The sequence below is a fragment of the Talpa occidentalis genome, unplaced genomic scaffold, assembly GCF_014898055.3.
Source record: "Talpa occidentalis isolate TD23 unplaced genomic scaffold, MPIMG_talOcc4v2.1 talOcc4.9, whole genome shotgun sequence".
Lineage (NCBI taxonomy): Eukaryota > Metazoa > Chordata > Mammalia > Eulipotyphla > Talpidae > Talpa > Talpa occidentalis.
In genome coordinates this window covers 2,607,424-3,619,921 of record NW_023605305.1, presented here as the reverse complement: position 1 = coordinate 3,619,921, position 1,012,498 = coordinate 2,607,424, and the positions used below count along the sequence as shown (strand labels likewise).

At 55.3% G+C, this 1,012,498-nt stretch overlaps 8 protein-coding genes, 2 long non-coding RNA genes and 1 pseudogene across 20 annotated transcripts; 5 read left to right on the top strand and 6 right to left on the bottom strand.

Annotated features, from left to right (window-relative positions):
* Positions 1–164,113: 164,113 nt before the first annotated feature.
* Positions 164,114–176,255, top strand: ERRFI1 (ERBB receptor feedback inhibitor 1). Its single transcript, XM_037499613.2, is given in 8 exon segments — positions 164,114–164,132; positions 172,823–173,015; positions 173,121–173,197; positions 173,557–173,644; positions 173,646–173,938; positions 173,941–174,089; positions 174,091–174,151; positions 174,154–176,255. Coding segments are annotated over 7 exon segments (1,386 nt in total). The 5' UTR covers positions 164,114–164,132; positions 172,823–172,893; the 3' UTR covers positions 174,750–176,255.
* Positions 176,256–194,394: 18,139 nt separating this feature from the next.
* PARK7 (Parkinsonism associated deglycase) lies at positions 194,395–248,994 on the bottom strand. 3 transcript variants are annotated; one of them, XM_054690808.1, is made up of 7 exons: positions 248,837–248,994; positions 207,119–207,228; positions 205,191–205,292; positions 204,549–204,608; positions 203,001–203,070; positions 199,277–199,363; positions 194,395–194,951 (listed from the first exon to the last, which is right to left on the bottom strand). In XM_054690808.1, the coding sequence occupies exons 2-7, from the start codon at positions 207,206–207,208 to the stop codon at positions 194,791–194,793; spliced, it is 570 nt and encodes a 189-aa protein (XP_054546783.1). In that variant the 5' UTR covers positions 207,209–207,228; positions 248,837–248,994; the 3' UTR covers positions 194,395–194,790. The 3 variants fall into 3 exon arrangements, with proteins under 3 accessions (XP_054546783.1, XP_037355213.1, XP_037355214.1); XM_037499316.2 differs by lacking the exon at positions 248,837–248,994 and adding an exon at positions 207,996–208,023; XM_037499317.2 differs by lacking the exon at positions 248,837–248,994 and adding an exon at positions 207,574–207,745.
* TNFRSF9 (TNF receptor superfamily member 9) lies at positions 221,425–235,266 on the top strand. Its single transcript, XM_037498796.2, has 8 exons — positions 221,425–221,490; positions 222,497–222,674; positions 223,379–223,483; positions 223,878–224,015; positions 225,205–225,301; positions 226,781–226,869; positions 227,344–227,478; positions 233,756–235,266. Exons 2-8 carry the CDS (start codon positions 222,560–222,562, stop codon positions 233,836–233,838), a joined length of 762 nt encoding a protein of 253 aa, XP_037354693.1. The 5' UTR covers positions 221,425–221,490; positions 222,497–222,559; the 3' UTR covers positions 233,839–235,266.
* A 5,558-nt stretch (positions 248,995–254,552) lies between the features above and the next one.
* Positions 254,553–264,194, bottom strand: VAMP3 (vesicle associated membrane protein 3). Its single transcript, XM_037499851.2, has 5 exons — positions 264,124–264,194; positions 261,465–261,546; positions 257,636–257,794; positions 257,086–257,137; positions 254,553–256,293 (listed from the first exon to the last, which is right to left on the bottom strand). Coding segments are annotated over exons 1-5 (315 nt in total). The 5' UTR covers positions 264,126–264,194; the 3' UTR covers positions 254,553–256,273.
* A 1,445-nt stretch (positions 264,195–265,639) lies between these two features.
* Positions 265,640–903,314, bottom strand: CAMTA1 (calmodulin binding transcription activator 1). 9 transcript variants are annotated; one of them, XM_054691786.1, is made up of 22 exons: positions 903,070–903,314; positions 878,462–878,531; positions 873,600–873,718; positions 688,719–688,786; positions 584,389–584,524; positions 449,127–449,198; positions 360,101–360,254; positions 344,320–344,460; positions 341,232–343,078; positions 335,943–336,069; positions 330,221–330,355; positions 294,325–294,476; positions 292,099–292,295; positions 291,660–291,738; positions 291,161–291,476; positions 290,229–290,752; positions 285,738–285,925; positions 285,026–285,272; positions 284,142–284,213; positions 281,301–281,494; positions 280,119–280,193; positions 265,640–268,883 (listed from the first exon to the last, which is right to left on the bottom strand). In XM_054691786.1, exons 1-22 carry the CDS (start codon positions 903,112–903,114, stop codon positions 268,820–268,822), a joined length of 5,022 nt encoding a protein of 1,673 aa, XP_054547761.1. In that variant the 5' UTR covers positions 903,115–903,314; the 3' UTR covers positions 265,640–268,819. The 9 variants fall into 9 exon arrangements, with proteins under 9 accessions (XP_054547761.1, XP_054547764.1, XP_054547765.1 ...); XM_054691789.1 differs by having other exon boundaries at positions 290,229–290,413; positions 903,070–903,193; XM_054691790.1 differs by lacking the exon at positions 449,127–449,198 and having other exon boundaries at positions 290,229–290,413; positions 903,070–903,193.
* On the top strand, positions 836,441–837,870 carry LOC129145211 (uncharacterized). The gene is made up of 3 exons (XR_008550430.1): positions 836,441–836,499; positions 836,616–836,838; positions 837,773–837,870. It is a non-coding gene; the product is annotated as an uncharacterized LOC129145211 (long non-coding RNA).
* A 24,203-nt stretch (positions 903,315–927,517) lies between the features above and the next one.
* LOC129145187 (uncharacterized) lies at positions 927,518–944,186 on the bottom strand. The gene is made up of 4 exons (XR_008550379.1): positions 943,950–944,186; positions 943,728–943,828; positions 939,253–939,529; positions 927,518–927,870 (listed from the first exon to the last, which is right to left on the bottom strand). It is a non-coding gene; the product is annotated as an uncharacterized LOC129145187 (long non-coding RNA).
* On the top strand, positions 940,856–941,441 carry LOC119235709 (male-enhanced antigen 1-like; annotated as a pseudogene).
* A 13,091-nt stretch (positions 944,187–957,277) lies between the features above and the next one.
* On the top strand, positions 957,278–997,218 carry DNAJC11 (DnaJ heat shock protein family (Hsp40) member C11). Its single transcript, XM_037501134.2, has 16 exons — positions 957,278–957,396; positions 972,486–972,615; positions 975,028–975,101; positions 980,369–980,470; positions 986,244–986,372; positions 987,105–987,227; positions 988,073–988,146; positions 990,431–990,620; positions 991,037–991,122; positions 991,329–991,445; positions 993,942–994,097; positions 995,222–995,291; positions 995,740–995,797; positions 995,918–996,060; positions 996,974–997,103; positions 997,168–997,218. Exons 1-16 carry the CDS (start codon positions 957,325–957,327, stop codon positions 997,191–997,193), a joined length of 1,680 nt encoding a protein of 559 aa, XP_037357031.1. The 5' UTR covers positions 957,278–957,324; the 3' UTR covers positions 997,194–997,218.
* A 3-nt stretch (positions 997,219–997,221) lies between these two features.
* On the bottom strand, positions 997,222–1,004,919 carry THAP3 (THAP domain containing 3). The gene is made up of 5 exons (XM_037501135.2): positions 1,004,808–1,004,919; positions 1,001,786–1,001,978; positions 1,000,445–1,000,507; positions 1,000,040–1,000,144; positions 997,222–999,745 (listed from the first exon to the last, which is right to left on the bottom strand). The coding sequence occupies exons 1-5, from the start codon at positions 1,004,879–1,004,881 to the stop codon at positions 999,461–999,463; spliced, it is 720 nt and encodes a 239-aa protein (XP_037357032.1). The 5' UTR covers positions 1,004,882–1,004,919; the 3' UTR covers positions 997,222–999,460.
* A 359-nt stretch (positions 1,004,920–1,005,278) lies between these two features.
* On the bottom strand, positions 1,005,279–1,011,704 carry PHF13 (PHD finger protein 13). The gene is made up of 4 exons (XM_037500214.2): positions 1,011,633–1,011,704; positions 1,010,038–1,010,139; positions 1,008,639–1,009,164; positions 1,005,279–1,008,296 (listed from the first exon to the last, which is right to left on the bottom strand). Exons 1-4 carry the CDS (start codon positions 1,011,669–1,011,671, stop codon positions 1,008,070–1,008,072), a joined length of 894 nt encoding a protein of 297 aa, XP_037356111.1. The 5' UTR covers positions 1,011,672–1,011,704; the 3' UTR covers positions 1,005,279–1,008,069.
* Between the last annotated feature and the right edge of the window lie 794 nt (positions 1,011,705–1,012,498).

Sequence of the window (1,012,498 nt, the reverse complement as noted above, 5' to 3'; positions counted from 1 at the left end):
CGGGAGTCTCTATGTTTGGTGGAGTGAATTCTCCAGCTGTGTGCATCTTTAAAATTTTTCTGACTGTGCTTGGCCTTTGTCAGTGTTTTAATATTTGTGATGCACATTTAAAAAATTTGAGATTTTAGGGCCTCCCCTGATGGCGCAGCGGTTGAGCACAGTGTTGCGAGGCTGCCCGCAGCCTCTGCAGCGCCGGTTCGATCCCCGGCTTCTGGCGAGGGTCCCACACACACACACACACAAAAATAATAATAATAAAAATAAAAATAAAAAATTGAGGTTTAAAAACAATAGATTGATCTGGGGAGAATTGAAACGTTTGAAATGTTCTTACTCTATGAACTCTATATACATTCATTGATTTAGGTATATACTCTATATATATTCATTGATTTAGGTTTTTAAAAATTTCTCTCAGGAATGTTTTATGGCTTATAGGACTTACATATGTTTTATCTATTCTTGGGTAATTGATTTTTTTACGCTATTGTAAGTGGTATCATTTTCAAAATATAAACTAAAACTAAGATTTTAGTTTGTTAATGGTATCTAGAAATGAAAGTTTTGTGTTTTTATCTTATATCTAGTAATCTTAATAAACTCACTTACTGGGGCCTCCCTGGTGGCACAAGGGGTTAAGTCACAGCTCTGTAAAGCTATCTGCAGCCACTGCAGCACAAGTTCAATCCCCGACCAGGGAGCTACCCACATGACGCGGCAGCCCTCTCCTGCTTCATCCACTGCTCCCCTCAGCAGTGGATTTCAGTGGATCCGCCTGTTCTGCTCCCCGCTCTGTCTCTGGTGAATCCTTTCACCCCTCACCCCCACACCTCTGGCCTGTACCCCAGCTTTTTATGCATCAATAAATAAATCTTAAAAAAATAAACTCACTTATTAATTTTAAGAATTTCTTTAGATCCTTTTTGCTTTTCTCTTTACTAGACATGTTGCCTGTAAATAATGACAAACCCTCCCTTTTCCATTTTTATGTTTTCTTTCTTTTTCTTGTCACGTTGCACAGATCTCCAAAACAGTGTTGAAAGGAGGTGGAGTTAGCAGACACCCTTCATCGTTCCTCATCTTACATGACATTTCATCTTAAACATGATGGATGCTATAGGTCTTTGGTAGACATTCTTATAAGATTAAGGAAGTACTTTTCTATTGCTGGATGTTAATAATTTTCTCATGAATATTGAATTTAATCAAGGCTTTAAAAAGTGTTGCTATGCTTGTGATTTTTTTGTGTGTGTTAGCATAATAAATTGCCTTGACTGATTTTCAAATGCAAATCAACATTGCTTTATAGGGAAAACAGGATTTAATAGTCATTTATTATTCTATTTATGTGTTGATTGACTTGCCTTGCTGTGTTTTGCTCAAGAGAGATTAGCCTCTAAGCTTTCCTTTTAAAAATATCCTGTCAGATTTTGGTTTCAAGATCACGCTAGCCACAAATAAATTACAGAATGTGCCTCACCCCCCCCCCCCTTTTTCCAGGAAGAAGCTGGGTAAGATTGACACTATATTTTTGTTAGATGTTTAAAAGAATTCACCAGTGAGTCAGCTGGGCCTAGACCTTTCTCTGTGGGAAAGTTTAACACTGTGAATTAAATTTCCACATGTTATTTAGATTTTCTTTTTTTATGATGATTTGGTTACATGTGTTTTTCAAAAAAATTGCATCATCTTAATTTTAAAATTCTTTTTGGCACCAGTTTGTCTATGGTGCCCTCTCACTATCTTCTGGTGGCCACAAGCTCTATCACGAGTTCCATCGTGGGCTGAGTCGTGTCTGCCTCTGACTCCAGATCCACATGTTGAAGGCCCCATCCCAGGACCTCAGACCGTTTGGAGACAGGGTCTCTGAAGAGGTAATTAATGTATCATGAGGTCATCAGGGCGGGGCTAATCTGACTAGTGTCCTTCAAAGAAAGATTAGGGCACAGACACCCACAGAGCGCCAAGCAAACCCCGTGGAGGGCCCCGGGACAGATCCTCCCTCACACCCATTGGCGGGAGCCAGCCCTACCCACACCTCGATCTTGAACTTCTGGCCTCCGTGTCTGTGAGGAAGGAAGGTTCTGTTGCGTGAGCAATCTAGTCTGTGGACTTTGTTACTCAGCCCTAGCAAACCAATATACCCCACGCTCCATTCCTGTTAATTGGTTATTTAGTCTTAAAAAAACTATTTAGTCTTAAAAAATTATCAGCCTTTTCAATGCTTACTTTCTGTTTCACTAATTTCTGCCTTTATCTTTTTTTTTTTTTTAAAGATTTATTTATGCATACAAGAGGGGGGTGAAGGCCAGAGGTGTGGGGGGTGAGAGGACTCACCAGAGACAGAGTGGGGAGCAGAACAGGCAGATTGACCGAAGTACACTGCTGAGGGGAGCAGCGGGTGAGACAGGAGAGGTCTGCTGCGCCATGTGGGTTGCTCCCTGGCCGGCCGGGGATCGAACTCGGTGCTGCAGAGGCTGGTGCTAACTTGATAGCACTGAGACTTTAACCCCTGAGCCACCAGGGAGGCCCAGTTTCATGTTTTATAGCTGGATGCCCAAGGGTGAGATTGGCTCCCACGGAGCTGACCCTCCTGTGGGGCCAGCCATGTGGTGTTAATTAACCGGCTTTGTTCTCTCCTGCCGGGAATCGGGAATTGCTCTTGAGGGCATTCGATCTCCGCCTCGCTTGGGCCCAGTATTTCAGTTGCCAGCAGACAGACACCTCATTCTTTACCAGACTTGAACTAGGACCATCTTTCTGTTTCTTGGTTGTATGGTATTTCCATTTTCATTTTTTTAAAGTAAACCTAATTACCTTCCGTACAGCAGGCGCTACTTCTGTGACAACAGTAAGGTAAAGAGTGAAAAACACCAGCATCTTATTTTCAAAGAAAATAGTCAACACAAGTACTGTGTCGAGTAATAAAAACTGTCAAGTTGGGTCAAATTCTTGCTCGTGGGTCACGACGGCCTTCTTGAGCTCCTGGGAAGCTTTAAAATACAGGGTCCGGCTTTAGGGCCGGCCCGAGTCTTCTCCTGACGGAGGGAGGACCTCCTCCGCTGGGTAGGAGTCTAGTAAATAAGTCTTGCCCAGGAAGGGGCTCCTCGGTAATTTATAGGGCGGAGGAATTGCGAGTTTTCTGGGTGGTTCTGGCTCCTCTATTTTTTGCACGATTTAAAGCCTTGTCTCCTGACTTCTGATTTTCGTTCCCAAAGTCAGGGAGGTGCTTTCTGGACCTGAATGGGCTCGGCTCTGCGTCCCTGGCTGCGCCCCCACCCTCGGGGTCTTTGTCTTTGTTTAAACTTGACCTGGGAGGGCACGGGCCCTCCCACCTCCGCAGAGCTCCACGCTGCCCTCCCACCGAGCTGACCCTCCTGTGGGGCCAGCCATGTGGTGTTAATTAACCGGCTTTGTTCTCTCCTGCCGCGAATGGCTCTTGAGGGCATTCATCTCCGCCTCGCTTGGGCCCGGTATTTCAGTTGCCAGCAGACAGACACCTCATTCTTTACCAGACTTGAACTAGGACCATTTTCCTGTTTCTTGGAAACCTCCCTCAAGAGCTCCATAATCCTTTCTCTGATGAAAACAGTTGCTCCTGCTGAGAGAAATCCCGCCTATGGGCCCAACACAGCCCACGTTGTTCTCCTTCCTCAAGAGATTTTTTTTTACTCCATTTAACTTGTTTTTCAGCTAAGCTCAATGGATCTGACTTAGCCATTCCGGAGGCACCTGGTCCACAGCCGTTGTCTCTTTCAAATAAAATTAGATTCTTCACTCGAGGGCCTACATTTTGGAAGCGGCCAACTCAAGAACCTTGAGGCCGACCTTGGCCAGAGGTGGGTAGACCCTGGGGGTCTGTCAGGTGGGCCCCTCCCCTCCGTGTTGGGTGCTCACAGTCCCCCGCCCCCAGAGATGAGGGCCCCGCTGAGCGTCCTGCTCCTGCACCCACGGGCCCTCCACCTTGACCTGTGGGGGCATCGAAAGGTCCCCCAGAAATGCCGGTGCTGTTCTCCTGGGCGAATACCGCAGTGCTCTGAGCTCCTGCTGGGTAGATTTGGCCTCGCACAGGCTCTGACACAGGTGAAAAGACCGTTCATGAGGATAGTTCCAGGAGCGCTTGAAGCCTCGGCTGGGGACACACGTCCTCTCCACGTCGCGCCCTGATTGTGTCCGGCCACTTTTTCGGCTCAGCCGTCACCGTGCGAGCTTGAATGACCAGAGGCGCCAGCGGGCGGGAGAAGAGGCTCCATGTTGGAATAACCACCCCTCCCCACGGTCACATTCCTGGGGTGTCTCTGGGGTACAAAGATTAAATTCCCTTGCGTGCTAAAGGCCAAAGGAGCCAGACGATTGGAAAACGAAGTTCGTGCCCTGGTGAGTTGGCAGCAGGAAGCCTGACCACGCGGGGCCCTGACCTCCACCCCCGCCCAGGAGGGGCCGTCACGGGCAGTCCCGCTGCTCTGTGAAGTGCAGACATTTGTCGTGGTAAAACCACAATATGGGGTCCGAGCCCCCACTCCCCCAAGCTAACGCGCCCGGACACCTCCGCTGCAGGTGCCTCCTCTCCAGCCCAGTCCAGGATCAGCTCAGCCCCCGCTTGAGCTGCCTGGACCCTGCCCCGCTGGGCCCCTCAGCCCTGCAACCACCCCCCTTCCCCGTGCCTGCAGGCCCAGAGCTCCTTGAACTCCAGACGCAGGTCGCAGGTCGCAGGCCTCTCCTTGGCCCGGGGCCCCGGAATGGCCCTTGACACTAGTGAGCCACGGGCTGAGTCTGCGCCCTCCCTGCTGTGGCCTGGATGTCCTTGCTCCGGGAAACTAATTCTAAGTCAGGAGAAGCTTTTCCCTCCATCCTTGCTGGACCACTGTTGTGACAGGAACTTCGTGGCCATTTTCCAGCAGAACCGACGAGGGACACGGCAGTTATGGAGCAGGTTGGCAAGGCCAGACGCTGCTTCTTGAGCAGAAGTTCTTACGCCATCGACTGAAAGCTCACGGGCTAGTAAAGCCGATCATGCGGCAGTGGTATGAGGAGTAAAGTCTGGAGTGTGGACAGGAATAGGGGACGGCATGTTACGAGGGACAGGGTAGGGGACAGCATGACCCTGTGTCAGGAGCCATTTGTGTCAGCAAAGTATTTGATGCTGTCACAGGCGGAGTTATCCTGAGACCACCGTGGAGACGTGACGTTATCAGGCGCCCCGGGCCTGCCTGCTCCACGGGCTCCGCTCCGCGGGTGGTCAGGGAATGCTCTGCTGGGATGTGTAGATAGCAGGTAGGTCACAGTTGCCGTGAGTGGCAGCCAGTAGCCAGCTCATGGGAACCCACAGACCACCGCCACCCTCTCTCCCGCCTCGCTGTTTTGTGACCTGGATGGTCAAATCCATCCTACCTACTCAGGCAGCTCTCGCTCTGCTCCTTATGAGCACTGAGACGGTCTCACCCCAGGTCTTTCTGCAAAGGAACAATGTGGGGACATTGGCCGTGGAGGTAACGTGTTCGGAGGAAGGCAAAGTACCAGATCACGATAGGATTGAAGTCCCCTCTCTCTCCTGGAATGCGGACTTTTCTCACTGAACTTCAGCCCTTCCCCTCGCGCCCGGGCGTGTGGAGATGGTGGTCGAATCCCAGTGCCGGGCCCTGGGATCTCAGCCCTGCTGGGTCATTCTTCTTGCGCACAGACTCACCAGCATCCCTCATCCTCAGCAGGGTCATGCTGCCAGCCTGGCACAGTCTTTCTGACTCACTTCTAAGCCACATGCTGCCAACTTTCCAGTTTCAAGAGGGAAACTTCATAAAAGACTTCCTTTCCACCCGACCTGTGGAGGAGGCTGGAAATGTGGTGAGTCGGAAGCTATGAACAAAACAAGTCTGTACAAATTCCGATAAGCAGCACCTCAGATGAAATTAGGCAGACTCAACCTGGCGACGACACGGGCCTGTGTGGGCTGGCATGACAGAGTCACACAGGGGGAGCTCGGCCGGAGCAGGAGGCCCCCGGACACGCGGGCACTGGGAGAGGGCAGCTCTCAGCAGCACAAAACACCCCCTCCTGGTGATTGGTTATATAAAATAAATGGTGGCAAGTTATTGGGGTTAAAATATATAAAAATATCTGCAGAGTTAAAACACGTGGCCACAGTGGCACAAAAGATAGACAAGGGTAAATACAGTGACGGTGTGGAGAGGCTCCTGTATTATCTGAGAAGCAGGAAAGACACAAGTCACATTAGACCAGTCAAGGGATGCTGCAGGAAGGAATCTCTAGGACAACCAACAAGAGAATGTAAAACTAACAAGTGAATGGGCGGGGGTGGGGGGTATGAAAAAAATAGCTAATCCAACAGAGGAAAAATGAAAGAAAACAAATAAATATAAAATGGTAGATTTGAGTCTGACTATATTAGTAATCCTATCATATGGAAGAACACTAAATATACTGTTGAAAGACTAAAATTAATGAAAAGGGTGTCAAACTGGGTAAAAGCTCTATGCTACTAATAAGAGACACACCTTAAATATCAATTTAGAAAAGTTGATGGAGAAAGGTAAAGCATGCAAAAACTAAAGAAAGCAGATATTGCTATTATAATACTAGGCAGGGTAGACTTTATGACAAAAAAACCATTACAGATACAGAGGACTATTTCATAATGGATTTTATTTTATTTTTTACTTTTTTTAAGAATTTTTTTTCAAAGATTATTTATGCATGAAAGAATTGGGGTACAGGCCAGAGGTGGGGGCGGTGAGAAGATTCACCAGAGACAGAGTGGGGAGCAGAACAGGCAGACTGACTGAAATCCACTGCTGAGGGGAGCAGCGGGCAAGACAGGAGAGGTCTGCTGCGCCCTGTGGGTAGCTCCCTGGCCAGGGATCGAATGCTTGCTGCAGTGGCTGCAGATAGCTTCATGGGTTGTGTCTTAACCCCTTGCGCCACCAGGGAGGCCCTATTTTATTATTTAAATTTTTTTTTTTATGCATACAAGAACTGGGGTACAGGTCAGAGTTGTGGAGGATGAGAAGATTCACCAGAGACAGAGTGGGGAACAGAACAGGTAGATCGACAGAGATACACTGCCGAGGGGAGCAGTGGGCGAGTCAGGAGAGGTCTGCTGGGCCATGTGGGTCAGCTCCTTGGCAGGGGATCAAACTTGTGCTGCAGAGGCTGTGGATAGCTTCATAGGTTGCGTCTCAACCCCATGTGCCACCGGAGAGGCCCTCATAATGGATTTTAAAAGGGTCATTCTATCAGAAAGATAAAAGAATGCAAAATTTCAATGTACTTAATATAACACTCTTATATTGGGCAAAAATTATAAGTAAATTATAAGAAGTAAACCCATATTTATAGTGGCAGATTTTAATCACTCTCAATAACTAGAAGAACAAGGGGTAAAACAATATTAAGGATAGAAATTTTGTAGCGTAATTAACAAATTTGGTTAATTGCTAGTTACAGAGCTGTCTCTAACTGCAGAATATATCTTTTTTTTTTTTCCAAGATTTTATTTTATTTTTATTTATATAAGCACTGGGTACAGTCAGAAGCGCGGGAGGGTGAGAGGATTCACCAGAGCCAGAGGGGAGAGCAGAGCAGGCAGACTGACGAAATACACTGCTGAGGGGAGCAGCGGGAGGCAGGAGGTCTGCGCACCATGTGGGACCCTCGCCCGGCAGCCGGGGATCGAACCGGTGCTGCAGAGGCTGCGGGCAGCTTCGCAACCCAGCGCTCAACCGCTGCGCCACCAGGGAGGCCCTGCAGAATATATCTTAAGCGCACATGGAATGTTGAGAAAAATTGACCAAGTCCTGTAAGTTTTAACAGATTCAAAGGATCCAATTATGCAGAGAATGTTCTCTAAAAAAATAGTGGGAACAAGCTAGAAAATGATAGCAAGACATAAATCGAAATCCCACCCCCCAAATTTGGAAACTAAATAAGATGTTTCTAAAAAACTTGAGTCAAAGAAGAAAATGTGTTAGAAACAAATTAGAAAACATTTGGAACTGAAAGAAAATGAACAAACCACATATTAAAATGTATGGGAGGCAGTTCCATGTTATGTAGTTACTGGCTACAAGGCAAGATTCTTATCTTTCAGTGCACATGTAGCCTAAAGAAGAAAGGCAGAAAAGTCAGTGATCTAAATATTCAACTTCAAAAGTTACAAAAAGAACAGAAAATTATGGGCCTTCCTGGTGGCAGAGAACTTAAGTCTCAGCGCTATCAAGCCATTGCCAGCCACTGCAGCACGAGTTTGATTCCCCACCAGGGAGCTACCCACAGGGCGCAGCAGACCTGTCTACCCGCTGCTCTGCTCAGCAGTGTATTACAGTCAGTCTGCTTGTTCTGTTCCCCACTCTGTCTCTGGTGAGTCCTCTTAGCAGCCACACCTCTGGTCTGTACCCCAGTTCTTGTATGCATAGATAAATAAAATTAATCTTTAAAAAAATAGAAGATGAAACTCAAAGAAAACAAAAGGACAATGTTAAAAAAAAAAAAAGGTGGACATTAAAAGTGAAAAAGAAAAACAACAAAGTTCAAGGTAATTCTTAGAAGATTAATCTAGGAAGAATTATCAAGCAAAAAGAGAGACTGCCCAGCTAACCAACACCAGGGAGGAAACAGATTTTTCAAAATTAAGATAAGAATTCCTAGAAAAATCTACCAAAAACATGGGCACTGTTATGGCTATTAAAGAAGTTGAATCCATAATTTAAAATCTTCCCACAAGAAACTCCAGACCGAGGGAAAGTCAACAACAAACTCTTTAGAACTTTTAGGGGAAGGTAAAACGCCAATAGAACAAGAAAGAACTTTCTCAACTCACTTAGTGAGGTCAACATCAGCTCAGGGCCAAAACCTGACAAGGAAGTTAAGAGAAAGAAAACGCTCTCATGTGATTTTTATTTATAAAATCTTGAACAATCCTAAACTAAATCCAGTTTCAGTGGGTATACATAAAGGCTATTATACCGTGACCCAACTGGACTTATTTCAGAAAGGCAGGGTTAGTATCAGGAAAAAAAAATTTGATAAAATTTAAAAACAATTCTTTTTTAAAATTTTTTTTATTTATACACACAAGAGCCGGGGTGCAGGCCAGAGATGTGGGGCAGTGGGGTGAGGGTGAGAGGATTCCCCAGAGACAGAGTGGGGAGCAGAACAGGCAGACTGACTGAAACACACTGCTGAGGGGAGCAGAGGGAGACAGGAGAGGTCTGCTGCACCATGTGGGTTATTCCCTGGCCGGGGATCGAACTCGTGCTGCAGAGGCTGTGGACAGCTTCATAGGTTGCATCTTAACCCCTTGCGCCACCAGGGAGGCCCTTAAAAACCATTCTTGATGAACATTTTCAGCAAATTAAAAATAAAACAAGTTTCTTAATGTTATAAAGATTATATACAAAAGTCCTATAACATATATTGTAGGTCCCAGCCAGTTCCCCAGATTGAAAAATAAAAAAGATACAAAGATTCAAAAGCAGGAAACTGGTCTGTCATTATCACAGACCTTATGATGGGTTGAACAGACAAAAAATTATTTATTTATTTTTAAAGATTTATTTATTTATTTATCCAAGAACTGGGGTACAGGCCAGATGCGTGGGAGGGTGAGAGGATTCACCAGAGACAGAGCAGGGAGCTGAACAGGCAGACTGACAAAATACACTGCTGAGGGGAGCAGTGGGCGAGGCAGGAGAGGTCTGCCGCGCGCCGTGTGGGAACCTCGCCAGCCGGCCGGGATCGAAGCAGCACTGCAGAGGCTGTACGGCGCTCAACTGCCTGCGCCACCAGGGGAGGCCCAGAAAAAAAATTTTAAAGATAATCATAAGCGATTAGAATTAGACCACTGAAAACAAGGTTGATGTAAGACATCATACTTTTATATTCTAGCAACAATTAGGAAATAAAGTTTTAAAATGGATACCATTAATAATAGTTTCAAAAGGCTATCATTAACAGGATAAATCTAACAAAAGTTGTCCAAGATATCTTAAAAAAGGTTAAAAAACCTGCAAAATATTGTTGAGATTAATTCATGTAGATCTCAATAAACATTAGTGGATTAAAATGCTTAATTCTGTAAAGATGTCAGTTTTGTCCAATTTGATCCACAGATGCGGTGTAGGACTTCTTCGTAGGACTCTGTGTATGGAAACCGAAAAGCAGATTAAAAGTGGATACAGAAGGGCTTCCCTGGTGGCGCAGGTGGTTGAGCGCCGTGCTGTGAAGCCTTCCACAGCCTCTGCAGGGCCGGTTCGATCCCGGCCGACTGGAGAGGGTCCCACATGGCACGCAGACCTCTCCTGCCTCACCCGCTGCTCCCCTCAGCAGTGTACTTCGTCAGTCTGCCTGTTCTGTTCCCTGCTCTGTGTCTGGTGAATCCTCTCACCCTCCGGCGCATCTGGCTTGTACCCTGGTTCTTGTATAAATACATAAATCTTAAAAAAAAAAAAAAAGTGGATACAGGAATGCAAAGCTCCAAGAATATTGAAGATATGCCTAGAAAAGAAAGTTGGAGGACATCCTGTACGTGGTGGTTTCTACCTTGTGTAATTGCATGTAGTTCTACACTAAAATCGCCTCTGTGTTTAGGTTTGGAGCATTTTTAAGACTTAAATTTGGGATCTGTTTTTATGCATGTCCTTGAACATTCAGCCATTTGTATTTTTATTTAGTAAATTCTGTGTTCACATTTCTAGTCCATTCTTCTTTGGCAATATTGCCTTTTTATTTTCATAAGTTTCTTACATATTAGGTATTAAGATGAACCATATGAAATTGCTATTTTGTTAAGTCAAAAATGCTGGTCAAATGCTAGCAATTTCAGATGACTTACCCTAATATAGTAAACCAGTAAAAACTTCCCCAGTTTGCTGTCTTTTTATTTAGCTTATGGTGCTTTTGGCCATGCAAATTTTATATCTTTATGGAAACGCGTTAATCCATTCTTTTCCTTATTGCTTCGGGATTTGAGCCATAGTTGGGAAATCTTCACTCATAGATAGCAAATCTTCATTTGCTATCTAAATTTGTGATTCACTGGGAATTATTCTGGTGTATGGTAAAAGTATCTCAATACTGAGTAAAATTTCCCCACCGATTCAAGATGTCACCTTCATCTCTATGAAATGTCTATACTCTGTAGGATCTCTTTGATTTACCTGCTTCTATGAGCACATAGGACCGCACACAGTTTTGGTGCTTTGAAAAGGGATTCAATATCCGGGTAGACAAGTCACCCCCGCCCCACCCCGCCATTCTTATTTCAGCGGTGGTTTCCTGGATATGCTTTGCTTGTTTATTCTTCCAAAGGACCTTCATAATCAGTGTGCCAGTTCCAGAAGAAATCATGTTGATATGGGAGTTTGGGTTTTCTATTTCTTCCCTAGTCAGTTTTCACAAGTTATATTTTTTTTTTCTAGGAAATTGTGCATTAAATCTAGGTTTTCATCTTGGCATGAAAAACTTTTTATAACCTGTCTTCCTATTTTTTACTTTTTTGGGTAGTTCTGTCCTTTTTTTAACCTAAGTATTAATTTTTTCCTTCTCTTTCTTCCGCAGTGTTTCTAGAGGATGTTGATTTTGCTTGAATTTTCAAAAGATAAACTTCTGTCCTCTCATTTACCTCCCTTTTCTATTGTGGATCTAATTCATCTGTGCTCACCTTTGCCTGCTTCCCAATCTAGGTGCTAAATGTTACAATTTTCCTTAGAGTTTCAGCTCTAGCACTGACATTTTAACTGATATGCTTACATCACTGTTCTTTTCAAGACATTCTGCAGTTTCATTTTATGTTTCTTCAGTGGGTTATTAGAAGTTTTAAAACTTCCAGGTGAAAAGTCTTTTTTAAAAAATTGCCATTAATTTCTAGTTGTGTTGGGGTCAATTCAGTCATGAGGCTGAGACCGAGGTTCAGGGAGGTAAGTGACTGGCCCAGGGTCACACACGTGGGACTGGACAGGAAACTCAAAGTCCACTTCCCTTCCACTGCCCTCTCCTGCCCTCATAGCTCATAGGTATTTACAGCCCAGTAGATACTTAATCAGCAGCAGCACAAGCCCCTCAGGTGTCAGTATGAGAGAGCAAAGCTTCCTTGACAAAACTGAAATGGAATATTAACATTTAATTTCTGTGGCTAAGAAATTAAAATGTTGTTAGAAGTAATAATTACATGGGGATTTTTTTTTAAAGATTTATTTAGGCATACAAGAGCTGGGGTGTAGGCCAGAGGTGTGGAGGGTGAAAGGATTCACCAGATCCAGAGCAGGGAACAGAACAGGCAGACTGACTGAAATCCACTGCTGAGGGAAGCAGCGGGGAGAAAGGAGAGGTCTGCCGTGCCATGTGGGTAGCTCCCTGGCCAGGGATCCAACTTGTGCCGCAGTGGCTAATGATAGCTTCACAGTGCTGAGACTTAACCCCTGTGCCACCAGGGAGGCCCCTACATGTGGATTTTTTTGAAATGAAGTCACTCTCAATCTAGGTTCCCTTGAAAACAGACCCCAGAAAGGTGTGTGTGTGGAGGCAGCTTACCTGGGGAAAATCCAGGAGAAGTGTGGATGGGGGAGGGGGCATGCAAGGTTTTCTGATGACCCAGCAGACCGGGTAAAGGAGGAGTCCTGGAACCCTCAGTGGCTTTTGCAGGTTTTCTATTTAGATTTACCAGGCACACGGCAGGCAGGGGTGCGGGGTGGCCGGGAGGCTGGCAGGCCGCCCAGCCCCCAGCAATCCTCACTCTATCTGGGCTCTCCGGCCTTCTCTCTGCTTCTCTTCTTCTTCTCCCTGCTTCCATTCGTTCTTGGCTTCTGCTGGTGTCCCCGTGACGCCGCCCTTATAAACTCAGTCTCTCAGCCCAGGTGTACGCACTCCAGGTGCCGCCATCGGGCATGCATTCAGGACCACAGGCTTCCCTCATCTATCCTGATGGCGGGAGGGCAGAAAGCCTGATACCTTTCACCTTACCCTACAGGACGCCTCCTTGACTTGGCCAGGTGGTTCCACTGGGGGGGCCTGTCTGTGGAGCCGTAGGAAACCCCTCCCAGATCTGGGCTCCTGGGGGAGATGAGGGAGGAATGGTGGACAGTGGCTCCTGCCCAGCACTGGCCAAGCACAGGACGGGCGCCAGCTCCCCCCAGAACGAACAGGAGTGAGAGAGGAGCTGGAGAGGGGGCCCGAGTCTCCAAGAAGATACTTCAAACAGCATTTTGATGCTCACTTCCAACTTGTGGATCTGCTAGGAAGTGTGGATTCTTATTTTTTAAATGACTCACCTATTATCATAATGAAAACCGGCGCTTGGGATGTCATTATGACCAGGGCCTGGTCCTCTGTAAGTGCTTTGTTCTCCTAGACACTCGCTTCCCCGGGGTGAGGAGTTCAGGCCACCCGCAAGGCTAGGATTATAAGGGAGGGAAGAGTAAAACAAAAGGATTGAAATCTGTCTTGACAGTGACCTTGAAACTAATGCGTGCCGTTATCACCGTTGCTCTGCACGCCTGATCTTCGGAAGGAGGCTCCCCTCCAACAGAGCTCCAGACGGGGCCACGCGTGACATTTACATACATTTAAAATGGAATCGCTGCTTCTCTAAGTGTATCCTAAGTCGATGACTATTCCAACTTCTAAATTCTAGGTTAATGTTAAAAAACGACACGTTCTCTGTGTGATGGGCAAGACTCATTTGTGCCCCGCAAGTAGCTTCATCCACCCTCTGCTGACACATATTTTCCATTCTCTGCTCAGAGACTTGATGCAATTTGCCTAATCCTCCCCAGGAAATAAACTCCTGGGAGTCACTTCATCTGTAATAAAATGGCAAACGTAATTTTCCCCTCACGATGTCTCCTAGGGCACCACGGCCGGTGCTGAAATACCAGAGGAATTCGAGGTGACAGTCTCAGCAAAACCGAGAAAGGACAGAAGCAGAGCAGGCACCGACTGGGCCAGCCTCGAGGGGTCCCCCGGTGTCAGCCTTCCCGAGGACACAGAGACTCCCCCGATGCAGCTTAAAGCCCAGAGATTCCTGTTAAGCTCTTTCCAAAGGTCACATTTGTTACCACTTTGTGTGGTTCATGATAAGAATCTCACGTGCTGCTGAGGGTGGGCTTGAATCCCCGAACCTGTTAAAATTGCGGAATGTGTTGAAAAGCAGGAGAAAGTCTTTTTCTCCCTTCCTGGCCTCCCTGTGGAAAATTTCAGAAGACCTAACTGGGCCATCACTTTGAGGGAAGATGTTGCTGTGCTACTCTTATCGTCATCCTCTCTTCAAGAACATGGTTTCTCTTGGCAACCGAACCGGTACCCGAGATGCAGCAGGGGAGATGAAGGTCCGTCGGCCATACCGGACATTCAGGTGGTCCGTGTGGCGGGAGGACAGCCTTTGGGGGACCCCTGCCCTGCCCCCTCCTACTGCCAGCCAGCTTCCTCCCTGCACGGTCAAAACAGCACAAACAGCCGCAGACACCCCTGGAGGCGACAGTGCCCGCGCTGACAGCGTCTGGGTGTAGGGGGCCGGACTGGGCACAGTGCAGGTTCTCTGATCCCATGCAGACCGGGTAAAGGAGGAGTCAGAGTCCTCAGTAGTTTTTTGCAGGTTTTTTATTTGGGGTTCACCAGGCATATGGCAGGCAGGGGTGCTGGCTGGGGGGCTGGGAGGTTGGCAGGCCTCCCAGCCCCCAGCAAGTCTTCACTCTATCTGGGCTCTCTGGTGTTTGTTCTGCTGCTTCTCGGCTTCTGCTTTGGCTTCTACTGCTGCTACTGCGGCTGCTGCTACTGGTGCTGCTGGCGTCCCCCCTTAAAAAGCACAGTCTTAGCTCAGCTGAATCCCATCTACCTATGCCCACACCCTATTCCAGGTGCCCACCATCAGGCATGCATTCAGGACAAGGATCCATCATCTATCCTGATGGCGGAAGGGCAGAAAAGCCTGACATTTTCTTTACCCTACACTGGGCAACACTGACTCACCGGGCCTCGGTGTCAGAGTTCGCGTGAATAAGACTTTCCTGCATTAACTCATGGAGCCAAATGGCCTGGCGCGGAGAAGCAGTTCTCACTTACAGAAAACTATCACGGGCCATAAACTCGGCCCCGGTGACGCGGGCCAATTACTGGTGACCCGGGCCGGCGGGTGCCCCTTTCCAGGGCGGCCCCATGCGCAGGCCACGGCCTGTCCCTCTCAGCCCCAGGGACGGGCCAGGAGGTCTTGTCACTGCTCCTCGGGGACCGTCTCCTCGTCACGCGTCGCCCGGTGGGCCTTGTTGGGCCTTGAAGCCGGGGAGGGCCGGTTTTCTCCGCACAGTGATGGCCACAGGGGCCTTCTCTGTGCTGTGTTCTAGGGACATGCGGGAGGGACTTGGACGGAGAAACCCAGCTGCTGTCCCTGCCGCCCGTGGCGGGCTGAGCCTGAGGAATCATCTGGGCGGGTCCCACGCGTGGAGGCCGCGGGAGGGCCTGCTGGGAGGGCCTGCTGGCACGCGTCTGTCCCTGGCCCAGGAGACACTGGGGCCTCTTTCTTGACCCCAAGCCGGAGGCCTTTGTGCCCTCAGCTGAGACCTCCTGGCCTCCACATCAAGGTCACGCTCGCCAGCGTCACCCTCCGTCCTGCCGAGCCCTCGGCCAGGCCGCTGACGGCTCTTCCCACACAGCCGCTTGCGCTGACGCACTGCCCTCCCCGCTGACCGGAGCAGGAGACCCCCTCGCTGTTCTATACAGAACGGCAGCCAGCAGACGCCATCACTGCCGGCCCCTGCGCCCGCAGAGCCCTGAGGTGCTCCCCCGCCCCTCCTGTCCTTGGTCCCGTCCAAGGCTGGTTCTCTACCCGCCCTGACGTGCAAGCAGTGGCCTCCTTGTTAGCATCTCGTTAGCATGTCTTCAGGGGCCTTCCCTCAGCTCAGCTGCTGGCCCCGGTGTCCGAGGCACAGACTGCTCACGCGTGGCTCTCCATAGTCCCCCTCTGTCCGTGTGCAGACTTGCCCGTCTGGGCTCGGCTGGCTGTGGTCACTGGGGGTGCAGCAGCCGCCCTCCCCAGCAGTGTGCCCAGGCCCCTGAGTTCTGGCCTGTGGGCAGTGTGGGCAGCTCCAGACCTGCCGTCCAGGGAGCCGCTCACCCTGGCTTCCCTGGCCTCCTTCCCGAGGACAGAGGGGTGTGGGCGGCAGCCCGGGGGTGGGGAGAGTTGTGGAGGAGCAGGTGGCCCCGACACCTAGCACAGGCCCTCACCTGCATGTGCAGGGCCCATGGGAAGGAGAGGACTCCCGCCCCACCTGGGCTGCTGTCACTTCAGCAGCCAGCCTGCATCTTCCTAAGAAATGTGGGTGCCCACCCCCCTCACCTCTGCTTCCCACCATTGGGCAGAACAGGGTCTCACCAGGCCCACAGGAAGGGCCATCAGATGCTTCATATTTCCTTAAACAGGGAACAATGACTTCAGCATAGATTTGCTATCAAAATGCCTTTTTTTTTAAAAGATTTATTTATTTATGCATACAAGAGCTGGGGTGCAGGCCAGAGACGCGGGAGGTGAGAAGATTCACCAGAGACAGATTGGGGACCAGAACAGGCAGACGAACCAAAGACACTGCTGAGGGGAGCAGCGGGAGAGTCAGGAGAGGTCTGCTGCGCCTGGCCGGCCTGGGATCGAACTCGTGCTGCAGAGGCTGCGGGTTGCTTCATAGTGTGGTGCTTAACCCCTTGCACCACCAGGGAGGCTCGCCTTTTTTTATTTTTAAACTTAAAAGGTTGGAAGCAACATCCAAATGTTTAATAACATGTTTTCAAGTTAAAAAAACAAAAGAAGGTAAATGTGGTCACTATCAACTACCAGCAGCAGTGAAGTCAAACAGGACGGGGGGTGGGGTGTATCTGACTTAGGAGCAGGTGCGCGCACACCTTCGGGTCCTGCCCTCCGCCCCCCTTCCTGGTCGAGGGGCTGCAGGCCTCCATCCAGGGAGCTCTGACCCTGAATCACGGTCCTACCAGTAGGTGATGGTCGAAGCCAGTTCACTCACCAGGCCCTCCAGGCGCCTCGAGGCTTTTTAGACATAACTGAGATTTGAAAGAACATTCCCTGTAAGAAGAGCGAGAAGACTGAAAGCCGATGTTAATGCAGCATCAGCAAACCCGAGAAGCTTCAGAAATGTAGCAGCAAGAGCGTGCCATGGGGGTGAGTGGTGTTGGCAGCCGTGGGGCAGGCTGTGCAGGCTGCGGGGTCCCCCTGAGCTCTGCCTCCCGCAGCCAGTGTGGGGGGAGCCTCAGGTTCCAGACTCAGGACCTCGGAACCCCCAGGAAGCATGACCTTCCTCAGCAGGCTCTATCATTTCCGCCAACCCTATAAATCCCTCCCTCCGCTGGGGGTGGGGAGAACCTTTAATCCGAAGTTAGAGCCGGCCTGGGGAAGTCTGGGATAAAACCATTAGTGTGTCCTCTAGGACGAAAACCCTTAAACTAGCAGAGTTCACAGGAGGGGCGCAGGAAGAGGAAGTTTTGAAAGAGAGAGATTGGGTGACATCACAAGAGGCAACACGTCTACTCCCAGGTCCCAGGTGTACATATTTTCGTTGTAGGGAGAAGAGCACCACCCAGCCCTGTGGGGGAGCTTGGACTTCTACCTCCTGCAGGAGGACCCCACCTTCGCGGGCCCCTGACTCCCAGCCGACGCAGTCACCGAGCTTCCAGAAGCCGCTCGGCATCGGCGGCACCCCCCAGAGCAGCCAGAGAACGCGTGTGAGCAGGAAGCTGAGTTCTAAGGTTCTGGCTCCCCCAGGGCTGGTGGCGTGAGTTCTGGTCTGTAGCTCGCAGGCGGCAGACCCAGAAGAGCCGCTGTCTCAGTTTGAGTCCAAATGCAGAAAAAGGGCCCACGTCCCAGATCGAGGAGGTCGGGCAGGAGACGCTCCTCCTTCCTAAAAGGAGGGTCAGACTTTTTGTTCTCCAGGGGACTTCGCCGAGTTGGGTGAGGCTTCCCTCGCCCACTGACTCCAATGCTCGCCTCATCCAGAACCCCCCACAGACACCCCCAGAATTCAACACCAGCCATCCAGCCTCCTATCCAGGGGCCTGTGGGCTCGCCAGGGCCAGTCACTCCCGATGGGATGAAGCTGAGCCACAGCCACTGGGGGTCACAGCCACCACTGTCCCCTGGCCCGGCGGAAGTGCCTTCTCTCACTCTTTGGTCCTCTCCAAATTGGTGGCTTTTGGGTCACCCAGGAAATTGGCAAGAACAGGATATCCAAAGGAGCCAATGAGGACTCCCAAGCCCAGGGTCTTCCAAACAGGAAACTCTTTTTTTTAATTTTTATTTATTTTGGCATACAGGAGCTGGGGTGCAGGCCAGAGGTGTGGGAGGGTGAGAGGATTCCCCAGAGACAGAGTGGGGAGCACAACAGGAGGATCCACTGAAATCCACTGCTGAGGGGAGCAGCGGAGACAGGAGGGGTCTGCTGCAGCATGTGGGTAGCTCCCTGGCCGGGACTGAACTCAGGCCGCAGCTGTGATAGTGCTGAGACTGAACCCCTAGGCCACCAGGGAGACCCCAGGTGTGCCTCTTTCTTACCTGACGGCAGGCAACCCTAAGAGCAGCAGCGTCCCCCATCTTGCAGGGGAGTCCTGGTGTCCGCCAGCCCACCAGATGCCCAGGAAGGTCACAGAGGTGGAGCCCCTGCACCTTCCCAGGACTTAATCAGACACCCACACTTCTCCCCAGGGGACCTGTGACAGCTGCTTCCTCCAGAGTCACTGTCCAAACTTGGGGGGGTGCTATGATAGTGCCTCCTCCTCCACCCCCAAGCTGCCCACGGTCCAGACAAGCCCGGCTGGCAGCACCCCCACGGAGGCACGCCCGACGGCCCAGGTGCAGGTGAGGGGAGACCGGCCAGGTGAGGGCGATGCAACGACAGGATCTCCGGGCGATGCACCCCATCGCCCCCCATGCACAACTACATCACGAGCCTCAGGGATAGAAGAGGAAAACTGGAAGAGCTTTGTGAGCGGGAGAAAAGTCAGCTTCACAGTTTACAGCCGCAGGTTTAACAGCCTCGGGGTCCGGAGGTTTGGAGAAGCCCTTTGTCTGGCGGCTCTGGCTGGAGCTAACGGGGCCAGTGAGCTGGACGCTGGAAAGAGTCGCTGTCGGCAGCTCTCGGAGGTTCCCGACGGTCCTTTTCAGGGCTGTTTCCTGCTGGCAGTAACATTTGTTCACCTTGAAAATGCGAGAAGACACTTTTATGGCAGGTCGTCTCCATGGAGCCCGGAGCCTCGCCTGGGGCGCTCCGCACCCCCCACCCCGCCAGGGCCCGGCGCAGACTCCAGCAGAAGCCATATTCCCGTCGGGGGAAGGGAAGGCCGCAGATTTATGTCCGTCCCTTGTCCCACAGAACACTTGGACCATCAGGAACAGAAGAGTAATAGCCCAGGAGGAAGCGTTTCCACGGCCTTGGAGGTTTGTCCCGGGCTTTGAGGTTAGGCGCCCGGGAACACTAGCTCCTGCTCTGCCCCTCTGGCAGCGGAAACACCTGCCATCGGTCCATTTCTAATATTTGATCTATGAATCGATGGACATTTCCCCCTTCTGAGAGAACGCGGGCTTTTATAAATGAGCCTACGTTCGACATTTTTTCGCTCTCCACAATGAAGCCATTCACGTCCTGCAAAACAAACAAACAAATGTTCTCAAGGGACAACTGGGCACAGAAGTCTGAATACAGGCTGGAGGGGAGGCCTTGGCACGAATCCCACCGGCCGTGCCCCCGGCCCCGAGGCACCAAGGTCCCGAGCCGCAGCCTGCACGCCAGACAGGTGTGGGGGTTTGACGAAAGCTGCCTTGGGAGGAGATTTCAGACGCTGCTTTGCGCCATGACTGTCTTTAGAGATTGCAGTGACCACCAGCACCATCTGTTAAGTTTTCTGCCTCCACCTTTCTCCAGGAAGGCTGCAGCTCCTGGACCTGGGGTTTCTGAAGGGGGTGATGTTGCAGACAACGGCTCACAGGTCCAAAGGAACCGGGGGCTGCCCGGCGAGGCAGCCCCTCGCGCCGTGTCCTGTGTGTTGGGAGAGAGCCTCGTTGCCACTCTCTGAAGGATGAAGTGGAAAATCCCTCTTTTCTGATGAGAAAAACTGGCACGCCGGCCCCCTCCATTTCGCAGTGCTCTGCTATAATTCTTCTCATTTCTGGCGTCTTTCTCCTGTTGGAAAAAGAGTTAAGGAAGGTCGGCAAGGAGAGAAAGGAATGCGCTGTCTTTTCTCTGACTAGCTGGGGGCGATGTGAGAAGAATAGTCTCACTAAGGAAGAAAAGTTACTGGCAGACGAAGGAGGCGGCCTGGAAAGGCTGCGCGGAGCAACCGAATCCCCAAAACCTCCCCAGAGAGAGGTCACTGGCCAGAAAGTCTCTGACGAAGACTCCGGGTGAGGAAAACGGCCAAAAATTGAGGGTGAACGTGGGGAAACCACATGACGCATTGGCTTTAAAATCCTTCGAGATCGTTAAACATTTTCATGATGAAAGATTTCAAAGACATGTGAGAATGAGAAAAGAGGGTCACACCCCGCGGGGATGATGCAGCAACACCCCCAGCCCCCACCACAATGGCGCAGCAACCCCCAGCTATGATTCCCCCAGCCCCTTTTCCAGGAGGCGCCTGCAAAACATGAAGCTGCTTAAAAGGTAACGGCATCATCCTGCTAAAAAAAAAGCAGGCCCGTATTCTGTCAGCGCGCACGTCCACGTTGGTCTGTCTGAAGCAGGAGTTTCAAATCTGACCCCTACCCTGGGTCTCCAAAGCGAGCAGGTTTGGGGAGCGGGAGGGGCTGCTGGCTAACGCCTGCTGGCCCTTGGATTCTGGGGTGAGCGGATCCCGCTTGGGGGCCCAAGCGGCGACCCCGCACAGGCTCGGCGCTGGGTCTCTCCCGGCCAAAGCCATCGATGGGGGAGCTGGCACCACTTCTTGGACAGCAGCAAAGGCCAGGCCCGTCCTTGCAGGGACAGGGCTCAGCCACACCAGCAGGACCTGGTGCCCTGCGCCCGGGCGGTGGGGAACTGCCTGGGACCATGGCACCAGGCCTGGCAGGGCTCGTTCCAGCGAGCTCTGCACCCTGCATCATGGTGGCCTCGCCCCCAAGACCCCAAGTGCCCTCCCCTGTGGCACCCGCCACCCGGCTGCTTCCCAGGCTCCGTGCTCGGGGCCGTGCGTGCGCGATGGCCCCAGAACGCCGGGGCCGCCGGCTCGCGAGTGGGCAGGAGAGGCCGTGCCGGGCCCAGCGACCGGCCTGCTGACTTGGCTCCGCGCCCGCCGCCCCGGGCCTGCTCCTGCTCAGCCCGGGCCTCTTCTACTCGGGATTTTTTGGGAACAGAATCTGAACAGGCTTCAGAGTTCTGTCCAGTTAGGATTTGGACTCGGAGTTCCCGGTGCCTGCTGTGGCGCACGCTGGCGGACCCGAGCCCCGGGCCGGACAACACGGCGGACCCGAGCCCCGGCCCGGAGGAGCCGCTCGGGCCGCGCAGCCCCGGGCCGGCGCGGGGCCTGGGCGCGCGGCTGGACCCGGCGCTGGACGCTGCGGCCCCTCAGGGGTCACCTGCAGAGCCAGGTAAGACAGGGCAGGGCCGGCGCCTCCCCGGGCCTGGAGGGCCTCCCCTTCCTGTCCCGCACACCCCCAGTTCTGACCCCCGCGCCCCGCGTCTCCCTCCCCGGGCGCGCCTCCTGCAGCACCGCCCGTCGTCCTGCGTCATCGAGGCTGTCGCTCCATCTGCAAAGGTCTTGCTCTTGCTCTTTTGTCTTCTGTGCGTGACCGCTGTGTGCGCAAGCGCCCCCCCCCCGCGGGCCTGGGGCTGGGGGGGCGGGGGATCGGGGGCCCGGGGGGCCGGGCTGGCCCCCCGCAGCGCCCGGCCTGGACGGTCCAGCGCGCTCAGCGGCTCAGCGGCGCGAGGATGGAAGCGGCCGGAGCCAGGGCCCGCACCGGTGGCGGGGCTCTGGGGGGCAGGCCCGAGCCCTGCATTTCTGCGCGTCCTGGGACCCCAGATTCTCTCCTCAAGGGGTCGCGCGTCCCCGGCCCGGGAGGAGGGAGACCCGCCCCAGCGAGGCGGGCCCGCGGGTGCCCGACCGCGCCCCGCCGACCCCGGCCCTGCCCGGGCGCCCCTGGACGCGCCCCTGGACGCGCGGGCCGCAGGGGTGGCCGCCGAGAGTAAGGGGGGGCCGCCGAGAGTAAGGGGGGGCGCCTCGCGCCTCCCGCGGCTCCGCGTGACCTGGGGGGACAACCTCGGGCCCTCCCCGCCGGCCGGGCGCGGGGTCCGTCCAGCCATTCCCGGGTACAGATGTGACCCCCATAGCCGCGGGGAGTGGCCCGCGAGGACCCCCGTCTCCGCCGCGTGTGCTTCGCTGCGAACAGGAACGAGCTGCTGCCCCCGCAGTGCGGCGGCCGGTCCGCCAGGCTCAGCGTCGGGGCGCAGGACAGAGGCCGCGGGGGCTGGAGAGTCAGGCGGGAGGGGCCCCGGGACAGCTGAGATGGGGGCAGCTTTCCAGGTGGTGGTGTTAAGATTTATTTATTATGCACACAGGAGCTGGGGTGCAGGCCAGAGGTGCGGGGGTGAGAGGACTCCCCAGAGACAGCGTGGGGAGCAGAACAGGCGGCCCCACTGAAACCACTGCTGAGGGGAGCAGCGGGAGACAGGAGAGGGCTGCCGCGCCGTGTGGGTAGCCCCCGGCCGGGGATCGAACTTGCACTGCAGTGGCTGCGGACAGCTTGAGAGCCCAGACACTTTAACCCTTGCGCCCCCAGGGAGGCCCAACAGACTCTGATGAATAGGCTGTGGAGCTGAGGAGGGAAAGAGCAGGGATAAGACCTGGACTTTGGCCGGGAGCTCCTCGGACATGGAGCAAACCCTGATCAGCCTGACCCTGGGGCTTGTGGTTGCAGACTGCAAACTATGCATTAAATACCCCAGAACTACAAATGAGCGCCTGATTTCAGCAGGAGCCCCTCAAGTGGGGGATCCCATATTCTTCTGATGAGTTTCATGGGCATTTATCTGCACAGTATCTCATGCTCAAATATTCAAAATATAGTAATAAATATGTACTCATAATAGTTACATATTTTATCAATCGGCAGATAAGTCTTATATTATGACGTATACTTCTTCAAATACCAAATATTTGCTGTCATAATACTAGAAATATGAGACTTGTACTATAGACATTTTATAAAGTATGTAAAATATTTTAATTTTAAAATATTGGATACATTTTAGTCAAAATAATTTAAATGTAAGATATTTTTAAATATTTTTATTTATAGAACACAAAAATTTAAGATAAGTGTTTTCATTCTTTCAATACGTGAAATCACTTTTTTTAGATATTTGTTTACACATACAAGAAGTGGGGTGCAGGCCAGAGGTGCAGGGGATGGTGAGAGGATTCACCAGAGAGAGTGGGAAGCAGAACAGGCAGATCCACTGAAATACCCTGCTGAGGGGAGCAGCGGGGAGACAGGCGAGGTCTGCTGTGCCCTGTGGGTCAGCTCCCTGGCCTGGGAGCGAACTCTGGCCGCAGAGTCTGGCGACAGGTTTATAACGCTGAGACTTTAATCCCTGGGCCACTAGGGAGGCCCGGAATCACATATTTTTATAAAATTGGTTGCAAAGCGATAAGTCAGACCATAAACCATTCCTTAATCTGGTCTAGTAAGGTCTAAATAACTTGATCTTGGGCCTCCCAGGTGGCGCAGCGGTTGAGCGCTGGGTTGCGAAGCTGCCCATGGCCTCTGCGGCGCCAGTTCAATCCCCGGCTGCTCCCCGGCCACCAGAGGAGGGTCCCACATGGCGCGCAGACCTCTCCTGCCGCCCGCTGCTCCCCTCAGCAGTGTCCTTCGGTCCTTCTGCCTGCTCTGCTCCCCGCTCTGGCTCTGGTGAATTCTCTCGCCCTCCCGCGCTTCTGACTGTACCCAGTGCTTGTATAAACAAACAAACAAATAAATAAATAAAAACATGCCTCTATTAAAAAAAAATCTTTTTTAAAAAAATAAATAACTTGATCTTCAGAAATTACGGGTACAATTTTAGCTGACTTTTTGGGGCGTGGCCATCCGGAGCTGTGACGCCACCCGCTGCTCAGGGCTGAGACTGGACAGAGGGAATGACATTGTCCAGAAAAGATGAGAAACTGGACAAAGAGAAGGGGCTCCCACTCAGGCTGCTGGCGCCTTTGCTCTGCAGGCTGGGGAGACTGACAGTCTGTAGGGTGAGGTAAAAGGTATGAGGCTTTTCTGCCCTCCCGCCATCAGGATGGATGATGGATCCTCGCGGTCCCAAACGCACGCCTGATGGCGGCACCTGGAGCGGGGCGTGGGCCTAGGTAGATGGGATTCACCTGGGCTGAGACTGAGATGGGGCTTTTAAGGGCGGCGTCACCGGGACGTCAGCAGAAGCCAAGAGAGAAGCTGAGAAAGAAGCAGCAGAAGCCGAGAGAAGGCCGGAGAGCCCAGAGTGAAGACCTGGTGGGGGCTGGGAGGCCTGCCAGCTTCCCGGACCCCAGCACCCCTGCCTGCTGTGTACCTGGTAACCCCGATAAAAGACCTGCAAAAGCCACTGAGGACTCAGACTCCTCCTTTACCCGGTCTGCTGGATCAGAAAACCTGCTCCGTGGCCATTCCTGTCCCTTACACAGTCCAAGAGATCATTGTCCATAGAAATGCCAAGGACCATTGTCCAGTGTAAGGGCAGGAAGGGGCACGGAGCAGGTTCCCTATGACCCGAGCAGACGGGGTGAAGGAGGAGTCCGGAGCCCTCAGTGGCTTTTGCAGTCTTTATTAGCATTTACCAGGCACACAGCAGGCAGGGGGCCGGGAGGCTGCCAGCAAGTCTTCACTCTGCCTGGGCTCTCGGCCTTCTCGCGTGGCTGTTTCTTTGCCCCTTTCGCTCTTTCGTTCTCTTCTGCTCTCTGCTCTCCTGTTCGTTCATTCTCTTGGCTTCTGCTGGCGTCCCCGTGACGCCGCCCTTACAAGCCCACTCTCTCAGCCCAGGTGAATCCCATCTACCTAGGCCCACACCCCTCTCCAGGTGCCGACATCAGGCATGCATTCGGGACCACAGATCTATCATCAACCCTAATGGCGGGAGGGCAGAAAAGCCTGACATCATTTCCTTCCCTACATCCGCGTGTCCACAGGAGCCCCGGGGGACACTGACCTGCTTTGCATCAATTTGCACATTGGTTTACTTCAGCATTCCCGAGTCCCTGCACGCGTGTGTCTCCTCCTTGGAGCTGACTGGATCATTTTCCTGCCCCCTTGATGATGAACAAGTTAAATAAAATCTTTAACATGTTCATCTAATATTTGTATAAGATGATTCTACCAATAAAAATTTTTTTGAGGGTCTCCCCGGTGGTGCAGCAGTTGAGCGCTGGGTTGTGAGGCTGCCTGCGGCCTCGGCAGCGCCGGTTCGATCCCTCATGGAGGGTCCCGCATGGCGCGCAGACCTCTCCTGCCGCCCGCCGCTCCCCTCAGCAGTGGACTTCGGTCCTTCTGCCTGCTCTGCTCCCCGCTCTGGCTCTGGTGAATTCTCTCACCCTCCCGCGCTTCTGACTGTACCCAGTGCATGTATAAACAAACAAACAAATAAAAAATCTTTAAAAAAAAAATTTTTTTTTTTGACATGCAACTCTTCCAAGGACCGCTCCAGTGAGTGGGCCGTGACTGCGTTACCTGTAGTCTCTAAATAGAGCTGTTCTTTTAGCTTCGATGATCTATCAAGCTGTTGGATCCTTTCTCAGCTTCTACTGAACCAATAGCAATTGCATTAAAAGTTTCATGTATGTATTTAGAATTCATATATATTTACAAATAAAATGCTTGAGATTCAAAAAAATCCAACATCTTTATTACCAAGTACATCACACGGATTGTTTGTCAAAATTCCCATTTTATTGACCGGCTTAGCTTATTCGTTTTTTTCTTTAATCTTCAATATACAAACCCTGCAAAGCTCACCTGGCCAGGTCTCAGGTTTCAGTTATTTGGAAAAACTTGAAAGTTTAAGTTTGTTCATGTTTTGCCCTCAAGTAACACATACATTTCCACAGTGTCTTAAACAGCCTGTTATTTCTAATCTTCAGTTGCTGAACATCTTTCAAATTGAGCCATAGCATTTTCTTGATGCTAGGGTATTTTTTTTTACATGTTTGTGTTAGTTCTCTAAATTCAAGCACTGTATCCATCACTGCCTTAATGTTGGCTTTAAAAGCTGAAGTCTTTCCTCCTCATAAAGCTAAAAAAGGAAAGATTGAGGTCTTTTTAGGATATCACATATTTTATTTGTTATTTTTGAGCTGCGCCCTCGCTCCTGGCCCTGATATCACTTATTAATAAGCCCCTAAATGACATTTCACTTTCCAGATTGTTTTACTTTCCATGTCTCATTTCCTTCAGGTTAACTTTCAAGCCTTGCTACAATTCCCAAACTACGCTTGCAGATCGAGCAGATGCACATATTTTTCCAGTTTTCATTATTTCTATTCCTACCTTTTCAGATGTACCATTTCATTCTCTTCCGTAGTCACTCCACCTACTTAACGCGATGCACTTGGCGTGGCTAATTGTCAGGGCATCTTTAAAAAGATGAGAAGCTAAGTTCCCTCTCCCCACCCAGCAGGCAAGTTTGGGAGGCTTGAATAGATAAGGGAAGTGATAAGGTTGCCATGGAATTGGCCCCCCCACCCAGTCCAGCTCCCCCCTGCAGAAGCAAGGTCAGGACACATTCTGTGTCAAAGGTCAAATATCCGCTGCTCCAGGTGGGGCATCTGTAGGGTAAGGAAAAATGTCAGGCTTTTCTGCCCTCCCACCATCCGGATAGATGACGGATCCTTGCGGTCCTGAATGCATGCCTGATGGCGGCACCTGGAGCAGGGTGTGGGCACAGGTAGATGGGATTCACCTGGGCTAAGACTGGGCTTTTAAGGGCGGCGTCATGGGGACGCCAGAAGAAGCCAAGAAGCAGCAGAACGAACGGAAGAGCAGAGAAGCAGAGGGAATGCCAGAGAGCCCAGATAGAGTGAGGATTTGCTGGGGGCTGGGAGGCCTGCCAGCCTCCCGGCCCCCCAGCACCCCTGCCTGCCATGTGCCTGGTGAACCCCAATAAAAACCTGAAAACCCGCCGAGGTCTCCAGGACTCTCTCCTCCTTTACCCCGTCTGCATGGGATCACAGAAAACCTGCTCAGTGTCCAGTCCTGCCTTTACAGCATCCCAGCAAGTAACTGGTGCAAAATGGCAGCCCAGTAAGAACGCTGGGAACACAGTATAACAGCCTCAAGTCGTCTTCCCTGAGGACATGTATTTCCCCTCTTGCTCCCTTGCTCCTGGGCAGGGAATTTCAGTAAATCCACCTTTTCTGTTCTCCACCCTGTCTCTTGTGGGTTCTTTCGCCCGGTGCCTCTGGCCTCACCCCGATATATACAGCCACATTTGTCATTGTATTGACCAAAATAATCAAAAAAGTCTGTTTAAAAGAGCATCTTCATATTTAAAACAGCACATGGTCAAGACTGTCAGGTGGATCCTTCTAGAGCCCCCGATCTTGTTGGGAGGGTGATCTCAGAGGCGTTTCTGTGTGTGGTCTTGTCACCCCAAGAAACGACCTCTTCCGCTTCTTATACTCAAGATGAGATATTGTGTCAGGTGAAAAATGTGTGAGGGAAACAGTGTTTGACACAGTCCCACAGAGGGGATCCCGGTGAATTCCAGGGAGCTGAGGCTGCAGCCGCCAGGTAAGCATCGTTTATAATCCAGCTTTGCACCTGCTGCCAGGCCGTGGTGTCCCTCTCCGGTTACCCTGAGCCGTGCTGGGCCCACATCCATGTGTCCACAGCTGGAGATCGGGTGTCTATCCAGCCCACGGAACGGGGATTTTGGGTGACACCCCCACCACCGAGTCTCTGTGCTCCCCATTCTCTTTGATGCTCGTCCCTCCCTGTAAAGGCTGGACTGGACACAGTGCAGGTTCTCTGATCCCATGCAGACCGGGTAAAGGAGGAGTCAGAGCCCTCAGTGGCTTTTTGCAGGTCTTTTATTGGGGTTCACCAGGCATATGGCAGGCAGGGGTGCTGGGGGGCCAGGAGGCTGGCAGGCCTCCCGGCCCCCAGCAAATCCTCACTCTATCTGGCTCTCTGGTGATCTCGGCTTCTCTTCGGCTTCTGCTACTGCTTTCTCGGCTTCTGGCGTCCCCGTGACGCCGCCCTTAAAAGCCCAGTCTTAGCGCAGGTGCGCCCACTCCAGGTGCCGCCATCAGGCATGCATTCAGGACCACAGGGTTCCCTCATCTATCCTGATGGCAGGAGGGCAGAAAAGCCTGATACCTTTTACCTTAGCCTACACTCCCTCTCTCAATTTTTGCACACCCGGGAGTATGGGCTGGAATTTCACGCTGATGACCAGGCGCTGCATGGATGAGGGGACATCAGTGTGGCCGCCGCAGCTGAGCTGGGTGTAGGATAAGGTAAAAATGTCAGGCTTTTCTGCCCTCCCGCCATCAGGATAGATGACAGATCCCTGCGGTCCTGAATGCATGCCTGATGGCGGCACCTGGAGTAGGGTGTGGGCCTAGGTAGATGGGATTCACCTGGGCTCATTCTAGGCTTATAAGGGCGGTGTCACGGGGACGCCAGCAGAACAGAACTGCCAGAGAGCAGAACCACGAGAGCAGCAGAGAACAAGGCAACCAGAGAGTGCCAGAGAGCCCAGGAAGAGTGAAGACTTGCTGCGGGGAGGCCTGCCAGCCCCCTGGCCCCCTATCTGCCGTGTACCCAGTAAATCCCAACAGAAGCCTGCAAAAGCCACTGAGGGCTCCAGAACTCGCTCCTCCTTCACCCCGTCTGCTGGATCATAGAAAACCTGCCCTGTGTCCTTCCTGCCTCTGCAAGTGCTGAGCTAGGGAAAGGGGCGCCCCTTTGGAGTAACACCCAGGGAGCTCCCAGCAGCTTCTCCCTCTGAGGACCAGTCGGGAGGGCGGGAATCTGCGCTCTGGAGAGAGGAACGGGCTGCAGGTGGCCATGGGTGGCAGGACTGGGGAGCCAGGAGCCCCACGGCTCCGGTATGATGCAGGTGAGCGTGAGGCGTGCACTTGTGAGAATTTGGGCCCGATGGTGGCCCTGGGCCTGCTCTGCTGGGGAGGCAGAGCCCTTCACACCCTGGAGAAACTCAGGAAGAGTTGGGGTGGGGGGCGGCTGCGCTGTTGGAGACTGTCACCCAGGAGCCTCTGGCAGCAGAGACGCTGCAGGGTTGGGGGTTCACCGTCTCTGTGGATACTCAGCCAGGCCCTGGGAGCAGGGACACCCTCGGGGAGAACGAGATGAGGAAGGACTGAGGACAGACCTGAGTGTTGAGGTGGTTTAAACTCTCGCAAACTTGTGTTTGAACCGGCTGCCTCTGTCTCGTTAAGGCCTTTCCAAACACTTCATTTACAGGCACCCTCAGCCGCGCGCCCTGCACAGCAGGAGGCCTGGTCTGTTATTGCCAACATCACCCAGTCCCAGAAAACCTGAGTCCCAGGCTGCTGGGTGCTGCACACCACCCCCCCTCCCCCCCCCCCCACCCCGCGCGTTTCCGGCTCCACGTGGTTCAATCGGAGCTTAGCTTACAAAGCCCCCAGCTCGGTGGGGCTGAGAAGGTGTGTTTGTTACGTATTTATAAGCAAACAGGCTTTGATAATGAGGTGCCGGTGACAGGCACTGACATGATCCTTTCAGATCTGGGCGCTCGCTGGGGAGGCCATAAAGGGGTGGGATTGACTCTTCACAAACACCAGAACTTACCTATTTAAAGGAGGGTTTTCCTCTTCAAAGCAGGATGATGAGTCATGCCCTTTGAAAGGACATGATCGAAACTCCTTTTGGGGGCGAGACGCTTTCCTGGATCCGCCGCCGGGACTCACGTGTCTCCTTGGAGGAGGAGGTGGTGGAGGAGGGGGCTTGGATTTTGGAATTTTGGATTCAGCCAAGGCGCTTGGAGCCAAGTTTGATGAATCAGAGGAAAGACTGAGCTGAGTGATATCAAATCAGCACGCGTGGGGTGTCCCCACCCCACTGAACCCGCTTCTCTTCTACCTCTCCCGCGAGCCGCCAAGGCCCAGCCTGAAAATGTGCTTCCTGCGGCTCACTTATAACGAAGCAGATTTGTGTTTCCTCTCCCTCCTGCACGCCCACACCGGCTACTCCCAAATGCGGTCAGTTCTTTCTCTAGCATATATTCCAGAACCTTCCATCACCTCCTCCTCACGGCACTGCCCCAGCACCGGGCCAGCACCTCCCTGTACCCCTCCATGCGCTGGAGCGGAGCTGCTTCTTACCCGGCCGGCCCTGCCCTCTCCAGCTCAGCACCCCACCAGCTCCTGTCGCCATTATAGCACCCCAGCAGTTTCCCCTGGGGCTGGATGGTGCCTGGACTATCCCCAGACTGCTGCGGGCTCTGCTCCAAGGCCTGGTCCATCGCCCTTCCAGTGCCCAATTCTGCACACTGAGGTCCTTCTCCGCAGCTGCTGCAAAGCTGGGCAAGCAAAAACCAGGTGGCTGACCACAGGACGAGGGCTCACAGATCTGAAGGCCGGGAAGCCCCAAGATGGAGGTGTTGGTGGGGCCGTGCTCCTCTGGGGAGGGGAGGCCCCCTGCTTCTCCCAGCTGCTGGCGGTGCTGCACTCCATGCTGTTCACAGGCTCAGGGGCGCCTCACTCCCGCCTCTACCTCTGCGTCCCCTGGTATGTCCCTTTCTGCACATCTCTCTTCTTCTAAGGACACCAGTCACCTTGGATGGAAGACCCCACCCCAGCAGGACCCCCCTTCTAATTATTTCCACATGAATTCACACCCACTGGGGAGTTAGGAATTGGACAGACCTTTCAGGAAGACTCAACCCGGACAGCAGATGCTGAGGCTAAATGACCATCTTTTGGGGTGACCAAGGTGTCCGGGAGCCTGGTTACCCCCTCAGCCTTCAGTGGCCTCTGTGTGGTGCTTTGCTCATTTGTCAAACCTGCATTCAATTGACCTGCCTTTTCTCTGTCTCTCCCCAGTGCTGCATCCAGAGCCTGGCAAGGCCTGGGGCAGAGTTGATAGTCCAGAAAATTGTATTCAAGGAACTTCAAAATGAGTGGCAAGCGGGAGGAGGTGGCGGAGAGGAACAGGACCCTCGCCATTTCATCTAGTGCTGCTTTCAAAGTCCTACTTCGTGCAACGCACACAACAGCCAGCAAAGCCGGCGGGGCCAGCCTGAATGCCCCCATTGACAGAAAAGAGCACGAAACTCCTCACAGAGGGTGGCGCGGTCCCAGCGGGGGCCAGCAGGCCCCGGTCCTTGGCCTGGAAGGGACCTCTGAGGGCGATGGTCTCATCTGACAAGTGAAACAGGCGGGGAAGGGAAACGATAGCTCGTCTTAATTGCTTACAAGTAAGCAGATTCCAAGTCTTCCATTTGTCATAAAATCCAAGAGGGTAATGCAAACCGGCTGGGCCTGGCAGGACAGCCGCAGCCAAACTGGACCCTCCCAGAGCGGTGACATGGTAAGCAACACCACTGGGGCTCTGTGGCCCCAGATTTTGGGGAACCCTGACGCCACACCCTCCGGGCTGGGAAACTTCAGGGCCCTCACAGATGGTGTCACACGAGGGATCTGTGATTAATGTGATTTTGAGCTCAGCTGACCCCACTTTTTTTTTAAAAGATTGATTTATTTATACAAGAACTGGGGTACAGGCCAGAGGTGTGGGGGGTGGGGGTGAGAGGATTCACAAGAGACAGAGTGGGGAACAGAACAGGCAGACTGATGAAGTACACTGCTGAGGGGAGCAGCGGGCGAGACAGGAGAGGTCTGCGCGCCCTGTGGGACCCTCGCCGGCCAGCCGAGATCGAACCGGCGCTGCAGAGGCTGCGGGCAGCTTCACAGAGCGATGTTCAACCGCCTGCGCCACTAGGGGAGGCTCGAGACCCCACTTTTTAAAAGAGAAGGCCTGGCAAGTGTGCATCCCGGGCACGAGTCCCATGGCCAGCGCTCACCTAATGCCTGAGTATTAGGTCACGGAGTCAGCACTTGATGCAGCGGCCGAGAAAGCGAGCGAGGGGAACTCAGATACCCTGGCATGGAGTGTGGGGGTGGCAGGGAGCAGGAGGGACTCTCCCTGATCCCTCAGTTCATCCTACTACAGACTGGAAGCATCACCTGTTCCCCGGTGTGCTGGGCGTGGGTAGTCCTGAAAACACCTTTCGGGGTGGACAAGTACAAGCTAATGAAGTAGGGAAACTTGGCATTGTAATGTGAATTATAATTATAGGATAATAAGTTCCATTATATCAGTTTTCAAGGAGTTGGAGTTGGTCATTCCAATGGAGACACTGGGTCATAGATTGTTATTGCCAAAAGCCCATAAAATACAAGGAGGATTTTGGCATCAAAGCTGAAAATAGGGCCCCACTTTTGTATGCGACCTAGGAGGCCTTGTGTACTTTTAATTGTTACACATCAGAGAAATATCTTGGCAGGCAGCCCTAAGTCTCCTTCAATGGATAAATGTGTCAAAAAGACGTGGCATAGATGCATCATGGAATATTACGCAGCCACAACGAAGGAGGAAATGCAGCCATTTTCAACAAAATGGAGGGAACTGAAAAGAATCATGTGCAGCAAAGCCAGTCAGAATGATACCCATGCTGGATGTTCATTTAATAGACAGTTTGATAACATGAAACACTTTCAAAAAGTAGTGGACATCAACAAACATCAGTGGTCCTGAGGTTACAAGGGAGGGGGAAGGAAAGGGTCAAACAGGCCAAAAGGTGAGTGGCAGGTGTGTGTGGGGAATAAATAAATAAAAGGTCACTACCAAAGCATTACTTTATTTTTTTAGAAAGTACCTTTTTTTTTTTTTAAAGATTTATTCATTTATTTATACAAGCACTGGGTACAGTCAGAAGTGCGGGAGGGTGAGAGAATTCAGCAGAGCCAGAGCGGGGAGCAGAACAGGCAGAATAACGAAATACGCTGCTGAGGGGAGCAGCGGGCGTGGCAGGAGAGGTCTGTGCGCCATGTGGGACCCTTGCCGGCGGCAGGGGATCAAACCGGTGCTGCAGAGGCTGCGGACAGCTTCGCAGCCCAGCGCTCAACCGCTGCGCCACCGGGGAGGCTCAACCAAAGCATTGCTTTAAAAAAAAAAAAAGGAACTATCTCGGAGAAGAGCCACTAAAATAATCACAAGAGAAACTGATATTGGAGTTACAGTAACAAGGTTTTATATTTTTTTAACTTAGAAAAACTATGGCACAGGGCCTCCCTGTTGGTGCAAGGGGTTAAAGTCTCAGTGCTATCAAGCTATATCACCAGCAACTGCGGCCCAAGTTCGATCCCTGGCCAGGAGGGAGCTACCCACATGGCGCAGCAGACTCTCGTGTCTTACCTGCTGCTCCCCTCAGCTGTGGATTTCAGTAGATCTGCCTGTTCTGCTCCCCACTCTGTCTCTGATGAATCCTCTCACCCCCCCTGCCACCTCTGGCCTACACCCCAGCTCTTAGCTCTTGTATGCATAAATAAGCAAAAATAAATCTTTCTTTAAAAAAAAAAAGAAAGAGTGTGGCACAAAGAAAAAAAATCAGAATAATTCCTGCCTGGATTTTGTGTTCAAAATCCAGGTGTTCAAAAGCAGGTGCCCACTGAGTCCAGCACAGCTTGGGGCTGGCCCCCAACGGTGCACGAGACCTCAGCCCAGCTCCGCCCTCGACAGCCACCGCCACCACCCGCCCCCCCCCCACCGCCCCCGCCTCGGCTGCTGAATTCCCACATGAGTTTATTTAACAAATTTGGAACGTTACTTGGCAGGATTATCTTGTGCAGCTGGGAAGGGGGACATTCAGCACAGAGAGCGGTGTCGTGGAGGGACTGCAGCTGCCCAGGAGCCAGCGATTTCCTAGAAGGTGACAGGCAGGTGGCTGTTCTGAATGTCCTTTCTAGAGGTGACAGTGAAACAGGAAAAGGCAGGAGGCGATTCAGAAGGGAGAGACACACACGGAAATCTATGCAAAATTCAATGTAAATGAAAACAAGGCAGGCATGCTAGTGACGTGTGCGCCGGTGTCTCCACCGGCAGAGGGGCCAAGATTCAAAATAGAATCAGATAAATCCTCACCGGCTATGTATTCACTTATCAGGGAGGCCCAGGGTCGAGGCGATGGGTAGACCAGCGCTAGGAAAACAGTTTCTTGTCACAGATTCCATGCAAGTCAGCTCGTTTAGTCTAACCCGGGATTTCTGTTCCAAAGGCTCACAGATCCATCCTCGGGCCAACCGGGAGGAGGCAGAAAAACGCTGAGTTGAATTTCTGGTGCACAGCCCAGCTGGGCTTTCTTATGTAACAATCGCCTGAGCTAGGGAGCACGAGAGCTTGCAAAATCATAGCTGAGAGTGGCCAAAACAAACATGTGGCCAGATGGAAGCCAATTTGGCCAAGGTTTCTCTAACATTCGCGTCTCATAAACACAGAAAATACAAGGCCGTGTTTTTGCCCAAGTCATGTTTGCAATGGTGCTTTGCCGGTATCTCTGTTACATCATCTTCACTATCAGAACACGGAATATTCCGGAAAGTCCATCGGGGGAGCATTCACCGCCCTAACCAAAACCAGCAGAAACAGAGGTGGGGAAGATCTCAGCGTTGCTGGCCCCACAGGTGCAGTGGCAGGTTCCCTACCCAGATGGGTGCTGGACCTTTCTAGCAAACAAACACCTAGCACCCTCCCCTCGCTGGAAATCAGGTTTTCGTGGCGCGGGCAATGTGTTTACTTAGCATCCTGTGCGCCTTTATTCCCAGAAGCACGGGAGCAGGACAGAACAGTCTGTCAAATAAACAATCACCCAAGGTCTTGGGCAGAGAAACTGGGACAGGAAGCAGACAGTGGACTTCTTGCCCCAGGCGACTACCTGGTAAGGTAAACAAGCCATGTACAATGCGTTCCTGTCCTCCTGTGATAAATATTTATACGCGGAGCCTGCGTTTGAAAGCACAGAGCCATGCCTCCGTCTGAACATGACCTTTGGATGCAAAACACTGGGCTAATTTGCAGGTGATGTAATTAATTTTTGTGGCTCAACGCTGTGCTGGGAACAAGAGAAACTGTTGTTTTTGTGATTACTTAGAAAGCGATTCAACAGGTGTGCTTGGCTTACAGGTAACCGTTTCCACTGGCATCCTGGGGTGTCGCTCATCTCCCTGGGGACGCAGCGCCGGCAGGGCAGCGGTGTGGAGCAGACTCGGGTTCTGCGGTTGGAGTGATGTTCTCCACGCGGGGTTCCTAAGGTACTCAGAGGCCCCCAAGGACATCATTTTAGGATATTGGTTTAACGTGGCCCAAGTTTTCTGTGCCCGGGGTGTGTTTCACTTCAGTATTAACAAGGTGTGCCAGCAAGTTGTTCTCTTAGGGCGAGCAAAATTACCCCGCCCCACACAAAAATAAAAGAAAAATGGCAAATGCTAGCACCATCTTTGCAGGTGGTAAGAGTCGCGGAGCTTGGTCCCCCGGCCCTCCTCCCTCCCTCCTCTCAGCCCGCGTCTCACATACATGAAGACCTGTCGGCCTCACTGCTGAAACAGCACAGGTCCCCCCACTGTCCCGTCGCCTGCGCCAACTCCCACCTTTCCCCAGCTTGCTCTTTGCAAGGGACCTCGCAGGGTGTGCTTCTTATGGGTGGCGCCATCTCTGCCAGGACCTGGGACGCCATCCTGGGCTCCAGCTTCTTCCCTCTCCCCAGGCGCATCTTCACCACATCTTCTGGAAGCTTCTCTCCGAACACCCCGGAGCCATCCATCTGCATCTCCTGTGTTCACCATCTCCATTTTGGTTAGAGACTCTCAGCTCCCACCGGGACCACTAAAATGGCCTCCCATGGGAGAAGTAAGGGTGAAAGAATGAAATTAGGCTCTTGCTTCACACCATATTCGAAAATCAACTCAAAATGGAATGAAGACTTCGGCCTGATTGAAAAATGGGGAAAGAACTTCAATGGACGTTTCTCCAAAGAATGAAACTATGCCTAACATTACCAAGCACCAGGGAAATGTGAATCAAGGGCCGCCCACTGGGATTTGTAGCTACAGGTCTATGAACACACAGCCGTGCCTTGCACTACCTCCAGCAGACTCAAGTAGTTGCCACAGAGAACACATCGTTGGCAGAATCTAAAATATTTGCCCCCCACTCAGGATGGCTCCCCAGTTTGCAGGGCTCAACGCAACAGAAAGATAAAGTACCTGTTTGCAAAGTGGTCGGGATTTCCAAGCAAGGGCCGCAGAGCATTAGACGCTCATGGTCCCTGTGTGAAGCTGGCCCTGATCATCCCCACACATGTCAGCTTCGGGGTATCTGTGTTCAGCTGGGATTGTGGAGCCTGGCCTGGGCCTGGCACGTAGTAGGTGCTCAATGAATACTTTGGGATGGAGGAGGGAGATGCTGGGAGGAGCTAACTCTGAGACACATGACAAAGCCACCAGTCCGTCCTGTGCTGACCGTCCCGGGGCTGACCGTACCAGGGTTGACTGCGCATGGGCCACGGCCGACTCTGAGCTTTGTTTCATCTTCCATGAGCTAGAAGGCCGAACTAGAGGGCTCAGATCGACGAAACACCACCACTTTCTATTTTTACTTTGTTCACTTCCCATCGGGAAGCAATAAAATAAGATAGATTGATAGTGTGTAGAGCCAGTCAGGAAAATTGATCTTACAAAGAGAAAACGGTATTTTCTCCCTTCACAGTATTCTGCCTCTGGCCGCTGCGTTCTAATCCCACCGCCTTTCCACGCTCGGGGACGTCATGCAGGCCAGGACCCTTCCTGAGAGCCTGACAGAGCTCGCCCCAGCAGGGCTGTCTGGATGACACAGGAAGACAGTCACCAGCGACCTGAGGCTGGTGGTGAATGAGTCTTGAATCCTGCTGGCTGGACTGCTGGAGGGTGAAGGCACAAGGATTCCGTTCAGTGCTTCCAGTCTAGACTCTGGAAATGTCTGACAGCAGCGAATAATCATTAACTTTTATTATGAGGTATCAGGCTCGACCGTAGCAGCGATGAATTATTTGCTCGCTCTTGGCCGGCTCCCGCTCCGGAGGGTGGACAGCGAGCGCTCGCAGGTTTCAGACAGAGATTTTCCGCGGGCCCTTCCCGTTATTACACTCAGGAAAGGTCATAAAGTTGATATCCGGCGCCAGATCACTTTTACAGTTGGAGAGGGACGCGCTTGCTCTGCAACATGCAGAGCTACTGGGTTCCTGGGAAGCCCGACGGGTAGCTTGCCGCGCTGCTGGCTTTCTCTCTGTTCTCCCGGGGGCCGTGACAGTCCCTCTGGTTGTGGGGGGCAACTCGGACAACTGGGGGCGCTTCACTGGGGGACCCCAGCCGCTCGCTCCCTGGGCCGGGAACCCCTCCTCCCCCATCCAAATCTGTGACCACAAAAGGTGGTCTTGGGTGCAGCCGAGGGCCAAGCCCGGCGCCCAGTTTTTCTCGCTTTTCCCAGACGCCAGGTGCGTCGGGGTCACAGGAACACACGTCTCTGCTGACGCTGGGGGCGCCTGGTCATCGCCTGGGGGTGCCTGGGGAGCCTGGGGGTGCCTGGGGGTACACCGTCACCTAGTCTATGTTCCCTCTTGCGGTTTAGCTGGAGTAGTTTTCTTTTTGGTGAATGGAGACTCGGGAGAGCTGCCATTTTAAAAATTTCCCTCCAATTTTATTGATTTGCCAATTGCTTACACAACTGAATAATTCTGAGATTACAGCTTCACACCTTCACACATGCACATGCTTCGCTCACCACATAAATATTTCCAGCTTACTGGAAAGGAATACTGGACTAGAAGAAAAAGATAGAAAAAATATATGATGTGCCGCATGTACCCACCTGCAGCCTAGAAGGTCTCTGTGCGTCATGTCACTGAAAAGATGAAATATTACAGATGCCGACTCCGCAGGGCCTGCCTCCGCCTGCTCCCTGCCCCTCTGTCCCGCAAGGACTGTACAGAAACTGGTGTTTCCACACACCTGCCAGTTCTATATCTGCAAACACCCCTATCCATAAACACGCATAATATTTTGCACATGAATGAAACTTTACATAAAAAGCATATGCCTGCAGGTGTCATTTGTAACTTGGTTTTCACAATGTGATATTTCGAGAGAGTCAGCCGTTGGCGCGTGGGCCTGAGGTCCAGTCTTCTGTCTGCAGCAGCTCTGTTAAAAGCACACCAGCTTCTACGAACGTATAACCTTCCACGGGATTTAGGTCACTGGTCAGCAAACTTTTTCTGTCCAGAGTCAAATTATAAATATTTTTGGCTTCATGGACCAAACATTCCCTGCTGCGACTTCTCAGATGGGGTGGCGTCGCCGGAAAGCAGCCTTGGACGATGTGAATCAACGGGCCTGGCCGTGTTCCAACGAAACGTTATTTATAAAAACAGGTGGTGGCCAGCCTGGGCCCCGGTCTGGTTTTCTGATCCCGGATGTAGGTTACTGTCAAGTGTGCGGTGTCTGTCTCCCACCAGCGCGAGAGACTCGCGCTGTTACAGGAAGTCTGTCACTTGACTGTGTTAGAGGTTGTGCAGGGACCTCACACTCACGAGGTCTGGGCTGGTGATGACCTCACAGCCCTGCCACTGCCAGGCCTTTTCACTTTCTCCCACCTGGTGGTGTAGAATGAAATAGAAAGACTTGAAAAGTAGAAATGTCCCCGCTCAGGCCGAGGCTTCCTCTTAGGACAAAACTATCAACATTCTGGCTTCTCCCCCACCGCCCCTGCCCCTGACATTCTTGATGCACACGCAGCACGTAGGTTCACACCTGTTTTCCCACAGTGAATGGATCACACTGTAAATGCGCTTCCAGAATTCGCTTTTTTCAAATGAAGCAGCTTGGATATCAGTGCTCAGGGCTGCCACGCTCAGTCCCACACGGGCCCGGATTTGTTCCCTAGTCACGCACACCTGCGTTGTGTCCGCATCTGTCTGTTGGGTTCTGCTTATAACGCCTCAGTGGTCAGCCCTGGACACGCTCTCCGTGCACTGGTGCAAGTGTCTTTGCAGGACAAATGAGAACAGTTCCTACTTATGACCACTGCTGTCTAACCCCAAGCCCCCGAATCATCTGGGAGACCCAGGAAGACTGTATTTGCTTCTGCCAAGACCCCCCAGCACACATGGGTCTTCCCTCCCTGGTGGGAAGACAAGGCAAGGGGCACTGAGAGCAGACAGCCCGCCTTCTGGCACTTTCCCTGCAGCCCCAGCGGCTCCTCTTGACCTGTCTTACCCTCTGCAGACTTTGGACTTAATCATTCACCCAGACGCACCGTCTCTCCTGTCCTGTCTCCCCCGTGGCTGCCTGCTGGGTGCCTGGTACCTGCTGGCCCCACGTGCAGGAGCCCCGCCTCGTGGACTTGGCTCGGCGCCACCTGCCGGCCTGCCCTCCCCGGGACCCTCGGACTCCGCTCTGCATCTCTGGAGTCTGTCTTCCCTTCCTGTGACCTCCCGACCCCTCGGCCCCCCCCCCCCGCCCCCCCCCCTCCCCCCCCCCCCCCCCCCCCCCCGCACTGCCCTGGTCCGCGCCTTTCAAGGGGATCAGAATCCGCCTCCCTGCGCTCGATTATTTGAGACTGAGGACGCCCGAGAGAAAGCGGACACAGCAGCAGCTCCTCACTCTCTTCCCCAGAGCAGGACGGAACCCCCGGGAAGGTGCCCGCCCTCCTCCTCGGCCTGGGGGGACAGCAGTCCTGCCACCAGGGGAGTCTGCAGAAACGGGCCCCAGTCAAGAGCCCTTTCCACCTCTAGTCCCCCACTACACTTTCCTACCCCCCAGGCCCCGCCCGAGAACCCCCTTCCTCGGTCTTGGCACTTCCCACGCTACGTGGCCCTTTGGGAAAGGGGATGTAGGCCCCGAGGCAGACTGCTGCTGTGGGTCTCCCCTCTCGTGTGTAAAGACACCGTGTGTGTAAAACCAAAACGAAAAGCCGAAGGCCTCTTGTCCTGCCTGTTGTCAGTTTAACCTGCACACACCAGCGACAGGGCTGAGAGGGGAGGGAAGTCCCCCGCCATCGCCGGCCAGCCGCCCCCAGCACGAGCCGGTGCCCAGTGCCGGGGTCCCGAGCCCCTTAGGTGCGTCTGGGGGACCCTCGACCCCCGCCGTCAGGCCCGTCTTTTCCTTTTTTTTTTTTAATTTTTATTTATTTATTTATTTATTTAAAGATTTATTTATTTATTTATACATACAAGCACGGGGTACAGTCAGAAGCGCGGGAGGGTGAGAGAATTCACCAGAGCCAGAGCGGGGAGCAGAGCAGGCAGACTGACGAAAACACTGCTGAGGGGAGCAGCGGGCGGCAGGAGAGGTCTGCGCGCCATGTGGGACCCTCCTCCGGTGGCCGGGGAGCAGCCGGGGATCGAACCGGCGCTGCGGAGGCCGCTGGCAGCTTCGCAACCAGGCCCGTCTTTTCAAGGGAGAATTTGATCTTGTCACTTTCTTTTGAACGATCCTTCGATGAAATCCCAGCACCCCCGGGCAGTGCCCGCCTCGCTCTGCTCCCCAGCCCTCTCCAGCCTCCCGCCTTCACGCTGTCCATCTGTGACTCCGGAAGCGCCGCTCTGGAAGTCCCCGGCCCGGGCTGGACGTGGCCTCCCTCTCCTCCAGCAAGGCTCAGCCTCATCCCCCACCCTGGCCCCTCTGTACCCCAGCACCTGCTTCACGTGCCCCCTCCAGACTTTTCTGTGGACAGATTACCTGCCCCAGAACATGCCGCCCACCTTCCCAGCAGGTGTGGCAAATGCCTGCCCATTTGCCACACCTGCCCATTTTCCAAACAGGCCTGGAATTTGACCCTTGACCCTGGTGGCATTAGCATTTACAACAACAACAAAACAGTTGGGCACATTTAGTTCAAAGGTGGCTGCCCTGATGAGAAGGCCCTTTCGCTGCTGCTGCTGCTGCTTTGTGACCATCCGCCTTGCCCACGCCCCCATCCCCCTGCTTCCCCACCTTCCCTGTCCCTCCCGCAGACTCACTCTCTCTTCCGTTTAGCGGGATTCCCTCCTCTGAGCACTGAGGGAGCCCCCCTGCTTCTCCAATGCCCCCCACCCCCAGCCCTCCCTTCTGCCCCACCCCGCTCCCCAGGTGTCCTCTCCATATCTGATGGCCAGCCTGGGGACCCCTCCGAAGGGGGCAAAGGCACACGGGTCCAAGGGAAGGGGCCAGGCGTCTGGCGAACGGCACCGCTGCTTGGTGACCTCTGGGATCTGCTTCAGCTGCTTCCCTTGGCGAGACTCGCGGCCTGGCCGGCGTGTGGGAGGGACGGACGGCACAGCTGTGGCGCAAATTCCCAGCACGCCGCCCCGTCCAGCCACCTCCACGCTGTGTCTGTGGCGAACACAGAAATGCCTTGTCTTCTTCAAGAAAGGGGGCGGGTTCCTTGGCGGGGGAGTGCGCCCGTTATGCCTTTACTCAGCTTTCTAATAACTTTCCCAAGGCGGGAGACTGTGATGTGTTGTGAGGCTGATTCACTCCTCTTTCCAAAGGAGTCTCACGATGCCCCAGGACCAGCAGCAAAAGGCAGACGCGGTCCTGAGTTGCACTGGGAAGCCGAAGGCGCCGTCCCTGAGCTGCAGGGTGGACAGCCCGCGGCCATGTGCATGTACCCCAGTGCCCGCTGGTGGATCTTGGTGAATATGCAGGGAATGCTTGGACGGAGGTACTTCAAAGGGCGACCTTCAAATAAAGCGTGGCCATCTTGGGAAGTGACCTGAACGCACCACAACAAACTAAAAGAGAGCAGGACCCGAGGGCAGCCAGCTGAGGCCATGGAACCACCGGCTTAAAAACTGACACCCTACAGAACGTCCATTGCGGCTCTACTGACAATACTTAGGGCCTGGAGACAACCTCAGTGTCCACTGCTAGGGGGTTGGACCGAGAAGACGTGGCTGCCGCAGCATGCGAGGCTGTTCAGCCACGCGGGAGGCTGAGATGTCACTGCAGTCCAGGAAGCCAGGGTGACAGGCACAAGTACTGGACGTTTGTGTAGATCTAAGCGAGACAGGGAAGCATAGCAGATGAATGATAAACTAGTGGACACTGAGGATCAAAGGGAGCTTTCTGAGGTTCAGGGAGACTAGAGGGTCAGAGGGGTGTCAGGGACGGCGCCCCTGGCCTCCCCGGGGTGTGACAAAGGGACGCCGGGGCGTTTCAGCAGCGGGCGGGGCGACAGGCAGGCACTCTAGGCTTGGAAACCCAGCGAGGCCCGGCTGTGGCCTACGATGCCCTGTTCGTTTGGTGATAAAAATGCCACCTCAGTCTCCATCTGCCCGACTCCTCCACTTCCCTCTCAGCCACACTGTGGAGGGGACCGGCCTTCCTGAACCCCTGGGACAGTGGCCTTCAAGTCCATTTAAAAATCCTGGTGAGGCGCCCGCGTTCACCAGGCATTTCAGAAAGGGGAGACTGTGGGTGAACGGGGAGCAGCACGCGGGAGACCAGCGCCGGTCCTGGTAAGTCTCAGCCCGGGGCCAGCACAGAAGCTGCGAGGACCGTCCAGGGGGGACTGTCCTTGCCGGGAGGGGCCTGGAAGGGAGGGAGAGAACCACCTTTCCTCACCCGCCCTGAAGCTGCCATGTCTGGCCACCAACTGGCCCCTGACCCCTCAAACCAGAATGTGAAGCTGAGGAAACCCGAGCCCACAGTCTTGGGGGGCGGGGGGCTGTCCTTCCCTTGAAGATGTGCAATCCTGGCGATCTGCAGAGAAGGCAGAAGCTGCGGCGTGACTCAAAGCCCTGTCATCTTCCTCCAAATAGCCCTCCCTCCTCCCCACCTGCCCTCCACCCTCCTCCTTCCGCCTCCTCACCCTGCACCCCTCCCTCTCCCCCCCACTGCCTCCCCCCTCCTCCCCCCTCCTCTGCCCAAGCCCCAGACCTGCCAGGTCTCTCTCTGAATGGCTCCTACCGCCTCCTCCCCCCACTGCCTCTGCCTTGTTTACCTCTCAGGAAGATTTATCACCCCTTCCCAGCTCGGGCCTCCACCCCTTGCCTCCCTGGTTCTGCAGCCAAAGGCCCCTGTGACCCGGTGAGCCCCATCTGGGGAACCACCACTCACGGCCGGCGTCCAGAGTGGCTCTGCCTAGCGCTGGTCTCGGGCCCCCCCCACTCACCCCCACCCCCCAGAAGCCTCCGGGCCCGGACACCCTTTCCAGCCTTCAACAGTGAGCGCTCCGGACGCCTGCTGTCGAGTTCGCCTTGGAAGGGAGGGTCCGGTCAGGGCTCTCAGTTCAAACGGCAAAACTGACCCTGGTAGCTGCAGCCAGAAAGACGATTTATTGGAAGGGTTGGACGACGCAGCGGCCAGCGGGAGGGCTCGGAGCAAGGCCTGGAAGCCGCCAGCAGCCCTCCCCACTGTCTGCCCACCTCAGGAGGGCCATCGGCTGGGGGCTAGCGCAGGGGTCCGCCCCGGGAGCGCTGGGACCGTGAGACAGCCGTGGACACCAGCTGTCTCCACATGAGTTTGAAGAAAGACGAACAACCCAGGCAGGGACGGGCAGGGGCGCTGGCTGCAGGGAGCCAGCGGGGGCTACCTCGCTCGTAGAGAGTGTGGTGAGATGCCGCTGCCTGTACCACCTCTGCTGACGCGATTCTGCACAGTCCTGCTTCCAACGTGCAGGTGAGCACATCCCATCTGGCCAGCTCAGGTGTCGGCCAGTCCTGCCACCTGGAGGAGCTGACCCCTCCCCCACGTCTGTGCCTGCAGATGCCCCCATCAAGGCGCCGCACTGGGCAGATGTTGGGAAGTCTGAGAAAGGCTGGTGCGGTGTGTGTGGGGGGGGGTCTGTCTGCAACAGGGAGGCTCGAGCCCCAGGGCCAGGGGTTGCGGGTGCTATGCCCGCAGCTGACTTCTGTCTTTTAATGGTCCCCACGAGTCCCTCCTCACCCCCAGCCCTGGGACTCAGGGCCAGGCCTCTGCTCTTTGGAGGGCCCCTCGTGCCTGCTCTTCGCTGGCATCCTACTTCAGCGTCACGCATCCCAACCATTCCCTGGGGGATCCAGGGCCTCCAGATCTTTCTACAAGACACCACCGCCCCCTCAGCAGCACCCACTGCTTCCTGGGGGTCTCCCTCCCTCTTTGCATGAGTCAGCGCAAAGCTGGCTGGGTAAGCAGCTGGTCTTTGAGGGCCTTCCTCAGGCCTCCTGCGGGCGGAGAGACTCTATCTCCGGCATCTCATGTGTCCAAGATCCGAGAAATCACATCCCATGCCCATGTGCATCGTCACCTCATTCCTGTCCAAGTGCTCCGGGGTCAGTAGGAAGAACTGGGGGTCCCCACATTCAGTGTCGGCTGGGACTGCCCCGTCTCCTGATGGTGCTCCAGCCCGAGACCGCTGGCCAGTGTCCAGGTAGCGCTCCGTGCAGCCAGCGCAGCTCTGGGCCCATGCTGGGCCTAGTGGGCCAGCCGCGCCCCTGGGCTGGGAGCACCCCACCCTGTGACTCACCCCCTCCCGATGAGCCTCCCCGCCCTGCTCCCTGGAGGACACGGTTTCTCCCTGGGCCTCCGTGTCTCCTCCTCCCCTGCTCTGCGGGACCTTCCTGCCCAGGCGCAGGTTTGGACTCCGTGTTCCATGATCATGAGGCCGGGCCCAGCTTCACCCCTGGACTGTCAGCCCACCCCTCGCTGAGTTCCGGGGGCTGCTCGTTCTTTCTTCCATCCCTGTCCTGGTCCGCAGCTTGCTGGCACCTCGCCCCGGGTTTGGAGGGACCCGAGTCTTTGAACGCTGACTCTCTCCGTCCTCAGTGGGCCGTAGGGCTGGTTCCACTGAGAAATGAAATCAGGGGTCAGGCCCGTCTCTGCCTTGTTCACCCCGTGGCCCCAGCACCCAGCAGGTTCCTGACCCTGACAGGTGCTCCGGACCCCGGTTGAATGGATGGGCACATGCCCCCAGGAACTCTGCCTCCCCTCGGAGGCACCAGAACTGCCTCGGCGCTGGCTGGGCCTCCCCCGGACCAGTGACCAGCGCGTATCCACTGCGCATCGGGCAGGCCCCTGCACGGGACCCATCCTTGCCGGTGTCCACATGGGAATGGACTCCCCAGAGGGAGCTGATCCCCTGTGCCTGCTTTGGTGCACAGGCGGAGGGCACCGGGACCGGAGGAGGGAGAGGATGGCATGATGGGGGGCGGGGGTGATGAAGGTGATGATGGGCTGAGCTGCGTGCATTTCCCAGCTCTGCTTTGGCTCACCCGGTCCCGAGCGAGGTCAAGCCACACCCTCACACACTTTCACATCTTCTCCCACCCGGATGGGAAGCAAAGGCCTGGCTGCTCTCAGCCAAGGATGACCAGCCAGGCGGTCAGCGCGGCCAGGCGTTGAGTCACCTGCCAGTCGGGTAGGAGATACATTTACTGAGTTTTAAACTTGGACTTCTCCAGTCAGGGTCTCTTATCTGTTAGTCTTCAGGCACAGGAAATGGACACTCTTGGGGGTGCTGGGGAGGATACTAATAGGTCCAGAAAGAATGTTTCAAATGGGTCCACCCTGTGGTGATTCATCGGATGTTGCTGCGTGCAACATACAAAAAAATCTTTTAGACCAGATTAAGTTGCAGAACCACCCTGGTTAACGGTCTAGTCACGTCTTAATGGTCTAATCAGCAAATACTGTAGGGAAGGAAAAACTTTTCCCTCTGAGGTTCTGCAGCAAATTAGACTGACAATTGTCAGATTAGCAGCAGAAGAGACAGACACATCTGATGCTAATATTTTCATTTTTACGGCATGGAGGACTTCACACAAAAAATGAAGATGCAAAGGATCAGTGAAACTCTGCACTGTTTTAACAAATGGATTAAAGTGTTTGATGCATTTTGAAGACATGACAAGACAACAGAAAATGGGCTTGAGTTTCCAGAGGGGATGACCAGCGGGGGAGGCAAATGTATTGGAGAAACTAAGGGAGCAAAAGGGTCCCTCGGAAAGGTTTCCTGTATGCACATTAGCTCCACTCCGGGGGTCGAGCTGTCGTCTGTGTCTTGGAGGTGGGGTGTCCTCACCAGGGAAATTTGTACCCCGCTTCCAGGCGGGGCTCTTCCTGGGGCTGCCTCTTTTCAGTTGCCTTTGGTTTAAAACAGCCCTTACGGCCAAGTGACGTGTTTGGGGATGGCCTGTTCTGAGTCCCTCCACAGTTCCAAAGACATGTAGTTCTACTACCCTTAAAACGACAGAAACCCAAAGTGGAGGAAAATTAAATGTGAGTGTTCTCCCCCGCAGTCTGTGAAGTTCCGGGGCGGTGGGCGGCGCTCAGGGGCTGGGCCAGGTAGAAGTCTCCCCCCAGCACCTTCCTCCCCACCTCTCCGGCTCTTTGGAAGCCCATGCAGGCTCGTTGCAAACACACACACACACACACACACCCTGGGACTGCTCCTCCAGGAGATGGAGGGACACCTGCCACCCGGTCACCAGAAGCTGCAGAATCTCCACTGTCCCTCCTCTGCCACCACAGACCCACTTTCTGCAATGAATAAAAGCAAAATGGAGACAGAAGAGCGCTGTCCTCTGACCCTTTTTTTTAAACTCAACTTTTATACGGGGCAAATGTGGCCTTACTGTCTAACCCTGAATGAGGAATGGCTGTCAGCCAAATCTGGGCTGTTTCAGAAAAATGTAGAATAGATGGAAAAGGCCCTACTCAATGAAAGACGCGGGGCTGTCAGCTGCTCCAGGCAAATGCAAAAGAACCCAGATGGGTTGATCCCCGGTGAGTTCTTCCTCAAAGCCAGCAGCCCCAGAGATCACCCGAAGGCTCCCCCAGGCCCGAGTCAGTGGCAGCGCGAAGCCACCCCAACATTCAAGTCCAAACCCAGAGCTCTTGTCAGAATTCTCTTCCCGGCCTGCAAGTCTGCACCCTTTCTGGGCAAGCCCTGGAAATTTCTGTAAGTCCCTGTGATTGACACACGGGAGGGGGCGTCATGGGGTCTGGAGTCTTTCCTCAGTGTCACACCTGGTCTGTTTCACCTTCCTAAGTGGTTCCTTCCTGTGGAGAGCACCCCCCATCCACGTCAGGGTGGAAGGAAGGGAGCAGCCCCTCCCGGGCCCCCACCCACTGCCTGCCCGGAAAGTCGCTTTCCTGGGAAGAGGGACTTCCTGTCACCCTATTGAGCCCCAAAGAGACCCGATGAAGAGGATGTGCGTGTCTGAGCTCAGGGGTGAATCAAAAGCCAGAAACCATCTTCCTCAAAAGTCTGCTGTTACTGCTGTGACCTCAGAGGGGAACACGCCCTGAGGGCAGATGAGGGTGCTCTGAGAGCAGGACCCCAAAGTCCCATTTTCATGCATCCAAGTGTCTTCCTTGAAAGTGGTTGTCGGGGAACAGGCGCCGCAGGGGCCTCCAGGGGAGGGGGCAGCGCAGGGGAGAGGGACCAGCACCCTGAGCTGGATGTGCCTGTGTGTGCAGATTCCCGTGGGCTGGCTTCCCTTTGCATCTCCAGGCCCTGTACCCCCAAGTCCTCCTCCCCAAAGACCAGGACTGCGGGTGCACCGCTAGCCACTGCCCCAGGGGCCTCCCGATCAGGCAGAGATGCGAGTCACCCCCTAGTCATTTTGTGGAGCAAAGTCACGGGAGGTGGAAAGTCACACACAGCCTTGGCCTGCGCCCAGGGATTGGGGACATTTGGTATTTTGTTCACTACATATTTGCATTAATATTTATTTTTTTAAACATTGCCGCTACATTGCTGAGTTTTTTGGTGGCCCTCCCTGAGTGCTTGCCGCCCCGGCCCCCAACCCCGGCCCCCAGGCCGAGGCCTCTGCATTTTGCACCTGCAGTGGAAGCCAAGGCGTGGGTAGCCGTGCGGCCACAAGGGCGCATGTGCCCGCCGAGGAGGGGGCTCCCCAGCACCCCGCACCGCAGCGGCCCCCGAAGCCCCCGAAACCCCGCCACGCAACGAGGGGTGGGAGGCGGGCCGCGCCCCAGAAGCGCTTCCAGAGGCCGGAGCCGGGCGCATGGCGCGAGGGTCGGAGCCCCCCAGGGAACCCCGCAGGCCCCGCGCCCCCGGGAAGTGCCGCCCGCAGGCGCCCGCGGAAAATGCTGGACGGTCCGAGCAACGGAGGCTGCCGCAGCCCCATTGGGGGAAAGACTGGGCGCACCCCCCTGGGCGCCCCCCCCCCCCGTGCCCGCTGCCCCGTGGGGGGCCCCTTCTGCGCGCCTGAGGCAGGGGCGGGGCGCCCTGACTCAGCGCCCGCCCGTGCCCTAAAAGGGCAAATGCTTCGGGGGGCCCCGGCCCTCGCTGGGGGGGCAGGTGACCCCAATCGCCGCCTCCTTTGCCTTCACTGGGGAGCGGGCCCGTTCCGCCCCGAGACCGCGCCTATGGGGTCTCCTGCGGGCCCCCCACCCTTGTCCACTCGCCCCTTCTCGCCCCCCACTTGCCTGTCCTCTTGGGGCGGGCCGGGTTCAACCCCTAAAATAAACGCAACCACCCCTCCCCCTCCCCAACCCTCAACTAGTGGAAAAACCCCACCCCCAGATGAACACACTGGACGCCCTCAAACTTCTGCAGAGTGTGATTTATGCGGGTCCCCCGCCCCGGCACCCCGCCCCTGGCACCCCGCCCTCTCAGGGGAGTCTTGGAAATGGGGGGGGCTGGGTGTGTTTAGGCAGTTCCCACTTAAAGAAACGGAAAGATTACTGCAAAGAACTGCACCCCCCCTAAGTTCTGGACACTCCACCCCCTTTGGGCTTCCTCTGCCTGTGCCCTGCTGTGCCCTGCTGTGCCCTGCTGTGCCCTGGCTGAGCCCTGGCTGAGCCCCTCCCTCTGCTCCTGCAGCTCACGCTCTCTCCATGCATGTGGGATGCATTTTTCCTGACCCATTTGCAAGCAAACTGCGACGTCCTGGCTTTTATGGCTAAATATCGGTGGTGCTTTTACTCAGGACATTCAGGGCGGCCGGGGAGAGAGAAAGATACTTTTAAGGATCCCCAGTGACCCCCGAACTTTCCAGTCCAGTGGCCTCGCTGGCCTCATTAGACCCAACCTTTCTGCCCCTCGGTCTCTGTGTCTGTCTGTCTCTGTCTCCTCTGATTCTCCCCTTTGGGGGTCTCCTTTCCTGCCTCCCGGGGTGGGTTCGCCAGGGTGGTGCTTTCTGTGTCCTTTGAGGGCGTCTGTCCCGGAGGAGACCCTGCGCCCGCTTGCTCATGCTCAAGGAGCGCGGCCTCTCAGCACGACTCCTTCCAGCTTCTGTGCGAACGTCCACAGCTTCCAGGGGCCACGGCCTGAGTCCTTCCCCCCACTGCAAACGTGCAGGACCCCTGCCCTCACGCCTCTCCCCATAGGGCTCCCCGAAAGAAAATCTTCACCTTTCAATTCTACCCCCTCCCCGTCCCCTCGCTATGGCGGTGAGGCACAGGGCAGGTTCTCTGTGACCGAGCGCCTGGGTAACGGAGGACAGTCCTGCAACCCTCGGCGCTTTTATACCCTTGTATTGGGGTTCACCAGGTACACAGCAGGCAGGGGGTGGGGCGGGGGGCGGGGGGCTGGCAGGCCTCCTAGCGCCAGTGAATCTTCACTCTTTTTCTGGGCTCTCCGGCCTTCTCTTGTGCCTTTACTTCTCTGCTCCTCTCACTCTCTCCCATCCTCTGGTCTGGTCTTTCGCTCTGCTGGCGTCCCCGTGACGCCGCCCTTATAAGCCCAGTCTCAGCCCAGGTGCACCCACCTACACCTGCCCACACCCCGCTCCAGGTGCCGCCATCAGGCATGCAGGACGGCAGGGATCCGTCATCCATCCTAATGGGGAGGGCGGAAAAGCCTGATGCTTTGCTTACCCTACACCTACACCCTCCCTGACTCTCTTGTCTGCCTCCTCCAGCCCTGTGAAGTTGCAGGGCGCAGACCTCTATCCTCACTGCCCCTCGTCCTTGCAGCCGCGCCCCCCCCACCTCCCCAGCCCTGGCCACCCCTATGCACTGCGGCGAGAGCACTGATGTGCTTGGCCCCTCTCTTGACTGAAATCTCCGCCCCCGGCTTCCTCCTCCGGGTACCACAGAGTGCATGCTTGGGTCCCTGAAAGGGAACTCAAATGTTGGGGTAAGGCTTATACCGTCAATCAATTTTTTAAAAGAATTATGTCCTCTCCTCCAAAAGAAAAGCAGCCTGAGTGTGCAGGTTCAAACCCCCGAGGAGCCGGGCCCGTTGCTTCCCGCTCCCTCCAGCCTCGACGGCAGCCCAGTGCTTCCCCAGCAACTGCTCCAAGAATGGCCTGAGGCCTGGCTGAGAATCCAGGGTCCTGGTCCCCTCCCCTGTGCGTCCTGCTTCAGGAAGTTGGGGTGGTGGTGTTGGGGTGGGGTACAGGGAGCCCCAGGAATCTGTGTGTTTAACAAGCGGGTGATCGAACCAGGAGGCCCCTTGGGGTAGAACCGGCCAAGGGCATTGTCTGCGGGGTTTCATACAACTTGGCTCCCTCTTTCTGGAATTTGCGCCTGCTGCACCCCACATCTGGAAGCTCCCATTTATCCTTCTACGACCAGTTACACACTGGTGAGGTCCTCCCTGACGGACCTTGTGTGCTCTTGCCTTCCCGAGGTCAAGGCCAAGCTGCTGCAGCAAAGAGGCCCCAGATGCAGGTACTTAGCTGAGAGGTGCCTGCCGTTCCTCCTGGCAGCGCAGGTGGGTGGGCCGGTGAGGCGGCTCACCAGGTCACCAGGCTGGCCTCCCTCCTCCTCAGGCTTTCCGTCAAGCTGGGCTCCCACAAGCCGAGAGCCGGGGCCAGGGAGGGAGAGTGAGGGCTCCTCTTGAAGGCGCCACGGGGAAGCTGCTGCCTGGCTGGCTGGAGCTGGGGGGGGGGGGGCAGAACTTGGTGAAGGAGCCCCACTGACTGCCCGGGGTGTGGCTGCCAGCGGGGTGGCCCTGCGCCCACCCCTAGATCCTCCAGCCTGTGCCAGAAAACTGAGCAGCCTTTCTGGGGACTTGCTAGGGGCCAGGCATCATCACGGCCACCTTCCTCTGCCGTTCATTCTTCACCCCGCGTCCCCCACGCTGAGAGGCTGGGGAAGGCCCGGGCCTCTCGTGCTGAGGTCCTCTCTGGGCACTGATTTAGGTTTTCTTTTTTCTTTTTTGCCCGCCTGCCTCCCGCGTGGAGTTTGTGCTTGGTCAGTGTTGAGCTGTGGGGTGAGTCAGAGCAGGTGATCACTCAGCTCATGCAGATGGCGTCCTGTGTTCCTCCTGGCCACGCGGGGCTGTTCTGTTCGTCCCCACGCTCTCGCCATTGGGGAGGGACAGGCGGCGTCCGCACACCTGCTCTGGGATGCTCTGTCTCTGAGGGATCTAGCGCCCCACCACCTGACACGCCATATTCTCCACCCAGCCACAGCTGTCCCCCAGGGATGCGTTGACCCCAGGCCCAAAGGGATCAATTATTTTGCCAATGAAATGTGTTGATTTGGGGGCCTCCCCTAGTGGCGCGGGCGGTTGAGTGCCGCGCAGTGAAGCTGTCTGCAGCCTCTGCAGCGCCAGTTCGATCCTGGCCGGCCGGCGAGGGTCCCACATGGCGCAGCAGACCTCTCCTGTCTCGCCCGCTGCTCCCCTCAGCAGTGGATTTCAGTCAGTCTGCCTGTTCTGTTCCCTGCTCTCAGGACCTTTCAGGGGGCGGTGGGGGGGGGGCGGAGACCAGCAGTAAACCCAGCAAGGAGAAACGGAGCATGGACTCAGGAGAGTGAGGCAGAGATAAAACAGGCTGAGCTGAGAGCACCACGGAGGGCCGGGAGGCCCGGGTAGGGTGGAGGAGGGGGGTGCAGCGTGGACGCTCTCCGGGAGACACACCCAGCTCTGAGCTTCCCCGAGCGGCCAGGGGAGGGGCAGAGCAGCCGGGCCAGGTCAGGGCCTGTGGCCCGGGCTGCAGAGACCAGGGGACAGCGACGGTGCCCCGCTGCGCCGGGGCTATATTCAGGCGTCAGGCGGTGATGCTGGCTGCTGCGGAGAAGGGGCATTTGTGGAGGTGGGCGGGAAGCAGGGCTGGGGTAGGGGGAGATTGTTCACGGTCCCCAGGAGGCCTGGTGGAGGCTCGGACGAGGGTGATGGCGCAGTGGGAAGAGCTGACCAGTGTATGCTGGTGCCCCGCGGGACTTGGTGCAGACACTTCTCTCCAGAGAGCTCCCGTCTCTCATCTGCTGTGGTGCTCACTCCCTGTCATCACCCCCAGTGGCTCGGAAGCTTTGGTGGGCGGCATGGCCTTCCAGCCCCCAGGTGCTCTGAGGCTGCCACTCGTGACTTCCGGTGGGTCATCAGGTGACCTTAATCACGGCTTGGGGAGGAATCGCCGGAGGGGATCAGGACGCTAGCCCAGTCTCCACCAAGCTCAGTCCCACCACAGAGTCAATGAACAGACAACCGAACCTACAAAGACACCTGTGAGGAAAGACACCAAGGCCAGGAGGACAGCTGGAGGGGCTTCCGCCCACTGGCAGCAGCCAAGGAAGACTTCGAGGACTCCCTGCAGGAGCGGACACCTGGAGGAGGGGGTGGGGCAGGGCGGGGTCAGGGTGGGGGGCAACAAGCATGGGGGCAAAGTCAACCTGTGCAAAGGCCCTGGGGCAGGAGGGGCAAAGTTCCTTCCAGGAATGTTTACTGAGCAGATACCAAGGAAGGAAGGATGAGACCAGTGTGGGAGTTTGTTTGTTTGCAGCGGAAGCTGGAAGCATTCCTTTGTAATCTCCCAGTCATCTGTGAGGATGAGAAAGCAGGTCAAAGGCTTGAAGAGCAGAGGGTTTGATAAAGACATTTTCAAACAGTATTTCTTAGGTGGTTCCTGGTTTGGTGGAAAGCTGTGTCGCTGAGGATGTGTCTTTGCCCCAGGGGGCTCAAGTTTACTCGAAGCCGCTGGCTTATGCTGATGACCCAGTTCTGAAACCTCTCCACTTTCCAGAAGAGATTCCATAAAATCAGACTAGCATTTATAGGCACCCCTAGAGCTGGCATTCTAGGGTAGGACCCCTGGTTAATCCCACAGAGGTGGAGGAAGGATATCCCAACCACTTGCTTGGTTGTCATTTTATCCTGGGGGAAATTCCAGCGCAGTCCCAAATTTGCCAGAAACTACTGAAAGTCAGTTCAAAGGCTAGCTTCCATTTCTCCTGCTCCAGGGACCTCCCTGACTAAATGCTTCTTTATTAAAAAGAGAAAATGGCTCAGTAGGCTAAAGAGGATGAATCACCTGTTGGGGGTACAGGGTACAGATGGCACCCCCTAATTTTTACTCTTTGCTATTAACATGGAATACTTCGGAGAAAGTAAGTCCTTCCTCCCACCTGCCCTCGCCCTGCTTCTTTAAAGAGTTCACAGGGGAGAAATTGCCACATTGCAAGACTTGCGAAAAGCCCCACCCGTTAGGAAAAAAGTGTCTGTAACCTGGAGCAGTCAGTGTGTAAAAGCAAAATCAAACAACAGACCAGAAACTGGAGGGAGGCGCTTAAACATTTAGCGTTTTAAAATTAATTCTTCTTGATAAAAACATAATTTGGACCTGATTTAAAAGAGGGAAAAATAGAAGCAGAGGAAAAGTCTAAAAATTCCGATGTCTTTTTTATACATACCCTAAAAGCATATAGGTCGGGGAAGAGACCTGGGGGCAGTGGGTCCACAGGGTCATATCCCACACCCTCAGCCCTGGGAATTTACCCCAAGGCAATGATTTGAATACAACACACACACCAGCTGTATTCACGCAGATGCTTATTGCGTTGTTATTTGCAAGATTTGAAAGAAGTTAGACCTTAGTGTGGCTATGATGGGTGTCCTGTGTGAGTGCAGCCACCCTTGGCATTGAGGTGGGTGAAGGTGTGGAGGTAGGTTAAGGAGGGGCGCACTGGGGTGGGGGGCTGGCAGTGAGCTGGTCGAGATAAGACGGTCTGACTATGGTCAGCGAGGGGGGCTGGCTGCCAGGGTTCAAAGCCTCGTTAAATGTGTGTCAGGAGAAGGAGAATGAGAACGACCCTGAGTTTGGGCAGCTGTGACGCAACTGTAGAGGGCGGGAGTCAGGTGAAGGGCATCTGATCCTCCGGGGTCTGGAGGGAAGGGGTGAGGGTCGTGGGGGTTGTGGGATGTTCCCGTCAGGGTGTGCTAATGTGCTAAGTTTGAACCACCCATTGGCGACGCGTCAGGGCCCCCAGGAGGAGGGCCTGGGAAACGTGGTCTGAGCTGGGAGGGGGAGACGCCTGGAGAGAAACAGCAACATGCACGTTTCCACCAGAGGCATGAGGCCGCCCCTGGCTCCATCCTTCCCCCGGCTCAGTCTTCATCCTGCTGGGGCCTGCAGAGTGAACTAATCCTGCCGACTCCCTTCTGGAACGTTTCTCCTCCACCAGCCCTTGAACTCACCCGTCCATCCCTTTTCTTCCCCATTTGTTTCATGCCATTAAAACATCATTTTAAGGTTAATATTCCCATATCCACCCCCCCCCAAATCTGTTTTCACAGTAGAAATAAAAACAGAAACTACAGATAATTAAGAAGAATTAAAGTCATAAAGCATTTCGGTGTCTGTTCTTCCAACTCCCACCCTTCAATGAATGGCACCTGCTAACCTCGCCCCGACACCCCACCCCCTCCACACACTGAGCACAGCTACCGTGGAAATTGAACAATTTATTTGCATGGTTATTTCTAAAAAGCTGAATAGTTGCATGAAAGCCTCCATAGAAAGCCTTCCCCCCCCGCCCCCAAATGAGACCAGCTGGTGGACTATGATTTAGAGTGTGTTTTCCGCCGGTATTGAAGCACGTGGAACCGTATTTCTGGACCCAGGTTGATTGATCTGTCCAGTCCGTTTTGATGCCACCTCGTGTTGGACTCATCTCTAAGGCTGCGATGAGGTTCCCTTAATCTGTCACTATTGGACATTTAAGATTTTTCCGAGTTTTCTCTAACCCACTGCTTTCCACGTCATCACGCAGGACTCTGCCGGCTTTGGGTGGTTTTGATAATTGGAATCATTGGGCCAAAGAATGTGACGCATTTTCAGCTTTTGACGGAGGTCAGCAAATTGTCTTCTAAAAAGCCAGTTAATTGACACTTTGATTGTATTGTTTTAGTAAAAGTGTTTTTCCCAGTACAAAATCAGTGCGTATTAACCTGGCAGAATACGGACCAGCAAGCGGGGGAGGCAGGAAGCCTTCAGCCCCAGTGTGCAGCTTCGGAACGCCTGCAAGGTGCCTTCTTCCCACCTTTGCCTCAGGCTTGCCTCCCAGGGGTGCCCTTACTAGCTGGAGGGCCTGGGCAAGCTCGCATGCCCACACTCCTGTTTTCTCACCTGCAGACTGAAGATGGCAAGAGCAGCGTGCCACATGTGGCCATGGGGACGCCCGGCCCTCCTAGCCCAGCGCCAGCACGTTACAGACTCTCGGGCCAGGCTCCAGGAGATTATCTGCACCTGGTGTCTTCCCCCACAGATAGGACAACCTTCTTCTCTTTAACCAGGTGACACTTCCCTCCCCGTGTTTACATGCCACCGACTGTGAATTCCACTAGGTTTCGCTGGCGTCAACCTTTCATTTGTCCCAGGCAACCTGGCGACAAGCTCCTCCCCACCTGCCTGCCCTGTGTGGTCACTCTGCTCTGTCCCCACAAGGCCCCGCTTCTGCAGTCACGGGATCACTGCGGTTCTGTTATTTCTCTCTTAGGGCGCGTCTGCAGCCAGACAGAGGTCAGCTGAAAGGCTGGCCCTGCCGCACACACCCTGTGTGATCACAGCGGTTTCCTCCCTCCTCAGAGCCTCAGTGTCTCCCTCCCAGAGATGGGGCGATAGCAGAGTGCCACTTAGGGCCCAGTGCTGACGGGCAAGGAGATAGCCACGCCAGGGCCCAGCCGGGGTCACAGGGCAGCTCTGGGAAGAGGAGGGTGACGGCGTGGCATGATTACGGCCATCCCGCGCACTTTGACCTCCGCCCCGGTCAGCTGCCCTCCCAGACCGCTCATGTCATTGACGCTGCCTCCTAACCAGCCCCCGCCTTCAGCCTTTCTCAGCGGTGGCGAGTTTGGGGTGTCCCAGGACAACCTTAGGACGGTTTGCCTCCTCGCTGGCTCCCAACTACACATCACCACCGACTGGCCAAAGCCCTGTGGTCCTGCCGGCTTCCCGCCTGGTGACTCCAGCCCCTTCCATCTGCCTGTCCCCTCCGCTCTTCCCCGCCTCTCCCTGCATTGTCCCACCACCAGCCGGACCCCGGGCCCTGAACCCGGTGCCCAGCAGCCTCCCAGCCAGAGGGAGCTGCTCTCCCCTCTTCCTCCCCGGGGCGTGTTCAACGGCCCCTCCCCAGGGGCCTCGATTGTCCCCCGACCTTGGGTCTTTCTGGACAGCAGACACTCACTGGCTCCCCTCTGCGTCGCCCCACCCCGTCAGCCCGCAGTGTTGGTTAACTGCGCTGTTAATAAAGGACGCGTGGGCCCACGGACCCAAGGTTTCACCCAGACCCTCGCCCTCTCCCTGCGCTTATTCTGCGACGACAGCATAAGAAGGTCAAGAATACGCCGTGCCTGGCGGGCCTGTGCCCGCTGATGCTGTGACACCCGTCGTGTCTTCTCGCTGTCCCCCGCAGCAGCGACGTGAGCACACCCCGCGCGTGTCCTCCCCGTCAGCAGAGGCGCTGCCCCCGGCCGCCAGCCCCAGGCAGGGTGATCTTGGCCAGCAGGGCGAGGTGGGGCCACGCGTCCTCACTTTCCCCGCTGCAGGCATGTAAGTTTCGGGTCAATCTGTTTGGTCCTGTTGGGGGATGACGCAAGGTGATGCAGAGGAAGTGGCGCTGCCTCACACGGCCAGGCCGTCACGTCGCTCGCCGCGTCGGTGCCTTCCCAGAAATGTGTCCTGGCTGAAAAGGAGGCGATGACTCAGCGCTCCTGGCGCTTGGGAGATGGGCTCCGAGCCGGGCCTGCTAGCCAGGACAAGCCGGGGACGGCCAGCGAGCGCGCGGCCGCGGTGGGGGCTGCCTGCGGACAGACAGGAGCGCACAGCTCAGTCCTCCCGGAGCTGGAAGAAGGGCCGGGGGCGCTTCGCTGCCACGTGCCAGACCCAGCTCCGAGAAGCCCGCTGTGTTGCTGCCATCCAGCTCTGCAGAGGCGGGCAGGGCGCTGCCCAGGACCAGGAGGCTGCGTGTGGCCCCCCGCCCCATCGGACGCCGTGCGGCTGCGCTCTGGCCTGACTCTTCCGGCTGCACGTTTCCTCCTCTAATACAAAGACGTGGACAATTATTTCAAGGGCAAGAATTTGGCAACTTTTGCTAAAAAGGAAGCCCGCGCGTTGCAGGGATTTTAGGATGTTTCTGAGGGCGGCACCTGTTGCTTCCCGCCCACCTCTGGCCGCTGCCGCAGGGCTGACCAGCGGGAGACAGGGCCTGTCACCTGCCTGCCCTGCAGAGGGCAGGCTTCTCAGGGCCCCCTGGAGCCCACTACCCCATCCCCTCCTCCAGCAGAGGACCCCCCCAGCCAGCCACTCCAGCCACGTCTGAGACCAATGACCCAAAGCCACACTGAGCTGGGGACCTCCTCATCCCCACCTCCAGCTCTATTTCCCAACTTCTCCAGCCTCACCTGCAGGAGGTAAAAGTCAGATTTGCCCAGGTTGCTAGAAGAACCTCGTACCCACCATGGGCAAGGCAGTGAGCTGCGGCTCTAAGGACTCCCTGAAGGGGGGCCTCCCTGGTGGTGCAAGGTGTTAAGTCTCAGCACTGTGACGCTATCCACAGCCACTGCAGCACGAGTTCGATCCCTGGCCAGCCAGGGAGCTACCCACATGGCGCAGCAGACCTCTCCTGTCTCCCCGCTGCTCCCCTCAGAGGTGGATTTCAGTGGATCCACGTGTTCTGCTCCCCACTCTGTCTCTGGTGAATCCTCTCCCTCCCCGGCACCTCTGGCCTGCACCCCAGCTCTTGTGTGCGTAAATAAATAAATCTTAAAAAAAAAAAAAATAGAATCCCTGAGGTTGTCAGCCAACAAAAACTAGTTTGTGATGACGAACCGGGAAGGAAGCAGCCTCCACTGCAGCCAGTGCGGCTCCTGTGTCCTGAACTCGCTGCCACTGCTGCCGCCCAGCGGCTCTGCTCTCTGTCCAGGCCGCAGCTGGACTGGCTGAGGGAGCATCCACCCTTTAACCTCCTGGGCTTCTCGCTTCGCATCTGAAGCGCGAGTCCCACCAGCGCCGTGTGGGGTTGCAACCAAAACAAAACCCTGCCCCGCGTGGCCGGTGCTGGATGTGTGAGGAGCGGCAGGAGCTAGTTGTGGTGTGTGGGCCCAGGCACCACCCGCAACACCACTGCGTGTCCTGTGGGCCCACCTGTTGGGCCCCACCGTGTATGAGGTCGGTCGCCAACCGAAGTGTGGCTCGGGAAGGTGTGGCTGCAAACCCCTCTCCATAAAGAGCCGGCCACCTCGATGCCTGTAAGTGAATGATGGTCAAGCCCCCGCCCAACCCTGGTGCCGAGAGGCGCCAGGGCCCCTCCCTGTTCACTTTAGGTGACCGTATATTGGAGCACACCGAAGGCACCAGGCTCCGGTAGTCATCAGAGCCCAGGAGAGACGGGGTCGGACGCCCCAGCACCCAGCACTGACCCTGGCCCTGCCGGAGAGAACTGGGGCCGGTGGGCACTGGGTCTCCTCGCGTTATTTGCCAGGAGATCACAACAGTAGGTTGAGAAAGGGACGAGAAAGCACCCTCCGGGGGCTGTCACTCGCCTTCCAGCGCATCGCCTGAGATCAAAGTCGGAAGAGGGGTACCCGCCGCCCTGTCCTGGAAGGGGGCAACCCCCAGAGGGACGCGCCCAGCACCCCATCCTGCTGCGTCCAGGGCCTCCTTCCTGGGCTGGAAGTGAGCGCTGGGGTGGGGGCCCTACTCAGCCACATGGGGGGCGTGGCCCACACCCAGCACCCCAGGACTGTTTTCTCTCCCTGAATCTCTGGCTGCCTATTTTCTGCCCATCAGAGGGAGACTCATATTCAAAATTCCCTAAAATTACCTTTACGAGCCCCCAAAGCAGGACGTGGCTTCCCAGAAACAGTCGTAGCACCTTCCAGTGCGTCGAGGTGTTTTAAAATCTGGGACGGAAACTTAGTAGCCGCCTGGGGCCTGGGGTGCCTGCTCGTGACATTTCCACTCAGGACAGAGATGGCCTCTGCTCATGGCTGTTTTCGTTGGCATCATTGGAAGGGGGTTTTCATGAAACTGGGGCCGGTCCTACCCGGTGCTGTTCTCCCCGCCTGGAGACGGCCCTTTGGTGTGAGTGCCCGCGCCTGGCACCTGCCTGGAGGCAGCTCAAGGGCCCCCAGGAGCAAGACTGTCCTGCGGGAGAGAGCGTAGGAGCGCTCTAGAAACCCCGCTACTTCTGAGGGCCAGGCTGGCCCAGGGAAGGGGCCAGACAGCGGCGGGGAGAGGAAGGAAGGCGAAGTCACCAGGACAGCGTTCAAGGTTGCGTCCTACAGACGCGGCGAGTCGTTAAAAACACACGGCGTCCCTCTGGCCCAGACTAGATCCTGCGTCGCTGGGAGTAGCATGGACGATCTCCTCCTTAACGCTGACAAAGGTGCGGCGCAGGTCCACGCTGCCTGAAGGAAGAGGCCGCAGCGCTGTCCCTTCCAGCCCTGGGAACTTGCTCTGACCTCACGGCAGGTGCCGCTGTGGGGGCGGGGCGTGGGCGAGCAGGACGCCAGTCTCTTTGCTGCAGAGCGCGGCTGTGGGAGGCCCGGGGCTCACTGGGCTGGAAAGGTGCTAGGCCCTCCTGGACGGAGGCTTCTGGGTCACATCGTGAGGGAGCCATGAAGCCTTCCCAGGCTTCATTTCCCCAAGTGCAAAATCAGGAAAGTGATTCCAACCGACGTCTTAGGACTAGTTGGAGGTACACACAGCCAGGGCGATGCTGGGGACCTTGCTGGCGGTTGATGGCTGGACATTCCCCTGGTGCCAGGCCGCGGGGCTGGCGCGGTCAGGGTGTGATGTCACAGCCTGAAGCCCCCTGGATCGATGAAACTATGGGGCTCTGGGAGCCACGTGTGGGCCTCTGGGACAAAAGCACGAGAATCTAGAACGTGCCTTATGCCGGGGCCTCAACTTTCCAACACGCGGGGCTGAATGGGGAGGCTGAGTGTTCCTCTGTCCTCTTCCTGAACCCACTCCAGAAAGGATTTTTATTTTATTGCAACCACATTTTCTTTTCCCCTTTGGTTGTGAATCAGAGCATTTTACAGCTAGAAGGAGTTTTCGGGATATTCTAGTGGTTTCTCATTTTACAAACAGCAGGCCCTGTAGCCAAGTGGCAACGAGTTTTCTGACTCAGGATGTCGTGCAAAGGAATCCCGAGCTCAACCCACCACAGGAGGTCACATCCTGGCCACAGCCGAAACTGTCCTCTTCCAGAAGGCACCCCTGGGGCCAGCCCAGCTGTGGGGCCGAGGGGCTGAGCTCAGGAGGGGATGCTGGGTGATGAGGGAGAGGGTGGACCAGTGATTGGTCCCAGCGCCCTGCCTGGGCTTGCCATTTTCCTGAGTCAGCACCCCGCAAGCTGCCCGCTCTCTGTGAACCAGGCATGTTGTCCCCACTCGTGGCCTGGAAAATGTGGGTTCCAAGTGTAAGCAACTTCTTCCAGGTCCAGATTCCACCGGGCTGGACAGATGGGCTCCTTGCCACCACCCCCATCCCAAGGCCTTATCAGAGAAACTGGTCCAGGGCTGGCAACAAGGACTCAGCCTCAGTAGACAGCCAGGTGGGCTCCTGACACTGGAGGGTGAGCTGAAGGTACAGGCCAGGGGCACAGGGCAGAGCTGCCAGCTGGCAGGCCAGGAACTGGGGGCCCTGGCACCCACCTTTTGCATGTCCCCCGTCCTGATTTTAGGATGCAAGCCTGCCCGTCGCCCTGGGGCTGCCTTTTCAGGAGCACAAACCCGACTCCTTTTACCTGTGACTGGTGTGCCTTGACTCAGGGATCTACCAGCCTTCCTGACGTCCGCGCCAACACCGTGGGCTGAGTCAGCTGCCTTTTAAGTGCCTTTTAGTACTTGCCAGGCGGTCACCGAGCCGGGCAGGTAGCCCTAGACACCTGTGCTTGCAGGTCAGTGCACAGCCAGTGTGCGCAGGTTACAGCAGAAACTGGCTTCAGCTCTGCCTTCCTCCTTACAGCCCAGTCAGCCTGGGCAGCTTGCTGAGCCTCTGGGTGCCTCCGTTTCCCCATCTGCAAACTGGAGGACCTGATCGGTGATCACAGTGTCTGTCTCATAGGGCTGTTGGAACATTAGATGAATGAATCCACCTGCGGGCGTTTAGGACATTATCCAGCACTTAGTAGGAGCTTAGGACAACATCCAGCACTTAGTAGGTGCTCAGATGGGTGCTTTTCAGGGTGTCTGCAGGTATCTGCCATAGCATGCCCCGAAAGGGACCTCACGAGGACCCTCTGGACTGGGGACACGCTGTCTTCTGAGTCAAGCCCTTCCATTCTGGGATGCTCTGACTCAGAATTTGTCCTTGTGCTCAGCCAAATCCACCTCCCCACAACTCCCACTCATCGGTCCCAGCTCTGCCAGGAGGCAAATGTCAAAAAAATATTCTTGAAAGAGAAGACTTAGAATGTAAATAATAATGTTGGGATTGGGGCGAGGAATCACAGCTATTCCCACAGCTTTCCGCCAGCAGTTGGGGGTGTCAGACCATCTGCTTCAGCTGGAGAGCCAGCAGAAGTTCTCGGCTCTTCTCTGCTCCCTTTAGAAAGCCACAAACCAGCTTCCTTCTCCATTCTCAGGCCATGTGTGCCGCCTGGCTGCCCGTGACCCGGCGAGGTCACTCCACCGTGTGTGAAGGTGCTGGTCACAGGCGGCAGAGCCATGACCTCAGCTCCCTTAATACGTGCCTTCCACCCCGTAATCACCCGCAGCGGGAGAGGCAGAGGCGCTCGGCGGATCTCCTGTTGACAGAGCCTCCCTGGCGTCAGCGGTGCAATCACCACCCGCATGTCCCTTCCCTGCCCTCCTGCCAAGTGCTATGACATCAGGTGAACGCGCACACCTTTTTACAGGTAGATTTGATCTTTGCTCTCCAGCAAGCCTTGTGCAAAGCAATTTGAAACAGGAGTTCAGTGGTGCAAGAGGCAGACGCTCTGGAGGTGTCACACGCCCATGTGGATCTACTCATCGGGGACAACTCGGCGCTGGGAGCAGGCAGGCTGGCAAAAAAGTGGGGGCGCAGCAAAAGCCACGCACAGCAGGTGGGTGTGCTGGTGGAGTGAGAGGCCGAGAAGCTGCAGAAGCATCTGCACCCCATCTTGTGTTGGAATAAGCGAGGCTTTTGTTTGGGGTCAGCACAACCAAGGTGTCTCAGACCCCCTTTCGGCCCCCAAAGCCCTCTCTTTAAAGGGGCGCACAGCTCCATTAGACTTCATTAAAAAGTAACAAACACTAACGGAAGGAGGAAGTCCCTGACCCGCTGAAACAAGATCACACACGTGCTGAGAACCACAGAAATCGCCCCCGTCTGTTCTTGTGTTTGCAAATTGTCATAGTGAAAAATGGAAATGAGCTTTCTAACATTTCCAAAGTTAGAAAAGACAACTGGAGGGGCCTTGCTGGTGGCACAGGGGTTAAGCCTCAGCACCATGAAGCTATCGGCAGCATGAGTTCGATACCCGGTCAGGGAGATACCCACATGGCGAGCAGACCTCTCCTGTCTTCCCACTGCTCCCCTCAGCAGTGTATTTCAGTGGATCTGCCTGCTCTGCTCCCCACTCTGTCTCTGGGGAGTCCTCTCACCCGCCACTGACTTACACCCCAGCTCTTGTATGCATAAATAAATTAAAAAAATTTAAAAAAAAAGGTGATTGGAGCGTTTCAAGTGTAAACCAGGTCAGTGCCAAGACCACGGAGGTCCCTCTCCAGGGGCCCAGTGACCATCACAGCTGAGCCCCGGAGGCAGCTTTCCCAGGCCCAGTGTCCAGTGACATCTCATGAGGTCAGGCCCAGGAGGCCCCCCCCCCCACCATGCCCCTTAATCAGCTAGAGGTGAAGGTTGCCCCCTGGGTTCTGAAGACTCAGAAAGGAAAATGTGTTCAATCCAGACAGTTTACACCCCTGCCTTGTCACCTTAACAAGTGCCAACACCATCTCCTCACCGGGCCAGCCCAGCATGTTTGAAATTTCATCATGAAACACTTGGAGAACCCAGAGGCCTCCTGATGGGCCACTGTGGCCTTGGTTCCGGGCCCTTGACGCTAACACTGCCTGACGCTAACACTGCCACCTCGAACTGACCTCCCTGGGCACAGTGGCCTCAGGTCAACCGCCTGCTTCTCTGGCTACTTCTTTCCTGTGCTGGCGTGGCTTCCCCCACCACCCCCCCGCCCTCCGCTGCTTCCCTGCATGTGGACATGGCTAAAGGTTCTGGCCTGGGCTGCCCTCCTCCCTCCCTTCCTAGGTCATCCCTGCCTCCTGTTTACCCAAGGCTTGAACTCCCTCCTGAGTCAACAAGGGGCTCTGACTTAGGTGTGGGGCTGCCCTGGGCACCTGGACCCTCTCTCTACCACCTCACTGCCAGTCCAGCACTGGGACCCTTCTGGGCTTCCCCCCTAGGTCCCTGCCCCCAGGCCCAAGCCCCAGCTCCAGTGCTCCATCCCAGTCACAGTGAGGGACATAGTGGGGGACACACCCCACTCACATACTGGGACTACACTTTTACTCATAAACTGGGACACTCCCTATTTTCCCAAGGGTTGCCTGTAACACTTTGATGGAAAAATCTAATATGGATTGTGGATTGAGCAACTGCTTTCTGTTGATGTTAAATTGCCTGATTTTTATTATAGTGTTCTGTTGTGTTGGCAAATGTCTTAGTTGTTAGGAAGTGTACGCTGAAGTACATAAGGGCACTAAGTCTCCTACTTACTCTCAAATGGTTCAGGAAAAATATGCAGCAAAATGTACAGTTGTGTGTAAGAGAGAGAACTAGAAAGAGAGTGAGAGTGATCCAGCAACTGGGGCAAAATGTGAATGAATGAGTCTGAGAAAGGGCCATATGGGAACTCCTAAACTATTCTTATGAATTTTTAGTTGCAATTATTTAAATTAGTTGAAATTAGTCCAGAATTAAAAGTTACCAAAATTGGAAGTGCTAAAATAATCTTGAGAAAAATGGTAGAATCATGTTACCTGATTTCAAAATATATTACAAAGCAGCAGTAATTAAAACAGCATGGTATTGGCATAAAAATAGACATATGACTCAATAGAATAGAATCAATAGCCCAGAAATAAACCCAGACATATATAAACACAATCAATGACTAAGGAGTCTTGACCATATAAGGAAGAAAGGAAATCTCTTCAACAAGTGGTGTTGCAAATTATTCACATGCAAATTACTCATATGCAAAAGCATGAAACTGGATCTCTCTAACTCCATACATAAAAATAAATTCAAAATGGATTAAAGACCTGAATGTAAGGCACCAAACCATAAAATGCATAGAAGAAAGCATCAGAGATACATACCATGATATTAGCATTACTGACGTCTTTGGGAATCAATCCCAATGGCAAGGGAGATGAAAGCAAAATAAACAAGTAGAGAGATATCATATTTCCAGCAGGCTGGGGGCAAAAAAGTCAGCAGAAAAAATAGAGAGCCCACTGGATGGGTAAAGATATTTACACAATATGCACCTGATAAGGGGTTTATGTCCAAGGTATATAAAGAACTTGTGTAACTCAATCACAAAACCCCCTAAAACCCAAATTTAAAATTGGCAGAAGATCTGAATAGACATGTTTTCAATGCCAAGGGGCACATGAAAAAGTGTTCAGCATCATTTCTTATTAGGGAAATGCACATCAAAACCACAGCAGGCTATCACTTCACACCTGTGGGCATGAATTTCATCAAAAAGGTTGGTAACAAGTGTTGGTGAGGGCGTGGAGGAAAAGGACCCCTCATACACTGCTTTTAGGGAATGTGAATTGGTGCAGCCATTTTGAAAGACAGGATAGAGGCTTCTCAAAACCCTAAAAATAGAACAACCATATGATCCTGCAATCCCACTTCCGGGTGGAAGTATATAAAATCATCGTTTTGAGCCATCACAGTGTTCATTTGAACATTATTTACTACAGTGGAGACATGGACACAACATAAGTGCCCACCAATTAGGGATTTCATCAAAGAGATGTGGTCTCTCCACCCCTTGCTTGATGATTCAGCAATAAGGAAAGATGCGATTTTGTCATTTGCAGCGAAACAGAAGGACTTGGGGGATTATGCAAGGCACAATTGGAAAGATAAAGACAAATAGTGGATGAACAGGCAAAACAAAACAAACATAAATGAATGCCCATCAACAACAGGAGGAGGAGAAGGAGGGAGCAAGGGTTGTGGGTGGTTAAAAATAAAGATGCCAAAAAAAAGTTACCGAAATAGGTTCACTTAAAAGGCAGTTCACAAATAACAAGATCTTACAAAAACGAGACCATACCCATCAAACCCATGAGAGTGACTGAGCATGAGGGAGTGTCACAGGGCCCCTGGACCCAATTCCAGTGAGTGTGGGGGGGTCACCCCACACCGAGCCAGCCTCTGGCACCAGCTGGGCATTCAAGCACTTAACCCAACCCAGCTCACTTCTGACACCACCGGCCCTTGATGACTTTGGATTCCGTGGGGAGGGCCTCAGCCTCCCAATACAGTCCTCCACGCAGTGCCTGCTGCCCGCCCAGGTCACTGCCTGTGCTTCTGACCATCGGCGGTAACTCAAATGTTCCCAGGACCCGTCCTCCTGTTCCACTGACCAGCTAGGCTGACTCCCAGAACTCACCAGATGACCTTTTCTTGTAGAGTCCATAAAATGGCTTTCTAGCAGTTGAGCTTGGCTAACCAGACGTGGTCCTGAATCTCCCTGTTCTGACATAACAGTGGTGTTGACAGCTGTCACTCTTGCTGCCCTGGCTGTAGTTCACTCACTTATCACAAAGGGTACTCAGTGACACCATGTGAGGAGACACAGGGCAGGTACCCAACAAAGGAGCTTCTGCCCTTGTGGAACTCGGGGAAAGGTGAGGTGGCTCGTGTAGTGTACTGGCTCCCCATCCCAGAAGATCTCCGGAGCTCCTCCTTTTGGACTTCTATGGAGGCTTCGCTACAGCGGCATGGATGCTTTCTATTTCTCTATTATTGTGGTATCATTGGTTTATAACACGGTACATGATTTAGGGGAACAGGGCCACAGCTCCTCAGATGTATGTCCCCACACCACACCCACCACCAAGGCACGCACATCCTTTGCCCTAGACCATTGGTCCCCGCCCCACCTTGTTCTGCCCACTTCCCGCCAGTAGCCACGGAGGAGTGATTGATAAGCTTATTGGTCACTGGTGATTGACTCACCCTCCCCTCTCCTGCTCTCCCTGGAGTTCTAGGCTATCCGGAAGTTCCACCACCCTAATCATTTGGTTGGTTCTCCTGGCCCACAAGTTCCCTCCTTAGGCCTGCCCAAAAAGTCACCTCATTAACATAATAAAGGACCCCTTTATCACGCGCAGCTCTGAGGAAATTCCAAGACTTGGGAGCAGTGAGTCAGAGCTGCGGAGGAAGACTAAATATTTACGACAAACATGCCTGGGTCATCTGAGTGACTAAATATATATGTATTTCTTATAAGTCACACATCACAGAGGGGAGTGAAGTGCAAGTGGAGGGGGTAAGAATAAAAACATATATTGCAGGACAAAAGAGAGGAAGGGAGGAGGAGGTGGAGGGAGCAGCCAGCCTGGGTGGTTCAAGCACACACTCGCTCCCAGATCCTCACCTGCAGCCGGGTCACGCTCTCCATCCTGTACTTACAACTGCTTGGAACCGGCGCAGGACGCCTCCCTGGTGCCCCACCATTAACGCTGATCCATGACTCAAATTTACCTTCCTCTTCCTTCCCTGCCAAGCCCATTCTGCCCCGGGCCATCACCTCCAGGGCCCAGGGCTTCCCTCTCCCTCCTTCCTCCCTCTTACTCTTTGTCCTTTGACTGTTCCTCTTCTTCTCTGCTCTGGGCTGCCCTCCCAGCCCTGCCCTGGGGTAACAGCCACAGCCTCCTCCTGCCCGGGCTCATTTCCCTGCTTTGCTTGCGTGCCTTCACTTCAACCACAATTGCGGTCAGTCCTATTTTCCTGCCATTCTCCTGTGACTCAAGAATATCCCCCAAGCGTATTTTATCCACTGCTCTCTTGCCTCTGATTTCTTTCGGCCGCAGCCTTATCTCCACTCCCTGGAAGCAGCGCTAATCCTATCTCTACCGCGCAGGTGACTGGCTACCCAGCGGCGGGAGTATTAGCAGTTAGCTAACCCATCAGATGGTTTTTCCTTATTTCTGAGTAATTCAATGATATAAAAATAAATGAGCTTGCTCACCTTCCATATTCAGAGCATTTGTGCAAATAAAAAGGAGGAGAGTCAGGACCCTAAGTCTGCCGAGGGTCCCGCCTTCGGGTGCCCCAAGGTCAGACGCTCTCAAGGTCAAGCTCTGCCAAGACCTCCACTGCAGGATAAGAAGGCCCATCCCGGGCAACTCTATTTTTCGTGTTGCCCAGAGAAAGGATTTTAAAAAGTAAGGCGTGGCTTTTAGAATAGGTGTTTATTTCTGCAAGTGTTCCAAAGCTTAACCTGATTTGAAACATGCGCCCTCATTATCCGCTGCCTTGGTTTCCTCTCTCCTCAGTCTATGTTTTTGACATCACAGCAAACAGCCACGGATTCTATTTCGAGTGGCTTCAAAAACAGCGTGAAAGGCCCAGTCACTGCCCAAACAAGGCCACGGCGGTGAATAAGCCCCTATGTCACCGCCGTGAGTGAGGCCACTGTCGCCACCCCAGCCCCCGCCCCGTCCTGTATATTTAATTCCTTCTCTGGATATTTCATAATTTCAGCTCATAAAAGAGAGAATGATGTAATGCCTAATAAATGCCAAAGGAGCCTTTTCGAGAAGCGACAGCAAACTTGGGCAGGCTGCCTAAGCCAAGTTTGCTCAGGCAAATATTCAGATGTTTGTCGTGTCCAAGTTTTCCTCCCGGAGCCGGTGCGTAAACAGGTTTCATAGAGGTTCAGCTCGGCCTGCACTTCAAAGCACTGGACGCCCCCAGGCACGTCTCTAGGTGGTCGGGGTGACACGTGTCCCTCCTGGTCCCCCCAAACGTTATCAAGGACCACCTACACCGTGTGGGGTTGTTTGCTTTGCTTGTTCTTGCTGTAATGTAAAGTTCTTGCTGCACCTTTAACCCGCTTCCTCTAGTCGTTCTCTCATTTTCATTGTCTGGGCCGCGCTTCAGCCAAACACGCGGCCCACAGGCTGACCCTCGGCCGAGGCCATCTGCGTGGAGTTGTTTGTCCAGGTGACGGCGCTTTTCTGCTTAATTCCCAAGGGCATCTCTGCTCCCACGGGACACATCCGGGCTGTGCTGGACCCAGGGAGAGGAGCATGGTCCCAACCGTGACGTGCGCTGCAAGAAGGGCACCTGCCCCAGTGGGCCTCCAGCTGTCTCCTCACAGGCCCGGCAGTCAGGAGGAGAAATCTCAGGAATTCTCTGGTCTGGCCTTGTCCCCTGTGGATTCCATGGAAGCCAAATCATCCACACTCCCGGTCCTCAAGGACACGGGCAGGAGAGGCAGACAGAGTTAGCCACACAGATGTAACTGGGGCAATTCCAGGCAGTTCTAACCCCCCGCCAGTCAGGACAGCCCCAGGGACAGGCCGTGCAGGGGGCAGCAGGGGGCTTCCACCATGACTGCAAAGCATGTGAGGTCTGAGGGGCCTCCTGCAGGGATGGCCGTGGTCCTCACACCCCCTCCCTCTCCATGGTCTCCCTGGACCACCAGAGGAAAATGCAATGGGACGTGACATGAGCTGCAGGGACCCCTCCTCCAGATCTGAGCACGTGAGCAGGCCCCCACAGACCGGCTTTGAAAGTGCTGTCTGTTCTAGGGGGAGGGGCGCAGTGCCTGCTGGGGGAGCCCCCAGGAGGGTCAGGGCTGCCGGATAAAATACTGCCAGGGCCTCCCACTGCAAAACTACGCATAGCTCATCTAAGGCTTGCGTGGAACCAGGTGTCCAGTACTTTGCTTTGCTAAATCTGGCGGCTGTCAGTAGGGAAGACAGACACTGATGGGGAGAAGGGCACTCACGGCCCACAGGAGGGGTGCCCCGTCCAAAGCTAGAGGGGATTTAATAAAACGTGGGCAGGGCAAATGGCCTGTGGTTGGTTCTCTTGCTCACTTTCCATCCTTCCCGTCCTGCCCCGGAGCTGTCACCATCTGCTGTCAGTAGGGTTTGGCCAGAGGGCCAAAGAGGGGTGCCAGCAGGAGACAAAGGTCAGAAGAATGTTCACCTTGGCTAGGTGGGCTTCCCTAGACCCTTAGAGCGCCTGCCAACCCCTCCTCACCAGCCTCTCCCCCCTCAACCCCTTCCGCTCCTCCCTTGCCACCCCATCCCCTCTCCCCGCCATGCCCGGTGCCTGGCCCAGAAATGCCCCACAGCCCTCATCTGCTGAAATGACCCTGTTGGACCCAGCCACTGATTTCCTGAGAGAACTGGACTGCTACAGTGACCAGTCCTTCCCCAGGGTATCCAATAAAAGCAGCGAAGTCAACTCAAATCCCACTAGGATCCTTTGTCTTATTTTGAAAACTGACTTAGAGGCTATAAATTTGTTTGGGACAAATGTATGATAAGCGAAATGTATGATAAGTGAAAGAAGTGAAATATGAAAGACCACACCTTGTCAAATTGGGTTTCTTTTCTTTTTCTGATGGGCATCAAATTAATTTTTAAAAATTGCATCCATTTTTAGGGTGGTCCACTGGTTCACTGCACATGATTTGGGGGGGACTTAGGGGCTAAGTCTCAGTGATATCACCACTGCAACCTGAGGGCCTGAGTTCAATCCCCAGCCAGGGAGCTGACCCATGCGTGGCGCAGCAGACCTCTCCTGTCTTGCCCGCTGCTCCCCTCTGACCACCCCCAGCTCCTCTAGCCTACACCCCAATTCTTCGACGCAAAAAAAAAAAAAAAAAAATGCTATACACTTGAATTATCTTACATTTCCATGCGTGTGCCTTCTCGCCCGGTTTGAGGTATGCAAAGATTGTGCATTTATACAATTAGGAAAATAAACAAATCTCTTATCTGTTTCAGGACTGCTTTGAAAACCTTGCAGGTGAGGGCCCTACCCCCCATCATCACATGAAAATGTACCTGATCCCTGAGTTAACTGCACTTCCCGCCCACGAAATCTTCAAAACACCTTTCATAATTTTGCCCTTGAAATTATTAGGCTGCAAATAGCTGATCTGTGATTGGCCCTGACTTTCTCAGGAATCACGCCAGCTTGGGAATCTTACAAGAGGAGCTTTTCCCAAACCACTCATAACCTAAATGGATCTAATTAGAAATTAAATATAGCCTTTAAAGACTTGGCCTGGTGTTTGAAATTCAAGTCACCAGGGAATTGGACAATTAGAATGATGATCTAATCTAATCTCTCTTATTTTACCTTATAAAATTATTGACGTTCTTATAAGTCTTTATTTGCAAAATGTCCTGAAAGTTATCTAACACACTCTTACTATTCATATCATGTCTATGTATTTCCCTATTGCTTGACCTCTTGAACGTTCTTTTTCTTTTAAAATTTATTTATTTATGTGTACAAGAGCTGGGGTGTAGGCCAGAGGTGTGGGGGGCGAGAGGATTCACCAGAGACAGGGTGGGGAGAAGAGCTGGCAGATTGACTGAAATATACTGCTGAGGAGAGCAGCGGGCGAGATAGGAGAAATCTGCTGCGCCATGTGGGTCAGCTCCCTGGCCAGGGCTCGAACTCATGCTGTGGTGGCTGCGGATTGCTTCATGGTGCTGAGACTTAACCCCTTGTGCCACCAGGAAGGCCCATCTTGAATGTTCTTAATAGTTGTTTTTGTGCATAAAATTGACATCTTTCACAAATACTGCCACCTTTTTCTCCAGCAATAAAAATTACACATCTCTTCTTCAGCTGACTGGCAGTGTTTTATGATAAAGAGCTCACAGGAGATATTTTCACCAAAGAGTATTTAAAATTCTTATATTTTGAAAGGGAATGTGTGCCAATAGTAGCACAATACCCTGGCTCCATCCTTATTTATAATCCTGATGTTAAGTGGATGAGTTGTAATTATAGACTTTGAAATCACACGCCATCTATGGTCAAAAGTGCCATAGATGGAGTTGAAGTGGATTTTGGGCTCCAAACCCAAAGTCAAAAAGCAGACTCTGGCCAAGTAACAGGAAAAGTCACTTTTGGGAGCAACATTTAAGCCGATAAACACAGACTACGGGGGCAGAGAACCTGAGTTCAAATCCTGATTTTGCCACTTGCTGAATGACCTCAGACACAAAGGGATGGGTGATTTGGGGTGTTCTGTTGGGAAACTATTATTAGTGAAAGTCTCCTGTCTCCTCTCTCTTTATGCACACTAATTCTATGAAAGTTCTTTCATGCTAAGAGCTTGCTTTGCCTTTGTGCGCACAGGCGGCCAGACCCCTTTAGGACATGCAAGTTGGAAGGTCCAGGGGCTCACATGCTGACACAGACAACCCAGAAGGGAGGATACTTCTCAGTTCCTACTCTGTTCAGGGTGCAGCCTGTGGCATTTCTGCTCTCTCACACATAGGGAACTTCTCATTCTTTCTGGTACCATTTCAGATCTTGTTTTGATCTTTGCAAATTCCGGACAATGCAATCATGTTACCCAGTCACACTCTAACTTCCCTAAGACAAATAAGCAAACATAAAGTTTCAGAAAGTTTGGTAATTACCTGAAATTGATGCCAGTGTAGACTGACATCATGACCCACAGGGAAACGGGCTGCTGAGATGAAGCAGTCATTGTTTAGCGAAGTTTTTCTCAGCCAGAGCCACACAAATCTTTCTTTTCATTGAGCTGAATCACCCCAGTCGGGAAACAAAGCGATTTTAATAAGTAATCATCACAATGACATAGCACATTGGTTGTATTTACTAAGTGCTCTTGACATCACCGAGAGCCTGGAAAGGGGATGGAGGGAGAGAAAAGACATGGAGGCCCACGGGCACCTGCTACAGGCCAGGTAATGCCACTCACACAGCAAAAATCCCAGGGAGGCAGGTGTGATTATCCTTTTTTTTTTTTTAAAATAAACTTTTCCCATTTTTTAAAAAGATGTGTTTATTTATACAAGAACTGGGGTACAGGCCAGATGCACAGGAGGGTGAGAAGATTCACCAGAGACAGAGCGGGGAACAGAACAGGCAGACTGACAAAATACACTGCTGAGGGGAGCAGCAGGCGGCAGGAGAGGTCTGTGCTCCATGTGGGACCGTCGCTGGTGGCAGGGGATGGAACCAGCGCTGCAGAGGCTGCGGGCAGCTTTGTAGCCCAGCGCTCAACCGCTGCACCACGGGGGGAGGCCCGAGAAAAGTTTTGAGAAATCATGTGGATTCATCAATATCTCAAAGCTTTGGCTTCATCCCTAAACATAATCAGAAAAATAACATTTTCTCAAGATGTAAAACTTAGTAGAAGCAAGGTGAATCCACCTGCCTGCATTGTCAGCCCACTTACTTTGATTACAAGTAAGACATATGACCTTGGGATTCCTATTCTCCAAGGCTTCCTCCTAAAGATGATGGCAACGTATGAGTCACAATATCCATAATCCTCCCAAACATGAATGGACTAACCATGAGTTAGGAGGCTGACAGTATCAGTCTGACAAGATCCTCTTTGGGATTAAATTTTGGTGTGTCCTATAAAGCAAAGAGACTTGGGCAGGTTGAGAGCAAAAGAATGGAAAAAGATATATCAGGAAAATAGTATCCAAAGGAAAATTGGCTTAACTACATCAATCTCACAAAATCAAATAGACAGATAAGGTCACTATATAATAATAAAATTTTCGATTTATCAGCAAGACTTAAGAATTCTAAATGCATATGTACCTAAGAAAACCATCTCACACCATAGAAATTGATAGATATCCAGGGAGACACTGAAAATGCACAGTCATTTCTCTTTCAATCATTGGTAAATCTAGCAAAGCCACGAGAAACACAAAATTCAAGCTCACAGTTACTTTGGAGGGCTGAGAAGAGGGAAGGATGACATGGGTGGACACAAGTGATTGGTGATCAAGTTCTTGGGGCTAAGTCCAAGGATTCACTACACTAGATTCATTATATTATTACACTTTATTTAACATGTTACATTCAAAATTGTGTAAATATCAGCCACTACAGTTGTTGCAAGGATGCTGAAAGCAAAAGATCACGTTGGGATGGGAAAATTTAAAGATGATTTATGGAAGAATCATTTGAAGGAGAGAGAGTTTTTATAGACAAAGTGGGTTGGCAATAGAGATTCTGGATAGAGTGCTAATTTGGGCATTGACAAACTCACAGAGGGTGAGCGGACAAGGCCGTTTTGACCAAAGAAGCATTTGTAATAGCCTCTCTTACTCCGTTAGGGTTTATAGTGTGAGGATCTTATAGCACCAACAAGATTTGTTGGACCTCATGCTGGAGCCTGTTTCCTACCCTGCCCTTTCCGGCCAAGAATCTCTTCAGTGCATGGGGGAAAGGAACCAAACTCTCACTGAGGGACCTGCCCGCCCCTCCAGCCTCCCTCTCAGCATCTGGACTTGTCCTGGCAAAACACTGCTTTTTAGTATTTCTCGAAGAGCCAAACATTTATACAGTAGTTGGTTAATGTGTATTGTATCCAACCTGAGTCTACCATTGATTAAACGGAACAATAAAAGTTGGTGCATTTTCTTACTCAGGTTATTACTGAATTATGTGTACATGCCAAGTTGATGAGAAAAAATTGGCAGTTATGTTCGTGTATGTGTGCGTGCATGCACGTATGTATATTTACATAGTACCGGCACTAAAAATACTGCCAATTATGATGAGCAGGTGGAATTATTGAATGTTACTGTGTTTTGCAACAAAACATTTCAGAACAGTAGAAATCCGCAAGCCTGGTGCGATTAGGACTTGAAGTTGATCGAAGGATTGAGAATTTGGGTTAAAGCAAGCTGTCATGAAAACTGAAATTTGCACCCCCCTAAACATTCTACTCTAACTTAAAATGTGAGCAAACAAAGCTTCCTCCTTGCAGTCAGTCTGGTCTAGTGACAGTCACCAAGTTACAAGCCCAACAGGACAGCCTTGGGGAAACAACAGACTCCAGGAGCAGGGGTGGGGGGGGGGACAGCACACCTGCGGGGCGCCTGCCCTGGAGCCTGGCCGGGGGCTGCTTTATATAGGGAGAGGGGGCGGGGCTAGGCCAGCTTTATGCAAATGAAATATTCAGTCAGTGCAGCTGTGATTGGTGGAAAGTTTGCCAAGCGGTGATTGGCTGATTTCCGTCCCAGGTGTGGTTGCCAGGTGGTTTCATTTTCTTTCCCCCCGTGGTTGAGGCCGTGCATGCCCAGACACGGATGCCCGGTGCCGGGGAGGCCGGGGCCTGCGTCAGGGTCCAGCTCTGGCCGGACCGGACCAGCCTGGGCGTGCTCCAAGCTCACTTTCCTCTTGTCTGTCTGTCTGCGGCCCGAGTTCAAGCCCCGGTCTCGGCGCCCACCCCCAGCCGCCCGCGGACTCGCCGCCCCTCCTGCGCCCGGGCGGTCCCTGGACACGCGCGGCCGCGCCCCGCCCCGCCCCGTGACTCAGGACTCGGGGGTGGGGCTCCTCGGGGCGTCTGAGCTCGCTCTCCCCGGTTCTGACGCGCGCTGGGGCCTCCGTTCCCGACCCCGCCCTTCCCAGCCAAGAATGTCTTCAGTGCGTGGGGAAAGGGACCGAACCCTTGCGCAGGGCCCCGGCTGCCCCTCCAGCCGCCCTCTCGGCGAGGGGCCCAGGCCCGGCCGGCTTCGTCCTTCGTTCCCATTTTGGGCCCGGTCGGCCCAGAGCCCGTCCCGCGCCACTGCTCCTGCCCATCTGGCTCGCTACTGCCCGGTGTGACCACGGTCCTGTCATGCCCGGATCCCGCAGTGACCCCTCCCTGGCCGTCACCGACACCCAGAGGGCTTTCCTCGCAAGCACTCAGGCTGCTCTCACAGCGTGGGCCGCTTCCATGACGCCCCTGCTCAGACCCCCTTACGATGGCTGTTCCGTGCACCTTACCCCAATAAACGCCAGTCCTTTTAACTGCCCGGTGTGACCTGGCCCTGCCAGCCTCTCCACACTCCTTCTACTGTTCCACTCCTCTTATGCTGTTCCAGTCCTACTCTCGCTCCACCCGCCCCAGCTCCATTGACCTTGTTTCCTGAAACATACCAGCCTCTCTCCAGCTCAAAGCTCTCTCCAGCTTTGCACCAGCTGTTCCCTCTGCTTAGAGGATCTTCTTTGACTGTGTGACCGGGTTCTTCTTGTCATTCAGAACACAGACAACACAGGAAAGTTCCTGTCTGCGCAAAAATGACTGAGCTTTTGTTGCTCTGTCTGCCTTCCCCCACTAGAACCTCAGGGTCCTGTTCCCCACCCCAGTCTCGAGAGCAGACTTTTGCTGGGTGCACAGTGTCAGGAAATGCCGAGCGGGTGGTGAGTGCAGAGATGGGAAAGCAGTTTGAGATGGGCCCTTGTGTGTGCTGCCCTGTGCGATCCCCTGTTGGCCAGCTGCTCAAAACAAAACAAAATAAAATAAAAAACAGGGGCCTTCAGATGCAACACGTGCACATTCTCCTGAAAGTCTTTGAAGTGAGATTTGTGCCTTGTTGAGATATCGCACTGCGCCCAAATGAAGTTTTAGGCATTTCTGTAAAGCTACTGTTCTCCACCGATGCTGAAGTATAAGCGAGTCCTCCACATTCTCAGGATCTGCATTCACATCCTCAGAAGCCCCTGATGATCTATATTTCTAAAAACCCCTTGATTCTGCAAACCTGTATACGCCTGCACACCCAGACTCCTGCCATCTTGCCAACTCCCTCTGGCGTTTCCAGTCTCTCCCGGGGTTTTCTCGCCTTGGTGTAAATTCTCAGCCCTCTTCACCTGCAAAGCTGCTGGCCCCAGGTCTGCCCAAGGAGTGCGGGACATGCAGAGCTCATCAAACCAGCTCCCTGCCGAAGAGCTCCTGCAGCTCCTCTTTGCAGGGGAAGTCCCCCAGCGTCCCACTGTTCTTTGCAGGCTGGGCCGTGGCAAGCTGGCTCTCCTCCCGCCAAGTGCTCTCAACTCCTGGCACTTCTCACAGCTCCCAGCTCACCCTAGGGACCCACTGAGCCTTTCTCCCTTCCTGCCCCTGCCTGTCCCTCTCATTTCCTCCCTGCTGCAACCTGCCGCTCACCAGGCCCTCCCTGGGACCCTGCGAGTTGGGGCTCCGCAGCAGCCCCCCAGGCGCCCCGCAGCAGCCCCCCAGGCGCCAGCTCACGACAGCCTCCGGACACCCATCACAGCTTGTCCATGCTGGCCCAGGCCCTGACCTCGCCGCGTAGCCCCTGCTTCTCAGAACCGGTGTGACCTCGGCACCTGCTCGTGCCTGCTCGGGAGCATCTGCGGGCATGACTGGGGGCAGGACGGGAGGGTGCCCCTGCAGCCCAGGGTGGTGCTACCCCAGGGCAGTCATGTGGGCGATGGCTGCAGGATAGTCCTTCCCCAGGGGGGAGGGAGGGGGCAGACGTTGGACCCTGGTTTCAGGGCAGCCCCTCCACATTGTGGGTGAGGGTGACTGCACAGGATGAAACTTTGGCCTTTGTCACATTTTATTTTTTTATGTTTTTAATTAAATTGCCTGGGTCACTGACACCCTGCAGAGACGGTGAAACGCAGCCTTGCATTTTGTTAATGATACACCATCTGTTTGTTCACGCTGCGCGATCACATGATCTTTGCTCTGCGGAACATCCTGTCTCACTGGCCTCAACCAGTTTGTGAGTAAAATGCTTGGGACCAGTGCCAGAGAACCTTCTATCTCCTTGCTTCCCTCCCTCCCTCCTCCTTTCCCCCCCGCCTCCTTTCCCCCTGAGCCCCCTACCCACTTAAAGGTTGGCTGTTGACCCCAAACTTGTTGGCAGCATGTGTGGCACCCATCACCCCATTTCCACTGCTGCATTTAGTCTGACTTCTGGTAGGAGCTGCAGAGACCACGGAGGTGGACCAGCTCAGGGAGGGGGAGAGCCACAGGGGTCCTGCAAGGCAGCAGCCCCCACCGCCAGGCTCAGAGGCTGCAGAGAAATCCCCCCAGACCCCCCAAGTAGCAGCTGCTGAAGCCAAGAGCCCCTCCGGGCCACCACTGAGTGTTGCTGCCTCGCATGAAAATCATAATGGATTCGTCTCTCCGGATTATGAAAGGAGCTCTCCGAGGAGAGCTGCAGCTTGGGTATTTTGGGTATTTTTGAAGAGCTTTAGTTTAATTCATTACAACGAAGAGTGGGCCCGGAAAAGGGAAGGTGGCCGAGGCACAGATTCTGACCTCATGGAAAATTCCCTCACTGGTGGGGGTGAGGGGGAGCCCTCCCTGCCTGTCTCACCCGCTGGCAGGTGCGCTGGGGAAGGCGGGAGAGTGAGGCTGGCGGGCCCGGCGTTCGCTCCAGGACGGGGCTGTGAGGCTGTGAAACGTCCCTCAGAGAGCTCGCGGCTGCCTCCAGGGCTCGGTCGCTGTGACACCGAGTGGCCGAGTGGCCGTGACAAGCCACCTCCCCAAGGAAGCTGGCCCGGGAGACCCTTCTGAGGGGCCCATGGTGGGAGCGCCGGGGAGCTATGGGAGGACCCCAGGAGGGCCCAGTCCCGCCTCCCCTCCGGCTGCCTTTTCCACCTGACCCCACGTCCCGCTGTAACCAGGCGGGGGTGTCCCCACACTGTGTCCTTTGGGGGCCCCGGTGCAGGTCTCAGGAGTGCGCGTGTTTACACCGACAGACTCCTCCGTGAGATCACGGCCGTGGCGATGAGTCATCCTGAGGTGTTTCACACTCCGGGCTCCTGAAACGCCTCCGGTCCGCAGGGAACGGGCGCCCAGAACCTCTTATCGCCTCCTGATAGGCTGCGCCCATAAAGCCCGGCTCCCTGCGAGAAACACCTGCACCTGGGCTTCTTGGCCGGGGATTGTGATTTAGTCACTTGGTGAATAAAATGACGGCATTGTTCCCGTTCCTGCGCCCTCGGCCTCTGGGGAAGGGCTCCCCTGACTGGAGGGGCTTCGGGACACCCTGGCAGGGCTCCCTGAAAGTCACACAGCCGGTGTCCTCCGGGTGGGCGGGGATGGAGCTCATCGTGGTTTTCTGAATTCCAGGCTGCACCTCGGAGCTGGCGGGTCTCGCTGCAAGCACTCATGCTGCTTCTAGAATAACTCGTGTCATTATTTCTAAGCGAGGCTCATGGAAGTCATGGGAGAAAGGGACATGTGACCTGTGGCAAGACGGTCCCAGGGTGCGCTTTGCAGCCCCTGGCCCTGGGCCGGGCTCTGCCCCTCCCACCTCGGGTGGCTCCTGCACGTGGCTCCCGCTAGTGGCCTTGGCCACTGTCACCCCAGAGCTGGGCTGGAAACACCTCGGCTTTGCATGCTAGAAACAGATCCGTTTGCGATTCTGCTGCATTGGCTGCCAGGTAACACGGGACAGGTAACACCTGAGCGCCAGGCCCAGGTGAAAATGCTCCAGGGTAGCCTCTTCCCTGGAAAGTGAGCCGTCACCCTCAATGCGCTATACCCCAGGAAGAAAAATAGACGGGATGTGGCGCTGCCCCCGGACATTCCCTGGGCTTCCCCACCCTGGCCCCACCCGCCCTCCAGGACCTGGTCCACCCTGCCACCTACGGCTGCTGCTCAGGGCCCTCCCTTGGGTGCCCCCCAGGGGTATGGGCTCATCAGTTAGCATTGGCTGGGTCAGGCCATCTTCCGACCTCCATAGGGGTCTGGAAGCTTCTGATGAGAGGGTTGCCCCAACAGGGAGGCTTCATCGGTCACATAATCCCGTGGTCCCTGCAGCAACAGGAAGAAGGAAACAAAACCCACGGGGGCCTGGGAGACTCCCTGCGACACATGTCCCCACTGAACAGCCACCCCAGTGCTAAGGGGGTGGGAGGGGCCATTCTACAAGAGCCAGAACAAGGGGGAGGGGGCCACAGAGACCTGCTGAGGGATTCTAGTGACTTCCACCGGCCACAGCATCACATGCTGACTTCCTAAAGGGGACCCAGCCTGGAGGCCCCAGGCAGAGGGAGAGGAGGCCCTGGGTTGCGGCTGAGACGGTAACTTCTAGCAGGAAGGAGTCTCTCTGGTCTGTGTGGCTGCGCCTGCTGGGACCAGCCCCCCCTCACCCCCCCTCCCCCACCCCCAGGAAGGAGCCTGCCTGGTGACGCTCTGCAGGCTGTGAGTCACATGGTCCTGGCTGCATTTCCAGAGAACACCCTTATTCACCCCTGTGCGGGCCCCTCTGTGCCCCATGAGCTCAGTAAGCTTGTGTGGGGCTCAACGGGAGACCAGGAAGATGCCACAAACCCCAACTTCTGTCCTCCAGGGTCACAGACAGACTAGGGGTAAAACCGTGAACACGTGTCCAGAGCCACATCCTGGGTGCAGGAGTCGTGACAAGACCTGGAAATGCACACAGAGGTTTCCTCCAGGCCTTAGGAGTTGCAAAGAGGCAGAGCAGAGAAAGCCCAGTGCTCACAGCCGGGAGCCCCGCAGACGCTGGCAGGTAGGTCAATGATTAAAGGTGCAGGGGTGGAGGCCATGCCTGAAGGCCAGTAGTGCTGGCCTTGGCCCTGGGAACCTGTTATAGGACAGGGAGAGGGGTAGCCCAAGCCCCGCAAACCTGCCTATTTTAAATGGGTTCTGCCATCTGCCGCATCAACACAAAACATAGGAGACTTTAATGGGAAGGAACTTTAATAAAACTAGGAAACAATACAGGTAAGGCAAAGAGTCTAGTTTCTAAATGAAGCACCCAAAGTTACCCGTCCCCTCGTGGGTAAAACTCCATCCATATGGGATTGGCCCAGAACAAGGCCCCAAAGCCTGCCACAAGTCTAAAGCATCTTCCAGTGGGGACCCACAGCAAAGGGTCAGAAACAACCAGACAAGCCCGGAAGCAAAAGAGCAAAATCAACATCAAGATAAAAGCTGCCATGGTCACCTCCCCACGGGTCTCACCCACATCTGTGTCACCCAGTCCACAACCCAAAGACAAGCGCAGTTTCTTCACGTGTCTCTAGGCTCCTCCTCTAGGGCTCCTGGCTCCATCCTGCTTCCTTCCTTCCTCAGTCTCTTCTGCAGCTTCTCCTCTTCCTGCTCAGCTCCACCCTTCCTTGGGTGGGGCAGGGAACCTCCCCCTTTCCTGGGGACCACCCTGTTACAAACCCAACCCCCTCTGTCACCTTGTCTTCTCATGTGTGTGTTTTATAAGCCTTTAAAAGTATAAAACTCTTCTTAGTTCTCAGGCTATACAAAAACGACAACAGGCTGAGGCATACCCCTCGGCTGCCGGGACCGGAAGATGGACAGTGACAAGTGGTGGTGAGGTCCAGGAAGATGAGGTGGGTGTGATGGTGCAGTTGCTGTGGCCAAGTCTGGGGGGGACCTCAAAGGCCAAGTCTGGGGGGCCTCAAAGCCTCACCATGCAGCTCCTACATGACCCAGCAATTCCGCTCCTAGGGACACACCTAAGAGGATGGATGCTGTGTCCACACAAATGATGGGATCTTAGAGTAGAAAAGTTTAGGGCAGAAGGTCTCATGAGGAGAGACACCAGGGGTGGAGATGAGCAATGAATCTTTGACTAAACCTGGCTCTGGAAGTTTCCAGGAATCTAAGGTGTGGTCAGAAAAGATTATCAGCCAGAGGTGGGTGCAGAGAGGATTAGCAATCTTAGAAGACCAACCCAATCTGACCCCAAAGGGACAATTTCCACAAGAATTCCATCAAAGAACAGTATAAAAGAACTCCCCTTACCCCGGCAAAACATAGCTCTTGCCTGTAAGACTGTCCGCTATGTCTGTGCAGACACCTCCTTCCTTGCTCTTTCCTCAAGAAACTTGCCGTGTGCTGATGAATGGGAACCTCTGCTGAATGCTTTCTCGGGGGACCCAAGAACCCCACGCACCAAACCCCATCATCTGCCCTCCATCTCGGGACTCAGCAGCACTATTCACGAGAGCCAAGAAGGGAGAGCAACTCAAATGTGCAGCAACTGCTGGACGAAGTAAAATGTGACGCATCCGTGCAGTGGAGAATTGCTTGGAAAGGAAATAGATATTGATAAGGGCTGCAGTGTGGGTCGACTCGGAAACTCCCACGGGCGAGAGAAGGCAGGCCGGAAACCACGTGTTCCCTGACTCCGTTTCAGGGAGCTGCCCAGAGCAGGCGCATCCACACGGGTAGGGGAGGGCCCTGGCCACCTGGGCCGAGGGGTTGGGGGGAAGTAGGGAGCGATGGCAGATGGGTACAGGGCTGCTTTGGGGGGCTGATAAAGTTGTTCTCAAAGTAGATCATGATGTTGGTTGCTAAACCCCTGAATACACACAACCTCCCCCCACCCCAGAATCACATACTTTTAAAGTGTGAATTCTATCTCAGTATTTTAAAAACTGCTTTCCCCCCTTTTGCTGAGGAGGCCAAGGGCTGTCCTTTGCATGCCTCGGGTCCATGGTGGGAGGCAGCAGCAGGAGCAGTGCTGGTGGAGGTTTCTAGTCTTGGAGGCTGTGCGGGGAGACTCCCACTCAGTCCCCAGGCCGTGGGGAGGCGCCCTCCGAGACCGAAGCCAGAGAAACCACCCGAGCTGCTTCCAAGAAAGGCTGGAGGCAGGACAACCCCGGAAGGGGGCTAAGCACCAAAGGGGGTTGGTGGGGGGGCAGGGAAGGTCCGGAAGCCCTTTCCTGGAAGAGTCGGTGGGACAAATGGATTAGTCCGTGGGTGCACGGGAATGAGGAGGAGGAGACAGGGGCTGCCGAGTGCAAGCTAAGGTCGGGGTGGTGGGCACCGTGCGTCCACTACCACCTCCCGCCTGGCCGCGTGGGCATTTCCCAGTGGGAGGGGACGAGGCAGCCGCAGGCTGAGAGGATGCCAGGGGGCAGCAGAGCCAGCTGCTTGCAGAGGCCGAGCAGTGGAGGAGGAGAAGGCAGGATGGGGAGGGATGGAGAGGTGGGTGGCAACAAGAAATTGCGACTCTGCCTAAGAGCCCAGACCTCCCAGACGTCCTGCCTTCTGCCAGGAAGCCATCCTGCCACGGGGCAGAGAACCAGCCACGGGGCAGAGAACCGGCCACCAGGGACTTGGTGTTCCTCTTGGCTCTGGTCTCCCTGCAGCTTCAAGGCGCCTTCCTTGATTGTTCTGTGTCTTGTCTCCAAACCAAAGAGATGAAACCAGGTGGCTGGTGGGTGCCTGGGGGTGGGGGGTCTTGTCTGGAGTCTCCCAGTGAGAACGCGGAGCTGAGGTCCAGCTCGGTATGTTCCCAAACGTCTCCCAGGTTGATTCATATCAATGCAGCTCACAGAAAACAAATGACAAACTGATAAGCCAGAAGAAATCAACCAGAGCAATTGCCCGATGCCCTGTTTTCACAGCAACCGCCCTGCACAGCCCACGTGCCAGCAAGTGGATGTCCAAGAATTGAATCCCATTCTGACTCCACCAGCATTATTGTCAAGTCTCACAGGCCTGGCCCCAGGGGACACGTTGGTCGCCAATCACAAGTCCCTGGGGCCTCTGTTCTTCTGACTGACTGGCTATCAATCAGGGGTTCCCAGGAACTCCCTCCTCGGGTGCGCTAATTTGTTGGAAAAGTTTCTAGAATGTTGGAAAGAATTTTACTTGTCACTGATGATATAAAGGATGCAACCAGGACAGCCACGTGGAAGAGATGCCCAGGACAAGCTTGGGGCGTGTCCATGGCTTCCCAGGGGCTCCACTCTCCAGCACCTCCAGGTGCTCCCCAAGCCAGCCACCCTTCCCCCCCCATTGTTTAGGGGGGTCTCATTGTACAGGCATGACTGGTTAGGCCTTGGCCTTTGGTGATAAGCTGTGTCTGGACCCTCTTCCTTCCGTGGAGGGCAGGGGCAGGGCTCAGAGCCCAGCCCTCCCCTTACACTTTGGTCTCTCTGGAGACACCTGCGCTCCTGCAGTTGGCTAGGGGCCCCCAGCCAGCAGCACCTCATTAGCATACAAAAGACGCTCTGTCGCTCCAGAAACTCTTTCAGGGACTACTTGCCAGGAACCACAAAGACCGGCTGTCTGTAGCTCTTTGTGCATCGCAAGGTTTGCCCATATCAGTACATCTGTTCCAGGGCAGGGAGAGGGGCAGCCCAGACCCTGCAAACCTGCCTGTTCTAAATAGGTTCTGCCACCCGCTGCATCAACACAAAACATATGACACTTTGAGACTTTAATGGGAAGGAACTTTAGTACAATCAGGAAACAATACAGGAAAGGACAGGAATATAGTTTCTAACCTGTCCCCCCGTGGGTAAAAGTCCACCCAAGTGGGATCGGCTCAGAGCAAGGCCCCAAAGCCTGCCACAGTCCAAAGCCCCTTCCAGTGGGGACCCACAGAAAAGGGTCAGAAACAACCAGACAAGTCTGGAAGGAAAAGAGCAAAATCAAAATCAAGACAAAAACTGTAATTGTCACCTCCCCACGGGTCTCACCCACATCTGTGTCACCCCGTCCACGACCGAAAGGCAAACAGTTTCTTCACGTGTCCCTGCTCCACGTGCCTCTTCCAGGGCTCCTTCTGGCTCCATCCTGCTCCTTCCTTCCTCAGTCTCCTCTGCAGCTTCTCTCCCTGCCCAGCTCCACCCTCCCTTGGGTAGGGCAGGAAACCTGGAAACTCCCCTTTCCTGGGGACCCCCCTGTTACACCTTCTTGCCAACCCAGCCCATCCAGCCGGACGGTCACCCACCAGCTAGGCCGTCCCACCAGGCCAGGCTTGGCTGATAGAGGATTGCGAAGAGCTCATGGGATCACATCACGAGGCTAGAGCAGTAGGGGGCCCCTTGGGGGTCTCCAGATATGCCTCAGGACTCCTTGGCTCGTAGACCCCCGAGCTCTCAACGACACAATCTATTGTGTTTAACACAAAATAAACCTACCGCCACTGGCTGGGGGAAGACGAGGGCACGAACATTAGTGGCCGGGAAGCCAAGGCAGCCCGGTGGCTGTCAGGCCAGTGGCCAGGAAGGCCAGGGAGGGGACTCCGGGAGGTCCTGGGGCGGGGGTAGAGTGACCAGAACAAGAGTGAGCTGCGGCTCTCTGGCCCTTCAGAAGCAGGATTGCAAAGCTGTGCTGAGCTCCAGGGGCCTCCTGGCCCTCCTCCCCCTCCTCTCCACCACATTCCCAGGGAGGTGGAGACCGAAACCGATTGTTCCTCTGGGACTGGACCTATGTGGGCTTTTGCCTTCAGCCTCCGGTCCTTCAAGGACTTCCAGGGCCCACAAAGGCCTGGCTGGGCTGGCGGAGCAGATGCAGGGGTAGAACACAAGGAAGCGACTCACGGCTGAGTTATCTAAGTCTCGTTACAAAACCCGCATCGCCTTAAGTTGTAAAAGCACCTGAACATAGGAAATCCCACCGGGAAACGCTGAGTGGGACGAGGCCATTGGTCCTCAGCGGAGCCTGGGACACGCCTCCTCCACCCCCTGTCCTCAGGCCAAGTCTGGGCCCAGAGGCGGCTCCCACCTTTCTAACAGTCAAGGTTTCTGCCTCTTTATCGCTGGTCCCCTTTTCTCTCTGTTTTCCTTTTTTTTTTTTTTTTTTTGCATATTATTATTTCAAAAATATTTCTATTTTTCAATGTATCTGTAATTTAAAAAAATATGTGACCATGGGGCCTCCCCTGGTGGCGCAGCGGTTGAGCGCTGGGCTGCGAAGCTGCCGCAGCCTCTGCAGCGCCAGTTCGATCCCCGGCTGCTCCCCGGCCCCCGGAGGAGGGTCCCACATGGCGCGCAGACCCCTCCAGCCGCCCGCTGCCCCCTCAGCAGTGTACTTCGGTCCTTCTGCCTGCTCTGCTCCCCGCTCTGGCTCTGGTGAATTCTCTCGCCCTCCTGTGCTTCTGACTGTACCCAGTGCTTGTATAAATAAATCTAAAAAAAAAAAAAAAAAATACGTGACCATGCACACAGCCTCTCTCTTTCCTTTTAAGGAAACATCTTTTCCTAAGGTGTAGCGCCAAGAACCGTCTCCCTTCCTCACTGAAAGAGAAGAGCTCACAGACCGAACGTATAATCACATCCATCTCCATTTTAGCTAAAGATGCAATTCATAGTCCTCACTCCTGACAACAGAACTACTGAATGTGGTTTTCACAAGACGCCATTTTGTGACTGTGCATCCTAAGACACAGCAAGCGGCTCCAGCAACAATTCCCGGGATGAAAAGTCGAGTGCTATGTTGGCTGCAGGAGCGGCCCCCCCTCGGCCATCCCTGGCAGCCCAGAGCACCAGGAGCTGCTGCTGCGAACAAGTTCTTTGTCCTGGAGAGCTGAGAAAATGCAGGCATTTGTTGACTCGGTGGGGTACCCCTGGAAAGAGGTTTCACCCTCAGAGTCTGCAGTCTTCGTGTAAACTAATAGAAAAGTCATCGACAGAGAACTAACACTTTCTGAGGCTGGATTCATAAGCCTTGAGATTCTCTTAAATAACTCCACTGTTCCTCTGTAAGTTACCAAAAACAAAACAAAACAAAACAAAACAAAACAAACAAACCCCAGATGTGCTCCCCATGGGGTTCCCCTGCACCAGGCAAAGCAACACACCCACCAGAAATACTAGCACAGCCCAGGAGAGCGAAGACACAGGGCCAGCAGCTGGACGCTGCTGACAGGGGTGGCTGGGCCCCGAAACACACAGGCCTCTTAGCAGTTAGTCTGGCAAGACTCCAAGACACTCCTTTGGAGTAAATGAGAGGAAGTTGTGGCTGTTTTGGGGCACGGAGGGTGTTGAGAAGATCTGGGGTCCAAACGTTCTCGTCCTGTTAACTCCAGATCTGCAACCCTGCAGGCACCCCCACACCCCAAGGTCAGCTGGCGCTAGAGAGATGGGAGTCCTCTGCAGCTGGCCCTGAGGCACCCCGGGCAGGTGGGTGAGCAGCAGGTGTGGATGGGTCGCCCTTTGGTAGCCTGCAGGAAAGCCACGTGGTGTCTCCTCCTGGGTCCGGGCAGTGTCCCCGCCCAACATGCTCATGGGTGCCCTAGAATTTGGCCTGACCCAGAGGAGCAGATCTCCGTGAGATCTGCTATCACATCCTATCACATAACTGATGTCAACCTGTGCCCTGGCACGCGGGCTGGGGCTCCCTGCTGTGCGCCGTGAGCAAGACATTGCCTTTGTCTGGGTCCCGTCGCGTGTTAAGGACGGGGACCCCCTGATCATCACAGTCATTCCCACGGTAACCTCCACGGAGGGGCTGGAGGCTTCCTTGGCGCCTGGCCAGGACAGGAAGCCGAGGACACGTCCTGAGATCCTACGCGGGTCCTAATAAGATCACCACATGTGCGCTGATGTTTAAAGCAGCCCTTTGAAAAAAAAATGGAGCAGATAAGGAAAAGCGGAAGCCTCCACACACATCTGGCACAGCCTGGATTCCACCCGGACGCCCAGGGGCAGATCTGTGCTCACAGATGGTGGTGAGACCGCGTCTCCATCCCCCACGCCATGGGCTCACTCTCTGCTCCCTACACCCTCCACCAGGCCCGCCGCGTTGTTTAAATCAGGGGGTTCATAGGCACAGCTTTGGTGCGAGACCAGCCAAGGTCATGACCCCGATCTGCCACTGACCCCTTAGGGACAAAAACTGTGGGACAAATTCATCTGCCACTTGGCCCGTCTCTCCCGACAACCGATCCATCTCCTTTCCGTGGGGAACGCGCTCTGAGCGCCCAGCCTTCCTGGGAGTCCAGAACAAAGGTCTGTGTTGAGGCGCATATTCGGCTTACCCTGAGTTCCGTGGTGTGATTGTGCCTGACGCTCTCATCTTAGTGGTTTTTGGTTTTACTGAGACACCGATTGTTTTCATTCATTCATTCGTTCATTCTTTGGTTCATTCATTCAAGCAGTTTTAGGTTTACAGAGGAATTAGAGAGAAAGTGGAGTCCCCACGCCCCCGTCCTGCCCGTGGACAATCCGCCCCCCTCCCGGCCACCATTAGCGTCTGGCATCAGTGCGGTGCCCTCGTCACAGAAAGCCCGTGGCTGGCATGCATCCTACCTCTGTGTTCTCAGGGCTTTGACAAAGCATAACCTCATGTGTCTGCCACGGCAGTATCAGGGCAGTTTCCCAGCCCTAGAAATCCCCTGGCCCCACCTCGCCACCTTCCTCCCCCACCATGACTGGCACGCCTGGTGTTCCAGCTGTGCCCGAGCCCTTCCCAGACGGGCAGCTGCAGTCATCCGGTAAGTGTGGCCCTTTCCAACCGGCTTCTTCCCTTGGCAGCCGTGGCTGAGGTTCCTGGAGCCTTCCTGTACTTAGGAGCTCCCTTCTGGTGGGTGAACGCTCTTCCATCATGCGGGCGAGCCAGCAGCTTGCCTGCCCCTCGCCTGCCAGGGCACAGAGCGCCAGGATCACTTCTCAGTGTTGGCGATTATGAACCAAGCCACGATCTCCACTGACTTCTCTACAGCAAGCTCAAAACCCTTCTGGAAGTAGGTGGGCGTGTAAATAAATACGCCTGGAAGAGTTCATGGTAGAGATCACGCCGTTCAAACCCGTCCCTTAGAATCAAGTTCATGATGGATCAAAGAGAACGAAATGTGCACAATGTTGCCGCAGTTCTGGGGATCCCGGGAACCCCACCTTCTTTCTAGTCTGCTGTGGACAGGCTTGCTGTGTCAGGGGAAGAACGGAGGGGTTCCCCTCGAGTGTATGAAAATCGCAGATGCTGACACTCGCCTGCTTCCCAGCTGGACGCCGACGCAAACCGCTTCCAAATTCAAGTTGTACTTTCGGGTGCTCAGGACATGTGGGGGTGTCAGTGCACGCCCCTGGCCTTGGCGCTAACGCCCCCCACCCCAGCCTTGCACCGTGAACCCGTGCGGGGGTGGCAGCCCCAGGGAGAGGCCCGGCTCCACGGCCATGTGCTGGGTCGAGCCCGGCTTCCGAGCGACCTGGGTGGGAGTCGGGAACGGAATACAGCCCAAGGGGTGGCTGCGTTTTCATTTTTATCCAGGAGGGCCTGGTTCTTGGGGTGGGGGGTGTTCGCTTGATTTGTCAAGTAGTTTAAGGGGCTGGCGGCAGAGCCCGAACAAGAGGGCCAACTCTCGCCAGCTCAATCTCGGGGAGGCTTTCAGCTCCGTGGAGTCTCCCTCGCCCGTCGTGAGCACCCCGCGCGCCTGCTCCCCACCCGCCCCGGGCCCCCCCGCCGGCCTCCTCTGGTGGGAGCTGGGGCTCCTGCTCCCGCATCCTGATTGAGTGGGATTGCTTTCAGGGAGGTCCGGATCCGATATGTATTCTATTGGCCCCGTGCATAATCAACACTGTCTGCTGCTGAGGCAAGTGGCAATGACGCAGAGCTCCCTCTCTCTCCCGCAGCGCTGCCTTTGTTCCAGCCTGAGCAGTTGCCTTATGGTGGATGGCCTTAGTTATTTTTTTTTTAAGATTTATTTATTTATGCATACAAGAGCTGGGGTACAGGCCAGAGGGGTGGGAGGTGAGAGGATCACCAGAGACAGAGTGGGGAGCAGAACAAGCAGATCTCCTGAAACCCACTGCTGAGGGGAGCAGCGGGGAGACAGGAGAGGTCTGCTGCGCCCTGTGGGGAGCTCCCTGGCCGGGGATCAAACTCTGCTGCAATGGCTGTGGATTACTCCATAGGTTGCATCTTAACCCCTGCACCACCAGGGAGGCCCAGATTTCCTTAGTTTTAATTCGACGTGTGCCAAGTCTGCCCACGCCCCTTGACAGCCTCTCACCTCACGTGGCTAAATCCATCTGATAGTCAGTCCTTGGTTCCACTTTTGCTTCCAGGGCCTCCTCCGGGCCGGGCCGGGCTCCCTCAGCCCAGCTGAACTCTGTGCCTGTGCGGAATGTGTCCTTGAACTTCCCGTCACCGTCACCCTGGAAATTCCCCATGGCCCTTGAAGCCCTCCTTCCTGGGATTTCCTGTCTCCTGTCCTTGGAAAGGAAAGTATTCTTTGTTCCTCCTTGACCCCGATGAACCCCGTCTCCCTGCAGCGTCCTGAGAAAGCCAGCCGAAGCGAGCGAAGCGGGTGCTGGTGTCAGAGCCGCGGGTCCGGCTTTCTCACCGCGGAGGCTGCCAGGAGGAGGCAGTTTCTCATCTGCTGGCCAAGGAGCATCCTCCCACGGCACCCTAGAATTAAGTGCACCCACTCAGCTGTCCCGGAACGTGGCAGCCTCCCCAGATGGGCGAGAGCTGGCAGGACACCGGCACTCCCCAAGCCGAGGGGCCCAGAGCAGGGAGGACGGAGCTGGCGGGTGGGGCCTCCACCTCCTCCTCAGGTCCCTTATCACATGAGTCACCCGAAGAGACCCGCGTGGAGGGGGTGGGCAGCAGCACTTTCGAAGCTCCTTGGGTGAGTCAGGAGCAGACACCTGCTCCAGCCTCGCCTAAGCAGGACGGGGCACGGCCGGTAGCCCCCACTGTCTTCAGCACCCCCTCCTCCCAGCGCCCTGCATCTGCTCCTCTCCACCTTGACCCCGGTGCATGACTCTCCCCTAGTTTCTTCTAGGACTGAGTTTGTGTCTCACATTGTTGTTTCTGGTTTTTTTTTTTTTTTTTTTTTTTTTTTTAAGGATTTACTTATTTATACATACAAGAACTGGGGTGTAGGCCAGAGATGTGGGAGGCGGGGCTGAGAGGATTCCCCAGAGACAGGGCGGGGAGCAGAACAGGCAGACTGACTGAAATCCACTGCTGAGGGGAGCAGTGGGGAGACAGGAGAGGTCTGCTGCGCCATGTGGGTAGCTCCCTGGCCGGGGATCGAACTCGCACTGCAGTGGCTGCGGACAGCTTGATAGCGCTGTCTTTAACCCCTGCGCCCCCAGGGAGGCCCTTGTTCCTGTTTGGAGAGGGATTTCCAGAAGTTGTTGGGAAGCGAAATGGAAGGTCTCTCCTGGCTCCAAACCAGCGACAGCAAAGCTGCGGCCCGGCCTCCCTCGCCACGGGCTTTCCTTTCAGAGATGAGCTGGGAGATAACAAATGGGCCGATTCCTGTGCAAATAGTTATTGTTTTGAGAAGGGATTTCAGATAAAGTGTCGTGAGAGTCCCGAGCCGGAGTCGGTGGCCTCTGGCTCCCAGACAAGCGGGACTGGGGCGTGCACGTTGGCGAGGGAGGGGGAGTACCCACAGGGGCCGCCTCCTCCTCTATAAATTATAGGATGGGATTCAGTTCATTATAGCAATTTCCCAAAACACCCCTTTGCACAGCGTCGCCGTCCTGGTCTCTCGGGCCAGCAGGGAGTCCCGGGGCTGCAGTACAAACAGCCACGCGGCCCGGGCCGAGGCAGTCAACGTCCCCGGGCCTCCGTCTCACCGTCTCTAAAGCAGACACACTATTATGGGCGCTGCACACCCCAGAGAGTTCAGAGGAGGCGCCAACGTGACCGCGTCGGGGTGGGTGTTCGTGAGCGGGAAGGTGTGACCACTGTCTCTCCAGCCTCCCTTCTTCCTTCAAGTCACATAGGCCAGTTCGCCAGTTTCCCCCGAGCATGTCCTCCTGAGCCCCCAGACAGAGCTGCACGGTGGGTGGGCGGGCGGGCGGACGGATGGATGGGTGAATGGGTGGGCAGGCAGATGGACAGACGGACAGTCGGATGGACAGACGGATGGATGGATGAGGGGGCAGGCAGGTGGGCAAGCAAATAGATCAGTTTATTCTGCGCTTATGTTCAAATACAAATATCAGGGGAGGGAAGAAACAAGCCTAAGGCCAAACACAAAATACTCTACATTTCCTAACCAGTGGCACAGTTGAAATAAATTCTTAGAACGTCCAGGGGAAGGGCCTTGAGGGACACACACGGTAGGTTTAAATGAGCAGTGGCCGGGGGTCACCCCCCTGGGAGCAGCCTGCTCTGGTTACTGTGGCAAAATACCACCACCACCACCAGAGACTGATCTTCTCAAAATTCTGGAACCTGCTGGGGTCCGGGGAGGCTCGTCCTGGCTGATGGAGAAGCAGCTTCTGCTGGGCGCCCACCCGAGGGAGCGTGCTCCGGTGTCTTCCTCTCAGGACACCCGTCTCTCTGGATCGGAACCCCACTATTAGGACCTCATTTAACCTTAACCACCCCCTTAAGGGCCCCATCTCCAAACACAGTAACATCAGGGGCTGGGGCTTCCCCATCTGAATCGGGGGAGGGGCAGCCTCTGTCCATAGCACCCTCCTATCCCACGGGGGCTCTGTCTCCCTGAACAGGTGGAGGTGGAAGAGGCGAATGTTCTTGGGGCTCTTAGCAAGAGTCCAGTCTAGACCAGATGTAGAAATAAACTGGAATTCACAGAATTGAGGCTCTGGGCCGATGCCAGTCTGGTCTCGAAGGTTCAGCGGAGCTTCCCAGTCTCCCCCGGTCTCGCCGGAGCCCCGGCCCCTGCCCCTGCTCGTGAGCCCCTTGGCGGTCGAGGGAGCCCTTGTCCGCCTTTGACCACTACTGCGAAGCACAGTCGCCCTCGCGCCGATGGATCTGGAAGATTTTCCTCTGACGCTCACGGGACGAGGGCTACGGGAAGACACATTTCTGGATGTGAAACCACAAGAGGATTTAAGTCTCCGTGTGTTGGCGGTGAGGTCAGAGGAGCAGCCGCCACGGAATTCAGGGTTCTTTGTGGTTTGACATAATAGCTGCCTATTAAGTTTGCCTCCTGCGTGACCCACACAGCTGCCATTTCGAAAAGGGAAAGCTGCCGTCCATCGTGTCTTTATAAAGGCCTTCTTTAAACTTTATCTTACGAAGCTGTTTTCGTAATCACTGAGCTTAGCTGGGTTCCAGCCCTGCACAGATGCACAAACAGTGAAATCACCTAGGATCAGGCCAGCCGACCCCTCCAACCAACAAGCCTAAAAGGAGTTTGCTGTTTCTTCCTTGAAAAGGTCATAAATCATCATGAAATAAGCCTGAATTCAAGATTTGCTTTTTTTTTTTAATTGAAAAAAATAAAAAAGAAGAAAACTCCAGCTTCTAGATCATGGCCTGGTGTTCGCCGGCCATTCATTCAGCAGCCCTCACCCACATCCTTCCCTAGCACCCCTCCCTCTGCGGGATCACTCCCACTCAAAATCTCAGGCACTGTAAAATCCCGACTGCGAGCTCCCCACCGAGCGGCCGGGGCGGAGCAGTTGTGTGCCGTGTTTGCCAGGCTTCGCTGTCGTGCAGCCTCCAGCCACCAGCGCTCTGAGCACGCTTTCAAGTCTTGGACTTGTCAAGTATGTTGTCAAGGCGGCGGGTCGTGGGAAGATACTTGTTTGTTACTTGACTGATGAGTGTTCGCACTGGTGTGACCGTCAGCCCAGGCCCCGTGGGGTGAGGCAGGCGTCCTGCCGCCATGCGCCGTCCTGGGCCTTGTCTGCCAGCCCTGCCACCCTGAGCATGCCACTTCTGGTTTCTTGTTTTTTTAACCTCATGGTCCCCACGTAGCTGTTCCAGTTCCAGCCTCAAGTCCCTATTCCAAGCAGAAAGATGCAGACGAGGAGGAGGAGAAGGTGGTGTGTGCGCAAAAGTCCCTGGCAGATTTCCCACGTCACTCAGAGCCAGGTCACATGGCCACCCAGCCGCAGGGGCCACAGAAGAGGTGGGTATTTTGGCAGGTGTATTTGGTATTTTGGACAGAATGGGCTTCTGAGAGTCGGGGCAAAAGGGAGCATAGTTATCAAGGAGGCAAGAGGCAGCGCCTGCCACGCACAAGGGTCCACAGCAGTGACTCCCAGGACACCCAGTCTCAGGACTAACAGGTCACAAAACAGACAGCGGTGAAGGCCACTGGACAGCCTGATGTCCACGTGGACAACTGTTAAATGTTGAGGTTCTGACCTACCTGTGTATGGACTCGAGGGCAGGGTCGAGCCCACGGAGCAGGGAGCCCCACTTGGAGGAGCTATAGGAGGCAGAGGCACAAGCCTTTCAAGATTGTTCTAGAAGGCAATGTGGCACCTCATATCAAAAATGCTGAGACAATGGGAATGTGGGCTTCTGAAGAGGCTCCCTCTGTGCCAAGCTGCTCTGAGGCCTGGTGACAGCTTGGCTGGGCCAGCGTCACCTCAGCAGCCACGGTCGGTCTTATTAGCCCCAGATGCCCAGTGCATGGGGCTGGAGGGCAGCATTCTGGCAGAGGGGGAGGCAGGGACAAAGTGGGTGGTGTGTGCAGGAATCGCAGAGCGAGATGCTGGTGTTTCCAGAAGGCAGGATATCTGGGTTGTTGGCAGTGGGTGGGGTGGGGGCGGGGGCAGGACTGATGGCAATTCCAGGGGTGGGGCGAGCCCGTCAGGGACTAAATCCCTGCCCCACACAGCCCTTATTGCTGCACTTGGTGGATTTCCACTGCAATCCCAAAACCCACAAACCCAACTTACATAAAAAACCCTTATTTCAACTTCATCACATTTAAGGAGACACATAAATAGTCTTTAGTCTACAGATAGTCCCTGATTTACAGTGATTCGATTGATGATTTTTTCGACCTTATAGCAGTGTAGAAGCCAAACTTTGAGTTTTGATTTCTCCCGGGCCACCCCTGCTCTCCCTGGATGCTGGGTGGTGGCAGCAACCTGAGCTCACTCTGGGGGGACAGCCAGGATTCTACCCGCATGATGTTGCCAGTCTCTTTTTTACATATATTAAATTCATTTTCGGCTCAGGACACTTTCAGTTTATAATGAGGTTTATTGGGCCCTAACTTCATCCTAAGTCCAAGAAGACCTTTGCTTTTCATTAATCCCATTAAGAAAAGTGTGCTTTATCAACAAACATTTAATGATACTTCTTGTGACAAATGCAGATGCAAAGTTAAAGATGCCTTTTGGCATCCAAAAAAGACAAAGCGTGAACTGTTTGGAAATTTTGCATGTTGTTTTTTTCCCAACTGTTTCAGCAGCTGAGGTTTTGATGTGGAAAATCACAATTTTGCAGAGAAAAGGCTCGAGGGGGCAGCTGAAGGAGCAGGGCCACGAAGGGCGTGGGGGTGACCTGACAGATGACAAAGCTGGACATCACTGCTCTGTTTTTTGCTTTTAATATTGAACAAATTTAATTTTGGGCCCTCGAGAGTGACTAAGAGATCTGGGGAAACTCGCATTACAGCCAGTTGGCTGCATGTGATCATTCTGTTCTCCTCCCTGCTTTTTCACTCATCATGTGCTCCCCGAATGCCTTTCACCTGCTCGCGCTGTGAGCCTGCCTCTTAAATGGAAAGGCTTTCACAGCCGATGCGAGCCAACCACGCAGCCAGCTGACATCCAGACGGGACTTGGGGTCCAGCACCCCAATCCCTCAGAGGTAATCACCCGTCTACCTCAGAGGTAAAAAACAGTTTTATTTTTGGAAAGCAGAAATGGAGACCGCCGTTCCTGCCTGTGCTCCAAGGCCCTTTTCCTGCAACACATTTGGTCTCCTCACAAACGGCTCTCCCCCGCCGCTCCCCCAGACCTCAGGTCCTCACGCCTGCGGCGGCCCCTCCCTGCTCTGGCTCTGGTCAGTGTCCCGAGAAGGGAGATGCCACGACCAGAGACATGGAGGCCAGGCTAGGAGGAGCTCAGCCTGCCGTCCGCAGAGAGCTGATGCACCCGGAGCAGCCTCCAGCCTGGCGTCTCAGAGCAGAGGACCACACTTGCCTGACCCGGGCGTCTTTTGAGATAGCCCTGCTGTAGGGTAAAGAGAATGTCAGGCTTTTCTGCCCTTCCGCCATCGGGATAGATGATGGATCCTTGCCCTGAGTGCATGCCTGATGGCGGGCACCTGGAGTGGGGTGTGGGCATAGGTAAATAGCATTCAGCTGAGCTAAGACTGTGCTTTTAAGGGCGGCATCACGGGGACGCCAGAGGCAGCAGCCGAAGCCAAAGCAGAAGCCGAAAGAGAAGCCGAGAAAGCAGCAGCAGAGGCCGAAGAGAAGCCGAGATCGCCAGAGAGCCCAGATAGAGTGAAGATTTGCTGGGGGCTGGGAGGCCTGCCGGCCTCCCGGCCCCCCAGTACCCCTGCCTGCCATATGCCTGGTGAACCCCAATAAAAGACCTGCAAAAACAATTGAGGACTCTGACTCCTCCTTTACCCGGTTTGCATGGGATCAGAGAACCTGCACTGTATCCTGTCCTGCCCTTACACCTGTGTAATGGCAGGAATGGGCACAGGGCAGGTTCTCTATGACCCGAGCAGACGGGGTGAAGGAGGAGAGAGTCCTGGAGCCCTCGGTGGCTTTTCAGGCGGCTTTTATTGGGATTTACCAGGTACACGGTAGGCAGGGGTGCTGGGGGGCCAGGAGGCTGGCAGACCTCCCAGCCCCCAGCAAGTCTTCACTCTTTTTTTTTTTTTTCCTTTTCTTTGTGGGACCCTCGCTGGCAGCCAGGGATTGAACCGGCGCTGCAGAGGCTGCGGGCAGCCTCGCAGCCCAGCTCTTAACCGCTACGCCACCACGGGAGGCCCAGCAAGTCTTCATTCTTTCTAGGCTTTCCGGCCTTCTCTGGTGGCCTTGTTCTCTGCTGCTCTCGTGGTTCTTCTCGTGGTTCTTCTGTGGTTCTTCTCGTGGTTCTCTTCTGGCATCCCCATGATGCCGCCTTTTTAAGCCCCGTCTCTCAGCCCACGTGAATCCCATCTACGTATGCCCAGGTGCCCGCCATCAGGCATGCATTCAGGACCACAAGGATCCATCATCAATTCTAACGGCAGGAGGGCAGAAAAGCCTGATGTTTTCTCAATTACCCTACACCCTGCCTGAGACTATAGGTCTTGGAATGTGGTAAGTTGAGAAATGAAACCCCAACGGCCCGGCTGATAACCTTTCCCTGCCCAGGCCTGGGATTGTTTTGGAGCTGGATTTTTAGAAAACGAATCCCCCGACGTTCGAGGTTTTAGACCTATTTGTTTAAGCCCAGAAACTGTATATTTTATCCCAATAAGAGGAAGCTGGTTGGGTCTCCTTGCTTTACATAAAGGGAACAGGATGGGGTCAGGTTTCACCTGCCCGGCAGCTAGTCTCCCATCTCCATGCACCTGAATTTCCTTTTATGGAATTGCTTTTCCTCTCTGGACAAGCCGAGGGAACTGAAACCCAGGCACACCTGGAGAGAACAGGGCATCCAGGGGGCGCAGGCAGCTTCCTGGACCCAGTGTCCACTTCAGGGCTGCCCTGTGAGAGCCCCAGTCTCTTCTGTACCTGTGGTGAGACTCTGGCTGACCATGGTGGAGAGCACCATGGGAGTGCTCCCCCTATGGTGGCCCGGGTGCCTGGAAGAACCTCTCCTGAGCCCTGCTGCAGAGGCTTCTGTCAAAACGCACGTGGGTCTGCTGGATATGGGCGGGAGCGTCTCCCAAGTCATGGAAATCTGCCCCATGCACACATTCCCACAAATCCACACTTCTCTGCAAAAATATTTGTTTTCTTTTCAATGAAAAATTTCAAAGGATGAATCCAGTCACCTTATGTGGGACTGTGGTCCTCACAGCAAACTCTGTATGGAGCCTTCCTGTGAGAGTGTTAATGCGGAGTTGGAGGGCTAATGCCCAGGGAGCTGGGCTCCCAGGACGGCAGGATCAGGAGGCAGAGGTGGCGTTCAGGGAATCCGGCACCAAGTCTGATGTCTCGTTCCCAGCTGGGTGTGTCCTTGCTAATGTTGAGTTTGACTCAAGAAAGGAGCTCAAAGTTGGAAACTAGCCTCTGGAACAGGTGCCTTGGGTGGCGAGAGGAAGGGCTTGGCTTGTGATAATCAGTCCCAGGGCACAGTGGGTGAAAAATCACCCACAGGGTTGACTGGCTCCATTAGAGAATCCCTGGGGAAAGCCAGCACTGGCCCCAGGGGAGTCCTGCGTCACCCTGCTTCCTGTGAACTGGTAGCCTTGATTCGGTAGCTCAGGAACTTAATCTAATCTCACAGCGAAGGGAGTGCGTGGCCCCTTCCCACAGACACAACCCCACAGATACACCATGGCTGGTGTCACAGAGGATGTTGGCACCACCGGGCTTAAAAAATTCGGCCAGCCGAGAGAAGAAACAGTGACCCGAGACGGAGACTGCCCCAAGATGGAGACACACTAGTCCACGCGGTTGCAGGACCTCAGCGGGGTACCCATCTGCTGTGTCCCTGGGTGCGGGCAGCGCGGCCGGCTTCCTGGCTCCTCCTGGACACTTCAGCTTGAGATGCAGGGACAGTCCAGGGGCCCAGAGGACTTAAAAAAGCCAAGGAGCCACAGCCATTCCAGACAACATGACAAAAGCCTGAATCTTTGCAAGCTTCTAGAACTCACTACCTTGGTCCAGGAGGATAGAACCGGTCAGATTCAGAATGGGGGTGGGGGTGGGGTCTGCAGGAATAATCACCCAGGTTCTTCGGGGTCGAGGAGAGTTTAAAAGGAAGTAATAAACACCACGTGTGGAACTTTGCTTGGACCCCAATTTGAAACACCCAGCTGTAAACCCACATTGGCTGCCCCCCGGGGCGTGAACATGGACAGGGCCTCTGAGTGTGGGTCTCCCCGTGTATTGTCTCCTAAATCAGAGGGCGAGTCCCTAGGACTCTTTCCCAGAATGGTTCTGACTTAGAAGTGACCGAAGAGGAATCCTCAAATGTAGCCTGTGAAGCCACCCTCACCCTCCAAGGCCGTGAAGGCAGACACAGAGAGGTGGTGCCTCCCAGCTCGTCAGCCCCCCGCCCTCCACCCAGGCCCCCAACCCTGCTGACCATCAGCAGCCAGAAGCCAAAGCTCAGATGCCAAGCGGTGGCCACCCCGACCCAAGCAGCAGCCATGAAAGGACTTTTATAAATTGTGCCAGTTGATAATGGGGTTAACCTTGAGTTAGAAAAAAGACAAAGCCTTCCTTTGCGACTGGAACACGCTGAAGTGTTTATGGGTAAAATTATGTCCTGTCTGGTTTTGCTTTAAAATAATTCTGAAAAAAAAAAAAAAAATTGGGTGTGGGAATGAATAAGACAACAGTGGAGCCTGGTGATGACTGTTAGAACCGGCTGGTGGGCACGCAGAGGCCGCGGAAACCCAAGAAGGCAGGAGGCCGGTGAGCACACTCACACCCCAGAAGGAGAAAGAAAACCAATTAAGTTTTACTCTTGCTTTTACCTGTGAGTAATGCCGTTTGACATGTGCGAGCCGGTCTTGTTATTCTTACCAACATGGCTGAAAAACAATCTGTGACCTTGGCATTTGGAGCGTGCGAGCTCCTGAACACTTGATGGTTGGGGGACGGGGCTTCAGACGTTGCCTAAAAAGGGCACCTTTGAAACTGGAACTGAACAGATTGGATTGAGACCGAGAACTTTTTTAGAGAAAAGTAAAAACCATCATGATCCCTGGCATGTTTGGGTCAAGACAGAGGATGACAGGCAGGACAGCGGGCACAGGGGACTGTAGTTCTGTTCAGGAACGTTCTTTAGGGCTAAGCTTCTTAGAAAAAGGTTTATTTTATTTCCTCCTCCTGCGGCTCCACTTTTGAGTCATTTGAGGATGTCAGTGGGTGGGTGTCTACAGCTTTTGAGTCTTAAGTCAAACCTCTTAAAAAATATATATGGACTATTTTTCAAGTTTTTTTTTTTTTTTTTTAAGTGGAGATGGTTATGTGGATAACAGTCAACAGGAGAAAATATTTTGTATTGGAAAAATAAATGATTGGTGTTTGTAAAATGTGTCAGGTCCATAAATTCAGACAAAATGGGAACTGGTAAAAAGAAAAGTCAAGAGGAAAAAGACTGCAAGATGTTTTAAAAGAGATGAAAGCTCTGCCTTGTGCCCTACTGGGGGACGGCGGGTAAGGAAGGAGCACAGAAGGTCAACTCACAAGAGGGGTGCCAGGCTGGGGAAGGAGGGGGTCACAGAGCCACTGACACACAGGAGACCTTCGGCATAAAGATGCCTGCCCAGAGGAGACTGCAGCTCGGTCCCAGCGTGGACTGGGGTGAGGTCCCTGCACTTCCTTGTCCCACAGTAAGTGAGCGTGAAATGCTGGGGCGTCCTGTGGGGCGTGGAGGCACAGAGTCTTCGAAAACATTCAGTTGCTGGTGGTTTTTCCCTCGTAAGGGGATCAGGAAACGTCACCCCCACATGTGCTTCTTTTGCATAAAGATTTTTTTAAGTTGAAAGTAATTGAAGGGATCATGCTCAGCGAAAAAAGCCAGAAAGAAAAAGAAAAATACCGGATGGTCTCACTCATAGCAGGAATCTAGAAAACTTAAATAAGGGACCAGGAAAAAGAATAACTATAAGAAAGAAAATATCAAAATCAACAAACAACTATGAACAACTATGGGGGTTGGGGAAGGGAGGAATTGGAGTCAAAATAAGGGGGTTGCAATTGTATGGGGAATATAAAAATAAAATTTATTTAAAAAAAAAAGAAAGTAATTGAGAATCAACAAATGCGGAAAGGGTTCTCTGCCTTCCCCTTGACCGCCTGAGAGCAGCATCAATCTCGCTTTGTGGAGGCGGCTCTGTCGGCGGCTCCGGCTGGGTCCCTGGGCCCCTCCATCTCCACACCGGGAGACGGAGCCCAACACCGAAACAGGCCTGCACAAACAGCACTGACTGAGGGGACCCTTCTCTTTCTTCAGTTCCTCCACACGCTTCCTAGTTATTTCCCCACCACTGAGAGTCTCTTAAAGTCCCCACCCTCTTTCCTTTGTGAAAACGGCATCTAAACCCCCAAGTCACCTGCCTTTTGAGCACCCACGTCGGTAAATGTGAATAAAAAGTCTGTGCCTTTTCTCCTGTGAACTTGCCCTTCTCAGTTTAATTCACAGACCCTCGGGGACAGGACCTAAGAGGCAGAAGGAAAGTCTCTCCTCCCAGACACCCAGTGAAACACCCAGAATGGAGGCCACTCCAGGTATCACTTCACAAGAGGCAGTGAGGACCCCGAGGCCGCCGGTGGCCCCCGCGGGCAGGCAGGAATAAACCACAGGCCCCGGCCCTTGCAAAGCTGATACCAGGAGGATCTGTTTGGATTTTCACGCAGCGAGCTAGGACCACCTTTAGCGTACTTGTACACCCTATTATTTAAAATAAAAACCACAGCTTTACTGAGGCATAAAACAAAGCAGACATAAACCATGGCGCGCGTCCAGAAGCCGGCGAGCAGATACCCCCCGACAGCACAGCGCTGTGAAGCTGCCTTCCAGGGGAGACATCACCCCCACCAGCCTGAGTCTCCTCGGGCCCTTCTGATTTCGTAGTGTTTTTTAGCATCAAAATAGGAGTCTGCGTGGGCAGATTGTTTTAGACATTCGTGGGCAGTTGACATTCATGGCTCTCCTGGGCCTCCCCACCCCCACCCACCCAACACCCTCACCCAAGCCCCCTCAGCCCTGTGTCCCCTTATCTCCTGCAACTCCCCCCAAATGCTCTTGCTCCAGCCCAAAACAAAACCCCCTCCCTGGGTGCAGGTATCCTGTGCACTCAACGGGTGGCTCCACCCAGCAGGCCCTGGAGGCACCCTAGGGTGAAGGGAGCTCTGTTTACGGGGTCTGGCTTGCCCTTCAAATTTGATGAATTTGAAAAGTTTTAGGCAAAACACCACAGGTAGGGTGGGACACCTGTCGGGACAGGGACACCAACACCAGCACTGCCTTCCTGCCAGGAGCGGCCGCAGGTTACCCTAAAGATGGCAGCTTCTATCTCTGAGGTATTTGATCTCTGAGGTTGCCCAGGAACATAAAACTAGGGGTGGAGGCCTTTTAACCCACACAGGTGTGGGGATGCTGCCTGCAGAACCTGCTGTGGCTACCCAGGCCTTGGTCCTAGTTTCAAAAGCTCTGAAATGTACCACCTTGCAAATCCCAAATTTGGGAAGTAGACTAAGAAAAGGTTAAAATTCTAGCCCCGATTATTCTGGGGGTTTTTGGTTTTGTTTGAGGGTTATTGATTCGTTCTAATGCAACCAGATCACAGTGGCTCAGGTTTCCTTTTGAATTGTTAGACAAATTTAGGGAGAACTTACATTTTTAAACACTAATAATTTTTAGTGGGTCGGAAGCTGCGTATTTCTGAGATTCTGAATTAGCCTTAATAATGTTGAGTTTTTTTCTATGGGGACTACACCTCGGGGGGTGGGGGGTACGGGGGTGGGAAGCAAACTGTTTAAAAATGAACAATGATGTAAAACATATATATAAAAATAAACTAAAGTTGAGTTTTATACTGAATGAATGAACACCTGTATTTATTGGAATGACAAAACAATCGGAATAAAAGATTAAATAATGGTGCCAATTCTCATTTTTTAAAAAATGGGCCGAACCTTAAAAGGACTTATTTATCTGCATTTTCCCTTTCAGAGATAGGATCTCATAATTGCCTGGAATTGCACCTGACTTATCAGATGCCCTGTGCCTGCCTTCTGCGGCTGCTCGGGAGAGAAGGAGGATTCTGCGCTCTTCAGACAACCGGTTCTGGACAAACTGGATGGTCCGGAAATGCGTGCTCCGAGTCCACTCCTGGATGGCTGAGACCTGGTCGGACGATTGTCGGGCGCAGGGCGGGAGGTGGAGAGGCGCGGACAGGTGCACAAAGGAGAGGGCTGGGGGGGCGGGGTGAGGGGCTAAATCGGGGCACCTGAGCGAAAGAGATGTAAGTTCTGACACGAGGCTACAACACAGTGTTTCAGAGGGGAAGATGGGAAAACCAGAGCTGGACCGTGTCCCCCCCCCCCAGCCTCTGCACCCGCCTCTGCTCCTTCCTTTCCTCCTTACCTCTCTCAGCCCTTCCCTTCCCGTCCCTTCCTCGCCCATCAGTCCCAGTCAGGAGGAGGGTAGAGCCAGGTAGCAGGTGGACAGACTGTGGAGAGGCTGCCGGCCTGGGGAGTCAGAACCCAGGTGGGCCTCGGGGCCCCAGGGGACCTGGGCAGGGCTGGAGGGAGCCCCTGGGAGCGCCCTGGCAGAGGCGGATTCTGTCCAGGGCCTTGACCATAGGTAAGTGTCCTTAGAGAAATGGTGGTCGGGCGCCTCACCATCGGAGGAAGGGGTTACTGACATGGACAGGGGGAAAATGCAGAGGAACGAGCCTTGCGGTGTTGGATTAAGAAATGAAGGCATGGACGTGAACGTGAGGATTTCCATAAAATAGTTGTGGGAATAAGCAGTGTGTATCTGCAGCTCTGCCTACCTGGAGGCCCATGGGGTGGCCCCAGAGCCCCACGGGCCACCCTGACTTCCTAATCCTGTTCTCCACTACCAGGGCTGGCTCCAGGGCGAGGAGGAACAAGGACGTGCAAGCTGAGCCTAGAACTCTGGTCTAGGTCAGGGGAAAAGAAAGGAGATGTTCAAAGGATGATGTGTCAAAGGATGTAGAAGTCAGCTTGAAGGGGCTGCCATAGCCGGAGCATAAAATAGTACCTCTGGGGGGCCTCCCTGGTGGCGCAAGGGGTTAAGACACAACCTATGAAGCAATCCGCAGCCACTGCAGCATGAGTTGGATCCCTGGCCAGGGAGCTGCCACATGGCACAGCAGACCTCTCCTGTCTCCCCGCTGCTCCCCTCAGCAGTGTACTTCGGTCAATCTGCCTGTTCTGTTCCCAGCTCTGTCTCTGGGGAAATCATCTCACTCCCCACACCTCTGACCTGTACCCCAGTTCTTGTATGCATAAATAAATAAATCTTAAGAAAAAAACCACCAACAACAGGCCAGCCGGGACCCCGGACGCAGACATGCCGGTTCCAGCCCACTGAGTAAGAAAGGAAGTCACGAATCCGTCTAAATTGAGACTTTGAGGAGGAATGAGCTGTTTCTCGGAGCCTCCTTCAAAATACATCATAATTACAGAGGGGGAGAGAGTGACTTCAGAGTGCGGAAGCCACGTTGTCAGATGACCACAGGAGGCCGAGCAGGCCCCGGCCCTGCGTGTCATGACACATGAGGACGTGGCGCTCTCTGAGTTACTCCTCACATGAGGCACGGCGGAAGCCAGTCGCCGGGAAACAGGCAAATAAAAGTGAGGGCCCCTCCACACAGCTGCCCGTGCAGCCTCTCCAAAAGTGGCGAGGCCGTGCAGGTCGGGGGGCTCTGGGATAAAACAGCCTCATCAGGGCGTCCATGGACCGGGTCCTTCCCCCATCAGGGTCATTTCTGGGGCAACGCGCGGCACCTGAGTGGGTGCGAGGGCTGGGCTGTCCGCAGGGCACTGCTCGTCCCCCGGCGCAGGAGCGAGGCGCTCAGGGAGGCCCAGGGCAGGGCCTCACGGCCTGGGACTGGCATGTAGGTTTAAACAGGCTCAGGGGAAAACGGTCTCTGAGCATTTTCTGGGCTTATCAGTAAAAACATAATCGGAAATTAAAGACATCAGACCTCAACCCCCCAGAGTATTTTCTTTGAAATGTACGTTTTTAAAGGGGTTTATTCACCACCTCCAAGCAGTCAGTGCATAGGAGACAGACAAGGGGGAGACGCCCTGGGGCTGGATGGGTCCCTCCCTCCCTGCCCCTTGCTTTGCCCGGCACAGCGCTCAACATCCACGGTGCCCTCTGAGATGAGGGGTGCAGTCCACGGCGAGGGGCTCGCCCCCAGGAAGCAGGAAACCACACAGTCCCCCTCTCTCAGCACTTGGCTCCTGACCCACACCGGCCCTGCTCTCCAGCAAACCCCGCTCGGTGCCCCCAGGTGCCCCCAGAGATGTCCTTGGAGGCCACATGAAGGGCTCAGGGCCTTGAGGCTGCCTGTGCTTCCAACCAACTGGCATGAATCAAGGTCCCCCCACCCCCTCGTGGGGTTCTGACAACCGAGTTCCAAGGTGGCTCGCACAGCTGAGGAAACATCTGCTTGTGCTGTGGGTTTACCATACAGCGAAGAGTGCGGAAGACCCCTGGGGTGAAGAGGCACGGGGAGCCCCCAAGGGTCCCGAGCCCGGGGGCCTCTGTGTCCAGAACGAAGGCACAATGACCAACCCAGAAGCTTTCTGAACCCTGTACATGAGGCACTTTGTGGCGCGAGTGATTGTGGACTCCCTCGACAGCCCCCTCCTCTCCCTGGGGAACGGGAGCACCTCTGGGCCTTCCGAGGGTCTCATCACCACTTGGTCTTCCTGAGGACCAGGCCCACCGGGACCCACCCAGGGCCGCCTGCTTAGATTGGAGGATGTCCCCATGGCCCAGGTAATGCCCAGGGCTTTGGGGGCCCCGTGGCAGGTGCCAAGGTAAAGACTCAAATATTGGAACTGGAGTCAAGGTCGTTCTCTCATGCGGGAACGGGGTCATTCTTGAACAGACTTTCTCCAAAGTTGTGGGTGCTTTTAGACCAACTTGTTGGAAAATCAATCTGAGTGGTTGCAAATTCCGTGACTCTGGTGGTGCCCGGTTCCTTCTTCACGGAACCATCTTGAGGTTCTGTGGCTGATCCCACAGAGGGGTGGAAAGGCCAGATTCAGTCCCTGCCCCTTCAACACGACCTCGTGCCCAGGAGCCCGCTGTGGGGAAACCCAAGAAGGAAGAAACTCCAGGGCTGGCGAGGCCTCTGGGAAAGGATCTGGGACACCAAGTTCAGACTGAATACAGTTATCAAGTGATGTCATTCCTCTCGCTCTCCTCTCGCTGTGGGATGATCCGGGTCTTTCCCAGCCTTTCGGAATGATTTCCTCTCAAGACGACTGTTCCGAGCAGCCCCAGGACATGCCGGCCTTGGCCTCAGGAATGCCCACGGGGCGCCCGGGCCTTCCCGGCAGCCCCCACGACCCCCCACGCCACTGCCTTCTTCTGTTTGGTTTCTCCACTGGAAAGACTGTGTGAAAAGGAACAGAAACCAGCTTTTGCTCCACAATAGGACCATTGTTCTGGGTGCTCTTAAATGTTTACCTTTTCGTTTCACAATCTCCCAGGAAATGAAGGGTCAAGGATTTTTGATTTGGTCAAGACTCAAGGAGGCCGGTTGTTTTTCCAGTTGCTCAAAAAGGAAGTGGCAATGTGTAGGAAATTAGCCAAAGGTTCCAAATCACAACTTTGGGCTTCCATCAAATTCTCCAGTCATCCCAGGAATGCTTCAAGGGACAAGTTCTGGTCAACCTTCTGCTTTCCAGATGCCCCGGGGAAGGTTAGCAAGCGGCGCTAAGAATTTTAACCATCTTTCTACTTGCTCTCTTGAAGGATGACCCAGATAAAAGCTGAACAGGAAGATTTGGTTCCTTGCTAGCCAAAGGCAGGTGTGTGTGTATGTGGGGGGTTATACTAAGTGCAAGGCCATGAAGAGCTTCACAAAGCTGTCTTCTCCCATTTCACTCTTGTTCTTCACGACCAGACTGCTCAGCTGTGCTTCTAGAAGCACTTGCTGGAAGACCCAAGCATAAGGCGTTCCGACTGGGACGGACCACGCCTGGGAACACTAACTTAGCACTGGCTCTTGCACTGAATAACAGAGCGAAATCTCCTCGGGCTAAAGTCCCCCGATAGTAAGTCCAGCTCACAGGGAAGACTGTGTTTTAGGACTTTTAAACATTTTCAGTTGCCTTGGAAAGCAGCAAAACTTATTTCAAAAAACAAGGTGGGGAAAAAAAACAAACAAAAAAACAAGGTGGTTTTAATTAAAATCAGTGGTTTTCAATACTTAACCGCTGTCTCTGTAGCAAACACCCGGTCCCTGACCCTGGAACGCGTGAGTTCAGACCCCCTCTCTGCCCTCACTAGCTGTGTGTGTGTGGAGGGGGTGGCTCAGCCTTTCTGGGGCTCCTTTTCCTCCCAACGAAAGGCGTGGGGGGGGAGGGGAGAGGGTGTGTGTGATGATCTACGTTTCATAGGTTCTTGGGAGGATGCAAAGCGCTAATAATCTAGCAGCTGTACCCAGCAGGCCTCACCGAGTGAGCTGCCACCACATTCTCCCCCTTAAGAAAGACTTTTGCATTTGGTTAAGAAGACACGCGTGACTTTTAAAAATGAAAATGGACAAATCTGCACACAGACCAAAGATGTGCACGTTCAAAGAATTTCTTGCGAACCTCAAGATCGACCTGCACTTTGGGATCACAGGGAGTTTAGCACAGACCCAGAAGGGCTCTGTCTGGCTTTGACCAGTGGGTCCCCCACAAATTTTGAAAATGCCAATGGGCTTCAAGTGAAGAATGTTTATTGTGGGTCACAGCCGCAGGGGCGGCGGGTGCCCTGAGCCACGCTCTTCATGGGCTCGGTGGCAGGGTCTCGTGTTCTGGGCGGGGACACCCTGGGCGGGCACCGAGGACTGCGTGCTCCCTGGGACATGGCCCAGCTCCGGGCCTCTCAAGTCACCACCCAGGGGTGTGCCTTCAGCACGCTGAGGAGACCTAGCCTTCCGCCCTCTGCAACTGCTCGTCCACCAGCTTCTCGCTGGCTCTGGCGCCGGCTGAGGTCAGGAGCCTGTCTCCCATGGAGACAGGCCAGATCCCCCTGAGCTGGGCTCACCAGCTGGACGGTCTAGGCAAGCAAGGGGTCCACGGGGGTCCCCTAACAAGTCGGCTGTTGCTTCCCCAGAGCCGTGTGTATTGCACTTTTAAGACCCTAAGTTGCACCTGACACTGATGGAATCATCCGGGTCTAGGCAGAGCAATGCGGGGCCAGGGAAACCAAACCAGGAAAGCAGGGACGGCTCGCGGCAGGGTGCAGATGGCCACAGCTCGGGTCTCTGTGGAGACAGAGATCTGGGTCAGACCAGCTGGGCCTCCAGCGCCCCCACTGCTGCACGCTTCCTCCTCCAAGGGCGAGACGGAGAGAGACGTGCCCGCTGGGTGAAGTCACGAGGAAGGACTATGACTGTGGGCTTGGGGTCAAGTGGACCTGGGGAGAGGAGGGGGCAGAGGAGATCCTGGGGGGGACAGCAAATGAGCACAACAGATGTGGCTGTCCCCCGCGGCACCCACGACTCCCCCTCGGTACCCACGATTCCCGAGGAAACCAGGGCCCTTCTGGAGAGCCCTGTGCATCAGAGAGCCTGAGGATGAAAGGACTTCACAGCAGAAACCAAGGTCACGGTCCATAACTATTAGAAAGTTTAGGGCAGGGAGGGCAGGGCCTAAAGAAAAATTAACAGGGCCCTAGGATACACTCGCCAGGGCTGATGAAGCCCCAGGAGGCAACAAATGCCTGGGGGAGACAGCAGCCCCCCAGCCCAGTGTGTCACGCCCCCCGGGAGTGAGTTTCAAGAGACAGGGACAGCCCAGAAAGGGGGCATCTAGCCCAGCCCTCAGGGGCGACTTCACGACTGGCCTGGGAGTGGATGATAAAAACAAGTGTTTCCAGGGCCTCCCTGGTGGCCTAGGGGTGACTCTCAAGCTATCACCGTCAGGGCCTGAGTTCGGTCCCCGGCCAGGTCGCTACCCACATGGCGCAGCAGACCTCTCCTGCCTCCCCGCTGCTCCCCTCAGCAGTGTATTTCAGTAGATCTGCCTGTTCTGCTCCCCACTCTGTCTCTGGGGAAGCCCCTCACCCCCCCACTTCTGGCCTACACCCCCGTTCTTCTACAAAATAAATAAATATTAAAAAACAAACAAACCACAAGTGTTTCCGATCCAGCGTGGACCCCAGGATCTCAGCAGACTTTACAAGATCAGCTATAAAGTTGGGTACCATTTTTTTTTTTCTTGGCCCAGCTCCATACTTTGACTTCTAGCCCCTCGGGACTGTCTGGAAGTTCTAAGAAAGGCCTATTTTATAAATTTTGTTCCATGTTGCAAAGAAACAGTTCACTTGCATCCGTCATGCGCTGACACCGGCCCACCTCCAGCCTCTGGGGAACCATCTGTGGCATTTTCCAGAGCTATTTCCAGAATAAACAAGGCTTGAAAGGCCAGCCTCGGCCTCCTTAGCCGCTGCCCACAGCTTCACTCCTCTGGGCAGGAGGAGAAAAACTCCTTGACTTTCTGTAAACATTTCAACACAAGCAATTCTCTAAGGAATTAGAATCCGCGTTTTCAGTCCACTCTGAATCACCCCCAGAAAATGGCCACACGATTCACGGACACGTAAAGTTTTCGATGCTCTCTTTCCACGGCTAGTAACACGGACTCTCACATTCCAACACTCTTGGGTAACCGAGGCCCCCAAGAAGATACGGAAGAGTTAGACTGTGGGTCAGGGGGCTGTCACCTGGACACAGGCAGGAGAAGAGCCAGCGTGCTCTACGAGCTTGGGAAACGTTTCTGGCCACTAGAAGGACCCGCGAAATTGGAAACACCCAATGCCTGAAAATAGAACCTTTGAGCGCGCAGGGATGGTGTGAGGCGAGGACATCACAATGAAAAGTATTCAAACTACCCAGTTTGTCACTGGCGGGTGTACCTGGGGAGAGGCCGTGGCTTGTGCCCAAAAAGAGATCCCTGGGTCTTCCGCGGGTCCCCTCTCTAGCCACAAGCTTGGAGGAGGACTCCTTCCGTTGTCTACTGGGGGTGTGGGAAGCAAAGGGAAGCACCCCTCACCCTCTGAGCTCTTCTCGGCTGATAGACAGGCAAACGTCAGACAGACTGACGAGAGAAGGCCTTGGAGAAGCCTTACAATGACGAGCGCCTCCTGTGCAGAGACCGGCAGGGCCAGGTGCCCACACTGGTGTGCCTGGGCGCCATCTTAAATAGCTTGGCTGAGACAGGGAACAGGTTGGGGAAAGACAGGGCAAGGCCAGTTAGGGAATCAATCAGGAGACTTAAAGTAGAAAAGAGGGGCCTCCCTGGTGGCGCAAGGGGTTGAGACGCAACCTATGAAGCTGTCCGCAGCCTCTGCAGCATGAGTTCAATCCCCCGGCCAGCCAGAGAGCAACCCACATGGCGCAGCAGACCTCTCCTGCCTCGCCCGCTGCTCCCCTCATCAGTGTGTTTCAGTCAATCTACCTGTTCTGTTCCCTGCTCTGTCCTGGTGAATCCTCTCACCCCCCGCACCTCTGATCTGTACCCCAGCTTTTGTGTGCATAAATAAATCTTTAAAAATAAAATAGAAAAGGGGATCAGGTCCTCCTGCAAGGACCCCTCACAGAGAGACTCTCACAAACAAATGTCAGAAACAACTTCTCCCCAGCCTTCAGAGGCCCCGCCAGGAAACAAACCTCTTGCCAAAAAGATTTATTTTGCAGCGGCGAAATTTTGCTCCCATGTACAAGAAAGGGAAGCCCAAGTTACTTCGAGACTAGCAGTTCATCTCTGTGCTACACGAGGTGGAGCTAGCAGCCACCTTGCTTACGACACGCCTCAGTTTGGGGAACACTCGATGATGCTTGAGTTGCGCAAATAGACTCTCTGGTGGGGGCATAGTGTCCTGGTGTCAGGGGCATGGAGGGGACTGTGGTGAGCTGGAGAGGTCACAGCTGTCCCCACGGGCAGCCCTGCTCACCTAGACACCTTGTGCTCATGCACCACAATTGCACTCCCTTCTCATTTTCAAAAGGAAAACCAGAAATAATGTTGATCCATGAACAAGGGGCCCCCAGGGACCCCAAACCGTTAAGGAGTGTGTGCTCTAAGAGACCTGGCCATGTGTGCACACAGGTAAAGGTAGCAAACCCTTAGTGTGATAAAGTTTTAATAGAATAAGTGTGTGTGGAGGGGGGGCCGGGGGGAGGGAGAGAGAGAGGAGAAAGGATTTCAAATAATAGGTTCCAAATAAAACACCAAATACTACCCAACCCCTGGTGGGCAAATGCTCAGCCAAACAGACTTGAGCCCAAAGCAGAGACACTGAGCCCCAAAAATTTGCACAAGTCTATGGTACCTTCTGTCAGAGAGGTTAGGCAGGTCCCAGGAACAAAAAGAAAGACATAAAATCCAAAATCTACCCCATAATCCAAGACAATGTCTTGTATCATCAAGATAACGGCTGTTACTATCTCTGCCGAGCGCCAGGAGTAGCCTCCCCATGTGTCTGTCCTCCAAGTGTCTCTCTACATGTCTCTCCTCCAAGTGTCTCCTATATGTGTCTCCTTCTAACAGCACCACGGTGCAAGTCCGAGCTGAAAAAAGTGAGAGTCAGTATGCAAGTGTTCAGGTGCCAGGCATAGCTGCAAATGCCACCCCTAGTTCACAGCAGCCTCCTGCTGAGGAAGCCAGATTCATGGCCTGCTGGGATTTGTGGTCCACTCCCGAGAGCTCGCTGGCATGGAGACGGGGGCCACACACACACAAGACGGTGTCCATGAAGACATCAGGGGATGGAGTCCACTCGGCATGTCAGTCATGATCTCAGAGTCTGCTCCTCATTTTTCCCTAACAATAGCCACGTTTTTGAATATTGAAAATTTAAAAGGCTTTGTGCCCACCCTAAAAGGGAAGAGAGATAACCAGCAAAACAATGATCTTCCCAAAACTTGTAAATGACTTTTCTGAAATCTAGATACACAGTTTCTTCGAGGAGGGCCTGGGTGTCTCATGCACATCATCTGCATCATCCCACAAGGGGCTGGCCATGGGGCACATAGGGGCACCAGGAGGGCACCTGAGGTATAATGTGCAATTTACTTGGCTTCAGCACTTTGGAGACACTCTGACATGACGAGTCTCTCCTGCGAGAACATGGCGGCTGCCATCTTGACCTCCTGGTGGCCTCAGCTTGGATGGCACATTTTGAACTCCAGTTCTCTCTTTCCCAGTCCTTTGGCCCCCGCACAACCTCTTGCTTGTGTTTCCTGTTGGAAGTTGCCTTGGGTTGGTTCTCCTAACAGTCTGCTGTTGGGCCTGGGCCACTTTGCTTTGGGCACTGCCTATTTGGCTAAACATTTACCCAACTGGCAATGGTTGATTTTGGAATTCCTTGGGAGTCCATATTTTTAAATCCTTCTCTTCCCTACTCCTCTTGTCCCTCCCTCTATTCCTTAGGAACCTCTCAGCAATTAAAATCTCTGGGTACACAAAAGTTTGACTCCTTTGCTTTTGTCCACATTGGTGGGCTGAACCCTCAGAATGAGCAACACGGTCAGGAATCTTTCTTTCTTGTAACATTCTTCTCTGTTTTGGGTATCACATCACACGTTAATTTGAATTTCAATAAATAAGTGAAGGTGTGATCCCTTCACCTGTCTTACTTGGGAGAGTTGGTGCAACGGTGGAATTTCTCACTTGAATGTTTGGTAAAACTTACCTGTCATCTAGGCTTGAATTTCCCTGAAGGGAGATTTTAACTTGTTTCCATTACTTTAATGGATTTAGAACCAGGCAGGTTTTCTAGTTCTTTCTGAGTCACTGTTTGTAAATTATGTTTTTTTCTAGGATTCTGTCAACAGATAGTACTAAAGATGTTTATAAAATCCCTAATCGTTTTAAGCTCTGCCACGTCTGTGTCGATGTGCTCCAGTTCAGCCTCAGAACCACGCATTATCCCCTCTCTCTTCTCGCCTCGGTCAGTTTTATGGGGTGTGTGCTTTTTGTTCAATGGTTATTTCAAAGAACCAATCTTTGCCTTTATTAATCCCTGCTATTACAGCATCACTTTCTATTTCATCCATCCATTATTTTTTTTTAAGATTTATTTATTTACACAAGAACTGGAGTACAGGCCAGATGTGTGGGAGGGTGAGAGGATTCATGAGAGACAGAGTGGGGAGCAGAACAGGCAGACTGATGAAATACACTGCTGAGTGGAGCAGCGGGTGAGACAGGAGAGGTCTGCCGTGCCACGTGGGACCCTCGCCAGTTGGCCAGGATCGAACCCGTACTGCAGAGGCTGCAGACAGCTTCACAGTGGGGCACTCAACTGCCTGCGCCACCAGGGAGGCCCATCCATCCATTACTTTTTAAAGCATTTCCCTCCTTTCTACTTTGTTTGTGTTTACCTTCAGTCCTTCATTTAATTTCCTGCACTGAATACTTGGTTCACAATGAACAGCTCAGGACCAACATTTTCACTCTAATCATCACTCTAGCAACATTCCTCAGTTCTATTATCAATATTTCTATTAGCATTTGCTCTTGAGTACCCTCTAATTCTCATTATATTAATTTACATCTACTTGTATAAAAGTTTTTTCTGGAAGTATGGGGGATTTTAGACATAATTTTATTATTGATCCATAATTTAATACAGAAGCGCATCATACAGAAAAGTGGACTGCATGATACTACTTCTTTGAGATTTGCTGAGATCCACTACGTGGGTCATTACCTTTATTTTGTGCTCATTCTTGAAGGACAGTTCACTAGAGATGCAATTCTACATGGAAAGTTAGTCTATCTCAGCAAACCAAAGCCGTGATTTCATACCCGCTAGCTTTATTGTTACAAGTCCCAACTAGCTCCAACAGGGCAAGGATCTTGGCAGTTTTAATGTACTCCCTTTAAAAAAAAATAACAGCTTTATTAATATATAATTCACATACCAAATAATTCCCTTATGTAAAGTGTGCAGTTCAATAGCTTTCAGTTAATTCAGAGCCATGTGCCTCTCCTCGCCATCCATTTCAGACCATTTTATGGTCTTAACAAGAAACCCACGGCCATACACAGTGACTCCCTGCTTCCCCCACCCTCCCCACTCTGAGGACCCACAAGTCCCCGACCACGCTACAGAGCTGCTGGTCCAGGCATTTGTCGTGGACGGACTAGCAGCAGGTGGTCCCCTACTGATTCCTTCCGCTCGGCACCTTTTCAAGGCTCCCCGTGCTGCCGTGTCAGGACTCTGTCCCCTTCTCTTGCCAGGTAACCTCCACCCCATGGACAGATCACACTTGAGCCATCCTCAGCTGCCGGACCATGCGGGCCAGTGCCACGCATGTGGGGGTGTTCTGAAAAACACTGCCATGAAGCGGTGTCCTTGGGTTCATGTGGACATGGGCTTCCCTTCCTCTGGTTAGATCCCTGCCTGTGGGGCGCCGGGTCGCCTGGCAACTTCATGGTTGCCTCTGCAGGAACGGCCAGACTGCTTTTGCAAAGCGGCTGCAGTGTTTCACGTTCCCACCAGCAGCGAGTGGGGCCTCCACTTCCTCCCGGGCCTCGGTGGTCACCTGCCTGGTCATCTGTCTTTTTAATTTTGCTGCTGCTGTTTGTTCACATCTGCCTGGCACTTGGCCTGCTCTCGGACACCTATCGGACAGACAAGTGACCCTCCCCTGCAGTGCTTGTGGTTCTCGAGCGTCTGCTACGGTTATCTCACTACAGACAGCTACGGTCACCCCCTGTGGCTGAGGGTGATTATAGCTCGTCCCAGTCATTCAATGACTTGTTTTAAGCCATGCTGCGGCTGGGCAGCAGGTGTGGGCACAGGACTGGCACCTCACTGGGGATGGCCGGGGCCGACATTCAGAGTCCCAAGGGACCTATCGCTGATGTGGAGCCAGCAGATCAATTGTTGTCACCTCCCAGGCCAAGAACTAATTCCTGGGTAAAAGATTAGAAAAATTTTGCATTTTCTACCTGCCAAACTTGCCCAGATCTTCACAAGTTTCATTTTTCTCAACGACGTGTATTACCGAGGCAAGATGACAGTCCATGCATCTCAAAGATATTTTTATTTTAAACAGAAAAAAAAATGGCCCCACTTTCCTTTTTCTGACTTGACCTCATGCGAACTTGGTCATCACCCCTGGACTAGAGAACTCATCACTCGTCATGATAGCCTTCCAATCCAGGGGTGTCACACTGTACCCTAAGATCAAGAAACAGACTTGAGAGTCTTGGTCCAGGAGAACAATATAAGGCTCACCTTATAAATGGAAAGGCCCTTATTGTCTTGGCCTGGGCTACTTTGTTCACGTGCTCCTCCACCACGTCAGTTTACACAAGGGCAGGATGATATAATTTGCTCGTCTGCGCCATCCCTCCAGGTGACCCCCAGCACGCAATTAGACGTGGCAACTACGATTTATAGATCTCCTTCCCGAGGTGCAACCAACATTTTAGACTGCATCTTCCTCCTAAATGTAGTTTAGATTGTATTTTCTTAAATATCTGCAGCATATACTTAGCCCCACGATGCTCATCCGTGGTGCGTCCAATCACTGATGCCGCCTCTGCTGCTGGTCCTCCTCACGCTGAGGTCCCAAGCAGCCGTGTGCCCCATTACTGGTCCACGCCGTGCTTTTATTTGGCAATCATAATAAGGGCTTGGCACACGAGGGTCCGCCATAAACACCGAAATAATAGCAGATTCCGTCCTTGATAACCACTGACTTCAAAACGCTAATGAAGGAATTGCCTTCGTGCCTCAATACGGCCAATATAGACTATAATTACTTGCCGCCATGAAATCCCCGTGCCAATGACAATATGGAGCTGGGTAATTTGGAACACGTGTCTCTGCTGCCTGTCCAGCCACGTCTGGAAAGGTAGATCAGCTGGACACAGGAAGCAGGGCCCGCGCGTCCCTGGGCACCTGGGCCAGCGTCCCAGCCCCTGCCTCGTTCCTTTTGATTTTCTCCCTGGTCCGAGTGGCAGGACTTCTGCTTCCTGTCTGTGTTGTCAGAATTCTCCTAACGTGCCCTTTCTTCCCAGCCTGTGCTTGTCATTTTTCTGCGGCCAGTTTTTCAGACTGGGTGGGGTGGGGGTGGCGGGAGGCAGAGAGAAAGCACCCCCGATGCAGACAGCAATGGTGAGCATGGTCAAGCTGTGAGGGTTCTAGAAGACACGTCAGGAGTGACAGCAGGTGCCAGGAGGACCAGGGTCGAGCGGGAGCTGGGAAGGGTGCCCAGGAGACAGGGCAGTGCTGCACGAGCGGCTCTTGTGCTCTCTGGCACGTCGCTACAATGGTCCCTTAAAATTTTTCTTTGAATGGGCGAAGTCCGAGGCTGTTGTGCCAAGTGAAATAAGCCAGTCACAAAAAGACAAATACTGTATGAGTGCCCTCGGCTGAGGTCCCTGGGTTAGTCAAACTCAGAGACAGAACAGCGTTGCTGGGAGCTGTGGGAAGGGGAGAATGGACGATGCTTGGTGGGTACAGAGTGTCCGTTTTGCAAGACGAAAGGGTTGGGGAGATTTAAACTGCTACGGTAACTCCTCTTGGTATCTGGTTACCTTCATGCCGCTCGTTTTTAAACCTTCATTTGTTCGTTTACGTTGTCAAAGAATATTTCGTTGCATAAACACATCATCATCCATTTATCCATCCCCAGTGGATGGATGTGTTGGCTTTTTCTGGTTCTTCGGCAATAATCATGAAAATGAAGTTGCTGTGAACATTCGTGAACTAGTCTTTACGAAGATCTATGTCACCATTTACCTTGGATGAATACACAGGAGTGGAGTGAATCCCTGTACAAGAAACTGCCAGGTCGCCCCAAGTTACATGGCCACCAGCCACGTGTGAGCGTTCCACATTCTCACCAGCACTTGGTGTTACCATGGTCTTAACTTTCACTCACTCTAGTGGATTTGCTGGGGTTTTGTTGGTGTTTTCCTGATACCTAATGATGTTGAGCATCGTTTTATGTGCTTACATCGTTTTATGTGCTTACATTGTTTTATGTGTATTTTATTGCAAATACCATCTTTAAGTCTGCCACTTGCCTTTAAAAACTGTGTTGTCAAGAGTAAGGTCCATTGATGAAGCCCATTTTTCAGTTGTGTTTTTGTTCATAATTTTTGTGTCTTAAAGATTAAGAAATCTTTGCTCATGCCAAGGTTTTAAAGATCTTTCTCCTATATATTCATCTACAGTTTTGTGTGAAGGGAGATGTTCCAGTTCAAGTTAATTTCGTGTAGGATGTAATGTAAATATCAAAGTTCCCATATTCTAAGTGGATACAGTTTTTCCTGAACAATTGGCTGAAAAAACTCTTTTCCCCTATCTGATTTATCCTGACCACTCTGTCAAAGATCGGTGGGCTAGCTATAAAGTGGCTCTCTTTCCAGTACTATCTACACTCCTCCACTGACCTATGTCCACCTTTATACCAACCCCACCCTGTCTTGGCGACTGCAGCTGAATAGTCAATTCTGAAATTGGATGATTTCAATTTTGTTCTTCTAACTTTGTTCTTCATTTTCAAAATCATTTTGACTTTTGGAGGGATTTTGCATTTCCATATATATTTCAGGGTCATTTGTCAATTTCTACAAAACCCTGAGAGGAATTTAATTGGGATCACATTGAATCTACAAACCAATTTGGAAATAATTGACATTTCCAAAAATTGAACCTTTGCTTCCATGAACATGGTCTGTCTACCTATCTAGTTATATCATTTGAAATGTCTCTCTGGAATGGTTTGACATGTTCTATGTACAGATTTTATACATATTTTGTTAAAATTATCCTTGACTCTTCATGATTATGCAGCTAAATGGTATTTTTATTCCACTTTTCAATTGTTCATTGCTTGTATGTAGAAATCTAATTGATTTCTAGATACTGTATCTTGACCTTGTATTCTGTAACCTTACTAAAATCAATTATATCTAATACCAATTTTTGTCGATTCCTTAGAATTTTCTATGTACAAAATTATATTGTCTATGACTAAAAATAGTTTTACTTCTTTCCAGTATGGATACCTTTTATTTCTTTCTCTTGTTTTATTGCACAGACTAGGTCCTCCTGCAGAATAATGAACAGGAAAATTGAAACAGCACGTCCTCATCTCTCCCAATCTCAGGGGAAAACTTCGGGTATTTCTCCATCAGGATACTGTTAGCTCTAGATTTTTTGAGATATCCTTCATTAGGTTGAGACAGTTCCTTTCTGTTTGCCTATAGTTTACAAATAGGCATTAAGTTTGTCCAATTTTTTTTTTCTGCCGGGCTGGTGGGGGGCGGAGTAGAATGCATCTGTGGAACTATTGTGAAGAAGAGTTAACACATCAGGTCTGAGACTGCAATCCTTTGAAAGGCCTTGTTTGCAAGGTTGGCTTTTGGCGGCCATGTCTAAATAAAGATTTCGGGAGGGTTCCCACCATCTCTAGAGCTGAAGAGTGGCTCATTGTGCCCAACTGTTTGTACAGTGTGGTTCATGCTGAACACCTGTTTTCTTTTGGGGAGTCTGGAGTTTCGGTATGTGCCAAGCAGAGGTTACCTATGTGACCGGTCCCAATAAAAACCCTGGGCACTGTATCTCCAATGAACTTCTCTCCGATACACAGCATTTTACAGAGGTTGCCACAAAGTACTGCTGGGGGAACTGAGCACTGGGAGAACACTCCAGAGTTCAAGTCTGGGCTGAATCTTGTGAGTTCTGGAGAATCATCGAATATGGAGGTGGCGTGGGGATTGCCAACACAGATATCAAATAACTTTTCTCCTCTATTGGGTAAGTTTTATTGATTTTGAAAATTACACCATTTCTTGGAATTAACCCCACTTTGTATATATCCTCTGTGTACATTATTCATTATATACATACAGATGGATTTGATTTTCTAACATGTTGTGAAGAATCTTCTTTGTTAATAAGGAGTATTGGTCTATAGTTTTTTTTATAATAATTTTCTCCAATTTGGATATCAAATTAATACTGAAATTCAAAAAATGAGTTGGAAATTATAACCTCTCCCACTTTTCTGAAAGTTGTGTCGGGTTTCTTAAATGCTTGATTGAGTCATCCAATGAAGTCATTGGACCTCTTGTCTTCTTTTCAGAAGTTTTAAGGTTATAAATTTATCTATTAAATAGATACAAAGCTATTGAGATTTGCTAATTTCTTCTTATGTCAGGCTCTGTAATTCACATCTCTCAAAGAATTTGTCCCTTTAAGTTGTTCAATTTATTGGCATCAACCATTCAAAAGATTCCCTGGGAGTCTGTTCAATATCTGCAATGACTATGGTAATGTGCTTTGTTTTTGGATATTGGTAATTTGTGTTTTCCCATGATCATTCTGGTTAGATGTTTATCCATTTGATTAATCTTTTCAAAGCATCAGCTATTGGATCCATTGCTTTTTCTCAATTACTTTACCCTTCTCTAATTCCTAGTTTTCTTTCTTTATGTACACTTTTGTTTAGCTTCATTTGCTCATTTTTTTCTAGTCTCTTGAGAGGTATGTTTAGTTTACTCATTTTAGACACATCTATTTTTCCTAATATATATATATCTAATGTTATCAACTTCCTCCTAAGCACTGCTTTAGCTGCATATCACACACTTTTATATACTGTGTTTCCATTTTCAGTAAATTAAAATATTATCTAATTTTCACTGTGATTTCTTCTTTGACTCATTGATTATCTAGAAATGTGTTTTTTATTTTCTTAATATTCAGAGATTTTTTTGTAGAGTTCTTTGCTGGTGTCATTTATTTGCTTAATTTTAACTAAGTTTCAAGTGGCGGGGTGCTGGTAATAACTGGTGCTACCCCTCAGCTGAAAGCTTCTTAGATGCTTAAACTGTTTAATTTACTTAGCCAACAATTTGTTTTTCATGGCCATACCAAAGGAAAATTCCAGGTACATGTTCTAAATTAATGAAATCTTGCTATTAATGTTGACATTTAATAGTTAATATTTTATACTTTTACAATGATTTTAACAACTATTATTTTAAGATGAACACTTGGGTTCTCATGCTTTTTTGAACTTTTGGATTGTAACTTATATTTAGATCATTAAGTTTGAAACTGAAAAGTTGAGATCCCTGAGTAAACAGAGCACAGAGGTTTTTGGGTCCGTGAAGCCAGCCTGTGTGCTCCTGCAATAGTGGACATGTGTCTTTGTACACAGAATGTACAATGCCAAGAGTGAACCCTAATGTCAGCCATGGACTGGGGGATAATCATGTGTCCAGTTAGATTCACCGATTGTCACAAAGGCACCAACCACTCCGTGGGGATGTCGATGGTGGGGGACTGTGGGGGCAAGTGGTCAATGGGCCCTCTGTCCTTTCTGCTTAATTTTGCTATGTCCCTAAAACTGCTCTACAAAAGTCAATTTCTAAAAAGTCCTAAGAAGCTCTCATAACATTGCAAATGCTAGACTGATGTTAACTGCTATTTCCACATTTGTTGCTGCTACTAAATTACTGCAGCTTCTCTAATTCCATATGGTTTCAAGTGTGACTTTCTCAAATCCGCCTTAAACTTTAATAAGCTTTACCAGATGACAGTAAAATTACTTAGATTAAGCCTACGTTATTTTAGAAATGAAGCTCTTGGAAGACTCAATCACGTCCCTGGGATGTGAGTCAGCTATTAGGTTAATATGATCTTAGGGAAAAGTACCCCTTTCCGACTCACTCCCGGCCTGCCCTGCTGAGAGCCAGCCCTGCTGAGAGGGATTGAGATTAGTCTTACGTGTGTCCCGCGGCTGCCTCTCCTAGGCGTTCGACAGAGCCTGGTAAATAATATCAGAACTGAGTCATTTATGGTTGAATGACACAGAATGAAAAATAAATGCCTTTCAGGTAGTTCCTGTTGCCTAATATGGACTAAGAAGCAGCCACTCTAAGTGAAGGGCCCCACTTGTGACCCCAGGGAACCTTCCCTATGAGACTGTTGATCTGATTTCCTGACCCAAAGGGGAATCCAAAAGCGCTGTGAGTGATCTGTCTGGGTCTGAACACTTGTCAACACGACTCTGCTCAGCGTGTTCCTGGACCCGCTTGGGCTGTTTTGTTTTGTTTTGAGGAATTCCAGTTCAAGTTGCTCCTCCATGCTAGAGAAAAGCCCTGAGGCCTGGCAGTCTGGCTCCTGGCAACGGCTGATTGTTGGGGGAGGAAAGAAGATAAGTGAAAACAGAAATCCTATTAAGAACCTTGGAAAACTGGTATTTGTATGGGGTTTTTCAAAGCAATTTTGCCTTTCCCTGGAATTATCAGCCGCTGGCTCCTGCAGGTTTCATCACCAGCCCCCAGGCCCTCTCACCTGAGGATAAACGTGACTCTGGTGTGTCATCTCTTTGTCAAGAGTAGGAAATATGAGGCGAAAATGGCAAATTTCAGATAACTGAATTAGACTTTAAAAAGCCATAAGGAAGGGAGCCCTTTTCTAAGGAAGTGACAACAGGTTCCATAAACTGAGTGACTCATACGCTGCCTTCCAATTGCAAAGCTCATTATGAATCACTGAAGCAAAACTTAAAACCTCACAAAATCAGTTCCCTTTCAGGAATCAACAAATGTAGCCTCCGCTGGATGAATATATTCTTATTCACTGACCTGAAATAACCTCTTGCTGATACTAAATTAGGTCAACTTGTACAAAACACTACTCAGAAATATTTGTGTAAAAACCTGATTTGGCTCTAGATTTCTTTTCAATGAGTCATGACAGTCTGGATGATAGAAAGAAATGTGTTTTAAAAGGTGTGTCAGAAACAGACATTGGGAAAAAGTAGAAGCATTTCTTCTCGTGGACGTCTGTGTATTTCTGGATCCTTCTTCAGAAGGTCGTTCCCTTGAAAGAAGACCCCGGCTGAAAAGAAGGTAGTGGCTTTGACCGTCATGACCGATTGAGAGAGGGAATGTTTCTGTGGAGACACCTGCAAGGTGGCTCCTGGTATGAAAACCATTAGTAAGAGGTGGAATTCTCAAAAGGTCAGAATCTTTATTATCTGTTGAAGGATCTGTCCTGTGCTTCTTCAGAACTGGAAACTAATGGATGACCCAAAAATGCTCTCAAGAAATGATGGATCACATCCACTCAGAGCCGTTTTTAATCATTAACTTCTGAGCAACCTTAGATTTAGGCCCAGTTTCAGGAGAAGTGAAAAAGGACAGTAGCAGCAACGATGACATATTTTCTTAAGTCACTAGAAAACCTGGAGATAGTGAAGGTAAATAAAAATAATATTTGAGGGTTGGGAATTTTTTTCATGTTTATATAAGGACAGCTTTGCTATCAGTACTTGGGAAATTGAAATATAAATAAACAATAAAAATTTATCTAGACCATGTAAACTTTATGGGTGTACAATTTGGCCTGAAAATCTCCCACGATTTGCTTGCCGGGTTTCTAGTTGACAGCCTCGTTGAACATTAAACCTCCAATGGAACGGCAGATGGGGAGGAATTTGGAAACCAAACGGCCCTTGGTTCTGAGTTTAACAGTCAAGAAGACTTTCAATTCCTTAGACTTTAGCGGAGGGGTGAGCTTTTCCCCACAGACCTAGAGGTGAGTCTGTCCTCGGGGTTCACCTTCTAGGGTAACTTGGGTAGGGTCAAAGAGCAGAGCATTCAGACCACTATTTTGCCACTTACCAGCATGAGGTTGGGCAACTTACTCAACCTCTCTGAACCTCAGTTTCCTCTTCTGTAAAATGGGGTGATGGAACTACCTCCCAAAGTTGTGGTCACAACGAGGTCAAATAGGTGAGAAAGCATGATGTGAGCACCCCTCGAAGCCCAGCCAATCGTGAGCCTTAAAGCTAGTGGGTGTATAGTTATCTTGGGTGTGTATTATTTCTCAGTTAAACATATTTTAAAAAAACCACGATTATTCAGAGAATAAATAGCTTCAGAGTCATCACAAGGATCTGGTCGTGTTTGTGAAGGCTGCATCACACACCATTAACTCTACAGACTGGCCTGGAAAATCCTTCCAATTGCCTTGGAAGCTGCTACACGCAAATCCACAAATTTGATCTGTGTAGAGTGCAGCAACCGCGTCTGCTTTGTGCTGAGAGCAATCTTCTAAGCGCAGTAAATACTCCACAAATACTCGTTGAGATGAACATTTACGAGAAGGGATTTTAAGGGAGTCCAGTGTTTTCCTGCCTTCTTCGCTTGAACACATTCCCCTGTGGAAAACATCATTAGCCCCCGCCACCGGATGAGACTTCAGTCTCTCATGATTTATAGCCTTTTCCTGTGACTGGTTCTCAGAGCTAAAAGCAGGATGTTATGGTCATATTTGTTTTACTTCTCCCCCCTCGCCTGGCATTTAACTCAACTTAGGTTAGGAAGCCAAAATCTCCACTAGGCTTTTTTGATCTCCGGTTGAAGTTTGAGGTGTCAAGGAGCTCTCTGCCCGCGGCCTTTGCCTTTCACACTTCCAGTGATGATGTGGAGACAGGCCCGTCTGAGGGGGCCACAGCTGACGCCGGGGCCCGGCGGTCCCTTGTGAGTTTATGGCGGCTCTCAGCAGAGGCTGGTATTCAGACTTTTGGATTGCTTTCCAGAAAAAAGTCATGGTGAAGTCTCTGCCAAGACTTCAAATGTGAAGTGGATGGAGTGACTTCATATTTGAATGAAAGAGGCAGTTGATTGGGTGGAGTTAATGAGGGCAGAGGTGAGTCATGGAGTCCTGAGTTGTGAATATAATTACAGCTCATTTAGAAATAAGCACGTATGTACATGACCTTTATTCTTCCCTAAAGCTGCACAAACGCTCACTTCCAACCGGTGGAAGTAAATCCAAACAGCAGGAGGCAGACATCTGGTCACGTTTATGGAGATTAGGCGGCGCTATGCCGTCGGGGTGTTGAGAAACACTCGGCTTACGTGAGCCGTGGCCTGCAGGGTCGAGGCCCAGGGCAGCAGACGGGCCGCCACGTCCCCGGAGGCGCTCCATATGGCGCTGGCCTTCCTCAGTTGTGTCACCGTTTCCAGCCTCATGCCCCACCCGGATGTCTTCCCTCCAGTGACATTTGGAGTGCCATCCACGCGCACTCACGGCCTCCAAGCCAGTTTTCTCTCTTGAAAAAACTCATCTTACTCCCCTATAATGCACCCCTCGGGTTTCAGGCCTGGCTCTTGGCCCCTCAAGCCATCCTCCTGTCTTCTCTGTGCCAAACCAGGCCCTCATGGCCTGCGCTGCCCAGGGTGTGCTGCTCTGAGAAGCCACCATCACCTGGTTTTTGAATTCCCTCTGCCCCATGCACTGTTGACCCCACTCAGGCATCAGAGCCTCCATAAAAGCCGCCCTGGTCCTGTGACCCCAGGACTGTCCCCAACGCCAACCTCCAAGGCACCATCATTCCTACTCACGACACATGTCACACACTGCCTGGCTTTATAGTTAGATTATAAACTCATTGGTGGTAGGAACTGCTCTTACTCATCTTTTATACCCTGTAGCGCCCGACAAGGTATATCATCAAAAAAAAAAAAAAAAATCTACCGAGTGAATAAACAAAGCTGCCCAGGGGCCCCATCGGAGCAATAGACACCTTCACCCCTTAGTCAACCTCGTGCCAGTCATCCTGTGTCTTTAAGAAAGAGCCACATGGTTCACTTCGTTATCATCCAAAGTGGCACCCAATTAGATGAGGTTCCCTGGTTTTGTTTGGTAAATTACTATGTAAGAAGTTAAATCGTATCACACATTTCAATACCTCTATGGTTAGCTATGACGTGTGTGCTAGAGGTCAACCTGGAAAGCCTTTTGAACCTGCTGTTCCAAAAATACGAGGTGTTCAAGTGTGATGTAACCCCTGAGTGTCCGTGAGGCAGACAGACGCCGCGGGGACCCAGCGGGTCCTGGGGGTGACTCAGGCACACGCGCGTGCTTTTTCCATGGCCCGGCTGAAGTGTCCGTCCCTTTACGAGCAGGATTACAAAGTCCCTCTTCACACACATCAAAATGTCCTGAAATTAAGCGTCATCCTCCTGACCACTCATCTCTTTCCAACTTCACACCAGCTTCCTCCCACGCCATCACCCACGGGTTTTCCTGTCCGTGAGCCTCTTTGGGGCTCGCCTGCCCTGCGTTGCTTATAATTGGTCCCCTCGACAGCTCCATGTCATGCCCAGTTCAAAGACATCCAGATTTACTTTATGACCATCAGATTATTAACATGTTATTAATTGACATAATAATTCCATAAAGTAATTAACAATTATGCTCTCCACGGAGGGAAAGAAAGCTCAGAGATTCAGTCACCAGCCTCAGGATATGACAAGGTCAAAGCCAGGCCCCATACTGGAAACATGGACTAATTCAGGCTCTGCTTGGAAGCCTTATCTTTCCTTCTGGTGTGTTCTAAAAGATAGGAGAAACCAGTAACCAGGCATTGGGGGGAAAAAAAAAAGCTGTCTTCTAAAAATAACATCTCACATTTAATCCCCAACTGCTCAGCTATCTGAAAAGTGACCGTGCCTCCTCGTTCCCCTTGTCTGGGAGAGCTGGCCTGTCTCTGGACACCTGGAAGGGGCTTTCCCGCCTCCGGAGCATCGGAGCTGAGTCTCGGGTGGATGGAGCCTGTCAGCAACTCTCTCCGCGAGGACAGGCTACAGACCATGTCACTTTTCAGCTCAAAGTCCCCGACGGCATGCCTCTACATTCAGAGTGAACACCAAAGCCCCAGTCTTCATGGACATTCCTGATGAGCCGACACCCCAACTCTAGTCCCCCCAACTCTAGTCCCCAACTCAACCCCCCAACTCTAGTCCCCCCCACACACATTCCAGCCCTGCTCTGCTCACCTGGGGCAATCTTGCCTCAGGGCCTTTACACATGACCTCCCCATCGCGTGGAATATTCTTTCCCAGATATATCCATGTGACTCATCCAACTGCTGTCTAGTATCCTGCCCTCCCACTGTGACATCGTCCAGCCCATTTTATCTCTCTTCTCTGTTGTCACTCCCCAGTACAACAGCGCCAGGAACACAGGGGGAGAGAAACACATTTGTTTGGGGGTGGGGAGGCGGAGGAGGGGTTCCGCTGTGCAGCGGTGATGAAGGCTATAAACCGTGCTTCCTCGCTTTGGACGCTACTGCTAAGCACTCTTACAAAGTCACTTGTGGTTTGAATTACTTTCCAACTTGGAATACTATTAATTTCCGGTGAATAATTCCAAGAAACATGGTACTTGGGGAAGAATTAAGATGTTTTCAGAACAGCACAAAAAGCTGTCTGCTGTGGGTCTCCAGCCCAGGCCGTCCTGCTGAAGTCATTTTCCTGTGGAGGAAACCACAGCGGGCAGCTCAATGGGTATTTTGAGATTTACTGTATCCTGATTCATTCAAGATGAGATTCCATGTGATACTATGTTTCTTTAAAGTGTTTTAGAAGAAAGGCATTTCCATTGCAGGTCGTGTTTTTTATTTAAAAGAAAAAAGCATTGCTCTTTTCCAGGCTTAGAAGTGACTGCGTTATGCCAAAAAGTTCTTTACGGGCGCTGCAACAAGATGATAAAAAGAGCAAGCGGGAGACTTGAAATGGGCGCCTCCATTCAACTAAATCAAGCATTCGAGTCCCTTCCATGGTGCGTCCCTGGAAGGGACAAATTATCCAGCTACTCTTGTGTTGTGTGTTCGGAAGAGGTGGAGGGGCCTGTTGCTTTGTACACAGGGTGTGTGTGGCCCCACTTGCCCCCATGAAGTTGAGGGGTGTGGGGCTCACTGCAAGATCAGTACCCACCCTGCTCCCCAGCATCTCAGCAGCTGCCTGCAGAGGAGAGAGCCCGCCCCCATGCTCCTGACCTCCCTGGACAGTCTGCATGGGGTGCTCTGGGCCCTGCCAGCTCCACTTTGTCCCCTCACTTCCTCTCTGTTTCTGCTGGCCCCTTCCCACCACCCTGAGCCCACAGGGCAGCTGCCAGGGCACAGTTTTACCATTAGAACCACTGGAGCTCACTGCATTTCTACAGGATTTCAAGTAAATGAACGAAACAGCGAGTGAGAAAATGCCCTCTCTGATGGCGCCCAAGTGTCATGAACGCCTAAGACACCCACCAGAAGGAGCTTCTTCCTGCTCCTTCCCAAGGAACTTGCATACAGTAAATGCTCGAGAAACAGTTACGGATTATGCTTTGGTTGCACGGATTTTTCAACAGGAAATATCTTAAAGGACCTTTATCTGTTTATACAGAAAGAGCCTGATGTGTGTTACCGGTTGCTTTTTGAAAGACACGCACCATGCAGATTCGTGAAAGGCCACATGCAGGAAGGTGACTGCCCCAACGCACCCAAGTACACCTAGCAAGGAGCATCAGGTAAAAAAGACTGCTTGGAAGCGGAAAGGCTCTGCCTCTCCTCGCTGCGTTTCAACAATGGGGGCTGCAAGCTCTGGCGAGCAGCCAGATGGACACCGCCCGGCAGTGATGCCACCCAGCAGTGCCAGGGACGGGCCGGGGAGCTGAGCCACATGGGGTATTTCAAAACCACTAAGCTGGGGAAAGAGGCTTTGCACAGAGGAGCACCGCTGTGGGACCCTGTGCACAGGGAGGTCTGCAGCAGGCCAAGCCAGTCGACTGCAGGAAACAGCGAGACGGTGGCTCTAGGAGGGGCTGGAGCTGAAGCCCCAGGGTGTGTGGGCGCCAGGAGGGTGTGCCCCACGGCAGGGCCTTGCTTGGCAGAGGCACCCATCAGTCCAAATGTATCCGATGGTGCCTTTGAGATGCATGCATCTCACAACGCATGAATCTTACCTTAAATTAAGAAAAAAAAGTAAACAAAAAAATAACCATATGAGAAAGTGAAACTCTAGTTGTCGACCCGCACGTTCATGTATTTAGGAGGAAAGCAACTGTTAGCTGCGACTTACTGCCAAATGCTCCCACAACAAGACGTGGTTTCCAAGCACGATTTTCCAATAGCAGCCAGGGATCCTTGGGAAGACACAAAATGAGCCCAGGACATCAGACACAATACGAGCCCAGGACATCGGAAGCCCGGTGCCAGAAAGGAAGAACGTGACCCAAAATGATTGAGCACAGCAAAGGGCCCAGGAGCTCCCGACGGCCGAGCCAGACAAAGACTAATACCAGATAATGCGAAGGATGAAATACATACCCTGGCCCATCCAGACTGACTGGATGGATGGATGGATGGATGGATGGGGAGAAGGGGCACCTCTTACTTCCAGGAGGATCCCAGATCACACATGCAGAAAGAGTGGGAGCAGTAGGGAGGTGCTTCTGAGACCCTCATGGCGCCGGAAAACCCTCCGATACGAGCAGATGTGAGTAGGTGAAAGTTTAAGGAGAGGCCGCGTGTTTGCAGAGCCTCAAAATTATCTCCTCCAAAACACTTGTTATTTACCGAGTGAAAAACAGTGAGTTTGCAGGGCCTCCCCGGTGCCGCAGCGGGTTGAGGTGCTGCGCTCTGAAGCTGTCCACGGCCTCTGCAGCGCGGGTTCGATTCCCGGCTGGCCAGGGAGAAACCCACATGGCGCGGCAGACCTCTCCTGCCTTGCCCACTGCTCCCCTCAGCAGTGTCCTCTGTCCATCTGCCTGTTCTTCCCACTCTCTCTGGTGAATTCTCTCACCCTCCCATGCCTCTGACCTGTACCCCAGTTCTTGTATAAATAAATAAATCTTTAAAAAACAAAAAAAACAGTGAGTTTGCGGCGGAGAAAGCTGGCCGAGCAGCCCTCAGCCGAGTGATAACAGCGAGCGTCCAAAGCAATCACGCGCTGTGTTGTGTAGCAACGCAGCTCAATAAAAAATAAGACGAGTGTTAAAAAGGTTATTTTACAGGGTACATGAAGCTCCATCCGCTGGACTGAGAAGGACAGAACCTCACTTTTGTGCTATTGTAAAAAAAAAAAAAGGCATAATCTCAATCTAATCTTGAGAAAACTTCAGACAAGCCTAAATCAAGGGACATTTAACAAAATAACTGGTCCATATATATCAAGAGGATCAAGGTCACAAGGTCAAAGACTGAGCAAGCACCATAGGGTGGAGAGACAGAGGAGCCACCCCCCCACCAACAGCATGAGGTTCCGACCCGGCCCTACGCCCCAGAAAGGACATTTGCAGGCAATTCCACTGAGTCTGTAGACTCACGAGGACGGTCCTGTACATGTCACGTATCTGGTTTTGACTCTTGCGTCATGGTCTGTGAGCTGCTGGCGTCAGGGCAGGCAGGGGAAGCATATCTGGAATCTCTGCATAATGTTGTGACTTTCCTGGAAGCCCACAGCTTTATCAAAACAAAAAGTCAAAAGAACAGGTTGGGCAGATGGATGCCGGGAAAGGTTCTGTGACAAATGCTCTGAAACGCTGATGGCAGACTCCAGGGGACGGTGTGGGCTGTTCACTCCACAGAACTTTCAACTTCTCTGGGTATTTGAAACTTTCAAAAAAAAAAATGCTAGGAGGAGCCAATGAATTGACTAAGTTTAACTTTGAGGCTGGTGGAGCTTACTTCTCCCTCGTGAGCCATAAAGACCTGTTGTCATCCGTCATTGGAGACAAGCACGGTGACATAAAGTGACCTTTGTGGAACACGGTGACACGGGGCGGGAGAGCTAGGGCAGGGGTTAGGACCGAGGACAATCAGACCCACGTGACAAAGGATCATGTGAACAACAGCCAGAGAAGAGCACCTAAAACCTTAAAAGTAAAAGTGGATTAATGAACAGGAGGGGCAGCTCTGCCTGTAGGCCGGAGAAGGCCCTTGCTCCCCGGAGCCCACTGTGGGGAGAGGAAGCCCCGCAGCAGCCCCTGCCCGATTGCCAGGGCCGGCTCTGTCCTCGTGAGTGACGACCAACCTCTTGGAGCTGCTGATAAGAAGCGGAAAAGCCGTGCAGGCAGGAGGCCGCTGTAAGTTGGTGCAGTTGCCTCACTTAATATTCTTTAATTGCTAAATAAACTGATGGAGTGAATCAGCCCCACAGTAAAATGATGTCATGAGCAATAAACCCCAGCAGTAACCTTTGCCGTCCTGAACGAATGTGTTCTCTCACCCACTTATTTATCAGCGACCTCGGGAAACGCCGGGGCTGTAATGAAATACACACGTGGCCCCGGGAGCCTCGCCTCGCCTCGCGCACGGTACGGGACAAACACGATCTCACGCTCTGGAGGCGCCCAGGCCAGGCAGCTCCTGTGGGAGCACCCGGAGAACCCCGGTTCCCAGCAGGGCCGGAAACGCGAGGGCCGGCGCAGCCAGGAGGATATACATTTGGGGGAAATTCCAAAACCCAGTCCTCTGGGGAGCTCAGCAGAGACCAGACCCAGAAGGTGGACACCTCGTCGGCTGCTAAACGCATCCGCTTCCCTGAGTGAGATCTGAGTGTGCCTGAAAACTCGGTACAGCAGGAGCGGCTCCAAGCCAGAGCAGGACGGAGCACCCCCCAGGGAGGACGGTCTTGTTTTGAAGACACGCAGGACAAAGCCTGGAGAGCTCCGTCTAGAACCGAGGGTCCTTACGTCTGGGGAAGGAACCCAGGTCCATGATAACAGCCCTTTGGGTGGCAGATGCTAGGAAGCTCGTCATTTTACTTAATAGCTTTTAAAAGCAGTAAAAGCTACTCCTTAAACACGATGTGTCAGGCCCCTGCGGAGTAACGGGAGGCATCAGCTATACATGGAGGACCAGCGAAGTGGACACGATGCCTGGACGTGTGTCCGTCGTCAGACACACTGACCGGCTCCAGAGTCTCTCCCCGGCTGGCTGAGCCTCCACCCTGCACGGGTTGCCCTGTTTGTTGATGGACAACTTTTTTTTTAGATTTATTTTTATTTATTTATGCATTCAAGAGCTGGGGTATAGGCCAGAGGCACGGGAGGATGAGGGGATTCACCAGACAGAGCTGGGAGCAGAACAGGCAGACGACTGAAATCCACTGCTGAGGGGAGCAGCAGGCTAGACAGGAGAGGTCTGCTGCGCCATGTGGGAATCTCCCTGGCCGGTCTGGAATCAAACCGGAGCTGCAGAGGCTGCAGACAGCTTCACAGCACTGCATTCAACCCGCAGTGCCACCGGAGAGGCCCTGATGGACAATTTTCAGTGATAACTGCTGACAGAGCGTGTGCCTCCTCTGCGGCTTCTTTGTTTTGCTTTGGTTTTTAGTTTTGCTTTGTGTGTACACACTGGGGATCTGGTAAGGATTCCAGCTGTGTCTCTCCCCAAGTTGCCAATCACAGCCCTTCATCATGGCACCTGCTCCATGGGTTCCTTGGCCCCCCGAGAATGACCATCTTGAAAGCCTTGTGACAAAGCTGTCCTCGTGCCTGGAAAGGCACAGGATGTCACAGCGTTGCAAAGCCTTCAGGGATCCTCAGAGAGAATCCAGCGTGTCAAAAACAGTCTGAGTTCCAGAGCAGACTTGGCTCTAACAGAATGTCTAGAACTTGGAAAAACTGCTTAAAGGCCCATGAACTCTGCTTCTTTTTCTGAATTAGGACATTAAATAAGCACATTTGGTTTGACAGATTCTACACAATTTCTCAATCTTTCTTATTGAACATTTTATCATGTGTCTCTCTGTAAAGGGTGAGGGGTGTCCGTGATAGTCCCGCCACTGGACAAGTTGTTAGGGCGAGATGCAAATTAACTTGCAATGCACATATGAAATCTAGCTGTGTCTGCAAGAAAATGACTCAGCAAGAAAATGATCCAATTCTCCTAAACACCAAAACATCTCTGAACAAGTATCTTCACTTTCCCTCTCATCCCAACCAACCCTGACCCCAGATCAGGGAGTAGACCCTTCATGAATTCTGAAAAAAGAAGAGATTTCTTCATCTGGTTCAAGATGTCTGCTCTGGCCTGGGGACATGAACTGACCCTGGTTCTAATTAAAAACTGGAATACGGACTTTGCAGGCACTGGAGGATCAAGTGCTTGTGCCTGCCCTCAAACGCCAACCTGTTCCTTCTCTATCACCAAGCTTCCTGCTGCTCTTCCTCCAGAGCCGAATGCACCCCTGTTAATTTGGAGGCCGCAGATTCAACCCCAACCACATCCAAGCCCCTCTTTGTGGATCAACTTGTCTCCTTTCTCTCTGGAGGCCAGTGTACTTGTGCATGAGGCCTTCCTCCTCATCCAAAGTGACCAGTATTTCGATGCTAGTGCCCTTGGGTTTCCCATGTATCTTACTTCTTCAAGGTCTCTCTCCCCTGCACTTGCCCTTGGTCCACAGATAAGCTTGAGGATTCAACACCCGAAGAAAAAACACCAGGTCTGCCTGGAGAACCCCCCTAAACTGCTGTGCTCACACCTCTGTCTTCCCAGGCTAATTTCAGCTCCTACCTTGCTCTCGACTCTTCACCATCTCACCCAGGATGCTGGGCCCAGTGATCACCATTTCTCACTTTCTACTTTATTTCAAAATGCAAAAGCAATGGTGGCATACCATCCACACGCTGGCAGTTGCCTGAATGTCCTTAGACTCACTTCAAAGGACAAAGCCTTGTCATCACTTCAGAGACCCAGCTCAGCTTTGTTGCTGTCCCCTCGCTCTCCCGACCTCCAACGAGGCCCTGTGCCTGCCTTCCTCATCACCTGGGCTATTCTGCTCTTGGCCTCACCCCCAAACACTCCACTCCTCTTCATCCTCCAGGTCTGAGTTCAAATTTTACGTCCTTAGGGGGCCTTCTCTGATCCCCAGGGGAGTCAAGTGCCAGTGCTGGGTACCTCGTTCTTCCTATGGGAGCCCTTGCCTTGTACGATGGGATCCCACAAGGTCCTAAGGTCCCAGCAACAAAACTCGTGTCATGCCACCCAGGCTGACATCTACAACGAGGCACAAGTTGTGGCCCTCCCTAAGCACGCAGTAAACACTCACTTGTGCCAGATGCTAACCTTCTAGAAAGAGGAGGCTGGACCACTGCCCCTGCCTCCCGACCCCCACTGGCTACTTATCCCAGTGTGCCTTCTGCACACACTGCTCTCGCGAGAGTCGCCTGCCCCTTCCCGAGGGTCATTCCAATGTGTCCGTCCATCCTTCCTGACTTCAAGACACCACACACCACCTGGCTGTCCTCCCCACACAGTCCCATGCTCCTGACATCCGGGTCAGATTCCTGCCCTCCTTATCTTTTGGCTGCTTTCCAATGCTCTCTCTGCTAACTCCTGAAATGCTGATTTCTTGCATAGTTCTGACCTTTTGCTCTTATCTTCCCATTCTGCATCACTGATTTCTTAACCTTTGGATACCTCTAGGAATCTTACCAAAGCCTGGACACATTCCATGAGACAAGGCCAGATGGAAACTCACAGAACACATGGCCTAGGGTTTCTGGGGGTGACAGGGCCCCGACTGTCCATCACCCCAGCCCTTGTGCAGCCGAGGACCCCACGCACTGTCTCTGGGCACCGTCCCTCACTCCCACCATTGTCTGCTAAATCTCTTTCCTGTTCTGCCTTTTCTTGAGCTCAAGGCCCGGTTTGAAGAGAGGTCTGTCTCTTCCCGGATGTCCTGCAGCTCTCTCAGCAAGGGAACATTTCTTTCTCCAGACCTGTTATTTTCCTGTTCTCCCTAGCTCAGGCAGACGCCCCCAGCTACATTATCCTTCTGACTTTAAAGAATTCCTGTTACTCATCGGTGGCATCTCTGTAAAGTCATCCAGAATCCTTCCAGCAAAACAAACAAAGAAGAGCAAATGAAACTAATTTTCTCAATCCAATTTTCAGAGTTTTTTTAAAAAGCACCCAACGACTTTCCTGAAAACAAACCAACGGCAGAACAAACTCACAAATAAATACAAAAGACTTACATTCAAAGACAGGAACTATGAGCTCACGACAACAGACCGCACCCGGCTCTCAAGAACACCCGGCCCTCAGCCACCGAGGACACCATACGGGGACCAAGAGACAAATCAAGAGGACGGGCCGTCCACGTGAAATGGGGAGGAGAGCCTGGCTCTCGCGGGGTGCGGCCCAGCAGCTGCCCTGTCGCCTTCCCGCAGGAGCCGGCCGCCCGCACCCGCCCCCCTCCCCGGCCGTGTCCTCGCTGGCCGTCGGCCTGGCCGGTGTGCGGTCAGACTCGCGCTCCGTGCTGCCCTGGCAGCCGACCCCACTGTTTTGACTTTGCACATTTTTCCTCAAGGCCCAGAACACATGAGTCATCTGCGGGCACAGGGTCACCGTCCCGCCGCCCCCTCCTAAAAGCAGGCCCCAGTCGCACCTTTTAGACACGGCCTCCCCCGGGTTGCGCTGCCAGACGCTCGCCAGCACGCATGGTGCGTAAGGAGCCTGTCCCCGGGGCCCGAATGTCCCAGAACAGGGAGGAGGCCAGAGAGGAGGCTCGCCCTGACTCACTGTGGGTATGTCCCGCAGAACAATCTTTTAAAACAACAATCCTAAAACCAAATAAAGAGCCAGGCTGAGAGATACAGGCACTGAGGCAAAAAATGAGCAAAACGTCATTTCCACTTCCCTGCAGCCGCACCTCGTGTGTCGTCCTCGGCCGGGCTCCCGCGTGCTCGCCCACACCCGCGGCTGGAGGGAAGCCTCCTGAGGGCAGAGCCGCACCTGTCGCCAGGAAGCCACGGCCCTGGTCTGGAGCCATCCCGAGGGGAGGAGGAAACAGGCGACAGGGCGCCCCGTTCACTGAGCAGGTTCCCATGAAGACTCACCACTTCTTATCACCCAACAACAGCAAGTTATCAGCAAGCCTCCTGCTCGCGCGACCTTTGCCCTCTGAGGCCCTGATCGCTTTGGCCCAGGCCCATGCAGCCGGATTTGAACCGATGACACTGTCCGCCGGGGGGCCTCCAGAACCCCACATTTGAGGCCACAATTAAACGAGTCTTCTGTGACCTTTTAGTAGCAGTTGAGCAATTCGGGGTGGGGGAGGGACCGAGGCTCCTGCTGACGGCCTGGGCTGTCTCGGGCAGGCGGGGGGAGGGAGCCGGCTGCACGGCGGGGCACGTGGCCTGCGGTCAGCTGTTACAGTAAGGGCTGTGCTGTCGCCATGAGTCACGCGGGGAGGGGGGCACGGCTGCTCCTGACCCCCACCGCAGGCGCCGAGATCCGGTGTCTGCTCGGAGACCGTGGGAGCGAAGACTAATAAGGAAAAGACACAAGAACAGCTGGGAAACAAACTCCCTCTGGCCCCACCAGCTCGGCTCCTGCCAAGCCATCTTCTGCACTGGGACGGGGGTGGGTGGGGTCGGTGTGTGTGTGGGGAGGGGGGCCTGCGAGCACCCCAGCTTCTCTGGCCTTGAGGCCCAGGCCTCTTCCTTCCCCTAACCTCACCCACCACCCGGCACGACCGATGCCAGGACGCGGCCTCTGTTCTGCTCTGTAAGACGAAGACAGCAGAAATGGATCGTAGGGAGAGCAACTAGGAAAAAATCGCGTCAAAATGGTTTTCTCTTTGGGTCCTCCCTGGCCAGCCGTTTTGAGAGGCTGGATGATGGCAGGTGCGCGAGTGCGGCCGCAGCGGCCCTTTCCCTGGGCCCCAGGACCCGCTCCTACCTTCACCCCGCTTCGCCCACAGGCTGAGATGGTGCCTGGGCCTCGAGGGCGCGCACCCCGGCTCCCCCTCCATTTCCAGAGAACGTGAACAGCTCTTGGGTTCCAGAAGAATCCTTGGCGGAGCAGCAAATGCGGCTGTGGAAGGGGGTGGGAGGGCAGGCTGCAAGCTCTGGCTTAGGGCTCTGGAGTTTGGGAACACTGAGGGGTGGGGGGCTGCTCAGGCCAAGCCCAGGGCCAGGAGCTACCCCAAGGGAACAGGGCTTTCTCTCTTTGCAGCTCAACAGAACCGCCTTCGGTGCTGCGCCAAACTCAAGATGTACCTCCCCAGCCAGAACCCTGGGAGCCTTCTGGACTCCCTGCCCCTCTGTGCCGCGGCCAGTTTATCAGCAAGTCCAGTTTATCAGCAAGTCTGTTGGCCCTTCCCTCAAAATAACCCTGGCATCCAACCGCGCCTCAGCGCCCCCAGCCCTAAGGCTGGGCCAGGCCACAGCCATCGACCCCCGCAGAGCTGCTGACCCAGATGCCTGCTCCCCGTCCCTCCCGGAGCCAGTGCCCCACACCTAGGTCAGAGGGATGCTTTCAAGGCGTCACTGAAATTTCCAGGCCCCTCTGCTCAGACCCCCTCTCGACACAAGGTGATTCCAAGTCCTCCCTGCACCCTTCTCTCTGCAGCTCGCCCCACTGCAGCCTGCCCGCAGACCCTCCTGCTCCTGCTCCTTGTGCGTGTGCTCGGCACTGCAGCTCCTGGGCCTGGAATATTCTCCCCCGAAGACCCCTCTAGCTCGCTCCCTCACCTCCTGCGAGGTTTGGCTCAAATGCCGGCTCTGAGAAGTCTTTCCTTCGAGCCTATTGGAAAAGGAAACCTACAATTCACCGGCCTTCCCACCTCCCCTATGCTCCGTACGCCCCAGGCCAGCCATCACCTAACACATCACACAGCCTCACGGATGTGCACAGTGTGAGCACATGAGGGCGAGGCCCTGGCTGAGCTGTTCACACTGTCTCCAGGCCCCAGCCTCGCAGCCCCCAGCGCGGCTCGGAGCCGGGCCACAGGGCTGAGTGCGGTGCCACAGGCAAGGCTGTGTCTTAGGCTCAATGACAACGTCACTTCTGTCCCTCCTGGACTTGGCGCGCTGCGCTAGGCCCCGCAGCCGCTGGGGTGCTGAGGTGAACGGAATGGGGTGTGGCTGCCAGTTTGAGCCACAGAAGGGACTGGGATACTGCATCAGGAGCAGTCAGGGGCATGTCACAAGGACACTTAGTGTAGTCCAGGGGCCAGGCAAGGCCCACCATGAGGAGGTGATAATCACTCTGAGGCCCAAGTGACGGTGTGGGTGGTCAGGGACAGAGAAACGAGAATATTCCAGAAAGAAGACAGAGCCGGACAAGGTCTGGGCTTGAGAGAACGGAATCCAGCTCACGGGAGGACTGAAAAGGGACTGCGGCAGACAGACGACTGGAGGCAGGGGCGTGAGGGAGGAGGCCGGTGCGGGGAGCGGCCTGCAGGGGCCGGTGGTCGGAGGAGGGGGTCCTAGCAGTGTGTCTGTGGGATTGTGACAAATCACTCCCTCGCTCACGTACTCTCCCCTCCTCAAGCCTTTGTGCTCAAATCATCCTGCAGCCAGGGCAGAGCGGCCGATGAGCGAAGATAAAAACAATCTTACTGGAATCTTGTGAACTGTATCTTATAAATCTATCACCTATTATGTTAACATTATTTATTTTACAGGAGTATTCCAAAAAGACACGTTAGAGCATTTGTTAAAGGAAATGTGCCATCAGCAAATAACAAAATTGGCTTCTGAATGTTGCCAAAGGTAAAACCCAGGAGGGTGATTGAGGAAATCGAAGCTCAAAGAGGTCAAGTCACTTCCCCACAACAGCACAGCTCAGAAGTGACTAAACCCTGGTCTTCGGACTTCAGCCTGGCTCCAGAGGGACCGTCCTGGGGCCCTGGGGGGGGGGGGCAGCCCTTCCACCGGGGCCTTGTCTGATTCCAGGCCTCCTTCAGGATGTAACCACTGGAAAGTGCTTCTACCTGCCCATAAGAGCCGCTGCGCACAGCGCAGGCTCCGTGGACTGACCGTCCGTGAGGCCGTGACCGCAAGGGGCCTACAGTCTTGGAAACAGAGGGCAACGGGGCGGGAACCGCGAAGGGACAAAGCAGACGGCGGGTCAGGCCCTGTGTGAAGGGGGGGCCTGGACTTGGGGGCGGGGGCAGAGGGGAAGCTAAACAACCCCAAGAGACCCAGTGGCCCCTGGAACCTGCTCCTAGTGACTCCCCAGTGTAGCCACCTTTTTCCACCTGCCTGTCATTTCCTTCCACAAACCCTCACTCCACAGCACAGCCACAGAACTTGAGAGTCAACAAAGGGGCTTTGCATGAAGTATCTCCTTGGATTCTCACAGCAGCCCTTGGGAAAGGGGCTGCCCGGGAGCACAAGACCCATTTCTACCCAAGAAGGGAAACCAGGGAAGCTGGGCCTGAGCTTGGGGGGGAGGGAGGACCCCATCACAGGCTCTCCTTCCTCCGCGGGGTGCTCTCTCCCCTGTCTCACTCCCTTTCCACACTGTACACTGTACAGACCCGAGCCGGCTGGGGAGGACGCATCCAGATGTGGAATTTGGGCACAATCACAGAGCAACAGCCACAGATGCGCAAGAGCTGAGCGAGTGCTTCACAGGCAAATTCCGAAGGAACCAGCCATTTAATTCAAAATAAAGCTCGCGGGGCTCACTGTAGACTCATTAGGAATGTTCCAACATGACTTGGAGTGATAATTTTGAAGGGAAGGGAAAAATGATGACAGGAATGACCAGTGCAATTACTCCTTTTATCTGACCTGGAACAAAATGTACTCCCCAATTCTGGGAGGACATGTTGTTTTTATTTAACCAATTAGTCACAGGTTAAGTGAAGCAACTAAAAAAAAAAAAAGTGGGGAATGAGAATCTACACGGAGATGCTGGTCGGTCGGGAGAGAAATATAAATAGAGGAATCCCAGTTATGAAAAGAAGGCAAATAAAATCATGTGAAAGTAAAACCTGCCACTTCACTTTTCCTTAAAAGCTCATCTCACCATAGATATGAAAGGAATCCCAGCCTCTGTGTCAAGAAAGTGCCAGAAAGATGTGGATGGTGTCACCACCTGGGGCCGGAGCTGGGGGGCAGGGCCGGGCTACCAGTTTGGACTGGGGGTGGGTGTGGGGGGTGGGCTACCACACTTTACGGTGCTGGAAAGGTCTAGAATTCATTTTCTCCAAGTCATACTGGAGAATGAGCGCTAAAGCACGTTTTCTCTTGAACAAAGGAGAAGCCATTCCCCAAATCCAGTCAAACCTGAAATTCCAGGTTTCCTAAGGAGAAGTCAGCCCAGAGGCCGGGCCAGCTCCCAGGAGGTTAACCCCTTCCCTGCCACCGGCCTCGGAACTCTACCTTCAAATACCTCAAATGTTACTGGAATTAAAAGATACATGTTTGTCTGTGTGTGTTTGTGTGTATGTGTGTGTGTGTGTGTGTGTATATATATATATATATATAAATGCAATAACCATTATGGCTCTTTGAATTAATTTATGTATGTAATTTCCACTCTATAAAATTTTCACATCTAGCTACTTTTTAGATATTGTTGTACATCACATTTCTTTATAGATACATACTCATTCCAAAGAGTAACTAACAAGAAAGCTGGACAGGTTAATAAATCACAACACTGGTCACTACAAAGTTAGGGATCCATCTTTCTAATTCATATATCTTTAGCAAGGAAATTGCCTTTTCCAGAGCTCTGCCCTCCACAGTGACAAACCTCATGCAGAGTAAAGATGTACACAGATGTGTTTTTGTTCCAATTTTTTTCTATTTCCCCACCCCCCATTCTAATTTATAATCCATTTTTTCTTTCTCATTTTTTCTGGTGTTGGAATCTCGCTTAGGAAGTAGGATAAGTGATAAACTTATTAGATAGGAAGAGTTGGCGGTGTTGACATCCTATCATCAGAAAAATAGCGGAATCTGAAGCATCAATCTTTTATTAAACACTAATAAACAACAGCATGGAAACATAGGTTTCCTCTCCTGCAAAAGCAAAATTTACCCTAAACTTCTCCATTTCTGCTTTTCTCTCTCCTCCTCCTTCTCTCTCTCTCTCTGTGCCTATGAAGTCAGGAAAGACACACAAGACACGGAGAGCAAAGAGATGAACACAGTGGGTGAGTACAAAGGAGCACAGCCCTCTGGAAGGTAAGCTGGCAATTAGTATCCAGAGACTTACTCATTTCCTTTCATCTGATAATTCTGCTTTGATCAGTTTATTCTGAGGAAATAATTACAGACGCACCAACGTTTTGGGGAAAGGATGTTCATTTCAGCATCATTTGTAATGGCAAAAAATTAGACTCATTCATGGGAAAACCAAGAAACGAAACCACAACCCTGATCACGAGCACCAGAAGCCAGGCCCGGAGCCGTCATTTCTCACTTCCGGTTCTGCTGTGCACATCAGCACAACTTCGCAAGAGGCACTCACTTGGTCTGTGCTGGATTCTCCAGGAGCCGAGCAAATGAGTTTCATGCATTCTAGACCATCGACCAGTCCACCAAGGCTCAGGCTACAATTACTGAAATTCAAGAGCTTCATTCAACTTCTCTGCGCAGGAAAATAAAATTACTTTATTTAAAAGTTTGCCATTTTCCTAAGAACTCTGCCAGCAAATAGCAATCAGTGGCAACCAAATATCTTGCAAATGAGTTCAGCGCTAATGAAAATAAAGTATTCTTGAAGCATTTTCTCTAATGAGATCAATGTCATTCAAACAGTGGCTTCTTCAGGGAGGGCATGAAGTGCTCAGGATCAGTCTGAGAGAGGACACACACTTGCTCACGATCACCGCTGCCTGATGAGTGACCTGCATATGAAGAACTTAAGGAACTCGCCCACCTAGCCCAGGAGGAAAAGGCCGAGTGGGGGCTGGGATCAGGCGTGAGCAAGCAGGGCCCCGCACCAAGCCACGCTGCCAGAACATGCAGCCTTTAGCCACAAGCCCAAGAATAACTTATGTAACCCGGGTCAGCGAGGAAACTGCATCGGAATGTCAGTTCAACAGAAGCAGGAGCAGAAGGAGATTTTCAAGAAAGGGTTATCAAGGAGGTGAGGAGGCCAGAACTTTCATGGCGCCTCCGGGAGGGGAGGCAGGCTGGGCAGCAACATCCTAGGCCAAGAGCACAGCTTGATGACTAGGACAGAACCCGGAGCCACCGGCTTGTCCCTGAGGCTAGAAAACAGGGAGGAAGGTGAAGAAGGGAGGTTCAGCCAGGAGGAGAAGGCAAGGAAGCTCTGCTTTTTATCTTGTCTCTATCTGTATTCTACGTCTGTGTTCCAACTTGTCTTTTCCTGTGAGAGATGAAAACGGAAAGATTTTAAGGGCCAGAGGAGCGTGGTGAGCTGTGGTTTCCCCGGAGCCACCGCTGCTTGGGAAAGGTGGCTTGGAGGCCAGGGAGGAAGTCCCAGGTCAGGAGGCCAGAGGACGGAGGCTGCGGGCAGCGGGCGGCCACGGGCGGCCAGAGGAAGAGCTTCATGCAGCACAGAGGGGTCCAGGCTCTGATCCCCGATTAAACGGGAGGAAGTAGACATCGTTAACTGATGACAGAACTACCCAAATACACACACACATATCTGAAGGGTTCCAGGCTAAGTAAAGTACTTGTCAGCTGAGCACTGAGTTCCCCAAGCGGGGGACTTCCATATTTCCTTCCCCCTTATTTCTCTTTCTTCTGTTTTCCTTTTAATTATGAGATCACCTCAAAGTAAACCAAATAGGAAAGGCAGAATCAGTTTCTCAACCCCCTTCCCATAATCAAGCTTCCTTTGAATTTGGTAAGGATCTAAAGCTCACATTGAATACAGATAATTCTTAGTAATCTTGTTTTTTAAAACAGAAAAGCTTTTTTTGAAGGACAGACCTAATTCTGATTTAGAAATTCAAATACCACACACATCAACATGCTACCTCTCTCATACTTTACCCTAAGGCAGTCGGTTCAGTTCTCTAGAACATACCTAAGGGCAGACGGGGATTATAAATTCATGTTCTGGGAGTTGATTAAATGACCAGAGCGAGTATTTCATCGATAGGAAATATGCCTTTGTCTTATCTAAACTGCCATTTTACTCTAACTCAGGAGAGCAAGCTGTTGAAATAATTTTCAAAGACTGATGAAATTTGGACTAATAATTATGTGTTTAAATAACAAAAGCCTTTGGAAACTACTAAAACAATTTTTTAATGATCCCCTTCAAACCAGACCGTGGCGTCTGAAAACCGCATACTAGAAACAGCAATGACCCGCTGGAGAGGCCTGTAGCAAATCTACTTTCTCCGACACCCGTCACAGACCCCGGCTAAAGCTGCCCGTCCCGCCTCCGTGGCTCGGGGGCTGAATTACAGTCCACTTAGACCCAGAGAAGGGGGCTTTTGTCTCTCGCTTCTCCCAAGAGGCGAAAAAGGTAAAGCTGGAATTGCAATTTGTGGCTGACCTAGACTGAGCATAGCTCTTACACCACTCTCTGAAATACAAGCTAAGTCCATCAAGGAAAAGCTCTCATGGAAATGTCAGACAGCAGCACAGTGACCAAGAAAAGTCATTTTAGGAAAAAATGACAGAGAATATTTAAAGTGTTTTCTAAATCTAGTAACATTCCCTTTTATCAATCAACCATTCCTCTGTAGTTAGGGGAAGGAGAAACACTGAGGCATTGCAGACGGACCACCGCTGCTCAGAAGCTGTGTGACCCCATGCAAGTTTCTCAAACTCTGTGATACCTCATTTTCTTCATCGGTGAACTGTAACGATACAGACTATTTAAAAGGTGGTATGAAGTATAAGGGAAATAATGTGAAATAAATACAGCCCCTGGCACCATGCCTGGCTCCCACAAATGGTGATTACAACAGTGCAATATCCTGAAAATTCAACCCTGACTCTGTTTCCAAAGAGAAGTTATCAAGAGTTTTTCTCTTTTGGCACCCAGGGAGGCGAAGCTCGCTCTTGTCCTCCTGCCTGGCCAAGCCTCCCTCATCTCCGGATTTGAACCATGGCAAAACCAAAACAGAATGAAGCTTGTGCGCCTGCTGTCTGCACCACAGCCATGTTCTGTGCTGTGCAGGCATGAGAGAAGTGGAGGCTCCGTCCAGGCTCCCACACAAGGGAGGAAGAGAGACCTGCAGAGAGGAAATGGCTACAAGAAAGATAAAAATATGGACAGCCCAGAACTAGAGGACATGACACAGGCTGAATTGCCACAGTGAGTCACAGTGGGAAATTATGAGCACAGCTTCTGAAATGCCCCCTGGTGAAAGACCCCTTGAGCTCTGTTTTCATTGTCAGTCCCTCGGGAATCGACAAGGGATCCCATGGCCCATGACTGCAGCACAGTCACATCCTACTACATCGGACTCATCTGAGCATTGCACAGCTCGTAGGGGACGCCCTGCCCTGTCGCCAGGAGCGACGCCATCACACATGTGGATCTTGGGGAAATGCTAAATTGCCGAAAAGTCTCCAAACCCTCACTCTCAGTTTCTCTACTCGCCATAGACCAGTAGCCAACCGTGACTGAAGTGCAGTCTGCAGACTGTCTGAAATGTCTTTTTTAAAAAAGATTTATTCATTTATGCATACAAGAACTGGGGTACAGGCCAGAGCTGTGGGGGGTGAGAGGATCCACCAGAGACAGAGTGGGGAACAGAACAGGCGGATTAACTGAAATCCACTGCTGAGGGGAGCAGCGGGGAGACAGGAGAGGTCTGCTGCTCCGTGTGGGTCAGCTCCCTGGCAGGGCATCAAACTTGTGCTGCAATGGCTGCCAATAGCTTTGCAGTACTGAGACTTAACCCCTTTGCGAAACCAGGGAGGCCTCGCTGTCCAGATTGTCCTGAGCTGGACTTAAAGGGGCAGGGTCTCCGTTGTGGAGGGGTGTGCCTGCAGAGCAGCAGCAGAGAGACCAAACAAGCGTGTGAAGGCGGAGTGAGCCCAGCGTGTGCTTGGGATCATTATTTTTGTCTCCACTTGGAACAAAGCAGTAGTATCTGGGGCAGAGGATCAGAAGGTACGGCCAGAATCTCTATTTTGTAATGCGAGGGAGTCAATCACTCAGGAGGGTGCCCAAAACTAATAAAAAGGAGAGGAAAGACATGGAGGCGTTCCAAAAGCCACCGCCTGATTGGCTTATCAGCTATTGAGGAGTCAAATCCACAAGTACACTTCTCAGTAAGAACAGTCAACATTTCATGTTTGTGCACACATCTCAGGCATCCTCTTAGTCGTCAAGGGAAGGAGACAGGACTGAGTTCAAGGTTGGGGTCAAGCCCGGCCTGTGAGGAACTAGTGGGTTCAGGCTTTCAAGCCAGGTTGTCTGGATTCAAATCCTGCCCCCTGTACTTACTGGTGACGCAAACTTGCAGGTGGCTTGATCTTTCTTTGATTCGGTTTCTTCAGCATGAAGAGGGCACAGTCACAGCACCAGCCTCAGAGGGTCCTCGTGAGGATGGATAAGGTGACACACACACGAATCCCTGCGAGCAGGGCCTGGCACACGGCAAGTGTCAGCCATCATGCTCCCTACCATCACATCGTCACGCTACTCTTAGCACTAGACTCTTCTCCTCCCACAGGCCCACCTCCCCAGCCATTTCTAGTGGTATTTAAGAAGTCAGTCCGCAGAGCCAAACCAGAAGAAACCCTTAGGATGTGACTGCAGAACTGAGATGACTGGGGACGGGCAGGTGGACGCAGAGCGGGGAGAAGGCCCAGTGGACTGTGGTGCTGAGGTATTGGTCTTTGGTGGTGGGCCTGGTGTGGTAGCATACATTTGGGGAGATCTGAACCTACACCTCTAAAGCATAGAGTGCTGTAAACCGATGTTTCCTCAACAAATAAGTAGATAAATAAACAACATCTCAGTCCAATATGCCTGAACTCAGAATGAAGGCCCGATCATCAAAAGCCCTGGGTCTGAACTGCTACTGATGTGACCCTTCCCCCCAGCTAGTCGCTGTGAACATCCTTCAAAGCCCAGTTCAAAGGTCACAACCTCAAGCAGGCTGCCATCGTGAAGAATGGCATCCAGCTGCGGGTGCGGCCACCCCTCTCCTGTGGCCTCACAGGCGCTCAAGGCCAGCACCTGGACAGACACCAGGGGACAAAGAGCCTGGGTGGGACTGCAGGCGCAAGGAGGCCCCCCGGGCTCTTCCTGTCTTTGGCCTGAGACTTCCACTTCTGGGTCACTCCATGGACACCCCTGGCTGGAGGTGGAGGGAGAGAGAGGATGAAGGCAGGGCTGGCCGGTGCCACACAGGCTGTGTTCACAGCTCGCGCCAGCAGCCAAGGCCATGATGGGCAGATACTCCCAGCTGCAAGGGAGGGACAAATATGGAGATTTTAAGGCTGGGTACTCTGCTCATCCAAACAAAATTGGGATTCTGCACATACCCCAAAAGGGACAATTATGTTGGGGGCAGGCAACCAGCAGAGAGGCGCCCTGTGGAGCCTAAGCTGCTCAGGCCCTGGGCCGGACACTTCCCTAGCGTTCTCGAGGACTCCCTGTGTGTCACGTACATGTCAACTGTAACTCAGTAGTTTCTTAGGTAAATAACACTTATCTGTCTTACGACGGAACATAAGCTTTGGGAAGGCGGGAACAGTGTCTCTCTGGCGCAGCAAGCCCCAGGACCCCCCACACCAGATAAATATATGAGGACTTGGTAAACAAACAACTTAATCAACGCTTACTCATGGATTTATCAACCGTAGACTATTCGCTTCATTTGTTGCCTACTTAAACTCAGACTAGAAATATTTATTTGCCTTATAAGGTTCACGCTATGAAGAATATGCAAAAAGAACATCAAGAAACACTGGGAAAATATGTTGGGTAAAGACTGACGCTGCAGTAGGAGGAAAAACAGAGCCTTGGAATTCATAAGGGATATGCTTCAAGGTCCTGGGAATAGGGGGATGTCACAAAGGGGAATGCCAGGAATATAACCACATTATCTGCTAATAAACATGGGAGGAAGACGCACATTTAGATTGTGCCTTCGGCCTTTCTTCTCCTCCCAGTAAAAGAAAGATGTGTTTTTATAAACTGATCTAAGCGACTCGGGGCCTCATGAACCAGTGGAAGATTCTTTCACTCACCTAAGCAACACTCACCCGCAGGAGGGGAGCAACAGTTTGGGCACACTTGGTGTTGACCCACGCAGCACACAGGTGCCCGCCCAGGTAGGAGGGCAGGGCAGTAAAGACTAAGCACATTCACTACTGGCGATCGGCTTGGCGAGGTGCTGGGACACAGAACGGCAAGAAGGAGGGGCCGCTTAAACCACCCCTTGGCACTCAGAGGGCAACTGTTACATGCGTCAGGGAGAGAACGCCAGGTGGCCAGAACGCCGCGAGCCGGGGACTGTGCCTCAGGGGTGCGTTTGGTGTGTTTCTCTGATGGCACCTCCTGCTACCGTCGTGCACGCGTGCTGGACAACGATTCAGCCGGTCACGGACCGCATCCGCGTGGGCTCTGCCAAGTGGCGCTGGGTGATTGAGCTCTAGGACGTTCACACAACGACAAAATCACCCGATGATGCATTTCCCAGAAGGCGTGAGGGGACACAGGACTGGCCTCGCCCAACCCCAAACGTGCCGAGCTTGCTCTTGCCTCAGGCCCTTTGCACATGCTGTCCTCCCACACCCTCCTCAGCCTCCTCTCCATCCATCCTCTCATTGTCCCTTCTGGTTCAGGTGTCTGCTCCACAGAGCGGCAGAGAAGCGGCTGTTACCACACTTGCACTCATCTCGTGTTTGTTCAGCACGTCTTGATGGAGTGTCTGCCGGGAGCCAGCACCCGCCCCCCGCCCAGGTTCTGGGGAGTGACTGGTCACATGCAAGAGGGATTTCCTGCTCTTGTGGGACTTACATTCTAGCTGGAGATATGGGCAGTAAAGAGACAAACATAAAATGTCAGACAGTGAGTCGTGTAAGTGGATGAGAGCATTCTAGGCAGGGTGGTCAGAGCGGAGAGCTGAGAGCTGAGTGGAGAGCTGAGTGATGGGAGCAAGTCATGAGAAGACTGGGAAGGAAAATGATGGAGGCAGCGCACGTGTAAAGGGCCCAAGGCAGAAACCATCTTCAAAAAAATCACACGCTCTCCCGACAAAGCTGTGAACACGCTCTACATACATATGCAATATTTCTGCGTTGTATTAAAAGAAATCAAAGGCATTGACCAGCATTAAATGATAGGGAGAGGATTCTTGATGAATTTAATTCACATTTATTGGGTGCCAATAAATCAATATTATGTGGACACATATCTATTTGTGGGAGTGAGGGATCTTTTGGGGTGAGGGGCATGTTCTACAAAAGGGTCGAGGCGATTGTGTGCACTGCAAATTTACTAAAAAGCACTGAATTGTGCATTGAAAACTGGTGGATTTTATGGTATCTAAATGAAACCTCCACTGAGCTGTTTAAAACAACTTGAAGCATGCGTGTGCGCGCGTGCACGCGCACACACACACACACACACACACACACACACACACTCTCACATTCAGAGTCGGGGCAGCTGTGCACAGTGAAGAGCGCAGCGGGTGAGGGCTGAGGCCAGTCAATGGCTGAGGCCATGTGAGCAGTTTGGGCTGAGTTCACGCTGCTGGTGCTCCGGGAGGGCTCTACGGGGGTGACATGGCACCCAAGGGTCTCTCAGACAGCCATGGCCAATGGTAAGAAATTCCCAGCAGGGTAGAAGGCGGAGACCATGGGGGGGGGGGTTACTCAGCATTTCTAGGATGAGACGTGGCTTGAAAGAGGGTCAGAGCCACGGGGGTGGTGAGAGCGCCGGGAGAGCGCCAGGCAGGGAGGACGGCAGGCAGGGAGGACGTGTTAAAGCTGGGCCCGCGCTTCTAGCTGATGGCCGACTGTGGGGTGTGAGCGAGGAGGGAAGTCAAAGTTGACTCCTCGGTGGGGTGCGAACGGTGTCGCTGTTCACTGACGTGGGAGCACAGGAAGGGGGAAGTTGACAGAGCAGCAAGTGAAAGGTAAGTGTGAGATTCTGTTAGGCATTGAATTGCGCCCCTGCAGGGTAAGTGAAAATTATCAGGATTTTCTGCCCTCCCGCCATTAGGATTGATGATGGATCCCTGTGGCCGGTCCTGCACGCATGCCTGATGGCGGCACCTGGAGTAGGGTGTGGGCCTGTGTAAGTGGGTACACCTGGGCTGAGACTAGGCTTCTAAGGGTGGTGTCACGGGGACGCCACCAGAAGAGCAGCAGAACGGAACAACAGAACGAGAGCAGCACCAGCTCAGAAGCAGAGACCAAGAGAGAACGCCAGAGAGCCCAGGAAGAGTGAAATTTGCCGGGGGCTGGATGGCCTGCCAGCCTCCCAGCCCCCCTGAGGCCTCCTAGCCCCCCTGCCTTGCAAAAAGCTCAATAAAAGCCTGGAAAAGCCACTGAGGGCTCCAGGGCTCTCCTTTACCCATCTGCCCAGATCATAGAGAACATGCTCTGTCTTCCTGCCACTACAGCCACCCAAAGATAGTCCTATGCCCTCAACCCCACTTCCTTAGAATGTGATGTTTTTTGGAAAAAGGGTCTTTCTGCGGTAGTTAAGATGAGGTCACCCCGAAGCAGGGTGGGCCCTTCATCTGCCATGAAGGTGTCCTCACAAGGTCAGAAGAGAGAGGAGCCCCATGCAGCTACAGGCCAAGGCTGATGGCCACCAATCACCGGAAGCTGGAAGGAGTGACCTGGAGTCTCAGAGGGCCATAGCCCAGCCAACAGCTTGATGTTGGGCTTCTGGTCTCAAAACGTCGAGACAAAACGTGGAGACAATAATCATCGTTTAAGCCCCCAGCTTGTGGTACATTGTTATAGCATCTGAGAAAGCCCATCCAGATGCCTAGTACACATGCAAGGTCTGGGGCTGTGGGGGAGTTAGGGGCTGGACTTGTAAACTTGGAGGAGGAATCGTCACACTGTGAGCAAACAGACTAGACTTCACCTTATGCTAAGTTTAGCCATCTGCTCTCCCCGGGAGTTCTGTAAATGCGAACAGATGCCGGCCTTTGAATTGCAAGGTGGTCTGCATCCTAAAACAGCTCCTCAAGTTTAAAAAGAGCAGAACTGATGGCCACAGTATGCCTTAGATTGATACAGCTGCAAGAAGCAACAGTAGATAAAATCGCCACACGAAAACAAGCACGCGATTCGTGATCCAAGTCATCAAATAAAAGTGTCTTCATGTTGGAGATGCAGCAAATGGACACAGATAATGGTAACCCTTGCGATACTGACCAGTGACAGAATTATATGTCAAAGACTTAAACGAAGAAAGCAGGTGAGGGTAAACGGAGAAAAGAGAAGAGTTGAACAAGAAACGTCTTCCTTGAGTACACAGGTCTCACTAACCAAGAGTTATCAAGTTCTAGAAAAGAATTTGGTCTTGTTTTTACCTCAAAGCCACGGTAAAAACAAATCATAAAAAGGAACAAAGGAAATACCTTGAAGTCATCAAAACTTAGCAATGTTTAAACGCTGAGGACAGGGTGACATTCAGACCTCACTAGATCATGTTTACAGTGAGAGGAGACTGTAGCGCCACGATGAACAAACACTGTCTCAAACTGAAAACCACATGCACTGGGTCCTCAAGGATGGTCAAAGCTCCACCAGGAACTTGTCATTCCTCTGATGGCCGAGGTTGCTCAGGCTGAGGTCGTCCCTTCCAGAGCTCAGGCCCACCCAAGGGAGCAGGATCAGCCTTTCCTGGAGTTGCTCCCCTTTTGAATTGGTTGCTCCCCACTCAGAAACTTCACTATGTTTTCTCTTAACCTTCTAAAACGTTCCTTGAGCTACCCATTTTTAAGGAAATCTCACGGCATCTGAATTCCAGATCCACCTTTTTATTTCAATAGCCTGATAATCAAATGAAAAACTGTGCAGAATCCATTTTTAACAAACGATGTTTGTTAAAGCATCAGGCTCCAGTGGATTTCAGTGGGTGTCTGGCAGTGGCAGGGATTTCCTGCCTCCTCTGTTTGATGAAATCTCTTGCAATGACACTGTTGTGTCACCCAGACACATAGCCTGCCAGACCTCGTCTTAGACATTTATGTGGGTTTTCCTGAATTCCCTTCAGCAACTTAAATCCTAGATGTTATTGCCAGCTACTAGGGAAATTAATTAGGGAATGTTCAGGAACCATAAAGTGACTAAGTGAGCAGTTGCACAACTCCTCATAGGCATTTTCCCTGGTTGGGAAACAAACTTAAGGGTACAGTAGAACACAGTAAAACGTTCACACACATCCTGAGGGTCAGAGTCTCCAGAAGCATACGGAGACACTTCTGATCTTGTTCCTGGAAGGACTGAATGGGTTCGTCATAAATTTCTCCACCTGGAGCTCATTCAATTCTATCTTAGCAGTGTTAACTCAATCGGCCTGGCATGTTTGCAAAGATCAACATTTAAAAGTTTTCTGGATATACCGTCACAAAGCTTCCCCTCTGAAAAATAAATGGAGTCATAATTATCTGAAATCCAGAACTGTCAAACAGAAATCCACTTAGACCTTCCTCTTGGAACAACATTGTCCTGGTGGCCAGCAGAGCCGCCGTCCAGACTCAACATCATCAGGCCCGCACGCAAAACAGAAAAGCTAGGCAACACGTGCAAATCTGTAGTCTAAATATGACCGAGGAGAAAGTGAAGAGATAATCAAGTCTGAACATTACTCAACAGCGTGACAAAAGCGAGAGAAGAGAGTGCAGGGAAGGGAGTCATGTTGGGGAAGAGAACAAGAACCATACTGGTGGGCCTCCCTGGTAGCGCAGGCAGTTCAGCGCAGTGCTGTGAAGCTGTCCACGGCCTCTGCAGCGCCGGTTCAATCCCCGCCAGCCTCAGAGCAATGCACATGGCACAGCAGACCTCTCCTGTCTCGCCCGCTGCTCCCCTCAGCAGTGGATTTCAGTCAGTCTGTCTGTTCTGTTCCCCACTCTGTCTCTGGTGAGTCCTCTCACCCTCCTGTGCATCTGGCCTGTAGCCCAGTTCTTGTATAAATAAAATAAATCTTTAAAAAAAAAGAAAGTATTGGTAAGATCGTGGTCAAGTACATGAGAACAGAACAGCGGAGCCGGAAAACACAACAAGCACCCACTAAGATGCAACAAACGGAAAACAGGAATTTTCTGGCCAGGATCTCTTCCTCAGATTCCCCTCTAAGTTTAACTACAACAGGAATCCAAACCTCCAGTAAAAACTTCACTTTTCTAACAGGCTTGTTTTCCCTTAGACTTTTCAGTAGTGGTTGAGCTTAGTTGCTAATTTCAATATTAGTGTGTGAATGCACCCAACCTAGGGGAGTTTCAAAAGTTGAGTAAGTTCTGTGTGTGGGTGTACACGCACGTGTGTGCACACATGCAAAATGCATGCATATATAAGCAAAATAAAACTTTTTAAAGCAGACCTGTTATTGATGTAAAATGCACTGATCTAATGTTCTGTGCCTTATAGGCTAGAACAAGGAAACGTTTACTTATCTGCACGATATCTATGTGACTGTACATTTCCAATTTCTCCGGAAATTAAGTCATCTATCTACCATCTATTCTTGTGAAAACCTTTCAAGTTTTAAACTATATTAAATGTTTACTTGCAAAGTAAGTTGCATGGTCTGTCCTCATTCACCCTGAAACTAACCCAAAAAGAAGAGGAGAACCCAGGATCCATCAAATTCCACTTGTGTAAAATATTCTTTGCACGTATTCTGAGCCCATCTCACCAACTAATAAACTGTTTTAACTTCGTTCTAGCCTCCAACATACATGTTAAAGCCAGGTGGAAATTCCACTGACTAAATTAAAACACACTAATTGGGCATCAAATTTCCCCTGAAAATGTTTCTTCCCAGCATCACAGATGAGGTATCGTGTGGGTGTCGGATGTACGACTAAGAGGAAATTCATTCTTTCTGTACAAATAAATCATTTGGATTCTCTTTGCTGAACTTTCTTATTGGCTCCTGGAAATGATCAAATGTAGGATGTGGGAAACTGAACGGCTCAAACATTTGAGAGGTTTATTCATTGACTGGCAACAAGATTAATGAAAACAAAACAGCTAAATCATGTCTAGATAAGAGGAGTTCCTTTGCAAAACAATTTTAGAAAAATCAAAGGCTACATCTGGAATACAGACAGAACAGATGTTCTTACCTCCAGATGGATGCAGGCAAAAATGTCTGCTGTTCAAATAATATGCTAAATGTTTTAACGAACAGATCTTAAAATTTTCTGTTCTAACATTAACGCCCAGCTCACAGCATCACCAAACACGCACTGTGTGAAATTAACCTTCAGTTGGGGGATTCCCAACAACATATTCATCATCTATGAGTTACACTGACTGCAACAGTTTTCTGGCCGTTGTACAGTTTTCGTGATGATACAAAGATGACATGAAACCCACACTTTGTTCAGAATAGTTGACCTGACTGAGTGCCACTGATTTTGTTTATTGAATCCTTGAAAGCTTTTGTTTTGTCAACATCCAGAGTGACAAAACATGCTATTAGCATATGCCTTAATATGATGTGATGAAAACAGCATGTCACCTCTATGATCTTCCTCCCCCAAACAGGAACATCTTGAGGAAAAAACAAGAGCTAAATTCCAACAGGGGTGCCTTCAACAAAATCCCTGACCAGCTCTCCCCAAAGCCATCAAGGTCCTCACAAGCAAATTGCAGAGGACCTAGGGATACATGAAGATTAAATAGCACTGGTGTCCCGGATGGCGGCCCAGGACAGACAAGGATGAGAGGGAAAAAAACTAAAGAAATCCAAATAAACCACCCACACTAGCTGATGACGATGGATCAGTATTGCAAATGTAGCACACTGAAGCACTATGCTTGTCACAAGGGAAACTGGGTGTGGGGCGTAGGGGAATTCTGTACTATCACACACACACACACAAACTATAACTACATAAACTATAGTTTATACATAAACTATATATAAAAAACACAAAAAACAAGTTATATGTGTGTATATGTATATATATATATATCGCTGTTCTAGAAATAGTCTTTTAAAAAATCTTTACAGCTTAATTTTAAGACTGCTATACCATCATGTTCACATCGTATTCATAAATGGCTTAAGTAAAAATTACATAGATAAAAACAGGGAAGGAAAAAAATGACAAATGGAATAAAATGTCGACATTGGAGGACACACAAATGAAAGGATTTAAGAATTCTTTGTATTCATCTCGTACCTTTTCTGTAATTCTGAAATGACAATAAAACAAAAAAATTAAGTTACAAAACTGCCACAAACCAAAAGAAGAGGCATGTACAAAAGGAGGAAAACATTTGTAACATATGTGATAGACACTGAATTTGTTCCTTAACAGACAATCCTAGGAAAGAGACGAGGCCATACAGAAAAGACAAACGAACAAGTAAGTCACCAAAGAAGTATAAGGGCCAACCAGCGTGTGTGTGTGTGCACCTGCACACATCTGTACACATCTGTACAATCTATGTCCAGCCTCAGCAACAATAAGAGAAATAGACATTTTCTGAACACTGTGATAAAATGTTGCTCGGTAAATTGACTCTCAAACACAAATAAGCTGAGAAAACAAGTCTGTGGCAAACCCCAACACCCAAGCAGGGAGAATGCCACTGAACGGGGCCTGCACTGGGGGGTGAGAGTGTGTCCCTGCTGGGCCAATAATCTGGTTGCAAACTGGTGATAGGAAACGCTTTTAAAGCTGTTCCAACCCTTTGACTCAGCATTTCCTTTACTTAGAATGTTTATGAGGAAATTAGCAGAGAAGTGGAAAATGGTGTAAATGCAGTTCGTTCTAACATCATTTCTACGATGATTACATTAAAAGTCTAATGAGTGGGCCTGGTCAGGCATGAATCACACCACATCCGTATGGTGGATGACTGAGTGGCTCTGAGAAAAGCCGTCATGGATGGCTAGTTGTTGACTGAGGGGAATATTAACCATATGTACACGCTAACAGGAGTTATCTTTGGGTGGTGTCATTATTATTTTTTTTTTTTGGCGATAATCTTCAGACACCATGAAAAGAGCCCACATGGCTGTGGGACAGAAGTGCAGTTCTGGGTCTATTTGAAACTCTGCAGTGGCTGGAAGGAGCTGTCGACACACCAAAGGGAAAGCTGAAAATCCACCTTTGAAAAATGACATCAGCTTTATAATAAGGCACTGATTTTTCCAACTTAAAAAAAAAGCCACCTCTTCATTCATTTTGCAAATATTTAAGTACCAGCTGTATTCAAAATGTTACACGGGTGCTCTGCGAGGGAAGGAGAGGCGTCTCAAGTTGGGCGAGGGAGGTTCTCTGTGCTTGGTGAGCGTATAATTTAGTAGGGGTGACCGGAACAGTTTTACAAGTAAATTTACTGTAAGGCAGAACAGTGGGGCCACATCCAGCTGAGATGAAAATGAGGATGTGATGGTATCTGAGATGAGACCTTCAGAGTCATCTCTTCAGTGGCGGCTGTTGCCATGGAAAGGGCAGGAATGACCTATGTAGGGACAGTGCAGGGACCCACATGCGTGTGGGAGGGAGCTGCAAAACAGAAGGCTTATTCAGGAAAGTGTGGGATTCTAATTTGACTGAAAACATGGTAATTTTAAGGGAGTAGGGGAGCTAAGAATTGGAAACAGACTAAAGGCAGAGAATAAAAGGCTTTCTATACCTATCGAAGAAGTTTGGACTTAAAGTATTGGACAAGTGTGCTTACTCAAGGCCTCTGGGCAGTTTTAAAAGGCTGAGAAACTCTGTGTTGATAAGATGGATGTGACTCCCACTGTTGGCTATGAGGTGAACTAGATACCTAGAACCCTTCTGGTATGAAACAGCCCATCTGCAAACAAAACATTTTAAATCGTCTTTACAAATGCATGGCTGGACTGACAAAATAGTAAGTAAAATCCTCAGTCCTGACATAGAGAGAAAGCATGACTCTGAATAGGTAAGAAAATGATGACGTTGGCATCTGTTCCGAGGCATCTGACAATTCCTGATGGCCCAGAGTGGGGGTTGGCAAACTATGTCCCATGGGCCATATCTAGCAAGCTACGTGCTGTTATGAATAAAGTTTTATTGAAACACAGTGACACCCTTTCAGTTATGTCATGCCTGTGACTATTTTCATGACTGTTTTCCATCTTATCAACATAGTTTCTCAGACTTTCAAACTGCCCAGAAGCATTGAATAACCATACTTGTCTAATACTTTTAAGTACAAACTTCTCAAATGGGCATAGAAAACCTTTTATTCTCTGCCTGTAGTCTTGTGTTTCCAATTCTTAGCTCCTCTCCTCCCTTATGGGCAGAGATGAGTAGTTGCAACAGAGACTACAGGCTTGCAAAGCCTAAAATGTTTACTACCTGGCCCTTCACAGAAAAAAAAAAAATTGCAGACACCTAGCCTGGAGTTTCAATGGTTTGAGTGTGTGGGATCTGGGACACAAAATCATGTACTAATATAGAATAGGGTGCCATAGAATGCATAACATTGGGACCCTAAAATGTAACATGTCCAGTACATGAATTAGGAAGATATCCTGAAGAGGAAGTTGGAAGGGGTATTTTTTGTTCATAGGTTGGTTATGGTAGAAAGAAAAAAAGGTTCCCCTAAGAATTCCTTACTATAAGCCCCATTCTCACTTTATCTGTGTGATAGCAAAAATAACTTTTTAGCCAAAAATTCAGCTTTTTCAAGTGATTATCACTCATAAATGCCTATTGCATAAATAACTATCCTTGACAATCCACAGGTAAAGTCCCAAAGAGTAACCCTTAAAATCAAAAAGCACATAATCATGAGAAAACAAGTTACTAAAAGGAAAACTAAGCAGAAAAAAAATAGAAATATACCCAGAAATATTACAGATAATGGAATCATTAGCTATCAAATATAAAAATATTGTTTATTTTCATTAAAGAAGTAAAAGAAAACATCAAAGGAGGGAAATTATATTATCAAAAATGACCAACCACATTTTAAATAGAACTAAATACAGCCTTTAAAATGACAAATATAATAAATGATATAAAATCAATTAATGTTAAGCACCAGATACAGTTAAAGAGATTAATAACAAATTGGAAGATGGAGTTAAAGAAATTACATCAAATCCAATAGGGAGGACAGAAACAGAAAATACAAGAGTTAAGAGACTCAAAGAACAGACTAAGAAGGTCTATTACTCATCTTGTCAAAGTCATAAAATGAGAGAAAATAATGGGGAAGAGGCAACACATATAATATCTAACAATTTCCCAGAACTGATGAAATACAACATTCCTCAGATATAAAAAAGAAATTCCATAGACCAATTGTAAATAAACTACTAAGAGAAAGGCTTTGAAAACAGAGAAAAAAGATAATGCCTACAAGAAAGACTAACATGAATTTTCATCAATAATCATCAAATTAAAGGATAATAGAATAATGCTTTTGAAGTTGGGGGAAGGAGCGTCAATTTAGAGTTGTATATAAATGAACTTATCTTTTGAGAATGAGGGTGAAAAGACACATTTTCAAGCAAACAAAAGCTGATAGAATGTTCAACAACGTATCATCACATCCCTAAAGGAATTTTTAAAGCAAACATTTTGTAAGAAGCTAGAAAACTAATCCTGAAATACCTGAGTGGTAAGAAGGAATCAAGATACATAGTGTAGAATAAAAATGAATTCCAGTTATCACTAAATAGACCAGTAATTACAGTAATTATAAGTGAACCAACCAATCTCTCAAGTTAGAACACAGACTTTTTTAAAACCTAGCTCTTGTGCTTTTAATAAGATACGACTAAAAGTTGAGAAAACTCAAAGATTAAAAAGAAAATCTTAGAGAAAGATTCACCAAAGAACTAACTGAAAGAAAGCAAGTGTCACTGCAGTAATATCAAGCAAAACAAACTTTAAAGCAAAAGTTATTACTAGAGGTAGAGGCTCATTATATATTAAAATGTTCAATTTACCAAACAGGTTTAACAATTATAAACTTGTATGCACCTAACAACAGAGCCTCAAAATATCTAAGTAAAAATATCAAGATAATTACCAAAGAGTGGCGTAAGGGAGGAGAAGCTAACAGCAGGGAGAAAGGAAGTATTATAATGAGCTCTCCAGTCCCCCTTCAGGACTAAGAGCCTTTTCCCTCATACTTCTAGGAATGCTGCCAGAAATTTGCCTTTAGCTGTTCATTCTCTTTGGTGATTACCTCAGCTGAAGAAAAGGAGCTTGTCCAAGGTTACACCTCCTTCCAAGAGCAAACTGCATCCAATGGAGGAGGAAGGAAAAAAAGTCCCATTCCCTTGCCACATCAGAAGGACTCTGAATAACCTGTTTGTTTTCAGAGCTTTCCATAGGGTCAGCTGAGGCCTGTATTGGACTTGTATCACAGCTCAACTTCTTTTTCCCAAATCTGCTGTCTCCTCTTCTCTTCAACAGATCTCCAGAGCACAGTCTAATAAACATCCTCCATCTCAAAGCTTCCCAAGGAAGCCAATCTGCAGCAAATATCCAAGGGAAAATCGCTGGGGGAAAAAAATTGAAAACATAAAATTTAAGGTCAGGAACGAAGATGGAGCTATAATTAGATTTTGGTGCATCTCATATAAAGATGATAAGAAACGTTCAAGAATTGATTGAGGTGGTTAACTTAGGAGGATGGCTTCAGAGGATGCTTCCAGCTAAGCATCCATGGAAGAGAAGAAAGGAAGGCTGAGGAAGATTAGGGACAGGCATCAGAAAGCTAGGACAGTGTCATGGGGCAGGGCAAAGAACAGAAAATTTCAAGAAATGTGTAAGTTAACAGGGTTAAATGTATAGATAAGAAAAGTGTTGCTGTTGCTACTTAACATATACTAAAAACATCCACTTCCCTTTTCTCTTAGTCCAGTCTCCAATTTTACTCTAGGAAACTACCAATTTCTCTATTTTTGGTTGATGACCTTCAGATGGAACTGAATATTCCACAGGTGGGCTCGTATTCAGGCTTGGCCAATGACAGCATTGCATTCCCAGGCTTTCAGTGTGGACTAGTGAGAATCAGACCCAGGGTTTTAACCAACCATAAAATAAGCTCTGTTTTGTTTTGTTTTGTTTTTTGATTGGATGACCCTAGGATTTGCTGGCAGCCATCTTGCCTCTTAGAACAGGTGGCAGCCATCTTGCCTTTCAGAGCTCCTGACAGCCATCACACCACTAAGGAACCCCCAAAATGAAGACGTCAATACAAGAAGGCAAAGAACCAGTTAGAGAAAGTCCTGACTTGAGTGATATTATTTGAGCACCTAAACAAAGCACATGCAGTAATACATTCTTAGACTTTTCTATAATTGAATCATTGAATTTCTTTTTTTTCTGTATCTATTTGAGTTGGGTTGTCACTAGCAAATAACAAGTCTAACTGATAACATGAGGATAGATATTACATATTCAACTTTATATTCTACTTTTTTTCACTAAGCATGATAATGGAAGAATTTGTTGAATTTGTCGTGGTTAAAAGTGAATTAACTGCCTAGGTTTGGACCCACCATTACTTTGTAACTTTGTGCCTATTATTGAAGTTCAGTCATAAAATGGGCAATCAAGTAATTGCGACTTTCTCATAGGATTGTTGTGAAAGCTAAATTAATATAAAGTCCTGTTGGAGGGAGAGGATGTCCTGAACAAACTCCACAAATAGGCTTTACGGATCCCACCTCCACCCCAGACCAAAGAGAGCCAAAAAGCCAAGGACTACAAATCCCATAATGTCATCACCACCGAAGGGAGGCCTGCTGGCAACTGAGGGTGGAGTTAAGCAGCCAGGTTTGATGTAGAACCAGACACGTGCACCTTGGGGGTTCTTGGTTTATCGTGACTTTCAGCTGGCTATTGGGGTTCCTGCTCAGCGGAACCCTGCTCAGCTCTCTCTCTTTCTCCCTGAGTTATTCATTTCTTCATTTACCCTTTTTTGTAACTACACCCTTACCCTTTATTACCCTTTTTTTGTGTACCTGCTGTTGAGTCTCATTTTATAAGTTCCCTTTAAGCACACGGATGAGGACCCACAGTCAAGCAACCCATTTCACATTGGGGTTGCCCTGTAACAGTCCTAGAACAGTGCTTAGTTCTTAGTGTTATGAAAGTACTAGCTAGCATTATTATTATGCCCAATTACACAATCTTCAGAAGTATCATTTTACTAGTTGAATAGGTGGTCCACATTTGGGTGGGCCAGCTGTCCTACTAACAATTTTTTTCATTTTGAATAATACTGTATTGAACATCTTTGAACAAAAACATCTTTCTCTATGATTATTTCCTTAGAGTGCTTGTGAAAAATATTTGTTCAATGAGTCTATTTGATATTCAAAGTTTCTGAAGGAGATAGAATCTACAGACTTGCTTTGAAGACTACTCTTTTGCATTTGTATAGCAATTAAATTGTCTGCACTCACACAAATCTTCCTTCTTACGACTGAAGCTTAAATCTATGACTAAGGAAGTCAACAACGGTGCTATGTACTAAGACAATATAAAATAAGTGAGCTTTTACTAGGATCATATACTCTGAGACAGAGCAAATGCTGATAACATAGCTACGCAAATTTTAAGCAGAAGTACCCAGAAAGCTCAAATAAGCAGAAATCTTTCTGATTTTTGCTTTGAAAAAGTAGAAACCATCAGAAGCATATACATAGATACAAATATAAAAAGAGGGGAAAAGCTTATAAAATACTCAGTAAATATTTGTTGAGTGAATGTAACGATTATCCTAGATATCCTCAAGAGCCTTCTGACACATCATGATAGTAAGAGCATTAATAGGTGTGTAAATTATATTTCAAAATCAGTCAAAACTACATTTTTGTCACATTTCCCCCCAAACAACTCCCATTAATCACAATACTCAAGGTTAGCTGCTTGTCTTAATCACACAAATACAACTCTTCTTAGGAAGAAAGTTACCATCTTCAAAATATCAGTTATTCAGTCATTCTTTTAGGAAAAATGTAATTTGGAACTTTAATGGCACAGTCTTAGAATGACTAAGGAAGAGATCAGAAACAACTCAAAACAAATTATGATGACAAATGTTTTGGCAAATTTAACTAAAATGTCAACCAACATTCATCTAACCTTTGTAATAGATTTGCAGTTCACATCCTCTCCTATAAAAGGAGTGTTAAGCCTAAAGCCCTGAGTCTAGGGCTGTTTCTGTTAGACAGTTGTAATTTTCACATTGTTGGAGACCCCAGGGGATTTATTATGGAAGACCAAGAACATCAACTTGTATTTTCCCAAATGAGCCACAGTCACCATTCCCATTACCCTAAGTGGGTAAAGACCAAAGAACTGACCAAAAACCTCTGTGCCTCCCGGCCACCTCCCTTGTTTTCTGTTTGTTTCATAATCACTGCTGAGGATTGGTGTATGTCTCTGTGTCCTGAGTTAGAAGAACCAATGCCCCAGCCAACAGAGATCACTCAGAACTCAGACAATAACTTCTTACCCCCAGGCCCAAATACAACTCTTTTAGCCAGACAATGCCTTGGGCAATAAGGGTGACCCCTCTAATGTGCACATTTTTGATAGGTCCCCTACTCTCAGCACAGTCTGAATTTCTTAGCAGAGCTAAGGCATTCAAGTAAACTCTGGTCTCTACTCCATGTTTCCAATCTCATCTCTTACCTTCTTGTCTTTGATAGTAAACTTGACCTTCACAGTCATCATATTCTGAACATCTCCTGTTTGCCCTGCCAAGAGCATCTTTTCCCTTTCATCTTCCCATCGCTAAAGCATCCTTCAGTTCTCAGCATGGCCCTCCCTTGGGCTGGGAAGGCTCTCCCGCCTCACTCAGGTCTGGGCTGGTGCCTCTCCTTTGTATTCCCACAGCATCCTCCTGGCCGCTATGGCTGCATTACAACTTCCTGTGCACTTGTCCGTTACGGCATCTCCTATGCTTGCTTGTAACCCCACAACAGAAAGTTCTCTGAGGAGTGATTGTGTCTGTCTTGCTCACTGCTGGGCGCCTAGCATGGACTGCCACATAGGCGTTCAATAAATATTCATTGATAGATGAATGAATAAACAAGCCAGAAATCCCAGGAAGTGGCGTCATTCATTCAGTCCTTACAACGCTACTGTCTACACACTGGGCAGATTCCGCTGTCCTAGAGAAGATGGGAAAGCTGTTCCTATTAAAAAGTTCTGTAGGAGACATTTTTTAAAGTACAAACTAAATGTATTTTTTAGAAGGAAACATGTCAGTGGGCGTTTATAAGTATGGGCCTGCCAAGTAAATGCACACCAACTTATGGCCACTGTTAGCTTCCCTTCAGAATCTCTAAGAAAATTCTCCCGTTCCTAGCATATCTCTCCACATGTTACCGGTGCCTGAAATTTCACTACGAAGGACAGAACCCTCTCTTTGGCTGAAAGTTGTTGAGCCTGCTAAGTGGAAAAACTGCAAAGAAAAGCAAGACCTTTCACTTGGTCAATCATTTATGCTCCTGGCATTTAAGGAAACGGCTTGCTGGACAAATAACGTTTTATATACTAATAAACAACAGGGAATCGTAGGGTCTTGCAATGAGAAGTGTTCAAAAATCTCTCAAAGAAGATATCACAATAACACTGAGAATGACAACCACGATTTGAAAAACCAGCAGACTGGCTGAGCCCTGACCCGGGCCGGGCTGTGTTGACACTTTCACAAGAATGATCTCATCCATCCGCGCGATACCCCTAGGGAGCAGGGGCCACTGCTGCCCCCTCTCACAAGGCACAGAGAGGCTTAGGCCACCTGCTTGAGTCACACTACTGAGTGTGAGTTGGGATGAGAACCTGGACTCCAAGTTCAGGCCCTAAGCTCGTCATCTCCAAGCCTCCTTTCTTGTTCGATTATTCGGCATAAAAGAGAATATCCATTACCAACATATGAAGTTGGTAAGATAATACAAAATTATTTTAGCCCTAAACCCACAGAAGTCATCATCTTCAAAGTTTTCGTGCTTTCATAGAACCATTGTGCTTTCAGTGCACACGTGTGCGAACTAGTTGCTTTTGTGTTTGGAAACACAGCTCATCTATGTTGGGGGCAATGAAGGAGTGAACCACATTTTGGGGATCTCTTAATGAAGAGTTTACATTAATATTTTTAATTAATTTATTTATTTGGGAAGGGATTACAGCACACCCTACTGGCCAGCCAATTGGAAATACAGTATTTACTAGGGAGAAAATGTAAAACTCAGAAGATAAAATCGGATTAATATTTAAAAGAAATCGGGGAGGTGGGGCGTCTTGTGAAACTTCTACAAATTAATATATTGATAGGACAAAAATTTCTCTAAACTGATTATACATGCTAGAAATGGGATAAAACTAGAAAAACAATAGCCACTGGTAGCATCACGTGTTTTAGAGAGCACTAGGTAGACAAAAAGTGGTTCAACAAAAAATAAACAACTATATCAATAGTCTCTCTAAAATTTATATTAAGCCAAAGGTCATTAAACCCTTAGAGCAATAGAAGGAGCCATTGAAACCAGCCGGGGAATACAGTGTTTATTTATTTATGCTGCATTTATGTACGTTTATAGATGGAAGCTACAACGACTTAAAGATGGATGCTACATCTTTCCCTGTGCTACTTTTCAGGTGAAAAGTTGAAAACTCAGTGCAGACTTCTGCTGTGACCTGACACTCCACATGGAAACATCTCTGCTCTTATCAGCCCATGTGTCTTAGGGTAATTCACACGGTTTATTGGATATATAAAGATATATATCTGTGCCCGGATGTTTCCAAACACAAAGTGTTACTCTAAACCAATGGTCTGCAAGAAATGCAGTTCTTCCCATCATGTATTTTTTATTGCACACACTTATATACATTAGTAAAAATAGTAATAGGTGCATTGTTATTAACAGCGTGGCTAGACATAAAGAAAGGCTCTGGGGCTTGAGGGGGATACAGAAAGTGTCTCCCTTGAAAATATGTCTTTATAACACAATGGAAATACAAAAAAAATTATAAGCCCGAGCAATAAACATAAAAGTGGGTCTAGTCTCCTACAGGCTTCAAATAAGATCTACTTTAAAGTGAGCAAGGGTTTAAGGGGTCAGGTTACTGGGGGAGAAGGAGGGAGCAAGTCCTTTGGAAAGCAATGCTGGGTTCTAAGGGTTCAGCGCCAGAATCTCCCCTGTTCTCACTCCAAGGACAGCTTCTTCCTACACTGAAAGAAGCGTAGTAAAGGCACTATTTGGGTCAATGAGGTGGAAGTATACTGTTTCCCATGTTTTTTAATATTAAAAAACAATCAGCTAATATAAAAGCTGTGGGAAGTGACCTCAACATTAAATGGACTATAAAAAGATGGGTGTTTTTTTTTTTAAAAAGTCTGACTGTAAACTTCTTTTTTACTGCAGTCCACTGAAAACAAGTTAGGTTTAGTCTAAAGAGAATATTTTCTCCCTAAGCCACTAAACTCATGTTCCGATCTGTTAAGTCAAGGAATGATCCCTTGATAAACACAAGATGCTAATATTATTTCAAGTTGCTTAGCATTTTTCTTTTATACTCTTCCCAAACACCCTACAATATTGTTGACATATCAATGTCTTTACAAAGCACCATTAATAACCATTAGCTGAAAGATTTGTGGGTATGTCTTCTCCTGTAATCCAACCACAACTGAGAATGCCATAGTGTATGTCTATGGCTGGAAGCATATTTCAGTAAGCTACCAGTTATAATTGGGATTTCAAAAAAAAAAAAATAAAAAGAATAAATTGAGATGTCTATCTTGCAAGTTTAAAATAGACTGGAAGAAAAAAAAATCAAATTAATCACATATTACTCATGTGATTTTACGATTTTTTGATAATTTACCAAAACAGCTCACCACCATATAGTGAGTATCCTGTTGATCTTCTTTCTCTAAAGAAGGGGTGTGTTTGATGGTTGCTCTGGTGATTATCACTGTTTAATGAATAGGGGAATGTAAAAGCATGCCAATCAGGCCAAAGCACAAATTACAGCTGCATTGTAGTGCCTTGAACGAATGCTACCAGGCTTCCTTTTGGATGGAACCTGAGCTGTCCAGGTCCCCATTCAGCAACCGCTCCCCAGTGAGTCTGACCAGCTGCTCTCCAGCAAGCTCACCTGCTGATCCTTTTTAACGCCCAAAACACAAACCAAACCAAAACGAGGGGGGCGTCTCGATACCCGTTTTGTGACCACAAAACCTATTTGGGTAAGAAAACCAGTACTCCGTTGTGATGAATTTCCATCACCCTTAAACAATTCTAAGTGACCGGCAGGAAGCAGCGATGGCAACAGGAAGGTGGAAGACCTGGACTGCTGTGAAGTTGCCCAGGTAGGAAATGGCCCCAGGGGCCCTGAGGGGCAGGAGGAGCCCAGCGAAGGGCAGATGAGGCGCCTCAAACGCTTGTTTATCTCGCCTCTGAGAGGGGACAAAGGGAGACATCAGGTTTCTTTCTTCTTTTTTTCCTTTTTGCACGTGAGGCCATGAATTCAAAATTAGGCCTTTGAATTAAATGTAAAAGAATGTAAGCAAATAATAGGGAAGAAAAAGTAAATCATTTCATGGAGAGCAGAGTTAATAGTTAACCTGATAATGAGGTCAGAATCTCATTCCATATGTTAAACTACCCCAATTAGGTGGTGCTAAATGTCCAACTACCAGGCATTATTGCTGAGAAGCAAGAAGGGGCTCTGGGAGCCCCAGGAGGTCAGCAGGAGGGCTCTGGCCTCACCTCAATTCAGGGCACCGTTTGGGAGATTTGTTCTAGTTAAGGCTGGAGGGTTTCTGCCTGTTTGCTTTTTTTCTTACTTTAGTTACTCTTGGTTTGTTATCATTTGTATTATTTATTTTACGGTTAAACTATAAGCCTAAGTTGCATCACCCAGTGGCCCGAGAACCTCCTCCTGCAGGCTGGCTGGTGTTCTGGGCATCAGCGCTGCCCCGAGGCCCAGAGGCGCAGAGGTGGGCATGGACTGAAGAGTAAACACGAGACTGTGAGCTCAAGGGGGGGCCCGCGTGGGGGCGGCAGCCCTTCGGGTCAGCTGCCACCAGGGCCTGGCCTTGATTTCCTAACAAGCTGTCAGAGTGGAGGTGGCCAGGCCGCGGCGCTCAGCTCCCCGGGGAAAGGCCCTCCCCAGTGGGGTCTCACCCGCACACAGGTGTCCCCACGCCCGGACTGTCCCCCACTGCTCACCGCCCCACTTCGCCCGCTGTCCTACCTGCCCCTTGAGAGCCCACGCGAGCCTCACCCTGAGGAACTGACCCCGCTGTCCCTCCCGGCCTCGCGCTGGCCCCCCCTTCCCACGCTGCCCCCCACGGCCACACTGCCCGTCACTGCCCCCCACTGTCCCCCACCGCCCCCACGACCCTTCACTGCCCCCCATCTCCCCGACCGCCCCTCGCCCTGGCCGCTCGCTGACCCCTGCGCCCCCCACCACAGCCCGTGGCCCTCGTGAGCGCGGGTGCGGGGCCCCGCGGGCCCGGGGCTCCGGCGCAGAGGGTCGCCCTCGCGGGGTCCCCGCGCCCACGGCCGCCGCCCGGCCGGGCCGCGGCCCCCACCCCCAAGGGTGGGAACAAAGGGGCGCTCCGCGTGGCGCGGGGCTTGGGGGTCCCGGGGCTCCGCGGCCGCCGCGCGACCTGCCCGGCGGGAGGCCCGGCCGCCGCGGAGGCGGGAGCCCCGGAGGCCCGGCCCGCGGCCCGCGACGCCGCGCCGGCCCCACGCGCCGCCCCCGCCGCGCATCGCCCCTTTAAGCGCCCCCGGCGCGGATTGGCCGCGCGGCGGGGGGCGGGGCCGTGACGCGCGGCCCCGCCCCCCGCGCTATAAAGCCGGGCGCCGGCGGCCGCGACGACGGCGGCCGAGGCGAGCGGGAGCGGCGGGCGGCGGCGGCGGCAGCGGCGAGGCGCCTGCGCGACGCCGGGGCCCTGAGCCCGCGGCGCGGAGCCAGCCGGGACGGGCATGCGCGGGAGGGCGGCGGGGCACGGCCGCGGCCCGGCGGGGTAAGGGCGCGGGGCGCGGGGCGCGGGCGGCCGGGGGCTCGGGGGCGCGGGGCCGGGCGCGCGGGGGGCGCGGGGGGCGCGCGGGGCGGGCGCGCGGGGGGCGGGCGGGACCCGCGCCGGACGCGGCTCCACCCCCGGCGGCTGCGCGCGGACGGGGCGGCCGGGGCCGGGGTCCCGCGCTCGCGGCGGGGGCGGCCGGGCGCGCCTCCGCCCTGGGCCCCTCCGGGCGGCGGGGCTGCGTCGCGGGGTGCCGCCCCGGCGCCCCCAGATGCGCCCCGAAAGCCGCGGGGGAGGCGCCGGCCGCGTCGGGGCCGGTCCTGACGGCGCGACCTGCTCGGCCGTGCTGAGCGCACCCGAGGGCGCCCCTCCTCGCGGGCCCCCCTTCCCCGGGCCCCGGGCCCCCGCGCGCCCTGCCCGCCGGGCCGGCCCTGCACGCTCCCGGCCCGTCCCCCGCGGCCTCCAGTCCGGGCAGAGCCGATGCTCCCGCGGCCGGCCGGCTGCTTCGGGGCCGCCGAGTCTTTGCGAGGATTTCGTCACCGCGAGGAAACCGGCCTCCTGCCCGATAAAATATATGAATCGCTCGTTAGTCATGAATCTAAGTGCGGCCAGAAGAGAGACTGTGGCTTTAAAAGAGATGTGTCGGTGACTTCAGGTGCACCTGCAACACAGGTAGGGCAGGACTGGTTTCCAGGCAACTGTCAGGGGTGAAGAAAGGTGAGGTGGAAATGCTTTTTCTCTCTCCCTCCTGGAGAGCAAGTGTCCTGCGGTCTCGGGCTTCTGTAAGTCGGTGCGTGCCGCGGCTGTCTGTCTGTCTGTCTGTCTGGAAAAGGCTGAGACATTCGGGTTCGCCAGGCCCAGTCTCGGTGTTTTGAACTGTATTTGTTTTTTGCTTGTTTCTTTACGTTTCTGGGATTACAGTTTTAAAGTGAAGTTTTGCTTCAGCAAACCAGAGAGATGAGGTCCCCATTTCAGGAAATGACCAAATTTTGCTAAGACCAAAATAAAAGAGGTTGGTTTCTGGTTAACATGCTGCCAGACCGTGACTGGTGAGCAGTATGTTAATCACCCTGGCTCGCTGACAGATGTTAGCAACTTTGAAGAGAAATACCTGTGGGTTTTAGCAAGGACTTCAGACCCAATTTGTGGCCCCGGCCCCCTCCTCAGACCGTTTGTCAGTTGTAGGTGCCGGTGGACTGACTGGGCTGATGGACGGTGGAGATCTTGGCTGAACAGCTTAGGACCGGACAGGGATGTTAGATTGTCAACTCCTTAAGGGCAGGAACTCTGCCTCCTGCAGCTTCTGTCTTCAGCAGCCCAGCACATTGTTGATGGTTGATAAATAATTGCAAGAAAGCATATTTTGCATTTAAAGCTCAGCAGACTCAGACCAGTCACTGATAAGGGTCAGAAAGCAAATCTGGCTTTAGATGGCTGTTATGAAATGTCTGGATTTCATATTTTTTTGACAGATCAGATTGAAAAAATGGCTTTTCGGTCTGAATTGTTTTGCCAACCTTCAGTTCAGGGCAGACACTGGTCACTCTTTCTGCACAGTATAATTACACTGTAGATTTGCATTTTTGTGTGAAAATAACTCTCAGCTGTAGCTTCTCAGAAGTTGAACCAGATAATACTCCCTTTCTGCTAATACTAATGGTAGCTTTGCAAAGCAAATTGCCGAAATTACAGGTACACTCTGACATGCTTGAAACTGACCTGAAAGTCTACATACCATCAGGTTGCCTTAGAAAGGTGAGCAGAGGAGAAGGTGGTGCCAAGGGTAATTCCAGGAATTTGAATGTCAGAGGCTCCCTCAACCAGAGAAACAACTCTGCTCTTAATCTAAATATGTTTCAGTGGTACCTCTTGGGCAGGATTCCCCTAGCATCCTCGGGCCTTGCTTTGTGAAAGCTAATGGGTAACTCACTAGATGAACCAAATCCAGCTGTGGCATTCTGGCATTGTTCACAAGAAACACCTGCTTTGTAAAGGCAGCTAAGACAGGGGAGTTGCAGTAAGTCGCTGGCCCAGTAGATAGATTACTTTTAAGGTTGGAAAGGGGCCTGGGATTCAGATTCAGAAGGGGAAAATGATTCTTCCATTGGGAGTCATTCTTGCTACGTCAGTCCAACTCCTTTTACCATGAACTTGGTCAGTATCACTGAAAGACCAGTCTGTGGATCTTGGTGAGTTTATCCTTCAGGCGCAGGCTCTGGCTGGCTCTGTGTCTTTCCGTTGCAGAGCGCCATGATTCAGCAAGATGCTGCAGGTTCACCAAGGAAGAAGTGGGAAGGGAAGGGTTAAAATACATTGTTCAGAAGCTCTCTGTCAAGACCCGTGTGTGAAACTCACCTAGTGACAGGCGGTTTTAAGAACATGCCATTCCCTGTGCTTGAATTGCTGCTCTCCATACTCCTGGCTCCCACCTCCTCATCCCTTAGACTCCATTGTAGAAAGTCACCTGCCAGAGGCCTTCCCTGCCCACCTGTGTATGCATGTCCTCCTGCCTCCTCATCCTGTTCCCCAACCCGGCTCGTTTCCTTGGAAGTCACCACAGTCGGCCTTGCTGGTGAGGCTCCCTCCACAGACTGAGGCTCGGCGGCGGCTGCCATGGCTCTTTTCCTCTGGCGTGGGGTCCAGTCCCCGGCAAATAAGCGTGTGGTCACCATTTCTGGAACTAACGAGCCCTGGTCTCGAAGCTGAACAGGAGTTGAGTGCCTGTTTGTTCTCTCTGCAGTTGACTAGGTCAACTGAGCACCCCACGCGTCCCTCCCTGGCCCTGTCTCCCCGTTGTCCATGAGAAAGCCAGGGAGAATGCCTGCAATGAAGAAGCACCAGACCGAGAGGCGGGGGGCGATGTGTCCTGGGGAGGTGCTGGGTTCGGAGGGGAAGCACTGGAGTGTCCTACCCTGGGGGCTGTCCGGCCTCTCTTCATTTCCTCACCTGCAAAATGGGGGTCACAGTCCTGCCTGTCCTTACAGGGGTGGCGTGGGGATCGAGTGAGATGGCGCGTTAGGAGGTGCTTTGTGGTTTGTTGAGCACTTTACGGATGGAAGCTGAAATTCCATCTGAATTCCAGTTAGGAAGCCCTCGCGGGCACCGGGGCCAAGAGCTGGGTGCTGTTGTATTCACAGGGGGCCGTCAGGTGGGTGTATGTAGCGACACTTTTGATGGGAGACCTGCTGTGACCAAGGGCCATGTTGAAATGGGTCGACGTGGTGGCGGATCATTCAGGAGCGACGCCCTCCGAGGGAGGCCCGTAGAATGTAAAATTGATGCCCTAGCCTGCTCTTAGGGACCCGCGGGCCGAATTTGCATCTAATAACTTAGAGAATTGAGGGAGTTGAAGTGGACAGGCACTCTCAGGGGTGTTAAGGTTTTCCAAGAAAAGCTATTAAGCAAGCAGTCAGTCTCCAGAAAAGTCTGTCTGAGCCACCCTTAAGAGTGGAGCATCTGCTGGGCCTCGGGCAGAGCCTGAGGGGTGCAGAGGGCAGTGTGAGGGGTGAGAGAGCCTGGGCTTCATCCTGGGCGCCCTGGTTGGACTCTGGGCCCCTCCCCACCCCTCACAACCGAGTTACTGACCCTCAGGCTCCCGGCCCTCCTTGGGGGTGTTTATGTTATTGTACCCACCCCGCCGGCTGCCCCAACAGTCCGGTGAATGTGCAGCTTTAAAGACCCCTCGCCTTCACAGGCCCTGCGCGCGGCGGCATCCGGCGCGCCTGTCTGAAGCGAGAGGGCGGGCCCGTCCTCACGGCCTGTCCTGCGGTGCGGAGAGTGCCCGCGGAGGGACAGCAGGACAGAAGGCTCGTTCCTGCCCTTGCCCCACAGCTGGGTAGGAAACTGAGTGGGCCAGAGGCCTTCGGCGACGATTATGGTGGTCGGTGGAATGGGGTTTCTTGACAGACCGGCCATTCTTAAAACATTCAGCCGGACGGCATTCCCAGGGCGGCCGATGACGTCTCGTGACTTGGGTTTTGACACTCCCTGTCGCGAGGAGCGAGCGGCGGGAGACAGAGGGGCCGTCTCCACCACGCTGAGCTGCGTTTTCATCTTTATTGAAGCCGCCCGGCGTGCTCTGAGTCCACGTAGGAGTATTTTAATTACATTTTCAAACTCGGGGTTGAAAGAACGTCAGTCATCTTTTCCGAAGGCCCTCGCCCGCCTCCGTGGCGGGGCGCGCTGCGGGGACTTTGCTCACTTGTTCCTCCTGCCTTCCTCTCCCCCGGCCTGGAGACTGAAGGGAAATGTCAGGAAAACCCTGAATTTTAGGGGCTTTGATTTTGTAGAATCTTCTGCTTTCATTAGATAGACTCGGGTCCCGCAACACTGTGCCGTAGACACTGAGGGTGTGTGATGAGTAGCAAACCAGTAAGTTTCCTCCCAGTGAAAACAGCGAAGACGGTGACACGGCTGACGCGCCGTCCCGTGTGGCCAGGAGCTGGCCCCTGGGCTCGCACGCGAGTCGCGGGGGGCGTTACTGTGTTTTCATGTCCCCAAAGGTGATTATTTTAGACATTTTCAAAGTGAAGTTACACATGCAGTTGCATTTGGGGGCGGATCTAATGTCACGGGGCTGGTCGTGGCCCCAGACCAGCCACTCTCCACACATTCTGACCCACAGATCCGGTTACCTGCTGTGTCTCAGCCTGGAAGTGGTTCTGTAGGTAATTGTTAAATGCAGCTGAAAAGACCATTTATCACTCTGAATAAACAGAAATCAGGTTCTAAAAACCAGATTGAAAGGAGGAAATTACATCACACTTTTAAATCAGGAAGCGCTGGGCAGGACCGCGTGAGCTGTGTGACAAAAATGTGCCCCTCCTGCTGGGGCTGGTCTGGGCTTCATTAATGAGATCTGGTGGCAAGGTGAGCCTATCTGGGTTACTGTCTGAAGGTAGCCTGGCTTTGGATTAAACGTGCGTGCACACGCGCGCACACACACGCACACACACATGGAGAACAGGGTGGGAGAAGCCGGCCTCAAGCTGAAAGCCTGCAGCAGCTCCACCTGGAGCAGGAGAGCGCCATGTGCTGTGGCGCGGCCCTCTCTTTCTTTCCAAGGAGAGTGATCTTGAAGGTAGCAGCAGAAACCCCCGAGGCGCTGGAATCCAGAAGGAATAGTGTGAAGTTGGTTGTTGGCAGAAAGCAGCCCCCTTACTTGCTTGGAGTAACAGTAACAAACCCACCTAGAAAGTTACTTTGTTAACCACTGAAGTTCATCATTTTCAGCCCAGCCTGACTGTTCCTTTCAGATTTTGGAAATGAACTTAGTGAGCTCCCTGACCTGCCCCGCGCGGGCTCAGGACAGGGGCGGTCCGAGCACAGTAGGTCCCCCGCTTCCCCACGAGCCTCTCTGTGGCTTTCTGTAACGAGCTGGGTGTCTTCTCAGTATGCATTTAACCAGCACCGAGGAGCCATGAGTGACCCCAGGATCTGCAGGGCAAAATGGAGCCCTGGCCTAGAAGTCTGGGGTAGGGGATCTGTAAGAACAACCCCGGACCCCAGGGGCTGCACCGGCTCCTGGGAGAGGAGAGTGGGAGGCGGCCTGCGGGCCAGGTGGGTCCTGGCTGGGACTGGGGAGAGAGGAAGAAGAAGAAGCTAGAGCCTGAAGGAGGCTGAGGAGGGCCTTTCGGGGCAGGCCTGAGGCGCTTCCGTCAGAAGAGTGACCTGTTCCCCTCAGAAGGAAGGCGGGAATCTCGGGGCCGGTGTGTGGGCAGTGGCTGTGGGGCCTGGCCATTGTGTGTGGAGGGAGGCGGCCGGGACAGACCCGGCCCCCTGGGAGACAGGATGCGCTCACAGCCGGAACGGGCTTGGGAGGGGGGCTGGGTGAGCGAGGGGGAGGGGTCGGTTTGTAAAGTCCACATGCCAGGGGACCGTCCAGGTGGAAAGATAATCGCCAGACAACAGGGGCCAGAGCGGAAGCCCGCCTGGCGTCTGCACCAGGGCCGTCTGCGGGGCCGGGGGCAGGATCAGGACTCTGGGGTGGACATAAAAGGAGCACCTCAAGAGACACAGCTCTTCAGAATGGCTTTATTGTTCCTGGGTTAAAAAAAAACAAGTCATGTCAGCAGGAGAATGTGGCTGCGCCTGGGGTGGGCACCAGCTGCGTGCTGGACACACCGGAGGGCTCGCGACGAGGTGGGACTTCTAGGCTAAGAGCTGCGTGCCCGAGGCCTGGCGATCCCCGACGGGCCTCCCCTCCACCACTGTGCGCCTGACAGGACCCCTCGCGTGCGCACGCCCGTGCCCCTCGCTGTCCACAGTGCGTGGGGAGCTGGCTGGCATCGGAGGGCCCCCACAGGGCAGCACTTCCTCCAGGCGCGAGGCCGGGTCGGGGTGTGAGCAGCAGCACATGGGGCTTTCTGGGCAGCCGAGCACGAAGGCTGGGTGCTGCCCTGGGGACGCTGCCTTCCTGGCCTGCCGGGACCCTGGTTTGAAGTTCCTTTGCACGGGGAGCGCGGGCGATGCCCGTCTCCCTCCCGGCCGCGGGTCCCGAGGTTTCATAACCGGCCACTCACAGCGCCGCGCTGGAACCGAGGCCGGTCACCTCCCGTGGGCACACAAAGGCCTCATTGTGGCCGCGGCCGCCCGCTCCCCGGCACCATTCTTTCTATGCTAAAAAAATTTTTTTCTTAAGAAAGCTAACAAGTAGGTGATGGAAACAATGCATAAAAAAATAACTTTTTCTAGAACATGTAAATAATTTTAAGGGACCATTGAAACGTTCAGAGGCAGCGTCGGGCTGGCCACACAATCCCTCTGCTGAAAGCGCAGATGCAGCCGGCAGAGGAGGCCGAGGAGGCCGACACACGGGAGGCAGGCGGGGGCTGGGCCGAGGCCCGCAGCGCGGCCGTGACCTGGACAGCGTCTGCAGGCGTGTGCTCAGGCTGCCGACACCGCGCGCCTCGTCCTCTCTGGCCCCACAGACAACCCCGTCTTGCCGCTGCCTGCAGACAGCACCAGACCCCGCTCGGGTCCTGGGGAGGGCCTAGCAGCTTCTTTAAAAGTCAGGGTTTTGCAGTTCTGGAATAGTCTTACTTGATTTGGGTAAAGTCAAGACACATTTGCTTCCTTTCAATAATCTCAAGAGCAACCCTCCAAAATAAAGACCTCCCAGGGACCTCAAGTCCTAAATGGCGGTTTTTTCTCTTCGTCACATCTCTGAGACCGGATGAGGAAAAGTAAATGACGCTCGACTATTTGGGGTCCTATTTGAAGCCCATTTAAGTCTCTGACTAGGTTAAGACAAATGCCTTTAGGAAGCTAAAAGGCCGAGAACCAGCCTTCGGCACTGTCTTCCTGCTGTCGCTGAGACCGAAGAGGCCACCAGCTCTGTGTTCCTTTGATGTGGGGGAAAAAAAAAATACTCCTTGCGGAGTGTTTTTTCAGCTCTTTGAAGACACCGCCCGCATATAGCAGCCATCAGTGGGTATTGCTGCTGATGAGGACCAGACGCTCTGGGCAGCCGTTGGATCCTCGTGCGGAGTACCCACTGCCGGGGGTCGCTGGTTGGGGCAGAGCCGCTCTCCTGGGCTCACGGTGTGATGGGGGTAGCAGGTTCGTACCTCCAACAAGGAGAACACGGGTGCCCCCCAGCACCCAGCTTCCTCATCTCGGTGTCGTCCTCAGTCCCTAGCTCTGGGCAGATGTGCAGATGCTTAGTAAGAGGCCAAGAGCACCTCCGGGGTGGGCGACACCCCGGAGGGGCCAGTGTCACACAGCGCTCGCTGGCAGGTGTGACCTGGTGGCTGAAAGGAAGAAAGTCCTGGACTTGCTCTAAGCAAACCTGAATGTATGCGGAGGAGAGAGTGGAGGGGGCGCGAGCTGACCAACACGCTGACCTTGGGTCCGTGCTGTGACGTATAGGAAAAGGACAATTTAAAAGAGGCTGGGGGGTTCGGGGGCTACAGACTGACATCTGACCGGGGAGAGGGGCTCCAAAAGTTGAAGAACAACTGGTGGAAAAAATGGACTCCCTCGGCCTTTGTAACCTGTGCCTCGCAGCTAGGCAAGGCCTGAATTACCAGACGCTTGGAGAGGAGAATGTGAAGAATGTACCTTTGAGTTTGTCTTTAAAGGGAGGGGAAGCTGGCCTCGGTCTTAGGCTGAAGCCGGCGATCTTGCAGAACTTGATTTTTACAGGGTAATGCAATTAGTATCTTCATATGTAAATATTTCTTTATTCTTGATCAAGTAATAACTGCAGCTGTGTCTTCCTGTGGCCGGGCCAGAGAGGGGCCAGGCGCATGCCTGGCTGTGGGCTGAGCGGCTCTGGAACGTCACGTCTAACAAAAGCTTTGAGCTTGGGGAAAGTTAGCTTCATGCCTAGCGCAACCTCAATGGGAGGCCTGTGCAACCTCACGTGAGGGCCAGTTCTGTAGACGGTGAGGGACATGTCGGTGTGTCTTGGCGAGTGAGTGATTTGTTGCGCAGTCAGGCTGTGCAGGCAGGAGGCCTCCCGCTGGACATGGGCTAATCCTCATGTTGCTGAAGCATCTCAGCTCTTGGGATTTGTACTTACCAAGGCGGCGTGTGTGGCGCCTGCCCGTGACAACCTTCAGGAGGAGCAGGAACATGTGACGCCATCTGCTCTTCCGCATCCTGCCACATCCTCTGCCACCAGCTGCCGGGGTCACCTGCTTGTCCCAAGGGTCCCGCTCACCCTTCCTTTTCTCCCGCTTCCCCTCCAGGGCATGAAAGCCACAGGTTGAGCGCCTGTTCCCCGGCTTGGAGACGCCAGGCGTGGCTGCTCAGGAGCACGATGTCAACGGCAGGCGTGGCCGCTCAGGAGCTGCGCACCCCGCTGAAGACGGGGTTTCTCCCCGACAGCCAGGCCCTGGGGGGCATGAAGGCCTGCTGGGGCGGGCGCAGTGGGTTTGAAAAGTAAGGACGGGCGGGGGGCCGGGGGGCTGCCGGCTCGGGCTGTCGCAGCGCGGCGGGAGGGGCCTGCTGGCCTGGCGTGACCACTGTGCCCTTCCCTCCTCGCAGACACTTTCTGAACATGGACCCCATCGCCATGGCCTACAGTCTGAACCCCGCGGCGCAGGAGCGCCTGGCAGCTCTCGGTGCGTGTCCTGCGGGTGGCGGAGGGGCTGCCCCGGGCGGGAGGGTCTGGTCGGGTTCGCCGGTCTCTGGCCCCGGGCGGGAGCCGTTGCCGGCCGCAGCCTGACCCCTGGTGGCGGCCGACGACCCGTTCCCCGCCGGGCCGGGGCTCGAGTCCTGGGGGGCCGAGCCCTCCCCCCCCCCCGGCAGGAATCTCCAGCCCGCAGGGTCCCGCCTCCCCGGGCCCGACCTGGTGGGGCCGCCGCTCGCCGAGGCTGGAGCCGGGGTGTCCCCGTGAACTGCCGGCCGTGGTGGGGTCCGCCTCCCGCGGGGCGGGGGCCGGCTGCTCTCGGGGGGCCGGCTGACCTCTCTCTCCCTGCAGGGGACGCCCCCAGGCCCGCGCGGACGAGTGGCCGCCGCTTGGCCGAAAGCGGCGCCCCGCAGCAGCCCAGCTCGCCCGCCCTGACCCTCGCCCGGGCGAAGACCGGGCCAGCGCGACGAGGACCCGCTGGCCGGCGGCTTCCGGCGGCTCGCGGTGGCCGCGGCCCGCGCGCCCTCGCCCCCGCCCGCGCCCGGCAAGAGCCCGCTGGGCCCGGGGCCCGGCCTGGGCGCGCCCGCGAGCGAGCGGCGCGCGCGGCCGCTGCCGCCCCTGCCCGGCGCCGAGGCCGCGGGCCTGGACGCGGCGGACGGCGCGGCGGACAGCGAGGCGGACAGCGAGGTCGAGTTCCTCACCGGCGCGGACACGGCGCTGCTGCTCGCGGCCGCGGGCTCAGGGCGGACGGCCCGGGCCGGCGCAGCTTCCGCGGCTGCGGCCAGGTCAACTACGCCTACTTCGACACGCCCGCGGCCTCCGAGGCCGACCTCAGCCGCGAGCCCGCCCCGGCCCCGGCCCCGGCCCCGGCCCCGCCGCGCAGGCCATCGCCGGCTGCGGCGCTCGCACTCGGGGCCCGCCGGCTCCTTCAGCAAGCCGGCCGCCCGCGGGCCAGCGGCGCGCCGCGCGCCTCCCCCCACTCGGACGAGGACAAGCCGGAGGTGCCCCCCCGGGTCCCCATCCCCCCGCGGCCGGTGAAGCCCGACTACCGCAGGTGGTCGGCAGAAGTCGCCTCCAGCACCTACAGCGACGAGGACCGGCCCCCCAAGGTGCCCCCGAGAGAACCCCTGTCTCGGGGCAGCTCCCGCACCCCGAGTCCCAAAAGCCTTCCGTCTTACCTCAACGGGGTCATGCCCCCGACGCAGAGCTTCGCGCCGGACCCCAAGTACGTGAGCAGCAAAGCCCTGCAGAGACAGAACAGCGAGGGCGCGGCCGGCAGGGCCCCCTGCATCCTGCCCATCATCGAGGACGGGAGGAAGGCCAGCTCCACGCACTACTACCTGCTGCCCGAGCGGCCGGCCTACCTGGACAAATTCGAGCAGTTTTTCCAGAAGGTAGAAGCAGCCCACGCCAGCGCCCCGGTCCCGCCGTTACCCGCTGTCTGCGGCGTCCTCTCGGCCACCGAGAAGCTGGACTTGAAGCCGCGGGCGGACCCCGGCGGCCACGCCAAGCGCAAGCACCTGTCCTATGTGGTCTCACCGTAGACCCAGGTCGGGTCGGCCGCGGGCACGGGGGCACGGGCGGTTCTCGGGCAGCGTCCCAGCCTGGCGAGGCTCGCAGAGCGTGTGGGGTGGCAGGAGCAGGAAGCCGAACTCTGTGTAGAGAGAGGGGTGGGCGCGGGGTCCCGAGGCTGGCGGCGCTGGCGGGGGCTGTGCTGGCGCGAGGACGGGGCTCCTCAGCGGGCGTGGGGGCCCGGGTGTGCAGGTGGCTCACGCAGACAGAGCTGCAGGTCAGCCCGCAGCCGCTCTCAGAGAACATCTGCTCCGGGTTCTAGAAACTCCAGCTGGAGATGACTCCCGAGAGACTGGACATGGAGCAAGTGGAAGCGAAAAGTAGCGTTGAGATCCGAATCCCCAAAAGAAATTATTTGTGCTTAGCGAGTTGGGAGATGTCTGGCTCCGAGGCCCGTCCCGTTCCTCGCGTTAGTGCAGCCGTCTCCCTCCAAGGGCGGGGGTGCCCCCCGCAAGACCCAGACCTGCCCAGGGACGGCGCCCCGGCTCAGGCGTCTGTGGCGTGGAGGGGGGCGCCGTCGATGTGGCATCCAGAGTTCCGCCTGGACGTCCCTCCGCAGAGCTGCAAAGATAGAATCAGTGAAGAACTTGGCCTTGCAACCCCGGCTCCGGCCCCCTGCGAGGGGCCGTCGCCGCCAGCCCCGCCGGGAGCAGCCCGCGATGGCGCGTGGCCGCGGGGGGCGCGTGTTACGTTGTGTGTGTGTGTTTCTTGGACCGTTGATAAGCAGGTACGACACAAGCCGGCCTTGTGTTGCTGGTTCCTGTTCAGTATTTCCTGGGATTGTTTGCTTTTCCAGTAAAACACTTCTGACCAAGAGCGCAGTATGTCTTAATGCCAGAGGTCACGGCGGCGCCTTTCGCCTGTGAAGCTCTCAGCCGGCCGCGGGTCGGGCGCAGCGAGGCCCAGGCGCCCGTCCTCGGGGGGCAGGGGGTGCCTCGCGCCTCGCCCTCCGCGGTGGGACGCGCCGTTTACAGTTTCAACTGCTGAATGATCTTGTTCGAGCTATTTAAAGCTTGTATTTTAGTCTGAACTAAATGAAGGTTAAAACACGCTTTAGAACCATGCACTGATTCTGCGTCGTGTGTACGTCGTCGGACAAAGGGTTTTGTTCATTTTTGTCGCATTATTTTGAATATTGTCTTTTCATTTTAATAAAGTTACAGTACTTATTTATGACACCGTTAACATCGTGTCTTGCCTCGACTCTTCTGAAAGGGCCCGTCTCGCGTCGCGGCCAGCGCCACCACTCTAAGGTGAAGGGGAGACTTCCTCACAGTCAAGCTGTGCCTGACATCCGGGTGGTTCCCTCGGGCGACAAATGCCGTGAGCCTCCACCTTGAGCAATTAGGAAAGTGAGCGTGAATGTGTGTTACCATGGAAACGCGTCTCTGCCCTTCCCCACCCCCCCAGGAAGCCAGCTCTGGGTGCAGGGGTGGCTCCTCCAGGCTCTGGGACAGGCCCGGGGTGGGTGCAGGAGTGCCGTGTGGGGGTGATCATCAGGACAGGGTGTCCTCCACTCCCCCGTTCCCCCCCACCCCCCCCGCCCAGCGAAAGTCACTGCACTCTTGGCACCCCCCAGGTTCCCCAGGGCAGGACCTCCCAGACCTTCGGTATCAGCAACCAGCCCGAAGTCCAGCTCCACCCTGCCCCGTTGCGTGCTGGGCGGTCTGGAGAATTGGTCCTTCAGTTTTCTCACTGTAAGATGGGGGGTCTGGGGGAGCTTACCACAGGGTACGTGGGTGTCTGATCTGTTACCCCAGTCATCCGAAAGTTGGGTGTCACTTCGGGCATGCTACAACAAAGAGCCTGTTCCCGACGCCAGTTGCGGCCCAACCGTGTGGTAAAAGGCCGGCTTTTTACCGGGAACACAGACCCACCCGGCCCTGAAGGGCGACCGCGGGCTCGGCTATAGCTGATAAGCGCTGGGAGGTGATGAGCGGTGGGTGACAGAAGGACAGGCCATTCCGCAAGAGTTGGGGTGAATCAGGTGTGACCCCAAGGCAGGGAAGGAAAAACGGGGCGCTGCACAGAAGCCCACAGTTACTAGGGCAGAAGGGGTGACAGATGGGGGGGGTGCCCCTGAGGTGTGAGCAAGGGCCGTTGGAAAGGCCGTCAGCGCCGAGCGGGAGGACAGGTCGACGAGAAGCCAGAGGAGGCGCTGAGGACGGACGGACGCACACGTCAGGCCCTGGAGAGAGAACAGCTGTGAAAGGCGCCGAGGAGGTAGCAAGAGCAGGCTGGAGAGCCCGGGGGCCGGGGGGGCTCGCTCTCTGCACCTCAGTTGTTGCCTTTGCCTCCACTGCCTTGTCTTTGTGTTGTGGTCAAGCCCGTTCTTCACTAGTTCCCTATTCGCTTCCTTCCAACCCTCCTGTTTCTCCCTGACATTTCCAGAATGGTATTTTTCCCCCCAGCCAAGCCAATGTGCCCTGCTGCTGTGCGAACGCCACCAGCGAGAACTCCGGCCTCGAGCGCCGCTGCCAGCTCATGGCTCACACATGAAGCAAAGTGAAGCCCAGCGTGCCCGTGGCCGGGTCAGGCCCAGGCCCAGGCCTCTGGCTGCTGCCGAGACCAGTGCGGGTGGGGAATCAGCAGCCTCTTCGGGCCTTGTCAAGTTCTCGTAAAGAGGGGCCAGCCGTCCGGCCACAGCGGCCCAGCCTCACCTCCCATGTGCTACGTGAGAAGCCCCTGAGCTTCCCTGGCGTTCCCGCCCACAGAGACCAGCTCCCGCTGAAGAGTTTCCGAGGGACCACTTCAGGGAGAAAGCAGAAGCCAAGGTCAAAGGGCTCGTGGGTAACTCAACTCAAAATGTGGATCATGTTAAATATTAAGTCTCCCTAGAAGCACATCTTGCGTGTCTTTGGTAAACTCCACACACTACGGAAAATTTAACCTTGTCCATAGGTTGCTACTTGTCTCTAGGGCTCAAGGCTGCCTTCACCACCTGCAAGAGACGTCTCTTCACTGCCAAAGGCCCCGTTCCTTAAAAAAGAGGCTGGCAGACGCTTCTAAGCAATCACAGCCGACTGAAGACGAGGGAACCCCATCAGTAGGTCAAAAACCAAGTTACAGGTTTCCCCTGCTGTCCGAAAGGACCGTTTCTTTAACACCTTTCTGTGGACACTGTGGACAGTGAGGAAACAATTACCATTCATTTATACTGAGCTGTTTTAAGCATTGCCAGACCCGAGAACCAACCTATTACGCCGCATAAAATAGCCCATCACCTAAAATAACACGCGCGGTCACCGCAAGAAGCACGTGATAACTACACAGCCTCAGCAGGTGCTTGCCTGGGCAGGCGGCTGTGGGGCCGGGCTTGCTGCTCGGGGTGGCCCCTGCCTCTGTGAGGCCCACTGCAAAACAAGGTTTGAATATCATTCCCGTGTTTCACCTCTTGTAAAAGCGAAAATCCTCTCTGGATTTCTTTTAGCAGAAACAGGTACGCATGTCGGCCTTTCCTAAAAGCAAAGTGGTGAAAAATGAACTTTCAAAGATGGAGGGTATCGGCACATAGTAAGCGACGGTCTATTTTTGTTCCCCGTCTCGGCACCTATAGTTTCAGGGAGCTTTTTCCTTGAGCTCCCTGCATTATTTCATACGTCATTTTTTTTTCCCACTTTTTATAAATTTGAAATAATTATAGACTCCCAAGAAGTTTCAGAAATAGTACAGAGCAGTTCCTGCATCCATTACCCAGATTCCACCCATGATAACATCTTAGGTAATTACAGTCTATTATCAAGACCAGGAAATTGACATCACAGCCCTCAGAGAGTCTTTTAGAAATAGTTTCTATCAAAGTGGACCCAGGCAGGTCCTCTTAAAACTTCCTTTCGAAATTCACGTCACCTTTCTGCTAAGCGTCTTGTGGAAAGCTAGTCAAGTTTTTAAAATCTGTTGCCATGTAAACGTGGAGACATTCTGGAAAGGGCAGTCGGAGATGAAACAGACGCCTGTGCACTTGGCTCTGCCGAGGCGTCCTGCAAGGTGAAGCTGCACCGGCTGCAGCAGAGGGGACCGCAAACCCTGCGCCGGGTGGCGGCCAGGGGCTCCCCGGCTGCTCCAGACGGACACGCCCTGGGGGGTCCTCAGCTCCCATCTGAGACGTGCAACTAACCAGAGAGGCTGACGCTCAGCCAGGACCTCTTGAATAGCCCTTAAGAGAGTCAGTTTGGTTCAGAGGAAAATGCACTGGGAGGTGTGTTTCCGTCTCAGACCTTCCAGCACACGCCCGGGCCTTCTGCCCGCGTGCAAAGCACACAGATTTTAAGTGAAGCTTTGGGGCTTTATTTGGGGAAAGTGGAAAGGACAGAATAGGGAGGAAAATTCGAGTGTGTCTGGACTTGGCTTGCCTCGTCTTGAGTCCCTGCAACTAGGGGAAATAATGTGATTCGGGCAGATCTAATGCTACTTGATGGTGTGTGGGTGTGAATTTTCATGCTTTCTTTTCACTTGAATGTATTGAACTTCCAGATCCTTCTGCCTAAGCCGCTGAGGCTGTTTCCAGAGCGTGTTTAAACAAGCTCTCCCCGCTTTCATGTTCTCTGCCCAGAATTCAGGGCGGCAGACACACTGGGCGCTGCTGTCTCTGCACCTGGAACCTCCTCCTCCCGGCAGGTCCGGCGGCCATTCGTCCCTCAGAGTCCCCCACCCCTGGGCAGTCAGGGGTTTGAGGAGGGAGCGGCTTGGTGGGGAGGGGGGGCTGGTTTTCATCTGTGGGGCTGGAACTGCTCTCAGGCCTAGGCTTGGCGCCTCTCCCCTGCCCTCACCCTGGGGTTCCAGAAACGCCTGGACACCCAAGCCGGGAGCCACCCACCAAAGCAGCATGGGTGACCCCACATACACCTGCCCCTGAGTCTCCCACTACTGAAAAGGCGGAGGAGAGGAGCAAACGGGGTGTGGCCGAAGCAGGCCTGGGAAGTGGACCGTCTCGGCCAACCTGACTGCACCCCGATGCAGAAGGGGGGCTCCTGGACAATAAACGTCTCTCGATGCCCCTCAAAGTCGCATCTTCACCGCACGCCTCCCGCCGGCGTCTGCGCTCACAGCACGAGGGCCGGGCCGCGCCTCCCGCCACGCACCCTCCGTGGAAACCCGCGAGTCTCCCGCCGGGCCGGGCGCAGCCCGCGGGAGGGAAGCTGCCCCGGCGGTGCGGGTCCCGCAGGCCGGGAGCCCCGGCCTGAGCCCCGTCCCCGGACACAGGCCGCTGTGGTCACGGGTGGCGGCTCCGGGCGGCGGGGACCCGGGGCTCACCAGCCGGGGAGGCCGAGCGCGCGCCCACGGCCCCGACGCGTGCCGGGACCTGCCCGCCCGCGCATCGCCGGCCGGGAGCCTCTAATTACACGTCTGGGGCTGCAGGCGCCCAGGTGGCCCCGCTCACGTGACCCGCGGGCCGGCCCGGTTCTCCTGCGCCGGGTGGGGAGGCGGCAGGAGGCCGGCGCGTCACGTCCCTGCAGATTGTAGCAGCCGCGCTCCAAAGACAACACGAGTCCGGGAGCCAGGCGGGTCTTCTTCGCAAAGCTCTGCCACAATTTATCTTCCCATCAACGTTCCAAGCCCTACCTTTTGGCTTTGACATCAGCTCTCACCTGCCCCTCTACCTCGGCGCCCCAGGACGCGGCTCGGGCAGCTGGGGTGCAAAATAAACACCCGAGGAGGCGCCTGCTGTGCTCTCCCTGGGAGGCCGCGCTGGCCTGCCACACGCCTGGCTGATGAGCTCGAGCGCACTGGCCCTGCCTGCAGAAGCCACGGGCAGTCCCCAGTTATCAGACATTGCCATTTGCCAGGCGCTCGCTGGGCTCCCTGAACCCCGCGCACAGCTGCGCGCCCTTGGGTCCTGGACACCCACCCGCGGTGGCGCAGTGAGAGCTGCTGTGCGGGGGAATGTGGCTCCCAGTGGCTGATCCTGTCGGTAATCAGCTGTGTAGGAGGATTTTGAGGACAGCGGCCAGAAATCTGTTTTTGTTTTTGTTTTTGCAGCTTTTTTTTTTCCATCCAAGCTGAGTGGACACTGAATCGATTCAATTGTTCTTTTTGCCAGAATTCATAAACCTTAACCATAGAAAATACGTGGCCACTTGGCATCGGGTCAGGGACTAGGATGTCATAAGGAAATTCCTTTGCTGAGCTGAAATGTTCATTTAAAATATTCTCCTCTAAAACCTGGAGTGTCAGTCTGTCAACAACTTTTACTTCCATAACTTTTTCTTAAACCAGATTAAGGATTCACCATACTCAGTAATCACAGAGTTTTCTCTGAACAGCCTTGATATAGGCAAAAGGAGGTGTTGCCATCCACCCAGCACGCATTATAATTTTGCCCTTGCTTAATCCCCACCCAAATGCCCATTTCCATCTATACAAACTCATATTATTCTTTCTGAATCATACATAAACGCCACACCCTGAGTTGCACATAAAACTTCGCTGTGTTATTTATACATCAGTGTGTACCGAAACGACTTGTGGTTGACTTAGAAGAAATCCATTTCCATTTTCCTGGAATTGTTTCTCACCTCCTGCATCCCGGGGCTAGGTGGGAGTTCCACCAAAAGGTTTCTTCTAACGTGTGATAACTTAATTTTCAGGATACAGTTCCATGCCCTGTTCTGTTTGTACATTCTCAACCAAGTTTCAGCCTCACACAAGACAAGGACTGATATCCATGTTATTCCACACAGCAAGTCTCCCATTTTATGGTTCATCACCAGGCGCATCCTGCCATTGAGTCAGGGAGAGCCCGTCGGCAGCCCGGGCGTGTGGGCCTCCTGCTCCCTGCTAAGCCCTCCTGAAATCCCCTGCTAATAAGAACAAATCAATATGAGAAAAACAAATATTTCTATGGGTATGCCAGTCTGTGCCAGGAATTCATGGTAGCTGGAGGGTAAGCGTGGTTTGATGGAGAAATAACACCAGAAGAAAAGAAAGGCTAAACTCTTTTACAGGACGTGACTTCTGAGAAAGCAGCTGCAAGAGTTCCGAGAAAGCTCTGCATTTATGGAGACAGCTAGGAGCCCCAGGGCAGGAGTCAGCGTGATTATCTGGGAACCTCTCACAGAGTTTCAGCCAGCCCACTACCCCACCAGCAGCTTGTGCTTCCCCTGTCCATGCCACGGGCCAGGCATTGCTGCCAGAGACTCAGCAAGACCCCAGGGAGCAAGAAATGTCCGGGTGGGGTGGAAACCCCTGCTGGTGGAGAGCTCCCGGGGTGACCGCACACTTTGTCCAGTGCGGCTCTTCCTCTTCCAAACCCACCTGGGCAGAACCTGGATCCACACATATGAGAATAAAATAAAACTCACCAAATACTTGAGGGAAATTTATATCAAGAAAAGCATGAAACTCAACACACACAGAGACAGGCACCCTGCAAATATTTCACAAAGCAAACCAATATTAAAATAATTACCAGAGATTAGGCTATAAATTCCATGAAACAAGAACAGGCTATTGAAAAAGGGGGAAGGATTAGAAAATACGAAGATAAGGGGCATTTAGAATCTGGTGAGAAAGGACGAGAGGGTGCCATAGAAGAAATAATTAAAAATACAAGAAAATCTCCCAGATCTGGAGATGCAGATCTCCACTGAAAAGCACCTTTGATACCAAATGATTTACTTGAAAGTGAGGCCAGACCCAGACCCAGACGCACTTCCCAAAGCCACAGATAAAGACCATCTTCCAAAAGCAAAAACAAGTAAAAAGTTACCTACAAAGTGGTTAAGAATTATAAGAGCCCCAGCAACACAGGCTGCTAGAAGTGGAGCGGGATACCAAGGTTCTGAGAAAAAATTGCTTTGGACTCAGAGTCCAGTCCTCAGCCACTTAGCATCGAAGTGAAAGGTCCAAATAAGCCGTTCTGGGCACAAAGACCCACCAGGCCATTCTGGGGCGGGGAGGGGAGGCGCAGGAGGGGGAGGGAGCCAAAGAGCAGTGGCCAGCTGAGCAGCCATTGCACTGAGAATCAAGTTTAAATAACTTTTATGCATAACCTACAAAATTAGTAACAGGAGAGACCTCAGATCCGACATGAATTCAAGGAGGAGGAGACTGAGGACGGACGTGAAAACAGACTAAGGTTTTTGTCTCTGGGCACGTGAGGACAGAATGGATGGATTCAGCGTATTATGGACACTAGTAAGTGTAGGCTCGAAATTTCGAAGCTGAGTTACCCTTCAGCTACAGCAGAGAAACTCGCACCCGGCTAGCCACCCTGTCTGAAGGCGGATAGGGAGATACGAGTGGCCTGGAGAGGAGAAACACAAACAAGGGGAGACCCAGGTGTACCCAGAGACCATCCTGCATTCTCCCCACTCACAAGAGATCGGGCGCAAACAGACAGTGGCAGTCTGACTGGATGGAAAAGACAAACTGGATTTCAAGGCTGCCAAAGTAGCTGGGAGCTGAGGGCGAGCGTGTTTTAGAAAGGAGGAAGCCCCGAAATCCAGATGCAAACAGACACCCCTTCATCGCCGGCTGGACCCAAACTGGGCACGCGCAGGCCACGTCTCCGAGGGGCCTGGCAGGAAGCGGCAACTGGAGACCAAAGAACTGGGCAGAGATTTCAGTAGCTGCCCAGCTAGGGACACATTTTGGAATTCAAGTCCGGCCAAGCTTGAGGTGGTTGGTAAACGCCCTGGGCTTTCCGCCAAACACCAAAGGACCCTGTTTAGAAGGGAGGGTCACAGCCCCGAGGGAGAGCAAACGGAAATAAACCAGCCTAGGGAAGGCTAGAATCAAGCTACCACAGGATCAGGGTCATCTGCCAGCAAGTTCACTGCCTTCCAGAACAAAATTCACCAATTTCCAGAGGAAAATGACAGAAACCACCGACGTTGGCCCATGATGTCCAGCATAAGGTCTTCTCCTGCAAAGACACAGGAAACTATATCTCATGATCAGGAGGAACAGGTAGGCAACAGAAGCAGATATATTTACTAATATGGTCAAGATTTTATAGGACAACAAGTATAACGGATGGAGGCTAGGGACATTTTCAGGAGTGGTATTGAAACTCTAAAAAAAGAAACAAATGAAGGGCCTCCCTGGTGGCGCAGGGGTTAAAGACAGCGCTATCAAGCTCTCGGCAGCCACTGCAGCCCAAGTTCCTGGCTGGCCAGGGAGCTACCCACAGGGCACAGCTGACCTCTCCTGACTCGCCCGCTGCTCCCCTCAGCAGTGGATTTCAGTAGATCCACCTGTTCTGCTCCCCACTCTCTCTGGTGAATCCTCTTATCCCCCCAACTCTTGTCTACACCCTAGTTCTTGTATGCATAAATAACTCTTTAAAAAAAAAGAAAATCTTAGACCTGAAAAGTGCTATATCTGAACAAATTTTTGTTTTAGGGTTGGGCAGCTGATTGGACACTGCAAAGAAGGAATCACAGTCAGAAACCAAGAATCAGATGACTAATTCCTCAACTGCCACGAGAAGAGTTGGAAGAAAATAGCCGGGTAAAAGAGAACATTAGTGGGACGGATTTCAAAATTACCTACTACATGCTGTTCACAAGAGGTGCTTCTGAAACAAAGACACTTAAAAAAGTAGTAGCCAAAATAGCAGACAAAATAGATATTAAAGCAAAAACAATCCTAAGAGATAGAGAGGTTGACACAACAATTAGAAAATTCCAACTTACCAGGAAGGGACAAGCCTAAATGTACATGCATCGAATATATCAAGCAGAGATTTACAGATCTAAGAGGAGAAACTGACACATCCAGCGACAATGGGAAAGTTCAGCACATTTCTTAGTAATTGACAGGTAAAGGGTATAAGCATATAAGAATAGAGAAGATTCGACCAGAGCAATTAACAAATTTGATCAAACGAATATATAAACGCTACACCCAGCAATTAAAGAATACTACACATTCTTTTTTAAACAAAACGACTTATTAAACCATAACATACACAGAAAGAGTGCACAAGGCAAAAATGTAGGACTCACTGAATTCTCCCAGGGTGAACACTTGGATTGGATCAGGACGCGAAACCTCAGTGCACCCCAAAACCCCCTTTCTTTCTGCCCTTTCCTGCAGTCACAACCCCCAACCAGATTCCCGCTGCAGATTCATTTTGCCTGGTTTTACTTTACACGAGTGAAATCACACTGTTTTGTGTCTGGTTTCTCTTACGTTTGTGAGATCCATGCATGTAGAACTTTCTTTTCCCATCTCATTCCATTCTATGAATAAACCGTGTTTCCGCTGGATATGTTTAGCTGATGCTTCATTTTTTTTAGGTGTTGCTGAAAAGCTTTTGGAAATGGTCACAACAGCCTGGGTCAACCAGCAGCACAGATGTATGCCAGTACCTACTGCCCTCACGCTTGGTGTTACCCCTGCTTCTTCATCTTAGCTGTTCCAATGGCTGAACCAACTCTTTTCAAATGTGCATGAAATATTTCCAAGAATTGACCTACTGCTAAGTGTGGACACACTTCACAGGATTAGTACCCGATGCACCACACTGCAATTAAGTCAGAAATGTAAGGTTACAGGGAGACAAATGGAAATAAAAAATGTATACACTTAGAAATAGTCAAACAGGAACATTCCCACAAACTGACACCAGTACAGAGGAAAGACTATGTAGGCCTGAATGTTTACATGAGAAAAGAAGAAAATCTCAAAATGAATGAGCCAAGCATTGAAGGCCCAGAAGGAAAGAATAAGAGAAAAAAGATCTGAAAAGTAGGGGAAACCTAAAATAGAAGGTGTTATCAAAGTTGGTTCTTTGAAAAGACTAACAAAAGAAAAATAAGAGGAGAAAGCACAAGGAAAGAATAACAAGAATCAAAATGGGCACGAAATTCAGATGTTGTCGAGACCAAAACATCCTGTGAGATTACACGCAAGATGTGCCAGTAGAGGAAAATCTAGATATTCAATAGATAAATTCCTAGGGAAAAAATACGAAACCCAAACCATCTCAGGAGAAAATAAAGAGCCTTTTTTAATGATAAAACATGTGCACGGGTGATTTCTTAAAGGATAAACAGACTCACCCTATGACCGGGCAATCCCATCCCAAGCCTGCTCACCTGAGAGCGCCATGCAGGTGCTCGAACTCAGGAAACGGAAATGTGCCCTGAAGGGCCACAGCAGCTCCACCAGGGGGCGCGCGATGACCCACCTGTCCTTTATAGTTCAAGGGGATGGACACTAATAACCATTCAATGGAATATGCATTTAAAGGGGTGGCATGGCGACACACACACCTAGAAAGAAGCCATGACTATTTATATAAAATATCCAGAATAGATAAATACAGAGACACAGAATGTGGAATAGAAGCTACCAGGACTTGGGGAGGGGAGCATGGCAATCGGCTGTTAATGGGTCTCCTTTGGAGGTTATGAAATGTTTTGAAATCAGATAGAAGCGACAGTGACACTAAATGTACTAAATGCCACCGAACTGATTAATTTTATGTTATATGAATTTCATCTTAATTAAAATAAAAACCTCACCGCTGAGCAGACCCAGGTGAATTGAGAGGTAAATTGCATCAAATATTCCAAGAGTAGATCATTTTACCCCTTCACAAATGTTTCTACAGAAAAAAAGAATTTTTTTAGCATAAATGAATTTTCTTTAGCATAACCTCGATGCCAAAATTGTACAAGAAAGGAAAATTCCAGTTCAACCCTGCACATGACATGCAAAATTCCAAAGTTAAATACTTACTAAACAGAACCCAGTTGTGTATAAAAAGAGATAAAACCATAATGACCGAGTTGGGGTTACTCAGGCATGCAAGAGCTGTTTGTCTGAAAATCTACTAGTATAATTCACCTCATTAACAGATTAAAGGAGAAAAACCATAGGCTCGGAGCCGGAGCCGGAGCTGATGTGGGTAACACACTCAAGAAATCTCAACACCCACTCAAACTCAGCAAACAAAGCAGGGAAGGATGGGTCTTTAACCTGATAACACAGCAGGCAGGATAATGACCCAGAATGAGGACTGTGTTCTAACACCCAGAATTTGGATGTTGCTGTTCATGGCAAAAGGGATTCTGAAGATGTGGATAAGGTTCAGAAAGAACCCTGACACGAGAGGCCAGTTTGGGCTATGCAGGTGACCTTACTCTAATTATGTGGCTCCTTTAAAGGGGAAGATTTTGGGCCTCCCTTGTGGCACAAGGGGTTAAATGTTAGCATTGTGAAGCTATTAGCAGCCACTGCAGCACGAGTTCGATCCCTGGCCAAGGAGCTGACCCACAGGGCGCAGGAGACCTCTCCGCTGCTCCCCTCAGTAGTGTATTTCAGTAGATCTGCCTGTTCTGCTCCCCACTCTGTCTCTGGTGAGTCCTCACCTCCCCACACCTCTGGCCTGTACCCCAGCTCTTGTATGCATAAATAAATAAACCTTTAAAAAGGGGGGGGGGTTTCTGGCTGCCATCAATCAGAGGTAACCAGAATCGCCAGCTTGGAGGAGGGGGAGGTGGTCATAGCTCTGGCTGTGCAGAGTGGCATCCCTGCCCACACCCCAATTTGCTAGTGGGATGGGTCAGGTGTCTGACCTCCAGAATGGTGAGATAATATATTTGTGTTGTGAAGCCAATAAAATTGTGTTAATTTGTTACAATTACAAATTGCAATCAATACAAATAAGAGAACTGAACCAAAAAAATGTATTAAAACTCTACAGCAAAGGGCCTCCCTGGTGGCGCAGCTGTTGAGCGGTGGGCTGCGAGGCTGCCTGCAGCCTCTGCAGTGCCGGTTTGATCCCCAGCCGCCGGCGAGGGTCCCACATGGCACGACAGACCTCTCCTGCCATGCCCACTGCTCCCCTCAGCAGTGTATTTCGTCAGTCTGCCTGCTCTGCTCCCCGCTCTGGCTCTGGTGAATCCTCTCACCTTCCCACGCTTCTGACTGTACCCAGTGCTTGTATAAATAAATAAATAAATCTTTAAAAAAAAAAAAAACTCTACAGCAAATATTTCATGTCCTTTAAAGTCCAACATTCAATAGATACTCTCTATGCTCACTTGAAGTTAGCACTTACTGGAGGTCAGACTCAGGATGAAATGAGAAGAAATTAAACAATCATTGTAAAGAGAGAAATAAATTTTCATTCTTTGCTCATGAGTATGTCAACATAAAAAATAAATTCACAGCTATATAATATTAGAATCAGTTTTAAAAGACTGGAAATATGATCACTAGATATAAATATCTGCATTTTTATATACCTGAACAGAAGACAAATTTAAAAAGGTATGTGCAATATCAGGAGGGAGAGAGAGAGAGAGAGAGAGAGAAAGGAGGAGGATGAAGATAAGACAGGGAGGGAGAAATCACAAAACTTCATGAAAGACAGTAGATATTAAAGAAAACCTACCTGGATGGAAAGAAGACGATGTTCTAGAACACTCACTATGAGAAAGACGTCAATTTTCCGCAACTTGCTCTGGACTTACAAGGCAACACCAATAAAAACAGAGCCCAGCAGCAAAGAGAAGCATTTGTGGAAATTTGATTCAGGACAGAACGAGACCTGCAGATGACCCAGGTAGCGCTGGCACCACAAACTAGCCACACGGGGAGACGGAACTCACACCCCGACCTCACACACACACGGAATTAACTCCAGACAGGAGAAAGACGGGCCGAGGACAGCAGAGACGTGACGAAGTCAGCGAACAATCTCGTGGGCATCGTGTCACCTCTCGCCAGCGCAGAACTGACCCCAGACCAAAGACAAAGCCCGGCCCTGCTCTAGCAGGATGAAGACTCTGTCCATTGCGGACACCATAAAGAGAGAGGGCAGGCCACAGGCCGGAAGACCCCGCCTTGCATGTCAACGGTGGAGGTCCACACGCAGACGGCGGGACTTTGCCCGCAAATCAAAACAGAACAAAACAAAACAAAAACAACAACAGGAAAATGAGCAACATCTCGCCAGCGCTGGAAGGGACCTCATGCTGAGATGCTTCAGGAGAGATGAGGAAATGTGAACACAGGATTATCCTTCCCAGCGTGGGGTTCTTAACCTGGGGTACACAGACAGAAGTCAGGGTCTGTGTGCACAAAAGTGGGGGAAAAAAATCTCCATTTCACTTCTCTCTCCCTGAACCTCAGTCTTTCCTTCTGGGAGGCTCCAAAGCAATGCTCGCCCACCAGCGCCCTCCCAGCAGCCCACAGGCGCCTGCGGGTCAGCACCCCATGTGCAGGCACGGGACCGCCCCACTGACCGCGAACGGGGGTTGGGGTGTTCTGAGAACTGGTCACGCAGCACAGGAGCGGCCAGATAGCAAGAACTCGCGCTGGGCATCCGGAGCCACCCAGAAACACCCAGCACCACTGGGAGCACAGTTGTGGGGTCACAAGGGTACGAGCTCGGGAGAGCACTTACCTCTGAGTCTCTGCAGCTGGCAACTAGGGGGACATCCAGTGGGGCTGGGTGGGGCTCCTCTTCTTTCACCTGCAGGGAACAGCCAGCAGTCACTGACCACCGTCCATCTGCATGTCCTGCCACCTTTATGTGTAAGCTGCCTCACAATATCAATTTTTAAATAAAAAGATGGATGGGGCCTCCCCTGGTGGTACAGCGGTTGAGCGCTGGGCTGCAAAGCTGCCTGCAGCCTCTGCAGTGCCGGTTCAATCCCCGGCTGCTCCCCGGCCACGAGGGTCCCCATGGCGCGCAGACCTCTCCTGCCGCCCGCTGCTCCCCTCAGCAGTGGACTTCGGTCCTTCTGCCTGCTCTGCTCCCCGCTCTGGCTCTGGTGAATTCTCTCACCCTCCCGCACTTCTGACTGTACCCAGTGCTTGTATAAATTAATTTAAAAAAAAAGATGGATAATGATCAATATTGATACGCAAGGAGGGGGTTGGAGAGTGGACAGGCCAGTGGGAGAGCAACTGGCCATGGCCATCAAAACTGGAGTGTGAGCTTTGATTCAAGAAGTTCTCTCAAAATATCCACACTTGCACAAAGAGGTGCACGGGTGCAACCTGTCCCCTAAAACATTTTTTAAAATATTGAGTAACTAGTGGCCTCTCTGATGGCCTAGGAGTTGAGTCTCAGCGCTGTCACCACTGTGGCCTCAGTTTGATCCCCGGCCAGGGAGCTACTTACACGGCCCAGCAGACCTCTCGTGTCTCACCCACTGCTCCCCTCAGCAGTGTATTTCAGTCAGTCTGCCTGTTCTGCTCCCCACTCTGTCTCTGGTGAATCCTCTCACCCCTGCATCTCTGGCCTGTGCCTGTTCTTGTATGCATAGATAAAATCTTTAAAACAATAAATACAGAATGTACCCACGTGTGTATGCACCGCACAATGTAGCATGTGCGCATGTGGGTGACTGTATGCTCCCAGGAGACAGCTGGCCAAGGGACCCCAACATGGGGCTTTGGGGGACAGCAGGGAGGGCATGGGAGAGGGAGGCAAGAATGAGAAGCTTCTAGTCTTGCCCATGTCCTCGTGTATTACTGGGTCTTCTCCAACAAGCAGGCACCAGCACAGTCTTTGCGAATTAAATTTTTTAAAAAGATTTATTTATATATTTATTTGTGCATACAAGAGCTGGGGTACAAGCCAGAGGTGTGTGGGGGGGGGTGAGAGGATTCACCAGAGACAGAGTGGGGAATAAAACAGGCAGATTGAACTAAGTACACTGCTGAGGGGAGCAGCGGGCGAGTCAGGAGAGGTCTGCTGCACCATGTGGGTTGCTCCCTGGCTGGCCAGGAATCGAACTCGTGCTGCAGAGGCTGCGGATTGCTACATAGGTTGCGTTTTAACCCTTCGCCACCAGAGAGGCCTGAATTAAGTTTTTTAAAAAAGTGCTAAGGAGGTAACGCGCGCCGTGCCAGGTATGGACGGCAGCGGAAGCGGAATTAATCACGCTTGCTGAGGGGCTCTTGCTCTTGCACCAACTGGCTGTTTTAGGCTGAATCTGAGGGGATGATCCCAGGCGCAAGGGGGTGACTGTTGGCTTAGGGGTCACCATCTTTTACCTGCTTCTCACCTGGCAAGTCACCTGGACTAGGGCTGCCCTGTCCCAGGGCAGGTCACTCAGCAACATGAAGGGAATTTGGCTTTTCGTGGAACAAACCACGCTCCCCGGCCCCTGGGGCTCAAAACCACGCTCCCCGGCCCCTGGGGCTCAAGGTGCAGGGCCCAGCCGCCACCCTGATTTGGTTGGGCCCAGCAGAGCGGACAAACCCCGGGACCCACACCAGCCGCATTCCATTTGGGTTTAAAAACAAAGCCCCGACTTTCTTGCACCCTCTGAAATATTACTCCCCCTCTGAAAGCAGAAACCCGACCCAGCACACCTCCAGGGCGTTCTTACCGTGGCCTGGCTTTGAAAAACCCCTCAGGCGGAGGTGGACCCCAGGAGGCCGCTGTCCGGGGTATCTCCTCTTGCAGGCGGCGCCGCCAGCTCCTCTCCCTGCCGTGGCGCCTCCATCAGCCTCGAGTTCTCTCTTTTCTGCTGCTTTTTAAGGCCGCGAACTTTCCATTTGAACGTGATTCTGAAACCAAGTAAAAATCTCCAAAAGTAGGTTGACTTCTAACAAGAAAATACAGTGTGTAGCGGCAGGAATGACCCCGGGCAGGTTTCTCGGTGACCTGAGCAGGCGGGTGAAGGAGGAGCGAGTCCTGGCGCCCTCCAGGCTTCTCAGGCTTTTATTGGGGTTGACCAGGCAAGCGGCAGGCAGGGGTGCAGCAGGCTGGGAGGCTGGCAGGCCCCCCAGCCCCCAGCAAGGCTTCACTCTGGGCTCTCCGGCCTTCTCTCGCGTTCTCTCGCGTTCTCGGCTTCTTCTGGGGCCCCGTGACGCCGCCTTACAGGCCCCGTCTCAGCCCAGGTGAATCCCATCCACCTAGGCCCACGCCCCGCTCCAGGTGCCGCCCTCAGGCGGGCGTTCGGGACGGCAGGATCCGTCATCCATCCTGATGGCGGGAGGGCAGAGAAGCCTGACATTTTGTCACTTGCCCCATGCTGTGTTTAAGAGGAAGCGAGAACGATCAGGGCCGGGAAGGCCAAAGAGGCCGCCGACTCGAGTGGCTGGGCCGCGGGGAGTTGCTCGTCTCTCTGATCTGACAACGGGCAGCAGCGGGGCCAGGCTTGGCGGGCAACCTCGGGCGGCCCCCGCGGGCTGCACACGTGCAGTGATGGCGGCGATGCAGGTGGAGCTGCTGCCGATGGCAACGAGGGTGACGGTGGTGAGGTGGTGACGGCGATGCTGACCGTGATGATGGTGACTCTTTCCTCAGCGCTTCCTCTCACAGGAGCCCTGGTCACGGAGCCTCCAGGCAGGAGCTGGGGCCTGGGGCAAAGGGCAGCTCCAGGAGACACCCGGGCCGGGAGCGAGCAGGGTGTTTGCGGCCCGATGCAAACAAGACTTCCCGGGGCCCTCGCTGGACCCCTCCTGACGGAGGCCACGCGTGGGAGCAGACGCTGCAGCTGAGACCAGGCAGGTGTGGGAGCCGTCCTGCCCCCACCCCATGCGGGCTGCCCATGTCCCCTCACTAAGGGCAAAGGTCAAAACAACCAGAAGATTCTGCAGGAAAACGTAATGTCCTCCTCATTCCTTAGCGGACAGTCGCCCTGGAAAATTCCGAAAACAGCCAGCGTCTGCGAGGGCACGGCTGGCTACTCTGCAACCGTACCTGGTGTTCCGAGCGGCGGTGCAAGGGTGCCCTCCCCTCCACTGCAGCCTGACCCTTCCGGACCGCTAAAGCGACCAGTTTCAGGCTTCCAGACGTCACCGGCCACGTCGGAGGGTGGTCGGGGTGTTGAGTGACGCCGGAAATCCCCAGGTGCCGGTGGGGGAACAGCTCCCAGAGGGACGCGGGACAAGGGGCCGGTGAGGGACACAGCAACCCCCAGGTGGAGTGTGAAGGCCCTTACCCCTCAGTGCCGGGCCCCCGCGGGCGCCCCCGGGCCCAGCCCCTTCCTGCGGCAGGAACCCGCACCCGAAGCAACTGCTGGCGGCCTTTGCCTTCGGCTTTCACGACAGCATCCCAGCCAGCTGCGGAGCCTCCCCTCGGGTTACTGAACGTCCGCCCCCCCCCGCCCCCCCCCCCCCCGCTCGGACCAGGTGTCCCCAGGAAGGGCAGCCGGGCCACCTCCCGTCCGGGGGAGGGCCAAGGGCCGCCGAGCCTCTGCAGGCTGAGGAGAGCTCCGCTTCTGGCTCAGGGGGCTGAGCTCGGCAGGAGACTCAATTCCAGACCCCACTTCCCCCAGACCCCACTTCCCCCAGCTCCCTGCGCGGCCCTGGGCGAAGCCAGCCGCTGGGAGGAGAGAGGGAGGGGTTTGCAGGAGTCCCTGCGACTGACTCCCGAGGATGCGAGGCTTGGGGGGACCCAGCCAAGCTGGGTGGGCGTGCACTGGATCCCCCACTCCAGGTCTCGCCACACAGAGACGCCCCTTCCAGCTCCCAGGCCCTGCTCGCCCCCCTTCCAGCCCCAAAGAAAGGTTTGCTGAGCTTAGAAAGGCGCGGGGAGTGGGGGGGGCAGCTGCTCAATGTGATGGGCACGTCTCCAGCCAGAAAAGACTCGCTTTACATGAAGTGGGTGCTCCAGCCCCCACCTCCTGGCCAGCACCCCGGGGCTCTCGTCAACACCTCAGAAAAGCTTTCATTTTGTTGAATCACTTTTGGACATCCCGAGGGCACAAAGCAGAGCCCGTCTCCTTCAGGAGCGCCCTCCTGCCGCAACCCCGCAGCCTCGGGGAGCTTATTGACAAGTGCAGGCTGCGGCTAACATGGCCCCCCAAATCGGGATTTCCCTGAGCTCCCTTTTCAGACTTTAACCCCCTAGCCGCCCGTCCCCCACGCGGCCTCACCACATGTCCTTCGGAGAACACAGCCGGTGCAGTTCCCGTGTCCTCGGGGCGCAGCCCGGCACCCCGCAGGGAGACAGCGGACCCAAACCCCGCCCCTACGCAAAGCCCCCTGGTCTTACCTCAGGACTCAGCCTCACTGTCGCGTCCAGAGCAGCCTCCAGCTCCCCCGCCCCGCCATGCCCCACGCCCCCGGCCGGTCTCTCAGCACTCCGTGCCCGCCAGGGCCGCAACGTGCTGCAACGTGCGACTTGTTTCCACGTTTTGAATTAGCTTCCGCCTTCCTTAGCGACCAGGGGCGGCCTGTGGCCACGGGAGGGCAGCCCAGAAGTGGCTGCCGCACCCAGACACCACGTCACCCCCCCCACTGTCCAGGGGTCCGCCAACTGCAGCCCCAGGTGAGCGCCCCACTCTGCCCGGTTCCCTACGGTGGCTTCGTGAGCCCACAGCCGAGGGCAGCCGCTGGCCACGAACAAGCCAGAGGCGCTCAGGTGCGGCGGGTTACGGTCAGGTACGTTCTCAGCGACCTCTGTGTGGGCGCCTCTCTTGGTGCCGACGTGGCTGCCGGCAGCGCCAGGTCTCCCCCTCAACTCCCGGGTGCCCAGCACAGGACAGCAGGAGGCGTGACGGGGCCCAGAGTGAGTCTCACTGGCCGAGGGTCCCCCCTGGGTCCCACGGTCACAGGTATGAGGCCAATGGCTACCCCCACCACACACCCCCAACCCCCCACAGCAGTGGGGGGACAGCTGGCTGGTCGCCTGGGGGGAGCAGAGGCTTCGCCAGCCTTGGAAAGTTTGATTCCCTGAGCCCTGTGTGCAGCGAGGAGCTGGTTGACAGAATTCACCACGGCAGCCGCTTCACTAGTGTTTAATAGCACGTGAAAGACACAGGTAACGCGCGCCGAGCAACCACAGCCCCCGCCTCGGCTCCTGATCTCGCCCTTGCGCGTAGGACGCGTCCGCTGCGCTGGGCTTCGGCAACTACTTCGGCCGCTCAGGCGCCAGGGAAGCTGACGAGGGACCTGCTTTCACGCAAGAACGGGCGGCAGTTTGCTAAGTGGCCTGTTTATTCTGCAGTCAGGCTCAGAAATGTGGGGACACGCGTGTGGGAGGATGCGGCGTGGCTGGGCAGACACCTCCCCGAGGCACACCCTCCGCCACGCCGGGGGCACGGCCACGCGAGGGCCTGGCAGCCTCTCCTGACAGGACCATCGGCGCTAATCCCTCAGGACAAGCGGCGCCTTGACCTGCGCGGCCACCTCCTTGCCGCTCAGCGCCTCGACGATGGCCAGCGCGAACTCGAAGCTGGTCCCGGGCCCACGGCTGGTGAGGATCAGGCCGTCCTTCTCCACGCGATTCTCCGAGTAGCTGTAATGACCTTCAAAGAAAAATACAAAGGGTGACACCCTGCTGGGCCACGCCAGGCGGCTGCACAGTGGCTCCACAGCTGTCGCCGCGTCACCGCACAACACCGCAGCCAGCGCTTCGCAACCACGCACCAGGCCAAGCTCCTCGGGGACAGCTCGGAAGCGACAATACTAGACGCTGCTGGGCGCAGGAGGAAGAAACGGTTGCTATGGAAGAAACTACCTGAGTGTCGGGTGATGGCCGCTGGCGTTTCCACGACAGCAGGTTCCTGCTCCAGTGTCAGAACAGGCACCCCAGACACACATGACTGAGCTCGGGTGGGAGAAGCGGCCAGCACACGGGGGTCCTCCTGGACTCCCCTGACCTGCCCGGGGACGGGTCTTCGACAGGGACTCGCTTCGCCAACCGAGGGCGGCCTGGGGTCACGGGAGGGCAGCCCAGAAGCGGCCGCCGCACCCAGACACCGCGTCACCCCCCATCGCTCCTCCCGTCCTTCCCGAGGACATCCCTCTCCCCCGAGTCTTCACCCCTGGCCGGGTTAAATGGGGCTCAGAGCCTGCGCCTCGACACTCGCTGACCCTGGGGCTCTCCGTGTGTACGTGACGTGGACACGTTAATAAACTTCTTTTGCTTTCTCTCTCATTCTGTCAAAATGATGCCGCAGGGACCTCAGCCAGGAACTCAGAAGGGTGCGGGAACTTCTCTTCCCTGTGCTCCCAGCGCAGGGGGAAGGGCGGGGCGTGAAGGGCACTGAAGGAGAGCCCACCCACTGTGGCAGAGTGGGGCCACTAAGCGCCCCAGGCCAGGCAGCACAGCCCGAGGGGAGGAGGCAGAGGCCTCCGGGCAGGAAGGAGTCACTTTCCTGTCAGGGACAGCTCCACCCAGCGAGGCTTTTGCAAATGTAAGCAGCAGCGTCTTCCCTCTATTCGCCTTCAGAGAAGCACCCCCCCACCCAACAGACCTCCCTGTTCTCTGCTCCCGGAGCCTGGGGAAACGGCTGCTCGGGACAGAACAGAAGCCCCTCCACGACCACCGCCGCGCGGACCAGCGGCACAGGCCCCTCGCGTGCTCCCAACGCGACTCATGACAGCGGTGACTCGGGTCTCCGTCTCCAGCAGAGCTCAGGTCCCCGGCGGGGTGACTGAATGAAGCACCGAGCACTTCCAAGCGGCACTGCTGTCCAGGGGCAGGGGGTGTCTGGGCCGTGGGGGAGGCCTGCACAGCCAAGGTCATGTTCCTGCTCAGCGAGAGACCCGGCTGGCTGGCCGCGAGCAGCAGCTGCCGGCGCGGAGGCGGTGCCAAGCGGCCCACTTCGCCATCTTTGTGGGTAAAATACCGCAAACAGCTGAAACAGGTTAGGGATGTTTCCAGGTTCCCTGGTTCTTTCCCCTGCCAAGGCCAAGAGCAGAGGCGCTGCGCGATGGGCCACCGCCGCCTGGTGGCACCGGCGAGCAGACACAAGCCGGCCTGGGGGGCACGCAGGCTCCCCCTGCTGACGCACGGGACCAGGGCCGCGCGGGCGGGAGGGCTTTTTAACTTGAAGCAAAATCCTGGAAGCCGGGAAGGAAAAGCAAGGGGGGAGATGTGCCCAAGGGGCCAGCACCCTGAGGCCGTTTTCCTGGCAGAGAGCCCACTGCTCAAGTTCGAACCCCAGGTCTGCTACTCAGCAGCCTCTCAATCTGAGCCTCACTTTCATGCAGAGAGGGGCGGCACCCACCCGCCAGCCCACTGGAGAGATCCAACTAGACCAAGGCACCGCCTCACGGCTGTGGTTAGGGCAGCCTGGGCCTGGCTGGCCCCCGCGAGTGCGGGACGCTCAGCAGCTCACCTTCCTCCGGCCTGGGCTCGGGGCCAGGCTGCATTCATGGTGTGGGACGTGGACGAACTCACCGAGCCTGTCCACCAGCCTGCCAGGGGTGCTACTGAGATCCTTGGGGGACAGGGGAGGGAACTGAGCTGTGGGGAACCTGGCTAGCAGCAGTGAGTGGGGGTGCCTGAGGACAGCCGCACCACGCAGTCCACTCCCCTACGGCTCACCTGTGTGACCTGCAGGCATTCCAGGGTCACGGAAGCAACCCGCAAATGAGCACTGAGAAAAAAAACCCTGAGAAATGAAAACCTGCACCCCAGACTGCACCCCCTGAGTAACCCTCATGCTATCTCTGGTACACACGCAGGAGCGCCTGGGCGGGGAGACCCCAGGAAGCCATCACGGCCCCTTCTCAGGATCCTGGTGGAACAGAACTTTCAAACTTGTTTTCTTCTAGATAGGACTGGCTGGCGACGCATGACACCTAGTGACAAACACGTGCGCGAGCCTGGCCGAGCCCCGCAGGCAGAGGACCCGGCTGCCTGGGCCTAGCAATGGCCTGGCCTCCTGAGCCTGTCTCGGCCCTACGAGGCTTGTGAACACACTGTGAGCTGGTTCCTGAGGGCATCTGCTCTTTCACGTTTCCTGAGCAACCTCAACCTGGCCGAGGCATTGCAAGAAGACAGCAACGACACAGGCACTTCAGACGCTGAAGGATCTCGAGCAGAACTGCGCCAGGTAGCTGCAGAGGGGAAAGCCGATTCTGTTCTTTCCAGTTCCTTCAAAACCTCTAAAATCTCACCATGTGCTCAAAGTAAATTAAGTTCCCTGCCTTTCAACGTGCCCGGGAGCAAGCTGGACTCCGCTCAAAGGAAAAAAAAAACATTTCCACCCAGACAGTTTTGTTGACAACTTCGTATCTTCCAGTGACTAATTTAGTTGTAAACTGAAACTGCTCTAAGAATTAAGTCTGTTGATTTTTTAAAATACAATGTCATGAAAAATTGTATTTATTTTAAAAAATACTAAAAAAGGAATCCAGATATGCGCGCGTGCAACGGTTTGTAAGAGGAAAACACCATTTTAACAAGGAAAGCCACCTGCACACCCCGCCCGGCGCCCTCCCCGGGCCGCCCCAGGCTGGCTGGGCAGCGCTGCACAGAGGGGCAGACCCAAGGGCAGAAAGGACACAGTGGACACTTGCTGCCCTGCTTGGTGTTCAGGTTCAGAATGAGCCAGAGCAGGACAAAGATGAGAGAAAACACCAAGTGTCTGTCAATCGCTTTTGGATCTCTTGTTTTCTGGTTTTGTCTATTTACCGGTACCCGGGGGGTTGAGGGTTTACACTGAGATGGCTGCTGCTTCCTCACCGACTGAGCACCGGCTGCAACTCCTCTCTGGCCTCTAACTGGCAATTCCTAGTTCTCTTCAGTGACCTGATGTGATTTTCCCTGATAGGATATGAGTGAGTTTTCCTCCTGGAAAGTCCCGGGTCTCTCCCTGCTGCACGTGCTCAGGGGGAGAGGTGGGGTCCTCCCGCACCCTCCCTCAGCTGACAAACGCGCCCCCTCACCAGGGCTCTCACCACCAGGCCGAGAAGCAGTAGCTGCTGCTGAAGAGCACAGAGCATTACGTGGCAGTGCAGGCAGGCTCTTGGCCATATTGCTTTGCTGCTGATTAGACAGCCTCGTATCTCTACATCTGATGTCTGTGTGTCTGCAGGCCACTAACTCCTGAAGGACAGAGGCAAGGTCACGCTGCCTTTATCGCCTCCAAACAACAAACAATAGAATAAAGAAGTATTTGCTAAATCACAAAATATATATATATATATATACACACACATACAATGTTCGATTTTAAAAAAGGCGCAGAACAATGTATTTAGTAGCTCTCACCTGAATAAAAATATTAAACTACAAAGGATAATGAGCACGTGCAGAGAAAATTCTAGAGATAACTTTAACAGAAGTTACCTCTGAAAACAGAAAAGGGATGGGAGAGATAAAAAGAAGAGAAACATTTATTTTTTTACTTCACTCCCTCGGAACAGAAATATAAACAAGAATTAAATGTCGAGCTGACATATACAAAAGCAACGTGTCACCAGCGCAGACAGGGCTGCCACTCAGCCGCTCCCTGGACAAGAGCTGCGCCCATTTTACACTGGACTGTGGGCAAAGGGCACTTTCTGAAACTGCTGTCAAGGTTTAAAATTTACCCTTGAAAAGGTTTAAAAGATACCCTGCCCCAGGCTGCTGGCCGAGTATTTACTAGAAATACTATAGAGTTAAACCACATTTTGTAACCACTTTGGATCTGTGACAGCCGGTGGCCTTGGCCGGGCCATGCACTCAGACACCGGCCGTCCCACGCTCAGCTCCATCGCCCCCGAAAGCGCCTGCACAGCCAGCAGGGCCCGCCACAGGCAACCTCTGCGCCGGATCGCGCCGGCGGCCAACGCTGAGAAGGCACAGCCTGGGGACAAGGTCTGCCTGCACACTGAGACCCGAGCCGAGACTTACTTCCATTCAGCATTCTGTCCTTAGCAAGGGGGTGTGTTGTCACTTTGCTTCCAAAACCTATTTCATGAGCCAACAGGGCCGTAGGACCTGAAAAGCAAGATTAAAAAATTAGAGTAGACAGAAAAGCCCATTTTAAAAACTGCAACGGCAGAGGGATTCTTCAAAAGCACAAGGCCGTCTCTAAAATGCACTGAGGATTCTGAAACGAAGCACTTCCTAGTGCAAGAGGTAAAGTGTGTCCATAACAGCCCCTCTGCTGAGCACACCTGGCAAAGGTGCCCAAGCTTGCTGCTTCGCAACCACAGAGATCTACCTGACGCCCGACGAGCACCAACCTCGGCCTTTGCAACACAGGCAGCAGGTGCCGGGGGCCCAAGGACGGCACCACAGGGCATGCTCCTCATCTCACTCTGGCACCCTCCAGATGTCTGGACTTGTTACTTCAAGACCTAAATTTCTCTCATTGCAAAGGAAAAATGAGCACAGGCCACCCCACTGTCCATGTAGACACGCCAGGGTGGGACTGTCAAATGAAGAGGACCCCACCCCGCCCTGAGGGCGCCCAGGGCGTCTGCACAAGGGAGACAGCACCCCAGTCCACTACAGACATTTAAGGATCACGACTGTTTATCCGCAAGGGTCTTGAAGGGTTAAAACCGAGCCAGTTCTATACCTTTGTTACCTTGTTATCTTAAAACACTTCTTAGGGCCTCCCTGGTGGCCTAGGGGTTAAGTCTTATTAGCACTATCACTGCTGCAGCCTGGTTTCGATGTCCGGCCAGGGAGCTACCCACAGGGCGCAGCAGAGTCTCCTGTCTCCCCGCTGCTCCCCTCAGCAGTGGATCTCAATGGAGCTGCCTGTTCTTCTCTCCACTGTTTCTGGTGAATCCTCTCACCCCCATACCTCTGGCTTACACCCCAGTTCTTCTACACAAAAACAAGTCTTTAAAACACTTCTTAAAGCAGCTATTCTACCTTTTCTCCATAAGCCCCAGAAAAACACGAAGGCCTCCTGTCACACCCAGAGAGACGAGCATCGCAACACTACCTTGCCCTAGATTTTAAGGGACGTGGCCCAACACCCCACAGCAGGCCTGCTCTCTCGCGCTTCAGTCCGAGCACTTCTCTCCCTGAGCTTTCACTGATCAACATAAGCCCAAAGAGAAAGCAGCTTTATAAAACCTCAGCAGGTTTCTCAGCTACGACCATCTGGAAGGTCAAACAGTAATACACAAGGACAGCAGCTCCCACCTCTGCCAGGGTCAGCTTCACACCAGGCCCTCAATGATCTCCTGAAATCAAAAGTCTCGAGCACACTTACTGTCTCTCTCCACCTTATGTTTTACATCTCTAAAACTGAACAGCTATCATTTAAGTTTTATTTGAAGAGATTAATAATTTTTATTTATTTATTTATGCATACAAGAACTGGAGTACTAGGTCAGAGGTGTGGGATGTGAGAGGATTCACCAGAGACAGAGTGGGGGCAGAACAGGCGGATCTACTGAAATCCACGGCTGAGGGGAGCAGTGGGGAGACAGGAGAGGTCTGCTGCGCCATGTGGGCTGCTCCCTGGCCGGGGATGGAACTCGTGCTGCAGTGGCTGCGGACAGCTTCACAGGTTGTGTCTTAACCCCCTGCCTCACCAGGGAGGCCCTGATCAATTATCTTTAATCCTCATTTTGTAAAACTGTAAAAAGTAAGAAGTAACAATCTCCGTTGCATTTGAAAGCAAACCTTAAGAGACGATCATGCAGTGAATGACGACACAGGAATTCTTAGCCTGTGCCCTTCAGCGATGAAACTGCTGCCTACGGCGGCCTTGATAAGCCGAAGAGACAGTGGGCAGCAGGAATTCACCGGCATCTGACTTAGCATGGGAAACTCATAAATGCTCTCGGCGGCTTCGGGATCCTATCTGGAAAATTAGAGGCGCTATGGAACGACCCCTATTACTTGAAATCCTGATGGAGGAAATGCTGCTGAGTCGGCAGCAGGGAGCAGAGGGCGCCATGGGCAGGCTCCCGGGCAGCCTAAGGACAGAGTCAACAGTGCCACCGTGTGGCCACTTACAGAGAGCACAGCAGGCCAGCCCCCACCTCCAGGGCCCGGGCTACTTCATCCCTAGGCCAGAGCACCCCACCATTCAGCCTCCGGGCTCCCCCACCATCGAAGTGAATCTCATTTCATTTTCTTCTCAAGGGGGTTTCCCTTCAGCTTCTGTCTCTCATCTCCGTCACCCCACACGGGAGCCAGACAACGTTCTCTCAGGACAGCAGACAGCTCCCAGCTCCTAACTGCAGCAGTCAGGGATCATCCGTGTTCCATCTGATCTGGAACACCGGGCCTCTCAGGCCTCTGCCCGTTCTGTTGCCGTGACTCTCATCTCACATCCGTTACAAGCCACGTCGGTCAGGCCATGCTGCTCCTGCAGAGCCCCGATCGGGGCAGGACCCTTGGCAGCGTGCTCGGCCTACGCTGCCTGGATGAGAAGGCTGAAGCCCTCGACAAGTGGCCCGAGCACAGAACAGAAGAGGCCAGCAACACACAACCTCAGAGACACAGGGTGACAACAGGGTGTTGCTTTCAGCACCAGAAGGGAACGCAGCCCACATCCTTAAGACACCCCAACAGGTCCCAGGGCTTCCCCACAGGGCTGTTGCTCAGGCCACAATGCCCCAGGCAGGGACAGGCCCCTGCCTAGGGCAGGTTGAGGGGCCGGTGCTAACTGCCACCCAAGGTCGGGCCTGCCCCTGTGGTGGCCTCTGCGTCCTCCCCCATCCGCAGGCCCCCTTCAGTTTTTATGTGGGTCACACGGGTTATGTGGTTCAAACTGGGAAACACGCAGAGCATGAGACTATAGGAGCATGCCAGGCTCAGGCGACCGCCTCACCACCGAGGCTGCTCCTGTAAGGACGAGAATGAAAAAGGCAAACACAGTCTGACCCAGCGACCCCTCCAGAGAGCCCTGATAAGCACTGTCCTAAGCAGGGTCCCCAGGGCTCCAGCTGCTGCTCCTTAAAAAGCCTACTGTCCCGAACAAAACAGCAACGTGGCATCTCACCAAGCCCTCCATCCACCCGTCACTCTGTCGACATTCACTAAAGACTACAGCAAGGCCCACGCTGGCCCACGTCAAACTGGAAAAAACGCAAGCGGGCAGAGCAGCACCTGCCAGCAGAGCAGGAACGGCTTAAAAATGGTATCAGGAGCGACACCCTCTAGGCTTCAAAGACACAGGGCCTCAGGAGAGCGCCCTGTTCTGAATTCCGCAGAGGAGCCACAGTCCCCACGACCGAGTGCCCCCCGCCAGGCTCAGTGGGCTCCCTGGGCCTCGCAGCTGCAGGCGGTCACTGGCGAGAGCATCACGTCCATCTGCTGAGGCCTGCGGGTGGCGCGCAGGCAGGAGCACTTTCCGGCACCAAGACCCACTGTAACGCGCTGTGTGCTGACTCCCAGAGGGCCCTGTTCCCTCCGAGGCCAACCACACGTGGGACACACGCTGTCCGCAGAACGCAAAGGCAGAGAGGGCGGGAAACAGCACCATGTCCTCTTTTCTGAAATGACGCCAACTTCATGCCACGCAACTAAATACGCGACACAGACGCCCTCCACACCGTAAGCAGGGAAGTGTCTCTGGAAGAAAACGTGGAAGCCAGAGAGCCTCCATCACAAGCCTTCTGAAGAAAACCCCAGCGCACGCTGGACACGGTGAGGGAGTTACCTGCGCAGATGGCAGCGATGAGGCCCTTCCTGCTCTCCTGCTCCTTCAGGATCTCCTTCACCACGGCCGACTAGCGAGGAAAACAACACATGTCAAGCTCTCGCCAAGCCGCAGGCCAGCCTCAGGCAAGGAACCTGGGCAGGATGTGATTTTCACTGCACCCAGGCTCCCACCCCACCTTTCAACAGGACTTATACATTATCAGTATGAAGACCGGGGAATTCAGAATGATTCGACGTCCTTAAACCCAGGCAAGGCTTCTGTTCTAAGGCAAAGGCCTCCTTTCCCTAGGGCGGGTGAAAGATGAGGCGAGAGACGCCGTCTCCCTTGGGGGCACCGACCCTTGCCACCTGAACCCCAGGGAGAAACAGAGGGGCACGGACTGTGGTGTTTGCACCCGGCAGCTGGGGAACAGAGTCCAGAGGGAAACTGTCCAAAATCTGATTCGACCGGCTGTCCAGCTTCTGTTTGCCCGCCCTCTCCTGCCTCCCTCCTCCTGCACTGGCTCCTCACCTAACACTTCCAATGAAAAGCAGTGGTTGCTTCTGGAGCCATTTTCCATTCGAGGTGGCAGCCCAAGTTGCCTGCAACCCACCCTGACTGTTGAAGAGACAATCTCTTATTTTCCTACATTAACACTTCACAAAACAAAATTAGATTATACTGTTGCTGCCAAGAGGGAATATAACTCATCTTACATTCAGACTAGATTCACCCAATCTGTTCATTAGTAATTGTCTCACCAACTCAGCTTACACCCATAGTTAAAAGGTTTTTTTTAATGAGAAAAGCAAGAGGTCCTTGCTTAAAATATACTTATGATTCTGGAATTACTTTCTAGGGCCTCCCTGGTGGCCTAGGGTTTCAAGTCTCAGTGCTATCACGGCTGCGGCCTGCATTCGATCCCCAGCCAGGGAGCTGATCCAAAGGGCACAGCAGACCTCTCTTGTCTCGCTGCTGCTCCCCTCAGCGGTGTATTTTAGTGAATCCACCTGTTCTGCTCCCCACTGTCTCTGGGGAATCCTCTCACCCCCCTGCACCTCTGGCCTGCACCCCAGTTCTTCTATGTTAAAAAAAGCCCCCACAAACAATAAACACTTTCTAGCACGAGATGTAAACTACGTTTATAAACCACATGCTGAGCACCTCATTAACTTCACCTGCTCTTTTTTTATTTAAAAATTTATTTTATTTATACAAGAGCCGGGGTACAGGCCAGATGCATGGGAGGGTAAGAGGATTCACCAGAGACAGAGCGGGGAACAGAACAGGCAGACTGACGAAATACACTGCTGAGGGGAGCAGCAGGCGAGACAGGAGAGGTCTGCTTGCCATGTGGGTTGCTCCAAGGCCGGCAGGGATCGAACTGGCACTGCAGAGGCTGCGGACAGCTTCACAGCGCTGTGCTCAACTGCCTGAGCCACCAGGGAGGCCCAACTTCACCTGCTCTTATTTCTTGTTCTTATTTCATTCACAGCCTCCTCCCTGAAGTATATGAGTAACAAAATAAAACACAAAGGTGAAATCCCTTCTCTGTGGAGTCTTTACCTCACATAAATTCTGTGCGCCCAAGTTACCTCCAGGCAGAACCACCACATCATAAGGTCCCTGTAACAGTTAAAAAAATATAACAGTAAAGTGAAAACATTTCATCCGAAATGTGCTTTGCAGTGACAGCCCAGTACTGGATGTACACAAGCAACTCCACAAGAAACTATTCGTGAGGAGTCAGTAACTGTTCGTAAAGAGTCACTAACAATGAGGGTGTATCTTGTCCTAAGTAGCAAAAAGTGCGGGAAATGCACCTGTGGTGACATGAACTGCAGGCTCAGCCGAGCTCACCCTTATAAAAAGAACACGCGTGTCTAAGTGTGCAGGTGCAGGTGCATACATACCGCCCATACGTGGTGGGAGACCAGGCTGCCTGGGCAGGCCCGAAGGCCAGTGCCCCCTCCAGGCAGCCACTTACTGAGCACACATGGTATCAGCCGCCAAGCTCCACGTCACACAGGGTGGAGCGGCAAAGCCTCTGCTTCCCTGGGGCTACTTCAGTGGGAAGAGATCCTAACAAAGGCACTTTCTTAAAGTCAGTCAGTCTGTGCTGACACAGCTTAGATGCAGCCGGAAGATGTGTGGAGAAACTGATACAGAAACCATGGGCAGGAACAACTCCAAGCATGGACAACGAACCTGTTTTCTGGCATCTTCCAGGCTGGCATCAGGACAAATGACCACATCGCGGCTACACTGCACCGGGTCCTTTCCAGACAGTCCCGCAACGGTAACCTTAATCTAAGAGGAGAAGGCCATCACGGTATTTAAGAACACCGAAACATAAATTTAGAGAAACATTTTCACAGCTGCCCTGTGTTTTGAAATAACTTGACAGGAAACACTGCAAAACCATACTGACTTGAGAACCTGGCTAAATATATCTAACAACTAGGTCTGTCCTGGTTTGTCCGGGGCAGACGCTGTCCTGGCACTCTTATCTGGCTGGTGTCCTTTTCCCAAGTGTTGAGGTTTGGGTGGTAAATTATATGATCATCCTATTAATAAACCATCTCGCAAAGTTCCTATTGACATTTAAACTCATGGTGTTTTCTTAAGTTAAAGCAGCGAAATACTACTTTACCTTGCAAAAATTTACAAAGTGAACAATATCAACAGTTAGTACAGGAAATAATGTTCCTTTCCTACCCCACTGGCGGGAAACCCACTGGAACTCTGGAGAGCTGTTTGATGACGCCTGGTAGCACCAACTACCAGGTCTGTACTTTGGCCGAACAAGTCCACTTTTAGGTAGAGATCCTGGAAAAACTCCCCCATATTGGCACAAGGCAACTGGCACGATACTGCAGGTCACGCACCACAAGAGGGAGTGGTGGTATATTTGCACAGTGTGATACCAGGTGGCAATTTTAAGCACACAACACGTGTGCAGAGGACCAGAGAAGTGCAGGGTTAACAGATGAGAGCCAGACGCGCAGGTCTGAGTGCCCTGCCACTCACTAACTCTACAGGGTGGGCACATTATTTGGTGTCTGTACAAAATGAGGGTGCCAGTGGCTAACTCATAGGGTTGTTGTAAGTTTTTTGTTTAAAGATTCATTTATTCATGCATACAAGAACTGGGGTACAGGCCAGAGGTGTGGGAGGGGTGAGAGGATTCACCAGAGACAGATTGGGGAACAGAACAGACTGACTGCTGAAACACATTGCTGAGGGGAGCAGCAGGCAAGACAGGAGAGGTCTGCCGTGCCATGTGGGCTGCTCCCTGGCTGGCCGGGGATTGAACTCGTGCTGCAGAAGCTGCAGACAGCTTCATAGGTTGTGTCTTAACCAGGGAGGCCCAGGGTAGTTTTAAGTTTTAAACAAGTTTGTATCAGTAATTGAACTATCACCTTTAAACAGCTCCCAGTAAGTGCTATTCAGTGTTCAATATATTACACGTGCTGCAGGCCAACTTGTAAAAAGCTGTACCAGGGCCTTCCTGGTGGCCTACGGGTTGAGTCTCAGTGCTATCACTACTATGGCCTGAGTTCGATCCCCGGCCAGGGAGCTGACCCACAGGGCACAGCAGACCTCTCCTGTCTCACCTGCTGCTCCCCTCAGCAGGGTATTTCAGTAGATCCGCCTGTTCTTTTCCCCACTGTGTCTCTGGGGACTCCTCACTCCCACACCTCTGGCCGACACCCAATTCTTCTATGCAAAAATTAATGGAAAAAATGAAGATCTGTAACACATATAAGCAAAACGAGTTGTAGCCTGACGCTGCCTACAAGAACCCCTGGGATCACAGATACACACCGGCGTGAGGAGAGCCCTTATCGCTGAGCAGGCAGCACCGGGAACAGTGTGGGGGAGACCTACAAAGGGGGCTTGATAATGCTTTGCTGCATTACTTCTTAAAAGCATCTGTTCAAGAAACGGGTCTCTAAGAAATACGGCAAAATAGTAACGAAGATTAAATATGGGCGGGAAACGGCTGACTGGCGTTTCAGAGTCTCTTAGGGAGTATTCTGTGCACAAAGTACGCTGAACATTATGCAAAATGGCTTTCAAAGCGCCAAGAAAACGTTTCACGGGGGTCGGGCTGGAAAGCGGCGGGGACTTACTCCAGCCCTTCTCATGACATCCACCGGGATGACCGTCTCCATCTCCTCCGCGCCTTTCGCCAGGATAACCAGCGCTCTTTTGGAAGCCATTATGTCGTCTTTTTTAAAGACTTAAAAAAGGAAAGAAAAAAAAATGACATTCAAAAGACTTTCACTGCCCTCGAGGAATAGTCCATTTTTAGAAACATTTTCAAGCTGAGCAACTAAGGGTGTCCGCGGACGCGCTGCCAACACGCCCGACGGGAAAGCAGCCTCTCAACTCTGGTTTTACGGAGAATTTCACGGCTGCAGCTGAGCGGAAAGCACCCGAAGTTGCTAACCAGTGTGGGTCTGAAAAGCCCTTTCCCGTAACAGGGGAAAACGGCGTCTGATGACTGAGACGCCAGCCCCGGGCCGCGCCCGCCGCACCCCGGGCTAGAGAAAGAAAAACCCTCTTCTGAAGAGGAATGACTGACCTTTACGGACTAAACATGAAATCCACACTCTCCAGCTATGAGCCCGTGAGAGTTTTAGTGGGGATTTTTTTCAAGTTCCAATAACTGCGCTAAAAACCCGGGGGTCACCGGTGTTAAACGCTGGAGTGACGGGTGCCGACGGGCGGGAATCCCCGCCGAGGCCACCGCGCCCCGCGGGCACCGGGCCCTCGCCGGCGGCTGGAGGCGGGGCCGGCCGGGCCTGCTCTCGGGCCGGCGCTCGCGCCGCGCGGCGGGGTTACCGAACGCCGCCGCCGAGCGCGGGCCCCGACCCCCCAGAGGGAGGGCGCCCGCTCGCGACTCCGCGGCCGCACACGCGCGCCCCCCACGCGGCGGGGGCGGGGCCAGCCCGCGCCCCTCTCCCAGCCCCGCTCGCGCAGGCGCCGTGCTCCCCCGAGCCCGACCTGAGCCTCTCGTCCCCGGACGCGGCGCGCGGCCGAGCGCGCGCGGCTCAGCAGCAGTCGCGCGGTACGACTAACGGGGACGCTCCCGAGCACGCACGCGCACTGCCGGCCGGTCCCTGCGGCCCGCACTGCGCAGACGCGGCCGCCTAAGCGCGTCCTCAGTCTCGCTCTGCGCACATGCGCGCCGTCTTGCCCGGCTCTTCAATCTCGTACTGCGCAGACGCGCGCCGCCGGTTTCTCGTCTCCTGTACGGCGCAGACGCACAATGCTTGCGTCATCTCTTTGCGTCACTTCCGGCTGAGCTCACGTCAGACAAGCGGCGCAGGACGGCCCGTGTTTCCGTGTCGACGGTGTGCGGGCTGGGACGCCCGGCTCCGCGAGAATCCGGTGACCACGCATTATTCTTGCGAGGCTTCCCGCCCCAGTGCACGGCCCATGGGCGCGCTGCGTGTGATGCACGCGTGACCGCGAACTCGAGTCCTTCACACCCGCGCTGTCTGCGGGGTTCTCTTTCCTGGGGCGCCTTCCCGCGCCCCCGTCGGTTTGCTAGGAGCACCTCGAGGTCTTCCCGGCCTCTCCTCCCCACGCTCGGCCACCCGACCCTGTGCGAAGTAGTTTCTCTAAAGATCCCAACGTCGCTGCTGCACGCACAAGATTAGAGCGGTGCAGAGCACCCAGATGTAAGAACTAATTCTTGACATATAATCTCAAGTTTGATTTTGTAAAGTTTTTAAATGCCACTATTTCTACCAGCTTCAAAAACGAAGACGGCAAGGGTTGCATTGAACAGGGGGCGCCCATCCTGTCCCGTCCATTGCCGTCCCCACTCCCTCCAGGTGGCAAGGATCTGAGTTTCTTGGGTCTCCTCCCTGCACTTATGCAAGAACAAGCAAACACAAGGGTGTATTATTTTCTTTCTCATGAAAGAAAGCTGCTCTACACATCGCCTTCTGCTGCCACCACCTACGGGAATATTTTGAAGTTCTTCCCTATTAGGAAGAACTTCCTCCTTTTTCCCCAGATAGTATACTTTTGTGGGTGTTTCGTCGTTTCTTTGGTTTCCTTACTGGTGTCCTACTGATAACACTTAGGTTCTTTCCAATCCTGTTTTGTATGAATAGCACTGCGCTGAATAACTTACCTTGCCAGACCTCAATTCCCAGAAGTGAGAAATAGAGCAACTCCGTACAAGTTGGATCACTTAACAGACTCACAAGTAATACATAAGATCAGACAGTATTTTTTTTTTAAGATTTATTTATTTATGCATACAAGAGCTGGGGTACAGGCCAGAGAAGCGGGGTGGGGGGGGGGAGGGCGTGGTGAGAGGATTCACCAGAGACAGAGTGGGGAACAGAACAGGCAGACTGATTGAAATATACTGCTGAGGGGAGCAGTGTGTGAAACAGGAGAGGTCTGCTTCGCAATGTGGGTTTCTCTCTGGCTGGCTGAGAATTGAACTCATGCTGCAGAGGCTGCGTTTTTGCTTCATAGTACGGTGCTTAACCCCTTGTGCCACCAGGGAGGCCCCAGACAGTATTTAAATACATCAGTGTTTTATTAAAGTTTCCATTTAAATACTGAAAACGTGTTTATTTTCCAGAAATACCATGTTACTTTGTGGGTTTACAGATGCTTCCATCTATCTCAGGTGATTCTTATGGTGGTGATAGTGGTCTTTATTTAATTCTTTATATTATAACTAAATTCATTTGTGCAGCACCCCAAAAGCAAGCGTTTTAAGTCTTTTAATCATTTTGCATTTTAAGAAAAAAGCATTTGGGCCTCTCCAGTGGCGCAGCGGTTGAGCGCTAGGTTGCGAAGCTGCCCGCAGCCTCCGTAGCGCCGGTTCGATCCCTGGCTGCTCCCCAGCCACCGGAGGAGGGTCCCACATGGCGCCCACTGCTCCCCTCAGCAGTGTACTTCGGTCCTTCTGCCTGCTCTGCTCCCCGCTCTGGCTCTGGTGAATTCTCTCACCCTCCCGTGCTTCTGGCTGTACCCAATGCTTGTATAAATAAATAAATCTTAAAAAAAAAAAAAAAGAAAAAAGCATTTGGGAGTTCTGGAACGACTTCAACTTTGGCTATTTGTGAAGGAAGCAGGCAAAAGCCACCTCTTTTCAGCTTTAAAGGAGAATGGGAAATAGGAGATAAAGGCAGGGTGAGGAGGCAAGTGGGCAGACCTGTGCTTCAAGAACCAAGGAAGTGTAACAGGGTGGTCCCAGGAAAGGGGGAGGTTCCCTGCCCCACCCAAGGGAGGGTGGAGCTGAGCAGGAAGAGGAGAAGCTGCAGAAGAGACTGAGGAAGGAAGGAAGCAGGATGGAGCCAGGAGACCTGGAGGAGGCGCGTGGAGCCTAGAGACACGTGAAGAAACTGTGCTTGTCTTTTGGTCGTGGACGGGGTGACACAGATGTGGGTGAGACCCGTGGGGAGGTGACCATGGCAGCTTTTATCTTGATGTTGATTTTGCTCTTTTCCTTCCGGGCTTGTCTGGTTGTTCCTGACCCTTTTCTGTGGGTCCCCACTGGAAGATGCTTTAGACTTGTAGCAGGCCTTGGGGCCTTGTTCTGGGCCGATCCCATATGGATGGACTTTTACCCCCGAGGGGACGGGTAACTCTGGATGCTTCATTTAGAAACTAGACTCTTTGCCTTACCTATATTGTTTCTTAGTTTAATTAAAGTTCCTTCCCATTAAAGTCTCCTATGTTTTGTGTTGATGCGGCGGATGGCAGAACCCATGTAGAATAGGCAGGTTTGCGGGGTTTGGGCTGACCCTCTCCCTGTCCTATAACAGAAGGACTTAGGAAGATGGAAGGAAAACCACAAGGAGACAGGCTGTTTTGTGCCTGTCCCCACAGTAAACTTGTGAGGAGATAGCCATGCTGGACAGACTAAAAATGCCAAGTCATATGGTTCAGCTGTGTGAGTGTGTGGGTGGGTGTGTGAGAGAAAGAGAGGAAGAGAAAGAGAGAGAGAGGTGGGGGGGGAGAGGGGGGAGAGAGAACCTGAATTGACATACCCGAGACATCTGTATCACCATAGCCATCTGAAATGGATCTGGGTCAGCATTAGGTTTTTTTTGTTTGTTTGTTTTGTTTTTTTAAAGACTAGCAGGATTGGCAGATTTTATTTATTTATTTATTTGCTTGTTTATTTATTTTTTTTTTGTGGGACCCTGGCCAGCAGCCGGGGAACGAACCGCTGCTGCAGAGGCTGCGGGCAGCCTCGCAGCCCAGCGCTCAACCGCTGTGCCACCAGGGGAGGCCCGGGTCAGCATTAGTTTTATCAAAGGAGTACATTGCATGCAGTTTTAAAAACTCAATTATTATGGTAGATTAGATTGTTTTTCAGAATGACTCTTTCCCCATCCTCCAGCAGGAGTGGAGGGCACTCCCAGCCCTGACTTGGGTTTTGTCAGGGCTTGGGCTAGTGGGATATTAAAGACAAGATCTTGAACCAATCAAAGCCTTGAAAAGCACTGACCTGAGGATTGCACTTGCCCTCTGGTGCTTTTGCAATCCCAGGGAAGAGCTTTCCCCCAGGGGAGTTGCTGCTACCCACCCCCCACAACCTGAATTTCAGAAGGGACAAATTCGGAATAAGCTGCCCCAGCCAACTTGTGCCTGAAACTGAAGCAGGTCACTGTAGTTTCCTCACCTGGCAATAGCTCAGCAATACATCATTATAAGACTCATGAAAACAGAACTGACTCAGTCCTTCCTACCCCTCAGCCCTACTCTCCATGAGCAACTATTTTCAATTCTTTAAATAATTTCTTCTGGTAATTATTGCAGTCATTTAAAACACTACACTAGTACTATTATTCCTCATTTACTGGTTTTTGATCTTATATATTGCTTCCCTGGCAGATACTAATCCAATTTTCATTTCACAGATGCAGGGGTTGAGATCCAGAAGGGTAAAATGACTATAAGGCCCTAAGGGTCTTGGTCACGTTCAGATATTCTGGTGCCAAATCTCATACTCTACCCTGCAAAGACTCCACCACCAGTGTTACTTAATAAGTCACCAATACGAATTACACTCCTTTACTTTAAAGCTCAGACTGTTAGGGGGAAAGGATGTCCCGAGCTAATTCCATGCAGGCTTTGTGGACTCCACCCCCACCCCAGACCAAAGCCATCAGGACACTGGGAAAGACAAATCCCATCATCACCAAAGGGAAGGTTGCTGGGACCCGAGGGTGGAGTTAAGCAGCCAGGGTTGGTATAAAAACCAGACGCGTGGGCCTTGGGATGCTCTCTTGGCTTCAGGGCTCTTGGCTCCGGGCCAACTCTCAGCGTGCCATTGGGTTTCCATTGGGTTTCCAGGTCTGCGGATCAGGTAGGACGCATTAAGACTTTATCTCCCTCTTTTCATCCTGAGTTCTACATTTCCTTATTTCCCCTTCCGTTGTAAATAAACCTTTTATTAACCTTTTGTGTGTGCCTGTAGTGGAGTATTACTAAGTTCCTTTGAAGCGCACAGGTGAGGACCCACAGTCAGGCAACCCGTTTTATATTGGGTTGCCCTGTAACAAGACCTGTATCTCATCAGGTAACCATTTCCCCCCCCAAAAAAAACATCGCTCTGTGGGCAGTGCGGACACCTAGGAGCAAGACCATCCACCACTACATTTTAAATCAACATCTGACAAGTCTTAATGCACTGTGGGAAGTACAAACTGAGAGACTCTCCCTGTCTCCCTGTTTTTAGGAAGCTTAAACTTGTCAGCTTCTTGCAGCATTCGCAACATTTAGTGAGAAGCTGCCCCCACTCAGGCTCACATCCCCACAGTGGAGGTGTTGATAATGTCAGTGAAGGGGTTCAGGACATATCACCTCCAAATATGCATTTCAGCACATTGATTATTTTGATTTAAAAGCATTTGGAAAGCGGGCCTCGCCTGGTGGCGCAGAGGTTGAGCGCTGGGTTGTGAGGCTGCCCGCATCCTCTGCAGCGCCAGCTCGATCCCCAGCCACCAGCGAGGGTCCCACCAAAAAAAAAAAAAAAAAGCATTTGGAAGGCACTCTCCCAATTTTTTCTTCCTGGAAGCAGAAAGTGAAACTATCATGTAGAAAATGTTCTTTTTATGCCAGGAGGAAAGAATATTCTTATCGCCAGAGAGGTAGTTGAGGCTGAAAGAATTTGTACAAAGAGAACGTGTCTTCCTTCAGTCTGTCCCATTTTATTGTACACACCATTACACGATTGCCTCTCTCTGTCCAACCCAGTACATAAATGTTTAGGTTCTGCTACTTCTCTGGGTCATTTCCTTATGAAGGCTTCCAATTCAAGTAAAACTTATTTACATTCAACAAATGTGTAAGTTTTCCTCCCGTTAATCTTTTTATGTCAAATTAATTATCACTTCAGAGACCTAAGAAGGGAGAGGTGAATTTTCTGACTCCCCTTCATTAACAACAGCCACTGATGGAGGATCTGATTCTGGTTCCAAAAGCTCAACTCTCCCGCCTCCCTGGTGGGGCAGCGGGTTGAGCGCAGTGCTGTGAAGCTGTCCGCAGCCTCTGCAGCGCGCGTTTGATCCCCGGCCAGCCAGGGAGATACCCACATGGCACTGCAGACCTCTCCTGTCTCACCTGCTGCTCCCCTCAGCAGTGTTTTCGGTCCTTCTGCCTGTTCTGCTCCCTGCTCTGTCTCTGATGAATTCTCTCAGTCTCCCATGCCTCTGGCCCGTACCCCAATGCTTGTATAAATAAACAAATCTTAAAAACAAAAACAAAAAAAACTCTCACTAGAATTAGGCTCCTCAAATATATAGCAAAGAAACTGCTGCCAGGTGATATATATTTATTTTTTTCCCCACGCACATCTTGCTTCTATCTCACTAAACTAATTTTCTGTGACTGTACCCTTTTATTTCATTGATAACACTACCCTTCTAGCACTTTGTCTTTTGTTTACTTATTTACCGTAAGGCTCCCCCTGATTCTGTAATTTCCACAGAGGCTTCCTGTACTGGCCACTGGCTGCTGAACCCCCAGCATCTCTGACAGTCCCTGGCATATAGCAGGTGCTCAATAAATGCTAAGTATATCCTATTTCATCCCATAACATGTTCCTTTCCTGACAACCACTACAGATTGGCACTTTTCACTTCTCAACACTACAACTTACAATGCGATTATCAACCAATCTTTTATCCCTATTTTAATCTTATTATAACTGATCTCATCAGACGTTGAATGGCAAATTGTATGTGTATTATTTTCACCTGTTTCCTACTCACTTGGCGGGGGCGGGGGGAGGGTTATGTTGCAGTTACTGCGCACACGGAGCCTGGGCGGGGTGGGGGCATGAAATACCTGCGCTTCGGCAGCCACCAGCGGCCGGGGTGGGCCGCGTAAAGGTCCGGCAGAAATGGCGAATTTCCCCTCCGGTGCCCCCAAAAGGTTAGGCCGGCGACTCGGGAGAAGAGTGGGCGAGCCCTGACATTTGTGGCAGCGCCGGGGGGAAATTCTGACACCCAGGTCTGCGAAAGGCCACGGGCGGATTTGCCCCAGCGCCCCCCGGTGTGAAAAGCCCCCCGGGCGGGGGCCAGCAGGCCCCACTCCTACGGCCGGGGGCGCCGGAAATGGGCGGGCGAAGCCGCAGTGACGTCAGGCTCGCTTCCGCCGGCTGGGGCGCGCGGCCGGCAGCGGCGCCGGGATTGCCGAGGCGGCCCGCAGTGGGCGGGGCGGCGCGAGGGGGCGGGGCGCGGGGCGCGTGCGAGGGGGCGGCGCGTAGCCCGTGACCCTGCGGCGGCAGCGCCCCCGAGTCGCCCCGCTCGGCTCCCGGCGCGAGGTCCCCCGCGTGGCCGCTGCCTGGTGGGCGGCGTGGGTGTGCGAACGACCTGACCGGGCGCCGGGCCGCCGCCCCCCAGCCACCCCGCGGCCGAGACGCCCCGGCGGCCTGGGCGCGGCGCCCTGCGGGTTGTGGGGGCCCGGCGGGCCCTGCCGCGTCGGGGCGTCGGTCTCCATGGATGCCCCTCGGGGAGCCCCGAGGCTCCGTCCCGGGCACCGTCGTGGGCTTCTCGTTTCTCTGGAAGCGCTGCGGTCCCGCGCGGCTCCCGGCACCTTGTGTCTCGGGCGAGAGCGGGATCTGAGCCCCCTGCCAGTGACGGGTCCCCGGAGCCCTAAAAGGACTTGATTTGTGGGTTGAGACTAGTAATGCCCTCCCGGGGTTCGAGGGCCTGAGATCGTGCTTGAAGCACCAGGCTCCGAGGAACGGAGACGCCGCGTCCCTTCTCCCTTCCCCTTTACTTTTATTTATTTTTAATAACGTGGTTTAAAGATTTTATTTATGCATACAAGAGCTGGGGTACAGGCCAGAGGTGGGGGGTGTTTGAGGGGACTCACCAGAGACAGAGTGGAGAGCAGAACAGGCGGATCCACTGAAATCCACTGCTGAGGGGAGCCGCGGGGAGACTGGAGAGGTCTACTGTGCCGCGTGGGTAGCTCCCTGGCCCTGGCAGGGATCGAACTCATGGACTGCGGAGAGCTTCGCAGTGCTGTTCCTAACCCTCAGTCCACCAGGGAGGCCCCCCTCTTAGCCAAATGTTAGGGTAGCTTTGGGATGAGAAGACTTGGGTTCCCCCCCCCCCCCCCCCCCCCTCCTCCATGCCCTAAGCCTGGCAGGATGGCGTGGAGGGAAGGGGGGCGTGTTCTGATTTCAGTCTAGGTTTTAAGCCAGCTCTGCCCTGCCAGGTAAGTCATCCAGAAGAAAGGACTTAACCTGTCACACCTCAGGGCCCCCATCTCTACAGCAGGGAGAGCTGTAAAGGGTGAGGGTTAAAGCTGTTACTAGAGATCAGACTAGCACGTTGGCCTGTACATAGTGAACACTCAGCTGCTGCCATGAGTACCTGCTTCTGGTACTTGAACTCCTGAACTTCTGCTTCTTAAAGGTTAGAAGAGAAACAATAATTCTTATCTCGAAGCATTGATAAGAGGGTAAGTGAAATAAAGTGCTGAGCGTAGGATCTGCAACACAAGTAGTCTGTTAGTATTAGTTGTGATTGTGTATAAGAAAATATTTATTTCTCAAATGTTACCACCTGTTGAAGTTGAGGGAAATGGGCGGACTATAGACACCATCTTGGTGAAGACGAAGTGGAATAGAGATAATATACATATTTTGCCTTAAAATACAGCAAAAGGCTCTAATGTAAACATTGAACAGAAGAAATAAAGTGAAAAATACTCCTGGAGTAAGAGCAAATTCCCAGAGCTACAATGAGTTAAGTATGGAGTCTCTCTTGCAAAACAAGACAAAAGGCAGCAGAGGCTTGGCCTGGGGCTGCGATCCTGGCTCACAGATGCCCAAGGACACGTAAAATTCAGGGGTCTGTGAACTGGAGTGAGGAACATTTCATCTCTTATTTTCACTAATCTCTAATGGATGCGAACTTTTCCTTCCATTTTGAATTTTAAAATCCCCAGAGCATTGTTGCAGGAACGGTCACTCAGGTTGTACCAGGAGAAATCAGCTATTTCCCATCATGCTGCAGTTCTTGCAGATAGCCCTAAAAACCATTTACTCTCATAATTAATTTGAAATTATGATAGCTAGAGATGACTACATTGTAATTTGTATTTTAATAAATTTGTATTGATTTACTTAATAGTTAAGTGCATTTCAATACCATTGGTTTCCTTTGTAATCCTTTATACTATATTACAAAGTTAAGATTATTCTGCGGGGGGGGGGGGGGTAGGCGGGGGTTTCCACACAGCAAAAGAGTCCTGGGCCAGACAGCCAAGTCGGGGCCTTTCCCTGCTCTCCCAGCCAGGCAGCCCTCGCAGCCCTCCAACTTCTTATCTGTAAAGTAGGGACAGAGGCAGTTGGACCTCACATGATTGAGGAAACGATATAAACACATAGAACAGTGCCGTGCGCAGAATAAGCCTCAGGAAATGTCAGCTATTAGCCGAAAAGTGTTTCTGTGAGATCCAACAAAGGGTAACTGTACAGTGTTCGGGGGTATACACTCTAGAATGATCTCCCAAGGAAGCTCATGAAGTGGTAGGTGGACTATGAGCCTGGAGTGACGAGTTCATCCATCCACCATCCATCCACCATCCATCCTCCTACCCACCAGCCATCCAGCCATCCATATATCCATCCGCCCAATAAAGTTTTCCTGAATGTCTTCTACACGTGTCTCAGCACTAGTGAGGCCTTGAGCAAGGGTATAAATGGAGGTCATGAACCATATGTCTAAATATTTGAAAGTGGCAAATCAAGCCAGAGAAGTGTTGAGTATGTCCTATTCTACTTCAACAAAGACTATGGGATGCCCTAAAATGAGGCCTGGCACTTCATACTGGCACACCGGGCATTTAACTCTCTAGTAGATTCTTGCATGATCTATTATTTTGCAGGAATTTTTTGGGTAGCATAGTTTCCCAGAAGTCCCAAGTGTCTATTTTCTTGATCCCAATTGCATTCTAATTTAAGGTTCTGGAAGCCCTTATGAATGACCATGGAATTTGGGATAGTTGCTGTAGGGTAAGGAAAAATATTAGGCTTTTCTGCCCTCCCGCCATCAGGATGGATGAGGGAGCCCTGTGGTCCTGAATGCATGCCTGATGGCGGGTGCCTGAGGTGGGTGCCCCTGGGCTGAGAGACTGGACTTTTTGGGGGCGGCGTCATGGGGACGCCAGCAGAAGCCGAGAGAGAAGCAAGAGCAGAGAAGAGAGAGAAGGCCGGAGAGCCCAGAATGAAGACCTGCTGGGGGCTGGGAGGTCTGCTAGCCTCCCGGCACCCCAGCACCCCTGCCTGCTGTGTACTGGGTAAATCCCAATAAAAACCTGCAAAAAACTACTGAGGACTCTGACTCCTCCTTTACCCGGTCTGCATGGGATCAAAGAAAACCTGCACAGTGGCCATTCCTGCTCCCTACAGTTGCACATGAAATCTGAATAACACTGCAATGTTAGGCAATTAAGAGTGTGTGTGTGTATGTGTGTGTGTGTGTGAGAGAAAGAGAGAAAGAGAGAGAGAGAGAGATTAATTTGCGGGGTCCTGCCCCAAATAGAGTGTATTTCACTTAGCAGTATACTTAGCTGTACATTTATTTTTAAAAGATTTTTTTATTTATGCACACAAGAGCTGGGGTGTATGTCAGAGGTGCAGGGGGTGAGAGGACTCACCAGAGTGGGGAGCAGGACAGGCGGACTGACTGAAATACACTGCTGAGGGGAGTAGCGGGGGAGACAGGAGAGGTCAGCTGCACCCTGTGGGTCAGCTCCCTGGCCAGGGCTCAGACTTGTACTGCCGATAGCTTAATAGTTCTGAAACTTACCCCCTGTGCCACCAGGGAGGCCCCCTGTGACACATAGTATGAAGCAAATAAAAGTCATGCTAAGAGTATTAATAGACCTTTGGCTAGCTTAGCTGGTATGTGCATCTGGCTAACAGACTTTTCCTTAGCTTGCTATGATGATTTTATTAAAGATGAATGCAGTATCACGAACCATTGAAAAACCCTTTAAATACTGAATAAACCTGTGCTTGGCCTTCAGGAGAATAATTCTGCAGTGATTGTTTCCCCCCACCCCCCCAACTGTAGGCTGTTAAGACTAATCTTGAGATCATCTTGCACCTCAGCGAGGGCCGTGTAGCTGGCCCGTCTTGAACAAGAAAGCTAATCACGATGCTGGGAAACAACCTATTTCACGTTGGGGAGGCAGCGGCTCTGCCCACAGACTATTCACAATGTACATTTGTGAGTAGCACTTAGCTCATTGATCACACAAACCAGTTAAATGTCGTGTGCACAGAGCACTCCATGCAAGTGAGGGGGCGGGGCCTTGACCTGAGGGTGACTTTGAGAATGTCGCGGAGGGGGGGGCTCAGAATGTAATTTTTATGCTCTGAAATTCCTACATGGGGCAGCTCTGCCGAACACGGTGAGGGGATCCCACACCCCCCTCATCACAGATAGAATGACTCTCAGATAAATTCTGTAGACAACCCTGAGTTTCTTTCCTTCTCTGTTCTTGGTGATGGTGATCAGGGTGGGCGGCGAAGGAAGGAAACTGAAAACACTAAGGCTCGTGGTATCGGCTATTTCTTGAGAGCTGTGTGCCAGGCACTTAGTGCAAGTCATATTTCATTGAATCCTCGTTAAGTGAGGGAGACGAGCAGGGTGACTGCGTCTGCAGGGCATGGGTGGGAAATCTGAGACCCAGGGAGATTAAATTTGACCAAGGTCACCTGACCACCAGCAGCAGAGCCACATTCCACCTGGCACCAAAGCCTGGGGTCTTGGCCATGGTCTACATGCCACTTAGCCATGGTCTACATGCCCAGGCCAGAGGTGCAGGGGTGAGAGGATTCCCCAGAGACAGAGAGGGGAGCAGAACAGGTGGAGCTACTGAAATACACTGTTGAGGGGAGCAGCGGGCGAGCCAGGAGAGGTCTGCTGTGCCATGAGGGTCAACTCCCTGGCCAGGGATCAAACTCAGGCCACAGCAGTGATAGCCTGAGACTCAACCCCTGGGCCACCAGGGAGACACCTGGGACCCTTATACACAGCCCATGGGAATGTAAATTGGTGCAGCAGCTGTGGAATAGAATGGCCACATGATGCAAACATTTCTCCTGAGGTGTGTACCCCTGGGAGCTGAAAACATAGCCATACGCACACTTGTACACGGGTGTTCATAGCAAACTGTTGGTGATTGTCCAAAGGTGGCAAACTACTCAAGTATCTATCGACTTGAGAACAGATAAACAAAATGTGGTAGCAACAGGCGATGGAATATTATTCAGCTATAAAAAAGAAAAAAGGACTGACATCACACCATGGATGAACCTGCACATGTGGGAGGGAGAGAACCCCAGAGAGAAGCGCCAGGCAGTGTGCGATCCAGGTATCTGAAACATCCAGAAGGGGCAGATTCACAGACAAAAGTAGGTTAGTGGTTACAGGGCTGGGAGCAGGGCTGGCAAGTGACTGTTAAGGGTCTGCGGTTTCTGCGCGGTCTAATCTCCGCGGTCTAGCACAAGGAGCAACGGTTGCACAACATAGTGAATTACTAAATCCACTGAAATACACCCTTTAAATCAATGAAAAGTGATGTGAACCATGACTTCATTTTTTTAAAAAAGGCAACTTCAGGGGTCTCCCTGGTGGTGCAAGGGGTTAAAATGCAGCACTCTGAAGCTACCTGCAGCTACTGCAGCACGAGTTCAATCCCCCACCAAGGAGCTGACCCACAGGGTGCAGCAGACCTCTCCTGCCTCCCCGCTGCTCCCCTCAGCAGTGTATCTCAGTCGATCTGCCTGTTCTGCTCCCCACTCTGTCGCTGGGGAATCCTCTCACCCCCCGCGTCTCTGGCCTGTACCCCAGCTCTTGTATGAATAAATAAAGAAATCTTAAAAAAAAAAAAAAGGCAACTTTTGGTCAGATCGAGGAGGACCTTAATACTGAACTCAAGGGTCTGGGTTCTCTTCGCGGACAAGCACTGAATGTTTCCAAGGAGGAATGTGCCTTGTTAGGAGCCACAGAATCTTGCCCAGTGCGCGGGACATATCCATGAGCTCCCCTCTCCTCTCCCTTCAGCCCCCCAATGCGAGACCAGATCTCATGTCTCCCGTGGGGAAAAATAACTCTTTTCTGCTCGGCTCCTAATGGAAAACCCACCTGCTTCCAGAACTCCCCTTGCGAGGCGCTCAGTGCTGGCAGCTGCTCCTCAGCACCTCCAGAGCATCTTTCTCCCCCTCCCTGCTCCTCCCTCCTCTGCACCCGCCCTCTCCCTCCTCTTCTCCCTTCTTTATTTTCTCCTTTTCTTTTCTTTTTTTTTTAAAATAATGATTTTCTAAAAAGCCCTCAGAGCCCTCAACCGTATCCAAGGGTACCCCACCTTAGAAATCTGACGCTGGCCTGCCCTGTCTCCCTCCGTTTCGCCTTCCTTCTTCTGGATCTCACCACACACCCAGCAGGGGTTGAACCAGACCTCCCGGTGCGGATTATCTGGGAGACCCACGGCCTCTGTCCTCACTGGCATAATGTTCCAGCACCAGCGGGAACAGCGGCGTCGACTCCCGGGGTCTCCAGAGGGAAGTGTCCACCCAGCATATCCGATGTCTGGTGCTGGAAGTTACAGCTACTGCATCATCGATATTAGGGAGCGAGGGGGCCAGCGTATGGCAAAGTGTCATTTCTAATCACTAGTGGGATTCATCCTTCACGCTCAAATAATTTAAGGACATGTTAGAAGTGTTGACATGGAGAACTGCTTGAAGGGACACAATCCTCTTCCCAAAGGCATCTGGGAAGCTTCCAAGAAATGAAGAGGGGACATAGGGCTCTAGGGGAATTTGGGGCCAGAAGGTGTGGGGATTTCCCCAAGGCCCGCCCCCAAAGCCCGCCTCCAAGCCCCGTAAGTCACACCCCCTCTTTGACTGTGGTCTCTCTCTCACTCTCTGCTGCAGAAGTTCGCAGCTTAAACCAAGGAGTGGAAAGTTCTGCAGTGAGTGCTCAAGGTTAGTTCGCATGGGGCGGGCGGGGGACTACGCTGGGGTGAGGATAGAGTTCTGTTGCCTTTGCACATTTCGGGGCTTTTTCTCTTTCTGATTTCTAGTAACTTCTGTTGGCAGCCCATTTTATAAAGATCCAGAACCTGGCCTGAAGAGTTGCTTTTACTCTTTAGTTTTATTATGGTGTGAGCCATAAATCTCAAACCAGGCTGGTAGCTGTCTAGCAAGAAGATGTGCTAATAAATTGAGCAGGAGCATGCTTCAGCTTGCTAGCAGCTGTGTGCTGCAATGCCTGCGTGCTGTTCGGAGCAAGGGGGAGAGTCCTAGTCTTCCCACCCAGCTCAACAGTTAGATGCCCTGGGCAGATTCTTTAAAGACTGTTTCCAGGCCAGAAAGCAGTGGGCTCTGCTGAAACTTCGATGCCAAAGCCAAGTATCCATGAAAGTCCCCCAAATTGTTGCTCTTTCTGCTTTTTGGTACAAAGCTGGAGAGGACACTCAGGTTTTGGCAAACCTGCACAAGGCTATGCATTTAGTTAGACTTGTCTTATCATAGAAGTTTCTATGAATTTGCTACCTGGAACATACAATTCTCTTATTCTTTTTTTTTTTTTTAAAGATTTATTGTATTTATTTATTTATACAAGCACTGGGTACAGTCAGAACCGCGGGAGGGTGAGAGAATTCACCAGAGCCAGAGCGGGGAGCAGAGCAGGCAGAAGGACTGAAGTACACTGCTGAGGGGAGCAGCGGGTGGCAGGAGAGGTCTGCGCGCCATGTGGGACCCTCCTCCGGTGGCCGGGGAGCAGCCGGGGATCGAACCGGCGCCACAGAGGCCGTGGGCAGCTTCGCAACCCAGCGCTCAACCGCTGCACCACCGGGGAGGCCCTCTTATTGATTCTTCCTGAAAAACCTTGCGTTAAGGTCTTGTGGAATTGCGTAGATAATGGTTGAAATGCAGTAATTCTGAGAGGAGAAAACACCTCATTCTGGGAAATGTTTGCCTTCCGCAGAGTACTTGTGAAGCCAGCTCATTTAATTAAAATTCTTCTGGACTCTGCCTTGGTATCATTTCTATGCAAGACTTCGCCATGGGGAATGGCTGTTATAACATGATGGCTGCTGTGCTGTTGCTGATGAATTTCGAGAAGACAAGGGCAGTGCTGGACTACTGCAGCAAATGTAAACCTGGTAAGACCCCAATTCACGTGTGTGTTGGACACATGGCCCAACTAGTCTACGGTCAGGGCTCATGAGTCCATGTTATTTTTCATTCACACATTTACAAGTATTTCTTGGGTGCTTCCTCCCAGCTGTGTGAACGTCACCATGCCACGTCATACCTCACTGTCCTCGTCTCAGGATAAGAAGATGATCCTTCTCAGGGGGTTGCCTGATGGGCTTAGAACAGAGTGTGGCCTGCCAGGAGTCTTCAGGGGTAGCTCTGTGTAAGCACTGTGCTTAGACTTGGCATGACAGCAAGAGGCAGGTGGCGGGAGGCAGAGGGGATGGGAGGCAGCTACATGTCACCTTTGGTCCATCTGGGAAAGACGGTCACCGGCCCCCGGCACTAGTGTTGTCATCCCCGGGGTCCATCAGAAATCCTTTCTGCTTTATTCGATATGTAAGGGACACTCTTTTCTTTCTGTTGAGGTATTGTTGCGATATCTGTGCTGTGTTGTTTCTGATTCTGCAGTTATGCTAAGGATAATCCTGGAAGTGCATCATTTAAAAAAGTCAACAAACAAAATAAAGTCTATCACTGTGGCATCTAGAAAAGGAGCCATCATTTCACAGTCCAGTTTGGTCAGGGACATCAGTTTGGCCGGGGACATCATGCTGCTCTGGGTGGTCATGTCCACTGTCAAGCCTGCAGCCACTGTCTACCCTTTTAGGTACTTTCTGTATGGAAACCAACCAGACTTGCGGGTACTGTCCTGAAGATAGTTTCTCCAGCACCGCGGGACAGAGGTCCTGTAAACCATGCAGGTCGTGTGTAGGTATGTTTTAAAAGATGTATTTTTCGTGATTTGAAAGATGTATTTTGGATCCAAATACATGCTGGGCGACCAGCTCTTGTTCCCTGGTTTCCTGATTGCTAGTGAACCCCGAAGGCTCATGGGCGCCACTTCCCCTGCCAATGGCAGATCCAGTAAAACGATGTTCTGGAATGGCCACCATATGTGGCTGGAGCTTTCCAAATGCCAGGAGACGCTATCATCTGACCAGAGAGATGTTTAACTGGGCGAATGGGAAAGTCTCCTCCATGGACAGGGACTTTTCCTCATGGCCACGGGGCCGCTGTGAGTGGGCGGAGCGGGGTTTTCATTGCAGGGCAGAGGTTGGCACTTTGGATCCGGAGAGCAAGGGCCGTCTAACGCAAGGGCTTTGCAGGGGTTTTCAAGGTCAAGAAGGCTTGCTCTGCAACCAGCGACACAGAGTGCGAGTGCACCGAGGGGTACCGCTGCCTGGGGGCTGAGTGCAACATGTGTGCGCCCAGCTGCCAGCCAGGTGGAGGAGCAGCCGGAGCTGGTGAGTCCGCGGGTCCGCAGCCTGGGGTGTCCTTCGCGTCGGCCTTGGGCTTTCCATAATAAAGTAAAAGTAGACTTGAGAGACTTAATTAACAGCTCAGGAGCCCCTGAATCAAGTCGATGGTTATTTCCACAATTATTTTCCAACTGATGGAAATAATAATTATTTTCCAACTGATGTTTTCATGACCAGAAAGTTATGAAATGATGACGCTTCCTTCTAAATCAAGGCTTTATTTTTTATGCCAGATTGTAAAGATGGTGGCGTGGCTTTTTGGCTTTGCTTTCAGACTAGTGTTTCAGAAGAATTTACTCAAATCCTCACAGGCTTCCTTTCCTTTTTACCTGACAGTCGGGGGAAGTGGGGGGCTTAAAAGTTCCACAGAGAGTAACAGATGCCTTTCCAATAATAAAATCTGGTTTTGGGTTTCGTTAAAAATTGGGTAGGAAATGGCAGGTAGATTCCACTACATCTCAGTAAGTTTCCTCACCTGTCCTAGATTATGTGAACATTGTGCTATTTTATTGTGCTAAAATAGATACAACACACAATCTGCCATTGTAACCATGTAGGCGACAGCTCAGCGGCCTCCAGCACAGGGACACGGTTGTGCCGCCACCTGCCACCGCCTCCCCCCACATCCAGACTAAAGACAAAGAGAGTCTTTATCTTCTCACCTGATGCTCTATAACCACCCCTTCCCCCACCCTGTCCTCGACAGCCTCCATCTACTCCTAGATAGCTTTCTGGTTGAGTTTCTCTTCACTTCCCAAAGGGAGAGCTCACTGCTGACTAGGAATTGCTTCTCCCTGTGCAAACCCTCCTGCATAAACGTGACCAAGTTTCTTGCAAGTGAGCTAAGAGAAAGTGGAGTTGGATAAGGTCAAGAGGCAGAGGCACTGGAAGGGTTTCCCTACAGGGCCTCCATCCGCCTGCCTCAGCAGTCCTGCCAGGGGTCTGCCCGATTCTCTCACATCTAGATGGTGACCTAGCGAACCATTTCCACCTGGTAGATGCCACCTGTCACAGGTACCGCTGGCACTCAATGCCCTCAATGAGCCTTATCCCTGGTGAGGATTCTGCTTAGGGTCCTGTGTGCACCATCCACGTTCCCTTCCTGTGCCTCACAGCCCTGCCATGAACTCCAGATGTCTTGCCATGATCTGAGCTTTAAGTCTTCACCCTGCAGGAGCCTGTGCCCAGGGCACCCAGCTGAAGCCCAGCCAAGACTGCGGTTTCGGGACATTCAGGGATTCGAGACATGGCACCTGCAGGCCCTGGACAGAGTATGTATCATTTCCTTCTGCTGAATACAATTAAGATTCTGGGTTGAACTTTTTTAAAGACAAGGAGCGTGATCATGGATGCTTTTCACCACCTCTCAGTGTAGACGAGGATGACATGCTGTAGGGAGAGTGGGGACATACGAGGCGCCGGGGCCTAGTCTGCAAAGTCGTATTCTCACCAGAGTGTCCAGGTCGGGCCTGCCAGTGGAATTTTTCTACCACCTGCTCCCCTCGGGTTCTTTTTCTTCCAATCCCCGCAGCTTTCACTTCCCTCCTTGATCAGCCCATCTTCAAGTGTTCCATGTCAATGCTAAGAGTTATATAGAAGAAGAGTAAAGTATGTTTCCTAATTTCAAAAACATAACTTGTGCTCAGACAAACGAGACCATCGCAAGTAAGGCACCAGCTACACAGGGACATTCCTGTTGACACGTGTGACCTGGACAGGTCACCCACAGCCCCTGTGTGGTGTCCTTGCTGTTCATGGTGAGGGTCCTGCAGGCCTGAGAGTGTTCAGCAAGTTTTAAGGCAAGTTGGCAAAGTCATGTGTGTCCACCAGCTCTAATAATAACATTGAGGTCTTGTATTCTGTCCATCTTTGTGCTTTCTCATTTGGTTTTACCAGAAAATAACTTTTATTGTTATTTTTCCATTTGCTTTTTTATTGTTTTATGAACATATTGGTTTGTAGAAAATTGGAAAGTTTTTTAAAAAAGGATTTTTAGCACAAATAGTTGTGAGCAGTCAAGTGAGGCTTCATGGAAAGTGGAATTGAACCAGGTTTTGGAGAATAGAAGGAAAAGACATGAGGATAAAGGTGATGAAGACAACATGAGGATGATGGTGGGGGTGGGGTGGGGGGTGATGCTGATGATGGCCACCATTTACTGGGAGTGAGTCAGGCATGTGACAGTGTGGCACTGGGTTGTTGTTTGGTCTTTGAAACGGTCCTGGGGCATGAATAGTTCATTTTCCAGATGAGAAAACTAAGACTTAGAGAGATTTCCTAAGTTGTCCTCGGTCACTCTGCAAAGAAACACTCTGCTCAAGCCCAGGTCTGCCTGATGCCAGCACATCACAGGGCTGGAGTCCTAACCTTCTACCAACTTCTCTGCCCTCCACATGTGCTGGAGATGCTCAGATATGAGAGACTAACCAGGCAAAGCAGCCTGGACTGAGCTGGGGTAGGGTCAGGCTCCCATGCTGGGAAGACAGAGGAATGTGGCTAGGTGGGCAGTGCAGTTAGGAAAAGCTGGAGGAAGCCAGGTGGTCAGTGCAAAATTTTCAGAGTACCTTGGCATTGCCTGTGAAGCGAGACCCACACGTCTTTGTCACCAGGGTGTGTTACTGAGCGGAAAATGTTAATGTTTTTAATCTGAATGATCTGTACCCAAATTAATGTCTTTAATCAGAATGATCTGTACCAAAATTAATCATCTGAACTATTTTTTTTTTTTTTTTTTTGGTGGCTGTCTTAAGCTGTTCTTTGGCTGGAAAGTCTGTGCTCGTGAACGGGACCAAGGACAGGGATGTGATATGTGGCCCACCCTTGGCCGGCCTCTCTCCAGGTACACACACCTTCCTTGTCGTGCCTGCCTGGGGGACAAGCCAGGTGGCTGGTTCATTGCTCTTCAGGCAAAGTGAATACACCACGGCTCCTCCTGGTGGTCTCCGATTCAGCCCAATGGCACCTCTGCTTGCAGCAGGCACCCCCGGCGTGCTCTGGCCGTATCCTGACTTCAAGGGACCCATCAGTTTTTCTCAGGCACTTGCCACTGATAAGCGGAGCAATGTGAGACTTAACCCAAACATATACTACAAAGGGGAGTCAAGAGCCCTTATTTCCTATTGGTAGAAAGCCAAACGTCTTATGGGCCTCTAGGAATAGTACTATGTTTCCTTGACCTACAGGCTAATTTACGAAGCCAGCTGGCTGGCGAGGCCCAAGGACCTGCTTCTCCTCGGGCTTGGGGTGACAGGTGACATATAAATGCAGCTGCAAAGTGCTGTTTCTGCATTTCTTCTTTTGCTTTTCTTCAAAGGTCACATCCCCCGGATCGTGATCGTCTTTCTTGCACTGACGTCAACCATGGTGCTGGTCCTGCTGGTCCTCTTTGCACTCCGCTTCTCTGCTGTTAAGCACAGCAGAAAGAAAATCCTGAATATGGTCAAGCAACGTAAGATTAATATAAGCGCTTTGGAGGTGAACTCTTTGGGGGCCAGGCTTTCACAGAGCAAAAGAAAGGATGGTTTTTCTTTAAGTCAGAGAAATTAGGGTAGACTAGCACAGTGGTTATCAAGCAGGGGCAGTGTTGCCCCCAAGGGGACACTCTACTCATGGGGGAGGTCAGAGACGCAGCTAAACATCCCATAATGCACAGTAAAACCCCCCAACAGCCATCCAGCCCCAAGTAGCAATAGTGCCGAGATAAAGTATGGGATCCAGAACTTGGTCCAATGTTTCTATAAAGAGGACAGTGTAAGTCCTGGACAGCTGTGTGTGTCCACTCAGTTGTGCACAAAGGACGTTCGCAATACGGAACCAGAAAATGACATTTGTTCCATCTAGTGCCGCTCCCCCAGCTGACAAAGAAATAGCCTTAGCCTGGGGTAGCCCCACAGCTTGAGAAGGCATCATGAATCAAAAAGGAGTTTCAAGCGGGTTAAATAAAATGGATCATTATAACACGAATCTGGATGAAAAGGAGACTGCAGGAATGGATTCAGTCATTAAACAAGACACTATTTCTATAAGGAATTCAGCGAGTGTCTGGCACTCACTGAATGGAAGCTGTTACCAGTTATTCCGAAAGTTTGTCGATAGAGCCGTCGAAAACCAGGGGGCCCTGCTAAGGGGGGCTGTGCTTGGAGGGATGCTCCGAGCCCTGGGAGGGGACCTGGAAACGCTAAGACTGCAGGGTCCACTAGGAGGTTGTTGAAAAACTTATGAAGGAAAGTGTCGGTAAAGTCCCGCCCTTGGAGGCACCATGCTGATTTGCATAAGGTTCTTTTGAAAACAATATAAAACCTGCATGTGCCCCAGGGCTGGGGAGATCGGGCACCTTTTCTCATTACCTTGACCACTTGGATTTCTTTCCTCTTTTGCTAAATGCCTGATTTTTTGAGACCTTTCCCCGGGGCTGTCTGTCTTTTTTCTTTTTATTATTACAAGCCGACAGGAGAGCTTTAGTCTGCCATTCATATTCATGCAAATCTTCTCCCACTCTGTGGGTTTCTTTTTGATTCTCTTTTGCGATCTGAACCTCTGGTTTAAACCTCTACGCTTGAACCTACATCTCTGATTTAAAGAACTATCCCTCCTCATCTTCACCCCAGCTGTATTAGTATAGGTTTTATCAAACGCTTTTCAAAAGTATTTATGAGTAATTAGTGTCTGGCAATGGAACTATAATCCACTAAAAGAATTTAAATTAAAGATTTATTTTATTTATTTATGCATACAAGAACTGGGGTGTAGGCAGAAGTGCAGGGAGTAAGAGGATTCACCAGAGACAGAGTAGGGAGCAGAACAGGTGGATCTACTGAAATACACTGCTGAGGGGAGCAGTGGGGAGACAGGAGAGGTCTGCTGCGCCATGTGAGTAGTTCCCTGGCTGGGGATCAAACTCAGGCTGCAGTGGCTGCTGATAGCTTCACAGTGCTGAGACTTTAATCCCTGCACCACCAGGGAGGCCCCTATTTTTTTTAATATAGTTTTTTTTTAAGATTTTATTTATTGATTTATACAAGCACTGGGTACAGTCAGAAGCGCGGGAGGGTGAGAGAATTCACCAGAGCCAGAGCGGGGAGCAGAGCAGGCAGAAGGACCGAAGGACACTGCTGAGGGGAGCAGCGGGTGCGGCAGTAGGGGTCTGCGCGCCATGTGGGACCCTCGCCGGTGGCCGGGGATCGAACCGGTGCTGCAGAGGCTGGGGGAAGCTTTGCAGCCCAGCACTCAACCACTGTGCCACCAGGGGAGGCCCCTATTTTAAGACTTTTTGGAACTAGACTCTTGAGGCATTAAAAATACATTTTTTAAAGCAGTTTTGGTTTGGTTTTGATATCAGTGATGCTGATTACTAACATACATTGGGGGATGTCCCTTCTTCTATTTTCTGGGAAAGAATTAATTCTTCTTATTTTGGTTGGTAGAATTCTCTTATGAAACTACCTGGACCATTGATTTTTTTTTTTTTTAAGATTTATTTGTTTATACATACAAGAACTGGGGTACAGGCCAGAGACAGAGCGGGGAGCAGAACAGGCAAAATGGAGAGAAATACACTGCTGAGGGGAGCAGAGGGGAGACAGAAGAGGTCTGCTGCACCATGTGGGTAGCTCCCTGGCTGGGAATTGAACCCACAGCTTCAGTGGCCGGGGACAGCTTTGTAGGTTGCATCTTAACACTTTGTGCCACCAGGGAGGCCCTGGACCAGAGATGTTCTTTTTGGAGCTTTACATTTACAAATTCAATTTCCTTAATAATCGCAGGACTTTTCAAGTTATTTAATTAATGTTGAGTGATTTGGGGTAATTTGTGTTTTTGGCTGAACGTGTCCACTTCATCTAAGTTGTCAAATTTAAGTATTTTAGTTCTTCATCGTATTTCCTTATTACTTTGGTCTGTGGGGTCTGCAGTCATAATGTCACAGGCAGGGGAGGGGGCCTGGGGCCCCTCAGCCTGATCTCAGCCTCCCCCACAAACAGGCAGATAAACTAGCAGCACCCCAGCTGCCAGGAGTCAGAGGGAGGGACTAGGGGTCCCGCCCCCAACAGGCAAGGGCTCTTGAGACCCTCTGGTCGGGATTGAAAAGGGGCCCCCACAGACACCTGTGAGGGCAGGCAGGGAGTCGGGCTTTGTTGATTAGCAACAGGCCACAGAGAGAGCACCCAGGGGACACCTCCCTGGGCATGAGAGCGAGACTCCTGGAGGAGCCGGGGCTCAGGGTCAGTGTTAGTTTTAGGATTGCTGATTGTGACACCAACAGCTGCAGCTTTGGGGGAGGCAGCGTTCATGTTCATCCTTGAGGTGACCGTCTCGGGAGGCTGTGTGTCTACACTCCGCACCGAGCCAGGCTGGGCTTGAGGTCTGTGGTCTTCTGGTCTGTCACTCCCTTCCCCCATAGTAGCCTACATGGTGAGTTGTACAAAGACAGCTCAGAAACAGTAAAACAACAGCAACCAGCGAAGGAAATGTAGGGCAACAGATGCCTGGGCCTGGGGTCATCAGGTTTTTAACCCCTTGTTTGCCAGCCCATGGGGACAGCAGATTTTTTGACCTTGGTTCCTGTCCTGTCCCATTTCCTATCCTGGGGCTCTTCCTGTCTCAGTGTCACCTACTGATACTGGTCACGTGTGCATTCACTCTTTTTTATTGTCTTGGAATTGGTATGACTCTGCCAATTTTATTGATCTCTTCAAAGACCCAGCTCTTTGTTTCATTGATCTTCTCTACCGGTTTTCTGTTTTTAGTTTAAAGACTTGCTGCTTTTACCTAAAATTTCCTTCCTTCTGCTTTTTCTGGATTTATTTTGTTCTCCTTTTTCAGAATATTATTGCATATATATGTTACATACTGATATCCTATATTATACTATTATATCAGCTTATATTATTGGTTTGAGACTTATTATCTTTTTAGTGTAAGCATTTTACATTATAAATTTACTTCTCAGGACTGAATTAGGTGGATCCTACAAATTTTGATATGTTGCTGTTCTTTCATTTTTCATTCAGTTCAATGCATTTTTGTTTTTCCTTGAAGATTTCCTCTTGAACCCACTGATGATTTAAAAAGATGCTTTTTTAGTTTCCAAGTATTTGGTGATGTTCCTGTTTTCTTTCTCCTACTGACATCGAGTTCAATTATACGCTGTATGATTTCAGTTCTTGTAAATTTGTCAAAATTTGTTCTGTGGTCCAGAATATGTTCTATGGACACCTGAAAATAAAAGTGCCTCTTCTGTTGGGTGAAGTGTTTCTATAAATATTGATTAGAGCCTCTTGATGGATGAGGTTGTTGAATTCTTCTATGTATTTGCTAATTTCCTGTCTAGTTTTTTTCTACCAACTGTGGGAGAAGGTCATTTAACTCCAAATATGGTTGTTTCTCTTCTCAGTTTTATCAAGTTTTGCTTCACCTGGTCTTCAGTTCTGTTGTCTGGAACATACGCACTTAGAATTGTTAAGTCTTCTTGGTAAACTGACTCTTTTATAATTATCCAATATCCCTCCCTGTGTCTGGTAATTTCCTTCATGCTGAAGTTGACTCTAGCTGATGTTAATGGAGTCACTCCTGCTATTTAAAAAATATGAACATATTCATGGTAGATCTTTTTGCATCATTTCACTTTCAAGCTCCCTACATTTATATTTGAAGTGAATTTTTTGGAGACAACATATAGGGGTCACTCTGCTAATCTCTGTCCTTTAATTGGTATATCTAATCTGCGTATATTTAATATAAACCTTTTATATGTTAGAGCTTAAGAAACCATTTTAGTTTTTGCTTCCTGTTCTGTTGCTCTCTCTTGCTTCCATTTCTTTGTTTCTCTTTGACGACATTCTTAGAATAACAAGTGACTTTTGATTGAAACCTAGACATGTGGGGTATGATGTTATGACTCTGGATCTAACTGAAAGCTGTTATTTCCTCAAGTTTTCCCTGATGGGGCTCCATGGCGGGGGTGGGAGTTGGGGGGTGGGTACTGCCTTGTTACTGCCAGGCAGGGGTGGAAGTCCAGGTTGATAGCTGACCCTGGGGCTGAGGGGCTCCCTGCTATTGCTAGACATGTGTGGGGGGTTCAGGCTCCCCACTGAGCTTCTGCTGACACTACCTTGAGATGAGGAAAGGCACTGTATTACTCTTTCCCATGATCCTCACTGACATTGAAGGGGTGGGGATGGGGGGTGGCCTCATGACTGCTGGGCAGTGATGAAGTCCTGGCTCCCCACTAGTCCTCCTTGACACCGGCCCCCCTGGGGACAGGGAGACGAGCCTTGATGCGGTTTGGCAAGAAGGGAAGCCCAGGCTCTCTGCCTGGCCTTGGCTGGTGGGCTTGGGTGTGGAATCACAGTTTTTTTTTTTTTTTTTTTCTGTTTTCTGCTAGGGTAGAGTGATTCTTATCTAAAAGTTTCAGCTTTCTCTGTACCTCCTTTCCTGATTATGCAGCAAGAGAGAGCAGCCTTTTTCTGGGGCTTTTTTTTTTTTTTTTTTTTTTTAGTTCACACCCACTGGCATTTCTAGGCTGTTGACTTCTCCAGTTCCCAGCCTGGGCATATGAGGCAGAAAGAAAACTCAGGGAACTTGTGGCCATGTTGTCCCCTTGGGCCCCAAGATCCCACCTTCTGTTCACCTTTCAGGTGTTTCTGTTGATTGTTACATGTACAATGTCCATAGTTTTTGGTAGCAATTAACAAAAAGGCGAATGTATGACTACTTCACCTTCCCTGAAGCATATTCTCTCCTAAAAACTAATCTCTGATGCTATTTCAAATGAAAGATTTCCCATCGGTAGTTCTGAATATGTTTCCAGCTTCTCATATGTTTTTGGAGATAGCACAGTAGTTGGGTTTTGGCTATTTCTTATACTAATAAGCACAAAAAATGGCTTTATCTGAATCGGAAATATCTGCTAGGGGGCCTCCCTGGTGACACAACGGGTTAAGTCTCAGCACTATGAAGCTATCAGCAGCCACTGCAGCATGAGTTCGAGCCCCGCCAGGGAGCTACCCACATGGCACAGCAGACCTTTCCTGTCTCACCCGCTGCTCCCCTCAGCAGTGTATTTCAGTTGATCCGCCTGTTCTGCTCCCCACTCTGTCTCTGGTGAATCCTCTAACCCCCCACATCTCTGGCTTACACCCCAGTTCTTGTATGTATAAATAAAAAAATCTTCTTTTTTAAAGAAAAATATTAGCTTAGGATTGAAATTTTCTCAGCAGTAACACAAATACTTTACACCAAATGCAAAAAATAAACAAACAACAAAAAAAAAAAAAAAACACCCCAAACTGGAAGTTAATGCATAAATCAGTCCTTAATAAGAGGTGGAAATAGTGGGAGTATCTTTAAAGTTGTGATGTTATAGCTTTTCATTCAAAAGAAACTGTCTAGTGTGTAATCCAAGTAATCTTCCAGGCCAAAGTATGTGCTGCATTGAGACTACAGTCATATTTGGGAGATAATTAATATTAAGGTAGAATGATTTGCACTCAAGACTGTTTTAACCATTGGAGAAAATAGTTTTTCAGGACCAACAAAATATTTGGCAAAAGGAAAAAGAAATCTTAAATAGTCCCAAGAAAAAGTTCATAGTTGCCTTTAGGTCTTTTTGATGAGTTAAGATAAAAATCTTTGCTAGTAAGCGATGTTCTAGGGTTGTGATTTATGGACAGTGAGTGTGAAATACTCAAAACAGACAAAAGATAAATGCCTTTTAAATTACTTTTTAGCATTTATGAAACCAGTACAAGTTGCCCAAGAGGAAGATGGCTGCAGTTGCCGATGTCCCGAGGAAGAAGAATATGAAATATGAAGTGGAAATCCCAAGATCTACTGGGACTGCCTCCAGGAAGAATTAACAGAGAAATCCAAGTGACTCCACTTTCATCCTTCTAAACTGAAAACGCCAGCCTGGATAAGACCCAGTATCATCCTGAAAAGATTTGCTTTCTAAATGCTATCGAATTGGCTTTGAAAAATGCACCACTTTGAACAGAACGGGGACAAAGCTGATGGTCAGGGGGCATTTTCTAGATATGATTGAACAGGTTTGGGTTATTTATATTAATTTTTTGAAATCCAAAGAGAATTATATTTTAAATTTAACCACATAGGCCAATGGTGCAGCTAAAATGGTAGTCAAAATCAGTCCCCCTTTTTTGGTGCTAACATGACAAGCTGTAAAAGGCAAGGTACATCCCCCCCCCCCACCAAATCCCCACTGATTCAGTCACTCGGCTCCACTGGCAGTGGAAGATGATGGTGCCTGAGGTCAGGGACAAGGGCAAGAAACGGCAGGCCTTGAGGAAGCATTGTGGAGAGAGGTCAGATGTCTTTGCTGTCCTGTGGTCCGCCCCATCCTCATGTCTTCTGCTTCTGCCTTGCTCTCTCTGAGCCAGAGCTTACTTTTTAAAAAAACTCTTAAAAACATAAAAAAAAAAAAAAAAAGTTTGCTACACACCAATGCATGAATGAAATGTACATGTAAAGTATAAAACACAGTCAGAGGATGGCCACCTGGGTCGCAGCCCAACCGGAGCACTCAAGCGTTCCCAGACACCCCAGGCCCCCTGCAAAGCTGCAGACGCTGAGCGCCTCCATCTAGCTTCTGAGCTAAGAAGGGCGTGTATGTGTTTAAACTGCTGAAATTGAGTCAAAATTAAGAATACTATCTCATGACATGCAAAAGCACTTGAAAATCAAGGTTCTGAGCGGAGTCCACTAACTAAGTTCTGTTGGGCCACACAGCCCGCATAGGCGGCCTTCGCCGCTGAGCTGCGTAGATGTGACAGAGACTGGGTCGGAGAAGCAGAAATCAATTACTACTCCACCCTTTAGAGGGCCAAAGTGAAGGCCGGCGCGTCCATCTGCGGGCCCCTTCCCTGCCTTGTCTTCTGCTTTCCTCCCCACCCAACCCAGGCTACCCCACTTGGGAATAGTGAATTTGTCCTTCATTGCTTGGGAAGAAAAAACATTTAACTACTGATTATATAACCTAAGACTGTGTTTAGTTTAGTTTGTTTTCCAGATTTATAAAAATGGTGTCGTACTATGGGAGGACGCCTGTGACTCGCTTTCACCACTAAAATTATATTTATGAGACTTACTTTTATCCCTGTATGTAGCTGGAATGCATTCATGGGAACACTGTCGAATTTTGTAGCTGTAGCATAATTTATCCATTTTGTATCAAAGGAGATTTGGGTTGTTTCCAGGTTTTTTTTTTTTTTTTTTTTTTAATAGAGGCATGTTTTTATTTATTTGTTTGTTTGTTTTGTTTATACAAGCACTGGGTACAGTCAGAAGCACGGGAGGGTGAGAGAATTCACCAGAGCCAGAGCGGGGAGCAGAGCAGGCAGAGGGACCGAGGTACACTGCTGAGGGGAGCAGCGGGCGGCAGGAGAGGTCTGCGCACCATGTGGGACCCTCCTCAGGTGGCCGGGGAGCAGCTGGGGATCGAACCGGCGCCGCAGAGGTCGCCGGCAGCTTCGCAACCCAGCGCTCAACCACTGCGCCACCGGGGAGGCCCCTGTTTCCAGGTTTTTTGCATTATGAATAATGTTGCCAGGAATGTGCTTTTATGTCTCCCAAGAGAGGCCATCACTAGGGAAACTGCAGAGTGGGACTTCTGGGTCTTGGGGCACAACAAAGCTCACCTGTGCGAGCTGGAAGCTGTAGCAGTAAGGATATGCGAAGTTGGGCAGGTATAACTAGTGACCCCCCCATCTGAGTGGGTTACAATGAAACAGGAGAGGTGCACTACTCACTGTTGCAAGCTGACCCCCTGTTGCCCTGTGTTATTTCCCCCTGGGACTTAGGCGGCAGGAGCAGTAACTGCTTCTTGGAGAACTGCTGTCTCCTTAAAGGGCTGCACATCACTTCGCTCATATTTAGCTGATGGCAAGCTGCGCAGCCAAGCTGGGCATCCTTTAGGCAGAAAGTGTAGTTTCTGCCCAGAGGGGGGCAGGAAATATTTCTGACAATAAAGGTCTATTGTGAAGCCCAAGTGCTTTCCAGTTGGTTGTCCTAATGTGCTCCGGGCAGCATGTGTGAGTCCCACGGGCCCCTGCCCTTGTGTTCCTGCCACGATCAGACTCTCAGTCTCACCAGGCTATGGGTTAATGTGGCCTCTCACGGTCGTCTTATTTTGCACTTGCTCAGTTACCCTGAGCATCTTGTCACATTTTTATACCGTGTGTGCTTCTTTTTCATGAAATATTTGCTGTTTTAAACTACAAACTAATTGATATAGGTTTAAACTATAAACTATTGATAAACTATTGATAACTATTTAAACTATAAAACTATTGATATAGTTTTAAACTATAAACTAATTGTCTAATTGATTCACAGAACTTCTTTATATATTCTAGGTACTGAGCTCTGGTCACTGACATGTGTTATAAATATCTGCTTTGCTTGTCATTTGTTCTCTTTTTTGTTTGACTTTCTAGTAATAATCAAGAAATTTATTAATTTAATTTGATTAAGTTTATAACCCTTTTCATCTATGGCTAATGTTTGTTGTTGCTGTTCCCAAGTTAAGTAAGTCCTTCCCTACTCCAGTACCATAAAGATCTTTCTTCACATTTTATTCTCAAAGTTTTAAGTTTGGTCTTTCGTATTAATCTATTGGGTGTGACTTTGTTTATATAGAGATCCAAATTTGAGTTTTGTACCTGGATAATCACGAGTGTCATTTTTCAATGGCCCGTTCTTGCCCCAAAGATCTCATCATTCATCACCTCAGTATATTCCCTGGTCTGTTTCTGGGCTACCTAGTCTGTGGTCAATTTGTCCTTGTGCCAGTGGCATGCTGTTTTTGTTACTATAGCTTTAGAATAGAATAGTCTTTGATACCTGGTAGGGTAAGATTTTAATGTCCTTCAATAGGGTTTTTTAAAAGTTCTCCAGAAATTGTGTATCTTTTGAGATTTGTTTCAAGGCACTTTGCTTTATTTTTGCTTTTTAAATGGTTGTGTTTGCTGTTGGAGTCTACATGTGTAGCTGATTGACCTATATTAGTTTATAGCCAGCTTCTTTGCTCACCTTTCCTATTACTTCTAATAATATGTATGCTGATTCTCTGGGATTTTCTATATGGCCAGTCATGTTCTTTTCTTTTTTTTTTTTTTTTTAAAGATTTATTTATTTATTTATACAAGCACGGGGTACAGTCAGAAGCGCAGGAGGGTGAGAGAATTCACCAGAGCCAGAGCAGAGAGAACAGGCAGAGTGACGAAGTACACTGCTGAGGGGAGCAGCGGGTGGCAGAAGAGGTCTGCGCGCCATGTGGGACCCTCGCCCCGCGGCCGGGGATCGAACCAGCGCTGCAGAGGCTGCGGGCAGCTTCGCAACCCAGCGCTCAACCACTGCGCCACCAGGGAGGCCCCAGTCATGTTATTTTCAACAACAATAATTTATTCCTTTTCTGGTTCTTTGTCTTTTATTTCTTGATATACTTCTTGACTTGTTAGGACCTCAGATACAATATAACAGTCAATGCAACAGTGTCATACCTTATGGAATAAATTTTTTATCTTATTTAAGGTGGATACCTTCCATTTTTTGGTAAATAGACTTGATCAGGTTAAAGAAGTTCCACTCATTTCTGGTTTGTGTAGTTTTTATTTGAAAATCATGTGTGTTGCATTTTTGTCAAATGATTTTTTTCTGAAAAACAAAAATACTTGACAGCAGATGACTGAGCCTGCGGTTCTGTCATCTTTGATTTAATCTAAAGTTCAACAGTGTTCCAAGAAAATTACTGCCCGCAAGAAACTTCTTGGAATAGTAGATATTCTCCCCCTCCTCTTTAAAGCATTTTCTTATGCATTGGGATCTGATGCAATTACATGGGTTCAGAAGGCCTTATCGTTTTAATTTAAATAAATGCAGTGACTTCATTTGATCTTTTTTCTTTACTATTTTATTGTGGTTTTGATATTATAGTAAAAGATGAAGCTAACGTTTACGGAGGGTTTTTTTTTAACTTTGTAAGAAATCTTGCCTGGCCTGTAAATTCTCCTCTTGGCATAAGACTGGCCCAGAGACACATAGAAAAGAAGAACCATCGAGACTAAACTTAGGCACATGGCCTGCCTTCAGTGGCTACCACGGTGCTCCCAAAGTTTTGGGGAGTCTGAGCAGGAAGCTTCCCACAAACATCTGCAGACTAGAATCCACGAGGACAAAAGAACGGCCATTTGTGGTGTGGTCTTTTTAAGTAGGAGGCAAAACAACATTTTGGGGTGTGCCGTTTGGAAACAGGGCCAGGAGGAGCCTCTCTTTTGCCTTTGAAGCCACAGCATTGTTAAATTCTCACAGCATCCTGGCACATCATCTGTTGTCCATCCACATACAGAAAAGGGCTGGTCACCTTTCACAGGCTTGGCCTCTCAACTGGATTCTCATTTGTCCCAGATTATAAACACAGGAAGTCCACCATTTATTCTGTTTATCTGACAGAAGCCGGGTCTGTTACCCTCTACAGCACTTTTATTATCATAACAGTCACTGATAAGAAACACCGGAACTTGGAATCTGAACAATCACGTTTCCTCTATGTGATGGTTAACAGAGAAAGGAAATTAAAACAGAAAAAAAGGATCCCCCTTAGGGGTTAATTTAGGAAACCTAATAATTAAGTTTTTTAAAGAGTTATTTATTTGTACAAGAACTGGGGTACAGCCAGAGGCGCAGGAGGGTGAGAGGACTCACCAGAGACAGAGCAGGCAGCAGAACAGGCAGACTGACCAAAAGCACTGCTGAGGGGAGCAGCGGGGCGACAGGAGAGGTCTGCTGCGCCATGTGGGTAGCTCCCAGGCCGGCTGAGAATCGAATCCACACTGCAGAGGCTGCGGACAGCCTCACAGTACTGCGTTCAACCCGCTGCGCCACCGGGGAGGCCCCAATAATTAAGTTTAATAAAAATTAATGCCAATTTCTATGGTCAAAATAAATGAGTATGTTTTGGGGATGTGCAAGTTGGAAACAGTTTTCTAGATGCTTAAAAACAGGCTTAGGTTACTTCTGAATCAAATTTTGATTTTCTTCTCTAGTGGAAGATACCACTCTGATGGAAACTTCTGATATGAGGGGCATGTGGCCCCTCAAGGCGTCTCCTCCTCTGCAGAGCAGTCTTTCCATTTGTGGGTGCATGGAGGCCACAGCCCAAGTGAGTGATGTGTGGTCTGTGTGGTGGGGTCAGAGAGTGATCTTGGCCATGTTTTTACAAAAGGACTTGATAATCTTCACAGGAAAAAAGGAATCACTAACAGCTGTTTTTTTTGAACCTCACATTACCAGTGCCACACCGAGCCATCAAGGCTAACGACAAAGTAACGTGCCCTCTGTGGTGAGCTAGACAGTTGAACTTCGGCGCCAAGGAGAGTGAAGTAGTTAGAGTTTGGGGTTCTTGTAAGTCACCTAAAAATGAATGCTGCTTTTATTTCAAGATTGATTTGGAGAGCTGCAATTTACACTAAATCAGTGAGGTTGTCCAAACATGTTTACAATTTGAAGAGGCTGATTCTGACAACCCACAGTGAATGAGCTCTTTCCAGGGGTCCTGCCCACCAGGACCCAAAGATGAAGGAGGCCCCTCCACCTGTGACTTTGAGTCAAGGGACTGACAGGTACTACGTGGTAAGAGACATGCTGTTACTGAGGACCTACTGTGTGCCAGGAATAGATCTTAAAGTAGTCCGGTGAGCCCTGCCCTCCTGCAGCTCCTGGGCCGGTGGGGGCATTCGGGAGCCCAGAGCCTGGGGGCAGGCTCATGCTGGAAGGGGTGGAAAAGGCTTCCGGGGATGATGAGGACAAAAGGGCTGAGTAAAAAATACTTAGTCAGGTTGTGTCTGTTCCAGAAGGAGCAAAGGCCCCAGGCAAGTGGGAAGGAGGGTGGGGGCTGGCTATGGAAAGGGAATGATGGAAGCAGGGAAACTGGAGTCAGAGCATTGTTAGTAAAAGGGCGTCCCAAATACTGCCCCGGGCATGTCTATACCGGGGAATAGTCATTGTTCACCTGAAATTCTGATTTGACCATGGGCATGCCGAGATTTTATTGGCTAGATCTGGCAAGCCTAGTTCACAGGGCAGAGAGATTTAGGCTCTCATGTAACTGGGGAGATCTGAGCCAGGTGGGGTGCTGGACGGGGATGGGGGGGTCTAGAGCGCAGGGCAGGAGGAGGGAGGCTCTCATTTTACCAGGAGGACGGGCCGGATGATGCAGATGTTGGTAGGACCGTGGCCTCAGAGGGGCGGTGGAAGAAAAGATGGAGGCTGGAGGGGAAGGACGGGCTTTATTGGAGAGCGGGCGCAACTGCAAGTTTGCTCACTCCAGACAAGCCCCACGCCTCGCAGGCGCCTGTGTCCTCACTCAGGATGGGCTGGGGTTCCTGCCAGGGCCAAGAGGCCAGAGAGCTGACCCCCGGAGTTGGGGTTTTCCAGGAGGGAGTGACAGAAGGTCAGGGGACAAGGAAGTAGGAGACAGTGACAAGTGAGTAATCAAAGGAGCCCAAGTTCAGAGTTTACACAGGAACTACACACACACTCGAGAGCTGCTTTCACTCTCTGCAGACAGGCTTAGAGGACACTCAACAGACACAGCAATGTCGGGCACCACAAAACAGCCTCTCAGTAGACAGGAATTTCAAGGAGGAAACAGATATTTCCCAGGGAAGACATCAGCTGAAATGTGCCCCCCACATCCCTCCCTGCCCCAGCACTACGGGACGGGAAGACGAGGGAGTCTGTTACAGAAAATGGCCTTGCCGGTGCCAAAGAAGGGGCAAGCCAGGCTGCTGCGTGCTCTGCGCCTGGGAGAGTTCCTCTAGCCAGATGCCCTCATCTCCACTTGACCTGACATGTGTCATGATTATCCCTTCTCTGCTGTCTGCCCACACACTCTGCTCTAACCCCTGGAACGAATGAATTCAAGAAGGCCCACGGGCCTCCCTGGCGGCGCAAGGGGTTAAGCACCGCACTATGAAGCAATTCGCGGCCTCTGCAGCACGAGTTCCATCCCAGGCCGGCCAGGGAGCAACCCACATGGCGCAGCAGACCTCTCCTGTCTCACCCGCTGCTCCCCTCAGCAGTGTACTTCAGTCCGTCTGCCTGTTCTGCTCCCCACTTGTGAATCCTCTCACCACCCTGCATCTCTGGCCTGTACCCCGGTTCTTGTATGCATACATAAATAAATCTTAAAAAAAAGAAGGCCCACAGGCGGCCATCCACTAAAGGCCTATGGAGCAAAAAAAAAAAACCATTCCCCAACACGGCTCTTCTCTTATGCTAAGATTCCAACGAAGTTCTCTTGTGCCAGCTGCCTGGGGAAGACAGGCAGGGTGCGCTGGTTACCCCGTTCCTTGAAGCCTTGACACTGACAGCAGTTCTTTCTCTGATCAAGGTCACTGATCAAGGTCAGCCAGGGCGAGGGACTCTGAAGCACCCCGTGTAAGCATCCTTTCCCACTCTGGGGCAACTGGGGGCAGAGTTAAGATGTTTTCTTCCATTTGGGAAATGAACTGTTACCTTCTCATTTCTCCTGGAGTCCGTTCACAGGACCCAGTCCCGGCTGGGGTTTCAGTTGTTGTTCTCGGTGTTATTTTAAAAAGGCCTTTAAAAAGCCATTAAGGGTACACAACATGACCTGATACACGTCAATCAGACAGTTTAAGGCCATGCAGTGTTTGGGTTAAGTTCAAGGGCACTGGGGCTCCTCTGAGGTTTGATTCCTGCCCCCACCTCTTTGTGGCCAAGTTCACGTAAACTTCAAAGCCTGGGTTTCCTCTCCTGTAAGATGGCACAGAGCTGTTGGGAAGATGATAGAAACACGGCATCTGGCCTGGTGCCCCCCACACACCAAGTGCCCCAGAAGTGACAGAATCTTATAACAATCTGACCAAACTAGCAGAATAACACGCTTAGCCATGCCCAGGGCACCAGCACTCACTTCTCTTACGTGATTCAACATTTCTGATGATGCAAATGCTTGTAATTCAGTGTAAACACAAGCACCCCTCCCACATTGAGGCGTTCCCAAAAATTGATGTTGGCTGATCCTGTCCCAAGGGGCCCCAAGAAATCAGTTCCAGCCCAGCTGCCCCCCTGGGGGTGCTGGCTCCCCCCACCCCCGCATCCCAGCCCCTAGCGCCTCGGCCCTCTGACAGCCGTAGGTGTGTTCCGATTCCTCCTCGCTCCTGCAAAAGCAGCCAAGCTGAAATCAGCACGGGCGTCCCTCTCACGTCAGACAGTAAACTTTACAAATGATTTCTGTGCGTGCGGTGGACAGTGGGACTTTGTCCCCTTGATTTAAAAGACACATTCCTGCAAGTCTCATGTCATGTTAGCAAAGACGTCCTTCCCCTGAAGTCAACTTGCACCGTGTGAGGACACTGGGCTGGTTCTTTTTAAATCAAATGCATGACTGACCATTGAATGGCAACACTGCATTGGTTTCTGGAGCTCAGCCTCCCACCTCAATATGGACGTGCACCCCATGCACCCAAAGTTCCAGGGGCTTCCCTGGAACACACCTTTCTACCCTGCTCCCAGGCCCGCACCCCCTTGGTAACCACTGCTCTGCAGAGTCGAAGAATTATTTGTTGTTGTGTCAGTTCGTTTGCTTTGATTATACTCGACAGAGTGAAATCCTCCATCCTGCAGCTCACTCTTGCACTCACTTCCCTCCGCACGGTCACCCCAGGTTTCATCCATGAGGTCCCCAAAGACAAGTCATCTTCTGTAGCAGCTGAGTCGTATTCCCGCCAGCGGAGGGGCCTCCTTCTTCATCCGGCGTCTGTCCACGGCCCTTCAGGTCGCTGCCCGCCTTGGCAGCTGTGACCACCGCAGCCCTGGACTCGGGGCGCCGGCATCTTTCCAATGAGCATTTTCACATCCTTCGGGTAAATGTCTGGGAAAGGAACGGCGCCCGCGCCTCCCCCAGGGCTCATCAGCGGCTCCACCCAAGGTAAGGGGATCAGAAGTGTTTTGAAAATTCGCCCTGGACCTTCCACCTGCTGCCGCGTTCACTGGGTTGGTGCTGGGGTCACGCTGGGTGAGCAGCTCAGGGAGACCATGTGCCCAAGCTCGTCTGACCTGGTCTGGCCTCCAGGGCTGCAGCTGCTTCCCGCACAGTAGCCGCTGTGATGAGCTGCAGCCGGCGCAGGGGCACAGGCCAGGGCTCAGCGGCATCTGGGCGGCTGCCAGGAACCTCTTGCTCACTAGCCCAATAAAAACGGTGGGAAATGCAAGGTCCTGTCCTTCGGTCTGTCCCCTGCTCTGACCTGGGAACCCTGCCTGTTTCAACTACACCCCCAACATTTAGGCTGGAAGCATTCTGCCCCTAGCGACCCCTCCCTCCCTTTCTCTCGCCCTCCTTCCTTCCCTTTCCTCCCCTTCTCCCTCTCTTCCCGCTCCCGCGTCACGAAGCATGAGACTTGAACGTGCACAGCACCCCCCACGCGGCACAGGGACTCACTCCTACAACACTTGGGGCCTTTTAGATCAAAGCGGAAATCACAGAAAATCTCTACCATGAGAGGGCGCGAGGTACCAGTGTGCACAGGCCCCGGCTTGGGGTCAGGGGAGAGAGCTGGAGGCCCGGAAAGGGACCTGCCCTCACGGACAGGAAACGGATGACAGAGGTTGGGGGACTTCTCCAAGGTCATGGAGTCAGCGGTCAGTCTGCTCTCCCCAAAGGTCAACATACCCCCAAATTGAAGACAATGAAATAGGAGGGAGGGACATCCCTTCCCCAGCCACTAGCAGCCTGAGGATTACATCTCCCGCTCACAGAAGACAGAGAACATGCCTGTGGACAGGGCAGGAGGTTAGTACCGGAAGCAGCAACGCTGACCACCAGGCCTTCTGTATGATGTGGCATTAATGGAAAGTATTTTCAGGGTCTATAACCAAAATGGTGAAGTCATCAGCCTCCCATAGAGCCCCCTCACATACCCCGAGCCCCAAAGAATGACCCCCTCCCTAGAGACCCAGCTAGCGGAACCCCTCACCGTGGCTCTCCAGGGTGTATGAGAACCAAGGAGGGGGTGTATCTTCAGAGGTGGGAGATATGTCCAGGGGGTGTTTGAGACGGGGGTGTATGTAGCAGGGGCGATCTGTCAGGGGCATCTGAGGGGGGGGCGTCTAGCAGGGGGCTTAGTCTGGGAGGTGTGTATAGCAGGAGTGTTGTTGGCTGATGGCTTGTGGGTGCCTCCCAGGAAGTCTCCCCTCAGACAGATTTCTTGTGGCCATTTGCTCCTGGTCACCTTGGTCTTCTCATTTTCTTAACACTATCTTTCTTTGGCCAGGTAGACTTGATTCATTTGATTCATGTTTTTTTTTTTTTTTTTTTTAAATATATGGTTGGTGTCCTAAGAAATATTCGCACACTCTATGGTGAAGGAGTTTGTTTTGTTTTCTTCTAGAAATTCTGTAGCTTTGATTTTTCTGTTCAGGTCAATGTGGGGTTTTGAGAAAAGAACTGCCAGGATCCGCTGTGTTAAAAGCGTGGCTCTACCTTGTTGAGATGAGACAGGGGTCACAGCGGACTTGAGGACACGTGCAAGGAGGCCACTGGGCCAGGGGGGAAGCCGGAGGGCAGTGAGATTCTGGAAATCTTTATAGGCGAGGTTTTCAGGCTGGTGCTGCTCCCCACCTTGATAAACAATATCCAACTTTAAGGCATGGTCTTTCCCTGAAGCCTTGTTTACACGAGGCCACATGAACGCTCAGCCTGAGTGCTGCATCCCCCGCAGTAGCCAATGTGACGAGCTTAGGAATGTACAGGCTGGGGGGAAATTAGTAAAAATCCACTATGGGCCAAAGAAACTTTTGGCAGCAGAGTCACCAGATCTGATTAACCTCTTATTTACCAGCTCAATAAAACAATGGGAACAGCCACATGCTGTCCTTGACTCTGTTCCATCTCCCGCCTGAGCCCTTCCTGCGTCAGCACTTTTAGACATCTTTTTAGATAATGAAGAAAAACCCCTTTCAGGCATTGGTTTTATAATTTCCAGTGTCTAGAGTTTCTGCTGCGCAGCGTTCTGCTAACTGTCAAGGCTGCCATCTGCGTAATCAACGGCCTTCTGGAATCACGGAACTGGTGTCCTCTTAACAGTCAAAACCAGGCATTGTTGTGATTGAATTTGTGCTATTTAACAAGGAATATCGAAAAGCACAAGAAGAAATCACAAAAAGCACTCAGACATGACTGTCATCTTCAACATTTACACATCACTGCGATTTTTAAAGCTTAGATGAGACGAGGGTAGCATCACTCTCCAATTCTAGTCAGGCAGGGCCTCGGGGTTTTTGCCTGAACTTTCCCCTCATATTTGTTTATCTGTAAATGATCCCGCATGACAGAAACACACGTGGCCACATTTTATCAATTTTCATTAATTATACTTCTGGAAAGCTGTGAATGGGGTCAGCTGACTTGACCATGGCTTGATCATTGTCTTCATATCAAGGTCGTAGTCAAGTATTTGTGTCCCCCCGGCCGGAGAGTATTGTAGGACACCCCACCCCACCCCAGCCTTCAACCTCAACAAGGCAGCACTGAGAGCAGCCCTGCAAGTCCAGTCACACACACCTCTCTACACACCTCACACACAAACCCCCCACATGTCATACCCTCTCCACATACCTCACACACACACTCCACATGCCTCATATCTTCTCCACACGCCTCACACGGGCTGCATACACCTCACACACCCTCTCCTCATACCTCACACACACACCCACACACGTCAAACCCTCTTCACACACCTCACATGGGCTGCATACACCTCACACACCCTCTCCTCATACCTCACATACACCCCCACACACGTCAAACCCTCTTCACACACCTCACACTCCCACACACACATTTTCCATACACTGTCCACACACCTCACACTCCCACACACACACTTTCCACACACTGTCCACACACCTCACACATTCCCCACACACCTCCATGTACTTTCCATATACCTGGACTGGTCAGAAACCCACCCCTTAATTTTCCTCTCACCCTACTTTTGCCACCCAAATATCTAAAAGCAAAAGGCCAGAGGCAGCAGGGAATGCAGAGATGAGGAAGAATCAGACTTTTTGGAGCAAAACAAAAACCAGTTTCTAATGGATGCTGTGGCTCAGCACCCCCCCCCCACCCCCCCGGGCCCCATCCATTGCAGGCTGTTGGCGCCTGGCAAGACCCTGCGGGCAGCCACACCCAGTGCTCGCTCCAGCCATGGTGTCCCATGCTGCCTGCTTGCAAGTGGGGACACAGCAATGCTGCTAAAATATCCCTAGTGAAAAACCACAGTCCTGGCCCCACATGGTGCTTGTGTTATAGGTTGTCTGATGCCAAAGCTCCCAGATTCACTCTCCATGTGCTCGCTGAGGTAAACTCGGCTGTGGAATATACAGGGGTGCCATCTAAAATAAACAAATGGGGCCTCTCTGGTGGCCTGGGGGTGAAGTCTCAGCGCTGTCACTGCTATAGCCTGAGTTCGATCCCTGGCCAGGGAGCTGACCCACAGGGCGAAGCAGACCTCTCCTGTCTCCCCGCTGCTCCCCTCAGCAGTGTATTTCAGTGGATCTGCCAGTTCTGCTCCCCACTCTGTCTCTTGTGAGTCCTCTCACCCCCCGCATCTCTGGCCTGTACCCCAGCTCTTGTATGAATAAATAAATAAATCTTTAGAAATAATATAAAAAATATATAAATATAATAGATAATTCCTGCTCCACGAGAGAGGTATACCTAACTAGATTATAAACTCTTCCCTCTCATAATCCTGGAATTAAAAAGAATTCTTCCAAAAACACCATGTTTTGAACCAGTGTCACCTCGATTAAAACAATTCTGAAAACACTGCAAGGACTGACACGCCAGGTAATGTCCCCCCAGCTGACCCCAGAGCAACTCAGGCTGAACCAGAGAACCTCAGGCGGCACAAGGGCCCTGCTCTCATGGGTCCTGCCTCCTCAAGTGCTGGTTCAGCCTGAGGGAGCAGAACCCAGACATGATGGGGGCCTCCACAGGCGCCCTGGGCATTGTGCATTCAGGGGTCAGCACTGCTAACCCTGATTGTCCAACTGTTTATTTAATCAAAGAACTGCAAGAAAAACTTGGGGCCCCAGGACATGTGTCTGGCACAACAGGGAGGGCACCCCCTGCACAGGCACCCCATGGTGTCTCAAGAGAGGAGTCACACATGCTCTAGGATTCCCGGGTTCACACTAAACAACCGCCCACATGGGTGTTCCTTTTCCAGGCAGGTCCCCGTGAGCACAGACAGAGTCCTCTCCAGCCAGCGTGAGCAGCGTTGTCGTGCGTCGTCTTAGTTATGAGATTGGTTTTCTCACACAATTAGCCCCATGAGTGAGGCGGCAAGGAGCCCATTTCTTCTAGGAGGCCCAGGACCAGCTCTGCTGAGAGGCCAAGGCCTGAGCATGGAGGTGAGGGCGACCCGGGACCCACCCTCCGCCCAGCGGGGCACCCACCGCTACACATAAGCACATGATAAAACAACGTCCCTTGATGACAACATCTGACCTGGGGAGTCTATCCAGCACAGCTGCTCCTCCCTGTCTCACCTGGACAGAGCTTGGATGACAAAGGAACAAAGACAATCTCTCCTTTTCAGCACACAGAAGCAGAGGGGTGATGTATAAGAAGGTATCAAAAGAGAGCCTCCCTGGAGTCTCAGCGCTATCAAACTAGAGCCACCCACTGTGGCCTGAGTTCGATCCCCAGCCAGGGAGCTGCCCACATGGCACAGCAGACCTCTCCTGTCTCCCTGCTGCTCCCCTCAACAGTGTACTTCAGTAGATCTGCCTGTTCTGCTCCCTAATGTGTCACTGGTGAGTCCTCTCACCCCCTCACCTCTGGCCTGTACCCCAGTTCATATATGTTTAAATTAAAAAAAAAAAAGGTATCAAGGAGAAACTCCAGCCTAGCTTTTCAGAAATCTACGAGTCAACCTTACATGGCTAAGAAGCCCAGGGGTTGGGGGCTTGGGCTCTGCGGGAGAAGGGGGCAGGCTGTTCTGGGTCCACTTCACCAGATTCTGCTACAAGGTTGGAGGAAATCACACGTGTGAGGAGGCACGCCGCAGCCTAGGCACATCAAAGGCAATATTGCCAAAACTAAGATTTAACAAAATAGACCCCGATACGTGGTATTTGATGGCACAAGAATCATTTAAAAACTTTTACATTCTACTTAAAGGGAACTTTAAAATTCAGAAAAGATAAAAAGAAATAAAAATGAAAATACCTGACCTTGTCCATAATCCCAAATATAACCAAAATTTATATTTTATCTCTTACTCTTCCAATTTCATAGTGTTTTGTTTGATATGTATTTTACAACACAATTATAATCATATGGAATAAATCTGGAGGCTGCTTTTCACAACGGACAGATCAATTTCCCATGATAAGGCATTTTTACTGAACAATGTAATATGTCAAACCAATATTTCAGTTATTTAATGATGGACATTGAAGCTACTCAAAGACTGCAATTACGATTAAATAATATTGTAAATATGGCTTTTCTTGAAAAATCTTTTTTAAAAAATCTATCTAGGCTTTTTTTTTAGGATATCCTCACATTAAGTCAAAGAGGCAGAAATCTTTTAAGGTTCTCGACGCATAGCCCCAACTGTTTTCCAAAAGCACTGCAAAAAAAAGAGCTTTCTCAAAGCTGGTCTCATCTGACTGGGGGGGAGGGGAGTTCACCAGACAAAGGAATGTCATTTGGTAAAAACAATATTTCCTAGAAAACATGAAAAATGACTTACGTTTGCGCTTTATGATGACGGAAGAAGCCTTCTGGCCCCAGGGTTTGCAGAGCTGGGGGTCACAGAGCTGGGGTTTGCAGAGTGGCCAGCCAACCTGGGGGACCTCGGCTGAGAGCCGTACTGCCTGGCTTGTCAAGGGAGGGCAGCCATGAGCTTCAAGACACAGAGACAGGACGGCACTCGTTAAACAGATACGGCTATAAATGTCTTTGAACAAATGTCTGAACAGACGTTTATCTGTAAATGTTTTTGAACTTCAAAATAGGAACAGGCTTTTTAGCAGTTACAGTACAGCTCGCCCAGATAGTCCAATGAGCAGGGCTTATGAGAAACGCCAATAAGAGTGGAGATTATTTATATTTATATATATATATATATCACACCATTGTCCACTTTTTAAAAAGATTCCATTTATTTATGCATACAAGAGCAGGGGTGTAGGCCAGAGGTGGGGGGAGGGGCCGAGGTGAGGGGATTCCCCAGAGACCGTGTGGGTAGCTCCCTGGCCCGGGATCGAACCTGTGCTAAAGTGGCTGCCAACAGCCTCACAGTGCTGAGACCCAATACCCTGAGCCACCAGGGAGGCCCCATTGTTCACTTTTGTACGGTATTTACTTGAGTGCTTTCTCCTCTCAGGTGTGTTCCCCGAGAAACTGCCAGCACCATCCACCCCTGCACCATCGCTCTAGTCCCCTGCGCTCTTCTCCCCCCTTTTGAGTCCTCTCCCCTCCTTGCAGAACGTCTCTGACTTATAGCTGCCTGCTAATTTATTTATTATTGTTGTTATTTCCCCCGATCCCTTACTTGGTTCCCCTATATTCCTCCTCTAAGTGAAACTATCCGGTATTTCTCTTTTTCCTTTTGGCTTATTTCCCCGGCACAGGCCCGTCGGCTCCGGCCTGCTGCGGGGCGGCCAGCAGAGGGCGCCCCGAGCCGCCGCAGACGCCGGGGCCGGCACCGCCGGGGTCAGGGCCTGAACCACCCGCCCCTCAGGGCCTCTGGGGCAGACGACTCTGTAACGGGTCCCAGGGATTCTGAGGATGCAGGCGGAGAGCGCAAAGCTCAGGGCCAGGCGTCGGAAGGCCGGGAGCTGGAGGCGGGCTGGGAGAGGCGGACACCGCCCTGCGTCCTGGTGAACGGGTCACGCGTCACAGCCGTTCCGCGGCCGCCTGTGGTGAACGGCCCGGCCGAGGCCGCCGGGTTTCACGGCTGCATTTCCCCCCAATTTCCAGAGAAAGCCACACACTTTTAAGAAGTGAGTCTTGAGGGCCTCCCCGGCGGCGCAGGGGTTAACGACAGCGCTGTCAGGCTACGGCCAGGGAGCTACCCACACGGCGCGGCAGGCCTCGCCTGGCTCCCGCTGCTCCCTCAGCAGTGTGTTCCGTGGATCCGCCCGTTCCGCCCCCCACTCTCTCTGGGGAGTCCTCACCCCCGCACCTCCGGCCTGCACCCCAGCTCTCGTGTGCCTAGATCAATAGATGCCTTTTTGTAAAAGGTGAGTCTTTAGAACGCGCTTATCGTGAACTCTCCTCTCCTGCAACAACCCGGCAAACTCTCCTCCCGACACCGGCCCGGGCCGCGAGGCCGCCGCGGGGGCGCAGACCCGCCCGTCAGGCGCGGCCCCGGCTGGGCCGTGGCCGCGGGGCCTGCTCTGCCCGGGCTCCTGAGGGGAGCGCGCGTCGCCACTGCTCGGGCGACCGCGGCGGCTCTTCGGGGGCCGCAGGGCGCTCGCGGGCTGCGGGGCGTCCGGGCCGGGCTCGGCGTCTCTGTCTTTCTGTCAGCAAGGGCTCGGCGAGGCCGGCGCAGGCCGCACTTCCTCGCGGCCCCGCCAGCCCCCACGTCCCTCGGAACCCCGAGCCCCGACACGCCCCGAGCTCGCGAACGAGCCACCGAACCGGACCCTCCGGGCCGGCCCGGACGCGGGGGGGGGCCCCGGCTGCCGCAGGCGCGCGCCCGGCCCCTGGGCCTGCCGGGAGGGCGGGTCCCGCCGCGCCCCGCGCCCGCCCTGCGCTCGGCTGCCCCGGTTTTGGGGGCGCTCCCCGCGAGCGGCCGCGGGATGCCTTCCTCTGGGGCAGCCGCGCCCCGGCCCCGCCCCGGCCCGGCGCGTCCCCCGGGGCGGCCGGGCGGGACGAAGGTGACCCGCGCCGAGCTGGATAGCCCGACGCCGCCAGGGGGAGGCCCCGGCCCGTCGGGGTTCACCGACGCCCAGCGCCGCTCTCCGAGGTCGGCGCGCGCCCCCGAAGCGCGCCCCGGGCCAGGGGCGACCCGAGCACCACGCTCCGGGGTCTGGCTGCGGGCGCGAGGGGAGAACGGCGAGGGGGGGCGGGCTCCGCGGCCTTCCAGCCCCGCCGAGCCCTCACCGCGGCCCGGCGCGCGACGACCCTCCGGGTGAGGCGGCCCCGCCCCGCGCGGTGAGGCCCCGCCCCCGGCCCGCGGCCCTTGGGGGATCCGGCTCCGCCCCGGCGTCAAGACCCACCCCCGCGCGGTCGCCCCGCCTCGGTGTTTGCGGGCGCCCCTGGCCCGGGGCGGGGCCCGACCGCGGTTGCCCGGCTTACTTCACGGGGCCGAGGGTGGGGGCGCTGAGGCCCCCAGAGCACCTAGGTAACCCCGGGTTCGGGCGAAGAACGGGCTTGGCCCTCCGGGCGGCTGGCACGGGGGTGGGGTGCCCGGACCCCCGGAGCCCGCGGGACAGAGATAGGGCGTCGGGACTGCCCGTCGCGAGGGCGCGGGCCGACAGGCTGACCCGGGAGGCCCGTGAGGAGGGCGAGGGGCGCAGGCCTGGCGGGGGGGGGGGGGTGGGGGTGGGGTGTGGGGTGGCGAGCGGGGGCCTCAGCTACCGGTGCCTGAGTTGGGGAGCCTTGGGGAGCGGCTGCTACCGGATCAGGACCCCCAGTGCAGCCGGAAGAGGAGGGTCCATTGTTTCCATGTTCTTACCCTTGTTCACCCCCTACCCACACCCCCCATTCTAGGTGAGGGGCGGCATAACAGCCCTGGAAAAATAATTTTTAGAAACAATTTTGACCGTGAAATTAAACATTTTCCTGGTCTCCCTGAAGTTATGATCCCTTTGGCAGCTGGAGGGAGGCAAGTTTATGTAAAAGACCGTTTCAGAGAAGGAAGGCGCAGGAGCCCTTCTAAATGCCTGTCGGAGGAGTTTAGAGTGTGGCCACACCCATCCAGCAATGACAAGGCTCCATCTCTTGGGCGTTCCAGTGCCTGGTACCTCAGAAATCGCCAATATTTGCTGAATGAATGAAAGGAATTGTACATAAAGGGGGGTGAAGCGTGGCCATTGTTCAAGTGTGTGGTGGATAAACCAGCTGTTTCTCCAAGGGATACTCTAGGTTGAACCCCAGGCTCCCCGAAGCTGCTCTGCCCTGTCCTTCATGCCACGGATCTCTACCAGGTGCACGCCTAAGCGGGGACCATGGGGTCTCGGGGCTAGAACACTGGCTAAAAGTCCCCGCTTCTCAGGGTGTCTGTTCTTTACTAAAACACACATGAAGAGCTCCATAAAGTACAGCATGCAGATGTGCTGTGAGGAAATCAAGCTCCTGGGAAACGGGACAACAGGGGTGGAGGCTGACATTCGGGAGTCAGAGTCAGGTGGGGCTGACAGGCGGGTGAAATGCTGCCACTGAGCGCTGTGAACAGTCTGGGGGCCCCCTCTGTGGCCAGCGGGCAGGACAGCAAAGCCAGCTGCCGGGACGCAGTCTGAACAGGCTCTGTCCATGCAGGAGGCTGGCTCGTGTGGGGAAGCCAGCCCCGCAGCCTCCACTGATGACCAGGAGCAGATAACATGGTGTGAACAGAGGGCCTGGGCTTTGCACTCTTTAAAGTCCAGAAAATGATTAAACGCCAGCCTTACAGCTTTGATGTCAACTACTTGCTCTGTGCTTCTTGGTAGCAAGGTCTGTGAGCTGCATCGAAACTTGATTGTGGGTGCGGTTCTCAGAGTAAAATCTGCCCGACTTCCCAGGACTGAATCCTCACTTTGATTATCTAATAAACTGTCTGTTGTTGAGACTTTCAGTCAACAGGGCAAATAGAAAAGTATCAAAGGCCAAAATCTGGGGCACGCAGAGACTCAAGAGGTCAAGCAGAGAGCCAAGCAAAGAATAAAGAGAAGGCGGGCTAAGGGGGAATGGAAGGGGGTGCGTCCCAGAAGCCCGGAGGATCCCGTCTTAGGAGGAGGGAGCTAGTTGGCACCTGCATCAAATGCTGGCGAGCCTAGTGAGGGCAGAGAACTTTCTACTGGGCTTCACCAAGATGGTATCTGGGCGGTATGGACGAGAGGAAGTGCAAGGCGAGGCGGTGACTAGAGGAAGCTGGAGGAATTTTGCTGTGAAGGGAGATAAGGATTTGTTTGCTGAAGGAGGAGCAAGGGGTCACTGTGAAGGCTTGATGGGCCAATCCACTGAGACATGAATGAGGCAGGAGGGGGAGTTGCTTTTCGAACTGGCTGAAAAGCCGCCCAGTTGTAAGGATGCTCACTCTGATGCACGGAGCAACCTCGTCAATTTTAAAGCAAAGACTCCCCACTCAAAACCACTGACAGTGATCACGCTTTGGAAACATTTCCTTAGCGACGCACATGTAGAGTTCTCATGCAGCAGTCACAGCTCCCTGGAAAATACCATGAGAAGGGGGGTTGCTCCATCCTGTGACTGAAATTGCAGGCAGGAAGGCAAGTGATGGCAAACCCTCCATTTCTCCTTCAGGTGATAGGTGGGGTGTTCCCCACCCGAGGCTAGACGGGGTCATGTGACTTGCTTTGGGCAGTGACATGTGGGCACAGCCGCAGCTCTGCCTCCGGGTGGAAGCTGTAAAAGCAGGGCCGTGAGACCCGCAAGCGCAGTGGCCCGAGTGGACAGGGTGGATGACGGTGCCGTTGTCTGGGCAGACGTGAGGGACATGAGGCAAGGGACTGCTTTTTCTGTTTGGTGCATGTTGAGTTTGAGAGGCCTCAGTCCAGCAGGCCAGGAATCCTGCATAGACGAACGAATGGCATTATGGGAACGAATATAATTGCCCAGGGAGAGCATGGAGAGGATGGCGCAGGACACAGCCCGGAGTCCTGACAGTGAAGGGAGGGGCAGGGAATACACCATTAAAAGCTTGATCGTGGCCCCAAAGTCCACAGATCGCACTCCGCAGAGGCCTGGCCCCTGAGCACAGACAGGCACAGCGCTCCGGCTTTCCCGGGACAGTATCCCGCAGACAAGGTGCGCCACCTCCTCGCCCCCAGCAGGGCTTTATAGGAAACGGGCATTTCATGGCAAACTAAGTCCACTCCTTCCAGAACGGTGTCACACTGCAGATGTAGGGTGAGGGTGGCGTCTATCTAGGGGAAGATGCAGGATCAGAACAAGCGCCGTGTGTGCACAGGCGCCCCTCCCCCAGGAAACCACCCTCCCCAGCCCTGCAGGCAGCGCTCCAAGCCAAGGACAGGCAGCTCCGCACCACTCTGCAGGCCGCACAGCCCAGACACACTAAAGCCAAATCCTGGACGTCCTGACCATTGACAGAAAGCCAGTTCCCCACTCACATCCTACACTGGAAAGCACTTTTCCCGGGGGGTGGGGCATGGGGCAACTGGAGACTAGGGGAGCAGAGCACTTGGGACGCTGAGAAGGGAAATGAGAAAGTGGTGTCTGGGGCTTACACGGGGCAGCAGGGAACGCCATCTTTAGGCTCGGCCCGCACGGCTAACCCTCCACAAGCCACACAGGGACAAGAATTGTTTCTCAACACTTTATTCAGTTCATTGCAGCGGGCAAGTTCCCAGCTAAACGCACAGACACAAGCGAGGTACTCCTGGGTTAATGCAGGAGCTGGCGGGGACGTGGCACTGAGCACGAGGTGAGGCGAGCCCGGAGGCGAGCCCCGATGAAGACCCAGCCGAGGGGTACGCCGCCCACAGCTACCTTCTACTCCCACACACAGCAGAGGGGCCAGCTACACCGCTCAGGGATGTTGGGGAACGGAGTAAAGAACTGGAGTCTGTCCTGGTGCACCTCATCTGTTGCTGCCTGTGAGTCGCAGGCCAGCGTGAGAACAAGTTAGGATAGCCCAGTGACAGCGGGCCAGACTAGTAAAACCTGTCATTGCCTCAGTGCCTCTTTGCCTGTTTTCATTCCCTCCTGAATTTCCATCTTCAGGCTACACACACTGGTGCTGGGAGCCTCAGGCGCCCAAGACGAGTCTTGGGGGGGGGGGGCAGCATTTCTCCCCACTGCAGTGTCCTGTGCAGCAGCTGACACTGTAGAACACGCCTCTACGGCTGACCTGATGTCGTCCCGCCCGGGCCAACGCCTAACCGCAAGCATAATTTTGAAGACAGGTTTAGAAAGTGGAATATGGATGAGAATAGGAAATAAACTCCAAAAAGTTGTAGTCTCTGAGGACTGGGCCAGACGCAGGCCAGTTCACAGACAGTCTCCCTAGAAGGTACAAAACTGTTGCTCAGTTACTAGGAACACACCGGCATCCAGAGCTGAGGCGCTGAGAACTGCTGGGTAAACACTGTGCTTAGGTGTGGGACTGTCAAGAGTCCAGTGGAACCTTCTCTCACTCCCGGGAGAGAGGCTGCGTCGGGACAGCCCTGCACCACCCCAGCATGTCAGAGCCATGGCAGCCTATTGGCACGTACAAGGCTCACACACAATGCCACAATTTTAATTCCAAAGGGCACCTTGAGTGGCATCTGTCACTTTTCTGAATTTATCTGTGAGGAACATACTTTGGGGCATTTTAATGGCATTTAAGTTTTTGGCAAAAGAGTAACTTTGGTCATAGCCACAGATTTATAAAAATGTTTTAAAGGGATTATTATTTCTGATTCAAATAATATTTTTAGCAACATGTAGTGATACACAACAAGAAAGTAAACATTTCATATCTAACGTCAGAGCAAAACCTCTTGACCAGCATCTTCTAAACTCAGAGGAGTCAGTAGTGCTTATTACAACAGCAGGCGGTTCTCGCACACAGGATCAGAAAAATACCAAAGAAGGCACAGCCTGTTATTGTCAGAGGTTTGTGTTGGCAGTAGTGTTCTTTCTGGAAGGCACAAGTTGGAAATCTGATTACCCCAAGGTTTAAAATGCAGTTCTGAAGGTAACATCCTCGGATGAGAATAACTAACTTGGAACCAATCCCCTTAACTGGAATCAATGGCAATGAACCAGACAACATCCCTTCTAGATCACAGTGCACTGGAACAGAGGCGCCCCCACACGTGGGCTGGCTGACCACACTGGTTTGGAGTGCATAGTAAGAACAAAGGCACATTTCCTAGAAATCAAATTTTACATTAACTAACAGAAAAGAATTGTTTGAGATATAACAGTAGGTGAGCTGGATAACAGAGCAGGTTCTGAGTCCGAAGTCTTGAAGAGGGTTCTTGAAACAGCAGGCTGGAGTTTCACTGGTTCTTCATGAAGAAACACTCCACACTAACAAGCAGGGGAGAGGCAAAAATAAAAAAGAAAAGGCAGGGAAAATAGCAGTTTAGTCTCTCAGTGCAAATCCGGAATGGGCATCAAATGCTGCAGTCTAACTGTGAACAGAAGTTCCACTTGGCTGGCTCCTAACTAGAGGCTTTCTCCCTGCATTTCGTGGGGGGCTGGGGGACACTTTCGAAAGAAACGATTCAACAGGACCCCGCTGTTACAAGGCATGTCCCTGTCAAGGAGCTCTCAGAAAGGAAGACGTGATTCCTTGGAGGGTCTCATATGCTGGGAACATGGCAGCGGTCGCTCCAATGAGATGCGTAGAACAGCAGGAGCTGGATGTGCACACGCGTCCACGCGCACGTGTACACTGGTACTAGTACACACCACCCACCATGGGGCGCTTTCTACATAGTATCCAGCTTTGCCTTCGTAAAAGGTAGGTGCTGTGATTACCCCCATTTCACAACTGAGGAAAGTGCGTGTCAGAGAGGTTAACACCGCTGGAGGGTGGGCTGCAGATCACAGAGTCCGGCTTTCAGTCATCAGACTAGACTGTTTCCCATAAAAGTAAACATCTGATGAAAATACAGCCAGAGAGAACACTGAGCGCTCAGTGTAAGTGAATCGTTTTCTCTGACAGCAAAGGCTCCTGTCTATGTAAGAACATCGCATTTACTGAATGCTCCAAGCCACGCCTTGGAGCCAGCCCCCATCTCAGAAGGGCTTTCCTCCTGGCCCTCAGGTGCGCGCCCGCGGACACACGGGGAACTGCCCGCTGGGCCTGGGACTCACCGACGATGATGATGATGATGATGACGATCACGGCGATCCCGATGGCCCACATCTGCAACGATACGCACCGGCAGTCACGCCTCAGACCAGAGTAACGGGTTCAGCAAGAGCCCCGTCTCATCTGACTAGTCACCAAGGAGACCTGGAGGTCCGACCCGCGATGCTGCCCGACCCTTCAGACTAGAAACTGAATGTCTGCAGGTGGGGGCTGAAGCTTCCCGGTCTGTTCCCATGAGAGGGTCCCTTGAGAGGCCTGTCGCATGGACACATCTTCCATGCGGGACGGGGTGGGGTGCTGCACCTGTCCCGCTGCCCCTTCAACGCCAGGAGTGTTTGGGCTGGGGCTGCAGCACACCTATTTGGAAGCCACAAGAGACATCTGCGGGCCACACCCCACTCTCCCGTGGAGCCTGCTGTGACCTCTGAGCTTTTCCCTCCAAATCCAGCTTCCCTGCCAGTGTGTGTTCAGGGCTCTGGGTATTGGTAGCCTCTGTCGGTTCTCTGAGAACACACAGGGCGACTTATGTGAGGACAGTTAGAAGAGAATCACCTTGCAGTTCTTCCACCAATATTTTCTCTTCAACTTGGCCGCACTTGTTTCAAACTGGGATGCCCCCGCCTGCAGCGCGTCTGCACGGTCATCCAGCTCGGAGAGCTTCTGGTCCCTCTCCAGCACCTTGTCCACGTTGACTCTCATGATGTCCACCACCTGGACAGAGGCCACCATGCACGCCACGCACACAGGAATGGAAGACAAAAGTCCTCAACAGAATTCACAGCATGCTCCCTGCGCCCCCCTTCATTGCTTTATTACTTTGAGCCAGACTATCATTAAGAAAGGGGGGTGGGCAGGAGGGGCTCACTCTTTCATGATAAAACACTCAGCAAATGAAAAATAAAAGGAAACTTCTCTAATATTATAAGAGAGCATTTATTAAAAAACCCCACAACTAAAATCCATCCTAAGATCATTTCGTACTATCAGGAATGCGATGGGCACGCCCACTTTCACTGCTGTCACTCAGCACTGTACTGGCCATTCGTTCTGGCCAGCGCAACAAGGCAAGAAAAAGAAATAAAAGGAATCCAAATAGGAAGAGAAGTAAAATTCTCTCTCTTTGCAGGTGATTCCATATATGGAAAATCCTGGGCGGCATGCATACGTGCACAAAGACACACACACCACTTTACCAGAGTCAAAAAATTCAGTATAAGTTTCAGGATATAAGATCAACCCCATAAATCAGTGTGTCTATAAACTAGTAACAAGGAAGAAGTTAAGAAACAAATCCAGATGTAACAGCATCCAAAGGGACAAACACAAGCAGGGACGCGAGAGACGTGCAGGCTGACAGCGGCAGAGCATCGCTGGAGGACATCGCCGCCGTGATCACAGACTAGACTCAGTGTTGTGGTAACGGCATGTTCCCCAGTGATGGAAAGACGTAAGGCCTCAATATACTCTCTACAGAAATTCTGACAATCTTTTCTGTTGTCCTCAAGTTCACATGGGACTGCCAGGGGTCTCAAACAGTCAAAACAACACTGAAAAAGATGCAGAACACACACTCTCCAATTTCAAAAAATGTTACTATTTACCAAAATGTGTGATTTTGGCATCATATAGACAAAGATACCAATGGAGTAGAACCAGGAGTCCAGAAATCAACTTAAACGTCTACAGCAGGAGATGCTGGAACTGGATAGGCACATGCAAAAGAATGAAGACGGACCCCTCTGTTACCCCATCTACTAATATTAACTGAAAACAGATCATGGCCCAAGTATAAGAGCTAAAACTATAAAACTCTTAGAAGAAAACGTACATTTTAGCAACTTTGGAGTTGGTCATGGATTTGATACTATAGCCGGGAAAAATGACAGAGATAAATTGAACTTAAAAAATTAAAATCTTTGGTGCATCGAAAGATATTATCAAGGATATGAAAAAATAATCCAGAGCATGGAAGAAAATATTTCCAAATCACATCTGAAAGGGGCTTCATGTTTAGACCATACAAAGGACTCTTGCCACACAACACTGAAAAGAGAAATTACCCAATTAAAAACGGGGAAATGGACCTGCAGACCCATTTCTACAAAAACATACACAAATGGCCAACAGGCACATGAAAAAGATACTCCACATCACTAGGATGACTACATGCAAAAAAGAAAAAAGAGAGGGCCTCCCCGGTGGTGCAGCGGTTGAGCGCTGGGTTACGAAGCTGCCCGCGTCCTCTGCGGCGCCGGTTCGATCCCCGGCTGCTCCCCGGCCACCGGAGGAGGGTCCCACATGGCGCGCAGACCTCTCCTGCCGCCCACTGCTCCCCTCAGCAGTGTACTTCGGTCCTTCTGCCTGCTCTGCTCCCCGCTCTGGCTCTGGTGAACTCTCTCACTCACCCTCCCGCGCTTCTGACTGTACCCAGTGCATGTGTAAACAGAACAAACAAACAAATAAATAAAGAAATAAACATGCCTCTAAAAAAAAAAAAAAAAAAAAGAAAAAAGAGAAAGAAGAGGCAGAGTAAGGAGGAGTGGAGAAACAGGAACTCCTGGACACTGATGGTGGTGACGTGAAATGATAGTACCACTGTGGAAATCTAGCTGTTCCTCAAAAAGTTAAGCATACAATTACGATGTGACCCAGCGATTCTACTCCTAGTAAGCTACCTAAGAGAATGAAAACATATATCCACACAGAAACTTTAATGCAAATGTTTACAGCAGCATTATCCAAACCCGTCAAGAAGAGGAAACATCTCAAAAATCCTTCAGTAGATGAAAGGGTGAACACATGACGATGTGCACATTCAAGGGAATATTACTCAGCCGTACAAAGGAACAAAGTTCTGACAGACGCTACAACTGGATGAACATGGAAAACATTACGCTAAGAGAAAGCAGCCAGACACAAAAGGCCACATATTATAATGACCCCTTTTATATGATACACCCAGAACAGGAAAGTGCTGAACAGTTACCAGGGAATGGGAGAAAAGGGGGCATGGGGAGTGATTACTAAAAGTGTATATAGGATATTTCTCTGGCATGGTGAAAAACTGGCAAAACTACATGGCAGTAGCACTTCAAATACAGCAAGGACCAATGAACTGTACCCTTTAAAATGGCTCATCAGGTGTCATTTCACCTCAATTTAAAAAAAAAAAAAAGCTCTCCTTAAAATTCTTTTTGTTAAGAATTTGGTTTTGTTACTAAGTTTCATGCAGAATGGAATTAGAGTTAAGTTTTCTTAGCAGGAAAATATAAGTGTTTCAGAATTAAGTTCACAAACCAAATGATCAGATCAAAATATTACATATGATTTAACAGTAGAACCTAACATCAGTTTAACTCTGCATTTTAAGGCAGTTAAAGGCAGAAAGACCAAGGCATCTCTGTTGGACAGAGACGGCTTTTAGGAGAAAGGAAATACCAGTCTCAATTTCTCAAACAATCTTCAGTTGTAGTTCTGAACAGACAGGGCAGAACGAAAGATGCCATGAAAGTACCTTAACTCAAGAATCCCACAAATACACATCTGCTGGGCAAGAGCAGCTTGCCAGCGTCTGCCTCTGGATGTCAGTGGGTAACAATCAGGTAAAGGTCTGCAGGGGCTTGCTCAGGTGGGGTAACCAGTAAGTCGGGCTGCCGGCGAAAGCATTTTAATGGAAAAATCTGGCCAGCAGAATTGGTTCTGGCTTGCACAATCTATAGCCCGAACCCTTATTGGTTACCCTATTACTCTATTTTATAAAGTGGATCATTTTCCTTTTCCAATTCTTTTTTATTGGGGCAAAATACACATTATAAAGGGGTTCTTGGAATTTTGGGGAGGGGTGTTTGTCTTTCGGGTATGTAATCCTGTCACAGGAAAGCAAGCACAGAGCTAGGAGACTCACTTCTATTTGCACCAGGGCTTGCAGAATGATAGGGATCAAATTTTTGATACATTTGTGATACAGTCAGAATTTACACTCACACTTCCCTGATACTTTTTTCTAAACAGATCTGCAGAGTATCCATGTTGGTTTAAAATTCATGTTTCTGGGCCTCCCCGGTGGCGGTGGCGCAGCGGTTGAGCGCTGGGTTGTGAAGCTGCCCGCAGCCTCTGCAGTGCCAGTTCAATCCCCGGCTGCTTTCCGGACACCGGAAGGGGGTCCCACATGGCGCGCAGACCCCTCCTGCCGCCCGCTGCTCCCCTCAGCAGTGTACTTCAGTCCTTCTGCCTGCTCTGCTCCCCGCTCTGACTTTGGTGAATTCTCTCACCCTCCCATTCTTCTGACTGTACCCAGTGCTTGTATAAATAAATAAATAAGTAAATAAATCTTTTTAAAAAAATATATAAAATTCATGTTTCTGACATTTAAGAACAATACCTCATCTACTTGATTTTGCGTCTGCTGAAGTCTTCGATTACTGCCTGGGGCAGCGCTTGAACCTCCAGGCCCCGCTGCAGACCTGAAACATGTAAAGGCACATGCTGAGCACATTCTTACTGCAGCCACATCTGTGTAAGCATGAGGATGCCAGGGCCTCCCTGGTGGCGCAAGGGGTTATGTCTCGGTGCTATCAAGTATCACTTGTCACTGCAGCCTGAGTTCCATACCCCGCCAGGGAGCTACCCACATGGCCCAGACCTTCCTGTCTCCCTGCTGCTCCCCTCAGCAGCGAATTTCAGTAGATCTGCCTGTTCTGCTCCCCACTCTGTCTCTGGTGAATCCTCTTACCCTACACCTCTGGCCTACACGTCCCTGCTTTTGTTAAGGGGTTAAGACGCAATGAAGCTGTCCGCAGCCACTTCAGCATGAGTTCGATCCCCAGCTGGCCAGCGAGCTACCCACATGGCATGGCAGACCTCTTCTGTCTCGCCCACTGCTCCCCTCAGCAGTGTGTTTCAATCAATCCGCCTGTTCTGTTCCCCGCCTGTACATGTCTTTGGTGAACTCTCTCACCCTCCCACACCTCTGGCCTGTACCCCGGTTCTTATATGCATGAATAAATAAATCTTTTAAAAATTTACTATTTTTGTATACAAAATGCCATGCCATGTGGGTATCTCAGTGGCCTGCCGGAATCGAACCCGACCGCAGAGGCTGTGGACAGCTTCACAGTGCTGTGCTCAACCGCCCTTGCCACGAGGGAGGTCCCAAAATAAATAAATCTTAAGAAAAAAGAATGAGGGCCTCCCTGGTGGCACAGCGGTTGAGCTCCGCGCTGCGAAGCTGTCCACAGCCTCTGCAGCGCTGGTTTGATTCTCCGCTGGCCAGGAAGAACCCCACATGGCACGGCAGACCTCTCCCGCCTCTTCCACTGCTCCTCTCAGCAGTGTATTTCGTCAGTCTGCCTGTTCTGTTCCCTGCTGTCTCTGGTGAACTCTTTCACCCTCCCATGCTTCTGACCTGTACCCCAGTTCTTGTATAAAATAAATAAATCTTAAAAAAAAATGAAAATAAAATAAGTCTTTACACAAAAAAGTATGAAATTGTTATTCCAGGCATCTCAGTGTTAGGAATCAGAACTACAGCAGGAAAAGAACTCCTTCCTGTGGAACGAACAGAGGTTCTAATGCCATTTCTTCTAATTCCTCTGTAATTTCCAAGACTCATTCACATGTTAAAAGTGATGAGGGTCTAAAGTGAAGATTTTTAATGGGATCTACTTTGCATCACTGAAGTACCTGATCCTAAAGTAGATAAATTGTACTTTCCAACTTTTTATGACTTATTTCAAGGCACACATCTACTTCAACGCACCGTTACTCTGATCTTTCCATTTGTTTTTATAGTCATGAACTATCACAGAATGTATTTTTTTCCAAGAGAAATTGATCATTTACAGAAGAAGGGTCAGGAACACTCTATGCAGAGAGGTGTGTTGAGTGCAAAAGGTGACTTGAAGCAATGCTCCCTCTTGTAACAGGTACTCATCTTTGAAATTCCTCGCCAAACACTTTATTTCTCCCCAGGCAGATCTTTCTTGACCCACTCTAGCATTGATGTCCCTATTGCTTGCATTACTTGGTTGACAATGGTTTGATTTTTCAGATACACACACACACACACACACACACACACACACGAGATGTCTTCCCTTCCCTAATCACAGGCTCCTGTGTCTTAGAATTCTTTTCTGTAGCCAAGCCAACACCTAGCATGGGTCTTGCTACAACAGTCACTGATTTATTGATTCAACGGTTATTTTACATCCACCATGCATCAAAAACCAAGGAAGCAGCAGCTCCCCACCCCTGCCCTCACGGTTCGCTTCTGACAGGTAACAGTAAAGAACCATGTGCTGGTGCATTTTCTCACTTAATCCTCAGAACTCTTTGAAGTGGGTTTACTATGCTTTTAACCCTACTTTAGAGACGGGCAAAGAAAGGTTTAGAAAGTCAACACAGCCGGGTGTCGTAGAGCCCGTGGCCAGACTGGGTCCCGTGTGTTCCACGGATCTGGATCTCAGCCACTGTGACCTGGCACAGCAGCCTCGGCAGGAACACCCCAGGACGGCGTCCTGGCTCCTGGAGGGAACCAGGCGAACACCCATTCCTTTCTCCGCTGCAAGTGAGCAACCAGCAGACTGGAACGGGCACAGACGGCCCTCGCGATGCTTTATAGCATTCTCTGAACGCTGCCCCGGAACCCCCACGTTTTCAGGGGCCACTACAGGGGGACCTCGCTGAGAGGGAGACCCGGGCCCGGCCCCCTCGCCGAGAGCACGCCGACCGCTGGTGCCTCGAGGCAGGGCCGAGGTCCTTTCTCCGCCACTTCCGGAGCCCGCCCAGGGCCCGGCAGCGAGCAGACGGCCCAGGCCGGGCTGTGGGCCCCGCCTCCGGGGACCCTGGGACCGGGGGAGACAGGCGGGAAGGGGCGAGGGCGAGCCGGGGCCGCTCCCGACCTCCGGAAAGCCCCGGCCGCCCCGCCCTCGCCCTTCCGCAGCCACCCGACAGTCGCGGGGCCCCCCGGGGCGGTCGGCGGCGCCGCGGGGCGCCGCCTGGGGAGCCCGAGGCCGCCCGCGTCGCGGGGCGTCACTCACATTTTGGCGGTGGCGGCGGCGGGCGAGGGTCGGCGGAGCGGCGCGGCCGGACCAGAAGCTGAGGAGCTGGGCGGGGCGGCGGCGCGGGGGCATAACGTCACTAGGCGGGGCCGGAGGGGCGGGGCGCGCGGCCAGGGCCGGTGCCAGAGGGACGGGAGGGGAGGGGCGCGTCGTGAGGGGGCGGGGCCTGAGGGTCGACGTAGTGGAGCGCGCCGCGAGGAGTGGTGGGGGAGGACCCGGAGGGGCGGGGCGTGCCTCAAGGGGCGGGGTCTGAACGGCAGGGAGCGTTGCGAGGGGCAGGGCGGGGGGGGTAACACTGGGAGCGCCGCGAGGGGCGGGGCCTGAGGGGTCGGCGAGGCAGGGCGCGGCGCGAGGGTGGTTGCCGGGGGGACCGGAGGGGTGGGGTGCGCCTGGAGGGGCGGGGCCTGAGGGGCCTGGGGGCGGGGCTCGGCGCGGCGCGAGGGGCGGGGTGCCCGGGCGCCGGCGGCGACCAACCTCCGACGGGCGCCCGGCCCGGGAAAGGGCGCGTCACTTGTGTGAGCCCGGCACGTTCCCCGGGCCCGTGGGCCGTTTCTCTGGCCGCGACCGCACCGGAGACGGCCCGTGTGCTTCTGCGTAACTCGGCGCTGTCCCCTGGGTGCGGGACACGCGCCGCCCGCGTCCAGTTAAAATGCGACGGGACGCCCGTCTGGGAGCTGTCGCAGGCATCGCGGGGGGCGCCCTCTCCGTGCGCCCGCGGGTCACGAGGCGTGCGCCGCAGGGGCCACACCAGGCCCACCCGGGGCGCAGAGGCGGGTCGCCTGGGGGCCGAAGAGAAGTGAAAGGGGAAGCGACCTCTTTAACTCTGCAGGGAGCGTTGAAAAGGGGAACGCAGGTGTCTGTCAGAATAAACCTGAGGCCCTGGGGAGGAGGTGGGGGTGTGGGGGAGCAGCTAGGAGAACTTTCCAGGCAGCGGAGGCACAGACGCCTACGAAGAGCAGGTGGACATGATGGGGGCGCACAAGCCGCAGGCAGGTTGGGCCCAGGGGAAGTCGAGACTGGACAGCCAGGGAAGCTAAGCGAGCAAGGGGAAGGCCACTTCGGTGGGGGACCCTGGACCACCCCATGCTTCTCAGGGTTGCAGCCCTGTCAGGCAGTATTTTCCAGCAGGAGGGCAGAGAGTGGGAAGCTTAGGTGACTGGGAATGAAACGGTGATGCCAGACTAGCAGCAGGTCTCAACCAGAAATGCCTTTTTAAAAGCTTCCCAGGATTTAACAGAAAAGGTGAACTTTTTGGTGTCTTTAACTTTCAAATGCCTGCTCTGGTTTACACAAATGACTGATTGGTTGGAGGGAAGAGATCTGAAAAGCAAGTGTTTCTGGAACTGGCTTTATGGAGAAACCGTCCCTTTCATGGACATCTGAAACGGTGCAACGCTCAGTGTCAAACACTATTTAGATAGAAGGATATACCTGAAATGATTTTGTCTGGTTTGAAAGGCATCAGGTGAAGTTGAAGCAAAACACACACATAGTATGGGGAAATTTTCTTCATTTTTAATTTACAGCAGAAAGAATATAAAGCATTCAGAAAACATTTTCCATATTTTAAGGGCAATTCAAAACATTTTGCATGGTTTCCAGCAGCTGAGTTCTTCAACAGATCCATTGATTCAATGATGCTTTACATGCACAATTACAAAAATAAAACTTACAAAAAAGAAGACATCTAGACTAGTTTTACATGCAAGTCTCAGGGACCCCCCATTGGGCGCCACCTACTGTGTGGAACTGCCATAAGCGACCGTGCAGCCAGAGAGGGGTTCAAGTTATTGTCTTTATTTCGTTCACACAGTACAGCTGATTTCAAATGGGTAACAAGAATAGCAATTAAATCTTCAGGAGACAGAATAAGATTAGCTATTAATTTTATAATGAAATCCTACTCCTGGCACTTGGGAATTCAGATTATCCAAGAGAGCTGCGCTTACCTATCGTCTTATATTCAAAATGAAGATTCGCAACCAAGAAAGAGCGTCAGAGATGCTTCGTTCCGGTGGAAGTGCATCTGAACCTCACCTGGGATTCACAGTTGTACTGGTAAGTTACACAGGAAGGTTTGGAACCTACTTCCTATCCCCTCCATAAGAACCCTCCTCATTCTGTGTCAGTCTTTATCTTCCGGAATTTTCTAACTTACTCAGCTAATAATGTAGCATGTGAAACATTTAAAAAAAAAAAATGTGAGGGTTAAAGCAAATCCACTGAGGTCATTACTCTTGTCAAAAGATCGGTTATTTGTACCGTAATCAATGGAATAAACGTCCCTAAATTCGGTGTTCATATAGGATATTCTGAAAGAGCTGGCTTGCACATTCGATTCCCATTTATTGTGTCTGTAAATTACTCAGTGTCCTCCTATACGTCAAATTGTGTAAAATAAGAGGGGCTTGGGGGACTGCAACCGCTGCAACATAACCCACACATTTAAAAACAAAATCGAGTCAGGTCAGTTTACAAATGTACAGGTGGCTCTGGGTGTGGGGCTGCCACTGTTGTCGAAGCTGATCACAAGCAGTAAGACGTATACTGTACAGTAATTCGAGGTTGGCAGTGAAAGGAAGTAATTAAAAAACAAGTACAATTATAGAAAAGGCACCAAGAGCACTGACCCCAGTTTTTACCACAATCGTTTTTGTATCTACTTTCCTTCCAAAGACACCAGTTTAAAAGCTTATTTGTGAGTATTTTCAGGCTTCACAAGAAGTCTTGAGTTTGAAATGACAGTTGGCAGCCAGAACCAAGAAAAACCGGTGATCTCAGCTTCTCACACCAACTGATCCTGAAATGTAACCTGGGAATCTTAAACTGGCATCGGCAAATGCGCACATTATTCTCTCAATTTAGCTTTAATAGTTTAATTTTTAAAAGCATCCGATTTCTTTGGCTCCTCATGATGTGGACACAGTAATAGATCACGACATCCCTACGAGACCAGTTTGCATCTTTTTGATTTTTAGGATCTTTGTGTGCAGTATTTTTTTTTTTTACATTTTCTGATTTCCAACAGGAGATATGAAAACGTGAGACATTTTTCTACTTTTCATACTATTTCTTTTGTCAGGTTTTGATCGTTCTAAGTGTTCTTTGTCGGAGTGAGTGGATGGTGTTAAGCTATATACTGATTCATCTTATGATTATCTGTTTAGCAAAAGTAACTTAATTTTCTTAAGCAATATTAGCATTCACATTACTTGGCACCATTGGCAAAAAAAAATTTTTTTAAATAAAATAAAATAAACTCCTGGTAGCCAAAATTAAATGTAAACATATCCTTTTTTTTAAGTAATGTTACTCTGCCTTTTTTCCTAAGTCTAAATACAGTAGCTCTTTTTTTTTTTTTGCAGTTTAGTCATGCTTTAGCAAAATGTTCTTCTAAAGAACATTTAAAATAAAGTACTCTTATAGTGAAATAAAGTGTTTTTTTTTTTTTGTTTCATTTTACAGACCATAGCCACTAATGCTTTGCTTTTGTTCATTTCTTTTTTCTTGGTTTCATGCACATATCTCTTTAATATATACAATATGTACAAACAATACATCCACATTTTTCTCGCTCATTCAGACAAAACTATACAAATAATTTTATCTTGCCATGTTATTGACCTTTGTGAATAAAATATTTAGCAATTAATATAATCCCTTTCAAATATTTTCTCACTTTCCATTTCTACCTTCTATATATACACAGAAACTGCTCCGTTTGGATGAGATATCGCCAAAAATAATGGGATTTACTGGCCAGAACGCAGCACCACTCTGATCTTTTAGGTGGCAAATGTCCAGGCAAGGTTTATGATTCCTTAGAATGACTACAGTTTCCAAGGTTACTTAAAAAAGCTACATGCTTTACCAATTTCTCTAAGTTAATTCTCATTGCACGTGAAAGTAAGGCAAAGAAATTAAAGTGCCGACCGTGAGAAAGGGGACAAGATGATGACTATCTATACTCGCAGGTTCTTGGGGGGGGGGGGGTTGGGGACCAGAAACTAAATTTAAACTCTGTAAGCTGTTTCCCATGATTCCCCGCGCATTCCCCGTCCACCACACACCCGCCCCTCTGCAAATTCCCACAAGACATTAAAAACCTGCAGATTTCAAAAGTTGCATTAAGTGTGCTGTAGAGATTAAAACAGAAACGAACACACGAACAAAATCAGATCGAAACAGTGAAGGAAATGAGAACACGCGGACCCGGCACAGATTTGTACGCTCCAGGTCCTCCACTGAGAATCAACCCCAAAGATTCAGCTTCTTGGAAATGACTGACAGGTGCAGGAAACAGTCTTCTCCCTTGTCGCTAGTGCATCCCCACCTTTTCTTATCAATATTTTTGGTATAAATATTTGTACAGTTCCACACGATGTTTGAATACAGCCCTATATGAGAAGGAAGCCGGCTCCCTCCTTAGGGAAGGAGGCCTCTTTCAGTTCCTTGTTTGCCCATGATCCAACAGAAGATTGAGTTCCAAGATGTCTTGCTGATCAAATGAAAAGTTGTCCATGAAAGTGCAAATGCAATGACCAAAACATTCCTGTTAAAATCCTGCAGCTGATCGCCCCCAAACTGCAGAGGGAGTGTGTGTGTGTGCGTGTGCGTGCGTGTGTGTTGCGTGTCTCTGCTAAAAACGGAAATGAAAACAGTTTGAAAAGCAATGTCACATTGCTAAGGGATGCTGCTGTGTGTCTTCAAGTCCCTTGGCCTTTTTCAATTCTTTCACTCTGGAAGAGAAACAGAACAAACACCAGGTGATAACTACATAGTGAAACAGCACCAGGGCGCGGAGGGGGCGTCTACCGTTCCCTGAGTGGGAAACCCACCGAGATCATTCTCAGGATTGACGGCCAGAGGAACCTCTACTGAGCTGCTGGGGGACGTTCAGAGCCATGACCCCTCCTAAGATTCTGCGCTACATCAAGCCTCTGATCAGAAAGCACGCTGGCCTGTGGCCTACGCGCCAACTCCAAGGGAAGAGCACGCTCACCTTAGAGAAAGCTAACTTCAAATATCTTCCTTTTTGGCCTGGTGGACCGCCAAGTTCATGCCCTGTAATTCCGTCTGCAGCAAGGAGGGAGGCTCCACGCGCGGTTATTTAGCCCTTGCTATGGGGGAGCTGGGCTGAGGCCTGCCAGGCCGAGCTACTGTGAACCCTGTCTCCCATCCGAGCAACCCTAAAGCCTCACTCACATACTGTGGTGTCTTTCTGATTGTCACAGTGCCTTACTCTCCTCCCACTGCACACTTCAGAGACATCACGCTCGCTCGCTTCCCCGGTGCTCCGAGGTGGGCAGCGGCAGGGCACAGCACGAGATGCTCTGTCCTATAGAGCTGTCAAGGGTCGTCGTCAAATTTAAATAGAATTGTTACAGCATCCTGGGAAGCTCCCAACAGCCGATTATTCGTTAATGATCACCTCCAGTCTCTATTTTTCCACATAAAAATGTGCCTTGGTTTTTTGACCTGGCTGCCAATGGAGATGGGACCCCGGATGAGTGGGTGAACTGCAATAATGTTCATCTTTACTGATGAGTTAAGAGCTGGATGGCAGGAAGATCAGAAGCCAGGGTGACCCCAGGGCCTGCTTTCTGAGGTCGGCCGTGCCGGATAAGCCACACTGAGTTTGTAGCTCTGCGAACCACAGTGACGTTTGTTTCCCAGAAATGGGTGTGAGAGGATGACTTTCACCGGACAGAAGCGGCAGTTTCTCAGACCTCACATGGTGTTTCTCAACAGCTGGTCGTTCTAAACCTCACTCCCCACACGCCCTGAGAGGAAGGGCTCCCTGGTATTTTGAGTTGTACCAATGAACTTAACTTTCATTTTCAAACAAATGCTCGTTTACTTGCTAACTAGATTCTTGGTGACACTTGGGTGGGAAGAAGACATTCTGAGACAGCGTAACGGCTGCCTGCTGCCCTCCACAGGCTGGCCGACTCAACGGAAGGCTTAGCAGCTATAAGAGCAAGTTAAGAAAGTAATTATATTTACCACCTCCGAGCAGATTCGTTTCTGAGTGTACCGCAAAGCTGATACAACCTCTTCAAAGAGAAGGTGCTCTCTTTCAGAAAAAAAGCTTTATCATTTCACCATCATTACTACTAGAAAGAATGATAATGTTGGAAGACCTGTTTGGTTTAGTTACTAAATGCACCCAGCTTGACCAAACAGTACATCTGCAAAACTGGCAAAGCCTCTTTTCTCAACAGCTGTATTCGGCATCTGGGGCCATGTTCATAGCTGGACCCAGGTAGTATTTACTTCTGAATTTTATAAATAAATATGCCACGGATTCTTAAAAATTTCAGGCTAATTTGGATTCCACTACAGTACAGAATTGTGCGTCATTATAGGTCCCTGGTTTTGGACATGCATACTTGATAAATGGCTTTTTAAAAATTGAAACATGCTATCGTCTGTGTTCAATTTTTAAACATGCAATATCTAGACTATCAGCCCTTTTGGCTGGAAAAATGCAAGGCGTGCACTGATGCCAACGTGACTCCTGGGCATGCAACGTCCGCACGTGTACAGACCTCTGTGCTGACTTATGCAAAATGTGCATGCTGCCTGGGGCTGAGTGTGCCCGGTGCGCCGGTACAGAACTCGGCCACAAATATGCAAGTGACTCCATCACTGAAGAGACTTCTAGAATCCGAAGACTCCTGAACTCAGAATCTGGTAGCATACACACAGAGATGTCCATTCACGGCTTCCCTACAGTGAGCAGGGATGCTTCCAGAATATTACATTCACCATCGAGAGGAAATAAAAAGGATTGTCAACTGGAAATGTTTTGCACGTTTCAGACCAAAGAATCTGTAATCAGCTGGTACCAGTGGGTGTGACTTTTCTTCTAGTTAAAATGGTCACATATGTTTTCAGTTTCTTTTGAAACTGATTAAAAAGTCAATCGAGGACTTCATCGTGTTTCGAAGCCCCCGTGAAAATCCCCTGCTGTAAAACCAGTGGCGACCTCATGGGCCACTGAGATAAAGAGACACTCGTCCACTCAGAAGTGACCCCGAGGGGCGCACAGGGAGAATGGGAGCACCCAGCTTTCAGGAATACCTCCCAGTCTGTCCTAACTGAGCTAACGTGGAGATTGCTTCTTCAGTTTCGTGATGAAGCTTCCACAGTATGCAAGCATTGTAAGTGACAGGAAATGACTTAAATGACTTAGCAGGCATAGTTTTTAGTTTTTTAAAGGAGGAATTTTGAAAAGGGAAGAGAATGCTTACGTGCCAACAGCTCCCCAAGTCACATGGCACTTGCCAGCTTATTCAGGCCATTATCTCCAACATGTATGGGCAGAACCTGAGGCCAGGGGAGCCCTGCCCGGGACACCCCAACCTGAAACACAGTGCAGGGGAGCGGGCTGCGAGCCTAACTTCACCCCACTCTGCTGCCTCTAATATCTCAGGATGAAACATTGAAAAAATTCTTTTATTGGTTTTTCAAAAAAACTTCATAGAAAACAGGCTTTTGGAAAATTTCCAAAGCATGAGATGAAGAGGTTCTGATGACGACAATTAAGTTTTCTCAACTCTGGGATGTCATCCTTTACGAGACCTGAGGCTGATTTTATTAACATGTTTCGGAGAAAAAAACAAACCTGCACATAAAATGTACTTACTGCTCTCAGAACTCAGGTCTAGACATGCGACACGTGTGAAAAGACTGAGTCTAAGGACGGAGGCAGCACATGTTTAGCTTCCTTCTCTCATCTGCAGATGTGTCATAGCATCTTGCCTCTGAAAGTTTAGATGGAAGTGACCTGCCCCACTGGTGTCGCAAGTGGAGTTTTATGTTCCTTGAGGGTAGAGTATTAGGATAAGATAGAGGTGCTTTTTTTCTTTTGTTTTGAATCAAATGCCAATTAGACAAGACACTGTCTGAATGTTATATTGCTTCCAAAGAAACAGAAAACAAGTAATTCTATCACAGAAGTGATTTAGAATATCTCACACTAGAATGTTTGTTGACAAGCCAGAAATAGATAATCCACATCAGAGTGTTTGAAGTAATTACAGGAACAGTAGATCAGCAGGGATAGTCACTAAAAAGCACATGTTAACTAAAAATCCCTCTAGCCACACTAACGGCTAACAGTCTTATCTTCGCGTGATTGTTTGCTTATTTGTGTTTCCAGAATGTGCTTCAATGAGTATGAGCTTCTTTTCAAATAATAACTGCCCCTGCTTGTCACCCTCTGGAACAGATACGTTCTTAAGATTTTTCCCAGCCACCGGTTACCTGTACTAACCATCTATGCCCTGACACCTGTCACTATGTCGTGTTCACATGACAGAGGGAACAACTGAAAAAATCAGGGAAGGAAAAAGAGGGAAATTTTATAGACCCAACCCCAAATCATCGGTGGAACTCGTTTCACTGACAGCACATGTGTTCTAAGCAGGCTGTCCAGTAAGCAAACTTGGTGACTACGGACTGAACTTTTGAAATGAAATTATACTTGAAAATCTAGTCGCTGTGGCGCCCCTGCCTATGCCATCAGATACAGGCATTGCCAGCCACACGCTGCCTGTGCTACACAAACCCCAGGGAGTGTCCCTGGGCTTGGTGAGCTTGGGCTTCTCTTAAGGAAGTGGAACTGTCTGTTAGACCTGTCCAGGCCTAAGAAAGAACTGGAACGAAGGTTCTACAAAAACAGACCCCGTCGTGATCTTACTGACTTCTGAACAGCTTTACGCAGAAGACAGGCACAGCAGTGTGGAGGTCATGAAGGCAGTGACTGCAGTAGACACGATGGCCTCCGCAGGCACAGGCGAGGTGGCTGTCGGGAGGCCAAACCCCAGGAAACTGGACCTCGGACCTGTAACCCTGGGCTGGAGCTCAGGCCCCGAGGATAGTGCGATTTGGGCCTGTGACCATTCAACCAGCAAAATGAAACACAATCCCAGGAAGTTCCCAAGCATTCTAGGCTGAAAAGAATCACTACTCTGGGATATTGTTGCAGCCTAAATCCCCCTCCCCCCACCCCCCTCCCCCCACAAAAGTGGCACCGTCATGTACTGAAGTGATGTGGTAAGCAACAGCACGAAAGCCAGCAGCCCACAGGTCCAGTTCCATCGGACGTCCAACGGCCACTATGGGTCCATGAAGGAGGCCTGCTCCAGAAACTTGTGCAAAGAATGGCCCCATGGGTAAAGCACAAGGCAAGCTTGGTAGTGCTCGGCCAGAGGAATGCTTCATGAGTCAGTGATTTCAGCAGGGACGGCCTCGCAATGCTGGACGTCAAGAAGACAAGGGCAGCGGGGGCGGCTTTCTGCTTAGTTACCTGTTGCTCTGAGAGCTGCAATAGCTCGTGGGGAATTTAGGAAAACAGAGATCTTGCCATTTTCCAGAAATCTCATTTGGATTGCAAAACAAAAAAGACAGAGAGGCCTGATAAGAATGGCACAGAGCATGTTGTCTGCCATTTAACACACACCACTGTGTTCCAAAAATATTCATTTCCTAAAAGAGGCAAGTAAGACAAAATTACTTTGGGTACTGAAACTGCATCCACGGTGACACATCCCACGTTCGTTCCTTACTCCTCGCTGAATACAATGGGCCACCTGGCAAATGCGCCTCAGTGTCAGTTTCAACTACGGAAGGGCACCGTGGCAGCCGAACGCTACGGCTCTGTCTCGCTTCTCTCAGTGAACAATCTACACTCAAACGTGGTCAGAGAACTGACCCTGGAGCAAGGTGCCCGCAGCAAAGCAAGGTGCAAGCGTAACCCACCTTGCTACCCACCCACCCCGACTCGGCGCGGGCCGCTGCTTGCTCTCAACCATCTGCACCGGCAGCACCACTTACCAAGGTCACTGGCCACACCTGGCAAGGTTAAGCATCTGGAAATCCTGCGGTCGAGTACAGAGGAAGTCTCTTGCTACATTTTTGTGAACAAAATGTGCTCTCTCTTCTTCCTCCAATCAGGGTTCTTTCACTACAGTAAGATAGTCACTGACTATGAGTGACTAGGCTGGCAATTTACAGGAAATACGTTATTTAAACACCAGAATTCCCTCTGCTTAGCCTGCTGCCTGTAGGGAGTGTCACCCGCCGTGAGGCCTGCCAGGGAGTGACCATCACATTCAGGGAGAGAAGGAATCTGTCTAGGAGTGCTTTTCAGAGAGGGGCCGCGCTGATCTGTAAGCACATTTTCTGTTACCCACAAGCAGGTTTTGTCTTGGAGAAGTGGGAAGCCGCTTTCTAACTAGAGAAAGAGGCATCGTCCCATGGCCTCACTTCTCTGGGGCCGAAGCTGTGGGGTGCCTCAGCTGCTCCCCTGTTTCTTTGCATGAGGTCTCTGCTGCAGAACCAAACAGCGTCTCCTGGGAAGTGGCATTTTCCACACGCTCATTTCACGTTTCCTCAACCTTAAAATCTCTCCCATCACTTGCTCAAAGTTGCGCAACACCTCAATTAGCTGAGAAAAATAATGGAAACTGTCGATTCAACGGCCTGTGTATAACCAGAGTGTAGTCTAAAATAGCTTCAGTGTCCAGGACAAATGGACAAATGTCCCCAGCAGCGTCTGGAACTCCAGAGGGCCACACTATGCACTGAGTGAGTCAGGGACAGTGAGTGACTAGGCATGTCCGCCTGAGGAAGGGCTGCGTCAACCCAAGCTGGGCAGTGCAGAGGAACCTGGTGCTTGTGCTTGGCCTTGCCAAGGGAAAACAAATAATCTGAAGACAGGAATGCCATTTTCTGACTGCTGTGCAGCTGGGATTCACCTCTCGGGCCTGTTTCCATCGCTCTCTGCTTCGTTAACACGGGACTGGGTTCAAAGAGTGTTTTACATAAAATCTAATTCTGTAAGTGTTCGAATATTACCTTTTTTTAAAAAAAAATATTTTATTTATAAATTTAAGCATACAATAGCTGGGGTACAGGCCCGAGGTGAGAGGATTTACCAGAGACAGAGTGGGGAGCAAAACAGGCAGATCTACTGAAATCCACTGCTGAGGGGAGCAGCGGGGAGACAGGAGCGGTCTGCTGCGCCCTGTGGGTCAGCTCCCTGGCCAGGGATCGAACTCGTGCTGCAGTGGCTGCCGATAGCTTCATAGTGCTGAGACTTAACACCTTGCACCACCAGGGAGGACCCTCAAATACTATCTTTTGAGGTTTAATGCTAAAACATCTGAACTGTGGTCTAGTTTCTACATCAGTAAGTAAACTGTCTTCTCTGACAGAAATGCTGCTCTGAGAATGTGCTGTGTCCCGAGAGTTCAGCTTGGAGACCATCAGTCACGCTGAGCTATCTGATGGGAGAAGGCTTGTGGGTGGTTGGACGGAGCCACTCACACGCTACTCCCCTGCGGGCACACAGACATCACCAGGCCAGGAGGAAGCTCAGCCTCTCGGCCCCGAACTATTAAACTCCCCGCAGACTGGCAAGCGCGAGGATGTTGGGAATTTCCACAGGGGCCACAGAAGCTGAGGGCGGAAGGCAGCGGGATCCTGTGAACTTAAGGTCAGGGCTCTGGCTGGACTGAAAAGCACCTTTAGAAAATGCACTTTTAAAAATGATCATCAATGTACCAGAAACTAATTAAGTTCCGCTGCTTAATATTTTAAATAAACCTCCTTTTTAGCTACTATCCATGGTTTTAAATTGGTGAGATGTTAAGTCTCTTATAGCACCAGGTCTCCGGATAAACACACTCCTGTCATCACAAGTGCGTCAGCAACTACTTTTACCAGAACATCGGTCCCTTGCAGCAGACCGACTCTGTTGCACAGAGCACAACGGACATGACAACTTTCAGGGAAAAAAGACTGTCCGGGCCACATCTGTTCTCATGGGGGGGCCTCAAGTGGAAGGAAATACCTTCTGTCTACACGGAGTGAAAGGGACTGGAAGAGAGAAATGGAGACATGTCCTTTCTCCTCTTCCAAATACAGACATCTCTGAGCCAGCTCCACCCCAGGGAACATGAAGTGATTCAACAGTGAACCGTCTAATTCTAAAGAGGAACTAGTTAAATTTACGAATGAGTTCAGCTCCTTAATATTTTAAATAAGCCTCCTTTTTAGCTACTATCCATGGTTTTACAGTGGCGAGATGAAGTCTCTCACAGCAACGGGTCTCCGTACACACACTCACCCTGTCACCTCGGGCTGGCGGGCTCTAGCTGTGGGCCGCGCCTGGCCAGCGCGCATGGGAAGCGGCTCTACCGGCTGCGCCCACTGCTCGTGGCTGTGGGAGAGCCTGGGATACACACGGTCTGGCATTTTAAGACAAAGTTTGTCAACCTTTGACTTTAAAGAGAATGGAGACCTACGAGCACTGGTCTAGTTAGATGGGAGACAGTATCTCCAGCAGCTTCTGAGTTGTGGCCTTTGCTCTGGACGCGGGTGACTGCGGTTGGCGTGGGGTGAAGGAGGCGCTGAGTGGAGCTGAGAGGGGCGCCCCTGTCCTATTTTAGACGCAGCTGCCCTTACGACTACAGGGAAATGCCCTATTGATCCAACTCATCTGATTTTGGTGAATTCCACTCCAGATTTAAAACACCAGCTGCCTGCCCCAGCCCCTGACGTAGGACGCCTCGTGCCCGTGTCCAGAGATCCGCCCCCCGTGGCTCCTCACAAGCCGGCGTCACGTGCTGCCCGCAGCGGGGACACTCGTCCTGGTGTGGACACCCATCTGCTGTCACGTCTTTGAAACACAAACCCCACGGGACATCCCGTCTCCAGCACGGCACAGGACATACACATTTTAGGCCCCTGACATCGCCTTTTCTTTACTTGGGGCCGCCCTGGCCCGCTCTCTCCCCTGTGGAGAATGTTCTGGAGGGTCTGACGGGAACTCTGTGGGCTGACTTACCTCAGAGCACCAGGGGAAGGGAGTGTTAGGAAGGGGAACTACCGTGGGGCTCTTGGGGAAACAGTGATTCTGAACAAGAAACAGATTAGTTTGATAAAGACAAAGCGAGGCCAAAGCGTGTCGGGCCCAGTGCGTCTGCGGGAGGGGCCACGGGAGCCGAGGGCGCTTCAGGTGGCAGGTGATTCACCCCACATAACCGCTCGCGCACCGTTTCCCTGCAGAGCAGCCTTGCTGAGACGTGCCCCACCAGTGTTTTCTGGTAACAGTGAAGGTTTCTCCCCCAAGTTCTGAGCATGCCCTGCGGGGAGAAGGCCCTCCCTCGCGCTCACTCATGCACCGGCACAGCTACGGTTGAGACTGCTGTCCTGCGGGGTGGAGTAGCCGTGTTAGTAGTTAGGGTTAGTTCTTATTTTATCTCATTTCATTCAAAATGGATGTGAAACTTACTGGCATACCTAGGCTGCAGCCCCATGCAAGCAAGCAAAAAGCAAAATATTGAAAATGGAGGAGAAAGAGAAACTGGCTAGCAGGCAGCTAAACTCACCCTTTTGTACAGCCTATGGTCCACCAGGGGGCTTTAGACAGTAAAACAACACCAGAGAGCTATTAGCACGTGAGGGTCACAACAGAGGCTCATAAATAGCTTTATTTCAACAACAACAACAGATTAAAGTGTTCCTTTTTGGGGGGAGAAAGACAAGGAGACTGGCGGTGGGGGGGTTATGTGAAATGAGAAGGAAGAGAGTTCACCGACTTTAGTATGAAAATGTTGGGGTTCTATGACTTAGCAAAACCCTCGAGAAATGGGGCACCGGCTCGATTCCCGAGGCCATGCCCAAGCGCCCTCTGCAGGGGGTCTCGCGTGAGGCTCTCCTCCCTAGATTTTCATGCTTCTCAGGGACAAGGGACTTGACAGTTACCCTTCAAATCCTATTCAATCACCCAGAATGGAAACGGGGTGGCCTACATGCACCCCAGGGGAAACAGGAGTTCAAACCCCCAGGCTGGACTTCAGGGTTTCCTCACTGACAGGACGGAGAGGAGGAGGAAGGGTAGGGTGACCTTGAGCGGCCAGAGGACCAAGGTCACTGAAGTCTGCCTGTGCACCGTGTGGCAAAGGGGTGAGCGACAAAGACGCCAACGGGGCCTGGACTTCATCGCGAACAGCGGAAGGAAGCCCTGACCGAGTCCGCCTGTAACCAGCCTCCTGCTGGGCGTTAGCACGTGCGGCTTGTTAGGATGCGGACCTGGGCAGTCCTCACGCGGTTCTTCACCACCGCTTCACACCAAGAGAACCCTGCAAGCCTGAGGGGGGGGATTCCTTTCTTCAGCAATCTCTCAAGCATTACCTCCGTCTCACCAGCTCGCACCGTCAGCTCGCCAATAGACAGGGCAGGGCGCTGGCCAAAATTAAGGGGGCGAGCGGTAGACTGAGGAAAAGCCGCTCGTAATGACCAAGGCGGCAATACTCTACGTGTGCCCGTAGTTTGAGGAGTGAAATGGAAGAAACCAGGAGTATTTAATTTGTGAAGCTTCTGACTGATTGGAATCGGCCTAGAGGAGAGCAAGGTGAAGGTGCTTTTCCTGAAAACCCACCCTACGGGGGATGCTGCCGGCAGGCTCATCCGTCCTGGAGACGCAGCGCTCACACCTGCAGGCGGGAGGCGGGGGAAGCAGGGGCGGGGAACGCGGGAAGTTATGGAAAGGGGCCTCGGTGGGCCTTCTCCCCAGATAGAGCAAACCAGCTGCTGCATCTGGCTGTAAAAATCCTAACGCTGAGTCAAGGCCGTGGTCGGATAATAGGAGACTGACTTGGGGGTGAGGCTTGAAGCACGGATGTCACTATGTCACTGCCACCCCCCACGGTGTGTCTGTGTCCCTGAGCACTTCCTATTTCGGGTGTTGATGTGTGTCTCACTGGTCAACTGGTGGGGGGCGAGGCGCCCCAGCTTCTCATGGCAGAGCAGACGGGCTTGCTGAGCCAAGGCTGAGTGGACAGTAGCTCCCCTGCAGCCGTTCGGCTGGGGAAACGAAGCGCTGAGGCTGTCCTGTAAGAGCCTTCACGCTGGCCATGAGCGGCACCGTGTGGGTCCTTCCCTCACGTCAGCGAGTGTGTTGGTTAGTTTAAGCAAAAGTACAAGCAGACGGTTAAACCCCTACTTGGGCTCAACATCAAAATACCCTCAAAGCGAGCAGCCAGACGGCTGTAGGAGCAAGAGCTACAGCAAAGTGAAAGCTCGAGGAGTCAACTAGACCCGAACGCCAGGGCCCCGGGTGCAATTAAGGCAGAAGAGGAAACACGACCCTTGAGAGCCGCTCCGTGGCCTGCTTCCACCTGTCCGACAGAGCCTGGCAGAGACCAGACAGCGGCACGGACACCCCGGGCCAGGGAATGCCCCCGAGATGGTGGAAGAGGGAACAGGAACCTGGATTCACAGAGGAAACTTCACCAGCTCCCCAGTATCTCCCTGAAGAACCTAGTCCTCACAAAGCAAGCTCCAGTCTGAGGAGACAATGACACTGTCCGGCTGAGCTGGGAGGAGGCCTGTCTGCAGGAGCACGGGCGGGGCCCCGCAGCTCCGGGGCTGGCTCTCCCGGGTTTCCTTTCCTGCAGCCCCACCAGCCCTGACCACAGCCCGCTGATGCGCGTGTGAGCCAGCACCTCACCAGCAGAGGGCGCCCCGCCCCTGGGATCCGACAGCAGCAAGCTGGCTGGGAGGAGGGTACTTTGTACCCCTCCCGGGCACAACTCTACCTCTGCCCGGACACACGCGGGCAGAGGGGCTCGGAGTGAAGAGTATGGAGCCCCGGGCCCCTCCACACCAGGTCAGAGAGCACCTGGGAATTAAATCCCCATCCGGCTAAGCTGTCCTAACACCCAGAGCCAAGCAGAGCAGCACCGGCTGCCTCCCTGCTGCCCCCGAGGGAGCCCGGTATGGACCTGCCCGAGGGCCTCGCCGCCAGGTCACCGGGCTCAGCTGTCCATCGTGACTGGGCGTGGGTCCTGATGGTTCGCAAGGGGACTCGCTTCCCACGGGAGGTGATGAGGGGTGAGACGACTGGGGCTCTTTGCTCTTTGTGGGTAAAATGGAGAGGTGGATGAGGACCGGCTTACCTGTGGCGGCAACGGCGTAGAAACCTCATTATTTTTCGAGCAGCTTGGTCCTGCTTCTTGGTGAGCAAACTGCTCCTGAAAAATCAGAATTTTGTTGTCACGGGAAGCACACTGTACTACTGAATGTGCAAAAATTAAAACTGGTCAGCAATGAGGGGGTTTTAGTCCATCAGCTCATGCCGCAAACCCGACAGCACAGCAAACTGCTTTTCCTGAGCAGGGCTGGGCGTCAGGGGAGAGACTGTGGCAGGTGAGTCTGTGCACCCGGTGACGGAGCGACACTGAAGGTGGGAAGGGAGATGCTGCTTGGCTGTCCTTGCACGGTGCGCCCCGCTTGTCCAGAGGCTCCTGCCACTAGCCAAGTTCTCTTAGTTTCGAAGCTGATTCCCCTATTCCTCATTCTCTGGGCTATTGTTTTCTAAATTTCTTCCCCAGGGTACCTGGCTGCACCAAGAGTCACCTCCCTCCAGGGTGGAACAGCGTGGCCTGCACTGCCAAGGCCTTACAGGTGCTGATGAGCATCAGCCACCAGGGAAAGAGGTGGCTTTCTGAGGGGAGGGGAGGCCAGGCTGCGTTCTGATGCAGGCGGACGTGTGGCCACCACGTTCAGTGCAGCGTCATTTACAATGGAACCCAAGTGCCCACTGGTGGAGGACTGGGTGGGGTATCCACGCCGTGGAAGGAGGAGGAAATGTTACCATTCACAGCAAAACGGAGGGCGTTCGGGGAACTGTGGGCAGTGAGTGAGTCAGGATGTCAGAGATACACCGTGGACACTTTCACAGATATGAGTAAAGAGTCAACTCGGACAAATTAAAAAGGCAAAATAATTATAAATAGTGGACACGCATAAACGAAGTGAGATGTCTGTGGTTAAGAGACAGGGAAAAAGGCTAAAGGGGTGTGAGCAATGGTGGTGGAAGAAAAAGCTTGCTTGTTATGGGGGAGGGAAGAAATAAAAAACAGCTGGTACAGAAAAAAAACGTTGGTGATGTCCTCCATGAAAATAATTAGGTGTGGAAGGTGGAGAGAGGAGTAAACAGAAGCAGCACAGGGACAGCCGCATGGCCCAAGACGAAGCCTGCAATGGGCCGGCAGGAGCCCAGCCCTGCACAGACCTGGGGGCCGGCCCAGGGTGCGGCCCTCTGGGCCAGAGCTTCCCCTGCACGACTCTCCCCCCACCTGAGTCTCTGCTGGACAATCACAGCTGTGCGGCGAGCCTGCCGTCTTTTGCCGAATCTCTTGTAGCTCCGGTAGTACTTCTGGATCAGCACAGCAGCGCGCCGGCTCTGCTGGAACTTTTTTTGTTCGTAGTAACTTCGGAATTTGCTCTGGATGAGTATAGCAGCCTGTGTCATCTTTTTATAAAGTGCATACTGCAGAGGAGAGAAGAACAGGCACTCCAGTAACAACCGCGCCACTCAGGGGAGCGCTGCCAGCTCGCGGGAGGAGGGCGAGAGATGGCCGCTCCTTCGTGACCAGTCTCCGCTTGGGGTTGAGTCAGTCACCGGAGAGGCCCACAGACACCGGCTCACCTACCTTTCCCAAAATGCAAAGCATTACAGCCAAGGGTCGCTGTGGACAATGCATTGCTTTCAATGTGCTTTTCCCCCAACAGCAAACCCTTGCCCCTCTTGAAAAATGTTAATGGCCGTACATCTAGACATTCGGGAATCTTAAAGACACATTGAGAAAGTGTGACTTTAAATGTGTAAGGCTGATATTCCCTGTCCGAGCCAGGAGCATCTGGACGGGCGCTTCGGGGCCACCCGGCCCCACGCACCCGCGCGCCACGTCCGCGCCCGGAGCCTAGCTATCTCCTGGAGACAAAGTCCTGAGTTACAAGGTCCCAAATACAAGGCTTATCATGAAACGCTGACACCTTTAAGCCATTTAACCTGCAAAAGATGAAGACTCGTAAGACCAACATGGCGGCGGGGGGGCTCCAGGGGACCCAGGAAGCCGTCACAGAACCGGGGTCCCAGGCCCGCCCGTCGGCCTTGTGCGCGCCTGGCCGCGTGCTCATCTTTCCAGCCTGGAGGCGCCAAACTACAGCGCGCTCTGCAGCCGCGTCCAGACGGCCACCGAGCCGGGAGGTCCTCCAGGGACGGGAGGCCACCGTGAAGCCTGGCTGAGAAAAGGCGGATGTCTGCGTGGATGAGGTGGGATGAGGGAAGGAAACGGCCTTCTCGACACAGGGCCCCTGCGGGATCCACCTTGGTCCTATCTGCCCCACAGGACATTTCGTTTGTCCAGCAGTCTTCTAAGACAAGAGCGCTCTGCCCTGCGGGGCCTCCATGGCTCCCGTCACCCAGGCCTGCGTGCAGGGCCTGCTGGGTGCCGGGGAAGGGCCGATCAGCCGAGGGCTCGCGGGCTCGCGGTGACTGGCTGGGGTGGGCGCTCGAGATTGACACTGGCCAAGAAAATGTGGTTGTTACTGCCAAACCCTCTGCAGCTGAAACCACATGGCCCCAGAGGACAGATGTGCGTGCCAGGTGGCCGGGCCGGCTACTGGCCCGCCTGCGGCTGGTGATGGGTGTGGAGTTTGTGATTCTGGTGGAATGGTTTGTGAGCGGGCTTGGGTGGGTCATTACCTTCAAGGCTATCCATGTCAGCTTGGGGGAGAAACAGAAAATACAAGATTAATGTTAGATCGCCGAAGATAATGAACTGAAAACCAGAACCAGTCAAACTCCCAACCAAAAAAAAAAATAGAAAGAACCAGGCAACGCTGGCCACACCGCCATCCTGCGGGAGGGAGGCTCGTCTTGTATTTCACGTCAGCTTTTTGAAACAACGTGCCTTCCGCCTTGCTGGCTGTGGACGACACTCTCTTGGGAGGGGGTTTCTTGGGAAACCAGGCTGGTTTCTGGGATGAGTACCTGTCGCCGCCACAGAGTTGGGACTTTAGCTCTGGGTGCTGCCCGTGCTGGGGAGGCTGGCCCCCCGCAGAGGCGGGTGTTCCTGTGGCAGGGCTACAGGCCCGGTGGTGTCAGCGTTTACACAATAGACCTTCATGTTCTGGGATCATGAACTCCAAGGGCTGGAGACCCCCACTTCCCACTAAGAGGGCTTCATCTTAGAAGAGCCTGGGCAAATGACAACCCCTCCCAGAAGCCCCGGATCTTAACAAAGGCACAGAGCCCTGTGTGACTGTCACACATCTCAGCCTTCGCGAGTCCTCACATGAAAACTAGACGCCTACCCAAGCACAACCGAATCAAAGTTCTGGAACCTGCTGACAGGCCAGACTGTATCACACGAACCAGTCCAGACTCAACTAGGCAGTCTTACTATTTCCTAGTCACCGAGAGAGAAAGGTCTGATGTTAGGATGCCTTTGAGCCTCAGTGCCTTTATCTGCGAAATGGGAATGCCATGGTGTTACATCGTCGTGAGGAGCACATGCGAGGCTGTGCCTGGAGGAGCTAAGCCGGGAGAGGCCTGGACACAGGTCCCTTTGCCCTCAGTGGGGAGAGGTCACCCCGCAGCATTCCACAGGGCAACACCACATTAAGAGCACCCAGACAGGCTTCCTGCCGCGCTTTATGAATGGATTCAAGAGTAGTTTAGGATGTTCCGGGCTTCCAGATATTTCCAAAATTTTTTACAGTTCTCCCTTTTAAAAATGGGTAAGAAGTTACAAAGGAAAAAAGGCTAAGGATTATGTAACATATGTGATTCAAGATCAAAGGGAATGGCCAGCACGTCCCTCCTGTAGTCACAGTCCCAGCCTCCCTGAAGCCAGCCACACGGGTAACCCCCGGCACGGAGTCTCGCTCCACACACAGACTGCTTGGTTTTAGGCCAGTATCTCAGGTAGGCCACAGTGCCAAAAGGCCCAGGGTTTGAACAAAAATGATTTGTGACTTTGGTTGCAGATGGCTTTTTGGTTTTTTTCGTTCTACTCCGGGACATTTCCCCCCCGGGTCTTAATCAGAGCTATTCGAGGGCAGTCTGGGAATCAGGCGCCAGATGTGGTGGGCGAGGCACATTTCCTACTGCGACCCCAACCAGTGTTTACCTGTTTGTATTTTCTGTAACAACGCTGGATGACAGCAGCAGCCACTTCTTGCTGTTCCCGCAAGGGTCGGCCCTGAGGGGTAATGGGAGGGGACAATCAGTAATGATTCTGAGGGCAGTGTCAGCCTTCCTAAGGCTTAGGTAGAATCACCCCACACTTAATTACCTAGCTCGGAATGGAGTCCCCAGGTCTGCCAAAAGACCGCAAAACTCATTTTAAATATAAATTAGGAAATAATAAAATGATCAGACTAAATCTCTAGCTACTTTGCTTCTAAACAGAGGCCTGGTGTCTGGCTAGTGGGAGGTCTAACAATACTCACTTTCAAAGGATGATGAGTTGGATAGGTACTGTCTGCCCCCCTAAATGGCCAGTCCCCCATCATCTTTACTGAGAGAGCCAGGGATCTCTAAGTTTGGACTGGATGATTCCTGGCTTGGGAAGGCCTCTGCGAGCAAAGATGCCTCAGAGAAACCCGAGTGAGACCATTAACCTCGCTCATCACCAATGCACGTGTGGTCGCTTTACCACAACATTTCTGGGGGGCTATGGGCTGCCTAAAGTCAGCCCCTGGGCCTCCAGTTAGAAATCCCAGCTTATGTCACAAACTCCCGTGGGGGGCGTCAACTGTACGCTGAGTAAGCAGCACCCCTCGGTGTTCCCGACCATGGAGGGCGAGCCGGTGATAAGCCCCCGTTGCTGGTCAGTTCTGTTTCCCTAAAGCTTCTGAAAATTCTCCCTCACTTCACGGGACATAATCATTTTCAGTAAAATTTCTATAAACTGAAGGCAAAAATATCCCCAAAAAAACCATGCTTTTGTTTGAACGATTCTGACTTTCCCAATTTGGGGCTCCTTGGGAGGCAGGGCGCGGCCTGTTTCACCTTGTACTTCCGGAACGCTGTCTGGACAAGCCTGGCAGCCTCGTAGAGCTCCCGCTGCTCATGGTCAGACAGGGTCAGCTGCGCAAAGTCATTCTCCACCTTCTCGCTGGTGGACGCGCTCAGGAACTCTGACCAGTCCGCTGCCGAGGGGAGGCTGGGCTTCTCAAAAGCGATTTCACTGACTGGAGAGCCAACGGGGCTCAAGCTGGTGTTGGAAGTCGGGGTGAGAGGCTCGTTATATGCGCTTCTGCAACAAGAGGGGGGCGGAGAGGGGCCGGTGATGGCTGTACCCGACCAACCACACTGAGGGACGGACAGCGGGGGTCTCTGTAGGGGCCGCCGAGGACCGCTGAGGACCTGCCACTTTGGCAGGCAGGCTGCCCTCAGACTTAGGGCTGTGATTACCACCTGGGAGCATGAGATCAGCCCCATGCTGGACACTGGGTCCACCACACCCACCAGCCTGCCCCCGTGCAACTGCCCCTCCTCTTGGGAGAAGGCCTCCCAATCCATGATCTCACAGCCTCTGAAATGGGGAGACGTCCCAGGCTGGGGTAGGAAGAGGGCCTGGAAGTGGAACTGAACTCATCCGAGTGCCGCCTTCCTCCCTCGACAAGGTCTTACATCACACGGCAGTCCTCGTATCCAACCAGCCTCCCAGGCCCCCCGTTGCATCCGGGAAATCAGTGTGGGGGAGGAGACCCAGGCGGACCTGATTTGGGCAGCGCTGGGCAGGTGGTCAACGTCTGCAAGGTAACTGGCCAGCCAGCTCATGGCACTGCTGATGGTGGCGGTGTCCGGTCTCTCCAGTGCCGCAGGCTCCATGGGCACGAAGTTCTCCTGCTTGATCCGGTCGGGCGTGGCTTCGATGATGTGTTCTGCCAGCGTCATCATGTTCACCTGGAGCCCGGGGCGCATGGGACACGCAGGTCAGAAAGTTTCCCCAGGTTTCCCCAACACCCCGTCTGGACAGGCAGGAGCAGAGAAGGTGGGCCCCACCCAGCCCACACAGGCTGAGCCACCGCCAGGGGCACTGAGACTGGATCATCTCTCAATCACAGTCTGGCCACCAGCCTTCTGTCAAGCCCCTGAACATCTAGCCCGTGCCCACTCTCCGGCCCTCAAGGAAGGCCAGAGGAAGAGTGTGATAGGCAGTAATAAAGGAGGCTGCCACGTTAACGTGTTGACATTACTGGTTCCACCCCCATTCTGCCTCCCCAGGAGAACCCCAGTTTTCCAGAGAGCAGCAATGTGCCAACCCCAGTGGACAGCTCAGGTGGACACAGCTGATGATGCTTATTCTCTTGATCACCCAGCCATCTGGGGAGGACTAGGGCGAAGCTTTTGCTTTCCGGATAAGAGGTATTGATGCACGGGGCCCCGGCCCACTCCTTCCCACCCTGACAACAGACAAGCTTGAGCTTGAGCTGTCTGTTACCAGGCAGCAGGCACAGAGGACAGAGAACCCAAGAAGAAGGTGGCTGGGCCCCAAAGGGGTATCACCAGAAACTGAGTTTCTGGGCTTCTGGCCATGTGAAGGTAAAGAATCATTTTTAAATTAAACCACTGCAAGTAGGCTGCTGAGACTTGCACTTGCCCAAAATACAGTCCTAACAGATGCCCTTAGGAATCTACAAAAGTCGTCCAGAACGAGGTATGTTTTATCTGAATCAGCAAAGGGGCCTTGGTTCTAAAAAAATTCCTCTGCGTGTCTTTTGAAAGTGGAAATTGGAGTTTATCAGTTTAAGTTTTATTTTGTTTTGAATTCAGGAAACATGGGTTTATAGTGCTGGGTATGATACAGGGGAACAGGTTCCCACCTGCTCAGCCACACTCACCCACCACCAGGTCCTTCCCCTCAGACCACCTGGGCTGCTTCCTTCTTTGATCCTCTTCCTGCTCCCCCTCTAGCAGCCTCAATTCTGCAGCCAGATTTCTCGGGTCTGCTTTGGTTTAGATACATAACTTCATATACCAGTTACTAAAGGCACCACGCACATTAAGTCTGTGCACTAAGGCTTCTAACTGCAGGGCCTGGTGTTCCCTAGGCTCCTCCTGTCCAGGCAAGCTGGAGGCCCTGAGCCGGCTGGCCTGACACTACGGAGAGGCCGATGGCCCATGCTCCCATGTTCTCTCTAGTCTCTGCTTTAGTATTCAGCAGCCATGTTGTCAGGGACACAGTGGTGACTGTTCTATATTCTTTTTATTTTTTTTTAAGATTTATTTATTTATTTATACAAGCACTGGGTACAGTCAGAAGCGCAGGAGGGTGAGAGGATTCACCAGAGCCAGAGTGGGGAGCAGAACAGGCAGACTGATGATAGACTGCTGAGGGGAGCAGCGGGTGGCAGGAGAGGTCTGCCACACCATGTGGGACCCTCACCCGGTGGCCAGGGATCGAACCAGTGCTGCAGAGGCTGTGGGCAGCTTCGCCACCCAGCACTCAACCGCTGCGCCACCAGGGAGGCCCTGTTCTGTATTCTTGACATAAGAGGCTATAGAATTTCTAACTCACTGAGGGGGAAGAAGAATCAAGGCATGTGTATAGCTCTCTACACACATATGTGCTGAGGCTGTATATACTCTCTCTCTCTCTCTCTGCCTTGCTAGCATATAGACACATAGACTATCTTGCTAGACATATAGACTATCTGTCTTCGTGTCTATATTGGCTATTTGTCTCGCTATTTATAGGTACACTATTGGGCTTGATATATACGTTCTCTCTTTTCTTTCTATATTCTTTTACCCTCTATCGCCACCAACCACTTCACGCTGACGTTTTCTGTATCATTTCACTTCAGCAGTGTCTTTTACAAGCCGCACACAGCATACTTTGCTTTTCTTTTTACTCAGTCTGAGACTCTTTAATAGAATTATCAGTTACCAAAGTGTGAATGAATCACATTTGAAAATATTCCTACAATAGCAGGCCTTCTGTTTATTATTTCTATGGTGGCTTCTTTCTGTTACCATTTCCCAGCTTTTTCCAGAGGAGTTACATTTTCACTGTTCCTCTATCAACAACTTAGACACTCTGGAGGCTGCTTTTACACTCCCTATTAACCCAACATTTCTGATAAGCTTACCTTAGCCTGTATTTGCCTACCAATATCACAAGTGGAACAAAATCTGTGACCTTCCCCAAGTAGGACAGTGACTTTATCACACTTTGATCTTCTTTTACTTATCTCCCTCATTTTTTTTTTTAAAGATTTATTTATTTATACATGCACTGGGCACAGTCAGAAGCGCGGGAGGGTGAGAGAATTCACCAGAGCCAGAGCGGGGAGCAGAGCAGGCAGAAGGACCGAAGTACACTGCTGAGGGGAGCAGCGGGCGGCAGGAGAGGTCCGTGTACCATGTGAGACCCTCCTCCGGTGGCCGGGGATCAAACCGGTGCTGCAGATGCTGTGGACAGCTTCGCAACCCAGCACTCAACTGCTGCGCCACTGGGGAGGCCCTCTTATCTCCCTCATTTGTTAAAATAACTTAAAATCTTAATTCTAGGTGTTTCTAAACATCGCTCCTCTCCTGTTTAAAGAGCCCCAACCCCCACCCCGCCTTCCCCCGCAGCCACACCCTAATAACCACACACGGGCAGCTGTCCTGGCTCTGGCCTTGCTCCTCCACGGGCATGGGCTTGGTGTGTCTAGAATCGCCTCATTATTTTTAATTGTTATTTTTCCATTTGGCTGACACATTTCTTTAGGCTGTTGCTTTTTGCACAGATGTGTACTCTTAATTTGACAAAATAGCATTCTCTCGATGTTCAGCGAAAACAAAAGGAGATTTTTTTATTTTCTCTTGGTCTGTTTCGGGAAAGGCACCCACCATAAAGCTGAGCTAGCCAACAACTACTTAAACCTAAATTAATTCAACTTCAACAAACTCAGGAGATCTAATTCCTGAGTCACACTAGCTACGGTTCAAGGCCCGTGAGGTGTCATCACCATGCTCAGCAGGGTTTCCCCTCTTCCACACTGACAATTTCTGTAGCCTGCCATTTCGTATCAAGTGCTTATATTTATAAATATTGTTCTAGATGGCTTAGTAGAGCTTCCTGGTCTGGATTCCACCAGGAATTGCTCAAACAGGGGCTGCCTGCTGTATCAAGAGCTCTACTGGCACGTGGGCTGCACGGTTGCCGGACAGTGTGAGCTGCGTCTGTGCTGCGAGGACACAGTGGGTAGTCGTGACAAGTCTGCGTGGCCCAGAGCCTGGTCATTATTTGGCCCTTTAGAGAAAAAATGTGCCAACTCCTTGTTTAAAATTTCACTTGATCTCTCTGACGGCTGGCGCTGGTAGATTAGCAGTGGGGCCCCCACGGGCACAACTGGTGGAAAAACGCTGGTACTTTTCACTCTGCACCAAACAGTGGGGGGGCTGGTGGAGGCTCCTGGGGTGCAGAGACAGGCAGCAGGTTGGCAGTTAGAATCCCCCGGGGAACACAAGCCTGCGCCCAAGCCCTCCGAGCCCCGCCCTCCTGCTGCATCACGTCTTCGGAAGCCCAGCTGAGCTTCCTGTGGGAGTGTTCATCCTCTCACATTTGTACTGGGGTCTATTACTGGACACTGGACTCTGCAATGAAAGCAAGTCAAATGCAAGGTCCTAGGTTGCACCTCTGGCCCTGTGTCTTGTAACTTATGGAACTTGCTTGCTCAGTAGCCTAGCCCAAGGTGACCTTGGAATATAGTCTCCTAATCCATAACAAATCCAATGGCTAAAGGGATTCTGGGTTTCCTAGCACTGTCCTTAAGGGCAGTCAGCTTTGAGGTGAGTTCACTGTGACTGCACCATGGTGAGACGATGGCCGAGCTGACCACAGCCACCCATCTCTCCCACGCTGCCCCAAGTCTCCGCTCTCACTGCTCCTGGGCTGTCACCCGGTTATAGCTGGCACTTAGCACAGCGGGATCTGTCCCGCTGGCCGGATCAGCGGGTCACACGAGCCTGCTGAGAGGCAGGGATGCAGCAGGAAGGCTCAGCTGAGAGCCGGTGGTGGGCGGCGGGCCCTCAATTCGCCATGCTGGAGTCACCAAAGGCACATGTGGCCAGGTAGAGACCCTCCCTCGGCCTCACGCGCACGCGCGATGGGCCTGCTAACCCTTCACTGGCGAGACCACGATGCCTTGGGACACTGACCGCAAAGCTCCGGGAGCTCGGGGCAGCAGCCTCGGCGGCTCACCTGCCCGGGCCTTACCTGGATGTCGTCCATGGGCTGCGAGCACTCCTCACTCTCTGCACTGGCCCGGCAGGGCCCCATGTCTGTGTCCACCACCTCTCTGTTAGCCATCATCAGCACACTCATTGGTTCCCGGGGACGCACCTGGGAAGGTGCTGCCTCCTTTCCTACACTGGTCCCCTTCGGATTTCCAGTCACCTGCACTGTAGACACACCAATGTAAAGATCTTTGGAATTCCACTTTACTACAGGCTGAGATCCAGAGGCTTGGAATCCTGCAGGCTCGGGAGAGGGAGGGGAGAGTTCCCGGCTGTAGTCCCTCACTCCTTCACTGGGGCTGATTGTCTCGGGGACACACTGCTTAGAACTAGGGCTCTGCTTCCTGAGATTGGGCTGTTCCAGACTCAGTGCAGTGGACAGCAGCTTCTCCTGCCTTGCCTGGAAGTGCTCAGGGTTCAATTTATGCTTTTTGGGAGCTGGATAATCTTTGTGGCTCTCACTGCTGTAGTAATTAGAGGGTTCAGACCGAGGTCTTCTCAGCTCTGAAAAGTACAGTAGAAAGGACAGTCAGGATAGGTGGCAAAGTCAGGAAACCTAAAGAATTAACACTTTCTCTATGCCTGAGAGACACAAGGGGCAAAGTGGGAACTCGGGGCGCACCCCTCACTTGTCAGTACCCCCAGCAGCAAACACCGCATTCACTTCCTCTTCCTCCTCCAAAATGTGTACCTCTTTCAGGCACGGACATGGTGTTTTTGCTGCGTTATGCAGATGGCAGGGGTGGGGAGGCACTGGGCATCTTATAGCCATAAGGAAAACCAGAAACAGAAAAAACCCAAATAAATAAAGCCCTTAAAAGTGGGTGGCTATGCTACGGCCTCTCCTGGGGGCAGCGGAGGGGAAGTGGCGGACAGGCCGTCGGTCTGAGGGGTGACCATGCGGATGGCTACCTGGATTGGTACTTGCAATGACGGTGACGCCTTTGGGTATCTCCGGGGAGTGGGTGGCTTCACTGTGCCACTGGGTCATCCAGCTGTCTGGGCTGGGATCCTCGCTGGGAGGACAGTGCACACGGGGGGTCTGGCCCAGCTGCACCTGCTCGTCCCTCTGTAGGTGCTCCAGGCACTCCGCTAACTTCACGTGGCCCCGCGACCGGGCGATGCCCAGAGGCAGCCGCCCCAGCGAGTCGGGGATGGAGATGGCCCGGCGGTCCCACTTGTACAGAACGACAGCAGCTTCCAGGTGGCCGAGGGCGCAGGCCCACATCTAAGGCGGGGACAACACCGTGGGGGACAAGCTTTACTTTAACCACCGCCGCCAAGGCGCCCCTCGCTGGCCCTCTCAAGCCACAGTGGCTCTGATCAGGAGCACAGGTGAAGGGCAGGCACAGGGGCAGGGCATCCCCCATGCCAGGCCAGAGAAGCAGTGGGGGGCCGGGGCCGCCCTTACCAGGGGAGTGCAGGAGAAGTGGTCCACGTTCAAGGGGTCGACTTCCAGCTCCAGGTCAATGCTATCTGCGTGCTTTGTGCTGGAAGGACAGAATGACATGGCCACCTGATTAACCCACCTTGAAAGGAAACCTCAGGAGGGAAGGAACCCCACAAAGGTGAAGCCAACCTGGGACCCTAGCATCCCTGACATGAAGAAATAGGGCGCAAGTCCCCAGGGGCACTTTCTGCTAATAGACCAACCAAACCCCAGTGCCCACCAGCATCGTGCTTGGCATCCCTCGGGCACAACTTCCTAAGACCCAGGCCATGGTCCTTAGAGGAAGCCCTGGGCTCATGAGCCGGCGCTCCCGTGGCAGCTTTCCCCCTCGGCCAGAAGCCTCAAGAGGAAGTTGCACACCAGGGCAGGAGGACCACCACGGCCTGCACCCTAGCCTTACCGCCACTTGATGAGGGTCTGGATGAGGGTGGCGTAGCCCTGGGCCGCCGCCAGGTGCAGGAGGGTCATCCCACGGAAGGTCTTGGAGTGGATCAAGTGCTTGGACTTGGCCCAGCAGGCGCGGCTCATCATCTTCTCGCAGACCACCACTACGCGGCTCTCGAAGCAGCCCCCCAGCGTCCCGGGGGCCGAAGCACACTGGGCGGGAGAGCACAGGTCAGGCCCGCCACCCCCGGAGGCCCTCCGCCACGTCAGCGCGTGATGGCGGGAGGCAAAGGCGTCGCGAGGAGCTACGCGAGCCGGGAGACGCAGGGCTGAAGACGACGACACCCAGACAGGGAGTGAGCCCTGGCCAGCCGGCCTGGCAGGGCGCCTGGGCTCTGAGGACAGCAGTGTCCGCCTGTCACAGCTGACCACAAACTTCATGCAGCTCCATCTCGTGAAAATGCTTAAAAATAAAAGGGCCCTGGTCCCCCAGCTGAGGTGAATGTGCAGGTGAAGTGTTGGGAGAGCAGAGCTGGGAGCTGCCCAAGGGCTTCACCGGGGCTCCGGGGCTCCCGTGCTCCTTTGGAAGGAGAGTGAAGTTAATGGGTTTCAACAGGCTCCCTCATAAACAGTAAGAGGTGCCTGGGGGGAGCACTGGAGACTGTGAGATTTACACAATGGTGGTCCCCAGGGAAGAGCGGTCCTCTCGTTTAACCCCTTGGCTCCACCACCTTCAGTCAGTTGTGAAGGAAGAAAAATAAAACCCAAGCCAGTAGCCTCAAAGTGTATTTGAGGCTCTATGACAGCAGTTTTGTGTTTAACACCCTCCCCCAGACACACGGCACTCTCCTCCTCGTCTCTGGCATTATTTAACGTATCTTTTCCAGTAACAAACCCCCTACGAGCCCTACAGAAAAACTGCTGCTCCTCACTATTCTTTATTTTTAAGTCTGGAAAAAAATGCCCGCAAAAATGAAAAGGCAGACGACGGTTAGGACGTCATCCTCACTTGAGCTGTAAACACATCTTACAGGAGAACCGCTGGGTGACCCCAACCTGAGCAGAACGGCCTTGACCCCAGAGGCCTCGGCAGAGCCAGCCTACGCACACCAGGCTGACACACTCATGTGCACGTGGAAACCGCCGGCCAGTGAGCCAGGAGGGGATTTTTCTTGCAATAAACAAACAGCCACGTCTCCACGGCTTAAAGCAGGCACAACCGTTTACCCAAGTCAACTTAGACGGAGCAGAGTCCTCGGGAGCAGTTAAGGTGGGTCAGACGCTCACAGGACAGCTGCTGAGCGGCCGGTCTCTGCAGCACCCGTCTGTCAGGCTCCTCTGTTCTGGCCACGAGACCCTGTCTACAGCGGGGCAGCAATGGGGGGGCAGAAGGCGTCTCAGCCCTCACAGACCCGCCTGTGGGCCACGCCTTTCCTTTCTCATTGATTTCTGACGACAGGTGAGAAATAAGAGGAGCATTTACGAAAAACAGGGCTTAGGTTTTGGGAACGCTAACCTGTGTTCTCACCTGTTATTACTGATGACACTATTAACAGCTGAATACTGTAAAAATCACAAAACGCAAAATGTTTGCTTAAAAAAAGTAATTTTTCAAAAGAAATTATCATTTGTCATGGAGACAAAGAGGGGAACTGCGGTTTGGGGGCAGCGGCTCTATAGTGCGGGTCCTTTACATTTATTCCAGATCCCCTTGAAGAACAGTTCCTGCCGAACTGTAAATCCCCTTACGTGATTTACATGCAAACCCTGGAGACTAAAGGAGCCTGAACCGTATTCGCTCGGTTCCTGGTGCCTGGGCCATAACCCGTTCTTCATGGGATTTACAAAAGGACACACAGGGAAGATGGCAGAACGATAACCGTGGCGACAGGAGTCCTCCCGGAAACAGGTCCTCTGGCCCTCTCCTTACTGATCTTCGCGGCCTTGCACGTGGCTCACGCGTGACTGGGCTTCACGCTTACGTGCCAGAAGCTTACAGGACAGAAGCCAAGACGGGACGGGTTGGCTGGACCCCAGCCCCGCAGCCCCAGGCCACGGCAGGGCCCTCGGACTCCAGCAGCCAACAACTGGGGAGCCCCCCTCCCCAGGCATCTGTCCTCGAGCCCTCTGGACACCGTCCGTGTCCGGGAGCAAAGCCAGCAGCAGGGGAGGGACGGGCGACGGCGCCCGGGCCGGGACACGACGCGGAACGGCAGGGGTGGGGCGTCCGCGCCGACGCTACCTGGGCCTGGCCGCCTCCGTTCCCACTGCCGGTGCCCCCTGCGCTGCTGCCTCCTCCGGCGCCCTGCTTGTGCGGCTGCGACCCCGTCATCTCAGCCATCCTCCTCTCCATCTGCTCCAGGCGCTCCAGGATGGACATCCTGAACTGGTTGTCTAGGCAGACGAAGGAAGAGCAGGTTACGGGGAGCAAGGGGAGCGCCTGCACCCCAAGGGCACTCGTCCCCACTCGGGGTCTGCCCGGACCCTCCACCCCGCACAGGACACGGCCTCCCCAAGAGCCCCGTTCTCTGCTGGGGGAGCGAAACACCCCCTTTTGCCAAAGATCCTGGCTTCAGGCTCCTGACACCCCATCTCTTCGTCAAATCCCCAGAGGGAGCCCATGAGACGGACGACGTAACAAGCCCAGGGGAGACGGCGGCCGAGACGGGGAAGGAGGATTCTCGTCCTGGGGAACAGCAGCGTCTCTGCCACTCACACACTGAGTCTTCACAAAACAAACGAAGAACACTCCTGATTTTATTTGCTAACCTACCTCCAGCTTTTTCTAGACGTGTCCCACTCACTGTCTGGCCCTGTCACGTTGCTTTGAACACAGTCTCTTCAGAGACACACACAACCGGGCTTTGCTCCCGCAGCCCCGACGGCCTGGAGCCCGCCCCAGGGTCAGGACGTGTGCCCACGCGGGAGCACGCCCGCACAGGCTTGCATAAATGAAAACACAGCTACGGCCATCGCTGTAATCGCGAGCTTCTATCGCCAGTCGACAAGTTTAAAACAGAGCTGAAGCCTCCCTGGTGGCGCAAGGGGTTAAGCACCGCACTGTGAAGCAATCCGCAGCCTCTGCAGCACGAGTTCCATCCCGGGCCTGCCAGGGAGCAGCCCACATGATGCAGCAGACCCCTCCTGACTTGCCCGCTGCTCCCCTCAGTGGTGTATCAGGAGATCTGCCTGTTCTGTTCCCCACTCCGTCTCTGGTGGATCCTCTCACCCCCTGCATTTCTGGCCTGTACTCCGGTTCTTGTATGCATAAATAAATAAATCTTTGGGGAAAAAAAAGAGTTGAGCCAGTAATATAGGGACGGGACAGAGTGGCCCTGCTCCAGCGGGTGGCATGGTGAGCCGGGGGTGAAGGGGGGTAGCAGAGACAAGGGAGGTTACACTTGGACCAGGAGGAGGCGAGGGAGCTGGATCTGTCCAGGGCTGGGCAGGGACTGGCAGCTGCAAAGGCCCTGAGGCAGGACGGCGAGATGGACCAGGGGAAGGGAGTGGAGCTGGAGGGCTGGGTGGGGCCCTGGGGGCACACAGCTGGCAAGACCCCTGGCTCTGACCCTGAGCACCACCTTTGGGCACCTCTGTTCCCTCGACTCTTAAATGGGGAGTGTGGCTGCGCTGACCTCACAGGCTGTGAGAATTGAATGAATTAAAAATCTCCATCAGTGCTCCGCGCAGGGAGATGCCGGGCATCACCACCTGCGGACAGAAGAATTAACTGTCTTGAAGCTGATCAGCTGTGACCACACACCTCCCCCTCGAGTTGCGACGGGTGCAACTACTTTCAAAATAGTCACTTGAATCACGAGACAGCGCGGAGAGGTCCTTTCCCAGTCTCCCCGCCGCGCGGGCTGTAAATCCCACACGGAGGGGCCCAGGAGCCGGGCCCCCCCAGGCGAGACAAGTAACAGGCGCTGAGGATGCAGCCCCCACGGGGCGCTGCTCCCATCCCGTCACAGCGGTCACGTGAGGCAGGGCTGGGAGCCCCATTTACAGACAGGAAGCTGAGGCAGGAGAAGGGAACTCATCTCGGGCTCTAGGGCCTGAGCTCAGCAGCACCTTGGCAGCGGGAGGAAGGAAAAGCTGCAGGGGAGAAGACACAGGACCAGGCCACCCCGCAGGGAGAACCCCCTTCTTCTATGGCAAAAAGAGAGCAAATGACCGCTTGGCAGGCAAAGTTCCACTACGGACGAGAGCTGACTTCACGTCACGGAAGCGCAGGGGCAGGAGGAGGGACGCTGCAGGCGAGACTCCCGGGCTCCGGATGAGCAGTTTCCAGGAACAGCACCGGGAGCAGCAACTTTCCTCTTAGAAAGTGAAAGGCACCGCCCCTGCTCCAGTTTCACACCAACGGAAGGTGATGAGCTCGGAGGACTGGCTGCGGGGCACCCCAGCGCAGGGCCGCCACGGCGGGGGGACCCAGCACAGGCAGGCACGTGGGGAACAGCTGCCCACAGCCACTCAGGGAAAACAAACGGCTGCAGAGGGGGCGCTGGTGCCCGCAGCGCCGTGGAGGTGGCGCTGGCACCGCAGCAGACTGCACGCCCCCGCACGAGAAAGTGGAAATTTTGCAGAAGGCACAGAGGTCGTTTCCAAGGGGCAGGGCCGTTGTTCTCTGTCACAGACGCCCTGCTGACTGCGGCCGGCGCTGGCCACGCCGCCACACCGCGAAGCTGCTCCTGGACACTGAGCCCCCCACCGAAAAGTCCGGCTTCATTTCCAGCCTCGACAGCCGTCACTGCTCTCACGTCGGTGGCGGCGTGTGCAGACCCGCGCGTCTCAGAGCTCGGTCTGCACGTGGCTGACCCCTGGGTGGATCCGGGGGCCGAGGAGAGGGCACACCCATCCAGCTGTGTGGCCCCGAGGGGGTGCTGCGGCCGGCCCAGAGGCTCAGCCGAGGTGCAGCCGAGCCCGTCCAGCCCATTGGCTGCCAAGTGTGGCCACTGCAGAGACAGCGCCTCCAGACAGCAGGGCCAGGCTCTGCCCACGGCTCTTCCAGGCCAAGTCACTCCATGTCACCAGGCCTGGAGTCTGCACAGAGGTCACCGGCCTTTGTTCCGGGTGGCACATCCAGCGCCCCTCCCACCCCACCAGTGCTCTGTCCTGCCCTGAGGGGGCTGCTTGGGCTGCACCTGGCACCCTCCCCAGTACCACCTGCCACTCAGCAAGATCTTATCATGCTGGGCAGCATTTCCGAGCCAGTCCACTCCACTCCGAAAGGCCAAGGTAGTGAGAGTTAAGATAAGAAACCACTCAGGGGGCAAGGACTGAGTGGCAAGGGCTGTGCTGGCACCCAAGGGCGCAGCTGCCACTGTGACAAGCAGCAGAGCCTGCGGCCGGGCCCCTCCTTGTGAACAGCGCCCACACCAGAGCCTGTCTGGAGGTTCGCTCGGGGTGGGGCCAGGACAACAGCCTAGCGTCTCCCTCACGGGCCACCCCAAGCCCGCATTAGGCTCTCGCCTCACAGCTTTATGATGATGAGGATGTCACTGTAAGGTTCCTGGCAAATTCAGAGCTGCTGATATTGCTTCATATATTGTGATTATGAGTTACAAGTAAAACAAAGTTATTGTGAAATATGAAAGTATTTTATGGTTAGAGTAAAAAAGTACAGTTTAGGAACCTCCCTGGTGGCTCAGGGGTCAGGCTCGGCGCTATCACCACCACAGCCTGAGTTCGATCCCCAGCCAGGGAGCTACCCACACGGCGCAGCAGACCTCTCCGGTCTCCCCGCTGCTCCCCTCAGCAGGGGATTTCAGTGGATCCACCTGTTCTGTGCCCCACTCTGTCTCTCGGGAATCCTCACCCCCCTCCATACCTCTAATTCTTCTATGCATAAAAAAATAAAAATATTTTTTTTAAAAAAGTACAGTTTAAAGATTCTGCTTATTCACACACAAAAATACTGAGTATCTGCTATGTGCCAGGCATGGGGGGTGCCCCTGGTCATGAGGGAGGGCACCTCTGCCCTCACTGGTTGCCAACAAATCACTCTGCGGCCTGAGAGCACCAGGCACTCTCAGCAGTGTGCAGGTGGGCGCACAGGCACCGCGCTTGGGCCGATGGGCCTGGCTCCGCTTGTCTCCGTGACATTTCACGCAAAGCCGACAGTGGCTTGGCCTTGAGGTTCCGCACCATGACCTCAGAGCCCCAGGGTGGCCAGGGAGCACAGTGAGGACGTCAGTGCGGGCAGCGGCCAGGCACGCACCCCTCCACAGGCCTCAGCCCCGAGTCAGCTGCCCCGTCCAGCTCCCGGTGCTTATCGGGGATGAGGCCACCGTCCACCTACCAAAAGGATAATCCACGCATCCTCACACCTGGACACTCTACTGGCTTCGGCGGGGGGGCTCTGGACAGGGCTCAGGAGAGGAGGTCCAGGAGCCTTTTCTGCGATAGCACGGACAACAGACACACGGCCCGAGAGGACAGAAACACCACGTTCCCTCAGACACATGGGTGACAGGCAGCAGGAGGAGCTGCCTCCAGGCCAGGGCCAGTTCAAACCCTGCGGTGCCGACAGCCGGGCTTCTAGTGGGAAGAACTGTGGTGGCTGCAAGAACCGGCTGGAAATCTATGGACAGTTCACATCCTGGGGAGGCTAGACGTGGGGAGAGCTGGGCCCCACACTCCCGCCCCGCAGGGGGCAGGCTTCCTCCAGGCCGGGACCAGCCAGCGGCACAGGCGAGGTCAAAAGTAAGAGATTTGATTGGTCAGAAAGTACCAGATTCTTGTCTGGGGCCAAGGCCCTCCGATTCTTCCAACCCCCAAGATAGCGAGGCATGACCCCCTCTCCTGAAAGACTGGGTGAGGGGAGGTCTGCATTCCGCCTCCTCTGGGGTTGAACCTCCGGGCATGGGTCCGGAGCCCCTCCTGGGGTGGAGCCCTTCTCTCCAAGGCAGCCTGACAAGCAGGGCTTCTGGGGCAAGGACCCCCAACTGTCACGCAGCCGTCCCTCCTGCCACATCCAAGGCACCCGCACCTGCACCCCAGGCGGGGCCGATTCTGACAACCTACACCCTAACAGACTGGCTCCTGAGCACCCCCGGAGTCTCTACCTGAGCCTGTCCTACAGCCCCCCTTTCAGCAGAGCTGCCATTTCCAGCCTGAGCGGCTGTGATGGGGAGGGCGGGGTGGGACCCACCACGCGCAGTGCTGTCACCCAGTGACCTTGGGAACAGGGCCGCCGCGGTCCTCAGCTCTCCCACCTGGGGCTGCCATGGTCTGTCCCTGTCGTCTGTCGGGGGGGCACAGCTTTTGCAGAGGCAACACCCTCTCACGTGCACCATTAGCCTGCCTGGACCCTTCTACCCAGCCCTGCCACTGGGGACACATATCTTAATTTCAAGTAATTTTAGATTTATGAACGGGTTGCAAAGATAGCAGAGTCGCAGGGTCCCCACGTACCTCGCCCCCAGTGACCCTAACGTTAGCGTCTTACACAGCCACGCGCGTCCGTCCACACTGAGCCGGCGCTGCGTCGTCACCGCTACGACCACGCCGGAGACCTGAGCAGCCGCACTGCTAGAACCCAATTCGGGTTTCCGCGCGTGTTCTGTCCCAGGAGCCGACCGGGACACCGGGCTGCACCAGCCCCGACGGCTTCTCCTGTTCCCTCGCCTTCCCCGACTGCGGCAGCTCCGGGGCGCCTGCTCAGGTGCTGCGTGTCCCTCCGTGTGAGCCGGCCTGGGTTTCCTGCTGGTGGCAGAGTCGTGTGCTGACGGCGGCTTCACAGAAGAGCTTCTGCTGACAACCATCAGCGCCCGCTGTCCCGTCACGCCCAGGACGTGTGGACGCGCGTCACCGTGTCCAGCCCACGCACGGGGGAAGGGGCCTCCTGGGCGGGGCAGGCCTGCGAGGATTACTTGGTGGGCCCGTGGGGAAGCTGTCTCCCTCTGTACCTTTCTGCTCCTTTGCTTACTTCAGCAGGAATTCGGCGGCGCACCCTCACCTGGGCCTCGGTCCAGGTCTGTGCCAAGTGAGGCCAAGGGCCTAGCTCTGCCCTGGGGCTCTTTCAGACACGTGTCCCCTCAGCACCCCCAGACCTTGTCCACAAGCTGTTCCAGGCTCATCTACTGTCCCACGTGTCCCTGGCCTTCAGTCAGCACCCTGAGGAGCCCTGGTCCCTCTTCCTGGAGGGCCGGCTCAGAAGCCAGACCGGTGTGGGGCACTGCTGCGGTGCCGCTGCTCCTGGGCCCCAGGCGGTAGCGCTGGCGGTGAGAGCGGCATCATGGCACGCGGCTATGGCGGTATGCGCGCGACAGCACCCGTGAGCCCCCGGGGCCGTCTCCGACCCCAGCCCAGCCAGCAGGGCGAGCCTGGCCCTGCAGAGAGCATCTCCGGGGCAGGCGGGACATTGGTGAACGTGGCTGTGTGCTACCTGGCTGTCACAACCTGTACGTCAAGCTCTGGGGAGCTGCCTTCCTGGTGTATTACAGAACAAAAGGGAACTGACGCCCCTAATTTCTGTACCTCTCGGTACAGGAGCGGGTCCTAGCAAGACAGTCTACCCGGCTCCCTTGTATCCCAGCTCTCCGGGGTTCCCCAACAAGAGGAGGAAACAGGAGAACACACACACTCACAACCCAGGACAGCCCTGAGACCCACAAAGATCAAGAGAAGCTGAAAGGACATTCCCAACTCTTCAGTGGCCAGAGCCACGCGTGCCAGCAAGGGGAGCCCCAAGTGTCTGAGGCAGGAGCTGGGTCTCGGCTGCCCCCGCTGCCCGCTCGGGGTCGTGTTCGACCTCGGGGTTGGACCTGGAAACTACAGTCTTTCCCGTGGCCACTCGAGCAGCACAGCATGAGGCAGCACAGGATCTTGTATTAGAAAAACCCTAGCTCCCTCCCCTTTTTTATTTTGGCCTACAAAATAAAATTTTTTTAAGATTTATTTATTTATTTATACAAGCACTGGGTACAGTCAGAAGCGTGGGAGGGTGAGAGAATTCATCAGAGCCAGAGTGGGGAGTAGAACAGGCAGACTGACGGAATACACTGCTGAGGGGAGCAGCGGGAAGCAGGAAAGGTGTCGCTCCATGTGGGACTCTCGCCAGCCGGCCGGGGATCGAACCAGCGCTGCAGAGGCTGTGGGCAGCTTCACAACCCAGCGCTCAACTGCTGCGCCACCAGGGGAAGCCCCAAAATAAAATTTAAACTCTTCAGTGAGGTGGCAGACCAGCTGCCAGATGCGTTACCAGCTGCCTCAAGCAGCCAGTCAGAGGTCTTCTCCTCGGCCTGCTCTTGGAACCCGGAATCTGCAGGCCTGTGGCCTCAGGCAATGCCAGCCTGTCCATAGCTGCTCCCAGTGGGTTCTTGTTCTCCAGGCTGAGGCCTAAGCATCACCTCAGTGTCACTAACAGTGGCTGCTGTGCTGCTATCATCGATGTCTTGCATGCGCTGTTTAAGTCTAAGAGATTTTCCTCTTCATTTCTCAGACGAGGGAGCAGAGGCTCAGAGCCCCAGGCCAGGCCGCTGACCGCATCGGGCATGGGCAGACACCGGCCAGTTCCCATGGGCTCCGTGCAGCCAGGAGGCCTCATGCCTGGCCCGTGTCCTGAGTGTGCATCACAAGCGAACGCGGGCTTCCTTCCTCTGTGTCACCCCGCCGGAGCGAGCGTTTGGAGGCAGGGGCTCAGACCCGGGTCGGGTACTCGGGCAATGGCCATTTTCTAATCTAAGCCTCTCTTGGAGGTCAGTGTGCTGATGAGGCCATCCGGGCTGTGGGGTCAGGCCCGAGCAAGCCACACCCTTCACAGCGGACGCCGGTGGCCACGCACCAGCCAGCAGTTGCATCACTTCTCCTGGTGGAGACAGTGGTCCAGACGATCAGAACCCAACAGAGCTGACTTGAGAGGAAGCGGGGAAGTGCCAGGCCACTGGGCTGGCTGCCCGGGGCTCAGAGGAGGACACTGGGTAACTGCCAGGGGTCGCAGGCTGTCTGACTTCTTCACAGCCACGCTGCTCTTCTTTAACCACTGAATTTCCCATTAAAAATTTGGACCCCTTGCCTTTAGATCTTCTGGCCTCTCCTTGGTGACAGGGGGTCTGTGGGGCACAGGTGGCTGGCAGGCCCCTCACCAAAGGCCCATCCTTACACAAACCGCTGGATGAGCCAGTCAGGCTGTCGTGTAAACGAGACGCTTTCATAGTGTCAACATACAAAAGCAGCAGGTTTTCACAGCAGCTCCAGAAAGTGTGTCCGGACACGCCTGCCCGGAGTGGGCGGGGGAAGGCTGACCCCGAGCGCTCGGAGGACAATTGTGTGCCTGTGCCACCTCGGGTCTGTGGCCAGAGTAGAAGGAAAGGCTTTGCCTTGGCAGGTAAATGAATGAAGGAGCGATGGTCAAATACCACCTGCTATTTTAAAACGCGTTATTTGTAGCTCAGGCGCACATGTGCGCGCCTGTTGCTATTTGGATTGGGGACGAGGGGCCATTTCTCATTCCATTTGCGGCTGTGGCAGGAAGGGCTGATGAGGCAAAAGGAGGCATGACTCAAGCTATTTCTGTAGAGAACTGAATCGCTGCTAAGGAAGTCCCTAAATTTTTTAGGAAGCTCAGAAAGGGGGGGAGATGAAGTCACTTAATTCCTTCCCGGAATAAACGGAGCATCTGAGCTGCTGGCCCCGGCAAGCCCCTTAGGCTGTCCCGGTGCAGAGGCAAGGGGCCGGGCCGGGCGCAGATAAGGCACAGGCTGTACGCTCGGATTTTCCAAAGCAATGGCTAAATTTAGCCTTAGAAAAAGGCCGCCATCCTCCACTTTTCAAAAACTCCCCAACTCCCCCACCCAAACACTGGAAGTGGAAACGAGCCTCTTCACGGAACCGCTTCATCCGCAGTGACCTGGGGCTCCTGCTTCTTCTCCAGGCCCTGGCGCCGCACTGTTCGCCACTCAGAGGCTCAGACGCAGCAAGAAACACCCTGAGGAGGCCACACGGCCAGCCCCCAGCAGACAGCCGACCAGACATGTCCCGAGGACACAGCCACCTGCCAACCTGCTGCAACCTCGCCTCCGACACCTCGGCCTGGAGCCCGCGGGCCCTGGGGGCCAAGGAGCCGAGTGTCCTTTCTCCAAGGCTTTAGTGGGACACCCTGGGAGTTCATCACCATGACACAGCACAAAGCGTCTAAAGAGCACCCCAAATTATGCGGGAGCTGACTTCACTGTCAATAAAGCAGCCGCTCCGGGCTGCAGCTGGAAGGCTGAGGGCACAGCTAACTACCAAGGGCACCAGAAAGGGGCTCGGAGCAGATGCCCGACCTGCCTGGTGCGGGGACCACAGGAGCAGCAGCGCATTTCAAGTCTGAAAACTTTTCAGAAAGCAACACACTTGGAGGATGATGCCCGGGCAGTCAGCACCCAGGAGGCCGGTGGAAGCCAAACACAGGCACTGCGGCAGGGAAATGGCCTGGGGAGAGCGGCCTGGAGATAAGCTGGGTGGGGAGGAGGCAGACACGGGACGGGAAGGTGGGTTGGGATCTGAACGGCCTGATGGAGGAAGACAGAGGAGCAGATACGGAGCCCTGGGGATGAGCGAGCGCACAGTGATTTACCCGTGGCAGTCGGCCCTGCGCAGAAGGCCCTGGGGCCCGGGGGCAGAACTATGGAGAATCGGGACGGCACAGACCCACCCTGCAATGAGCACCCGCCAGGTCACAGCTCTGAGCCCTGCTGTGCGTGGCCAAACCCCCCCGCCCCCCATTCCATGGGCGCGAGGGCAGACCGTGGAGGCCGGCGGGGACACAGACCTCAGAGAACCGGGCTGTTACCGCAGCTCCTCGTCTAGCAGAAGCACCGCTCGAGAGACGGCCTGTCAGCCGCGCGGGGAGGAACGGCACCTCCAGGCTCGCAGAAGCCAGCACGCAGTGGGACCTCAGGAAACAACTGTTTACTCAGACTTCCTTAGACAGGTTTGAAACATAAAATGTGAATTTCCATAAAAAACCGAAACATTTGAAGAAACGTGGAGAGGGAGGCAGCATTGCCTTTCAGAGGATGGAACTGAGCAGTTTAACCGAAAACGACGGTCGTGTTCTCGGACAGGGACGGCTCACCGGTGCCCGCACGTAGCCTCCTTTCCCGGGGAGTCTCCTGCGCACACCACGCAGCCAGCCCTACTGTGTAGCTGGCGTCCTCTCCCCAAGCTGCCACTCCCCCACGGCCACAGGCGCCCCCACTGGCCACGTCCCAGGGAGAGGTGGAGGAAACCCACAGCCCCTTAGGACCCCCATGTTGAAAGCAAAGACAAAGCGAATTTCCAGCAGGTGACGGTCAGGACACCCCGCAGAACGGACACCCGACTCCACTCTCACTTCTGACGTGCTCTTCCCAGTCACGACGTTCGAGGCCGGCCCCCTCTTCACACTCTCACTCGAGCCTGGCAAGTGTTTCGGGGTCAAGGACTTTGGGGACAACAGTTTGACACTTGATGGACTTGCCCACAGGGCAAGTCTCTCATCTGGGGGAGTCTGCCTCAGAACCGGGGGTCAAGGTGAGGACAGGGTCAATGCAGGCGTCGAGAACGCCACAAACTCTGCTAGCGAGACCCGTGACAGCTCACATACCTGGAGGAGATGCTGAAAAGCACCCCCGGCTCCCCACGCACACCCCTGACCCTGGCAGGTGTCTCCCGGCGCCCCCGGCTGTTTTCAGAACCCGAATGGAGAGCCAGTTTCCCGCTCACTGTCCACACCCTCAGGGGCAGCTGCCAGCCAGGCCTCTCTCGCAGAGGTCACCCTGGGCTGCCACCTCACAGGAGACCCCGCTGTTTATCAGCTTCTGAGAGAGTTCAAGTCCAGGATGATCTAAAAATATGTATTAAAAAAAAAAAAAAACAAGCCAAACCCCACTAGATTCTACACAGGGAGCTTTCTGTTCCCAGAACTCAAAAGTTCTAACTACAATAACAATTTTTCACGCTTGAAAATTTTGTGAAAAGTGGCAATAAATACGGGGAAGAAGGACTTTCCAATTTCAGACTGAAAGGCACATGTTTAAAAAGGAAATCGCTGTTACTTGAGCACAGATAAAACAGGTTCCAATAGATTGATTTTAAAATACTATTTTAAGCTTCGTCATAGGTGTGACACATAGTGGAATAAACATTTAAAAAATTCAAACTCTACCACTTGAAATGGTTTATACAGAAATAAAACAGTTCTCCAAGGGAACCACCAGCGTTTCAGCAAATGGTTCGCCCTGAGCTCCTTTTCCGTAGCCTCGTGACCCCTGGGGGGCCCGTTTGACTCCGGGCTCCACGTGCCCCGTGACAACCCCCGTGTCTACAAGTACCCCTGGGGACCCTACGGCCGACAAAAGCCACCTTCAAGTTGTGGCAGACCCCAATCAGGGAGGCCTGAATGAACGTCTGACCGAGGCCTGGAAAGGCGAAAAATGTACTGGGGGAGGGGGGCTTTTCACTAGATGTGGCTGTGACCCCCACAGCTGCGGCCCATCCTGTCCGGCTAACCCCACAGATCCCAAAGTGGGCTGCTGTCACGACCCCTCAGGAGGGAGGCCAGGCTGAAGGTTTGGGGAGCAGCTGAACAGAACGGAGGGTTAGGAACCAACTCAAACAGCCACGGCACTGCCCCAGGAGGGCACCCTCCCACCTCGGGGCCCTCCCTTTCCTCTGATCAACTCCCTTTTGCTGCCCTGATCACCCCCAACCCCTTTATTTATCTCCCTGCCCTCACTGGCACCAAAGGCCCTGGATTCCGAGATATCTGAGGTGGCTGATAACGCAGGCATGACCGACAGCAGACAAGGAAGATGGAGATTCGTGAAAAGCACAGCATGGCCCGGGGAAGGCCATTTCTGTCGAAAACACTAGAAATCCTCCCAAATGGCTAAAGATGAGTCCTGAATTCAGCTGAACCAGGCAAACAAAGCAGGACGGGAGGGAATCGGTTTCCAGATGGCCGTTGGTTGCCCCAGACAGCTCGCCCCTTCTGGGTCACTAAGACTGGAGAAGAACTCTTCAGACAATCCTAACAAGAGGCACCCCCGGCGGACACTGGCTCAAAGGGTGGCTCAGCACAACTTAGCACCTGGAACCCCAAGTGCCACCCCTGAACGCGCCCCACAGCGTAGACCCCACAGCCCTCTGACGGTGTGGTTCGAGTCCAGGGGGAGTCAGGCCAGGCGGAGGGGTGCATGTCCGTTACTGCTCGCCCTTTCTGGAGCAGGACTTGGCAAGACCGACCATTTAATCGGGGTGTTGAATGTTTTCAGTTTCTTGAAAGTTTTCTTTCCTTAGTTGATTTTCAGTTGTTATTAGTTTTCAACGAATGTCCTGTCCGCCACCAGCAGCTTTACTGCAACGAGAGCATGCGTCTTCTCTTTGGGAATAAATGTGTGCAGAGTCTAGCAATAAAGCAGGAAAAGAATGGGCCATTCCCTCCAGGATTCTTGATGGACAGAGTGTGGCTATGAGTTTCTAACCCACTTGAAGGTAAACATGCCAATCCAGTGACTGGTGGGCCCCCGCTGACAGCCTTGCAGCCCTGAGCACTCTGAGGGCCCAGGACCCCGAGAAAGGTCTCTGTGCTGGTGTGAAATCCCCAGGTGAGAATTTAACACAATCTAAAGGATCCTGACCTTTGTGGGCAGTGTCAGCATTAAAAACTACAGCCCAGAAGCGCCCCGAGGGCGCTCTGTCCAACTGTGTCCTGTTGTCATGGCCACAGATGTGGCTCAGCAGGTCATGCACCCACCAGGACGCGGTGGAAAGGCCAGGGTGGACACAGCTGAACACATTCACATTTCATTCCTCCGCAGCTTTTCTGAGCCTTCCTGTTTGGATGTGAATGTCCCCGCGAAGCAGCGGATGGAGCCGGCATGTTCCCAGACGTAGCTGCACCTCTGCGTGGGCACATGGGGTGGAAGCGTCTTATAAGCACGTCCCGTAGGTGATGTTCTCACAGAAAAGCCGTCCCAAAGGGCTCTGAGTGCGGAAATTCCTGGCCCTTCTCTTCGTTTTCCTTCTTCACCCGCCAGGGGCCCCGCGAGCACGGAGCGGGTGCAGTCAGGTGATGGAGACTGTCACCAGGGACCCATGTGAAAGGGCCGGGCCTCTTCCTGCCACCCCCTCCCTCCTCTTACTGCCCGAGGGCCAGACAACACTGACCCCCCAGGCGCCTTCCCTCCTCACTGTTCCTCCTCTCCCAGACACACCCGAAGGGCTTCTCTATTTCCTTTGTTCCACTTGAGACTTAACAACAGGATCTTTATTATATGGATAATAACAAGGTTAGGGTTACTTTATCAAGAAACAACTTACTCTGGGTTTATTCTTCTAAAGAGCAAGAGAGCTAAACCTGACAGATGTCGAGAACCACTGTGAGACCTAAGAAGCTTCATCAGAAAGCGTCCACTGACGGGTGTTATGTTACTGCTATTCTAGCGACATCATTTACTATGCAAACATGAAGCTCACTACTTCATTTGCTTTGAAACTATTACATTTATTTTGTAAGTGCAGGTCACGCGTTCAGATGCTACATAGGCTAAGCCGCTCCGTGTTCTACAGTCTCCATGCAGGGACGCTCATTCTTCTCCCGCAAATGCAGAGCATCCATTATGGGTTCAAAAGGTTTTTGTTCGCAGACTAGCCTGGGAACCGAGCTACCGTTTATTGCACCTTTTTTCTGGGAAATCGGCAACTGACACGTAAGTGTTGTAGGCTGGTCACTTCCATTTTCTGTACTAGATAAAACAGCCTTTGCACACATGAAAGAATAATGCCAGGGGGACCGATTCCGGGAAGAGGGGAGAAAATGGTTTCTTTCACCAGAAAAGACACAAAGGACACGTCAATCAAGCCTTGGTGGATTAACCCAAGCCTCGGTGTGTATTATTAAGGAACTGAATTGTACTTTCTGAAAATGGTCCTAGGAATTGTTAGCACCCACTGCTCAAAGGTGATGGGTTCTGCTGTCTCCCTCTCATTTCAAAGGCGACTAGGGTGAAGCCTTCCTTGGCGGTGTCAGTTAAAGTGCTCTTCAGGGAAGCCACCGTCAGGGCGGGGTCAGGAAGAGTGGGTGCCAGCCCCGCACCCTCCTCCCCTCCCTGCCTCAGCACCTTTGTCTCTTTCCGGTGGTTCTCAGTTCCCCGGTGCTGACCCCAACGCTTGCCCCCAGGGTGGCGAGCCAGGGCTGGCCAGGGAGCACACAATTCCCTTATTCACACAATTCCCTTATTCAAGCTGCGGCCGCAGAGTCAAGCATGCGTGTCCTCCCAGAGACACTCAGCAAACCTGCAGTCAGCCCGGAGCCACGGGAGGGCCCTCCTGCCACTGGCTCGGAACCCTGGCCTGAAAGGAAAGCTGACGCTGTGGCGAGGCAAGCCCGACAGGGAGGGTCCTGTGACATTACTTTGGGCCTCAGAACCAGGGGTCCCTGCAGGTACTGCCCAAACTGGACTTCACAAGAGCCAGCTGCTCCCCTTTTCACAGACCCCATCTGAGTTGGTGCTCTGTGGCCCAAGGGGAGTCTCCTTACTGCAAGGTGGATCCTCTCCCCACACAAACCTTGGGGAAGTTCTGCTTCCACTTACACACTCAAAGAAATGATTCTGTATCCCAAGCAACTCAGTGGTAGGATACAAGTGTCACGAGAATCGCCTATGAAACCCGGACAACCTACGGTGGAGTCTCTGGAACCCACCTGAGATTCTCCAGTTCAGCCAAAAGCACCCCCACGCCAATGCTGCCCCCCACACCACTCTGAGCCAGAGAGCTACTGGCTGGTCTTAACTGTGGGCGGGGGACTCGGGCGAGCCCGGATTCCTAGGGCCACTTCAAGACCACTTCAGTGAAAAGCCAGTCACCAGGGACCGTGGCCTGAGCCCGTGACCTGGCCGTGACAGGCCAGCCTGTGGGGTCTGTGGCCACATCGCCACGAGCAGGTGGCACGTGATGCGAGGTGTCGGGGCAGGGTTGCTGCCCAGGTTGCTGCAGGCGGGAAGGACATGTCCTCGCTGCGCTCTTCTCGCTCTGCCCAGGGAGCAGCACCATCTTTCCAGCAACCACAACGGTGTGGATGACACTTCTGTTCCCGGACTCCGGCGCGCTGGGTGTTGGAGGGGAATCGCTGGGTGTTGTAGGGGAATCGGAGCTAAGGTGCCTCCTCGCCCTTAGAGCGGAACTTCTCCTCTGGGCAAGGAGGGAGAAGGCTTCCTTCAGGGAGGCCCAGAAAGCAGGGAGGTGGGAGGAGCACAGAGTGGGGGCCTGAGGGCAACAGAGGATTCCTGCTGAGTAACTGGGGGGAAGAGGAGACTGGCAAAGAGAGAGGATCAGATTGGGTGGGTGGTCAGAGTCAGCCAGGAGGAGGGAGGTGAGAAGCAAATAGAGACCAGCGGGCTGATTCTGGGAGCTGATAAACACTAGCATTTTCAGAGGCTCGGAGGCCATTTGTCACCACCTGCACGTGACCGGGCCAGGACGTAAGCCCGGCATGGGCTGCCTAACGCCTGTAAACATTCACCCTGGTCAAATTCCTGTCCATTTCACCTCCCCCAAATGAATACTTAATTATGAGTTATAATTTGCTTAACAACTGACATCTAGCAGGTGCGTAGATGTGACTGATACGTCATGTGTCTAAATAGAAATGTGACATGTCACGTCTGAAGCTACACTATTTCCAAGGCTTACAAGACAACAGAAAATTAAACTATCGGTGCCAGGACACTATCAAAACTAAACCGCAATTAGCAGATGAAAGAACTTCACTGAAATGAAGCAAGATCACACCGGCACTGTGCCCCCACCCGCCCCCTACAAGGCACCATTTACAAGGAATCACAACACGGTTTTAATGAGCCATAGTGTGGAGAGTAGTGGCTTCCTGGCTGTAAAAGCATCCCCAGGCCTGCCTGCTGTGTTAAGACAGACAACAGCCAAGAAAAGATGGTCCTGGGCTTGGGGACACAGCTCAGGACGGGGCAGGACGGCTGCCCAAGGTCTTCACGCTCATGAGCCCCAATGGCCTCTTCCCATCAGGTGACGGTGACGCCACCAGCACCCAGCTGTGCCACCCAGCAGGCCCCGGAGATGTCCTGAACGATCAGCGTGGACTCATATCAACACGCAGCGTGGGAGTGTTTCCACGCGCCTCCTCTGACTTCTCCCATCACTGCAGAGTTTACTGGGATACCACGAGATCTGGCGGGGGGTCAGCGTGAGGAGACAGCCTGCACCCCGCACTACTCACCCTGCTCCCGCAAGCCTGCGCACAGCTCCTGCTCTTGAAAGTGGGTGAGGTTTTACAGGATGCACCCTGTTTACGTGCGTCATCGGTCCCTTGTTTCACTTTCTTCTTCCCTCGCCTTCCTTTTGCCTAATTCCTCTTTATTTCCTCTATTTTTATCTCGCTTCATTGTGTCCTAAGTATCTGTGAGCCCCTGACGTCACCGTGTTTTGAAAAAGATGAGGAGGACGTGAACAAACAGGGTCACGTGTGGATGCCAAGCGCCTCTTGGCAAAGCGACGCGGGCCTGAGACGGGCGCCTGAGCACTCAGCCGCTGCGCTGTGACAAGCTGATGGTGAACCACCCCGGGCACCCCCAGTCTCCTTCAGAGAAGATCGATGGAGTCTGAACATAAAACCACTTTAAAGTCAGAGAAAGCAGAGCCCCGTGAGCGTGAAAGACAGGGCAGGCACACGGTGAACCGGTGGGGAAGGGCTGGAGAGGGGACCGTGTGAAAAAAAGAAGACTTGCAGAAAAGCCACTGCGCCGGCTAAAGAACAGGTCATGTGGAACACAACGGCCTTTCTCGACCTTCCTGGGTGACCCTTAAAGTTGGATCTCAAATAAATGTTATTAACGACTTTTCCCTGAACTGTAATTAAAAGCACAAGCACAATTCTGCAATCTTAGGCGTGCGCAGTAGCAACAACCAAAACATCAGAGAAATGATGGCGGTTCCCAAGGGAGCTCCAGATCTGCCCCACCCCCCACCCCCTACCAGTGCTGTTTCTAGCCTGGGAAGGCGTCTGGAGCGGGGCTCAGAATCCAAGCATGGGCGCACGCACCCCAATTCCCCCTTGGGAAACTTCCAGTGTCGACTAATCTTTAACTACACTAGTTTCTCACATGCTGGCAAAAACCCTCAGCTCCACCTGTGCACCTGTCATCGTGTGTTCTGGAAGAGCCCAGGAAGGCAGCAGGCACAACGGCAGGAAGGCCCAGCAGTCGGAGCAGGAGGAGGGTGGGACACGGTGATGGTGCCTGTGTGCTGACAAGGACTGATAAAAACCTGCACACAATACAATTTGATGTTCACTACTGTAGTACTTTGTTTCCGCAGAGCGCTGGTCTCTCGAGGAAGATAATGAGGCTAAAGCAGGCCCCGTAGGACTCTGCAGTGGTCCCGTGCCTCTTTTCACTCCTAAATTGACTTAGGAAACACATATCCTGCACGTAATTACTGTTTTCTGGAACATTAAACATTATTACTCCCTAAATCTAACACAAAGAGAAACATCAGCTTCTTTCCGATCATTTAATTCCGGCCCTCAAAAAAATACGGTATTTTTCTATAAACACACACGGAGAACAGTTCTGCTGCTTAATGTCTTTATCAGGTTCCCAGCAATCACTTCTGTAAAGGACACAGCCTCCGTGCGGGAACTCTGCACAGAGAGAAAAGGACTCCTTCTTCCAGAGCCAGACATCGCGCCACAACCGAGACCGGGGGCCCCACCTCAACATGTCAGGCTTGGGGCTCACCGAGAACAGAAACATGACGCACTCGACCAAAACAAGCAGCTACACGGGCACTTCTGCAAGCACGGGCAGCAAGTCCCCCGTTTTGCTAATGTGCTCCGCTCCCACTTCAGCTCTGCCCACAGAAAAACACCCCAAGAAATAACGGACAAAATACAAAAGGGACCTTAACATGACACGCCCTCCCTGATGAGGCAAATGATTAAGACAATTTGCAAGTGAACTGTAATTTCAGAAATGTGCTTTGATGCCGGCTTTGTAGAGAAATTTGTTTTGATGCCTGCAGTCATCTACTCAGACTGAAAAGAACCTCAAACACCTGAAGACCCCAGGCCCCCCCTAACGTGCAGGAACTGAAGTCAGAGGCCATAAAAGCAGGCGAGCCTGGCTGAGCCTCCACGGCAGCCGGCTGGGCTCGGGTGGCAGGTGCGAGTCGGGCGGAGCCAGCCTCTCCAGGTCCCTGGTCTGCAGGTAAGCAGACGCTCAGAAAGTTCTTCCAAGCGTCTGTCCCTGAACCACCACTTGCCCGCGCACAGCGCAAGAACACGATCACGCACCCCACAGGCCGCTGAACACAGCCCCCCGCGCCCGGCAGGGCCCGGCCAGGGCTGTCTTGGACCCTCTTCCCTGCCCCCGCGCAGGGGGCACCTGTCCGGGCCTTCTCCATCCCCGACGGCCAGGGCACCTGTCCCCGCCTTCACCCCCGACGCCCAGGGGCACCTGTCCCCACCCAGGGGGCACCTGTCCCCTCCTCCCACCCCCCACGCCCGGGGGCACCTGTCCCCGCCCAGGGGGCACCTGTCCCCTCCTCCCACCCCCACGCCCGGGGGCACCTGTTCCCGCCCAGGGGGCACCTGTCCCCTTGCCCTCCCCGCCTGGGGAGCACCTGCCCCCTCGCTGCCCGCCCAGCGCGCACCTGTCCCCGCCCGCGCCCCGCAAGCTCGCGCCCACCGCGCGCTCAGACAAAAAGCAGCCGCGGCCGCCCCCGCACGCGCCCGGCGTCCCGCGCCGCACACGCCCCCGCCCGCACACGCGCGCGTGCTCACACCCACGCCCGCCTTCACACCTCGCTCCCGGCGCGCCCCACAGGCCGCGCCCGCGCCCGCTTCCCACGCGCCCGCCCGGACCCTCGCCCGCGCGCCCCCGCCGCCCCCCCGCGCGCGCCCCCGCCTGCCCCCGCCCAGACGCGCGTCCCTCGCGCCCCCGCAGCCCGCCCGTCGCGTAAACACGCGCGCCCCCCGCCGCGAGCACGCGCGCGCCCCACGCCCAGGCCCCGGCGCGCGCCCGGCCGGCCCCGCCCCCGCGCGCCCCCGCCGCCCGCGCGCCCCCGCCGGCCGCCGCCCTCGCCCCGCACGCGCCCCGGCCGCCCCGCGCCTCACGCACTCACTCGGCTCCGCGGGCGAGGCCGCCGCTCCGTCAGCTGGCGCGAGCCGCCCCGGGCTGCCTCCTCCTCCCCGCGCGGCCCCGCCCGGCCCGGCCCGACCCCGACCGGCCCGGCCCCGACCCGCTCAGCTCCACACGCCGCAGCTGGAACGACTCGGCTCCGGGTACCGCTGTCTCCCCGCCACAGCCCGCGAGCGCCGCCCGGGCCAATGGCGGGGCGCGGCGGTGAGCTCACCGCGCCCGGCCCCGCCCCCGGGCCCCGCGGGCCAATCGGGGCGCGCGACGTCACGCGGAGCCGGGCAGAGGCAGGTGTGGGGCGCGGGCCGCTCGCGCCGGGACTGCGCCGGAACTGCGCCCGGGGCGCGCGGCGCCGCGCTGGACGGCGGGCTCGGCCGGGGGCGCGGGCGCGGGCGGCGGCGCGGCCCTGCGGCCCCCCGCCGGCCCCCCCGCCGCTCTCCCGCCCGGGCCGCCGGGGGCGCGCGCGGCCCCTCGAGGGCAGGGCCGGCTCCGAGCCCGACGGCCGCGCCCGCTCCCCGGGGCCCAGGAGCCGCCTCGGGCGCCCGCGCCGCGCGCCCCCGCCGCCCCCGGGCCCGGTGCCGTCGGACTCGGACTCGGCTCCCGGCGCCGTCTCCGCGCCCTGCGGCGGCGGCGTCTGCACTGCAGCCGCGGAGGGGCCGGCGCTGCGCGCGGGGGCGCGGGGACGCCGGGCGCGGGGCCCGGCCCGGGCCGGGGGGCCGGGGCGTGTGGGCGGGGGCGGTGCTGGCGCCCCCCTGGGAGCTCGGGCGCGCCCCGTGGCCCCGTCTCCCCTCAGGGCCCGCCCGCTCGAGCGCCGGGCCCCCGCCCGCTCCGGCCGGCGTGGAGTTCCAAAGTTCGGGATGCGGGTGCGTCACAGCATCCCGCGCCCTCCTGCCCGGACCCAGGCCACACTTCCCGGGCCTCCCCGGGCCTCCCCGGGAGCCGCCTCCGCCTTCCCTTGTAAAGTCTGTCGTCCTGCTGCTGTTCCGCGTCGTCCGGCCCCCCTCCCTCCCGACCCCCGCCCCGGGGCCTTGCGCACAGTGCTCGAGCCAGGTAGACCCGCGATGCGCCCCCCTCTTCCCCTTCACGGTCCGTTATCTCTACAATTGATTATGTCTCTGTTCTGCCATCTGAGTTAAAGAGGCTCAAAAGGGGCGGAGTCTCCTACCCAAACCCGGGAAAACAACCGCAGAACCTGGAAGCTGTAGGACCAAGCACAGGACGGTGGTTAGGGTGGGTCCCTCACTCTCAGCCACACCTCTGAGCCAGGAGCCAGGCAGGTCACTTCTGGGCTGCCCCCCCACACACACACACACACTAAACCTGAGCAGGCCCCCACCTGCTCCAAGCCTGTCCGGATAAAGCTAGAACACGGAACATAATGGCCTCATGAGCCCCGCTCTGCCTCTGCCCCACCCTTACTACACGGGAACCATACTGCCCACATTCTGCTTAAGACCTCCCCTTTCACGTGCAAGGGCCACTCCTTGTTCACTAGGGTGGCTCAGACCTCCTCACCCGCTGTGGCTTTTCCTGACACTCTGAGACGAACGGGCCTGGGAGCACTGCCATGCATTGGTGTGGCAGCACCTGGTGAGCATGCAGAGGGTCTGTGCGCTTCTTGGGGGCCCTGGAAGGGTGGTCACCAGGAAAACTGGAGACCGACCACCCAGGGTCAAAGTCAGAGTCTCCCACCTCCCACCTGTGTGCCCCATTTGCTGTACCTTATCTGTGGGGTGGGAGTTAAATGAGCCCGGAGAGGCACACCAGTGCCTGCACCTCAGGAGCACTTAGTACAAGTTTGCACTTGTCGCTACTAGAAGTCAAGACACTTGGGTCTGCACTGGGGCTGGGAGCATTTCTGGGAGGATGACAAAGCCCAGTTCCTGACCTGGGCACTGGGTTTCGTTTGTGAAAACTCCCTAAGCTGTGTTTTACATGCTTACAATATACACACTTTTCCAGATGTACATGTCCATTCATAAAAAGTGTTTTAAAGTTTAGTTGCTAATAGCCAAGATCCAGACAGCTCTGATCTCCCTGAGAGCAGGCAGGAAGTTGTACGTCTCCTGGCCACTGGCACCGTGCCAAGGAGGCTTTAGGCACCTGGCTAGTAGTTGTTGAAGTGCCTGGAGTGGACTGTAAGCAACAGACACCAACTGGGAGGTGGGGTTGGGAGGCAACACAAGGCACTGCTTCTGTACCCTGCCGAGCCAGGGTGCCCTGGGTGATGAGCCTCCTGACTCAGGCCGCACTTCCAGACTTTGCTGTCTTTTCAGGCAGGTTCTTATCTTTTTGGGGGTTGGATTTTAAAAGGCCAGAGGTTCAGGTGCCTGAGAAGGAGATCGGAGGACCCTGTGACCCTTCACATTCCTGCAGCAGCCCCGTGTCTACCTGGTACATGAGAAAGGCAGGGTCGCAGGTGCCTCAACACATGGGCTGTGTCCTGTTGGGGCCCCAGGCCCCAACTGGAATGACTGTTTCAGGCAGGCTGAGGGGATGATTCTGCAGCAGGAAAGGCCCTTACTGTTCCCCGGCTGGGCTTCATGGAAAAGCTGCCATTCCGCTTCCCCACTGCTTCTCTGTCTTGGGAGGGGTACCCAGGCGTTGGGCCCATGTCCAGATAGCCAGGAGCTGCCGGGCAGGGTGGCAGATGCCCCTGAAGCCAGCCAGGGCCCCTGACATGTTGTGAACCAGGGCCCACGAGATGTCATTCCCCGTCCTTTCTTCCAGGCTAGGGAGCAGCAGGGCAAGCATGTCTATGAGGTAGGCTCTGAGTGTACCTGGGTTGCTCTTCAAAATAGAGAACAAGAAAACTTTACTCAGTGATGAGTCCAGTAGCAGCGCCCAGGCCAAGTGCAGTTTTTCCCCTTCGAAGCAGACACAGTGAGTCCACATCCAGCCCTCGCCTCTGTAACTCAAGGGTGCACCTGGGTGCAGAGGGAAGAGGGACCTAGCATCTGCTGGATGCCCTATGTCAATGTAAATATTCACTCAAGATGGAGCAAGGAGAAAATATTTCAAATCATATATCTGATAAAGGATTTGTATCTAGAATTTTTACAGCTTAAAAAAAAAAAAGACAACTCAGTTTCTAAAAAGTATGCAAAGGCGGTCCTCCTTCCTGGCCTAGGGGTTAAGTCTCAGCGCTGTCACCCCTATGGCCTGAATTCAATCCCCAGCCAGGGAGCTGACCCACATGGCATAGCAGACCTCTCCTGTCTCCCCGCTGCTCCCCTCAGCAGTGTATTTCAGTAGGTCTGCCTGTTCTGCAACCCATTTTTTTCTCTGGTAAGTCCTCTCACCACCACCCCCACCTACACCCCAGTTCTTCTATGCAAAAATAAACAAAAATCTTAAAAAAAAAAAAAAAGTGTGAAAAGGAATAGACATTTCTCTAGGGAAGATACACAGAGAGCCAATAAGCCTTTGAAAAGATGCTTGACATCATTGGTCATTGGGGAAATGAAATCCAAACCACAGTGAGACCACTTCACACCACTAGGAATGCTGGCATAAAATAAAAAAGGACAATAACAAGTGTTGACAAGAATATGGAGAAATGGAAACCCTCATCCCTTGCCGCTGGGGATGTACAATAGTGTAGAAAACAGTCTGGCTAGTCCTCAAAGGCTAATTATAGGTTCCCATAGTACCCAGCAATTCCACTCCTAGCTATACACACCCAAGAGAAATGTAAACATATATAAGAACAATGACACAGCAATAGAAGGAAAGAACTGATACACACAAACTACAACAGGGATGAAGAGCGAAGACGTTATGCTAGTGAAAGAAGTCAGAAGTCAGCCACGAAAGACCACGCGTTATACGATTCCATTCCATGAGGTGTCCAGAGGAGACAGATTCATAGCGATTAAAAGTAGATTAATAGTTGCCTTGGGCTTGGGGCGGGGAGGCCGGGGGCAGGGAAAATGAATGGTAATGGCTCCAGGATTTCTTTGGGGGGAAATGAAAATTTTCAAAAATGAAAGTGTGACGGTGAAGACATAAGCTGCGATCTTAAGTGTCAAAGGGGTGAATCACAGGGTGTGTTAATCACATCTCAAGTGTGGTAGGAAGAGAAAAGGAACGGGATGTAAGAAAGGATCAATGATTAGCTTTGCAAAAGAAGGCACCACCAGGAAGCCCACTGGATGGAGTCAGTCAAGAGATTCTGGGGCAATCATCACCATCATCAGCATCACCACTATCACCATCATCACCACCATCATCAGCACCACCATCAGCACCACCACCATCACTATCATGACCATCACCACCACCATCACCACCAGCAACATCAGTATTCACTGAGAACCCGCTAAGTTCTTTATGCACATTAGCTCCTTCCAGCTTCACACCAAGCCTGTGCAGTTGGGCCATTTTACGGAGGAGGAAACCGCAGCACGGCAGGGGTAAGCAGCTTGCCCGGCTGTGCATGAGTGAGTGGCGACAGCCTCCCCTCCACATTGCGGAGCTGCAGTACCGAGCAGCTTCTCTGTTGGGCCTCGCAGCTACAACCAAGGGGAACCGGAGGCAAGAGTGCCAGGGCCCCTTCTCCACAGACTGGGTCCCAGCACCTTCCCAAGCCTGTCAACTCAGCACCACCTTGGGATCCGGCTCTGGGCGATGCACCTCAAATACACTCAAGAGGCAGGGCCAGGTGTGGGCCCTCTGAGCTGCCCAAGCCAGGCCAGCTGGCGTGTGGGCCGCACCCCCCAAGGCAGGGGAGCCAAGAGGTGAACGCTCTGCTCAGGAGTCAGAGGGCCCGGCACTGCTGTCTCCCACTCTGAGATCGTGGCTCATGGTAAGGTGGGAATGTGACGTCACAGGGTAGCCAGGCAAGGTGACAAGGCCACGCCTTGGCGAGAGTCAGAAAACCCAGTCCCTCGTGGCAAACTCCACCTGAGAGCCTGGCTCTGGGCTTCGGAGTCACAGCCCCACTCCGGGGCTTGCGGACACATCTTGAGGCCCTGTGACAGCGATGAAATCCCTTCATGCAGGACACCCCATTTTTGGAGAATAGCTCAGTTATGAACTGGGTCATTTCCCCCCCAATGCATATGTTGAAGCTGTGATGTCCCCTCAAGCAGAAAGAGACTGTGTTTGGAAAGAACCTTTAAAGGGGTGCTTGAGTTAAACATCCTGTGAGGGTGGGTCCTGGCCAACCGGGCCGGGGCCTTCACCAGAGGAGGCATGGCCTCTCTGGCACACAGAGGAGGCCTGCGAGAGGACAGACTTGGGGAGAGGCCTCAGGAGACAACACCCCCGCAGAACCTGACCTCGGACGTGCAGCCCCGGCACCCTGAGAACCTGTGTCTGTCATTCCAGTGCCCTGTCAGAGCCCCTCTTCTGGGCACAGCTGGCTTGTGCTGTACTGCTCTGGGCCAGCTGTGACCCACCCATGCAGAAGGAGCCTACGGTGGCCTCTTCAAGGCCGCTCAGCCCAGCCAGGGCCCAAGGCCCTCCATCATTCTGGAGAGAAAGCACCATCTTGGGGCCAGAGAACATGCGGGTGCCCAGGTGCTGCTGGCCTCTCCTGGCGGGAAACCCAGGCGGGGCGCGGGGAGGCACCAAACCCATGGAGCCGGGACAAGAGAGAGCCAGTCTGCCCCAGAGGCTGCTCGCAGCCCACTAAGCCCTGTGGGCCTCCTCGCCAAGCAGGCTTGTTCCTTTAAAGGAGGGACTCTGACCGCAGGGAAGCCGGTGTGCTGTGTGGCTCCGGATATTTACCGCAAAACCACTTTGAAATCACCTCCCTGACAGTTGCTGCCGACGGAAATCTGAAGCTCCGTGCCATCGAAAAGAGGCCTGGAAAGTTCCCTAATTTTAGGGAAGCATCTGCTGTTCCCTAAGACTATCGGAACAATAAACCCCGAAGTCAATAAACCCCTGGTTATGCTGCCAGGGCAAATCCGGTTTCCTGTTACCAAGGACAAGAAGCCCGCAGCCAAGACTAGGGAAGCAAGGCAGGCAGTGGGAGGCCACACACACACAGGTCCCCCATCCCTGCTGGTCTGCCTTTGGCACCCTGGGCCCCATTTCTGCTGTGGCCCCTCTCATTGCAGCCGGGTCCCCACAGGAGCTGGGAGCTTGGCTCCTGGGCTGCAGGACCCACAGAGCAGTTGGCACCCTGGGGTGTGGGCGCTGGCAGTGCAGCCCCGCCCACCTTCCCAACTTTAATTCAGCCTCTCACTCAATACAAGAAGAGCCCCCACTCACTCCCTTACTGGGGATCAAATCAGAGCATCCTCAGGGTGGGTGGGGAATGTTGTCCTCGGGTGCAGAATGGGCCGGGAGGTTCAGACTTCCTGCTGCTCGGACGCCCTCTGCTTGGAGCTGGCTTTTTCCTGTTGCTTTTCCGGGGACGGGTGGGCATCACGACAGGTGATAGAGGCACCAGCCAGTTCCAAGCTCCAGCGCACTGGGGGCTCTGGACGCAGCACGCCCAGCCTCGTGGCTGTCTGCAGCCCCTCCAGGCAGGCCAGTGGGGAGCTCCATGCTGGCACTTCCACTGTTCCTGGCGACCAGGCCAGGCCTTTGGATGTTGTCATTAGCATCACTGAGCTATAAAATTAGAGCATTGATGCATTTTTTTGTGCCTTAAGAATCACACTGAATTGTTAACATCTTAGAAGGTGGCTGAAAGTTGCATTTCCGTCTTCCCTTTCTCTTAAAGGAGAATTATTGAACAGGAATGTTTTTCTGCTCAAGCCCCCCACCCTGCCCCGAGGTCCCTGTCTGCCCCCAGCTGGTCACTTACAAGGCCAGATCCTTTCCCATCAGGATTGGGGTGTGCTGTGGTGGAGGCCCATAGGTTCTGGGGTTTTGTTGAGGCTTCCAGCCCCCAGCACTGGAGAGGGACAGGGGGAGGGGGAGAGAGGATGAGAGGGAAGAGGCCCAGCAACTCCAAATGGAGCTACTTATAACCCTGCTGCAGCAAATGGAGCCGTCGGGAGACACTTTACTGAGAAAAGAACATTGCTGGAGCCAGGGGTGCCTTCTGCAGGCCGGAGCGGGATGCAGGTTCGTCTGCAGAACACGGGACCTGGCACAGGTGAGTCATTTAAAGAGGTAATTGAAATACTAAGTTAGGATAATACCCTTAGCTGTCACAGGCGCCTAGGATTTCTCGTTTTAGTTCACATCACTCTGATCTGTAAGCCACTTACTTTTACGTCCCCACACAAATCTTGAGCTTCGCACAGTGTTCTCTGCAGAAGTCGAAGCATTCACCCAGACCATTTTTCATATTAAAATGTGTTCTTTGACCCAAAAGAGTTGCCGAGCGCTGCCCGGGGCCTGCGCAGGGCGGTGCCTTAAACACAACAGCAGCAACACAAAACACACCAGACACTCCACACCATCTGTTTCCTCTCCCCACGAACACGGCAGGAGAAACTGGTCTGCTGGGGTGAGGAGTAGGGGAGGCAGATGAGGGCGAGGAGGGCAGTTCTGTGCAGTAAAGAGTTGAACCTTGTCCAAAGAGGGGTCTGGCCTTTGTTCTCACCTTCTGGGGGGTGATCACTAAGCCCTTGGATCACTAATACCCACATGGTGGAGGTATCTTTGCCCGGGGGCCTGCCATCCATGCAACTGAACAAATAGGATAGTTGTGGGGTGATGGCTGGCCATGTCGGAAAGACCAACAGTGTGATTTGGGGTCGGAGCTTTGCGTCTCGAAGCATCAGCAACTCCAGGAGAATGGAGACGGGGATCTGCGGGGAGGAATCACTCGTGCCCCGATGATGGAGCCACAGTCAAACTCTGGACGCTGAGGCTCGGGCCACCGTTGCTGGGTGTGAGGCTCCGTGAGCACTGTCACATGTGGGTGCTGGAAAAGGGACACTGTGGGGAGACGACCGCTGAAGCTGGGTGTGTGGACATGCAGCCATCCTACTATCCCTCCTCCCATCCATCTTCTCATCCATCCTCCGTCCATCCCTCCTCCCATCCACCATCATCCTCCTTTCACTCCCTTGAAGAAACGTTTACTGAGCACCTTCTGTGTTCCCCGGCTTTGGGGGCAGGATGATGATTTAAGATAACAGTCCTCGGCCTCCGGACTCAGCTATAGTGTCACCTTTGTCAGTTTCATCCGCTCCCTGACCCATTTTATCCAATGCCACCTCCACGCAGACATGCCACGGACTTGGCTCTCCTGCCCACGCTCTTCCTTGCCCTCTAGGAACTATGTCCATTTGCTCTCTATTGTCTTGCAACATGATGTCCCAAAGCCCCTTCACACTCAGCCCAAGCCTGCAGCACGATGACATCGAGCCCCCGCATCTAATTGACACGTCCCTTTGACGTCACCCTCCAGCTGCCTCCTCACTCTGTCCCTTCTCCCAGGCGCTCGGAGCCCCGCACTGGCGCTCAGCTGAAGGGTGGACCGCCCCACCCCACCCGCTGGCCTCCCTCCAGCCGTGCTCCCGCGGAGTGGCCAGAGGGCAGGCCTGCTCAAGTCTCAAGTCTCCACCTCTCCAACCCTCAGCGGCTTCTCTGCGGAGACAGCCACCGCCCCTCGGCCCACCGGGTCTGCCCCGCGCCCAGCCTGGCCTCTACCTCTCCGCCCTCCACATGCCCTTCCCTCCATGCACGGCCTGCACCTGCTGTTTGCTCAGCCTGGGGTAAGCTTGCTCCCCCTTCCTGGAGGGAACTTAGGCACCTGCAGGTCTCAGCTCCAGCGTCATTTCTTCCAGAAATCCCCCCAGGTGCCTCAAGGAGTGGCCCCGTTCCCATCGGAGGGTCAGCCTGGCCCAGGGGGATCCGTCTGATTCCCCTCTAGAGGGTCAGCTGGGTGAGCGCACGGAGCCTATCTGTTTTTGTCCGCTTGTTTTGATTCGAGCCCTTGGCCTAGTGCCCGGCCCTAGCGGGACTCCAGCATCAGACAGTGAATGAATGATCACAAGGCAAGAAGTGCCGAGGAAAGGATTTACAAAGTGAGACGCGGAAGCCAAACGCCAAGGAGGTGTCCCGCGTGCTGGGAGCTGGGAGGCGGCGGAAGCAGCTACAGCAGAGCTAGAGTACACATTTCCAGGAGAGCCACACCCCAAACCCACTGCAGGGGAAAGACCAGCAGGACCAGAGGGGAGGGAGCATTTTAGCAGCGTGTAGGGTGGAACACTTTGCAGGGCGAACCCGGGCGGCTGTGATCTGGAAGGTGGGCTGTGGTCAGCTGCTAAAGGGCCCTGAATCCCATCCTGTGGGGTTCATTATCCGGACCTTCCAGAGGAACAGCTGACCACGCTCCTCTGCGCGGCCTCTGGGGCTGTGGGTCCCCAAGAGCAAACCTCACGCTGCGGGGTTATAATTGGCAATTTCCCTGTCTCTCCCTGTGGACGGCGCCTCCCCCAGTGCCTGGCGTTGTGGGTGCTCTGGTCTTTTCTGAATGCATCACGTCGTGACACAGGGCCAGGCCATGAAGGGAAGCCCAGCAGGAAGGCCCAGGGGAAGCCCAGCCCAGGTGCAAGATGGTACAGGCAGAGTAGGAAAGTGTCAGAGCCACCCAGGAGAAGGCCCATGGGATTTGAAGGTCCTAGTTTACAAACTGTGTGGCGAGGGGCGGGGGTCCGGGAAAGAAGAAGCAGGGGCGAGGGATGCCACAGTGCCAGAGGCCAGGGCAGCAGCGGCCTGACAGTGGCAGGGAGAAGAGGCGCCAGGAAGATGCTCATCAGGTGCGGCCGCGGGGGGATCGCCCTGGATGACTGTCTCTGCATCACCACCCTGCTGTTGTGCCTCAGTGTCCTCATCTGCATCTGTACAACAGGGGACCTCGGTGGCTGTGGGGAAGGTGGAGTGAGTCAAACTCATGTCAAGCCTTCATGGGTGTGGCCTGCTAGGTGGTGGCACTCTGCCGTCAGCTGCTGTTACCACTGGGTGGGCAGCTCGGTGCCGAGAGCAGGAACTGCAGAAAGGAGCAATTACAGGGTTTCGGAGCCAGTGCCCGTATAGACCAGCAGAGCAGTTTGGTGCCACAGGAGAGACACAAGATGTCACCGGCTCCTCTGAATGTGGCTGCCACCCAGTGGGGGAGGGGAGGGGCAGAAGGTCCTGCTCCTACCCAGCACAGCTTGGACTTGCTGGGGGAGGAAGGGCACCGTGGGGGACCCCGCATCTGCAGGCGTCAGTGCCAGCCTCTGCAGGAAGGCACCCGGCGGCCGTCCCTCTCTCTGGTCAATGTGACGCTGGGAAGGAGCGCCAGCTCATTCAGCCCGGACCCAGGAAGAAAAAGTGCAGCCACCACATGGCCCAGGGGCCTGGGAGCTCCTGTCCCCTCCTCGCCCTTGAGGCCTGATGTCCGGAGCCGTGTGGGTCAGGCTGCGGGGGGAGGAGAAGGGAGGCAGGAGGAAGTCTGGAGGTGGCTTCCATCCCCCGTCAGCAGCAGTTCGGGGCAGTCACTGCTTTTCTCGGGGCCCAAGTTCCTTCCAGAAGAGTGACGAGGCGAGTGACTGCTGAGTTTCCTTCAGGTTTTGCCTCTGGAAGTTTCTAAATTTGATTCTGGTGTGTCCACCTGTTCCTCTCTGCCACTTCTTTTGAAAACACGCCTCCCGTTATTCTTAACAAGGCCGGAACAGCTGCCACATACCTGCCTGCCACTTGTCTTCGTCCAAGGCCTGGAGCTCACAGTGGGACACGTTGGCAGGTCGCTGCCGTGGAGAAAGCGGCTCTCCAGCCTCTCAGACTATTTTGAATGTCCTGTTGTCCTCGAGGCGGGGGACAAGGTCGCCTGTCTGCTCCAGGGATCGGAAACCAGTGTATTTTTAGGAGCTTTAAAAAGAAGAGGCCTTGCTCTGGGCCTCAGGCAGAGCATGTTCGGTATTCTCGGTCCCGCGTGGATCTGGACTGGGCCATGGGTGCCGCCTCAGCCTGGCTGGGCACCCCCAGGAAGCTGACCCCTCCTGGGGGCCACCCAGCCCCCTGCCCGGCCTCTTCCTCACTGCTTATGGGTGGAGTCTCCAAGACTAAGCCTCTTCGTCATCACCCCTCCCCCCCAGGTCAGCGCATGGGCCTCTCCATTCTCCACCAGAGAGGTGGGTTGGGGGCAGCATCCTAGCAGAGGCTCAGAAAAACCCTGGCCTGGCCATATCTGCAGACCTTCTGGTCTCTCAGGCCCTCGCTTTGCCAAGAGGCCTTTCTTTAAGGTTATGCTGTGGGGAGCTGAGCTGACCTGGCTCCAAAAGATGTAGGAGTCCCGGACGATTCAGAAGCTAAGACGCAGCAGCCCAGCTGCCTGCCCCACAGCCCCGCCCAAGGGCAGGGTCCCCGCAGCACAGCAACCGCCAGTGGTCAGTGCTCAAGGCCCCTCCGCTCAAGGCCCCGTTGCTGCTCTGGGGCTCACTTGGGCCCTGTCCCCGGGGAGCAATGAGGGGGGATTCTTCCACTATGGCTGGCAGTGTGGGTCAAATGGTGTCCCCGAAATACCCACGTCTACCGGAACCTCAGAACGTGGCCTTCTTTGAAATGATTCATTACAGGCGTCCCTGTGTGCAAACGCGTTCCCACTGGATGGGGCAGGGGAAGCCAACTGAGTGACTGGTGTCCTTGTGAGAAAGTAGAGACAGGCACAGGGGACAGACGTATCACCTGGCGGGGACGCTGGAGTTACGCAGCCACCGGCCAGGAGCACGCGGTCTCCGGCAGCTGGACGAGGTAGGGAGGACCCTCCCTGCAGCCTCTGCGGGAGCATGCCCACCCCACCGGCGCCTTGATGTGACCTTCAGGCCGCGGAACTGCCAGAGAACACGTTTCTGGGTTAAGCCCCCACCTTTGAGGTCATTTGTTCCATGCCCCCAAGAAGCAGACGCAAGTCCAGGGAAAGCCGGCGCTTACCAGCCAACTTCGGATGGATGGTCTGAGCCCCCTTTAGCCTCCAGTGACCCACCTGACCCCCAGGGGGCGGGGATATCCAGCTCGCATGAGCAGCTGGCCCCTGGGGGTGGCTTCCAGCCTGACCATCCAGGAGGGCAGCAGAGGCCATGTCCTCCACCTCCTCCACCTCTACATAGACAGCAGAGCCGCTGGGCTGGCCCCTCACAGCCAGGCCTCTCTCCGCAGGGTGCCCTGGTCGCTTCTGCAAGAAGGTGACTGAGCCCCAGCTCCCAGGGGACTCACTCCCTGCCGCACACCCCCACAAGGAGTGGCTCCAGCTGCAGAGGGCAGAGATCACTGCCCCAGGGAGCAGCTGAGGACCAGGCCCTGGGTCCCCTGGGAAGGAATGCTGAGGACAGACCCCGAGGGGCTGACTGGGAGGACGGGGCTCATGCTCTGGAGCAAAGAGCACCCAGAGCCCACGCCAGGTGAGTGGCAGGGACAGGGAAGACCCCTGTGTCCTGTCTCCCCAACGTTTTCATGCCCACAAACCAGAGCAGGCAGACCCTGGGGCTGTGACTACAGATGTAATTTCCAAGGCAATACTCCAAGTCCAGATGGTTCCCTGACACTGTATTTCTTAATGTAAAAATGCTTCTGAATCTTGTACTCTAGTCCGTAAAACTGTATTTGTTTTAGTAAAACTGACATTTTAAATCATTTACAACTAAAGTCCTGACCCTTTGACACCCGCCCTCCCTCCGCCCTCACTTTCTGATGTGGACAGTTAGGATCATCGCCAAACGGCCTGGGAGGCAGACTGGGAGGCAGGTTGGGAGCTCTGGGGAGCGAGGGGCTGGGCCTGGGGGAGCATGGGGACACTCACCAGAGCCTGGGGTGTCACCAGGAGAGGAAGAGAGCCCAAGGCCTGAGGGCCAGTGCACGCTGGGATGCTCTCCAGCTGCCAACGGGCGTCCCTGGACTCTGGGTGGGCCTGTGGTCTCCCACTCCTCTTGGGTGGAGGCTGCTGCTAGACACAGCCCTGGGGGGGGGGGGGACAGCGCTGGCAGGGCCACAGGACCAGGCAGCTTGGAGGGGGAGGCGCCAAGCTGGGCCACCCCAGCTGCATGGCCTCCAGCGGCTGGTCGGACATGAAGGCCAAATGGGGAGGAAAATCCTCCTGTACTTTCTTACTTCCTTAGACAGGAGCGGGAGCCTCTGTCTGTCCTGACATCAACCCCGGAGCCAGGCTGCTCCTAAGGCCCAGCATCAGCTGAGGTCCTCTGGCCCTGGAGGGGCAGGGAGCTGGAGGGGCCCACCCAATGCCCACCCTGCCCTGAGGCTTATGCAGGAAACAGGCACCTGGAGGTGAGGCCTGAGCTCTGGTCTCTGTGGGCCCCTCTGTCAGAGATGACCAGGCCCCTCCCTGCCCCTGAGGGTCAGCGGGGGAGCTGAGCCCCAGAAAGCTGCCTCCAAGCCTCCCTCCAATCCTCTCATCCAGCAGAAGCCTCGGCTGCCCAGGGAAGCATTTGAAAATAGAGTCTAGTCTTAAGTGGCTTAGCGGGGGTTGCCAGAAGGGGGCCTGAGGGCGATGGCAGGGCAGGGGAGCCCTGGGTCTTCTCATCCTGGTCTTGGGAGAAACCAGATGGCTGCCAAGAGGAAGACCTGGGCGTGCAGAAGCTCCAGCCCCTCTTTCTTCCAGGACCGGAGTCATTTAAAGGTGCCCCGTACCCTTGGCCGGAGGTTGGCCTGGCCCTGGGCCCAGAGACGCAGCCCCGGGGCCTGACTGCAAACCCTGGAGAGGCCTGCAGGACCCACAGCACAACCCTGGGTCAGCACCGGGACCCCCACAGCAAAGTGAATTCCCTTCCCAGCTGCCTCCAGGCTAATTGCTAGAGCTTGATCCCCTTGAGCGGGGAAGAGGTCCTGTGGTGCCCCAAATGCATGACTAGTGGGCCCCAGATCCCAGAAACGTGACCTGGGATCAGGTCTGAGGAAATGTGTTCTAAGTCTGGAACTTTGGGGAAAGAAATGGTGAAAAGGGAGTTCCCGGGGTCCCTGGCCAAAGGCGGCCACTGCTGGGAACACTCCTCCGCATCCCTCTCGTTCTGCCTGATGCCTGCTCGAGCTTGAGGCCCCAGCAGAAGGTCACGTCCTCCGCGAAGCTTCCTGCGCACCTGGCTGCAAGGAAGCGCTTCTGCCGTGTCCGGGGACACCAGTGAACACCCACGCGCGGGGGACACATGTGTCCTGTGGCCCGCACCACGCCGTCTCCGCTCTGGGCATGCTGGGGGCGCAGGGCCCCCCAGAGCTCACAGGAGGGTGTGGGGCAGGGTCTGTGCACGGTGCAGCGGCTCCCGGGACCCGAAGAGCTTCGCTGCTCAGGGCTGGAGAGATGGCGGCGGCTCCTTTTCCTTGCCCAGCCTGTCCCCATCCCCGCGCTCAGCAGAGAATTGGGGGATCTGGTGCCCCGATGCCAGGGCTCCTTCGCGGGGACAATCGCCAGCCCCCCAGATACGGGATCGCCCCCCTCCCTGCGGCTGCTCGGACAAAGGCGACGCGGCCGGAGCCAGAGCCGCGCCCCTGCGCGCCCGCTCGTGCGCCGCGGTCTGGCCGGCGGATCCGTCTCCAAAACCAAACCACGGCAGACATTCTCGCCTCCGAACCCTCCCCCACCCGCTGGGGATCGGGGCGGGGGCGAACAGGACCCCCGAGAGTGCTTGCCGGGCGCCGCACGGAGGGAGACCCGCGCGCACCACCGGGGCCGCCCGCTGGGCCGTGCGCGCCGCGCCCCCCGCGCCCCCGCGCCCCCGCGCCCCCGCGCCCCGCGCCCCCCGCGCGCCCGCGCCCCGCGCCCCCGCGCCGAGCCGAGCCTGCCGCAGTCGGGCGGGGGCGGCAAGCGGCGCAGCGCGGCGGGCGCGGGCGAGAGGCCCCTGCATTGCAGCTGCGCCGAGCCGCGTGCGTGCAAGCGTGTGAGGCTGTGCCCGCCATGCGTGTGTGTGTGTGTGTGTGTGTGTGTGTGTGTGCACGCGCGCCGCCCCAGTGTGCGGGGCTCCGCAGTGCCCCCCCCCGGCCCCCCCCCGCCCCCCAGCCTCGCCGCCGCGCGCGTCTCCACCTCCCTGCGCCGCCCGCCCGGAGGTCGCCGGGTAGCCGCGGGGCGGAAGGCGAGCGGGGCGGCCGCCCAGGCCTTCGCATCATCTTCTCCCGGACTAGAGCTCACTGCCAAGCCGAGGGGTTAGCCCGCTGCAGAGTCCCCACCCCGAAACCCCATCCCCCCACCCCCCTGCTCTGGCGGAAGACACCCCTGCGCTGCCCTTCTGCCCTGCGCCCCTCCCGCTGCGGTTACTGATCTGGGGGTGCAAGGCTGGGAAACGACCCTTTGGTGATCAGCTCGGGATGCCTTTAGGGAAGCATAAGGAGGGAGGGAGCGCAGCCCCTCCTGCCCGGGAAGGGTGAAGGGGGGGCCTCAGCTCCCCTGCCCAGGACGCGTTTCCCTCCCCCTATGTGCAAGGGCAGCTGGCAAAGGCCAGCGGGCAGGGGCGCTGGGTCCTCCAGGGCGCCAGCTGCTCTCTTTGGTGGTGGCCCTGCCGGCTGCCCCCCACTCTCCTGTGTGCGCGCCCCGGGCTGGATGACCCAGGAGGTCGGAGCTCCAGGTTCCCAGGGAGGGGGCTGCTGGCGCGCGGGCCCCATTCCCCAAGGAGTCTGGCCTGGCCGAGATCTGGGGTGTATTTGTCATGAAGCAGTTAAGGGGGCTCCCCCTTCCTGGTCTCCATGGCAGCATCCTGTGCCCACAGCCTCCTGCCGGGTCCTGCTGCTTTCTGAGCTTCTGGGGGGGCTGGGAGGGGGGCTGGCGGATATCTCTGCCCTGAGGCTGCACCTGTCTCCAGCTCCCTGGTTCCAGCACCCCTGCGGGGAAGTGGCTGGCCCCTCAGGGCTCTGCAGATTCCCAGCTCCTTTCCCCACTCGTTCCACAAAACTGAAACCGGATTTCCTGAACTGGAGCCCTGATCACCCTGCCCTTCTCTGTTACATCCTGTGGGTCATCGCCACAGCTCGGCTGGCTCCGACCTTGGGCCGGAGGCTGCAAGGCCAGCCTGGTGTGCCCAGGCAGCCATTGCCAGGGCGCAGGTGCCTGCTGACCCAAAGCCGCCTCTGGGGACAGCTCAGAGGGCTTGGTGGCCCGGCAGCAGCCAGGCACCATGTCCCGCTGGAGCTGGGATGAGGCTGAGGTTTGCACACGGGGTCTCAGGCTCAGCAACCCCCGATCCCGCCAGCAGCCAGCGGCCAGGGTAAGTCTGGGAGGCGAGAAGAGAGAATGGCTCCTGTGGGTGGGGTGGGGTGCGTAGGGAACCAACAGAGCAGCTCATCCAAGACCCCACACCTCAGGTGTCGAGGCTCCAGCCAGGTACCCCAAAGACTGACTGCGGTTGCTGTCCCTCCCACTCTGTTCCTGCTGACTGCAGACTGGCAGCTCAGCCCCCGGCCACCTCGGGCCAACCCTTCCGACCTCAGTGTGCCCAGCCTGTCTTTGGCAGCTTCTCTCTGCAGAGCCTCTGCCACAAAGGCACCCACACCCTGGGCTGGACCCATATTCTGGAAGACTCTGCCCTCTTGGGTACCCCCTTTGGAGCTTAGTGGGGTTCGCCGACCCTCCCTCCAGATGGTGATGCTGGGCTGGTTTCAGATACACCACAAGGCAGAGGCTTAAGTAAAAGCAGCCTAGTGGTGGGGGACGGAGGGGGGCATGACTGCCTTCCCAGGCCTTCAAGAGAACACCTGGATCCTTCTCCCCATGAGGTGGAAGCTGTAATGGGGCTCCCTGTCTGGGCTGTAGGAGCTGAGCAGCGCCCCAGCTTCATGCCTTGCTGTTGTCTCTAAGAGGCTGGGATGTTTGGAGATGATCTCAGGAGCTGCTTCAAGGAAATAGCCTGAGGTGGGGGGCAGAGGCTGCTTGAAGTCAGCTCAGGGCCTATTCGAGAGGGGCCTCAAGTAACTGGGGGGCTGGTCTGGCCCCTCGGATACCCTGGCAGGGGTGACAGGCACAAGTTGACACCCTTCATTCTGTACAAGGGAGAGACACCCTGTCTGACGGTGGAGACCCAGTCCAGCCTGGTGGGGACCTGGGCCCCCATACGTTAGGCCTGAGGTCCCCAAGTGCCTGGCGGGTGACGCGGGTGTCGGTCTTACCGTCCAGTGACAGCCAGTCATGCTGGGAGGAAGGGAGCGTGGGCAGGGCCCGAGCTTTGTACTCAAACACCACCGAGTTGGAGATGATCTGGTTGTTGAAGGCAACTTGTAGGGTCACAAGACCAGTGTCATGGGCTGAAAGCAAAAGGAAGAGAAGTCAGGGCCTGGGAGGGTGCGGGAGGCCTGGTGCACCAGAGGGACCCGGGGAGCCCGGCCCCATGTCCTTCCTGGGGAGCCCACGCCTGCGCCTGCGCCTGCTCACTCCTCCAGGCCTCACGTCTCCTCCAGGAAGCTTCTCTGACCCCAGCCTCAGCCGGTCGTCCTGCCTCCACCCCATGGCCTGTGTAACAATTGCTGGTCTGCCCCTCCTCCCTGGCGGGGGGCTGGGGCCCAGAGCAGATTTGCCGAATGAACCAGGAATGAATGAATGAGCGCAGGAATGACTGGACGGACGCAGGAATGACGGGATGCATGAATGAATGACTAGGTGAGTGGCCCCATCCTGCCCACGGCCGCGCCACCTTTCCCCTTGTCCCTCCATCAGCGCCACCCACGCAGCCTTTGCTCAAACTCCTCTCACCCCTTCCCACAGGCTGTCCTGGCTCCCTGAGGCCTGGGCCGTGTATTTTTAGAAGTCCTCTGGCTCCCGATGGAGCAAGTGCCGGGGTTGCGCCTGGCATGCTGGTCCTGGGGTGCGGAACTGGGGCGCTGGCTGGTGAACTTTGGGCAGAAAGGGCCCTTGTGGGGCTCACTCACTGCTCTGGCCTGCCGCGGGGCCCAGTGAAGACAGCCAGGGGGCAGAAGGAACGGGCTGCTTTCTTGTGGCTAGAGCAGAGCTGCCGGGTGAAGACCTGTTGCGCCCCTGGTGTGAGGGCGCTACTCTGTGGCTCCTGCTGAGATCTCAGGGCATGACCGGGGGTCCAGGGTGCTCTGTCTTGCTGGGCCTTGTCTCCAGGGGTTGTCAGGGTTACCTGCTGCTCTCTGCCTTGCTTTTCTGGAACACCAGACACCAGCGCCTGAGCTGCCCCAGGACGGACTTCCAGGGAGGACACACGCAGGGATCGAGTTACTGTTCGGGCTCTTGGCTCTGGGCACGCACAGATCAGAGGTGTTCCAAGTCCATTGGCCACTCCGGTGCGCAGAGAAGCCCGGCCGCCCTCGCCTCCTGGGGGAACCAGCTCACCCGCCTGCGGCCTCTGTCCACGCCAGGTGCATGATTGTGGCCTCTGTCCGCGCCAGGTGCATGAAGTCCCTGGAGCAGCGTTCAGCAATCAGGTTCAGGGGCCTCCGCGGAGCTCCCCCTGTGCCTTCACCCCGGTGTGACCTAGTCCAGGCCATAAGCTGAACCAATAGGCTCCATGGTGGGTGGGGTCCTGCAGGCCCTCCCTGGGGCTCTTCTGGGCAGGGGCCCCAGCTAAGTGCAGAATCTCCTGGGGCTGTACAGCGTCCCTGGGCAGCCCTCCAAGCTCATGGTCACTTGCTTTCTCTGGAGACTTGCCCCGGAGATTCCTTTACCAGCAGAATGAAGGGCCATCGGCCTCTTGTCACCTGAGCCTGCTTAGCTCGGCTCCCCTCAGCAAGCTTCTGCCCTTCGGCCGGCCCCGGGGAGTGGAGGGTCTTCTGTGGCTCTCCCCACACCACATCCTGGCAGCCATACTATCTAGGAGGCCCCAGAACTGAGGGGCAGAGGCACGCGATCCTTCCCCAGAGAGACAGAGCAGAAAGGACCTCACCCTGATGGCTTCCTGGGTCTCCCCACTCAGCCCATCGGTCAGTCCTGGGTCCACCCACCTCTTTCCATCCCCTCTGCCCCACCCGGTCCAGGCCACGTAGCACTTCCTGTCTATGCTCCTCCTTAGCTTCCTGCTGAGGGCAACCTTGGCACACCCGAGGTGGTGTTGGGGGACCACATTCCAGGGTCCCTGTGTGAAAGCAATGGGTACACTGCCCATGGGAACCTCCTCCCCAAGTCAGGAAAGATGACCCCTGCTGCTTCCAATGACTCCTGCCTCTGTTCTTCCCCCACATACCCAGAAACCTTTTAAAGACAGTTTAACTCAAGTCACTCCCCACTTAAAACTAATGGCTTCTGGGCCTCCCTAGTGGTGCAAGGGGTTAAGTCTAAGCACTATGAAGCTATCACCAGCCACTGCAGCACAAGTTCGATCCCAGGCCAGGGAGGTGATCCACAGGGCGCAGCAGACCTCTCCTATCTCCCCGCTGCTCCCCTCAGCAGGGTATTTCAGTAGATCCACCTGTTCTGCTCCCCACTCTGTCTCTGGGGAATCTTCTCACCCCCCACACCTCTGGTCTACACCCCAGCTCTTGTGTGCTTAAATAAATCTCTTTTTTTTTAAAGATTTATTTTTATACAAGAACTGGGGTATAGGTCAGATGCGCGGGAGGGTGAGAGGATTCACCAGAGACAGAGAGGGGAACAGAACAGGCAGACTCAAGAAATGCACTGCTGAGGGGAGCAGCGGGCGCGACAGGAGAGGTCTGCCTCGCTATGTGGGATTCTTCCCGGCTGGCCGGGATCGAACCTGCACTGCAGAGGCTGCGGACAGCTTCACAATGCGGCGCTCAACTGCCTGTGCCACCAGAGAGGCCCTAAATAAATAAATCTTAAAAGAAAAAAAAAAACCAAACTAATGGCTTCTCATTGCAAGGAAAGCCAAATCAAACTCTTCCCCATGACTTGGGAGGATGGACATGGCTGGCCGCTGTCATCTTCCCCAGCCTTGCCATGTTCAACTCCCTCCAGCTTCATAGTCCTCCAACTTGCTAAGCCGCTTCCTGCCTCAGGGCCTTTGCACTTCCTTTGCCCTCTGCCCAGGTCTTCTCCCCCCACAGCCTCCCATAACTGGCAGGTCCCAGCCTAATGTCCTGGTCTGGAGAAGCCTCCCTCCCCATCCATCCATGGGACCTCCCTCCTCCTGGGTTTCTGTGTCACGTTACCACATTCGAGTGTCCCTGCTACAGTTTTCTCCAGTTATCTTGGTTATTTCTTTGTTTCCTTGTTGCTTCTCTGTCTCCTGCAGCAGGACATAAGCTCTGCTAGAGCTGGGCCAGGTCTGTTCCGACCGCTGCTCACGCCTGGTGCCGAGGCCCTGCCAGCCCGTGACGTCCACTCAGTGGCTGGGTTTTGAATGAATCACTTCACCAGGCTGGGCACTTGCTTGCTTTGGTTTGAATTTCATCTTTTGCCTTTGGGGGCCTTCCCAGGAATCCAGGGTGGGGCTCTCCCCCAGCAAAGTCCTCCGGGTGCTGGCTGGGCGCCTCCATCCTTTGATCCGTGGTGGCCATTCTTTGCCCCGTGTCCTCTATCACCTGGGGCTCAGAGCACAGGCTGGGCACCCCCGCGGGCCCTGGGGCTGAGGGCTCTGCAGCGGCTGCCCAGAGCTGTGCTGTTGCTGGGGTTGACCCCCCTCATGGGTTTGCCAGCAGGTAGGTGGGCCAGGCCAGTGGGCAGCGGCCATTTTGCTTTGCCCCTCCCCCATGTCATGCGCAGCCCCAAAGGTGGCCTCTGAGTCCTTCTTTCCAAAGAGGCTGGGGGTCCCTCCTTCAAGTCCAGCACAAGCGTCCCTGGGCCCTGAGGAGACCCGCGGCCCAGGCCTCCACGCGTTGGCTCCCTGGCCCCAGGTCCAGCAGCGGAGGGCTTGTCCCCTGCTCCACGGCGGCACTTACCAGGCCTCTCAGACTATGTGACGAATGAGCAATGGGTGCCGTGTCAATGTGCGACCCTCCTTGTGGTTAGTTGGAGGACAGAGCGGTTCCAGCAGCGGGTGGGGCTGCCGTTTCTGGTTCCCAGGGCCCAGATGCAGGAGGTTAGAGGAGGCTGCACATGGGGGCTCGGTGTCTGGGCAGGCCTAGGGCCTGGACGCCTGCTGCCCATGCCTCACGCCTCCCACTCCCTAGGGAGGGAAGGGCCAAGGCTGCCCTCACTCAGGGAGCATAGTCTGGCGCTCCCTGACCCTTGCCTTCCTTTCTCTCCCTCGCCCAGCTGCCTGAGGCTCTAGAGGCAGCCAGGGAGGCCCAGGGAGGCTGACGCTAGGGCCCATGTACCGGAGGGCGCCCGCTGCTCTGGGGGCCGCCAGCTCCAGGATTCGCCAGGTCCTGGCAGGGGCATCACCCGAGAGGCACACCAAGGCCAGTCTTTCTGTGTGAGAGGTCAGATAACTCAGGACAGACAGGGTCTGGGTCCCCTGCCAGACAACAACCAGGTACAGGAAGTGGCATCTATTTATAGGCCAGCCAGCCCGCCAGCTGCAGGTGATAAGTGGGCAGTTTAATAACAGGCTGCTCTCTCCCCTCCCCCACCAGGAGCTGCATCAGCGCCCCCCACTGTGACAGGCTGGCCAGCCCTGGCATCTGGATGGCTCTGCCCCAGCCCCCCAGGGCTGAGAGGAGGGGGCGGGGTGGGGGGCATTGGGAGCCTGCCAGGCAGCTGGTGGGGGCAGTGCCAGTGGGGAGGGGACAGAGGAGGCCACCAGGGGCACTAGTCTGGCTCCCTGGGACGTTGGTGGTGAAGGGGGTGCTGGGGGCAAGAAGAGACTGAGAGCTGCGGCCCTGAGGGTGCTCTTGTGGGCCCCAGGGCAGCGGAGAAAGAGAGGGAGGAATGTTTTGTGTGAGCTCGGGAGCAGGGTGCAGGGCAGGCGGACGCTGGGGCAGACCCAGGCTCAGGTGGGACCGTCCCAGGTGGAACCAGGCACCTGGCACCAGTCAGCTCTGCCCTGCCCCGTCTCCGCCCATCCCTAGATCCCCACGGAGCATCCTCTCTCTCCTGTTATAGGTCCCCCAACCTCAGAAAACATGGGGTGGGGTCCCCACTTCACCACCCTGTGGTCCATGGGCCAGGCTAGCCAGGCAGGTGGACGATGGCCACAGGGGTCAGCAAGGGCTCCCCCCAGCAGTCAGGGAGCAGGACACACAAATTCTAGAAAGAGATTCATGCACAAGTCCATCCCTTCTTGTGGCCTGCAGGCTCTCTGCAAGCCCTGGGGGCACGTGGAGACCAAGAAAGTCTCAGACCCTGAGCCTGGTGGGGAGGCAGTGATGGCCCGAGGTCAGGATGGGCTACCTGGACCCAGCTAGGAGACAATGGGCCTTGGGGGGGTGGGGGGGAAGGGCAGAGCCACAAGGGGTGACATGGCGCAGCTCCAGCCTCTGAGGCCAGGAGTGGATTTTGCAGGTGTGCTTTCTTCTGGGCACGGGGCGGGGGGCCTGGCTTCCCCAAATTCTCACAGGCCATTCTTAGTTTGACCCTCGTCCCCACCACCTGGACGCCTGCTCCATCCTGCTCCGGGCCCAGGGCACCGACTGTGGGGCAGCCAGGCCAGATTCTTGCCTTCCAGCCTCTGCTCCACTTGGGTCCTGGTATCAGGGATAGGAGGAGAGGGGTCCGGTCTGCCTTACACCCGGGGTGACCTCTGACCCCAGCTGTCCTTCCTGAGCAGCCCCTGGCCCACCTGGTGCCCCCAGCTCCTGCAGCCCAGTATTCAAGGGCAGTGCCAGGGCCAGCCCTGGGGGCGTCAGCCTGGCTTATTTGTTCTAACTTGTCCTGTTCTCTTGAAAATCCCACCCACGCTTGCCTGGGGTCCCTGCTCGGATGGGGTCACCTGTCAGGACAGGAGACATTGTATTAGCCCACGGGACCTGCCCCGTCTGCTGAAGGGCGCCACAGCCCCCTCCCCCCACCCCAGCTCCGGGCCAAGCCCCTCACCTGGGCAGTAGCAGCGCAGCACCCCGGGCTGAATCAAGGACGCAGGCACTGAGACTTGGTCGAACAGGCAGCTGTAGTTATTGCTGGCTTCTTGCCACGGGCCTGTGATGAGAACCTTCACGCCTCCCTGGAGGAAGAGAGACAAGGACGGGCTTCAGCCCCCGACCCCCCTGAGAGCTGGGCGCAGTCCCGGAGCTGCCCTGCCCAGATGGGGTGCGCACCCCACCCGCCTGCTTGTGCAGTGTGTGTCCTCCAGCTTGGGCGCCAGTAGCCCTGACTTTGAGAACCACCATTTCAGGGTTGCAGCAGGAAGAGGGGGCCCTGCTTCCTGCTCCTGGTCCCCTGGGGCTGCCCGGATGCCCTTCCTGTGGGGCATCCACTGACCCTGACCCGCTCCCAGGTAACTTGCGATTCCGGGCAGAAGGGAGCAGGGTTCTTCAAAGCGCTCCAGGCCGTGGTGTGCCTGGCCATGGGCCGGTGGGACCCCTGGAAGGAAGCGGAGCAGAGGGAGGGGACTTTCTCTGCCCCCTGCCTATGGGCAGAGTGAGATTTTGAAAACAGCACCAAGCCTTCGTGTCACCCCAAGGTCTGGGAGCTCTGGTGGGGAAATGGGGAGAGACCCAGGGTCCCTAGAGCCCTGGGGCTGGGGGAGGGGCTGGGAGGTGGAGGAAGAAGGCATGGGCAGGGCTGTGAAGACAGAATGACAAAAGCGGGCAGGACTGGAGCCGCAGGGGCTCGGAGGGTGCGCTTGCTGCCGGAGGGCCGAGGGCTGGGGTGGGCTGGGGCCGGCCTCCCCACTCCTGCCTGCACCACCCTCCACGCAGCTGGGGGCCCCGCGCGAGTGCACACACACGGCGCAGACACAGGGGCCCTTGCATCCTGGGGGGCTGCAGCTGCACTAGCGGGGCCTGGGTACCGAGGGAGGGGACCACAGGTGAGCTTGCTGAGCTCCAGGAGATAGGGCCCGGCCCCCAAGGACCCCCGAGGCGCCCAGGAGCAGAAGAGCACTTGGGGAGGCTGCCTGCTGGGACCAGCTGGGGAGCACCACAGAGCGAGGAGTCCTCTTGCCCTGGTGGTCCCTGGCTCTCCACCCCAGGCGCCAAGCAGCTTTCCAGCCCTTCCAGGCCTGCGCAGGACGGCGTAGAGCGCGCCACCTAGTGTCCAGGCTGCAGAAGGCAGGCAGGGACGCCTGCTTGAGTGGAGGTGGTGAATGGGGTGGCCTGCGCCCCCCCCCCGCCCCCCGCAGCTCTGCAGCCAGAGGCCGGACCCCGGCGCCCCTTCCTTGGCGGTGTGACTCCCTCTCCTGCTCCATCACTTGCTCTTGGGTGGCCTCGCCTAGGCCCGACCCATCCCTGGCCTGGAGGGACAGCCCCCAGGTGCAACACCGGGCTTCCTCCAGACCCCCCATGTTTTTGAAACCAGGCCTGTCCCTCAGGGCCTTGGGCATCAGCAGCTGGATGGGGTCTTTCCAAGGATGAGGAAGGGTGGCCCCCCCCATAGCCCAGCCTGGACCCCCAGGCTCCCACCTGCGCTCCAGGCTGGGCCTTCTCTGGGCAACCTGGCTTTGGAGTGACTTTGGAGCAGTCACTTCTCCGTTTGGCAGCTAAAGTTTTGGGGGCAGGGGACAGAAGTCAGGACTAGAAGCCAAAAGCCCCTGTCCTCAGGCAAACGGCCCCACCTCTCTGGTGGCATTTGGCCTCCAGGGACCCTCCGGACCTTCACCAGGAGACCTGGAGCTCTGTTGGGATGTGGGGCTGGGGCTGGGACAGGGAGGAGGACACTTTGGGGTGCCTGGGGTACAGGCAGCTCAGGGGCACTCCCCCTGGACCCTGGAGGTACAGGAGCAGGGCTCCAGAAGGCCCCAGATGGTTTCCATGCGAGGAAAAGGGAAAAACAATTACCCGCGCAGCAGCAGCTGGCGGGGCCAGGGCTGCCTGGGAACAAAGGGACACAGAAATTGCCAGAACGCCGGCCCTTCTCCATGGAAACCACCGCAGGCCGGCTCCGCCTCTGTCAGTTCAGGGGGCCGTTCCCATGGCGACGCTGCCAGGCTGTGCTGATGGGCGGTGACGTGGGCACCTGAAGGTTCTAATTGCAGCCTCCTCAGCCTGCTGCCACCGAGTGTCAGCGGCCAGAGGTGACGCAGAAGGGCCGGGGGAGGGGCGGGCCCGCAGGTGCCATCTGAGGTCTCTGTGCCCAGAGTCCTGACAAAGGACCCCGGTTTCTGAGGCACCAAAGGGGGCACCGCCAGTGTGTGCGTATGTGTGTGTGCACGTGCGTGTGTGTGCATGTGCGCGTGTGCTCACACGCGTGTTCGTGTGTCTGTACACATGTGTGTGCATGTGTATTGTGTGTCTATCTGCGTGTGCACGAGCATGTGTGAGTGTGTTGGTGACCAGCTGAAGGAGGAGGCGAGAGGGGAGGGAGGCCCACAAGGGGCGGCAGGAGGCTGTGGCCTTAGCGTTCCTGCTAAGAGGATGCCGGGCCTTTGTCAGCCGGTGCCCAGCCACTGGCTCTTTAGCCGGGCCCTGTGTCCCAGCCTAGGAGGTGGCCCCCGCGGGGCCTGGCTGGAACCGGCAGCTTCTGACGGTCACACAGGCCTCTGGTGGCCAGAGCCGGGGAGAGGGCAGGGGCCTAACGTGCCCACCACGGGGCTGTGCTGGGACTGCAGGGCCAGGAGGGGAGGGGCCGTCTCCTGCAGGACCCCGGGGGTGACCCTAAGGCTTGACCGCAGAGGACAGCAAGGGGGGAGTGGGCGCTGGGGGCTCCTGGGGCCTCTGGGGGGCTCGCTGTGCGGCCCAAGGGCCCAGCCGGGCGGCATCTGTGCATTTTCCAAATCAAATGGAACATGAGCTGCTTTTGTGCCCCGTCACTGGAAGCACCTGGAAGCGCCGAGGGCTTCTGGAAAACCAGGGCTGAAGTCCTCGGGAGGCGGCCAGCCTCGCCCTTTCCTGTGCCCACGGCGCCCTCGCGTGGCCGGACGCGGAACTGGCTCTCGGAGCCGGCGCGAGGGAGCCGAGCCTCGGGTGCAGCGAGGCGGGGCGGCGAGGTTCGGGCCCCCACGGGGAGACGCCCCGCAGACCGGGGTCCTGCGCCGGGCTGGGAAGCTGCAATGTGGGAGAAGGGAGGCTCTGCCCTCCTCGACGTCGCCCCCAGGGCTCAGGGGAGCCTTGGGGACCAAATCTCTGGGGACCAAATCTCCCAAGTCCTAGGACTGGGAGGACCTGTGCACCCCGCCTCCCCCCCCCATTTGAGCTAAGGAAATGGAGGCCCCAGGTGCCGGGGCTCAGCGCTGGCATGGCGTGGCAGTGCTCCCGCCTCCAGCCAAGACCCTCTGTCCACATGTGTCCTGGGCCTCCCTCCTCCCTGAGTGGCTTCTCATGATGGGGGAACCTGCTGGGCTGGGGTGACCTCTCACCCGGGCCTGTGTGGGGGCCCTGAGCTCAGTGTGGCTCATAGGAGCAGGGGCTCCGAGACAGGGTCACGGGGAGCCACACCGGGAGGCGCTGATGGAATCTTGTGGAGAATGTGTGTGTGTGTGGGGGCAGGTGGAGACGGGGTACTGTCTGAGCCCTTTACTCAGCCCTCACAAACACCCCACCCGTCAGCATTCTCATCACCCCGATTTTAGGAACAGGAAAGGTGACCCCTGGGCCAAGGTCACGGCTGGTAAGCGTGGGGCCAGGGCTTGCCTTTGGGCTGCCCACACGCCCTCAGCACGCAGGGCGACGCATCTGGCGTGTGGGGCACAGGCCCGCGGTGGGCACCAGCTGGAGCCGCTGCGTTCACATGTGGCTGGTCCCGGGGTGCTCCCAGCAGGGCTGCCCTGCCCCTGGGCTGCTGGGGCATCTTGGGAGACCTGGGCATCTGCCCACAGGTGTTCTGACCTCGGCTTTGCCAGAAAAGCAAATGCTGCAGGGGCCATGAGCCCACCTATTGGGTGACCTTGCCAAGGTCATTCACAGTCACCAGTGGGCAGAAGGGAGAGGCACCTGTGGCTGGGACCTCTGCCACGAAAAGGACCACGAGCCTTGGCAGCCTCAGAACAGCGGCTGCCGACTCGTTCATCCCCGGACTACCTGCTGTGGGCTCTGCTTGCCCTGTACCTGGCCCTGGACCACCCCTCCCCTTTCACAGGTGAGGAAACTGAGTCACAGAGAAGCGATGTGATGGCAGAGACAGGACCCAAACCTGTGAGTGACCTCTAGACACACCCTCACCACTGGGCCATGCTGTCCCCTCCCCCTGGGCCCAGGAGGCGTTGAGGCCGTCGCCAGCTCCCTTCTCAGAGCACCCTGAGCCCCGTCCAGGGGCACCCGGTCCTGGGCCCGGCCAGCACCTGGGTCTGGAATGGCAGGGGTGTGGGCCAGGGTCTCTGCACTGCCCATAGCTGAGCCCTTCCAGGGGGCCGCATCACCCGAGAGGCCCTGGGAGGCTCAGGGTCTTCTAGGCGTGCTCCCCACCATGGCATCCCTGCAGCAGCTGCCATCCTGGATTCCGGGGAACATGGCAGTGGGGCCTGGGGTCAGGGAGATGGTGCTATTCCTCAACACCCCAGTGGACTGCGGGGGGCCCAGGGGTGTGCGCAGTGCCCGGTGGGCCTCTGCCACGGCACTTCAGAGGTCAAGCTTCCCTCCCTCACACTGGGCAAGATGGGGCTCCCGGGACCCAGACTTGGGGGCCCTGACTCTCCAGGTCGGACTTCAGCCCCAGGACCGAGATAGCCCGGAGGCGTGGGGGCCAGGGAGCCAGCCTGGGCCTTGGAATCCGCCTTTGACTTCGTGGGGGCCTATTTCCTGGAGGAGCCCTCACGGGGTCTGTTCAGAAGCTGTCCCCTCCCTCTCCACGCGGTGGCAATTTACTGGTTTTGTTCAGTGAAGCAAAGCCAGAGCGGGGAAGCGGAAGCTCTGTGGTGGCGAGTTTCGAATGTTTGTTTTTTCTCTTTAATCAGCCCCAGGACCCCTTTGTCCAAACAAATAACAGGCAACAAAAAAGCCACAAAACCACAGCGGAATCTTAACACACAAGCCAGGTGACGGCAGCCTGTTCTGAGAGGGCCCCCTGGCCTCTGCGGACACCCTTGGCCTTAAAGCTCCTTGCGCCCAGGCATCTGCAAAGCAGCGCCTGAGAGAGACGGGGGGGGGAGGGGGGCAGAGGTGGGGGACAGCTTCGTATGGGCCACAGCTTCATGGCAAGGCAAGGGCAGCCACATGCAAAGGAGCTTCCCCGAGGTGCATGCCGGTGCGCAGGTGAGGCAGGTGGGGGCCGTGGCAGGCAGAGGTGGCTTACCTCCGGGTAAGACCACTCGGGGGAGTAGTCGGTCACCATGAACACCCGTCCGCTCTGCTGCAGCATCCCCAGGGTGCCCTGGGCCGAGGCAGCCGACACCACCTCGGCGACGTGCATGTAGGCCATGGTGCCGGCGCCGCCCTCGGCGCTGCTCAGCTGCAGGCTGCCCTGCTGGGGGCTGCAGCAGGGGATGCACATCTCCGCCTGGGTGAAGGAGGTGCGGGCCCCGTCTTCCGACTGTGGGAGTGCAGCGCCATCCCCAGACACCAGCTGGTGGCCGTAGATGGTGCCGCTGCCCCCCTCCACAGAGATGAAGTCGTTGATCAGGTCGGAGAACTGGTTGCTGAAGGAGATATCGAAGTGGTCCAGGCTGAGCTCCATGTTGGAGGCGTTGCCGAGGCCGGGCTGGGCCACTGGGTATAGTCCCTGCACCACGTTGCCGGGCAGGAGGGGGACGCCGCCGGCGCTGCGGATCACCCCGGTGGTCTCGGGCTGCAGGTAGTGCTCGGAGCTGCATGCCTGCAGCTCCCCGGACTTGAGGAGGCCCTCTCCCCCTCCAGCGGCCTGCGAGGTCTCCATGGTCACCTCCCCTTCTGTCGCCATGGCCTGGAAGTTGGCCTGGAACTGCATGAGGTGCAGGGAGGAGGTGGACTCTATCCGTGTCTCCACATGGCCGCTGCAGGAGCTGGTCTGGGACGAAGCCTCCGTCTTCACTGTCGGCATCACAAAGGTGCCCCCCGAGTCACTCAGGCTGCTGTGGGCACTCTGCTCGATGGGGAGGGGCTTGCTGGCGTCCTGCAGGAAGAAGCTGGGGGACGGGGTCTGGTGGACGTGGGGGCTGTGGCCCGCCTGGCTGAAGCTGGACGCGTAGTCTTTGTTGGAGTCTATGGCGCTGAAATCCATCTGCTCCAGGGTGGTGCTGGGGCTCAGGCCACCGCCCGACGGCAGGAGGCTGGAGCCGGCGGTCAGGGTGAGGGAGCTGGAGGCCGCGGCCGCCGCGGAGGAGGAGTAGGCGTCTTTGGCCATCTGCTGCTCGAAGGACGTGTCTTCCGTCTTGATCTCCTTGGTGAGGACGGTGGTGAAGCTGAAGCTCCTCTCCACGGGGGGCGAGTGCCGGACGTTGGCGCTGACCATCTCGGCTTTCAGGCCTCCGCCCCCGTACGTCTGGCCCTGCTTTGGGTTATTGAGGAAACAGTCGGGGTCAAAGTTCATGGTGGTTTCTGGAATCTTCCGGCCACCGTCGAGGGTGGTGGAGAGGACCAGCTCTTCGGACACGTCGGTGGGCAGCATCGACAGGCTCTCCGAGCTGCCCGTGGTGGGGAAGGCGAACTTGTGGCCATCGGAGCTCACGGCCAGGACGAGGCCCTGAGAGGCGTCGGGCGAGAGGAGGTGGCGGTTGGGGCCGGCGCTGGGGGACATGGTGTACACGGCCTCGTTGGTGACCTCAGACATGAACACCGTGGCGCTCTGGGACAGGCTCCCCATCACGGAGGCCACCGCCATGCTGGACACGCCCGTGACCACGGGGCTGTCCACCATGTCGGGGTCGCTGTTGAGCCCGCTGCTGATGGACACGGGGGAGCTCTGGGTGGTGTCGGGGACCTCCACCTGGTTGGTGGAGGAGACCTCGGTGCTGTTCTGGTGCAGCAGCACGGGCTTGGCCACCTTGCCGTTCCTCTTCTCGCGGCCCGAGCCCTTGCTGTGGCTCGGCTCGTGCTTGCCCTCCGACACGTCGTTGTGCTGCACCTCCGAGTAGCCCCCGGAGCCCCCCGCGCGCGGCTCCACCTTCGGCGAGATGACCCGGTGTTTGGCACTGTTGCACTTGTGGTGCACGCTGCTGCCCGCGCCTGCGGAGACCAGAGCACACGCGCACGCAGAGAGGGCGTCAGAGGGCGCCGCTGACCCGGCCCGGGCGCCTGGGTCTCGGCCGCTCACCCCACCCCGGGGGCTTGACCCTGCACGCGCTTTGCAAATAGTAAAAGCGTCTTCCCGTTCACCGGAGTCAGAAAGAAGAAAGTAGACACAGCGTCCTCCCCAGGGCCTCCTGCTCTGTCCTCAGAGATGGCCGCCATTGGCTGAGAAGGCTCTTGCTGGCGGGAGTGGCTCAGCCCAGGAGGGTGACCAGGCCCCTCCCCCTTCCCCACTCTCATGGTTTAGGGAGCCCCACCCTTCCGTGTGAACCAGTAGGGACCCCCCCCCTCACCCCGGGACTGGAAGCCTGAGAGGGTGGAAGCAATCCGGCCCAGAGAAGGTTCTAGACTTGGCTTCCAGAGGCAGAAAGGTATTTGGGGCCACCTTCCACCCTGTTGGTCTGCCTGGGGCCCATCCTCAGCTCTTTGTGGGACAAGATCCTATGGCTTGAGCCAGGACAGAGCCCTGAAGCCCCGGTCTGTGGCAGAGGAGAAGGAAGCAGGGTGGAGGGTCCCTCTCCAATGGCTGGGCCCGGGGCTCCCCCCAGGCAGGGCAGCTGCATGGTCATTACTTCATCCCATCTGACAAAGGTCCCTTCGCTGTTGATGAAAGGGTGAGTTCTCGCCTGCGCTGGCCTCTCCAGGATCCCCAGGCGCATGGAGACGGCACGGAAAAGTGAGGTGACCCTCGAGTGGAAATGCCTAATGGAGGCCGCAGGGGCTGTGCCTGATTTGCATTTCACAGAGCAAACCCCATCCTCAGAAAGACTCACCCCTGAGTGTGGGGGGCTCTGGTGTTCTTGGAGACCGAGGTTAAAGAAAGAGGTTCAGCTGGGCGACCTTCACTCAGGGCTCAGCTCCCCTACAAGCCCCTGTTGGCCTGGTGCCCCAGGACCTGGGCCTCCGGCTGAGGACACCCAAGATGCCGGGGCCGGGAGGGCACTGGCATGGGTGCACAGAGGCCTGGAGCCCCAACCTGTGCACCCCTAACTCTGTTGCCCACCATTCCTACAGGGAGCAGCCTCTCTGGAAAGTTCTCTCTCCTGCCTGCAGTGGGCTGGCCCCACCGGCCTAGCGGGGGCAGGGTGAGCAAGAGTGTCGCCCGGCTCCTGGCTGACCCTGTCCCCTCCCCGGACATCACGGCTGCCCCTGGAGCCCGCTGTCCGGGCCCCGCTCACCCAGGCTGCCAGTGCAGAGGCAGTTGTGGGGCCGTGGCTGCGGCTTGGTCTGGTGGCTGTCGAGGATCTGCTGCACCAGCTGCTCCACTGAGAAGCCCGAGCTGCTGTTCCCGTTGCTGCAGGTCCACTTGATGCCGTGGACTGTGGGGGAGAGGCAGGGTCAGGCCACAGGCCACAGGAGGTCGTCCCAGGAGGGTCCCTGGGCCGTGCAGGAGGCAGCCCCTCTCTGCGGCGAGGCTGGCTCAGGGCAGACTGGTGAGCAGGGGAGCAGGGGAGAGAGAAGGGAGGGCCAGGCGGCCCCTCCAGACCTGCTCTGTCCAGAGCTCCGCGCCCCTCTCCACGGAGCAGCCTGGGGGCTGGACCCATTCGAGGTTCGCTTTCATTCCCCCCAAGTGCAAGTGCACGAGGGTGGGCCTCGGGGGTCCTGGGTGGAGGAGGAAGGGAGCAGGACTGGGAGGAGATGGAAGTCGTGGGTCTGGTTCCCAGCAGTGGCTGCGGGAGGACTCCCCGCCCTGGAGGGGATCACTGCTGCTTCCTGCTCTCAGCCTCCAGGGCTAGTAGGGTGGGGGGAGGGGAGGCCCTGGGCTGGTCCATGGGGCACAGGGCACAGCCCAGCCTTCTCCACGGTGACCGTGCTCCAGGGTGGCCTAGGAGGGGCCCAGGCCCCTGTGGAGGGGTCAGCGGAGCCCGTGGTCTGGGCGAGGAGCAGAGCACAGGCCAGGCCCAGAGATGCCAAGCTTTGCCACGGCAGGAACAATTTCCGTTCCCCACAAAGTTTCTCTCCTGTGGCCTCCGGAGAGGGACCGTCACGGCACCCTGGCCTGGCGAGAGGGTCCAGAGCGCAGACGATCGGGGGACAGTCTACACAGCAGGTGGGAGCTGGGTCAGTTTCAGACCTGGATTGGAAGTCCAGGTTTCGGTCTTTACTTGCTGGATGAATTTGCACCAAACGCTAAACCTCCCTGAGCCTCTGTCCCCTCATCTGTAAAATGGGAATAAAATAGCATCTGCCTCCCGAGGCACGGGGGCGGAGGGGAGACGGTCCACAGGCCCCGCAGAGGAGCCGTTGGCATAACTGCTGGCGAAGGTGCCACGGGGTGCCGGGCCGGCCTCGCCCTGCGGCCTGGCTGGGGAGGGACGCTTCGGCGGGGACAGCCAGAGGCTCAGCGGGGAAGGCGGGGAGCCCCGCAGTGGCCATTCCCTCCCTTAAGCAGAAATTCAGGGGCTTTTCAAGGGGAAGAAAATGCATGTGCAGGGGCTTTCCTGCTGGGCACCTGCCCCGGGTGTGGCTCAGGTCCTCACCCTCGGCTGCCCGCTCCCAGGCTCGCCTGGAGGCCTGCAGGGCCCGGCTCTGCACTTTCACCAGCACTGGGCCCCTGGGCCCTGTTCCCCCAGGTCCCAGATCCTGGCGGGCCATGGAGAGGGCGTGGGGGTGTAGAATGGCCCCATATCCCAGCTGGCTGGCTGGCTGCCTGCGCTGGGCTTTGGGGGTGCCTGCTGGGAGTGCTGCATTTTGGAGGTACTCCAGCAGGCAGGCAGCACCTCCCGCCTGGGGAATTCTCTGGGGGTTGCAGGAGGCCTGTGGTCCCGCTGGCTCAGGCCCGCTTTGCGCCCAGCAGTTGGAGGGGAAGGCCCAGGCCAGGGTCTGCCAACCTCCTCAGAGCCATGGAGTCCTTTTCTGAAATGGTGTCTCCCTGGGCACCCCACAGGGAAAAGAGACCCCAGAGAAGGGCTGTGGCGGGAGCAAGGGGTGGGGTTTCAATGGCCTGCCCCAAGCCCGGGCCCTCCCAGGCTCCTCAGTTTGCAGATGAGGAGGAACCAGGGCAGGAACCAGAGAAGATTGTCCATCTGCCCTGCCCCAGCCTGGGGATGCCGAGGCCGCTGGCGGGGCTGCCCAGGTGGGGGTCACGCAGCTCTGCCTGAAGCCTAAACTGCAGGTGCGCAGGCCAGGAGCACCTTCAGGGCTGATCGCCCGCACGTCTATCTGTGGGGGACGTTGAGTTGGCGTTCACTGCAAAGCCAGATGGGTGTTCTCTGGTGCACCCCCACCTGGGCTGAACTTGGCTCCCTGGAGAGAAGGGTGGTCCTCGGGATAGGGGGGCCCCTCGCCCCGCCCCAGCGCTGGCTACCGGGCCACACACACCTGGGGTTGGGTGGGCCTCACTCACCCTTCCTAGACGGTGGCCTCTGGCCGAGGCTTTCCACTCTGACCACCGCCCCTCTCGGACCAGGCTTCAAGGCCGCGCCCCTCCCCGCTCCCCAGGCCCCATGGGGGTGCAGCGCCTGCATCCTTGCTGCCTCCTTATGTTGTGAAGGTTATAAAATGAAAACCCAGTGAAGGGTGACAGATTGCAAGCAGAGGATTTCTGGATGCTTAATGCAAATTACCTACTGTCTTGGCACATCCAATATGCAGATTGCCTCCCTCCCCCTGGGGGAGAAGCCCCCCCGCCCCCCATCTGAGGTGGTGCGTTGTTAGTACTGAATATCAAATACTATCAAGACGGCTTTTAACATGTCACGCTCCGCTTCCCCACACGTAATGAATCAGCGGGAAGGGAGGTCTCTGCAGGGAGGGAGCGTGGGGGGTGGGGGTTAACAAACACGCCGAGCCCAGCCCTGGCCCTGCGAGCAGCCGGCAAGCTGCCTCACAGCGCAGGTGACAGCGTGAGGGCACTGTGGGACAGGCGCGAGAGACAAGGGAGATCCCCGGAGGATGAGCTCTGGGGGTGCCGGGTCACCTCTGTCCCCTCTATTCGCGGAGTCTTGGTAGAGGACGCGGGCTTCTCATCCCCAGGCGTGGCTGTCCCTGTGCCCCCCAGCTTGCTTCGAATCCCCCACAGGGGGACCCTCTCCACAGCCCTCAGGCCTCGGGCCCTGGCCTGTGTGCCCAGGGAGGCAGCGGCAGGTCCCAGAGGGGGAGAAGAGAGTTGGAGGGGCCGGGACTGCCACCCCAGGCCGCAGACAGCAGGGGTCTGCTGTGGGGGAAGGGGCCCAGGCCTGGCTGGACTCGGGCCTGCAGCCTGCGCGGGGCTGTGTGAGCCCCTGAGGACCAGCCTGCACTTCCGGGGCCCGGGGGGCTGGCCGAGGAGCCAGGCCCCCTGCGGCGCTGATGTGGCCTGGACAGGAGTTCACACTCCTCATCGGCCCCGGCGGGAGCTTCGTGCCCGCTGATAGGAATAATCACAAGGAAATCAGCGGCACCAGGGGGCCGGGCTTGGGAGAGCGTCTTCTGATGGACAATTTACCTGAGAGGCAGCCAACTGCCAGGAAGGGGGTAGCTGAGGTCTGCGGGGGTGGGGGGGGCGCTGGGGATGTGTGGGGAGACCCCCCACGGGCTGCTCCTGGCCAAGGGGGTTCTTGGGGCATGGCTGCTCCAGCCCATGCCCTTGGGGGGGCTGAGCCCAGGCAGAGAGCTCCTGTCACCCCTTTATGAACAGAATTGTGTCCCCCTCAAATCCTTAGGTTGCAGCCCCACCCCCAGTGTGACTGTATTTGGAGACAGGCCGGAAGGAGGTGATCACTGTCCCTGGGCCACTGGATGGGCCCAGACCCCGCAGGACCACGTGCCCTTATAAGAAGGGAAGGGTGTGGGGGTGAGTGTGCAGGATGGGTGAGGACACAAGGAGGTGACTGTTAGCCAGGAAGTGGGGGGGCAGGGGTAGGGGGGGCGGGGGGGGGGCGGTGCTCACCAGAAACCAATCCAGCCTCCAGGGCCCAGAGAAATGTCTGCACTTTAGGCTGCCTGGGTGGGATCCCCTATTACAGCGGCTGCCAGCAGACCAAGAACCACCCCCCCCCACCCGGTCAGCTCAGCCTGCCCTTCCTCAGGCCCCTGGTTGGAGGCCTACACGCCCCCCTGGAGACTCCCCTCCCTCCTCTTGGGGTACATGCGTGTGTACCTTCAAGGGGCCCTGAAATCAGGGACTTTCTCTGGGCCTCTCTCCTCTGTCACTTTAAATCTTACCCTTCTTTCCAGTACAGCCCAGCTCAGGCCGCCTCCCCCTGGGAGCCTTCCTGGCTATGTAGCTGGAAGGCTGGCGTCCCCTGTGTGGGGTTCGCTGCTCTGTAGCCCAAGCTCACTGTGATGCTCAGTGAGGGCTGCCTGGGTGACTTAATGAAGGGACAATTCCTTGGTCAATGACACCTGCTCCGGCATTGCCCTTCTGTTCCAAGGGTCCATTATTTCCTCCCAAGCCTGTAAGTAGAGCTCACACCTTAATAATAGCAACAAACTGCTTGCCAGGCGCTGGGCTAGGGCTTTAAATGTTTCTCTGTTACAAAAAAAAATCCACTACAACATCCCGGCCTGAAGAGCATCTCTGGGGAGAGTGCCCTGGGCCACGGCTCTCGAAGTGTGGCCCCAGCAGGCCCACAGTCGCCTGGGATCCTGTTAGAAATGCCCATTTTCAGGCCCCCAGAAATGCTGAGGCGGGACTCAGATCTGTGTCCAAACGCGCCCTCCAGGAGACTCAGCACCAGCTCACCTCCTGGCACGGAGGTGCCATGCTCAGCCCCACCCAACCTCCCAGGCAGAATTTCTGTCCCATCTGATTAACCTGAGAACAAGAGCAGGAGGGCACACAGCTCGCCCACAGCCACACCACCAGGGCCAGGCTGGGCGCTGCCCCCTGCCCGCTCTGACTGAGGGTGCAGGCACGCCAGGCCCTGACTCCTCCTAGATTTCCTCACAGGGCTGGTGGGCAGCCAGGTCCCAGGGAGCAGCCCTCAGCTGGCCAGGCCCCTGGACCAGGGCAGAGGGGCTCGCCCTTGCCCCCCAGGGCTCTGGGCAGGAGGGAGAGGCAGGAGCCCCCTCCGGAGACCCGCAAGAGAGGGAGGAGGGGGAGGGCAGGTGGGCCTGGAGATGGGGCGCCTCGGCTCTGTGCCCAGGGCTGCCGAGCACCTGGCTCCTTCGGGGTGGCAGGCTTAGAGGTGTGTCCTTAGAGGGCTCCCGTAAACACAAGGGAACCCAAAGAAAGAACCCCCTGAGCCCGTGGGCTTTGTGGAGGCAGCACTTGGCCCTGAAGCAGGGTGCCTCACAGGGATTCTGGCCACGGGGGCGGGGTGGGGTGGGGTGGGGGCCCTGGTTGTCTGTGGACACCCATTGCCGCTGCGGCCCCCCTACCCCCCAGGCAGTGAAGACTTCACTGGGTGGCAGGGGCACTCGACGGTGCCCCGCTGGACGGGAGGGAGGGGCGGGAATCCCGAGACGTGGCCTCGAGCTTGGGTTGCGCTCAGCCTCAGCTTCCTCCCGTGTAAAGCAGCTGCCTCTCCCTTTACCTGAGACGTGTCATATTCCTGGGGGACTCTGAAGACACACCCGGGGCCCTGATCGGTGGTGTCCATGGGAGACGGACAGGCCAGCGTGGAGGGCTCCAGAGAGAAGCCCTTCCTGCTCCCGCGGCCCGCCCAGAACACTGGGGAATGGAACTGGACCAGGTGCCCCCCACCCCGGCCTCAGGCCCAAGGAGCCCATGAGAGCTGGAACCTACACCCCCCCACCCCGCTCTGAGGGGCAGTGACTTCCGGAAGGATGACAGGGCACTTGGCACTGGAGCTTGGGTGCATGTTTGACCTTCCTCGCACGGGGAGAGCTTTCCAGTGCTGAGGCGCAGCCCCTCCCCGGTGGAGGCCCGTGGGGGTCCCTCCTCCCCCATCAGCCTGGCTCACCCTGTTCTCCCATCGGTCCTCAGCGTGCAAGACCAGCCCAGGCCGAGGGAGACCGGCGGCCACGCTGTCTGCACAAGTGCTCCTGGAGACGCCACCGGACCGTGGTCCACGCTGGCCCGTGGTCACCCCGCGGGAGCACGTGACAGGCGGGAGGGAGAGGGGCTGCCACGTGCCTCTCACGCCTGAATGGGCCCCTTTGGAGTCCTCTGAGTTGTTGACACTGGAAGGCTGTCTCCATGGCAACAAGGTCACTGGGAAATGGCAGCCGCCTTGCTGTAATTTTCACTGTGTTCTTGTTGACAGGAACAAAGGCCTGGCTTCTGCTTCCCTGGTTCAACCGGATACAATTTTCATCAGATTTGACTTCTCCTAGCCAGATGCCCACGTCCTAGTCACTCTCCCCAGCGCGCCCTCAGGTCTCCTCCTGTTGGCCTTGACGACATGTCCAGAAATCTTATTTCCAGGGCCTGGGAGACGGGGGTGGGCCGGGCTGGCGGGTGCACCTGGGGAGGGGGTGTCCTCTCACTCCTGCACCTGAATGTTTCCGGCATGGGGCATCAAGGCTCCTCCACTCAGTATTTATGGGGGGCACAGGCCTCAGTCCAGAGGTCACGGGCCCTGACCTGACAACAGCATGGCGCCTTCTCCCAGGTGGGGCTGTGCAGGTGAGGGGGGCAGGTGCCCCCACAGGAAGGGCGCCAGCTTCTGAGTCCTCACAGCTCTGCTCCCCGCCTCTGCACACGGCCTCACGGGCAGTCCCAGGCTGCAGCATACAGAGTGGCTTCGGCTGAGTGTGTCTACGGGGGGCCTGCTCTCTGGGGTCAAGGACGCAGTTTCAGCATCTCCTCTGGATTTGCGAAGTGGCGTTGCTACCCAGGTGGAGTCCGGTCCTTGAAGCTCTGTCTAGCACTGTGAGGGCCCAGTCGGTCTACACTGGGGGGCCGTGTGGGCCTGGCACCCCTCCTCCGCCCATTCTCCCAGGCCCGGCTCAGAGGTGGAGAGGGCAGGAGTGACCACCTGTCTTGGGGTCTGGGGCCGAGGGGATTCCCCAGGTTTGCCAGAATGGTCTGGGGACCCTGGACTCATGTGCTCCTGTTTGCACCCAGGGGTGAGACCGACGGGGAGGCGGGGCCATCAGCAGGGGCAGTTCCCTCTGGTCTCCTGTGTGGCAAGGAACCTTCAATTTTTAAAGAGAAGCTCAAAATCTGGAGATTAAACTGCTGGCAGCACATTCTAAGCCTAACAAATCCCCTCCCCCCCCCCCCCCCCCCCCGAATTGAACCAGGCTCAGGAGTGACCCTGGAGGCTGCTGTATCCAGGCACTCTCTGCCCAAGCTCACGAATCAGGGCTGAGACTGGGGGCCTGGGGGGTGGGGAGGGGCCTGCATGGCACCCAAGCTAGCTGCCTGAGTGGGAGTAGCCAGGGAGGACAGGCAGGCGATCACAAGGAATGTGTCCCTTTTAGTTCTTCTGGAGGGAGGGGGAGAGGCGGGGCCAATCCCCAAAACACAATTTAGCCTCAGGGAGAAGGGCACACTGGGGATACAAGCCTGGATCCTCCCAGCAGAGCAGGGCGGGAGGCAAACCCCAACAGAAATTAGCCTGTGAGGTCCGGGACGGGAGCCGATGCTCAGGGCTCTCCTGGCTGCAGAGGTGCAGGGGAGGTGTCCTGGTGAGCTCAGGGGCTCAAGGGGACCCACCCTGCCTGCTCCCTGTGCCAGCGGTCCCTAGAACTAGCAAAAGAGAGAGAGAGAAATCCTCTCCAGGCCCCTCTGCACTGTCCTCACTGCCCCCATGACTCCATGTCCTGGACGCATTCCTGGACACAGGCCGGGGCAGGGCAGAACCTCCCTGGCCCCTGAGCTGCATCCTGGGTGACCTCTGCACTTGGGGACAGCCGTCCTGGCCCCTGCTGGGCCCCGGGCCCCCACGGAACACAGACGTGCTTCCTTTCTTGGCCCTCCAGGCTGGCTCACGAGGTCGAGGACATGCGTCTGCCAGGACCCGCATGAGGGCATCTATCGCATCTTCACCCAGAGTTTGCAGAAAGCACCAGCGTTACCCACCCAGCTCCAAGCCAGCATGGCCTCCAGTGTCTGCCTCCCTCACACCTGGACCTGAGGGCCAGCTGGCACCCCCGTGAGCCCGCTGCTCCCCAGGCGGCGCCCTGGCTTGTGCGGAGTCTGCTTTAGGCTGGGATCTCTCAAAAAGTAAGTTCTGGGGACCCAGCCCGAGACTCTTGCTTGTAGAAATATTCAGGTTCCCAGACCTGCCCTGGGGAAGGAGCCCCGAGAGGCTCCCCAGGGCCCTGGCCCGTGGGTTAGGAGGTTGGGCAGTGAGTCTCAGCTACCCTGGCTTCCCCGGGCCGGGGGTGGGCCGCCTGGGGTGGCCCAGCTCCCTCCTGACTGGGGACCTGCCCTGTGCTGACGGCCTCACCCCAGCAGGGGCACAGGAAAATGGCTAGAAAGAAACCTCCAGGTCTTTCTAGCCACGCGTCGCTGCCCCCGCCCCCACTTCATCTCCCACCGCTCTGTGCCCCCACCTGCGGCACCTTCGTGGCTTGTTTTGCTAACTGCCCATGCACCTGCCCGGGGCCGTCCACCTGCCCGGGGCCGTCCACCGCCCTCCGCCTCTGGCTGACCCGGGAGCGGCTGCTGGGCTCCTGTCCGGTGGGCAGGGAGGGGGGCGGAGAGGCGGTCCCCGGCTTTCCCCTCTGCCTGCTCCCGCCCGACCGCGCCCCGACGCTCCAGGGTCACCGGCCCACCGCTTCGGGACCCGGGCCTCGGGCGGGGGGACGAGGGCGCTGCCCGCAGGGTCCCGGGGCGCCCGTCCCGGCCGCGCTGCGCCGCCGGCCACCAGGTGGCGCTGGGCGACCGGGAACGGCCGGCGCGGGCTCCAGAGGAAAAGCCTTTGTTGATTTTACTTCTTGATATTCTATAATCACCAGGATCACAATCTAAGCAAAAAAGCAAAACAAATAAACACCAGCCCCTCGTACTCTTTGGTCTTTGTCTGGAAAATTAGGAGAAAACAGCAGACGCGGAGACAACAGCGCCGGAGGCCTGTGCGCGCCCCGGGGGCGCCCGCGGGCGGGGTGGGGCGGGAGCGAGGGCCGTTGGGTGGGCGGGAGGAGCCCTGGAGGAGGCGGCCTCGCGGGGCTGCTGCCTCCCTTCCCTCTCTCTGCCAGTCTTTTCTCAGCAGTGTGGGGTTCCGTAGGCCAGGAACCCCACACGGCCGCCCACGCCACCCCGCGCTTTGCTGGCTCCCCGCGCTGGAGGCTTGGGCCTGCTCTTCCTCAGAGCACGAGGGGGCGGCTGACGCTCTGGTTCCTCAAGGTGCCCACTGGCTGCAGGCGCCCTGGGACCAAAGGTGACCGGGAGTTCCCAGCTCTACCTGGAGTTCCCAGCTCTACCCCACTGTCGACATGGCCTCCACCCCTCACACTCACCGTGGACTCCACCCTCACACTGAGCATGGGTGGCCTGCCCACACAATCAGTATGGCCTCCACACCCGCCACCCCCTCACACTTAACAGGGCCTCCAGCCCTTCTATCAACATGGTCTTTTTTATTTTATCTAAACATAGATTTATCCCTCACACTCAACCCGGCCTCCACCCCCTCACACTCAACATGGTCACCACCCCCTCACACTCAACATGGCCTCCACCCCCTCCCACTCAACATGGCCACCACCCCCTCACACTCAACCCGGCCTCCACCCCCTCACACACAACATGGCCTCCACCCCCTCACACACAACATGGCCTCCATCCCCTCACACTCAACATGGCCTCCACCCCCTCACACTCAACATGGCCACCACCCCCTCACACTCAACCCAGCTTCCACCCCCTCACACACAACCTGGCCTCCACCCCCTCACACTCAACATGGCCTCCACCCCCTCACACTCAACCTGGCTTCCACCCTCTCACACTCAACATGGCCACAACCCCCTCACACTCAACATGGCCTCCACCCCCTCACACTCAACATGGCCACCACCCCCTCACACTCAACCCAGCTTCCACCCCCTCACACACAACCTGGCCTCCACCCCCTCACACTCAACATGGCCTCCACCCCTCACACTCAACCTGGCTTCCACCCTCTCACACTCAACATGGCCACAACCCCCTCACACTCAACATGGCCTCCACCCCCTCACACTCAACCCGGCCTCCACCCCCTCACACTCAACATGGCCTCCATCCCCTCACACTCAATATGGCCTCCACCCCCTCACACTCAACCTGGCCTCCACCCCCTCACACTCAACATGGCCTCCATCCCCTCAAACTCAACCTGGCCTCCACCCCTCACACTCAACATGGCCACCACCCCCTCACACTCAACATGGCCTCCATTCTCTCATTTTCAACATAATGATCCCTCATCATCATCATCATCATCATCATCATCATCATCATGTGCTTCATACCTCATACTCCACATGATGTCCACCTCCACACTGACTATGGATGGCCCGCCCTCACTCTCATCATGGCCTCTACTCCTCTCCTGTCAACATGACCTCCATTTCTACTCTCAACATGGCCTCAGACCCTGCTGTCAACATGGCCTTTTTCACTTCATACTTAACACAGTTTTCTCCCTTACACCCAGCATGGCCTCCAACCCTCATATTCCACTCGGCACTGCCCTCCCACATTCATCCCACCTTCCATTACTTCATACTCAATAGCCCTTTGAAACTCCCAGGTGACATGGCTCTGTCACCTCAGCGCCACACCATGCTTTTCCTCATTCATGTTGCCCCCACACCCGGCCTGGGGGCGTCCCTGCCTCCTGTTTGTCTCCAAGACCCAGGCATCCATCAAGGACAGGGACAAGTCTCCCCCTCAGGAAGTCTCCCGACGGTTCCATTCTTAATGTTCGGAGCTTTAGTACTTGAAGGCAGAACCATCTTTGCCCTCAGTGTGCGCTGGTTTGGACCTATCAGCCTCCGATTTGCCTTCCTGATTTGTCTGGGCTCTCCAGGGTGGGTCCTGGGCCTTCTACCGGGCAGCCTCCCCAGGGCAGCGTGGGGCTGGGCTCGAAGGTGGGGCATCAAAAGCTGTTCCGCCCAGCGTTGCTGGGTGGAGAGACCCAAAGGCCTTTTGTTGCCTGTTCTTGGCACAGAGCTTGGCACAGGTGAATGCCCAGCCTCAAGGAAGAGGACTGGCATTCTGGCTCTGGATGATTTGTTTCCCTATGGCTGCAGCCCCAATACTGATGGACTTTATGTCCACGAAGTCATTCGAAACCCACGGGGCCACCAGCTAGGTCCCTCATCACCCCTCCCCTGCAGTAGGACAGTGAGGCTCCGAGGCCAGGCAACTTGTGCAAGGACCACACTAGGCCAGGCAGAGGCGGCAGGGCCCTCCCCAGGTCTGCACCTCCGCGTTTACATTCCCAGCAACACTGGCCCAGGAACTCCCCTGCCCACGCTGCCGCCAAGCCCAGTTATCTGCTTCCAGGCACGCTCAGGGGTGTGCCTCTGCTGGGGGCGCCAGTCTCCCCTGGATGCCTCTGGTCTTTGTTCCCAGGCTTGGAGACAGCACATCCGGCGGAAACCCAGTGCTCACGTGGGTGGAGGGGCAGCCGCGTGTGCACGTGTGAACCCGTGTGAGCATTCCCGCGCAGACCCGGGGCTCCTCTGCCGGCCTCTGGCTTGGCCTGTTTGGTGCTGCTGAGGGTGTCAGCCCGAAGTCTCCAGGTGCACTGGAGCAGCGACAGCGGGTCTCAGGGGGAGGGATGGGGCTAGAGCACAGCCCAGAGGGGCCAGCAGAGCTGCCCACCATCTCTCAGGGAGGCCTGAGTGCAGGCCCGGCTCAGCCTTGCAGGCCACCTGGCCGCTAGGGGCGCTCCAAGTCCTTGTTGGGGGGGGTCGGTGGGGGAGGGACTTTCCCTCTGGGGGAAGGGCTGTGAACCCAGCTTAGTACTCCTGCCCTTATGGCTCCCTCAGACGGCGCATCCTCACTGACCGCTAGCTGGGGAGTGGCCAAGGCCTGGGGCGGAGCAGGACGCTCCAAGCTGAGAATGGCACCAAGGGAACTGGCTCCACCTGGCACCCTGAGGGCTCCAACAGAACAGAAGGTGGAAGGGCCCCGCCCGGTGGCCAAAGATCACGGAGCACAGCTCCCATCAGGCTGGCAGCTCTGAGGCACAGGCTGTGGCTGGCAGGCCGTTCTGCCCCATCAGGGCTGGCCCGGGAGGAGGAGACTCCACTCCCAGCCCCCTGCTCACACAGTGGTAGTTTTCCGGGCCCAAAGCTGTGCTCTCAGACCAGCTGCACTGGAACAGACTCCAGAATTTCCAGGATGAGACATGCTGTGCTTTAGATCATGTTCACTTGCGGCCCATAAATCCCAACCCCCAGATGGGCCCTGAGACAATCACCTGCAGGCCTTGAGCTGCGTCCCAGTCGGGGTATCCCAGGCTCAGCTCAGCTCCACTCAGCCCTGAATCACTCACATCCAGCCTGTGCATGTAAGTTAGGATGGTAGTGCTCAGGAGAAGACTATTCCTCCCAGAGTCCTTGGCAGTAAGAGCAACCGTGTGACCACTTTTGGCCAATGACACGAGTGGAACTTTTGGGCCCTGACCTGAAAGGGAAGAAGTTGGCCCTCCATTTTCACCTGTCTCCACCCCACTGGTTGGAATGCAGTTGTGATGGCGGGAACTATAGCAGCCATCTTGGACCATGTGAAAGAGGGCAACACCCTAGGAATGGCAGAGCAGCCAACTGGAGGGAGCCTGGGGGGCTGACCCCTGACAGGGAAATAAACTGCGATGGGAAAGGGAAATAAGCCTCTATTTTATTTAAGCCACTATCCTTGTGGTCTTTGTCGGAACACCAGGACACAGGGAATCCCACAGAAGGGACTGCCAAGGGCATCTTTGGAAACACTGGGAATTTCTATCTGGAGTCTGAATTTTCACACTGACCTGGAGGTGGCTGCAGGGTGAAGGAAAGCCTGGGGCGGGGGGCAAAGGGCATAGCTGTGACCCTCAGGGTGGGGTGCCTGGGATCGGCCTGGCTAAGGAGTGGGGATCTGTGAGACTCCCAAGGGCTGAGAACAAGGAGCCCCCCATTTCAACAGGTGAGGCAGAGGCTGCGTCAGAGCCTCCCTCCAGCACCAATAAGCACAACATTGTGATGAAGCCACTGACAACTCCGCTTCAGGGCAGAGGAATTTGGAAACATCAGGAAATCAAACTGTGAAGTCTTTGAAGGAATGTGATTTATGTGAAAATGTGATGAAGCTAATGTGTTTGGCTCCAGAGTTGGGTGGCACGCGTGATTCTGGAACCACATCTGATGTCTTCTTGGCTCCTAGTACACCCCTGCCTCCCCCGAACGCTCTTGGCTGACGCCCTGCGTGTGTTCTGAGCCTCGGTGGCACGGACGGCTCTGTGGGCAGCAGAGTTCCAGAGCTGTGTCTCACACACACACACGTGTACGTATACATGCTCACACATGCATGCACACACAAGGCATGCTCACACACCACACACACCACATGCATGCACTCACACACCTCACACATGCAGGCAAACATATAGGCATGCAACGCACACACCACACACGTCATGCATGCACACACCACACAATACCACACACATGCAAACACATACACACACCTTATAATGCACACACACATGTATGCACACACACCACACAATACTTCATACACACACACCACACATGCATACTCCACACATATTTGCACATGCACACACACTACATGCCAAGTCCCGGGAGCCACGCTGCTCCCGCCGTCAGATGCAAGAGAGCCAAGTGTGACTGGATTGACGGGGAATTGGTTGCAGTTTTACAGCATGTTCTGGCCACACCACAGACTGCCTGGGGCAGTCCCTGTTCTTCCACTGTGCCCCCATCATGCGCCCATCGTGCCCCCAGGTCAGCACGGCGGGGCAAGATACCTCTCGGGAAGGGCTGTGGACACGGCCTACAACTCTCGCCTCGTCCCTCACTCACACCCTTGCTGCCGGCTCAGTGGGGAGTCAGGCAGCAGAGCCCTCTTGGGTCTGGTTCCCACCCTCGGAGTTGGCGGGCTGAACCCCTGCCAGGCGGGAGGCGGCCCTCCTTCTGGGGGGGAGGGAGAGATGTCCAGGACAGCGCCCTTTTGGGGGTCAGGGGTGTGATGGGAGGCAGAGGCATGAGGAGAGAAAAGGGAAGCCAGTCAAACGAAAGAACGGGGGAGCCCCAGGGAGAAGGCAAAGGGCTGTGTGGGGGCGCCAGGGCGGGCCCAGCTGAGGCCCTGGGGCGGCCATCTTGAAAGGCACCTCTTCCCTCAGGAGCTTCTGTTGCCTGATCTCCGGATCCTCCCAGGAAGTGGGACAAAATGGTGGGGCGGCCCTCGGGGAGCAGGTCCCCCGACACCACTGCCCTGCTCCCGGCCCCTGCCTGGCCTCAGAGCGGGGGCCACCAGCAGTCCCGCCCGGATGTCGCGGCTCGGTCACTGCTCAGCCTGTGGGCCGGGGGGGGGGGGGGGGGGAGGGTGAAAAAGCTGGTCCAGATACTTTCCGCTCGGCCATCCTGCAAACACACAGAGGCTGGTGAGCCCCGATGTGCCGAGCCCAGATGGCAGGGGGGGCTGACCCGTGGGGATCAGCTGCAGCCCCTCCCAGTTTCCGGGTACGGCAGGGGTTGAAGAGGCTCTCGTGGCCCCTCGGGTCAAGCAGGGGGCTGACTGTCCCCTGGGGGTGTCTAGGAGGTGGGGTGTTGGGGTGAGAAGCCCTGCTGGGGACCAGTCAGGGCCTTGGAAGAGGTGACTGGGTTGAGAGTGAAGGATGCAGGGGGTGAGCAGAAGAAGAGGGGGAGCAGGCCAGGCAGAGGGAGGGAGACTGCGGAGACACAGTCTAGGAGGGCAGGGGTCAGAGGGCAGAGGCCAAGGGGACGCTCAACAGGCATGCTCAGGAGCTTGTAGTCATTCGGCGGTGCCAGGAGGTCTGGCAAGGGGGAGACTGGTCAGAACTGCAGTTAAGGAGGATCCCACTGGCGCAGGCAGCCTGGGCAGGCTGGGGTGCTGGACAGTTGGGGCTGCTAGAATTGCTTCCATGCAGACCCCTCTCCTTTCTGGGGTGAGGGGAGGAAAATCCCCCAATCTAAACACAGAGGGGGTCTCGGGAGTCGCTGATCACTGCGGGTGCTACCTGGCCTCAGCTTGGACATCTCTGGGACAGGACACTCGCTGCCCACCCTGCCCCCCCAGGAACACCCAGTAGCTTCTTCTCCCCAGTCCAGCTTCCCAGGTGGCACAGGTTCCAAGTGACCGTGACCCACTCTCTGAGGTGCTGTGTGGTGACAGGTCTTTGCTCTGAGCCTCAGAGATGAATGTTCCGGAAACCTGGGCCCTATGTCCAGCACTGGACGGCACCCAGGCTCTCCTCAGGTCTGGTAGACCTGTTCGTGCTTCTGGCCCCCGGCCGTGCAGGCTGCAGTCGAGGACGCCGAGACCCTCCCCCTGCGCCCCCGTGGCTGTGGGGAGCCGAGGCTCATGGAAACGAGGAGCTGGCAGAGCCCGGCTTTCTGGATTCACTGGGTGTTTTGCATCCAGTGATTTGCACCTGACAGATGCTTCAGAAAGCATCACTTTGCCGACAAAATGAAATCCAGCTCAATTACCATCATCCCCGAGCCACCGGCCTGGGAACCGAGCAGCCCCCGCAACCGGGAGCAGGTGGCCCAGGGAGGCAGGCCAGCCCCGCAGCACCCCTCGGGGCCGCCGGCCTCTCTCTGCACCGGCCTCGCTCTCCTGTGGCCACCCACGGGCAGCAGTCCGGGCCCTCTGGCCCCGCGCCTCGATGACATGGCTCTGTGCCTCTGAACCTCATTTTTCCCGTCTGTGATACGAGCATGACGTCGGCACCCTGGCCGCCAGGCAGGGGCATCTGAGGATCAAGTGGAAGTGGAGGTGGGAGTGGCCCTGACAAAAGCTAAGTCCACTGGTCACTGCCTTCCCCGTGGAGAGGGGATCCCACAGCCGGGGCCCTTGGCCATGGGGGACCGTGGAGCCCTGCCAGGCTGATGCTGCCCTGGGCATCCCTGCAGGGCCCAGGCAGGCGCCGGGCTACTCACACATGGGTTTCAGCTGCCCGATGAGCTCCTCTTTCGTCCATTTCGCCCACTCCTTCTTGTCGGTGTTGATGGAGCAGAGGATGGGGCCGCATGGCTTGCCACAGTCCTCGATGGCGGGGACGTTCAGGTAATGCACCAGGACGATGTCGGGGTTCTGGGGGAGAGCACAGAGAGGGCAGCATGAAGGCAGCATGGAGACCAAGGGCAGCAACACCCCACATTTGGCACTACTGACACGGGGCAGTTCTCCATGGTGGGGGGGTCCTGTGCACCATGGGCTGGTTAACAGCTCTGCTGCCTTTGCCCCTGGATGCCACTAACCCCGCCCCTCCCCGAGTTGTGCTAACTAGAAATACCCCCCCACATTGCCAATATCCCCTGGGAGACGACACACCCCGGGCCGAGGACGACGGGTCACACACACAGGCCGAGCTGGCTGCGCATTGACTACCAGCCGCTCACAAGGTCAGACGTGTCTGAGCCACACCCTGGGCCTCGCGCCCACAGCGCCCGGGAACCCCGGCCAGAGCATGTGCTCGTCCAGCACCGTCGCCCCGTCCTCCCGGAGCGTCAGGGCTGCGCACCCCGCCCGCCAGCCCGGCTCCCCGCGGCCAGCAGCGCCTTCCTGCTGCGTGGCGGAGCCGCCTGGCGCAGAACCGCTGGAGCCGCTCCTCGGGAGCCTCGTCGGAGCCCAAGGAGGACGGGGCCTCCCAGCGAAGACCTCGCGGTTTCGCCCCACATGATTTTACTGCCACGGGGCAGCCCTTCCCAGCAGGCACTATTCAAAATGCCCTCTGCCCTTCCCGCCCCCCAAAGTGGGGGCTTTTGTGGGAACAACAGCTTCCCTGTCATGAAGATGTGTCCAGGCTTTCCCTGACCCCCTCTGAAGGCGAGGCTGCTTCTTGGCCGCGTCAGGCCTGCCGGGTCCCTTCAGAGGGGTGCATCAGGAGAGTGCCCCGGCGCCCCGCTTCCCGCTCCACCCCAGGCAGGAGGCAGGCCCAGCCCTGGCCACGCCGGCAAGGTCGGGTGGCGGGCCGTGGGCTCATCCCCAGCCCTCTCCTCGCCTTTCCCGCCCGCCTGACCAGGAGTCCTGGGGAGCAGGGAGGCGGGGCGGGCGCAGGTGGGAGCGTGGCAGGAACAAGCACTGAACCTGCGACGCCATCGACGCCTCCGTCCATCGAGACCCGGACGACGCCCCGGCCAGCGCAAGGAAGGAGGCGGGCAGAATCTTAAAAGATTTTCAATAAGGGCTCAAACAGGGTTTTTTTTGCCAACGCTCAGTTAACCAGGAAATTAAATCAACACGCCCAGGAACCCCCTCGCTAATGGCCGCTTCTCCGGATTGCGGCGATCATGCTCCTTAATAACCACGATAATCCCCGCCATCACTTGGCACTTGATTCTTCTCAAAGCACTTTCTAGCCATTATCTCATCTGGTGCCGAGCCAGCCGGGGAGGCGGGCTGGCCGGGGCAGGGCAGGCACCTCCGTGGGGATCGCCCTCCGCAGGGGGCTGAGCCACTGGAAGCCGTGACTCGCAGGGGTTGGGGGGCTGGGGGCTGTGCGGCTGCAGGTGGGGGACAGCGCTGGGCTGGGAGCCAGGCTTCTGACTCCAGATTCAGGTCCTGCCAAGACACCTGGTGGCCTCTTTTTGTTTGGCTTAAGTGCTGGGCACCCCAGTTTTACTTCTCCCTTGCTGGGTGCCCCGGGGGTGGGTGGTTGGGGAGGTCTTTTCCTGCAGATGGGGCAGCGGGGAGGAGAGACGGTGGGTGGCTGGTACCAAGTCCCAGCCCCATGTTCCTCCTGCATCTGCGCTGCAGGTTCCCGGCAGACTCTGCACCTGGCCAGCGGCAGTGCCAACCACTGAGCAAGATCAAGTAAGGATAAAAGGGTCGCAGGGGCCAGCAGGCCCCCCAGGGGCTTCCTCTGATCCCAGCCCTGGCAGGAGCTGGGCTGGAGGGAGGGAGCTGGATGTCAGCCGCCCGGGAGATGAAAGGAGCAGAGCTTCCTGTCTCAGGGCCCCACAGAGCAAAGCCAGGGCTCCAGGAATAGGAGGTCTGGCAGGGGCTTGGGGAGCACAGGGCTATGTTCAACACACGATAAAATTCCCAAATCTGGAACTTTGGCACTAAACACCCAGAGCTCCTGTTTCAGGAAACTCCTCCCCTTCCTTCGGGATTCAGCCTCCATTTGGGCATAACCATCCTCCACCTGTTTTCTAGGACAGGTGCAGACTCTCTGCCTCCTCCAGGAAGCCTTCCCGGATGCCTCACTCTCTGCACCTCTCACAGCAACGGTTTGTATCCTCTATCTCCTCAACCAGAGAGCCAATGCCCTGGAGAGACCACAGAGTCTGTTAATGCTCATGTCATGTTTGTGGAATTGGATTAGGCTGATTCAGGACCATCCATCCTTACCCTGGCCAGACTCTTGTTCAACTGACACCGGGCTTCAGTTGTCCAAGTAAGAAATTTCTAGGCAGCTGAGAGGCAAGGCTGGTATGTAACGTTTTCTGGTCTGAGAATTTGATGGAGGTTGTAGATCCTCTACTCCCAACCCCTCAAGGGCCCCCAGGCTAGTCAGCACTGCACCTCAGTTCACAGATCTGTGGATGCCACATCTGACTTAGGGATTCTAGAGCCACCGACACCCCTTTCTGATCATCCAAAGGGGGAGCACAAGCAACATGTGGGTGCCCTCCCTGGGAGGTGCTCTGTTCATCTCTGTGCCTGAGAGTGTCCTGATACAATTAGGAGATGGCCCCCCCCAACACCCCGCCCAAGGACACTGGGTTGGGGGTCAGGAATCTCACAAGCAGGCCAGATTCCATCCAGGCCGGAGCTCCCGCAGCCCAAGCTCCCAGGTTGAATTTTAAGTAAGAGCATCCTGGCGTGGGGCTGGTTTGCAGACAGAGTGATGGAGGCATTTTGGGAAATTTGGGGCACATGTTGCTTCTTGGCAACATAGTGACTTTATTCATTAGTTGTACATTTTATTGGGTGTTTCTGGCAGAAAAATTTATTAGCCCTGAAGTCCCAAAGTATCACTTTCACGGGGCTCTCACGACAGTGTCAGATCCTTGTGGAGGGGCTCTGCTGACTGGGAAATGCTTGGGGTCTGCCTGGCTCTGGGGTGCTGGCCTAAGGACACACCCACCAGGCCCCCAGATTCTTGGTTCTGAACGGTGGGGGCCCAGCTGGCCTTGGCCCCTGTTGTGTGGGTGTTTCTCTGGGTTTTCTGTCAGCTCAGGCCTTGCAGGCTGGGCACAGTGGGAGGCCTTGCCCAAGGCCCCCTCAGTGCCATGAAATTTCCACAGGAGTGCAGAGGTGTCTCCCCAGACAGCAGGATCCTTGGAGATGAACCCCAAAATGTCCAGAATGCCCTGGTCTGGTATAAAGGAGGGAGCTGGGTCCATGTGGTCTGTGGCTTTGGTGGACACAACTGAGATTAAGTCTCAGAGAAGTTCTAGAACCTTCTAGAAAGACCCACAGTTCAGGAGACCCCATTCTCTCTGTGGGTACCTCTCACTCCTCCTCTGTGAATGGAAACCATGCTCTCCCTCTTGCCAGCAGGAGGAGGTGCCCTGTCCCCTTGGGGCTCTCCCCATGAAGTCCACACCAAGCAGAGCTCCTGCATTTTCCTGAGAAGGGCTTCCAGCAGCTGTTTCCCCACTGCAAAGGCACCCTTTGTTGGCCAGCAGCCCTGAGGGTGGGGCTCTCCACCCCCCCCCCCCCGCTGCTCAGTTTGCCCACTTTCCTGCCCAGAGGTGTGAGCTTCCAGAGTTGAGTGCAGGGCCGCTGGGGTGGGGGAGACCCCAGGGGCCAGGTGGCTTCCCAGTTCCCTGTGGGGTGGGGGAGGCAGCAGAGAAGAGTAACTGGGATGGTGGGAGGCAGCGGCGGGTGCAGCTCCATTTAATCTTCTTAATAACAGGTTTTTGAGGGAGACGGCTTTGAATAAAAATTATATGGGGGTTCAGTGGCTGGTGGGCAGCAACGGGGCAGCCAAGGGCACCAACCGGGGCAACTGTGTTGGGGATTACTCTGGCTGCTCCTGAGGAAGCGCCAGGGACTTCTAGGACTTTGGGCTGGGCGAGCCTGGGACAGTGCAGTGGGGCTGCAGCCTTTCCTAGCAGAGCCCCCTGCCACCCAGAACAGACTCAGCCCCCAGGGCAATGCGGGGGTGGGGTGGGGTGTGTGGAGCTGAAGGCAGGAGGCAGAGTCGGAGGAATGAGAGAGAAACAGACCTGGAGACACAACAGGGAGAGGTGAGGGCCATACATGTGGCAGCCACAATGGGTGGGGTGGCTCAGAGATGGGAAGGGGGGGTGCCAAGTTTTCCCAGCCCCCAGGAAGCTCTTCTGGCGGGGCCTGCTCTGGCCGAGCCTTAGGGCTGGTCTTTCGGAGAGGGGTTGAGAATGGAGGCCTGACCCTTGTTGGCACGGAGGGTAAGGGGCTCAGGAGGGGCCTGACCCATGGCCCCTGGTGGTCTGCAAGACTCCCAGTGTCACCCAGGTGAATGGCACCCTGTGATCTGCAGCAGTTGGAGATGGAGGAGGAGAGGCCACCAGGTTTGCTCAGGAGCACCCTGAGCCCACCCAGGGTGAGTTACGGGCCCTAAGCCACAGAGGGTGCGGTGGCAAGTGCTTCCCAGGGATCCCTGCAGGGACCACGTGGCCCAGAGCAGCGTCCTGGGGCCTCACATCCTCCTCTTGGAGTGAGGATGCCCGAGGGTGTGTGGGGCCCTGCCGCCCTTGTCCCCAGGTGCACCCCCAGTCCCAGCAGCACCCTTTCTTGTGGAGTAAGCAGGATGGCAGCTAAAGAAGTGGTTAAAAATGCAAAAAGCTGTTGGTTTTGATAAAGAAAAATGCAGCTGCAACATCTGTTTGACTCTTGTTTGCAGCTTCATCAACGCTAAGTGGCCAATAAATCAGAGTGGCGTGGCGCTCCGTTCCTCCCCGGCTCCGTCATCAATCTCGGGCCGGTTCTCATGAAAAATGAAGGAGAGAGGCTGTGTGATCGTGAAAATGTATACATTACCCAGAAAGTCATAATAGCATGTAATAAGTGCCACACACCTCCCCACTTGCTGCGGGGCCGGGAGGGGCGCACTGCGCCGGGGCAGGGAGACACGAGTGGGTCCCGCGAGCCGACGCTCTCTGGGCATTTGCCACATCAGCCCCCTTTATGCAGGTTCTGAAGGGCCTGCTGGTCTAATTCTGGAGCCGCCTCATACCTGGGTGCTTAATCAACAGTGAGGGTGGGAGCATGAGGCCAGAGTGGGGGCTGGCGAAGGAAGGGCAGGGTTTAGGGGATGAGCAAGGGATGACAGCAGCGGCGGGCGCAGGGAAAAGCCTCTTGCTGGGGCTCCAGCTCCCCGCACGCCTGGCACCTCCCCTCTGCACTGGATAAAGGTGGGCAGTGGGGGTGTCCCGTCCGAAGGGGGGCCGGTGGTGGAGCCCGGGCAGAGTCTGCCCCCAAGGAGGGGTGCCGGGCAGCAGGGGCGGGCCCAGCAGAACCCAGCGGGGTGGGCCTGGCTGCTCAGGCCGCCTGGGATCTGCTGCCCCAGACGGTGGCCTCCCTCCCGCTGCTCTGGCCCAGGCCACAGATGGCCGGGGGCCTCGGTGCGCGTGCGCGGAACTGCCGCAATTCCCCGCCGTCACTGGCTGGCGCAGGAGTAAAGGTGCGTCTTTATTTGCAAAGATGGCCTTCTGAGTGTCAGCTGTGCGCCATCCCCCACCCGAACACTCTCGGTTCCACAACAGCCCCGAGGCAGGTGCTGCTGGTGTGGTTTTGGGGCTGGGGTGCAGACGCTAATGGCCATCAGACACACACCTGCTCTCCAGGGGCCCTGCAGCTCACGTGAACTGCGGCTGGTGGACCGAGGGCTGCCCAGTGGCCCTGGGTCACAGGGAGTTGAGGTCCACTTAGCATTTGGCTGGAGCAAAGACAGGTCCAGGCTGGCGGGGTCTTGAGGGGTGTTGCCCTAGTTTGAACAGGGGTGGGGTGGACAAACCCCTCAGGGCAGGACCAGGGTGGCGGATACTCCTATCACCATGTGCAGTGCCCGCTGTGGTGAGGACATTCTCTGTGGTCAGGCAGGGGTTGGGGTGGGGTGGAGGGACTTTTGGGGTGCCTGGCAACTTGGGTACAGGCCCAAGTTATACCCAAGTGGGGGGAGTTAAAGAAGCAAAATGGGGGAGAGTAGGTCAGGAAAGTGGGTCCTGCTGCTAGTGGCACTCGCCCCAGGAGCCTGGCCCAGCACCCCCATTGTGGGGGGGGATAGGGGTGCAGGGGGTGAGACCCAGCAAGGGGCTCAGAGGCCCCATGTGGGCCTCCTTTCCAGCTCCAAGTGGGAGCAGAGGCCGCTGCCCTGGGGCTCCCCTCAGCCCCCATTAAGCCAGCACGCACTAGAGGGAGCCTGGGACCGGCAGCCCTTCCCCTTCCGAGGGAGGCTGGGAGACTTAATTAGTTAATGTGGGTAAAGTGGTCTGGAGATGAAAAACCCTGGGTAATTACTGAGTGCTGCCGCACCGCTGTTGTTATTACACAATTACCAGAATTTTCCAGTCATGGGAATATAGTTAAACAATTTCCACCTGGTGTGGGGTTCTGGGCGCCTCTCGGCTTAGGGGCTGGTCAGCGCAGGCCCCTTTAGCCCACAGGTGACACAGGAGAAACACACTAAGTGCAGGAAACTGGGGCGGGCAGTCGCAGCCACATCCCGGACACCCCAGGGACACGGAAATGAAGGGTAATTTGTGGCTCTCCCCAGCAGACGGGAAGGCGTGTGCTGAAAGAGGAGTCGAGGATGCCATCCGTCCAGGTTTTCTGGAAGTTTCTGAGAAATTCTACCCAGCGGCCCCTGGAAGGTCAGGCCCTCCTGGACGATGTCACCGTGGGGACGCACAGCGAGCCCGGGCTGCCAGCGGCGCGGCGGTGGGTGGCACCTGCATCTGGGCGACGAAGCCACGAGAGTCTCAGCGAGGGGCTGGAGTTGCCATAAATGAGCCGGGGTTGGGGATGCCCAGGGAGACGGCCCGCTGTGCAGGTGACTCAGCTTTTCTGGGCCACAGGTGCTGAGTCATCTGCAGTGGGGCTGGAGGGTCAGGTGGGGTGTGAGAGGGTGACGAGCCACAGGGGCTCCTGGCGGGTGAAGCTCCAGGAATGCGCCTGGGAAGAGTGAAGCAAATTGCCCGGGGAGCTGGCGGGCCTCCGCCTCCCGCCGGAAAACCCAGAAGACCCCGGGGTTCATGGGAGCCACCCAGCGGAGGAGCGAGCGGGGAGAGAGGACGCGCACTGGGCCCCGGCCCATTGGCAGAGGCTTTTCATTTCAAACTTGACCTGGAGGAGCAGACACGGGGCAGGACCGAGGGTGCGGGCGTGCTTCCCGACAGCTAAGATAAGTAAGGATTTTTCTGGAAAAGCCGAGAGGAAAAGTGGTTCCAGTCTTTTAGGCCAGAAAGGGGAGGAGAGGTGAACGCCTGCTTGTCCCTCCAGAGCCCCAAATGCTAAGAATAAGGGTCGCCCCTGGAGCGGAGGGAGGCCATGTAGCAGAAACACACTCAGCACAGGGGGCAGCTAATGCGCGAGACGCGTGACTGAGGGAGACGCGGGCTGAGCAGCGAGCTCGTGCCAATGGGCAGCCCTGGCTCCTGGCGGCTGATCCGTGTGGAGTTAGGGAGGGAGGGCAGGATGGTGGGGGTGTCTCTCCCCGAGACCCAGGTCCAGGAGGCCCTGAGGTGTGAGGGAGCCCCTCGGAATCCGGCTGGGGTACCAGCCTGCCCGTCACTTCCCTCCCGCCAGGCACTGGCTGGGCACACAGCGGCTCGTCCTGCCCTGTGGGAACCTGAGCCGGGGGAGACCTTGGTTTGTCTCCTGTTCTCACCTTGAACTTGATTTATTCTAAGTCACTGCAAAAGCAGCTCCAGCCAGCCTGGGGTAAGACGCCCTGGGCCTCGCCGGACACGGAGCTCCAGGGAAGGGTCCTGCTTGGAGGATGCAGATGCGGATCCTGCAGGGACCACGGGGCAGGCACCAGGGCTGGTGGCCCCATCGGTGATGGGCCTCAGAGAGCTGTGGTCCCCAATCTGCAGCCCCGTCCCTGCCCAGGAGACAGCGCCTCGGCACACATGGCCTCCTTGCGCATTCCGGCCACACGCCCCCTCAGCAGCCTCAGAAGGCCTTGCCTGTGGCTGACACTCAGCCTGTTCCCTGAAGCCTGGATGCCCAGCCCACTGCCCCTCTCTGCCCCTTGCCCAAGGATGCCCCCTCAGCCTCACTCCTGGGATGGGTGTGCTGGCTCAGAACCATGTCCCGTTAGGTGGGAGTCGACCTGTCAGATGACAGAGGCACCCCAGGGTGACGGATGTGCTCTGGAGCCCTTCCTGTGCCCTCTGGTCACATGGTCCCTCCTCCTCCCCCACTCCCAGCCCTGCCTGTAAGGTGCCACGTGACCAGCTCACGGCCACTCGGCCAAAGGGGGGCAGAGCTGGCGAGCACAGCCCTGCACTGGGTGTTCCTGTGGTATGAGTACCCGGATGTTCTTTAGGGAACAGACACCCCCTCCCTGGCCCAGCCCAGGGGTGGAGCATGTGACTTAGGCTGGCCACTGGGGACCCTGCGTTCTCTGGGCTGTGATGCTTGAACAGAGTCCAAACTTCCACCGGCCAGCGTGACCCTGGACTTGGCTGGAGCCCCTGGGGACAGGGGTGCCCCCTCCTGCTGGAGATGGTGGCGCTGCCTCCATGTTTGATCTCCTCAGCTGGACTCGGGTCCAGCCGAGCACAGAGAGGCTGCAGCTTGGGTCCTGTCACCGCTGGACAAGAACAAGGGACAGAGGGAGGACAGAGCTGCCTCGCTCTGCCCCTTCCTGGGCTTCACCCCTTGCTTGGCAGAGGATGTGGGAAGGGGCACCCACTTGGGCACCCACCCTGAGGCTGCCTCGGGCCACCGTCTTGTGCCCCGGACGGGGCCTCGTTCTCTGGGTGGCCCCTTTCTGGCTGCCTGTTGGGGGGCAGGTGCCCTGAGAAGGCAGGTCTGGGAGGCCGGGACCCTGCTCGGGGCGCCCGGGTGGCCACAGAGGTGGAGATGAGCCGCGGTGGCCCAAGCAGCAGCTGCAGGACCTTCTGCTCTGGGGACAGCCCCGGCGAGATTCCAGCAGTAGTTTTAGCGGGACTCGTGAGTCGATGGGGCTGTACGTTTTTTTTTAATGTGCTCCCCAGTTCCCGTGTAATGCCTCGCCAGGACAAGACAGAGTGTAATCACTGAAGTAATTGTGGCACGCAGCAGTTTATGTGGCGACAGAGGGACTGGGGGTTCCCACAGCCACTGCCAGCCGAGGAGGGATTAGAAATTAGTTTTTCTTTTTTTGTTATTTTCTCTTTAAATCCCTCTTTATCTTCCTCCTTTCTCCAGTGGCTCCTGCAGCTTGCCGGAAACTGTGACCGGGACCCGTGGTGCCGACGACAGGGTGCGCCCAGGCCACCTCTGCAGAGCCCTGCCCCGGCCCACCCTGCCCAGCAGTGCCCGTGGCGACCCCCCCGAGGCGTCCCCCACGTCGGCGGGGCTCCCGTCCTGAATCCCGACCCTCATCACTCTGACTGGGGCCTGAAGCCGCTGGCTGGAGCCGAGCAGCTGGAGGGCCCAAGGCCGGCCCTCGAAATGGCAAGGAGGGGAGCTGGTTGACTTGGACCCCTTGAAATGTCCCCTCTCCTGGCAGGTGCCGAGGCACCGGTGGGGCAGGGTCTGTGGCCCAGGGGCACCTGATGCGGCTGCCCCTCTTCCGGTGGGTGGCGGAGACAGACCAGCCTGGCCGCGGGGACGGGGCCTCAGCCACGGGGCTGTGGAGAATAGGGGCACAGTCGGGACTGGTCGCTGGGCAGAACCCCACACGCAGGGCTGGCTGTGTCTTCTGACGGAAGAAATATGCCTGCCAGCTGGAGCTCGCACCCTCACCACCCACCCATCACCCTCGCCCTCCACTCTCCTGCCATCTTGAAGGCAGCGGGGTGAAGCTGCAGGGATTCCTGGGAGTGTCTGCACTGGAGCTGCTTGCTGTCCTCCTGCCCTCCCCTGCCCTCCCTTCCCTCCCCTCCCCTGCCCTGCCCTCGCCAGCAGAGCAGAGCCCACCAGGATGCTCTGTCCCGGCCCCTCTCACACAAAACCCACCCCTGCGTCGGCCGTGGGGATTCGTGCCAAGCCACACCCTTCCCCTCCTAGCTCAAAGGGGTCCCAGAAGCTGAGCGTGAGCTCTGGGTTGCCACAGCTGATTGACTAGATGGGGCCGTCACCCGCGGCGAGGGCAGGCCCTGCTGCCAATGCCCGTGCCAGCCGCACACGTGCCGCGCCTGCCCCGTCGCGAGACCGCAGCTCGCTCCCCCGGTCTGTTTTTAGGCCTCGCCGCCGAGCAGACAGACGCTGGGTCGAGGCCTTGGCACCCGCCCAGCATAACTGGGACGCCCATGTTTGCAAAGAAAGTGCGTGCGAAGTGTGAAGAACCCAGATCGGCGCCGCCCCAAAACTGTTTAAGTCTCGCTCAGAATGTTCTGTTTTGTTTAGGGGACGGCGTCTCTTTAGGAAAACACTTGCTGGCATGTGTGAGCTCTGCTGCGGTGGCGCCGTGAAGTCACTGCCCGGGGGGGCGGTCGGGTCTGGCACTTGCAGGAAAATTGAACCAGCAGCTCCTTTTGGAGAAAGCGGACAGGAAAGGGGGAGCCGAGGGGTGAACGCGCTCCTGAGGGGGCCTTAGACTCGCTGGAGCAAGCGCCGGGCTATTTCTGCTCCCCGAGGATGCAGGACCCAGGGCTTGGGGTGAGTGAAAGGTAAGGCTTTCCTTTCCCTTCTCTTGCGAGAAGGGAGTCCCAGCCCCCGACCCCCACTCAATAGCTGGGAGCTCCTGGGGAGGACCCCAGCCTCTTCGGGTAACAGTTTTCTCTCGACAGCAGGGAAAACCCTCACAGCCTGCAGGTGTTCCTCCTCTCACTCACTGCTCGCTCGCTCTCTATCTGTTCAGAGCACAGGCCTAGGCTTGGGGTTGACGGCAAACCAAAGCAAGTCTCTCTGTCTCCCTCAGAGCATGGAGGAGACACACTCGAAACACCTGATGCAAACAGGAGGCGATTTTAGCCCGTGCCCGACGCCCTGCGCATGGCCCAGGGGATGGGGCGACCGAGGCCGGGGTGGCGCACAGCTCGGCCAGGCTGCTCGGGAAGGTCATGGGAAGACTCCAGCCTCAGGAAGATGTGGGGGGGACAGGCACCCGGCACAGGAGCTGCGAGGAAGGCCTCGGCCTCCGTCCTCGGTGGCCTATCAAGGAAACGGCGCTGGGCAGGAGGCGAGAGCGGGGCGCCGGGGCGGACAGGGGCGCCGTCCAGGCAGTGGCCGGTCAACGCCGGGCTCAGAGCCGGGCTCACGAAGTGTTCGTTGAGCAAACAAAAACCGCCCAGGAACACTTCGATGTCAACACATCTGCACCTTGAACTTGAGATTCAATCTCTCAGCGGGAAGAAAATCCCTCCGTCTCGAGACGGAATCGGCAGGAAAGCCTCAGCCTGGCAGCCGAGATGCAGCACGAGGTAACACACACGATGTCCCCATCGGCGAGAAAGTTACCAAAGTTTCACTTGTTTGAGGCTTGTTCTGAGGAAACAATCTGTTTTTTTGGCTATTTGTTGAGGGAAGGCATGAATGATGGGCTCTAACGAAGTCAGCGTTTCCCGTGGCGGGCGCTCGCTCTGGAATTAGAGCAGGAGAGGAAGAGCGCGCCAGTCTGCTCGCGCGCCTGCAGCCAGATGATGGGCAGAACTTGGACTTGGCATCACACCTTGGCTCCAGCCCCTCCCGGACCACTTCAAACACTGCCTGTGTGACCTCGGGCCGGTCTCAGCCTCTGTCCGCCTCACGCCTCTCTCCTGGAAGCGGGGATCCCTGCCCCGCCTGGCGCGGTCGCTGTGAGGGTCAGGCGAGCAAATAAGGGCCTCCCAACACCATTCCTGGCGGTTCCCCAGTCCCTGGTGGATGAATTTACTAACTGGCCCATCCCCGCGCCATCCCCACACCTCCTGGGTGATGCACCAGCAAGGTCGGTTTCCCTGTGCCTTTGGGGGAAATGACTCCCCATTTGCAGTTGCTTCTGCAAAACCAAAGGTTTGATGGGACCCCAGAGCCACAACAAGGTCACCCAGATGCCGTGCTTTGTCCTGGATGTGCTCTCTGGAGGCCCAGGGGAGCAGGACACCACGGAGCTGAGCTGGTGCCTGGAATTTTGCAGCCATCTATGGCCAAGTGCAAATCAGAGCGACCTCAGGAGCCACAGACCAGGGCCAGGCGTGTCGCTGGACACCCCGCTCTGCCCTGGATCACACAGACGTGTCCAGCCCTCCCCGGTCAACTTCAGGAGGGCCAGCTCAGTGCTGGGCACCCACCCCACTGCCTTTGTTATTTAAAACACTCCTGGTGATGGAGAGTCTTGCTTCACTGCTGGGCGGAGGCACTGACAGGAAATTAATTTCTTAGTTTCTTATTAACTTTGAGGGGAGCAGCTCTGCGGAGCGCCTCGCCAGGACAAGGCTGACCGGGGCTCCGGCAATTTTAATATTGGAGATTGGCACCAAAGCACAATGCACAGCTTTCTGGCCACTTTCTCAGGCTGGCACCTGGCTTAGCAAACGTCTCAGGAGCGAGCGGAAAATTCCTGGCACTTGAGACCACGGCCCTCGGTGAAAATTCTGCTGAGGCCGACAGGTGACAGTGACAAGATATTCCGGCCGTGATCCGCCTCTGCGACAGGCTCCGGGTGCCCGGGGCTCTCTGGGGCCCACCCTGAGGCCCTCCCAGGACCCTGGGCTGCTGGTGGACCAGTCGCCCCTCTCCGTGGGCTCCCCCAGCAGTGGCTCCCCCTCCCTCCGTTCTCCTGCCCCCGCTCCGGGCTCTGTGCCTCTTATGGATTTTTCTCTCTCTCCGCTCCTGGCCCTGCTCTTCCTTCCTTAGACAGGACTGGACCAGGCTCCGTCCTGACTCTGCCGCCCCCACACCAGACCCGCCTTCATCCACCCTCCTGCCAGTCTCCAGCCTCATCCATCTTGCACCTGTCTCAGGGCGGCCTCCTCTGACCCCCCTCCTCCCCGCCCCCTTCCCCTTCTCTTGTCAAGGGGCCCTGTGACTTGGCCTGCACAGGCAGGTTCCGTTTCTTCAGCAAAACCGCCGCCTCTCTGACCCACACTCTCGGATGCTCTTTGTTCCCTCGCGCAGTCAGCTGATGCAGCCCCAGCCAAGGTGTGCCCCGAGACCCTTGGCTCCCGAATCATCCCTCTCCCCTCGCCCCAGGCTCTGCCCTCTACCCTCTCTCCTCCCTCCTCGGTCCCACACAGAGGGGGCAGCTCCTGGGTGAGGGCTGGCGCAGATACAGGGACGGTTAAACGGCCCCCTGCTCTTTAAATGCTCACGATCTCCCAGGAAGAACTCACGTGGGACAAGCTGCCGTGAAAGACATGCCTTTTTTTTTTTTTTTGCCAGTCACAGGAAAGTGCTGAGGGGGGCTGGGAAGGAAGGCGCTGTTCTGGGGCTCCAGTTGCACCTTGTTGGGAGGCCATACTCCTAACCCCCACCCCCCAGCAAGACGAGCATCAAGGGGATATCCTGGATGCAAACTATGCTTCAACAATTTCTCATCCCCACACCTATAAGCATTTGGGGCTGGATAACTGTTTGCTAGGGAGGGCGGGCTGGGCCCTGGAGGATATTTAGGAGCGTCTCTGAGCCCTGAGCTAAACGCATCTCAGACTGGCGGCCGTGTCCCCTGGGGAGCAGACGTGGCCCGGCCAAGCCACTGGGCAGCACACAGCGCAGGTCCCAGAAACCAACTTTCAGGATAGACTCCAACAGGGGTCTGTGAAATGAGGGACTATGCTGGGGGTTCAACTGATTGTTATATTTGGCTTCTTACACATCCACGTTTGATCAGGGCACTGCATGGCTGGTCGGCGGCGCCCACGGTCACAGATGCTGTGTCGGCTGCGTTCATTCCCCACCCAGATCCCTTCCTGCCCCTCGAAGCCACGAGCCTCAGTGAGGGGGCGGGTCAAGTGTCCTCCCGTCCACCTCAAGGGGGACTTCGTGGGAATTCACATGTGAGAAGCGGGAGCACTTCCGGGAGGAGGAGTCCCAGGGGGGTGACGGCCTCGCCCTCCTCATCCACACTCAGCAGCGCGGCTGTGCACAGCACGAACCTCCATCTGCTTGGTCGTCTTGCCCCCAGCGGGCGCCTGAGCTGCCGTTCGAGACGGCTGAGCGGGGATCTGGAAAGAACGGGGCGCCTTGGGGCAGAGCTGAGCCGCCGAACCCCCGCCTCAGCCTGCCTCCCTCGGACGCTCCTGGGGGTCACAGCAGAGACTCTGGTGACCTGAGCCAGCTAGTCCCGGGTGACCCCCTGGGGGGATGACTTGCCTGGCATCTTTCGGGAGAGAAGGTAGAAGAGAAGGCTCTGAGAGGAGAGAAGCTGCACTGTAGCTCCCCCCCTCAGGATGGATCCCATGGCCAGCCGCGTGCGCTCCCTCTTCAGGCTGGGCCAGGTGGGAAGTCTACAGCCTACGTCACCTCGACCACTCCCTGGGCTCCAGTCTCCCCGAAAGCAGCCTCCACTCTCCGCCAGTTTGGTGTGCAAGTTTCCCAACAAAAGTCTCAACCCTCACACCTCTCCCCCACGGCTACACCCCCACGGCTACTCCACATCAGGGGAAGAGGAAACGCAAAACCCTCTGGAAGGCACGCGCGGCTGTGAGCCGAAGTCCCAGGAACAAGAGCGTTCAAACTGGCATTGGGAATGGGCTGAGGGAGCCTCGTCCGGTATCAGAGGAACAGGGAAGTATTTTAATCATCGCGTTCTCATAACGGGAGCAGAGACAGGGCCCGTGGGCGGTCAACACCCAGGCCACACGGTCTCCCTGTAAATTACAAGGCTCCACGTGAGCTGGCAAGGAGAGGGGACGCCCTTCCCGTTTGATGGTGTTCCCTGACGTGTGGCCTTTTACTGTAGTCATGAAAGGCCGTCAATTAGGAAGGCTCTGGAAAATACCATCGGAACCAACTGGGATCAACCACAAGAAGTCGACTTTTTCGTCAAAGCTTTGAAAATGACGGTCACAAGCCTCATAAAGCGGGTTCTGGGGCCTGGGGGCACCACCCCTGAGTGTGCAGACCAGCACACAAAGAAGATGAAAGGGGGCCCCTAGAACTGGAGAGCGCTGCCCCTCCTAGGAGGTACCCCCTCTGGTGGTACCAGTCCTGGGGCAGCCAGCGTGGAGAGCCATTGATCCCCAATCCGCTGGGCCAGCGCTCTCTGGAGTGCTGTGTGCCAGGCCTGGCGCAAGGAGGGGAGGAGTCCTGGCACACAGGCTCCAGGAGAGGGAGACAGATGATGCGCCAGCCCCACGTCTGTGGCCATCGAGGACGAGAAGGGATGGCAATGGAGGAGCCAGCCCTGGTGCCAGGGGCACCAGGCCTTGCAAATGGACTCTGGCATCTGAACATTCAGGATGGGGGAGGAGCTCCAGTTGGCAGTGCCAGTGAGAGCAGAGGTTTATCTGTGCCTGGACCTACAGGCAGAGTGCCTGCTGACCGACTCTTCCCAGGAGTCTTATCACCAGGACAGTGGTCTGTGCCCCCGAGAGCCAAGCAAGTGGGCTCAGAGGAGACAGGGATCCTGCTTCTGTCCCAGCTTCATGTCTGGGGTGGGAGCGCTTGAACCCAGAGCAATCTCGTCCTGCTCCCTCTGGCCTGGAGCCTACACTGGAGCTGCAGACACAAATTCTTCATTCATTGCACTTTTTCACAATGACAAGACTTGAGACGTGAGAGAAAATTTCTCTGAGGAGCAGGAATCCTTGTCCTCTGTAAATAGTGCCTCAGTCTGTAATGTGTGTGTGCGCGTGTGTGTGTGGTGTGGTGTGTGTGTATGTGTGAGTATGTGTGTCCTGATTGATGTCTCCAGGGTGAACCTTACAAAAGGGATATTCACCACTCCTGCCCATGTTCTCACGGGCATCTGAACAATGGCTGGGAGAGCTGCTGCTCCAAGACTGCATGCCCGTCAGCTTGAGGCCTTGGCTGAGACCCCAAGGATGGAGGACTTCGGGCCTCCTGTCCTCCCCCTGGTTCCAGGAAAGATACCTTGAGCCACTTCAGGCAAGAGGGTGTCTACCCTTTCAAAAGTTTGCAAAGAGGAGCTGAGAAGCCCCTGAGGCTTTCCTCCTGTCCCACCAGATTCTTTGCCATTACACTTTTGTCTGCTGTCACCTCCTTCCTCAATGGAGTGGGCCAGGGTCCAGCAGACACACCTCCCATACATGAAGACAGAGCCGGAGACTTCTCAGCCATGGTGGGGCTCCCACTTCCCAGGTTTCTGCCACCTGGATTCCAGGTTGCCTCACAACCCCATAGCGTCTTAGCAGGAGATAAAGGTCAAGGCCACAGCTGAGCCCAGAAGAGGGCAGGCCTCATGCCTGGCTCCTTCTCTTGGTTCCCAGCAGCCACACTTCCTCATGGGAAGGGCGATTTATAAAGCAGAAACAGCAATTGCATCCACACTCTACCCTGAGAGCTCAGCCCTCCATGTCTTGGAGGGGAAACGTCACTGCAGGTGACACCTGTGGGATGGCAAGACTTATTTGGGAGACAGATTTATAATAAACAGACTTATTTTATAGAGTCTCAAATATTTGCACAAAAATGAGCCCTTCATATAACTTGCTCCATTTATCTCCCCGCTGTCACCAGGCACATCTCACTATTTTATTACTTTATTTCCCAGTTCCTCCAGCTCCTGAGCTCACCCTTCTCTTCTCATTTCCACTGCAGGTGTCACTCTGTCAGCCTAGCTCCTCTCTTTCCCACTTCTCCCTCTGCCTGCTAGTTTGCCACCCCTGTTTTCAGAGGGCCATGGCACCCTCAGGACCCCCCTCTCTTCCGCCAGGATTTTAAGGTACAGCAAGAATGTGCCACAGGCCCTCCTCACGGAAACACCCTGCAGGGGAGGGAGTCTGGAGACGTGGCCATCTTTTTTCAGCACCACGGACAGCGCCACCTCCGCCCTACCTTTTCAGCACCCCGGACAGCGCCCCAGGGAGCTGTCACTGACCATTTGGGTGCTGCCTGGGCTGACCCTTCCAGAGCTTCCCTGCCTCCTCTCAGCGTTCCTAACACTACAAAGCAAATCCCCAGGGGTTTCTAACCTTCCACTGTCCCAAGACACAGGCTCAATAACGGCGAGAATTGTAAGAAGAAAGGAGCGATTTTAATTTCAAAGTTCTGCTGACACCCGCGTGCTCTCAAGGTTTATATAAACAGAACGCCCTGCTTGAAACATCACTTTGAATTCCGATTGTGCAGTCGGCCTCCAGTGCGCTGCTGTTTTGGTTTCTTTCAGCAATGGGAGCCTTTGTGCTTAAATATTCACAGGCACAAGGAAGCAGGAAAATTATAGCTGGGGACGCCCGGGCTTGGTTCTTCATCATCCAAGTTAAATTTGGCTAAATGGAGGGAAAACATCCTTTTAAAAGGGTGGTAAATGGGAATAATAATCTCTTACATTTACAAAACATTGGGTATTTTCAAAGCCCTCACATTCATTATCTCATTAGATGTTTGCAGTTACCCTGTTCGGCACATCCCACAAATGGCTATTGTAGGTTTTGGATAGGAGTGGCAAGCTGGAGAAGGCCCAGTTGGCAGATGGAGAAACTGAGGCTGGGGCCGTGGGAGTGGCTGGCTCAAGGTCATTCTGTGGTGGCCAGGCCAGGCGGCAGCATTGCCAGCCACTTGTTTTATAACAGGTTGCCTGCTCCCCTGAAACCTCCCATGCCCCCAAAGTGACCGCTCATCTCTGCTCCCTTCAAACACCATTTCTCTAAACAGAGGAGCCCTGTGAATCCCTCATAGGGGCTTCTGCTTTTTTTTTTTTTTTTTTAGGAGAATTAAACCCCAAAGCAAAAGGAAGAAGCCACAAAAAGGAGCAAGAGCTTCACCTACTGAGCATCGGCTTTGTGCCAGGGACATGCTGTATCCTGATATTCCTCATTCCACCTGACCTTCTTGACAGTTCGGTATGCCCCTAGATCCATTTCACAGCTGAGAAAACCAATGTTCGAAAGATTATAGCTTGTCAGCATCAGGGCCAAATCCAGCCCGGGCAGCCTGCTCCACAGCCTGGCCCCATCACTATGTCATACACTCCTGCTTGTCTTGAGGGCAGTTTTTGGTATGAGCCATGAGGAACACTTGGGGAGGGTGTGAGGCCTGCTCTGTCCTCCCTGTGAGTGACCAGGTCCTCTGCCTCCTCTTCCTGGAGTGGAGACCAGAACATTACAGACTCTGACATCTAGGTTCTGAGACCAGCCCACTGTCTGGTTCTGCTCACACCTCTGGGGTTGGGAAGTCCCTGGACAAGTCTCAGTCACTCAAGCCACATAGTGCTCACTTCAGCAAGCATGCTACTGGATGGATGGATGGATGGATGGATGGATGGATGGATGGATGGATGGACCTATGGATGGATGGATGGAAGAGAGGATGGGCGGCTGGATGAATGGGTAAATGGATGGGTAGGCCAGTAGCTGATGGATGATGGATGGATGAATGAATGAAAGTGTGGATGGGTGTGTGGTGGATGGGCAGGTTGGGAGATGAATAAGTGGAGGAGGGGTGAATGGATGGATGGAGGGGTGGATGGATGAGGACGAGGGTCTCATTCTTTGCAGGGGTGCACAGTGGGGAGCTGCAAAGCACAGAGACAGTAGCAGCAGGAAGTAGCTCAGTAGCCTGATCCTGAAGGAAAATCCCCCTGAAGCATCCCCGCTCCCCCAGCAGTAGCCACAGCTCAGCTCCTGACAGCCAAGGTGAAGCAGGTGCAGATGGGCCCAGGGTTCAAGGTGATGAGGAGGGTGAGTCTTATCAGACAGCCTGAGAGGATGTTCGTGGACTAGCCGGTTCTGGGCATGCTGCCGGGGGATTGCTTGGGCTCTGTCTCTGGGGGAGGTGTCATTTATAGGTTCTTGAAATTTGTTACTGTTGATAACAGTGACGAGCCATAAACATCTCCCAGCCAGGGATGTTAATAACGTGGGAGGCATTTTTTAAGTGGTGGCTATGGGGAGCCTTCAGCGTGGCAGCGCCAATGGGGCGGCTGTTGTCGCTGTCATATATCTGGGAAGTTATTCCGGGAAGGTCGCGCGGTGACTCGATTGTCATTACGAACAAAATATTTCAATTTTCCAGAATAGAGTCGGCCTGGTGTCAATGAATCTTCCTCTTTTTTCCTTTTTATGTCTCCCTGTTTGTCTCTGGTCTGCTTCTGTGTGAGTGGGAGGACATAAACAGGTGGCCCGGGCTGGAATGGGGCTCTCCATGCCAGAGCTGTGAAAGGGGAGGAGGTCAGAGCTCCTGTGGTCTCCTGGGGGCACTTGGGGGAGCAGGTGGGCCAGCTCAGGAGTCCACACCGCCCCCCCACAGCCTTGGCCCAACTCATCTGCTCCAGCCAAAGTGATCCCTGCACGCAGCCTGAACCTTCTGCCCTTGGGTTCTTGCTCACGTGGTCATTTCTCTTGCCGAAGTGCCCTCTTGGTCCAGCCTGCTCCCCCACCCCCCCACACCTATCTGTCGCTCTCCAACAACTGAGACCTGGTGCGGAGGGTGATTCATCTGGCACTTAATCATGTACTTTCCTGTGCCAAGGCTCCATTCCCCGCTTGGCAATGGGGCTTAAATCTTGTAATGTTTAACTTGTCCCCGTTTGTCACCACCCCCCGTGGGCACAGACCATATCATATAGGCTTCTGTGGGCCCCAAGGGCTGACTCCTGCTTCTGCACCTCTGGGGTCCTCTCCCCAGTGACCTGGTAAGCCAGCTGCTGTTCTCCAAACCCCAGCTCTGGATTATCACCTCCAGAGCCCACCTCAGGCTGGATCCGGGCCCCTCCCTGCACCTGGGCTGACCGGCATTCTAGTCTGCACCAGAGCACGCGGCCCTCCTCCTGCCTGTCTGTCCCAGCACAGCGCCAGGTACTCAGTGGGTCTTGAATAAAAGACGAACGGCAGGGCCTCAGCAGTGGATCGGCTGAGACTCTGTGGCTTTGTTCTGCGTTCCAACTGCGTGGTCAGAGTCTCGAGTCCAGCCTGGGATTAGACACCCCAGATGGGACACCCACAACACCCTACTAGTCGGCTCTCTGCTCTCTCATGTCCACACTGGTCACACTCGAGCCCCTAGGCTGGGGGCCTTCTCCTTCCCCTCGAGACTAGGCACCATGTACATCCCCACATCCAGCACCCAGACCATCTGGGGGGGAATGAAAAACCACAGGCTTCCCCAGTTGGGGCTGAATCCGACTTTTGGGGGAGGGCAGAGGCCCAGAGGCTGGTTCTGGATGAGCACCTCTCCTTCTTGGGTCATGCCTGGACCCTTAACCCCTGCAACCACCACCGATGGATCCTCAAGCAGTCACTCCCCATCACTTTGAATGGGAGACACACAATGTTGAGTGTTAGGGTTCACACCCCCTAGTCTATGGCCTTAATTCTTTAGCAGAAACAGGCTGGGGGGAAGGTCATGGCAAGCTGCACCAAACCGGCCTTATTGGGGTGCTGAGCCCAGTCCTCAGGACATACTTGCACACCCCCTTCCTCTGAGCAATATTTACTAAGCACACCCTCGGTGCTTGGCTCTGTGACGCACGCTGGGGGCTGAGTGATCAGGCAGAGCCCACCCCTCCCGCGGCACCCAGATCCCCCCCTCCCGCGGCACCCAGCGGGAAGCAGATGGGACAGGCACAGAGAGCCCAGGGAGCCGCCTCCTGCCTCCGGGCTCCTGACGTCAAGTCCTGTGGGAGCCGCTGCAGCAGCTCGGGGGGCCTGCGAGGCGTCCTCACACTTGTCTGCAGCTGTGTTTTCACAGGCACATGGGTGCTTGTGCACACACGTGTGCTCCTGCACACACGCCTGGCTGCGTGGAATGTGTGTACACTGCACATATGTGTGTGCAGGCACAAACCTTGGCTGTACCGCCCTCCTGTCCTCTGCCATTGTGTCTCTTAAGAAACGTTCCAGGAATCTGCTCCCAGACCCGGGCCCCCTGCTTCTCCTGAAGGCCCCCCACAGTCCCACCAAGCCCGCACACCTGGCAAGAAGGAGGCTTGGGAACCACTTAGCTCGAGCTCTTGCTTCCCAGATGAGCAGAGAGAGGCCGGGCGAGGTGAGTTGGGAGCAGCTCATCGTAATAGCTACTGCGTTTGATTGCTCCCACCTGCCAGGATTGCACCCCAAGGAGCTCGCTCAAGTTCACGGTCACCCTGTGGGAGAGCCTGCCCCACCTGCTTCACAGACATGAAAAGCTGGCTTGGAGAAGCCAGGCGCCCCGCTCAAGGTCACAGCCTGCTGTGGGGGAGACCCCGCTGGGGCTCAGGGCCTGAGCAGTGACACTCAGCAAGGTTCCTGGGCGCCGGTGGCTCTGGGCTGGGCCGGGCTGGCCTGCAGGCCCCGTGCCCCCCCGGGGGGGTGGGTTGAGGTCAGGGCCGGGTGCCCTTCTGCTGCTGCGCGGCCCCGTTCCGAGGGGCTGTGATTTGCTGTTAACACCCAAAGGCGTGCGGAGCCTCATGAATCATGCATGGAGCTGCTCCCCCGAGATCACGATTTTGAGCGTTGAGTGTCAGGAAAACAGTGTCTGACGGGTAAACATGATGTCCGCTGACAGAACAGCGATGGCGCGACCGCCGCCCAGCACCTGCCTCGCTGCTGGGAATTTTTAAACATTTAAAAAAAAAATCCAGCTGGACTCAGGGAGGAGCAGCAGACACCTCACAAAGCCCCTGTTGGGGCCCCGGGGGTGCCGGGCGAGAGGGCAGGGCCTGGGCTGGGGACCCTTCCCCACGTGGCTGGCGCCTCCTCCTTCACCAACACGGAGCTCTCGGCGTCGTAGTCAAACCGCTTGTGTTCTTATTTCCTCTTAGAATTTCCCAAGGGGATGTCCTCTGGCACAGGCCACAGAGGACGCTGCCCCCGCCAGCCCCTCGCCCGGCCAAGGCTCTGGCTCTGCTGAGCCGCCCTCAGGCTTGCCTGTGTCCGCAGGCCCCGGATCCTCCCAGGCATCCGGCCGTGTCGAAGCCACTTGCCAGCAGATGACAGGTTGTCAATAGCCTCACTACCTGCATGATTTAAGCAGAACAAGGTGCACCTCCACGGCGCCCTTGAGTGAAGACCAAATTGATGGCGGCGTGGAGGCTACAAGCAGTTAGATTTTCTAGAGAGAGACACTGAGGAGGCGGACGCAGGTGGCGGGGGGTTCCTGCTGCCGGTGGGACAGGCCCCCTCCAAGAGGGGAGGCCCATGTGTCACCCACTCATGGGCCCTGGCTGTGGTCTCAGGCCTCCTCCTGCCCGGCCCTGGCCCTTGGCGGGTGGGGGTGGGGGATGGTGGCACTACGGTCATGCACCTGACCCAGAAGGGGACCCTGGCATTGAGGATCTCTCTGGGAAACCCCCCTGAGTGAGGTCCAGGGGTCTGCTCTGGCTTTTTCCAGCAGCAACCTCTTGCCCCCCTCCCCCACCTGTCCTCTGCGCAGATCAGCTTTGACAGGCCTGCTGAGGCCGTGTGGGCATGAGGGGGAGGGGAGGGGACAGCACCCCGCCAGGGGCAGCAGCAGCAAGGGCAGAGGACAGGGCTACTGCAGAGGTGCAGGCCTGACCTGGGAGAATTGGATCCTGGACACAGCTGAGGTCATGCGGCTCAGAGCTGGAGGGGCCCCGTGAGGTTGTCCAGCCCCAGCTCCCCACACAAGCGCTGCCCGCTCCGCCCCACAGGTTCCTCTTCTTGGCCACTCCCAAGGACTGGACTTGCTCCCGCTCGCCCCGTCTGTCCTACCGGCTACTACAGAGCTCTTTCTCAACACGGCGCCAGGGCATTCCTTAACCTCGACTGTGTCTTCTGAATCCAGAGACCAGGACTCTGCTCTTCAGAACCGAGTAGTTCTGTAAACAACTATTCCAAGGTTTCTGCACTCAGCCCTCCTGATTCCCTCCCCCAGTCACCCCCCGGACCCCACGTCCCTCCTGACCAGCCCTTCTGGGTGGCTCCCGCTTAGACACCGCCCTCCTCAAGCTCAGTGCCCAGAGCTGCAGCGGGCATTGTTGGGTCTGGACGGGTCATCTCCCTCGGCTGTGGGCAGGAGAGTCTAGGCCGGGGGGGCTACCTCAGCGCCAAGAGTCTGGCAGGGCAGTCCCTTCTGGGGTCTGAGGCTAGGTGTGGGGGGCCTGCCCCCCAAGCTCCAACCCCCCCCCCCAGAGGAGGAAGTGTTCATGCTATTACCACAAAACACACTCTTCCGAGCTGCTTCATACATCATGTCTGGTTGCTTTTCGATGCACCAAAGAACATTTCAAATGAGTCCCTGGCGGGCTCAGTTGGGAAGTTCTTCTGGCCACTTAGAATCTCAGTCTCGGCATGTAAGGCATGCTGGCCACAATTGTTCACGGAAATCAAATGAAAGCAGATATAGCAAGTTTCTGGTTATTTATCAGCCACAGATAGGGGCCACTTTTCATCCTGCTGAGCCTCAAGAACGGATAAAAGCACGAGAATTGATCCGCGTCTCCACTGTGGACGTGTCCTGTGTTGCTGCCTCCAGGTTCCACCTTAAAGGGGCCTTTCCTGTCGCTGGTGGCGGCTCCTGGGCCTGAGGCTCTTCTCCAAACTCCCCCCTGGGAGGCTGTGGTGGCCTTTTGCTACTTCTTTGAGGGCCTCCCCAAGGCACATGGTAGCCTCAGTCTGGCCGGAGCGGGGGGTGTGGGCATGGGTCTCGGACCTGCTCCCCGACGATGCTGGCTCTCTCCCTCCAGAGGGACCAAGATGTCCTTCTGCCCTCTGTCTGGAGGCCTTGCTGAGTCACAGAGGGCACTGGGCTTCAAATGTGCTGCCTGCCCTTTGTGAAGCCCCCCACAAGGTAACCCCAAGGGCAGGAGGTCAGGTGGGAGAGAGCAGAGCAGGCAGGGGCGGGGCACCACACCCAAGACCACGGTGCTGGCAGAGGCTGGCCCAGGGCACGTGGCTGCCCCTCCCTGGGATGGTTAATTTCATGTGTCAACTCAGCCGGGCCTCAGCACCCAGGTCTCTGGCCCGGCACCTACATGCTGCTGGGATGGCGCCTTTTTGCAAGAGCTTTGCAGGGGACATCGGTAAGCAGACCGGACCCTAGATGTGGGTGCCTCACCCCCAGCTGACTGTCTTAAGAGAAAAAGCCTGGGGCTCCCCCAAGGAAGAAGGAGAACTTCTGCCTCTAGAAGGTCTTCAGGCCCAAGACGGCCACACCTACGCCTCCTGGTCCCCAGCCTGCCCCCTTCCCCACGATCACCTGAGTTTATCTTTTTAGATGTGTCTGTCTGTCTGTGTCTATGGGAGCTCAGGCCGGGCTCTCCCTTCCTGGGGAGGTCTTGGGGCCAGAGTTAATAATCAATCAGCCTGTCAATAATCAATTAAAAATCTCGTTAATAACGAGAACATTCCTGCTACGTTTGTGCTGGGCCAGATCCCGAGCTGACCTGCCACGGGTCTCTGTCCTCACCCCGGGATGGGGCCCGCTCCCAGCTGGGAACTGGGGAGGGCAGCTCAGAGCGATCGAGGGCAGCTGGGAGCTGGCGTTGCCGACTCAAGTCTGGTTTGGTCCGAGGCCCTTGCCTGGGGGGGCTGGCGAGCAGGTTGGAGGAGGCGCCAGGAGCAAACAGGCCAGCATTTTGGGGCAACAAAGAGGAAGGAAGGAGGGGGCTGGAGGGAGAGGAAGGGTGGAGGACCGCTCCCCAGGACCACGCCGGGCCTCCATGTCCTCAGGCTCCCGGGGCCGGGGGACACAGCCTGCCCCCAGGGGCATCAGCTCTGCTCAGGCTGGGCGGTACTGGGCTCGGTCACCTTGTCACTCTCTCCCACAGATGAAGTCATGGGCCGGGGTGCATGGGGGGAGATGAAATACGATGTCACCCTGCGTGATTCCCCAGCGCTGGCTGCCCCTCGCTGCTCCAAGAAAGGCAATCAGGCCGGAGACCCCACGGGTGGCGGGGCTTGCTGGGTCTGCCCGCCGCGGCAGGGGGCGGCCGGTTGGACCATGGAGGCAAATGGAAGTCAGAGTCAAGAGGTCCAGGGAGCCGGAGATGCTGGGAAACCCGGCCACAGCCGCCCGGCGGCGCTGAGCTGTCAGAGGACATGGGCCCTGGCGTGGGAGCGGGGTGAGAGCGTGCACATGTGTGGTGTGAACATGGAGGCTCAGGGTTTGGGGAGACGCTGGGTAAATTCTGGGTCCCGGGCCCTAAAAGTCCCGATGAGGCTTGTTCCAAGACAAACTCTGCAGAGAGCAGATGCCTTATTCCCAGGTCCAGCTCAGCGCCTGCGCAGACCACCCCCGCCCCGCCTCCACCGACGCGGGGTCTTGTCACCCGGCTGGGACTCACAGGTGGCCCGGCCAGGCTGGGGGGACAGTGGCACCGGGCTCTGGGTCCTGTCTCGGGTGGAGGTGGGTGGGCAGATGGGCCTTCAGGCTCCCTGTACTCAGTGCCCCTCCCCCACCGCCAACTCGGGGCGCCTAGTACTGTCAGCCCCACCCACTCCGCTCTCAGCTCTGTCCCCCGCGTCCCCATCTGCGGTGGTCACTCACTGCGGGGGCCGCTCATGGACTTCCCAGTCACTCCAAGGACAGAGGGAGGAGAGAGAGGGCTGTGAGGTTGCCCTGGCTGCTTCCCTGCTGCTGGAGGGGGATCCCCAGAAGCTGGGGTGGGCAAAGCCGACACCAGTTTCCCCAGATTCCACCACCCAAGGGCAGCCAGACCTTCAGCCCCGGCTCACCCAGAGCTCCTGTCTTCGTCCCTGAAAACCACCTTGTCTCCCTGGACAGCAGAGGCTGAGACAGGGCTGGGCTCTGTGAGAAGACCCTGCCTCGGAAGTCCGGGGGTCTGGACAGCTGCTTCTGAGCAGGGTCAACCCTTGGGGTCCTCTATTTCCTCAGCTGCTGAGGGGAGCAGTGATCCCCTCAATATCCCCTAGATTCTTTGGATCTGAAAACACAGACCTTGTACATCTTGGCGAGCAGGCGGGCTGGGCGTCCCAAATCTTACTGGGCATCAGAATCACCCTTGGATCACCGCTAAGAATCTGCCTTCCTGAGCCCCAGTGCACTTGGGGAGTCAGCACTGTTATAGGCACCCATAGGTGCTGATTCCAGGAGCCCAAGCCCTCTGAGAATCACAGCGCCGGCCGCCCACACATCAGCTGCTCCAGCCCCAGCCCCGTGACCCAGCCCCGCAATGCCAGGTCCTGGGGATGCCCAGCGGGGAGCAAGGGAAGCTTCAGGGTGCAGCGGAGGACACCCCCACCTGCTCCCGCAGGCAAAGATCAGGCTCCCCCGACTGAGCTCCCCGTGGACCAGACTGGGCCCCCAGTCTCCCCATCTCTAGAGGGGGGAGCTCAGCCCCCTCGTTTCCCTCTTGGGGTGCGGTGCAGGTGAAGTGACGTGATGAGCGCCAGGGGTGGAGCCGTGCCCCTCCCACCCCGCAACCCAGGTGCCAGTGCGCAGGAGGAGCAGCCCCCCCCGCCCCCCGCCCCTGGCAGCGGAGCCAAATTAAGGTGCTCAGTTTACACATTAATTTTGCCACAGACGGGAGCATTGAAATAGCTTCCTAAAAGGTATTTTTAAAAACTGCTTCTCAACGCTCCATTAAAAGTTCCTCTGCCTTGCTTGGCATCGCTGCCGCTGCCAAAAATACTATGAAAATCACTAAAATGCAGTCTCTGTTGACTTCTAAAAGGTTTGCCAACTTGCTTCAAATAATCTTAAAACTGACGGCAAAACCCGGCCTCTGGCGCCCGGCGCGGTGCCGTCCCGGGTTGGAGGGGGCGCAGCCCTTGGCGTGCCCCGCCAGAGCCGCCCAGGATTCAGGGGCCCCCAGGAGGTCTGTCCTCTGCTGCTGCTCCTCTCGTGACCTCTACATTTTGGGGTGTCCCTGAGTTCAGTTTTTTGGCCCCCCTCTTTTGTGCCTGGATGGCCATCCCCAGCCTGACCCTTGACTGATCCTCATTCCGGTCCTGACCGGACCCCACTCCTTGCGGGTTCCCCACCCGTGCACGCAGCCCTGACCCCTGGGATGCGCCGTGGCCTGCGGCCAGGCCGCGCGGGGGCTTCGGCTCTTGCCCGGGGTCGTGCTTTAGTTTTTCCGCGAGGGCAGACACCGCCGAGGCGGTGGGTGACCCGGCCCGGAGCCCGCCTGGGCTCCCCCAACCCCACCCCAACCCCGCCCCAACCCCACCCCATCTGGAGCCCTTCCCTGCCGCTGGATCTGCTTCAACAACAAAGAACTGATTAGAAGTTTTAATTGTTTCTGGAAACTTTGAGGCCTCGGAGCGGTGTGAAAGGCCTACTTTTTAAATGTTTCTCACTAACAGTCTGTTAACAAATTCCAGACTTAATTTATCCAAGAACTTGTTAAAATCCCCTCTGTGCAGCCGCAGAAGGAATGCGCTTTTGAAGTCATTTACTTACCAATAAATTACAATGGTCTGAAATCATTAGCAGCAAAGTAAATTGTTTTAATTGATCTGAACTTCGCTACGACCCAGGGACTCTGTTTCTGTGGAGCTGCGCTTTCCCAAGGTCTAAAACAACAAATGAATCTCTCTTGAGTCCTGTCATCTTCGGAGCCGTCCCTTCTCTAGGAGAGCAGGAGGGAGAACAGGGTTTTGGGGTGGCCCCAGAAATGCACACACATCCTTCAGTTTTGCAGGGGTCCTGCCCCAGCCGGGCCCCAGAAGCCGCCGGCTCTGAGTGCTGCTTCTCGCCCTGGGGTGACCCCGCGAACACCTTATCTGCCCAGCCGCTGCGCTTCATGCATTTTTCTGTGTGTGCAGTGGGGGTCCAGGAAAGAAAGTTCTACTTTTTGCTGTTGGAAACTGTCTCCCTCTGCCCTGCCAGGGCCCCCTGCAGAGGCCGGAGTCAGCTGGACAGTGGCTCTCGTTCACTCGGAAGAGCCCCGGGGTGAGCAGGGAACACCCAGCGGAGTCTGGGACTGGTCTCCCGCGCGGCAGGAAGGAGCGGGAGCTGAGGGCTTGCTGCCCCCGCCCGTCTGCACGGGGTTCGGGGTATTGGCCCACGCCCCTTGGCACACACAGACGCTGGCTGGATTAGCTCTGTAAGATCAAGGGGTGGCTTTGCAGTGGCGAGCAGGGGTTTCTCTTCACCGATCGACTACCTTTGCTAGAAACCACCCTCCCCTCGTTGCCTAAAGTGTTAGCAATGAACTTGACATCGCTAGTTCCTTTGTTAAGCAAAGGTCAGCCTGGGCGGGGGCATCTCCAGCACCGACCCACCCCGAGGTGTGAAATGGAGGTTAGACCCTTCAGCCACTGTCCTGTGTGCTGAGACACTTGCCGAGGCGGCTGCTGTGGGGTCCCTGGGCTCCCCCGACCTTAGTCCTCTACCACCCACTGGCCTGGTTCTGCTGGTGTGTGTGGGTGTGTGTGGGGGGACAAGCACCCGCCCAAGCTGCCCCTGCTTGTGCCAAGCCCTCTCCCTGTGGTCTGTGCTGCTCCTTCAGCCTGGAACTTTCCTTTTTTCTGAACTCTTGGCTCCCATGTAAGAGGCTCAGGACAGGCCTTGGCCAGGCACCACCATGAGCGACAAGGCTCATGACCCACCCCACTGTCTCCAACTAGAGAGGGGCTTCGGCGTTCAAGGTAGAGACAGTAGCTTCTGTTCCAGAGCCCCCATCACTCCCCACCCTCAGGAAGGGGCGGGAGCCCCAGGTGGTCCCACAGTCAGATTGTGAGGTTCAAGGTAGAGACCCCCCAAGACAGGGCCCAGCCTCCCCAGGACCGGGGTCCAGCCTCAGGGCTTGGCCTGCATGTTCCTGTTTCCAGAGCAGGCCCGTGTCACCCCGAGACCTGCACGTCCCATCTGTACCCAGCCCGGCTGTGCAGCCAGCAGCGGGAGGCAGATCACAGAGCATGAGGCGAGGCTGAAGCCTCAGAGCCAGGAGGGCAGCCAGGCTTCAGATGATCATAGCAGCTTATCTTGCGGCCTTGACGGAGGGGCCCCGGGGGGAACTGTTACATTGTCAAGCAGAGAACCCTTTCCACCCAGGCCAACACCCCTCTTTTCCCTGGACTGAAAGAAGTGAGACAAGGCCTTGGGCTTGGCCCGCCTCACCGAGGCCAGCACCGCCAGGAAGGAGGATTTTTTTCTGAGAATGTGATAACCCCGCAGAATATGCGGGGCGGGTGGGGGTGGGAGCTGGGTGGAGAGAACCATCACCAGCCTGAGCCAGGCCCTCAGCAGGGCCCTCAAAGCCCCAAGCCTCAGCTGCACTCTTGCCAGCGGCCCCACGTATCCGGGGCTCCATCCCTGCTCCTTACCCAGAAACCAGACGGCCCATCCTAGGAGAGGCGCTTGGGGCACCCGAGCCTGAACACGCGTGCAGAGCGCTGCCCAGCAGTGGGAGGTCAGAGTCCCCAGCAGAGGGCACCACCCGCCCACTTGGGTGCCCACTCCCTGCCACTCCATGGGCGTAAGGGTCTCACCCACCTCGGCAAGGGCAGCACTCAGCCCAGCACCCGGCTGGCGGCCCACCCGGTGGCCCGGGACAGGCAGAAACGACTCAGGAGCACCTTGGCCAGGAGGAAGGGAGGAGACCCCGTCCCCTTGCCGGGCCAGCCCTCGAGAAAGAGGCGCCTGAAGGCAAAGGAGGCGGGAGCCCGATGCCAGGCAGCCAGCACCCCTCCCGAGCCCAGCCCCAATCTCAGGGAGGAAACAAATGTTAATGGCAAGCACTTAAAATGGAAAGGGAGTCTATTTCTCCTTAACTGTCTCTGGCTGCACAAAATTCTGAGAAGCGATTGAAGGTAAATTGCTTGGTTTTCAATTTTAAGCTGCACTTATCCAAGCACCATCAGTCTTCCCTGATAGTGGCAGAAAATAATAAGCGCCTGACACGGAGATGCTGTGGTGCCGATGACACGGCGGGCCGCGTCCCATTTCATTACGGGGAGACGGAGTGCGCCTCCGGGCGGGTTATTGATAGGATAAATTGGCCGTCACTTCCCTTTGGGTGACTCTCCTGCCTGCGGGCTGTTGGCCTGGCTCTGGGGCGCCCCTGTGGGGAGGGGCGGGTGAGTCGTGGGGTCACGGGGCGGGGCCTCGGGTCCTCCTGGCTGTGCTTTGTGGAGCCCGAGGGTCCAGGCCCGGTGCCCCGACCCAGCCCCGCCCTTGCTCTGCTGTGTGGCCTCGGGCCTGGTACCCTCCGCTGTAAGGCTGGCGGCGGGGGCGGAGGTCACAGCCGCGTGAGGGAGCCCCGGGGGGCTGGCACACCTGAGCAGCCGCAGCTACGAGCAGTGAAGGTGATGAAGCTTCCAGCTCCAGGACGCCCAGGCCGTTGCCCCCTCCAGGCTGCGGAGCCCTGGCAGAGCCGGCTGTGGGTGCTGCAGGGAGCCAGCCTGGGGCGGGCCCAGGGCCTCTCCCCTCGGCCACCAGGTCCCAGGATGGACCCGGCCACATCCCAGGGACGGGCTTTCTCCGGCTGAGAGGCCCCGGCCAGCAGAGCCCCCAAATGGGCCGAGGCTGCCGCACTGACCGCAGCCCTGTCCCGGGCTCTCCCGCAGGGCCCAGGGCGGCGTGAACGAAGGATCGGACCCGAGCGCGGGCGTGAGCGGGGACCGAGGACTGCTCGCCCCTCGGCGTGGCTCGGGGGCCCACGGAGGGCGGTCATGGGCCTCGTCTCTGGTGGCATTTTCCCCCCGGGAAAACATCATTTTAAATCTCTGAGCCTGACCTCCCAGCTCTGCTTCCTGTGGGGCTTCTCTGCCCCCCCCCCCACCTCGTTACCCTCCCCTGGGGAAGGGGGCGCCTCCCGGTCCCAGCAGCCTGGCGGTGACAGGGCTGAACCCGGCCGGTGTGGGGTGAAGACACGAGGCTGCGGCAGCGGCGCGGGGGAGCCCAGGTGCGGCCCCGTCTGGGTTCTCCCCTGCAGTGCCTGAGGGTACGTGGCCCCGCGAGGCGCCGCTCGGGGCCGTGTAAACACGCGCAGGGAGCAGGGCGCGGCAGGGCTGACGGGGAGGCCGTGAGGTATTACTCACTCTGATGAGTTTAATGTATAATTTAGAGACACATCATCAAAACGAGAAAAAAGAAGAAGCTCTTAAATAACTCTGAAAGGTGCTCCTGCCGACAGGAGCTTGGGCCGGGGGCACCTCGCGCTCCTGGTAATTGGAGGTAGCGGATCCGCGAGCAGAGCTCTCAGGGGCAGAGACTGGCCCCTTCTAGAAGGAGAGAGCTGGTGCCTCCCCCTGGCCCGTACCCCTTGGCCCGCACCTACCCACAGACCGAGCCGCGGGCATCAGACTGGGTGCTGGGCAGACTGAGGCTCTGATGTGAGCCGAGGCCCATCACCTTTCAACTCCTTGCCCCTGCCTTGTCCCTGCCCTGGCCCAGCCCCTGCCCTTCCCCTGCCTTGTCCTGCTATGTCCTGCCCTTCTCTGTTCCTGCCCCCATTCCTGCCCTGCCCTGTCCTGCTCTGCCCCTGCCCTGGCCCTGGCCCTGGCCCTGCTCTGCCCCTGCCCTGCCCTGCCCTGCCCCTGCCTGGGAGGCCATGTCCCTCTCACCTGGTCCTGCAGGCAAGGGGAAGGCTTGCAGGCAGATCGCCTGGTCTCGGCCGGGGCAATCCCTGTCGTTTATGTCCCAGCCTGCGGCTGAGGAGAGGGTTGTGTCACTCAGGAGGGGCTTATTGACCCAAGACAGCCCGGATGTTCAGGGTGGGGCCCTGTGGCGTCCCTGGCACTGTCCTCCGACTACAGCTCACCCATTTACCATCTGCACACACCTGCTACCACGCACCACCCTGCAGGGGTGGGTCTGCCTTCCGGGAGCTGGACATGGGTGCGCCGGGCAGTGTCAGGGCCACTGGGCCAGCAAGCCCCTCTCCTCAGCAGCAGGCTGGGGCTGACGCCTGCCTGGACCCCATGCTCACACTCCCCTGATGTCCTTCTTACTCATGAGCAGCCCCAAGTCATCATAATGGCTGCAGGTGGCCCCCCAGCCTCTGGTCACTTCTGCCTACCTGTCCCTTCCCTACAAGCCCATTGCAGGTACCTTGGCCTCCTGGCTCTCCCCCAGCTGTCCAAGCTCACTCTCACCCCAGGGCCTTTGCACATGCTCTTGTGGCTTCTGAGTCTGCTTGTCCCACATGTGCTCCTGCCTCCTTTCCTTGCTGCTCTCAGGCCTCTGCTCAAATGTCACCTCCAGAGAGGTCGCCCTGTGGTCCTCTCGGCCAGTCTGTCTCAACATGCGTTATTCCGTCCCTCACCCTCCTTTGTTTTCATTATAGCATTTATCACTATCTGAAATTATATTACAGGTCCACAATCCAATTCCAAAATCCATAAAGCTCTGAAAACCAAGAACTTGTTCATAACTCATTTGGTGGCAAAACGTGATGTGAGCTGATGTGAGGCTATTTATAGCCTTGGTTCATCCCTCTTAGTGTGAATATTCATACATTTTGCTGCAGAAATATTAATGCACTTGATTACAGGGCGCTCCCCGCACCCCGCTGGGGATATTACATAATATATGGTCTGTGCACCGTATGAGGTTTCTCGAATACAAAGTCTGAACGGCCAAGCCAGATTTCTAAGGCTACACCTTGTCAGCCTGGAGAGCTGGATGGTTCTCTGCCGTGGAGGGGGCCATGCCCCATGCTGGGATGGTGAGCAGCATCTGGGACCTGACGCCTAGCTCCAGGAGCACCCCGCCCATGAGCTGTGACAACCAAAAATGGCCCCAGATGTTGTCAAGTTGCCCCCACCACCAGCTGGAGTACGTCTGGTTTTAGAGGCTTCCAGTAAGGGACTGTGGCCCTTTCTCGGTTTATTTGCTTGCTTGCTTTTTTTATTTTGAAAGATTTATTTATTAATGCCTACAAGAACTGGGGTACAGGCCAGAGGTACGGGGGGTTGAGAGGATCCACCAGAGACAGAGTGGGGAACAGAACAGGCAGACTGAATGAAATACACTGCTGAGGGGAGCAGCGGGAGGCAGGAGAGGTCTGCTGCGCCATGTGGGTAGCTCCCTGGCTGGGGATTGAACTTGTGCTGCAGAGGCTGCGGACAGCTTCACAGTGCTGTGCTTAACCCCTTGTGCCACCAGGGAGGCCCTTATTTGCTTTCTTACATAGAACGTAAATTCCATGCGGCAGAAATTGTTTCTGTCCTATCCCGGCCTATAACCCCAGCACACAGAGGGCTGCCTATCTGAGCTGGCACTTAATAAGATAGTTCCATAAAGAAATAAAGGACGCCACGGTCTCCCCAGCAGGCCTGGGCCTCATCCCCACTCTCCATCCTGGCTCATCCCCAGGGATGCAGGTGGGCCCAAGAGGGAGCGGCCCAGATCCTTCATGAGCGTCCACTTTCACCAGCAACCTGGACGTTACCGACCTCGCTCCATCATTTCCTAGAGGGGGGCAGTGACCCTTGTCCGCGCCGGGGCTATGAACTCCTGGACACTTGCCCGATGTTGAACTTCCCTTTATCTTATGCACCCGGCGTGGGTCTGGGTGCACAGCAGGGCCTGTGGCCCGGGCACTTGTGAAGGACAGAGCTTCTGGGTGACCCTCAGAGAGGGACCTACCTGCCTTTGGTGTTCCTGGAGAAGTTGGAAGTGGAAGAGATAAGGAACCAAGTGGGAGGAAGCTAGCTGCACACAGGACCTCAGAAACCACACGCGACGCAGCCTGCCCCCTGCAACCATCTTGTGGAGAGGCGGAGAGGATTCCTGTCCCCTTGGCAGATAAGGGCGTTGAGGCTTAAAGGTGCTGCTCAAAGTCCCCAGGGCTGGAAACAGAACCAGGCTGCTTCAACTCTATCTTAGCTAGAGTTCATTCTAGAAAATTCTAGAAATTTTGCAGCAAGAGGATGCTAATAGACACAGGTGCCAGACCTGCGAGGGGGCAGAGGTCAGGGAGGGGGACGTGCCCAGGGCACGGGGTGCTGGGGAGAGTCTCTGAGGGACAGAGGGGAGCTCCCGGCCTCTTGGGTCTTGAGGGTCTAGTGGCAGATGAGTGACCCTTCCTGGGGCTCTCCAGGCCCCGGCATGGGTGGACCGACGGCGCCTCCTATCCTTCGGCACCTGGCCGGGCCATTGTTTCTGTACTTTCTCCAGATTACAAACCCATGGCTGCCCAGTCCTAGGTAAAAAGAGTTAATTTTCAATTCAGTGTGTGGGAGGGTGTCCCTGGGGAACAGAGTAATGAAGCCACTAGTGCTAGTTGCAAAACAAATAGATAAATCAATGTTTCAATTTTCTCCATGTGAGAGAACGGGCCACCGTTGCTTAGCAATTCAAAGAACATCACTGCGGCTCGAGGCAGCCATAAACGCTCCAGAAGAGCGGGGTTTGAGTCATATCAGAGAGACACCCAAACTTATATTCTTGGGGCTGCAGCAAGTCGGAGCCCAGGGGGGAGGCTGCTTCTGGGAGAAATCCCTATGAATCCAGCCTCCCAGAGCCCGGCTGGGCGGAGGATGGGGCCGCACGGACTGTCAGGTGGGGCAGAACCCGCCTTGCCAACTCCAGGTAAGGGCTCCCGGCCCTCCAGGGTGCCCTCGAGAGAAATGGGGGTGCCTGCCTTCCCTGGACCCAGAGACCCCAGCCCAGCCCGGCCCCCGAGCAGGGTGCCTCTGCCCTCAGTCTGCGTATGGCTCCCACACCTCCCGTGGCTCCCCAGCGTCTGAGCACAGGCATCGTGGCTGCACTCTGCATGGTAGCACCCAAAAGCTCTGCACATCACCCCCTTTTTCAACAGGCTTTTGATGAAGCTCCTGCTACTCTTCTCACTTTACAGGCTCTGCAAGGTCACCACAAGGCTTTCCCAAGGTCACAAGACCAGACTCGCGTTTCTCGCCATGTTTCACTGAGTGAGTCTACGAGGCGCGGTGGCACAGGATCAGGAACGGGACACCCAGTCCCTCCAAAGGCAAAGGACCAAATCCCAAATTTGCCTCTGACCCCCAAGGCACCTAATCTGGAGGACGAGTGTGGGGGTGGGGGAGGGCTGGCATGGCGTCGGGCCCCAGGCCCAGCTGGGGAAGCGTTGACCATGGCCGAGGCCGGGCAGCCTTAGCGTGCTCAAGGATGACGCTGTTCTACCCCCATGCTGCCCCCGAGCTGGCCCATCAGAGCCTAAAGAGGCGCCAGGACCAAGGGCAGCCCGAACCCCTCAGCCTGGCCTCTCCCCCTGCCCCTTCCCCAGCCCTCTCCTCTCCTCATTCCCATGTCTGGTCACACTGTCCACCCCCATCACCCCCTACACCAGGCCAGACATGGCTAATCAATCCCAGCACGTGCTCCAGGCCAGAACTCAGGTGCTCCTGACAAGTGTTATTAGAAGAACCCTATTAGCTGTCACTTTTTTGGGGTACAAATGGGGGCCGTGGGTGGGGAGGAGGCTGACCTTGGATCACGGTCATCTCAGCAGAGCCAGGCTTCCAGCTCCTGCTTCCCTCCTGCTGGCCTATTGCAAACTCTAGGTGCTGCGATTGGATCTCGCCTCAAATGTGTGGGACAGACGGAGTCCCAGGCGGAGCATGTGGTCCTGGGGGAGGCCCGACACAGCTCCCTACCTTTCTGTTTGGTGGGTGCTGTTCTGATGTGCTGGAAGTAGGCGGGCATCCCTCCTGAGAGGCGACAGGCCCACGGGCTGGAGGAGCCCCAGGCGCAGCCAGCACTGACTCGGCCACCTTGAGCTTGAATCCCAGCTCACAGGGCCGCACATTTGGCAAAGAACCCAAAGGGGGCGGCTGACACCTGCTGGCACTGGCCACACACAGAGCAACCTCCGCGTGCTCCTCCTGCTGTGCGAGCTGGTGCTATTGGCCCCTTTGACGGGCCAGACCCCAGAGGGACTGAGAGCGTGGCCCTCGTGTCTGGAGCGGCAGAGCCAGGCAGCAGCAGGTCAGAGAGCAGCCTCAGCTGCTGTGCGGGTTACTATTAAGGGAGGGATGCCCCTTGCGCCCTGCCTGGGCCCCTAAGCACAGGCCCCAGAAAGATCCAAGAACTGGGGCTTGGGTCTATGGAACGGCCCTGGCAGCTGGACATCCAGGCGGCTGCAGTGGGGGACTCGTGTTCCAACTCAGCCCAGCTGAGCCCTAAAGTCCACTGTCCCTTCCCAGGGAAGTGGAGGGCCGGGTGGGCGGCTAGCTGGATGGAGTCCAGTGCTAGCCGGGGACACTTGTGGGCATGGAGAGGAAGTGAGTCAACAGCCTTCCCTCTCTGGGGAGTTACCCCACTGCTCCGGGAGTTAAAAATAGAGACGGATCGATTGGGGCAGAGCCCAGTGAGACCATCCAACACCACGGCCCCTTGGGTGGTTTATTTGTCCACTCAGCTGGCCTGGGAGCATTCCCCGCATGCTCTGGGCTGTGCAGAGGTGTCCCCCACCCTGGTGCACCCACCAGGCACCAGAGCCAGGGTGGGGGGTGGGGAGCGCATGTCCTGGTTCTCGGCAATGAAAGGGGCTGCTGGCCTTGCAGGCCTGCCCCACAGGCTGACCCCTGGCCGGGGCCTGTCACTGCGGATTGTCCACTGCTGCCTTGGGGCTCCTGGACCTCCCCCACCCTGGCTGCGGTCAGACCTGGTCCTTGCCAGGGGGGCTCTCAGGCCTCCTGGAGGGGACCCAGCTGTGCACTGGTGTGGAGGCCACCCTAGGGCTCGTGCGCTGAAAGCTCTGGGGACAGGTGGTTTCCTGTGTCCTGGGGTGGCGCCTGCCTCACAGTCGGGCCCCTCCCCAGGCCCATCCCCTGAGGCGCTTCTCCAGATTCACCCTGGGAATGCTACCAGGCGGGGTGTACCAGGAACCTCTGAACATGAGCTTATTGGAAAATAGTCTTTGAGGAAGGGATGAGTCAAGGTGCGGCCGCACGGGGTTGGGGTGCATCCTAGATCAATGCCCGGTGTCCTCAGAGGAGACACATGGGGAGACGCAGACAGAGGCAGAGATTAGAGACTTGGCCACCAGCTGAGGAAGGACAAGGGCTGTGGTGTCCAGAGGCTGGGGGAGGCCTGGAAAGAGGGAACGCTGGTGGCGCCTTGATGTCAGACCTCGGCTTCTGGAGAAAGCAAGTGCCCGCTGCTTTGAGGCTCCAGGCCTGGCGGTCTCTTTGGCTGGCAGCTGGGCCACAGCCCTGTCCTAGGAGCCCAGGTCAGATGCAGGCTGCAGCCCTGTGTTGCAGAGCAAAGGCAGACACCCCCTCCCCAGGCTCAGAGCAAAGGCAGACCCTGGTTTCTTTCACTCTGCCTCCTGGGGGGTGGGGTCTCAGGAGCCCAGGGCTGCACCCTGAGGGCTGAGAGGGGCACCCAGCAGATCTTACAGCTCCCCCCACCTGCTGGGTGCTCACCCTTCACTGCCTGCATCCCATGAGGCTTGATGGGACAAGGATTTGAGGCCTGGCCAGGGAGAGACCCTTAAAGCTAGAAATAGGAAGGTGGCTGAGAATTAAGATTTTGCTTGCGAGCACAGCGTGGCCAGGAGTGAGGCGGCAAGGCCTGCCGTGTGTGGCTCAGGCCCTGCGTCAAGCCCCCGCGGGAGGGAGGGGCTGGGGGGAGACCTGGCGCTGGGGAGTTTGGCAGGAGCTGGGCGGGGTCTCCTCCGTATTCTGTGCCGTGCCTGGGACTCGGTGGGTGCTTTGTAAATGTTTACTATTAATAATAAAACCAACCTTGTTTACACTGGGCCTGTCTCCAAAGACCACTTTACATACTTAAAAATCACCTAATTCTTCCTCCCAGCATCCTCCGAGACAGGGTTACCTCTGTGGTTTATGAGCGGAGGGAGGGCCCCGGAGAGGAGCAGCGCGGCCTCCGGGTCACACAGGCCCAGCCTGGCTCACCCAGAGCGCCTGCCTGGAGGGGCACAGGCCGCGGGAAGACTCCGGCTTCCTTTTAAAAGCGACTCCAGGCCAAAGCAGAAAAGGCAGAACAGCAACTGGACACACACAGGGGAAGAATCCACCTCATGGCAGAAAAATCACGTTTTCGTGTGCAGACCGGAGAATGGCGCTCTGGTGCAAGAACCCAGTCACGCTCTCAAACTCGTGGAGAGTCTGACTTGGGCTTCCTTCTGGAACTCTCTTTGGGCCCTGACCTCCTAGGTCTCTCAGCCGGGACTGAGGCTGGTGGCATCATTGTCTGAGTGAGGGCGCCAACAGAGGGGCTCCTCTCTGGACCCCCCAGGGCGCACGTGGACCCCCCACCTCCCAAAACGGTCTGTGGCGTCACCGGGCCCTCTGCACAGCCCAGGCTCCCCGGGCGCTAACACGCCTGCGCACTGCTGCTCCCTGATCCTTCAGTCTGAGACTATTAAAACTTCATTCCGCCCCTATTGGCAAACCATCAGTCACCGTCACCGAGCAGCCGCTGGCTGGCGACCCCGTGGGGAGGGCAGCAGGGAGAGTGGGAGGCCATAGGTAGGAGGACCAGGAGGCAGGAGGGCTGCCCGCGGGATTGCTGGGCGGACCCCGGCTCAGGAGGCCTGGGGTGACCTTGAGAAGGACAGGGCTGCTGAGCCACAGGTGCTCGGAGACAGAAGGCTGGGGCTGGGCGGAGAAAGGCCCCTGACCCCTACTTGCCTCTCAGGGCCCGGCTGGGCGGTGGTGCCAGCCCGCTCTGGCACAGAGAGCGCCGTCCACGCCAGCTGCCCCTCCTTCCCGAGCTGCAGCTTCCTTCCCGGCTCAGACCCAGGGGCCTGGGGTCCCTCTTGGCGAGGCGCCCTGGCCTCAGGCAGGAGGGACGGGGCTCTGCCGCCCAGTTTAACTGATGAAAAGGCAGCACCAACCCAAGGCTTGCAGGATTATGGGTCTTTTTCTTAATTAAAAAAATCCAATTAAATTAAGATATCAGAACTAAATAACGCTCGAGTCATCAGCGCGACTTTTATCTTAATGACTACAGCTGCCGAGTCCTCTGATTCCGGTGGCTCCTGCCACGGCGGGGCTGGTGGGGACGCGGCGGGGCTCGCAAGCCCCAGCGCACCCCCAACTGGCTTATCCTCTGCGCCCTGCATGGACTGGGGCTGGGGGGTCCCTTGCATCGCAGCGACCCTTCACCGTCCGTCAGTCCCGGTGGACCTAAGACCAAGCAGGCAACTTTGGAAGATGCAATGCTGGGTCCCTCGTTTTAAGCATTTTCCCAGAGGAAGGAAGGATTGCCCTCTGCTCTGGGCGGGGGCAGCTGCCTAGACATTTGGGGGGGGGTGTTGAGTGCCCCCTCCTGGGCAAGTGGGGAGTCTGAGGGACTCTTGCCTACCCCCTTCAATCCCTGGGCCTTAGTCCCCCTCCTTCTGCCAAGTGCAAAGCAAAGGCCACTCTGGTAGCTCTGAGCATGCCCAGGACAGGGATAGAGATGGGGGTGGCGTGGGGGGAGCACAGGCCCAGGCTGGAGGGGGGCTCTGGGAAGCAGGAGATAAGAGGCTGCTGGAGCCAGAATCCTGGAGGGGATTTGAGTCACGGGAAGGTGTTGGGGGCGGGGGACAGGCAGGGCTGAGAGCAGAGGAACTGGGCTGTCGCGTTGGAGCTCCCTGAAAGGCAGACAGAGAACCTGAGGGTTCCTGGGGACAGAAACGCTCCCGGCCAGGTGGCTGCAGCTCACCAGGCTCATCTACCTTCCCCCTGCACCCCCCGCCCCAATGCAGCACAGATGGCCCCCTGGATTCTACTTCTCTCCGCCCTGAGGGAGAAGCTGGTACTGGTGCCAGACCCAGAAATGTCTCTTCCTACCTAGTTGTGCAAGCCCCGGTGGAGGAGGGGAGAGATGGTGTTCGGCTCCTTCACCCCACTCCCCAACATCCAGGCCAGCGTCTGGCACATAGTAGGTGCTCAAGAAACAGGTGGCAACTGCCGGATTGACTGAAGGAAGCCCTGGGGAGAAGGGGGGTGAGTCCTGCCGAGTCCCTGCACCCCGAGGTGAATGTGAACCATTTCACCAGTAACTGTTGAAAGTAGCAACAGTTATATCATTCTCTTGCCTTTTTACTAAAAACTAAAATACCTGTGAAGAAACAAGTTACGGAACATTCTGCCTGCTAGCACGTCACGGTTGGGTAACAGCTGGGAAAGAAAGTCTCAGGCCCATCCTCACTGTACCCCCAGGAATTGGGACTTGGGGGGAGGGCAGGGAGTGGGTCCTGCTCGCCCAGGCCAGGCATGCACTCCCTCACATTCCCATTTTTGGGGTCTAATGGGGCCCAGGTCAAGGCCACTCAGGATCTGGGGCCACTGAAGCAGCGTGGGCCCTTAGCCAATGTGACAGGATGTGTAAAAAAAGAAGGAAATTTGGACACGAACATGGAGACGAGGGGGCAGAGGCTGGGGTGACGCAGCCACAGCCAAGGGAAGCCGGCGGCACCGGCAGCTGGAGGAGGCCCAAGACCTGCCCCCAGAACCTCCAGCGGGAACTCGGCTTTGCTGGCACCCTGGTCTCAGACTTCTAGCTCCAGAACTGGGAGGATCTAAACATCTGCCCTTTTAAGCCATTGGTTTGTGGTGGTTTAAAAACACCCCAATATGCTAATATCTCCTGCTCAGCATTCAGCAGGGAAAAAGAACCCCACCCACAATGCTGGTTCTCTGGCCCGAAATGGAATATGGGGACCCTGGAGGTGGGTTCAGGCCCCAGGGGGCAGGTCTGCTTGGGGGCTAGAACATGGTTGTTCCCTCAAAAGATGACTTTAAGGGGTGGGGGCAGCGAGAGAGCCACAGCAAGGTGAGGGACTTTGGAGGACCCCAAAGCTCGGAACCCTAGTTCTGTCCCTTTCTGACTGTGGCCTTGAAGCCACTGAGCCGCCCCGAAACTCTGCCTGTTCATCTCAGGTCCATGTTTGCGCCCATCCCCTGGGCCCCCTGGCCGGCCCCGGGGCTTGCCTATGAGGCCCTGCGTGGGCTGACATGTGCGGCCCACCCCTCCGGGGCATCTTCCCCTGCCCTGCGGGCCTCCACTCCTGCGTAGTCACAGAGCCAGCGATTTAAGGCAAAAGGATCGTGGCAGCCGATGTGCGGCTGGCGGTGCCTGGAGAAGGTGGGTGAGTTGTTGAGATGAGACGGGCAGAGCTGGTGGTGAGTGGGGAGAGGAAGTGAAAAGAGGAGGGGCAGGGATCACTTCTGGGGGTTAGCCCTACTTTGGGGGGACACACATGGTGCCTGGCCCAGCTCCATCCTCCCTGGGAAATGCAGAGAGACTGCATCTCCAGGCGGGCACAGCCCTGGGTCTCAGGAGGGATGGAGGAGGCAGAGAAGGGTTGTCCATGGCCACAGGTGAGCCCAGGTGAGGCCCGCCACCGCCCAGCGTGGGGAGGGGGAGAGCTGCCTGCTCTGCCTCGGCTGGGTGCTGGCCCCAGCTGTCCTCCTAGGGTCTGCACACGTGCACCCCAAGAAAAGCGTCACCACTTTAAAAATAGAAACAAACGCTCCCTTGCTTTTTGTGAAGCTTCCTGTCAGTCAAAGCTGTCAGTTTCTTCTGGTTCTAAATAAGGGAGTACTCTGTGGGTCCCCTAAATAGATCCCAAAGCTGCAGGCCAATGCAGCTCCCAGAGCTGCCCCTGCCAGGCTGGCCTCTCGGGGCTGCCAAGGCACACTCCCCTCTGCCGAGGGCACCCCGGCTGCAGGTGCTGGGAAGATCGTGAGGTTCACAGTTTACTGTGAGGTGCCAGCTTTCCCACATCATTACCCAATGTTGACAGAGGCAGCTGATACTCTGCAAGCCTCCCTCTCGCCTCCATTAGCAGATTGCTTGAAAAAAAAGTCTGAAAAATTCAGCTCTCGGATTTGGGCTCCCACCATCTGGCTCGGGAAGTCAGCAGGGCTTTCTTTCTGCCCTAAAGAGGCTCCTACTTGGTGGGGATGGAGGGAATCAAGATAAGGGGTCCCAGGAGCTGGGGCAACTCTGGAAGGTCATGGAAGTTGACCTCCAGGGGAGGGAGAAGACCCCAACTTGTGGCCAAAGGGGGCTGCCAAAGAGAGACTGAGTGGGGGTGGGGGTATGCACAGTGTTCCTGTGAGTCTGAAAATGGGAGAAAACACAAAGATCAGAGATAACTAAGCAGGGGACAGTGATGGGAAAGGTTAGAGCAATGAGGGCCAATCTCTTCCATCTTATTCTCCAGCTTCCATGGACAGCTGCAGAGCCAGGTGTAGTGGGAAACAGTGCTGTGATCCATTACTTATGTCTGCCCTGGGCACAGGAGGGGAAAGTAGCCCCTGGTGGATTTGTCATGTCTGCCCTGGGCATGGGATGGGGAAGTGGCAGCTGGCAGGGCAGTTGGTCATCCCTAAATTTGAGGGATGGTTTAGAACTAAGCTGGGAAATAGCAATGGCACCTTCCAGATCATTCCTTTTATGTGGTGCCTGGAATGAGGGGCAGAAGGAATAGAAGCTATTTGAAGCAATTCTTACTCCTTCTCCATGATGGAAGGACCAGGGAACCCTGGCCCTCCCACTATAGCAAATAAGTGTTGGCCACCACAGCCAGCATGTCCTCAATATCCCCTTCCCTCTTTCCTTCTAGAAGCTCCACACAGTGTGTCTTACAGGGATTTGGGGCCCTGAATCTGTCACCTAGAGCCAGTCTGGGGGGCCTCGGCCCCCAGCCCTGCTTTGTTGGAGGCTGGCATGCACAGGGGCCAGGATTGGACCCTGTGCCTCTGTCTCCTGGCTGTGTGACCTCTGGCCAGTCTATGAGCCTCTCTTGTGTATGGAGAGGGTTACACTCCATGCCTAGGATTTTGGTGGGGATTGCACGAGAGAGTGTTTGTAAAGAGCACAGCCTGGCACCTGGCCTGGTTTACAGGGGGCTCCGGGCCCATGCAATTCTTTCTTCTTGTTTTTTTCCTATTGTAGCTTTGTGCTGGGGCCCTCAGGCTCACAGGAGACAATGGTATGGTTTCTGTCTCCCCCACCTCCTGCCACCAGAAGGGACCAGCCAGCTGGAGTCAGACTTCTGTCATGGGGTGGCTCAGGCACAGTCTTGGGGGCCAGGCTGAACTAAGGTCCTCTCTGCAGGCCAGGAAGCCCCACACAAGAGTCTTCCACAGAGGACAGGGGCTGCTGAGAGCCTGGGCTGAGTGTTAGCTGACAGTTAGATGACAGTTGCCTTCCTGACATGACTTCAAGCTGCAATTGGAGGGAGGGAACAGGGTCTGGGAGTCTAGGAGCGAGGTGGGTGCTGATTTTCTGTGCCCTGTGTGGTAACCTGGTCAACATGGATGCACCTATTGATCACCCTAAGTCAGGGTAGCTAAAGCGGCAGGTGATTCCACACCCTGTTCCTCTATCGCTCCTCCCCATGCCCAGAGCTTCAGAATCCTTATTACATATTGATGGGCGAGGAGGGTGCCGACATGGGGGGATGGTTGGCAGAGAATTGAGGTCATTTGTAAACAGGGGGCCTGACGAAACATGAAGCATGTTGAAGGATAACCGGGGAAAGGGTCACACGACCGTAGGAGATACAACAATGAAAAGGGAGAACGGAAGAATGAATTATCTGGTGGTACATTGGAAGTGGCCACAGTGGAGCAAATGAAAGGTCTTAGGTTTATTTTCCACTCTCTACAGAGGTATGTATAGATGGAAACGTGAGCCTGTGAACCCTCCAGCCATGGACATAGGGTCCGAATATTCCCCAGCCCTGTTCACTGAGAAGACTGGGGAGCAGAGACAGCCCAACGGCAACGAGCACTTTCACGCCAGGTATGGCTTCTAAATACCACCTTCCACTAAAGGAGCCAGGATTCTCTGGAACTGGTTGATTCCGGGAAAGCACCTGGATGCAACAGCATGGATGCCACCTTGATGGGGCACTCAGGCACTCAGGCACCAGCCAGGCATGAGCCAGCCCGAGCATCAAAAGCAGCAAGGACAGCAAAGGGTCATAACCCATGGAAAATGAAATGATGAAATCAAAGTCATAAATAAATAATAGACTGAACATTTGGTGGGGAATATAGATAGTATATTTGTAAGTTCTTAATGAACCTCCTCCAACTACTTACTAACTACAAAGGGAGAAGAATAACTTTACAGAGAAGCCTTGCAGAGAGCACCGGAATGAAGAGACCCGAGTGACCATCACTGGAAATGAACAAAAGGGAATTCTTGCACCACCACCAGGTGCGACCATCCCTCGTATGGGATTCCTGAGAAAGACACACAGCCAGAATCGAACATGAGGAAACATCAGACAACCCAAATAGAGGGACTTCCACAAATTATTTGGTCTTCAAAAGCAGTGACCCCCACAAAAAGGTGAACATTTTAACAGAGCAATATTAAATGAGCATGTACATTCACATGTGTTCATTGAATTGGCATCACTGACAGCTTAAGAATCGGACGGGCATGGCTCTGGGAGGGACATGTGGGCAGTAGAGACCTTTGTGGACTTAACTTCCCAGGATACCTGTCTGGACCAGCCGGTTTCTATCCCAACAGTAGATTGTTAACCAACCAGGCTTAAGTCGTCTTCCGATTAGATGCCAGTACAAACACCAATTCCTTAAAATTGTTTCCTTGCACAGGAGAGGGGAGAGGGGCGGTGGCCAAGTTGACCGACAATATCATGTCTTGGCTTAAGGGTCTCTAGTCATGTGTAAAAAACAACAACCCCAAAGGGGTAAGATCATGGAAGTCAGGGATAGAACAGAGAGGCACTGCTGAATGAAGGATGGGACCAAGGAGCATGACACATGGGGCTGACATTATCGGACAACTGGTAAACCTCCTAGAGGCATCTGTGGTAGTGACAGCCCAAGGTCAGTGGCTGGTCTGGAGAGGGGGCGCCTCTGATCATGTAGAGGAATGTTTGTAGGAAATACAAACTAAAGTGACTTCAAGTGATTAAAAATTGCTTTGCACTATACTTCCAACTTTGGAGTTTGTGCTTATTTCAAATTTGAGAAAAGAAAAGAACAATTTGAGATTCCAAAACACAGAAGCAAAATACACGCCAACCTAGGGTTCAGTGAAGTCAGGTGAGACGCTGGCAGCCACATGAAGTGGACATTTTGGTTTGAACAGTAAACAGCAGTGCCAGGCAGCTTCTGTGTGGTCTCAGTAAAGTCAGGCACACAGGCGCTCACCCCCTGAACTTTGGTTTTCATGGGAGTGAAAGTTGAGGGCCAGCATGAAGGCCCTGGTGGGTAGAGGTGACCCCGACTTCTCCATGTCAGCTGGGGGGTGGCGGCGGATATTCCATCACCAGAAATGACTACAAAATTTGTGGGACCAAGTGCAAATGAAAACGTAAACCCCCTTGTTAAAAAAGTACTAAGAACTCCCTGAATTGTATAGCAGAGTGTTACAGCAAGTGTGGGACCTGTGTGACTGCACAGGCCACACCCCGAATTGAAGCCACATTGGCTTGTTGAGTAACAATCACCGCTGAGTGCTGCTGTAGAAATTGCCCCCCTGTGTGCCACAGAAACAGATGGAAGATTTATGAGAAGGAAGTTCATCAGAGTATTATCTAGAATGCTGAGCACTGGAAGAATCATAACTGGGCAATAGGGAGTGACTAAATAAATTACAGTATACCATGAGATGGAATATTATATAGTCATTAAAAACCGTGTTTTGAGGAATATTGAAGGGCAGGAGAAAATGCGGGTGGCAAGTGAAAAATTACAAGACATTAAACTGTCATGTCACCAGCTTTGGAAAAACAAATACATACACGTTAATTCCAACAGTGAAAATACTAGCAGGAAATGTACCTCCATGTGAATGGGGTTCTCGCTGCATGATGGGGTTCTAGGTGGTTTTTATAATCTTTTTAATACCTTTCCATTTCTTCTAAACATTTTACCATGAACCTATCTAATTCCTATAATTAGAAAAATATTTTTAAATATTTAGAAGTAATGTATTCGTTTGTTATAATGAGCCTGCTTGCTTTTATAATTAAAAAATTTTAATAAAGAAAAAAGTTGGAAAAAAAAAGCCACCCATTCACATTAGCCAGTATTTATGGAACAGCTTCCCTGTCCTGGCAGGAGGCTGGATGCGGAGGAGCAGAGGAGGCTGAGCGGACACTGTCCATGTCCACGCGCTTATTGTTGGAGAAGCAGAGGAGCAAACAAAGATGCATCCTGGGGCCCACCACGCCCTCGGCCTGGACCCAGGATGAGCCGGGAGTGGAGACCCGGTGGGTGAGCCACGCCGCCTGCAGGCTGAGCCCCGGGGACCTGCCAGCCACCACCAAGCAAGGCCGCCGGGGGCCGCGCTCGCGGGTAACCTGCGTGTGTTTCGCTAGTGGGCAGAGGGAAGGTAACTGTTCGCCATCCTACCCTTTAATAAACTGTGACTTAAAAAGCGATGGCAGGTTCTGGGTAATCAATATGGCATTGTAATAATTTTAAGCAAACAGAGATTTATATCCCGTGCTCCTTAGCCAGCCATTACCTGATTGGTCGAATATAGGTGCGGACGCCGCTTTATTTTCACTTAAACCAATTTGCTTTATTGACCAAATCAAGTCCGGGGCCCATCATCCCAACCTTCCTCCCATCCTCTGGCTCAGCGAATCCAGTTCACATCAATAATTATGACAAGAGTGGTGATTTCTTCCTCAAAGCCCAGACAGCAGCGAGGAAATTTATCCAGGGGCGCCATCATCTCTTCCTGGGTCTGGCTTCCCTGAGCTGGGGAGCAGCGGGCGGGGCACCTGCCGATGCCGCCCACCGAGGGTGGGGAAGCAAACTGCACACCGCCAGGATGTGAAGACAGGGAGGACGGAGCAAGAAAGGGAGTGGGGGAGCAAAGCTAGAGAAAGGTGGGTGTTCTTGAGGCTGGGAGGGGAAAGAAGGGCTTTGCTCTGCCCCGGGCAGCTGGGCAGCAGCCGGCCACCTGGTCCCATCCAGCACAGCGCACACACACACACACCCCCCCCCCCCATGCTTCTTAGGTGCGAGTCAGTTTGCAAGGGCACCCCATGCCCCCGTTCTCCAGGTCAATAGGCAGAGCAGTGGGAGGCAACTCACTGGACCGTGCCGTTAGCTAAAGACCAGTGACCTGCTCCCTCCTCCTGCAGCCCGGCCACTTTATGCAACTAATCAAGGAATTCATTAAACTTCAGAGGTAGGTCAAAGCCTCTGTGATTCAGTCAATTAATCAAGGACCAGAGTTTTGCTTGGTGTTTGGATCTCAGCAATAGTTTTCTTGACCTTTTTTGGACTATATAACTATCCCCAAGAAGCCTTTAACTTCCTGCATTTTTCATCCTCAACTGGTCTGTGGGTTCCCGCCCCCGCCACCGGGGAGGCGCAGCTGTGAGACTGGGATCCCGGTTAGTGTCCGTGAGACAGCAGAGAAGAGAGGAAGGGGACTGGCCACCTGCCCCTGACAGGTGGGGATCTGCTGAGCTCCTGGCAGCGCCAGCAGGCGGAGGCCTGGGGACAGGGCAGCTGCCCACCCACTGCTGCTCCCTCTGGCTGGGGCTATTGCTTTGGGTGGTGGGTGAGAGGGTGCAAGAGACTCCTAGCCAGGACTCTTGAGATTTAGTGGCAAGACTTTGGGTTACTCTCTGGGGAAACCTGGTTCTGAAAATGAATTCATCCTGACTAAGCCTCCCCTGTTCTCCAGCTCTGATGCTGAGCCCCAGCCTGGGCTTCCAGGCCTGGACTTCTAATATATCCTCCTCTTATTATCCATTCATCCATCCACCATCCATCCACCATCCATCCATCCATCCATCCATCCATCCACCATCCATCCATCCATCCATCCATCCAACTATCCATCTAATGTCCATCCATCCACTATTCACCCATCCATGCATCCATCATCCCTTCACCTATCCAACGATCCATCTATTGTTTGTCCATCTGTCCATCCATCCACCCACCCACCCACCCACCCACGTATCTAGTTAACACTTATTCATTGTGTCCCAGCATCATGGCAGGCACGGTCTTAGGCACTGGGGATAGAATCATGGACCAGGCACCTGTACCACACGTTGGGCCAGATCACATCAGCAGAACCCCAGGCCCCAGCGTGGTGTATGCAGTCTTTGCTGGGCATGTGCAGGGTTCAGTGGGAACCCAGAGTGGGCATGTGACAATTTTCTGGAAGGAAAAGCTGCCTGGAAGAGGTAGCACCCTGGTTGGGCTCTGTGGGAGGAACAGGAGTTGCCAGGTAGCTGGGGCAATAGTAAGGGTGTGCCCACAGAGTTGCTGGGTCCCCTGCCTGCCCTCTCAGCTGCGAGGCCAGCCTGCCACCCTGCCCACCTGGCTCTCCTCTGCCCTAAGACGCACCTACAGGCCCTCCTCTGGGGTCTGTGCTGGGAGCGCCCGCCGCAGGGCTGGTGATTGCTGGGCCCTGCCGGGCGGAGCCTGTCCCGCCACATCTTGCCAGAACTTCTGTGAGACCTTGTGGGCCTGCTCACCACGCGGAGGAGTGAAGGGAAGGTCAAGAGCCACGGCCTTAACAGGGATTCTTTTGACTAGCTCCAGTCTGTATGCAAGCACACAGGGCTCAGGCTGTGTGCGCGCAACCCCAGGAAGCGCGAGTCCCACAACCTGCGAGGCGAGTGCACTGGCCCCCGCAATGGTGCACTGGCCTCCTGAGGAACAGCCCCCATCCCACGAACCACGCGGGCACATCTCTCTCAACCCACACGCTTGCTGCTCTCTTTCCTGTCCCACCTCTGAAAGAAACCCGGGGGGAAGGAAACACTTCTCCAAGCAAAGCCACAGTCCAGGCCCATGAGATACTGCGCTGCTCCTTGGCCAGGGTGTCGGGGGCCAGCCTGAGGGCGAGGCCTGGGAAGCTGAGGGTCTGCATCCTGACTCGTGGGGCAGGGCGACTCAGCCACTCCTGCCTCTGCTGCTCAGGGCGGGGGTAGGCTGCTCAGACAAGGTCAGAAGTCTGAGTTTTTGTGCAAATTTTCTGGAAATGTATCTGTTGACTCGGATCTTTATGAAAGACCATGTCAGTGAAATACAGGAAGGCCTGTGGTCTGGCCCTGCTGGGCTCAGGTTCTGTGGATTAGGAATTAAGAGATGGTATCTCCGGGAGGCCCTTGATCCCGCCAGTGGGGAGGCAGGGGTCAGGGCAGGCCGGGACCCCTCAGAACCCTCTAACCAGGTCTTGCAAGGAAGTGGTAGCAGTTCAGAGCTTGGCTATATGCTGGGGAGATTCAAAAGACTAGAGCCAGGGATCCCCACCCTGCCCAAGGGGGGTAGAAAGTTGGAGTATTGGGGTTCACCGAGACCCATACTCTACGCAGCCTGGTCTGAATGCAGCCTAGTGCAGGGCCATCCCCGAGGGGGCAGGGGAGTCATAGATGACGCTGTAAGGAACCCTGCACCATATGCCTGCACCATAATCAGGGGCAGACTCATGAGCTGGCTTTTTCAGCGGGGAGAGGCTTTTGTTAAGAGAAAGAACACGTGCTTTGTAATGCAGAACCAGGGGGTCCTGGAGAGGTGGTCTGGGCAGTGGCACAGCTGGCCTGGCTCCACCCACTGCCCAGCCCACAGCCCTTTGTACACAGCTCCTCCCACCTCCCCTGCAGGGAGCTCAAGCTGGCCAAGGTCTGCAGGGGGCAGTATTTACACCGTGGCAATTGGCAAGTGATAAGTCAGGCTCCCCCTGTGCCCCCCTTCCAGGGCCAATTGCTAAAGATTGCCCAGCACACCCTCCATCTCCAGACTGGGTCCGGGGGAGGGGTCTGAAGCTTAAGCTTCATTAGCTTCTTGGTCAATCTGACTCTGATGAGGCTACTTTTATTAGGCAGGAATTCACTGAGGGACGCAGGGGGAATGTCATGGCAGCGATATCAAAAAAGAAGGGAGGATTTTGTTTCTCTGAAATAGAAGAAAATAGGAAAAGACCCTTCTGGGAGGAAGAGGTTTTCCCTTCGCAGTTTGAATTGGGAAGAAAAAAAAAGAAGAGAGTAAAACGTTCTTTTCTTCCAGTCCCCCAAAGGCTAGACAGAACCCGGAGTTTCCCTTTGAAAAGTGCATGGTTTGGGGGCATTTGCGGAGTAAAATCATCCTAAATTAAAATCTCATTTTTTTCAAGGAGCGGGAGAGGGTGTCTATTTGTCTGGGGCTGAAGGATTTAAATTCTTTTCAAGGGAAGAGATTCGTCAGCCAGGACAGGCTGCGGAGATTCTGGGGAAAATCCTTTCCTGCTCCTGCGTCCTGATGCCCTTCAGTGGCGAGAGGGTCCCTCCAGGGACATTGGGCTTCAGGCCAGCGCACCCCACACGCCTGCGCCTGGCTCCCAGGAGACATAGCACAGTTCAGTGGCCCGAGGCCAGGTCCCTGAGCCTCCCCCGCAGCAGGTGGACGTGGCTGGAGCTGGAGAGCGGAATGCGGCACCCCCAAAGCACCAGGGCTTTCAGGGAAAGCGCTGCTGGGATTTCTGCAGCCAGGGCTGCGTGTGTGCTGCAGGGAGGGCTCTGACCATGCGCGACCCCCTGGGCAGCCGGCTGGAGTGAGGGGTTCTGTGTTCCCGCTGGCCACTCTTGAGGCTGAGGGTGGGCGGCCAGAGGGGATTAGGACTCAAAGCAACCTTCACAGGGGCTGGTGAGGGGAACTGCTGGCTTGGAGCTGCTGCCCACGGGCAAAGGGTCACAGAAAGAGTGTCCTCTTCCAAGACAGCCCCTGCACCCCGTCCGCTTAATCACGCTTCGCCCCATAAACCATGGGGCAATGCGTCCCTCCTGGTTAGGCCATATGCCTCCTCTCTCCAAGTGCTGCATTTGTCAGCTGTGGGGGAGGAGGTGGTGCTGCAGCCTGCAGCTGTGCTGAATGTCACCCTCTGCCCGCTCCTGGGTGGCTCAGCCGCCACTGCCCACCAGGAAAAAGGAGGCTGTGTCCAAGTTGTGAGCTTGCAAGGAGGGTGGTCAGGGCAGACTGCCACCGCCAAATGCAGTCTGGGGATGCTCCCTGGAGGAGGTGGCGCCTGAGATGACAGCAAAAGCAGGAGGAACTCAGCAGGCAGAGAAGGGGCGAGGGAGTATTGGGGTGTTAAGGATCTGCCCTGCTCCTGCCTGTGGCCTAGGGGGTCCTGCAGGGAATTAGGGCTTCATAATGCAGGGCAGTACTTGGGGTTCAAGGTCTTGATGAAACCTGATATTAAAAAGTGCCTGAGACAAGCCCACGTGTGGCCCTCCACAGCCCTGAGAGAGCAGCCCCTCCCGGCCTCCAGAACTCTGCCCTGGCTCCGCTTCACCAGCCCCTGGGAACCTTGGGCTAGGCCCCCTCAAGACCCACCTAGTGCTAGAAAAGCTTACTGCCTAATTCTGGGGCCTCTGGTCACCTCTCCCAGGATACCGAAGGCCTTTGACAGAGGGGAGCGGAGGCAGGGGAGCCAGAGCCAAAGCCAAGGCCAGCACCAGCCTCCCTGAGGGAACTCGGGGTCTGGGCAGCCTCCTCCATGTCCTCTGAGGTCACACAAAGGCCCTCCCTCACCAGCCCCCAAAGCGCTGAGTCAGAGCAGCTACTTTTTTTTGAAAATGCAGCACAATGTACTCTGGGGAGAATCTGCAGCCACCTGCACCCCCCACCCCAGAGCTTGCCTCTGTGGAGAGCTGCAGGGGTTTTATGGCCTCCAGGGGCGGGACTTAAGCTGGGGATCTTCGGGGGCTCAGCCCACTCTGCCTTCCTCAGCGTTTATTTTAATACCAGGTAGAGGCTGTTCTGGGCCAAGTCTATAAACAAGGATTTACAATGAAGGTTGTTAGCATCAGGTGGACCCTAAACTTGGTGACCTCACATTTCTGCGCAGAAGTCGGCAGGATGCTTTCCCGCTCATTAAAAAAATAATGACCACAGCACATCACGGCCAAGACAAGGGGTTCCACACCCCCTGCAGGGCCTGGGATCAGCAGCTGCTTGGAATGAGGCCTGTGGGGTTCAGCTCAGGCCAGGGCTGTGGTCAGCCTGACTGGTGGAACCGGCATCCCCGGCATCCCCAGCATCCCCAGCATCCAAGTGCACCCCAAGTCCCAAGGATTTGTCCCACTGCACAGTGACCCCTTCAGCTCCTGTGCCAAGAGCTGTGCCAGCTGTGCCAGCTCCTGTGCCAGCGGCTGTGCCCTGCGCACAGGCTGGCACCCTGGGGTGCTGGCCCTGTGGGTGCCCTGGGGAAACTCTCATCTGATGGTACACTCAGGGGTTGGTGCCAAAATCTGCCTGTTGATGGAAACCAGCAGGGCCCTGTAAGGAAAAGCCTGGCCTGGGAGCGTGGGGGGGTTCCTGTGTCCCCAGCCCTTATAGAGCTCTGGGCTCTCGGCAGGCATCCCCGGGGTGGGGGTGGGGGCCTGGCCTGGGGTTCAGCCTTCTCTCTTTTTTTTTTTTTTTAAAGATTTATTTATTTACTTATACAAGCACTGGGTACAGTCAGAAGCGCGGGAGGGTGAGAGGATTCACCAGAGACAGTGGGGAGCAGAACAGGCTGACCAACGAAATACACTGCTGAGGGGAGCAGCAGGCGGCAGGAGAGGTCTGCGCGCCATGTAGGACCCTCACCCGTTGCCCAGGGATCGAACCGGCGCTGCAGAGGCTGCGGGCAGCTTCGCAACCCAGCGCTCAACCACTGCACCACCGGGAAGGCCCCAGCCTTCTTTCTGTTACTCGACTCCCCTTTTGGAGTAGAACTTCCTCTCCTTCCCTTCCTTCCTTTCACTCTCTCTTTCCCACGTTCTGCGTCTTGAAGCAGCAGCGGAGCAGTTGGTGGTGGGCGAAGGCAAACCCCCTAGAACCAGCCCTGGACCAGCCACAAACGATGCTTCCTCCCACCCCTCTCCAGACTGGCCCATGGGAGGCCCCAGTGGGAAGCTCCCCTCCCCCCCAGCTTGCCACTGGGCATTTCAGGGCCTGGGAAGGAGACGGGGGAGGTCCTGGCAGGGACTCTTCTCCCCTCGCCAGTGACCGCCCAGTAACAGTAACAGCTGGAGCCTCACGCAGCAGAGGGCCTTGGGGCCATCGAGGACGGACCCCCGGGTAGGCCTGGAGGAGCTGCTGGTGGCCTCAGGACAAGGAGGGACAGAGCAGGACCCTCAGGACCCCTCAATTCTGCTCAGCTGCTCAGGATCCCGGCGGTTGGGCCTTGTGTAAGGGGAAACGAATTTGGCGTGAAACGTGACGAACGTTTCTTTGGGCAATTAACACACCCTTCCAGCCGCTTCCCTGCCCGGCCCCCTCCCGGCTGCAGCAGGCGCTCCTGATGTGGGCAGGGGAGGCGCCGGGTGTCAGGGAAGATTTAATTCCTCCCTCTCGAAATGAATGTTTGGAGCAGGATGTTGGTGCAAACTAAAAATAGCCCTCGGCCCCCAGCCTCGGCCTCCAGCCAGCCAGGGCTTCGCGGAGTATTATGATGAAGCTCACGTAGAGGAAAGACTAATGGATTTCTTCCTTGAGGCAATTAAAAAGTGATTTGTCACACGCCAGGATGTATGGCTTTGCATTGGCAGATCTAAGGCTGCAGAGGGGCGGGGCCGGGGAGGGTCCTTGGGGCCCTCTGTGTGGTGAGGGGTCCCCCTGGGCTCCCTGGGGCTCCCAGTTAAACAAGGGCAGTGGCATTGGGCTTGGTGGGCACAGGCGGGAGGCCCGGTTCCCTGAAGTCCCGGCTTCAGGGCCGGGCGGTTGTGGATCTAAGGTCTGGTCGAGCTGGGAAAACCTGAACCTGGCACCCTCACCCCACCCCCACCCCTGCCCATTAGGGAGGAGGCCTGGCTGAGGCTGTTCCTGCCAACTCTGCCCAGCTTTTGGGGACCCTGGCTCCCCTCCTGGTACTGTGTTCCTTGGGCAGAAGCAATGGGGGATGTGGGTGGCACTTGTGCTGTCTGATGTGCCCCCCATATCCAGGGGGAGCCCTGACTCAGGAGAAAGCACCCCTGGGCATGGGGCCACCTGCTGGAGCCCCGGGGGGCCTGCAGCCCCAGTGACGCCGCTGACTGACTGGAGGGGCCCAATACCTGACACCTCCCATTGCCCCCCACCTAGGCGTGCCCCATCACAGCTTCACACCTGTCATCTCGGTGTGCCTTTCTCTCCAAGGCCCAGAGCTCAGTGGGGACACAGGTGCTCACTGTCCTCCACCTCCCAGCTGAGCTGGGACCTCCAGACCTTGTTGCTGTCATCCGGGCCGCTGAGGCCTTTGGGTCCGAGAGCCGGCCTCACCCTCCTCCCGCCCCTCTGCACGCCCCACTGCTCCTGCCTCCTCCTCCAGCAGGTGCCACCTGTCCACAGCTCCCTCCTCGCTCCCCACTGCTCACTCACTAACTCCCCGGTGTGTCCAGCCAGATTGCCAGGCCGGGAAGTTGCTGCTCTGGGAACTGCAGTGGAAGACGGCGTCGCAAGCCCTGAGCTCGGTTGCAGGTTTTGACCGCACACGGGATTGCGGGAGAGGCTGCGGGCATGAGTGGCAACAAGGCCCCACGGGAGATGGTGGGAAGGAGGCAGCTGCCCCCGGGGGCTGCCCAGGGCTTGGTGGCCCCTCCAGCCATGGCCTCTATGCTGGAACACTCACCCCGGCCCCTCCCTCCCTGCCCCTTCCTTTTGTTTCCTTCCTGGCATCAGACTCTTACAGGCTCGTGTCCCTCGAGGCCACAGGCGGGCTGCAGTTTGGTGGATGACAAAGAAGCCTCATCCCCTCTGAAGCGCAGGCCCCCCACATTCTGTGGCTGCCCCCGTAATCACCCTGGACAGGGATGGCCACAGGCCTCTGAAGGCCCCAGGGCAGGGCTGAGGAGCCTGGCTCTGAGTGGAGCCTTTGCCGACTCCCTGCTCTGCTGTGAGGGGCCCTGAGTTCCCAGATGCTGCCAACCTCTCGGAGCAGAGCCCAGGGAAGTCTGGGGCAGCGTCTGTCGGGGCCCAGGCCAGAGAGGCCCCTCTGCTCACAGCACCCTGGCTTGGGCCCAGGACCCCTGAGCCAGAGCTCCCCTTTGCCCGAAACTGAGGCTCCCTTTGGGGTTCCCTTGGGGGAATCTTGAGCCTCTATGCAGACTTGCAGCATCGTGACCTTGGCTGACTTGGCTGAGGGCTCCCTCTGCCCAGCACTGCACTAAATGTGTCTGCAGGCATCAGGAGCCCCTGGGGTCCTGCCAGTGACCCCAGCAGTAGGTGAGGCTCTGATTATTCACCCCATTTTACAGGCGAGGGTTGTGAGGGAGTACTGTAGGACAGACGGACTGGACTTGGGGATCTGGAAAGACGCACATTGAGCATCAAGGCAGGAAACTAAGACCATCTTAGAGCACATCCCTTCCCCCATGCTCCCCTCGCTGCCTCCCGCTTGGCCTTCCTCTTCTTCCTTTCTGCTCCCTCCCACCCTTCTCCCACCCATCCAGCTACCCATCCATCGACCATCCATCCATCTGTCCTCCATCCATCCATCCATCCATCCATCCACCATCCATCCATCCATCCACCATCCTCCATCCATCCACCATCCTCCATCCATCCATCCACCATCCTCCATCCATCCATCCATCCACCATCCATCCATCCACCATCCATCCTCCATCATTCCATCCACCATCCATCCACCATCCATCCATCCACCATCCGCCATCCATCCACCATCCTCCATCCATCCATCCACCATCCATCCACCATCCATCCATCCATCCACCATCCATCCATCCATCCATCCATCCTCCATCCATCCACCATCCATCCATGCATCCATCCTCCATCCATCCACCATCCTCCATCCATCCATCCATCCATCCATCCATCCATCCATCCATCCATCCACCATCCATCCACCATCCATCCACCATCCATCCTCCATCCATCCATCCATCCATCCATCCATCCATCCATCCTCCATCCATCCATCATTCATCCATCCATCCATCCATCCTCCATCCATCCACCATCCTCCATCCATCCATCCATCCATCCATCCACCATCCATCCATCCATCCATCCATCCTCCATCCATCCATCCATCCATCCATCCATCCTCCATCCATCCATCCATCCATCCATCCATCCACCATCCATCCATCCATTCATCCACCATCCATCCATCCATCCATCCTCCATCCATCCATCCATCCATCCTCCATCCATCCATCCATCCATCCTCCATCCATTCACCATCCTCCATCCACCCACCATCCATCCATCCATCCATCCATCCTACATCCATCCATCCATCCATCCTCCATCCATCCACCATCCATCCATCCATCCATCCATCCATCCATCCTCCATCCATCCATCCATCCTCCATCCATCCACCATCCTTCATCCATCCACCATCCATCCATCCATCCATCCATCCTACATCCATCCATCCATCCATCCTCCATCCATCCACCATCCATCCATCCATCCATCCATCCATCCATCCATCCATCCTCCATCCATCCATCCATCCTCCATCCATCCATCCATCCTCCATCCATCCACCATCCTTCATCCATCCACCATCCATCCATCCATCCATCCACCATCCTTCATCCATCCACCATCCATCCATCCATCCATCCACCATCCTTCATCCATCCACCATCCATCCATCCATCCATCCATGCATCCATCCATCCATCCATGCATCCATCCTCCATCCATCCTTCCACCATCCATCATCCTCCATCTGTTCTTCCCTCCTCCTTCCTCCCCTTTTCCCTCTATTCATCCACATCCCACTCAACATTTCTTGAGTATAGTAAGAGCTCAGACTCCCTTGTGACTAATAGTTCACAGATACCTGAGTGGATAAAAATGCCCCTGCTTTGTTCTCACAGGCCCGGAGCTCACACTGGGCTTAGAGGAGGGACGGCCCTGCCGCCCGCCTGGGTCGTGGCCTGCACAGCGGAGGCCTCTCCAGGCAGCTCCGCGACCTTGGCCGCTGCCTTAACCCCGGGACCCCCTCCTCCTGCCCATAAGGCAAGGCCAGGGACTGCTGGGTTACACACAGCAGCCACATCGCGAGCCCCTGGCTCCCTGGCCTCACGGGAACAAATGCGCGTCCCAGCTGCGAGGGGCCGAGCCGGGCGACACTCTGCGTGGAATCAATAGCCTTAGTATTTAGTAACAATCCGCGGAAAGGCACTCCGGTCAGCGCCGCACCAGCGCCACGCTAATGACAATTACTTCTTAAGTTATTAGCCTCGCTGCCTTTCATGACGCTCGGGCTCAGTTTGTACCTGGGAGGGGCAGGCGGAGCTGGCGCTGCAGGGGGCGAGGTGGCCACACGGGGGCGGGGGCGGGGGCGGGAGAGGCAGCTGAGCCCCTGGCCGGGAAAGCCCCTGGCCCGGGTGAGAGGCAGCTCGGGGCGGGCAGGGCGGGCATGGACTCGGCGGGCAGATTCCCTGTGTGCAGGGCTTTCCCAGCCTGCTCCCGACATGCCCCGGACGAGGCCCCGGTGTCCCCTCACTGGCCCCTGCTGCTCAGTGCCGTTCCCTGCGGGCCTACTGTGTGCTGGCCTTCCCACGAAACCGCTCGTGTATTCACGGCCAAGGCCCTGCTGTCCTCATACAGAAATCGAGGCTCCTTGTGCAAGGTCAGCAGCTTGCGAGAAGTGGATCTGGGCTCACGTCCAGACCAGTGGCCCCCCATGAGAATGGAGTAACCTTCGCACAGAAGGGGTGTCCCTGAGCAGTGAGGATGTGGACTCTGGGCCCCTCTGCCTGTTTGGAGCCCGGCTCTGTCTGACCCGCCATGTGTGACCTGGGTAAGTGACTGACGTGCTCGGGGCCCCAAGCTCCTTGTCTGTAAAATGGGGGTGACAATAACGGCTCCTGCCTAGAAGGGGTGGAGTGGACTCAATGGAGAGTGTCTAAATGGGTTGGCATGAGCAGAGGTAAGTAGGGGTCTGGGCCCCCACCCCCCGTTGTGGGGGCTCTCAAGCAGAGTCCTCTCTCCTGGTCTGATGGAGACATGAATATGCAGCCCCTGCTCTCTGGTGGAGACAACTTCTAGAGACTTCCAAGAGGAAGCACCGAGGTCGTAGCAGGTCAGTGCTGGTCTCCTGTGCCCAAGAAGTGGGGCCCAAGTCAACTGTGCTCATCTCCCTGCTGCCCCCCGGGCCTTCTCCTGTCCGGGGCACCTCCCCAAGGCCGGGGTCTGGTCCTGGCGCTCAGTGCGGCCCTCCTGCCCAGAGTGAGTTTGGGCGTCTCCAGTCCTCACGGGCCAGCCGGGCGGCTTCTCTGTTTTAGCCCCGAGGCTGTTGGGGGCGCATCTCCTGGAGGTGCATGTCCACAAAGGAAGACTCTAGGAGTGGCCTGCCCAGGGATGGGGCTCTGCCAACAGCGGGACTCCATTCAGATCCCCTCCTGTCTCTGACTGGCCAGCAAGGTCAACTTTCTGAGGCTCAGTTTCCCTCTCTGGAGACAATCGCACCTCCTTGATGTGACAGCTGCCAGACTGTCGCCTGGCGAGCTGGTCACACCGGCGGGTTGGACATGTGGAGTCGGCAGGGCAGGCCTGGGACAGTGCCGCACTCAGAGGGAAGGGCCAGCTGGCGGGGCGGGGAGGCCGCCCGCCCGCCCGAGCCCGTTTGCAGCCAGGGGCCCAGACCTTGCTGGCACTCAAAGCCCTGTTTGAAAGGCTGGTTTCTGGGAAGGCAGGCCCAGCAGCTGCCGAGGAGGAAAGTGGTTTGCTGCCCAGGGATGCAAATGGAGTCAATTATTCAAACCAAGCTGAGAGGCAGCCAGGGAGGTCCCTGGGGCTGGAGTCAGGCGGGCTGGTCCTGTGTGCAGCCCCAGGGGGCTGGGGGCTGGGAGGCCCCAGTGGCTTGTTCCCAGGCCCAGACCGGTGTCCTCCTGAGCGACAGACTGGTCCCGTCCCACGGTACTTGGAGGCACATGCCCTCACGGCTGCGAACTGCCTTGAGACTTCGCAGGTGGGACCCCCAGAGGTCAGGTGCTGACAGGGTCCCACCTCTGCCCATCTCTGCCTCGAGCCACCGCTTCCTCTTGGCATCACTAGATGAAAGTGTCTCGACCCACAGCCAGGGAGCCGAGGCTATGGCTCTAGCTTCGAGAGCCGCCCCCCACCTGCCCCACTGTCTGGGGTTCTCAGGACACTGACCTGGGTGCTAGCTCTTTAGTGAGATGTGTCAGGCAGGAGATAGTTGAGGGGTGGTCGACTATCCCCACCCCCTCCCTGTCCTATCTCTAGTAGCTGAGATGACGTGACGCTGGTCAGAGGCTCTCAGATGGGACCATGCAGAGACCCTGCGATGGGAGATCAGCCTGGATGGCCAGGACGCACCCCACAGTCACAAGGCCCCCCAAGACGTAGGTAGGAGGTCGGAGTTGGAGAAAGCGATGAGGCAATGGATGCAGAAATCGGGGTGACGTGGTCATGAGACAAGGGGTACGAGTGGCCTCGAGAAGCCGGGAGAGGCGAGGACACAGGTGCCCCCTGAACCCGGAGGAGGCGGCCCCACCCACACCTGAGCTGGCCGGGACCACACCAGAGAGGACGCCCACCCACCGCTGGGCCCAAACGGGCCTTTTCTGATCCCTCATGCCACAGTGTTCCTGCTTTTATTAATACTGAGTTTGCTTTTCTTCCCCTCTACCCCTGGAATAAACAATGGGCCTCATTCTTCAAGCCTTCAAGTGTCTACCAGGCCCAGGAGTGGGTAGGAAGGAAGGTAAAGCCCAGTGCTGGGCGTTAGGCCTCCCTGCCGGGCCTGGGCTCCAATCAGAGCCACCCCACTGTCTCGGTGGGTAGGCAAGACCCTGTGGTGACCAGGGGACGCTGGGGGCCCAGGTGTCTGTCACCACTTCCCTCCGTGGACAGCTGATAGGTCAGGCGTGGCCAGGCCGGTGCGTGGGGCCTGCAGGGCAGGTATATGCCACCTCCAGCCACGGGCACTGGACCTGGACAAAGGTCTTCGTGTCCGAGGACCCCCGGCCCTGACCTGTGACAGGAGGCCGCTTCTTACCACTGCAGGGGAAGCCCCTGGGCCCTACTGCTATGTCCCACCCGGGTCCCCAAACCTCAGATTATGTCTCTGGGGGCCCTGCACGGTCAGCCTCCCCCTCAGACCGTGTGCCTGGCTTGGGCAGCCATGGGTACAGCTAGTGCCGGCTCAGTCCAGGCACCTGCCGGGAGAGCCTGGCCTCGGCCTCGGCCACAGCGGAGGAGGGGCAGTGCCCAGCAGGGGAGGCTGGGTGATTTCCCAGATATTCAAAAGAGAACATAATGGCCAGGTCTCCCTCCATACCTGCTGTCACCTCCTGGCTGGAGCTGTTGGAGGGAACAGCCTCCCTCTGTTCCTGGGTGCGGGATGAGGCTCGGGATGGGCAGGCTGAACACCGCGTCAGCCGCTCGGCCACGGAGCCCAACACTCCCCGAGGCCACACTGGAAATAATAACATTGCTGTTGCTAAGGGATTTGCATGTGGAGAAAGTGTTCCCTTGATTTAAAAAAAAGTAAGAGCACCATAGTGGACGGCCGTGGCCGCAGGGCAGCTTGTGGCTGGCAGCAGGTGCAGGGCCCGGGTCCGGGCTGCATGGGGGAGCGGGCAGTGTGTCCTCCGCTGTGTGGGCGGCAGGCACAGGTTAGGTGGGGGTGGTGGGATATGGGGCTGAGGGCAGCAGGGCCGTCGGGAGAGGGATGGGATCTCCAGGGCTGCCTGGGATACACGGTTCCTGGAAAAAGGAGGTGGGAGAATAGAACAGCCTCTGCATCGACGGCCCGGCAGCCCTGAGGGGAGTAGGCAGGAGGACACACATTTGGGGTGATGGGGCTAATGTGGAGGGTCCCATGAGTTTGTGCATTAGCTGGAGTCTCTCTGGGCAGAGGACGTCTGCTGTCATTTCTGTCTTCCAGGGTCGGGGGCGGGGGGGCGGGGGCGGTGCTGATGATTGGGGGCTGGAAATGCAGGAGCGAGGGCCGGTGCTGGTTTGTTGGAACTTCCTTCCCTGGCTCTGGCTGGATCAGGGCACGGGAGAGGCGCAGCCGAGAAAAGAGGGAGACACTAGGATTTAGAGTCCGGGACTCCCCCCCACACCCCGCCCCGGTGCTGTGGTCCTTGAAGGGGAGAGGAGAGCAGGGCGGTGGAGTTCAGCGCCGGAGCCGTACAGACGGGGCGAGTCTCTAGGTCTCAGACAGCAAAGTTGAGCAAGAGAAGAAACGCGGCAAGTTGCGGATAGAGGGAGATTATCTCAGCGTGATCAGCGGCGGCGTCTACACAAAGCCTGCGGCCAGCAAAACATTTAACCATGAGACCAGCTTTTCCCCAGAACAGGCACGTGGCCAACCTCCGCCCTTCCCTCTCATCCAGGCAGCACAGGCAGGTCTATGCCACGAGGCAGGAAGGAGAAAGGCCAGGCACACAGCATGGACGGGAAGAAATGCCACCGCCCCTACTTGCAGAAGACAGGAGTTTCTACCTAGAAAGGCTCAAGGAATCTAGCAAATAAAAAAAGCGCTAGCATTCATAAGGGATGCATCAGTCACGGGATGCAAGAGGAACAGAGAACAAACCATCCTATTTCCACATACTAATAACGAACAGGAGGAAACCAAATCTAAAACCCCAACACCACTTACGAGAGCTCTGAAGAAAATTAAATTCTTAAGCAGACACGTCACGAAACAGGTACATGATCTATAGTCTGAGGTTACAAAATGCTGATGAACGAAATAAAAAAATAACCAACTGAATGAAGAGCCGCACTTAGCTTATGGGTCACAAGACTCAACACAGGGAAGATGTCAGCTCTCTCCAATCTCTCTGCAGGCTGCTGTGATTCCTATCCAAATAGCGGGCATTCTGATACAGACATAGAGGACCGAGTGCTGTAATTATAGGGAAGGGTGCAGGCCCTAGAGTAACTAAACATCTTGACAAAGAATAATAAAGTGGGAGGCCTCACTGCACCTGATTATTGAGGACCAGCTTACACACCACGGCACAGCTGTAATTACAGAAACATTTATATTCACGTAGGCATAACATAACATTTATATATAAACTTTATATTGAACTATATTGGAGTTATCTGGGTAGCAATCACACTGTACACACGTTCTGGAGGGAAGATGGAGGCATAAATCAATGGGACACGATACAGAAACCAGAACTAACCAGACACAAATACACGCAACTTACGTTTGACAAAGGTGCAAAGAAATTTAATGGAGAGGGCTCCCCGGTGGCGCAGCGGGTTGAGCAGAGCACTGTGAAGCTTTCCCCAGCCTCTGCAGCGCCGGTTCGATTCCCGGCCAGCTAGGGAGAATTCCACATGGCAAGGCAGACCTCTCCTGTCTCCCCGCTGCTCCCCTCAGCAGTGTATTTCAGTCATCTGCCTGTTCTGTTCCCTGCTCTGTCTCTGGTGAACCCTTCACGGTCCCGCAACTCTGGCCTGTACCCCAGCTCTTATGTAAATAAATAAAAATAAATAAATCTTTAAAAAAAAAAAGAAATTTAATGGAGAAAGAATAATCTTTTCGACAAATGGTGCCAGAGCCACTGGGGGAAAGAATGAGCCTCACATCTTAAAAATTAATCAAGAATGGATCATAGATTTATTTATTTATTTTTAAAGATTTATTTATTTTTATAAGAGCTGGGGTACAGGCCAGAGGCATGGGAGGGTGAGAGGATTCACCAGAGACAGATTGGGGAGCAGAACAGGCAGAACACTGAAATACACTGCTGAGGGGGTAGCGGGCGAGACAGGAGAGGTCTGCTGCGCCATGTGGGAATCTCGCAGGCCGGCCGGGATCGAACCCGCACTGCCGAGGCTGTGGACAGCTTCACTGCGTGGCGCTCAACCTGCTGTGCCGCCAGGGAGGCCCAGTCACAGATTTAAATGTAAAAAGGAAAACATAAAACTTGTAGGAAATAGCTGGGAGAAGATATTTGGAATCTAGAACCAGGCAGAGGTTAGACTGAATTCTTAAAGCATGATGCAGAAAAGGAGAGCTCTGGTAAACTGAACCTCATCCAAATTAAAACCTTTAATTCTGCAAAAGCCCCTGGGAAGAGGAGGAAAATACACACTACAGACTGGAAGATAACATCCAGGAGATAAAGCCACACACCCAACAGAGACTAATACAGAGACGATATACAGACACTCTCGGGTGTCCCTGGTGGCGCAAGGGGTTATGTCTCAGCACTGTGAAGCTATCAGCAGCCACTGCAGCAAGGCATGAGTTTGATCCCCGGCCAGGGAGCTGCCCACAGGGCACAGCAGACCTCTCCTGTCTCCCCACTGCTCCCCTCAGCAGTGTATTTCAGTGGATCTCCCTGTTCTGCTCCCCATTCTGTCTCTGGGGAATCCTCTCATCCCCCATACCTCTGATCTGCACCCCAGCTTTTATATGCATAAATAATAAAATATTTTTAAAAACACTCTCAAAATTCATCAGTAAAAGGCACCATGTAATTCGATTCAAAAAAGGGCAAAAGACATGAATAGACATTTCACGAAGATGATCTGCAGACGGCGAGAAAGTGAAACGATGTTTGCCATCGTTAACTTCCAGGACACGTGAGTCACAGCCACAGCGAGCCATCACCCCACAGCAGGCAGAGACGCAGACGAGTCAGTGACAACCCCCAGCCAGTAAGGACGACGAGAGGCGGCGCCCCCCGGCAGGTGGGGAGGCAGGAGTGTTGGTGGCCCTGGGGACAACTGGCGCGTCTCAGCTACCCCGTGGCCAGTCACTGCCCTCCTGGGCATTTCCCCCATAAAGACCTACATTTCCATCACAACCTGCACGCGCTGGCCATGTAACTGCTCGGAGCTCCAGACTGGAAACACCCCCATGTCCCTCAGCAGGTGGGTCCTTAGCAAAGAGTGGTTTTTCCTGCCACGGAGTGAAGGCCACCAGCAGGCAGAAGCCGGGCGTCTGTGCAGTCAGGGTCTTGAGGGTGGTGGGTTCCCAGATGCTCACATGTGATAAACTGCACAAACCGGACACACGCACACCTGTGCCGTGCAGATAAGAGCCGGCACAGCTGGGCAACCCAGAGAGCGTGCTACATTGATCCTACCAGTATTCTCATTGTGGTGCTGTATTGGTGTGCTGCGAAATGTCCCAGGGGTGCAAAGCAGGGCAGGGCATGCGGGACCCCTCTGGGTTATTTTCTGTGACCACGCATGAAACTACAGTGAGCCCCGTGAAGACTCTGGGAGATGGGGGCTGAAGGGCTAGCGCCTTCACCTGGTAAATACGTCACTGAAAAGCAGTCACCGCTTCCAGTCCCACACGTTCACAGCCACGTCAGCAGGCTTCCCAAGAGAAAGGACGTTTTAAGCCTAAAAAATTGGGAAGGTCAGTCTCAAAATAAAAGACGTTTTAAAGCAAACATTTAGCCAGTGAAAAGCACATCTCCTTTTTCGTTTTTCTCTGTGAACTAAGAAGAACGGCACCACAGCTAGCAAGGCCCGAAGACGAGCGCCGTGTGTGTATGTGTGAGTGTGTGTGTGCATGTGTGTGCGTGTGTGTGTGCACGTGAGTATGTGTATGCGCATGTGCACTGGCCTGTCTGGAGGGCTTTGCCACTTCGGCTGTGCTCGGGAAGGCTGGTCTGGCTCAGGCCAGGATGCTCGCGTGGCCCCGTGGGTGCTGGGGATCAGGAGCAGAAGGAACCTCCAGGGCCTCTCTTAGCAGGGCTGGGGTCCAAGGTGCTCCCTGGACATTCCGCGGCCAGACGCAGGAGGCTGTGGACAGCTGAGTGAGGGCCACCCTCAGCAGCCAGTCCTCCCTGACACGTGCCTGGGGAGATGCCCGTTCTCCTCCGGGGCTGCCCCAGGAGGCCGGCAGGCAGATCCCGGGTGCCGCGCGCCTCCCTCCCTGGGAGAACATCCCTCCCAGCCAGGCCCTGCTGCGGCGGCCCAGCCTGCCCCTGACACCATGACTGATGGCGCAGGGACTGAGCCCAAGTGGACGCCCGCGGCCCCTCCCTGCTGAGAAGCCTGCACTCAGCACTTCTGGGAAGGGCCCCGCCCGGTGCCTGGCCACTAACTGAATAACTCTCAGAGCCACTCACTCCATTTGGCCCAGAATTAGATTCCGCCCAGCCAGCCCCAGCACCACGTTCGCAGAACTTTATAGAGCAAAGTCCCCGGCGAGGCCGCTGCAGCCACGTCTGCTCCAGGTGTGCTGACGAAAACCAGCCTCACACTCTTGGAACGGGGTGCAGGCGTTTGCCAGAACGTTCCTTGCGGGCCTGGAGGTGTGGCTGGAGGGCCGGCATCTCAGTGTCTTCCGGTGGCGCGGGGGGGGGGGGCGGGCAGGCAGCGTGATGGTGGTGGGGGTGAAGGCTACTCAACCACAGGGGCTTCCCATTAAACGGCCCCGCTGCGGGGTGGCTGGAGCCTGGAGACGAGGCCGGTGTTGGCTGACTCCCTAACAGACCCTCCCGGGCCCTCTCACAGCACTGTGACCCTGGCACTGGGCTCCCCCTCAAGTTGTGGGTCAGGTCCAGGATGGAGAGACCCATGGAGAGAAGAGACAGGTTAGGATGGGGGTGTCCTGGCCTCTGGGAGCCCTGTGCTAGGTGGGGCTTCTCGGAGTCTGGGGTCCAAATGGCAGAAGAGATTGAGTCTATAGCCAGCAGACTGCGGCAGGTCCCCACCCTGACATGTCTCCCCAAATAAGAGCCAGCCCCCACCATTGCTGAAGGCCCCTGTCCCCTGGGGGAAGCACATCTGGCCCTGAGCTCACTCACCCAGGCAGATGGAGCGCCTGGTGGCTGTGTGGGCTGCCCAAGCCTCGGCCCCCGCACCCCGCATCAGACCTGAGTCACCAGCTTCCCGATGCCCCTCTCTCTTCTAAGGTGGGTCTCATCACCGGTTCATCATCAAGACTGAGCGGGCGCCTCACTTCTCTCTCTGAAGGGGGCCGCTTGGAAGCTCGCATTGATTGCAGGTGGTGCCTGTGAACTTGAGATTTAAGGACCAGCCCTTCTACCCACTTGCGAACCAGAGTCCCCACCCAGGAGATAGCCAGCCCCCCGAAGCCTGATGTCCTCTTTACTGACTGTCCCTCTGGAAGGGCAGGTCCGAGGAGGTGACCCGTACAAAGCCCGAATCCTGCCCTCCTTCACGATGACGCGGGAGAAGGGACCCTACCCCACAGGTGGGGGACCCGCCCTTGGCCAGGGCCGCAGGTGGAAGGGGACACACCTGGAAGGGAACGCACCTTTCCTGCACCAGGAGCCCACTCGGGGGTGTCACCCGACCAGCATGGGGAGCTCCACCGGCGGGTCCCCCGCATCAATCACAAGAAACTACGAATGATCTGACCGTCACCTGCCAGAGGCTGGTGAGTCTCGGGTGGACGCTGATGTGGTGGCCAAAGAGGATGCTGCAGCTCGTGGGCTGCCAGCCTGAGAGGTGGGCACGGCCGCTCCTGGTGAGGGAGGCAGATTACGAGTGAGCGAGCGATCGCGAGCGCAGGGATGTTTCTATAAGTCCGTCTAGTTATGCCCCTAAAAATAGCTTGGAAGTTCTGACACAACAAATGCTGAGTTAATTCACCTGGATGATGGGATTTCATGTGATTTCTATTAGCTTTTTCCTTTTCTGTCTTGCTGGCGTTTAAACACCAGCACAGATGATTCTCATAATTAGGCGCTAATAATAGAGCCATGTCCATTTCACAAAGACACCCCGAACCTCCGCCGGCACACGGGGCTTCCTTTCTTTTGTCTAAAAAATATGCAGCCCCCCCTTCACGTGGGTCCCCTTCTCTGGGCGGGGGGTGTGGGGCGCAGGTCTGCTACTCGGCAGCCCTCCGGGGTGGGTCGGCCTTGGTGCCTTCTCCCTCCCTGTGTGCGGTGTCAGAACACCTGGATCTCCTGCGGGCTGGGGGTGAGGGAATGAGGAACACGGCATCCCGGAACATCTGAGCGGGAGGGAGCCGTGGGGCGCCATGGGGAGCCATCTGGTCTGCCGCTCCCCCCACCCAGCTGCTCTTACTGTCAGCCCGTCCGTCTGAAGGTCCCAGCTCTGCAGAGGCCGTGTGGAAACCTGGAGGAAACTTCTCTCAGGCCAGAGGGGGCTGTGACGCCTCTGGATGCTGGTCAGCGAGTTGGCCGCCCCCCTGCCCCTACCCCCAACTCCTCCAGCCCCCCAATTCCACAGTGTGACTCCAACAGGAGGCTTCAGGACAGCAGAACAATTTAATTCCTATTACAGTATAAAAATTAATAACATTAAAATGTCATGATCATCCCACACTAATTAAGCGTCTAATGAATAATTAGCTGTGGACACATCTGACATTTTTGGTCATTAATTTGAGCAAGTGTTTTAAGTTCCAAACAAAACCCCTCTGCGGAGGAGCGCGCGACTCTGGGTTAAGTGGCAGAGTCGTACAAAGCAAGACACGCGTCTCCCGGCCCACAGGCATGGAGGCGGAGCGGAGCGGGTCGCCGTGGGGTGGGCGCTGCCGGCGGGTGCTGCAGAGCTGGCGCCTCCGGCTGGGGGGCTCCCCAGGGAGGGTGAGGCGGGCAGGGGCTGATGGGAGAGCTGGCCGTCAGCCCCGAGCCCGGGCCTGAGCCTCGGGTTCTCCCATCCCTCTGTGCCCCCGTCCCCACTCGGCAACGGGCACTAGGGGACGGTCTGACGTCTGCGCCCGTGAAGTCTCGAGGGAGGCAGGGGTGGGGACATTAATTTGGACCCTCGGATCCCGGCAACCGCGATGGAGTTGGGCAGGAGAAGGGTCCGGTGAGTCCCAGAAACTGCACGACCCTGGACATGAACTCGGGCTGAGGCGACCGGGTCATTGTGAAGCAGAAAGCAGCACCACCCCACGCTGCGAGTGGCCGTCCCGTCTCCAAGAAGGAATGGACACACTTCGGGGGGAGCCGGGGGTCTCCCCAGCAGCCCCCTAGCTGGTGGTGCGGAGCCACCAAGGAGAGGTCACAGGCACGAGATCACAGAGATGGATGGCCTCGTGGGAAGCAGGGCAAGGAAGGGCCTGCCTTGCTGAGGTGGGCGCAAGCTGCCAAAGGGAGCCCCGCCTGTTTCTCGGGAGCCCCACACGCCCCCGAGCCTGACCCCCTAGTGCTGCACTCACAGCTTGAATGTTCCTTACTTGACACCTGTGGGTTAGAGTTCCCCGTTCCTGTTTCTCGGGCGTTCGGGACCCCAGCAGCTGGGAACATGGGGTCAGTGTCCGAGGCTCACCAAGGGGCCAGCTGGGTGGGAAGAGGAGTTACCAGGAGCCAGGACCTGCGTTCACCCTCGGGTGTCTCTCACTGCCACACCTGCTGGGGGGGTGGGACGGGCCTCGGGAGAAGCCACCTTGCCCGGGGGCGCCCTGGCTGGCACTAAACCCAGACGTGCCGGCCCCTGGCTGCCCGCCGGCCTGCCTGAGCCTGAGCCTGGCAATGAGATCTGCGCCCAGGGCTCACAATGAAACCCCGGGAGGAAACGAGGCACAGAGAGGTCAAGTGACTCCCGGAGAGTCACACAGCTGGAAATCAGTCCCAGGGGAGACCCCAGCAGCCGGGCCCCGGCCTGGGCTTTGGGCACTGCGCCCAGGGCCACTCCCTGACCCGGGCAGGAACCGCCAGTCAGGTGCCACGCCACGAGCAATGTGGGTGGGGGGACGCCAAGCGGGCAGAGGCTCCAGCCTGGACCCCCCGGACTGCGGCCGAGCGTAAAGCAAGCGCCATCCTGTGCTGGGGCTTTGGCCAGGACCGGGCTGAGCCTCACTGAATAACTCAGGGGCTCTGCGGCTGAGAAGAGGGTGACTGGGGTGCAGCGAGACAGCCTCAGAGGCCCGGGGCCCGGGTCAGTGGACCTGCACTATCAGGGGGATGGCCCCCTCCTCACAGCCCCCGTGGAACCTGCTGGGTGAGAGCTGTGTCCACTTTGGGCTGCAGCCTGAGCCTGGCCGGGCCTGCTCCCCTGCACACCCCACCCCCGCTCCCCAGCCAGAGGGTTTCTTCTTCCCCCAGCATGAGTCTCCCCTCCCCCAAGTCTCCCCCAGGCTCCCCCAGCCTCCGGCCTCTCCTGCTCCTACTGCTCTCTCTGACCTGTCCCCAAGCTCCAGGGTGAGGCACAAGTAGGGGCTCAAGGACACGAGTGCCGGCCTGAAAGGCCCCTCTGGAGCTGCTCTGGCCTTCTCGGTTCCTCGGGCTGGGGGCTGGCTGGAAAGAGCAGGGTGCTAGGGCGGTGGGGAGGGGCCCCAGATGTGGGGATCAGAGGTGCAGGTGGGGCTGGTGAGGAGCCCTCCTGCCCTGGGAGCTGCTATGGACTGGGAGCCCCTAGTCCCATGCGGACCCCCATCCAGAGGCTCACACGGCCAGGGAAAATGTGCCGGGCCAGGGCTGCAGGCACAGATGCTGTTTCCCTGTGGTGCCGCTGGAAGTCCGGGCCCAGGTGCTGGGAAGGGGCCCTGCTAACCTTGCAGGAGGAGGTAGTTTGGGGCGGAAGGACGGAGGGACCGTCAGAGGTGGGGAGGCTGGGAGACTCCTGGGTGGGCTGGGGAGCTTCGCCCCCACCACTGGCCTGCCCGCCCCCCATAACCCGGCCGTGCCCGCCCGTGACTGTCCTTGATGGGCAGCTGCTGGGCACACTCGGGTCTCCGCGGGGTGAGGGAGGGCCCTGGCACGCCTCCCCCCTACGGAGACGCAGAACCCGCTGCCCGGCCATAGTCCGTGACCTGCCGGTGTCCCTGGGAGGCGCCCGGGCAGCCGTGCACGCGCGTCGAAGCCTCGGGTCTCGCTGCGTTTTTATGGCCGAGTAATAAACCTCTGAGAAACGGGGTTTATAATGGAAACTCTGACACCACCTAAAATATGTCAGCGCCACCGGGTGCTCCCAGAATACAGCCCTAATTTATAAACCACTCAGGGATCCTGGGCCATTTGGAAACTTATAGACAATAATCCAGAAATAGAGTAAACCAGGAGGGAAAAATGGTACAAGCGTCCGTGGATTATAAAGTCTCCCGCGGCCGGCAGTCCAGAAATCAAAGGGCTGTCACGGTGCTCGGTGTCGCCCCTGAATCCTGCCCCCCCCCAGCCTGCAGCGTCCGGGACGCCTGTGGGTGCAGCTCATCTTCCAGCCGTGCTGTCCTCAGCGGGGGCGCACGGGGAGAGGGGCCGGAGCACCCACCTCTGGGTCTGACGGAACAGATGCCTTTGCGAGAGGGTCCCCTGCGCGCTGCTTCACAGACGCCCACCCAGGGAGATACAAGCTTGCCCCTTGGGGGCACACCACGCCCCCCAGGGGCCGTCCCTGGGGCCGCACGATGCTGCCATGGGCCCGGAGGGGGCACTAGGCCGGGTCCCCACCCGCTGCGCCCCTCAGCCCCTGCCTGGGTCATGGCCACCTCTCACCAAGCCCGTGGGGCGTGGTCTCCTCACTCATCAGCTGAGGGTGTTGTAGACACCAGGGTGGCCGCGAGGGCCTGGAGGAGGGCGGGCGGGGGGTCCTGCAGCACCCCACTTGCTGCCCGGCTCTGTGACGGCTGTGACTGTGACGGCTCCCCACTCCCCCCGCCCTGTCCTTTCTCGCCTTCCCCCCGCCTCCCCCCTCCTTCATTCAGCACATGCACTGGCTCTGCGGAGTGACCGGGAAGGGGCGTTTCCCAGCAGGTAGAACCCAGGTCCCCTCTGCGCTCCCCTTCAGTGCTGCAGGAATCCCCAAATCACCCCTGTGACGGGACCGCTAACAGCAAATCAAAGACAGGGACGTTTGGAGGAGGCTTTCTCAAGCCACACCAACCCCACAGGCGGCTTCTGGAGAGTTCTTAAAAGGCTCTCCTGGTGGAGCAGCAGAGCCCCTCCCCACCCTGGTGCTAGTGAGGGCCCAGGGCCAGGGTCTGCAGGGGCAGGGAGCTGGGGAAGCCAAGGGTCCCTCCCAGAGCCGGAGGGTGTGTCGGAGCGCACTCCCTTCCACGTGGGTCAGGGGCTTTGGCTATTCAGCAGCACCCCGGTCCGTAGTGAGGCCATGACGCTGACCCCTGCCTCGCGGGGAGATAACTAAAGCGCTCAGTGCCCTGCCTGGAACACAGCTGAGCTGGACAGACCTGCTGGCAGGGTAGAGGCGTTGAAGGAACAGCAAGAGAGGGAACCCGGCAAGCAAAGGCCCTGAGGCACCAACGGACCAGCAGTCAGTCAACAAACACAGGTGCCAGGCCAAGGGGCCACGGAGGAGCAGGAGTGACCACGAGCGCCCTCTGTAGGGGGAGCTGTCGGGAGGCGGCTGTCTCTACCTGCCGGGCGGGGGCTGCTCTCCGGGGCGTGCATCGTGGCTCTGCCGGGCCTGGCGTGGCGCCCTGAGAGCCAAGTGGAGAGTCAGGGCCTGGGCTCTGCCTCTGGGCCTGGAGCTCGTGGGGCTCCCCGCCTCCCGCACTCCCGTCGTCGCTCGCGGCTCCTCAGAAAATGCAATTTGAGTCCAGCCACTTTCAATTACTGCGACGCAGGGCTCTGCACCCACGAGATAATAAAAGCGCCTGTTCCCCCGGGAATGTTTGGGGTTTTCCAGGCACCAGAGGCGAGAGAAAAAGGAAGTGGAGCTAAGTGCCGCTTGGAGGAGCAAGTGGCTGGATGGACTCGGGGCTGGGGTTGCCCGGCCCCCCAAAGAGGAGCCCAGGGAGGACAGGGCGGTGGGGAGACAGGCAGAGCAGGAGCACGGAGCGCTCGGGACGCAGGAGTGTGCAAGAGTATGAGTGTGCACGTGTGTGTGCACATGCATGAGAGTGCGAGTGGGTGTGTGTGTGTGCGCGAGAGGGTGTGTGCGCGCATGTGTGCGAGTATATGTGAGTGAGTGAACGTGTGTGAGTGTGAATGAGTGTGTCTGATAATGAGTGATAGCGTGAGCATGACAGGGTGTGAGTGTGTGAGCGTGCACGCTTTAGATGCTAAAGGCATCCAGTATAAATGGACCAGTATGTGGGTGAGTGTGAACAAGAGTGTGTGAGCGTGCGTGTGGAGGGGGAGGCGAGTGTGTGTGGGGAGCCCTGCCCTCCGTCCCTGGGGCGGGAGATGGGCCTGGTGCGGGGCGGGGGCGGGTCCAGGACAGTCACCGCTGAACTTGGCCCCGCCCCCACGCTCCCCCCAGGCCCGGGGGTGTATTCTGAGGTTCCAGGGATGCTCGGTCCCCAGTTCCGTCCCGAGATCTCCCTGCGAGGTCCTGCGAGGCCCCTCCCATGGGCAGCGCTGACTTCTCCCCGCGACCTCACCATGGCAACAGGAGTGACAAGGTGAGCGGTGGGGGGGGCCAGCCGGCCACAGACCCTCGTAAACCTGCGAGTCATGAGACCCCCTGGGAAGCCCCTCGGGTGCGGGGGGAGGGCAGGCGAGCTGGGGGGAGCCCACGGGCCAGATGCACAGTGACCCCCTCCTGCCACCCCAGGGCCCTGAGCACCCCCGGGGCCTGTTCAGGAAGGGCCTGAGTTCTGCTGTGCCTCTTCTCTCTGCCCCCCACAGGGATGGGTGTGGGGACCTGTGGACAGAGTCAGCCCCAGACCAGGACTAGGACAAGCTGGGCCTGCTCTGCTGCCTGTGGTGACTCCCCCCCACCCCAGGCCAGTTCCCTTGTCTGGCTCTGGGGCCACATGGGGCCCAGTGCCCTCTGCTCGCCTCCCACCGTCCTGGCCCAGGAGAACCTGGGTTCCCAGGGCGGCGACCTGCCCGGGGCTCCCCGGCACTGTTGTCCTCACACTCCCAGGGGGCTCAGTGTCCTGCGTCCTCGGGACCAGAGAGCGCCCCACCAGGGTCTGGAGGAGGTGTGGGGTTAGGGGCTCGCATGAGCACTGGGGTAACATGTATGTCGGTTTGGGGGTGCTTCTGGGGGTGTTGCACTTGTATGCACTTGGTTACCAGGTGAATCTTACCCGCAGGTGTGTGACATGGCTGTGGAGAGGTGTGAGCTCCCCTGAGCTGCTCCCCAGTGATTCCGAGCCAGGGAAGGGGTGGGTGGGCAGGCCGCTCTAAGAGAAAGGGTCTGTGTCACTGTGGGGGCACTTCAGAGGTGCACCTGTTCCCCCAGAGAGCCTGATCTGTTCCTGAAGTGCCCGGGCTGCCACCCTGCTGGACCCAGCTCATCATTCTATGTCTGGGGCAGGAAAAAGGGGGAGGCCCACTGCTCTGGAATGTTCTTGACCTTGCTCATCCTCAGTTGCAGAGATGTGGACTGCCCTTTGCCACATCCCACCATCCCTCCTGCCGTACAGAGGTGGGGGAGGGGTGCTGGGAGCTTGCAGGGCCCCGTGGCTTGGCGCACCCACCCCAGCAGCACAGCTGCAGACACAAGATGGCGGCCGGGCTATGCCGGCTGTCCTGGGATTTCCTAAAGACCCAGAATGGGGGGACCTGCAGTCTCCCCCACTGCAGGGGTCCGTGCGTGGCCCTCCCTTCCTCCCGTATCCGACACTGGCTTCGCCTCCGTGCCCGCCAGGCCAAGCGCTAAGAATGGAGAACGGAGCACAGCCTTGGCCCCGAAGCCTGGCCTCCGCCGAGCCGTTCCTGCCGAGTCCCCCTGCGCCCACCGTACCCTCAGGCCACAGCCCTCTCTTGAGGCCTGAAAGTCTTCTCCTGAGAGCGGAGCACAGAAAAGTGTCAGAAGATAATAAATGGAAACGTCTCACACTCCCCCGCCAGCACAGTCAATTCGTTTCTATTCCGTAACTCACTTTGGATCTTCCCTGGCACCGGCTCCCCCCAGGGGTCCGCTGTCCTCATCTTGCTATGTGGGACCCGATTCCCTGAGCTCCCAGGGGCCTGGGGCCCAGCGCCTTCTCCAGGGGCCCCTGCCCGGACTCCCCGGCCTGGAGAAGCCAGCTGACCCCTCCCCGGGAAGCAGGGGCCGGAGGTGGGCCCTGGGTTCAGGCCCTCCTCACTGAGGGGGCCATGTGCAGACTGCAGCCGGGCTCCTGCCCAGGCCGGGGACCAAGCAAACACTTGGAATTCGTGAGGAGATTCTGCTGAGCTGCCGAAGCCCATCAAATTTTTATTGAATGCATTTCCTCTGGAGAACTTGTGTACTAAATCCTCCTCGGCTGCATTAGAGGAATAAAAATTCCATGCACAGGCTCGACTGCCAATGCTGCTTCCCAGAGCAAAGGACACTCTCTCAGAGGCCACTTCTTTGCACAAAGGCAGGGCTGGGGCTTGCCCTGGGCCAGGGACCGGGGAAGCCAGAACCAGGGTTCTCACCTTGCCCGGCAACAGGTGCCTGGCGCTGACCTTGGATCTGTCCGGTCCACCTGCCGCCCCTCAGAGCTGACCACGTGTCCCAATCCAGAGGGGAGCCCGACCTCCTGCCTCCTTGCCGAGCTCCTCCCAAGTTATCCTCCAAGAGACGGGGATCTCAGCTAAGACAAGGGCCCCCGGCTGCCTCCCAGCCCCGCGCAGACTCCAAGCAGTACAGAGGCCCCAGGGCTCCCAGAGGGCTCTGCAGGAAGAGAGGCCCCACAGAGCTAGGGGTGGCTGAGGGCTCTGGGCCAGTGGTGTCCATCTACCACCAAATTCGTCCTCCACGCCTAAAGGGATGTGGCACAGGGAGAGGCAAAGACAGAAGCCCAGAGCAGAGGCCATGGGGCCCATGGGGGCGGCCTGCTCCGTCCGAGCCACACATGAGCGAGGGGCTGTTTCCGGCGTGTGCCAGGGCACACGGGAAGCTCAGCTGCTCCTCAAATCTGTCGTTTTCCGAGAGTCCAGTCCCCAGACCGTCCCACACCCCAAGGAGCACAAGTCCAGAGAGGGGAGCCGGGGAGGCCTGAACAGGGCGGCTCCCGGAGACGAGGGCCTGGAATGGGGGTGGGAGGAAGCCTGCAGCTGGACACACATCTGGCTGGGATCCCCCCAGTAACAGGTCAGCGTCCACAGGCTCCCTCTTCATCTGGCCGGGCCGCTCGGGGTGCACTTGGGACTCATCCTGGCACCCCCACCCTGTTGCCTCTTAGCCCCGCTGCCTGACTCCGGCACGGGCAGCTCCCGGGGCTGCTCTCTGAGGGGCTTACTCAGCCACTCTCAGCCGCAGCTCCTGGCCCCGGGTCACACGGGCAACGACGTAACGCCTGTCACAGGTGGGAACAGACCCCCTGGAGGTCAGGCGCGGCAGCTCTGCCGCTCCCACTGGGACCCCCAGGGCTGGGTCCGGGGCTCCAGGCCTGGGCTCCAGACTGCCAGAGTCTCCATGGGGAAGCGTGACCCCGATACTCACTGGGCCCCCCGGACACCGCAGGGCCCTGCTGCTGGGTGGCGGCATTGCCCACACTTGCCTTAAGAGGGGGTTCAGGGGATGTGGGGAGGTGGGGGGTTCGGTGGGGGAGGCACTCCCATCTCCAGCCAGGCCAAGGTTTCCAGGGAAGCCTCATAAGCCAGCGGCTCAGAACGTCGGCTGGGCTGGGCTGGGGTCCCCGGGTGTCCCTGGCAGGGGGTGGCTGGTTCCTGGCTTCAGGCATCCCCAGGCTCAGGGCAGCACCCAGATCGTGGCTGCTCAGAGGTGAGCAGAGCCAGACTGGGCTCCCTCTCGGCCTGGGAAGCTGCAGCCATTTTCTTTCTGTGCATCTCAGGGGATGGATTCGACATGCAGTGAGGTGGAAAGGGCCGTGGCCTCGGCTACTTGTCCTGCCCAGGTCCGGGGTGGCCGTGCCCAGAAGGGGGTTTGTGCCTCGGCTTGGAGGCTCCCCGGCTGCAGCAGCCCTGACCCTGCGAGAACCAGCAGGCTGGGCCTCCACTCCTGACTGCCCCGGCCGGCTCACCCACAGGGAGGCAGAGCCACATGCCCCAGCAGACACGGGCCAGTCGGCAGGCTGTCCTCAAAGGGGCTGCCTTCGTCGAGGAAGCCCTTGGGCCGGCGCGCGTCCAGCTTTTATGCTGGACAGTCCCCAGGGAGCGCTGGTCCCCGGGGTGAGGGGTGGGTGCTGTCCAGTGAGCTGCACGGGAACAGGGACATGCGTGTGCACGTGTGTAACCAAACACCAGCGCCCGCAGGCCCTGAGGGGTCATTGTCACAGGTGACGCACCCTGAACCCCAGACCCCATCCCTTGGGGGCTGACACAGCCACACACCTGGGTCTTTCCTCTCTACTCGGGGTCCCCACCCACAGACAGCCACTCTTGGGGTCCCCACCCACAGACAGCCACGCTTGGGAAGTCACAAAGGACTTGCGTGGCCCACGCACAGCAGGTCCCACAGAAAACCCACATCTGCCCCCACACGCCTTCCTCCCTCTCCCGCGCCCCTTCCGCACGCAGCTGCGATCCGAGCACAAGGGTCCGGCCGCGCAGGCAGCCTGAGGCCAGAGCCAGGCGCCGGCAGCGCTTGGGTTCTTCCTCCGGCCCAGACGGCAGCTCTGCTGAGCCACCCGCTCCCACCCCCGGCTCCCATGGAGGCTCTGAGCGGGCTCCGGCCCAGGAGGGCGGGGGACGTGGCTGCAAAGTCCTGAGGGGGCGAACGGGCTTTCATCCACCTGAGGTTAAATTATAGCCCGGAGGCTCGTCTGAACAAGACCAAAATAGATAACTGGGCAGCAGCAGCCCTGCCGTAAATTCCCAGGATTTGCAGTCTCTCCTGGGCTGGTTTATCCTTGAGAAGCTCCGGGAATAATTCTCTTTGAATGTGACCTGGGGGCGGCCGGGAGTGGGCGAGGGTTCCCGGAATCCTTGTTAGCGGGAGCCTGCCGACAGGTGCCCGCGTAGGCCCAGCCAGGGGCTCCCCGGGTGTCGGCCTGGATCCTCTCTGCCTGGAAGAGCAGGTGTTCCTGGCATCGCCTCCACCCGAAGGCCTTGCTGGCCAGATGTCTAGGGCGGGCAGCCTTGGACGCGGCCCCGCCCCGCCCAGGCGGGCCGTCGCTGGCTGGTGGTCGGCACCCGTCACTGCTTTGAATGTGAAACTGGGTCCCCAAGACAAATGGCCTCGAAGGGTCTCTGACAGGGGGCATTCGCTGCCCTCTCCCACCCACGGCCTGGACTCGGGGCCCCGCCCCGCGCACAGCGCCCGGCGCCGCCAGCAGAGACCAGGCGAGCCCTGATGGCAACGTGGCTGTCGGCGCCCAGGCAGAACCAGGGCCGCTGCCGCCAGCCGCACGCCCGGATCCTCCGCCTCCCGCCAGGCTTCAGGCCGCGTCTGGGTGGAAACGGTGATGAGATTTTGACTTATTTATGAGCTCGCTCACGCTCGCCTCCGCAGCCACCCAACGAGAGCCTGATAAATTTGCAAGGAGGGTTTAAAAGATGGGGCCACGCTTTTGGGGCCACAGTGTGGAGCTCAACTGAAGCTGGGGCTCCTTGTCCCTTGTCCAGTCACCCCCTGTCCCTGGTCCCCGAGCCTGCTTGGCAGGTATATACAGTAGGGTCCACAGTCTCTGGACAGAGCTGGCAGTCAAGGCCACCAGGCCCCGGGATTTCGCTCTTGTCCTTGTGTTTCTGGCTGACCCCTGCGTCCTGTCTGGGGCTTGGGGCTTGACCCTTTGACCTGTATGTCCCCCCAACCCCAGCAGCTTCACTGGACCCCCTCCCCTCCCATGGAGACTCCCCAAGTCCCCCGCCCCCCCCCACCCAGGGGCCTGCCTTTCTGGAGGAGGCCTGTATCGTAGGAGTTTGGATTCATTCATATTTCCGGGTGCTATACATTCAGATGAAGTTCTTCTTCGGATCTCCTGCCCAGAAAAGGATAAATATTTCTGATCTATAGCAAATGTGTTTTCCTTTAGCTAACATCTTGGCAGCAAGTACACTAATCTCCCAGGAAAATCTAGGGCCTGAATAGCAAGCAGATTTTTTTTTTCCCTGAGCAAATAGAAATTCTGAGTTGCTTTTTTAATGCTGCCTTTTTTTTTTTTCTCCCAAACAGCAGATCTGGAGAAAAATCACAGTCCATTAAATCTGCATCTCTTGAAAGAAAAACCCAGAAGGCTACCTCCCCATCAAAGGCAAAATGAACCGAGTTTGGAAGTGTGTTTAAAATGCATCAAGGGAGCAGCACTATCCTCAAGCACCCCCACTCAGCTTGGACGTGGGCTCCCAGCCCCCGGAATAGACCGGACAGTGCCCAGCAGGTGCTGCTCAGCCCTGGCAATGGACACAGGGAGCAATGCCATACTTTCCCACTGGCCTGTCACCACCAAGGCCACAGTACCCCACCTCTCTGGGTTTCATGTGGCCAAACTGAGCAAAGAGCACCCTCAGCGAGACCAGATTCCCCCAAGCCCTCATTTCCCATGCCGACATCTCTGTGTTACCTTCCCTAGCTGGATGCAGATCAGGAAGTGGGCCAGAGGATGAACCCCCTCCACCACCCTCTCCCACCGGTGCCCTGGGGGTGGAAGCTCTGCTCTTGGAGGATAAGAGAACAGTCCGAGAAGGGTCTAACTGATCCGTCTAGGCTTTAGATGGATCTAAAGCCTGCTGTGTGCCAGGGCCCGGTGACATTGAGGAGTAGACATTGTCATCTCCATTTGACTGTTCTGGAATGTTCTTTTGGTCCCACCTTTGGTCCCTGGTGAGTTGTTCTGGGTTTCTGTGGTGGGAGGCAGGCGGGGCAGGAGGGCTCCTTGAGCTATGTCCACCCCCCATGCTGTTCAGCACAAACAGAGAAGAGCAGTTTGGGCACCTGCCCTGCCCATGCACCTGCCATGCACCTGCCGTGCACCTGCTGTGCACCTGCCCATGACTCACTGCCTTTCACCTCATGAGCGTCGAGTTGACTGCACCTGCTCTGTTCGTGCACATGGGAGGGGCACCTCAACCCAAGGGGCTTGCTGAGCACCCTTCCAGTTGGGGAAGCCCTTCACAGCGTCTGCGGGCAGGACAACCTTGTGTCAAATGGGAGCGGGTCTCATTCTACCCAACCATTGAGCTCAGCTGATTGCCCGGAGCCTCCGTTCGGAAGCCCGGACCAGCCAGTCGCCCCAACACCAACAATGTGGAACCAAACCTGGAGCTGAGGCTGAAGACGGGGCTTCAAGCTCAAAGTCAATCTTCATCTGGGGGTGCACTGGGAGCTCTGTGGAAAGGAGCCCCTGCATTTTCCATCATGGAACGCGTAAACAACAAGAGGAAGCATTGCCCATCACCGCTCTGGCTCCCCGACAGGAAATGGTATGAGTGACTTCGTTTTTAAACATTATTATCCTCTTGAAAGCAAAAGATAAAGGACGCCTCGGAGCAGCCAGATTGCTTTGGCTCAAAAATCATTTTAAATACCATTTCCTTTAACAAGCCTACTGCCTGGGCAACGGATCAACACCATCCATTTTAACCTTAGTCAGTAGGAAAAAAAATCACCGAAGTGCTGGTAATTATTTAATTCTCGCCCTTTTTCCCACCCAGATATGTTAACTGATCACCCAAACCGCTGCCCAAGTCCTCTTTGAAACAGCCGTACTCGCCGGAGCTCACAGAACTCCTCAGTCACCATTTCCCGCCACGTTGGCTGGAAACACAAGCCTGGGGGATTCAAGACTATTTTTGGCCCTTCCTGGAAAGTGCTGGAAACAGCACTCACGGCTACTGCTTGTTTGGTGAAAACACCTCGTTAGCGTGGGAGCCCCCTGGTCCTCAGGATGCTCAAGTGTCAGGAACGGCTCCCCTTGAGATGTGCTCGTGCTGGTGGGAGGGGTGGCTGCGGGCCAGCGGGCCTCTGTGGGGGGAGGGTGTGATCAAGACTGGAGAGCTCAGGCCAGGCAAGGTGGATGGGACAACCTCTAAGGGAGATGTGCACGCGGAAATGCTCAAAACTAGCCTGGAGCCTGGCAGGTGTGCAGGCAGGACACGTACTGCGGTGGACTTTTTGTCTTGGAAAGGAAAAAACAGAGTTTCCATTCGGTTATTTGCACACAAACAAAAAGCAAATGTGCTGTGGGGGATGCCTGGAAGAAGCCGCAGCTGGGGGGGCCGTCTTGGCCTGGGCGAGGGACATGGCTTGGAGGAAAGCTCCTTTGTGACCTGAGCTGCTCTGGGGCCTATCCTCAGCCTGCAGGTGCGCGGTCTCCCAGGGACGTGTCCAGCTCCAGGTGCCCAGGGGCATCTCTGTCCTCAAGGGCAGACTCTCGGGACCTGGGAATTTTGTGCTCACAAACAGGTCAGAAGCCCCTCGTGGTGGCACCTTCCAACAGACCCCACAGGACACGGGCCTGGTCCCCGGCCACTCAGCGGCCAGGGGCGTGGCTTCCCCGAGGGCTCACTGCTGTGCATGCTGGTGGATCTGCACCTGAAGCGGTGATGCCCATTTCTAACGGCAGTTCTTACACAAACACATTCTCAAAGACCGCCTGAGCTGCGGACACGAAGCCAGGGCCCTGCGAGACGCTTGGCCTCCGACAGGCACTAAGACAGCGTGATGATGGGCCTGGGGGAAGAGCTACTTCCTGCCACCACCATCTGTGCCAATCACAGATGTCTTCTAGAGGAGAAAGTCACCCAGAGGAGGGCATCACCTGCAGACATGCAGGTGCTGGCCCAGATCTGGGCACGTGTCCAGATGCCAGCCTGGAACCGCTGAGAGCCACTGAGCAGCCAGAAATCTGCTGGTGACACCCATCCCACCAGCCCCTCCGAGGGGCCGGGCGTGGAGGGGCTCGGGACACGCCGCCTCTCCCAGCCACAGCTGTGCACTGACATGGAGGCCACGTGTCTGAGAGCCCTTTGTCCCGCGGGTGGGCAGCACTGGACGGTGAGGGCTTGGGGTCACCTTTGCACCACCTGCCTTGGAAGGGGGTGCTGCTTCAGAGCGTCTCGGACACGAAACACCACATGTGCAAGCTCCCCGAGGGTTGACACTGTCAGCCTGGCCCAGCCCTAGTCCCCAGTATCTGACCCCTCAGAACATGAGCCGACTCCCATAATATGAGGGAGCTTCGGCACCGTCTCTGCACCATCAGCCTCCTTGGCCCTGACAGCACCCTCCTTCCCCCACAAGGACCCCAAGAAAGAACCTTGGCTCTGAGTTTACTTGAGCCCTTCTGGAAGGTTCTATAGAGCCAGCTGTCAGAGATGAATAGGACAGGCAGGCGTGCCCACAAGTTCTTCCTGCAGGTGGATGCTCAGACAGGGGACCAAGGCTGGAGAGCCATGAGGACCAGGCAGAGTGGGGGCACAGGGGTGTGGGGGGCCCTGATGGAGCCCGTGTGAAAGAGAGAAGGAGAGAGAAGGGGCTTCAGACCTAAACCTTTTCCTCAAGTGAGGAAACGGAGGCCTGGAGCAGGGGAAGCCTGTCTCTGAAGGCAGCGAAGGGAGGCAGCCCCCAAGGCAATGTTCTGCTCGGCCCTCCCTGAGGCCACGTCACACCCAGGCCCTCTGTCTGGCTCTGCGCAGCCAGGCCCCTCCTGCCTCCTCCAGCGCTGGAGGCACACGGACGGCCCTCAGACCCCGCAGCCCACTGCCTGCCCGCTGTCCCAGCCTGTTGTCTCCCCTGAGGGGGCTCCTTGTACAGGCCAGGCAGTTGGCTCGGGGCAGCGACGCCCTCTCAGGCTGTTGGAGGCGCCTGAAGGCCAGCCAGGGCCGGGCCACAGTGTCCCAGGACGGAGCCACACTCAGGCTGGGGATCACCCACCGACAGAGGAGCGCAGGCTCTGCAGCGCCTGGGTCCCGCCACCTGCCCTCAGACTCTAACCCCGTTGAGGGCCTGCACCGGGGACGTTTCACAGGTGTCTCCCGAACCCTCCCTCCAGCAGAGAACGGAGCCTCCTCAGGGCCAGGAGCCCCCACAGGAGGGAGGTTGCCCTTGGAACTGGCAGCTTTTTTTCTGAGACATTTGTCTCCAGATTAAGAAAAATCTTTCAACAAACCTTTCTGCTCTGGATTTCCTTCTCAATCCCCTGAGCTAAGCTCCCTGGGAATTCTCAAGCCTGGCATCCCCGGGGTAACCCTTCCGGGGCACGCAGACTGCTGCCTGCTCCCCAAGAGAGGCAGCCAAAACGGTGTGTTCCTAAGGAATGAAGGGGTCCCCTTTCCACCAGGAGGGGGGAGGGGGAGGAGGAGGGAGGGGAGGGAGCTGAGTGGAGGAGGGAGCCGCCAGGAAGGGAAGGGCTGGAACGGGAGTGGAGGGCTGGGGAGGGAGCAGGGAGACGAAGGCCCAGCGGAGGGGCTGCTGCTGCGGGGAGAGCCCTCGGGGAAGCTGATGTCTGCACCAGGTCCTCACGCGGGGCCATCTCCCTGGGCGCGTCTGGGAACATGCCCGGGAAGTGGGGCCCGCGGGAAGCCTGACTTCTGGGTGGGGTAAATACCACTTGCACCCCCCAGAAAACCCCACCCCACGTGCCAGGCAAGGCCCCCAGACAGCAGCAAAGGGAGTGTCTCTGCTCCTACGGAGCTTATGTTTGAAGGTTGGGGGTGGGTGGGAGGGTGGAGAATGGGGGTTGCAGAAGAGGGGAGGGGTCTCGAAGATCAGGCTGTGAGGGAAGAGCCAGGGTTTAGCAGCTGAAGAGAACATCCCAGAAGGAGGGAATGGCCAAGCTTGGCAAATGCTGCCGGGAGGTGGGCAGGACCAGGATGGCAGTGACTTGAGCAAGAGCAAGAAGCAGCAGCACCTATGTTCACCGGGGCTCACCTGTGTTCCCTGAGCTCACCTGTGTCCCCCTGTGCTCACTTGTGTCTGTCTTTGCCTGTTTACACCTGTGTATGCCCATGTTCACCTGCATACACCTGTGTGCACCTGTGTTCACCTGCTACAACTCTTGTGTCAACCACATCTGCCAGGAGTCTGGAGAGAACGGTGTGTCTTGCTGAAATATTGATGGTGGATGAAGCAATTAAGATGCCACATGTGGGATCGGGGAGACCCTAACACCCCAAACAAGCCAGCCTGACCAGCTGGGGGGCTACTCAAGGCTGGTGTGAGCACCTGGCATTCCCACCCACAGCTTGTCGGTGTTGCCAAAGACTCGCATTTTCCGTCTCGCGCTACCCAACGGCATCTGAATTTCACTCTTCGTCCTTTGAGCTTGTTCAGAGGCAAAATAGAAAGTGTTTCCTTGAGGCAAACTTTGGTCTTTTGCTTTGGAAACCACACTTTTCTCTTTGCTCCAAAGAAGATTAGGATATTGAGGACAGAATGTCAGCTGAAGATTACACGAAAGGGATAATTAAACAAAAGCGCACATTCTGAGCCATCTAGAAGGGAAATTAAGCAGCTCGCGCCTTCTGCCCGTCTTTGAAGGGTGCTCTGCCCCGGCCCCATCATAGACAGTGACTGAAGGCGCTGCCATTGTTCTGCCTCCGCGTTAGAAGCCGGTGCTTAGCCAAGCTGACAACACGCGCCATGGGGCATAAAACCCCTCTGCAGACAGAAGGATTAGGAGACTGACGAGTCCAGGATAATAAGGCTAATTAATAATTCCCGTCTCTAAGGAGCTGCAGCTCCACAGCTTCATGCGCTTCTGCCTTCCGGTCCACAGCCCCGTCCTCCGAGGTGGAGGACAGAGGCGGGTCTGCAGGATGGGCCTGGACAGACGGTGCCGAGTCACCAAGGGGCCCTGGAGGGGGTCCACAAACATATGACTAGAAAGGGGTCCAGCTCACAGACATGAGGTTCCTGCCTGAGAATACAGAAAAAAAAAAAACAGCAAATGGGCTTGAGGCCATGTGCTCGCACCTGATGCACTAACATTTTGCCACTGGAAAGGTGGGGGACCCCTCCACTCAACTGCAGCCACCCACCCAGTCCCCCAGGGCCAGCGCCCCTGGAACCCACGTGTCTGACCTCGCAGGTGGTAACCATAGCCGCAGCTAAGCCCTAGGTGTGACTCTCATCCTCCTGACGCCCCAGGGCAGGATGCAGGCCTCTCCCGCCTCTTTCACAAGGAAATAAGATTCAAAGAAGTGAATTCACTTGGCCAGAGTCACCGACTGGTCAAAGGCGGAGCTGAATTCATACAGTGAAGGACCCCAGGGCCGGGCAGCTACCCCTTTCATTGCCTCCAGGGCTCCCCCCATCCAGTCCCCGCCTTGTCCACAAGATGGGGGATCAGGAGCCCCATCCTGGAGGCCCCAGCAGCGCAGGCACTGCCCCTCGCTAGTGAAGGTCAAGGGCCGAGGCCCAGAGACTCTGGGCCGTGCCCCCCCACAGGCGGCCTGTTGAAAGGGCCCATGGCTGCGCCTGCCTGGACATCCCCCATCCCCAGAGGAGGGGTCTGGGAGGAGGGAATCTTCTAGAAAACGACCACTTTCCTTAGGGAGGATAATGGCTGCTTTTGGGGGACAGCCATATTTTTCTGGAGGCTTTAGGTGGGAGCCGCAGAGGCCTTGGCATCGTAAATTGCAATCAAGCGAAGACGTCTAAGAAGGAAATCATCTCGGCTCTGCCGCGCAGCCTCGGCAGAGATCCTGAAATCTTAATGGAATTGAGCAATTTTTTTGCATAGCACCGTAAATTCCTGGCGTCTACCTTATCTTCTCATCACGCTATTCAAGGCACATTAAATAGAGAAAGAAGTAGACTCTGCTCCTTAGAATAAAACCGAGCAGGAAGGCGGCCCTGGAGGGCTCCCGCAATTCCCCCTCCAGCTCTCCGCCCGGCCCCTCCCCTGCTGCAGAGGCACCCCCTGGCTGCTCCTCTGCTCAAGTCACCCCACAGCGAAAGCTTTCCGGGGCTTACGAGGAAGCGCTTTCCGCAAATGGCCCAGCCTGGCAGCCGCCCCTCATTTCAACCAGCTCCTCCAGCCAGGGGCTCACACCCTGCTCCCCCCCACCCCCACTCCCCCCCACTTCTCCCGGAGCCCAGTCCTGTGACCCCACAGCACGCACCCTCTTCCCTGACTTGGCCCAGCTCCAGCATTAGCCGACAACCTGCTTAGCCGACAACCTGCTCACTTCCCTAGGGCTCCCGCGCCACCCAGCTTTGGTGGTAACAGAGCACCAGCCTTGCGAGGGGGGTGCGGGGGGTGGGGTTGGGCTCCTTGGCATTAGGACCCGACCCCCCGAGTGGCATATCCAGGGCCTGGGAGCTGCTGTCCCCGATCCCGATCTTCACCACACCGGCGCCCCTTGGGTCTGACCCCCATGGCTGGTGACTCCAGGACAGGATGAGTCTGCTGAGTCTGCTTAAAGGGCCTGACTCAGCCCTGCCTGCCCCAGCCTTTGGGGGTCCCTGCTTCTCCATCTCATCCCACGACCTGGGGGTGTGGTCACAGCTGCTGATGCTCGGGCTATCCGCGCAGAACCAGGGCCCAGTTTCTTCTGAAACCCAAACGTTGTAGAACTCAGAGCCCACACGTGTGTCATGGCCCAGCGACCCAGGAGGCACCAGTCCGGGGTCCAGCCCAGCCGCTGTGTCTGCGGGGCAGCGCTCATGCCCCTGCAGCACCTCTGTGCCACCCGGAGGGCTGGGGAGGGGTCTCGTGGCCTCCACCCCACCCCGCTGGTCTCAGCAGCCCAACAGCCCAGTGGAGGTACCAGACATGCCGGGCACACCCCCCACTTCACTCCAGCACGGAAAACATTCATTAAGCATTTTAGAGGACAAGGGCAAAGAGAAAAACACTCATTAGAAGCAGAAATAGTTTCCAAATGAGCCATACAGAATCTGCTGGGAGGTCTGGCCTGAGACGGGGCCTGCTCTCTGCAGGGGGAGAAGGCTGAGTGGGCTGGAGTGTGGGGCTGGAGGGGGAGACGCGGGACGAGGGCAGGGGTGCCCTGAGCCTTCCCGTCAGAAATCCCAGTGGGCGAGGCCTGGGAGGAATGGAGGCCCAGGGGCCTTTCTGCCGGACTTGCTCAGACAGCTGGCGGGCGGCCGGCCTCCTCTGGCCCCGGCGAGGCTCGGGGCCTGGCGGCTGTGACTGTGGCCTTGCTGGGCAGCAGCAGAGGAGAGGGGTGGGCCTGACCCCACCTCAGCTCCCTTGCTGACCAGTGGGGTAAGCTGGCCTGGCCCTGCCTGCCTCGGGCCTCAGCAGCCCCTCTCAGAAGTGCAGAGGAGAGCTCACTGGAGCCTAAGGATCCCGCCAGCTGGGACGTGAGCCCCGCAATACCGCTGCTGTGACCAGAGGACGTGTGTGTGCCAGGAGAGGGGGCTTCCCAAGGTCATGGAGCAAATCCCCGCAAGGTCCTGAGTCAGTTGGAGAAGTGGCGTGAGCTCAGGTCACCTGGCCTGAGAGTGGCTTTGAGCCTGAGACGCAACCCGGGCAGGTCACCTCACGGGCCCGGCAGCCGTGGCCACAACCTTGTGCTTCGAAGGCTAAACAGCCCTTGGTGCTCTCACTCTAGGAGGAGGTTTGGTTCCTTGCCCAGGTACTTGTTCACATTCTAATAAAATGTTTATGAGAGAGAGAGAGAACGAACAAGCACGTCCTCCCCAGAAAGCCAGTGACTTGAAAACCTGAAGCGCTGGTCAGCTGTGTCCTCCCTGCAGGGGCGGGAGCCTGTCCCCCCAGGGTCTGACCTGCTTGCTCATCCCCAGTCCTGGGCCACAGGACGTGCAGGTCCCTCCCCCGTGGGACTCTGCGCTGGCCTTTTGGGAGACAGAGGGCCCCGGCCCTCACAGTCTGGCTGCAGAGGAAGCCGGTGCTCTGTCCGGGGTCAGCCCTGAGGCAGCCCCGCCTTGTCTCTCGTGGTGACGCCATCACCTCCAGCCCATCCTTCCTGGTCATCGGTGTCAGAGACAAATGTGGGCTAATTTCCATCTGGGCCAGCGTCTCACCGCTTCTTTTCCATTTAATATCAGAGAAATTAAACCTGGCCACGCCGTCATTATGCTGGCGTTGTAATTAGCACCAGAACAAATTGCCCTGAGCAGCGCCGGCTGCCGCGGCCTCCCCAGCTCCGGGCCGACGTGCTCTGCTCTAATTGCTTTGGCCTCCTACTGCCCAGTGTCCACTGGGATCTGGGGCCTCACACCTGCGATGTCCGCGCTGCGTCACCCACTCCCAGAAACAACAGTGATAGTTGAGGACCCGGAAGGGAGGGGTGGGGTGACCATGCCCTCTACCCCCAAATGGGCAGAGCCAACAGGCCCGACTTGGCCCAGAAGTAGCCACATCCAGTGACACTGGCCTCGGGGTGGAGGGCGCAGGGCCAGCCAACTGGAAGGTAACAAGGTAACTGGAAGGTGCCACCCCAGCTGCACCTCCAGAGCACAGTGGTGGGGACTGAAGCATGAGGGAGGGGAGGGCAGGGACAGGGGAGCAGGACCCCTCCTCCTTCGCACCTGGCCCCAGATGCCGGGCGGGTGGGAGGGGGGGGTGGGCGGGAGCAGCTGAGTCTAGGAGGCATCTGACCCGGGGGCCTGCGTGGGTGGAATCCCGCTTGGGGAGTAATGAGCTCAGACCCATGGCTGCCCGATGATGCTGCGGGATCCCGGGAAGAGAAATTTAGTGGAATTAAAAAGCCACAGGAGCGTGATGGGATGAGAGGGGTGGGCAGAGGTGTGGGTGCAGGAGCACAGGCCTGGAGGAGAGGCAGCAGCCCTGAGGACAGACAGCTGGGCTGCCAGACTGGTAGGCAGCCAGCTGCTGGGGTGCTGCTTCCACAGCAGGGTGGACCCGAGAGGTGTCCTGTGGGGGCAGGAAAACTGAAAAGGGAAAAGTCCCAAATGGGACCAGGATCTTGGGAGGCTCAGGAGCGAGTTTCAGGGGCTGCAGGCTGCTCAGGATAAAAATGCTTCCCTGGCAACCTGAGTGTGACCGTGGGGACATGGTGACAGACTGTGATTCCCCCAGATCTCAGCTCTCAGGTGGAATGCCATGCTCCACACCTGCAGCCAGGTAGAACCGAAAACCTGCTACCCAGGGAGACGTGCCTTGGGCCCTTGCTGTGAACATGCCACGGACAGTGCCATCCCATGACCGTGCTGAAGGCCCTTTTCACAAGGGCACAGGACTGAGCAATTAGAGAAACAGGTGCAGCCACGCCAGCCTCCAAGAGACACAGCCCCAGGGAAACTGACAACAGGGCAAGGCATCCAGGAAGCGGTGCCTTTGCAAATCAGCACATCCTCGGACAGTCTCGCATGTCATCTGCTAATGAACTTGCTGAACCATAGACAATTATTTCTGGGAACTGAGGGAGAACGGAAAGGTGGGGGTGGTCTGGTTACAGCTGGGGGGAGGCCCCAATCTAGTGTGGGCCTGGGCGTCCACACTGAGGTGGCTCTGGACCCCAAAGGCACCTTCCAGGCCACCTTCCCTGGGAGTCTCCACTGTCCACGGCACACGCGATCATCTTCTCTCTGAACACATGCAATCGTCTTGGGCTGGATCTTACCTGCATAGCCTCTCCCCACCACACCCCCAAACCACCGTGGCCCAGGGCCTGGCTAATTTGAACAACAGTGGATGCAGGAAGTTGTAGGAAAGGCCAGAGGCAGCACATCCTAGAAGCAGTGGGAAGAATTTGAGGGGATGCTGCCAAGCCCAGCGGGGCTGGGTTCTAGAGGGCCGCTGAGATTCGAGGACAAACTCTAAAAGGACTCAGGTCCAGCCTGACGGGGTGGATCCCTCAGACCTTCCCATTCCCATATCAGTACCCTCCATGACGCAGGACGACCACAGCCACCGACCTACAAGAGCTGGGAAGCCTGAGCTGTGCTCAGCACCACGGACACAGACGACAGAGCAGCACCATGGACAGAGATCAGTCGCCACCGCCCCTTGGTGTCTGGTGACCCGGCACTTCCTATTTCTCCATCAGCTTCACGGCAGACATCACAAATCGACCCCAAACTCTTCACTGACCCCCCCAAAGCCAGCCCCAATCAATCCAACCGCACCTGGCATGTCTCCAGAGGTGCACTGCCACACGCGCGCAGGACGAACCCACCGAGAAAATGTACTTTCAGTCAACAGGCTCTGCCCAGTCAGGGGCGGAAAGCACCTGGTTCATTCCTTCTCCTGGGCGGGGCGAGGACAAGCCCCCCGCCTGCACCACACACAGGCTTTCTTGCCTCTTGGGCACCGACCCTGCCCCAGGTCAGCCCCGCAGCTGGCCCCGACACCACATGCCAAAATCCCTCCAGGAACGCTCACCAGGGGCCTCAGCCCAGGCCGCGGCTCCCTCACACGCAGGAGCCCCGCGCCCACGCACGCCCCGCAGACCCTTCCCCAGCACCGGAGACAGAGGAAGAATAAGGCCCAGCCACCTACCTGAAGGAGCCAGTAGCACCTCCGGTGGAAGGTGGGGATGATGGAGGAATGGACATAGCAGCCGTACAAGCACTAGGGAGAGAGGAAAACGAGAGTTCAGTTGGAAAGAGGAAAGGAAGGAGGAAGACGGCGCGACAGAGGGGAGCAGAGGGCCCCAGGACTGCCGCCGGCCCGGGGCACGAGCGCAGCCTCCCGCTGCGGGACCCAGGCTGCAGCCTGGCGATAGGATGGACAGCTGGGGTGCTCACCCCTGGGGCCGTGGGGGCATGGGAGAGCCCAGACCCAAGGACCAGGGGGACGCCCATCGGCATGGTTTTTGCCTATAGCTGCAGAGGCTGGGAGTTAACCTGGAGTTCATCATAGGACCCAGACCCATGGTATATGGGCAGGGATGACAGAAAGCTCCAGAATCGACTCAATCACACACACACTCCAGATCTTTCCCAGCCAGAGGGTCATCACCATCTGGCGAGGTGCTCTGACCGCTGGGAGGTCCGAGGCAGTGGGGTGGAGAAGGGACGGACTTCCTAGGACTGACCTCCAGAACCCAAGAGGTCCCTTGTGCATTTCCTTCTTCCTGGTTTGTAGCCTGCTCACTTATATATATATTCGTGTGTGTTCTAAGTATAAACATGCACCCCGTGCAGATGGTTTTGGCTTTGGAGAATAAGCCAGGTTGGAGAATAAGGTGGGGTGGCAGCTGGAGTCCAGGAGGGGTGTGTGGGTGGACAGTGAGGAGGGCACAGATCCCGGTGGGTGGAGCTGGTCAGGGAGTGGAGCAGGGGGTCCTGCAGGCTGTGCCTGTGGGCACGGGGCAGTGTCGGGGCTGACTGTAGGCAGAAGTGGAGAAAGGGCTCTGAGGAGGAGAGCAATTCATCAGGTCCCTCTTGCAACCGAACCCCAAGAGTGTGAGTGGGAAGAGGAATTGCTTTGCCCTGACAGCCTCCAAAACACATTGGAATGGTCTCCTCAGCGTTCCCCTGGCTTCCCAAAGCACGAGTTCCAGAAGGGTGGGGCAGAGAGAAAAGCAGGGCCCCCGGGCCTCCTAGCACAAGGATGGGCAGTCTCCCTTCACCCTCACCACACTCCCCACGCCCCCGACACCAGCTCCGCAGAGAGAAAAGGCCAGCAGCTCTGATCCCAAGGCTTTTATCACGTGTATTTTTTTACACCTCCAAAAAGACCAAGTGTGTGATTTGCCTGGACTAGGAGTGCATGTGAGTCCTGCCTGTCTGATTAGCAGAGTGGAAAGAGAAATCATTCTGGACTACGGGCTTCTGGCTGCAAGGAAATCAGATTTCCAATATGTTAGAACTTTTACAGATTTCTGTCCGCCGGGACTTGAGCCCTGTACAAACCCAACAAACAAAGCGGAAATTAATTTAAACGATTCCCTTGCAATTCTTGCCCACAAAATGTGTTTCTTATTAAGAAGGCAATATTCTTTCCTGACTTTTTGGTTTTCAATATACAGAGGCTTATTTTTACTTTTGATAACTCACTCCTTCTGCTGAAGGAGACTCACACTTGAACACTTACTGTGAGCATTTGGTTGCAATGAATGAACGACCTACCTGCAACATTAATCTGCTCTTTTCCCTTCGAATTTGCATGTTCTCGTGGGCAGATTCATTACTTTTACTCATGCAATGAGCCAAATGCAGGGAGACATAAATTGTGGCGAGAAGTCTCTCCTGTCCCTTTGAAATAAAAGGTTCCGCATCTGCTCTTTGCAGGTATTCATGCCCTGGGAGAGTTTGCCACGACTTCTCGTCACCTGTCTCTTTCCACCATGTTTTTTAGAAACTTGCAAAGAACACGGCTGATGTACAAGGCCTTCCCCCACTCGATCCTGCCTGTTCACTGCAGCACCACGAACCACAGGCAGGAATCACGAGACTTGGGCGAACCCGCCTGTGAGTCCATTCTGTGCAGGCCCGTGAAGAAGGAAGCACAGCCCGCTGTCCCCTGGGTCACCCCAGCACCACTCTGTCTCTTGTTCTCCGGCAAACACACCTCCCCAGAACGTCCCAGAACCGTCCAAGTAAGCAGACAGATGTTAAAAAGAAAAATGGCCATTTCCACATCAAGCCTCGTACACTTTAATCAGAGGGCCCCTGGGGCCTCACTCCAAACCTATTTATTTTATTTTTAGATATTGCTCAAACCACCCTGGTGATGTGATGTCTGTGGTCTCGGCATGGGAGGGGGGGAGAGGGAGGGGCAGCCCCCCTACAAGGGCGAGCCAGCTCAAATAGCATCACAGGAGGGAGGTCAAGCTCCCCAAGGACTGAGAAAGCCTGAGGGGACTGGTCCCTCCCATCACCTTGTTCAGCACCCCCACCCCCACCCCCAACCCTTCCGGGCTCTGGGTATTCCCCGCCCCGGGAGCTCCCGGGGCCAGGGGCCACAGGTGTCTGAATGAAGGTGGCCCACAGCCGTCCCAGAGGGGCCCCAGGAAGCCAGCTCTGGTTTAGCAAAGGCCCCCAGCAGCGAACACTGAATATTTGCTCTGAAGGCTCGGGCCTTGGTCATGGACTTGACGCCATCCTGAAAGTGACTCGACGTCCCATCTTAAAGCGTGAAGCTTCCTTTCCCACTGACTGCTGCTCCCTCCCTGTGGCGGGGAGGCTTCCGGCAACTGCCCTATGAGAGCTGGAGTCCAGAGGAGGGGCCACTGGGGAGGCCAGACGTGCCTGCTGCTGACCGGCAGGACGGCCAGAGGGCCGCGATGGCCGCAGCGGTGGTGAGTGCAGAGAAACGAGAGCGATGCCCGGCTGTCTGGCTGGGCAGCTGGGCACACGGCCGCCCTGGTCATCTGGACAGCAGCATGGGTGCAGTGGACCGCTGGGGGAGGGCTGACTTCAAATTCTACTTGGCGACCTTGAGGGGCTCGAGAGACCTCCAGGTGGAGACACGCAGCACACAGCACGTGCAGACTGGGCTCGTCTGGGCTGGGAGCGGCGGCGTCTGGACATCTCAGCTCGGGGGAGGCCGCCGGAGAGGCCCCGGAGGGCGTTGCCCTGGCAGATGCCTGCAGCGCAGACACAGCCGAGCGGGTCAGCGACCTGGGGGTCACGGTCATCTCTCCCTCCAAGCCGCCCGGGGCCCCGTGCTCCCCCAGGCCACCCGCGGCTCCCTTTGCCACCACGGTCTTGGCTCAGCGCCCTCCTGCCCACTTCTGGCCGGGGTGATGGCGCCGTCGAGCCAACGGGAGGCTGAATGCGCGGTGCGGCCCGAGGCTGCGGCCCAGCTCCAGCTGCCACACGCCGCGCAGAAGAGCAGACGGGTCTGTCGGCGGCGACCTGCGCTGTGCAAACCCCTGCTGCTTGCTGGCCAGGCTTGGGGGGCCCCTCGGGGATCCCTCTGAGGACAAGATGTGGTTGGGGGTCAGTCCCACCAGGGGCCGGCGGGTGCACTGTGAGTGTGCGTGCGCACATGTGTGGGGGATGCCGGGGCCCCTCGTTCAAGTGTGGACACCCAGAAAGGAGACGGGAAAGAGGCGCCGTCACAGGACACCCGGGGAGACGCCGGCCGCAGACGAGAGCAACTTTCGAATTAGTTATATTTGGAGAGCGAGGCTGACTCTTCCCTGCAGCGTGACCGCTGAGCGAGGGAGACTTCTTTCTGAAGTTCTCGAAATTGCTTTTATGACACGATGGGGCTTTTTTCCCCTTAAATGAAAAGGAAAGATAAAATTACAGGGAAACCGGGAGCAAACACGCGCCCCCTTCAGTTCAAAGCAAGTGCTTCCCATGCAGAGAGGGAGCTTCTGAGGGGGGTGGCGGCTGCGGCGGCTCACAGGGGCTTCTCCCTGCGGGCGCAGGTGCCCAGGGCTGGTCAGGCTCCAGACCGATGGCCTCGGCGGGTCAATGACGGGAACCTTCCCGTGCTGAGTGAAGTCTGCGGGCTGGGGTTTTGGGGTGCGACTATGAGCAGGGCACTCCCTTCTGACCCACCCTCAGGGGTGTCCCATCTCAAGGTTGATTCATTCAGCGCCCCCAGCAGGCACATCCCAGGGGCACCTCCTCCAGGAAGCCTTCCCTGACCTGGTCAGTGGGGGAGGCCCCGAAGCACCCCCGGGGGTGAGGGGTCTTACACATGCTGTCTCACCTCGGTAGTCTGGCCCCCATCACGGGTCAGGCAGCAGCTATCCAGTGAGCCAGCAGCCTCTGCTGTCCCTGCCCCCTCTGCTGGGAACTTGTCACGCCCAGATCCCGAGACGCGGACTTCACATCAGTTTACATCATTTTGCGCATCGTGCACGTTCTTCTGGGCTGCCCCGACCATTAGACAGTGAAGAAGCCGGGGCCTCCCTGGTGGCGCAGGGGTTAAAGACACAGCGCTGTCAAGCTCTCTACAGCCTCTGCAGCACAAGTTTGACCCCGGCCAGGGAGCTACCCACGTGGTAGCTCCTGTCTACAGCAGCAGACCTGTCCTGTCTCCCCGCTGCTCCCCTCCGCAGTGTACTTCAGTAGATCCACCTGTTCTGCTCCCCACTCTGTCTCTGGTGAATCCTCTCACCTCCTGCACTTCTGGCCTGCACCCCAGTTCTTGATGCATAAATAAATACATCTTTAAAAAAAAAAGTGAAAAATGAAAAAGCCACGCTTCGTTCACAAGTGTGCGTGAGGTGCACGCAAGGGCAGGCAAGGAAGGCGCCGCAGAGGCCAGCGCCCCAAAATCACCAACAGCACCCTCACCGACTCCCTGGGCGAATGGAACCAGCACCTCATGCTGTGAACTCGGCGGGATCCAGTGAGATGAGGCAGGACAGTCACCTGCTGTTCAAGTTCAAGTCAAGACAAATGAGATAAAATGGAAATGCCGGGTCCTCGGTGGCGTCAAAGGCTCCACAGGTGCATGTGGTGAGTGGCTACCCTGTAGGGTGGTCTGGAACATTCTGTCATCACGGAAAGCCCCACTGGTCCCGGCGGCTCTAGAGAACAGCAGTGGGGACCCGTGCGCTGTGTTCGGTGGGGACTCTTGGAGCTCGAGACCCCGGGAGCCGGGACTGGGGAAGCCAGCAGTGCTGCAGGGAAGGCGGTGCAGGTGGGACTTTGGGGAGGTCGGACCTTTGGGGTGGCGCCTTGGGGGAGTAGGGCTGTTTGAAGATCGACCTCTGTCTTTGCACCCAGGCCAGACTAGAGTGTCCCCCAGCACCCCAGGGGTGATGGAAAGCTTGCTCCCCAGCCCTCCTCCTCCGTGAGTCTCCCCATAACACACAGACAACACCTGCTGTGTCCTGAGGTGAGGGTGCTGTCAGCACCCCGTCATTGTCTTTACGGGGTCCCTCTGCTCGCTCCTTTGCAGACAGCCTGCCCTCGTCTGGCAGCAGCTGGGGGCAGGGGCTGGCGCTGGCCTGGCTGGGGTTCCCTCGGGCCTCCCCTCTCCCCCACCGGTCTCGGCATGAAAGGGGCTTTCAAGGGTGTGGTTTATCTCTCACACCTGCCTCTGAGGCCCACATGAATGTCTCAGGGGGTAAAGGCGACAGAGCCAAAGAGATAAGAGAAGGGGAAGGGAAATCCCCCGAAGAGGATTTAATCCTGCTCTGAAGTGACGAGGGGGCCGAGGCCATTTGTTCAGAGCTTTGTGGGCCGCGAAGGCGGGAGGCGGAGCAGGCGCAGGCGGGACAGCCGCGCCCTCGGCCAAGGGCACCTGGATGGCCGCGACCCCCGTGTAAGACGCAGGCGTGAGCCGGTTTCCCTGCACAGGTGCTGGCGTCGTCTGCTCCTGGGAGAGCGCACGCCAGCAAGCCCAGAGCCCCGTCAGGGCAGGGCGCCCAGGAGGGGGCGGTGGGGCCCGGGGAGGCTGAAGACAGCAAAGCCACCGAAGAGGAAGTGGCCTTTGTGATGCCTCCAAAGGGTGAGTCAGGGTCTCCCGTTGGGCAGCGGCTGGAAGACATCAGATGAGGTGGACACGCGAGGGCGGGCGCGGCGGACACCAGCCCTCCCGACCCACGGTCCCCCCACGCTCCCGGCGCAGGACGTGGCTGGCAGGTCTGCACCTCCACGCGGGCCCCCCCGCCGGCGCGCCCCCCACCACGGGGCCATAATGACCGGCGGGCAGACGGCTTTGCATTTGGAGCAGAGCCTGACTGTCCGGCTCTGGCCTCCGCGCAGGCCCAGCAAGCATTTGAAGGCGATTTCCTGCAAGGACACGGGAAGCTCCGAGAACGCAAGGCCCAAGAGCAGGCTCGGGGCCGGAACTCCCCTCCCTCCCTCGCTCTGTCTCTCTCATCTCTCTAGCCTGGGCCTCCTGCTTTCCTAGGACAGGCGGCGGGGTCTGTCACTCTGATCTCTCCTGGATTTGGGGTCACAGCACCGGGAGGGCTCTCACCACTGTGGGTCCACCCTGGGACCCTCACTGCTGCAGGGCCCCAGCTTTGACATGACCATCGGGAGAAGCCCCAGTAGTAGCAAAAACCCTCCAGCACTTCCCAGAGTCCCCCAAGTCAGCACAAGGCAGCAAGATCCCAGCAACCCCGCTGCTCCCCAAGCACCCAGGAAACGGAAACATCCCGAGAGGCACAGAAGGACCTCGTGTGCGGACAGAGCTCCTCTGGCCTCTGTCTCCAGTCCCACCTCGCCCTGCACAGAGCATCCGGGGCAGGCCAAGGCGCAGCAGGCAGCACTCTGGCCAAGCTCACACGGCCAGGAGGGCGAGGATCCAACCATCCTTGTCTGCCCCAAAGCTTCCCCCCAGCAGGCCCGTCCCTGCAGCCTCACGCAGGCGCCCACCAACGCCCGGAGTCCGGGCTTCTGAAAAGCCCGCCTTCCTCCAAAGTGAAGGGTGAAGTCCGGGGCTTCTCCCAGGGCAGGCCTCGCTGAAGGATTGGGTTTGTATTAATCCAAGATTAGAGCAAATGATTCAATTCACATGCTGCCTGCAAAAGCACTGGGGCTCAGAACTTGTTAAATAGTGAATTGCTTTAAAATTAGTTTGAGCTAAATGGATTGCAGCCTGATTCGGCCTCCGGGGCTGGGTGACAGGAGGGAACCAGAACATTAGATCATCAGTGACTGGGCCCCCAGCGGCCTCCTGCCTGCCACAATCTGCAGCGCATCCCCAGAGCAGCCCAGGGCCTGCCTGCCACCCAGGGGACCCAGGCCCTGCCACCCAGGGGCCTGAGTCCAGACAGCAAGGGAGTCAAGCTGATGGCAAGGGGCCTGGTCAGGGCACCCCCCACAGACACCGGGGTGTCACACAGGCACATGCCAACCATGGTCAATTTCAGGCTGCCCAGTGGGACCAGGGTCTCCCGCAGAAGCTACGCCTGAGCCCTGTACTTTCTTGGGGCCTCCTCCAGGCAGGCGGACAGGATCCTAAAGATTCATTCCAGGAGGTCTTGAGGATCCCTCCTGCTGAGAGGGGGCTGCTCTTCAGCCCAGCACCCATGTGCTGCTCTTCCAGGACATGAAATGGGGCTTCTGGCCAATGAATGGGGTGTTCCCCTAAGCTCGGAGCTAGGGGTGACCAATCTCTCTGCAGCTGAGGCTGTCGACAGCTCACCCAAGGTCACAGACATGCCAGTGCTGGGATCGGAACTGGGTGCTGCCTCGGGAGTCCAGCCCCTTCCCTGGGCAGAGGCCTGGTGCACCCTGGAGGGACACGGGACCGGGCGGCCCAGGCTGGCTGTGAAGGCAGGAGCCTCGGAGCTGCAGGGGTGGAGGGGCAGAGAGGAACCAATGGGAAGGCACTGAACTCGTGAGACTGGCAACCCCTCTGCTCTAATATGGGGGAGAGCCAGATCAAGGTGGTGCCAGCAGGCCTGGGACAGGTGGTGTCCTGTGGAAAACCCTGTGAGTGGCTGCCCCAGGGACAGGTGAGTTCCGGGGCCCCTGCATCGTCAGGAACTCAGGGGAGGGGGCACTTGGGTGGGGAGATCAGCGAGGGCCAAGGATACCCTCCAGGTGGGAGCTCTGCCGGGGGGGAGGGCAGGTGGGCACTAGGTTGTGGGGGAGGGAGGAGGCCTCTGGGTGCCGGTGAGCAGAGGGAGAAACCCTGTGGGTGGACCACAGGGAGAGGGACCTCAGTTTGCAGGCTGGAGGCTCCCCAACATCGCCACAGAAAGTTCCAGGCCATTGTTATAGCACAGGCCCCTTGAGCAGCTGGAAAGGGACCTGGAGGGGAAATGGCCAGCAGAGGCCCCTCACCGCTGGCCTCTTCCAGGGACCGGAGAGATGACGGCCCTGCCGGGGGCACCGCCAGCATCAGCCCCGCTGGGCCCCTGGGTTCTGTCTCCCAAGCCCCCCTGGCTCACAGGCCCCCTCCCCAGCACCTCCAAATAAAGCCACCACCACCTAACCACGACATGAGTGAGGAGCCCAATAAAAATTAAATGAATTTTTAGATAAAAAGGCATAAAAATCATGTTTGAAGATATAAATCAAATCCCTGGAGCTTCAGCTTTATTGTTTCAGGGGGTGCCAGGATTCATAAATTAGTGGGCATAAAATGGGATAATAGCTGAAAATTGATAATCAGGTAAATTTAGATTTAGAGGAGCGGACCCAAGGCATGAATCTCAGTCCAGAGGCCAGGGTGGGGGTGCTGGGGGGCAGCGGTCCACTCTCCCTGGCCTCTGGGCTCATGACCCAGAGGAGCCTCTGCTGGGGTCCAGCCTAGGCCCTTGGCCACCCTGTCAGGGCCCCAAAGGCCAACTGGTCTCTTGCACCCCACCCCTCCCAGTGCCCTGCATCGCCTTCCACTTGGGGGAACCAGCGCCGGGTCATTTCCGTGTCTTAGGAATCGCTCCTGGTCCCGGTCCCTGGTCCCCCACGCCACCCCTCTCCCCTGGCTGAGCCGGGCATCCGCTCCCCTGTCCTGCCTTCTTGGGTTCCTGTGGACTCTCTCGACACCTCGGCTGTTTATATCTCAAATACTTCCTTAAAGTGCTGGGCATAAATAATAAATACAGACGCGAAATTTCCTTTCTTTCTTCAAAGGAGCTGTGCCAAGTGGGTGGAATCTTCTGGAAACAGTTTATACTGGCCCCATCTGCCTCTGGCCTCTCCTCCCCTCCCCTACCAGGAGCTGTTGAGGCCCCCCACCCCCGCCCCGTGCACCAGGTGCCCCTGCACCCAGGACCCTGATGAGGAAAATGGGCCCAGCAGGTTCCTCTTGCCTGGCGTCCTCTGCCTCGCGGCCTGCTCAGACCACTGCTTCTCAACGGCCTTTGCCTGTGTCAGCCTGAGGGGCCAGTGGCAGGACCTGGGACTCCATGGACCAGCTGCGTCCTGGGATGCCAGGGGTTACCCAGGGAGCCGGCCCTCTCCAGGGTCACCCCCCACAGGGGCTTGTTTAAGATGCAGGGGCAGCTCCCGGAGCCCCCAGAGGCCATTCTGGACGGCACGAAGGCCAGGGCTGCCCGGGAACCGGCCTCTCTCTAGCGCCCGCCCTGCTTGGCACTCAGGGGCTGGGAGCCCCCAGGCCGGGCGTCCAGGGCCTTGGGCTGTGATTGCTCAGCTCTCTCCGAGCCGAGCCGCTGGAATCCCTCGGCCCCCGCCCCCGGCACGGCCACCCAGGCGGCTGACACCCTCCGGTCCCCACGCGCAGCTGACGTGGCCAGGGAGTCCGGGGAAGGACACTTGCTTAAAACAGGGATGGGGTTTTGTTTATGAAGAAGGTGAAGGGAAATGCCAGGACGAGTCTGTGGCTCTGTTAATGCGCGGCTGGGCTCCCCGCCAAGACATTAAGTGGAATCGAATTCCTGAAACCAGCTTTAATCAGCAGATTTTTAAGGTTAGAATTACTCTCTCCTCTCCAAGTCTTGCCAAGGTTAATTTGGGCCTGAGCATGCAGAATTAATGGACTGGACGGGGGGACCGGCCTTTTCCTGATTTTTTCGCAAGTTCACAAAACCATCCCTACAAGAGAGAGGGCAGCAGGGCAGAGCGCTGGGCGGAGAGGACGCCCCACGCCAGGCCACCCAGCTGGGGTCAGGTCAGAAACGCCTGCCACCGTCACCGGCAGGGCAGATCCCGGCCAAGGAGAGGCTGGGATGGGCCGAGAGCCACGACTTGGGGTCTCGGGGTGCTCCGCCCAGCCCTGCCCTGTCCCCTGAAAGCAAATGTGCTGGGAGCATGTGTGGAGGTCCCCTGTGCATCCGGGGACGGCCTCGTGGGCCGCTCGGACCCTGTGAGTGCAGCGGGGATGGCCCCGGGGCTCGGGAGGCGTTTAGCAGCGTCAGGCCCCTTGGCTGCGTCACCAGGGCCCCGAGCCGCTTTGGTCTGCAGAATGGCAATGACCATGCCATGCGAGTGAGGCTTAGGTAGTGACTAACCAGCAGCCTGGTGCAGCTGGAAAGGCTGGCACTCAGAGGCTGTGCCACCTTGGACAAGACACCGCCCTTCCTTTGAGACTTCTCTGCCACAAACCTTGCCCTGGGCCTCATTCCCCGGCCCCAGGAGGAGGTGCAGACTTTCAGTGGCACCCACTGTCTCTCTCTCCTTGTTTCTCAACAATGCCACCCACCCCTGGCCTGCCCTGGGGAGGACATGTGCCCTCTGTCCTCGCAGCTGGCAGAGCGCCAGCTGGAAGCCCAGTCAAAATCTACTTTGAAACTCGCCAAGACCCCGTGGCCCGCTCCTCAAAAGAGCCCAACATCATCCGCCTATGTCCGAGCAGTTGTCATGCCTCGGAGGATGGTCCCCAAGGGGCCAGAAACAGCCTCTCCAGTACGTGCACCCCCGAGTCAGGGCAGAAGAAGCGGCCCGTGGCCTGTCCCTGACGGGTGACACCTGAGCCCGCGGGGCCTCACCAGGGAGTGTTGGTTCAGCCGGGCGCGAGGCAGCGGTGGTGGCTGGTGCGCGGGGCCAGGGCCAGCACATGTTGGTCTGGAGAGGCCGGGACAGGCAAGCCCGTGGAGAGAGCAGGTGTGCCAGGGTCTGGGGGCGCACGGGAGCTCTCCTTTGAGGTGATGGGTATTCTGGAACTAGAAGGAGGCTTGCGAATGTACCAGACGCCTGGGAATTGTTCACTTGAAAATGGTTAATTCCATGTTTTGTGAATGTCACCTCAATTAATAAACCAAAGCAAACCTGTACGGTGGCCCCGGCACAGGCCAGGGACTGGGACCCGCTGCGCCCAAGCCCTGGCGAAGCTGCTGCGGCTTCCAGAACGTGGAGGGTGGAGGAGAAAGGGCCTGGCTGGGAGAACCCCTGCCCAGGGGACACCTGAGCTCCCTCACCTGCCGGGGCCTGCCTGTTCCAGGTGCTGGGATGCCATGGGGGCCAGGCAGAGCAGGCCTGCCCTCTGGGGCCCTCATCCGGGGGGCTCCTTGTCCCCAAGATGCAAATGGCTCATGCAAATGGCTCCTGTCCAGCGCTGGCTGCCCAAGTCCCAGCCCCTGAGTGGGTGCTGCTCTTCCCTTGGTGTCCACTCTGTCCAGTTTCTGAGTTTCCCCACAGTGCTGTCCACCCCTCCCAGGCAGGGACTGGACCCTCCACTCTGCCGGTCCTCTCCTCTCCACCCGCCCCCTCCTGCTGGCCATGTCTGTCCAAAGCCTGGCTCTGAGGAGGTACTTGGGCCAGGTACTTGGGGGCTGATGGGCCATCTGGGTGGGCAGGGGACTCGGCCCCCCTGGGGCCTGGTGAACAGATGCTCTCCCCTCCGCCCCACTCCGCTGTCTGCCAGCCCTGCCCCCGGCTTGCAAGGAGCCTGCACTGACAAGGCTTCTCGAAGGGAGGAATGGCTGCCTCCCTCCCCACTGTAAAACTTCTCAAGGAGCCTGGCCTCACAGGCCTCTCTGTCTCCCCAGTCCTGGCATGGGGAGACCCAAGTCTGAGGTTCTAGCAGGGAGGAGCTTACTGGCCTCTGCACCCCTTGGGCAGAGTCTAGACCACCCAGGGCAGTGCCCAGGGGACCAGCTGGTGCCTCGGGGAAGGAGCCCCCCACGCAGGTGCAGGGTGAGCCTAGGGGCAGGGCTGTTCTTGGCCGGCCAGGCAGCCACGGCCAATCTGGAGCTTGGAGATCTGCTTTCCAAAGTGTCCCCGCGGCTCTGAGAGGTGCGGTGTGCAGAGAATGAATGCAAACGGCTCGCAGTTGGAGCCAGGAGGGGAGAAGGGGCTGGCTGGCAGGCAGGAGGGGTGGTCTCCCTGGCCTGCAGCCTAAGCACAGTCGGGGGGAGGTCCTGAGGCTCAGCATGGCGCACTGCCGCCCAGCCCCAGCTCCTACATCCATTAACACGATGCCCAGCCCGCGCCTCTGCAATTACACCCGCTTCTCCAGAGCAAGCACCTTCCCATCCTCCCTGGGGAAATAACAGATTGTCCCTCAGCCTCCGGGAGATGAGCCTCAGGGGTGGGGGCGGCAGCACCATTCTTACTGGTAAGAGGCAGGCAGCCTGGATTTAGCTGTTCTCGCGGGGGCCCTGTTGGAGGGACTCTCTCCCCACCCCCCACCCCCGTGTTTTATCCGCAGTGTGATGGATCTGCGGGTTCTGCAGGAGAGCATGCAATATTTTAAAGTGTGTAATGACATGCAGGCTGCATGTGGTACAAATTTCCTGGATGTATAAAATGGGAAAGAAACAGGTTTTCTGTCGCCTGCAACTGTTCGGAGCGTTAAAATATGACTCGTTGGAATCCAATATGCTGCTAACCTGCACGGGGCGGCGTTGAATCTCCCAGGCAGAGCGGGAAGGGGCGGGGCCTGCTGCCCGGGGCACCTGCGGGAAATGCAGTCCCACCTGTCTCCACTTCTGCATCTGGGCTCTCACAAGGCCAAGAATAAGAGCGCTGAGGCCACAGTGGTGGGTGGAGCCTCGGCACCTGCTGGCCCCTTGGCTGCAGGGGTCAACGTTCTGGTCCAGCTCAGCCACCCGGGTCATCGCCCTGGACTTCTGTCTGTGTCCCGGCTGCTGATGCCTACAGAGATCCCTGCACGCAGGCCCGTGGCCCACAACCCCTCATGGTCCTCAATGACCCTACGAGGCAGAATTCGCAGAGGATGGCTGTAGGGTAAGTGACAAAGCATCAGGCTTTCTGCCCTCCCGCCATCAGGATAGATGATGGATCCTTGCAGTCCCGAACGCATGCCTGATGGCGGCACCTGGAGTGGGGTGTGGGCATATGGAGATGGGATTCACCTGGGCTGAGACTGGGCTTCTAAGGGCGGCGTCACGGGGACGCCAGAAGAACCACGAGAGCAGCAGAGAACAAGGCCACCAGAGAACGCTGGAGAGCCCAGGTAGAGTGAGAGCCTGGGCAGAGCCCAGCCTCCCGGCCCCCCAGCACCCCTGCCTGCCGTGTACCTGGTCAATCCCAATAAAAGCCTGAAAAGCCACTGAGGACTCCAAGACTCCTCCTTCACCCGTCTGCTCCGGTCATAGAGAACCTGCTCCGTGTCCTCCTGCCATTACACTAGCTCTCCTCTTACAGAGGGCTGGGACCGTCCACACCCCCTAGGGGCTCGGATCCACGGCCTGCAGATGATGGCCTCGAAGTCAGTGCCGGAGGCCGCTGAGCAGGCTGCATCCCCAACGGGCTGACCCTGGGACCTCACCCTTGGCTCGTCTCCCCAAGCAGGACACTGGCCTTCAGATGGCAAGAACTACCCAGCAGGTGCCCCCCCACCGCCCCCTGCTGGTGCCAGCGATGGTGTCCAGGGCCCTCTCACTAGGGAGCTGCTTCGAGAGAGGGGCCATGTTCCCTGAGGTCCCAGTTGTGAAGTGCCAGGGTCACAGGGCTGGGTTGTGCCCACGCCTGTCCTGCAGCGGGCGCTCTAGGTGGCATCCTGGCCTACCCAGAGGAAGCCGGGGGAGCCTGAGTTCATGGTACGTGTGGCCTTGGGTGAATGGCTTAGCTTTCCTGGCCCAAGCGTCTGTTGTGTGAGACCCACTCCCCCAGCACAGCGGTGAATGCTGGCCCGGGATGTAGGGTGGTTCCTTAAACCCAGCCTTGGGTCCCCCACATCAGCTCCATCCTTCTCCCTATGAGGGAGAAGATGATGCAGACCCTGCCCTCTGAGTGCTGCATTCGTATTGGGGAGGCTTCAGGGACACCCCCAACTACTAGAGTATGCTGAGGTGGGCAGCCCCTGGTGAACCTCTAGGCTAGGCCTGCGCCTGCTGTTCAGCCGAGGACTGAGGGGAATGTTGGGGTCCGGTGGAGATAAGCAGAGTCCAGGACTGCACCCCTCAGTCCAGCGCCTACCCCACTGCCCCATGAGTCTGGGAAGGGCTTTAAGGGGCTTGGGGGAGGCAGGGTCAGGGAAGGGCTGCGGGGTGGTCAGGAGCCTGGGTGGAGAGGGACAGGGCTTTTGTGTTGCTGGCCCCCAGTAGGGATCTGTGAGGTTGGGGGCCAAGGCAGGGAGGAGGGAACAGGGAGAGGAGTGGAGGCAGCACCCCGATATCTTCAGGGAAGATGCCCCTTGGGAACTCTTGTCCCGTGCTCAGCACCTCCCCACTAGCTTCCACACACAGGCAACGTTTTCCCCAAGACTGGCCCCTCCCTCCCGCCTGCAGCCCCCCTCCGCTGTGCACCCCCCGCCACTGCCAGCCATCCCAGCTTGGCAAGCGTTTGCACAGCAGCAGTCTCGCCCTGGGTTTTATTTCGCCCCACAGGAGCATGTAATGTTTGGTTCCCTTTAGAGGGGCTTGACTGGTGGGGTGCCAGTGCTGGCAGCTAGTGGGTAGGGGCCAGGGGTGCTACTGCACACCCTACAATGCATAAGACAGCCACCCCCCACCCCCGTCCTTGAGAAAGAATGACCCAGCACAAACGCCAGCAGCACTGGGGTGGGAATGCCCAGTTGAAGTTCCCGCAGATTCAGCGCCTGGGAGGCAGGAAAGGGCGGGGGACCCCAGCAGGTGCTGCCCATGGAGACTCCACTTGGGTGGACCAGAGAGCCATGCCAGGGGAGGCAGGGCCAGGGCACACTTTGCGAGAGCCTTGGGGAACAGTCCCCCACTGCCCCAGGAGGGACCGTAGGGGTCTCTAGCCAGCCTCGACGGGTCTCACAGTCCCTTCCCGACCCTCCCACGGCGGCGGGGGCAGGGCCAGCCCCCCGGGAAGCCGGCCCCTGTGGGTGCAGGGGGGCCGCTCAGCAACAGAGCCTGACTAGGGGCACAGCAGCGCCAGCAGCCCTGCGCCCGGAGCGTCCAGCCGCAAACCCTGGGCCCCACCCGCGGCCCCGCTGGGGAGGCACCTGCCGGGGTGCTACCCGGGGTGGGGACTCCGCACCTGTGGGAACCCAGCCCCTGACAGCCTCGGCCTCTCTGAGCCTCCGTCAGGCCTCGCAGCTTTTGTGATCAAATATTGTTGTATTTACCTAAGGATCTGTTAGGAAGCAATTTTTGAGATGATGAATATTTAATGAGATATTTAAATATTTAATAGGAACTTTTTCAAACCTGACTTAATAATCCATGTCGTAGGGAGAGGAAAATGGGGGTTGTGCTTTACCATTCTCACTTCCTCCGGTGCTTTCAGTGTTTGCTGGGTTTTTTTATTTTTTTTTTTTCCCACGGCAGAGTTTTAATTATACTCAATATTCCGGAGAGAAATTCTTTTCTCATTAAAACTTAACTCTTGCCGACAGCAAGGTGAGCGGGTGGGCGGAAGCGAGCTGGGAATCGTCTGGAGCTGCGGGGCCTGTGGGGTGCCTGGTTCTCCAGCGGCTCCTCCGCCTTCCAGGCCGGGAAGCAAGAGCTCGTCCCGGGGGGACCCGGTGGCCCTGGCCCGGCGGAGGCGGGAACAGGAGGGGCTCAGGGCGCCACGAGTCCCCTTCCTGACACCGGCTGGACGCCGAAGGCGCGTGTCAGTCCAGGCCCAGCTGGCACCCCGGCGGGACGGAGGTGGGGTGACCGCCTGGCCTTACTCCCCGGTCCTCACCGGCCTATCGGTAGCAGAGCAAGCAGACGTTCCTCCTGGAAGGGGACCTCGCACCTTCGTAGGGTAAGCGAGGAAGCATCAGGCTCTTCCGCCCTCCCGCCATTAGCATTAATGATGGATCCCTGCGGTGCTGCCTGCACGCCCCCCCGGGGGACACCTGGAGCGGGTGTGGGCCTGCATAGGTGGGCGCACCTGGGCTGAGACGGAGCTTATAAGGGCGGCGGCGCGGGAGCGGAACCAAGAGTAGGACAGGAGCAGAAGAGAGAGAACGAGACAAGAGAACACCGAAGAGCCCAGAAAGGGTGAAGACTCGCCCGCCCCCCGCCCGCCTGCCGTGTCCCTGGTAAAGCTCAATAAAAGCCTAACAGCCACCCAGGGCTCCAGGACTCTCCTTTGTCCGTCTGCCCGATCACAGAGAAGCTGCTCTGGGCCTTCCTGCCGCTACAACCTTCTGGGAAGACCTGAAAATTCCCACCACATGGGCCACTCTTCCCACACGAGGGTGGGTGTGGCGGAAGGTCGGGTCCAGCTGAAGGTCAAGCCCTTGACCTGCCTGGCGGCCCTGCAGGGGCCTGTGCCTTCTGGTCCAGGGGTGACTAAATCCTTCCGCCCTGAGAGGTGTCTTGGGACAGCCCCCTCACTAGAGGGCCATGGTTTCCTTGGGGAGTCAGGCTCTGGCGGGGCTCACCCCCAGGCTGCCGGGGAAAGTAGGGTCACGCTGCTGACCAGCCCTTCAAGCACAGCCCACAGCCCACACAATTCCCCTCCTCACCCGCTCTGCCGCCTTCCATTTCCACGGGACCTGCGGAGATCACGCCTCCAAGCAGCCTCCTTTCCTGCTTGAATCATTCCAGAAGGTTCTAGTGCTCTCTTTCCCAGCACTCTGGACCTCCCCTTGGGAGACCCAGGCCCTTCCCTCCACTCCTCAGTCCTTTCCTTGCTCCCACCACGGCGCTGTCCCTCCACGCCCCGCTGTCGGGTCACGCAAGCTGCTCTGAGTCTCCAGGGCAGCCAGGCGAATCCTTCAAAACCTGCTTAGCTGTTTTCTCCCTCTCCATCACATGCAGAAGTGACCTCCCTCCGCGGCCACAGCGGTCACTGCTTGTGCTCAGCATCACGGGCTAGTTCGAGTCTGTCCCCCACCAGACCGCACGCGTTACGAGGCGCCCTCATTTCCTTTCTCGGGGCCCGGTGTGGTTGCTGGCATACAGCAGATGCCAACCGTTTGTTGAATGAATTCCTGAATGTAATGCACACTCTGAAGTCTTTACATCAGCTGCTTTGTGTTTGAAAGGTTGAGGGGGAACCTTGTTCTAAGCTCTGTGCACTTGTGTTGGACCTTCAGGGTGCCACACACACACCCCTTCTCTGATCGGGCTGATTGTCACGGGCAAAGTTATGTGGTGCTTCCTTGCCCTCCCTCACCCCTCTGCACACCTGCTCGAGACCTCCCAGCCTCTCCAGGCTCAGTCCACTGTCCGCCCTCCGCGCGGGGAGCTCCTCCATCGCAGAAACCACACCCTCCCTGGCTGATCCGCCCCAGCCCAGCCTGGGCCTGGAAGAAGGAAAGCCACGGGCAGAACACAGGCTGGGCAGAGGTGGAAAGTGGCTGCAGCCCTGCCTTGCCAGCCCTTCCCTCTGGAGTCTCTGAATCTGCTCAGAGGTAGCAGGAGAAGCGGTGCCAGAGAGGGCCAGGCCGAGCCACCTGATGCCCAGCAGCCCCCACTCTGGGCCCAGAGCGGGTCGTCCCAACCCCCTCGAGGCCACCCCGGGTGCCCCAGCAAGGGTTCTCCCCAGCCAGGCGGCCCGGACACGGCCCCAGGCCGCCTGCCCGAGGAAGGACATGACGGATGAAGCGCTGACATTTTTAAGATGGTAACTCTTTTAATAAGGGGTCTTTAATTATTTAGCAAAACAGTGGAAGAGGCCAATTCAGCAAGGAGTGATAGTTTTAATCTCACTGAGTACCAGTGGGTTTCCTCCAAGGGGGGACCTGCCGTACCACCCCAGCCGCCAGGGCCAGGGCTCTGCTCCGGAGGCCTGGGCTCCGAGGACTGGCTGAGGGAGCGCAAGGCGGGAGCCACAGGCCCAGGGAAAGAAGCCGGGAGGCTCCCTTGGCTGGTGTCCAGGCTGGTGCCTGGGGGGCACCGGCCCGCAGAGGCTGCCTGAGACAGGGGCAGGGTGTGGGGGGGCACAGGTGTGCTGACCTGAGGGGCAGGAGCGGCTGTGTATGCCCACAGCTCCGCTGGGGGCCCTGCCCCCCTCGTTCCCAGCTCCTACATCGCCAAAACCCAGTGCTGGCCTCAGCCCTTCCAGAAAGCCCCTGCACCCTGCCAAGGGCTCCCCGTCCAGATGCTCCCCCACTCGTCATCTGCCTGTCCCCGGGGCTGCTGGAAGGCAGGGCCAGAGCCAAACCAAGCCCCGTAACTGTCACTGCCCAGGGGTCTGGTCTCCTCACCAGACTCGGCCCATGTGGATGCCCGGGGCTGGGCACTTCTCCACCGCCGCTCTCCCTGGTGTGGAGATACCACCTCCACGGCACGTCCAGGCTCTTGGCTCGGCGCCCACGAGCTCAACAGCATTTGCTGGGTCGCCACGAGCCAGCAGCCACACGGGGGTGAGGACGCGGTAGGGCCCGGGTCGGGGGAGGCGGGCACCAGGCCATGGCGCACACGGGGCTGCCGCCCTGTGCCTGGGTGATGACAGGAGGCCATGGGCCTCCTTGGGGGATAGGGGTCGGGTGGCTTTGGCCAGGTGGGGACGCAGTGCACCTGAGCTGGGAGCACCACACAGCCAGACATCGGGGAGCCCGTGGTCCGGGAGGAGTGAGGAAGACCAGGGACTAACGGAGTCCCCCAAGGTAGAGAAGATGGCGCCTGGGCAGGCTGGGGCCGTGGGAGGCCCGGCTGGTAGGACGCCCCCGAGTCCAGGAGGAGCTCCCTCCCCTTCCCCAAAGAACACCTGCCCAGGGTGGGGAGCCGGCGGGGAGGGCCGGGCCTCGCCCACCTTGTTCCCTGCAAAATGCCAGCATGGCACTGGCACACAGCAGGTGCTCACAGCTCACAGTAGGTGGATAAAAAGTACCCCCAGGCATTACTTTTCTTCATCTTAGCGACACCTCAGCGGAGCTGCCGGCACTCACCAGGGAGATGAGAACTTCAGCAGAGCGCACAGTAGGCGAGCGGTGGAGACGGGATTTGAACCCAGGGCCGCTCTGTCTGTCCTCAGACCACTTTGGTGTGTGCTTGGGGCAGATCTGCTCCCCCAAATCTGCCACCGATGCCTCCAGGAATCACGGCCATTGGTATGCAGAACCACACCTCCCCGCCCCCGCTGAGCTCAGCCTATTTCTTTATTAAAATGGGGATGCTTTAATCTCAGTCTAATTTTGTCTTTAGGGAAGCTCCGTCCCTGGGCTGCTGCCTCCAAAGCCCTCTGGAAGCAGGCCCTGCTTGTGATTCAGGCCGCGGCAGCGATCTGTCAACACGCCCGTCTCCTGTATCTGCCATCTCTTATTTATAATCCCGCTCAGATTAATGAATGACAGTAGTTCTCATCACAGGAAATTTGATTAATCAATTTAAGTGCTTAATCACCACAGCCTTGTTGAACGCCGAACATAAGGGACCTCACTTTGATGTAGACGATTCCAGAAAGAAACGGGGAGTAGAAACCAGACAGTCAGCACTTCACCAAGGAAACACGAGGGGTGAGGGCAGAGCCGGTGAAGTCCTGGGGTTCCAAAGACAGGGGCTTGAGAGAGGCCTGGGAGGCCATGGGGTGACCCTCCCAAGCTCCTGGAGTCAAGGCCTCCCAGGACCCTGATTCTGCTGTCTGGGTCTATCCTTCAGCTGGACGGTGGGAGGCGGTGGGCAGCACAGGCAGGACCCACCCTGCTGTGGGGAGCAGGAGGCGCTGGCCTGTTCTAAGAGGAGGAGGAGGACGCTGTTGTGGGAGGAGGAGGGGCAGCTTGTTGGAGAGTTACTCTGCCTGAGCGGGTGGGACCAGCCAGGAAAACTTAGAACCTCCCGGCCCAGGCGGGACTGGCTGCTTCGTGTCCTGTTGATGAACAAGGTAATCAAAGGTGTGAGCCGCTTTCCTCCTGGCCGCCAAGCTCGGCCCTACCTGGCACCTCGGTGCTGACTCCACCTGCACAGCAGCCCTGGGATAAGTGGGGCCTCCCCGGTGGCGCAGCGGTTGAGCACTGGGTTGGAAAGCTGCCCGCAGCCTCTGCGGCGCCGGTTCGATCCCCGGCTGCTCCCCGGCCACCGGAGGAGGGTCCCACATGGCGCGCAGACCTCTCCTGCCGCCCGCTGCTCCCCTCAGCAGTGTCCTTCGGTCCTTCTGCCTGCTCTGCTCCCCGCTCTGGCTCTGGTGAATTCTCTCACCCTCCCGCGCTTGTATAAATAAATAAATAAATCTTAAAAAAAAAAAACAAAGCAAAGGGATAAGTGGTAAAGACAAGGACTTCAGACCAACGGGACCAGACAGCTGGGCTCAGCCTCCAAAGCCGGCGGCGGGGAGGGGTGTGCCATGGAAGACGGAGCGTTACTGGGCAGGTGACCCCGTGGCCGTCAACTGTTTTACTCCTACACTAGTTCCCGGAATCACTGTCACCACCGCCGCTTTCCAGCTGAGGACCTGGAGGTGCAGAGGGGTGATGTCACCTGCGCCTCCTTAGCCATGGGACTGGGACAAGGGGCGGCCCTGAGCCCCCCAGCCCTGAGCTCCCCAGCTTCCAGCCCCTGCGTCTCACACCCTCCTCTCGTACGCTCTTGAAGGAAAGCAAACGTCGACCACTGACAGGTGAAAAAGAGTGTCTCCTGCTGTTTGTGATCCCTGCTATACAGAGAAAGGCTAATTTTGGAAACAGATTATTAAAAAATACATCCACTCTCCGCGGCGTAATCAAGCAAGCGCTCGAGATGCAGCCCTCACAGGCACCCTGGGCCCCTGGAAGCCGCGCTCCCTCCGGGCCACCGTCCAGCCCGGCCAGGCCTCCCTCCTGCTGCTGCCCCCCCAGGCCCCAGGGAGGCCGGAGGGGAGGAGGCAGGCTCCTGTTTGCCTCCCGGCCTGCAGCAGACCAGGGACTCAGGGCACGGCCAGTTCAGGTCCCCGCCCCGGCCTGCTCACAGCACTGGCAGCCGCACGCATCCCGGCCTTGAACCGGAAGGCTGTCCCAGGTGGTGGCGCAGGCAGCGGGAGACACCGGGTGGGACGCCGGGGGCACAGAGCCTGCACCGCGGCGGAGGTACCCAGTATGTGTGGCCGGAGCAGGGCTGCTTCCCCCGCTTGCCCGTGAGCCAGGCCTCCGGGGCTTCCACAAACCCCCCAGAATTCTAGAGATGTTCTGCAATGGGAACTCAGAATTCATTTGAGCCTCCCTGTTTACAAATGGGGAAACCGAGGCACAAGATGCCAAGTGATGTGCCCATGTGCACAACGCAGCCAGTGTGGCTGGGCCAGGAAAGTCCCAGACACCCAGTCTTAGCCCCAAAGGCCAAGTCTAGGGCTCATTCCCTTCCTTCGCCCTCTCACCCACCCCAAGGGCTCAAGGCCGCTGGAGGCCTCCCCACTTGTGTTCCTGCCCCTAATCACCCCACCCCCGGGGGCAGTTCAAGCTCAAAGCTGGACCTCCAGGGCCTCATCAGAGATCTGAAGGGGGTCTGATTTCGGGAGCCACAGGAGTGCTGGCCTGGCCACATCTTGCCAGAGTGGGGAGTGGCCCAGCAGGGGTGCTGACAGGGAAGGGGCACTGACAGGGGCCGCATGGAGGTGCCCGCCAGACGTCCAACTGATGCTGGCGTCCGCGTCGGACCGGGAGGCACACCCATGATGGTGCATTCCGCTTGGAGAGGGACACCTCCCTCTGCCCTCTGCCAGCTCGGTGGGCTCCTCTGTCGCCTGCCTCACCCCTGCACACCCCCACCCAGGCCTCTGGCACCCCAGGGCCCGTGACACTCTCTGTGGTCCTTCACACCCTTCCTCAGACTCAGCTTGAGTCCCGCCCGCGAGGGCCCTGCAGGTGCCAATCCACTCATAGCTCTCAGGCCGCTTGAGGTTACTTCAATCTTCCCCTGCCCCTTTTTCGGGGTCTAACTCCACCTAGAAAGTAAGGTCCAGTGCAGAACCCGGCTCCTGCTGTCCCCGTAAGTACGTGCTCAGTGAATGAGCAAAGGAATGAAGCTGCAGCCACAGGACTTCCATGATAAGTGACCTCTGGGGGTGCAGAGTCCCCAGTCAGAGCCCTCAACCCAGACCCAGGCCAGGGGTCTCCTAGGCCGGGGGCTGCTGCTTGGCCTAGAAGGTAGAGGCGTCCCTCCAAGTGTGATCGTTTGAAGCCCCAGGCCCCAGAAAGGACCTAAGAAAGGGGCCACTTAAGAGGTCATTGCTGAGTTAAAGTGACGTTGCCAGGGCCGCCCGGGTCCTTGTGCACACACAGAAGCCAGCAGAGGTGCAGGGGGTCAGGGAGGTGCTTCACAAGATGCCAGGATGCCAGCCGCTGCCAGAAGCCGCAAGAGGCACCCAACAGACCCTTTCACAGACCTCAGAAAGACCCACGCCTTGATCTTGGACTTCTGGCCTCCAGAACCAGGCGACGCCTCTCCTCCCAGCCCCCCGTCCGGTGTTTATGAGGCAGCCTGAGCAGGGTGGAGACAGCCTGAGCGTGATGAGACCATATTCAGGGGCTGTGGCCTGGGGAGGGACCACGTCGGTCGGGGGGACTGCGGAGAGCAGCCTCAGCCCAGAGCCTGGGAGGCTGGAGGGCCCCCAAGCCCACACTGCCCGCTTCCCCTCTCTGCTCTTGGCCCCGCTGGTCAGAGCCATTCAGGTGGCAGAGGGGCTGACAGGGACCTGGGGAGACACTGCAGTGCCCTGGGTCCAGGAGGCAGGTGGCTGACAGGGCACAGTGCCTGGAAGCCCCAGGCTCACCTGCCTGTCCCCCGCCAGGTCAGCAGGGCCCTCGGCTCCCCGCCACATTCCGCATGCCCGTCCCGTTTGCCCACAGGGACCTCCGGCCCAGCACCTCCCCAGGTCGGAAGGCGGGGACTTGCGTGTCAGTAAGAGTCAGTGTGGGAACCAGATCAACCGCTGGGGTTAAGGTGACCCTTACATGCCGCAGGCCTGTGGGCCGAGAGCAACTTCCAGGAATCAGACTTATACTGTCCCATGGATCTGGACATCGGGTGGGGGCGCTGGCTGAAGGGTCAGACCTGCCTGGAGGACCCTCGCCCACGCACACCGGCTCCTCGAGCCCCAGGCCTGTGCCCCTACCATCCGCAGGCCCCAGCCTCCCGAGGCCCCGGCCTGCTAGGCTGCTTGATGGACAGGAAGGGTCTGCAGCCCAGCCCCACGCTGGGCCCAGGAGAGGGGACGTCAGAAATCCTCTGGGCTGCTGTAGCATTCTAGAACTCCCTGGGGCGGGCCCGGGAGGGGCGCCGGATGCCGGCTGCTGTCGGAGCTGCGGACAAGGCCCTGCAGCTCTGCCTGGGTCCTTCTCAATTTCAAGCATCGTCCCCTCCTGGGGCATCCTCTCCGGGCCCTGCCTGGCCCTCTCCCACCTCCCTAATGACTTAGAGAGCTCCCGGCTGGTCGGCCTGGGGGAGGAGGGGAGGGCATCTCCCCAATCAGTATTCATACCAGGCTGTGCTGGAAGCCGAGAATCTACTCGATAAATAATGGGCTAAGAAGCCCCGAGCCTCCCTCTCCTGCTTGCAAATTGGCTGGCAGCTGCGGGCGCGGGAAGTGGGTGCCTCCCAGCTCCCTCCTCTGTGCCTGTGAGGCCCCCGCTGTTGAGAGGGCCCCTCTGCAGAGTCCAGTTCAGCCAGGACCAGGCCGATGCTGTGAGCACAGGGGCTTCCAGGCCCCCCCCAGAAGCCATGGGCTCAGGGCCCCTGGGTAGATCATCCAGGAGGCCCCGCTGCAGCCCGGGGCCCCACCTTCCCTGGGCAGGGACTGTCATGGCCTCTAGGTACCCCTGTGCTGTGGGGGTGCATCTCCCTACTGGCTGCTTCTCCGGTAATGATCACTCCCCCGCCCCTTGGAAAACGGGGACTCATTTCCCCAGGGCTGGGAGCCTCTTGGGTCTAGAGACCCCCGGGGGGTTGGTCCTGGTCCAGGTAAACACGAGAAGGCAGGCCCTGGTGGGGCCGGGCGCCCGCCCACAGCCACCTGTCTCCCCGATGGGACTCAGCCTGGGCATCTCCTGCAGAGTGAAATAAACAAGGCCATAAATAATCCTCTCCCGGGGCGGCTGGATGGCAGAGGCCCTGGATAGAGATAACAGGAGACGCGGGGCCAAGGGGACAGCAAATTCTGCTGGGCTGCCTGGAACTCAGACAGCAGAAGGTGCCGCTTTATGGGAAGGAGGGAGCAGGTGCTCTCTGAGGACCCGCTCAGGAGGGGCTCCCGGTGGCGGCCGTGACCCTGACAGGGCGCAGCAGCGAGCCTGGCCCTTGCCACCACCCCTGGCCTGGCCCTCTCGCCCCCGGCGGCACCCACCGCTGGGTCTTTCTTCCCAGCGAGGGGGTGGCCACGCATGTGCCTGTCTTCCCAGGGGCTCCAGGACACGCCTCCTACCCAGACGGTCCTCTGGGGGGTGCTGGAGACACCCTGACTGAGCTCCCAGGACTCCATTTTGCTGTGCTGGAGTAAATCCTGGCTTCCACACTTCTCGGCTGTGTGACCTTGGGAAGGTCATGTACCCTCCCTGGGGCTGTTTCTGGTTTGCAGAGCAGGTGTGCCTAGCTCCAGGGTAGGGCAGGGGTTAAAGGAGAGAGGACCCAGGCTCTGCATCTGCTGGGCAAATAGCTGTTGTGGCGGTGTCCCTGCCCCCGTCCCCTCCGCTCGGGCTCAGCCTTGCTGTCTGCCTGCAGGCCCCGCGTTGCCCAGATTGAGGGCCTGGTTCTCAGAGCCGACGGCAGGCCGTGTGGGACCTGGGCTCCGTGTGCCCCTGGCACCAGCACCAGTAAATCGCCTGAGTGCCGCCGTGGAGGGAGGCAGGCGGCTGGGGCGGGGTCGCTGCCCCTGGGTCTGGCTCTGGTGGGTGAACAGCTCCCAGAGGCGCGGGCAGAGGGTCCCTGAGCCTACACCAGGGCTCTGGGGGTTCAGCGGTTGGGGGACCAGAGGTATTCAGGTACCAGGAAAGGTTACAGGTTGGGGCTCAAGGGTCCGGTGGGACTAGAGAGCGGGAGGGGTGCTGTGGGCAGGGGTCACCCCTGAGGGAGGGCACGGGGACAAGAAATCCCTGGGCATGCTGAGCTACGGACAGGTCGAGGGCAGATGGGAGATGCTGTGGCGGGGGAAGGAGACCTGCCCGCAGACTTCACTGCCTGGTATTCCTCCAAGTGGCCAGCCCAGGAGTGCAGAGGCGGGCACCGCTTCCCCCAGTGCCCAGTGGGGCTGCTGAGCATGGCGCTGAGGCCATTTCCGGGACAGGCAGGGGTCTGGGCCCCCACGTCTCCGGGCTGGAAGGCACAGTGGGAGCTGTGAGGGGAAACTGGACAACTAGGTGCCTGAGTGACCAGGTCTTAGAGGGTAGGCTGTGGTGGCCACCTGGAGGCAGCCAGACTTGGCAAAGGCGGTGGCCAAGGGCTCCCTACGTGCCCCTCCAGCCAAGCTCCTGCTTGGGTTCCGGGGCCTGGAGCTGCTCATCAGCCCACAGGGAGGCTTCCCCGAGTTTTCAGGAATGGCCCGGGGAGGGCCCTCGGGTGGCTGGGGTGGTTTCTCTCCCGGGCTGCAGCCGGACCTCTGAGTCGGCAGAAAGCTGCTCTCCCGAATCCCCATAAAGTGTCCTGTGCTTCCACTAACTCATTGATCCACATGTTTTCCCAGGCCTGGAGATTTCTTAACTGTCATCACAAAGTTAGAAGAATTGCGAGTTGGAAAACCACGCAGCATATTAAAGTCAGGCTGAAATATCGCCACAATACAGAGAAATATTTTATATTTATTCTCTTTTAGAAATTGTTATAAAGGGAATATAATGAGAATGTTGCAAACGAGTGGAATATTTTCTTCTAACCTGACAAAAAATATGTCAAAGGGATGCGTGAAACACTAATAGGAAACAGCTGATGGCCTGGGAAGTGCAGGGATTTAGCAACGATTTCACTTGGAGCCTTTACGGGCCCACCAGGCCAAAACGGAGCCTTCTAGAGTGGATTTTCCTGTGGGGAAATGCACAGTGGATAGAAGAGGAGGGGGCGGGGCGGCGTGAGAGCTTGAGCAGGGCCTGGCAATGGTCAGAGAGCACATGGGCTCGAAAAGACCTGAAGGTAGGGAGCCTCACTGGGCCCCAAAACATCATGACCCCCACAAGCATCATCATTATCCCCATCAGATCCATCACTCCCGTTATCAAGAGCACTATCCCCGCCAGCAGCAGCATGTCCATCATTATCACCACCATCCCCCCAGCACCACCATCACACCACCACCATCCTCCTCCTCGTCATCCCCATCACCACCCGCATCCCTATCATCATCATCCCCGTCATCCCCACCATCATCCCCATCATCCCCATCATCATCCCCATCATCCCCATCACCACCCTCATCCCTACCATCATCACCCCATCATCCCCATCATCATCCCCATCATCATCCCCATCATCCCCACCATCATCCCCACCATCATCCCCATCATCATCCCCATCATCCCCACCATCATCCCCATCATCATCCCCACCATCATCCCCATCATCCCCACCATCATCCCCATCATAATCCCCACCATCATCCCCATCATCAATCCCCATCATCCCCATCATCATCTCCACCATCATCCCCATCATCATCCCCATCATCATCTCCATCATCATCCCCACCATCATCCCCATCATCATCCCCACCATCATCCCCACCATCATCCCCATCATCATCCCCACCATCATCCCCACCATCAATCCCCATCATCCCCATCATCATCCCCACCATCATCCCCATCATCATCCCCATCATCATCCCCATCATCATCATCACCACCCCCATCCCTACCATCATCATCCCCATCACCATCCTCCCCATCACCACCATCACCATCAGTGTAATCATCATGACCCCTCCGAGCATCGTCGTGACAATCACCATCACCACCACCACCCTCCCCCTCACCATGCTTGTCACTGTGCTAAGAGTCTCCATGTGTTGGACACTCACAACACACCGGGCACTATGCTAAGGGCTTGACATAAACTACCACATCTCCCCTCACAACCACCATGTGACTACTCCACACTCATCAGACGTGGAGCCCAATGTGCACGGCAGTCCAGAACTCACTGGAGGACAAGCACGCTAGAGGTGGCGGGGCTCATGTCAGAACCCAGATCATTCTGGCTCCAAGGTCCTGACAACACTTGTCTCAAAAGGCAGAGCCTCTCCATGGACCTGAAGCACCAGCCTGTCCCAGGAGGGCGAAGAATCTGTGCCGTCACTGTTGGGGGAAGGGCCACTTGCTGGATGCCCATGGAGGCCTTGCGGGCCAGCACTGGGCTCACGGGGGCATCAGACACACAGAGACAGGCCGCTCTGGGTCACCTCTGCACAGGCCGTTCTGCCTTGGCCCGTAGCGGGTGCAGGGCCTCTGAGAGAAGGAGGCCCTTGAACACGGCTGTGAAGAACTGATCCACTCTCCCCAGGTAGATGTGGGGGGCAGAGGAGAGGGCAGTGGGGGAAGCAGAGGGAGAGCTGAGTGTTCAGTGACTTCGGAATAGGCGCCACAGAGGATGGGGGAGGAGCCCACGGTGGCCGGCTGGGCCTCCACCGCAAAGCGTTGTCCTGTGCTGAATGGGGAGGGGCTTCCACCAGAAGGGGGTCCCTAGAGGCAGAACCACCCCGGGTGGCTGAGCGGGGCAGGGGTAGGAGTCCACAGCCCCAGGTTTGGTGACCGCCTCTGCAAAGTCGGGGAGGCAGCAAGTGGCGCTTGGAACACACTCGGGTCCCCCCGCCCACAGAATCAAGGGCTCCTCCATTCGACAAGTACTCACTGAGCTTGACCCCCCCCCACCCCAGCCACCCCGTCCCAGACACTGCGGGAGGTGCTGGGCTGTGCAGCTGAGGAAGCAGGCCAGGTGCTGCCTCTAGGGACCCCCTTCTGGCGCACAGGAACGTTCCAGGGCCAGGCCACCCGACTCCTGACCCGCGCCTGCTCCAGTCTGTCCTTCCCTGCAGCACCCAGTCCCCACCACCCCCTGGGGTCTGATGGGAGGCAACAGCTTCATTTGAGCCCCCAGCCCTCTCCCCCTACTGCAGGTGTGTGCCACCTGGAACTTCCAGAGACAAGATACATTTCCCGCTGGCACTGACTGTTTCAGGTCCGTGCTAAGTTGGAAGGGGAGGCTGCTCGGTGGGTGGGAGGTGGGCACAGCGAGACAGGCCCCTCCCACACCGCCCAGGGGTCCTGTCCAGGAGGGCAGGATCAGAAGAGAGGGCGGGGGAGCCAGGAGCCTGGGGGACACCCTGGACCCCAGGGCTAATTGCACCTTGGGGTTGATCCTCAGGCTCCGCTGCATGACTCCCTCCGTCCCAGAGGATCAGCTGGGATTATCACTCTTCTCCGGGCTGAGGAAAGTGTGCAGAGGGCAGGAGGGGCCACCCTGGGGGAGGCTTTCTCAAATTGACATTCAATTTCCCATTGCTAAAAATATATCTGCAGCCAAGCCACTCAGGATTATGAAAGAGACCAGAGACTGAACGTTAAATACACACGCACTCGGCGTTGGGGAGGATTTGACCTTCAAAACTTCCCTTCGACGAGCTCCCAAATAAAATACTATTGATACAGCTTAAAGCAAATTATTGTGTAGCCCCGTATTAAATCTTCACATTCCAACGGAGACCCCGCAGACCTTCCTGGAGCCGGGAGACGCTGGCAAGCTCGGTGGTCCCGGCCCGCTCCCGCACGAACACCGAGCCTGGATTGCTCACGACCGGCTCATAAATATTACATTCATGTTCCCAAAACCCAAACAGCTGAGCAGTAATCTCTTAAGATTAGTGACTAAATGGGCTGCAGCTCACGAGGCACGAATAGGAACAGAGCTTTCCTGACATTTGTGGGTCACTCAGGAAGCTGCTCGGAGACCGACCGCGTTCCAGCGCCAACTTTTTTTATCAAGGGTGGCGCAGCTCATTTTCAGGGTCAAACAGCTCTCCGGGACTCGGCGCCTCCTGTCCCCACCTGCTGGCGCCCTCACAAGGCCCTAGGGATGGGGACGCCACTGCTTCCAACCTCTAAATCACTGCTCTGCTTCTGGAAGATTCATCCCGGACAGCTTACGAGAGGCCGACGCTTAAGGCCGTTGAGTGAGGAAAACAAGGGCTCCACATGCCCCTGCCGAGCCGAGGCCCTGGAGCTGCCCTCAGCAATTCCTAACAACACAGGCCAGATTTAAGGACCAAATTCCATCTCGCCCGCCGCCCAGGAGGACAGCTGTTCAGGTCTCGGGCAAGCCAATCCGGTGGGCCCAGCACCAGGATGACCCAGTGCAGAGCTCCCGCTTCCCCGACTCTCAGAACACTCCCCCAGAGTGTGGTGCACGAAGCAGCTCCCCCTACCTGTTTTTTCCACCCTTGCTCTTTATTGAGTTGTCGCCGACCCCCAATCCCAGCCGCTCTGGGCCAGCCTGATTAATTATGGATTTGCCAAAGCTTGAGGCTTTCACGAAAGTTAATCTTTTAAATGATCTTTATGCAGATCAGACCTTACTCAGCCCCATCCAGGGCCCTCTGCTTGATCTAGCAAATAGTAGCCATCAAATCAATGCAGTTATTTAGCAGATAACGGGCTGCAAGCTGGAAACCCCAGGTCTGCGGTTCCTGGGGGGAGCACTCGCACGGTCCTCCGTCAGGGGGCGGGCAGCGGTCGCTGCTGCCCCGGCCCACCTGGCCCTTGCTGGCCCTGCCAGGTGGGCGCCCAGGGACACGCTGGGGCACAGAGAAAGGCTGGTGAGGACACCCTGAGCTCCGGGCTGCGCTCTCTGTCCCCCGGGCACCTGTGCCTGCAGTCAAGAGCAGGGCGGGGCCATTCTCGTCACCTCTCCACTGTCCGGCTAGAAGGGGAATCAGCTTGAGCGCCTCGCACTGGGTGCTGCTGGGGGTGGGGCAGGAGCGAGGTGCCCTCCAGAGACCAAGAGCCGCTGGCTCTGCCACGCTTACCCGGGGCCACAGCTCGGCCTCAGCTCTCCAGAGAGGGACGCGCGCGCTACTCGCCGCGGCCCGTCCCCGCCCCTGGTAAGCGGGATGAGCGAAGGCTCAGCCGTGGCCATCGCTGACTCCCCACTAGCCCCTCGGCCCGGCGGGCCACGGGGTGGGGCAGAGGGAAGATGGGGAGCCGGAGCCACACTCTGGTCCTTCCTGTTGTAGCGTGAGGCTGGGGCCCGGTGAGGGAGGCCCGGTGCCCTCGCCCGGCTGGAGACGTGCAGGCTGGAGGGGAGGCCTCTGGCTCCCAGTCCTCCCAGCAGAGGGAAGGGGTGGGGGCGCCCTCCAGCCCCAGGGGCACAGTGGGAGTGGGTGCCTGATGCGCTCAATGCCCTGCCTCCCCCGTCTTTTGTGTTCCAGTCTCAGCACTTTTGACACCCGACCCCTCACCTGCCCCCAGCATCTGCAGGTCACTCAGCAGCCGCCAGAAGGTCAACATCACCCACCCCGGTATTAATTTTTGATCAAGGGTGGCCGAGCTCATTCCCAGGGTCATCATAAACAGTCTTCCCCCGGCGCCTCCCGGCCCCACCTGCCGGCTCCCGCGCCTGCAGCCCCCGCCAGCGGCTCTCCAGCGCTCAGTCTCCCTTCGTCTGCAAGAGACAAGGCCTGTGTCCCTTGCCTGTGTTCCTCTTCACCCAGCGACAGTCACCGGGGTGGCTCACAGGCATCTTGCCTTGCAGTATCCAATCCAGAACCCCCAGACCCGTCCTGACGGGGTTTGGGGTGCAGGGAGGCCTGTGCAGCCAGACCACCATGCCACGGGGGAGCCTGTCCTCCCTCAAGGACCCCGGAGACCCAGCAGGTCTGCTGTCTAGCGAGGCAGCTGGACACGAGCCCAGGTCCTCTCCGCCACCCTTGGCTCTGGCTCCGGGGTGATGATGCTGGAGACGGGACCCCCCAGACGCCCCTTCCCTAGAGGAAGCTGCACGTCCCGGTCTCCCTGGAGTTTGCTCTCAGAGAGGACAGTCTCCCCGGGACGCTGAGGGCAGCAGCTAAGGCCACGGCCCACACCTGCTCCCTCCCCTCCCTCATGCCCACGACCCTCCCTCGCCTGCCCGGTCCAGTGTGTGAGTGAAAGATCCGCGGGAGCTGCAGGCCCCGCCCCGAGACCACGGGGGCTCAGCCACAGCCCCGGGAAGTGGGCAGGGAGCCCGCATCATCGCAAGGGAAACTGAGGCCAAGATGCAAATTTGATCCCCACAGAACCCACAAAAGCGGTGCAGAAAATTGACCCCGGGGCATCAGCTCACAGGGAGCGCCAGGGTCCAGGAGGGGAGAAACAGCGCGAAGCTGGGCGGCAGGCTGGCGGGGGAGGCGGCCACGACGGCGCAGCTCTGGGCCACACTCAGCGCCGCCGCCCGCAGGAGGGGGCGCCCTGGGCTGGGGTCCCTGTGCCCGGCTTCTGAACTACGCACGCCCCGCTTCCCGGCCAGGCCCCGCCAGGCGCTCTCTCCGAAGGGCCTGATCCATGCTCGGTCTTCATTAGCCTCATTGGTGGTAATTGGCTTCCGATCGAGATAAATAGGGAAAATATTTTCAAAACACTTAAACACGCGCTTCCATTAATCTGTGTTCTGAAAATTAATCGTGTGGGCAACCTAGGGAAAGTGCTAATTGCAGTTTCAGACACAAAGCCACGAGAAGCTTGCCAAGGGCCTCTCACGCCCCCGGCCAGCCTCCGAGAGCCGGAGGGGACGTCTGTCCTCAGCGGGCCGCTGTGGACTCGCCTCCCCGGCCCAGCCGGGGCCGCGTGGAGCTCAGGGGACGAGGGGACGAGGGCAGCTGGAGGCCTGGCCTGCGGAAGGCCTCGCTTGACCTGCTCCAGCCCCACTCCCTTACCTGTAAAAAGGGGCTAGTGCCTTTGGCCACAGCCTGAAGGATGACGGCTGCGGGGCCACGGTCTGCTGGCCGCCCCAGCCCCCACGGCCCCAGGGCTCCCTTCCCCTGGGATGTCCCCACACCTGGCCTTAGTGGCTGTTACGGGCTCACTGCATTTGGAGGGGAGGGAGCAACATTTAGATGAGGCTGTGAGGGTGGGGCCCCCTGTGCCTTCTAAGGAGGGACAGCAGAGGGCACGCCCCTCCCTGGGCCACCACCCCTCCCGGCCACGCGAGGACACAGCCCTCCTCAGCTAGAACGAGAGCCCTCGCCAGAACCCGATCTGCCGGGGCCTGGTCCCGACCTCCAGCCTCCAGTCCGTGAGGTCAGTGTCGTTTTCGGCCACAAGTCCCAGGTCTGCTTGCACAGCCCCCCGCGTGCTCAGGGACCCACAGGGTGAACCCGCCCTCTTGGAAGCCCGCCTTCTCTGCCCCCTGGTCCTGCTGTGCCCACACATCTGCAGCCGCCCTTCCAAACGGGCCCACGGCCGGGGCAGGAGCCGCAGATGAGCCGGGCACATGGCACGTTTCTCCCCAGGCTGAAGGTCAGCGTCTCGAGGCCCTGGAGGGGAGTCGGGACGCCCTGGGCATGGTGGGGTATCCTTCATGGGGTCACAGCTCTCCTGTGTACATGCCAAGCACTGAGGCGACACGGTCACAGGCGAGGCTCCATGAGCACTGGGGGACCGGCTGGTCACCAGCCACACTCCCTGCACCGTGGGGTCACTGAACCGCCGCCACGGGCGCCCAGCCCTGAGGTGAGCCCTCCCACAGGCCGTCCCTGCCGCCCCACCCTCCACCCCACGCGGCACCAACATAGTGAGAGCACCCGCCCCACAGCCCGGTGTGCTCGGGCGCTGTGCTGAGGCGCCACCCGGCCCAGGCAAGCCAGAGGCAGCGGAGAACAGAACAGTGGGCAGCTGGGAAGCAAGGCAACCTGAGCAGGGGTCCTGGCGGCTGCTGGGAAGCGCCGCTGGAGTCCCCAGGACTTGCGGTCTGGCCTTGGGGTGCTCCCGGCTGGAGTGCAGGAGGCTCGGCCCCATGGCGGGGATACACCCCCTGGGGCGGCAAGGCTTCTGCCCACCTGCTGAATCCCCTTGCAGAGGCCCCATGGCACGGAAGGGTTTGTTCTGGAATATCCCAGCCGCTTCCCCAGCAGCTTGCAGGCTCAAAGAATATGCTGCTTTGGCTCGGGGCCCTGCTAATATTTGGACTGGGAGGTTATGTGTGTGGGTCTCTGGGAGACTAGCAGAGACTTGTTGACGGAGCAAACGTCGCCTCCGCGGAGACCAGGCTGGATCAGGGACTGGGGGGCATCTGAAGTTGGGGGGCGCCAGGCCGTGTCCTCCCTCACTCATCAGGCGATGTCTCCCGAGAGCCAGGAACTGGACTAGGCTCTGGGGCACAGCAGCCAGCACAGCCAGCCCCGCGAAGCTCAGCCCCAGCAGAGAGGCCGGGTGAGCGGACAGTACGTGCAGTGGAGACTCGGACGGGTTAGCAGGCCCTGAGGACACTGAGTCAGGGGCTGTGGTCTAGCCTGTTCTCTTACAACCTCTGCAGCTGTCCAGAGGTGGCAGCTGGGCCTCAGAGGCTGCTGGAGACCCCTAGCTGCAGCCCCGGGGCCACTCACAAGGTGGTGGGGTCCTCTCGACACTGTCTCTGAGTTTACCTGGTCAGGACCCTAGCCCTGAACCCCTGACCTGTCCTTACCCAGTTCGCCTTCTGGAGAGCTGCCCCACTTGCTGCCCCAGGAGAAGCCAGTTGTGATGCGCCCGCACGGCTTCCCCGCCAGGAGGAGGGAGCAGCGAGGTCAAGGCTTAAGTCACCCCCTCTGCCCTTTGCGGAAGCACAGCTTGTCACTGTCCCCTTCAAAGCTCCCTGTCCCCAGGCAGGAGCTGCTGTCTGCTCCTTCCTGCTCAGGAGCAAACCCGTCCTAGTCTTCGTGGTGGAGGCCTCAGGCCTCAGATCAGTGAGAAGTTTCCTCGGGCTCAGCAGGCTGTGTGATAATCTAGTCACTGCCCCTTGTCCCCAGGGCCCTGCAATGGCCTTGGTGACCCAGACGCACACCTGGGCCTCAGCCCACACACCAGACTCCCTTAGAGAACCAAGGGGCACCCGTGGGGGTGTCTGGGTGGAGGTAATAAAGGCTGGTGCAGGGCCCCCAGCCCCTGGCCCAGCACCAATCAGAGAACGATCTACGTTCTTAAAAACCTGGGGGGTCCACATTTCAGTCCTGCCCAGCGCCCACTCCACACCCATTACAGACGCAGAGAGGCATGGCAATGGCGCGGCCGGTGAGCAGGGGCCCTCCCCAGCCTCTCCAATCATGCCCTGTGGGCGCCTGCCTGCAGCCGCGCAAGACAGCACCTGCCCCCCCAGTCCAGCTCTGATGCGTCTGTCTCCCCTATCCTCGCCTCCGCCCCAGCAGCCAAAGCCCTGTGGCGCCTTCTGCAGCTGACAGGCCTGGAGGTGATCAGGCCGGTGCCCGTCACTGGACGTGGTACGGGGACTGGGCTGCGACAACGCCAAAATCCATTCCGAAGGTTTGCTCGGCCAGTCCGTGTGCAGGGAACCCCACGTGTTCAGCGACCATGTAATGACTGTCCCTCCAAGAGGCTCGCACGCCCTGCAGGCCGGGCGCTCAGGGTAAAGCTGCACCAAATCCCGGGACAGGGCTGGTTGGAGCCCACAAGGGCCGCCTCCGATGAAACCCAGCTCAGCCTTCCCCTCCCTCGACTCCTGCGCAGGGGGCAGTTTCTGTACAAATGACTCAAATAAAACAGATTCTCACGTGAGGTTTCTTGGAAAGCGAGCCCAGCGCGCCGTCCGTGGCTCAGGCAGCGGGAGCTGCTTGGAGCCTGAGGACACGGTTGCCCCCAGGTAGAATGGCCGCCAGGGGGCCTGGGAGCACAGGTGAGTGTGAGCGGGTGTGTGTGTGCTTGCACATGTGAGCACCAGAGATGGCAGGACAGGCAAAGCCGCGGCACCGCTGACAGCTCAAGGTCGTCTCCCAGATGCCCACTGGAAGGGTCTTTCCAGCTCTCCCCATGCCAGGCTGTGGGTGTGACCCAGAACCGCCCTGCACGGCGGCTTCTAGGAACACACAGCTCCTTGGCTGCTGTGCAAACCACCCTCCCAAACAGCTGCCTCCTTCCTCACCAGACTCCGGGTTTGAGGCACGCCTGGCGCACAGATGCAGTGAATTCAGGTTCATGCTCCAGGGACCATTTAACTCCCCCCAGCCAAGCCTTCGGGCTTTGCTTTGACCCTGTCCTTGGGTCACCCTTTCTCTCTTCCTGGTCCAAAGGAATCAGGGCCCTGGACAGAGCCTGCTCTTCAGGGGAGTGACAGGCACCCCCGAGCCCTGTGCCACTGCTGAACCCCAGCTTCACTTTAGACAGGACTCTTGCCCCTTACCGGGGAACCTTGGCCCTGACTGTCCTCCACACCACCCGCCGCAGTTGTGGGGCCCGGGCGAGGAGTGTGAGTGGCAGAGGTCACCACCACCAGCAAGAGAGCCCCAAGAGCAGGGCAGCTGCAGACAACAGAGGGGAGGTGCCCCCTGCCAGTACCCCACTCCCCCGCTGGGCGTGGACTTGTGCCTGCTTGTGTCAGGCCCAGGCACCGGCTGGCACTGTCCTGCTGGTGGACGCCTTGCTCGTGCGTGTGCTGACGCCCCACCCACAGAACAGAGCCGGAGGCTCAGCGGCAGTGACTCACACATCCAAGGTCAAAGCTGGGGGTCAGGGAGGCACCATGCTTTGCAGCCCAAGTTTGTGGCTCTTTCCCAGGACACCTGATCCCACGGTCTAGCAGGACGTGGCATAGGCAGAGTGTCCTGGAGGGCACCCCGTGCCCCTGCCGCATGAGGACCCGGCTCCACTCTCCCTGCGACCAGTCCTCAGCAGCAACTGGCGCTGCCACCTGCTGTGAGTGCCAGGCACAAGGGGGGGGCGATGCTCCCCCACCGTTGTGGCTTCCTCACCTGGGCTCAACTGTAAAATTAGCGAATGACTCATTGTTATACTAAAAAGACCTTTATCTTATGCTGATCACTAGGGAGGCTTCACACTCCAGCGTGGTTCTCAGACAGACCCGAAATTGCTTATATCAATCTCCTCGTTCTGCAGGGACCGACTTTTTCAAAACGGATTTTCAATTGTTTTCCAGCTGCCTTGTGCAAGGCCGGGAGGCTGCCTCTTCCGGCTGGAAGGACGGGCAGCTGAGGGTGGCCCGCGGGGTCTGCCAGCCTGGCCTCCTACCGGGAACCCTCAGCAAGAATCGGAGCCACCGGTGGGGAGCCAGGGCCCCGGAGACACGGAGCCCGCAGCTGCAGCTAAGGACGGGGTCTCTGGAAATTCCGTGGCTCCGAGGCTTCTGCCAAGCAAACCACACAAGAAGGCCTCGCCGGCCTGGGAGCTCACGAGAGCGCGGCTCCAAGCCCATGTGGAGCTCAGGGCAGGCCAGGGGCCCGGGGCTCATGGACGAGGGCGAGCGCAAGGGCAAGGTCGACGGGCGAGCTGGGGCGTGGGCTCCCGAGGGTGGGGACAGACACGGGCGCAGGTGATTCGTTACAGCAGCAATACAAGTTATTTTAACAAATTACACTGGAAACATGAGACGGCATTCCTGCCTGTCCCGTGGGTCTGGCCGGGAGTCCCAGGTCGGGGAGACCCCTGGGTCAAGCCGGCAGGGGCGCAGGAGGCCGGCGTGTCCCCAGCTCCCGTCCAGAAAGGACAGCGCCCGGGACCTGCGCCCAGGGGGAGAGCTCAGCCCAGATCCCGCAGCGAGGTGCTGCCCTGGGCGGGGCACGTCCTGGGGAATGGCCGAGTCTATTGCGCGCTCCCCAAACCCCAGCCTGTTGGCAAGTGGGCTGGATGCTTATCGAGAGCTGAGCCTGCTGGCTGCAGAGCGTGGCCGGTGCTGACTCAGCCAAACAGCTTAGGAAAGTTTGCCTGGAGGACCCGCTCACAGCCGGGCGTGACTCACTCACGGCCTGACCCTGGGGTCCGACCTCACCAGGCCCCGTTTGGAGAAGTCCAGGAACCCAGAGCTGCAGAGCCTGGCTGCCCTCCCCTGGGCTGCGCCTCCAGAGGCTGCAGGGCACCTGGTCCCTGTGGCGGTTGGAGTCGGGCAGGCTGGTAGGTGGTGTCCCCGTGGGCAGACAAGCCCAGGTGGAGGTTCGCGGGGAGCAGTCGGGGTGGGGGGGGCCCGGCCGGCCAGGCCCCTGAGTGGCTGTAGGGTAAGTGAAAAAGCATCAGGCGTTTCTGCCCTCCCGCCATCAAGATGGATGATGGATCCTCGCGGTCCCGAACGCATGCCTGATGGCGGCACCTGGAGCAGGGTGTGGGCATAGGTAGATGGGATTCACCTGGGCTGAGACTGGGCTTCTAAGGGCGGCGTCACGGGGACGCCAGCAGAAGCAGAACCACGAGAAGAGCAGAGAAGCAGAGAGAATGCGAGAGAAGGCTGGAGAGCCAGAGAGCGAAGGATTGCTGGGGGCTGGGAGGCTGGCAGGCCAGCACCCCTGCCTGCCGCGTACCTGGTAAATCCCAATAAAAACCTGAAAACCCACCGAGGTCTCCAGGACTCCTCTTGACCCGGTCTGCTGGATCAGAAAACCTGCTCGGTGGCCTTCCCGCCACTACAGTGGGGAAGGCAGAGCTTGTCACCAAAACCAGTGGGCGCTGATGCCAGCCCACATGGCAGCACCTGCATAAGCAGCCAACAGTGGTAGCCCTGGCCCCACTGCCACCCCGAGGCCCTGGGCCACCCCCACACTCAGCCCCACCCAGAGGCCCTTGTCTAGTGGCCTGAGGAACTGGCTGAATGATGCATGTACCAGAGCTTCAGGGTCACAGCCCGGCGGTCAAATCCTACTTGTGTGACCTTGAGCTTCAGTGTTCTCAGCTATAAAATGCAGATGAACCCCCACCTGTGGTTTGTGGGGGTAAAAAGAGATGATGGATGTCAGACCCGCGGGAGGCAGAGGTGGGGGTGGGGCATCGGCAGCAGAGGGCCTCCCAGGTTGGGGGAGAGAAAGGTGAGGGGAAGGTGTCTCAGGTGGTTTGAGGACAAACCAGGAGAGCCCCAGGGCCTGTGCAGCCCCCGGGAGGGAGTGGGCGGCAGCTGGAGCCCATCAGGTGCCTGACTCACCCGCCTCCCACTTACATCCGCTGTCCCGAGACGCCGAGCGTGACAGCTGGATTAGGAGAACGCGGAGCAACTGCGTCTCAGCCACGTCCGGGGGTCACGCCTCATCGCCAGCCCCCCTGCCGGAGCTCCAGCACCCTGGGGCGAGGGGAGCAAGTCTTGTTCTGGGAGAGGAAGCTACAGCCCCAGACGGGTGACTCAGCGCCGGGCACGGTGACCCAGTGACCCAGTTCCAGGCCTGCTCCTGCCCTAGCAGACAGGGTGGGGGCGGGGCGGGGTGCCCGCTGGGGCCAAAAGACCTGAACTCGGCTCATCGCACAGGGGCCCCGCATCGGCCGCCTGGCCCCGCAAACAGCACTGGAAATGGAAAACAAAGCCAAAGCCTGTATCGCTCTCAAGAACAGCAGAAAGAAAGCGCAGCGAGGACTGAACCTCACAAACACACATGAGAGGGGCCGCTGGGAGCGAAGACCCAGAGGCCGGAGATGGGACCCGCGCTCCCGCCCACGGAGCCCCTCGTGTCCAGGAGCCGCGGGTCCCACCCTGAGGAAGCAGAACTGTTCACACCAAAACCGCAGCAGATTTTTCTGCAGAAATCCACAAAGTCATCCCACACGTACACAGAGGCGGAGGCAGCAGCAACGGCCCAAGCCACTTAAAACCGAAGAACACGCTGAAGACCCGCTCTCCTGCCCCCAGGCCTGACACAAAGCTCCAGAGGAGACAGCACAGACTACCCTGGTGGCGCAGGGGTTAAAGACAGCGCTATCAAGCTATCAAGCTACCACCAGCTACTACAGCACAAGTTCGATCCCCAGCCAGGGAGCTACCCACATGGCGCAGCAGACCTCTCCTGGCTCCCCGCTGCCCCCCTCAGCAGTGGATTTCAGTAGATCTGCCTGTTCTGTTCCCCCTCTGTCTCTGGTGAAGCCTCTCACCCCCCCACCCCACACTTCTGGCCTGTACCCCAGTCTTGTATGCATAAATAAATTAATCTTAAAAAAAAAAAAAAGACAGCACAGAGTTGCAAAGGGGCAGGCGTCAATAAAATTGAGTCCAGAAATAGAATTACACATAGATGGTCCATTGACTTGCAACAAAGCACAGGGGCAGTGCAGCGGGAAGGGGTAGCCATTTCGGTAAACAGAGCCTGGAAAATGGGGTATCCAGAGACAGGAGGGGAGAGGGGAGCTCCACCCACTCCTTCCTCACATCCACACGTTAATGCAAAAGAGCTCATGGCCGTAAGATTAGAACCTCCAGCTAGAAAATAGCACAGAAAATCTCTGCAACGCTGAGGTGGGAGAAGAGGCTTCTACGGCTCGCAGAAGAACCATGGACAGATTTGACTTTACCCGAGGATAAAAGAGCAGGCCGCTGACGGGGCAGCATTTGCCAGCCCCACGTCCGGGAAAGGACTTACTTCTAGAATATGCACGACCAGCTCAAGACCCGATATTAAGAAATGATCAGAAAGAAATGGGAAATAATTTGGGCACGCCCCAAAGTCGACGCATTTCTTTGCCTCTAAGGAAAGAAAAGATACACAAAGTCATCCGTCACGGGAAGTGCAAATGAAAGCGGCAGAGAAACGCTGCTCCCGCGGTTAGAGCAAGACGAAAAACGAGAGGGCCAAGGGCGGCCGGGACGCCGAGACTGACGAGCTCCCGCGCCGGGGCTGGAGCGTGACCTGCCGCGGCCTCCGTGGGGTACAGGCGGACGGTCTCTTAAAAAGTCAGACAAACGTGCCACCTGACCCGCAATTTCATTAATTATTTAATTATTTAATGAAATTAATTTTATTAAATAAAAACACATTGAACAGCCCTAAACTGGTAACGTCCCTGCTGGGTAAGTGCCCCGGAGCCACAGTCCCTGCCCCACCACCCCAGGGCGGGCGCCAGCAGCCGGGGACAGGCCCTGCACCCCGGAGCCCACCGGAGCTACCAGCTGGCCGATCCTAAACCGGCCGCCCTGCCCTGCCTGCTCCTCCCCACAGAGCCTCATGGCTGTCCTGCTGCCCGCTCATGCTGGCCTGGAATCATGGGGTCCGGATTCCAGGGATCTGTGGGAACAAGCTTGTGTATGTCTGGACAGAAAGCAGCTACCGCGGGCACTGTGAACATCGATCCGGGGAAACTGAGGCCCAGAGAGGTGATGTCACTGGCAGGGGCTGGGGCTAGTGGGCAGCAGTGACAGGCCTCGCCAGGCAGGGAATGGGGGTGGCCCACAGGAAGCACCAACGTGTCCCCCCGACTCCCAGTGGTGGCTGGAGAGTGCTCCCAGGCGGCACAACCTCAGGGGGACCCAGGAGTCCTCATCCAGGACGGGGCAGTGGGCGAGGCCAGCCCCCATCTCGGAGCCCGGGAGTGGGGTGTTCCTGGGGGGGGGCCCAGGAGCCAGCCTCCGCCTGTGCTACCTGCTGCCCAACTTCTGATGCCAGCCCTCCCAGGAAGCCCCAGGGGGTTGAACCCACCCTCTGACTATCTGAACGCCCTAAATTGGTGGCGATTTCAAGCTGGACATGTCCTTCTCTCTGCCCTAGTCCGGGGCACCAGAGGTTCGCGGTCAGAGGCTGCTCAGACAGATTCGAGGAGACCCTGGTGTCCGGCTCAGAAGGACACGGCTTCTTGGCCTGTGCCCCTGCCAGCTCCACCCGAGCCGAGGCCACAGTCCAGCCAAGCTGCTCACGGCCACGGGGCCCACGACAGAACAGGGACCAGGACAGCCCATGGGCTCGCAGCCAGGTCTCCCGCAGGCCTCCCATGACCCTGGGAAGGGGCTGGGTCTCCCTCTCCAGAATGAAAATGTCATCCCTAGAAGGTCAGTCTCCCCCGGCGGGAGATAGGCGGGCGCTCTCCAGGGCCCCACGGCGCAGACACGGCCGGTCCCCGGCCCCACACCGCAGGCGTGCGGGGGAGGAGGCAGCCTGCAAATGGCTCCAACTACAAAAAAGGGCTGAGCGCGCACACTCTACAAAGAAAAGCTAGTGACGGGGAGGGAGGAGAAAAGCAATAAGAGCGAAGATGAATCGTGTTGCAGACAACGGGCAGGAGGACAGTCCTGGCAGGCGCGTCCCGCTGCCCGGGCTCTGCCAGCTCTGGGCTGTTTTTCATCCCAAGATTAAGCAAAATTCTCTTCGTCGCAACCTCCTCCCACCCATCCGGGTCCCCCCTCCCGCTGTTGCTTTGGCCCATGCACACTTAATATCTGTTTCGCAGCTTTTTCTACGTGCGTCAGCCGAGCACGCTGCTTGTGGCTTGCGGCCGAGCAGAGGCCAGCGTGAGGACGCGGGCAGGAGGAGGCCGGGCCGCTTGGTGGCGAGGTGGGCGAGGCTCACGAGACCATGGGATCATGGGGGACTCGCCCCCAGAAGGGACGTGTCCTGGGCTCGTGAGGCTAGCATGTGTGTGGACCGGCCAGGGCAGCCTCACGCCAGGCAGAAAGGCAGGCCCCTTTTCAGCCGACAGGAGCCCCTTCCAGAGAGCAGCGTCCCCCAGGCCAGCACGGAGCACATGCCAGTGTCTTGACAAATCACCGTGAAACTGGATTTCCCACAGGGGTCACCTGGAGTCCCCCGGGGAGCAAGGACAGACTTCAGAGGGGCCCTTTGGGGTGAACTCGGTGCAAAGCAGGGGTGCCCGGAACCACAGAGTCAGTGAGGCTCCTGCAGGTAGAGAGAAGTGCAAGCCCTCGGGGACAGAAGTGTCACCACCAAGCCTGGGGCGGTGGCAGCACCAAGCCCGGGAGGCTGAAGATGGGGGTGTCTGGCAGTGTGGGGCCAGAGATGAGCTTGGGGGAAAAAGGGGGGTGGAGACAGCCCCTCCAAGTCACGCCCACAGGAAGGTGGAGTCAGTGGGGTGAGCCCCTGGGGGGACGTCTGGGAGGCTCTGGCTAGCTTGGTCTCACTGCCCGCTGGGGTTTTCGGCTTCGCCCGTCTGCTCAAGAGCGTTGGAGTGGGCTCCCAGGGCCCGCCTGGGCGGCCTGGTTCCCCCCACTGAAGATTCTGGCATGTGGGCAGGAAATTCAATTGTCTGGGACATTCCTCCGAGAGGCTGTTCAAACAGCAAGGCCAAAATTAACATATTCAAGGCGAGCTGGAAAATGCCCCTGCAAATACCTCCACAGCTGTTTGTTCTGGGAGTGCCGCCTGCACTGTCCAGCTGAAACCAAGCGTCCTGTGAGGAGCAGACAGACAAGAGGAGCAGGGCCATCCTTGGGGGGCGGTTAGGCAGGGCCCCGCCACCAGGGAGGTGGAAGCTGGGGGTCCTCGTGCCCCCCACATTGCCCGACCACGTGGGCAGCTGGAAGTGGGCCCTTGGTCCATCTATCCAGAGGTGCTGACGGGTGGGGGAGGTGGGGTACCCCCATGGCGGGGCCCCTCCGTGGCCCAGAGACCCTCCATGTCAAAACAAGCTATTGTTCCGGAGGCAACATCAGGACCCCGAGTGTGCAGGAGGCTGGTGCCGCAGCCCTGATGTCCCCAAAGGTGACCCCGTACCAGCCTCCTCTCCCAGGACCCACAGTCTCCATAAACACAGGGGCAACACCAGCAGATGTCCAAGCACCCCCAGCCCTGACCTGAGTCTGTGGGCAGCCCTGAGCCCCCTTCCTCATGCTCAGGGCCCAGGGGGCTTCTGTCAGGCCCTGGGCTGGAAATCAGGACAGAGCTGTCAAGGGAGGAGAGGCAGGCAGGGGCCCTGGAGAGTGGGACGCCTCACCCTGGGAGGAAGGACCGCTCCGCACCAAGGCTGGTTGGCCTCCGAGCTGCTTATCTTCGGGTGGCTTTGAGAAGGGGGCACCTTCCCCCAAGGCAGTCAGAGGCACCAGTCGTCCCTGAGGCTGCGGCAGGAGAGAGGCTAAGGCCTGGGAGGGGAGCAGGTGTGTGGGTGCTGAGCACTGGGGGGACAAGCTAACTTGGGGTCCCAGCGAGAAACTGATCCCCAAACCCAGTCCTTCCCTGCCTGATTAGCCACCCGAAGGGGTGGATGGGGTTTTACAGTCTGTGATTGAGCATGTCCAGACTTGGCTATCTTGATCTTAATTAAATTAACCAAACATTAGGGTGGCAAAAAGGCAAAGACGTACTGATGTGTCTCACGGGTGCCTGCGCTGCTTAGGTGGGCCCGACGCTCTACCCCGTGTATGAAACAGAGGGAGACGCAGGCGTGGGCAGCCTGCAGGCCGGCCATCAGCAGTGCGCTCCGCGAAGGCTCTCCCAGGCCACACTCTCGCTGCAGCCACCATCACCCCACCCTGGCTGGGGGTCCAGGTCATCCTCACAGCCCTAGAGCATCCTGGCCACTTTCAAATTTCCATGGGAAGCGATCAGTACAAACTGTGCTGCAGGTGGTGCTTCTAGAAGGTCGGATGGAGCCAACACCCGCCTTTAATCTGTTGTCCCTGTGCCCACCCTCCCTGCACGGACGCCTCCTCCGGGGGCTTCCTGAAAGGGAAGCCACCACTTAGCCACGCTGCTCTCCCTTCCCAGAGGGGCCTCAAAGGAGTGGGGAGCAGGCTCCTCCTGTGTCTTGGGGGTAGCTCCAACGCTTGCAGCCCAGCCCTTGTGCTGCTCCCTGCGCACACTGGCTGGCGGGCACCTTCAGACAGGCTGACACCTGCTAACCTGGGAGGCTGAGGGAGATTCTTTCTGCTCCTCTCTGCACACCCAGCTCTGAGAAGGGTGATGGGCACACTGGGAACTCAAGCATCCTCACCATCTTCTTCCTCCTCCTCCTCAATGTCATCATCATCATCCATATCATCATCAATGTCACAATCATCATCCATATCATCATCAATGTCACATCATCATCCACATCATCATCATCATCATCTCCGTCAATGTCATCATCACCAACTTCCTGTCCATCCCCAGTGTCAGCAGCAGCAGCAACACCAGCATCCTATCATCTTGGACCAGCACCTATATAGGGCTTAACCTGTGCCATATGTTGTTCTAAGAGCTTTATAGGTAATAACTCACTTTAATGCTCTCAACAAGCCTACGATGCAGGTGTACCATTATTTACCCCCATGTCACAGATGAGAAGTCTGGGCCACATAGAAGTTCATTGTCCAATACGATTCACTGGACTAGCAGGAGATGAACCAGATCCTAACCCATTTGAACCTGTCTGGCTCCAGAGTCCGTGTTCGAGATCACTACGCCACACCGTGCGGAGTGAGTGAGAAAGAGTAAAGGCAGAAACACGCAGCTGAGCAAGGCGTGAATGACTGTTCAGTGGTGTCAAACCTCAGGGAAGGAAGGATGCTTCTCCCACCATTATTTTTGGCAACCGTGTCTGTCTTGGCCCGCCTCTTTTCCCTGGGTCAAAGGTCTGTTTGTTGGTGATGTGGGCTTGGAACCCACACTTTCGGGCACCAGGCTGTTCCTGTCATGCCACTTATGAGTGGCCTGCCCCTGTTTTGTGATGATACGATGATCTTGCGTCTTCCCCAAGGAATGCCAAGCTTCACAGAGGCGCTAACGGGCTGTTCATCACTAGATCCCAGCACTCAGCCCGGAGCCTCACGCAGAGGTGATGCTTAGTGAACAAATGTGGCCGTGCAAGCAAACAGACATGGGCCTCCCTGGTGGCGCAAGGAGTTAAGCGTCAGCACTATGAAGTTATCCGCAGCCCCTGCAGCACGAGTTCGATCCCCGGCCCCAGAGTTACCCACACAGTGCAGCAGACCTTTCCTATCTCCCCGCTGCTCCCCTCAGCAGTGTGTTTCAGTAGATCCACCTGTTCTGTCCCCCACTGTCTCTGGTGAATCCTCTCACCCCCCCACACCTCTGGCCTGCACCCCAGGTCTTGTATGCATAAATAAAAAAAATTAAAAACCCAGACTGACAGCAGAAAGGGAAGCACTGGCCACCAGATTTTTTGGTGCCCTTCTTTGGAAGCCACAGGTAAGTGCGTGTGTGCTGTAGGTAATAGATCACCGCAACAACATGGCATGTACTTAATGTTTTATGTCAAATGTTTCCCTTTTATTCTCCTATGTGCAAAAGGTGCATAAATAAAGAAATGAAAAGAGCACTGGATTTGCCGTCAGAGCAATGGGGGTGAGTTGGACCAGACTCTTCTCAGGGGGAACGAGAACACCCCCACATGGAGTTACTAGGGGACTGAAACCGAGCAAGGTGAGTAGCCCTGCTGTGCAGAACCACAAAGCACAAAATAAATGATGTGGTTTGCCAGTTCCCCATCCCTAGTAACAGGGCCTGCCTCGGACTGAGGACAGACGGTGCCTCTCCCCAGAACAATGAGGACTCAGCATCTTCCCAGTCCGTGTTCACACCTGGCCTGCACCGCACACCACGAGCGACTCTCATGTCCTCTCCGGCAGCCCTATCAAGCACCAGCATTTAGCTGACTTTGTGGACAAAGGTGTGACATTCAGAGGGCAGAACCTAATTCACCCAAGGCAACAACTGGCTCGTATCCAGGCTCCTTGGGCAAAGACGACCGTCTATAGCCAGTTACCCTATCTCTTTTCCTCAAGTACTAGAATCCCCAAATGCAGCTGGGCACATGGTCACCCAGAAGGAAGACTACATTTCCCAGCCTATAGTCAGATGTGCCCATATCTGAGTTGTGGCCAGTGGGGCATAGGCAGAGCGTTGCTCTCCCCTTTCTTGCTATGGAATGCAGGTGCCCTGGCTTGCGCTCAGGCAGCCATCTCGTGCCATGAGGTGGGAGCAAAGCATGGAGTTGGCGACGCTGCAATTTGGGAAGCTGGGGCTCTGATCAGCCACTAGCTGCTGTGCAGACTGCGGCTCCCCTCACCAATTTCCTCCCAGATGAGAAACTAAACTACTGTCCTGATGTTACTGCTATCTTGGGGTTCAAGTCACTTGCAGCTGAACTTATCCTAATACAGCCTGTCTGACTCTGTGTACATTTTTTAAACCATTTTCTTTAGAAAGCAGCTTATCTTCGTCCTTCTCCAAGACCTCAGGACTTGGTAAAGCTCTCAGCACTGGGGCGGGCCCAGGGAATGCTCACAATACTAACCCCCGCCCCCCGCCCGTTCTCATGGTTCTGTGGTGACGGCTGCTGCTGTTTGCAAGCATGTGCCATGCTTGGAGCTTTGCTTAGCAATGCAGGGTGACCCTGGCAACACTTAGGCAGGCCAGGCGGGCCTCACAGAGCCAGAGTGCCATCCCTGCCTGGCATCAGAAGGGAGGACTGTCATTTCATCTCAAGAGTCTTCAAGCCATTTGTAGCTATCATGTACTTATGCCAGAGCCTTACTTAGGCATGATGGAAATGGGCTAGAAAGAGGGAGAATTTTTTCAACTCAGCAGCCCCAGTGGACGTGTGGCCACGAATAATAAAACCCGACCTAACTGGACACACTTTTTCAGGACACCCAAGGAGAGGGGCTGCCGAGGACTGTCCATGAGGTGGACAGTCACTTTCTGAGCCTGCAGGAAAATGAACGCAGTGGTCTCGCGGGAAACCCTTCAGGGGAGCCACATTTGCATATAAATAATAGGCATGTCAAAACACAGGATGTCTGGATTTGGGTTTTCATCCTAAGAGTTGAATGCACAATTTGTAATAATTTCCTCCAACTCTCGAGAAGCTCCTGCAGACTCTGTCCTCAGCATTGGCAGTGGGCAATTAATTAAGTTGCCATTATGTTTCCTGAAGTGGTGAGTGCTGATTAAGAATTGCCCTTTCTCCACTGCTCGCGCGCCTGTCTCAGCCCGGCTGCAGCCTGTCTCTGCTGGGAACACAAGGTGGACAGCGGCTGAGAGGCTTGCTCGGCTCCCCGACTGGGCAGGGTTTGAAAAATGAAAACACAAGGAAACATCTCCTTAGCAGGAGGAGAGAAGGAGGTGGCAGCAAGGAGAGAAGAGGCTTCCAAGAGACGGGAGGATCAGAGTGAGGAGCGAGATGCAGAGAATTGAAGTTCGACCCCCTTTCATCCGCCGGGGGTTCTGAGAGCACAGCCCTCGCCTCCCGGGAATTCTGCCGGGTGAGAGGCTCAGAAGTGCCCCTCCGCACGCCCCCAGCCGTACCTGATGACAAAACCCAATAGGCAGAAGGTCCACAGACTGAGAAATGTTCTGCTTTGTTCTTCTCTTTGCTGGCCACCAGAACCTGCAGCCTTTTCTGCCACCGGCTTCAAACACAAGACCCCGGTGTTTGTCCCTGGCTCTCAGAATTTAAATGACATCACTCAAGAAGAAACTTCTCGAACAAGATGAATCTCTGCAGATAATGGCCCCTGACAATGGATTTTAAATTAGAATAAAACTATAACTGGAATGTTAAAGGTGAATTTCAATTAAGGATTCCATCACATATTTTGCTCCAGACCACGGTTTAAATAAAAAAACACAACAAAACTTATTTCACTGCCAACAGCAAGTCTCCTGCGACATCCCTTTGAAAACCAACTATTTTTGAAAGCCAAGTTAGAAAAACACATGTGCTCTAGGGTATAAGAAAGCGGCATTGTGTATAAAATGCAATACTGAGAGGTGGATCTTGGTATATTGACATTATAAAAAAGAGGGAGCAATGGGAAATAATATTTTTACAAAGGTGGCAAATATAAATGCCAAGCCTGCAGGCAAATTTATAGACCCCATCACGCATTGTGGCATTTCACCACTAGGTGCTACAGGAGCAGGGAGGGGGGCACCAGTGGGCTTCCCCAGGCACGCAGACCCTGTGAGCCCCTCTCTGCGGTGGAGAGGCGGGCACCAGGTGCTGGCGGGGGGCCTGTGTGAGACACCCCCTCGGGGAAAGCAGGGATCCAGACCCTCAGGAGCAGGCCGAGCCCGGAGCGCCTCCTCCGTGCCCTCGGAGCCACGAGCCTTCCGACGTGGTGGAGCACACTCAGGCTTTGATTTTGTTTTGTAATTGCGATCAAATTCACAAAGCATAACATCTACCATTTTCAAGTGTACAATTCTGTGGCAGTAAGCACTTTTATAATGTCGCGAGACCATCCCCACTATCTAGTTCCAAACATTTTCATCGCCCCAAAGGAAACCCTGTGTCTAGAAACTGGTAGCACCCCATTCTCTCGCCTCCCCAGCCCTGGCAGCCATCAGCCTGCGCCCCATCTCTTCGCCTCGGCCTGCTGTACACATCTCACATCAATGGCCTCAGCTGGTGACCTTCTGAGTCCAGCTTCTTTCATTCAACATTGCGTGTTCGAGGCTCATCTACAGGTAGATGGGGCGTGCTCCGTCCCCTTTCATGAGTGAGTAACAGTCCACGGAGTGGAAAGACCACGTGGTTTGTCCGTCCTTCCACCGCGGGACATTGGTTGCTTCTGGTTACTCCAGGTATTGAACGTGGCTTTTGTTCTCACCTCTCTGCAGCAGGCGCGCTCCAGCGGAGCAAAGGCGGTCCGTTCCCTATAAGTCAATGAGCTTCGTTCGCCGGGTGAATAAAGGAACAGGAAAGCATGGACGTACAAAGACGGGACGTCTGCTCAGCATTTATTCACGGGGCCCCGGCTCCCATCACGTAAACCTCATGCAAGGTGGGGCCATTTCCAGGAGAGAGGCAGGTCTGCTGTCTATATAAGGTCAGATGGCCCCTATTTTTGACTTTGTAGGGCACATGGCCTCTGTGGTGCCTTCTCAATTCTGCAGCAATACGTGCATGTAAACAAACGGATGTAGCTGTTTCAATAAAACTTGACAAAAACAGAGGCAACAACCACCCATGGGCCCATGGGCCATGGTTTGTTGACCCTTAGTCTAAACTAACTGAGGTTGGTTCCCAGTAGCCAGATGACCTAATCGATCCATTTAGAGTGAAACCCAGGACTTTTTCCTCAGTGGTGGGGAAACGAGAGGTTCTCTCCCCCACTGTCATTTTGCTAACACAAGGGAAGCCAGTCTCAGGATAAGGACAATCCAAGCTGCAGAGGATGGAGAGAATCACAAGATAACAGGACCAGCACCTTGATCCAGCCATGCCTGAAGTCCCCACCCTCGCTGGACTTTCACCACCTAACATGTGTCGCCCTTACACATTAGAGACTTGTCTGTTACTCCACTGGGCAAGAATATGCTGAGTCAATGAACTCTTGGAGCTTTTCAGATTGCTCCTGAGGTGGGGGGGGAGGCGAATGAGCCTGCTCACCCTCTTTTTGAACTCGGCCAGGCTACGCTTAGGAGGGGACATTGTGTCCTGCAAACCACGGAACCCTCTTCAGAGCAGACGTGCTGCCGGGCCCAGCACCTGCACGATGACCCGAATCTGTGGTGCAATCCCGGCCGTATTCACAAGAGCTTTTGGATTTGGACTCGGGATCAAGAAGCCCATTTGTCCCCATGGGGGGAGGGGAATGGTGCCCACGCTGCGCATACCATGCACTGGCTTCCATCTGCAGGGCGAAAGCGGTACTTGAGTTCAGACAGGGGAGGATGCTATAGCAGGTGGACCTAGGGTCAAGTTCGAGCACCCCCATCTCCCAGATACACAACCTGGGGCCGCATTTCTTTCCTCTCCTGGCCTCTAGGGTAACATGGGGATGCTATTCCTGCCTCTGCAGACGGGAGTATCATCACAGAGAGAGGGAAGGAGGGAGAAAGAGAGGGAAGGAGAGAGAGAGGGAGGGAGGGAAGAAATTGGAGCTGCGTCCTGAACCCCCCGCCCCATGAGCTCACGGGTCTGGGAGGACGGCTCGGCTGGCAGGTGGCCCGAGTCCCTGTTAGGCACCACCCATGCCCGTCTTCGTGGACTGGGCCCAGCGCACCCTGACTCACGCTCGAGGTGATGGCAGCACATACCCACCTCCCAGAGCTGGCCACCCTCTCCCTCACCCCTGGGACGGAGTGCAGGCAGGGCTGCCCTTAGATGCTCCCGTGCAGGTGGGCAGCGGCCCATGCCAGGGCCCAGCACACAGCCAGGGCGGAGCAGAGCTGCTCATGCTCAGACCCAGCTGGCTGGTGGAGGCAGCACAGATAAATAAATTCATAAGCAAATAAATAGAGAGCTGTGTTATTCCAGCCCCACTTCTGAAATGTGGGGCATTTCTGACGGAAGTGGCCAGGATGCTGGAAATAAGCAAGACCCCAGGGGGCCCTTGGGTGACCTTGAAATATTTATCTGGCTTCCCCGTCAGTATTTCAAAAACTGAGGCCTCAGGGGTTCTTAGTCCAGGGCAGGCCAGTGGGGGAAGAGGCCGGGGTCCCATGGCAGGGCTGGTCTCTGAAGGAAGGGCCAGTAGGGTAGCAGAAAGGGGCCCCAGCCCTCAGCTGCCTCATTTTATCCTCCAGGCCCCTCCCCCTGCGACACGCTCCTGGCGCCCATCTCTGCTGACAAACGGGAGTTGGGGTGCCTCCTCCATGGAGCTTCCATATTTGCATAGATCACCAGCAAGTCCGTTATGCTCACCAACAAGTCTGGGTCACAAAGAAACCTGAGTCTCAGGCCTCTTACCCGGAGCGGGGGCCCAGTATTCATCACTGTCCTGCAGGTGGGTAACTGGGCACCGCCCAGGACTCGGGTGTGAGCAAGTCCACCCTCAGGCTGGGGCAAGATGGTGGCGCCCTGTCCACTCCTCGTGTCCTGGCCGGGCACTCAAGCCACAGCGCCACGGAAACCTTGCCTCTGGAACAGAACACTGCTTCCTCAGGGGGAAGTGAGTGGCCCAAGCAGCCCAGCTCGGGTCAGCAGGGCATGGCTGGTGTGGGCAGAGGACGGTGGGGCAGCCTGGACCAGACCGAGTGACCCTGCCAGTCGTGGGAGACGCTCCTTGCACTGATGCATTTTCTAAAACGTGCCCCAAAGTGTCCTTTCCAGGAAGATCAACTCGCTCCCTCAGTGTCCCCAAGAGAAATGACCCAGGCCACAGATTATTAAGTCCTCTATGTCCAGAACTTTCCAGAGCCTTCCAGCACCTTCTAGTAACACACAGCTCTACCAAGGAGCCCCTGCCTGCAATCACACTGCCCACACCCGAGGATGTAGGGAGGAAAGGAAACAGCATTTCCTCCCCGCCTGTCGGCTGGGCTGGGGCTTCCTGCCAGTTACTTGAGCGTGAACAGTGGCCGGGGGGCTGGGTCTTCTTCCCCTGCCAGGACCCCCACCATCCAGCACACGGGAAACAGGTGGACCCTCCCTCAGGCCTCCTCACATCCTCCCTGCGGCTTTGGCTACTCTCAAGGTTAGTCTAAGGGCCCTTCCAGCAACACACGAACCTCTGGAGCCTCACTTGGCTCCCGGGAAGGCCAAAGGCTTCTGGAACCTTCTTCCCCTCCCCTCAGCCAGGCTCCCATGTGGGGTGGAAGCAGCCGCTCAGGACACTTCTGCCATCACCCGTGGGGTCCCCTCACCTCCCCCTCCCTGGGCCCTCTGCTAAGCAGCGGCTCTTTTCCTGTCTGCCCTGAGGTTACAACAGTCTCCTATTGTGCGGCGTGAGAAAGTCCTTCCCTTTCCAGTTGAAGGCTGTTACCGTGTCCCTCTCTCAGCCATTGTGCTCCGCTAACACGGAGCCACACCAGCCGGCACGGCGCACATGTTCACGACCTGGCGCAGCCCGCGCGGTGGTGCTGGAACCAGGCGCTGCCAGGATTTCGGCGCCACCTAAGCGGGCCCGTCTGCATGGGCCCGCACTGGCTGGCTGTGCTGAGACGGGCGGTTTCCATCAGGGACCCGCCGCTTCCCCGGCAATTTGTCAATGACAGGAGCTGACTCTGGGCTTCCACCAGAGGCTGCAGCTGCCCGCGCAGGCCGGGAGGCGGGCTCGGGGCCTCCTCCCTGGACAGGGGCCCCCGACCAGGACCCTCTCCCGCTCCTCTTGACTTTGCCAAGCTCAGAGCGCTGGTCGCCCTCTTCATCCCATCCGTGGGAGCGTTCTTTATTACCCAAGGAAATTGAGGATGTCCAATAGTGAGGGAGGAATAAATCATTGTTCTCAGCTAAATGGAGTAGGGCAGATCTGCTGAAAATGCTGCCTTTTATCAACAGTGCAAATAATGAAGATTCCATGCGCTGAGAACAATGAAATGAGCCACTGCACTATTGATGGGGTATTTGTACATCTGTGAGTTATGTTTCAAAACCAGGCTCTATTAAAGATGCAGAACCCTTTTCAGAGGCAAAAAGACTAATATTGCTCTCCAAATAATTTATAAGTTTCCCCACAAGGCAGAAAAGCAAAGTTGTCTGGAAGCAGGGGGTCATTGTGGGGATCTCCCGGCCCCTCTGCTCCACTGGGCTCTGGCTGGGTCTAGGGCCGCAGGGCGGAAGGGAGAGGTGCAGTCTGGGGAGGGGCGTGGAGGCGAGCACGGCCCCTGCCTGCGCCCCCCGGTGCAGCCTCGAAGCCTGGGCCTTGCTTGTTCAGCTGCAGCCAAACTCAGGGCTGAGGGCAGGAGGGCTGAAATCCACAGATAAGCAAATCCTGCATTTGAGCCAATGGCGGCGGCCCTCGCCCGGGGATACTGCCTCTCAGGGACGTGTGGGGGAGCCTGGACACATTCGTGGTTATCAGGACTTAGCGGGCGGCAGAAATACTCCATGGAGAGAGGCCAGGGGAGTCGCTGAACATCCCACGACGCATGGCCGGGCCCCAGGGCAGAGCGGTCCGACCCTATGCTCTGGCAGAGTCGAGGCTGAGAAACGCCAGGCTGGAGCCTCCGCTTCGTCGTCGCCTGTTGGTGGAGTGGGGGTGCCGGGAGCAAGCAAGGTCGGTGGGGGCCCCTAGAGCTGCTCAGCCGGTTACAAAGCTCGAGAGCCATGGCAGAGACCACCAAGAGCCTCCAGTGGCCCAGGGCCATGTCCGTGGGGCCCGGGGCCTGAGTGCCCGAGGCTGCAGCCACAGAACTGCAGCAGCGGGTGCTGAGAAGCAGCTCTGGGTGCTGCTCCGGATTTAGGCCCCGGGTCCCCGGCCAGGGGTCACCTGATAGCGGCCCGAGCGCATCCCCGTGGATTCCCGGGCAATCTGTCAATCTGTCGGCTTTCTCCAGCCCTCAGGACTGAAGATCCTAGAGACACATTCGTGTCTTCAAGGCACTTTGAAGGTGTGGGCAGATGTGCACAGGTAATGGCCGTTTTCAGCCACAGAAACAATGGAGCAGATGTGCGGGGAGCGCCCAGGGGCGTGCAGAGACTAGGGGAAGGCTTGTGAGCCGAATAAATCCCCGGGGCGATGTGAGAATGGCCCGTTGGTGTCTCCTCTCTCTGGAGGTCCCATGATTTTAAGCATCAATAAGGCAGGTCAGATGTGCCTAGGAGTAGCAGCATTACCGCCCCGAGGGACCCCGACAATGCCGTGCGCGGGGCCCCTCCCGGCCCCAGTCCTGGTTCTCCCTTGACAACATGTTAATCCTCGCACGATAACACGTGTCGATAAATAACAGGCTGTGGGACGCGAAATTTAAAAGCGTTTCCAGTGATGTGTGTCTTCCCTCGCATCCGGCCTGGGCCCTAATGGGTTATTTTACTCCATTTCTGGATATGCCGGCGTCTTCCGTAGGTTTTAAAACCCCTGGGTTCAGATGTACCTTATTACATTTTAAAGTCTCTGGATTGTAGCGGAAAAATGTTCTGCGCTATAAAACATAGAGCATAGTTGAGGTTTGATGGGTCTGCTTCTATTTTCTACCCCACAAAACGCTTTCTAAATGCCATTAAAATTTAGCGTACACCATAATAACCAGGCTGCATTTGTTCCGTGTTTAAGTCAATTGGCTTCTGAGTTTTATTTCTTCGTATACATCAAATCAGATAAAGCTGTTGCCGCAGTCAGAGGTGTGGCCCCAGACGCCATTGTGTGCAGGCCAGCCCCTGACCCCCAAAGAGGGCTGAGGACTGCAGGTTTGGGGGGACGGGGGCTGCGATGAACCTGGGAAGAGAAGGGCCAGGATGCAGGAGGGAGGGCCCAGGGCCGGCTGGGGCCCACTCTCAGAGGGTCCCCAGTAGGAGGGCTTGAGCAGACCTCCTTGAGAAGGGCCTCTCAGGGCTCAGGTGCCCCCTGAATAGCTTTACCCCAAGCTGGTATGGCCTTTGGCCTTGGCTCCTGGGAAATGGCGTCTTTGTTCACCTGGGCCTCGGCCAGGACGGCCCAGAGGTGTGGTTTTGGGGTCTGGGGTCCATGGGGTCAGGTGGGCCTCTGTAGGGGCTGAGTCTGAGGCTGGCCACGAGCAGGTCCTCGTGACTGAGCCCCAGGAAAGGCCCCGGAGTCGAGGCGGGGGGCCTCCCTGCAGGCAGAACCCCGTGAGTTAACGTCCCACATCACATTGCCGCTGGAGGCAGTGCCGCCCAGGGTGGGAGTGGGCGCTCCCCCGGAATGTTCTGGACCCTGCCCGGGCGTCTCCTCCAGGGTGACTTAAATCTGCATCTTCTCGCGACAATTAACCAGAACCAGAGATAACAGCGTTCAGGGAATTCTGAGTCCCAGAGGGTTCCCGGACCTCAGGGGGCCCAGGGGCCCCACAAGAGAGCAGCATCTTGAGGACACTGACAACTGCAGTTGGGGTGGGAGGTGAGGGTGGCCTCTGGATGCCCCCCCAACACACACACAGGGGAGTGGGGTGTGGTCGGAGAGCACAGGTAGAGCCCTGGGTTCCCCGCGGGCCCCTCGGGCAGCTGCGCCTCCAACTCTCTCCTTCTAGACCCAAGCACCATGTCAACTCTGAGAGAACCCCCAAGACAGAGCCAGGGGAGGGCAGGGGGTGCAATGCGGAGTGATGGCCATGGTGGGAGGGGAAGCTTGGGGACACGGCGGCTGGGGCTGGGCGGCGGACGGCCGGAGGCTGGATCCAGGCGGTGGGTGACCGGTGGGGCAGCCTGGGCGGGAATCCACCGCATCACTACCCTCCACCCACACCCAAAAGCTGGGCCCTGCAGGGGCAGGAGCAGGTGCCCAGGTCACCCCAGAGGCCAGAGGAGAAAGGCCACAGCCGGGAGCCACTGAATGTGGACACAGCAGCTGGGCACACGGCCTAGCCCTGACCTGGCCCGTGAGGCAAGGCTCCGGGGAGCCCCCCTCCCAAGCTCACTGGGCTCACCCAGAAAATGGGCCAATCTGGCTGCTTTGGGGCCGTCCGGGCCTGGAAGACCCTGAGCACCCAGTATCCTCGGGGTGTGGGTCGGGTGAACGCTCGGTGGACAGCGCAGGGTGTGAGACAGAGCCGGTGGCCACCTGGTGACCCCGTAAACACTGTGGCTGGGAAAATAGCAGAGGTGCTGAGTCAGAGACCCCAGCTTCTCTCTGGAGACGCTGTCTTGGCGTGCCCCAGCCAGGTGGGGGTAGAGTGGGCGTCGGTGCAGGGGGCCCTGGAGCCACGACCACCCAGGGGCATCCCGGCAGGGAGGACGGCAGGGAAGGCGTGCGCACAAGCGCTGGCAGCCGGGCAGTGGCCGTGGCGATGTGGCCGGAGCGGCGCTGGGGCGGCGGGTCTGCCTGGTGTCAGGGCAGCTTCCAGCGCGCGCTTCCGTCTTACCTGGGGCTCTGTTCTTTACAGCAAATTGGACCTTTCACTCTGAAAGAAATAATTACTCTCCGAGGAGACGCGCGCTGGCCGTGAATGCTGATAGGACACGCAATGTCACCTTGGCCGTCAGCGCCCCGGTGCCTCCGCTTGGGTCCTGGCCAACTCCCCATTTCTCTCTCATAATGGAGGTCACCTCTCTGCAGAATTTGTTGTTGATCTCCAAAATGACAAGTCAGAAAGCTCCTGTCAGCAGGATTTCTTTTTTAAGAGAAAAGAATGGCCGGGAAACGAGGCAGCCGGCACCGGGGGGCGAGGAGCAAAGGGCCCAGAGTCCCGCCAGGGGTGCGGCTTCGGTCACCAGACGCCCAGCAGCCGTGAGCTCCCTGCAAAATTAACTTCTGCAGCCAGTGACCCAGACAGAGGGGGGTCCTTTCAGAAATAGGGTGCTGCCCCTTGTCCATGTCAGAGAGAGACACCACAGAGGGCTGGCCGCTATCGTCTCGGGGCCATGCCAGCCTGTGGGGCGCCCCCGTGGCACACAGGGCCCCAGCACCCCCGTGGGAGCTGCCTGTGCTTCTGAGCTGACGCGCCCAGGGATGTGATGATACCCCTGGCCCCGCCATCACAGACACTTCGGTGGGCAGGGAAGCGCTGACCGCGAGAGGAGAGCACCCACTTCTGCCACCGTCCTCTGCAGAGCAGGGAAATACTGGCCTTAGTGGTTGTAGATAATTCCATCTGCCGAGAGTCCAGAGAGGATTCAGGCCACGTGTGCACCCAGCCCAGCCCTCGAGACAAGCCTCAGAGGCGCGGCCCCTGCATGGGAGGGGTGCTTCTGTCCAGGCTCCCCCCAGCCTGAGACAGGCAACTCCTTCTGCCATCAGAAGCCCCAGCAGACCTGGCCCAGGGGTTCTGTCCTGCCAGAAAGCACAGCTCGGGGAGCTGGCCAGGACAGACGGAGGCTGTGAAGGAAGGTGCAGCTGGCACTGCCTGGGCAGAGGCGCTGGGCCAGAGGACCCAAAGCACCCCTTCTGCCCTAAAGAAGTCCTGGGGCCACTTGGAGGGGAGCTCCTCCCCATACCCAACCTGCATCTGGGTGCTGATAACTCAGTCGTCCATCTGGCAAGTGTCCTGAGCACTGGGGGCAGGACTGGGGAGCCCACCTGGTCCCCGGCACAGGCTGAAGCCTGGGGAGGCAGGAGAGGAGCTAAGCAGGCAATGGCAAGTGGGCCCATGGGCTGGAGGACACCCCACCCCTGCCCCGTGGGACACTCAGACCCAGGGAGCCTTGTGCAAGACGGAGCAAGTTCTAAGGAGAACGTTCCAGCACCCTGCCCCCCATCCTGGGGCCTGACCTCCGGGGAGCTGGGGAGGCCGAGCCACCTCCTCACAGTCCATGGAAAAGCCACATGCTGTTTTCCCAGAATTTCCCAGAATCATCTTGTGCTGAACCACCCAGAACCGGGTCAAAGCTGTGACCGTCGAGCTACCCGTTTGGACCAGAACTGCTCTGAGAAGTGCTGTCTAAGCTTGGCCCAAGAGTACACTTCTATGAGGCCGCGGGGGCCCCGGGCCCCTGACCAGAAGAGCCACCGCAGGAGCTCCTCTGCAGCCACGCCAGCCGGGGGCCGCGACCGAGGTTTTGCCGACATGTAGACTTTGAGAAGCACAGAAATTAGAAAGGTCTGAAATTATTTTTTAATATGAACAGGAGGTTTTAATCAGAGCAGGAGAGAGGAATTCCTTTCAAGTAACAGCCCAGTAATAGCACTTCGCAAAGTAATGAGGTTTCAGTGCTCAACAATAAAGTGTGATCTATTCAGGATTCGGGGAAATAAAACTCTAGAGATAATTTTAGGGTGATTTTCAGATGCCTGAATTGGTGTTACAGGTCCGGGCCATTAAGCCCACTGGGGAGGGGCGGCCAAGGCCCCCTCTGCAAGGGGAGCCTGCCCGGAGACCTGGGGACCACGCTGGGTCTGCCTCATGGGCACCCTCAGGGCAGTGCGAGCCGGTTAGACACCACAGAGGCTCCCTGCTTGAACCCCCGGGGAGCGGTCCCCCTGTCAGTGACTCCTGCAGAAACTCACCACCTCACCCCTGCCTGGCCCTTGGAGGAATCAGCGTGATAGGTGATGCCTTCGCTCTTCCTTCACTCCACACATGGGCACCGAGCTTCTGCCTCATGCCAGGGGCACACAGGGTGTTACTACTGGATTTGCCCAAGTGCCCCAGAGGGACCCCAGCTTTGTAGCCCACCGTGCGCACTCAACACAGAGGGACCCCTTTCCCGCCGCCCAGAAACTTCCCACTCATCCTTCATGTCACCTGCACAGCCTCGGACGGCCCAGCACCCCCTGCCCTCACAGCGCATGTTGGAGTGGAGTGGGTGCGGGCACCCGAGGCGGCCCGGGCTGTTCCAGAAGGGCAGAGCCCACAGCCACCGCCCTCCACTGTGCTCCCGCGATGCGCAGGGCACCTGCTTGGTTGCCTCGATGCATATTTGCTCGTGAGTGGACGGAGTGAATCAGGAGCCATCCCATGATGGCCAGCGCTAGGAAGGAAGCCAGGGCTCAAGGTGGGAAATCTGCCCCCTGCGCCCTTGGGACAGGCTCCGAGCTCCTCCCCGAGAGCCTGCAGGGCTGCCCGGGACACACAGTCTCGGTATTTTCTGGCTTTAAGCTTTAGTGACTTTATGGCTCTGGGACTCCTTCCCACCGAGTGCTCCCCCGGGTGTGGCTCTGGCTGGCTGCGCTGGGCGGGGAGGCTAGCAAGGAATACAAGAGAAGTGTTAGCACAGGGCAGGTCTACAAAAGCTCAACCGAGAGACACTCCCACCTGCTGCTGGGTCTCAGGGCCACCAAGCTCCATGCATGGACAGCCCTGCTGGGTTAGTGGGTGGGGGTGTACAGGGGGCCAGTGGGGGGCCACACCCCTGCCTGGAGGACACAGACAGGAGAGCTTGTCCCTCCCACATTGGGCCAGCCCCGAAGAGACCTGCCAGTCACAGGGCTGAAATCCCCCTGAGGGTCTCAGACAGGCCTGTGCCCACGTCACTTGTCCTGGGGTAATATGGCCACTGGCAGGAAGCAGGTCACCTGATCCGCAAGCCGCCGCACCCTGGGAGCCAGCAGACAGTGTGGAAGGAAGGATTAAGTGAAGTTCGGCTGACGGATGATGTTTTACAAAAGGTCACCCCCCAGATCATCCCTGCATTCATTATTTATTAACAACCTCCGAGACACGGCATTACATCAAGTGTCCGGCATCGGGAAGATGATAAAGTAATATTTTATAGCTGGAGGCCTCTTAAAGGTGTTTTACAAAAAGCTTACAAAGTGATTTCAACGTGTTACAAAATAATTTATTAAGAATTCACTGCAGCTGAACATGAGAAAAGATATTAATCACCCGGTGAGATGGATGGAAGGAAAACTGCCCGTCCACATCCCATCGCCGGGGCACAGCACACCCCACCCCGCGAGCTTCCGGTTCGGCACATGCTGCATTACAGGCTCTCCTAAAACCCTCCAAGTTCCAGACAAGCGCTTCAGCGGGGCAGGTGGGCACAGACAGCCCGTTCCTCCAGGCCCGCTGTCCCAGCTGTCTTTGCCCCAGGTACCCCCATGCTGCCGGCCCCCCAGCTCTGGGACCAACTCCCCCACACCCACCTCTGTTTTGCCCACCCCTACTGCCCCCCCACAAAACACAGAGGAAGGCTGATAGGACAGAATGAGTGTGCGTCCCCAATCACGTGATGGCATGCGCAGCGGCAGGGGACGGGTGGTGTGGTCTGGGAGGACATGAGGCCATTTGGGGACAGGAGTGACGATTTGCAAATGGGTCACCTGACCTGCCCAGCTGTAGAGGAAAATTTCATGTCTGGTTTTCTAATTCCCAGTTCTAATTCCTATAGGGTCGCTGTCAGGGACTCTCTTTCAAAGAGGAACCAAGGCAGAGAGGGATACAAGCATCCTGCCTGCAGGAGTGGGGTGGGGGACCCCCAGGGGGCCCTCTCCTGCTAAGACATTGGCTGTGATGTGTGAAAGTTTAATGTACTCCAAACTTCCAGGCTGACACTTATTGCACAGGATGAGATTCACCTCGACTTTTTAAAACATGAGGCTGTGGAAAAATCACCTCGGTGATACCCAGGGCCTGTGTATTCTGATTCCTTCTACACAGTAAGCAATAAGAACCACAGCAGCCCTTGAGAGGACCAGAGGAACCTCAGGGGTGTCAGGCTCTACAGCCCCCTCTTTTGACCGGGCCAGCTCCGACTCACCCATCAAGAGTCCATCAGAAGGTCCCATCCCCGTGGGTGTGCCCTCCCCTGGCAGGGGCACCACCCCCTCCCCTGCTTGATGCTACGTCCCCGGAGGCAGAGGCCACGTCTGTCCTGCTCACTCGTGTAGCCGGATGCTGGAGGCCTGGCCCAGCCGGGAGCTGGGGACAGCGGAACAAACGCAGGAATGCATGATCGGTGACAGCCGGAGGACCCGCCCCTTTTACTCAGCCCCACGGTGGCCGCTTGTTACCATGAGGGATCACAAATGACAAGCAAACACGGCGCCCCTGCTATTTTCCATCGGCGGCAACCCCAGGCCAGGTGGCAGGCAGTGACTGAGGAGCCAACCTGAGCTGTTATTACTAAATCTTCCCGTGAGCTGTGTCCCTTCCTGAGGAAGAAGCATCCAGAAGGATGCTCACACACCTACAGCCCCATCTTCCAGGGCAAGTCCCATTAACAATGGCTGGTGCACTAGCCTCCCGGGAGCCTCTGCCGGGCACAGACAGATTTATGTGCTGCAGAAAACGACCCTATTAAGTTCAGCAGTAAACTCCCTTCAACCAAGCCGCAGTGTGCCCTGACTGCCAAGTGGCTGCGGACCAAGCTGGTGGAGAGAAGGTGGCAGCATGGGGAGGGGGCGTCCGGCCCTCACTGGCACCTGCCCCGGCAACACTTGACCACACTACTGGGCCCGCTGAGGACAAGGCTCGGGATCTGGGCTGGAGAGAAACAGCCTCGAGCATCCCCCCAAATCTACAGTCACCCACCGCATCCCTGGCACAATGGGGGTGCACAGACTTTTGTCCAGGAGCTTGCGGACACCAGGTCAACTCTCCAAGGTGGGGATTACTGGTCCACAGACAGGGAAAAGAGCTCTGGGGGTGGGAAGTCACGGATGGAGACGGAGTTCAGGTAAGAGGCAGAGCTGAGACTGGCTACACAAGACCCTCCTCCCGACACAATCTCCGCAGCCTCAGCATGCGCCCAGCTGGTGGTGCCCACCGTGGGAATCGCCGCCTCTGAACCTGCCCCTGCTGGATTCCAGCTTTCCTGTCAGCATACCCCTCCCCGCTCTCCCCCCCTCCTCAATTCATGTGTTCAAGTCCTAACCCTCAGTATTGACCTTATTTGGAGACAGGTCTTGACGAGGGAATCAAGTCAAGAGAGCTCATCGGGGGGCCCTGACCCCACGTGCCTCACGTCCCCGTGAAAGAGGACCTCGGGACACCTGCATGCAGAGGGAGGGGCGTGAGGGTGATGCTTTGAGAGCCAGGGAACCCCCAAGATGCCAGCTGCCTCCAGAAGCTGGGAGAGGCTGCATCAGATTCTCACGGCCTCCATCGGAATCAGCCTGGCGGGCACCGCGGGGCCGGCTTAAGCAGCCCTAGGCCACTGGGACCGTAGCCCTGGGAGCAGGCCTGGCCAGAGGCGGGCCTGATCTCTGCTGACCATGCTGCCACCCCAGTCTCCTGGACAAGGGTGGCCCAGCCCCTCCCACCTGTGAGGCTGCTCCACCCTGGCTCTGCCGGCAGGACGGGCCTCTCAGAACTTTCTAGACAGAGCTCCCCACTTCCCTTTGTCTTCCTGGCTGTGGGAGCGTGAGCCTTCCCCGACAGCTGGCCACAGCGCCCGGGGCTAAGAGCGCCTCTGTCTCTCAAGTGTGAATGCAGGCCAGAGACGGTTCTCTCGCTGTGGAGCTGAGGAGACCAGGCCGGGGCGACCGGCTGCCTATAAACAAGGCATTTCGCGGCCAGGAGTCCTGTTAACAAGACCCCCAGGCCTCGTTGGGCCTGGAAACAGCCCACGGCAGCACACGGGCCGGCCAGCTGCGCAGGAAGGAGCTGAAATCGCTCCCTCTTGAAGGAGGAGCCTGGAAAATAGCTCTAGATTCAGCACCTAAGATTTATTTTCACCAGCACACAGAGGCAGCTCAGTCGGGGTGCAACAGGGGAGCAGCAGAGGCAAAGAGAAGAGATGGGGGTGGACGCCTCAGGCGTGGGGCCCTGGGCCCTGGAGGGAGAACGAACCCCGCCCCCAAACAGCCCCCGACCGCGCCTGCGGGCCGGCGACCTGAGCATGGCTGCGTTGATAAAAAATACAAACAGTGTAAAAAGCCATCAAGCAGAGATGGGTTTATTACTAATTAGGAGAAGCTTGACATGGTCTGACTCCTCGTAAAATAAATGAAGTCCATTTTTTAATATCTGCTTCCGTGACTTCTAGATAATAGGCAAATTTACTTCAAGGTCACATTTCATTTATCAAGTCAAGGTTTTTAGCTGCAGTCAGAAAAGCAAGTGGCAATCCCACCTCCTCCGCGGAGAGCTCACGCCGGCCGGAGCGGCCTTGTCCCGTGCCCGCGGCCTCCCGCCACCCTCATCAGCACAGGGGCCTCGAGGAGCCTGGAACCGGGAGGTCCTGTGTCCGCCAGCCTCGGAGACCTGGGTTTGGGCCTTCATGGGAGAATAAGCTCCCCCCAACCTCCATCTCCCGGCACAGCCCAGGACTCACCGGCTGTTTGTAGGGTGCGAACACCCTTCCGGGGAAATGTGGTCCCCCCGCCTCCATGGTGGGGAGGGGACCTGGGGGCAGGGCACAGGGCACCGAGGATTTCCCCCAATCAAAAGGGAGCCAGTCACCTAGTGCTAGAGAAGCCCCAGGAGCCCCCAGGAGCCGTGCGGACCTTTCAGACAGGAGCCGCCTGTGAGGGGAGGGCGGGAGGCCCGGGGCCTTCTGAACAAGGCCCCGCGGGTCAGGCGAGGGCACTGAGGGTGCAGATGTGAAGGGACTGGCCCAGGATCACCGAGCTAAGCTGCTCTCACCAGTACTTAACCCCGGCGCTTTCAGGGAGGGAGCGAGGTCAGGAGAAGGAGAGGCAGACGGGAGAAAGGAGGAGTAAAAAGGAAGTGAGGGACGAGGAGGAGGGAGAAGCAGAGAGAGGCTGGGCTGCTTGGGTGGGCTGTGAGGAGGCACCTGTGCCAGGAGGGACGGGCAGGTTTCCCAGTCAAGTTTCCTGCCAAAGAAAGCTAGAAGGACAAGCGGCAGAGCAGAGGCCTGGCCACGAGAGATGGGAGAACGGGGAGAGGAATGACGACCTTGAACGAAAGACGACTTTTGCAGAAGTTCGGAAGCCGTAAGCTAAGAAAATAAAGCCGAAACCCCCTCCACCGAATGCAAAGTGCCTTGAGGTCCATGAGGTTAAACCGATACTTGAACTCTCTGCACCTAAATTCAGCGCGAGTGCAAAGAGCCTCCTGAGCCCGGAGGGGGGCCCCTGAACTCGGGGAGACCTGCTATCCAGCGGCGTTCCAGCCCCGGACCCTTGTCCTTGCACCCAGACACACAGACCCCAGGCCCGGGGCCTCCCGCAGGGGGCACCTCCCACCGAAGGTGACGCCACCTCTCGGACTCGGGGTTTCCTGAGTTGGTGCCCCCAGCTCCTCCACAATGGGCCCCCCCACATGGGCCAGGCCCTGCGCCCCAGCCCCACCTGGTCCTCACTCAGCCTCACCATCTCCAACTTGTTCTTCACCCGGGTCTGAGTCCTGTTTTAGAAACACAGGCAGGTGGCACTTGCTGTTGAAAATGAACAGAAACCAGCCAGCCGACCCCAAATCCTTCAGTGGCTCCACGGAGTCCCTGGGACCACGGGTGGACACTGCCTTCGCCCGGCCCTCCTCCCGCCTGTGTCACATGGCAGGAGGACTGAACAGCCTGAGGTTGGGATGGTCACCCCCACTTCATAAACCTGGGAGGGGAGGCCCAGACGACGCAGTGACTGGCCCAAGCAGTGACTGGCTGCGAGGGGCAATGGAGGACCAGAGACATCAGGTCTGGCACTTCACTGCCCGTTGCCCCTCCCCCCGGCCCCTGGTGCCTGCCCCCCAGGGTCCCTGTAGCCCTTAAGAGCCAAGGAGCAGGTTTAGGCAGAGAGCCTGGGTCCTGCAGCTGCTGACTCCTGCAGCCTTAGGGGTGAAGGGCAGGGAGGGTGGGGCACCCAGAGAGACCTCTCCTCCTGGCGGGGTGCTGTACACCTGCATAGCACCCCAGGGCTCTGGGGGTGGCCCAGCTGTGTGCACAGCAACATCTCCCTGCATCCAGAAGAAGTCAGAACAGACGCTCCAGGGAGCACCTGGGTCAACAGAACTGGCTGAAAGTCTGCAGGGGCCCAGGGGGAGGAGTGACCTGGGGGCTGGGGCATAGAGGCAGCATCAGCTGCCTCGGAAGGGTCCAGCAGGGCGTGGTACTAACAACGCAGAATAGATGAGGAAACCCTGGCTTCCGGAGGTACGGGAACTGGACCAAGCCACATACATGGTCGCCAGCTGGCCACCCAGTTCCTGCCACTGAGGCCTCCGCATCCCAGGTCAGCAAGGGGATGGTCCCCGAGTGCCTCGCACGCCTACAGATGCCCCTGAACACCTTGACAGCTGCTCTGGCCCGAGGCTGGTTCCCCTGCTCCATTCCTTGGTGCGGTGGCTTGCTAGAGGGCAAAATGATGTCCACACCAAGTTCTGGGTTTTTCTCCCAAGATTGGGGTCTTGCCAAGGGTCATATGTCCAGACAGAAGGAGGTGGAGCTTCAGTGAGACACACGGAAGGGGGCCCCACCCCAAGTTGGACCCCAGGCCATCCCGTGCTGAGATCCCAGCCAGAGTCGGAAGGTCCACCTGCCGGGCTGAGGCCAGGAGGCCATCCTGGTGACCTTCGAGGTTCCTTTCCTGGGCAGCGGCTGACTGGCCGATGGCCAAGGAGTCTCCCCAGAGGGGACATCAGGACGAGCCCTTCTGGAACAAACACATGGCCCCGGGAGCTGGGGACAGTACTCGCCTTGGCCACCTGCCCCCTCATGTCCCTACAAGGGGCTGCCCTGTGGGCTTTGCTGCAGACGCCAGGACACTCGCCATAAATGTCAAGCACAAATAACACGCTACCACAGGCAGAGCCGCCTTTCTTTTGGGGTCCACAGGTGCAGAATCTTCTTCATGATGCTTGTCAGGACAACTCGAGACGCACGCACACCTGACCTCCTCCAAGACACGGGACGCCCCTCCCCTGGCAGGGACGAGCAGCGGGCCGAGGTCGGGAGACCAAGACAGGGCTGAGGAGGTGACCCCGTGGAACGCCCCCTCCTCCCAAACGGCCCCCTCTGCCTCTTTCCTCTCCCCACCCCACCCCCCACTCCTCCCCCTGGGCGCTGCCCCCCGCCCCGCTCCGCTCCAGCCCCACCGCAGGGAGAGCCACTTACTCCTTCAGCCCTGACTTTAGTCTTGGCTGCCCCGGACCTGACACTTCCCCGATGGTTTCAATTTTCTGCTCTTCGCTCTCCTGTTTTATAGGAGAGTATTAAAAGCGGGAGCGCATCACCTCGTTCCCTGCCCAGAATCTCCCCTCCCTGTGCGCGCGCAGCTGCGGCCTTCGCCTCGGATGCAGACTCGTGATCCGGGTGTCGCGGGCTGTTTACTCTTGCCGTAAATGTCAAGCCCAAATAACACCCCGCCGTCGCATCTCACCCCCACCGGGGCCTACGTCCCCGCGCCCCACCTGCATGCAGAGTTACAGGCGCCCCAAATGACGCCTCCCCACGGAGGGCGTTCCTGGACGGAGCCTGCAGTCCTGGCCCAGCCTCCGTGCCCAGCTCACCCGCCCGTGGGAGCCCCGTGTCCTGCGGAAAGGGGGTGTCCCTGCACGGTGGGACCTCAGCTCGCAGACAGAGAGTGAGCTTCATTCTGCGGCCTCAGGGCCTGGCCTGTGGGCTGCGGCTCCGGCAGCCACCTTGGCGGCTGGAAAGAGCACGCCTGCCCGCCCCACGGCCCGGCCGGGGAGTGGGGGGCAAAGGGGTGGCCAGGGAGGGCCCCTTCGATCCCGGAGCGCGGGGTGGCTGCGGGCTGGGCGCTGCTGGGCGGTCATTAACAGCCGGGGACCCTCCGTGCGATGCGGGGACATCGTGCCAGCCTCCATTTTGCTGACTCTGGAGAACGGAACGGCGATAAATAAATGTAAAGCACGCGGTGACGGTGTGAAATGATGCTTCATCTAATTATCGCCATTCCATGGAGTCGTCGGCGCGCGGGAGGGGAATGGTAATGACTCCGTCTCCATCAGGCGCAGACTCGCCGCCTCCCGCCCGCGCCCCGGGGACTGGCCGTTCCGGGAAGGGTTCTCGACGGACCACGCCAGGACCCACGACGCTCGTCGTGATGGCCGAGAGGCCCGGGCACCCCAGGGAGTCAGGGGGCGGGCGGCGGGTGGCCGAGGGCGCCACTGCGATGTGTCCTCCGTCACAGATCTCGCTGCCTGCCTGAGGAGGCCGCAGGACGGCGGCGGGGCTGGTCCTCCTTGGAAGCTCGGCGAGGGGCTCCCTGCACCCGGGGATGATGCGGGACATTCACCTGCCGTAGCTTCCCCCAGCACCCCCATCTCTCTCTCTCTCTCTCCTCAACTTGGAAAGAAAAAGAACCCGAAAGCTGACAACTGACCACCCCACTCGGTTGGGTCAGGACCCTGCCGGTGCTGCCCGGAGCAGGCGGCCCTTGGTGTGTGTGTTGGGGGGGCAGCTCCCCTGCCCTGGGCCTGCCGCCTCCCACCACTCCAGGGGCCAGGGAGGTGCCACAGGACCCCAGGACAGCCAGGGCCCCAGGGCTGAGGGGAAGCCGACGCTCAACCCAGGAAATACATTAAGTGGAGCCGTCGGCGGCAGGAACCAGAGAGGAGGAGGCAGAACCAGACGAGGACGGAACCACGAGAAGGAAGCAGCAGAGTGAGCACAAGGCCTGCAGGAGCGCGGCCTGGGGGGGGCGAGGAGAAGTAACTGGGGAAGAAAGAGGCCATGGGCAGGGAGCAGACAGGTGGGGGCCTGTCAGGGGGAGGCTGGGAACAGGCAGGGTGAGGGAGAAGCGAGCAGTCTCCCCAGTGCCCCCAGTAGCCGCCCTGACCGTCATCTCCCATGAGCTCTTGGCCTCCATCCCAGTTTGTCAGGCCTCACCCCCCAACACGCTGCCGTGGGTTCAATGGTGACCCCCAAATGGCACACCCACCTCCCAGTCCTCGGGTCCTTATTTGAGAATAGGGGCCTCGCAGATGTAAGGGATGGAGAGGACACCATACTGGATTCGGGTGTCCCCTAGCCCCGAGGGGAGCCCTGCCCTGGGTAGCTGGGGTCACTTGGCCATCATGCTTGGGGCCTAGAGAGGCGCACACGGCATCCCTCAGGGCTGTACCTGAAGGAGATGCCGTCCAGGACAAGCCACCCTGCTCAGCACATGGCCGTGGGCTCCCCCTGCGCTTCCATCAGAGACAGCTGAGAGGGTGCCTGGGGTGCTGGGCCCCGAGCCCTGTGGCTTTCCCCTCGGGCACCCAGGAAAACCCAGGGGTCCACAGTGTGGCCTCCTAGGATGCCTGGATGTGGGTACCCACCAGAAGGGCCACCTGCCTTCAGACAGACAGACAGACAGACGGACAGATGGACAGACGGACAGACAGCCTCCTTCAGACATCAGAGCTCTGAGCAGTGTCTCCCGCCCACCCGGGAGCTGGAAGGAAAGGCAGCCCAGCACCCCCGCAGGTGGCTCCCGCTCCCCTCTCCACTCGCCTCCCTGACCACTCTGTGTGAAATTATCTCAGGGTGGAGAAATGGGGAGCTGTCAGTCCCAAGGTCGCAGACCCTCGCTTGCGAGATGAGTAAGTTCTGGGGAGCGGATGTGCTTAGAGGCACCTACGTATAATTAACAATCCCGTGCCGCGTACTTGAGATTCTCTGAGAGTAAATCTTCAGTGTTCTCATCATTTAAAAAATGGTAACTATGTGAAGTGACGGATGTGTTAATTAACTCGATTGTGGTAATCACTTCGCAATGTACATATATACCAAATCATCACATTGTACACCTGAAATAGCTAGCATGTTTTATTTGTAAATCATATCTCCATGACGCCGGGAGGGAGTAAAAAATAGAAAACAAAATAAAATACTGCGTGTTTTCAAGACAATATTTGATGATGGCTACAACTCCTAAGGGAGAAAATCTTATTGGCCGCGTCCATCTTGTTGCCTGCGGCCTGGCGTCAGCAGCACGGAGGGCACAGTCATCCTGGCATTTACCTAGTGACGCCGCAGCTCTCAGCTACTTACATTTCAAGCTAAATCTGGGGCTCTTCTTGCCCCAATTCCGCGTCCTCAGCACGAGGCAGGAGACCGTCAGTGGGAGGAGGGTCCTAAGAGACTGTCGAGGCCACGGATTCCCTCCTCTGTTTTAATGGGAAGAAACTTGAGGCTCAGAGAGGGAGAGCGACAGCAAGGCAGAGGTGGAACTGGGACCAGAATTCAGAGGTTTGATGCCCTTTACACACTTTGCAGCTTCCAGGGAAATTATTCTGAGTCTTGGATAGGAGTTGGACTAACTCTCCCCCTGGGTTAGCACCAGTACCCCACTAAAAGCCAGCCCCCCAACACCTGCAATGCCTTTGCAACCAGCCCTTCTTCAGCTTAACTCCCAAATGCAATCATCCACTGAGTTGGTTTCCAGAGACATTTAGGGATCTGCCAGGGTTGAAGGCAAGGCAGAGGCTCCAACTGAGGACCTCCTGTGCACCCCAACAGCTGCCAGCAGTCCTGCTGCTTCTTCTCCCCCTCCCCCCACCGTCCCAGGCCCCCGTGTCTTCCATGGTATGGTGGGATTCTTTGCATGTGTTGGAAGCAGAAAGCAGCTGGTCAGTTACGGTGTTTCAGCCAGAGGGACAATTGCCCATTCTTAAAAAGCCAGCCTGGAGATGGCCATTCCCGGCTTAAGCACTAATCACCAGCTAGAGCATAACTTCACAGAGGCTGGGCAGGGGATACAAGCCGCCCGCTCATGAGTTTGAGTCCCACCAGTCCGAACAGGAGACCCCAGGGCACGCCCCACCCAGCTGGCACACCACAGAACAAGAGGTATGGAAGGAGAGCCGCAACATTTAAAAATAGTCTCCCTGAGGGTGTGACTTGCCTTACCCAACCCTCTGAAAAGCTCTGAAGTACAATGAAATGGCTGTTGGGCTGTGCCCCCAGCACTGGGTATCGGAACCAGCATGGCAGATGATGTGAAAGGCGTTAGATGCCCTGGCTGTCCCCAATGGGCAAAACAAGAGAAATGAAATCAACTCCAACTGACCCAGAGTTCACAGGTCAAATCCAAAACTACAACTCCAAGAAAAATCATGGTGGATCTCCTTCTGACTTTGAGCTCAAAGAAGATTTAAAAGCATGAATTGCAAAGTAAAACGTTGATCAATTTGCCTATATGAACAGTAAGGACTTCTGGTTACCGAACAACATGTAAAAGAAACTGGAAAGCTAAAGTCTGGAAAATAAAAGATATTTGCAACCTACAAGGACAAAGGATTAGTATCAAGAACATATAAAGAATTCTTCCAACAAGAAAGAGATGACCAAAAAGAAAATGGGCAAAAGACGAGCACAGGAAAGCGGAGAAAAGCATCATTGTTCCTGTGTGAGGGGAGCCCTGCCTCACTCGCCATCAGACGGTCAGACAGTGGCCAGATCCCAGCCATACCACACCCCCCACCCCCAGCAAAAGGCACCGAGAGACCTGGACGTGGTCCAGAGATGGGACGAGATCGCGCACTGGGGGCAACAATCCACAGCACCACTGCCCAGCACGTGAAGATGAATATTCACATGTCTTACAGGATCCACTAAATGGAGATGTGTTGGCTGCTCCTCCGAGAGGTAATGTCCAGTTCCCCTGCCTTGAACCTGGGCTGGCCCTAGTGACTTTTCACCAACAGAATGTGGTGGGAACCATGTGCTGACACTTGTGGGTGGGCCATGGGAAAGAAACCTTGGGGGCTGCCCCTTGGCATCTGGGAGAGCCAGCTCTGGGGGCCTGAGCTGCCCCACTGGTAGAGACGAGGGGGAAGACCATACAGAGAGGTCCTGGAGTCCCGGATAAAAGGGCGCCCCGTCGGTCTCAGAAAGTAGCTCCATGCACTGAAGCCATTCCCTCTGAACCTTCTGAGCAGCGGAGATGAGGTGGGGACAGTGGGTGGTGTCACAGTGCAGGTGACAGGACACCAGGCAGTACACTCCAAGGAAACTATCCAAGTCCACCAGGAGACACATGACCACAAACTGTGATGCTGGGCAGCAATGCTCATTCAGCACACTAGAAACAACTGAACACCCATGGGCAGGGGATGAGCACGGTGAATGGAGGTGGAATGGAATACTATTCAGCTATGAAAATGACTGGACACACTCCAACAGAAATGGGTCTCTCGACAGGATGCCGAGTGGCAAAAGCTAACCCCAGAAGGCCACAGAGTCCAAGCTGGTTTTTATAAAGTTGAAACCAGGCAAACAAAACAATGTATGGTTAGGGATTTGTGTGTAAGTGAAGACTGAAACAATAGGTAATAGAAGCAAGATTCAGGATCCTAGTTGTCTCTGGGAGATGGGAAGGTAGGGGCGGGGCAGGCATCCCCAGGGAACACAAAGGAGCTGCATTTACTCTTTCACTGGCTAAAGAAATCCTCTCAATGAAACAGCAACAGCACATCACCAACTGAAGATTATAATTAATGCAATTACTCTAATTCCTCCTGTTTCCAAAACAAACTCACTGGGCAGATATCCAGCAGCCCTACTTGACTGCAGGGGGTGGCCATGATGACCCGGCCACTAGCCTCCAGCCTTGGATGATGACAGCATGATGGGTCATTGATCACCCCAAGGTACCATGCTCCCCAACATCCAGGGAGGCAGGTGCACAAGTAACTGGTCCTCATAAAAGGCAGCCGCCCCCCTCAACCCCCGCCTAGTCATTCAGACTTGCCAGTCTGGTGCTTTATTCCTCAATTGCGTGCCCACCGTTTAACACAGAAAGATATTACTTATAAAAGATGATTCCTGAAAGGCAAGTTAGGGCTTTTATGATACCTCTGGGCTAGATTGGGCGATCTTAGAAGAAATAAGGTTGCGCCCCCTCCGTCTCCTAGCCACAGGCCCACACTTGAGCTGTGCGCGGGTCAGGGAGCAGGCACCGGGCCCGAGCCGGGGGAAGCGCGGCCAGGCCAGGGGCGAGGGCGGTCACTGCAGGCCATCTCCGGGGAGCACGGAGACCGCGGCTGACGGATGATCCTGGGGAGAGCCGGCGATGCCCCCGCAAGTGCCGGCAGTGAGACAACTGTGCGCCCATCCCTACCTGGCCCCCTCACAGGAACACTCGAGCTCCGGCTGGGCCCAGGCGGGCCTCAGCTTCAGCCCCCGAGTCTCTGCCACCCGCTGACTGGGACCTGCAGGGAGAATGGACAAGCGTCTTCCTTCCCCCTCCTGTGGCCAGCACAGGGGAGAGCTTCTTGGCTCCTCAGAGGCCCCAGGGAACACAAAGGAGCTTGTTTGAGGCTCCCAAGTGGTGTCGGCTTTTGAGCAAAGAGGAACATTCTCCGAGGGTCATCGCTGCCAAGAGCTGCGTGAGCCATCTCCTCGCCCCAGGGCCCAGAGCCTCAGCAGGTCAGAGGCGGGCCCACAGGGATGGGGCAGCAGGGAAAGAGCCCTGACCCAGAGCCTCCTCCTGAGCCTTAAAGTCCTAGGCCCCTGCCAATGGGGTATAAATGCTCCTCTTGCCCCCGTGGCTTTAGCGCCCACACCCATGGAGACGCCCCACAGACGCACTTGAACGTGTCCTTTCCTCCTGCTTGTCTGTCTGATGCTCTTCTGACAGCTGGGCCAGAGGGCTGGCGGGGACATCCTCTTGGCCCCTCCAGCCACGGCCACAGCTGGTGCTCGCTGCCCAACAGCGCCCGCGGGCAGGCTCAGAGGCTCCTCGCCCACTTTCCTGATGAAGAAGCCGCCACAGCTTGCTTCAGCTTCTAGCTCATGAGACAGAGTGGACGAAGGTGGCCACTCCCAGGCAGGGACCACGAACTAGGTCTGCGTACACAGCCCCGCCCAGAGCAAGCTGCTCCCAGCCTGCCAGCCCGGGGGTCTGAAGGAGCAAAGAAGACACAGACCGGTCCCGGCTCACCCTGACTGCTCCCTGGAGGCCAGCCCCGGAGCCACTTCCCAAACCCAACTCAGGCCCTGCTGGGCGTGGACCCTGCATCTGTGTGTCCGTGGAGCCGAGGTGTCGAGATTCTAGGCTCTGTGGAGGGAGCGGCGCTGGGCCCTGGCCAGCCCGGAGCCCGCCTGCTGCAGACAGCACATCACAGATGATGTTCACGGCAGCGCAGTCACGCAGACGCGGGCTGGGGGCAGCCGCGGGGAACCAGGCTGGCCAATGCCAGGCATAGCGCTTTCCTCCTCGTTTGCTGGGGAGCCCACTCCAGCCTGGAAGGCAGCTCCATTCAGAAGGGGGAGCTGGGCCCCGCCTGGAGCACAGCCTGCTTCCCGGCTCCAAGAACGATCTCCAAGATGACAGAGAGGAAGCAACGTGCTCACCTCATGGGCTGTGATGGCAGCTGCCCCCGCCTGCCGGGGTCCCGCTGGCTCCGTGGACAGGGGCTGGTCACCTGTTTCCACGGCGGGAGGAGGGAGTGACTTTGCTTCTCTTCCGCATGAGACCCTCTTCCCCCACTGCCGTCACTGCTCAGCCCCATCTCTGTCCTCTAGAACCGCAGGAACGTGGGCCTCCGGGTGCCCGGAGCAGGGCCCTGCAGGGAAATCCCACCGCAGGGACATCAGGGTGGGGAGCTGGTGTCCTGGGACAGGGTGGGCTGCTGGCAAGAGTGGGTCTCACCTGGCCTAAGAAGGAGCGATGTCCGGGGGACCAGCACCCTGGCCAGCTGCCCGGGCCACCCCCTGCCACGGCTTTATTACAACAGCTGCTTTCTTGGTTGAAAGACCGTGTGTGGGTTTGTTCCTGGCGCGAGGCCCTTGGGAGCAGGGACTGCGCCGTTTCCCTGTGAGATCCACGGCCTTGTTTGTGGCCTGGTGCAGAGCAGGCTCTGAGGGCGTGTTTGTGAATGAGGCGGTGCATGGATGGACAGAAGTGTGTGTGTGTGTGTGTAGGTGATGGATGGATGGAAGAATGCATGCGTGTATGTCTGTATGCATGTAGGGCATGGATATAAATGGATGAACGCGTGGACGGGGAAACAGAAGGAAGAGTGTATGCATGTGTATATGTATGTGGGTGGAGGGTGGATGGATGGGTGGGGGTGTGGGGGATGGAAGAATGTGTATGTTTGCTGGGGGTAGATATAGATGGATGTTTGCATGTATGTGTATGTGGAGGGATGGATGGATGAATAGAAAAAGTGCATGTGCGTGTGCGTGTGCGTGTGTGTGTGTGTAGCAAGGTAGGAAGACGGGTAGGCAGGCAGGTGGGCTTGTGTGCACAGATGGATGGAGAAACGACAGCTCGTTAGCTGCCCGTGGAAGGAGCAACCATCCAGAAAAGGCCTCCCTGGGCCTCCCAGAGCTCTGGCCTCTGCACAGCAACATGCCTGACGGGGGTGCCTGTGTCTGACAGGGGTTCCTGCTTCTGTTGCTCTGGGGGAATCCAGCGGGATGAAGCACATCCGACAGCTTTCCCAGGACATGGGTTTGAGGAGGAGACAGAACACCAAGTCTCTCTCTAGCCTCATCTTCCTCAGGACTCTTTCCAGAGGAGGACCAGAACAAGCCGGGGGAAGGGCTGGCTCAGCCCAGCCTGCTGTTTGCTTTTTTGAGCAAAGTTTTATTGGAACACAGCCAACCGATCTGTGGGGTGCTTGTGCTGTAGCAGCGCCATCAAGGAGCGGCAACCACAACCACCCCCCCCAACCGCCCAACCCCCCACCCAGCCTGAAACACTCAATCACTGGCCCTTTCCGGACCAGGCCTGCCGAGCATGGGGGCAGGGCGGGGTGTGCAGGGCGGGGTGTTGCTCGGGGCCTTTCCTTGCCCTGAGCCCCTGGGTCAGGCCCCGAACACCTGTTTCTCACAATGTCTGCAGGGAAAAGGCCAGAAAACCAGGTTGCCTGGAACAGAACAGCGTGAGGTGACCCGGACAGAGGCGCGTAGAGAAGGGACAACATAAAGCAGAAACCAGGAGGAGCAACTGGCGCAGAGCGGCCCCGGGCTGGCAGCTGAGGTCTGCAGCTTCGGGCAAGATGCTCAGCCTCTCGGGGCTCCTCCCACAGCGAGGACACGAAATCCCGCCCCAAGTCACCTTCCTGAGACGTCTGTGCTGACCCCCGTCAAGCAGCCCCCAGCCCCACCCCCGTGGCTGTCTCTCTTGGAAACCAGAGCTATCGAGACGTGGCTCGCCCACCGGACGAGTCGCCCCTTGAGAGCTTGTAATTCCATGGTTTTCAGTGAAGTCACGAGTTGTGCAGCCACTAGTCAGCACAACCAATTTCAGAACAATTTCAAATTAATTTTTATATTGTGGTAAAACATGCCTTTCAGAAAAGGCCCCGTCTTACTGTTCCTGAGCGTGCAGCTCGGGCAGTAGCTGCGCCCCCGCCGCTGGCGGCCCTCACCCCCAGCACACGCTTGGGGCTCTCGTGTCACTGACGTCTCCCTGAAAACATCACCGTGTTTGTTTCACTTGTTTGCTGAATGCCTGGGCCCGCCAGACCCCGAGGCAGGACGCCGCCGTGCTCACTGCTCACCCCTGGCGTTTGAACGCACGTAGGCAGCAGGCGCCCACCAGCACTGGCACGAGGGAAGAGTGGGGAGTCCCCCTGTGCACGTGGTGTCCTCGGGGGGGAAGGCCAGGGACGTGCCTGGGACTGGCCTGCACTCGGGTAAAGGCAGCTGGCCCTGAACCTGCCAGAAGCACCGGGTGCCTGTGTGCAGCGCCGCTGGCCCCTGGGAGCCCCTGGGAGCCCCTGGGAGCCCCTGCACTCTCTCTTCCAGACAGGGGTCCCTATGCAGCGTCTTTTGCATAACGCTCTGCAGTGGGGTGTGCTCTCAGACTCCTCCGAGTCCTTCCTTATGAGAACTCACAGAGGGCTGGGGGTTGTTGCGTAGCCAAGCAGGAAGGGGAGCAATGTCAAGAGCAGATCCCCAAAACTATGGAGGAGGACTGTGTTAGAGTTCTTCAGGAAAAAAAAATACACACATGTATATCTATAGCTCTATCTACATATCTATCTAGACACATGTATATGTGCATGTGTGTGTGCGCGGAGAGAGATCTATTTTAAGGAACCGGATCACACAGTTGTGAGTGCTGACAGTGTGAATGTTGCAGGGCCAGCCGGCAGGCCAGAGTTTCAGGTAAGAGCTGGTATTGTGGCCTCGGGTCTGAATTCCACAGGCAGCAGGCTGCAGTGTGTATTGAACACACTGATCTCAGGCAGGGGTGTGTATTGCAGCCTGGAGGAGGGATTCCTTCCTCTTCAGGAAAGCTGAGTCTTTTTCTCTTAAGGCCTTCAACTGGTTGGATGAGGCCCACCCACTTTCTGGAGGGCAATTGGCTCCAGTCAAAACCTACTACTTTGGGCCTCCCTGGCGGTGCAGGGGGTTGGGCGCCATGCTGTGGGGCAGTCCTCAGCCTCTGTGGCACGGGTTCGATCCCCGACCAGCCAGGGAGCAACCCACATGGTGCAGCAGACCTCTCCTGTCTCCCTGCTACTCCCCTCAGCAGTGTATTTCAGTCGGTCTGCCTGTTCTGCTCCCCACTCTGTCTCTGGTGAATCCTCTCACCCCTCGCATCTCTGGCCTGTACCCCAGCTCTTGTATGCATAAATAAATAAATCTTTAAACAAAAAAACCCTACTATTTTAAGTGTTAATCTACAATCACCACAGCACCATCTAGACTGGTGCTTGGCAAAACTGGGTATGAGAGGTCACCAAGCTGACACATAAAGCTCACCTTCACCACCCCAACTGTACAGGTCCTGTCTCCAATGGGCATTTGAGTGGATGGTGGGCAAAGGTGAAGATGGACATAGGCCCCCGCGTTGTCCTGTGGCCACTGGGTGACCATGACTCACCAACTTTGGGTCAATGATCATAATCTGCACCAGCAAGGACCCAGGGAGTCCTCCTCAGGAATTGAATTCAAACTATTTGTGGTTGGTATGTCCATGACCTCAGGAATGTCAGCCAAGCAGAAAATGGCCTCTGGACCCCACAGCCATGTTCTTCCTTCCAGATGGAACCTGGGGGTTATCCCCTGAAGGAAGGTGTAAAAGGAACCCCAGTTCCTTGGGACATGTGGGGACTCAGAAGGACAGGAGGCAGGAAGGGAGAGGACTGGCTTGTACCTAAAGCTGTCTGTGTGAATTTCATGGACGAAGCCAGCACCAGGAACTGGATGGGGTGTTGCCAGCATCCAGTTCTTCCTCAGGACGTGGAACATGGAACTTCAAGAAGCCCAGGCCTTCCAGAGAGCTCCTCGTCCCAGCCTTGCCGACCTGCCTGCCTTTCATATCTCAACAGACCTTTGAAACTTCTTCAGTGCCCCCATGGAGTTTATCAATTACCTCTTCTCTCTGCTAATTCCCCTCCCTCCACCACACAACCACAGACGCACACTCTGGGGAGACCAGGATGGGGCTGGAAGCAAGGTCTGAGTCCAGAAACCTCTCTGTTCCCAGGGAGGGTCTGCCGGTGCCTCTCCTCCCTCCAGTCAGGTAGCCTTTTCTGGGTCCCTGGGCTCATTCTGAAACAATCTGCCCTCCAAGAGTTAGACAAAAAACAGCATTTTAATTCAACTTCTCTAACTTCCCTTTTAAGGCTTTTTTCCACAGATGCAGCAAAACCATAAGTTCTCCACATACACAACTAAGAAAAACCGCAAGACAGCCCTGTGCTAATAAGTGCATTTTGCAAAGGTGCGGCATCCATAAAAAGGATTGAATTTGTGTCTGTCGAAAAATTTTGCCAAGTCATTCCTAGCCTTTCCTCCTCCCTTTACTCTCTGTAAAATCAATTTTAGACCCCAGATCAAGAGACAGATTTGAACCTTGCCACGGTGTCCTTGCTGGTTGACCTTGCAATAAAGCTCTTTTTTTCCCCTCAAAAAGCAATGTCATAGTATCGGCTTCTCTGCACATTGGGCAGCACACCCTTGCTCAGTTAACAAGGCTAACAAGGCTGGCTCCCCCAAGCCAGGCATGTAAACCAGAGCCCCAGTGAGCAACTCTGAGCTTCGTGGATGACTCCTCTGAATGTCCCAGTCTCTGGCCATTGACAAACACACCTGCACACCAGTGGAACACGGTTCCAACAGAGTTATCAAGCCAACATGGGCTTCACTGAGGGCCACTCCCCCTTTGACCAATACCTTCCCAAGTATTCTTGCTCAACATCCAAGCCAGGTAGACAATGGCTCGGCAGACAGTGGGAGTGGCCACTCCCAACAACCAATCCAGTCTTTGTTGTGTTCCCATGGGATAATGGATGGAAAAGTATCACAAGTGCTCACCAAAGAGCCGCTACTTGGGCAGGAAAGCCAGGTAACTGGAGTCTGTGTGCCAGCAGTTACATTTAATTAGTTCGATAAATAATGATGCCTCTGAGACAGCCAATCTGCCTTCGAGGCTCTGTTCTCCACCACCAATAAATTAATCTAATTCAAACACATTTTACTTATTGCACGAACCTGTGTCTGCATCTGAAGTACCCTGGTTGCAGAGGCCTTGTTTTCCGTGTTATCTATAAACATATCTACCTCTAGCACCTGGCACAAATCTGGCTGAAAACCACCCCGCTAGGCTCACCTGGGAGGACATACACCAAGTGCCATCTGCCCATTCTTTCTGAAACCAAATCCTGGCCTTGGTCTGCCTCGGTGTGAAAGCTCAGCTGTGAGTTCCTCCCCGCAATGAGATGCCTATGATTCTCAGGTCTGGGTCATCTTTTTATACAAAGCGCCAGGAAATCTCCAGCTGCAGCCCCGGCTCTGGATGTCAGGCTGTGAAGTGGGCGAGGGCGGAGCTGCAAGCTCTCAGCTGCTCTGCCAAGCATCTCGGGGACTGTCGGAGTCCCCGGGAACTGACAGGTGGCTGCTGGGTAAACTGTAACTTAACCTCTATGTTTACTTTGATAAATGTGCTGATAGGAACATGCTGCCTATAAATTTCAGACCTCAGGAGAACAGAGTACTTCATGCCCAAAGATATTGATTCCCAGGCATGATGGTCCTCGTCCCTCAACTCTGCAGGGCACACCGGGACCACATCACACCTGAGATCCAACTCACAACTTAACAAGGATCCTTCCCAGAGAAACCAACCCCAAGCCCCAGAATGGGGACCAGGCTGTTAGTCTCCTGGGTGCAGGCACGCGAGGAGCCTTCTCTGTGGTGCTTGGGTCCAGTCCCATCACGTCAGACACCTCTCAGAGCCTGGGTTTGATGTAAAAAATGGCTTGTCCTAAAGGGAGCTGTCTGAGTCTCAGCAAGCAGATCCATCAGTCTGAATTGTCTGCGGAGTGGAAAATCAGAGCTTCCTCCTAAGTCACGCTATGACATGTTCTAGTTAGGAAGTGAGCGTCCCGCACTCCAGATGCCAGGTGATAAGAGTTACTGATGCATTGCTTTCAAAGCAGTTGGTTTTATGGGTTGGCAGGGCTGGCTCCGACAGGCTGCTGGGCTCATTTGCATACGGAATGACCAGCCCAGGCGAAGGGACCACCAGGCCTCACGCCCGGTTAGCCGCTCCAGGCTCTGCTGCCAGTTCCAGGTCATTTTAAGCTAACATCTGGGGAGTGTGCTTTTAAACCACATCTGCAGCTTTAATTGGGGATCTCCCGGGAATGACAGGGGAGGAAAAAGAGAGACATCCCCTGGGGAACAGCCAGACTCTGGCACAGCCTCCAACACAGAGCCCCACCGAAGCCGCCTCACCCGGTGTTCCTCTACTCCGTGCTCCACCGTGGGGAAGGGCCCTTTGCACAACAGGATTTTAATGGGAGCCACATGCTGAGATAGGCAGAAATTCCACGCCTGAAAGAACCTATCTTTTCCAGAAAGTACTTTCTGACCACCGAGATACCAATGGGGGGCTTCCCTGGTGGCGCAGTGGGTTGAGCGCAGTGCCGTGAAGCTGTCTGCAGCCTCTGCAGTGCAGGTTTGATTCCCAGCCAGCCAAGGAGCTACCCACATGGCACAGCAGACCTCTCCTGTCTCTCCCACAGCTCCCTCAGTAGTGCTTTTGGTCTGTCTGCTTGTTCTGTTTCCTGCTTTGTCTCTGGTGAATCTTCTCACCCTCCTGCGCCTCTAGCCTGTTCCCCAGCTCTTGGATAAACAAATAAATCTTTAAAAAATATATTTAAAAAAAAAGATACCAATGAGGTTTCCCCTTCTGTAGCCATAGCATCCACAGCAGTCCCTAAAATGCCCCAAGGAATTGGAGTCACTTTTAAGACTCACATGCCAGGAACAGCTGCCCCAAAGGACTGGTCAACAGGCCCCTCACCCCTGCCCTTGGCCTGCTCTCCCTCACAGAGAAGAGAATTCTTGAATGATGCCTCATTCTCTAAAATAGGTTTCTCTCCCCACATTGGCCAGTGAGATTTAATATTCTCCTTACACACGTTCATTTCTGTCATCAATGTTTGGGATCTAAAATGCTATTTTAAAATTCTGCAAACTCTCAGGGGTAGATATTTAAAACCCCAATAAAAATGGCTTCACCCCTCCTTCCTGCTTCCCGGCTAAATAAGATGCTTTGCTGACATCAGGCTGGAGACCGCCAGGAAGAGCGCAGCCAGGCCTCTAAAGAGAGGCCACGTTACTTTTCTGCTATTTCCACCCCCACCTCCTTCCCTGAGAAATGTAAGTAAAAAAAAAAAAAAAAAAAAAACCCTCCATTTCATTGGACTGCCCATTAAAATGTAAACACAGAGGGAAGATTTTGAGCAGGCCGCAAAAATGCTTTATTCAAGACTCCGCAAAAGGCAAGGCAAATCTAAGTTGATTTTTAAACCTAGCAGAGAGTGTGTAAACACGCTGCTCCCTGCACTGACGAGCTGCGGAGTTGGGAGTTTATGGGGAAATCTGCGGCCTGGTGGGGGCTGCAGGAGCCGCAGATGCTGAGGGATCCCTGGCCCCCTCCCAGCCGCTGTCTGCAGGAGACTCCAGGCCCTGGTGCCCACCACAGCTCAGTGGCCCCACAACCTCCCTCACTGACAAAACACGGGGCCTCTGCCCAGAATGTTCCCGATGCTGGGGAATTTAGAGCAGAAAAGCCAGCCCTGGCTGCACCCATGTGGGATGATTTTCCCCTGTGTGACCTTGGAGGAACGCCCCTGGGGGTCGCTCCCATCCACCAGAGCCCAGCACCTGCTCCGAGGGCCACCCCCTCGTGGGCAGGGATGACGACGATGTAACAGTACCTGTCCCCACACCGGTGACTGCCCACCTCGACGCCACCGGGCAGCCCTCGCCCACGAGTGTCACCTCTGACGCGGGCTGCCATCCCCACTGGCAACTGTGGGGCTGTCACCACTCGTCTCCTTTCCCTGGCTCCAAAATGCTAACTGGCCCTTGGGTGCGCCGCTGCCGGGACACAGGGGGCCTGTTGCTGGGGCTGTAACAGGGCCCGTCGTGGCCACGCTCAGTGTCTCGCAGTGGTGAGCGCACAGGTGAGAACCCCCACAGGGTGTCTGTCCTGCCAGGCGCTGTCGTGGTGCCTGCCGGAAAGGGAGCAGGACAAAGTGGCTGAGAGGTAAGACAGCAAGAGCACCAGGTCCCAGGCTCGGCGCCTGGGGTGGAAGCGCCTTGTCCCCTCCAGCCCTCGAAGGCAGGACACCCTCGGGTCCCTTGCCGATTTACACAACCCCGTCTCCCCGTTTGTCATGGCAGGGGAGGCTCGCGCTTCGTGCAGCCGACGGGACGACGGAGCTACTGGGGGAACCGTGTGTGCACGTCCGCCCGCGCGCGTTTCTATAATCTGCGAGCATATTCTTTATTTTTACTGCAGCTTCGCGCAGGCTGCAGACAGCCCAGGATCATCAGCAGCCTCCTAAATTATAGATCGGCTCTCCGAGTACACGGTGTCACTCATTAGCTACATCATCTCCCCGCTCCACACGACAATGAATTAAGGAACACAATAGCTGCAGGGAAAATTAGGTGAATAATTCTCACATTAAATGAAAAAGTTTGGGATGCCTTTGCTTTCTTCCGGCCGCGCCTGTGACAATACAGCACCACGAGCAGACTCCAGACGGGACTGGAAACTCCAAGGGTGCAATTCTTCAGAGCAAGTTAGGTGTGGTTTACATTAAAAATAGAACAGGCTCCCGCAAACAGACTTGTATTTATATAGAATGTTGCGACAACTGTCATTTTACATTAGTCAGAGAAATCCCACAGGACTGGTGTAAGTATTAAATGTGGCAATTTTTTTTGTTTACCGACAAAACATAATAAAAAGAACACAGCCTCCTGGATGACATTCTGGATGAGTTTTTTCTTCCTCTTTCCCTGAAGTCATTCATAAAATAAACATGTGCTCCGAGTCCTTGTAGGCTTCTTTATGAAAGTCTCCTGACAGCTGACTGGGAGTGGGGGCAGAGCGGGGGGGGCGTGGGGGCGTGACACCCCCAAACCATCGGCTCTCACTGCAGGCCCAGCTGCCTTCTTGCTCTTTCCCACGTGCGGCCCAAACACAGCGTGGGCGCCACCCCAGAGGGCATCTGGGACCGTGAAGGAAGACCCGGGTTGGGGTTTGGGCAGGGACACCCGCGAGGTGGGAGATCAAGCCTTTCTGCACAAATGACGGGGGCTGCTGGTCATGAGTCTAGCGCCGGCAAGGTGCTCCGTGCTGCCATGTATGTGGCAATCTCCAAGAGCTCCCGGGACCAAAGATGCCAAGAAAGGAGGACCAGGGCCAGGTGAGCGGCCGAGGGCTGACCTCCGCATCCCAGGCTGGGGCTGGTGAGGTGGAAGGAGGCAGGGGACACGGCCTGGGGCCTGCAGCGTGAGGGGCCTCTGGTCTTGCCAGGTCACGTCTGGTCTGGTCAGTGCTCTCTCGGCTTGGCCACGCCCAGCTGTGCCCGGGGGGCCGGCGGGGGGATCCTCAAAGTGAGGCAGCATCCACATGCCCCCATCATAACCTGAGACGCACTGTCCCGGCTGGCCGTGGCGTTTTCTTGGGGCCACATGACACATGGACATGGTCACCGATCGCCTGAGGGCCCCCCTTGCTGGTATTCTGCCCTTTGAAAATTCTTCTGCGTTAGCTCGTGTGCGGTGACAATCCAGCATGTGCAGCTCCCTGGCTCCTCCCTGAAGGCTAAAGTGTAAGGAGCCCGGGGCTGGCCTGAGGACTGTCGCTTCTTTGAGGGTAGCCGGCTGAGCAGCCCATGGCCCCCTGTGCTTGTGCTCTGGCGTGGGGCCCTCGTTGTGCTTGAACCGCAAGGCTACGCCACCCAGTGAGTGCCTGTTGGCAGCTCAGAGACCGTGGCGCCTCCATCATCCCGTCCCCTCCAAGCATCTGGCTGGTGGGATAACACATCTCCTGCATGGGCAGCCTGGCCAGCCCCATGTTAAAGGGAAGAACAATCAACCTTGACCTTGACCTTTTATAGCTTAACAGCCAGATATAGTTGACTAATTGCCCTCTATTTCTTTGGGCGTGTTCACTCGTCCTGGGCAGTGTCTTCATGTTGAATGCAAGTGTGCGAGGCTGGTGTCCTCTTAAATTTGCATTGAAGGATCTGAATTGATGAGACAAAACCACAAATCCTGCTGGGTCACAGCGGCCCACCAGGCACAAGGGCCTTTGTATCTGGTCCAGAGGAGCCTCATGCCCTATCTCTAGCCCAGGCTCAGGGCCTCAGAGAGCTGGGGGTTAGGGGAAAGCCCTGGAATTCTCTGCGCCAGGACACTCCTGCCAGGAGGCCACGACAGGACAGCACTAGTTCCAGTCCTTTGCTGCTCACCACATGGCTGTGGGCTGGCACGGGGTGTCCTGGGTTTAGACCACTGCACTGCTAAGCAGATCTCAGGGAGGCCCTCGGTCCACCCCATGAGCCACTACAAGGAGTACAGGAACCCCTGTGCAAACAGCTGGCACTCCGTCCCTTGCAAAGTCCTCTGTCTCCCTTTCTAGAAATGATGGCCCCAAGCTGAGTCTCATGGCACTGGTCCTGGCTGTCGAGAAGAAAGGGGTTGAGGGTTGTGGCAGCCCCAGCATGACAGCTGTCACCCGGAGTGTGGGTCTGGGGGAGGCAGGAGAGACGGTTTCTAGTGCATATCATCTCGTTCTGGATGTAGGTTTACCAGATGTGTGTATCTCCCCATAGTAATAAAAAGGAAAACTGCCTGGCACCGGGATAACCATCAGTAACTGGGGCTTCACAGCATTGTCTATTAGATGACATTTTTGCAAGCCCTTGCATTATGGAAGCTTGGTGACCATGGATTTGGGATTCTGCCTAGCAAAGAGGGAACACCACTTCTGTGATCAAAAGGACCCTCTTCTCACCCAGCAGCATCACATACATGCAAGGCATGTGGTCAGAAAACACTTTTTCTGGACGCTTGGTTGTCAGTTGTCAGGGAGGGATGGACCTCCAAGCCCGTCACTCTCAGGGCTGGGATCCTGGGCAGATGAACTAGTCATGGGAGAAAGCTTCATGGAGTTTTCTAGCCCGGAAAATTAAAGTCTGAGAGCAAAACACTGCTCAAAGGTGGAACAACTTGACTTCATCAAGTGACAACATTTTTAAAAAGCAATTTGAGCATCTCTTGGTTCTAAGTTTGGTTTAAAATTTGGGGATTTATTTCCACTAATGAAAAAGGTCTCAAATGAAGGGGAAAATGATTAATTATGAATGCAATAGCAATGTCCTAATTATTAAAAATATTAAATTTAATAATTTAGAAAACATTTAGTCACAGTTTATGTTCATCTAGGGAAGGAGACTTTAAAACTGCAGCATAATTAGAAATTACTTTAAGTTATTAGTTTAGAGTTTAGGATTCATTTTTCAAGGTATCATTTCAACCTCTTTGATTTAACACTTCTGCAGCCCGGAGCGTAAGGAAGATAATAATACTCCTTGGACTGTACCGGCCTATTCCGGAAGGATAGAGAAGAGTGATACAGGGAAAGGCATTCTGATTTTACTTCTGGTGCAGCTCTTGCAGCTTGAGATGATAAGACAAAAAAAATCAAGTGTCCAAGAGGAAACAATTCTCCATAGTCAGAACCACACACACAAATTACAACTCAAACTGCAAAGACTCAGAATCTGCATGATCAGAAATAGAATATAAAATTAGTTTTTTGAATTATTGTTAATTGTTCTGGTTAAAGAAAGAAAAGGGGGGAAATAAAAGCAGCAGGAGGAGAAAAAAAGAAGCTCAAAGCTGACTAAGCAGGTATGAAAAGGTAACTAGAGCTTCTTAAAAGAACAAGGCAATAACTAAAAATTTAAAACTCAGTATAAAGAAAACATTACATAGCCAAAGAGACAATTGATAAACTGAAAGACCAGGCAAAAGATATTATTAAGAAAGCCAACGTAGAAGGGACATGCCCAAAAGGAGAACCAGAGGTAAACTTTTTGATAAGTAGAGTGCATTTTCCTGGTCTGTATTCAAGGAGAGGAGAGGATAACCCAGGAGCAGTAACTGAGGTTGGGAATTCTTTAAAACTCAGAAATTCTGAAGGGCAGACAGTCTCGCGTAACCTGATGAATCCCAATCAGAAAAAGCAAAAACAAACCCTCACCTGGTACATTGTAGTAAAACGCAGAACACAAAAATAAAGAGACAACCCCACAGCAGTCAGAAAGAGAAATGGCAATTAGACCGACAGCTGATTTCTCAACTGCAACAATTAGTCCCAGAAGACATTGGAGGGATATTTCCAAGTGCTGAGAGGAAACAACTGTCAACCTAACATCGTATCTCCAGCCAAGCAATCTTTCAAGGAGGAGGATGAAATGAAGACATTTTCAGCAGCAAAACAAAAAAGCAAAACAAAAGCCTGTGAGAATTCACCAAACGAGACTCCATCAAAGAAGCTTCTCAGGAATATACTTTAAGAAGGGGGAAATCACCCCAGAAGGAAGGGCTGAAGTGTGAGTAGACACAGTGAGGAAGGTGAATGTGGGCAATCCCTCTTCCTTAGCTTGCTCTGCACCTTTCTGCCTGATCAAGGACGTTCTTTCAAGACCCTCGATACTATCAATCTTGCAATATCACCAACACAGCGGTCTCTACCAGGTCTTTCCCCTTATATGCAAACATGCTGCTATTTTTCCATCTTAAAGGAAAATCTTGATCCCCTGTGTCCAACAACTACCACCCTATTCCTTTGCTTCCCTCTAGTTATCCCCCCAAAATCATCATCATTTCTACCTCCCATTTCTCTGGCTGCTTAAACCATCTCCAAACAGATTTTTGCCCCCAGCAGTCTGGCAAAGGTATCTTGTCAATGAGTTCCTCATCACTGAGTCCAATGCTCACTCCTCAATCCTCTGGAAGGTGGACCTGGAGGTGGCATCTCAACCCCCATCCTTGATAGACATTGTTGGCCTGACTGTGGGGACACAGGGCTCCTTCCCACTGTGTGGTTGTGACTTCACCTGAGTTCCCAGATCTTGTCTTCCCTGACCAGCCTCAGGGCTGATCCTGGGGTTCTTTGTTCACCTCCCTCATTGTACTGGCTTCCCAGGCTTACCATAAGAAAGCACCACAGGCCTCCCCAGTGGTGCAGTGGGTTGGGTGCAGCGCTGTGAAGCTGTCCGCAGCCTCTGCAGCACTGGTTCGATTCCTGGCTGGCCAGGGAGATACCCACATGGTGCGGCAGACCTCTCCTGTCTCGCCCGCTGCTCCCCTCAGCAGTGTACTTTGGTCCTTCTGCCTGTTCTGCTCCCTGCTCTGTCTCTGATGAATTCTCTCACCCTCCTGCACCTCTGGCCTGTACCCCAGTGCTTGTATAAATAAGTAGATCTTTTAAAAAGAAGAAGAAAGCACCGCAAATGTAGAAAATTCACACCAGCAGAAAGAGTCTCCTCTCACAGTTCTGGAATCCAGAAGTTGAAATCAAAGTGGTAGCAGGGTCTTGCTCTCTAAGGGACCTAGACAAGAATCCTTCCTGTCTCTTCCAGATTCGTGGTGTCTGCTGGCAAAACTTGGTGTTCTTTGACTTGGAACCACATCCCTCCAATCTCCGCCCTGTCGTCAGATGCCCATCTCCACTGCCTCTGTGTTTAATCTTTCCACTTCTTATGAGGACACCAATCATATTGGATTTAATCCCCACCCTAATCCAGCATGACTTCCCCTTAATTTAATTGCATCTGCAAAGACCTAATTTCCAAATAAGGTCATATTCACAGGCACTAGGGGTTAGGGCTTGAATATATCCAATTTCAAGACAGGAAATACCACTCCGTGCTGGTGGCATACATATTCATATTTCTAGTGTGCACTCCATTCCTCCCATTCCCCAAAAGGCAGATTTCTGTGGGGCTGGTGAAGCTAAAGTTTCTGGGGCTCTCATATCTGATTTTTATGTAATTTTATATGTTCTTCCTTAACAGAAGGCCTTTAAACTTTCAGTCCTATAGAGCCCAGATCTGCCTTTGGAACCCCAGACTTGGGTAACCAATTGTCTGTCTGACTTTTGAGACATCTCAAGTTCACATGTCTAGAACAGAACCCCCATTCTTCATCCTAAGCCTGCTTCTCCTGAGGTCCCCAGCCTTCCCATCTGGTCGATGGCTACTCTTTTCTAAGAGTTGCTGAGGACAAGAAGCCTCAGAAACAGGCATCACCATCTCTTGCCTGGACTAGCACATCAGTGTCCCCCCTGCAAGGGACTGAATGTCTTTTTGGGAAAGGGAGAAATACAAAGCATTAGTAATTAAAGACATAGCAAGAGAGGAGAAAAAAATCACACACAAAGAACTCAGAACCAATGGAAAGTGCTAGATGCTAAAAATGAATTCAACTGATCAATAATGACAGCCAATATAAATAGACTCGATTCTCTTGAAAATTCTCAAGTTAAAAGAAGAGATTGACAGCCTGGGTTAAAAATAAAATCCAGCTACATGCTATTTAAACCTGGCATAACTACAACATAAGGAAATGAAATGTTTAAAGTAAAAATGATGGAGAGATACACCAAATATTAATCAATAAAATAGGTAAAATAGACTTTCAGGCAAAAGATTCCTGGAGATAAAAAGGCTCGCTACATATTGATGAAATAATCAATTCAATAGGAAGCGACAAGAAGGTGAATTTGGCACAAAGATCTGAGGCGGGTGGGGAGAAGCCATGTGGATATCCGGAGGAAGAGTTTTCCCAGAGAAATATATTATGGAAATTTTCACCCTCCCCATATATTTGGAAACTTAAAAACACTCCCAAAAATCCATGAGTCTTACAGGAAAAGTAAAAGTGAAAATTAGAAAATACATTGAACTAAGTGACAGTGGAAACGCCACTGATTAAAACTTGTGGTTGCACCTAAAATCACACTTTGAGGGAAAATATACTGGAAGGATTTTTTTTTTTTAAACCACAAAGGGGTAAAAAACGAGTTAAGTAATAGGACAAAATAAAATAAGAAAAAAGAAAAAAATGGAATCAACACAGATAGCAAAAAGAAAAAACTAAAGGAGGAGCTGAAAATCATGATGTGGGGGGTGGAAACTCTCTATTGGGACGGCTCCGAAAAATAAAGCAAAAACAGAAATTTAAATGCCACGAATGCCTTGGACGGTGGTGAAGGGAGGCACCAAAGCAGGCCCGGAAGCAGGCCCGCTGGGAGGGACCTACCATCTCCGGCCAGAACGCCTGCCCGAGGCTGCTCCATGGGAACAACCAGAGGACACATGGGCCCCCAAGGTCAGTGCCAGCGAGAGCAGCCCAGCCTCACCCCAAGGTCACTGCTGGCCATGGCTCCTTTGCAACAAGCTGCAGGGCTGATAGCAGAACTTGGATATCCCTTGGCAAGGGCATGGCAGAATGTCAAAGCAGTAGAGGTGGCAGAGCGCCACCTTCCCTCACCCCTGCGCCCGATCAGACCCCATCTTTTCATGGCTTTTCTTCTTAAGTGCCCACCACAATTGTACTTAAGTAATTAATTGTGCAACTGTCCATGCCCACCTTCCCCAGGAGAATGTAGAGGCCACAAGAGTAGGACAAGGTACTTGGTACAAGAAGGTGCCTCCCAGGCATGGCCCTTGACTAATTGAATGAATCAGCATCACGTGAAATCCAATAAGGGCTTCGAGGCTCCTCGACTGTCCATTTCCACGCACCCAACGCACATGACTTTATGCAGGTGCTAATCCGTCCTGGCTTTCCCTCCCCAATCTGCCTTCCCAGGCACCTCCATGCGTCCATTCAACAAATCTATTCAGAGCCCCCGGCATGTGCCAGGCGCTGTGCTGGGGTCTAGGGAGACGCGGTAAGTCACCCCTGCTACACCCGAGGTCTCATTCCCCCTGGTAACCGGTCGGGCCACCGAACGACACGACAAACACCGTGTCTGGTACGGGAGAGCAGGGTTCTCCCTTCTCACAGCATTTTATATAATCCCCCAAAATAGCCGAGGACAAACAGGCCTCCTCTGCCATTTGTCACATCCAATAATCCCCTTCCATGGAATTCCAGTCGGGTGGCTCCCTCGGCTGAGCAATCATCGGAGGGAGCCCCATTAATACAGGCAGAGCCCGCACTGGCCGTGATTCATTTAATACCAAAATGGAGGAGAAAAATCAATAATACTTAGGTTAGCATCACATTTTTCTTTAACCAAGGTAAGCGTCTCTCATAAATATCCCCCCAAAATGGTTGTGAAAATCACTGCCTCCCCCTCTCCATGAAGTCCGCCCCATGTTTTGCTTCATTGGGGATAAACCAATGACCGCCCAGGAGGGGGCCCGGCCAGGCTGTGGCTGACGGGCTCACACCCCCCGAAGCCTTTACCCAGGCAACACACGCAGGCAGGGAAGCGGTGGGTGACCCGCGCGGTCCGTGCACCCCCAAGCCGGTGCCGTGGAAGCTGTGCCTTAGTGGGGAGCGACGCGGCCTGTTCTCTGAGCAACAGGGTGTTCCGAGTGAGGAAGGGCCCCCCGGGCAATGCTGGGCGCGCTGGGCTCCGACACCGGCGTCGCAGTACATCTTCTTTTGGCGAGTGCAGCGCCCCACGCCTGCCGCTCCCCAGGGCTCCCTCCCAATCTCCCAACAGGCCGGAGGCGCCTTGGCCAGGAGGGCCTCATGGAAGGAAGGGCCTCGCGAAGCAAAGCATTTGTCCCTCTCTGGGGCTTTAAAAGTTCAAGAACTGTGCCCAAGGCGGGGCAGGGACAGAAAATGGGCACTCCTGAGTCCTGCCACACGGCCGCCTTTGGACCGATGTCAGTGTCTCATAGACAACCCCCGAAGAGCCACGATGCTCGCCGCCCTCCCTCTGCCTCCCCACAAAGGTGCCCGGGGCTGAGCATTCTGGCCTGCTGCCGCCCACAGAGGGCATGCTCCCTGCTGGCTGGCCACTGGCCGAGGGCATGGCCCCACGTCATGCTGCTGCGTTTGGCTCCACCGAGTCCAGGCCGTGGCTGTCTCCTCTACAGCCTCCGCTTCACAAGAAGGCGCACCGACGAGGAGCTGTTCCCAGCTCACTGAGGCCCTCTGACGAGGCAGCCTACTTGGCGGTGACACGAGCACACCCGCGTGACAGGCACTGCCCCGCGCTCTTCGGGATTCATTCGCTGAGCCCTTGCAGCGACTCCACCATCCGTCCACCGGTCCACCGTGCAGATGAGGGCGGGCTGCCACAGGGAAGCTCGGCGCCTCTTGAGCTCACCGAGATTATTTGTCCTTCCCACGGCTACAGCTAAACCAAGCAGAGGTCCTATTGAAGGCCCAGGCGAGAGGCGGGGAGAGCAGAGTGGCCAGCTGACCTGTCTGTGTCCACGGGGCCGAACACCTCCTGGGAACCGCCTGGGCCCCCTCTCAGTCCTGCAGGCTGCTGCTGCCCCTGCTGAGACCGAGGCCTTGCTTCCCTCTCCCTGACCCGGGGCCCTTTCCTTTCTCAGGTCCCTGTGGCGGAGGGCGAGGGAGGGGCCGCTCCCCACGGATGCACGTTCCATTCCAGCAACCCGCCTTGGCCATTTGTTTCTCCGCCACTGCTCTCACCCCAGGGACAGGACAGATTCTGCCAGAGAGATGCGGCTCCGTGCAGCGGCCAAATACGCCAACGAGGCTCTCTCCCTCCTCCCAGTTCTTTCACATGCTGCTGCTCCCTGCCTTGTGGGGGGCAGCCCTTATCACCCTGAGTCTCATCTCAAGGGCCATCTGATCTGACAGTGTTCCCAGCGGGCCCAGGCAGCTGAGGTCCCGGCACACACCTCACCGCACCTGACTTATCGCAGGGTTGTTGCAGGCTATGTGTCCCGCCAGCGAGCAACCTGAACGCAAGAGGCCATGTCTTTCGTTTCTGCATCCTTCTAGACTCGCAAAATGCCAGCACATAGAGATCTGTGACTAAATGAATTAACAGGATTGTTATTGATCCTAAAAGTGATGGCAAAGCCACCTGGCAGGTGCTCGCTCTATAGTATAAGCAATAATAGCTCTCACTTCCTGAGTGCCCACGATGTGTCGGACTCTGTGCTAAGTGAGTCCCACAGGTGATCTCACCTAATCTTTAAAGTATATGTACTGGGTTGAATAGTGTCTCCCCAAGATTCATGCTCACCCAGAAACCTCAAATGTAACTTTTATTTGGAAACAGAGTCCTTGCAGATGTAAATTGCTACGATGAGGCCCTATCAGATCAGGGTGGGCCTTAAATCCAGTGATTGATGTCATTATAAGAAGGCTGTGTGGAGACATACAGGAGAAGACCATGTGAAGTCAGAAACACACAAGGGGCATGACATACAAGGGGCATGCAACATAGTGACAGGCAGGGAGAGGAGTGATACTTCTGCAAGTCAAGGACTGCTGGCAGCCACCAGAGCTGGAAGATGCAAGGAAGGATCCTCACTCTTCGAGGTACAGAGAGCATCACCAACCCTGCAGAGCCTTGATTTGGATTTTCTGACCTCCAGTAGTGTGAGAAAAGAATCTCTTATGGCAGACCCGGGCATTGCATGAAGTAACCCACACCTGACAGGTAAGGCGTTTAAGGCTCAGGAAGGTTTAGAGAACTGCCCATGTTGATCCAGCTAATAAGCAAAAATCCAGGGTCCAACCCTACTCTGAATGCTGAACCACTCCACACTACAAGAAAGAAGTAGAGATGGCAATCACCCCCCTCCTTGGTCTCTCCATATCAAATATTGTGTGTAGAAAATAAAAAACAAACCACACTCTGCCTCCCTCCATACCCAGACAAGTGTCTTGAACTGATGACAGAGATAATGTTTCTGTGGCTCCGAGTCCTGAGCATCCCTCCCTCGGGCAGCACTGAGTCTCCAGCAGGAGCCTCAGCCCTGTGCTGCTCTGCAAGTCGACAGCTGCCAATTGCTTTCCAGGAGAAGGAGCGATGAAATTGAACCTTGCAGCATGTTCTCATCCACTCTTTGTGCTTGCTGACACCGCCACTGACCCGCAGGTCCAAAACTCCTTCAACATCCTCACCCCTGGCCTCTCTTTCTCCGAATCTAATCATTCCTCTTGTGCATGTCCCAAGGTCGTGTCTGCCCTTCAGCCAGAGAGACTCTCAGGATGATTAAAACCTGGGGATTCTCTTTGGAACTTGGAAGAAGGGTTAGGTTCCCTGGGGGGGTCAGAGGCTGTTATTATCAGATATCAGATGTACAGTAAAGTACTTTAAGCCTTCAGCGTGGGGGAGGGAGGGTGTGCCTGAAGCTCAGCTCCATAAATGTAGAGTTAGAGGTGGAGGAATTATATCCCAGAGGGGGAGCTCTGTCGCTCCTACAGATTTGTGAAAGATTTGTCAGTAGCTCATGGAATCAGCTACCTAAATTGTGAGACCTATGTCACGATTCCATTTGTTATATGGAGATTTAAAAGAACAGTTCTCTTTCTTTCTCGCTGTCCTTTTTTCTTTACCATCAGAGCCTTATTCACGTCTTCACTTATGAGTTATTTGGATCCAATGCTTAAAAGAACCCGGTTTCCATGATTTAAGCACTCAACAATGCTTTTACTGGAAATTGGGGTTGGGGCTCACCGACGGCGCCATGGTTGTGTTTCAGCACCGAGGACAGCAGCAAAGCAGTTCGATCAGGACCATGGACAGCGCCAAGGATCGCCTCTTCCCAGGGCACAGACCCAAGCTCTCAGGAAACATCCCTATCGGGCACTGGGCACTGGGCACTGCAGCCAGGGTCATGTCCATGCAGCACCGGGGACTACTGTCCTCTCCAGAGATGGCACCTAAGGAGCTTTTGCTGAGAAATTCTTTGACTGAAGCGCTCTGCCTGCTAGCATCTGTCAGATGTGTGCACAAGAAGATCCACAGTACTCCCAACCAGAGAACGGCAACTGGAAGGCAGGTGTCAGGCCTGTGTGAGAACTTGTCTGCCCTCAACTGAGTCATCTGGCCCTGGATATGGATCCATCCCAAGGGAATGAGCTCAAGTAACTACCTTTCAGGAGCACTGGGGTTGATTGCCAGCCTGCCCTGTGTGGGAGTTCAGATTTCTGACTCAAAAATGCCTTAATTATGTGGCACCTCCTACGAATCTCTCTGCCCTCATGTGACCCCCTACCCTCCTTCCTAGCCAGGATGACTAATGGCCACGACTCATCTTCCCAGCCCATCTTCCTGGTTTTTCACACAGACTTTCTCCCCACATCCTTCTTCACTAGTACATCAATTAAATTTATAAAGAAACATTTAAGGGCATCTGGTTCTTGAGGGCAAGTTGATAAATGTATCAAAAAAATTTAAATAAGTCTACCCCAAATCTGGCTGTAATACAATGGAGTAATTATGTTACCGTCTTCGTAGACATTCACTCCCAAACATCAAGAATAAGAGAAACACACACTCTAGATTTCATATTCAGGAAAAATAGCTCTAATCTTTTAGAACAGTGTCTCAGCAAGGGCTGCCTGATGCAATGAGGACTAACAGGGTTATGGGAAGACATGTAAAGGGGATTTCTACAACAAGCGCAGATCTCAGGCAAAGCCCACAGAGTGCAGTTCATCACAGCAGAGCCCACTTGCCCCGAGGCACAAACCAACACACTTGTATTTGCAACAATGGAAACAGGATTCAGGGACTGGCAGCAGAGAGTGGCTAGAGCTCATAGGCTAATCCAAAGAACCAGATGCGGGGAAGGTCAGAGGAAAGAGTAGAGGAAACTGAATTGGTCACATCCCCGAGGCTGCTGGTTCCTTTTGGTCACAGACACAGTCAGAATTCTGTGTGATAAAGACCTTGACTGTGATTCAGGGGCAATTTCTACCAGCCAAAAACACCGTTCTGGACCATCACCCTTAGGAAAGTCTCTCAAACAACAGATCTAGGGTTGGCAGGGAAACTCTACTTCAGTGAAAGGCATAATAGAAAAGGAGTTAAATTAATTTATATAAAATACAGAAAAAATAGAAGAATACCATATACATAAATGGATGTAGAACATTTACCAGAAAAAATATGGAGCGTGACAAGTTGGCAAGTATGACCATGAACTCGAAAATATTAAAACAAATGTTGCTTTAAACAGAAAACCTAAAGCAGAGATACGAAAGATCAAGAAAGATACCACCTGGCACCCAAGGGGAGTAAGAACATTAGCAGGCAGAGCTCAGGAACGAAGCAAAAAAACAAAATGAAGCCTTCGGGAGCAGGAAGACGCGAGGGAAGCGCCGGAGGCAGCCCACAGAAGAAACCCCACTGCAAGGCAGTGGGGGACAGAGAAGCCAGAGGCAGGACAACAGCGAGAGCAGGTGGAGACGGTTCTGTTTCTGGTTCCGGGCAAGATGGGCCAAGCACACTGCATGCAGCCGAACACCCGACACACCCCGGAGCAGTGCCTGAGGTCTCTGGAAAGGGCACAGGAGCAGACGTGCTGGGAAAGAGGACCAGGATTAGGGGGAGTAGTCACAGGCTTCCCATTTTCCCTTCATCTCAGAGCCTGGACTCAAGGATTGGGGTGCCAGGGTGCGGGCAGAGAGAGTCCAGGAGAAACTGTCTAATTGTATCTCAAGGAGCAAGATTGCTCCTTGAGGGGGCTCCAAATACTCAGAGAGCCAAGGCAATCCCTCATTTTTCTTTTTCTTTTTTCTCTTTTCTGTTCCCTTCTACCCCACCCTCAAAGGCAATCCTGTGACCATTATGGCAGCAACGGAGGGACCCACAGATGCCTGAATCCATGAGGAAAGGGAAACTTCTTCACCAATAGGAATATCTGCGCACTCAAGAGGAGTTGCTTTTTTTCCCTTTCTCTGACTTAACTGCAGTGGCCCCTGATAAGAGCGGCGATAGGCTCTGCAGAGTTCTGGCCAGGAACTGACATGGAGAAACCCATGATGATGATGGAGGGGGGCAATCCCATGAAGTTGTTAATAAATTTGTGGGCTCGCCCAGGAGCTGCAAACATGGATCTGATCCTAAAGATCTTGCCAAAGATTTGGAGAACTGAGCCCTGAGGGTGACTGTCCCAGACTGACCACTGGGGGGCACCCTCACAGGACAGTGCCTGGCAGGAAACAAAGTGGTAACAGAACTGAAAATCAACCACAGAAGGTGTTTACAATTCGCAGCCTGAACCCAACCGGCTGCATTCCTGATAAAGCAAAAGGATATAACATTTCCCTAAAGATATAAACAAGGCCCAGAGTCTTATCACATAATATCCAAAATAAATGATACCATCCCAAATTGGCTAGTATAATAGCTAGAAAAAACTCAACCATCATGGGAAAAGATACACAGGTGGTGGAACTATCTGACAAAGACTTAAAAATAGGTGTCATAAAAAATATTCCAAGAGATAAGTAAACACTCTTAAAACAAATGGGAAACATATCGTTTCACAAAATAAGCAGAAACTAGAAGGTGTCAGGTCAACAGACCACGATCAACTGTGTCCTATATGTTAGCAACGAACAATTCAAAGTCCCCCAAAATGCAATACCATTTATAACAACTCCAAAATTTAGAATATTTCCCTCTAAAGCTAACAACATTTGCACAGAAGCTGTAAACTACAGACTGCAGAGTACTGATGAAATAAATCAGAACAGACCTAAGTAAATGGAGATCTATGTCATAGCCATGGATTAGAAGACTCAACAGAGTAGAGATTTTCTTTCTCCCCAAGGTAATATATAGATCTGATGCAATGCCAATGCAACTCCAGCAGGAACTTTTGTTTCTGTACTCTGATTCCTATATTTAGATATTTAGATGATATATTTATATTTAGCTGCTTTATAAATTTGCATCAATAGGTACAGGAACTGCAACAGCCACAATGACTTTGAAAAAGTAAAATTAAGTTGGCGAAATTTCACAACGTGATTGGGACTTACTAGAAACCTAGGGTGATTAAGACTATGGTAACGGTCAAGTGATAGACGTATAGATCAATGAGACAGAACATAAAGACCAGAAATAGACTCTCATTGATTTTTGACAGAACTGCAAAGGCAATTCAATGGGGGAAAGGATCATTTTCAACAGGAAGTATTATAAAAAAAATTGCAAAAAGAATTTCAACCTAAGAATGTACACAAAACTATAACTCAACATGGATCACTCTCTAAATCACACAATTGTTAAGAAAAAATAGGAAAAATAATCATGATCTTGGGCTAGAAAACATTTCCTAGAAATAACTCTGAAAGCAAGATTCATTTTAAGAATGGTTAATTTGTATTTCATCAAAAATTTCAAAATTTTGTCAAAAGTCACTCTTAAGATCATGAAAATTCTAGTTACAGACTGGGGAAAATAGTGGCAGGTTTATTTTCTTACATGTATGTAAGAAAAACAACCAAAACAATTAAAAATAGGCACAAAATTGAACAGATACTTCACTGAAGAGAAAATAGAAATAGAAAAGAAGTTTTTCAACATCATTAGCCTTTAGAAAAATACAAATTAAAGCCACAGTGAAATGCCAGTATGGACCTATTAGAGTAGCTTGAAAAAAACTCAAAACAATAAAAATAGTATAGTAGTTTCTCAGGAAGTAAATCAAACATTTCCACATGAAACACCCACCCCCCTCCTTGGTATTTACCCTGGAGAAATAAAAGCTGATGTTGACACAAAAAACCTATATGCAAATATTTGTAGCTCCATTCATAATCACCAAAAGGTCAGTGACAGGATGTCCATGCAGAGAACTGCCGCTGGACATAACAACCTGGATGGGTCACAAAGGCATGGAGCTGAATGAACCAAGCCAGTCTCAATGGATTAACTCATAAGACATGTGAAAGGCAAGGCTAGGATGATAGCGCACAGGTTAGTGGTTGCCAGGGTGATAGGGTGGGTGAGGGTGTGACCACAATGAAAGACCAGGCAGGCTTTGCTTTCAGGACTGGCAGCTAACTCTCAAGCTCAGTAGAAAGTCAAATAAGCAAAGTTGTCAAGAACATTCTGAAAAAGAGCATGACATCACCACAGTGTGATATGTATGTATGACCACAACATGATACTTCTACAATATGAGCTGTGTGCATGTATGACTACAATGTGACTACAACGCAATGTGACTACAATATGATCTGTATGTCTGCATGACTACAATGTGACTACAGTTTGACGTGACTATAATATGATCTGTGCGCATGTATGACTACAATGTGACTACAACGCGATGTGACGACAATATGATCTGTATGTCTGCATGACTACAATGTGACGTGACTATAATATGATCTGTGTGCGTGTATGACTACAATGTGACTACCACGTGACATGGCACTATGATGATCTTTCTTGACTTACTGTCCATTTCCTCCTCTAGAAGGTGGTCAAACAGCATCCAGACAACCCCAGGCACACAGTACCTGCTCAGCAACACCTCTTACTAAGGATGAGTCAGCACCCCAAGATCAGATAACTGTGTTGCTTTAATAGTGAAAAAACAAAGTGCAGTGCTGTGTGAAGTGTGCTGCCGCCGGTGCAAAACAAAAGAGAAAGTGTCCGTTTCTGAAAGGACTGGGGCGATCTCCTGACGCGGTACCCAGCGGGAGGACAGCGGAGGCCGGGGCGACGTGGGAGGGAGGCTCGCTCCTCACTCTGTGTCTTTTCTGCTTTTTAATTCTTTATCATGCTTTGTGCCCTGCCAGTCTGCATAACACATAGTTTAAAAATGCATAATTAAAATATATATAAAGTCTTTTAACCTCCACACCCCATCTAGAAATGCATCCTAAGCAAATAATCAGACACAAAAACACGTCCAAGAATATTCCTGGAACTTGGACAGAAAAAAACATCTGAAAACATGTAAACTATTCAGGAAGAGGGAGGGCCTCCGGGCGAGCCTAGCCCTCAACTGTTAAGATGTATTTATCTGTGTTGGTTTCAATAAATTGGTTCAAAATGATACTGTTAGCAAAAATGTGTGCATTTGTACATTGGATTTAGAGGGAACGTTCACTCTAACCGTTTTTATTCTGATTGCATTTTTACGACAGATTTCTGCTGAGATCAAAACCAATGAAAACATTCTCATGTTGGAGAAAACATGAAGTCTTTTCATCCCAACCCTTTGGTGCTGAAGACCAGGCTCTTTGGCAGGGGAGGGTGTGCTCTGGCTGTGATCTCAGCCACTAATTGTGGACAGAGAGAAGTTAAGTCACAATAAAGATGGTTATTACAGTTAACATTTGCTGTGGGCTTAACTTACACCACACACGGCTCTAAATAAAAGCATCGCGGGCAGTGACTGGGGTCACGTTCCCGGCAGCACCAGGAGGGAGGAGGGAGCACTGAGCTACAGATGAGGGAACAGACACAGGCTGGTCTCTAGGTCGCCCATGGCACCTGGTACCCTTTCCTCTGGGCCTCCTCACCCTGCTCCGCTGCCACTTGGCAACCTGTCCATCTTCCCCGAAAAAACAAGACTAAGCCAGTTGTGGATTCCCATCCTAGCACCAGCTCGGGGACATGGCGGACATGCTGAGCCCGTGTTTGCTGCAGCCACATGAGCGGTGCAGCGAAAGGTGCCAGGCGGGGAAACCCAGTCCCTGGAGGTGGTGCCCCCAGGGTCCCCTCATTGGAGACTCTCAGGGGGGACCCCAGCCTGGCCTGTAACTAGGAAAGAGATGAAGTCCAGCTCCTCCCCGTTTGAAGTATGTGCGTGCGGAATTACAAACCTCAGCACTGCAGGTATTATAGGTGCTGGTTTCGTTACTCTCGGCGTTGCATATTTATAATTTAGCGGTGTGTAAAAATTTATAAAGGCACAACTAGTGGTTGGTTAATGACAGCCACTGTGGCAGCCTGTACTTAGTGTATTTTTCATGTCACAGGAATCTGGCCCTGAACAGAATGCCACCCACATGCATAAAACAGGTGATGCAAGAGGGGGAGGCGGCTGGGGGAGGCGCCGGCAGAACAGAGGCCTGAGGTGGGGGTTGTGTTTGCAGGGGCCGGGAAGCCCCTCTCAGTGAGAAAGACACGGAAGCCACCGCCAGGCAGGCTTCAGAGAGGAGAGCTTTCTGATGGAGAGCGATGAAGAGGGAGACAGGCCCCGCCTTTCCCCCCACCCCCTGGAAAAAGCTGCGAAGCTGAAGCTGCTGTATTGACAAGTGCATCATTTCACCTTGGGAGAAGAAATCCCCCCGCCCCCCCCCCGCCTTTCCAAACGGAGTCCTAAAATAACTGCCTTTCAAGGACCAGCGTCCTAATTGAGTTTTTAGTCATCCGAGGCTGCAGATGAGCCAGCGTCCTGCGTGCTTACCCGGAAGCCCGACTCGGGCCTCATGAATCATCACTTCCAGGGGCTGGGCGACACGGCCCGGCAGCCCGGAGCCCCTCGTGGAGCTCAGAACAGCCGCCTGGCTCCGGGGCGCTGGGAGGACAGAGGCCTCCGTGCTGTGGGTGACGAGACCTGCCCCCCTTCTCCCAGCACCCGGCCCTGCCCTGCTGCGGGATGCCCACATCGCCGAAGCATGACCAGCCCCACACAGGTGACCCGAGGGCCTGGCAGAGGCCAAGGGTTCCCTGTCCAGGCTCAAGGGATTCTCCCCAAGCCCCATCTGGCACCGCTCCCCGCCCCCCACAGTTATCAGCAGGGCTGAGACCCAGGGGCCTCCTTGTGCTCCCAAACACGAAGTCAAGGAATTTGATAAACAGAGTCATTTATTTTCACTTAGTACCACAATTAAAGTAGATCCATATTTTCCAACCATCACCCTCAAACCAGTCAAACCGCACCACAAATCAAAAAAGAATAATTAAAACCCACACGTCTCGCAATACCACAGAGTCAGGCAATTACCAGACACTTCTAATGAGCAATTTATGTAATTTAAAAAGTCAGCCCCGCAGTCTGCAAAGGAGCCGCGGCTGAGTTACTGCGGGCGGCGCGGCGCCCTTTGGCCCTCGCCTGGCCCCTGCCCGCCCCGACGCCCCATCACCCTCGCCTCGTATTTCTGGGCTCCTGGAAAAAAGCCACGGAAGATTTTCTGCAGAAGCTCAGACCAAGGCTGGCATCTGGAGCGCGCGCTCACCACGGCCTGGCTCGGGGGACGCCGGTGGTCGCTGCTGGTGCGCCCGGCGCACGCAGTAGCTCATCTGTGAGATGCAATTTAGAGGCTATATTCTAGTAAGAGAACTTTATGACTTGCTGTCATGATAAATAAAAGTTTATGGCATAATGGAATTAATATTTACTTTGAGTGCAGCACAGACTATTCAAATAAACTTGCTCTGGAACCACCATAAACCAGGGGATTTGAGCCAGTCGCCGATGGGGCAGGGGGCCTGACGCCGCACCCCCTTCTTGCCCGCCGACGCTGGCAACCGTTCCATTTTCCAGTTCAATCGATTTCGAGGCGTTCTCCCGTGGACTGCTCTAGTTAAAAGCGTGGGAGCCTGATGCTGCGCCAGGGGCTGGGGGAGAGGCCGCAGGGCCGAAGGCAGCCTCAGAAGAAGGAAAGAAGGTTCTCGGGAGGGCGACTCACAGGGCAGCCTCACCTTGAAAGCGGAGGAGAATTTTTGAGCGTAAAGGATGCGCTCTCAAATTTAAATTGTGCAGTGGCTGCTTGATTCTAAAATAAACACACAGCAGACAAGTTCTTAGGCTCATCTGCGTTCTCATTTACTTAAGGTGCAGGGAGTTAACCCGCATCCCAAGGGAGGCGGGACCATGCTAGGTTCACCATGAAGCTCACGGCACTGGAGCTCGGGACTCCCCTGAAGACCCCAGGCCATGTCTGTGGTTCATTCTTTTGTACTGTTTATTCTGGCAGAGGCCCCCGAGGGTATTGGCTTCAGAGCCCCAAAACCGGGCTCTGCCTCCAATCAGAGGTAAACTTACATTTCAAAGCAAAATGAAACGGAGCCTGAAGAGGAGCTGGAAATCAGTCCCTGGTGGGGTTGGGGTCATCATCGGGGTCCCCAACACAGGGTGCTCTGGACCCAGTGTGTGTGTCTGGGGGGCAGGTGCTGCCTGGAGATGACAAGGGAGGAGAAGGGGCAGAGGGCTCTACTTGAGGGCTCCAGGAGGCTGCACATGACAGCCAGCTCCTGACTCGGGAGCTGCTGGCTCCGGCGAGGTTGGAAGCTCTCCCTCTGAGTCAGGCAGCAGCAGGAGGCAGACTGCCCGGACCATAAACAAGTGGGAGAATTCCAGAGGAAGTCTAGATTGGGGTGGGCCAGACCGCCCCCTCTCCCCGGCCTTGGTCCAGATCAAGTCCCAAACACAACTGTCAGGAGGACAGACACAGCTCTTGGTGTCACAAGTGTAAAAGCAAAGATGCTTTGGGTGATATTTCTGGAGTTACGAACACCTCAAGTGTAAAGAAATCAAGTTGCTGCTTCACAAACCATTTCACTATGAAGAAGTGGTACCTTCCTCATGACCGATCCAAGAACACAGAATATGCTGGGGAACCGGATCTTGCACCTGCAGCCCATACTGGGCGGGCCTTTGAGTTCTGGCCCAGGCAGGCAGGGGAAGCTCGCTGCCACATTTATTTAGGATGAGAGCCAAGTCTTCCACATACCATGTCTTTGAATGAGGACCAGAACCTATAACTAAGGGCAAAGCCAAAATGGACCACCTCTAAGGAGGCTTAAAACCAAGCCACCCTTCAGAACAAAACTCAGCCCCTTTCCAGAAAACAACCTAATCCAGACTCCCTCTGATGCCTCTTCTGAGCAGTCTAGGATAGACCACATTCATGGATCAAAACTGGCCTATAGCTTCAACCGTCATAATCAAAAAGAGCCTGTTTTTTAATGAGGAGAAACTGTTTTTGCAAAAGCAGGATCTTTTGAATATACAGCTTTGCCGCTTTCTCTCCCGTTCGATCCTCCACTCCGCTCCCAGCCATTTAGCGGAGCTCTCTCTTTCTGGAAAGTTCCTCATCACCCCACCTGGCTTCCAGGGCACCCTGTCTTCCTGGTTCCCCTCCTGCCTCATGGGTCCCTCTGCCTCGTTTCCCTACAGGGCTGTCCCTTTTCTTCCAGACTCCCTAACGTTTTAGGTGGTGCCGGGCCTCATCCTTGGCCTCATCCTTGGCCATTCTCCCTCCTCCCCATCCTGACGCTGACCCACTCAACATCACAACTGGACGTCACACTTAACATAGCCCTGGGTCTCCTCCTCGTCCCTCTGCTCTCATGTAGCTGCCTCTGTCCGGTAACGGCACCTCGTCACCGGGCTTCCTAGCCCCCCACTTGGGAGTCCTCTTTGCAGTCTTTCCCTTTATCTCACAGCCAAACTATCCACAAGCTCTACCAGCTCTATCTTCAAAATGCATCCCAAGTTGGCCACGTCTCACTCCCAAGCCCCAACCCAAGCAGCTGAGCTGGCCTCTTCTCCCATCTCTGCAGTTACCCTTTCTGAGCAGAAGGCCAGAGGCGGGTAGAATGTGGTAGGGGGAGCACAAACAGCTGAGGCCAGGTGCGGGCCCTGCCACTCCCTGTGATCTCTCTGTGAGTGGGCTTCCTGAGAGCACCCTCCCTCGGAGGGCTGGCACAGGAGTCTGGCCTCTACTGAGGCCACTGCTCAAGAGGGGGCTGCAAAGACACCAGTGGCATGAACTAAGGTGATGTCCAGCAAATGGCTAATGAGGAGCTGCAGGCTGTGTTCCCGCCGCCCGTGAGAACTGAGTCCTCCTGCCACCATGTGCATGAGCTTGGGAGAAGACCTTGAGATGACCACATCCCTGGCAGCTGTGCCCCTGCAGCCAGCGGGAGCCTGAGCTGGCATCTGCTGCTAAGCCGTGCTGGGCACCCAGCCCACTCTGACGGTCCGATCACAAAGTGTGCTATTTCAGACATTAAATTTGGGGTGATTTCTCTCACAAAGACAGGTAACTGATAGGCCTCACTTTCTTTGTGGCACTGACCTCCTCCTGGGTAGTAGCTGTCTGTTGTCAGTCACCCCAGCTGGTGGGGAGCCGCTCCAGGTAGGGTCCTAGCCCCCAGGAGCTAGAAGACGCCCGGGCGAGCACTCAGATGACTAGGGAGCACCTACTGGGCCTTTGCCCATGTGGCCAAGGGATGGTGAGAGATGGGTGCCTGGAAGGGATGTGGAACAGACTTCATGAGGACAGAAGAGAAGCAGAGAAAAACCCTCCCCTCCAGGGGCTGCGGGCTGAAAGGAAAGGGACAGGCGGCGTGCAGAGCCTGGAGGGCAGAGAGGAGGGGGCAGGCTCCCCCTCCAACTCAGCGGTGTGGGGGGACAACAGGATGATCCTGCAGACCAGACCGTGTGCAAAGGGGCACTGTGGGGCCAACCGGGACCAAGGACCTTGCCTCAGAGGCCACTCGGGTCGGACCCCAGGGGAGTCACTGCCCAGGCCTGCCCCCAGGGGTGGCCGTCCCCGCAGGCTCAGAGGCCCACGGAGTCCGAGAGTGACTGCCTTCCTCTAACCAGGCTCCTGAGGCACAAGGATAAAATGAAACTACGATGGATGAACGCACGCCAGGAACTCACCGTGCAGGGCCAGGAGGTGGCCTGCTGGAGAGCGTTTTCCCGGGGACGCTAAGGAGAATGAGGTGGGCAGTTTCAAAGCCGCCCTTTCTCATGGGCTGGTCCCCCATGGGACCCTGCGAGCAGCCTGACGGGGAGTCTGCCCGTCCAGCACCCCTCTCCGAGGATCCAGCACATGGTGGGCGCCGCCACCTGCTCCCTTGGGCAAGCGGCTTCTCAGAGCTGCCGGGGGTTGCCCCGAGGCCACAGATGCAAGCCAGTTCCCAGGAACCCCTCATAGGATGGGGAGCAGCAGTGGCCTGCAGTGATTTTTAAAGGACCAGAAGAGGTTCCCTCAGAAGGAATCCAATCAGGGATCAATTTGGAAATTGGAGCCGGCACTGAGTCTGAGCCTCCCTCTCCCGAGTGCCGAGAGGGGTTCAGCGTCTGGGCTGGGAAGCGTAAGGAAGCAGCCAGAACAGGGGGGATCATCTTTCAGAAGATAATTAAGTCCTCGGGATGAAGGGGGATGCGGGCAGCAGAGGTTAGGAGGGTTTTCACGCCGCCCCCAGGCTTTCGAGGGGTTCGGGCCATTCCCATAAAGATCCACGAGACACACACATTCACCGGAGCTGAAGCACAAGGTGGCTCCCAGAAAACGGAATATTGGCTCTGCCTGCTAAATAAGTTGGTTCAAAGAACTTTTTTCTTCTTCTCAAACTGCCAGTACAGAAGAGCAGCTTGGAATTGATCCCCAGAGAAGCCTCTGCTCGAGCAGCCTCCCCTCCAGCTCACGTCCCGGGGAGCCTCGCAGGGAGCCACCGCTTCCACAATTCAATCTCCATGCATTTCATCTCTAAAATATTTCATTTTTGGCCACCCGTCCTTAGATCGCCAACTTGATTTGCTTTCTATAAATGGATTTTTCTTAGTGTAGGTGGAGAGTATATTTAATTTTGAATTTCTGCAAACTAAAATATCCAATATAAACGTCAGGGTGCGTTTGGGCCGGCGCCTGCGGAGCGTCTGCGGCTCTGCACCGGCCGCGCTTGGGCCGCAGTGCTCGGCGTCTGCAGAGCTGTCACAACAGCGGGGGATGCTGGCTGGCGTTGGGGTTCCGTCCTTACACGCTTTCCGTTTCCAGGGTTGCTGGAAAGAGGAGTGAGCATTTGGAGCCTGTTAGGCTGAGAAGCCCAACGGGGGCGGCAAGCAAGATGCCTGTGGCTGGAGCCAGGGACCTCCTGCCCCGGGCAGCCTGTGGCCAGTCCCTGAGCTGCGACCTCTGCCCTTTCTCACCTCCCAGCACAGAGGGGAGAAGCACGACCCAGCACGGGGTGGTGCCGTCCAGGCAACTCAAGCAGCCCCAGTGAGCTCGCGCCAGCTGCAGCTAATTCATCGGGAGGAAATACTGGGGCCTGGACGATGCTGACCACTGAGGGGTGAGGAGGGGGGTGTTTTATTAGAGAAACGGAGGCTACCGGAAACTGCACCCAAAGCCAGGTGATTAACATAGGCCTCTTCTCAGCAACCCTCAGGTTAATGCCATGTCAGATGAGGCTGAAGTTCAGAGCTACCCGTGTTCCTGCACCACACATGCTCCTGGGCAGAGCTGGGTGGTGCTGGTTCCCCAGCCAGCTGGCCCCTCACACGGCACAACCCCACTGAGCCTCCCAGCTCCGGCCTGAAGGGAACCCCGCAACACACAGTCGCCCCTGCATCTAGCCTGCTCTCCTGACCTCTCCGAGCCATGGGACAGGGTGCCTGCACCCTCAGTGGGAGCCCCCAGGGCACTCAGTGGGCACCCCAAGGAGAAACCAGATCCTGCATCCCCCACCCACAGCACCACAGTGCACTGCCCACCTCCTTCCATGCCCAGCATGGGGATCCGGTCACGGCCGACTCAGGACGGTGTGACTGTGGACTTGGGGGCCTAGACGGAGCCACGATACAGACAGCACACTCGTGCCCGGGTTCAGGGTCAGTTTCTGACGGTCACTGACCGCTGAGCCATCCTGGGAGGGTAATGGGCCCTGGAGACTGATTCCTCATCTCCCAAGTCACAGGGAATTCTAGAATGGCCAAGTCAAAAGGAATCTGGTGACAGCACAAATTTTTCCAATGATGGCGAGCTCTATTCTGTGGTCCTCTACCTGTGAGGAAAGTGAGCGCGGTGATAAACTTAAAATACAACAAGTGAGGGCCTCCTCGGTGGTGCATTGGTTGAGCACTGGGCTGCAAAGCTGCCCGCAGCCTCTGCAGCACTGGTTCAATCCCCGGCTGCTCCCCGGCCACCAGCGAGGGTCCCACATGGTGCGCAGACCTCTCCTGCCGCCCGCTGCTCCCCTCAGCAGTGTCCTTCGGTCCTTCTGCCTGCTCTGCTCCCCGCTCTGGCTCTGGTGAATTCTCTCACCCTCCCGCGCTTCTGACTGTACCCAGTGCTTGTAGAAATAAATAAATAAATCTTTTAAAAAAAATACAAGTGAGAGCTCACTATAAACGTGGGGTGAAGATAATGATGAACATAAAGGCAGGAAGGCTTCCCTGGTGGTGCAAGGGGTTAAGCACCGCACTGTGAAGCGATCTGCAGCCTCTGCAGCACGAGTTCAATCCCCGGCCAGGGAGCAACCCACATGGCACGGTGGACCTCTCCTGTCTCCCCACTGCTCCCCTCAGCAGTGGATTTCAGTCAGTCTGCCTGTTCTTTTCCCCACTCTGTCTCTGGTGAATCCTCTCACCCCCCACATCTCTGGCCTGTACCCCAGCTCTTGTATGCATAAATAAATAAATCTTTTTTAAAAAAAGATAAAGGCAGGAGGAGGAAAATGAAGATGATGGTGAATGGTGAAGGGAAGATGATAAAATGGACGGGAAGGATTTGCACCAGCACAGGAGACCAGGGCTGAGGGGCGCAGTCAGTTTAAATGTGGAGAAAATATTAAAGTTTTACCTTGATAGGGGCTGGAAGATTAAGGTGATGTGTGCATTGAAGACGGCAGTTTTGGCCCATCTGTTTGGAAATGTGAAGTGTCCTTACCTTGACTCCGGGTGTGACACTTGCCCAGCAAATCACACACGTTTCCCACACGCAAGGCAGGTACCCGGAAGGGCAGGCAGGTGAAGGCCCTAACACACTCCACCTATGGCTCTCCCAGTCGGAGCTGCTTCCGCTCAGCCCACAGGCAACCAGGAAGGGGAGAGATGGTGGGTTTTTAACCACCTACCTCCAGAAAGCCTGGCTGGCAGGTGGGAGAAGACCTCCAGCTGAGTGAAAGCACTTTCAGAGGGGGAAACTTGGAGTTTCCCAGCCCTTCACAAGTGCCAGGCCAGTCAGCAGAAGGCCACCTGCCTTTCCCCTTTCCGAGGCTGTGCCGCAAACGCCACACGCTTCACGGCCACTATGCATCCTGCTACTTCCAACGCAGCTCTGACCTCAGCTGGGTCACTTCCCGGGGCTGCTATACAAATGCGGACAAACCGGAGGCTTAAAGCAATAGAAATGGATTCTCCCAGAGTTCTGGAGGCCAGAAATTCAAAACCAAGGTGGGGCAGTACCGCTGTAGGGTAAGGAAAAATACCAGGCTTTTCTGCCCTCCCGCCATCAGGATAGATGATGATCCTTGCGGTCCTGAATGCATGCCTGATGGAGGCACCTGGAGCAGGGTGTGGGCCTAGGTAGATGGGATTCACCTGGGCTGAGACTGGGCTTCTAAGGGCAGCGTCATGGGGACGCCAGCAGAAGCCAAGAAGCCGAGAAGCAGCAGAATGAAAAGAGCAGAGAAGCGGAGAGAACGCCAGAGAGCCCAGATAGAGAGAGCATTTGCTGGGGCCAGCAGAGGATTTGCCTGCCAGCCTCCCAGCCCCCCAGTACCCCTGCCTGCCATATGCCTGGTAAACCCCAATAAAAACCTGCAAAACCACTGAGGACTCTGATTCCTCCTTTACCCGGTCTGCATAGGATCAAAGAAAACCTGCCCTGTGGTCTTCCTGACCCTCCAACCGCCCTCGCTCGGGAGGCGCCTTCCTGGCTCGTCCGCCTCCAAGACTGCCTGCAATCCTCGGCTTGCGGCCAAGTCCTTCCCAGCTCTGTCCAGTCCCAAATTTCCCTCTTCTGATGATGGAACTAGCCAATGGATTTAGGGTCGCCCTAATCAAGTACAACCTCATCTTGACTTGATAAACTCCGTCAAGTTCCTATTTCCTAAACAGGTTACTTTCGGGGGTTCTGAGCAGATGTGACTTGGGGTGGGGGAGACACTCTTTAACTCGATAGGCCCACAAAATCCATGAAGGTTTGAGGTACAGAGAGAGGCACCCTCCTTTTGTCAATGTGTATGCTCGTTTTCACGGGTGTCAGGAAACGGGGTGCTCCTTTTTCCCCAAGGTCAATCCTTCATCGGTTACCTTAAGCTTTTGCCTTCCTTGGTCCTCTGGGTCTTACTCTCAACACCAACTTTCCCTGGACTGTCACTCTTGTCCCTTCTCTTATTTTCGCTCCCCCCAACACACGTGGAAGACTCAGTCTTTCCCCCAATTTTGACTCCACCATTCCACCTCTCCCGTTAACACCTGACGTCTGACAGGAGAGTTCTGTGCCAACCACCTCCAGCCACTACTCCACGCCGCCTCCAGGCATCATTTATTGAGCTTTTCAAGGCATCAATAACCTCTTGGTTTCTTTTCTCTTCCCGTCTTTCCCTTCGTGATTCTGTGGCATGAACACAATTAAGCAACTGCTCCTCCTCACGCCTCAAAGCTTATGGCCCTTCCTCCAGGCCTTCTCTGCTCATGTCCGTCACCCAAAACTCTTTATTGACTTCATGACTCATGCTGTAGTTGCTCTATTCAACCGGCTTGCTAAGTAAGTGTCCGTTACACAAAGGACAATGCTGGGGGGCAGATCCGACGTGGACTCTGAAACCTCAGGCCTAGTAACAAGATAAATAGAATATCCCAGTGCAAAGGAGAACATTCTGGTAGGTTTGGGACAAAAAGCAACCTGCTCCTGTCAGGAAGCTGCTCTAGGTGGGAACTGCAGTCTTGCACTGTGGTGTGTCTCAGTATGAAGGTGGACTGGAGGGTCACACACCCCCTTTCCTGAGTCCTGGCTCCACCACTTAACTGGAGTAAGTCAAGTATCCTCTTTGGACGTCAGGACAAATAAGGAGAATCTTGACCCTGAGCCCAGGGGCTACTCTAGAAAATTGAGGGAGATGATATACCCAAGATGGAACCCGGCCAGATGTTCATAATGTCATTTCCTGGGCAAAGACTACATTTCCCAGCATCCCTTGCCATTAGGCTGGTCACATGACTGGGTTGGAGCCAGTAGCATGAGGGTAAACATGATGGATGCCTGACTCCTAACCCACCTCTCTCTGCCCTGCCCGGGGCTGAGAAGTAAGGCATCTGCGGTGGTGCCAGGCAGTGAAGGAGCCAGGATCCCTGAGTCACTCCAGGAGAAGAGCCTCGCCATAGAGGGCCCTGACTACCAGGTTGTAACGTGAGTGACAAGCAATCAAGCCACTGGTGTTGGAGGGTTATGTGCTTCCATGGCAAGTGACCAAGACCACAAGGAGCACCGTTAGCCACGATGATGACGAAGGAGGAGGAGGGAAGGGCTTGAGGTGGAGGACCTTGGCCAGGGTAGCCCAACGCAGCCCAAGAGCAGCTGTGCACACACCAGCAGAACCCTCGGGAGACCAGGCCTGCTGGGGGCTGTTTGCTCCAGGGTGACCACCATGCCCCTGACCCTCACAGTGAGCCAAGACCCATTTTGAGGGTTATGTCAGATGACAGCAGTGATGATCACATCCAGTCTTAGGTTATGGTACTCTGCAGACAGGCTCCCCAGGCTGGGGTATGGGGGCACCTCTGCAGACAGGCTCCCTGGGCTGGGGTGTGGGGGGCACCCACACTCAGGTGCCCATCTCTCCATGGGTTGCTCGCTGTGCGGTTCCCTGCAGGCCAAGGTGAGGTGGCATTGGTGCCCAGAGCCCAGCATGGAGCTGGTGTTCAGTGGCACTGAACAGTGCTGGCAGCACAGTGCTGGCAGCTTCAGAGAGAGCTGTTTGGAGAACACACTAGAGGCCAGGTCTCTCCTGGCCTGTCCATGTGCAAAGAAACACATGAGGCCTGTGAATCTGTGACAGGTTTGGAAACATGTGTGGTCACCTGCAGCACGAGCCTCTGCTGGTGCCGGGTCCGCTGTCGTGATCTCGGCAATCAGCGGATGCAGGGCAAGTGATATGTGATCACGGCAGCTGCCGGGCCAGGTCCTAATGGGGCTGCCTAATGGGTCCTCCCGGGGCCCTGCGTTCCCTAAAGGAGGGCGTGTGGCTGCCTGGCTTCATGATAAGATGGGACAGATCGGGGGGCTGGCCCCCCGGAGCACTGGCTTCCCTCGTGTGCTGTTCGGCTGGAGCGTTCCCTGCGCCAGCCTCTCAGAGAGCTCAGCGGCTCAGCAGCGTAGCCCTCGTGTCTGTATTTCCGAAAGAGGAAAAGCCCTTGAGTGTTTCAAAGAGCCGCCGGGCCATCGGCTGGTGAGGCGACTCCCCCTGACGGCCTGGAGAGAGCCGCGGCTGGCCCTTGAGTCGCTGTCAGCGGGCCCTTGACCCACTCGTCACACACCGTCTCGCAGCCAGTCGGAATACCCCCCTCTGCAGCGTGTTCTCGGACTGGCCTGAGGTTGCCCCAGCTCGTCGCCTGGGCTGTAATTACCCGATGGGGAGGTGCCCGCCTCCTCTCCAATGAAAAGCACAACAGCCGACAGTCTCTGGCTGATCCTCAGGATCCCCGCAGCAGCCGTGCTGATGGGGCCGGGGTGACGGGGAGAAAGCTGCCCAAAGACTCCATCTGGGGCACACACAGGCGGGACTCCTGTCCCCAGGCTCCTGGCCATTGGGGCCACCTGGCCAGAAGGAGCTTTGGCTGCATTGCCAGGGGCGACCATGGACAGGTGGGGAGCAGGGGGTTCCCAGGAGTCTGCTAGAATTATGTCTCCCCCACGCACGACTGGAAAGCCGAGTGGGCATCACTCCACGCTCTCCCTCCCTGGACACGTGCTCTGAATTCTCCTGGAGGGAGTGGCCCCAGCTGGTCAGTAAGGCCAGGAAGTAGCTTCGAGCTCTGAAGAGTGCGTTAATTAGACGGCAAGGCGAGGGAAGTGTTTTGTGCGCAAGGATCGTGTGTGCCAAGGCCCTGTGGTGGGCGGCAGGTGGACGGTGGCGAGCACGAGTTGCTGAGCGTGGAGCACGGAGTCGGGAGAGTGCGTGGTGCCGGGGAGGCCAGCGGGACAACAGCAGCAGCTCACAAAAGCAGGGGCCCGGGGTATGGCCACACCTGGCAACACCTCCCCGCATCAGCTCCGCTGTCTCTCACTACACGCCCTACTTCACAGGTAACAACAGCAACGTGACAATGACAACTGCAAACACGGAACGGCCTCTTCCCGGGACCTGGGAACCGGCTGTGCCAGAAGACAGCAAGCGAGGTAAAGCGCAGGAGGCATCGCAGGTAGTGAGGAGCTTGGGGACCCAACCCGCAGTCTGGCTCTGGGGTCCAGTTTCGAGCCAGATAATCCTAAATCTCTTCCTGAGATAGAAGGAGGGTGTGACATCGTCATGAGAAATGTCTGTTTGGTCTTCACGCTTTTCTGGCACCTTGCTTCTAAAGCCCTTGGGATTTCCTGAGGTGAGCAACAAAGGTGTCTCTCATGGGGGAGACCCCGGGACGAGGCTGTTGCCAGGAGACCAAGCAGGCTTCTCAGTGGCACCCCCAGGCCTCTGGGGAGAGGACAGGGCCTGAGGTGGAACCAATCACCAGTGGGTTAAACAATCCTGCCTATGCAGCAAGCCTCCCCCAAAACCCAAAGGGAGGGCTGGGCACCACAGAGACTGGGGCCAGGGGTGCTCCCAAGGGGGTGTGGAAGTTCCGGGCCCTTCCCCACACCTCGCCCCACAGGTTCCGTCACCTAAGCTGGTGACCTGCTACTCAACTGTTTCTCTGAGTTGTGTGAGTCACTCTTGTGATGGATTAACCCATTTTAGGGGGTCTCGGAGACCCCTCCTGTGGGAAGCAGGGGTGACAACCTGGACCTAGAACCAGCACCTGCAGGGGCCGCAGCCTCCAGGGCTGGGCCTTGGGATCTGCCCTTCGCTCCGGGAGCTCGTGTCACAGCTGAATTGTAGGACACAGGGCTGGGCCGGGACTGCTCCCGGGACCCCACCCGACACCGCGCCCGCGTTGGGACGGAGGGACCGTTGGAGTTTGCACCTCGTGGAAAGCCTCTCAGCAGCAGAGAATGGTGGGGACAGGAGCACAGCCAGAGAGCCCCCCGGGAGGGAGGGCACGGTGGTGGGGGGAGGGGATCTGAGAGCTGCAGGAGGTGAAGGGATCGAAGGAATCAGGCTCCCATGGATCAGAGGCTGGTGGCAGAACGCATGGGGACCCGACTTGCATAGCTGGATGCTGGTGTCTTTCGCCAAAAGGGAGGCTTTGAAGACCAAGGTCACGCGTTCACCTTGGACCTGCTGAGCCTAACGGGAGAGGCAGGGAGGGCAGCTGTCCTGTCTGGCGCGCAGAGGAGGGAGGAGGGGCAGGGGAGGCAGGTCTGGGCAGGTGCTAATGGAGCAGTGGACACAGAGGAGGGGAGACCAGGAAGAGGAGAGGCCTGGGAGGGAGGACTCTGTTCCAACTCTGGGGCGCACTGCAGCACCCCAGAACAACCGACAGCTGTTCGCAGTCAGGAGAGCAAAGAACATTCAAGGACATGAGAAACCACTTACAACACAGTATTAGGTAGAAAAGCTGCGCGAAGGCCCAGGGGGGCAGCGCTCACGGTCGGGGTGCAGTGAGTTTGCAGGAAGGGGCCAGTGCGCCGCGGGGGAGGGGACTCCACAGCAGAGCTGATACCATCGGAGGCCGGGATTGGAGCCGCTTCATTTTCTCTCTTGTTCTCCGTTAGGCGCCTCTGTATAATCATTTATTCAACCCTATCTGTAGGGCACCATGATTTATTCAACTCGTCCTTATTGTTGGAGAGTCAGGTTGCTCCAAATTCCCACTGTTATCAATACGGCCGTAATGAGCACCGTCGCACATAAATCTTGGGGACATTTTGTCATATTTTTGTCCTGCTCAAAAACTTCAGTTGTTCCCCACAGCCCAAGGCAATAAAACACACGCTTTACCCTGATTCCCTAAATGCAGACACTGAGCTGTGGGCCCCCCAGGGAGGGGTCGCCCATCTTCCCTCTCTCTTTTCCACCTTCATTAGGCCTCAAGTGGGCTCCCTCTCCATCTCCAACCAAGCCTGCATGAGAAGGAGCGGCGAGAGAGGTTGCTGAGACCCAGCTTTCTGGGTCGAGGACACCGAGAGAAAAGGGTATCAGGGAGGGTAGGATGAGCTGTTATTAAATGCGACCAAGTATTCAGCCTCAAGGAGGAGTGAGTGGGTAGCACCACTGAACTCATTACAGTGGGAATCACCAGGCAGGGCCGCCTGCGGTTGTGCGCGCAGGCCTCCTGAGGTTGTGCCTGCCGGCCACCTGAGGTCATGCATGTAGGTCCAGGTCCAGTTAAGAGAGCCAAGGACCATGAGAAGGAGAAAGAGGTTTCATGGAGGAGAGGGAAGGACAGACTTGGCTCCAGAGCCTGCAGAGTGCTCGGAGCAGGAGCGGGCGATGACCCAGCAGGGAGGGGCTGCGAGCACAGGCTCCTTAGGAAGCAAGCTTAGCCCTTCGCCATCTGGAGCTCCTCTCCCGGGTGCTGGGTGGTTTTTTTTTTTGCACTGGTGAGTCAGAGAATTCACAGAAATGAGCGTCTTTAAAAATCCCTTCTTATAATAACTGGCCATTGGCTTGCTTGATTGCAAAACGCAGGGCTGAACTGGATGTCCTGGAGGCCATCTCCACTCTGAGAGCCCCTGGAGCAGCTTCACTTCTGGTTCAAGGCAGCCCTTCTCAGGAAAGCATAAGAGGCCTGGCCCCCAGGGCAGAGACCAGAGAGAGGCTTGTCCCTGGCACAGGTGGCAAGGTCGAGGAGCTGGCTCTTACCTCCTCTACGAAGTAGGAATTTGAATTAGACTCATTAAACACACACACACACACACACACACACACACATACAGTGTTTCTCCATAAACAACCAAAACAAGCCATGTAAATTTGGAAGATTTTGCAATGATAATTTAAAAACCACTTAATACCCCCATGAAATTCAAGCTGGTAAATGGAATGGACAGTGATAATAAAATATTTCATTAGATGCCTTCTCATACCAAATTAAGCTGCTGTGATTGTATTGATATCCACCGTCTGCATTAATCTGAAACTGTTTTAATACTTTTCCTAATTCGGTGTGATTAATTCTCTCATTGAAGAACACTCATTTTCCAGGTTTTGATTGTTTTTCTACTTTGCTACCCTGCCTTTTCTTTGCAGGAGCTTCTGACTCACGTGGGATTTGGACTCAATTTTCCAGGACAGGTCCCTTCCTGGGAATAAGGTTTTGCTCCTGTTTCCATAACAATTATTCTCTCCACGTGGCTGATCGGGCCTTTGACACATGAACTGTAAAGCGCTTCAATTTATTAAATATCTGTCTACACTCCTGAAGCCCAGAAGACCATTTTTTTAAAGAGATTCTTGACTTGGCTGGCAAGATTAATAGTCTACCTGGTTATAAGTAGAAAGTTACACGTCTGTTGTTAAAACTGAAGGAATGTCTGTGCTGTCATTTCTACGGCCATTAGGGGGACTGGCATGGGGGGGGTCCCCCTGTTCAGGAAGAGAAATGGCTGATTGGATGAGAGGAGAGAGGCCTCTCTCCTTCCCAGCCATCATGATTTTCCTGTAGCAAAGTCATCAATGGATTCATTAATTCTGTGTTTGTAAAAAATTTGGCTCCAACCGTCAAAACAAATGTGTCACATTTTGGATTCTTGTTTACAAAATATTTGGTTTTGCTTTTCAGCAGTTCTCTCCTAATTTGGCTTTAATAATAATAATAAAAAAAAGTATACAAGTTACAACGCCAATTTCTTTCTCTGAGACGCACCACACTGTTGTAGTATCAATTACTCAGACAATTTCAATCCATCCAGACACTAATGTCATTAGTCCATGGAGAACCTTTTGAAATAATTTACATAGAAACTGCCTTTACATGCTAAATGAAAAATGCGCCGCCCTAGTCAATGGGATTTGAATTACAATCCCAACACACGCAGGCTGGTTTCATTCTTGCTATTTATTAAACAGGAAGAAGGTGATGCAGTCAATTACAAAGCAATTACCTGAACAGTGACTGCCAACCTGGGCCACATGGCAATTAGCAGGCGACGTCCCCAAGAAGAACCTGCCTTGCTTGCTCGCCCCCACACCCACGGGGGCCAGGGGCCCATCCCACTTAGGGCACTGAGCGTCCGACCTGTGCTGTTCCTGCAGAAACCCCTTCCTAAAGTCACAGGTTTTCGCTAGCCCCCACCCCCGCACTTGCCCTCTTGGGACAGAGGGTCTTACCACATGAGTAGGGGGCTCCGGAACCATGTCCGCATCCCTTGGCGAGCGGTGGAGGGGGTGGGGGGGTGGGGGGTGGCGGGGGGGCAGGAGGGAGGGGCTATCTCTAAGAGTATTTCAGGACTACCCCCCTGGTGGGCACAATTCATTGAACCAGGGGTGTCCCGGGACTGGCCGCCAGGCAGGGGGTACTCAAGGAGGGAGGGGCCGGGCACCCAGGTGGCAAGACCCTGCTGGGCACGGGCCAGGAAGGTCACGGTCACTGGGTCTGGGTCTGGATTCCCGGAAGGCCAGGCGTTTCTGACGTTTACAGGAATAACAGCAGCCAGCGTGGCCCGAGCAGCCGCACAGCTCCTGCAGGGTCTCTACAGCAACGGGCTCCTTCCCGGGCAGCGCACGCCCCCTGCACCAGCCTGCGTGCATGGAATACACTCTGCTTGCCCTTCCTACCTGGGGGCTCCGGGGACCTGGGGGTCCTGCTGGGCAAGTCTGTGCCCTGCATCGCAGGGGTCCCAGCGGCACCCCAGGCTGTGCCGGGGCCTCCTCTCTCCAAGGACAGCCAGCGGGAGGGCTCGTGATCACGCACCTGCCGTGGGGCGTTTCAGGTTCACCGTGTCCCAGAGCCTCGCACCCAGGGCTTTGGAACCACCGAAACCAGCTGTGGACAGAAGTAGCCCAGCCTGCGGGAGGGCGGGGCACAGAGGAGGCCAGGAGGGGCACTGCAGAAACCTGACCGTTTTGTTTATGGTGTTCTGACAACGCTCAGCCCGCTCGGAGCAGCTGCTCCTGGCGCCAGGCTGCTTGACATTCTGCCGGGAAGTGCTGCTGCTGTGGAGCGATGGCTCGGGTGACATATGACAGCTTTCGGGGCCGCTGATCCCCTGGCTTCCACACTCGAAGGCCCAAGCCATCTGTAGCCTCTTACTTCTGAAGCCTGAGGCCCGGAATAAAACAGGAGAGAAAAAGCTAACCGAAAGCAGAGAGAGAGAGCAGCGTGTCCAAGATGACTTGCCCTGTCCCTTTGGGTCTGCAGCCCACCCCAGCTGGCCTCCACGAGACAGTTCAAGTGACATTCTGAGTGAGGTGCCGCCATCCCTGACTTATGCGGCTCCCACCGGCCCCAAGGCCTAGGCACAGCCTTCCGAGGCGGCAAGGCCCAATTCCCACCCCCATCAGCCTCCCCTCTGCACAGCCCCCACTCTGCGCCCCCTGCACTGACCGCCTCTAGCACCCCCCACTCTCAACCTCAGTGCCTTTGCATGTGCTGTGGAATCCCCACCCACCCCCTGACCGTCATGGCCCTGCCGCTCAGATTGCACAAGATTCTCCTGCTGTAAGATCTTCTGGCTCCTCTGCTCTCCCTTCAGGGCACTTGTCACAGCCCTGTGACACAATTAGGAGGTGAAACTGTGGCCCCCCTACTGGGCTGGGCAAAACATGAGGGCAGGGACCTGGCCCACCTTCCTCTCCTGGCCCTGGAAAGTGCTACCTCAATATTTCTAGGGTAAATTGCTAGATAATGAGCTCCAGACCCAGGGCCACCAGGAGAAACCTCCACGTTCAAGCCCAAGATTGGCGTTAGAGGGAAGCTTGCTGACGAGGACCTTCTTAGGCCCTCGTCCACGGGCAACCTCGGAGCTGTTGTGAAACTAGGGTGTATGGAAAGCACCGAGCTTTCAACGGCAGCTCTATTATTATTATTACTATTATTGTTGTTGCTGTTATTAAATGAAGGGCAGGCCGGGAAGCTTCTTTCCTCCAGCCAGCACATGTGTGCGGCCGGCCCGTGTGTGCAGCCCTGTGCCTGGCCCGGGGCCGCGGGGCTGAGTGTTTAAGCTGCAAATACAGCAGGTGCATCGGTCAAGCCACACGATTTCTCCCAAGATCACCTGGCCACTGGATCACATTTTGAAGTGGACACACTTTAGCCCAGCATGACGGTTCCATTTCTAGGAATGTCCCCAGTGCCCGAAGAGAGAGCAAAGGTTGAGCAGACGGTGTCCCACGGATGTAACTCACATCACAGAGAACCACGTGCCAACAGTTCAAACCCTCCCCGGGGTGACCGTGTGCTCGGGTCTCTGTGCGGGACGTTCTGCAGCGCGTGGCCCTGCACAGTTTTATCAATGGGATTTAGGGTGAATTTAATCCTTTCCCCACTTTTCTATATGACCTGATCTTCTTTGGAATAAGTCAATATCCATTTTGAAACTGTAAACAAATGAAAAGTGGTTTCATCTTGAGATGATGAAGATGGAGGGGTGACCTGCTCCAAGTCATCGGGGGGCCAGGGGGCTTCTTAGGAAACTCCAGCCACCACGAGGCAATTCAGGAATGAGTCTGTACTATTTATGCTTTTGATTTTCTGCATATTATGATGTTTTGACATCTTAAAACCACTGTATTAAGGTGTGATTGATGTGAAAAAAAATTCCTGTTTAATGTGCTCAACCCAGTGAGTCTGGAGATAAAAATACCCCCAAGGAATCGTCAGGAGGCCATAAACATATCTGTGACCTCCCAAAGCTTCCCCCCACCCACTGCCACTATCACGGTAAGATCACGACTGTGTCTATGCAGTTAGAACACCACATACAACTCCCTTAGTGAATGTGAAGTCACAATATGGGGTCAGCAGCAATACTAGGCTCAGCCCTAAGGCAAGTTTCCAGAACACACTTATCTTGCATAACTGAAACTTAAAACCTTTCTTTCTAGGGAGAAACTGCCCCCTGGGGCTAGCCAACCCTTGTAGGCAGCAAAGGATAGTGCCTTTGATGTGAACTAACCATCCCAACCCTCCCACCTCTGCTCTGCAGGGCCCTGAGGCATAGACTCCTGTCCCCACCCCTGACCCCCCATCACCCCAGGGCCAGGTACCAGGCAACCAGCACTTCCCAGGAGCTCAGAGCCCTGAATTTATTCAAACTCCCCAACCCTAAAGTGCTTATAGTAATAAAGGGTGGCTTGGGCGCTCCTTCCACACCATGCAGGGGGGTGCCCCAATTCCTAGGACCTGTGAGCATAAACTGCCCCAGCCTCTCTCGCACCCCCTTTGTGCCTGGCTGGTCATCCCAGAAAAGAAGATAGAATAAAGTCACTCTTTAACTTTGTGTTATATTTTTATAAATACTTTCAGCCATGCTAGGTCCCTCTAAGGTGGTAAATAAATTTTAGAACCAGCTTGTTAATTTCTGACAGAGGCCACGAAGCAACACCAGGCAAATGTCACCTGAAGCACGCGCTCTCTTAATGTCTCCTGGCAATGGCGCACACACATATTTCCCAATTTTGTCCTAAGATATTTCAAGTGTTTTATGACATTCTAAATCGTGCATTTCTTGAGTGTTTCTTTCTGGTTGTTGGTTGCTAATAATTGAAATTAATGATTATGCAGGCCTCTTAAATTTATCTACTAGTTGCATAGTCTTTTGCATAAATTCCTTAGCATTATATACACATACACATATACATTTATACATATCGCTAACACAGATAACATCTATCTATAGATAACATGTATATACTTATATATATCTGTATGGTGCCTATAGATTTCACATATATATGTACATACACACACGTTACCTACAATGAGTTCTACTCCTTTCTCTCCCACCTGTGTGCCTTTTATGCCTCACCTTGCTTACTGAACTGCCTAGACCTCCAGTGCAATATTGAATAGAAGTGATAAGAATGGAAATGTTGGTCATTTCCAGATCTTAAGGGGAAGTAAAATAATACATTATTAAGTACGACATTAGGGGTAGGTTTTTTTTTATAGATGCCTTTATCAGATTAAGGACTATCCCTTCTCTCCCTAGTTTCCTGATTCTTTTCATCGAGAGTGACTATTGAATTATGTCTAATATTTTTTCTGCACCTCTTGAGATGACTGTATGATTATACGGTCAATACCCTTTGTTCTTTTAACAAGGCGAATGACATTGACTGCTGCTCACGTGGTACTAACCTTGCACACCAGCAATTAACCCCCCAATCATGGTGCATTACTCTTCTTGTATAGCACTGTAACAGGGTGGTCCCCAGGAAAGGGGGAGGTTCCCTGCCCCACCCAAGGGAGGGTGGAGCTGAGCGCGCATGGAGCCTAGAGACACGTGAAGAAACTGCGCTTGTCTTTTGGTCGTGGACTGGGTGACACAGATGTGGGTGAGACCCGTGGGGAGGTGACAATGGCAGCTTTTATCTGGATGTTGATTTTGCTCTTTTCCTTCCGGGCTTGTCTGGTTGTTTGTGACCCTTTTCTGTGGGTCCCCACTGGAAGATGTTTTAGACTCGTGGCAGGCTTTGGGGCCTTGCTCTGGGCCGACCCCATATGGATGGAGTTTTACCCACGAGGGGATGGGTAACTTTGGGTGCTTCATTTAGAAACTAGACTCTTTGCCTTACCTGTATTGTTTCCTAGTTTTTATTAAAGATCCTTCCCATTAAAGTGTCCTATGTTTTGTGTTGATGCGGCGGATGGCAGAACCCATGTAGAATAGGCAGGTTTGCGGGGTTTGGGCTGCCCCTCTCCCTGTCCTATAACAGCGCTACCTTCAGTTTGCTAATATTATGGTAAGGATTTGTATATCTATATTCTTGAGAGATGTTGGTCTATAGTTCTCTCTTCTATTATGTTTCTGTAATAGTTTTGCCAGCAGAGAAATTCTGGTCTCAAAATGAACTGAGAAGTGTTTCATTCTCCACATTTTCTGAAAATGTTTGGTCAGATAGGCGTTCCTTTTTCTTTAAATGATTGCTAGAATTTCCTGGGAAGCAGTTATTTTATGGGAAGTTTTGAAATTAGCAATTCAATTTCTTTAATAAATATAGAACTACTCAGATTTTCCATTTCTTTTTGTGTCAATTTTAATCATTTTTGTCTTTCAAGGAAGTCCATTTCATCCAGGTTGCCAAATTTATTGCTGTAAAGTCATTGTGCTAGCTCATTATTTTACTTTTAACTTGAATAGCAGCTATATATGATGCATCCCTTTTCACTTGTGATGTGAATAATTTGGATTTTCTCTCTTTCTTGATGAGACTAGCTATAGACTTATCATTTTATTAATCTTTGCAGAGACAGCTTTTTGTTTTGTCTATTTACAAAGTGTCTGTCTATGTGCAAATTACCTATCTGCTGTTTAATTCATTGGGTTGTCAGAAAAAGTCATTACTTTTTTTCTTTGAAAAATATAGAAAAATTGTGCCATAACTTTTCTGACAACCCAGTATTTCGCTCTTCTCTCTTTCCCACTTGCTTATATTTTCATTGGCTCTTCTTTTACCAGTCTCTTAGTGTGAAAGTTTAGATCCGTTTTTAAAACTTTGTTCATACGAATGACATTATTTATTTTAAATACAAATATCACATAAGAACTCAGTATAAGCACTGAAAACTAGAAATTTCCTTCAAAGATTTGCTTTAGCTGAATCCACAAATTTTATATGTGATGTTTTAATTTTCATTCATTTAAAAATATTTTCCAGGCATTTTTTCATGGTTTTCTTATTTTTTTTGCCCTTAGAGGTAGATTGCTTAATTTACAAATATTTGGGAATTTTCATACATATATTTTATGTCAGAAATTCTAAATTAATTCAGTTACTGTCAGAGAAACATAGTAATCCTTTTAAATTTAATGAGCCGTGTTTTACAGCACAGCATATGCTCTGGATTAGTAAATGTTCTCTGTGCAATTGAAAAGAATGTGTATTTTTCTATTGTTGGGTATTTTTGTTTCAAAAATGCTAATTAGATCAAGTTGGTTGAGAGCGTTATTCAAGTTTTCAATGTCCTTACTGATTTCCTGTCTACTTGTTGTATGCATCACAGAGAGAGGAATGTTGACATCTCCCACTCTGCTTGTGAATTTATCTCTTCCTGTTTCAGCTTTGCCACCTTGGCCCGTATTTTGAAGCTGTGTAATTAGGTGTGTGCTCGTTTAGGACTGGTAAGTCTTCTTGATTGAGTGACCCTTTTATCATTATGAAATGCCACTGTTTTATATTAATAGTATTGATATTTGTCCTCAGGTCTACTTTGCTTTATAGAACAGTCACCTTAGCTTTCTTGTGATTCGTATTTATACACTATATCTTCTTCCATCTCTTTACGTCTAGCCGATCTCTGCCTTTATTATTAAAGTGCTTTCTTTGTAGAAAGCTTGCGGTTGCATGCAGTCTGATAATCTCTAGCTTTTCACTGACATGTTTAAGCCATTTACAGTTGATATAATTATGCATATACTTGGATTTTTCGCTACCATCTAGCTATTTGTTTTCTATTTGTCCTGTTTGATTTTCCTCCTTTTTTTACTTTATTTTTATGACTATTCCATTTTATTTCCATTATTGCCTTGCTGGCTATTTCTCTTCATTTTTAGTGGTTGTTCCAACATCAAATAATAGTACTTTACCAATAATGTAAGCACCTTTCAGGGAGACACTGTCACTTCCTCTGCTTACTTTGTATTGCTATTGTCCAATATTTTATTCTGTATCTTGTTATGATTTTTGCTTCAGACAATTATCTTATTTTTAAGACTGATTATAATTTACACAAAAAGTTTACCCATTGAAAATGTACACACATTTTTAGTACATATACAGGCTTATGCAACCAACACCATAATCTAATTTCACACATTTTCATCACTACACACACACACACAAAATATGACCACTCACTGTCACTCCCTATCTCCACCAACACACACCCCTCCAGCCTTAGAAAACTACTAATCCGTCTCTAGAGTTTGATCTATTGGGGGCATTTGGTATAAACAGTATGGATTATTTTTTCAGCTGTAGAATCTGATGACACACGTTGCTGCATTGGAGAGGTCCATGTGGCAAAGTGGCCTCTGGCTAAAAGACAGTGAGGAACTAAAGCCCTTGGTCCAACATCTGTTAAGGAACTGAATTCTTACAGCCAAGAATACTTAGAAGCAACATTCTCAGTTGAGCCTCTTGATGAGACCTCAGCCCTGACCTCCATGTCCACTGCAGCCTGTGAGGATCCTGAAACAGAGGAACCAGCTGACCCACATGTGGTTTCTGAGCCTCAGATTCTGTTGGAGAATAAATGTGTATTGTTTTAAGCTACTAAGTTTGTGATGATTTATTACAAATCAATGGATAACTAATATACTTATCTACAGAAATTTCCCTGTAGATGTTTTATTTTCCAATTCGAAAAGTTGTACCTGATTCTTTATTCTAGTCTATGGTTCTCTCTTCACATTGCTTATCTTTTCCTTTAAATCATGGAGGATATTTATAATAGCAGTTTCAAAGTCCTTCTCTTCTAGTTCCATATCTGTGTTGTGGGTGCCATTTCTATCGGCTGATTTTTATCCTGGATGGGGTTATAATTTCCTGTTTTGTTATATATTTTGTAATTTGTTTTACTGAATGTGGGGCATTGTGAATTGTGTACTGCGGAGTGTGTGCTTTGCTGTCTTTAAAGAATGTTGGGTTTTGGTTATGCCAGCACTTGAAGATCAGCTTGCTCATTTTGAAGTTTGTTTTCATGCTTTGCAAGGGGGTTTAGAGTGTCCTTACTCCAGGGAGAGTTTGGCTCTATTATTTCTTTTTTTTAAAGATTTATTTATCTCTTTATTTATACAAGCACTGAGTACAGTCAGAAGCACAGGAGGGTGAGAGAATTCACCAGAGCCAAAGTGGGGAACAGAACAAGCAGACTGACGAAATACACTGCTGAGGGGAGCAGCGGGCGGGACAGGAGAGGTCTGTCGCGCCATGTGGGACCCTCGCCCGGGGGCTAGGGATCGAACCGGCGCTGCAGAGGCTGCGGACAGCTTCACAGCCCAGCTCAACCGCTGCACCACCAGGGGAGGCCCTGGCTCTATTATTAAGGTGTGACCTTTCTGGGGTCTCTACTGAATGCCCCAGGGGTTCAATAACATCTCTTCACACAGCCTAGTCTGAACTTGAACACCTCCCGGTTCTGTTTGAGTTCTGAGCTTTGACAGGCATCATGAACTTTCACCTTTTACATCCTCAACTCACAGTGAACCAAAGACTCCATGGGGCCTGCCATGCAGAAACCCTGGCCCTCTCCCTCTGTTGCCCTCTCTTCTCTCCAGTAATCTCCCCTCTAAATTCCAGTTGCCTTGGTCTCTCCAAACTCTGATCTCCCATCTCCTTCACTCAGCCAGATGGCCATGTTCTACCTCCACTCTGATGCTACCTGGAAAACACCTTCAGCCAGAAACCAGGGCTCACCTTAATGGTCTGCTCCTCTCAGACAGGTGTTTCACATATTTATGCAGAGATCTCAATGGCTGGGGTGGGATGAGAATTTGCTACCAGATACTCTGCTATTGCCACCACAGTGTCTGGGCACTTCTAGAGAAGGACAATGGGAGGTCAGACTAGCACTTTGCTCTCTCCTTAGTTTTTAAGCTTTTTTGCAGGTATTTGACAGGCTTGCTCGTGGCAGTGTGTATGTGTGTGTGTGGGGGGGGGGGGCTGCAGTTAGGAAGATGCATCATTAATGCCCCTGCTGCATCATAACCCCCAAGCCCCAAGCCAGCATCAGCAGCCATGACAAGCACTCCCTTGGCCTACTCAGCAAAGAATTTGCTGGAGAGACAGGAACCTACCAGAAATCCCTTCATGTGCACAATGTGTTTATTCTGTGGGTTGCACCAGATTCCCATTGCCCAAAGGGAGGTTTTGTTATTTCCAAACTCAGACTCTCAGTCTCACGGGAGGTCTAGATATTTGAACTTGGAGGGGTCCCAAGAGACTCGCGTGTCTCAGGCACCTGGCTCCAGGGACCCTCTTTGTCCCCTAATAGAGACACAACCCCCAGGAGATCAGCAAACTGGCTGAGACTCAGGATCAATCACCTGGGAAGCTCTCACAAAATCACCAATGCCCAGGTCCGCCCTCATGCCTACTAAATTAGAACCTGGCCTGCCACAGTGGTCCTGACAGAGTCCAGGATGGGGCTGTCTTGTACAATATGAGGCCAGAAAACGCATAAACATGAAAGCTAGAGACTTCACAGAATCCAGAATTCATCCTGACTCAACTCCATGAAGGAAAAAGACTGCGCTCCCCCTGACATCACTGCATTTTAAGCAGGATTCGGCATTGGTGACCATCCTGGCCCACCTCACTTCTTCTCCCTCAGCCTTTCCACTTCACTGATGGGGAAACACATGCCCAGATGGATCAGGTGACATGACCAGATTATCCAGCCCAGGACTGAATTTCCTATCCAGAACTTTCCCGGCCACCTCCTGGACTCCTGTTAAAACTCCACGAGTAGACTCTTGTGACCCTTCAAACAGAGTCCAAACCCTTACCCAGCTCAGCCCCCACAAGACCTGGCTCCTGGCGCCGCCCCTGCAATTCCGTCTCTGTTCCCGCCCACTCCTGCAGGCCCCGGGCGGTGTCTCACACTGTCCTGTCTGCTGAGCCAGCTCTGCCCTGGCCCTCCCACCAGAGACCCTTCATCCTTGAGTCACTAGACCCTCTGCCTCGCCCTGGCCTGCAGCACTGAAGGCCATGCCCAGCCTGGCTGCCATCCTCAGCACTTCTCCCAGGGGTCCTGGGCACAGACGGCTCCCCTCTGTCCTGACTATCGCCCCCCACCATGCTGAGGGATTCAAGGGGACAGAGAACGCATTGGGCTTCTCCCTGGCTGCCTCCCTCGCACCTGGCCAGGTGGCGGGCCCTCAGAGGGCTTATCATGATGCTTCTGGAATGAAGGGATGGGTGGGAAAATTAATTAATTAATCAACAGCTGATGAGTGAGAGGGATCAGCTTGTCTCCACCATCCCAAGCGCTGTGAGGACAAAGCACTTCCCTGGACCCCGCAGAAGGGTAAGAGCAAGAAAGGCCCTGCTGCCCCCCGGGGTCTGCTTGGGCTCCCCGGCTGTGCCTTGGGGATCACCCCACCTTACAGCCGGGCTCCATTCCAAACACTCTGACACCAGCAGCCCAGCCACCCTGCCACCGCGTAGGGCAGGGGTTTGCCCACAGATGACATCACGTTTGCCTCTCTCGCCGCAGGGGCCCTCCCTCTCGCCGCTTTAATGAGCCTGCGAACGCGATGCCGAGGAGCCGGAGCCACAGCTCCCACTCTGCAGTAACCTGGGGGCGGGCGTCCTCGGTGCCAGGCAAAGACTTTAACATTTTAGCTGAAGCAGCGACCAGGCCCGATCAAGAGACAAGAGCTGGTCAAGGGCTGGTTTCCTTCCTTCACGTTGCACTTCTCGCACCCATCAAATCTCCAGCCGCACCATCGAGGCAGACCTCCCCTCTCGCCCACTCCCCCCTGCCGAGCGGGCCATGATCTGGGGCTGGGGTGGGGGGGGGGGTTGGCAGAAGGAGAAGCAGCGTGTCCACGAGGGCCTGCGTGGAAGTGACCCCAGCCTCCCGCTCTTGGTTGGCGGGATCAGCCCAGCACAGCAGAAAACCAGCCACATTTTAAATGCTGTAGTAGCAACAGAGACGTGAAACAAAACAGGTGAGACTAGCTTGAATGGTGTAAGTTTTTCAGGCGCTCTGTCTAAAAGACCAGGTCAACGAGCAAGCCGCACGAGTCTCAGCGGGCTACTGCGAGGGGCATTTTTCGTACTAAGACTCCAGGATGACACCTCAGCAGGAATCGGGCCCGGCCCGGGTGCCGCTCTGGATGGCTGCTGCGGTGGGGGGAGCACAGCAGCACCTGATCTGAGCTGCCGGAGAAGTTATTGGGCAGAAGAGATGAGGCGGAGGAGGCTCTTGCTCCGGGGTCCCTGCAGCACCCCCCATCCTGCCCGCTGGGTGCCCGGTCGGGTGGGAGGCAGGGGCAGCGCGGGACGCCGTGGCTGAGCCCAGCTCCCTCTCTGGATGCTTGGATTAATTCACTTGTATTTATGTGGCTTTTTATAAACAAAAGTCAGACTTAATGCATTCCATTCATCACGAGGAAAGGCCAGTCATCTGGGGGGCTCTGTCAAACAGACGCGCTTTCTGTAAATAAATAAAAAGGTGACTGTGCAGAAAAGGGAAATTATACCGAATTGAAATCTGGGGATTTTTTTTTCCTTCCCTTTTAGATCCATAAGCCAAAATATTGCTAAGGCTTTTTATAAACAAAGATAATGAGTTGTATAATTTATGTAAATTAACTAATGCTGCTGCATTTTCTAGAAGTAACATAAACTACATTATTTATTTGACATGCCTTTTGGAGTAAAATATAATTATAATTGGATATTATACCTAACAGGTTTCTACCATTGTTTTCTTATTAGTATTCGTGGTTTTGAATATAAAATACAGAATCGTTGAGAACATTACAGGTGCAGCTTTCTTCTGCATGTGTGAAAATGCAATCTTAAAAGACATCAGACCAGGGGCCACAACCCCAGCTTCCACGACGGGGTGGGGGGGGCTGTGGCGGTGCCTGTTTGGGGCGTCGGCTCAGCCAGCAGGTGCGGGGAGCAGCTGGCCCTCAGCCAGTGGGCTTCAAACAGCATCATTTCCCTCCCTCATGTCTCCCCCTCCTCACCCCTCCAAACAGTTGCTGGCCAACAGTGCCAGCATCCCCTTGGAACTCGCCCCAAATGCAGAATCTCAGACCCCACCCTGGGGCCTGAACCCCAGGGGTCCTGCACACACATTAAAGTTGGAGAGACACTTTTCCACATCACTCGACGTGAAGACCCAGCCCTTCCTGGATCCTCCTGCACACACGGGGAGACACGAGGCAGGGCCCCCCCAAGTCCATCTGTTCTGGGCTCACAGCAGCCACCCACACTTGCTCTCCTATCTAACACACATTAAAATGAGCAATAGATAAGCGCACACTGCAATCCTTAATATTATCATATTAGGGGCATTAAAAATGCAAGAAAGGATAATTAAGCAAAATAAATTAAACAAGAATCTTGAAATACACAGCCTTAGAAACACGCTTGCTGCCTATATGTTTGCCAACATCCGTTCGCCTCTGTCACAGCTACTACTAGCCTTTGCCAATATTCAAAGCGCAGGATACGGGCAAACACCGACGTGCAAAGAGCTCGAAGCCCACCCTGTTTCTGCAGCAGAACGTGGCCTGCAGGTAGAGGGGAGAACTCAGTGAAGTCCATCTCTGGGAGGACCAGCTTGTTTCAGAATCAACATGGGGGGGGGGCACGGCTCACCCCACCTCCCCTGCAAAAGTGGCACGTCTCACTCACTCCACCACGGGGGGGAGACGAAGAAACAAAAGTATCTCCAACTGACTAGGAACGAAGGTAATTTACTGAATTTATTTCATCTCATCTCTCTTAATCATGTAAAAACAAAACCCAAAAGTGTTCTACATTCTGGTTTGTGTCCAACACAATGTGCAAACTAATTGAGTGTAAAAAGCGTTGCTTTGCATTATATCAGTTAAAGTAAGTGTAACAATTGCTCTCCCTACCCCCGAGCTCTGTTTCATTTCTGTTTTTGTTATAACTCAGTCCATTCACAATATGTCATTGCAAACACTATTTGCAGAAGAAAGTATAAAAAACAGATTCTTTATTTCTTAGTGCATTTATTTTCATTTCCCTTTCCCGAGCTCGCCGCCTCTCCACCAAGCTTCCATCTGGAGGGCTTAAAAAAGTTATAGACGAAGTTACTACCCATAATGCGGCGCACGCTCATCTGGTATTTAGCCCGAGAGTTTTATTGCCAGGTGTTGTGAAGGGGGAGAAACAGCCCAGACCCCGCGTTGCTCTAGTTCTCGATCATTCCGGCTCGTGTCTGACGTACCCCGTGATCTGGGAGAGAAGCGCCCTGCAGGCACAGCGGGGTTGGTCCCCAGCAGCACAGGCCACTGTTGACCCCCCCACGGGCACTGCTGCCCCATGGACCGGCCCCCCTCAGGTCCAGTCCATCACCCGGACACGTAGACGGAGCCCCGGCTGTGCAAGGGTGCACTGTCCACTCCATCCTCTTTAGGGGGCCTTCAGTGTTGGGGGGTGTGAATCCCCCAAACACGACCGGTGCAAGAGACCGAGGGAGTGGTAGGTGGGGGGTTGTGGCTCCACACTCCGCCATTTCACAGCAATGAAAGAATTAAAGGTCAGCAGCAAAACCCACTCCCTGCTGGGGGTCAGCCCTGCCGAAGGCCAAGCCGATCCTGCCTGTGAAAAATAACAGGGTTGGGGGGAGACCAGAGAGCAGCCTCTGGGGAGACGGAGCCGAGCAGGGCAGCGCACTGACACTCAGGCCCAGCTCCGGGTAGAAAGCACTGGGCAATGAGGGGTCTCGTCAGCGTCGCGGTGCCGCGCCCAGGAGAGGATCCGGCTCATTTCAGCTGCACGTGGCCAAGTGGAATCGGGGACGTAGGAGTCTTGGGGTCTCACGATTTAGACTCATATGGGAAAGATTACGGATCTGACCATCTGCCTGGGGTCCGGGAGAGAGAGAGCAGGGGGACTCTGACACTCCAGCCATCAGCACGGCGGGCGGCTTTGGGACGTCACCACGGGCTGTGGGCTTGTCCTGCCCTGCCTGGAGGGAGGACGCTTCACCAACCTCTGGGTCTGCAGAGGCGGAACAGGGCAGGGCGGGCTCAGCCCACAGGTCCCCAGCCGGCAGGTGGATGTTTTTCAAGGGTCCATGGGGCTGAGCCGTGAACTGCCAGGCCGGCCTTTGAACTTTTCCTTTGCACTTTTTCTTAAGAAAGAGAAGCTTAAAAGCTAAGTAAGTAAACCCCCACCTGCAGCGGGCTGGGGGGGAGGGCGGGAGAGGGGGGCCCAACAGCCGGCCCGGGAGTGCTTACGCTGGCACCTACAGGTGGCCCTGGGCTCAGTGGGGCGTCCTGTCGGGCACCAAGCACTGCCAGGTGTTGGGTCGAGACAGACAAGGGGAGATGGTCTGGCCTGGAGTCCCGCGTTTTCCCCCTGCAGGTCCAGCCTGGGGCCAAGGGACGGAGTGGGCAGCGGCTCGGGAGCAGCAAGCCCGCCGCCGTCACCAAAGTGGCCTCACCCAGGAGCAGCGGGCTCGCCACCCCATGGCCCCTCTCACCTCCCAGCGGCAAGAGCAAGAGCCCTGGGCGCGCCTCTGCTTTCCCTGCTCTTGCTGGACTGTGGGAGGCAGGCAGAGGGTGTGGGCCTGACCAGTTTCCCTTTGCCAGAGAGACTCACCCCACCAGCTGCAGGGGGCGGGTGTGGAGGCCCGAGCTTTCCAAGCAAGACCCGCCCGCAGAGCCAAGCCCCAGCCCTGCCGGGGGGGGGCCCATGTCCCCAGTCATGTTGGAGATGTGCAGAGGGTCAGTACCTGACACTTCCATCAAGCGAAGGCCAGCAATGGTCTTTACCAAGCGCGAACAAGCGTGCGGTCTGTACCAAGCGGCGGGGTGCATGGGAACATACACCCTGTTTTCAAAAGGCCGCCCCAGCTCCTGACGAGGCTGCACACTGCACCTCGCAAAGCCGAGGCCTCTCGCTGAGCCTGCTGCGTGGCGGGACCCAGACAGAGGGGCCCTTGTGAATTTTGACAGTGGTGTTCAAGGGCTTCGCGCGTAATTGGATCTGCTAAAATTTCCATTCCTGCCCTCGTGGGCTAATCTCAGTCCTGTTAAGGGGCTGCTAAGATAATAATTACAGTCAAGCTCAGCACACCAAGCTGATCGTCCGCCGCTCTCCCTCCAACAGGGAGCTGCCAGCTCAGCCAGGTTTGAACCAAGTTTAAACAAGGAAACGGCAGCGCCTTTGCACGTTGTGTCTGCCGAGGACGGAAAGGTCTTTCCTCCGGACTAGCCCGTCCTGGCCCGCCGTCCACGCAGGCCGGTCCCGGTGGGGGGCTCCAAAGACACGGGCCCTGGGCTCCCCAGTGCAGTGCTTCGCAGGTGGAGAGGCGCCGGCCGCTCGGCAGAGGCTCCCCAGGCCTGGCAGCCCCGGGCCCCAGCAAACTGCCCGATGCGGCTTCTCGGCTTCGCAGTGGCCTGTGGCCCGAGTGTCTTGTAGGTTTCCCGCGTCGATCTCGTGTCTGGAGCTAAACCAACTCACTTCCTGGAGACTGCGACGCAGCCCAGGCCCCAGCAGACAGAGGCAGACTGCAGTCTCCAAGGCTCCGGGAAGCTGCCCTGGGCTGGGGCGGCGGGTGGGGCCAGGACAGAGGGCAGAGCCTGCAGTCGGCCGGGGCTGGTCCGTTCGTTATTTATCTAAAACTCAGATCTACCTGGGCATCCTGTCTCTCGGGCATGAGTGTGTGTGTGCGTGCGTGAGTGTGTGTGTGTACACGTGTGCACTGATTCTGGCCACCGAGCAGGGAGAGCGAGCACACACGCAGCCTCCTCACCCCCGCGAGCGCGTCCCTGGAGCCTGAGGCCCCTGGGTGAAGGCTGACGCGGCTGGCCGGCCTCCAGGACGTGCTGGAGGACAAACTCTCAAGCAGGGGTGGACTAGGGCTCCGTGCTTCTCCCCCTGACCCAAGAGAGCCGGTTCCTGGGTGGAGGCAGATGGGTGCAGGCTCGTCCCCTCTGCCCGGGGCTGGACGAGGGTATCCCCTCCCCTGAGAGCCTCGCTTCCCCCAACCTTACGTAGACCCCTGTCTGGGTGCACAGGGCTGTCTGGGTGCACAATGAGTCTGGGTGCACAGTGCTGAATTTTAACTCCTTCCCCCCAGAGCAGCGAGGACTAAGAACACACTTTCCAGGGCTCGAGGGGCTTTGGGGTCCCTTGTGGTGCAACGAGGAGGACCCGAGGAATTGGAGCCGCCCAGGCCGGCCTCAGTCCCTGGGCTGTCACCGACCAGCCGGTGTCCGCGGGTGCGTTTCCTGACCTTAGATGAAACTGATTACATCACCTGCAAAAATGGGGTGAGCACCTAGCGGGAGTGGGGCTTCCACAGGGCGTGGCAGGTGGGCACACGGGACCGGGGCCCCCGGAGTGTCCACCCCAGCTGCGGCTGTTCACCGGCGGGGCTCGGGGGTGGGGGACACCCTGAAAACAGAAAAGCAAACCTGCCACCGACCAGGCCTCTGCTACAAACGCAGCGAGCGCCCAGCTATTTATTAGTTAAAATTTTAATTGTATGAATCATGTCACCAGGGATGCTAAGTCATTAAAAATTAAGGAGAGGCTATGGATTCCTGTTCTTGAATGGATTCTACAAAAACTCATCCAGGTCTCAGGCAATTAGTTCAGCGTGCGTGTGTGCCGGCTCCCCTCCGGGGACTGCAGCACCCCAACCTTCACCGCCCCACGCCAGCGAGAGGCTGCAGGATCCGAGACCAATGACCTGGGCTCAAGTCCCAGATGTGCCGCCAATGGGGATAAAATACCTGCACAGCGAGTTGAGAGTCCGGGAGAGGCTCTGATACGGGTGTGGGGGGACATGGAGGCAGACCCCGCTGCTCTGAGGCAGGTTGTGGGGTGACCCACCCAGACACTGCTCTCCTCGGTGAGGCTTTCAAGCATGACACATGTTTCACTGTTCCCCACACGCCCTGCTGAATGGGTTACCTGATCTCTAGACCCACACGAGGCCTTTCCAAGCACCTAGAAAATACCAGAGGCTCGAGAATGCTTCCTGAACTGGACGGCGCTCACAGGGTCCAGGGACGCCTCCCTGAGGAAGCCCCGGCTAGAGAAGATCAGGGAAGATGCCCGGGAAGGGTCAGAAGTCGCCAGGCGCCCACCCCCTTGGTGCAGAAACGACAGGGGAACATTCTAGGCACAGGAACCCTGTGGGTGCGTGAGAAGCGTGGGGTGTCAAGACGTGTCACGGCAGAAGCCACACAGACACCCACGGGAAGGAAAACCGCACCTACTTAAGACACAGACGCAGCTCAGCTCCTGCCCGGCGGGCTTCTCCGTGGCTGTTCCGTTGGCCAGCTCCGTGCCCTCATCTCTTCCTGCTGCCTTCCATGCTTGATTTGGGCCCTGCACATGTTTGTGGTCGGCTATTTTAAATATTTTCCATCATCTGCGAGCAAAACGCCTATTTATCTTACGGCTGCAAGCGGAGCCACGAGGCAGCCAGTTATTTCATGCCCTGTTAATTCCTAATGCGGTAACTACAATATCACTCCTGCTTTTCAAAAGAGGTGCTTTTATTTTCTCTCTCTCTTTTTAATAAGTGGTCTAAGTGTCCAAATAAAGAACATCACTTCTAATGAGGCCAAGTCCAAAAACAGAACCTCGTTAAGGCACTGCCGCTCCCTCCCGGCGCCTCTAGCTCTCGGGCAGTCACGGATCGGGGGAGGCAAGTCTCGACCCTTGAGGCGACACCTGCAGGTGTCTTTGTCCAAACGGGACTGTGTCCTCACAGCTGGAGACTTGGATCCGCTGGGGAAGGACGTCTAGTCCAGGCTTCCCACAGTGGAGCGCTCGGCAGGGGAGGTCACACCCCGGTCTCCAAGCAGGATGGTCCGAGCAGGGAAACCTCCCTGGACACCTGACACCTGGGCCAGAGTGGGCAGGACAGACAGAGACCCACAGAGGCTCTGGCCGCAGCCGGCTCTGGGGCACGTAGGCTGTCTTTCTGTCCAGTGCAGCACAGAGATTTCTCAACCCTGCCGGGTGTCTGTCCAGCTACCCCAGAGTCAGGACCCCACCTCTGAGTCACCTGCTGAAGACTCAGTGGGCCTTGGGGACCCTCCTACTTGTTCCACACGTGGTAACTCCCCCCACACCCTCGTGCCTCGACCATAGGGCTTGGTTTCCTGTCCCCCATCAGGGCATCACTGCACATGGGCCAGGCAAGGCCTCAGCCCCAGACCAGCCAACCCCAGGCCAGCCCCTCTCGGCATTGATCTGTGATGTGGGGCGTGAGAACACACCCCAGATGTGTGTTCTGCCTGCGTGAGCGCTTCCATGAGGCTGTGTACCTGGCACATAGGGGACCCGGGAGCCTACCCGTGTGCCCACCGGCTGTGTGGACCGGCAGCGGTGGGTTCCCAGGGCAGGCGGCCCCGGGGAGAGGAGTGAGCAGGCAGAAGACTGGCCCACGAGGTCCTGGGGCCAGAGAGAGGCGCCCGCCCAGTGTGGCCCAGGCCTCTGCGACCGGGAGCTGCATCCTAGCTCGGCCACCCGTGATGTGGCCATGGGGACGCTCTGGCTCTGCTCCAGGGGGTGTCACCCCCTCCCCAGACTGCCTATGCCCGCCAGGCCCCAGGAAGCATCCACAAGTCCAAATGGGCCATGGGACCCCGGAACTCAGGCCGGCGGAGATCTCGTCCCAGGAAACGCTGCCATCACACCACCTCGTTCCTCCCTGCCAGCCTGTGTCATCTCTGAAGCCTCATCGAGTCGGCTTCTCTGGGGCTCACAGAGGAGACAACTCATCATGGCCCCAACAGCTCGTCAGCTTCAAAGGCGGCTGCCCCCGTCCTGGGCCTGCCTGAGAAAATCAATGTGCCTCTGTGCTGCTGCACGTGCCCAGGGCCGGCTCTGAGAACAAAAGGCACTGACTGCTAAGCTTTCCAATGAGCAGAGCGGGAGTTTTCCTGGCCTGAGGGAAGGCTTAGGGCAGGCGATATGCTAAACAGGTAGGCCCAGATATCTTCATCATGCCCTTGAACTGCAGAGACCCACTCAGGCTGGAGGATCACAGTTCTGTGCCCGCTGCAGACCCGTGGCCCGATGCAGGCCACCGCCTCCCCGCAGCAGGGCAGCTGCCTCCCAGCTGGGCTCATGCAGGGACTGGGCCGCGGGGGACGGCCTGATAGAACCCACTGGGAGAAGTGGGGTCCAAACTCAGAGGCCCTCCCCCCAGCTCCGGTGAGAGGCAAGAGACGCTGTGCATCCTTATTGCAATTTCCTGGGTGGAAAGCATGGCCTCCCACTGTCCCCCCAGGCCCCCGGGCTTCCCAGGCCCTGGTCCGGATCACGGCACACACGAGAGAAACTCCAGGAAGCTGTGGGGCTGCCCTTGTCCGAGAACTCGGGGCCACTTACATACCTCATGCCCCCTACAGACTGCCACCGCGAAGGACCCCACTAGCACGAGAGAGAACGTGCCCACAGGGGGCCCAGGAAAAGGGGAGTCCGCAGTGGGAACCCAACACCGCATCTTGGAAAATCCGGCAGCATCGGTAAAGCTGAAACTGCTCTCGCCGGCCCGGGCGCAGCAGCCGTGGGTCTGCAGGGTGGGACAGCGCTGAGCCAGGAGGGGAGGCGGGACACGCGGCGTGGATGCCGCTCAGGCCACAGCACCAAGTGCAAAGGGGCAGCCGGGAAGCAACAGGAGCCCCACAAATCCCACCCCAGGTTGAGCTCAGGCTCCCGGCGCCCCAGCCCATGCCAGGCCCCAGGGCACCCGTCCCAGCAGTGCCCTCCCCGCACTGCTCAGCCCCGTTAACAGCCGGCTCCGGGAGACTGTGGGCGAAGACTTGCGTCCTATTTTCTCTGCAGACACACAGGACCCCGGAGGCCGCCAGGCGCCGTGGCATCTCCCTGCACTCCCCTCGGGTGGCCTCCAGTCCAAGGCCCTGAGGGCACCCGTGGGCGGTGTCCAGATCTGCCCCCTCCCGCCTCCGTCCTCCTGCCCATGGCCGCTCGAGTGGAGATGTCCCGGACACCCTCGCCCTGTGCACTGTCCCTCCCTCTGCGTCCTCAGGGCCCGGGCGGCCCCGCACGCATCTGCACAGCCTCGGTGATGCCAGCCCTGCACAGCTCCACATGTAAACACGGCCTGAGGACACGGTGAATGGCTCCAGTCCTGTCCTGTGACAGCTCTGATTTATAACCCGAGGGAAGAAAATGAACGTGGAGGCTTTTTTTCACGCTGGGCTTCCAAGCTGCTCTAGGCAAGAGCTGAGCTCCCCATTGCCGTGAGTCTAAGACGAAACGCAGAGAGACCACCGCTGGCCAGTGTTTGGGCGTGGCCTCCTGCAGACCCCTGTCTGCCCGGTGCCGGCAGCCCCTCTGCTGGGCCCACCCGCAGGCCTCACTTTCTGCCTGTTCCCCCCGCAGGGAAGGCTCCATGGCCCTGGCCCGTCGCTTGGCACACGGCACTGCCCCGCCGTGTCGGGAGCCGGGTCTGAGCACGCCTGGGAGGATCCGCACCCGCTGTCCCGCGGAAGAGGAATTTCTCATCCCTGGTTTTGCTTTGTTCAGTATAAAGTGTGTTTTAAAAACGCCGCGAAAACAAAGTCAAAGTTCTCTCTCTGTGCAGGGAAAGCCGCTGGTGCTATTTTTAAGTCATGAAATCGTGTGATTAATAGAAAGTCGAAAAGACCAAGCAGGCCACCGTGAGCTGGCCGGGGGAGGGGTATCCTTGAGCTCAAGTGGCCCCTGAGCCTGGGGATCGATCGCCCTGCAGCCAGAGCACCCCCCACGCCAGGGCACTGGGAGACCTGCTCCGCCAGCCTCTCGGGTCCTGGCCAGGACGGCACCTGCCGTGCTGTGGGCCGACCTGCACTGGGGCTCAGGAGACGGCGCTGCAGCAGGATTCCCAGCCCCTCCCTCGCCACCGTGACCCAGGCCTGCACATCAGGGAGAGGATCTGGCCCTGGGAAGAGGCAGCTCAGAATAACTGCACCTCACCACGCCCTGAACCAGAACGGAACCAGAACCGAAGTCTGGTCCAAGAGGTTGCCGGGCAAGGGCCCCACGCTCCTTGTGACCTTGTGTGACTATCTTCAACACCAGGGAGCCCCTCGAGTGGAAACAGCCGCAGGAGACGGAGGCCGTGTCCTGTGAGTGAGCCGGGCCTGGGGGGTCCCCTGCTCCCGGCGGCCCCTGGGCAGGGCGACTGCCAGCGCGGCTCTCTCTGCCCACTCTCGGTGCTCCCGCAGGCGCCTCCCGGCGAGGAAGAGCCACGCTCTGCGGAGCCCGCATCGTCCTTCTGTTCCTGACCCGGGGCGCTCCCACCACGCCTCGGCCCATGGGAAACCAGAATGGAGACGCTGGGGTCATTAGGCGGAACCACAGCAAAGCAACAGGCTCTGGCAAACGGATGCTCTCGGCGGCGGCGATGGCCACGCACTCCCGGCCGGCCAGCACCCCGCAGCCCCCCACGGCCCCCCCGGCGCAGGGGCAGTCGCTGCCCATCTTTACCTCCACTCCCTGGACCTTCAGCTTCATGTGGTCTTCCCGGGTGGTCTTCCCGTCTTTCCTCTTTTTCCAGCAATACCCATCCTTGCGGTACTTCACTTTCTTCCTGTTGTAGAGTATCATGGAGCCATTCTGGGGTCTGGGAACGACAAACGGTTAAGTTACCACGAGAACCCAGCACAAGAACAGTGATGAAGAAAGATCTCGTCGACCGGGAAACGTCTCCACCGAAAAGCGAGAGCCCACGGTCGCCGGAACATCATTTTTCACCTTTTATTACGACTCCCTGGATTAACCGTGTTTTACGGCAGCCAAAATTTGCTTGCGGGGTCGGCACCTAATGAATTACAGGTGTCAGCGACAGGCCTGGAAGCAGCCCCTCGGCGGAGCCCCCTAATCATGACACACGGCGTGGGGCGTGAGCGCCGCATGGAAAAATAAGAAAAACAGGCAGAGAACACAGGAAGAGCCGGGGGTGCTGCGCGGCCTGCAATATCTTATCTCCTATCGAAAGATTTTCTGCACATCTTTTAATCCATCACCCGGCATTAGGAAATAAATAAGTTAGACGCAGAGGCTGGATGACTGTTAAGAACAGACCAATGGCGGAGCCGCTCTCCGCGGCCAGAGGCCTGATTCATGGCCCGCGTTTAGACGGTGCCAGATCCGAGCGGCCCCGGCCCCGCCGCTCGAGCGAGCTAAGTGCCTGATTCGTCCCCATTTGGCCTCAGCTGTCAGGGGCTCAGATACCACCAGGTAAATGCGTCTATCTGGTCCGTGACCACGTTATCTTAGGAAAGTAGTCGCCCGCTTGCAAAACGCTCCGAGTGTTCTCGAACCATTTAAAAAGAACAAAGAGAAGCTAGAATTTTCCCAAAGTCACGTCTTGACCACAGAGAGCAGACGTCACGCACGCAGCCATGGCTGCCAGTGTCACACGCTTGGGTTGGAAACACCACTGAGAGGCCGGCAACGCCAGGGAACCGCGCGCAGGCGCCGGGGAACAGCCCGTCTCTGAGGGTGTGGGCGGCTCCAGCCTTCCAGGGAGTCCCCTGGCACCGCACACGGGCCTCCCCGGGCCCATGCCATGTTGCGGGCTCAGGCGGCCAAGGCCACGACCGCACAGCCCACAGGGCCCCGCCTCAATCCTGGCCAGTGAGCGCCGAGCCTGTGGCTTCTGTGGGTCGGCGACGCCTCTGCCCGCCAGAGCTGAGGAGAGCTGCATGTGGTTGCGTGTCACCAACCAGCAGAGCACGCGGGCTATTCCGTCTCACTGTTCCACCGCCTGGGGGGTGGGGCAGTCACGCCAGGGCGACAGCAGCTAACTGTGCCCTCCCCCCCACCCCGTGTCACCGTGTCACTCAGCAGCAGGCAGGAGACACGGCGCCCGGCGGGAGATGACAGGCCCCACGACGACTCCACTCCATTGTCTGCCCATCACGCGCGGCTGGTTGGCATCGGTGTTGGGGTCCTCCCTGAGTCAGCACCCACTCAAACAATTGGGGAGCAGCCCCGCGCCTGTCAACGCTGTCACCTGGCAGCGCCCGCCCGGCACCTGCACGTCTGTGGAAAATGGCCCACAGGCCCGTGTGGAGCCCCCTGCGCCAGCCTCCTCCCTGCCTCCATGGCCTCGCTCTCACCCCGCGCCCCAGGGGACCCACCTGGTGGAGGGCCCAGGAGCCAGGGCAGGACACGCCTGCCCCCCGCTGGGCCCCGCTTTTGTCTCACCCCCTGCAAACAGCAACGGAGACCCCGTGAGCAGGGCCCGGGAGACAGGAGCAGGGTCTCCTCCCTCCGCTCACCCTGCAGAGCCTGGTCGACGAGCCCGAGTAGCGGCTCAGACCGGCTCCCCCCAGCAGCAGCTGCGTGAGCCAGAGAGAGCGGACGCCCCGGGCACCGTCACGTCCACTACACCCGCCCAAGGAAGCCTTCCCTGGGGTCTTGCCCTTTGCCCTCCGAGAACTCGAGAAGGACCCTGTCACTCGCCACGTTCGCAGACCAGTTACTCCCACAGGGGACCGACGCGTCGGGCTTAAATGGTCCCATAAATGGAATCACCATTTTCACTTGCAATAATGAGTGTCCTAATAGTGCTTCACCCACCACTCTGATTTTATTAGAGCTCGTCTCTGCCCTGCCTGACGGGGGCAGCCCCTCCAGACACCCGCACAGGTCCTGAGACAGCGACGGGACAGGCAGGCAGCGGAGCCACGTGTGCCCCCCCCGCCCCCTGTGACAGAAGGGCTGCGTTGCTGCCACCCCAGGATGCCAGCAGGAGCAGGTCGGGGCCCATGGGAAGGCGGGACACCGCCAGCAGGATGGGGTGGGGGCAGGGCCCCTCCCCCACTGTGGGCCAGCCAGAGGAGCACAGGAGGCAGCCGACCTGGAGAGGGTGGGAGGAGGGGGTGAATGCGGGCCGAGGTGAGGACAGAGGTGGGAGCAGCTGTGAGAGGGGGCACAAGTCCCGCCACTGAGTAACACCAACTCCTGCTGGCGCCCAGTGCTGGGCGGAGCGGGCCACATGGGGCTGTAGCCACACCTGTCTGTGTCTACAGCTCTGTCTTTTTTTTTTAAGATTTATTTATTTGTGCATACAAGAATTGGGGTGTAGGCCAGAGGTGTGGGGATTCCCCAGAGAAAGAGTGGGGAACAGAACAGGTGGATCCTGTTCTAAAACACACTGCTGAGGGGAGCAGCGGGAGACAGGAGAGGTCTGCTGTGCCCTATGGATAGCTCCCTGGCCGGGGATCAGCAGTGCCTGCTGATAGCTTGACAGCGCTGTGTCTTTTAACCCCTGTGCCATCAGGGAGGCCCCTACATCTCTGTCTTCTTAAAAGAAAAGAGACAACGGGGCTAAAATGGAGTCACTGAAGCTAAGCTCCATGCCGCCAAACTGAGACTTACTCCCTAACTTAATTACAGTTTCATCCTGCCCTGGGGACGGGGTCTCACGCAGCCGGTCTCAAGCTACCTGGTCAGCACGGGCGGGGCCACCTGTCTCCTACAGCACTGTCCTCCCCTGCAGGAGGTGACCTCGACATGTGCGACCCACCCTGCTAGAGAATCTCCTTCTCATCTGCTGTCCTTCCCTGCAGAGACCTTCCATTTTGCACCCCCCTTTGGGGCTCCTTTCTGTTGGCTGCAGAGGGGTCGGTGCTCAAGAATCACTGAAAAAATCCAATAAGACCTTTAAAATCCACCCAGGTGCCTTTTGTCTTTCAGCAGTCTGAGCCCATGTCTCCATCTGTCTCCTCCAGAGCCCCAGCTGCATGCCCGCCTCTGCATCCCCATCACGTGCACACGTCAGCATGGATGTCCTCGCCTGCACTGCACCCCCACGCCCTGGCCGTGTCCGGCCTGTCCATGGCCCTCACACCCTCTTGCACAGCTACACCCGCCTCTGCATCTCTCTCTACCTCCACGTTCACACCCACATCTGTAGCTATGAGCCGCATTTCTCGCATCCTCACAACTGCCCCATCAGGGCAGTGTGTGATTATCAAGCCACACACAGATGAGCAGGAGCAGACTCAAACCTGCACAGCTACACATGGCCCAGCAGCGACACTTGCAGTCACTCAGCGGTGCCCCGGCTCTTGGCCTGGCACAGAGGGCAGGGCTGGTCCAGGTGCGGGTCCAGCTCTTCCCTACTGCCCGGGGACCACAGGTCACCCGAGAGCACCCCTTCCCTACTGGCAGGAATTTGGGGGGTTAATTCTGGCCTTCTTGTCCCCCGGTTGGAATAACTGAGGCCATCTGGGGCCCCCTCCGTTAGGACCCCTCTGGAGGCCCTCACTGGCCTCCAGAGCACACCCCGCCACCGTGTGCTGATTGCTGGGAAGAAGAGCCCTTTATCTGTCTGCCCGGTTCCTTCTCACTCTGCACTCTCTGCAGGGGTTCGTGGGACCCCCCTCTCAAATCATCCGCTCACACGCCAAGCCTGTGTCAGGACCGCCTTCTGGGAGAAGCTGAACTAAGGCTGATGGGCCACAAGGAGCTCGGGGAAGCGGCCACCCTCCGCCCCACAGCCAGAGGGAGTCGCAGAAAGGGACGGGGGCGTCACCAACCAAGCACGCTTCCCAGCAAGTAACCTTTTAATCGAAAAAACGAATAGATCGCAAAACCAATCATGCTCAGTGCAATATGGTAAAAAGATCATGGGATCAATGGAAAAGCTACTGCAAATTATGAAAGTAAAGAAGCTAATATAAAATTAAGATACATAATCAATAAAGAAGACCGAGGCGCAGGGGCTGGGCCTACCAGCTATGAACACATCCATAAAGCCTCGGCTTTACAACATACAAATAAATAAAGCAATGGAACAGACTAGAACATCCAGAAGCATTTCCACTTACAAATGCAAATTTATTATACCAAAAAAAGAGAGATCTCAATTCAGTTAGGGAGGGACGGCGATTGGCTTTTTAATAAGGGAAACAATCGGGATAAACGGGCGGGCTCCTGGAGAAAGATAAAATATGATCTACCCTCCACATCGCAGAGCAGCGTGAATTCCGCAGGGACCAGAGATTTAAATGAATTAATAAAGTCGTGTGTATCGTAAGAGAGAATAGAGATGAATTTCTCCCTAACCTAAAAGCAGAATAAGCTTCCCTGAGCCTGAATCAAAACCCGGCAACGATACGTGGGAGATAGGTAGATCTGCTGACATAAAAATAAAACTGCCAGACTGTTTTCCAGGGGGCTGCCTCCCTCCACCCCCGAAATGCAGGGGAGCCCCATTTCTCCACATCCCCCGCAACATTTGGTGCTGTCTGTCTGTCTCTTGGCTCCCAGCCAGCCTCGTGGTGTGTGGTCGGGTTTTCTTCCATTTGCATGTCTCTAATGACTAATGATGTTGAGCATCTTTTCAAGTCCTTATTAACCATTCATATAATTTCTTAGGTGAAATGTCTACTTGAATCTTTTACCCATTTTTAATTGAGTTATTTGTCTCCTTTTTGAGTTGGGACTTTTTTTTCTCTAACCTAGATACAAGTCCTTTATCACATAGATGATTGAAAGGTATACGATCTATGAAAGAGACACAAAAATATATGATATTTTCCCACAGCCCATGAATGACTTGTCCTTTCTTAATTGTTTCATTTAAAGAACAAACTTTTTTTTTAAGATTTATTTATTTATACAAGAACCGGGGTATAGGTCAGATGCGCACAAGGGTGAGAGGATTCACCAGAGACAGAGCGGGGAAAGAACAGGCAGACTGACTGAAATACGCTGCTGAGGGCAGAAGCGGGCGAGACAGGAGAGGTCTGTCCCACCATGTGGTTATCTCCACGGCCAGCGGATTGAACCGGCACTGCAGAGGCTGCAGACAGCTTCACAGCGCTGCGCTCAACCAGCTGCACCACCAGGGAGACCCCGAACAAATGTTTTTTTTGGTAAGGTCCAGTGCATCAATTTTTCTCTTATGAATAGTGCTTTTAATGTCACATCTAAATTTCCTTTGTCCTAAGCCAAGGTCACATAAATCTTCTCTTGTGTTTTCTTCTAATAGTTCTATAGCTTTAGCTTTTATATTAAACCTCTGAGGCATCAATGCACTGTGAGTTAATTTCTGTGGTGCTGAGACAAGACTCTAAGTCAATTTGGCACACAGATAGCCAGCTGGGTTTTTTTGGTTTTTTTTTTTTTAAGCAAAGGCCATCCTTTCTGTCAATGAATTGCTCTTATGCCTTTGTTGAAAATAACTTGACCATAAACGTGGGGCTTTATTTCTGGGTTGCATGCTCCATTCCATTTCCATTGTTATGTCAAGACGGCACCATCCTGATGGGTGCAGCTTTAGGGTGAGTTTTGAAATCAGGACTGTAAGTCCTCCAACTTGGTTCTTTTTCAAAATCAGGTTCTTTGTATTTCCATAAAGTTGTTGGGTTCATATGACAATTTCTGCGGCAACAACAATAATAAATCCTACAGGGATTTTGATAGGAGTGCTTTGAATCTAGAAATCAATTTGGAAAGAATTGCCATCTAAGCAATACTGAACTCCCCACTCAATTCCTATCACGGGACACAGACGGTCTCCTCAGTTATGTAAATCTTTAATTTCTCTCAGTAAGACTTTGTAGTACAGGCTTTACACTTCATAAATGAAGTTTATTCTGAGTATATTATACTTTTTAATACTATTTTGAGTAGAGTTATTTTCGTAATTGCATTTTTTGGATTATTCACCTCTAATATAACAAATACAAATACAATTGATTTTTTTATATTGATCTTGTATCTTGTGACCTTGCTAAACTAATTTACTAGTTCTAAATACATTTTTGCAGATTCCTTGGAATAGTCTACATATAGAACCAAGTCATCTGGGAATAGGGATGGTTCTGCTTCTTCCTTTTGTTTCAGAATGGCTTGCATTTTATTTTCTTGCCTTATTGCATAAGCTAGAACCTCCAATGCAATATTGAATAGAAGTGGTGAGAATTCACACACTTGTCTTATTCTTCACCTTAAAAGCAGCTGGTTCTACTGGTAAGTATGATGTGAGCTGTATCAAAAACTTAAAATGGTGTGTTAAGGGGTCAGGAACCACCTTGAAGGAATCCCACTGGCCAAAGATGGACCAATTTAAGCATCCATGAGAATAGCAATGGGTGAGGATCAAAACATTAATTCTGCTTAAATACTTAAGTTCAAAATCATGCTAAAACAAACAAAAAAAATTCAATCGATCATCAGGAGAGGATGCTACTGACCCACTATATAATTTTAAGAGCTAAAAAAGAAACCCGGAGAGGGAGTAGGCTCTCCCCCTACCTTTCACCCTACATTTCCTGTACAAATTCTTCCTTGGCGTTAGCAAACAGCAGAAGCAAGGACTTTCTCCAGGAAAGTATTGCAGCCAGGAAATGAAAAAGCCCTAAGAGAATTAAAACAGCCTCATTTTTCCACCTCTAGTAAATGAATGGATCGATGACGGCTGACGTCACAAAAAAGAGACAATCTGGTAATCATGATCCCTAAGGGAGAGCATTTTGCCGTTGCCCAGAAAAAAAGAAAAAAAATAGAGCTTGAAATGATTCAGACCTCTTGACCTAATGTCCACTTGTCTGCTCCACGGAGGGCAGAAGAACATGGTGAAGGACACCAGGGGTAGCAGCAACCAGCAGAATCCAGGCTGCAGGACAAATGACCTGGATTTTTCAGTCAATTCCAGAAAGACAGTGAGAGGCTGCTGGGATGGGAGCACAGATTGGAAGAGACCAAGCGACACCTGAAAGCGATACCTGAGCCAAACACACAAACTGCAAACACACACACACACACACACACACACACACACACACACAGCACTTGTGAAGCAACTGGGGTTTTGAAGAGTGTTACATATTTAGCGATTTTTACAATCAGTAATTTTTAAGTGATTAAGAAGAATTTTTTTAAAAGAGACCTTAGAGTTTAAATCTAAAATCTGAAACATTGACCGATGAAATTATACAGTGTTTAAGACACACTTCAAAATAATGTGTGTGTTGGGTGGAGGTGGACACGATATGACTGGGCGTGTGTTGAGAGGGGTGGGTGACAAGTATGTCGGGTTCGTCACACCAATCTATCTACATTTGTAGGTGTCTGCAATTTTCTTCCTTCAGGGGTCACATGCTATCTTTAAAAAGATAGTCATGGGATTTGGGCGTGAGCTCAAGGGTACATCTTAAATCTTGACTCGGCTCCTTAGGAGCTGTGTGACCTTGAACAAATTACTTGACCTCTCTGTTGCAGCAGACATAATGTCTGCAAAGTGCCCAGCATGCTCCTGCCACATAATCCACGTTCTTCATGACTAATAACAACACACTTGGCCCCTGTGTGGGGGCTCCCTGCGAGGAACAAAGACGGAAGGACTTAGAAAACAACGACATGGTATGTGTGGGAGAGGCTGTCCCTAGGTCACATTCATCCACCACAATCTTGTCACCAGCAGTAAACATAAGTCCGTTGTTCTTGCTCTGTTCCTGTTTATCTCTTCTTGCAGAAATTCTTCCTCTGCCCTGTTTATCTTTTTGCAGACAAAACCGCAGGAAGCCAGGTGAGATTGGCTGAGGCCATTATGGCGGGAGAAGGAAGACACAGTGGTCATGGCCTGTTTCTCCGAACCTGCGGAAGCAGACCCTCTAGCTCTCCGGCGCTCCCTTCTAAGTCCCTGCTGCTGCCCAGCTGGGGAGAAGGTCTTCAGAGCCTGTCCTCTCTCCCGCTACTGGGCCAGCGAATGAAACTCCCCCCCCGACCCCGTTTCCACCTTCAGGGCAACGTCCTCCCTGGCTGGCTTGGGTCGGTGGGAAGATGCGTTGGCAACAAACTCGATGCATTGGCAACAAACACTGTTCACGTTTGATGGAGAGAAGCATCTGTGGCGCTGGAGGTCAGAGGAGGTGTGTGCCCTTGGGAGATTTTGCGTGTGGACATGAAAGAGGAATTTATGGAACAACCAGGGTTTGCACCCAAGACTAAGTTCATCCCACAAAGGGGACAGTCAAATATTCTTCCTAGGGGCTGAGCCTACTTTAGAAGTCAGTGAGCCTCCAAACGGCCCAGGTTCAAAGCTTAGAACCCCCACTTTCTCTGTCACTAGCCAATCACGTACACGACCTTGACAGCCCAGGAAGTCCTTGCACACGGTTGAGACCCAGCCCAAGGCTCCGGTCACCCTCTGATTTCCTTGGGCACTAAGCTCTCGTCACCCGTGTCCCTGGTCTGGCCTAGAAGCAGTGGGTTTCTGCAGTAATCTCTGATCTGGTTGAACAGCTACTGCTCCCCAAAGTCATAGATCTGCCTCTATAGAACAGAGTGTGTCCTCGTTCCCGGTAGGGCTCTGTGGGCAATCCCAGGATGGCCACTAGACAGAGAACACCCCAAACAACTGCCCTCCTTGCAGCTAGGACCCCAAGTCTGGGCAGCTCCTCCCTTCCAATCCCCTCCAGCCCCATCTCTCCTGCCACAAGGCCCTGCCAGGGCCAGGCTGGAGGCCAATGCAGTTCTTGCAGCTCAGTGGCCTCCCAGCCCTGACCCCCAGCATAAAGCAGCCCTGACCCCCAAGCCAAGACCCAAAGGGCAGTGAGGCCCGCTCCTTCCACCCTCAACTTGCCGAGTGCCCAGGCCTAGCTGCGCTGGCGGAGACTCGGACCCGCCCCGACAGGGTGACGAGCTGCCCGTAGCAGACACCATGTCACAGCGTGCAAGATTCTCGTCTGCATCCCTCGGCAATGTTAGCAGCTGAGAGTGTGACCTTCATTTCACACACGAGAAGACTTGGGGTGCAAAGAAGGGAATTAACGTTCCCAGGGTCAGGCTGCTGTAAGGTGGAAGCCACACACTGCCCCCCTGCACCCCCGCCGGCGTCTGGCCACACCCTGGTAGCAGGGCCCCCTCCTGCCCAGGCACCGCTGGACCTGTGGGCTGTGAAGGCAGCTGCCTGCGACTGACCCCCTCGCTCTTCCTGTTGCGCGAGGAGAGGAGCCGAGGCTGGGGGGAGCATCTCCCAGCTTATCTCCCTCACACACAAACCGCGAGAGGGTGACTGATGGCAACAGCGCCAAGAGGCTGAGGGGACGCCCCAAGGAACCCCAGAAGCTGCCGGAAGCCCCGACCTGCCAGGAGGGGCCTGGCATTAGCGCTTAGCCTGGCATTTCTCCTGGCTTGCTTATAGGGTCTTCCTGATTGGGAGAAAACAAGCAAGAAAACTGGTGGGGAGCACTCCGTGTCCTCGAGTCCCCCAGGCGGGCACCCCGAGCTGTCTGTGAGATGATGGGGAAGAAAGGGCCGAGGGCCCGGCCCAGGCTGCCATCTGCCAGATATGAAAACCAATTGCTTTTCATAATAAATTCCAGCTGGAGCCATAGAAATAATAAGGACGAGGAGAAGGTAACACCAATTTGCTTTATTTGATTAGCTCCTTCTTGGGCGGTCCAACCCCGGCTTCTTTTCATTAAAATAAGGGCAAATTGAAAATCGTAAAAGAGGCTTTCTTATCAGGGAACAACGGCTGGGTGGACTCATGTGCCTGAAAGCCCCGGCAAGCGGGAGCCAGGGAGGGCCTGCGGCCGCGGGGCAGCCACGCCAAGAGCCGAGAGCCGAGGGGATCTCCGGGGGAGCCTGGCCGGGCTCCTGGGCTGTCTTCCTTCCTCTGAGCTCAGGCAGGGGCTGGGAGTCCCTCCAGCCCCGCTCGGCCTATGGTCAGTCTCCTTCTGCCCCGCACCACCTCACAGGCCCCCGAGCACCACACTGGTCTCTGCAGACCAGGCCGTCTGGCTGGGGACGGGGAAGCAGGACGACAACAGCCTCCAGAGGGAGAGGCAAAAGCCAAGGGTCACCCGGTGCTGGCCATGCGGGCCGCCAGCCTGCTGTGTCCAGTGACGTTGTCTGTGAAGGTCCAGGAGGGGACAGGGCACGGGGAAGAGGGTGAGACCAGGCCCGAGGGAGAGCCCGGCTGGGGGCTGAGAGTCAGCGACTCCTTTTCAGAGCCCCCGGGGTGCTCGGCTGGGAAAGTCTAGTGTGATCCTTGGTGATGTCGCCAATGGATGCTTACTGAGCAGCTATTAGCGCCCCAGTGCTGGAAGGCATCTAGGCCCTCGGGGGACTACAGCCTCCACACAGGCCTGGAGCCAAGGAGGGAGCGCGTGCCCGGAAAGAACATTCTGGTAGAGAGAGCAGCAAAGGGGCTGGGGTGTGCCCGTCGCCAAGAACAAGGTAGGGGTGGGGCGGACGAGGCAGCAGAGCAGCCCAGGCCTGGGCGAGGGGTCGTGGACAAGGTGGACGCTGGCCCAAGTATGACGAAGGGCAGGACTCGGCGGGTAAGGCCACCTTGCTGAGGGGGGAGCGAGGTATCTGGATGTTAATGCGAATGTGACCCACACCTAAGGCAGCGTCAGTCACCTTGTACATACGACTGGGGTGGGGGGTGGATGGAAGAGGGTACAGGAGAGGGTGTCACCCCGAGGCTGCACCGAGACACGGCAGGGGTCACTGCCCCCGCCCCGACCCTAAGGCCCACCCAGGGTGGGGAAGGATGACAGGGCTTCAGCAGAGAACAGGGTGGCCTTGGCTTGCGTGGCTTACCCCTGTGACCCCCGGCCTGTGATAACAGGGGTAAACAGCAGACGCCCCATAAACGCTATTCAAGTAAGTGAGCTCGACGGGCGACTCTGCTGGAGCAAAGGAAACCGCCTTCATGTCAAGCGGGGGGGCCGGGGGGTCAGTCACGAGGCAGGGAATGGATGGCGTCGCCCCTCCTTGAACCCGGTTCTGTTGGCCGGACAGGGCCGCTTCCTCCTGCTGCTCCTGCGGCCGGCGCCAGAGGCTCCTGCGTCCAAAGCCGCCGGCATCAGGCCCACCGACGCCTCCTCGGCTACGGCCGGGACCCCAAGTGGAGCCTGGGACTGCTGCGGAACCCCACCTTGTCGTATTCCAACGCCGATATTTTATTAATAATCCCATGTAAATCTGGGAGAAAATTAATGTGTCACCTCCTAGCAGGAAGGACTGAACGTCTCGATGTGACGGTCTGTTAGAGTTGTCATTTATCATTAGCGTGCGCTTCAAGGCGAGCGCCCCACATTCTAGCGGGAGCTTCCGAGACAATGAATCTCTGGGAATTAGCTTCTGGTCCAATTATTCCTGTTCGCACCCCTTCCCCCCACCTACCTAAGAGATAAATTCTGTCTCCGTGGGAGGGAGTAAAGAAGAAAGGGGGATTGGGGGCTGCTGTTCTCCTTCCTGGTTGAAATCAATTTTTCTCAAGGAGACAAGGCAATATTCATTTTGTGAGAAGGGAATAAGGCTTTACGCTAAAGGCCAATAAATGGAGCCGTTCTGATGAAAACTTCCTCAAATCAAATGTAGGGGAACCTCTTAATGGGCTTTGTTCTTTTTTTCCATAATCCATAACTATTAAGAGGAAGATGGGCAGAGAGAACAGACCGCGCAGGGGAGCAGAGTAAACACCAGGCAGGGGCACCGCAGCGAGCCCCGCGGCCCCCCCCCGCCCACCGACACCCCCTTCCGGGGCTGCTCCCTCCTGGGCCTGGCAGCGGGCCGCTCTGGTCCTCAGGGAGCTTTCAGTCCAGCGAGGAAACCCGTCCACAAACAAATAAACTCATGGATAAGTGCTAAGGAAGAGAACAGCCCGTGCAAAGAATTCCCTGCATTAAAATAGAATTGTTTTCTCTAGTTGTCAAATCGTTAGTGCAAAGATCAAGATGCCCTCGGCAGTAAATCACGCTTCTGGCTCCAAGACAAACAGGCGGTAGTGCTGAATGGCGACTCTTGGGAGTGGACGCCAGTGGGAAGCAGCCGGGAGGACCTGGGAGTCCAGGCCAGCTCTGCCCAGGCTGAGCCCCCCCACAATCCTTACAGTCACAGCCGGGCCTGTGGCGTCCAGGACACCGGGGCGCGGCCCGCAGGAGAGGAGCTGGGGCAGGCCATCTGGGGCCAGCAGGCTCCTGGAAAAGGGAAGCGCCTTCAGCAGGCCCGCGCCCGCTGCAGGCCACCACCACGGGGGAGGCGTCCCCCACCACGCCGGACCCCTGCTAACATCCTCCACCGTGACACCGCAGCCGAGAGGGCCTGTTCCTGCTGTCTCTGGGGCAGCGGCCACGCTGGTTCAGCTCAGTTACAAGGATCAATCCTTCCACCGGCCCAGCCCATTAGGTCGCTGCTATTAATTCCCCCTTTCTCAGAGGAAGAAACCGGTTCCCAGGTGACAAAGGGTGCGGTCACAGAGCTGGCCCTGGTGTGTGTGACGCACACAGCCATCCCCGCCTCCCACCCCAGCTCATGCCTTTGGAGTCACAGAGTGACACCGACTGGACATCTCGCACCACACTCCTCACCCAGCCAGCATGTCTGCTTCCGCCCCCATCTCCTGCCAGTCGTCCGTGCTCCGCAGGCCTGGCCCAGATGACCCGGATGACCCCCTATCACAGGGCAAAGGTGTTGCGTGGCAGATTCCCCTGAGAGCCGGCTAGACGCTGGGCCGGCTCTTCTCACAGACAGAGGCCCGAGGTCACAGAGGGAGACAGCCTGAGTGCACCGCAGGCCCGGGGTGTGTGGTCTCTCGGGCCTGGCCCCAGGCCCCTGTCCCCATGCTGGGGGCCGCATCGCTTGTGCCCAGGTCCCAGTATGCCACCCAAACCAACAGGGAGCTGGCGAGGGCCCAGCCCCCTCGTGGCCCCTACAGCCAGCTTCTCCTCAGTGTTAAATGCCCCCAAGGCCAGCCAAATGGAGGCACATTGCCCTGACTTTTCAAGGACCCCAGCCCCACCTCGCCCGTGTGGCCGTGTAATCAGAGGGACCCCGATATTCCTTAGTGCTGACGCTGGGGGCCACGGGCATTTGGTCAACAGAGACCTCTTCTCCCCCGAGCTCGTAAATCAGAGCCCTGTGGTCTCCTGGCCGCGATGTTCCCCTAATCATGTTACTGCAATATTAATAAGGCTGTTTAATGCAACCAGTTCCTTCTAAATTGTCACATAAAAATTTGGTAAATGTCAGACACATCATTTAATAGAAGACGATGTTTTACTGCCGGGGAGCAAGGGGCTGAGAGGGGGGAAGGCCCAGCGTGACCTTAAGGCAGGCTGGGGGCACATGCTCTAGCCGGGGCTCCCGCCGCCGCCGGGCACCCTTCCTGGCTGGGCTGGGGGCGGGTGTGGAACAGGCTTCAGAGCCTTGGAGGAGGAGAGAACCGTGCGCTTCCCCGGCCCCTCCCTCAAGGCCGCATGCAGGCACCGAGGACCCCTGTTGCAGGCGGGCGAGCCCCCAGGGGCCTGGACTAAGACACTGACCAAGGGCCCCCAAAGCACATCACCGTCCCATCACTACTCAGGGAAGGGGCAGTAGCGGGGGTGCGGGGCGACTGCGTCCCGCCTGTTCACACAGGGAAGGAGAAGGCAGCCCCGGCAAGAGGCGGGGGCCGGCTCGACTCGCGGCCAGCAAAGGACTCCGCGTTTTTATAAAACAAAAACAAAAAACAAGCGCACTGCAGAGTGGCACCTGGTGGGGGGGCTCCCCGAAACACAGACTGCGGCTGCTCTGGGCTGGGGCTTCAGGGATTGCGGGGTTCTGTCCTTCCTGCGGGTGGGGCTTTCCTTGGTGTGTCCAGTACACTCTGCGTGTCGTCCGTAGCGCGTTTGTCATGGAGAAAATGTTCATTTCAACAAAATTAAAGGCCAGGCATCGCGGGACGGCTTGGCCATCCCGAAGAGCACCCTGCTGTGCCCGAGGGACAGGAGGTGAGTGCGGGGACCGTGGCAGGTGGAATCCACCACCTCTGAGGGCTCTTTAGAGTCGAGGCTGGGCCTGGAGAGGCCCCCCAGGGTGCACTGGAGCCCCACGTGAGGAGGCAACAATCAGTGAGGCAAGAGGGGTGACAGCTCCCGAGAGCAGGCGGTGGGGGGAGTGTGTGGGGCCAATCCCACAACACCTGCCCCTGGAGGCAGGGGGACCCCACTCGAGCAGCAGAGGTGGGGGGCCGAAGAGCACCTGCATTTTGTGCCGCTGTCCAAATGGACCAGGTTTAAAGATAAAACCAGGGATTTCCTTTAAAAGGGATTTCCTTTTGTTGGGGGTGTGAACCCCCTTGCTGGCATTCATGCAGCTCCTGGGTCACCCTGTCCCTGAGAGGCCCGGCTGCCCCCAGCAGTGCCCTGTGAGGCGGACAGCCGCCCGGGGCTCACAGGCCACCCCAAGGAGCTGCTTGCTTCCTGCTAAGCCCAGGGTCACCCCCATGGCAGGCCTAGCTGTGGAGAGGCGGCCTCTCAGCCCCAGGGGAGTACAGAAGAGTGGCCTGCTCTCTGGCTTCCCTCCAGGGACTCAAGGGGCCACATACAGGCAGTTGTGATGCTGATAATTCTGAGGTCACCCCAAGTGCAGCAGCTCCTGGTCCTCTGGGCTGATCGAGGGCTTGGGGACCTCATCCTGGCACCTCAGCTACCCTGCCCTCCACATGCAAGATGAAAGGATGCTTTCCTTAAATTTCTCATAGATGCTAGTGAAAACCTAAGCTCTGATAAATAAATTAAAATACATCTAATAAAATAAGATCTGAGATTAAAAGGAAGCTTGCTTGCATATTCATGAACCAAGTGAGAACTCAGATGAGCTCTTCTAAGCTCCTTATTCATGGGGTGCCAGAGATTTAACTTGTGCAGGGTGCATTTCTTAGCAAACATAGCCTGGAAAAGGCACATCCATCCATGAATTCATTGAACAGCATTTATTAATCATTACTTTGCATTACTATTTATTTTGCATCTTTATCCCCCTTTGCAACCCTGGCACTGCGTTAAATAGCAGCCGCTCAATCAACTGCCTATTGAGGAGGCTGCCGTTCGAAAGCTCTAGAAAGCACAATCCCTGTCCTCGCTGTCTGTAGTCAAGGAGGAAAATATCACCTCCTCCATGAAGTCTTCCTGATCTCCCTTGACCATGTTTAGGAACCCAAGTAGTCCTTACTGTCTGCCTAGTACCCACCCCCAACACACACACACAGAGGCACACACCTATTTCACAGTCCTCTGCTTAATGAGGACAGAGACAATCTACTTCACTTATCACAATCAGGCATGTAAGTGGAGGAAATGTCCAATAAGTCACTGGATAAATGAAGCAAGGAGTGGATATAAGTATGTACATCTGGCTGGACGGCCTCATGGATGGTGGATGGTGGGTGCTGGGTCAGGGGGTGGATGAGGGAACAGATGAATGGGCGGGCGGGTGCATGATGGATAGATGGACGAATAGGCAAATGGGTGTCTGAGTGGGTGAAAAGGCAAGATTATCTGTCTGATGAATGTGTCAGGAGGTGGCCAGCACGGCAGGGAGGAGTGCGGATGATGGACAGTAAGGGAAGAAGGTCTAGAAGGAAATGGCTCCAAGATCCTGGAGAAAGAGAAAAGACTTGGCGGGAGGAAGAGCTGACACTTGTGGTCACTTCCGCGCCAGGCAGTGTAGTGGGCACGTTTCCAGCCTGGCCTTGCACCCTCAGGATGACACTGGGCCACGGACTTGGGCCACGCAGAGAGAGACAGTGGGCTCCACAGGCCGCACCTGCATAGCTCAGAGGTGGCCCTTGGGGAGCCCAAGACCACGTAATCGGCCTGGCCCGGGCTCTCTCAAGATGGCAGAGGACCAAAGGGATTTCCCGGCCCAGCGTGGGACGGTGCCACGAAGACAGCAGCATCTGTAAGCGATCCCTGCCGAGAGGACAGAGATGAATTTGCTGGGGCAGCCAAGGCCCTCAGGGGTGGACCCAGCCAGGATGCCCAGGGTACACCAACCCCTCATCACAAAACCAGAGTTCCCAGTGTCCCCCGCACAGCCACAGCCCACGGGGCGCTGCAGCGGGCTAGGGAGGCAACGTGACTTCCCAAAACCATGCTCTGTGCTCGCCAGAGTCCAGCAGGAAGGAGTGAAGACAGGGGGAGGGCGAGGAACAGAGCAGAACACAGAAAGGCCCACCCAGACCAGGTCTCTGTCCCCCAGAGCACATCCAGATGTGAAGCCCGCTGCTCACAGCCAGAGGCACCCAAGGAGTCGGCCCACGGCGCAGCACCACCCGGCAAGGACAGAGACAGCCTCCCGCGCCCACGGCCTGCCCGACATGACAGGCGACGGGTTTTCTCCAAAGCACCATCTATTTAGCGGACTGCCCGGCGCGCTGCGTTTCGCTGGACGTCACGCCAGGCCCGCTTAGGGATCCTCCGACGATGTAAGAAGCAGCGCGACACCTTTGGCAGCGAAGCTGCTCAATAACCCACCGCAGCGCATCAGAGTCCTCCCCCCTCACCAGCCCAAGACGGCCTGAGCAGGGCCGGGGCGGCCGCTGGCCGGGATGGTGCAGGGCCCGGGTACCTGTGCCTGCATGTGCATCTGTGCCCACGTGTGCCTGTGCCCGCGCTGTGTGCATCTGTGCCCGGGGAATGTGTGTGCGTGTGCACCAGGCTGCCCGCGTGGCACAGGCAGTCACCATCCCCCCTGGCCCTGGTGTGAAATGCGCCAACCCCTTCCACTTACTCAAGCCCCCCAGCGGGGCAGGAGAGGTGTGGGCCCCACCCACAGCTGGCGTGAGGGCAGGGGTTCTCCCTGGCCGGGTCCCTCTGAATCCAAGCCCACACTCGCCTGCGGCTCCAGAGCGCCCGTCGGCACCGCAGGACCCGGTTTGGTCTGCTGCCGCGTGGAGGGAGAGCCACAGCCAGAGGAGCTGCGGGTTGTTCAGTTTAACAACATGCCCAGGTCTGAAGCTGCACAACTTTCTCCTTCAAAGACCGGCTCACGCTGCGATCCCCACAGCACCGACTCCGCCTGCTCTTCAAAGCCCTGGCGCAAGAGGCCCGGCCTGTCTCTGATAGCCAGTCAAGCAGCTGGGCACAGAGGGGCACCCACACAGCCCTGACTGCCCCCGTGGGGGAGGGAGAGGAAGGAGGAGGGAGGGAGGGAGGGGCAGTTCTGTCAGGAGATGAAGGGACTGAAGCAGCAGGAGAAAACAGAACGGGTCCTGGAGATCCCCAGTCACCCCCAGCTCCCCACACAGCGGTCACCTTCCCTACTGCCCGCAGGAGCCGTGTGGGCCTCTGGGCCTCCTGCTCCGCCCCCTGCCAGGGGGCTCAGGGGAACCGGCCAGGGCCCCTCCGAATGCCATCTGGGGGATGAGCTCTGCTGGGGGAGGGAGAGCCTGGACCTTCTTTCACCTTCGCTGGTCAAGCCCCTCGCCCCCCACTGTCCAGGGTTTCGGGAGGCTGAAACCTGAGGCCCAAGGGTGGCGCTGTGCAGGGTGATAAGGGGGACAAGTTCCCGGTCCCCACCCAGGGGTTCCTTTCCTCCCTGTCCAGCCCACGTGGGCTAACTCCCATTCAGAACAGCCCACTCGGGCCTGGGCAGTGACCTTCCCCAAAGGAGACCAGACACGCCTGCCGGCCTCCGGCGGGGCCCAGCCTGGCGCTGCCGTGGTCCTCTCTGGAACCCACCGGCACGTGGAGAAGGAGCGGCGCCCTGAGGACACCAGATGGCCAGAGGCGCCGGCGGTCTCCCAAGGGAGAAGCTGGGGGGGGGGGGGCCAGGGTGCCTGGTGGGCCCTCGCGGAGCCAGAGGCAGGTGCTCCGCCCAGGGGAAGCAGCCAGGTGGGACCTGAATGCCCCAGAGCCGGGCGGCTCCCCAGGCAGAGCGGCCCCCCCACCCCCAAGGCAGGCGCTAAAGGGAGCCTCCTGTGCTCCCTCCTCCTGTTCCTCGGGGTCAGAGAACAAGGCCCTGCGAGCCCCCCAGGAGCCTGGGCTCTTCTCCATGCAGACTCACGGGCACTTCCCCTCCAGAACCAACACGTGCAATCCACGCATCCGCAGGCATCCCTCGGCACGGGCGCTGTGCCAGGCGCTGCCTCCCAGGCCAGGCAGAGCCAAACCCCACGCAGGCTTTGACCTTGCAGAGACTTGGCAACAGGGCCGCGCGAGGGCCGTCTCTTCTGCAGAGCCCCAGGGGCCACAGCCGGTTCCCCGGGTCACACCCTCCTCGGGCCTGCAGCGACCCTCCCGCCCTCCTGCCAGCCTCAGCACCAGCGCCGCTTAGTCCAAACCCTAACTGCTGCACCCAGAGACGATGATGAGCCCCCCAGTATCCGGGAGAAAAGCTGGCTGAACAGGCGAGAAGGTAAGTGAGCGGACGGTCGCACCTCTGCCCCCGAGAGCCTGCCCCGTCCAGCAGGTCCTCCAGGCTCCCCTGCACGGCTCACTTGGACACTGCTGGTCACAGGCCCACCTAGAAGCCCAAATCTCCCGCTGGCACCCTAAGTGACACAGAAAAACGCACAAAGCCACACCTCACATTGGGCCGTGCCTAGGAGACACAGAGACACTGTTCAGGCTTGTACAACTGCACCACACATTCTCAAGTCCTGCCCCCCAAACAAAAGCTCTCTTAAAGAGCAAGAGGACTGATGCAAGGGGTTGGGCACCGCACTATGAAGCTGTCCGCAGCCTCTGCAGCACGAGTTCAATCCCCGGTCGGCCAGGGAGCTACCCACATGGCGCAGCAGACCTCTCCTGTCTCCCCACTGCTCCCCTCAGCAGTGTATCTCATCAGTCTGCCTGTTCTGTTCCCCGCTCTGTCTCTGGTGAATCCTCTCTCCTCTCACTCCCTTCATCTCTGGCCTGCACCCCAGCTCTTGTATGCATAAATAAATAAATCCTTTTAAAAAAAAAAAAAGAGCAGGAGACTTGAGCAGTACCCAGAGCCTTCTGGAGAGGAAACTAGAGGATGGAGGAGCGGGGCCATCTGCAGAGAAAGAGAAAATACCCTTGAGGGAAAAGATTCTGAAGAAGAACACAGAGAACATGACCCAGAGGGAAGGGGCTTGACACAGTGACATTAAGGGGGGAGGGCACCTTCGGGGAACAGTGCAGTAAAGATGAAACAAGAGGAGAGCTTTAGGATCCTGCAGAATAATAATAAGATAAATCCCAGGACACCCACTTCTGCCCCCGCCCCTGCCGCGGCACCCACCACACCACGCGGCCAGCCAGCAAAGCAGCTGCACTATGCTGCACTGACAGAAGAGGGGGCCCTTGAGCTACAAATCACACGGGCCACACAGCCAGGGGAGGGGGCATCTCCTGCTGCAAAGGCCATGCAAGAGGGAAAGGGAAAATGGGAATCCAAACCTTCAGCTGGTGAAAATCACCCCCAGGACACTGGCATCGCGCGGGAGGGGAAGCTGGCACATGATGCCACAAACAGAATGAGAGCCCTCCAAGAAGCATTTTAAAAAACACCCTCACCACCCGCAAACCGAAAGACGAAATGACGTGCCCGGGCAGGAGCCCTAGACCGTGGCAGACCCGGCAGAAGCCAGGCCATGGTGGTGGCACGGGTGGGGCTCAGCGGAAGAGGGAAGGTGTGACGCAAAGGCTTTCTACCCAGCACAGCAGCTCTCCAGACAATCAGCTACAGAAAAAGAGTGTCAAGCACATGAGAGTGGAGGGAATAATGGACCACGAGCCCTACTTAGGGGATTTGCCAGAGAACCAACCATCCAACTGAGGGAGGACCGGGGACTCTCTAGAAAATGGACTTATGGGGAACATTTAACATATTTTGCTAAACATCTGAATTAAATGCGGGAATAAGGGCGGAAGATTATAGATGTTACATGCTTGGTCAAAGCAAAAAGAATGCAACTACAAAGTGGTAAATGATAAAAGAATAAGCCCCATAATGGTTATACAAGAAGCTACACAGTATTTATATTATATGTAATGATGGCTGTGTAGGAAACTGGAGACTGTGTTTATATTGTGTACAATGATGGTTGCAAGGGAAGCTGGAGACTGTATTTATATTGTATGTAATGATGGTTGCACAGGAAATTGTGTACAGAATTTATACTGTATATGATGGTGGCTGAACAGGGAACTGGAGACTGTATTTATAGTGTGTACAGTGGTGGCTATAGGTAGCCAAGATCGGTAACTGAACCCACCAGACAGTAAAAGTTTACAGGAGACTGGGGAATTTTTAAAAGTAAGTGCAAAGATAATCATTAGAACAAAAATAAAACTTTTTACATTCAAAAGAAGTGATATATAAATGAGCAGAGAAAATATATCTCACAGAGAAAGGGCAGTAAGTGGAGCTACTCCATAGTATTTGTAACATAAAATACTGTAAAGATGTTAAGACTAAGCATATCAAGCCTCTAAGTATTGGATATACAGGTCATTATGAACAGAGTGAACTCACCTACGATTTGGCTTAAAAAACAAAATCTAATTACATGTCATCTACAAGGCAAACTTTCTGAAAGGGATTCAGAATAAAGAGGTGACAAATATATATCAGGCAAGTGGAACTAATAACAGAATGAGGGTTCAATCTTGATATCAAAGTTAAGTCAGAACTCAAGGGGGAAGCATTAAATGTGGCTGATGCTTTCTAATCCTAAGGAAAAAAATCACATTTTATAACAGAAACATAGCAGTAATAAGTGTTGATGCATCCAGCCAAACAACTGCCTTTATAAGTAGAAACTGTGGGCTGTGAAAGGAAATAATAAAGGGAAACACAGTGATAACCACACACTTCAACACACCCCACAGAAGAGACTGGGGAGTCAAAGAAGGGAAGAGAGTTCAAAACAAGCACAAAATCAATTAGGTAGATCCTATGGAGATCATATATGCATCAACATACCCATTACATCCATACGGTAACACAGAATACGGCTTCCTAAGTGCACATAAAAGAGCCATAAGACATCGATCATGTATTAAATGACAAATATAATCAACGTTTCCTAAAGTAGAAATATTTCAATGAACATTTTCTGATCAAAGTTCAATAAGACTGAAAATAAGTTTGAAATGAAAGACTAAAGCTAAAATAACAGAAATCCCAAAAGTGTGTAATTGATCATTAAAACGTTGTATGCCAGAGCTGAGGGGACATGTTTAAAGCTGTGATCAGATGAAATGGTATAGCCTTAAAAATTAATTTCAGGGCCTCCCTGGTGGCGCAGCGGTTGAGCGCTGGGTTGCGAAGCTGCCCGCAGCCTCTGCAGCGCCAGTTCGATCCCCGGCTGCTCCCCGGCCACCGGAGGAGGGTCCCACATGGCGCACAGACCTCTCCTGCCGCCCGCTGCTCCCCTCAGCAGTATATTTCGTCAATCCGCTTGTTCTGTTCCCTGCTCTGGCTCTGGTGAATTCTCTCACCCTCCCGCGCTTCTGACTGTACCCACCGCTTGTATAAATAAATAAATAAATCTTAAAAAAAAGAAACAAAATCCTGATTTAAAAAAAAAATTAATTTCAACTGAAAAAGGAGGAATTAATTTTTTTTTAAATGCCAAGCTCACAAAGTTAGGAGCGCAAGAACACAAGCACAAGGAAGGGAAGATAAGGTTAGATGTAGAAGTTCATGAGCTGATGAAACTCACAAGCCAACATTTTTAATTTTGTCAATAAAATGGGATAACTACTAGCTAAACTTAGAGTGAAGAAGCACAACTCTACAAGCTAAGCATAGCAAGTAAGGCGAACAGCATCAGAACAGAAGAAGGCATAGAACTGTTCATAAAAACTGTGTGATGATAAGCTAAGGAACAGGTCCACAGGCACATGGAACAGAACAGAGAACCCAGAAACAGACCCCCACAAAAAATTCCCAGCTGACTTGGTACAAAGGTGCAAGATTCACTCAATGGAAGAAGGAAGCCAGATGGTCAGCGTTGGTGCTACAGAGACTGGATAGCCACAGGCAGAACAAAACAAAACAAGTCCATTCCATACCTACAGAAATTAACTGGGATGGTTGGTGGACTTAAAACACGGAGGGAAAAAATGCAACCTAAGGTTAGGGAAAGAGTTCTTACAATTAACAGCAAAAGCACAATTTATAAGAGGAAAAATTGATAAACTGGCTTTCACCAAAACTTGAAACACCTTTTTTAAAAAGATTTATTAATTTATGCATACAAGAATTGGGGTGCAGGCCAGAGGTGTAGAGGGTGAGAGGACTCACCAGAGACAGGGTAGGGAGCAGAACAGGCAGATCTACTGAAACACACTGCTGAGGGGAGCAGCGGGGAGACAGGAGAGGTCTGCTGGGCCATGTGGGTAGCTCCCTGACCGAGGATGGAACTTGTGCAGCAGTGGCTGCAGATAGCTTCATAGTTTGCGTCTTAACCTCTTGTGCCACCAGGGAGGCCAAAACTTGAAACACTCTTGTTTTGTGAAAGAGACTCTTAAAAGCTTGAAAAAACAAGATTCAGCCTAGGAGAAAATATTTGCAAATCACGTATCAGACAAAGGACTAATGCCTAAAATACATAAAGAACTCTCAAAACTCAACAGTAAAACAAAATAATGCAATTAAGAAATGGACAAGGGGCACAAACAGGAATAGCCAGACGGCCGGCCAGCGCAGAAGTCAGTGCCTCCTGAAGGGGTAAGCACGAGAGAAACAGAAATTGCATGAGACACCGTCACACCGTGTGAGGCCGGCTGCCGGAAGCCGAGCGGGACGGGTGGGGGTGTGCATTGCTGGTGGGAATGGAAACTACTTTGGCAGACAGTCTTTCAAAAGCCCGCATGCAACCCAGTGACCGGACTCCTAGGCACTCATCCCAGAGATATGAAAATTTATGGTCACCAAGAACCTGCACACAAATGTTTATAACAACTTTATATGGAATAGCCTCGAACTGGAAATACCCAGATGTTCTTCCTGGGTCAGATGTCAAACAAGTGGCCCAGCCACGCCAGGAAACACCGATGGACAACAGAAAGGGAGGGGCGCTGAACACCCTGAACAACCCGATGACCCTCCAGAGGGCGGTGCTGAGAGAAAATCACCCCAAACCCACAGAATCACACTGTGCGAGTCCAGCACCTAACATCCTTGCAGTAATAGTCACAAAAAGGGGGTGCAGATTGGTGGTTGCAAGGGTTCGAGAGGGTTGGGAGTGGAAGAAGTGGGTGTGGCGAAAGGCTCCAACTCATGAGACAACAGAGGACACAACAGGAGACGCTCCTGGAGCTGCCGAGACGCCCCGGACAAGCGACACTCAAAACAGCAGCTGCAGCGGCCGAGCGACCCGACAAATGGCCACACTCACAGCTCAGCGAGGCCCCACGCCGGGTCCTCGCCTTCCCTGCCAGGCTGTGACAGCAGCAAACCCGGGAGCAGTTTCAGACTCTCAGGTACTTGCAAAGCCCCGAGCTTCTCCTCTCCGAGTTTGGCTGCTAGAGCCTCCCCACACGCCCAGAGGCCCACAACAGCCTCTGGAAGATCCGGGCGGTAGGGGCTGGAATCGCTGACCCTGGAATCGCTGAAGATCGAAACAATGAAGCCCCGAACCCTGAATGCTTGAATGCTAAATGCCGGGGGCTGCTCCTGCAGTTCCTTACATTTCTTATCAGAGTCGCCACCCCAAAGTCCATACTTTCTTTGTATTTTCCCTGGGGTTCCCCCCCTCCAGGAGGCACCACCTATAACCGTCTTTGGCTTCAGCCACCGGTTCCAGGGGCTCCGGGTACAAGGAACATACAAGGCATTCTTGGAAGATTCTGTCGTGTCAGGAAAGGCAGAAGTACTCAGAGATGATGACTCACAAACGGCTGACGTCATCAGCAGAGTCACACCAGTGAGTGTATTTATCAAAACTCATCCAACGATCCAGCAGCACCTTAATAGTTGTACAGCGGACTGTAAGTACACGTCACTTAATAAAAGAACCATAAACTAATAGTGAACTCTAGACAGCATCATGTCCGCCAAAGCATATACGGATGAAGTGTACTGAGGTCAAAACTTACTTTGAGATGCGGTTTTAAAATAATGGGCTGGTCCTCCCTGGTGGCACAAGGGGTTAAGCACTGCACTATGAAGCAATTCACAGCGGCTTGCAGCCTCTGCAGCATGAGTTTGATCCCCAGTCGGCCAGGGAGCAACCCACATGGCACAGCAGGCCTCTCCTGATTCGCCCGCCGCTCCCCTCAGCAGTGTACTTCAGTCTGTATCTGCCTGTTCTGCTCCCCACTCTGTCTCTGGTGAATCCTCTCACCCCCCGAATCTCTGGCCTATATCCCAGCTCTTGTATTCATAAATAAATAAATCTTTAAAAAATAAAATAAAATAATGGGCTGCTGGAGGGGGAGATGGGTAGATGTGTAATAAAAACAAGCCTGGTGAGATGTTAAAGAATCTACATAGTGGGTATATGGGTGTCTACCCCCAATCAATCTGTCCTATAGGGGCCTCCCTGGTGGCACAGGGGGTTAAGCACAGCACTATGAAGCTGTCCGCAGTCTCTGCAGCACAAATTCAATCCCCCGCCAGGGAGCTCCCCACATGGCGCAGCGGACCTCTCCCATCTCCCCGCTGCTCCCCTCAGCAGTGGATTTCAGTCAGTCTGCCTGTTCTGTTCCCCACTCTGTCTCTGGTGAATCCTCTCACCACCCGCACCCCTGGCCTATACCCCAGCTCTTGTCTGCATAAATAAATCTTTAATAAATAAATAAATCTGTCCTACATGTTTGAAAATGTTCATAATCAAATGAAGTGAAAATATTTGGAGATTTTTCAAAAGGACACAGCAGCTGAGTTGAAGGGGCTCCTACAGCCAAATCGGTGATGATTTTCTAACCCGCTGAATGGAACTTAGTCAAAATAATTTCCTCAATGTAACCCACGGACTAAAATAGCAATGCAAGAGTCCATATGGGTATAAATAAATAAATGAGTAAATAAATAAATGTAAGAAAGCCCAAGCTCTTCAATACATTAGACAGTACTAAAGGACAAATAAATTTAGAAAAAAACACCATCTGGAGAACATTATCATAATAATTGATTCAGGCAGGAATTATCAATGAGTGCTAAAACAAGTGGGGAACATTTTAATGAAAGACAAGATATTCACAAAGACCTAACTTACCTCCTCACAGAGCACTAATTAATTGCGAAGTGGAAAAGCGTAGTTTTCTGTTGAAGAACCAGCCCACGCCACAGAGAAACCGTCACCACAGACAAGGGGGCAGCTGGCCCCGGGGTGACGCACCCTCCGCTCCTCTGTGGTCGCCCCGAAGAAAGGCATGTCCTGGATCCAGCCAAACACGGGCAAACCCAAATGGGAATTAATGCGTCAAAATCATTGGCCTGCATTCTTCAAAGCAACGTCAAGTTCGCGAAAGACAGAGGAACTGTCCCGGTTGACGGAGAGGAAAAAAGCATGAAAATAAACACACTTTGAGCCTTTAGACGGCTCTCAGGCCAGCTGAGGGGGGCCCCGCTTTGCCAGGAAGCACAGGAATGAAGTCGCGGTTGGATGATGCTGTGGTCTCGGTGCTCTTTTCCTGAGGCCGATCACCGTGCTGGGTTTGGCTAGAGGAGGCCCTCCTTCCGAGGAAATACCCATCAAAGTGATGGGAGCATCATGTCTGAAACTCTCAAATAGTTCAGAAAAAATATGCACGCCCACACTCGGCGATAAAGCAAACATGATACGCGGTTAGCAATTTGGGGATCCGAGCGGAAGAGGGCCTGATGTCTTTGAACAGCACCTACAATTCTCTGCAGCTTTGAAATTATTTCAAAATTTGAAGTTTTAAAGTGTGCCATAGAAACAATTTTTTTTCTTTATACTGTAGGTGATTTAAAAAATTCTGGCTAGTTTCTCCGGGACCAAAGTGGCCAGGTGCTACGGACTTGGAACTCTCTACAGATTTCGAGCAGCTGGAGCTGAGGGGCGCTGAAGAGACCCCACATCCAATGTCAGAATTGGAGCGAACCCACAGGCTGACCCGCTGAGCCGACCGGCTGCGCTTGTAGGTTGAGGAGCGAGGTGGTTTCAGGCGCTGCTCTGGCCAATTCCAACAGATTGTTGCTGACAGAGCCCTGAGTTCTCTCAAAGAGATGCCAAGAACGAGTCTGACAGCTCCCCGCTACCCCCGCCCCAGTTCTGGAACCACCTTCAAAGAGGCAATTAATAATCCAGACGTAAGACTCCTCTATCTCACACAGCCTCGGATCCGAGTCAACCCCAAAGTGTTAATAGATCAACAGTTATCTCTAATACCAAATACAATTTGCATTTGAGATGACATCTGCAATATTTTAAAAGCCAAAGTCTAAAACAACAAACTTGGCAGTTTTTCTGAGGAGCAATTAACACAGTGACTAATCCGATCAAGGAGACAGTAATTGGCATGGAGATATCCTTCTCACACCAGCAGCAGGTTGAAAACCTTAATCCTAACCTCTTCTTAACAACACAGACTCCAGAGCTTCTCTGCTCATCAAGGAAACTAATGCAATTATTAAGGACAAGGGTAATTACCCTACAGCTTCAACCAAAAAAAAAAAAAAAAAAAACCAAAGTGCTCAAACGGCAGTCTCCAAGCAGGAGGACACAAGGCTGGACTCACAGGTGAGGCTACGTCGGTGCATGAGGACACCAGGGCAGCCTTGGGCACCACCATGACCGTGCCCACGGCAGAAGCCAGCCACAGCCGCACGCCGGAAACTCCTGCACTGGCCGCTCCACAATGCAGTCGAGCAGGAGGTCCCCAGGAAGCGACATGGCACCTGGGCACCTGCCACCCAGCTGGTCTCCCCCAGTAACTCTCGGAACCCCAGTGCTCATTTTAAGTGCATTTGGTCAAGCTGTGGCCTCCCCAGGTAGATGCCTTTTCCCAGAAGCAGACTAAAGTCTCCCCTCACCTTCCAAGCTCAGTTCACATGGTAGGAGGCAACCTGAAACCATGCTGGCCCTCCGTGGGCTAGGAGATATTTAAGCGCCCCTGGTCCAAAGCAAACTCCAAAACAGGAGGTGCAGACTCGTGTTTGTTCATGGCTCATGCAGGGCGGCTGGGCCTGGTTTGCAAGAGCGGAGACTCGCCGAGACCCTGCCTTCTGCAGCCCTCGCATCACTGAGCAGAGGCTGGTGAGCGGGTCAAGATCAGGCAACAGTCCACAGCCCCCTGATGCTCAGACACCCAGCGCCCCTGGGGTACAAGGAGAGCAGGGTCTTTGCGCGTGTGCTTCGGCTGGTGGGACCATTGTAGAACTTTTCCTGAAGCCCACGGCATGTGATAAATAAATGAGCAAGTGAACAAGAAAAGAGCGAGCCACTAGCATGAGCATGAGCCAGCCTGCTTGGAAGGTCAGCGTGCGGACCTGGCCAGGTCAAGGCTATGGACAAGCTGTCACCCAAGCCAGGAGCTGGCTTCCCCCAGAGCACTGCCTGTGCACCTGCCCCAGAGCACTGCCTGTGCACCTGCCATGCTGCCCAGCAACCTGGAGGGGGCGCTGTCGGCCACAGAGAACCAGGAGCAAGGGACAGAAAGGGAGCAGGGGGTGGGCCCGCAACTCTGCAGGGATGTGTAGCCTTTATGTAAGTGGCTGAGGTGAAACTTTCTTGAGCATAGGAAGTCCCCACCTGTATGCTGTGACCAAACCTTCGTTCTAGCCCTGGTTCAGACTGGCAGCAAGAGGGCAGCGCTGAGGGAATGACGGACCTGGGGTTTAGGGGCACCGGAGGGGCACTGAAAAGTCAGGAGGGGTAGCAGGACCCCAGAGACCGAGAGCAGGGGGATTGCTCTTCTCTCAGGAAGGCTGCAGAGATCCAAGCAGGGCTGCAGTCTTGGGGGTACCAGGAGCTCAGAACCAAGTACACCATGGGGTAGAAAGATCCACTGAGCCAGGGATGTGTCCTCAGAGAAAGAAGCTCGAGGCATCTGGTGCTGGGTCAGAACTGGACCAGCCACCAGCTCATGGCACGGGATCCTGAAATGTGCCCACTTGGGAATAGGGTTGGTCCTAGACCCGCCCTCTGGAGACCGGCCTCCGCTCAAAAGTGAAACTTCAGTTGTGAGCGACTGTACAGGTCGGAAAGACGTAGGAGTTATTTTAGATGGTGTATGCATTTTCAGTAAATGAGTTTAGTCTGGTTAAAAGAAAAAGGAAAAAATTCCATGACAGCCTTTCCTCCTGCATCTGGGATACAACATGAAGGAGGAGACACGGCCTTTTGGAGCTTATTGGATGTAGGCCTCTGCATCAAGGCCTGGCACTGCAGACCCTCGCAGGACATCTTGGGAGCTGTCTGGTGGTGTCTCCTAATGCAAATATGCCCCTCTTCCAATTAGGTTATAAGCCCCCTGAGGTGGGAATTGGGTCTAATTCATCACTCGTCCCTGCACAGAGCCTAGCAAAGTGCCAAGTCACGCTGTTACTCAGTAAATGTTGATTGTTGGAATTCATGTGACAGCTACAAATGCCAATAACTCAGCAAAGAAATTCCACGTGGAGGTCTGATCTGAGGCTGAGTGTTCCTTGACTGAAGAGGGCACATTTAATTTTCATGCACGTGCCTCCTCTCAGGGGGCTGTGAAGGAGGGACTGCTGTTCCCATTCCTATCGGCCACCAAGGCATTTAAGCCAGAGGAGAGCTGTCCGGGAGCAGGAAGCAGGTCAACATCCCCGAGACCTTGTCCTCATGGGGAGATCCTTTGGGTCGGGATTTAGAACCAAGAATTTAAGAGCAGTCATTGAAAACTATGTCACAAAAATTAACTGATTAATTAATTGAATGGAATTAAAACCATGTTATGCCGCCTTTTTCTACCCATCAAATTGACCACAGTTTAATGCTGGCAAAACAATGAGCCAAAACTTAAGCCCTATGGACAGGAGTGAGAATTGATAGGACAATTTTGGAGCATTACTTCTCAACTCCAATAGGACAATCTAAATATCCATCCACCTTTGAATACATAAATATGTTGTGGTATATCAATATAATGGAATAATGGAGAATAAACAGAGCCACAGGCAATGATATGGGTGAATCTCATTTTAAAAAATGCTTAAATCATGTTCAAAATTCAAACAGAAAAGGATTTATTAAGTAGTAGAAAATAAAATTAACATTCAAAAATTAATACAAGAGAAAAAAAGCCATTTATCATAGCAACAGCAAAGATAAAATATGCAGGAAAAAACAAGGGAGGTACAAAACTTCTATCAGGGCATTATTTTTTTAACCAACACAAAAGTATTCCTGAACAAATGGGAAGACCTAACTTGTTCCTGGATGAGACAACTCACCATTATAAGGACATGACTTCTCCCTAAGCTAAGTTACAAATTGAACGCAATTTTATGAAGCAAGACAAACAGATGCTAAAGTTCATATAGACAAGTAAACCATCAAGAATAGCTGTGGGAACATTGAAGAAGAAAAGTCTCAGTGGTGGAGTAAGTCCTAGCACACATGAAAAGTATTGCAAAGCTCCCATAACTAAAGCAGTGTGGCACTCTTTATGTAGGGACAGAGGCAGAGTAGAAGAGGAAGTTCAGCTATAGACTCAGCTATTTGTATATGATAAATAAAGGTGACCTCTGAAATCCCTGAGGGGAAGAGGGACTTTGATAAATGTTGCTGGGAGGACTGCTTAATAATTTGGAAAAAGATAAAATTATATCCATGCCTTATGCCAAATGCAAGAACAAATTCCAAATGGATCAAAGATGCAAATGTAAAAGTTAGGTGAATTCCCTTATAATCTGGGTGTAAGGAAGGGTTTTCTTATTTTGAGTTGTAAGTATGGATACCGGAGTGAAAAGGTTGATAATTATGACCTTATAAAATAAAACACTTTGCATATGAGTCACCCTTTAAAGATACAAATAGGTTGAAAGTGAAGGATAGAAAAAGTAAGTAATGCGGGCCTCCCTGGTGGCGCAGTGGTTGAGCGCTGGGTTGCGAAGCTGCCCATGGCCTCTGCCGTGCCGGTTTGATCCCCGGATGCTCCCCGGCCACCGGAGGAGGGTCCCACAAGGCGCGCAGACCTCTCCTGCCGCCTGCTGCTCCCCTCAGCAGTGTACTTCGGTCCTTCTGCCTGCTCTGCTCCCTGCTCTGGCTCTGATGAATTCTCCCACCCTCCTGCGCTTCTGACTGTACCCAGTGCATGTATAAACAAACAAACAAACAAACAAACAAACAAATAAATAAAAACATGCCTCTATAAAAAAAAAAGAAAAAGTAAGTAATGCAAATAGAAACCACAAGAAAGTTGGAGTAACTATGCTAACATCTGATAAAATGGACTTTAAAACAAAGATTGTCAAAGATAAAAAGGAACATTTCATAATGATAAAAGGCCAATCCATAGAAACATAACAATTATAAACACATATGCACTTAATAACAAAGCACCAAACTACATGAGAAGAAACTGAAAGAAATGAAACCAGAAACTGACAATTTAATAATAGCATTTGGAGAATTCAATCTCCTACTTTCAATAATGGATAGAACAATCAGACAGAAATCCAACAAGGAAATGTGGGGCCTGAACAACACTACAAACCAACTAAGAGTAACAGACATCTTTAAAACATTCCACCCAACAGTGGAATATATATTCTTCTCAAGAGCATCTGGAACATTCTCCAAGATAGGTCATATGCTAGGCTATTAAACAAACCTCAGTATATATAAAAGGACTGAAAAAAATACAAAGTATTTTCTCCATCCACATGGAATGAAATTAAAAATCAATAGCAAAAAAATGAGGGAAACTCACAATTATGTATAAATTATATCAGAAAGCCCCTAAATAACCAAAAAGTTATAGAATAATTTAAATAGGAAATCAGAAAATACACTGAGATGAACAAAAATAAGATGGCCAAAACATACAGGGAGCAGCAAAAGTACTGCTCAGAGGAAAGTATATAAAAGAAAAAACCTCAAAGCAATAACATAATCTTTCACCTGAAGACTAGAAAAAGAGAAAACTAACTCTGAAACAGAAGAAAGGAAATAATAAACATTACAGTAGAAATTAATGAAATAGAGGACAAGAAAACAGCAAAAATCAATGAAACCAAAAGCTCATTCTTTGAAAAGCTCAAGAAAACTGGCAAATCTTTAGCCATATTGACCAAGAAAAAAAGAGAGAAGATTTAAATTGCTAGAGGCAGAAATGAAAGCGGGACATTTGCTGAGACCTTACAGAAATAAAAAGGATTATAAAGGGAGGCTATGAGCAACTGTACACCAAGAAATCAGAAACCTTACACAAACTGGGCATGCTTCTAGAAAGACATAAAGTACTAAAATGGACTCAAGAAGAAATACACAATAGGAATATACCTACAGCAACTACAAAGATTGAATTAGTTACCAAAGATCTACCCACACAGAGAAGTCCATTTCCAGATGTCTTTGCCACTAGATTCTAACAGACTTTAAAGGATGATTATGTGCATTTCTTCACAAGCTCTTCCAAAAATGTGAAAGAACAGGGGGCCTCCCTGTTGGCCCAAAGGGTTAAGCATCAGCACTATGAAGCTATCGGCAACTACTGCAGCATGAGTTCGATTCCCGGCCAGGGAGCTGACCCACATGGCGCAGCAGACCTCTCCTGACTCACCCGCTGCTCCCCTCAGCAGTGGATTTCAGTCAATCTGCCTGTTCGGTTCCCCACTCTGTGTCTAGTGAATCCTCTCACCCCTGCACCTCTGGCCTGTACCCCAGTTCTTGCATGCATAAATAAATAAATCTTTGGAAAAAATGAAAGTGAACGCTTCCCAACTCACCTTATGAACTGATACCACCCTGATACCAAAATTGGCCAAAGACATCACACACAAACATGGACGCAAAATCCTCAACAAAACACCAGCAACTGACTCCAGCAACCCATAAAACGCAGTACAGACACACAGAGCGGTGAAGACATGTTAATGAAAGAAGTTAGTCCCCAAGGTCTTTGTATCATGTGATTTCATTCATATAAACGGGGGCGAGAGCTCTCCGTGGAGACTGAAAGTGGATTTGTGGTTACCCGGGGGGCCCAGGGTAGGGCGTGGGGGCTGGGCTCTCTGAGGTAAAGACTGTTCCAATGAATGGTGACGCCTGTCTATGAACACCATAAAGCCACTGAATTGTACCCCTCGGGTGGGCTGTGCAGTGTGAGTTATGCCACAATAAAGCTGTTTTTAATCATTTGTTTATTTGCAAGTTTGATGAGAAACAAAATATGCATATTTTTATTAATACTTATTAATCATTAAATACTTCTTAATAGCCTAAAGAAAACCAGCGGAGAAACCAGGGAGATGCCTTATCAAGTGCTCAGCTAACGTCACCTCCCAGGAGACCAGCAGACCCCAAGCACCCCCTGGAAGTGCACCAGGAAATCACCGCATGGCGTATGGAACTTAAGGGCGGGACCTAGTGCGCCCAGAGGGACGAGCAGGTGGGGCAGGGGTGGGGTCACCCACGAGTGCCAGGCTCGCCTTTCTGAACATGCTGGACTCTAGAACGAAGGAAAAAGACCGAGGAACTGTTCCAATAAAAAGAGGCTGAGGAGGGCCTCCCTGGTGGCGCAAGGGGTTAAGCACCGCACTATGAAGCAATCTGAAGCCTCTGCAGCACGAGTTCGATCCCCGACCAGGGAGCTACCCACATGGCGCAGCAGACCCCTCCTGTCCTGCCCACTTCTTCCCTCAGCAGTGTATTTCAGTAGATCTGCCTGTTCTGCTCCCCACTCTGTCTCTGGTGAATCCTTTCACCCCCGCATATCTGGCCTGTACCCCCGCATATCTGGCCTGAGGAGATTGAAGAGATCTGGCAACTAAATGCCACCGTGGTGGGGACTGGACCCGGGTCCTGAGCCCCAAATCAAGCTAGAAGGATGCCCAGAACATTCCTGAATGTTTCAGACAAAAATGGAAATGTACATTATTTCCCGTGCATGTGTATGTGCGCGCATGTGTGTGTGAATGTGCGCGTGTGTGTGTGTGTGTGTGTGTGTGTGTGTGTGTGTGTGTGTGTGTGTGTGTACAGAGAGGACGATGAAGCATATGCAGTCAGTTAACAACTGTGGGATCTGGCGAATGATATACAAGTGATATTTGCACTGTTTTGGTAACATTTCAGCATTTTGAAATTGTTTCAAATTAAAATTTTTTCCAAAGCGTGTTTGCAGCACATGTGGTGATTTATACAAAGTTTTAAAACATGGGAAAGGGGCTGATTCCTCGTTTAAGAACACAGATACGTGGGACAGAAACGCCCGCCGTGGTGGTTAGTCCGGGAGCAGGGAGCAGAGAGTACAATATTTCTCAAGTTAGGGTCACAGGGCAACACATTTTATTACTATTATTTATATTTCTGTCCATCTAAAATGTAATGACTTTAATTAAAAGAGGGCACCCTCCCCTCTCCCAGCCACCACCTGCCCTTCCGCTGAGGGTACAGGGTTACGGAGAGCCAGGCCTCGTGTCCTCAGATGCCGCCAACAGTGCCACGAGTTCCCACTGCACTGGGATTGGGGGGTGGGGAGCCCCCAGAGGGGCACAGTGGTGAGGCTGAGCGGAGAGGGGCGTGGGGAACCCGGTGCTTCCTCTGGGGCCTGGCGGGGACACCACCTCTGGGAAGGAGTCTGGGGTTCCCACTGCTCCCCAGGGAGGCAGGAGTCCCTGTGATGTCAGCAGGGTAAGTGCAATGGGTTAAATTAGTTTAGCACTCACGATTGTGCTGGTTTTCTAGTCTAAAACACCCTTCCTAAGCTGTGTCAGAGTCCACCAGCCCTGGGGTCCCGCACCAGCCCGGGGTCTTGCATCAGCCCCAGAATGGAGCATCAGTCTCGGGGTCCCACAGCAGCTCTGGGGTCCAGCACCAGCCGGGGGTCCAGCTCCAGCCCCAGAATCCAGCACCAGCCCTGAGGCCGGACCAGCCGGGGGCCCCGCACCAGCCCCGGGGTCCTCTCCGCCTTCATACCCCACTCCCAAGTCTCAGATGACGTCACAGCTTAATCTTCCCATGAAATTTACACCTCTGGGGTCCGGAACACACACATATTCTATTTTTTCCCTGTATTCTCCAAGGCTCGGGCACGATGCCAGGCTAGCTGTACGCATATAATAGGTGCTTGTGGACTTAAAGGTAATAAAATATATATTCATTTAAATTTTTTAATTAGAAAAAATGACTAAAATTAGATAATGAAAGTTCTGCCTCCTGTACCAAATTTGAACTTTTTCTAGAAACACTTTTTTTTTTAATGGACTTTGCAGGGAACCAAGCAATTAATGCCTTTTCATTACAATTTAGGACTGAAACTGGAATATTAAAATTGCCATTCAGTGGAATGTGCATGAAATGCTGAAAGTCTCCTGGTGAATAATTCCTGGTTATAATGACATGCTATAGACTTAAATCTTACTCCTAGACATGAAAAAAGACAGTTAAATCAACTTTGTCCATTTAAATATCATTTTAAGATATCTAGAACCCATCTCTTTATTGCTCAACAACCCTTAGCAATTTCTTTTGCCCTCATTTATTTCTGGTTCCCAAGGGAATCCTGTCTGATTTATTGGAAATTAGTTCTTACAGATAGTAAATGCTTTAAACTGTTTTCATATAAATCACTCCAAAATCTGCTGTGTGCTGGTGCGGGCTAGAACCGTTTCCTCCAGCAAAGCTCCCGACACCCACACGCCCACCAACCCCGCCAGACGCCACCGCGGGGAGCGCCGCGGAGCAGGCCCAGAGGCCGCCCAGAAACCTACGCTTTCTTCTCACACACGCACAACTCACACATACACATCACACACACACACACGCTTCACACATATACCTCACACACCACACATGATTCACACATACACCTCACACACCACACACATCTCACACACCACACACGATTCACACATACACCTCACACACCACACACATCTCACACACCACACACGATTCACACATACACCTCACACACCACACACCTCACATACCACACACGCGTCACACATACACCTCACATACCACACACATCTCATATACCACATACACCTCACACACATAGACATAACATATCACACACATACCACATGCCACACACATCACACACATGTACCTCATACACATACACCACACACCACACAAACACACCAAACCCCACAAATACACGCCTCACACACATAAATATAAGCATCACACATATAGATACACAAACCACACACATCACACAAATACACACATCAAACACACACCACACACATCAATACACAAATTGCACACACATACACACTCAAGCAAACCACACACATATCACACATACTCCACACACATCACACTATACATCACACACACCACTCCCACACATACACACTCCGCCTGGTGGTGGACAACGGTTGGCTCTGGGGAGCAGCCCAGCAAGCGGCTCCCTCAGGCAGCAGAGTTCTCCAGAAGGGGCCTTCCGGGAGGAGCCGCAGGTGCACAGGAGGCCTCCCCAGTGCGGTGCTCACCTGCCCACCTCCTCTGGCCTGGCTGCGATAACAGTAAAGTTTCCTTGGGGTCCCACTCAGCAGGGGGGCAGGGAACCTCACCTCCACAGGTGCTGCCCAAGCCAACCCCCAACAAACGTGTGACTGACCCAGCTCCTTAGTGGTCTCCACTCCACCTCAAAGCCAATGTCGAGACCATCAAAGGGTGAAGGAGGAGGAGCCCCCAGATACCCACGAACCACTCCCCCGCCAGCGGTGCAGACACAACCCTGGCCGCGAGCTTGCTTGCTTGTTGGTTTGTTTTCACCGTAACCTGGAGCCTCCTCAGCCTGCCAAGCTTCTCCCTGCTCGCAGGAGTCTGACAATTTGCCACATTTAGCCCTTGGAATGTCTAATGTGCTCTTTATCAGAATCAATCTTAAAAACAAATGGTTGTTATCTAGATAACTACTAGGAAGAGAAAGAGAGCTCTTCACATTGACAAAGGAGGCCGGGAGGGAAGAGGCCTTGGAGGCATAAGTGGAGACTGAAAACCACAGAATCTAAGCCTCTTAGCAGAGGAGGCCAGTCCTTCTCCGGGCCAGGCGCTGCCCACCGGAGCCAGGCAGATGAAATGCCGCTAACTCTGCTCCCTGCCCACCCCGCTTTCCGCTCTCCACAAATAGAGTGCTATTTTCGGAAGAAATCCTCCAAGCCTCGCTGTAAAACAGCAGGACACACGCTTCTCCGCAATAACAAATCTATGCAAAAGATCATCTACAGGAATCACTTTTATGCTGCGAAATCATTCCACGGCAGAAATGATCCGCAGATGGACAGACTCAGCCTGTATATCTTCCAGAGAAATGAGCGGGCTTTAGTCAATGATTTAGAGAACAGCACCATAAAAAAAATAATTCCACATATAAATATTTAACTAGAGCTTATTATAGCCAACATCTGCCCAAATCTACCCTCCGTCCAGACCCCGTCCCCTCCATGCAGAAACAGCGGCCTCTAAGACCAGAAAGTCTCCAAACATCGACAGAAACTGTGGCCACGCTTTGAAAGCCAGAGCTGTTTATTTTTGAAACCCGTGTACCAAAAAAGTAGTTGTATTTTGAGACCAGATGTTGATGCCACCGAGGGACAGCCACGGGGAGGGAATTTAAAAGTGGGTTTTATTCGTTTTCATGTCTTGCTTCCAAAGATCACATTGCATGCGCTAAAAACCCATCCTATTTTTAGGTATGTTCCTGCTTTTACAATGTGTCCTGGGCATTTAGGCCACGCGCAGGCACGCACGTGTGGACGCCAGGGCTCCATCCTGAGCATCTCGTGTCCCTGAGCCGTGACCTTGGGACAGGAGAAGGGGCACGCGGTCTCTCCGTCCTCTGCTGTCTGCAAAGCCCTGTCATTTCAGTGTCGGAGACGAGATCACGAATGGAAACGCAGCAGCTGGTGACAACGTCAAGTCGTGAGCCTCTTCTGGAAAACCTACCTGAAAACCTGAAGGAGCACCCAGAGAAATTCGTTTCCGAACCCCATTTTCTGTTGCCTGCTTGCACAGCCCAGCATCTGAACACCTGCGATGCCCCCATGGGCCTGCCCCGACTCCAGCGGGGAGTGTTTGGGGAGCACCAGCACCGGGCTCTGCACTGGGCCCAGGCTCCGGGCACACATCCTCCGGTGGGCACCCACAGGGGGTGCTGCCTCCAGGGTCTGTGTCCCACTCCCTGCCGCTGTCCCTTCTCCTGCTATGCCCTCCCGGCCTGCAGAGGGTGACGTTGCCAGCGCTTATCTACAATTATCAGATGTGTCAAGAGTTTGTGAGAAACGGGCCACTGGACCGCGGTCACCTACTGAAGCGCCAGGATTCTGGAAGGCATTTGGCTTTCCTGGGAGATGTGTGACTTGAAAAATGACACTCTCTCCAGAGAGTCAAGGCTGTTTTTAAAGGACCAGCAGAAGACCACGGGCTCCTTAGAAAGTTTGGGCCCCTGAGGGGTCTGGCACCTGACAGGGAGCCCCCACTGCTGCCTGGACCCTGGAGCCTCACTCTCTGTGTGATGGAATCAGGGGTGACCAGAATTTTCTCTCCAAGTAGGACACAGAACCTCACGGGGGCGCTTGCCCGTCACAGCCGCACCCACCACCCACACCCCGCCTCACCCTACCCCTGCCGACCCCTAGTGCGTGGCTCTTGGCACGTCACAGATGCTGCCCCTGCGTCCCTGTAGCGTGAGAACCATGGGTCTCGTGGAAGGATGGTGACCCCACACACCACAAAGGGGCCTCCGGGGCTTGTCAGAGCCCAGTGCACAGCAGAGAAGTCACAGAGCGGAGGAGCTGGCCGCTCGTGTCTGGGAGGGTGGTGAGACACCACGGCCCCGAGGGCACCTGCACCCCACCGGCAGGGCACCAGACCCGCGTTCACGCCCGCGCTGCTCCACCTCGAGCACCCCTCTCAGCGCTCACGCCGGCCACGAGCACAGACGGCTCCACCTGAGCCAGACCCTGGTCTGGTTCCAGCTCAAGAACCCCAAATATACAAGATCGAGACACACCTTCCTGCGGCCCCCTCTGGTTCAGCCCCTTCCCCTGCACTTGCCCAGAGAGCGCTGGCATGTTCCTCAGCGAGCAAACAGAAAGCCTCCGCAGGTGCAGCCACTTGGGGGGATAAGGAGGGGCCCCAGCCCAAAAGCCAGAGACCCCACACACCACAAAGGGGCCTCCAGGGCTTGTCAGAGCTCAGCGCACAGCAGAGAAGTCACAGAGCGGAGGAGCTGCCGCTCGGGTCTGTCCAGCACGGCCATGAGGGTCTAACGGACCTGGAAGAGCAAAGAGCCAAGTGGGCGAGCAAAGCAGGAAGTGGGCAGCAAAGAGGACCCGCAAATGCATATTGGCAGCCCAGGAATTAATTATCCAAATACAGGCCCCTGGGGTTTTCTGGCAGCTCCTAGAAAAACATGACCCTCACCCCCCAAGCTCGTCCCCCCAGCCCCAGATATGCTGAAGGAACAGGATGTCACAGGTGTCAGCCCCTTTCACAGTTGGGGAGTTGGAGGGGGGGTCCCAACAGAAAAAGGGGAGGTTTCCAAGGGAGGGCGGAGCCGAGCAGGGAGGAGAAGCTGGAGAGGAGGCTGGGGAGGAAGAAGAGCCTGGAGAGCCGGACGAGGCCTGGGGGAGGCGCGTGGGCAGAGACACGTGAAGAAGCGCGGCTGGCTTCTTGGTCCTGGGCTGGTTGGAACAGATGTGGGGAGAGCCCCGTGGGGAGGGGACCATGGCAGCTTTTATCTTGACTTTGATTTTGCTCTTCTCCTCCCAGACTTGTCTGGCTGTTTCTGACCCCTTTTTATGGGTCCCCGCCAGAAGGTGCTTTAGACTCGTGGCAGCTCTCGGGAGCTGCTTTGGGCCACCCCTGCTTGGCTGGGTGTTTACCCACACAGGGATGGGTGACTTCAGGTGCTTGATTTGGAAACTATATTCCTCCTCTTTTCTTTGTTGCACACTAATTGTATAAACGTTCCTTTCCATTAAAGGTCGTATGCACTAGAGTATGTTTTGCCTTGATGCGGTGGATGGCAGAACCTATTTAAAGCACGTAGGTTTGGGGGTTCTGGAGTGCCCCCCCACTGCCCTGTAACAGAGGCACAGAGCAGCAGCCTGCATCCGGGTGACACCAGCTCCCCAGGGCTTGCAGGCGCAGGGGAGCCCTTCTCGCTGCAGGAAGAGAATGTTCTGGGAGGACCAGGGCAGGCCTAGAGCTTCCCAGAGCAGAGCTCGGCAGTGGCAGCCTCCACGCGGCCTCGCCTGGTGGCCCCTCTGTCCCTCACGCCTGGCAGCTGTGCCAGATGTGAAGAAAATTACATGTTCCCTAAAACTTAATGACCAAATTTAAAGCCATTTCGAACTAATCAGGGTTCTGTTAAGCTGATTTTATTAATTTAACTGTTTTAAGAGTTGAACAAAACGATGCACTTGGAAATCTTTGTCGTGGAAGCTGGTCATGTGTGGGAGGTGCTGCACCTCGAAATCTGCCTTCAAAGATGGGGCTGCCCTGAGGCTCGAGGAAGCAAGCCCTGGGGCCTCATGTTCCTGGTAACGGGGTGCGTTCCCCTTATAACCTTGTCTGCAGACTCTTTGCGACCATGGACGCTCTTAGGAAACACCAACCCACTGTCGCCCGCCTGCGATGGCCAAGCCGTGATCCCCCAAAGCCGAACCAGACCCGCCAAACGCCCAACCCGGAGGACAGTCTACGGCCGCTCGTGCTTTCTAAACAGAGAGCAGAAGCAAGAACCTAGATGCTACAACAGGACGTGTCACTAAGCACTGAGCAGGCGCCCCGAGCTGGCTGTGCAGCTCTGGGTGAGTGTCTTCACCTCTCTGGGCCATTCCAGTCTGCAAAACATGGGTACCCTCCCTCATCGTGAGGTCTGGTGCATTAAAAATGCTTAGAACAGAGCCTGGCCCTCAGCAGCACCTGCTCACGGTAACTACTACCATTGCATGTCTCAGACAGCTGTGGAGCAACTACTGTCATTGCGTGTCTCGCAGCTGTGAGTGGCTTCACATCAGGCTTACTTACTGTTTGACTTTTTAAACCCCAAAAGTCACACATTCTTGCAAATAAGCCTCCGACAATCGCAAGCACAAGTGAAAAACGGTGCCACTCCCCTCGCTACTAACTTCAGTGTCTTTTTTAGAAATAATCACAGGCGACCTCACGCCTAATTTTCCAGAGCTGACTCTCTGCGTGTGCATAAAATGTATATGTACGTTTCTATTGTACGTCATGTCTGTTGTGGCACATATGTGAGAATGCTTCACAACGTGGCACCTCCTCACACCCGGTCCATACACTATCGATACACTTCCACTCACATCCACTCACACTTGCATTTCTCGCGTGCTGACCTCTACTTTTTTTCATTTGCAGTATGTCAGGGACCTCATTCTAGGTCAGCACCGGTGCTGGAAGACGCTCCCTTAATTGCTGCCCCATCCTGTGTGACCCGTGCACGCCCTCACCTGCTGCCGCGCTGGCGACACACAGGTCCCCGCCGGCACTTCCCTGACCGCAACCACGCGCGGGGCCAGGCTCCCCCGGGACAATCTCACACACGTCCCAAGCATGAGGCGGCGGCGGGTGGGGCCAGAGGGTCTGCAGGGACTTAATGAAGCTCTAGAGCTGAACGGGGGACAGCCTGACACTCCTCACATGCAGCCGGACGGCTGGCGTGAGAAATCATAAGTGGAGAGACTGGACCCCGTGCGCCGCCGGCAGGAATGTGAGACGGTGTGGCCGCCGGGCACAGCGTGGCCCTGCTCGGGACGTCCAGCCTCCAGCCCCCAGCCCCCCACTGCCTCCGGCATCCCATTCCTGCTGGTGGGCTTCAGGGCTAGGGCCCCCCCCCAGCCCACACTGCCCACCGATCTCAGCCCAGATGGCACCAGCACGCCTCCTCCGCCCAATGACCCCTCCCCGCCTCGTCCTGCCTGTAGCTCCAGCCACTGCCCACACTGGCCCCACCGTGGCTTCAACCCCAGCTGCTCACGCCTCTCTCCACACCCCAGAGCTCCTCTGCCCTCCCCCAGACCCGCCAGCATCCACCCCTGAGCTAAGCCCCAGGGAGACCCTGAATGACACCCCGCAGGAGACCTCCCCGGGGGACACCCACCAGAAGACCCCCTCCCCTTGTGATGCCCACCAGGAGACCGCCCCCCCATGATGCCACCAGGACACCCCCCTGTGACACTCGCCAGGAAGTCCTCGCCAGGCTACGAGCTTGTCTACACAGGTGCTGGGCATGTGTGCCAGGAGTGGGGGCCCCTCGTGGGGGAACACACTAAATGACGAACATCGAGACCTCGTTCTAGGGCAGGCCCACCTGGGAGAGCCCTAAAATGTGATGGCTGAGGGGGCGCCCGACGCAGTGGCACCCGCGTGGGGTCCGAGGTTAGGAGAACAGCCCCATTCCCAGCCACAGCCGGCCACCCCTGCAGGGGGGACCAGGGGGCGCCTGACCAGAAGAGTCCACATTCTCTGGCCGTCCCCGACCCCCCACCACGTGCACCGGGCCACATCCCAGCCCCTAGGGAGGCGCCTGCTTTGAAACACTGAGACTCACAGAGAAGTGTGTGTCCCTGGGGACCCCTCCCCCGACTCCCCAGAGGGTCACCTGCACCTCACTCCAGCGCTGCTTTCTGCCCTTCTCTCCCCCACCTTCACACACACACACACACACACACACACACACACACACACACACGTTGCGTCTGAACTGTGAGCAGGTCAAGCCACAGCCCTGTTACCTCTACACACTTTTCTTGCGTGCCCTCAAGTTCCCCGGGCCGCCCGCTGTCCGGATTGGACCCGGAGCCCCGCTCCGACCACGGCAGAGCCGACGGCAGGAGGGGTCCTCGGCGGCCTTGCTCTGTTCACAGGGCCCCGGCCGCCCTGGGCCCTCTCCGGCCGGCCTGAACTAGCCGGCTGCAAAGGACGCCCTCTGGCGCTGGTTGAGGACAGGGGTGCGGGGGCTTCAGGGCCTCTCAGAGCTGAGAACACTCACATTCTAGACCAGCGCAGGTGTGGTGTGGTGTGTGCGTCGCGTGTAGCAGGTGTTGTGTGTAGTGTTTGTGTGGTGTGTGGGGGTGGTGTGAGGTGTGTCTGTGGTGGGTACATGTCGGGGGTGGGGTGTGGGGCGTGTGTGTGGTAGAGTGGAGTGTGGTGAGTGTCTGGGTGTGTATGTGGTGGTGTGGGGTGTGGTAGTGGGGGGTAAAGGAAACACCAGGCTTTTTCACGCCCCCCTCCCCCGCTGGCCTCTGGCCGGCACCTGCACTCTTGCCCCCCTCCCAGGATCACGCTCACCGGGCCCGAGAGCACAGGCGTGGGCATGTGCAGGTGTGCACACCTGGGCCTGGAAGGACCGGATCAAAGGGCGGCGGCACTCTGAGAGCAGATGATGAGACGCCTACGAGACGCGTGCCAGATTCCAGGGGGAGATGCTGGGGGCAGGAGGCTCAGGGGCTCCCTGTCTCTTTGTCTCTCTGTCTCCAGGCCTCCCTGCCCTCCCTGCCCGCAGCAGGTGGGCACACATGAGGGATGTGTGGCATGTGTGGGGGGGTGTGGTGCGTGTGTGGGGGGGTGTGCATGGGGTGTGTCCATGCTGACACCCCCACCTCCTCCCTGCAGGACGGCAACTCGCAGGACCCCCAGCCTCATCCTTCCTACACGTGTGGCTTCCTTCATTGATTTGGAGAAACCACCTCCCTTCTCATGATGCATTTGCATATTTCCACAGTCTTGAAGAAAGTAATTTCAGAATTGCTAATCCACATCCCTTGGAAAAAACAAACACCTAACCGGAGTACCAGTGTATTTGTTTGCAGTTATCTTTTGCTATTAGCCTGAGGGTGCGTGGTGCATGGTGAAAACGCTGAGTCTAGAAGCTCCCTGGGAGGTGTCCTCACCTGCGTGTGGTATGAAATATAGCTTGACGCATTCTGCTTGTTTTTATTCCTCTGTGGGTTTTGTCTCTCACCCTCGATGCTTCCTATTTTTTTGAGTTGTGAATTATTGACATGATGATAAATGCTGAGTAGGCAAAAAGGTACTCAGAGAAACTTCACTGTCATCCCTTCTGCCTCATGCCCACCCTCCTCCTTGCAACCCAGATCCCAACCACCCCCATGGAAGTCTCACTTGATTCTAGTTTATCCTACCTTTATTTCTTTTTGGCTGAAATATATAGGTACATGTCTACTTTATTATTTTGCCTGCTTTATTATGCAGTGGTAGCATGTTAGAGACATTCTTTTATGAACTTTGTTTAGGTATGTTTAATACCCCATAAAATTCACTCACTATAAATGTGTACAGTCTGGTGCATTTTAATCAATGTATAATGTGCAAACATCATCACTGTTCACTTTTACAGCACTGTGTCACCCTGAAAAAGCACAAGTCCACTGCATTCAATTAAAGCTCCTATTCCTCATAAACATACTCCTCTCCACTTTGCTTTGTCACTTACCTGCATATCTGGAAGTCACCCCATGTCAGTTCCTAGAGCGCATCTTTCTTTTACACAGTTGCGTAGTACTCCACCACAGATGTACCAATTCAACCATTCCCCTACATGTGGGCATTGGGTTGCTTCCAATAATTCTCAACTATAAACAATTCTAGAATAAATAACTTTGTGCATAAGTATTTAAATACTTTTGAAGTACATCTTCAGGGTTAACTTTGTGAAGTGGGATTTCTGGGTCAACATGTAAACACTTAGGTAGTTGTGACAAATAGCAATGAATTTCCCTTCCACAGGGTTGTACACATTTGCATTCCCACCAGCAATGTGTGAGTGCTGGCTTCCTCCCAGCTTTGCCAACAGATGTGCTGTCGAGCTTTTTAATTTTTGCCAATCTGACAGGTGAAAAATGATATCTCAGAGTTATTTTAATGTGCATTTCTCTAAATACGAGTAAAGTTGAATATCTTTTCATATGTTTAAAGACCACTTGTATGTTTTATATGGATTATCTTTTCATGTCTTCTGCCCATTTCTCTATCAGTTTCTCCCTCCCTCAGTTTTAAGTTCTTTATATATTAATATATTAAGGATTTTGACACTTTACATCGATGTGTGTTGCCAACATTTCACTCTGTCATTTTGCATTTTCACTGTGTTTATGGTAATGTGTGTTTGTTGCAGGGAGGGACAGGGTGCCATGTCAAAAGTGTTTAGTTTTATGTAATTAAATTTATCAATATTTTACTCCCTCTGGATTTTGAGAAATAGAAAGCTTTCCCTACACTCATGTTTTAGGAGATTTTACCTGTCTATTCTTCTTGTAGTTTCATAATTTAATTTTTTATATTTATAGCTCGGCTCCATTTGGAGTTTTTCTTGTGCTTGGGATACTTCTGGACTTTGTATCGAAGTCTGCAGCTACTATTTCCATTCATGCACCAATACCACACAAGTAAATTATAGAGATTTCATACTTTGTTTTAATGTCTGCTAGGGCTAGTCTCCCTGGTAGTTTTTATTTTTCAGGACTTTTATAGTCACTGCATGTTTGCTTTTTTATATAAACTGTAGTATCACTTGTCTAGTTCCATAAAAAAGCTTCTTGTTATTTTCACCGGAATTGCATTAAAGTCATAAATTAACTTTGGACAAACTGGCTTTTTTATGATGCTAAGTCATCTTTCCAGGACCAAAGCTGTCTCTGTATTCACTGAAGGCAACTTTCATGTCTTCCAGAAGTTTTTAAAAGTTTTCCTCCTATAAGCTTCATCCATTTCTTTGCGAAGTTTATTACTAAGCATTTTAGCTTTGTTGTTGCCATGGTAACCTTTAACTGGTTCATAAGAAGCTTTGTGTAAGAAAGCTGCTGAATTCTATGGGTTAAATTTTTATGCTGCTACCTTAATGATTTCCTTTATCATTTGATTAACTTTTATTACTGACACCATAAGGTTTTCCCAGGATACTATCATATGTGGAAATTGAAAAAGTTTTGATTCTTCTAGGATGCAAGCCTCTGATTGACGCATCTAATTACTAATTCCTCCAGTACAAGTGTCTTGTGCATTATTTCCTATTGTCATGTTAGATTCTGATCAGGAATGATTTGTTTAGTACTTTGGCTTCAGTATTTACAAGTGATACTGTTCTGTGATTGCACTTTTTTATACATGGTTTCTCAGATTTAGATATTAATATCATACTTTCCTTCAAGAAAAGAATTAGAATATATTCCTTTATTTTCAACACTTTGAACAAATTTATAAAGAACGGAGAATAACTGATCTTTGAAAGTGGGGTACAATTCCCCCGTGAAACCGTCTATGTCTGGTGGTTTTTGTGAAGTAGTTCCTTAATGATTTTCTCTAAATCCTTTATGGAAATTGGTTTATTTAAGCTTTCTGTGTAGAAGGAACACAGTTTGGGTGTTGTATATTATCTAGGCTTTTCCTTTCATTTTTATAGAGATCAGTAAAATAAGTCTTATGATTTACTCAATTTCTCCTCTTTGAATGGCTATGTCTCCCATAAATAAATGTATACAAGGTACATAAAACACATGTATGTTACGTACATTTTATACATTTATGTTTTATCTTTATTTTCTGTTAGCAAGTGTTTTGTCCGTTTGTTAATGTTTTTAGAAACTGTGTCTGAGTTACTAGATCTATTGTTCCTCTGTTCTATGCCTTTATATTTTATGCTTTTTTCTTTCTTTCTTGTGCTTGCTCTTACACTTCTTTTTGGTTATTTCCCTAGCTTTTTAAGCTGGAATTCAGTTCATTTATTTTCTTTTTTCTGTTTTGTTTGTTTAGTAAATATGTTTCGGAATGTGAATTTTCCTCTGCTCACTGCTTTAAGTGCTCCCCATAAGTTCTGATAGGTAGTTTCATTATTTCTTTTTCATTTTTAATTATTTAAAATTAAATTATCATTGATTATTTCTTATCATTATTTCTTTCATTATCATTATTTCTTTTTCATTTTTTATTTCCCCCTTCATGAGAGTTGTTTAACAGAAGGCTTTTAAACTTTCCAGATGAAAGGAACTTTTTATTTGCATTTGTTTTTGTTTTTGTTTTTGTTAATAATGTCTGGTTTCACTACACTGTGGTGAGAGTATTGTTTGGAACATTTGTACCCTATGGAACCTACTGAAGTTTATCTGTGACTTCATATATGACAATTTTTCGTATATGAAAAATTTCTTCTTGAGAAGAAAGTACATTATATATTACTGAGATGTAAATTTATCCCTACATTAAATATACATCCACACTATCTAACTTGTTGATTATGTTGCTAGGATTTTGCCACCTTCTCTGCCTTGGGCTGAGTGTGATGTATTAACATTTCCCATGATTAGTGGGGGTCTGTGTAAGTCTCCTCGTTTCTTCCTAGTTCCTGCTGTACCAGGTAGTGCCTGGGTTGTGTAGTTGCTGGGTTGTATAGTTGCTGGGTTGTGTAGTTGCTGGGTTGTGTAGTTCCTGGGTTGTGTAGTTGCTGGGTTGTGTAGTTCCTGGGTTGTGTAGTTGCTGGGTTGTGTAGTTGCTGGGTTGTGTAGTGCCTGGGTTGTGTAGTTCCTGGTTGTGTAGTTGCTGGGTTGTGTAGTGCCTGGGTTGTGTAGTTGCTGGGTTGTGTAGTTGCTGGGTTGTGTAGTTCCTGGGTTGTGTAGTTGCTGGGTTGTGTAGTGCCTGGGTTGTGTAGTTGCTGGGTTGTGTAGTTCCTGGGTTGTGTAGTTGCTGGGTTGTGTAGTTGCTGGGTTGTGTAGTTCCTGGGTTGTGTAGTTGCTGGGTTGTGCAGTGCAGCTATTCATCACTGCTAGGGAGTGATTTCGAATTGTTATTAACCCTTTTCACCGGCTGCATGAACTGAGCACCTGCTACCGGCGGGCAGCGTCGGGGTCACAGCTCGTCCTGCCCGTGTCTGGGAGAAGTGGCCCCGCAGGGACGCAGAGTGCCTGGCCTGACCCTGAAGCCCCCGGCACCGGAGCGCGGGCTCCTCACTTGGGGCATCAGCAGTCCTGGCAAGAGGCGCTGGGCCTGCCTGTGCCCGCGGCGGCCTCCCGGGGCGCGGCCACCGCGGCGAGAGCGCGTCCAGGCCGTCGGGTCTCTGCAGGGTGGACACAAGCCAACCCGGGAAACCCCAAAGCCAAGACCCTCGACAGGCATCGGGCCCTGCTTTGCTGCCACTGCGGACCTGCCTGGGGACGGGAGGGCCTCCCCGGCCCGCGCCCTGCGGGCCCCGACCCGCCCCCGCCCCCCGCCGCGCGCCCCGCCGCGCGGTCACCCCGGCTCTGCCCGCAGGGGCCCCTCCGGGTCCGCGCGGCCGCGGGGCTCCCGCTGCGCAGAGACGGCCCCGCGGGGCAAAGCGGAGCCCCGCGAGGAGAGAGGCGGTCAGTGCGGGCGGGCGGGACCTCGCGGAGGAGCCGGAGCCCGCGCGGGGCCGGGCCCGGTCAGCCTGGGGGGTCGACGCGACACGACACGACGCGCCTGGCCACGGCACAGGGTCCGAAATGCGCAGAATTTGCCGGACCAATCACAAACGCGGAGCTGTCCCTGGTGGGCAACGAAGAGTCTCCAGAAACATCGATCAGAGCAGCACACACGGGGGGGGGGTGGGGGGGGGGCTGCCCGCCGAGCTCCGCGGCCCTTCCCAGAGCCCCGGCGGGGAGACCGCGGGCCGCGGGGTGCAGGGGCGCCTCCCCCAGCCCCCTCCGCACCGCCCTGCAGCCCCGGGCGGGAGGGGCAGGCGCGGCGGGGCGAGAACAGACGCTCGCGCTGAAGGGCTCGAGCCGCCTCCGCGGGCAGCGCGGCCTCGGGGGGAGGAGCGTCAGGCGAGGGAGGACTCCCGGGGAGGAGCGTCAGGCCGGGGAGGACTCCCGGGGGAGGAGCGTCAGGCCGGGGAGGACTCCCGGGGGAGGAGCATCAGGCCGGGGAGGACTCCCGGGGGAGGAGCGTCAGGCCGGGGAGGACTCCGGGGGAGGAGCGTCAGGCGAGGGAGGACTCCCGGGGGAGGAGCGTCAGGCCGGGGAGGACTCCCGGGGGAGGAGCATCAGGCCGGGGAGGACTCCGGGGGAGGAGCGTCAGGCCGGGGAGGACTCCGGGGGAGGAGCGTCAGGCCGGGGAGGACTCCGGGGGAGGAGCGTCAGGCCGCGGGAGGACTCCCGGGGGAGGAGCGTCAGGCCGGGGAGGACTCCCGGGGGAGGAGCGTCAGGCCGGGGAGGACTCCCGGGGGAGGAGCGTCAGGCGAGGGAGGACTCCCGGGGGAGGAGCGTCAGGCCGGGGAGGACTCCCGGGGGAGGAGCGTCAGGCCGGGGAGGACCCCGGGGGGAGGAGCGTCAGGTGAGGGAGGACTCCCGGGGGGAGGAGCGTCAGGCCGGGGAGGACTCCCGGGGGAGGAGCGTCAGGCCGGGGAGGACTCCCGGGGGGAGGAGCGTCAGGCCGGGGAGGACTCCCGGGGGAGGAGCGTCAGGCGGGGAGGATTGTGGGGGCGGAGCGGGGGGGGGCTTCCTTGGGGAGGGGCTTCTGCGGGGGAGGAGCCTCAGCTGCAGGGGAGGAGCTTTGTGGGGAGGAGTCTCCGTGTGGGGGCGGGGCTTTTCTGGAGAAGGCGCTCATGGGGGTGGCACCTCGGTGTGGGTTCGCGTCAGGGCTCCACTCCAGGGAACATCCCCGCTTTGGGGGGCTGTGTGACACAGTGGTGGGGGGTCAGATTCCAAGCAGTAGAGTCACTCTGGCCGGCGAGCTCTCAACAGCAGACGAGGTGCTCTCTGGCTGACACAGGGGTCCCTCCTGGGGCCCCCTCCACCTTTTGCCCGCAGGGCACGACACCAGCAGCATGTGGGCGCCCACACAGAGCCCCAGCCTCCTCGCCCGGCACTGAAATCCACAGCCTTCGTGGCAGGGGCACCTCTGGTCGCCTTCGCACATGGCAGCCTTTGCCCCAGCTCAAGAACCCACTTGGCCTGGGCAGGCCTCTGCATCCTGGGCCTAAGATGGGCACATCTACACGAGGCCGCACACACAGCACCTCTAGCAACAGACATTCATTACGTGCCTGCTGTGGGGAGCCCCCCAATCCCGGATGAACACAACTCCAGGCAGCAAGCGTAAGGTGTGAGCACGGCGCAGGGGCGGAAGCGAGGGCCAGCGGGAGCCGGGCAGGCAGGGCGCCAGGTCTAGGAGAGCAGGGCTGGTCACCAGCATCCCAGGGGCGGCAGGGCCTGGGGCAGGCACTCACACTCGTGTACATGCCGGGACAGGCGGACACAGATGCTCACACAGACAGGCACACACAGCCAGGGCGGGACCCCTGGTGTGACTCGCTCCCACCTGGAGCCCAGGCGGGGCTGAGCTGAGGGCAGCGGGAGCTGGGCCAGGACGGTGCCCACAGGCAGGGTCCCTGGAGACCAGGGGCAGCCGCCTCCCACCCACAGACTGGCCCAGGGGCCTGGCCCTGCCGGCTGCCCTCGGGTACCCCAACCCCTCGGCCTCCTAAAGGCAAGCACACTTGGGGAAGGTTGGGGGGCTGCAGCTAAATTCTGAAGGTTGCTTGACAGGACACACAGACGGTCGTCTGGCGTGGAGCCTTTCTGCTGAAAACGCGAACATTTCAGTGGAATTGGGCTGCCTTGCGCATGTGGGGCCCACAAACGCCCCCACCCTCCCCCACTCCCACCACCCCAGACGCTCTGGCTTCCAGGTGCTGGGGAACAGAAGTCCAAGGACAGGAACTCCGGTATCGGTCACTCATGTACAGAGAATTCCATTATTTTATTGACACGCCTCTAACGTCCCCGTGACAAATCCCATGGCATCCAGACTGCCACCAGCCTCACAGCCAGATGTCACCGACCTGTCTCCTGTCATTGCCAGAGTGTCCTAGGGGACAGGAGGCAACAACACCTGGACACCCGAGAGGGTTTCTGCCTAGCTGTGTGCTGGCCCCCAGCCCCGTCTCTCTCCCTCCTGGCACCCACAAGCCAGGAGGTGCCAACAGAATTGATGGTATTTGTTTCCAAATTTCTAATTTTCTCAATTAGTGTAGTTAGAATCTTTGACATTCTTTCCAATGTCTAAATGATTTTCAAAAAGTATTTGGAAAATTACCATGTACTGATGGTGGGGAGCAGCAAGCCTGATGCCAACGCCTTTGGGGAGCACGTACCGGCGGGTTAAGCTCCCCGACTTGGTGTTGACCATCCCCACTGACCCCTCAGATGGAGACCGCCCACCCAGACCACAGCCCCCTGCTTGAAGGGCCCCCATCCTGCTCTGCCCCAGGGTCCCCAGCCCCTCCTTCCTCCCAGGCTCCAGCCCACCCCCACCCCCAAACAGGAGCCACTAGTGAAGATCAGAGGCACCGAGAACTGCCTGGGAGCAGCTGGGGTGATCAGAACTGGGGGTGAGTGTGCACTCCAACCCCTGAAAAAACTGGCGGCCCTGAGCCCCTGACTGAGTGTCCTCAGCAGGCTCGTGTGTGGGCTCCCAGGTCTCGGAGGAGTGAGCATGTGCTCCATCCCTTCTGGAACCTTCCGGCCAAACCAGGTTCTCTGGGTTCCTTCTTCCTGAGCAGAGACTTTTTGAAAAAGGGCTTTGTGTACTTTATGTCCCCGAAATTTATGGTAATAATTAAGAAATTTGATTACAATCCCATCGTGGCTGTTTACTGGGAGAACAAACCTTTTCCGTGAACACTTCCTCACACTGACTAATGCATTTGAGTTTCTTTTTTATTTTTAAAGCATAAATTTTCCTTCTTGCTAGTGACTTGGTAGAGTGGTTGCAGCTGAGACTGTTCTTACTAAGTTTCCAAGCTAATAAGTTTTGCAGAAGAATAATATGGCGTGCCTACTGCGGGACTTCTCGTTCAGGGACCAGGTCAGGGAGCTTTCCCGGGGCAGCTCCCAGGGGGTGCAGGGGTGAGGGAAGCCAGAGGGGTCCCGTCCACTGACTAGAGAGCTTGGCCGCTGTGGTTACAAAGAAAGGGTCAGAGGGGCCCACCAGAGCTCCCTTGGTGGGGTGGGGGGACCTCAGTAACCAAGGCCTCTGAGGGGTTCTGGAGATCCCTCTGGGTCCCGCTAGGTCCCACTTGGTTCCATTGGGTCCTGCTGGTTCTGCTAAATCACACTTTGGCATCAGGCTTGCTGCTCCCCAGGATTAGCACATAGTGCTTTTTAATTCTTTTTTTTTTTTTTTTTTTCAGATTTTTTTTTTTTCAGATTTTTTATTTATTTATGCATACAAGAGCTGGGGTGCAGGCCAGAGGTGTGGGGAGTGAGAGGATTCACCAGAGACAGAGTGGGGAGCAGAACAGGCAGGTCTACTGAAATCCACTGCTGAGGGGAGACAGGAGAGGTCTGCTGCGCCATGTGGGTAGCTCCCTGGCCAGGGCTCAAACTGGTGCTGCAGAGGCTGCCGACAGCTTCACAGTGCGGTGCTTACCCCCTGGCGCCACCAGGGAGGCCCTGCTTTTCTAAATGATTTTCAGAAATCACAAAGACTGTCCAAGACTCTAACTCCGCGAGAACTGAGAAAATTAGAATCCGAGACACAGATGCGGTCATTCCGTCAGCGCTGGGCAGGTGCGGCCAGGAAGGGGGGCACCTGGGGGGCGGGCAGCCCGTGGTCAGTCGCCCCTCGGCTACCGCGGCCTCCCTGCGCCCTCCCGCGACCGAAGATCACGAGGAGAATCTGGTTTTAGGAATACTGCTATGTGCTCCTGCTGGGGGGGCGGCGGGGGGTACAGTTCCCAGTCGGGGCGCGCCTGGGTCAGGGCCTCGCAAGTGCTGGAACCGCGGGAAAGCAGACGCTGCCCCCAGGGCCTGAGGACAACGAGCCCACCCCTTGCCCCACAAGCCGGGGGGACCAAGGGGCCTGGGTGGTTGCTTGTGGGTGCGCCTGGCCCCTGCTCCCCTCCAGTCGGGCTGTCCCCAGCCAAGTCTCGGCAGGGCCCGGTGCGGGGGAGAGGAGCTCATTTTAGCTTTCAGCGCCGCCCGGGCAGGGGCCTGAGACCCTTGCAGGGGCTGTTCCCCACCTCCGGGGTCGCAGGCCAGGGGGCTGCAGGGGGGACCTGCCCGCAGGAGCCATGGTGTGCATCCCGCTGTCCCGACAAGGGCTGTGGCCCCGGGAAGCCAAGGCCCCTTCTGATGCTCAGCCCCCGTGTCCCCCGCTCCCCGGGGCCGGCCTGGCCAGAGACGTTCTTGAGCCCCCTCAGGTGGAGCAGCAGATCCGGAGGGCGCGTCTGGGGCGCTTGTCACCTCCTGCCGCAGCGGGCCCTGCACACGCACTCCCCGCGCCCACCCCACAGGCCCACCCGCGCTCGTGCCCACCCCAGGCCTCTCCAGAGTGCTCGCATTAAGAACAGGGAAGACCCCCATCTGCGTGGGTTCACCCCAACCCTTCCCCACCGTGGCAAACAAAATGAGGGGGCAGCGTGAGGGTAAAGGAGAGCCGGGGTGGGAAACAGCATCCACCCACAGAAGAAGGGGGGCAGAAAAGGCCAAACCGGAGATCCAGAGCCAGGATGCTGGCATCAGGCCATGGGAAGGAAGGGCAGGCTGGTGGCGGCTGGAAAGGCGCTGGGACGGGGCCACACAGGAAAGGTCACATACAGCCGAGTCCCTGGAACGACCTTAAGAGGAACATCATGGAGACAGAGAGCAGAGGGGTAATTCCCAGGGGCTGGGGAGGGGAGCACAGGGGACCCCACACACAGCCTGGGGGGGCGAAGGTGACAGGGACAGATAGGATGGTCAGGCGACAGTGCCAATGCGCCGAAGACCCCTGAATGCTACATTTTAAAATGGTTGAAATTCTGTTATGGGAATTTCACCTCGATAAATAAATATTGTCAGGGGAGGATTCGAAGTGGGGGTGGGGGGTGGAGAATAAGCAGGAGGAAGGAGCTCCAGGAGGGCAGAAACTATTTCAGTCCAATCAATACTTGTTGACCACTTATTCAATGTCAGCCACTCTGCAGCAGGTGATGGCAGAGGTCACGGGAGCGGAAACAAATCATCGTAGCAGGAGGTGAGTGCTGCCTGGAGCTTGGGAGATGGAAAGCTCACCTTGAAACCCGGACAGTGGGAATGCTGGGTGGACAGAGCTGGGGAGCAGAGGCACAGGGGTGTATGTGTTGGGGGGCAGGGTGGGGCTGTTTCTAAATTAACACGATTGAACATATTCTTAACAGCTCACTGCGGCTGAAAATGACAGATGGGATTCCAGCCTTCCTTGCACTGGCCCCTGGACAAATGGAGCAAGGAGTGAGCTGCATTTCCCTCTAGCTCCAGGAGGAACGAGTTGAAAACAAATTTATCACGAAGTGAGGTAGTCGATAAAGGACAGAACGACAAGGAGGAGCTAACAAATCCACCATTACAGATGAGAGGTGTTTAGCACACCTTGCTCAGCCATTTGTAAACCAAATAAAAACTAAAATCAGTGTGCATAAAGGAAATGAAGGACACAATGGGCCACCTTGACCCAAGGGCATTTTAGGACATTTCACAAATGGGGACCCTATTCTATGTCCATATTTACTGCAACTGGTACTGGGGATCAAAAATTTCAGAAAGCACCGGCCTCTTATAGCTCATGTTCTGAGTAACAATCAATTGTACTAGAAAGCAAAAGTCAATATGAAATCATAACAAAAAGAATTTGAAAAAATCCCTATATGTCTGGAAATTAGGAAACCGATTTTAAACAACTCAAAAAATAAAACATAGTGAATGTTATACACTGGAAGGAACACCCACTAGAAGTCATCGGCGAACAAAATACTCCATGGCAGGCTGTGTGGGAGGCAGACGTGTGCTGGTGGGGAACTGATGACTGTGAATGTTCGCATGGAAGCGAGGAAGGCTAAACATTCATGAACCATACTCCCACTTAGCACATAGAAAAAGGAAAACAGAATGAACTCAAAGGATATAAAAAGTAGGAAATAAATATAAAAGAGATTTCAAGAAATAGAAAATTTTTAGATATTGAAGAGCTGGTTCTTTGGAAAGGACAATACAATGGACAAAATTCTCATAAGAAGGACACGTTATGAGTGCAGACATCACAACCAGAGATACCTCAGAGATTAAAAAGTTATTGAGATGCCGGATGAGTCTCACGACAATAAATTGAAACATAAATGAAATGGACAAATTCCGAGGGGGAATGGTACTAAAACTGCCTCGAATAGCCATAGCAATAGGACTATTCTTGTAAACGCACAAAAATTAAAGCAATACGTAAAAATGCCAGGCCCAGATGGTTGTGCCATTTGAATAGTTCCATTAACCAAAACATAATTATCTCATAGCCCCAAACTAACACAGTCTGGACAGCAGGTCTCACAAGAACACCCTAAGGACAGAAAAACACAGGCCCTGACGCATCACCCCTGACGCAAGGCAAAACGCCTAAACAAAATCCTAGAAAACCTAATCCAGCAATGTGTAAGGCTGATAACACATCAGGAAGACGCTGGATTCATTCTAGAATTAGAGTCAACTTAACGTTAGAAAAATAAAACTCACTGTATTCAGTTTACAGGAGAAAATTACATGATCTTTCATAATAGCTGCATTGAATGCATTTGACATCCATTTAAAATCAAAACTCTAAGCAAACTAGCTGTACAAGAAAACTTTCTTGCGCTAATAAAGATTTTATATTATACAAAAAAAAAGGGCCTCCCCTGGTGGCGCAGCGGTTGAGCGCTGGGTTGCGAAGCTGCCCACAGCCTCTGCAGCATCGGTTCGATCCCCAGCCACCGGTGAGGGTCCCACATGGCGCGCAGACCTCCACTGCCATGCCCGCTGCTCCCCTCAGCAGTGTATTTCGTCAGTCTGCCTGTTCTGCTCCCTGCTCTGGCTCTGGTGAATCCTCTCACCTTCCCGTGCTTCTGCCTGTACCCAGTGCTTGTGTAAATAAATAAATAAATCTTTTAAAAAAAAAAAAAAAAACCTACAGCAAACACTGGGTACTAACCATGAAGCATTAGAAGACTCTCCTAATTCCTGCATCACCACTTCCCCTCAGCCTTGTACTGGCAATCCTAATCTTCACAGTAGGCAAGAACATAATAGCAAAGCTATAAGAAAGGAGAAGTAGGAAGAACATTCTCAATTTTCACAGACAATGTGATTAATTATATCAAATCCAAAAGAATTTACAAAGCATTGAGTTAATGAAAGATTTTACCAATGTGGCTGGCTATAGGATCCACATAGGAAAATTAACGACATTTCCATACAAGATCAACAAACAGAGGATACAATTTAAAAGATTCCATTTACAAGTGCAATTAAAAATATAAAGATCCTAAGAAAAATGTATGCATCAACCATAACACGTTACAGGAACTCAAGCAACACGTGGAGAGGTGATCATGAGCAAAGACAGAAGACAGTATCACGGGGAGATCAATTCTCACCAAACTGATCAATAGATTGAGTGTAATTCCAGTCAAAACCTCCACTGGAACCTGAGAATGTTGACAAGATTATCTTCCATGATACGGCAAAACCCAAGAGCAGACAAGATGGATCTGAGGAATATGAATGAGGCTGCAGTGGGGGATCTCGATCTAACAGAGCGAGACTTGCTAAAAGCCGTGGTACACTACAGCAGTGAGGACGGTGGCGGGCCGGGCAGGAGGAGACACTCTCCACTGCAAGGAATAAGAAGCCTAGAGACAGAATGCCCACAGGTACAGGATACACGTGGAGATACGCGCTGACATGGATGGACGCAGCGATCTGGAGCTCTGTGCCCCAGTGCGAGCCAGCGGTCTGTGCCAGAGACAGCGCGGATGGAGACTTCATCCTGGGGAAGGATGAGCCAGTCCATAAATGGCAGGGCACACTGGCTTTGAGCATGGCAAAGAAATACGAATTCTCCCACGCACAGTGAATGCCAGCTGGATTAAAACTCCAATGTGCAAGTCAAAAACATAAAATTTTTAGAATGTGTGTTTATGGTTGGGGATAGGGAAAGATTTATTAACTAAGAAAAGCCCTGACTATAAAAAGTGAGATTGAGGGGGCCTCCCTGGGGACCTAGGGGGTAAATCTCAGCACCATCACCGCTATGACCTGAGTTCCAAACCCAGCCAGGGAGCTACCCACACGGCATGGCAGACCTCTCCTGCCTCCCCGCTGCTCCCCTCAGCAGTGAATTTCAGTAGATTCTCCTGCTCTGCTCCCCACTCTGTCTCTGGGGAATCTTCTCACCTCCCGCTCCTCTGGCCTATACCCCAGCTAGCTCTTCTATGCAAAAAAAATTTCTTAAAAAAGTGAGATTGATAAAATTGGATTATATAAAAATGAAGAATTCTATCCACCAAAACATCTTTCAGAACATTTTAAAAAGTTCATTGAAGTCATGCTGGTTTAGGACACCACTTGTGTCTCAGAACTGATGTCCTAATCCAGCATCCGTCCACGCCCCACTGGATTTGCTGCCGCCCCACAAGTGACCCCTGTGCTGCCCCTCCCTCTTCCCCTCTGGTTGCCACCATTTTGCTCTTATAATCTGAAAGTTTGTCTTTGCTCCTTTGTTTCGTTTACCATCTGCCTATGAGTGAAGTCATATAGTGTTTCTTTTTTTTAAGTCTCCAAATGGAGAATACATTTATAATGCAGATAGCAGACAGGGATCAAGACCTAGAAAATATAAAGAATCCCTACAAGTCAATCAATCACTAAAAGACAAACAACTCAATGGGGGTAAAAATGGGCAAAAAATAAAAAGTGGATGGGCAATTCACAGTGAAACTCAAATCACCAATAATGTATGCAAAGCAGCTCAACCCCGCTAGCAGCGTAGAAATAGAGACAAATGGAATATTTCATGATCTTCAGGCTGGCCAACATCTTTTTTTTTTTTTTTAAAGATTTATTTATTTATTTATTTCTACAAGCACTGGGAATAGTCAGAAGCGCGGGAGGGTGAGAGAATTCACCAGAGCCAGAGCGGGGAGCAGAGCAGGCAGAAGGACCGAAGTACACTGCGGAGGGGAGCAGCGGGCGGCAGGAGAGGTCTGCGCGCCATGTGGGACCCTCCTCCGGTGGCCGGGGAGCAGCCGGGGATCGAACCGGTGCTGCAGAGGCTGCGGGCAGCTTCGCAACCCAGCGCTCAACTGCTGCGCCACCGGGGAGGCCCTGGCCAACATCTTTAATTCTGAGATAGCAATGTGGACAAGTGGGAACCCACACATTGACTGTGGGTGCCTACATCCATACATCCACTCTGGAGAGAAATTTGACAACATTGGTAAAACAGAAATATGGGCTCTACTTTCAAAGATTCCCACTTTTAGGAATATGAAAATATCTAAATATTCACACGCCCCTTCGAGAAATGTCCATGCACTGAAATTCCATACAGCAGTTAAAGAACATGAACTAGATCACGTGTGAGTGAGTGTGGAATGTGATGGTCTCATTAATATAAAGTTTTAAAACCTACACAACTATGCTTTGCATGGTGAAGGAGGCGTAGATATGCAATAAAAGTATAAAAACACAATGGAGTGAAAAGTTCGCATGAGAACAAAACTCACCCTCCCTGCGCAGAAGGGAGGGCGGGCATGGGGTGACGACGGGTGTGTTGTGCTTATTTCTTTTCAAAATTATCAAATGAAATTAGGCTGAGATTAAGACTGGACAAAGGTGGTGTGTGTGCAGGTGCAGTTACATTGCCCTCCAAATAACAAGGTACTGACTAATCCGTTCTCAGCAAAGGTCTCCAGCCACTGGAGACAGATTGGCCTCCGTCCATCTCAGACAATTGAAGTGATTTGGTTGACTCTGAGTTTTTTTTTTTTAAGTAGATCATTTTTAAGCCACTGAGAGCTGCTTATTCTTTCGTGCTTTCAACGTTTTTCAACTACGTGTATTCCAGCAGCTTTGTCAGATGCTATTTTATGAAGAAAAGTGACAGTTCCCAAGAGCCAACCCTTTCCATGTCAGCTGTGCCCAAAAAAGACGGTGTGGGCACGGCCGCTGTAGCCACCGAGACAGGCCGGGGCACCAGCACCTGCTGTTCCACCCCGCAGCGGCCCTGGCATCACGGGCACTGTGGACCTGTGGCCTCCACACCCACACGCGCTTAGACGGTGCCCATCTCTGAGTGCCATTAATCACCCTTTATCAGGTGACGCTCGCTGGCCGAAACTCTGCGGAAACAAATAATGAGTCGTTTTGTTTCAATCTGTCCGTTTCCATCGCCCCCTGGCCTCCAAAGGTGCAAGCTTAGCCCTTCCTGGGGTCTGACCGGATGGAGCGCAGCTCAGCACATGGCGGCCGCAGACCCTGGCCGCTCTGTGTCTCGACCCCGCCGCGGTGGGGTGGCCGCTGCCCGGGCAGAGCGAGGGGAGGGAGCCGGAGCAGACACCGGCCATGCTGGCAGCCAGCCGCCTGCCCGTCAAACCCCAGCTCTCCTCTAGAATCCTCAGATTAAATAAATATTTGGCCAAGTACAGCTGGCAAAAAAAATGAGAGTAAATTCAACTCAATTCCCATCACAAACTGGCAAACTCCTTCAACAGCCCGATCCAATCTGTCTGCCTGGACTTCCAAATAGCTGGCGATGCTGCCAGCCCGGCCCGCGGGGTCCCCGAAGCGCTAAGTCAATACCTCAGGCCCTGCAACGTGCCAAAGGTCCCGAGATAAGTGCAGGCGGACTTGACTTCTCTGCTAGGGGCTCGGAGATGGGGGAGGGGAGGACCCCACAAGTGGAGGCACCCTTCTCTCTCAGCGTTACCAGCACCGTGGCGCATCCCGACCCATCTCTCACTCACTCAGCAAATGCCGCCCAGCGCCACTGTCCCCCTGGGCCCTGGGCCCGCCTCTTCCCTCTCCCCCAGGGTGTCTCCCGCCACCACCTCGCTCTGTCCGCGGAGTCATCTGGTCTACCTCTCCACACGCTCTTGTGTCTCGTGTTGGAGAAAGTCTTCCTCAGCCTCTCATCCCCTGCCGGGGTCGTCCCATTGCTCTGTCCATCTTCTCGGCAGTGGGCGAAGGAGTTTGCTATTCTGCTCGCTCCCTGTCGCTCTCTCCCTCACTCACACCACCAACGTGGCACAAATGTGGCCAAATGAGTCTCAGCCATCGGTGCCCTGCCAGGCACCTGCCTTCCTGCTCGATGTGCCTTCCCCAATTCCACAGCACCTCCAAGGTCTGCGGGTCTCCCCCGCTCTTGCTGGCAGTGATGTTTGGTCTCCTTGGGTGAATTCTTCTCCCCTTAACCCCCAAATGCTTGCTCAGGCCTAGCCTCTGGGCCCCCTGCAGGTGAATTAACATCCTCAGATGGCCCAGCTGTGTGACAGTCCCCCCAGCCCCGGCCTCCGCAGCTGCGTGTAGTCTGCTTGTCCCATCTCCTCCTGGGAGGACTGACAGGCATCTGGGATGTCGCTGTTCCAAAAAGAGAGCACACAGGGCTCACACCCCAAGCCCCCCAGCCTCACTAAGCGGCACCCCGTCCACAGGTTTCTTAGACGACAGCCACAGGGCACCCCTCCGGGCCTCCTCTCCACTCGGCCCCAGGGACTCCTGCAGTGTTGCTGCCATCTTTGGTGCTCCCCACCTGCCCACTTCCCTCCACCCTCAACGCCCCTCGACGCCCCGGGGAAAGAGCTTCTCTTCTCCCAGACCCTGCCACAGCCTCCTGTCTTCCTGCTCTACGCCTGCCCCTTAGAATCCAGTCTCCACAGCAGGAGGGCACCAAATCCTTTAGCCCTTCCCAACAAATCTCCAGTGTGAAAATCAAACGAAGCTCCCACTTTGGAAAACCACCTGGCGGTTCTTGGAAAGGCCAACGTGGCACCGCCGTGGAGCCAGCAAGCCCAGGCCAGAGCACGTCTCCCAGGAGAGCCACACCCGCCGACGGGTCCCGCCCACGCACCGTCAGGACCCGCCTTGCCCATCAGCTGACGGCTGCGAGTGGATGGGCCTGTCTACACCTGAGACCGGCAGGTAAACCCGGCTCAGGGAGGCGGCTGTCACAGCGTACGGCGCATGCGGGATACGCACCACAGAGACAGAGCAGACCCATGGCCGGGCTGCGGGAGAAGGTGAGGGGCGGACGGGGTGACCAGGGTTCTTTTCAGGGTGATGAAAACACGGGCTCCAGGCTGGCTGAGCTGGAATCACTCACCGCACCCTCGCCGGGGTGGATCGTGCTGCTGTGAAGTCCCCCTCGATGCCACTGCTGTGTCCAAATGCAGAGCTCCCTGGCAACCACTCCTGCTGCACCAAAGACAACTCTGGACTCCTGCCCGCGATCTCTGGCCTTGACCTTGTCAACCATGGGACCAGGCAGTGACCCTGCTCTCCCAGCGCCACTGTGCCCCACCCCCGGCTCGTCTCTCTATTCCTCAAGCCTATCAAGAAACCCCCTTTGCCTTATTTCTTATTCCTCCTGCTTCAACCTCTCCAGGTGTAAGTTTAAGTGTTGCAGGGGCCGGGGGGAGGGGCAGGGAGGGTGACTGGGGTTCCCGCACACGTGTAAACCCTGCGCTGCAGGGCCTTGCTCTGCCTCTTCTCTTCACTGTTCTCATGTCGGAAGCTGCAGGTCCGTCATCGATTCACCTGCTGTCTTTCCCGCATCGATGTCAGCCCTCTGTGATGAAGCACCCGCCTCTCCCCTCTCCCCACCCCAGCGCCGGGTGGAGGACGCACTGGGGGAATGATTGTGGCAGACGTGAAGGATAACAATCAGGAAAGGCTTCCCAGGGGAGGTGACAGCGAAGCTGAGCACGGGAGGATGCACAGGAGCTGCCCAAGTGAATGGGTAAATCATGGCAGGGAGAGAACCAGATGGAAAAGCCTGCAGGGAAAGAGGAGCCCGCAGGGGCTGGGGCGGGCGGCTGCAGCAGCCGGAGGCTGCTGGTGAACCCAGTTCAAGAGGGTAGGGCGAGAGGCAAAGGAGGCGGATCAGGCCTTAAGTGGGGAACGACATCATCGAGATTGAGCTTTAGAAAAATTGCTCTGGTTTCGGTATTGAGAATGAATTGAAGGAGGGCAGGAGAGGAGCCGGGGGAAGATTAAGAAGCGTTTACAATGATCCAGGACCAAGATGACGGAAGCCTGGACTACGGTATGCAGCAAGGCGGAGAGGGCCTAGCTCCAGGCGGTCAGGAGGCAGCACTGACGCTCTGATGGCTGCGGGAACCGGCCGAGGAGACTCCACAGGGGTTGACGTACAGGGGACCCCGCAGAGGGTGAACTCCAGGACCTAGGGCGGGGAGGGAGTGGGCAGGGATGTCCAAGCTGGTGTCCAGTGGTCAATGGACGACCATTCCAGAACCCGGGGACGCCAGCAGGGCAGCGCAGGAAGGCCTGGGGTGGAAGCATAACCAGAGCCATCCAGTGGGTGAAATTTTCCAATGGGCATTTTTTAGAGTGAGGAGAACAGAGAGCCTTGGGCAAATCTTGAGGCCACAGACACTGAGGACCAGTTGGGGAAGGAGGGAGCGCCGGAGGGAGCCTCAGAGGAGCCTGTGACCCGGCTGAGAAACCCAGAGGGACAAGGCTGGAGACACGTGCCCAGGCTTGGCAGCCAGAAGGGGCGGCAGGAGCACCCCCTCGGGGTGTGGAGACCAGGGGACAAGGGAGAGACAGTATGAGACGGTGCCAAGACATGTGGGTGAGGCCAGGAGGGTGAGGGTATATATAACTTTTATCTAAAGCTGTAGAAAGGAGGTCAGAGGGGCGAAGGGGTCATGAAGAGTCAGCTTGGATTTGCTGCAAGGGCACCGGGTCAGGCTGAGAAAGCTGATCCTTTAACCTCCAGAAACCCCCTATGAATTAGCCTCCCCTGGTGGCACAGGCGGTTGAGCACCGCACCGTGAAGCTGTCCGCAGCCTCTGCAGCGCGGGTTCGATCCCGACCAGTGAGGGTCCCACATGGCGCGCAGCCTCTCCTGCCGTGCCCGCTGCTCCCCTCAGCAGTGTACTTAGTCAGTCTGCCTGTTCTGTTCCCTGCTCTGGTGAATCCTCTCACCCTCCCGCGCATCTGGCCTGTACCCGGTTCTTGCATGCATGAATAAATAAATCTTTAAAAAAAAAAAACTACTAAAAAAAAAAAACCAAAAACCCTGCAAATCGATACAGGGAGATGATGGCAAGGCCATGAAGACTGGGGAGGTGCAAGGAGGGGGGAAGACAGCTGCTCCTCTGCTCCCGGACACTGGAAGTGTGGGCGGGGCTGAGGCGCTCTGGTTTCCAGTCTCCTGTTTTGATGGGAGAAGTCGGAGGTGAAACCACTTGCTGAGAGTGAGGCAGGAAGGTTGTTGGATTTGAGGCCTGAGTTATCAGCCTCACTTGAATTCCAGCTGTACCAGTTTCTACACTTTTCTGCTTCCATTTGCAAACAGGGAACACGGAATACAAATCACTTTCCACGTTTGCAACCAAAGGAAGCCGACCTTTGAAGAGCCACATACCCAGGTCATGGGAACGGCACTCGTACCCCGTGCTGGACGCCCCCAGAATCCCAGCTCACCATGGAAATAAACAGCATTTGGACCAAGACTATAAAGCCCATTTAAACAGCAGCCCGCCTCTTAGACCCCAGCATCTCCCTTAAGAAATTTCTCAAACATATACATGAAGAGGCGTGACCTGTTCCCAAAAATCATACGCAGTGTAAACCAACAGTACCAGTTAAAAGACCATTGTAATAAAATTTCTTCAGAACCTTTTAAATAAGTAAAAAATGTTGCATAGCTTTTTGTTTTTTTCTTATTTATTTATGCATACAAAAGCTGGGGTGTAGGTCAGAGGTGCAGGGGGCGAGAGGACGCACCAGAGACAGAGTGGGGAGCAGAACAGGTGCAATACACTGCTGAGGGGAGCAGCGGGGAGACAGGAGAGATCTGCTGCACCCTGTGGGTAGCTCCCTGGCTGGGGATTGAACTCGTGCTGCAGTAGCTGTGGATTGCTTCATAGTGCTGACGCTCAACCCCTTGTGCCACCAGGGAGGCCCGTGTGCAGTTTTTAATACAGATAGTAGGTGTGTTCTGTATATGTCAGCTGCAAAGTCTGAAGACCCATTTACCCACTCCCACCCTCACCCTAACTTAGACACTGGAACAACCCATGTGAAGCCACTGCGGGCCTCTCCCTGCGCTCCCCACTCAGCCACCCCAAGCAAAGGGAGCCGCTGACCTGCGCCAGCGTCCGGCATTCCCTTCATGCCTTAACGTGGCTTCACCAGGCAGGAGAGACTCCACGGAAGACATGCGCTCAGCTTCCCGCCCACGTGTTATGATGAAAACTCCCACATGCAGGAAGGCTGCAAGAATCCCAGAAAGAAAACCCTTGTTTCGACACCCATGTCCTCCAATTAACATTTTGCTGTCTTTGCTCTATTTTATAACTATCCATCTTTCTAGGCCCACACGCATCGATCCATTTCATTTTCTGACGTGTTTCCAAATAAATTGCAGACATTCCTATGCTTCTGCAGGCATATCATTAACTGGAGTTCAATATTTGTTCGCAGGGGGGTTTTTTTAGACAAAATTTACAGCATGAATAAATGCACGGATCTCAAAGGCATGAAGGTGTAGATGTTGACAAAGGCACATCGGACGCTAGTAACACAAAAAGCCTTTCCCTGGAAGTTGCAGGCACCATCACCCACATCACCATTGTTATTTTTTTCAGCACTGACCAGTTTTGCCTCATCTAGAGGTTGATTTAATGACACATATCCCCTGACCCCCCTGGCGTCTGGCTTTCATCAGCGCGGTGTTTGAGGTCCATCCAGATGGCATGTTCCAGAAATCTCCTGAGTCAGTGATGGTGACAGGTAAGACCCAGAGACCCAGCTGGTCACCTGGGTGTGTGGCGGGTGAGACCACGAAGGTCTGTGCAACCGCACGCTGTGGTGCTCACACGACAACGAGACTGTCTGACAGTGCTTTTCTTACAACAACCCTACAGGCACCCCCCAGGACGGTGTCCTGTGTATTCACCTGTCAGTGGAGACCTGATTTGCTTCTTGTTCTTAGTCAGGAACAAAACTGCAAATGATTTTGTCAAAGTTGATTTTCACGTCTTTTGCTGATGTCTAGGAGGAATGCTGAACGCTGGGTGAGGCACCCCGAGTCTAGTCCTAGAATCCCCAAGTCACACCAGTTTACATGCAATAATGCGGGGGATGGTCTGTGCCCCACAGAACTTGTGGAATCTTCCATCTGTCAGTTGGCTGGATGTGCTATGAGCTCATTCTGGTTCATATTTGGAAGTGTCCACAGGTGGGGGATCTGCTCACAGTTTGTGGGTCCCCACCTGTGCACCCACAATGCAGGATGCGGCTCAATCTCAGGCAACAACAGGGTTAATCACAAAGGGAGGTGGGAGAAGGGAAAAGCCCCTGCAGCCACATGCGTCCCCCTGGCCTACTCCAAGAGCGGCCACCATGTCCAGCGGCCCAAACCAGAAGCTGCGCATGCAAGATGACAGTGTCCCCCCATGGGAGCCCGAGCTGGGGACACATGGTGGTGGGGGGGGGTGGACCAGACTCCACAGCCTGTGGCCGCTGGGGGTCACGGGTGCTACTGAGGCCACCCCACACGCGTCCCTCCTGAAGTCCAAGTCAAATCTGGAGCCCCACCAAGCCGAGCCAGGCCCCTGAGGCCGCCCCAGCAGTCCCCCATCACACCACCTCGGGGCGCCTGCCTTTCTGACCTGACCAGCCCATTTCCAGCCAGCTGTTTCCAAGGCCTCACGGGCGCTGGAGCTGCTGACCCTGACTGGGGCAGGGAACTTGGGCCTTTTTGATCCATTTTGAAACCCAGCTCAGGGTTCAGAACAGAACCTGCCAGTGTCCAGCTGCCAGAGCCTGGTGCAGGGCCAGGCAGCCGGGCTCTGTGTGTCTGGACAGCACGGCTCAATCTGACCTGCATTTCCCCAAAGTGGTTGCGGGGTTTTCCCTAAAACCCGATCACACTCCCCAGGTTCGGCCACCCACCCGCTACCCTGGCGGCGCCCAGGCTGCTGCACCCACTGGGGGCTGCTGTTACTCATCTTCTGACTCCAGTTAAGGGCACCTCTAGCCAGGTGAGTGAGCCCCAGCTTCTCCCTGCCTGTTTCACTGCTGTCTCCCACAGGAACGTCTCAAAGCACCTCCCATCCCCTGAGCTAAGTCTGTGTAGTGAGGACACAGAGGAAGCAGGGCTCAGAGGCGAGGTCTCCCGTGCCCTGGCTAAGCTTCTAGCCCAACAACGCCGGGGCAGTGGGTGGGGAACACCCAGTGCCAAGGGGGCTGCTGTGCCCAGGGGCCTGGAGAAAGGCAGCGGCAGGACGGAGACCAGAGCCCAGCCCAGTGGCTCCTGCTTGGCCAACGCCACCACATCCCTGTCCTAAAGGCATGTTGAACCCCAGTTTCCCTGGCTGGCAGGCCCCCCTCTTGACCAAGGGACCCCAAGGCGAGGAAAGGAGAGGGTTGGAGGCCCAGTTCCAACACCCTGCCGTGCTCTCAGCAGAAGGCTGGCTGGGAGGGGGGTGTCTTGATGGCCTCCCCCCGCCAAACACAGGAAGAAAAAGGGCAGGTGGGACCCCCACTCCTCGCCACCCGCGCGCCTTGCGACCTGGTCCAGGACCGCGCTCTGTGCGCTGCTGGCCTCCCCGGCTCGCGTCATTCTGCAGAAGGACACCGAGGATGGAGCAGGCGGGGTAGAGTTCTCTGGCCCCCCTGAAATGTCGTTGTCGACGGGGGCTCTGGTAGGTGGGGGGACACCTTTCAAACAGCGGCCTAGAACGCTTCCAGTCCAGTCTGTCATTTCTCCCTCTCCCAAGCAGCGAGGCTCCCCGGCGGTGAGGGGATGTCCGGGTTTATGCCGCGACCATGTTTCCTAAGTAGCAGGGACTTTGTTTTTTTCATGAATACAAAATATTTCCATTAACAGTCTGCTTTTTTTGCATTCCGAACACTGCGAGAGACAGAAGCTGGTTCAAGACATTCATTATGCACCTCTCAGCCGCCTCCCGCCGAAGCCTGATAAACCGGCGTGATTCAATGTCGCCGTGTCCGCCGAACTGGCTTCGAGTGTCTAGGAAATGACCCGAGCTTCTCGCCGTTTCTGCTGCTGGTGCAGTATGCAGATTTTACAAACAAGATTTAGGCCCACAGCTGGCTTTCAGAACAGCTTAGAGTCAAAGATTCAAAATACAGAACACGGCGAATGGGTTCTTATCAAAATGTCAAAATCGATTTTGCCAGAAAAACTTGGCCTGAAACATCTGTGAAAGGTTGGGGGAGCACATCGCTCCCTCCCGCTCCCGCGGACGCCAGATTAATCAGGGCAAATGAAACACGACAGCAGCGTGAGGCTCCAGCCTCTGCGGAGAGGGTGCAGTCCCAGGCCCTCCAGCCAGCAGGCGCCGCAGGCCTGGGGCAGAGGAGCGGCCCCATCCTCCTGGAGAACTTGTCCACTTTCCCTTTCCCTGGCTTGTCTCGGGGGAGCTCGACCCGGGCGAGGGGAAAAGGCCCCCCAGTTCCAAACATAGGTCTCTGGACCCTGTTGCCAGCAGGCAGTGGCATCTGTCAAAAAGTGGTAGGCCTAGGGGTTGAGCCCCAGGCTATCACCGCTGCGGCCTGCACTCCATCCCCAGCCAGGGAGCTACCCACACGGTGCAGCAGACCTCTCCTGCCTCCCGGCTGCTCCCCTCAGCAGTGGATTTCAGTCCGCCCGCCTGTTCTGCTCCCCACTCTGTCTCTGGTGAGTCTTCTCACCCCTGCACCTCTGGCCTGCACCCCAGTTCTTATATACAAAAAAAAACCCCAAAGCTGGAAAGGAGGCTGGAATCTGGGTGCTGCAAAGGGCACATTGGCCTGGGGACTGAAACCCTGACTGCCCTGCGGGGTGGGACAGAAAGGATGAGTCTCGATGTGAGGCTTCACGTGGGGAAGAGCCTTCCGGAAGGAAGGATAAAGGCGGAAATAAAGGTGTTCAGGGAGCTGTGAGGAAGGAGCGAGACAGAGGCCTGAGCCCCCGGGGGAGGCCCACCCGCCATGTCGCCTGGCGCAGGCCTGAGTCAAGGTCAGAGCTAAGGAGCGGCTCTTGTCCTTCCAGCCCAGACGAGTCCTCACGCTGTTAGGACCTAACACGTTTATGACTGTGGTTCTCAACCGGGCAGTATTAAAACTTGTGAAAGTGACTTTGCAAATTACCAAACAGTCACCAAGCTAATGAAGCAGGACTTTTAAAGTGACTGAGAAATAATTCCTATATTATGAAGACAGCAATCTGTGAAGGGAGATTTGGTTTAAAAAAAAACACATTATAATGTATAATGGAAAATGTTAATCTGTGCTGAATCCAATCAGAGCCGGTTGAAGAGAAAAACATAAGGACGGCGAAAACAAATGAAGAGCGTGCGCTCGGGTCCAGGGGAGGAGAACTCTCCAGAAAGGGGGTTCCCTCTGGGGCTTCCTGCTGGTCACCAGGCATTCCACCCAAGGAATGCAGCTGACTCACCCAGAGGACCCCCCAATGCCAGAGGAAGCAGGAACCCTGGTGAGGTATCCCTGGGGTGCCCGTCTGCCGGATTCCTGAGATCCCAGACACGGCTAGCTGGTTCTCTGGCGAGTGGCTTAGATGCTCTGGCAAGAGAGTCGCAGCTTAGAGCACAGTGACCTGGCTCCAGGCAAAGGCATAGCAAGAACAGAGCCAAGAGGGGAGTCACCAGGGGCGCCCCACATGCCCAAGGTCAGCGGGAAGGCCGGCTGGTGAGGGCGCCCAGCACAGGAGACGCCCAGGAGGGAGCGGGTGGACCCCGGCCCTCCACGCCGCTGGTGACGGGTAATTAGGCGTGGTGCTCCCTCTCAGGAGATGTGCTCTCCATCACGAAAACGCCTGAAGGGGTGCGGAGGACAGATGGGGAGCCCCACGTGCAGGCCAGCGTGGCCCGGGGGAGGGGACGTGGGTTTCCTGTTAGCGTTTGCCAGCGAGCCCCGCGTGTGACTTACTGAACCAAATCCTCCTTTATGCAAACGTGTTTTTCTCATTCTTGGCCCAGTACTCCCAACCGTTGCTCCCCCAACAGATTTCCAATCCTATTATACAGTAAACATCTGTGGCATTAATTTTCACCCTGTAAACAAACGCAGGCAGCCGAGGCAGATCATCTGATGAGTCAATCAATATCGGCCAAGGCCGTCCCACCGGGCGCAGGGCCTGTCCTTGAGCGTCCTGAGTCCTGACCGCCACGCCCCTGGGCTCCTCACCCTGCCCTTCGGTGCAGGCCAACACCCCCCTGCAAAATGCTAAGAATCGGGGTCTGCATTGTGCTGAGCAGGGGATTCTGGGGGTACGGGGCAATGTGCAGAGACATCTGGGGTTGTCACAGTTTGGGGGGCCGGGAAGTATTGGCACCTGCCTGGTGAGTCCAGGGAGGCGGCTAGACCTGCAAAGCCTCAGACAGCCCCAAGGCAAAGGGGGGCGCAGCCCAGGATGTCCACAGCACGGGGGTGAGAAGCCAGGTGCAGAGGTTGCCAGGTCTTGGAGGAAACACCTCTTTCCTCCCCGCTATCAGGGCCCCGACACTGTCCCCACTCACTCCCCTCCCCTAGCCTGTCCCCACGAGTGCTTTGTCCACCTGCCTCCCCTCACCCCTGACACCGTGGGCATCTCCGGGCTGGTTCTGACCACTGGCTGCTGGCCCAGGCACAGCTTGTGCTGGGAAATGGGCTGGACCACCCCCTCTCCCCGCCTTCACGGCAGTCACCCCTGGAGAATGCCGCCGCCCCGCTCTTGTGACCTGTGAACACGCTGTGTCCGGCCAGGACCAGCCAGGAAACCGAGCCGAGCTCAGACCCAAACAAGACTGCAGGGATATTAACTCCTTTGATGCCCTGAGAGTCCTAAGAGGTGGGTGCTATTATCTCAGGCTCAGAGAGATGAGCAGCTGCCCCTAGGTCACACAGCCACTAAGTGACCAGAGCATTCCCTGGGCTGAGCCGGTATTTCTACAACGCGGAAGAAAGCATTTCTCCTGCTATATTTGATCACCACAGAGAGGCAGAAAATAAGCCTGTTTCTGCGCCCAGCCTTGCCCTTCCCCATCTGAGACCCCCTATATCCCCATGAGCTCCCTCTGCCCCCGCCCTGAGCAGTAGAACAGGTCTGCCCACCACCCTGGCTGGTAGGGGTGCCCTGCTCTGACCTCCTGGGAGAGGAACCCTCAGGGCTTGGTGGGGTCCCTACGTGGGAGGAAGAAAGGCCCGGAGGGGCAGCCCCGTGGCAGCCCGCCCGCCCCGGAGAGAAGCCCCACAGGTTTCCTTCTCCTCAGAGCGGGAAGTGGGTATTCCCAGCCCAGACTCCTGCCGGGAGAATCACTGCTCCCCTAATTGAAAGATAACCTTCTGCGTGTTCTTATCTCTTCCCTTCTCCTTCCGCAAGTGCTTCCTCCGCCTCCAGGATCTGTGAAAATGAACATCTGATGCGTCCCTGGTGGAGCCGCCGCAGCCTGGAGGGAGACCCGGCTGAGCGGGCAGGGCGAGGGGCAGCTGGCTCTTGCTCTTGCTGTCCGGGCTGCTTACCTCTCCTAAGGGTGGGAAGGAGGAGCCGCCCTTCCGGAGGCTCCCGGGGCCTTTAGAAACGCCTTTGCATTTCAAGAAAATGAGCCAATTAAAGCACCTGGCAGCAGCCATGCCAGGCACATAGTAGGTGCTTGCTAAGTGGGGCGATGGCTCCTGTCCACGGCAAGGCCTGGAGGCCTGGGTGCTCTGTGCTGTGGGGGTGAGCAGGCTGAAGGTCGAGGTTACTAGGAAGCAGGCTCCAGGTCACCAACTCACAAGCAGCAGAAGGGGGTTTGAACCTAGGAACGTGCTCCTCCCAAGCTCTTTGCATGACAGTTCTCCCCTCCCCCGTTTCTGTGCTTCTCTAAAAGCCAACCTTCCCCATGATCCAGGGAGGCTGTGCAGCCTGAGCTGAGGATGCCCAAAAGCAAGTGGGGGAGGGGGCCAGCAAGAGCCGCAGCCCTGGGGGCTCAGAGCCTCACGGATTAATTCATCCTGCCCCGTCCTAGCAGGCCCCGTCCAGCGCCTCCCCAATCCGGGCGCCCACTCCTGGACACTGAGCTGCCCTTGTCCCGTGCCCTGGACACCCTGAGGGCACCAGGGCTGGACGGCGCCCCCACGGGGGAGGCCTGCTCAAGGCTGCACCCCTCCTCCCAGCCTGGGGCCTCCGGGCACGGCCATCTCTGGCTCCACTTTCTCTTCAGCTGCAGAGCCGCTCTCTCCGCTCCTCCTGTATTAAAAGCCCAATTTTCCCTGCACTATTAAACAAATTTCTTCAAAGATAGAACCTCACATTGAATTAAACCCTTTTTGAAGTCTTTAGCGGTTTCCATAAATACAGCACAGGAAGAAACCGGCAGCCCACTGCACCCTGATTTAAGGCGAGATGAAGAGGGGCCTGGAGGCCGCCGTGCGCCTGGGGGAGCAGGGGGAGCCTCCCGCCCGGCCGAGGAGCCTGCCGGACACCCCCCCTCCTCGGGGTTCCCAGGGATTCTCCGGGAGGCGGCGAGAAGGGCCCTGGACAAGGACTCTCCGTCCGGCCCTTTCGCCCCAGGAGCTCAGCTGCGCCGAGGATCCTTCTTCCCTTCCCGGGCTTCTCCCTAGAGCGAGAGCAGCGGAGAGACAGGCCCTGGGAGAAGGAGCTTGAGTCCGACGGCGGGACTTGGCCCGGGGGTGACCTTCCCGCCTCTGTGCCTGCGTTTACCAGCGGGGACGGGGCTCCTGGCCATCGCAGCCAGGCACTGATGCCCCCCGGCAGCTGAACCCCCAGGCGTTTGAATGATCGGGAACCTCCTGACGGCTTTACTTGGGACAGCGGCGTCCCATTTGGAGAGGACCTGTTCGCTAACCCAAGCGGGGCCAGGCTCGTCTGGGAAGCTGCCGCCATCACCAGGACGCGCTGGCAGAGGTGAGCGACCTTGACGCTGTGTCTGGAGCGCAGAGAGACGGCGCTTCCGAGCTCACCCAGCACACACGGGCAGCTGGGGAAGAGGCCCTACCTGGACAGGTGCGCTGGACCGTGAATTGAAGAGCCCTGTCCAGACAATCTGGGCACCACGCTGACCAGCAGGCGCCGTGATAGACACTAAGTGTTAGGTTAACTCCCAGCCCCCCGGGGGGAGAAGGCCGAGCCCAGCCCGGAGCAAGCCCTGTCCTGCCTCCCCATCGCACGCCGCCCTCGAGGCCCTCCCCGGCTGTCCCCTGCCCAGCACTGGCTCCCTCGCACTGAGTCCCCAGGAAAGTCTCGCCTGGTTCAGCGACACCCGCGCTCTCCGTGGAGTCTCTCCCTAGAGGGCGAAGGACCTGCTCTCTTGGGAGGGGTGCAACAGCGGCAAGAAAGCAGCTGTCCGTGTGCCAGGCACAGGGGCCTCGCCAAAGCCCCCCTGCCAGCGCCAAGCTCACACGCACAGCCTCCCCGACAGTGCGAAGACCAGCCTCTGCTGCTTGCTCGTCTACTGTGTTCTGCTGCGCTCGGTGTGACAGCCTGAGCTGGCAAGACACTCGGGGCGCGGCTGCAAGCAGCATCACCCCCAGGTTCAGCCCTGCGGCTGGTTTCCCGGGGAATCTAAAGCCCTGGAGGGTGGAGGCTTGGGTTCACCTGCGCCGCCTGGCAAGTCCCCCCAGGCTGAGTGCAGAGCGAAATTTTTTGACAGTCTCTGAAGTCCCAACCCCTGCCAGCCAGCTTCCCCCAAGCGGCCTGGCACCCCGCTGGCAACGGGCTGGGCACTACTGCCGCAGAGGCACGTCGTCCGCCTTCCAGCACAGGGGTGGAAGGGGCATTTCCTGGGATCAGGTGCGGCCGCCACGGGGTGCCTGGTGGGGCGCAAGAAGGCAGCGAGGCTGCTAGAAACTGAGGTTCTTTAACAGCCAATGAGGCCCTCTGGCCAGTCACTCTGCCTGCTGCTAGGAGGGTGGTGGCGGCCAGCAGGGCCCAGTAAGACCACAGGGGACACATGGTCACCCCAACAAAGTCACTGAGCGTGGCCAGGAACCAGCCGTGACGGGGGAGCTGGGGAACTTGAAGCGACCAAGCTTTTAGAAGAGCAGGGCAGTCAGGGAACCATCCCCACATACTGTGTGCTGCTGGGGCCCCCCACTTTCCATTCTGAAAGCAGAGGGGCATTTAACAAGATGATGCCTCTGCTCCCATTCCTGGCGGAGGACCCACAGGTCTTCCAGGCAAGCGAGGAATTGTTTATTTCTTGTCTCTTCCTTTATTTCTCTGCCCGTCAGGTTCCAAAAGGATCCTAAAGAAGGCCTTCCAGGATCTGATTATAATTAGAATAATAAAATATTCATACTCTCAATAATAGCCAATGTTTATTCAGTGCTTGCTGTATGCCAGGCTCTACCGTAGGTGCCTTATTCGATTGATCTCATTTAAAAAGTAACACTGAGCATGTTGACAGCTGCTCATTAGCCGCAGGCAGAGCCAGGCCCGGGGGTTCCGGCCCAGGCCGCCCTTCTGTGTCCTTCCCTCTGCCAAGGCCCCTTCCCAGGCACTGACATCCACACCCACGTAGGACCAGGGGACTCGAGCCAGGCCGGGGGGCAGGGACTGCTGCGTAGCCACCTGTTGGCCAGTGCAGTCAAACGGAGAATGAAACCCCAGATTAAAGGGATGACCTTCCCAGGAGGAGAGGAAGTGAGGTATCGCGATGTCAGTAACACAGGCTATGGGGGGACTCTGAGCTCAGGTCCAAGCAGGGACCCTGACACCCCACCCTGGGGCAGACCCTTCTCAGGCCGCCCCCACCTGGGCCGGGTGGGCAGGCCGGGCGAGGATCACCCCACCCCCGCCTCTGCCACGATCTCGCCCCCCTGGATTTGGGAGCCACTGGAGGGGGGCTGGACCAGCCAAAGGCCTCACAGCCTGGACACGGATACCGGGGCTGTTGCCCTTCGGCCTGGAGACAGGCCAAGCCCAGCTGAAGAACCACAAAAATTAATATTTAATTGAAAAGTGATTTCCTGCATACACAGGCCCCAAGGTTCACAGAACCGCCGTGCCACTTCAGCTCCCGTCGGTAAATTTTAAGAAGGAGGCAGAGAGGTAGGAGTGAATGGGGACGGTTCAACTTTAAGGTATATTTTTAATTAAAAGAAAAAGATCAGAGCTGCGATGCGGCGTCATAAAGCAGATAATTTTACAGCTGGATGGGCTCCCTCTGATGTACTTGAAAACCATTTTCAAGCGACATAAAGTTTAACACACCGGTACATCTGCCTACCCACTAGATTCTACATGGAATTTAAAGTTTAATTATATTAAAGCTTTGTTACAGTGTGCATTGCACGCCCGCTAGCCAAGTGGAACTTGAACAAAATCTCCGCAGATAGTTTTATTTTTTTCTTCGAAGCTCAGTTTTCTAGAACCCAGAGTTTGACAGACAGCGGATGGGCCCGCCCACCTTGCCCGGGAACACCTGGGGCTGAAGTGTGTCCCTTCTGGGTGCAGGCCGGGAGCTCATCGCCTCGCTGCAAAGCAGAGAAACAGCAGGGACCAAGTGGCCAGGAGGCCACTCCTCAAGGATGGACCCTTGAGAGGCCACGGAAGAGTGTTTGAGGGGAGAGGACGGTGGGGTTGAGTTATTTATTCTGGAGAAAGTCTTTGTGCTAATGAAAGAACTGTTTTCCCAGGAGGGAAAAAGTTGCCCTCTTAATCTATTAATCACGGGTTGGGAGCTTTCTGCAATTAAACATGTAACCAGCCTCAGCGGGAGGAAACAATTCCATGCAAAACAGGTTCTTTATCAGAGGCGTGCAAGGTCGCCGGGGGAAGCTGGGTTCTGGAGCAGGCAGCCCTGGGCTGGATCTGGCTCTGTCGCTAAGGAACTGTGATTCCAGACAGGCGACAGCCCCTCCCTCCACTGAGCCTTTTCTACAAAATGGAAATTATAATACAGTATCTAATTCACAGAGCTTGTTGGGAAATGTAATAAGACAATGTATATAAAGCACTTAAGTGCTGTGCCCATACAGAGCAGGCACCATTATTCACCGCGTACCAGCCGTCTACCACCATCCATCTGTCCGTCCATCCATCCGTCCATCCGCTCAACATGCAGGTACTGAGCCCACAACTATGAAAGATACAAAACTACAAAACATGCACACTCTCTGGTCCCCACGGAATTCGTAATCTAATTAATTAGATCAGGGAGGGAAGAGGCAGCAAAAGACGAAAGCAGCACAGTGCCAAGAAGGTTCTGCAGTGGGAATGCCACGCTTGGTTCAGAGGACCCAGCCCTCTCAACAGCAAGGCACACTGTCAGAAGAAGGGAGGAGAAGGCAAGACAGACTCCCCAGTGTCAGCCACCAAAGGTGCTTTCTCAACATGTGGAGACACCTGCATAGGAAAATACCCCTGGTGTATTTTGAAGTGACGGAAAGTGAGCTACTGAACACGGAACAAAACACTGTTTTAATAAAACATGTGCGTGTGCCTTTCTAGAGAAGTGATGCACACGAAACTGCCGTGCGGGACTCCCGATCCAGGAGGGTGTGCGACGTGTTGAAGAGACTTAGCGACCGGGCGGGGGCAGAGCAGGCCCGCGGGAGACGAGGTCACGGTGGCAGCAGGACTCTGTCATCCTTGAGTGGGATGCGAGCCTCTGCGAGCTTTTGAGCAATGGGTGACATGATTGAGTTTGAGTGTTTGGAAGCAATCCTGGAGGAGGGGCGCCAGCACTGGTGCTGGGGAGAGCCGAGGGCCACGTGGACAGCAGTGAACGTGACGGTGTTGAAGAGGCCCGGGGCTTCCGGGTCACTCCTGAAGGTGAGACCACAGGATTTGCTGATGGGTTAGGAGAGGGAAGGGAGAGGAAAGGCGTCCAGGATGACTCACAGGCGGCGGGCTCGCGGAGCTGCCATTTCCTGCGTCGGGCAAGATCAGGGCTTTTATGTCCAGGAAGTGATAAATCCAGGGAGATGCCTATTTGGCATCCAAGCAGAAGGTCTGAAGGCCAAGGCTGGGACTATGAATTTGGGGTCATCAGCATAGAGATAATATGTGAAACTAAGAGTTTGGGAGCTTGGGGTGGGAAAGTGGAAGAGACGGTGGCTGAGCCACGGGGCCCTGGCACTGCAGCGGTCAGCGCCAGCACGCTGGGAAGCCAGGGGACTGAAAAGGAGCAAGCAGGAAAGCGGCTTAGCAGAAAGAGTGGACTAGTTATGTCAAATGCCACTCCCAGGTCAGTAAGATGAGGACTAAGACTTAACCACTGGGCTTAGGGTCCTTAATAGGACACTTGGTAAGCCTTAATAGGAGTTTTCCTGGGGGAGTGAAGGAGACAAAACCCTGATTGCATTTATAGGATGTTCTCCCCCCAAACAGCAGAATTCACATTTTTCTCAAGTTCCCATGGAGAATTGCCAAGGACAAGTGATGTTTGGAGCACAAATCAAGAGTTAGTAACTTTATGAAAACTGAACTCGTACAAACATTTTTTTCTGATCACAATGCCGTAAGACCAGAAATCATCCACAGAAAGGAAACCAGGGAAACTTTAAATACATGGAGATTAAACAACATGCTTCTCAATAATCACTGGATCGATGAGGAAATTAAAGTGGAATTTAAAAGCTGGCTGGTTACAAGGGAAAACAAAAATAGAAGCTATCAGGACCTATGAGATGTAGCAAAATCAGTACTAAGTGGGGTGCTCATTGCAATACAGGCCTACACTGAAAGACAAGAAAAACCTCAATATAACCTCATACTTAGAGCAACTTGAAAAACAACATAAGGAACCAAGACACCGAAGGAAAGAATTAATAAAAATTAGAGCAGAAATAAATGAAAGGGAAGCCAAAAAGACAATATGTAAAATCAATAAAGCAGGGCCTCCCCGGTGGCGCAGCGGTTGAGCGCTGGGTTGCGAAGCTGCCCGCAGCCTCTGCGGCGCCGGTTCGATCCCCGGCTGCTCCCCGGCCACTGGAGGAGGGTCCCACATGGCGTGCAGACCTCTCCTGCCGCCCGCTGCTCCCCTCAGCAGTGCACTTCGGTCCTTCTGCCTGCTCTGCTCCCCGCTCTGGCTCTGGTGAATTCTCTCACCCTCCCGCGCTTCTGACTGTACCCAGTGCATGTATAAACAAAAACAAACAAACAAATAAATAAATAAACAAACAAACATGCCTCTATTAAAAAAAAAAAAAAAAAATCAATAAAGCAAAGAGTTGGTTCTTCAAAAAGATAAACCAAATCAGCAAACCTTTAGCTCGGCTCACAAATAGAGAGAAAACTTTTAATAAATAGAATTAGTAATGAAAGGAGAAATGACAACAGATACTATAAAAATAAAAAGGAACATAAGAAACTACCATGAACAACAGTACGCCAATAAATTTGATAACCTTGAATAAGTGTGGAAAATTTAGAACAATACAGTCTGCCAAGAGTGAACCAAGAAGAAACAGAAAATTTAAACAGAGCAATACAATTATGGACATGGAAACAGTAATCAAAAGTCTCTCATAAAGCAAAACAAGTGAATTCTACCAAACCTTCAAAGAAGAATTTCTATTTATTTCACTCAAACTTTTTCAAAGAGAACACTTTGAAGAAGAGGGAACACTACCTGATATATTCTGTAAGGCCAACATTACCCTAATACTATAACCAGACATGCACAACACAAAACAATGATCAATAGGTTTGATTAACAAAGATGTGAAAATTCTCAACAAAATGTAGCATCTGAATTCAACAATACACAAAGAGAATTTTCTACCATGGCCAAGCATGATTTATTCCAGGGGTGCACATGTGCTTTCACAATAAATGAATGTAATATGCTTCTTCAACTAAAGGAAGGACAAAGATCATATCATCAATAGATGCAGAGAAAGCATTTGATAAGATACATCACCCATTTACAATCAAAATTCTTTAATAAATGGGCATAGAAGGAACATACCTCAACATAATCAAGGCCATAAACTCACAGTCAGTGTCATCACTATGATTAAAATAGAAAGTGTTTCTTTGAGGTCAAGATCAAGGCAAATAAGTCTATCTTTACCACTTAAATATTAGAGGTCTTAGCCAGAACAATGAGACAAGAAGAAGAAATTAAAGGAATCCAGATTGGAAAAGAGAAGTCAAATTATCATTATTTGCAGATAACACAGTAATATATACATATATATAGAAAACCCTAAAGACTTCACTGAAAAACTATTAGAAACAATAAATGAACACAATAAAGTGGCAAGTTAAAAAATACACAAAAATTTGTTGCAAATAACAAGCAAGAAGAAAAGGAAACTAAGAAAACAATCTCATTTATAATCACATCAAAAAGAATTAAACACCCAGATATAAATTTAACAAAGGCAACAAAAGATCTGTATAATGAAAACGAAAACACATTGTTAAAAGATATAGAACAAGACACTAAGAGTTGGAAAGATAGCCCATCTCATGTCCATGGAGGGATGAATCAATCTAGTCAAAATGACAATCCTACTAAAAGTAATACACAGATTCAGTGCATTCTCTATTGAAATTCCGGTATTTTAAGGTAATAGAACGAAAAATACTATTTTTTTGATTCCACAAATTCCATGTATTTTTTTTCACTCATCTGTGGAATATAGAGAAAAAAAATATAGGAACTGACAAAGCTAAACCAACACAACCCGTAGAAATATAACTACAGAGTTGAGGTTACCTGAGGGGGAAGGAGCGGACTGAGAAGAAAGGGAAGAGAGAGCCCAGAGGTCTACGTGTCAGGTACGCTGTGGTAACACACATTGAGGAGGTGTGAATCTATTCTGCTAAGTTATATACAGTATTGTAAACCAATGTCACGTCAATAAAAAAGTATTCACGATAAATAAAATGAAAATTAGATGAAAATGAAAAACTAAATAAATGGGAAAACAATAAAATTTAAATGGAGCTACAAAAGATCCCAAATAATTAAATTTAAGTTAATTTTAAGGAAAATGAGGCATCACGTTATCTCATTTAAAACAGTATTATAAAATAACAATAATTAAAACAGTATGGTATGCAAACAAAAATAGCCACATAGATCACTGGGACAGAATTGAAAGCCCAGTAATCAATGTACACATACACCAACATCTAATTTATGACAAATGAACTACAACTATACAAGGGAAAAAGGAAAATGACTTCAAAAGATGATGCTGGGGAGGGTCTCCCCGGTGGCGCACCAGTTGAGTGCTGGGTTGCGAAGCTGCCTGCAGCCTCTGCAGCGCCGGTTCGATCCCTGGCTGCTCCCCAGCCACCGGAGAAGGGTCCCACATGGCGTGCAGACCTCTCCTGCCACCCGCTGCTCCCCTCAGCAGTGTACTTCAGTCCTTCTGCCTGCTCTGCTCCCTGCTCTGGCTCTGGTGAATTCTCTCACCCTCCCGCGCTTCTGACTGTACCCAGTGCTTGTATAAATAAATAAAAAATAAATAAATCTTAAAAAAAAAAAAAAAAAAAGATGATGCTGGGGAGGGCCTCCCTGGTGGCACAGGTGGTTGAGCGCAGCTCTGTGAATCTGTCCACAGCCTCTGCAGTGCCGGTCCGATCCCTGATGGCCTTGGAGCAACCCCCATGGCGAGCAGACCTCTCCCGTCTCACCCGCTGCTCCCCTCAGCAGTGTATTTCAGTCAGTCTGCCTGTTCTGTTCCCTGCTCTGTCTCTGGTGAATCCTCTCACCCTCCAATGCATCTAGCCTGTACCCCGGCTTTAGTATAAATAAAACAAATGTTTAAAACAACAACAACAAAAAAGATGATGCTGGGGAAACCAGAAAGCCACATGTGAAAGAACAAAACTGGTTCCCATCAAAGATTTCTTAAATATGACACAGCAGAAACTATGAAGTCAATAAACTGGACCTCATCAAAATTAAAATCTTTTTATTTCCAAACAATCTTGTTCAGATAAGGGTAAGTCACAAACTAAAGGGAAATACTTGTAAAACATACATCCCATAAAGAAGTTGTATCTAGAATATACATACAACTCAATATAATAACACAATCCAATTTTAAATAGCCAAGAAATTGAACACACACTGACTACATCACAGAAGAAGCACGCATGGCAAATAGAAACTCCAAGACTCCATCCAGGTTTGATGATTTACTAGGACTCACAGGGCCCAACATATGGTGCTACTCGTCACTAAGATTTATTACACCAAATGGGTCCAGAGCAAAATCAGCAAAGAGAAAAGGCCCACAGAGCAAGTCTGAGGGAAACCAGGTACAAGCTCCCGAGGGTCCCTCCCAGAGCAGCCATGGCCGGGCTTCACTCCTCCAGCCCCGGCTGTGTCATCCACGGGGGGAGCTCATCAGTCTCAGCACCCAGGGTTTCTACCGGTGCACCTGGGCATCCTCTGCGTAACTTGTACCAAAATTCCAGGCCCCCAGAAGGAAAGGAGGTACTCAGCATAGACCACATGTTTTGTGCAATGGAGGGACAATGAGCCAGTCTTACTGGTTAAGGAAAGTTTTTTTTATCAAAATAGAGAACTGATTACCGACCGAGTTCCCAACACCAGCCAAGGACCAACTTTGCCAGAAGGCCTTTCTGAAGGGGGTTCTCTCTGAGGGTAGCCAATAGGCTGCCGAGTTCACTCCCCCCTGCATGCTGCTCCAGACTGTTCCCTGCATAGCTCCCACCACACCATCACGGGTCACATGGGTCATGCCCTAACTCCTTGTGTAAAGCACTAATGTCTGTCTCCCTGGCGAGGCTGTACGTGCCACAAGGCCAGGCGTGGTGCCTCCCCGATGGAGTTAATGCCTGGCACACATGCTCAGGATGAATGAACGACACATGGAGAATGAGGGCAACCATCTAGCAAACGGGACAGCGGCACATGGGCGTCCCTTCCTGATGAATGGCTTGATCCGTGACCGCGTGAGCACCCTGCCACAAGCAAAGGAAGTCAGAATCGTGACACAGGCTGAGAACTTGGACAAAGCCCCGCAAGAAGTGAGTCCATGAAATGTGAGCACAGCTCCTGGGGTGTCCACGGACGTCCACTGAAGACGTGCCCGCTCAGATCCCCTGGGAATAGGCTCAAGTTCAACAAAAATGAAAATCAGAACAACTCCAACCCCACGCTGGCCTTTCTCACACCCCAGAGTCACAGACACCCAGGAAAAGCTAACCAGGATGAGAGTTCCCTGGGGTTCCTACAGCCTCCAGCTGCTGGGTAACCCCACATCCGCTGGCTCCTACACATAGGAAATCACCCATCTTCCAAGACCCCAGACTGTCCCCCCAAGAGCGGCAGGCCAGCGGGACAACAGGAGAGAAGAATGTAGAAAGGCAGATGTAGGGATTTCCAGTGTTTTTTACAAGTTATGCATTAGTTGGGTCTTCAGTTATTAGGAAAAACAAATTTCTTAAAGCATAGCAAGTTCTAAGGATTATTCAATTATTTTAATACAGCCAGATATTGAATGATCAATATGAATCCTTGTATTTTTAATGTGAATCATTATTCAAAATATGTCACTGCCCAATCAATGCACAAGTTAAAATTCATCAATATTTAAATTTTTCCAATTGACATCTTATCATTCTAGCCAGGAAAGGGGCCGGCAGATCACACAAAATCCATTATTTAATCTTTTGAGTTTGCCGAGTTCAAATTTAAATTCCATTCAGCGTCATTAGCCAGCGAGCAGGGGCCAGGGCAGAGCCGCCTGGGCAGGGGCGGGAGTGGGCAGGGAAGTCCACAGCTGGGCCTGCAGGGAAGCAGCCTCAGAGGACGGAAGGCATCTGTCCAGGGGTCACGGGGGAGTAGGGGTGGCAGGACCACCTGGAGCCTCCACTAGTGACCTCCAGGACCTGTCCCCTCAACCTCCAGCCCCCTGTGACCCTACCCCTAGCCCACAGCCGCATGGCTCCCAGCCTGGCTCTCTCACCCCCAGATCTTTCAATGCCTTTCAGACTCCTCAACCCTCCCCACTGGTCTGGCTTATTCCTCCTCCTCCTCGGATCTGTTTACATATCACCTACTCCGGGGACATGTCTATGGGTGGGGAAGTGTCGCCATATATGCCACTACAGACCCCATGTTGGCCTTGAACATGGCTGAACCTCCGTCACTCTGAACATCCCTGTCACAGTGCTGGCCCCATGCACACACCTGTATCCACATCGCCCAGGGCACAGGAGGGGCCCAACCAGCACCGGATGGGTGGGTGATGGATAGATGGATGGATGGATGGATGGATGGATGGATGGATGGATGGACGGAAGGACAGTCAGCTCCCTTAAACCTGCCCATCTCCTCATGCCCCCAGCTCACTTGGAGGAGAGTGACCTGGGCAAGGGGAAGCTCCCCACAGGTGGTGACATTAATGCCCATACCTGGCTCAACCTTCTCAGCAGGTGCACTCCCCCATCCTAAGGGTGGGCAGAGAGCTGGTCCCCAGGGACTCCACTCAGGGGAGAAGGTGTGGCTTAGGGTTGAGAACAGAAAACGGGAAACTTTCCACTGTGACAATTCGAATGTTCGATGTGATGAGAAAACCAGACTCGGAGCTGGCTGAGGGCTGGAGGATGAGGATGTGGGAGCAGATGGCACCAGAGTAGACTGAAGGGCAGCAGGGAACCCTCCCACGCAAAGCCTCATGCCCTTCCCTTCCTGCCCCACCTCTCTAGGCTTCCACCAATAAAAAATCATTTCTTTAGAGCCTTAGGGTCTCTGGTCTCTAAGAGGTCGCCACAAGCCTTGAAAGGCAGACATTGAATCTTCTCAGGTGGCAACTTCATTCATCCATACACACCCACCAAGTCCTGCTGACTGGCAGGACAAGGCCATGACCCCAAATTTCAGGACTCTGCTTGACACTGACTGACAGCAAAAGCCTGAACATGCGAAGCACCGGTCGGGTGGCCCACGCCTGCAACATAAGGTATTGACCAGCACTCCGTCCCCGGCTTCAAGAAGTTTACAGTTGGGGCAGATGAAGAAGAAAAGTCTGTTGAATGCGTTGCAGTTGCTTAGATGCTATCGACGTGCCACATACCAACTCCTAACAAAGAAAGAACAACCAAAGGGACTTGTGGGGTGGAAAAGGGCATCAGAGAGGAAGGACATTTGATTCCGTCTCAGCTTCAGCAGCAGGAAGGTGGTGGAGCTGTGGACAGAGCGATCCGGGCACCTCACTTCCTGCCCCAGCCTCTGGACCAGTTTCACTTCAGGAATTTTCCTCTGGGCAAGAAACCTAAGCTGCTCTCAGCCACTCTCTTCAGGAATTTTCCTGAGAACAGACCTAGGCAGAAATGCAAGGGAGTTTTCTGTGCCCCTAGGGTGAGGACAAAAGGGTCTCTACAAGAAGTGCTGGGTGGGGAGGAAGAAACACAGACACCTGCTGTGCCTCAGCCGCAGGGCCCTCCCCACCCCACTGCCTGTGAGTGAACTTGTAGGGATTCTGCAGAGAAGCAGAATATCCTCTGGAGAATATCCAGAATATCCTAACAAACATGCACAGGTACATCCGACCTCAAGAGTGCTATTTGCTTCCTTCCTTAGACCTGAGCTCCGTGGGGCCAAGGGCCAGGTCTGAAGGGTCATATAACCAGCACATGCAATGACTCTGAGGGCAGAAAGCCAGGCTGACAGGGCAGCGTTCATGTGGCCATTAGAAGTGAGCTAGAGGCAGTCAAGGGAGGAAGAGACAGAATTGAGCTCCTGAAGGCAGGGAGGCCGGGCGGCCCCGCAGCACCTCTTCCCTAGCCACTCCCCACGGTGTTTCCAGGAGCCCCTGGCCTGCAGGTGGGTACCACAGGGGTCCTTCTGGGGCAACCCTAGTGACTGACAAGTCACAGGAGCCACAAAGAGACAGAGACATCAGTGAGGGGACCAAAGTGGAGCCTCCTCTAGAGTCAAACCTCTTCCCCCATGGGACCCCCTAAGACTCCGGACACAGAGCGACTGCCAGAGAGCAGGCTGCCACCCACTCAGCCCTCCTGCCTCCCTGTGGCCACCGCCGAGCTCGGTCACCACTAACAAGCTCCAAGACCCCACCCTGAGAAGGGCTGCCAGCCGCCCAGCGAGCAGGCCCAGGAGCGATGGTGACCTGGCCTTCTTCCTGGTGACCCCTGCACAAGGAGCGCCGGTGATGGACCTTTCCACCACGTCAACCGTGAACCCGCAGAAATCCAGAAATGCAACCCAGAGACAGGAACCATGTCCGCTGGGACCCGCGAGTCACTGGAGGAAAGTGAGTTTATGTCCACCATGTGGCTCTCGTGCACATTTGCACCCCTGACCTACACCAATGAGCCCGAGAATTTTCTGATTCCTTTAACACTGCCCATTTCTTTGGGGTTTGTTGCCTGCAGCCAGAACGTTGCATTCACAGGACACCTAATCGCTGACCTTTAATTCGAGCTTTGTTTAATCTACCTTGGTCACTCACTGTCTGGCAGTAATCCTGGTGGGGGTTTGTCTCTCGAGCACCCATGAGGCTGTCCCGCTTGGTGCCCCCTGGTCTCTCGACATCACACACATCACACTGTGTCTTTTTCCATTTGAACCCAGTCCTGGGCTAGCGCTGGCAGGAAACCAGATGACGCGGGAGCACCGACGTGCGTGGAGATCTCTGCTTCACCTGCACTCCATTCTCCAGCCGCTGGGCTGCATGTGGCTTCTCGTCAAAGATTTTCCCTCCAGTCGTGGGTTGTCCGGACGCTCAGCACCACTGACAGAGTCGCTGGCTTGTCTTAGCTTCTGCACAACAACCCGCGTCCTCAACATCCCTGCTGAAGCAGCTTCACTTGCTTTGCAAGATGATGTTATGAAACGTGTCATACAGCCTCACAGTCATCAAAAGTGCGGCTCCAAGATTGTAATTCTGTCCCTGAAAACGTCAGTGCCACGGAGAACAACGTGCACTCGCACCTCAGAGCAGACGGTCCAGGGGATCCTCGCGGACGCGCCAACGCTCGGCACGTGGGGTCTGTCGGCTCCACGGGGCGGCACTGGGGCAGGGCGGGGGCTTCGGACTCTGCACTGGACAGACGCTAAGATGGCCCAGCCACCCCGCCTTGTGGGGCTCACGCCCTCGGGAATCTCCACCCCTCCAGCGGGGAGAAGTGTGGGCTTGCCTTCCCGCCGACAGGATCCAGCAAAGGCGGCTTCTGGGACATCACTCCGGTGATGAATCTGCGTGACATTGCGCTTGGTCATGCAGGTCTTCCTGCTGCCTCTTGACTGACACACTCTAATGCACGTTGTCAAAGCAGCGAGGACACCCCTACTCCCCTGCCCCGTCCAACTTCCCATGGGGGACTGAGCCTGAGCAGCCCCGGTGTGTGGGAACAGATCACAGCCACATGGCGCTGTCCCCAGAGGTGGGAGCCCAGCCTGCTGACACCCCAGCCGCAGCCCCGGGAGAGGCCCTGACCTTGCGCCTGGGCTCCCACCCTGCGGGGCCCGAGAAACATGTGCATCTAAGCCACGCAGTGCATGGTGAGCAGTGACAGGCTGCAGGGGACACGCTCAGCCTGTGGCTCCGCTTCCTGTCTGTGACCTCGGGCAAGTGGTGCCCATCTTCAGCCTCAGTTTCCCCACCTGCAAAAAGGAGGTACTGATCTCAAAGGGTGGTTGGAAGGATTGATCGCAGCAAAGCACCCCAGGAGCTTATCACAGATACCCTGGAGGGGGCAGCCCTGGCATCCACAGGCGCTCACGGAAGGTGAGAAGTCAACTTCTCCCCCTACTTGGCTCTGCACCACCCTTGGAAGGACTGAGAGAGGCCATGCTTGTCCTTCACTGTGTGGCTTCCACTTGCGTGGACCCGGGTTGGAGAGGCGGCCACCAAAGTCTCAGGGCAGGCGGCTCCAGCTGCGACGTCCGTCCTGTTACACCAGACACCCTGATTCGGCAGAGGTGCACGTTCAGGAGCATCCACCGTGGGGTCAAGGTCTCTCCCCAGCCCCCTCCCCATGTCCTAGGAACAGCTGCCACTCAGCCCGCCCCGTCGCCAGGGGGCAACCCCAGGGCGCTGAGCGACAGCAGCATCTTTGCAGGTCCCAAGCATCTTGCCCCACATTCTGGGCTCAGAGGTCATCACGTCAGCTCTCCTGTCCGTGTGCAGGACAGGAACGAAGACGACGTGTCGCGCTGGTCCTCGCCAGGCCTTCCCAAGGACACTGGTTTGGACAGGGAATGGGAGGGGGTTTCCAGCCTGGGGGTTCCGGGCCTGGCGGCTCGGCCCATAGCCTGAGCGTTTCCGGTCCAGGCGCGTTGCTGCTGAGGCTCCGCGGCCACCTCCCGGCTGGGTTCGCCTGGCCTGAGCTCAGCCAACAGCTGGGCCTAGAGGTGGGCCCGAGCCGGCCGCGGCGGCTGTTGGCTGGTTTGGGGGAGACGCCGCTCCCAGGAGTCATTTTAATGAAACAGGTCGAGGGCTCGCAAGTGTGCGGAGAAAACAGAGCGTCTAATCCTTTAATTTCTGAAATTTGAGCTGACATCAGGGGTCCTTACAGAGCTCTGTGAAGGCAGGCCCTCTCCCCCCGCGCTCCCGACTCCAGGCTGCGGGCGAGCTGCGCGGGGCTGTGCGAAACACAGACATTACTGGCTTAGCAAATTATTTCTCTTTCCGCACAAAGATAAACTCTGCTCATTACACATGCCACACTCTGCTCCTCGGCATAAGAATCAGCTTCTGAAGTCAGCTCGTTTCCAACGACGCGCGTGTTCTACAAACCCGCACGGACCCGGCCCCTCTGAGCCGCGGCCCCGCATTCCAGACCCAGGTCATCCCCGCCCCCTGGCCCGTCCCGACAGGTGCCCCAGCGCCGACGCCACGCTCACCTGCCTCGCGCACGCACGGGAGCAAGGTGCCGTCCAGCTGGTGCCTGGGACACCGGTTCGTTTTTTTCCCACAATGAAAATTTTCAAATAAAGTGTGAGAGCAAGTCACAGGCATTTCTGCCTCCAAACCACCTTCTGACGAGGCTCAAGAGCACCAAAGCCAGAAGAAGCGAGACGCCAAGAGCTCGCAGTTGGCTCCTGCCCAGCCAGCACCCTCACAGGGGCCATGACAGTGGACACGCGCAGAGATGAGCCCCGGGCCATCAGAGATGGGCGAGCCCACCAGCGAACCCCAGCCCATCAGGGAGGGCCGAGCCACGGCCTGGTCTGGCCCGGGACCCTGCAGGGTCAGTGTGCTGTCCATCAGGGAAGTGTGGGAGCCTTTCTCAGCCCACACCTCAGCTGCCAGTGGTCACTGAAGTATTCATCCCACACCAAGAGGGGCCCTGAGGGGTGAGGATGTAGATGGGGGAGCTTTATAGGAAGAGCAAAGAGTCAGACAAGCTCAAAGGGACATCTGAGGACTGCAGCACAGCAGCGGGAGGAGCCTCGAGGGGGATCAGGGAGGAAGAGGGAGGGCCAGGAAGGGGGAGGGCTAGAGAGAAAGGGGGAGGGGCAGGGAGGAAGGCGGGGAAGGGAGGAGGAGCACCAAGGGAGGAGCTGGCTGCTGAGTGAAGAAGAAGGAGAGCTGAGAAAGGCTGATTTTGAAGTACAGGGAAAGCTCTTACCTGGTCTCCCTTCCATCAAGGAGCCAAATAAGCCACCCCTCTCCAGTCCCCCCATGACACCCAAGCCTCAGCCCACTCCCTGCCCTGGGCTGGAGCGTGGCACGGGTGGGGCAATTCGTGCCACTCAAGAGGCCAAATGATCTTTTTTCAGGAGGCTTTTGAGCTGGTTGGGCTGTTCAACCGTGGTCCCTGATGGTGACATGGTGGGAGTATCCACACCGTGGACTGGTACAGACCAGTCCCTTCCCACTGGCGAGCACTGGCCACCACAGTCACCACATAGTGAGTCTCTAGGACCGCGTGTGGCTCTTCCTCCATCAACTGAGACTGTGTATGCACCAAGAGCCAGTTACACTTATTCCCAGATCTGTTTGTGCTGACTGTATTTTTATTGTAATTATGTAAACAATATATATATATATATAATAATTACACCTGAGTATAAAAAGAGTTATTGTTTCTATGAAAACTAAGTCAAACACTTGGATCCAAAAGTAGGTTGTTTGAAAAACACCGCCCGGCCAGTGGGGGTTGATACAACTCTGCAGTACTGCAGAGCTCACAGAGCTCCAGAAGGATCCTGCATCCACGTGGCTTCTCAGACACCCTTAAGTTTCCCTCCACTTTGAAAAGACCTAAATCAGAAATCCTATACAATGTATACACGGGAATCGGTGAGGAAAGATGGCGCTCACCCACCCACAGCCGCCCCTGCTAGGCAAAACCTAAGACATCTTGGCTTCAAGTCAAAAATTGCTGAGTTGATCCCTGTCTCTAAGTGATTTTTTAGTTTACTGATTAATCACTCAACCCAGCTGGGTCGGAGGTCAAGCACCGGATGTCACCTGCCTAGAGACAGTGGTTGAAGGCAAAGGAGTGGCGGCAAGAGGCAAAAGATGGGGACATACTAGCCAGCAGGGCAGGGAGGTGCAATGGTTAACTCCGTGTCATCTGAGTGGGTCGACTGCGTGGAGCAGCTTGCACTCCCTGACGCGGTGGGTCTCGCCCGATCAGGTGAAGGGCTGAATACACCAAAGGGGCCGAGTCTCCTTCAGGTAAGGAGGGTCTCCCCCGTGATTGCCGTGATCTGGACATTGGCCCTTTCCGTCTCAGACTGGAACTGAAACATGGGCTCTTCCTGGGTCCTGAGCCCTCCAGCCCATGGCTGGAACTGCCGTCAGCTCTCCTGGACTCCAGCTTGCTAACTACGGGCCTCCACAGTCACGTGGCCCAGCTGCTTATAAAATCTTTCTCTCCAGCCCCGTCCCTCTGTTTCTCTGGTGAGAGTCCTGCTTAGAACAGAGGGAGAAGGAAACAGAGCAGAGCCCCCTGACCGCTCTTAGGAGATGCCCCCTCCCGTCCCTCTGACACTGTGTCTGGGTTTCTGCAGCTCCCCCAGAAGAGGGGAGACCCAAGGGCAGGTGAGAGCCTTGTTCCCAGTGCTGGGCGTGTGTCAAGTGCTCCACAGAATCAACTAGAGCTGACTCCAGTAGGGCTGTGGGGTCAAATACTGCCAAAGGCGAAGGGCTGGCCTGGTGTCCCTGTGCCGAGTGCCCCATGTCACTGTGAAGACCCAGAGGGCCTTTGACCCAAAGCACCGGGGCAGGGGCCACCTTCTGGGCGACTCCACTTTTCCCGGGCACCCAGGTGCGGGAAGCACCCACTTCTTCCTGTCTGTTATATTTTTTGAAGCACAAAATGTATCGCTCAAGTGAGAGAATATCATTAAAGGTTAATTATGAGAAACTTAAAGGTTATTTTTGCATATCTCACCTCTTGGACAAAAGCCGCTTCCTCATTACCATGTTAGAATATAAATTAATCTGTAAAGCATTTAAAATGCCACAAATTCTAACTTTATGATGATGTTAAATACCATGAATGAGCGCGCTGCCCCGGGGCCCCCTGTGGGGGTCTGGCCTCTGCCCTCCCTCCTCTCTGTTCTCCTGGGTCTCTGACCTGAAGCCCCCAGCGCCCCAAACCCTCACTGCAGACCAAGGAGCTCGTCAAGCCCCCTGAGTCCCGGGGTGCTGCTCCCCCCACCCTGCCTTCGCGCACCAGCTAATGAAAAGCCACCACAGAGGCTCGTTTGCACGCGGCCGGGCGCCCACGGGTGTGCCGCCCCAGGTCGCAGGCCACGCCCGCCCACGCCAGCGAGGTCCCGGCCCCTGGAGACACCAGGTCCGGGGGCCCCCAGTGACCTACCATCTGTGGCTGCTGACAGAAAAGGATGATTCCGGCCTTAATAAAGCAACACTGGCTCCCACTGAATAATTTATCTGCACACACTGCATTTCAGAAAGTCGCTGCCTCGTGCTGATGCTACACATTCCTGGGGAGCCCGGTGGAAGCCCCAGGAGAGCCTGGGCCAGAGGGCCCAATGAGCCGTGAGGCTGCCCCAGAGGCTTCCACAGATGGGGTGAGGCCCACATAGCCACGCGCCCAGCAGGGCGGCCATGAGAATCCAGGGGCCGTGCCAGAGACCCACACCGAGGAGGAGCTGAGTCCGGGAAGTGGGGGAACCCATGGCTCAGCACCACCCCCCGACCTTCCCATGAGAGGAGCAGGGAGAGACCAGAGGACGGAGCCCCCCAAGAATGCAGCAGCTCGAGGGAACAATCAGTTCTGGGGTGCCCGCCCACCCCCCACACATCCAGAACAAGAGTGGGTGGCATTGGCTGGCAGCAGCCCCCAAATGTGCCACCACAGAGGGGGACGGATCAGAGGTGTGGGGAGGGGCAGGGGTTGTCCAGAGCAGCCACCATCTGCCAGGCCTCTGCGAAGGGAGGAGCTGGAGCAGAGGCCAGAACACTGGGCGCAGCAGATCTGGGGTGAGCTCACTGGGCTGGGGCGGAACTCGGGCATCTGCTGCCTGAGAAGGGGCGCCCGGGCTCAACCCTGCCAGTGGGCAGGGGGAAAACAGGCCAGCCACGCGCTGAGGAGCACAGGTGAGCTGACTCGAGGGTGGAAATCGGGAAGGTTATCTACAGGGACTGCGAGTGAGACCAAGGAGAGGGTCAGCCTGCGCCTCTAAGGCAGCAGCCCCACATCCTAAAAGCCAAAGAGAATGGTTTGAACGAGCCAGAGTGAGCAGCAAATGCGCGGGTCTGAATGGGGGCGTGCCCCGGGCAGGGCTGCACAGCCCCCCGCAGGCCCAGAAAGGGGCGAACAAGAGACAGCCCAGCTCCCAACAGGGCGAGGCCCACCCGATCCGCCGCACACAAGCTGCCTGGCCGTCCCGTGACCGCCGCTCTCTGTGGACACTTTCCCACGAACTGTCTGAGAAACCCCAGGGGCGGCTGCTCACGAGACTCTTCAGAGACTCGCAGCAGCACCCGGGGTCCCCCTGGCAGGTGTCCATGCCGTCCCCCGGCTCACGGACACCCAGGGCCGTCACCGCCAAAGCCCACACTCTGAGCACACCCTAGTGCGCCCCTCACGTCCACGTCAGGTGACTGGCCGAGGGCAGTGGAGGTTGCCGATGGGATCGGGGCAGGATCTGCTGCTTTTAATGTAGGGAGAGCATCCTGGATCGTGCGGGGGGACCCAATGGAGTCACAAGCGTCTTTTTAGATGGAAGAAAGAGGCAGGAGAGGCAGAGACCGGGGTGGGGGCTCGGGGAGCTTCTGCATCACTGCCTCTGCGGGTGGAGGAAGGGCCCCCCAGCCAAGGAATGTGGGTGCCTCTGGCAGTGGGAGACGCGGTTCTCCCCCGGGCCTGCAGAGGGCGCACCGTCCCGCCGACAGCTGGGTCTCAGCCCAGGGGGACCGTGGGACCCACGGGGCGGCCCGACTGTAAGATACTAAATGTCACTCAATTTGTGGCGGGCGTGTTAGGAGCCGCTGCAAACCGCTACCAGTGGGACGCGTGTGGGGACAGGACTCGGGCTGAGCAGGGCGACTCCTGGGCTGCTTTCTGCTGGTGCAGGGCGAGATCGACCAGCAGGAGCACAAACCACCCCAGCGGCACGGCCCTGGGCAGACACACCAGCCTCCTTGCCAAGGCAGAGCCCAGCTTTCTTCTGAGAACTCACAATCGTCGACCGAAGCGAGCCCAGGCTGTCTGTAAAAGTGACGCTGGCCTCCCAGATCGCTGACTAAATATTACAACAAGAGGAGCATGCGCCCCTGCAGCTCGCTGAATAATTCATGGTGGACTTATTTGAGTGCAGCAGCAGAAGGCAAGGAGCGGAACTGGGTCAGGCTGGCCCGGCCTGCTGGAGAAATTCAGCTATTAGGTCATTTTAAAACAAAAGGGATGAGCCATTGGAAGGATTAATTATTGGCTTCTCAACTCTTCCTGGAGCACAGTGGCTAAAAATCATTGCAAATCGATGTCTATTAAACTGCCTCTGAACATTCCAGCCCTTCAGGAAAGGAAACTTTGGGGAGGGGGGCGGCTGAGCATGCTAATGGGCTGGATAAAGGGCCACAGGCCCAGGAAATTGCTTGGCTTCTTGTTAACAGAAACCCCGGCAGCGGCGGGACGTGCGCAAGCGGTGGCCTCGCCGGACGAAGGAAGTCGGCACGTGCAGCCAGGAGCATGGTCTGGGAAGGGACAGGATGAACCGCCTGAAGGATAGACCTATGGTGCCTCCGGACGCCTCCAGCCAGTCTCCAGGATGTCTGTGCTCCCTTCCCAGGGACTGGAGGCAGGAGAGCCCGGGGCTACCTGCCTCCATGAGCAGCCACAGAGGTGAGGTGGGTGCAGCTGGGACGTGTGGACGCAGGAGGCCAGCTGCTGGGGTGGAGTCCCGGCGAGCTCAGCTGCGTCCTAAGAACCAGCACGCTTCGCCCACTTACTCCTCACAACAGCCGCACCACGACACCCCCCTTACACAGATGAGGAAACTGAGGCTCAGAGGCCAGGAAAGGCAGACACAGGTTCCAATCCAGAGTCTGCCCCACGACCACCCCGCCCTTGCGCCCAGACTCTCCTAACGGAAGGCTGGGCCTCGCCCCGAGCACTCTTGACTGGTGGGGCCTGGGGAGCCCTTGATGTGAGAAGCTCTCATGAGCACCCGCACTGCGGCCTCTGCCCTCTAGACGCCAGAAGCATGGCCACCCACACGGCTCTGTCACCTGCCCAGGGTGCCCCCAGCCCCCTATCTCTCAGGTCAGCAGATCCCAGCAGCGTGGCAAGGTGGCCTTGAAGTTCACGGTCGCACAAGCTGTGCAGATGCAGAGGCTCCCGGCCTCCCGCGTGTGACCTTGGGCGTCCTTCTCCGGCTGCAGCCTCACCTGGTCTTGGCCTGCGCCAGGCTCCGGGCAGACCGGACGCGGGTGGAGACGCCAGGCGCCCTGCTCTCTGCGGGGCTGCCCCTGCGGGCCTCCGCTCTCGTGCCAAGCTGGGCAGCCTGTGGCCTCAGCGCCTTGTCGCCACCTCAGCAGGGGCCAGTTCCTCTGCTCCCCGTGACTTCAGGGCGAGAGCAGTCCGAGTGTTGCCCTCCAGCCCACCGGGCGCAGCACCCCCAATGAGTCCAGGCTTTCTGGTTGGAAGCCTCCCGCCAGAGGTTGCCGGCTGCTCCTCCCAACGAAGCCCAGCGAATCCAGGTGACGCGGCCCTTCAGCTTTCTCCCACGGCTCTGTGGAGGCAGGCGCCGAGCGCCCCAGCTCCGCCATGAGCCGTCTGGGACCCGCGCTCCTCTTATCTCAGAGACGTGCCTGGGCCTGTCCAGCTGGACCCGCCGTGGCCTCTGCTGCCCTCGTCAGCGCAGCGCCCAGCACACGCCAGGCGCCTATGGCTGTGGACCAAGGGCCGGACACCACAGAATCGCTCGCCGCCGGCCCTCCTCGCACCTGCCGTCCCACACCCCCGACCTGCCTCGGGTCCCCACGCCTCCCCTGGCCGCTGCTCCACCGCAGGCCCCTGAGGAGACCTGGCCCTCCCGGGCCCCGGCCCCTGCCCCCTCCGGGCCAAGCCCTGGCTGGCCCTGAGCCTCAGCCAGAGTGGAGCCTCCAGCCCCGCGCCTGCCTGCGGGAAGCCACTTTCCAAGCCAATTAGGGCTCGTTGGGGGAGAGCAGGCTCGTGAGACGCGGCATCAAATGCTCTCCTCGGAACCGGAGGCTCACCGGAGGGGCGGCTTCTTCAGAGCCAACAAGTTCTGCTGGAAAATTATAATGAACACTTGGTGATGCAGAGAAAACTCTTCTACCGGGTGATAAATACTCCCAAGTGCCCCACTCCTCAGCGCGGTTAGGAGAGCGTTTCGGAGCACGGAGGCTGAAGCTGGAGACGCCAGCCAGACGCCCGGGAAGAAGGGCCCGGGCTCCGTCCCAGCTGCTCCGGCTCATCGGCTGAGCGACCTAGGACGAGCCTCCTGGAGACACTCAGCCTCGCAGCCCTGGGCGCAGGGGAGGGGCTGGGCAGGCAAAGGGCTAAGTTCCCCCTCTCCCCCCCCACCCCGCCTCCTGCGCCCTCCTCCCTCCCCTTGGCTTCCCTCCTCTCCCCCCCCCCCCCCCCCGCCTCCCTGCGCCTTCCTCTCCCCGCCCCACCGCCTTAGCAGCCCCCTTCCCACTCTTGAGGGTGACAACCAGGACTGGGATCCCAGGTTTCAGGAGGCTTGGCGAGGCCTTCCCTGCAGGTCTGTGAGTGGGAGCCCTAAGTTTTATAAATTCTCATAAAAGACACCAGATCACCAGAAAATACAAATAAAATCTGAGATCTCAGCCTGGAGGGACAGCACTCGTCGACAGGCAATCCCAGAACACACCTGTAGGGTCAGTAAAAAGCATCAGGCTTCTCTGCCCTCCCGCCATCAGGATGGATGACGGATCCTGCCGTCCTGAACGCACACCTGATGGCGGCACCTGGAGCGGGGCGTGGGCCTAGGTAGATGGGATTCACCTGGGCTGAGATGGGGCTTATAAGGGCGGCGTCACGGGGACACCAGGAGAAGCAGAACCACGAGAAGCAGAAGCAGAACCACGAGAGCAGAGAAGCAGAGAGAACCAGAGAAGGCCGGGGAGCCCAGACAGAGTGAAGATTCACCGAGGGCTAGGAGGCCTGCCAGCCTCCTGGCCCCCCGGCACCCCTGCCTGCCGTGTACCTGGTTGTAGGGTAAGGTGAAAAATCAGGCTTTTCTGCCCTCCCGCCATCAGGATAGATGAGGGAACCCTGTGGTCCTGAATGCATGCCCGATGGCGGCACCTGGAGTGGGTGCACCTGGGCTAAGACTGTGCTTTTAAGGGCGGCGTCGCGGGGACGCCAGTAGAAGCCGAAAGAGAAGAAGCCCGAAGCAGAAGCAGAGAACGCCAGAGAGCCCAGAGAGAGTGAAGATTTGCTGGGGGCTGGGAGGACTGCCAGCCTCCCGGCCCCCCAGCCCGCCATGTACCTGGTAATCCCCATAAAAGCCTGCAAAACCACTGCGGACTCTGACTCCTCCTTTACCCGGTCTGCATGGGATCAGAGAACCTGCACTGTGGCCTGTTCCTGACCTTTACACTGGTAAATCCTAATAAAAGCCTGAAAAGCCACCGAGGGCTCCAGGACTCTCTCCTCCTTCGCCCCGTCTGCTCGGGTCACAGAGAACCTGCCCCGTGTCCTCCTGCCCCTACAACACCTCCCAAAGCTCCAAGCAGCAGCCCCATGCCGCTGGGCAGCCGGCCCCTGCGCCCCTGCACCCCGCGGCCCCCGCACCCCCGCCCGAGCTGGGAACACCGCAGGCCAGAGCCTCAACGGACGGAGGAGTTTTCCTAGACTAATGGCGATGTTACTTCTGTGAATTCAGACACTGATCCAGATGATCAAGCCCGAACTTTCTGGCAGGGGGTGAGCTCGCAAAGCAATGACCTTAACTTAGTAAATTAATTCCAAAGCACAATTGTTTTCAATCTTCATTTAAAATCAGCCTTTGTTAATCTAGATTTAATGACATAGGAAATGGAAATTCCCTTAATAAAATAAGTTATGAATATTTATCATCCCATTTTACCTGAAAATTGAATAATTCATCAATTAACTTTACTATTAATTATTTAATGCAAAATTAATAAACTGCAAAACTCTTACTCTCCTTGCAAACCCTCTGGCACCGGGTGAGGAAATTAAGCACCAGAGAAAATGGAGTAGCAAAGGGTGATCCCAGACACACAGCGGCGGGTGTCGGGGTGAAGGGTGGAGTTTCCCACAGGACGCAGAACCCAGCCACTGCCTCCGAACGTGGAGGGCGAGGCTCTTTTTCTCACCTGGAGCTCTGTGCCTCAGCCAGGAGAGAGCTCTCGGCCGCGTGGCTGTCGCCAGGGAGGGTCTCCTGCGCCCCGAGTCTTCCACCACCAGCGTGGCCGCCGCCAGCCCTCTCCCAGCACGTGACGCCGTCCCGCCGCGAGCCCTCGGCCCTGGGGGCAGCCTCTGCCTGGAAGCCCCCCAGGACCCCGTGGAAGAGGAAGGGCTGAGCGTGCAGGTGGGAGCAAGAGGACAGGGAGGTGGGGCGGCACCCGTCAGTGCTGACAGTGACATTCAAGGGAGACCCCGACTCTGAGCACCCAGCTCGCGCGGCAGCCAGGGCCCCCGGGGCCCTCCCGACTCTGCAGGTCCTGCCGGGCCTCCGCGGGGCACAGTAGCTCCTGGGACATCTTCCCACAGAGCCTCTGTCTCCCCTCACTGGCATGGGCACATCAGAGCAGGGGACAGCGCCCCCTGCGCCGGCCACAAGGACACGGGCGTCCCGTGTCCACCCTGTCACCCGGCCTCCCCACTGCAGCCAGAATCCTGTGCTTCCTGCTGCCCAGCTCACCCCGCCCAACACACTCACCCTCCCTCGCACACGCTCCCTCGCACACTCACATGTGCATGTTCACATATACACACATGCACACTCACATGCTCACGTGCACACCCGCTCACACATACACATGCTCATATGCGCATGCTCACACAGGGCTCTGACCACGCTTGCACACTCACACACCTATACCTGCTCACACTCATGTGTGCTCACATGTTCACATGCTGATGTGCACACACCTGCACACTCACAGGCACATCCACATAGACTCACTCACACAACCCCACACTCACGTGCACACCTGCTCACACCCTCACACAAACCTGCACACCCAGGTGTGCATGCACACACACCCTAGCACACATCCACTCACGGGGTCTGTGGGTCTCCCGAGGCGCAGCCCTCAGGGAGGCAGCCTGACCGCCAGCCGCTTCCCCGGCACCATCCCAAGTCCTGCCCCCCACGTGCCCAGGGCCCAGCAGGGAGCCCGGAGCTCCCAGAGTGGAATAAACAGACGGACAGATGGACAGACGGACGGGCCAGCAGCCGGGCAAGGTGACCCGGGTGTCGAGTGGCTCAGGAGGGGAAGGGCCACGGCCGCCCTCTGGAGACGAGGACGCGCCCCGCAACGAGCTCGGCCAGCCCCAGAGCGGGCAGCAGCGCCTCGCAATGCAGGGGCCCGGGGCAGTGGGGGCCGCAGGGCAGAGACTGGGGAGAGCACCCCATCTCCCCCCATGGCACTGAGCCCGGCTCCCTCCCTGCTCTCACGGCCTGTCTGCAGCCATCCCTACACCTGGCGGTGGTCGAGGCCAGCTGCCCTGGCACACACAATCCGACTCCCCACAATACCTGCGGGTTCCCCCGAAAATCTGGTCTCAGATTCCTCCAGACCATAGTTGGGGGTAGACGGGACTCACATAGCAGACAGCCCAGGCACCTCCTCCGGTGGGTCCCCCCCACCCAGCACACCCGGGGCCCTTCTCCACTGTGGGCGGTTGTCCCTGCCCTGCACTCGGGTCTCCTGCGCCCCCAGAGTCACTCACACTCCGGAACTCAACCGGCAGCAGGTGTGAGGTCCGAGCAGCCAGCACAGACCCGCTTGCTGCTTGAAGAGAAAGTTCCTCCTTCCACAGATCCCACCACATGAAATTACTGCGTGGAGGGAAGGCAGTTTTTCCTGGAAATGTTTTTCTAGCAAAAGAGAATAATGATTAAAGCGGGAGTGGGGGTGTGAGGGACACCCTCGTGTGTCTGCACACGGTGTGTGCCTGTGTGCCTGGGGTGACTGTGTCCACTGTGGCCTTCTGCGTGTGCACACGTGTACACTGTGGACACTTGTGTCCAGTCATGTTACACCATGCCTATGTCTGCATGGGCCAGGCACACACATGTGTGATCACCCTCCGACCGTGTGTGATCACTGTGCATAGCTTGTGTGTGTATGTGTGCGTGTGTGTGTGTGTAGACGGGCGTGTGTGTGCCTGTCTGTACAATGTCTACAGGGGTGTGTGTGTGTAGACACGCAAACCAAAAGCTCGCGTGGGAGTGGAGTATGAAGCGGAGCTGGGAAACCAGGAAAGATTTTCCCTCCCTGTGTTTTGTTTTATTTTGGATGTTTTAAGTCTCATAATAAAGGGCTGTGGCAACTCTCAGAATAGCAGAGACAGCAATAGCTCCAGCCAGGCTGAGCAGTGGGCGAACCTCAGCTGAACATGAGCTGACGCCGGATCACTCATCCCACAGAAAGCCAGGCCGCAAACGCCGTCTCTTGGGCACGGCAGCCCCTGCAACGTGCTGGGCACCGGGCAGCTCCCTCCCCGCACCAACCACCTCGTACCTGCTCAGACCCAACCCAAAGGAAGCGCCACAGGTGCTGCTCGGGCCCTCAGCAGGACTGCCTGACAGCAACCTTTCAAGCCCAGGGGAGACGCGAAGGGCGCGGAATAACCTCGTTGGCAGCTGCAAGGACCCAAGAGTCCAGCTCACGGACACGCACAGGGAAAGGAGATGCCCCTCGAGAGTGAGCACATGCCAGGGGCCACTTTGCTCTTAGAAACAGCCATCGCTGCCAGGCTGTCCTGGCGGGGAGGCCGGCAGGCCCGACCCTGTGAGCAGTTTGCTATCGAGCGCCGCACCCACCCTGCATCACAGGGGCCTGCGAGCAGCCCCTGCCCTGAGCCCGGTGCAGGTGCAAAGGCATGTTCGCACCATGAGGAAATGAAAGGCTCAGGCACAGGGTCAGGGGGCATGACCGGTAGCCCCCAGGGCCCCAGACTCTGCCTGGCAGAGACACCACCGCCCTGTGTCAACACCAGGAGCGGCTAGAGCCCCGGGGGTGGGGGGCTTGGAGGAGGCAGGAGGGGCACATGCTGCCGGCACGGTCTGGCTGGGGCTGAGGCCTTTGGGGCTGCACCCTGCACACCCGCCCCACACACACATCCTTGCACACACATCCTTGCACACACGTCCTTACACAAAGAGGGTGCCTGTCTCAGCAACAGGGTTTCCTGAGACCTGAACAGTTCTTACAAACCTCAAAACTGCATTCGAGGTCTTTTTCCTCAGAAAATGAAAGAAGAGGCAAGACTGAGCGGGAACTTGGGAGAAGTGGAGAGAGGGTGGAAGACAGAGGGGCCCGGGAGCCAGCGGGGTCAGCTGAGTGGAGGGACAGAAACAAGTAAAAACAGGACAGGGCCAAGGCTGTCCGAGGCGTCGGCACATTCTGGGGACGGGAGGCCCAGCGGGGCGGACAAAGCAGAGTAGAAGAAACGATCCACGCCAGAGGGGGCGCCTCTCCCGGCAGAGCCCCGGAAAGACCCAAGAACTGGACGCCTGGGGAGCCCGGTGAGGCCGAGGTCAGGAAAGGGGTGGGGGAGGCAGGGAGAGGCCGCGGAGGTGACAAGGGACAGTCAGACCCTCCCAGGGCCCCATGACCTCCCGGTGCAGCCAGGCCAGCTCAGGCCCCACTGGAGCCACGTTTATTCTCTGGAGAAAGGGACCCCGAAAGTCTCCCAGCTGGAGGCAGCAGGAGAAGAGGCAGAGGGCACCGGTGCGAACCAGGAAAGCGAATGGATGGAGATCCCAAGCCCCACCCAGGCTCGCCCAGGCCCTGGCAGCCAAGTCCCAAATGCCAGGCGGATCCCCCATCCCACCCCGCCCCGGAGAACCTGATGGGGGTCTCCAGAGAGCGAGAACTCCCCAGCCGAGCACAGCTGCCGCCACAGCGAGCCCTCCGAGGGCGGGAAAGGGGTGGAGGCCCTGAGAACTGAACCCCCACTCAGCAGACGGGAGCTGAAAGACGTCATCTTAAAACTGGCGAGTCGGGCGAGGGAGGACGGACGCCACAGGAGGCGGGCAGCAGAACCCCACAACTGCAGCGGCCGCTCTTGGGGCGCGGGGCCGAGCTGAAGGGCGGAGGATGCTGTCTTCCTCCCAGCCCTCCAGGGCCGTGGGACTTGTTAAACTGTGCGTGTGTTTTCTGACCACAAAAAATATCATAATAAAAGCAAGTGGAGGCAGAAGCCGCAGCTGCAGCGGCCAGGCCAGGGAGGTGAGACAGGAGCCGCTTCCTCCAGGAAGGAGGCGGGCCTGGCCGCCCAGGCCCCGAGGGGATGAGTGGGGGGCCCTGAGCACAAGCCCTGAGCGAGACCAGCCCCCCACCCTGCACACCAGGGCCTCCAGCGACAGGCTGTGCGCCCGGAAACCTGCACGTAGCCGGGGCTTGCCCAGGGGCCCCGACGCACAACTTGGGTGGCCGGCCCAGGGGGGTTCAGGGTGCTGTCTCCCACTGGACCCCCCCACACACTGTGATTCCAGATGCTGCTCTGGAATCTGGGGCAGACCCACTTCCGTGGGAGGCTAGGGATTTCCCCGCCGCCGGCAGCCACAGGCTCCTCCTCCATCCGGGGCGCAGCTCACTCCCCGCCTGTGTCAAAGGACAGCCCCCCCAACAGACACACCGGGAGGGGGGTGCGGGTGCTAGATGCCCCTCAGTCCCGAGCAGTCGACTCCACACTGCCAACTCCCCTCTTTTTGCCCTTTGGTTAATGACGACGCCCTTTGGCCAAGGATCTGCTCAGCACAAAGGCAGGTGCTGGGTGGAATCTGCAGGACACACGGTGGCGTATATTTGCACGCTGGGCCCAGCTCAGCGCCGCGTGGGGGGTGCCGCGGGGAACCACGGCTGCCCTAGTTACATTTTCTTCTGCTGTTCCCAGTCAGTGTGTCCCTGAAATGATGTGGTTCTGTCCTCCCAGACGTGGTCCCCCATACGGAGATGTGCGTGCACACAGACACACGTACAGGCAAGCGTGTGCACACAGACACACCACATGCACACACACACAGATCAGTGCACACGCACAAACACACAGAAACAGTCACACGGAACGCATGTGTGAACCTGCATGCACTGCACTGATGCACATACATGCACAAGTGCCTGCACACGCTTGGACATAGGAGCACTGGGACACAACATCCGTGTGCACGCGCACATGTATACGTGAAAATGCACCGACACGTGCACACAGAGACACACACATCCATCCAGGACAGAGGCGTGGGCGCAGCACCAGGGCTGTGTGCCAGGCCCTGGCTCCTCCAAGAACTGGGAAGTCAAGGGGGAGAAGGTAACAGGTCGGGACAACAACACCTGTAATGACACGAGGGGCCGAGACACAGAGTCAGACATTGGGGGTTGCCCAGAGTGACCAGCCAGGCCCCAGGGCTCCTGGCGTTCTTGGGGGAAACCCATGACGTGGTGTCCACCGGCCGCCACTGGGGGACGCCGGATGCAGGGCCCCGAGAGTGCTGAGGGAGGGGCTCCCCACTGGGGACTGCTTTAAACTCAAGTCTCACTTCCGTCTTCCTCCCGCACCCCACCCTTTCCTTGGCTGTTTTACTGCTTATTGACCAAGAAGCATTTAGCGTTCATTATAGGAAAATTCTATTACTAGACCTTTAGTGCTTCAGTGTTAAGGTGCTATCTATATAAATCTAATTAATTAATTAGATAATTAATAGCATTTTCCCTGCCTCCTAACGGGTATACACAGGAGTCCTGGGAAGGAAGTGCTTGCAATTCCATCTTGAATTTTGTGTGTACCTGGCTTCCAGGGAAGGTTGTGCTTTTCCCCGGGGAGCAGAAATAAATTACTGGGATTGCTGCATTTTGCAGCCTGCTTGCCGCCATGCTCTGCTCTCCGCCCGGGGGTGAGGGAGTGAGCGGTTATCCAGGCCACTGCCTAGACCGGGGCTCTGGCCCCAATCAGGAGGGCAGTGAGGATGTGCCCTCCCGCCACACTCCCCAACAGAGGGCCTGGGCCTCCGGGTGGCTCTGCACCATGGAGGTGGGGGCAAAGGGAGAGGAGCCACATCGAATACCCACCCCACTAGCACCTGGGACACAGGGCATAAAAACTAAGATGATGGGCTTTGCTGGAAGGAAATGTGGGTTCAGATTCCAGATGGTGAACCCACCTGCACCCTCCCACATCCAGCAGATGGGCTTCGAAGGGCCGAGTGGCCGCAAGAGCGCTGGAGGGAGCCCTAAGCAGTGCCGCGGGGAGAGACCCAAGTAGGAAACAGGGTACAGCCAGGCCCCCTCATCCCCCATGCTCAGGCTCACACTGCCCCCCCCACCCATCTCAGACACCGCCCGAGCGTCCGCCACAGGAACTGCGCCGAGGAGACCCCAAGACAGGCCCCGAAGCTCCCTCCGGCAGTGGCATTGCCCTCCACGGGAGAGGTCGTGATGAATCAATACATGAAGCAAATAAATGAGCAAACAACGCCCAGCGTGTCAGAGGCAGCAGCTCCAGAGAGTCGTGAGAGGACGGAGCCTGGCTGGGGCGGGCACGGTTCCAGACTGAGCCTTTGGGGCAGACCTCCCCGAGAGAGAACGGCCCAAATCGAGGCCAGAAGGAGGGGCTGGGAGAACGTTCTAGACGGAGGGTGGAAGCTCTGACTCCCACAGTCCCCTGCGGGTGGGCAGGTGGGTGCAATTCCCTGGGGTCCCCCCCTTGGATCCACCGAGTGCTGTGCACACAGCAAGCGCCAAATACGGACGTTCTGAAGGGCGATATTTCAAGCCGCCGTGTCCAGAAGGTCCCAGATGCTGACAACTCAGCGGCGCTGGGTCCTCGGCACCAGCCCTGCCTGGCTCTCCGCGCCCCCGGCCCCGCCCGGCCCCGAGCAGCACACCTCATTATTAAACAGGTATCGGGGCTCTAGGGACCATCCCGTAATTAGGGCAGCAGCCGGGCCGGGGCTCTATTTATAGCCCCAGCCACCGAGGCCACGGGGCACAGGGCAGTCCCCTGCGGCGCCTATACCAACATCTATATGTGAGCTGATTACAACAATTAATTTAATAGGGATTCCTCCACACAAACAATGTATCATTTTATTAGGAAACTCTATAAATGTCAGTGGTGCAATTCATTTTTATTAATTTTCTCAAATGAAATTAGCAGTGGCGGCAGCGGCGGCAAACAGAAGTCGCGTCGCCTTCCCCTTCAGCCGAGTATTGGTGTCATTAATTCCTTAATACCAGGGGGCCGCTCTGTGTGAGCTCAGCAGTTAACGGCACCAATTAATTTCAATCCCCGGGCCGGGAGGGGGGATCCAGACTCGACTCAACCACTAATCTAGGAAGGTCCTTGAACACCCACTGCAACTTTTCCTCCTCCTGGGACGTGCAGCTCTCGAGGGCAGACATGCAGCGGCTATTACCACACTAACAGCAGACGCTCTGTCTTCGCCCTCGGCCTCAGGAAAGGGGCTTGGCCTTCCCGAGCCTGGGGAGCTCCGCCAGACACTCCCAAAGCCACAGCCACCAGCAGGCCCAGAAACGGCCCCTCGCAGGAGGGTAAGGGCGTCTGTCACCGCCTGCAGACCACGGCCACATGCCTCACCTCAGACAGGAGAGCCCACGCGGCCCGTGGTGCACGTAGAGAAAGGAAGTGGGGCTCGGAAGGACCCTCAGGGCACCAGCGTGGCCGCCAAGCCCCAGAGCCGGGGCTGGCTCCCCGTCCGCACCCACAGCCCGCACCTGCCCACTCGCGCCTCACGCCGGCCGGGACGTTTCTTGGCTGTGCTATGCTCGAGTGATGCGGGCAGGGTGCCAGGGACATCCGCTTCTCAATGAAACCCCAAATTCCGGAGCTGACGCACGAGGAAACCCACCCAGGAGTGACGGCTGTGCCGCGTGTGTGCAGGTCTGAAGCCAGGGGTCAGGCCGGGGCTGCGGGGCTTCCGTCCCCCCAGATGCAGAGAGCACCTGCCTTCTGCTTGTTCTCGAGGATCAGGGGGTGCCGGTGAGGCCGAAGTCCCTCGACAGGAATCAGAGAAACCGGGGCCAGTTCCCCAGGTAGGACCCCAGCAGCACCCCTCCCCTGGGGCCGAAGGGGCCACATCACACCCCGCACCCAGAAGCTCACGGGAAGAGATGCCAGAAGGAAAGCGGGAGAATGTCCAGGGCTTCCCACAGCTGTGCGGGCTCAGAGGGGGCTCTGTTGCTGCCTCCCCCCACCCACCCCGAAGCCCATCCAGGCCCTGTCCTGCGCGTGGCTTTGGCTGAGGCTCCGCAGGGCTGTGGACCCCTTGGGCTTTGCCCCCATGTCCTCCAGACCAGCCAGGCACCCCAGATGGGTGGGGTGTCCACAGCTGGGCCCTCGAACAAAAGGCCCCATGGAGCAGCCCCGCAGCCCCAGCCCACCGGTGAGCAGGGCTAACAGCCCCTGCTGGAGTCACGAGCGCACGGCCTGGTCACAGCGACGCAGGTGGAGATGAGTCACCGGCTTTCTCAGCAGAGGAAGTCGCGCGCGCAGAGGCAGGGAGTGGGTGTGCTCCAGGCTCAGCAAGGAAAGCACAGAATGAGCCAACCTCTGCCCCCCTGGGGTGCCGCTCTCAGGGGCCAATCCCCCAAAATAGACATGTTCACCCAAAGGATGCTAAACACGAACGCCGTGCCGAGGGAAGGCACCCGTGAAAGCAAGTTCTAGAATCTGCGCTAAGACTGGCTTCCTCCATGGCTCAGAAGGGGTGACAGGCACAGGAGGGGTGTGCCCCCACACCCTCCTCCCTGGGCCCAGTTCACAAGCCTGGGGGGGTGTGGTGCTTCTGTCCCAAGTACAACAGCCAGAGAGAGAAGGGGGCGCCTTTTACACAGGCCGTCAGGGCGCATGGCCTCTTCCCACCATGGGGCGGGATCTGGACCTCCCCAGGTCTCCCATTCCCGGCAGCGGGGGTTGGCGCGGGCCACAGGCCAGTCCAGGGCGCCCAGCACAGGCGGCAGCGGGCACCCCACGGGCAGGCGGCGAGCCCCGCAGCACTTCCACCTGGCCCTTCTCACCCTGAGGACCAGCCGAGTGCGGCCAGGGAAGCGCTTGGGACCAAAGTAGACACTCAGGGCAGTTTCCCGGGTGGCAGGTGGGTCCCTCCAAAGTCCGCATCCCCACACCCCTGCCCACCTGCTGCCACCTCCAGGCTGGAGGATCCCGTCAACGCTGGGGGAGCCCCAACTGCCCGCGGCCACTGTAGGGGGGGCTGGCACCCTGTTCCCCCAAGATGCAACCAAACGGGGACAGGGGCAGGCGCACCCCACGTTCTCCACCGGCCAGGAATCGCCCCCGGTCAGGGCATCCACGGAATCAACCCGCTCGCTGTGCACACTGGAAGAACTGCAAGAGCAGGACATACCTGGTCTTAGGGGATGTGGTCAGCCATTCTTCGTGTTTCTCAAACGTTATTAAATAAGCGGCGATTTCCTGAAACAGAAGAATAAAGAAATAATAACAACCATTAGCTCACGTTGGGTCCCCAGATTTCAAAAGTTTCTGCTGTCACGGCTGCCACCCTCCCCGCCCGCTGCAGACACCCCTGCGGGGAGACCCTGGCCTCGGGCCCTTTGGAGCTTCACAAGCCCTCCCGGCCTGCCCGGCCATGGGGGTCACACACTGGGCTGCCACAGGTGAGCGGGGGCAGGGCAGGGGCTCTTCCCTGCGGGAGGAGCACATCAGACTCCACTGCGGGCTGCACACGCCAGCGGCGGCCTCCACCCGCACCAGGTCGCCAGGGGAAGCTCACTGGGGCTGTGTCCGCCCAGGCTGGGCTCATCTCCCATCGCGGCCACTAGAGGCGCGGGAGCCCTCAGCCCGGGCCCCACAGGAGCCAAGGCACTGCCAGGTGGTGAGGAGGGGAGGGGGGAGGGGAGGGGAGGGGGCAGGGGGAGGGAGAGAGGAGCCACGGGAACGTCATCTATCGAGTGGCGCTTCAGAAGGAAGAGCCATGTCAGCAGAGTTTAAGGCAAAGATGGAGAAAATGTGGGCACCTGAAGGTAAATTAAATATTTATAAACACAACAACATCGCTGCAGATAGAATTACTGATTTATTAATAATTTCCATAAAAAGCCAGTGGGTGACATCGACATAAGTCATCGCTCCGCTCGGAGGCATGATATGGCCCATTACCTCCAGCTCCGAGCGGATCTGCTAACATGGAATTGGCAGGATTGTAAGTTAAATGAAGGTTGGACCGGCACGCGGCTCCCTGGATCTCGGCGACGCTGCGAGGCGCGCCCCCTTGACTGCCAGAGCCGCGGGGAGGAGCCTCCGGACTCAGGGGGCCACCGCCCTCCTCCGAGTGACCCTCGTCTGAGCCCGGGCCTCACGGAATAGACACCATGCCCAGATGCCAAACTTGGCCTTGAGGACGAAGAGGAGGTTGTCACCAAACCGGGCAGCAGAGCGCGCAAGTAGGGAGCAGCGCTGGGGCCACAGCTGTGAGGCCCGCGGTCATGGGACTCACCAAGACCACAGCGCAGAGGAGGGCAGGGGCCAGGGCCGGGACCCCCGAGCCAGACACCTCGGCCTGGGAGCCTGGACTCTGCAGCAAGAGCCCGGCAAGCAGACCCTGGACAACCACAGCGGCTACCGGGACTCCAGCACCGACAGAGAACGCTAAATGAAGCCAGCCCCGCGCCTGCTCCCTCTGCCACGTTCCCTCCTCGGTAGTGCTCCCTCGGCCTCCCCTCAGGCCTGGCTGCAGCCCCTGACCTGGACCCTGCACGGGCAGGCAGAGCCCTCCTCGCACACTAGCCCACGGACCTGAATTTCAGGAGATCGAGTATCCAGGGGAACCTGCACCCCTGAGACCTCAGCCCATGTCCTCACCCAAGACAGAGCTGAAAGCTAAGTGTGGTCCAGAGGGTGCGACCACAGTGCAATCCAAAGAAGGCCTTCTGGAACATTCCTCAGCCAACATTCACCCCGACCTGGCAAAGGGCCCCTACTGCTATGGTCCTTCAAAGAGAAAAAGTGCCTGAACCATGATTGCAATCAGTACCTACTGCGCAAATATTTATCGAGCACCTACTACGTGCTGGCAATGAACTAGAGCACTGAAGCCTGAGTGAGGGGTAGAGAGAAATCACCGTAGCGGGGACAGAGACATGTCCGTGCAACAGGGACGGAGACAAGTCAGAGCAATAGGGAGAGGGACAGGCCAATGCAACAGGGACAGAGACGTGTCAATGCAATAGGGACAGAGACAGGGCAGCGTGCTAAGCACAGGACGAGTCAGCGCAACGGTCTGGCTATCACAGGGCCACCATCCGGTTGGCTGCAGCCAGACTTCGGGTCACCTCAGGTCCACCGTGCTGCTGTGCCAGCAGGCAGAGGCCCCGGAAATCAGTGACCTACCTTTGCGCATCCAACCCTCCCCCCAGCCACAAGGCAACACGGCCACTGCCACACGCAGCCCCTGAATGAGCCTGACCACTGAGCAAGGGGACTGAGCGCTGAGACCCGCTCTTGCCCAGCCCCAGCTGTTGGGCCCCGGGCTGACTCCACTGTAGGGGACGTCACCAGGCTGCTGCCGGGTCCCCGAGGCACGGGCACACCTGACTACCTGCCTCGTCCCCGCCCACACCGGTACCGGCCAGTCTTCCCGGCTCATCTCCCTGGTCCAGGTCAGGCCCACCAGGTCTTCAGAAGAGCAGGCAATGCGCCTCCCCAAGGCGGTGGGCCTGGCGTGTCCACGCTGTGGGCCACACGGAATATTAAATACTCAGCATGGAGCAAAGTAAGGACTGTCAAACTTCAGAGTAAGAAGAGTCAGGTGGGCTAGGAGGGAGAGCGATCTCGGGGGAAGAGGGGTTCACCCTCATGGCACCCCATCATAAGGCTGACATGAGGAGTGGCGGGTGTCTCTGCCCCGGGACCCTGGGGTGGGGAGGGAGTAAGTATCCCACTAATCTTCACAACCAGCTGGAAAGTAGGAGCTGTGCCCACTTTACAGGTGGGGAAACTGAGGCCCAAGTTCACACAGCTCCTCTCTATAAAGCCAGAACCTAAACCCAGGCACACCGGTCCCGAGCCCAGAGGCTCCGCTGCTGCTCTGAACGTCTTATCTAAGGGCCATGAAGGTGCGTCGCCCACACAGGCAGGCCGTGTCCCCAGGGCAGGCAGAGTGTGCCCCCAGCACAGGCCAACAGCCTACTCCCTTCCAACCCAGAGTCCCTGCCCTGCCCACCTGCCCCAGGGGACCGGAGGACGCAGGCGCATCTCTTCTTCCAGAAGGATCAAGTTCATTTCCACCCAAAGCCCTGGTATGAGCCACGGGGTCGGCTACCTGGGCGAAAGGGGAGACTCCCTATGTCCGTGGCACTCCTGGCACAAAAGGTCTCCCAGCGCGGACAGAACCCGCAGGGGGAGGGCTGGTCTGGCCGCAGAGGGAAGCGGTTCTGAGCGAAAGGACCTCAGCCCCTCCTCCCCGAAGCTGCGCCAACCTGGGCCCGGGAAGGCGAAGGGAATGCAGACCCGGTCCATGCCCTTTCCCCAGGCAGGAGACGGAGGCCCAGAGGAGGAGAGGGCCGGGGTCAGCGTCTAGGGCTGGCGAAGCCCAGACCTGGGACACCTAACTCAGGGCATCCAGTGCCTCTCCGCCCCTCAGGCTGAGGTTCCCCAACACCTCCGAGAGGCAGAACAGGAGCTCAGCAGGAACAGGCCCACAGGTGTTCCCAGCGGCCGGAGCCCCCCAAGCGCCAATCCACAGAGGGAGAGACAGACAAACGGGGTCCACCCACCCAAGAGGCGGTTACTCAGCCTTCAAAGGAATGAAGTGCGGGTACTGGAAATCTGCCAAGTGAAAGCGCTGGACGCAGGGGCACATGCCGCGTGGTTCCACTGATAAGAAATTTTCAGAACAGGGCCTCCCCGGTGGCGCAGCGGTTGAGCGCTGGGCTGTGAAGCTGCCCGCAGCCTCTGCAGCGCCGGTTCGATCCCCGGCTGCTCCCCGGCCACCGGCGAGGGTCCCACATGGCGCGCAGACCTCTCCTGCCGCCCGCTACCCCCCTCAGCAGTGTCCTTCGGGCCTCTGCCTGCTCTGCTCCCCGCTCTGGCTCTGGTGAATCCTCTCGCCCTCCCACGCTTCTGACTGTGCCCAGTGCTTGTATAATAAATAAACAAATCTTTAAAAAAAAAAATTCCAGAACAGGCCCTAGAGACACAGGTAGACCAGGGGCAGCCAGGGACTGGACGAAGAGGGGAAGGGGTGTGGGGTTTGGGAATGAGGTACGTGATGGTAACGTCACATGTCTGCCGTAACAGGCAGAGCCGCCAGCCGAGGCGTGAAGAAACCCTCCCCCCAGCCCGGAGCGCCACAGGCTCGGCCACCTGGCTGCCCTGGCGCCTGTCCTCGCTGCCTCCCGACGCGGCCTCAACGCAGAGAAGAATGTCCGACCTGTCAAGATGAAGGAATTCGCCGCAGGCTCCAAAGCAAAGACTGTCCAGCTTGCAGATTTTAAATGTTTCGTTTGTCCTTTGGATGTCCAGATAGAAAAACGGCCGCCAACGTGGGATGTGTGTGGCCAGGGCTCGGGAGCAAGCGAGGGCTCCACAGGCCCCTTGCATCGCTGGTGTGGGGTCCAGTGCCTGGGGACAGGGAGGGGGGTGGACCCTCCCGAGGCACTGACCAGACATCCTCAAGAATGGGGAGTGGCTGGCAGCTCCTCGCCCTGATGCACACCCATGGCTTGCCGTCCCTCGCCAGGGGGTGGGGGATGCCCCTCTCAGGGTAAGCCAGCCGTGGGCAGTGAGGCTCAGGGTGGGGTCCCCCTCAGAGGCTGCCCCAGGACTGGCCAGTGGGAATGCACCATTGCACCCACCTGGCCACCTCAGTCCTCGTGCACGGACTCTGCCCAAGTAAACTGCCCATTCCTGGTGGTAGCCACTCCTCCAGGGTGCCTGCGTGCTGTCTCACTCTGCAGTTAGTCCAGCTTCTGGAACCTTCTCAGCAACGGCTGCAGGCACCGTCTGGATTCCTAGCGCGTGCGGTGCTTTCTCTGGCGGGTGTTCACATGCACAGTGGTTCTCCCTTCCGAGTCCGCAGCATCCAGGGAGAGGCAGTCCCCACGTCACACGGGGCCCCAAATGGTTCTCGGAGGAGGAGAGGACCGTGGGCACAGCAGAGTCCAAACCAAAAAAAACAATTTTTTTCAGTTTTCTCCCCTAAAGGATGCTAATGGCCGTGTCTGAGCAAACTCTGGCTTCGAATTGAAGGGCGGGCGAGAGACAAAGGTGCAGGCTCCATGCACCGAGCTGGGGGCTCCGGGGAGGGTCTGCTCAGGACTCCTCAGGGAGGCAGTGCCCCCAGTGCCCGGCACCAGAGTCCCGCCATCCTGACCATTAGCCACAAAGGCAGGCCACGGTGCGATTTTTTTGTTTCTAGAAGCTACCTATTTTTAAAGAAACGACAAAGAGTTGGTTTTAGATCTGAAGTATCTGTAGGGGGTAGGGGGGAGGAGGCGTGGTGAGAAGCAGGGGAGAGCACCGTGGACTGCGGAAGGGGACTGTGGGTGCCCGGGCGGAGGGAGAGCCACGTGACCCCAGCTGAGGGGGCCCCCTCCCTGTCGAAGTATTAACAAGGATGCAAAACAGCGGGCCTCCATTCCATGAAGAAAAAGCGAAAACGAAACACGAGAAATTAATTTTAAGAATGTATTTACTTAATAGATTTAAGATTCAATATATAAAAATTGCAGTATTATAATATTTAATGTACTTGAGAATACACGTGTTCATACACCTCCAATTGCGTCACCCAATATATTCAAAATATTACGACGCCCCTCAGTTTTCAGAAGCTGTCGCGAGCCGTCTTGTCTTTTTCGCACCAAGTTTGCCGATTTCGACGAGTTTTCTGGGAACAGCTCAGCTCCGTGGCTCACCGGGCTTCAAGATCACACGAGCCCACACCCCTGGCAGTCCTGGGGGGGACGGGAGACGACACACGGGGCACGGCCCTTGCTCGGGGCGCTGTCCACCGGCCAGCTGGGGGGGCACTGTGTCCCGGCGCGTGTCAAGCGGGAGACCCTCTGCAGCTGAATTCACCTCCCTCTCTCAACCACACTTGCTGACGCTTCCATCCGCTCCCCAAAAGGAGCCAGCAGGAGCAGACCCCTGAGAAACTGACATCCCCTCAACAGTGTTCCCCGGAGCAGCCCCCAGAGAAAGGAGGGGGTCCCTCCCTGGCCTTCAGCTGGCCGCTCCGGCCACGCCCTCCTGTCCGTCCTCCGGACGTGGGACCGTGTCCGGAAGAGAGGAGCCGCCTGGGGCCTCCAGTGCTCGGCGGGACGAGCGACACAAACCAAAGCCACCACGAGGCGCTTCTTGGTGTATTTGGGGTTTTACCCTCCCGAGTCCGAGGAACAGACGTCTCTGTGCTCTGCATAATCTCAGCTACTTTGCAAACCAAAAAATGGATCTTTCAACGAAGGGACAATTCTTTAAAGTTTGTTTTTTATGAGATTTCTGCACAAGGAGTTTCTCTACAAGGGACCAAAGCTGAGGGGGAAAAAAACCCAGGGCGCTCCTAGCAGCTGGCCCCAGCATCTGCTAGAGCCACAGAATGCAATTATATTACTCCCAAACGAGAAGTAAAAATATCTTGTTTCCAATACTCTTGATTTTAAGACTCATACTTAATGTCCTCGGGGTGCCTGGATGGGGCCAGATCTCCGTTATGTGCTTTATTGGGGATGTGTGAGTGTCATATTAATGACTTCGAACCAGCATGTTTACAGTGCAAGCAAATTTTCCCAGAACCCCCCACTCACTGCACTTGACAAAAACTAATTGGCCCTCATTTCAATAAATAAATAACCGCTCCATATCCCTCATGGCATCTCACCCCTGCTCTCGAGGGCCACGGCACCGCACACTTGAAGCTGGTGGTCTCCTCCTCTGTGGCAAACACCCCATCCCTGGGTCCAACAGGGCAATGCCCTCTGCAAGTATCCCTGGTCTGTCCATCCCTGTCCGTCCTCAGCGCCCAGCTGGCCAAGCCAGCCCCCTCTGCGAGAGGTTCTAGGTCAAAATCAACCCCCCAAGCCACGCTTTCAAAATAACCAGCTCTTGGGCCTCCTTGGTGGCACAAGGGGTTAAGATGCAACCTATGAAGCAATCCGCAACCTCTGCAGCATGAGTTCGATCCCCGGCCAACCAGGGAGCAACCCACATGGCACAGCAGACCTCTCCTGTCTCTCCTGCTGCTCCCCTCAGCAGTGTGTTTCGTCAGTCTGCCTGTTCTGCTCCCCACTCTGTCTCTGATGAATCCTCTCATCTCCCCCTCCCCCGTATCTCCGGCCTGTACCCCAGCTCTTGTGCGCATAAATAAATAAATCTTAAAAAAAAAAATGACCAGCTCTTGTGATAAACCTCTCACATGCAGAATATTGGTTTGTGCCTGTGTTTTATTTGTAGACGGTGCAGCTGACAATTTATGCGGTGGTTAAGATCGCAGGGATCCAAGGGTGCCTGGAGGACTTCCCGCAAGATGGTAAATAGCAACTTAGGATAAACTCCTAACAGCCCCGAAGCTGAAACAAAGCCTGGCCCACTGCCCGAGGGTTTCTCAGATGGGACAGCATCTCGTGACCTGCAAGTGCCGTCAGGGAAGCAGCCAAAGACTGCAGGGAGAACACTCATCCAGGCTATCGCTCACGTCATCAGCCTCCCATGATTCCATCGCTTGATGGGTGACTGAGCACCAGCTACGTGCCGGGCACCTGGTAAGTCCCCAGTGATACAGGCATGTGGGGGATAGTCCTGGGTTTGGGGCCGCAGAGACGGACAAGAGGCGCTGGGTTGGTAGCACAGATGGCGCCTTTGTGCAGAGAAGAGAAAGGACGGCTCACCAAGGGCAAGGTGGAAACTGGGGCTTGAGAAGGGAGTCGGCAGTGGCCAGGGGCTTTAGAGGCAGGAAACAGCCTGTGTGAAAACAGAAAGGCAGGAAGGCAGAGGCGCTGACAGTTCTAGAACCCTCCGAATTCTTGTATCCCTGTTAGTAGTCAAAAACTTTTTACTAATTGGCAATTCTTTCTACCAACTTTTCTCCGTGGAAACACAGCATGGCCTCTGTGCCCTGGGTGGACACTGACCCATGAAAAAATCATGCACAGCCCCAAGGAACCTCAACTCACTGGCGGGGCCTCCTGGAAAACAGGCCGAAAAGAATGGGTGTGTGTGTGTGGAAGGACACCTTGAGGAGCAGACAGCCAGGAGAAAACACCCCAGCACCCACTGAGGCCTCCAGAGCTGGAGTCCCAGTGCCTGCCACGTCAGGTCTGAAGGCATGGGAACAGCACGTGTTCGGTTCGGCGTCTGCCTACGAGGGGAGACAGAAAGCGTTTCTCATAGGAAAGAGTCACTCAGTCTCCTTTTGGCTGCACGACTGTGGTGTAGGGACCTGATATCTCCTCACCTGAGTTACGGGATAACATGGTTGTAGTAAATGAGTCACCCGTGTAGATTCTTAGCACATAGTACAGCACTAGGCTACAAACTTTGCAAATCAGCCTCCTGCGGTGTAATTTACACACAACAAAGTGCAACTCATTTTAACATACAATCCAATGAATGTTGGGCCTCCCTGGTGGTGCAGGAGTTAAAGACAGGGCTATCAAACTATGGCCAGCCTCTGCAGCATGAGTTCAATCCCCGGACGGTCAGGGAACTGACCCACATAGCGCAGCAGACCTCTCTTGTCTCCCTGCTTCTCCCCTCAGCAGTGTATTTTAGTCAGGCTGCCTGTTCTGCTCCCCACTCTGTCTCTGGTGAGTCCCTCTCACCCCCGCACCTCTGGCCTGTACCCCAGTTCTTGTAAGCATAAATAAATCTTTTTAAAAATCCAATAAATGTGAAACTTTATGTATTCCTCCCCACAGCCAGATGATAAGATGTTTACACACACTTTGAAAAGACCCCTCATACCAATGTCCCTCATCCCCTAACCTCAAGCAACCATTGTCTGCCTTTTGTCATTATAGATAATTTTGCCCATTCTGGAATTTTATAAAACTGACATCATACATTGTGTCTCTTCTTTGTCTCTACTTTCACCAAGATAGTGTTTTTGAGATTGAGCCATGTTGTCACATGTATCAGCAGCATCCTTTTTCATCACAGAGTATTATTCCATTACAAAGCTATGTTGTCATGTGTTTATGCATTTAAGTGTGGATAGATATTGTGTTGTTTCCAGTTTGGAGCTGTTATGAATAACCTGTTGTTAGCACTCACATACAAGTCTTTGTGTGGACATGTTTTTATTTTTCCTTGGCTTAACCTAGGCACGGAATTGCTTAGTCAAATGGTAAGATTGTGTTTGACTTTATGACACTGCCAAACTGTTTTTTATATTACCATCAGGAATGCTTGTGAATTAAATTTACTCCACATTTTTGCCAATGCTTGTCACTGTTTGTTTTTCCCACTTTAGTCACTTATTGGGTATATAGTTATCTCATTGCAGTTTCGCTCTGCTTTTCCCTAATGTTTAATGGCATTAACAGTTGATATTTATAAATTTCACCACTCTCCATTGTATTGTGTAGCTCCAAGTTTTCGTCCGGTGTTATTCTTCATCTGAAGCACTTTCTTTAACATTTCTTACATTGTAGGGCTCCAAGCAATGGATTTCCTGATGTGTCTATATGTATTAGAAAACACCTTTTTCTTTTTTAAGGGTATGTCACTATTGAATATGGAGCTCTAGGTAGGTTTTTCCCCTTTCAGCACTTAAGAAATTTCATTCCATTGTCTACTGGCTTACATGGTTTCTGATGAGAAATCTGCAGAAATTCTTGTCTTTGTCCCTTGTAATGTATCTCTTTTTCCCCCTTATTCTGATTTTAAGATTTTATCTTTATCACCGATTTGAGGCAATTTGATTAGGGTATGCCTTGCTGTGACTTCTTTGTTTATCTTCTGTTTATCTTACTTGGGGTGGCTGAGCCTCCTGGATCGTCAGGTTCACAGTTTCATCAAATTTGGGAAACTGTCAGTCATTACACATTTAAATAAATATTGCTAGGCTTTCCTCTGGCAGGCATTTAAGTTACTGTGGATCAAGTTGATCCTTTCAAGACTTATTATTAAACTTTATAAAGGTAGGACGATCTCTAGAAATGTTTCGGTCTGCTATTTTTTTTTTTTCCTTCTGTATTGAATGTCTCATTTGTTTAAGGGCTGGTCACAATTTGAACACTGCCAAGTTCTGTATGAGCTCTGGGGAGTTTTCATCATACAGCCCCCATGTATGCTTTAGCCCAACCTTGGGAAGTTTCACCTTCTACCTCAACAATTAAGTATCCAACAGATCATTCCAGGGAACCCATGCAGATTTCTGGAGCACTTTCCCTGCAAGGTCCTCTCCTCTCTGAAATTCTGCCTTCTGAGTTCTGCCTATCTCAACCTCCCCAAACTCTGACATCTGTCCCCTCAAGTCAGCAAGACAACTGTACTCTGTGTGGGTACCTCCCTGAAACCAGTCTTGAAATATCATAAATACAGAGTGATTGTAGGACTCACAATCTCCTCTTAGGAACCACAGACCTACCTTGTTTATTACATAACAACTGAAAACATTTATTTACACATTTTGTCCAGTTTTATAATTGTTAATGGCAAGAAGACAAATATGGTTCCAGTTGCTCCATTATGGACATCAGCAAAATCTTGCATAATTTTTTCAGATTTCCATTTTATTCTTTGAGAGGTGAAAGGTAATCCTTGGATAAAGGACAAAACCAGCCTAATAAAATGGGGTTAAAATTTGGGGATGATGTTGGTGCCTCAGAGAGAGACTAGCATTAAGCTTATCCAGGCTTTCTCAAATACAAAAAAAAAAGGGAGTGAGATAGTGTCCAGGGATGACTGAATACAACAACTTCAACAATGTCCACCCTTCACCTCTCCCCTTGAAGGAAGATGTAGACATCCTGATCTGACAGATTCAGTTCAAGAATCAGGAGAGCCTAAAAGAGCACAGATTGTTGTTATAAGTCCTTCTAGAATAGTGATAAAAAAACTGAATATAAAATTGAAGTAGTGTTGCAAGATTTTGGCTTCTTTTTCAACCTTGGCAAGGACTAGCTGCACAGAAGTGTCACTGACAGCCACACACTGCCAACTCCCATTAAGAAGTAAGGACAAGGGACAAGCTATATAAAAATATCCTGCATCCACTGGTCTTTCTATAGTCACCTCCCTTCAAGACAAACCCTGAATCCCTGGCTAAATAAAGTCAAAAATTCCTGTGTGTATGTGTGTGTGTGTGTGGTGTTTGTATGTGTGTGTGTGGTGTGTGTGTTCTCTTCCATGAGAACCCCACCTACAGTGTTATAAAGCTCTAACATATACCAATAAATCCCTGCTATTAAATCATCCAGAGGTCAGAAAAGGCTTTGACGGTAGAAACAATAGCTCCACTGCTGCAGGGACAGAGTAGAGCATTCTACCTCTCCCAAGGCCCTTCCCATCTCTAAGCAAAACCGGGCTTCCCGATGCTGGTGCGCCAACTTCCCTTACAGAACAAGCACCAACACTCATGCCCCCTCCCCCACCCGAAGTCCAATAAATCTAATAAAAACAGAAGCAAGCCATCTTGAAATTAACACATCCAAGATACAAGCAGAAACCATTGATCAAACCCTCCTATCTTCCCTCACAGCCGACAGCCCCAGAGCAACCCTAACACCCCATAATGGAATCCCATTATCTACAAAAGAAACTCGTTCCGGAGGAGAGCCACAAACAAAGGGAATCAAAGGAGGCTGGCAAAGGGGGAGATGCCACCACCCGCCTCTGCCCCCACAGAAGGGCACAACGCTCAAGCTGCGAGGTCCATTAGGACTGCAGCAAGGAGGAGGCAACTGCCCACAAGTCACAGAACGGAGAACAAAATTAAGGACAAGTCCAGCGGGGAAGGAAGGCTGGAGAGCCTGCTTCTCTCCATCTGTGCAAAAGCAGAACAGAAGCTGATTTCATGTAGGAAGAAAACAGAGTCAACAAATATCTTTCTTTAAATTCCAGCACTGCTTGACTTCGGGAAATGCAAGGATTTCAGTGAAAGTCGGGAGCAAGTATGATTAATTAGCAAATGCCTCAAATCCTTAATTCACACTTCAAACAAACAAGTTAATTGTGGAGCTAACAGAGTGTGACTTGATTATGGGCCACTGGTGGCCATTAATAGATGAAGGGTGTTTGGATTTCAATAATGCTGGATTTCATAACCCGCCTTCACAAGAGAAGTTAAGCTTAGTCACCACCCCCATCTGATAACACCTGTGATCATGAATCCCACACGGCGAGCAAGCACCCCAGCTTCGAGCTTTGGGGATGGACGAGTAAACAGGAGGAGAATTCATGAGTTTTCTAGAGGTAATTGTTCCATCCTGCTTTGAAGAGCAGTTGAGTTTGGTCTCAGAAGACCTTAACATATGCGTGAACACAGCCTTCCTGGCTGACACACAACTCCAAAGGCCCCCTGTTGTGCTGCTTCAGCAGAAATTCCTTTGGGAAAGCAGAACAGAACTAGGCTCCAACCCACAGATATTATTGATCAATCGTATGTCCAGTTCCCAAAGACACAAGCTGAGGTCCATAGGAGGCGGCCTTGGTTAAAACTATGAATGGTGGATGCATCGAAAACCGACCATTGACAAATCTGTATCAGTCTTCCCTTTCACCAGATGGGCCCTATCCTCAAAATCTCAGTGTCCACCGAAAAGGGAAAACACATAATATTAAGCAGTCAGATGAACGCTAAGGAGCCCCAAAGCTTAGCATCTCATCTGAAGAACAGCAGGGGGTGGAGGGTAAAATATAGTCAATCAAATGTATTTTCCTGAGAACCCTGGGTTGTGATGATACACATAATGTCCAAAAAAAAAAAATGTATCAAAGCAAGTTTGATTTTCAAAGGCGCACAGTAGGGCGACAGCGACAAGAGGAGGGGTGAGTAGGTCTTGATTCCTGGTTATGTTGAAAAGAAAGGGATTCCAGTAAAGGGAGGCCTCCCTATCCAGAGTGGTGGTGCTCCGCAGAGCAACCCCAGTGGCCTCGCAGCCTGCACACTCCCCGAGGAGAAGCCTCACCTGGCCGGCTCGCGAATTCTGTGGGAATCTTGGTCAAGCACAATGAGGGGACCAGCCTTGGAGAAGACCCAGGCTTTCTTTTCAGAAGCTCATGAGCTTCCAAGATCATGGCATGGAAGACGGGGCACCTAAGTTAGAGAGCGCAGGGAGACTCTACCGGACCGCTAAAGTCCAAAGTGAGCGGTGGGACGTCCAGAAAGAGCCAACACAGGATCTTTTTGTTACATATAAAATCCTCTGCTTTTTTTTAAAGATTTATTTATTTATGCGTACAAGAGCTGGGCTTTTACAATATTGTTGACATGACATCATAAAGCCCTGATCAACGTAGGCCGGAGGCATCAGAACTAGCAACAGGAAGGGAAGGAACAAGGGGGGAGCTGTTCTTGGTCCTGAACCGACCTTGTCTCTGGGCAACCATTTTTCACTGCATGTCGTAACCCGTTACCCTACTAGTGAGTCCTGAAGTCAATCCAAAGTGGAAATGGGTACTTTTAAGGGAACGGAATGGGGTGGACCGGGACAGGAAGGAGTGGAATGGCACAGTGTGGGGCTTGGGCCGGAGGATCACAGGCGTGCTGCTGCTTCCGGGCCGTCCTGCGCAGACATTTATCACAGGCGAACATACAGCGGGGTCGTGGCATGTCAGGGACAAAGTATCGAGCAGTCGCTGCTCCTGAGCAGAGCTGTCTCACTCCCTCGAATTATTGAAGAGCCTGGTCTCCAGGAATTCTGGCCCAAGTGTCAACTGGGAGGCAGAGATAGGAGAGAACGCGGGTTGGAATTGAGAGAGACAAACGAGAGAGGCTACAAGCCCTCAGAGGTTCGTGGGGAGGGGCGAGAAGAGACGTTTGTTGTTTTTTATAACATCACAGTTACCAGAAGCTCTAGGATTTTCCCTGAAAGTGGAAGCAGGAGCTGTCTCTACTCTCACTCCTGACACTACAGGGGGTTCGAGAAGAGGGTAGCTAAGTGGCTTATCTGTGGCTTAGCTTAGCCACTTAGCCCAGGCAAGTGGCCACAAAGGAGAGGTCAGTTCCCTCAAGCTGGTCCCTCGCGAAGAGATTTAACTGGGTGTAAAGAAAGGGTTTCCTGATGAACTGGAGGTGCTGGCCGGACCTGTGTCCAGAGGGGGAGAAGTTGCTAATTTATGTCAAATAGTTAGATCAGAGCCTGGAGCCCAGAAAATGCTGGTCCAGGGTTAACTTGGGTTTAATATCGTTTTACTGATTCAGAGTAGTTGGCAAACTCTCAGCCTGCTGTTGCTGGCGTGAAAGGCATTCCTGAGAGCGGAGCGTTCGGAGGGGGAGACTCGCGGAAGGAAGCTGTCTCACAGCACAGCCCCGACATGCTTTCAACCTGCAAGCAGCGAAGCAATCTCGGATATGTTTTGAAAGAGTCCATAAAAATATTGGCATGACTAAAGCGTTAACAGCAGTTGGATTTGAGGCTGAGGCTTCCGATAAATTTCTCTTTCCTACATTTTCTTCAACTTTCCAATTTTTTCTACAATTAATATGTGTTTTTTTTAAATCATCAGAAAAGAAAAACCTAGACTTCAAAGACTCTAACTCAAAGTCAAAATGTCTTTCATCTTGACGCACGCCGTTTTGCAAAGCAGGCGCTAAAGCTGAGCGCAGGGAGGAGGGCGGCGCTGCTGGGTTCCCGTGCAGAGAAGCCACTCACGAGAGCAGAGCGAGGTGTTTCTGACTTTCTCATCTTTCCACGACACTTCCCTGGTGAACGGGGGGACGTGACCCAAACTCTGGCTTTATTTCCACCCCCAGGAGGACAGAGCCACAGAAAGCTCTGGAACATTTCAGGACCCAGACTCTCCAGCGCAGCCCCTCCGGCCCGCTCCCCCCTAAAAGGACATTTCAGATCCTGACCGTGTCCGAGCGCTGTGCCTCCCACACCAGCTCACCCAGTCTCCCCAATGGCTACGCGAGGGGGTGTCATTCACGCCCCATTTTACGCATCAGGGAGCTGTTAACAAGTGAATGAGTGTCAGGCCAGCTCCCGCTTCCCTCCAGAGCACGCGTCCTTCCAAGAGAGCCTGTCGTGCTGCCTCTGCTCTCACCTCTTCTTAAGTCCACCTCAGCCCTATCGGGTTTTGCCCCAACCATGGCATCAGGACAGATCTTACCAGGGCCCCAAGGCGGCTCCACTCTGAGGGTGACCTCCTGCGCTTCATTTGACTCCACCCACCAGCAGCCAATCCTGACACCCTCGCTCCATCGTGGAGCTCTCACGCTCCCTCCCTTGCTCTCTCTCTCCTCTCGCTCTCTCCTTCTCTGACTGCTATTCCTGTGTCTTGCTTAGCGCCCCTCATCCTCCTGCCCTCAAGCACTGCTCTCCCTCCGGCTCAGTCACTGGTCCCCGCTCCACCCCAGTCACCCTCCGTCGTCTCATCGACACTCTGAGCTCTGGACATGCTTGTGCTGACTGCCCCCCACATTTATCATTTCAGCCTGAACTCCCCCCTGAAATCCAGGTTCATACATCCAACCACCTGCTAAATAACACCGCCTGAGTACCCGCCCGGCATCTCAGACTTCACAAGAACCCACACACACGCACACACACACACCCACGTCCACACGCACGCACGTCCACACATGCACACGCAAACACACCCGCCTCCACACACGCACACGCACACGCACAGCTTTCCCATAGTTCCCCTCCCAGCAGGTGACGGCTCCACCCTAAGTGGCTCAGGCCAGACCCCCGAGTCATCTCTGTGCCCTCTACTTCTCCCAGATCCTGCCCGCTCTGCCTTCAGGATGTGCCCGAGTCCGGCATCTCTCCCGCGTTCCTCGCGGCCCTGGGCTCTGGCCGCCAGCACGCCCCTCTGGAGGACGGCGGCGCCCCGCCCAGCGGCCCTGTTTGCGCGTTGCTCCCTACATGCCAGCCAGGTCATCCTTTAAGGCGGATCCCACCTCTCTCGGAGGCAAAGCCAGGGCCCTCACAGGGGCCAGCCAGCGGGCACGACCTGCGCTGGCCACACGTCCTCTCCAGCCATTCCCGCCACGCGCTGCTCCACACCCCTGCAGGCCCGCAGGCCCGGCCGCGCCTCCAGCTGTGGTTCTCTGTGCCTGCCAGAGGCTCTTCTCTCAGATTTCCACTGGGCTTACTGCCCTGGGGTCTCCTCCCACGGCCCCCTTCCCGGTGAGCCTGCCCCGGCCACTGGCGCTCCCTGCCCGCCTCACCCACGCGACGCTTCTCCACGCATCCCCCCCCCGCTCTGCACTGCATCACACGCAACGCCACGCTCCATTTTGTTGTCCATCTCTCCCCACGGCCATCCCCTGAGAAACGCAGAGGTTTTCTTCGTCTTCATCATCGCTACCTCCCAGCCCCTAGAACAGTGCTTGGCCCACGTTCCGTAAATATTTATTGAATGAACAAGCACAAGTAAGCCTGCTCAAAGCCATCTGGCTAATAAATTCTGGTGGCAGGTGTCAGACCTGGACCTTGTGTCTCCGGAGCCCACACCCCTCCCTGCCTCTCGCTGCCAAGACAAGACGCCTGACGACTCTGCACTGTCAGGAACGCCCAGCCAGGTTGGGGGGCCCCTGCCTGGGGCGGGGCCCCAGTGTTTGAACTACGAGGCGTGCACGGGGAATCCAGGGCCACGACTATGACACCGAGGTCACATGTCACTAGCGCAGCTAGGCCAGACTGGGCTGGCAGCGTGGCCCGGACCTGGCCTCCTTGCAGGCCGGCCCGTGTGCAAAGTCCAGAGGGATGGACTCGCCCTTGACCTAAGAAGACCCGGAGGACTCCATGCAAACCAGCCGGCACAAATCCTTCTTTCTCCCCAGAGCAAGCGGCCCTGGTCCTGCCAACAGCACCCCTGCCTCGGCCCCCCGAGAGAGACGGGGCACAGTCAGGGCCATCCTCTCTGCTCTTACAGCGATGACCCCCAGGTGGGGGGGCATGGGGGCATTTTCACCCCATTATGGCCCAGATCCTTTGTTTGAATGGGTCCCGGGCATTTCTGCTTTTAGAGCGTCTTCATTTATTTGGTTTAAAAAGTCAATCTCCGCATGATCCAATAGGAGCCCAGAGAATAGACAAGATAGTAAGACTAATCTATAGCATTTGTGTTTAATGGTTAGATATTAATTGGCTTTTTTTAAGTGTGTAAATCGGTCTATTTTCACTGTGTAATCTGTTCGTCCTCATTAATGGGGAAGCCGCTCTCAGCAGCAGCGCCGCGCTCCACATCACCTTGTAAACGATAGGCCATTTATTTTTTAAAAATAAAATAGATTTATCACGATTTGAAACACAGAAAGTCATTAAAATAATAATTAAAAACACAACTACAAGCACAATAAAAGTTCCATGATAATAAACTACATTTTAATGTATATTAATTCCCCTAATGATTTACTCTATACATCTTACAGGGTCAAATCAATGTCTGTACCCAAAAAAAAAAGAATTCAATTAAATTCCATTCACTGTATCTTTCAAGTGAGTCTATTGTTTGCTTTTGTTTCCTATCAGACCAATTGTCAGTGGTTCCAGCTCGCGATTCCAAGCAGAAGGGACACAGCCCCTCAAGGTCAAGGGAAACACGTCCAGATCCTACCCAGCCACCTCCGCCCTCTCCTGCCACCCGGCACCCATGACCCGACTCAAGGAAGAGACACCACACAAGGCCAGGGCAGCGGCAGCTGACCCACTGCCCCCCACCCTCGGCTGACCCCCGCAGCCCTCCCTCGCCAGCGCATCCGGGCCAGGAAAGCACAGCTGCTCCCCACTCCTTATACCGAGCAAGTCCCTCCCCGAGTCTTTGCCACACCTGAGTGATTTTTCTAGAATTAAAACACTCAGAAATGTTTTCTGTGCTTAGAAGAGGCTGGCTGCTACTGCCGGCCTGAGGAGAGGAAGGGACGGGGCTGGAGGTGGCTGGAGAGGACGCTGCTCCCCGCCCTCTGATGCCAGCAGCGCCCAACAGTGCCCAGGGGTGCTGGGAGCTGGCGTGGGGATGGGCCCTGCTCAGGCTCCCGGGGCGCCAACCGCTCTCTGATGGCCGCCAGTGGGGTCATGAGGCACGACCTGGACATCGCACGTAAGGCCAGGATCTCAAAAGGCATTTGTTTTGCAAAATCCAAGGAGTTTTAGAATCTGGAAGGGGGAAGGAGTGACCCCAGCCCCTCACTCTGCAGCAACGGGCCCCCAACTAGCAACACCTGGACACCAGAATCACACCCACCTCAAGTGAGGAAAAACAAGTAAACGGATGAGAACTTGTTTACTCAGGACCCGACGCCATGAACCCAGGTTAACGATGAAGCAGAATAAAGCCAGAAGCGACTGTTTCACGGCCTTTCCAGAAAGTCTAGAGTCTCGCTCAACATGCGCTTGGCCTCTCCGTCCCCTTCCCAGCTGCGATGTTAGGGGGGCCATGGAGACTTCTGGAGATGCCCTCCACGTGGGCTGTTCTCCTTGGGGTTGACAGAGGGCAGGAGACGTGCCCACAGCTTTTGCACTTGTGCACCCAGTAAGCTGGGGGCTCCGGATGCCTCAGGGGCCCCACCTCTGTGCAGCGCCACCTCATCCAGAAGCCGAGGGCACGTTCTCCAAGAAGCCAGGCTTCCCACACTTCGACCCCTAAGACGAGGAAGCTGGCTAGGGTGGGGGCCGGGAAGTGAGAGGCAAGCGGCGGAGTCATTAACCGAGCAGGCCTCTTGCTGGTACCAGACTTTATAAGTCTCTGCTGCATAATGCTTTTTAAAATATAGGTGCAATTTGGGCCTGTGGTTAATACTGTTTAATTTTATTTTGTACTTGCAATATTTTCCCCGGCAGGGCCTAGAGCAGCTCTCGCGTCTCAGTGACATCCGGGCCAGCTTACAAATTCCCAAGGTCAGGCCGTCACGCCAAGCCCACAGCCCACCCACCACCAGCCCCTCCCCGAGCCACAGCACACTCTGGCCAGGCTCCCCTCTGCTGCAGCCCTCAGCCCCCTCCAGAGTGGAGGCAGAGCTGCCGGTGTCTGTGAGCAGACAGCCCAGCACAGCCCCTGACCCGCGGCCGGCTCACGGCCCTTACTCTGCCAGGTGGCCTGCGCCCCGGGGAGGGGAGAGGAGGCTCCGACACAGAAAGCACAGAGTCTAACCCTGGTCCCACCACCCAAGCAGGGTGACCCTGGACAAGTCCCTGCCCCCTCAGTCTCCTTTTGCCCTCAGGGGGCCTCTGTGAGGTTGGGATGAGATGGAGCGGGGAAGTCAGCAGCTCAGTTGCCGCCCACAGCAGGCGCTCAATAAGTGGTGGCTGCATCTGGTGGCTGAAGACAGCCCCTCCCAGCTGCCTTTGGGCTCAGGTACAAGCATGAAACACAAATGCCACGTGAAGAGGGCCCGGGACCGGCAGGGTCAGGGGCACCAGAGAGGGCCTGGGAGGAGGGGCCGGGGCCTGCCTCTCGCTCCACAGCTCTGCCGACACCAGGCTGGCTGCCAGCTCTGGCCGCGCCTCCCAGTGCCCAGAAATCTCCAGAAAGAAAATGAAGAGGGGACAAGTGGAGGGCCTGACTTCCTCCTTCACTGTCAGTTATCCATGCGAAACACGTCAATAAATCACTCAGCCAAAACGCCCCACAAGTGCCAGCAGAAAGGAAAGGAAGACGTCGTGCCCGGAATGCTAAGAAACAGGGAAGAGACTCGGTCTCGGGGCACCCCTAGAGCTGCCGGAGGCCCCCCGGGGCGGAGGGAGACGCGGGCAGCCAGTCAGGAGCTGGGGTGCCAGATCGGACCACCGTTCTGTGGTCATGAATTTTTCGGAGTCTCAATAAAGTGACTTCTACTTTATTTGTCCAGATTATTTATAAATGGATTTTTCAATAAAACAAGCTCCAGGCATATGATGAATTCTCCCTGGAGCCTCTCGCGGGGCCTGACGGCCTGGCTCAGCCGTACAAACCCTGGTCAGCCCGGCCTCCCTCCGGGCCACTGGGTGACTTTCAATCATTTCTCAGAAGCCCATGGGTAGCCACTAAATTAAAGCCTGGCCCTAAAAACTCTACTTTAAGTCCACGGGCACCTACTGCGATGCCCCCACGCACAAGGCCCTCGGCCAGCCGCGCCGCGCTGCAGAGAGGTCATGGAAGAGAACAAAGTCGCCTCGAGCTTCTCTCAATCGCCAGAGAACACACTGAGCACCCCACGAGGAACCAGGCAGCGGTGCGAGCAGCGGCTAATGCTGACAGCACACACACCGGAGAGCAGAGTCCGGAGCATTTAGGGCATTTCTGGCTGCAAAGTTACAGAAACTCCAATCAAACCCAAAGCAAGAAGAAAATGTGTTCTCACACCCCAAAGCGTCCAGAGGTCAGGCTGACATCCACGTCTTGGGGAACCTGGGTCCTTGCTTCCAGTACAGCTGTCTCTGGCCACATGGGGGTGGGGGGCCGTGGGGCGCTCACCTCAGCTCCCTCCAATCGAAGAGAACTCGTACACCCACTCTCGGAGTGAGGGAATTTCCCCACGAGCTCCTATTGTCTCGGCTGCCCTTAAATCAAGCACAGGCTTCGTCGGCTTGGATTGGTCTAGATTTGCTCCTCAGAGTTGGAGAGAGCCCTGTCCTGAGGAATGTGGCCACTGACACCTGTCAGCAAGAAAAGAGCAGGGGTTGCCTCTGGGGAAGCAAGCAAAAGTTGCCCCAGCCTGGCAAAAGCGGTTCTCTCTAAGCTGTTTTTGTTAAACTAGCAAAATACACCCAGTAGACGCAAGAAGTCTGTCTGTTTTGCCCTTTGCTGGATGCATTGCAAGTGGCACAGCTGCTGGCACACAGTAGGCGCTCAAGTGTTGGTTGACTGAATGAATGAACACTGGAATTAAGACAAGAGACTGTCTGGGGCTAGATTAGAGAACACTCAAGTTCCAGGAGATCGCAGGGCCTCGGCAAACACCATCACTGAGGTGAGGGACCTGTGACTCGGGTGCAGCTGATGTCCCTGAGAAATCCAGGGCTCACACGGCCATTCCAACGCTGACGGTCAGGCTTCACAGAGGTGCTGGCCTCAGCCTTCTGAGAGGATGTGGCCGCCTGCTCAGGCAGACACGTGGACCGTCTCTAGCCCAGACTCCTGCTCCCGCCACCCCCCCACACTGCGGTCCCAAATAGAGGGAAGCAGGGGAGTGACCCCACTTGTAGACGTCACCGCTGCCAGGCCCAAGGCAAGCGAGTTTCTCCCGAAAGCCACCCTTATCCTCGGGAAACTAAGTCAGCCTTGTCCAGAGACAAGAAATCGGTCTGTGAAAATGACACCGCGTGTCTGAGTGATAAGGGCAGGCGCAGACAGCGCCACACCCGCCCCCGGGCTCCATGGTGCCCAGGGCCCCGTGGACGTCCATGCCTGAGACACCACGGGATGGGGAAGGGCCCCAGGGAAGGGGTCGGCACCCAGCTGCAGCCACGCAAGCCCAGGATGACCCTCAGAGAGGGCTGCGCAGGAAGCCAGCCCGGAGGACGTGAGCAGGTAGAAGGTCAAGGCCAGGCAGCCTCGGATCCCAGGCTCAGGCCCTCGCTCCAAAGCCAGAGGCCGGCAGACCCAGTAGCTGCGCGGGTCTCATGCCTTTGTTGGGGCCGCGGGAGGCCGAGCCCTCCCAGCGAGATGCGGGGCGGCTGCGCTGCGGGGGTCCTCGGCCCTCGGTCCTCGGTCCACGCCGCTGGGCTTTGAAACACAGCGGGCGGGCGGGCGGCACCGACAACACGCCCGAGGCCCCTGCTCTTTGAAACAGAAAATCCCTTCGGGTTGGAAGAGAAAAATCATCTCCTGGTTGGTGTGTTCTACGTCAGGGTTTGGGCATCTCCCGCCCCTCAGCTCCCTTCTCTGGGCGCCCAGTCTGGGGCGATGACCGACCACCGAGCTCGCCCTCCCCCGCCGCCCGCTCCCCCCGGGCCTGAGCCAGCCCGGCCCAAGTCAAGTGCTCAGATTTCGCTGCTGTTCCGTCCTCCGTGCCCTCCTGGAGAGGCGCCTGCATCGTCTTTCCTCTGGGTCATCGGGCCAACGCCAGCTTCTCCCTCTCCCCCTGCACCCTCTGCGGGGTCCTCCTGTCCGCCCCCTTCTCTCCGCGCCGCTGTGGCACCGCTGCGGCCCCTCGACATCTGGCCAGTGACCCTTCCACGCCCGCTCCCCAGGGGCCTCCCACACCACTGGCTGCTCCCCGACCCCTCGTCCCTCCCAGCCCCCTTGAAGCCCCAGGGGCTGCCTCCCGCACCCCAGCCCCTCCCTCGTCTCCATCACCAGCCCCCCCTCTCCCAGCCCAGCCTCCCCGCCGGCTCACGGCGCGACACCAGCGGCAGGTGAGGAGCACACGGGGGGCGTGTGGCAACCTCGCACATCTAACTTGTCCAGAATCCTTCCCTTTGCTTTGCTTTGGCCTCCGCCCCCGTGAGGCCTCCCTCTGGGTGCTGCGCACAGGTGACACGAGGGGAAGCTGCACCTTCTGTGGGACGCAGCTTCAGGGCGTCTCAGAGCTGTGCTCCCCGCTCACCCCACAGGTGGCTCCGCGGCCGTCCTGTCTTACCTGGACGACGGCAAGAGCCCCTCAGCCAGTCCCCAGCTGCCCTCCGGCCGTCACAGTCCAGAGGCCCCAGGGCTCCCCCCGCCACTCCTCATGCTCTACGGGTCCCCCACAACCCAGGCGGCGCTCCCTCCTCCCTCTGACCTCGGGGCTGCAGCCATGGGGCTCCCCGGGTGCTGGAACATGGTGCTCCTTCCCACCCCAGGCCCCTTGCCACCGCCATCCTCTTGGCCTCGTTAAATCAACTGACTCCAGACTCATGAGGTGAAGCTCGAACTCCACAGTGACAGTCGTGGAGGCGGAGTCCTGGGGAGGTGTCCCGGGGGCTTCCTGAGGGGGGCTCTCTCTCTGCCCCCCACGGGTGCAGGCGCAGACAGTGCCACACCCGCCCCCAGGCTCCGTGGTGCCCAGGGCCCCGTGGACGTCCACGCCTGAGACACCACAGGGCGGGGAAGGGCCCCAGGGAAGGGGAGCCTCGCCAAGAAGTAAATCGCCCGGCACCTTGACCTTGGACCTCCCGCCTCCAGGACCCTGGAGAAATGCCGGCAGCCGAAGCCGCCCGGCGTGGGGTCTCTGTTCTACAGCCCCCGCTGACCGGGACCCTGATTTATCTCTCTCCCTCCAAGAACGCAAACTGCCAAGGGCAGCAAATCACTTGCCACCGTGCTCCCCACGCCGGCAGCTGCCCAGCCGATGACAGGTGCCCCCCAAAGTGTGACTGTTAAACTTGCTCCCAGTTTGCAGCTACAACTTGCTGGTTTTTATCAGAAGAAAATGTCTAACACTCTTAAATCTAAACGCAAGTGCAAATGAGAACCTGGGAAGGTATTTCAAATCCAAAATAACTGTAAAACCAAGAAAGACAGGGGGTCACGCAGCAATAATTCTTAAGAAAAATGCTTCTGTTTTGAGAGTTGGAAGGTTCGCTTTGTCCCCAACTTGGATCTGCAATGCAGCTGAATTAGCATCTCTTGAGATGCGTTCCCAGAACATTCCCTCCACAGAATATTCTCTCTCCCAAATGGAGGGTGAGGGGGTAGGGAGGTGCTCCTGCCACAGGGCTGACACTTCCCTCCGGGGGCATCGGTGGGCCCGCCTGGGGCCACAGCAGAGGTTCCCTGTGCATCTCGTGCCGCCAGCGCGGCCAGGCGGACGTGACCGCCGACGTGGGTATACCAGGCTCCTCACAATGAGGCGTCCCTGTGAACGTGACCTCGGAAGCAGGGTCCCTGCTGGGATCAACTCAAGAGGGGCTCATCCTGGAGTAGGTGGACCCTAAGGTGCAAGCCGGAGTCCAGGCATCTCTGGCCATGTGAAGACAGATGCCAGGGGAGATGGAGGGAGGGTGCTGCTGCCACCAGGGGCCCCAGGAACTGCTGGCTGCCCCCAGGAGCTGGAAGAGGCGAGGAGGGGCCTCCCCAGGGTCTCTGAGTCTCAGCTCCTTCCCAGCACCCAGATTCTGGACTTGAGCCTCTGGAAGGTGATGCCCAGATGTGGTACTTTGGGGAACTGTGCACCTGCCATCCTCGCAGCCACCCTCCACGGGCCGCCCGCCCCCATGGCAATGCCGTCGGTGCCCGATGCTCAAACCCACAGCCACCTCTGAGAGCCGGCGACGGGCACGCTCTGGGTCAGTCTTGCCTCATCCTGTCTTCCTCTCCCTCACTCTTTGCACCAAAATGCTCAACTGTCTGGCTTATGCTTCTTTATGCTACCTTAAAAATATAATTGATTTCACAACTATTCATAGAGCATCTGCTATTGGTCAGGAACCAAAATCCATTCTGGAGCAAAACCGAACATTAATAAATATGCCCTGTTTTTTTAAACAATGGCATCATGGAAGTCACAAGAATAAACCCTTTCCACCAGTCTCCTCGCGTGTGACATTCAGGCCCCGCGTTACCTGGACCCTCTCTTCTTCTGCCTCCTCCTCTGCCAGCCCGCTCAGCACTGCCTGCTTCCCGCCCACCCCCACATCCCCCATCAGCAGATTGCCCCCCACTGTCCTGGCTCTGTCACCGCTTTACCGGCCCTGCCCAGTAGATCTGCACAGCCTAGATCCGCAACCTAGAATGTTCCTCCTGGTCTGTCTGAACTCCTACTCAAAAACGACCCTAGTCTTGACCTCCTCCAACACTCAGACTCCGTGGTGGGGGGCGCTGAAAATATTCAACAACGGGTCTAGCACAGACACAGCTATTCAGAATGGACAGGGCCGGAGCAGCTGGGGCGCTCGGGAGCTGGCGTGGCTAAAGCCCAGGTGGCCGGGGACCGGCTGGACATGTGTCTGGGGCCGCCCGGGACACACCGGGGAAGAGGCGCCCGCCCGGGTGTCAGCCCCACTCAGGACGGGGCTGGGACTCAGCCAGCTCCCGGGCCCCTGACCTCACACCTGCTCAGCGGAAGGACCCGCTTAATATCGGCTGAACTGAACCAAAGTCTTTGAGGCAAAGACGAAATGGAAAGGCTGGGGATTTTCCCAGACGGTGACAGCGCCTGGTGAGCCACCACAGCCCGGTTCCTGGACAGCCTGCCCACTCCGATGGCGAGTCTGTCAGATTTCACAGCTCCAGCCACCTCATGAAACTCTGACCTGAAAATAAATTGAGAGGGAATAAAAAAAGCAGAAGGAAGAACAAGAGAAAATGACCTGCTCTTCCGAGGCCATCCTTCTGGCGCGCACACTCCAGTCGGTTCCAAGAGACAAAGGAAATCTTCGTTAAGTCAGAAAAAAATGACATAAATCTCCAACACTCCGCTTCTCTGGCAATACTTCCCGTGCTCCTGGGAAATTGGAACCCGATTCCTGAACAATTTCAATGCAGGAGGCTTATCTTGGGTTATACAAGAGGCCAGAAAACTTTCCATAGTCTGGAGAGAGAGAACGGGCCGTGAATTCAAGGGGCCCAAGGTGGCGGCCAGCGCCAGCTGCTCACCCCGTGGTCAGTGTCGGGTGCAGAGGACACGTTCGCAGGAAGTAAAGGGACCCCCAAAGAGACCCCTCTAGTGTAAAGGGGGGCTGTGATGGGTGGGGCAGGGTCCCTCCTCCCGCAGAGTTGGCCTTTTTAAAGCCTTTGTTCCGGCAGTGACACCAGCTTTTCAAAGATGGATCCCCAGGACGGCTCCCGAGAAAGGGTGGAGGGCGCATGAGATGGCACCGGCAGGGCACGGGGAGACCTGTGCACACTCTGCCACCACCTCTGTGCTAAATGGGGAACCCAAAGGGAGGGCGTGACCTTGATCTCCAAACAGCAGAACTTCCAGAAGGACCTGGGGCTTCAAAGAGACAGACCGACGGCCCCAGAGCCCAGTCCCAGCCTCAGCTTTGCATGGGAGAAACTGGACAGCTAGACGCTTGGCCTCTAGCCACTTGCGTCCACCCAGGCTCTCCCCGCACCCCAGCAAGGGCCAGGAGGAGGGGGACAGGCAGAGGGAAGGGGAAGGGAGGGGCCCAGGAAGACATGAACAAACTGAGAGCCACAGGTACCTCCAGGGTACCTGGAGGCCACACTAAGCCCCCAAAAGAGGCTTCGGGCAGGTCTCCCTGGGGAAGCTCCAGAGGGGGCAGCATTAGCCCCGCAGTCCCCAGGGCATAGGGAGGAAGGACACACATGCCTGTGCCACCTCTGGAGCTCTGTCCCAGGACCCCTAGCAGAGCAGCGCCCCCACCCCCTGGCCAACCTCTGTGTCCCTGGGTAAGCCGCCTCCCAGGCCCTGGGCGCCCCCCTCGAGGCAGGGACCAAGATGCAGCCTCCTCTGTACCTCAGTGCCAAAGACAAGGCCTGGATTCGAGGCAGCTCGGTCAACACCAGCTGCCCAACCTTGCGGGGTCCAACAACGGGCTCCCCATGGTGCCTCTTCCCTGGGTCTCTGCTTAACAGAGCACTTTTTTTTTTATTTTTGAGAAAATCAAAAGGGCTGGAAAAGAGATGACTCCAGGGCCTTCCAGATCCTCACACACAGCCTCGCAAACCGGTGGGGCCTCAGCCCCTCGCCCACCTGCTGGCGCTGGGTCCTTAATTGCAGGCTCAGTTCTTCAACAGGTTAAAAATAAATTATTGAAACCATAAATTCAAATATTCAGAAGCACCACTGACATCAGAAGAGCCCCTTGAGCCACGTGTGTCTGTGAAGCGCCATTTCCTGGCTGGCTCTGGGTGAGGATGACCCAGAGCGTGTGACCCGAGACCCTGAGCTGACACTCCCGGGTGCCCTCGGGGCCCCGGGCCTAGCTCTGCCTCCCCACGGGTTACTACTCACCCCGCCCTTACAGAGACAGTGTTGGAGTCCCAGGACACACAGAAATTCCGGGTGAGAAAAAAATGGGTGCCCCCGCCCCATGCAGAGTGATGAAATCTGGGGTGCTCCCCAGGAAGGTCCTCTGACTGGAAGTTGTCCACAGATAAGCCAGGCCCGGAAACCCCTCCAGGGGGGTCTCATGGTGGAGGCGGACACAGCCCACACCGGGCAGAACAGACTCTCCTGTGGTGCCAACTCTGCCCAGCAGGCGTCCATAACAGGCCCGTCAGCCCCGCGGCCCGGGAGCAGGGGGGCGCTCCGGGAGCAGGGGGCGCTCCGGGTGTTGGCTGCAGACTCACGGGAAGTAGTGACTATTGATGCGAAACACTGATTCCTGGAATGGCGCTGTGCTCAGAAAGTCCCTTCTTACATGGTCTCTCTCCCACACCCCATTTCATGCCAGAGGAAGGGGACTCAGGACTCCCACTGGGGTCCCAGGGAGGTGAGTCAAACACCCCGGGCTTCCAGGCATGACCTGTGGCCCTGCTGCAGAAGGGAGCCCGGCTGGGCATTGAGGACTTTGCTTAAACAACAGGAGCCACCGCTGGTGATGACCAGGCACCAGGGCTGCGTCTCACTTAATCTCGAGACAGCCGGGCCAGCCCTGCGGGGCTGCTGTCCTGTTGCGCGGGTGAGAACCTCGAGGACGGAGGCCCGTGCGCTCCCTGAAGAGGACGCAGCAGCTGGCACTCACATTTGACCCGAGGCCACGCTGCGTCCTGGCCGGGACACCCTGGCCCACCAGCACGGCCACCGCCTAGGGGGCCGCCAGCGTGTGCACCAGGCCAGGTCCCGGGCCAGAACATGGGGCAATGCAGACCCCCCCGGCCCCAGGTCCGGCTCGGCCCGTCGTAAGAGGAGAGGAGTTGCCCCTCAGCCCCACCAGCCCCACCGACAAGCCACACCATGGAAGCAGTAGGAGGAATGTGCGCCTGTGAGGCTCCGGCAGGAAAAGGCCCTAAAGCGTCCGTCGGTCTTGCCAGCCCCGCTCCAGCCAGAAACCCCCGGGCGGGCGTGGGCTTTGGCGTAGAAACCAGGAGCCGCTGCGGCAGCGCCTCTCCTCCGGGCTTCCTCCTGGTGGGCGGTCGCTGTCTGGGAGCCAGCCAGATGGCCTCCGGGCCGCTCCCTCCCCATCCCTGCACTAAACTTGGGGTGGGGAGAGCAGGGGGAGAGGAGGGCCCCTCAGGAGGCCCCTGTCCACGGGCCGCAGGCAGCAGTGATGAACCCGGAGGCAGAGGCAGTGAGGACGATGGTTTGTGCCCAGAGACGAGACCGGCGCGTGCAGGGACCCCCGGGGACTCCCGGCAGCGGAGGCAGCAGGAGCACATGGCAGCCGACGGGAAGAGGTCCCGAGGCAGGCGAGGAGGTTTGTCAGGACAGAGGAAGCAGCAGGAGCAAACGCCGAGGCCAGGCCGGGGTGGCCGAGCGCGGAGGGCCCAGGCCAGCCCGCGGCGTGGCTCTCGCAGGAAGCTCCGTGTCCGCTCACTCACTCGTTCATGCCGCAGCAGTGCGCTGAGCGCCGGCCCGGCCAGGCCCTGGTGTCGGTGGGGCCCGGCCAACCAGCCCAATGCCCGCCTGCAGGCGCGAGCGGGAGCCCCCAGGCACCTGCGGGTGAGAACGGCCGTGCAAAGGCCCTGGGGTGGGGCCGGCCGAGGGTGCGCGCAGAGGGAAGGACGGGGCTGAGCTCAGAGGGACCTGTGAGCGCTGAAGGTCACGGGAAGGACGCGGGCTTCTCCGGTGGGAAGGCCACCGCGGGCGCGCTCTCAGCAAAGCAGCGTCAGGAGCTGGTGGAAGTCCTGCCGGCCGCGGGGGCAGAGGGGAGGCTGCGGCGCGCACGGGAAACACGGGCCCTGGAGGCTGGGGACGGGAGGGGTGAGCCGGGAGAGGGACCGTCCTCCCACGGGAGGACCCGCAGCCGCGGGGGAGGAGCCAGGAGAGAAGGGAACCAGGCGAGAAGGGCAGCGGCGCGGCGGGGCCCCAGCACGCGGCGGGAGCAGAAGGGCGAGGACGAGGCTGGCCGAGGGCGCGTGCCAAGCTCACGAGGGGACAGCCGTCGTGGCAGAGAGTGTGCACGGCCCCCCGGGCCCGCCGCGGCGCCCTGCCCTGCACAGAGAGCGAGCGTGGGGTGGGGGAGCTGCGGGGTCTGCAGGCAGGGGGGAGCGAGGAAGACTCTGGGAAGTGGCCGCAGGCACGTGGGGGTGTCAGGCAGCCGCAGGCTGAGGCAGGGGCTGAGGCGGCAGCAGGCTGGGGCTCAGCCAGGCCCGGCCGGGACTGAGCAAGGGCGAGGGCCCCACGGGCCCCAAGGGAGGGCACGCTGGGAGTGCCGTGGGCCAGAGCCGTGATGGGGGCAGCGAGAGGATGACGAGGCTCACGGGTCTCTGGGAGCTTCGGGGTGTTGAGAATGCTGGGCTCAGAGCACTCAGAGTGAGCAAAGCAGGGCAGGGGGCTGAAGCAAAGGGGGGCAGGTGTCCGGAGCCTGAGGTCACAAAGGGGTGATGCTGACACCAGACAGTGGCTGAGGAGACTTGGGGGGAAGGAGGCCGAGGCCTGAGGTCCAGGCGTCATCCACGGAGAGTGGGCACCCAGAAGCAGGAGAGGGCAGCGCGAGGCAGCCGGGCTGTGACCTTCAAGGATGAAGGAGAGTAACTCCAGGGACCGGGGACCCCAACAAGCAGAGGCTCTGAGGACCAAGACTGGGGGGCCACGAGGGACAGGGAACCAAAAGTGGCACGTAGTTCCCCGACCCAACAGGGAGCAGATGAGGGGGAGGCAGCCCCCCAAAAGGGCAGAGGGAGCACAGTCCTGGAGGAAGGGGCAGCGGCCCTCAGCCGGGGTGCAGGGGGTCTGCGGGCTGCGGGCAGCAAGGGCCAGAGGGCTCAGGAGACACGTCCAGGAGCTGGCAGAAAGGGCAGGTGGGGTAAGAACAGAGGGAGTGGGAGCCGGGCGAGAATCAAAGTCTGGGGGTACGGGATGGTTTGGGACGGCCACCTTGAGCAGCGGGGGCCACCTACACAGACCCGCTGGGAGCGGCCTCTGTTTCCGGAATGTTCTGAGGCTATCCTGGCCAACAGGTGCTTCCTCAGAAAGGTCATTCTGTCAGAGAGCAAAAGGTCATGGAGTCCCTGAGCTCACCACCACCCACCACACCCCCCACCATCCCCCGCTGGCTCCAGCAGAGGAGAGGGAAGGGCAGGCAGACGGGGTGAGGGGTGCTCCTGCCGGGAGCACCGGGTTGCTTAGGGACTCGGCGGGATGGTGGGGGGGTGGGGGACTGGGAGTGGGGAGATGGTCCCTCCAGGCTGGGCACAGCCCACCTGGGCGCCTGGTGCCCCCAAACTAACAGGCCCTTCTCCCAAGAAGACTCATCCCTGCAGCTCTCGACTCACAAATTCCATCAGAAATTAAACTTTTAATGCGTTTGTGTCTCTAAGGACTCCTGCTGTGGCGACTGTCTAGCTGGTGTCGCATCTTACTCCAGAGACGACTGGATGGTTCTTTTACCTCAGAGTCTCTCTCTTTTCCACTCTCAAAAATTTCTCCTTGTCAGAATAATTAATAGGTTCTGTCCCGGCCGCAATTACACGCAGCTCATCTTAATAAAGCGCAGCCCTGGGTGCCGGCCAGCCAAGGTCTTGACCCCTCAAGGGCAGAAGGTTCCAGCTCCCCCCACAATTTTCTCTGTGCCGAGACCCCCGGACCAGCGGCCTGCCCCGCTCTCAGGATGACTTAGCCGGGAATTGAACAAATGGCTGAGCGGGAAACTAATTTGAGGGCAAGAGTGACGGAGGCCTAACACCAGAGAGCCACCTGGCCGTCGAAACTGCCCCAGAACCCTAGATTGCACCCAGTGCTGAGGCTCTGCTCCTGGGGAGGCAGGAAAGAAAGGAGGAAGCCCCTCAAACGCATCTCCTGCGTGGCCAGCGCCCCTGCTGCCCCTGCCGGCCAGGGCTTAGCTTGCACTTACCGGCTTCACCACTTGACCCTAGTAACCTCCGAGGAATGGACAAGAAGAAAGACGTGCAGGGGCAGGAGAAGCGACACTGCAGAGGACTCTGAGGACATGGGCCAATTAAACGACAATGCCAGGACGCCTGGCCGGGGCCACCTGGCAAGACCAGAGGGAGGATGCGGAGGGGGAGTCAGGCAGAGGAGAGACGCAGAGAAGGGAGAGCGGAAGAGGGCAGGGGAGGAGCAGACTAAAGGAAATTTACTCAAGAGAGTCCGAGGCGTCACCCGTCAGGCCTCAGGGCACTTGTTCCGCCATCTGGAATTCCCTTCTCCCGTTTTGCCGCTGGAAAATGCTGAGTCCTGACTTAAGACTATGCTCGAATTTCACCTTTCCTGTGGCACTTGCGCCCTCTCACCAAGGGGACAAGAAGTGTCCTTGCGAATACTCAGCCAGAACGTGCGCAGCTATGCTGCCATGACAGCCAACCCCAACGTCCTTGTTTCTTGCTCATGTCGCATGTCTGATGCACCTTGTTGGGGAGAGTACTCGGCTCCATGTGGTCACTCGGGATCCAGGCTCATGCCCGATGGACAACACGAGCATCCACTGTTGACCAGATGGGGGAATGGCAGCCACATGCTGGCTTGTAAGCTTCTACCACCACCGAGACCCTCCATGAAGGGACAGACAGACACACAGCCCATCTGCTCGCACCCCACCGGCAAAGCCTGGTGTGCTGCCACTCATAACTTTGAAGGGGAGAGGGCAGAGCACCCCCACCACGGCCCCCCAGCAGCAGAGGCAGGGCAGATGTGAGGGGGATCAGCCCGAGGCCCCTCCCACCACTGCCCCAGCCAGCAGCCTGCTGTGCACACCCCATGCCCCCACCCTACCCGGCCGCTGTTGTAATCCCTTCCATAGCTCATCCTGGTAACGAGTCCAAAAGAAAAACACTTCTGTCTGCAGATTTTATAGGAAAAAGCAAGACTTCAAGAATTCAATATCTTCACTGAGGCCAGATATCTAAGGAGTGTTCAAAACCTGGTCCTCTGTGAGTTCAAAGGCGGCCCTGCCCTCTCCACCCTCTTTCCACTTGGAATTAGTTCTTCAAGGGGAAAATGGCGCCTCCTCATGCAGCCAGCAGCACAGAGAAAGCCCATCGGTCCCATCCTAGGGACACCTTGCGGGTCCAGGGGGCTGCCCTGCCCACAAGCCCCAGGAGCGCCCCGCTCCCCCCAATAGGCCCAGGTACAGCCAGTGCCTGGGGGCCATTTGGGATTCTCAGGAGACTCAGGAGGGTCTGCTGCCCGGCCTCCTGTTTGCTCAGCCCCAAACAAGCCTGCCAGAAAAAACCTGAGAGGTTATAAACATAGATCCCTTAGCTTTTGTCAGAGCAGCGCTGGCTGATTCAATAAAGAAGACAGGTCTCGATTATTTGCTTGCACACCAGGCAGGAAAAATGGGATTTTCAATTTAAAAAAGTAATATTGCTATTAACATGCAGAAGTGGATCTGACACTGGCCTTGTGCGCGCCTGCCCAGAGGCAGAGATTCCCGGGAGGGTCTCCCCGCAGCCAGGCCCTGGGGGGAGGGCCCGGGCGCCTGGAAAGGCAACTTGGGAAGGAACAGCCACGTCTAAGCATTCACTTCCTCTTCTCTTTTCTCTTACTCGGGTTGAAGCAGCACCTCCCCACCAGGAGCCCCAATTAACACTGCCTGTCCTGTCAGAAAAATCAAAATCGAGCACATTCAAGACCTCTGAATTTACATTTTTTAATGGAAAGGGGAAACCAGGATCCGGTGGAGGTGTGAAGGCCAGGCCCGTATCAGCCACGCAGCGGAGAGGCAGATAAAGGAGGAGCCTTCAGAGAGGAGACCCGAACCCCCTCCTGTTGCTTTGCTCGGCTCCGCGGCCTCGCCCTGAAAGCCTGTTTCCGCTCTTGCACTGCGAGAACCGGGGCGCAGTGACGCAGCCACATTCCAGGCCCCCTTCCAGAAACCTTTTCTCCTTAAGGGCCTCTGCAATAAGATGCAGCGGTTCTAACGGAATAAAAATAATCCTTCAAGTGTAGATACATTTAAAAGTTTAAAGAGCTGCAGGTTGGCCTGAGGCAAGTTTGCCACCAGCCAGCCACGTGTGAGGGTGTTGTGTGCGGGGACCAGCTGAGCACAGAGCCGGCACTGGGGCCTCATCCCGGTAGCGAGGCTACAACAGCGGGGCCCTGGGGTGGGATGGGGGGGCGCTCTGTCCCTGGACAGGACATGAGGGGGAGGAGAGCAGGCTTTGGGGCTCTGCCACCTTCTAGCGGGGTGACCTCAGGCAAGTTACCTTTTAGATGCTAGAACTTCTGTTTTGCATGCTTTAAAAAAGTGGAGTTGATATCAGCACCCCCTTCTCAGGGGCTCGGGAGGATTCGTGGGGGCTCGGGAGGGTTAAAGGTAAGCACAAGGTGCCAACCCCAGCCAGCGCGGGACGGACTTGTCTGCAGGGCGCCCACGCGTGGGGTCCACTCTGCAGGGCCCTCCTGGCGTCGCAACCCCAAGAGGAGAAATGAGCGGACTGGCATGCCGGCCAGCCAGACACAGCAGCCCCTCCCGGGCAAAGGAGAGCAGGCGCCCAGGTGGGCCAGGCCACACAGTCCTGCTGCTGCTCCCCCGGCTCCGAGGGCCACCACCATGTCTTTCCAACCCTGGGCCCTGCGAGCCTGCGGGAGCAGCCCAGTTTGCACCATCAGGGAAGGCAGCGGGAGACCCAGGGCCCCAAGGGGCACTGCTGTCTCTCTGGGTCTCCCCGCCCTCCGAGGCAGCAGGGTCAGGGCTTGTGGCCACTGCAAGCCGGGGTCCCAAGCCCACAGCTGAGCCACACAGTTGACACAGCAGAGGCACCTGCTCTGCCGCTTGCTGATTTTCTGTATGGTGTGTGGTGTGTGTGGTACGTGTGTGTGGTGTGTGTGATGTGAGTGATGTGTGTGCTGTGTGTATGGTGTGTGTGTGCTGTGTGTGTGGTATGTGTGCTGTATGTGTGCTGTGTGTGTGTGGTGGTGGGGTATGTGTGGTGTATGTCTGTGTGTGGTGTGTGTGCAGTGTGTGCTGTGTGTATGTGTGTGGTGGTGGGGTATGTGTGGTGTATGTCTGTGTATGGTGTGTGTGGTATATGTAGTGTGTGTGGTATGTGTGCAGTGTGTGTTCTGTGTGTGTGGTGTGTGTGCTGTGTGTATGTGTGTGTGCTGTGTGTGTGGTGTGGTGTGTGCTGTGTGGTGTGTGTGTAATGTGCTGTGTGCTTTGTGTATGTGTGGTGGGCTGTGTGTGTGTGTGGTGGGTGTGATGGGGATGGTGTGCATGTGTGTGGGCTGTGCACACCCACCTAAGTGTGTGTGTGACACCAGGTCCAGGGGAGCCCATCCCTGGTAGCAGTGTGGGCCACAGCCTCGGCTCTAACTTCTTCCACTGTGGCTCCCGAGGACCCCAGATGCACTCCCCTCAGATGCTCACACCCTCAGAGGCCTGGGAGCCGCGCTCTGCCCCCACAGCGCCCGCTGCTCTGTGGGATCTGCACGCGGGGGGTCCCTGTGAGGCCTTGGGGTCCGTGTCCCCCGGGACGGGCTGCCCCAGTGCCCAGCTCTGCGGCTGGCAACCTTCCATAGTGAGGAGAGGCAGGGGCTGCAGGGGCCCCCAGAGCACAGCGTGCCCGGGCCAGCTAGGAGATCTGGGGGCATTTTATTTGGTTCCATTTTATTTTTTGAGCCAAGTACCAACTTAAGATTCGCGGAAACACCTGCTTTCCACCTTATTACAGTGACCTCTGGTGGTCAAGAGCCTGACACTGCAGGCCCAAATTAGAATTAAATTGCTAATTTCAAGCAACTCTAAGTAGCAAATGCCTTGAGGGCTTTAAGGCTTCCAAGAAGGGCAGAAGAAAAAGAGAGCAAGAGACAAGAGCGTCCATGTGAGAGATGGAGACGCGCCAGCCCCATGCAGCTCAGCCGGCTGTCACCTGACCCTGCGCAGCTCTGACGTCCAGAGGATGCTCACAGCGCTGAGCCTCGGCCTCTGCTCCCCTCCCCCACGGCACCAGGCTTAGAGGGAGGCTTTTCAGAACAGCTTCAACCCTGCCCGTGCACCTCCAAGGGCCCAGGGGAGAAAGGCTTTCTAGAAGACTCAGGGTCTCGGCTGCCAGCCAGCCCTGCTGCCTGCACCTCCTGCAGGCAGCCGGAGAGTCCTGGGCAGCGGCGCTCCCCTTCACAACCAGAATCACAGAATCACAACCTCCAGCAAAAGAAAGCCCAGCTGGAATCTGAGCGCAAACAGGGCTGTGCCCACCCACCCATGCCAGGTGCCAGGGCAGCCCAGAGAAGGGGCCAGGTGAGGCAAGACAAGACACATTTGCTTTGGAGGCTGAGACAGGAGCCCCTGGCTTCAGGGTAGCCGGAGGACGCCATGTCAGCACGGAGAAATATCCTCGGAGCCTAAACTGGCCCTGGGACATCTGGGTAGGGGAGAGTCCTCGGTGTGAAGCAAAGGGCAGTTCTGTGGGTGGGGCAGGAGGAGATGCAACGAGGCAGACAGCCTGCCCCCAGCTGAAAACTACACAAATGCCCGCGCTAAGCCCCCAAACCACCCCAAACCATTAAGGCGGACAGTTTGAATCCTAAAAACTCCCTAGAGAGAAGAATCCCCTCTTCTGGGAACCTCTAGACGCTTCCAGTTCAGAGCACCTCCAGGTTAACCTCCACCATGTTATCTCAACCTCTTGGTCCATCCTTGGTGTGCAGACTTGAGTCAACCCCAAACACCCCAGAGTCCGCCAAGGCCCAGGAGCAGCAGCGTGGCCAGGCAGGACCTCCTGGTCCGGAATGTCAACATCTGAAGCTCAAGATGGAGGCACAATATCAATATTGTCTCAATTTTCCTTTCTCTGCGAGGAGACGTCAGCAGACCCTCCCGCCAAGGATTGTGCGAGGATCATTAAAAGGAAAATGTCCATGGTAATTGTGCCTTTATGCATATTTCTTCACTCCAATATTCTATAACATAATAATGTTTCACATTTCTACAGAACTGTCTTTTCAGCATGTTTTCGCATTATGCTTAATTTCGTAAGAGTTTCTCAGCCCCACATAAAGACACAGTTCAATGCAAAATCAGATATAAATCTAGCTTAAGAGACTCTCAACAGGAATTTCATTTAAAACTGTAAATGTTAAAAGATTTTGGCTCTGATTTATGTTATGTTGTGTGTGTGTTTGAGAGAGAGGCTCGCCGGCCCACCCAAACAAGACATGTGCAGAAATCCCAGCCGCCAGTCCCCAGACTTCCCAGTGCCAACTGTCTGCCCCCGCGAAAGCAAGCAGGCAAGCCAGGCCGTGGCGTGTGCGTGCCAGCTCCGGGTCCAGCTGCGCCTGTGCGGGGAAGGCGCAGAGTCTGCTCCTGGCGCCCGTGCTGACTCAGGCGAGACACAGGAACACCTCTTCAGCCTCCCTGTCATCTCGCCACTCACCCGAATGGCTGTGTCCCCTTGGACCCCGCCAGGGCCCTCTGTGTCCCTTCTCCAACTTGTCCTTGTCTTTACAAAACCCAGAGAGATCAGAGGCAGAGCCCCAAAGCCCCGGGTCCAGATTCTCATCTGCACTCGACCTGCGGTCGCTCCCAACCCCACGCTTTTATTTATTATTTTTTAAAGATTCATTTATTTATGCATAGAAGAACTGGGGTGCAGCCAGAAAAGGAAGACAGTAAGCCCCAGCACCTATTCGCAGGTCCGTCTGGGAGACGGAGCCCACACCAGAACCGAAGGGTGACGAGGCAGAGCCAGCCCAGCCCGGGCACAGGAGCCGGGACCGCGAACCCTCCGTGGGATTTGTGGGTCTGGAGGAAAGACTTCCTCAGCCACTGCCTGAGCACATTTAAGACCATTTTCAAATGCAGATTATTTACATACTGGGCTCTAAAGACTGAAGCGACTATCACAGTCCATCACGCAGAGCCGCATCCAGGCAATTTTATTGCAGCCGATCACGCGCACGCCGTGTTGAGACAACTTATAATACACAAATTATTTACATCGGGAAAGCATCTCTGGCCCCGGCATCGCGCTATCAACAAGAGACAGGGCAGCAGCCATAGATTAAATTGAAATACGCCGGCTGCTTCTGAAACTTTAAACTCTATTCCAAAATGCTAAAAAGCCCCAAAAAATTCACAGTTAGCATTTTGAAACTCACCGAGTCTAAAATTTCACTTGTAGGGGGGAGCAGTCGTGAGCCGCAGCCCAGAATAAAAGAGTCAGTCCCCACTTTGCAATTGTAACATCTATTTATTTAAAGAAGATGGAGGTACGGAAGGCCTCTGATAGCACTTAACATATTAAAAAAGTATGCAGCAAAAGCTCTCAAAGTTTCTGAATTCCTCCATAAAAAATGTTTTTTGCCATTTCTAATGGACTCAGCCCAACTCCAGGAAGATCTGTAGGGTACACGCCCCCAGAAAAGCAGCAGATGAAATGACTTGCCTATACATCTTTCCAGGAAAGTAAATTATATATAGGTCTGTACTCGCACCCCCCACTCCCCTATAGGTTACCCATTTTTCCTCCCACACACACAGCCCACAGTGATGAAGAGAAAATTATCAAGTGGGTTTAAGCACTTGGATACCTAATTGCAAGAGATCTAAGAGCCTCCTCTTTCTGCCTCTTAAACTTTGGTTTCAGGCTTGAAGCGAGTCCCATTAGCAAGGTTGACACATGCCAATTAGCTTGGTACATTTCACAGAACAGAACCCATAGCATAAAGCAGCCCACACCCCTACACATCTCCTCAGAAGCTCCGTTCGTTTCAGGAGTTTCGTTAAAATCAGGCTCTCAGGGCCTCCCTGGTGGCACAGGGGTTAAAGACAGGCCTATCAAGCCATCGCCAGCCGCTGCAGCACAAGTTCGATCCCCGCCAGGGAGCTGACCCACGGGGCACAGCAGACCTCTCCTGTCTCCCCGCTGCTCCCCTCAGCAGTGTATCTCAGTAATCCGCCTGTTCTGCTCCCCACACTTTTCTGGGGAATCCTTTCACCCCCGCACCTCTGGCCTGCACCCCAGCTCTTGTGCGCATAAACAAATCTTTAAAAAATAAACGGGCTCTCGCACGATGGCATGGATGGTTACAGCAGTTGTTTATTTTAATTCCGTCTTCACACAGAGAGCTCTGAAAGGACTCGACACGAGTATCTCCAGTCAGAAGGTGCCCCGTGTGTGTCCCGTTCACCACATGAAATGCAGGGCTTGCTTGAGCATTTTGTGCCTTTACAACAGAAGTAAAGCGTTGTAGGGTAAAGAAAATGTCAGGCTTTTCTGCCCTTCCGCCATCAGGATAGATGATGGATCCTTGTCCTGAATGCATGCCTGATGGCGGGCACCTGGAGTAGGGTGTGGGCATAGGTAGATGGGATTCACCTGGGCCGAGACTGTGCTTTTAAGGGCGGCGTCACGGGGACACCAGCAGCAGCAGCAGCAGCAGAACCTGAGGGAGAAGCCGACGCAGAAGCAGAGAAGGCCAGAGAGCCCAGATAGAGTAAAGACTTGCTGGGGGCTGGGAGGCCTGCCAGCCTCCCAGCCCCCCAGCCGGCACCCCTGCCTGCCATATGCCTGGTGAACCCCAATAAAAGACCTGCAAAAACCCACTGAGGACTCTGACTCCTCCTTTACCCGGTCTGCATGGGATCAGAGAACCTGCACTGTGTCCAGTCCTGCCCTCTACAAGCGTCCATAACTGTGTTTGCTGATGATGGTGGAAGAGGAGGAGCAGGGGAGGGAGGAGGGGGGGGGGAGGGAGGGGGGAGGGCGGAGGCAGGAGGAGGGCCAGGGGAGGAGGGGGAGGGGGGCTGCCATGTTCCAATAATGTAGTGGAAAGGCTGATCCAAATTTGACAGATGGACAGTGGACCCTTGAACAAAGCTGACCCCCCCTCACGCAGTCAAAAATCCACACGCAAAACTTTTGACTCCCCCCAAACTGCTAATCACCTGCTTTAGATGGGAGGCCTGACTAACAACATCCAGAGCGGATAAACCAGTGTTTTCTGTGTTCTGTTTACTAATACAGTATTGCAGGGGAAGGGAAAATGTCAGGCTTTCCTGCCCTCCCGCCATTAGGTTAGATGACGGATCCCTGCGCTCCTGAACGCACGCCTGATGGCGGCACCTGGAGCGGGGTGTGGGCCTATGTAGGTGGGATTCACCTGGGCTGAGACTGGGCTCATAAGGCAGCGTCCCGGGGACGCCAGCAGAAGCAGGATAAGCAGAGAAGCAGAGATCACCGGAGAGCCCAGACAGAGTGAAGACTTGCTGGGGGCTGGAAGGCCTGCCAGCCTCCTGGCCCCCCTGGCACCCCGGCCCCCCTGCCTGCAGTGTACCCGGTAAATCCCAATAAAAGCCTGCAAAAGCCACCAAGGACCCTCCAGGACTCCTTCTTTACCCGGTCTGCTGGGGTCATAGAAAGCCTGCCCTGTGCCCATTCCTGCCCTTACAGGTGTTCTGTCAGTAAAGTAAGCTAGAGAAAAGGAAATGTTATTAAGAAAATCACTAAAAAGAGAAAACACATTTGCAATCTGCGTGGACACGTAAGCGGCCTATCTGGAAGAGCATCCGCGTGTCAGCGCCGGTGCAACTGAAGGCCGTGGGGTTCAAGCGCGGTTTGCGCTGGTCCTTGTACACCTGCATGTGTATCGTTGTGGTTTACACACCCGGGTTTACACGGTAGCCTATGGTTATAAGAAACTATTCAGAACAACTATCAATATAAAATAATAAACAGCACTGACTAACAGGCACGCGTGCTCAAGTATTTGACAAGTTTACTACTAATGGCAACGTTCCCTGAGACAAATCAAAATATTGAGAGGGAGGGAGGGAGGCAGGGAAGGAAGTGCAGGTGTGTTGGATGGTGGGTGGGGGGCTGGGGGAATGAATAGATGGATATAAAGGTGGGTGTGTAGATGGGGGAGTGGGTGGGTGGCTATGCGATAAGGCCAGTAGAACAAAATGTGATTTTCAGAAGGGTCTGTGGATTCACCTAAACTTCTTTCAATTTTTCTATATGTTTAAATTTTTCAAACTGAAATGGCAAAAAAAAAAAGATCTTTCATTTACTAATATGGCACTGATCTCTTCCATGTCCACATATACACATTTCTTGATTCTTTTTGACAGCTGCCTAAGATTCCATCTTACAGCTCCACCACAGTGGGTTAACTGTCGGATCACGGCCACCAGCTAAGCCACAGTGAATGTCTGTAGGTGATTTTTGAACACTTATGCTCATTTTTCTAGAGGGTAAATTTCCCACGTGCGAGTTAATTCACTCAAAAAGAAAAACAAGTTCACTCTGGCCATACAATGACAGGAGCACACGCTGTGTGTTCACTCCACGCGGACACTCCGCCTTCGTCCCGTGGCATCTCGAACCCTCACGGCCGCCTCTTAGGTGCGCTGTGGCCTCATGTGCAACTGCGGAGACTAAGGTGTAGAGAGATGAAAGAACTTGCCCAAGGTCTCGACCAGAACGGCAGCTGGCTCTGGAGCTGGCCCATTAACCATCGTATTTAAAAATTAAGGTGAAAAAGGTGAAGCCAATACATCGTCCTGCCAACAGCTCAGTCAGTTTCCATGGGCTGGGTTGTTTTTAAATGAGTTTAAAACTTAAAGAAAACACATAGACACCATGAAGGCAGCCGTGAGGAAGACTACGCGGAGAAAGCAGCGCAGACTTGAGGGGGGTAGCGGGGGGGAAGTAGCATTCCACCCCATGTGGGGCACCCCAACCCTCCATGCAGATCCATCTGCCTCACACCCTCCAGACGCTTCTGGGTTCGGCAGTCGCACCAGCAGGTAAACACACCTACGAAGTCCAGAATCTTCTATCCTTAAACTCCATTCACCCCAGCCCATTCCCCGGCACATCTGTAAGGTCCAGGCTGCTGCCTCGGTGTCTCCTCCGCAGACAGCTGCAGGTGAAAGGGCCATGGGTGTCTGGGTATCAACTCTCTTTGCATCATCCACTCAGTCAATCCAAAATAAATCTTAAGACAATGCTTGGTGTGTCTGTGGGATGCTATTATCAACAACCTAGAAAGCATCCTTTGTTTTAGCACCTGAAATGTTGTCAACAGTCCCATTATAAAACTGATTAAGAAGTCTCCCCACAGCTGGGTACAGAACCAGCCCCAAACTTCTCAGACTTCATGGAAACCCAGCCTCGATGCAATTAGCTTCAAAGACAAGCAAGCGGCGGTCACTGCAAAGAGCCCTCTGCCAACACAGGGCATCCGCCGAGCTGACCCTCATAACACAGTCAAACGGTAACAATGCCTAATAATGCCACTGCATTGTTGTTGCTGTAGCAACAGTCCTAGCGTCATCGGTCCAGCCAGCTCTTAGCAGAGACATTACAAACTATGAAAAAGTGGGTCTGGAAGAAACACCAGAGGAGAAGTAGAAACAGCATCGCCTTCAATGAAAAACCAATTGTCGCGGACACAAGCAAGCACAGGAGGCTCAGACTCCCAACCTGGACACACGGTTCCAACCGCCACATCCCAGCTGACCCGCCGCCTGACCATGCAAGACAGCTATTTCAGAATGCAAGTAGCCTCGGCTTTAGCATAGTGACGCGAGGCTTTATTTATTTATTTATTTCAGAATGCAAGTAGCCTTGGCTTTAGCATAGTGACGCGAGGCTTTAGCATAGTGATTCCTGCTTCGCGGCCAGGCTCCACGTGACACGAGGTGAGGTCCCCGCAGGTGGCTGTCTGGTGGTGAAGGCAGCTGGCACCAGGTTGGAGCCACCCACCAGCCCGCAGGAGCGCGTCACGCACAACCAGAGCTGTCACGTGTGGACACACTTCCTCTTTCTATACATTTCTTGAGGAGCAGGAGGACATGGAAGGATTTTAAACTTTCCAAAATCTCCAGGGAGTAATATCGTAAAAGCCTGCCAGCCAACCAGCCATATTTTCAAATCTCAACATTCTGCTGGATTTCCTAAGATCTACAGTTTAGAAATAAAATTAAGAATTACAGATATAACTAGAGGTTCTGTTACCTACCCCATCTCATGTTCCTCCCTCCCTCCAGAGGGATCACTATTTTCCATTTTGTTGTCATTTACTGAACATGCAGGTATCTATAAGCAACATGTATCTCTCATACTTTAAGCTCATATTAATGGGATCATACAATACGTCTCTTTCTGCAGCCCAGAAAGAGCTTTTTTTTCCTCTTTGATAGTCATACATATAGATACATGTAGTGTTACCTTATTCATTTTAATGTCCTAAGCTACTTACTATATAGATATACTACACTCCTTTTATCCATTCTACTACTGATGGCCATTTAATTGTTTCCAGATTTGCATTAGCATGCACAGCGCTACAAGGAACATTCTGGCACATATCTCTCTGCAAGGTACAAGAAGATCTGAAAGCAGCAGTTCTCGAAATGTGGTCGGTGGACCCTTGGGACATCCTTAAGTCCCTTTTAAAGGACTATGAAGTAAAAACTATTTTTAAAAAAATTTTAAGGGGGCCTCCCTGGTGGCACAGGGGTTAAAGTCTCAGCACTATGACGCTATCCCCAGCCACAGCAGCATGAGTTTGATCCCCAGCCAGGGAGCTGACCCCCATGGCAAAGCAGACCTCTCCTGTCTCCCCACTGCTCCCCTCAGCAGTGTATTTCAGTCAGTCTGCGTGTTCTGCTCCCCACTCTGTCTCTTGTGAATCTTCTCACCCCCTGCACCTCTAGCCTACACCCCAGTTCTTCTATGCAAAAGTAAATAAACCTTTAAAAAAAAAGTCTAAGATGGTTTTTGCCTTTTTCACTCTGTGTTGATATTTGCACTTGTTGGAATAAAAGCAATGTGGTTACCATTGTTAGGGACATTGCACAAATTAAGCTGGTAATGATAAACTATACTTGTAAGAATGTATTCTTCATCACCATACGCTTATTGACACACACACTTACACACATACCCATATAAACACATGTGCGTTGCTGTATGTGTGTGCACATGCACACACACCCATGCTCCTGCACACATGCATGTGCACATTTGTCCGTGTGTGCATGTGTGCATGTGCCTGAGCATATGTGCAAGCATATATACATGCTTGAGAGTCTGACTTAAGAATTTCTTAATGAAGCAATAAAAATTAATTGATTTTATTAAGTTGGTCTTTGATTTCATATCTTTTTAATATTTGCATGACAAAATAGAAATGCACATGTAGCATTTCTGTAAAATTAAATATGCGGGCCATCTTGAAGAAAAACACTTTGTGACTGTTACAGTTGTAAGTCAAACAGGGTGCCTTTTCATGGAATACCACAATTATTTGAAAGAATGACTGACAAATCATTGTTATTCAGGCCTAGGTTTCTGGTGGGCCTTCTTTTTCTGGCCAAGAAGAAGATAGAGTGGTTGGATGTGCCCCCTGCTTGGAACAGCAGTTTTCTAGACATGGGCCACCAGGCCATAAGGACAATGATCCATGAGAGAGATACACACAGGGCCCTGTGACTGCCCACTACCTGCTAGAGAACATTTCCAGGTATGGCACAGGATAAGGACCCAGACAGAGCCCCGAGCCTCCCTGATTTGAAACAAAGGCATTAGGAATACAGAAGGTCACAGGCAGAGCGCCAGAGAAAGCTACATAATGAACCCAGAGCTGGGGCCTCCCCTGATGGCGCAGCGGTTAAGCACTGGGCTGCGAAGCTGCCCACAGCCTCTGCAGCACCGGTTCAATTCCCAGCCCCGGCGAGGGTCCCACATGGCGCGCAGACTTCTGTCATGGCTGCTGCTCCCCTCAGCAGTGTATTTCATCGGTCTGCCTGTTCTGTTCCCCACTCTGGCTCTGGTGAATTCTCACCATCCCATGCTTCTGACTGTACCCAGTGCTTGTATAAATAAATAAAAATAAATCTTAAAAAAAAAATCTAGAGCTATGCAGAGAGTCCCTTCAAAATGCTCAAATACCTCGTGTTTGCAGAAACTATCTGAGACTATTTAATCACCCATTAGAACAGAAAGAACAATCACCATCATACACACTAGGCCTGTTCCCACTAAGCAGAGTGAAAACATGATAGTATATAGGGCCCAGAGTAGAGTACTCAGTAGAATTTTACCTCTGTGGGTGAAAATTAGCCCTAGATGTGATGCTGCTATGGGTCCACCTAACACAGCATAAAAGCAAGACCTGAACAGATCAACCTGATTCCAAACAACATAACCACACTCCAATGCAAGGCTCAAGAATATTTATATGGAAATGTATACAGTGCCCAATACGGAGAAATTCATGATGTTTAGGATCAAAAAGAAATTCTCCAGGCCTGAAAAAATGTAAAAACAATATGATGAGAAGAAAAATCAACCACAATCAAACCAAAATTCACACAATGATAAAAATTAGTTAATAAAATTGAACATGGTAAGAAATGACATGGAAGTTTCAAACAGACCAAATGAAACTTCTAGAGATGAAAACCAAGATGCAATCTGAGATGAGAGTAACAGAAAATTAAACACTGCAAAGGGAACTTAAAGAATTTAAAGAAGCTATAGAAACTATCCAAGGTGAAACACAGATAGAAAAAAGAAAAAATATGAACAGAACAAAGCATCTGTGACAACTTCAAGCAGTCTAATATATGCATAAGGTTCCCAAAGGAAAAGAGAGGATGGAAAAAAATTGAAAATATAACAGTCAAAAACTTCCACATTGGATTAAAATAGCTCCAAAAATTTTCGATGACCTCCAAGCAAAGAAAGATCGGAAAACAACGCACATTGCGATTGACTTGCTTAAAACCAAAGACGAAGGGAAAATCTTAAAAACAGCCACAGGAAAAAAATGCTCTGTGCACAAAAAAGCAAAGACTGGATAACTGCCAATTTCTCATCAGAAACAATGCAAGCAAACCAGAAGATAGAACAACTCCTTGAAAGTTCTGAAAGAAAACACTGTCAACTGAGAATTCTATATCCATTGACAATATCTTTAAAAATGAAGACTTCTCAGAGATACAAAAGCTGAAAGAATTCATATACCACATATGAAAGCAGACACACACTACATGGACCAGAACGGTAAAGGTGTGGGTAAATACAGAGACTTTTTTATTATTTGAATGTCTTTAAAAGATAATCAACTATTTAAAGTAAAATTAATGATGATGAATTTTTGGGATTTGTAAGGTATCTACTGATAGAAATAACATGCACGAGCAGGGTAGAGAAATGATGTAAGTGAGAAATGGGGCTGTACTTTCATAAGGTCCTTACATCATATGTGAACTGGTGCAATATCACTGGAAAGCAGATGAGATAACTGATAAGTTAAAGATGCAAAACTGTAATAAAACAACACTAAAATAAAAAAGTCAAAGCTAATAAACCAACAAAGGAGATAAAATGAAATCATAAAAACTCTCAGTTAATATATAGGAAAGTAGGAAGAGAGAAGGAGGGGGAAACAGCAGATGGAAAAATTATAAACCAAATGGAAACCAAACCATATTGCTAATCATATTAAATGGTTACCTCATTAAAGTGGTCTATGTACTTTTTTTTTTAAGATTTATTTATTTAGGGCCTCCCCGGTGGCGCGGCGGTTGAGCGCTGGGTTGCGAAGCTGCCCGCAGCCTCTGCAGCACTGGCTCGATCCCCGGCTGCTCCCCAGCCACTGGAGGAGGGTCCCGCATGGCGCGCAGACCTCTCCTGCCGCCCGCTGCTCCCCTCAGCAGTGTGCTTGTGTCCTTCTGCCTGCTCTGCTCCCCGCTCTGGCTCTGGTGAATTCTCTCACCCTCCCGCGCTTCTGACTGTACCCAGTGCTTGGATAAATAAATAAATCTTAAAAAAAAAAAAAAGATTTATTTATACAAGAACTGGAGTACAGGCCAGAGGTGTAAAGGGTGAATAGGCAGACTGATGAAATACACTGCTGAGGGGAGCAGTGGGCAAGACAGGGGAGGTCTGTTGCACCATGTGGGTAGCTCCCCAGCCGGCCAGGATCAAACCCCTGCTGCGGAGGCTGCGCTCAACCACCTGCGCCACCAGGGAGGCCCAGGTCTAAATACTTTAAAGAAAAGAGAGAGGATTGCAAGATGATTTAAAAAGCAAGATTCAACTGCAGACTATCTACCAAAGAAAAAAGAAATAACTCTTTTTAAATATAAAGAAAAAAAATAAGTTGAAAATAAAAGGATGGGAGAGGCTATACCACCAGACCAATGAATCAAAAGAAAGCTAGAATGGCTATATTATATTGCACAAAGTATAATTCAGGAAACAATGCTGTCAAGTCAAGGGATTTTTTTAAAGGCCTATTTCCTAACAATAAAGAAGTCCTTTAATCTCAAGGACATAACAGTCATAATTGTTTAGGCACCAAACAAGAGAATTTCTACATATGCGAGCAAAAACCGATACAAACACAAGGAAAAATAGACAAATCCATGTTCTTATAGAGATTTCCATATTCAATCCCTAATAAATAACAAAACAAGTAGGCATAAAAAACAATAAGGATGGGCCTCCCCGGTGGTGCAGCGGTTGAGCGCTGGGTGGCGAAGCTGCCCGCAGCCTCTGCAGCGCCGGTTCGATCCCCGGCTGCTCCCCGGCCACCGGAGGAGGGTCCCACATGGCGCGCAGACCTCTCCTGCCGCCCGCTGCTCCCCTCAGCAGTGGACTTCGGTCCTTCTCCTGCTCTGCTCCCCCCCGCTCTGGCTCTGGTGAATTCTCTCACCCTCCCGCACTTCTGACTGTACCCAGTGCTTGTATAAACAAACAAGCAAACAAACAAACAACAAACAAATAAAACATGCCTCTATTAAAAAAAAAAAAACAATAAGGATGTAGACCATTTGAACACTGTCAACCAACTTGACCTAGGTAACACACTACACCTTATACATTCCAATTATGTGTACATTCCCATTAACAGCAGGATACACATTTTTTGCACACAGAATATATAACACATTGATCCCATTCTGAGCCATATGGTATCTTGATGAATTTAAAAGAATTAAAAATTTCAAGTAGGGTCTCCCTGGTGGCGCAGCGAGTTGAGCGTCGTGCTGGGAAGCTGTCTGCAGGCTCTGCAGCGCAGGTTCGATTCCCAGCCGGCCAGCGAGAAACCCACACAGCGCGACAGACGTCTTGTGTCTCGCCCGCTGCTCCCCTCAGCAGTGTGTTTCAAGTCAGTCTGCCTGTTCTGTTCCCTGCTCTGTCTCTGGTGAATCCTCTCACCCTCTACACCTTTGGCCTGTACCCCAGTTCTTGTATAAATAAATCTTTAAAAAAAAGAGATTTCAAGTCATACAAAGTATGTTCTCTGGCTACAATGTAATAAACATTAATTTATTATTAATAAACATTAGTAGCAGATAGGTTCTTTTTTAATGAACATTGTAAGACTATAACTTTAGCTAAGCTTACTTGTTGACAATAACAAAATTGGAGTTTTCTAGCAAAAATAAGGTGAACTTGCATTCACCACCATGAACTTGACAACTTAGAAAACTCAGACTTTTCTGATGGCACCCATCAGGGATGATTATTAACAAAAGTAATTTTTTTTGATGTTGTACACTTAGATAAGTCAACATTTGGAAGATTTGTGTAAGTCAATGAATCAACATTTTCAAAATGACTAATGTGACTGCAAAACCGTGCCGTTGTAGGAAGTAGGAGATCTCTTCCAAGACCATATTAAAAGACTGACCCCCCTTCAAAAAAAAAAAGCTGATGGGTTTTAATGGAACAGTTCACAAAAAAAAAAAAATTAACTGATATATTTTCAGATTCCAATCACAACTAACCTCGAAATAGTACCACTTGTCAAGTGTTGGTGTAATATCAAGAAAAATATTCACAATTCCAAATATTGCCACGATTGAAGCAGAAGCAGGTATGAGAACTGTCTTTCATTAAACCAGACATTACAGGTTTGTGAAAATGTAAAACTAGGTAATGCTTCTCACTAAATTTTGTTTTGTTTTGAAAAATATACTTACTTATCAAGTAACATGCTCATTCATGTAAATATGAGATGAGTTTATTACTACATGTTTAAGGAATTAAAACAGATTTTAGTCATTTCTAATACAGTATTGTAGCTCTATCTCGTAAAGAAAAGATCTTCAGTATCGCCAATAACTTTTAATGGTTTACATAGAGATCCTGAGACCAGAAGTTTGGAGAACTTTGCTCTAGAGAAGCTGAGTTTCTCAGCCAGAGGCTATGCAAAAAAAGAAGTGTTTCTTGTTATTTGCAAAATCACTGGGCCATTCTCAGCTAAGCTAAGCAGCAGTCTCTTCAATGTGGTTGACTAACAGTGCTCGATTTTATAGTGACAATAATGAGAAGACTGTAACAGCGACAAGGCTCCCATGCATTAAACTATTACCATGGTCCAGTCATCATGCAATAGAGCCCCCTTATCTGTGGGGAGCACTTTCCAAGACCCTCACTATCCCGGGAATGCACATAGTGCCAAATCCTGCCTAGACAGTGGTGTTTCCTACACATACACGCCTACGATAAAGTTCAATTTATAAATCAGACACAGAATGAGATTTAGAAGGATAAAAATAAAATGGAACAATTATAAAATATACTGTAATAAAAGTGCTGCAACTGTGGTCTCACTGTGTCTGAAATATCTTATTGTGCATATTTTCGGATCCTAGTCTCCATGGGTAGCCAGAATTATAGGGGAAAAAAAACTCGAATAAGGGAAGACAACAGTACTCAACTGAAAGCTTGTTCTCCAAAAACCTGGAAAACGAGTATTATTCACATATCACGGACAAGGAAACACAGGTTCAGAGAGGTTGCGTTAGTAGCCCTGGAAGATGAGATTAGGATTTGAATCCAGATCCGCCTGACACCAAACCACCCTGTAGCGTCTCTCTCCACCCCACCAGAAGCAACACCCTGACTTCAGCGCAGGCTAAGTCTGCCCCTCAGCCCACCATCTAGGACGGTGTCCAGGACACCAGAGGGGACAGTCGGTAAACCTTGGCTGAGCAGGGCAATGACTGATTCCTCTCCAGACAGCTCCTGGCACTCTCAGAGCGCCAACTAAATGGCTGTTTCAGTCCTAGTCAACTTTTTAAATAAAAAAGCTCTATAGGGTTTCGCCACATGTAAGAGCAGAGATGACTCTTCTCCTTCTGTGGGAGGCAGAACCAAGCAGCTCCGAGGCCTGCAGGCTTTGGGAGCGGTGCCCTGGCTGAAGCCTAGGGTTGAGCCCCCAGACCTTAGAAGGAGACCTTTACAAATTCCACCTGGGGTGGGGGAGGGCAGATAGGGCCACTGCACATTCTCAGCTGGACGGAGGGGGTTAGGAGAGGCCTTGGAAGCCAGGCATCCAGTCTTTAATCTCTGTTAAACTTATCAAAACTCCTGACTTCAGAATCCGCTGAAGGCAGGCAGGAAGAACAGTGTGCATTTATTCCCACCAAGAAGACAGAGCTCAAAGTGGGGGCCCCAAAATAACAGGTGTCGATACTGGAGGCCCCCCTCTAAACCCAGCAGGCAAGGTGGTGGACTGTGGGCCAGGTCCCGAGCCAGGTGTGATGACCACAGGTCCAGAGGACCGGAGAAACGTCAAAAGGAAGGATTGTTACAGGGCAGCCCTACTCTGAAAGGGCTGCCTGACTGTGGGTCCTCACCCGCGTGCTTAAAGGGGCCTTAAACTGCAGGCACACACTAAAGGTTAACAAAGGTTTATTTACAAGGGAAATGAGGAAATGGACAACCCAGGGAGAAAAGAGGGAGATAAATTCTTCAATGAGTCCTACCCGTTCGGCCGACCTGGAATCCCAAATGACCCGCCGAGACCCAACCTGCCTGGCCGAGAGCACAAGCCAAGAGAGAGAAAACCCACTAACACGGCTGGTTACAAACAGAAGCCCGAGAAAATGGCTGCTTAACTCCACCCTTAGGTCCTTGCAACCTCCCTTCGGGGATCGTGGGATTTGTAGTTCCCAGTGTCTGGATGGAGTGGGGTGGCGTCCACAAGGCCTGTGTGGAGTTTGCTCAGGACATCCTTCCCCCCTAACAGGATGACCTTGCAGGCAGGACTCGGGCATGGGCAGGAGCAAGGAGGGAACGCAGGGATGCGTTGGGGAGTCGGAGTGCGAGCAAGGTGCTGCCTGGGGTAGATGCACCAAGACGGCCTCTCGGTCGCAGGGGCCACGAGGCGGGGAGCGCTTGGCGTGTTCGGCGCAGCTGCGACTTCCGGCCGGAGTCCACACTGCCGCCAGCTCCGCCAGCCAGGACGCCCCTGGACACGCTGCCCTCTCGGGCATGGGTCCCCCGCATCCTCTCCCCCTCGGCGTCATCTCCACCCTAAACTTGGCCCCGGGAAGGACAACGTTCAGGACTATTCGGGTTGACGTAAGTGCACGTCCAGGTGTCACCCCAAAAGGGCGCAAATGAAAAGTCAGGGGATCACCTCGGCCGCCACCAAAAGCAGCCGCATGATCTAGGAACGCGGGTCCAGGCGAGGACCACGATTTACTGACGAGATAAGAAAATGCAGGCTGGCATCTATTGATCTCCAGGTCATTAAAATATATGACGAGGGCTCTCCGGCCTCCCCCAGGCCCGTGGGCTCCGGGGGCCCTGCTTTCAGGCTTGACCTTAATTGCTGTATTTAAATGCAGCGCGGGTCTCCCCATCGACCCCACCGCAGCCTTTTAATGCTGAGATCCCTGATGTTATCAGGAGCTGAGTGTGTGTGTGTGTGTGTGTCCAAACACAAACTCCACCCAGAGGTGGGAAGGACATGCTCGGGGAACGGCCCCTCCCCAGGGCTCCGGTGGGGAAACCCCAGGGCAGGAACTCCAGCAGACCCCAGGCCGGGAGCCCCGCTCTGCCCGCTCTCAGAGAGGCCCCAGCACGAGCCCAGGCCCTCTGGGGAAGCACCAGCAGCGGCCAGAGAAGGTGGGCGCTGGGCCGCTCCTGCCCTCACTTCCCGGCCAGAGGCGAGGGCAGCGGCCCCTCCCGCCCCGCCCCTCTCTCCCTGTTGTTGGAAACCACTGGAGTCAAAACTTTTTGAAACTAATTTTACAGTCTTAGTTTGATCCACATTCTGGCCAGAGGCACCACCACGCGGCAGAAGACCTAGAAGGGAGACGGAGCTCACACAGAGCCCGGCAGCGCAGTGGACAGACCAGGGAGGGGCCAGGCCACGGCCAGGGGGTTCTCGCCCACCCGCACACTGGACAGCCCTCGGGCGCAGGGCTCAGCAACAACAGGGTTTATTTTAAAACAAGAGAGTGGGGAAAGGAGGGAGTTTTTGAGGCCACCAGGGGCCGGCTGTCTCTCCCCAGACAGTGTCCGCGGAGCCCAGAAGCCCCAAACAAGGGCCTTTCACGGAGGTGAGACAACACAGCAGCAGCCTGAGGCTGGGCCGGATGTGGCCGGACAGCGACGGATGCCACAGCCCCAGGAGGGGCCCGGGGAGCCAGAGGCTGTGGTCAGTGCCGCGCAGCACCAGGCCGAGCCCGACAGGGCTCCCTGCGGGCGACGTCAGAGGCGGGGCCGGGCCGGTGCGGCGGCCAAGTCTCTACAGAGGCCTGTGGAGCTCTGGGGAGTCCACAGAGGCCGGAGCAGAGTCCTTCTGCTTCAAGGGTGGCCGACTGATGCTTCCTTTTCAGAGGCCAGCTACTGACTCCTCCCACGGTGGGCTGGTGGGTGCTCTCCCTGGAGGCCTGAGGCAGACTTGGCCAAGCTGGCGCCTGCCCCCCTACACCCCCTCAGGGTGCCCGCCCACAAGCCTGAATGGGCTATTTTCAACCCTAAGCTTCTGATTGGACCGTTTAGCATCAATCAGCTCATTTTCTATTTTTCTTTTTTTTTAATTTTTTTTTTTTAGATTTATTTTTTACTTATACAAGAGCTGGGTTTTACTTATACAATAGCCAGAGGCGTGGGAGGGTGAGAGGGTTTGCCAGAGCCAGAGTGGGGAGCACATCAGGCGGATCTTCCGAAACACACTGCTGAGGGGAGCAGCGGGGAGACAGGAGAGGTCTGCCGCACCACGTGGGTAGCTCCCCGGTCGGCCAGGATGGAACCCGCGCTGCAGAGGCTGCGGACAGCTTCACAGTGCCGCGCTCAACCCGCCGCGCCACCGGGGAGGCCCTCATTTTCTATTTTTCAATCCAAATAATTAACCAACAAAGTGGGCTTGAACCTGACTGGTCCATTCACCCTGCACCTGACTGCTTCATTTTTGAATCCTAGAACCAGATAGAAAGGGGGGGAGCCCAGCCCAGCCTGCACTCAGGTCACGGCGGGCTGGCGGGCCTGTGGGCTCCAGGGAGCCAGCTTCACTGGGGCCGAGAAGGGCCCAGCCATGCATCAGGCTGTCGCCAGCATTCCTCAGCCCCCCAAGAGTCATCTTGCCCTGCAGCCTCTGGGGGCCAGAGGGGCCCAGTACCAGAACAACGGGCCTCAGTCCTTTCCCTTCTCCATCCGGCCGCCCAGCCCTCGGAATCCACTCCTGGGTCGCACACCAGACATGCGGGGATGCCGCCGAGACGCGGCTGGACAGGCACACCCGCCAAGGGCTCTGCCCGCAGCCCTGACGTGCGCCCTGCTGGGCCCTGCTCCGCGCGGTCCCCCTCACCCACCCGTGGCGGTCTCGGGCACTACTCCAGAAGCGCTCCCAGACCAGGGCCCCTCGACCCCCCTCCGCCTCCACATGCAGCCCCCCAACCCCGCATCCCCACTGACTTCGTCCAGGAGGGGCTCTTTCCCACTCGCCTGCAAACCCCTCCAAGGCAAGGTCCGCATTACTCAGGCACCCCCCCACCGCCGGCTCCTGGCCCAGCGCCTGCGGAGACACCCCCAAATCCCTGACAAAAGCAGGAGGCCCCCACCTCCGCGGCCTCCCCCACCCACCAAGACCAGAAGGGCTGATGAAATGGACCCTAGAAGCAGGTGGCTACACTGCAAACCCGCATCATGGGGTTCTCTCAGTGCCCCACAGCCCTTTAATTTAGAAGACCCCAGATACCCCCCCGTGCGCCCTGGAGGCTGGCACATTCCCCCCGCCCCCCGCAGTACAGCTTCACGAGGGGGCCCCGGGACTCCAGAGCAGCCCGGGGTGCTGCCGCACCGACTCCACAGGGGGAAATCATTGCATTCAGATCAGCTGCCGCGGCAATAGGTCAGACTTCCAAAAGCCTCCCCCAAACGCTGATTAATGGGCAGCAGCGGCCCGTGCGCATCTCATTACGCACACAGCTGCAATGAAACCATCTCTGCTTTACAGTTTTGTGCAGGACATAAAAGTGGGAAATATCCCAGGCTTCCGAGGGAACCGGCTATGAATACTGAAGCAGCCCCGGGTTATTAATCCAGCGCCATTCGTCTTAGGGAGTCACCCTAGCACTGACCCCCTCGAAGGAAATTTCTCTTGCCGTCCATTTCTCATTTCAAATTATCCATATAGCCACCGCACCTACCACCTGTGAATTATTTGATATTTTGGAGAGGAAAGTAAACAATATAAAAAATCAGCAGAACTTAGGGGATCTATAAATTCTTAGCAAGTTATTTTCAGAGTGAGGCAAGCTGATTCATACGGCACTTTACTTCCCAAGATTAATTTCACTTGCTTTTTTCCTTTTATTAATAGGAGGTAAGCACCCTGGAAAGATCACATTTTCATTCTCAGCAGCACCTGTCAAGGGCAGCCCAGGCTCACAGCCCATATTGGAAGGTTTATCCCCAAAAGGCATTCAAGGAACAGACACAGCCCCAGAACATGCCAGGTGGCAACAGCTCCCAGCAGCGGGACAGACACAGGGACGCTTTTGTTTCCAAGGCCAGTGTTCGGTTGCTGGTGCAGGCCACCCGCTGGGGTACTGAGGACCCATCGCAGCACATTCCCCCACCCCCTTCCTTCGTTCTCTTACGTGACACTGAAATGCAGAAAGCAGCCCTAACCTGCTTTCCTCTACTCTTCCCAAACAGTGAGGTGTGTTTGCAGTTGCTTCCAGGCCGTTCTGAGGACCTCTCCTTGTCTCGGAGAGTCACCAGTCTCACCAGGACGTACCCAAACGTGCAGCTTTGCTTCTATTTATTCCACCTGGGGCCCCGAGTTCATTTTCAATAGGAAGGCTCGTGTCTGCCTTTACTACTTCAGCTGTCTTTCCAGCACCTCTGAGACTCCTATTAGGCATGTGTTGGACTTTCTTGTTCCTAGTTTCCATGGGTTCCTAGTTTTCTTGTTCCTAGGGGCTGGACGAGGTACCTATGGCTACTAATTCCTTTAATGGTGCATCCGTTCTTTGGTTTAACCCCCTCCCCCTTAGAAGTTGGTTTTTATTTTGAAGGTTTTCTTTTCTTTAAGTTTCAATTACTAAATATTTTCATTTCTAAACTAAGTAATTGATTCTTTTTTCTTTAAAATGCCCCATTATCTCCTTTGTAGGCCCTGGAGGTTTCATTTCTTATTTCATCTCTTCCAATAGTTTACCTATTTGCCCCAGTATCTTCCTCAGATACCCTAACCCCCCCCCCGACCCCATCTACAGTTCCTGACATGAACCCTTCTTGCACAGCACCTGCAGATTATCTCTCATGGTTACAAATTCCCTTGTTTGCTTTATAAGTTTTGTCTAAGCACTTATCTACATGGGTCACCCCCCAGTTTTGTTCCATGGGAGGGCTACAGGTGCCCCAGGTCAAGGGGGCATCCACAAAGGGCAGCTTGAACCTTACTCCCGGAGTCCCAATAGCTCTGGACCACATGGTATGTCAGGTTCTCAGCACAGGTGTCCTGCCCTGCACAGACAGTGCACAGACTGGTGTGCATTTTAGGCTTGGAATTCTTCTTTCTTATAGGAGGCTCCTTTTATAGCTTCAGCTTGCGGGGTGGGACATACCATGCACCAAATCAACAGAACTTTTCTGGTTTTACTGACAGAAAAGATGGTCCCTTCTTGCTCCATTTTTGTGCAGGAGATGCAGTCCCTCCTCCCCAGGGCCTGTAAAACCCCCAGTTCTTCAGGGATTTACTATGAAAACCCCAGGGGAGCTACTCAGCTTCAACTCAATTCCATCTTTTTTTTTTTTTTTTTTTTTTGTGGGACCCTCGCCAGCGGCCGGGGAACGAACCGGCACTGCAGAGGCTGCGGGCAGCCTCGCAGCCCAGCGCTCAACCGCTGCGCCACCAGGGGAGGCCCAATTCCATCTTCACTTTTGGCACCCAGAAATATCCCAATCGCACCTTGGAGTTCACTCATGCTTTGTTGCTGTTCTGCCTAAACCGGCACCTCTGTGAGTCTGGACTCAGGGAACCAACACCCACATGTGCACAGCCTGTCTTGATTGGGAGTCCTGCTGTAGACACTCTACCCTGCCAGGAATTATACCCTTGCCTAAAGTTCACCAAGAGCACCCCAAACCATGGACACAGCAAGCCCTCCGGCATATACCTCAGGCACATGGCAGTAACCACCACCCAACCAGAGAAAGACGGGCAAAAATGTCACCCACTGTCCCCTTCCACCTCTCAGCTTTCGGAAGCTGCCAAGGTGCTTGTGGATAGTCTGACAACTTGGAAAGGAAGGGCTGGTCTCATCTGACTTTTTTTAAGACAGGCTGTCTGACGTGGCCCTAGACCAGTGAGGGAGGCCAGAGCCACACACAAGTCTCACCCCTGGCCCACACAGCATGGCCTGCCCAGAGCGCAGGCCAGTGTCTTCTCGGTCCTCCGCAAACACGGTCTTAACTGCAGCAGGGTGGACACACATGAGATTTCATCCCTTTCAGGTGAAGAAGTGACAGATCTGGACACGTCGCTACCCCTGAGGCGCCATTACCATGTCAAGACGGCAACGATCGTGTCTGTCATCGCTGGATTACCCCGGCGTCCCTCCGCTGCCCCTCTCTCCTGCCCAGCTCGCGCTGTCCTCTAGACAGTGCTTGATCATGGTTGTAAAAATCTAACAAGAAGGGGAGAGGAAGATGGGGCAGGCGAGAGCAACCAGGGGACGCAAGACCACAGGAGGCCACGGCAATGGCCACGTTAGCGCCTCGAGAGACCGAACGACAGAGAGAGGATGTGCTGGCAGGGAGCGGGGAGAAAGTCTCCCAGCCTGTCCACTCGCCCTCTGGGGCCAGAGGAGGCACCAGTGCTTCTGGGGACTCAGGCCCCACTCCGGTGCGAGGCTCCAGCTCAGCAGGGACCCCGCGCCTTCGAGCCCCATTGCACAGCCCCATTTGTCACTGTCGAGGCCCTGCTGGGGCACAATTCATCACGGCCATGTTCGGAAACTGCCCGCGTAAGTGGGAGTGATGCCACTTGGCAAGGGCCGGAGAGCCCCGGAGGGCTTGCTCACGGCAGCTCCGTCTCCGCTGTCTGGATTGTGTGGCCATGACAGCCCAGCGTCCAGGCAGGTCCTGGGCATCCTGCTGGGCCCAGAGCCTGCGGGTGAGGAGTGGGGTGCGCGGGCCCCAGGCCAAGCCTCTGCAGCACATGATCACCGTGGCCCAAGCCTGGAATCCAGGAGGCCAGTCCAGAGGAGGGGGCAGGACACTCTCCTAGCTCCAGGCCTCCACCCCCACACACCCAGCCGAGCTCAGAGAAGGGCGCCTGGCGGCATGCTGAGGCCCTGGTCAGCCCTGTCCGTCCCGAGCCCTCGAGCCTGCTGGCCCTTAGCATCACACAGCCAATGTCACGGCTCAGCCCACACCCGCGGTCTGCAGCCCCGTGCTCGACCCCGTGACGGTGAGATAAGTGGGGAGGACTCCGAGGGTCCACGCCTCTGAGCCTGCGCATGAGCAGCAGGACATTGTTTCTTTGTGTGCTGCCTCGAGCGTCTGGAATGTCCTCGTAGCCGCAGCTCCGGCTCATACACCTGACTGAGGCATGAATCGCTTCAGAACTCGGACAGGGCTGCCCGGGGACAGATGGGCCTCTCCCAGCGAGTGGCACTGACAGCGGCATCGCCGCTCCCAGGACGGCAGGCCCAGTCATGCCGCGGCGGCAGGGGCACCCCGAGAGCCCCCGGACAAGCAGCCAACAGAGCCTGACTTGTTTCTGGAGCCACAAACCCCACATTTGGGAAAGACGAGGGTCTGCGGCTCCCGACCACGGTGCAGAGCAGTGTGCCCAAGGCGCTGGCCGGGGTCCGGGCACCGGCCGGGTGGGGGAACCAGGCCAGGGTCGGGCCGGGCCGCCACAGACCCACGTCTGTGCAGGAGCCGCGTGGGGTCAGGCCACAGGCACGTGCTCCGCGTTCTTGTTTCCTGTCTTGGTGGAAACGCGTCCCGTGTTCACAGTCACGGAGCAGCAGGCGCGGGCGTGTGGTCAGGCCGCGCATCGGACGCCCGACGCCTTTCCGTTCAACCACGACAACCGAAGAGCCGGGCCAAGCTGCGCATTGACCCAACCAGAGTTACGCAAATACCCAGCTTTGCCCTACAGCAGTTCGCTCAAAGACACCCTCTGGTGGCACGGCGTGGGGCCTTCCCAGCCTGGAAGGTTCCCCAGGGAAACACATCCGGGGCCCCGTCCACAACCTCACTCCTCACTCGGGGCTTCGTCCCTGCTGCCCAGGCCTCCCCGAGCCGCCCCCTCCCGTGCGCCTCCTCTGGTGAATTCATGCCAGCCTAAAGCCCCACCCCAGCGCCATCTCACCCCACGGCAAGGCCTTGCTGGGCAGGCAGCCTGCTGTCAGAGGGAGCGCTGCCCCGCGCCCAGCTCATCTTACAGAAACTGTTCAAGCTGACAGCAAAGGCTGCCCAGGCCCGCCCAGGCTCAGGCAGGACACTCTTCAGCATGACGCCTCCCCGTGAGCCCGGGCCAGAGAACCCAGCTGGGCCAGCAGGCTCAGGCGGAGGCCACACTGAAGCTGCAAGAAACACCAGTGGCTCCAAGACTTTGTGGGACCGGGGCTGCCCTCCACCCCCCCGGCCCGCTCCACCTCACCACGGGGGCACCACCGAGGTCCTCTGGCCAGGACGGCAGTCCACAGGGCCAGGCCTGGAGCAAACACCCTGATGCCAGGACAGCCCATCTCCTCCTGCCCCCCACACCCCTCCCCTGGGCCCCCAGGTTGCTCCCTGATGCTGAACCCTGACAAGAGGGCTCCGGTCGAGTCAGAGAGCCGGCTTCTCTCCAGGTGAAGTGATGCTGGAAGATGCTAGAAGCTCTAATGGCCCGGCAGGGAGAGAATGGGCATTAGAACCAAGAAATGACTCCAAAAATGGTTTTGACCCCAACGGCAGGAAACAAATCACCTGTCCCCGCGCAGCGGTCACCATGGCTACGTGGCCGGAAGGAGGGTAGAGCCTACTTTTCGTTATTGAGACCATATTGTTAGCTATTGAGAACACATCTATAAAAGCAGGCTTTTTCTCAGAGTTGCCTTTTGCTGGTCTAGGATAATTGGTGGAATAAATTTGGGGCGGGGGGTGGGTGGAAGGATAGAGAATGTTTGTAAAACTACCACGGAGCTCTCCAGATGGAGAGGAGAGTCCCACGGGAATAGCATCCCACGTTCCTTCTGGGGGAGATAATCACAAAGCGCCTCCCTGGGGCAGGGCCCCTGTTGACGGGACCCTGAAGGGGGGTGGACATCCATGTCCTGGGCCACCAGCTTGTCACCCACCAGCTTTGCTGCCTTCCGCTGGGTCTTCACCTTCACGACTTCTTGTTAAACCATTTGGAGACAACAGAAAGTTTGCCTGACGGAGCCACTTTCTCACCTAGAAGCCAACAGGAGGGCCCAAACCCCCGTACAGCTGCCACTTGCCAGGCCTGGACCCCGCCCCCCCCCCCCAGAGCCCAAAAGGACCAGACAGTGGATCTGCATGGGCTCTGGAACCACTGAGGGTGGGACATGCAACCCTCCACTCAGCGCTCGAGGCCACATGGGAGTTGGGGTGCAGGCACGAGCCCCCAGCCCCGGGGAGGATGCGCTCACAGGCAGCCAGTCTGGCCAGGTGCCTTCTGGAAACAAATAGGGCTGCGTCAACCCCAAAGGCTTCTGTACAGTGTAACAAACCATCGCCAAAACAAAAAGGCAAACTGAGAGCAGATGTTTGTCATTCATGCATCAGACAAAGGGTTAATATCCAGACTACATAAACAGGCCACACACCTCAACAACCACAACGAAAATAAACCAGACATACCACCTGATTGAAAATGGACAAAGGCTCTAAAGAGGCATTTCATTGAAGACACACAGACGTCTGGCCCTCGGACACAAGGAAAGATGTCCTAGGAAAGATCAGGGAAATGCAAATCACAAGCACAAGATTCCACCTTGTGCTGTTAGAATGGCTGTCATCAAAAAGTCAAGAAGCAGTAAGTGTTGGTGAGGATGTGGAGGCACTGCTGGGAGGGCGTCGACTGGTGCAGCCTCTATGGAAAACTGGATGGAGGCCATGAAAAATTAAAGCTAGAACTACCACATGACCCCATAATCCCCCTTCACAGGGCTTACCAAAAAAATATGAAAATATTAACTTGAAAAAATATATGCACCCCTATGTTATTGCTGCATTATTTGCGAGAGCCAAAATGTGGAAACACCCCAAGTGCCTGATATTATGTGTGTGAACACAATGGAATACTACTCAGCCATGAAAAAGACGATCTCTATCCATTAGTGACATCATGAAGGACCTTAAGGAGAATTATGCTAAGTGAAAGAAGTCAGAAGGAGAAAGACAAAAACCCTATGATTTCACTCAATTGCAGGATGCACAGGGGAAAAAACACAACAGAACAAGCCCTTGGACTCTGGCAACAGAATGGTGGTGACCAGTGGTGGGGGAGTAGGGGAGGGGGATCTGAGCAGTTGGTGGTGGCTGTGGGGTGACAGATACCAGTGCTGAGGTGAGAAACCTCACAGTGATGTAAACTGATGTCACCTTAATAAAAAGAATGATCTAGAAACCAGTGCAGTCCTCCGCATTGGAACTTCCAAATCCCTGGCACCGACAGAGAGGGAATTCTATCCTCTAATCTTCCAAATGTCCTGATTTGGAACAACAGGATCAGGGACTATGAGAGCGGGAAGAAAACGGACACATAACCTGTGGCTTCTGAGTCAGGGAGACTTTAAGTATCTGGGATCAAAGGCTCCACGTGCTTTCTCCAGAAAAGGCACAGAGGCTGGGCAATGCCAAAGACTCGGGTATCCCTGCACGCCTCGACGCTCAGTCCTGGCTACACCGGGGTCTCATCCTGTCCCTGGCCCCAGGTGCAGATGCCTGGACACGTCTCCGAAGGCCTGGCTTCCCAGGTCCCGGACGTCACCAGAAGGCGTAATCGCCAGCACGCCCGGCCAAGCTCCGCCGGTGGCCAGGAGCCCACCATGGCAGCAAAGGGGAGGGGGGTCCCCTGGTGCCAAGTCAGATGTTGAGTTGCTGGGATAATTCACAGCTGGAGGCAGGGACAGGGACGCCCCTCAAGGCCTGCAAAGGGCAGCTCAGCCCTTCACACCCTTGCTAGGCCACTCGCACCTGCAGTGGGTGGGGCCACCACTGTGGGCGGGGCCGCTGGCCCCCTGGTCTCCTCCGTGTTGGAGTTGCTGGGGGAGCAGACACAGCTCCCGGCTCTAGAGGGTGTGGGGATTCCCGGGCAGAGGAGCCTGCCTGCAGCTCCTTCACAGTTGACCGAATCTCCAACCCCCTCAGGCCTCCCGGCTATTTATAGTCTCACACTCAAAACACAGACTGTTGTTTGCAGCTTTTCCAAGGCCTGGCCCCAGGCTTGCTTCAGTTCGGATTTCCGTCTGTGCAGACTGGAGCAGGCGCCCAGGACCGCCTCCCGGTGGGGTTTCAAGAACAAGGGCAGGACCGGACCCCTCCTGGCCTAAGAACGTGCACTCCCAGGAGCCAGCCCGGCCGTGCCTGCCCTACCCCGCCAGGGTGGGGACCCCCTCAAGGACCTTTGGAGGGCGCACCTGGCCAGCTCACAGGCTGCCACCCCCAGCAGTCCAGCCTGAGGTGGGGCCCTCCAAACCTGCGCGCCTGGCAGGCTCCCCTCCCTCGTGGGCTGGTCTATTTTAAGTGCTGTATTTTTAGGGCAGCGAATGTGCTGGGTTTCTGTATGGAGGATCCTGGCCTCGCCTCTGGCGGCAGCTGCCAGGCCTCCTTGTCTCTGACTTGCCAGGCGTCCTTTGGAGGACGCTCTCGCCGGCCAGTGGCCAGGCTTAGGGAGAGGAGGCCTGCGGGGCGCTGTGGGCGGCTTGGGCCTGGATGAGCAGAGGCAGGGCAGGACAGAAAGTCTTCAGCCCCTGGCAGCTGAGACCTGCAAAGCAGCCTTGCCCTGGCCACCAGCAGCATACAAAGAGCCCACTGCTGCCCAGGCCGGGAGGCGGCCAGCCGGCACCCCGCAGCTCAGCCATGACTGCCTGTGTCACCTGCAGGCAGGAGCAGGCACCTCTGAGACACGCAGCTCCCTGCAGGCCGGTGAGGACAGCCAGCCCACCCATGGGGCCAGCGCAGAGAAGGCACTGGAAGCAGAGCAGCTTCTCAGCCCCGGGACCCACCAGAAGGGGTCCCGCCAGCAGTGCCCAGGACCACTGCACTGAGGGGCGCCCAGGGCCTTGGGAAGCCCTACTCTGAGTCCCCTCCCCGCCTGCTGGGATGTGCCCCCAGGAGGGCCTCTTTCATCATGTCCTCCAGCTCAGCCAGGCCCCTCCACCCCCCACCCCTGTCCCTGCCTCAGTCGCCCCCAGCCAGTCTGCCCTGCACCGCCCCAGCCAGCAGTTTCCCCACGCAGCTCAAGCACCTGGCCCTCTGGGGGGCGTCCACCCCTCCCCACAGCCCGGACAGCGAGGCTGACCAGTCCCCGCGGGCAAACCAGGCTCCTGCACTCCTCACGCACCTTGGCAGAAACAGCCCAATTCAGAAACTGGCCCAAGAAGGCCTGGAAAGATGCCCCCCGTCACCCATGTCCGCCTCGCGGGGAACAGGTGACCTGGCTGAAACGGTGTGGACACCGGGAGAAGAGCACGGCGGCCCCTCCAACACGGGGCCCGGCACCCCCTCTGGGGTGCACACAAAAGAATGGGGCGCAGGGACTCAACCAGAGGCTTGCAGGGAGCAGCGTCACCCACATCACCGAGGGCAGAAACAACCCAGGCTGCCCGCTGGTGGATGAACAGTGAGGGCAGCGACAGGGGCTCCCCAGCCTCAGAAGGAATAAGTGGGGCACCCCTGGAGTAGCTCGCAGACACTGAGTGAAATGGCCCAGCCAGGAAGACCCTGCGGGCGCCGCTCCTCAGTCCCCCGGGGAATAGACGAGTCGCAAAGACAGGAAGGCGAGGACGGGCGGCGGGCGGGGGCAGAGGGTGTTAGCGTGAGACGGGGGCGGAGTTTCGGCTGCAAATGAGGGGGGACGGGGACCCCCAAAGTGCCTCATGCTGGACCACACGCTTGAAATGCTGAAGCGTGGACTTTGTGTGGGATGTATTTCCCATGTTTTAAAAGGCAACCTCACCCAAAGCAGCCTTTCTGGTCTCACCTCAAAACTGGGCTCCCAGGAACCCCCAAAGGCACCGAGCACCTCTGGGTTCTGCACCAGGGCAGGGGGTGTCCTCTGGGGCGGTGAGCCCAGGCGCATCCGTCAAGCGCCTGCTCGGTGGGCGCGTCCCAGCTGCTGCGGGCGCGGGGCCAGGTGAGCCCGGCACGTGGGACCCCCCTCGAACGGAGACAGGGGCTCGTCCAGGAGCGGGAGTCGGCGGACAAGCACGCGGCTGACCTGACAGACGTGGTGGGGCCTGCGGGGTGGGCCGCCGGCCTGGGCAGTATTTTCTCTAATGAAATGAAGGTTATGAAACAGGGTCTTGTGTTAAGAATTTAATGCGGGGCCTCCTTGGGGCGCAAGGGGTGGAGCACAGCACTGGGAAGCTGTCCACAGCCTCTGCAGCACGAGTTCCATCCCCGGCTGGGGAACAACCCACAGGGCGCAGCAGACCTCTCCTGTCTCCCGCTGCTCCCCTCAGCAGTGGGTTTCAGTGGATCTGCCTGTTCTGTTCCCCACTCTGTCTCTGGTGAGTCCTCACACCCCACACACCTCTGGCCTGCACCCCAGCTCTTGTCTGCATAAATAAATAAATCTTTGGGGAAAAAAAAAGAAAGAAGTTAACGCAGCAGGAGCCAGCGAAGCAAGGGTGGCAAATGCAGTGGCTGCGGCCGGCTCTGCCTCCCAGCAGGGTAGGGGACGAAAGCAGGAGCTGGCATGGGGGCGAGGGCCGACCCCAGGGGCCGAGAGGGAGCCCGTCGGCCGCGGGCAGTGGGAGGACTTTGCCCCTCACGCTGGGTGACGCGGAGCCGCCGGACACTCCGAGCGCTGAGGGCCTGACCGGGCTGAGGGCCGGTGGAGGACAAGGGCGGGTGGCGCAAGGGAGGGCCAGCAGCTGAGGTCCCAGGTGAGCCGCAGTGACGTGGGGTGTCCGAAGGCGATGAGATACGAGAGAGATGGCCATGCTGCAGCCACAGCGCCCGCTGAGGGGTTGGAGATGTGGAGATGGGGGTCAGAGATGAGCCTGCGGCTGTGCCCTTGGGCACAAGGGGGAGGAGGCGGACATTGGCGTCCGAAGGTCAGACTTAGGGACAGGTAGGAGGGGCTGGGCTGGGAACTCGGCCAAGAAGGCCCCGGCGCAGCTGGACGGCGCGTTGGCGGTTGGGGGAGGCGTCCGACCACTGCCCAGAGCTGTTACCGAACGCCGGCCTCAGTTTCCCTCAGCCAATAAAAGGAAACTGAGTTTGAGGAAAAGGAAAGCGGTTTTATTTGTCGACAAATGAGGAGGGCGGCAGACTCATGTCCGAAAAACCACCGTCCTGCTCTTAGGCAGTGGGCAGGGGTATTTATACAGGGGGAGATGGGTAGGCATCCGCGAAGGGGAGGGGGAAGGGGTCCGCACAGAGACAAGTGGGCGCCAGCTCAACAGGGAGATGGATGGGTGTCAGCTCCTTCATCTTAAGGGAAGGGGAAGGTGTCAAGGCACAGAGAGGGGTGATCGCCAACTTGTTTTCCTTAGGGCGAGGGGGAAGGGTCTACAGGGAAACCGGTGGGCGCCAGCTTTTTTTTTTTTTCTTCCCAAGGGGAGGGGAAGCTGCAACAAATGGGAAAGACAAGCCATCAATCCTGTTAATGCTAGATAAGGGGAATTGCAAAAAATGGGGGAAAGACAAACTTGTTAACTGTATCAGAGCTGGGGTGTTGAAGAGCGTGAGACGGCGCGAGTGCTAAGGAGAGGGAATCCGAGGACAGAGCCGGAGCTTACACAACCTGGCGGGTGGGCGGCGAGGAGGAGCCAGCAAAGGAGACAGAAAGAGAGGAGCCGGGAGCGGAGCGGACGAGGGGTCCAGGCACCGGCCGCGGGCCGCAGGGGACAAGGAGGAGACAGCGTTCAAAGAGCTGCCGGGGGGGGGGAGGACTCATGGAGCACGGGGTCGCCCTCCCCTCCAGCTCCCCCCTTCTCCCCAGGGAGGCGGGCTCTGGAGAGTGGCCGGCACCGCACAGTGCCCGCCGGCCTCCGGGCTGCACGCCCAGCTCCCTCCCGGCACATCACCCAGAGGGTCCTCAAGGCCACCGAGACCCGGGCAGCTCAGGAGGCCAGGTGGAGAGAGGGGCCTTCTGAAGAGGTGCTGTGTTTCCTTCTTTACAACTTCCTAACCTTTCTGGTTTCTGTGAATTACCTTTTTTAAGGCTCCTATTGTGGCAAATACACGAGATGGCCGTCACCATGCCCTAGGCCGGACTCCAGCCTCTGCAAGTCAGGGAGCTCTTCAGGAGCCACCCCCTGCAGCTGGCGGTCACGCCTGAGGTCATGCCCAAGGTCACGCACGATGTCATGCCTGAGGACGCCAGCCCAGGGCCCAGCCAGAGGAGCCAGAGCCACACCGCCCTGGAGCCAGGCCGCAGGACTCTTCCCCGAGGGACCCTCCCAAGCGGCGGTGTCTTCGCGGCAGCGGCCGGGGCTGAGCTTCTGCCGGGTCCCCTGGATTCTCCTGCGGTGCTAAACCATAACATTTATCCTCAGGTCACTTAGAGCATATAAATTAGGCTAAATATTTCACTCACTAAATAGCTCCGATAGTTATGGGTCCGACTATAAGTGAGCCGAAAGTTAATTCTTTCTGCACTTACTCAATAATATGGAATAATCATCTTAAATGAATATTCTACAGTTTGCATTTATTAGCAATCCAAGCCCTTTCAGAGCCGCTCGGAAGGGGTCCCCATGTCTTGCGAAATTTAAACAATCAGGATGGAGCCCTGAGCTGGGGGCTGCTCCCGGGGACAGACCTGGGGCTGGAGTGGGGCCACTGTCCCCAGAAAGGGCCCTCACGGAGGGCATCCGGGTGCCCACCTGGCTCCTCCTCTGTCCCGGGACCCTCCGAGATACAGGTCCCCCAGCCCCACAGAGAGCCAAGCCCACCCTGACTGATGGACTCTACCCTGGCGTCCTGCCGTGCTGCTAGAGCGGGAGGCCTGTGGGTCCCTGCGCTCGCACTCAGCCGGGTGGGTCCCACCCCCGGGCTTAGCAATGGCCCTGAGCTCTCTGCTCCTCTCTCCCCTTCCTGCGGGGCATGGGAATACCTTGGGGGTCTGGAAGCAAGGGAAGGACTTAGGAGGTCTCCCCAACCCGGCTGGAAGCTTCGTCGGCTCGGCCAGCAGTTCCCAGCACAGGGTGGCTGGCCAGGGATACACAGGCCTGTCTAGCCGGCCCGCACTCCCGGGCGAGCTACAGGCTGCTCACAATGGCTGTGGTTTGTTCCTGCAGTTCTGCCTCGGGCCTGCAGCCTTGTGGAAAAAGCGCAGCTCCCCACCCGTGACCACAAATGCTTCCTGGATGCAAACGGATGTAAAGCAAAGCCGGTAAGCAACGCCTCCCCCGGGGCAGGAAATGCTATGAATTACATACAGCAGGTTTCCGAGTTTCATTCCCTGAGTGGCCTAAGGCGAGAGAGGAGGCCCGTGGCCACCGCTTGGGCTGGGGCTGAGCTGGGGCGCAGGGTCCAGGGACAGCTGGAAATGGGGCGGGTGACTCCCCAACCCCGCTCAGCGCTCTGGAGGGGAGGGCCCATCTCGGCTCCTGGCGGCTCCCAGCTCAACTGGGTGGCAGTGGTTTCTCCTCTATAATCACTAAGCTCATGTTGTCACCCCGGGGCCCAGGAACTGGGAAAGGAAGGGCGGGGTCTCCTTTTCTCTTGTCTTTCCATCAAATAAACAATAAAAGGAATAATCCTGCTGCCTCCCGTTCAGTGGGGTTTCCAGAACTCCTGCCGCTCTCAGATAAAATACCTCCTTCTCTATTTTCCTTTCCATTTTCCTGCACTTTTGGAATCGTCTTCAATAAGCACATATGAGTTTATAATGGGAAAAAGTAAACACGGCTCGTAGGAATCTCTTGGCTCGCCAGCGCTTCCTCTCCAGGATTTTCAGGACAGATTCGGGAGGATCAGCAGACAGCCCAGCGCCCCAGGCAAGAAGAGGCTGCAGTCTGGGAAGTTTCCAAACCCAAACACCACGGGTGGCTCTCAGGACCGACTCCTGCTTTTTACCCGAATCCGGCTGGGCCCCGACTCCCCCCGCTGCCAAGTCCTCCTCACCCTAGTCCCCTCCCTTCCGAATGCTCCAGGCCGGCCTCAGCCACATCCTCTACGCTGCCCTGGCCCAGCACACCCCTGCCCGTGTCACCTCCTGCTCAGCCGGCAACTCCCCCCGCGGCCTCCTGGCCACACGGCCTCCTCCAGGCCGCAGCTCTGATTTCAGGGCTCCGGGAATCCCGGTGTGAGATCTGAGATCGAGAGCTCAACCTGCCGGATGCACTGACACTCGACCCTGGGGTCACAGACGCCCTCTCCCTTCCAGCGTGACACCCCCGCTGGGGTAACACACCTGCACAGACTGGGGAGCTTCAGTGACAGAAATCCATGTGCTCGCAGTTCTGGAGGCTGGCAGCCCAGACCAGGCCCGTGGTGACTCCCTCCCGGCTCTGGTGGCTGCCACCTCGCTGTCCCCTCACCACAGAGGGCACAGGAAGCTCCCGGCGCCTCTGCTGGCAACAGACCTAAGCCCGTCGTGAGGCTGTGCCCTCCGGGCCGCACCGACCCTGCTCACCGCCGGAAGCCAGGGCCTCCACTTCCCAGACTTCCCCGACCTGGAGCCCAGAGGTCACCCTCCAGCCACAACAGGGTCTCGTCCTTCTGTTCCGAGGCCCCTGCCGCGCTGCCGCCCTCCCAGCCCAGGTTGGGCACCTCACCCTCTAGCCCCCACTTCCCCGTCCGTCCGTCTGTCCACAGCCCCCCTCACGCTCAGCAGAGGGGCCTGTGAAGGCAAAGACCAGACCCACCCCCCAGCAGGGCACCCCCAGCACCTGGCACAGGGGCCGCGTGTGGTCAGTGCGACTGCTGGGAGAGCCAGGAGAGGGGAAGGGAGAGGGAGGGAAGGGAGGGAAGGGAAAACAATGAATTAATGAACTAATAATTAATGGATTATTGGGTGGGTGGGTGGTGGGTGGATGAATGAATGGTGGGTGGATGGTGCATGGATGTTGCAGGGATGGTGCAGGGATGGAGGACAGATTCCTTTACCCAGGGAGGTGAACCCCGACTCCCTGGAAGCTCCGGGAGGCCCAGCCCTCTTTTCACCAGGCGCCTTCAAGTGGGCACTGAGCCTCGGCTGGGTCTTGGCAAATGAGATCCCGCTGGAACATGGCCCAAGCACAAGTCTGCCCAAAAGCCCAGCCCCCGGGCTGACACTGAAGACCCAGGTGAGATGAAGGAGACGGAACAAAAGGGTGCGGTGACCATCCCGGGAGGGACAGGCGGGAACTGTTGCCCTCCCCGGGCCCCGCCCCTGTAGATGAAAAGCTTTTCACGTCCCCAAAACAGAAAAACAGGCAAGACCAGATTGTCGGGCAGAAATCACAAGGGCGGTGGGTGTCCTTGATGACGGGGCGACCAGGGCCGAGGGGCCCGAGTTGCTGGCCCTTCTGCCCTGGACCTAGACGGTGGTTCCGACTTTGTCTCACCTGCAGTTTTGGCTGATACGGTTTTTGCGTATATACTTGATATCGCAAGAAAAAGACAATTTTTTAAAAAGGCAAACAAAACACACAAACTGAAGCCTCCGTGGTGGGGTCATGGACACACCGTGACGGGGCTGGCCGGCCCCGGGTCAGCGTCCAGGACCCCGAGTGGATCCGCACCTCCCCCTCCAGCCCAGCCCCCGCCCGGCCCCCAGCTGAGGTCCAGCCACCTCGCCTGGGGGTCCAAATGCAGTCAAAGCCAAACCCCCATTTTAAGGGGAAAAAAAACCCCGTCCTGGCTGGCCTCTCTGCTCCCTGGCAATCACTCTCTCTTCAAATAGACAATTTTTCACCATTAACTGGATGATGGGACTTTGGTCTGTAAGGTGATCCATCTAGAAAATAATGCAGCCACCATCGTTCCCATTTTCTAAGCATGTTGGGCTATTTTTTATTTCAAGGAAAGCTAGGGAAATCATTTTCTGTAACCGGATGCGTCCTGGCCCTCGGATCATCGGGAAAGAGCCTACATTTTCAGGAGGAATGTGCCTTGGAGAGGCATCGCACAGCCTGGCCCTCTGGAGAGTTCATGTTCAAAATACAAGTAATAATGATGAAGAATCTCTAGGTTGACATCAGCGACAGGCCCCGCGCACCTCTCCCAGCCTGGATTACCTCCCAGGACACAAACCAGGTGCTTATACAAAGCTGGAGATTGCCCATTATTCCCATCCTCGTCCTGGGGTGACATGGGTTTATTCTTGCTGGAATATGAAAATCATTACTCTTTCTAATGGAAACAATAACTTCTAAACACGGTGCCCTAACCACCAGCTCACCTGCCGGGTGATGGCTGCAGCCAGAGACACCTGGAGCTGCTCTCACTGGGGGCCGCGGCCCCAGACCACAGAGACAGGCCCAGACGCTCACTTGTGTAGGGCCTGGGTGCTCAGTGTGTCCCCCGAGAGTCAAACCTCGCTCCGGCTGCTCTGTCCCAGTCACTCAGCCGGTGTCTATGTCCAGGATTCCCCCTGGTCAGCTCACCCCCACCCCTCCCAGCCGTCACCAAACAGACCCCAGTCCCTACGTGCTGGGGCTTAACCAAAGCGTGCAGATCGCCCGAACGCCGATCTTCACAGCATGCGAGCACGTCGTTCTGAAGCCAGTGGGGAAAGTGACGGTCGTGGGCACCGTTGTTTTAAATACTTCTGTTCCACTCTCGTTTGGTTAGACCCGTGGTTCTCAGGAAGTGGGGAGAGAGGGGGCAATCCCCCCCCAGGGGCGTTTGGTGCCATCTGAGGACGTTTTTTATCATGACTGGGGCTGCTATTGGGGAGGGTGAGAGAGGCTGCGACACCCCAACGCACGGGACGCCCCAGCAAAGAGTGGTCCAGCTGACAGCATCCTCCAGGGAGGCTGCAGGCCCCAAGCTGGGCAGACCCCCAGTAGTTGGCCGCTCTTTACTGTGCGCCTCCGAGGAGTTAATGTGACTTGTACATGCCTCCCTGTGAGGCTGTGCCAGGACTGAGAGTTTGGGGAGCCCCAAAAGGGAAGTTGAGCCCTGGGAGCAGACAGGCACAAGTCCCGGCCAAGTGCTTCACTCCCCAGCTCAAACCTGTGTCTCCCGGGCCCCCGCATCCGGGCCAGGGGGCCAGCAGCAGCCTGGTGTTGTCTGGGCACTGGACGGCTCGCTGGTACAGCGCCTGCACTGAGAGTAGGCCGTGACAGAGCCATCCCCCAGATGGAGGCCCCAGCAGTGCCACAGGCTAGGCAACGACTTGACTACGATGGTGGAAAGTTTTCTCACAAAATCCTGTGAACGGCAACCATGAGCACAACGCCAGGCCTGGTGGGCTGAGACCCCTGACACCCGGCTCAGTGGGGCGCCCCACGGCAGCGGCTGCCCAGACACTGTCCGGCTGGCCCTGCGCTCCAGCTGCAGCCCCCCACGGCAGGTCTCCCGACCCCAGCCCAGCAGCCTCCCACGGCCCACCTCACCGAGGGGCCCCAGCACCGTGTCAGCTGGAGCCTGGGGAGAGCGTGGCCGGAAGAGGGTTTTAGTCGCGGGCAAACGCGAAAGGCACTGACCTGGCCACACTGACCGGGGGGGGGGCTCAAGGCAAGCAGAGCAGGGCGTTTCCTGCCCTGAGCAGAGCCAGGGCTGACCCACCCAAAGCAGCACTGGAACAGGAGTCCACCCAGAGAGGAGAAGGGGGACACGGCGGACGATCCCCACCAAGCCCGCGAGACATGAGAGCAGCGGGGTCTCGCATGAGGGGCGCCCCGACCCACCGGCTGCCTCCAGGCCACAGCACTGCAGACAAGGGTGAGAGGGTCCCCTCAGAACAGAGCATCTCCGGTTGGGTGATCTGGTAGATTAACTGGGGGGCCGTGTCTGGGGATACTATTGCCATCCATTTATATGGGGAAAAAGGCAACCAGACCCCAAAACATAACAATTAGAACCAATCATACCAAACGGGAACACTCTACTTCCGGAGATCGGGGGAACCGTGTTGCCGGTGGCCTCAGAGACAGAAGCGGACTAAGGTGACTCAGGGCCACAGGCGGTCCCCGCCATTTCACCCCCTCCAACCAGCAGGAGGCCACGCGCTGAGCTGTCCAGTTCTGGGGACGCCCAAGCTGGCTGGCGCAAGAGCAGGGGCTTAGAGGTAGTGTCGCCCACCCTGGTGGCCGAGGCGGTGAGCCCACCGCGGCACGGCTCACTCGGCGGCCTTGCGCTGGGCACTGTCCAAGGGGCCGGGACACAGCCCCGTTCCCGTGGGGCCTGGAGGCCGGCGGCAGCGAGGTGGCGGGACGTGCTGGAAGACACGGGCTGTCATGCCACCAGGAATTTACAATCCGCCGAAGAGCTTCTGCGCGGAGGAAGAAAACTATCAGCCAAACAAAAAGACACCCCAGTGGACGGGACGGGACAGGATCCGCACGGCATACTCTGACGGCGCGGAGAGCCGAGGTCTATGAACGCATGGACTCAACTAAAGAAGCAAAGACCCAATCAAAAAATGGGAAGAACTAAATAGACACTCCCCAGAGAGACATACAGGTGCCCAACAGGCACGTGGGGAAACAGCCACCCCACTCACCCCCGGGGAGAGGCAGGTCCCAACCGCCACGAGAACGGCCACAGCAAAGACCAGAAGCAAGAGCCGGCGGGATGTGGGGGAGCAGGACCCTCGACCGCGGCTGTGGGAGTGGAGACGCCGGCCCCCTGGGCACAGGACAGAAGCTGCGAGGATGCAGCACGTCGGGCCTGGCACCTGCCCCAACATGCCCATCTCTCCCCGAGGGGCGTGGCCCCTGCTCACCCGCCCGCCACCGCGGCCACGCTGCGACACCCCCGGAGCCCAAGGGCAGGAGAGAGGCCTGAGAAGACGCAGGGCCGCGATGGGACGCCGCCCGGCAATAAGGAGAGACGAGCTCTTGCCGATGGTGACAGTGTGGACGGAAGCGGAGGGGGTGGCGTTGAGAGAGGTCGGGAGAGAGAAGCACGCGGCGGCACTGATGTGCGAATAGAGACACAAATCAAAACCTCAGACAAAACCAGAGCAATGACAAGCCCTAGGAATGCGTCTGCAGGGGCCAGAGAACAGGGGGATGAGCCCCCGGGTGCCAGGCCTGGGAAGGAGGAGCCGCACCGGCTCCGGGCCAGCGGGTCCAGGACACTTCCCAGCGGCCTTCTCCATCTTGCCCACAGCAGCCATTAGCCCGCCTGTCGCTCGAGTAAGGGCAGCGAGAGCAGAGGCCCGGCCTCTTCCCGCAGCCGCGGTGGCCACAGGGCCCGGCTAACGGGGCAGAGGCGGCCCCAGAGCAGGCACAGGCCCCAGCGCACTCTGCCCACAGGCGAGGGGACGGGCCAGCAGCAACCTGCACGGGCCCTCGGGGTCAGGAGGGCCGGGGCGCTGGGGGACTCCCACCCCAGGGCGTGGTCAACCCACGTTCCCCGCTGAAGGGCACCCCGACCCCCCCCAACCCGTTCTCTGAAACTCACCAGAAAAAGTCCAAGTGGGGGGAACTGCCTGTCGCCCAGGTGCCTGTCACCACCCAGGCGCGGATGTGGGGGCAAGAACAGGACTCCTAGGCAGGGCCACCCGGGAGAGGCTGGGGGTGCCCACACCCGCCCGGGGAGATTCACAGACAAGCCTGGCAAGGAGTCAAGCGAGCAGAGGCGGGGAGGCGGGAGGCAACGGGGGAGCAGCCAGCTGTGAGAGGAACCAGCCGCACACCCCGCTTTGCTTCCCGGGGCAGGCGCAGGTGGGAAGGTGACGTCCTTCCAGGCGGGAGGGCGGTGCTGGCACGACGTGCACTGGGCTGCCCACTTCAAAAACAGCCAAGATGGTAAATTTTACGTGATGTATATTTTACCACCACAAAGGAAGCCATAGAAGTGAGTCCTTAGGTAATATTGATATTATGAATGTAAAGACCCCGGTGCTCTGTCTGGCACCAAAAAAAAAAAAAAAGACGTCTAATAAAGACAGCCCTTAAATAACACCAGGTTAACAGGTGAAATAAATCTAGAGCATAGTTCAACCATCAATTAATCTAGCAAATATTTATGAAGCAGCCACGACATGCCAGGCACGGCTGTTCGAGGCTGGGAACTATCAAAGCACAAAACAGCCAAAGCGCTGTCTTCGTGGCCCTCACACGTCAGGCAGGAGAGACTCGAGAGAAATGAGACAAAGACGTAAAATGCAGCCGCGCCAGAGGGGGCAGGGACGGTCTGAGGGTGGGAAGGTTCCCGATGGACGGGGAGGGAAGGTCTCCCTGGGAAGGGTCCCGGAGCCCGGGCTCCTGATGACAAGGGGCAGACAATAGGTGGGAAGGGACCCGTGGTGCGGGGGAGGCGAGGGGCACCTGCCAAAGCCCCACTCAGGCCTACCCCGGACTCATGTGAGGGACGAAGGCTACCGGGGAAGGAAGCAGGCTCACTCCTCTTCCTGAAACAAAGCACTCAGCGGGTGCTAAGGAGTAAGCTAGTGAGCCAGAAGAGCATGTCAAGGAACTTTCCCAGAAAGCATCAGGAAAGCATGAGGCTATAGAAAATACTTTTTAAATAAATAAGAGGAAGTATAGAGGACAAATATGGAGGACATGCATCCACTAGGACTCGAGAGACAGAGTCGCAAGCAGAGGGTGAGCCGGGGGAGGAAGAACCACCGAGGGATCCCCAGAATGAGGGAGGGTATGAAACCCACACTGACCGGGTGCTCTGGACGCCGGGGGAAGGTGGGAGGGGGGGTTAGATGCTCCCGAAAGGAGCAATAACTCAGGAAGATGTAATGATCTCGGAAAGATGGGCACCTAAGACTGTGGCCTTAAAAAAATGCAGAGGAATGATGGACAGAGGCACCAAAAGGAATGGATAAATCAAGAGATTTGGTTGGAGACTTGAACACACCCCTCTCAGAAATTGATGTCTCCAGCACACAAAAAGCAAAGAACAAAGATAAAGAGATTTATGAAGGCTGGACTAATAAATATACAGAGAATTCACCCAAGTGGGAACTCACATCTTTTTGGAACACACAGACATCATTCCCGAAACCAAACATGCCCTTGATCAGAAGAGAAGAGCCAATAAATGACCGTCAACATCACACAAACCACATTTGAGACCATGACATAATAAAATTTTAAAAATACTAACAAAAGGATTGCTTCCAAATTCAATCTATCTGGGAACTCAAAAACATTCTATTGACCCTTGTCAATGGAAAATTCATAAGGGAAAATAGAAAATTTTAAATACTTAAACACCTAGCAAGCCACTCTAGATCAAAATGTATGTAACAGAAGAGGAGCTCGTATTGGACTAACTTTTAACTTTTTTTTAAAATCTGAAGACACTGGCAAGAAGCCCAAAGCAGGCAGAAACTGGAGCGATCTGGACACAAAGGAAGTCACGGCACTGGGGGAGTTTCTGAGCATTTTTTCCATCTCAGTCACTGTGATCGAGCAGCTAATTCTCAGATGGAAACAAACAGCCTTCCTGGCTGGAGAATCAAAGGACAGAGTCGGGGTAACTACAGCAGCTAGAAAATGAAGGAGGAAAGTCCAAGGAGGGGAGCGCACAGGGAAGGAGGCCCCGGGTGTGTGTGTACACTCTGCCGAACCTGCGGCTGCTCCCTAAACTGTGCATGCCTGGAGCGAGGACTCTAGGACCTGGACAGATTTCTATTGCTGCTCAACTCCACAGAGACAGTTGAGAGTTTGAGTTCAGTAAAGTTAAGTATCTACTAAAACTAAAATTTATGCTCTGTCATATTTAATAATAGCATCGCGGAACCTCACGTCCCGGCAACATATCACTCACAAGAACGTAATCCCAAATTACAAAATATACAAGCAGGAAAATGTGACCCAGGAGAAAAAGCAATCAATGGCAGCTGACTCTGAGATGACACAAATGTTTATGTGGAGCATGTCTTTGTTCTGATGTTTGACATCTGTGTCTAAGCTGACCCTGGAAGGGCCTGGGGATGGTTCATGCCTCAAGATAGTAAGTCACCTGGGAGTGTACCTTTCACATGCAAACCAGTGATGGAAGCCAGATCCCAATCATCTCCTTTGCTGGGGTCTCCAGGGACTCTCACAGCAGACCACTCTTCTTTTGCTCTAACCACCCCAGTGTCAGTTACCAGATAACCAGCGGCAGTCACTACACCCCAGAGTTCACCGAAATTATCGAAACTGGCCACTTCCTGCCCCTTCTTACCATGCCTTGCCTTGTCCTTCCCACAGACGCCACCATGAAGTCTCGTGCCTGCACATGCCCCTGTGTCCCTCTGCCTCCTTCCCAGGCCTGAGGCTCCCCCAGGTGTTGTGCCCCTTCCACTGGCAACTGGGGGTGACAAACTACATTCCCAGTGACAATAATCCCCTGATCTGCTGGTCTTACCACATTTGAATAATAATAAAATCTACATTTTAAAACAACGTTGAAATTGAAGAAAAAGATTTTTAAAGGTACTGTTATAACTCTGCTCAAATGAGTAAAGGAAAATGTTTGCAATGTTTGAACAGACAGGTCATCTCAGCGGCCATTACTACCAAAAAGAGAGGGCGAGAGAGAGAAACTACCAAAAATAAGTAAATAAATGAATACTCCTTAAAAAATAAAATATGTGAAATACATTCACTGAATTAGATAAAACAGAAGAGTTAGTAAACCTGAAGAGTGGACTATTTCTGTTGATTTAGCTTAGTAATCAAATGGAGCTTATTCTCAAATGAAGGTGATTACGTCACCCAAGGAACACTTTAGAAATATCTGGAGACATTTTTAGTTGTTATAAATGGGGTGTGGGGAGGGGGGTGGTTATGCTACTGGAATATAGTGATAGAGGCCAGGGAAGCTGCTAAACATCCTACAATGCACAGGAGGACACACACACACACACACACACACACACACACACACACAAATAATAATCTGACCCAAAATGTTAATCAAGCTGGGATCAATAAATCCTGATCTGTATGAAAAACAAAAATGTTTTTAAAAGGTAAACAAGTGTAATGCAAACCCTGACAGTTGGTTTTCTTCTTGGGCATGCAAGTGTCTGACTTAAGCTTTGATGCCAAGGCATACACCTCAAAGATGACGAGCCCCGATAAACCGATTACCAGCCACGAGACTAGATAAGATCCAGAATGCCTCCCTCCTTCCTCTGTCCCTCTCCCTCTTCCTCTCTCCCTCAGCCCCTACAACATCAATGTCGCCCAGGTATTCTGTGTAATTTCCAGCTCTTGTATGTAATAAATCCTCTGTTCTTTCAGTTTCTTGATGGTTATTGGTGAAAGTCATCTCCTGCGATCATAATAAAAACCCCAAAGGTCAATCCAGTCATCATATAGGCTTACGATGGGAAATGTCTATGAGAGATTCACCAAGGCTCAGGGAGGCATCCCAAGCCTTTCTAACTGATAATATTATCAACTGTAGGCTGAGAATGACACAAAATAAGTAGTCTCAGTAATTTGTGATATGAAATAACGCAGGGTCAAATATATGTATAATCAGAGTCCCAAAAGAAGAGAATGAAAATGAAGAATGAAAGTGAAGAGATAACGGAAAAATGTTCCCAAGTAAAAAGAACAAGTTTTCAGATCCAAGAAGTTCAACAAGCTGCAAACAAAGTAAAACAAATCCAAGGTATCTAGGCACAACATGGTCAAAGTGAGAGAAAATTCTGCACTTGATCTTAGCCAAAAGGCCGAGAAGCAATGAGAGAGAGAAAATTCTGAAGGCAACCAGAGACAACACTTTACAGACAGGAGAACAAATAAATAAGTGCTGAATAAGTTCTTATCAAAAACAAGAGCCCTTCCTCCCAAATCACATACAGCGTTGTAAACCAATGTTACCTTGATAAAGCAAAGAAAGAAGGAAAAACAAAAAGCCAGAAGAGAGGAGCCCATCATGTTCACATGCTTAAGGGAAAAACTGTCAACCAAGGATTCTATACTCCACAAAAATATCTACCAATAATGAGGGCAGATTGAGATATATTCAGAAAAATAAAACCTAAGAAACTCCACCACCAGAAAATCGTCCCTATAGCAAAAATAATTAATTCTTCAGGATGATGAGGAGTAATACAAATGTGATTTCAGGAAGGAACAAAAATCCTCAGAAATGTGAATGATTAAAAAAGTTATTATTTTTTTTCCTAAAATACTTGTGATCATTCAAAGCACAAAGAAAAGAAAATGCATTATGAGTCTTTGAATATATATAAATGTAATATATATATATAACAAGTGTAGCATAAAGGAGTGGAGAGACACTAAACTATCTATATTATCATTGCCAAGATTCTAACAATTTACATGAAGTGGTACAAATACTAACTGCAAGTAGAGTGTGAAAAGTTAAAAATATATATTTTATTCCCTAGAGCAACTGCCAAAATATGTAAAACATGCACAGCTAAAAAGTCAATTGAGGAATTAAAATAAAATTCTTTTTTAAATATTCAAGTAACCCAAAGAACAATTTAAAAAAAGATGAGATAAACATAAAACAAGTATCAAATGGTAAACTTAAATGCAGCCATATCAATAATTATATTAAATGTAAATAGACTAAACATTTCAATTAAAAAGCACAGATCAGGGCTTCCCCTGATGGCGCAGGGGTTGAGCGCTGGGTTGCGAAGCTGCCCGCAGCCTCTGCAGCTCCGGTTCGATTCCCAGCCACCAAGGGTCCCACATGGTGCAACAGACCTCTCCTGCCGCCCCTGCTGCTCCCTTCAGCAGTGTATTTCATCAGTCTGCCTGTTCTGCTCTCTGCTCTGGCTCCGGTGAATTCTCTCACCCTCCCACGCTTCTGACTGCCAGTGCTTGTATAAATAAATAAATAATCTTTAAAGTGTTGAGTATCAAGTAAATAAAGGGCTCTAGATTTAAATTTAAAAAAAAAAAGCACAGATCATCATTATGGATTGGGAAAAAAAAAAAAGACCCAATTTTAAGAAACAGTTTAACTATAAAGACCAAAAATGTAATAGATAAAAAAAGATATACCACACAAACCAAAAGCATAAGAATACTGGAGTGGCTATATAAAGTGGATGTCAAGATAAAGTGTTACCAGAAAGAGAATAAATCAGGTAATTTATCAGGGGGCCACTGTCATTATAAATGTGAATGTGCTCAATAACAGGACTTAAAAGATAAGAAGCAAAAATGGACAGAAATTAGGAAAGAACCACATGATCCATTTTCTTAATTGGAGATTTCAATCTGTGTCCCAAAAAAAGACATTAAATGTCTAGGGATAAATTTAATAAATACAGTACAAAACCTCTACACTGGAAACTATTTTAAAAAAAAATAGCTGAGGAAAATTAAAGGCCTAAATAAAAGGAGAGATTATAACATATTTGTGGATTAGAAAACACAGTATTTTAAAGATGGAAATTGGCCCCAAATTGGTCTATACTTCTAACACTACTCCATTGAAGATACCTGCAGGAGTTGGGAGGGGAAGGTTGGAGAAATTGACAAACTGATTCTAAAATTTTAAAGAAAATTCAAGGAAAGCAGAATACCAAAGCTATTTTGAAAAAGAATAAAGTTTGAAGACTGACTTCAAATTTCACTGTAAAACTCCAGCAATCAAGATGGTGAAGGGCTGACACAAAAAGAGACAAATGGCTTAGTGAAACAGAACAGAGGCCAGGATAGAGCCACTCTTACATGGTTGATGGATTTTAGACAAAAGTGCCAAGGCAGTGCAATAGAGGAAGGAAAGTATTTCAATAAACGGTGCTGACAGCAAAACACAATCTGACATCAATATGGAAAATAACAAACATTGTCTCCTATCTGATACCACAAACAAAAATTCACTCGTGTAAAAGCTAAACCTATGAAGTTTCCAGGAGAATATCTTCACAAAGATTTCTTACAGAGAACATGAAAGCAATAACCATAAAGAAAAAAGGTGATAAATTAAACTTTGACAAAATTAAAAAGCGCCATGAATAGACCCATTATAAAAATGAAGCAGCAGGCCATGCTCTAGAAAAAATTATTTACAAGAAACACCGGATACAAAGCACTCATATCCAGACTACGTAACGTACTTCTGCAACCCAGTAACAAAAACAAAACCCAATTTTTTTCATGGGCAAACGTCTGGAACAGACATTTCATAAAGGAAGACAGACAGATGGTCAAAAACCACATGAAAATAATCATTAGGCATCAGGGAAATAGACATTAAAACTACAATGAGATCCACCATACATCCACCAGAATGGCTAAATTTAAAAGATTGACAGCATTAAATGTTGGTGCTATGTAGAGCAACTGGAACCTTCACACATTATTGGGAGAAATTTGAGATGATATGATCAACTTTGGCAGGTCCTTTTAAAAGAAGGAAAAAAAAAAACACCACCACCAACATTCTCTCTTAGGCATCTACTCCAGAGATATAAAAATATACATCCCCAAAACAAAAGGCTTGTACAAAATATTCACAGCAGTTTTGTTCATAATAACCCCAAACTGGAAACACACCAGATGTCCATTAACGAGTGCATAAACAAACTGGGACATTCATACAATAGAATACTACTCATCAACAAAAAGGGGGAAAAAACTGCTGAGACTTGCAGCAACAGAGATGAATCTCAAAAACATGTCAGGGAAGGAATCCTTACCCAAAACCCTAGAACAGGCAAAAATATTCTCTGATGGAGAAAAGCATACCAGGGCTTGTCTATTGGAGGGGACTAGAAAGAGGCAGGAGTAAACCTTTTAGGTAACAGACACGCTCTGTATCTTAAAGGCATTTGGGGTATCTGGTGTATGAGTCAAAATTCATCAAATGGCACCCTTAAGATTGTGCATTTCACTCTATATAACTTTTACCTTAAAACGTAAATAAGCAGGGGGCCTCCCTGGTGGTGCAGTGGGTTGAGCGCAGCGCTGTGAAGCTGTCAGCAGCCTCTGCAGTGCCGGTTTGATCCCTGCCAGCCATGGAGATACCCACAAGGCACAGCAGACCTCTCCTGTCTTGCCCGCTGCTCCCCTCAGCAGTGTACTTCGTCAGTCTGCCTGTTCTGTTCCCCACTCTGTCTCTGGTGAATCCTCTCACCCTCCCGCACATCTGGCCTGTACCCCGCTTCTTGCATAAATAAATAACTCTTTAAAAAAAAAAACGTAAATAAGCAGCTCATAACGTGTACATGAAATGCCTGGAGATGACATATAGCTTTACTGCAGTTTATGATGAAATGCATCAAGAACAAGGCTGGCTTGATGACCAGATACACAGATGGACACATGATCAGCAGCTTTTCGTTATGTTTGAGATTTTTCATAATATTATCTGGGGGCTGGGGGCGGTGGGCAGGCTAAAGCTTAAGCAATAGTTAAAGGGAACTTTAGAGTGGGAATGCATTTAACAATTAAAAATAAATGACTAAGCGTTTCTGATGAAAACTATTAGTGGCCTTCCAGCACCCTCTCTCCTGCGTCCTAAACACACGCGATTTTTATCACAGGGAGGAAATTACTGAGGCAAAAAGGACACAAGCCCAGGCCCTTGGCCGACAGAGCCGGTGAATGAGACGTCAGCAGAAACTGGCAGGTGGGGCTCCAGGAAAGCTCTGGAAGAGGCTGACAGAGAGCTCAGAAGGCCTCCTCCATGGCTTCTGTGCAGAAGGCTTTCACTCCGACAGGCAGCGTGTCCTGCTGCTCCCATGCAGCTGTTCCCTGTACGCTTGACCTTGAAGAACAAGGGGTTGAACTTGTGGGGTTCCCTTTCGGGGGGATTTTTTCCAACCTTCCCCCTCCCCCACCTACTCAACATGAAGACCACAAGGATAAAGACCTTTACGATGATCCGCTGATGATTGAGTGACATTCTCTTCTCTAGCCTATTTATGTGGGAGCAGAGTCTCTCCAACACGCCAGAGGTTTGTTAGGCCCAGGCTTCCGGTCAGGCTCCCAGTCAACGGCCAGCTTGTCGTCGTGAAGCTTGGGGGGGAGTCAAAAGCTCCATGTGGGTTTTCTGCTGTTCGGGGGTCAGTGTCCTTAACCCCCGTGTTGTTCAAGGCTCAGGTATATTCCTCCAGCCCAGGGCCAGTCCTGGAACCCAAGATCCAAATCTTCTACAAACCAGTTTTAAAAAGAAAAACTGTTTTCCTGGGTAAAGGATGAGAACAGACGTTTCGGGAAGGAAGATGTATGCACGGACAGCAGGGCCCTGAAAAATATCCAAGGCCAAGCTCGAGGGGCAGTAAATGATGAGGAAATAAACCTTTTTAATTAAAAGCTCTATCTCCATGCAGGGGGAGGAGATGTCCGAACCTCTCGGAGCAGCTCTGACCTTCCGGAGTCTAAGTCGGCCCCTCCCGCAACAGCCCGCGCTGGCCGGCCTGGGGACGGCCCCTCCCAAAGGCTGGGCCCCCCCAAATGAAGAGGTTTTCACTGCCTCACTTAGGAGCAATAACAGAGCAGATACCTTGAACCGCCGATTCCCATAAATCTTGTTTGGGGAAAAAACCTTGCTATTCCCAGCGGAAATATGCAAAACAGCCTCCACATTGTAAATCTTCCTATTCAGTTCTAAGGAGATAAGTTGGACCTATTAACCTTCCATGTTATTTTCAACTTCATTATTTGAGCTGACACGACAAGAGCGCGGTGACGGCTCTTTCTGGCAGAGTGCATGTAAATCGCTTTCTCAAAGGAAATTACTTCTCCGGCCTGAATGTTATTAATCTAAATTCTCCGTTAGTCAAATTGTTGCCCATAATAAATATGGAGCAGGTTGTGATCCTCGGGTCCTGGTGGATGCCGCATCCCTTCCTCGGCCCTCCTGGGAGCGGTGCCCTGGGGGTGGCCCCGCCCAAGCAGCAGGCCCCCCCAGGGATGATGACTGACCTGAGGGGACCCTGGCTCTGGCCGCCCCAGCCCCACCACCCTCATCTCCGGCTCTGCACCTCCTGCCTCCCCAGAGGGGAAGGAGACCCCTGGCCTCGGGGGCTCTGCTGCCCCCCACCACCATGGGCACCTATTCCAGAGAAGCTTCCCGGAGGAGGCCGAGGAGGCATGGTCGGCCCGCCTGGGAGGCTCGTCTAGACCCTCAGCCCGGAGCTCAGACAAGTCTCCTGCTCCCGCGGCAGCCGGCCAGGGTCTGCACGGCGGGCACTGGGGTGACCGTCTAAGTCACGTTTGTTCCGCGCCCAAATCTGCCAATCGGGCTCATTTCAGAATCTGGGGTGGGGGTTGGAACTGGCAGGCAGCAAGAGCTCATCACGTGGGAGACACTCACTTCCGACCTCGCAGCCTCAGGAGGGAGAAGCCGCCGCGTGAAGCCGGGGTGGGGAAGACAGAAGACTTTTTTTTCAGTTTCTACTCGGGTTTTTTCCAGGGTAATTACAAGAAGTTTCGGATCCAGTCGGGGACTTGGAGTTCATTAAATGAATTTCCATCTGTGTATCCACCACCTACGAAGCGTCGCTTGGTACAATACGCGGGTTTTTATTGTATATAAGTCAGATTGTTAATTTGCAGCACGCAGCACTGGAAGGATCATTTCAATAGCGCCTGATTATGCAAAATGAGCCTGGGTTTTCATTAGGTTTGGCTCCTGTTCTCCTCACCACTTGATGGGGAGCCAGGACACGGGAGCTCTGCGCCGGGAAGGCAGCCTGGCACCAGCTCCCGGAGACGCTCGGCCCTCACCCTAGCGGGGCCCTCGACCCAGTCCCCGCAGCCCCCCTGCGCCCTGGGGGCCCCCCAGCCCTTGCCAGCACAGCCTCTAGGAGAACGCTGGCAGGAAACTGACTTGTGCGAGACTGGTTCTAGATTCCAAGCATGTCCTGGGTCTATTGATTTTAGTTAAGGGATAATGTTCCGGGGGAGGAGGGATGGGAGCAGAGCAGCCCCACTGATGGCTCAGCGCTGGAGTCAAGCTGAGCGCTGAGCCCCACGGAGTTACAGGAGGAGATCAAAGATTACAGGAGCCAGCTTTGCTGCAGATGATGCTTGCCTGGGGACCCTGAGCTGGGTGGGTACCACGTGGCACAGGCTGGCAAAGGGAGAGGGAAGGGAGGCGCCACGGGAAGGAGGGGGGCCTGGATCCCTGGGGCCAGGGCAAAGGCAGCCCTTTCTCCGAGCGACCTGCAGGACTGACCCGGTGCGTGCACACAGCAGGAGCACAGGGGCGTCTGCAGGTTGCCCTGCAGGAAGGACCAAGGAGTGGCCCCTTGCCCAGGTGACTCATTCGTTCCGGCCAGACCCTTCTTCCTCTGGCAAATCCCTGAAGGCCAGATCACCTGTCTGAATGGTCTTGGGGGCCTCGGCCTGGGTTGGAAGGCTCTGAGGCGGCCCTGGCAGCCCTGCTCCCTGAGCTGATGAGAATGAGCAGGTGGGGTGCAGGACGCCTGGCCAGATCAGCTTTGAGTTTACAAAAACGTTCACAAAGTCAGAGACACGCGCATTGGAGGGGTCAGACCCCAGGGGCTCAGGCCACTCAGGCCCAATCAAAGCACAAAGTCCGCCCAAGAGCCAGTTTGCAAGACATGGCCCCAGTCACCGAGGGCTGTGTCCTGAAAGAGAGCAGCAAGGGTGCCTGGCAGGAGAGGATGAGCTGCAGGGCCCCCAGACTCTCCCAGGAAGCCTCCCCCGATGAGCAGGGTGACCCTAGGTGGCCTCTCCGTACACCCCAGCACCCATTCTAATAGCTTGTGTGCACCCAAGCCACAGTGACCCCTGGGTAAGTGACCAAGAACACCGGCCCTCCGCCACATTCTCTCTCCTCTGACCACACGTCCCTCCAGACCCAGCCGTGGGGTCTGACTCCTGGTAAAATGCTCAGCGTCTACCAGGTCGAGACTGGGGTCCACCAACCCTGGCCAGAGCCCGCCTCCCTGACCGGGATCCCCTCTGCCTGGCGAGCCCTCCCCAGGTTCCCTCGGTCACGCCTCATGCTGTGCCCGGGCCTTAGCTGGGCTTGTGGAATAGAGGCCCGCGCCCCACTTCTTGCTAAGAGGAGCTCTAGACTGTCCATCAAAGATCATTCCCCATGCTGAGCACACGCCCCACCCGGCTGGTGACTCAGGGAGCAGGGAGCCCCGCGGGCAGGGGAAGCCCTGTGGGGTGACGTGACATGATGTGACGTTCGTTCTCGGCCCCCACCCTCCCATAGCCACCTGCAGGTGCCAACAGGGAAATGCAAGCCCCAGGAGGGCCGCACCCAGCAGCCCTTGGAAGCCTCAAAGTGCAGAGCCCACGATTCTAGAAGGTTCTCCCATCCCTAAGGAAGCAGGTCAACCCGGCAAGAGTTAACCCGCCCATAGCAGAGGTTAGAAGAGGGAGCTCCAGCCCATGCAGGGGGCAGGGAGCACCCCGAGCATGATAAATCTGGAGTGCAGAAGTCCTCGCTCCTCGTTTGTTAGTCAGCGATGTGTGAAAATGTTAATGAAGGGAGTTATAATCTATGAGAATTTCACTATTAAAATGTAGTTCACGTCTGAAGGCTTCTGCTTACACGCAGCCCACTGTACATCAATCCTTCCCAGGCGCTGCTAATAATAGACGTAATTGCCTCGCTCTGTCTAGCCACCTTCACCCCGGCAATTCTGAGATTTGCTACAACTGTTATTGTAGAAATTATTTTCATGCTATTAACTTTGAGTTTTATTATATGTGTTCTTAAAAGAAAATAAATGCAGAGAGATTGTAAGTGTATATCGGGCCCCCAATGAAAGTATTTTTAAAAATATAACATAATGACAAGCAGCACTGAAGGAGGATGATATAATGGTTCCTTCCCTTATTGAAACCTAAATTAGATTCTGCGTTGTGGAAGTGCAGAAAGAGCTTGCTTCTCGCGGAGAAAATGTCTATCCCCAAATGGCAGCACGTTGTCTGTCGCAAAAGGCGGGGAGAAGAGCAGGCCCTCTGGGGACCCGGACCCCGGCTCCGTCCTGGTTCGCAGGGGTGTCTGATGTGCCCCGGGAGCACGGCATGAGAGGCGCTACCGCCTGACAGTGGTGCTCCCCAAAATTAGGGCCCCTCCCACACCCCCGGCTGCCACTGGCCCCTCTCTCCAGCACCGCAGGGCAGCTGGCCCTGGTGCACGTGGGTCCGGGCTTGAGTTGAGAGGGAGCCGGGCAACCAGTGCAGGCCGGGCCTGGGACCAGCGGGGCATCAGGTGGGTGACAAGAACTTTACCCAAACTGGAAACCCGGGCGTCGGGGCAACCGTGGAACACTACCGTGGCCAACAAAACAGCCGCTTTGCTGGGAAGTGGCCCCCATGAAGCCTCACAGGGGCACCCCAGAACTCCAGAGGCGTGCCTCCAGTCCCCAGCAGCAGGTGACTCCGTCGGGGGTGGGTCAACCCCCGCCAGTCTGCTCCTCATCAGCTGACCTGACACAGAACACTCGTGACTGGAGGTGTTGGTGCCACACCATGGGGGGTGCAGGCAGGGCCAGCCAGTCCCCGGGAGAAAACGGCGCCATGTGCAAGAGGCAGGCGATGAGGAGCAGGTCTGGCTGGGCGCCTTCCAGGTTCTTCCCTGCCCACCTTCTAGCTGGGCCCACTTTTCCCTGTGAGACAGTCCCACATCGTCACAATAAGGTCATTTTTCTCAAGGTGACTTGAGGTGTTTTTTTTTCTGTAACTTGCCACCAAAAGATGCAGTTGACTCATGAGGTTGGCAAGGCACGTTTCAATATGCTTGACTGAATTGTCACGGGACACCACACAGCACTCACCTGCCCACCCACCTACCCATCCATCCACCTATATACACTGTAGACCTGTAGGCCTGTATACATCCACCCCCCAGTCACCATCTGCCCGCTCTTCCTTCCATGGATGCCCCACCATCCCTCCATCCACCCTTCATCCACCCAAATACCTATCTACCCAAACATCCATCCATCCATCCATCCATCCATCCATCCATCTATCCATCCATCTATCCATCCAGCCATCCACCCACCCACCCATCCACCTCCCCATGCAACCAGCCAGCCACCTTCCATCCACCCAAGCACCCATCCACCCATCCAATCCAACCACCCACCCCGCCCTCCAGCCCTCCGCCCATCCTCCAACACATTCATCCATCCACCCAATAAATCTATGTATCGAGTGCCTTTGGCTGCCAGGCACTGGGCTATAGCAGTGAACAAGTTATTTATGGAAGCTGCCTCCATGAAGCTCTGGAGGGAAGATAAGTACAAAATAAAACAAAACACTAAAATAAATACATACAGACAAGTCGTGATAAGTACGATGAGGAAAAGTACACGGTGTGATTGGCAGGTTATGACAGAGCTACCTTGTCTGTTCGGGGTTGCGCTCTCAGTGGAGACACAGCAGGGGTTAGCATGTGGGGGGCCAGAGGGCGAGTGAGGCCCACAGATCTGAGATGGGAACCGAAAGGCGGCCAGTTCAGCTCGGGTGGGGCGCAGAGAAGGATGCACGAGGCCGAGCACTTAAACTCTAGGTCTTTCTGAGAACAGATGCCCTTTCTAAGAACATCAGAGTAGCGAGTGTCTCCAGGAACACAGGTTTCCTGGCATTCTGGGGTTCTCTCTGGAATCCACAGCTGCACAGCCAGCCTCGGGGAGAGCAGCCCCAAGCTCCTGGCTGTGGGCAGGGAGCAGGATGGCCACTGCCCACCAGGGACGTCAGCGCCTGCCCTTGATCTCACTGAACCTGCAGGCCCCCGGGCTCGCCCTGGCACCACTGAAGGCACCGATGGCCCCCGCCTGTGGCGCTCCAGGGCATTGGGAGGGGCAGAAGAGGGGCTGCAAGTCTCCTCTCCAGCGCTCTCCAGGGCTCCCTCCAAGGACGCGCCTCTCAGGAAGGAGAGTCTGAGGGGGCCAAGTCCCAGGGTGGAGTTTAAGGATGGGAACAAGAGGGGGACCGGCTCCCGCCACCCCAAGCCTGAGACCCTTCTCCACGTGCACCCAGCGGGGCCCCTGCCGACAGCCATGTGGTGGGGAAGACACGCGTGAGAGGACAGAGCGAGCACCCGCGCCCCAGGGGCCCTCTCCCCAAGTGCCAGCACCACCACCACCACCGCTCTGTGATTTTTAATTTTCCTCTAATTTGAGGATGGTGGCGCGTTCTGAGAACCCCTCTAAGTGTTTTAGGGAGATGGTAATGGTCCTACACTAAAATAATTCAACCAACACTATAATTTTAGTGCCACCATCAAAATGAAATAATGGCTGTTTACCACGTTACACCTTTCAAATGACCTTCATTTGAATACAAATTGTGGCTTGAAATTCTGAAAGCTGCTTGGTTCCAGAAGGCTGCAAAATGCAGGATCTCGCTGAGGCTCCTCTCCCCGGTCCTGGGCCACAGTGTGAATGGATCTCTCCCTCGGAAGCCGCTGGAGACCCATTTAGCACCTGGACACGGCTCTGACTGACCCTGACCGCGGAGCAGGCCCGCGCTGGGCAGGCGCAGCAGGTGCGGACCTGAAGGAACGGGCTGTGCAGGGGAGGTCAGGAGGCCCTGGGAGACCGTGGGGCTCTGACCCTCCCTGCAGGGCCTCGTTTGTTCCCAGCTCATCTCCCTGCTCGGCCTCCCAGCCACACCAAGCTGCTCACGGGGCATGAGCCTCACTGAGCATGCCCCCACCCCCGCTTTGCTCAGACACCCACTTCACCAGGCAGGAGAGGGGCCGAGCCCCACAGCCCAACCCCTGCTCACGGCGTGTGTGGTGATGCATCTAACCACCAGCTTTATTCCCTGCAGGGCGCAGAGACTTGAGACGCATCCTTTTCTCGGCGAGGCCAGAACACCGGGGGCAGGGGTGGGTCTGACTCAGGAGGAGGCCGTTGCAGGCCAGGATGGCCCAAGGTCCATTTGTCTCCCAAATGCCCAGCCTGCAATTAGTGCTTGTTAAATTGAATGCTCATTTCCAGAAGCTTCCCAGATTCGCTGGTAAAGTCTACCAGGCTAAAACACGCTGTGGTTATTACTGCCTTTTGTTTATACCCAAATGAAGGTTTTTTAAGAACCTGGGCTCAGCAATTTTTAGATGTGTGGCTTAGGCTAAGCACTTCATTTCTCTAAATTTTGGTTTCCACATCTGTAAAGCAGCTGTAGATGCTAAAATCGACCAGGGGGTGCTGTGGAGAGTGACATAAAAAGCTGGAGCCAGGGCCTGGCCTGTGGAGTGGGGTGACCTGGGGTGCCCGCCTGCCCAGCTCATCCCTAGTGTGCTCTGCAGGTTGTGGGGGCCAGTCTAGGGCCAGACCCTTCCCGCGCCCATCCCTGCCATTTGCCTGGCTAGGATCTGGAAGGTTCCTTCCCTCCTCTCTGCCTGTTCAGGCGCCTCCATCCTTCAGGAAAGCTGGGCTCCTGGGCCCCCCAGCCTGTGTCCTCCTCCTACGGGGCCACCTACTCACTCCGCATCAACCGCAGCGTGTCCCTGTCCCAGGGGCCTGACTCTCTGGTAGACTTGACCTCTCTGACCTTCAGGGAGGGGCCCTCATCCCAGGGTCCTCCTCCAGAGCCCGCAGCCGACTGGACACTGTCCACTCCCAGAGGCAGGACGCACCAGGAAGCAGCTCTCTTCCTCAGCGTCCCCGCACGGCCAGGCCAGCCGCCCCGAGGCCCGCACCCGTCCCCTCCTCGAGCCCCGCCCCTTCGTACTTCTCTTTCTGTTCCTGGTTCTGCCCCTTGTCACCTCCACCAAGAACCCCAAGAGAGCGTGGGTCTCTGCCCCCACTGCTGTTTCATGCCTGCTGTTGGGTTGAGCGGCCCCCGACCCCACTCTGATTAGGTCACGCTCCGGCCAAAACGCCCGCAGTTCGGGCCGGCCACCGGGCCCGGCCAGGCCACGCCCCAGACACTCCGTGCACGTCATACCCCAGGTCAGCGCTGGGCAGAGAGAGCCGGGAGCCTGGAGCACGTCACGCGCAGGTAGGCAGCCAGACACGAAAGGTCACGCGGCGTAAAGTCCACTCACTTGGGCCGTCGGCAGAAAACCCGCCAAGGCAGAAAGTCGATGCCCGGCTGCCCGGGGCTGATGAGATGGTGTGGGGTGACGGCGAAGGCTGCGGGGTCCCCTTGGCGTGAGGAAGATGTCCTAGGGTTGACTGCGGCGCTGTGGGGACAGGGGAGCTGAGCCCAGGGGGACCACACCTCACTAAGGCTGCTGGCGCCCCCACTCCCCGCCAGCCCGAGCAGCAGTCTCCTTGAGTCTAGGAATTCCCTCCCTCCCAGCCCCACCTCCTCAGGTTCCGGCCACATTCATCCATCCAGTCATTCGTTGATTCGCTTATTCACACATTTGCTCGTTCACTCGTAACAGAGCAGCTTCCAGCCCCCAGGAGACCCGGTCGCGGCGCCCCCGCGCCACAGCCTGGTGAGACGCAAGGATGGAGCGGGGAGCTGCCCGGCCTGGCCTGGATTTTACCGGGTTTCACTCTCGCTCCCCTTGAGAAGACCATGAGGCCCCCACAAGAGCTGGGGACAACATCTGGGATCAGAAGGCCCAAGAGGGCTTCCCACCCCATGACAGTGACCCTGGGTGCAGGGACCTGAGCTGGATAGAGGCTGCGGGACCCTAGAAGCCAGGGCTGGGAGCGGTGGGGGTGGGGCTGTGAAGGCCAGGCCTGGGGAGGGCGGGTAAAGGGGGGCCCTGATTGGCAAGGAGCTACCAGAGAGGCACCCTGCCCCCAAGACCCCGCAGGCCACGTCAGGAGGGGCTCTTCAGACTCATGCAATCCCAGAGGGGGAGCCCCAAGAACTCCAGGGTTTGGGGCCGGCCTCTTGTCCAGGCCGACGGGGCCCAGAACTGGATTCTATTTCACGTAGACAAATGTCACCTTCCCGCACTCCAGGGTCTTCGCATCATTCCAGTCCGACCTCTAGGGGCTTCTCGGGGATGACGAATTCACAGCCACATGACCAGCCAAGCACAGTTCCCAGACTGGGAGGCAACTGATGCTTGACCTTGTGAGACAATGACCAGAGAGCCGGGCAGAGAGAAAGGTGTGGTCTCTCAAAGGTCCCTGCTGTTTGGGGGGATCCCAGAGAAGTCAGAAGAGAATAAGTTCAAAAGCATCCAGGAGACTGCATCCCACGAGGGCCCGCAGGCGGAGCAGCAGTGGGCGCGCAGGAAGAAAGGCAGGGAACCGAGGACAGCGAGGCCCGCTCAGAGCCCATGGCATAGGGCCTGGACGCTCAAGAGCCGTCGAGCAAAGGGCGGGTCGCCCAGTGCCCACTGGCTTACTAAGGGCACTCAAGAGGCTGAACCCACCCCGAGGACAGCCCAAGGGTGGGGAGCCAGGCCCCAGGGACTTGTCCCCTTCAGTTCCGGGTGACTGTGAATTACAGAGGGAGACTCTTCTCCAAAACTAAATCAATTATTTTAATAAAATAGCATTGCAGTAACTAGCACGGGAATCTAACCTTAGACAAGTCACATGCACAGCACTGTAGACAGACCCACGCCACACCGTGGTCACTAGCAAAGTCTGGTTTCCATCCACCGACACACACCGGCCTTGGCCTTCATCCGCCCTGTCCCTTCCCAGCCCCTCCCGGTGTGGTGAGGACGGTGCCGTCACAGGACCAGTCTTCTCCGTTTCTAAGACTCAGCTTTGGGTTTGATTGATTGGTTCATTTGCTTTGTTTCCTTACACACACACACACACACACACACACACACGACCATTACCTTATGCCATACACAGACATTAATTTAAATTGGATGTAAGACCGTACCATGAGACCCAAAACCATAAATACATAGAAGAACGCATCAGCAGTCGGCCCCTTGACATCAGCCTCTTCTGCGTCTTGGTGGATTCGACTCCAATAGCAAAGGAAACAAAAGCAAAAATAAGCAGGTGGGACTAAAAAGCTTTTGTACAGGGAAAGAAATGATCATCAAAAAGCAACCTACTGGGCAGGAGAAGATATTTGGGAAACATACATCCCAGAGGTTAATACCCATAATATGTAAAGAACGCAGGCAACCCAACAACAACAAAATAAATAACCCAATTTAAGAAAACGAATAGACAGTGTCACAAGGAAGCCAGACGGCCACGAGCACGTGAAGAGACGCTCAGGGCTGTCACTATGAAGGAAGCGCGAGTCAGATCCGCGGCAGGACATGGCCTGCACCCACTAGCATGGCTGTGGCCGCACAGGCCAGAAGCAGCGAGTGCTGGGGAGGACGAGGGTGGGGCTCACCCTCAGTCGGTGGGAACGTAAGTCGGTGCAGCGTGGACAGCCGCAGAGAAACTAAGACAGGAGCTACCGCACGATCCGGCTATTCCACGTCTGCGTATTTACCTGCCGAGCAGAAAGCAATGCTCTGCGAAGGCTCTGTGCTCACTGCCGCGCGGAGCACCACGGCCGAGACAGGGAACAGCTTAAGGGCCCGTCGAAGGGTGCGGGATCCAAAGGGGGGGTCCTATGTCACAGCTGCTGCTCAGCTCTAAGGACAGCGGAATCTCGCGCTGTGCGGCCACGCGGGAGGGGGTTGTGCTCAGTGAAAGAGGGCAGGTGGAGAAAGGCAAAAACCAGAACTTTTTAAACAGCAAATGTAAAGCTGCAAACCCTTGAGAGATTGATTGGGGGAGAAAAAAAAAAAACCTCCAAGGCGGTGTGGCTCAGAGCGCGCCCGCCCCTGCCCAGCCCCCCACAGCCCCCCACCGTGCCCGGCACCCTGCCCCCAAGCACCGCACCCTGGACAATTCTACGAATAACGCTCCTTTGCCAAATGCAAGGCTTCTGCGCCCGGTTCGGTGATGTTGCATCCACGGTCCGACCTGGACAATCCCCAGCCCCAAGAGGAGTCCGGCGTCTGCAGCCGCCCTCGGGGGAGCCTCCCTGCCTTCCTGGCCAACAGGACCCCGCTGGCATGGAGGAAGGACAGACAGGAGGAGGATGAAGGACCTCCCCCTTCCCACCTCCCCGGCACCCCAAAGCACAGGGCGCCCTGGCTCTGGGACGCTCTAGCACAGCGGCCATTTCCATCATCCCCCGGCTTGCACGAGAGAAGCGGCTTGCCAGAGACGCGGCCGCCATGCTGTGTGCCACCCCATTTAGAGTTTATTTTACATTAAATCTCCAAGCCAGGGACCCTCCAGTTGGTCTGCATAAAGCAGAGTTATTGGTCCAAGTGTTTTTAAAAATAGATGCAACTCCAGACCCCGAGAAGCTGAAGGGACATTATGGGAATACACAACTGCTCTGTTTGGTTGCTGCATGAAGAATGGGATCCTCGGCTCCCCTCCTGCGCCCCTCCCTCTCCCGGCTCCTCACCTGAGACTCTCCGGCTCCTCCAAGAAGGAGATAAATGACGAGCGAGCTCCCCCCAGCCGCCTAGACTGAGCTGTGGGGTTCCGGGCCGCCCCGGCGCTGTGCCAGGCCCCACGAGCTCCACGTCCACCTTCCTTCCGTCCGGAACGCCATTCCAGGCCGGTTTTAAAGAATGAGAACCCACGAAAAGTCGCCACGGCTTCCAGCGGCATCTGGGGGCCACAGAGGATCACCGGCCTCCCGAGCAAAACGGCTAGAGGGAGGAGTTCGCTTTGCCTCCGAGATCGGGGAGCGAAAGGCCCCTCCAGGCGGGACGTGTGATGGAGGCAGCAGCTCCTGCCAGGCCTCCCGCCCGCCCCGGGGAAGAGGAGCGGGTCCTTCCTCACTCGGCGCCACGGGACGCCGGCACGCAGGCCACGAGGGGAGGAGCCCACGGGCTAATAAACCCGCCCGAGGCCCAGGGCAGGTCAGCTGTGCCGCCACGGAACACACTCAGCCCCGCCCTGCGCCCCGCCCTCCCTACCCTCCAGCCCCAGCTGTGGATGCAGCTTATGTGTCCCCCAAACTGACAGGTTGAAAACTCCCCCCGCCCCATGTGATGGTATTCACAGGTGGGGTCCTTGGCTGTTGATTAGGTCTTGAGTACGGGGCCCTTATAGAGTCCCCAGGGGGCAACCCCCCCCCCTAGTGTGACGGGGTCTGTGAGCATCGGCATGCGGGAGTCGGTGACAGCAGCGGGACAGACCCCGGCGGCCCCCGGGTCAGATGCCCCAGCCCGAGTCCAGCCGCCGGCACAGCTGGGCCGCGCCCCTGCTCCCCAGCAGCGCCTGGAACACACCCCGCCTGGCTGGCTCCCGGCCTCGTGCCCAGAGGGGCCGCCGGGCACACAGCGGGCAGAGCCGGCCTGGCTGCAGAAAAGCTCCCTGCAGACGCGGCCACGGAAAGTGCTCACTAAACCAGGACCCGCTCCCAGCGCAGGAAAAGTCAAAATTCAAACACTTGTCGAACGTCAAATCAATATTAATTCACTCGGCACACGAGGGAACGTGCGGAGCGAGGCCTTTGTGTCTTGAGCTGACACGAATGGCCAGGTGTGTCGCGGAGCGTGCACACGGGACTTTCCTGAAGTCGCTTATTCCTCTTCCCCGCCAGTTAGAGAAGGTGGCAATTCTGGAGTCATCACACACCCCGGCCACCGAGCTCCTCCCCTCGGGAGCAACTCCTTGCGAGCCTCCTTCTCGGGACCCGCCTTCCTGGGGAGGAGGGTGGAAGGGGCGAGGGACTCGGGCCACGTGCCCACCCCAGCTCCCGCCTGCACCTCCAGCCTCTCCCCCCGATAACCACAGGTACAAAGCGGGGTCCCAGCTGCCAAGGCCTGCCCTGGCACATCCCACCAGCCCCCGCCTCCTGCACGCTCACCTGGAAAGAAGCCCCGTTCACCCCGGGGGCTGAGGGCTGTGGCCAAGGACGCGGGTGCCCAGTCACGCCTGGGCAGCACCATGACCGGGGCCAGCACAGACCAGCCTCCTGCTTCTCCAGCACAGCCCAGTCCGCTCCGCTCTCCCCCTCATCCTCAGGAGCCGGAAACCCACCCCCGTCACTGACCCGCTGCCGATGGACAGCGGTCGTGGGGGTCCCTCTCGGCCACACACGCCATCGCCCTGTACCAGCTCGGCGCTCGCGCAAGGGACACTCAAAAGTTATTAACGCCTTTTAGCAAAGGGCCTGCCTGTGGCTCTGTCTCCAGCCGCACATCCACCCAGAAGGTTCTCTCGCCCCCGAGCAGCCGGGGACGCGGCGAGCCTCGCAGCGAGGCTGGAGAGAACAGAGCTCGCGGCTGTGCTTTCGGGCGCTTTGGGGTATCACAGCTTCAGATTTTCTATTTTATTTTTATTTTTAATCCCAATTAAAGTTGCCACCGAGTGACACGGGTACAGTCGCACGTCCTGCTGGCTGATCGCCTTTTCGTGGACCTGGTGCCGCAGAGAGGAGGGTCTGACACTCCAGCAAAAGAGGCGTCGCTACGAACCCCTCCCGCCGGAGTCAGTCCGGCAGCCGGCGAGCCAGGCTTCTGTGGGCACAGCTTGTGCCCCTCCCTCAGGTCCTTTCAAGGTTCCCTCCACCTCCGCCGCGCTGGGGGAGGTCCCTGGACGGGCGAGCCGCAGCGGGGCGACGGCGGCCCCCTGACAGCTCGGGCCCTGGGGAGGGGGTGCTCTGCGGCCCCCACCACTGACCCCGTTTCCTCCAGGGCCATCTGCGTCTCACCCCTCCCTGCCCACCGACGCGCCTGGGGTGGCTTAGGGAGAGTGGGGCACGAGGGCAGGGCACAGACAGACGAAATCCACGCTTGTGCCGAGGAGGCCGGGCGCGTGCCCAGAAGGGCCGCTGGTGGCTGCGGAGGTGGCAGGACACGGGAAGGCCTTTCTCCGGGGTCCTGAGCTCCCTGACGCTTTTGTAACAGATTCCTCATCTGAACAACCCCACGGAGGCGGAGCGCGAGCGCGGGTTGGCTGGGGTCCCCGATGGGGGCTCAGGGCCGGGTCTGCCTGGGGCGGGGGACCCCAGCCTGCACGGCAACACCGGGGGCACGGGCGCGGGGCGCAGGTCTCGTGGCCAGCTCCCGGCACGGGGTGTGGGGGAGACACAGGCCTCTCTGGACCCTCCCGGAAACTCCTGTGATCTGATGTTCGTGACCAAAACCAAAAGTGTCAAGCAGCCCTGGGTCCGGCCGACACCTCGCGCGGAGGAGCACAGGCCAGGCCCAGACGCGGGTCTCGGGGCTCTTCAGGGCGGCAAACACCCGTCGCAACCGTAAATACGCAGAGCGCGAGGCCTCGACCCCAGACTCAGCCCTCAGAGAATCCCACAGGCAGGTCCCGGTTTCACGGACGAGGACACAGCAGCACCGGAGCAAGACCCCGCGCTGCACCCCAGACCCTCGCGGCCTCTGGCGCCCACAGGTGTGACCCTCAGCACGGTCCAGGCAGGTGTGACCGTCCTGTTTGCAGACGAGGGGCCTGACCAGCTTGCGGGGCCGCAGTGCAGACACCGGCGCCCAGGGCTCTGCCCGTCCAGCTGGCGAGTCCCCCTCCTGCCCGTGTGCCCTCTTCTGTAGCTCCAGTGGGGTCACAGGCCTCCCCTGCCGCCTCCCAGACCAGAGCTCCCAGCCCTCCCAGCCCCGCCTCCAAGTGCAGGCCCCCCTGCACCCTGATCGCCCCCCTGCACCCTGTCCACCCCCCTGCACCCTGTCTGCCCCCCTGCACCCTGTTCACAAGCTGCCTGATTTGGCAGCGTGGCAGTGGGTGCGGCCCCCTCACCCTGCACCCAGGGGTCTCAGCTGCCACCCTCACACCTCTGGTCCACTCGCCAAAATGCCGTCGTGAGCTCTCCGAGGCCAGACAGGGGCCCTTCCTCAGGGGCTCCTCTCTCCTTCAGGATAATATTCAAATTCTTTCAATGTGTCCACTTTGGCAGGATGGACATAGCCCGTGGGGAGACTTACTCCACAGCCCGTGCCTCCCCTTTCCTGAGGTCACGGCATACTCCGTCCCTCCGCCCAGCACGCTCCTCCCTGGCCCCCACCTCCACTCTGTCAGCCATCTGCTTTGTCAGGGGGTGTCCAGTCCATCATCAGGCGCAAACTGAGCTCATCAGGGACTCCCCTAACCCACTAGGTCCGGATTCTGTCCCCCCACGGGTGCTCCCGTGGGCCCCTGGCTTCTCATGCACACACTGATCACACTCGTGGTCACTCTGCCTGCTTGTCTGTCCCGCCAGCACACTGTCCGCTCCAAGATGGCCAGGACCGAACAACGGCCCACACAAAGCTGGCACACAGTAGGTCCACAGCAAACACTCGTCAAATTCATGAATTTCAAACGATGACGCTGACATGACTTCCCAGGCCACGTTCTCAGATGGGAGCGGGGCAGGAACTCAGCAGCGTCCGGCCTGGCGGCTGTGACCTTCCCGGGGAAGCCAAGAGCTGACAGCAGGGCAAGGGCTCATCTTTCCAGCCTTTATTTCTGATCTCGTCCCAGAGCAGACAGAAGCAGGGGGCAGGCCAGGACAGACGCCGCCGCTGTCCTGAGGCTGCCATCTGGGGCAGGTGAGCGCAGGCAATTCTGCAACTCGGGGGAGGGGGTGTCTGGGCAGCAAAGGGAACACGCCTCTGAGTGCTTCAGGCTCAGTTTGGCAATTTATCGATGCGCTCCGAGTTAATGCATTGTTATTAGTTTGCATATTTATAATGTGCCCTCTAGTTATTAGCGGTGATATAACGCCAGCCGAGAAAACCAAGAGACCTCAGAAATATTTACATAGCAGCATAATTAAGACTAAGAGCTGAGTCACCGAGGGATCCAACCGATTTTCAGGGAGAAGCAAAATAGGGGTTTCTGACTTCACACCCACCCAAGTCAGGGCCAGGCAGGGTCCTCTGTGCCCCTGTACCTCCCCACCCCCGCCAGCAGCAGAAAACAGACCCAGCCTCAGTTGACACCCCCAGACCCTCATAGAGGGGCCGCCCAGAGTGGCACAGCCAGCGCTTTTGCAAGAGGGGTCCCCAACCCAGCTGCTCCACAGCTCTCCGCACATTGACACCCCCAGAGAATTCTCTAAGAGAGGCCGAGGGCCCCCTGTGATACAGAAAGCTCTCCAAGCAGCAAAGCCCCCCAAAGGACCCTGACATCAGTCCTGGGGTTGGGGCAGCCAAGCCCCCACTGAACAGCAGTTCGGCCAGAGCAGATGGCAGAGAATCAGCTCTGTCTTTTCCAGAGAAAAAGTCATTCCGGAAGCCCCTCCTCTCCCCTCATCCTCTGTCAGAATTCTGCTCTGCATCAGGAAAACGCCGATTTGTTTCAATGGGCCCAACCATGATTTTTTCACGAGGATCTTTTAAGATAAAAAAAAAAGGCGTTAAAAGTAGGAGAACCAACTGAAAAAAGCATAAAAGTGACCCCACCAGACAATGGAATATTATTCAGCCATAAAAAGGAACAAAGCACTGACACCCGTTACAGTGGACGGACCCTGGATCAGTGCTGACGGGAGGAAGTCACACGCGGAGGCCACACGGCGTGTCGCCCACACGTGGGAAATGTGCGGCGGAGGCAGATCCAGACATGGAAGGTGGGTCAGAGATTTTAGGGCTGGCAGGAGCTGGGGGGATGGTGGTGGCTACAGGGCAAGCGTTCCTCTGGGGACGATGAGCGTGTTCTGCAGTTGACCGTGGGGACCGCTGCACAGTCCTGTGAACATACTGGGAGTCACTAAGCCACCGACTTGAAATGGGCGACTTGTTTGGTGTGTGACTATCAGATCTCAATTTCACCAAAAAAAAAAAAAAAAAAAAAAAAAAAAAAGCACTGGGGAGAAATTCCTGCGTCTCCTGGCCTGGGACCTGCATCTGAACTCATTCTCCCTAGATCAGCCTCCAGGGCACCTGGGCGAAGGGTAGCTCAGAAAAGCCACTGCCCGTACCCCTGCCGCACCCCAAAGCTGGAGCTGGCTCTGGACTCGGGAAACTGCTGCTCGGGGCCCAGAAAGACCCCGCGACTGAAAATCTTCATCCCGCAGGACACCGCCAGCAGTAAGTAATGCCAGCCGCGCGGCATCGGGCTTGCAATAAATGTCATCCTGTCTGGCTTCTGAAAGGGCCTCTGATATGCAGTTACTGCTGCGTTCAGGCTCCATCCAGCCTCCATCACGGGCGATATGCAAATGTGGCTTTTGTCACAACCGGCACTAACTCTAATAACTCCCAAAGTGAAAATGTTCCCATAAAAACCACCATAAAAAGTCCCTTATTTTATCGCCAGCTAAGTTTTCTTTGCTTGTTGTCAGGACTTTCTCCTCACTGTTGATTAGCTAACAGGCGGCACGTCATTTTTTTTCCTGCTTTAGAGAAACCAGGGCGGGCCCACCCACTGCCCCCCTCCATCTGGGGTGGCCGAGCTCTAGCCACACCCCTGCCGCCCGCCCCGAGCCAGAGGGGCTTACAAACCACAGTGGCCTGCCCGAGGGTGGCGGGAGGGCATCGCTGTTGGTGCTGGTTGCGCTCCCCGGGCAGGTGGGAGTATAAAATCCAGCCTTATTTATAACAACGGTGGTGCCACGGCGCCTCGGCTGCCTCTGGCTCCGTGCCCTGCACACACACACACACATGTGTGCACACGCACACTCCTGCAAGCCAGGCGCACATGCACACACAGGCCCAGGAACATACATGTGCCAGCGCACACACGCTCACAAGGCAACATAAACACACACACCCTAAGTCAGGGCCCAGCAGGCCCTTCCAGGCCTGGCCCTCTCTGCCCGGCCCTCCGCGCCACCTCTCGTCCAGGCCGGCACTAGACCCCCAGGCAAGAGCGGCCTGGACAGGTCTCTGGGACCCTGGTCCCTCCTGTCTGGACACTAACACACCCTCGAAGGCCCCCATCTCGGCTTCCCCCCACCAGCCTCTACCAGAGGTGGCAGGACGGAGACCGACCCTGCTTTCAGCCAGAGGCCCACAGGCCCGCAACGTGCTCCCCTGCTGCTTCACCTGCCAGAGAATTCCCCGGGCGCGGCACCTCACAGAGCCGGACACAGCAGCTGCCCCACAAGCGCCCCTGGGGAGGAGACTCCGGCCACCCCTCCGCCCCAGCAAAGGCACGAGGCAAAGGACAGCAAGCGGCTCACAAAGTTGTAGAAAAGAACGAGCGGGGAGGGCCTCCCCGGCGGCGCAGCGGTGGGGCGCTGGGTTGCGAAGCTGCCTGCAGCCTCTGCAGCGCCGGTTCGATCCCCGGCTGCTCCCCGGCCACCGGAGGAGGGTCCCACATGGCGCGCAGACCTCTCCTGCCGCGCCCGCTGCTCCCCTGAGCTGTGTACTTCGTCAGTCTGCCTGCTCTGCTCCCCGCTCTGGCTCTGGTGAATTCTCTCACCCTCCCGCGCTGCTGACTGTGCCCAGTGCATGTATAATAAAAAAATAAATCTTTAAAAAAAAAAAAAAAAGAACGAGCGGGGTGTCACCTCTCGACGGGCCACCAGCGGCCTCTGGGGCGGGCGGGCGGGCCGTGGGGGCTCCCTGGCAGAGCCCCATGTGGCTCACGGCGCCACGGCTGAGCGGCCCAGGCGCCAACAGGCAAGAAGCGGGGCCACGGTCTGTCCCCACAGTCCGGGCCCCGGGACGGGCACAGGAGCGTGGAGGCGCCACGACAGCCCCGGAGCCGCGGGGCACGGCCGCACCCCAGGAGGCTGAGCCCCACAGAACCCGCGCCCCCCCGGAGGCCCAGGACGCCAGCGCGGGTGACCGCGGGCGGGAAGGGGCGGCCCACCCCCGGGGGCCCCACACCCAGCCTCCCCAGGGGGGCCACAGGGGCCCGGAGGCGGCCCAGCCCGGCGGGGGGTCCCCGCGCGGCCGGGGCAGGTTCTGTCCGCGCAGAAGCCCCGAGACGTGACGCGAGGCAGAGACGCCCCAGGGGCGCTAAGCCAAGGGCGGCCCCTCTATAAAGGGGTTCGTGCGTCACCGCTCCCGAGGCCTCACACATCACTCTGGGGGGCCGGGGCTCAGCAAGGGGGGGCGGGGCCCGGGAGGGAGCGGTGTGGTGGGCGGGGCAAGGGGAGGGGCTTGTGTGGGGGCGGGGCGGGGAGGGGCTTGTGGGTGGGCGGGCCATGGAGGGGCTGGATGGGTGGGCGGGGCCAGGGAGGGCTTATAGATGGGCGGATCCTGGGAGGGCTGGCTGGGTGGGCGGGGCCAGGGCGCTTGTGTGTGTGTGGGCGGGCCAGGGGCTAGTGGGTGGGCGGGCCCAGGGAGGGGCTTGTGGGTGGGCGGGGCGGTGGGTGGCGGGGGCCGGGGACGGCTTGTGGGCGGGGCGGGGCGGGGTGGGCGGGATGAGAGGGAGGGGAGGGGAGGAGAGGAGGGGAGGGAGGGGAGGGGAGGGGAGGGAGGGGAGGGAGGGGAGGGGAGGGGAGGAGGGGAGGGGAGCAGTCACTGCAGAGGTGCAGCCAGAGCGTGGACAGGGAGGGCAGGGGAGGGAGGTGGCCTCGGGGAGGGGAGACGGCCTGCCGGCAGGGGTGGGCAAGCAGAGGGAAAGGGCAGCCCGGTAGGACGGTAGGCCTGGCCGGGAGGGCCTGGCGGGAGGGGCCCAAACCCGGAGGGGAGGCGCAGGTGTGGGGCTGGCAGGTGCCCCTCCGCCCACCTCTGGTCTGGGCCAGGGGCACTCACACCTCCCGGCAGGGGCGAGCAGGCCAGGCCTGGGCGAGGTGAAGGGGCGCAGAGGCGGGCCTGGGGGACAGACGCCTCGGCCAGGCAGAGGGAGACGCAGCAGCACCCCCAGAGCGCCCCCGTGCACCCCCGTGCTCTGTGCCCGGCGAGGCGGCCTCTCCCGACCTGTCTGCACCATGGCGCGGGAATGCCCCTGGGCGGCACCAAGGCCCCAAGCGCAGGCACTGCCCCTGGCCCAGGGTGCCCGGGACGCTGCCCGCGGCCTGCTGGGGGCCGCGCGTGGAGGGACAGGGCGGGCCAGCGGGGCGTGGGCTGGGACCGGATGGAGCAGCAAGATGACTCCCACCCTGGAAGCCCCAAGCGGCTGCCCCGCTCCCATCCCTGCAAGAGGAGTGCTCCCACCCCAGCCAGGGCAGCCGCCCAGAAGGCCCAGGTGTGCCCACCCTCCTGAGACACCAGCCGGACCCGCCGCTCCCCGACGTTAGAGGCCAGTGCCATGCCAGGGAGAGACTGCATCTAACCCTATTTGCACCCCGGTGCCCAGCCCCACGCTGGGCTGGCCCTGTGGGATTCACGGCCTTCTGAGGTGGAGAATGAATGGACTTGGATCAATTCAATCAATCCCCTCAAAATGTTAAAAACCTAAGAAAGGTCACTGCCAGTGAATATTCCTTTCAGGAAGACTCTCGCAACCCCACCCCCAACTCCAGGGCGGTGTCTCCAAGGAACATGACTGAGCCTTCGACGGAGGCGCTGGACCCAGGACCCAGCGGCCCCGTGACCACAGGGGGCGGCCACTGGGGGCCCACACTGCCAAAGCACCCGAGGATCGGGGGCCTCGCAGCCAGGCACAGGCGCCCGGCGCCCAGCCATGGCTCCACGCCACGGGCCGGTCCTGGTGGTGATGGCAGGACGAGGTGGGAGATGAGCAGGAGGGGCTGGCCTGCCGCAGCTCCTGCCAGGAGGTCCACCTGCCTTCCCGGCCTCTTCCTTCCCTCGTGTCCACTTCCCACAGAATCCCCTTTGCCTCATTTGGCCACAGCTGGTGTCTGTGGCTCACAACAAAGGGGCCTTAACTGTGCTGCAGCCCGAACCCTTTCTCCAAAGCTTCCGAAATTCAGGCCCTGGTGGAAAGGAGACAAGAAGCTCAGAGCCCTGTAGGAGCCGCCGCTTGCAGCGACGGGCTCGGCCGCGGATGGCTGCAAGCAGCTTTGTCCACCCAGATGCGGGTGTGAGTCCTGCGCCCCCACACGCCCACTGGACTACCAGGAGACGTCACACGACCTTCCGGGCCTCCACTTCCTCATCTGTGCAATGGAGACAAGTACAGAACTGACCTCACGTCTGTGCTGGAGACTGACCTGGTCACCTGTGTCCTGAGCTCAGGACAGGACCACAGGAGAAGGTGCTCTGTGAGCGCCGCGAGGCAGGTGAACTAGATCAGAGTCCCCACGGGCCCTTCATGTACCCGCTCGGCACTTGTGGAGCACCGCTGCACGCACACGCCCCGCAGGAGGGCTCAAAGGCAGCGGGGCAGGGGCCTGCCCTCCAGGGGCCCCTGTGCAGCGGGAGGGAGAGCCTTGTAAACACATAAATCCGAGTCCAAAGCGATAAGACTGTTCTAAGGTATCCACAGAGCACCCTGGGGGCACTCGGGAGGGTGATTAATTTTGCATCGAGGTTGGAAGAGTCTTTGCAGAGGAGGTGACATTTGAGCTGGACTTTGAAAGACGAGCTCTCCACAGAACTAAATCTGGACCCAGTGCCAAGAGAATCAGCCTCGAAAATCAATCCGGCTGCCCAGGGGAGGGGCAGGCTGGCTTCCCAGCTTGCTGCCCAGGGCGAGGACGCAGCCCCGGGCCCTGCAGGCCCCGGACCACTCTGCTCCAAGCAAACTCCCCCCGTCTCCAGCCATCAATGCAACTTGCACTTTCTTCCCCCAAGAATAAAAATAATCAACCTCTTTGTAGAATGATTTACGGATTTCTGCAGAAAAGAAATATAGACTCTCGGCGAAGGGCAGAGCTCCAGCCCAGCTCTGCCACTAATTACCTGTGACCTTGGGCTGGTTGTTTAATTTCTCAGGCCTCAATTTCCGCATCTGTGAAACGGAGTAACCAGGCTGCTATGGAGATGACGTGGATCTGTAGACGGGAAGTTTCTAGAACAAAATCCCACCATGAGTGGGCACCCAGTGAGATCCAGGGTTCCTGTGTGTTTGCTGCCCCGGGGTCTGTGCTCAGTGGTACCCAGCTGCACAGCCATCCAGGGCCGGGGGTCTTTCATGCAGACAAGGCGTCCTCAGGACGCCCCTCAGTCCTCAAGAAGATGGGACATCGAGGGGCTCTCGGGCGGTGGAGGGATGGCGAAGGGGATGCAGGGAGCCCTCAGTGAGCCTCAGGCCCTTTGACTAACAACCCGTGTCCTCCTGGCCCCCGGTTCTTTGTGCCCTGTGCCCCCACAGGGGCGACCTTCCGGAACGCTGCCCGCTGACCTTCCGGAACGCTGCCCACTGGCTGAAGCTCAGGACCCGGGGCCTGCGCTGGGCAAGCGGCTTCATCCAGGCGGAGAGAGAGGGGCAGGCAGTGGGGCCGCTGCCACCTCCTTCCTGGGCCCCATGACCGCGTCCCCTGTCCTGGGCAGGCCCCCCCCCCACCCCCCGCACTCTTGTCTCCCCTGAGTGTTACTGGAAATGCCTGTTTGCTGAGGATTCTGCTCTCCATTCCTCCCGGAAGGCGCTGTGTACAGATCCGTGATTGCCCCTGGATATCTGTATCATTTTTTCCAACACATACTGAGCCGGGGATGAGCATGTTTTCAGGATTCTCTGCAGAACTGCTGATGTTATTTTCCAATTGTTGGCGGCAAGGACTCCGCCAAAATACTCAAGGTCAAGAGACCAGCATGGTTCTAGGCAGTCTGTACCTCTTAAAACAGTGACAAATATGTTATTTAATTTTAATGAGCTTTTTTGCATCTCAAATCTAATTACAGCATTATCAAGTACTGCTTTGAACTGCAGGTGGCTTCTCATTACGTGTGCAAAGCCTGCCACGAGCATTTTTCGTGAATACTAATAACTGCTTAATTTTACTATCCGCTTAAAAAAAATAAAAACTTTCAGCAACTTATAAGGCTGGGCTTTATAAAGCATCTGTGGAGGGTGAACCACACAGTGACGCGGCTTAATTAAAAAAAATAAATATTCTGTGTGGCCACCCCGAGGGGTGACAGCTCGAGGAGCCGCAGAGGCCCAGTGGGCGCGGTTGGGTTGCGGGGGGCCGCTCCATGTGCATCTCGGGGGCTCTGCTTATTGCATCACATTCAAATTTCCCAATTTGCTTGCAGTTCAGAGAGAATGGTTCCGTCAACAGATTTTCTGGGTGACGGACTTCAGTAATGGGCCTGCAGCTGAGGTCCCCGAGGACACACTCCAGCAACCCGCGTGAGGACAGGTTCGGGGCGATGCCTGCGAATCATCCCCGCGCTGTCCTCGAGGGGCCTCGGGGCCTGAGGCCAGGCGGGGACGGGATCGGTGGGGGCAGCAGCAGGTGCGGGGGATGCGCTGAGACCGGCTGGGAGAGCGCGCCAAACCCAAGCCTGGGCTCCAGCCACGTGCGTGTGCACGGCCGGGGCCTGTGCGTCGTGGCTTTGAGAACTGTTCACGCGGAGCTTATTCGTATGAGACCAGCTTCCTGAGCTGCACCGCATCCAGGGAGGTGGTCCAGGAGGGAGGTCGCTGCTGACGCCCCCACCTGGGGTTTTCACCCAGAAAGACCCGGCCCAGTGTGACACGGCGGCACAGCTGCGACCGGGCTTTGTTCACAGAGCCCACGGCCCGTCCCTGACCTGGAGCTCCCAGAAACGCAAGTCACGGCGCCCCACCCGCCCACCCCCGCCCAGCCCACACACAGCCAAGCCAGCCGAGGACCAGCGCGCCTCTGCTCTCTGATTTCCTCCCTCCAGGCCCAGGCTGCCTGGCCTCCCTCAGGGGGCTCAAAGGTCAAGCCGGTGCAGGACCCTGCTCCCCACTGCCAGCCCTCCTAAGACGCCCACGACCTACCCCAGCACCTGGGTATATGCTATGTCCCATGGCGAATGGGAATAAAGACGCAGGGGCGATTAGGGCCTCTGATCCGCTAACCCTGAGCTGGGCACTCACCAAGTGTGCCCGGGCCAGCACCCGTCCTGAAGAATGGACGAGACAGAAGGCAGCGGGCAGGGTCAGGGAGCCCCACCCCGCCAGCTGGGCCTGAAGAGGGAGGCCGCCGGGCCGAGGAATGCAGGAGGCTCTAGAAGGCAGGAAAGCAAGGAGATGGCCCCTCAGAAGGGAAGACGATCGGCCCACACAGGAGCGCAGGCCAGAGCGCCGGCGTCAGAGCTGGGGGTGACACACGCGTGTCTTCCTGAGCTGCCCTCTGTCACGGCCTCGAGACGACGGGAGCTGCCGAGAGCCGGGCTGGACCCACAGCGGCCCCCGGTCATGACGCCGCCCGAGCCAGAGCGGCTGTGGCGGCCACGTTTCCAACACTCGAGCCTTCACCCCGCTCCTTCGACGCGGGGCCTCGCCGGGGCTCTTCCAGGACTGCAGGTGCAGCTCCATCCGCATCCCCGACACTCCAGAGGCCTTACAGCTCCCCGCCCACCGCCAGGGTGCCCAGGGATTCCGGGGCCACCACCCTCAGGGTTCAGCTTGAGCCCTGCCAGCCCGTGGGGGAAACCACAGCTCGCGGGGCCGCTCAGTGGTCAGCGACCCGCCCAGGCCTCAGGCCCGGGCTCGGAGGAGGCTATCCCTCGGGCAGGAGAGGACCCCGGTCAGCTCTTCAGTCGGATGCTCTGCCACCCTTGGCCAGAGGGTGGCTAGGGCTCCCCTGGGCCCTTGTTGTCACGGGAGGACAAGCGGCTCACCACACAGAGGAAAGTTCCTCCACGCGGCGGCTGGGCTCCCGCCCAAGCCCGTCAAGCCGCGCCGTCCCGCACCCTCGGCCACCCAGGTACCGCCGCCACCAGCAAGTTCATTTACAGGAATTTATGGCCTAATTGTGCAGCTGTTGCCTTTGGAGCCAGTTTTAAGAGACTGTTACACAAGCCGTGTCATAACGCGGCCATGTCTTCATCTCACAACTGTACCGTCATTACCGCGCTCACGGCGGACGGCAGACAGGGGAGAGGGCCAGCTCGGCACCAGGGCGCAGGACGCGCCCCCACGTGGGCCCCAGTCAGAGCCTGGCGGGGGGGGGCACGGGCTGCCCCCCAGATTCCCACCAGGCTGAACCTAGCAGGCCCCGGGGCCCTGACGGAGCAGGGCCCCCCAAGTTGCTGGACAGCGTGGACGGTCAGCGCCGCTGTCAGAGGAGAAGGTGAGCTGGGGCTCCCGCTGCAGACCCAGCTGCAGCGCCTCCTCAAGCGGAAAATACTGGAAAACACTGCTGCAAAGGCGCGGAGGAAGCCACAGGAGCGGCCCTGAGCCGGCTTCCCTGGCGTGGCCTCCATCCCGCTGTCGCCTGAAGTGTTATTTATTTGCACAGAAAGACGCAGCGGGAAGATCTGTCCGGGACCTGTGTCCTCTCCCCAGCCGCCGGCAGGACAGGGTCACACCCCACGGTCCTGGCTACCAAGCCCCATCGGTCAAACAGCTTCTCTTCCACAAGCAGCAAAGCCCAGGGCCCCAGGCCCCGTCTGAGAGTGACTGAATGAACCCCACCAGACGCAGAGTCGGGGTGGGGGGGATGGACACAATGATGGTCCCGGCAGGGTCCTCGGAAGGACACGGGTCACGCCGAGGGCCTAGGCCTGGCAGGCCATGGTGCTCCCTCCCTCCCCAGTGTAGACAGAAGCTCCGTCACTGAGAGGGGCACAGGCCAGGACTCCACCCAGATCTAATGGGCCCCGCAGCCCCGCTCCATCCCAGCCATCTCGGGACCCTCGGGCTGCAGGTGAACAGCCGTGCCGCCACCTCGGACCCGGCACAGGGGCCACAGGGCAGACAGAGCGGTGGCAGGTCACGTCACCGTCCTACTGTCTCCCACAGTGGGACGGCCTGCGGGCCCACGGGCCCATGCGGCGTGAGGAGCTGGAGCTAAGGAGGACGCGGGGCTCTTCTGAACGCTGGGGCTGGCGGGCCGGACAGCTCACCCCCGGGTCGCGGGCACGGCAGAGGAAGGCTGAAGGTCCAGAGACCAGGATCTGTACACGGGAAGCCCCCAGCAGCACAGTGAAGGCCGCGCCGGGAGCAGGGTCCAAACCGCTGGCTGAACACAAGTGCCCTGGGGAGGTCGGGGTGCCCCGGGGAGCCCTCCTGACCGATCCCTCTGTGCTTACGGCCAAGTGCCTGGGCCCCTGCCGGGCGGGCATTTAAAGGGCTTGAGGTCCTTAAGGACTGGGCTTGGAGCCGGCTGCTCCCGACTCACGGCCATCTCCTGCGTGGCCTCCGCCAGGGCCTCACCCTCTCTGAGCTCCAGGGCCTCACTGGCAGGGTCCCCACCACTGAAGCTTCCTGGGTGAGACCTGTCTGGTGCAGGGGACCGACTCCTCCAGAAACAGGACTCCGTCCATTCGCAAAGCAAGACTCAGCCCCCGAGACCTGAGGAGATAGGCGTGTGCTGTTTGGGGGTTCCTGAGGTGACCTGTGGCCCATGCGCTCTGGGGGGGTGAAATGTTGGGTCTTTGTGGCCATGTATGGCTTATGGGGATGCGTGGGGAGGTGCACAGCACTGCAGCACCCCCACCCCAGGCCCGGGGCTTGAGCTGCAGGTGGTTCTAACCTGCATGAGGCCCTGCCCCGTGGGTACCTCCCCAGCGGTGACACCCCAAGCCCCAGAGCCCCACGGTCCTGACCAGGCCCATTCCACCCTCCCCACCTCCGCACACAGTCGCCAGCCCTTCCTGTGCTGAGGTCAGTCCTCGGACCCCATCCAGGGAGGACACTCAGAAAGCAGGGGTGTGGGACTGGCCTTCCCAGATGGGCTTCCAAGCCACCCCCTCGCGAAGTGGACAGAAGCGCATACGGGACCGACTCTGAGGTCGGGGTTCCGACTGAGCCAGCGTCCTCCCCGGGAAGGGGGCCTGGACCCCTCGCCCCAGCCATCCACAGCAGGGTGGCCCAGGGCCCCCAAGACGGCAGCACCGCCCCCCCCATGACAGGAGCCGGCCCCTAACTTCAGGGACCTTCACAGCAGCACCGGTTGACGCCAGCGTGGTGTTCAGCCATTTTCCGTGGGATTATGTGCCGCGTGTACCAAAAAGCTCATTAGAAAAAAAAGAGAGAAAGAAAAAAATGGAGCGAACGTTGTTTTTAAAAGGCCCTTAAAAGGCTATAAAGTGCAGTGACTTTCATACCCTTGGGTTTTTCCATCTCGCATTAGAGAGTTTCCTCGATCAACGCGGACTCCGGACACGGGGGTGACGGGGGATAAGCAGCGTCGGGGCCAAGGCCAAGAGACGGAACTTCGGAGCAGGCGGCTCCTGCCAGGCTCCGGCCCAGGTCTGCACGCCCGGCCCTGTTAAGCCCTGAGCCCCAGGCGCAGGTGGCTGGGTGGAGCCTGGGCCTGCGCGTGGGCACATGGCTTGGGTGTGCTAGGCCCGGGGAAGCCCCTGGGGATGCAGAGCCCAGCCAAGGGGGGTGGACACAGGAGCGTCTCAGTTGGACTGAGTTTGGACCCTGACTGGACACTGGTCCCCAGGTTGGACCCTGGTCCCTCCATCTCTGACAGCTCCTGGGGTCGGCGTGGCAAGGAGAGGATGCTCCCTACCGTTTCTAGAAGCTTCCTCCCTCTGAGACTGGGCTGGGGGCCGCAGGGGGATCCATACAGATCTCCTCAAAGGCGGGCACGTGCAGGACGGGTTACTAGGCAAATGTCACAAGTCACAAGTTTGCAAAAAATATTGAATGACCGGGCAGCTACTCACAGCATGTTGTGAGATGACAAAAAGAAGCGTCCGGAAGCATGCCGACTCAGGGAACAAGGCGGACACCCGCCCACACGGGCAGGAAAGGGCCGGGGGGAGAGCAGCCACCTCATCCACGGGGAGGGAGTCTGGGGATCCCCGCTTGCCTCTTAATATTTGTTAGTATTTTCCAAATCTCTGCAGTGAATAATTGTTTCTAGGATTGGGATTGAATGTGGTCAAATAAATTATTTAAATATTTCTTTAAAAAAAAAAAAAAACCTATTTTATCCTGTTTGATTCCAGAAACACCTAAACCGCCGGCGTGCTGGCCCAGACGGAGGCCTGAGTCCAGGCTGCAGCTGGCAAGAGGGGACGCGGGTCAGGGCTGGGCGGTGGGACACGGAGCGGCTCTGGTCAGGGGAGCAGCAAGGTGGGTGGGAGAAGCCAGCGGGACACAGAAGAGCAACCCCCACCACATCGGCGCCCCACAGTTTGCACAGCACACCTGCCGTTGAACCACACCCCACAGTTTGCACAGCGCCCTCCCTGGGCCTCCCCGGCTGACAGCAGAAAGAGGGAAACTCGCAGGCCGGGACCAGGCTCCCAGGCGCCACGCCCTCCAAGGACAAGGTTTCCTGGCTGAGGACGGGGCCAGGGAGGCTCGGGATCCACAGCTCAACTGGAGAGGAGCGGGGACGGCCCCCCCAGAGTTCCCACCAGGGGAGGCTGAGGGCTCCTGAGAGCTGCCTCAGGCCGGGCTTTGAGGGACTGTCTCCTGCGGTCTCACAACAGTCCGCGAGGTGAACATGCTTTTTATCACATCCACTTGACAGACAAGGAAATTGCGACATTTTTTCTTTCCGTGGGAATCTACTGCATCCAGGGCCACTCCAGAGACTCCCCCACACAGCCGCCTGCTCCTCGGGCCCTGCGAGATAGGGGAGAGACCCAGACACAGGAGACGAGAGAGCTAAGGCCCCAAGGGGTGTGGTGACACAACTAGAGGCACACAGCCAGTGCGGTGACAAGCTCGCAATCGGTGACTGCTGGTGGAGGGTGGATGGGGGGGAGTGGAGGGTGGCTGCCTGGGTGGGAGGAAGGAGGGAAGGAGCATGGTTAACGGACAGATAGAAGGATGGTTGGGGGGGTGGGGCGGGGGGTGGGATGGTGACCTATATAAGTATGCATGGGTGGATGGATGGAGGATGGATGGTGGATGGATGGATGGATGGATGATGGATGGTGGATGGATGGTGGATGGATGGGTGGATGGATGGTGGATGGATGGATGGATGGTGGTGAGTTGGATGGATGGATGGATGGACGGATGGTTGGTGGATGGAGGATGGATGGATGGAGGATGGTGGATGGAGGATGGTGGATGGAGGATGGATAGTGATGGACGGTGGGTGGAGGGGAGGAGGAGCGGTGGAGGGGGGGCGGGCATGGGGGCGGGGCCCATCTGATCTAGATCCTGGCCCCACAGCCTCTCCAGCGGGAAGCCATCCCATTCCTGTCTTGGGGAGCCTCCCCCTGCTCAGAGACCTTGTTCCTGACCCCGGGTCAGCTACAGTCCAAAACCACAAGAAGCAAAATGGAGTTGATTGCTCCCTCTTCTGCTCCAGGGCAAAGACCAGGTCCCTGTTGGCAGCCTCTCCCTGAGTGGAGCCCACAGAGGAGCCCAGCACAGGCTTCAGGGACACCCCTGGGCCCCGACCTGCTTGGTGGACAGCCCACAACAGGGAGCACCCCTCCAACCTTCTCCTGCTTCCCCTCTCCCACTGTGCCCTCTTTACTGCTGTGACCCATCTCCCCCTTGAAGCCCGTGGCAGGATTGCCCCCCTGGCCCTCCTTGGCTGGGGGAGGGAGGGCACTGGCCTGGGTCTGGCCAAGGAGGCGGCCTCACTTCTGGCAGGAACATTGAACAAGCACACCCAGACCCCCAGGCGCTCGCTTTCCTTCTGGCGCAGTGACTGCCATGCCACCAGGGACTGCCCATCAGCCTGGTCCTGGAGTGGCTGAGCCTTGCCCCAGCCCACGCAGGGCACCTGGGGCAGGCCCTGGAGGTGAGAAATCGCACATGGCTCTTTCAAGTCCCTGACCCTCCGTCTTTTCTGCTGTGCGATTTGGAGGTAGCCTGGTGCACAGACCCTTGGGTTCCTGTCACCAATCCAAGCCCAGAAGCACTCAGCCCTGGATGCCAGGGGAACACCCCGCTGTCTGCCATCCAAACACACAACCCACATGCCCATCGAGACAGGAGGCTGCCAAGACACTGCAGGAGCTGACAGCCCCCTGGGCCCAGGCGCCTCCGGCCACCAGGCCTGCGTGCAGAGGGGGAGCGTGGCCATGGCTTGGGGGCAGGAGGACCCCACCCCCTCCCTCACTACCCCCTCCAGGCTCACCCAGCTGCCTCCGACGCCCTGGCCCCGGGACAAGAGGCAACAGATGTGGCTGAGCAGAGAGCAGCAAGAAAGGTCAAAGGAGGGACTGTCCCTGGCGCGGTGACCCCCCTCAGGCCTGGAGGCGCCCCCTACAGGTCTGCTGCGTGGCTGGCCTCCTCTCTGGTCAAAGGGAGGCGCCCACACCTCTGAGTCAGGCTGTGGGGATCAGGGGAGATGATGGACGCCCCCCGACAGTGGGCAGCCAGTGTCACGCCCCTTCCCTTCTGCCCCCACCCGTGTGGCTTTCGGGCAGTACCAGAATTCAGGGCCCTCTTTGGAAAAATGAACTCGCTGCACTGAGTTCTAACTCGAGAAAACTGAGGCTCAAGACAGGAGATCATGGCTGAAGGTCGAGCAGAGAGCAAGGCTGACTTCAACATCCAAGATCTCCCGACTCCAAGCTGGGTCTCCAGATGGCCTGGGTGGGTGGGAACTGGGTGGGTGGGTGCCTGGCCGGCAGCCTGGCTACAGCAGGGCTTGGTCAGCCTCAGGGAGTTTGTCATCTTGGAGCATAATATTCCAGCTCTTTGGGTAGAGCAGGAAAGGAAGATGGTAGAGGCCAGCATTGTCTCCCCGGTTTCTCACCCACAGCATCACCCTCCAGATCTATGGACCAGGGACCACCTGCACGGGTCCAACCCCAGGGCACCTGGCCATGGGCATCCCAACAACCCCCGCGACCCCAGCAAGAGGCCGGGGTGCCCGCGTGGATCTGGTCCCGGCCCGTCTGCTGGAGACTTGGAGGTCCCAGCCGTGCAAAGACTTCCACGGCTCCCAGGCACCATGCCCGGCCCGTCCCCCTCCTCGAACCCACTTCCCCAGGGGACATCCAGGCACGGGGGCTGAAATGGGAGTGATTTAACCAATTTCAATTAATCATCAGTGCTAAAGATAAAGCCGGGGAGTGGATTAGTCACAGGGACGGGATTAGTCAGCCTTGGAGAAGGCAGGAGTCGCAGGAACGGGGCTCTGCGTTTCCTGGAAGATGACTCAGCCTCTCTCGGCAGAAGCTAAGCCCACAGGGAGATGACACAGTGAGGGGACACAGCTCGGGGAGCGGCAGAGCCCGGCTGGCCGGCCTTGGGGGGCTGTCCCTGTTCCATTTCTGTTTCCCCCTAATGAACTTCCTTCGTCATCGCGCCACACAGCCCATCCCTACCCCCTCCTCAGCTCCTGCGACGAGCGTCGCTGCCCCGCCAGAGAGCGAGGACAGAGCACGTGTGCCTCCGGGATGACAGGGCTGCTGGAGCAACAGTGGCCAAGGGAGAGGAGCCTCAGCGGAGGGCGGTGTGGAGTTTCCACGGAGCCTCTTGCACACACACACCCCCACCCCCAGCGTCTCCAGCCACTCAGAGCAGGGTTAGTGGTACTAGTGAGACTTTCAGAGCTGGCCATTAAAGCTCCGAATCTCACCAAATAGGTTGGCCTTGGGGTCCCAGTGTTGCCTCAGAGCAGCAGCATTAGGAACAGCGCGTGATAGAGGAAACTCTTAAGTCGCAGGGGAGAGAGAGGCCCCCAGGGGCTTGCACCTGGGGGAGATGCAGCCTTATTTCCAGGCAGGCTCACATTTATTGGGGATCTGATTCAGGGAAGGTGGGCGAGTCCGTGGAGGAAGATGTGAAGGTGTGCGTGGTGGGGATGTGGACTGGGGGTGCACAGAGTCTGGCACAAGCTAGGGGGAGTGAATAGGGGCTGTTGCCTGGGGGTTCCATTGTTGCTGCTGATCAAAGCACCCTATCTCTGGTCCCTGTTTACACTTAACTTCCCCAAAAGGTGGTCTAGCTGGTTGTGCTAATCTGGCCATAACATCTGCCTGCTGTTTTCAGCAGACACTGGTTTTCCAGTATATTCCTCATACCAAGACTTTTGTCCTGGAGAGAGGCCCCCTGCCTGACTCTACATTTTAGCTTGACCAGCAGGAACTCTGGGCACCAAGACAATATCCCGAGAACCAGGGGGCTGCAGAATCCACACCCAAGTCCCCACCATATGTAGTGATGACACAGTTCAGGGAGAAGGCACCTAACAAGTAACTGTTGGCAGCAATACCAGCTTACTCGGCCTCTCTTCACCTCAGTTTCCCTATCGGTCAAAAGGGAATAAAAATTACAGTGAGTTTACATGGGTGAGGTGAGGATTAATTAAGATTCATTTATTCCTTAACTTCAACATTGTACCTGAGGTTCTAGCCAGGGCAATTAGGCAAGAAAACGAAATGAAATGCACCTAGATTGGAAAGGAAGAAGTAAGACTATCTCTAGTCTTAGATGAGGTCATCTTTTATGTGGAAAAACCTAAGGAATCCACAAAAAACAAAACCATTAGACCTAATAAACAAGTTTATCAGGGCTGCAGGATCCAAGATCAATATATGAAAATCAACTACATTTCTATACACTTGCAATGAACAAGTCCAAAAATGAAATTAAGAAAACAATTCCATTTTTAATATCACCAAAAAGGATAAAATACTGAGAAATAAATATAATGAAAGAAGTGCAAAACTCAAACTCTGAAAACTACATATTGTTGAAAAAATTCACAGACATCTTGTGCTCATGGATCAGAAGACTTAAAACTGTTAAGATGACAATACTCCACAAAGCAAATTGAGGACAATCTGTATCAGAATCCTTTTTTTCTTTGCAGAAACTGGCCAGCTGATTCTAAAATCCATACAGAAATACCAGGGACCCAGAGCAGCCAAAACAGTCTGGAAAAAGAATAGAGTGGGAGACCTCACATGTCCCAATTTCAAAATTTACTACAAAGCTATAGTAAGCAGATCAGTGTGATACTAGCCAAAGATAAATCAAAGATAGAGCGTAGTTCAGAAGCAAGTCCTTGCATTTATGGTCAGTTGATTCTCTACAAGGTACAAGGCCAGTCAGTGGGGAAAGATTATTCTTTCAACAAATAGGTGCAGGATGAGTGCACATCTGTATGCAAAAAAAAAAAAAAAAAAAAGGTGGACCCCTACCTCACACCATATACAAAAATCAAGTCAGAATGGATCAAAGACTTCAATTTAAGGGCTAAAATGATGAAACTCTTAGAAGAAAACACAGGAATGAATCTCCATGAATTTGCATTTGGCAATATTATATTCTCATCTATAACATCAAAAGCACATGAAACCAAAGAAAAATATACATCAACTGGATTTCATCAAAATTTAAAACTTTTGAACTTCAAAGGACACCACCAAGGAAAATGCAGAGACTGCCCACTGAATAGGAGGAAAAAGCCGGCAAATCATGTATCTGATAGGGAACTTGGCTATAGATATATAAAGAAACTTATGACTCCAGAATAAAAAGAAATATTTTTTATATGGGCAAAGAATATGAACAGCTATTTCTCCAAAGAAGATAAGCAAGTGGGAGAGATACAAATATACAAGTGGCAGATGGTCAACATCATCAGTCGTCAGAGAATCACAGCTTGAGGCCGCAGTGAGACAGCGCCTCGAGCCCCGACGGCGGGTGCTGACGGGGCGAGGAAGCTGGAACTCCCCGGTATGGCTGGTGGGTGAGCAAAATACTGCAGCCACTTTGGAAAATGGTCTGGTGTTTCCTCCAAGTGTTATTGTACAGGGAGCCGTCAACTCTGGTCCCAGGAAATGAAAACTAACACCACAAAAGAAGCGAAAACACATCCACACCACAGGGCTTGGGCACAGAGGGCCGGGCAGCGCCCCAGAGGTCCATCAACTATCACGAGATAACAAATAGGATAAGCCCACACAACGGTATGTTAACTGGCAACGGGAGGGGGTGAAGTTCTATTTTTTTTAAGATTTATTTATTTATGCATACAAGAGCTGGGGTACAGGCCAGAGGGGTGGGAGGTGAGAGGATTCATGAGAGACAGAGCGGGGAGCAGAACAGGCAGACTGACTGAAATACACCGCTGAGGGGAGCAGCGGGTGAGACAGAGAGGTCTGCTGTGCCCTGTGGGTAGCTCCCTGGCCGGCCAGGGATGGAACTCGTGCTGCAGAGGCTGCGGATAGCTTCATAGTGCAGTGCTTAACCCCTTGCGCCACCAGGGAGCCCGGGGTGAAGTTCTAGAAGCCTCCAACACGGATGCACCTCGAAAGTACACTAAGGGGAGAAGCCAGCCAGGGAGGGCGGCACACAGATGCTGCCACTCACAGGAGATCTCCGGAGCCAGGCCACGCATGGGAACGGGAAACAGACTCGCCGGGCCCGGGGAGGACAGGTGGGGCGGGGCGGTTATGAGGGTGTCCGAGTCGGGTGTGCTGCGGGGCTCAGGCTGGTGAAGCTGCCCCACATTGGGACGGGCTGCTGGCGCGGGTGGCACAGGGATTCTCTCTCGAAAAAGCTGCTACCCCACAAGAGCCGCCTATTCGCTCAGCAAGGATTTACTGAGCAGCTGTTAGGGCCGCGCCTGCCAAACGTCTCGCTGGTGATGGACGTTGTGGGGACAGAGCCAGGGCCAGCGGACACGCCACCCGCTGCCCGCATAGTTGGGCAACAGCGCTCGAGGACGCCCGCGCACCAGGACAGGAGCACCCGGCGCCCCTGCACCCCCGGGCCTCACCACAGGCGCGTGGGAAGCGTCAGGCGAGGTGCAGAGGGGCCAGTCGCCCGGCACGGAGAAGACGCGCGAGTGGCCAGGAGCTGAATCACGCTGGACACGGCCGGGACCGAGGCTGCTGGCAAAGGGGGTGCTGGCACGGGGCGGGGGAGCGCACCCCACAGGGTGATCAGGGGTGACCAGGGCCCTGGCCAGGGGTGCAGGAGGAAGTCGAGAAGCTCAGAGAGGGCGCCCTGTGCCTGCGCCCTGGAGTGTGGCGGGCCAGGAGCCCCCACAGGGCAGGGCAGGGAGGGCGGACACGGCGGGACGTGGGCTTCCCGGGAGCGGCGGGGCCACAGCGGGCGTGGGAGCAGCGGGCTCCTGCAGAGTCACGTTGTGTCTGCGCTCACTGAGGCGCCCGCAGTGGCGTCACCCGACAGCTGAGAGGTGGGCACGGCGCCCACAGTAGGATGCTCTCCTGCGCGGGGGGGGGGGGGGGGGGAGTGACCGCGCCTCAGCGCAGCTCGGGGGACCTTGAGCCACGAGGCCAAAAGGACAAATCCTGGCGACTGACCTTGAGAAGTCAAATTCAGAGATGGCGCGGAAGAGGGTGAGGGGCCTGGATGGGGTGGGGTGGGGTGGGGAGCCCACATTTAATGGGGACAGAGACTCAGTTTTACAAGGTGGAAAGTTCTGGAGACGAAGGTGACGCGGCTGCACAGCCACGTACGGGACTGCACCTCACTCAGCGCCGGGTGCCCTGGCAGCGGCACTGTCCTCCGGGTAGCTGACGCGACTAACAGCAACTAAAGAAGAATCACACGGGCTGCTGGACACAGGACACTGCCGGGGCCAGGGCGGGGTGAGCTCAGAGGTGCCCACCAGCCATGTCCGCACTAGACCGGGCCCCGCCGAGGTAGGTGTCCCTTCCGCCTGGGGCAGGGTGTCTCCCAGGGGAGCCCGAGGGAGGAGGCGACCACGCTGAGCCCCCAGCCCCCCCGAGGAGACAGGAACAGCCACCGGGAAGCCACGGTGGCTGGGGAATGCCCTGGGGAGGAGAGATGGGCCGGCTGGGCCCAGCAACAGGAGGACTGGCCACGTGTGGGCCTCGACAGGAGTGACGCCTGCAGGGGGCAGCACCCCCAGAACACCAGCGGGAGGCTCCCAGCAGGAATGACTGGGAACAGGGCAGCAGGTCCCCGCCCTGATGTCCTCATCCTAGCCCAGCTGCAGCCCCAGGCCGGCCCAGTGGGCAGCAGGGTATGCGCGGACAGTGCCCAGCAGGGCCAGGCCAGGAGGCACGACTCTGTGTCAGCAGGAGCCCTCGGGGCTGAAGCCCCCCTACCAGCACACACAGACCCTGCCAGCGCAGCCAAGGCGGCCGGGCACTCGGAGCCCTGGGGACGGCCTGGCCGCAGTGGCCCTCGCCCTGTGCCAGCTCCCTCCTGCCCCCTGCACGCAGTCCAGGGCCCCCCAGCATGTGTCCACCAGCCAAATGAAGAGGAGTATTTTATAAAATTGCAAGACCGCATGAAACTGCTAAGTGCATATATAAGGCTAATGTCACCGCAATATTAAAATACTAAATTCATTTATATACTTTTTATTTAAATTGCTGGGGCGACTTGCCACAGCTGATTAAAAATTCTGAGCAGGGCGTGTTGTATGGGCCAATTAGGAAGCGGGACAGAGCGCTGCGAGCGGGTGGCGATGGCAGGAGCCCATTTGGAAGATGAGATTTCCTTTTCCAGAGAGTCAGGGCGCAACGCAGCCTGGGTGTGGCCCGCGAAGGCCCGGCGGCAGCCCCATGGCAGCGGCAGGGCCCACCCGCCCCCACGCTGGGCAAGGTCGCTGCTGCCCTCCCTCGTGGCACATCTCCCTCTTGGGCTCTGGGTTCACGGGGTGGGGCTCGGCAGCACCCGGATCCCCGCCCCAGGGCCTCACCCCAATGCCTGGCCCTTCCCGCCAGCCTGGCCGGGCGCGTGACAGTCTGCACGTCTGACCCCGGCTCTCAGGCGAGGCTCCATTAGCGGCAGCACAGCTCAGAGATGCTGGGCCACCAAGACCCCAGGAGTGACCCTCAGCCCAAGTGGGACCGGAGCTGGAGGATCCAAGCGCCAACCTCCACTGGCTGACCCCTGACCCCTCAGCCCACAGCGCTCCTGCCTGCCCCTGCTAGGTCACCTCCCAACAAGCCACTCGCACCCAAATCACCTCCTGGGGGCGTCAAATGAAGGCATCATGTCCCTGCCCTTGCCAGTCACAGCGCCCCCTGCAGGTGGACACGGCAGCATCTGACCAGGGGGCGAGCTCCCCGCCGCCAGGAGGGTGTGCGCCCAGTGGCCTGGGGCCAGGTGACTTCCTCTTGGGGACACTACGGCCCTGGTGGCGCCCTGAGGCTTCAAGGGCCCTGAGGTCGTGCCCACAGACACCAGCTGAAGCTGACTTGCAAGGGGCTGCTGGGAGCCCCACACCTCAAAGAGGCTGCGTGGACCTCCCATGGGAGCCCAAGCTAAGCACATCAGCCTGTCCGGATGTCCCAAGACAATGGTGGGGATGATGGTGGGGATGATGGGGATGATGGTGGGGATGATGGGGATGATGGGGATGATGGTGGGGATGATGGTGGGGATGATGGTGGGGATGATGGGGATGATGATGGGGATGATGGTGGGGATGATGGTGGGGATGATGGTGGGGATGATGGTGGGGGTGATGGGGATGATGGTGGGGAGGATGGGGATGATGGTGGGGATGATGGTGGGGATGATGGTGGGGATGATGGTGGGGATGATGGGGATGATGATGGGGATGATGGTGGGGATGATGGTGGGGATGATGGGGATGATGGGGATGATGGTGGGGATGATGGTGGGATGATGGGGATGATGGTGGGGATGATGGTGGGGATGGTGGGGATGATGGTGGGGATGATGAGGATGATGATGGGGATGATGGTGGGGACGCTGGCAGTGATGACGATGGTGACGACGGTGACGGTGTTGGTGGGAACTGGGCATGATGTGCTGGTGATGGCGGGGATGCGGGATCCTCTCTCTGCTTTATAGGCAAAACCTGATCGATACTTGGAAGGCTTGCGACTAAGAGCTCTGCTCGCAGCCCAAATCCATACGCCTGAGCTCCTTCCTCCGCCAGTCTCAGGCCCGCAGGCTCAGCAGAGGCGTCCTCACAGCCTTATGCATCAAGAGAAGGTCAGAGGAGTGAGGCCCTCCCTGGCCAGCTCAGATTCACAGAAGCCTCATCCCTCTACTCCCCCACACAGGCACCGGCCACGGCCACGGGCGCACCAGGAACACTCGGCCTCATCTCCCCGCCCGGCTGCTGGGCCAGGGGTGGCCTTTCAGTAGCACTTTCGCTGTGTACTCAGTCTCCCCATATACAAACATCTAGTGGCTGCTCCTGACAGGCAGGAAACCGCCACTCTAGACACTGCCTAGTGCCTGCGCTATTTCTGTTGAAGCTGTATCACCCGAGGCCTGGCTTAAGGGCAAAGACTCCCAACAGCCAGGCCGGAGTCCCCGCAGACGTCACTCGGCGAGGTCTGATGCATCACGCCACCCACAACAGGATGGGCTGCTCTGCAGGCCTTCCTCTTCCAGAAGGTTTTAACAGAAGACAAGTAAGACGGGGCCATCCTCTGGGCATATCACCCCACACGTCTGGACCCCCTACAAGAGTACAGGGTTCTTGGGAATCAGAAGACCTGGGCTCCCATTCCCACCTCCCACCCTCACCTGAGGGCCCTGGGCCCACCCTCTGGACAATGTGGGTCCCTCTAAAGGAAGGAGGAGGGCCCGCTAGGGCTCTCCAGGGCGCCTCCCCTCTGAGGCGACAACCGCCATTTCCACACTAAGGCAGAAATTCGAGATTTCCCGGCAGCTGGCACTTTACAATCCAGGGAGGCAAATCACTCCTTCCAGCTCCAGAGGGCCAGGGAAAAGTTTACTTCTTGCAAATGTTTTCTTTACAAAAGCCAAATCCCAGAGTTGATATGATGTGGGGCGTGTGAGACAATTAAAGCGGGCACACGGAATACAAATCTGCATTTGTTCAGCTGGGGCGCGAGGAGATGGCCGGTCCCTCCCTCCCCCAAGTCAATTTACTGGGGAGAGCAGCCTTCGCTCCAGATAAGCACATTGACTTTAAAATAAAGTGTGTGCCAGCAGCTGCAGGCCTGCCACGGAACAGACAGAGATGTGGCACGGAATGATAATTAAATATATTTTCATCATCCGTCATTTTTTTGCTGCAGGTGCCACGGTAATAAATCTGGACTCGCCTCTTTTGTCAGCTGGCAGTGAACACATTTTAACGTGAAATCTCCTGGGAGGAATTAAGAGTCACTTGGCCTTGTAAAGGAGAAAGGGTTTTACTTCGAAACTGCCAAGTGGGGCGCTCACAGCTGATTGGTTTCATAATACTTTATTATTTGACACTATCGATGCCTCGGTTGTATCTCATCACACCACACCTACGGGGGGTCCCGTGCTCCCGGCGACGTGTCATCAAATTCTAGAATAAAAACTTATTTGGGGAGATTTTCACCACTATTTCTTTTTATGAATCCCAAATTTCATATATTATTGACTAGGCCTACTCCAATATGTTTAAGCTTTTCCTCTAGTCTCTGAATTCCCCACCAGCCATTTGCCCCTGTAACACGTCGCAGGGAAATGTGTTGCCTTGCTGCCTGTCGTCTGAGCTAAGTGCTTTCGATTGGCCCAAGGAGTTGGGTTGACTTTTTATTTTGACAGTTTAACAGTTTCTTCTCCCCAGGGGCGGCCTCAGTGAACAGCCCCAGAAGTGCCCACTGAAACGCTGGCGCTCCTCGCAGCCCTTGCTTCCTCTCCAACAGCACAGTCCCTGCCAGATATCTTCCCTGAGATGCAGGTCTGGGGGAAGCAGAGGTGGATCTGGCAAGGGAGGTGGTGCTGGCAAGGGCAGTAAGGGCACCAGCTGTGGCTCCCACAGCCACAAGATTCCGCAGCACACATCAGAGCCGGGAACACACAGACACACGCAGCCAACCTGGGCAGAGCCACAGTTACCCAGTCTTTTCTCTCCTCAAAGGAATGTTCCGGAAAGGACACCCCAGCTCAGCGCCCACTGGCAGGGTGACTTGTGGCTCCACACAAGTGCAGGAGGGCAGCACGTGTTCACACCTGCGGAGCCTGCAGCAGGTGGCACGGGCAGGTTAAAGAAGGGCCCCACGTGGCCTTGACCCCGGTCACACACCGTCTCGGCTGTTGTTGCTTCCCGGAAGGCGGGGCAGTGTCTGTGACGAGTCCCGACCCCTGACCACGAGCAACGGAAACTGCATTCCTCAGCAGGGGCCCCAGTCAGTCAGAACAATCACAACCCGATGCCCTACGGTCAAGGCGAGTGTCTCAGAAAATGCTTCTCCTTTCCAGGCCCGTCCCAAGCGCTCACGTGGCCCCAGCCCTAGCGCGGAGGGACATCAGGGGACAGCCGCAGAGGAGAGGACCCCCGAGAACACAACAGGAGGCCCCACCCCAATCCAGATCCCAGCGGGTTTTGTTTCAGAAAACAAGGAGCTGATCCTGAAATCCGCACGGAGATGCCAAGGGCCTGGGGTAGCCGGAACGATGTGAAAGAGAAGAATGAAGTTGGAATTAGTTTAAGAATGAAGAAGAATTAGTTTAACTAATGAAGTTGGGTTTTCTTGGACTCGAAGGACGTCCAGACTCGTTACGAAGCTCTGGCAGCCGAGACGGGGTGCGACCGTGTCACACGGCCAGGCCCGCGAAACAGAGCCGCCAGCCCACTGACAGGCGCGCACCAGAGATTTTGTCCAAAAGGGCGTTTGGTGGGGAAAGGAGAGGCCTTTCGCGGCTCAGTGGACACCCATGCGCGAAAAAGGTAAAGTGACTCTCGTCCCGTACCTCACACCAGTCACAAAAATGAACGCGGAAAGGACTCTAGTCCTGAGTTTAAAATCTTCACAACTTTTGAGAGGAATCCACGGGGGAAGTTCCAGGATGACGGGTGAGGCAGGGATCGCCTCGATGCGACACCAAGAGCATCACCACACAAACCAAATATCGGTGACTGCACGTCATCAAATTTAGCTTCCGTCCTTCAAGACGCTGTTAAGGGAAAGAAAAGAGAAGCCACAGACGGAAAGAAGTAGCGGCGTAAGGTCTACATCTGCCAGAGGACTTTACCTAGAATGTCTATGAAAAGAGCTCGCATAACTCAGTAATAAGAACACACGACTCCGGTTTTTGAAATGGACAAGAGACTTGCACAGCCATTTCACCAAGAAGGCAGTGCGTGGCAAGTGAAAGAGCAGGAACCCCATGGGGGGTCGGAAAAATGCAAATTAAACCATGGTCTGACAGTTCTCTTTAGAACAGGCAGATTAGAGCAAAAGGCCTGAAGATGACGGGCTGGGACGGTGAGGCCGGAGGGCTGCCCCTGCTGGCGGGGAGCTGCAGCGCGTGCAGGGCGGTGGGCTGCAGGAGCGCCGTCCACACAGCACCGCTCGCCAGCGTTCACTTCCGAGTTTCAGGCCCCAGATGTGTGCAGATGCAGGGGTGTGGGGGATGCCAGCGCAGCAGGGCCAGAGCTGAGATTCAGAGGGGAGGAGCTGGGACACAGGGGCGTGCGTCCACCCAGAGATGAGTGTCAGCAACTCCAGAGAGGCCACAGCCCCAGGCAGGGACTGGGCTGTGGTCCCCATGAAGCCAATGCCCGCAGGGAAGACACTGCAGGGGGAGAGAGCAGCCCCAGGGTAATCCCCCACAGGAGGGCACAGAAGCAACTGAGGACATGGCCCTGGAGGGACCTTGTGTGGGTCAAGAGGCACAGCACCGGCACGTGGGGAGCACCGTCTGCGTGGGGAGCACCACCTGTGCATGGGGAGCAGCATCAGCACGTGGGGAGCACCGCCTGTGCGTGGGGAGCATCACCTGTGCATGGGGAGCAAAACCAGTACGTGGGGAGCACCGCCTGTGCATGGGGAGCACCACCAGGGGCCAGGGAAACGGAGTGACAGAGATCAGAGCCCTCACCTCCACCTGCCACTCATACACCACCACCCAGAGACCGACTCGGGGAAGCTATAAGTTGACTGAGAACCCCCAGAATTAAATGAGATTGTTTCTGCATCCTGGTGGGAGGAAGGATTGAAATAGAAATTACATTCTGCTAGAGAGAGATGAGAGCAAGAGCAGGCTCCCTGGCCCTGCACTCAGCTGGCTGGAGGCTGGTCCCTGCGGGGTCACCGGCCACCAGCAGGCGTGCGTCCTTCAGCGGACAGAGCCCTGCGCGCTCACGGCGGTCCCCAGGGAGACCAGGGGCCTGGCCCGACGGGAGCGCGACCCGCAGGGGACAGGTGTGCAGGCGGGCGACACCACCCGTGGGCCTGTCGTCCGCAAGGGTTTTCATCCATCCAGGGAGAAAGGGCCCACGCGGTGTGTGTCCAGCAAGGTGCAATTTGCTCCATTCCAGAACCGCCCTATCCGGGAAGGAGGCCTCCTGCTCGCCCAGGAAATGATGACGGCGCCTCGCTGGGGTTGTTCTGAGTCTCACTTGACCAAGCCAAAAGCCAGCGACCTGACGCACGGTGCCCTGGGTGGGACACTGAGGGAGGCCTGGAAAGTGAGCTGGGGCCCTGGGAGCAGCTGAGGTGGAGGGCTCCGGGTAGGGGTCCAGTGCAAAGGTCCTGGGGTCAGAAGGTGCCGGGAAGATCCAGGAGGGGAGAGAGGAGCATGCAGCGGTGGGAACCACAGGGAAGGCCTGCCTGGAAGGGGCAGCAGAGCCTCCCCGGGAGAGGCATCAACTCTTCCCTGAGGAGGGTCAGGTGGGGAAGGCAGATGGGGGTGGAGGGCAAGCAGGGGGCTGTGAGGGCTGGCACAGGAGGGGCCGAGGTCCCCAGCAACCAGAGCCGGTCCTGCCCGCCTGGGTTTACAATCACCTGGACCTCAGACAGGCCCCTGTGCACAGAAGGATGTAGAAGGAGCACCCCTACTTCCTCTCCGATACTGGCGTCCTGGGCAGAACATTCTAGAAAGCTTTCCAGAAGACTGTCCTGTAAACCTAGGGGCCTGGACCCCTGACAGCCAGGCAGAGGCGGGATCTGGTGCGGCCTGCACAGTTAAATACTCCAGCAGACCCAGGCCCCTCCCCAGGCTGCCGCGAGAGGACGAGGGTCCTGCCGGCCAGGACACACAGGACCAGGCGTCAGGCAGAGGACTCAGAGAGAGGTGACCATGGGCAGGACCGCAGGACCCGCCTTGGAGGACCAGGAGCAGCTGCTGACAGCTTCCCCCAGCCCCCAGCTCTGGCCTGTGCCCCCCCCCAGTGTGCCCCCACCCCTGGGACCTGCCACCGCCAGGGCCCCACACTGCCAGGGCCTGCTGTCTGGGGCACCGGTGCGTACCTGCCCCACCCACGAAAGCTAGACTCACGGAGGAGCAGGCCACGGAGCCAGCGCGGGAGGAGCAGCTGCCAGGGCTCATCAAAGTCACTATTTGCAAAATTTCTCTCTGCCCGGCCAGACCGGCTCCGGAGCGGAAGCGCAGATTCCCGGTCTAGTAATAGAAAGGGCACCCATAGGCACTCCGGCTCCAGTGAGATGTGAAACTCAGTGCCCATTTTTAAAGTTTATAAATAGCCACGGAAAAGGAGCTGGAGCCCGCTTCTTAGTAAATACAGCTGACCCATTTTCCTCATTCTTCACCAGGAATAAAGCCACTGTTACCACGGGAAGTGCAGAGTCTAAATATATGTTTCCTCCTCACAGGCAGCCAGACCAGAAGCAGAGCTGCGCTCAGCCTGGAGCAGGCCAGGGGCGACCTCCCGCACCGGGGTGCGGGCACTGGCCGCTGTGGAGCCCTGGCCGGCTCAGGGAGGGGCAGGCCGGTGCCACCAGCCCGGGGCTTCCCTGACCTGGCCCCGAGCCCCTGCTGGCTTTTCTCCACCGACCAGAAGGGAGCCCCGGGAGGGCAGGACTGTCCCCTGTGGGCTCAGTGTCCACACGCAGTGGCCGCAACGGTGCCCGGCACGTGAGAGTTGATGTCTGTCAAAGGAGCGGCTGAAGACTGTGCAGAGGCTCGGCTGCTGACTCGGGGCGGGGGTAGGGTCCCACTTCCCCAGGGAACGCCCCCAGGAACGCCTGTGGTGGGGGGGGGGAGCTGCGGGGGGGGGGGGGGGAGCTGCAGGCCGCATGCCTGGGTGCCCCGGAGGGGTCCTTGTTTCCCACGCGGTCTCTGCCTTAGGAACTGTTCTCTCCTTCCTTCCTTGGTGAACGATCATCCACCAAACCCAGCGCCCAGAGAATAGGCCTGCACCCCTCGGCCCCACACACCCCGGGCCCAGGGGACGGCCAGGCCGGCACCAGCAGGCCTCCACCCGGCAGACACCCCCTGCTCAGGAGGAGCGGGCCTGCTCGGGACACGGAGCCCACGCCACCATCCCAAGTCTCTCCTCTTTTATTGGTTATTTCTCCAGATTGACTTTAATTCATCATCTCAGTTATGATCATAAAAGAGCTTAATTGATACTTATTTGATGGAATCTACCTCATCCATGAAATTTACTGCTTCACAGAAGAGCCAGCTTGTCGCCCGTCACCGGACGCCCGCCCGCTTCACCCTCCACTGGGAATGTGTGTCGGGGGACCCCGGGCTGGGGTGGGGGGGTCCGGGAGCCATGTGGGTGTCCTTGGCAGCCCTCTTCAAGAAGTGGGGTCTAGGGCCTCCCGGTGGTGCAGGCGGTTGGGCGCCGCGCTGTGATGCTGTCCGCAGCCTCTGCAGCGCGGGTTCAGTCCCGGCTGACCAGGGAGCTCCCCACATGGCGCAGCAGACCTCTCCCTTCTCCCCGCTGCTCCCTCAGCAGTGAATTTCGTCAGTCTGCTTGTTCTGCTCCCCACTCTGTCTCTGGTGAATCCTCTCACCCTCCCGAACATCTGGACTGCACCCCGGTTCTTATATAAATAAATCTTTTAAAAAAAAATGAAGTGGGGTCTAACCCTCCCCCCCCCCCCCCCCCGGTAGAGGACTGCCAGAAGTGACACGGTGTGACTTCAGAAGGGAAAGTGCGGCCGCACCTCGGGGTCTTGCAGGACCCCACGTGGCAGCCCTGAGGCCCCTGGAGGCCGCGGCCGGGGGGATGCCCCGGAGCACCGCAGTCTCCCCAACACAGCTGGGAGCCCAGAGATGACAGGCCCAGCCCCCCTCGGGGCACAGCGGCTGGGACCCCAGGCCCAGTCAGCCCTGGACTGGAAGGTTGTGAAGATAAACAGTTCTGGTTCACACGGCGAAGTCGGGGGCGGTTTCTCAGGAAGCCGGGAATGACCAGACCAACTCGCAAGCTTGTCTGAAATGAAGCTGCAGGGGACCCAGAACTGACTTTGACAGATCTGGCGAAATGAAACAAGAAGAAAGCAAAAATGGTATCGCAGACCAAATTCTCTACACGCTGAACGTGTTCAGTCTGGCGTAATCAGCTTTGTCTTGACGTTCTGGCCCTCTTAGAGGCCCTGGCGAGAACGTCCTCTGGCCAGGAAATGGCTGCCGAGGAGCTGGCCGCTGGCTTTAAAGGCCTCACTTGGTCGAATTAAATATTTTAAAATGTGACCTGTGCGTGGCATCAGCGTCGGGAACCGGCCGGTCGGTCCCCCGCCCTCGCACACCTGAGAGCTGCGATTTATGAAACTCCCTGTGGGGCTGGCGGGGGCAGCGGGGCTGTCTCCCCCGATGCTCAGGCGCCCCCCTCTCGCGCTTGGCCCCCGCGCCAGGCTCCTGGGGGTGGAGGCCCGCCAGAGAATTCCTTCAAGGCCCGGAGCCGCAGTGACCTCCGAACCCGCCTCCCCGGCAGCGCCTGCCCGTGGGGTGGCCGCGGGGCGACACGCGGCTCCGGGAAGGAGTGTCAGCAGACCCGACTTCCCAGTGTTTCCAGGTCACAGCACGGAAGGCATCCCCAAGCCCATGGGCTCCGCCTGGAGGGGGCAGAGAGGCCCTGAAGTTCGGCTCCGGCTGCCGGGCGGCGCCTCCCCGGTCTCTGCAGCCTGCGGTGGCCTCTGACGGCGTCCCTCGGGGTGAGGCCCCAGAAGTGCCCGGCGAGCGTCTCTCAGCCCTGGAGAGGGAGGTCACGTCCTCCAGCCACAGGACCAGAGCTGGGGCTGCCCTGTGCGTCCTCCAGCTCCCGAGCCCGGTCCCGCCGGGTGGCCCGGCCCGGCCCCCCTCCCTCTGCCCGCCTGTGGGCAGCTGTGGGGTGCACAGGGCCGGGGGCCGAGTCCCAGCCGGGGGGCCTGAGCGGGCGGGCTGGGGTTGATGGTCTCCCCATGGCAGATAAACACGGCTGTGAAGCCCCAGTATTTCTCGAGCGCAAACAGCACGGTAACGCCAAGACATTTATATGCAATTGGGAGACATTTATCCTGTGACAACATTCTATTCCAATGACTTTTCTATTACCGCCCATGATTAATGATGTAAATTCTGTCACTGGGATGATGGATGCAGGGCAGCTGAGGGGCCTCCGCATAGATTACCCAAGCCCCGGCCTCCCATTGGCTCCCGGGACAAACGTGGGTCTGTGCTTCAGTCAAGCATGAATGTAAAGTTCTTTGAGTTTAAAAAAATATTATTCTTCCTCGGGCCTCTCCAGAAGCCACTGGTTCAGGACGGGGTGAAAGGTTTTCCTCCCTGAAGGCATCAGGGTGAGGGCGTCCCCCTGGGGAGCAGGCACCAGGCAGCGCTCACGCTGCGGCCACCAACGCCCCCGTCTCTCTCAGTCCTGCCCACGGGCGTGGGGAGGCGCCGGCGGGGCCAGGGGTCTGGGATGCCCCCAGGTGCGAGTCCTGAGGGTGGAGGGTCGTCCTTCCCTCACAGGGGGCGCCGCCTGGAGCCTCGCGCCCACCCTCCGGTGCCTACTCCAGGCCTCCTGCTGGAGACACAGGCTGCATGCCCAGGCCTGACCAGCACTCACAGCTCCTGCATTCGGGTCTCCTGGGCCCCTCCGGCCTGGCCTGGTGCTGCTCCAGCCCAGCAGGGTCTCCCGCCCGGGCGCTGTCCGTGACCCCTCAGCCTCCACCCTCCAGTGATGATCCAGTCTCACAGGTTCCTTTTCTTCATAATCCCGTGAATCTGTTGCTGCTCACAGCCCCGCTGCCTCCCTCGGCCACGTCACCTGGATGAACAACAGCCAGTCCACGGCCTCGAAAGTCCAGCTGGTCTGGCCAGGCCTTCTCTGCAGAGCCACAGAAACCCGCAGCCGCCCCTCTCCGGGCCCCAGCTGCCTTCCTGGGCCGCTCACACGAATGCCACAGGCTCTGCCCCCCGACCCCCACAGGCCAGACAGCGCCAGCCCCTCCTGACAACCGCACCCTCACCCCCCAGGCCCTCGCTTCCCGGACTTCCTGCAGGTCCTTGGCCACATCTCCACGAGGCCTGGAACCACCATGCTCGCGCCCCCGGGGCCAGGCTAGTGCCCACTCATTGTCCAGGTCTCAACCGAAAGGCCACTTGCTCAGACATCTTCCCTGCCCCCCGCGCCCCAAGCTTTGCCGTGAGCCCAGAGTGTGTCCTGGCTCTGCCCTGCTCCTGCTCCACACACCTCCCCGCGCCCCCCTCCCCCGCCACAGCCCCAGCTCAGGGTGAGTGTGGGTCTCGGCCACCACAATGGCCCCAGCACCACACACAGAGCACGTCCCGGGCACAGCTGCTGGGGTGCAGACAGCAGAGGACTGAGCTGCACCCCCAGAATGCAACCTTCTTGAGGCCCAGGCCCAGGCAGAGCCCATCTCTGGGGACGGGGAGCCCGCCAGGCCCGCACACTGCAGGTGCTCGGAGCGCGGCTGTGGAGAGACGGGGAGGGAGGAGGAAGGCTGCCACAAAAGCACAGGAAGCGGAAAATCAGTGGCCTCATTCATAAGGCAAAGGCTTAAAAGTTTAAAGAAGGAGGGAGAATGGACGTGCCGCGAGCAGCCCGGGCGCCCGCCTGTAAATCACGCTGCTGGAGCTGCGGGCGGAGCCGGGCGCTGCAGACGCGCGACAACAGCTGCAGTGCCGGGCCTTACAGGAACTCGCGGCCCGGATTCCTGGCAGCCCTAACTCAATTTGGCCAGCCCTCCCAGCCGCCCTTCTTGGAAAACGGATGAGCTTTCTACTCGGCGACGCCTGGGACCGGCCCCGGCCCTGTGGTGACAGGTGGGGGAGCCAGGCCCGGCCTCGTCGGGTGACACCCGGAGAGATCTCTGCTGGCCCAGGAGCCTGACATGGGGTGGCGGGAGAGGTATTCATGGGGTGCACCTTTCACACCAAGGGTGAGGGACCCCTCAGAGAGCGCACAGGTGCATGGGAAGATGTGAACTCAGACGGGGGGGGGGGGGGGGTGGGGAGGGGATCCCTACGCCAGTCTGGGAGTGGTCTAAGAGGGGCGTGGCATGGGCTGCAGGTTGTCGGGTGAAGGGTTTGGAGAGTTGGGCCACGCCCACCTCCAGGTGGGCAGCAGGGCTGACCTTGAACATCAGGCCTCACCTTCCTCCCTGCCCTAGAGCACCCGATGTGAGGCTGCTCCTCACGCCCCCAGGGCGCCCCGACAGCCTGCACCCTCCAACTCCGGGACCTCCCCTCTCCCTGCAGGCCACGCTGGTCTTTCCAACTTACAGTCAATCTTTACTCAGCTCTGCCCGCACCCCGCTCAACTCCAGCCCACCCAAACACCCCAAAACCAGGAGGCTGCGGGGGTGGGGGAGGGAGAATTCAAGTCCCGGTCCCCGAGCAGGCAATTATGAAACGCAGAAATGCAGAGACCTTCTGGAATTGCTGTATTTCTCGGCTGAGCGAATGCACACACCCCACTCCAAAAATTATTCCCAAGTTTGGCGTTTGGGTACCTTGGGTGAAAGGAGTGAAACATCTAATCTTTGAAACCTTCACAAATACAGGCATTTTTTTTAATAAAACTACTTAAACAAATCCACTTTTGCCTGACAAAGTAGAGGAATCCAAAGCTCCTGGATTTTAAAAGCTTCCATTAAAGCAGCTTTTCTTTTTTCACAAAATAATGAATTGAAAAATAAATCAGGAGTTTTAATTAAGTCCCAGGCCACCAGGAGACAGGCAGCCCGGCCCCGAGGAGGCCGGGAGGGCCAGCACCGACCCTCGCCCCTCGCCCCTGCTCCTCTTACTCCGGCAGCAGCTCGGCCAAAGGCGGGCACGGGGTTAGAATTCAGCCGTTTCCAGGACGCACAGTGTCTTCAGTGGTGCTACCGCCGGCTTGGAAATTAAAAAGTTGGTGAAACGGGGACAAGACCGTGCTCCTGGGGAGGGGAGAGAAAGCAGCACCGGGGGGCCGGGCCCCGACACCTCCCTTGCTGGCGTGAGCTCCCCACATCCTCAGGCCTGCTGCGCCGACCGGCCCCGCTCTCCCCAGCCAGGCCTCAGCAGAATGGGCGCGCCCAGGCGAGCTGGTCTAGCCTCCCGCACACCTGGCCAGGTGAGCCAGCCTGTCGGGACCACGCCACAAGTGTGTCCTGCCGCCAACGGAAACGCCGCGACGTGTGTGACTCTGACTCGTGGTGATCACGCTCAGTGCCCCAAAGGCAGTAGAGGTTGATGTGAACGGAGCCCCTCACCCTAGTGCTGCCACCCTGCCCCCCATCAGGCCGCAGGCAAAGGCCTGTGAGACAGGCTATTCATTTGCCTCCAAATGCATCCTGGCCTGCTCCCATGCCCATGGGTCTTCCTTTCACCAGAAGCCCCCCATCGTGGCCTCTCAAATTCCTACTCTGCCTTCGGAACCCAGTCCAGGTGCCCCCTTCCGTGAGCTGCCTGACCCTCTCCCCTGCCAACCTCCCCTCAGCAGCCTGTAGTAGTGAGCACAGAGCCTGCAACCCCAGAAATACTCAACCATAAAGCACCTTGCAAACATTCAGGAAAAGAAGAGCAAAACTCAGGGTACAAAGAATCTGCAGGGGGAAGTGTCTAGGAAGAAGACGATTTAAGCCCTGGGAGGCCATAAGATACCCCAGGCAGGGCCACGGCCAAAGCTCCTGGAGGTCAAGCAGGCTGCTGGCCACGTGGTACAGAATCCCTCATTGCCATGAAGGTGCTGTGCTGGGGAGAGCACCCCCACAACGCTGGGGGAGCAGGGAACCCCAGAGCCCTGAGCGACCAGATGGAGCCAGTGTCTGGTGAGTGGAAGTCACAGGTGGGGAGGTTAACTCAACCTCCCTGACTTCCAGGCTGGGGCGCATGGGGCCAAGCCATGGCAGCCAGAGCACAGAGGCGGCACAAGCCTGGAGCCCAGAGGGAGAGGGTGGTTCCACCCCCCACTTCCACGGCCTTTTGTCCCCAACAGTGTTCACACAGGTGATGAGAAAGGACACACTTAGGTCCCTTCACAGATAATGTGACTCAGGCGCCTTCACAACGCGCTGGTGGCAGCCTGGCAGGTCACGTCTGCGGCAGGAGCGAGCAGTGCCAGAGAGCTTTCTGAGCAAGCTCTGGTGTCCACAGGCCTCAGCTGGGTTCAAATCCTGCCTCTGGGACCGACCCATGGTGGGCAGCTCCGAAGGCGTTTCTGCTCCCAGGCTGCAGCCGGGGAGCTTGGGCTTAGTGAGCTCTGTGGCCTGTGGCCTCCAAGCCAGTGAACTCAAGGGCCCAGGCGGCATGCCGACCGGCGGCGAGCCAGACACCCCGACTCAAATGGCCACCCCAGGCCTGAGCCCAGTGGGCTCCACCCATCAGGGGACCCCGAAGCCAGGTGCCCCCCTACTCAGGATGATTGGGGGTGACTTCAGCCGTCCTGGTGCCAGGCACCGTCACAGGCCTGTGCTGAGTGGACACACAGCAGGCTCCTGGGTGCAGGCGCACGTGGCGGCATGCTGGGCACAGGCCTGGGGGCACGCGGCGCGGGCGTGGGGCAGAGGCCAGGCAGCGGCTGAGAGGCCGTCCCAGCGTGCCCATTCTCCAGACAACAGACCGTCCTCAGGCTCAGCCACAGGACTCCTGGACTCACTGCCCCATGCTGCTGCAGGGAAGGACACAGGTGTGGGGAGGGGCTCCCAGCCCGCCCTCGGGCAGGGGTACCGCAGTGCCAGGAAGGCAGGTTTTCTACTGATTTAGGCAGACGGGCAAAGGAGGAGCCCTGGAGCCCTCAATGGCTTTTTCCGGCTTTGAAGGATCTTTCTGCACCATTTGTAGTGAGACAGTCAGGTACCGGGCGGGGGCGGGCAGGGAGCCCTGGGAGGCCTCCCCTGCGCCCGGTGCATCTTTACTCTTTCTGGGCTCTCAGTGGTCTCTGCTGCACTCCGCCCGCACCCGCTGCCGCCCCGCCCTCTGCTGCCGCTCTGGCATGTGCAGCCTCGGGGCTCAGTGTGCCCACCCACGCACGCCCACACCATACCTCAGGTGTCCACCATCAGGCCCGCGTATAAGCCCACAGGTGTCAATTATTGATGCTAATGGCGGGAGGCCAGAGAAACCTGATCCTGCCACTTACCCCATGGGTACTCAAAGACGGCGACAAAGCACAAGGGCGCGGTGCACAGAGGCTTTGCTCCTGCTTTTCCACCGTCACTGTTCCCACTAGGCTGAGGGTGGCTCAGCTCTTGCTCCTTCGGTCCTGGTCCTCCTCCTCCTCCTGGCCCCGAGCACAATGGGCGTCCTTGGCAACAGGCAGTGCCTGCTCCCTGGCACCCACATACCAGTGGGCTCCCTGGGCCACCAGGCTCCCCCCAGGACCTCCTGGTGGAGCGGCCGGCTCTTCTGGCCTGAGAAGTCACCCCCATGTCCAAGGAGCGCAGGACAGGGGCCTCCAGGGACACCCGCCCCAGGCCCTCTCTTCGGTCTATTGAGTCACGGCAAAGTGGCGTCCAGGAGTGGGGGGCACAGGGGAGTCGGAGGGTGTAATCAACGCAGCGGCTCCCGAAGGAAGGTACCCCCCCTTCGCAGATGCGCAGTGACTCGGGGGCAGCCTGGAGGACAACCGCAGGGACCGACACCCTCCGGGCCCACACCCGCCAGCCACTCCCGTCCCCTCACACCCGGCAGTGGGCTTCTGGCTCTGGAGAGGCTGGCGCCAGGGCCCTGGCCCCCCGCACCTCGGATTCCCCCTCTGCGAGTCCCCGGAGACCGCAGTGTTAGGTGCCCGGCTGCGACATCAACGTCCCCTGATCCGAGATTCAGCGCAGGTGCCCGGCCCTGTTTGCTCTGCTCTGCAAATACAGTGGGCGCGAGAGGACGGCGGCTCCCGGCGACCTTCCCGAGTCGTGACATCAGGGACGCGAGGGTGGGCGGCGGCCTCCCGGCAGCCCCGCACACCCCCCGCCTTCAGCTGTCCCTTCGAGGAGCCAGGCCAGCAACCGCCTTTAAAAACAAAGGGAGCAGCCACGGGCTGGGCCCTGCAGACACTGGAAGGGCCCGGGGGGAGAGGGTGGCGCAGCGGGGGAGGGCGGCGCTGTCACCCCGGCGTCCAGGATGACAGCGCCTCCCCCCAAGCAGGTCACCCGAACAAAGCTCCCAGCGGCTTCAGAATCGGCCGGAAGGTGAACTTTAATTACAACCCCGCAGAAGGAAGACAGGCCAGCGCCCCTTCGACCCTGGGCTCCACCGGGGCCCCCACAGGCAACGCAGCCTCACCGGCCTCTCCAGCAGGAGCGGAGCTCGGAGGACCTCGCCACCTCGCCCGGTCGCTAGCCAGAGGACGCGGAGCCCAGGAGGGGCGGCTGCGGGACCCGGGTGGCGCGGGAGGAGGCCCACGGAGCTGGGGACCGGCAGGGCCGAGGTCGGCGGCCTCCACAGCCCGCTGCCCTGGGACAGCAGCGAGGCGGGTGCAGGAAGCTTCCGGGTCAGGAGGAAGCCCAGAGCCGCCAGGCCGTCCCGCAGCGAGCCTGAGAGGCAGAGCCCCAAACCGTGACCGAGGGCGGCCCTCACGCCTCCTGGTGCCCAGGGGGACGGTCACCTGCCTCAGACAACATGGCAGCCGTCCCACAGACCCCCGTGCCGAGCTGCCAGGCCCTCCCACACCCCTGACCTCGGCCAGGCACAGGCCCCTCAGCCCCCACAGGTGCTCTGGGGCACACCCGGGTGGGGACCCGCCCACCTGAGAGCGGCGCCCCCTGCTGGAGACTCCGGGCAGGGCCCTGAGACGGCCTCGCCCACCCTCCCGCCCTCACTCACGGGGCCCGGGCGCCTCTTCCTTCATGTGTCATCCAGGGAGCTGCTTAGAAAGAGCATCCATGGCTTTTTCTCTCCAAGCACAGCTGTGACGCTGCCTTTCCACGTGTGTCCTGAATTAATTCTCAGTCCATGCAAATATCGGCCGCCAGGTGACTGCCCCACGTGCCGCCATCGGAACTGGCAGGCGGCCCAGGCCTGCCCCCTCTGGGCCCGAAGCCGCCAGTCGAGCGGGCTTTGCGGTGGGCGCGGAGAGCCCGTGCTCCTGAGAGGAGGGTGCGGCAGGCGGCCTGCCCTCCCCTGGAGAAACGGACACGGGGTCACGATACAGGAGGGCCAGGATGCTTGTGGTTATGATTGTCCTTTACCATGTTATTCTTTGATCCGATGCCTTTTAATTAAATTTAAATCGATCAAGCAGTTTCAGCAATGATTTCTCAATACTCGTGTGCGATTCTGAAGATGCCGGATCTGGCTAAATTAATATTGCACACGCACCTGTCAATAACCGCTCCTGGTGAGAAGCTGCGCCACCGAGGCCCCAGAGGAGACCGTCCCGCGAGCAGGGCCAGTGAGCCCGGGCGTTAGCGAGACCCCGACCCGCACGCCACGCCCGGGGCCTCCAAGAGAGAATTTTATTAAAGGTGAACCAAAGTGTCTTTTATTTCCCCTCCACCTTCCCAGCTCTCCAGCCAACAAAATGCTGGCCTGTGCTTGGCGGCTGTGAATTCTAGCTGTGCGACGAGGCCGTGTCCAGGCCGCGGGCCCGGGGGTGGGCTGAGGGGAGACGCAGGGGGTGAGTGCGCCGCTGCTGACACACCTCCTGGGAAGAGCCGCTCAAGTTCTACCTTCAAGGCGCTTCCTGAATATTGGAGCTGAGCATCTGCAGTGCCAGGAACCACAGAAGCTGAGGGCAGAAGGGCCAGACATGAAATCGCCACAGAAGCCTGGCAGTGGCCTGCCCGCTCCAGGAGAGGCTGCGTCCTGGCTGGACACCAGCACCCACAGGCTCAGGAGGCCCAGGCTGTGAGTGGGCTGGTCAGGGAGGACCTTCCTCCTGTGCTGAGCTCCAGGGGGGCAAAGGCCACACCGAGGGGATGAGGCCAGCAGGCAGAGAGGGGTGGGCGCAGGGCACCTTGCAGGGGGCATGTGCACGCCGTCTGGGCTCAAAGCAGAAGAACAAGTGCACAGTGCAGACAGGGTTGCTGGGAGCATACCCCTGAGGCCCAGAGGCCACAGGAAGCCTCTGGATTTCACCAGAAGCGGAGTGAGTGGGCTTGACAAGAGGCGCGTGGCTTCTGGGGGCCAGGGAGGGGACAGAGGCCTGGCTGGCCAGCCAGTCCCCAGGGGCTCGCTCTCTGATCAGGGGTGAGATCCGAGGGCACTCTGCCAGGTGAGGGCTGGCTCTGGCCCCTGGAGTGAACCCCTACTCCCCGAGGGACTGGCCTGGTACTTGATGCTGGACTCACAGCGACTTCAGTATCTCCCGGGAAAGGACTGTCCCCAGGGAAGAGTGCACCCCGCTGTCTGGCAGGAGCCACCTGAGGCCGAGCAGCGCCATGGCTCGTGAAGGTCAGAGTGGCATCTGGACCAAGGCCAGGGCTCCTCGGTTGCCTCCCTTTGCAGCTCAGCCCGCAGCACACCAGGAAGGGGGGAGGGGCAGGCCTGACAGGAGCTGCAGGGGCTCGTGCATCCTGTACCATCTCTGCACCCTCCTGGGCACACAGGCCGGATGGTGGGAAGGCGGGAGGGCGGCAGCAGAGGCCGATCGCAAGAGCTCCTGGAGGTCTGGGGCTGTGTCCCTCTATCCGTCCAGAGCCCAGCGGCCTGGCGACTCAGCAAAGGGGACGCTGCCGGTCTGCCCGCGGCAGGATGTGCTCAGCCTCTTACTGTCTCCGCAACTCAAGAACAGGGAGGAAACCGCACACCGGATTTTTGGAAAGCAAACTGGAAAGCAACTAGAACAGACAAGTCACAAACACTGAACTACTGCGACCCGAAACTGATGTCTATGTTTAAAACGATCTCCGCTTCCTCCTCGGTCCAGCAAGGAAGCTGCCGGGCACAGGGCCACGGCGGTCCCCGGGAGTGCGCGGCCGGGCAGGCCCAGCTCCCCTGAAACGCAGACATTTTCATTCACCGGAGAAACTTGAACGGGCCCCAGGCAAATAATAACTGCAGAAGAATATTCCATACGGCACCTTCCTCTTTCATTCCCTTCAGGGAAAAGACTGCCGCGCTCCAAATTGAGGGGGAGGGAAAATTAAATAAAAAATACATTTAGATAACAGGCAGCGCGCGGGGGCGGAGGCACAGGTTTCTGCGCCAGCTTCCACATGTGGGCCTCTCAGATTTGCCTTTGAAACCATCTCGCTTCGCCTTCTGTTGCTTAAACAGTAATTATTAAAGGCATCAATTAAAGATGCCCAGCTCCACCACCCCATGCCCCCCCGGCGTGTCAGTGGCGGTCCAGACAGAGCCGCTGGCCGCCCCCGCGAGCCGGCAGCCCAGGCAGGGGCCACTGCCCACCTGCAGCCCCGCCAGGGCGGGACGAGCCTTCCGGCGTCTCCCGAGATGCCCTCCGCAGCCAGCCACTGGGCAGGAAGTCACGCTCCTGTTAGGGGTGGGGCCCTTCCGGCGCTGCACAGAGTAGGGCGGCGGGGATGGGGGGGTTCTCCAGGGTCAGGTCGCAGGCAGAGGACTCCAGGGTCAGGTCGCAGGACGGGGACATCGCTCCTGGCGTCAGTCCTGCGAATCCCCGCATCGGGGCACTCCGCAGGCTCAGGGGTCAGAGGACGCAGACATTGCAGGGAGGCCGCACCCTCCGCATCCCTCAGGGCGGCTGCAGGTGCAGGGGACAGTGTGGGCGGGTGGGGGCACCTTCCCTGCGCCTGCAGCGCTGTGTCCTCCCGCGCTCCGGCTGCCTGGCCTGCCCCCGCATGGGCTGACACTCGCAGACTGTGACAGAAACACCCGAGGCGCCTGCAGACACAGCGCCCCAACAGCTCGTCCCTGGGGCCAGGGATGACACAGGGAAGGGGCGCGCGGGCCGGCCCCAGGGAGCAGGAGGTGACCCAACGGGCCACTGAGCCCCAGGGTGGGGGCCGCGGCAGGGAGACCCAGCACAGTTCAGGGGTCACAGGTCACCAGGACCAACTGGGGCGGGTGGAGACAGGCGGCAGCACAGAAAAGCTCACAGGTGGGGGGCGGTGGCGGCGCGGGGCAAGGAGAACCCCAGGGGTCAGAATAGAACGAGAGAAAACAAGGACTCTCAAGAGAGTCCGTGAAAGTACGTCCTGGAGAAACCGTCATTTCTGACTGACATACTGTGGACGGCACGCGCTGAGGGCCCCACGCACACGCACGCCCACGCCTCACCCCCCACGCCCATGGGTGCCCGGCTGCCCAGTCATTTCCCTTCTCTGCTCTCCGAGCAGCTCCCGATGCCGCAGGCCCCTGCCGCGCCCACGCACCACAGGCCGGTCCTCGGCCCCCGCAGCTGTACGTGTGGCCACTTGCTGGCCCGTCTTCCAGATGCCGAGGGCGGCCCCGTTTAAGGCTTACACCACGTTCTTGCACAAGTGTGCTGTGGGTCATTGTCACTTCTCTGGGTAAAAACATCAGAGCGGACCCGCTGGGCCAGAGCACAGGTGTGTCACAAGAGCTGCCGAGCAGGTGCCTGAAGACGCTGCCCCCCGCCGCCGCCCACTCGAGGACGCTGCCTCCCCCCAACGCTCACCCCACCTCAGGCGGGTGGATTCTCGGCCGCTCCGGGGGCGGCTCCCTGAGGCTCTACTGTGCAGTGGGTCCCCTAACGCACAACCACACGGAGCCCCTCCCCGTGTTCAGCACACACCACAGGTGTCTCGCGAAGCGCCTGTCCGCGAGTGGCCTGCACGCCGCAGCCCAAGCGTCAGCACAAGACCACAGCCCATGTCCACCTCACGCTCCCTGAGCCTGTGCCCCGCACCGCGAGGCCCCGCAGCCCCCGCGCGGGCATCCCAGGCAGCTGGCCTCTTCCAGAGGGTCCGGGCAGGATGCACCTCTGAGCCCAGCTCGTCCTCTGCACAGAGTGCGCGTGGGAGCCCCGCCCCGGACTCGACTGGCCCTCTTCGCTGCCGAGGAGCAGCCGGGGAGCCGCGGGCCGCTCGTGCAGAAGGGTGCCTCGTGGAGGTCACGGCCAAAGTGGGGTGGAGAGTCACCGCCGGTCTCTGCAGACCCCTAACTGCTCCTTCTCTTAGGTAACCGCCTGCAGGGGGCTGCCGGGTCGCACTGGGAACACAGACAAGCGCCTTCGTCAGAGTCTATCTGCAGGAAGCCGTCCCCCATCTGTCCACGCTGCAACCCCGGCGTGCAGCCCCGCCAGCCAGGTATGAGGGCTGCTTATGAAGATGTCTGCTTTGTTTTGAACACGTTCTAAACGGCGTGTCCACCCCGCACTGAGGTTTTCCGTTTCGTTTCCCTGATAACTAAGGACACGAACATGCTGGCTTGGCTGCCATCTGCACGTTCCACCGTCGATTCAAATCACTCGCCCGTTTTCTAATAGGGCTGTCTTCACGCCGAGCTGTCAGGGTTCTCCATGTGTTCTGGATCCAAGTCTTTGATGAGACAAGGGTTTTGCAAAGGTTCCCTTCCAGCCGGTGGCATCATTTTTCTCACGTGGATTGTACTTTGGGTATCTAGGAGATCTTTACTCATGCCAAGGTCACAACAATTTTCTCCTGTGTTTGCTTCTAGAGGTTTTATAGTTTTAGACTAAATTGAAGTCTAAGGTCCATCCTGATTCAACGCCCTACATGGTGCAGGTGGCGGGAGGGTGGGCGCGAGGCCTGTGCCTTCCGCGTGACACCCAATCATCTCGTCACAGCTCATCAAAAGACCCCCTCCCGGCACGCTGCCTCCACACTTCGGTCAACATCAGCTGAGCGCGCCGCGGTCCATGCCGGGTCTCCGCGCTTCCCGCTGACCCGCGTCTACGCCTCCCGGCCCCGTGGCTGTCGCTTCAAAGCACGTCTCCAAGGTCAGGCAGCGCCATCTCTAGCTCTGTTCTTGTTCAAATCTGATTTGGCTTTTCTCGGTCCCTTGTATTTCCACGCCGACTTCATACTCGGCTCGCCTGCACGCTGACGAGCATGGCGCGCCAGGCCCAAATGAGCTGGGAGGAGACGCGGCCTGAAAACACGACAGGCCCTTCCAGCTGCGGCACAGCTGCCCCTCCGCGGGCCCTCACGGCGCCGTCTCACGCCCGCCTGCCTAGTCTTGCCCTAACACACCTGGACATCACCAAGGCTACTATAAACGGCGCTGATTTTTTGACTCCGTCTTCCTCTCTTTGCTAACACACAGGAAGGCCCTTGCCCTCCTCATGTCTGGGAGACTTCGCCAACCCCGGCAGGGGCCACATGAGTGTATTTCTCCCCCGGAGATTTCTCACAATCATGTTTGCAAATAGAATCAAGCTCTAGAATTGGAATAATGTGACTCTCTGAAATTCCACCAAACGATGCATTCTTCTCCAGATTAGACAGCCTCCCCTTCCCCAAAATAAACTCGGGGCAAATTCCCCTGAATTGCCCACGTTGAGGTGGCAAATTTTTTACTGCAGAATCCGACGTCCTCTCCCTGCTAGAGGGACGAAGGGTGATGGAAGGCTGTTCGCGGCACGGCGTCGGGCGTCCTGGCGCTGTGATGACTCAGACGCCACAGCTTCCTCGCCACGAGGAGGGGAGCTGAGGAACCAGCAGGTCCTCCGTTATCTGCTCCCTCCGGGACGCAGACGACGGCCATAAGCTTCTGGGCATAGGCGCTCCCTCGTCTGGCAAACAAACTTGGGGTCTCAACGAGTGACTTCTCAAGATCTGGATTTCCTCTTTTGAGGCACATGAAAAGGACTGGGTGGCAGGCGGCCGCCAGCCCCACAGTGACAAACACACGGCAGTGTTTGAAATGCAAAACCCAAAGACCCCTGTTGAACGGGAGGCCACGCCAAGATCGCCACGTTTACGGCTCAATTGCTGCAGCGCACGGGAACACCCGTCACGGAAGGGCCCAGCTTCAGCTGCATCCCCGCCACGCGGGCCTTCCCAGCCTGCGACCCTCTGTGACGTGACTGAGGTCCTCAGCCACAGCGAGGCCATCAGCCGCCAGCATCTGTTTGAAGTTAATTACTGCCGCACCACAAAAGTCAAGCAATTATTTATCGTGCTAGTGTTTCTGCCCAGTGGCTCCAGACACGACTTCTTTATGATGAGGCCGTGAGACTCTGAGAGTGTGTGTGTGTGTGTGTGTGTGTGTGTGTGTGTGTTATATAATTTTTTAACGGAGAAATAACTCCAGCGCGCGCCGCTGCCATTCCATCAAACGCAAGCAAGTGACTGCTCAGTTCCCAATTATGTTCAACCTTAAATCACACTGTTTGGCCCGGTTGTATATCCAGCCCCACGGGGAGCTGTGCGAAGGCACATATCTGGCAAGCTTTCAAACCACGACTACAAAACATGTGCTGAAGAAAATGATTCAAAATATTAAGAAAGCAGTCATTTATTCTAGAAGTCCGCGCACATGAGACTGTAAGCGGCTTCCCAGAACAGGCGCCATCCATCAGCTACACGGCCCGGGCCCGGCTGGGGCTGTCCCTTGCCATCCCTGCGGAGCCCGGGCGTCCCCCACGGGGCCTCTGTGGGCCGAGCACACGGGCACCCTTCCCTGAGCAGCAGCTCCCCGGCAGCCGAGGGACAGGAAACCTCGTGGACAGAGGCCAGCGCGGGCCAGGAGCTGGGGTGCGGGGACAAATGGCAGTAACAGTTCCAACAGAAAGCCAGGGGCCCCGAGAGAGCCAGACACCTACGTGGAGACCAAGCGTGGCCAGAGGGCAGAGCCCATTCCAGTAATCAGGCCAGGGGCCAGCTACAGCGAAGGGGATCCCACCGGACATGAGACTCGGGAAGACCCCGTCCTGTGTCTTTCCTCAACTGCCCCCCAAAACTGCCCGTAAAACCTGAGGGGAAAACTCACATGCCCAGTTCCCCAGGATTAGCGTCCCCAGTCACGAGCCCTCTCCCCCAGGAGCTGCGACGGGCCTGCCTGACAGGCGGGCTGAGCACCCCCCAACACACACACCTGCGGACGAGCGCTGGATGCACCGTTAGCAGACACGAAGCTAGGCTCTCCCCCGTGGGGCACGCTACACCTGAACAAACACCTACGCTTCTCAACCGGCTTCAGAAATGCTGAAGGCGCCACCCTTGCCCTCAGCAAGGACACGCAGCTTAGGGCAGGAGCAGCTGGGCCGGCACCAGCCCCAGGCAACAGGGCTCATCAGGTTCCAGAACTGGTGGGTGCAAAGGCAAGGGCGGGCGTGGGGGGCTGGCCAGGAAGGCTGGCAATGCTCGGCCAGCACAAGCACCGGCACGAGACGGGCCAGCCTGTGGGCAGGCGGTCATCCGGGCCCCTCTAAGTCTAAGGATAGAGCCAAGAACAGTAAGTGAGGGCTCTGCCCTTGCTCCCAAAGTCGAGGCCGGAGACAGGGTCAGCGCCGCATCCTCCCACTGCATCACAGGCAGTCGTCTTCATGTTGCATCCAAACAAGTAAATAGGAATTGCCATAGACACTGCACATGTGTCAAACCAACGTCCTGGCATTGGACACACCGATGCCCACTGATCCCCGAGGGCAAGTCCCTGGCCACCTAATCCTATCACATTATCAACCCCTGGTGCCCAGTTTATGTGCAAAATGCTTAGAAGACCCAGTCGACTAAGCCAGCACAGTAACTTCAAAAGCAGCCCCGCAAAGGGACACAGGGGAGGGGCGGCAGCTGGCGTGGCTGGCAGCAGAGAGAAATGACCTCCGTGAAGACTGGCTGAGGTTACAAGTAGGATCCAGTGACTGCCACGTCCTCCCAGCCCGTCACCAGCTCACAGGCCAGGGACAACCACCCACTGCGGGCGCCCCCTCGGCACACATGAGAGCCTTCACCACTGGCTAAACCCCGACCTGCAGCCCTGCCTGCCCTACGTTGTCTCACACCTCCCGGCCCAGCAGCCCAGGCCCTCTCTGCTCTTACCTGCCCTTGCCCCTCAGGGGTTTTCTAGTCGGGAAGAGGCAGCCCTGGGCTCTGGTCACACACAGGAAGGGAGAGATGCTGCCATCAGGTCTAGTGAGCAGCCACTCAGTCAAAAGCAGCTGACGTCCCCCAGCTCCGGGGCTGCCCCCAGGCCTAAAAAGGCCCCGCCCACTGTAACTGGGAAGTCACCAATTCCACTTAAGCCACCAGCCACTGTGAGGATGTCCCACAAAGACAGCAGCATGAAGGGGAGCGTGGGCTTAGCAGACAGGCCGCATGGGCCACAGCCGCACATGAGGCACGCTCCCCGAGGCACAGCGAGCTGGAACGTGCTTCTTCACTTCCCTGGGACGCTGAACATGAAGGGCTCTGCTAACTAACTTCCAAGCCCCCTCGCCAGTCTTTGAGGTATCAGCAGCCTTAATTCTCCTCCTAAAAACCTGAGATGTTGCCAGGAGGAAAACCGAGGCAGTGAGAAGCTGCTCTCAGAAGCTGGACAGCTGGGCACCCAAAGACAGCAGAGGCGCCCCTCGCCCAGACCAGCCCCGCCAAGTTGGCACAAATCATAAAAAATGCGGCTCGTCAGGCTGGGTGGGAGAGAAGTTCAATTCAGCCTTGGCAAAGGAAGCCACTGCCCCACAGCCCGAGCACGGAGGCCGAGTGCCCGCCATGGCCTAGAGCTCTGGCTTCTCGCCTCCCCGGGCGCTTGGCAACCAGCACTTGGGACACAGACAGCTCCCGGGCAAGTTCGGCCGTTCGTTCTGCAAATTCCCAATGTCAGCTGGCAACGCCAAGCAAGGTCTAGGGCCACGTTGTCCCAACTGTCCCAAAGCCACATGGGGACCTCTAGCACTTCAGGACCCTGGTCAGCGCCAGGCCGGGCTGGCCTGCACAGGCATGCCCTTGCCGCTCCACTCCCGCCTGCACCCCACCAGTGACTGCACCTGCGCACACGCCCAGCGGCTAGGAACACAGACAAGACCCCCGCCCCGAAAGAGCAGACATTCCGGGGGGTAGGGAGGAGAGGTGAAAACTAAAAAGATATGCAAAGATGGTCTGTGCAATAGTAAACAACAAACGTGTGACAAGATCAGATAGGCCGCATGACAGCGTGGAGGGGTCTGGCAGATGGGGCTGTCGTGGGAGGGTGCCCTGGCGGCAGGAAGATGCCAGCACATGCCAAGGGCCAGCCACACAGAGCAAACAGCTCGTGCAAAGGACAGTCCTGCGTGGTGCATCCCCGGTGTGGCCAGGGCCAGCGTGCAGAGGACAGAGCCTGTGGCGGGGCCTGGCGCAGGGCAGGAACCGGGTCACGCAGGTTGACCACTCCGAGTGGATGCAAAGGCACCGACCAGCCTGGTTCCTGCAAGGCTGCAGGAGACAAGTCCAGACAGGAGCAGGATGTCCAGGCAGAGAGAATGAGGGCAGCCTGGGCGAGGTGGTGGCAGTGGGGATGTGCAGAGCGGAAGAGCAAAGCACCTTACGGGTGGATCGTACTGGGATGGGAAGGGCAGGCTCAAGGGCACTCCCGAGTGACTGGCTGGAAGCACTGCTGAGTCTGTACAGCCAACGCCCTCTTCACTGTCACAGATCTGCCCCCACGCCCTTTCCACCGACTCTGAACTTTACCCCCAGACACCTTTCAACGCCCTCCCCAACAGGGGAGGGAATGACTCCTTGGGCTCCCACTTCAAAATGACGGGGGCTGGGGCCGGGGTCGGGGGGAGAGGGCGGGCAGCTTAGGGGTCTCTGAGGAGCTGCCCAAGCCCCCTCCTCCAGGACAGCAGGAAGCAAAGCCTCCAGTCCCTGCTTCTGCAAAAGCCCTCAGCGCCAGGTAGCTTCTGGCGTTCGAATTTCTCTTACCAGGCTTTTAAAAACAGATACTTTTTCTACCCAGAGTTTGTCACCATTTAAAATGTTGTGCTAGTTAGCAGTAATTATGTAAATGCAAGCAGCCATTTCTATTTTTAAAAGGGAGCCCCATTTAGCGTTCTTACATCCTGCAATGTTGAAAATAGCTGGTCCAGTGATGTTTTCACTTGATTCAAACTGTTTGTGTGGATTTAAATACAGGTTCAGCAGAAACCAAAGCAAGTCTCACACTTACTTTCTATTAAACATCTCCATCAGAAGATTAAAAACCTATTTTACACTTGACAGGAAGATGCTGGCTCACCGGAGCCAGCGGCCTGATGTCTGAGGTGGTCGGTGGAGGGCGGGGAATTTCCTTAAATTCCTCAAAAAGGGAAAAAAAAACAGCTGAACAAATCTTTTAATTATCGTATCGTCCAAAGAACCTACAAAGGCCTAATTCTTTCCAAACCTATAGTGCTTTTTAAAGGCAAATTTTGCCCCTTAATTTCACATGAAATATTCAGTAAAGCATAATTAAATTTTATTCCAAGCTATTTTTATTGGGTTCACAGAAACACAGGGTGGCGGCATCTTTAAAACAAACGTCATTTTCAGTGAAGCTGGGTCCTCCAAAATGAACTCAAAATGCAAAACCCACTCCCAGAGCCTGATTTAGTCCAGGACACACACTGGGTAGGAACAAGGGTGGGCTGCAGCGCCTCAGGGTGTGGGCAGCTGGTGCCCAGGACTCGGCCCCGCTGCAGGCCGGTGACCAACCAGGCCTCTCCGCCTCCCTGACTGCACACCTCCATCTGAGGAGGGAGCCCTCAAGGTTGTCCAAAAAATCCCATTAGGCATGGTCTGCAGAATCATCTCCTTAAACAGTGACGGTACATAAAGCGTGAGTTGCTATTTTCTCCGTTTCTATAATAATGCAAGTAATAGACTGTGCTGGAACTCGCCACTGGATTTTTAACTGTAAGTCCCCCCGAGTTTCCTTCTGTATTTCTGAAGGTAATTATCTGGGGGGCTCATGGGGGGGGTATATGCAGTGCTTCTGCCTTGGCTGGAATTGGGATGCAGCCATGGGAAGCGACGCCGTGGAACCCCGTGCCCGCCTGCCTCGTGTCCACAGGCCACGCAGGGCACAGACGGGGCAGCTACACGGGGGCTGAGATCCAGGAAAATCAAAGACAGGCCTCCTAGTGTCCAGTGACCACAGACACGGTCTGAGGCAGAAATAGGACAGGTCCAGAAGCAGAGTGGGGCATCGAGACAAAGGCTGCGGCCCGAGCCCAGGGCTGGTCAGCACTGGCCTCAAAGGCCGTGGGCCACGTATGGGGCCACTGGGAAAACACGCACGTGCAAGTGAGCCGAGGGGGCAACCAAGGGTGGGGACGGCCGGGGGCGGGGGAGCGCCGCACCTCCTCCGCAACTTGGCTGTGAATATGAAGCCATTCTGAAACAAGAAGCCTGGATTCTTCAAATAACTTTTAAATTAAAGAGCGGGGGTGGCCTTTGGGGAAGACAAGGGACCTGTACTTAGGCGCCTGCCGCGAGGTCCAGTTTCCAACCACTGGCCCCTTCAGCCTCACATGGCTCCTGACCTGGGGGTTAGACTCAGCGGCGCCACCCTCTCCCCCAGCTGAGGACACCCATCAAAGACAGAGCGACTTTACCAGGGCCCCCCACTTTCAGGGGTGGAGGTGGGGTTCGGTTCCTGGTCTCACCCAAAGGCCAAGAGTCACAGTCTGGCCAGTGACTAAGCAGGAAGGCAGAATGCCCCCGATTCCAGCCGTCCCCAGGGACCACCACCGAGTGCCGTGGCCCCCACATGCTGGACAGGGCAGGTTCAGGGGGGCATCTACGAATGGGTGCCTGGCCCCTGTGGAGTATCCATGCACCTTCCTATGGCCAGTTCCCCTGCAAACCCTCCCACCAGAAGCACCCCAACCTGTGCGGTCACAGAAGGGCCAAGTGAGGCTGTGCCTCTGGCGCCACAAAACATGAAAGTGTGTGAGATCATGGGGTCGGGGTGGGGGGTAACACTCACCACCTGGGGCTTTCCAAAATCCACTGAATGGCTAAGAAGTTCTCAGAAAGAACCAAACCCAAGGCAACTCCCCTTCTGAAGGCTGTGGTGGGCCCAGGAGCAAGGCCCTCCCTGCTGAAGCCCTCTGTGGGCCACCAGGGGCACCCTCAGGCCCCCGCTCGGGAAGATCTCAGGCACACGACACGCTCTGCACTGCAGGAGCTGAGTGAGAACTGGATCCCGAGTCAGCGAGCGCAAGATGTGGGGTTCTGCGGCAGCTTAGGGGGCACTGGCTGGCCCTGCACGCAGCCCCGGACACTCGGGACACCCCCCAGCAATGGTGGGGAGCACTGAAAGCAGTGAGCCCATCAGACCTTCAGAGTTCTCAAAGCCTCGTAATGTCAACAGAGCTCCCGGTTACGAGCCTGCCCTGCGCCAGGCCGCTGGGGCCGCACTTGGGAGGCCTCCCCAGCATCTGCCGAAGCACCAAGAAACACGCCCGTTTCTTCCTGGCTTTAAGAGCCACTCTTCATGGCATTACAAGTGGACAGTCACCGTAATAAAGTTATAGCACGGCGTATTATGCACGATCAAAACATGATTTAATCTTCACACTAAAATCCTTATAAGAATAAACAGCCGGCACTCGGCTCCCTGCGCCCAGGCTGCTATTCCGGGCACATGACACTTATTTAATACCCACGACATCCCTCTGAGAGGCTGTAAAAGTCTATTTTAGTTAAAAAAAAAAAAAAAAAAAAGTTCAACCTCGCCTCTCTTGAATGCAATCAAGAATTCCTTTACATTTCTCCTTCCACTGATGATTTATTTGTCCACAAAACTAGAAATGCAGATTTGTGAGTTCTGCCTCATTAACCACCTTCTGCAATTATTTCTTCACCCCAGAATTCACACTTTTTATACTTTCACGGGAGGATAAGATTACATAATCAAAATAGTTCAGCAGTAAGTTTAATGAAAAATGCATTATGCCCTGAGAGGCTTTCTTGTTTTTGTTTTGCTTCGTGGTACATAAAAATCCGCTCTTTGCTTTTCACGCTTTATTCAAAAGGAACTGAAACATATTTACTGATTGGATCAGAAATGCTAGTTACTTCTCAACGGGAAGTAACATCCAAGTTCAACTGGGCCTTCTCTCTCTGTGGTCTCGGCGGGCTCCTTCGGCGGGCAGGAAAGAACAGGCGCTCACAATGAAATGAGCAAAACCTGACAAACGAAAAAGACGAGGCCTGAAGAGGAGTTTCAGATCGTGGAACAATTTGTCACACGTTAGTGCCACGAATACACTCACCTGGAGCCAGGCGGCCCTCGCAGGATGCCGCCTCCCTGACTGTGCTTTTTGCTCTTTGTGTTAAAAAAAAAGAGAGAGAAAGACAACGTCCCCAAAGGCTCCAAGAACAACCTGGTGCTCTGGCTTCGGCCCACAGGGGACAGAGGGCGGGGGACATGCGCAGAGGTGAGCTGGGCCACACGCGCGTCCGCATTGCCCAGGTGATGCCCCCCAAGCGCCCCCTGCAGCTCTGTGATGTCACTTGATCTAGGAAGCATCTTGCTGCATCTTGCTTCACCTTGCTGGATGCCAAAGTTAGCTTTTCAATTACTCAAGAGCAAGGGAAATGCTCAGTGTCTGCTTTCTGCCTCCCCAGTTCCACTTCTCAGGCGTCTCCCCAGACTCTCGCTGGGAGTCTCGCTACTGCGACGCCATCGACGCTCCAGCTTCTCCTCATCGGGAGGTGCAGGAACCCAGGCCTGTGACTCCCAATTCCAAAGCCCGCCAGTCATTTCAATCACAGAAATGTTTACATTTACCCCCAAATCTCAACGCTTTCCCACTCTGCAGTCACAGGAGAGGCAAATTAAGACGCGAAGAGAGCAGGAGCGGGAGGGCTGCCCTGGCCGCGTTTGCCCGTGGGGGCGCTTACGCGCTGCACCTGCCCACCCCAAACCCTGGACGCCCGCGGGCACACAGAGGCTGCATGCTGGGAGCATCCATTCCTGCGGGACAATATGTAACCACATCATCCATCGCAGGGGGCGGGGGGGGGTGCTTAGGAGAAGCGTGGCCACTGAGCAGCCCCGGCGCGTGGGGTGAGGCGCACGCAGGTGACCTGTGCCCGCGGCCAGCCCACGATCCCCTCCGGACAGCGCGGGCAGGACAGAGCGGGTCACTTAAATCTATTTCGTTTTCAGGCATGCTCGGCTCAGACTCATTCTGGGTCCTGAGGACAATGAACGCCCTGGCAGAGCCGTCCTGAGGCCGGATGCGGGGCTGGCGGGACGGCAAAGTGCCGCTGAGAAGGCGCCGGCGCGACCCTGCTCCAAGGACCCTCTTCTCGCGGCCCCATGAACAAGTGTGTGTGAGAGCCTGGAATAAGTAAGTGTAAAGTGGGTCAAGACCATCGCTTCTATTTCTGTTTTTAACTGAAGAAAATTCGCCCCATTTCCAGAGGCACAGGGGGGAGGAGACGCCGGGGAGGGGCAGGGGAGCGGGCACTGAGCCCGCACAGGTACATGCCCGCACGCGCACGAGCGCCCCGCTGCTCACACCACACACAGGCCTGGCCGCCTCCTGACACTGCCCCGCGTAACTCAAAACCGGGGCCTTTACAACCGATCTCGAGACTTGACAGCACAACCTCTAGGGGGCTGAAGGCTGCACCTTCGCAAAGCCACAAAACCTTTTCTTTTAAGGATCAAATTATAAAATAAAGGTTCAAAGGTGATCAAGGTTCAGATTCAATCAACACTAATTCAGAAGACTGTTTCCCTGACACGCATATTCAGCAAACTACTTGTAGTTTTGTTTTGTTCTCACACAGGGCCCGGGGGAGCCATTAGGAACCATCACCCTCTACTAATATCCCCGTCTAGGGCCATCTGCCAGGACAAGCGCGACTGTCCAGGGCCCCTGCGAGGTGCTGTCAGCTGAAGCACAGGGCCACAGGCAGAGCTTCTCAGGCCCGGTTCCAGCACTGAGTCATGTGGCGAGGACCAAGGGTCCTAGTCACCCCTCCAGGATCCATGAACTCCCCACAATGCACAGCGGAGCAGAAGGAAAAGCCTCACCCCACAGGCTCAGCTCCCTCCTCCCTCCGGCCTGGGCACTACTCGGGGGCAGAGCTGTGAGGTGAGAGATCTGGGGTAAACCCTGTGCTCCTGAGCCTCACTGGACCAGCTGGGGCACCCAGGCGGGGAAGCGGGGTGCTATCTAACCTTCCCTACTTGGAACTGACTTCCACTCAGATCTGAAGCAACCGATGCACCAGAGGCTCAAGGGCAAGCACCCCCCTCTCCAGGGCTGGACAGCTCGGCGGCCGTGCAGCAGCAGGAGTCGGTCCCTCTCAGGACACGCAAGGGGAGCCGAGGGGCCTGACGGGAGCCTCCGACGCCGAGGCTCGGTCTCCCTAGGAGTTACTCAGTTCAACAGTCGCTCAAGACACCAGAACAACGAGCTGAAGATTTCAAGGTGATCAGATATAAACTTTTTTTTATACATAAAATGGGATCGTCTCTGTGGAGTCAGCTGCTTCTGACTTGTTTCCATTGTTCTCTGCACATGTGCTTCCTGCTACAACAATGTTAAGACCTGTGTAAACAAAAACAGCATGAACCTTTTTGGCTTGTAGGAACACCCCTCCCACCCACCCCACAGCCCCTCGGCCAGGCCCGCCCAGGGCTCAGGGAAGCAGGGCCCAGGGAGGCGGCAGGTCTCGGGCAGGCTGTGCAGGGGGCAGCCATCTGGGCTGGTCTCCAGAACCAGTGTGGAGACAGCGCCGAAGCGGGGAGGGAGGGGGCTGGGGCAGCATATGTGGTGCCACATCTGGGGGTCTAGGTCTCAGCAGGACACTTCTGAAGGGGCAAATTACAAGTTTAAGTGCGCCACCTCGGCCTCGTGGAGGCAAGAGTGACAACCAGGCATGCTAGTGACCCAGGCCTAAGACAAACCACAGAGAACAGATGTCAAAGCCCCCACCCCCTGCCTCCCCGCCGGCTTCACCTCCAGAGACACTGGAACTGCGTGTGCACCAAAGGGGGTGACGCTGCTAAGGGGCTTTTATGAAGCTGATACTCGGGTTCTCTTATCATAACATGTCACGATTTATACGAGTGACGTCACTATGCGCTCAGCTCTGCAGGGATGCACCCCAGCCCAGCCCATTCGTCATCAACATCTGTGCGCGCAGGAGTGACTTTATAAGCAAGACACCATTAAGTGGGGAGGAAAACCTCAAAATAAATTGCAATAAAGCCATTAATGTTCTTTTAATTTCTTGCTTAATTTCCAGTTCTTGGGATTCCAACACTTCCCCATCAGATGGAAACATTTTAATTAGAACAGAGAGTTTAAGAAAACTTTCATAATGAGCAGCGCTCGTTATTACACTAAATTGTGTTCACAGGGTTTTCCTTCGTGTGAATCCGATGGTGCAAAGGAGAACGTTATATAAGAGAGGGCTCAGTGCCCATGTGGACTCTCAGCAGTGCTCTCGGGGGAAGACTGAGGCCGGGGCACCCCCACTGCGCCACCCCAGGGTGTGTGACATCAGCGCACGGACGGGCCGTGACCTCGCAGCAGAAGCCCAGAGCTCAGCGTGCGCTCCTCCCAGAATCAGGGTGGGTGGCATCGGGGGGGGGGGGGGGGGGTGCGGTTCTGGTTAATCCCAACACAGCAAGAAATGAGACGAAAGGGAACTAAATCTTTACTGCTTGGTAAGGGCACAGAACCCGCACCCTTTCACCTGTCCCGGCAGCTGTGGGAGGCAGCGGGAGCACCTGTGTGGCTGAGGTGTGCCGTTCACCTGTTCAGAATAGTTCGCTTTCTCCTGGCCTACGAAGCAAAGACTTTGCTTTCTGACCTCGTCCTCACCAATTTTTATTAAATCTTTAAGGACATGTTGTGGATTAAAGCCAAAATGTAGGTGGGTGGGCAGGTGGGTGGGCAGAGGGAGGGACAGACAGACAGACAGACAGAGAAAGATGGAGAGACAGGGAGAGGCGCAGGAGGCAGGCAGGGAGGTGGACAGCTGAATTGTTCCTCCGCGCAGCAGACGCTGACCACGCCTGCCCTACGAGGCGCCCTGAGCAAGGGCAGTCAGTTCCGGATGCTGCTGCCTGTGTCACATGGAGCTGCCTGGAAGCCACGAAATGCTTCCGCAGGGCTTCAGGCACATTGAGGATTGCTGAGTGAAGTGTTACTAAGAGAATTTGAAGATTGTGGCAAAACAATGATAGGAATCGAAAGATGACAAAATGAAGATAAGAATTTCAAGGAGAAATTTTTTTCCCGGGGGACAAAGACTACCGCGAGTTACACTGAGTTAGCATTTTCATCACCACTCAGAGACAGGCCTCCGGGATGACAGAAGCAGAAATGAAAAGTTGCCGTTTGGGGGAAGATCTTATCTGAGTATGCCCTTGTGTTCTGGTGTCTGACTCTGCCTCAGAAAGCTCACCCCATGCCCGTGATCCCGAGGAGGTACCACTTGGGTTTGACACGAGGCAAAAGCGACCCCTCAGAGCCCCACAGATGTTTTGAGAAAAAAGCGGGGGTGGGGGGGCCTGAGAAGATCCGAGGGCGGCCACTGAGCCACTAGGTCACGAAGCCTCCCCCCGCCTGCTCTGCTCACACAGCCTCGGTGGTTTCAGAGCCACCCAGACGCCCCCTCGCGAGCCCTGGCCTCTGCTGTGAGCCCTTCCCGCCCAGAACCCTGGCCGGCAGTGCCGCGGCCAGCCCGGACCCACGCCAAGCCAGGCCCAGCCCTTGAAACGCATCTGGTCTGAATTCAGACCTGCTGGAAGTGTAAATCCAAACCAGACGTCAGAGATTTAGAACCAAAACCATGTCCAATACCGCAGTAATTCTCATATTGATTATGTGTTGACATTTTCGACACACTGGGCGAAATAAAATCTATTATTAGAATTAATCTCAGTCCTTTACACTTTTGAAAACCACAGCCACCAGAACACAAGGCAGACATGCTTCCGTCCAAGGCACCGCCGGCCTCGCCATCAACTGGAACAGCACCCGCCCAACAGCCAACCCAGGCGTCCCACTGCCCGGCTGCCCTCACCTCCCTGCCCCTCACCTCCCTCAGCCTCCACTTGCGCCCACAGCCTGGCTCTGGGTCCCCATCACACCGGGGTCCTGCTCGCCCCCTGCCCCCTCTCCCGGCGAATCCCACTCCAGCTAAATGCAGCAGAAAGACACCTCCCGGAAAGCCCCAGCCCCCGCCTCCCAGTCACTCGAACTCGCTAGAACCAGACTGTGGCCCTCAGGGGCCACACACACAGCTTTCAACCTCTTCGCCACCAGGTCCACTGCCAACACTGCCGGATCTGACCTCTAGCGGCACCTGACACAGACGATCCGCTCTCTGCCCTGAGGCCCTCTCCCCTGCTCCTCCTCGTCCGTCCTCTCAACAGTGGGGACCCCAGGGCTCCCTGTGGCCCTCTGTATCTGCCCACACCCCTGCAGGTTTCATCTGGAGCAGAGCTTCAAGAACCTTCTATGTGCTGGAAGCACTTCCCAAGCTAGCTCACCTCTAAACGACACCCCTATGTGTGACTGCCGAAGCCACACCTCCACCTGCACCTTCAAGTCAGGAGGCCAGGACAGAGCTCTGGCTGCCCCTCATCCTTCCGCCCGGCCTGCTACTCCTGTGTCTGCCCAAGCTCAGGGAAAGGGTCCCGCCTTCTTCCAGGTGCTCAGTTTGCATACAGCCCGGCAGCTCCTGCTCTGAAACACAGCCCGAAGCTGGCTGCTTCCCACTGCCCTGGTCCATGCCAGCACCCCCACCAGTCTCCTCACTGGTCTCCCTGACCCACCCCAACCCCCTAGGATCAGCAAACTTTCCTTAAAGGGTCAGAGAAGTATTTCAGGATGTGGGGCCAGATGATCACTGTCACAGCTACTCAGCTGGCGGCTGCCACCTCTGCAGCCTCAGACAACAGACCAATGGGGGCGCGTGGACCGACCCCAATCAAACACAACTTAAGTGGACACTGAGATTTGACCTTCACGTCACTCCGTGTGCCGCAAGATAGTACCAGTCATCTTTGTTTTTTCAATCATTTAAAAATGTACTCATGTGGCTACTGCACTGTACTAATGTGGCTGGCAGGCATCAGGGCTGGGTGGGGTCTGCGGCTGCAGGAGCCAACCTGCCCAAGGCTCACCTCCACGCAGCCCCCTCAGTGAGCCTCTGTCTCCTCCTCTCCTGCTCAAAAGCTCTGGGATGGCCTCCTTTCCCCTTCAGGGGATCAGAGGACCTCCCACCGCCTACGGGGCAGCACCAGTACAGCTCCTGGTGACCTCCCGCTCGGCCTCCCACCGCCTCTGTGCAGCCACCCGGGCCTCCCACCTCTCTCCAAACCCACGCTGACCGGGGCGACTGCTGCACTGCTGCCTAGGGAACTTACTCCAGCTGTGGCCACGCCTCGCAGGCGCCTCCCTCAAATCCCCTTCCAGAGGCACCTGCTCATCAGTCACACACCATCGGCTGGGCACAGGCGTGTGAACGCACAGATTCAGGAGCCCGTGGAGGGCATGCCCTGCCTCGCTGCTCCTCACCACTTTCATTGCCACCCACATGTCTCTGCTGGCTGATTTATTTAGGAATAAAGACATTGGGCAGTTTTTTAACAGAGACCAAACAGCGTGGTGTGAGAACGTGCGCTCTGGAGGCAGACTCCCCGGGAGACCCCACCCGCCCCTTGTCAGGGCGCACCCCTGAGCTGCTGGCCTGACCTCTCCCACCTGGTCTGCAAAGTGAGGGTGACCGCAGCAGGGACTCCTCAGCGCCCCTGAGAGGCGGGTGGCAGGAACTCTGGTCAGCACAGGCGATCACGTGTTTGTCATTTTATTTATTGCTTACCGCCCCTCCCCCAACCAGAAGTGAGTTCTGAGATCTGCCTTCATGTCACTTGCTGCTTTACTCTGCCCAGGGCACCGCCTGCGGCTGGGCACTGAGCTGACGTGTGTTTCCATGAAAGTCACTGTGAGCGTGGGCACAGCGCCCCCACACACACACATCACACCCCCATCCCACACACAATCACGCTCACACGCCACCATCCCACATACCCCATCATACCCGCACACGCACAGGCAACAGGCAGGGCTAAGTGGGCTGCACACCTACCAGAGAGAGGTGAACAGCCACCGCTGGGGCGGGGCAGCTGGGTCTCCCTGGGGAGAGACCACGCAGAGCCCTCACTGGGCGCTGGGGTCACTTCATACGCAGGCTCCTGCTATCCAAGCCTGTGTGTCTACTCCAAGGCTACACGTACAGGCCTCCGACCAAACCGGAGAAGAAAAAGCTGGAATTCTGCATAGGCAGCGCGGCCAGCACTTCCTGGCATGAGCACAAAGGCTGTTACCCCCAGTGGCTTATGTTTCACCCACCTGTCTGAAAACCAAGAGCATCTCGACGAATAAAAGCAAAAGGGGCACGCACCCCGCCCCGCCACACGCGTGGTCCCGCGCACCACGCACCAGCACCTCTGCCGGGACTGCTGGGCCTGGGTTCGCAGCTGGAATGGCCAGGCCGTCTGCGACCTGGCGTGACTGCTCTTTCAAAGAAATAGGGGAGAAAGCTGCCCACTGCAGAGCAGGCAGAAACCATCTCCCCAGCCCCAAGCTGGGATGTGTCCCCCCTGCAGAAGAGGAACGTCCAGGAATAAGCGAGGGGGGGTGTGGAAACGCACCTCAAGGGCCTCCCGCAGGGGGCACCAGAAGAGGCGGGGGTCGGGGGGGACTGGGGACTGGGGATGGGGACTGCCTCCCTCGGCCAAGGCGACTGGGGCCCTCATTATGGTCCACTAGTCTGCGCCGCCTCCCGCTGACAGACCAGAACGGCGGCCGGCTCGGGTGGGGACCCCAGACAAGCCTGTCTGCTCTGCCCGAGGCTCGGAGGGTCACTGCGTAGACAGGACAGCCACGTGCCTCAGTCGGGGACAGTCCCTCTCAGGGCCACACTGCTGTGGGGGCCACGCCCGCACCCCCAAGGCAACAAGCTCCCCTTTAGTAAGGTATCTGGCTGATGGTTCTAAAGAAGACTCCGCAGCTTCTCCGATCCGGCCTAAGGCCCCACGCCCCAGGCCTCGCGAGGACAGCAGGCTGGGCAATGCCTTGACAGAACCCAAGACCTGGCAGACAGAGCGGGGCTGCGCGGGGAGCTCCTGGCCAAGCTGCAGCGCTGCCACCACCGGGACTGGCCGCGGGGTGCAGGCAGGGAGAGCAGGCCGGCCCGCCCGGCCTCGCCAGGGCGCTACCTGCCCACTCGTCTGCAGGATGGAGAAGCCGCGGCTGTCTGGTTACAGGACGCGGGGATCAGAGCCATCTGCCTGGTCTGGTGTTGCTTTAATTAAAACTTTAATTACAGACCCATCTCCGCACAGATCCGCGCCGTCTATCAGCCCCTGCTCTTAATTACCTGTGCTGATGAGACTGCAAGGAGCCGCGCCGGCTGGGCATTTGCTCCGGCCGCACCCCCAGGTGCCAGACCCGCGCCCGGAGCACTGAGCCTCCCGCTTCCCCTTGGAAGAAGGAAGGGTGGAGGGGGAGCACATGCTCAGGGGAGCGGACCCGAGGAGCAAGGGCCAGAAGGCCAGGCCATGGGCACCCTGATGCCTGCCCCCGTGCTGCCTTTGCATCTGCTGGAGATGCGCGTGCAGAGACTAGTGGACAGTCAGAGGTGAGTCACATGCCGGGACCACAGCCACGGCCTACCGGGGCGTGGCAGCCACAAATGGGGACACACAGATCCCCGTTTCCTCGCACCTGGCAGCCGTCGGGCTCCTCCCCTTGCTGACCCCAGTCTGGCTGGGGCAGGTTTCACGGAAGAAAAACCTAAACCTCCGTGTCCCAACAGGACTCTCCTCGCCTCCGGGGCCTGGACCCCCAGCCTGAGCTGGCTGGAGCGGCCCACTCGGCGCCTGGGCCAGGGCAGGGGGGAGGACCCCCACAACCTCCTTCACCAAGCCCTCTCACCCTCAAACGGCTCTAACTCAAGAACATGTTCATCGGGGGTGGGGGAGCAGCAGACCAAGGTTACTCTGTTCTCCATCACCTCCTGGGGCGCACGGCTGAGCACACGTGTCCACCGAGGCGTGCCAAGCATTCGGCTCCCCTCGGACACGGGGAGGGAGGCGGCGCCCTGAGCAGAGTCAGGATTGGCCGAGGGCCTCGAGGAAGGGCTTTCCTGCTCAGGAAGGGGCTCCTCATCACCAAACCCGGGGGTCCGACCCCCACCTCAGCCCTGCAGCTCTGAGAACGACGCAGCCAACACTGAAACCACAGGGCCCTCGAAGAGCAAGTCCGTCCTGCTGGGCTGGGGCCCGCCCTACTCAGAGATGGACGCTGGCGTTTCTCAAACTATCTAACCCCCGCCCCCGCCGTGCCCAACTGAGGCGTCCAGATAAACCGCCGCGTCAGGACAAACAGTTACAGACACAGGTCAACAATTTCCAGACACCCGACACCGAGGAAGGGCACCTACTCTGGACACCGCGGTGAGCAGGCCAGGGGGCTCCCGCGCTTTCTAGGGGGATGGTGGGAAGGAGGAGGGGGCAGGGAGAGCAGAGCAGAGGGTGGAAAAACACAGAGGGCGAAGGCGGACAGGAGGAGACAAGGAGAGAGGAGCGTCCCCCACATCAGCTCTGTGGCCAGGCCGCCCTGGTGTCTGAGGTGGCCACTGCCCTCACCCGGTGTCCACAAAAAGGGCACCTGCCGAGGGCGGGCGCTGAGTCACCAGGCGCCTGGCCCTCACGGGCCCCGGCCTCACGGCAGTGATGTCCTGGGATCCGCCTACGCCCTGTATTTCTGAACTCTGGATCCAGGTCTCAGCTAGAACGACAGGCCCTAATCTGGGCCGGGGCCACCGCCCGGTGTTTCGGACTGCCCACGTGACCCTGGTGGTGGCCGTCCCGGAGGCCTCACGCGTCAGGGGTGCTCCCGCTCCAGCCAAGCCCCCCATGACAGGACCAGGCGTGTCAGGGGCAAGGCTGGTCGGGTGCAGGCAGGCGGCAGTGCCGGGAATAGGGCGTCTGGTTAAGACCCGGTCCTGCGCTGCACCCGTGCGACCCTCGGGGTTTCGTGAACCGGCCTGAGCCTCTGGGACACGGGCGCCAAGGAAGCCCACCCTGCCCACCTCGGACACACGCAGGTGGTCAGCAGACGGAGAGCACCCTGCCTCCACGGGAGCCTCCCGCCACGCGGACAAGCACGGACGCCGCTCACAGCTGGTAACCCCGATCGGGCAGGCAGCGCGGCGCGTGGGCGCTGACTGAGGCTGGGACAGGATGAGGGCGGCAACGCCGGGAAAGACAGGGTCTCTCCCACGGGCCCCTCCTCTTGTCTCCGAGTCCAGAATAGCTAAAGCCAGGGGATCCACCCACCAAGGGCGAAGCAGCTCCTGGTTACCTCAACACCTCTTCCTGGAAGGTCCGGGACCCATTTCACCAGAAGTGCCTGCTGCGCATCGAGAGGCGCTGACCACATCGCCCTCCTGCTGCCAGGAGACCACCAGGGCCATTCTTTAAAGCTTAACTTTCTGGCAGTGCATCTTCCCCTCAGAACTCCATTTCACTGACACCCCCATTCTGCTGGTGCCTCCTGGGGGCAGCCCCAGCCCAAAGCTGCCCTGCATGCAGGTGCTGCCCTGTACACCTCACGTAGTGAGGCTCACCACAACCCCCAGAAGTACGACTGTATCACCCCCATTTTCAAGAGAAGGAATCTGAGGGCACAGAGAGGTGAGTTGTGCCTGGGGGAGACCGGTGACCAGGTGGAGAAGGGGTCCGACCCCACCCAGCCTGGCCCCAGGGTCATGCTCCTGGCACTGCCCCGGAACCCCGACCCGCCTCTCAGCATATGGGGGTCCATCTCCAGAGCATCCTCCTGGCTCCTGGGGCCCATCGCATGGCCAAAATGTGAGGGGGACCCACAGGATCCACACTCCACAGAGGACAGAGCCGAGCAGAACCAATGAAATGGTTTACAAACTTTTCAGTTAGGCTGACAACCCATTTCATTCTTTTTAACATCAATGTGAAAGTCATGTGCAGGAGCGTGTGTGCGTGCGTGCGTGTGTGTCTAGACACTGTTAATCGAAAGCAGGCGTGTGTGTGCACATGTTTGTGTCTCTAGACACCGATAATCGAAAGCAGGTTCTCAGCCTTTGGACTAGGGTTTCTCACAGAGTCGTGCCTGTAAAAACCGCGGCGCACAGTGACACGCCCGTGTTCCCCAGTCCCGGCTGAACGAGCAGGGCTCACTTAACACAAGCAATAATCACGGCATAAACAGCTCTTAGAGAAACGTGGCGTCTTAAAACGTATCAAGCAGAAAACTTTAAAGAAAATCGAGTTGACCAAAGTGCAAAATAAAACATAATAATGAAAACAGTTTCCTTCAGCACCTATTAAGGCCTCTTCAGCACCTACAGACATTGGACTAAAGCGCTGGCTCTGTCCAGAGGACACGGGGCCCTCGGGAGCGAAGCTGAGGGCCAGATTCTGTCAACGGGAGCTGGGGACTCTCTCGGGACCACCGGCCAGCACGCCCTCAGGGAGGCAGGGGTGCTCAGCTCCTTTGAGGCCATGCTTCTCCATTCAGTAAATCCCAAGCCACACACCACCCCCTTGGGGCTGGAGGACATGGCGTCAAAGGAACAAATGAGAGTGGGACCGGACAACGTTCCCAAACGTGGGCGCAATCACCTGAGGACACAGGTTTGACAAGGCAGCTGTTCCCAGCTGCTGGCAGGACCCGGCCATGCACCCCCGGCTTTGTGACCACAGAAGTTAAACCTGCTGGTATTTCTCGCGCCGCATTTTCGCGAGTCTGTGAAGATCCCCAACAGGCCAAAGGCAGGGCTCCAGGTCTGCATGCAACGGACAGAAACGGGCGAGTAGGCCCGAAGTGTTTTGTGGGCTCCGATCTCCAATGAAGAGCTCACTACAACTAATTTTAATCTGTGGCTCTAATGAATGACATAAACTTTTATAGGTATCAACAAAGCTCAGAGAGGACTTAAATCCATTTCAGCACTCATTTAGCAGCTTCAGCTGTGTGCAATTAAAGCCCCAGCATTAAATGTTAGAGAATAAAATAATGAGATACTTAAAAAATAATCTGTTCTTCAGTAGGCCATGCTCAGATTCCCGTGATTTTTTAAGAACATGATTTCTTAGGGATATCCTGACAGTTCAAAGTTAACTCAAGTTTGACTTTTATTCTTAGATTTGGTTTGTGTTGCTTTCAAATAAGAGTTTTCTGAAGAGTAGGATGTAATAAAACATGCGGCCTGAACACCAGTCATGAAACAGCACATGTGTGTGTCTATGCAGTCAACCAGCTAGGCAGGGAGAGAGAGAGAGCCCGGGGGGCGTGCAGGGAGACAGGCTGGGGGTGAGGGAGGGGAAGGAGGGCCGGGGGGAGGGAGAGAAGGCCGGGGGTGAGGGAGACAGGGCCCGGGGGCAGGAGAGAGAGAGGGGGGGGCAGGTGACAGAGGGGAGGGTAGGGGAGACAGGCAGGGGCAGGGGTAGGGAGGGGACAGGGGGGGGGCAGGGGGGTGCTAGGAGACGGGGCCAGGGTGCAGGAGACAGGGAGGGGCATGGGGATGTAGGGAGGCCCGGGGATGCAGATAGACAGGGCCTGGGGGTGTAGGGAGACAGGGAGGGCCCAGGGTGCAGGGAGTCAGGGCCAGGGTGCAGGAAGCCAAGGGCCCAAGGTGCAGGGAGACAGGGGGCCCAAGGGTGCAGGGAGACAGGGCCCAAGTGCAGGAGACAGGGGCCTGGGGTGCAGGGAGACAGAGGCCTGGGAATGTAGGGAGACAGGGCCCAAGGGTGCAGGGAGACAGGGAGGGCCCGTGGGTGGAGGGAGACAGGGGCCTGGGGGTCCAGGGAGACAAAGGCCTGAGGATGTAGGGAGACAGGGCCCAGGGTGCAGGGAGACAGGGAGGGGCCTGGGGATGTAGGGAGACGGGCCCGGGGTGCAGGGAGACAGGGTCCTGGGGTGCAGGAAGACAGGGGCCCAAGGGTGCAGGGAGACCAGGAGGGGCCCAGGGGTGCAGGGAGACAGGGAGGGGCCCAGGGGTACAGGGAGACAGAGGCCTGGGGATGTAGGGAGGCGGGCCCAAGGGTGCAGGGAGACAGGGAGGGGCCTGGGGGTGCAGGGAGACAGGGGCCCGGGGGTGCAGGGAGAAGGGCCCGAGGGAAGTGTGGCTGATCATAATTTACGCCTCAAAGAAACAAGATATTAAAGGAGAGGAAAGGGGTTATTTTGCAGATTAGACAATTCTCTTATCTCCTAGCCCCCCCAATGAAATTTAAAGGGCTAAGCTTTCTGTCAAGAACACCTGGCAGTGTAAAATGTGACTGAGATTGTACAACGTGGCAGCGCAGACTACTAAATTCACATTGCCACTGTTTCCGAGAGAGAGGCCAGTTAGTGTGTGGAGGAAGGGCGTGGGGGTGGCCGGGGGCAGTGACAAGGGCCGGGAGGGGCTGGGAGGCCGGTGGGTGAGCCAATGTGAATACCAAGTTCATTCAGTTGTTGCAAAACATAACAGAAAGGGAGCTGCACTGCATGAGAAATGCATTCATTCAACTTAAATCTTAAGAGGATGAAAACACAGATTACACTTTATTTTAAAACTGAAATGAATTTTAATACAGAAAACGAAGACAGCATTTTGCAAATTTATCGCCCAAAGGGGTAGCTCTACTTGAGGAAATCAGCGTGTTACACTTTTGAGAGATGAAATGTTACAGCTTGTACACCAAAAGTAAAAAATGAAATTAAATTAAAAAATGAAATGGTTACCAAGGTAATGCAGGTCAGGGGATCAAAGGTGAAGGGTCACACATTATTAAAAAGAAATCCAAAAGGACGGCTGCGTCATGATCTCTGCAAAACAAAGGAGCTCCAGTAAGTAAACCAACATCTCTGAGAATTCAAAGTCAAGTTCTTGAAAAGTCGACTCCGCTGTGGCCACGCACGGTCATCCCCGATGCCGTGCAGGGCATTTTACTTAGGCACAAAACCAAAATTTCAATTACCTGTTACCAGCAGCATTTTTATAAACATTCACCATTCAATCATGTTAACACCCAAAACACCCCCGGTGAGAAGTGGCTGAGAAGGACGGGCACTTCCACCGGCCCCCACACCCTCTTTTCTGGAAATGACAGTGTTTGATAAGTTGCCAACATATCAGAAATCTAATTTGGTCACAGCGTGGTGAGTTTTTTCCCTCTCCCCAAGGAACAGTTCCAAAATTGAGTTTTTGCAAATTTGTTTCATTTGAAGTAGTTGCATAAAATTTCCATTATTGGAACATTTAGTATAACAATGTTCTAGAAGACAGCAATAAAGTGATACATGATAAAATAAGCTGTGTAACTATATCTATTAAGATCTGTTCTCACATTCAACTCTTACTGCCCAGGCGGGGGGAGACATTTTAAGCAAAATAACTGGCTGGTTCTACTGGAATTACCCAGAATTAATAGAAGCTTGACACAAGGCATATCTTACAAGAGCAAAAGTGTCTGAGGCTAGGCTTCAGTTTCTGACTCTTATTTACTCATCCTCCTCATTAACAAGCTTGGCTTTTACAAGAGCAGAAAGAGCTGAGGTTTTCTTTGGTGAAGAGCTGACCGTGTCACGACCGCCAGCCGCAGGGAACAGCCAGCAAACTGGCCCTCGCCCACCGCACCCCCACCGCCAGGCCCGGCTGTGCCGGACCAGGCCGGTCCCAGCTCCAGGACCCGGCCTGGCATCCAGGCTGACAGGCAGGTGCGTGCGGGGCCGCCCGGCAGGCGCCCCCCCAGGCCCCTGGCTCAGTGTCCCTGCGATGGCTAAGTCTGCGTTTACCTTGTTAATATCAAATTCCAAAAACACTACTCTTCCTGGTGGCTCAGAGCAATCAACAAATAAAAAAACTCCATGAACATCAGGTTTCTGTTTCTCCGATTAGGTTTTGTTAAAAATAACTTGCAGGCTTCGTGCGCCACACACAAGTGTGTTCCCGCCTCAGACCGGATTTTTTTTTCCTGAAGTGCCTCTGCTACTGGACAGGAAAGGAGCGTTCTCTTCCCTAGAATGCTGTCTCTCTGACGTGCCGTGCGCGTCTGCGGCTGGAGGCGTGCAGGGCCTGCACCCACAGACGGCGTCGACACTGCACAGCCGCGCCGTGTTAGTGGCGTTAGTGTTCAGACCGCTCGGCGGGTCTGCAAGGCAGCGCGGGAAGCCAGCGGGTCTAGTTAGTCAGGCTTTGTTTTAAAAAATATTTCCTATTAAACAGGAGAGAAGCAGCACCTGTGCGCTCCCCTGCACTCCCAGAGTACGTGCGTCTAGTTCTAATCTCTTCCTGATGAGAGGGTAAGTACCTTTGCATCTTTTCAGTCTTTGACATCAGCCCTACACTTCACCAGCCCCCAACAACACTAGCCCAGATTCTGCAGCAGCCGAGCGCCGAGAGAGAGTCACAGACGCCAGCCCGACACGCGGCCCCGCGGCCAGCCAGGCCCCAGAGGGCCCCAGGGCTCAGGCCCAGCCAGGCACACACAGGGCCTCACAACCAAGTCCTCGCACACCAGTGGTTCTGAATAAATCTGTGCCAACAAGATAACATTTCAGGTGATTTAAGAGATTCCACAAAGTATTTTAGCTCCCCTTTTTCAGCTGAGTTATTTCACTTGGGATAGAGCAAAGTAAAGGCAACTAGGAGTTCATTCTGTCCCTAATGTTCAAGGAGTATCATCGAAAGAGAGCCAGGGACAACAAGGGGCAAAGCTGGGGAGCCCCCGACTCAACTTCAACAAGGACCTGACCTCCCACACCCCTCTGCTGAGGGAGGTGTTGGGAAGATGCACATTTTCCCACAGAAGCATTTGGTAAGTAAATGGCATCAGGCTCTTCTGCCCTCCCGCCATTAGGATAGATGACGGATCCCTGCAGTCCTGAGTGCCTGCCTGATGGCGGGCGCCTGGAGTGGGGTGTGGACATGCGTAAGTGGGTGCACCTGGGCTAAGAGACTGGGCTTATAAGGGCGGCGTCACAGGGACGCCAGTAGAATAGAGCAGAGAAGCAGAGAGATCAAAAGAGCAGCAGAGACCACCAGAGAATGCCAGAGAGCCCAGAAAGAGTGAAGACTTGCTGGGGCTGGGAGGCCTGCCAGCCTCCCGGCCCCCCGGCACCCCTGCTTGCCGTGTACCTGGTCAATCCCAATAAAAGCCTGAGAAGCCACCGAGGGCTCCAGGACTCCCTCCTCTTTCACCCCGTCTGCTCGGGTCATGGAGATCCTGCTCTGTGCCCATTCCTGCCGCTACAAGCACCCTGACCGCTGCCTCCCTAGCCCGAGCTCTGCGGTACGATGGGCCCATCACACCTCCAAGAATCTGCTGAGGACCGGTGAGGGGGCACAGGACAGGCCCCTCTGCAGCTTGAGTCCACTGCCTGGCAGAAAGGCGGGAGGAGCCAGTATGGACACACTTGTCCCAGGTCACCCTGTTAGGTGACAGAAAAATCTCCTCATACTCAAATGCACAGATAAATACTGTATTTAAATTTCAATCTGATTACTCACTTTCTTGTTAAGCACAAACCTAAAATCACCATTTTTCTAAATCAAAATCAGGGCACAGCCTGGCACTGCTTCCCTAAGAAGACGTGACTCCAACCCGCTTCAGACACGCCCCAGCCCGGAGCGCATGGAGTTGTCCCGGGATTCCTGACAGTCCCCTCAGACTCGGGTTTACCCGCCATTAACTGTCACAGGTCCGGCCCGCCCATTTCCGGTTCTCTCCCACTAGGGAAAAATAATACAATGCAGGTCAGCACCCCAAAAACACAAATCCATAAGAAAGCAGGAGGGAGGAGGACCCAGCGCATGGACAGGGCCGCGCCGCGGCTGCTTCTGGTCTGCGGCCCCATCTCCTCCCGTCACCAGCCCCAAGCTACAGATGAGAAGCCCCTACTGGGGCCAGGCCCCTCGGAGAAGGCCAGCGACGACGTCAACTAGAGCTCACGATGGCTGCTGCCAACAGGGAAAAGATGGTGACCTCGACTTCCAGAAACCCCAACATGTCATCTAGACCAACAGCCACGTGTCCACCACAGCCCCTCTCGATTTCTGATGTCCAAGGCTGGACCTTCACGACACGGTCGGTCGGCTGACTGCTCTCAGCGGGTGTGTGCAGGGAGGCGAGGAGGAAGCAGGGGCCGCCGGGCACAGAGAACAGAGGGCGCAGCCCGCAGCTGGGGAAGAGCTGGGAGGGGCCCGCAAAGCAGAGGCAATGTTTCAAGTCGGCAGAAAAGGCCCCAAGATTCGATCATAAGCATCAGGGGGAGCGCTGCCTCACCCTGCGCACCCAGGAAGGGTTTCTCCACAGCAGCTATCTAGGGATAAGAATTCCAAGCAAAGAAGACAAGGGAGGACACCACGACTGGGGTGGGCTGCACGGTGTGCCCACAGGCCAGGCGCTCCGCCCGGAATACAGGTGAGGAGCCAGGAAAGTCACACCCCACGGCCTTTAAGGAGGAACACGGCAGTCAGAGAGGGAAGGGCTGAGGACCCTGCTGGGAAGAGCAGAAGCCTGAGCAGACGACTCCAGAAAGGAATTGTAAGCGGCCCCCACACGCTAGACCTCAGGACACACCAAGAAACATGACATTAAAGCCGACCTCTCTCGCCTGTTGGCATTAAGAAGGCCCCCCAAAACAGCTAACACTGGTGCCGGTGCGGAGTTGGGGGCGGGGGGAGGGCCAGACACTCGCCTGCTTGCCACTGAGCGAGCAGAGGCACGCTGCAATATAATTTCAAATTATATTGAAATTTAAATACAGTGTTCATCTGTGCATTTATTTTGAGTATGAGATTTTTCTGTCCTCTGCAGGGCACAAGGAAACATCCACACTGGACACGAGCAGCCTGGAGAAACCTGGGAAGCGTGTGGGCAGTGTGACTACCACGTGCCTCACTGGCTGCATGAGGAAAATACAAAGACGATTCTAGGCCACCGGCCTCTGCCCTGGCACAGACAGGCTGGGAGGAAGGGCTAGCGAGAGGCACGTGCGGCTCCCACACGCACGGACATGTGTGTGTGTGAACACAGGTGTGCAGACAGACAAATGCGGTGCATACATGTACAGCTGTGCACACTGCACAAGCAGGTACACCGCACCCCCCACACACACACGCGCACACACAGGACACGCGCGGCTGCATCGTCAGCGTGCAGAGAACCACCCACACAAAACTGCCGACAGTGGCTCCTCAGAGAACACGAATTTATGGAACTTACACTCCGCTGGCCGAGCGCCTTCCGATGACCGCGCCTGCCCTTGTCCTCATACGCTGTCACAGGACACACGCTGAGGCGGCCTCGGCGCTGCCGGCTTTCTTTTACGTGTTTGCACCACTCTCCTCTCCACAGCTTACCACGCGGGTACTTCCGACCGACTACTACTACTAACCTCCCATTAAACCTATCAGTCGAGATCTTAATCTCAGCTCAGATACAGTCCTTCAATTCTAGAATTTACAGTTGGATTTGTTTGCGCTCTAGTTCCCTGATTCTCAGTTGTACCCTCGCTCTCTCTAAATGTGCTCTGTACATTACCCTTTTCCAATAACCTCATCCCGAGTCCCTGAGGATCCACTTCATAGTCTGTTGCTTCTCTTGGTTTCCCACTTAACTGTCTTAAATCCTCGCCTGCTGGGCCGCGCCAGACGCTGGCGCCAACAGCAGAGATCCTTGCGGTGTGGGGCCACTGTCTTGCTCCGGAAAGGATCTGCATTTGCTTCTGCCAAGACCACCGTGATCCAAGCAAGGACTGGGTAGAAATGAAGCTGGACTTCGGGACTTGTGAGCGACCCCCAGACCCGGGACACAGGCCTGAGGGGCCTCCCCCGTCCTGTACCCAAGCCCATTCTCGCACGCCAGTCCCCTGCCTCTGTTCAGCCCCCAGGCTCTCCTCTGCCTGCCTCATCCTGCCTCAGCAGATCTATGAGGGCAGGAAAGGATGCAAACCTATAACATCTATGTGACTCCTACGCCCTCAGATCCAGCCCCACCAGTCCCCAAGGCCCTGTCCGTTTTCATTACTTTCTCAGAGATTCTGTGCTAAGCTCTGCCGGCTTCTCTGCTGGCAGGGGGAGGGCCCAGCAGCTCAGTCCACCATTAACAAAACTGCCCCCACACTCCCCATCCTTGTGGGATTATGCCCATAAAGATTTTGTGATACTGTTAATTTTGTCAAAATTTTAGAAGGAAATGGTAGTAAATACATCCCAGTAACTGCTTAACCAGTTACTCATCTGCTTAGCCGGCAGTCTCCAGTTCTGTCAAGTGTGTCAAACAGTTCTCCCAGTTTGCCATTTACATTTTAATTTATCTTGTTTTTTGGAAATAGAAGTATGGGTTTATATGCAATCCTATTTGTCAGCCATTTCCTTTCTAACTTTGGTATCATGTTAAGAACATGATTATATGCAAATATGGACTAATTTTCTTCTAGTATTTTTATTATTTCCACTGTTTACCCTTTTTTAAAGATTTATTTTATTTATTTGTGCATACAAGAGCCGATGTATAGGCCAGAAGCATTGGAGGGTGAGAGGATTCACCAGAGTGGGGAGCAGAACAGACAGATACACTGAAATCCACTGCTGAGGGGAGCAGCGGGGAGACAGGAGAGGTCTGCCGCGCCATGTGGGTAGCTCCCTGGCCGGGAATCAAACTTGTGCTGCAGTGGCTGCAGACAGCTTCCTAGTGCTATGACTCAACCCCTCCCGCCACCAAGGAGGCCCCTCCACTATTTATTTTTCATTTTTAGATTTATTTTGGTATGAGACAGCGCCTGAATCTTATTTTTTATAATTGGTAAACCAACTGCCCCAACACAGCTAAATAAGTAATGAAGTTAGTAAGTTACCGTCCACTTCCCCTCGGAACAGTACTTGAATCACACATACAATCAATTTTACTTTGCAACCTAACCCTGCTGGTGCCACGCGCCTGTCCTCCCTGCCCGGTCCTCCTCGCTTTCTGGGCCCGCCCAGTTCTCTTCCCACAGCAACGGCTCCTTAGTAAGCGCAGCGTCCGTCCCACGTGCTGCACCCTCACTTTCCAGGGGGGATGGGGAGACAGCGCTCTCCCTTCTCGTCCTCCTCCTCTCCTCAGGAAATTTCACCTGCACTGTCCATTCCTTCCAGCTCTCTCTCCAGCTCCAGGGCCGACAACCTCCCAGGTCTCTAGCTGTGCACCACAGGTGTCCCGAGGTCGCCAACACAGGCCCAGTCTCCGGAAACCAGCTCTTCTCTCGAAGGCCCACTCTCTACCGTCCCCCAGAGCCTCGGGGCTCCTCCCTTCACCTTCACGTCTCAGAGGTCCGATCCCAGCTCTCTAGCCAGCTGCTTCTCTACTGGCATGGCCTAAGAACAGGTCTCAATAATCTCTGGTTTGGATTCCTCCCCAGACTCCCAGCTTCCCTCCAAACCCTCTAAACTGCCCCCCCAGAGTGACCCCATGGAGGGAAGCTCTGGCGATCACTTTACTCCCTGACTGAAGTCTTTCCAGTGACCCCTGAGGAGCCCACCACAGCATGCCCGGCTTGCTGGGCACTGGCCCAAACCTTGACTCGGCCATCTCTCCTCAGACCCCACGTCGACCCGGACCAAGTTCCCCACGTGAGCCAAACTGCTGCCTCCTTCCGTTTCTGTGCACGTGGGGTCCCTCCCGCCCAGAAGGTGTTCTTGCTGCTTCTCTTTGTTCAGCAAACAACGAACCATCTTCAAAGTACAGCTTCTCATCACACATCCACCTAGAACTCACATGCACATCACAGCGCCATGGTCCCCTGGAAGCACCGTGCTGCCCGACATGCCAGTCGTGGGCACCTTTACTTCATTCTGAACGGCCAGGCTGAGCACAGCTTGGGGCACACTGCTGGCACTCGAAATGGCTGCTGAGCAAAGAGATGAGCAGACCCAACGCTTAACCAGCAAACTCACTTATAAAAGTTACCAAAATGTAGTCCTTAATGGGAAACTATAAGCAGCAACATTTGACTGAAATCACGAAACCCTCAGGATCTCACGGACAAACACCTTGCTGAGCGCTGTCAGTGACGCCAACGAGGCCACGAGGCCCTCTGTCATAACCACAGCGCAGGAGAAGAAACTGGTGCTATTCAGTTAAGGCGATAAACTGCCTCATCCGAAAATCAAGCCGCGTCCCACACCAGGAGAGGCTGAGTCTGGAACCGCGCGGAGAATCTGCCCATCTTTGTGAACAATCAGAACAAGACACTCTGTCTGCAAACTTGTGTAAACACCTTCACACCCACTTCCTGTGCCGGCACAACCACCGCCCCGGGCAAGCAGAGTCTTTATTTGGGAATTGCTTCCTCATTACAAAGAGAATAAAAAAGCTACAAGGAACATTCAAATGAAAAGTGGCTCCACAGATGCAGAGCAAAAACAGGCATTTTCCAGTAGTTTCGAGGATGAGCTCGTTCTGGTTTCTCAGGTTATCAAAACAGATTTGCTACGGAAGTTTTAATGAATCTGTAAAATCTACTTTCAAGTCTAAGAGAAATCTTACTTCAAATGTTAAAGTCAAGTATATACAGAAGAAAGTGGGAGCGGTATCCCATTAACCTATTTCCCCAACCTGCTGGCAGGCCCACTCAGGAGGCTGCTGACAGTCCCTCTCTGGAGGCTGAGCCGAGTCTCACACCACATGGCCAGCACTGGCCGCGCCGCCGCTCACAAGAGCGCATGTGCAGAGCAGCGCCCGCAGCCGCGTGGGGGCGGCACCCCCAGACTGAGTGCCAGCGCAGCGCCAGCGCCCTACCCGCCCTGCCCCTGGCGGCACCAACGCGTTCCCTTTGGTCATTTGTGTAGCGCGGCCTTGCCTGGGTTTTGCTTTGCCTTCCAGATGGAGGGGGACTGTGAGCACCCTCCCCACCTGCTGGCCACCCCGAGTGCCTGTCCCGGTGCCTCACCCACTGCTGCCTCACGTCTGTCTGCCTTTTTCTGACTTGCAGGACTTCTAATTATGGGCGCCTGAGGGAAGCAGCGGGGAGACAGGAGAGGTCTGCTGCGCCCTGTGGGTAGCTCCCTGGCCGGGGATCATACTCAGGCCACAGTGGCTGGTGATAGCTTGGAGAGTGCTGAGGCTTAACCCCTGCATCACGAGGGAGGCCCCCCAATTTGACTTTTCATTTACTTAATGTTGTCTTTGGATAAACAGACCTTTTAATGTCATTCATTCTAAGGTTAGTGTCTTATTTAATATTTACTTGCAAACACATGGGCAAGTGAACTCAAGCTTGATGGCTTGTTTATCAGTTAGGTGCTGACTCCAAAGCCATCGTGTAGGAGGCCATAAAGTTTGGAAATGCACAGTGAACAGTAATAATTACCCTCACACTAGTAAGACTATCCAGTGAGAAAATTCTGAGAGACCAGCAGCAGCCAATCCTGGAACCAGAGATGACCCCCACCCACCACACAACCCGCTGCAGGCTCCGGCCTCTGGCCCCAGAGCACTGCTAAGGGCAGCGCAAGAGGCAGCAGGTGGTGGGCACTTTACCACCTGCCGACAGGGGCCCCATGGGGCTCAGCCTGAGGCAAAGGCCAACAACGACAGTGGACAGCAGTGGTTCCCCGCCACACACCCCGGGGCCGCAGGGAGGCGGCAGGGGCCCACTGGGCCGGCTCCAGCGCGTGGCTCCTCCAGCTCGGGCAGTAGAGAGGCCGTGGGCTCGGTGCCTGGAGCGCGGAAGGGACCACCAGGTGCGAGCTCTGGTCCAATCAGGCTTGCAGTGGTGAGACCAGAATTGCTAATTATCCCTAACTTGCCGGAGCATCCGTGGGGGAGGCCCTGAGAGCAGCTGTAAGGCGGGCAGGAGCCAGGTGGGCATTAGACGGGCCGCCTTGGGAGGAGCACCAAGGGCTGGGGCCTGGCATCTCAGGAAGCTGTCAGTCGCTGGTGTGGGCCCACAACTCAGGAAGAGCTGTTAACGCTGGTGGCTTTGACAACTCGGCCTCCTAGTGACCGGGGCCAACCGGCACTTGTACAGGCGACCAGCACTGAGCCCGGGTCACCCCCGAGAGCTGCCAGCCGTCCGCGCCACATCGGGTGCTGCTGCCCCGTTGCTGTCTGGTCCAGCTTCCGGGGCTGCCGATCGCGACCTTCGGACTGGGGCTGGGGCTGCTGCGGCTCGTCTCAGGGCCCCGTGGGCACCTCCAGCTGCAGTGATCGGGCTCCTGGCCCGCTGTAGCCGGCTTCCACACACTCCAGCCCTCGCTGGCGGTACAGCGCCATCTCAGGTGAGCAGTTTTTTGTTTTGGGCGTTTGGCGCTGTGGACACTGTCTGGGGTGAGGTAGCAGCCACCTGCGGCCTTAGAAACGGTTTCCTCTGTTTCCTCTTTTTGTTCCCTGAGCCCGAGTGGGCCTGCCTTTGTGCACAGACGGTGACCTGTCCTCTGCTGGCACTGTCCTCTTGACGGCTGTGGCCCCACGACAGCCCCCCCCCCCCATAGCTGTTTCAATCCCACTCTGCGAACTCTACATGGGGAGGAGCTAACCTCTCCATCCTTGTCCAGGATCTTTCCCCGACTAAAGCAACAAGTTTTCTAACCGCTGAAGTTTCTCAAAAACTGATCATCTTGCAAAAAACAGTGTCTTTGCAAACTGGGTGGCACTGAACAGACGTGCCCACTGTTAGTGTCGGACTGGGTGGGAAGTGCAGCAGACACTGAAGAAACTGAGGGTATGGGGGTATGGACAGAGGTCAGAGTACTTGATGGAGGTGGACTGGGGGGAGAAAGAGGAAAAAAATGTTACAAATAGGGGCTTCCTTGTATTAGGCTGAAAGATAAAGGTAAGGGGACGGGAGAGGCCACAGGAAAGGCCGAGTGGAAGCCTTTGCCCCACAGACTTTTAATCCAGATTCACACTTGCCGGTCGGCCCCAGTGGTCTGTGTTCTAATGAGTAATTGCACATTTTATGACGTCACTTGTCTAGGACAAGCACTCCCCCCAGGTCTCTCTCAGCTCACTGTCAACCACAAGAGAACTGCAATGCAAGCCTAAAGCAGCCCACAGTGGCCTGGAGGTGGGGCTTCTCAACCTTGGCTGCACTTTACAATCTCCCAGGGAGCTTTATAAAATCCCAGCCTGGGCCCCACTGCAGAGCCCTCAATCCAAGGGGCCTGTGGTGGGGCCTCCCAGTGCGTTTAAAACACCCAGACGAGTCTCGCCTGCGGGCAGAGTGGGGTCTCCAGCTCCCCCTCCTCATTGCTCTGACTCCTGGTGAGGCCCTTTCTACCTTTTTCTAAGTTTGCTGACGTCCAAGAGCTCCCACTTGTTTCTAAATAGCCGTCAGGGCCAGTGCCAGCCCCAGGTGAGAGCCTCCAATCCAGAGAAGCAGCTGCCTCATGGAGGCCAAGTGCCCCCGGCTCCACCAGCGCCGCTCCGCCTCTGCTTTGTGAATTTCGGTGCTCCCTTAAGTTTGACTGAAAAAAGGTGGTTCAACTGCTATTTAAAAGAATTTTTTTAAGTCTGAAAATCAGCAGACCTTTCAGTGCAAATATACAAGCATTCAACAGAGAAACAGCCCTAACTGCAAGCCCCTGTCCTATCTCCTGTGTCCAGCCCCGGGTACCTGGCCCGCGTGGGGAGTCTCAGGGTTTGCAAAAGAAGTGGAGAAATGAGGAGAATCTCAAGTCACTCCCCTCTTGTTTCGATCAACCACTTGGAAAACTCAGCGACAGCATCAAGAAGCCTCTTGTTCCGAGGTAGCCTCCGCTCCTGCCTGTCCCAGCAGCTGGGGGGATAGCCAGGGGCAGTCTGTCCAGATGCTTCTCTGGAAAGCCACGTGTAACCCGTGCTGCTGCTTGATGGAGACAGACACGAGCTCGGAGGGTTGGAGCGGGCTGGCTCTCCGTGGGCCTCCACCAAGGCCCACCTCCTGCTTAGTGGTGAATGTGGGGGCATATCTGACAGCAGTGACAGCAGAGGTGGTGCCTGAGCGTGGGTGAAGACAGCATGGCCTCTTGCCCTGACCTCCACGTGAAAGGCGGCGTCTTGCTTAGTGGTGAATGTGGGGGCACATCTCAGCAAGGCAGGGGCCCAGGGGCTTCTAGCCACTTCTCTTACCCCAAGTTCGCCATGGTCATTACTTCAAATACGTGGCAGTCACAGCCCCACCGCAGATCGTCTTGAGAACACTGAGGACGTTCACACAGGTTATCATGTCTGTCGGTGTGTCGGTGCCTCAACACCGCTTTCCCCGCGTTCTGGCGGTGGCTTGTGACGTGACTCTGGGAGGGGCCCAGCCCTCTTCACCTGCCTGCGGGAGGGGCAGGAGGGAGACTCCAGAAGGCACAGGGCTGCCTCTGATCCCGGGAGAGCGCCAGGGTTCGATGAGTGACGATTGTGTCTAAGAAGCCGGCGAAGCACCGTGGGGCTGAGGCCCAGTGGGGCTTAATGTGGGACACGCCATGGTGCCAACTGCCCTGGAGCGACGTCACCCAGAGCACTGTGTGGAAAGAGACCTGCAGGCAGAAGCCCCAGGCCCCTCGCCCTTGGAAGGCTGGACTGAGGAGGACGAGTGACTCGAGGCAGAGGGGAGAGGCCCGAGGTAGGAAGGACACCCAGAAGAGACACCGTCCAAGGAAGTGCAGGGTTTGGCAGTTTGCATGGCACTGAGGAGGAGGTTCACAGCAGGGCCGTGAATGGAGAGGGAGGGCCGGTTACTTCCTTGAGAAGTTTTGAGTGAAGGACTTAAAAATAGGGCTCTGAGGAGAGGGCGGCTGCTTGCTTTAGTTGCAAGGTGCCAAGTCCCGAGGGTGGCTCATCTGAATGACCTGGGAGAACCGGGGGGGGGGGACCACAAAGCAAGGTGGCCACTGGGCTTCGTCCTGGAGACTGGGGAGGGGAGAGGCCCGAGCGCCTGTGAGAGACCAGCCTTCGGCAGACAGGGACACCAGGAGCACCCGCTGGCCTCTGCTTCCTAAAGGAGCGCTAAGCTCAGCAGGAGAGAGGAGCAGGTGGTGCTGGCAAGGGCCAGTCTAGCGTGAAGAAGGCCACGGGGCCAAGGGGCCGTGGAGAGTGGAGGAAACCACGGTGGCAGGTACCAGGGAGGCTGGCGACGGAGACTCAGAGACGCCAGGCTGGTCGAGGCTGTTCTGCAGCAGCCGAGCTGCCGGGGTGGGCACAGGGCAGCCTGGGGCTGGGTGCAGGAAGGTTTGGGAATTGTGCAGCCGGTGTGACAGGAGGGGAGACGGAGGGTACGAGAGTGTCACGTCCCGTGGGGCCTGGAATTAAAGCTGCGTAGGAAGAAGAACTGAACACAGGGGCTCCTGTAGATGGAAGCCGCTGAGGGTGGCCGAGTGGGAACAAGGTGAGCGGCAAGAAGGTGGGGGGCATGGGGGAGTGTGGGCGGAGCTCTCCAGCCGCACGAAAGGCTGCAGACGGCCTGGCCTGGGTGAGCGGAGGGTCCCAGAGCTGGGGAGAGGGTTGCAGCCTCAATGCTGCGCCTCCGGGCAAGGACGGCTTGGACGCCCCTCGTAGCGCTGAGCTGGGTCCCCTGGAAGAGGGGAGCCCACAGCAGGCTCTCCACTGGGCCAACCTGCCTCCCCGGAGCCTCGAGTCTGGTGAGAGTCTGGTGAAGGCGGCTGAGTGCGAGTGTATCTGGGAGACGAGGGTGGGAAAGGGCTGTCGCTCAGCAGCAGACACGGGGTGCACACACCACGGGGCCAGTCCGCAGTGGATCCCTGGAACATGGGCACAAGCTCTGCGCTGACCACCACCTGGCATCAGAGCAGGCACGGGAGCTGCAGCTGCTGGCAGGGCTGTCCCCGACGCAGGGTCCGGAGGGCGGGGGCCTGCTTTCCAGCAGGTGCCCAGCTCCCCCTCCGACGTCTCCAGGCTTCCGGCTCCCACGGGGCACTTCGGTCGATCATCTCTTCCAGCCTGGGCCTGCTCCACACCACCAAGCCCCGCACCCGCACGTTCCCTTCGCAACTCCTGCCGCCACCCGCGAGCCTTCGCAGGAACGCTGGGGGAGACCCGCGGCGTGCAGAGCCCGGTCCCCACCTCGTTCGCTCTTCAGCCCACTCTGATGAGGCCTCTGCACCCAACACTCACTGGAAACCCTTCATCACCAAGAGCCCCGGGGGCCTACCCCAACGGTGATTTCTCCAGACTCCAGGACCTGCCTGCGCCCCCTGTCGGGGGAGGACAGCGGCCCCGAGACACCCACACCATGACGTCCGGCCCTGTGGACGCAGCAACAGAGCGAAGGAGGAGAACGGCAAGCTGGGGGTGGCGGTGAGGCTGCTGGCCAGCTGGTCTTCAGCAGGGAGGTTAAGCTACCGAGACTGACCAGGGGGAACTGAGGGAACCCACAGCCCTGCAGGGCAGCAGGAGCGTCAGGAGGAGGGGGTGCGGGCAGGGCCGAGACGCTACAATGACGGCTCTGAAGGCGGGGAAGGGGCCTGTGGCGGCAGGAAGGCCCAGAGCAGGGCCTGTATGATCTGGGCAGACGGGAAAAGGAGAGTCCTGGAGCCTGCGGTGGCTTTTCAGGCTTTGATTGAGCTTTCACCAGGTGCACGGCAGGTGGGGGGCAGGGGGCTGGCAGCCCTCCCAGCCCCCGGCGAGTCTTCACTCCTCCTGAGCTCTCTGTGTTCTCTTGTGGGCTCTGCTTCTCCTTCGCTGCCCTGCCAGCTCTGCTCTCTTCTCCTGGTTCCGTTCCGCTGGTGTCCCCAGGACGCTGCCCTTATAAGCCCGGTCTCAGCCTAGGTGTGCCCACCTATGCATGCCCACACCCACTCCAGGTGCCCGCCATCAGGCATGCACATAGGACCACAGGGATCCATCATTAATGCAAATGGTGGGAGGGCGGAAAAGCCTGATGATTTTTCACTTACCCCGCAGGGCCCCTAGCCCTGCCAGGTGAGGAGTATGGGCTGCTATAAGAAGACAAGGCCAGGTAAGGTGCTCCCCGAGGGCCCTGGAAAAGGAATGTGGCCCGACTTGGCTGTGGCCTGTGAGGCCCAGTCAGAAATCTCACCTCCATGACTCTATACTGTTGGTTTTTTTTTTTTTTTTTTTAAGATTTATTTATGCACACAAGAACTGGGGCACAGGCCAGAGGTGTGGCGGGGTAAGAGGACTCACCAGAGACAGAGTGGGGAGCGGAAAAGGTGGATCCACTGAAATCCACTGCTGAGAGGAGCAGCGGGAGACAGGAGAGGTCTGCTGCGCCATGTGGGTAGCTCCCTGGCCGGGGAACGAACTCAAACCGCAGAGGCTGTGGACAGCTTCGCAGTGCTGCGCCTTAACTCCTAGGCCACCAGGGAGGCCCTGATTCTATGCTGTTTTTAAGCCACTAAACCTGTGGTGATTTCTAGCAGCAACAAGTAGAGAGTGGATATGCCCTCCTCGAAACACCTTCTCTCGGCCTCACCCGCACATCTGCCTCTTCACCACCCCAGGCCCGGGCAGCCTCTGCTGCTGCTGCCTTCCCCGCCCCGCTCAGGGCTGGCTCCGCTGCTCCACCTCCTCTTCCTCAGCGTCAACCCATCTGTTCCCGCGGGAGCTCTGGGACGCTCACAGTTGCCTGCCGGACATCACCAAGTGATGTCAAAATTAGACTCCTGACCCCCGCCCCGGCTCTCTCCCCCTCAGGCTGCTGGGTCTCAGTCACAAGCACCTGCACCAGTGAGGCAGTGCAGGCTGCACCAGCAACCACTCCTGTTTCTCCCTTCCCCTGCCCCGACATCCAAACCACCAGCCCTCACACTCCAGCTTCAAAACGCACCCCACTTTTCACCCTTCTTCACGACTACTCCCAGCTCTCACCAAGGTCACCGACTGCTGCCACAGCCTCCGCGCTGCCCGCCCTGCGTCCCCTCTCAGCCGCAGAGCAGCCAGAAACGGGCTTTGAAAGTCAAGTCCCCGCGTCACTCACTTTCTGACAGTCAACACCAATGACCTCCTGTTACCTTAAATTGCAAGTCTTTATTCCCACAACATCTACCTGCCCACTCTGTGCATCTCACCTTCCAGGTGCTCGCTCTGCTCCAGCCACAATGTCTAATTTATTTTTTCCTCAGACTAAATGCGTTCCTGCCTCGGGACCCTTGCATCTGCCATTCCTCTGCCAACGATGCGCTTCCCCCAGATCCTCAAGCGGCTAGCCCTCTTCCATCATCTGACCCCAAGCCAAACATCCCCGCCTGAGAAAGGACTCCCCCGCCAGCCACAGACGGTGCACAGACCTGGCAGCCCCAGCAGGGCTCATCTTTGCCCCCTATGCACTACTTCCCTTCTAAAGCGTGAGCTCCCTGAAAAGAGGACGCTTATCTACCTGGCATCCTCGGCATCAACCACTGCCTGGCCCTCGGGAAGTGGCCGAATCATAAACGCCAGCACAAAACGCACAGCGGGGCATGCAGCGGTGAACACTCCACGCCGTGCGCACTGTCGGGGGAGCCACCACACGAGCAGAGCCGCACCGACCACCACGTTGCAGTGCCTGTTCCTGAGGGGACCATGTCTGTGCCCACGTCAGGCAGAACAAAGTCTGAAGACACGTCCACCAAAAAGTCAACTGTTTCGGAGGGTGGCTCTGGGTCTGGCCCTCTCTGAACTGGTGGGTGGGAAAGAGGCTCCTGCCCCAGACTTCATGTTTCCTCGAGGCACGAGGTCCCCACAGAGGACAGCCCCTCTTAACCCAGGCCCACGCCTAGAGGACAACAGCCTGCTGAACGTAAGATACAGCACTCCGCGTGCGAGGCCCCAATTTCCCTGCCGCAGCCATGGTCGCACCCCGCCTGGGGCACACGCTCTGCTCCCCGCTCTCAGCACAGGCTGCTCGGTGCCACCAATGGCCGTGGGAAGCCAGGCTGCCCGGTCCAGGACAGAGCCCGCGGCAGCACGCCCGAGCACACCTGCAGGGTCTCTGCTGCCAGTTCCTCCCGCGTTCATTCATCCGTCCCTTCACTGCACACTGCAGCCCCTGAGTGCCAGGCACTGTTCAAACCTCCCGGGATCTGCCGCGAACGAGGCAGGGCAAGATTCCCGCCCACCCGGCCCTACAGTCCAGCGGGGCAGCCAGACCAAAGCGGTGAGAGCAGCCAATTATACAGTGTATCAGATGAAGATAAACGCTAATTCCAAAACACTTATGTCTCATTTATGAAATAAAAAATACATAATCACCACACAGCAGGTTCTCCCAATTGCTTAAGGAATGGATTGTTAAAAATGACTAGAAAATGCTTAAATATAAAAATTTTGAGTAATAATAATTAAAACACTTAATAAAAATGATTCTTAAATAAAACAATTAAGAGTTAGGAAATCTAAGTTTTGTTTAAACAGTACAAAAAAATTTTAACAGGCACATGAACTGTATTGATACCAGGAAAGGGGGGGCTGTCGCCACACATTTAGACATGGCCAGGACACTGGGGGCGACCCCACTGTGACCCCTGCCCTAAGAGCTGCCTGATCCAAGCCCCACACGTGTCCCTCAGAAGTGGGACACAGGTGGCATCTCCTTTCCTTCCACTCTTGACTTGTAAAAAGGTAAGCACATGTAAGTGCTCTTTCTCCTTTCTTCCTGAAACTGCAGCCTTTTCTGAATGAGAACCCTCTTCTGAATGAGAACCCTCGCTTCCCTGGGAGGGCCCCCTCGTGGCCTGCTTCTCTGGGTGGTGCCTGTCCCCACACAAGGCAGGGGGTGACTCTCAACAAGTTGCCTTAACCTTTGTGTAGGAACTTACCCCCTTCCCCGCAGGGCCACGACAGTGACCTCTTTGCAAGGAAGTACTCAGGCAAGAACTGCACACAGAAGGTTGGCCTTGCTTTTTTCCTAAAGGCTTGGCATTTTGAAAAACTCCTTGACTTAATCAGTCATCACAGCAAGACTGCAGGATGCAGGGTTAAGACACAAAAGCCAAGCACTTTCCTATGTATCAGTAATGAACAGGTGGCATTTGAAATTAAAAACACAAAACTATTCACATCAGCACACCCAAAAATGAAACACTTAGGTATAAATCTGACAAAATATGCATATGAGCTATTTGAGGAACACTATGAAACTGATGAATGAACTCAAAGAACTAAATAGATGGAGATATTCCATGTTCATGGATAGGAAGACTAGATGTTATCAAGATGTTTGTTCTTTTCTACTCAATTAACAGAGTCAACCCAATCCCAATCAAAATCTCAGCAAGTTACTGTGTGGCTGTCAACAAGATGATTCTCAAATTCATATGGAGAGGCAAAGCACCCAAAATAGCCAACGAGTTACTAAGGTAAAAGAACACCATCGGCCTGACAGGGCCCCAATCAAGAGTTACCACGCAACTGCAGCAGTCAAGGCTGACATCTACTTCAACTCAACACCTTTCACCAGATCAGAACACACACACCACGGACACCGATGAGAAGCCCTCAACATAGCCACGCCTCCTGCCCATCCCGCCCGCCACAGCAAGCATGTGCCAGTTCATACCACCTGCACCATACCCCCCCAAGCCCACCTTGGGATTCTCATCCACCTAGAAAGGATTTCTTCTCTGTTTTTTTTTCCAGCTTTCTAAAAACATTAAAACTGAACTTAAGACTATTTTTTAGGGACCTCCCCGGTGGCACAGTGCCCTGTGAAGCTGTCCGCAGCCTCTGCAGCGTGGGTTCAATTCCCGGCCAGCCAGAGAGCAACCCACATGGCACAGACCTCTCCTCAGTCTTCACTTACTTACTCATTTACTTACTTCACTCAGTCTGCCTGTTGTTCTGTTCCCCACTCTGTCTCTGGTGAGTCCTCTCACCCTCCGCACCTCTGGCCTGTACCCCAGCTCTTGTATAAATAAATAAAATCTTAAAAAAAAAAAAAAGGCTATTTTTCAGGAATTTCTTTTAAAATCTCCAACAGGGGCCTCCCTGGTGTCACAAGGGTTAAGTCTCAGTGCAATGAAGCTATCATAAGCCACTGCAGTCTGAGTTTGATCCCCTCCCAGGGAGCTGACCCACATGGCACAGCAGACCTCTCCTGTCTCCCCACTGCTCCCCTCAGCAGTGTGTTTCAGTAGATCTGCCTGTTCTACTCCCCACTCTGGTGAATCCTCTCAGCCCACCTCTGGCCTGTACCCCAGTTCTGTTATGCATAAATAATTTTTTTAACTTAAAATCATCAACAGAACTTCATAACGACAACTGAATGCATCATTAGAATGGCTGGTAGGCAGAATTAAAAAGCCTCAAAGGTGGACAGACCAGTGAGTAGGTAACTAGGTAGGTTATATGACTGTCAGCTTTAGGGCTAGGCTGTTTTCAATTATTTAGGCCAAATGGAGATGGAAATGAAGGGGGAGGGGGAGACTATCTTTCATGCTCCTGCTTTCCAAAATGCTAAAGAAAATCAGAGTATGTGCCACATACCTCTACCACTGCCGCCATCACACCAAGGGCATGAACAGAAACTTCAGATAAAGACCCAAGAACATGGTAATAATTCTGCATTTGCTGACTTCAAAGTACATGAGGGGAGGAAAAAACTCTGAGAAGCTCAACTATAATCCCACGCTGTGAGGAATAGCGGGGCACACAAGAGCGGTTGGGGGGGTGGGGGGCCGCCAAAAGGTGCTCCAGGAGGCTGGGTGCTTCGCCAGGGGCTCAGCTGGCACTTGCCAGCACACATGTTCTTGGCCCCCAACTCAGTTTAACAGTCATTCCGCATAGCACCCGTGGTCGCCAGGCCAGCGAGGCTGTGGTTGCCAAGCGCCACTGGAGCCTTCCCAAGACACCGGGGCCCTCAAGGTCACTGAGGAGGTCTGACCTGCCCATCGCTCTATAACCTGAAGAAGTATGGCCTGTAACAGACAGGTTCTCACAGACACACTCACAGCCCAAGTCAAAAAGCCGTGGTCGCAACCGCCCAGGCGCACAGGCATCGTTTACGTGGTTTTTGGTTTTTGGTCTAACAAGAAAAAACTGGAGGGGAACTTAGGACAAATGATAGATGTGTGCGAGGCCTAATGACATACTTAGAAAAGAGCTTGCTGAGCAAAAGAAGGCCTCTGAATATTCCCCGAGGGGCTGGGGCGGGACCCCACAGGGCGAGATGGTGCCACAGGCAGAAATCAAAAGAAACTGCTGGCAAACACCCTTTGTTATTAGATTCTTGTTCCAGGAGACAATATGATGATGGGGAAACATCTCCCATCATGTTTAACTAATGCTGTTAACATAAATTTTATTAGTTCTGTGCTTTCTCTTTATGTAAAGTATATATCTGCTTGAGCTTTATATTTGCATAGGAACTCTAAGAATTAAGAAATCTGTACTGAGGTTTTTGTGTTTTTATGTATTTCATTCATTCCACAAATTTTCAGGGAACACTGACTGGCCAAGTAGTGTTCACGCCCTGCATTTTGATATAATTTATGATAGTAACAGTTCAGGTCAAAACTAAGTTCACAGGAATTTTCTTATTTTAAAGCAAAGCCCCTCTAACCTGTTCTGCTCTGCAGGTAAGCCTGTTCTCCTGCTTTCCTCAGAGCCAAACCTGCCTGCGCTGACCTCTCATCACCCGTCTCCCCTCATTGATATAGAGGACGTTTTCCCCCCGCTTCCCAATACCCCAGCCTACCCCTTCCCCTCACCCCCAAGCTGAAGCCAGATATATAGGACGCCTGACAAATAGGCCTGCGTGGATTTTGGCATCCACTCATCTCACTTCCTGTTCGACGTTAATCAGAGGCCTGGCCAACCCAAATGCAACAACGTCATCACGACACAGGGCAGCACGGGGCACTGAAACTGGCCAAGGACACTTGCTGCCCAAATAGCTTATCAGTCACTGAGTTCCTCACCTGCGCACAACTGCAAGAATACACAGGTTCAGAGAACAACGATAATAGGATTTATTCAACAAACCAGGGCAAAATAGAGTTACTAAGGCCAAAAATGACCGTTTACCTCACCCAAAGCAGTGTCCAGTGTTCTCAATACCTAAACAAAAAGCATCCAAGATGGCATCTTCCCGCCAGCGAGGACACGGAACGCCGCTCCCGAACAACAGGCCACACTCCCAAGATGGAGTCTTCCCGTCACTAAGGCCTGAAGCACACAGCAGCCAGACCATACGCCAGGTTCCAACTCACAAAGACAACAGAGGACACAGCAGGAGATGCTCCCCAGATCTACCAAGACACCCCAGCACAGGACCAGACAAGTGACACTCAAAAGAGCAGCTGCAACAGCCCAACAGCCAGACAAACGGCCACACTCAGAGCTCAGCAAGCTCCTGCTCTGGGTCCTCGCCTCCCTGCCAGGCTGTGACCGCAGCAAAGCCAGGAGCAGTTTCAGTCTCTCAGCTACTTGCAAAGCCCAAAACTTTTCCTCTCTGAGGTTGGCTGGAAAAGAAAGCTTTTCCACAGCCCCCAGAGCCCCACAGAAGCCTCTGGAAGCTCTGTGTAGTGGGGACAGAAATCGCTGACCCCAAAAGCACTAAAGATCCCAAAACTCTTAATTCCCAACACCAAATGCTGGGGGCTGCTTCTGCAGTCCCTTATGTTTCTTATCAGTTGCTCACCCCAAAATGCGATAACTTGTTAGCATTTTCCCTGGGGCTCTCCATCCTCACCTGCTCCCCCTTCCAGGGGGAGCCACCTGTAATAGTCTCTGGATTCAGCCCCCAGGGTACAATCGCATTGGACCTGAAACTCAGGCCACAGGTTGTGTTCAGAAACTAAGTGCCATCGCTCTTCAAGCTGGCACTTTCTGTTGCCACATTTTCCTTTTTGTACTTTAGCCAGAAAAGCCCCGCTGAACTCAGAGATGAGTCTGGGGCCGTTCAAACCATCGGGACCGCCAAGCCGACCGCAGGGTGCAGACCTGCCAGGCCACCAAAGCCACACTCCACCGGAGCAACCACAGCAGATGCTTCTAGGTTCTGGAAGCCTGATGAGACCTAAATGACCCCCCAAAATGTGGGCTCTTTCCAAAAGGCAACACAGGATCACACTAGTGCGGCTTAGCATGTGCATGCCTACCTCTACTATCTAGACAGACATGTTCATCATTAAAAAAATGCCTTTAATATGAAAATCTCAAAAGCTACCACCAACTGAAAACCTTTGGTGCGCAACTTTAAGCTCGATTCAAACTAGAATCCCATCCTGTTTGCTTACTCCAGAGACACTCTGTCTTAGAGGAAAAATAAACAAAAAAAAAAGAGTATTCGTAGCTCAAAAATCACATCACACAAAACCGACCTGAACACATTAAGGAGAACATGTGCGCTGTGAAGACTCGGGTGCTCGGGGCCCAGCTCTGGGAGAACGCCACCCAGGCCTGGGGAGCGGGGAGTGCGGCAGCTAGAGTTTAAGTCAAACAGCTAATTAACGCCTAAACCAAAGGAATTTCTAGTCCAGACAACATATAGGAGCACTAATATGTGTAATTATGAAGTAGTCATTTGTGCAATCAGAAAGTTGCATTAGCATAATTACTTCTGGCTCTGGGCCTTAAAAATATTAACTGAAAATGCAGACGCCGTCTACCCGCGCACCTAGTGGGGACGGGAGACCCGGCCTAGCGCGGCCTCCCTCTCCGGCCCGGAATATAAAACCTGGCCCCTGAGCTGCACGTTATACACCGGCACAAACTTTCTGCTTTTAAGGTACTTTCTTCATTACACAGGGGCCACATGCTAATAGTCATCATTAAGAATCAAAACTACTTTCCTAAGAAGTGTTTGCTACTTCTTTTTAAAAAGTCATGGAAAAATACATCAAGTTTATGTTCAACACTTGAAAATGCAAATGGACAGAAGCCAAAGCACCCCATACAACACGAAAAGCCCCCGAGCAACGGCAAGGCCTTGGGAAAGTCTATTCAGAAGCTCAGGTTGCCTCAGTTTAAAGCGAGCACAACCACACCCGGACCAAGGATGGCCGGGAGGAGACGTGGCAGCTCCCTCCAGGGACCCAACGGGCCCAGCGTAAAACGGACGTTCAGGTCGCCCTCTCCTGGGCCCCTTCAGGGCCGGGGGGCTGTGTGTGGCCAGAAAGCATCACGTACAACTGCTCTGGTTTTGGCTACACCATTTAGTTTGTAACTGCAAGTAGCATTCAAAAGGGACAGGAGACCTTCCCCATTCCAGAGGGTAAGAAAGTGAAAAGTAGTTTAACTCGGCCCTAAGCTCTCTCTTACCTTCTAATTAACAATCTTCCTTCAAATGACTTTCAGCTTCACCAAACATCTGCACATGAACTCACAAATACTCTACCATGTTAACTTTTTTTAATCCAAACTAAATTACAAAATGGATTTGCAGAGGACACTAAAGTACTTACGAGTTATGGATCTTTGATTAGGGCCAGACGACGCATGATACAAGTCTCTAAGAATGAGTACGTAACGAGAAGAAATCAAGCTCAGCTGCGACGGGCCCCAGCGAGCGGGCACTCCCGGCCCGGTGACTGAGCCACCTTCCGCCTGCACACCCTCCTCTGTGCACTGAGCCATCACCACGCGACAGGAGTGCAGGGCTCAGGAACAGCACGTGGCACCCAGCCGCCAGAAAGACAAGCGCCCAACACCACACTCTCCAAAGCACGGGAGTCACCTCACGCCCAGGGAGCACATGGACATGGAGACAGTGCGCGGGCAGCTTCCCTGGCCACCCACCAGCACAGACGCAGTGTGAGCCAGAAACACCCGGGCCGTGCCCCGAAGGCCCTCACGCCACACGCCGCTCCCATGGGGGCCGGTCCCAACGAGGGGCCCTTGAGGAATGCACAACACGGCCCCTGAAAACAGCCAGGGCTTCCCGGGGCCCTCAGCCAGGGCTCCAGGCAAGCGGCCCTTGGCGGCGGTTCCATCGCGCTCATCTCTGGGAGCCGAAGACATCTAGGGGCAGCCCTGGCTCAGCTCGAGGGGCTCATGCAGGCCACGCGCCCAGGCAGTCACCTGCATACTGAAGCGCGGCCCTCCCAGCTACATCAGCACGTGAGGGCAGGTGAGGACTAGGGGATAGGCACGCACCCGGCAAGGTCAAGGAGCCAAGTGCCGACACGGGAGCACGGGCTGCTGTGTCCCTCCCACTATCCGAGCCACCTGCATCCCATGACACTGCAGCATCCACAGCTCCTGTCCAAGCCACTCTGAGGTGCCCTGACTTTTCCCAAAGCCAAAAAAGAAACAAGGAAAACATACCCGTGTCCTCTACACAGAGCCACGAGCCAGCCTGGTGCCAGCGCGCTCACAGCAGTCGCTGCGTGGGAAGCGGACAGGGCACTGAGAAGCCCCTGGTCACAGAGAAGAGTGGGCCGCCCCGGCCACCCTCAGATATGTCCCCCTGTGGCGTCTCCAGCCATCGTGCCAGCCTGAGCAAAACCCCAGCTTCCTGCCTGGGAACCTGGACTCCAGTGACACCATGACCCGACGCAGCAGAGCAGAGGGGGCGAGCCAGGGGGGCCTTGATCCTCGTCCTCCCTGAAGTCCCTACTGGGTATCTGTAGCACACTAAGGTGTCAGTCAAGCGGGCCACATAAGTACTAGGAGGCAGGCGAGCGTGTGAAGGTGAAGGGCGGGACTCAAAAGTCCCCAAAAACGTTTTGAAACCACCGATGCAAAGATCTACCAACTAAATTTCTGACCCGCCCGCTCTCGCAGGCCCCTGGGCACCCTGAATTTAAGCAATCCCAGTTCATCAGGCAATCTCTGGTTTCAAACGTCATTTCAAATGCAACTAAAGCTGCCAATTTCATAGGAAACAATACTAAAAAAATACTTAACTAGGATGTGTTGTGTTAATCTGCAAATAAACTGGGGCTAATGCAAAATAACATGGCATCCAATTCATGGTTGAGGGATGATGAAGAAACACAGCGAGTTTTTAGAGAATCCATCCTCTAGTGGAACCCCAAATTATTCAATTTTGTCGACAAAGTAACAATCTCGTTTTAAGACAAATTTCTTTTTTTCACATCTAAAATGCTTGTGATAGTTAACATATGACTAATTAAAACAGGAGGCTTCTAAACTAGCTAACGTATTGCAAAGCGAAAGTATTCTAAGGGGGAAATATAACTTGTGCAAATCATCCAAGTGTATGATTTACCTTAAAAGAAAGTTAAATTCAGTTGAGACAAGGCGACAGAGCTGAGTCTTAGTGTCTGAATCTGTAAACTGGGTGAATAAAGAGGCTTCCGCCCTTATAATGCACAAGAAAAGCAGGTGAGTCAAGAAGTTAGAGCAAAACAATCTCTAAGACCTGAGGGTCAAGAGGGAACACTCTTTTCTCCTTACGTGTCGTAACATAACCAACGCCCAACACCGGGCAGGGTGTGAGCTCTCACTGAACTGGGAAGTAACGGTTGAACCAGCCAGTCATGGATTCAGACCAACTCTGCAAAGCCAGTACCCCGACCTGAAGCAAGGGGGAATCCTCCAGTTGAGGGACACATGGCATTCCAGGACCACTCTGCTATCACCCCACATGGAAATATGCAGATTTCAAAAGCAAAAGAGGACCAAGCAAGCCACCCCTAATGCTAAGGCTCCCAGATTAAGATTTACCAAAAAATGAAATGTCACCCAAGAAGGTCAACTTTCATTCATTCTGCTTCACCAGCCTTTTTTTCTAACTGAATGCCAAAAGCAGAATCTACCATGCACCCTTCATTCCTCATAAAAACGCCTATCGTTAAGGTAAACCAGGAAACTCTCCAAGCAAACTTTCTTCATCAGGGAGGATTAAGAACTGTTTGGCTAAGAAGCAGAGCCTTCCTACACCACAGAAACCCCAGGCTGTGGGGACACAGCGAGATGGGGGCACTGAGGCTGCAGCTGCGTCAGCCGCGACACCGTAAGAGCTAAGGCCCAGTGGGGATGCAGGCAGAGTTAACCACCAAATGCAAGACACCAGGGCCAAGGCACCCAGCCACACCCACACACCCGTAAGTCAGCGTGCACATTCTTAGATTTTTCAATGCAAGCCAAGCAGATCGCAGTTTGTGAAACCTGAGTTTCTGTCAAAGGCAGATGATTCTCATCATTTATAACTTCCTAGTTAAATATTTTGAATTTAAAGCTAACATCAAGTATTGCTATGCAAAAATGACCTAACAGTTTGCCCTTAAAAAATTATACCCCTAAAAACAGAAATGTATCTACCTCATTAGTGTTCCACCGGTGCCTCTCTTTGGGTAAACTTGAACATTTCGGCAGACATTCAAGCAGCTTTTTCGGTAAAAAGATTTTTACATGACTACTATTGCTGTTCCCATGATCATCTATAAAGAAGAAAACAATAAATTCAGAGAAAATAATAGAGAAAAGCTCCTTCCGCAACAGCAGTTCAGTCTGTGAGCTGGGCGCCCAGCAGGCCCCGCTGCTCGCGCTCTGAGCTAACACTCAGGCGCACTCTGGCCAGAGAGTGGCGGCAGGGTCTGGTCAAGAGTTCTAGAATAAGACGGAGCTTCTGCTCCAGGACAAGCCAGGAAACAGGTAACATCCCAGTGGCTGCCCCAGACCAGAATGTTACTTTTAAAGGTTCTTTACCAACTTTTCATGAAGCGCATCAGAAGTGCCAGATGACTTACCCTCATAAAACCCAAAAATTTTCTATTAAACAGTTGAAAAGTTTTAAGATTTTTAGGGAAGGATAATCATAATAAAATATGACCATTTTATTCATAAACTAATACTACTTCATCCCCTAGAATACAAATGAGACTTATCCTTTCAAAAGCAAATCACAAATCTTATACACATAAAGAATTTAAACCTGCAGTTAGCTACTAGGTGATACAGAAGCTGGTCTTTCTAGCCTAAATCCAAAAACATATCATTTTAATTAACCTGATTTACATATACATATCTACATAATCAATGTAACTCTTTTAAATGAGAGAAAAGTTCGTTACTTTCATACAAAATGACTAATGGCTAATGGTAATCAGCCTATCTGCTGCTTTTTAGAAGAAATTATTTCCTTTCTGTAGCATTTCATTCATTTATTTATTTATGTATCATTTCTTATTACATTCCTGGAACACAGTCCTTACGCCCAGTTCAAAATTTCTTCCCAGTTTTGCACTCTTAGGTCAGTTTCAAATTACCCACTCCGAGTTTTTATAATGCTGACTGGAAGAGGTTCCGATACCCATAGGATGAGGGAAACGCTCAACCAGCTACTCAGGAGCATCAAGCTAAAACACGGAGGCTGAATTTGCTCCAGGAAAGCACAGTTGAAATCATTTAATCTGGTATTAATTAGGTATCATAAAAATGCTGAACTCAGAACTCCAGAGTCCAGAATTTTGGCCCAGTTCTGCTACTTTCTCCTGGTGTGACCTTGGGTAAGTTACTTAATATTTTTTGTTTTCCCAAATCAAGGAGAATTAGATCGGCAGGCTGTAATTCTCCTCTAGCATTACAGGATTTACTATCATTCATATTTCAATTACTATCATCCACTAACTTAAAATGCCCTACAATTAAACAGCCTTAGGTAAGTAGATACACATACTAGTTAATATTGTTAAAAGCGAAACAGAACAATACATTTCTTCCAGTCACTTACTACAATTTTGCTCGGCACAGTCTATTTCTGAACATGTGAAAAACATAAAAGAATAAAAACTATTTTCTACAGTCACAATAAAATCCTCTCCAAACATTTTTCATCTGATTCACACATTTATTCTCACAGAAAAGATCTGGACAAGAAATATGAGCATAAAAAGAAAGGCAAAAAAATATATACTGCATCAGATGGAAATGTTTTGTAGGGAGGAACTTTAAAGAGTGTTAACCTACTAAATCTTTTTTGGTCCATGAACTATACAACCAAATGAATTATAATGCCCATCTTCTAGTCTATAAACAGCATAAAAACTTAAAAACTGACTGCTTTTAAGAATTCAAGATTTATATTTAGAGTAAAATTAAATTTTTTAAAACTTGGTATGAAACCAAAAAAAAGAAAGGAAAAAAACTGTTCAACTAAAAAGTTCATAGAAAGTTCTGTATTCATTACACACTGTAAAACCTTTCTAATTTTATGTGCTCATGCAAGCTCCCTGCACCCCACCCTCCCAAGGGAGGCCGTGGGTCATAAAACTTGAGAGCGCAGTACACCGCATCACGCAAGCCTGCGCCTCCCTTCTCGCTTTCCCTAGAGAGATTTCATTCTCCTTTTTAAAAACCTCCCAGACGTGCAGCATTCTGAAAGCAGTGGTGAAAATCCAGAATCTAGACTTTTTTTGCAGGGTCGTTTCATGAACATCAGTTCCCTGTGGCTCCACCCCCGGGGCTTGCTCTGAGCTAAGGTGACCCACTTGGGGCAAACTTTCCAAGGCATCCCTGGGAACCATGGCCAGCACCCCCCGCTGCTGTGCCTGTGATCACAACCGGAGGTCAGTTCTGCTCCTTCAGCCTCCTGGAGGAATCCAGCTGTCCTGTGGCGTACTAAGCGTGTATGTGTGTATGCGCGTGTGTTCACACTCCTGTGTGTGTGCAGAGAGAGAGAGTACTCTTCTCGACAGCACAAGTAACCGCTACAGAGCAGGCTTCCGCCTTCCATCCCGGCAGTGAAGCAGGCGTGCGGAGCCGGCCCCCAGGCTGGCAGGGAGGACAAGGGCTGCGTAAGCACTGTCTCCATCGGATTTCTAAATATAGCACTTGGTGGGGAGGCGCGGCCATGGGTTCAAAAGGAAAGGAGTAGGCCAGGCCACCGGGTCCCCCTTCATCAGTTCTTAGCTGTGCTACTTCCTGAATGTTGGGTTCACGCTGGATGATTTTAAGAAATGTGGCGGTGGGTCACGTGACAGCTTCCCCACGGCCCCTTCTGAAGACAGGAGTTTCCGTGCTGGGAAAAGAAAATGAGGGACTCAAAATGTTGAATCCCTTCCCTTCTTTTTAAATTTCACGTTTTCCAGCTGAAGTGTGAGAAAGAATCACGCTGCTTTTACGCTGGAAAAAGCTGCTCCTGTGACTAACGTGTAGGAAAGGTGCTGTTCCATTAAAAACTGCTTTTGTATGCTGGGAATAACTACGGATGATATAATAACGAGATACAGCCAAGTGCCAGTTTTAAGATTCCTGTCTCAGCACGAGAGTCGTGCCCATTTCTGGAGGTCACAGAACAAGTGGGGGACAGAGCCGTTTCCACTGCGCCTCGGCGCTGCATCCAAGAGCCAAACTCTGACTCTGCAAAATGGGAGTGTCAGCCACATACAGTAAAACATATCATTATCATTACCTGGCAAAATACGTGTGTGATAGCTGACTCTACAAAATAATTTTCTAAGCTACTTTACAATAAAAATAACTGGTGACACTCTCTGAACTGACAGGTGACGTGCACGGCTGACAGCTATAATTCTAGAGAATGGACCATTCTTGTCCAGTCACCCTTCAAATATTTTCCAAATAATGATTTCAGAGGCACAGTATGATTTAACTGGGACCTTCTGAAATGCACAAAGAATGCTCACTCACTTAATTAGGCAAAAAGTAGGAATCTTGTCTTCATGCTTTATTTCTAAAAACTGAGATTCACATTGCCAAAATCTTTATTTAAAGCCAGAGAAATATAGTTGACCTTTTCCTGGGAACACGCTGTTGACTTCAGCAAGGTAAATGATAACTATTATTAATTCTAACCTCCACCTTATTTTGATTCATAATTAATAAAAACTAAATAATTTTTATTCTGTGAAGTCTTATTCAATCAAGTTGATTATGATTAATCTCTCAACCTCTAGACCGCACTGATCAGGGTAAGTTGGTATAACAGTGTATCAAGTTGCTAAATCTTATTGGGAATATATTTGATCAACAACATGGAGTGGTAAAATTAAAAGCAGCTCTGCAATTTTCTGTTTAGCTCTAATTATTATGTGCTTCGATTTAATTAGTAGGACAGGCCCTGCTGCAGGAAAACACAGGCACGTATTGTCATGCTCCAGTCAGCACAGGGCCCCCCGCAGGAACCCGCCTCTGCCGGCCCTTCTCACCCTCACCCAAGGTAGCAGGCACTGAGCGCCAACTGCAGGCCAAGCGCTGGTTTGATTTCTCTGCGTTCTTTTCCAAAGAAATCTTCCAAAATAAACTAAACTCAGCTGTAATTACCCAAAGATTTTTTTAAAGGCTAAGAAAATAATCTTCTAATAGGAAAATGTAACTAGTCTTGCCATGAACAGCTCCTCTGCCCCCTGAGCCTGTGGGATGGCAGAGCTCGTCCTTTCTATTTCCAGGCGGCCGAAATTCCCCCTCTGCCTGCTAATCAGATTACAGACTCTCTGGCCCAGGTTTTTGGTCAAGTCATGGCTCAAATTCAATAAACTTCTCTCTATTTATCTGCATTTACATTTTCAATCTAAGAATACAGGCAGGGCAGGTAAGGCAGGAGCACGGAAGGTCTGAGTCCATGGTTTCAATTTGGATTTGGGGGTACCCTCCCCAGTCGATTGCAATTTCAGCTGTATGTGATCAAGTAAATTTACTTCATCTGCTATTTCTCAGGGAGCTCTGTAGCAGGCATCCAGAAAAGAAGGTGACACTGAGCTTCCTCACTGGTCCTCACCGAAGTCACTTAGGCACAGTTACCCCCATTTTACAGATGCAGAGCCTGAGGATCAGATTAATTAGATCCACAGCCAGCGAGTGGCTCAGATGGGACAGAGAGCGCCCTGTGGGTTGCCCACAGCACTGAGAGCTCCTATTGTACCCGGGGAACCTGGCACAAGAATTGTGGAACTGTTGTCTGAGCATCAATGCTGCAAAATGCTTTGAATTTTCCATTTGATTAAGCCTTTTGCCTTTTTTAATCCCCACAAAAACTTCACACAGGGAGTATTATTTTGCTATCCCAGAAGGATTAAGTAACTCATCTAAGATCACACAGCAAGTTAAAGGCAGAACCCAGACCCCACACGTCCCTCCACAGGCCACTCCCCTGCGCTATGACGCTGAAGCCACTCACTGCCAAGCCCACCCCTTCTGTAAGGCAAAAGCTTGTCGAATCCTACCTTCTATAGGTGGCACGGTGTTGAGAACACAGTAGGTGCTAGTTCCGCAGAATACACTTTGGGAAACGCTCTAAGGAAACAGAAAATAAAATGTAAAACTAATCTTTGAAAAAGATAAATACTGGCTCTTCAGTGCTATTCCTGCCAAAGGTGCAAAACCTAAATCTAGTCACGAGGAAACATCAGACAGATCCGAATGGAGGGACATTCTGCAAAATGGCCGGCCTGTAACCGTCAAGAGTGTCAAGGTCATTGTGAAAGTCAAAATAGACTGAGAAGCTTCTGATCAGCCCCAGGGGACTTTCCGAGAGAAGGGCCAACCAGAGTCCTTGGGACTAGCACCTGGGACTAGACAGTGGACACGCCTCACACTGGTGTCCCAGTTTTGGGTTACTGCACTGTGGTTCTGGAGAAGGATGTTCCGGTTTGTAAGAAACACACAATGAAGTGTCTGAGGGTGGCAGAAGGTATCGACAACCTAATTTCACAGGGGGAGGGGGAGGGGAGGTGGGTGGGGGAAGGGATTCCCTGCACTACGCTTGCAATTTTTCTGTAGACTTCAGAGGTTTCCAAATTTCAAGGACATGCGTGAAGGAAGACGCGACGGTTGTGTGCACATCTGTGACGCCGCAAAGATCTACTAAGAAGAACCAATGCCGATGGCATTTTGCAATTGAGACTATAATCAAGGACATAACCATTTCCCCTCAGTAGGCCCAGTGCCCAACTCATTCAAAGGAGGCCGCCGAAGTGTCAAGCAACAGGGCAGCGGGTGCCGTCAGTCAGACCGGCCAGGAGGCCAGGTCTGCACTCAGGCAGCTCGAGTAGATAAATTTTTCCATCTACACCTTATACAGTGGTAACTTTAAATAGAGGAAAAATCTGAGTCTAGCCAGCCAAGTATTTTCAATCCTAATAATATCCTTTGTTTGGTTTCAATTTTAAGTAAATTTTCAGCTTATTCATCCTACATTACAGACCACACATGCATACACTTAGAAAACCAAGAGAGTTTACAAGTTCACCAGCTACCCTCAACATTTTATATCAAGCTATAAAAAGCTCAGTTCTCTCACCAGCTGTCCTTGGGAAAGGAACTTAACTCCCTCTATTCCCTCATTAAAAACAGTACACTGGGCCCTCTCTTCCCCACCTCGCAGGGCTGGTGGGAGAAATTAAACAGGATGATGCAGAGAAAAGTACTATAAACTCAAAGTACTACCCAAATACACAAGGTCGACGATACTATGGGTTGGTAAGGACAATGTTTGACAAATTAACATTTTTAAGAACAAACAGGATGGTCAGAACTTCACGCCAGAGTCTTGGAATCTGACCGAACTTGACTTCCACGCGTTTTCAGGTCTTCCTCCCCCTGGGCCCCAGGACTGAGGGCGCTGCCACACACCAGCCTCCGCCACGCTGTGGCTCTGCCACCAGGAGCAGCAAGCAGCCACCTACTTCTGTCTCTAGAAAACCCTAGTTCCACGGCGCCCCCGTGCCTGCTCTGGTATCAGGGGAGAGGGGGAGAAACCTGTCGGGGGCATCTGTGGGGATGTCCAGGCCCCAGGCGGTAACTCTGGGCCAAGCTCAGGACTGGGGTGTCCTTCGGACAATTCACGGTGAGCTGCTTCTTCCCGTGACACGAGGAGGGTGGGCGTCCAGAACTGTGAAGGGCAGAAGCTGGCGGGGCATTGGCAGAAATCCCCGCCACCCCCCTTAATACAACTTCGCAGTTTTGTGCGGTTTCGTGAATTGAAACTGGAAATTTTATGATACTGAAAAGATAAGTCTTACATTCCAGGTGTAACATTTTCTGGTTTCCCATTATCAAAAAAAAAAAAAAAGACCGTGTGACTTTAACACTTACCAAGACATCTTAACAATGATCCTAACATCAAAGTCGGACAAAGCATTTGCGTGCAGTGGGACAAGCCAACAAACGGCTTCCTAGAAAAGGCTTTCACACCTGACTTCAAAGTCTGAAGATAAGTTAGTGGCAAAATATGCCACCTGAAATCAGAAGAATGAAACACTAAAGCCAGAATACATAACAGAAACATCTGAACGGCCAATCACGTCTTCTCTACGGCACGGGCTTGGTGAGCGACGCCTGCGCCAGCGAAGCAGCTCGCCTGAGTCAGGACCGGCGTGGGATGTCATCCCAGTCTCTAACACCAGGTTCTCACGGCAGATCTGCCCCCAGACAAGCGCGCAGGTCAAGAGGGGCTCCCGCGATCCGGTCCGCACGTCAGTCCCAGCTGGGTCCTTCCAGGGACCTGCTGCTGCGCTCCAGTTCTAGAAGCCTGTTGCTTCTAGAGGTAGCACCCGGCAGGCGCCACTCACAGGACACTCCCCCCTTTATTCTAACTCTTCCGGGTGTTCTACTAACACTGAAAGGAGCAGCCCCGAGGCGTGCCAGGCACTAGGAGCTGTGGCCCAGCGGTGAACACGACAGAGGGCCCAGGGGTGGGTCAGGTGCAGTGCAGTGGGCAGGGACGAGTGGCGACAGGGACTCCGGACAGGGGGTGGCGCTGCTCTAGTGTCTGTCCAGGAGCAGGGTCCAGGACCTGGTCGGAACGGGAGGAGACTCGGGTCGCCCCAGTCACCCAGGGAGATGTGCACAGTTCTGATGCTCGGGCTGCAACCTGACCAGCTAAGAACGTACTTGTGGGGCAGGGCCCAGGCATCTCCAAGTGACGCCCAGGTGCCCAAGGGAGGGAAACCACTGGGGTACACGGCTGTGTGGCGGGCAGCTCAAGCATGAAAGGGGAGGATGGCCCTGAGCAATGCCGTCTCCAGCTCCAATGTGCGTGCAGGTCGCTGAGGGGCTGGTTAAGGGCAGGCCCTGGCTCCCAGGGTGGCGTGGGGTACATCTGTGCAACTGAGGAACCCCGGGTGATGCCCGCCCGGTTCACGGCCACCCCGAGTGTCAGGAATGAGATGGTGGAAAAAATCAGGAGTTAGAGCTCAAAGACCCTGCCAGGCCCAACGCCCCTCAACTGGACAATCCCATGGAGTCTCAGGATACCAAAAAGCCGCCTCTGTCTGTCAATACAAACTCTGGTGCAAAAGTCTACCCGGAACACCCCAGCAAGATGAGCAGAAGCGGTCCAGGGCCAGGGACTCGGTGTGGTGTCCCGGGCCAGCTGGAGTGCCCAGGAGGGGCGACAGGTGAACCTGCTCCCTGCCTTCAGCGGCCCACATCTGGCCGCAGACAGCAGCAGAGCCGGGCGATGCGGAAGGACACATGGCGGGAGAGGCCGGCCAGCTCGGGGCCTTGGCTCCACTGCGGGCGGCAGTGGCTGTTCCCTGCACCAGCTGCTCCAGGGCCTAGGCTGGTGCCCACCGCGCTGCCTGCGCAGACAGCCCCCGGACGACGGGGGAACGGAAGGAGAGGCTGTCTCACAAGAAGTGATCACAGGCTTTTGAAAAGAGAAGCAGCATGATGAAAACTGTATTTACGAGTCTTTGAAATAAGGACTGTGAATGTTTAAGTCTCCATAGAGTCCCTTTAAAACTGACTGAGGATCCACACAGCCTATTAAATAAAGATGGAGAGAAGCCATGTTGAATGAAACAACCCGCTTGTCTCAATTAGAAATGATAGATTAAAAAAAAAAAAACCTGTCACATGTTTTATCATGACTTGACACGATTCCTGAAGTCCAATGACGGTTACGCACAACACGCCCTACAAATGATTTAAAGCAGAATCCGAAATTGCTAGCGCTCCGGCGTGCCTTGCTCTGGCTCCAAGTCTGGGTCAGTTCGAGAGGCTGACTCCGAGAACACACTGTATCATGGCCCAAATACAGCAAGATTTACTTCCCGCTGGTGTCAAGTCCAAAACAGGTGTCCCGACAGGCAGACGGCTCTCCTCCAAGCGGCGGCCTGGCACCGAGCTCCTTCCTCCCGGGGCGGGGCCCCAGTTCCCGGGCTCTTCTGCACCCACCCTCAGAGAGGGAACGGGCACGGGGGGCCTACGACGAGCCAGACCGCCCTGCTCTCACCCCGCTGGCAAGCTCCGGGCCACAACGCCACACCTCACTGCAAGGAAGTCTGGGAAATGAGGTCTGGCTAAGTGCCCGGGAAGAGGAGATGGAGTTCGTGATCAGCTCGCCTCTCTGTCACGATGCCATTTATAATTGCGTTTTTTAATTACAGAAGAGTCATTCCTTTCAGAAACGTCTTCTGCTAACCTGCAACTTCACCGATCATCCCTAAGGCCCTCCAGTATCTAAAACCAATCGAGTAGTTTGCTTTTCCAATAAACATTTTTCTAACATACTCAAAACAAGACTTACCAAGGGCATCCTTGAAGGGCTGCCCGGCTGTGCATGCTTGTATCTCTGGTACTTCATACTTAGCATCTGGCACAGAGCAGAAGCACAAATATTTGTTGGAGTCATGGGTGAATGACACTGCCAGTCCAGGCAAAGGGAAGAGGGTGGTGGCAGCTCATCCCCGCAATTCCTCAGTCGTTTCAAGAGCCTCTTCCCCTCACCTAATGCACCAAGTTGCTACCTGCCCTTTGGGCCCCCGAGCAATCAAGCCATAAGATAAAGCGGCTTTACACCCACTCAGCAGAACCAGGGGCTGAAGCGCGGGTGGCACCAACACAGCCCACCAGGACGCGGCCTGCGGGAGGGACAGGCTCAGACACTCTGGGCCTGGAGAACCCATGTGTGTCCTCAGCTCAGGAAGTCTTCTCGTTTCTCTACACCATAAAAGGTCAGTGCAGGAACGGCGTGCGACAGCGCCACAGCACAGGCACAGATCACCTCTTCCCAAGGAGTTGAAACTACGCCCACTATAACCCCCGTGACGGTCCCAAGGGATGGAGACCAAATTAAAGCACGGACTCCAGTTACAAGCAGAGTCTTCCGGGGAGCTGACGCCCCACACAAAGGCACTGACCACTCAGGTAGCAGGCACAAGCCATTCGAGGCTCTCAGATTGAGTTCAGCACCTAGAATTGAGTTCAAAAGCAAACAAGTTGCAGAACAGACCACGAAACAGCCCAAGTCTAAGACGCTTACATGGGAACTAATACTACAATACATCAAGTCTGATTTATGGCCTGAGAAATCACATTAATTGATTCACTATTACCAGAGACTCATGTAAAGCGTACTTAAAGTGATTTCAGAATGAAAAAAAAATTGTTCTTTCTAGATATGAATCACAGTGTCATTAGAATTTTCATAAATTTAATTTGGCCAGGAAGTCAGTATACTCAATATTCTGAAAATAATCAAAGAGCTCTTATTAAGTGTCCACATTTGTACAAATAGATTCCAGTAGAACACATGCAGAAAAACTATCTGAAATTTTAACTGACATTGTTTTCTTAGCACTTATCATTATTAGTAGTAACGATAATAAATTGTAACTCCGCGGCAAGCACTGGAAAGCACCAGCAACATCTACCCAGTAGGCTCTGTGTCTGACGCCATGGCCTGTCACAAGCACCTCCGGACAAAAGATGTGACTCTGATCCTAGCAAGCCCCAGAGCAGACCCGACGCCTAGGGGAACAGGAGACTCGAGGCAGGGCTAGGCGGCCACCATGGGCCACAGGCCAGGCAAGAGCTGGGCAGGGCATCTCCACGATCCCTGCACTCACCCACGGTGCAATAAAGCGTATCCCCGAAGAAACGAGGCAGACGCTGGGGCAGAGAAAGTGAGGCTGTGGCTGGAACAGAAGAGCGACAGCCAATGCCGATGCTAAGGATCGTCAGCAGGACTGCGGGGCCAGGCATCCCGGGACAAGACGGAGCAGGCTCTGCCACACACCCAGATGCTGACCCGTGCAAAACAGAGCACCGGTTTCTGACACAGCTTTGGGCCAGGAACCACAGAGCACCCCATCACCTCACGGGGCGCGCTTCTGTCCAAAGAGCAAGAACCTCAACAGGACAAAAGCAGAGCTGCTGGGCCTGGGACAGGGCACTGAGGCCGAGGAGATGGGGGGCACACTCCGCCCAGACTCGGCCACCACACCCCCACCTGCAGACGGGAGGAAGCCAAGACATGTGAGGAGGCCAGGAGGGAAGGTGAGGAAGCCCCATGCCCTCGCCCGCACACTTGGCGGTGACAGGGCACGCCGACCAGCATCCTAAGCTTTTCTAGAAGGCCACTCTCAGCTCTAATAAGCTTAATTATCAGGTTGCCAAGTGCAGAGATCAGAGCATCAAGACCGGGGAAGGCAGGGCTGGAAGCTGACAGGTAGGAGGAGGCACAAGAGTGACGGGGACAGCAAGGACACATTTTTAATGTAATAAAAACGCGACACAAAAGCGTGTGAGTTGAGCAGTTTGGGGTCATTTATCAGTGAAGCAAACACTCTGCCCCAAAGCCCAATTCACTATCTTGGGTGCAGGGTGAGGAGGCCAAGTGAACAAGGAAAACGCATGTCCCAGTCAGCGTGTCCGAACGACCGGGAAGCAGAGCGGGGAGCACCTGCAGTCGGCTCCGACGACCGCCCCGTCTGAGCCTCACCGATGTCGTGCAGCCAGAGCACAGGCAGCTCCGTCCAGACCCTGCCCAGGTGAGGGGAAGAGACGGCAGGGACGGCCTCCTGAGAGGGCACAGCCCACTGCTCCCAAACCTGCACCTGGGGCTTGACCTCCCAAACGGAGCGCTCCCCCACCCCCACCCTCTCTCTGAAGAACTGGTGCCTCGGGCGCCATCCCCCTCCCACCGCGGAGGACACGCTTCCTGGTGGGCCAACCACAGCCCACACCCGATGGGAACACACACCCCGGCCCCCCAGTGTGCGCTGCTCAGCGCCTCACTCTGGACCCTCAGTCTGTGGCGGGTGAGGACGTCGTTCTGGGCCAGGGGCGCAGAGGGGCTTCTGGCTGGCCGCAGACGCTCCCTGCCGGGCCTGCTGGGCCGGCGCTGGAGGCCCGGGCAGGATGCTGAGCCCTCGGCCCCGGAGAGCCCTCTGAGAATTGAGGGCCTCGCGAGGCGCCTTCCCCTATAGCTCAGATTCCTTTTCTCAGCCCGCCCTTGAGCAGCCACTCCACCATCCTCTTACCCACACTCTACATTCACCGCCCAAGTCCCTGCAAGGAGCATCTTCCTCCTCGGTCCCTGTCTCACTCTCCCAACTCGCCACAAAATGGAGAACATCTGTACCTTTCCCTTCGTCCTCACGCTACTCAAACTCCCACACCCTCCCAGCCTCCGCCCACGGCCCGCTGCGCTAGTCCTCTTGCTCTGTTATCGCCGCCCTCTCCCCTCTGCCGGCTCTAAAATGGAAGCACTCGCTACCTGTCTGCCCTGCCTCCTTCCCTGCGCCATGACAGTCTCGCTCCCGGCCCTGACTGCCACCCCAACCCTACAGAATTCAGTCATCAGGCAGCCGAGCGGCGGGCACAGCTCTGGGGGGGAGACGCAGCGACGGCAGGCTCGCGCTCTGTGCCGGGGCGGCACTGGCATATTGCTCTTTGCCCCTCCGGGGGACCCCTCCCCGTCCTGCCCGGTGCCCAGGAGGCTGACCCCTGGGGACTCCCTGTCAGGACCCCCTTGCTCTTTGAAAGTCCAATGCAGAGAAAACAGGGTGTCAGGAAGGACCCCTCATCTCTGACCGTGTTTCCACGTCGCGTTTCCACGTCGCATTTCCATGTCACGCTACATGCGCGTGCTCAGGCCACCCAACCGTGCCTGAACGAGAACAACGCACCTCAATACATTTGCATCCCGTCTCTCCAAACTATCGTCCCGTGCTCCCCACTCAGCTCCTGGGCTCACCTCACTCCAGCTGTTGATGGCCAAAAGCTCGCAGTCACCTACAACTCTCACCCCGCAAGGGCCACAGTCAACCGGCCACTGCCGTGTGTCCCCCACGCACAGCCCTCCATCACGGGGTGCCTTTCTCCAAAGCCTCTGGCGCTACTCCCCCAGCTCCAGCCCTTCCTCCTTGCACCTTCATTCACGGGAGCAACAAGATACACGTCACAATGCGGGAGGAAGAGACGTAAGCAAGCAGATCTGGCGCAAATCAAAATGTGCTGGAACCAGGAAAACCAGGGGGCACATGCAGGGCCCCAAGGCAACCTGGGGGGCGGCAAGGTCAAGAGGCTTCCTGGCAAGTCAAGTGGGACACGAGGCCCAGGGGCAGGGCCGGCCGAGCAGAGCGCACGTGCGGGCGCGAGTGTGTCAGAGTCAAGAGCAAGGCCAGGGCGCTTCCTACACGCACGAGAAAGCAGGGTGTCCTGACGCCATCAGGCTCTAGAAGGACTGAGCCTGGCTGGCAGGGGGAGGGAAAGCCGGAGGACACGGGTGGCCCCTTATTAGCACCTTAAACGGGAACCAACTCTACACTATCAATTCCTCTCCTACACTAACAAAACCTCTAAGGGCTTCTCCCAAAGCAGAGGATAAACTCCAGACGCTTCCATCTGACTTTCCAAGCCCCTCAACCTGACCCCCAGCTGCTTTCAGGCCACCCACCCACAGCACCCGGCTCCAGCCACCTGCCCTCCTCTCCCGGTGCGCTTCGGCTCCATTTTCTCTCCTTGGAACGTGTCCTCCAACCACCACGTCTGCCTGTCTGTGATGCCAGGGCAAATTCTTGCTCCTTCAAGGAGTGTTCCCGGGTCTCCAGTGGGCCTAGTCAAGGCGCTCGTGGTGACTGGGGCCACATCTGCACCCCTGCAGCCTGCAGGCTGCCGCCGTGTGTATGAACTGAAGTGAATCCTAATTTCAAAGACCGGGAAAAATGTTCAGAACAATATTCAATTTACCAGTATTGCCTTCCTAAGTAACCAACCATGGAAGGTCATGAAAAAATAATTATTCTTGAATTATATAAATACAATCAATCAAGACCTAGATGTCTGGGTGCTTTCATGTAAGTATCTCCAAATACAAGTGGCTACAAAGCAACTCATAAGACTAAACACAGTCAGCAAGGCAGCTCAGAAAAGTTCAGTTCCTCGCGCAGAGACACAAGGCCCTGGAGGGGCAGCGTGAAGCCCGGAGCCGGGTCCTCAGACGCCCTTTCTCAAGAGCTGTAAACCGTCAGAACATAACCCGGGGCCCCCCACGGCCCTGAGAACTCACCCATTACCTGGAACTTCCCCTCTTACTTCCTACCCCCACCCCAGGAGCCCCACTCCTGAGTGGCCGCGGCCCTCCTCACAGCATCTCACTTGGCAGCACTGGGGCGGCTGTCAGTTCACGTGGCACCTTGCTCCGGGCTGGCACTCCATGGGGACCATGAGCACGGGGCTCCTGTCCTGTCTGCGCCTGGCTCTGTGCTGTCACTTCAGCACATGGGCAGACATGCACGTGGCCCCCACAGGACCACAAGACCCTGGATGCCAGCTGACACCTCTGACGACGACAGCACTCGTGGTGTAAATAACAGTCTTTAATAAAAGCATATGCTGATGTGCACTTCACTGCCAATTGTACCGTAACATGCTCCAATCATTAATGACTAAGCATTCAAAGGTGGAATCTGTTCATTCTCTATTAATCAGCGCGAATGCTACTCAGAATACCGTATTTTTTCTAAACAGGCAAGTCATCGGAAACACTCAGAGGCATCAAAAGAACACACACCAGGAGAAGCCAACCTCCAGGGGCAGCCACTTGCTCTCCGGGAGCCGAGAAGTCCAATGCCAGCCCAGAGGGAATGACAGTGCTTCACCACGGCGGCCGCTGGACCAGGAAATTAAAACAACAGTATTTGTCTAAGGGAGATGCTTTGGTACTTGAGTGAGTCAGTAGTTCCCAAGCAAACAGCAGATCCATGAAAACGATTTCAACTCCCCAAACTGATGCACAGATCTGGCGTAATCCCTGTCAATATCCCAATTGCTTTTTCTGTAGAAATTGACAACCTGACCTAATGCTTGTACAATTCAAGGGACCAGAAGAGCCAAAACACCTTGAAAAAGAAGAAGAGCTGAGGACTGACAATTCCCAACTCCAAAATTTCCGACAAAGCTGCAGGAGTCAAGATGGTGTGGCGGCGGCAGAGGACAGGCAGACTAGAACCAAAAAAAGGCCACATGCGGCCAAGCAGAGCCCGGCCGACGCACGCCCCAGCCGCCCCTTCGACACCTGCTGCTACAACAACTGAAGCACACTAAGGAGCTGGGGGTCCTGGCTTGCAACAAAATTGCCAAAAAAAAACACATTCAGATTTAGCCAGCTGGACTCAGCCTAGAGATCCCGACTTTGTGGGCCGCACCCGAAGCCTCGAGTCCGGAGCCGGAGGACACGCCTCCCCTCTCCGCCGTCTGACCGGGGAGCTGACCTTGGCCTGCCGCTGTCACGGAGCGTCTCCGCGGCCTGTTGGGGCTGGTGCTGTCGGCCCGACGCCCAGCGTAAGCACAGGGGTGGGAGTCGTCTGTCCTCGCAGCGGACGCGGCGGTCACAAGGGACTGTTGATGGTGCAGGGCACCAGCTTGCGCCTCCTGGGGGCGCTATTCCCCGGATATTTGGGGTACCTTTGCAGTCACCGTGTCTTGGGCCTCTGGAAGGGGGGGATGACCTGTGATCTTTTTCTTGGGGCTAAGGACGCTTCAGCGCTGCTCTCTTAGTCTTTAAAGCTTTGGCTTTGACCTTGGGAGGGGCAGGGGCTGCTGCTTTACTCTCAGTGTCATCTCGGTGGAAAGGGTTTCAACAACATACAAATTTATTTCTTTTATAACTTATTTTTTAAGATTTATTTGTTCATGCATACAAGAACCGGGGTACAGGCAGATGCGCAGGAGGGTGAGAGGATTCACCAGTAACAGAGCGGGGAACAGAACTGGCAGACTGATGAAACACACTGCTGAGGGGAGCAGTGGGTGCGACAGGAGAGGTCTGCCACGACATGTGGGAATCTCCCTGGCTGGCCGGGATTGAACCAGCGCTGCAGAGGCTGCGGACAGCTTCACAGTGCTGCGCTCAACCGCCTGCGCCACCAGGGAGGCCAAACAACATACAAATTTAACTCAAAGTGAAGCAAAGACTTAAATGTCAGAGGTAAAACTAGAAAACTTTTCCAAAAAATCAAAGGGTAAAACACGACCTTGAATCAGGTAATGGCATCTCATGACACCAAAAGCCTAAGCAACAAACGGGAAAAAGATAAACTTACCCAAAATTTCAAACTTCTGTGCCTCCAAAAACACCATCAACAAACTGAAAGGCTGAGGGGAGGGAGGGAAAGTCTGCAGACCATGCATCTGACAAGGGCCGACAGCCAACGCAGGTCTACTCTGCCCACCGCTTACAGCACAGAGCACGCAGGCCGGGCAGGCCCCCTGAAGAGACATCGCACGTGGCCAACAAGCCCGTGAATAGCTGCTCCATGTCATGAGTCGTTAGGGGAACACAATCCAAACCACCACGAGACGCTGCTTCACGTGCGCGAGAACGGCCGTGACCCAAGGACAGACAACAGCCAGTGTCAGCAAGATGCGGAAAAACTGGAACCCTCAGACACGCTGGCAGAGATGGAGAATGATGCAGCCAGTTTGGAAACCAGCTTGGCAGTTCCTCAAAGAGCTACAATACAGGGTCACCAGAGGACCCTGCAATTCCACTCCAAGCTACGTGCCCAAGAGAACCACAGAACGTGTCCACGCGGAAGCTGTGCACAGATGTCCCCAGCAGCATCGTGAGTCATAGTCAATGCGTGGAGCAGCTGCTCACTGTCCCTCAGCCACGAAGAGGCAGCTCCAGCGTGGCAGACACACACGGTGTGGTTAAGTCACAAAAGATCGGCCTGGGCACGGATGAAGCCTGAGAACACCAGGCCAACGAGAAGCCTGTCACGGACGATCACACGCCGTGGAGGCCCACCGAGATGGAAGGCCCAGGACAGGCAAACCCGGAAGACAGAGGGGGTCACCGACTGGGGGGACCGGGCAGGCCACGAACGAGCAGAGGTCCCTGACTCCTCGGGGCTGGAGTGGGCCGCAGCAACACAGACAAGCTGAGCCGGGCCCGCGCACATGCGCCCCAACACAGGCGCTGCTTTCAAAAAAGGCTCGAAATCCCTTAACTACCTAAACGACTTTGCTGGTTATGTTTCCTTCAAACATCAAACACTTGCCTCTTTTGTCTTTAAGCAGAACATTCTGAGTGCTGCTCCTCTGCACAGACTCAAGGTCACCGCCATGACGCTTCCGTCGCCGCGCAGCCATGCGGGAGGCCACGGGGTGTGCGCACAGGGGCGCAGCCCTCCACGAGGGCCTCGGGCACGTGCTCACCACTTGCACCTGTCTGCTGGGACTCGGCTCCTCCTCAGGCCATGAAAAACCACGACACGCCCACGACACGCTGGGACTAAGACAGCAAGGAGGCGCGGGTGAGCGGAAGAATGCGCACCCGGTCCGCAGGCGCGAGAGCTGCCCTCCGCCTCCCCCGGCCACTCCTCACTGGCTCCCTCCTGCCAAGAAGACTCAGCCTCCAGCTTTTCCAGCTGAGTGGCCCACAACAGGGGGACAACCCCGGAAACTCCCCAAATATCTAAACCGTGGAGAACCTCAGACGACACAGACCTCCCCCAGGCAGCCTGATTCAACAGACACACCGCGTGGCCGGGTGTCCTGCCTCCTCCAGGGCCCGGGGCCCACACCCGGGAAGGCCACAGCACCCCCGTGCTTGCTCCACAGGCAGTCAGGCTGGCGGCCCGGCCACAGCTCTCCAGCTACAGCAAGCACAGTCACGACAGCAACCGAACCTAAGAAGCCACTCTGAAGTGAATGTTCTCCCCTTTACACGGCTGCCAGGAGCCCCCCACCCCGAGGGCATCCTTCCCACCACCGCCTTTCACTCCCAGCCCCCCCACAGACCAGTAGGCCAAGGGACCTAAGGGACCCTCCTCCAAAGTCCCCTGGCCCAGGAGTGCCTGGCCTACGAGAGCAAAGCAGCACAGTCTCCGCCCCAAATATTTCAAAACGCAGCCCCGGGGCAGAGTCGGACACCGTAAGCGCTGGGCCGGCGGTGGGCAGGCGCGGGCCGCGACAGATGCCGGAGACAAGGAAGCTGCACGTGAGTGGAGAAATCGCACCTGCAAGGAGCCACCCAGGAACAGCGGTGAAGGGACAACAGAGCGGAGTCCTGGGGTCCTGGCAGAAACCCCCGCTCGATCCAAGAAAAAGTCAAGGCCAGATTCGCTAGGTCCAGTGCCCAGACGCCCAGTGCCCTTCCCTGACTTCTCGCCAGGAAGTCAAGATCGCGTCTGCTCTTCTCATCAGCCGAACCTGGAAGGCTCGTGTCCGGCACCGTGCTCCAAGGAAAGCAGGGCCTGCCTGCCACAACCTCAACAGCTCCCACTTTCTGCAAAAATGAACCCCACACCTGAGTACTATGGGTGGGTGTGTGTGGGTGTGCGTGGGTGTGGGGGGGGTGTGGTGTGCACAGGTGTGTGGGTATGTTTGTGTGTATGAGAAAGAGGGAGTGAGCGATATGGATGCTTTCTCTAGGGCACAACCTCCCCCGCTGGGGTGATGAAAACCCTGCCATGTATTAACGGTGAGGACCTTCCGGCTACCCTTCCCATTAGGTTTTAAATCCATCTGGAGTTTTAACTGTAGCAGAACAGCCATAAGATAAAGCTTACCACCTTAACCCTTTCTGTGCCACATTCAGCGGCATTAAGGCCATTCACACCGGTGGCCGCGAAAGTTGTGCCTTTTTCATCCTTACTAAGTCAACGATTTCTGTCTCCCCTCTCTCATCAAAGGACAAGGGCAAAGAACGTCCTGAGAGGGGGCATCGGTGGGACAGCGAAGACAGCAGGAAGCACCAGCACCGACTTGGAGCCGCCCCAGACCAGCTAAATCCATCCTCAGTTCCTCCAGACGTGGCCACAGAAGCTGGAGACTAAAAATACCTGGAGGGGCAGATAACAGCTGTCAAGGACATTCAGCCCCGCCAGGAAGGTCACCACTGTCACCAGATTTGCATCAGAAGATGTCCCTACAGGTGGCCATGGGTCACATGCAGAGTAGCGAGTCAGGAGAGGAAGATGGATGCCCTCCCCTCCTGCGGTGCAGGGAATAAATCTCTGGACCCTGAGTTTGGTCAAGTCACCAATGACCAATTTCTGGAGGACCCCCAGGCAGACAGGTAGCTGGGGAAGGCCGGGCCTCCATGCCTTCGGCACAAAGTGCCAACGAAGCAGTTAGCAAGGGGGGCCTCCGTCAGAAACTCCGTCAGAACAAAGGGGTCAGCTGGCCTATTCAGAAGAGCAGAGAGGGCCTCGCCGGTGGTGCAGCAGTTGAGAGCTGGGCTGCGAAGCTGCCCGCATCTTCTGCAGCGCCGGTTCGATCCCACATGGCACGCGGACCTCTCCTGCCTCTCCCGCTTCCTCCCTCAGCAGTGTGTTTTATCAGTCTGCCTGCTCTGCTCCCCGCTCTGGCTCTGGTGGATTCTCTCACCCTCCCGAGCTTCTGACTGTTGACCCAGTGCTTGCATAAAATAAATAAATAAATCTTTAAAAAAAAAGAAAAGAAAAGCAGAGAATGTTGACAAGAGCACCAGCAACTTGAACTTGGCCCTCCATACCTTCAAATAGGGAAGAAACTTACAAAAAGCACATGACGTTCCAGCCTGACCAGACGCCGGGCCTGTGGAGGGTCAGGGCTCACGCCCATGTGGTCACTCCGGTGGGCCCTCCCCGCTCCACACAGGCGGCAGACTCCAGTCTACTGGAGACCAGCAACCCAAACACCTCAGCGAGTTATATTAATCAACTCCAGAAAATACAGCTCAGTGAATACAAACAATAAAACCTTCGAGGTTGGCAGACGCGTCTCCACCTGTAATCATACACCGCCAAAGCTCCGTGTGTGAAATCACACTCCCTCCGCACCGCGGGGAACAGTGAGCTGCACGCACACATCTGCTGCTTTAAAGCAAGCACAAGAGACACAGCCCCCCAACACCACCAACAGTGCAGCCCTCTGCCCTCGGGGGAAAGGAGGCACCTCGCTAAGCCCAAAGTCCTCCCACAAAGCTTGAGCCCACACCTGAATTCCTGACCGGGAGCAAGACCCCGAGACACCACACAGAGCGCGCAGCCCTCGCCCACATCACAAGCCCCAAGCCCAGCTCCAAAGTCCCACACTTCAGGCCGTTGCCATCGTCAGACAGGAAGGAACTTTCAAGGTCCTCACCACCCCCACCACCAGACTCCTCAAAATCAGACCAACTCACCACGCAGGCGACGAGGCCTGGGAAGGGCGGCTGAGCAGCGGGCAGGCGGGCGATGGCACAGGGCTGGGAGGGAGCGGCCTCGAGGCCAGCAGGAGCCACCCCTGGCGCGCGGGGACAGGTCCCGCCGGACGGTGTCCCAGGAGGGAGGCATCGCAGCGGGCCTGTTACACAGCCTAGAAAGCAGCAGCTTTCGGGGCCCGGCAGCTCCGCTGACCCTGTTCGGTGCCAGTGAGATGCCACGAAACGAGCCACTGGAAGCCACGACGGCATCGACCCCCGGGGACACGCCCTGACAGGCGGGGCGCGGAGACACTCTGCCAGCCGGTGCTCCCGTCTCTGAGTATTATTTACAACGAGACTCCTTCCTAGAAATTATATTTCATTTTAAACGAGAAATAACGTCACTTAAGTCCCTCAAACGCCTGTTCACGTTGCCTGGCTCTCGTTGTTCTCTCAGAGCAGCTCCACAGAGCAGAAATCTGATCGCAGCCCGCACGTCTCTGCTACCGTCAGACCATCGGGTCCCCCTGCAGGAACGCCAAGCCCTCGGCCCCTTTCTGGACAGAGGACGTGCACCTGAGCTGTCAGAAGGCTGCGCATCAGCTCAGGGTGACCCTGGGAATCGGTCAAAAAGGTCGCAGTTTGAATCATCTGCTGCAGCCATAAACTGTAACGGAGCTAAAATGAATCTAAATATAACTCATTTTATTTCCAAAAGCTTCTGGGCAATTAAATAACTAGAAAGGCAACAGGCCCCAAGAAGGCAGAGCACAGGAACGGGAGTTAAAGCTCACCCTCCGTCAGCTCGGGGGGCAGGGAAGACGCGGCGCGAGGGAGGCTGGGCCTCAGACTCGGCCCTGCAGAGGAAAACTCCGGGTGAGATTTCTCCACGAGCTGCTCTCGCGCCGCACTGGCTGCCAGCATGACCTCCCGGGGACGCGGGGGGAGGGCCCACGGCACGGGTGCGCGACCCGAGGGAGCAGCCTCAGTCATCGTGTGATAACGGGGCCGCCACCAGCCACTGGAAGGGCACCCCCGCACGATGGCAGCGACTTAAGGTGTATGGACAGCAACAGAATGCCGCCCCCCCAAATCCAAGCGCGGACCTATGGTAAGACGCGTGGCAGGGGAGCTCAGCTGCGGGCCTGTCCTCTCCGAAACAAGGTAAGCGCCACCCGGTGCGTGCAAGGACACGAGAAGCGCTAACGGGCAGCCAAGGCAGTGCAGCGCGGCGCGCCGAACTTCACGGGAGAACAAAACGTAGTGTCAATATGTTCACAACACAACTCAATCCACCAAATCATGAGATAATTAAACTGACTGTTTTTAGGCTTCAATCTGCTCCGCCAGGAACCTGGTCCAAGCGACGCCACCAGTGGGCGTGAGCCCCGGCTCGGGCAGGACGCGCCTCTTATCTGCTGCCTCACCTGTTACCACTGCTTCTCGGGGTGACTGGTGGAAAACCGATCTGAGCAAGTGCCAGAAGTCAGTGCAGGAATGCAGAACGGGAAAAGAAATGTAGAAGAATCCAATCCATGAATGAGAGCGCTGACGTCAGAGCTCAGCTCCCAGCAGAGCTCCAGGAGGGCATCTGAAGAAACAGGGCGTCTTTGGGATGTAAAAGCGCCAGGCACCCCGTGACGGAGAACAGACAAGGCCCTAGCTCAGAGAGAGGGAAGAGCCGGGGCAAGAGAGGGGGCATCAACAACCTCCTCCGGGCCGCAGACCTCGGGCAGGCCACAGGCAAGCCTGACTTCCAAACCATCGTGCTGTGTCTGCCAGGGACAAGGGCAGTCGTGTCTTTCAAAGAGCAGAACTAGTCCCACCCCCGCCCCCCACCACGTTCATGTCATTCAAGAAAGAGCACAAATGCCCTAGCTTTTAGTTCTTCACTGAAAGCTGGCTGCACTGCCAGACCAAGGCTAATTTTTAGCCATTCTGGACATAATGGGGTGGGATTCCGTGGCCTCAGGCAAGCCACTGGAGTCCTGATGGGAGGGGGGAAACGCTTCCACCTAATGACGTGCTATAAACGAATAAAAAGAGAGAGCATGAGAAATGGTTTACTCGGAACTGTCAGAAGTCACCAGTGGTGTGGACCACTCACGTTTTCCTCTCCTGGCAGAACCAAAAATACAACTATTCATATAAACTTCTATGCATTCTAGACACAAGTTACTATAACCTTTTTGTTCAGGATGCTTAAGTAGCTGATTCTCAGGCTCCTAATCTTTCCCAGGAAATTTAGGATTAATACTTTCTGGGGAAATAGGCGGTTCCCTCGCAGGCCTGGAGCGACGGGACAGACGCTTCCTGGCCATTCCCGGGGCTTTAAACAGCCATTTGCCCCAAATGGGTTTTGGTGTTTTTTTTTTTTAATTTAAGCAAAAAGCAATTTTGCCAATAAACATTTTAAAAAGCAGATCTTATTAAGTTAAAATGCAAACATACTGATTTTATCTGTAAATCTAAAACGTTAGATCACCCCACATTTCCAGCACAACTATCTTTGATAGAACATCACCACCCCCTTGTGGATTTGCAATAAAAAATCCTTATCTTCAATCTTCACTTTTGATATGTTTCATTCTGCTGAACTTCCATTAAAGTTTACATTTTCTTCACTAAATAGGATCGTTTTATTTCAATCACTTTTTATAAAGAGGAAACAGTGAACCTTTTGAAATAACCAACCCCACGAGCGCCTTTACCTCGGGGGGAATGTTTTCTACACAATGCAGATTTCAACGTGGTAACCACATCGACATTCCACCTGTCCTCAGAATTTCTGAACTTACACTTTCAGCCATCACGTTGAGCTTATTTTTAACGATGAATGAGTAAATCTTCACTACAGCATCTCTTCCTAGTTGATCATTTCACACTTTGTACCGATTTCTTGTTATCACTTCCAAATGGTTTGATAAGCAAGCGCCCCAGAAAATCAACGGGGCACACACATTCTCAGCAATGACTTTTCAGACAAGAATTAAAAACCAAATCAAAGTTTTCAAGATTAATTTTCGACTGTATTAAACTGCTGAAATGCTTCCTGGCCGTCCAAATTCCCTCTGATGAAGAGAAGAGAAGAGGGTACAGTTTTTCACAACTAGAAAGGCTTTTTTTTCCTTTTTTGTTTTAGTTTCAGGCGCACCTCTGATAATGCCTGCATGGCACCCCGATACAACACACAGACACACCGCGTGGCACACGTACTATAAAAACTACTCCATAAACTTAAATATCTGGCTGATCCCTCGCTTCAGAAGCAGATGTAGCTGGAAGGGTAAGTCACTCCTGCGATGACATACAGGCTCCCCGGAGAAAGTGGAGCCCTGACTGGCCCTCCGTCAAAGGGGTAGCTCCCCAATCTCACAGATGCTAAGCCAAAAAGTGGGGACACAGAACGTTACCACTAATAGAAGACACGTTCCAGCATCCCTCCCAGAGGTGAGATGGGGCTGAAGGAGGAACCATCAGTCTTTTCGGGACCACCCCCCCCCCCATGGTGCTGACTAGGAGAAGGGGAGCAAGGAGGCGAAGTTCAGGCCTGGACATGCTGTGTTCGGGAAGGCTCTACGCAGGTCAGCCCCCTGGGAACTGCACAAACTGGCACTCATGCAGCATGCCTGCGCTGGGGGCGATAAGCCCAGGCCTCCCGGCTCACTTTTGGGGATTTGGGTACGTTATTTTTAGGGTTTTTGAGGAGAGAAGGTGGGGGAGATACTTTGGGTAACACTGGGAGTGAGATTAGCGGCAAGTGATGCCACTTGATTAGTCCCTGGGTTGCAACACGTTTAACCTGCTGAGAACCGGGTCCCAAATCTTTCTTCCAACGTGGGCTTCCAGGGGCACCTGTAACTGCAGGCCCAGGCCCATGGCACATGGGGCGTGGGGTACACAGTGTGCTAGCCCCATGCGGCTAGCAGTCTCGGGAAGGGAAGCTACCTGGTCTGCAAGGCCTGGCTGAACCTGAACAGAAGTCCAAGGAGAACGCTCTCTTCCAAGTGAGCAAAGAACTCGCGCACAAGAAAACCAGCGGCTCCCCCCAGAGCGGACGAGCACTGCGCGGAAGCAGCAGCAGCAAGTGTCTGGGCCCTCTGGCTCCCGACAGGCCAACCAGGGACAGCGCCTGGAGGCTCCTCCGCTAAAGAGCGCCAGGGAACTGCTGTGGCTGACACTTGGCCTCTCTTTACAGCGGGGTACAGGATATTTCTTTTTTAGTCCAGAGTAATGAGCTAAAAAAAAATGCTCAGGAAGCGTTACCAACCTACACGACGCGGCCCGTGACCTTCGACAAGCCACGGCGTCCAAAGCAAAGAAGCCACACAGCCCCAGAAACACACGGAGCGGGCGTCCTGCCATGTGGAAACCAGGGACGCAGCCCACGGTCACCCACACGGAAACACGCCCCACCCCGCGACGCACAGGCATCCTGAGCAGAAGGCCTGGCCACAAGCGCCGACTCACAGGCCGGTACCGATCCAGACACGAGGCTCAGCGTCTGCCCGACCTCTACCCTGAACTGGGTGAGGTATCAAAATACACCCGGAAGGAAGATGCTCACGGGCCAGGATGCACGCGAACGCATGACCACGTGCTCCCCGCCCGCACGCAGCCCGCGGAGCAGAGGGCAGGGACGCTGCCAGGAGTGAGGACGGCGCTGGAGTGGACGAGGGCGCACCAGGAGACCCCCCAGCTCCCAAGAGTGACGGCCCCAATGAAGCAGCACACCCAAAGAAACCCACCTCCATCCAGCCCAGACGCGGAAGGAGCTGGCGAAGCACAGCAAGAACAAACGTCTGAGGCCCTCCACGGGGAGCCCAGCCACAGTGGGGACATAGTGCGTCCCCCAGGGACGCTTCCCAGTACAAATACTGCCACCCCTCGCCTGGGGCCGGAACCCCTTGGAACCACCTACCGTGAGAAAACAAGCGGGATCTTACCGCGGGGCTCAAGGAGCAGCGGCCCCTGCTGAAGGCCAGGCAGGAGAGGACGACGGCAGCCCACGGACACTCTCCTACGACATGACAAGGGCAGCAAAGAAACCTCTTTACTTGAGAGAAAGAGAGAGAGGGGACCCTGACTGAAGTCATCCAGAACGTTAAGAAGGGGCCTGGTGATTCCAGAAGACACAGAACACGTTAGAAGATGACCTGTTACAGTGGACAGACAAAAGCAGCACAGGTCACCTGTCACCACAAAAAATATTCAGTCACATACCCGCAGGGAGAGAGGTCACTGCGACCGCGCGTGCGCACAGCCCGGAGGGGCTCCTGGGCACGCGGGGCTGGAGAACCGGCCCCGCAGCCACGGCGAGGGGAGACCCGACTCGACAGGCCGGACGGAGCAAGCGTCCTTCGGGCTGGTCCTTTCTCACCGCGGTCATCAAGGAGGCCTAACCCACGAGCGCAGGGGAGAGGCTACTCACCAAGGAAAAGGAGACACGACAAGGGCTGAGCGCGCCAAGGGCTCAGTCACGGACAGGCAGAAGCAGAGGCGCGCCGGGACACCCAGGCAAGACGGCGCCACGGGGAGGCGCCGGAGGGAGACGGTCTGCGCCCCGGCAGTCAACAGGCGACAGCAAGCAGCTCGCGTGGTTCTTACCATGCGACGCCGGGAGACGCGCCGGTCACTCACAGGAGAAAAGGAATTTTCCACCAGTCCTCCGGAGAGTCTACCCGGCCTGCTCCAGACCACGCGAGCCGGCACGTCCCACCTCCGTCGCCTAAGCGCGACCCCAGGCAACCAAAGGCTGCTTCCCTTTTGTCCGCACATGGGAAGTCAGGGAGTGCTGCTAAGCGCCCCCAGTCGAGCCCGCGGCCGCCCCATTCCTACATGGAAGGGGCCCACGCAATGGGATCAAATACACGGAGTTGCCGTTCTTAAGATCGCAACCCAAAAAATTAGAATTCGGAAGAGTTCCTGACAACGTGCAACAGAGAAACCACGCCGCGCCGTGCGCTGGACACGCTGGCGCAGAAAGGCTCCCGGGTGGCGTCTCAAGTCCAGGCACCAGCCCTGCCAATGCCCCGCCGGCCCCACCCCCGACCCCCTGCCCTCCGGGGCAACCTGGGTGCACTCGGAGGGCCCGGGACACAAACTTCTCTCCACAAGGCCCGATCTACGGTGCCCGCGGGGCTACAGGCCCAACACCGTGGGGACTGGCAGCGAAGGCAAGACCCGGGCCGCTGCTCTGCCCATCGGGGAGCTGGAAAGAACTACTGCGCCCGAAGACCCGTGTCCGCAAGCTCAAGCGCGAGGGGAGCTTTCCCTGGCCAAGAGGAGAAGGACCAAGCTCCGGAGCAGTGTCCCCAGGGCCAGCTACCAGGCCGGCGGCCTCGAAGAGCGCTCAGCAGGACCGCTGCCCCAAGGACCCCGGCTGCACCTAGAATTAAAGCCACGCTACCCGGCTCGAGAAGAGGCTGCTTCAGAGAGAAAGCTACAAACTCAGGGAAACAGACTAGCAGGGGACGGAAGGGTGTCTCAGAGCGAGCAAGAGCAGCCCAGGTCTTTTGAAAGGGAAACCCTGACCCAAGCCGACCTTCAGCAGAGGCTGTCGCGTCTCCGTCGACATTCCGAGGCCACTCACCGGCCAGATGAAGGAGCCCAGGAGTCCCAGGAACAGGACAAGCCAGGGCTTCGCGAAGACAAGGGGAGAGATGGCCGTGGGGTCACCTAACCCTGTTCAAACTAAGGGGGGGCGGGGAGCGAGAGCAATGCTCCGACAGCAAGATGTGAAAAAGAGAAGCTGGGCATCCCTTGGAGCTGGACGCAGGACAGAGAAGCCGCGCGAGGCAGAGGGCTCACCTACGGGCAGGTGCTCACGGCGGAAGCTCAAAGGGAGACGGGCCACTCCACGCCAGCCTCTGCCCTTCTCCTTCCACCCCCGAGCGGGAATCTCCCGAGGCAGCGGGCAGGGAAGGACAGGAGAGGCCGGGAAGCGAGTGGGCCCAGGCCCCTCCAGCACATCCGGCGGGTCCCGACCCTTGTTTTCCAGGGGTCATGAACATGACACCCTAAAATATACAAGTCCACCAACTGATTATAAGAAAAACAGCATAAATTTTTTTACAGCCACCAAAAGGTCCAAAGCGCCACTTTCGGGCCGGGGCCTGCGCCCACCAGGTCACTCAGCGTCCAGGGCAGGGCCACGGCCCAGAGCCACCCCAGCCACCAGGGAGAGGGAGCACCCTGCGGGGAAGATCCAAATGCTGAGGGTCCCCGAGGCGGCTGAGTCGCCAAACTCGGCTGTCCACAAGGATGACTCTGCTGCTGCTTGACCACCATCCCCGGTGCTGTGCGGGGGAGTAGAGGGCCACCGGGGGCTCATGTCATCCCCGCCCCCCCAGGGCCCTGGGGAAATGTCAACCCTCACACCATGACCCTGGGGAAAGGCCTGGGGTGCACCCCCCCCTCGCGACGAGTCCCGGCCTTTCCCAGGGCCCTCGGCTAAGGCTCACAGCCTCTCAATGACTTAAATGGCCAAAATAAAACAGCGACATGTTTATGACCATCCATTCTTAGTCTCGTCACAGAAACACTCCTCTCACCCACACCTACCGTCTGCCCAAAATACCTGCGCGCTCCTCCACACCGCAGTGCAGGAAGCTGGGCTCCAACTTTTCACCTGACCAGGGTCCAGCAGAAAACCGCCCCTCAACAGGGGGCCTGAGTGCTGGGCGTGTGGGCCGGCGCCCTGGGGGCCTCGGGGACCTGGGCCACGCTGGGCGTCCCTCTGCTCATTCAGGACGGGACCGGGGCGAGGACAGGCCGGGGCAATGGCCACTGGTCAGCGACCCTCCTCAGGCTACTCCTGGCACTCGATGACGGTGACAGGCACCTGCACGCTCACACGTCGGGGCCCCACGCACTCAGGGGGTGCCGTCCCCTGACCCCTGCGGCCGGCCGGAGGCAGGAAGGGGGTGATGTCACCCGCGAGGACATCCTCTGCGTGTGCAATGTCAACAAACGAGAGCAGCGTGTCATCCCTTTCCGCCCAAAGGGCGCCGGGGCAGGGAAAACCAGAGCGCGCCCGAGTGTCCCCTCGCCTGAGAGCTACGGGCCCGGGGAAAGGTCTGGCTCCCACGCGAGACACCGCCAGGGCCAAGGGAAGGTTCTAGTACGCCAAGGAGCACACGAGCCACCTCTCCCCGCATGGCACGTGGGCGCCCAGGGCGGCCACTCTCCCTTTCTGGGTGGAAAGGCATATGGGCTGCTTCTCCCCAGCCGGCAGGAGCACAATTTAAGGAAATTAGAGAAAGTCAAGGTACCCGGCTCCCTAAATATGGCTGACGGGGAGGCAGCAGCCGGGAGGAGGACGCGAGTTCTCTTAAAAAAGAAATGGAAAGTTTATTTCCAGGAGGGTTCACAGACTCCCGCGTGCGGGCGGCCGAGCGGGGCTCCGGGAGCGTCCCCCGAGCCCGCGCCCCCGCGGCGGCCCAGCGCGGGGTCCCCTCCCACCCGGCGGCCTCGCGCCCCTTCCGCGGGGCCCGGGCCCGGCCTCTCGCCGGCAGCCCCGGGCCGGGGGCCGGGGGCGGGGCAGGGCCGGCCGGCCGCGGGGCGGGCCCGGCTTCCCCGCGGGACGGGGCCCCCGCGGGCGCCGAGGGGAGCGGCCGGCCCGGAGCACCGGCCCCCGCCCGGGAGCGACTTCGGGCCGCACAGGCCCCGCCGTGGCCGGCGCGGGCGGCGCACGCGGGCCGAGTCCCCTTGTCCGGGCGCCCGGGGTCACCGGCGCGGCGGCGGCGGGGGGCCGGGGCCGGGGCCGGGCGGGGCGCGGGAGCCGGAGGGCGGCGGGGCTCGGCCGCGCGACCCCACCCTCGGGCGCCGGGCGGCGGCGGGCGCCGGGCCAGGGCGCGGGGGCGCGCAGGCCGGGGGTCGCGCGGGCCCCGGCCGCGGGCGCCGCGGGGGGCCCCGCCGGCCCCGGGGCGCCCGGCCGGGGAGCGGGGGGCGCCGGCCTGCGCCCGGGGCAGGGGCGGCCGCGCGCGCCGCCGAGCGCCCGAGGGGCCGGCCGGGCGCGGGCGCGGGCCCGAGGCGGGGAAACTTTCGGCCCGCGGCCCCCCCGGCGGCCGGCGCGGGGGGCGGGGGCCGGGCCGGGCCGGGCCGGGCCGGGCGCGGGGAAGCCCGGCGGGTGGGGGAGGCGCCGGCCCTCCCGCGCCGCCCCTCCTCCCGCGCCGCGGCTCCTCCTCCTCGCTGGGCCCGGCCCCCGCCCGCGCCCCCGCCGCCCCGCGCCCCCCGCCGCCGCCGCCGCCCGCCCGGCCGCCGCCCCCGCCCGGCCCGGCCCGCCCGGCCCGCCCGGCCCGGCCGCCGCGCTCCGCCCCCCGCCGCCCCCTCCCGCGGCCGCCGCGCCCCCCCCCGCCCCGCGCGCGATGCCCGGGATGTCCGGGCCGGCCCGCCGCCCGCCGCGCCCGGCCCCGCGCCGGCCCTCACCTTCCGGCTTGTTTTCGGCAGCCATTTCCCCTCCGCGCGCCACATCCTCCTCCTCCTCGCGACCGGGACCCCGCGCGCGCGCCTCGTACCGCCGCCGCCGCCGGCCCAGCCACCCGCCGCCGCCGCGCACCCGCCCTGGCCCCGCCCCGCGGCCCACGCACTGCGCCCGTTGGGCCGCGCGCCTGCCACTCCTCGCGCCCGCCGCCAATCGCGCCGCACCAGGGGTCTCACTACTCTCCGGGAGGAGCGTCCCGTCCGCCCGGCCCATTGGCCGGTCACCACCCCACGGGAGGAAGGGATTGGCCGGGAATCGACGCCCCCTCCCCGCCCACTCCCAGGAAAGCCCGCCTCCCGGACCTAAACAAAGCTTCCCAGTGGCCAGGGCCCGGAAGAACTGCCCAATCCGCACGGGGCCGACACGGAATATTTCCTCGAGGCCGAGACGTGGCGTTTTGATTGGGCGTTACTGCAGTGTTTCCCAGGCCGGCCAGACCAATCAAAGGGGGTTCCCGGAACTCGGGAGCGGCGACGGGAAGCCCCGCCCCCGAGCGTGACCGTCATGAGGAAGGCGCTCGCTCATTGGCGCGCTGGGGCTTTTCCCGCGTGCTCCCGGGGCTGAAGGACGTTCCCGGGGAAGCCGCTGCCGGCGCGTGGGGTCCCGGGGGCGGCGCCGGGCGCGACGGCACCTCCGCGTCCCGGCCGCCGGCCGCGGCCGAGGGGCGGCGGGCCCGGGGCGGCGGGCGGAGGCGGGCCGCGCGGGAGCGGGCGCGGGCGGCCGGGCCCGGCGTCGCGGCCGGCCGTGGGGAGGGGCGCGCCCGCGCAGGCCCCGCCCCGCCGCGCAGGCCCCGCCCCGCCGGCCGCCCCGGGGCGCTCCGCTGTCCCCTTTCTGGCGGCTGAAAATACGGAACTTTATTTCGGTCACGTCGGCCACGTGACCCGCGGCCGGTGACTCACCGACGCCGTCCCGGGACGCGGCCGCGCGGCGTCGCCGAGGGACGTCCGAGCCGGGCGCCGCCTGGAGGGCGAGGCCGCGCGCCCCGGTCGCCCCGCGCCGGACCCGGACCCCGGGCGGACGGGCCTCCCCGCCCCCGGCTGGACTCCGGCCGCCGCCGCGCGCACGTGCCCGGGCCGGGCGGGGCCAGGCGGGCTCCCCGCCCCTCCAGACCCCGGGGAAGCCCGGCGGGAGGCGGCCCTGGCCTCGGCGGGGCCTGGGGGTCCCCCCCCCGCGGCGCCCGGCCTGGGCGGCCCGTCCCGGCCTTCGCCGGGGAGCAGGAGCCCGAGGCCTTCCGAAGTGAGGACGCCCGAAGCCCGCCCGCCCCGGCCCGTCCGCGGCCCCCGAGCCTCGAAACCCGCAGAAGCCTCCTGGAGGGGCGGCGGGTTCGAGACCCGCGTCCTGCAGAGACCCGCTGGCGACCCGGGCGGGGAGCGCGGCCGGGGGAGAGCGGGCGGGTCGGAGGGCGCGCGGGCCTGGTGAAAAGCCTTGTTCCGGCGTGTATTAAAAGCCGTAAAAATGCCCGCATCTCCTGACCCAGGCGTCTTACTTGTGGGAATCTATTCTAAGGAAATAACACTAAATGCCAAAAAAGCTGTATGTGTGAAGGTATTCTTCACAGGATCGCGGTATTTATGACAACAAAAAATTGGAAGCTTTCTAAATGCAATAATGTGGGATCTTTAGTAAGTCAATCGTGTTATGGCCACACAAAGGAACAATATGATACGCGCACATGTCAGAAAAAAGAAAGGTTTACCCGTTGCTACACCGGAGACGAAAAGGCGTTCAAAATGATGGTATTCATTTAATATAAATAATAGGATTATAGGCATAAACACTGCATTTTGTAAACAGACTGATATAAAATACACCCAAGAAGTGACATTGGGGGGTTGGGAGCGATTTTTCTTATTGTCTCTCTTTTCTGTGATACAGTCCTAACATAACTATGTGGCTCTTCTAATTAAAATATTTAAATTAAAAATTAACTTCTACTTAAATGAAGTTATTTCGGTAGAAGTTATTTCTACTACTGAGGCACTCTTAGCTCCTGAGATTATCGAAGACAGCCGAGTGTCTCCCTTGTAGGGCTCACAGCCCAGGTGGGTTAACCAGCATCAGCAAGGTCAAGGCACAGGGTGAAAGGAGGAAAAGGTAACAGATGTCACCGGGGCCTCAAGGTCAGCCTAGACGCCCCCAGGTGCAGGAGTGCGGGGAGTCACGAGACTCTGTAGATCCACAAGGTCAAAACTGTTTTCCTAATAATACTATGTCAGTCTTTCACGTGTGTACAGTAGAACTTTCCAGAGACTACATGGTATTGATAGCAGAACACGCTGAGAGCACAAGCAGCCCGCTACCGGGAGCAGCATAGGAGTCGTTAATGCAAAACTTAATGCCACCCTCACTGGGAATTTTTTGTTTTGGAAATTTGTTATTTATCATTTGAAATATATATGTTAATGTAATAGCATTGTAAGGGTTCCATTAACATGTAAAGGTTTATGGTTTTTAAGTAATCTAATATTTTTTGTTTCTGTATTGCATGTACATTCTAGATGACCCATAACTTCTATGTGGTAGATAAACAAATCATATCAACAAAAGCTCTTAGAGGTCCTCAATGTCCTTTGTAAGAGTAAAGACCATGGAGTCTGAGAACTGCTGAGTTAGAGGATGAGGTGTGTTTGGGGGCCCCAGCGGATTGGTGTCTTAGGCTGCTCTAACAAGGTACCAAATTGCAGAAAATATTTCTCACTGCTCTGGAATTTCCATTGCCAATGCAGAGAGAAGGAAGCGGTCTCTGACTCTTACTAGGGCACTAATCCCGTCATGGAGCCCCACCCCAGAGACGTCCTCTAAACCCCCCTCCTCCAAGTATCCTGTGGAAAACGGCTTCAACCTCTGAGTTTGGGAAGGGCGGACACATCCAGTCTCAGCAGCCGGTGCCTGTCTTAGATTGCTTTTGAAGAGGAGAGAGTCATCATGGAAATGTGAACATTGTTATTAGGAAAATAGTTTTGACCTTTTGGATCAAAGGCAGTCCAGGGTGTTAACTGAGTTAACAAGGAAGGAGCCAGAGAAATGCTGGTCACCCCTCTGCTGAACGCTTGTCCGTTTTGGTCTTAGCATTCTTCAAGGAGAGAAGTCTACTGTCCAGGAACAGATGCAGATAAGTAAATAATGGGGATATTAGACAGTTATGTTTTTTTAAGATTTGTTTTATATATTTTGGATACAAGAGCTGGGGTACAGGCCAGAGGCGTGGGGGGCTGAGAGGATTCACCAGAGGCAGAGTGGGGAGCAGAACAGCCGGATCCACTGAAATACACTGCTGAGGGGAGCAGCAGGGAGACAGGAGAGGTCTGCTGCGCCATGTGGGTAGCTCCCTGGCTGGGGACCGAACCCCTTGCTGCAGTGGCTGCTGATAGCTTTATAGTACTGAGACCCAACCCCTTATGCCACCAGGGAAGCCCTAGATGGCTACATTTTATATGTATTCTGGAAAGTGGAAGGGACCACGTCTTATTGCTGGTGCTGATGATACTAAAAGCTTGGGCTAGCTTCCTTAAAATGGATGCTACTGAAGCTCCCTTTTACTGGATTTAAAAAGAAAAGCGTGAACTGAACCCATTTCAGACACTCAGAGATGCCTAAAAGAGACTCTAAAAGGAAAACTCACCAGACCACTTATTTCACCCAAACTGAATAAGAAAGAAACTAATGTTTCCAGCCATGCCTTCTTTGGCTTTGAAAGGACTGCAGTGTGAAAAGCAACAATGTCTACTTCCAAAAACCCTTACCTTTTCTCTATTTTTTTTTTAATTTCACGTCTTGATAGATTTGCGTGCAGTTATAAGAAAGAATGCAGAGACCCTGTGTCCCCACGCCCTTCAAGATAAAACAATGAGAATGTGTGAGCTTTGTTAAAACAAACCCTTCACCAGGGGTTCTGTGCGGCCCCTGCTTTCTCTTGCTCGTCTCTGCACCCGCCGCCTCTGTTGAGCAATGAGGTCACCATCTTCAGCTTGACATGTTTGCCATTAGTTTGCAGAGACCCCAGATATACTGAGCTAGTTGACCCTTGAAGGCTTGAGTTTGAATTTGAACATTCAAAATAGAATTTGAACATTCGAGGCCTGGAGTAAGGTTCGGAGTCTATGAAATTTTGAAATGAGATCGTAATTTCATTCCTTCAGTATTTGCTGATGTGGCTCCAAAATCAGAATGGACAGCAGGTCCCAGGACCAACCACATCACTTCTAATGGTTTTGTTTTCTTTTTAGCAGTAAAACCTAGAACAGCATATTATCCTTTGCCTTGCAAGTTTTAAGAGATGTTGCTTAAATGATACTTAGGATCATAAAACCTTTCTACATTGTCCAGCTCTTGAAAAAACACCCCCTCCCCATGCACCTGCTCTCCAGAGACCCTCCTTGGAGTTACAGCGAAGTGCCCTTGCTCGGATATGGCTGGTTTCTTACTCTGCTTAAAGAGACATCCCAGTGTTTTTGGACTTGTCCTTTAAACCGAAGCATTTCCCCTCCTCTTGAGCCTGCCGATATTACAGTTGAAAGTTCCTTACTGAATCTGAATCCAGGACCAAAGAAATGACTTCTGATTCCAGTAGGCAAAGATACATATAGAAGTTCATGATTTCCAAAGGTAACAGCTTTAGGGGTCCAGGATGCCACCTCTGTGACCTGACCCAGAGAGATGTCAGTAGAGTCCCCCAAGTCTCGGTAGAGCAAAGAGTTGGGGACAGCAGTCTAGCTGGAGGGAGGGGCAAGACGACTTCAGCGTTTGCGCAGTGAGGTCCGTTGTCTGTTCGTTTGGGATGGATGTAACAAGGTTGTTCAGATCGCCCCAGCCACCTCTGAAGACTGGGGAGGTGGATTGGAGGGCTCATCTGCCTTGCTTTGATTTGTGTATTGTCTTACTTATTTGCCTTCCCAATGTAACCCATTTTGACTCCCAGGCTTCAAGGAAACTTGGTTTAATCCTTGTTGAAAGTAAAATAACCTTTGTCCAAACCCCAAAGGAACACCCAAGAAAACTCAGAACCACTGCACTCCACTGCGGTAAATAAAAAGGGTGCAGGCTCAGAGCCATCTAACTATCAAAGAGAGGAACAATTTGTTTTTCTTTAAGCAATAAACTGTGGGATATTATGTAGCCGTCAAAAAGATAGAAGTAAAGTAAAGCCATAGCGCCCCTATGGAAGTTTCTCGGACTTAAATGTTTTAAGAGGAAACCAGTAAAGCACAAAGCATGACATAAGCTCTTCTCATACTTAAACAGACATAGTGTTTATTACATAGAAAAGATATTCTTCTGTATATATAGAAAACATTTCAGGAAAAATAGCTAGAAATTTAACTATTACCTGTAATTACCTTTGAGGGTGGAACAGAATACAAATGAGGTTTACTCTTGATTTGATGTGGTTTACATTTTTTGCCATGGGCACTCATCCAACAAACATTGATTGTGTGGCTACAATAGCCCATGTGGCATGAGGTGCTGAGCTATAGCCGTAACAAAATAGATAAAAATCCCTGCCCTTGTAGAGCCGACATGGAGGTGGGAAAGACAGGTGACGAGCAAGCAGGCATTTGATCAGATGTCAGAAAATGACAAACACTTACAGAAAAATGAATTTGAAAGAGAAGGTGGGGTGTGAGGGCACTGTTTTAGGTAGGGTCGGTTCAGGGGCATCCTCCCTGAGACCTGAAGGAAGTGGGAGCAAGCCATGAGTTTGGGGTGAGGTACAAAACATTCTAGACAGAGAAATGGCAAGTGAAAAGGCCATGAGGCAAATACACTTGGTGAGTATAAGACCTGCAATGAGGCTATGGGGAGAGGTGCTAATGTAACAGGGGGGTCCCCAGGAAAGGGAGACGTTCCAGATTTCCAGCCCCATCCAAAAGAAGGGTGGAGCTGAGCAGGGAGAAGAAGCTGCAGAGGTGTCTGAGGAAGGAAGGAAGCAGGATGGAGAGCCAGGAGACCTAGAGGAGGCACAGGCAGCCGAGAGACATGTGAAGAAACTACACTTGCCTTTTGGTCATGGACGGGGTGACACAGATGTGGGTGAGACCCGTGGGAAGGTGACAATGGCGGTTTTTGTCTTGATTGTGATTTTGCTCTTTCCCTCCCAGACTTGTCTGGTTGTTTCTGATCCTTTTCTATGGGTCTTCACTGGAAGGTGCTTTAGATGTGTGGCAGGCTTTGGGGCCTTGCTCTGGGCCAATCCTGTTTGGGTGGACTTTTACCTACAAGGGGAGGGGTAACTTTGGGTTCTTGATTTAGAAACTATATTCTTTGCCTTTCCTGTATTGTTTACTAATCGTATTAAAGCTCCTCTTCATTAAAGTCTCATATGTTTTGTGTTGATGCGGCGGATGGCAGAACCCATTTAGAGCAGGCAGGTTTGCAGGGTCTGGGGTGCCCCTCTCCCTGCCCTGTAACGCTAGGACAGGAATCCAAGAAGAACAGAGGCCAGACCACGTCAGACTCTGAAATCCATGATGAAATCTTTGCGTTGACTCTGGGGTCCTTGGAAGCTAGAGGATATTGAGCTGGGATGATGTTATTATCTCAGGGGGGTTTTGAAAGGATCGCTTGGCCATGATGTGGAAAATAAACTGCAAGGGAGCAAAAGGAGGCAGAGAGATTCCTTAGGAGTGTGTAGCTGGCATTGGTCTTGATGGTGGCTTAAATAAGGTGTAGTTGTTGTTTCTGGTGGCTGCTATAACAAATTACAACAGAAGGAAATTCTCTTACAGTTGCGGAGGCCAGAAATCAGTTTCACTGGGCCAAAATCAAGGTGTTGGCAGGGCTGTGCACCCTCCAGAGGCTCCAAGGAAAATCCTCCCCCAGCCGCCCCCAGCCTCTCATGGCTGCTTATGTTCCTTGGCTTGTGGCCACATCACTCTCATCTCCAAGGTCAGCATTTTCAGCATTTTCATCTCTCTATTCCATCTTCACATTTGCCGTGTGTGTGTGTGTGTGTGTGTGTGTGTGTGTGTGTGTGTGTGAATTCTTTCTGTCCCTCTTGTAAGGAGACTTTTAATGGTATTTAAGTACAGACCACCCAGATAATCTCCCCATCTCAAAATCCTCAATCACATCTGCAAAGATATGACTCACCAAATAAGGTCACAAGTATGGGTTCCAGGGATCCTGAGGTGGTATCTTTGGGGACCATGATTCATCCTACCACACCAGAGGTCTGCAATTCTTTTCAGTAAAGAAACAGAAAACACATAAGCGGTCACAACTGCCACTGCAAAGCAATTATGGACAATATGTCAGAAATAGGCGTGCCTCTGTGCAACTCTAGCCACACAAACTGGGGCCAAGACATAGTTCGACATGGAACTCGTAAGAGGCAGCTGGACTTGGAAGTTGGGTTGAGAGTAGAGATAACTGCTCAGATTTTGCCAAAAGATGGGGTGTGAAATATATAAGAAAGGAAAGCTTTGGGCCAATGTTTGACTTCTTTGGCCTGAACAATAGCATTACTGGTGTTGTCACTTAAAGAACAGGGAGGAGCCAGGTAGGACAGACATCCAGGATTCCGTTGAGGACATATTAGTTCTGAAATGCCAAGTGGGTACCCTAGTGGACTCATCAAGGAAGTAACTGGATGTATGCACAGAGGGTACAGCTCAGTGATGCAAATTGGGGAGTCATCAGTATTTGATTGTATCTAAAATCATGGGTCTGGGGCCTCCGTGGTGGCGCAAGGGGTTAAGATGCAGCACTATGAAGCTATCCACAGCCACTGCAGCACAAGTTCGATCCCCAGCCAGGGAGCTGACCCACATGGCACAGCGGGCCTCTCCTGACTCACCCACTGCTCCCCTCAGCATTGTATTTCGGACAGTCTGCCCGTTCTGCTCCCCACTCTGTCTCTGATGAACCCTCTCACCCACCCACCACTGCACTCAGGCCTATACCCCAGTTCCTGTATGCATAAATAAATAAATCTTTAAAAATAAAATAAAATAAACCCATGGGTCTAAGGGTTTCCTAGGTGAGGAAATATAACTCACTATTCTACTCAATGGTAATTTTCAAAAAGATGTTTAAAAATCATGACACACCCGAAGATAAGTATGTGTCAAGAATTTTCTTTAGCCCTTTAATGAGGGAACTAGTAAGATGGCTACTAGTTACTAGTCAAAGGTTCAAAAGAGGATTTGCAGAAAGAAGTATAGGTCTGGGCAGGCACGAATCCGTGCTGATGCTGAAGTTATACTCAGCTTGAAGTGCCTCGTATAAAAGGAAGTCTGCGGACTTGGTGATCTTGGACAAGGATCTGAAACCATAGGAGAAATGTCTTGGTATTGGAGTCATTACAATGAGCTTGTTATTTTCTTTATGTCTTTAAGCGAGTGCTGTATCATAAAATATTGACACTTGAAAATATGGTAGACATTGGCAGCAAGATAAGAAATCACACCCACACAAATGAATGTGTGCTGAAAGTTGCAAAATTGGCTCATCTCCTGTAGAAAAATAGTGTCACATTGGAGGTTATTTTTTCTACTGGGCAAAAACCAGTTGCCTCTCTGGGCAGTAATCATTTGCATTGCTATCGGAATTTTACTGCCCCAAGTCCATGGAATAGCCCAAGGTGTTAACTGCTACAGCTGCAGATCCCCCCTGAAAGATCCTCAAGGCCATGTCCGGGAATTTTTCCTGTCACTGTCATTCAGCATTTATTGAGCACCTACTAAGTGACAAGCACTCTGTGTGATTAAAGTGCCACACTGAACAAAACCCAGATCCCTGGGTTTCTCATTGTTTGCCTCCTAATGGAGGGGGGGCAATCATAATTATAAGGACAGGAGAATTATAAAGACAGTCTACAGTATGAGAGGCCATCCATGGTATGAAAAGTGAAGTGGGGCGTCAGAACTCCAGTGTTGGGGAGATGCAACTTTAGATAGAAATGGTGGGGACCTCCCCGGTGGCGCAGTGGTTGAGCGCTGGGTTGCGAAGCTGCCCGCGGCCTCCAGCGCCGGTTCGATCCCCGGCTGCTCCCCGGCCACCGGAGGAAGGTCCCACATGGCGGCAGACCTCTCCTGCCGCCCGCTGCTCCCCTCAGCAGTGTGCTTCGGTCCTTCTGCTTGCTCTGCTCCCCGCTCTGGCTCTGGTGAATTCTCTCACCCTCCCGCAGTTCTGACTGTATCCAATGCTTGTATAAAATAAATAAATAAATCTTAAAAAAGAAGAAACAAGTGTATAAAAAAATAAATAAATAAATAAATAGAAATGGTGGGTGCAGAAGTCATTAAGAAATTGACATGTGAGCCAAGATTCAAAGGAGGGGAGGGAGTCCCCCCCTTTGGCGATCTGAGAAGGGGATCTGAGAAGACTGTTTAAAATATAAAATGAGTTCATAAATTTTAAAAGTTTCATTTTTTTTCATTAGTAAAGACCAAAAAAAAAAATGTAAGCAGTGAAATTTGAATCATGAATTAAATCAAAATAGTTCATTTTCCTGCCTGCTATATGTCTTTTCAAGTTCTATGCAGACTGCGATGCTGTGAGTATAAATGTTAAAGCAAAAGAATATTTAACAATCCTGATGTCTTCTCCCTTTCACAGTGAAAACGGGCTCTTTCTGTACTGGAGGGGAGTCCCGTCACTCAGCATTATCCCATCCTTGCCCTCCCGGGAACAAAGAATCTGACTGCCCATGTGACACTACCTAAAGGGAAAATTAAAATTTGAGTAGCAAATAGCAATTCAAAAATAGGTTTCTTGAAAGAGAATTTGCTAGTCCCTGAAACTACCGCTCCCCAGTAGACCAGGAAGTCCTGATCTGATTTTTTAAACTCTGCTGGAGAAAATGAAGTTTTGTTTCTCTCCTCTTTATTAGGCAGAGAAGGGGGGGCAGGGGGAGGCCTGGGATTATTTCCATTTTAATTCAGCTGGTGGAAAGCAGCACCCTAAGACTTGTGCGAAGAATGCACAAAGTCCAATTTTCTTCAGTGACAAAAAAATTCTGGCTTTTTCATCTTGTCAAACATAATCACTCACAGATAAAGCCAATTTGCTCTTTTGCCTTCGTTTTGGACTATTTCCTTTTGCCAGCCGACTAACGTTTTCTAGGGCAGGTTAGAATTAATCATTCAGCACCCTGAGATTTTTCAGGTCAGCCAGGGCTGAGGATTAGAAACAAAAACAAAAAAAAAAATTTACAGTTCACCCTCTAACAAAAGACCTCACACTTGGCCAAAAGTGGGCCACCGACCCCTTATGAGAACACTTCGGGACGTTTCACCAAACAGCCCACGCTTGATTCCTCACCTGTTCATCGGCATCCTAACGGGAAGTCATTTGTGCTAATTTTTCTGGAACTGGTGGTGGTTTTCTACCTTCCCCAGGCCCTGGCCATCAGCGACAGCAGCACTTGCTGGTTTTATCTCCCAACCTTCTTGGCCTTCCAGGGGTTCCCTGAGAGCCCCCTCAGACCCCTTGCAATTTCATTTGGCCAGCTTGGCACCCCAAGTGCCCACTCTCCATCCAGCACCAAGTGACCTAAAATGCCATGTTCTTTCCACTAATGGGCCCCTACTGCCAGCTTTGGTCTCACTCTGCTCAAGGAAAAAAAAAAAAAAATATATATATATATATATATATATGTATATACACACACACACATATATATACATATATATACATATATAGGCCACTCACCCTTCTTTCTCACATCTGGAGCCTCAAGCCCCAAAGGCTGGATGAGGTCCCAGCACCCGGGAGCGCCAGGCCAGGACCAGCCAGCGCGGCTAAGCCAGCCAGCCAGAGTTCTAGAACAAACGTCAAGGGATATTTGCTGCAAAGTGGCTCCAGAAATAATGTAAAATTGTTCTGTCCTTTTAAAAATGGAAAATGCCTTGGCAGGGTGATATATTATTTGCCTGGCTGCGTTTTCTCTCTGTCTCCGTCAAGCCTTGAAAAGTACTGGCACTTCTGCCTCTTCAAGCGGAGCTCGGTGGAACTGGACCACATCTAATGCCTGTACCATGCAAATGAAGATTGAAACTGTTGTTTCCTTTGATGTGTGTGATTAAATGCTCAAAGGGGTATTTTCTTTTCGATCCTCCAACGGCGAGAGCCTCTTTAAAAAAAAATACCTGTTGGCTGCCTCTTCCCCCGGACCACTGACACGTCACTCCTGCAAGGCGATGGACGTCGGGGACAGTCACGATGGATGTCTTTCTCTGCAAGAATCCCCTGCCAGGGTTTGCCAGGCTTATTAAAGTTCTGGGGGGAATTAAGAAGCGTGAAAGGCGGGTTCGTGATGGGTGTCCGCCAGGAGCCACTCGGCTGGCCTGAAACAGCAGAGCGAGCACATTTTGAGAGAGAAGTCGGAGAGGCCGATGGGTCAACGGCAGAATTCCCCAGTCTGGCCCGGCAGCATCAAGGGCCTGGGAAGCTCTGGGGCAGCCGCCCTCATGCTGGCCAGCTGGTCAAACTCTCTACCCTCTCGCTGCCAGATGGGAAGCCATCCTCAACCATGCCGGGGGGCCCCAGCTCCTCTCCAAACCGGGGTGGCCTCTGAGAACACGAAAACCCCCACATGAGATCAATTGCTCTGAGCTGCCAGCCTCCACACTGGCGGTGCCAGGTGCTTTGAAGCACTTTCATAATGAGGAGCTGCACAATTATGCTCCACCTCGGTCACTCTCTCTTGCCTGCGCGTGTCCAGCAAGGCAATCTACAAGAGAAGCATAGACGTAAAAGCAAGCTACCGCCACACCAGTGAACACATCTCTGGAATCATCTATGCCCCGTGATTTGGGTCATTCAACTTACTTTTAGGGTCTCCTCTTGCCCCCTCCCAGGTGGATGCTTGTGGGCTCTCTCCGGAGAGGACATTGGAGAATGGCTGGGTGGGGAGTTGGGGTGTTAGGGGCTGTTAGCTCTGGAGGTGGTGGAGTCCAAGCTCAAGAGGTCAGCAGGTCTGGATTCTCCGGGGGCCTCCCTCCCGGGCCCGTGAGCAGCTGTCTTCTTGCTGCGTCCGCGAGGCACTCCTCTAAGTGCCACACCAGAGTGTCTCTGTGTGTCTCTGCATGTCCAAATCTCCTCTTCTGACAAGGACACTGCCATGTCAGTGTACAGCCCGCCCTCAGAGCCTCATTTCAGCACCACCACATCCAGCCAGGCCCAATCGCCAAACATAATCAAGGTCTAGGTGCCCAGCTTTGGGCCTCAGCATGTGAATTTGGAGGGGACACAATTCCACCCTGAACTGATACAGACCCTTCTCAGTTCAAACTCAGAACTGGGGGCTTCTAAAAGCAAAGAACACTGACCCCCTTCCTGCCTTTAGCAAGCCTACATCCCCAGGTCTTTCCTTCCACACGCCGCAAAGCACTTTTGCAAAGACCTGCCCTTCCCACGGGAAGCTGCCGCCCTGTCTTGAGCGCCCAGGCGGCCACCTCCGTGTAAGTGTGACATCGAGAGATGCTTGTTCTCAGGTGCGCTGCCCTCCTGGGTCACTGGACATCCCGTAGTGCCAGCCCCTCGCCTGCAGAAGGGGCTTGACATCATTGCCTGCCTGCCACTCTCTTACTGGGATGAACTCACATTAAACTGGGGTGCAGGGGCCTGGGGTGCAGAGGTGTATATGCCTCAGAATAAACCAAGTCCATCTTCCTAGCACATGTTTTATTTTTTTTCAAGATTTATTTACGCATACAAGAGCTGGGGTACAGGCTGGCGGTGAGGTGGGGGCGGTGAGAGGACTCACCAGAGACAAAGCGGGAAGCAGAACAGGCAGACTGACTGAAATTCATTGCTGAGGGGAGCAGCAGGTAAGTCAGGAGAGGTCTGCTGCACCATGTGGGTTGCTCCCTGACTGGCCAGGGATCGAACTCATGCTAAAGAGGCTCGGATTGTCCCACAATGCTGGTAGCACATCTGTTTTTAAAGATGATCTTTGTGGACCTCCCTTGAGCGCAGCTCTGGGAAGCTGTCCACCGTCTCTGCAGCGCGGGTTCAATTCCCAGCCGGCCAGGGAGCTACCCACATGGTGTGGCAGACCTCTCCTGTCTCGCCCACTGCTCCCCTCAGCAGTATATTTCAGTCCATCTGTCTCTTCTGCTCCCCACTCTGTCTCTGGTGAAGCCTCTCACCCTCCCACGCCTCTGGCCTGTACCCTAGTTCTTGTGTAAAAATAAATAAATCTTGGCCTCCCCGGTGGCGCAGCGGTTGAGCGCTGGGTTGCGAGGCTGCCGGCGACCTCTGCGGCGCCGGTTCGATCCCCGGCTGCTCCCCGGCCACCAGAGGAGGGTCCCACATGGCGCTCAGACCTCTCCTGCTGCTCGCTGCTCCCCTCAGCAGTGTACTTCGGTCCTTCTGCCTGCTCTGCTCCCCGCTCTGGCTCTGGTGAACTCTCTCACCCTCCCGCGCTTCTGACTGTACCCAGTGCATGTATAAAACAAAATGAACAAACAAACAAAACAAATAAATAAATAAATAAAACATGCCTTAAAAAAAAATAATAACAATAAAATAAATAAATAAATAAATCTTTAAAAAAAAAAGATAATCTTTGTGTTACAATAAGAACAGGTACGTTAGGAAGCAGAATGGAAAGACAGCATGAAATGCAAAAAAAAAACTAAGATGCCAAACAAATTGAGTCCTTCCTGCAGGCCATTTTTGGAATAGCATGTTAAAAGTACCTGCCAAAATAACTGCTGGTACTTTGTTGTTGTGTTTTTGTTTTTTTTTAAGATTTATTTATTTATGCACACAAGAGCTGGGGTGCAGGCCAGAGATGCAGGGGTGAGAGGATTCACCAGAGACAGAATGGGGAGCAGAACAGGCAGACTGAGAGAAATCCACTGCTGAGGGGAGCAGCGGGTGAGACAGGAGAGGTCCGCTGTGCCACATGGATCAATCCCCTGCTGGGGATTGAACTCATGCTGCAGTGGCTGGTGATAGCTTCATAGTGCTGCATCTTAACCCCTTGTGCCGCCAGGGAGAACCGTCACTGGTACTTTGGTAGAAGAGTCTCAGCTATGCCTGCTTTCTGCCCAGAAAGATGTAGGAGACTGCTCTGGATGTAGAGATGGAACGGTTGCCAAGATGTGTCACAAAGAGGAAACCCAGGCACAAAACAAGGGGCAACTGCTTTTTTATGGTGTGGGGGGGCAGTTTTTTATAAATGCCCAGCGTTCTTTCTTGATGCACAGGAACCTGGTAAAGGGGTTACCTCTGAGACAAAGGCCTGGGAGACCAGAGGAAGTGGGGGTGGGGCCCTCCCACCATTAGCCCTTCCTACTGCCTGTTTTTTTTACAAGCATAGACGTGCCACCTATTTTTAACGTGCTATTCCAAAAAGCTTCAGTCCCGCTTTAAAATCAATTTGTTATCATTATTCAAATGGTAGTCATCTTCAGGAGAAAAACACAAAATACCAGACAGAAATATTAAATATGAGGTATTTCATAGTGATATTAAAAGTTCGGATTCCCTCTCCTTAACATCTGCAAATTCTCTCACTACCCTTTCTTCCCTTGCCCAGGGAAAAAGAAAATGCTTCCAATCTCACATCCCGCGTGGTCGCCCTACAAATAACATTTATCATAGAATCTGAGCTCTGTCGGGGCTCCCTGGTGGCGCAGGGGTTAAAGTCTCAGTGCCCCTGGCTGGCCAAGGAGCTGCCCACACGGCGCAGCAGACCTCTCCTGTCTCCCCGCTGCTCCCCCAGCTGTAGATTTCAGTAGATCCACCTGTTCTGCTCCCCACTCTGTCTCTGGTGAGTCCTCTCACTCCCCCACCTCTGGCCTATACCCCAGTTCTCGTGTGCATAAAGAAAAATAAATCTTAAAAAAAAAAAGTTGAGCGCACCTGTCAGAGAGTGGTGCGTGCTGTGGAGACCAGCGAGGCCGGAAGAGCAGGAGCCGTGGAATGAGTGATATTTGAGGGAGGCAGAAGCCGGGGAGGGAGCCTCGCGTGGGTCTCTGGGAGGTGGGCAGCCCAAGCAGCAGGAAAAGCCAGGGCAAAGGCCCGGGGCAAGCACTGCCCTTGGGGACCAAAGGAAGGGCGAGGTGGCTGAGCCCCTGCGCTGCAGGGGCCAGAGCAGTGGGGGTTTGCTCGGCTCTGTGGGGTGAGCCGGCAGGTCCAACAAGGTGGGGCTGGGCCAGCAAGGGGAGGCCTCCAGATCTGAGCGCGAAGGGCGGCGGCAGAAAGGCCCCGAGGGGCATGGTGTGACACACGGGCTGGACCTGCAGCCTGGGCGCAGCGCGGAGCTCAGGCCACGGTGTGTGTGTTGGTGGGGGGGGGACCAGGGGAAAGGCAGGGGAGCCGCGGGGCAGGAGCTGACGGTGGCTTCATCAGCCTGAGCGTGGGGGGGCGGACAGGAGGAGGGGGCGCCGGACTGATTCCGCAGACAGCCGTCGCCCCGCTGGCCGACCGTACCTGGAGCCTAAGAGAAAGGGCAGAGTCAAGAATGATTCCAAGAAGGGGCCACATGTCTGGGGGAAGGTCCCGCTCACTCCGGCTACACCGGCCGAAAGTGGGGGCGCTGACTTCGTCCCCGCCGGGAGGAGACCTGAACGTGCATTTCCCCACCCTGTCACAAAGCTCCACACTGACAGGTTACTTTCCATCTGCCCCGCCGCTGGCGCACGGGGAATAAACCTGGCGAATGCTAGTGATGCTGGGGCCGGGGCCTCTTCCCGGAGACCCAGAATGCGGCCATCAGCCCCCCTGTTTCTCAGGACCAGCCTCAGTGTCACAGGACCGGGCGCCGGGAGAGGGACTGGATGATTTCAGCTTCTCCTCCTTCAAAGCAAACAGTTCTGCAAACCCATCTGCCTGCAGGACTTGAGGCTGCACACCCTGTTCCTGCGGGCCGCACCCCTGCATCGGCCATTCTCAGCGAGGCCCGCGGATTAGCTGCATCTGGGAAAGCGTGAGGCAGGGAGATCCCGGGTCGCGCTCTGGAGAGGCCCCCTCAGCAATGTCTGGGGACGAGGGGCCCAGCACATCCTCCTGCTGGTTCTGAGGCACCTGAGGTTTGCGATGGAAGCCCCCTCCTTTACTCCTTTGCACCCCTGGACAGGGGAGCGAGAAAGAACCCCACTTTACACCTTCACCTCCCGGCACCTGCCCTGCACGGCCCTCACTCACAGGCTGGCTCTGTTTAGCGGCACCACGTGGGGGGCAGGACCCCAGCTCAGCCCCGGCCACAGGCTTCCACTCACCGAGGACAGGGCCCTTGCCGGTGTCCCATCCCCACCCCAAGCACAGCACCCCAGAGGAGGCCCGCCACGCCGATGGTACGAGCAGTCATTTCGAAGCCCTTTTCCTCTCGTGCCAGCTTCCAAGTTTTCCCTGCAGAGGAAAACAGTGGTGCCAATGCCAAGTGTTGTTGTTTTTTAAATACCAGTCAAACATGAGGCTCACTTTTTCAATATTTGTGTGTTTGAGATAAAACCAACTGTTCTTTTGGCATGGCAGCTCCTCAGGGATGGCGTTCGAAACAGGGTACAGGGGAGCCCTCGCAGCGGCCTGCCTCACAGCAGAAATGCCCCAGGACTCAAGCCTCTGTCTCACGGGACACAGAAGTCGAGTCCTGTCATCCACCCTGCAGTGAGCTGGATGAGACCCTGCTGTGCTGAGCGAGGGGGGCTCAGAGCCATGGGGGTGCTCCCTCCGCTCAGCCCACAGTCTGAGCCCCAGCCATGGAGGGTAGCCGGCAGGCCGTCGGTGGCGGTGCCCGGGGCTTGAAGGAGGGTGGCCACGGCCGGGACTCCACAGGGCAGTGCGAGCTGAGGGAGCGCTGACTCGGGGTGCCGCACTTGCTCTGGAGAGGCGCACAGGCCTCTGTTTGTCTCGCCAGCCTTCTTCACTTTAAACTGCACAGCCCTTGTTTGAGCACGTCGGAATTAAGCAAGCAAATCCCGGGGACGTCAGTGGGGACTTTCGAGACACATTTCTTTGTTGATCTTTTGACGGTGCTATTTCCTGTTTGTGTTTACAAAGCCTGTTTAACCCACCACGCTAGACTAATAGGACTAGACTGCTTCGTGTGGCTTCGCAAGGCGCACAGGCTTCATACAGAGCAACTTTTGAGTCAGGGGAGACGAAACTACAGCCACCCGCGCGACACTCGTGACCGGTTAGGAGAAACGATTTCCACAAACCTATTGGTTCTGTTCGTTGAGACACCTGTTCACGCACTGACCGCCCCGAAGCTCCAAGGGTTTTGCTGGGCATTAGGCTTAGAGAAGGGACCCAGAGTGCCCTCCCGAGAAAGGGGCATGGAATAGTCGGGGTTCTCAAAGCAACCGAGTGAGTAGGTGATAGAGAGAGATGAGATAAAGGGGGAGACAGAGGTGAGCTATAGATAAGGATAGAAATGAGACAGAGGTAGAAATAAAGGTGAGAGGAACTCCCTGGTGGCGCAAGGATTAAGTCTCAGCCCTATCACCACTGTGGCCTGAGTTCAATCCCTGGCCAGGGAACTGCCCACAGGGCACATCAGACCTCTCCTGTCTCCCCGCTGCTCCCCTCAGCAGTGTATTTCAGTGGATCCCCCTGTTCTGCTCCCCGCTCTGTCTCTGGTGAATCCTCTCACAACTCCCGCGCATCTGGTCTGTACCCCGGATCTTGTATAAATAAATAAATAAATGTTAAAAAAAAAAAAAAAAAAAAGAAAGACACTGCAGAGATGAGGGAGTCGGTCGAGTGGAGATGTCTGTCAATACTCACGTGATTAAGGAGGCTGAAAAGTCCCACATCTGCCATCTTCAAGCTAGAGACCCAGGAAAGCAGCTGGTGTGACCCAGTCTACGTTCAAAGGCCTGAGAATCAGGGGGCTGGTGGTTTAAGCCCCAGCCTGAGGGCTGGAGAAGGCGACACGAGATGTCCCAGCAAAAGCAGCCACACAGGAGGCAAAAAGGCCGAATCCTTCCTTCCTTGGCCTCCTGCCAGGCTCCTGGCTCCTCGCCAGGCTCCCCTGAACCGACTGATGCCACACGGGGCAGGCCCTCTCCTGAGCCCACCAGTGTGCACGGTCCTCTTTGTCAGAAACACCCTCCAGACACACGTGGAAGCCACGTCCAGCCGGGGCGTCCCCTGGTCAGTCAGGTAGACGCTTACCATGAACCATCAGCATGTCCAGCGTGAAGAAGAGTCTGAGAGATGCCATCCCCCGTGTGCAGGGGACAACAAAGAGGGTGACCTAGGAGGCCAGCGAGGCAGCTCCCGAGAGGACGAACGGGAGACATTGAAGGTCAGCGGGCACAGCCCCGACTGCTCTCTGATCTTCCTCTTTATTCATTCACTGGCCCCGCTAATACGCATGTCTCTGTGCCAGCTCAGGCTCTGCGCTCAGGCTGGGGTGGGGGGGGACAGAGACAAGGTTCTGCCTGTACAGAGGAGACAAACACCGAAAAAGATAGCAAGTTAACAGGATGGTGTCCCGTGCATAACCGCCCTGAAGCCAACAGACAGAGGAATGGTATGGGGGCCAAACTCAAAGGGACCTGCTGGCCTTGGAGGATTTTGATCTTATTGTCAATGTAGCTCAAGTCCACCTCAGATGTCTCAGTGGGGGGAGGTCATGTGATCTACACTTTTCCCAGGGGTTTCCACCGACTGCATAGAATTTCATCCGCTCCGTCCATCTCCATCCTATGACCTTGGCCAGACCTTTCACCAACATCTCTCCTGCAGGGACCTTGCTGCCCCCAGTGAGCAGGAACCCCACACCAGCTAGATGAGGACTGGCAGCTGCCTCGCTAAAACGGGGAGGGGGCAGAGGGTTGCCGGGTGCCTTCCAGCCTCAGCGCCCCTGAGAGCCTGCGACCTCAAACCTCTGAAACAGTCGTTGTTCTCCAAACCTCTCCCGGTGCTCAGTTCCAATTGGATTATTACAACCCACTTCTCTCCAGAATGACCCGAACCCCTCCCTCGACGCTCAGCCACAGAGGGAAAATTAACAGTAACATAAAAAGTTAAGAAGGTGAAGGAACATGATCACTCTTGTCAACAATAAAACCTGCTGCTGATCTTCAGCGGTGAAGACAGGCACATCTATTATTTATAGAATACAGATTGTTAAATATTAAATACTTGAGCCCGGGACAGTGTGAGGGGAAAGCCAGGAGTGTGAACTTGTCAAAATCGTAAAAACGGTAACTGTGCAAGAGTGGCATGCACCCGCATTTACGACCGCTTTTACTGCGCTATAAATTAGGGGGGAAAACCGATGATGTGTCAATTTCAAGTTCTAAGTGATACGCATTATCTTTGGATCCACATCTGTCTAGATGCTTCCACTACCCACTTGCCAAGGACTGTTAGCTCTGTTGGCTGGGAAGGTAACAAAACATAAGGTTTTCTTCCTTCTTCACCCCATGGTAGGTGAAGGAAGATGGTAGACAGGTCAAACATTTCACAAACCCGTCATTTTTCTTATCATTACTTGAATGTCTGATCTAACATTTGTCCAAAGGTTTGTGTTGATGAAGGCAAAGATACTCCTTAAAAATCATTAAGGTCATCTTTGATGCCAAACATCTCAACTTTTTTTTATGCATGCGAGAACTAGGATATAGGCCAGAGGTGCAGGGGTGAGAGGATTCACTAGAGACAGAGTGGGGAGCAGAACAGGCTGATCTACTGAAATCCACTGCTGAGGGGAGCAGCAGGCAAGACAGGAGAGGTCTGCTCCGCCATGTGGGCCAGCTCCCTGGTGGGGGATTGAACTTGTGCCGCAGTGGCTGGTGATAGCTTTTTAGCACTGAGACTAACCCCTGAGCCACCAGGGAGGCCCCATCTTAACTTTTACATGATTTTAATATCCTCCAACATACCTAAATTTATTTCTGGGATGACTTTTTCCCGTAATTTAAAAAAAATGTGTCTCCCCATCTGCTTCATCATGTGAACAGAGCTGCCATGAGATCTGCTGGAATCTGAGTGTCCACTCAGCCCCCTAAGAAGCTTGTAGGTATAACATCTTAATTTCTTGCTTTCCTGCTCATATTATAAGTCTTTTCTTACAAAGAACGTCAGCACATCCAATTTGCTTGCCCCTTGTAAAAAATGTCTTGAATTGAGGCAAAAATTGTCCAAGGAGAGCCCTGATTCAAACATCAATTCTGCCCCCATAGTAGGCGGTCTTATTATGTTTAATAAGCACTCAGCAGGGATTATGCATTAAATTATCTTCCTCTAAAATTTCAATATTTGGACTTAACTTGAATGTTAAAGAAGTAAATTCTTACCCTTTCCATTTTCGGAGAAAAGCAAAGTGGTGACCGCAGAACAGTTTTAACCTTGATGGTCCCTTTATCTGATTGAACAATATATAATGATATTAAACTCAAAAATTAATCTAGCCTGCAGGGTGGATAATTAGTCAAAACCAGGGGAAAGTCACGAGAAATTAACAATGAAATCAATTCCTTGATTTTGTGTCACACCTCTTGCTGCTGGGCATTTGAGGCAGATTTGCAATATGAGCTCATCGCTGCCTTCTAAATTCTGCTGAAGTCACATCCCAGAGAGATCTAGACTTTTCTTTTAAAGATGGGAAAACTCGGGTCAATTTCCAAAATGACCAAAAGGAAACTTAAAGGGAGAAAGGATCCTGAAAGAGACAGACTAGGGAAGAGCCAGGACTCAGAGGAACTGAGGGAGCTGGTCGGCAGCTGGGGATGAGCAGGAAGCAGAGAGCTGCAGAGGACAGTCTCTGGTGGAAATAGATGGGATGACGGAGAGATCAAAAAAGAATTGAGAGGGCCTCCCCGGTGGCGCAGCAGTTGAGCGCTGGGTTGCAAGGCTGCCCGCAGCCTCTGCAGTGCCGGTTTGATCCCCGGCTGCTCCCAGGCCTCTGGGGGAGGGTCCCACATGGCGCGCAGACCTCTCCTGCCGCCCGCTGCTCCCCTCAGCAGTGTACTTCGGTCCTTCTGCCTGCTGTGCTCCCCGCTCTGGCTCTGGTGAATTCTCTCACCCTCCCGCGCTTCTGACTGTGCCCAGTGCTGGTATAAATAAATAAATAAATCTTTGGGGGAAAAAAAAAAAAGAAAGAAAAAAAAAAGAATTGAGACTAGAACTAAGGCAGATCATGCAAGAAAAAGAAAAGGAGGCGGAGAAGCAAATAGACCCCTCTAGGAAAACAACAAAAAATATGCAAGAAATAAGGGTCTCAAAATGCAGCAAATAAAATGTACCCTAATTTTAAGCAACCAATGAGCTATAATAAAAACTTTTTTTTTTTAATTTAGAGATACGGCACAGAGTTCACTCCAAGGCCAGGCATTAAATACACCTGAGGATGTCATTGTAACATAAAGTTACTCATCTGCTTGTGTCTTTTCAATTCAAATCACAGGCAGAGGAACCAAGCCTTGGTGTGTTGTCAGAATGGGATGTAAATGGTACCAATCTTGAAGTAGTGAAAGTGTAGCTAATAGATGTATAGGCAAGGAAGGAGGGAGGAAAGCATGAGGTTTAACTATCCTTATCTGATACGGGTTCAAGTGAAATTGTGGACCGTTAACATACAAAAACATCAAGAGAAGTCTATAAAATGAGTAAAGCCACTGATGGAAGAATTTAGAAGAATTATGTCAATATCAAACATTAAGAGGACAGGAAAAATGCAACAAGGACTCGAGGATAGAAAACTGGCGCCACCGACTAGAGCAGAGATTGAATTAGTAGCCAAAATACTTCACACATGCACACACACACACACACACACTCAAACGCGCACGCATGCAAACAATCACACACCAATATGGCTTTTGGAAATAGATGCCCAAACCCTTGACAAAATGCTAGAAAGTCAAATGCAACAACATATAAAAAGGATTCGATGGCCAAATGGGATTTATCCCAGGAACACAATGCTGGTTTAACATGAAAATTAACCAGTGTAACATAGCTTATTAGCTACATGACATACTAGGACAAAAATAGCATAAATTAACTCAATTAAACACATGAAAGGTATTTGACAAAACCCAACATTCCCTCACATCATTAACATTCAGCAAACTGGGAACAGACAGAAACATCCTTTACGTGATAAAAGTCGTCCAGGACCACCGGAGGAGGGTCCCACATGGCGCACAGACCTCTCCTGCCGCCCGCTGCTCCCCTCAGCAGTGTACTTCGGTCCTTCTGCCTGCTCTGTTCCCCACTCTGGCTCTGGTGAATTCTCTCACCCTCCCGCGCTTCTGACTGTACCCAGTGCATGTATAAACAACAAACAAACAAACAAATAAATAAATAAAACATGCCTCTATAAAAAATAAAAAATAAAAAACAAAAAACAAAAGTCGTCCAGGAAAAGTTCACAGGCTTAATGGATAAAGACAGAGTACTTTCCCCCTAAGACAGGGAACAAACAAGGATGTTCAACATCGTACTGGAAGTTCCAGGCAGGGCAAGAAAAACAAAAAGCATCTACAGTAGAAAAGAGAAAATAAAACTATCTGTATGCACAGATGACATGATGGTGTACACAGCAAATCCTAAGGAACACACAGAGACAAAACCATCAGAACTAGTGAACAAGTCCAACGGCAGGATACAAGATCAATAACAAAAATCAATTGCATTTCTATACACTAGCAATGAACAAACTGAAAATGAAATTAAGAAAATAATTCCATTTGCAACAGCATCAAAAAGTGAAAACTACAAGATAGTATTGAAAGAAATTAAAGAAGACCTAAATAAATGGATCCCGTATTTATGGCCTGAAAGACAATATTGTTAAGATGACAACTCCCCAAAATGGTCTCCACACGCCACATAATTCCTATCAGAGACCTACACGAAAAAACCAAGCCTGTGAAAATCTCAGACAAACCTGTATAGGCAGCCCCGTCCTGATCCAAAGAAAGTCCCCAGGAGTTTACCTGGGCTTTGAATTTGCAGTAACAGGTATGAACATTCCAGCAGCCGTGTGATGATTCTGCAAACTGGAAAAGAAGAAGATAAAGGATAAAAAATTTAGAAGAAAACAGAAGTAAATTTTTGTGACCTTGGATGAGGCAATGATTTCTTAGATATTAACAGCAAAGGGATAAGCGATCGAAGACAAAATAAGTAAATTGGACTTTGTCAAAATTTAAAATTTTGAGATGCAAAGGGTACCATCGAGCAGGTAAACAGGCGACCCCCACAGAATGGGCGGAAATAATTGCAAATCCTGTATCTGATAAAGACCCAGTATCCGGAAAACATAAAGGAGTCTTATACCTCAACAAACAAGCAACCCAATTTAAGAATCAACGAGAGATTGGACAGCCGTTGCGCCAAAGAAGATCTGTAAGTGACCAAGAAACTCGTGAAGAGAAAACTCAAAATCAGCAGCAACTTGGGAGACACAAATCAAATCCACAAGCAGAAACCACTTCACACCCACTAGGACAACTAGGTGGAAAAAGACAGAAAAATAACAAGTGTTGGTGAGGATGCAGGAAGTCCGCCATTGCTGGGATTGGCCAGAGGAGTGAGTGAGGACCCACCGCTCGGGGACTCGGGGTCTCTTTGGAGAGGACAAAGATGTTCTGGATTTGGAGACTGGAGCTCACTCCAGATTTAGACACGTTTACTCAGCTTTGGGAATGTGCTGTAAAGAAAAAACTGAATTGGGGCCTCCCTGGTGGTGCAGCGGTTGAGCGCTGGGTTGCGAACCTGCCCACGGCCTCTGTGGCGCAGGTTCGATCCCCGGCTGCTCCCCGGCCACCGGAGGAGGGTCCTGCATGGCGCGCAGACCTCTCCTGCCGCCCGCTGCTCCCCTCAGCAGTGTCCTTCGGTCCTTCTGCCTGCTGTGCTCCCCGCTCTGGCTCTGGTGAATTCTCTCACCCTCCCGCGCTTCTGACTGTGCCCAGTGCTTGTATAAATAAATAAGTAAATAAATAAATCTTTAGAAAAAACTGAATTGTATGTTTTAATGGGGTGAATTTTATGGTATGTGAATGCCAGTTCAATCATGCAGTTAGCAAAAGAAAAAAAAGGAGGGCAAGGAAGAAGGGGTGGGGTGGGTGAACTGGATCCTTCTCTTCTCAGTTAGGGGGTCAAAAGAAAGTGTCCAAAACTGGGGTCTCCCCAGTGGTGCAGTGGTTGAGCGCTGGGCTGCAAAGCTGCCCGCAGCTTCTGCAGCACCGGTTCAATCCCTGGCCGCCAGCGAGGGTCCCACATGGCGCGCAGACCTCTCCTGCCGCCCGCTGCTCCCCTCAGCAGTGTACTTCGGTCCTTCTGCCTGTTCTGCTCCCCACTCTGGCTCTGGTGAATCCTCTCACCCTCCTGCGCTTCTGACTGTACCCAGTGCTTGCATAAATAAATAAATGAATCTTTAAAAAAAAAAAAAAAAAAAGTGTCTAAAACTGATAAAGTGAACAAAAGTGGTGTCGCCCTCGGGAATGCAGGCCTGAGACAGGAAGGTCGCTCTGGGGAGAGAGGGGGTAAGTAAGCTGCTTTTCAACTTTATCTCTTTTCTGTTTTTTGTTACCTGGTATGTGCTTTGATATAAAGTGAAAAGCCAAATTCTTAAAAATGGAAGTGTGTTGTTTTTTTCCCAAAGCTCCTAGAGATGGAGGCCAGGAAGAGGGAAGACTTGAAAGATACTCATGGGACGTGGAGATGGAGCCGCTGGAACAACTTCTTCCAGGAAAGCATCTCGTCTCGGCTCCACGCCTGCCGAGGCTCCCTGCTGCCTCCTGCTGCGGCCAGATGACCCCATCTGGGCTCCAGCGATGGCTGATACAGATTTTTTCCTGACCAGTTGAGAGATCAGATAAGTGACACTGTCAAGAAAGAAACAGTGAAAAGAAGTCACTGTAAAATTAATTCTATGTCGTGCACTCGAAATCCCAGCAAGATTGGAACGAGAACCCGGGCTAAGGCTTACTTAGTCAGCACTCGACTTTCACAAACCTCTGCACATGCCCCCAAGTGTGCTGATCATTGGGGTTCACTCTGTCAACAGGGGTCTCTGTGGCTTTAACTCTAAATCACTTCTCTTCTGCGTTGAACCCACTGCTCAGCTCACACATGGCTCAAAGAACTTCCCGTTTGACCCAATACTCGGGGAAAAAAAATTAAAAAACACAGTGTGTTGGGTAATTTTGTCCCAGATCTTCCCCTCCAAGTCATGAACATAATAGATTTGACTTTTTACACCGTGTGCCCCCCTAAGAAGCATAAAAGAAAGGTTACACTGGCAGGCAGCTAGAAAAGAGTTTAATTAATCCCAAAGCGTGTGCTTCACTTGGAAAGCACATCACAAAAGAATCTGTGTTTACTGGACTGGATCCTTGGGGCTATTATCCCTCCACCGACGGTGAGATTTTTCTGAGGGAGTCTTGTCCCTTGCGGTCTGGAAGGTACAGCCATTAAAAAATAAGATCCACAAGGGGAAGCGGGAGGGAAGATGCTGAGGAGGCTGGCGTGGTCCCCTTGGCAGAGGTGATTGGTGTCCTGGCATTTGGGGAAGGAGTTCTGTGCCCCAAGCCTGCGGGTGCCCAGCCAGCACCCCTGGAGCCCCGATGGTGGGGTCTTGCTCCTTGCGCCTCCTCTTTGGAAAGCAGACGCTGCCCTGCCTTCACGGGCAAGCTCCAGTCTACCCAAAAACGACTTGTCCAAAACCAAAAATGCACTTGTGTTTTAATTTAGCGTGGCTTTTGTCAGTTAGACGAGTGACTGTTAAGGAGGTTGGGACCTACATCGTGGGTGAAACTTGAAGGCATTCACAAAAGACAAACACTGTGTTGCTGACATGAAAGGACAGCTCCCACGTGAGCCCACTCATAGGAGACCCCCAGAGCAGGGACAGTCACAGACACAAGTGGGGTGCCGGGGTGGCAGAGGGTGGGAGGGCACAGGGTTTCAGCCGGGCACGATGCAGAGACTTGCAGAGGAGGCGGGCATGACGGCCCCATATGAATGTGCTTAATGCCCTGAACTACATGCTTAAAAGTGGTAAAATGGTAAATTTTGTATGATCTATATTGTGCCACTATTTTGACAATTAATTACTTTTTTTAAATGAGAGCTTATCCTATGAAAAAGAGCAGGGGTGGTGCTTTGTCATAGGTGTTGGCATTATGCTGACTTCAGAGATGTCTTAGAAGCCCAGGGCAGGGCCCCTCAGTGGGCATGGGAGGACATCCCGGACTCTTCTGGAAACAGGGAGGAAGCGTGCCCTGTTCATGAGTAATGACTATGGGTTTCTGGCCAACATTAAGGAGGAAAGCACTAAAAATACTTATCAGCCACTCTGCCAAAACTCCACAGTGCTCAGAACGTACCAGGCCAACATGTTGAGGCACTCTCAGAGTGAGGGGGAGCAGACTACACCCCAAGGTCAAAGTCATGTCACGCTTGCCCATCGCCACGCACCGTGGCTAATGCAGGGGAGGCAGGACCTGGTGCCCTGCGCTGCACAGACAGCTGCCCAGCTGTGCCCTGGAGAGAGGCAGCCGCAGGAGGCCCTGGAGTCCCCGCAGCTGCCGGGCCATCTCCCCCACCAGCTGTAGGGCTCCTAGGACTGCTAGCCGGGACCTCTTCCACTGCCAGCTCCCAGAAGCCAAGACAGAAAGAGCCACACAGACACTTCCTGACACTCCCCCACCCCCACCTGGCTGCGGGCATCCTGGCCCAGACACCTGCAGAGGGCCTGGGAGAGGCGGAGGCAGGGCTGGAGGGTGGGCCAGCCCTTCTCAGTGAGGATGGCGGGGCAGCTGGTTCTGACTCAGTGGGCCGTGGCATGGCCGAGCTGCTGTGTATCCAACAAGCGCCCAGCTGGACCAACATTGCTCCCACACGGGCCAGGCCCAGAGGGACGGGACAAACCCCGGGCACAGACAGACAGGCAGCCCCGGGCACACAGGCCAGGGCTGCTGGGCTGGAAATGGCAGGTGCTGGTGGGAACTTGCCTGCATCCTGGCCTCGCTCAGCAGACCAGCAGCCCGTGCTGGTGATTCGGCCATGAGGGAGAATGCCCAGGACCCCTTGCAGGTGTGGGGCTGCGTGCACCCACCATCACCAGGAGGAAGCATAAAGCAGCATGCTGCTCTCAATGACGGAGGTAAGAGATCAAGTCCCAGCTGCTCCACATCTGCTGTGTGACCTTGGGCATGTCCTCTGAGCCTCAGTGTCCTCATCTGTAAAGTGGGAGTAACCATGGCCCCTGTCTACAGGGTCCAGAATAATCCCCCAAAGAGATACATATCCTAATCCCTGTGACCTGATGCTGTGTGCCCTCAGGCAGCAAGAAGTCCTTGGCAGCTGTGATTATATTAAAGATCTTGAGTCGGGGGAGTGCCCTAGATGATGGGGGGGGGGTGTCAGTGTAATCAAACTTTTTAAAGAGGAGACAGGAGGATGAGCCAGACACGATGGTGAAGGCGGAAGCAGGAGAGGGCGATTTGTAGAAGCCTTGGCCCGCCTGGAGGATGGATGGACCACAAGCCCAGGAACATGGGCAGCCTCCAGCAGCTGGGACAGGCAGGGGAATGGATTCTCCTTCAACCTCAGGAGGGAACCAAGTCTGCCCACCCTTTGATTTTAACCCCTTGCGACCCATCCCCTCAGAATTTAAGGGAACGAATGGACAGGAATGAAGCAGGGGTGGCCCCCAGCACAGGAGTGCCCTGGGCAGGCCGCAGATGGCACAGCAGGGACGCTGTCGGCATAGCAATGGGTTTCAGGTGACGCCACCCCACCCTGGGCCAGAAACCCAGAAGTTCTCATCACACAATGATGACCAAGGACTTCCTGCCTCCAAGCGCTGGGGGTGACTCTGAGGCCAGGCATGTTTGGGGGGAGGAGAGGGATCCCCAAAGTGAAGGTCAGGAAACACCTATGAAGAACAAAAGGTTATTACTCCCGGGAGTTCTATTCTGTGTCATGCACTTTCCTTTAAAAATTAAAGTCGTGCGGGCCTCCCTGGGGGTGCAGGGGTTAAGGCTCAGCACTGTGAAGCTGTCCGCAGCCTCTGCAGCACGAGTGTCATCCCCGGCCAGGGAGCTACACATGGCGCAGCAGACCTCTCCTGTCTCCCCGCTGCTCCCCTCAGCAGTGTGTTTCAGTGGATCCGCCTGTTCTGTTCCCCACTCTGTCTCTGGGGAATCCTCTCACCCCCCCCCATACCTCTGGCCTGCACCCCAGCTCTTGTGTGCATAAATAAAAATAAATCTTAAAAAAAAATTAAAGCCATTCTAAGAAAAATCCTTATACCTTCCCAATAACTTCACCGAAAAATAACAAAATGCCATTTTAGGGGCGGGGAGAAGGAGCGGAAACAGATGACCTGCAGCCCGGGTTGGGGTTTCTGTGAAACGGACAGGCCTGAGCATCTGGAGGAGCAGGTGCTGTGGGGGGCAGGGGGACAGAGTCCTGGGGAAGATCTCCTGAGGCTCCAGGGTTCCCAGAGCTGGCCCCTGGCCAGGGCATAATGTGTTATAACTATAGAGCAAGTTATTCAAATTATGATCATTTCAGGAACCATTTTTTATGAGAAAATAAATTTTAAATAATAGCATTTTAAACTTTTTATGGTTACATTTGTCATGTGACCTGGGACAAGGTATATTTTTGCACTAAAATGGGACACATTAATTATCTCCAAAGTAACAATCACTCAGTGACAACATTAGTGGGATGAAAGGACACAAGGGGCCAGACCGCCTGGGCCAGGCCGGCGGAGGCAGCGTCATTGCCACCTGGATGTGTGGAGACACACACGCGCGCGCACACACACACACACACACACACACGGTAAGGGCAGGCCAGTTCCTCTGTGAATCAAAGCTAGGTCTCTGGAGGGCAGAGGAAGCTCACAACAGTCAATTTAATTCAGGTCCAGCAAACATTGTAGTGTGTGTGCATGCGTGAGTGTGTGTGTGTGTGTGTGTATTGCTTGTTTATTCAGCTCTTAAACAATCAAACCATTAAACTTTAACTTTGGCTATAAATGTCCCCAAATTCCTGCAAATGGGGAAGAAACTTCCTATGAGCCATGACTCTCTCCCTCTGTCCACACCCCTAGGGGCGCCCAGGGGGCCTGAGCCGACCCCGATGTCTCAGGCCTGCAGTGGGGTAGTATGAGCAGAGGCTTCCTGGCAGGAGGCCCCATGACACTAGACCAGGAGTGCACATGCCCTTCTGTCCCTGGGGGGGACGGAGGCTCCTCAACAATACCGGTGCTCTGCCCGCCCCCCCCCCAAGACGTGGTGCACCTGCCCTGACCGGCTATGGAAGGTGCGCAGGGTGGAAATGCAGACCCTCGCTCAAAAATTGTTAGGCATTTCAAGATGGCAACAGCAGAGTATTTAAGTAGAGCCCAGGCCTCTTGTGATGCCGAGGGGGTAGTCTGTGAAACTGGCCCTGCCCCTCTCAATATTCAGAATGACCCTGGCTGCACTGGTACTGCCCGGTGACCCCACGCCCACAGGCTCCCCCTCCACCTCTACCCCCTCAGCCATCCACCCTGCTTTCAGCTGTAAATTACAAACACCCAAGTAAACTGGTTTAAATAATAGGGAGATATAGTGGGTCATATCATTAGAGGTCAAGAGAAAGCAGGGCTTTCGGACCTCCCTGATCCACAGCTCTGGTGCTCACTGGCTTGCTCTGGATTCAGTCCGCTTGGGGGTGACGCCATCCCTGGGATGGAAGAAAGAATGTTCGAGGTGGCCGGAAGGCGGCACCGACGACACAGCAGTGTCCCCAGGAACAGAGGCCACCTTCTGCCATGACTCCCTCAAACAAGCAGGGATGTTCGCTCCCGGCAGTGCTCCATACTCCCCCCTTGGGAAACATGGAGCTGACTCATAAAGCCACACGGGCCTATTCCCACAGAGCGCAGCGCTGGGTGCCACCCAAGCTGGGTCCTTCCACCAAGAACCAGGGGGAGGGTCTCCCCGGTGGCGCAGTGGTTGAGCGCTGGGTTGCAAAGCTGCCCGCAGCCTCTGCGGCGCCGGTTCGATCCCCGTCCGCTCCCCGGCCTCCGGGGGAGGGTCCCACATGGCGTGCAGACCTCTCCTGCCGCCCGCTGCTCCCCTCAGCAGTGTCCTTCGGTCCTTCTGCCTGCTCTGCTCCCCGCTCTGGCTCTGGTGAATTCTCTCACCCTCCCACGCTTCTGACTGTACCCAGTGCTTGTATAAACAAAACAAACAAACAAATAAATAAATAAATAAAACATGCCTCTATAAAAAAATATATATATATTAAAAAAAAAAAAAAAAAGAACCGGGGGAGGCAGAGCTGCCTTGCTCGACTTCAGGGCTCTTCCCCGGACAGTTGCAGTCCAGGCCCCACCCACATTGCTGCTACACGGGGGGACTGCAGATCCCACTCCGAGCGGCCCAGGGCCCCGCCCACATCTCTGGGGGACATTGGTCATGGGCAGCCAGGCTCTCTAGCCTTGGACACTGACGTCCGGCCATATTTGAGTGGACCGCGGGTAACACAGGGTCACCAATCGCTGGCCAGACTTTGCTCTGTCTGGAAAGATGACTTGGACCAGATTGTCGGTGTAGGCACTTGAAGGAAGAAGCCACAGGACTGACGGAAGGGGCAGCTAGTGTTCATAGAGAGAATGACACCGTGGAAAGAAATCAGAGAGGCCACAGAGGCCGGGGAATTTGGGAAGGAGAAGAAACCATGGAGGGGCAAGAGCGATGGAGAAAAGATGTTGGCTGAGAGGTAAAGGCGGGGGGGAGGGAGCCCCAAGTCACCTGCTAGTGATGGCACAGCAGAGTCAAACTTCTGCTCCCGCAGCCCCTGGGCAGCCTCCTGCTGCAGGAGGCCAGAGTGTGCACCCAGCTCTGCCCCAGCTCCCCCTGCGCTGGTCCCCTCCCTCCTCTCTGTACCCCCAGTCCTTGAGCATTATCTTCTCACAACCAGAAAACCTTGTCTCAAACAAAGGATCTCAGATTTAGCGCCACTCTCAGCTGGCTGAGAGGGGAGAATCCCTCACCCACGGATGACGCCTGGAACGCTCCCCTCCCTGCGGAGCCCCAGAGGCTGTGGGGACGCAGCCGCAAGCTGGGGTTCCTCTCCAGGGCTGCACAGCGCGTGGGGGGAGGGGAGAAGGACTCAGACAGGTAAACAAGTAATTACGCTGGGATGTGATGAGCACGACAGGGAGAGGGAGGCGGTGATTGAAAGGGTCCCCCAAACACAGCCACCTCGGAGGGAAATCTCTCCAGAGCAGGCCGGCCATGGGAGCTGAGTGCGCATGAGATGCAAATGCTTGGTAATAAGCAAGCATATGGCAAATTTGTTCCAGCTCCCCTCCCCACTGCTTCCCCTGGCTCTGTAATCCTTCCACTCGTGTGAAAAAGAATTAAAAACAAACAAAAAAGGTTTATCCTGAGCGCCTTCCCCAAATTAGTGCTTCCAGTGGGTGAAGTCCACAAAAGTGCAGCTCGCGGACGCTGAGAACCGCGATACCCAAAGCCATATCCATGGCAACTGATCAGAAACATAGGAAATCTATGGCGGGGCTCTGACGGGCCGGGGTAATCAGGTGGATGGCGCTGCCTTATGAATCCAGTTATGGAATTTTATGAGAAAACGAATGATACTCCTCCAGAGGAGGGAGGGCTCACGTCTCACACAAGATCCATCTGTGGCAGCATAATCTTACCTTGACTCCAAGGGAATGGTCCTTTTCTCGGGAAAAAAAATGCAGGGAGCTGAGATCTAATACCTGTGCGTGCTGGGGGAGGAGGTGGGAGGAAAACTTGCGTATTTCTTTTTTTTTTAAAGATTTATTTATTTATACAAGAACCGGGGTACAGGCCAGACGCGCAGGAGGGTGAGAGGATTCACCAGAGACAGAGTGGGGAACAGAACAGGCAGACTGACGAAATACACTGCTGAGGGGAGCAGCGGGCGAGACAGGAGAGGTCTGCCATGCCATGTGAGATTCTCGCCGGCCGGGATCGAGCCCGCGCTGCAGAGGCTGCTGACAGCTTCACAGGCTGCTGACAGCTTCACAGTGCGGCGAACCGCCTGCGCCACCAGGGAGGCCCAAACTTGCATATTTCTACAGGGAAGGTCTGAGCAGTCTTTCCCGGCTTACTGAGCGGTGGGCGCCCCATGGCCCCGCTGCAGATTCATATGCTGCTGATACTGAGAAGCTAAGAAACCATCTGGGCTAAGAAACCCCTGGGCCGGGATCTTCTTCCTGCAGGTCTCCAAAGCACAAGGTCCAAACCTGGAGAAGGACCTTAGCTTAGTTCCCAGAAACTTAGGGGGGGACCGTGTCTAAGCACAAAGCCTAAAAACCTGGGGTGTGATGGCTCAGCCTTCAGCCCCTGACCTGGTGACATCCCCGTCTCGGCGATACACCCTGAAAGGGGAGCTGCACCACAGGACCTGGGTGGAGTGGGCTTGATGCCCAGACGTCTCCTCCCTCCGCCCCTGTCTATGCAGCCCTTGGAGAGTGGATGTGAGGCAGCTCTCCTCTCGGTGTCTCGTCGTGGCCTCACAATCATACAAGATGTGCAGTTAACTCCTGCAGGAAATATCATCGCTGCAGAAATCACAAAGACCTCAGTGTGCTTTTTAGATTGCAATGAAGAGACGCAGCCTGGTCCTAAGTTCAGCTCCAAGAAATGGGGATGGGAGGCTCCCTGTTGGCGCAAGGAATTAAGTCTCAGCACCATGAAGCTACCTGTAGCCTCTGCAGCACAAGTTCGATCCCCGGCCAGGGAGGTGACCCACATGGGGCAGACCTCTCCTGTCTCCCGCTGCTCCCCTCAGCAGTGTGTTTCAGTAGATCCGCCTGTTCTGCTCCCCACTCTGTCTCTGGTGAATCCTCTCACCCCCCCATACCTCTGGCCTGTACCCCAGCTCTTGTATGATAAATAAATAAATCTTTAAAAAAAAAAAAAAGCAGCAGGGATGGATTTCTTCACGAAGCCGTTGTTCAACCACCGCCCGGCCAGTTGTGACCTGACTGTGTCCACATCTGTATCGGAGGATCCAATCCGCCACCCTTTCCTACCCAGAGAGTGGCTTAACGAGGCGGCCGGTGGCGGTCACGTTAATGGGGTAAGAGCAGCCAGTCTGCTATGGGAGTGACATTTTCAGAATCAATGAGTTTTGATAATTGAATTTACCCCTCGCGAGGAGCACAGGAGCCTAGACAGAAGCGTCATGGGCTTTGTTCGGTTCAGTGTTTCCTGAGCAAGGTCCATTAGCTTCACATGACTGTTTTGGACATTTTGCTGTCATTACACTCTGGGAGGGACTTCCAGCGGTGCTCGCCAGCATCGTTTCGGCCCCACAGAACCCTTTTTAAAATAATATGTGGAAAAGCAAACAAACCGCTTGCTCTGCTTGCTCGAGGGCCTGGGAGAAGCTGCTTCTCACTTGATGTCACCCCCCAGTACACACGGGAGCCCGGGTGGGGTGCCCCGGGGAATACAGTTTGGAAATCACTGTCCCGTCTGCAGTGAGCAGACCTGCAGGTCTCCTGGCTGGTTGACAGAGCATCACGGTCGGGCTGGCCTTGGTGTGACCTTGGCTTGGGTCTGCGTGCCAGACGGGCAGGTGGAAGCTGCCCAGGAAGAGAACACCCTGAGGGCAAAGGGCGGGGAGGTGGACACTGGGCCGTAGGGGTCTTGAATATCAAGCTGAGAAATTTGGCCTTTGTCCAGCACCCCGGACTCGTGACCAGTTCACTGGACTCATCTCCTGGAGCCGCTGCAACCAAGCACCACAGATGGCGCCCGGACCCCAGAAGCACCCAACCCCCAATCTCCAGTTCAGGTGTCTGGAGTCCGAGATCTGGGTGTTGGCAGGTGGATTTTTTCAGAGGCCTCTCTCCTGGGCTTTACATTTTTTTAAGATTTGTTTATTTATGCATACAAGAGCTGGGGTGTAGGCCAGAGGTGTGGGGGTGAGAGGACTCACCAGAAACAGAGTGGAGAGCAGAACAGGCAGATCTACTGAAATCCACTGCTGAGGGGAACAGCGGGAAGACAGGAGAGATCTGCTATGCCATGTGGGTCAGCAACCTGGCCAGGGATCGAACTCGTGCTGCAGTGGCTGCCAATAGCTTCTGCTGATGCTCAACCCCTTGTGCCACCAGGGAGGCCCTTCTCCAGGGCTTTAGATGTCGGTGCTCCCGGTGTCCCTACAGGGTGCTCTCCTTTAGTGCGTTGCCTCTTCTAACAAGGACCCACTCAGGTTGGACGAGAACCTACCCTGATGGCCTCGTTTTACTTAATTACCTCATCTAAGACCCCAGCTCCAAATCTAGCACGTTCTGAGGTCCAGGGAGCTAGGAATTCAACACATCGGGGGCACCTGTCAGTCTACGATGCTGTGACCTAGCGAGGTGATAGCTGAGTAGATTTGATTAGATACACAATCAGATGACATATTTACATGTGTGTGTACAAATAAAAGTAGCTCTTTAAAAAGTTATCAGGCGACAGTGCAGAGACAAGGGGGTGGCTGCAGGCGTGGAGCAGGAGCGGCGGGAGTGGGGACAGAGAGAAACATGAAAACTCAGGGCCACCGCCACAGAGTTAGGGAGCAGTGTGGGCAGTTGAAAGAAGGGCAGGCGGCTGTAATGAAATACAAGAGGAGGGGCTGCACCTCCAAGGATGGGTGGGTTTGGGACAGAAAGATTGAAGGAGGGGCCGAAGACAGAACCACAGGACAGGCTCGCAGCTGGCCTGCAGGTCATGTCATGACTGGACAAGACCCCATGACCGGGGCCGTCTCAATCAGACTCATGAGGTCAGGAAACCATTGCTGGTAGCACGATATTTAAATACGAAGGACTTTAGGGAAATGTTAATTCAAAAAGGTATCTGCACCCCAATGTTCATGGAGGCCATATTTACAATAGCCAAGACTTGGAGGCAACCTAAGTGCCCATCAACAGATGAGTGGATTAAGATGTGGTCCATATACACAAAGGAATACTGCTCAGCTACATAAAAGGTGAAATCTTGTCCTTTTCAACAACTGGATGAAACTGGGGGGACTATGGTAAGCAAAATAAGTCAGAACGAGCAAAACAAATACTGTGTGATCTCACTCGTGGAAGATAATGAAACAAAGGACAAACAAAATAAAATAAAAACAAACCGGGCCTCCCCGGTGGCGCAGCGGTTGAGCGCTGGGTTGCGAAGCTGCCCGCGATCTCTGCGGTGCCGGTTCGATCCCCGGCTGCTCCCCGGCCACCGGAGGAGGGTCCTGCATGGCGCGCAGACCTCTCCTGCCGCCCGCTGCTCCCCTCAGCAGTGTCCTTCGGTCCTTCTGCCTGCTCTGCTCCCCGCTCTGGCTCTGGTGAATCCTCTCACCCTCCCGTGCTTCTGACTGTACCCAGTGCATGTATAAACAAACAAACAAACAAATAAATAAATAACATGCCTCTATAAAAAAAAAAAATTTTTAAATTAAAAAATAAAAAAATAAATAAATAAAAACAAACCCTGAGACTCTGATAATAAGATGGTTATCAGAGGGGAGGGAGTAGGGGTGGGAGGCAGGGGTAGAGGTAGATTGGATGGTGGTGGCTGGAAACCGGGCCTTTCTGGGGGCAGCGGCATGGTATGTGCTTGTAGATACTTATTAAGGTGTGAAGCTGTAGCCCTGAGACCTAAATAGTATTATAAACCAATGGTACCACATGGAAACATGCCTGATACATACACATACGTGCACTTACATGCATGCACGTATGCACACATGAATACATACATACAAGGGACCACCCATCACCACCACATGTGTCTCAACAGCGCCCATCCAAAACGAGTTTTCAGACAAGCTCAAATAACCATCTAGAAAAGCCAGACTTCAGAAAACAATGAGAAACGTAGAGAAGCCAGATACAAAAATACTGAGACATGCAAAAAAAAAAAAAAAATCAATTCACTTCCACAGATTACAACTGGAAATTCCCAGAGGGACGGGTAGATTTTGGAAGAGAACAAGAGATTATATTTTATGGGAAGAGCTACAATAACCATTCTCTTCCCATAAAGCTGGTTTTAGAAAATTGTCTCTGCTCCGTAGCTGCACGCTGCACATTTTCAGGATAATACTAACAGGAAATCAATAGGATCTCTTATATGTGAAAAGACATTATCTCTCTGGAATCCCAGCACGGCTAATAGGGCTACAGGAGCCCTTCATGAAAACTGGCCACTCACCATCGGTCTTGCTCCTGGGACCGGGAGTGGCCTTTACATCCGCATCTTTGCTTAGTTTTAAATTATCCTTATTATTTATTTACTTGTTGTTAGACACGACCACGTTCAAAGCTTCGTCCTTCCTTGGGACCAAAGGACCTTGAGGTTTCGCTGCTGCAGGGGGGGGTCTCGAGGGTGGGCCAGACGCTCCAGGAAGCCCCCAGCGTCGGCCACCTGCAGCTTTCTGGGGTGCGATTGGGCCGTTTGGACGGGCTCAGCGGGCTGTGCCTCCGTGGAGCTGAAATAGAGTCAAAGTTAATGGCAGCACACTTGGGGGCCATTCTCCCACGGGAGGCGGGGCTTCCAACACACACTCCAGCCTCGGCGCTCTACACGCAGCCCCAGGCCAGCGCCAGGTGCCAAGTTTGAGGCTCGCCGGAAAGACTGAACACCCTTGTGTCTCCTGGGTGGGGCTCACGCTACCACCCTCTAAAGTCTCTCATTTCCCAGAGAGACTCATTGGTTGTCTCAGGGCAAAGACCGGTGAGTGTGAAGTTTGGAGGTAACGCTGGATCCCCTCCCAGCCGTGTATGCATGGCCCAGGGCAGCCCCATCAAGGTACCAATACCCCCCAGGGGGTTCAAACAACAGGGATCTATTCTCTCACAGTCTGGGGGCCACTACTCTGAAATCAAGGTGTCGGTGGGATGTCCCGGATGGCTCCAGGGGAGGAAGAGCTGGCGCAAACCCGCCTCATCCCTGTCAGGTGCGCCAGCCATCCCAGGGCCCAAGGCCATCTGAGGGCCCAGCTGTGCCTGCTTTCCTCCCGCCAGTGGTCTCCTGCCTGTGCCTCCACTCCGTGTTCTCCCTTTGGGGAGCACATGTCCCAATTTCCCCTTTTTGTAAGAACACCAGCCGTGCTGGCTTAGGGCCACCCTAATAACCTCATTTCACTAGCTTACTTCTGTGAAGGTCTGAATTCCAAAGACGGGCTCAAGCTGGGGTCAGAACTTGATGGCACCTCTTTTGGACGACACGATTTGATGCACAGCAGCCCCCCAGGAACTCACCCCTTAATAAATGCAGATGTAAGTCCTAATGTGGTCACTTAAATCAGGGTCTCTCAGCCTTCACACTATAAACATTTTACTCCGTAATTCCTGGCTGTGGGGAACTGTGCCCTGCCTTGGAGGCTGTTTAGCAAGGTGAGCTCTCTGGCCTCTACCAAGTGGAGATCCCGGCACGAGGGGCCCGCCGCCCCTGCTCTCCCAGGACAACCAGAAATGTCTGCAGACGTCACCAAGGCTCCCCGAGGGGCCGTGGCAGCCCTGACCGAGAACCCCAGGCCAGACCCCAGACGGGGCTTCGAGTGTCTGCAGGAGTCTGGGCGTCCTCTGACCACAGAGTTTCCGAAAAGCCAGGACCCTGAGCAGGCCCCTCCATCTGGGTTCTCTCGCTAATGCCACAAGTATTTACTGAGGGCCAACCACCTGTCGGTGCTGACCTGGGCAAAGAATAAAAGGGATTTAAAACCCTTTGCCGTAAACATCATCCACGCTGATAGGGAGACTGGAAAGAAACAGGATCAAGTGTAGCTCGTCAGCTAGGGCCTCTTGTGGGTGAATAAAAGTGAGCAGGTGGAGGTGCGGGTTCCACGGCGGGCTCCGAGCGGCCCTGCCCGGATGGCAGCAGTAGTTCTAGGGGGAGACACCATGGGCCCTGAGCGTGTCTTCCCCAATCACACGGAGGAACTAGGGCCGTGACAAGGCCCTCCAGAAGGCACTGGGGATTGGAGCAGTGAGGAGCCTGAAGAAGAGCAGGAGGAAAACGGGGCAGGCCCAGCTGGCTACTCCTACCAGCCCTTGAACCAAGATCCTGAACAAGAAGAGGTGGGGCTGGCACCAGTGGGGGATGGAGAAGATGTAGCTGCTGTTATCCAGGATAGGATCCAGCAGGCTCTGGGGCTTCATTTGCCAGACCCATCATCAGAGAGTGAGGATGAAGATGCAGAGGGAGCGACAGCATTGAGCAGCCACAGCTCTAGTCCCACGGACCCAGAACATGTAGAGCTGGTGAAGAGCACGATGGCTGGAGGAAGCCTGCCTGCGCCAGGGGTGCCTGCCTGGGCTCGGGAGATATCAGATGCCCAGAGGGAAGACGTGGTGCAGAAGGCCCTCCAAGCCCGGCAGGCAACCTCTGCCTGGCAGTGACCACCCTGAGAGCTGCCTTATCTCCCTGCATTCCAGGCCGGAACCAGCACAGGACTGAACACACCCCTGGTTGTCATGTGTATCTCCACCCTCCTCATCTCCCGTTCCACATCAAGGCAAATCAGGCTTCTCCTCAGAGACCCACTTGATTCATTTCTGTACATATGGGGACATTGGCCCAAGCCCAAGCCACCATAGCATGTATCACTCTGTGGAGAATAAAGCACCCCATGTACACAGCCAAAAAAAAAAAGTGAGCAAGGATGAAAGGGTGTGTTTGGGGGTGCTGAAGCTTCCACACGGGCCTGGAGGGGCCCACCAAGAAGCGAGGACCAGCCACAAAGATTGGGGGGAAGCGCTTCCAAGACGGAGGAGACAAAGCAAAGGCCAAGGCCCTAGGGCAGGACACCCCGGGTTTCTGAAGAACAGGGGGTGGCCTGTGAGCCTGGAGCAGAGTGGACAACCAGAAGGGGAGGGGGCAAAGTCGGCGAGGGCCGAGGCGGACAGACACCTCAGGGCTTGCCCTGGTGCTAAAGACACCGTCACTCCGAGGGGGAGGAGAGGCTCTCTGACCCCAGCAAGACCACTGAAGGGGCCACCGACAGGCAAGGGCGAAAACCCAGGAATCTGGTCCGGGGCCCGGCTCGGTGGGCGGTCTGGGACGTGGTGAGTTCAGAAGGCCCGTGGACGTGGGGCAGCCGAGGTCGGCTGGCCATGGCGCCAGGGAAAGCAGAGTTCTTTGACGTGTGCAGGAGAGAAATGGGGCTGGTATAAACTGAAATAGGAAGTCTGCAGAAGGCGCAGGCTCGGAGGGAAAATCAGAAGACTCGGTTCTGTTGTTGCGGTGAAAGAGATGACAAAATCTACCATTTTTGTCCTTTTTTGGCGTCCAGTCTATGGCGTCAAGTACGTTCACATTTTTGTGCCACCATCCCCTCCATCAGAACTCTTCACCTTCCCCGCTCTGTCCCCACTAGGCTCTACCCCCGCCCCGGCACTGGCACCCACCTGTCCACTTTCTGTCTCCCTGAACTGGATGACCCTAGCACCTCATATAAGAAGAATCACACAGTATTCGCCCTCAGCACCTGACTTATTTCAACCACCATAATGTCTTCAAGGTTCATGCACAATGTCATAGATCAAAACATCCTTCCTTTTTGAAGGCTGGCTAATATTCCATTTTATGTGTCTTCAACATTTGGTTCATCGCCTCCATCATCATGGGTACTTGGTTTGCTTCCCCATGTTGGCCATTGTGAACGGTGAAGTTAGGAACGTAGGAACAAATGGTTTGATTCCCTGCTTTGGGATCTTTTGGGTCTCTACCTAGGATTACTAGATCACGTGGTAATTCTGTTTACGTTTTTGAAGAACTGTCCTATCATTGTCTACAGCATGCGCCATTTGACACTCTTAACAGCAACACACAAGGGTCGGAGACTCCATGTCCTCCCAGCACTTGTTATTTTCTGTTTGTCTGCTTTTCAAAAGCCGTCTTAAGAGGCGTGAAGTGGCATCTTCTTGTGAACAGAAGGTTAGTTTTGAGTATGTCAAATCTAAAGCGCTTACTAGACATTCAAGTAAAGATGTCAACTAGGGACTTGCACGTTGGGGTTGGTGTCTTAGGGACGCGGTGGAGGTGTCTAGGCAAATGTGATATCAGGGCCATGAGATCAACCCAAACCATCCAGGTGTGCATTGGCCAGGGAAGCAGCCCCTGGACACGGATGGCCACTGAAATGAACATATTCTAATCAATCAAATTTTGATTTTATTCCTCAGTTACGCCAGCCACATCTCAAGTGTCACCAGTCACATCTGACTGGTGGCAATGGTCTTGGACCCAGGACAGCCGCGCCATGGCAGGACGTGCATCCAGAGCAGACAGCCGGGGCTGATGCGTGATTGAGGAGAGAAGAGGCTGAGTCCTAAGGTGGCTCTGGGCACAGGTTGTCCTAAAGCCAGGACTACCAGAGACCCATCTTTCCCAGGGACCATTCAGATGGCACACACGGCTAATGCTGGCGCGTATTACTTGCTAACAGTGGGTTTTGCCGTTCACTCTCAAAAGCTCTCCTGTTTGGGTACAATGATCACCCCACCTGCTCTGAAGTAAGGGTTACCAGGGGATGACCAGGGTGCAGAGCATCAGTGGCTGACAAGCCCAGCTGGGGCCCTCATGCAGGTGACTGTCTGGTGCACCGGGTCCATCAGAGGCTCGGCTGCAGTCTCTTCTCCTGCCACGACCATCTCAGAGAAGGCTGAGCTCCACAGAGGCCTCACCTTCTATGCCAGCAGAAGCAGGTGCAATCTCACAGCCCATGGCCTCAGGGTTGTGGGCGAGGGCACATGGCCGTGGGTCTGCCTTCCAACTGCGTGTCCAGCTTTGGCACAAAACAAAGGGTGAATTCGATTGGCGACGTCTCAGGCTGTGACAGCCCCGCCCAGATTTCCATCTCGCCTACAGCCTACCCTGTGGATCCCACGTGCTGACCCACAGCTCACCTGTTGACATTGACACCCCAGTGCCAAGAGAAGAGAGAGCCTAAGAGCCAGGGACAGGAAGGTCTGGGGTGTTCCTGCATTACTCAGTGCTGTAAGCCATGAGGGTTGGAATGTGCTAGAACATGAGGAAGCCGGGGCTCTACATCCCAAGTGGCCCACAACGTCTTCAGAGTGAACGACTCTCAGCGGCAGGCGAAAACAATAGCCCTTGTTAAACTCTGAAGTTTACATGCACACGGGCACCATTCTCACTCAACCTTTCATTTCCATGGAAACCATTTATGATGCCACAAAAAGAGAATTCTTCCAGAGAGTGAAGGAGTAGTAGCGATGGAAGCGGGCTTTCGAGTGAGCTTCTGGCCCAGAGGAGGACCAGAGGAAATAGGAGCAGGGCTACCGCCAGGTCGAGAAAGTGTCCAGGGACCCCATGCAGCCAATGCAGAGCTGACTCTGAACATATGACTTTTGGGGGACCCCCCCCCCACCGTGAGTCCATGAAAAAGTTTCACCTTTTTTCAAAGGAAAAAAAATGTGTTCTTCAGTCAACATTAAAGAGCTCTTTTCTCCACCTCAAACACAGACAGGTGTGGGAGGTGGGGGCAGTGGTCACCCACAGGGTCTCCTTCCTGAGCTGCCATGGATGGGGGGACAGGCTTAACGAGCAGAGATGCATTGTCTCACAGCCTGGAGGCCAGAGTCTGTGACCTCAGCCGCACTCCCTCTGTGGGGAGGGCTCCAGGGCGGGATCGGTCCTGCCTCTTCCGGTTCTAATATCTCCAGGTGTTCCTTGGCTTGTGGCCACAACCCTCTGACACCTGAGTCCCACTTCGCATGATGTGATGCCTTCCCCGGGTCCGTATGTCCACTCTCCCACAAGGACACCTGCAGTTGGAACTCCCAGGGGTTAGATCCTTAATCTCACCTGCAAAGAACCCTTCAAGTAAGGTCACGTTCCCAGGTTTCAGACATTAGGACTTGCATCTATCTTTGGGGGCCCAGTACACCCCCATAACAGGGGACTTTGCTCGGGATGCTGCAAAAGTCTACTTCCTGAGCACCGAGTGGCTGACCCCTGAGGTCTTGTGGCCAAGTTCAGGGCCATGGCATGACCAGTGCCTCCCATTCCAAGACCTGGACATGGCAGGGGAGCTGAGACGTTGCCATAGTGATTCCAAGCCTTGAAACTTCTGTCCTTTTGTATGGTTTGCAAGGAACTAATTGCTCTAACATGACATGAAACACATGAACCCAATAGGTGGGCTGTTTCTGGAGGAAACTCACTGCTCGGAGAGAACTTTCCTCTCTCTTCCCCCATCCGAGAAACAGAAACTGGGCAGTCTTTAGATTTTTTTGCTGAATGACCATTGCACTAGCCTTCGCAACACTGACATTTGGGAGTCATGAGGAAGAGTCAAGGTGGTAGGGGTGTTCTACTCCTTACTTTCTTCCACCCGCCAATGCAGAGGAGATTTTGCAAAACAATGGATGCTACAGAAACGCTGGTGGTAACACAGGCAGGAAGAGGACACTGAAGACTCGATGAGCAGGCCCGGCCAGGCACATGGCTAGTGGTGAGGAGCTAGCAGAGGGGCCACGCCGCAGGATACACCCGCTCCTCCGGGAGACTAAACAAACCTGAAGAAGTGGTTTTCCTGGAGCTTGCAGGCAGGTAAACACATCAAAATGAAAACTGGGGGAAACTCATCAGAGCATCATCCTGGACATTATGTTGATTTGTATGTCTGTTTTTGCAAAGATTTGTTTATTTATGCACAGAAGAGCTGGATTGCAGGCCAAAGATGTGAGGGGTGAGAGGATTTCCCAGAGACAGAGTGGGGAGCAGAACAGGCGGATCTACTGAGATACACTGCTGAGGGGAGCAGCAGGGGGACAGGAGAGGTCTGCTGCGCCCTGTGGGTAGCTCCCTGGCCGGGGATCGAACTCGTGCTACAGTGGCTGTGGACAGCTTCACAGTGTAGTGTTTAATCCCTTGCAGCACCAGAGAGGCCCCGCCTTTGTTTTTTTGGGCAGAATTTTGCTCAAACATTCTGTGGGTTTCTCTTTCTTCAGAAATTAAAGACCAATAGGGCTCTCCTGTCTCAACACAGATATTGCCATCTGTATTCTTCGTCCTGCCTTTGGAGCCTGCTGAGGCTAGAACACATGGCCCTGACTTGAAGTCCTGGCCCTGAGCCCCTGCGAGATGGGGCGGGGCGGTGGGGGTGGTAATAGAGGAAACCCCTCTTTCCTCATGGTGTTGCACAGTAGAAACTGCTTCGCTCCCAGCATACTTGCAGACTATGATCAGCCTCATGATGAAAAGTCAGGAATAGGATGGCAAAGCCAAGGTCCTATTTTAACTAGGTGATGTGCTTTTTGCCTTAAAGACAACACTTTCTTTTTCTCTCCAGAGGTCTTAGTGGTTGTTTCACCCAACAGCCCCTTTCATTAAAGGCTTTGATGGGCATTATGCATTTTTGAAAGAACAAGACAACTTAAATACACTGCCCACAAAAATATTAGAAACAGGGGCCTCCCTGGTGGTGCAAGGGGTTAAGACCCACAGGGCGCGCAGACCTCTCCTGTCTCCCTGCTGCTCCCCTCAGCAGTGGATTTCAGTTAGTCTGCCTGTTCTCTGTTCCACATTGTCTCTGGTGAATCAGCTCACCCCCCCACCCCACATCTCTGGACTGTGCTCCAGTTCTTGGAAACATAAATAAATAACTCTTAAAAAAATGCTTTATGGGCCTCCCCGGTGGCGCAGTGGTTGAGCGCTGGATTCCGAAGCTGCCCGCAGCCTCTGCAGCCCCGGTTCGATCCCCGGCTGCTCCCCGGCCACCGGAGGAGGGTCCCACATGGCGCGCAGACCTCTCCTGCCGCCCGCTGCTCCCCTCAGCAGTGTACTTCGGTCCTTCTGCCTGTTCTGCTCCCCGCTCTGGCTCTGGTGAATTCTCTCACCCTCCCGCGCTTCTGACTGTACCCAGTGCATGTAAAATAAATAAATAAAAATAAATCTTTAAAAAAAAATAATGCTTTAAAAAATATATTAGAGGGCCTCCCTGGTGGCGCAGGTGGTTGAGTGCAGCGCTATGAAGTTGGCCACAGCTTCTGTGGCGTGGGTTCAATCCCTAGCCGGCTGGCGAGAATCCCACATGGCGTTGCAGACCTCTCCTGTCTCCCCACTGCTCCCCTCAGCAGTGTACTTCAGTCAGTCTGCCTGTTCTGTTCCCCATTGTCTCTGGTGAATCCTCTCACCCTCACACCTCTGGCCTGTACCCCAGTTCTTGGATGGATAAATAAATAAATCTTTAAAAAAAATGCTTTAAAGAATATTAGAAACGGCCCCGCTGCTGGACAAGCAAGTGACCTCTAAGGTGCTATTTTCCCAAAACCTTTCTTCATCTCCATTCCAAATCTTCAGGAATGGCCCCACTTGTGTCCATGGTGGGGCAGGGGGGAGGAGGGCACAGGTCTGCCCTCTGCTGGACATTCTGGCATGACCTCAGCTGGGAAGGGGACAGCTGGGAGCCCTGGGCGGCAGCCTCGCCTGAATGCAGACATGGGCTTATCTCCTGACTCTGAGGATCCATCTCTGAGTCAGAGCTGTTGAGTCGAAGCTGCCTTTGTGGGCACTGGTAACATCCTTACATATCAATATCCAGGGAAATTATAAAATAAAGCTGGCATTATCATACAGATAGCTGAAAGTCCTCTGAGACAGCAGTCTATGAATTAAAAGAAAGGTAAAGCAGTCATTTCAGGAGCGATCAGAACCTGGTTTCAATATCGACCAGCTCCGGGGGCTGGGATGAGAGCACGGTCTCTCTGAATTCCAGCTTCCTTACAATTAAAGGAGCCTGTTAATTATTGCACCAGAGCATTGCCAAGAAGATTGAATGAGATAGTGAATCAGCAGTGTCGGCACTCACTCCATACCTATGCATGGTTACTTGGGTGATTTGCAATTCGTTGTGTTCTAGAAGGTACAGAATGTTGAGGCACCCACAGTGGGAGAAACCAGTGCTGGCAAGAAAGTGGGTGCAGAGCTGCTTGTGGTTTGGAGACAGTGGTGCCAACAAGTCCAGGACGCCCTCCAGCTCATCCCCCTGCAGAGGCTTACCATGCAAATATCAGAGGGCTGAGTCTGGAAGCCCTGCTCCGGCAGTTCTAGAAGGGTCTTCATCTCTAACACCAATGCTCAGGCCTCAGCCAGCCCCAGTCTGCAACTGAAGCTGTGCTTCCCTCAAGTGGAAAACAATCAGAAATGGAAGAGACTAGTACGCTCTGTGCCAGGTGTGACCTTAAGCCTGGGTGACTACTGAGTTCTGGAACTTTCCATCCCTGACTGACAGCACTCCTGCTTCTCCTTTGGCTCACTAGATGACAACGAGATAGGGACTAAGACCTCTGGGATTAAAAGTCAACCAAAATCAAGAGATTGAGACTTTGATTTTTTTTTTAATTTTATGTTGTAATAAAATACACTCAACATGAAACTGACCATCTTGACCATTTTTAAAAGTCCAGTCCAGGTGTGTTAAGTATATTCACATTGTTGAGCATCCATCTCTAGAACATTTCCATCTTGCAAAACTGACCTCCACATAAACAACACCTCATCCCCCTGCCCAAGGACTCCCACTATCCTTTATAAGGTAAAATATTCATGCATTTTTCAAATGACCTGACAGCCATCTGGGCCCCCCTGGGAGACACCCATGAATGGCTGGAGGCAGCAGGAGAGAAGCTCCCTCCTGGATGATGTCACTGATCTGCTGAGAGATCCACTTCCGGAAACTTCTTGGCTTTGGGCCTCTTTTTTGTTAAGAAATAAACTTATTCTTGTTTGTGGAAGGAAAAAAAAGCACAAAAACCCATGTAAAGACAAATTAAAGCAAAACAAACCAACAAACAAAAAACAACCAACAAAAGCTCCAGAGGCTTTTCTTTGATGTTGCCACCTAATTTAAAAGGAGCTTTTCTTCAAAGCCAGTCCAACTCTGTGGCCCAGGCAGCTGCCTGTGACAAAGTCACCTGCACCTGTCCCTTCTTGGGACACCTATTGTATGGGGCAGAAAAACAGAAAGCTGACCAAGTTGCAGAGCCCCTTCCTAGGGCAATGGGTGTTGGGTAGAAGGTTGATGCACCCCAATTCAGGTTCATTCTGGGTCAGTCCTCTGACCCAATGGTCCTTGGTACCCCAATCTGAACTCTAAGCCTCTGCCTGTCGTTGTATAAAAATATCTCTGCTTCTCCACTTCCATCTTCTTTTGTTTCCAGTTCTGTGTCTCTTTCTGATGTCAGCACACATTGCATACATAGATGTGCCTTAAGCATTTATTATATGCCAGGCACACAATGCTATTGGAAATATAAACACAAAATATGTCAAGCACTTGCCTCAAGGGAGCTTACAGTCTGATAGAGGAATAAATGTGTAAATGATAGAAATTTGTCAGTGGAATATCAGTGGAGCAAATAGGATAGTGCCATAAATCATATTTGACAAAGGGTTTTACATTAAAGCTGTTGAGACACAGGCAGGAGTTTGTCTTTGCTTCCTCCAGAAATCCCAAAACAATGACAAACACAAATCTAGATGCAACTGGACAAAATAAATGGAGAGGAGATAACATCAGACCTATGATGTCAACAAAACACTGGAAGATGTAAAATAGGTCCCTTGGTTACAAACTTAGGTCTCACCACTCCACTAAATGCCTAGGGGATGTGCAAAAGCAACTGGAAAGCACACTTGTCTGTGCTGAAGGATCCAGGAAGGGTTTAGGAATTGACTGCTGGGCAGGGGTGTTAATAATCTATATAAGGAATAGTTAGGAACCTCAGATCCCCCCCCCCAATCTACCCAGTAAAGCAATGACATAACCTCTACCCTGTAGGAGGTTTATTGTCTGGTGAAACTCAGCAGGAAAGGCTTAGGTATCAGAGCATAGCAAGATGTCAGATGTTCTAATAAAAATGGGGATTTTGTGAATGTCTAGGCACTGAAATGTTATTCACAGTTCTTCCCCTGCAGGGTTTTTTTACCTACCCCAGGCAGGAGAAAGGAGGGCCCCTCACTGGGAAAACTAATCCAAGAGGAAAGACCTGGAGATCTGATATCTGGGAGAACTGACCTGACAACTCTCCAAGAGGCACCCCAGAAGAACAGCCTTGAACATATACTTATTCCTGTGAACAGACAGCCAAGGATCACAAAAGCATTGGGGAAAGTCCCCTACAACAAACCAGGTCAAAACAAACAATAAAAAATAACAAGGAGGAAATAGAAACAGTGAGAAAGAAGAACAAAACTTAAATACATCCTCAGAGATTTGAGAGAACATATCACATCCATGAAAGGAAAGGAAAAAAATCAGAGAATAAGAAAGAGCTCTAGAAAATGAAAAAGTATTAGTTCATTTAAAACATCAATAAAGGGTGAGTAGATATAATTGAGATCTCCAAAAAGACTAAAAAGACAAAATAATGGAAATAAAAAAAGAATAGTACAGGAAATCTGACATCACAATAAACAAAGTTCCAGTAAGAACAAGCCAACAAAACTAAAGGAACCAAGTTATCAAGAAACCATAGTCTGCAAGAAGTGATGGACAGAAGGTTCCTGGTTAAAAGAGCCTGCTGAGCACCCAGCCCAATAAATTTTAAAGTCCCATCCTGGGTACATCATGGTAGAATTTCATAACTCCAGGAATAAAAATATTTCCAAAGAAAATGAAAAAACACAAAGTTCAGGCTAGATCTGCCTTATTGCTAGCAATGTGGGGAAAACTAGAATTAACAAAACAATGCCTTCAAAATTCTGAGGGGAAAATTTTACAACCTAGACTTTTATACCCAGTCAGAGTATCTACCCATTAACCTAGGTGTCACATGGAAAGGTAGGATATAGGCATCCAAGTTTCTTAAAAGAAAACTGGAAAGATTTGGTCCAAAAAATAAAACAGGAAACAGGACATTCAGGTAACAGTGTTAACATTCTGACACCAACAGTGGAGAGCAGAAAAGTTTTCCCTACAATGAAGATGCAAGGAAGAGGCAGGATGACAACTTTGGAGCAGCCTGTGTGATTCCCTATATAAAATTCTAGAAAACATGAACTAATCTATGATGATAATGGATCAGTAATTTCCTGGAGATAGACCCCAAGAAAGGGGCAGGTTATATGGAAATAAGAAAAATTTGTGGTGATGGAAATGTTCATCATTTCAATTATAGTAATAAATTCATGGGTCAAAATGTGACAAAACTCATAAAATTGTTTACTTGAAATATGTGCATTTTTACACATAAACTAGACCTTGATAAAGCTATAAAAAATTTTAGGAAAATGAGAAAATTAGTGAAGCTGAAGATTGGTCAGATGAACTAACCACAAAAAAAACCCATAGAAATAAAAAGAAAGAAGACAGAGATTTAAAACCATACAGGCTACACTGAGGAGTGCTTCCTTTAGATGCATGTTTAACGGGGACCCCCAAAGAGAAGAGAGAGAGAGCCCCTTCGCACAGCAATACCAGAATTCGAAAGGAAATGAAATATTAGAAAAGTGCTGGAACACAAAACAACTTGCCAGACTCAAGTTCTCTGCCCTGAGAAAATGCCCTTTAATATTAATGAAGGTAGACAAAGACATTTTCAAGTAAATAAAAATTGAGAGTTCTCCAGCATGCACTCAAAGAAATTCCATGGGGTGTCTTTAGGCTGAAGGTCAATGACCCTAGATGGAAGCTCAGACAAGCACAAAGGAGGAAAAACAAAGTTCAAGGAGTGTTCAGAGAATCATAGATTTTTCTTTCTGGCTAGAACCAAAGATCCATGCAGGAAAGGGAAGGGGTGTAGACCGAAAGATACGTGAACCAAGACCACAAAGGGACCTCAGTGCCATGCAGGAGCAGAAGGATGAACCAATACAGAGAGAGATGGAAGGCAGGAGGGAGTAAAGCAGTCAAGGATGAGGGATTAATGGAACAACATCGTGCAATATACCTGGAGTTCAGGCAGAGGGCAGACAAATGCCATTGGACTTGGGGTTCCAAGAAGTCCAAGGGAAGGTAGCAATGGGAATGTTAATGAAATGATGGCAATGAGCACTGATTGCAAGAAATGAGGGTGAGCGTGGTAGAGGTAGCAGAAGTGGCAGGTCCCTCGAACTGGAGGTCTAACAGACACCTAGCTCTACTTCTCCAAAGTAGAAAGCTCCCTCCCCACTGAGCCTGCCTCTTCTTGAATTTTCCTCAGTTCCATAAGGGGCTTGACCACTCGTAGTGAAGCGAAAATGCAAAAGTAATCACTGATTCCTCTTCCCAGTCCCCGCAAAGTCAGTCTATCAGTAGTTTCTGTTGACTCCAGCCCAGAGTGGATTTTCCAGCCCAGAGTGGATTTTGTCTGCCCACCCTCATTGCTTAGCCCAAGTCCAAACATTCCATTCTCCTGCTGCCCCCAACCAGTCTGGAGTGATCCTTTGAAGGGGAAAAAAATCAGACCATGTCATTTCCCAGCTTAGCACCTGTCAGTGGTTCACCACTGTGGGCAGAATAAGATTAAACTTCCTGACCACATCCTGCCCTGGCTGAGCCTGTCTCTTCCTACTGCCTCCCCCACCTGCATCAGCTTCTTCCTGTCTCTGAGTCCTTGCACAGGAAGTCTCCTGCTCTAAAGCTGGACCCTTCCCATCATTCAGCTCAAAATTACCTCCTCGGGTCGACCTTCCATAAGCAACCAGCATAACGTGGACTCCCCCATCGCTGTGGTTTATTAAAGCACTTAGACCTGCAATTCTCTTCCTTATTAACTGATTAGTTTATTGTCTATACCCATACAGCCACCCGCAGCCCTCACTGGGGTGTGGCGGGCAGGCTAGGAACAGCTCATGGGTTCGGATCCCATTTGGACTCCATGACCGAGAGAACAGAGAGAATAATCTGCTGAATTTCCTCCTGAATTAAAGGGCAGGTCCTCCCCTGGTGGCGCAGCGGTTGGGCGCTGGGCTGGGAAGCTGCCCATAGCCTCTGCAGTGCCAGTTCAATCCCCAGCCGCCGGCGAGGGTCCCACATGGCGCGCAGACCTCTCCTGCCGCCCGCTGCTCCCCTCAGCAGGGTACTGCGTCCGTCTGCCTGTTCTGTTCCCTGCTCTGGCTCTGGTGAATTCTCTCACCCTCCTGCACTTCTGACTGTACCCAGTGCTTGTATAAATAAATAAATAAATCTTTAAAAATAAATAAATAAATAAAGGGCAGTGGGTGGGTTCAGGTCACCTTAGCAGGACTCAGCTGGGGTGACCAGATGTTGCAAATAATAATACAGAACCTGATTCACATCTGCATTTCAGATTAGCATGGAATTTTTTTAAGGGTGCGTACCTGCACATGAGTGTGTTCAGACTCTGGTTGGACCCTTCCAAGCGCAGGCCCACTTACACCCAGATTTTCTTGTAAATGGACGGCAAGGACTCATGGTATCCAAAAACTCAGTATCACAGACCTATTTCCCTTCTGAGTCTCTGAATGTGTTTCCTTCCTCTAGCTTCCTTTATTATAAGAATACAAGGCCTCCCTGGAGGTGCAAGGGGTTAAGTCTCAGCACTATGAAGCTGTCGCCAGCCACTGCAGCACGAGTTCCATCCCCAGCCAGGGAGCTGCCCACATGGCGCAGCAGACCTCTCCTGTCTCCCCCTGCTCCCCTCAGCAGTGTGTTTCAGTCAGTCTGCTGTTCTGCTCCCCGCTCTGTCTCTCATGAATCCTCTCACCTCCCGCCCCTCTGGCCTGTACCCCAGCTCTTGTATGCATAAATAAATAAATAATAATCTTCTTAAAAAAGAATACCATATATAACAACTAATAGACAAAATAGGCGCTGATCAGCTGTCATGTGGTCGGTCGGTCTTGGGTCAACAGCAGGCTCTGGGTATTTCTGGGGGAGTCAAAAGTTGTATGTGGACTATCAAGGGCATGGGGGCAGGTATACCTCAACCCCGCACCCTTTAAGGGCCAACTGTACTTATGTAACAGGGTGAGCCCCATAGACAGGGGGAGCTTCAGGGTCCCTGCCCCACCCAAGGAAGCGTGGAGCCGAGCAGGGAGGAGACGCTGGAGAGGACGGGAGGGGCGCTGAGGACCCAGGAAGGGACGGAGGGAGGGGGGCCTGGAGACACCGAGGCAGAGAGCCACGCGGAGGCGCTGTGCCAGCCTCCCGGCCTGGGGCTGGCACCAGGACTTGGGGACATGGTGGCGACACTTGGGGGAGGCGCGGGGGAGCCCGCGGGGAGCCTGGCAGGGGCAGCCTTTGTCCTGACTTGCACTTTGATTTTGCTCCTTTCCTCCCAGCCCCGCCTGGCGCCTTCTGCCCGTTCCTGTGGCCCAGCAGGGGAAGGGGGTGGCCTCAGACTGGGGCAGGCTTTTTGGGTGCTTCCCTGGGAAACCATTTCAACTCTGCCCTTTCTCTGCCTCTCTCCACCGCACACTAACTGTATGAAAGTTCTTTTCTACTGAAGGTTGTATGCACTCAAGGTATGTTTTGCCTTTATGCAGATAGGTCGGGGTGCCCCTCATTCTGCCTGCTAACACACTAACGAAATTCCTTGTTTTTTTTTTTTAAAGATTCAGAAGACTTTATTTATTTATTTTTAAGATTTTTTTTTTTAAAATATTTATTTATTAATTTATACAAGCACTGGGTACAGTCAGAAGCGCGGGAGGGTGAGAGGATTCACCAGAGCCAGAGCGGGGAGCAGAGCAGGCAGAATAACGACATACACTGCTGAGGGGAGCAGCGGGCGAGACAGGAGAGGTCTGCGCGCCATGCGGGACCCTCCTCCGGTGGCCGGGGAGCAGCCGGGGATCGAACCGGTGCTGAGGAGGCTGCGGGCAGCTTCGCAACCTGGCGCTCAACCGCTGCGCCACCGGGGAGGCCCTGAAATTCCTTGTTATCTGAAGTTCCAGCTAACGGGACACCCCATATTCAACCTTGCAGCCCTGACCACGCACGCTAGAAGAGAGGCCCAGGCCTTTGCCCTGGAGGGACCCCGAAAACAGGAAACCCCTGAGTGCTGTGCTGGGGACCAAACATGCCCAAGTCACCCCGCAAAGGGGAGGTGGTGGAGGCACATGTCCCCAGTCACTAGTTAAAGATGAGAGAATTGCGTGATGCAATAAAACAATCACAGTGGAAAAAAATACAGGTGAGCGACGTCCTTGGCCTAGACACACATGTGTAACATGCACACGCGTGTCTACCGCTGCATAAATGTGACATTGCAGATGAGCTTTGCTTGACAGCTAAGTGACAGGCTCTCGCCAATAAGAAAACAAAGGTGCAAGAGTGACGGTGACGAGCGTGAGCAGCAGCCGCCTGTGGGTGCTTAACGGGACCGTCTGTTCTGCTCCTGGTTCTGTTGTTTGGCCCATCACAGATTAGGGGTTTGGGAGGAAAGAAGACGGCCGATCTCCGAAGTAACGGTATCCCCAGGCCGGTGGTGTATTTAAGTTTATTTTCCATTTGTCACAACCACTTTCCAAGTAACCATAACAGAAAATATCGCGAGTCCACAGGGGCGCGCTGAGCATCCCCGGGTCACTGTTTATTTGGTTTGAGTGGTGATAAAAGCCGGGTCATTTTCCATCACAGAAACCCAGACCCGGGCCTTCTGAAACCCACGTGCTGTCCCGTTTATGTCATTTCTAGAGGCAGCGTTTTCCAAAGCAGAGAAAGCACCGCAAGGAGCCTCTCTTCCTAGCTGGGCGCTATGGCCTGTGTCATGACCACGGAAGGAGGGGTGGCTTGAGATGTCACGTCCCCTCAGTCTCTCTGTGAGGATTTCCTCATGACCTGCAAATGTCAGCACGCAGTTTAGCCTTAATCACAGCTCTGCAGAGGAGAAGAAAGGAAACCATAAAAAATGGCTGGATTAGCTGACAGCACCGGCGCGTGAGAGACTGTTGCAGGGAGCTGCACGCAGTTCCGGAAAGAGCCTTCCGTTTACAAGCTGGCCGACAGTGGCTGCAGACGGGCTCAGCGCTCCCGAGGAACCGGCTCAGCACACCTCCGTGTCTGTGCCAGAAGACCCAGCGAGAGCCAGATGCCGCCGAAGGGACACACGGGCCCACATGACGCACATCTGGCCAGAAATTAGGAAGAGAAAGAAATCCACTTGTCAAATCCACAGACAGGTGTTTGGGGCTCCCCGGAGGCCAGCTGCCGCAGGGGACACCGGATGGCCCTAAAGGCAGGGTGAGCGGGGACTCAACAGCGTTCCTGAGAAATTATGACGAGAGGCCGAGGTCAGCAGGAGGCAGGCAGGTGGCGGGAGTATGGGGGGTTCTGCTGACGACCCCTGCATTGTTCCCAAGACATTTATATTATTTAGATGTGGGCCTCCCTGGTGGTGCAAGGGTTTAAGTCTCAGCACTGTGAAGCTGTCCGCAGCCACTGCAGCCTGAGTTCAATCCCCAGCCAGGGAGCTCCCCACATGGCGCAGCAGACCTCTCCTGCCTCCCTGCTGCTCCCCTCAGCAGTGCATTTCAGTCAATGTCCCTGTTCTGCTCCCCTCTTTGTCTCTGGTGAATCCTCTCACCCCCTGCACCTCTGGCCTGCACCCCAGTTCTTCTATGCATAAATAAAATAAATCTTAAAAAAATAAATTATTTAGATGATTGTAACCAGGACGTCTTTAATAACGCACCAAACGCCAGGCACTGGGTGGGAATCAATCGGACCCCGCCGCTAAGTGACAGGGTAGACGTTCCCAGCAGAAGGGCAGTGCGGCGGGGCTGGCGGTAGCACCTGCCCGGCCTTGTCATTTAAGCAGCAGAAACCTGGGCCGTGTTCCCAGGCGTGACGAGACAGGAAGGGCCGGCCCGTCCTCGGGGCTGGGCTCAAGGCGGCCAAGGGAGAAGGCGAGGCAGCCGGCTGGAGCGGGTCCCAAGGCGGAGGCGCCGGGCAGGTGCGGCCCAGGTGCGACCCAGGTGCGGCCCAGGTGCGGCCCAGGTGGGGCTGTGCAGGCTGCAGAGGGGCCCGCCCTCGCGGCCAGGGGGGGACCGGGGAGGTGCGCAGCGCCGGAGGGTGGCGACCCCCAGGCGCGGCCGCAGCGCCCGGCTCCCGGCGCAGGCGCAGCCCTCGGGCCGCCGGGCTGGGCGTTGGGGCGCACGAGCACGTGGCCGGCGGCGGGCGCCAGGCCCGCCCTCGGCCGCACGGGGGCGCAGGGCGCAGGCGCGCTCTCGCGGGCGCGGGGGCGGCGCGGCTCCGGGCCGCCAGGGGTCGCTGTGGCGCCGCGGCGCCGGGCCGCGCGGTGGCGCCGTGGGCCGCCGGTCCCTCTTGAGCACGGCCCGGCCGGTTTGGCGGGGTGAAAGGTTGCGAAGATGGCGACGGCCTTGAGCGAGGAGGAGCTGGACAATGAAGACTATTACTCGCTGCTGAACGTGCGCCGGGAGGTGAGACCTGCGGCGGGACGCCGTCGGGGCCGAGGCCGGGCCGGGCCGCTCGGGAGGGCCGGGCGGGCGGCCCCGCTCCGCTGCGGGCGGCCGGGCCGGCGGGGAGGCCGCGTGACCCCGCCCGACGCGCGCGGCCGCCGGCAGACGGAGCGGTCCCCGCCGCCGACCCACCCGGGCGCGGGGCTGCCCCGGCCGCCGCTGGCCCTGCGCCCCGAGGCCGCCGCGCCGGGGCCGGACCGGGCCGGAGGCCCCGCGCCCACGGAGGGGGGTTTGGCGCGGGGCTCCCGGTTCTGCAGGACCCGGTACCGCGTCCGGCTCCCCTGGCCGCCCTGGCGGAGGGCCTGTGTCCTCTCCCCGCACCGGCAGGATGCGCCTCTGAGACCCAGACGCCAAGGTCAAGGCCGCCGGGGAAGCTCCCCCGGGTTCTGTCCGGGCCCCGAGGCTTCTATGGGGACGTTCCAGCTCTGCAGTGAGTCCGTCCAGGCCCACGGACACGTGTCTGGAGCCGTGCTGTCCCCTGAGCCGCTGTCCCCAAACCCCGGGAGGCGCTCCCCGCGCTTGCTGTCTCGGTTCGGAGGCCTCGGATGCGCGGCGGCGCCGAGGCCTGGAAAGAAGCGGTGCCCCCGGGAGCCGCCGCAGCCGGCCGGGTCCCACGCGCCACGTGCTTGTTTACTTGCCGAATGAAAGACGAGAAGAGATTTTCACACCGTGGCCCGGTCAGTTGAGGTTTTTGTTGACTAGTCCAGCAGGGATCAGAGTGAAGGGCAAAAAAGGCTTCCAAGGTCAGGCCATAAGGTGGATCATTTCTCTCTAAACTGCTGTGTTCAGCCTTCCAGCTCTGCGTGAGAATCCTTAATTTAAACCCTTAGGTTTTCCAGTGAACAGAACTAGCCACGTTTGGCTCGTCTAGGTAAAGCCAGGTTAGGAGTGTGTTGTCAGTAGACGTCAGCCTGTATGGTGTCAATAACAGCTGTTATTAAAAGTGCTTCCTTCGTCCAGGACCACCTTTGCCAAAAGAACACTTTGCCTTATTTTATCTCATTGCGTTCTCAGGTCAGCTCTCATGTCAGGTATTATGGTAACCCTTGAGTCACAGTTGAGGAACAGGGTTAGGGCTATGAAGTAACTTGCACCAGGGCCTGAATTTGACCCTCGGCTGTCTGACTCTGGAGCCCCAGCTCGTGACCTCTAGGCTGTGCTGCCACCTTGGTTTACCAGCCAGTCCTCAGACCACAGAGCTGCTGGTGTGGGCCTGTGTCTTGGGCACCCCACATAAACCCTCAGATGTGTTAGCCACCTATTTACGGTAAAAATATCCCATGAACCATTTTTTTGTTAGCCACAGACCTTGGTAAGCTGCCACAGTGCCCCTGGAGAGTCTTGTTCCCATTTGTAACCATCAGCAGCGAGGCCTAGGGAAACTGGCCTTCAGTTTCCTTCCCTTGAATGAGGTTAGCTGGCTAGTTGTTCTTTAAGTTTTCTCTTATTCTAGAAACAGCAATGAAAACAGCTTTTCTGAAATCAGTGTTTCTTACCACTCATTTATAATTAGCCTGGTTTATCAGCACTGAGCAACCATTTACCAGGCTTACTGAACCGCTGGTAGCTGCAAATTCACAAAGAAATCTAGAATAGAAGGGTTGGCAAGGGTCATCGGTAACATTTGTCAAAGGATTTTAGGATCTGTCATGGATTGGACTGTTGAGAGGGAGCCAGGGAAATATTTCTTTAAGAAAACACTTCATTTTCCTAATGAGTGAAGGCACTTCCCATGTTTTTAACTATAGGCAAATTCCATAGGCAGTGAAGCTACTCTGTTGCCTTTGTGGACAGACTCTGTGAGATGCCATCAGGTGTGACTTACAGGTTCCTTTCAGGATTCTGTTAGAAGCGAAGGTCTGAAGGTGATGTATGGGCTTGATATTTACTAGGATTTTTTTGTGAAATCGGAAATTGACCTGAAGTTGCAATCACATGACTTAGTTGGAGATAAGCTAGAAGTAACCTTCATTCTTTCTTGTGAGGTCAGAAGAAGATAATAACACCTGTTTTCAAGCTTGCTATCAATTCTGCCACTTCCAGCCATTTAAGTATGCTGTCAGAGGCCAGCTCCCCTCCCAGGGGCACTTCAAAATCCCTGCAAAAAAGTGCCATCAAAACTTTTCCTTAGGAATCTCAGATGGAAGCAACCTGACCCAAAACCTGGGCGGGGCGGGGGGGGAGTCTTGTTTAAAAATTATAAACATAATACATAATTAAAACGATTGGAATAACAGTAATGTCAAAAATCAACAAAGAATCTCCCTTCCCAGAGAGTGAAGCAGGCAGCCAGGCTTGCATCCTCTCGATCCTTACCCTTCTCCACTGTTCTGGATTTCCTGGTCCACCTGCTCCATGTTGAGGGGAGAGAGTCATTTATCATTAATGGGGCTCTCAAGTCAGCTTGGCATCTCTGCCAGAGGCAGCATCACTGACCTGAAATCACTAAGCTGAGATTTTCCAAAATGTATTTGGAGGGAGCATTTAGTTAGACTGAAATGTTCTTATCTTTGTGTTTTTTCTAAACATTTTAATGGACACACTTTAAACCTAATTTATTCCTAATTAATTGACTGGTTCCCATTATCAGCATTGTAGTACCTTTGTTTTCTTTTTATTCACAGCATTCAGCAGTGCATAGAACCCATTTTAAGATCTGTGGTCCCAATCCATTTAACCTTAAAGGAACCAATCTCCTCAGGTTTTAAGCACTTTTTGAAAAAAGGTATTAAGGGCCTCCCCAGTGGCGCAGTGGTTGAGCGCTGGGTTGTGAAGCTGCCCGCAGCCTCTGCAGCACCAGTTCGATCCCCAGCTGCTCCCCGGCCACCGGAGGAGGGTCCCACATGGCGCGCAGACCTCTCCTGCCGCCCGCTGCTCCCCTCAGCAGTGTATGTCGTCATTCTGCCTGCTCTGCTCCCCGCTCGGGCTCTGGTGAATTCTCTCACCCTCCCGCGCTTCTGACTGTACCCAGTGCTTGTACGTATAAACAAACAAACAAATAAATAAATAAAAATCAATCTTTAAAAAAAAAATTTATAAAAAAAAAAATGAAAAGAAAAAAGGTATTAAGTAAAATGTAAGCCTAACTAGCAGAGCTTTTTTCTTGTGATCTACACGTGGAGCTTGGTGCTGGGGTCTTCTTTCCAAAGCAGCCATGAGACAGGAAGCTGGAGGTCACAGCCTTCCCTTAGAAAGGTCCCCAGAGTTCCCACCTTGCGTCCTCCCCTGGTGTAGGGCACCGTGCTCTTTAACACAATTTGTGGTTGTCCCGGTTTCTCTGGTGGCAGGTTACATCGTGGAGTGGGGGTTGCAGAAAGGAGCACAGGGCCAGATGGGGTCTGCTGGCCCCTTGCAGCATAGATCTGGGAACCAAGTCACCAACCTCCCCACCAGGATGGCTCCGCCACGCCTAAACCCTCAGGCACTGTATGTTGGTTTCACTCTGCCCTAACTTCAGGTCTAGAAGGGGAGCAATGTCATTCCTTGAATGAGTTTCCCACCCCCTAAGTGCTGTTCAAGTCTGATCTTCATAACAATCACCCTGCTTGAAGTAGGTGCTTGGGACAAGTCGTGTGCAGTCTTGCTTGTCCAAAAACCTAACTGCACCGAGGATCACATCCTCAGGTGTCCTGTGAGCCAAGAGGCTGGGGAGTGCATTGCTCTGAGCACGTTTCAGCCTCTCAGTCTCCGCCCCTTGCTGCCAAGGTGCTTCCTGGAGTCGTGGAGAGCAGAAGGGGCAGCTCTGGGGGACTTTGTGGCTGACGGCGGGTCAGGTGCCCAGGCCAGGGTTTGTGCCCCTCACTAGGCATTGAACCCTCTGCTCCGTTTCCTTTGCTGTTGACCTGTAGATGACAGGTGATCCTGTAGTGGGCAACTGCTGTGAGCCAGGTGCACGAGCTGTCTGCGGAGTGTCGGCTTGTGTGTGAGATATGTGGCGCGTAGGTGTTCAGGCAATTATTGTTATTTCCTGGGTTTTGATAAACATGTGGTTTTGCTTATTGAAAAAAGACAGACATGTGCGTAGAGAGCCTTGGAGTGCTTCATCCCGACTAAATGTACCGCCCATCTGTCAGTAAAAATCGCAGTTCCAGAATTTATGCTGAGCATTAGGTTAAGGGCAGCTGAAGCTCTCTTTGCTCTTTTGGGTCAGAATTCTGAGTTCAGTCTTTGAAAGGCTCTCACAACACCCCTTCCCACAAGGTCTTGAATTTTACTTGGGGGGGGCTCCACAGGCTCAGGCTAAAAATGGGAGACTGGTGCAGAGACCAGGGATCACCCAAAGTGAGAGTGGGGTCCAGAAAGTTGCCCTCCACTGTCAGCATGGCGGGGAGGAGAGCACCTGATCAGAGGCACTGGGGATCAGGAGGGTGCCCTGGTGGAGTTGGGGGGCTTTCTGAGTCTTGCCCATGGAGGGGGGGGGCTCTTAGAGTACCCAGCTGCCTCCGGTGTCATCTCATAAAGTGATTAGCAAACACCATGAGGTTAAACTTTAAAATGTGTTTTTTTAATGAACCATGAGGTGCTTGTTATCTTTCTGCTCTGGACATGTCAAGCCGTTAATTACATCCTGAAAATGCAAGGCTCTAGTTCCGTGTTGTCCACCACAACACCTCCTTGCTTGCTCTCTTACAGAGAATTCAGTTCAAAGCTTTCCTGTTGCCTGGAAGTTCAGGAACAGTGAAGCTGTGAGGCACGCAGAGGGGTGTGTTCTGCTTGGCTGGGGCAGTTTGGTGTTTACTTGTGTTGAACTTTCACTTTCATTTTATTTATCCCCTACCTGCTCAAGAAAGGATTTAAGACAATTGACAGATGAATAAACAAAATAATGCAAACATTATGCATATAAGAGCCGGGGTGTAGGCCAGAGGTGTGGGGGGTGAGAGGATTCCCCAGAGACAGAGGGGGGAACAGAACAGGCGGATCTACTGACAAGCACTGCTGAGGGGAGCAGCAGGAGACAGGAGAGGTCTGCTGCGCCCTGTGGGTCAGCTCCCTGGCCGGGGATCAAACCTAGACCACAGAGGCCGCCCATAGCTTCATCATGCTGAGACTTATCCCTTTAAGGAGGCCCCCGGGGCTCACATTTAGATTAAAAGGACATCTGCCTGGTCCCTACTGCCCGGGGTGTCCACCCCCAGCAGCCCCGGCCACAGGGCCACCTCCCTGCATTGCCTGGCAGCGGCTTTGGTTTGGTCCTGGACAGGAACCACTTCTGCCTGCAGCGTGTGCACGGTGTTCCGCCCACATTGGCAGGACCCAGAACATTCTTGACAGCAAAATGCCACCAGACAGCAGCCAGCAGAAGCCCGTGCGAGTGGGCAGCTGTAACTAACAGGTGAGCGTGCCCAGTGAAAGTGCAGGGTCAGCTTTTAGGGGGGAACAAGCCAGACCTTTGACGTGGAGACAGGACCCGAGCTTCAGCCTGACCCAGGAAGGAACCCGGCCCTCGCCCAGCCTCTGGCCTTGCTTACCCTGGCCGCTGTGTCTCAAGGGCGCCAAGGAAGCACATGGACGTGACCAGGAAGAGAAATGGAGAAAATGGCAGGGAGTGGGGGTAGAGGGGGGGCAGCTTAAGCCCTTGGCCTGCCACTGATGAGGAAGTCCAGGTTTTTCTCCGCTGGACCATTTGTTCTTGCCACTTGTGGTGGGGTGAGGGTGTGGGGAGCACAGCCCCCGCCCCTTAAACCACAAAGGTCGTATGGCCCCGCCTTTGTTCTGTCTGAGTATTTAGGGTCCTGGCGTCGCTGATGGCCTGATCCTTTTTGGGCTCGCATTGCTGTGGTGGGTGCCAGGTCCTGGCGCTTGGAGAAGGCCCCCCCAATGCCTCAGGGCCGTCCTGGGTGTAGGTCGGGCTCCTGTCAAGCTTTCTCAGCTCAGTCATGACTTGAGTCCCTTGGGTCTACCCTTCTGAAGTGAAGATCCCTGGAGGCTCCAACCTCCAGCATCAGGCGAGGTGCGGTGTGTGTGCCTGAGCCCGGGCTCTGCCGAGGTGGGGCTTGGGGTTTAAGGCTGGACGGATGGGGTGATGTAGTGCCGCCCTTTGCCCGGGAGCACCTCTGAGCACTAGTGGGGGTGACTCCACAGACACTGTTGGGGTCTCTTCCTGCTTGTGGATGAAGCCCACGGAGGGGAACTCCTCTTCAGACCCTCCAGGACCTTCCACGATCCCGTGAAACGGGCAGAAGCGGGCAGGACAGTGGCCTCGGGCAGTGGCCTGGCTGTGACGCCCCCAGTGCTTCTTTGTGGGGCACCCGGCTGGGCGAGGGGAGCTGTGGGGGGTTCCCAGCTGGGCCCTGCCCTAGTGAGCCAGTGGGTGGTCTAGCCAGTCTGCCCAGTGGCAGGAGACGCCAGATAACACCCCTCTCTACCCCTCTCACCACGAAACAGCCTTCTCAGCACAAAGCGCCGGGCACCTTGGTGTTAATTACCCTGGCATCTGCTTTCCCCTTCCCGTCGTGTGAGCACCAAGTATCGTTAGAAGAAAAAAAAAAGCACAGGTTTTATTAGCTGATGCAGTTTATTTCCCTCGGATTCTCCTGGAACATATGGACAGTCATGAATCTTCGATTGTGGTAATTAGACAAACTTCCCAAGAGCCAGCCCGATACCGTTTGCAGAGACGTCATTGCTGAAGTGCAGCAACTTCGGTGTCGCCCAGAAGCCAGCACTTGAGCACAGGCTTCAGCAGCAAAGAGCCTGGCTCCGCCACCCACCGTGGGCGTGAGGACGGGCCGTTACCTGCGAGCTCCTGGGGCCTCTCGGTGCATCACACTTGGCAGCTCCGGGGACTCTGCACTTGCCCTGCACCTGGTAGGACCGCACGTCCTGGCCCGCCAGTGGGCGAGTGGGGCCGTGACGGGTTCTCGCCGGTGATGTGGGTGGAGGGGACGTGTGTCCCGCCAGATCGCAATGCCTGTGTGAGCCAGAAGGTCCCTCGCTCTTCCCTCTGCCGCAGCGACTGGCAGAGGCTCCGGAGGGAGGCTGCGCTGTCATATCAGCGCCTGGGGACATGCCAGTCACAGTGCCAGCTGGCCCGGGAGAGACATGTGACATGAGGGGGAGATGTGGGTTGCTTGTTGCACAGTATCATCTGCGCGGCAGTTCTGAACCTCTCTGGTGGCAAGACCCCTTTGTATTCTTAAGAGTTTGGTTTTTTTTTGTTTTTTTTTTTTAAGATTTATTTATGCATACCAGCACTGGGGTACAGGCCAGAGGTGTGGGGCGTGAGAGGATTCACCAGAGGCAGCGTGGGGAGCAGAACAGGCAGACTGACTGAAGCACACTGCTGAGGGGAGCAGCGGGCGAGTCAGGAGAGGTCTGCAGCGACATGTGGGCAGCTCCCTGGCTGGCCGGGAATCAAACTTGTGCTGCAGAGGCTGCAGATAGCTTCATAGGCTGCGTCTTAACCCTTGCACCACCAGGGAGACCCTGTATTCTTAAGTTTTTGAGGGATCCAAAGAATTAGTCTGTGGGGGCTGTAGCTGCCAGTGTTCAGTTCAAAATTAAAACCAAATCATTGATGAAAAATTGTTGTAAAACAGTGCATGGTGTCCGCACATCTGTGAGCAGAGGCACAGGAAGACTCAAGGGTCAAAATGAGTGTGTGTTAGGTAATAAGGAGGTTACAGGAGAGCAGGTGTCATCGCAGATGTGACATGGTCGCTGTAGAGGTGAAAGAACCGGGAGCCAGTTGAGGTAACTTCTAGAAACTCCTGTATTTATGCCCTAAAACTACACTTTGAAAATTTCTAGAAAACATGAGAACACACGAGGACACATCCCACTGACCTTCAGAACAGAGACGTTATCACACAGGCCTCGAGAAAAAGAGAAGGGGGGGCAAAGAACAGCACGGAGCTCTTACGGAGAGGGGGCCTCCGGGGTGCTCCACGGCGCGCCTTGAGAACCACTGACCTGGCTCGCCCTGTCCGACGCCCACCCATGGCTGGGACGGGATCCGCCGGCGCCGCTGCCCCCGCCATCCACTGCTGTCACTGGCCGGCTCCGGGACTGCGACAGTGAGGGAGGCAAACGCTGTGACGTCACGTCAGCAGCCCCCGCGAGCCGCCACAGCAGTCGCAGAGACCTGGGAGGTTTGGTTTCGTAAAAACAAGAAGCTCCGTTTTGCCATCGTTACTTTGATAAATTCTGTAATTTTTTTATTCTCATTCAGTTTCATGATAAATTTGTATTTCTGGACTATTAACTTTCCAGTTAACTTCCAGTTAAATAATTAGAATAAGCAGCTTCTGTGAAAAGCAAAACAAACAAACAAACAAGAAGCTCACCTTTATTAAAGGAAAAAGCTGAAACCTAAAAAGAAAATAATAAATGTTACTTAGTGGCTTAAAAGGCTCAGGAGGACTCTGCAATGGATTTATTTGATCAGAAATCCCTATTTCTAATGTTAACAGACAAGCTTGAACAGTGTAAGTGTCAAGATCTGATTGGCTTTATTAGTTTATGGGGAGGGGAGGGATCTGCCTGATGAGCTTCACCAGGTCGCCTCCCCTCCCCTTCCGCCTGTGGACCGCCGTGGACCACCCCCACCGTCCGGGCAGAACCCAGACTGACTGGTTGTGATCACATTCCTCCGAGGGGCTGAAGCTGCAGTAAATGAGGTACTGACACTCCCTTTTGGGCCTGTTGACTCTTTTTTTGACACTAATACTGTAAGGAACTCTTGGAAACCAGAAAAGAAACAGATGAATACCCACTAGGAGAACCGAACTGAAAAATGCATCGGCTGTTTCATAAAAGGAGGCATCTGAGATGCAAATACGCGTCTGGAGAAAACGGCCCCCCTCCCGGTAAACCAACGCTCCTTCTCACAGACCACTCACAGACCACGCTCCTCGGGGCTCCACCAGAGCCACCGAGACTCCGTGCCCCCTGCTGGGCCCGCGCGGGACCCACGGGTGGGAGTGTTCCCCTGCGCTGTCGGCACCCTCAGGTTGCTTCTGCAAAGACACTGGACCGGGAAGGGCTGGCCTCGGCGGCGTCCAGGGAGGACGGCACAGGAAAACTCCACAAACTTAAATTTTAAAAATCAGGACATCACCTCTTAGACATAAGCCACACAGAGGGAAGCGGAAGGCATTCAGCAGCTCCCGTGAGAAAATTTCTCAGAATTAAAAGGATGCGAGGCCGGGAGAGAGCCGCTGCCTGGCCCAGCCAGGAGCCCTGAGGGAGGCTGGGGGTTGTGGGGCTGAAAGTTCCCGAACCAGTCCTGGCTCCCACCAGCGGCCCTGGGCTGGAGGGCAGTGTGGCCAGGCATTTTCCTAAGGGAAAATTCCTTCCCAGCTAGATTCTCTACTCAGCCAACATGTGATCAAGCGCAAAGGCAGAACTCAGTCATGCCTGGCTTGGGGGCAGGGGTATGTGCTAAGGGACAAGCGGCGTCAGGCGGCCTGGTCACCACGCACCTCACGGAGGCGGAGCCGAGACAGCCCCTCCGAGGTCTCCTCCCCACTCTGCCTGGACGTGTGATGTGGCGAGTAGCGACGACGTAAGAACATTTTCAGAGATGCAGCGTCTAAAAATTGTTTCTTTCCAACCAGCCTTGGAAAGGAAAGTGCTGGAGATGGGCCTCCACCAGAAGGAAGAAGAAACCAACAACAGAGAAAGTCATGGGACACAGAAAAGGGGACCAGCCCAGAAGGGGCAGGAACTTCCTGGGGGAAGCTCATCAGGCCTGACCTCTGGCCCAGGCGGCGCGGGGAGACCCTGGCAAACAACCCCGTGGGCGGGCCGAGCAGCTCCAGGACGGGGAGCCTTCCCGCGGGAGTTTCCCCTGAGGAGCCCGAGAGGCGTCTGCACGGGCCCTGGAAGGTGAAAAGCCAACGAGAAAAAGGTTAACCGATGGCTAATTCCAGGGCCAGTAAAAAGGTAACTCGGGGGGGGGGGGAAACGTAATTACAGTTTATACTGTTTGATTTGGCTTTGAACTGTATTTGTGTAGTTACAATGAAAATGAATTTAATTTGTTAAAACACGTTGTGTTTTGATTTCAGCCCAAGTTGTGATAATGTCCCTATGGGGAGGAGGAAACAAGCAGGGTTGGGAGAGAGTGAAAGTCTTGTAGGGAGCGGATTGTCGGGAACGGCAGGTGAGGGTGCCCTCCGGGAGGACGCCCCGGCAGTCCTGTCAGACCCAGGCCGGTGCCGCCTTGCTCCCCGCCCTCTGTCTGCGGTTCTCTCCGCTGCTGAGAGCGGGACCCTGTCCACCTTGCAGTTGTTGGTGCCACAGAATTACAGCTCTCCACTTTGTGTTTCAAAAAATAAGCCCATACAGAACGTCTCCCTTCAGCACTGTCAGTGGGGTTTTGGACGGAAATTGCAACTTGAAGCTAAACCGTGTGCAAGCCGGGCCTCAAACACCGTCCTTTTTGTTTCAGTGCTGGGTTGTCGTTTTCCTCACCGATGTGAGAACAAAACGACTTTGACCAAAAGGAACAAAACAGCGAATTTAGGGACCTGCTGTAAGTTTGACTAGTCTCTAAGTTACCTGGACAGCAAATGTGAAGTCACAAGCCAGAGTCACAGACAGGCTTTTATTTTTACTTTCAGACTCATAATTGTATGTCTTCGATCACGCAGAAAAGAAAATGTGGAAGTACAGACTATTTTACTATAATGCCAGCTTTTATAATTGCCTTTATGGGGATCTGTCAGCATAGGGCCCGGTGTCCCTTCCTTCCATGTCCCTTCCACCCGGCGAGCCTCCCTCTGGCAGCTGTGCAGGCCAGACCTCGTGGCACCAAGCTGCTCCAGCTTCTGTTTATCTTCGAGGTCTGGGGCAGGGTCTTTGGGGGCAGGGGAGCACTTGGATGCTCACTTCTAGCACCCTTCGCTGAGAAGTCCGCCCCACCCCCACCCCCACCCCCCCCCCGCCACTGCCTCAGCTCCTGGGGTCTGCCTGTGCACTCGCTACTGTCCTGGGGGTTTGTATCCGCTGTTCCACCAGCACCACGCTGGCCTGGCCGCATGGCCACATACTAAACCTCCAGGTCCAGTTGTGTGAGCCCCCAATTCTTTTTCATAGTTACTTTGGCCAGAGAAATAGGAGAGTAAAAAATCTTTTGCTCCTTATCCTTGTTTTAGCCATACGCATTTTATAACGGACTTGTCAGTTTCTACCCCAAAAATCCCACTGCTGGATTTTGATTGGACTGCATTAAATCTCTAGATCACTTTGGAAAGAACCGACATCTGAAGAATAGTGACTCTCCTGATGCGTAAAGAGGATCACTCCATTATCTTGGTCATCTTTAATATGTCAGCAGCGTCTTGTACGTTTCCATGTACGGAGCGCGTACAAACTTATCAGTTTGTCTCTTAAGTATCATCAGTTTGCTGATGATACCCTAATGGTAGTCTTTTTTTTTTATTTATTTCAATTCTTAGTTTGTAGAAATGAATTGAAGTTTGCATGTTGACCCTTTACCCCCCACCTTGCTAAAGTCCTTAGTTCTAGTAGCTTTTATGTAGATTCTTTATAATCTACATAGATGGCATCCACTGATATAGCTTTACTTTCTCCTTTCAACTTCGTGCACCTTTTATTTCTCTTTTGTGGCTTTTTTTTTTTTTAAGATTTATTTATTTATGCAAACAAGAGCTGGGGTACAGGCCAGAGATGGGGGGTGTGTGAGAGGATTCACCAGAGACAGAGTGGGGAACAGAACAGGCAGACTGACTGATATACACTGCTGAGGGAGCAGCGGGCAAGACAGGAGAGGTCTGCTGCACCATGTGGGTTTCTCTCTGGCCAGCCAGGGATCTAACTCATGCTGCAGAGGCTGCCGACTGCCCCATGGTGTGGTGCTCAACACCCTGCACCACCAGGGAGGCCCTCTTTTGTGGCTTATTCAGGAATTTTGTACTATACAGCCTCTAGCCCAGCAGGTTTAATCACTAAACTGTACAGTCAGGTCACAAAGGGCCTTCCTCTGAATTTTATGACATACAGAGGTGGAATTTATAATAGATATACTTTCCATTGAAAATACCCTAAACCTGGTGGCGCAGGCGGTTGAGTGCTGCGCCGTGAAGCTGTCCGCAGCCTCTTTAGCGCGGATTCGATCCTGGCCAGCTGACGAGCTACCCACATGGCACAGCAGACCTCTCCTGTCTTCCCACTGCTCCCCTCAGCAGTGTATTTTAGTCAGTCTGCCTGTTCTGCTCCCCACTCTGTCTCTGGTGAATCCTCTCACCCTCCCATACCTCTGGCTTGTACCCCGGTTCTTACATGCATGAATAAATAAATAAATCTTGAAAGGAAAATAATAACCAGATGCGTGAGATGACATCACTTAAAGCACAACATATCTCTTAGTTTTATCATAGAATTTTTGAGATAAGTGTTTAACTTCTCTATCATTTTAGTGATAGTGTGTATTTCAAAATGTCAGTATTTTTATGACAGTGAAAGCGTTTGTCCTTTATGAGCTATCAAGCCAGTGACCTTAGCTATTCACTCATGATGAAAAACCAGTCTAACCTTTTATTGAATGTGATATTTATTAAAAATGAAACTTCTCATCTCTATTTCTTAATCAATAGCACATTAAGCATCTATTACTGAGATAGTCTGTTCTCATCTAGGGCTCTCACCTAAAGTCAGCCAAACCTGAGCCTGCACTTGGGACTTTAATGAGATGCTGGGGGAAAAAAACAATTAAAACTTGCAGGAAGAAAATAACTTGTAATGGCTGTTTAGGAAAGAGCACACCCCGTTTATGTCCTCACGTCAGTAAGCCTACCCGGCGAAGATTAAGGATTTGCCATTAGTTGGCTTTTTTTTCCTTTTTTAACTTAAAACAATGGCGTTTAGAACTGGTGACCTTATGAGTGTGGCAAGAAACACGAAGCACTCCTGCCCTGCACTCCTGCCCTTCGCAGGGAAGGAACTAGGTGGGGAGGGAGCAGGAACCACGCAGACTGCGCCTCGCGCCTCTCTTGTCAGGTGTTGTGGCCACGCAGCCAGAGGAGGGTGCAGAGTCCTGTGGCTGCTGATTAAGTGATTAAGCCCCTACTGTGTGCAGGCATTGGAGGCCCTGTCCGCGCGCTGTTCCATCTGCCCCTCGCTGTAACTCTGAGAGCAACACTGTTGTCCGCAGTCTCCAGTGAGAAAACAAACACAAGGTTTTAGAGGAGCTGCCATGCGTGAGGTTTAGCTGGGCGGGGCGTGGCCTGTGCCGTCACTTTCTCTTGTGTCCGGGAGAATTATTCCCCCTTTCACAGCTCTGAAGGCTCATTCTTAGCCTGCATTCTTAGCCTCTGAACTTGAAAGTGGGCGTATTTCACAGAGTGAATCACAAAGGTGACCAGAAGGAGGGAGAGCAAGGAGGGAGGCAGCTGACTGAAAGTTGTTGGGTGCTGTAATTCCCAGGGCTGTACCGAGGAGAAGGTGGGAGAAGGAGATCGGTGCTGAGCGGGCAGACAGTCACGAGTTCCTGAAAGTGAAGGGTGCTGCCCCACCCAATCTTGACCCTTTTTCCAGTGACATAATTCATGGAACGTTCGAGAAGCTCCTGACCTCAAGTGCCAAGGCGAGCAATGGTGCCTCTATCTGCAGCAATGACTGTCTCCTGCCAAGTGGCCCAAGTCCAGCTCCGTTTTTCCTTTTCTGGTAACAGAATCATGCGAAGTCAGAGCTGGGAAGTCTCTTAGAGGCCACCGGCCCCCACCTGCTGCCCTGAGGAAGTCCTGGCCCCAGGAGGCCTCCCTGGACCCTGTGCCCCCAGCGTGGCCTTGCCGCCCTGTGTCTTCCTGTGGAGTTCTCCAGAACTCCTGTGGAGAGCCTCTGGGAAACAAGCTCAGACATCCTGGCTTTATAGCTTCTGAATAATTTAATCTCATATAAAATATTTAAATTTCATGCCAATATTTCTAAAGTACTGTCAAGTTTGTCTCTCCTCATCATTTAAAAAGCTCATGAGTCCTGGAATTGGGAGATGCTAAAACGTGGTAGACATCATAGCGAAACAGCGTCATGTTCCCCCGGGGACCGGGGTCCCGTGAATGATGATGTCTCCGCCTCACTCCCCGGTGGGTCAGTGTTTGGAGCCTCGTGGTGTCCCTCTGCCCACATACAGGTTTTGGGGCCCCTGTGCTGTGCTGTCACTGCCACAGACGGTGCTTCTGTGACCAGATTTGGGGGGGGGGGGTCTTGTCTTATTTGACAAGCCACCTGGGTGGAGCTGCCCGTGAGCAGCGTCGATAACAGCACGGTCCAGCTGGCACCAAGTCAGACCTGGGCCTCCCGGCAGCAGCGCCCAGGGCTGGGCTGGCGAGATAGACGTGCGGTCCCTGGGACTCTGCAGAGTCTGACCGCGAGTTTCACGGTGGCTGCCAGGCAAGTGGCTTCGGGTGTGATCTTTATCCTCCCTCTTCTTCCCCCCCCGTGTGGTGGCGACACACCCAGGGCCATTTCGCTCTGCGTCCCCCAGAGTGACTGCTTACTGGAGTTGGGGAGTCGTATCTGTCGGGTGGGGCCTTTGGGGGGTTGTTTTGCTCTGGAGTTTTCTGTGCTCCCTCATTGAATCATGGGGTGGGGGGGGTTGGTTTAACAGTTTCACGTGTCTTTGATTTGAAGGATGAATATTGATTGTAATTCCTTTGTCAGAAAACTGATGTGGCTTTCCTGTCTGAGCCACGTAGCCCTTTGCTTGCTGAGCACACCCCCTCGGAGGGCGCCCCAGCCTGGCTTCCTCATGCAGCTCAGAGGCAGGTCGACGGCCTCTGGGACTGTTCAGTGTCAGCCCAGAGCACACAGGGCCTGCATGGGCACGAGCTTCTGTCCCAAGGACAGTGGGACAGTCGCATTGTCCAGCAGAACAGTTGCTGCTGGTGGGCAGGACTCATTGCTTGATTGGCTGTGGAAACAGCCTCGTTAAAGTGACAACGCGTCACTCCCTCACGTCCTGCGTGTGAGAGCGACTTAATGGCACGTGGCGGGCTGGTCCCCATTTCAAGGGTTGGTCTGATCGTGATCATGTAGAATGGTTGATGGTTGATGGTTGTCTAATTGGATTTCTCTTCCTCTAGGCCTCCTCTGAGGAGCTGAAAGCTGCCTACCGCAGGCTGTGTATGCTTTACCACCCTGACAAGCACAGAGACCCCGAGCTCAAGTCACAGGCGGAACGACTGTTTAACCTCGTCCACCAGGCTTATGAAGGTCAGTGGGGGCCAGGCTCGGCGGGAAATCCTGGTAGCAGGTGTTCGATTTGTAAGAGACTTGATTTGTAGAGGGTCGAGAGAGAGAGTCCTCAGAGGTGTATAAAAGAGGCGCTTCAGCTTAGTGCTTATCTCTGGCAGGGGCCTTGGAAAGAGTAGTATTTTGCTTTGGGAATCAATATGTGTCCAGTGAGCAGAAAGCAAGAGTCCGGGTGAAGTGGGCGAGCGAGGCCTGGGCTGCAGGGGACACGCGCGTGTCAGCCGCTGGTGGGTTTCCTTCTGCAGTGAGCCCTTTGAGGTGAATACAGACTAGCTTTCTGTGTTCTCTTTTTTGTGAGAAGAGACAAGAACATCCTTTCATGGGAAAGTGATTTTATGGGTTCTGTAGCGTTCAATTAAGGAAAATTTCTAACAAAAGAGAGAAAATGATGTCGGGAAAGCTAGTGGACCATAGAGTCAGCAATTCAGGTTTCTGTGCCTACATCTTACCCTTTCAGAAGGGAAAGTTGTGATGTACTTGCTGATCAGAAACTAAAATCACTGATAGGTTCACAGTTTCCTTTTGAGATGGTAGAAAAGTTTTAGAAGCAGTGATTTTGTGAATGGACTTAAAGCACTGGCTCATACGCTTAAAATTCTTCAAGCAAGACATTTTATCTTATGTATAGTTTACCCTGTTTTTAAAATAATTTTTTTGATATTACACCACTCTTAGGACATATCCCAAGTCAGATGAGGCATCCATCCCCGTGCCGTTGGTGATTTGCCCCTTAGTGACAGGCTGCGGGTTGGGTAATACGCTCCTTTACGGAGGAAAGACTTCTCGGTGGAGCCTAAAAGCATTTGCTGTATTTCACATTGTAATTTTGCCCAAATGTTAGCTTTCCGTGACCCGTAGCTGCAGGCCACAGTCATGGCGTGCACGTAGGCAGCATTGTCCCAGCTCACCTGCCACCCCAGGCCACTTCCCTGGCGACCTTGACCGGAACCTGTTGCTTGCTCGCAGTCGCTCTCTCGGCAGCTGCGCTGGTGTCACTGTTGCCTGCGTTACCGGACAGGCGGTGCTCTGGAGACTTGGGGGAGTTGAGAGAAAACTCCTGCCAGTGTCCACGAAAGTGCTGCGGCAGCAGACTGCCCCCTGCGGGCTGCGAGGGAGACAGAGGGAGATGAGGAGTAAATAATCTAAATAATCCCTTGTTGTCCCGTGGTGAGCTTGGACGTGGCTCCTGGGCTCCCAGTGTCAGCACTTCTCTCTCCACGTTTCACTGGAGTGTAGATAGAATCGTTTACATGGTCTTTTCATTAATCCTAAAAATACACGAGAAGTCTCCAGGGAGAAAAGATTCAAAGTTCTCAAATAGAATTTGGTGGTACGGGGGCGGGGGGCTGGCAGCGGTCAGCCCTACCCAAGAGTAAATTCCATCGATGGAATTTACAGCTCTGCCTTCATCGAAAAATCATTTTCTGATGTGACGTGACCGACACCGTAGTGACAGGTGTTTGTGTCTTTTAGAATGGGGTGCAAATAGAGACGCCCCCAAAGTGCAGATTGTCTTGGCTGTTTGTAACTCAAGAGAGTAAATTACAAATCAGATTTTCCTAATATTGAGCTTTACCTTCAGGGAACTGAAATTGACTCTTCACTGCAGGGTGCTCTAGCCGAGGCGGGCACTCTCTCCGCTCTCCGGGAACAGTGGCCTGTGGGGGTGCGGGACGGTGGGCATCCTGTGGTGTGCCGCACGCCCGAGGGGGCTCAGTGACACCCTCACAGCCAAGACGCACATGACAAGATGCTCATCGTTGCTCCCCAATAGAGAAATACTAATCAGACCTACACTGAGGCACCCCCACAGCTGCCCAGCGCGAGGCCCAGGAAGGAATGGCGTTAGCAGGGCTGGACCGAGACCCTGTACCTGCTGGTGGGATATGAAGGGCACAGCCCTGCGGAGGACAGGGCGGTGGTTTCTCACAAAATTAAAATAGAAGAGATACTTGCACACCCACATTCACAGCAGCCAAGATAGGGAAGAAGCCTCAGTGTCCATCGACGTAAGAAAAATGTGGTCTGTGCATGCGGTGGCATATTATTTAGCCTTAAAAAAGGGAGGAAAATCTGACACTTCCTGGAGCATGAACCTTGGAGTCCTTATGTTAAGGGAAATAAGCCAGCCCAAGATGACAGACACTGTATAATTCCACTAAGATAGGGTGCCGAGAGTAGTCAGACTCTCAGAGGCAGAAAAAAGGAGAGAGACTAGCCAGTCGCCTCTAGACATGTCTTAGATTGAAGCAGAAAAGCAGTGAAGAGCAGGCAATGAAGGGGCCCTCTGGGGAGCAGAACAGAGGGGGGCTGACCTGTGATGATGTTGTCAGGACTGAACGGTTGTAAATATGTCTGGTTTTTAATTTGCAGTGCTTAGTGACCCCCAAACCAGGGCCATCTATGATATCTATGGGAAGAGAGGCCTGGAAATGGAAGGCTGGGAGGTAAGAGAAACTCTGTGTCTGGTGTCCCAAGTCACTAAACAGCTGCAGGACACCCCACCTTGCACCCCACAAGCTGTGCGATGGCTTTGGGGGTGTGTGCAGATGTTCCATCTCTTCCTGGCCGTGCTTTCTGGTTGAGATTGAGCTCCAGACCTGCCTCTAACTCTGTGGACTTGGGCGAGACCACCGGCCAATCTGCCCTTGGTGTGCTCAGTCGCCCAGTGGGAGGGAAGCAGGAGAGACTACCAGTGGTTTCCTGCCAGGGGGATGGGGGGACTGCTTCTGCAAGGGGGTATTCTGTCTGCACATGCGCTGAGCCCTCTCTACCGGAGTTGATGAGTGACTACATTAGGAAGTGACTTTGTGATGTGTTGTGCGTGTGAACAAAATGGAAGCAGAGAAAAGCTGAGAACGCCTGGGCCGAGGTGGCTGCCAGGACCTCTGGCGTGCCAGCGTGTAAGAATGGCCCCAGGTGTGGTGAGTATGACAGACGGGTAGTAAGTAGACAGGAAACCGCCTCCCCAGCGCATGCGCTGTGCAGTCGCTGGACGCGGAGTGTCTCTCTCGAACTCTGCCACCGGCCAGGCTTCGCGCCGCGGGCAGGTCACCCAGCACCTTCTATGTCCATATTATCTGAAAAATGGCAAAGCTCCGGTTGAAAAGTGAACGTGAAAATTAGTTGTAAATTTGCTGTGAGACCATGTGTCAGTAAAGAAGTGTCGTTTTCATGCCCGGGAAACGTGGGTGCCTGGTGGTAAATTGACTGTTTTCCGGTCCTCAGACTTCCCTCGACGCCCTTTCAGCATTTAATCGCAAGCCTGCCTCTGCTAATTCTAGTAGGAAAATCTTCTAAAGAAAGACTTTTCTATGCAGAGTAGAGAAGCAGTGGGTCTGTCCCCCTGCTTGGTAGTGTTAGTCTCAGGCCGCGTTCCCCCAGAGCCCTGTTTGGTGCCCACACTGAGTTGTGGCTGTTGACACATAAAACATGGGAGATTGTGCAGAAAAATCGAGCCTTCTGTCTTCTCTTGAAAACTCAGGAAACCCGGTGGCCCGGTGGCTGAGTTCCCTCAGGAGGCAGTTGTCGGCAAAGCCTCAGGGTCCCACGTGCAACACCCAGCCCCTCCACTCCCTACCACCCCCCCCACCCTGCCCACCTACTGCCAGTCTGCCCCCTCCTGGCCCCGACTTTGGTGGGCACTTGTTTCCCGGCCTTTGCTTGATGGAAATAGCCTCACGGCACGTTAGTTCGTGGCAGCATAGCGGCAGGTCCTGTGGCTGAGCCTTATTTCACCCTGAAAGGAAGACAGGATCGTGTCGTCACGGCTCCCCGGCTCTCTGCCATTAAAGCTCCCTTGGTTCCTTTTTTTTCCTCTAATATTTTAATTTTCACATTGTCAGCGATTTCTTAGCAGCGATAAGCACTCTCATGTCCCTTCCACAAAAACCCCAGGAAAAAGGAGCAATACGGGCCGGTGACCGACACTGAACATTGATCAGTTGCCAGCAAGAAGGCCTGCGTAGCAAGACTGCCAGGAAGTCAGAGAGAAACTAAAATCCAGCTTAAAGCTTCAGTCGGGGAGACCTCTTCAGACAAATAGTTACTTAAATGAATCCTAAATGTATCACACTCCTCCCCCTGTCATGATCGTGGATATTCACGGAAAATGTTATTCTGTCACTTTAATTGAGGCGTTCCAACAAGGTCTAGTCTAACACATGAGGTGAAGTTACTCTTAGAAAAATAAGGCCTCCCTGTTGGCACAAGGGGTTAAGTAAGTCTCAGCCTGTGAACTCTCCACAGCCATTTCGACACGAGTTCGATCCCAGCCAGGGAGCTGCCCGCAGGGCGCAGCAGACCTCTCCTGGCTCCCCGCTGCTCCCCTCAGCAGTGTGTTTCAGCAGATCTGTCTTTTCTGCTCCCCACTCTCTCTGGTGAATCCTGTCACACACACACCCCACATCTGGCCTGTACCCCAGTTCTTGTATGCATAAATAAATAAACCTTTTAAAAAAAAAGAAAAGAAAAGAAAAATATTGTGTGGATGAGAAGATAGATTTTGGTCTATTTTAGACAGCTTTGGTTAGTTTCTGACCATGCTTCATTTCAGCATGATCATCACTCAGGGGACAATTGCCCTGTTTGTTTTTTTGGTTTTTTTTTTTTTTTTTTTTTTAGAAAGGGCAACCTAAATGTTGAATTAGTGTCAGAACTCTACAAATACTTACCCAACCAGTATCGGAAGAAGGTGCCATCGAATACGCAGAGATTACCAGAATTTCAGTCAGCAGAACCTAAAGGGGAAAAAAAATCTTCTCACGGTGTGACATGTTGGGAAGTTTTATCCAGAATTCAGCGCTCTCGGGTTTCCAGTCAAGGGCTGGGCACAGGCTTTCTGGGTGACTCCCTGCCACAGCTCTGCTCCCCTGGACCCCCTTCCGGCCCGGGTACAGCACCCCAGCGCCAAGGGGCTGCAAGGTCACGTCCTCCTGGCCGACATTGTTTAGCTTCCTATCACCAAACCGGATCATCTCCCCATTAGAAACAGCAAAACTGCACCACAGTCGTGAGCACGACCCAGGGCGGTCGCAGAGGATGCGAGAAGCTGTGGGCTCTCGGCTTGCAGGAGCCAACCTGAAGGAGATCAAGTTCCCACGGGTCAGAATTGGCTTTTTTTTTCTTGTATTGATACTAAGACTTCACTGCAGATAAACATGCCCACAAGGAAGATACCTCCCCAGATATTTGGGGGTGCCCCACTGCCAAGCACTAGAGGACGATTGAGCCTGTTACTCAGACTTAAAAGGAAGGTCACTGAACTCAGGACTACAGCTGGCATCTGCACTGCTTCCAGAAATCCCTGCAGCGGGACAGCTCGTTAACGTGTGGGCCCCACCTCGGTATCGCTTCAGGGTGGCCACTGCCTCCATCCCTAGACTGCTGGCTGTGTCTGTACACGAGCCTGTGATCCCGGGCACAGAGAATAGGGGATAGAGGACTTAGTTTGCACCCTAATGCCAGGGGTGCCCCTGACCACGAGGAGCCGGTGGTCTCCGCTGCAGCCTCTCCCTCAGGCAGTCAGTGGGCTGGAGCCCAACACAAGCCCCTTGGGGTTACAGAAAATATTGGGCCAAGTTTTCAGTCTTTTTCTTTTCAGCTTTCAGGAGGCTTTGTTACTTTCTGGCAGGATTCGAAAAGAACAAGATGCAGCCCCTTCCAACTTTATAAAAGCAGCCATGTCAGCTCGTTAGCAGAAACCCACGTTGAAAATGGAACTGGCCTCTGCTTCAGAACAGCGAGCACCCCGCTTTGAGCAGTGACCACTCTGGTGGGGTTGCTAGTGCGACCTCTGGCAGAGCTGCTGCCTCTGGCTTGGACCCCTTCACCATTCAGGTTTTGCCAGGGTCCCCTGACATTATCCGCACTTCACTTCCCGGCTCTGCCTTCAGCCTCACAGTGTCTGAGGAAGCGAGGGGGCCCCCGGGGGCTGGGCTTAGTCGGTCCTGCACAGGTGCTGACCGTTGGCTGTGTGCGATGTTAGCTCTAGCGGGAGCCTGGTGAGGGCATCCAAGGACTCTCTGTGCTGTCTTGGCAACTTAAAAAGTTCAAAATACTTCTAAAAGTGTTTTAAAATAAAAAGGTAACTAGAATATTAGACCTTTCAAACCAGTCACCTCAGGAGTCATTTCTGCACCTCAGTTTTGCTCAGTCCAAGAGGGTGTAACTTGGGAGGGTGTAACTTCCCTTAAGAGAACCATCTCTGCCTTGGAATTGTCATTGTTTCATATTGAGTTATTAGAAGAGAAAATGGTTTTGTGTGGATGTGGTTAGTTATTTTGGGGGAACTTATTTTTGAGACCGTGTTTCCTTTTTTCTATTTACTTCTTGAAAGCAGTAGTGAACAAATTTCTCAACTTCTTTTGGATAGGCCAGTTTTTATATTTTTTTTAAATTAATATATGGCTGAATAATAAAATCAGTTTGCAAAAAGCCTATAATACGTCCCCAGTTTTCTTAAAATATGTGTCCACATATATAGACAGGCATGGAAGGCACATCAGAAATCAAATGTCAGGGCCTGCCCTGGTGGCGCAGCGGTTGAGTGCAACACTGTGAAGCTGTGCACAGCCTCTGCAGCGCCAGTTCAATCCCAGCCGGCCAGTGAGGGTCCCACATGGCACAGCGGACATCTCCTGTCTCGCCCGCTGCTCTCCTCAGCAGTGTATTTCGTCAGTCTGCCTGTTCTGCTCCCCACTCTGTCTCTGGTGAATCCTCTCACCCTCCCGCGCATCTGGCCTGTACCCCAGTTCTTGTATAAATAAATAAATCTTTAAAAAAAAAATCAAATGTCAGCCTGTGAGAGGGAGTGGGGAGAACTGAACTTTTTATTGCCCGTCTGTACTGCTCTGATGTTCTGCTGTACATGTGCGTTTTTTGCATAATGTTTTAAACATTCCCCCAGTGGCTTTTTCTCATGTCACCTCGCTTTTCAGATGTTCTCTGAGCAGCCTCGGAGGCGCCCCACCCACTCTGTTCCTCACAGGCCACCCAGTCGTGGACCCTTGGCAGCCACGTGGTGACAGAGGCCCATGGTGGCTGCCGTTCCTGCCTCTCTGAAATCACACCCATACGTCCTCCCTTCATGAGTTGCTAGAAAGGTGCATGCCTGGTTTCCTCACAGATTTGACCTCATCAAGCATCCCTCAGCACTAATGGGGTCTGCCACTTGGTACCAAGTCTCACTTATACTGAAGTGTAACTGACATTGCGTCACACTTAGGAGGAAAAGCCTGTGACCCTCAAACACCCAGGCCTGCTGGCCTCACCCCCGAGGCCCAGGGAGCTGCAAGGGGTCTGTGGTGGTGGTGGCCCCTGGCCCCCAGGGAGGGTGGTGATGCCATCACCCACGCCTACGCGGGGACAGCTCTGCCTTCATCTTGATACTTCACTCGTTAGGAATTTAAACTGTGGGACTTTGTGAGATTCCTGCAGCCTCAGAGATGTTAAAATGAAGAAAACAATGCTCAAGTTTCTGGAGGCTGGGGAAAGCAGGACCTTGGTTTGGTGCCGGCGGCAGAGCCAGGGAGGTGGGACGAGAGCCTGGCCTCTCAGGGGCCAGCTGTCTGGTGGGATAGTCAGTGCGTCCTCTAGTCCCCTGAGTCCTGACCAGAGGAAGGGTGGGCTCTGGGCAGGCCACCAGTGGACAGCAGCCCCTAGGGGCTGCCTCCCTTTCCTGGTTCTTACTGTGTCCTCTCGACTCTGCCCGCAGGTTGTGGAAAGGCGTAGAACACCTGCTGAAATCAGGGAAGAGTTCGAGCGCCTGCAGAGAGAGCGGGAAGAAAGGAGACTGCAGCAACGAACCAACCCCAAGGTAGGCCGGCCGTTCAAGGAGGCCTGTCGCAGGCTTGTTTCCCGGGGGCAGGTCTGAATGAATTGGGTGCCAGTGGGTTTTTTACAGCAATGAGTTACAAAATCAGAGGGAACAGAATTTTCCCTGTCTCAGAATGGTCTCTTTCTGGAAAGCAGCTCCCTGAGCGCTACCAGCAAAGCTGCTGCTGAGCCTGGAAGGAAAGAGACAAAACCAAGCCATGGTTTGCCAGGAAGCCAAGTAGACGTTACAGAAAGGTGCGCGCCTCACGCCCTTTTCCGTAGGCACCCCGCGCAGTCCTGGGCGGGTGGGAATGGGGTCGAGGAGGATTTGGAGTGCCTGCAAAAGGTTTGGGACCGACCGCAATGATTGTACCTCGCATCCGTCACCCCACATAGGACTGTGACCCCTGTCACCGGGCTGCTTCGACAGGTTTAGGCCACCGACCCCCTCCGACGGGCATGAGCTCCCCATGGAGCCGGAGTCTTGTGATTCAGCGACCACCTGCGTCTGTGTTACTTTGGCCTGTGTCTGTTCTTCTTCCTTTGGTTGGCTAGGGGAGCAAATTGTGGCAGAAGTGCCCCAGCCCTGTGGCAAACAGGCCCTCCCTCCAGCGGGGATGCCTGTCGCGCTGAGTAGCTAACCGAAGGGCGGTCCTGTCTGACCATGTTTAACCCGGGGCTCTGGTGAGCAGGCGCCAGCCATTCGGGATAACCTGGCAGCTAAAAACTGCCAGGGAAGGGAAAAAGCAGTGCTAGCTTATAACCGGGAGCATGACGATACACACTTCTGATTGAATCAGTTCTGGAAAATGGATTTTTTTACAACACATCCCTTCCCCCGCACTGAACGGACCTTTTATATTCAGAACACGCCCATCCGTAATCATCCTACGCTTCCAAGTGGCACTATGAGTGCCACACAGGCCTTTCTACCCGCCCTCCCTGGCAACAGCTGGTGGCTTAAGGGAGGGTTACTTTTGGATCAGGTGGAGAGAACCTGACAGAATCAGCACCTGGATGAGGCTTGTCAGGGAGCGGCGATCCCTGGGATCCCTGGAGATCTCAGCGTCCTGAACGCTGCTGGCAGCTTCCCTTCTGGGACTTCCCAGCAGGGGGTCCAGGCTACTACCCTGGGGGTCTGGTTTGAAAGCTGCTGCTGGCAGAGGGAGGCGAGAGTGGAGGGGCTGGGGGAGCAGGCAGTAACTTTGGTGTCTGCACTCTTAGTGCCTCAGCCGTGGTGTCTAGTCACTGGGAGCGCCTGGCATCTCTCGTGTGGCCTTCCTGCCAGAGTCCGTACCACTTACAACAGTACCGCCTCAGGGTCGTCAGACTGCGTCAGCGGGCTTCCCCCACAGGCACATCCCAGGGGCCTCGATGAAGCCGCAGGGCTTCTTATCACTGTCACCGCCTCTGCATTATATTGGACGAAAGTAAGCACCCAGGCCAGCGCAGGAGCCCGAGCACTGAGCAAGGGTGTGCCCTCCAGCAGCCGTGCCTCACTGCAAGGCCTTCTGGCCACTCCCCTTCAGTGTCACACTGTTCTTCCAACGGACGTGCACGGAATGTCTTTATTCCCCCTGTCATAACAGTGCCTGCCATCGTCACAACGGGTGCATTTATATTTAGTAAATCTGAAATTTTTGACAGATTTAATTGACTCTTCCTTCTATGTCATAATATTCTTTTTTTTTTTTTTCCTGGCATAGAAGAACTGGGGTGCAGGCCAGAGATGCGAGGAGTGAGAGGATGCACCAGAGACAGAATGAGGAGAAGAACAGGCGGATACTCTGAAATCCACTGCTGAGGGGAGCAGCAGGGAGACAGGAAAGGTCTGCTGAGCCATGTGGGTAGCTCCCTGGCCGGGATGGAACTCAGGCTGTAGTGACGGCAGTGAGACTCCACCCCTAGGCCACCAGGAGGCCCTGTCGTAGTATTCTTAATTGAGAACAATACTCTCAATTCTAAATTTTTTCATTTTGAAATACGTATTTTTGCCCAGGTATTTTCACAAGTATTCTCTCTTTTTTTTTTTTTTTTTTTTTTGCCTCCGGAGTATTTTTCTTTGACAAATCTTTTATAAATTGTCCTTTTTAAATAGTCTTTATTTATGATCTCTTGATCATAAATTCAATCAAATTTAGATGCTACAAGACTGTAGGCAAGCCTTTTCAATTTCATTCCATTCCAGCACAGTATAACTTTTATATAATTAAAAAGGACAGGTACACCTAGATTCTTACCAATAATTGAAATATTCCAAAATGCCATTATGGAATTTCAAAATGAAGTAAACTGAGCTCTCTTCATTTTCTGTGTTCAGTTTTTCCCTCCTCAAGAGATCAATTTCAGGATATTCCTGGTTACATACTTTGTTTCAGTGATTGCAATTCATTAAATATTTTAAAGCTGCAGGGTTGACTGTCTTGCTCTAAAGGACTTCTCCCGAGGCACCAGCTGCTCACACACCTCCGTGCCCTGCCGCACACATTCCTTCCTCTGGAGCAGCTGCTCGGCAAGTTACTCCGTTACTCTGGCCACGCGAACATGTCTGTACATTTAACAGCCCAGCATCGTGTTCCACGGTAGCCGCTCACCACTTGTTTGACAGTTACACATGACTTGGGCACTGGGCTTCATGCTGAGGCTGCTTCTGCTCCGCAGATGTGACTTATTGAGAGCACGTAGCCTCGGCCACCCTGTCCTTCTCTGAAGTCGGCATTTGAGGATCAGATCACAGACAACCTAGAACTTTTGATCTGAGTTTACAAAACATTAATAATGATGTCAGGTATTTCAGCTTCAAGAAACTCCATTTTTAATTATTTTCTGTCTGAAGCCCTGGCTGCTACAGGGCTCAGACCAGCAGTGTTAGCGCCTCTGCCACGAGCACCGCACACCCGCCCACCACTGTGCCATTCACCAGCACGTGACACCCCAGAGTGGACAGATGAGTGGCATCAACACAGAAGCCTGCCATGTACTGTCATATACCTGGCACGGTCTTCTTAAGAGAAAAGCATGTGGAGAAGAGGCTGGCTCTTCTCAGCACATCTTGAGGCCTGGTTTTCATTTGGTTGCACTTAGCACTATGGGTGGTCAGTGTTAATATTTTGTGTAATTCATCAGCTTTTTGAGAAAATGGAGACTTAGTGCCATTAGTGGGCAGAAGGCGAGCCACCCCAGGACCCCCAGGCCTGCCTGTATTGAAGTTCTCTTGCTGATGGCCTAGGGGTTGAGTCTCAGTGCTATCCCTGCGATGGCTTGAGTTCAATCCCCAGCCAGGGAGCTGACCCACAGGGCACAGCAGCCCTCTCCTGTCTCACCCACTGCTCCCCTCAGCAGTGTATTTCAGAGTATCTGCCTGTTCTGCTCCCCACTCTGTGTCTGGTGCATCCTCTCACCCCCTGCACCTCTGGCCTGTGCCCCAGTTCTTGTATGCATAAATAAGTAAAAATAAAACCTTTAAAAAATAAAATTCTCTTATTTATTTAAGAGAGGTTTATGCTCTAGAGTGAGTTTTACCTTGATGGGGCGCATGGCAGGACCTAATTAGAGCAGGCAGGTTTGGGGGTCTTGGGGCCCCCTGCTGTGCCCACTAACTGTACTTTGTTCTTCTATGACCCATACACGATGTTTAATCGTTGCTACCCAAAAAGTTTATCAAGAAAGGAAACAAACATTTCCCTCAAAAAAATAGCAAAAACAACCCCTGTAGGTTTCTATCAGTAGTTGCCAGATGTGCCTTCTGCCTGTTTTTGTGGGACCTGTGAGCTAAGAATGGCTTTTCTATTTTTTTTTTTTTTTTTAAGATTTATTTATTTATTTATACAAGCACTGGGTACAGTCAGAGCACGGGAGGGTGAGAGAATTCACCAGAGCCAGAGCGGGGAGCAGAGCAGGCAGAAGGACCAAAGTACACTGCTGAGGGGAGCAGCGGGTGGCAGGAGAGGTCTGCGCTCCATGTGGGACCCTCGCCCGGTGGCCGGGGAGCAGCCGGGGATCTAAGCGGAGACTGCGGCCAGCAGAGACTGCAGAGACTGCTGTCAGCTTTGTAACCCAGCGCTCAACCACTGCGCCACCGGGGAGGCCCGCTTTTCTATTTTTAAATGGCAAAAAAAACTCAGGAAGAATATTTTGAGACATGACAACTATGTGAAATTCAGGCTTCAAAGTCAGTGAGGAAGGCCTTACTAGAGCAGTTGGGTCTAGTCCTTGGCTGGACCACAGGCTGCTTTCCCACAGCAGGCAGAGACGGAGGCCCCGACGCCTCGGTGCTGTCACCCTTCACAGGCAAAGTGCCGTGTCCTGACTACCTTGCACAGGAGACAAGGAGAACCCTGGCAAGAGCGTCCGGGCTGCTCTCCGGCGCCACCTGCTTCGGGACAGGCGGACACCATCTCCGACACCGAGAGCTTCCTGGAGCGTGGCTGACCAGTGGCCCCCAGCCTAGCAAGTCACAGGCCATGGCCTCAGCCACCTGCCTGTTGCGCCAGTGGGCAGCAGCACCTGAAGCCTCCCCACCAGCTGAGACTAGGCATTAGCTGCGCACAGCTACCAGACATGCAGGCACTAGAACAGGGGTGTTACTCACCTCGCACCTGGAAAGAAATGGGAGAAGAGGGTTGTCATTGTCATCTCCTAAGCCGCCACGTGGCCCACACACCATTAGCTCCCAGGAGGCCAGAGGCTAGAAGTGCAAGGTGCAAGCGTAGCCACCACGCCCTCTCATCAGCTGTTGATGGTGACTATTGATGATGGTGACAACTTAAATTAAAAAGGACAATCTGGGTTAGTCGCTAAAGCCACCAAAACAGGGTTAACTGATACTATCATGGATGTACCCACACCCTCCAAGCTTCTCTGCCTGCCCGCTCTCGCTACCAGGTGCCCACAGGCTCAGCCCTCTCCTGCTCCCGGTCTTTCTTCAGGAGTCCTCTCTTCAGGGCCAAAGAGAAGCTCCTCCCAAAATGAAAGTGACCTGTGTATTGATTGGGGTGGGGGGGGGGCGGTTTCCAGGTGTATACATCTTTCAAAACTCACTGTATGCTTCTCACGGGTGTAGTTTATATTATATGCCGCAGTAAAGTTTGTTTTGTTTTAAAAAATGGGCTGCAGAGAATTTAGTACAAGTGTCTGTGGTCGTGTTTCTGTAGGTGGGATTAAGATATATCCCATTTGCAAAGTTAGGACAGTGAAGTAATAAATGGTGATCTTTCTGAGTAAGGAGTTTTATCACTCAGCAAGATTCCAGCTTAGTATTTTGTGAGAGCATGGTCTGTTTCTCATGACGTAATTCTCAAGCATGTGGGGCAGTTTTTTAAACCTCCATTGACTCATTATTCATTTTGTTTGCACTTCTCTGCTGAGGTGTTTTTATGTCTTTGAGTCAGAAGGTGGTTGTGCAGCGGAAGACTATGGAGGAGAATGTTGGCTCCGTGTACTAGTTTCTAGGTTCTGTGCACTTGTGCTTTAAATTGGGGATGATCTGTAGAGCTGTGAGATGCTTCTGTTTGGTCTCTAAAAACCAGATTGTGTAACTTGACCTTCTCCCCAGTACTTGTTTTGGGTGCGTCATTGGCCTGCGACAGGGCCCACTTCTGGCCTTGCAGGTCGGGGGCTCTGCCGTTGGTCTTGTGAGCTGTGACATTCGCGCCCGAGGGCCTCCTATGACGTCTGCCAACGCCCACCAAGCCACGCTGGGACCACATGTGGTGTTGCCTTCCATCCCACAGCTGGCCCCCACTCTGTGCTGATGGCCTGTTTCTCTGCCCCAGGGGACCATCAGTGTGGGCATCGATGCCACTGACCTTTTTGATCGCTATGAGGAGGAGTACGAAGATGTGTCCGGAAGTGGCCTTCCGCAGATTGAAATCAACAAGATGCACATATCCCAGTCCATCGAGGTAAAGGGGCACCCTCCTGGGGGCAGGTCAGGGAACGAGGCATGACGGGCAGCTGGCCACGTCCACTCAGGCTCACCTCATCTCTATTTATGAAAGCGCTGCAATTAGCCACTAGAGAAAAGGTGGAAGCACTGCGGTCACGGCCTTGGTGGTGACTGCTCGGCCGACACGCCTGGCAGGAGTTCCAGAGCCCTCAGCCCGCCAGGTCTCGGGGCTCACACTCGTGCTAGTGGTCATGTCTGGGAGACGCAGAAGCCCAAGGTCAGGGTGACTTTAGGAGAGAAAGCAGACCTCGGGGGTGACGCCATGACACCCCCCTGGGTGCACGCTGTTTGGAGGGGCAGGGTCTGGCCTTCCCGGAGGGTGACTTTATAGCAAGTCTGTGCTGTGTGTCCTCAGATGCATCAGTCTAGAACCTGACATCCTGCCCTGGGGAAACTCGCCCCTCTGGGTGCTTGGGGAGTCTGTATAGCTGTAGGAAGGCTGTCGGGTCCCTTTCCTAACACCTGTGGCGAGAAAGGGCAGATAGGCCAGGTGTCCGCAAGGAAAGCACCTGCTGATGTGCCTGCAGGCCGGCGCCGCAGTGCCCGAGGTGCCAGTGCATTTGCAATGGCGGTGTTGAGGGTGCTGGGGTAGCTGCACTCAGGCCTTGTGCTTCTGGCGCATGTCACGCTGCTCTCCTGTGCTTTCCTGTGCCTCAGTGCCTTTGTTACCAACAAATGTCATTTCCAGGCACCTCTGACAGCTACAGACACAGCCATCCTTTCTGGAAGCCTGTCAACCCAGAACGGGAACGGAGGGGGCTCCATCAACTTCGCACTCAGGCGGGTCACTTCTGCGAAGGGGTGGGGAGAGGTGAGTGTCACCCGGCTGCCTGGGGCCTCTTCTCTGAACACTCGTACTCTAGAAGCTAAACCCTCCGTGAGGGGCTGTCCCCATGAGAAAGCCATTCTCATGTCTAAGGAGTCCTCTGAGTCAGCCAAGCTCAGGGTTAGGGTAGAACAAGATTTCCTAGAGATGCCAACTTCTGGAAATCGAGCCTCCAGAAACTCAGCAGTTTATTCCCTTTAAGCAAAAACCTGTCGGCTTTTCCCTTTTTCCTGCACGACTCAGAAGGCGGTGCCTGTGGGATGCACTGGCCCACTCACTGGAGGTCATTTAGCAGCCTGTTCTGCTGCGCAAATGGAGCTGCATCCAATTAATATTGAAGAGTTGCCTTGAAAGTCACTCAGACTGGTAAATGAGGCAGCTAGGGCGGCTGACTTCCAAGGCTGAGTGCAGAACCACTGATGGGTTTCCCATTAGATCCCTGAGAACCATCTCCAGTCGCCCATGAGGCCGCCCGACAGAGAAGCCAAATGCCGGGGGACAGGGCCGGGCCCCCCGGCTCCCCCACAGGCACTGGCCTCTGCACAGGCTGGGGCAGGCAGAGGCCAGCTCTGACCCAAGCCAGGGGCAGGCCGCGTTGTCTTTGAGAGATCCTTCCTGCTCCGTGCCGCCTTTGCACCTGGAAGTCGCCTTCTGCCCTCGGCAAAGGCTCGCCTGAGATACGAGAATCCTCACCCCGTACTTTCAGAGCCTGGTGCAGGCCGGAGCATTGGACTCAGTGCAAGAATCGTAACCTCAGGGACATACCAAGACCTGGGAGGCTGCTCTGTGATACCCCACCATTAATACTTTTCTTGTTCTCTTTTGAGCAGCTTGAATTTGGAGCTGGGGATCTGCAGGGCCCTTTATTTGGCCTCAAGCTGTTCCGTAATCTCACACCAAGATGGTAAATACAAAGAGATAAGTCCTCTCCGATGGTCTCTGTGGGTTGGGAGAACAGAACCTGTGTGTTCTGTCTGTCCAGGTCGTCTGAGTGGCCGGGTCTGCCCCCCAGGCCGCTGAGCACAGGTCTGCAGCCCTGGCGTGGGGCCTGGCCCTGCCGCGTTGCAGGGGTGCTGGGTCGGCTCTGCCTCTGTCCTGCCCGGCCAGCTCTGGCCTGTGTGGTCAGCAGTGCCCTCCAGGTGGGGGGAGCCATATCTGTGAAATACCTGTGACCTCTGGGTGGGTCCTCGTCCCAGCAAAAGTACATGTCCATGCTCGTTAAAGTACTGGGATCAGCAGAGGAGGCTGGTCGGGAGACAGCCCGGCCATCAGACAGGGTCCACGTGCTGCGGCCCAGAGCCCTCCCCGTCTGCGGGGTGGACGGGTTGTGGTTCTGGGAAAGACCAAATGCTTTGCTGCCGGCCCCAACTGCCGAAGCCAAAGTGCAAAGGACAGGAATTGAACCTGTATATGCACTGTCATTACGAGATTTGCTGGCAGGCTTGAGAAGGGCTAAGCATCCTGCACCTCCTCTCTCACCGCTGCTGGCAGGGAGTTAGACAGAGACAGTCTGCTATCAGCGAGCGGGCTTTCTCTCCATGCTTGACAACTTCTGGATGCCCCGTCTCCCCGGCAGCTCCCCCGCATACTGGCATCTGGATTTAGAGCACTTCACTCCTGGGGTAGCTGAGTCTCTGGCAAAAATGACGTCCATTACTCTCCCAGGCACTTCCAGGACTGGGAAGCTCGCTCAGAGCTCACAGGTCATAGGTCAAACTGTGCACGTGCAGATTCCTAAACTGTGCGGTGCCCTAGTCACCCCTCCCTAGACATGTCAGTGTTGATCCTGGATCTGCCTGGAGCATCACAGCTTGGGATTGGCCCCTATAGTGCTGGTTCCTGCCCCCACCCCATACTGACTGGCCTGGGTCCTCAAGAGGGCCCTGGGCACCCAGGTCGTGGTGAAGACTGCACACACGTAGGAGACCCTTCCACAGGGAAGCCAAGTGGCCCTTACATTCTGGCTGCATCTGTCCTTTGCAGGTCTAGAAGTTGAATTTTGTCAGTGCCCAGAGTAGATCAGATCTGAGAACGCAGCCCTCTAAGCAAGGGTGCCAGCTCGTTGCTGCAGGCCATCTGCTCTTCACACACCCACATCCGAGGCCTGGTGTCTGCAAGTCCAAGCTAGTGACCAGAAGGTCAGCTGCTGAGTGGATGAACTCACCCCACGGGTGGTTCTCCATGTGGTACCTGCCTTGCCAGTCTCCTAGTCTGTCTGTCCAAGTCTTTCTGCTCTCTGGCAAAGAAGGAATCTCATTCTTCATATTTGAATTGTTGTAAATATCAGCCTGTAACTGGAAATTCTGGGGTGACATTTAGCTCTTCCTGCTTGCCTCCCCTGACCCCAGTGTGCTAAAGCACAAAAATGTAGCTATTAACCAGTGCCACTTGAGTAGGAGGTAAGAGAAGATACGGGAGGAAGGCGTTAACGCAGAATTCATTTGGAAAGTGCTTGCTGGAAGTGTGTTGGGTAAAAGCAGTGTGACCAGAGTTATAATATTTATAGCTGCTTTTAATAGCAAAAGCAGAGCTTAGAAAGGAAAGAACCTAATCCAGGCAATGGACTGAATCGGGGTGTTGACTAGAGGCACCTGTTCGCTCACCTGCACCACCTGGCCTGCAGTGGTGTGGATGCCTGCCGCTGAAGTGAAATACCCCTTTCAACCAGAAGATGGGGCTGACTCCCTGGGAACAAGCCTCAGGCCCGGCTGGGAACAGTTTCCTGGACCAGCTTCTCTAAGCTTCAGCTCACAGGTGTGGGCAGCCTCAGAGATGTGCTGACGCCCAGACCCCCACCCAGAAATCCACCCACAGTCTGGGTGGGCCTGCGTGTGTGGCTCTGAAAATGTGGCGTCAGAGTCGCCTCTTAACAGGCCCATGGCACCACACCTGGGCCTTCGGGGCGGGCCCGTCAGCATCAGGTCCAGCTGTGATCAGCTCTGTGCAGCCCCCAGGAGCCCCAGGAGGTTCTGACCTGCTTCAGGATTGGCTCTCCCAGCTTGGGAACGCAGGCTTGACACGGGGCCTGCTGCTCTGGTGGGGGTGTGGGGCCTGGAAAGATCCCACAGGCCCCCCTGCAGGTGGGAACCTGGTCTCCCTGCCGGGAGCTGGCCAGGCCTGGCCGGAAGGGAGGACGAGGGGGTGCTGAGCCGGGTGTCACCCAGGACCCTCTCCGTCTGTGCCCCCAGCTTTGTGACGACAAACTGTGCCCTGCAGTTTTCGTCCCGCGGCATTCGGCCCGGCCTCACCACCGTGCTCGCCCGCAACCTGGACAAGAACACCGTGGGCTACCTGCAGTGGCGGTGGGGCACCCAGTCGGCCATGCACACGAGCATCGTCCGGGACACCAAGACCAGCCACTTCACCGTGGCCCTGCAGGTGGGCCCCCCGCGCGGCCCTGCCCAAGCCCAGGTGCCCGTGGCCCAGAGGAGCAGGCCGAGCGCCCCCGGGGAAGTGACGTGCTGCTGTCCCGGGCTCCCGGCGCTGGGGCCCAAAGTGCTAGGCACAGTGCCTTCCTGTCCTGGGGTGGGAGAGGCTGAGACCCACGTGGCCGGGCACAGGGCACCCTCCTCTGCTTGCCCACAGCTGTCCCATGGGTGCAGGAGCCGCTCTGCACAAGTCCTGTGTGTCGTGAGTTGGAAAGCGGGGCTTTTAGGTGAACTCTCCCCTGGTGAAGTACTGGTGGCAGCCTGGTCTCCCCGCGCTTGCTGCGCCTGTCCGTGAGCCCTGCCGGAGAGGCCCTGCCTCCTCCCCGGGCTCGGGACTAGCCCGCCTCCCCTGCCCTGTCTTCTCAGCTTGGGATCCCTCACTCCTTCGCACTGATCAGCTATCAGCACAAATTCCAAGACGACGAGCAGACGCGCGTGAAAGGCTCTCTCAAGTAAGTGCTGGCCCGCCCGCCCGGAGCGCACCTGCGCGGAGCCGCCCTGCTCACGCCCCAGCCCGGGAAAGCCGGGTCCCGTGGCAGAACTGAATCTTGGCGTCCCGGGGAGGGGAGGCCCAGAAGAGGACCCGGCCTGTGCACCACTAAGGGGTGGGGGTGCTGCCGGCATGCTGCTCACTGCCCCCCCGCTCCCTCCCCTGCAGGGCGGGCTTCTTCGGGACGGTGGTGGAGTACGGAGCAGAGAGGAAGATCTCCAGGCACAGCGTCTTGGGCGCGGCCGTCAGCGTTGGCGTCCCGCAGGGCGTTTCTCTCAAAGTCAAGTAAGCTGAGTCCACCCGGGATCTCCTGGGCATGTGCAAAGGGCAGGCTGTCCGCGGTCCCCGAGGCAGCAAGGTCGGAGTCTCTGTTGAGGAGCTTCCGCATGCCCTCCGCCCTCCCTCAGGGCCTGACGCACCACAGGTGCCCCACGCACCCCTCTGCCCCACTCCGGCCGCACGCCAAGCGCCATCTTGTTTGCATCCACAGGCCTGCCCGCAGGGCACAGCCTTTTCTCTGGCCAGGCCTTCCTTCCCGCCCTCAGCCCCTCGGCGCAAGGGTCCCGGGCTTGTTCTGCAGTCACCTGGCTGGCAGGTGGCTTCTACGTGGTGGTGTCACCGGAAGGCCGGGTCCTCTCTGTCCAGCTCGCTCCCCCGGTGGGCTCATCGAGCCCGAGGTTTCTGGGACCCTTGTGCCTTGGTGACCTCATGTTTATAGCTCTGCCCTGGCCGCCGACCTCCGGCTTCTGTGTCCAGCTCCCCTCCCGAATCTTTTCCTGGGTCTCCAACAGCATCTCACGCGCCCCGCCCCGTCCCCGCCCCCCCCCCCCCCCCCCCGGACTCGCAGCCCTTCCACGCGTGCTCCCTGCAGACGGGGACGCGGTCCTTCCCGTCCTGTGCAGAAGCTTCGTGTTCCCCTTGACAGCTCCGTTTCCCGCACCGCCCGTTTAAGGTGTCCCTGAGGCCTCTCGGCTGCACTCTGGCCGCCAGTCTCTTGGGGAGTATAGCATAAGCTCCTGGACAGGAAGTCCCCTGCAGCGCCAGCCAGGTCAGGATGACGGACAGCCTGTGTCGGAAATGACAGCTGCTCTGACCGCAAGCGCGGAGGGCGCTCTGCCAGCTGCTGAGAAAGGCGTGCCCAGGTCTCCGCTGGCTGCGGAACCGATTCTTCCTTTGCCACATCTGCTTCCTGTGCTTCCCCTCAATAAGCCTCTTTCCCTGGCGTCTCTTATCTGATGGGACTGTGGCGCCCCCGCCATTCGCTTTGCGATTCCAGCTCACCTCTCTCCGCCTTGCGTGCTCGGCCTGTCGCCGGGTGTGGCTTCACTGACAGCAGGCGGTGGACGTGGCGTTTACGGCCTCATGACCCTCGTGTGCCGTTCCTTTCATTAGCGGGGGTGTGGGGTGCGGTGACACCCAAGGTGACAGTGGGACAGTTGGATTGGGCCCGCTGCTTTGTGGCTTGTTTTCTGTTCCCTTCTAGCGTTTCGTTCCTCTGACACTCACCTTCTGCAGCCTTTTATATTGTTTTTAACCTTCTGTTTTATTTTTTTTAATTTTCTGTTTTAATTTTCTGCTGACTTCTTAGCTGTGCTTCTTTGCAATGCTTTGTTTTAGTGGTTGCTCTAGAGAATACAGTGCTAACCTTTCATTGCTAATGTTTTATTAATTCATGTAAAACGGAGGGGCCTCGCCTGCCCCCTATCCCCACCCAGGTCCCTTATGTTGCAATTGTGTGTTACCCCATCGGCATATATTATAATCCCCCCGTGGTGTTAAAAGTTAAAAGTTAATAGTCATATGTGTTGTAAAAAATTTAAAGGGGGAAGTATTATGTTTTACCGACTTTTTTTATTAAAAAGATTTATTTATGCATACAAGAGCTGGGGTACAGGCCAGAGATGTGGGGGGTAAGAGGATGCACCAGAGACAGAGTGGGGAGTAGAACGGGCAGATCCACTGAAATGCACTGCTAAGGGGAGCGGTGGGGAGACAGGAGAGGTCTGCTGTGCCCTGTGGGTAGCTCCCTGGCCGGGGATCGAACTCAGACTGCAGTGGCTGCAGATAGCTTCATAGTGCTGAGACTTAACCCCTTGCACCAGCAGGGAAGCCTGTGTTTTACCCACTTTTTAAAGAACCATTTCCAGTGTTCCTTATTCCTTTCTAAAAATCCAAGTGTCCTTGTGGGATAAGTTCTTTACCCTATAGAACTTGCTTTAGCTTTTCTTGCAGTGTGGTGTTTATTCTCCCTTCCTTCTGCTTCCATACTGTATTAATATACCGTCTTATCTGCGTGGTTCTCCCAGCGCCTCTCCATTCTGGCTCCAGTCCTCCTGCTGGCCAGTGCCTGAGAGGCTGTTCCCACACCTGGGCCGCGTGCACAGTGTAGCCGTGGGACAGACTGGCCAGCAGGAGACGCTCTGCAGAAGCTCCTCGGCATGCTGACTTTGGAATCTTTGCAAACCTCTTCCCGACAGATCCGCAGTGTGCCTATCTGCAGGGTCCCTGGGGGCGTGTCCGCTCTGGCTCATTAGTTCGCACTCCTCCTGCTTGGCAGGCCTGCTTTGCCCAGGAGGGCAGCAGGCAGCGGGGCCTTCCTCATAACAGACACCAAGGCAGTGGGCACACTCGGGAAGAGGGACCCAGCAAGGAGCGTGGCTGGTGACCCCGGCTGGCCTCTGGGCCCCACGGCAGATGCTGTGTGCAGAGGCCTCCTTGGGGCCGTCGCCTCCTCCAGGAAGCCTGGCTCACACTGGGCATGGTACTCGCTTTTGCTTCCAGGTTAAACAGGGCCAGTCAGACTTACTTCTTCCCCATCCACCTGACGGACCAGCTCCTGCCCAGCGCCGTGTTCTACGCCACCGTGGGGCCCCTCGTGGTCTACTTTGCTATGCACCGCCTCATCATCAAGCCGTACCTGAGGGCTCAGAAAGAAAAGTGAGTTCACTGGACACTCAGTGTCTCAGTTTCTCGTTTTGAAGTGGGGGCAATGGTGGTCGCCCCTGACCGTGGGTCACTAGGAGTATCGGATGCACGGGGCCGGCTTGGCGTGGGCTCACCTGTGAGCTGCTCCAGGTGATGGCCGCTGGCAGCGCCGCTAAATGCAGACTGCGACCACGAGAAGCAAAATGCTTTCCCTTTTACCGTTCCGACCGTTTCTTGTCCTGGCACTGCGTTGGGGAATGGATTTGGAGTTCTTCGTGGGGGCCTGTGTTAACTGCAGAAGTCTCAGAGATGTGACCTCTTGGGGTGTTTTGTAGACAGTCCATCAGGGCCCAGCATTAACCCTGGGCAGTGGCTGAGGCGTGCTGCAGCCTAATGATCTCATTAACAAACCACTGAGCTGAGCAGCTGTAGGCGCCGGAACCCCCTCCGGCCTTGCAGTCACTGGGCTCCATCCCGGTTCTCCCGGAGGCTTAGGCTTGGAACAGGCGGGTGTGTGCGGCCCGTCTCCCCAGGCAGTTGCTCTGTCCCCACAAAAGTGTCCTGTAGCAGTCCTCCTCCCTGCAAGCCTGCCCTCCTGCCCCCCAAGATTCCTGTCAGCCACAGTCTTTTTTTTTTTTTTTTTTTTTTAAGATTTATTGATTTATTTATTTATTTATGCAAGCACTGGGTACAGTCAGAAGCACGGGAAGGTGAGAGAATTCACCAGAGTCAGAGCGGGGAGCAGAACAGGCAGGCAGACGGATGGATGGACGGACGGAGGACATTGCTGAGGGGAGCAGTGGGCGGCAAGAGAGGTCTGCGCGCCATGCGGGACCCTCCTCCGGTGGCCGGGGAGCAGCCGGGGATCGAACCGGCGCCGCAGAGACTGCGGGAAGCTTCGCAACCCAGCGCTCAACCGCTGCGCCACCGGGGAGGCCCCAGCTACAGTCTTTACGGGGGCTGGCGAGGGAGAGCCATCTCGGCACCAGCCGCTCAGGCCTGTGTTAAGCAGATTTGCTTGGAAATACATTTCAAGTTCCAGAACTGGAAAGCCATCGGCTCACAGACTGCGGGCTGGGCGCTGTCCAGCGCGGGCCGGGCACTCGGCTCACACAAGGCTTGTATCCTTGCCTCAGGGAGTTGGAAAAGCAGAGGGAAAGCACAGCCACCGACATTCTACAGAAGAAACAGGAAGCAGAAGCCGCCGTAAGTGCCGCCTCTGCCGCCTGGACCCCATCCCCGTGGCCTGCCCCTCCACACCCACAGCGCCCGCCCGTCCAGTCCATGCTCCCCCCGGCGGGTGGGGAAAGGCCACACATCGCGGAGCGGCTCCAGGGCCTTGGGTCCGGCCTCCTCTTGCCCCATGTCCCTTCGGTCTGCGCATTGCCTACGGCGGCAGTGCTTGGGCACGGCATTTGGCTGGAGTCGCGCAGTAATTCCCCTCAAAAGGCGTAAACAAAGTGCTTTGGGAGGCGGTGGGTACTGTCCTCCCTCCCTTCAAGCGATGTAAGAGGACAGATCTCGAGGATGAGTAAGGGGGGTGCTGTGGGCCCCTTGGGGGACAGGGAGGCCTGAAATACCCCCCATGTGGCTGTGGCCTCTGAACCGAGAGGTGGAACAGGTGGGGCCCGGCGCCATGTCTCCTCCTTGGCAGGTGCGGTTGATGCAAGAATCTGTCCGAAGAATAATCGAGGCAGAGGAGTCCAGAATGGGTGAGAAGGCGTGGCTCCCCCTGTGGGGGTGGGCATGTGGTCTCAGCTGCCCGCCCGTCCTGCGGCCCAGCTTTTGGGGGACAGGGAGGGCCTGTCCCTGCTGACCCAGCCCTCCCTCAGGGCTCATCATCGTGAATGCCTGGTATGGGAAATTTGTCAACGACAAGAGCAGGAAGAGCGAGAAGGTGAAGGTGATTGACGTCACGGTGCCCCTGCAGTGCCTGGTGAAGGACTCGAAGCTCATCCTCACAGAAGCCTCCAAGGTACAGTGCTGCCAGGCCCACAGCAAAGGCTTCTGGGGTAGGGTCAACCCAGCCCCTCAGAGTGGCCCTCAGTGCCACCCTGGCTGCCCAGCCCCAGGCCGGCCACACTGGAGCCAGTCCCTCCGACACATCCGGCCTCCACTCCTCAGGGGCCGGTGGTGTCTGCCTGGTGCTGGCGCAAAGCACACCGGCCTTGTGCTGCTCAGTCTGCTTCCCCTCGCCTTGTTGCGAGCGAGCCAGCGGGAGGTCACCTGACCTGTGCACTTTCAAGACCCACACTGGCCTGGTCACCACACCTGTGCACTTTCAAGACCCACACTGGGTATGGGCAGTCAAGGCTGTTCAAGTGCAGAGTAGCTCGGGTTCGAGGCCTCCTGGCTCCCTGCAGAAGTCTCTGGGGGTCTCTGCTTCCTGGCGGGGGCTTTGGTGAGGACAGAGGTGACTCTGTGTAGCTAGAGGGACATCTAGGGCTACCTGAGCGGCTTTTTTTTTTTAAGATTTTTTTTTTATTTATTTATACAAGCACTGGGTACAGTCAGAAGCGCGGGAGGGTGAGAGGATTCACCAGAGCCAGAGCGGGAAACAGAACAGGCAGACTGACGAAACACACTGCTGAGGGGAGCAGCGGGCGGCAGGAGAGGTCTGCGCGCCATGTGGGACCCTCGCCCGGTGGCCGGGGATCAAACCGGCGCTGCAGAGGCTGCGGGCAGCTTCGCAGCCCAGCGCTCAACCGCTGCGCCACCAGGGGAGGCCCTTACCTGAGCAGCTTTTTGACATTCTCACACCTGCGTCTCTGAGCTCCCAAGTTTGCCCCTGTTGTGAGCAGCTCCTGAGGGGAAGTCCAGGCCCTTCCTGACAGTGCAGGTGGTGAAACCCCACAAATCACCTTCCAATTAATGGTCTGTTCTGACAGGCGGGGCTGCCCGGCTTTTACGACCCATGTGTGGGGGAGGAGAAGAACCTGAAAGTGCTGTACCAGTTCCGGGGCGTCCTGCACCAGGTGATGGCGCAGGACGGCGAGGCCCTCCGGATACCCAAGCAGTGTGAGTCGCGGCCCCTTTGTGAGAAACAGCGGTGCTTCGACCCCCAGATTCTTCCCGTCCACAGCTCACAGGATTGACACAGACGGATAAACTGCTCTGGCCCCTTGGGACCAGGGACATCAAGGGTGGGGGTGACAGCCACCACGTGCCCTCCTGTCCGCCTGGGGTTAGGGCCCCAGCTGCCCTCGGGCCTGCTGGGAGGTCTGGAGGGATCGGCCCTCCCCAAGGGGAACTTTAGCGAGCCAGGTGAGGGAAGCCGCCCCTGGGGTGATGCATGCCGAGCCGACTCAGCGGCTGTTTTGTTCCAGAACCGGTGGTTCTGGGTGGGTTGGGCTCCCTCCACAGGCCAGGCCGAAGCTGAGCCTCTGAAGTAGAAAGCGGCGGGGAAACAGTGGTGCTTTGACCCATAGATTCTTTCCTTCCACAGCTCACAGGATTGACACAGACGGATAAACTGCTTCAGAAACCAGATTAAAAAGAGGCTGCGAAAAATCTTCCTGGGATTCTACAAATTTGGAAGCAGGGGAAAAACCCAGATATCAGATGTGTTTCTATTATCCCTCTAGAAGGTGGCGCCGTGTCATTACATGAAGGGACACACAGCCCCACGTGTGGGTGCTGTGGGAGGGCCAAGGCCGCCCCTCCTGGACCAGACTACACGCCGGGTCTGCCCTCCCCAGGATGGTGTCCCTGGAGGGAAGGACGCCTCGGCCCTCCAGGCGCTCGCACAAGCCGACTGCAGCCACCGGCCGCTCCCGGTCTGTCCTGAGGTATTTATGGAAACCCCACCCTCGCGCACAGGACTGTGAACCACCCCTGAAGCCCACGCCGAACCTGGAACCGGAGCAGGGAGGCAGGCTTCTCCCGAGCAGGGGTCTCCGGCCCGGTGAGCTTCCTGAAGCCTCCTCCTCCTGCCGAAATGTTACTAAGTGAATCTGGAGAGGATTGTGTGGGTTTATAAATCTTTTTATCTGAGAATGAATGGTTCTGGAAGTAAGTCTCTTTTTTCCCCTCCCAGAACTTCTCAAATCATTCCACAGCACCGGGCCTGGGCAGAGTGGTGTCCCTCCCTTTCCTCTCCCGGGCCACACAGCACCGCCTGGGCCACCCCCAAGAACGCAGGGCTGCAGGAGCGGTCCCCCCGGTGCAGGGGAAGCGCGCGCGATGAGAGGTGAAGGGGCCAGGGGTCCCAGCTCCCAGACTGGCCTGTGCCTCGCTCGGTGTGGCCAGCAGGTGGCGTTGCCACCCCCACAGCCTGTGGCCCCAGGCCCTGCTCTCAACCCTCCACCTTCACAAGCCTCTTCCACGGAGGTGGGGATGTCAGGAGCCCACCCCCTCAGAGCCGCCTGGTGTGGCCTCACTTTCCTGGTGAGCAGAGGGCCCTGGTGGGCCGCTGTCCTGCCAGCCCCGCAGCCTCCTCACTGGTCCTGCTGTCGGAGTCAGCTCCTCTGGTCTCGGGAAAGGCCCAGTTGCCCAGTTCTGTGATACTTAGGACCCGCTCCGAGCCCACTCTGAAGGGGGTTGTGCGCGCAAGCCTGACAGGGCTGCAGTGCATGCCCACCACGCCGGCCTCTTCTGGGCCCCCAGGCTGCTCCTGTTTGGAAGACGGTACGGAAGGCGCCTCGCCCCACAATAAACCTTTCCTGGACACCGGACGGCATTTGTAATGCATCTGTGTTCGCCGCAAGGATGAGGAAAGCGCCCCTCATTGGCGCTGTCGCGGCCAGGCCTGGCCTGGGAGGAACAGCCTCGCCGGGCCGGCCCCTCCACTCGGTGCGGTGGAGGCGGCAGGGCTGGGTTTTCACTTGCTCTTGGAAGCACTGAAGCCAGATACTTCCGTAGTCGGAGGTGTCGGCCCAGGCCCGGTCTGGCCTTCGCTGCAGAGGCCCTGGGCTCCGCCCCCACCCGCGGTCAGTGAGGAGGCGGCCTGCGCCTAGGAGACGCTTTATTTAAAAGTTGTTCGCTCGCACAGGCCCTGTAAGGAGGCTCCTCACACCGAGTGCCGCTGTGCTCCCCCTCAGGTGTGGTGGGCGTGGGGGTGACCCCACCCTCCGAGTCAGCCCCTGGACCCCGCTGCCCCTCAGGAAACGTGCTTCCTCCCCTCTGGGGGAGCCGTGGCCAGCTTCACTCAGGACACTCGGGACGGGGGCGCTCGCCCCCCACAGTGGTGACAGGACACCAGGGCCAGCCCTCCCCCCAGAGACAGGACTGCCACGCCCATGGCCTCCCCTCCCGCTGACCTCCACGGAGGCGACAGCAGGCTTCTCGCCAGGGGACAGGACTGAGGTGTCCAGCCGTGGCCCAGCCAACACCGCTGCCCGCCCTCCAGGGGCTCCCAGAAATCCCAGCTGACGGGCTCAGCTCCGCTGCTCAGGCCGCGGCCTGGCCTGGAGTCCCGGCTGCCCAGCCCTGTGGGCGCGGAGGCGGCTGCACATCCTCTGCATCACCAGCCTCTGGGCTTTCAAGCGCTTTCGAAGCTTCTCGTTTTCCTTCAGCGTCAGGAAGAGCTTTTTTTTTAGGGCATCCAAGTCCAAAAGGGCGTAGCTGTGATCAGGCGGCTGCGTGGGGAGGGGTGGCCTCAGTCCTGGGGGGCTGGCTGGCTGACCGGGGGCCTTGGCTGCTTCCGGCCCGTGTGGCAGGACCTGAGGACAGAGGTGGGAACGGGTAAGGCGCCAAAGGCCGGGGCCCGCAAGGGGCTGCTCAGCCGGGAGCTCATGTCAGCAACCTGGCCCGGGCAGGCAGCAGGGCCCACATCACAGCTCGCCTGAGACCCCAGGGGGCCTGAGGCACGGCTGCAGGCAGGCATCATTGGGAAGCCCTGGACTCTGGCCACGTCCCATGGTGCTCTGGGCGTGGGCAGCAACTCCATCTCGAGCGAACCCTGCGGTGCTGAGACCGCCCGAGCTCGGCCACCTTCGGCCCTGGCCGGCGCCTACCTGCCTCCCGGGCTCGCTGGTGTTTGGTGGCAGCTGAAGTGCTCCGAGCGCGGCGTCCATCGTCCTCCCTGGGCCCAACTCCCCGGCCTCCGTTGCCAGGAGGACCTGAGAACCGGGGCAGAAGCGGGAAGCTGAGCGCAGGCCCCGGAGCCCTGCAGTCCTTGCGCATCCCTGGCGAGCCGCCGTCCGGGGGCAGCTACAGCCAGGACCAGCCCAGGCCGGGGGCAGGACCGCGGCCAGGCTTGCGACAACCGCCCTTGTTTGCTAAGACAGGAGGAAGCGGGCAGGGGAGACTTCTGCTTTTCCTCCTCCCGGAAGCCTGGATTCTGAGCACAGCAGCAAACCCCCGCCGGCCACCTGGCTCAGCAGCTGCGGCCGCCGCGGCAAGTGACGGCGAGCACTCACCTTTCCTTCCTCGGAGCTGGCATTTCCGGCCCGGCCAGCAGGGTCTGTGTTCTCCCTCACCAGCTGCAAGAGACATGGCACTGCTGTGGCCTGGCTGAGAAGCGCAGGGCCTGCTGTCAGGCCAGCCTGCTGGGGGTGCCCAGCCGGCCCTGGTCTCCGCCGTGGCGGAGAGGGGCCCAAGGGGGTGATCAGGCCCCACGAGGCCAAGGACCTAAGTCACACGAGGCACCCCCAGGGCGCACGGGAGGTGCCCAAGGGGCGGCAGCCACACACATCAGACTCGGAGTCCGGACACAAAGGAGGGGCCACAAATGCCCCCCAGTCGTCAAACCCATCTCTGAACTGAGGGACAAACGTTTGGCCATTAACAAGTGGCCGCGAGCAAACAACTCTCCCTGGCGCTACCCTGAGGCAGCAGGTTCTGGCTTAGAGTCGGATCGGCTGTCGAGCCTGCTCACCCACCCCGACACGCACCCAGTCAGCGACACCCTCCCCTCCGTGGAGCGCGTCTGGGGAGTCGCGCTCACGGTCAGCCTCTTACACACAAAGTCGGAACTTCACAAGCACGTAAGCTAGACGCTCAGGAAGGCGCCAGTGCCTTCCACGATGGAAACAAAGCATCATCGGTGCCGGGTGTGGGGGCTCACGCGTGACGGCATCGCTGCCCTCTCGAGCCTATGCTGGGCGGGGAGCCCACCGAGCAGGACGGTGGGGAGCCCGGGCCGGACAACGTGAGCAGGTGGGAAGGGCCAGAGCGGAGGCCCGAGGCGGGCGGCCGCTCTGAGGCCCTGTGCACGCCGCTGCGGCAGCCCCGCTCGCCAGTAAAACCCAAACCGCACAGGCAGCTGTCCACTGGGTCCCCCCGCCCCCGGCCGATGCCCACGGGGCGCGGGCTCCCTCCAGGGCTCCACCCACGTCGTCCTACGCCTGGACGGACCTCAGCAGGCCCGTCGGGTGCACGGCGGTGGCACGCTTGGCCACCCGCCACCCGCTCCAGAGCCCTGGCTGGCTAGGGGAAGGCGGCCTGAGTGCCACTCAGCGGAGCCCCCGGCTCCAAGTCCTCACCGCGTGGCCCGGGGGCGAGACTCCCGCCGGAGAGACGTGGGAGGCCCAGGCCCCGCACACGCCGCCAGCTGTTGGGCAGCGTCCAGCTGTGAGGCCTGGTTAGTTTTTAACGTGTCTCTAAGTCTCAGCTTCCCTAAAGTGGCGCGCACGGGCAGCCGGGGGCCGGGCACCGGAGGCTTGGCAGGGCCGCCCTCGCTGTCCCGGATCTCCGCCTCGGCCATCCCCGCTCGGGCCCCGCCCCCTGTGCCGGGTGGGGAAGGTGCGGGCGGCGCCCACCTGCCCGGGCTCCTGGAAGGCGAACACGGTGGGCACGGCGTTGAGCTTCAGGTTCTTGCGGTTCCCGAAGGCGCTGAAGCACTCGGGGCGGAAGTGCTCGGAGCAGATGACCGTGTGCTGCTTGGGCTGGAAGTTGCCCCGGCCGATGTTCAGCACCCACTCCTTCAGCAGCTCCGGGCGGCTCAGCGGGAACCTGGGGGCCCAAGGAAGCGCGCGAGGGGGTCAGCAGAGCCGGACCCCGCACTTCAGGGTCTGCAGGGACTTCCTCCTCGCAGTGCCGGGCCGGACAGCTGGGAGGATTCAGTCACCCCCGCCAGCCACACCCCACTTCCAGGCGCCCTGTTGGGGCTGTCAAGGGCACCTCCAAGGAAACCCAAGACCGGGAGCGTGACAGGAGCAGCCTTGCCAGGGGCGCCTTCACCTGCTCCTCCCGGAGTCTTCTACTGGGGGCCCCTGTGCTAAGGGTGTGGGGGTGAGTAAGTCCCGCCTCCTGGAGCCCGCATTCCAGCACAGGAGACGGCGGTGAACCACAGGTGCACTGTCAGCACAAAGAGCAGGACGTGGTCAGGGACGGTCCCCCAAAGGTGACATTTGAGCGGAGGCTGCAGGAAGGAGAACAGGAGGAAGGGCCCAAGCAAAGGCACCGTGACAGCAGCCGGAGCGGACGGGCCAGGCTGGGCCAGGCTGGCGGGCCGTGGGCCACTGGGAAGTCCCTGGAGGCTCTGGGCAGAGGAGACACATCAAGTGCACCCCAGCTGCTCCTGCACTGTCCCCAGCCTCCCGCCCGGCCTCAGCCCCGGGGGGTGGACAGGAGTGGTCGCGCGGGGGCAGACCTGGTGATGACTTTGGAAGTTCACCAGCAGACGGTGAAATAAAGGAGTCCCAGATACTGAGGGGGGCGGGCAGGCTGCAGGAAGGGCAGGTTGGGGTTCTGAAGCTTGGTTTTATGTTAGGTGTTAAATTTGAGGTGCTTCGTAGATGCCCTTCTAGAAGTGCTGGAATGGACGGGCAGGGAGACACCCCTGCCTGGAGATGCCAAAGTGGGACCCCGCGTAAGGTGGCAACGCCGGGGCCCACGCCCTCAAGTGCTCCACGTCTACCCTCGGAAATGAGAAGGATCCAGCAAAGGAGACGGACGGAGAAGGGGCGCGGGACAAAGGCTGGCAGGAGGCCAAGGAGCCAGGACGAAGTGTCCCGAGGTCAGTGGCAGTCGCGTCAAAGCTGCAGAGGTCGATTCAGAGCACAGGACGCAGCATGTGGCGTCACGCGTGGCCACTGGAGACACAGGAGTTCTCTGGTGGCTGACTGAAGGGGGTTCCAGAAAGAACCCGAGACAAACCCACTCCCAGGCGTGTCAATGCACCGCAAGTCTCTTCCCAGCAAAACCACGCAGAGCCACGTGCTTGTAACGCCACCAGCAGCACCCACGTGCCCCTCAACTGGAGCACAAACCACCCGGTTCCGTGGAGCACCACACAGCCCCGGGGAGGGCCGGGCTGCTGCGGGCACGGGGCACAAGGGTGCCTGAGACAGGAGCAGGACAGCGTGAGACTGCCCCCCGGGAAAGCGTTCTGGGAAGTAGCCCTCGGGGTGTGGGAGCAGAGACCGCAGGGAGGGGCTGTGGGGGGTCCCCCGGGGTTGGGGACATTCGCGGTCTCACACAGGGTGTTCTCTGCTACACTGGCTGGGGGCTTACAACTCCGCACACTTCCAAGAAAGTGCCAGTGGGGGTACGGGGGTGAGGCCGTGAGCATGCCCTGGGGTCCCGCCCGAGAAGCCCTGGGGTCCCGCCAGAGAAGCCCTGGGGTCCCGCCCGAGAAGCCCTGGGGTCCCGCCTGAGATGCCCTGGGGTCCCGCCAGAGAAGCCCTGGGGTCCGGCCTGAGATGCCCTGGGGTCCCTCCTGAGAAGCCCTGGGGTCCCTCCTGAGAAGCCCTGGGGTCCCGCCTGAGAAGCCCTGGGGTCCCGCCTGAGAAGCCCTGGGGTCCCTCCTGAGAAGCCCTGGGGTCCCGCCTGAGATGCCCTGGGGTCCGGCCTGAGATGCCCTGGGGTCCCTCCCGAGAAGCCCTGGGTCCCTCCCGAGAAGCCCTGGGGTCCCTCCCGAGAAGCCCTGGGGTCCCTCCCGAGATGCCCTGGGGTCCCGACCGAGATGCCCTGGGGTCCCGCCCGAGATGCCCTGGGGTCCCGCCTGAGAAGCCCTGGGGTCCCTCCCGAGAAGCCCTGGGGTCCCTCCCGAGAAGCCCTGGGGTCCCGCCCGAGAAGCCCTGGGGTCCCGCCTGAGATGCCCTGGGGTCCGGCCTGAGATGCCCTGGGGTCCCTCCCGAGAAGCCCTGGGGTCCCTCCCGAGAAGCCCTGGGGTCCCTCCCGAGAAGCCCTGGGGTCCCGCCCGAGAAGCCCTGGGGTCCCGCCCGAGAAGCCCTGGGGTCCCGCCCGAGAAGCCCTGGGGTCCCGCCCGAGAAGCCCTGGGGTCCCGCCCGAGAAGCCCTGGGGTCCCGCCCGAGAAGCCCTGGGGTCCCGCCCGAGAAGCCCTGGGGTCCCGCCGCAGGGCACAGACAACAAGCGGGCGCCATCCGGCCGGGCCTGAGGACAAGCTCCCGGGCAGGGGCCGTCCCCTCCGCCCAGACCCGGCGCCCTGGGCGCTGGGAAGGGGTCTTGGGACTGGGGGGCAGGCCAACCCCCCCGGGCAGCCCCGAATCTCGCCGCGACAGCCGGGCCGCCCGTGCCCGGCCCCGGCTGGTTCTCCCCTTCCCTCGCGACGCGGGGGTGCGCCGGCGCCGGGCCCGGCCCCCGACACGCCCCACCGCGCTCCGCGGCAGCCGCGGGGCCTCGGCGCGCAGGGGCGCGGCGACCGGGCCGGGGCGCGGGGCGAGGCGGGGCGCGGGGCTGGACGCGCACGCCCCGCGGCGGGGCCCGGCGAGGCCCGAGAGCGCGGCGGGGCCGCCCGCCCGCCCTCCGCTCCGGCCTCGGGCTCCGGCGGGGGCGGCCGGCCGGCCCGGGGAGGCGCCCCGCGGGCCCCGCGCTCACCGGTGGAAGGTGAGCTGCTTCCGGCGGCTGCTGTAGCGGTTGCAGCACTGGCGCGCCGCGCACGACTTCGGCATCTCGCCGCGGGCCGGCTGCCCCCAACAAAGATGGCGGCGGCGGGGCGGGCCGGGCCCGGCCGGGCCTGCGCGGGCGCTGGGGCGGGGGCGGGGCCTGGCCGCGCCGGGGGCGGGGCGAGGGCGGGGCGGGCCGGACCTGCGCGGGCGCTGGGGCGGGGGCGGGGCCTGGCCGCGCCGGGGGCGGGGCGAGAGCGGGGCGGGCCGGACTGCGCGGGCGCTGGGGCGGGCCTGGCGGGGGCGGGGCGGGGCGGGGCGGGGCGGGGCCTCGGGCCCCGGAGCTGGACGCGAGCCCGGCTCTGCTCCACTGCCAGCTCCTCTGGCGGTCACGGCGACCCGCGTCGCTCAGAGTGGGACGGGTTCCAGGGTGCCACGTCAAGGGGTGCTCTGGGCCCCGACTCGGACCCCAAGCTCTAATCCGGGCCTCCAGTGCCAGTTTCACCCCAGTTCGCTGAAAGCTGCTCACCCTACTCCCTTGCTCGGGAGACCCCAAGATTCACACCGGAGGGCTTGGCTTTGGACAACTGGAAACCCGAGGAGGCTCAAGGCCCCATTCAGCCAGTGGCTTCAGACTCCAGAGGCTACACAGGTTCTGGCGGGAGGCGGCCCTGGGTGACCACTATTTGGTCACTAATCAGAGCTAGGCAGACACCAGGCTCAGACTCGGGGGACCCTGGCAGTGTAAGGGGGCAGCAAGAGCACCCCAGAGAAATTCAGTTCTGGGTTTGCAGAACCTCAGGCTGCAGCTGTTCCAAAACAGGTTAAACATGGGGTTTAAGCTGATCCACCACCGCTGAAGGACTGTGAAAGCCATTCACGCCTATTCAGACTGTGGTTTCTGGAGAACTTACTAGAAAACTTGATTAAGGGCTGCGGGCATTTTTCACCCTGCTAAACTTCAAGCTCTCACGTCACTTGCTCATCTGATCACGGTCTGGGGAGGTGACAGGAGAACCGTCCAACTGTCCTTCAGCACAGAGTACAAGCACCCAAGCTAGACAAGAACCTCAAAGTAGCAATATATTTATTTACAAAATATACAGTTTCACAGAAACAGCTTCGCTTTATACACATAAACTTTGTAATTACACAGAACCATGTAAACGGTGTTAAGTGTCTGGCCTGGCCAAAGCCAATGGGAGGGGCTTGCAAAGGGGGTGACACAACAGCTCTCCCTCCCCTCACTTCATTAGTCACCCACCGGGAGCCCCTGAATGGGCCAAGGGTCAGCCTACTATGGGGAAGGGAGCTGATCGCAGCCGCCCAGCTCAATCTTAACAAAACCAAGGTGTCCTGACTTCAGGACACCACCCACAGGGTAGATGTGTTAGAAGAACAAAAAGGAAAGGGAAGAACAGAAACCGAGATGAACATGGAAGCCTTCCAGAGGCATCGCCAGGCGGCGGGCCCCCCAAGACACAGCCATCGCCGGGCTGGCGGCTCCGCACTAAAATCACGCACCTTGAACACACTTTTAAAACCTTGAGCGTTTAGAAGAAAAAAAAAAAAGTAAAAACCCTTTGGAACTTTGGCTATTCTCATGTTGAAGACACTGGACAGGCCATGGCAAGGGGCAAATCTTTGGCAAATTCCTCCCTACTCTTCCTGGCTGTTCGCCCTGGTCAGAGCCGGCTGTGGTCCGGGGGGAAGGTGGTTCCTCAGCCAGCTTCTCCCCGTTCTCCTCCACGGCAGTTTCTCCCTTGGGGATCTTCATCATAAACGAGGTTTCAGAAACTATTTCTATTTTTGTGTTAATATTAGCAACAGAATCAAAAATAAAATTGGAGGGGAAAAAAAGGTAGTTGGCTGGTCAAGCATGAAAGACACTAGACAAACTTGGCCTCTGGCCCCTCAAACCCCTCAAAACCCCCAGGGCCCGGCCGGGACATGGCGGGTGCAGCCCCCCAGGGAGAGCGGGGGTCCAGCCTGGCATTCTTCCCTCGCCATGCTCTGTAAGAACAACGCTCCCGGAAAACACACGCCGCCACTCACCCGACAGAAAACAATTTTGAGAACAAGTATCTGAACTGGGGAAGAGCGATGGCGACCTTGAAGCAGCACAAAGCCCTGGTCTCCCGCCAACCCCAGAACCACCCGTGTCCAGGGCATACCGGCCTGGCAGAGCCCTGCGGGGGCTTCTCCGGGCGGGGCTGCCGGGGGCCACCCGGGTCAGGGTCAGACTCGGGCTCTGAAGAACTCTGCACAGTTCCGGGCCAATGTTACCTGACCGCCCCCTCGCCGGCTCAAACCAGACACAGCCTTCCTGCCAGTCGTACCCGTGCCCCGTGGAACCAGCAGGCCAGCCTGAATGGGGACTGGGGGAGCAAGAATCCGCAGAGAGACCTTCGATGTTCAGCCCGACGGAGAGGAACTCACGCCCGAGCCCGCGCGGCCTCGCCTGCTCCTGGGCAGCGGCACGAGAGGAAGAGACCGCAGCTGCCACCTTGCTTGCCCGGGCCCAGCAGGGCTCTTACACCAGCCGGAGAGGAAGGGCACCCAGGCAGAGACCTGCCCACACTTTTGGCTATTATCGTGCAAAAAGACAGGTTTTTACATCGTGCAAAACAGGAAACAGTTATGAGCACAGGGCTCCGCGACCCCCGTTCCAAGAGGAGCGGCCACATCCTGTCCCTTTGAACAAACGGAGGGAAACCCAGGGCGAACTGGCCAAGCCGCCGCCCCGGGGCGCCCCGCTCAGGGGGAGACGTGAGGACCCCAGCAGGGCGCCCCCAGGAGGCGGGAAGCGGGCGGCCCAGAGGGGGCAGCTGGAACCGGCTGTGCAGACACTTACTGCAGGAGACTTACACTCGGGGACGCGCGCGCGGGGGCTGTTCCGACGCGCCGGGGACACGGACCCTCTCCCCCCTACACCGCGGAGGCCGGTGTCACAGCGGCCCGGCCTCCCCCCCCCGGCCAGTGGAGCAAGAATTCACGGTGCCACCTACCCCGCTTCCGGGGGAACTGACCCACCGCGGCGGGGCGCCTCCGCTGCAGAGAACGGCGCCGGCAGCGGCTGTGGCCAACGGAGACTTTATTCAGTCACTGCTATGTACAGTTCCGACGCGGACGGCCGGTCCTTGGCTTAGGCACCTGAATGGCGGGGTCTGCCTGCACCGCGGCGGGGGGTTCTGTGCTCGACTCGGAGGGGCCGAGGAACACCGGGTCCCTCCCGACACCTCGAGCGCCAGCTGTCAGTCCAGAAACAGCTTCCGGGAGCCCATCCGGGACCGGTTAGAGCGGCGGATGTCGAACTTGGAGTCCCGGCACTTCTGGCAGACGAACACTTCCGGCACGTTGGACTTCCGGATCTTGGCGCAGGACAGGTGAATCCAGGTGTGGCACTCGTTGCACTCGATCATGGGGCGGCCGGCGAACGGCTTCATGCAGAAGCAGGTCACGAGGTCCCAAGAGTCGTCATCTGCGAGGAGAGAAACATCAAGACCAGGGCAAAGCTTCCCAGGACCCGCCCCCCCATCAGGATCCCCTTCCCCTCGGGAAAGCCCCCGTCCCAGGGGACAGACAGCTGCACTGAGGTGACACCTGACCCCAGCGCGCGGAGCCCGCCCTCCCGAAAACCAGCGACGCCACCGGGGGACCCGCTGCCGCTGAGCTCCCCGGCTCCCTTCTCCGGGTCTCGGCGCAGCCTGGCTGCGCGCGCCCTTCCGAAACACCACGCCCGCCTGCCCCGACCTTTCTCCAGCAAGGGCGGGAGCCTCTGCTGTCGCTCCAGCCACACCGGGCCGGCCCGGGGAGCGCCCACCTGAGTCCACCATGATGTCCTCGTCGTTGCCGGTGCTGTCCTCGTCCCGGAACACCACCTGCTTCCCCTGCCGGACGATAGTCCGTTTGCCTTCAGTCTTTATCTCTGTGACCTGATCGGGTGACACGGTGGCGCAAGAGCCGCTGGAAGGAGTGTCGGAGTCCCAGCCGGAGCAGGGGTCGCCCGGGGCCTGGGGGAGACCCTGCAGCGGGGGACTCGTGGGGGTCTGCACGTAAGGATCGGCAGCTTCCAGCTTGAGCAGACTCCCCATGTACCCCTCCTTCCCCTCGCTGTCCCTCCGCTTCCTCTTCTTCTTCTTCTTCAGCTTGTCGGTCTTTCTGTCCAGCAGGAAGTTGCTGGGCTTGGGCCGCGGCAGCAGGCCGGGCTGCAGGTGGCCGAAGCAGCGGTCGGAGACGGGCAGGGGCACCGCGGAGGGGATGTCCGGGAAGCCGGCCTCCCAGCCATCGCTGTCGACCGTCCCGGCGGTGCTGTTGGCGGGGCTGGGGCTGCTCCTCAAGGGGAGCTCCTGGAAGGACAGAGGCGAGACGCTGAGCCCCCACTCAGGCAGACCCCCAGCCACGGGCCTGCGCCCTTCCCTCTTGGTGTCCTCAGGAGTCGGGGGGACCCTGCCCCACAGCCCAGAACTAAGTCAAGGCTCAGGAAGCACCTGCGAGAAGGGCCTCCAATCTCCCCACTGCCAAGTCCCCCCCACTTCACTGGTACTCCCGAAAGACATGCAATATTTTTAATTAAATGAATATAAATCAACTCTGAGCGTTTCCTGACACTTCAAAAAAAAAAAAACTGGAAACTTCCCAAAATACTGCTGAACCCCCGCGGGGAGGCAGCGACCCGCAGCCAGGAGCGGACTCCGGCCCGAAACCACCCGGGCGTCCCGCTTGCAGAACGCCAGCTGCCCGGCACAGGCAGCGCCCTCCGCCCGCCGGGGGCGGGAGAAACACCAGGTCCCCTTCCTTCAGCCTCACCCGAGGTGGAGACGGAGCACCTGCCGCTGTCCCCGCCCGCCTGGAGCAGGGAAGGTGGAACCCCACGAGCTACATGAGACTTGGGCCAGCTCGCGGCGTCCCAGCAGGCAGGCTCCTGGGGCAGGGCAGTGCGGAGGCACCGGGCCGGGAGGGGCACCCCAGGCACTGCCACTGCTGGGCGGCCCAGGGCAGGGGGTGCGCCCCAGTGCCCCCTCTCTATCCTCAAAATGGGGACAAGGAACAGCACCTCCCTCCTCAGAGGCCAAGGAGAGCTGCGGGGCAGGATTTAAAGCCGGCAGAGTAAAGCCCAGGTGCTCCTGAAGCCCCCCCTAAGCACCCCCCAGGAGCCGCAGAAACCACCCCAGGCCTCCCAGCCTCCCAGAGAGTCCCGCCCGCCCGGGGAGGGGGGTTACCTCCTTCGGGTAGGGGATGTAGCCCGCGTAAGCCAAGACGAAGGTGCAGAACTTGTTGAAATCCTCCACCGTGCGGCGCCTCTTGCAGCTGGGGGAGTACTCCTGCCGGGAGACGGGGTGCGGGGGTGAGGGGCGCTCGAGGGGGGCAAACTCCACCAGCCCAACGCGCCAGCGCCGGAAGGGCGCCCAGGGCCGGGTCACCCCCGTCCAGGCCCGCGGGGCAGGAGCGCCACGGCCCGCGTTTCCTCAGCCCGCGCCGGGGCTCCAGGAGCCGGGTCTGCGGGCTCCCCACTTTGGGGACGGGCGCCGCGGCTGAGCCGCAGCTCTTTACGCGATCCCCAGGCCAACCGCTGCCGCCGCGGCTCTGAGGCCGGACCCGCGCCCCGCCCCGCGGCTCGCCCCCAGGGCGGCCCTTCCCCGGCCGCCAGCCGCCCCTGCCCCCCACCCGCCCCGCACCCAAGGGTGCCCCGCGGCCGCCTCCCGCGCTGAGCCAGCGCCGGCCCGGCCCCGCTCGGCCGGGGAGGCCGGGGGCGGGCGGGGGGGTCTTTCCGGGGCGCCCTCCGAGGCGGCGGGGGGCGGCGCCCCGATGGCCCCGGGGGCGACAGCAACGCGCCCCGCCCGCGTCCAAGCCCCGCCCGCCCCCCCCACCTGCGGCCCGGGCCGCCCCGCGGGGCACGCGAGGGGGGCGCGAGGGGGCGCGGGTGGGCCCGGCCCGGCCCTCCGGCGCGGCGGCGCGCTGGGGGCTCCCGCCCGGTCCAGCGCGCGGCCCGCGGCTCCCGCCGGCCCCCGCCCCGCCCGCCCGCCCGCCCGCCCGCCGGGGGAGGGACGGGGACACGGCCCGGCCGCAACTCCCGGGAAGAACTTCCCCCGCGGGGCCCGGCTCTCGGGCGGGGGGACCCGCGCCCCGCGGCAGCAGATGGCGGCGCGGCCCCCCGCGGAAGCCGCCCCCGACCCTCGACCCCGGAAGGCGCGGGGCCCGCCGCGGGGGGCGCGGGAGGCCGGCGGGCCGGGCCGGGCCTGCGACCCCGGGGGGGCGGCGGCGGCGATCGGGCGCGGCCCCCCCACACCGGCCCCGGGCCGCGCCGGGCGGGGGGCGCGGGGGGCGGCCGGAGCCGCGGCCGAGCCCCGGAGGGCGGGGGGCGGGGCGAGCGGGCGCGGGCGGGGGGCGGGGGGCGGGGGGGGGGGGGCGGGGGCCGAGGGAGGCGCCCGGTGGGGCGGCGGACCCACCTCGGGGCCCGCGGGGGGTGGGACCCCCGGGACCAGCCCCCGCAGCCCGTGGCGCGGGGGGGCGCGGGGGGCGGGCGGGCGGGGCTCGCGAGCGGAGTCCCCGGCCGAGGGCCCGGGCGCGGGGGCCGGCGGGGCGGGCGGGCGGCCGGGGCTGCGGCCGGCGGGGCGGGGGCGCCGGGGCGGGCGCGGGGGCGCGGGAGGCCGCCGCGGCGAGGCCAGCGGGGCGCGGGCCGCGCGGGGGGCGGGGCCGGCGGGGGGCGCGGGTGGGGGAGGGGCGCGGGCGGCGGCGGGGCCGGGGCCGGGGCCGGGCCGGGCCGGGCCGGGCCGGGCGGGGTGGGCGGGGGCGATCGGGCGCAGCCCGCACTCACCTCCGGGTGGAAGGCGGCGGCGCAGGAGCCGGAGTCCATGTTCGGGCGGGGGGCGGGGGGCGGCGCCGCGGGTGCAGGCCCGGGGGGCGGCGCGGGCGCGGGGCGCGGGCGGGGGGCGCCGGCGGCCGCGCGGGGCGAGGCGGGCCCGAGGGGTCCCCCCGGCCGGAGGTGACGGGCGGCGCGGCGCGTGTCGCGCCCCGGGCTCTGTGCGCGCGGGCCGGCGGCCGGGGCCGAGCAGCGCGGGCGGTGCAGCTCCGCGGCCGGCGCGGCGGGCGAGGGCGCTGCGGGGGGCGGCGGCGGCGGCGAGCGGGAACCCGACCGGCTCCCCGACCTGACGCCCAGTTCGGCTCGTGTCTCGGGAGGGAGGGCGGGGAGAGCCGCGAGGGCTGTCGGGAAATGTAGTCTGGGGGCGACGGCGGCCGTCGGCGAGGGGGCGTGGCCACTGGCCGGGCGAGGGGCATTGTGGGAGCGAGCAGTAGTCCGCGGCCTCGCCGCGGAGGCGCACGAAGGCCGCCCCGAGGACTCCAGCCCCCATAGCGCACCGCGGCGGCCGCCGGGCCCGTGGAGGTGGTGTCTCCGCGACTTGAGGCCGCCGGGGCGGGGGAGGTGCGGGGGTCGCGCTGGCTCGGCCGTGGGGGAGGGGCGGCCTGAGGGGCGCCCCCGCGCTGTGTCCGGGGGCGGGGGCGGGGGCGGGAGCGGGGGTCGCCCCCGCGGGTGGAGGCGGGGCTGGCGGCCTGGGCGGCCTTGGGCGGCCTTGGGCGGGGAGGGCGCGGCGGCTCGCGCCTCCTCTTTCTCCTTCGGGACTTGGGGTTCGTCGCCCTTTGTGGGGTTCGTCGCCAGGCGGCCGGGCGGGAGCGGGGCGGCGA

Excerpts from the sequence above, each read along its gene's own strand:
- VAMP3 (XM_037499851.2), bottom strand. Across the intron at positions 257,138-257,635 it reads ATTGGTGGAAGAACTGCAAG|ATGTGGGCCATCGGGATCGC; the intron begins GTGATTCTCTTC and ends GTATCGTTGCAG. Across the intron at positions 256,294-257,085 it reads CATCATCATCATCATCGTCG|TGTGGAGTGTTTCTTCATGA; the intron begins GTGAGTCCCAGG and ends CCTGCTTGTTAG.
- DNAJC11 (XM_037501134.2), top strand. The coding sequence starts at position 957,325 with ATGGCGACGGCCTTGAGCGAGGAGGAGCTGGACAATGAAGACTATTAC. Across the intron at positions 957,397-972,485 it reads TGCTGAACGTGCGCCGGGAG|GCCTCCTCTGAGGAGCTGAA; the intron begins GTGAGACCTGCG and ends CTCTTCCTCTAG. Across the intron at positions 988,147-990,430 it reads CGTAATCTCACACCAAGATG|CTTTGTGACGACAAACTGTG; the intron begins GTAAATACAAAG and ends CTGTGCCCCCAG.
- CAMTA1 (XM_054691786.1), bottom strand. The coding sequence starts at position 903,114 with ATGTGGCGCGCGGAGGGGAAATGGCTGCCGAAAACAAGCCGGAAG. Across the intron at positions 294,477-330,220 it reads TGACTGGCTGTCACTGGACG|ACAACCAGTTCAGGATGTCC; the intron begins GTAAGACCGACA and ends TCGTCTGCCTAG. Across the intron at positions 268,884-280,118 it reads CTACGCCGTTGCCGCCACAG|AGTGAAAGAATTGAAAAAGG; the intron begins GTAAGCCGGTCC and ends TTTCTCTTCCAG.
- THAP3 (XM_037501135.2), bottom strand. The coding sequence starts at position 1,004,881 with ATGCCGAAGTCGTGCGCGGCGCGCCAGTGCTGCAACCGCTACAGCAGC. Across the intron at positions 1,001,979-1,004,807 it reads AAGCAGCTCACCTTCCACCG|GTTCCCGCTGAGCCGCCCGG; the intron begins GTGAGCGCGGGG and ends TTGGGCCCCCAG. Across the intron at positions 1,000,145-1,000,444 it reads CCAGCTCCGAGGAAGGAAAG|GTCCTCCTGGCAACGGAGGC; the intron begins GTGAGTGCTCGC and ends CCCGGTTCTCAG.
- PHF13 (XM_037500214.2), bottom strand. The coding sequence starts at position 1,011,671 with ATGGACTCCGGCTCCTGCGCCGCCGCCTTCCACCCGGAG. Across the intron at positions 1,010,140-1,011,632 it reads CCGCCGCCTTCCACCCGGAG|GAGTACTCCCCCAGCTGCAA; the intron begins GTGAGTGCGGGC and ends GTCTCCCGGCAG. Across the intron at positions 1,009,165-1,010,037 it reads ACATCCCCTACCCGAAGGAG|GAGCTCCCCTTGAGGAGCAG; the intron begins GTAACCCCCCTC and ends CTGTCCTTCCAG.
- PARK7 (XM_054690808.1), bottom strand. The coding sequence starts at position 207,208 with ATGGCTTCCAAAAGAGCGCTGGTTATCCTGGCGAAAGGCGCGGAGGAG. Across the intron at positions 205,293-207,118 it reads ATGTCATGAGAAGGGCTGGA|ATTAAGGTTACCGTTGCGGG; the intron begins GTAAGTCCCCGC and ends TTCTCCTCTTAG. Across the intron at positions 204,609-205,190 it reads TGGAAGATGCCAGAAAACAG|GGACCTTATGATGTGGTGGT; the intron begins GTTCGTTGTCCA and ends TAACTGTTACAG.
- TNFRSF9 (XM_037498796.2), top strand. The coding sequence starts at position 222,560 with ATGCAAGACTTCGCCATGGGGAATGGCTGTTATAACATGATGGCTGCT. Across the intron at positions 222,675-223,378 it reads CTGCAGCAAATGTAAACCTG|GTACTTTCTGTATGGAAACC; the intron begins GTAAGACCCCAA and ends CTACCCTTTTAG. Across the intron at positions 226,870-227,343 it reads CTTGGCCGGCCTCTCTCCAG|GTCACATCCCCCGGATCGTG; the intron begins GTACACACACCT and ends TTTTCTTCAAAG.